This window comes from Moschus berezovskii, chromosome 1 (assembly GCF_049115385.1).
Source record: "Moschus berezovskii isolate FMDL1 chromosome 1, NW_MosBer_1.0, whole genome shotgun sequence".
Classification (NCBI taxonomy): Eukaryota; Metazoa; Chordata; class Mammalia; order Artiodactyla; family Moschidae; genus Moschus; species Moschus berezovskii.
In genome coordinates, this window is record NC_142460.1 from 39135168 (window position 1) to 40288600 (window position 1153433).

Consider the following 1153433-nt stretch of genomic DNA (forward strand, 5'->3'; position numbering starts at 1 on the left):
TGACTGAGGAACTGGACGGAACAGAACTGAAGGTGACAGAAGGAGAAGGTGACAAAAGAGGATGAGTTGGTTCAATGGCATCATTGACTCAATAGACATGAGTTTTAGCAAACTCCAGGAGATTGTGAAGGACAGGGAAGCTTGGTGTGCTGCAGTCCATGTGGTCATAAGGAGCTGGTCACAACTAAGTGACTGAACAACATTTTTAGAAATCAGGTCACCTAGAAGGTGAAGGAATATGAGCTGAGGTATGGGGATACCAGAGATACCAATGTTTGCTGTTTAAGATTCTTCCTTTCTTCTTTGGCGTAGTTATTCTGGTTCTCTGGTTTCACATATGTGAATCCAAACCCTTCGGATCAGACTTATCTCTCCTGAAGCTCAGTCACTTGACTTCTGCTAGGACTGCCAATCTGACCATACAGAACTTCTTACTCCTGTTTCAGTTGCAACCCCCTCATTTGGACCTGTGGGTAGTTTCCTAACTCACTGGGTTTGCTTTTTGTTCTTCTGCATGAGCTAACTCTGTATGATGACTCCCCATTAGGAATTGTCAGGAATGTTGAGTTTCCTCTCTAAGAGGTGTTTCAACATCTTTAGTGGATGGCTGTGTGATGACAAATTCTTTATAATTAAAGTTTGTTTCTAAACTATTTATTTGCTGTTTTTCTCCTACAGCAATCATTATCCAGGAGAAAATGATGAGAGTACACCGGATATGTTGTAAATGTTCGGGGCAAGGAGAAATCAGCTATAATTTAGCTATTTGTGTATCTTTCTTCTGGCATTATTTAGATTTTAGAAATGCAGTCACTCTCAAACTTATGTTATGGTAGACTGTATTGATGGTGCTAATTCTCCCCCCACCCCCAACACATCCATGCCCTTTGCCTTGTGATCATGCAGGTCCCTTTGAAAAAGGAAAGTTGTGTATATCTCCACCCCTTCATTCTGAATTCAGCCATTAATCTTGCTTTTGTCCATGGAATGATAGCAGTGAAGGTACTCCTGTTTTGAACTTAGATAATAAGAGCCCTTGCATGCTTCAATTTACTTTTTCTTGAGTCTGTGCCAGAAGATAGTCTGGGTCAGACTCCTGGTCTTAAATGGCACATGAAAAATGCCAAGTTGCCCTGGTCACCCTAGCCAAACTAGACTACATCAACCAAACATCCAGCTGAGCTTCAGGTATCTGAGCAAGCACAACCAAGGTTAGCAGAGTCCCTTAGCTGACCTCCACTTAATTACGGATGTAAGCACAGTGAACAATTATTGTTGATTACCCCTGAAGTTTTGTGGTTGTTTGTTTTGTGGTGTTACCACTATGGTGTTATTATGACATCAATAATTGGTACATAGAAATTTTCAAAAGACAGTGTTCAGATCACAAAGTCAGAAGGAATCTCTGACTTACTTTTCTCTCACTGATTTTAAAACATTTCTGTGCACTAGTTAGTTCACTACAAGAAAGTCATTTGAACTTCTGTTTTTATCTTTAGGTTCTATGGGCCAGGGTTATCATTTGTCTTCCATGATTTCTGGCTTCTTCTTCTGTTTTAAAAATGTTTATTGAATTTGTTACAATTTTCTCCTGTTTTGTATTTTGGTGAATTGGCCACAAGGCACATGGGATCTTAGCTTCCCAACCAAGTATAGAAACTGCATCCCTGCGGAAGGTGAAATCTTAACCACTGAACTGCCAGGGAAATCCCAGTGCCTTATACTTAGCAAAACCTTTGTTCACTTTTCTTTGTATTACCATATGGAGTGACATTCATTAGCATAAAACCCATAGCCTTTCTCCATTCCTTCACTCACTTTTCCTTTGAAGAGAAGAATTGAGTTCCAGCTGAGAAATCTTGTAGCAAAAGTTGGTTATACAGATGCCTTCAGGGAGCATATCATGTGCTCCTTTGTCTAAGGTTAGGCAGGATAGAACCCCAATCTGAGAGTTTGTATTGATTTATTCGGAGTGTGAATGGAAAGACTAGGTAAGTCTGAGTTTCAGTATTTGAAAACTCAGTGTTGCTATTCATAAAAGCAACCTGATTTAATAAAAATAATATTAGTGTTCCATTTGCCCATCTTCACCACTCTCTCATTTGGCTTAGACTTGATTGAGGAAAAGAAGGCTTATCTCCCTTTCTGTCAAATCCTACTGATTTCCTTTCTACCTTAGAATCAGCGATTCTTACCCACAATACATGTGTGCTTGTCTCTTGGCCTCCAATTCTCCAGACACTAGTAATACCAACATAAAATGTGGGGTCATATCCAGTCAGTAGTAAGCCTAAGATCAGTCAATTAATTTGAGCTTTTGCTTTTAGGTGATCAAAATTTACTGATCACCTACAGAGAACCAGACCGTGAATGAGAGGGTGCTGCCGCCACCGCTGTTTAGTTGCTAAGTTGTGTCTGACTCCTAGTGATCCCATGGACTGTAGCCCACCAGGATCCTCTGTCCTTGGGATTTCCCAGGCAAGAATAGTGGAGTGGTTTGCCATTTCCTCCTCCAGGGGATTTTCCTGATCCAGGGACTGAATCTATGTCTCCTGCTTGGCAGGCGGATTCTTTACCACTGAACCTTCTGGGAAGCCAAATGAAAGGATAGGTATGCCAATATGCACTAGTCTTGACCCCAGCCTTTAAGAATGGAGTCAATCATTCTTATAGCCACCAGTGTTATAAAATCATCAGACAAATTTACTTGCATGAAGGAACCCTCCAGCCATCTTTCAATGGATCACAAAATAGCACACTTTTATTCTTAAATCAGCTTTACATCAGAATTTAACCATGTATGCAATGAATATTTATCATTATCATCTGCTAGGTTTAGGCACTGTCCCCTAGAAATGAGGAAAAGTTATGAGTCACATGTCTCATATCCTCACACACCTTTCATTCTCTTAGAGGAGATTGTAATAAATTCACACATGAACAAACATGCACTATAATTTCCAGTAATCACTAGGTCTATGGAGAAAAACAAAGCAAGCTAGAGAAAGAGATCATGAGAAGTATAGGCACTGTCTTAGGAGGAGTAGTCAGGGGAGGCTGCTCTGAGGAGATTTTGGAGCAAATGCCCTAACAATATGAAAGAGAAGACCATGTGATATTCTGTTGGACAATGTTCCATGCAGATAAAAGGCAGAGTGACATCTCTGAGGGAAAAATGAGACAGACTCCAGTGGCAGGAATGAGGCAGATAAGAATATTAGAATCTGATTTCAGAAAGAGTAGGAAAATGAAAACATTTAATTCTGTTTGATAAGAATTAACTGAAGGGTTTTGAACAAGTAAATGGTAACACATATTCTCTAAAAAGCCTTTTCTGCCAGTGCCTGCTGTGTGAAGAATTAAGGGTAGTGGAGCCCTACTAATTTCCCTAGGGAAATTTGCCAGGAGACTATGCTATAGTAATTGGCTAAGAAATGGAGGCTGGAGGCTTAAAAAGTTTTGATGATAGAGGTGATGGGAAGACGCCAGCTGAAGGGTATATTCTGAAGATAGTACTAATGGACTTTGATGATATAGTAGGTGTGAGATGGTAGAAAAGAAAAAGTCTAGGATAATATCTAGGTTTTTACTTGCACAGCTGGTGAACGGTGGTATGGTTGTACCATTTATCTTGGTAGGTTTGGAGGCAGCCTTCCCTGATGGCCCAGATGGTAAAGAGTTTGTATTCAATGCAGGAGCCCCAGGTTCATTCTCTGGGCTGGGAAGATCCCCCAGAAAATGAAACGGCAACTCACTTCAGTATTCTTGCCTGGAGAATTCCATGGACAGAGGTGCCAGGCGGGCTATAGTCCATGGGGTCACAAAGAGTCAGACACGACTGAGTGACTAACTCTTTCTTTCTTTCTTTCTTTGGAGGCAGAGATACCGAGTTGATGTTGAATGTGTTAAATATGAGAGATTGTTTGGCTTCAAGGTGGAGGTATCCAGTAGACTGATGTCTGAGTCTAGGGCTCAGAAGAAGGACTCGAAATGTGAATGAATGAATGAATGCATGTCCAATCATGTCCAACTCTTTGCAACCCTACGGACTGTAGCCTGCCAGGCTCCTCTTATCCACAGGATTTTCCAGGCAAGGATACTGGCATGGGTTGTCATTTCCTTCTCCAGGGGATCTTCCCGACCCAAGGATCACACCACATCTCCTTCATTGCAGGTGGACTCTAGAGCTGTGAGCTGAGATGTAAATTTGGGAGTCATCTACATATAGTTGAGGTTGTACTGGATTAGGTCATTAGGTCATGAATGAAGATGCAGAAGGGAAGATGGCAAGAATGAAACTCTGAAGTTCTTCAATATTAGAAGCTGGAAAGGAAAATAAGAGTGTGCAAAGACTTGGAAGGGGACATACAGTGCATAAAGAGGAAGCCAGGTGTGTATAATATCCTGGGAGACAAGTGAAAAACACGTCTCAACTGTTGCCCAGAGCTTTAAGAGAAGGACTGAAAATTTAACATTGGATTTTGAAGATAGACAATATATCTAAATTTTATATAAGTGACTTCAGAAGTATGGTAAAGATAAGAACCTAATTTCAGTAGGTGAAAGATTAAAAGGGAGGTAAGGTAAGGAAGTAGAGGAAGGAAAAATAAATTCATGTTTTCTATATATTTTGGCATTAAGAAAAACACACAAATTGAGTAGCCATATAGATATCCAATGGAAAAGAACTTAAGATAGATGAGGGCTTATTGAAAAAGTAGGGCCAGTTGAGGGAATTAGGAGAGCATTTGAACGGACAAGAGCACAAGTGGGAAAAATCAATTTTTAGAATCTGGATCTTGCATTTTATCACTGCTGTTCTTGTCACTCCTTGCTCCATCTTTTTCAGCTACAGGTAAGTCTTCTGTGAGACATTACCAGGAGAAGCCCTGGAATTTCCTCCTTCGAAGTCCAAGACCCAAGAAGTAGAAAGGGCTTCACCTTCAACTGCAGTTCAGAACATCCAGGGACTCCAATGGGCACTGTAGCTACTGGTCAAAAAGACTCTGATGGCAGGAAATACAGGACAGGGATTGGCTCAGATGAGGCATATTGGGTGCAAGTCATGTAGAGACCGAAAAGATGAGACTTCCTAATGAGCTGATAAGTTTTGTGAAAAAGACTCCAGTTGAGTTGGAACTAAAAGAGTGAGAAGGATTAAAATTGGTGATGTGGGTAAGAAGGGAACAGACTGGAAGTAAAATCATGAAAGTACAAACACAACAGGTATAAGGAAAGTGACTTGGTTAAAGAGGAGAGCAAAGGAAGGAATGTCATTTACGGAGCATCGAGAATCTACTGAGTAACTGCTGGCACTTCACCTATCAGTTCAGTTCAGTCGCTCAGTCGTGTCTGACTCTTTGCGACCCCATGAATCACAGCACACCAGGCCTCCCTGTCCATCACCAACGCCTGGAGTTCACTCAAACTCATGTGCATCGAGTCGGTGATGCAATCCATCCATCTCATTCTCTGTCGTCCCCGTCTCCTCCCGCCCCCAATACTTCCCATCATCGGAGTCTTTTCCAGTGAGTCAACACTTCGCATGAGGTGGCCCAAGTATTGGAGTTTCAGCTTCAGCATTAGTCCTTCCAATGAACACCCAGGACTGATCTCCTTTAGGATGGATTGGTTGGATCTCCTTGCAGTCCAAGGGACTCTCAAGAGTCTTCTCCAGCACCACAGTTCAAAAGCATCAATTCTTCGGTGATCAGCTTTCTTCACAGTCCAACTCTCACATCCATACATGACCACTGGAAAAAATATAGCCTTGACTAGACAGATGTTTTTTGGCAAAGTAATGTCTCTGTTTTTTAATATGCTGTCTAGGTTGGTCCTAACTTTCCTTCCAAGGAGTAAGCATCTTTTAATTTCATGGCTGTGATCACCATCTGCAGTGATTTTGGAGCCCCCCAAAAATATAGTCTGTCACTATTTCCACTGTTTCCCCATCTATTTGCCATGAAGTGATGGGACCAGATGCCATGATCTTAGTTTCCTGAATGTTGAGCTTTAGGCCATCTTTTTCACTCTGCTCTTTCATTTTCATCAAGAGGCTTTTTAGTTCCTCTTCACTTTCTGCCATAAGGGTGGTGTCATCTGCACATCTGAGGTTATTGATATTTCTCCCGGCAATCTTGATTCCAGCTTGTGCTTCTTCCAGCCCAGCGTTCCTCATGATGTACTCTGCATATAAGTTAAATAAGCAGGGTGACAGTATACAGCCTTGACATACTCCTTTTCCTATTTGAAATCAGTCAGTTGTTCCATGTCCAGTTCTAACTGTTGCTTCCTGACCTGCATATAGGTTTCTCAAGAGGCAGGTCAGGTGGTCTGGTATTCCCATCTCTTTTAGAATTTTCCACAGTTTATTGTTTTCTCATTTAATCCTCATTTTTGAGTTTGGGTACTTTTGGCTACATGTCACAGAAACCTTCTCTGGTGGCTCAGCAATATAGAATCCACCTGCCAGTTCCTGACAATGCAGGAGAAGTGTTTGACCCCTTGGAGAAGGAAATGGCAACCCACTCCAGTATTCTTGCTGGGACAATCCCAAGGACAGAGAAACCTAGCGGGCTATAGCCCATGGCATTGAAAAGAGTCAGACATGATGTAGCAACTAAACAAACAAACAAACAAAAATACAAAGCCCAGTTAAAACTGGGTTATACAGGAAATGAGTTTATTCAAATCAGGAGTAAAGATGGGAGGGACTTCACTATTGGTCAAGAGGTTAAGAGTTCAAGCTGCCAATGCAAAGAGGGCAGGTTAAATCCCTGTTCAAGGAACTAAGATCCTATATGCTGTGTGGTGCAGCCATAAAGACTAAAAAATAATAAACATTAAAGAAGAGAAGTATAGATTTAGCATTGGTTCAACCAGGAACTCAAAGATCTACTCACTGTCCCATAGTGTAGTTCCTTTCGTTTAACCATATGGCATCTTTGCACTGAAATGGAATGTCCATTTAACTTTTACTTAGACTTTTGTGTTCAGTTCATATGCTAATCTGCACTGACTAATTTGAATTGAGTAAAATAAAATATTTAGTTCTTCATGCATCCTAGTCATGTTTTATATGTTTGACAACCACCTATGTTTTGTGGCTACGTGTTCTTATTGTGGCTATACACATATTATTTCCATCATCACAAAAAGTTCTATTGGACAGTGAAGCTCTACCACCCTGAAGTACTTTCTGAGAATGCTCACTTTTTAGCACATTTACCTCTCAATGCTAAGCATTTTTTTCATCTGATCTTCTCATTTTGTCCCTTAATTGTATATTACTCTTTGATTGTTCTTTGAAACATTTCTTCCTTGTACATATTATCTGCACAAGACAGTAAATTTCAAGGCAAGGAAATTTTCCAGGCTGAATGATGAGTAACCACTTGTTGCTTTGAATTTGAACACTATTTTAAGATTTCAAGGTAAAATCAAACAACTATCATGAATTGCTGAAAGGCACTATTAAATTAAATTTATATTTTAGAGAAGCTTTAGATTTACAGAAAAATTGGAAAGATGGTACTTAGAATTCCCGTATACCCCATAGCTAGTTTTCTCTATTATTAACAGCTTGTTGCAACCATTTACATAATATCCATACTTTACTCTATTTTTAACCTAAGCTTCTCTTTCTGTTTCATGGTCCCCTCCAGGATACTGGATTATATTAAGTAGCTATGTTGTTTTAACTCTACTGACAGATTCTCAGAATTTTCTTTATTTTCTGACCTTATCATTTTGAGTTGAACTGGCTAGGTATTTCATAAAATGTACGTCATCTGAGAATTGTCTGGTGACCTTTTCCATAATGAGAACAAAGCATTTTAATATAACCACTTAAAGGCTGATTTTCAATATTTTTCAAAATAAAGTTAAAAGTGAATTGAAAAGAGCAGATTATCTAAGACTTGAGACCACAAAGTGTTACACTCATGATTGGTTCGTACTTTTGTGATGTCATAAATCTACTTAAGCTCTATAGTTTTATAATACTAATTGAAATCCTCAAAGTCTTGGGATAAAGAGTGATTTGAAATCTTTATACACAGAACATTATAAACATAAGATGGGGAAAAAGATATCTAAATCTATTTCAAAAGATTTTCTTTTAAAGTGGTTATTTTTGCCATAGTCTGAGCAAAAAAATTTCTAGGAAGGCGAATTGTTCACGCCAATGTCTGTAATAAAAGCTAGATAAATCTAATAATATTCTTGAGTCACATTTTCCAAGAGAAAAATGATTAGTTTTTATGTATCAATTAAACAAAAATCATAGATATATTGATATATCTATAATAGGGCTTCATAACAAAGGTACACTGATAATCTTTTAACTTTTTCACTCCTTTTAGGACTACCATACCACACACCTTCAGCCTTGAAAGAGTGGGTGATGTGTTTATGAAAATACATCAGAAGCATGAGTATATGTGCTTTTAGAATAAGTCAGGAATGTGAGGCTGGTTCTAATTTTCTCGATTTGTCACATTTTTGTCATTGCTATGGGTATAAAGGTATATTTTTTAGAGATATTCTAATAGATAAACCAGAAAAACCATTTTTTGTATATATATATATAATCTTCATGAATTTATTTTAAATTATTTTTAGGCACAAAAGCAAAAATATGCATCTGTGCACGTGGGATGGTTAAGCCAAATAGAAGAGAGTGCAACCACCAGAGGAGAGAGAAAAACAGTAGAAAGGGGGTCAAAGAAGGAAATGGAATGCAATTACATAAAACGTTTAAAAATATTTTAGTTTTATATAGTTTTTATATCTGTCACTCTGATAATGTTTATTTTGTCACTCTTCAAATCAGCTTACTTTCAGAATCCAGATTTCTCTTCCTTTACACTTATCAAAGAGGAAAGCAGAATTTAATTTGATACCTAATGTGTGCAATTTATCAGGTAGTTATAAACTTTGTTCTTGATCTAATTGCATCTTAAAGTCCTGGATAGTTTTATTTCCATTTTGTAATGAAGAAACTAAGGCTTTAGGAAATTACATGATTTACTCATTGTCAGAGAGCCAATAAGTGATGAAGCTCATGCTTATGTCTGGGTAATGTCAGAACTCATGTTTTATCTACTGATTAAAAACATTTTCAAAATGACTGGATTGAGTCAGGCTAGTTCCTAAAGTATATATTTAAGGGCAATATAAATAGCTTCATCTCTGAGAATTATTCTCTTGTCAAAAATCAGGAAGCCGAGACATTAAATTTGAATTTGGTCCATCCGGTTGCTCAGACATCTACACACTGTTCCACTAGCATTGCATTTCAGTAATTTTTATTCAAATATGCCTCATGGCTGAAACATGGGTTCAACCAGGGCTCCACAGCAGACTGATCAGAAGGTTTAAGATCATTGCAAGAGTTTCCAGTGATGTGAAAGGATAGGTTTTCTAACACAAGAAAGTGTGTTAGTTGCTCAGTCGTGTCTGACTCTTCAGCCCCATGGACTGTAGCCCACCAGACTCTTCTGTCCAGGAAAGAATACTGAGTGGGTATCCAGGGGATATTCCTGACCCAGGGATTGAACCTGGATGTAAAGCATTGCAGGCAGATTCTTAACCATCTGAGAGACCAGGGAAACTGTTTCTAACATGGGTTGTGTGTGTTAGTTGCTCAGTCTTGTCTGACTCCTTTTGATCCCAAGGACTATAGCCTGCCAGGCTTCTCTGTCCATGGAATTCTCCAGGCAAGAATACTGGAGTGGGTTGCATTTCCTTCTCCAGGGGATTGTCCCAATCTAGGTATCGAATCCACGTCTCCTGCATTGCAGGCAGATTCTTTACCATATGAGCTACTAGGGAAGCCCACATGGGGACTCCTCCCAGTTCACTGAATTGTGTGCTCAACAGGGCTTTAAGAAGTCATCTGGTACAGACACTTATCTCCAAAAAGCTAATCCAACCTAAATCTAGGAGTCTGTTAGAATCACCATGAAGACTGAAGGGCACAAGTAGTTTTTGGCTGATCATGTAGAATCTTGGTTAAATGCCTTGCCACAGTTATTCTAGCTTTTTGAACAATTTTCAATGAGTTAATATATTTGACCTAATGCAAATGATAGCTCCAGTAGGGAAAATGGTCTTGATTGAAACATGAATGTGTTTTAATCCTATTTCTACAGTGTTTGAACATTGAAATATGGTTAAAATCAGGGAGTAGAAATATAATTACCCCCATAATTTCAAAAAGCCAGTAGAGAGAAGATTTTTAGGAAATCTTCATGTGGTATGTGTATATGTATGTTGGCATGAGTGTGTGTGTGTGTAGTAGGAGCCTTGAAAGGGTATCGTCACTTAACTAATTATAATACCCCTTGAAGGCTAGATGGTGATTTTGATGACGTGTTGAAATAGAAGTTTAAGAACATGAAGAAACTATTTAGTTAAACTCTTACTTTTGATCCAAATTTCAATATGTATTTTTTCCAGAGCCCTTATCATTATGGAATAAGGAAATTTATTCAAAATTTAATTTGTTCCATATTTTAGAATTTATGTATCTTTTACATTGTATTGAATCAGTAGTTCACTACAGAAAGAATTATTCAAAGAAAGTATTGGGCATGACTACCTATATTATCTCGGTTGACTATGAACTGTATCAAATATTATTTGGCCATATGTAGGAACAAACACAATGATTGTGGGGGAAAAGAACATGATTATTTTGGCTTTTTTTCTAGCACATTTTAAGAAATTGACCTGACTGCAACTTTTCTTTGGAATATTTGTTGAAAAAGCATAACCAAAAGTTTAAAACTTGGATTGAAACTTAATCTATATGGTAATAGAACTTGGAAGAATCCAGGCTCAGTTTAGACTAAAATGTCAGAACAGTTTTTGAATATGGTATGTCTCAACCAATCTACAGATATAAAGAAATAAACTGTCAATCCTTCAGCTTTTCAACAAAGGGAAAACCATGTATAAGGGAAGAAAATAATAGTTCTAAAACAGTTGCTTTAGCACGAGCTTGTCCCCTTTATGATACATTTCATCTGTGAAAAGTATAAAGGATGGTTTAAGTAATGGTTCACATGCTCCTCTCCTAAACCCTTCAGGTCCTTATTAAACACTTTTGTTTTTGTGCAAAAGTCTCTGTTACATGTGTCTCACCTTCAATACAAGTTAAGTTGTAATTAAATTGCTCTTAAATAGACAGAATCTACAAAAGAGCATTTGTTAAAATTGCAATAATTTTTATTTCCCTTCCAACCATCTTTCAACCGCCTCTCTATCTCATAAAATGGAAACAATACACTAACACAAAGGACCAATAAATTGATTTTCAATGCAAAGCACTAGTTCTCAAACTTGGTTACATGATGAAATTATCTGGAACATTTAAAAACTCCTGTCCTCTCTGCCTGATTTGGTTGGTATGGAGTATGACTTGATTTTTTAAAAAAAGTTTTCAAAGATGCATAGATAATTCTAATGTTCAATAAAGTGAAAATCACCAGATTAGCATAGCGGTTCCCTATCTTGGTTGCACACTGGAAACTTCTAGAAATACTTAAAACTATTGGTACCAAATTATCTCACTTCGGTGTGATACAGTTGTCCTGAGACGCAGCCAGAATATAAGGATTCTCACAGCAACTCCCCGCCCAGATGTTTCTAGTGAATGGCCAAGACTAAGAACTAGCATTAGTATTTCACTTCCTGTTGGGTCAAAAGAAAATCAATATAAATTTCATATTTCTAAAATCTCTCACACGGAATTTTTAAATTTTGAGTTTTAAAATAAGCTATATTTGAATGTAATTTAATAAATCAAGGCAAAAATAGCTGTTAATTACATGTGAAGTTCTGGAAGAAAAATCTTGTCCTCATCATAAAAGTATAAGATTCAAGGGCTGAGTTATTACTATTTAAGAAAGAAAATTGCAAAAAATAGAATTCAAAGATGTTATTTTTCATGCATGTATGACAGTTAAGATAATCTTTGGGAGAACTTTCAGTTCAGTTCAGTTCAGTCACTCAGACGTGTTCGACTCTTTGCAACCCCATGAATCACAGCACGCCAGGCCTCCCTGTCCATCACCAACTCCCAGAGTTCACTCAAACTCATGTCCATTGAGTTGGTGATGCCATCCAGCCATCTCATTCACTTTCGCCCCCTTCTCCTCCCACCCCCAATCCTTCCCAGCTTCAGAGTCTTTTCCAGTGAGTCAACTTGTTGCATGAGGTAGCCCAATGTATTGAAGTTTCAGCTTTAGCATCAGTCCTTCCAATGAACACCCAGGATTGATCTCCTTTAGAATGGACTGGTTGGATCTCCTTGCAGTCCAAGGGACTCTCAAGAGTCTTCTCCAGCACCCTAAGTAAAAATGAGATAGAGAAGAGAAAAGACATTTTTTTGATCAGATTCACCACTTTTAAAAAGCATGACCAATTCTCAAACAAACATTTTCAGATGTGTGAAAGCTACCTATAAATGTTTATTCTATTTAGAATGTTCATAAGAACACATGCTTTTGACAACTCAAGTAAACTGTCAATTGATTAAAAGTGCAATGTAGGAAGGAATATCTATTTAAAGCCTACAGCATACTTCTGAATGAAAGGTACAGTGCTGTTTTGTTTCATTTAATGAAAAACTTGATAACACATTCAGAGAGAAGCCAGGTGTAAACTGTTTCTCCACACTTGTGCAATAGATTTATATGATTCTGTTACTATAACTTGCTGAGGTGTTGTGTAAACACTGGATGAGTTACTTCTTATTACTTAATTTATACATGCTAATGCTTAAAGTATTTTTCCCCTCTAAAAACATATCCAGTTGCTTACACTTGAAATGATTCAGCATAAAAGGGCATGTTCTCATTCTTCCGTATTAACAGGAAAATTCACTGTAGGATATATATTATAGCAAAATTAATGCTAACTCCTTAAAGTCTACACATGCATTTGCCATTCACTTAAAAGAAAAAAAAATGGTTAAAGTGGGTAGGCAAAAGGTCATTTGCAGCAGAATGACCATTTAATTAGTGTCGATACAGGAGCTGTGCAAATGTTTTGGTGTGCCTATCAGACCTACGGAGAATCCATTCTTAAAGGAATTATATAAAGCTGGAAACCTCCTTAAAGTAATGAATAAAACTTAAAAAAAATACAACATAGGATACAAAGTGGGCTTCCCAGGTGGCTCCATAGTGAAGAAATCACCTGCAGCGCACAAGACTCAGGTTCCATCCCTGAGCTAGGAAGATTCCCTGGAGTATTAAATGGCAACCCACATCAGTATTCTTGCCTGGAGAATCCCATGGACAGAGGAGCGTGGCGGGTTACAGTCCATGGGGTTGCAATCAGTCAGACAGGACTGAGCGACTAACACACACACAGCTAATAAATGGGTGCTGTTTCATACTGCTAATTTGTGCAATTTTCTATGCAGCAACAGAAAACTAATACAAGGAGATATATAATTCAAAGAAGATCAATTTATATTATAATTTAAACTACTCTGGGGGCCATTTAGAATTATCTTAGCAAGAATTTGGAACTCTGCATTCAGATGCTTATATCTTTCCTTTTCTCCCTTGCTTTTCGCTTCTCTTCTTTTCACAGCTATTTGTAAGGCCTCCTCAGACAGCCATTTTGCTTTTTTGCATTTCTTTTCCATGGGGATGGTCTTGGTCCCTGTCTCCTGTACAATGTCACGAACCTCCATCCAGAGTTCATCAGGCACTCTATCTATCAGATCTAGTCCCTTAAATCTATTTCTCACTTCCACTGTATAATCATAAGGGATTTGATTGAGGTCATATCTGATTGGTCTAGTGGTTTTCCCTACCTTCTTCAATTTAAGTCTGAATTGGGCAATAAGGAGTTCATGATCTGAGCCACAGTCAGCTCCTTGTCTTGTTTTTGCTAACTGTATACAGCTTCTCCATCTTTGGCTGCAAAGAATATAATCAGTCTGATTTCGGTGTTGGCCATCTGGTGATGTCCATGTGTAGAGTCTTCTCTTGTGTTGTTGGAAGAGGGTGTTTGCTATGACCAGTGCGTTCTCTTGACAAAACTCTATTAGCGTTTGCCCTGCTTCATTCCGTGCTCCAAGGCCAAAATTGCCGGTTACTCCAGGTGTTTCTTGACTTCCTACTTTTGCATTCCAGTCCCCTATAATGAAAAGGACATCTTTTTTGGGTGTTAGTTCTAAAAGGTCTTGTAGGTCTTCATAGAACCGTTCAACTTCGGCTTCATCAGCATTACTGGTTGGGGCATAGGCCTGGATTACTGTAATATTGAATGGTTTGCCTTGGAAACAAACAGAAATCATTCTGTCGTTTTTAAGATGCATCCAAGTACTGCATTTAGGACTCTTTTGTTGACCATGATGGCTAGTCCATTTCTTCTAAAGGATTCCTGCCCACAGTAGTAGATATAATGGTCATCTGAGTTAAATTCACCCATTCCAGTCCATTTTAATTCACTGATTCCTAGAATGTCGACATTCATTCTTGCCATCTACTGTTTGAACACTTCCAATTTGCCTTGATTCATGGACCTAACATTCCAGGTTTCTATCCAATATTGCTCTTTACAGCACCGGACCTTGCTTCTGTCGCTGGTCACATCCACAACTGTGTATTGGTTTTGCTTTTGCTCCATCCCTTCATTCCTTCTAGAGTTATTTCTCCACTGATCTCCAGTAGCATACTGGGCACCTACCGACTTGGAGAATTGCTCATTCAGTATCCTATCATTATGCCCTTTGATACTGTTAATGGGTTTCTCAAGGCAAGTATACTGAAGTGGTTTGCCATTCCCTTCTCCAGTGGACCACATTCGGCTGTGGTCCATTGATCAGATCGCCTAGTTTCCTGTGATTATGATTTCAGTGTGTCTGTCCTCTGATGCCTCCTCGCAATACCTACCGTCTTATTAGGGTTTCTCTTACCTTGAGAGTGGGATATCTCTTCACAACTGCTCCAAGAAAGCGCAGCCGCTGCACCTTACCTTGGATGAGGAGTATCTCCTCAAGGCCGCCGCTCCTGACCTTGAAGGTGGAGTAGCTCTTCTCGGCCCTCCCCCGCGCAGCCACCGCCTATTGGACATGGGGTAGCTCCTCTCAGCTGCCGGCCCTGGGCTCAGGCGTGGGGTAGCTTCTCTCAGCTGCGCCTCTTTGCGTGGTACAGAGTTCCAAAGAAGAGCAAGGAGAGACAAGAAAGCCTTACTCAGTGATCAATGCAAAGAAATAGAGGAAAACAACAGAATAGGAAAAACAAGAGATATCTTCAAGAAAATTAGAGATTCCAAGGGAACATTTCATGCAAAGATGGGTTCGATAAAGGACAGAAATGGTATGGACCTAACAGAAGCAGAAGATATTAAGAAGAGGTGGCAAGAATACACAGAAGAACTGTACAAAAACGATCTTCATGACCAAGATAGTCACGATAATGTGATCACTGACCTAGAGCCAGACATCTTGGAATGTGAAGTCAAGTGGACCTTAGAAAGCATCACTACGAACAAAGCTGGTGGAGGTGATGGAATTCCAGTTGAGCTATTTCAAATCTTGAAAGATAATGCTGTGAAAGTGCTGAACTCAATATGCCAGCAAATTTGGAAAACTCAACAGTGGCCAAAGGACTGGAAAAGGTCAGTCTTCATTCCAATCCCAAAGAAAGGCAATGCCAAAGAATGCTCAAACTACCGCACAATTGCACTCATCTCACACGCTAGTAAAGTCATGCTCAAAATTCTCCAAGCCAGGCTTCAGCAATATGTGAACCGTGAACTCCCAGATGTTCAAGCAGGTTTTAGAAAAGGCAGAGCCACCAGAGATCAAATTGCCAACATCCGCTGGATCATGGAGAAAGCAAGAGAGTTCCAGAAAAACATCTATTTCTGCTTCATTGACTAGGCCAAAGCCTTTGACTGTGTGGATCACAATAAACTGTGGAAAATTCTGAAAGAGATGGGAATACCAGACCACCTGACCTGCCTCTTGAGAAACGTGTATGCAGGTCAGGAAGCAACAGTCAGAACTGTACATGGAACAACAGACTGGTTCCAAATAGGAAAAGGAGTACATCAAGGCTGTATATTGTCACCTTGCTTATTTAACTTATATTCAGAGTCCATCATGAGGAATGCTGGGCTGGAAGAAGCACAAGCTGGAATCAAGATTGATGGGAGAAATATCAGTAACCTGAGATATGCAGATGACCCCACCCTTATGGCAGAAAGTGAAGAGGAACTCAAAAGCCTCTTGATGAAAGTGAAAGAGGAGAGTGAAAAGCTTGGCTTGAAGCTCAACATTCAGAAAACAAGGATCATGGCATCTGGTCCCATCACTTCATGGGAAATAGATGGAAAAACAGTGGAAACAGTGTCAGACTTAATTTTGGGGGGCTCCAAAATTACTGAAGATGCTGATTGCAGCCATGAAATTAAAAGACGCTTACTCCTTGGAAGGAAAGTTATGACCAACCTAGATAGTATATTAAAAAGCAGAGACATTACTTTGCCAACCATGGTCTGTCTAGTCAAGGCTATGGTTTTTCCTGTGGTCATGTATGGATGTGAGAGTTGGACTGTGAAGAAAGCTGATTGCCGAAGAATTGATGCTTTTGAACTGTGGTGTTGGAGAAGACTCTTGAGAGTCCCTTGGACTGCAAGGAGATCCAACCAGTCCATTCTAAAGGCGATCAATCCTGGGTGTTCATTGGAAGGACTGATGCTAAAGCTGAAACTCAATACTTTGGACACCTCATGCGACGAGTTGACTCACTGGAAAAGACTCTGATGCTAGGAAAGGTTGGGGGCGGGAGGAGAAGGGGACGACGGAGAATGAGATGGCTGAATGGCATCACCGACTCTGTGGAAATGAGTTTGAGTGTACTCCGGGAGTTGGTGATGGACAGGGAGGCCTGAAGTGCTGTGATTCATGGGGTCGCGGAGAGTCAGACATGACTGAGCGACTGAACTGAACTGAACTGAACTAGCAAGAGTTTATCATGGAAAACTTAGTCACAGGACCCATGAAACAAAATAAAACAAAACAAGACTGTACTCAGTTAGATCAATGATTTACTACATTTGCAGCTATTTCTATAATAGAATCACATTTAATACTGAGGATTATCAAAGTTTTTAATAATTCTCCTGTGTATCTATCATTCTTTCCCCTAAAATTTCCCTCCCTGGAAATACGTTTCAAACATGCTAAAATGTGATGACATTTTGTCCAAAAACTGGATTGCTTATCACCATTATCATTTTTTAGTTTAAAAAGATAACCTTTGTTTCCCCTTCAGTTCAGTTCAGTTCAGTCACTCAGTCCTGTCTGACTCTTTGCGACTCCACGGAATGCAGCATGCCAGGCCTCCCTGTCTATCACCAACTCCCTGAGTCCACCCAAACCTATGTCCTTAAGTCAGTGATGCCACCCAACCATCTCAACCACTGTTGTCCCCTTCTCCTCCTGCCCTCAATCATTCCCAGCATCAGGGTCTTTACAAAGGAGTAAGGTCTACGTTATCAGGTGGCCAAAGTATTGGAGTTTCAGCTTCAACATCAGTCCTTCCAATAAACACCCAGGACTGATCTTTAGGATGGACTGGTTGTATCTCCTTGCAGTCCAAGGGACTCCCAAGAGTCTTCTCCAACACCACAGTTCAAAAGCATCAATTCTTTGGCACTTAGCTTTCTTTATAGTCCAACTCTCACATCCATACATGACCACGGGAAAAACCATAGCCTTGACTAGATGGACTTTTATTGACAAAGTAATGTCTCAGCTTTTTCATATGCTGTCTAGGTTAGTCATAACTTCCCTTCCAAGGAGTAAGCGTCTTTTAATTTCATGGCTGCAATCACCATCTGCAGTGATTTTGGAGCCCCCCAAAATAAAGTCAGCCACTGTTTCCACTGTTTTTCCATCTATTTCCCATGAAGTGATGGGACCAGATGCCATGATCGTAGTTTTCGGAATGTTGAGCTTTAAGCCAACTTTTTCACTTTCCTCTCTCACTTTCATCAAGAGACTCGTTAGTTCTTCCTCACTTTCTGCCATAATGGTGGTGTCTTCTGCATATCTGAGGTTATTGATATTTCTCCCGGCAACCTTGATTTCAGGTTTTGCTTCATCCAGCCCAGTGTTTCTCATGATGTACTCTGCATATAAGTTAAACAAGCAGGTGACAAGATATAGCCTTGACATACTCTTTTCCTGATTTTTAACTGGTCTGTTGTTCCATGTCCAGTTCTAACTGTTGCTTCCTGACCAGCATACAGATTTCTCAAGAGGCAGGTCAGGTAATCTGGTGTTCCCTTGTGTTTCAGAATTGTCCATGGTTTATTGTGATCCACACGTTCAAAGGCTTTGACATAGTCAATAAAACAGAAGTAGATGATTTTCTGGAACTCTCTTGCTTTTTCAGTGATCCAACAAATGTGGGCAATTCGACCTCTGGTTCCTTTGCCTTTTCTAAATCCAGCTTGAATATCTGGAATTTCATAATTCACATACTGTTGAAGCCTGGCTTGGAAAATTTTGAGCATTAATTTACTAGTGTGTGAGATGAGTGCAATTGTGTGGTAGTTTGAGCATTCTTTGGCATTGCCTTTTTTTGGGACTGGAATGAAAATAGACATTTTCCAGTCCTGTGGCCACTGCTGAGTTTTCCAAATTTGCTGGCATATTGAGTGCAGCAGTTTCACAGCATCATCTTTTAGGATTTGAAATAGCTCAACTGCAATTCCATCACCTCCACTAGCTTTGTTCATAGTAATGCTTCCTAAGGCCCACTTGATTTAACATTCCAGGATGTCTGGCTCTAGCTGAGTGATCACCCCATTGTGGTTATCTTGGTCATGAAGATCTTTTTTGTATAGTTCTTCTGTGTATTCTTGCCACCTCTTAATATCTTCTGCTCTGTTAATTTCATACCACTTCTGTCCATAACACTTAATTGTGCCCATCTTTGCATTACATATTCCCTTGTTATCTCTATTTTTCTCGAGGAGATCTCTAATCTTTTCCATTTTATTGTTTTCCTCTATTTCTTTGCGTTGTTCACTGAGGAAGGCTTTCTTATCTCTCCTTGCTATTCTTTGGAACTCTGCATTCAAATGGGCTTATCTTTCCTTTCACTTCTCTTCTTTTCACAGCTATTTGTAAGGCCTCCTCAGACAGCCATTTTGCTTTTTTTATTTCTAATCCTTGGGGATGGTCTTGCTCCCTGCCTTTTGTACAATGTCAAGAACCTCTGTCTGTAGTTCATCAGGCACTGTGTCTATCAGACCTAGTCCGTTAAATCTATTTCTCACTTCCACTGTTAGGGATTTGATTTAAGTCATACCTGGATGGTCTAGTGGTTTCCCCTACTTTCTTCAATTTAAGTCTGAATTCAGCAATAAGGAGTTCATGATCTGAGCCACAGTCAGCTCCTGGTCTTGTTTTTGCTAACTGTATAGAGCTTCTCCATGTTTGGCTGCAAAGAATATAATCAATATGATTTCGGCATTGACCATCTGGTGATGTCCATGTGTAGAGTCTTTTCTTGTGTTGTTGGAAAAGGGTGTTTTTTATGACCAGTGCGTTCTTTTGGCAGAACTCTATTAGCCTTTGCCCTGCTTCATTCTGTACCCCAAGGCCAAATTTGCCTGTTACTCCAGGTGTTTCTTGACTTCCTACTTTTGCATTCCAGTCCCCTATAATGAAAACATCTTTTTTTTGTGTTAATTCTAGAAGATCTTTTAGGTCTTCATAGAACTGTTCAACTTCTTTCTTCAGCATTACTGGTCAGGGCATAGACTTGGATTACTGTGATAATGAATGGTTTGCCTTGGAAATGAACAGAGATCATGCTGTCATTTTTGAGACTGCATCCAAGTACTGCATTTCAGACTCTTTTGTTGCCCATGGTGGCTACTCCATTTCTTCTAAGAGATTCTTGCCCATGGTAGTAGATATAGTTGTCATCTGAATTAAGTTAACCCATTCCAGTCCATTTTAGTTTGCTGATTGCTAAAATGTCAACGTTCACTCTTGCCATCTCCTGTTTGATCACGTCCAATTTGCCTTGATTCAAGGGTGTAATATTCCAGGTTCTTATGCAATATTGCTCTTTACAGCATTGGACCTCGCTTCTATCACCAGTCACATCCACAACTGGGTATTTTTTTTTGCTTTGGTTCCATCTCTTCATTCTTTCTGGAGTTATTTCTCCACTGATCTCCAGTAGTATATTGGGTACCTACCGACCTGGGGAGTTCCTCTTTCAGTGTCTTATCTTTTTGCCTTTTCATGCTGTTATGGGGTTCTCAAGGCAGGATTTCTGAAGTGGTTTGCCATTCCTTTCTCCAGTGGACCATGTCTTGTCAGAATGCTCCACCATTGGATGGCATCACCAACTCGATCGACATGACTTTGTGCAAGCTCCGGGTGTTGGTGATGGACAGGAAGGCCTGGGATGCTGCAGTCCGTGGGGTCACAAAGTGTTGGACACAACTGAGTGACTGAACTGAACTGAACTAACCATCACACTTTATGTAGCCTGAAACCCAATATTAAGTATTTCTGTTTTGTAATGTGAGTGTATTTACTGAAGCTTTACAAAAATTCTATTAAATAATAGCCTCCAACAATATATTCTAATATTTACATTGCAGTGATGATCTATGGTATAATATATATCTTTTTATTCATACGTCATTTTTTATTCTAATTTTATATACCATAATATTCTAAGATAACAGGAGATTTTAAAATATGCTATGTCTTGAGTTTACCTTTATAGTAAAACATTTTTTCCCCACTATTTTGTATTATGATTAGATAATTTCTATTCTTCATCAAATACTATGTTCCATTTGGTCATTGCCTGTAAATGAAAAATATATATACTTTAATTTCATACCAAATAAGGTTTATTCCCTGAAAATATCAGACAGACATTTTTATACATGGGAAATAATATCATTTGGAATTTGTCTAAAGGCTATATATTAGTTAAGAGATCTGGAACTAAGTAATAAAAATATTTTTAAAATGATCTGAAAGAAGAATATCTTAAATATGTGACTAAGTATCACATTTATTATCCCTTTTAGTTTTGAGCGGAATGTCCTTCATCTTTGTTACTTTGGTCACCATAATTCATTTTATCAGTGAGCTGTCACTGTATTTAAACATCTGGAACCCATCACACTGAACAATGGCCAAGCTCATAACCAATCAGTGGAAGTTTACTGTGAAGGATAAACATTAAGAATATGATCCCAACTTTGTTGGAGTAATTATGTGATGGAAAATAGTCTCAGATCCTTTTGTCTGGCTGGTTGAAGAACAGTTATTGCCACTCTCTTTAAAACTTAAACATCATCAATCATTTTGCTCAGAACTCAATTTGCATATATTTCTTCAAATTCTAAATAATTGTCTAAATGATATCCAACACTGCTCTCTCCATCCCCCCAAATAAGAATATTATGGTAAGGATTTATAACTTTAACCAAAAATCTTGAGCGACAGCCCCATATAATTAACTTCTAAACGTTTGACCTCACTTCAAAAAGAGAGCCTTTTAATTGTTTTCAACAGAATTCCTTTCCACTTTTATCTCTGGAGAGGATTTCCCTATGATTCTATCACTTCAGCCAGATTGTTTGCACACGGCTGAACAGAAGTAACATATATTTTTGCATCAGCATATTTAATATCACAGGTTCTTCCATGTACTGACACAATGTTGGCAGTATTAACAATACAAACATCTTTAGCTTTCCAAAAGATCCATGATTGAAAAGTCAGACTGCTGAAAATGTCACCTTGCATGTACTGTGCTAAGGGAATAAAGCTTTGCCTAAGTCCTTAAAAGGGCAAATAAAGATTCAGTTGTGGCCTGTGTTGAATACATAGGCACTGGGTTCCATAAGCTTTAGCATGCTGTTTGGAATTTTCATCTTTGATGAACTATTTCTCCTACATTTTCAAGAACAGTTCAAATTCCATCCCACTTTGTCCTCATGTAACAGTGAAGTTAGAAAGCAACAAAGACACAGTAGGTTTGAAAACTGTATGTTTCAGTATATTAAGATACCAAGTATAAAATTTTTGTGAGTCTAGGGAAAAAAAGGGGTATTTTATAGATTTATTTGTTTACTAGAAGTAGACTTCTTGGAAAATTATATCTAATTACTTTTCCAACCCAAGTTACAGATGATGTTTAAAATTTAATTCTCAAAAATTATGAATTTTAATATTTAAATTATAAATTTAAAAATGTTCTAAAGGAGAAAATTGCTTTCAAATAAAACATTCAGTTCCTATTTCCTTTTTCTCATACTCTTTCCTTTCCACATTCCCTTTTCTCCCATATTTCACTCCCTTTTTTACATACACTCCATGCTTTGGAGGGGGAAAAATAAACCCAAAGCTTTTGAAATTTAGAAAAAGTGACTGAAACACCACAATTTGAAAGTACTCACATAAGCTCTGCATATGCTCAGTTTACAGAGTTTAAGCCAAAACTGGAGTTGCTATTTTGATTTCACAAGGCAAGTGTGGTCTTGCCTATGAGGTGGGTCTCTATTGGGGTGGACTGAGTTTGCTCAAAGCTCAGCTCTACAATATGTTTAAAGGGGAGGGGTCCTGAAAATGTCTATGTCCTACTAATCTCACTTTAAAATATACTAATGTTGACATTTAAGTCAGAAAGAGAAAAACAGTTCAGTTCAGTTCAGTCACTCAGTCGTATCAGAATCTGCGACCTCATGGACTGCAGCACGCCAGGCCTCCCTGTCCATCACCAACTCCAGCTTACTCAAACTCATGTTCATTGAGTCGGTGATGCCATCCAACCATCTTATCCTCTGTCATCCCCTTCTCCTCCCACCTTCAATCTTTCCCAGCAACAGGGTCTTTTCAAATGAGTCAGTTCTTCACATCAAGTGGCCAAAGTATTGGAGTTTCAGCGTCAGCATCAGTCCTTCCAATGAATGTTCAGGACTGGTTTCTTTAGGATTGGCTGGTTGGATCTCCTTTTAATCTAAGGGACTTTCAAGAGTCTTCTCCAACACCACAGTTCAAAAGCATCAGTTCTTCGACACTCAACTTTCTTTATAACCCAACTCTCACATTCACACATGACTATTGAAAAACCATACCTTTGACTATATGGACCTTTGTTGGCAAAGTAATGTCTCTGCTTTTTCATATGCTGTCTAGGTTGGTCACTGCTTCTCTTCCAAGGAGCAAGTGTCTCTTTAATTTCACAGTTATAGTCACCATCTGCAGTGATTTTGGAACCCAAGAAAATAAAGTCTTTCTCTGTTTCCAATTTTTTCCCCATCTATTTGCTATGAAGTGATGGGACCAGATGCCATGATCTCAGTTTTCTGAATGTTGAGCTTTAAGCCAACTTTTTTCACTTTCCTCTTTCACTTTCATCTAGAGACTCTTTAGTTCTTCCTCACATTCTGCCATAAGGGTGGTGTCATCTGCATATCTGAAGTTATTGATATTTTCCCAACAATCTTGATTCCAGTTTGTGCTTCATCCAGCCCAGTGTTTCTCATGATGTACTCTGCATATAAGTTAAATAAGCAGGTGACAATATATAGTCTTGACATACTTTTTTCCCTATTTGGAACCAGTCTGTTGTTCCATGTCCAGTTCTAACTGTTGCTTCCTGACCTGCATACAGATTTCTCAGGAGTCAGGTTCAGTGGTCTGGTATTACCATGTCATTCAGAATTGTCCACAGTTTATTGTGATCCACACAGTCAAAGGCTTTGGCATAGCCAATAAAGCAGAAATAGAGGTTTTTCTAGAACTCTCTTGCTTTTTCAATATTCCAGCAGATGATGACAATTTGATTTCTGGTTCCTCTGCCTTTTCAAAATGCAGCTTGAACATATGGAAGTTCACAGTTCACGTACTGTTAAAGCTTGGCTTGGAGAATTTGGAGCATTACTTTGCTGGTGTGTGAGATGAGTGCATTTGTGCAGTAGTTTGAGCATTCTTTGGCATTGCCTTTCTTTGGGATTGGCATGAAAACCAACCTTTTCCAGTCCTGTGGCCACTGCTGAATTTTCCAAATTTGCTGGCATGTCGAGTACAGCACTTTCACAGCATCATCTCTTAGGATTTGAAATGGTTCAACTGAATGAAATTCCATCACCTCTGCTAGCTTTGTTCATAGTGATGCTTCCTGAGGCCCACTTGACTTCACATTCCAGGATGTCTAGCTCTAGGTGAGTAATCACACCATCATGATTATCTGGGTCATGAAGATCTTTTTTGCATAGTTCTGCTGTGTATTCTTGTCATCTCTCTTAATATCTTCTGCTTCTGTTAGGTCCATACTATTTCTGTCCTTTATTGAGTCCATCTTTGCATGAATTGTTCGTTTGGTATACCAACCAAAGATGGACTCAATAAAGGACAGAAATAGTATGGACCTAACAGAAGCAGAAGATATTAAGAGAGATGACAAGAATACACAGCAGAACTATGCAAAAAAGATCTCCCTGGTGGCTCAGAGGTTAAAGCGTCTGCCTCCAATGCGGGAGACCCGAGTTCGATCCCTGCTTCGGGAAGATCCCCTGGAGAAGGAAATGGTAACCCACTCCAGTATTCTTGCTTGGAGAATCCCATGGACGGAGAAGCCTGGTAGGCTACAGTCCACGGGGTCGCAAAGAGTCGGACACGACTGAGAGACTGAACGGAATGGAACGTATTTTCTTGAAGAGATCTCTAGTCTTTCCCATTCTATTGTTTTCCTCTATTTCTTTGCATTGATCACTGAGGAAGGCTTTCTTATCTCTCCTTGCTATTCTTTGGAACTCTGCATTCAAATGGGTATATCTTTCCTTTACTCCTTTGCTTTTGGCTTCTCTTCTTTTCTCAGCTGTTTGTCGGGCCTCCTCAGAAAACCTTTTTGCCTTTTTGCATTTCTTTTTCTTGGAAATGGTCTTGATCCCTGCCTCATGTACAATGTCATGAACCTCCATCCATGGTTCTTCAGGTACTCTGTCAGATCTAATCCCTTGAATCTTTCTCACTTCCACTGTATAATTGTAAGCAATTTGATTTAGGTCATACCTGAATAGTCTAGTGTTTTCCCCTACTTTCTTCAATTTAAGTCTGAATTTGGCAATAAGGAGTTCATGATTTGAGCCACAGTCAGCTCCCAATCTTGTTTTTGCTGACTATATAGAGCTTCTCCATCTTTGGCTGCAAAGAATATAATCCATCTGATTTCAGCATTGACAATCTGGTGATGCCCATGTGTAGAGTCTTCTCTTGTGTTGTTGGAGGAGGGTGTTTGCTATGACCATTGCATTCTCCTGGCAGAACTCTATTAGCATTTTCCCTGCTTCATTCCATGCTCCAAGGCCAAATTTGCCTGTTACTCCAGGTGTTTCTTGACTTCCTATATTTGCATTCCAGTCCCCTATAATGAAAAGGACATCTTTTTTGGGAAAAGAGAAGAACAGCTGTCTTATATTCACACATACATGTGGAAACTAGAAAAATGGTACAGATGAAACTACTTGGCATTTTTTAAAAAGCAAAACCTATTTGTAGGACAGGAATAAAGGCACAGACACAGAGAATGGACTTGTGGACACAGCGGGGAAAGGGGAGGGTAGGATGATTTGGGAGAGTAGCACTGACATATATATACTTCCACGTGTAAAATAGGGGGAAACTGTGGAATGGCACAGGGAGCTCAGCTTGGATCTCTGTGATGACCTAGATGGATGCGATGGGGGTGGTAAGAGGCAGGTCAAGATGGAGGCGATATATGTATTCATAGAGCTGATTCACTTTGTTGTACAGCAGAAACTAACACAACATTGTAAAACAAAAAGAAATATATTCCAATAAGAAGACAAGAGTCATATTGCAACCTTTTTTCCCACCACGTCTATTTTTAAGTGTATCTAAAATATAAGAATAATGGCCTAATTGTAAGCTTACATATTGTGAATCTTCCCTGCCACTGAATACCTACGAGGATCTCAGCAAATAAAACATCAGAAGAAAATAGAAGAATGTATCTTTTCTATGAATTATATATTTAAATGAATTCAATAAACTCCTGAATTTAACTAACTCTTGAGCCCCACCACTTTGAGTACAACAGACAATACCATGAACAAAAATTCTGGAGTTGGATGGCCTATGTTTGAATCCCAGATTTCTCCTTATTAAGCTGTTTGTTCCCTGGTGGCTCAGACAGTAAAGCATCTTCCTGAAATGTGGGAGATTGGGTTCAATCCCTGGGTCAGGAAGATCCCCTGGAGAAGGAAATGGCAACCCACTCCAGTACTCTTGACTGGAAAATCCCATGGATGGAGGAGCCTGTAGGCTACAGTCCATGGGGTTACAAAGGGTTGGACACAACCGAGCGACTTCAATTTTTTTTTTGTTTGACTATAGCTAAAACATTGCTTCCTCCTCTCCTCATCTGTATAAAGAAGGTAATGATAGCTTCTATTTCATATATTTGTTCTGAGGATTACATGCCAAACCATGGTTCTCTAACAGTGGTGATTCCACTGCCTCTGCCCATGTAACACTGACCCTGTCTAGAAACACAGTTTTGCTTTTTTTCATAAATGAGGTGGGGATGTTTAACTGGCATAGTGGACAAGATGCCAAAGATGCTTCTAGACACCCTACACTTATATGATGAGTGTTCCCAACAAAGAATCATCCCACCCACTATGTCAACAGGGCAGCTGTTAAGAAACTCTGATCTGAATCACTTGAAATAGTGCCTGATGCAGAGTAAAATCTTCTTTGAAAAATAGTAAAGTTAATTTACTTTCCCTTAAGTGTACAACTTTTCCCAACATGTTTCCTCTTTCCACTGTTTCTGTGATTCATATTTTCCTTTGGGAGTTAAGTCTAACAGAACCTGCAGTTTCTTAGGCAGTTGGTTTCAGAGAAAAATGATTCAAATAATTTTTAGTTTTCCCCCAAGAAATCAGGACACCTGATGATGGTAGTTTAGTTGCTCAGTTGTATCTGACTCTTGCAACCCTGGACTGTAGCCCGCCAGGTTCCTCTGTCCATATAGTTTTCCAGGCAAGAAATACTGGGGTGGGTTACCATTTCCTTCTCCAGGGGACCCTCCTGACCCAAGGAATCAAACGCCAGTCTCCTGCATGGCAGGCAGATTCTTTACTGACAGAGCCACCAGGAAAGCCCTGATAGATTAAAACCCCATAAGTGGTATCCTCTGCTTTCTGCCCTGATTCCTCATATTATATACCCTTCACAACTGTAAAAATAAAGGCAGGGGGAGGGAACTAAGCTCATCTTATTGATGTACGTATTCAGAAATGAGAAAACAGGGAGAGATCAGAGGTCCCAACAAACAGCATATTCACCTGCATTACATGGGAAAAGTGGTTAAAGAAAAATATGCATCCTTATGATGGATACTTTACTTTTCAGATGAGCTACTATATCAGTCAGACTTACTGACTGCAAGGACAGAAATGAACTCCACTGTGAGCAGAAGGAAGCTTGGTGGAAGCTATCTGACAACTGGCACAATTGATGATGGAGATGTTCAGTCACTCAGTTATGGCTGACTCTGCAACCCCATGGACTGAAGCACACCAGGCTTCACTGTCCATCACCAACTCCTGGAGCTTGCTCAAACTCATGTCCATAGAGTCGGTGATGCCATCCAACCATCTCGTCCTCTGTCGTCCCCTTCTCCTGCCTTTAGTCTTTCCCAGCATCAGGGTCTTTTCCAATGAGTCAGTTCTTCACATCAGATAGCCAAAGTTTTGGAACTTCAGCTTCAGCATCAGTCCTTCTAATGAATATTCAGGGTTGATTTCCTTTAGGATTGACTAGCTTGATCTTTTTGCTGCCCTAGGGGCTCTCAAGAGTCTTCTCCAACAACACAGTTTGAAAGCAACAATTTTTTGGCGTTCAGCCTTCTTTATGGTGCAACTCTTACAAACAAGACAGAAACAACAAAAGATAGACATCATGGAATGAGCCAGGCTCCCATCAATGGAGTCATTGGGTTGGACTGTTCCCCTGTCACTGCTGCCCTGGACATGGCTTTCTTGGGGCATATGAAGCCATAGGTAAAAGCCAATGGCTCAAGTAAAATTTGGTCATGTTTTCAAGATTATAAATCTCATACTGGTCAAATATGGTCAAACCATAACTGTCAGAAACATGACAGAAAACTTGGCTATCAGGCTTACAGGAGAAGAGAGGAGTGAAAATGTTACAATGAAGACTTCTAACACATAAATTAGGCATTCCAAGAAAAGCCAGTCTAAACACTGGGGATTTCAGGATGTAGTTACAGTGCAATGTTGGGGAGTATCATTCAATGTCCAGCTATGGCTGATTCATTAAATATGTTCCTGGAGAAGGGAGGACCTTCTTGAAGATTGTATGAAAGGGCTGTGGTTTGCTTTGATTGTATTTTTAAGTAAAAGGTTTTCCATTTGAACAATTTGTTTTGTCACTTGTAAGTCTGTAAACCTGTGCGAATGTACTTTTTAAGAAAAGACCATAGGTTCTTCATTAAATAGGAATTTCACTATGGGTGAAATGTTGGCAGAGTTTGGCTAACCACTCAAAGACATGAGCCTATACATACTGCTGACTCAGAGAAAGAAAAGGAAAGAGGCCCAGAAGGCAACACTAAAAATGTTATTTTCCTTTTCCATGTAATCTCGGTTTACAAAAGCTTATTAAAGGTTTTCACCAACTGTAAAGTTTATACAGTACATTGCTAACAGATGTAATCGTTGGACAGATAACACACTCATAAGCCATTTTTTAAACTTAAAAATGTGTCTCCAGAATATAGTAACTGTGAGATAGCCAAGGGTGTACATGTCTATTGTTATTATTCTCATAAGTAATGTCAAAATGATCTTTACATGATTCTTAGTTGAATTTGGCAAGAGAAACCAAAGGCTAGCATTTAAATCATAGTTTCAAAGGGCAATTTTCCTGGATAGGTGATTAGCCTCTTAGAAGAAAAGGAATAAAATGTAATTCAATCCATCAGGAATGGAGGGGGAAGATTTGTTTTTGACATATAAAACTGAGTTCATAGAGTCTTTTAGTTGCATTTCTTCATGATATTTTGCTTTGAAAATTTCCTAATGTCTGGAAGCATCCTATACTTATTATTAACGTAAAGTTATGTTGTGGCAAGGTACTGATGGTTCTTCACAGCTAATTAGGCATTTTAGCAAATATAACCTTTTGACATTTGACCATTTTCTCCAATAAGTTATACTGTCTTGAATATTTTATAGATTTTTTTCTTGTCTAGCTATTCTAGCATCTGATAAATCAAATTATGTTTTTGTTACTTCTATTGTTTCCTTATCAAAACTTGCTTCTTTGTGTATTTGTTATCTGTTAATAATCAAATCTAGCTGCTGCATTTAATCTTTGAAATTCCTGTGCTACTAGGTTAAAGATCTCCAGAGAAGAATTGAGGTTGCCTTTTCTAGTACCTGGATACTAATAACCTGGAACTTTAAATTAGTTTTTCAAATTGAGGGGTCCCTGACTGGTTTTTGTGGAGTAAATTAACAAAGCAGATCTATGCTCTCAGGTTCAGGAAGTCACTATTTTTACCCCACTCAGAGCGATTGCTTTTTTGTTCCATTTGTTGCTGTCACTGCTGTTTTAACCAAGATTTTCACCAACTTTGTAGATCTTAGGTGTCCCCTGCCTTGTGCAAGGCTCTCAGGTTTAACTGTTTGTCTTGAGAAGATCCACTTCTTCTACCCATTCCGGTATTCTGGCCTGGAGAATTCCATATAGTCCATGGTGTAACAAAGAGTTGGACATGACTGAGAGACTTTCACTGAGAAGATCCAAGAGGTCATTCTTTCCCCAAAACTCGTGGTTCCTATAATGGTATTTGGCCTCAGAACAATCATATCTCCCATTTACTTACCACTCTGGCTTCAACTCCTAGGGGTGTTTATATGTATGTGTGTGTGTGTCTATGCTAATATGAATATTCCATGGGCACCAGAAAATTTAAGCTTGCTCTTTACACTCAGGGAGCAAAGTTAACAATGTCATTGGATATGCCTCCTTAATTTTAATGCATAAGTCTACCATATAGGACTTTATTTTATAACTACTTGAGCACATAAGGTCAATAAAAGTGACTGAAAACTAATGAATTTGTTAGGTAGTTAGAATAGGAAACAGGAGTCCAAAATGGTGAGTAAAAGACAAGGAAGGGAAAAACCCACGAAAATAGAACAAAGGAAGGTGAAAGGAAGGTCTGAGGACCGGAGTGAGGACCTCAGGTAGAACAAACAACACTCCTTCCTAGCCCAATTTACATAGGGCAGGCCCAGAGGGAGGAAAAAACATATAAAGAGGAGCCAAAGTTCCAGGCTCTCTCTCTCCCGCACGTGTTCTTTCTGTCTCTCACTTTTTCTCTCTCTCTCTTCATGTCTTTTGGTCGGCATGCCCTCATGCCTCAAGGATGTATTTTCCTGCTATTTTCTAAATAAAACTGAGCTGTAACACGGAGCTGTAACACTAATCTGTCTAAAAGCTATAACACGGTCTGTCCAAGAGCTGTGAGACGCCGAGGGCTTTAATGTCGTTGCTTCAAATTTTTGTTGAGATGAGACAGAACTGAGGAGATTACACTCAGCTGACAAATTCACCCCAGTTTCTTCATGTATTTTCTTTTTTTTTCTACTTGATTATTTATGCTATATCCTTTTTATGCATAGAAAGTTATCTGTTAGATGTCCACTGTGGATTTTACCCTTATTCATTATATAGTAGTACACTTTGGTGGTTTACTGCTTTTTACCTTGGATTTTGCTTTGTCTGATATTAAGACCGTGACTTTTTTTTTCTCTTTTGTCTCCACTAGGCCTTCTTACGTGAACCATGAACTTCCAGATGTTCAAGCTGGTTTTAGAAAAGGCAGAGGCACCAGAGATCAAACTGCCAACACCTGCTGGATCATGGAAAAAGAAAGAGTTCCAGAAAAACATCTATTTCTGCTTCATTGACTATGTCAAAGCCTTTGACTGTGTGGATCACAATAAACTGTGGAATATTCTGAAAGAGATGGGAATACCAGACCACCTGACCTGCCTCTTGAGAAACCTATATGCAGATCAGGAAGCAACAGTCAGAACTGGACATGGAACAACAGATTGGTTCCAAATAGGAAAAGGAGTATGTCAAGGCTGTATATTGTCACCCTGCTTATTTAACTTATATGCAGAGTATATCATGAGAAATGCTGGGCTGGAAGATGCAAAAGTTGGATTCAAGATTGCAAAGAGAAATATCAATAACCCCAGATATGCAGATGACACCACGTTTATGGCAGAAAGTGAAGAGGAACTCAAAAGCCTCTTGATGAAAGTGAAAGAGGAGAGTGAAAAGGTTGGCTTGAAGCTCAACATTCAGAAAACAAAGATCATGGCATCTGGTCCCATCACTTCATGGCAATAAATGAGGAAAGAGTGGAAACAGTGGCTGACTTTATTTTGGAGGGCTCCAAAATCACTGTAGATGCTGATTGCAGCTATGAAGTTAAAAGACGCTTATTCCTTGGAAGGAAAGTTATGACCAACCTAGATAGCATATTAAAAAGCAGAGACATTACTTTGCCAACAAAGGTCCGTCTAGTCAAAGTTATGGTTTTTCCAGTGGTCATGTATGGATGTGAGAGTTGGACTGTGAAGAAAGCTGATCGCTGAAGAATTGATGCTTTTGAACTGTGGTGTTGGAGAAGACTCTTGAGAGTCCCTTGGACTGAAAGGCAGTCCAACAGTCCATTCTAAAGGAGATCAGTCCTGGGTGTTCATTGGAAGGACTGATGCTGAGGCTTAAACTCCAATACTTTGGCCACTTCATGTGAAGAGTTGTCTCATTGGAAAAGACCCTGATGCTGGGAGGGATTGGGGGCAGGAAGAGAAAGGGATGCCAAAGGATGAGATGGCTGGATGGCATCACCAACTTGATGGACGTGAGTTTGAGTGAACTCTGGGAGTTGGTGATGGACAGAGAGGCCTGGCGTGCTGCAATTCATGGGGTCGCAAAGAGTCGGACACGACTGAGCAACTGAACTGAACTGAACTGAGTCCTTCTTTGTTGCCTGAAGGCTTTCTCTACTTGTGGCTAGTGAGGGCTACCCTCTTGTTGTGGAGCATGGGCTCAGTAGTTGTGGCGCATCAGCTTAGTTGCCTCATGGCATGTGGGATCTTCCTCGACCAGTGATTGAACCCATGTCCCCTGCATTAGCAGGCAGATTCTTTACCACTGGACCACCATGGAAGTTCTCTGATTTATTTTGGGCTTACATTTGTCTGATTCACATTTCCTATCCTTTCACTTTCAATCTCTCTGGGTCATACATTTTCAAGCCATCTCATTATATATTTAATGACTTTCATTTGCTTAGTGTTTTTGCTGTGTGTATGTGTGTGCTTTGTGTGTTATTTGTTCTGATATCTATCTTTAAAACCAGGAGTGGATCCAGGTTTTGTGGGACCTAAAGCTTATAAAATTTGAAATAACTTTTTCAAGGAAAGTAATGGAAGAAAATAACCAGGCAAGCAATTTTTCCTTTTTTTCTAAGAATTAGGAAATGAGTCAAAACAAAATGTAGCCAGTGTCTATACAAAAGAGAGATCCTGAACCTTAAGTTTCATTAACTTCATGGTAAATACTCTAGTTTATTACTTATTTATTTTTAATTGTGGTAGAATGTACAAAGGACTTCCCAGATGGCACTAGTGGAAAAGAACCTGCTTGCCAATGCAGGAGACATAAGAGACACAGGTCCAGTCTCTGAGTCAGGAAGATGCCCTAAAGGAAGGCATGGCAACCCACACCAGTATTCTTGCATGGAGAAACCCATGGACAGAGGAGCTGGTGGGCTACAGTCCATAGGGTTGCAAAGAGTTGGACATAACTGAAGTAGCTTGCTGCTGCTGCTGCTAAGTCACTTCAGTCGTGTCCGACTCTGTGTGACCCCATAGACGGAAGCGCACCAGGCTCCCCCATCCCTGGGATTCTCCAGACAAGAACACTGGAGTGGGTTGTCATTTCCTTCTCCAATGTGTGAAAGTGAAAGTGAAGTTGCTCAGTCATGTCCGACCCTTAGCGACCCTACGGACTGCAGCCTACCAGGCTCCTCCATCCATGGGATTTCCTAGGCAAGAGTACTGGAGTGGCTTGCCATTGCCTTCTCCGTGAAGTAGCTTAGCAAAAACATAAAACTGATCATTTTAGCCATTTTAAAATGGCATTAACTGCAATCATATTGTTGTGTAATCATACCATCCATCTCCAAAATCCTCTTCATCTCCCTAAATTGAAACTCTGTGTCCATGGAACAACAGCTACCCTTCCCACCTAACCGTTGTCCCTGGCAAACACTATACTGGCCTATGAATTTGACTACTCGAAGTTACCTCGTGTAAATAGAATGATGCAGTATTGATCCTTTTGTGATTGGCCTATTTCACTTGGCATATTGTATTAAAAGTTCATCCATGTTGCAGCATATGTCAGAATTCCCTTCCTTTTCAAACCTGAATAATTATTTTTTCAATAACAAGTTAGTTCATCTGCATTTTATGCCATGTTTATTGACTCTCTACCAGAAGCAACGGTGAAATTACACATTTATTGTCTCTTAATCTTCTCTTTTCTTTTTTAACCACTTAACATTAGTTGATTTTGTTACTTTTGACTTTATGATTTTGTTATTTAATTAGAAATAATAAATTATCTCTTCGGAGTCTTAGCTTTAACTTAGAGTAATTACACTACCCATGTGAGAAACTTAGAGTAATTACACTACCCATGACATCCCCATTCCCTTTTCTTACTATTACTTTATTTATTTTTATTGGAGTATAGTTACTTTACTTTTTCGCGCTGAACCAGTTCAGTTCAGTTCAATCTCACAGTTGTGTCTAACTCTTTGCAACTCCACGGACTACAGCACGCCAGGCTTCCCTGTCCATCAACAACTCTGGAAAGAAAGGGAAAGTGAAAGTGAAGTCGCTTAGTCATGTTCGACACGTTGAAACCCCATGAATTGTAGCCCAACAGGCTCCTCCAATCCATGGAATTTTCCAGGAAATAGAACTGGAGTGGGTTGCCATATCCTTCTAAATGGGATCTTCCTGATCTAGGGATCAAACCCAGCTCTCCCGCATTACAGGCAGACACTTTACTGTCTGAGCCACCAACTCTGGAGCTTACTCCAACACATGTCCATCGAATTGGTGATGCCATCCAGCCATCTTATCCTCTGCTGTCCCCTTTATCTCCTGCCTTCAATCTTTCCCAGCATCAGGGTCTTTTCCATTGAGTTAGTTCTTCACATCAGATGGCCAAAGTATTGGAGTTTCTGCTTCAGCATCAGTCTTTCCAATGAATATTCAGGACTGATTTCCTTTACTATTGAATCGTTGGATCTCCTTGTAGTCCAAGGGACTCTCAAGAGTCTTCTCCAACACCACAGTTCAAAAGCATCAATCTTTTGATGCTCAGTTTTCTTTATAGTCCAACTCTCACATACATTCATGACTTTGAAAAACCATAGCCTTGACTAGATGGACATTTGCTGGCAGAGTAATGTCTCTGCTTTTTAATACGCTGTCTAGGTTAGTCATAGCTTTTCTTCCAAGGAGCAAGTGTATTTTAATTTCATGGCTACAGTCACCATCTGCAGTGATTTTAGAGCCCCCCAAAATAAAGTCTCTCACTCTTTCAATTGTTTTCACATCTATTTGTCATGAAGTGATGGGACTGGAGGTCACAATCTTCATTTTCTGAATGTTGCGTTTTAAGCCAACTTTTTCACTCTCCTCTTTCACTTTCGTCAAGAAGTTCTTTAGTTCTTCTCTGCTTTCTGCCGTAAGGATGGTGTGATCTGCGTATCTGAGGTTACTGATGTTTCTTCTAGCAATATTGATTCCAGCTTGTGGTTCATCCAGCCCAGCATTTCACATTATGTATTCTGCATATAAGTTAAATAAGCAGGGTGACAATATACAGCTTTGATGTACTCCTTTCCCAATTTGGAACCAGCCTGTTGTTTCATGTTCAGTTCTTATGGTTGCTTCTTGACCTACATACAGATTTCTCAGGAGACAGGAAAGGTGGTCTGGTATTCCCAACATTTGAAGAATTTTCCACAGTTTGTTGTAATCCACTAAGTCAAAGGCTTTGGCATAGTCAATAAAGCAGAAGTAGATGATTTTCTGGAACTCTCTTGCTTTATCAGTGATCCAACGAATGTTGGCAATTTGATTTCTGGTTCCTTTACCTTTTCTGAATCCAGCTTGAATATCTGGAAGTTCACGGTTCACATACTGTTGAAGCCTGGCTTGGAGAATTTTGAACATTACTTTACTAGCGTGTGAGATGAGTGCAATTGTGTGGTAGTTTGAGCATTCTTTGGCATTGCCTTTCTTCAGGACTGGAATGAAAACTGACATTTTGCAGTCCTGCGGCCACTGCTGAGTTTTCCAAATTTGCTGGCATATTGAGTGCAGCACTTTCACAGTATCATCTTTTAGGTTTTAAATAGCTCAATTGGAATTCCATCATCTCCACTAGCTTTGTTCGTAGTGATGCTTCCTAAGGCCCACTTGACTTTGCATTTCAGGATGTCTGACTCTAGGTGAGTGATCACACCATCGTGGTTATCTGGGTCATGAAGATCTTTTTCGTATAGCTCTTCTGTGTATTCTTGCCACCTCTTAATATCTTCTACTTCTGTTAATCCATACCACTTCTGTCCATACCACTTAGGTCCATATCATTTTATTGTACCCATCCTTGCATGAAATGTTTCCTTGGTTTCTCTATTTTTCTGGAAGAGATCTCTAATCTTTCCCATTCGATTGTTTTCCTCTATTTCTTTGCATTGATCACTAAGGAAGGCTTTCTCATATCTCCTTGCTATTTTTGAATGTCTACTTTCAAATGGGTATATCTTTCCTTTTCTCCTTTGCCTTTCAGTTAAGTTCAGTTCAGTCACTAAGTTGTGTCCAACTCTCCGCGACCCCATGAATCACAGCATGCCAGGCCTCCCTGTCCATCACCAACTCCTGGAGTTCACTCAAACCCACCTCCATTCAGTCGGTGATGCCATCCAGCCATCTCATTCTCTGTCGTCCCCTTCTCCTCCTGCCCCCAATCCCTCCCAGAATCAGAGTCTTTTCCAGTGAGTCGACTCTTCGCATGAGGTGGCCAAAGTATTGGAGTTTCAACTTCAGCATCTAGCTACTACTAATAATTGCTAAAGTTTGAGTGAACTCCAGGAGTTGGTGAGGTACAGGGAGGCCTGGCGTGCTGTGATTCATGGGGTCGCAAAGAGTCGGACACGACTGAGGAACTGAACTGACTAATAATTAATTTCCCCTGAGTGCTATTATTTTATATCACTTTGGCTGTGTCAGGTTTACATACTAATACTATTTTATGTAAATGTAATTACTTGATTTATTGGTGTTTAATACTGTGCATGATCTATTTTCTGTTGTTCTCAGTTCATATCTTGGTTGTTTAAAGTTGGTTTTCAAGTGGTTTCTACAAGATAGCTTTCTGAAAATAATATTCCCTGAGTTCCTGTATAATCAAAATTCTTCTCACTGCTTTTAAATGCACACATACATTGGCTTTGTGAACATTTATTTCCATACGTTATTCTTGCCATTGTTCCACCATTTTCTAGTCTTGTGTGTTGGAGAAATATGAAACTAGTCTGACTATTTTTTCTCTAGAGGTTTTTATTTTGGTTTTTTTCAGTATGTCTACAATTTTCCTCATGAATTATCTCTTTAGTTTTCCTGGATCACTATGCAGATCTGTTCTTCTTTGATTCCTTGGTAATTCTCTCAACTTCATTTGAACTTTTTTTTTTCTGTTACATTATTTCATTTATTTTCTTTCTGTGATACAAACTGTGCATATGTGAATTCTGCTTGTTTGAATTACATATTTCTCAGTTTTCTATAATCCTTTATACTTTTAAATTTTCATATCTTTTCTTTCCTTTGTGTTCCTTTTGCTTGAGCTCCTTTTTATTCACTTTATTCCAGTGAATGTAGGAGTTTTTCTCCTGGACCACATATTTACAAACATTTTATGTAGGCAAGGGCTAGGACCCTATTACAAAGCAAGCAGGTTATCTGTCTCCTACCTCAGGGTTGTTTATGCAAATGAATTCCCTAGGCCATTATTAACCCTTGTAGCCTCCTACTGCTGCTGCTGCTGCTAAGTCGCTTCAGTCGTGTCCGACTCTGTGTGACCCCACAGACGTCAGCCCACCAGGCTCCCCCATCCCTGGGATTCTCCAGGCAAGAACACTGGAGTGGGTTGCCATTTCCTTCTCCAATGTGTGAAAGTGAAAAGTGAAAGTGAGGTCGCTCTAGGCCCAATCAACTGAGATTGACAGCTATAGTGTTACTCAAAATTCAATCTCTCTGGTCCCTGTCAGGCTCAGTGACAGGCTGCTTCCTGCATATATATCTTAAACGTTTTATTGTTGGAGTTCATCTTCTTGTCTTGTCTTTGAAATTAACTCAAGTACAAGACCTCTTAAAATTATTGGATTTATACCCAGACATACCACTTTTACGGAGAAGGCAATGGCAACCCACTCCAGTACTCTTGCCTGGAAAATCCCTTGGGTGGAGGAACCCGTTGGGCTGCAGTCCATGGGGTCACACAGAGTCGGACACGACTGAAGTGACTTAGCAGACTTAGCAGCATACCACTTTTAAGATAACATAGGCTAAGAGGCTTTTTAAAAATTATATCTGCAGTGGTAGGTACCCTCTGTTAGCATCTTCCTGAACTATTGCTTCTTTTCTTCATCGATTCAGGCAGTCATTTTGTGATGTAGCATTGCAGATATACCTTTGTTTTGTTGAGTGTCCTTGATACATGTTTAGTTGATTTTGCATGTTTTCTTCTTATTTCTGTTGCTTTGAGGCAATTTCTGAGAGTAGAAGGGGAAATTCTTATCTAACTGCACCTTGTGATAATTACATATTTTCATTTTATAAAAAGAAAACATTCACTATGAAAATGAGGTACTAGCCAAATGCTTGCTTGCCTGAGCTTACCAGTACGGTGGGCTCAGTAGTTTCAGTCCTGTCCAACTCTCTGCGACCCTATGGATTACAGCCTGCAAGACTCCTCTGTCCATGGGATTCTCTAGGCATGAGTACTGGAGGGATTGCCATGGCCGTCTCCAGGGGATCTTCCCAACCCAGAGACCAAACCCTCGTCTCTTACATCTACCTGCTTTGGCAGGCAGGTTCTTTACCACTTGTACCACCTGGGAAATCCAACAACAAGCCAGGGTAGAAAACAACGAACTTTTTGTCCCATTATACATTCTTGCAGCCTGCACATATACACCACAACAAGGTCCTCATTTTGATAGGCTAACCTGAAAGGAGAATTACTCAGACTGGCATTGATTTCTTTTTATCTTCATCTTCAGGATTCTTTGACTGAATCTCAAATGAAAATTTGAAAGAAACTATGTCTGCTCTCAATCATAAATTATAAAACTCCCCGAGGCACTAAAATAGCTTTCCTGCTCAGCCAAATATTTATTGCTCTTAGCCTTATACTAGCACTGTGAGAGAGACAGCAGGATATAAGACATGGGTTAAACTACCCAAGTATTCATAATCCATTCAAAGATAAAATTTTAATAGTACATAAATAGCAATCATTAAGTAATGGTAAATTGTATCCTGCTGATTGTAAATAAGAGATCTCTTCAAGAAAATTAGAGACTCCAAGGGAACATTTCATGCAAAGATAGGCTCGATAAAGGACAGAAATGGTTTGGACCTAACAGAAGCAGAAGATATTAAGAAGAGGTGGCAAGAATACACAGAAGAACTGTACAAAAAAGATCTTCATGACCAAGATAGTCACGATAATGTGATCACTGACCTAGAGCCAGACATCTTGGAATGTGAAGTCAAGTGGGCCTTAGAAAGCATCACTACGAACAAAGCTAGTGGTGGTGATGGAATTCCAGTTGAGCTATTTCAAATCTTGAAAGATGATGCTCTGAAAGTGCTGCACTCAATATGCCAGTAAATTTGGAAAACTCAGCAGTGGCCAAAGGACTGGAAAAGGTCGGTTTTCATTCCAATCCCAAAGAAAGGCAATGCCAAAGAATGCTCAAACTACTGCACAATTGCACTTATCTCATACGCTAGTAAAGTCATGCTCAAAATTCTCCAAGCCAGGCTTCAGCAATATGTGAACCGTGAACTCCCAGATGTTCAAGCAGGTTTTAGAAAAGGCAGAGGCACCAGAGATCAAATGGCCAACATCCGCTGGATCATGGAGAAAGCAAGTGTGTTCCAGAAAAACATCTATTTCTGCCTCATTGACTATGCCAAAGCCTTTGACTATGTGGATCACAATAAACTGTGGAAAATTCTGAAAGAGATGGGAATACCAGACCACCTGACCTGCCTCTTGAGAAACGTGTATGCAGGTCAGGAAGCAACAGTTAGAACTGGACATGGAACAACAGACTGGTTCCAAATGGAAAAGGAGTACGTCAAGGCTGTATATTGTCACCTTGCTTATTTAACTTATATGCAGAGTACATCATGAGGAACGCTGGGCTGGAAGAAGCACAAGCTGGAATCCAAATTGCCGGGAGAAATATCAATAACCTCAGATATGCAGATGACACCACCCTTATGGCAGAAAGTGAAGAGGAACTCAAAAGCCTCTTGATGAAAGTGAAAGAGGAGAGTGAAAAGGTTGGCTTGAAGCTCAACATTCAGAAAACAAAGATCATGGCATCTGGTCCCATCACTTCATGGGAAATAGATGGAAAAACAGTGGAAACAGTATCAGACTTTATTTTTTTGGGCTCCAAAATCACTGCACATGGTGACTGCAGCCATGAAATTAAAAGACGCTTACTCTTTGGAAGGAAAGTTATGACCAACCTAGATAGTATATTAAAAAGCAGAGACATTACTTTGCCAACCAAGGTCTGTCTAGTGAAGGCTATGGTTTTTCCCGTGGTCATGTATGGATGTGAGAGTTGGGCTGTGAAGAAAGCTGATCACCGAATAATTGATGCTTTTGAACTGTGGTGCTGGAGAAGACTCTTGAGAGTCCCTTGGACTGCAAAGAGATCCAACCAGTCCATTCTAAAGGAGATCAATCCTGAGTGTTCATTGGAAGGACTGATGCTGAAGCTGAAACTCCAATACTTTGGCCACCTCTTGCGATGAGTTGACTCACTGGAAAAGACTCTGATGCTGGGAAAGGTTGGGGGTGGGAGGAGAAGGGGATGACAGAGAATGAGATGGCTGGATGGCATCACCGACTCAATGGACATGAGTTTGAGTGAACTCCGGGCATTGGTGATGGACAGGGAGGCCTGGCATGCTGTGATTCATGGGGTCGCAAAGAGTCGGACATGACTGAGCGACTGAACTGAACTGAACTGATTGTAAGGGTATTGGATCAAAGACAACTCAGTGGCAGATTGAAAGGATAAACCTTTGATATGAGCATTTAGATAAAAGAATGATAAGAAAAGTTTCTAGAAGGAATCAAGCAGTTGGTGAAAACTGGAGAAAGTGTGATTTGCTTAGGAAACAGAGAAAAACACTTGACTGAATGGAAAGTAATTTAATCAGATAAGTAAAGGTGAGTGTGATTATCCTGAAATCCTGGCGGATGCCCTCATCCTAGCACAATAAACAATAAGGATCCTTGCAGGGTACCAATCTCAGTTATCTAAATAGCCAATCTCACTAGGAAGGTTGAGAGAGTAGGGGCATCAACTGATGGTACAGAAATGAAAAATTTAATTCCTTGATGAGGTGGTTGTGGACAGAATGGCAGAGAAGCTGTGATTCCAAAAGAGATTTCAGAAAATAAATAGGCCACTTTGGTGATTTTAAAAAAAAGTTGAGGAAAATGGAAAAGGTTCTCCAGGATTTCTCACATTTAAACAGTAGAATAAAAGCAGTGTCATTTATACATTTGTAACTTTTGAGAAAATTTGTAAATGATGAGCTCTAGTTTGCATAAGTTATATTGGAGGTCATAATGGGATATTCATATATTGAGTTTCCTGTGATTTTTAGAGAAGGATTGCTCTGACTTTATTTAGAGTTAAAAAGAAATAATTTCTGTTATCAACAACAGTGAAACTTTGCTGGAAACAAAAGTCCTAGCAACAAATCTGGCTTCACAAAATAACAGAATGGAAGGATCTAGTACAGTCAAACTGCATTGCTTCTTTTTAGGGATATAGTATATCTTTTTTCCAAATACGTTTGGAGGTTTGAATTAATCTGGGAGTCCCTCAAATCTTCTAAATTATAGCTAAGTGTGAGCATTAGTGAGTAGTGTTTATGTTTATCACTATTTAACCAGGTAAGTGATGGAAATCATTGAACTTTGTGTATTAGGTAATTTTTACTAACTTTTATTACAAAAGATCTACTTGTTTACTACTGAAAAAAAAAAAAAAACAAGAACCTACACAGAGCAGAAGAAAAGATTAAAAACCCAGCTTATCTTGCTTACTTGTTTAAATTGATTGATTTTTCCTAGCAGCATCTGTTTAAGCAACAGGATGCACAAATAATTCTAATGACTCAATTCTCAGAGATCACCTAAGGTAACATATTTCAGGTTCTTCAGAGAACTTTCTGCAAAGCATTGTAAGGATAAGTAAAATAACAGCAGAGCAATTTTTAAGAGTTAAGAATACTGCATAAGCTTTGTGACAGTTTTACTACCAAAGCTTGATTTTACTCCAAGGTACTAGTGCTATTGGGCTTCCCAGGTGGCGCTAGTGGTAAAGAACCTGCCTGCCAGTGCAGGAGACATGAGATGCAGGTTTGAGCCCTGGATGGGGAGATCCCCCAGAGGAGGGCATGGCAACCCACTCCAGTATTCTTGCCTGGAGAATTCCATGGACTGAGGAGTCTGGTGGACAACAGTCCCTAGGGTTGCAAAGAGTAGGACACGACTGAAGTGACTTCGCATGTGTGTACTAGTGCTGTGAATATTACTTGGATTTTTATAAAAGTTATATCTTGAATCTGTTTACCTCACAAACCTGCTTAAGTTCACAGGTTCAAACACATCTCAGAAGCAGCTCTTACTCTTTATTTTCAACTCTAAATTCTTCATAGAAGACATTTCTAATTAATGTTTTTACTCTAAATTTCTTCTAGATGGTGATTTGAGCTTTTGAGTTCTAGGATTTTATTTTTACTTTGCACTCAAGTTGGAAAAAAAATCATATTGGAGACAATTTATGTTGCCCTGGCACTTGGCAACAGGCTCAACACATAATCTAAGGTGATTTCTACAGTAACTAAAAAAAAAATATATGGTTCTTATGATGAATGGTTGGTGTCATTACGAATATAACTATTATTATATTACATTAAATGAAAAGCAGTTTTCTTCTGAAAAGTGAAAGGTGCTTAATAAAGTCATATGTAATTTGCCACCATCATTCAAAAGAGAGCACGCTGGGAAGCAAACTCTGAAACCACCCACTGACTGTGGCTGGAAAGACCTCCTGACTCTCCATCTGCTAGCGTTTATGAAAATAGAAATGCCAATGCCCCCCTTGTCTCTTTCTATTCAATACTAATTTCAGATCATATTGTTGACTTGTGACCACAATAAGGGATGACAGGAGGGTTTGGCACTCTCTATGTAGTGCCAGAAAAAGAAGCAGCTGAAGAGAAGAGCATACTGAGGTGTTTCCCGTGTATTTTTGTCCAAATGCAATGACATTTAACAAAAAGTATGGTCAAAAAGGACCGTTCATAAATTAATGAAACTATTTGTTGAGAATATTCAACATACTTTTATTTTTTAATGAACATTTATTCTGGAGTAATTTTAAGTTTACACAAAATTTGCAAAGATCACGCAGAGTGTTTCCCTGTATATCCCTTCAGCCAATTTCCCCTGTGGTCCAGTGGTTAACATTTTGCATTATGATTGTACATTTGTCAAAACTAAGACACTGACATTGACACATGACTGTTCACTTCTTAACTAAGTTTATTTGGATTTTACCAGCATTTAGTTGCCAAGTCTTCTTAATCTCTCTCTGCTCTATTACTGTTTCTCCATCTTTTTTTTTCAAGAACTTTTTGAGGAGTATTCACCAGATATCCCACACAGTGTCCTCTCAACTGAGGTGCTTTTATGTTTTTCTCATGATTAGACGAGTGTTCTGTTTGTTTCTTTTTAATTGAAATGTGATTGTTTTATAATGTTGTGTTTGTTTCTGCTGTACAATGTCTTGAATCAGTATACACAGACTCCCTCCCTCTTGAGTCTACCTCCCACCCTTTCATTCCACCCCTCTGGCCATGACAGAGCTCAGTTACACAGTGGCTTCCTACTAGTTATCTACTTACACATGATCGTGCCTATATGTCAATGCTACTCTCAATTCATCCTCCCCTCCTTGGTCCCCCATCCCACATGTCCACAACTTTGCCTCTATTACTGCCCTGAAAACAGGTTCTTTTTTTTTTCAGTGCCAATTAGGTGAGGTGTAAGCACCCTTACATGATATCCATATGAAATCACTAACAATGTTAACTTTTATCATTTGGTTAAGGTACCATTTGCCATGTTTCTGCACTGAAAAATAGTTATTCTTCCCATTTCCTACTCTATGTTTTGGAGGCAAGTGTTTAAGTCTATCCTACCCTGAAGTGTAGGGAGTGGGATGGGAATAAAGTTCAACCACATGTAAGAGAAAGAACCTACATAAATTCTTTGGATATATTCTTCAAGAAAGATTCTTCTCCCTGTTTACTTATCAGTCATTTATTTATATCAATATGGAGTCATGAATGTTTATTCTATACTTTGGTTTATAATCCAATACCTCATTACCTGGGCTTCCCCCCATGACTCAGTGGTAAAGAATCCACAGGAGATGCAGGAGACTTGGGTTTGGTCCCTGGGCATAGCAACCTACTCCAGTATGCTTGCCTGGAGAATCCCATGGACAGAGAAGACTGGTGGGCTACAGTTCATAGGGTTTCAAAGAGTTGGATACAAGTGAAGCAACTGAGCATGCAGGCACATATTACATTATCTATTTTATTGCTTACATTTTTTGTTGCTTTGACTACATGGATTTTTCAAGTTGCTCCTTTGTCCTTTTGGCAATTATCCACCTCCCCCTTTTTTGGGAGCTCTTTTTTTACTTTCTATAACCACAAGGCACTCCAGGCTCATCTTGTATTTCCCAGACTCAATTCCAGAATCAGCCATATCTGATGTATTTAACAGACAATAGTATGTAGAAACCACTGGGATGTCATTGAGTAAAGCCTGTCTCAGCGAATAATTAGGTAATATATTTATGTATGACCAATGAATACACAGGCAATTGAGTATCTTCTTAGATGACTGTCACAATCAATGTTCATCTCCCATTCTAAATTAATATATGGACATTTTAGTTTGTTAATTTGATTTGCCTTTGGTTTATAAGTTGCCAGATGGCTTCCTCTGAAGAGGAGGGTGCTGCGATGGCCACTTGGTGGACCCCGAGGTAAGACATGCCCAATAGCGATCCTATTGCCTCGCCATGCCTATGTCTGTCTTTCTCTTTGGCTCCTGTGGTGCTGTTCTGCCCCACCCCAGCAGAGATGCCCTGTGAACAAGTCAGCCCCCCAGACACCCAATCGCTGCCCACCAGGTTCCTGCTAGACCCCACATATGGTTTGACCAGGCACACATTGACCAGGCACCATTCTGGCCCTCCAGTCTCTTTAGGGGTTCTGGCATGGGTCCTCCACCCTAGTATACCCTTTTGCAAACCCCTTGGGACTCTCTTAGACACTTAATGGGGCCTAGAGACTCTGTTACAATCTCCTGTGAACTGACCTGATCACAGTTCTTCAGACCCACTTATGGCCACTCCCTAACCCATTGCGACCCCCAGCTCCAGGGCAGAATCATCATGTCCACCATTCTCAGCAGAGCTCCTCACTGCCCCCCACTCTCCTGCCCTCCAACCATGACTCACTCTCCACCTAGCCTACTAGCTCTTCCCTTCCCCAACTCGATTTTCACAGAATCTATTTCATGATGCTCTTACTTCTCAAGAGATCTAAGGCCAGCCCCTCCTTAGCCACCATCAACAGCTGACTCTCCCCCTACTCTCACAGTAGCCTCTTCCAGGATGTCTTCTCCTTAGGCTGACCTTATTATCTTTCTCCTCGCTCAAGATTCTTACTTTGTTTGGGCCGACTCTGCCATGAAATCCTAAAGGAATATTTGCCTAGTATGTTCCCTGTGGTGGGTCTTAAGGAAACCAACCATAGCCTTGTTTGGAGGGTTCAGTTTGGTGGTTATAGAGAGAGGGTGAGGGAAGAGCATGGATGCCCAGGGCAGGAAATGAGTGCTATTGTTAGGTTACACAGCTTGCTTCTCCTCTCCTCTCTTCTGTAGAAGGTGTGAGGTAGTCTAGATCATGACACTTTAGGGACTTCCATAAGGATTAAATCACATAACAGCACTGAATATTAAAAAAGAAATCAGTTCTCAGACTTTATATAGTCTGGACCATGGACTTGTATTTCAATCCTCTTCCCCAAATTTATCCTTCTAATGCCACATTGGATATTAGCAGACTTCCCTGGTGGCTCAGAAGGTAAAGCATCTGCCTACAGTGCGGGAGACCCAAGTTCAATCCCTGGATCAGGAAGATCTCCTGGAGAAGGAAACAGCAACCCACTCCAGTATTCTTTTCTGGAAAATCCCATGGACAGAGGAACCTGGTAGACTACAGTCCATGGGGTCGCAAAGAGTCAGACATGACTGAGTGACTTCACTTTCACTTATCCAATATAGCCAGATGGATTCTTTTTGAAATCACAAGCTAATGAATCATCTCCAAGGCCAATTTACTCAACTATATCTAAGAGGACTTTGGTCTCAATGATCTCTGAGGAATCTCAGAATTAATTTTCTATGACTAGCTCTATGTAAGGCATTTATCAAACTATACAGCACTCATTAGCTATAATAACATCTTACCTTATTTCAGTCACTTCTGAATGTGCGCAATGAAATATTGCTCAGCTTAAGTTAAGAAAAAATGGAATTTTGTTATGAACATGGCAGAGAAGAATAATGAAATAGCTAAAAATAAAATCAAGAACTAAAAACTAGAGGTTGGAATTGGGCAAAAAAATAGCATAAGCTCTCTCTCAACCCTTTCAGAGAAACTATCTCCATATAGCAGAAACAAAATCTTGTATGGCTTGACTTCTACATGTTAATACTTTCAATCCAAGGCAAATTCACTTTTTGTCTGGAAAATTTCAGAAACTATCTCTGGACTGACCATCCAGAGACTGACCATCAGTCAGTCAGTCAGTTCAGTCACTCAGTCATGTCCGACTCTTTGCGACCCCATGAATCACAGCACTCCAGGCCTCCCTGTCCATCACCAACTCCCAGAGTTCACTCAAACTCATGTCCATCGAGTCGGTGATGCCATCCAGCCATCTCTGTCATCCCCGTCTCCTCCTACCCCCAATCCCTCCTAGCATCAGACTCTTTTCCAGTGAGTCAACTCTTCACATGAGGTGGCCAAAGTATTGGAGTTTCAGCTTTAGCGTCAGTCCTTCCAATGAACACCCAGGACTGATCTCCTTTAGAATTTGCCAACAAAGGTCCATCTTGTCAAGGCTATGGTTTTTCCAGTGTTCATGTATGGATGTGAGAGTTGGACTGACCATACCCATCTTTTAAACTCAAAATGACTATGCCGTTTCTAATTTTGAATGAGCCAGTTTACATAATATCTTGTGGCATTTGTTCAGGACCTTGCTGAAGGTAAGGATTTAAATCTACTCCAAGAATTCTGATATATCCCAGCAAGTCTCCCATATCTCCAGCCTCAGTAAGCAGATGAAACTCGAAGATTTGACAGGTGACTTTTCAGTCTACTTCTTATGGTGTAACAAAGGCTGCCAATTTCCATCCTGGGATGGTGGAATCACCCTCGTAACTCAGTCCACCTCAACTTCAGCCAGTTTTCCATTTTAGTGTCTTCTTTATCCCACATAACTTCTAGTATTAATTTTGATCTCAGCTTTCTTTTGGTTGTAGATAACAGAAATTCTTCTCAAACTTCTTTAAATACAAAGAGTTTTATTTGTATATGTAGCTGAGGGAAACAGTAGGATAGGTTAGAACTGAGCAAATAAATGTCTTTCTTTTCTTCTGTATTTCTCTCTCACCATCTGTCTGTCTCCTTCTCTGGTCTTTGACTTCTTTATATGTGCCTGTAAATCTTCTTCTCATCTGTACTGGTTTCTCTTGTTCTCACTGTTTCCTTCTGCCAAGTGGGTTCTTCCATGTCAGTAAATATGGATGCAGATTACTCCAGAATTATACAATTTAAGCTCCCAAAAGAAAAGAAAAGAAAGCTACGCCTCTGTAAAAAATGCAGGCAATTCAAATAAGGAATTTCAATTACTTTAGTTTGAGTTGCTTAGTGACACTTGTACTAAACATGATGTTTATGGAAATGGATGATTTTTTCAGATTAGGTCACACCTGCTTTACTATTGACAACCACCTGAGAACCATGTGGAAACAGATAAAATATCCCCACAAACTAGTAAGATATAGTCAGAATAAAGTGATGGGAACGTTTCCGAATAGGTTAAATAGAAAGCCTCTTTTAGCTTATAAAATAACTTGTGTAAATTTATTATTCATTGATTACCTATATGAGGATCATATTTGTGAATGAAAAATCAGCCTTGGAATAATACATCTTGAAAACTTAAGGCTTTATTTTTGCTTAGTAATTTCTCTCATAATGAAAAAAAATATTTAAAATTTTTAAACAAAGAAAATATTGCAATAGGTAAATATAAATCCTAATTCCATGATAAAATGTTTCTTTGGGTTTTGTGGATTTTTTGTTTTGTTTTGTTTTTGGTTGTCTTTTTATTCTGAAATAATTACAGAACTGTGAAAATGATTCACTTAAACCCTGATTAGATGCTGAGGACACATACATTAAAATATATTTTAGCAAGATTGCTTTCTGTTTTAAATTTTAAAATATGCATGGAAAAGGAGTATGTAGATAATCAGAAAAATAATTTTAAAAAGCCATTTGCTTACTTTCAAAATGTCTCTGGAAATATTTCTGTTTAAATATTAGCATGTTTTCTGTACATCTGAAACTAGTAAAATATTGTAAATCAACCATACATTAATTAAAAATATATTTTTACACTTTTTCAAGTAGTCATGTACAAACGTGAGAGTTGGATCTTAAAAAAGGCTGAGCACTGAAAAACTGATGCTTTCGAATTTGATATTGAAGAAGACTCTTGTCCCTTGGACTGCAAAGAGATAAAACCAGCCAATCCTAAAAGAAATCAACCCTGAATATTCATCGGAAGGACTGATGCTGAAGCTGAAGCTCCAGTAATTTGTCTACCTGATGCGATGAGCCAAATAAGTGAAAAAGTCCCTGATGTAGGGCAAGATTGAGGGCAAGAGGAAAGGGGGTGACAGAGGATGAGCTAGTTGGGTGGCATCACTAACTCCCTGAACACGAATTTGAGCAAACTCCAGGAGAGAGTGAAGGACAGGGAAGCCTGGTGTGCTGGGGCTGCAAAGAGTCGAACACAACTGAGTGAATGAACAATAAAAACTACTGATGCAAACCTGTGTCAGCTCAAAGCCTTCAGTTATCTAGACAGTAGTTTCTAAATTCTGGGCAGTGATCGTGTAATAGGAAGTTTTCTTATTCCTACATGTGTACAAAGTTATTCTCAGCTATACATACATGAAACATGAATAGACAGATTGTCACCATATATGGATTATAAATTGATACTATTTTAGGATGTACAACAAGGGACAGAAAGAAGAAAAGTGGAGTATAGAATCTCACAGAATTATAGATCATGTCTTCTTTGCTCAAAATTTTCCAATGGCTTATTATAATCTAACACTTTCTAAGGACTGACGTCCCTGGCTCCCTATTAACTCTGTAATGTCTTCCTTGCTCTGCCTTCACACCCTTCACACAGAACCTTTGCACTTACTTCCCAGAATGCTCTCCTCTCAGATATACTCAAATTTTATGCCTGCACGTTCATATTTACACACACACACTTATTTTCCTACTTATTATCTGCTTCCCACTAGTATGTAAGCTTCCAGTTCAGTTCAATCACTCAGTCGTGTCCGACTCTTTGCGATCCCATGAACCACAGCACGTCAGGCCTCCTTGTCCATCCAACTCCTGGAGTTTACCCAAACTCATGTGCATCGAGTCGGTGATGCCATCCAACCATCTCATCCTCTGTTGTCCCTTTCTCCTTCTGCCATCAGTCTTTCCCAGCATCAGGATCTTTTCAAATGAGTCAGCTCTTCACATCAGGTGGCCAAAGTATTGGAGTTTCAGCTTCAACATCAATCCTTCCAATGAACACTCAGGACTGATCTCCTTTAGGATGGACTGCTTGGATCTCCTTGAAGTCCAAGGGACTCTCAAGAGTCTTATCCAACACCACAGTTCAAAAGCATAATTCTTCAGCTCTCAGTTTTCTTCATAGTCCAACTCTCACATCCATACATGACTACTAGAAATAGTTTATGAAAGCTGAAACTTCTGGGAGTTCTATTCTCTGTCTACATTTGTCCTGCATACAGTAGGTGTTCAGTAAACACTTTTTGGACTGAATTAATTAAAGAGAGATCTATCTTAAGCAACATATTTACAGGGGTACTGGGCTCTGTAAGAAGAGGGCATGGCAACCCACTCCAGTGTTCTTTCCTAGAGAATCCCATAGAAGAGAAGACTGGTAGGCTATAGTCCATAGAGTTGCAAAGAGCTGAACAGGACTGAAGGGACTAAGCATGCACACAGGCAGGCGTTATGGATTTTCTTGACATGCAGAGATGCATTTAGACATAGCATCACATCATCTTGGTGTCATCAGAGAGGAAGATGCGTGTCACAGAACAGGTGAAAAAGTATTCACTTTATTGTGTACGTTGCTGAGGAAAAAATATTCAAGACATTGTGGATACATACAGTAGATATAAGAAACAAACTGTTGTTGCCCTCTAGTTAAAGAGAAAAGACACAGACCAGGAAGACTGCTGTATTGAATACATTGTATGAGTGTGGCCAGCCACCCAGGAATGAGGAGATGGGTCAGACTGGCTTTTTATTTATGGATAGATTTAGGATGGCCAGAAAAGACCAAGTAAACACTTTAAAATTAGAACAATCATGTGGCATTTTCATTTTTTTTTCAATTATAGGTTAAAATAAGTATTGATTTTTCACTATTGTATTTTTAAAAGCTTATTTAAGGAACTGAGGCAAAACCTGATGCATTCTAAAGCAAACTCTATTTCTTATTTCCTGGAATATATGGATTTGTCTTTTCTTTCTAGACCTGCTACTAAAATGAGAGAAGCAAGTAAATATATGGCAAGGTTGACTCATAAATTAATTAAATTCTTAAGTAAGATAATATGGATACATATTATTTAGCATATTTTGAGGTCTCCAGCAAGACATTTGCTTCTGAATATAAGAAAACAAGAACAAATTAAAATGCTTCCAAGTAGCAATACGTTTATCTGTCATCTTAGACCTCAGAAAACATGATAGTAATCACTAAAAAGTGTATAGATATAACCCTTAATTTCAAACTGTCAAATCATTCACATTCCTAAGAAAGAAGGCTCAAAGAAGGTCAGTAAGCTTTGATTTTACCATAAAAAACTCTCAACTGAGGTTAAAGAAGTTTTGATTCCCAAAAGAATCTATGGTCACAGTAAGCCAAAAAAAAAAAAAAAAACCAACCCTCTAACTTAAAATATGCCAACAATTTATTAATCTGCATTTTAATATCTAAGGGAGTTTGTCTTACTTTAAATTTTCACAATGACAAATTTGTATCAGACAAAAGAGCTTAATTAGAAATTTAATTGGAAAAAAGAATCTGAATTTGTAATGTTTGCCCAGAATTGTTGAGAAATATAAGAGATGCAGAAAAAGCCAAATGAACCATCCTGGATCTTTTGATAAGTAATCTAAATCCATGATTTCTAGAAAAGGTCCCATTAAGGTTTTATTTTTAGTCTTAAGTAATTTTTGAGCATGGTGAGTTTGAAAATAAAAATATTTTTAAAGCAGAATTTGGAAATTTCATAGAATAAAGAACTCTGTAAACAGAGCTATGAACTAAGAAGGAACAAAAAACTTTTATTTCCTTCTTTTGAAAGCTAGATAATTTGCTGTTGGCTAGCCAGTGAGTTCTAGAGTTTCTAAGCAGTTGATTCAGGATTTAAAATCTAGCCCTCTTATTTTGATGCATTTTAAGGAATGTTTCTGTACTGCTTTCTTTATAGTTGTATCCAAGATCCTGGGCACTGCTCACAAGCATATTCTATTGCCAGCTTCTTGACTTTGAAACAGAGATCATTATGCTGGTGAAAAATGTATCCAATCAAAAAATGCCAATAATAAAAATGGATAGTCTACTGAATATTTTGTTTGAAGATGTGATGGGGGTTTTATAGTAAAATTCCAAGAGACATTTTAAAAACAGATCTCTTTGTCATTATTTCTGTCTCTACAAACCACTTCATAATCTACCCTTTCTCTTCCATTTCTAAGTAATCTCCTTTTCATGCTCTCTACCATTTGAGCAAACATTTGGCTTGCACTCTCAATGCAATAAAAAGAAAGATCAGTGGCTTCTGCCATCTGGAGGCATTCCTCAGGCATGCCTTGGAAGACTCTCTACCTCCTTGCACTTAACCTGTGCTCCTCTTCTCCCTATCACTATGAGCAGAAGGAACAGCAGCAGCTATTTTTTCAGCATGTATATATGTGCCTTTAATGGCCTCACATGTGCATTACTCGTTCAGTGAGACTCTTTGCGACCCCATGGACTGTAGCCCTCCAGGCTCCTCTGCCAATGGAGTTCTCCAGACAAGAATGCTCTAATGGGCTGCCATTCCCTTCTCCAGGGGTTCTTCCTCACTTGGGGATCAACCCTCACGTCACAAGCAGATTCTTTACCGTCTGCGCCACCAGAGAAGCCCTAATGGCCTCATGATACGTAGTTAAAAAAACCTTGGCCATTTTTAATTTTGTGAAGTGAAATTAATCCTTTCAAATGAATGAGCTCAACACAAAGACATTTAACAATATGAATGATAGGTTAACAGGAAACTATGACTAGAAATATAACTTTCATAATCTATAGACAAAAGTAGCAACACATTGAGATGGGTGAAGAAAGAAAGATCTTTAATGGTGCTATTTCAAGGACTTTACAGAGGAAGGGAAAAAGTACTCCAGGTGGAATTATGGCAAGAGGTTCTTACTAAGAAGATGCAGGATAAGCAGGATATTCAAGATATTCAGACCCTGAATTACATTCCATGTGCACAAAGTTCTGTTGAAGAAAAATTGCTTTCTTAAATTAACTTTAAAAAATAAATATCAAAACTGAAAAAATGTTAATGTGTACAGAGAACTCATTTATCACAAAATGAAAAAACTCAAGGAACAATAATTCAAGACAAGAAAGAGAACATCACAAACCTCCCAGAATCTCATTTTGTGCCCTTCCAATCACCCTCCAAAGAGAACTACTGTTAACTAATGTAATGTACTAAAGTAATTAATTAATAATAGGGGAAAACAGATGTGGGATATACTGGAACTCTCTGTACTATGTTTCCAATTTTTTTTTTAATCTAAATCTATTCTAAAGTAAACTTTTTTTTCTTTTTTTGTGGAAAGACATTTTATATTTAGTATAGCAGTGGTAACATGACAATCCCAGACCTGGAGATTATTGTACTAAGTGAAATAAGTCAAACAGAGAAGGACAAATATCATAAGATATTATCAATATGTGGGCTCTAAAAAAAACATGATACAAATGAGTTATTCAGTTGCTAAATTGTGTCTGACTCTTTGCAATCCCATGGACTGCAGCATGCCAGGCTTCCCTGTCCCTCCCTATCTCCCAGAGTTTGCCCAAGTCAATGTCCATTGAATTGGTGATGCCATCCAACCATCTCATCCTCTGTCGCCTTATTCTTTTGCCTTCAATCAGGGTCTTTTCCAATGTTCCTGTCAGGTGTTCACATCATCTATTCAGATCAGGTGGTCAAAGTATTGGAGCTTCAACTTCAGCATCAGTCCTTCCAATGAGTATTCAGTGTTGATTTCCTTTAGGACTGACTGGTTTGATCTCCTTACTGCCCAAAGGACTCTCAAGAGTCTTTTCCAGAACCATAGTTCAGTTCAGTTCAGTTGCTCAGCCGTGTCCGACTCTTTGCTACCCTATGAATCACAGCACACCAGGCCTCCCTGTCCATCACCAATTCCCTGAGTCCACCCAAACCTATGTCCATTGAGTCAATGATGCCATCCAACCATCTCATCCTCTGTCATCCCCTTCTTCTCCTGCTCTCAATCCTTTCCAGCATCGGGGTCTTTTCCAATGAGTCAGCTCTTCACATCAGGTGGTCAAAGGATTGGAGTTTGAGCTTCAACATCAGTCCTTCCAATGAACACTCAGGACTGATCTCCTTTAGGATGGATTGGTTGGATCTCCTTGCAGTCCCAGGGACTCTCAAGAGTCTTCTCCAACACCACAGTTCAAAAGCATCAATTCCCCGGCACTCAGCTTTCTTTACAGTCCAACTCTCACATCATACATGACTACTGGAAAAACCATACCCTTAATTAGACAGACCTTTGTTGACAAAGCAATGTCTCTGCTTTTTAATACGCTATCTAGGTTGGTCATAACTTTCCTTCCAAGGAGTAAGCATCTTCTAATTTCATGGCTGCAATCACCATCTGCAGTGATTTTGGAGCCCAGAAAAATAAAGTCAGCCACTGTTTCCACTGTTTCCCCATCTATCTGTCATGAAGGGATGGGACCAGCACCATAGTTAGAAAGAATCAATTCTTTATCTCTCTTTCTTCCTTATGATCCTGGAGGAGGGAATGGAAAACCACTTCAGTATTCTTGCCATGAGAACCACATGAATAATATAAAAAGGCAAAAAGATACCAATGAAGTGATTTATAAAACAGAAACAGACTCATAGATAAGAAACTTCTGGTTACCAGTGGGAAATGTGGTTGGAGTGGGGAGGGGGTTAGATGTTTGGGAGTCTGGGATAAAGTAAACTTAAAAAAAAAAAAATGATTACCTAATAGCAAGAATTTTCTTTTAAATGCTACAAATAACCAGCTTGTTCAATTTCATATTTGTTCAAGGGATAATTTATAGATTAGTTTCTACTTCCTAAGTCAATGGTTATTGAGTAATTTGCATATTTTAGTAAATTTCAACAACTTCTGGTCATTTTAAGCCAACCTTGATTAACATACTAAGTTCAGTTATTGAGAAACTCCATGAGTCTGCTGGAGTGTTTTTCTTTTCCTCAGACTCATAGTTATATAGGTTTAGCTCCATCTGAGGAACTCCATATTAAGACAGATCAAAATGAAACAGAACATTTTGACCTGATTCTGTCAGCCCAGTCTCAAACATATCTTAGCTCCTGCTTTCCCGACAGAAAAGCTTACAGTTTCTAGGCAGTTCTAAGATCCCACTAATCCCTTTGCAACTCTACAAGAGTATTGCTCCTATTTCATCATGTCCTTTAAACTGTCTCTCTTCCAAAGTTCCTCAATATCAACCAGATAAATTATTGTTTGAGATTGATGCAATTCCAGGACTATGTCACATACATACCACAAAACCTAAATGTACCTAAATTTATAACCAGTGCCAGGGTTAGAAAATTAAACTACAAAACACCCCAAATTCAAAGCAAAATTTTTTTCAAATTACGTTCTGAAAGATACTGCATTCAGATATAAAATTAAGAGATGTTCTTTTATTTCTTGTATTAATATGAAAGAGCAAAATATTTTCAGGAAGATTCTGTCAGTAAATTATTTGGAAGTCTTTTGCTCTTACAACATTTTATGTGGTGACAGTTTCAACATTTCTCCAGAAAATGTATTTTGTGTTTTTTATAATTACATTTACTAAAGGAGGAATTTATTAAAGTAACAGCACAAAGTTTCTCCACCTTGGTACTACTGATATTTTAGTAATGTGTTTGTTAGTCACTCAGCCATGTCTGACTCTTTGTGACCCCATGGACCGTAGGACTGTAGCTTGCCAGGCTCCTGTGTCTGTGGGATTCTCCAGGGAAGAATACTGGAGTGGGTTGCCATGCCCTCCTCCAGAGGGTCTTCCCGGCCCAGGGATCAAACTCAAGTCTCTTGCATTACAGGTAAATTCTTTACTGACTGAGCCACCAGGGAAGCAGGACTTCATATTGGATCTGTTTCTTTCACTTTAACCTTTGTATTCTATTGGTCTTGCTACAACTTACAAATGTTGCCTATAGACTGAATTATACAGGACAGTCTATCTGATCTCTAGAGGTATTTCCATTCATACAAAGATAAAAACTTCAAAACAGAGTAACATCCACCTTGTTGGAGGTTTATAGGAACATTCTGACCAAACCTATTTGGGCAGCTGTAAGAATAAAGGATTCTGGCACTGAGAAGATTGTAGCAACTGACAGTTTATCCTCCTCTTCTAGTATAAAAGAAGCGTGAATGCTAACGTGGGGAAGATGGTTCTGTGGGACACTAGTCCACTGTCTTCTCAGTCTGTTGGCTTTCCAAATAACCTGTATTCCTTGTCCTAACTCACCTCTCAACTTATTGGCCTGTCATATTACAAGTGGTGCAAGTTTGGATTTGGTAACATTTGGGGCTGGATAATCCTTTTTGGGGGTTTTCCAGGTGACACAGTTGGTAAAGAATCTGCCTGCTAATGCAAGAAATGCGACAGATGGGGGTTCAGTCCCCGGGTCAGAAGATCCCCTTGAGCAGGAAACAGCAACCCCCTTCAATGTTCCTGCCTGGAGAATCCCATGGACACAGGAGCCTAGTGGCTACAGTCCATGGAGTCACGAAGAGTCTGACACAACTGAGTGACTAAAGAACAACAGAACAATCCTTTGTTGGCTTCCCTGGTGGCTCATATAGTAAAGAATCTGCTTACAATGCAGGAACCCCGGATTTGGTTGGGAAGATCCCCTGAAGAAAGGAATGGCTACCCACTCCAGTATTCTTACTTGGAGAATTCCATGGACAGAGGAGCTTGGCAGGCTACAGTCCATAGGATCGCAAAGAGTTGGATACAACTGCATGACTGACATGCTGAACCCCTTGCTGTGGGGGGCTGACCACATGTGCATGTTGGATGTCCAGCAGCATCCCTGGCCTCAAGCTACAAGATGCCAGTAGTGACCACTATCCAGTCATGACAACCCAAATTGTCTGCATGCATTGCCACATCACCTTCAGTTGAGAGCCACTGATCTAGTTTATGGATCAGAATCCAACTTTATTTAATCTGTTGAAATATTTCAACACTGCTGTGAGAAGCAATGTATTCCATTCCCAACGTGCATCCCCTAACTCATTCCCTTTGCTAGGTGAACACTCCCTGTATTTTTCCGTGCTGTGAAAGTTGTAACATCGGGAGTGGAGGCTGAGTGCAGTAGTCTTGCTGGAAGGAGTCCTATGGAATTTGCACTGATGCTTCCTTTGCATTGCCAGCAAGCTTTTCTACTGGAGAGATGTTTATTAGCAAAAGCTATAAATGTTTATTAGCAAAAGCTAGATTTTAGCCTTTTCCTTTGACAATAATCCTCATTATCTACCACTTTCATTCTCACTGCCCAAGAGCCATGCTTGGCTCAGCTCAGGTAAACTGATGTTTAGTACTTGGGGCAGGAGCTGTTAACTGTTAATGCAGCTGTGCAGTCACACCCGTTATTCTCTGTATGATCAGTTGCTGCTGTTCTACTTCAGCAGCAGATTTCTGTAGTTGTGGCAGCTTATGGCTCAAAAAGTCTAAAATATTTATCATCTCTCCTCTTATAGAAACAAATTGCCAACTCCTATTTTAAATCCTAAAATGTGCAAATTATTTAAACTGCTCAACCTAAGACTTTTGTCCAGTATGTTGCATCAGTTTAGCTATATCAGTAACAGTCACACTTGTAAAAGTATCTGATTCTCTACAGTTCATGCCAGGGTCAGGATTAATTTAGACACAGTCCTCATCGTTATGGGAATAAGCAGCTTGCCACTTCACATTCAAAGACAATTTTTTACACTTTTGCATATTCTGTCTTTCCATAGGCTCAGCAAATCTAATGCGTTTTACCTGCTGTTGTAGGTGTTTTTCCCCTGGCCCTTGGGAGATTGAGGCTAACTAGGCGCCAGTTTACTGTCACTGGATGTATTCATTTACCTTTAATTAGGATTGAGTGTTGGAGAAAAGCAGATGACCTTGGTGTAGTAATGAGTACCTAAAACATTTTGCCTTTTCCAGAATCAGTGGTTATGTTTAAGTTTTCTGCATTGCTTTCTTTAGGCTGTTTAAAAAGACAGTAAACACTTCTGATAAAGTTTGTCTCATTAGTCTGCATAATTTTCATTTTGTTTGTTTTTGCTAATAATCATGATTCTGGGATGGTTTTCTTATCACCACCAGTTAGTGCTGTTATATACTTTGCCTGAGGCTTATGCGATGCTCCACAATTTTGTTGTTCAGTCACTAAGTCATGTCTGACTCTTTGAGACCCCCATGGACAACAGCATCCCAGGCTTCCCTGTCCTTCACTATCTCTCAGAGTTTGTTCAAACTCATGGTGATGTTATCTAACCATCTTATCCTCTGCTACCCTCTTCTCCTTTTTCCTTCAACCTTTCCCAGCATCAGGGGGTTTTCTAATGAGTCGGCTCTTCACATCAGGTGGCCAAAGTGTTGGAGCTTCAGCTTCAGCATTAGTCCTTCCAATGAATATTCTGGATTGATTTCCTTTAGGATTGACTTATTTACTCTCCTTCCAATCAAAGGGACTCTCAAGAGTCTTCTCCAGTACCACAGTTCAAAAGCATCAATTCTTTGGCTCTCAGCCTTCTTCACAGTCCAACTCTCACATCCATACGTGACCACTGGGAAAGCCATAGCTTTGACTATGTAGACCCTTGTCAGCAAAGTGATGTCTCTGCGCTTTAATATGCTACATAGGTTTGTCATAGCTTTCCTTCCAAGGAGCAAATTCTACAATATGGTACTTGTAATGTTTTCCTTTAAAATGTATAAAAGTTAAGAAACAATGCATGTATGTGATGCTTTATTATTTGTGGTCACTGATGTGTTTAGGAAAAGACTCAGGAAGGAAAATGGGATAACAACCTACCTACTATTTCTTGTTTCATAGGTTATGCCTCAATGTTTTCAGTTATATTAGAAACAACTATTGTAAAGGAATTGTGATGAGCTCTTAATCCACATTTTTGTTCATTTCAAGAAAAGACTAAATTGGAAATTTAAAAATTGGAAATTAAAAAGTTTGATACAGTATCAAAGGCATCTTTGCATGTAAATTTAAAAATTGGAAATTAAAAAGTTTTGATACAGTATCAAAGGCATCTTTGCATGTAAAGCTTATTTGCACACTTATTTGTATTTTTTGTGTGAAATAATACACTGATGACAGCAATAGTCCAGTACTGTGAATTAATACCCTGATGAAAGAAATCGTCCAGTGCTGGAGCTTAGAGAGTATTTACAGGACAAAACAGCATGTTTAAACTGCTGCACAACTTTATCAACAATCCCTGCTCCACCTTAGCATGAAAAAAGAAAATACTGAAACCAGAGTGGACCAGAGCATTATCAGTGAATGCAATGTGGTTCCCACTTACTCAGACCAGTCTTCATTCACATTTTGAACAGATCTGTTAAATATAAACTTAAACCTGCTTTGCATTTTGCTACAATAAGATTGGATCTATAATATAATATAATATAGAAACCCTACCTAGTAATCACAGGAATATTCAAGTACAGTCAGCATCTAAATGTTTGGGTTTGAACTGAAAGAAAAACATCTATTGGGTGGCACTACTTCTGCATATTGCCTACTTACTTGCAAGCATTCGCATCTAAATGACAGTAGAGTCACTAGGATAAGTTTAATAAATTGATTGAGAGGAGAGAGGAGACAATATGAGATTGGGGGAGGTGCTAAAGAAATGCAAAAGACTGGGAAGGGGTTTTGAAGGTGCAGAGTAGACTAGAGGAAATATTATGTTGGAGCAACACTGAGAAGTCTTAAAGAGATGACCTTGGAAAAGCATTGAAGAAGGAAAAGGCGGAAGTGAGAAAAAAGGGTAGAAGAGATGAATTCATTCAAAATCCATAATAAGTGGATTTTCACTTATATGAGATAAAGGCTATAATTTTGTACTCAATTCTGATGTGTAGGGGTTGGGCTGTTCCCATGTTAACTTTCAGATGCGACTCCAGTGCAGGCTGAACTCTGCAGGCTTGTAAGCAACCATGAATCAGAGGATTATTCACATAAACCACGTCCAGATTGCTGACCAAAAGAAACTCTAAAATAATAAACATGTGTTGTTTTCAGACACTAAATTGTTGATGATTTGTTCAATAATAGTAACTCATGGCTTCCCAGGTGGCACAGTGATGAAGAATCTTCCTACAATGCAGGAGACCTGAGTTTGATCCCTGGGTCTGTAAGATCTCCTGGATGAGGGAACAGCAACCCACTCCAGTATTCTTGCCTGGAGAATCCTATGGACAGAGGAGACTGACAAGTTACAATCCATAGGGTCATAAAGAGTTGGACACAAGTGACTCATCACAGCACACAGCTCACAATAATAACTCATAGACTCACCAATAAGAAGGAACAATTCAATGACATATACAATGTAATGGATTCTGTTGGCACATAATGAATTATTGCAAACCCAGCAGCTTCAAGCAACACCCATGTATTAATTCACTTCTGTCCAACAGTCTGGGTGTGGCAAAGCTGGGATCTCTGCTCAGATCCCATCCAGCTAACTCAAGGTGTTGGCCACTGCTGTGATCTCCTAAGGCTCAGGGGCTCTCCCCAGTTTGCTGTGTTTATTGACAGAATTCAGTTCCTTGTGATTATATGACTGAGGTTGCAGTTTTGTTTAGAGCATCAGATTTTACTTTTACCACCAGACACATCCACACCTGGGTGCTGTTTCCACTTTGGCTCACCACTTCATTCTTTCCATAGCTATTTCTGTGTTCTTTTTCAGAGCATATTGGACACCTACTGACCTGGGTTGGAGGTGGTGGTTCATGTTTCTGTGTCATAACTTTTTGCCTTCTCATAGTGTTCATGGGGTTCTCAAGGCAAAAATGCTGAAGTGGTTTGCCATTTCCTTCTCCAGCTTTCTTGCTGGCTGTCAATACAGGCTTGCGCTCACTCCTAGAGACTGCTGTTCTCCGCCATGACTCCTCTACGACACAGAAGTTCTCTCTTTGAAAGGCAACAGCAGAGCTTCTCTTGGACTTCAAATATCCATAACTTTTTCTAAAGATTCATCTGTTTAGCTCAGGCTCACCATGGAAAATCTCCCTACTTAAAGTAAACTTATTAGAGGTTTTAATTACACCTGAAAAATACCTTCGCAACAGCATTTAGACTAGAGTTTGACTGAATAAGAGAGGCTGTTCACACCAGGAAGCAGGAATCTTAGGGTCTAGTTTAGAGTCCCGCTGTATGATGGATAAATTTCAGACAGTTTGCTGAACGAAATAAGCCAGATTTAAAGACGATACATATATGATGCCACTTATTTGAGTCTCTAGGAAAGATAACTACAATTCATGGTAAGAAAAGGCAGATCAGTTGTTGCCTGGATCAGGGGTGGATGATTAACTGGAAGAAAGTGCAGGAAACTTTTCTGGGGTGATAAACCTTCGTATTGATACTGATTACACGGGTCTATAAATTTGTGAGAACTCATCAAACTGTACACTTAAAAGGTATATTTTATATAAAGTGTGTCCCAATAAAGGTCATCTATATTCTATATAACGTCTATCCCAATAAAGGTCATTAACTATACCCAACCAGCTGTGTGACTCTTGCCTCCCTTGTCACCTTGTAAGTATTCTGTGAGGTCATCTGGCTGGTCAAATGTCATCTCACTCAGAAACCAAGCTGCAAAGCAGTCTGAAAGAAAGTGAAAGTGAAGTCTTTCAGTCGTGTCTGACTCTTTGCGACCCCAAGGACCGTAGCCTACCAGGCTCCTACATTCACGGGATTCTCCGGGCAAGAGTACTGTAGTAGGTTGCCATTTCCTTCTCCAGGGGATCTTCCCCACCCAGGGATTGAACCCGGGTCTCCTGCATTGTAGGCAGATGCTTTACTGTCTGAGTCACCAGGGAAGCAAAGCAGTCTAGCAAATGCAATTTCAGTTTTAGGTACCATTCTTCACAGTAAAGAATTAGACACGAGAAAGTATATTGTATAGATGTTGAGCTATGCCAGTTCCTTCGAGTTCGAATTCAGTCGCTCAGTAGTGTCCAACTCTTTGCGACCCCATGAACCACAGCATGCCAGGCCTCCCTGTCCATCACCAACTCCTCAGTTCAAGGTAAAAATATTTCTCATCATTTCTCTGGTATATTAAATAGACCAGATTAGTGAATCAAACAAGCACATACATGTGTACACACACATAGGTACATAACCCCCATGGACAAGCACTGTAATTCATAAAGAGAAGCAATGTACATAACAATAGTGCTTATAATACACAGTTCGCTCTTTCAGTCCTTTTACTGCAATACTTTGGCCACCTCATGTGACGAGTTGACTCACTGGAAAAGACTCTGATGCTGGGAAAGGTTGGGGGCGGGAGGAGAAGGGGACGACGGAGAATGAGATGGCTGGATGGCATCACCGACTCTGTGGACATGAGTTTGAGTGAACTCCGGGAGTTGGTGATGGACAGGGAGGCCTGGCGTGCTGTGATTCATGGGGTCGCGGAGAGTCGGACACGACTGAGCGACTGAACTGAACTGAACTGAACTGATTGTTCCACAAACTAAGAGGCAGAAGCCTGGTTTCAGGTCATGAAATTCACTAACCAGAGATATTACCTCTGTGGATAAATGCCACCATAGAGAAGATTAGTTCTTGTTTTAAAACTGTGGTGCAATTGTGATACTTAGGAATGGAACTTAGTCTAGTATCATATGATTCTTAATGGGGAAAAAAAAGAAAACTGAGTTATGCACAGATACTGCAGAAATATTCAAAATAAAGTAATTCCCCCCCACTTTTTTTGTATCAGCTAAATTTATAGGGCAGAGATTTCTTGAATAATCTCTACTTGAATAATAGGGGTGGAGTGGGCAGATATGAATCAATTATTTTCAAGGCCAAGTAATCCTCTGGGACTAAGAGAAGGGTGTTTTCTCTTCCAGTCACCAACATGTGTGCTTGTAAAAAATAAAATATACAAAGTAATTAAAATTTTTGAGCACATCTGTGAAGGATTTCCAGATGATGAGCTATAGGAGTATACCACTTGAGAACCAATTACACAATAAATTATATAAATGATGTAGAGAGAAAGATTTAAGCAAATCACCAATGTTCATTGATTGTGCTTCTACAGTATATATCACATCCAGAGAAAAGTCAACTTAATTAAAGCAACATCATAAGTAAGGGATGTTGCTTATTTGATTTTTGTCAAACTAGAATATATATATAGCAATTGAATTTATCTACTACACACACAAAAATTATATATTTATTAATACCTCTAAGAAAACTCTCACGTGTTCTTTAAGTGTTGTTTTATTCACTAAGCTGTGCCCTACTCTTTTGTGACCCCATGGACTGTAGCCTGCCAGGTTCCTCGGTCCCTGGGATTCACCAGGCAAGAATACCTGAGTGGGTTACCATTTCCTTCTCCAGGGGATTTGGATCAAACCCGCATATCTCCTGCACTGGCAGGCAAATTTTTTACCCCTGAGTCACCGGGAAACCCCTATTGAAGCATAGTCTTCAGGAAAAACTAGCCCCCAAAATATACACACAGCGTATATCATTCAGGACAGTTCCCCTGCACCATGGGCAGAGATGGAGTTGTTTCAGTGGAGTGCTTGGGGCCATAGAAAGTCTCATCAGACCTCAAAGTCATGTGCTTCCCTTTTCTTTTTGTTGCTGTTCAGCCTCTCAGTCGTGTCTGACTCTTTGTGACCCCATGGACTGCAGCAGGCCAGTCTTCCGTGCACTTCACCATCTCCTGGAGCTTGCACAAACTCATGTCCATTGAGTCAGTGATGCCATCCAACCATCTCATCCTCTCTCGTCCCTTCTCCTCCTGCCTTCAGTCTTTCCCAGAATCAGGGTTTCCCAGCATCAGGGTTTTCTAATGAGTTGACTTTTTGCATCAGGTAGCCAAAAGTATTGGAGCTTCCCTTTTCTTTGAAGGGCAAATAGAACAGAACTGTGTCTGGTTTCAAGAAATCCCAACACTGAGTAAAACAAATGATTTACTAGTCTAGTCTAACATGATAAGCCATGGATACGAAGATTAGGATGAGTGCTGTGGCTCAGTGTCATCAAGGATCCAGATTTCTTCTACATTGCTATTGAGACCAGTCCTAAAATGTGGATTCAATCCTCATGATTGAAAGAGGATTGCTTCTTCAGACATCCATCTGAGAGGAAGGCATCGGGACTAAATGACCATCCCAGTGAGTTTACCTGTCTTTAAAGCTTTCCTGGAAGCCCCAGTAAGAGGCTTCCACTAATTTTATCACTGGCCACAATTGATCAAATGACTATGAACTACATCTGAGGCTGCCAAGCAAGGTTTTTAGCTGAGAACAATTTTCTAAAATTGGAATGGCTGTTAAGAAAGAAAGAAAAAAGGATACTGAGTAGGCACAGGGTAGTTGTTGTCACAGGCTTCCCAGTGGCACCAGTGATAAAGAGCCTGCCTGCCAATGCAGGTAGACATAAGAGACACAGGTTTGATCCCTGTGTCAGGAAGATCCCCTTAGAGGAGGGCATAGCAACTCACTCCAGGATTCTCGCCTGGAGAATCCCGAGGACAGAGGAGCCTGACGGGCTACAGTCCACAGGGTGGCAAAGAGTTAACTTACCGTGCAGAGTGGTTGTCACTGCCAAGGACTCGAAAGATAAGATCTGCCATCTTGACACAGCCTTCTCCCAACTAACCTTCAAATTACACACATACACACACCAAATTACACTAGCACATTTACTTGGGCCATTTCATTTTGCTCACTTGCCTTCCATCTCAATGAATTTCCTCAGTAGATTCTTTCAGTGAAAGGATAAGCATATCTTTTGAGGAATATAAAAACATAAATGCTATCTGCCTTGGTTTCTGTGTCTGTAAATCAAGTGCTGAGAAGTTCAAGGGTTCAATTATCATTAAATAAGAGCTGAAATAAAAAGAGTCCTGCGAGTCCTAAATAATCGTATAGCATGTTTCCATGAGTTAATCAAAGATTAATTTTAATTTCAATTGAATGAGTTTGAGTCCAGAAATATTTATTGAGCATCAACAATGTGGCAGGTCCTCTTCTAAAATAACCAAAAGAGACTAAGTGTCTCCTGTAAGGAAACTCTCTCTCTGATACAGCAGATATGTATGTGAATACACAATTACAGTAGAGGAAAATAGGAACATGAATGAGAGGACAGCATGGCAGAAGAATAAGGAGACTTCTCCAAAGACTTGATGTCTAACTGGATGCATTGGTGTCAGGATCAGTTCTCATGTTAGCTGATTTTCAGTCTGATGTATGTCTCACAATCTAAAAACAGAAATTAAAATATGGCAATGAGAAACACATTTTCAATAATATGTTTAAATCTATTGATGAATAAATATACAATCCAAAGTATTGGTCTGAATTTTCATGAAGTATTTGTGTTACTGCATTGGCTCACACAAAATGCATTATGTTATCTTCACAGTTTGTCATAAGTTTCACAAATATAGAACATCTCACAATATGCTTACACCTACTGAAAAACAAATAGAAAAATAACTAATAATCCAAGACAGTATTGGCCACAAACTTTGCTAGATGTTTTCAAAATGCACTGGAAAATAATAAGTTCCCATTCACTTACGGTACTAAATGTTTCAGAGTAAGAGAAATTAAATATTTTAAAATTAACTTTACAATACAATAATGGTCTAAACTTCAACTTGCACTGTGGTTGAATCACTTGATGACAAATTACATATTCTGGAAGGTCTATATATCCATTATAGATTTGGGGTTGGAAGGGGAGAATTCCACCACAGTCCTACATAGTTGTGAATTACTGCTTTCTTCCCCTTCTCCTAGTGACTCCTTGTTTTCATTGCCATCCTTCCATTCAGGACACATTTCCCAAACCCAATTTTGTTTCACATTTATAAAAAGGTATCAAAGTGCTCTCAAATATTCTATTCCTTTAATTCTTACCAACATTCCTGAAAGGATAAATGAACAATTTCATGTGGACTTTTTGAACTTAGGAGACTTTCCTAATGTCAGATAATTACTAAGGGACAAACCCAACCCTGGTTTTCTCACCCTGATCTCAGTGCTTTTTCCAATACTTCCCATATCTCCCCGCTAGGTCTGCTGAGGCTGAACTGTGTGCAACACAACGGCAGTCAACTTTCAGTGACTGACACAGGTATTTGCTCTGTTATCTCAGCTAATAACAAAGCATTTCACTGACAATGTTCTTGCTGTTGTTCGGTCGCTAACTTGAGCCCAGCTCTTTCTGACTCCATGAACTACAGCACACCAGGCTCCTCCATCCTCCACTATCTCCTAGACATTTCTCAAATCCATGTCCACTAAGTGACGCCATTCAGCCATCGCATCCTCTGCCACTTTCACTCTTTCCCAGTAGCAGTGTCTTTTCCAATGAGTCGACTCTTCACATCAGGTGACCAAAGTAGTAGAGCTTCAGGTTCAGCATCAGTTCTTCCAATGAATATTCAGGACTGATTTTCTTCAGGATTGACTGCTTTGATCTCCTTGCAGTCCAGGGGGCTGTTAAGAATCTTCTTTAGCACCACAGTTTAAAAACATCAATTCTTGGGCACTGAGCCGTTTTTATGGTTTAACTCTCACATCTATAAATGACTACTGGAAAAACCATAGGTTTGACTATGTCACTTTGTCGGGAAAGTGACATCTCTGTTTTTTAATATGCTCTCTAGGTCCATCATAGTTGTCCTTCCAAGGAGTGACTGTCTTTTAATTTCATGGCTGCAGTCTCTGTTCTTAGTGATTTTGGAGCCCAAGAAAATAGAATCTGTCTTTATTTTTTCTATTTTCCCCCTTCTATCTGCCATGAAGTGATGGAACCAGATGCCATAATCTTAGTTTTTTGAATGTTGAGTTTAAAGCCACTTTTTTCACTCTCCTTTTTCACTCTCATCAAGAGGTTCTTTAGCTGCTCTTCTCTTTCTGCCATTAGAGTGTATCATTTGCATACCTGAGGTTGCTGAATATTTCTCCTGGCAATCTTGATTCTAGCTTGTGATTCATCCAGCTCGGCATTTTGCATGATGTACTCTGCATAGACGTTAAATTAGCAGGGGTACAGTGTACAGCCTTAACATACTTCTTTCTCAAGTTTGAACCAGTCTGTCATTTCCTGCCTGTCCAGTTATAACTATTGTTTCTTGATCTGCATACAGGTTTCTCAGGAGACAGTTAAGCTGGACTGGTATAGACATCTTTTAAAGAATCTTCTACAGTTTGTTGTGATCAACACAATCAAAGAATTTAATATAGTCAATGAAGCAGATGTATATCATTTTCTGGAATTCTCTTGCATTCTACATGATCCCAAAAATGGCAATTTAATCTCTGCTTCCTCTGCCTTTTCTAAATCCAACTTGTACATCTGAAGTTCTTGGTTCATGTAGTGCTGAAGCCTAGCCTGAAGGATTTTGAGCATTATCTTGCTAGCATACGAAATGAGTGCAATTGTATGGTAGTTTGAACATTCTTTGACATTGCCTTTCTATGGGATTGGAATGAAAACTGAACTTTTTCAGTTCTGTGGCCACTGCTGAGCTTTCCAATTTTGCTGGCATACTGAGTGTAACACTTTAACAGTATTGTCTTTTAGGATTTTAAACAGTTCAGCTGGAGTTCTGTCTTCTCCAGTTGCTTTGTTCATAGAAATTACTTCCTTATTGTTTCTGTCTTTTATCATGCCCATCTTTGCATGGAATGTTCACTTAGCATCTCCAGTTTTCTTAAAGATTAATCTTTCCCATTCTATTGTTTTCCTCTATTTCTTTGAATCCTTCATTGAAGAAGGCCTTTTTTTATCTCTCCTTCCTATTCTCTGGAACTCTGCCTTCAGTTGGATATATCTTTCCCTTTTTACCTTCCCTTTCACTTCTCTTTCCTCAGCTACTTGTAAAGCCTCAGCCCTTGTCGTGGTGAAAGGGCTTGCATAACTCAATGAAGCTATGAGCCATGTTGTGCAGGGCCACCCAGAAGGGACAGGTCATATTGAAGAATTCCGACAAAACATGGTCCACTGGAGGAGGAACTGGCAACTCACTCCAATATTCTTGCTATGAGAACCCCCATGAACAGTATGAAAAGGCAAAAAGATACGGCACCAGAAGATATGCCCCCCAGGTCAGAAGGTTTTCAATATTCTATGAGGAAGAGCAGAGGGCAATTACTAATAGCTCCATAAAGAAAGAAGTGGCAGGGCCAAAGTGGAAATGACGCTCAGTTGCGGATGTGTCTGGCTGCTAAAGTCCAATGCTATAAAGAACAACATTGTAAAGAAACCTGGAATGTTATGTCCCTGAGTCAAGGTAAACTGGATGTGGTTAAGCAAGAGATGGGAAGATTGAATGTCAACATCTTAAGAATCAGTTAACTAAAATGGAGGGGAATGGGAGAATTTAATTCAAATGACCATTATATCTACTACAACATGGCAAGAATCCCTTAGAAGAAATGGAGTCAACAAAAGAGTACAAAATTCAGTGTACTTGGGTGCAACCTCAAAAACAACAGAATGATCTCGACTTAATTCCAAGCAAACCGTTCAACATCACAGTAATCCAAGTCTATGCCCCAACCTCTAACGCCAAAGAAGCTGAAATTGATAGGCTCTATGAAGACCCACAAGACCTTCTAGAACTAACACTAAAAAGAGGTGTCCTTTTCATCATAGAAGATAGGATTGTAAAAGTGAGAAGTCAAAAGACACCTGGAGTAACAGGCAAGTCTGGCTTTAGAGTACAAATGAAGCAGGGCAAAGGCTAACAATGTTTTGTCAAGAGAACACACTGGTCATAGCAAACAGCCTTTCCAATAACCCAAAGATGATTCTACACATGGACATCATCAGATGGTCAATATTGAAATCAGGTTGGTTATATTCTTTGCAACTGAAAACGGAGGAGCTCTATAGAGTCAGCAAAAACACGATCTGGAGCTAACTGTGGCTCAGATCATAGGTCCTTATTGCAAAATTCAAGCTTAACTTGAAGAAAGTAGGGAAAACCACTAGAGCATTCAGGTATGACCTAAATCAAATCCCTTATGATTATACAGTGGAAGTGATGAACAGATTCAAGGAATTAGATCTAGGAGAAGGAAATGGCAACCCACTCCAGTGTTCTTGCCTGGAGAATCCCAGGGATGGCGGAGCCTGGTGGGCTGCCGTCCATGGTGTCGCACAGAGTCGGACACGACTGAAGCTACCTAGCAGCAGCAGCAGACGATGTCTGAAGAACTATGAATGGAGGTTTATGTAACACTGTATAGGAGGCGGTGACCAAAACCATTTCACTGATACCTTATGTTCTTTTCTTTCCTCTGATATCCTTTTAAGTATCTTGCAGCTCAAATACTTTGCCACTCTGTAAGTCACACTTACCAGGCTTCCTTCAACCTTATTCCTTAGACGTCTCTAATATTTTAAATATAGCAGCAGTAGTTTAGTCGCTAAGTCATGTCTGACAGTTGTGACCCCATGGACAGTAGCCTGCCAGGCTCCTCTGTCCATGGGATTCTCCAGAGTACTGAAGAATACTGGAGTGTGTTGCAACGCCCTCCTCCAGGGGATCTTTCCAACCCAGGGATTGAACCCAGGTCTTCTGCACTGCAGGCAGATTCTTTACCATCTGAGCATCAGGAAAGCCCTTCTTTCACTCTAGTAAGAGAAAAATAAATATAATAAGCTTCAGTTTCTAAGAAATTACAGTTTATCTTTACTAAGTTAATATAGGCATTATGATGACTACAGCTTTGATCTAAAGGCCTAGAACAGTGTCTGGAACTTAATATATTTTTAATAAGCATATGCAATCACACATGTAATATTTAAATGAGTTTTCAAGACTAGAAAGCATATTATGAATGTAACTGTGAAGGAAAAAAAATGTGGCCAATAAGATGCAGAGTGTAAAATAGAAAAAACAGTAAAATTCTAAGCCCAGACAGACACTCAAAGAGCATACAAACATTTTGGAATAATTAGGAGTTTCTGGCAGGCTTAGCCAAAGTGTAGAAAAAGCCAAACTTTTTTTGGATTTGTGTCTATCAAGAATCTTTATCTTAACGTAGACTCTTAAAATTTGCAAAATTTAAAACATTTTCCACAAGCAATAATATGTGCTTACAAGCATCAAAGTGACAACATACCAGCCCAATCCATTTATAAACATGAAGGTAATATCTTCTGAAGCAATGGGACTAAAACAGAATGAAGCTCTGGAAAAAGGAAGAATTTTCACAGTCAAATGAAATGAGGTCAGAGTAGAAGTAACAAAACTATTATTTTATTTAAAATTAGTACAAGTTTCTGGGCTTGAGAAAATTGAAAATCATACTTAATCTCACTGTATACCAATTAAAGTTTCATTAGGTTTGAGTATATACTGGAAGTGTTTTTTTTTTTCAATCTACCCATGTTTTCAATTCCCAGAAAATAGAGTAACATAGGGTAAGAAATATGACATATATTTTGTATTTTCCAATTATTCTGATTATGATACCAGTGGGCAAAAAAAAAAAGAAAACTTCCAGATGAATTAAAGTCAAAGTGAGGAGTATAAAACCAATATCCCTGACTATTGTGCTGTCACCTAAATTAGGTAGATAATGAATCCCTTCTAAAAGTGGCTTATACACTCTAAGAAGATACAGAAGGGAGAGCAGGTAGAGATGACTGATCAAGGACACTTGGGCCAGTGTCCCACTCCCTCATTCCTACTCCAACCTGAGTGATTTGGGGGTCTGTTTCTATTTTCTTTTTTTTTTTTTTTAGCCTTTGATTTAGGTCAGGACTCAATAGATAAAAAATGTTTGCAAGTATATTTTTGCATTGTGGTTTTCTCTGAGTATATACGCAGTAGTAGGATTGCTGGGTCATGGTAGCTCTATTTTGAGTTTCTTAAGGACTCTCCATACTGCTCTCCATAGTGGCTATACCAATTTACTTTCCTGCCAATAATACAAGAGAATTCCATTTTCTCAACACCTTCTCCAGTATTTATTAGTTGTAGATTTTATTATTTTTTCTTTTTTAAAATTATTATTATTTTTTGGAGGATAATTGCTTTACAGAGTTTTGTTCTCTGTCAAACCTCAACATGAATCACCCATAGGTATACATATGTCCCATCCCTTTTGAAGCTCTCTCCCACCTCCCTCCCCTTCCAACCCCTCTAGGTTAATGCAGAGCCCCTGTTTGAATTTCCTGAGGCATACAGCACATTCCTGTTGGCTATCTATTTTACATACGGTAATGTAAGTTTCCATGTTACTCTTTCCGTACATCTCACCCTCTCCTCCCCTCTCCCCATGTCCATAAATCTGTTCTCTATGTCTGTTTCTCCACTGTTGCCCTGGAAATAAATTCTCAGTACCATTTTTCTAGATTCTGTATATATGTGTTAGAATGCAATATTTATCTTTCTCTTTCTGACTTACTTCACTCTGTATAATAGGCTCTAGGTTCATCCACATCATTAGAATGGACATCATTAGAATCAAACATTAGAATGTTTGTTTTATGGCTAAGTAATATTCCACAGTGTATATGTACCACAACTTCTTTATTCATTCATCTGTTGATGGACATCTAGGTTTCTTCCATGTTCTAGATATTGTGAATAGTGCTGCAGTGAACAATGGGATACATGTGTCTTTTTCAATTTTGGTTTCCTCAGGGTATATGCCTAATGGGATTACTGGGTCATATGGTGGTTTTATTCCTAGTTTTCAAAGGAATCTCCATACATCTTCCATAGTGGCTGTATCAATTTACATTCCCACCAACAGTGCAAGAGCGTTCCCTTTTCTCCACACCCTCTCTGGCATTTATTGTTTACAGACTTTTTGATGAGGGCCATTCTGACCGGTGTGAGATGATATCTCATTGTACCCATCTGTATGCCTTCCCCACTTTTTGATTCGGTTGTTTGTTTTTCTGGTATTGAGTTGTATGAGCTGCTTGTATATTTTGGAAATTAATCCTTTGTCAGTTGTTTGATTTGCTATTATTTTCTCCCATTTTGAGGGTTGTATTTTAACTTTGCTCATAGTTTCCTTTGCTGTGCAAAAGTTTTAAGTTTAATCAGGTCCCACTTGTTTACTTTTAGTTTTTATTTTCATTACTCTAGGAGGTGGGTCATAGAGGATCTTGCTTTGATTTATGTCATCAAGTGTTCTGCCTATGTTTTCTTCTAAGAGATTGACAGTTTCTGGTCTTACATTTAGGTCTTTAATCTATTTTGAGTTTATCTTTGTGTGTGGTATTAGGAAGTGTTCTAATTTCATTCTTTTACACATAGCTGTCCAATTTTGACAGGATCATTTATTGAACAGGTTGTCTTTGCCCCATAGTATATTCTAGCCTCCTTTGTCAAAAATAAGATACCCATAGGTGCATGGGTTTAGTTCTGGGCTTTCTATCTTGTTCCATTGGTCTGTATTTCTGTTTTTGTGCCAGTACCATACTGTCTTGATGACTGTAACTTTGTAGTATAATCTGAATTCAGGAAGGTTGATTCCTCCAGCTCCATTCTTCTTTCTCAAGACTGCTTTGGCTATTCGGGGTCTTTTGCTTCCATATGAATTGTGCAATTTTTGTTCTAGTTCTGGGGAAAATGTCATTGGTAATTTGATAGCGATCACGTTGAATCTGTAGGTTGCATTTGGTAGTATAGTCATTTTCACAGTATTAATTCTTCCTACCCAGGAACATAGAATATCTCTCCATCTCTTTATGTTGGTTTTGATTTCTTTCAGTAGTGTCTGATAATTTTCTGTGTACAGTTCTTTTGTCTCCTTAAGTAAGTTTATTCCTAGATATTTAATTCTTTTTGTTGCAATGGTGAATGGGGTTGATTCCTAAATTTCTCTTTCTGATTTTTCATTGTTAGCATATAGAAATGCAATTGATTTCTGTGTATTCATTTTGTATCCTGCAATTTTGCTAAATTCACTGATTAGCTCTAGTAATTTTCTGATGTTATCTTTAGGGTTTTCTATGTACAGTATGTATATTGTCACTCTGCTTATTTAACTCATATGCAGAGTACATCATGAGAAATGCTGAGCTGATGAAGCACAAGCTGGAATCAAGATTGTCAGGAGAAATATCAATAACTTCAGATATGCAGATGACACCACCCTTATGGCAGAAAGTGAAGAAGAACTAAAAAGTCTCTTGATGAAAGTGAAAGACGAGAGTGAAAAAATTGGCTTAAAGCTCAACATTCAGAAAACTAAGATCATGGCATCTGGTCCCATCACTTCATGGCAAATAGATGGGGAAACAGTGGAAACAGTGGCTGACTTTATTTTGGGGGGCTCCAAAATCATTGCAGATGGTGATTGCAGCCAGGAAATTAAAAGATGCTTACTCCTTGGAAGGAAAGTTACAACCAATCTAGAGCATATTAAAAAACAGAGACATTACTTTGTCAACAAAGGTCCATCTAGTCCAGGCTATGGTTTTTCCAGTGGTCATGTATGGATATGAGAACTGGACTATAAAGAGGGCTGATCTCCGAAGAATTGATGCTTTTGAACTGAGGTGTTGGAGAAGACTCTTGTGAGTCCCTTGGACTGCAAGGAGATCCAACCAGTCCATCCTAAGGGACATCAGTCCTGGGTGTTCTTTGGAAGGACTGATGTTAAAGCTGAAACTCCAGTATTTTGGCCACCTCATGCGAAGAGCTGACTCATTTGAAAAGACCTTGATGCTGGGAAAGATTGAAGGCAGGAGGAGAAGGGGACGACAGAGGATGAGATGGTTAGATGGCATCACCGTCTCAATGGACATGAGTTTTGGTAAACTCCGGGAGTTGGTGATGGACAGGGAGGCCTGGCATGCTGCGGATCATGGGGTCGCAAAGAGTTGGACTCAACTGAGCGACTGAACTGAGCTGAACTGATGTACAGTATCATGTCATCTGCAAACAGTGTGAGCTTTACTTCTTCTTTTCCAATATGGGTGCTGAATTTTGTCAAAGGCTTTCTCTGCATCTATTGAGATTATCATATTGTTTTTTTATCTTTCAGTTTGTTAATATGGTGTATCACATTGACTGATCTTCATACATTGAAGAATCCTTGAATCTCTGGATAAATTCAACTTGATCATGGTGTATGGGGTTTTTGATGTGTTGCTGAAATCTGTTTCCTAAAATTTTGTTGAGGATTTTTGCATCTATGTTCATCAGTGATATTGGCCTATAGTTTTCCTTTTTTGTGTTGTCTTTGTCTGGTTTTGTTATCAGGGTGATGCTGGCCTCATAGAGTGAGTTTGGAGGTGTTCCTTCCTCTGAAATTTTTTGAGTTTTAGAAGTTAGGCATTAGTTCTTCTCTAAATTATTGATAGAATTCTCCTGTGAAGCCATCTGGTCCCAGGTTTTTGTGTTTTGGAGAGATTTTTGATCACAACTTCAATGTCAGTGCTTATAATTGGGTTGCTCATAATTTCTATATCTTGCTGGTTCAGTCTCAGAAGATTGAACTTTTCTAAGAATCTGTCCATTTCTTCTAGGTTATCCATTTTATTCCCATATAGTTGTTCATAATAGTCTTATAATTCTTTGTATTTCTGCATTGTCTGTTGTAACCTTTCCTTTTTCATTTCTAATTTTGTTGATTTTATTCTTCTCTCTTTTTTTCTTGATGAGTCTGGCTAAAAGTTTGTCAATTTTATTTATCTTCTCAAAGAACCAGCTTTTAGTTTTATTAATATTTAGTGCTGTTTCTTTCATTTCATTTTCGTTTATTTCTGCTTGGATATTTATTAATTTTTTGTCTACTAATTTTGGGCAATTTTTGTTCTTTTTCCAGTTGTTTTAGATGTAGAGTTAGGTTGTCTATTCAATACAATGTTTTTCTTGTTTCTTGAGGTAGGATTGTATTGCTATAAACTTCTCTTTTAGAACTGTTTTTGCTGTATCCCATAGGTTTTTAATTATGATGATTTCATTGTCATTTGCTTCTAGAAATTTTTTGATTTCCCTTTTAATTTCTTCTATGACTTGTTGGTTATTTAGAAACGTGTTGTTCAATCTCCATGTGCTTGTGTTTCTTACATTTTTTCCATTGTAATTGATATCTAGTCTCATAGCATTGTGGTTGGAGAAGATGCTTGATATGATTTCAATTTTCTTAAATTTACTGAGGTTTTAATTGGTGACCCAAGATATGGACTATCCTGGAGAATGTTTCATGTGCACTCAAGAAGAAGGTGTATTCTTCTACATTTGAATGGAATGTCCTGAAGATATGAATGAGATCTATCTCATTTAATGTATCATTTAAGACTTGTGTTCCCATATTAATTTTCTGTTTTGATGATCTGTGCATTGGTGTGAATGGGGTGCTAAAGTCTCCTACTATTATTGTATTACTGTCAATTTCTCCTTTTATGTCTGTTAGTGTTTGTCTTATGTATTGAGAGAAACACCTCCTATGTTGGGTGCATAAATATTCACAACTTTTATGTCTTCCTCTTGGATTGATCCCTTGAACATTATGTAGCATCCGTTCTTATCTCTTATAATATTCATTATTTTAAGGTCTATTTTGTCCAATATGAGGATTGCTACTCCAGCTTTCTTTTGCTTCCTATTTGTATGGAATATATTTTTCCATCCTCTCACTTTCAGTCTATCTGTATCCTTAGGTCTGAAGTGGGTTTCACAGACAGCATGTATATGGGTCTTATTTTTGAATCTTGAGGCAGTCTGTGTTTTTTGGTTGGAGCATTTAATCCATTTTCATTTAAAGTAATTATTGACATATGTTCCTATTGTCATTTTCTTAATTGTTTGGGGTTGACTTTTTTCTTCTCTTGTATTTCTTTAACATTTGTTGTAAAGCTGGTTTTGTGGTACTGAATTCTCTAAACTTTTGCTTGTCTAAAAAGCATTTTATTTCTCAATCAGTTTTGAATGAGATCCTTGCCAGGTACAGTAATCTTGGTTGTAGATTTTTCCCTTTCAGTACTTTAAATATATCCTTCCATTCCCTTCTGGCCTGCAGAGTTTCTGCTGAAAGATTAGCTGTTAAGCATGTGGGGTTCCCCTTGTATGTTACTTGTTGCTTCTCCCTTGCTGTTTTTAATATTCTTTCTTTGTGTTTAGTCTTTGTTAGTTTGATTAGAATGCGTCTTGGCATGTTTCTCCATGGGTTTATCCTGTATGGGACTCTCTGTAGCTCTCGGACTTGATTTATTATTTCCTTTTCCATGTTGGGGAAATTTTCAACTATAATCTCTTCAAAAATTTTCCACCCTTTCCTTCTCCGTCTGTGTCCAAAAGCGCATTCTCTTGTCTCTGTCTCCATTGCTGCCATGAAGATAGCTATCATTTGTAGATTTTTTTGATGATAGCCATTCTGATCAGTGTGAGGTGATACCTCATTGTAGAGACTAATACAACATTGTACATCAACTATATTCCAATAAAAACTAATTTTAAAAATCAAATATTGTGAAAAAAAAAAAGCTTGCAAGGCATCTCCTTCAGAATAAGCCTAAATAGAAGCTCATCAATTGTAGTTAAGGTAGACGTCATTATAGGAACTCAGAGATATTCTTTCTTTGAAAAACCTAAGCTGAAGATAATATGAACCTGTATCTTTCAGTTCCTTATTAAGAATAGTGTGATCTGTATGCAGGTTAAGAAGAAACAATTAGAACCAGATATGGAACAATGGACTGGTTCAAAATTGAGAAAGGGGTATGTCAAGGCTGTATATTGACACTCTGCTAACTTAAATTATATAGAGTGCATCATGCAAAATGCTGGACTGGACAATTCACAAGCTGAAATCAAAGTTTCTGGGAGAAATATCAATAACCTCAGATATGCAGAGGATACCACTCTAATGGCAGAAAGAGAAGAGAAACTACAGAGTCTCTTGATGAGGGTGAAAGAGGAGAGTGAAAAAGCTGGCTGGAAATTCAACATTCAAAAAACTAAGGTCATGGCATCCACTGCCATCATTTCATGACAAATAGATGGGGGAAAATGGAAACAGTGACAGATTCTCTTTTTTGGGCTTCAAAATCACTGAGGACAGTGACTGCAGCCATGAAATTAAAAGGCACTTGTTCCTTGGAAGAAAATCTATGACCAACCTAGACAGCATATTAAAAAGCAGAGACATCACTTTGCCAACAAAGGTCTGTCCATATAGTCAAAGCTATGGTTTTTCCAGGAGTCATGTATTGATGTGAGATTTGGACCATAAAGAAGGTTGAGTGCCCAAAAAATGATGCTTTCAAATTGTGTTGCTGGAAAAGACTTTGGAGAGTCCCTGGAACTGCAAGGAGAACAAACTAGTCAATCCTAAATGAAATAAACCCAGAATATTCATTGGAAGGACTGATGTAAAGCTGAAGTTCCAATCCTTGGGCCACCTGATGCGGAGAACTGATTAATTGGAAAAGCCCCTGATGCTGGGAAAGATTGAGAGCAGAAGGAGAAGGGGGAGATAGAGAATGAGATGGTTGGATGGAATCCTTGACTCAATGGACATGATTTTGAGCTAACTCTGAGATACTGAAGGACAGGGAAGCCTGCCATGCTGCAGTTCATGGGGTAGCAAAGAGCTGGATATGACTTAGTGACTGAAAACAACAATTGAGAATAATGCAGGGAATAAGGGCTTCCCTGGTGGTGCTAGTGGTATGGAGCCTGCCTGCCAATGCAGGTAGACTTAAGAGACACAGGTTCAGACCCTGGGTTGGGAAGATCCCCTGGAGGAAGGCATGGCAAACCACTCTATTATTCTTGCCTGGAGAATCCAATGGATGGAAGAGCCTGGAGGGCTACAGTCCATAGGGTCACAAAGAGTGGGACATGACTGAAGGGACTTAGCTCTCACTCAGGGAACAAACTCAAGGATTGAATTTTTGATGTGGTTATAGTGCAATAGCTTTCTTAGTTTTAAGGACATGGATTTAACTAAAACTCAGAAAGCAGCTTGTTTCCCTCACCAGACTTCCAGGCAGGGTAGGTCATACACTCATTTGGGACAATTGTGGCAACAATTCAGCATGAAATATGGCATGCCAGGTTTATACTCAGTCACCTACAGTTTGAAAAAAATTTTTTTTTAAATCTGGATAGAAAAAAATGAGGAGGAAAGAAAACTCATAAAAATGAAAACCAACACAGACTTCATAGGATGAGTTTTAGTTTTTAAGTGCCTCCTTGCTGAATCACACAAAGATGATTTTCAAAGCCAAGTTTTGGAGTGAGATGTATAGTTCTGGGTCCTCAACAAATTCTGACAAGATTTCACACACTGTCAGAGAGGCTCTTTGCTCTTGCCCAGCTTCCCTGCGGTGGGAGAGGGGACAAAGCCAATACCCAACCTCTTTGCTCTCAGGGAGCCACTTTGACCCAATTCCAGAAGCCCAAGGGCTGTCCTTAATTAGCATTGTAATTTATATTGCACAATTATGCAAATTGGGTACATAAACAAAATTATCCTTTCAGTTTGGCTTTGTTACTGGAGAAATGCAAAGCCAGTTAAAGATAAGAATAAAGAAAATGGAATACATTTCCTTTAATGTGATGCACCATTTCTTAATTTATCCATTCTTTTTTTCTACTCTTTCAACTTGCACTTGGAGTTCGTCTCATTTTTCTTTTCTCCTATTTTGTTTTTTCTTACTTTTATGCTTTTTTTTTCTTCCTTTATCTATCCTTGGCTCTTTTCCTTGAGAAATGTTCCATCTCATTAATTTTACCACAGCGATTTATAACTCTTCAGGTCATTTCTTTGTTTCTGGATATGACTATGATCTTGACTGTCTGTAGTTTGTCTCTCTCTTTTTTTTTTTTTTCTTTGCTTGATGATTCTCTCCTTTCTCCTGGCATCTCTTTCCATTTTGCTCCATTTCCCATTAGTTTGACTTGCTTTTCTGGCTGTGTGTGGCTCTTTGTCTGATACCTAGCAAACACCCTCAGGATCCAAATCATTTTTACTACAAAAACTGAAAATAAGCATGACAAGCAACAGAGCTTGGAAGATGGGAAACTGAAGATACAAACCTTAGTGAAATCGAACTGAAAGCCAATGCCTAGAGGCAATAGTCAGTATTTAAGTAGAAACTAGCCATGGGATAATCAATCAATAAATCAGCATAAAAAAAGATAATTTTCCAATATTGCTTAATATTTCAGCTGAACTGGCTCCATTAAAAAGAATTAAAATTCCATGGAGGAATCAGAAAATCTAAATATTTAAAACCAGTAGAAAATATAACTTTTAAAGATAAAGCTACCTTAGAAAGAACTGTGGCTACTGGTGCTTGCCAATATATGGGAATTAACTGTTAAAGGAATTATAGGTTCTTGAACAGAATTGTGACGAGGACAGCGCTGTTCATTACTATCCGCCCAGAACCACAGCTCCCATGAGGAAATATCCTTCCTCCGTTTACAACCCTCTGGCTGCAGCAACAGCAGCCAAATTAAAATATAACCCAGGGGATCAGAGCCAACTTGGGTAAATCAGAGCATCCTCCTTCTGGCTATAACTTTTTCCACTTTGAATAACTTTCAATGTCTCCTACATAGATTTTTAGTCCCAATCTCTCTCTCTGACTCCTGACTCATGCCCTATCTTTCTCCCATTCACTTACTAATTTCCAGCAATCTTGACTGACTAATATTCTCAGCTCATTCTTTTCGTATCTTTCACCTTCTTCTTCTGGAATGATCTTCATTGATTGTTCCATCTCTGACTTCTTTTTGTCATTTGAGCCTCTACTCAAAAGCCATCTCAGAGAAAACTTCTCTAATCTTGACCTCCAGCCCATCACTTGCCATATTGCCTGTCTCTCCCCTCTAGAATGTGAGATCTTGTCTAGTTCAGCACTGTATTTCCAGCACTAAAAACAGTGTCAGAGGTGTAGAGCATCCGCTAAATAATTTTGACTTAAATGAATGTATTCCTGATTGTTATAGAATGGACAATGACCTAAAGGTGGCCAACGTCCATTCCCATGATTTGCGGGCTCTATGATCAAAAGTGAATAAAGTTCATGTTTGAGGCATTAAGTGCGTGAACTAGGAGATACAAAGCTCACAGTAAAGATTTTCCATCATGTGAACCAAAGGGCAGATGGAGTATGGAGAGTAGGGAGGGAATAAGTAGGAGGTGGTAGCAAGGTGAGATGGACTGGGAACCGGGACCCTTTGCTGAAGTGCTGCAGTATTTGCACCTGGACACACTTCTCCTCCAGAAACAAAATACAAATAAATGATATGGGACTAAAAATAACTGTGTGCATGAGCAGCTGGGGCAAATTCTGGACAAAAATACAAAGAGACCAAAATTCCCAACTGCCATTTTTGAAGAGTCTGGAGCAAACGCAGGGTACTAGGCATGCCCCCTGCACACAACACCACCTAAGCCACACTTTTAGCCAACCCGTGGACGCCCCTACCTTCACCCCATATAAGGAACAAGCTCAGCTCCCCTCAGGGAAGGAGCTGAAAGGGAATCTGTTATTTGTTCTCACTCCCCACTGCTGCATCAGGGCCCCAGTAAACTGCCTAAATTTTTGTCTGGACTCTGATCAATTCCCATTGATTAAGGAGGCCAAGAAACTTGGTCAGTAACAAAAGGATGAGGTGGTAAGCGTAGAGGTGGGTAGAAACTGAGTTTGGACAGTGTTCATGGCCTGGTCTCTGATGTTCCTGGGGCCAGATACATTCCTGTCGTCTCTATGAAACCCCTCAGGCTTCTTTCCACGATTTCTACCTTTTCTTAAACTATGACTTGGATTTCAATCCTTGGCAATCAGCTTCCCAGGAGGCACTAGTGGTAAAGAACCTGCCTGCCACTGCAGGAGATACAGAAGAGCTGTTTATGGAGGACGAATTTCTTAATCACCCCAAATCTTAGCTCCCTTATCTAAAAATTGAAGGATAATAATAGATCCCACCCAACAGGGGCACTGGGAAGATGAAATGTGATTTACATATGAAAATTTCTTAGGCACAATGCCTGATATATAGTAAGTTCCCAATTAAAGAAGAAATTACAGCTTGACTCAAGGGTGAAAGTCTACTTTGAACTGGTATTTCATGCCTACCTCATTGGTGTATCTTACTTCCTATGGAACAGCCTACATTCCCATTTATTTTAGACTATTTTCTAAATTCTTTTTATAATTAGATATATTTAGTTTCCTTTCTGATTCTCATTTCATCTTTGACATATCAGTTTCTCTTAGATGACCTGGGTTGGGCATTTGTGATTGGAAAAAGAAAAAGACAAAAGCAACTTGGTGCTAAGAAATTGGGAAAATGAAGAGACAGATTGATTCTCCTCAAGCTTCCCTGCTGGCTCAGACTTCGATCCCTGGGTTGGGAAGATCCCCAGGAGAAGGGAATGGCTACCCACTCCAGTATTCTTGCCTGGAGAATCTCATGGAAAGAGGAGCCTGGAGGGCTATAGTCCATGGAGTTGCAAAGAGCTGGACCCAACTGAGTGACTGAGAATTTCACTTTCTCTTTTCCTCCAGCCTAAGTGGGCAAGTCCTAGGTGTCCTACTCTATGAAGAGCAAAATTTACAGGATGAGATCCTGGAAGACACATCGTGGAAGCCATCTCTCCTAATGCTTGGTAATGGCCCTCATTGCCTGTTACAGAACAAGAGCTGTTACGGAAAGAAAAGTGAATTGTAAATGAGCATGAAATCAGGAGAGAGTTGGACAGGATCCACCTTTATGAATGAGGCCTGAGATACCACATGAGATATCTCATGGTGCATGCCTGTATCCTAATGTCCAGTCTACAGAGATCCTGTAATTCAGCTCTGCCCCCACCACATCGATAAACAGGATGAGCCACAACTGAGAGTGGAGGCAGGGGACTGTGTTTGTGGGGAACAGGCTGTCCCAAGAGCAGAAACACTAAAGAGCGAGGGAATCATGATGTGATGAACAAATGCAGCAAAGAATGCAACGCAGGTACCTAGCATGTAAAGATATACTTCTCAAAAATGTATCCTGTCTACCAAATATAAAAAATAAAAGAGGCAGTTTATAAAAATTGTACAAAATGTAATAAAATGTGTATAAATAAGTTTCAAAACTCTACACAAAATTTAATGATACTGATAAAAAAATGTTGACTTTTTAAAATATGTCCCTTGAAAAAAGTGAAAGTCGCTCAGTCATGTCCGACTGTGAGCTCATGGACTGTACAGTTCATGAATTCTCCAGGCCAGAATACTGGAGTGGGTAGCCTTTCCCTTCTCCAGAGGATCTTCCTAACCCAGGGATTCAACCCAAGTCTTCCACATTGCAGGTGGATTCTTTACCAGCTGAGCCACAAGGGAAGCCCAAGAAGACCGGAGTAGGTAGCCTATCCCTTCTCCAGGGGATCTTCCCTACCCAGGAATCCAACCGGGGTCTTTTGCATTACAGGTGGATTCTTTACCAACTAAGCTATGAGGGAACACCCGTGGCTCAGGTGGTAAAGAATCCACCTGCAATGCCGGAGGCCTGGGTTCAATTTCCGGGTTGGGAAGATTCCATGGAGAAGAGAAAGGCTACCCACTCCAATATTCTGGCCTGGAGAATTCCATGAACTCTATAGTCTATGGGGTCACAAAGAGTGAGACATGACTGCGTGACTTTCACTTAAAAAAATTATTAATTTATTTTGGCTATGCTGGATCTTATGTGCTGAGTGGGATTTTCTTTAATTGTGGTTCTCAGGCTTCTTATTGAGGAGGCTTCACTTGCTGCAGAGTAAGGGTTCTAGTAGTTCTTGCTGTGGCGTAAGGGTTCTAGTAGCTCTAGTTGGGCTTCAGTAGTTCAGCAGGTGGGCTCAATATTTGCAGCTCCCAGGCTGTAAAGCACTGTGGCCCGATAGTCGAGGCACTTGGGCTTAGTTGCTCTGCAGGATGTGTAATCTTCCCAGACCAGGGATCAAACCCATGTCTCCTGCATTGGCAGGTGGATTTTGTACCCCCGAGCCATCAGGGAAGCCTCAAATATGTCCCTTTATCTGAGTCAAAACTGGAATTTGTATTCTAAGTGGCAGAATTAGGTCTCTAACAGGGTTGCAATTCCCAAGAAGCATTTAGGAGGAGATCATGGGGAGGAGGAAATACATTACAGAAAGACTGAGCATTTTCTAATAGAGCATATCAAAGTCCAGTTAAAGAGACTGAATACTTGGTTTACAGACAAATTCTGGATGTGGCTTTGAGAGAAAGACTAGATTACAGGTACTATATTTTCTCTTTACACCTAAATTATACTATGTATGGAATTTTGTGACCCTTTTAATATAGGGATACCCAAGCAAAAAGTATAATGGAATAAAATTCGATTCAAATTTGCACAAAAATATACAATTGTAAGAAATATATTTAGAACATATTTATGGGCCCTAAACGAAAACTTAACTATATGGAGAGACATACTGTTATTGTAAAAACAAAACAAAAAAACTGCTATTGTAAGATAAGGTCAAATATTATAAATTGGTCATTGGAATCACCTATATATGGCTAAGATAGATTGAAGTATTGATGAATTATTGAGCATTATTTTAATATTCTTTGCAAATTGTATTTGCTCATATTTCATCAAGAAAATTGCAATTACTGTCTTGAACAAAATTACCCTCCACATTGTTTTTTCATTTCCTACTTATTGAATTCTTTCTCATTTCTAACTTATTATTTTTTCCTTTTACTCTTTGCTTAAAATTAAATAGAATTTTCCTTAAAAGAAAGATTTAGTTCTGACTCACTTGTCGATTTTACATTTCTCTAATGCGATTAAATTTGTATCGCTTTTGTGCCTCAGCATTGTCTTTTTGGTTTGTTGTAGTCTACTGAAGCTTTTTTGATAAATATTTCATTTGGTTACATTTATTTTTGATGTAGAAAAGGCTAAAGCCTATGAATCTGTCTCTTAGGACATCTTTGGTAATACACCACTGTTGAAATGTTGTGCTATGATAGAGTAGATCTCTATATTCTACAAGTATGACTTTATTTTCCAATTTGTCCCATTTTTCCATTAGGCACATGGTTTGTTTAATATTTTTGCTTCATTGTTTGTTTTTAGTATTTTGGGTGGTAGTTTTATTTTTTAGTACTGTACAACTGTGACCATATGTGATTACTGCAGTTTCTGTTATTTATCATTTATTTGTTCTTGAATGATACTGATTTATTTTGGTAAATAAAGCACAGATGCTTGAAGAAAATGTGTAGTTTCTGTTACTAGAGTAGAAATATTTATAGGTATCAGTTATTAATTTTCCTTTTATTTCCTTGATTTTAGTTATTTAAATGATGCAATTCTTCTGTAGTGATTTGGTAGGTACAGATCATGTTTATATTTTACATTTATTTTATATGTCCCTTAAACTGTCTATATGCATTCTTCACATTTTACACTTACATCATTACCAATGCCAAGAATGAAGCAAAATAGTTGGTTCCTTCCCGTTAAGATGAAAATCTTGGTACAGGTTTCCTTTTATAATCTTCCCACTGTTTCTCTCACTTACACATCCACAATTTCTTTCTAATTGTTGTGACTATATTCTACATTATAATACCAACTACTGTTGTTGTTTAAGTTAAAACACTTTAAGTATTTTATTCTGTCAATTATTTTCACAGTTTCCTGAAAAACATATTACCAACAGTTGCATAATCTTACCTTTCTGTTCCTTCTCTGCTATATTCTTATCCCTGCACAATGACTGGTGCATCACATCCTCTCAGAAATTCTGGTTAAGGAACTAACGCAGCAGGATAGGAGAAAGAAGATAAGAACCTGACATGTACAACTTACAACCCCATCATAAACTTTGCTTCTGTTAGCCCATGTTACCAGAAACATGTTACCACCAAGACTGTGGTAAATCTGTAGAGTGAATTTCACCCTGATAGCCCCCTCTCTGGGCTTCCCTCGTGACTCAGTGGTAAAGATTCCGACTGCCAATGCAAGAAGTGCAGATTCAATCCCAAGGTCAGGAAAATCCCTTGGAGAAGAAAACGGCATCCCACTCCAGTTATTCTTGCTTGGGAAATCCCATGGACAGAGAAGCCTGACGGGCTATGGTCCATGAGGCCTCAAAAGAGTCAGACACACCTTAGAGAATAAAATGATAAAAACAACAACAATCCCGTCTCTGCCATAGTCAAAAGCACAGGCAACACACAAGGCCATACAAAGGAACGAACACTTTACAGTTTCCATGTGGTCAGACTCTTGGAATTTGAGGTGCTTAGACTAACTTCATTGTTATTAGCCCTTTTAATGGACTCAACTGTAAACACTGGTCTCAAACTTGGCTACACATTGTAGTAAAATGGGGAAATTCTTAACAGAGTCTAATGACCTAGCTACTCACCAGATAAATTAAATCCAAATCATTCTTGTTGAGACCTAGGCATCAGTATTTTCTAAATCTCCTCATGTGACTACAGAATGCAGCCAAGAATAAGAACATGGGAGAATTAATGGAACCTGAACCCTCAGTCTAGGTTTGCGTGTGAGGATAACACAACACAAACTATTTTGGATACTTAAAAGTGACCCTGGGAAACAGAATTCTGTTCTGGAATAAGATAGTCACATCAAAATGATCAAAACAGATTTGTATCATTGCCATAACTGTTTCATTATTTTTTAAATTTTTTAAAAATTTATTTTTTTTAATTGAAGGATAATTCCTTTACAATATTGTGTTGGTTTCTACCATCCATCAACATGAATCAGCTATAGATATACAGATGCCCTCTCCCTCTTATTTCATCATTTTTAACGTGCAGATGAATGGAGTATCCAGCTGCATTTTGGGGTAAAAGGAAAAACAACAAAAGGGTTCCTCAGAGTTGATTCGGAGAAGGCAATGGCAAGCCACTCCAGTACTATTGCCTAGAAAATCCCATGGATGGAGGAGCCTGGTAGGCTGCAGTCCGTGGGGTCGCTAAGGGTCGGACACGACTGAGCGACTTCACTTTCACTTTTCACTTTCCACTTTCACACATTGGAGAAGGAAATGGCAACCCACTCCAGTGTTCTTGCCTGGAGAATCCCAGGGACGGGGGAGCCTGGTGGGCTTCCGTCTATGGGGTCACACAGAGTCGGACACGACTGAAGTGACTTAGCAGCAGCAGCAGCAGAGTTGATTAGGTAGCTCAGTTAAAACCAACATGGAAAAACAGACTATAATCCACTTTTCAACAACTGAGTTTTGTTTAATATATTTGGTTTCCGCTATCTTCCACACACACACAAAAATTGAAGTTATTGCCCTCATATAGAGGTCCAACACTCTTTTCCTTTTTTTAAAAGGCAGGGAACATATAGATGTTTCCTAATGAAATAAAATTAGGCTCAGATATTTGAGTTCAGAATAGGGTACTTCATTTTGAAGGCTACTAGAGTAGAGTCAAGGAAATAGTCTCTCTAGAAATGTTCTTTGAATATTAACTGTTTCCATAATAAATATGATGCTTGATTTGAGAAAAGAAACAGATAAAGAATAAACAAACAAAAAACACAGGCAAACTTTCGGCGGTATTTTATTATCTACATCTTCCTAAACACATTGTTCAGTTCAGTTCAGTCGCTCAGTCGTGTCCGACTCTTTGCGACCCCATGAATCGCAGCATGCCAGCATGTTCATCACCAACTCCCAGAGTTCACTCAAACTCATGTCCATCGAGTCAGTGATGCCATCCAGCCATCTCATTCTCTGTCGTCCCCTTCTCCTCCTGTCCCCAATCCCTCCCAGCATCAGAGTCTTTTCCAATGAGTCAGCTCTTCACATGAGGTAGCCAAAGTATTGCAGTTTCAGCTTTAGCATCAGTCCATCCAATGAACACCCAGGACTGATCTCCTTTATAATGGACTGGTTGGATCTCCTTGCAGTCCAAGGGACTCTCAAGAGTCTTCTCCAGCACCACAGCTCAAAAGCATCAATTCTTCGGTGATCAGCTTTCTTCACAGTCCAACTCTCACATCCATACATGACCACTGGAAAAACCATAGCCTTGACTAGACGGACATTGGTTGGCAAAGTAATGTCTCTGCTTTTTAATATGCTATCTAGGTTACATGTTAGCAAGACTATTCAAGCTATAGTTGGCATTACTTTACAAAGTAATGACCAATTAGCTGTTTTATATATCATGGCAATCTTTATTTGATTCCTATTTTTTACATTTCAAATGTGTTTGACAGCATCAATCAGTTTATTATTTTTCTTCCAGCTTTATTGGGATAAATTGACAAATAAAACTGCATATATTTAAAGTATACAATGTGATGATTTGATACACATATATTTTGAGAATTTATAATCACTATCAGGTTAACCATTAATAACAAATTCATCACTTCATGTATTTACCAGTTTCATGTGTGTGTAATGAGAACACTTAAGATCTACAATCTTAGAAAATCAAGTTAAATGACTTATTAACTACAGTCACCAAGCTGCATATTAGAATCAATCAGTTTAATAGCTAACATACTCAGATATCTTAGGAAAATGATAATGTCTACAGATAAGCATGAATTAAATTTGCTTCACAGAGCTATTTGTTTTGTTGTTAAGTCACTCAGTGATGTCTGACTCTGGTGACCCCATGGACTGTAACCTGCCAGGTTCCCCTATCCATGGGATTTCACAGACAATTACAAATTACACTGGAGTGGGTTGCCATTTCCTTCTCCAGGGGTCTCCATGACCTAGGGCTTGAACCCAAGTCTATTGCATTAAGCAGGCAGATTCTTTACTGCTGAGCCACCTGGGAAGTCTCATGGAGCTATAACCTCTTTTTTTTTTTTTTTGCCTATTCACTGCTAGGTAATGGGTTTTCCTGATGGCTCAGATGGTAAATAATCTGCCCACAATGTGGGAGACCTGGGATCACTCCCTGGGTTGGGAAGTCCCCTGGAGGAAGGTATGGCAACCCATTCTAGTATTCTTGCCTGGAGAATCCCCATGGACAGAGGAGTCTGACAGGCTATATAGTCCATTGGGTGGCAAAGAGTTGGACATGACTGAGTGACTAAGCTCAGCAGTGCTAGGTAATATCTATTCAATTTATTATTTGTGTTGTTGTTTAGAAACATGTTAAAATATGCCCAGTGCACTTGTCAGATAGAAGCCTTAATTATATTTTAAGGATGCTTTTTTTGTAATATTGGATTAGATTGATCCAATAGCATCTTGATTTCCCAAGGTATATAGCTTATTTGAAAACTATTGAGCAGAATATATGATCCTTGGACTCCCATCTTACTGAAAAATAATAAAGAAGTTAACTTGACATAAATGTGTTCTATAGTGATTTTCACATGGTCCAGTAGTTCTCAAATAGGACCTGGCCCAGTAGCATCAGCATCACTTGGGAAGTTTAGAAATGCAGATTCTCAGATTCCACCCAACCCTTGAATCAGAAACTCTGAGTACCAGGCCAGCAATCTGTTTTAACAAGCCTTCTCTGTGGTTCTGTTATGGAATATACACATAGGATAAACACAACGTAACAGAAGCTTTGTCTCTCAGGGGCTTCCCAGCTGACTCAGTGGTAAAGAATCTGCCTACTAATGCAGGAGACTGAGGAGTTTCCAATTCAGTCCCTGGGTCGGGAAGATCTGCTGGAGGAGGAAATAGCAACCCACTCCAGTATCCTTGCCTGGAGAATTCCATGGACAGAAGAGCCTGGTGGGCTGTGATCCATGGGGTCGCAAAGAGTCAGACACGACTGAGCATGCACTCACCCATATCTCTTCTACCACATTTTGTTTTGTTTTCGTTAGAAAATAATTTGTATTCAAAGATAATATTTGCTCAGGAAGTTTTTATTTTTTAATCTCCAGCAGACTTAATCAGGGTACCTATCATTCTATTATTTTTCCATTACATGTTAAAGATTCGTGACTGGTTTTCAACATCTTTTAATGTACACTTAAGTGATCATTAATTCCTTACATTTGCTTTTAAAACTTCTTTCAAGCAGCAGAGTGTTAGATTTCACATGTGCTTACTTACCTCATTGAGATAATGTTACTATAATGACCTCACTTACATATTGTATAATTAGAACTAATATCTCTCTAATGAGATACACCATGTTATTTGCAACCAGATGCTCTATCATGGATTGCAAAGGATACTCTACACTAAAATTTCCAATACATTCAAGACTAATATAAGCAGTCATTTCATATAAATTATTTTTACTCCTTTCTTTGAGAATTTAGTTGTTTCTGGATGGATATTAACCTTCAGAATAACTGAAAATAGTTAGGGAGTCAGCTGACTTTGGCACAAAACACAGTGTATAACAAATATTTGCCGGAAGAAGAAAGACTAGCTTTCAGTCATTTTTTTTTAAGTTTACTGAGAACACAGACCACATTGCTGTATCATCCTTGCAGCTGTGCCTTTAAAATATAGATTTAATTTTTATAATATTGGAGCTTAAGATGGAATCTTTTCATATGAAGAAAATATTTTTCTATTAAGAAAGAGCTCCATGTAGGCCTAAGAATGTGGCAGTCTTTTTTTCAATAACTGCTTATGTATGTTCAATAAATATGAGATGGAAATAAGTACATATATATCTATGGGGCTTGTTTCATTGATTATTCTATTCACTTATATTAAAATATCTATGTGCATTGTTAACATAGAAAAATGAATTCACAGTAGACATATGTGCATGTAGAAAGTGAACTGCATGGAGACATAGCCACTAGTTTATGTTCAGTGGTATTCTCATCTCTGCTGAAGGTAAATATGTAACTATTTATTTAAACTCTATTTGCTTGTTAATGAAACCAAAGCATGTAGCATCTTAGGAAAGTGTGAATTAATGGCCACGATGACCTCACCTCCCTACAGCCTTCTGAGCCTTCACAGAAGGGGAAATTAAGGAAGACAAACTGAACTGTGAGGCTCAGGGACTCCACTGGTTCTGCCTGTCACCGTTTTAAGCCGGCTCAAAGCCTCCCGGGAGTCTGGTTGTTCCAGCCTTCCTCAGCCAGCCAGACGGTAACGGCCCACTGCTTTTATTCATTACCCTGAGTGTAATGCACTAAATTTAACAAGTAACACACTCAGCAGGAATTTATTGGCCTTTTGCAGCATGATTGCAAGGTAGGATATGGATATGGATTCCAATTACTGTTGACACCCAGATAAGAAGAACAAAGCCTGTATATGATTACTAATCAAAGTTAATATTTTAGGAAAATGACAATAAATAAATAATTTCTATACGACTTGAAGCAGATGTTCCCAGGTTGAAAGAACTCTTCTCAGTTACACAATTACATAATAGGAGCATTCCAGTGACAGGGAATAGCAATAATACAACAGCAACATAGAGGCAAAGTGATCCTAGAGAACAACAATTTTCATATAAAAATAGCTATGTGGAGCAGATGGACAGGTGAGAGAAGACTAACGAATTCCAAATATAGACTCCTGTGTGTTATATAAAGCTATGGCCAACTAAACCCGGTCCTCTTTAAATAAGGATTTAGTATTTTAAGGAGAAAAAAATAACAAAAAAAATCATCATTTCAGACGGTAACTATGATCTATTAAAATGTGGCAGGAGGAGTGATGGTAATAAACATACTGTATTACATTTTCATATCAACAACCCTGGAGTTACCTGATGATGAAAATTCAATATTGTCCTCATATAGATATTTATGATGTCAAAGTCTTTGGGCTGCAATATAAAATGGAAGAAGCTAGAAGTTTTACTAACTTTGGGCAAGGGCTCGTTGTTATTTTTTTATATTATTTATAGAGGCAATGGGAACACAATAAATGTAAAGGCATAGAAGAGAGAGAACCTGCTTTTATTTTACCAGACTATATGTGAATGAAATATGTTGAAAAATATAAGGCAAATAAAAACAAAGGGAGCATCCCCTTTTCCATGATTTACTCCAATGACCAACTTAAATTATTGAAATAAGAGGCAGCATGCATCACTGGTGAAGGCTTGAACCTTCACATTACACAGAATCATATCCTAGCTTTCATAAATATTAACACTCTGACTTTGAACCACTAATTTAATCTCTCTTAGACTGTGTCCCCAAGTGTAAAATAGAATGATTATAGTAACTACCTCTGTATTTATATTGCAATACTGTATTATACACTTCAAAGCTGCTAAGAAGCTAGATCTTCAATGTTCTCACCACAAAACATTGAAATGGTAATTATGGGACACATTGGCAAGTGTTAACTAGTGCTATGGTGGAAAGCATATTGCAATATATAAATGTATGAAATGAAAGTGTGGCACACCTTAAACTTTAACACCATAGGGGAAACGTGAATAAAGGGAACACAAGATTCCACTGTATTGCTTCTTACAACTGCAGAATCATTTCAAAATATAAAAGTTAATTAAAAGAAAATAGACAGATGGTTTTATTTTATTTAACCGAAAATGTTTTATTTATCCAAGATACTTTCATTTCAGTCTATTAAACAAGATAAAAATTAGTAAGATACATACTTTTTTTTCATACTGTCCATTTGAACTGGTCACATTGCAAGTTCTCAGTCGCTATGTGATAGATGCTACTGGACAGCACAGAGGAAGGGAATACAAAGACGAGAAGTCGAGACAAGGTTTGAGAGGTAGTCAGGGGCCAAACTGGGCTTCCCAGGTGGAGCTAGTGGTGAAGAATCCACCTGCCAATGCAGGAGATGCAGAGACCCAAGTTTGATCCCTGGATTGCGAAGATCCCCTGGAGGGGGAAATGGCAACCCACTCCAGTACTCTTGCCTGGAGAATTCCATGGACTGAGGAGTCTGGTGGGCTACAGTCCATGGGGTCACAAAAAGTTGGATATGACTGAGGGACTAAACAACAAGTCAGATCATGAATGTAATGCTCATAATAAAATCCAGAGCCTGATGTCACAGCCACCTCTGCTTCTTTCTCTCATTCTCAAGCACACTGGAGTCCTTGCTATTCCTGGGAAATTCCACACGTGCTCCAAACTTGGAAACCTCACTCTTGCTGTTTTCTCTGTCTGGAATCCTCTCCCTAGGACATTGCTCTGACTTGCTTCCACATTAAGAATTGTCTCTGATCAGATCTGTCACAAGTTCTTCCCTGATTTATTTATATAAAGGAGCAAATTCCACTCTTCTCCAACACTATCAACCAAGCCACTGCTTTAATTTGCTTGATGGGACTTACATAATCTGACATTCTATGTACTGACCTGTTTATTATCAGTTTCCAGTGAACCTGGAACAGTGCCATGAACACATAATACATCCAGTAAATATTTGCTGAGTGAATTGTTTAATGATGCTTAACTCTCTCACAAAGCTAGTAGAAGTGATGGAATTCCAGTTGAGCTATTTAAAATCCTAAAAGATGATGTTGTTAAAGTGCTGCACTCAATATGCCAGCAAATCTGGAAAAGTCAGCAGCGGCCACAGGAATGGAAAAGGTCAGTTTTCATTCCCATCCTAAAGAAGGGCAATGCCAAAGAATGTTCAATCTGCTGCACGACTGCACTCATCTAACACACCAGCAAAGTAATGCTCAAAATTCTTCAAGCTAGGCTTCAACACTGTGTGAACCATGAACTTTCAGACATTCAAGCTGGATTTAGAAAAGGCAAAGGAACCGGAGATCAAACTGCCAACATCCGTTGGATCATAGAAAAAGCAAGAGAGTTCCAGAGAAACATCTACTTCTGCTTTATTGATTTTGCCAAAGTATTTGACTGTGTCAATCACAATAAACTTGGAAAATTCTTAAAGAGATGGGAAAACCAGATCACCTTATCTGCCTCCTGAGAAATCTGTATGCAGGCCAAGAAGCAACAGTTAGAAATGGACATGAAATGACAGACGGGTTCCAAATTGGGAAAGGAATACGTCAAGGTTGTATATTGTCATCTAGTTTACTTAACTTATATGTAGAGTACATTAGGTGAAATGCTGGGCTGGAGGAAGCACAAGCTGGAATCAAGATTGCCGGGAGAAATATCAATAACCTCAGATATGTAGATGACACCACCCTTATGGCCAAAAGTGAAGAGGAACTAAAGAGCCTCTTGATGAAAGCGAAAAAGCTGGCTTAAAGCTCAAAGTTCAAAAAACAAAGATCATGGCATCCAGTCCCAGCACTCCATTGCAAATAGATGGAGAAATAATGGAAACAGTGACAGACTTTATTTTTCTTGGGCTCCAAAATCACTTCAGATGGGGGCTGCAGCCATGTAATTAAAAGAGGCTTGCTCCTTTGAAGAAAAGCTATGACCAACATAGACAGCATTTTAAAAAGCAAAGACATTACTGTGCGAACAAAGGTCCATCTAATGAAAGCTATGGTTTTTCCAGTAGTCAGGTATGAGAGTCAGGATGTGAGAGTTGGACTGTAAAGAAAGCTGAGTGCCGAAGAACTGATGCTTTTGAACTGCAGTGCTGGAGAAGACTACTGAAAGTCCCTTGGACTGCAAGGAGATCAAACCAGTCAAACCTAAAGGAAATGAGTCCTGATTATTCATTGGAAGGACTGATGCTGATGCTGAAGCTCCAATACTTTGGCGACCTGATGCGAAGAACTGACTCAGTTGGAAAAGACCCTGATTCTGGGAAAGATTGAAGTCAGGATGAGAAGGGGAAGACAGAGGATGAGATGATTGAATGGCATCACTGACTTGATGGACATGAGTTTGAGCAAGGTCCAGAAGTTGGTGATGGACAGGGAGGCCTGGCGTGCTGCAGTCCATGGGGTTTCAAGGAGTCATACACGACTGAGCGATTGAACTGAACTGAACTCTCTCACAGTTCTCAAATGAACTGCCTGCCTCAAGGAAAATCTGCATTTTCCTTGAATTAAAACCTGACAATAAATTTAGAAACTGGATAAAGTTTTTAAACTACAAAGCCTGAAGAAATCTGTTGACATTCTAGTAAGACTGACACAATATTTTTAATTCTAAAATTAAGCTTTCACCTCAAATTTTTCTAACATTGTCACTTGTGTAGAGAACTCATTTCTGATATAAGAACATTTTATTTGTATTTTGTTTCTTTATTCATGGAAAATTTATTTACATCTTGCTGCGATATTCACTTATTTTCTGTATATGTGATGTTGAAGTGAGCACACAATTCACTTTTCTACCAAGTAAATTCATTCACAAATTCTGAAAATGACAATAATTACTCCTGAAACTACTGTCAAAGCCCACCTAAGGCTCTGAGCCTTCCATGACACATTGCCTTCTTAATGCATTTGCCAATAACTTCAATCAGAATTTCTTTTTCTCTTGCTCTTCCATTACTGCATGAGATATGTCCCTTAATTCAACACCTATTCTAGCCTACTTATATCAAAGATATTTATGAAAATGTTCTCTCTCCAGGAAGGCAGGAATTATCTTTGCTTCTCTCTGTCACTAAAATAAAGCTTTACACGTCTCAGTTGGACTTAGATAAATATTTGATGAATTGAATGAATTCTGTTTTGTTTCAATAATGTATGCATACATCTAGTGAAGAATACTTGGTAGGCAAACATTGTATATGATACCTCTCAAACACAATTTCACACTACACAGTGTTTTGCTTTGTTTTGTTTTTCCATAAAAGAACTAAGAGTTGTTAAGCTCCTGTGATGCATTAAAAATTTTACATATGATTTTATTTAATCCCTGTTATATTTGGACCATTATTATTAACTCTGTACCTATGAGGAAATGGAAGCTCAAAAAGAACATGTAACTTTTACAAGGTCTGTGAGTGCATGCGTGTTAAGTTGCTTCAGTCATGTCTGACTCTTTGTGACCCTATGGACTGTAGCTCTCCAGGCTCCTCTGTTCAAGAGATTCTCCAGGGAAGAATACTGGAGTGGGTTGCCATGCTCTCCTCCAGGGGATATTCTCAACCCAGGGATCAAACCTGCATCTCTTACGTCTCCTGTATTGGCAGGCGGGTTCTTTATCACTAGCGCCACCTGGAAAGTCCTACAAAGTCTAGTGGCCGTTAAATATCAGGATTCTCCTTGTCTAACCAATCCCCAAGTCCAAAGTATTATTTCATACTTTATCAGTTCAGTTCAGTTCAGTCGCTCAGGCGTGTCCGACTCTTTGCGACCCCATCAATCACAGCACGCCAGGCCTCCCTGTCCATCACCAACTCCCAGAGTTCATTCAAACTCATGTCCATCGAGTCGGTGATGCCATCCAGCCATCTCATTCTCTGTCTTCCCCATCTCCTCCCACCCCCAATCCTTCCTAGCATCAGACTCTTTTCCAGTGAGTCAACTCGACGCATGAGGTGGCCAAAGTATTGGAGTTTCAGCTTTAGCATCAGTCCTTCCAATGAACACTTTATAGTTGGGATTAAATACTTCAACATAGAGATTACTTTTGGAGACAAGTGATATGAGTTAGATATTTTATTACCAAAGTTACCCAAAGTTTATGGGACTCCAAAGAAGACATTAATAAATTAGGGATTATCTAGAGAAATACAACCAAGTAGTTGTGGTACATAGGCATATTTGGTCCACAGTATGTGGAATCCTCCCCAACCAGGTATTGAACCCATGTCCCCCGCATTGGCACTTAACCACTAGACCACCAGGAAAATAAAAACATTTTCCCCAGGTGCCTAGTAGATCAGATACTGATCTCCTAAGCCAGGGTTCAAGTCTTACCCAGAGTAGTATGAGAAGCACTCTATCTTTGAGGACTTCCTGGGTGGCACAGTGGTAAAGTGCCCACCAATGCAAGAGCCACAGGTTGATCCCTGGTTTGGGAAGATTCCCTGGTTTAGGAAATGGCAAGCCACTCTAGCATTCTTAACTAGAAAATTCCGTTAACAGAGGAGCCTAGAAGGCTATAGTCCATGGGGTTGCAAAGAGCCAGACACAACTAATCACACATACCTATAACCAAGATATGTTGAGCTCCTAAAATTATGTTATATGCTGCTGCTGCTGCTGCTAAGTCACTTCAGTTGTGTCCGACTCTGTGCAACCCCATAGACAGCAGCCCATGAGGCTCTCCCGTCCCTGGGATTCTCCGGGCCAAAATACTGGAGTGGGTTGCCATTTCCTTCTCCAATGCATGAAAGTGATAAGTGAAAGTGAAATCGCTCAGTCGTGTCCAACTCTTCTCGACCCCATGGATTTCAGCCCACCAGGCACCTCCGCCCATGGGATTTTCCAAGCAAGAGTACTGGAGGGGGTTGCCATTGCCTTCTCCATATATGTTATATAAGATTAAGCAATTAAACTCTTTTCTCCAAGGAAATAGTAAGCTGATACTGCATGGTATGGATTTGGCCTTAGCGAAAGAGAGGTCCGGCCTTTGTATTGGTCCCACTAAAACCTTGGAATTCTCCAATTAAAAGGAGTGCCTCTTACTGCTGGTGGACCTTTTGAGAATCCTAGTAAATCAATCAATCAAGCATACCTATGTAATAAAACTCCAATAAAACTCTATATGATGAAGTTCACATGAACTTCCCTTGTTAGCAAAATACAATTTGTTGTCACACATCAACACTTAGAAGAGGAACACATACTGAGGACAATAGAAATTTCTATCTGGAGCCCTCCCAGACTCAGCATGTGTCTCTTCTTCTGGTTGACTTTTGGTACCATGTCCCTGTAGTAACTGAAACTGTTAAGTATAATAGTGTAATAGGTTTCAGTTAGTTCTGAGAGCTTCTCAAGTGAATTATCAGACTTGAAGGTAGATTTGAGAAACCTTGAATTTTCAGAGTAAGGGTGGTCTTGTGTAGATTCTTCCATTTAACAGTTTGTCCCTAACTCCTTGTAGTTAAGCTGTAAAATCTTGGGTAGACTTGATGGTCTAGAAGACTACACATTTAACTCTGTGTAGTAGACGTGTGTGTGAGTGCTAAGCTGACTCAATCAGTCTGATTCTTTGCAAACCCATGGACCATAGCCTGCCAGGCTTCTCTGTCCATGAGATTCTCCAGGCAAGAGTACTAGAGTGGGTTGCCAAGCTCTCTTTCAGTGGATCTTCCCAACCTAGGGATAGAACCCACATCTTCTGTATTGCAAGTGGATTCCTTACCTACTGACCACCTGGGAAGCCCATAGATGTATAATAATAAACAATAAATTTAGCTACTTTTGAAGATTATGACTAACCTAGATAGTATATTGAAGAGCAGAGACATTACTTTGCCAACAAAGGTCCGTCTAGTCAAGGCTATGGTTTTTCCCGTGGTCATGTATGGATGTGAGAGTTGGACTGTGAAGAAAGCTGAGTGCTGAAGAATTGATGCTTTTGAACTGTGGTGCTGGAGAAGACTCTTGAGAGTCCCTTGGACTGCAAGGAGATCCAACCAGTCCATTCTAAAGGAGATCAATCCTGGGTGTTCATTGGAAGGACTGATGCTAAAGCTGAAACTCCAATTCTTTACCACCTCATGCGACGAGTTGACTCACTGGAAAAGACTCTGATGCTGGGAGGGATTGGGGGCGGGAGGAGACGGACACGACAGAGAATGAGATGGCTGGACAGCATCACCGACTCGATGGACATGAGTTTGAGTGAACTCCGGGAGTTGGTGATGGACAGGGAGGCCTGGCGTGCTGTGATTCATGGGGTCGCAAAGAGTCGGATACGACTGAGCGACTAAATTGAATTGAACTGAACTGAACTGAAGATGCATTATAGCATATTAAAAATTTATGAAGAGAAGGAGCATGAAAAATGACTTTACGTATTCAAAGTATTGTCATGTAGACATATTTGATATTGTTAGAGAAAAAAATATTGAGTTCAGTGTAGAAAAGAACTTCCTAAAAATTGGAGCTACCCAGCTGAAGCTCCAATACTCTTTACCTGATGTGAAGAGCCGACTCATTGGAAAAGACTGATGCTGGGAAAGATTAAAGGCATGAGGAGAAGGGGGCAACAGAGGATGAGATGGATGGATGACAACACTGACAAATTCCAGGAGATATTGAAGGACAGGGAAGCCTGGCGTGCTGCAGTCCATGAGATCGCAAAGAGTCGGACATGACTAAGTGACTGAACAACAGCAAGAGATATCATAACTCCCTATGAAAGCAGTAAACCCTCTACTTTAGAATATGTAAACTCCTAGTGTAGAGTGCTATGCATTCCTTGGATTATTAGGGATTCTGGCCTTAGAGGAGAACAAGGTAATTTTTTAAAGATATCTTCAAACTCTAAGATTCTGCTAATTTATGGTCTATATTTCTTCAAAATAGTAACTAATAGAACCATGATTACATATTCAATAGGACAAGTTCTTCAATGTGGCTCTTGAAAAAATCTGTCAGTTTTGCTTAAAAATACCAGAACCTAAGACTATCAAACAGAGTGAAGTAAGTCTGAAAGAAAAAAATATATATTAATGCATATATATGGAATCTAGAAAAATGGTACAGATGAACCTATTTGCAAGGCAGAAATAGAGACGCAGACATAGAGAATGGACTTGTGGACAGGAGTGCAGGGGAAGGAGAGGGTGTGACGAACTGAGACAGCGGTACTGATGCATATACGCTGCCACGTGTTAAATGGAGAGCTAGTGGGAAGCCGTGTAGCCCAGGAAGCTCGGTGCTCTGTGATGACCTAGAGGGGTGGGATGGAGTGGGGGTGGGAGGGAGGTGCAAGAGCGAGGGGATATGTGTAAAGGTGACTGATTTGCATTGTTGTGCAGTGGAAACTGACACAGCATTGTATATCAATTATATTCCAATAAAAAATACCAGGAACAAAAAGGAACACTCAAGGAGAGAACGTTTAAATTTATAATGGCTCAGTCTTCCCATATAATTTTTTGTCATTATCAGGATACAGTTAGGGATAGTTACTTTTAAATGTTAATGGAAAGTATCTCTACCCTGAAAAACTTTTCTATAACAAATACAGAATTTTAATGATGTATCATAAGAATTGATATTCCTTTATAAATCAGTCAAACTCCAGAACAGATTTTTCAAATGAGTCATAAGTGGATATAAAGAAAATGTAAAATTATCACACAAGAACATAAACTATACACTAAACAACAATTTAACTTAATGTAAATTTATTTACTTGCATTCATTGAAACTTTTTTTCACATTATGATACACCAATAAATGTCACATCAATAGCTCATGAAAAATACCTTCTGAGCCTTCCTGAGTAACTGTCATTTCTTTATACTCAAATGAATTTTAGGTTCTTGAGTAAAATTCTGACTATGGGTTTTATTGAACAAATATTAAGAGAAACTAACCTGTTCCTTGACATAAGGAATATTACATTTCACACATTTTGTTAGTATTCTAATCAGCAAAAAGCAGTGTCAGAACAAGCAACGCAAAAGCACTTCACTTAAGGGAGTGAATTTCATGGACCTGATAATGTTATGAAATATGAAATAAAATAATAAGAATCCTACATATAAAAAGTGTATTAATCCCTGGTCTAACATTGCATAGACTTATTGCTGTCGCTCTGTAGACACTATAAGCTTGTGATTGCCTAGGGTATCTTTGACAGTTTTCACAGTAACATCATCATTTAGCTCAAAAGGCTCAACCAACTCTAGGTTCCTAACTGTGACAAGTAAGATACAATATCAAAAAGTAATTTTAAAAGTACATATTAGATTATCTTAATCAGAAAAGAAAATTATTTTTAAAATTGGTAATAATGATGTAACAAAGCAATATGTCTCTTACTTCAGCAGTAAAAGCAATAGGAGGAATGGGCATTTAAGCAGTGGGTTACAGACCCAACACATCCTTTTGCAGATTTATGTAACTTCTTTGAAAAACCTCTCCAGTTATTGATATGAATTAAAACAGATTCAGGGAATCTTGGACCTTGAAGAAAGTTCATTAATGTAATACAGTTCACAGAGTCTAGGTTTTATCTCAGTTTCAAAATAGAATATAGGTATAATTTTAGTGATGGTTTATTGAATAATTGTAATATTTTACATATGATACCATAGCTTTGAACTCAAAGCATCCATGAAAATGGAAAGCTAGCTATAATATATTTATTCCTAATAAATACATAAAGGAAAGTTATATCCTCTTCATATCTGGCAAGGGATGTTACATTAAGGTGTTGCCAATAATGAACTAAATATAAATTAATTACCTCTAATTTTACAGTTATTTTTGTTAAAGGAATTAAAAAGATGACCACAGAGGAGGCTACTTAAAAAGTCATACACTTCTGAAAGTCCATAAACAATCACATGCTTTTTGTATCTCTTCCCAAGAATATACACATCTGTTTTTAAATGTCAACTGATATTTCATATAAATTCTTCACATTTTTATCTCACCTCTGCATTCCAGGATAGTGACAGAGTTGTACCATCTTACTGGGAGCAGGTTGGAATGGTTCACATACTCCACCACAAGACTATTCTGATGCTTTGAACTGTCCCCATGATTTAGTCCATAATTGTCCTCTCTGAAGTTCTTATAAAGTTAACCACAAAAGACTAGTTCTAATTCACTCTTCCTCATTATTTTCTGAGAGTGTTCTAGATTGTTTTAGATGGATGCCAACATATTCAGCCTGTGTTTGTTCAAGGCTACTTCACTTGGAATTTCTTAATAACTTAATCCAATTTTTGACATACAAGTGGAATAATCCATACTTTGATATTCACTAGAGTGAAAGTGGAAGTGTTAGTCACTCAGTTGTGTTTGACTCTTTGGACCCCGTGGACTGTAGCTTGCCAGGCTCCTCTGTCCATGGGATTTTCCAGGCAAGAATACTGGAGTGGGTAGCCATTCACATCTCCAAGGCATCTTTCCAACTGAGGGATCAAACCCAGGTCTCCTACATTGCAGGCAAATTCTTTACCTCTGAGCCACTATGGTGATGGTACTCAAACTTGCTTAGTTGATGGAATCTCTGGAGATCAAGGTGATCTTTTTGAAATATCATGAAGTAATGATATATTAAATACAACACATGAGTTTGAAATGTTTGACTCCTGGATGATACAATCATAATTAAATACTTAGAAAATCACAAACCCCCTCCCATTTAGTCACAATAAAGGCAGGATGTTTATGTGCTTCCTGATGGGATATATACAATACCATGCATGAATCTTGCTAAAACCAAAAAAGGAAAAGGATCTGAGTGTAGTGTTTCAGTGAAGCACTTAGTTTACAGGAAACGCCAGTAGAGAAGAAAATGACTGATGACACTGCGAGGATGAAATCAGCAAAATATAGGATAAGAAAGACACTGAAGGGTGACTGTTTCCTCAACAAGTTGCAAAGAACTAAATGGAGAGGAAACTATGTACTGAAGGGACCTGGACATACGTCCACCAAATGCTAAGTGTGGCCTGTGTTTGCATCCTCATCCAAAAAAACTGACATTTAAAACATAAAGAGATGATCAGGAAATTCTGTACACTTATGGGGTATTTGATGATATTATGGAACTCTTGTAAATATTTGTAGAGTAATAGTGATATTTTGCTTTAATAAACAGTGCACTACTTTTAGAGACACATACTGACATATTTATAGGTGCATGCATAATAGATGATGCATGAGCTTGTTTAAAAATAATCCAACAAGTTAGAAATGAGTGAACAGTGGGTACAGATGAAACCAGATTGGTCATACACTGATGAAAGTTGAATAGCTGGGTATATATCCAAAGATAATGAAATCATTGTTTCAAAGAGATATCTGCAGCCCCACGCTCATTGCAGCATTATTTACAAATAGCCAAGGCATGAAACAACCTAAGTATCCACAAGGAGATGTGGTGTGCATGTATACACATGCATATACATACATAATAAAAGTATGCATAATATAGCGGAATATTATTCAGTTATAAAATAAGGAAATCCTGTCATTTACGACAACATAGGTGAAACTTGAGGGCATTATGCCAAGTGAAATAAGTCAGATAGAGAAAGACAAATGCTACATGATCTCACTTATGTGTAGAATCTTAATTTTTAAAAAAATGAACTGAAAGAAACAATTTGTAGGTTGGTGACTGCCAGGAGCTGAGGAGTGGGGGAGATGAATGATGATGAGCAAAGGGTGCAAGTTGCCAGTTATAAGATGAATAAGTTCTGGAGCTCTAACATACAGCCTGATGACTATCGTTGATAATACTATATCAAACACCTGCAGTTTGCTGAGAGTAGATCTTAAGTGTTCTCGCCACACACAAAAATAACTATGCAACTATGTGAGATGACGGATGTATTACCTATCCTTATCGTAGTCATCATTTCACAATATAATACACAATGCTATATATATCTCAGTGTGGCTTGGAAAAATAAGATGTCGATTTTCCCCCTCCCCTCGAATAAATCATTGAACAGCTGATCCTCTATGGGTGATGAGCATTTAGAGGTTCATTAAGCTATTCTCAATAATTTGTGTATCTTCAGGATTTTTCACAATACAGTTTTTTTTTTTAAGTTGATTACCTAAAATATTTTTCATTAATATTGGAACCAGCAGAAAACAAAAAGAAAATGTAGCAAAAAATGCATAAGGAGGAGTTTATGGAAACAGAAAATATAACTCATTCAGTAATATTTGGGGATTGAGGGGGATTCTGACCAGAGTTTGGTTTGTGATATTCCATTGTTAAAATGAGTCCTTCTAGAAAAAAACACTGTCAAGAAGAAGAAGAAGATAGCCAATATATTTGAATTATGTGCTAATAGAAGCATAGAGAAAAAGATTAAGATTCTCTAGAAGGTTAAATGTAACACTCTCCTTCTTACCTTATTTCACAGACCAAACATTAAGTCGTATCTTTTACACAAGTACAGAAAACTTTATAGATTGAAAGAATCAGAAAAGGATGTGTGTGTGTGTGTGTGTGTTACTCTCCCAGTTGTGTCCAACTCTTTGTGACGCCACGGACTATAGCTCACCAGGGTCTGTCCGTGGAATTCTCCAGGCAAAAATATTGTAGTAAGTAGCCATTTCCCTTCTCCAGGGGATCTTCCTGACCCAGGGATTGAACCAGAGTCTCCTGCATTGTTTGAGTTACCAGGGAAGCCCAAGAAAAGGATTCTGGAGGATAAATAACTGACAAAAAGAACTTTTATGCTATTTAAAACAGTATATATTAGCCTTTTCTAAATACTGAATGATTAAAGCTAAGCTGTGTATTAATCTCTTCCAGGGTCTATATTTTTCACTAATTTATTTTATATTGATGTCCATTTTAGTATTTTGTTATTAAAACCACCGTCAACATTTTGCCTGTTATTCTACTAGTATTGCCTAACTGGTATTGAGCAGTGTTTTTAGTAGCCAAACAGTATAAGGCATCTATGTTACTAATTCAATCTGAGCATTTGCATTGAAGTTCGAATGAAACCTTCACCTTTTGTTGGCCTGGCCCTGGTCTTGAACTCATTGGAGTGTGTTTGTTAGAATCACAGTCAGATTGAACCCACTATTCAATCAATAATTGAACTATGCTTCTAAGATGCTTTCTGTTTAACACGGAAGGAAAATAACACAGCTTGACCCCTGTGAAGTGTTATGAAGAGCTGCAGTCAAGTGGAGATGTCTTTTATTCTGGTTGGAGTATATTGCTGCTATCTTAACCTTGAGCTGGGCAGAATCATGAATAGCTACATAAAGTTCCTTTATCTTTGTTGCTTCCATGTTAAGAGGCCTTATTAACACAAAGGCATTAAAATTGGATTGAGTCTGTAGCTAAACATTTAATTTTAATGTGCATAATAACTTAAACTAAGAGGATAATAGCTACCATTGACTGAGTGGGTATTTTAACCAAACACCAATCTAAGAGCTTTACCTACAGCATTAGATTTATATATTTTTTCATTATTTATTGGCATTCCAGGAGATCACCTGGCCGGTTGCTCTCAAGTCCACCACTGACCTACTTATGCACTGGCAGTGAGCAAAGTGATTGCAGCTTTTAAATATAACTAGAGTTCAAATGGGTTTGGTACATGAATGACGCTCTGTTTAATGCATGCAAGGATGAGTTAGAAATCAGCTTCCTATCCTTGTTTTACCTCAGTCTGAAGAAGGGAAGTGTAGAAATATAAACTATGTCCCTAAATGTTATATCTACTCACGCAATTTCATCATCTAGGACGAGGTTTCATTCATTGTTTTGGGAACACTTGTTATTTGGTCTTAGATAGGTTGGGATATCCAGACACTCTACATGGATTTCTTTATTCAATCATTTAATCACTTATTCAATCAACAAGTATTTATTAAAGTTGACTAGGGTCTAGCCTTGGCTTCCAGGGTGGCTCAGTAAGTAAAGAATCTACCTGTGATACAGGAGTTATAGGAGATGCGGGGGTTCAATCCCTGAGTTGGGAAGGTCCCCTGGAGGAGGAGATGGCAACCCACTCCAGTATTCTTGTCTGGAGAATCCCATGGACAAAGAAGCTTGGTTGACTGCAGCCCATAGGGTTGCAAAGAATCAGACATGATTGAAGTGACTGAGCATACACACATGCAGGGTCCAGCCTAGTGGGTTCAAGACATTAGAGGTATACTCATGAATAATCAAAGCTCCTGCCCATAAGGAGTTTATTTTTAGTGGGAAAGGCATATGCCTGTTTGCTTGTTGTCTAAGATTCTATCAAGAAGTAACAAACACTACAAAGATGCTTTGAAGCAGAAGAAGTAATGGAAAATACAAGAGGAGCTTTTTAGGATGTTTAGGAAAAGCACCTTTAAGGAGGTGACATTTTTGCAGAGAGACAAGAATAAAGTAAAGGAATGAGTCAAGTGCTCTCAGAGAGGGCTCCGCAGCGTGTGTATGCTCAGTGGGCTGAGAGGCAAGGTGGAGAGTGAAAAGAGGGGACGATGGCATCAGCAAGGTAGGTAAGGGCAAGGTTATATAGAGAATAGTAAGCACAGTAAGGGCTGTGTACGCTGTTCTGATTATGTGGAAAATCACTGTGAAGTTGTGAGGAGGAGGATGACTTTAATTGATGTGCATTTTAAATGCATGCTCTATCATGCAGGCATAGTAGAGACTACAGTATGGAGTAAGAGGGAAACAGATCAGTTATAAGACTATTGCAACCATGCAGGCAAGAGATGACATGTATAGGATTTGAGTGTTACTGGAAACCATGAGAAGATGGTTAGAAGGACTCCGGATGGAAAATGCTTGTAGAATTCCCAAGTGCTGTTTATAAATGAGTGCTAATTCATTGGATTGGCCAAAAAGTTAGTTTGGGATATTCCATAGCATCTTATGGAAAACTGGAATGAACTTTCTGGCCAACCCAAAAATAAGCTAGAGTCAAAGCTACGGTTTTTCCAGTAGTCATGTACAGATGTGAGAGTTGGACCATAAAGAAGGCTGAGTGCTGAAGAACGGATGCTGTTGAACTGTGGTGTTGGAGAAGACTCTTGAGAGTCTCTTGGACTGCAAAGAGCTTAAATCAGTCAATGCTAAAGGAAATCAACCTCAAATGTTCATTGGAAGGACCAATGCTGAAGCTGAAGCTCCAAAAATTTGGCCACATAATGCGATGAGCCAATTCATTGGAAAAGACCCTGATGTTGAGAAAGACAGAAAGCAGTAGAAGAAGTGGGCAACAGAAGATGAGATGGTTGGATGACATCACTGAATCAATGAACATGAGTTTTAGCAAATTCCAGGAGACAGTGAAGGATATTAGAGGCTGGTGTGCTTCAGTCCACAGGGTAACAAAGAGTCAGACATGACTTAGAGACTAAACAACAACAACAAGTAATTCTTACTACATAGAATATCAAGTGAAGAATGCATACATTCATTAACACTTACTGATCATTAGTAAGAAAACAAGGGCCATGTACTTGAGCTTAAAAGTAGCTCAGTTCAGTGGAAAATAACTGCCAACAGCTGAATTTGTCACATATAACTCTGTAGCTTCCCTCCCCTTCCCTTCCCAACCACAACCCCCTCCACTAAGTTCTCTGCATTCGTAGCACCCAGCCTGACCCATGGCTGCTCTAACTCAGAACACCCTAGGCTTGTTGCCATTCAAGATGCTCTTTTCATCCAGAGTTTGAGAATGGAAGGAATGGATTAAATGGCATAGCCTATGTGGTATACTTGCATGTACTCACACACACACATATACATTCACAGGAACACACACACATCCTAGTTTCAACATCCAGCTTTTGAGTATCCCAAGTCCAACCTAGGCAGCATATTAAAAAGCAGAGACATTACTTTGCCAACAACGGTCCATCTAGTCAAAGCAATGATTTTTTCCAGTAGCCATGTATGGATGTGAGAATTGGACTATAAAGAAAGCTGAGTGCCAAAGAATTGATGCTTTTGAACTGTGGTGTTGGAGAAGACTCTTGAGATTCCCTTGAACTGCAAGGATATCAAACCAGTCAATCCTGAAGGAAATCAGTCCTGAATATTCATTGGAAGGACTGATGCTGAAGCTGAAACTCCAATTGGCCACCTGATGTGAAGAACTGATTCATTAGAATAGACCCTGATACAGCGAAAGATTGAAGGCAGGAGGAGAAGGGGATGACAGAGGATGAGATGTTTGGATAGCATCACAAATGGACATGAGTTTGAGTAAACTCCAGGAGTTGGCAATGGACAGGGAGGCCTGACGTGCTGCAGTCCATGGGAAGAGTCAGACATGACTGAGTGACTGAACTGAACTGAGGTCTTTCCTATCTTTGTTGACACAGTTATGCAACTTTCAGCCAGTTAAGCTATAAAATTTCTTTAATTCATGTTTTAATCACTGTGGTCTCAACTCTCCCTTGTTCCTTTCTTTCTTTTTCACAGGAAGGTTTTAGGTGAAATACAGTAAATTTTTTAAAATAGATTTCCTTGAAAGCCTTTCTTATTGCTTGACATAGAAAGACACACTCTCTCAAATTAACCATACAGGTTTCTGTGTTGCTGTGGGTATTGTAAATTCAGTATATGTTCTAAAAGTTATGCTTGCTTCTTTGTCCTAAACAAAGGGCAGATCTTTGCTGATTTTTCAGCCCAGCAAGATTCAAGCCCTGAGTGAACATTTGGGCATTTCAGCAGAGATGGCATGGTTCCCTGTAGCAGGGACCTGCCTGTGACTCCAAAGGAACCTTTCAATGTCAGCAAAAATCTAGGGTTTATAAAAAAGGAGCGGGAGGGACATGAATCAACTGGCAGACAGTTCTGAAAGCTGAGAATAAGTATACCGAGCTAATATCCCTGAAAATGGTGCTTTTGAAATCTATGTACTCTGGAATCCAAATTGCAACTTGACATGACTTTAAAAATTATTAAAGAACAGCAGAATGATGTTGAAGAGACAGTTTTACCTATGTTATATGTACACATACACTATGTATTATGTTACATGGAAAAGATATAAGTACATGTGCCATATTGTTGATATATTTTTATTTTTGAAAACGCTCTATGTGTACAACCTAGTTATTTTCCTTAGTTTTATGATAACGATAAAAAAAAATGTGGGCTGTTTCAGAGGAGGTGTAGGTGGGCTGCAGTGGACTTCCTCCACTTCACAAGCAAGGCTTACTTAGGGGAGTGCCTTGGGAGCTTGGGAAGGGTTAAAGTTTTGTCTGTGACACTGAAATTGAGGCCAGCTGTAGGTCATATTCACGTCCCAGTCACAGGAAAATGAACCTGTGAGACAGAACCTAATTATCTGCTAAACCAAAAGCCAGTCTCAGTTCAATAACTTACGACAGAGCTAGCAGCCAGATATAGTGTTACCATGGCAACGCTGGAAAAAGCTCCACTGTGGTTGAGAATGAGGAGGAAGGGAAGGAGACTGTAACCCTAAATGTGCTGTAGCTGTTTGATATCGGACATGTGGGTCCGTCTAGAAAGCCAGGTTCTTCTATACATGCCTACCACTGTCTATTCACTTCAATATCTGCCATAATTACTGAAAAGAAACGCAATTATAAGGTCCTCTGGGTTTAAAATAATCCACTAGTAAATGGTTAACTTGGAATTAATTTTAAAGAAAAAAAAAAAAAGCTTCCTTTTTCTCCTCCTTCATGCCATCCCTAAATACAGATAAAGCAGAACACAAAGGGTGGGGATTCTTGAATAACTCATCATTGTAATGAATGAATTCTGTGTCCATGAAATTCACTGTCAGCCTCTTTTCCTCATATTGCCACATGCCAAGATATTTTTGAGAGAAAACTTTTTGGAATTAAGCAATAACATTTACTTTTCTAAGGGGTAGAAACAGAACTGGAGAGTAGAAGAGAAATAGTTTTCCTCTGTGAGCTCTATCTAAACTTTCAGGTAAATAATTTCCTGGAATATTGAGTAAGGCAAATCATATATTAGAGGGAGATAAGTCCAGCCAGGTTGGTCATTTTTCTTCTTTCCAGTTCAACTTTGTAGTTCTTTCTGGAACAGCACCGAATTTCTGAATTTAGGAGATGATAAGGCTTATGCACACATAAAACCTTCACCAGCTAGTTACTTTGAATGCTATGAAAACAGCATCTCATGAAAAATATTTGCAGAAGTAATAAGAGCATGCCATACAGTCACATGCACTTAGAGGGGGAATTCAGAAGTACATTCCTTTCTCTCTCTCTTTTTCAATCCTTCCCAATGGAGACAAATCATGCTAGAGCTTGTCAGTTACAATTATTGGGTTTCAACATATTTGACAATTTTGATATTCTATTAATGATGTAATAAGACACATCTTGTACATAATATTATCACTTGGGCTTACTATCCATTTATGATACCAAATCTGAATCACATAGATATGTATGCATGAATATATAGATACAGCAGGGTTTACGTATAACTCATGAACACACTGGGTTTGTAACATGGAGAGGAAAGGATATGGAGATGAACATTATCCTTTTCATATGCATGAATAATTTTTCAGTAATGCAAATGAGAAAACACAAAATGGAACATAGGTTTCTTCTAGTAGAAATATGACTAAGAAAACAGCCTGAAACTCGCCAATATATTAGAGTCAGTTAGTTATGATGTCTGTGAATTTCTTTTTAAGGTGTCACATCTTCTAAAAACATTTTACCCTACCCTATTACATTTTCAGTTTTTAATTGAGTAAATAAACAAATCCACAACTTTAGATTCCTTTAAATTGCCACAACACTTGAAAGGGAGCTTGAGGGTTTTAAGAAGATAAAAGATGGAGGTGGGGTGAGGTATATGTTCACAGACATCAAAGGGTAAAATGAATTTTATGATTAATTTCCAGGTAGAAGTAACCTCACCTCTGTCCCTGACCCTAGGTTAATTCCTTTTCAAGTAAATAGAAGCCAGAGTGTATAACCCTTTCTAAGACAGATGTTTCTGAGACCTGATTATTAAAGAGTTTTATTGGTTGCAACGATGCCAACAATACAGTTCAATAAACTGTTTGGATCCTGTTACTTATAATATGAGTAAGTTTTTCTCTTAATCTTTCTACTTACATGAATTAATTAGTTGGAAAAGAAATGAAGCAATTTCATCAAAGCAGCATCTGAAAGAGCTATTGATTCAAATGCTTTTACATTTTAACCTTATCACAGAAGATTAGCTTGCAGATATGAGCTTAATAATGATGCAAAGCACCAGATTTCACTGGATTCTGTTCCACCTGAATTACCAGGAAAGATATTAGAAGCACTAAAAAGAAACAATACTGTTTTTCTCATGATGTTCTTTTAGTCAATGACTTTGAAGATATGTGCCATGATTTGGAGGCTTCCTTGTTGACTCAGATAGTAAAGAATCTGCCTGCAATAGAGGAGACCTGGGCTCAATCCTTGGGTTGGGAAGATCCCCTGGAGATGGGAATGGCAACCCACTCCAGTATTCTCCCCTGGAGAATTCCATTGACAGAGGAACTTGGCAGGCTACAGTCCATGGGGTCACAAAGAGCCGGACATGACTGAGCGACTACATTCTCAACTGTTTCATTGTATGTTTTCTTTAGGATCATCAATATTTCCTATATTTTAGTGAGTAGGTGTGCTTGTACATACTTTTTTTCTAATTGTAATCCTAATGTCCACCCACAAATAAAAATTTTGTGAGGAACATGCTCCATTTGGTACAGAGACATGGGTATGTTCACTGAACATTAAACAAATACAATGAAATAAACTGTAACTGAAACTAAGTTCACATTTTAAAACTAAGCTTACAGATTAGAATAACCTGCCTGCCATATGGAAGGTACTCAATGTATTTTTTTGATTGACTGAATAAATAAATGGACCTACCTGACAAGGACCAAGACAAAATAAGAAAAAAGCAAAGTCTTGAAAGAAACTTGAAAAGAGACTACATTATGCTAAATCTTGGATGAACTACATGAAAAAGGTTACAACTTCCAAAGGTTCTTAATTCACTCACTAGAAAGGCAAAGTAAATGAAAATTTAGAAATATAGTTATTGCTATTGAATTTGAGCTTCCCAGGTGGTGCTAGCGGTAAAGAACTCACCTGCCAATGCAGGAGACTTAAGAGATGTGGGTTCAATCCCTGGATTGGAAAGATCCCCTGGAGGAGGGCATGGCAATTCACTCCAGTATTCTTGCCTGGAGAATCAGATGGATAGAGAAGCCTGACGGGCTTTGGTCTAGAGGTGCAAAGAGTTGGACATGACTGAAATGATTTAACATGATATTGAATATACTATTTTTAAATGGGCTGGGGCTTCCCTGATAGCTCAGCTGGTAAAGAATCCACCTGCAATTCAGGAGACCCCGGTTCTATTCCTGGGTCGGAAAGATCCTCTGGAGAAGGGATAGGCTTCCCACTCCAGTATTCTTGGGCTTCCCATGTGACTCAGCTTGTAAAAAATCCGCCTGCAAAAAAGGAGAGCTGATTTCAATCCCTGGGTTGGGAAGATTCCCTGGAAAAGGGAAAGGCTACCCACTCCAGTATCTTGGCCTGGAGAATTACTGGGGTTGTAAACAGTCGTACACTACTGAGCAACTTTCACTTGCTACTTACTACTTCCTAGAATATTCTAGAATATATGAGAATTTAGCATATAGTAAAGGTGGCATTTCACATCCCTGATTTCTACTTTCTCCCCACTATGGCTACCCACTCTTTTCTGGTCCTCATTAATCTCTGCTAAGTGTCTTTTGGTGTGTTGGTCTTTCGCCTTTGGAAATTCTTCCCTCAGCAGTGAAACTATCTAAAATGCTGCTTTCAACAAGCCCAGTTTGCCGACTAACCCTCTTTCCTCGGTTCTAGCTGTTGTTGAACCTCCATCTATCTTCCAGCTATCTCCTTGATGCCTGTTGAAGGCAAGGACATTTCTCCAGATCTTTCCGGTGCCCTGCTGAAGGGCTTTCTTGGAAGAAGGTGATAGGTTGAGGGTGAGAGGCTAGGGTGCTATTTCAGACTCCCTCTAGTTGCCCCCTGCTGCCACTTCTATAAGCATCTACAAAGTTGTCCCACCTAGCCCACCCAGGAGGGTTTCAGGTGGCAGGGCTCACAATCCCTCTGGCTCTTATGTCTTTATACTCATCCAACAGGAGTCTGTTACCCGTTTCCCTCCCCTTGAAGTTACAGCAGTCAGAAAAGAATATGCGGAGTTCCTTATCTACATCCAATTTTCTCCCCTTTCTCTTTCTCTCCTTCTCTAGGCTCTTCATACCCCCAGTCTAGAAAGTTTCATGTTGTCCTGTGAGATGAGCAACTACTTCTAGCTCATATCCTAAACTCTTCTCTAGTTTAGGGTTAACTTTTATAAATCCTATGATCCAGATCTCTAGTATCTAGGTTATTATTTCTAGCCAAGCGCTTGAAGAATGAAAAAGAAAACCATTTCCCTCTAAAGAGTCCAGCTCTTCCAAATCAGAACAGTGTGTCTTTCCACTAAAGGAATAAATGGCATTGATCAAATGGGTAGAGAAAAATAAAAGCAACGAGCATAAACTGGGGAAATGATAACCTTGGTTAAAAATTTTCAGATATCATTCTACATGTGGTTAATCCCTTGCCTCTTCTAAACACTTCTCTGTTCCCTCATTCCCTCTCCACTTCCACTGACACCACCTACATTCATGCCGTTGTCATCTGTCCAAATTAATGTATCAATGGAATACTTATATATAATTATGTAAATGTGTATTTATCATCGAAATACAATTTATAATTAGGAAAAAAAGAATGGAAAAACTCAGCTTCTACCTACGAATGCAGTAGGTAAATTAATCATATTCCACCCAAACAATAACATAATGAACATATGCTGAAATGATATATGGGAAATGTTTCTTTGTATTAACAACTAAACAGAAAGTTACAAATATTTATGAAGATACTCAGTGTATGTGTGAATGAGAAAGACAAAGAAGGATAGCGATGTATGACTATATACCATACGACAACTGGAATTATTTTCTGAGTGATTATACATATATATATAAACACACCCACATATATGTACATATATATTTGATTTTCTGTCTGGAATTTCTAATTTTATGAAATGAACCCTTCTTATTATGCAGGGAAAGTTTAATATATTTTGTAAATAAGCTACTTGCCTGTGTTGTTGTTCAGTAGCTAAGTCGTGTCTGATTCTTTGCAACCCCATGAACTGCAGTATGCGAGGCTTCCCTGTCCTTCACTATCTCCTGCAGTTTGCTCAGACTCATGTCCATTGAGTCAGTGACTGTGTCCAACTATCTCATTCTCTGTCGCCTCTTCTCCTCCTGCCCTCAATCTTTCCCAGCATCAGGATTTTTTCCAATGATTCAGTTCTTTGCATAGGTGGCCAAAGTATTGGAGCTTCAGCAACAGTCTTTCCAATGCATATTCAGGGTTGATTCCCTTTAGGATTTACTGGTTTGATCTCCTTGTTGTCCAAGGGACTCAATCGTCTTCTCCAACACCAAAATTCGAAAGCATTAATTCTTTGGCCTCAGCCTTCTTTATGGTCCAACACTCTCATCCACATATGACTACTGGAAAAAAATATAGCGTTGATTACATGGACTTCTGTCAGCAAAGTGATATTTCTGCTTTTTAATATTCTGTCTAGGTTTAATACACTGCCTCCTCTCAGACAACCACTTTGCCAGTTGCCTTTAGAGTAATGTAAAAAGTATCTTAAAGATGAATTGAGACTAGCGGGTTAATAACATTGGACTGGTAGGTTACTCCAGTTCTAGTTACTCTATTTTTAAAACGTTAATACTGTCTTTCCAGGTGCATACAGCATACAGAAGAATTCCAGCATTTTCAGGATATGATTCACTTGAGGAAGACAGGAGTTTTTAAATGAGATATATAAAAACAATGTTATAAGGAAATTTCTGCCTCTTTCCAATCAACATACTTACTTAGGTTGAGATAAAATGTCTCAATATTACGGTTCTGTTTCATGATTTATTGCATGCTTCAAAATTACATATTTCATTATGACAGAGATTGCTATTTTTCTGCAATTATCTAGTCACTTATTCCTCTGGTTTTTAGTTGGAGGAATGCCTACCCAGAATGAAGTCTACGTTGCCATGAAAAGCCTTCATCAAAAGCCTTGTGGACCTTCTGAGTACATGCTAAGGGCATGGCAGAGTCTTTGTTTAAACGTAAGTGTACATTCTTGGACTTCCCAGATGGCACTAGTGGTAACGTATCCACCTGTCAATTCAGGAGACACAAGAGACCTGGGTTTGATTCCTAGGTTGGGAAGATTCCCTGGAGTAGGAAATGGCACCCCACTCCAGTAATCTTGTTGGACATTTCTGTGGGCAAATGAGCCTATTGGGCTACATTCTACAGGGTCACAAAGAGACATGACTGAGTGACTGACTTTGCCTGCACGCAGTGTCTTTATTTTCCTCCTTATTCTAACTGACCTAAAAACAACATGGGATAGCATCAGTGATCATTTTGAGATTAACTGAGAATCTGAAAGAAATGAACATCAGTCAAAGAGAGAAATAGAAGATAAGCCTAGATTCCTGACTTTAACATGTTCAACCAGCTTTGTGTAAAAATTATTTTTAAAGCTGTGTAATCACCTCCAAACTTTAATTAGTTGTTTGATATCTTACCTTTGGGAGTCACACTGACACCATGAATCCGACATGCATGATATCAGATTTCTATTAACAGCAATAGGAACTGGGGGAAACTAGTTCACAGAAGATTATCATTCTCATTCTTCAAGTGTCAAAAGGAGGAGGTATTTATTGCCATTTTCCACTTGTTTTTTCCTTGCCATAGTTTTTATCCCCATGCAATCTACTAGGTTATGAAATTGTCTTAATTATATGGTCATGATTTCTCATATATACCATCTCATTTTCACACTAAGTATTCCTACTGGTTCTTAATTTTTGTGTAATTTTAGATTCAATTCAGAATCTTAGAAACACTACAGGCTCATTTTCCCCAAAATAATGAATATCCACTCAAAATATTTCATACAGTCTCATGGGAACATGGCAGACCTCAGATCAGGAAGCCCAAGTTTAGATCTCTGTTTTGGTTTCTTCCTATGTCTAATTATTCTTGTTCTTCTCAACAGTCTCTACTTTATCTAGGAGCTTTTACGAAATACATCTGCATGGGCTTGACTTCTAACCAACTGAGTCACAATGTACAGGGCTGAAGAACGGTGTATCTTCCTGAGTCTTTCTGAGTAGTTCTGATATGTCCCCTAAGTTGAGGTCTTAAGTTACAATGATTTTGGATTAATCTTGACTCTTTCCCCAAATCTTTAAAGGATGCCCAGTTTCTGCCATACTGTAAAACTACACAATTACTAGAAAAGCCTCTGTGAACACTGAAGGGCCTGCGTAAGCTGGTCTCAGGTTAGCCTTCAATAGGCATTTCATAAAAATGCACCTAATGTTCCAACAAAACTAAATGCCAAACATAGCCTCTCTTTCCTGCACCTACACATTTGCTCATGCTGCATATTTTTCCTGAAACTCAGCCATCACTTCCTCTAGAATTTCTGTCACAGACTAGCTAAATACAGCCTCCTCTTGAGAATTGTCTTTGATTCTCAACAACCAAAGTAAATACTTCCTCTCCAAACCCAAAACATTGTGTTTTTATATTCCTCAGGATCTGTCATATTCTGATTTGATAACTTTTTTTAATTTTTAGTTTTTCTTACTTTTTCTTAAGAATATATCTTGTGAAGAAGGAATCCTAACTTCATTTTGTATTTTGCACATACTTAGTATAGGGTCTTTTTTTAATATATATATATTTTAACAATTTCATTTTCTCCTTAGGCCTCAAAGTAACTTTGAAGTTTGTTTCACACAAGCTCTCACAGAGGCTGCGGGTGATCAGCTGCAGTCGAGGGAGAGCCTCTGTTCTTGTTTTGTATAGATTATGCATAAATGGATGAATGAAAATAAGGATAGATAAAAAGATTTAAGAGTTGAGTGTCTCCTGTTTGTAATTGCTTATAACTGCACTTGTTCCTTGTTGTTTAGTTGCTAAGTCATGTCCAGTTCTTTTGTGACCCTGTGGACTGTAGCCTCCGAGGCTCCTCTGTCCATGGGATTTCCCAGGCAAGAATACTGGAGTGGGTTTCCATATCCTAATCTAGGGGATCTTCTTGACCCAGAGATCTAACCTGCATCTCCTTCATTGGCAGGAGGATTATTTACCCCTGAGCCATTAAGGAAACTCACACTTGTTCATGGGACCCTTCAAAATAATAAATTTAGCAATCAAAGAATATTCTTGTTTAGAAGTAAGATTTGGGACAAAATTGAAGACTCATAATGAAGAGGAAAAAGAGAAATCACTGCCAGACTTTGGGGTGATTTTTCCATACCTGACAAGAGGGGTGATGCCCAAATTCTCAATTAATAGTTATGTTTTGAAGATCTAAGGTTTCACTGAGTTTAAATCAATCTTGTTGAGGGAATAAGCAAACATACTAAGGAAGTACAAGTTTCTTTCCTCTGTGGGTTTAAAGAAATTGGCTCTTAAAGGTGGAAGACATAACAGAATTGTTAATTTTTTAAAAATATTCAATGGGAAGCTCTACAAGAGCTATAAAGAACTTCTTTTCACACTAGTCAAATGTGGATTTTTTTCTATGCCACTTGGTCAAAAACATTGTGGCATAATTTAATGCTTGACCTATGTAATACAATTAAATGCATGTAATTTCTCACTGACTTTATAATCCTTAAATCTACATTTTATGTGCAAGAACATAAAAGTATAAATCAAATATTTTTCAGGGTATTCTGGCTTGAGACTTGCTTAAATGAAGTTCAAAACCACTCCATGAATGATATTATGTATTATTAGATAATCAAAGGTTAATCTGGGAATGTGTGCATACAGCTTGCATTTCTAAATCACAGAACATTTTATAAACATTCTGCAAAACTAATGGCAGTTATTGCTACTGTCATATTTTTTAACTATCAATACATCATGGTTAAAATAAAATTTAGCTTATCAGTGATTTTTTTCTTATATAAAATTTTAACAATCAAGTTTTCTATCTTGAGATTAAATAAGGAAGTAAGAATATGTTTTTTACAGCAAAAAGATGTATAATGACACAAATAATCCTCTGATGAGCATGAAAATTCCAAGCAAGTCTCAAGAAGACACAAGAAGAAAAGACTCAGAGTAATAATCCAAGATTTGTGAAATAAAATTGATTTCCATTCAAATCAGGTCTTTTAGTCTTCTTGAAAATGTCAAGGTGTCAGCCTTGGCCATTACGAGACTGATTTATAGTTGAGACAAAGCGATAGTACCAGCTGACTGTCTGCAGCCACAGCCTAGAGTCTAGAAGGGCTGCCAATGACAGCCCTTTTCTTAACCAATCAGCAAGGCTTAACTAAAACCCTCACCTTTTCCCCTCTATCTTGATAAGGAAAAAGATAAAATACAATCTGGAAGATTTACTTTGTGGGAAATAAGCAAGAATTATGAGAGGAAGTAGGTATCACACTTCCACAGAATAAATAATAAAGATTATTTATGGCAATCTACATTTCAGACATTTAGAAACACATATTTGTAATATGAGCAAAAACAGATGTTCCAAATATGACAACTTATTTTAATATACTGGAAACCACAGCATAATTTTGTAATTTGATTAACTAAGAAGAAGAATTGTGGATGTGAAAATCAATTTTCAAACTTTCTAAATTATATTTATAGTCTTGCTCATCTACATCACAAAAACCCAAAATGTTTTGCGTGAGAATCATTATTCATAGCAAGTTAATCTTTTTCTCAGTGAAGAAGATCCCTAAATAATAGTCAGTGTTAGTATAATATCTATTGTCCAGTTCATAACATGGTAAAAAAAGTGCTGAAAAGGATTAGGCTCTAACATTCTAATAATATAAAATTATATAATGGTTATGTTTATATAAAATGCAGTTGTATATATGTGCATTATACGAATATATGTATTACTATGCATGCTCAGTTGTATCCTAATCTTTGTGACCCCATATGTAATAGCCCGCCAGTTTCCTCTGTCCTTGGGATTTTCCAGGCAAGAATACTGGACTGGGATGCCATTTTCTATTCCAGGGGATCTTCCCGACCCAGGGACTGAATCTGTGTCTCCTGCATTGGCAGGTGGATTCTTTACCACTGAGCCACCTAGGAATACATGTATAATTATATGTATATACAAATATGATTATATATGTAGAAAATTATAGCCATTGTATTGATTTTATACAATTAGAATGTTTTATATATATATATATATATATATATATATATATACATACATACACACCCACACATGCATAAACACACACACTCACATATATGTATCTCTAAAGATAGTAGAAGAGGAAGAAACTAACTCCCAAGCCAAAATAAAATATTTTTAATAATCAGGATCATGAAGCTCCCTAGTATTATAATATTAGAGGTAAAGGTAAAAGGATATAAAATTTTCTGTAACAGAATGACCTAACCATATGGTGGCTGAGGATAGACACTAGACTATATAATATAAACACTATCCCTTTTATACCAAACTCATAATTCTAATAATCCTAAATAATTTTTAAAATGACAAATTCCTAAATGAGTCTGAATATTGACTTTCCCAATATAAGCAAAATATTAAATGATCATGGAAAATTGCTAATAAAATATAATCAGTCTCAGAACTTTTGCATTCCAGTGGTTAAGGTTTTGCCTTCCACTACAGGGGGCATGGGTTTGATCCTTGGTCAGGGAACTAAGATCCTAATTAAAATCTCAAACTTAAAAAAAATACTATAATTAATCTCCATGTAATTAATCTCCAAGGTTGAGATTTGCTGCTGCTAATGTTTTATAGTTACAAAGCTATACAGAACACATTTGTTTTAAAAAAACTTAATATTACCTATGTTGATAGGCCTTCACGAAGTTTGCCAAGACAGAAGCCTATAAAGTATCATTATGTAAAGGAAGCTGGAAATGTGGAGTGGTTGTTGGGAGCCCTGTTACATTTTTGCCTGCTTTGAATTTCTTTCACCTTCTGCCACTGACATTAAAGTTGCCAGGTGTATCTTGTGGGGCTTCCCAGGTGGTGCTAGTGGTAAAGAACCCACCTGCTAATGCAGGAGACTTAAGAGATGGGGTCTTGATATCTGGGTTGGGAAGATCCCCTGGAGGAGGGTATGGCAACCCACTCCAGTACTCTTGCCTGGAGAATCCCATGGGTAGAGGAACTTGGTGGGCTACAATCCATAGGGTGGCAAACAGTCAGACACAACTGAAGCAACTGAGCATGCACGCACGCAGGTGTGTCTTGTACTGCCTTCCCTACACGGTCTGTCCAAATGGACAGAGAAGTTGCTCCAAAACAGAGGCAATCTGAGACTTTCAGAGGAATGAAATTGATGTAGGGATAAGGAGAAACATTTCACTTTTTCCTCCTGGAATTACAAGCTGTAGGAATGCGGCATGAGGCATATCTAGAGTTCCCAATGGTCATCTTGGCTTTCAACTAGAGAGAATGCGAGAACGAGGTCAACTGCCTGAGAATGAAGTCAACGCGTTTACTGGAGATAGAGAAGGTTGGGGGAGATATTGTGGAGTAAGGGAGAGGGGTCCAGGTAGAGGAAGAAAGGAGAAACAAGAGAAGGAGGAAGAGAAGGTGGAGAAAGAAAAGGAAGATGAGGAAGGGGAGGAAGAGCAGGAGATGATGTCCATATAGTTTCCTCTTTTGTATAAACTATCTTGAGCTGAGTTTTGATCTTTTGCTATTAAAGGAGTCTGATTAGTCCAATGATCTAAGCTAATGCTGGGGCTTCCCAGGTGGCACTAGTGGTAAAGAACCCATCTGACAATGCAAGGAGATGTAAGAGATGTGCATTCGATCCCTGGGTCAGGAAGATCCCCTGAAAGACAGCATGGCAACCCACTCAAGTACTTTTGCCTGAAGAATCCCATGGACAGAGAAGCCTGGCGGGCTGCAGTCAATAGGGTTACAAAGAGTCAGACATAACTGAAGAGACTTAGCACACAGTACAAGCTAATGCTAGTCCATCCTAACATGACTCAAAAAGTCTCCTGTGGGATGGAAGAAATCTGTAATATCTAATGATATACCAATTTTAACCTGAAAATCATTATTTTATAAATCAATCATAAATTTAAAAAGTGAAGAGGACAGAAGTTCAGTTCCATAAGTAGTGGTAAAAGTTGTACTAATATTCTGGCTTTCTGCTTCACTATTCTGGTTCAGTGGTGGCTTTTATGACGCAAAAGTCTAAAAATCCAAGTTTATTCTGCATATTTTGCTAACTCCCAGAGAATAGCCCAATTAAAGTGTTTTTATCTTTTGACTGATTAATGTAATTACTGCTTTATGAAACTCTGCCTGATCAATATCATTATATCCAATTTAGTTCTTTCTTAAAAGAAATTAAATGATAGCTTTTTTTTTTTCACATGTACTGACAACATATGTAAATACTGCATTTTGGTCCAATTACTCTGGAAGTGCCATTTTTATAAACCACAGTTATTAACATTGTCATGGTCTAACTATGGTTCTTAATCACCAGTCCTTTGCATAGTATAGGGAATAACATGACCAGAATCTAGACAGTGAAAAATCCTAGCAATATCCCACATCTTGTCCAAATATACAGACAAGTTATCTCATATACACCTAGAAAAATAGGACAAGCCTCATAAAATGCTAATCCATAAAATATGAAAAAGAATAAAGCCTCCAAAGTACAGAATTTATGAAAGGCTAAGGCATACAAAAAGGACACAAAAGTGTCAGAAAAGTGAAAGACAGCTTTTGTAGACCATAAGCTATTTAAGAGCAGAATTCCTCTTTTCCGTTCCTACAACTGACACTCAGAAAACCCTTGATAAAGATATCATAAAGATATTTATGATAAATGATTTGTGAGTGCCCTGGAGCTGAAATGTTTTCCTAATGGTGTCTGAATCTCACCTTTTGGAACATTGTACACCCGGTAAATTTGGGTGATGAAAAAAATAGTCTGTTTAGCAAAAGCAATTTCTTGGTGCTAGGCACCGAGCTAAGGAATCTACTTGAATTATTTTGTTGATCAATCCTGAAGTCCTTGATATTAAAATGTCATTAAAACATAACTGGAAACAAGTTCAGTTGTTTGGTAAATTATGAATCAAGCTTCATCTAACGTATTGAAGACAGCAACTACTTTTTATTATTAAATGTTTAACATCTATATCTACTAACCACATATCTGACATTTCATTTTAAAGTCAATCAAATTTTGTTAAATGGTCACATCTTTATTGGCCACAATGAACCCATGTGTTTATGCAGCCTTAATTCATTGAGTTGTTTTTTTATGCTAAATTTACATTAATGAGTGAATGGATGAATTAACAAATTAACAGTTTATTTTAAGTTGATAAGTTGTATTTATGAATTGGAAATTCACATGGGCTTCATTCTCAAGCAAAATCTTTCCTCAATGGTGACAAATATGTGTCATTAGTGAGACCAAGTTTTCATTCTCTTTACAACCTGTAATCCCTGAGACAAAGAATGACAATCTTATCCTAATATCTATATTAATTCTACAAGAAGACACTAGGAAAAAGCCCACTAGAAATTTCATCCCTGAGTCAAGGCCATAAAGGCCTTTAAATAAACTCTACAAGCAGCTATTTATCTCAACACTAAGACTAATAAAATATACATTCTTATAGATGTGGTACTTCTTATAGATGCACATGTTTTATAAAGTGTAAAGAGCATTTTCAAAAGTCAGTAAGAGATAATATAGGTATCATTTTTTAAATCATTTTTAACAACACATAGTCATGTTATTTATCAGCAATTTACTCTTTCAGAATTACTTTGTTACATTTATTTAAAAATACGTCACAAAAGTGAATGGAAGAAAATGAACTAGAGAGAACATACAAGTTGAGCTTCTTTTCTTCCAAAGTAGGAAGAGCATTTCCATTATTACATCATCTCTTTGTCTCATGTATATATTTGGGTGATTTTCATCAGTACACATGGTAGACCTCACTAGAGCACACTCTATGGAAAGAAAATGCATTTTCTTTAAACATAAGACACAGTAACTTTGAGACCCTGTTAATCACTCTTCCTTTCTAATGGAAAAAGTCACCACAGAAACTAAAGTACAAATTTCATTATTCTAGAAAGAACCTTAAAGGTTGACATGTCTTTGAACAATTGTTGCAGAAATCCTATTTTAAGTACATTTTCATTTTCTGGCATGGCTTGAATTGAATTCGAAACTTTCTGCTGTTTGTCGTCTAAGCCCCTCTGGTGAATTTAAATAGGCTTCCCTATATGTTTAGTACATTCAAGAATTCTTTGCCATAGTGCTTACTCTGCTTTATTATTAGAAGGCTGTCTCGGAAGTCCCGCAGCCAGTTTGTTTTCTGCCATTAATAAAGAGTCTACTTTTCTCCCCACTTCTTTGAAGAAGTTGAAAAGACTCCATGTTGGGTGGAGGGGGGCCAGGAAGAGAGAGAAGTGAAGGGAACCTCTGTGGTGTAATCCCCCAACAAAAAATGTTGTCTAATGTAGGATCCTCCCCAAGGTTCATAAACACACAGGCTGGGTTTTCAATGCGATGTTTAACAGAGTAATAACTTAACCACATACTGGCTCTCCCCTCACCGCTAAGAAGAGGAAGTTTACCATGAGAAAGACATTACATTTTTAAATTCTACAAAAGCAAGTGCTTCTGTTGCCTAACGTTTCAACATCACCCAAATCTCTTACTGAAGATGTCTGAAAACTGGAAACACCACAAGAGTGTACATTTAATTTCTCATAATTCACTTCTATGTCCAGAAGAACACATAGGAGAATTTCAAGAAAGACCTACCAATGTGGATGTATAAAATATTGATGTTGACTCATGGCCTAGGGAAAGCTAATTCAAAGGCAAGGAAAGATGACTCTACAGAATAGTCATCTGGGGTTCACAAATTGTCAGACACCTATCAGGAGAGAGGAAGAAACTTCTTAGAAAGGTGAAATGGTTAAATCCACTTTACATCAAAGACCTAAAATGCCCCAGAAACCCAAAAGGCCAAGATGAAATCTAGGAATTATTGTTTTCATTTAGTTGACCTAACAGATATAGTCCATGATTATTTTTCACTCTAGTTTTGTTTAGGAATCATTACTAAGGTAACACACTTAAAACCACATTTCTTACATCAGATACAATGAAAAATTTATTTCACCATATGAAAATTTTTCACTTTGAAATTCTTTATAAAATATGCATGGCATTAGCTGATTATATAAAACTAATTCATCTTAAATTCACTTAATCTCAATTACCTTCAAGTTCCACCTGCTTTCAAACTGCTACAAGTAACACATTACATACAACTTCATATTATTGGCTAGTAATGCACTCTATCTGATAAAGCTGGGAAAAAAGCAACATTCCATGAAAATCAAAGCTAACACACTGAAGAAATATTGTGGATAATTATATGAAAAATTATCAATTTTCATACTATTTTTACCAAAGATTTAAAAAATTAAGATATCTTTAAAAATATAAATATGTATAGTAACACATATTAATTTATATATTAAAGCGCGTATTAAGTACATATGCTAATGTGTATTAATATACATGCATATAATGTCTCAGAGTGTAATTGGTCACTGAGAGATAGAAAACTAAATATGGAGATGACAGATAATGTTAGCACCTAAGTTTCCACATACTATGTATTTGCAGAGTTGTAGTAAAAAGCCTATTTTTCAAAAGCTTACAAATGTTTGGGATTTTTGAAAACCTCTCTATATTAGGAACTTTGTTTTCCTTTTCTAAATACAGTCACTAAGGGATCAGTGGGATTTCAGTGCTAAGTTAAATGTCTAGTAAGAAATTAAACAAAAGAATCCAAGTAATCAAAATGATGCCTGCACTCACTGCCTACTGAAATGTAGGCTGTACTGCATGTATAAATGGCAAGAATATTTGGGAATTAGCTAACCCTTTACGTACCAAACATGACAACTTGCAAAACCTTTTAAATATTCATCAGGTGAATTAGACTAAGTCTGGGCACATGTACTAGCATGTCCATTTCAGTTTAAGGAATTTAAGGCAGTATATACCACTTGTAATTTCATTAGTAATTAACCTGCATCATAATTCCCCTGAGACACCTATATCTCTTCTAGACATTATGAATGTAGCTTAATCTCTGCACCTCTACTGCAGCTTTACTGGCACACTAAAGTGTTAAGGACTTTTATACTCAGAAAGATATTGACCCCATGAACCCAGAAATGAAATATAATCATATTTAGATTTGGCAAAATTCCAGAAGTGGCTTCCTTGATGGATCCTAAAAGGCTTTAAAAACTGCCAGTTTTGAAAAATTGCTGTTTTCCTTACAGAGATTAAAAGTTAAAAGCCTGAGTATCACAATATTAACAGAGCAATGTAAAAAAGACAAAAGAAAAACTAATACGTCATTGGTATTTGATAGATGTTTAAGGTGAGAGAGGATACTTAAAAAAAAAAAAAACAGAGCTGGAAGTTGACAGTAAATAAGCAAACAATGTGAAAAAGGCAAAGAATCAAGCAAGGGTTAGTATGTTTATGTAAAACAGTGATTTGCTATTTCAAAATTAAAATGTAAAAATAAGCTGGTGTCAGAGAGGAGGTGATTCCTCATTTCCACCGCATTGAGCAAGCTCACATCGGGCGGCAGACAGCCTTTAATATATGCGTCTGGCTCAGACTGGTCTCCCAACCAGGAAGCCATAGAATTGTTAATATCACTGCTTTTTTTGTATGCAACACACATCATTTTCTCGCTCTTTGTTGTAGATCTCTCCCTTTATTTTAAGTTTAGTAAGATCTGATTTTCCAAATCATTTTATACAGCCCCCAAACAATATCCTCCTGTGACAGCTAAGATAGAAATGCAGAAAAAGTGGCATCCATCTATACATATACAGCATAAAGTAATTTATATGAGCAAAGTTACTCACTTATATCTCTACTCACCTTTATGGAGTAAGAGAAAAGCTTTATCAATGATGCAATCAGAACAGATAGTTCACACATCAAACATTACATACAGAGGGTTCACAGAATGCATAATGATTAGTAACATATATATATATATATATATATTTATATGCTTATGTGGAAAATAAACACACTTGCACTTTAAGTCTAGCTTTGGTATCTTCTGATTATGAAGCAGAAGTCAATATATAGTGTGATTCATAAATACGATGACATAAAAAAGCCTGCATTTGAGATAGCTTATATTTGATAACATTAAAGCCAACAAACATCTATCCCTTCCATCATTTTAGAACTAAAGTGATGGAACACATTCCACATATTGCTTTTAAAACAGGTGTTTGTAAACATATACCTGCATGTGGTGGTGTTTTATATAAGAGACACTTTCTGATCCATTGGGTAAATGTTGCTGTTAAATATAAGCCAGTTTCTGTATACTTGTAGATACACAGAGTTCTTTGTACTGAGTAGCTTATGCTTTTAACAATGCTTAATTACAATAAGAATAAGGTTAAAAGAAGTAAAAAATAAATACTACCCAAAACTTTACAGCTTATATTATCTCTGTTGATTTGAAGTTTTAAAACATGTTTATACACATACACATACTTAAAATTTTGAGATATTAGACTAATGAAGTAGGTGATATAAATAAAAAATCTGAAAAGATACAGGGTAGATACATGCTTAAATACATGCTTAAACACATTCCATGTGCCTGGATAGATGGGGAGTATGTTTATGATATTTTAACAACAATTTTTTAGGAAATATAACTCATGAGTGTTTTGTATTCTATGATATTTCAAATAATAAGTAATTCTAACAAATTCAATAAAAATGTGGACAAAGACTCCATTACAGTATTCTAAAACACATCCTGAGATTTATTTTAAAAATGACAAGATGTAAACAATTTATAGTACCCCTGTAAAGCAACAGAGTTTAAAGAATGAAATAATACTGTTTCTTCTATTATGGAAAAATCTCTCGCCTCCATTTTGAATCTTAATATCTGCAACATAATTATAAAAGTTAAAAATAGATTTAAGGTAAGATTCTGTTTTCAAAAATGCACATTTGATATGGCAATAGCTAATAATGTTCAAGTGTGACATGTTATAGTTGGAATAGTTACCTCATATTAGACTAAAATTCTCATAAAAGTATGTCTGTAGTTCAGATTCAATTGATAGAAGAACTAGAACTATCTGACTTCATAGATGGTGTTTACTAAATTTTCTCACATACATCCATGATATATGCCAAGTAAAATGCAAAAATTAAAAGATACCATATTCCTGCTAATTATGATAATTCATACTCTTATAACAAAATAATGTCTCATTATAAGACATTTCAAGTATTTTGTCTGGTTAAAAAGACTAAAGAAAACTCTGGCAACAAATACCAAGTATAAAACAGTATTCTTCTTAAATCAGTATAAAATCTAACAGGGTCAAATAAAGAAGACGGCAAATCATTTTATTTCTAGGCCTCAAGCATGTCTAGAGCTGTATATTACATATTTTCAGCCAGAGTTATGAAAACATGTAGGAATTATTTAAGTAGTTAATGCATATATCTTTATGCATAAGAAAAAAGATATAAATATAAAACACTCTCTTCATTATTAACCAAGGAGTTACTCTCTTGGGCTAGACACCTGAAAATACACCAAAAGCATTTCAAAAACACTGTATTTTAATTTTGCTTCTTACATAGATATCTTATATTACTTTTATATGGTCATTATGATATAATACAAATGCTATTTCTGTGCAACTCTGTCATCACTTTAGAGTACAGCTTCTGAAAATAGCATTTTTGGGGGTGGGTCATGGTGATAACATTGTTGATTATAAATAAGAGCATTGTTCTTTTCTCCTAGGCAGAATCTATGTGTGTTCTTTTGTTCTGATGGTAACTGCAGACAGTCAATAAGGTCCAAAGGTGCTAGTTCCCTCCGCCTAGGTCCCAAGAGCCTGACTTGTGATGTTACTAAAATACCTCACAAGTTAGGGTCTCAGGGACTAGGAAAAGTCCGGTTTGATGCGGTAGAATTCTTCTTCCAGTAATAAGGCTAGTTTAGAAATTACAGTTGGGTTCAGTTAACTTTTCCCTCTAAATACTAATGAAAATACATATGTAGAAATATAGATATATGTATGGTATACATAAGTTAGGATGAGCTGAATATTCACAACAAGCATTGATAGACTAATTTCAGACCTTAAAATAATGAGAATGTAAGGAACAATGCAGATAATGAACAGTTAAGAGTCATTCCATTAGATCTAAGAAAGACACCAAAACTGGGTTAAAAATCTGTTTCTAGAAAATTTTTACAGCAACACCATAGCTTCTATTACATTAAAGAAGGATTATATGCCGGTTAATGGGACCTAATTGAAATTTTGCTTCCCATTATACGCCTATACAGCACAACTTGTAAGGTGGGCCCAGGACATATAACACTTTAAATCTAATACATATATATATATATGTATGTATACATATATATATGTGTATATATATATATATATACAGACACTGTTGCATTAAGAATAAAACAAAAACTTTTTTGCATGTCATAATTAAGTACCTCTGCAGCTTGCTATTTCTCTTTGAATCTGCAAACTATTCAGACAGCCAATATTTCCATGCATACTCTGTAGTTATTTGAGCAGTGCCACTTAATAAACACGTAACTTAAAATGCTGGCAACATAAGAAAATAAAAGACTCTATCTTTAAATAATTGCATTATAAAGCTCAACACTTTTGAAAATACACAATTCCAACCCTGTATATTCACTGAATTTCTTCCGATCTTTTAGCCTTGTTTGTGGTTCGAGAACAGAATTTGTATTTTAGGAATGATCCAAGGTTTAGAAGCACAGAAGGCAGGGTAAAACAATCAGACCAGCCATAACATAAAAGTCCTGGCCACAGAAGTGGAATCTGGTTCTTCTGAAGTGGTTGATCTTAAAAGGGAAAAGAGGAGGAAAAAAAAAAAAACAAAAACGGAAAGAATTAGAATGTTTTCCTGTAAAACAGGTGAATCATCCATTTCCAAGTAAGCTGCAAGGAAAGCTATACTGAACAAAATATTTGCTAACTGGCCCCCTCCTCCACTCTAGTACCACACCCCTTTCCAACCACCACCCCCCACCCTCTGTCCAGATCTTTACTTTGCCTTGTAAGACTTTAAATATTCTGCTCCATGATGTAATGCATCATTATATAAGATCTCTTTTTGTTTATCGTTTGATTTTCCATACAGAATCAGTTATGGCTTAAAATAGTAAATAGTTAAAAAAAAATAATAAAACAAAAAAGCACCACTCACAAAAAACAAAAAAAAAAAAAAATGAAAAAAAGAAAAAAAAATAATAAAACAGTCCTTAGATATAAGTCCATGCTTTTCCTTAAAACTGAATATGGCTTTACAATTTTTGACCACAGCATTCAACCAATTATTAGAATGAAAAATCTCACCCCTCCATAAATATGACATTAACATAATTATACCACCCCCATCACGGAGACCCATCCTCCTTAGGGAATACATCTGATGCTCCAAAGATGGAAATCAGTCAGATTTTAGTTGCTCTCCAACGTACCTTTGCTTCTCACTGACTGACTGGCTTTTACCCTCCACGCACTCACACGCCACCCCCGCCCCTCGGCTAGACACGGATGCCCGAGCGAGCACGCGCGCGCACAGGCATACAGACACCCAGCGAGAGGCGAGGCAAAGCATCTGATGCTGACTCAGAGCGCTTCTGTGTGCAGGGGGTGGCAGCGGCTGGTATTTTCACTGCGCTCATCATTAACATTAACTCACAGTCTAGCATCCACCCTCTCCCAGACCTGCGGGACTGCAGTATTTGCATGACGCTGTCACTCTAGCCTTTGCAGGTCAGATGATGGGGAAAAGAAAAAAAAAAAGAAGGAAAGAAAGAAAAGGAGTGGAAAGGAAAAGCCCCAAAGCCTTCACTTCTTCCAGGGTCTCCTTATTTTTCCCACCTCTCTACTTCCTCTGGGGCTATGTCTCAGTTGTTTGACATCTTTCCGGAAGAAACTGTCTTGTGCTTCAGTGAGCCAGTAGTCAGTTGGCCCTCCCCTCACCTCACACTCCGATCCCCACCCCCAAATCAATAAGTCAGATCTCCAAATACAGTTGTGGAAGCAGGCTCCGACACAGTCTTATCCTGGATTCACTACCTCAGGAAGCAGGCAGCCAGGCTCACACGTGATAGAGAAATAATGCCAGCAATTCTCTAGCAGCCCTGGAGTTTATTCAATGCCTTATTCCACCCCCCCACCCCCCCATTCTGCCTTTTCGGCTGACGAAGGAGCAAAAGGAGCTTTTCCATTTCTATATATGAAGCCCCCAAACAGCCCAAGAGACAGATGAGTGAGGTGGTTCTTTCGGGATCAATCATTTCTATTGAATAATGAAAAAAAGCTATGATTTTAACAAAAATAATTGCTTAATATTTTTATTAGCTGTGCTCTCATTTCATAGGAATTACAAGATCTGCCAGGATCTGAATCATCAATATGATTTAAACTGTGTTGAAACCCTAACTTACTGGAATGAAATCAACCAAAAAGATGTTGGTATATATTTTACTCTTTTAAGAACTTTCAAAAACAATAATACATAGCTGTATTGATGAATATGTGAAAGTCTTGGAAACTAAGAAACGTGTGCAGGCTACAAATATTAAAAATTAAATATATGCTTACAGAAAATATGGATTTGTGTACAGATGTGAAAACAATCTACTATGTGCATTGTTACAAAAGGAAGTAAAAGTCTGGCTGAACGGTCGTGTTCGTGCTACAGCGTTTCATAACATAAAAAGCTGTATATAGGTATTTTTCCAGTTCCTTTGTTCTTCGGTTGTTCCCTTAAATGATCAAATGCAGTAAACAGCCTACCTTTTCTTTCTACATGAGCGATATTTCTGAATTACTTGCCAGACAGAGCTAGCCATCGGTGACTCTGCAGCACACAAGAAACACACACAAAGGGAAGAAAAGTAAAGCAGTTCTCAAGCCAACTCGAATGCTGTCTGGTGGTGGAGAGATTCCGGTTTACTCACACAGACAGATCCCAGCATGCACTGCAGCACTGCAGGACCAACTAAGGTAGCAGTTTGGCAATACATCTGTGGCAACAAACATGAAGGATGATCATTTGCAGAGGTTCCAAAGAAAACATCACATAACTCAGAAAGAAGCATCTGCAGTAGGATATGTACCTCTATAAGCTGCTCCTACAGGCTCCTGATTTGAAAGAAAAAGAACAGAAAAAAAGGAAAAATTCAAGTGCAAACCCAAAAAACGCAAATAAATAAAGAAGTGGTCACCAGGAGGAGGCATGGTATTAAGTACACACTCTCACCGGAGAGGGAAAGGCAGGAAGGAAAAGAATATGAGGTGGGAAGAAAAGGAAACGAAGAAATAGGAAGAGGGAGGGGAATGGAGAAGGGGAAGAAAGGGACAGAGAAGAAAGCAAAGAATCACTGAGCATTGAAACAGCAAATGCAATATTAGATTTCAGAAACCAAAGACTCTAGAATAGTGTTCAAGCTTAGAATCTAATGAAAAACCATAACAAAAATCAACACATGCACAGCACAGCTTAGAATAGTTACTGTTGGTAACAGTGAGACGCCTGCTGACTTCACCCGTCCTGTTCTACGTGTGTGTATTAAATTGGTCATCTCTTAGAGTCTCTTTGCTCAGATCCATCTTTTTTTTTTTCTGTCTCTCTCCAGCATCATCAGTGTGTTTTATGCTATTTTTTCTCTAGACAGTTGCCCACAATACTCTGGATAAATTTGTCGTGACCTCGCTATGGCTATCAGACATAAAATGTCGACTATTTTAATAATTGAACATGTGCTTACAGCAAACTGCCGACTGATATCTTAGCTCTGTGGACTGCCTGCATAAACACCTCACTCCGAGCTCTGAGAATCAGAAACAACAGATGCAAAGGCAACTTCTTTTCCTATCCCATGCTATCTTTGTTTATTACATAAAGATACACATACTACTTAACTTTACAGAAGGCATAAAATATTAATCAAGTGAATTAGAAAATCAAGAATAAAGGTTTGAAGAAAAATAATAATTATAAATGGCCATGCATTTAAAATATTAATATCCAGACAGGGCTGAGCCAGTTTCAAGTGCCTAGGCTTCTGTCAAGACCCCCATTGGGCCAATGGGAATGCAGACATGATTAAATCAATATTTTTTTGGAAAGAGAATGTAATCAATCAGTTCAACTATGACTCTCATAGACATGGATTTAAGGCCCCTTTTTATTCTAAACTTCCATTCATCAATACTAAAACATCTCTAAATGAGAGTATGACTATGGCTAAACTATTTACAAAGTAAAAATTTCAGTCTATTTCATATTTAATTTGAGCAAGCAAGGCAAGTATGGTTTTCCTAGATCAGTTATTTTTATAAGTGTTCTGTTAACTTAAAAAAATAACCAAGCTAGATCTGGATGTATATCCAATGATTTATTAAGTTAAAAGTAGCAATCACTGCTCTGAAATATTTTAATACAAACTGCCTCCTACCTTACAAGGGATCCTTTCTCAGAAAGGCCATTTGAACTAATTGTTATTATGGGAAATGTATTTAAAAACACTTTTGAGGTTTAGGACAGGGAGGATGGAGGATAGAAAATGATCTACAGTTCAAACTTGGACTCAAAATTCATGGGTGTGTAGATTACATTTTTTTAAATCACTTGCACATTTTCTTTATTTTATTTAACGTACACTTTCTAATAAATTATGAACAGCTACAGGTAGTTATGAAAATTAGAATTAAATAAGGTAAAAATTCAATTCCTCTGTTGCCCTAGCCATATTTCAAATGTAAAACAGCACATGTGGCTCATGGTTACCATTCTGAACAACACAGCTATAAAACATTTTCAGCCCTGCAGAAAGTTTTATTGTACAGTGCTAACTTGAAGTATCCTTGTGAAAAGTTTATAGAATAACTGATCACTGGGTCCCAATACTTTCATTCTGGTCTATTCTAAGAGGCTGAATTTATACAGATTTATCTGAAGATCTAAAATAGGAGAATTTCCTTTGACTACAGAGCATCTAATATTTTTATTTACTAATAGCTTGAAATATGAAAGATTACTTAAGGGGAAGGGTGTAAGAAATGAACTTTAAGGTAATTGACAACAAAACCATGAGAACACACAAAAATATACTCCAGCTAAAGTCTCTGAATATATCTGACAGATGCTTATTTGTCTAACCTTTCCAGAAATGAGAGCCGTGCTCTTTTTAGTGCCAAACAATGTATATTACATACCTCTGTTTCCAATAAAGAAGGGCTGTAATATTAGCATGAGTAGCAAAAATACAGAGAAAAAGCAATTTTAAAAGTTCTGTTAAGGAACGAATTGAAGTTAAGAGCAGTAACAACTATGGTTATTCTATTTTCTTTCTTCTTTTTTTTTTTTTAAAGAGAAAAGAACAATTAAAGGGCAGGAGAGACAACAGTCAGTGAACTAGGATGAACTGGTTGGGAATTTTCTACTAAATAAAACACGAATGGGGGAGAAACAGGTGTGTACTCGTGTGCGTGTAGACCTTGCTAAGATAATTCTGGGCTATCAGTCAGATTCTGGAACTAATTATCTTGTGCAAAATGAAAATAAAGTAAAACATAAATGTATACAAATTATTTCTTTAAAAATTTCCTGGTGAATGATGCAGCTGTTTTTCAACAAGGAAAAAACTTGACATCTTTTCTTTTAGTGTTTTAGTATTTGGACTAGGGGATGACTCAGTGTTTAACTCAGACACTTTCGAACTGGAATGCAAAAGGCTTATTTGTCAACCTAAAGTTACTTTTTCTTTCTCCTTTGATATGTAAGTACAGAGCATCACAACTGACATGGAAAAATAATCACACAGATCTCACTTCCTTTCAAGGATGATCCTTTAGACCCCGGCATGTGAAATCTAATATTTACTCTTCTATTTATATGTGATTGTAACACTCTATAGCAATCTCTCTCTCCCTTCTCCCACCTTTTCCCCATTTTCCTCTCCTCTTTCTTTCATTCCCCTTGCTTTCCCCCAAGTGTATAACCCACTTGCCAATCCAGTCTGTCATCAGTATCCACAAGGGGACCACATTCAGAGCCACACTAGACAGAAGAGAGGAGATCAAGTCTGAAACGGGATAACTAGAGCAAGAACATGAACTTGAGGGAGGTCTTGAGGGGAAAGTGACAAAGACAGCAACTTCTGTAGAGCCACACACATGAACAAACAGGTCTTGAGGGTGCTGGTCGAGGGTTTCTCTTTCAGGAAAAAGGCAGTATATGATAACGAGGAGCAGTTTGGGGACCATGGAAAAAATTATGCTGTGCCAAATTATGTTGAAATCCAGAACAGTAGTTTTCAAAAGTTAGCAGGATTATACATTCAAACAATAAATGACTATTTATGCTGTGTTGATGTGCTTCCTAACAGATAAGTGAGTGAGAAATTAATTTTGACTTTTTTAGATGGAACATTATGTGGAAATGATATCAAATGACTTCAGAATTACTGTTAGAGCATGAAGACTATAGCAAAAGAGAAAAAATAACTTATGTTTTAGCTAACATACTATAAAAATACAGGCATCTCTCAGTTTCCGTGGGGGATTGATTTCACAACCCCCAGGGAATACCAAAATCCTTATGTAAGGATTGTAGTGTAGTATTTACATATAACTTACACATGTCCTTCCATATGTTTTAAGTAATCACTTATAATACCTAATACAATGTAAATACTATGTAAATAGTTGCCAGAATGCAGCAATTCCAAGTTTTTCTCTTTAGAACCTTCTGGGATTTGGAGGGGGGTGGAATATTTTTGAATATTTGAATCCGTGGGTTCAGGAAACACAGATTTGGAGAGCCAACTGTACTATTTTCCTTATGTTCTGTATACAACACTTTCAAACAAACTGAGAAGAGAAGTCATCTTAGAGTCAGGTAACTGGTTCTGGTGCCAGTTTAGTAAATGATAAAATTTATGGTCTTGCATGAGTCATTTAACTCTTGGAACCTTAGTTCTCTTGTCTTTACAGTTAGGTTGGATGACTAGGTTAAACACCAAGGTGTAATTCAGTGCTAAAATTTTGTGCAATGAAAGGGAGTAAAGTTGGAAACACGTGTGATCATTGCTACCTTCCATTTAGATATTTGTATGCATAATTGTGTCATTTAATCTTCACGGTACCATCCAGTAGCATTCATTCAGAAAGACTAATGATAAATCCTCTTCATGTGTCCCTGGGATACCTCATCTAATAAATCAATCTCAAAAGTGTATCCTTTCATGCTAGCCATGTGATATGGCAATATTAAAGTGTTATATTAGATCTTTTATGTGGATTACCCTGTTTACATTTAAATCATCACTGATTTGAAACAATATATAAAATATTTGTGTTGTAGAACTAGAGATATAATAATTTCCCAAGTTTTAGAAAAATGTATATACATGTTATGGTACATGCATTAAAGAGATGAACTCAGTATCCTCAGATAACTTATTTACAAAAATTAGCCTACATGGAGGTAAAAAAATCTAGGATTGATTGAATAGACATATTTTAGCTTTAAAAATGAATTTACCATTCTAGCTAAAATATGTCAATTTATAAAACTTCCTTAAGTGGATTTAGAAATTTTCGGGGGAAAATAGATATTAGAAAAACAGGTGAATCATAGGTTTAAAATACTCCTATCAAAAACTTTAAAAACATCTTTTTTGATTTATTAAAAATACTCATCTTGAATGCTGCTTAACTTCAGTGAAGTGAAGCTATTAATGGATAGTTATTATTTTGTTTCCTCATAATAATTTTTATTCTAGATTTCTAGTTATTTTTGTATGAAAAATATGCTAATTTTGTAGGTTTTTTTTTTTAACAGAAAGGAAAGATAATACTTTATCCATTGATTATGATAGGTAGGAATGGAACACAAATGATAGGGTCCATTAAATAAAATATTCTTTCTTTATAGATTCCTTTATTTCATTTCCTGATTTTTCCTATTATAACACTGTGTAGTTTTGAAACTTAATATCAAACAATCAAAGACATTTTTTTAAGACTGAATTTTCACTTTGCTATCTCTATGCTTCAGTGATAAATATTGTTTCCTGATAAACTTTTAGAAGTATAATTATAAAGAGACACATTTTAACTTTTCACAACATATTCTTTTGTGAAGAATGCCACTGTAACTTACCCTTGAACCTTATTATACAGGTATTCAATATAGGATGAAGAAACTTCCATTATATGGGTGGCAAAGAAAATACTTAAAGCATTATAAACATCATTCAAGCATTTCTGAATTGTGAACGTTCAAGTGTATCCTACATTCTCATGTTTTGTTCCCATACTTCCCAAGCAATTGCATTGATCTGTTAAGGGGTAGAGGGTATACTTCCATTGATCAGAGAAATAGCCTGACTCAGCGTAACCATCTGCCAGTTGAAAACAGATCAATCCCACCCTTGTTTCCTTTTGGATACATTATGATTATTCATTCTGCATCACTTCAATTCTATAATACACATCTCAATCTAAGAAAGGAAAGGGATAAAGAATAATTGTGGTAAAAAAAAAATGATACATTCCCCACATTGAATTACTATGACTCTGCTGGACGTTATAACACCTGATCAAGTGCTTGGTCTCATTTTCAAGTTCACTTGAGAATTCTGTCCATTTATATTTTTTCCAATTTTTTTCCAAAACCTTTAGGAAAAAAACTAGTTTGGAATATAATTAAGAAAAACTCATACAATCTTACATTATCTTGGAAGGATACTACTCTAATAAATCTCCAAGGGTTACTAGCATTTTGACTTTTGCTAGGAGACGGGGACGACAGAGAATGAGATGGCTGGATGGCATCAGCAGCTCGATGGACATGAGTTTGAGTGAACTCCGGGAGTTGGTGATGCACAGGGAGGCCTGGCGTGCTGTGATTCATGGGGTCGCAAAGAGTCGGACACGACTGAGCGACTGAACTGAACTGAACTGAACCTGAAAAATTTGTTGCTGTTGTTGTTGTTGAGTCGCTCAGTCATGTTCCACTCTTTGCAACTCCATGGATTCTAGCCCACCAGGCCCCTCTGTCCATGGGATTTCCCAGGCAAGAATACTGGAGTAGGTTGCCATTTCCTTCTCCAGGGGATCTTCCTGCCCCAAAGATCGAACCCATGTCTCCTGAATTTCAGGCAAATTATTTACTGCTGAGCCACCAAGGAAGCCCAGAACCTGAAAAGTTATATGCTATTTAATACACTTCCAACTCTTACCTATAAAACTTTACTTAAATAATAACAAAAATAGTCACAGATTCAACCTCACAGACATGTCAATTTTTTGCAGTAATATGTGATTATATTTCTTTATTTAGTTACTTTTATTTCGTGCTTCATGAGCCATAAGTCATTAAAAAAAGGTTAAATCAGGATTTATGTTCAAATAGTTTGCTATTATAAAGCTTTGAATATAAGAGGAGCATACTTTAATTCATATGCCTATCGAAGACATGTTTTAAAGTACATGTTAAACAAAAGGAAATGGCTTTTCAATGACTAAATTCAGTGCTCAGTAGGACAGAAAACTTACTGCTTTTCTTAAAAGCTAGACCTTTAAAACATTTGCTGGAAGACAGCATTATATTAAAAAAAGTTTCTTTAGTAAAGAATTAAAGCTGAATATGCAACATTTCTTAGGAGCATTGAATAAGTCTATTTGTCCAGCTTACTTTGCAAAGACTGTGTAGAAAACAGCACCATAAACACTTTCAGCCCCCACACAAGGGCTAAACAAAGAGTCCTCTTTCTAGCCATCTAATCGGGTAATTTATTTTTTCAACCATCACATAAATCGAAACACAGCTGTAACCAATGACTTGCAGATCCAGTTCCCAGCCAGCTGGAATCAGTTGTGCTGAAACAGCAAGATTTTTACATTGTTCACTTCTGTACATCTGGAGAAATCATCGAGGTTCAAAGGTGACCAGAAAAGCTCTTGAAATAAATTCAACCGACAGTGAGGATTTGCCTAAGGATCTAAAAACTCCACATTCACTTTTACAAAATGTTCATTTCATGAGACTAACGCTTATAAAGGCTATTTGCATCCTCATCAGTAGATTTTTATGAGTTAATAATTGAATTAAAAACTTAAATGCCTGTTTTCTTTGTTTTTTTTCTTCAACTTGCTTAGAGTTCTTCCAAACTTTTTCCTAGGAGTTGTAGCTACTAAAGATGGTCACATGAAAACATTATGTTACATGCAGAGACATCGACCACAAGAAACTGTAACAAAACCAGACACCAGCCTGTACCTACTCATATCTCAAATTTAATCGTGTTTAGCTAATATAATCCTCTATTTAGATAAAATGAAGGAGAAATACTATCCGAAAGAAAGCAGAGCTGGAATACTTCCACCAAACTAGGCAGCCAAATCCCTAAGGAGCCAGAGTCCTGGGAGAAACAAATGTGGATTAGGAAAGTTCCCCATGAAGTGCTGCATGGGGTGATTCTGCTGCTAGAAGAAGAGAAACCCCGGGACAGCAGCCACTTTGCTCTACCCTGGAAGCATATAACTGCACACAGGGTAAAACTTAAGAGTTAGTCACTCAGTACTGTCCAACACTTTGCGACCCCATGAACCGTAGCCCACTAGGCTCCTCTGTCCATGGGATTCTCCAGGCAAGAATGCCAGAGTGGGCAGCCATTCCCTTCTCCAGGGGATCTTCCCAACCCAGGGACTGAACCCAGCTCTCCTGCATTTTAGGTGGAGTCTTTACTGTTTGAACCACCAGGGAAGCCTTAAGATGTTTGTCCCCCAAATAAAATATGATGCAGCAGCCAATCTTTGAGGTAAACAGCCTTCATAAAAGTTAGATAAATCTAAAGCAAGTAAAAACCCAGAAGAATAAATGTATCCTTGACATTTTAAACTATGCACAATAGATTGATTCAAATGTGTCATTTTCTTCACTAAAGCCATCAAAAAGAATATTCTTGGGAAAATAAATGTGACTATCTCGCAAGTTCTCAATCTAGCTTTTGTTGTGTTAAAACATACATATTTCAGTTCAGTTCAGTTGCTCAGTTGTCTCTGACTCTTTTCGACCCCATGGGCTGCAGCATACCAGACCTCCCTGTCCATCACCAACTCCCGGAGTTTACTCAAACTCATGTCCATTGAGTCAGTGATGTCATCCAACCATCTCATCCTCTGTCGTCTCCTCCTCCCGTCTTCAATCTTTTCCAGCATCAGGGTATTTTCAAATGAGTCAGTTCTTCGCATCAGGTGGCCAAAATATTGGAGTTTCAGCTTCAACATCAGTTCTTTCAATGAATGCTCAGGACTGATCTCCCTTAGGACGGACTGGTTGGATCTCCTTACAGTTCTAGGGCCTGTCAAAAGTCTTCTCCACACATAAACAAGTCACAAATATACTTTATTTTCCCTCCTTAGTAAAATCAATACGCAGGAAACATTATTTTCATTATTTAACCTTCTTATTCAAACGTGTGACTATTTCAGTAACGCTGGATCGACAATCAGTAACTTCCTTATGAGTTTTAGCTCTAAATAAAATGAGTGGGGTGGAAATAAACAGTTCTAAGGTGTACTTTCCCTGAACTGGATGACAGATGGTGCTCACATAGGGAGACCTGTGTTCTGTCCCTTGGTTGGGAAAATCCCCTGGAGAAGGGAATGGCTACCCACTCCAGTTTTCTTGCCTGCCTGGTGAGCTACAGTCCATGGGGTTTCAGAGAAGGACATGACTAACACTTTGACTACTTTTTTCACGTTAAGGTGTTTAAGTTCATTCACAATGTAAACACATGACTGATTTTTATGTGTCATTCACCATGTACAGAAGCTATGGAAAAATACTCTGGAAGAGTTAGAAATGTGATTTAATAAATAATGAAATTTTCAGAGTCCCTAGGATTACCTTTAAAAATTTCAGGGCAATATAAAATTGCACCTGACCAAAAGGTGGGAGATCTCCCCCCTTTACTATCATTGGTTATTAACTGACTGTGGGATATACAAGAAAAACTTCACCTTTTTAGATCTCCTGTAGAATTAGGATCTAAAGTCCTTTACAACTCAAAGGTCCACATTTTTGTAGATAATTCAAAAGTCCCAATATGTATCTTCTTAGCCAACTGTTCCCAAAATATAAAATCTCCAATTTTATTTCACTTTGGGGGTAAATGCCACTAAAAATCAATCTGTTTATCAGATAAGAACCAACCTCTTCAGAAATAGTCAGAGTCTACTAGATAATATTCTTGGTGAGCAAAGGGAAAGTTAACTTGATTGGAAAAACTGTTGAATGGCATAGCTTAATTTTATGAATATGTCATTTAAAATTAAGCAACCAGTTACATTTTTCATTGTTTTAAAATAGAACTGAAATTAGGCAACTCCCACACTGTTCTCTACTGAATATTAAAACGTGCTTCATAAGGAAATCCACATGACTAAAGTTTTCAGTGCTATTTATAAATATTTTTCTTATTTGAATTCATATGTATTCCAGAGTCCTATGACCCTATGATGTCTATATATTTATTCACATGTGGTAAAGAATCTGCCTGCAATGCAGGAGATGCCTGGCTCAGGAAGATCCGCTGGAGAAGGGATAGGCTACCCACTCCAGTACTCTTGGGCTTCCCTTGTGGCTCAGCTGGTAAAGTATCCGCCCGCAACACGGGAGACTTGGGTTTGATTCCTGGGTTGGAAAGATCCCCTGGGAAAGGTCATCTACTCCAGTATTCTGGCCTGGAGAATTCCATGGACTCCTATAGCCCATGGGGTAGCAAAGAGTCGGACATGACTGAGTGACTTACACTTTCATAATACTTTAAAGAAACATGTAACATATGATGTATTTATATAAATACACGTACGTTATATAAATGAATATTCATGATGTTTGTGAATAAAAAAATCCCAGGGATCTTCATAATCTACCATAGAAAATCACCTGTAACAATAGCATCACAAACTGTTCCACAAATACTTTTCCATGACAAACAAAAATGACAATTTCAACTGCGATTAAAAAAGGAGGGGTGGTTTCTTATTAAAAGTAATTTATCTTAGGTGTTCTCCAACTGATAATATCTTGAAACATGCCCAGCTAAACACTAAATTTCATAAATAATAAATTATTTGAAAACATGAGGTTTACCTTTAAGAATTACAAGGTAAAAGAAAGAAATTAGTTCCTTACTTAAACTAAGCATTATTGAATTTTGATTTAAATTTTTACCGTTTTTCTCACAATTTCTTTGGCATTTCGGTTATAAAATAAACTTCATATATGATCTGTGCAACACAGGCTATGAAAACTTCATGGAAAAATACTATATCTGTGTTATTCTAAGTTGTTGAACTCTAAAAATGTGTGTCAGTCCTAATTCATCCTCAAGAACAAAGAATGGATTTCTCATCTAGTTTTGAATGGGTAGACTGAGGAAAGTGGTCTTAAAAAGGCAAATATTTCATGTGTATTTGTGTTTTTGCTCTTAACTATATTAAAAGATTATTTAATTTTTAATATTAGCTTGATTCTTTTCAAATGCTAATAAGACATGATATTTCATCAATATTCCAAATACTTTGTTAGGCATATCACACAAAACTTGTAAGATGATAAGAGATTTAATTTCTTTGGTTATGTATTAGTAAGAGCATACATTTTGAAAGTATGTACTTAAATGTAATTGTCACTGAACTAGCTTAATTTTTGTTTAATAAAGGCTTCTAAGTCCTAATAATTAATTTTAATCATCAAGGCAGCATTTATTTATACTAGTTGTTTGCTTATATGCTTATATGTATGTTTCATTTGTAGTGGTCGTACACAAGTATCATCCAGTCTCCATGGGGGAATAGGAGATTATTATATATTTTAAATGGCTTCCCAGGTGGCACAGTGGGTAAAGAATCCACCTCTAACGTAGGTGACACAAGAGACACAGATTCGATCCCTGGATCAGGAAGATCCCCCAGAGGAGGGCACGGCAACACACTCTTGTGGTCTTGCCTGGAGAATCTTATGGACAGAGGAGCCTTGCAGGCTACAGTTTATGGATTCACAAAGAGCTGGACATTACTGTAGAGACTGAGCATGCATGCATCCATATATTTAAAAGTGGTTTGGAACTTGGCGATGTATAAAGTAATAAAAATACATATTCAGGATGGAGTGAGAAGTCCTAATTTGCTGCATAAAGATGAATATGAGAACGCAGGGGTGGAGGGTGGGGGCTGGAGAAGCAACATGAAGTGAAACAGAGAAAGGACTCATAAAATAAGGTGAGATTCTTAACATATTCTAGCATCTTCCTAAATCAAATAACACTTCCAAGTTAGGGTTACATGTGAATCCGTTTGTCTTTTTTCTATTTGAAGAAAAATATGTACTTAAGGGACTTCCCAGGTGGCTCAGTGGTAAAGAATCTTCCTGCCAATGCAGGAGATTCAGGTTTGATCCCTGGATTAGGAAGATCCCTTGAAGGAAGAAGTGTCAACGAGCTCCAGTATTCTGGTCTGGAAAATCTCATGGACAGAGGAACCCTGTGGGCCATAGACTATGGGGTTGCAAAGAGTTAAACATGGCTGAGCACACAAATACACATGTAGTTACTTAAATGATTCCTTCTCCATTTCTGATAAAAGAGAACTGGAACTTGCAAAATACTAATGGATTTATCTTTAAAGTTTAAGTTCACTACTGCATATGACCAAGAATCAAGATTTTTGAAAGCTTACTCTGACCTTGATAGCTTAAATTTTGATGGGTTTTCTTTGTTAAACTATGGCAAGTAGAATAATTTCTTTAACCAGGGTTGGGTTATTCAGTATGAAACACCAAGAGAAAGTAATCAAGATATCTAAAAATCATAAGCTTATGATTACACATTTTGATTCTTTGGTTTGATTATCATATATACTGACTTTGTCAGAAAGTGGATATCATGAACCATTTTAGGTATGTTCTATCCAGGGATTATCCAAACTGTGTAGATAAGGATTGAATAGGCAGTTCATCGGAGTAAAATTCTTTGTAAATAAGAACTACATGTGTTTATAATATATACATTTATATATTTTATATATCTATCAGATTTTGCAGTTTAATTGATCTTTTCAATCACTCAGAGTAATGTCTTACAAAAACGGTTCCTAGATTAGTAAAGATATGAAGAATTCAAATACCTACAAGGGCAACTTTCATTTTTTTGAATCCATGGGGTCGCTAAGGGTCGGACAGGACTGAGCAACTTCACTTTCACTTTTCACTTTCATGTACTGGAGAAGAAAATGGCAATCCACTCCAGTGTTCCTGCCTGGAGAATCCCAGGGACGGGAGAGCCTGGTGGGCTGACGTCTATGGGATTGCACAGTCGGACATGACTGAAATGACTTAGCAGCAGCAGCAGCAATGGATATTACCTAGCAATGGGTGAAGTTATGGATCAGGCTGCTAAAAAAAATATTTTAATTAGACTGAAGTTGAGAACTCTTTTAAGATGAGCTGACATTCATGTAGGATCAGGTTTTTCGCTTTTTCTTTCCCCTAATATCACCACCCTTGTAGTGAATCAGTTTTAAAAACCTAAAATTTCTTTCTCCAAAGAAAGAATTATAAAGTATGTTTGAAATCACTATTTTCTTTTCAGAGGATTCACAAGTCTTCCAAATTGCCATGTTAATGAATGCACTTATCTTTCCCTACTTTTAAGTAGTAAAAATTTCCCACAATATTATAGATACTATTGTAAACAAACCAGGGATAGAGCTTGCAGATTACTTAGGGGTTATGCCCAGGAATACACCTAAATAGAAAGAATATTATACACATGTAATTTGTACCTGTAAGTTTTATATACACCTATAACTCTTATATCTGTATAATTTAATTAAAGTGAAATTAGAGTGGAAAAATTTATCTCGGGTCAAGTATTCCAATATATTTTTCCTTTATAGGACTGACCTCACAGAAATGAAATTTTGAAACATTAAAATTAGAAAAGTCACACTCCAACGGGCACTTCAAATGGCACTTACTCATCAGTAAGTGTCACACAATGTTTATTTCTAGAGCTTTCAGTCACCACAGCTTCCCTCATGGCTCAGACAGTAAAGAATCCACCTGCAACGTGGGAGGACTGGGTTCGATCCCTGGGTTGGGAAGATCCCCTAGAGAAGGAATGGCTGCTTACTCCAGTATTCTTGCTTGAAAATTTCCATGGACAGAGGAACCTGGCGGGCTACAGTCCATGGGGGTCACAAAGAGTCTGAGTGACTTTCACTTCACTTCAGTCACCTTTGAATTTAATTTGACACATAGTTTTTGAGCATCCACTGTGTACAAGTGATTAAGTTGCTAAAAGAATGAATAGCATGTGGGGAGATAAGATCTCTCTCCTAAAATAGGCTAATATGTAGTTGAAGTGTCTGACACAAAATCGTAATGCATGGAAAACGGGAATCATGCTGTTTTAAAAAGACTGTGTATGAACACAGGGGAGAGAGACTATCCAGCAAGTCCACTTGAGTTGAGCCTTGAAGGACGCAAAGGACTGTTTGAGAAGGCACAATTAGAAGGAAAAGACATCAGGTCTGAGGGCAGAGGAAAAGGTACAGCTTAAAGGTGGATTCATACAACATTTGGGAAATGACCAGGTCAAAGTGGTAGAAAGCTGGCTTTTGCAAGGAGCTTTATTGAGAAAATGGCCAAGCAATTGGATTAAGAAACAGTTATAGAGTGTTTTTAATGTTATACTGAAAATAAGCTATTTGATCAAAAATGAACAATTAAAATATTTTTCAGTAGGATATTTTTTAATGAGTAAAATGACCCACCAAAATAATAGCAATAAATTACCATGTATTCAATACCTAAACCCTATGTAGTCTGATGTTGGTTCAGGTCATGCCATTTTATCATCACAATGACTCCGTAAGATAAGTGATATCCTTATTTGCAATTTATTCACAGGAAATCTGAAATTCAAAGAAAATAATGTATCCAGTATCAAGCCATGAAAATCTGACCCTTGCTTTTTTAAGTCTGAGTTCATCTCTCTTTTTCTGTGTATTATCACAGCACCAGACAAAATTAAATTGGCCTCTCTGAGAGCGCACTTTAAAAAAAAAAATAATTTTATTTATCAATTTATTTCTATCTATTTTATTTTTGGCTGTGTTGTGTTTTCATTGCTGCACAGGCTTTTCTTTAGTTGCTGCAAGCCGGGGGCTACTCTGCTGCGATGTTCAGATTTCTTCCTGCAGTGGCCTCTCATGTTGCAAAGCATGGGCTCTAGGGTGTGCAGGCTGCAGTGGCTGCAGCACATGATCTCAATAGTTGCGGCTCCTGGACCCTAGAGGACAGTCTCAACGGATGTACAAGGGTTTAGCTGTTCCATGCATGGGATCTTCCCAGATCAGGGATCGAACGTTGGCAGGCAATTCTCTACCACTGAACCACCAGGGAAGCCTCAAAGGAAACTCATGAATTTGGATCCCACTACCCAACCATACAGGTGGTCTCCATCATGTCAGGAAGAATTTCTCAGAGGGCACAGAGATTCTAGAGATCCCTTCGTATTCTGAGGATTTCGGAAATGGCAGAAGGATTCGAACATAGGTCTGTTCAATCCCAAAGCTCATGCTCTTCCCTAATTGCATGTTACTATTCATCTAATTAATAATTTAGGTAGCTGTATAAAATTACATTTGGGAAAGTCCCATAGTGTGTTTAACTGTTTCAGAATGCTGAGAATCTCTGGAGGTTCCCGTTTGCGGATGTTACAGACAGTGTTGAAATCAATACTTTTCTCCCTGTGTCTGTTCCCTATTGAATTCCTTCCCTTCGTGTAACACTGCAGAAGTAAGAAAGTTACAGTGATTTAAAACAACTGAGTAGCTTAGGCATCACTGCATAATTTTGGTGGCCTAGAGATTTTTCCATTTCTGTTTAAATTTTTGCAACGTATCAAGCATAGAATCATATCTAATTTCTTTAAAGCCTTTGCTTATGTTTCATTTCATTCATTCAGTTATTTTTCTATTGGTTCATTACCCAACTATTTTGTCACTTATTTTTTTCTGATTTGACTACACATTAGTTAGCTAAAAAAATCAGCTCATTTTAACGCTTTTCTTTATCTAGTAGACTTTGAGAATAGTCACCGAATGCTGTAATGTTCGAAGGAAATATCAACAAAATATTCTATTTTCTCCCATGTGGTGTTCTCAAGTTTCAAGATAAAAGAGTATTTAGCAATACACCATTATGTCTATTCCGAGGAATAAAGTCAGTTTGTAGAACATCAAAGTTTGTACCCAGTCTCCCATGAGGATTTTATTAAAACAAGAAAATTATCAGTTTGGAGGATTTTATTTGTATTTCTGTTTCATTCACATTTCTAGCATTTTTAACCTTTTGAAAATAAGCACGTAAATTATAGAAAAGCTAAGTATGTCGTAGGACAAATGTTTTTGAGAGGCTAAATTAATTTTGAAAGCCCACATCATTTCTAATTTGAGAATTTAATATATAAAAGAAAAGCAGATGAAAAAAACACTGAAACTTAGAAATGAAGTTCTAATTTTGTCTGCCATGTTTAAGGTTCATCTACCGACAGGCTACTTAACACTTCAAAGTTTTGTTGCCCCACTTGCAAAAGCATCAAGCTATCACATTGGAATGGAATGTTAATTGTGCAACTTTAAACCCAATGAAAACAAAACGTACCATATCAATACAAAACACCAGTCCACGTAACAGTTTGATTTGGGCTATTTTTCTTGCTACTTTTAAATCAAATTTTGTTAAATGAAACAAAATAAAAATATTCCCAGTTCATTTCTATTTTTTTAAACTTGGCTTGTAGTGACAAAGTTGCTGGGTTTTAAAGATGTGAAACAGAACAAGGAATAAAGGGGAAAAGTCTAAATATTTCCCTTTAATTGAAGTATATAAGGTCTAGAGGGTAAAAAGAAATAGAGACAACTAGTGGATGGCAGCACCGACTCAATGGATGTGAGTTTGAGCAAACTCTGGGAGATGGTGAGGGACTGGGAAGCCTGGCGTGCTGCAGGCCAAGGGGTCACAAAAAGTCAACTTAGTGACCTAACAGAATGTGGACTTTTCACTTTTATTCTGAGAGAAAGAGTCAGATAAAGAAAATTTCCAAACTGTAATAATGCCATCTCAATTCACAAGTCCCATCCAAAAAGCTGGTCTACAAAGGCAATGGAAAATATGAAAGGCATGCCAGACTCTTTGGAAGAGATAACCTTATAATAATTTTGAAAATAACAACCTGCACATAGACCCTAAAAACACATCTATTACTTACCAGGAGGAAAAGGAGGTAAGTGAACAAAGGGGAATGTAATACACAGAGGTTCTTTTCCTGGTTTCTTCCAGGCACCCTGATCTTTCTATCTGAAAAGTGGTAGCAGTGAGGGACTTTCTCAATAGGGTAGGAGAGGATCCATTCAGTGGTTTCTCAAATAATGCCAACCAGTTTTAAAGGAAGCTGACTGGTGATTGCAATAAGGTATCCCAATTCCAGATAACCAACTTTTATAAGTGCAAAGTGAGTAGCAGTGCATGCCCACATAACTTGAAAGTTTTTCTTTTTCTTAAAGTCTTTTCCCTTTTACTCATTATTTAGAAAAAAATCAATTGTGTGGGTAAAGAGGAGGTAATACTTCTATTCTGACTACTGTTCACCTCCTGTTCAGATAGGATTGAAGGTACTTGGAAAATTTTTTATCAATATTCCAGACAACACTCCCAGATAGATCTCTGTTAACTAAAAGAAAATTAAAATATACATCATTTTTGTATATATATGAAATATATATATCTTGGAGTAGGAAATAGCAATCCACTCCAATATTCTTGCCTGGAGAATTCCATGGATGGAGGAGCCTGATGGTTTACAATCTATGGGGTCCCAAAGAGTTGGACACAACTGAGTGGCTAACACACACACACACACATATTACTGTTTAGAAGTGAAAATATTTCACTAAGGTTTTTTTTAAAAAAGAAGAAAAACATGTTGGGCATTGCATGAATTAGATGCATAAATTATAACAAAGGAACAGCAGCAATAAAACAAAGCTAAGCTTGTTTAATGTAAAATGCTTATTCATTCATTCACTCTTTACAGTCAAAACTCTTTTCACAAAAAGGCTGTCCTGAACAAATCAGAGAGGTAGACTTTCTATCCAAAGAGGTAATCTTTGACCTTCCTAATTTTCTCAGGATCTAGATGTTTAGAGTTTTTATTCACTTCAAACCTGTCTGTAATTTTGTGTTTCTTTCTTCAGAATGGTTTGCTCTCTCTTTAAAAATACTGAGGTTAGGATTTAAAGAAACCCTGTAAAATTTTCCTTGAGGTTAAGTACAGAATGTGTTAGATACTATTTTTAAAAACATGAAGACAGGAAAGAAAAGTCACAGAACAGCCTGTTCTAGAGGGGGAATAACAATGATACATAATAAAAAAATGAAATTACTAAGGGTTTCAAAATTGAACAGCATATGAGGTTCAAGCATGTTCATTTACATTCCTAGCTCTCTTGTTTCACTAGTTTATATTTTGGGCAGATTTACCAGACAACTTCCATATCACCTGATACTCATTGAGCAGATGCATTGAGAGATAAATGAAAACCCTGACTGCTGGTGTGTCTTTCCAACCTCTAGCACAGTCACAAGATAACAGAAATCCTACTCTTGACTAGCTAAGTATACTTATATTTCTACCTGCATGAAGGATGTTTCTGCTGCCATTTCTATAATTTTCACTGGGTTTTAACCAAACTTCCGAGTGGTTCATTCACAAGACCTGACTTCTTAAAAATGTTTTTATTGGAGTATAGTTGCTTTGGCAGGGGGTGGGGGTGTGGTGGAGGGGTGGGAGTGTGCTTCCCAGGTGGTGCTAGTGGTAAAGAACCTGCCTGCCAATGTAGGAGACTTAAAGGAGACAGGGGTTCAATCCCTGGGTTGGCAAAATTCCCTGGAGGAGGGCATGGCAACTCACTCCAGTATTCTTGTCTAGAGAATTCCATGGACAGAGGAGCTTGGTGCCCTACAGTCCATGGGTTGGCAAAGAGTTTGACACAATGGAAGAGACTTAGCTCATAATGGCTTTATCAGTTCAGTTCAGTTCAGTCGCTCAGTCGTGTCCGACTCTCCGCGACCCCATGAATCACAGCACGCCAGGCCTCCCTGTCCATCACCAACTCCCGGAGGTCACTCAAACTCATGTCCACAGAGTCGGTGATGCCATCCAGCCATCTCATTCTCTGTCGTCCCCGTCTCCTCCCACCCCCAACCTTTCCCAGCATCAGAGTCTTTTCCATTGAGTCAACTCGTCGCATGAGGTGGCCAAAGTATTGGAGCTTCAGCTTTAGCATCAGTCCTTCCAATGAACACCCAGGATTGATCTCCTTTAGAATGGACTGGTTGGATCTCCTTGCAGTCCAAGGGACTCTCAAGAATCTTCTCCAACACCACACTTCAAAAGCATCAATTCTTTGGCGATCAGCTTTCTTCACAGTCCAACTCTCACATCCATACATGACCACGGGAAAAACCATAGCCTTGACTAGACGGACCTTTGTTGGCAAAGTAATGTCTCTGCTTTTTAATATACTATCAAGGTTGGTCATAACTTTCCTTCCAAGGAGTAAGCGTCTTTTATAATGATGTGTTAATTTCTATTGTATGGCAAAGTGAATCATATCTATATATCTATATATATATCTCCCATTTTTTTTATTTCCTTCCCATTTAGGTTACCACAGAGCATCGAGTAGCATTCCCTAAAATATACAGTAGGTTCTCATTAGTTATCTATTTTAGAGATAAATCCCTCTGTACATGGGATTTACCAAAAAAGAATACTGGAGTGGGTTTCCATTTTCCTTCTCCAGGGGATCTTCCTGACCCAGGGATTGAACCCAGGCCTCCTGCATTGAAGGCAGATTCTTTACTGTCTGAGCCACCAGGGAAGTCCACCTATTAGCTTTACCTGTTATTTAAAATTATTTATTTTCAGAAAAATTATTAGGAAAGAACATACTGACTTTAAAAATTTTATTGACGAATGGATATCATATGATTTAGGTAAAATGTACATATTTTACATTTATATGTTTATATTTTACATTTATGTGTTTATATAACATATAAGGGGATATTGTATATATAACATATAAGACTAATATAACCGTGTGTCTCTTAAAGAACTATTTAACCATTTGAACACCAGCATTCTATGTAGGCCTATGAAACTGAAGTCAATATAAGCAAATAAAGAATAATTTGAGATACAGACACTGATAAGTATTCATGAAATAGAGCCATTAATAAAACATGCAGGAAATATGCCCTTCCACTAAACCTAATCACCAAGCATTGGGGTCTATATACTTGCTGATGATGTGATGTGAATTTTGGTTGCTCTAAGAAATATTAATACTTCTGACAAAATGGGGGCAAAACAATTTAAGCCATGCCAAAGATAAGTATTTCTTTTTTCTTCAGAATATGTATAAATATATAATAAATAGAAACATTATAATCATTTGAACATCAGCCTTTTTGAAGAATAACACATAAAAGTTTTCACAGCTATTCAAAATTAAGGGGTTATGTTTTATTAAAAATATAAAACTAATAAAAAACAGTGAGCATTATTTTTAAAAAATAAGAGTAGTACAGACAAAATGAACAATGTGGGAGTAAACCTTTCAGTAGCGAAAGGGAGAAATCAGGTAATAACATGGTCTATCTCACTTTTAAGACCTATTGTGGTTTAGTTACTCAGTCGTATCCGACTCTTTGCAAGCTCACGCTCTGTAGCCCGCCAGCCTCCTCTGTTTGTGGAACTGCCCAGGCAAGAATACTGGAGTGAGTAGCCATTTCCTGCTCCAGGGGATCTTCCCAACCCAGGGATCAAACCTGAGTCTCCTCCATTGGCAGGCAGATTCTTTACCACTGAGCATCCAGGGAAGCCCTTTATTATGACATTAGTATCCTTGTAATCCTCTCTAACCTCTATTTATAGGACACAACTTAATTCATCTTAATTCCATCTCGTATTCATTTTTTTTTTTATTTAGCTTTTTTAGATTCAAGAGGAAAATGTATCTGTGATCAGATCTTCCCCTCTACAAGATCCACCAGAAGGAGAACATACACAAGCAACAGTTTCTGAGGCATTAAAAGTAGCAGCCTCAGGATGGGTAAACACAGACTATGAACGTTCACACTACATATTGTGAAGCGTTAATTGAAGAATGTTTATTTGGCACAAGAGCTACCCCTTTTTGTACATTCCATAAGATGGTGGTGTCATGTTTGCATGGCTGTGTCACCCTGCAGCAATGCATTCTGCAAAACAATATTTAAGTGCTTTTAAAATTACCTCTGTTCTAAAATGGGCTTTGTACACTTCATTGGGTTTATGTTTTGGAACCCTGTGCTGTGCTTAGTCACTCAGTCATGTCTGGCTCTTTGCGACCCCATGGACTGTAGCCCGCCAGGCTCCTCTGTTCATGGGGGTTCTCCAGGCACGAATACTCGAGTGGGTTGCAAAGCCCTCCTCCAGGGGATCTTCCCAATCCAGGGATCGAACCCTGGTCTCCTGCAATGCAGACAGATTCTTTACCATCTGAGCCATCAGGAGAGCCCTTTGGAACCCTAGGTGCAGACAATGCATTATCAAATATTTAGATGCCTTTTTCAAGGTTGAGAGAGAGGCCTCACACATAAAGTAATCAGTTTCATTGCAGAAGGTTGCCATGCCTCTACATGTGTGCGTCAATGGCACAAAAGAAATAAGGATAGTAAATTCCATATTTTCTTCTGTGGGATACTCACTTTGTCTTAGTTAACAGGAAATATATAACATTGTAGTCATCCTTTCATCCAGCTAAATGTGAAAATTAGCAAAGAGATTACTCTAGACCAAATATGGGGTCAAAGGTTGCCTATACATACGAAGGGGAGGGCTTTTGCTTGTAAGGAAAACATTAGTGAGCAATGTTGAGGAAATAATTATTTTAAGGAAAATCTTCTGTTATGGATGATGGCATGGTGTTGATAGCCAGTGAGAAAATAAGAATACCAAAAATGTTAAGGTTTGGTTAACTGTTCTCAGAGTGAACTCCTTAGAGTCTTGAAGTTCTCTGGGTAAATCTCTTAGAGTCTTTCAGATTTCAGGAAATCTAATATTTATCAGTGTACATTAAACTTGCTTCAAGGGATAGGAATGAAATTTGCTGGGTTCAAGAAAAGGCCTTTTTAATTGACCACTGTGCAACATGGATCCATAACTTTCCATTCTTTAAATATTAAAGTCATTTTATATGAAAGTTGTCAGTTACTAGGAAGGGAACAGGGCAATGTGGATGCATTGAATAATTTTAAAAAACGTAATTCTCTCCTTAAAGATTTTGTTGAGAAACAGAATAATAAATTGGCTTTTTTTGACTAGTAATATTAAATATTCTAAACTCACTATATTTAGCATGGGCAAAAAACTCAGAATCAACTAAAAAACCCTAGAAATGTGATCACCTGTATTCTTTTTAAGAACTTTTAAGTAAAAAGTTGCTGATTAGAACCGAAAACAATGGCTAAGTGGGATCCACACTCAAATTATGTGATGCAAGTAAGATTTTAAAAATATGCATCTCATGAATTTAGGTTACAAAGTATTTAACCAGAAACATCATAGTCTAACAGTGCAGGGTACAATTCACTATTGAATGTGTCTCTTTCCTGACTAATTATATTTAAGATTTTATGAATTATTCCATAGGCATAACTTTAAAATTTTATTATATGAAAATTTATATTAATTTTAACTTTCAATTTTGAACATGTACTGTAAGTAGAGGTTATATTATGGTACTTAGAACACTTAAAAATGTTTGTCATTTTACTTACTCCCCAATATATCTGCTACATTACTTTACCAAAAAGCCATCATGTTACACGCGCGCACACACACACACACACACACACGGGATCTGAAGGTAAAAAATCAAGTAAAAATGGGAAAAACGAATAGTAGTTATGAATAGTAAATAATAATCGTTGCCTAGAGAATCCCAGGGACGGGGGAGCCTGGTGGGCTGCCATCTATGGGATTGCACAGAGTCGGACACGACATGAAGTGACGCAGCAGCAGCAGCAGAGTGTTGTGTGTGCATGTCCTTAGTTGTGTCTGACTCTTTGTGACCACTTGGACTGTAGCCCACCAGGCTCTTCTGTCCATGGGATTTCCCAGGCAAGAATACGGGAGTGGATTGCCATTTTTTCCTCCAGGGGATCTTCCTGACCCTGGAATTGAGCACACATTTCCTACATTGGCAGGCAAATTCTTTACCACTGAGCCAGGAGGGAAACCCTTCTAGAGTGTCATATAAGGGACATATTAGACTAACAAATCTTGGTTTCAACACCAAAATGATATTCACTATTTTGCACATCCATCCTCTCCAAATTATTGATGTCTCTCAAATGACCAACAGAAGTATGTAAATTCTCACTGGAGGGCTTGTGGTCTCTTCTATTATGTATTCTGTAGATAATTAGTGAAGGCAAGACACTTAAGAACCAATTTATTCTACCTGAGAATGATAAAAATCTAAATGCCAAAATGTGAAATACACACTCAAAATCCAAGAACTAGTAGCTTTAGTATTAGGAAAACATCATGCAGGTAAAATCGAAGGTCATTTATTTTCTACTTAGAAGAATGACAAAGAAACATGGCTATTTGGAAAAAAAGTTCATTTCTAGTTTTTGATACCGTAGAAATCACTTGCCTGATAAAACATTTCTCATATGAAGGCTGGACTGGACTAGAATGTATTGCCTTAAAAATCCGAGTCAACTAGAATTAGTACAATATTCACTTTCAATAAAATTTACATGACAAGCAGTGATAAAAACCATTTTTACAATATTTTATAAATATTTATGTAAATATAACCAACCAAATGATTGGTTTTTTAAAAGCAAAACCAAAATATGTCTAGGATTTGTTCTGAGATAGACACACACTTTCATCTGTCTATATCTATAATTTAGGAAATAGAGGAATTATGGGGAGAAAAATCAACATTATAACCATTACCATGAAAAACGAATGTTAGGTTTCCACTAATACATGACGTTAGAACATGAAGTTTTTTTTTCTTCTTCAAAACGACAGAAACATAATGCCTATCTGATGAAAAGTAATCCAATGTTTTGTGTTATTATATAAGACTATGTAAGAAAAGGCAACAGAGAAGGCAATGGTAAGCCACTCCAGTACTCTTGCCTAGAAAATCCCATGGATGGAGGAGCCTGGTAGGCTGCAGTCCGTGGGGTCACTAAGGGTCAGACACGACTAGGAAATGGCAACCCACTCCAGTGTTCTTGCCTGAAGAATCCCAGGGAAGGGGGAGCCTGGTGGGCTTCCGTCTATGGGGTCACACAGAGTCGGACATGACTGAAGTGACTTAGCAGCAGCAGCATGTAAGAAAAAAGATACGATTTATAGTGAAATCATACTTAACACAAATAATTACTAGATCTCACTACAACTGCCTTGCTATACTACAGTTGAAAGTTTAGTTATGTAGGGCTAATTTTGAAACTTTAGAATCTTGCTAAAGTTTTATGAGAACTTTCCTAAGAACAATATTACTGATAGAAAGTAAGAGAATTAGGAACAAGTGAACTCCCAGGTGTTCAAGCAGGTTTTAGAAAAGGCAGAGGCACCAGAGATCAAATTGCCAACATCCACTGGATCATGGAGAAAGTAAGAGAGTTCCAGAAAAACATCTATTTCTGCTTCATTGACTATGCCAAAGCCTTTGACTGTGTGGATCACAATAAACTGTGGAAAATTCTGAAAGAGATGGGAATACCAAACCACCTAACCTGCTTCTTGAGAAACCTATATGCAGGTCAGGAAGCAACAGTCAGAACTGTACATGGAACAACAGACTGGTTCCAAATAGGAAAAGGAGTACGTCAAGGCTGTATATTGTCACCTTGCTTATTTAAATTATATGCAGAGTACATCATGAGGAACGCTGGGCTGGAAGAAGCATAAACTGGAATCAAGATTGCCGGAAGAAATATCAATAACCTCAGATGTGCAGATGACACCACCCTTATGGCAGAAAGTGGAGAGGAACTAAAAAGCCTCTTAATGAAAGTGAAAGAGGAGAGTGAAAAGGTTGGCTTGAAGCTCAACATTCAGAAAACAAAGATCATAAATTAAAGACTCCTTGGAAAGAAAGTTACGACCAACCTAGATAGTATACTAAAAAGCAGAGACATTACTTTGCCAACCAAGGTCCGTCTAGTCAAGGCTATGGTTTTTCCAGTGGTCATGTATGGATGTGAGAGTTGGACTGTGAAGAAAGCTGATCGCCGAAGAATTGATGCTTTTGAACTGTGGTGCTGGAGAAGACTCTTGAGAGTCCCTTGGACTGCAAGGAGACCAACCAGTCCATTCTAAAGGAGATCAATCCTGGGTGTTCATTGGAAGGACTGATGCTAAAGCTGAAACTCCAATACTTTGGCCACCTCATGAGAAGAGTTGACTCACTGGAAAAGACTCTGATGCTGGGAAGGATTGGGGGCAGGAGGAGATGGGGACGACAGAGAATGAGATGGCTGGATGGCATCACCGACTCTATGGACATGAGTTTGAGTGAACTCCGGGAGTTGGTGATGGACAGGGAGGCCTGGCGTGCTGTGATTCATGGGGTTGCAAAGAGTCGGACGCAACTGGGTGACTGAACTGAACTGAATCTCCACATAAGGGCTTCCCTGGTGGCTCAGTGGTACAGAATCTGCGCATGCAGGAGATGCATGTTCGATCCCTGGGTCAGATAGATTCCCTGGAAAAGGGAATGGTAACCCACTCCAGTATTCTTGCCTGGGAAATCTCATGGACAGAGGAGCCTGGTAGCTACAGTCCATGGGGTAGCAGAAGAGTCAGACATGACTGAGTGACTAAGCAATAAGAACAACTTCCACATATGGGATTCCAAGGTGGCAGAGTGACAAAGAATCCACCTGTCAATGTAGGAGACAGAGGAGATGCAGGTTGGATCCCTGGGTGGGGATGATCCCATGGAATAGGAAATGACAATCCATTTCAGTATTCTTACAGGGGAAATTCCATGGACAGAGAAGACTGGCCATCTACAGTTATGGAGTCCCAAAGCTTTGGATACAACTGAGTGACTGAGCACACATGTTCATGAGCATGCATGCACACACACACACACAATTTCCACATATACCAAGTTCGGATGCACCCTGAGGGGGATGCAAAGGTATCCACATAGCAGTAAAAACCAGTGACATAGTGCAGTTAATCCACTTTGCTGATTTACTGCTTCTGGTTAGCAAGAGTGGAATGAATTTCCTGACAGATTTGTTTAGTCAGCAGCAATTGGACAGTTTGTGAACACTGGTAAGGGCAGGATTTTCTGCCTGCTAAAGCCATTCACATGACTAAACCACTGTTGGGTGGCCTTAATCTACAGTGAAAATGGCAACCCACTCCAGTATTCTTGTCTGGAAAAGTTCATGGATACAGGAGCCTGGCTGGCAACAGTCCATAGGGTTGCCCTCCATTCTTACAGTGGGAAAACACGAGCAGTCAGTGGAGGGTGGTCTGATGGGGCTTCAACCAAAAAATTATAGTGACTCAAAGGCAAAAACAGTATCTAGCAAATTCTATGTGTGTTCATCTCTGCAGACCTTTCCACTCCCTTCACCAGAAACTTTCGGACATACACTTTCCCTCTTTTCACAATGGATTTCTGACTGACTTACACGGGAAAGGGTGACAGGGTGGAGCATCTTGACTATTCCAGAAAGGCATCTCTTTCTTCCCTATTAATTTTTGCACAATGCATTTGGAAGTGGAGAGACACTGGGCTGAGCAAAGTCACCAGCTCGCCAGCGGGGGAGGTGCTCCTGGAATGTGTTGAATGCACATTCTTTAGATGCTTAGGAGGGGTGACTGCCCCCTTATTGGCATCTACCCATCTTCACTGGTTTGGCTGCTTCAGTAGGAAACAGGTATTATTTTGAAACACTAAGTGAATTCTCTAGCTCTTAATCACTGACAGGAGACTGCTCTTAGGTTTCTGAAATTAGACTTTTAATGCAAAGTGACATTTTCTGTACATTTTATTTGGTTTCACCAATTTTTGTTTATTCTATTTTAAATAATGAAGTTGAAAGTGCCATCTCATCTTGGTAGAAGATTTTCAGTCATGAGTAAGACACCATACTTAGCAAAGGAAATATATAGATTAATAAGGCCAGGCCCCTTTCCTCCAGATTAGTAAGCATTGCAAATATACTCATGCTATTTATTGACAATTACCTATTTTTCATTCCTTCAGTAAGATATTTTGTCATTATTAAATGCTACCATTTTCCATGGTTGTTTCCTTTTTCTGAAGAATAATTTAAAAACTATGAAAGAAGAAATAAATATTTCTCTCCACTCAACTAGCTTTTCTTTAAAAGATTTTTTTAAAACAGCAGATGAACTTCTGATCAAAACTCAGGCACACAGCTGCCTTCTAGAACAGTCTTGCAAGTTCCTGACTCACGCTAAGCCACCGTCATGCCATACTGCACTCCTACCCCAGTTCTTCACTCATCTATTATTGTTAATGTGCTTGTGATAACTGTCTCTTGAGGATTATCTTAGGATTCCAAGTTACATAAATGACAATGAAAGTGATTTTACTAAGCAAGCCGTTTAAAACTATCATGGGTGAGGCTTTATATAGACTTTTGTTTGATATTCTAATTCATGTGTAATATTTACAATAATGAAGACTAATTAGTTTAGAAATAGTATTGCAATATTTAAACTTCCATTAATTTGCATAGGCTTCTGCCTACCTTTTTCTGAAAGAGTGGTTATGTACTAAACATTCAAACATAAAAGGGTAATAAAGGAACATTAAAAATAAAATAGAGCAAATGAACATGCACGCTTTTTATTCCTTCTTTGGAAATGCCACAGCACAAGAGCACATTGTTCTGTCAAAACCCTTATCACATTGTATTATAATTACTGTTTATAGTCTAGTTCTCTGACTAGGCAGAGAGCTTCAGGAGATCTTAAACCTATTAATCTTTGGATCCCAGGTTCTGACATAATGTCTGGCAAGTAGAGGATGCTCAGCATAAATCCATTAAATGAAACAAAGGAGAAAATGTGTGAGATTTCCTCATTCTGCCATTAACTGTGCACGACCACTTAGCTCTTAACCCCCGTGAATCTCACCTTCTTCATTTGTACTGTGGGTGAAATAAAGAGTTGTAAAGAGCCTCAGAAGAGATCCTGTGTAAATTCTAAAGAACTTCACATCTGGGGCGGATTCATGTCAATGTATGGCAAAACCAACCAATATAATATTGTAAAATAATTAGCCTCCAATAAAAAATAAAAAAAAAAGAACTTCACAGGGCTTGTATAACTTTGGGATCTTTCAGCTCATTAGAACTGATCAACCTGCTACATGTGAAACACTGGGCTAGTTAATGGGACACTCAGTTCCTTTCCTCATGGAGTTTGAAAGGCTAGCAGGAGATATGTGTGTGTTTATGTGTGTGAATGTGTTCATTCATGTCTGACTCTATGGATCCAAGGACTGTAGCCGCTAGTGGGAGACAGTGCCAGGTAAATGGGTAACTGTAATGACAGATTCTGATGAAGGCTGGGATGCTAAAAAAGCACACTGGAGTTTCCTTTGCTGTGCAGAAGCTTTTGATTTTAATTAGGTCCCATTTGTTTATTTTTGCTTTTATTTCCAATATTCTGGGAGGTGGGTCTTGGAGGATCCTGCTGTGATTTATGTCGGAGAGTGTTTTGCCTACGTTCTCCTCTAGGAGTTTTATAGTTTCTGGTCTTACATTTAGATCTTTAATCCATTTTGAGTTTATTTTGGTGTATGGTGTTAGGAATTGTTCTAGTTTCATTCTTTTACAAGTGGCTGACCAGTTTTCCCAGCACCACTTGTTAAAGAGACTGTCTTTTCTCCATTTTATATTCTTGCCTCCTTTGTCGAAGATAAGGTGTCCATAGGAGCGTGGGTTTATCTCTGGGCTTTCTATTTTGTTCCATTGATCTATATTTCTGTCTTTATGCCAGTACCATACTGTCTTGATGACTGTGGCTTTGTAATAGAGCCTGAAGTCCGGCAGGTTAATTCCCCCAGTTCCATTCTTCTTCCTCAAGATTGCTTTGGCTATTCGAGGTTTTTTGTATTTCCATACAAATTGTGAGATTATTTGTTCTAGTTCTGTGAAAAATATTGTTGGTAGCTTGATAGGGATTGCATTGAATGTATAAATTACTTTGGGTAGTATACTCGTTTTTACAATATTTATTCTTCCAATCCACGAACACGGTATATTTCTCCATCTATTCGTGTCCTCTTTGATTACTTTCACTAGTGTTTTATAGTTTTCTATGTACAAGTCTTTTGTTTCCTTAGGTAGATATATTCCTAAGTATTTAATTGTTTTCATTGCAACAGTGAATGGAATAGTTTCCTTAATTTCTCTTTCTATTTTCTCATTATTAGTGTATAGGAATGCAAGGGATTTCTGTGTGTTGATTTTATATCCTGCAACTTTGCTGTAATCATTGATTAGCTCTAGTAGTTTTCTGGTAGAGTCTTTAGGGTTTTCTGTGTAGAGGATCATGTCATCAGCGAACAGTGAAGACAACCTTCAGAATGGGAGACAATAATAGCAAATGAAGCAACTGATAAAGGATTAATCTCCAAATTATACAAGCAGCTCCTGCAGCTTAATTCCAGAAAACTAAGTGACCCAATCAAAAAATGGGCCAAAGAACTAAACAGACATTTCTCCAAAGAAGACATAAAGATGGCTAATAAACACATGAAAAAATGCTCAACATCCCTCATCATCAGAGAAATGCAAATCAAAACCACAATGAGATACCATTTCACACCAGTCAGAATGGCTGCTATCCAAAAGTCTACATGCAATAAGTGCTGGAGAGGGTGTGGAGAGAAGGGAACCCTCTTACACTGTTGGTGGGAATGCAAACTAGTACAGCCACTATGGAGAACAGTGTGGAGATTCCTCAGAAAACTGGAAATAGAACTGCCATATGATCCAGCGATCGCACTCCTGGTCATACACACCGAGGAAACCAGAATTGAAAGAGACACATGTACTCCAATGTTCATTGCAGCACTGTTTATAATAGCCAGGACATGGAAGCAACCTAGATGTCCATCTGCAGATGAATGGATAAGAAAGCTTTGGTACATATACACAATGGAGTATTTCTCAGCCATCAAAAAGAATGCATTTGAATCAGTTTTAATGAGGTGGATGAAATTGGAGCCAATTATACAGAGTGAAGTAAGCCAGAAAGAAGAACATCAATACCGTATATTAACGCATATATATGGAATTTAGAAAAATGGTAACCTGAACCCTGTATAAGAGACTGCAAAAGAGACATAGGCATTTAGAACAGTCTTTGGGACTCTGTGGGAGAGGGTGAAGGTGGAATGATTGGAGAGAATGGAATTGTAGCATGTATATTATCATAAGTGACCAGTCCAGGTTCGACGCATAAATTTTCCTCTGTTCATTTCTTTGCATTTGTGCTTTTTTAATAAAATTCTTTTTTAGAAATAAAAAAAAAAAAGCACACTGGAGAACCTTTGCTACTACCTTGAAGCTTGTGAGGAGGATTCTTGGAGAATGTGATATCTGAGACTGGTGTATGATAGGTAGATATTTCAAGCAATGGAGGAAGAGATGAAAAGACCAGGAGGGACGAGTAGGAGGAATGATGTTGTGTGTGTAAGGGAGGCACCTTCAGTTCCTCATGTCTTAGTCTTGTTCCAAAGACCATGACAGCAATGCTTTTGTAATTGTCTATGGTTCAACTAATTCCAAATTGTACAGAGAAATGCCTGTTAAATTGTCTTTTTTCTTCCATCACATTGGAAGGTTTCTTTTGGAACTACATTTCTAAGAATTTCCTAACTTATAATCTTACTTTTGAGACTTGGTAATTGTTCTATCAGAAGAAATACAAAAATCTCATCTTCATAATGCAAGAAAGAAGCCTTGTTCAAAGTGTTCCTAAATACATTGCGTATAAGCAAATCAGTTTTAAAAACCTGAAAGCATTTTACCACGGAGTGGTTGCACTTCTTATTGATTACTGTTTTATTTAACTTCCTTAAAGTAAAAAGAATACTCTTCACAGAAACATTTATATTGACAGAATTAGCAATTTAATGAATTTTGTCACATTAGATTGCTATTTGTGATTAATCATCACATACTAGGTGTCATATTACCATTTATATTTTGTATGTTCCATGTAAACACAATAATATTGTGAGGTATACTTTGGGTTGACAAAGACAAAACCATGTACTCAAGTCAGTTGTGTTAAATAAAACACTGACTTCTTTAAAAGAGTAGTGAAAAGAATTTGACCAAATGAAAAAAAAATCAAGATTGGATTCTTGGTGGAGTCATGAACTAATTCTGAGGCTTCAGGCATGTAACTTAACTTCTATTTTAGTTATTCATTATTTTCTCATTTACATTTTAAACAACATGGAAACAATGTTTGCAAGAACTATCCATGGAGATAAGTTATACATACTTAAAGTTTATTTGTGTGTGTCTGTGCTCAGTTGTGTCCGACTCTTTGCAACCCCTAGACTATAGCCTGCCAGGTTCCTCTGTCCAGGGAATTTTCCAAGCCAGAATACTGGAGTGGGCTGCCATTTTCTTCTCCAGGGGATACTCCAGACCCATGGATTGAACTCACATTTATTGTATCTCCTGCATTGGGAGGTGGATTCTTTACCACTAGTGCCACCAGGGAAAGTCCTACACATTAAAATTTCAAAAAAAAAAAAAAGCTTCCACATTATCATCTTCTATTTCAGTACATGAATTCTAGACTAAGAATCAAATCTCCTGGAACAGTAATTTAAAATGCAAATGTAAAATTTAACATATATTTTGTTAAATCATTATTTATAATTATCATCAGACCTCAATGTTTGAAATAGATTATAGCAATGTCAATAAAGGAAGACACTTAAAAATAATGTTAGTAGATCCTGTATCCAACATATTAAATAAAACGTAGACAGAATTATGAAGTTACTTTAAGAGGAGATCTTAGGTATTTTTCTAGAAATTTGGATTTTCTGTGTTTGGTGGTGTTAGTCGCTCAGTCGTGTCTGACTCTTGCAACCCCATGGACTATAGCCCACCAGGGTCCCTTGTCCATGAGATTTTTCAGGCAAGAATACTGGAGTGGGTTGCCATTTCCTTCTCCAGGAGATCTTCCCTACCCAGGGATCAAACTTGGCTCTCCCTCATTGCAGGCAGACTCTTTACCATCTGAGTCACCAGGGAAGCCTATATGTTTAAAAAGTCTATATGCTTAAGAGAACATTTTAGGGGCTGATGGAAAAATTCTAATCATATTCACACCCTAATGTAACAGTTCACTTTGCTCATTTTGACTTATCAAGAATTATACACACTATTCTTCCTGAAAAGAGCATACAGTAGAAAAGTTTGGTGTCTTCCTGGTTCCTGAAGCAACTGAAATTGTTAATTATCTTGGGAGATGAACATGACTTCAAACCCTATAGTATTTATTACAAGTTATTATTTTTCCATCCCCAAATATCCTAGTGATAAGAAACAGCCTATGTAATCAAATTGGCTTCCTTATGCTCCTTAAGTGCAAGAGACGCCCGTCTGGGCCTGGAGATAATGATGCCATGAGATGGCAATCTAAGTGTTAGGACACAGTCAGGGCAGTCTTCCTCTAAAAATAAGTGTCCATTTAAATGCTACCAAACCTTGTTTTGCAATTCTGTCCTCACACAGCAAATAATTGTTTTTGTTGCAAAAGTTAGTCATAAAATTCTCCATTAGTGGTTGGTAATGGACCATATTATTCCATGTTTGTAAAAAGTACATTTGGAAAATGAAATGCTGGAAGCAATGGTCATATAAGGAATATTAATATTTAAATGAGATAACCTTATGAGGACAGATTTCCCTTTCACTGACAACGGCCTGCATCAAGTATTTTCCACTTTCTTAGGAGAAGGAGCTCTGAAATTCTATCATTTGTCAAGCTATATTAATATTGGCTTTGTTGTGTTCTAGCTGATTTAATAGAAAAATGGGAGTGATTAATAATTGTTAGTTTTATGATAGATGTGATAAAATAAATCAGAAAAGAGTCTTGGAATGTTAAATATATTACAGCAAACACTATTAACCTATGTCTAAATCAAACCTGAATGCTTACAGCAAATTTCCACCGTTCATTATTAAAACATAACCCTAAAGGAATGAATTTCAAGCAAGTATCAAGACAGGATCTGGCACTTGTAATTGTACTTTCAACATAAGGTTATATACATTCCTGATGCAAGGCCAATAGGCTAGAGGGAATGTGTTCGATTTCCACCATGGTCAAAACTGACAAAGGTTTTACTGAAACTATAGTGAACTGAAATCACTTCACGGTACGCAAAAGTTAATTCCAAATCCTTTTATTTCTTGATTTAAAAATAACTTATTTAATTGCATAAAAAAAATGTGATACTCATTTCAATGAGCAGCTCAGATTGGTATGAAATTGTTGCTTTAAATGTCCACAAAGTAATGAATAACGATAATGATTAGGAGTGAATAGTTACTGAGCTCTCCTTACAAGCCAACACTGCTCTTTATATTTATTTCATTCAGCCTTCTCTGCAACATTTGGGGTTGGACAATACTTTAAGAGGAAGCGTCTGAGGCACAGAGAAGTTAACAGATCGTTTAAGACCATACATCTCACAAGCGAGTCCAAATCTGACAGCTTGATAACTGGAGCACACTCTGTCTGTTTCATGTCCTCTCTCTCCCTGAGCGGGGAAATAAAAGACTCATTGACGTTTACTGCTCAGTTCAAGAGCTAATTACTAAATGCAGATTGTACATCCCTAAACCACAATGTGAACTAGCCAGCTGTTTATTTGGGGGAACTAAAGGAGCCTTTAGCGTGTAGACTCAATGGGTGGATAGCCCATGGCTATTCCTAGAACTTTACTAGCATATACATGGGAGAATATTGGGTTTCTCTTACTAGCGTAGAATAAGTAAGTAGGAAATATTCTACTAGTAGAGAGTAGCTCAGACACAGGTGTATGGCAGCCCCAAGCAAGCAATGAGAGGCAAAACCGTGCAGTGCAAGCAGCAGTATGGGAGAAAGGAAATCTGAATTCAAACTTGGCCTTGGTTTCTTCATTTGTAACACACAGATCCTAATAACTTCTCTGTTTCTCTCTGGGTTATTATGGAGTAGAAGTGAGGTAAGCATGGAAGTAGTTTGCAGACTGCCCCAATCAACACAAAATAGGCATTGTTGTGAAGTCAAAACGGAAACAATCAAGCGTTAGACAAAAGAAAGGACTCCTGGGTTTGAAATCAAGAGGAGAAGATCCACATGTCCAGATCAACTGTACTAGGAAAAATAATACTGCTTCAGCTTCATTTTTCCCTGGGCCTGCCTATAGAAACATGCATCATCACACCACCAAAGTAAAGTAAATTAAGGGACTGCATCAGAGAACCAGAAGATTTCCTGACCCTTATAAACATCAGCCCTCTTTGGACCACTGTGGGATGATCAACAAATTACAAGAGACATTCTCAGTATGTGAATTTTTAAAATAAGGTAAAGTTTGAATGAGAAGAAACACAGTACAGGGCAAAAGCACTAACTGCAAAATTGTACTCATTCTTCAAGATCTGTCTTTCCCCTATATTCATGTTTATATGCAGTGAATGATGTTTGAGTTGCATGCTCTGATCTTTTCACTCTTATTTCTTAACTGACATTGTAGCCTTTACTTCCTTAGTTTGTGACTTAAAAAACAAACAAAACAAAAAAGTCGTAGGTAATAAGAGTGACAGGGAATTTGACAATCATTCCTCCAATATCCTCATGAGGAAGAATGAATATAATTTTGCCAGAAATTAAAAAAATATATATTAAACTCTCTTGGACAAAAGGAACAAGCAGAGACTTTCATCTTCACCTTTACCATATCACATCAGCATTCCCATAACAATTTGTAACATAGGTTAAGTGATCCTATTTCAGTTAATCCTACCGGAGCTCTATACTGTATTATTACCCTCACTTTAGATAAGTGAAGCTTATAGAGACAGATGCCACAGATATTTTTATAAGGCCACGTTTGTGTCCTGGCCGCCTCATTCCTAAGCCTGATCTTACATACTTTCTGCCTTCCATTATAGAACATTTTTCCTGAGCTTCCTTCGGGTATGGAGCCCCAGCATGGCTGAATAAAAGGTAATGGTGAATGGGCAAGAACTGGAAAGAGATCTTGCCAGGAGATGATGGAGCAGCCTAACAGGTTGATGTTGGTACACTGGTAACAGGCTGTTAAGTTCCTCCTGTCTTGCAAACAAATTTATTCTGCATATGAGAAAATAAAACTTTTGTGAAATACACACTACTCTTTGGGTAGGGACTTACCGAGAGAGGTGAGGGAGGTTCAGGTAGTGAAAGAGAGAAGCTTCAATAAAATACTGGGAAAACTGAGTAAATATCTAAACCTAGATATAAAGGACACTTCTTAGAAATCCAATTACTTTAAAATATCCCATGGTTTACCTCAAAATACCATGGAAACCATATAATACCTATATTTTTCCTTTTTTTAAGACTATTTTTTAATGTGGACCATTTTAAAAATTTAGTGAGTTTGTTACAATATCGCTTTTGTTTTATGTTTTGGTTTTTTGGCCATGAAGCACGTGGAATCTTAGCTCTCTAATCAGGGATTGAATCTGCATCCCCTGCATTGAAAGGCAAAATCTTAATCAATGGACCACCAGGGAAGTTCCCTTATGTTATTTTCAAATATGTCAGTAAACAGCTACAAATAATAACAACACTACTGTATACTCATGTGCTTATTCCTTTGAAAATACTCATTGAGTTACAACTATAGGCTAATTAATTAGGAAAACTCTAAAATAGAAAAAAAAAATAGAATCATATAATCACAAAACATCACTGAATAACAGAGAATTATGTCCAGGAACAGAAAGATTCAACAAATTCATCAGTGTCAAAAAGCAAGCTAGGCAGAGATCTGGGAATGAATACAATTCTTAGTCCCAACCAAAGCCGGGTCTTCTAATAAATGTATTCATAAATTCTAATAAAGTCTTTAGTGAAAATGGGAGGAAGAAATAAATGTTTTCTGAAAGCCCATTATAAGCAGTTCAGCTAGATACTTTAAGTTTTTGCTTAATTCTCACAAAGCATCATTCTTTGGCCATATGATCCCATATGCCAGAGGAAGAACTAAATTCTCTGAAAAGACTGATTTAATGAAAGGATCAGAGTTCCAGCCTTGACTTGTAAATGACTATGTGACTTTGAAAACGATCTCCTGATCTTTATGTGCTTGCATCCTTTTGTATAAAATAGAGGAAACAGGCCAAGTGGATAGGACAAATTGCCTCATTAAATGAAAAGATTCATTGTGTGTGAACACGTGGATAAGCATATGTGTGTGCCTGGTGTGACCGGATGGGTAACACTATGCAAGTCTCCAGGTCTGTGATTCTCTGCCCACGATTGCCAGAATAGAAAGGAACTTCACTTCTGACAAGTGTGGAGAGAAGACCCAGCTGGGAAGCTTGGCTCTGGTGGGGTCTGAACAAAACTGGAAAGGGTGGGAACCACGGAGCTGGGGACCCTCAGGATAGTCAGGAAGGAAGAAATCAGGCTGTGGGAAAGGATGACTATGGTGTGTACAAGCACAGCGCATGTGGCCATCAGCATTATCCATTTCTAAGAGGCCCCGCGTGAAATATTCTCCAACTCTAGTTCGAACCCAGACACAGCATAGGTTATGTGTGGAAGATTTATCCTGTGATGGTAGCTGATGTTTGAAAAGCTAGCAAAGATTCTAAAGTAACTGATAGCAGCAGCAGATGTGCCAAGCGAGTAATGCTTTATATTGCTTTCACCAGAATGTCCATTTTCCGGAAAACTCTCTCTGTAACTCTCAAAAAACACATAAAAAGCAATAATAATAATCTGTCATAACTAATGCAAAGATTGCTTAGAATATCACAGAATGTGACAGATAATGTGGCTTTGACATTATAACAAAATTTTAATCCCCTGATTTTATGCTGAAGTTATTAACTGACTTCCCTTAGTTAAACATCATTTGCTAAACTACTTTGTTTAATCTTATAAAGTAATATGGCCTAATACTTATTTTACATGACCCTAACATTTAGGGAAAAAAAAATCTCAAATGTTCTATTATCTAATATAAATTATTATATTACTCTTGCATGCTTTCCTCTGCTATCTTATGACATAAATCATATTCTGGTTTCTTTATAAATTTTTCACTTCCTTATTTAATGAGAGTGGAGAATATATGGGGAAATGAGATAAGACACTTAATTATGGAAAATGCTACCCTAAAAGAGTTGCCTAAATAAAAATATAGGTGGCAAAGTCAAATTTGAATTTCAGATATAAACAATAAAATCAACATGAACTATTGAACATAGCAATACTAAAAATTATTCATTGTCTATCTAAAAATTCAAATTTAACTGGGTATTCTATATTTTTACTTGCCAGATCTAACAGTCCTATACCTAAACTCCATGCTATGTAGTACAAGTGTTTGATTGTATGCAACGCCATGGACTGTAGCCTGCCAAGCTTCTCTGTCCATGGAATTCTCCAGGCAAGAATACTAGAGTAGGTAGACATTCCCTTCTCCAGGAGATCTTCCCGACCCAGGGATCCTGAAACTATCTAAAGAAAGAAAGAAAGACTACCTTCCCTGTACCCCAACAATCATCCACCAAATCTGAACACACCTACTTTGAAGGTATAGAGCTTTCAAAGCTATCAGTTAAACAGTTAGCATTTGAAAATCGGCAAGGTCAGTTTATCAGCTCCTGAAATCCCTGACACCATCACAAATGGAATAATAGGTGCTTTGGCGTGCTGTGATTCATGGGGTCGCAAAGAGTCAGACACGACTGAGCGACTGAACTGAACTGAGGGCCAAGTAGATAAAGATGCTATTTCCTGGAGGGTATTTAAGAACTCATCCAGGACCCAGCAAGGCAATGTGGATTTTCTGTAGGTTTGTGGGACATAATCAGAGCAACAGTTAGTGGCTCTCAGACCCTACAGGCATGACACCACTGAACTTTAGATGCCAATGCTGCTTCCTCCCTGGAAGTTTTCCTGCTTTGGGAACTCATTCAATACTCTGGTATAGCACTGTATCCAGCCTGGGGAAAAAGAGCCATGTTTAAAACCTCACAAATTCTGAACTTAGTTTAAAACCCTCCTATTATCTAAAATCAAAAGTGATTGTAATGAAATTACTGAATATACTTTTACTGGACTAGCATGGCAAACTGAACTTAGTTATTTAGAGATGAACCAAATATTGACTTAATCATGAAACATAGGGAGCCACCCAAATTTCAGTGAGAAATGTTTAATGCAAATTAAATTAATCTTACCACACAAGCAAAGTGGGATACCCTAGCTGATACTGAAATGATCAGCTTTATATGAAAATAAAACTGTTGGAAAGTAATTATAGAACTGACTTAGCTTCTTATGGCAACATCTGTCTAAGATAATCACCAAGATGGTGTGTGTGTATGTGTGTGTGTGCGCACACGTATGTTCAGTCATGTACAACTCTTTGCAATTTCATGGAAAGCAGTCTGCCAAGCTCCTTGGTCCATGGGGTTTCCTTGACAAGAATAATGGGGAGGGTTGCCATTTCCTTCTTCAGCGGATCTTCCTGACTCAAGGATCTCTTGTGTCTCCTGCATCAGCAGGCAGTATTTTCCCACTGAGCCATTTGGGAAACATACCAAGATTAGCAAACTATTAATATAATAATTGCACTGTAGCTAATACTTTCCAATTTCTTATGAAATAAAGTCTACATTTCTGTAGCTGCTCTCATTAATTTATCAATAATTCATTCAGTTATCTAGTAAATGTAGCATTTTTACTTTTAGCACTTGGCTGGAGCTTCCCTGGTGGCTCAGATGTGTAAAAGCATCTGCTTGCAATGCGGGAGACATGGGTTTGATCCCTGGATAGGGAAGATCCTCTGGAGAAGGAAGTGGCAACCCACTCCAGTATTCTTGCCTGGAAAATTCCATGGATGGAGAAACCTCATAGGCTATAGTCCAAGGGGTCGCAAAGAGTCCGACAGGACTGAGCGACTTCACTTTCACTTTCACTTTAGATCTGAGAAAGGAACTCTTGAGCAGTAATGCAGACACAATACAAGAGAGAAAAGGAAAGAAGGAGAAGGAGTGAGAGAGAGAGAAAGACACAGAGAGACGGACAGACAGACAGAGACAGAGAGACAGTGGCAAGGAGAGGTACTGGGAGAGATATCTCCTCGGGAAGGAATAGCTTACAAAGACTTTGCTACTTCTCCTTCCCTGGAATTCCATTTACAAAATTTCCTCTGTGCGTGTGTGTTAGTTGCTCATTTATGTCTGACTCTTTGCGACCCCATGGACTGTAGTCCACCAGGCTCCTCTGTCCATGGAATTTTCCAGGAAAGAATACAGGAATGGGTAACGATTGCCTTCTCCAGGGGATCTTCCCGACTCAGGGATTGAACCCAGGTCTCCCACATTGCAGGCAGATTCTTTACCATCTGAGCCACCAAGGAAGGCCTAAATTTCTTGTAGGTAAGTTTAAATGGTTAATTTTCTATCTGTGGGAATGCTGCTTTGTTTGTTTGTTTCTTTTTCCATATTACATACTTTTAATTTCTCAAGAGTCTGGAGAAGTACTATAGGATGGGATTGTTAGCCCTACTTTAGAGATGGAAAAACTAAGGCACTTATGCAACTTACCACAGTAGTGACAAACTGCCTATATTTGAAGTAAGAAGACAAAAAGACAACTTCAGAAGTAGGAAGAGGGACTATTCCCTTCCTCAGAAGGAAAAGGTGAGGCTTGTCTACAATGATCTGCCAGTGAGAAGACTATCTGAAATGTTTTTTTAAATCAGCAAAGCCACGATTAAATCAGCAAAGCCACGATGCTCAGGAATCAAGGGGGCGGGCCCAGAGAAAATCACTCCCCTCAATGTGGCTGACTCTACAAAGATAAACCCCACGACAATGAATCTGTGGGACACTTAATCAGTAAAGTACTCTGCATTATTTAATATGTATAATGATGACCATAATAATTATATCTCTTTTAATTTCTATTATCTACTAGGCACCACGCCTGCTACATTCCATATACCTAAAGTCTTTTCATCTTCACAAAATCCTTGCAGTGCCAGTATCATAATTTTTACTTTACAGATGAAGGTCATGCAGTACTGATGAAAAGATCAGCTTTTGAAGTGGTGCCTGACTCAGACTTGTTATAAATCCAGGTGTGGCAGACTCCAGGATTGGAGTTCAAGCTCCTTATTCTGGAAAATGGGGAACAGTCAAAAAGCATGCTCTAGGTTTACTATGCAAAGAAAGCCCAAGCTAGTCTGGAGCAGGGGTGATCTTTCTGAGGCCACTGAAATCCTATCACAAAATGGATGCCTTCTGGAATAGGTAATAATGCAGATGGAAAATCTGAATAACACTGAGGACTTTTTCAAACTACACCCATCTCCTGCCCCACTTGCCCATCCCCCTGCAGGTCTTCAAGCAACAGAGTTGAGAAAACCCTGTTCTAAAAGATCTTAAAACTCAGAGCAAGGCAAGGTTAAATAAAGTGTCAAGCTAATAGTATTAGAAAAGCAAGAAAGAAAAAGGAGGTTTCTCTGAGTTACCAGAAGATGTAAGAAATGATGGTGTTGTTGTTGCTGCTGTGAAACAGTTGTATCTGACTCTGTGAGACCCCATGGACTGTAGCCTGCCAGGCTCTGTTCATGGAATTCTCCAGACAAGAATAATGGAGTGGATTGCCATTCCTTCTCCAGGGGATCTTCCTGACCCAGGGATCGAACCTGGGTCTCCTGCATTGCAGCAAATTCTCTATCATCTGAACAAATGTAGATATTTCCCAAATATCAATAAGTTATTCTTAAGTAGCCGGTGAGTAAGGTTTATTGTACTCCAATGTTTTGAAGGCTTTAAAACAGAAGTAATTATTCATGGGATAGAAAGATAACATCCACGTTTCTCTTTACCATTAGATCAACTTTTTAACACACTGAGCTGATAAATTCTCAGTTAGAGGCAAATTTACTGTTTTAATGTAGGTGTGGCAGCCTTATACTATTCTGTATTTTACAAAATCACAAGTGGAAAGAGACATTGAACTTTTGTTGTGTGGATCTCTAGACTGAAATAAACACTGGTCCAGGAAGTCTCTAGAAACACAAAATAGAGCTGTTCAGGTCAAATAGTGAAGCTGCATTTACACATTAAGGGGAGTAGAGCAAATCTTACTTTCAAACTTTTACTGCAGGTACTAACCACTTCTGAGTTGCTAAGCTTCAGTCACTGGAGACATACAACAAAGTAGTTCAAATTAACTTCTCTGGTGCAAGACGCATTTCTTCCAGTCCTAGGATTTACCATTTATGTGATTATAGGAAACTATATAAACCTGACTGTGGTTTTCTCACTTTTAAAAGATGATTGATACTATTAGAGTAAAATTTCTATTTTTCCCCATTTTTTCATGTAAAATAAGTCCTTTTATTGAGTACAGGACTGGCAATGGTCTATTCAGTTTTCATAAACTGTACTCATAATATACTGCTTCAATGGACTCCACCCATTCAAAAGCAAGAATACATAAAGGCACTGATACAGGAAACAGAGATGGTTCAAATCTATATTTTTATGAGCTTTTGTAATAATTTACAGTTGAAAGTTCAAATTTAATATGACAGGGATTTTAGCTATTCAACTTTATTGAATCTATCTAAGAAATTAAGCTATTCTCTTTATTTTATCAACCATGTTCCATAGGTTTATCTAATTATATTATGAATTATTATTAATTAAATTACATGTAAATTACATATTGCACAAAGTTGAACTAAAATTTTAACCTTAATTATATGAATAAACTTTATAATTTTAAATATATGTGTGGATGGATAGATTTAGAATATTTGTAAGAGAAAACTTACAATTCTACCAGAATGTACTAATTAATTAACTTCTGGAACCTTAAAAAGTATTAAACAAACAACCAAAGTTATTCTTAACTTTTTCAGGAAGCCATGGAGTCCCATGATAATCTGACAAGAACTAGGACTTTTTCTTCAGTAAAATAAACACATCCGCATACCTCTAAAGAATTATAAATATTTTCAAAAGGCACAGAGACTCAACAAGTTTATTCTATGGCTCCTTATGGATTTCTGGTTCTTAAATCAACAATACTTTTTTTTTTGGCCAGTGTGAGACCTAATGTATTTACTTTCTAATTAGATTTGTATTGATCAAATGCTTCAGGAAAAAAACTGCAAACCTCTGTAGTTTCTAATTTTTTGATTTCTTTTTTTTTAAATAAAGTTTTAAAATTCCATCCAACTAAATCTATACTCAAAGAGGATCAAAATAAACAAACAAATTAAAAACAAAAATGAACTCCTACCACTTCGTGTTTCCCTAGCCATTCTTCCCCTAAGTCTTAATTCAACTACAGAGAAAATACCCATAGCCATTCACCACTTTACAGAGTATCTGACAGTTTGAACAAATGTCACCAGCATGCTGAAAGCAAGTAAAGTACTTTCTAAAACAGTACTGTCCAATATACTAGCTACTATCCACATATAGCTATTTAAATGTTAACTAACTGACATTAACTAAATTTAAAATTCAATTCTTCAGTCACAGTAGGCGCATATGCCTAGTGGTTACTGTTTTGGACAGTTTAGGAAGCACTTTCATCATCTCAGAAAGTTATAGAACACCAAAGTATTTCTGTTCCCACCGTGCTGTGAATATTTGTTGGTAGTCACTTATGTTTATTTCCAAATCAGTTTATGCCAGTTGGCTTAATATAAAATTGTGTAATTTAATTAAATATTATATAAATCAATTTAAATACGAGTGTAAAAGAATGGGAGGTGTTCTAAACCTGAAAATTTTGGAAAGATAAAATTCAGTTTCTTTAAAAAAAATACTATAGCATTAAATGGAGGTAAGACAACATTAGAAAAATATCATAGAGAAAAATAAGAATTTTCTCTCTAATTTCTTTGTATTGGATTTCCAGTTAAAGACATTTATAAAGCAATCAAAATTAGAAATCAAAGATGAATTATGGGATTTATAAAAAGAAAAGATGACTAAAACTAACATCTATAATCAGCAACCTAAACTCAGAAATAGTTCTTGGCTAACTTAAAACATTGTCAGGACTTCCCTGATGGTCCACTGGTTAAGAATCCCCCTGCCAATTCAGGCGGAGAAGGCAATGGCAAGCTACTCCAGTACTCTTGCCTGGAAAATCCCATGGACGGAGGAGCCTGGTAGGCTGCAGTCCATGGGGTCGCTACGAGTCAGACATGACTGAGCGACTTCAGTTTCACTTTCACACATTGGAGAAGGAAATGGCAACCCACTCCAGTGTTCTTGCCTGGAGAATCCCAGGGACGGGGGAGCCTGGTGGGCTGCCGTCAATGGGGTCACACAGAGTCAGACACGACTGAATTGACTTAGCAGCAGCAGCAGCAGCCAATTCAGGGGACATAGGTTTGATCCCAACACGTGGGATCTAGAAAGATCCCACATGCCACGGGGTAACTAAGGCCCTGTGCTGCACCTACTGAGCCCATGCACAATAGCTATTGAAGCCCACACACTCTAGAACCCATGTTCTGCAACAAGAGAAGCCACTGCAATGAGAAGCCCACAACTAGAGAGCAGCCCTCACTTGCTGCAACCAGAGAAAGTCTGTGAGAAGCAATAAAGACTGCACAGTCAAAAAACCCAAAAAACAAATCCAGCAAATAAGTACGTTATCAAATTCTAAAATTTATACAAAATATGTATTTATGCATGTATTTAAGAACTGTTTCTTTAAAAGGTTATGTGAATTTACTCATCAACTACTGATCCCAACTATATTAAACAGAGCAAAATTGCAAACATGTGCCTTCTTTATTACTGTAAACTAAGCATTTTCATAATTGATTGTCATTCCTATTTGCCAAATTTAAATGTATTGGATTAAATCATATTGAAAAATTTATGGACAGGGACCTGACCTAACTCCAGATTTATGCATAACATGTCTTTTAATTATAACACAAAATATAACTAACAGCAATATTATTACTTCACTCTTAAAGTCCTACCCAGTAGCCTGAGTTTCTAAGACTTTATACGGTGACAAGAACACTCAGCTTTAACTGTTCACTCTGTTTAAACTTTTGATTTTTTTTCTGACTTGAGAGTTCTATCTCTCTATCAATCTATAATATTAATTACTTGAGAAATAAAAAGTATAAGAATCTCATTGTTTTGAACATCAAGATTTAGATGCAAATGAAAATCCACACACTAGGACTACTACAATTTCTACTACTGCATTTCGTTCATTAAAATAGCATCAGAATAATCAGCAGTTTCTGCTTGACCAATGACTATTTTTCATTAGTCAATTACATTCAAAGAAATATTTAGACTGTCATGAATCATACATGTCTATTTGAAGTAACAGTATAAGCATGCAAGTGTGCAATAATGTACCATTTTTATACACCTTAGAATGACCTGAAAGCACCAAAGATACTCCAAATTATCTAGTTCAAGCATAAGAAAAGATGTGGTTACATTCATAAAATAAAACAAACAAAAACAGATTTATTGCAATTTTGGTTTACTGTTTGATGCCTTCATACCTAAGATGGAGAACTGGCTGCCTCTGGGGGCCAAATTTAGATTGATGGATAAAATCATGTTGGAATATCTGGAAAGCAAGCATGCTTTCTTTAGTCTACCACAGTGCCCATTTTCTTCCTCTTGTCTTTAAGTCTGGCTTATTACACAGCCAAGATCCTGAAGTTATTTAAATTCATGACCCCTGGCAAGGTGATTTACATAATGATATATTGGAAAAGAGTTTGATGTTAGGAGGGATTGGGGGTGGGAGGAGACGGGGACGACAGAGAATGAAATGGCTGGATGGCATCACTGACTCGATGGACATGAGTTTGAGTGAACTCCGGGAGTTGGTGATGGACAGGGAGGCCTGGCGTGCTGTGATTCATGGGGTCGCAGAGAGTCGGACACAACTGAGCGACTGAACTGAACTGAACTGATATTGAATATATCGTAGGACATAGGTAATTTAGTTCTGAAGCTGGACTTAGTTATGGCTACCATTTCATATTAACTTCCATTCTCCTAAGCAACACAATGCTAAGAGGTTAACCAGTTCATGTGTGAACATGTGTGTGTATGTATGTATGTGTGTGTGTGTGTGTGTGTGTGTGCCTGCGCATGCTCAGAGTTCTTCCCTTTTCATTTAAGATATACCATCAACTGCTAGGCCATACTCCTCTTCCTGGAGAATTATTCTGAAAGAAGGAGAAATATCACTGTGGAACTGGAGAGAAAATTCTATGCTTATAAGAATAAGAGTGTACTGGTACTTGAAACAATCAAATGGATACAGAGTTTATTTTAAATAATATTAATTATATACCTATCATATTTGAATCTGAAGATAGTTCTACTTGTAGTCTTTCAGAAATAAAGCCTTATTTAATTTCAATCAATTAATCAAAATTAATTATCCAAAAATTGCTACTCAAGAGATATATTGCTTCTCAAGAACATGAGATACATTTTCCTGGATAGGTCACTAATCTGGATAGAAATATGGGCTATGTCTGTAATTAGTGGATGGACCCTTTCAAAATTATTAAAGATTCTGGGCTCCATTTTGGTCACTTGGAAAGTAAGCCAGTTGAGTTCTAAGGCTCTTACCATTTACAAATCTAGATTTTACTTTTAATTTCCATCAAGTACTCCTTAAGTGTCAACTACAAGTAAAAGTTTACATGAACTATATGGCTTAAAGTCTAACTTTATCACTTACTATTTAACATATAAAAAGTAAGGGGAAATACAAGGCTGAATATGATTGGTATAAATAAAGTGCTCCAATAGTTCAGAGTGAAAAGAGGACTTAAGAGGAAAGAAACAGATGAAAGGAAAAAACATTGGTAGTTTATTTAACTCACACATTCCACATAGCTTAGAGTGAGAAATATTAATAGACATTTCTCCACAGAAGACAGCCAAGAGGCACATGAGAAGTTGCTCAATATCACTAATTATTAGAGAAATGCAAACCAAAACTACAATGAGATATCACTTCATACCAATCAGAATGGCCATCATCAAAAAATCTACAAGAAATAAATGTTGGAGAGGGTTTGGAGAAAAGTGAATCGTCCTATACGACTGGTGGGAATGTAAGTTGGTACAGTCAATATGGAGAACAGTATGGGTTTCCTTAAAAAATAAAAAAATAGAGCTTCCATATGATAATAGCAATCCCACTCCTGGATATATGCCCTGACAAAAACATGGTTCAAAGGATACTTGCACCCCAACATTCACTGCAACACCGTTTACAATACCCAAGACAAGGAAGCAACGTAAATGTCCATCAACGGATGGATAAAGAAGATGTGGTACATATATATGATAGAATGTTACTCAGCCATTAAAAAGAATGAAATAATACCATTTGCAGCAACATGGATGGACCTGGAAAGTGTCACACTAAATGTAGTAAATCAAAGTAAAATATCATATGATCTTGCTTATATGTGGAATCTAAAAAATGAAACAAATAAACTTCTTTACAAAACAGAAACAGACTCACAGAGAATGATCTTATGGTCACCAGAGGGGAAGGATGACGCGGGAGGGATAGATTGGGAGTTTGGGATTGACAGGCACACACTACTCTACTAAAAATAAGTAACTAACAAAGATCTACTATATAGCACAGGGACTTCTGCTCAACATTCTCCAATAACCTAAATGGGAAAAAGAATTTGAAAAAGCATAGATACATGTGTATGTATAACTAAATCACTGTGCTGTACACTAAAACAACATTGTTAATCAACTATGCGCCAATATAAAAACAGAACAAATGAAGGAACACACAAGGTAACGCCAACTTAAAAATTAGGAACCATCAAATAGGTTTCATAAAAGTTAAAAGTGATAATCCTAATTTCTCTTAAATTCTAAACAAACATTTTGAAGAAGTCCACTTAAATATAAAATTACTTCACAGTATAACATAATGTTTATATTTCATTAAAAGTTCTCTTTATTCACCAAAGAATTCTACAATTCATCCCATAACCTGAGCACTATGGTAAGAGTTGTTAGATCTGAAAGACATATTACTGCACTCAAGGGGATTAGATGTATTATAAATAATAGAAATCAGTTAGTTTCATAAATAACCTTCAATGGCATATGATAGGTTTAGTCCAGATAGATTGTTTATCATGACAATGTTAAAAACAAACAAACAAAAAGCTCCTCATCCCATAATGATATACTCTGGAGAGTCTGGAAATATATTGAAAAACACAGGGCTTTACTGCTGAAGTGTAGTTGATTTTAAGATGTGTATAATTTCGATTGCCCTTAAATGATTTTAAATTTTAACTCAATGCAACAGTTTAAAAAAACTGCAGGAGGTGCAAAGCAGTCACAGTGCCCTGGAAGACTTGGATATCCTACTAAAGGAAGTTAGAGAAAAAGCCTGTGGGGAAAAAAGGCTGCAGTGGCTATGGGAATTTATAAACTGAGAAATTCCCTTTTAGAAAAAGAATAAAAGCTTTATGGATGAAAAAGTGATACCCGTGGATCTTGAAGAACATGATGTCAATTAGTAGCATGTTAGCTTGGAAGTAGTGGTGGGTGATAGGAATTGGTAAGCAAGTGAGAAATAAATCTTGCTTATGTCAGAATCTTCACTTAATGATTTTCATGGATATTCCCTATGGGTCTTTTAGGGAGCTGGTGTGGGTATAGGTCAAGATCAGTGACCTCAAGAGTGACTCCTATAATCTGAGAAGGAAAAGTAGAAATGCTCGGGGTGTCAGAAGCCTGACTCACATCATCTGGGGAATCACCTAGGCTCATGAGTGAGCATTTGCTAATAGGCAAAAGAGAAAGAAAATGAGTATTTACAGAAAGTGACTCACTTATTCTAATAACAGTTCATGAACTGCTGGATCATGTTCAAGAAGACCCAGTCCAACTGCCAAGAGATTTATCTGATTCTCTCATAGTTACTTTGGCCAATTTAGTTCATCATATTATGAGCTAAATTAGACTTTTCTGGTAAGGCTCAGTCAATTGCTTTGCGGTTGGTTTTCCTTTCCTTTCCTTCCTTCTTCTCTTCCTTTCTCGCTCTCCCCTTCTTTCTTTCCTTTCCCTCCTTCCTACCTCATTACACAAAGCATATAAGGTCAATCAGCCACTACGAACCGAACCTAAACTTAGTGTCCCCAAACACCAAAAGGGGTAATAGTTAAGATATGATTTGCTGATATTTGTTTCCTGAATGTGAAAAGGTTAGAATGGAGTAAAACCTGACTGCTTAAAATTCAGAAAGAAATGTGAATATGCATAGTGGTCCCCCAGTTGAATGCTAAGTTTCTAAATGTACAGTGTTTCTCCATGGTTTCTTAGTCATAATTTAACAATTTCTAGATATGGACCCTGAAAATTAGTTTCCTCAAAAAACAATCTTGTCAATTTGTATATTTCTTTGCCCCTTTTTTTTTCACGGAAATAAAGGATCTGGAAAAAAATTTTACTATTAATCACTAGTGAAAGCATAATTCTCTCAAGTAGCAGTCTCTTTTCTTCACTGAGGCTAATTACATCCTCTGCCCTGCAGACTTGTTATGATTTCTGCAAGACCAACACAATGGATCATAGCTACATTGTTAACATTTTTTCAGTTATTCTTTCATGCTGTTCACTTTAGATATTCTGTGCATCTGTCATAGTACTTTTATAAGATTATCCTTAAACTGCATATCATAGTTGACTTCTGCTGTCTACTTAACTATTGCACTGCACAGAAACAGGCGTTTATTGGAAATAGTATTGCATTTGGCCCTCAGCGTATACATGACTTTTCTCCAAATCTGTCCACAGAGTATTGGGCTATATACACATATACTTACACACACACCAGGTCACAAAGAGTTGGACACAACTTAGTGTCTGAACAAGGAACTACATTCTCAAGAGTTAAACTTATAAAGATGTAATCGTTTACAACTCAGGTGTCTGTTTCTTCCAACCTCTCTTTCTCATTCTTGTCTGTGTATCCCGACCCTTGTTCATTATCTCTTGATTAGTCCTTGGAAAGACTTTTCTTTCTTAGAGACTACTAGTTTTTTACTTCTGCACACCAGCCAAATAATTATGCTTGAAATCACTGGTCTTCAACCTTCTAAGTCTCACGTGTTCTTACCCTTGGGGATTAGAAAGTTCCTTCTTCACCTCCATTGTTCGTAAATTCTAGATTCTGAGACATGGACATGCCAGAGTGTTCTATAGAAAGCTCATCACCACATAGCTAGGATCTTCTAGTTCTTAACAGATAATTGTATCTAAAACATTTTCTTATGTAAGCAATGTTTCAATCTGGGAGTTTAAATAAGTTATCATATCTACAGCTATTTAATCCTGGCTGAAAAATCATCTATATCAATTATAGCATTCACTGTCAGTAAAGTAGGCACACAGCTAATGGACTCCAAAAGAGACCAATTTGCTTTGTAAAGAGAGAATATTGTAGATGTCTTTCCTTCAAACAAAAATTTAATCCTCAAATTATACTTCATATACTTGTTATTAATTTCTTAATATATTTCTGGTTTAGTTGTTCCTGTTTACTCAACAGCTAAAGTTGTACAAAAATAAAACGTAAATGGTAAGGAAAGTATACAGAATACAAAAAGCTGATTTATCAGACTTATGCTAAAAGGAAAATTATTCAGCTGGAAATCAAGGAATTTAAAAAGTCAAAAGAAATGCACATGAGTAAAATTTAGGATTATAAACTACAATGAACTTATTAATAAAAATGAATGTGGCCCACTGTTTTTATTCTAGGGAAAAAGCAGTCCTAAATTAAACTGTATGTATATGATGAGTAGACATACTCAACACAGACCATAAACAAATCAAGTATATTACTGATGCACAGCACCCTCTGAGTTAAATTTAGGTATGCTTTAAGACAAATAATAATTAAGAAAACCCCTCAGATTTATGGCCACTGTTGTAATTCACTCACATATTCAATAGAAATTCATCACAGAGAGAGATCTTCTAATCCATTCATTCATTCATCCAGTAAATAAGTAGATCTGACTATGTGTAAGGCATTGCAGGGGATACAATGAAAAATACAGCATGGACTTTGCCCTCAAGGGGCTTACAGTCTAGTATGGAAAAAATAAGCAATCACATAGATAGCTGTAACATAAGGGAGAAAGTGATGTGTCATAAGAAAGGCTCAGACAATGTGCTATGAAAGTCATTGACACTAGCGGACTTTTTCTGAATACTACAGGGATCAAGTAGCCAATAAAAACAGAAAGACCAATGACAAGTTTGCAAAATTAAATGCCAAATTTTGTGAATCTATGGATGATGAAAACTGCAATATTTATGCAGTATAAGTCACTACTCCCCAGTTCTAAAAAGTGTTTGATTACAGAGTAACAACCTATCAGAAATACCATCTTGCCAGATTATAAGCAGATGCAAATACAATAATCTCATGCTTACAGATAAAAGATAATTTTAATTATCTAAAATACTCATGACACATAACCTTCTTGCACAGAAATTGGCTCAGTCAGATTAAAATGATGAAGAATTCCTCGATGGCTCAAGTGTGCTCCAAGGAAAGCTAGAAGGTTGTACAGTTAACTCCCAGGGTGTAACTCTAAACCATACAACCTACTACCTCAACCCGGATGCACACAGCTTCCAGTGTTGCTTCAAACTCCTTATCATATCTTCAGTCAGCTCCTCCAAATATGGCAGCCATACACCTAAGGACTTGGCAAGGATGTAGACATAACTACATGATTATATATATAATCCTAACATAAACTGAATTTGTGTCTACTAGGACTATCCTAACCTCTTCAGTTTCCAGCAAAGGTCATCTAAAATGTCTTCTGACATCTCTCATGGCATAATTCTACTAGCAATTAATAATATTAAAAGTCAATAGCAATTCAGCTTCATTTTTAAAGAGAAATAGGTTCAACACTGACACATCCAGTTCACAGCCTTTAATTTTCTGATTGAAGTTAATGAAGTGAACTAATGACTGGAATGGGAACAGAAGTTTCTGAACAGAATCTATTCAGATATTGGTTCAAACCTTGCTACAAAAAAATTCAAGTTTTTAAAATAATTTATTATACTTGGATTTAAACTTCAATGGCTGTGCTGAGTCTTCTCAAGTGGTCAACAACTGAAGCCTGCCTCAAAAGACAGATGAGCATTTACATAAGTATAAACAGTAAACAAATGGAGTTTAACAGGAGTTTGAAATATTATTTAACATCAATGTATATTGCCTTTTGTCAGATTACCACACTGACACAGACCCATAGAAGCGAGCTTGTGCGGTCCACTTCACCACAAGATCGGATCTACGGGTTTATGCCAATGGGCAACGTCTCACGTGGGCTCCCTAATAATGCAGAATTTGTTGTAGATATCTGATGAAATTAGGAGACCAAAATAATAATATCAATACTTTAGTATAAATATTTAAATGCCGAAATGCTCTAAGGATGCATATTTCCAGTTAATGGCCTTCATAAATACTCTACACTACATACAAGCTATATGCATGAGAATTTTGAAAACAGTATTGTGAAAGGTTTTTCACAGATTACTTTTGTTTTAAGAATGAATATTTTGGAATTAGACTATCCTAATTAATGATGAATTTTAAAAGAAAATAAAAAAGAATCCATATATGCATGCATGAATTATGTAATTGTGAGGCATGAATATAGTATTACGAGCCTATAATTAAGACCAAATTAACTATTAAGCTAATTGTGTTAGAGCTAGACAGATTGTTTTAACTCATAAAACCTCAGTTAGTGATTTCAAGGAACTGGTAATATTGTAACTTTCTCATAAAACATGTAAGATTTTGTTGATTACACAAAGAGCACAGGAAGTTATTTAAATTCTTAAATATACATATGTGTCTATAGTTAAATGAACAATATTTGGGTAAATTAATATCAGAAAACAAACATTAATGATACATTAATAGCATTATTACTACTACTGTGCGCCAATATTTATACTCGGGATCAACTGCATGAAAAAGGATATCTTGTCCCTTAAACACAATATACTGAAATTTATTTTTCAAAAAATATGTACTTAAAACATCCGATATGGCTACATACAACTCTCATCTGGTCAACAGGTTGGGCAAAAATAAATTGTTATTAAAAAAATTTTAAATCACAAAACAATAAGCAAACACACAAAGAATAAACATAAAGCCACACACGTACATGTTTTTTAAAACTCCCAACTCAACGGCAACAAAATTATAAGTTGTACATTATTAATCGTTTCACTTATATCCACAATATTTAGCATGTTCAATTATATCTTCATTGTGAAAACCAATAGTACTGCATAAAAATTAATTAGTGTTTTTGCATGTTTTGAAATAAAATAAAATGATTTTATAGATTATAGATAATGTAGTCTACATAATTTTTACTATTTTTTGTTTTCTAATTATTCCCATGCTTATTAAAAACTATAGTAAAAAAATCAACACTCAGACATTCAAATGTGGTAAAAAATATTTCAACATATATTCAAAAATCTAGACATGAAATAAAAGCAACATTTGTTTTGGGTTTTATCTTAACCATGAGAATGTATATTTTGGTTTCATTCTCTTAGCAGAATCATGAAAAAAGAGCAGAATTTAATTCCCTTTCCCCAGATTTCACTTCCTTTTATATGGTGTGACAAATGACAAAATATATTGTCTTTTTCCTAAATTACTTTCTATTCAACTGTATTTCACCTATATTATAGGAATGGATATTTAGATCTATATTCAAAGGGACCCAAACTGTACGTTGATCCCAGACTGAGACAAAAATTTTTCAAAAAGGTAGGTAATATCATAAACTCTCAAACCATCAGTGACAATTCCAACAGCTAAATCCATGAAGAGTGAAACATAGTCTTAAAAATAAACAGTCAAAATTATTTTTTCTTTAAAAATATTAAATATTAATTGCTCTTTTGTTTTTTATTTTTACCTGAGATGATTTTCTCCTATGATCACTTTCTTCACTTCTCATATCCACTTTAAGTTTTTCCCTAAAACAACCACAAAAGGAGAAATGTCAGACAACTGCTGTCTAGGAGAAGCATCTGGGTGTATGGTGGGAATGAAGGTAGTCGATCGAGAAGAAAACACAATACCAAAACGGGCAAAACCTTTTAAAGTTGGTTTTTTTTTTTTAAAGGCTTGGAAGACTCATGGAGCCCCACCCAAGGCTACTCATATGACATATAATGTGGTTTCATAGTTTGCATTTATGCATTCATTTTGGTTGGTGTTGTTTTCACAGTAACAGTTTTGAAAGTGAAAGGAGGCATGGCTGTTAAAGAAGCGACTAGGTTTTGCACAATGAACTAGTGAAAGCTGAAAAGAGATTTGGATTTGGCATGGAGCTTAATAAGATAATTAAGAGTGTAGAGATTAATGGCTCCTAAAAATAACATTTAAAATAATGTTTTTCAACTAAAGGATCTTGAAACATGAAAACAGGTTTATAAATGTTAATTAAGCCTGTGAAAGTTGTTGTTTCATTAGCTGAGGCAGCATAAAGGAACAAGAGCTATTTTTTAAATAATTAGTGAACAATAACCAATAAACTTAATAAAACATTTTATTTGAATGTTATCAGTATATAGGGTATTTGTAATTTCCCACAATTCTTTGTAGAATGAAAAAACAGAAGGTAGAATTCATCACCTCTGTAGTATTTTTCATTGTTTACTCTATATATTTCTATTATAATAAAATACGATTTTAAAAGCACAACAGTTTTCTTGAAGTTTATTCTTTTCACGGAAAATATTATAGCATCAAGTCTTCATGTGCAAATTATAGTCTTTATATATGCCTATATTTCAAAAGCATTCTTCTTTAACAACTGTAAAACATGTTTAGAAACAGTTTTAATAAAAATTAAAATAGGTACAATATATCGGCTAATCCTTTCCCACTGAATTAGGCAAAACTAGGTTTTTGTTATAAAATGCTTAAATTGCTCAGCAATTTACTAATACAAACAGACAAAATAATTAGAATGCAATGCATTATATGCTGAGCCAATACATTGCTTTAAACATAAAACAAGTTTCTGTGTACTTTTTTCACTAAAGTACCTAATTGATATTTCTAACAGCTCTAGGACAAATGCTTCTTTTAAATATATTTTAAAAGTCAGTATTATTGTGGAACAAGCTCTTTTTCTACTTAGCTACTGAGAACATGATCTTTTCATCCTTATTTTTGTCACATGAAATCTTGGTAAGTAAATTAAATATAACTTCCCTCAAACTAAATTTCACTTACTAGAGAATTTTAATACACATTCTAATACGACCCTGTTTTAGTAGTTCAAAAAGTTTCTTCTTTCATATTTCAAATAATGAGTCACATCACAGGAAAGATTTAGTTTCTTTACCAACTAGGGCTAAATGTTCACTTTTCTTAGACAGTAAAAAGTCATACTGTACAGAAAAAGCACAGATAACATATTAATGCTTTTCCAAAACTTCTATGAATAACAAAAATTAAAACAGGTACCGTCTTTTTCATAGAGATTTTTCTAGTTTTGCTAAAGTTTCTATTCTACTCAGGATTAGAACAAGAGAGCAAAAGGAAAAAGTTAATAAGAATAAAGTGGGAGATGAGTTATGAGAGAGTAAACTGAAAGTGCAAGGATCCCCTTTTATATAACAGCAGACTAAAAAGAAACAACAAAAAAAGTTATACCTGATACGAAAGGTGCGATTTCACCAAGTGCAATAAATTGCTTATTATGCCATATTTTTGCAATAATACAAATACAGAAGGCTCATTTGCTTATGCTGCCTTACAAAGCTGCTTTACAAAGCGCGATGTCTCTGTAGTTAGATACAAGCCAATGTTTGCTTTTTTTTTTTTTTTAGTTTGTTTTGGTTTGGATTTTTGTTTGTTTGTTTTTGTTTTTGAGCAGGAGCATCTCTCTCTCTCTCTTTTTTTTTTCAGCACTGTTGTATGGAGTAGGACAAACTCAGATTTTTTCTTCATGCCTCCTGTTATTTCTTGGGAAAAAAAGAGGACAGGGTGCTTGTCTTCTTTTTCTTCCTTCTCGGTATTGCAGGCACAAAGCACTGCGCAGAAGCTGCACCAATCCTTGCCGTCCCTGGCAGCAGAATGGTAGAAGGTGGAGAGACCAGGAATCCTTCCAGGCTCTGCTGACTTTAGAAATGAGGATTGCACACGTTTGTCTCCTGAACCAAAAGGGTGAGAAGGCAGGGTGCCAGTTTGCTACACTGCTGCAATGATCTCACGCTCACTGCTGCTGCCGTCCTGTTTGCCCAGTTCAAATGCCTGTTCAGTACAAACCAAAAAAAAAAAAAAACTACTTGGATTCTTCAGCAAGCAAAAAGGGTATTAACATTAAAAAAAAAACAAAAACAGAATCAGCAGTAAGAAAAGGCAAAAAACAAAAAGCACATACAATTTTAGGATTCACTTGTTATGCCTCAATATTCTGTTTATATGTTCTTTCTTCCCCCCCCCACCCCCATTTAGAGATAAGCAGCAGAATTTATCAGGCGTGAAAGGGACAGCCTCCTGGTGGCCTGCCAAAAACCCAGAATAAAGGCGAAGTTGTGCTTCAAAGCTCAGTCGCTTGCTGAGTCTGGCTAAAGTCAAGTATTAAGATCCACCATTTTCTGAGCCATGCTAAAAAAGAAGAAAAAAGTCAGGACGGTTCCTGCTTTCCAAGTCTCCGTTGGCACCATCACAAAATCTCAGTCGTAAGGTCACATGATCCTCTGCCAAATGTAGAGTGCATTCCCATCAACCATTCTGCTGATACTGCGAAGGCAGCTATTGTCTCGTTTAGACCCAAAGTTCAGCCCACTCTTCATTGAATTAGCTGAAAAACGCATCACCTTTGGGGGCTGGGAGTCATGGAAACGTCTACCTGGCAAGCTGCCCACTGTTTCTGCCCATCAACCAGAGATGGAATTGTGCTGCCTAATGCAATGATGACTTGGAATGTGAAGAGTCGTCCAAAGTGAATCTGATTCTTGCAACGCCTGCTTCAGTTTGCACGGAAAACTCTGGCTTCTTGTAGTTAAGACGGAGGGGGGGAAATCTTTCCTACTAAATGTAGCAAATAAAGGTCTGAACATGCCTACTCTGCAACTTTATTTCACAACACACCCAAATGGTTCTCAAATGAAAAGACTGAAGTCTCTGCAAGTTTTCCGAGTTAAAGACATCCCTTCCTCAGGCTCCTTTTTCCTTATGAGTGCATGCAACAAGCCCAGGACACTAGTTTCAGTCCCTCACGTGAAGACTTAAAATCTCTGAGTTTCGTCTTGCTTTTTATTACTTTCTGATTTTATCTGGCACCAGTTTTGTACTACATGGTCACAAAATCCACTAGCAACAGTGGGAATGCATTATTGCCGCAGTCGCCACCAAAGTGGTCCCCTGAGGGAGCCAGTTGTCTCTTCGACCACACAGACTACTGTAACTGGTCCTGTGATAATCCTTCACAGCACCTAGCACAGCTGCTGTGCAAGTTTGCCGAGTCTGACTCATGTAAGGAGTTCTCTTTCTGTTCCTTCACCAGCTACAGTTTTCCTGTGTGGTATGAAAGATGGCTTTGAAAGATTCAGGAAATATATCAACAGCTCTTAGGCAATAAAATGAAATGGTTCTCTCTCCCCAATGAATTTCCAATCTAGCGGGCGACGAAAGTTCCCGTGGACACACATTTCCATACTTTCTAACAAAAGTACAGTGAATTAAATCTTTCACCATTTCCTTAAGCAGAATCTAAAGCCAAACAAAGCAAGTCTTATTAGTTTAAACTAAACATAGTAGTACTGAAAGGAATCATGTTCTTCTACCTGCATTTAAAAGTGTTTCAATTTTTCAATTAATGAGAGGATCTTTAGAACTCTGTTACCAACATTTTAAAATTATATTCAGTGCCTTACAAAACTATGGACCAATGTTATCCCTCCTCCAAGTACACACCCGACCCCCCCCCAAATCCACGCACACACTCACTGCACAATACCTGAAAAATATTTTAAAAAACAATCAAACCATGACTTGCCTAATAAAAGAAAATCATCAAAAAAAAAACAAGGAATCTAGGAAATACCCTGAAAAAGGTATGCATTTTTTTTGAGTCATGGTCTTTGGGTCACTTTCTTAAGGAATCGTAGGAATGAATATGTACACACACATGCATGGGGACCATTCTGATATCCTCCTTATCGGTAATTCAGAACACGAACAATTGTAAACCATAAAACAAAAGGTTACATGTGCTGAATTTAAAAATGCTTTTTTCTAGATTGCAAAATTCTGGATGAATTTTGCTAATGTCCTAAGCACATACTTTAGAGTGCCCAATGGAGAATTGAGCATGGCAGACACATGTGCCCCATGCTTCAGCATAGTAAGAAGAAAGTAGACAAGCCCTCATAGAAAGAAAATAGTTAAATTTTGAGTTCTCATTCATTTATTCAATAGATATTATTAAGTAGTATTATATGACCAGGCCTTGTAGTATACATAGGGGAGCAGCAATGAATCAATTGGGCATGCCCCCAAGTAGGAGTCTTTTGGTAAAAACTTTCGAGTGAGAAAAGCTCACATCTGAACAGAAGTGTTGTAGATCCTAAAGGAGCATTATTGCTAGTCAAGAAACAAATTGACAGGAATAGGAAAGTGGAATGAAATGGATATAAAAAATAGCTTATAGATAGAGATACTTTGTCATCTGCTATTTAAAATTTACTCCTTTTAATGCAAAATACAATTAGAACTTTTTTACAATTCTGCCTGATTCCTTAAAGAACCTAATTTGAAAAGTATATATTGACATCTCAACTGAAAAAACAAAAACAGAAGATGTGGCAGATATTCACTTCCAGGCAGATGGAGTAGTTTATCCTAAATCCTTCTGCCAGGTACAATGAAAAAACCTGAACATTGGTCTGTAAAACAAAGGTAAAAAGACTCTGAAAGGTGGAGAAAAGATAGTCCAGTTAGGGACCCTAGGACCCAAGGGACAACTGGTGGTGATTTCCCTGCATTTTAATTTTGCCTCATATCCAAAACTTGAAGCTCAGGAAGCCTGCAACCCAGAGACACCAATTGGTGCAATCCCGAAATTTCCCAACAAAAACTTGTTCTCTCTAGCCAAAACCAGGAAGTCAGCAGGCCGAAAAGACAGAAAGCACAGGAACAATACCACTTTGCTCTCATCAAACGCCACACACCCACCCCATGCCTCCAAAGGCAGAGTAGGGGGGCAAGGGCTAGTGCCAAACTTGTGAGGCTAGAACAAAGTACCCCAAACAACTCCTCCCTGCTAACCCCAAGACAGTGTAGGAATGTCTGAATAGGAAATTTGTACTTTCATCCTTGTCAGGGAATAATGAGGACTCTTCCTCCCAAATACAGTCTCAATGGAGACTCATGGAGAGGCTGAACACCCACCCCAATCCAAAAGGAAAGACTCAAGCTTCTTCCTCCCGCTAAGGTGATATCAGACAAAGGATACCTAGTGGAGAGTCAGGACATTAGAAACTGCCCAGCAGTCACAAGGCAACCCCACCACCCCTCAACCTGTAAGCAGGAAAAGGCCACAAAAGGAGCAATTAAAAAAAACACTCCAAATTTACCTGGCCAGGAAGGTACCAATGGAGGCCTGCTGGGGAAGAGGAACACTTAACCCCCCTCCCTGCAGCAAGAAGTCAGGGTCAGTGGTGGCCACAGGGTGCCTGTACTTCTACCTACAACTGGCAGCGTACCCCCTTTTTCCTATTGGATTAATGTCAGAGGAAGCTAGCTTAAACAGAAGGTTTAAATAAGATCCAGAGACTCATAGCATGACATCCAAATGTCCAGGCTTCAACTGGAAAGATTTTGCACCCAGAGAAGCAGGATGGTCTCAAGCTGAATGTAAAAAGACAATCAATGCACACAAACCCCAAGATGACAGAGCTACCACAATGACCCCGCAGAGATTCTAAAGTAGCCATCATGAAAATTCCTCAGTCAGCAATTATGAACATGGTTGAAATAAACTTTAAAAAAAATCTTAGCAAATAAATGGAAGATATAAAAATAATCAGATGGAAAGTTTTGAACTAGAAAATACAATGTGTATGTATTTAGTCGCCTCAGTTGTGTCTGACTCTTTGCGACCCTTTTGCCTCCTCTGTCTATGGGATTCTCCGGGCAAGAATACTGGAGTGGGTTGCTGTGCCCTCTTCCAGGGGATCTTTCTGACCCAGGGATGGAACCTGCGTCTCTTATGTCTCCTGGATTGGCAAGTGGTTGGTGCACTAGCGCCACCTGGGAAGCCCGGAACATACAACAGCTGAAGTAAAAAACAAATGGAGGGGGCAAAGGAAAGAATCAGTGAACTGGAAGCTAGAACAAAAGAAATCACCTCATCTGAGCCACACAGAGAAAATACACTTAAAAATAAGTTAGGTAATAGAGCCTTATGCAACTATGGAACCATAAGAAAACAAAAAATATTTATGCCACTGAAATCCCAGAAGGAAAGGATATAGAGGGCAATGTATAAAACAAGCTCAAAGAATTAACGACTGGAAACTCCCCAAATTTAGCAGAAGTCACACAGATTCAAGAAGATTATCAAACCACAAGCAGGAAATACCCAAAGAAATCCACACCAAAACACATTTTAGTCAAACCTTTGAAAACTAAAGACAAAGAAAACAATGTTGAAAGCAGCAAGAGAAAAACATGACCTTACGTATAAAGGAAAAAAAAAATTCTGACGAAAGAGTTTCTCATCAGAAACCATGGTGGCCAGGATGAAGGGAACAACATTTTTAATGGCTGAAAGAAAAAAAACTGTTAACCCAGAATCCTGTATCTATGTAAAATATCCTCTCGGAATGAAGGGCAAATCAAAGCAGTATCTGACAAAGGGACACTAAGATAATTTTCAACAGTAAATCTACCCTAAAAGAATGGTTAAGGAAGTTGTCTAAACAGAAAGGGAATGATAAAAGAAGAAACTTGGAACAACTTTAGAAAGGAAGAAACAATTCAGTAACAAAAATATGAGTAAAAATAATAGACTTTACTTCTTTGGAGTTCTCTAAATTATGGTTGATGGTGAAAACAAAAATGTATCACTGTCTGATGTGATTCTAAATGCAGGTAGAAGAAATATTCAAAATAATTATATTATAAATAGATAAGGATAAAGGTACCAAAAAGCAAGTAAAATTTACGTACTTCATCTGAATTGGCAAAATGAAGACATTACTGGACTGCGATGTTATGGATATGTAATTTAATATATAAAACAACCACAAAAAATGCACAAACAGATAAACAGAAAAACACTAGGTAAGTAAAAATTCTAAAAATTGTTCAAGTAACCCACAGGAAGGTAGGAGAAATAAAACAGAAAATTCAGAAAACAAAGGACGAAAAGTCAAGCTTAAAGCATATCTATAAATAAATTAAATGTAAATTGTCTGAATATACCAATGAAACTGCAGAGATCTACACAATGGAGTGGGAAAAAAAGCAAAGCTTAGTTCTATGCTATCCACAAGGACCTCAATTCATATCTAATAGCATACACAGCTTGAAAGCAAAATGATGGACACAGTACGTATCTCATGCAAACATTAATCAAAGAAAATGATATGAATATCAAAAACAAAAGACTTCAATAAAATTCCCAGAGACCAACCATAAAATGCTTAAAAAAAAGACATAGCAACCCTGAGTGTGTATATACCAAACAAAAGAGATGCTAACTGGGTAGCACAAAAACTGGCAAAATAGAAGAGAAAAACAGACAAACCCACGATTAAAGTTGTAGATCTCAACACACCTCTTTCAACAATTGTTAGAACAACCAGGTGGAAAATTAGCACAGATACAGAATTCATCATCACCAAACAGAGTCTAACTGACATTTTTAAAGCATATCATCATACAGTAGAAGAATACACATTATTTTCAAGTCCCCCTAAACATATCCTGGCCCATAAAGCAAACGTGAACAAACTAAGAATAAGTGAAATCATACCTTGTATGTTTTCTGACTGCAATAGAATCAAACTAGAAACTAATAGGGAAAAGATAACAGAAGATAACTTGGCAAACCTCCAGCAAGACTGACAAAAAAGAGAGAAGACACAAATTATCAGTTCCTGTAATGAAACAGGATATATCACTACAGAACCTTGTAGATATCTAAAAACAATGATGAAAAACTGCAAACACAGAACCTAGACAAATTAGATAAAATGGCCAATTCTCCAAAAACATAAATTACCACTCACTCAATATAAATTAGATCATTTGAATAGGCCTACAACTATATTTAAAAATTGCCTGTATAATTAAAAACTCCCTCAAAAAGAAATCTATGGGCTTAGACAGTTATATTGCATAATTCTAACAAATATTTAAAGCAGATTTAATGCAAATTCTACACATTTTTTTGAGAAAATAGAAAAGGGAACAATTTCTAATTTATTTTTTGAAACTAATATCATCTTGATAACAAAACCAGACAAAGACAGTAGGAAAAAAGTATAGACCAATATCCCTTCAGAAAATAGACTTCAAAATTCTTAATAAAATATTAACAAATAGAATTCAGCCACATATGAAAAGACTTATATACTACTACAGTAGAGGTTTATTCCAGGGATGCAAGGCTAGTTCAATATTCTAAAATGCATATAATGTATCATATTAACAGGCTAAAAAAATCACATGAATATATGAATGGGTGTTGAATAACCATTTGAAAAAATCAGCCACCATTCATGATTGAAAATGCTTTTACAACTAGGAATAAAGGGAATTTCCTCAATTTCATGAAGATCTTCTACCAAAAAACCCTACAGTCAACATTATACTTAAAGGAAAAGACTAAATGCTGTTCCCTAAAATCACTAATAAGGTAAGAATGTTCACTCTCACTATTCTTATTCAACTTAATATGCAAGTTCTATTCTAGCTAGGGTAACAAAGTATTAAAAAAAAGAAAAGGAAAGATAAAAATACAAATACAATGCTAATGAAAATCACTCAAAATGACATATTTAGGTATAGATCTAAAAATAGATGTAAAAAACTTGCATACTGAAGATTATACAAATGCTGAGGAGAGAAACTGAAGAGACTGGAAGAAACACACGTCCACAGACTGCAAGTCTCAACATAGTTGAGATGTCAATTCTTCCCAAATTGATATATAGGTTTAATGTAATCCTCTATCAAAATCCCAGCAAGAGTTTCTTTGTAGAAACAGATAAAAGTATTCCAAACTTCATATGGATTTGCAAAGGAACTAGACTACTTAATGTTGGAAAAATATATTGTGAAGAATCATCCAATTTCAAAACTCATGCTATAATAGTATATTTCTTAATATTAAGTATAAGATTATATATACATAATAATGTTAATAATAAATGCAATATTAGATTACTATTTGATGACAGTCAAGACTGTGTGGCATTGGTGAAGGAAAAGACACATCAATCAATGAAACAGAACAGGGAATATAAAAATAGACCCACATATATGTGCCTAATTGATTTTTGACAAAGATATAAAAACAACTCAATGGAGAAAAGATAATCTTTTCAACAAATGATACTAGAGTAATTAAATATCTACCAACCAAGATAAAAAAAGAGAGTACTTAATATATATCCTACATTAACTCAAAATTTTAAAGAATTAACTAATGTATTTAAAATTTTATTTCATTCTTTTATTTTTTATTATCTGTACTATTTTAATTTTAATTAATTAAAATTACTTAAAATACTTAAAAATTAACTTAAACATAAATATAACATTACAAAACTTCTAGAAAATAACATAGGACAAATTCTATGGGATCTGAGGCTAGGCAAAAGGTTCCTAAAATTGACACCAAAATCACAAACCATAAAAAAGGTGGTAAATTCATCTTCATCAAAGTTAAAATCTTTTGCTCCATAAAAATTTCCATTAAGAGGATGAAAAGACAAGCTACAAACTGGAAGGAAATATTTTCAAACCTCATCTGACAATCAGTATCTAGTAATATGGTGCTAGTGGTAAATAACCTTCCTGCCAGTGCTAGAGACATAAAAGACGCCAGTTCAGTCGATCTCTGGGTCAAGAAGATCCCGTGGAGGAGGGAATGGCAATCCACTCCAATATTCTTTCTCGGAGAATCCCACAGCCAGAGGAGCCTAGCAGGCTGCATTCTTAGGGTCACACAGAGTTGAACAATACTGAAGCAACTTAGTCCACACACACGCAAATATAAAGAGCCCTCACAACTCAACAGGAAAAAAAGCAAACAATCCAATGGAAATGGGAGAAACAATGAAGAGACATTTCATCCAAGAGGATATACAGATGGCAAATAAGCACATTAAAGATGTTGAACATTATTAGTCATTAGGAAATGCAAATTAAAACCACAATGAGATATTACTACACTTCTACTAGAAGAGCTAAAACTAAAAAGTTAGTAAGTACACTAAACATTGGTGAGGATATTGGATCGTTCCTATTATTGCTGATGGGAATTTAAAATGGTGCAGTTAGTCTGGAAAACAGTTTGGCACATTCTTTTAAAACTAAACATATGTTTACCATACGACCCAGAAATTTTCCTCTTGGGCATTTATCCCAAAGAAATGAAAATTTATACTCATGCAGAAACCTGTACATGAATGTTTATAGCCATCCCCCCCCCCCAATAATAACCCAAAGCTAGAAACAACCCAGGTGTTCTTCAATTGATGAGGTCAAACAGATAAACCCATACCATACTCCTCAGCAATAGACAGGAACTAACCATTCACACACAACAATGTGGATGATTTCTTGAGATGTATGCTGAATGAAAAAAGTCCCTGCCCAAAGATTCTGTTCTTTATGATTCAATCTCTAAAATTTTGGAATGATAAAATGATAGAAATGTAAAACAGAAGGAGTTAAGGTAGGGGGAAAGTGGGAGGCAACCAGGAGTGGGTATAAGAGGGCAACAAGAAGAATCCTTTAAGATGATGGGAATATTCTGTATTAACTGTATTCAGGTTAATATCTAGATTGTGATTTCATATTATTATTTTCATGTGGTAACTGAGTAAGTAATACATGGTATCCCTTTGTTTTATGTCTTAGGGCTGCATGTAAGTTATCTCAAAATAAACAGATTATTTATTTTTTTAATTAACAAATACATCAAGGAAACTGTTTTTACGGTAGTTTGTATTTTGTGTTATTGTAAAGAAAATGCTCCTGGAAAAATCTGAACAAACTGACTGCTTATTAGTTTATTTAGATTTGAAATGCCAAAGTGTTATCAGTAAACCATGATTTGACTAGCTAGGAAAATCAGCTTGGGAAATGCTCTGAATCAGAGGTGAGCAGACTTTTCTGTAAAGGGTTAAATAATAAATGCCTTAAATACTGCATGTCATATGGTCTTTGCTATAACTGCTTGATTCTGGTATTGCAGTATGATAATAGTCCAGACAACACATAAAGAAAGTGGCAGTGTTCCAATAAAATTTTATCACGGACAACACAATTTTGATTCATCAATTTTCATTTGTAAAATATATTTGTTTTTTCAAACATGTACAAATGTAAAAACTATTCTTAGCAAGTACACTGTACAGAAACAGGTCCTGGATTTGAGCTGCCAGCTACAGCTTGCTGACCTCTAAGCTAAATTACAATTTTTGAAATTTTCTCTTGTCTTGTTTCCATTTTGTTTCCTTTTTATTTTCTTCTTGAACATTTTCTAAATTTCAAAAGATACTAACTGCTCCCACTTAGGAATTTCAATTCACTGTCCCTTCATCTACATTTTCCGTTCTTGTGTTATCAAAGGACACAAACAGAAGTTTTGGGTATCCTGCATTGCAGGCAGATTCTTTATCATCTGAGCCAACAGGGAAGCCCACTAAAATGTGGAACTTGGGACAAAGTAGAAAATTGAATAAATTTTTCTTCTTTATATTACCTTTGGCTTACTTTTTGTTTCATAAATTTAGTGAGAAACATTGTACTTAGTTGCACTGAACACATTCAGCTCATGCAACAAATTCTGATAAATTGTCTTTTCATTTTTATTCTGTTACATTTTCTTATTTTCCTTGTTATGGATTCTTAGATACACCCATTATTTAAAAGAGGATGTTAAATTTCCAAATACATGGGGTTTTAAGTATCTTTGATATTAACTTCTCATTTTGTTATTAATGTCTCATTTAAATGTTTTCTTCTCTGCAATTACCTTCCATGTTTGTTCAGTCTTTAAACTTTATCAGGGTTTACAACAGCTAAATTAAAGGTCTGTCTTGGTAAGTACCACATTGAACTTGAAAATAAGTGGGTTATTTTCAAATATCTTTGGATATTGATTTCTAACATAATTCCACAGTGATAAGAGAATAGATTCTGTATGATTTCATACCTTCAGTTCAGTTCAGTTCAGTTCAGTTGCTCAGTCCTGTCCGACTCTTTGCAACCCCATGAATCACAGCATGCCAGGCCTCCCTGTCCATCACCAACTCCCAAGTTCACTCAAACTCATGTCCATTGAGTCAGTGATGCCATCCAGCCATCTCATTCTCTGTTGTCCCCGTCTCCTCCTGTGCCCAATCCTTCCCAGCATCAGAGTCTTTTCCAGAGTGTCAACTCGTTGCATGAGGTGGCCAAAGTATTGGAGTTTCAGCTTTAGCATCAGTGCTTCCAATGAACACCCAGGATTGATCTCCTTTAGAATGGACTGGTTGGATCTCATTGCAGTCCAAGGGGCTCTCAAGAGTCTTCTCCAGCACCACAGTTCAAAAGCATCAGTTCTTCGGCGATCAGCTTTCTTCACAGTTCAACTCTCACATCCATACATGACCACTGGAAAATCCATAGCCTTGCCTAGACGGACCTTTGTTGGCAAAGTAATGTCTCTGCTTTTTAATATACTATCTAGGTTGGTCATAACCTTCCTTCCAAGGAGTAAGCGTCTTTTAATTTCAATACCTTAGACCATGAAATTTTGGCACCTTGTTTTATGTCTCTGGATATGTTCCAGTGTCCCCTCGTTTATAGTCTATGGGAACTTGAATAGAATTTGTATCCTGCTATTGTGTGTCCATTCTAAAGGAGACCAGTCCTGGGTGTTCATTGGAAGGACTGATGCTAAGGCTGAAACTCCAATACTTTGGCAACCTCATGCGAAGAGCTGACTCAATGGAAAAGACTCTGATGCTGGGAGGGATTGGGGGCAGGAGAAGGGGACGACAGAGGATGAGATGGCTGGATGGCATCACCGACTCGATAGACATGAGTTTGAGTGAACTCTGGGAGTTGGTGATGGACAGGAAGGCCTGGCGTGCTGTGATTCATGGGGTCACAAAGAGTCAGGCACGACTGAGCAACTGAACTGACTGTGTGAAAATTGTATAAATCTTAATTATGTTGAATTAATTAATAGTGCTTCCATGGAATTCTCCAGACAAGAATACGGGAGTGGGTTGCCATTTCCTTCACCAGGGTATCTTCCCAACCCAGGGATTGCACCCTTGTCTCTTATGTCTCCTGCATCTGCAAGTGGGTTCTTTACGACAAGCACCACCTGGGAAGCCCACAAAACAATCCATATATCAAAGTGTTACATCTTCGGGCAAATATGTTCTGAACTCCTGCACAAATAATACCTGTAGCCACAACCTACCACACTATTTATTATAGTCTCTTTCTTTATTTTTTGTTTAAACTTCTAGTCTACATAAACTTGAATCTTTTAAATAATTTCTTTCATATAATTTCCTAAAATGATTCTCAAGGCCATTTCAGCAAGGACAATCTGTAAAAGGAAGTATTTTTTCTCACTAAATTTATTATTTTCATTTTCTCTTTTAGGTTTTTTAAAAAAATTATGAATGTATAATAACACATCTACAGGAAGCTTGGAAAATACGGAAGAAAGTTACATATAGTTCTATGATGTATTACAATTATTTTTTAAGTAGACAAAAATTTTTGGCTGAAGGTTAAATATAATACTCTCAGAATTAATAGAATGAATAGACAGAAGAGTAGAAGGATATAGTAGACCTGAAAACTAATGGCAACTGAGGACCTACATCTCAAAAGAAACTATTACCCCTCTCTTAACTACCTCAAAGAATTTAAATTAGGGATTTTCCCCAGAAAATAGAGATTTTTACTGGAGATAAATTTCATCTTAGTGGCCCCACTTTATATGGCGGACTAAACATCAAATTGAAAGTGAAAGGAAAGGAAAGTTGCTCAGTCGTGTCAGACTCTTTGTGACCCCATGGACTGTAGCCTATCAGGCTCCTCAGTCCATGGAATTTTCCAGGCAAGAGTACTGGAGTGGGTTGCCATGTCCTTCTCCACGGGACCTTCCTGACCCAGGGATCAAACCCAGGTCTCCCACACTGCGGGCAGACACTCTACTATCTGAGCCACCAGGGAAGCTCAAATTATTGATCATCTATTCTTCTTATTGTCCTGTGGATGGCCTATCCTGGGAACCCCAGACCCCTGCCCATTTCTCAGCTTACAATGGAATATATACCTCATTTTACCTTTCTGTCTTTGAACCTCATGTATGTTAGGCTCTTGTATATACAAAATCAATTTTTGTTTTACCCTGTTAACCTGTCTCACATTAATTCTTAGATCAGCAGAAGAAACTAGAAGGACAGAAGAAAATTCATTTTCCTCCTTGAAACTTGCATGGTGGTGGTTGGCAAGGTGGGAGGAGTGACAATGAACAGAAATGGTATGAAAATGCAGAAAAAATAAGTAGCTCATGAAAATAAAAAAGCAGATTGAAATCATTAAATGAATTACACAAGGAGGGAATTAGATGAGGTGGCTTTGGTGCCTTTGCAAGTGAACCAAAACCTAAGCCTGAAATGCCTCAAGGATAAGAAATTGAAACCTAAAGATAACCAATCACAAACAGCCAACAAGCCTTTCCTAAACTGCTGCTGCTGCTGCTAAGCCACTTCAGTCGTGTCTGACTCTGTGTGACCCCATAGACGGAAGCCCACCAGGCTCCCCCATCCCTGGGATTCTCCAGGCAAGAACACTGGAGTGGGTTGCCATTTCCTTCTCCAATGTGTGAAAGTGGAAAGTGAAAAGTGAAAGTGAAGTCACTCAGTCGTGTCCGACCCTTAGCGACCCCACGGACTGCAGCCTACCAGGCTCCTCCATCCATGGGATTTTCTAGGCAATAGTACTGGAGTGGCTTGCCATTGCCTTCTCTGCTTTCCTAAACTAGGCAACTGATTAAGCTATAGCCATCAAATTTCCTGGCTTTGCTTCACTTTCTTCTCTGTTAAAAAGTCTATCCTATAGTTCCTATCAGTGAAACCCTTCTGAGAGTTTCTAACCACTTTCAGTTTGGTGCTGCCAGATTCAAATCATTTTTTTGTCCTCAAATAAATGCTTAAAATGTTAATACGCCTCAGTGTACCTTTTAACAAAATTAAACTTAAGTCACAAAAATATAAAACTATGTCAAGCATGGGCTTCCCTCATAGCTCAGCCTGTAAAGAATCTGCCTGTAATGCAGGAGACCCGGGTTCGATTTCTGGGTCGGGAAGATCCCCTGGAGAAGGAAATGGCATCCCACTCCAGTATTCTTGCCTGGAGAATCCCATGGACAGAGGAGACTGGCAGGCCACAGTCCATGGGGTCGCAAGAGTCGGACATGACTTGGCAACTTAACTATGTCAAGTACAATATGAAATTTAAAAGCAAAGCCTAAATCGAAGTAATGATAGTAAGTAAATAATAACTTGCATAATTTTGAAGTCAAAATACGCCACTGAGTCCACATAAGTAAAGGAGAAGGCTCCTAATGGAATTATTATTTTCATGAAAAATAAGACTTTTTCCAGAAAAATATGTGTAAAGACACCATAAAACATAGTTAATAAATTACACAAGTGAAAAACATTCTGGAGTCTTCAGAAAATATTGCCCAAATTTCTTTAGAAAATCAGAATGAGTAGAGGAGAATAAAACCTTTTTTAATTAACTGACTTCAAACAATTAATATAAAGAATTAAATTGCTTATTATTTTTGCCCTTATGATCATCAAGACTCATTAAGAAATTATGACCATTCATTATCTTTGTATCAGATGGGAGGTGTTGAAAACATTTTAATTGAAGTGAGAAGTTTTAAATAAACATGATTTCTCAAAATATTGGCCATGTAAAATGAGGTTTCATCATTACTTATATTAGTTCATACATGCATTTAAAAGTCAAGTTAAAAATCCTTTAATAGATATAGAAAAGTATTAATATTTATTGAACACTCTCAAATTATGGGTCTGGTGCTCAGCAATTTATGTCAATTGCTATAGCTGAAGATTCAGACTAATTTCTCTAATCCAACTTTGATGAGCATGAAGTTCATCCATGTATGGTTATATTTGCTTGTATAACGTTTTCATATTGGAGAAAAAAGTGTTTTTAAGTGTGTGGTAACATCGGTGTTCATTGGAGGGACTGATGCTAAAGCTGAAACTGCAATACTTTGGCCACCTCATGCGACGAGTTGACTCACTGGAAAAGACTCTGATGCTGGGAAAGGCTGTGGGCGGGAGGAGAAGGGGACGACGGAGAATGAGATGGCTGGATAGCATCACCGACTCTGTGGACATGAGTTTGAGTGAGCTCCGGGAGTTGGTGATGGACAGGGAGGCCTGGCGTGCTGTGGTTCATGGGGTTGCGGAGAGTCGGACACGACTGAGCGACTGAACTGAACTGAACTGAACTGAACATCGGTGTTTTAAGTGGCTTAGAGTTTTTTAACCATTACTCTTGCAGTAACTATGGAATTATACAATTCAATTTTCATTTTTCCAAAACAGAGAAACTAAATAATATGCAATTTTCAGTATATGTCTTTAACTAATTTAAAAAATGCTGCTTTTGGATATCTGGGCCTTCTCAAGTCTAAAGATTTGGCTCACAAGTAATTAGCAGATCCTTTCAGGCTTTGGCTGATTTAAAAATTTGGGGTACCAAGAATATCCCCCTGAAAGCTTACAAGCCAGATTAAAAGGCCCTTAAATAAACTGATTTGAGAGTAAGAAAAAAAAATCAAGACCATAAATTTAGTGTATGTCATAAACACTCTTTCTTTGGGACTTTTAATCAGTCCTAGTACTGTATTAAAAGTTGGAGAAGATAAATCATATCTAGTTTAAAATTAATAAATTTGGGTAGTTAAACATGTTGCAGACAGGTAGAACTGATAGTTGTATTAATTGGACTCTTTAAAATGAACATTCATCTTAAATATGCATGATATTTTATTTCCTGGTTCACATACAAATGAGGCTCACTTACTAAGTGTAGCAATCTTAGAGGTCTGGCATCTTTCTTACCCACTTAGTAGCTACGCCTTACACAAAACTAATTTCAGATTTCATGAGAATGAAAGGCTATAAACATTTCTGGTTATTAAAATAGAAATTTTTATAAGAAGAGTTAAGGAACAAAGTTAAAAATAGATGACTTGACTTTCTACCTAACGAGAGATACCACAAAGGCTCCTTTGACTTAGTATCAAATGTTCACATGACTTCACAAATTGTATCCCCAGAAGTAAGTGGTAAAATCTTTAGAAACAAGTAGAGCATGAGCCAAAGGTGTGCAGACAGGACCTGATCGATCCTAGGATTGAGTGGGCCGAATTAGCAAAATGTGGATTATTCATATGTTGCCATCTGTAGTAAATTGTATTAAATTTATTCTAGATTTATAATGTGAATGCTTCAGATTAGTCCCATATTGATGGCCATTGGTCCAACTACATCAGTTTTTTACATCTTTATCTTTCTAGAACCAAATGAAAATTCTTTGGGATGCCTACATTTAGCATCATCTCATGGTCTACACAAGGAACTTACTGTTCATATTTTACATGCGAAATCATCTCTATTAGCATACTATTATGTGTGACAACATGGGTTTTTTTTATCAACAATGTCAAATTTGTGATTAATGCAAAGATACTGTTATTAATGTTACTTTCATAAATTAAGAGCAGTTTTTATTTCACAAAACACCATGTATAAATTTAAAAAAAAATGTAATGATTTGTGCATGAATTGAATCCACTTTAATCAATTCTTCCTTTTATTGTTCCTAATTCTTTAACTATAGAAACAAATTACAGGTCTATATCAGTTCAGTTCAGTTCAGTCGCTCAGTCGTGTCCGACTCTCCGCGACCCCATGAATCACAGCACGCCAGGCCTCCCTGTCCAACACCAACTCCCGGAGTACACTCAAACTCATGTCCACAGAGTCGGTGATGCCATCCAGCCATCTCATTCTCCGTCGTCCCCTTCTCCTCCCGCCTTTATATTATAAGATAATGGAATAGCCCACAAATTATTTTTAAATAATGGAATGTTATTCTATTAACAGGAAAATAACTTTTAAACACACTGAATAAATTTTCTAAATATATTTTTCTGTATATTTTCTAAATATACAATATTTAGAAAACATTGTATACTGTACTTACTGAACAGAATCAGTTCAGTTCGGTTCAGTTGCTCAGTCATGTCCGACTCTTTGTGACCCCATGAATCACAGCACGCCAGGCCTCCCTGTCCATCACCAACTCCCGGAGTTCACTCAAACTCATGTCCATCGAGTATTGCCATAATTTTAATTTTCTATGTGTATCTAATTTTATTGGTGTCTTTATTGGACTTCCCAGGTAGCACTAGTGGTAAAGAATCTGCCTGCCAATACAGGAGACTTTAGAGACACAGGTTCAATTCCTGGGTAGAGAAGATCCCCTGGAGGATAGCATGGCAACCCACTCCAGTATTGCTGCCAGGAAAATCCCATGGACAGAGGAGCCTGGAGGGCTATAGTCCATACGGTTGAACAGTGCATAGGTTGCACGACTGAAGCAACTTAGCATGAACACACAGTGTCATTATTAGTGGCTTTGGTTATTAAACTTTGGTTGAATAGAGAGTCCCAGTTCTATAATAGGCCAAGATAGTCTTTCAGAAAAAAAAAATAATAATATCCAAGAGAATGAGTAGACAAGCAACAGACTGGGATAAAATATTTACAAAAGTTCTGATAAAGGATTGATCCAACTATAGAAAGAACCCTTAAAACTCAACAAAAAGGAACAAGCAACCTCATTAAACAATGAGCCGAAGACCTTGGCTCAGTGGATAAAAAAGTCTGCCTGCTACGCACGAGATGCAGGTTCAGTCTCTGGGTTGGGAAGACACTCTGGAGGAGCGCATGGCAACCCACTCCAGTATTCTTGCCTAAAGAAACCCATGGACAGAGGAGCCTGGAGGGCTACAGTCCATAGGGTCTCAAAGCATCTGGCATGACTGAGAGACCTTAACAGGTGCCTGACTAAAGAAGATATATTGGGACTGACATGCACACGCTACTATATATAAAATAGACGAAGAATAAAAACCTTGCTGTGCAACACAGGGAACTCTACTCAATATTCTGCAATGGGCTATATGGGAAAATCTAAAACAAAGAAACAAAAAGAGTGGATATATGTATTTGTACAACTGATACACTTTCTTCTACACCTGAAACTAAAACAACATTGTAAATCAACTATGCTGCAATAATTTAAAAATAAGATATACAGATGGAAAATAAATGTAGGAAAAAAACTTTATATATCATATGTTTTCAGGGAAATGCAGATTGAAAAAACACACTGATTAGAATGGCCAAAATTTGAAACACTGACCCACCAAGTGCTGAACAGGGTATGGAGCGACAGGAATTCTCATTCATTACTGGTGGGAATGTGAAATGGCACAGCCACTTTTGAAGACATTTTATCGCTTTCTCACAAAAAGAATATTCTTATCACAATTTCCAGGAATCACGCTCCTTGGTGTTTACTCAAAGGAGTTGAAAACATTTATCTCTACACCAAACCCTTCACACTGTGTTCACAGTAGCATGTTGGGGAAAGGAAGGGGTGATTGGGCAGAGGACAGAGGATTTCAGGCCAGTGAAGCTACTCTGAGGACTAGAATGGCAATCGATTTGTCCAAACCCATATAAGGAGCAACATCAAGCATGAGTCCTAGGGGACTTCTCTGGTGGGCCAGGGGTTAAGAATTCTCCTGCTAATGCAGGGGACACGGGTTTGATTTCTGGTTGGGGAAGATCGCAAAGACATGCAGCAACTAGGCCCATGTGTCACAACTACTGAAGCCCACGTGCTGAGATCCTGTGACTCCACAATAAGAGAAGACAGGGCAATGGAAGCCCCTGCACCCTAACGAAGAGGAGTTCCCACTCGCTGCATTGAAGATCCAATGCAGTCAAAAATAAAGAAACAGTTGCTTTTTTTTTAAACAGTGAATCCAAATGTAAACTTCATGGACTTTGGTGATAATGATGTATTAAAGTAGGTTCATTAATTGCAACAAATGTTCCCCTCTCATGGAGGTGGCTATGACAATGGGGAAGGCTATGCATATGTGGGGAATAGGGGTCATCTGGGAAATCTCCACATATTTCTTCCTCTTCATTTTGCTATAAACCTAAAACTGCTTTAAAAAAATTACATCTTTTAGAAGAAATAATGTGCTCCCTTAACTTGCCATAACATTCAATGCCTAGTTAGTATATTGCACTGAGTGTAAGGTCAGTATAGTTTTTAGAAGACATAATTTGGCTATTCATCCCTAGACGACATGCTCTTTATATTTTTATATATGTATGTTTTGCATTACATTATATATACATATTTTATCATCTGAGTTTCAGTGACTTCATATACTTTTGTTTTCTTGTAGGGATGTCAATCATTGATTAGTCAGTCCGTGTCTATGCCAATTCTTTATTTACTGAATTTAATCTGCTGTAGCCAAAATAAAAACAGACAAGGCACTACAATAGTGTCAATATCGTCATTACTCTTTTAATATTTAGTACACAATGAATAGTGCACATGTAAGCTGCTATGCAGGAGATAGTCCTATGTCTTCAAAAAGCTTAAAATCTCACAGAAATAATAAAACATGTCCAAGTCATATGTACCTTTGAAAGTGGACTATGACTGAGAACAGGTGTAAAGAGAGGTTGCGTGCGAAGACATGAAAAGAAAATCTAGAAAACTCTATGTGCACCTGAATATTGATGGTTGAGTATAAATCTGGACATTAAGAACAATTCTATGGCATATTTCAAAATTCATTCTGTTTTGCTGCTGCTGCTGCTGCTAAGTCACTCCAGTCGTGTCAGATTCTGTGTGACCCCACAGACAGAAGCCCACCAGGCTCCCCCTTCCCTGGGATTCTCCAGGCAAGAACACTGGAATGGGTTCCATTTCCTTCTCCAATGTGTGAAAGTGAAAAGTGAAAGTGAAGTCGCTCAGTCGTGTCTGACCCTTAGCGACCCCACGGACTGCAGCCTACCAGGCTCCTCCATCCATGGGATTTTCTAGGCAAGAGTACTGGAGTGGCTTGCCATTGCCTTCTCCGTAATTCTGTTTTAGATATGATGAAAATCAAATACTTGACGGGGTGTATATTGTTAAGCATTGTCTGGCATTCAGTGTGCTAAAGCACCAAAAGAAGCTAGCCTTTGGTACAGAATCTGTTTTAGTCCACAATATCTAACTCCGCATCAAAGATAGAAAAGGAAAAGATAAAGTTCAGGTGTAATGCATGGTCCTTGAAGAACATCGTTTTAGTTGAATATTTTCTTAAATTAAAACAGTTCAAATATACTACAAGATAGATTATATATCTTGATAGTTTTCAAAATAATTTCCAATTGATTTCTAAAAAAACCAACTCCATGTATTGCTTGTCCAAATCTGCGTTTTCTTATTCAAAAATAGGATATTATAGGAAGAGAAAACATATGTGTGTGCATGTTTAATGTTATTTACTCACAGTTCAGTAATTAAAACTGTTTCTATATGACACTGTCTTCAGTTTTAAAGAAAAGGAGCATCTATTTGTTATTTTAAGGCAGAAAAGAGAAAAATCAAGCTCATTGAAATTAAAAGCAACATTTAGATATGCTAAATAAATACTTTTGTTAAAACAATAATCTAACAACTTGAAGTCAGACTTTTTTTACATAGCTTATACTGTAGTCAGAGTTGGGGTCAGAATTAACTAATTTCATTTGCTTTATTCACTTCACAAATAATGCCTAAGTAGTCATTGTGTTTATTGTAATCATTTGGTTTTGATAACGATGGTCCCTAGGAGACACATTTCCAGGGTGTGGAGAACGGATCTATTTAAGTATTCAGTCTGAACTTCTGAAATGTTAACATGTGCATGTGTATATGCAAGAATTTCCTACATATGTTGAGCAAGCATGGACAATATGTTTCCTTTCAAAAGGTTTATTGCTTAGATTATACTACAAAATGTCTTTCCTTATATACAGAATAACAAACATCTAAGAATGCATTTGTAAGGTCTCGTTATGATATTTCTAGGGCTTCCCTGGTGGCTCAAATGGTAAAGAATCTGCCTGCAGTGCAAGAGACTTGGGTTCGATCCCTGGGTCAGGAATACCCCCTGGAGAAGGGAATGGCTATCCTAAAGAAAAAGAAATGCAAAAAGGCAAAATGTTGTCTGAGGAGGCCTGACAAATAGCTGAGAAAATAAGAGAAGTTAAAGGCAAAGGAGAAAAGGAAAGATATACCCATTTGAATGCAGAGTTCCAAAGAATAACAAGGAGAGATAAGAAAGCCTTCCTTAGCGATCAATGCAAAGAAATAGAGGAAAACAATAGAATGGGAAAGACAAGAGATCTCTTCAAGAAAATTAGAGATACCAAGGGAACATTTCATGCAAAGATGGGCTCAATAAAGGACAGAAATGGTATGGAACTAACAGAAGCAGAAGATATTCAGAAGAGGTGGCAAGAATACACAGAAACTATACAAAAAAGATCTTCATGACCCAGATAACCACGATGGTGTGATCACTCACCTGGAGCCAGACATCCTGGAATGCAAAGTCAAGTGGACCTTAGGAAGCATCACTACGAACAAAGCTAGTGGAGATAATGAAATTCCACTTGAGCTATTTCAAATCCTAAAAGATGATGCTGTGAAGTGCTGGACTCAATATGCCAGCAAATCTGGAAAACAGCAGTGTCCACAGGACTGGAAAAAGGTCAATTTTCATTCTAATCCCAAAGAGAGGCAATGCTAAAGAATGTTCAAACTACCACACAACTGCACTCATCTCACACGCTAGCAAAGTAATGCTCAAAATCCTCCAAGCCAGGCTTCAACAATATGTGAACGGTGAACTGAACTTCCAGATGGTCAACCTGGATTTAAATGAACCAGATATCAAATTGCCAACATCTGCTCGATCATCAAAAAAGCAAGTGAGTTCCAGGAAAACATCTACTTTTGCTTTCTTGACTATGCCAAAGTCTTTGACTGTATGGATCACAAGAAACTGGAAAATTCTTAAAGAGATGGGACTACCAGACCACTTTACCTGCCTCCTGACAAATCTGTGTGCAGGTCAAGAAGCAACAGTTAGAACTGGACATGGAACAATAGACCGGTTCCAAATTGGGAAAGGAGTATGTCAAGACTGTATATCATCACCCTACTTATTTAACTTACATGCAGAGTACATCATGTGAAATGCTGGGATGGAGGAAGCACAAGCTGAAATCAAAATTGCTGGGAGACATATCAATAACCTCAGATATGCAGATGACACCACCCTTGTGGAATGAAGTGAAGAACTAAAGAGACTTTTGAAGAAAGTGAAAGAGGAGAGTGAAAAAGTTGGCTTAAACCCCAACATTCAGAAAACTAAGATCATTGCATCTGGTCCCATCACTTCATGGGAAATAGATGGGGAAACAATGGAAAGAGTGACATGCTTTATTTTCTTGGGCTCCAAAATCACTCAGATGGTGACTGCAGCCATGAAATTTTCTTCTTGGAAGAAAATTTATGACCAACCTAGACAGCATATTAAAAAACAGAGACATTACTTTGTCAACAAAGGTCCATTTGGTCAAAGCTATGGTTTTTCCAGTAGTCATGTATGGATGTGAGAGTTGGACCATAAAGAAAGCTGATCGCCAAAGAATTGATGCTTTTGAACTGAAAAGGCTCTTGAGAGTCCCTTGGACTGCAAGGAGATCCAACCAGTCAATCCTAAAGGAAATCAGTCCTGAATATTCATTGGAAGGACTGATGCTGAAGCTGAAACTCCAATAATTTGGCCACCTGATGTGAAGAACCAACTCATTGGAAAAGACCCTGATGCTGGGAAAGATTGAAGGCAGGAGGAGAAGGGGACGACGGAGGATGAGATGGTTGGATGGCATCACCGACACAATGGACATGAGTTTGAGTGAACTCCGGGAGTTGGTGATGGACAGGGAGGCCTGGTGTGCTGCAGTCCATGTGGTTGCAAAGAGTCGGCTATGACTGGACGACTGAATTGAACTGAGATCCCCTCAGTATTTTTGCCTGGAGAATTCCATGGACGGAGAGGCCTGGCAGACTATAGTCCATGGGGTTGTAAAGAGTCAGACAAGACTGAGTGACTAATACTTTCACTGTTTCACATCATGATATTTCAGAACACACTTTAGAACTTGACCCTTTCAACCCCCCACTGGCATTTGTCCAAATTATTATTGACATTTCTTTCTTGTAATAGCAATAGTGAATTATTGAAGGAATTTTCTTTCAACAGTTCTGGATATTTATGTTTGCTGTGCTAGGGAAATAGGCATCAACTTAATTCATGGGCATGGTTTTTGAAGACTTGGAAGTTACCATGGGAGGAAGTCCACTCACCACAGTGAACACATCCAGACATCTCATCGACTCAGATATGTTTCAACAGAGGCTGGAAAAGTGTGTAGATGAATCCTACAGTAGATATTGCCCTGTCTAGACAATGAGACCATATCATCTGAGCCCCTTCTGGCACTGTGACTCTGGGTAAAGTTATTTGATCAACCTATGCTAAAACTGAAACTCCAATACTTTGGCCACCTCATGCGACGAGTTGACTCACTAGAAAAGACTCTGATCCTGGGAGGGATTGGGGGCAGGAGGAGACGGGGACGACAGAGAATGAGATGGCTGGATGGCATCACCGAATCGATGGACATGAGTTTGAGTGAACTCCGGGAGTTGGTGATGGACAGGGAGGCCTGGCGTGCTGTGATTCATGGGGTCGCGGAGAGTCGGACACGACTGAGCGACTAAACTGAACTGAACTGAACTGATGCTCACTTTTCCTCTCCTTTTTGATAGGAATAAAGATAATAATTACTCTGTTAGGTTGTTGAAAGGATTAAATACATAAATTCACCTAAAGATATTAGAACATGTCTATACATAATAAATATTAAATAATGTCAACTATCACAGTGATTTTTAAGCCTCAAAACTTTATGCTCAGTTGAAAATAACTATGGAAAGCTAGCTAGCAATATTTCCCAGTAACATTTCTTATAAGCATCAATACTGTAACAACTATTGTGCATTTATTTGACACTATATTTTACATACATTGTTTGATAACCATCACTTCTTTAAAAACAAAGTAGGGCAGGTGTTCTTATTCTCCTCTACAAGCCAAGAAGCTAAAAGTGATTAGCATATCTGCTTAAAGTAACATATCCAGGACTTAAAACCCAGGAACCCAGGTCATCTGATTCTTGTCCAAGACCGTTTTTTTTTTTTCTTTTTCACTAACTTTTTTTTAGTCTTTTAGCTTGTTGTATTTTGTTTTCTTGTTTCTTCCTCTCTATCTCTGTCTGTTTCTGTCTCTGCCTCTATCTCTCTCCCTCTTTTTCCTCCCTTCTCCCCACCCCTGCACACCATGGGGTAGTGGGGACTGGGAGAGGCATAGAATATAAAATTATTTTTCCTTAAAATTTCATTGAATGTTTTTGAATATTGTTTAGACCAGTAGATATTGTTTGTTTGTTTTTCTTGAGGATGGGATATAATTCACTGAAAATAAGTAAAAGCAAATAGTTTGGAGTTTAGTGAATTCTGATTATCTGAACTGTTCACTTTAGGCAAAAGAACATGAAGAATGTGAAAAACCTTTGGAGCTCTGTTTTGTGAGAACTCCTGAAAAAACAAATCAGGAAGAATTCAAGTTGAATTAGACTTTCTTCCAGTTTTATTAACATGATAAATAAACATACCAAGATATTTTTACTGATTATTTTCATCAACAAAAGGCTTAGTTTAAAAAAGTATTTTCTTATCCATTTTTTCTATATAATTTTGAATCTTCACAATTAAAATTTATTCATTTCACATATAGTTGAATTGATTTGTTAATAACTTTTCCAAAGACCAAGTTAAATCTATAAAGAATAATAGGACCGAGTGTTGTATTACAGAGCATGTCATTAACTTGAACTAAGACACAGTCTTAAATCTAAGACTGTGAATCTTAGATTTCACAAAACTCCATATATCCACCTTCTATGAAAACTTGAGACAGTTTAATTAATATTTGCATATAAATTTAGGTTAAACTGTTTTTGTAAACCACAAATATGCAGGACTATTAAAGATTTTTCAAACAATACATCCACTTTATCATAATTAAATAATATTTTATTTACTTAAAATAGCATTTTCTAACAGTTGATTTTTGAAATATTCATTAATCTGTAGTACAGGTTCATTTAAGGCAAATTAGAAATCTAGAAAATTCATAAAAATACAATTATACTAAAAGGGTGCATTGCATGTATTTGAAGATTCATTATAACTTAGTATTGTGATGAAAAACTATGAATTTAGGTTTATTATCAGACTTTTTCTTTACTAAAGGAATAACATTTTTATGTGTCAATCTATATTATTTCAGGATAGTTGAAAAAGTATAGAGTTTAGAGTGAAAGTGGAAGTTCACAATGGTTACCATGCAAACACCTATCTATCACTTGTATTAAAAGTATTATGACAAGCATAGAAGTTACAGAGTTTGAAATTAATATAGTTAATTTAGTCTGTTGTTTTAATGACTGAAAATTCAGTTATATTCAGTCATAAAATGCAGATAAATTAAGTAGGAAAAGTGACAAAGATGCAGTGATTTTTAGAATCAAGAAAGAAAAGAGAAAAATGTTGCAACAGGGATCAAATAAGTAATATTGAATCACTTGTTTCATAAAAGCTTTCTGCAGGTTTGAAAATACACAGGAGGTTTTGTACTGGTATAATCTTATAATCTTCTGCCTCTTTGAAAAAAGAGTAAACAAATTCTCCCACTTTATTATTCACTGGGCTTACTAACCCATTGGGGGGCTTTTAATCCTATAATGACAGGCATTTTTATTTATTTAAATTTGGAGAAGTATTTACCTCAAAACATTTGAGAAGTGGTAGAGGGTTAGCCTCTTGCTGTAGGAATTAAACTCTGTGAGGTCAGGAATATTTGTCTATTCCATTGACTGTTGTATCAGTGGTGTTTTAAAGAGTGCCAGACACTAAAGAAGTACTCAAAATATTTGTCAAGTTAATAAATATTGAGTTGTTCTCACTTGTAAAATCAAGCTAATTTTCTAAGGTGGCTCTTTTTGGAAAAATATTGCAGTTTTAAAATGAAAAATTTCACTGACCAAAGTAATATTCTGAAAAAAAAATTAACAAATGCAAAGCTTACTTTATGAAAATAATTAGAATACCTGTAGTCATCCATGCTAAAGATAACAATTACAATGCAAACATACTGGCGTTTTTATAGATGGCAATTGAGCATAAATGTGAAATGGCCTATTCGTTCTACAACATGAAAAACGTTCTTTCTACTTGGCATGCCATACATTTTTCTTTTTTCTTTCTTGTTTTTTCTGCCTGTTAGAGTCTGAGTTGTGGTGCATGAGCTCAGTAGTTGGGGTACATGTGGTTAGTTCCCCTGAGGCATGTGGGATCCTATCTCCTTGACCAGCGATCAAACCTGCAATCCCATTCTTAACAATTGGACCACCATGGAAGTCCCTGAGTTTTCTTTTAACAACATAATTTGAAGATAAATTCTCTCTGCATTCTTACTTATATAATATACTAGGCACTCGCAGACTAAATGGACAGGAATTAGAGCAAACTCCTAGAGATAGTGAAGGATAGGGAAGCCTGGCCTACTGCAGTCCATGGGGTCACAAAGATTTGAACACAACAAGAGCGACTGGAACACAACAGAGAATTTTGTAGGCTAAATTTATACCATAATTTTAATGAGTGTATCCCCATCTCAAATTTACCAAAGCCCCATTACAATGGTGTTTCTTATCAAAAGTATTGGAAAAACTACAACAGAGGCAAACATTAAAGATCTGAAACACACTGTGTTATTGTGAATACCCAAAAGGGAACATGCCACACAGTATTTAAAAGATATACTTTCAGACAAATAATGTATGACTTCACTTATATGTGGAGTATAACAAAACAAATAAGTGAACAAAACAAAAAAGGGGAAGTAGATCAAGAGGTATTGATTCAAACTTTCAGTTGCAAAATAAATGTCTCACAGGTATAAAATGTACAGTGTGGGGAATATAGTCAATAATTATATAGTATCTTGCATAATGATGTATTGTGACCAGACTTATGGTGATCACTTGAAATGCATTGCAATACCCCATCACTCATGCTGTATAACAGTAACTAACATAATGTTATAGGTCAGTCATGCTTCAAAAAAACAAACAAAATCATAGAAAAAGAGATCAGATTTGTGATTATCAGAGGCAAGGGGTTGGTAGAATTGGATGAAGGTGGTCAAAAAGGTACAAACTTCCAGGTATAAGTAAGTAACAGGGACATAATGGAATTATATAATAAATGTGAAAAGCGTAAGTCCTAAGTGTTCTCATCACACACAAGATTTTTTTCTATGTCTTTAATTTTGTATCTATATGAGATGATGGCTGTTCACTAAACTTATTGTGGTACTAATTTCATGATATATGTAAATTAAATAATTATGCTATACACCTTAAACTTACACAGGGTAATGTGTCAATTATATCTCAATAAACCAGGAAGAAGAAACAAACCAAATAAAAAATAGTAAAGTGAAAAAAATGAAAGATTTACTTTCATGGGCTATCTCATTCAGAGTAAAGTTACACTGAGTTTATCATTAATGATAATGAGTCAGTAAAATGAACTATATGACCAAAATATTTCCTTTGAGTATGATTTTTTCCATCATGGTATGCAGTGCTAATTTTTTCAATCAAGACATTTCTCTACAATCATTTTTATGATCACAGTCTGACAGATATCACATGATCCGTCCACCCTCAGAAATTTGGGAGACCATCATAAGCAATCACCAGACTACAGAGCTACCTTGATTCTCAAAAAGCTTACAAGCATTTTTCTACCACAAAATACACATGGTGTTAAGTTGTTGTTTATGGCATTCTCCCTGCTTTTCATTTTATGCTGGCCGTTTATTCAATTAAAAAGATTTTGTGTAGGTGAGGTAGGGGGTGGCAGGAATTCTTTTCCATTCCTGATTTTTTTTTCCCCTATAAAACAATCCAGGCCTTTCTCCTTCTTTTAGGCAGTCTTTCCAGTGACATAATCTGATTGATAGGTGTGCAAGAAAAAAATTTCCACACATAAATTAATCCCCTTTGCTACTCTACTTTTTTGAAGATGACGTTCCTGCAAAAAGAGGTTTCTACAGTAAAACGGGCCCCTTATAGAGGGGACCTAGATTTTCTAGTCAAAATGGGTGAATGAGTTTCTCTGATTCTGAGGTTACTATGAATAGTCTGTGTAGCTATTGATATAAGCCAAATCCTCCAATCTAGTCTTTAACCACAACAAATGTGATATTTTGGCCTGCCATCTGCCTCCTGTTTCCCTTCCTTTGCCGTATTTCACAGTTGGCTCGGAACTCAGAGCAGCCTGTAGGGTGTGTGTGTTTCCATCCGATCTCTTAAGGACCCCTAAGAGCTACTGAAGAAGAATCAGCCTGTGGAACTGTGCTTCACCTGCAAGTTGAAATAGATTCAATGTTTGGTTATGAATTAGTTCATTTTCCATGGTCTCTTTAGACAATTTATAGTATTATTTATTCTTTCATATGTCATTTGAGGTCACAGTTTCCTTTGTAACTGGTTATTGCCGTGCTGAGAGGATAACTGATGCCTTTCTTCACACATGAACATTACTGATAAATAATAAGAAGCAGATATTCTGTATAGCTGTGGATCTTTTCCATGCTTATTGTTGGATTTACTTTCTCTTCCCCAGTTTCCTTATTGTCAGTGGCAAGCAGCTCTGAGATACTTGGCCTGGATTTGAACTATAGTCTGTGAGTCAAGAAGAGCAAACCTCACCAGACCACACGAAGATCAGACTCAGGCTTTGGCCTCATTTGTGTTTTGAGTCAACTAGTTGAGCTAATTAACCACAGATGCAGAGTTATTGTCAATTGATTCCAATTTTTGAAGAATTATAGGTTGACAGATAGTATCAACATGCATCTAGGACAAACCTGAATGTGTTATATTAAATATATTTATGGAAGTTAAAAAATAACTTCCTTTTTTTCTGGAAATCTTAACAACATTGTAGCAACTGCATCCAAATAGAAATGAATTAAGAATAAAAAGGACACAGATGCCTCCCTCCTCCTTACCCACCTAGCTCTCTTTCTCTCTCTCCCACACAGACACACACACACACTCTCCCTCACACACATTCCATCACATATTTACAAATGTCCAGTGGCATATGTAAGCTCTCCCATTGATAACCAGTATTCTATGGTTACTTCTGCAACATGGTTCTGATCAGTGCTCTTGCTTTGGACTACCAATTTCTCTTATTTATAGAGCAGTTCTCTAATTTATTGCCAAAGATCCTCACATCCCACTTCTTATTCACTCACTGTTCTTTTATTTCTCTTCTCTGCTTTCTCTCTTTCTACTCTACACAGACTGATGGGCAGAATTCTTTCCTAACAGAAGATACAATTTCTTTAAAAAAAAAAAAGAAGCAAAATAAATCTAGCAAAATCATTTTTAGTGAAACATCATAGTGTCCTGAGAATATACATCTTGTGACTAGCAACTATATTTTATTATTAACTATATTGTTAAACTATATCCGTATATAAATAAATAAAAATTAACTGGCTTCTCCACAATGATTAAGATGCTTGCAAGATCTACACTACATTATAAGTTGTGAGTAAGAGGCAAAATTGCTGCCGACTTCCAGAAATTCCTTTTTCCTATTTTGTTCTCCACTTAAAGACAATGAGGAGATTTGTGTCTTTTAATTTTTAAAAGTATATAAGATTATTTTTTCTCACTTATTCTCTGAATGAAAATTGAAACATAATACAAAAAATATAACTCGTGAAATTTGGGTATAGTTTCTCACAATGACTTTTTTAAAAAGTTTATATGAACTTTCCCCATGGAAATAAATTATTTACATGAGCAATTTTCAGATAAATTTCAAGGTCATATTTTAGAGTCAGAATTTCAAGTTCCTGGTTTGAATCTACCCCAACTTGACTTGTATTAATTCAGTATAGTTAGACTTTTAAAAAAACAGATCTATTTTAAGGCTTTACATTTATTTATTTTTTTCTTTCAGTATGGTGCAATCCAGTGCAATCAATTCTTGATCTTTATATTTTGATTTGATATCTTAAATATGTTTTATACTTGCCTACTTTATAGTATTCGTTTCCTGAAGTAGTCATTAAAAATATCAAAACACTTATTACATATTGCTATATGTTTTCTTCATCATTTGCTATTTTTGGTGTTACAAGAAGCTTGTGATTCCTTCCCCCTCCATTATTTGGCATAACTTTACTTCTATCATCTTGATGTTCCCCTGTAAACTATTTACAACTTCTCTTCATTGTTAAGAAGAAAAGATATTTTTCTTTTGTTTTTTAAGTAAGCAATCCCCATGTTGTTTTACTTCTATCATCTTGATGCTCCCATCTAAACTATTTACAACTTCTCTTCATTATTAAGAAGAAAAGATATGTTTCTTTTCTTTTTTAAGTAAGCAATCCCCATGTTGATGTTGTTGGTGCTGTTTAGATGCTCAGTCATGTCCGACTTTTTTGCAATCTCATGGACTGTAGCCCACAGGCTCCTCTGTCCATGGACTTCTCCAGGCAAGAATACAGTAGTAGGTTGTCAGCTTCTTTTTCAAGGTATCTTCCCAAGCCAGCGATCGAACCTGTGTCTCCTACATTTCAGGCACATTCTTTACCACTGAGCCAACAAGAAGCCTGTCATGTTATTGATGAGTAAGTTTTAATTATCACTATGTTTGTGGGCAAAGAACAGATAAATTGGCTCTAAGCAGTGAACTCTCCATATAGTTTAAATCAATTTCCCCACTTCTCTCAAGCTTTCTTATGTATTTCAGACTGAAGGGGAATTAGGTGAGGATCATACCAGAGCTCTAACACAGTTTTTCTTCAGACAAGTATGATTCAGAAAGTGAATTTTTATACATCTCTTTAAAAAGTGAAAGGCTTACACTGCCCAGAGAAAATTCCTAGAGATTTTCAAATATGGTTAACTAATTCACGAGATTCAAGAAGCCCTAAAAATACTTGCTGTATTATATAAAAGTCAGACAATATTTTACTGATATCTCTATAATTCTTCCATGACTGAGATGTAGAAATAATATACAGTTGTAATGGCAACCCACTCCAGTGCTCTTGCCTGGAGAATCCCAGGGATGGGGGAGCCTGGTGGGCTGCCATCTATGGGGTCGCATAGAGTCAGACACGACTGAAGTGACAGCAGCAGCAGCAGCAGCAGTACCCTTGAATCATGGATTATGGGTTGAAGCAATATAATTGATTGAATATCTGCTATGTAAATAACATTCTTATTAGAGAGGTCAAGAGGGCAAAAATAGACAAACAGATACACAGAGATTTGGTATAAAGTTGTGTAAGTGTCCAAGAGGATAGTGCATATTAAAAGCACTCTCTTGAGCTAGCAAAACAACTTATTTGGATCACTTAATCGTCAATTTGCTGATATAAGGAAATTAGTTGCTAAAGCAGCAGGACAAATGGAATTGACAAGATGCAGATACAATGTATGTAACATTTATTATGTCAAAATAATATTTTGTATTGACCACCTTAGTCAAGGTGGAGGACATTTTAAGTAAAGCCGGTATTGGACAGTTTCAATTCTAAAATCAAACAATACAGAAAGTAGGCATAGAGGGAACATGCCTCAACATAATTAATGACAAATATAACAAACCCACAGCTAACATCATCCTCAGTGGTGACAATCTGAAAGTATTCCCTAAAAGACCATGAATGAGACAAGGATACCCACTCTTACCACTTTTACTCAACATAGTTTGGGAAGTCCTAATCATAACAGTCAGAGAAGAAAAGGAATCTAAATTGGAAAGGAAGAAGAAAAGCTGTCAGTGTCTGCAGATAACATGATACTATACATAGAAAATCCTAAAGCTGCCACAGGAAAACTACTAGAGCTCATCAATGAATGAGAAAAAGTTGCAGGATACAAAATGAATATCTATTCCATTTCTATACACTAAGAGTGAGATATTAGAGAAATTAAGAAGACAATCTCACTTCTATCAAGTCAAGAAGAATAAAGTACTCAGGAATAAACCTACCTAAGGGGGCAAAAGGTCTGTACTCTAAAATCTGTCAGATGTAGATTAAAAAAAAAAAAAAAAAACTGAAGACTACACAAACAGATGGAAAAAATATACTGTTTTTGGATTAGAAGAATAAATATTGCTAAAATAGCTACACTGCCCAAAGCAACCTACAGATTCGATGCAATCCCTGAAAAATTGCCAATGGCATTTTTTCACAGAACTGAAACAAATTTGTACAGAAACACAAAAGACCCTGAATAGCCAAAATATCTTGAGAAAGAAGAATGAAACAGGAAAAATCATGTCCCTTGACTTCAGACTACATTATATAGCTACATTAGTCAAGACCATATGGTACTAGCACAAAAAGAGACACATAGATCAATGGGGCAGGATGGAAAGCCCAGAAAAAATCCAAACACTTGTGGTCAATTAATCTACAGCAAAGGAGATAAGTATATACAATGAAGAAAAGACAATGTCTTCAATAAGTGATGCTGGAAAAATTGGACCGTACATGTAAAAGAATGAAATTAGAACACTGTCTAACAACATATACAGAAATAAACTCAATATGGAGCAAAGATTTTATGTAAGACTGAATACCATAAACTCCTAGAGAAAAACATAACAGGACAGTCTTTGACATAAAATATAGCAATAATATTTGAATTTGTCTCCTAGAGTAATGAAAACAAAAACAAAGTTAAACATATGGGACTTAATTAAACTTAAAAGCTTTTGCTTAGCAAAGGAAACTATACACAAAAGAAAAAGACATCTATGGAAGAGGGGAAAATATTTGCAAAGTGACAAAGAATTGATGTTCAAAGACACAAACAGCTCTTACAACTCAACAACAACAACAAGAAACCAAAAAACCCATTTCAAAAATGGGTAGACAACCAAAATAGGCATTTCTCCAGAGAAGACAAACAGATGGCCAACAGGCACATGAAAAGATGCTCAACATCACTAATTATTAAAGAAACACACATTAAAACTAAAATCAGTTATTAGGTATTGCCTCACACCAGTCAGAATGTCCATCATCAAAATGTTCACAGATACATGCTGGTGAAGGTGTGGAGAAAAGGGAACCCTTGCACACTTCTGGTGGGAATGAAAATTGGTACAAAAAAACTAAAAGTACAACTACCATATGATCCAGCAACCCCATTCCTATACATATATCCAGAGAAGAACTGTAACTTCAAAATATACATGAACCCATTGTTCTCAGCAGTGCTACTTACAGTAGCCAATATAAGGAAGGAACCTAAATGTCTATCAACAAATAAATGGAGAAAGAAGATGCGGTATATATTTACAATGGAATATTACTCAGTCACAAAAAGAATGAAATATTGCCATTTGCAGCAACGTGGATGGACCTAGAGATTATCATACTAAGTGAAGTAAGTCAGACAAAGGCAAATGTATGATGAAACTTAAATGCAGAGTCTAAAAATGGTACAAATGAACTTATATACAAAACAGATATAGATTCACAGACATAAAAACAAACTTACGGTTAATAAAGGGAGAAGGGATGGGAGTGATAAATTTGAAATTTGGGATTAACATATACTGACCATTATGCATAGAACAGATAAGCAACAAGGACCTACTTGAACTTTATTCAGTATCTTCCAATATCTTGTAGTAATCTATATGGGAAAGCAATCTGATAAAGATAAGTATATATGTACCTGAATCACTTTGCTGTGCACCTGAAACATTATAAATCAACTATAATGCAATAAAAGATAAAATCAGACAAAACAAAAACAGCAGCAATAACAACAGTAAAACACCGTTTCTAATATTCACCTTCAAATTACAAAATGAGTCATCCTTCGAACGGGCAGGAAAGAAAATTTCCCACTTTATGTAAAGAATCATCATGCTTGTATTGCTGAAATCCATCACATAAATGAATTCTAAATGGAATTCTAATTAATGAGCACAGTATGAATGACTATTTTAAAACTGATAATGTACTCCTTTGTTTTTCGTTAAGATTCATATAAGCATCAATCTCATATCTTCATTAAATATGCTATCAGTCTAATTTGGAGCCTGGATTCTGACTACAGAATTTGTGAAATGTTAAAAGGCCTTCTTAGACACAGAACTCAAAAAGAAATTCTGTTAGCTTAACTTTTTTCCATCTTTCTGATAGCTAGCTTACCCTCCATATTACACAAGATGGATTGGTTCAGCTGCTCAGTAAATGGCATTTGTTATACTGTTGGGGGATAGTGTTCATTATATACCTTCTGCCTTCTATTTCATAGCTACAAATTTCAGTCCTAAGCCATCACTGGGTCACTAATCCTTGCCAACAATTCAAAATACTTGCTGTTGCATTTTTGAGATAGTTAAGAGCATGTTTGGTTAAGCAAATTATACTGCCACTGTTGGAAAATAATTCAAGGTACATGCCCTTAGTGGAGACGAGGAGGTTGTACTACCTTCTATACAGGGCAATGTGGATTTTTAATAATGCCTTTAAGAGATAAGGAATGCATTAATGAAAACATATTTTGCTCACAGCACTAAACCAACAACCTTCATACCAAACATGTGAGGGTATTTATAAGATTAAAATATTGATATTTAATGTTATCATAAACTAAATGCCTCAGGTATCCTCCATTTTCACGTCATTGTAATTTCCACCACCTGAAGCTAAAAGCTTATCACTGATTTCACACCTGCAACATTGCAACTATTTCCAATGGACTTTCAAGGCTCCAGGCTGCCTCTCGCCCTTCTTTCCACACTCCAACAGTCACCCACATATTGCATACCATTTCCAGACTCATCCATGCTAAATGCTGCTTTCATCATACTTTGCTTAAAAATCACTTACTGAGGTCTCTTTCAAATGACACCAAACACAAACTTTTCTATCTAGATGTCACAACCATATATAAATTGTTTCCATCATTCTCAACTAAATTTATTTGTTAAGATTCATCAACACATACTTCAGGATCACCTTCACACGGTCTCATTAAAAGTCACGACCATTGGAAACTGCATTCTTTTGTCCATGATATTCACTTCATATCGAATGCCTTCTACTTTTACCCTTGTCTCATTAACAAAGTTCTACACAGTCCACATTATAATCCTGATGCTTTAGAAGAACTCTCTTATTATTGCCACTATCATTAAGCCCCATCTCCTCCCAACTCTTCTATCCCTAATAACACTTCCTGGTAATAAAGCTTTTTATCATTCAAAGTTCTTTCATGTGTTTCAGATACATTTCCATAATTATAATACAGTTAAAGAGAGGTACTGTGTTAATTATTTTGTTTTTTTTTTTACTTTGGGCTTAGAAGGAAAGCTATAACAAACCTAGTGAAGCTGAAAGTCACTCAGTCATGTCCGACTCTTTGCAACCCCATGGACTATACAGTCTATGGAATTCTCCAGGACAGAATACTGAAGTAGGTTGCCATTCCCTTCTCCGGGGGATCTTCCCAGCCCAGGGATCAAACCCAGGTCTCCCACATTGCAGGCAGATTCTTTACCAGCTGAGACACAATGGAAGCCCAAGAATACTGGAGTGGGTAGTCTATTTCTTCTCCAGGGGATCTTCCCGACCCAGGAATTGAACTGGGATCTCTTGCATTGCAGGCAGATTCTTTACCAGTTGAGCTACCACAAACCTGACAGCGTATTAAAAAGCAGAGACAGGGGGAGGCGGGGCGACGGACGGAGCCGCGGCTCCGGGGCGCCCTTCCTGCTGTCTTCCTGGGTGGTACTTCTTGTGGAATTGAGAGTAGGCGGCACCCTCAGGGGTCTCCCGTGACCCGGACCGCGGTGGCGGCCCCGCTGACGGGATGTTCCGCGGTTTGAGCAGCTGGTTTGGCTTGGAGCAGCCGGCGGCGGGTGGCCGGCAGTCCCAGGGAGACGGACAGCCCAGGGGACGCGCTCCACCCGATCAGCGCTCCGAGGCGGTGGCGGAGCCAGCGGAGGGGGAGCCGCAGCTCGCCAGGAACCAGGAGCTCCTTCATCAGGCCAAGGACCTTGGCAACTATCTGTTTAACTTTGCAACCGCTGCTACAAAAAAAATAACTGAATCAGTTGCTGAAACAGCACAAACAATAAAGAAATCAGTAGAAGAAGGAAAGATAGATGACATCATTGATAAGACAATTATAGGAGATTTTCAGAAGGAACAGAAAAAATTTGTTGAGCAGAATACAAAAAAATCAGAAGTAGCAGTGCCACCATGGGTTGATAGTAATGATGAAGAAACAATTCAACAACAAATCTTGGCCCTGTCAGCTGACAAGAGGAACTTCCTTCGTGACCCTCCAGCCGGGATGCAGTTTAACTTTGACTTTGATCAGATGTACCCCGTCGCACTGGTCATGCTCCAAGAGGACGAGCTCCTGAGCAGGATGAGATTCGACCTTGTTCCTAAACTCGTGAAGGAAGACGTGTTTTGGAGGAACTACTTCTACCGCGTCTCCCTAATTAAGCAGTCGGCCCAGCTCACAGCCCTGGCGGCCCTGCTGCTGCTGGGAAGGAGGAGAAGAACCATGGCAGACAGAATGAGTTGCCGCTGACAGAGGCAGTACGGCCCAAAACACCACCTGTCGTAATCAAATCTCAGCTTAAAACTCAAGAGGACGAAGAGGAGATTTCTACCAGCCCATGTGTTTCTGAGTTTGTCAGTGATGCCTTCGATTCCTGTAACTTAGATCAGGAGGATCTGAGGAAGGAAATGGAGCAGCTGGTGCTGGACAAAAAGGAGGAGGGGACAGTCGCACTGGAAGAGGATTCTGTAGATTGGGAGAAAGAACTACAACAGGAACTTCAGGAATATGAAGTGGTGGCAGAATCAGAGAAACGAGATGAAAACTGGGATAAGGAAATAGAGAAATAGAGGAGATGCTGAAGGAGGAAAATTAACTGTCTGTCTTCTGAAATAAAAGAATAAACCTTAACATTCTATAACTGACATTAAATTCTAGATGTTGAGACTTGCTGAATCAGAAGGCACAAAGGAATATAACTTTATTAAATTCAAAATTATTCTTTTTTCAAGCTGAAAAAAAAAAATAAAATAAAAAAAATAAAAAGCAGAGACATCATTTTGCTGGCAAAAGATCCGTATAGTCAAAGCTATGGTTTTTCCAGTAGTCATGTATGTATTTGAGAGTTGGACTACAAAGAAGGCTGAAGAATTCTTGCTTTTGAATTGTGTTGCTGGAGAAGATTCTTGAGAGTTCCTTGGGCTGCAAGGAGATCAAATTAATCAATCCTAAAGAAAATTAAACCTAAATAGTCATTGGAAGGACTGATGCTGAAGCTGAAGCCCAATACCTTGGCCACCTAATGTGAGGAGCTGACTCATTGGAGAAGACCCTGATGCTGGGAAAGATGGAAAGCAAAAGGAGAAGGGAGTGGCAGAGAATGAGATGGTTAAGCTCTGGGACATAGTGGAAGACAAGGAGCCTGGTGTGCACAGTCCATAAGGTCACAAAGATTCAGGTATGATTTAGTGAGTGAACAATAACAAAATCTTTTACTTTACGATGAAAACTGTACTAAAATATAGCAAGCACTTAGAAATTATTGATCAATTGTAGTGGATATTCTTAGAGCAGTAAAAAAGTTAGATCATTGTATTCCTGCTTACGTCAGAATTCATAAAACATTTTCTTCATGATTTTCCAGTAATTGAAATGGTTTTTAAGACATAACAAATATTTTTTTTTCTTTGCTATAAAAGTTAAAAATTTGCCATACTTTGGCCACCTCATGTGACAAGTTAACTCACTGGAAAAGACTCTGATGCCGGGAAAGGTTGGGGGTGGGAGGAGAAGGGGACGACCGAGGATGAGATGGCTGGATGGCATCACTGACTCTGTGGACATGAGTTTGAGTGAACTCTGGGAGTTGGTGATGGACAGGGAGGCCTGGCGTGCTGTGATTCATGGGGTTGCGGAGAGTCGGACACGACTGAGCGACTGAACTGAACTGACTTTTAAAAAGTGAAACTCTCATGTATAAAACTTGAATTTCCATAGATATGCAGCACAATATTTCAGAACCATGAGAAAACATGTAAATAAAAATTTTTGCCAACTCAAACTGCTGCTGTTGTTACTTAGTCATTCAGTCGTGTCTGACTCTTTGGGACCCATAGATAGTAGCATGCCAGGTTCCTCTGCCCATGGGGTTTCCCAGGCAAGAATACTGGAATAGATTGCCATTCCCTTCTCCAGGGGATCTTTCAGACCTAGGGATCAAATTCGTGTCTTTTGCATTGCAGGCGGATTCTGTAACACTGAGCCCCAGAGAAGCCCCAACTCAAAGTATATGCCTGCACAAAAATATCGAAACTAAACTAACTCCCAAATACTACACATCATTTAAGGTTTTTCCTATTTACTCAAAAATTTAGCGTATTTGTATTAAAAGGGAACTTGGCAAAAAAATGCACCTTTAATAATTCTTTATTAAAGCAATTTTTGAATTTCTGAAGGAATTCTATTTTTTCTTTCTGATTCTTTTCATTCTCCTAAATGGAATAATCCAGCAATTAATTTATTTTTAAAGCTCTGTGATGGAAAGATCAATTTTTGTTAAATTGCACCGATGAGTATTGGATAAATTTAAGCATTTTGAAAGCTTTTTATCCTTTTGTAAAAGAAAATGTTTATTATTTTGCCTGTTTCTTTAAATGCTATTTATAATTCTAGAAATAAGCTCCCATTAGAATTATTGTAGAATTTTTATATACTTACAAAGAAATTGCATTCTAAATTCAAAAGGTACAACAATTCTATTTTGCTATTAATACTTTTAAAAACACCGGGATCGCTGGTAAATTATCCTTACCAACCAAAGAAACAACAGGGAGTCCAGGAAATCTCCTCCTACATGAGATTTCTAATTCTTCTGGATCTTGTTACTTTGTTCACTCAGCTCTATCCTGCCCCTTCTAGTTTGAGGGTCTGATCTGCCTAATCTAGCACCTTTGTATGTATTATGTTTGAAGAGGGAGTCATTGAATACTGGTAACACATTGACAATATTAACATTAATAATATTTTATCAAATGGATAATAATAATTTATCAATATTTATAACAGTAATAGTGACATGTCTACGGCACTGAAAAGAAATGCAGCTTAGAGGTTGCTAAGAACACATAGGGACAGGAACTGAGAAAAGTGAGAGCTGGTAGGAAATAGACTGGAAGGGTCAAAGTCACGGGATGGTCTGGGGAAACTAGTGGGATGTGTTTTTCTGCCATGTGTAATATAAATGTGCAGACTAAAGAGGAGAGCTGTGATAACCAATTTATTTCTATATGTGTGTTTATTTTAGCACTGTAGGATTATTCCCAGAAATATGGTATTTCTCACTTCAAATTCAAATAAAGGATTTTCAAGGAACAACAACAAACGGAAAAGAAGGTGTGTTTTCTGTTTTCTTTGTGGAATACAGGGTTACTATTTATCTTTTATAAAATTCTATTGCATAGGAAAAATTCAGCAAACACAGAAATAAATCTGGAAAACTCCACAATCTAAAATATGTCTTTGTTTTACTTCTTCAAATTACTTGAGTGTTAAATTTAAAATTCTAATTTTAAAACCAAATCACTTCTCCATGCAGCAGAAATTAACATGGTAAATCAACTATACTTCAATTAAAAAAATCATAAATCTATTTTCCTGCTCTAAATTTTCTAAAATAACTTGTTTCCAAATCATCATCAAAGAGTGTAGAATTTATACTAGTATTTCTTTAATTCCATCTGCCTTGAGAAAAATCTCAACAAATAATGATGCAATGCCTAACGGTCCCCTTTCTTAACTTATGTCCAGCTCAACAGCTTTTTAATGAAAGCCCACGTTCAGTAATCAAAAGCACCCATTTTGCTGGAACTGAGTACACCCAAATCATCCCTTTAATAAATTAAACTTACCAGTACCTGACACTCAAATAATTGACTTAATATAGCTATGAGTCTGCTTTTTTCCCAGCAATATTGCAACATAATTATATTCATGAATTCTAGTTTACGAGCTCTATTTCATACTCCCCTAATATTAAGATGGGCAATGTTTAGTTTTGTCTTAGGAACTCAGTTACCATGTCCAAGTGTCAAAGCAAAAAGGAGGGTAGCTTTGGCCAAAAGACACTGTCCTTTAGATGATTGAGTTCCAGCCTCCTTGCCACAGTGTTTGCATGAATGCCCTGTTCGTCTTGAGAATTTTTCTATTTGCTTTGCTCTAGTTAGCTGGCGTACTCTTTCCCACTATAATAAATGCATTTCTATGATTAAAGCTTATGTGCTTGATGCCAAAACTACCAACCAAAAAGTTAAAAATTAAAATATTTTTGGCAGGGTAGGTTTTCCTTTGTTTTTGGCTATAGGGTAAAAGAAAAACAAAAAAGGCTAGTTTAACTAAAGTGTTGATGAAGTACATTGTGTGGTCTGAAATACTGTGGTTTGGTGCCATCTAGCCAGAGAACTAGCTGGAGATCCAGCCAGAGAAAGATATAGATGAACAACATTCCAAATTGGTACTGAGAATTACAAGAGGTGGAAGTTATATGTTGAGAAAATTTTCTCAAAGTTCACCTACTATAGCTTCACAGATTATAAAAAGAGTGGAAGTGAGACAAAAGTACTAAGAAAATGTCACAGTGTTGTCTATGTATGCTTATTTCAAGCAGACAAAAGGATTCTATTGTTATAAGGTCTAATCATTAGATTCAAGTATGAAGATTTAGAGGAAGATGAAGAAAATGGGTGATAAAAAAAGGACTATGTAGAAAAAAAGAGGAAAATTAAAATAGAACAGAGATCAAAGAAAATAACAAAAGCAAGAGACAGGCTGATTAAAAAGAAGAAAATGTTGTTAACAAAGAAACCATAAAAGCTAGCAACACATAGCACTTAGGTCTATTTCAAACAGGAGCAAAAGCAAAAAAAATTGAGGTTTGGACCATTGAAAAGCCAACCTATGAGGCTTAAGATTTAATTTGAAACTCAGCTTTTCCCCATTTTTCTACCATGGAGGTTTTCTTTTTTTCTTTTTAAAAAGAGTCTTTGATCTTTTGCCTTAACGAGTCCGGTCAATATGTAAAGAATCAAAATTGTGAGTGCTAATGCCTCTATTTTGTTAAACCAAGTATTAAACATTGTACTATTTGTGTGGTCTGAAGACGATTGGAATTGTACTTTATGTGTCTGAGGTGTTTGAAGATTCTGGAAACAAAATGCCTAAACAGGAAGTCAAAGTAAATTTTTTTTTTTTTTTTTTGGCCAGAAAAACATTCTATTTATTTTAGATGAGGTAAACTATAAATACTATAAAAACATCAATTTTCTCCAACAGAGAGTGAATTGACAATTACTTTTAAGTCAAAGTCATTAATAAATTTGGATCTTGATAACTCAGTATATGACCTGAGAATATTATCTATGTTACTTTTCACTCTAATTTCACCTAAAACAATAACTATGCTTTCTTTAAGTCCATGATCATAAATTAATAACACCTCAGAAAATTCAAATTCCAGCTAGACTAGAGAAATAGCAAGTGTATTTCAGATAAATATTAAAAAAGAAAAACCTAAACATATTAAAAATTACTGATTGATTTCCTATATACAGTTTTATAAGTTGACCCATCACTGTTTATTAAAAGGACCACAATTATTTTCTGATTACTGTGTTCAACTACTATGCTAAGTAATATACAAATATACATATAAATGCAAGTGTAAATATAAATATACATCCAAATGAGGCAGGTGATATTAACAGATGGAAGAAAAAATTCTGATTTATGAGTTTGAAGTTGCAGCTCTAAATATTGGACAAGCCAACTGAACTGATTATCAAATCAACTGGTCTATTTTTCCATGAATAATTAATCTGTAAGCCAAATGCATAGCTTGATTATTATGTTCTTACATTTTATTTGGGAAAAAAACATGCATTTGTCTGAATGGAAGGCAGATTATCAAAAATGAAACTCATGTATCCCAAGAACACTACAATATAAATAGGATTTAATGACTACAATTTGGGGACAATTAAAGTTAGTTTGCATAATTTTTGAATTAAACTTAAATGTATACTTATATAGAACATAACCACCATATGTAAATTGTTTTAAATTATCTTAATTGGTCAAATACTTATTATTTACATATCTTTAAGCTATTTTTCAAAGATTCAGCAACCAAAATTTGACAAACATTTCTGGGGGATTCTAGATATGTTACTGTTGTTGTCTAGTTACTCAGTCATGCCTGACACCTTGCATCACCATGGACTTCAACCCACTGGCTCCTTTGCCCATAGGATTTCCCAGGCAAGAATACTGGAATGGGTTCCTATTTCCTTCTCCAGAGGATCTTCCTGACCCCAGAGTTTGAACCCAAGTCTCCTGCACTGGTAGGCAGATTCTGTATGGCTGAGCCACGAGGGAAGCCTTCTAGATATTCAGACCTTAAGTTATTTTAAAACACAAAAGTGAATGAAGAAGATGGCAGAGCAGTAGGAAGTCACAGAGTTCATCTCTCTCCACATATGCATTAGAACACATCTACAGATGGAACAGTTCTCTAAGAGGCCCAGCTGAGCACGAGCAGAAGACCCTGGACACCAGAAAGGACAAAAAAGATCCCCACATAACCAAGTAGGATGAAATAAAGAAGAAAGGTAAAAGAGGAAGTGGGATGGGACACACACCCCCTGAAGGGGAGCTGGAGGAACAGAGAGGTTCCCACACCTGGAGAAACTCCTGAACTGATGGGGAGATTAGTTGGGACAGAAGGAAACATCTGAACTGTCCAAAGAGAGGGAAACAGCTGGGTTGTGGCAAAATAGGACAGAGTTAGACCTACACAGGCAGTCCATGCCACAGCACTGCATGCTCATGCTCAAGCCCGGGGTGCGTATGTCTGCCAGTGTGCATGAGGGCTGGGTGCTGGAATGTGGGGACTGAAGAGCTAACCTGGGGAGAGGACTGCTGCTGGGTGCAGGGAGACAGCCTGAGGGGATGGGAAGGAGGAAATCTGCAACTAGGACTGCTTGTGGACAAAATCAGACTGCCAAAGAAGCAAGGCACCGTAACAAATGACATACAGGGAGTGGAGCCACCATCGCAGTCCGTCTCCCCACATGCTAGTTTCTGTCCCCTGAGGCACTAGGAAAAGCCTCTGCCTGGGCTGGCCATCTCTTGCCAGTAACTGGAAGCTAGAAAAGGCCTTACCCAAACTGGATCTCTCACACTCATGGTCACTGGCTTCCCTGCATGCCTCATCAAAGACTGGACTAGATCTGTCACGTTTCCCAAGTCCCCCACACACCTGTTGCCACCAGGGCTTCCATGACCCTGGCAGCTTGCCACCTCCATGACCTGTACTCAAAAGGGCAGAACTTAGTGCTCCAAGGCAGCCTTGGTGCCAAGACCACCCTGTGGTTGGCTCACATGCAGAGGTAGGACTGAAACCACAGCTGAGCCCTAGGGGCCATGCAACTAAGGAAGAAAAACTGAAACCTCTCCTTGAAGCTAGTTGTGTAACCATGAATTGACACCCCTGCAATTTGCTTGGTAAAAACTCAGGGCCTACAAAACATCTGAATGTATAAATGCTCCCTCAGCCAAGACAGACCTAGCTCTAGCAGCTGTAGACTTTGTGAGCTAATCCCATAACACCCAAAACAGGTCTGTTTCTATGATCCATGACTACAAACTTGGGACCTGACTTCAGTGGGTCTATTCTGTTGGCCTGGTGAAAGCAATGTCTGAGAGACAACAGGGGCAATTTCCGACAAACCCGCAGTTAAGATGGGGTTGAGAATAGTGCCAACATCAGCATAGTCTGGAAGCTTACACAACAGATGAAAGGTGACGCAACAGAGTACACCCAAATGTAAGCAGCTCCAGAGGGAGAATACCCAGTAGCTTCACTCCCAGTGGGAGTGCTCCAACTCCACCTACCTCACACTGCAGATAAGAAATACAGCTAACAAACAGATCCCAGTGATCAGGGAGGAGGCCCCACCCCTGACAAGGCACCATCAACCATAGAGCTAAAGGGAAGCCCTGCTCAATATCTTGATACAACACCAATCAAACGCTGTATCAAGAGGATAATAGCACAAGTCTCTGGACCAGCCTCACCCACCAGCAAGAAGGAACTAGTCTCCTGCAGCCTGAAGAATGGAGATCACAAACACAGTAGGTCTGACAAAATGACATGACAAAGAAAGATGTTGCAGATGAAGGGGCAACATAGAAATATACAAAAACAGATAAATGAAGAGGAGAAAAGCAACCTATCTGAAAAAGAATTCAGAGTAATGATAGTACAGGTGACCAAAGGGCTTGGAAAAAAGCATGAAGGTACAGATTAAGAAGATACAGGAAAAGTTAAACAAAGATCTAGACAAACTATAGAACGAACATAGATGAACAGGACAATAAGTGAAATGAAGGCTCCACTAGAAGGAATCAATAGCAGAATGAATGACTAAGGCAAAAAACAGATAAGTGACCTGAGATACAAAAGGAGGGAAATCTCTGCGGTGGGACAGAACAAAGAAAAGAAGAATGAAAAGAAAAGAGAACGTCTCAGAGACCCATGGGACAACACGAGACATCTCAGGGTTTGAATTTTAGGTGGGGAGGGTGGCAGAAGAGGGAGAAAAAAGGAAAGGGCCTGAGAAAATATTTGAAAAGATCATAGTTGAGAACTTAACTAACATGGGAAGGAAGTAGTCACCCAAGTCTAAGAAGTGCAAAGAGTTCTATACAGGATAAACCCATGGAGGAACATGCCAGTTCAGTTCAGTTCAGTTCAGTTCAGTCGCTCAGTCGTGTCCGACTCTCCGCGACCCCATGAATCACAGCACGCCAGGCCTCCCTGTCCATTCACCAACTCCCGGAGTACACTCAAACTCATGTCCACAGAGTCGGTGATGCCATCCAGCCATCTCATTCTCCGTCGTCCCCTTCTCCTCCCGCCCCCAACCTTTCCCAGCATCAGAGTCTTTTCCAGTGAGTCAACTCGTCTCATGAGGTGGCCAAAGTATTGGAGTTTCAGCTTTAGCATCAGTCCCTCCAATGAACATCCAGGATTGATCTCCTCTAGAATGGACTGGTTGGATCTCCTTGCAGTATAAGGGACTCTCAAGAGTCTTCTCCAACACCACAGTTCAAAAGCATCGATTCTTCGGCGATCAGCTTTCTTCACAGTCCAACTCTCACATCCATACATGACCACGGGAAAAACCATTGCCTTGACTAGACGGACCTTGGTTGGCAAAGTAATGTCTCTGCTTTTTAATATACTATCAAGGTTGGTCATAACTTTCCTTCCAAGGAGCAAGCGTCTTTTAATTTCATGGCTGCAATCAGCATCTGCAGTGATTTTGGAGGAACATGCCAAGACATATTAATCAAACTAACAAAAAATAAATAAAAAAATATTAAAAACAGTAAGAGAAAAGCAACAAGTAACATACAAGGGAAACCCCATAAGGTTATCAGCTGGTTTTTCAGCAGAAATTCTGAAGTCCAGAAGTGAGTGGCAGAATATATTTAAAGGGGAAGAAACCTAATCTACCCAGTAAGGCTCTCTTTCAGAATCAACAGAGAGATTAAAAGATTTATAGAAAGCAAAAGCTAAGAGAAGTAAACACTACCAAACCAGCATTACAATTGATAAAGGAACTTCTCTGGGCAAAAGTACAAGACAAAAAGATAATAGAGGAAGAGAAAAAAGAAAAAGACTTACAAAAACAAACCTAAAATGGTTAAGAAAAGAGCAATAGGAAATCAGTTCAGAAATGGCATGGACCTAACAGAAGCAGAACATATTAAGAAGAGGTGGCAAGAAAACACAGAAGAACTGTATAAAAAAGATCTTCACGACCCAGATAACCACTATGGTGTGATCACTCACATAGAGCCAGAAATCCTGGAATGTGAAGGCGAGTGGGCCTCAGGAAGCATCACTGCTAACAAAGCTAGTGGAGGTGAAGGAATTCCAGTGGAGCTGTTTCAAACCCTGAAAGATGATGCTGTGAAACTGCTGCACTCAATATGCCAGCAAATTTGGAAGACTCAGAAGTGGCCACAGGACTGGAAAAGATCAGTTTTCATTCAAATCCCAAAGAAAGGCAATGCCAAAGAATGCTCAAACTGCTTCACAACTGCACTCATCTAACACAATAGCTCAGTAATGCTGAAAATTACTGGAAAAGGAACACACATATTGATAATTGCCTTAAAAGTTGTTGTCCTTGCTGTGGTTCAGTCACTAAGTCATGTCTGACTCCGTGGAATCCCACGGTATGCAGCACATTAGGCTTCCCTGTCCTTCACTACCTCCTGGAGTTTTATCAAGCTCAAGTCCATTGATTGAGTCCATGATGCCATCCAAAATCTCATCCTCTCTCACCCACTTCTCCTGCCCTCAATCTTTCCTAGCATCAGGGTCCTTTCCAGTGAGTTGGCTCTTCACATCAGGTGGCCAAAATATTGGAGCTTCAGCATCAGTCCTTCCAATGAATAATTAGCATTGATTTCCTTTAGGATTGACTGGCTTGATCTCCTTACATCCAAGAGACTCTCAGGAGTCTTCTCCAGCACCACAATTCAAAAGCATCAATTCTTCAGCATTCAGCCTTCTTTATAGTCCAACTATCACATTTGTACATGACTACATGGAACAAGAGTCTGGTTCCAAATAGGAAAAGGAGTACGTCAAGGCTGTATATTGTCACCCTGTTTATTTAACTTATATGCAGAGTACATCATGAGGAACTCTGGGCTGGAAGAAGCACAAGCTGGAATCAAGATTGCTGGGGGAAATATCAATAATCTCAGATATGCAGATGACACCACCGTTATGGCAGAAAGTGAAGAGGAACTAAAATGCCTCTTGATGAAAATGAAAGAGGAGAGTGAAAAGGTTGGCTTAAAGCTCAACATTTGGAAAACTAAGATCATGGCATCTGGTCCCATCACTTCATGGGAAGTAGACGGGGAAATAGTGGAAACAGTGTCAGACTTTATTTTTGGGGCTCAAAAATCACTGCAGATGCTGATTGCAGCCATGAAATTAAAAGACGCTTATTCCTTGGAAGGAAAGTTACAACCAACCTAGATAGCATATTAAAAAGCTGAGATATTACTTTGGCCACAAAGGGCCGTCTAGTCAAGGCTATGGTTTTTCCCGTGGTCATGTATGTATGTGAGAGTTGGACTGTGAAGAAAGCTGAGTGCCAAAGAATTCATGCTTTTGAACTGTGGTGTTGAAGACTCTTGAGAGTCCCTTGGACTGCAAGGAGGTCCAACCAGTCCATTCTAAAGGAGATCAATCCTGGGTGTTCATTGGAAGGACTGATGCTTAAGCTGAAACTCCAACACTTTGGCCACCTCATGCAAAGAGTTGACTCACTGGAAAAGACTCTGATGCTGGGAGGGATTGGGGGCAAGAGGAGAAGGGGACGACAGAGAATGAGATGGCTGGATGGCATCACCAACTCGATGGACATGATTTTGAGTGAACTCTGGTAGTTGGTGATGGACAGGGAGGCCTGTCATGCTGCGGTTCATGGGGTCGCAAAGAGTCGGACACGACTGAGCGACTGAACTGAACTGGAAAAATCATAGCTTCGACTATATGGACTTTTGTCAGCAAAGTGATGTCACTATTTTTAATATGCTGTCTTGGTTGGTTTTAAGTTTTCTTCCAAGAAGCAAGAGTCTTAATTTATTGGATGCAGTCACCATTTGCAGTGAGTTTGGAGCCCAAGAATATAAAATCTGTCACCACTTCAAGTTTTTCCCCATCTATTTCCCATGAAGTGATGGGACCAGATGCCATAATCTTAGTTTTTTCAATGCTGAGTTTTAAGCCATCTTTTTCACTCTTCTCTTTCACCTTCATCAAGAGGCTTTTTAATTCTCTTCACTTTCTGCCATTGGAGTAGTATCATCTGCATATCTGAGGTTGTTGATATTTCTCCCAGAAATCTTGATTCCAGCTTGTAATTAATCCAGCCTGGCATTTCAGATGATGTACTCTGCATATCTATAAGTTAAATAAGTAGGGCAACAGTATACAGTCTTGATGTATTCTTTTCCCAGTTGTGAACCAGGCCATTGTTCTGTGTCCAGTTCGAACTGTTGCTTCTTGACCATATATAGGTTTTTCAGGAGGAAGATAAAGTGGGCTGTTAAATTCATTTCTTTAAGAACTTTACACAGTTTGTTTTGATCCACATTGTCAAAGGCTTTAGCATAGTCAACAAAGCAGAAGTAGATATTTTTCTGGAATTTTCTTGCTTTTTTTTATGGTTCAGTGGATGGTGGCAGTTTGATCTCTTGTTCCTCTGTCTTTTCTAAATCCAGCTTGTACATCAGGAAGTTCTTGGTTCACATACTGTTGAAGCTTAGCTTGAAGGATTTTGAGCATTATTTTCCTAGCATGTAAAATGAGCACTCTTCAAATATGAGTGGATTAAATACTCCAACCAAAAGACACAGACTGGCTAAATGGATTAAAAAACAGGACCCTTATATATGCTGTCTACAAGAGACTCACTTCAGAGCTAGGAATACATACAGACTGAAAGTGAGGGAAGGACATAGATTCTTTGCAAATGGAAATCAAAAGGAAGCCGGAGCAGCAATACTTTTATTGGACAAAATAGATTTTAAATAAAGACTGTTACAAGAGACAAAAAATGGACACTACATAATGATCAAAGGATCAATCCAAGAAGAGGACATAACAATTTTACACACCCAGCATAGGAGCATCTTCATATAAAAAGCGAATGATAATAGCCGTAAAAAGATAAATCAACAGTAACACAATAATAGTGAGGGATTTTAACATCCCACATACACCAATGGAACAATCACCCAGGCAGAAAATTAGTAAGGAAACATATGCTTCAAATGAAACATAAGGCCAGAGAGATTTAATTAATTTTTATAGGACTTTCCATCTGAAAGCAAAGAAAACACTTACTTCTCAAGTGCACATGGAACATTCTCAAGGATAGATCACTTGGATCACAAATCAAGTCTTGGCAAATTTAAGATAATCGAAATTGTGTCAAGCATCTTTTTGAACCACAAAATAATGAGATTAGAAATAAATTACAGAGAAAAAAAATCCTGTAAGAACACAAACACACAAATGTTAAACAATACACTACTAAATCAAAGAGGCAATAAAAATTACCTAGAAATGAATGATAATGAAAACACAACGACTCAAAATCTATGGGATGCAACAAAAGCAGTTCTAAGAGGGAAGTTTATAGCAGTAAAATTCCACCTCATGAAACAAGGAAAATCTCAAATTAACAATCTAATCTTACACAAAAAGCAACTAGAAAAAGAAACAAAAACATAAGCTATCGGAAGGAAAGAAATTATAAATACAGAAGTAGAAATAAATGAAATAGAAATAAAAATAGCAAAGATGAATGAAACTAAAAGCTGACTCTTTGAGAAAGTATTGAAAGTGAAAGTCGCTCAGTCATGGGACTCTATGCACCCCCTGTACTGTATATTCCAAGGAATTCTCCAGGCTAGAATACTTGAGTGGGTAGCCTTTTCCTTCTCCAGGAGATCTTCCCAACCCAGCAATTGAACCCAGGTCTCCCGCATGGTAGGCAGATACTTTACCAGCTGAGTCACCAGGGAAGCCTGGTTCTTTGAGAAGGTAACCAAAATTGAAAGTTTTAGCTAGACTCATAAAGAAGAAAAGGGAGAGGACTCAATGAAATTTGAAATGAAAAAGAAGTTACAACAGACACTACAGAAATACAAATGATCATGAGACTACTAAAAGCAGCTATATGACAAACAAATGGAAACCTAGAAAGAATGGACAAATTCTTAGAAAAGTAAAACCTTTCAAGATTGAATCAGGAAGAAATAGAAAATATAAAAGGACCAATTACAAGTAATTAAGTTGAAACTGTCAAATCCTAAAAGATGATGCTGTGGAAGTGCAGCACTCAATATGTCAGCAAATTTGGAAACTCAGCAGTGGCACAGGACTGGAAAAGGTCAGTGTTCATTCCAATCCCAAAGAAAGGCAATGCCAAAGGACACTCAAACTACTGCACAAGTGCACTCATCTCACACACTAGTAAAGTAATGCTCAAAATTCTCCAAGCCAGGCTTCAGCAATATGTGAACTGTGAACTTCCAGATGTTCAAGCTGGTTTTAGAAAAAGCAGAGGAACCAGAGATCAAATTGCCAACATCCGCTGGTTCATGGAAAAAGCAAGAGAGTTCCAGAAAAACATCTATTTCTGCTTCATTGACTATGCCAAAGCCTTTGACTGTGTGGATCACAATAAACTGTGTGGAAAATTCTGAAAGAGATGGGAATACCAAACCACCTAACCTGCTTCTTGAGAAACCTATATGCAGGTCAGGAAGCAACAGTCAGAACTGTACATGGAACAACAGACTGGTTCCAAATAGGAAAAGGAGTACATCAAGGTTGTATATTGTCACCCTGCTTATTTAACTTATATGAAGAGGACATCATGAGAAATACTGGGCTGGATGAAGAAGAAATACAGCTGGAATCAAGATTGTCTGGAGAAATATCAACAACCTCAGATGTGCAGATGGCACCACATTTATAGCAGAAAGCTTAGATGAAATAAAGAGCCTCTTGTTGAAAGTGAAAGAGGAGAGTGAAAAATTTGGCTTAAAGCTTGACATTCAGAAAACTAATATCATGGCATCTGTTCCCATCACTTCATGGAAAATAGATGGGGAAACAATGAAAACAGTGAGATATTTTATTTTGGGGGGCTCCAAAATCACTATAGATGGTGACTTAAGTCATGAAATTAAAAGACACTTACTCCTTGGAAGGAAAGTTATGGCCAACCTAGACAGTATATTAAAAAGTAGAGACATTACTTCGACAATAAAGGTCCATCTTGTCAAAGTTATGATCTTTCCAGTGGTCATGTATGGATGTGAGAGTTGGACTATAAAGAAAGCTGAGCACTGAAGAGTTGATGCTTTTGAACTGTGGTATTGGAGAAGACTCTTTGGAGTCCCTTGGACTGCAAGGATATCCAACCAGTACATCCTAAAGGAAATCACTCCTGAGTGTTCATTGGAAGGACTGATGTTGAAGCTAAAACTCCAATACTTTGGCCACCTGATGCGAAGAACTGACTCATTGGAAAAGACCCTGCTGCTGGTTAAAATTGAAGTCAGGAGGAAAAGGGGATGACAGAGGATGAGATGGTTGGATGGCACCACTGACTAAATGGACAGGATTTAGTGTCAACTCTGGGAGTTGGTGATGGCCCGGGAAGCCTGGTGTGCTGCAGTCCATGGGGTCGCAAAGAGTCAGACATGACTGAGCGACTGAACTGAACTGAACTGAAGTTGAAACTGTGATTAAAAATCTTCTAACAAACAGTCTAGGGTAAGATGGTATCAAAGGTGAATTCTATCACACATTTTAGAAGAGCTTCTAAACTGCAAAGGGAGGAACACTCCCAAGTTAATTCCCCGAGGTCATCTTCACCCTGATAGGAAAGTCAAACAAAGGTATCACAAAAAAGAAAATTTTAGGCCAATATCACTGATAAACTTAAATGCAAAAATCTTCAATAAAATACTTGCAAATCAAAACCAACAACACATTAAAAACCTTATACATCATGTTCAAGTGGGATTTATGTCACAGATGCAAGATTCAATATATGTAAGTCAATGAACGTGATAAACCATATTAACAAATTGAAGAATAAAAATGATAGGGTCATCTCAATAGGTGCATAAAAGCTTCTGACAAAATTGAACACCTATTTATGATAAAAACTCTCCCAAAAGTTGGCATAGAGGGATTCTACCTCAACATAATAAAGGCCATATGCAACAAACATACAGAAAACATTCTTCTTAATGTTAAAAACTGAAAACATTTCTTCTAAGATTAGGAATAAGACAAAGATGTTCACTCTCACCACTATTGTTCAACAGTTTTGGAAATCCTCGCCATGGTAATCAGAGAAGAAAAAGAAATAAAAGGAATCCAATTTGGAAAAAAAGAAGTAAGCCTGTCACTGTTTGCAGATGACATGATACCACATATAGAAAATCCTAGAGAGGCCACCAGAAAACTGTTAGAGCTTATCAATTAATTTGGTAAAGTTTCAAGATACAAAATTAATACACATAAATCTCTTGCATTCCCATACACTAACAATGAACGATCGAAAAGAGAGATTGAGGAAACAATCTCATTCACTATTGCAACAAAAAGAATACAGCATCTAAGAATAAATCTACCTAAGGAGACAAACGGAGAAGGCAATGGCAAGCCACTCCAGTACTCTTGCCTAGAAAATCCCATGGATGGAGGAGCCTGGTAGGCTGCAGTCCGTGGGGTCGCTAAAGGTCGGACACGACTGAGCGACTTCACTTTCACACGTTGGAGAAGGAAATGGCAACCCACTCCAGTGTTCTTGCCTGGAGAATCCCAGGGACGGGGGAGCCTGGTGGGCTTCCGTCTATGGGGTCACACAGAGTCGGACACGACTGAAGTGACTTAGCAGCAGCAGTAGCAGCAAGGAGACAAAAAATACCTGTGACCTGTACTCAGAAACTGTAGAATACTAATGCATCAGTGCAATCCCTATCAAACTACCAATGGTATTTTTCACACACATAGGAAAACAACAAAAAAATTACAATGTTTATGGAAACACCAAAGACCCTGAATAGACAAAACAGTCTCGAGAATGAAAACAGAGGGGGAGGAATTAGGCTCCCTGACTTCAGACTATACTGAAAGTGAAAGTCACTTCAGTTCAGTTCAGTTCAGTTCAGTCGCTCAGTCGTGTCTGACTCTTTGCAACCCCATGAATCACAGCACTCCAGGCCTCCCTGTCCATCACCAATTCCCGGAGTTCACTCAGACTCATGCCCATCTAGTTGGTGATTAGTTGTGCCAAATCTTTGTGACCCCATGGACTATACAGTCCATGGAATTCTTCAGGACAGAATACTGGAGTGGGTAGCTGGTCCCTTCTCCAGGGGATCTTGTCAATGCAGGGATCAAACCCAGGTCTCCTGCATTGCAGGCATTTTCTTTACCAGCTGAGCCACCAGGGAAGCCCAAGAATACTGGAGTAGGTAGCCTCTCCCTTCTCCAGTGGATCTTCCTGACCCAGGAATTGAACCAGGGTCTCCGCATTGCAGGTGGATTCTTTACCAACTGAGCTCTCAGGGAAGTCCCAAAATATACTACAAACCTACAATAATCGGGATGGAATGGTCCTGGCACAAACACAGAAGTAAAGATCAATGGAGCCAGATAGAAAGTACAGAGATAAATCCATGAATATATGGCCACCAAATCTAGGACAAAGGACTCAACAATATACAATGGAGAAAAGACAGTGTCTTCAATAGTGGTGCTGGGAAAATTAGACAGCTACCTGTGAAAAATGAGGTCAGAATACTCCCTAACACCATACACACTATAAACAAAAATAAATTCAAAATGGATTAAACACCTGAATGTAAGGCCAGACACTATGGAACTCTTAGAGGGAAACACAGGCAGAATACTATTTGACATAGATCACAGCAAGATCTTTTTTGACCCATCTGTTCAGTTCAGGCGCTCAGTCGTGTCCGACTCTCCGCGACCCCATGAATCACAGCACGCCAGGCCTCCCTGTCGATCACCAACTCCCGGAGTACACTCAAACTCATGTCCACAGAGTCGGTGATGCCATCCAGCCATCTCATTCTCCGTCGTCCCCTTCTCCTCCCGCCCCCAACCTTTCCCAGCATCAGAGTCTTTTCCAGTGAGTCAACTCTTCACATGAGGTGGCCAAAGTATTGGAGTTTCAGCTTCAGCATCATTCCCTCCAATGAATACCCAGGATTGATCTCCTTTAGAATGGACTGGTTGGATCTCCTTGCAGTATAAGGGACTCTCAAGAGTCTTCTCCAACACCACAATTCAAAAGCATCGATTCTTCTGCGATCAGCTTTCTTCACAGTCCAACTCTCACATCCATACATGACCATGGGAAAAACCATTGCCTTGACTAGACGGACCTTGGTTGGCAAAGTAATGTCTCTGCTTTTTAATATACTATCAAGGTTGGTCATAACTTTTCTTCCAAGGAGCAAGCGTCTTTTAATTTCATGGCTGCAATCAGCATCTGCAGTGATTTTGAAGCCCAAAAAATAAAGTCTGACACTGTTTCCACTGTTTTTCCATCTATTTCCCATGAAGTGATGGGACCAGATGCCATGATCTTTGTTTTCTGAATGTTGAGCTTCAAACCAAACTTTTCACTCTCCTCTTTCACTTTCATCAAGAGGCTTTTGAGTTCCTCTTCACTTTCTGCCATAAGGGTAGTGTCATCTGCATATCTGAGGTTATTAATATTTCTCCCAGCAATCTTGATTCCAGCTTGTGCTTCTTCCAGCCCAGCGTTCCTCATGATGTACTCTGCATAGAAGTTAAATAAGCAAGGTGACAATATACAACCTTGACATACACCTTTTCCTATTTGGAACCAGTCTGTTGTTCCATGTCCAGTTCTAACTGTTGCTTCCTGACCTGCATACAGGTTTCTCAAGAGGCAGGTCAGGTGGTCTTGGATTCCCATCTCTTTCAGAATGTTCCACAGTTTATTGTGATCGACACAGTCAAAGGCTTTGGCATAGTCAATGAAACAGAAATAGATGTTTTTCTGGAACTCTCTTGCTTTCTCCATGATCCAGCGGATGTTGGCAATTTGATCTCTGGTGCCTCTGCCTTTTCTAAAACCTGCTTGAACATCTGGGAGTTCACGGTTTACATACTGCTGAAGCCTCTTTTGTTGACCATGATGGCTACTCCATTTCTTCTAAGGGATTCCTGCCCACAGTAGTAGATATAATGGTCATCCGAGTTAAATTCACCCATTCAAGTCCATTTTAATTCACTGATTCCTAGAATGTCGACGTTCACTCTTGCCATCTCCCGTTTGACCACTTCCAATTTGCCTTGATTCATGGACCTAACATTCCAGGCTCCTATGCAATATTGTTCTTTACAGCACCGGACCTTGCTTCTATCACTGGTCACATCCACAGCTGGGTATTGGTTTTGCTTTTGCTCCATCCCTTTATTCCTTCTATAGTTATTTCTCCACTGAGCTCCAGTAGCATACTGGGCACCTACCGAAATGCAGTACTTGGATGCAATCTTAAAAATGACAGAATGATTTCTGTTCGTTTCCAAGGCAAACCATTCAATATTACAGTAATCCAGGCCTATGCCCCAACCAGTAATGCTGAAGAAGCTGAAGTTAATCGGTTCTATGAAGACCTACAATACCTTTTAGAACTAACACCCAAAAAAGATGTCCTTTTCATTATAAGGGACTGGAATGCAAAAGTAGGAAGTCAAGAAACACCTGGAGTAACAGGCAAATTTGGCCTTGGAGCACGGAATGAAGCAGGGCAAAGGCTAATAGAGTTTTGTCAAGAGAATGCACTGGTCATAGCAAACACCCTCTTCCAACAACACAAGAGAAGACTCTACACAGGGACATCACCAGATGGTCAACACCGAAATCAGATTGATTATATTCTTTGCAACCAAAGATGGAGAAGCTGTATACAGTTAGCGAAAACAAGACCGGGAGCTGACTGTGGCTCAGATCATGAACTCCTTATTGCGAAATTCAGACTTAAATTAAAGAAAGTAGGGAAAACCACTAGACCATTCAGATATGACCCATCTGTTAGAGTAATGAAAATAAAAATAAGCAAATGAGACCAAATTAAGCTTAAAAGTTTTTGCATAGCAAAGTAACCCATAAACAAGACAAATAGACAACCCTCATAATGGGAGAAAACATTTGCAAATGAATCAACCAACAAAGGATTAGTCTCCAAAATATACAGAGTATGCAACTCAGTATCAAAACAAAAACAAACAACAAAATTAAAAAAAAAAAAAAAAAAAACTGGGCAGAAGAACTAAATAAACATTTCTCCAAAGAAGACATACGAAAAGTACATGCAAAGATGCTTAACATCACTATTTATTAGAAAAATGCAAATCAAAACTACAATGAGTTATCATCTCACCCTGGTCAGAATGGCTATCATTAAAATTAATCTAAAAACATAGGAGAGGATTTGGAGAAAAGGAAATCCTCAACGCTATTGGTGGGAATGTAAATTGGTATAGCCACTATGGAGAACTGTATGGAGATTCCTCGAAAAACTAAATATATAACTGCCATATGACCCAGAAATTACACTCCTTGGCACTTATCTGGAGAAAATCATAATTCAAAAGGATCCATGCACCCCAATGTCCATTGCAACACTATTTGCAAGAGCCAGGTCATGGAAGTAACCTAGATTTTCATCAGCAGAGGAATGGACAAAGAAAGATACATATATATGATGGACTATGACTCATCCACACAAAGGAAAGAAACAGTGCCGTTTCCAGGGATGAGGATAGACCTCGAGACTGCCACAGAGTGAGTTAAGTCAGAAAGAAACAGACAAATATTATATAATATCACTTAAACGTGGAATCCGGAAAAATGGAGAAGAGCTTATTTGCAAAGCATAAACAGAGACACAGATGTAGAGAACAGACTTATGGATACTGAAGGGTAAAGGGGAGGTGAAAGGAACTGGGCAATTGGAATTGACACATATACATTACTACGCATAAAACAGACAACTGAACCTACCTATAATAGCTCAGAGAATTCTACTCATTGTTCTGTGGTAATCTAAATGGGAAGAAAATCTAAAAAAGAAGGGGTGTATGTATACGTATACCTGATTTACTCTGATATACAGCAGAAATTATGCAACATTTAATGATAATCCAATAACATTTAAAAATATACACAAGATTTTAAAAAGGTCTCAGTTCAGTTCAGTTCAGTTCAGTCGCTCAGTCATGTCCAGCTCTTTGCGACCCCATGAATCACAGCACGCCAGGCCTCCCTGTCCATCACCAACTCCCGGAGTTCACTCAAACTCATGTCCATCGAGTCGGTGATACCATCCAGCCATCTCATCTTCTGTCGTCCCTTTCTCCTCCCGCCCCCAATCCTTCCCAGCATCAGAGTCTTTTCCAGTGAGTCAACTCGTCACATGAGGTGGCCAAAGTATTGGAGTTTCAGCTTCAGCATCAGTCCTTCCAATGAACACCCAGGACTGATCTCCTTTAGAATGGACTGGTTGGATCTCCTTGCAGTATAAGGGACTCTCAAGAGTCTTCTCCAACACCACAGTTCAAAAGCATCAATTCTTCGGCAATCAGCTTTCTTCACAGTCCAACTGCCTTATAATTAAATTTTAAAATGTAGGACATGCTCTCAAATGTCTTGATATGTCAATATTGGGACTTTTCAGTAAAACTGAACACTCAGGACAGGGAAATGAAAAACTAAATGCAATAGGAGATAAACAGGCATCTCACTAAAACTGTTAGGGCACATCTACCAAATACTAAACAATATGTGAGCTTCCCTGATAGCTCAGCTGGTAAAGAATCCACCTGCAATGCAGGAGACACCAGTTTGATTCCTGGGTCAGAAAGATCCCATGAAGAAGGGTAGGCTGCCCACTCCAGTATTCATGGGCTTCCCTGGTGGCTGGGAGGGTAAAGAATCCACCTGCAATGTGGAAGACCTGGGTTCGATCCCTGTTTTGGGAACATTCACTAGAGAAGGGAATGGCTACCCACTCCAGTATTCTGTCCTGGAGAATTCCAATGACTGTATAGTCCACGGGGTCACAAAGAGTCAGACACAACTGCATGGGTTTCACTTTCATTTTAAACAATAGGTAGGATTTCAAGTGGTAGATATGGAAAGATAAAATTTATAGAAAAAGGGGCATTAGAAATTACATCAATCAGCTGAGCATAATTACAGGATATATAAGGGAAAGGCAAAATTTTTATGAAGAGAAAGGAGTTTTGGAGTAGGCTGTAAAGAGGATAGTAATCTGGACCATCAATCTGGAAGCTATTTTGTGAGTAACTTGGAATCATTGATATTCTCTGTTCAATGTATGCAGGACTGTGCTATAATGTAGTAGTGGATTAGAGGTTAGTAGGAAGACTGGAAGCCAGAAGACTCTTATGGAAATTGTGCTAAACATTTAAAAACATTATCCACTAATTAGAATAAATGAAAGAAATGTAGTTTAAAATGACAAATTACAATTTTTTATGCTTATTTAATTAGCAAACTTTAAACACCACAAGACTTCTCAATGCTGGCAAGAGAGAAGTGAATCTGGAAGTCTCAAAATTTTCTATCTTTCTGGAAAGCAGTTTCTTACAAACTCTAAAATTTAGATTATACCAATTTTATTTAGAGAAATGTATCCAAAGGAAAAGTTAAAACTCAGTTAAATATGTCTATAAAGTGATACACATGTGAAATAAAATACTTAGCTGTGCTAAATTTTTACATACAAAGAAATTTTACTTTCATAAGAACATATTTATTAATACTAAAACAGTGATAAAACCAGGCAGAGTATGTTTAGGTATTAGCTTAAAAAATATTGCAAAAAACTAAATAATATCTGAAGGAATTAATTTAAAAATACAAAATAATTGTTTTTTGGATGATGTTTATATAATAAACAACAGTTGAGCACCCAGGGTGCATTTCCAGAACATTAGGGTTCTGGAAATACAAAAACAAATCATTTATAAAATATTGGGGAGTGTTTGATAACTGATAAATGAAATTCATTGCTCTGCTTGATGTTTATGCATAGAGTGTGGTTCCATAGATGAGAGGAGAGTGTGGATATGCCAAAGAGGAGCCTTCACCAGACATGAACTGAGGCAAGGTTAGGGGCACGCAGGGTGGGGAGAGTATAGGGAAGGTAGGAAGAAGACCAAAGAAAGAGGGCTGTGTTGGAGAAGGTGGGGAGGTCAAATTTTGCAAGCTATAAAGAAAAGAAAAATATCAAGGGTAAACACTGAAAGTTATCTTTTCATTAAAATAATGGAAATCTCAAAGGAGTAAGGAGGAGTTAGCCAAGGATCTGGAAGAGAGTGAGTTAGATCAAGTTTAATGGAAAGAAAGTGTCCAAGAATAAAGACGTGCATATAAGGTGATAAAAGAGAAAATAAGCATCACAAAACTGCTTACTCTAAAAATGTCAAAATCTGATTCATTTGGTTATAAGAGGAAACATGTTACAAGGAGAACATTTATTTTTCCTACTGTGACTTACTGATGAAGGTGTTCTTATTTTTATCTCTGTGAATATATTAATTTCTTATTTTAAAGCCAAGATAACAAAAACTTTTAAATTTCAAAGGATTATTGATGCCAAAAATACAAACTTTTATTATCATGAAATTCTAAGTTGGAAATATGTTAGTAACTTAAACAGTTCAGTTCAGTCACTCACTCATGTCAGACTCTTTGCGAGCCCATGGACTGCAGCATCCCAGGCTTCTCTGTCCATCACCAACTCCTGAAGTTTACTCAAATTCATGTCATTTGAATCAGTGATGCCATCCAACCATCTCATCCTCTGTCATCCCTTTCTCCTCCTGCCTTCAATCTTTCCCATCACCAGGGTCTTTTCAAATAAGTCAGCTCTTCACATCAGGTGCCAAAGTATTGGAGTTTCAGTTTCAACATCAGTCCTTTCCAATGAATATTCAAGACTGATCTCCTTTAGGATGGACTGGTTGGATCTCCTTGCAGTCCAAGGGACGCTCAAGAGTTTTCTCCAACACCACAGTTCAAAAGCATCAATTCTTTGGCACTCAGCTTTCTTTATAGTCCAACTCTCACATCCATACATGACTACTGGAAAAACCATAGCTTTGACTAGACGGATATTTGTTGGCAAAGTAATGTATCTGCTTTTTAATATGCTGTCTAGGTTGATCATAACTTTTCTTCCTAGGAGCAAGCATCTTTTAATTTCATTGCTGTAGTCACTATCTGCAGTGATTTTGGAGCCCCCCAAAATAAATTCTCTCACTGTTTTTGTTGTTTCCGCATCTATTTACCATGAAGTGACAGGACCACTTGCGATTATCTTAGTTTTCTGAATGTTGATCTTTAAGCCAACTTTTTCACTCTCTTCTTTCACTTTCATCAAGAAACTCTTTAGTTCCTCTTCACTTTCTGCCATAAGTGTGGTGTCATTTGCATATCTAAGGTTATTGTTATTTCTCTCGGCAATCTTGATTCTGGCTTGTGCTTCATCCAGCCCAGCATTTCTCAAGATGTACTCTGCATATAGGTTAAATAAGCAGGGTGACAATATTTTCCAAATTTGCTGGCATATTGAGTCCAGCACTTTCACAGCATCATCTTTTGTGATTTGAAAAGCTCAACTGGAATTCCATCACCTCCACTAGCTTTGTTAGTAGTGATGCTTCCTAAGGCCCACTCGACTTCGCATTCCAGCATGTCTGGCTCTAGGTGAGTAATCACACCATCATGGTTATCTGGGTCGTGAAGATCTTTTTTTGTATAGTTCTCCGTGTATTCTTGCCACCTCTTCTTAATATCTTCTTCTTTGTGTAGGTCCATACCATTTCCGTCCTTTACTGTGCCCTTCTTTGCATGAAACGTTCCCTTGGTATCTCTGATTTTCTTGAAGAGATCTCTAGTCTTTTCCATTCTATTGTTTTCCTCTATTTCTTTGCACTGATCACTGAGGAAGGCTTTCTTATCTCCTCTTGCTATTCTTTGGAGCTCTGCATTCAAATGGATATATCTTTCCTTTTCTCCTTTGACTTTAGCTTCTCTTCTTTTCTCAGCTATTTGTAAGACTTCCTCAAACAGCCATTTTGCCTTTTTGCATTTCTTTTTCTAGGGGATGGTTGTGATTACTGCCTCCTGTACAATGTCACGAACCTCCATCCATAGTTCTTCAGGCACGCTATCAGATCTAATCCCTTGAATCTATTTGTCACTTCCATTGTATAATCGTGAGATATTTGATTTAGGTATGAACCCAAATTGTCTAGTGGTTTTCCCCACTTTTTTCAACTTAAGTCTGAATTTGGCAGTAAGGAGTTCATGATCTGAGCCACAGTCAGCTCCTGGTCTTGTTTTGCTGACTGTATAGAGCTTCTCCATCTTTGGCTGCAAAGAATATAATCAATCTGATTTCAGTGTTGGCCATCTGGTGATGTCCATGTGTAGAGTCTTTTCTTGTGTTGTTGGAAAAGGGTGTTTGCTATGACCAGTGTGTTCTCTTGGCAAAACTCTGTTAGCCTTTGCCCTGCTTCATTCTGTACTCCAAGGCCAAATTTGCCTGTTACTGCAGGTATCTCTTGACTTCCTACTTTTGCATTCCAGTCCCCTATAATGAAAAGGACATCTTTTTTGGGTGTTAGTTCTGAGATGTCTTGTAGGTTTTCATAAAACCATTCAACTTCAGTTTCTTCAGCATTACTGGTCGGGGCATTGACTAGGATTACTGTGATATTGAATGGTTTGCCATGGAAATGAACAGAGATCATTCTGTTGTTTTTGAGGTTTCATCCAAGTACTGCATTTTGGACTCTTTTGTTGCCAATGATGGCTACTCCATTTCTTCTAAGGGATTCTTTCCCAAAGTAGTAGATATAGTGGTCATCTGAGTTAAATTCACCCACTGCAGTCCATTTTAGTTCCTGATTTCTAAAATGTCAGCGTTCACTCTTGCCATCTCCTGTTTTACCACATCCAATTTGCCTTGATTCATGGACCTAACATTCCAGGTTCCTATCAACATTGTTCTTTATAGCACAAGACTTTACTTCCATCACCAGTCACATCCACAACTGGGTGTTGTTTTTACTTTGGCTCTGTCTCTTCATTCTTTCCGGAGTTATTTTTACACTGATCTCCAGTAGCATATTGGGTAACTACCGACCTGGGGAGTTCATCTTTCATTGTCCAATCTTTTTGCCTTTTAATGCTGTTCATGGAGTTCTCAAGGCAAGAACATTGAAGTGGTTTGTCATTCCCTTCTCCAGTGGACCAAGTTTTGTCAGAACTCTCCACTCTGACTTGTCTGTCTTGGGTGACCCTACACTGTATGGCTCATAGTTTCACTGAGTAAGACTTAGTTAAACTTAAGGAGGGGTTTATTTTTAGACACCAAATTAAAGATATATTCCATAAAATTGGATACAAGCTTCTTCCTAAAAGTAGATCCGAGCAATAATAAAATAAGCAAACACTTATTTTAATTACATATTACATCAAGAAACTCATGAAAATAGCAATCTTGGATGGAATAATTTTCCAACAGTCCTTCAAATAAGCAAATTGTCCCAACTTTCCCTCATCCTCCCCTGTTCTCCTGCAACCCTCAAAGTCATACTCTTAAAAACAATATATAATAATTTAGTAATGGGGGAGGGTATTTTTTGATGTGTGTCCTATTTAGAAAGCTTTTTTAAAAATTCTTTTTTTGGGAAGCATTCCAAATTCTCTCGGTATTTATTGAACACACGCAGGTCAGAGTTATACGTGGCTCTGTCTGATCAAGAAAATATTACACCCAAGAAAGAACAGGGATGAAGTAGGAAAGGGAACAAGTGGTTAGAATTTGGATTAACAACCGATCCAATATATTCATGAGTAATGACAGATCTGCAAATTTTCTTTAATGGTATATATTATTTTTGTTTGTGAAATTATTTTCTAAAAAAACCAGTTTTTAGCATGAATACTAGTGCTTGTTATAAAATACAGAGGTTTTACCTGTTTATTTATGACTTGGACATGCACGGTCCAATACCTATATTTTAAAATGGCAATTATGATAATATAATGAAAATGATGAAATTTTCTGACCACATAAATTAGAAGAAAATTATTGTCAAATTAAGTAACTATGTTCTGTATATTTGTATCTGGTTTTGATAAAAGTTAACTGGTTTGCTTGACAAATATCTTACTGATGATAAGAGAATATAGTGAAATCTGAGTAATAATGAATCCAGCAAGAATAGCTATGAGAAACCCAGAGAGTGTATTTAAAAGCAGAGACATCACTTTGCTGACAAAGGTTTATTTAGTCAAAGCTATGATTTTTCCATCAGTCATGTATGGATGTGAGAGTTGGACCATAAAGAAGGCTGGGTGCCAAAGAATTGATGCTTTGAATTGTGGTGCTAGAGAAGACTCTTGAGAGTCCCTTAGATGCAAGGAGATCAAATGGGTCAATCCTAAAGGAAATCAACCTGAATATTCATTAGAAGGACTGATGATGAAGCTCCAATATTTTGGCCACCTGATGTGAAGAGCCGACTCATCAGAAAAGACCCTGATGCTGGGAGAGATTGAGGGCAGGAGAAGGAGGTGACAGAGGATGAGCCTGAGGTGGTTGGATGGCTCAATGGACATGAGTTTTAGCAAACTCAGGGAGAACTCAGGGAGACAGTGAAGGACAGGAAAGCCTAGTGTTCTGCAGTTAATGGGGCTGCAAACAGTAGGACATAATTTAGCAACTGAACAACAACAATAAACCTTAGGACTTTGGAATGATTCATCTTTATGGCATTCAGCCTCATAGTCTTTTAATAATATTGATTCCACAGAGATGCCACTAAGGTGCCCAGGAATAGTTAAAAGTCAAAAATTAACTTGACTAAAATATTGTCTCAAAATATATTTTATATAACATCTATCTTTAGCCTATTTAATTCTCAAAGGAAAAAAAAAGCCTTCCTAGACTATGTTTCTGCAGCCATTTAATCTTTCTCTAACTTTGTTTTACAGAAACAAATGAAATCTTTGAAATAAAATCTTAGAAAATGAAATCTTTCTATTAGATTAGGCTAATTCATACGACGGTTACATTAAACAAAATAGTCAGGCAATATGTCATTAAGGTCAAATATTTAAGCTATTTTTACTCCCATTTATTTTTATGCCATTGGCATTCTTTCTGATGAGCTAATGTAGGAAAATATTGCTATGACTGAGTGAGTTAGATCACTAAAAACTTCACACTTTGAAAAGGTTGCTCTTTAAGTGAATTGGGTGCTATAAAACTGAAAAAAACAAAAAAAATCTGATAGGTGAAAGTGGGATTCTGAGTGCTGAATAATCCCTGGTCATGCTTTTGTGTTCGCATGTGAATAGGATGAGTTTAACCATTTCTGAGTTGAAACATAAAGTGGATTGTTTAAAAATAAGATTTGAAGAATAGGAGCATATTTCAAGATCTGGGCGCTCTTCCTTTCATTTTGGAAAGATTATTCCTAGAACTTGGATTTTTTTTTTTTTTTAATATAAGGCATCATTCAAAAAAAAGTCATTCCACGTCAATATCCAAAGACATAAAGATTCTGGAGACTTTTCTCACATCAGTCCTGCATTTATAATTTCATGTACTCTACTGACTCATCATGGTCTGAAGCTATATTCACTTCTTTCTTGCCAGAGATATACCATTGGACTAATTGACTCGCATCAATTAATTACCTTCTACCTCTCAATACCGATTATAACGATCTCTAGTTTTCCTCTAGTCTAATTTTCTCTATCTGTTCAACAGTCAACTTGCATAATTAGCTGAATGTACCTTAAACACACCAACCTCTCAACATGTTCACAATTGAACTCATTGTCTCAGCACACACGCACAATGGCACTTTTATCTACCCAAGCTTTCTTGCAAACTTTGACAGTCATCCAAGACTTTCAGCTTGTTTTAACCTCCCTCATATGAGTGGTGAAATCTTGTCAATTTGATATTTAAAACAGCTCTTGAATAACCTGTGCAGTTATTTTCTTATTATTCTTCTATACATTGATCACTCTACTGACTTTTCTTTTTTGGTCAATTTATTTAACTTTCACAGTTGCGAAAACTTCCGGAGATCACTCTGAAATGTAAGTCTGGTCAACTCATGCCCATTCTTATATTTATTCATTTGTTCTTCATCATCTTTAGAATTTAATTCAAAATCATTAACATGCCCAATTTAGCACGTGCCTACTTTTCCTGCTCCTCCCCCACTTACCCTCAGCATTCTCAACATCACATTCTTCATTTCTCAAGTGTGCTTTTCCTGTCATCAATATTTGTTTAAGGTAGCTGGAACTCCCTGATCCATCTTGTCAGGCTACCTAAGAAGACCGGGAATCCATACCAGAGAACTTCAGGACAGATTATGGCTAAAAAGCTGTCGTCTGTACTCCTGCATCTGTGTGCACCCGTGTGAGGACAGACAATCTAATTTATACCTGTGAGTCTGCAAAGCCTTATTAGGCTTATTAGTATTGAGCATGTGCTCAATACTCACTAACAAAAACCCACAAATGGACAAACACTTGAATGGATGAAAATAAATGATGTGGGGCTTTATGAATTGGGACTGGGAAACTGTGAAATATTTCTGAGTTTTAAAACTCTCAACTTATATTTGTATATTTTGTATTCTCTATATTTAAAGTAGCTACAATTGATTACTAAAAACTTAACACACATTCTCACAGACAGTGTCCAGGGGAAAAAGGAGTGGCATTACATAAATTTTGTCTACCTCTTTCATAAAAGATAATCCAAAAAGGTAATTTGAGAGAATCATAATTTATTCATGCATGACATTACCATTCTGGCTTTTCCATTAACTGGTTGAAAAAATTACTGAGTAGGTATTATGAGTGAAATATTAGGGGTATAATGACGTCTGGGCTTTTAATGTCTCCATTTAGTTGAAGTTCTTAGGTTTTGGACTGCTATATGGAAAAGTTGAATTTGTGGTTGAGAGGCTGAAGAGTAAGCATTCTTTTCCTGTTGACTAATCCATTTTGAGTTTCCCTGCAGGTGCATGAATTGACTGGAGACCTAACCTTTACAACACAGATTCAAACATATGCAGATCTATTTGGGCTTTGGATATCTTAAACTAGGAGATGCTCAAAGGTCACTATTGATAGGACTGAGTTACTGAGGTTGGTTTTAAAAAAAAAAAAAGTGTAAGAGGTAACTTAACTGTCACATGAGGACAATGAGGTGACTCCAGGTCATCTCTTTCCCCTTTGCTCAGTATATTACTCTCTAGATACAGAGGCTGGTAAAATGTTAATTCTCTGGACACTAAAGTATATTTTAATCTTTCTTTTTTCTGGAGTTACCAAAAAAGGAAGTGAATTTTTCTTCCTAATAATAGTAGGACCTGGAATTATACCCCCAAGAAGGGCAAAGCAAAGAACTAAGGCAATTATAAGGGTCAATTAAGCACAAAAGTTGTTTCTGCTTCAGTAATCCACGTAATTAAACTGAAACAGGTTCAGGCATGTAATTGGCACAGTTCTCTTGGCTTTGGTAGCAGAGACACATGATGTTTTCACAAGTCAGGAACCAGGTTCAAGTTACAGCCTTTACTCTATGATACGTTTTGAAATATAGAATGAAGTACTAGAGTTTCTAATGATATATTCAAGCAGTAAGTTAATTTGACAGCCATAAGTTAATGAGAAAATAAAGTTTTCGATGATCCTGTGCAGACAGAATTGATACATTAAACCTTTCCTTTATATGCATACCTTTAACATTACATAACATATATGTTCATATATATATGGTGTGTGCATGCTTAGCCACTTCAGTCATGTCTAAATCTGTGTGACCCTATGGACTATATAGCCCACTAGGCTCCTCTGCCCATAGCTTTCTCCAGGCAAGAACACTGGAGTGGGTTGCCATGCCCTCCTCCAGGGGTCTTCCTGACCCAGGGATCGAACCTGCATCTCTTACGTCTCTTACAGCGCCCCCTGGGAAGCCCATATGTTCATATATATACACATATAAAAATATATACATACATTTCTTCAGTTTTGATCTCTCTTCATCAACAGGCATCTCAATTTAACGACTAAAACTGGATTCCTTTCGGTGTCTCTTCCTGTTTTCCAAATATTTACCTGTCCTCCCATATTCCTTGGCTCAATTTAGGATATCTTCATTCATGCAGGGACTAAAATCATAAATATAGAAAGTGTTCAAGCTTTCATCCTTTTCTTTCAGACTGTGATTTACCCCTCCCTCTCCACACTACCCACTATGTAAGTGAAACACTCCACTGATTCTATTTCTCAAGCAACTCATGAATCTGTGTGCCTGCCCCTTCCCCATTCACCAGCTCTTCTTCATAGCCATGTGTTAGATCTTCACCTTTTCTTGTCAAGACCAGTGAGTTAGCCTCCTAACTGGTAGGCCACTGTATTTGTCTTGTCTCTCCCACACTTAGTCATCTATAATCAAACTACAATACAAATATCCCATGTCACTTCCACTACCAATGGATACTTAGAATCTATGGGGCCTTAGTACTGCAGAGAAATGTCTCCGTTACCTGACTTCTACTTCTGTCTCCATTTTCAACTCTCCTGTCTCTGACAAGCAATTTTCACTCTACCGTGGAGGACGGATGATGTCCCCCTCTTCTTGACTCACCACTGCTATGTTATACTTCCATGTCGTGCCTAGTTCCTCTTCCTGGAGTTGCATTTACCTCTAGTATGTCAATTCATTCTAACAAGTAAGTCATTCATTCATTCAACAACTATTTATTAAGCACCAATGATGTATCGATAACCTCTGATATGCAGATTGAAAGGAAAAGGAGAAGAGGGCAACAGAGGACAAGATGGTTGGATGCCATCATTGACTCAATGGACATGTGTTTGAGCCAACTCCAGGAGATGGAGAACGACAGGGCAGCCTCATGCGCTGCAGTTCATGGGATCACAAAGAGTCAGGCAAGACTGGGTGACTGAGCAACTACAACAGTGTACCAGCTCCTAAACTGAGTACTCATTATCAAATTGCGCTGCTTCTCCAACCCATTCGTTTCAGTTTGGTTTAGTTTTCATCAAGACCTTTTATGGGCATAATCTCCTCAGAGGATCCTGGGAGGTTGGACAATCACCTACCCTCTCTACCTGCAAATTCCCCAGTGAAAGTTCCAGCCACTACACTGAAGTTGTTTTTACTTATCTGTCTTACCCATACCACTGAATTCATTCTAGGGAAAGTTCTTATGTCTTATTCTTCTTTGCATTCCCTGATTTCAGTGTCTGCTCCATGACAGTTTCTTAGTAAATAGGTTTTGAACTGAACTAAATGCTACTGCCCTTAAAGGCTACCAGAGTAAGTTAAACCTGATGCAATAATATATCCTTCCTTTTAGGTTCTTCTTTCCCTAGCAGCATTTCTTATGCTCACTCTATTCTTTCTCTCATTGTTTTCCCTCTTTTCTAACTACATCTCTCCTCTTTTCATTTAAATATTTGTAAATGGTAAAGAATCTGCCTGCAATGCAGGAGACCCAGGTTAAATCCCTGGGTCAGGAAGATCCCCTGGAGAGAGGAATGGCAACCCACTCCAGTATTCCTGCCTGGAGAATTCCATGGACAGAGGAGCCTGGAGGGCTACAGTCCATGGAGTCACAAAGAGTCGGACACAACTGAGTGACTAATACACAAAGCTTTGTTACCTACAAGTGGTAATAATAGCACTGTCCACTTTCTTGGCTACAGGAGCTTATTGGTGTTTTGTCAGCAGTGGGAATTCCAAGTTTCTGGTGGTCAAAGGAAATAATGTTTTCAAAAGGAAAGGGAGAACACAAGAATGTACTGCAACGGCAATGATACTAGAATCAATGTTTTGGAATTCAATGCTATCAAATATGGGAGGGGTTGCTCTCGGCTCCTTTTAGAATCCTGAGGTCTTAGTATCTCTTGAAGTTCCTGTCTTCTAATACCCATCCAATACATACAAGCACACAAATAAGTGCACACTTGGCAACCACACAATGCAAATAGACACATGCTTCCTCTCATACTTTGTTATGCCTGAATTGCTCATTTCTCAAATTTATAAACTAGTAAGATCTTTACCTATTTTACAACAAGGAGATTAAACAGGAATTCAAATCTGAATATTCATTGGAAGGATTATTGATGAAGCTGAAGCTCCAGTATTTTGGCTGGCCATATAATGCGAAGAGTCGACCCATTAGAAAAGATCCTAATGCTTGGAAAAATTGAGGGCAGAAAAGAAGGGGGTAAGAGAGAATGAGATGGTTGGATGGCATCACTGACTAAATGGACATGAGTCTGAGCAAATTCCAGGAAATCATGAAGGACAGGGAAACCTGGAGTGCTGCAGTCCATGGGGTCACAAAGAGTCAGACATGACTGAACAACTGAAGAAAAAAACAAGATTTTACTCATTGTTTAGGTGCAAGGTCAAATTCCACCAAGTTCTCATCCACTTTAATCACACTTTACTCTGATGGGAATAACCACAAACTGTGATAGATGAGCCGTTTTTAACTTCTAATCCATTATGGATCAATGATATGGCAAATACAATGCAAATTAATTACTAGATAAATGGAATAAAAAAGAAAATCAGATAAACTATATCTAATATGTCACTTCAGAATTAATAGAGTCATCAGAAATAGAACCACTTTGTCAAACTGCTAAAAAGGTTTTCTAAATACGTCACCCCAATGTCATCATGAACCAGGAATAGGACGTAAACTGGAAGCAATCCACAGACCATGCTTTGAGAAGCACTGCTCTAAAGAAACTATTATTAACTTACACAATAGCCAATGTATGCATGCTCAATAAATAAAGAACAGGTCTCAAAAACAATAAGAGAAGAAATCAGAGTTTGTGTGTATGTGTTTTCTTTTTTTCTTATTTTGAACATGCTTTACAATTTTCTCTTTAAAGTTTTGAAATTGTTGCTATTAGCATTATGCAAGTGATTCAGTCAGAGTTTTCAATAACTAATTCACTCCTCAACAAGTGTTTATTGAACGTCATCTATATGCCAGACACAATCCTAGATGCTAGGATCCAAATTTTCATAAGCTATGGTCTTTAATTCAGACAAATCCAAATTAAAGGCTGTGCTACAAAGCAATTGGAGTGTAATCTTCAAAAGTATCAGGGTCGTGAAAGTCAAGGAAAGTCTGTAGAATTTTTCTACACTCATGAAGATTAATAAAATGAAACTACAAAACAAGGCACATAATTTGGAAACAAATTCTTACACACTAAAGACCAATAGTTGGAATTTATTTGGACAACTGATGAAACTTGAATGGGATCTGGGGATTAGATAATAGTGAATTAAGGATGTTAATTCCCTGATGTATTAGTTAGCTGCAGCTGTGTTAACAAAATATGATCAACTGGGTGGCTCAAGCAACAGGAATTTTTGTTTCATAGATATGAAGGCTGGCAAGTCATGATCAAGGGACTTACCAATTCCTTCTTTCTTGCTTTTGTCCACACATAACAGTGAGAAAGTAAACAAACTCTCTGGCATCTCTTCTTATAAGGGCACTAACCCATTATGAGAGCACCATGCTCATTACCTCATCTAAACCTTCTTAGCTACCAAAGGCCTCTCCTCCAAATACCATTGCACTTGGTGCAGGCTATTCTGCAAACACCATTACAGGGGGTGGAGGAGGGGTTTGGGTTTCCACATATGAGTGAGACTGAGTGTGCTTAGTTGCTCAGTTGTGTCTGACTCTTTGTGACCCCGTGGACCATAGCCCTCCAAGCTCCTCTGTCCATGGGGATTCTCCAGGCAAGAATACTGGAGTGGGTTGTCATGCCATTCTCCAGGGGATCTTCCCAACCCAGGGATTGAACCCAGGCTTCCCACACTGCAGGTGGATTCTTTATCATCTGAGCCACCAGGGAAGCTATATGAAAATAAAGTGGGGCACAATTTAGTCCTTAAGACCTGATATTGATGATTTTATTGTGGTTATGTGGAAAATGTCTTTGTTTGTAGGGAGACACATCCTAAAGCACTCTGGGTAATGTGGCATTATGTTGGCAATTTATTTTCAAATAGTTCAGTGGAAAAGTTCTCTGTAATGTAGGTACAAATTTTCTGTAAGTTTCCGATTGTTAAAAGATAATGTTTCTGGCCTTGAGGCTCTCAAGTCTACTTGGGAAGAGAGATGAGTGAGCGACTGTAATTAGGTGCCATTAAATGCAATGAAATGCGGTGATATGACAAGGGACTGAAATGAAAGAAGGAAGGTGAGTTTGTCCAGAAGAAAAGCAGGAGGGATCTCAAAAAGAAAGCAAATCTTGAAGGTCAAAATGTAAAACAAACCAGAGTCCATTGAACCCATGTTTATTCATTAATGATTATGTGACAAAATTGGCATACTTGATTTTTATTTTTCCCTTGTGTTTGACTTCCCGTAGAGTCATTATCTTAACTCACCATTTTCTTTTAAAATTAACCAAATGACAAAAGATTTGAGGGATTAAAGGAAAGAGTAATACATTAAGAGCATAAGGTAAGTTGGGGATTAGATAAAAGTGTGTTCAAAAAGTGCTATCTCTTAAACATCATTCTTTGAATATCATAATATATCTTAACAAAACCTTAGCTTACCGAGCACACTCTTGCTTTCTCTTTTCCAGAATCCAGATATATACTGAAAAAGCTTATCTTTAGGTCTCCATATTTGTTGCTAATGGCTATTACCCTCCTTTAAGTATTATATGAAATTTCCAACGAACATGGGAGAGCAAGGGCTAGAGTGCTCATTTATTTCCCTGTATCTTATAGATATCTATAATTCACTCATTGATTGACCAAGTATTTGCAGGGTATCGATGCAAAGGTAACAAATTGCTTACCTAAAGGCCTGGAATGATTCCTTTGCATGTTTTTTTTTTCTCCCCCAATGTTTAAAATTGAGCCCATACTTAGAAACTGTGAGATTTCACATAGAAATATCAATATTCAATTCCCTTTACCGTTAGAAGTTATGGGCCCTGGAACATGCTATCATGTATGTATGAAAAGTATGGAAAGTATGACTGGAATGAGTAGAAACAGCCCCTGTTTGCTGAGCATGTGATCGTCTTTTCCTCAGTCCACACCACTCCCAACTGTGCACTATTGGTCTGTTACACTCCGTTTGGCTATACTCATGGTTCCAAAAGTACCTGCATTTGTAACCCTAGCCAAATATTAGATAACAATAAATGGGAGAGCTTTGAGAACAAAGTGATACAAAAGCACATATCGGAAATACTAAGGTTCAAGTTCAGGTCAAGCAAAGGTCAGCAATAAGCTCAAAAATTTATTTAGAAGACTGAGCAAGATCCTTTCCTCCTTCCTGATTTGTCCAATAAGATGTTGGTAGAATCAGAGTTTGGGGCTAGTCACTTCTGCAAGTCGGATGAGGAGAAAAACTATTACACAGTATGCAATACTGTTTCAAAAGAGATCTTATACCCACTAATTTTTCATTTTTCTGTTAAAAAAAAGAATTTGGTACATATGTTCAAGATATTGTAAATTAATGCTACCATTGAATTCAGACTAATGTGAAATCAGAGATTCTCTGACACAGTTCAAGCCATTAATAAGTCTACTTTTGCTGGTTGAAATAATGTCAAAGATTCATTTAAACAGCATCAGTAGTAACTTGCATTATATACAAGTTCTAACAATACTCTGTTTCTTCTAACAGAATTCACACAAAGAATTGCTTCTTTTACATGTAATTTCTACTTTGCAAATAACTATCCATACTTTTAACCCACAGAGACATATTTGTTACTGTCTTATCAATAAAAATAATGTCTTACACGTGTATAATATTTTAAGGCTGGCAAAGTGTTTTGGATCCATATGAGGTAATGTATAAATAATTTCAATACCATATAGATTTTTAAAATAAATTTATAAATAATTTCTGAAACAACTGGTCTGGTTTTAAGCATGAATGCAACTAAGAATCATTAAAGTTCAATTTAAAAGAACTTTTACTGTGCATCAAAAATCATGTGTTTATATCTTTTGTATTTCATTTATCAGAAGAATTGTTAACAATTACTACTGTGTTACTCCAAAGATAATAGGTAGGTAGTGGTACTTTATAAACATTTGGTAAGACTAAATATTTCTACCTGATTTCTCCCCCTTGTCACACTTCAATCCAATTTAGCTGACTGCCATTTATTCAGCACCTACTAAGTTCAAATAGGAGTAACACACAGTCATTACCCTCTAAGGGTTCACATCTTGTAGGAAAAAAATTAAATGCAAGATGAAATTTTGTATGTGACATAACATGTATGATGAGACCTGTTTTTGCAAAAGCTTTATGAAGATGTAAGGCGACTGGCGAGGATTAGGATGAAGGGAAACCTCTCTTTGAAAGCTATGAAAGAAGGTGTCATCTGGGGTGAATCTTGAAAAAAAATCAGAATGTTACTCTTACATACCTAGAACATAGTTGCATAAACACCTACATTATGAGCTTTTCTTTCCCCTGACCATTTATGTGCACTTACCTAATACTTTTTATGACTCTTTACTGTAACACTTTTTCTTTACTCCTTAATTTCCTAATTCAAAGTACAAGTGAGAATTATCCTTTTGTATGCCTGCCAAAAATGTAATTAAGGAAGGCCTGCTTTCATTCTATTTTAAAGTTCTATTTAAGAAAAGATTTAAAGGGCCTATTAAATAAATAATGGCACATCAAAAAATTGTCTAATATGCAGCCATTAGAAAGGATGAAATAGATAACATATATTGACTTAGAAGAATCTTCATAATTAAAAAGTTAAAAAAAAAAACACAGACTCATACATATGGTGTGAAAGCATTGTGTGCACAGATTGATATTGATATTTGTGTATATAAAGAAGGAACCTTGAAAGAAAAACACCAAAACTTCAGTGGTAGCTAACTTTGAGGGAAACATATTTTTCTATTTAGTATAATTCTCTAATTTTAATGTTAAATACTTCCTAACAACAAAAGTATTGATATTGTAAGAAATACAAAGCATACAACACCTAATTTTTTCCCATTCTAAGACTGGAAAAGATACAGGTGTTATTTAAGTCAGTAACCTAATTCAATAATTCTTCAAGAATGAAAAATTTAACTCAAAACAAATTTCAGAAAAGCTGAAATATCACAAACTACATGAAAATACAAATTCAAATTCTTAAATTCCACTGAAGAATGATAATTTTAAAAACTATGTTTATAGTAAGGCAGATTTCTAATTTTATTAGAATTAAGGCTAATTTTTTTTTTTGGTCAGTAACCAGCAAGTCTCATTATTTTCTGTCAAAATACCAAAAATATTGGTGATAATCTCCTAGAGATAAAAGACAATACATAAAAACACATGAATCTGCTTTATCATTCTTTGGTGCTTTAGAAACTGGAAATAAATTATTTTCTTTCATAGTAGATAACATATAAAGATTAAATAGAATTCATAAAATCTCGGCTGTTCATTAGAAAGTGATACAATGACCCACCACAAAGGCAATTACAGATTAGAACTAGAAGGCAGTAGCTAGGAAAATAAAGTATTTCCAGACCTTCTGCAACAGCAATATATCACAGCTGGTCACTTCCAGAGCTACAAAAGGTATTCTTGTCCATCTGTGAGGTCCACTTGTATCACTCAGCCAGAACACCCAAAATGAGTACAGGTGAGGAGACTCAGCAACTTAGAGGCACCATGATTTGCCAAATACAAATCTCATGAGCAGTGAGCAAATGATAGTGTACCAAACACACATCAAGCACAAAAGATCATCAGCTAAGTTAAAATAAATGCAACCTGCATTTCTTGCCATCTTTATGACTCCTAGCTCATTGTTGTTTTTATGTTATTATCATTTTGCTTTTCCCATATGTTTTTAATCTGTACCATTCTGCCTCTTTCAGGAATTGAGCAGTTTGTCTTGAATTAGAAAAGAGGTGCTAGAATGTGGAAGTGGGAGGTTGACCTACATCTGAACAATTTGCATATGATTCACCGCAATTAAACAATTTAGTTTGAAATAGCTGCAATTAAGCTATTATCAGAGAAGTATCTACTAGAGTAGAAATTCTAAATTTATCTTCACATAAATTCTAGCCAAGAAAAGGGACACATTTTCTGGCACTCATTAAGAAAAGCTAATACAGAACTAAATTCTTCCAAATTAAAATTTATTTTAATAAATCACTGATACCTAATTATACTTATGGCAACTTTGGTTGTTTCTTTAAAAATTATAGTTTTAAAATAAGAAGAAAACTATGAAATTATGGTAGGTTAAAGAATCTTAGTTTCTAACAATATATTGTATACATTAATACACAAAAGTGTGGTTGTGTGTGTGTGTGTGTGCCCAGTCGAGTTCGACTCTTTGCAGTCCCATGGACTGTAGCTCGCCAGGCTTCTCTGTCCATGGAATTTTCCAGGCAAGAGTACTGGATGGAGTAGGTTGCCATTTCCTCCTCCAGGGGATCTTCGAGACCCAGGGATTGAATCCACATCTCGTGCATTGGCAGGTGGATTCTTTACCACTGAGCCACCTGGGAAGCCCATACATAAGTGTATATATTATAAAATTATCTTCTTGATATATGGAAGTCATACATGGTAATGTCAACTATGCTAAAATTATGAAGGTAATACAAAATGTAAAATAATGAATAAATTCTGCCCACAGGGGAAAAAAAAACTCTAAATAATATAATAAACTGTAGTAATATGTAATAGTAAGGGGTTTCCAGGTGGCTCAGACAGTAAAGAATCAACCTGCATGAAGGAGACCTGCGTTCAATACCCAGGTATGGAAAATCCCATGCAAATGGAATGACTACCCTTTTTTTATTTTTGCCTGGAGAATTCTTGCTATGGACAGAGGAGTCTGGTGGGCTATAGCTCATGGGGTCACAATGAGTCAGACATGATTGAGTGACTAACATTTTCACTTTAACTTCACAGTATATAATAATATGAAAGAAAAATTCAAACTGACAATTAAACACTATGCATTGGATGATTGCAAGTAGACAGGTGAGTAGAGATAACACATCTTTAAGATTTTCCAAATAACCAACATTAATTATGTCTATATCTAAAAAAAGGTGTAAAGTATTAAAACATAGCTAAAGCAAAAGCATTCTATTTGCCACTGAATTACAAATATATTCTATAACCAGAAATAAGGGTTCTTTTTCCTACCTTTAGAGGCACATAAGAGACTCTCTGACTAATCTTCAAGGATATCCTAAAAAATAAATAGAAAATGAATGACATAGACAGCAACAAAATAGGAGGATTGATTTAGCATTATTATTAACACTGAGTGTTAGTGGTCTATTTGCTGGGGTTTAATCTATTTACTGTGTCAAGGAATTGCTTTTTCCCTCCACAAATGAGTTTGACAGCACTGAAGCGCACATAAGCATTACAATAAAATATATGTTGACACATTTTTGCTATCTGTTGGGTATGGACATAGTGATTAAGACTCTTCTTATTTACAACTATTAGCCAATTTAACAATTTTACTGTTTACAGTAAAGGTAAAAAGGAAAAAAATAATCATGCCTTATTACCAAAATAAAGCAAAAACAAAACCCTATAAAACTGCAAACACTTCTAGATTTAATAACATATTTTTATATCATTAGGTGTCACACTGAGTGAAGTAAGTCAGACAGAGAACAAGAAATATCATATGACATCCCTTACATGTGGAATCTAAAAAGAAATGATGCAAATGAACTTACTTAGAAAACAGAAAGAGACTCACAGAAAAGAACTCATGGCTGCCAGGGGAAGGGATAGTTACAGACTTTGGGAAGATCATGTACACACTGCTATATTTAAAATGAATAACCAACAAAAACTTATTGTATAGCACATGGAACTCTGCTCAAAGTTATGTGCCAGCCTGGATGGGAGGCGGGATTCGGGGGAGAATGGATACATGTGTATGTATGGCTGAGTCGCTTCACTATTCACCTGAAACCATCCCAACATTGCTAATTGCCAAGCAATAGAAAATGCTTTTTTGTTAAAAAATTAAAATTAAAATAAAAAATAAATAAAAATTAAAATTAAACTTAAAAATACAATTAAATAAAAATAAAAAATAAAATAAAAAAAAATTTGTAGTCCATTTTATGGATATGATCACAAGATTTCAACCTGGAGTGAGATCAAGTCCCATGTTCCAGAGTTTTAAAAGAGATATTACCTCGAAGAAGGAATTACTGTAAGGAAATTCTGGTGCTCTTCATTAGAAAAGAACTGATCTTAGAACTAAGAGGTAACTTAAAAATCAACTGATCCAACATCCTCACTTTAAAAAATAAAGCAGTATCCCATATCAAGCTTATGGCAGAACTAAGGGTATAATATCCATCTCCCTGCCTCATCCCGCAGCATTAATTTACTTAATTCTTCATAACTTCCAAGATTAGAAAGGAGTAGAGAAGAGTGGAATTCTGTATTTAGATTTGGAAAAGTTCCGTCTTCTTGGTCAAGCTTCATACTCCTAATTACATAAATGACCTATTGAATTAATATTTATTTTATCTATATCATTCAAAACTCCTTTCCTTGGTAAAGAGAGATATAGTCCTCCTTTGGTATCTGAAAGGGATTGGTTCTAGGACCTCCTCTTTCCCATGGATACCCAAATCCCTGGATGCTCAAGTTCCTTTATAAAATAGCACAGTATTTGCATGTAACCTATGCACACCCTCCTATATACTTTAACTTTTTTCCTTCCTCTTTTGAGATATAGCTGACATATAGCACTAAATAAGTCTAAGGTACACAGCATAATTATTTGATTTACATGCATCATCATTTACACAATATATTTAGCGAACAGCCATCATTTCATATAGATACAAAAATAAATAGAAAAAAACTTTTTCCTTGTGATGAGAACTCTTCAGTTCAGTTCAGTTCAGTCACTCAGTCGTGTCCACTTTTTAACAACTCTCGTATCTAACATACAACAGTGTTAATTATATTTTTCATGTACATTACACCCCCAGTACGTATTTATCTTATTGTTATACACATTACATCCAAAGTACTTATTTATCTTATAACTGGAAGTTTGACCTTTTGACTGCCTTCATCTAATTCACTCTCCCTATACCAGTATCTCTGGTAACCACAAATGCGATCTCTTTTTCTGTGAGTTTGCTTGTTTGCTTTGAAGTATAATTGACCTGCAACACTATGCTCTTGGTTCACAACAAAGTGATTTGATATTTCTATTTCAAAATGATCATCATGATAATTCTTGTTATTGTCTGTCACCCTACAAAGATACTACATAATTATTGACTATATTTCCCACTGCAGATGGTGACTATAGAGATTAAAAGAGGTTTGCTCTTGGAAGAAAAGCTATGACAAACCTAGACAGCATATTGAAAACAAGAGACATTACTTTGCTGACAAATGTCCATATAGTCAAAGCTATGGTTCTTCCAGTAGTCATGTATGGATGTGAGAATTGGACCATAAAGAAGGTTGAGCACTGAAGAACTGAGGCTTTTGAACTGTGGCTTGAGAAGACTCTTGAGAGTCCCTTGGACTACAAGATCAAACCAGTCAATCCTAAAGGAAATCAACTCTGAATATTCATTGGAAGGACTGATGCAGAAGCTAAAACTCCAGTACTTTGACCACCTGATGTGAAGAACCGACTCATTTGAAAAGACCCTGATGCTGGGAAAGATTGAAGGCAAGAGAGGAAGGGGATGACAGAGGATGAGATGGTTGGATGGCAACACCGACTCAATGCACATGAGTTTGAGCAAGGTATGGGAGATAGTGAAGGACAGGGAAGACAGGGTGTGCTGCAGTCCATGGGGTCAGAAAGCACTGTACGCAACTTAGTGACTGAACAACAACAGTATTTCCCACACTCTCCATTTTATACCTCTGATTCCTTTATTTTGTATCTGGAAGTCTGTATATCTTATTAATCTCCCTCTTCTATTTCTCTCCTTCCATATATTTTAAATCATCTCTAGATCAGTAAAATACCTTATACAATGTACATCCTAGGTAAAGAGTTATCTGAATAGAAAATTCAAGTTTTACTTTGTGAAACTTCCTTGAATACTTTTTTTTAATACTTTCCAAACAGCGGTAGGTTGAATCCGTGGATGCAGAACCCCTGGATATGGAGGGCCAATTAAACTAATGAGTTCAATGACAGGATTCTTGTCATAAACTTCTTATAATCAGTGACAAAATTCAGGGGGGAAAAAAACAAGAGCTACAAAGCTGACAAAAACTGTCATGAACACTACAAGCAGGGTATGAGAGAACCAACACAGTAGCACTTCCCATAAAATCTTTTTACTGGGCAGTCTTCAAGAGAAGTCTATCAGCACTCTTTAACAAATGGCTCCCCTCTCTAAACTGATCTGTATAACTATAGGCAGTAATGAACTCATCTGCAATCCAACTAGACTTCATTAAAAATACATACTTATTATATGTACAATCATTTGTGATCCTTAATAAAATGCAATTTTTGGCTTATTAAAGCATTTCCTATGAATGCCTTTATAAGATGGACCCTAGTTTGTGTTGCTGTTAAGAGTAACCTCTACGTTTTCAGAAAATGCAATAACAGAGTCAACATTACAAAATAGAATCCACCCCTGTACTAATAAGATCTAGAATTTTGAGAGACTGGAAGTTGTGCACACAGCAATGTCACCCCTATGGGGATGTTTTCTTGTGCTGTAAACTCAGGCACAGCTTGTGTTTGCCCTGCTGGAAACTCATAGTATCACAGTAAGATGTCACTCCTCTTGCTGGACAAACTCAGTGATTAATTCATGTTTCCACTGCAGAATGTCAAAGGATGAGAGTCACAGTTTAAAAGTTATATCAGATATCAAAAAGACATGGAATAAAAAAGTGTTTCCAAATGTGAAATTTAAACATTTGGAGCGTAGCTAATCAAAGTACTAGTATCTCTAAGAAGATAAAGCACTATTTAGTAATAAGAGACATTTGTTGGATTTTATTGCTACAATTTTTCAATTATATTTAAATCATGAGGAAAGAATTCTGAAAAAAAAAATTGTTTCTGTGAGCCAAAGTTTAAGCAACTTAACCCAACCATATTTAAGAGAAATAAAGTCATAGAATGAATTACAAGGAAATATGTTCTTTGAAATTTCAGTAAGCAATAAAGTAAAAATGTTTCTACATTTTTCTAGAGGTCAGCCCTCTTACAAATATATAAATATAAACACAGCAAATTACAAGGAGATAATGTTCTTTGAAATTTCAGTAAGCAATAAAGTAAAAATGTTTCTACATTTTTCTATTTAGAGGTCAGCCTTCTTACAAATATATAAATATAAACATACACATGGTATTGTGGGTGAACACATTTACATTGTACACAAACAAGTATGGTTAAACACTGAAATATAAGTTTTAATCCATTATGTATTTTATGTTCTCAAATATCTTTGGCCAGAGACTAGAGTTCTGGTTTTATAAACAACTCTAATATCAGGATTATGATAAATAAACATGTCTACACGTTTCAAAGTGACATATACAGTATAAATCACTGCCACTTTAGGGCAAGATTACCAGAGTGTGAGATACAAGATTTTGTAGACAGTTGGAGAAGGAAGAAGTGAATGTTGAATTACTATTTTCAATATGAAGTTAATTAGAAGCTCTCTTGTTTTCTGCTTTCCTCTTCCACTGAGGAGACTACTGTTTATTAAAGATGCCACCAAAAAACACTTAAAAGATATCCTGTTTTAGAAAAATGCAGTTTAAACAGTCTAAAGAGTTTAAAATGTCATATAAATCTAACTATGCTTTCTGGTTTCCCAGGTGGCTCAAGGGCAAAGAATCCACCTGCCAATTCAGGAGACACAAGAGACTTGGGTCCAATCCCTGGGTCAGAAAGGTCCCCTGGAGGAGGAAATGGCTCCAGTATCCTTGCCTGGGATATTCCACAGACAGAAGAACTTGGTGGTCTACAACCTGTGGGGTCACAAAGAGTCAGACAGACCTGAGGGACTGATAACACACACACAACTATGCTTTCATTCCTAAGGTCTTTTGTTCTTTCATCAGAATAAGAGGACTTAACAAGTGTATATTCCACAGAGAAAGTTGCTTAACGCATTTAAGAAAAGCAGAATTAGACTGTAGCATTTCGGTCTCAGCACACAGGAACAACCAACTTTATGTCTTCATGTTATACCTCTAACATAAAATATGATGTTTTATCCTCGACCCAGGGATTGAACCTGGGTCTCCTGCATTGCAGGCAGATTCTATAACATCTGAGCAACCAGGGAAGCCCATAGAGAATTATATTTCAAACATTTATTAAAATAGAGTTTGAACTTATGGTTAACAGGGGGGAACGGGGGGGTTGGTAGATAGGGTGTTTGGAATTGATATGTACACACTGTTATATCTAAAATGGATAACCATCAAGGACCCACTATATAGCACAAGGAACTCTGTTCAGTATTCTGTACCAACTTAACTGGAAAAAGAATTTGAAAAGAGGTGAAAAGTGAAAGTGTTAGTTGCTCTGTCACGTCTGACTCTTTGCAACCCCTTGGACTGTAGCCCACCAGGCTCTTCTGTCCATATTTTCCAGTCAAGGATACTAGAGTGGTTAGCCATTTCCTTCTCCAGGGGATCTTCCCTACCCAGGAATTGAACCTAGGTCTCACATATTGCAGGCAGATTCTTTACCTTCTGATCCACCAGAGAAGCCCCCTAAAAGGATGTTCAGTTCAGTTCAGTTCAGTTGGTCAGTCGTGTCCGACTCTTTGTGACCCCATGAATCACAGCACGCCAGGCCTCCCTGTCCATCACCAACTCCCAGAGTTCACTCAAGCTCACTGCCATTGAGTCGGTAATGCCATCCAGCCATCTCATTCTCTGTCGTCCCCTTCTTCTCCCGCCCCCAATCCCTCCCAGCATCAGAGTCTTTTCCAGTGAGTCAACTCTTCGCATGAGGTGGCCAAAGTATTGGAGCTTCAGCTTTAGCATCAGTCCTTCCAATGAACACCCAGGACTGATCTCCTTTAGAATGGACTGGTTGGATCTCCTTGCAGTCCAAGGGACTCTCAAGAGTCTTCTCCAACACCACAGATACATGTATATATATGGCTGAGTCACTTTGTTGTATACCTGAAACTAACACAGCACTGTTAACCAACTATACTCCAAAATAAAACAAAAAGTTTAAACAATTTTTAAAAATTGAATTTAAATGTTTTGTATTACCGGTGGGTCAACTGGGTTAAAACCTTTTGGATGTCTAGATAAGTTTTCTTGTTTTACATACAAATAGATGAATACAAATGTATACTATAATATTTAAAGTAAAGCCTAATTTTATTATCAAAACATATGTTTTCCATTGATTTCCACTATGCTGAGTACTGCCATTTTAAGAAAAGGTGGGCATGAAAACTACCAAATTTTTAGCTTTGGGGTTCACGTCTAGCTTCTCTTCATATTACATGATGTCTCCTGGTACTATATTTTTACTTGAAAACTTATATTCTTCTATGTGGATCAACACAGAAGAATAAGGTTAAAAAATAAATTTCCATTTAAGAACAAAAATTTTCTGATTTTATTAATAAAGAATAAATTTTTCAGTTCAGTTCAGTTCAGCTACTCAGTCGTGTCTGACTCTTTGCGACCCCATGAACCGCAGCACGCCAGACCTCCCTGTCCATCAGCAATTCCCGGAGTTTACCCAAACTCATGCCCATTGAGTCGATGATTCCATTCAACCATCTCATCCTCTGTCATCCCCTTCTCTTTCTGCCCTCAATCTTTCCTGGCATCAGGGTCTTTTCCAATCAGTCAGCTCTTCACATCAGGTGGCCAAAGTTTTGGAGTTTCAGCTTCAACATCAGTCCTTCCAATGAACACCCAGGACTGATGTCATTTAGCATGGACTGGATGGATCTCCTTGCACTCCAAGGGACTCTCAAGAATCTTCTCCAACACCACAGTTCAAAAGCATCAATTCTTTGGCGCTCAGCTTTCTTTCCAGTCCAACACTCACATCCTTACATAACTATTGGAAACACCATAGCCATAATTAGATGGACCTTTGTCGACAAAGTAATGTCTCTGCTTTATAATATGCAGTCTAGTTTGGTCATAACATTTCTTCCAAGAAGCAAGCGTCTTTTAATTTCATGGCTGCAATCACCATCTGCAGTGATTTTGGAGCCCCCAAAATTAAGTCTGTCACTGTTTCCATTGTTTCCCCATCTATTTGCCATAAAGTGATGGGACCTGATGCCATGATCTTAGCTTTCTGAATGTTGAACTTTAAGCCAAATTTTTCATTCTCCTTTTTCACTTTCATCAAGAGGCTCTTTAGTTCTTCTTCACTTTCTGCCATGAGGTAGTGTCATCTGCATATCTGTGGTTATTGATATTTCTCCCAGCAATCTTGATTCCAGCTTGTGCTTCTTTCAGCCCAGGGTTCCTCATGATGTACTCTGCATATAAGTTAAATAAGCAGGGTGACAATATACAGCCTTGATGTACTCTTTTTCCTATTTGGAACCAGTCTGTTGTTCCATGTCCTGTTCTAACTGTTGCTTCCTGATATGCATACGGGTTTCTCAAGAGGCAGGTCAGGTGGTCTGGTATTCCCGTCTCTTTCAGAATTTTCCACAGTTTATTGTGACCCACACAGTCAAAGGCTTTGGCATAGTCAATAAAGCAGAAATAGAAGTTTTTTGGAACTCTCTTGTTTTTTTGATGATCCAGGAGATGTTGGCAATTTGACCTCTGGTTCCTCTGCCTTTTTTAAACCAGCCTGAACATCTGGAACTTCAAGGTTTTCATATTGCTGAAGCCTTCCTTGGGTATTTTTGAGCATGACTTTACTAGTGTGTGAGATGAGTGCAATTGTGTGGTAGTTTGAGCATTCTTTGGCATTGCCTTTCTTAGGGACTGGAATGAAAACTGACATTTTCCAGTCCTGTGGCCACTGCTGAGTTTTCCAAATTTGCTGGCATATTGAGTGCAGCACTTTCACTGCATCAACTTTTAGGATTTGAACTAGTTCAACTGGATTTCCATCACCTCCACTAGCTTTGTTCCTTGTGATGCTTCCTAAGGCCCATTTGACTTCACATTCCAGGATGTCTGGCTCTTGGTAAGTGATCACACCATTGTGATTATCTGGTTTGTGAAGATCTTTTTTTGTACAGTTCTTTTGTTTATTCTTGTCACCTCTTCTCAATGTCTTCTGCTTCTGTTAAGTCCATACCATTTCTGTCCTTTATTGTGCCCATCTTTGCATTAAATGTTCACTTGGTATCTCTAATTTCCTTGAAGAGATCTCTAGCCTTTCCCATTCTATTGTTTTCCTCTATTTCTTTGCATTGATCACCGAGGAAGGCTTTCTTATCTCTCCTTGCTATTCTTTGGAACTCTGCATTCAAATGGGCATATCTTTCCTTTTCTCCTTTGCTTTTCACTTCTTTTCTTTTCACAGCTATTTGTAAGGCCTCCTCAGACAGCCATTTTGCTTTTTTGCATTTCTTTTCCATGGGGATGGTCCTGATCCCTGTCTCCTGTACAAGGTCACAAACCTCAGCCCATAGTTCATCAGGTACTCTGTCTATTAGATCCAGTCCCTTAAATCTATTTCTCACTTCCACTATATAATCAGAAGGGATTTGATTTAGGTCATACCTGAATGGTCTAGTGGTTTTCCCTACTTTCTTCAATTTAAGTCTGAATTTGGCAATAAGGAGTTCATAATCTGAGCCACAGTCAGCTCCTGGTCTTGTTTTTGCTGACTGTATAGAGCTTCTCCATCTTTGGCTGCAAAAAATATAATCAATCTGATTTCAGTGTTGGCCATCTGGTGATGTCCATGTGTAGAGTCTTCTCTTGTGTTGTTGGAAAAGGGTGTTTGCTATAACCAGCACATCCTCTTGGCAAAACGCTATTAGCCTTTGCCCTGCTTCATTCTGTGCTCCAAGGCCAAATTTGCCTGTTACTCCAGTTGCTTCTTGATTTCCTACTTTTGCTTTCCAGTCCCCTATAATGGAAAAGACATTCTTTTTGCGTGTTAGTTCTAAAAGGTCTTGTAGGTCTTCATAGAACCATTCAACTTCAGCTTCTTCCGCATTACTGGTCGGGGCATCGACTTGGATTACCGTGATATTTAATGGTTTGCCTTGGAAATGAACAGAAATCATTCTGTCATTTTTGAAATTGCATCCAAGTACTGCATTTCAGACTCTTATTGACTATGATGGCTACTCCATTTCTTCCAAGGGATTCCTGCCCACAGTAGTAGATATAATGGTCACCTGAGTTAAATTCACCCATTCCAGTCCATTTTAGTTCACTGATTCCTAGAATTTCTATGTTCACTCTTGCCATCTCCTGTTTGACCACTTCCAATTTGCCTTGATTCATGGACCTAACATTCCAGGATCCTATGCAATATTGTTCTTACAGCATTGGACCTTGCTTCTATCATCAGTCACATCCATAACTGTGTGTTGTTTATGCTTTGGTTCCCTCCTTTCATTCTTTCTGAAGTTATTTCTCCACTGATCTCCAGTAGCATATTGGGCACTTACCGACCTGGGGATTTCATCTTTCAGTGTCTTATCTTTTTGCCTTTTCATACTGTGATTTTATTTCATACATTTTTGTTCAGGAGAAATACTTGTGTTTTTCCTAGCTTTTATACACCTTATTTTCTGTTCTACACCCTACAATTTGAATAACCTAATTCTACACTTTGAATCCACGTCCACAGAAGGGTAAGGGTTATCATTAGTCTTTTAGGCTTAGTCTCTTTAGTAATACCAGAAAATTGTGGTTTAGTTAACGGCACACAGATTCTTCTCACAAAAGGTTATAAGACCTAATGCTTTTATAGTATTCTAACCACCTTCATTCTCTCACAATATTAATATGGCCTAACCAGTCCATTCTAAAGGAGATCAATCCTGGGTGTTCATTGGAAGGACTGATGCTAAAGCTGAAACTCCAATACTTTGGCCACCTCATGCGACGAGTTGACTCACTGGAAAAGACTCTGATGCTGGGAAGGGTTGGGGCCAGGAGGAGAAGGGGACGACAGAGAATGAGATGGCTGGATGGCATCACCGACTCTGTGGACATGAGTTTGAGTGAACTCCGGGAGTTGGTGATGGACAGGGAGGCCTGGTGTGCTGTGATTCATGGGGTCGCAGAGAGTCGGACACGACTGAGCGACTGAACTGAACTCACTACAAGCCCATTTGTGACATTTCAAAAGCTGCAGCTTCCTTTCATGGTGATTGCATGGCTTAAGAATTGTTCCAACAGTAACTTCATGTCCAAGGAATTTGATAAGGCCTTTTTCCCTACAAAGACTCTTTTGGAGATGATGATATGACTGGTTTTCTGCCAAAAGACCTGGCGTAGAGATTTATCTCCAGTGATTCCCACCCCTCCCCTCCAAGTGACAGTTGGAACATATCCAGGAGGATAGCTGTAGAAGTATTCTTAAGTAATTTTAAGGACCCAGATGAGGTCTTGTCAGTTGATCTGGAAAAAGCAGTAATGGTACCCCAATGACAGATTGTAAGATTGTCCTGTTTGATACATTTCTGGAGTAAAAATCACCATGCAGGTAGAATTTGCTGTATTTTAAAAATCACACAGATCTAGTATGTGTGGTTTTTAACTGTGTTCATTACACACATGATAGAGTAAGTTTCATATTTATTAAAAGTGCATACACACTCTTTTTAAATGTGTTTTGTCTTGCAATAAATTGAATACTCAGTATTTTATTCCTAAAATATCCCAACTTTCATTTTGGAAGATACAAAATAATTAGTAACTTTAATTAAGGAAAGAAGAAATTCTAGTTCTGTGTTTACATACTATCCCAAATAATAAGCAAATTAATAAATAAACATGTAACCAAACAGATAGTGATAAGTGCTATGAAGATAGATAAAGCTTGGAAATGGGGGCGTGTGGAGCCAGTGTTAAGATTTTAGATAAGGTTGGAAGATTAGGATGACGAAAGAGAACAAAAAAGTTACATTGATCCCTTGAGGCTCTAAGCTATCACCTTGGTTATGTTATGGTATTGGAAACCTTTGAGCCTGAGTTTTTCCTTCATGTCATCATGTGAGCTTTCTGTAAAATGGCATAGCAACATGCTTTTTTCAAATTTTTGCAACACGTAATTGGATGTAAAAATATTATAGGTAAATATCTTAAAAGAACAATGATTAAAGACAGTGCACTAGAAAGGAACTTCATGAGTTTCATTTAGCTTTGGACACCATCCTAGGTCATTTACACATATTAGTTAAGACTCATAAATATTATTTCCATTTGTGAATAAATAAATGGATACTTTAGAAGATTAAGTGTCTTCCTAACATCAGAAAGACTAAAGGGAGAAGGCAGGGTTTTGATCTAGGTGCCTATTGCTCCAAAGGCCAATTCCTGCAGCCCCAGCACACTCACCCTCTGAAAATGAAGACTCTTCCATCATCACGTCAATTCTCGCAATTCTTAATATCGACTGTAATATCTTAAAAGCTTCATGTTGCTGTCATATGTTAAAATTTTTTAAACATGTTCCCTAATTACGTATTATCACTCATAAAATTTATGAGGTAAGTGTTATTTAGGAAAATAAAGACAAAATGGTAATATGATCATTATGTAACCTCATCTTATTGCTACCGAGAAAGATAGAACTAAACCTTAGTTAGCAACCTTAAGTTAGAAAACTCTGAATCCATTTGCTTTTGTACTGTATCATACTGCTTTAAACTTTGAGTTAGAAAAATGAGGCAAGTTCAGTTCAGTTCAGTTCAGTCGCTCAGTCATGTCCGACTCTTTGCAACCCCATGAACCGCAGTACGCCAGGCCTCCCTGTCCATCACCAACTCCCGGAGTCCACCCAAACCCATGTCCATTGTGTTGGAGATGCCATCCAACCATCTCATCCTCTGTAGTCCCCTTCTCCTCCTGCCCTCAATCTTTCCCAGCATCAGGGTCTTTTCAAATGAGTCAGTTCTCTGCATCAGGTAGCCAAAGTATTGGAGTTTCAGCTTCATCAGTCCCTCCAATGAACACCAACAACTGATCTCCCTTAGGATGGACTGGTTGGATCTCCTTGGAGTCCAAAGAACTCTCAAGAGTCTTCTCCAACACCACAGTTCAAAAGCATCAATTCTTCTGCACTCAGCTTTCTTTATAGACCAACTCTCACATCCATACATGACTACTAGAAAAACCACAGCCTTGACTAGACAGACCTTTGTTGGCAAAGTAGTCTCTCTGCTTTTTAATATGCTGTCTAGGTTGGTTATAACGTTCCTTTCAAGGAGCAAGCATCTTTTAATTTCATGGCTGCAATCACCATCCGCAGTGATTTTGGAATCCAGAAAAATAAAGTCAGCCACTGTTTCCACTGTTTCCCCATCTATTTGCCATGAAGTGATGGGACCGGATGCCATGATCTTAGTTTTCTGAATGTTGAGCTTTAAGCCAAATTTTTCACTCTCTTCTTTCACTTTCATCAAGAGGCTGTTTAGTTCTTCTTCACTTTCTGCCATAAGGGTGGTGTCATCTGCATATCTGAGGTTATTGATATTCCTCCTGGTAATCTTGATTCCAGCTTGTGCTTCCTGCAGCCCAGCATTTCTCATGATGTACTAGCATTCCTCATGATGTACTCTGCATATAAGTTAAATAAGCAGGGTGACAATATACAGCCTTGATGTACTCCTTTGCCTATTTGGAACCAGTCTATTGTTCCATGTCCAGCTCTAACTGTTGCTTCCTGACCTTCATACAGGTGTTTCAAGAGGGAGGTCAGGTGGTCTGGTAGTCCCGTCTCTTTCAGAATTTTCCACAGTTTATTGTGATCCACACAGTCAAAGGCTTTGGCAGAGTCAATAAAGCAGAAATAGATGTTTTTCTGGAACTCTCTTGCTTTATTGATGATCCAGCGGATGGTAGCATTTTGATCTCTGTTTCCTCTGCATTTTCTAAAGCCAGCTTGAACATCTGGAAGTTCATGGTTCGCATATTGCTGAAGCCTGGCTTGGAGAATGTTGAGCATTACTTAGCTAGTGTGTGAGATGAGTGCAATTGTGCGATAGTTTGAGCATTCTTTGGCATTACCTTTCTTTGGGATTGGAATGAACACTGACCTTTTCCAGTCCTGTGGCCACTGCTGAGTTTTCCAAATTTGCTGACATATTGAGTTCAGCAGTTTCACAACATCATCTTTTAGAATTTGAAATAACTCAACTGGAATTCCATCGCCTCCACTAGCTTTGTTCATAGTGATGCTACCTAAGGCAATGTTTCTCCTAATCAGAAGCACAATTGTATTTTTGTTTTTTATTTCCTCTCTGGGGTTGGAACCATGTAGTAGCCACAAATATAAAAGTGTTGAAAATTAAGTTCCCTCATTTTCTGATTTTAGCATTCCAATTCTCTGTCTTTTATAAATAAGCTTATTTTACTCTTCAGTTTGTTCCTTGGCCACATTCAAACAATTTATTCAATTCTAATGTGTGAACTTAAAATGCTTTACTTTATCAGGCTTGATTTTTTGCAAAAGGAACTCATGATCTGAGCCACTGTTAGCTCTTGTTTGTTTTTTTTGCTGACTATATAGAGCTTCTCCATCTTTGGTTGCAAAGAATATAATCGATCTGATTTCTGTATTGACCTTCTGGTGACGTCCATGTGTAGAGTTGTCTCGTGTTGTTGGAAGAGGGTGTCTGCTATGACTAGTGCATTCTCTTGGCAAAACTCTGTTAGCCTTTCCCCTGTTTCATTTTGTACTCTAAGGCCAAACTTGCCTGTTCCTCCAGGGATCTCTTGACTTCCTACTTTTGTATTCTACTCCCCTGTGATGAAATGTACATCTGTTTCTGGAGAAGACTATTAAGAATCCTTTGGATTGCCCGGAGATCAAACTGGTAAATCCTAAAGGAAATCAATGCTGGATATTCACTGGAAGGACTAATGCTGAAACTAAAGCTCCAATACACTGCTCACCTGATGAGAAGAACCTACTCATTGGAAAAGACCCTGAATGCGGGAAAGAATGAAGACATGGGGAGAAGGTGGTGACAGAGGATGAGATGGTTGGATGGCATTATTGACTCAATGGAAAGGAGTTTGAGCAAATACTGAGAGACAGTCAAGGACAGGGAAGTCTGGCATGCTGTAGTCCATGGGGTTGCAAAGAGTCAGGCTTGACTGAGCAACTGAGCAACAACAACAAAATCAGGCTTGATACAATTCCACTTTTTTGGTATTTGCATAAAAATATTTATTATTCAGTTAACTGTTTCTATCCATAAATAAAACTGAGCACCAAAGAATTTATGTTTTTGAACTGTGGTGTTGGAGAAGACTCTTGAGAATCCCTTGGACTGCAAGGAGATCAAACCAGTCAATCCTGAAGGAAAGCAGTCCTTAATATTCATTGGAAGGACTGACGCTGAAGCTGAAGCTCCAATACTTTGGCCTACTTCTCACCTATTGAGAAGAAATGACTCACTTGAAAAGGACACTGAAGCTGGGAAATTTGAAGGCAGGAGGAGAAGGGGACGACAGAGGATGAGATGGTTGGATCGCATCACCAAGTCAATGGACATGAGTTTGAGCAAGCTCAGGGAGCTGGTGATGGACAGGGAAGCCTGGTATGCTTCAGTCCATGGGGTTGCAAAGAGGCAGACATGACAGAGCAGCTGAACTGAACTGAACTGACCCATGATTATTTGAAAAGCAAATGTCATTATTAGGTATACATTTTTTTCTTCCTTAGAATCATCTATAGATGCTATAGTCTGGGCAAAAATTACTTTTTTCATAATATAATAATTGAGTTTTAGATGTTCGTAAGATTTAATAGTCTACCAAATTCTGGAAAGAAACTGCTCTCATATTATGATGAATGTAAGATGACTTATTTTATATGGTGTCAATTTGAGTTATTTAGATAAAATCTAAGTTGCTCTCAAATTTATGCTTAGGTCAATAAATCACTTGAGATAATGGAGGAGCTTGGTAACTGTTTTCTACTCAACTAAAGAGAATAGGTCAAGGACTATGTTTGACTAAAAACAACATTCCCACCATGGCAAACAATGAACCTCATTAGTTAACTTTTGTGGGAAATGATAAAACACCAGAAGAATGATGTCAATCATTGGAAATTCTCAAATCAGAGGGAAGTTCTCAAAAGATCTTAAAGTATTCTTTGGATTTGTTTGGCATCCTTCCATATATTCATATATTCTCATCAAGAGTTAATCTTTATCACTTCTTCTAAGTTTTCAATAGAAATGAATCACTGAAATTAATCTGTTCCTTGGACAGATTACACATACTACTTCCCAAATATTAGAAGTCCTTTTATCACTGATATTTGAATTTTAAATGCTCCTTTTGGCAAAAATTTTAAAGTTCCAATCCTCAAATAACACTCTGAAAGGGTGATTTTTGTTTTTACAGAAAACAAGCCCCTCACATGATTCTTCTTTTACCCAGAACTTCTTGGACTTAACATATTAGAAGTCTCAAATTCAGGAAAAAAAAAATCATAAATATTGTACAGATACAATACAAAACTGGCAAAATGGCATATAAGAAGCTATTCAATGACACAAAAACAAATTTTTCTCTTCAACAAATGAACCAGTTTGTTACCAAAATTCTCTAAGCCATTAAAATCAAGGCAATTGCCCATCCTTTATCAAAGATGATAATAGGCAGATTGCTAAAGGTATAGAACAAAAACTTATTGGGAGATTTCAGTGTGTCCCCCCAGTGAGTTTATCTACTACTGCTGCTGCTGCTGCTAAGTTGCTTCAGTCTTGTCTGACTCTGTGCAACCCCATAGACGGCAGCCTACCAGGCTTTCCCGTCCCTGGGATTCTCCAGGCAAGAACACTGGAGTGGGTTGCCATTGCCTTTTCCAATGCATAAAAGTGAAAGTGAAGTCGTTCAGTCGTGTCCGACTCTTAGCGACCCAAAGAATGCAGCCTACCAGGCTCCTCTGTCCATGGGATTTTCAGGCAAGAGTACTGGAGCGGGGCGCCATTGCCTTCTCCAGAGTTTATCTACAGATGACCACAAAAATTTTACCCATCTGTTAGACTTCAAGTTCTTTAAGTACAAAGACCTATCACTACTGTGTCTCCCTGGATTCTCATGGCTCAGCGGTAGAGAACCCGCCTGCCAATGCAGGAGATGTGAGTTTGATCTCTGGATTGGGAAGATCCCCTGAGAATAAAATAGCAACCCACTTCAGTTTTCTTGCCTGGGAAACCCATGGACAGAGAAGCCTGGTAGGTGACCATTCATGGGTTCGCAAAAGGGTCAGACTTGACTTATCAACAAAACAACAACAACAAACATCAAGCACAGAGCCTGGCAAATTGCAAATGCTACTTTAAAACTGCTTGACTAAATGGAAATTCTTAAATTCCTCAAAACCCAGATCCAAACTCATTATTCCTACTCACACTTAAAGTCCTTCAGTGCCTTCCCATTACTCTGAGAATAAAGACTGACATTCACCACAGAGTTTGCAAGGACTTGCTGGTTTAGCACCCACCCACTTCTCCAGGCGTGTCTCATATGAAACTCTTACCACACTGTTGGTGCTAATCTAGATTCTTTTAGTACCTTGTAGACACCAGTGTCCTTCCCACAGACTAAAAACTTATACATTATCTAATGATTTCTAAAATACTTCAAATACACAATGGAGTATCAAGAATTACAGAACAGGCTCTAATTCTCCAATCCAGATTAAACAGGCATTACCATGTTTCCAAAGTCATCTTTTTCTCTAGCTCTTAAAAGAAAAAAAAAAAAAAGACATAGTTAATGATCTCTCTTCATTCAGGGGTCTGCCCAGAAGGGTCTTCCCTTATCACCTAATCTGAAATGGCATCCTTCCCTAACCTTTCCATTTGTTGTTTGCTTTATTTTTCATAGCAGTTATTACTACCTTGGAGAAGGAAATGGCAACCCACTCCAGTACTCTTGCCTGGAAAATTTCATGGACTGAGGAGCCTGGTAGGCTACAGTCCATGGGGTCATAGAATCAGACAGGACTTAGGGATTTCACTTTCACTTTATTACTACCTAACACATGATATGGGTTTCCATGGTGGCTCAGTGATAAAGAACCCACCTGTCGATGCAGGAGATGCAAGTACGATCTGCAGGTCAGGAGGATCTCCTGAAGAAGGGAATGCCAACCCACTCCAGTATCCTCGCCTGGGAAATCCCATGGACAGAGGAGCCTGGCAGGCTACAGTCCATGGGGCCACAAAAAATCATATACAACTTAGTGAATAAACAATAACAACAAACATATATTTATTTACTAAAATGTTTATTGATGTGAGCTAAACAAATATTTATTGAAGCCAAATTCTATCCAACATATTTCATCTCCCCTCCATGCTACCTCAGAAATCAGTAACAGTCTGAAGTCAGTGTGTGTGTTTTATAAGAATGTATATGTTCATAACAAAGATACTGTATAGCTCTTTTCTCTTTCTTTTTGCCTGCCTATCATTTATCCTCCAAATAACTGATGTGTCACTTCCTCAGCAGACTTCCCCCACTACCCTGCTTATTCCTTTGCACAGCATCTTCTCAGCAGTTTGGACAGTGAACATTTTACTTTTATTTCTGTGTATATGAATCACCTGCCTCTCTCTGCCACTAACTACAAACTATGAGGTGGGATCATTTCTTTGTTTTTGTTTATCATCCCTGGCATGTGTAAAGTGTTCCGAAAACACTAAGAATGAATTGGGCTATATCATCACTCAGAGGAAGTGATTCCTATCTGTACTCTCACACACGAAAACACAGCTTGTTAAGGCCAGGAATCAGTCTGTTTCCTTGGGCACAATATCCTTCTCCATTTTCCTACACATGAGGTTGGTTAGACTGGCTAACTCAAAGCAAGGATAAAACGGGAACTATTTCTATTCATCTTCAAGATATTTTTCCCTGAAATTTTATGACACTTTTGGAGAGATTCCCATTCATTTCTGTGAATTGGCTAGTGCGCATATTGTTCCATATTTTAAGACAATTATATTTCAACATATTCCAAATCTAGGAGTCACCAGATTATATTCAGACACCAAGAGAAAACTACTTTGTGCTATTTACTGATTTTCAGTGAATCAAATGGAAATATTTCATACTGCTGTATCATCATTTTCAAATGATTCCATGTAAAATATGAGATCCAGTTCACCTAAGTTCCAGTTCAAAAGTTCATGTATTATTGGAACAAGTTACACACCTTTTATATTCTGAAACTGAACACTTTTCCCTCTGCCTCTTTCTTCTCACATTCTTTTCAAACAGCACACACACACACACACACACACACACACCCCTTGACCAAAAATTCAGACTCAGATGATATAGAAATACCTATAAGCTGATTGCCGAAGAATTGATGCTTTTGAACTGTGGTGCTGGAGAAGACTCTTGAGAGTCCCTTGGACTGCAAGGAGATCCAACCAGTCCATTCTAAAGGAGATCAGTCCAGGGTGTTCATTGGAAGGACTGATGCTAAAGCTGAAACTCCAATACTTTGGCCACCTCATGCGAAGAATTGACTCAATGGAAAAGACTCTGATGCTGGGTATTGACGGCAGGAGGCGAAGGGGACAACAGAGGATGAGATGGCTGGATGGCATCACCAACTCAATGGACATGAATTTGAGTGAACTCCGGGAGTTGGTGATGGACAGGGAGACCTGGTGTGATGTGATTCATGGGGTCGCAAAGAGTCGGACCCGACTGAGCTGAACTGAACTGATGATAACATATAATCATTTATATTTATTTTTACAAAAAATATACAAGTAAAAATTCAAGAAAACTTAATTTTTTAAACTGAGGACTCTAAAAATACATTGCTATGACCAAGTAGATTTTAATTGAAAATATCTCCAGGCTATGCAGAACACATATACCTACTTTCATGGAAGGTAAAGTTATGCCTTCAGTTTATGAGTAAGAAGACTAGAAAAGCAGTGTGAATTATGTTATAAAAGTCTTACTATCAAAACACTTATTAGAAGTTCTGCAGACATATGAAGGCAAAGCATATGTCTGTGATGAATAAATAGTACTCACACTGCACCAATAATCAAGTCAAGATGTATTCTTTTAAATATGGGCAAAGACAAATAAATTATATATATATAACTTTGATGGATGATATGTGATAATAAGTCATAACTAAAAACTACAGAATTTAGGTATTTAGAAGTAATTTCAGAAAAAAATTGTCTTCTCTGTAGTCATTAACTCAGTCATCATTTAAATATATACATTTATGTAAAATGTGCCTAGCATGTCTGGCATTTAGACGAATGTCCGAAACTCTAATTCCTATAACAACCTGACAACATGAATTAATTAGGTGAATTGGAGTTGACTATATCAGGCTGGAGAGAATATGTCAAAAGTTGATGGATTTTGCTTTAAAGAAAAATTAAAACCTCTCTTACATATACCTAACTTGCTCCACTTACAGCAATACTTTTAAAATTAATTCAGCTTATATACTTCTTTGTTATGTGTTAGTTACTGTTGTAGTTGTCCCCAAGTTGCAAAAGTTAATAAAACGGTGTTTCTGTTTCAAGATACCTATCATCTAGTAAGTTATACAAACACATAACTGGAAAATATGATAATCAAGAAAAATAAGAGTAATGACAGACCTTAATAGAAAAATACACAGGATATTACAGGACATGTACTAGAGTCATCATCTTTCATTGGACTCAGGACGAGGGTGTGGACTAGGTTGGCTCTACAAGGACAGGTAAGAATGAAGTGGAATTGGAATTGGCAAAATGTTGGGGGTAAAGAGTAAGCCTCCAGACAAAAAGGTCAGCTTAAACAAAAGCCGGGAGAGAAGGAACTGCATGCTGTAAAAGAAAAAAAAAAAAAAAGGCTGTCACTGAAGTGTTATTGATACATAATGTAGAAGTCAGTGAGTGGCTGGAAACAAAACTTCAGAATTTGACAGAGGCCAGGTTATGGATGAACTTATGTTGTACTGGGGTCGTGGGGTTATTCTAATCTACATGGCAAGTGAATTTACTCTTAATGCCAAAGCTTTTATGATGTAACTGGTTGGTTTGGTTTCTGTTTTGAGAAAGATTCTGAACAAATATTAGGATTTTTTATTTCAGATATTTTAGTTACTAAAATTTCCATAGTTGCAAGGGAGTCATGGCATTGGTGCTATATTTGCTATTCCTGTTATACACAGTTGATATCTTTCAGTGTACATGCAGAGTAATATGTTAAGATTTTTATTGAATTGTATATTGCTCAGGCAAAAATTGGAATGGAAAAGCAAATTAAGAGGGTTTTGTAACAGTTCAAAAGAGAGACAATGTGAGTCTTAAATGAGGGCAATGGGAATACACAGGGAGAGGAAGAAAAGTTTCCAGAAATATTTACAAACCTATACTAGGAAGTCAGATATGGGTGATGGTGCTTCTGGAGGAAGAATCATAGATGACTTAAACTTCAGCTTGCAAAACTGGTTCATTCTGATGCCATCACCAAGGACAGAAAGTGTAAGAGTAACAACAAACTTGAAGAGGAAATGCTGAGATACAGCTTTAAAATTTCAGACACGGTTATGGAAAATCCCATGGATGGAGGAGCTTGTTAGGCTGCAGTCCATGGGGTCGCTAAGAGTCGGACACGACTGAGCAACTTCACTTTCACTTTTCACTTACATGCACTGGAGAAGGCAATGGCAACCCACTCCAGTGTTCTTGCCTGGAGAATCCCAGGGACGGGGGAGCCTGGTAGGCTGCCATCTATGGGGTCACACAGAGTCGGACACCACTCAAGCGACTTAGCATCAGCAGCAGAGCCACCTAGAGGGCAATGAATATGTGACTCAGGGAAGAAGTCATTTTATTGGTGATAAAAAGTGGGGAAACTCCCACTAGTAAGAGTTGAAACTATGGGAATCAATTTGCTCACCTGGGAACACTACATAGACTGTAGGGGAAGGAATTCTAGAATGATAGATTCTGGAGTGTTCCTGGAGACAGAGAGGAGGAATGATGAGAGATTAGAAGGAAAAGAACGTGGAGAATCACATGAGTCAACAAAATTTCAAACAGGATGGTTGTTCAAGTCAAATGCATTGAGAAGTCCAACACGATAAGACTGAACTTGCAGCTAAGACCTCATTAGAAGCATTATAAAGGCAAGAATTATATTTTTAAATTACTGATAAAGTTTTTATTATGTCTACTGAATGAATAAAAACAAGGATACGATTTCTTCTTTGTGTGTATAGCATACAATTGAAATATTAATTTGAAAATAAGCCATTTATATATTACTTTAAATATGTAAAGGATGAATGACATTTTAATTAAAATATGTGTGAGCTTCAAGGTGCCTATATTCTAATAAGTTAGGCAATAAAGGTATTATGCATTAGTTTATTATTTATAACTTTTATTTCCTTCATTTTCACTGCCTCTGTAAATATTATTCTAAATTATATTTCTCAAAAAAGCATACAGGATCTATTAATCTATATTACTTAGAAAAGGAATCTTTTAGACTAAATTAGTAGTTGGCAATATTATATTTTACACTATCAGTTCAGTTCAGTCGCTAAGTCATGTCCGACTCTTCGCGACCCCATGAATCACAGCACGCCAGGCCTCCCTGTCCATCACCAACTCCCAGAGTTCACTCAAATTCATGTCCATCGAGCTGGTGATGCCATCCAGCCATCTCATTCTCTGTCGTCCCCTTCTCCTCCTGCCCCCAATCTCTCCCAGAATCAGAGTCTTTTCCAGTGAGTCAACCCTTCACATGAGGTGACCAAAATATTGGAGTTTCAACTTTAGCATCAGTCCTTCCAATGAACACCCAGGACTGATCTCCTTTAGAATGGACTGGTTGGATCTCCTTGCAGTCCAAGGGACTCTCAAGAGTCTTCTCCAACACCACAGTTCAAAAGTATCAATTCTTCGGTGCTCAGATTTCTTCACAGTCCAACTCTCACATCCATACATCACCAATGGAAAAACCATAGCTTTGACTTGACGGACCTTTGTTGGCAAAGTAATGGCTCTGCTTTTTAATATACTATCTAGGTTGGTCATAACTTTCCTTCCAAGGAGTAAGTGTCTTTTAATTTCATGGCTGCAATCAGCATCCGCAGTGATTTTGGAGCCCCAAAAAATAAAGTCTGACACTGTTTCCACTGTTTGAAACATTATTTAAACGGGCAAAAATATGTAGGGTTTTGCTTTTGTAAAAAGCATGAATCATAAGCAAAACATGGGAAGAAACAGAGGACAAATTAAATTAATCCACACCCAAAACTCATAGGGTAGCATGTCACTGTCCTAAAGAATGGAATCTCTTCATATTTTGTCCAGTGAGGAGCTCTCCAAATACTAGGGACCCTCATAGCATGAATATGAGAAGAAAATTCAAGATCAGTGATTTCTAATTCAGAAAGTACACAGGGCTTACTCAGGCGTCTTTTCTGCCAAGGCTCCACTCCAGACTTATAGAAGCAGAACATCTAAGAATGGGTACAAGGCACATGCATTCTGAAAGATCCCAAGAGTGCTAATGGTCACATGGGGATAGGAACCACTGTCTTACATGGGAGTGAGGATTGCTCAGCTCACAGATCATGGCTCCATTCTTGATTTAGTCAAGTTCAACAAATGTCATGATGGGGACACAATTACTCCTGAAGTTCCTTCATCCACCAGAAAAGGAAACATCACTTGTACTAGAAAATCTTCACAGTGGGCAACAGATTGATATGGGTTTTCCACTTCTCCCATCAGGATTTGAAAGGAATCCCAGGGGTGGCCTCTGCTAGGTTTCAGCGACTTTTTCTAAAATTTCAGTTTATGACTTTCTAAGTATTTCAGTTAAATCAGTGTTAAAGGCTTGGTTGTTGTTTAGTCATAAAGTCATGTCAGATTCTTTTGTGACCCCATGAACTGTAGCCCAGCAGGCTCCTCTGTTCATGTTATTTCCCAGGCAAGAATACTGGAGTGGGTAACCATTCCCTTCTCCAGGGGATCTTCCTGTCCCAGGGATGGAACTCACATCTCCTGCATTGGCAGGCAGTTTCTTTACCATTGAGCTACCAGGGGAGCCCTAAAGGGGTGGTAGATTCACACAAACACACACACAATTTTACAAATTGAACTTTAAGTGATTGAATTTTGTTAATTATTTGTTAATATTTGTTAATCAGCTGTTTAGATACATAATACAATCGTACAAACTATGCAAAAGTATACAGTAACACAATTTCAAAAAGAAGAATATTAGATACCACATGAATGATTTCATTTAAAATGGCTAATGTATGTAAATGATTTGTTAATTATGCCTATTTCTCAGCTACACTCTCCCTTCAAATAGAATGGAACACGGAATGAGCAGAGATAAGCACAGTCAGCTGCGTGCCCCCGCGCCTCTCCCTTCCTTCCTCATTTACTCTCCCCACGTATTCCCAGGCACCCTTTTGCCTTCAAATGTGAAGAGCTACTACTACACCCTTAGGAGTAGTGACTGGAAAAAACGTGTGTGAATGCACAGAGTAGGGCATATTTTCCTATAGTTCTGGTAATCATAAATGAGGTAAACTGTTTAGAGTATGTTATTACAGAGAGCAAACAATTTTCTAATATTTTGGTGCTTTTGATGGTATGTCCTAAGATTTTCACAAATGTAATCGCTATCTGTATCATTTTTACCATGTTTAATTCACAAAATCTTTAATCCTTTTTCTCCCTGGTAGAGGAGAATGGAAAATATTTATTTTTATTTACGTATTTATTTTTTTAATTTTTTTCATTTTTATTTATTTTTTTTTGTAGGCATCATTCAGAAATTACAGACAGGGTGCTTGGAGAGTTAGTAAAGGGTAGAGACTGCCTCTTCCAGGGTGTCAGAGCACATCACTGGAGAAAGTAATATTCTACTTTTTGCTGTTGTTGTTTAGGTGCTACATCATGTCCAACTCTTTTGTGACCTCATGGACTGTAGCCTGCCAGGCTCCACTTTTTTGGTCGTATGCAAATGGCAGAAATAGACAGTTGTGCAGCTTTTTTGAAATATCCATCTGATTTCTGTTCCAGCATCGCACCCACACCCTCAAGAACTGTCACTCTCAGGAACCCAATGCCTTGACCTTATCTGTCCTTACACCTAAAATCATCTAAGTCATTAAATGATTCTTGTCTGGTACTCTTGAACTACAATTCTGAGGACTTGGAAAACAGAAATCAGCAAAGACAAAAAATGATAGGCTGAGGATATTTTATACTTCTTTGACCATAAAAGAGTTGGATGTACTTAAACCTGTATAATGTGTTCTCCAATGAAAGTAGAACAAAAAGAAAAACTATGACATTTCAGGAGGAACAACTTAGATTTTCCATACTTGATCAAGTGATCAAGTCTTGCAAATAGGTTTTTGACATCAATAAGCCCATTCTCAATGGTTTTATCAATGGAAACATCCTTCGGTTTGCTTTGATTCCAGACTCTCTAGCTGTCTTTCAGCTTCTTAACATAACCTACTTACTCTCAGACCAAACTTTTGAAAATGCAATTCTCTCTTTCAGGTAGTCACTCACAACTAGTTCATTTACCCTACATATATTTACTAAACTTTGTTGTCCTCTGTATCCATGGGTTCTGCATCCATGGATTCAACCAACTGCAGATTCCATAGGATGCGTATGACTGTTGGTTGCTTAAATCTACAAATGCCAAATCCCGCAGGGCAGAATATGCAGATACAGGAGTGAAAGACATAAACATTCTTGGATTTTCATGCAGAACTTGCAGATTTAGGGGGTGACTAAGGTCCAGTACTCTTGCCTGGAAAATCCCATGGATGGAGGAGCCTTGGTAGGCTGCAGTCTGTGGGGTCGCTAAGGGTCGGACACAACTGAGCAACTTTACTTTCACTTTTCACTTTCACACATTGGAGAAGGAAATGGCAACCCACTCCAGTGTTCTTTCCTGGAGAATCCCAGGGATGGGGGAGCCTGGTGGGCTTCCTGGTGGGGTCACACAGAGTCGGACATGACTGAAGTGACTTAGCAGCAGCAGCAAGGGACCTAAATTTTCATGGATTTTGGTATCTGGTGACTCTTGGAACCAATCCCTTTATGTATACTAAGGGACACCTGTACCTATTATATGACAGGCACATTTCTAGGCATAACTTACGTCAGTGTTAGAAGAGCACTCCTGCCATTATGGGCTTTTATATTATGAAGAATGGTGGAATTACTCCAGTGTGGGCCTATACTTTGTGTTGTAGGATGTTAAACAGAACCGTGGCTTCTACCAATTGGAAGACAGAAAACTCCCCCAGTTGGGACAACTCATAAACATCTCCAGACTGGCAACAGTCTCCCAGGAGGGGCAAAATCACTCTCAGTTGAGAAAAATTGGGTTGTTTAGTATCAACTCTTACAGTTGTAATTTTATATTTATTGTAGTAATTAGTAGAATACTATCTTTTCCCACAAGATGACACCTGACCCATAGAACATATAGTATCTGCTTTTCTTCTCAACACATTTCTAGCATTTGGGTCAATGACTAGTAAATGCGTGCATGCATGCTCAGTCATTTCAGTCATGTCTGACTCTTTGTGACTCTATGGACTGTAGCCCACCAGATTGCCCTGTCCATGGAATTCTCCAGGCAAGAATACCACAGTGGGTTGCCATGCCCTCCTCCAGGGGATTTTCCTGACCCAGGGATCAAACCTGTGTCTCCTGTGGTTCCTACATGGCAGGCAGATTCTTTATCGCTGAGCCACCAGGGAAGCCCCAGCTAGTTGATAGTAGGCACTAAATAAATAGCTGTTAAGGAACTAAATGATTATGTGAATTCTCAAACAGCTCTCTTTTCTTAAATCTAAGTTAAACATTTCATTTGTTCTTTCTGCTTACCTTTCAGTATACTTATTACACTGTATTATAACTGCCTACCATTTGATATATATATATAACTGTCTCATCTCTCTCTAGGGCTTCCAGGTAGAAGCCTTAGAGTTTAAATAACTGGCCCTAGGCATGATATTGGAGAAGGCAATGGCAAGCCACTCCAGTACTCTTGCCTGGAAAATCCCATGGATGGAGGAGCCTGGTAGGCTGCAGTCCATGGGGTCGCTATGGGTCGGACACGACTGAGCGACTTCACTTTCACTTTTCACTTTCACACATTGGAGAAGGAAATGGCAACCCACTCCAGTGTTCTTGCCTGGAAAATCCCAGGGAAGGGGGAGCCTGGTGGGCTTCCATCTATGGGGTCACACAGAGTCGGACACGACTGAAGTGACTTAGCAGCAACAGCAGGCATGATATGGTGGGGCTTCCCAGGTGCCTCAGTGGTAAAGAATCCAGCTGTCAAGCAGGAGATACAAGAGATGTGGGTTCGATTCTTGGATCAGGAAGATCCTCTGGAGGAGGAAATAGCAACCCACTCAAGTAAGTATTCTTGCCTGGGAAATTCCATGGAGAGAGAAGCCTGGGGCTACAGTCTATGGAGTTGCAAAGAGTCAGAGATGATTTAGCGACTAAACAGCCTCAGTAGGCATGATGTGGTACATTTAGAATATAAACTTTCTAGGCCTTATTTGCAAACCCAAAGCATGACTCTGACTATGCAGGGAAATATTTCTTGGCTTTGTCTATGATAACTAGTGAGTGAGTTGCTGCTGCTGCTGCTACTGCTGCTGCTAAAGCGAGTGAGTTAGGACAGGGCAAATTAAGAACAACCCAATATTTTCAACTCAGAAATGAATAACATTTCAAATCATTGTCTGGACCCAAATAGTTTAAGAAGATGTAAACCAATCACTTTGTAGATGAGATGATGTCCTGTTACCTAGGTTTTCTTGGGTGGCCAAAATTTCATTTGAAACTTAATCTATAGTGCATGATAACAGAATGCCAGTTTGGTCAAAATTAAAATTTTTTAGTCAAATTTATGTTTTTTTAGCTAATAATATTTCTGCCATGTAGCAATTTATTGAAGAATCAATAGTAAGTTTTAAATATAAAAAGTTTTATTTTTATTTGTTTTTTCAATCTCTTCAACAGTCTTAGATTTTAAGAAATAACGTGGTTTTGGGAATCCATTGCTCAATAAACCATTAAAAAGCTTATGTATTACACTTTAATCATTAATTTATAAGTAACTTTATCATTATTTTGTCCACAATTATAGTTTTTCTAGTGAAAGACTATAATTACTTTCAACATGCCTTTACCTCTCTTCCAGCTACTGATTAAAATAATAAATGTGTATATTAGACAAAATATTTTATCAGTTCTACAAGAGAAAAAAAGACTTTAGAAATAACACAATATCTGTCAACAAAAATGTATTAAAAGGTAGAATTTAAAACATAATTGATTTTTTGAACATTAGAAGAAAATTATCAGAGAATAAAGCAAATAATATAAGAACAATGACAACGTCTCAAATTGTGGGCTTCACTATTTTTAGAACTTACTCATTTACCTTTTACAGAACCCTCACAATTCTGGAAGGTAGATTTGGGAACAATTATTTTTTTACATTTTGTTGCTGAGAAATTTGAGATTTATATAATTTGAAACAGATTTCCAAGTTCACTGAGAGGGTAAGTGGGCTAACTTGAAACAATTCACATCTGAAAATGTTGATTCCAAGGTAACATTTTATTAGACCTGCTGCTCGCTCAACTAGATGATTATATAGATGGTAACACAGAAAAATGGGAGGGATTAAGGGCTGTTAGATTCACATTCTAACCAAGTTTCAGCCTTAAGATATTGTACTTTTTTGGTATTTAGTCGTATTCTTTCTTCCTGAAATATAGCATTCAATGCTGTGACTGGTTTTGAAACTACTTAATAATGTTTGATCTACACTATTACAAAATTTGACGAAAATCAATGATTCTATTCAAAAGTAACTCGTTTTGAACCAGATATGCCTTTATAAAACTAAAATTCTTCAAACTTATGGTCATACATACAGGATAGTATTTACATCATCTGAAGGAAGAGTGTTTTCATGTTATGATAGTAAAATTTACTGTCATCTACCCATTGCTCCAGTTTCATCCATTTTTTATTAAGTGATTATCTGCACAAATTGTATCAACTTCTTTCATTGCCTGGGGCAGCGGTTTTCAACTTGAATATCCTCAGAGTGAAACAAAGGCAAGTTTATCTTGAGAGTTTTTTCCTATTTGAAAGTACTGCCTAGTTGCCCAGAAAAGACCCTGATGCTGGGAAAGATTGAAGGCAGGTGAAGGGGATGGCAGAGGACGAGATGGTTGGATGGCGCCACCAACTCAATGGACATCAGTTTGAGCAAGCTCCAGGAGATGACACAGCTGCCTGCTAACTTATGTAAGTTCCTAGTCTCTGAGCTTCTAAAGGACTTTGTATGCCCAATCACATTTAGCATTCATGGACATAAGACTTTACATTGGTTAACTTTTCAAGAATTTAGTGTTATTTCTCAGCATAAAATATAAACCCCAAATTCAGAAACCTTGTTATATTTCCTTTCATCATAAAAAGACAGTGCTAATTAATACAGTTGGTGCTTGTTAAGAAGATTGGCCAATTTAACCATACACTGATTTAACCAAAAGGAGCTTAAACTATCCACACTTAAGATCAGAACCAGGATGAAAATGACCAAAGCATTGCATTGTTTGCTACGAGTGGGGTGCAATTTAGTTCAACTCACTAAAACAAACCTAATACATTCAGCTTAGTTTCAAATAGGTTGAAATCCAAGTAAGCATTTACCAAAACCTACTCCTTTAAGACATAGGAGAAACTTTGAGATGGAAAATAAGAGTCTGGGACTCTTACAACATTCAGTTCCCCTGAATGTGCCTGGTAGCAACAATGGCAGGATGGAATACCATCCTGGGCAATTCTATTCAAGGAAGACCTCCCCACTAATATTCCTTCAATAGCCTTTGCAAAAATTATGAGAAAAATGACGTTGCATTTTCTTCTCACCCTAAATTCAAGCAAGTCACTTCTCTTTTTTTTCTCTTTTATTTTTTTGGGAAGGAAAAGTAGGAGAAAATGTTGACAGAGAAAAAAACAAAAATTGGAAGTCGGGAAAAAATAAGTATTGTATCATTCTTTCAAGTTCTCACATTCCTGTAACTGGTTTACAATCATGCATACATGTGCACACAAAATATATTCATTCAGTAGATACATATATATATACCATTTATACATATTCAATAAACACTGTGATAATGCTGCTTTGAATATTGTCTGAGTTATAGGTTAGAAAAGTGGAAACGTGTGAATTACTTAAAAGCATTTGAAGACGACAAAAGACTTTTTCATGATCTAATATCTAATATTCCAATATCTATATCTTCTCTAATAGTTGCAACACAGAAACATATTATGAAGAGTGTAAAATCCCAAATTTTTGTTTTATCACATGCTTAATATATGGTTATTTTCTCTATATATATTGGTTAAATTTTTACAAGAATTAGTTTTCATTCCAACACTAATGGGAAGCAAAATGGGGAAAAATATATGACCAAAAACAATATTGAAATTAAATATAGATCCTAGGTTAGCCAGTTAAGGGCAAATGCATATTTTTGTGTGTGATTGCTCAGTTGCTTCAGTAGTGTCTGACTCTTTGTGATCCCATAGGCCCTCTGTCCATGGGATTTCACAGGCAAGAATACTGGAGTGGGTTACCATTTCCTCCTCCAAGGGATCTTCCTGACCCAAGGATCGAATCCATGTCTCCTGTCTTCTGTGGCTCCTACAGGCAGATTATTTACTACTGAGCCACTAGGAAAGTCCAATATATATACATATGTGTGTGTATATATATACATATATATATATATCTCTAATATAGAGAGACATATAATATAGATATTTAAATATCTAGATGTGTTTTGCATTCTTACAATAATAATTTATAGAACTAGTATACATTGAATCAGCTACTTCTGGCTTTTTTTTTTTTGTATTCTAAAAAAAATAAAAATAAAAGCATTAAAAAGCAGAACTCCCTAGAAGAGCCGTCATTGGTTATTTTGCTCATTCCCTTACTTTAGAAATGAAGAAACAGTTTCAGACAATTTAACTGACTTCTTTTTGAAATCTAAAGTATAAATCACTTGTGGATTCCATTTCTAATGAGTGAGAAGTTCAGTTAGCAATTCTTTAAATAATGGTATTATTTACAGCATCCATTTCACTGAAAGGGATGTTCTTTGTCTATCTGGCAACCTGTTTTCCAGAGTCATAAGGTTTCACCTACGTTCATCCCTGTCTGTTTCTGCTTTGGTGCTGTGCCTGTTTTTCAAAGGCTTGCTCAGATGCTACACTTTCTTAAGGATGTCTCCTTTGGTCATCCCAGCTGGAAGTGATCTTTATTTCCTCTGATCCACTAGAGCAATTATCACATTCTATCTTGTAATTCAACATGGCTTAGTGGACTCTGGAGCTAAGCAGATAGGGGTTTGAATTTTGGTTTTGTTGTTTACCGGCAAACAGAATGTGCACTCAGTCAGCTTCTCCGAATCATAGTTCTGGACAGTTTTACCTATCTTAACTGTATTTGTTTTTACCCCTCCTGCAATATGGACCAAACATATTAATCAGCTAGATAACTTTAAGTCAATATGCCATATACACTTATTACATATTTACTAATTGTTTTGAACATGCCAAATCCCAACTAGACTTCTTCAAAATTTGAATGTGACATGGTCATCTGTATAACTGTATTTCTTATCTCCCTAACAAGATTATTTAAATTTTAAAAACAAAGACTATAGATATTATCTTACATTATTTTATGCTGCATAGTGCTATAGTATTTGACAAATAGTTGAAAAATGAATGAAAAATCCAATTAATTGTTACTCTTATTGTTAAGTTGATAGGCAAGTTGTCAGAAAGTGTTATAAACTGATTACTAGCTCTACATAACTCTACATAAGAATGAACTATTTTGTTGCCAATGTAATCTATCTAAAAATGAAAAATAGATTTGTTCTCTAGGTGTAATGAATATATATCTTTTCACCAGGAAATATACATTTGGTTCATTAATATATCACACAGGAAATTAAATGAAATTAAGCTTTTATTAAAATTTCTACATGGATTGAATGGTTGACAATATAAATATAGCTGAGCCCTCTGCAAAAATTTTTCAGTTAGAGAAAACATGATTTCTACTTATTAAATACATCTATGATTTATTTTCTCATATCAGCATATTATAACTCCTTCAGTACCCCAAGCAATCAAATAACTATGGATAAATTACAAATGTCTGCCAAAGCATGCCACAATGCTTTGCATATCTAAATGCTTTAACACACAAACCCTACAACTGTAAAGTAGTATGGTCAACATAAGCAAATTCATCTTTATTTTATTCTCTAAAAGGGTTAATGCTCAAAGAATCCTTTGTTTTATGGCAAGTGTAATGTGAGGACCCTCCAGTCCTGATTTATCATTGCTCCTTTTTTTATTCTCTCTTTCTTTCCTTGTGTTATTTTTTAAGTGCTTGCGATCCACATTGGATAAAAAAGACATTTGAGGCTGAGAGCTGTGAAGGCTCAGGGTGGGAGGGAGAGGGCTATTTTGAATCTTGTGACAGTGAGGTTTCGTTCACTAAGGAGCTCTCTGTGGGTTTCTGGCATTGTAAGTGTTTTGTCTGCTTGCAAGCAAGCAGCTGATGGATGGGGAAAATGTTCATTGATTTGTAGTGCCTGCACTGCAGCCAACCAGCGCTAGAATGAGGTGGCACCATCATGAATCTCTCAACTATGCATATTTATATGCAGCTGCTGGGCTTCTAAACCTCCAGTGAATACAAAGTACTTGTGTGGCCACCAGTTCACACAATGCTGTACTGCCTCATGCTCTGATTTAACTACTGTATGGAAGAATAGACTTGGTGGGGAGGGCTGGCTCGGTGGGATATAGAAAGGAGAGGTAAGCGTGGAGAGAGAAAAGACTTCTGCACAATTCCTTTCTCTTAGATAGCCAAGAGAACGAAATGAATGTGGGAACAAGTAAAGAACATTCTAATAGATGCTTTACGTGCTTGAATCTCAAGTTTTAAAATTGATTAATGGAAATGAAATCCTTTTAAAGATGGTGTTTTCAGTGAGCAAGGCTTTGGGACTACATGATAATGATGTGGTTAAAATATGCTGGCACTATTGAAATCATCATAGCACTGAGCGGCATGCATGAGAAAGTCCCTCCCTTGGGTGAACCACAGCTTCATATAGAGAAATAGATGAGATGCTATACTTGGCTGGGGATAAGAGGGATGAGGAGGGAAGGAGGAATAAAGATTCTTTAATAGCATTGAGAAGCAAACTTAAGTGAGGTGAAAATATAGGGTTATTAAAAAACACAGATGAAAGGGAATTCACTTTAGAATAGAAAATGGAGCAGGAGGGATGGTTTAGAAGCATGAAAGCTACAGGGCGAGGTCTGAGAGCTGAAGGCTTAGAAGGAGAGAAGCAGTATAATGTGAGCAGGAAAATAAAATTTAAGGGATAAAAGAAACAGAGAAAGGAATTGTCAAAGTGAGAATTCTCTCTTACAAAGAACGTATGATATGTATTTGAAAAATGTACTCATATATTAAGAATTGTAGGTTCCAAATGGTTTTATTAAAATGCTGTAATTTTATTGGACTGCAAAAGTTGAAGCACAGTAAAACTGTAAGGTTGAAGATTTTTAGTCTTTATCCGTAAATTTCAATTTCCCAGCATTGGAAAGAAAGAATTAGAGAGAAATGGGGGAAATTGAAAATCATACAGAACTGACACCTACCATGAATTCATTCTCATTCTTAAAGTTCTGAAGGCTGAATTCAGGTAAATGCTATTGACAACAGTAGTCCCACAGAGCATCAGACAGTTCATTTTATTATAAGATTAGAGCTCAGCTCCAATATAAGCTGTATCAAAGCAACATCAAATGAAAAGTCAAATTCAATATCTGGATACAGTTTGATTCCATTATCAAAAATAAGCTTCCTGCTTTTCCATGTAGGGTTAAAGCACTAATTCTGCCCAAATTGCAGCTGCTCTTTTGACGAGAACATAAAATGGCCTTCTTCCAAATAATTCCTTCCGAGTTTTCTAGGCAGGGTGTCAAACCTTATCTCCCATGGGCCTAGAGATAACAGATTGAATCTTGAAACTTATAATGCCAGGGTATATTCAGGTTGGTATTATATTCTAACATTTAGCCTTTATTAAACATGTCCAGATTCTTAAAACAATACAGAAAACCTCAACTTTGATTAGAAGTTTCTCTCATCTGGCACAAAAACACCCTACAATACAGTAATATTAGACTCTGGGCTAGCAATGTACTCCACCCAGTGGTGTGTCAGAGTAAAATTGTCTTTTATAAAGGCTAAATCTGACCGAATTTCCTTCTATTTTTCACCCCCAAGATTGGTAAAATGTTACATAAATATGTGAAATGTAACATGAACTTTACTCTTCATAATGACAAAATAGAAAGACACATTACCTTTTTTTGAAAATATGATTTTTCCCAATTTTTAAACTGAAACAAAGTAAATCTTTAATGCAGCTCTCATAGAAGGATTATATATAATCAATATGTGTATGTTTACATATTATAGTGATAAAAGTCATGGTAAAAGTAAAAAACAAACCACAATATGAGGTCATATAAGAGAGCACTAAATTGCTCTGATTTACACTGACAAATGAGAAATGAGAAATGATATCACCATTTTCCTGATAGTGAAACCAAATTTTAATGCCAAGTAAATAAAAAAGACAAAGCAAACCACTGATGACTACTAGAACACATGGAGAATGGACTCTGCAGACCTACTCCACTACTGGTTCACTTGTCTAACTAGAAGAGCTTGCCTTATCCTATTGAAATATCTAAAATTTTGCTCATTTGTGCCCTGTTCTAGTTGGCCAGAAAATAGAGGAAGTAAATGGAATCTTTCCTTTGTGATTTATCTCTATGATGAACAAAGATTTAGACATCAAAGATGTTATGGCTTGGATAAACAATGTTCTCAGATTAGGTCTCCTACAGGAAATTACATTGAAAAAATTCTGGTGGTCATTCAGTTTTTACAAAAATTGAGCAGAAGTATTAAAAACTAAATTAGAATTTGGATGTCTAAATTTGAGTTGAAATTTTCCCCTATGAGAAATTGAGACATATGAAAGCCCATGTTTTCATTTAACAGATGAAGAAAATGTAGGAAAAATTGCTTCCACCTATATGGCTAGCCAACATTTTATAGTTTGAACAAAAATTCAGATAATATTAATGAAATAAATAAATGGTACGAAGCAATTCTGGGTTATGCCAAAAGACAATTTATTATTCTTATTCTAAATCTGTCATTAAATAGAAATGTCTAAGTGGATGAGCACAGGTTGGAATCAAGATTGCTGGGAGAAATATCAGTAGCCTCATATATGCAGATGACACCACCCTTATGGCAGAAGGCAAAAAGGAACTAAAGAGCCTCTTGATGAAGGTGAAAGAAGAGACTGAAAAAGCTGGCTTAAAACTCAACATCCAAAAGACAAAGATCATGGCATCCAGTCCCATTACTTCATGGCAAATAGATGGGGAAACAGTGATAGACTTTATTTTGGGGGGCTCCAAAATCACTGTAGATGGTGACTGCAGCCATGAAATTAAAAGACGTTTCCTCCTTGGAAAAAAAATTATGACCAACCTAGACAGCATATTAAAAAGCAGAGACATCACTTTACTGACAAAGGTCCATCTAGTCAAAGCTATGATTTTTCCAGAAGTCATGCATGGATGTGAGAGTCAGACCATAAAGAAAGCTGAGCGCCCAGGAATTAATGCTTTTAAGCTGTGGCATTGGAAAAGACTCTTGAGAATCCCTTGGACTGCAAGATAATCAAACCAATCAATCCTAAAGGACATCAGTCCTGAATACTCATTGGAAGGACAGATGCTGAAACTGCAACTCCAATACTTTGGCCACCTGATGCAAAGAACTGATTCACTGGAAAAGATCTTGATCCTGGGAAAGACTGAAGGCAGGAGGAGAAGGGGACGACAGAGGATGAGATGGTTGGGTGGCATCACCGACTCAATGGACATCAGTTTGAACAAGTTCCGGGAGTTGATGACGGACAGGGACGCCTGGCTGCTGCAGTCCATGGGGTCGCAGAGAGTCAGACACAACTGAGTGACTGACATTAGGCAAATCATAATAATTTTGAATCAAAATTTCTTTACATATTAGGAATGAAAGAAAGTTGCTCAGTCATTTTGACTCTTTGTGACCCCATGGACTGCAGCCCGCCAAGTTTCTCAGTCCTTGCAATTCTCCAAGCAAGAATACTGGAGTGGCTTGCCATTCCCTTCCCCAGGGGATCTTCCTGACCCAGGGCTTGAACCCAGGTAGCACTGTGGACAGAATTTTTACTGTCTGAGCCACCAAGGAAACCTGAAGAACAAATTAAAAGTTCATATTAAAAACTCTCCCACTGAAATTAGCTCACATTGCCTAGGGAAAAGAGGATTAATAATTCCTAAATCTGTTTACATTATGAAGCGTCAGAGAACATAATGAAATCCATGAACATCTCCTTATCAAAATGTTCATATTCATAGGTTCATGATAATTTGCATATAATTTTAATATTTCAAGAATCTCAAGATATTCATACACTTAGATGGAGACTGTGAACGTCATGTAAAAAAGCTATGAATAATGAATTGTTAATTTTATAGCTCAAATAATAGACAAAATCATTTATTTTTGTCCTCATATCTCAAGCAAAGTATCTGCCCTAAAGCTGATACTTAATATATTTGGGGCATATAACTGTTTTCTCAAATTTTTTTTTAATTAAAGCTCTGAGCTAAGGACTTTAAAATCGCATTGTGTCTGAACAACTTGAGTTAAAAAGAAAAGTAGAAACCAGGAGCCACATCTAATTTACTTGGTTCAATGAATGGTCAGACTTCCCTGTAGTGCAATTAGACAAAAAGAGAACACTGGAGAAAGTAGTCATGTGTATGGAAATGTGAAGTAGGTGGCACCTTGACTGAATTTTATATTGTCATCTCTTCAGTTTTTATAGCATGAAAGTTTCATAATCTCCTTGTTGGAAAAATACTATATAATTACTCTATCATCAGCTCATGGAATACAAAAGAGTTTTTCTTATGAAACTTACAATAAAAGGCACCGTGGAATGCTTACAGTCATTGTTCATTAAATTTCTTGTGTGTTGCTTGTGAAATCATGTAGAGTGTCACGTTTACAGCTATACCAATGTGACTCTCAGAAAACATGCAGTGTTTACTGCAGCAAAGTAGAAAACCAGATATAATCAAAGAAGTTTAACTGGACCCATTTTATACCCAAGGTCAAATGATGTGCCCAAATGGAGTATGATATGCTTACCACTATCCGAAAAGGCCAAAGATTTGGCACTACTCTTATAGCATTATATCACGATTATATTGTATGGTCAAGGCAGTTTTTCAAAGATTTAGCTTAACCAAGGAAAGAAGACATTGGTAGAAATGAGTTTAAATTACAGGTAAGTCTAAACCTTAGATAAGTTACCTAGTATTTTGTTGAGAGTGGCTCCTGCTTACACAAAGTGTTCAAGATAACGGTAGCTGTATAACTGTAAAGTGTACAGCAACATGGCTGGTTCAAAGCAAACAGTGAAAACACAGTAACTGCTACATTTCTATTTTTAACATCATTTTTACAGTTGTACAACTAATTAAGTATTATCACAGCAGAACTTAGACTCACTAAAATTTTCCTTTCCTCTTTTGGCAAAATGAAAAACTTTAAAATAATCTTTCTAATAGACACTACTTATTGTAAATCTGGAATATGTATTAACCAAACTAATGTCTCAAGGGGGCTTCCCTAATGGGAAATCCACTCCAGTATTCCTGCCCAGAGAATTCTTTGGACAGAGCAGCTTGGAGGGCTACAGTCCATGGGGTTGCAAAGAGTCAGATGAGACTGAGAAACACACACACACAGTGTCTCATGAATAAGTCCTATATGACCAAATTTTGTTCCAAAATTGCTTAAAATCTTATTATCTTCTTGCCTACAATGTTTGTTTCTAAAAGAACTGTGGGGATAAAAGTCACTGTTGGGGGGATATCTTTGCACCAAGAACACTATTTAAAACAATTGATTCCTTAAGGACTACTTAAAAATATACTTAAGATGTGTATAATATTATTATAGCCACGGTGTCTGCTATCTCTGAACCAGGATCTGATGACAATGATCTTACCTCAAATCAGCAATTGTGTTAACTGCTTTTAACTACTAAGCAACGTACTAGGGCATTTTTGGACACATTCAGAACTCTGAAATCAATGCAGTTTTGTTTGCATATACCACTGAATGTACCACATATACTGTGGAAGGCATCTGTTGAATAGCAGAACATCTGCACTTCAATTGACATTTAAATATTCAAGGGGATGCATGATTACCTCTTAAGTAAAATAATTTTATTGATACTCCCTTAGTCTTATTTATGTAAAGAACTGTAATATAACGGTGGTTGGATATTTCATTTTCTTTCAAAAATTGGAAGGATCTTGTAGTTTTTCTTTTGGCTAGTATTAACATCTATTACATAGGACTATTATCATTTGAATAGGAGTAAAAACTGACAAAATTTGCTTTACCTTCAAAGAATTAAGGTGCATCCATCACAAGAAAATAAATTTTTTGCTGATAATTCCTCCAACAGAATTGTTTTGGAAGATATAGGAATATTAGCAGAAGATGAATTCAGGAGCTAGAAGCCTTATCAGAGGCTATAAAATGACTCACTGATAAACTCAAACTGTGCCCTGCTCCAGGGCAATCATAATTTGGTCATTTTTCAAATTAGTCAAATTCTCCTGACTTGCTTCGCCTCTAATGGCAGAAAGTGAAGAACCTTGAAATAAAGACAAAGGTGACTCTATGTGTTTACACACATTATGAAGGGAAATCAATGGCTACTTCTATATCTAAATTGAAAATTGGTTTTACAAGGAATCTTGACCTGGAAGATGAAGACAGTTCTGAAATTCTTTCCCAGCCTCCAGGCATCTCAGAGATTCATAGTAACAGCCTGAAGCAGATCATTTCAAACTCAGTCTCCATTTCAACACTGAAAATCTAAGACCAGGGCTTTCAGGCTTCCACCCCTGTCACACCAGGACAATTTTATAAAAATGAATGTCAGTGTGCAATGTGTAAACACACAGGATCAATTTTAGAGGGTATATGAATAACCTCTGAGTTACTACACTGTATCTATTTTGCAGTGGAAGGAGATAATAAATAATTCAACTACCAGCAGCTTAACAGAGAAACTACCAGACAAATGAATGTAGTCAGTAACATAACCTATTCTTTTCTTTTGTATTTTGTAGATAATCACAGAGACCTGCTGCTTATTTCATCAGTTTGGATGAGACGTCAATCTAACAATTCCATCATCTAGGGCTCAGTTGAAATTGAGCCTGGGGCTTTAGCAAGACAACGAAAAACTCAGAATAAAGACTTAGCCCTAGCTGAATTTATGAAGTGATGTTGTTTTGAGGTCCAGGAAAACCCCAAACAGTTAGAGCTTGGCTTCGAACTTACATTTCTGCTACTTGAATGGTCATAGTTTTATTGCACTATTTTCCAAATACTCATTTTCATGTTCCTTCTTGGTATTTTTCTAACCACTCACGGTCTTTTCTAAGTGCCCAGATGCTTACAGCGTACAAAGTTTTTCCTCTCTTTTTATGGTGAACAAATGTGTCGAATAATCACATCCTTCAGCTTCATTTAAAGCTTTTAGTACAGTTCCTCTGTTTCTTTTTTTTCTGGTCTGGGAAGAGGAGTAATAGCTTTATAGAAAATTTTATGTACTTTATTCAGGAGAGAAACTTAATATTGCCTATTGTCAACCTAAGTACATTTTAAATGGTCGAATGCACCCCGTGATGACAGAGGTCCATAGTGGGGACATTTACTAACAAGGCGACATAACAGACTTGAGTGCATCTGACTATCAAAGTGAGTTGTTGCTGTCTTAGTGGCTCCGTCATGTCGGACTCTTTGTGACCCCACGGTCTGTCTATGGAATTCTCTAGGCAAGAATAGTGGAGTGGGTTGCCATTCCCTTTTGCAGGGGATTTTCCCAACCCAGGGATCGAACCCGGGTCTCCTGCATTGCAGGCAGATTTTTTATCATCTGAGCCACCAGGGAAGCTCAAAAGGGGTCCAAAGGGGGGACATCTACTAGCAAAGCACCATAATAGATTTGAATACATCTGAATATCAAAGTGAGTGAGCCAGGAATTAAACATTGCTTAAGAGGAACACTTGCAAAATGAGAGGACTACACCAGTGGTTTCCCTACATAGTTCCAGATTTTCTGCTTTTGGGTCTCATGAACATACAGACATGCTGACCCAAACTTACACTGGTAGGACCTATGCACCTATGTGACATGCTCTTAACATGATGCACAGCCAAGTTTGGGAACCACAGGGCTAACTTTCATGAAATGTCAATAATTTAATCATCTATAGTTTTCAACGGTAAACATTAAAAATATTTAAAAATCTATTTTTGAGACAAAATGCTTCATATGATACATACAAACAATTCTTGTAGCTACATGACATCAAATTGTTATAAAATTCACTTTGAGGTAGGATGAATGGGTTCTGAATTCCATCAAGGGGATTTATACATTAAAAAATCAATGGAATCTTATTTTTTTTTTTTTTTTTTGAACAGAGGAAAATTTATGCGTCGAACCTGGACTGGTCACTTATGATAATATACATGCTACAATTCCATTGTCTCCAATCATTCCACCTTCACCCTCTCCCACAGAGTCCCAAAGAATCTTATTTTTAAGCAGCGCAATAAGGTAATTTCAGGGCATCCTCCCATTTTGTTCAGTGAGAAAGGTTCACGAGTCATCCATGAATTTAAGCAGCTGGAGAAGGGCTAAAGAAATCACAACATTGCATTTATGAGATTAAATCTACAAGAGATGCAAGAAGAGAAAAACACTTATAATGCAAGGCTTTATTATGACACTACTAGTACAAGCCAGAACAAGAGCACAAAACCGTAGGAGAGGAGATAGAAGATGTAACTAACATAACCAACATCTTCAGACACTGATCAGTAAAAGTCACTCAGTTCAGTTCAGTTCGTTGTTCAGTCGTGTCCGACTCTCTGCGACCCCATGAATCACAGCACGCCAGGCCTCCCTGTCCATCAACAACTCCCGGAGTTCACTCAGACTCATGTCCATCGAGTCAGTGATGCCATCCAGCCATCTCATTCTCTGTCGTCCCCTTCTCCTCCCACCCCCAATCCCTCCCAGCATCAGAGTCTTTTCCAGTGAGTCAACTCGTCGCCTGAGGTGGCCAAAGTATTGGAGTTTCAGCTTTAGCATAAGTCCTTCCAATGAACACCCAGGATTGATAACCTCTAGAATGGACTGGTTGGATCTCCTTGCAGTCCAAGGGACTCTCAAGCGTCTTCTCCAGCACCACAGTTCAAAAGCATCAATTCTTTGGTGATCAGCTTTCTTCACAGTCCAACTCTCACCTCCATACATGACCACTGGAATAACCATAGTCTTGACTAGACAGACCTTTGTTGGCAAAGTAATGTGTCTGCTTTTTCATATGCTATCTAGGTTGGTCATAACTTTCCTTCCAAGGAGTAAGCATCTTTTAATTTCATGGCTGCAATCAGCATCTGCAGTGATTTTGGAGCCCAAAAAAATAAAGTCTGACACTGTTTCCACTATTTGCCCATCTATTTCACATGAAGTGATGGGACCAGATGCCATGATCTTTGTCTTCTGAATGTTGAGCTTCAAGCCAAACTTTTCACTCTCCTCTTTCACTTTCATCAAGAGGCACTTTCTGCCATAAGGGTGGTGTCATCTGCATATCTGAGGTTATTGATATTTCTCCCAGCAATCTTGATTCCAGCTTGTGCTTCTTCCAGCCCAGCGTTCCTCATGATGTACTCTGCATATAAGTTAAATAAGCAGGTGACAATATACAGCCTTGACGTACTCCTTTTCCTATTGGAACCAGTCTGTTGTTCCATGTCCAGTTCTAACTGTTGCTTCCTGACCTGCATACAGGTTTCTCAAAAGGCAGGTCAGGTGGTCTGGTTTCCCCATCTCTTTCAGAATGTTCCACAGTTTATTGTGACCCACACAGTCAAAGACTTTGGCATAGTCAATGAAGCAGAAATAGATGTTTTTCTGGCACTCTCTTGCTTTCTCCATGATCCAGCGGATGTTGGCAATTTGATCTCTGGTGCCTCTGCCTTTTCTAAAACCTGCTTGAACATCAGCACGGTTCACATATTGCTGAAGCCTGGCTTGGAGAATTTTGAGCATGACTTTACTAGCGTGTGAGATGAGTGCAATTGTGCAGTAGTTTGAGCATTCTTTGGCATTGCCTTTCTTTGGGATTGGAATGAAGACTGACCCTTTCCAGTCCTGTGGCCACTTCTGAGTTTTCCAAAGTTGCTGGCATATTGAGTTCAGCACTTTCACAGCATCATCTTTCAGGATTTGAAATAGCTCAATTGGAATTCCATCACCTCCACTAGTTCATTTCCAACTCTTTACAACCCATGGACTATACAGTCCATGGAATTCTCCAGGCCAGAATACCAGAGTGGGTAGCCTTTCCCTTCTCCAGGGATCAAACCCAGGCATCCCACATTGCAGGTGGATTTTTTACCAGCTGAGGCACAAGGGAAGCCCAAGAATACTGGAGTGGGTAGCCTATCCCCTCTCCAGTGGATCTTCCCAACCCAGGAATTGAACCAGGGTCTCTTGCATTGCAGGCAGATTCTTTACAAACTGAGCCATCAGGGAAGCCCCAGAGAATACTAAAAAGTAGATCTAATTAATAAACTTTAAAAATTGTTAAATAATAAGAGACCAAGTACTAGGTAATCTGATCAAGAAAAAGCAGTAAGAAAGCATAGTAAAGAAGTTGTGTAAAGTAAGAAACGGAAAAAGGAAGTAACTATTGAAACCAAAGAAATTATAACATACTGACATGCATACATATCACACATGTGAACAGATACACACACTGGACTGCTTTGAAGAGCTTTATTCAAATAAACTTGAAAAATTAGATAACTATATATTACCAAATCTATTACACTTGTATACAAATCTTAGACCAGTTTCTGCAGGAAAAAAACACTGAAATTATTCTAGAAATTATTCCACAAAAAGCACCAGGCCCTGATGTTTTGACAGGGGATTATTTTTATCTATATTCTATGGCTATATAAAGACTGTAGAAATTATTTCAATGCATTAATTATAAATTAAATATTTATAATTTCCCTTACGAAATAAGTATAGCAATGATACCTAAAAATAAATATATCACAAAAAAGAAAAGACTAACATCACTCACAATGTAAGAAAGCTAAATAAAATATTAACAAACTGAATACAATACCATATTAAGAAAATAATGTCCCAGGACAAAATGGCTTTATTCTAGAAATGGAAAATCACTTCAATACTTAGAAATCTACTATCACATTATTATGTCATAGATCTAAGGGGAAACGATCTCTATGGAAGCTGAAAACAGTTTTAATAAGATTAAACACTCATTCATGATTAAATAAAATGCAAAACAAAATAGGAATTGAGGGTTACTTTATCTAAAATCCATTATTTTATTTAATGAGGAAACATAGAAACACCTTCACTAACATTGAGAACAAGGTAACCATGCCCACTGTTTATGTTGCTATTCAGTAACGCAATCAAGATATTAGCTTATGCAATTAGATGACAGATATTCATTAGTGGCACAAAAATAGTTAAAACAGCAGTAAAACTCTCTCTATTTGCATGTGATATGAATAGAATACAAAGAAAACCTCAGAGAATGAATGATAAAGCTAATTCAAACAGAGAATCCAATACGTATCTTGATATAATATTAATAAACAAAAGTACATAGCTCTAATATACCAACAAATAAATAAAGGAAATAATGACAGAGGAAAACCATTTACAATAACAATAAAGAAGATTAAATACTTAGGAATCAATTTAACAAGCAATATGGAACATTTAACATTTTTTATAATACTCCTAAAAGACATAAAAGTAGATATGAACAAATTAAAAAATAATACCCTGTTCTTGACTAAGACAAATAGACATTAAAAAGATGTGAGCTCTCCCTAAATTAATTTAAAAACTCAATAAAATTCCAACAGCACCAGCAAGCTATTTTATAGCTTGACAAGTAGACAAGTTGATTCTAAAGTCTATTTTAAAATCAAATATGAAAGAATAGCCAGGGAAACACTAAATAACAATAATTACAAGGGGGACCAGCACTACTAGATTAAAATATACTATAAAACCTCTATAATTAAAACATGTAGTACTGTACAAAGGTAGACAAATAATTCAAAAGAGTGGACTACAAAAACCAGAACTAGTCTAAAATTTAAGACATGTTAAAAATGGTATCTCTAATCACTAACGTAATGATAAACTTTTAATAATAAGTGCTGGCACAACTGGGTAGCCACTTGGAAACAGAATAAAATTAGGTTCATAGCTCACAGTACACACCAAAGTAAATTCTAAATGAATTAGGGGTCAAGATTCTAAAATGAAACCATATAAGTACCAGAAGAAATCATTAATAAATTCCTCTTTTTCCATGTATTAGGAAAAGTCTTTCTAGATTTCATTTAGTGACTTCAACTGCAGAATAAATTAAAGAAAATATTCTAAGATTTCTCATCACAAGGAAAAAAATGACTTTTTTAACTATATGAGGTGATAAATGTTAATTAGATTTATCATGGTAAATATTTTGCAATATCTATATATGTATATATGTCAAGTCATTATGCTGTACATCTTAAACTTATATAGTGCTGTATGTCAACTATATCTCTAAAACTGGAAAACAAAAAAGAAAAAGATTGATAACTTTGAATAAATGAAAAAAAACCCTAAAAATATGCAATAGAAAGTTTGAAAAGACAATTGAAAAACTCAGAGGTTACATTCACAACACATACCACAGACAAAGGGCCACAATATATATCCAAATATATCAAAATTTTTAGAAAATGAGGAACAAATACTAAAAGATAAAAATTGGAAAAATATTTGAATCAGCAATTTTCACACAAAAGATAAAAATAATCCCCTCTATATGAAAATATGTTAAATTAGTCATAATCAGTGAATGTGAATTAAAACACTGAGATAGTATTTCTTAACTCATACTGGTAAAAATTAAGGATATCACATTCTGTTTATGATGGTGTATGGGGAAACACCTCTCTATTACTTGTAGAAATAAAAATTGGTCCAATGCTTCTGGAGATAAACTGGACAATACCTAACAAAACATGAAAGAACAGACTGGTTCCAAATTGGGAAAGGAGTACATCAAGGCTGTATATTGTCACTCTGCTTATTTAACTTATATGCAAAGTACATCATCAGAAATGCTGGACTGGATGAATCACAAACTGGGATCAAGACCGTGGGAGAAATATCAATAACCTCACATATGCAGATGACACCTCTCTTATGGCACAAAGCAAAAAAGAATGAAAGAGCCTCTTGATGAAGATGAAAGAAGAGAGTGAAAAAGCTGGCTTAAAACTCAACATTCAAAAGATTAAGATCATGACATCCAGTCCCATCTCTTCATGGCAAATAGTTTGGGAAAGAATAGTAACAGTGACAGACTTTATCTTATTGGGCTCTAAAATCACTGCAGATGGTGACTGCATGAAATTAAAAGATGTTTGCTCCTTAGAAGAAAATCTATGACAAACCTAGACAGTGTATTAAAAAGCAGAGACATTATTTCCAAAGGTCCGTATAGTCAAAGCTATGGTTTTTCCAGTAGTTATGTAAGGATATGAGAGTTGGAACATAAAGAAAGCTGAGTGCCCAAGAATTAATGCTTTTGAACTGTGGTGCTGAAGAAGACTCTTGAGAGTCCCTTGGACTACAAGGAGATCCAAACAGTCCATCCTAAAGAAAATCAGTCCTGAATATTCATTGGAAGGACTGATGCTGAAGCTGAAGCGCCAATACTTAGGCCATCTGATGTGAAGAAACCACTTATTAGAAAAGACTCAGATACTTGGAAAGATTGAAGGCAGGAGGAGAAGGGGGATGACAGAGGATGAAATGTTTGGATGGCATTACTGACTCAATGGACATGAGTTTGAGCAATCTCCCGGAGATGGTGAAGGACAAGGAGGCCTGGGGTCCTTGGGGGTCAATGGGGTCACCATGAGGCAGACTTGACTGAGGGGCTCAACAATAACAGATAGACTACATATGCAATCATTGATTGACTTAGCAATTCGACTTCTGGGACTCTACCTTCCTGATATCCCTGACAATTAGAAAATATGTATGCACTAATGTATTCACTTCAGCATTGTATTAGGTGCGAAATACTGGAAACAGCCTAATGCTTGTGTACAGGAAAGTCATTTACTATAGTACGTTAGAGCCGCTCAGCACAAGGACATACCACGCAGCTGAACTGAGTTTGGTTTTCAGAAAAAAATTGATAAAGAAGCAAATTACAAAAGAGTATCAATAGTAGCTACCTGTCTTATAAGAAAAAAAGGTACAAGTAAATAAACATGTATCTGCTTATTTACATATCTGCAAAAGAAATACAGAAAGGGTAAACCAGAAACCAAAAAAATTGGTTATCTACACGGAATGGGGGGAAAATGGGGGTTAAAAAAAAAGAGGAGAATGGGAGTCTGGCAGTAAGGATGTAGTGGGAGCAACATTTCCCCAAGTTTAGCTGCTTCTTATAGTTTCCTCTTTCAGACTCATGGAAAATTTCATAACTCCTGCAAACTTAATAAGAAAGTAAAATTTACAAAATTAGTTAAGAAATTAAATAACCCAGGATATGAGGATTTGTTACTCATATGAGTAACAAATGAACCTAGTTATATTATACATGAATAACAACCACACTGAATGGAAAGGAAAAGACAATAATGAACCAAGGTAGCTTTGGAAAAAAAAGTATTTTGAGATACTGGGAGGCAAAAATAATTGTACACAATTACTTTACTATCATTATTAAGTCAGTTTCTCACAGGGGTAAGGGTTATCAACTTTGCAACTACTTGTGTGTCCCAGGACTGAACAAATAAGTAAGTATGTTGTAGATAAGGATAGAGAAGTTTTTCACTGTTTGAGAAAAATTTACAAACATGGAAAGGCAGGTGGTTAGAATGAACCCTGTTCATTAGATTAAAATCAAAGATATAAATATTAATTCATCGTTGTTCATATATTTATAGACAGATTAATGTAGAAATAAATATGAATGAATGTCTATGCATAGATTCTAATATATGCATATATTCCCTAAAATTGTGCATTAAAAGGGGCTAGAAGTAATAATACCCCTTAGCAACAAGCATACCTGGCACCTAGATCTTGGCTTCTAAATCCATTCTCCAATGAAAGGAACAATAACTCTTTGGACAAGTGGCTTATTTCTGACCTGAGCAGGAAAAATACCAAGATAAGTCTGGAATATTTTGTGTTGCATAAGAAAATCCTCAGGAAAAAAAAAAAAAGATGGGCCATATCAAGTAGACAATAAGCCAGCCTGAAAAAAAATTCGCCGATAATTAATGCTGGAATAATTTGAACACATGACATAATGGTGTGCTGCTGTGTTTAGTTCCTTAGTCGGGTCTGACTCTTTGTGACCCCATGAACTATAGCCTGCCATGCTCCTCTGTCCATGGGGGTTCTCCAAGCCAGAATACTGGAGTGGGTTGCCATGCTCTCCTCCAGGAGATCTTCCCAACACAGAAACTGAATTCAGGTCTTCTGCACTTGTAGGCGGATTCTTTAGCATCTGAGCCACCAGGGCTTCCCCTAATGCAGAATGATAGTATTGAGCTATAACTCCTAAAATAAATAAATACCTGTTTTCACACTAATATAAGTATATAATTGAATAAACAACAAATGTAGGAAAAGGAACATCTTTTCTGTCGAAGAATTCCAATTAATAAATGCAGAAGGAATGAGGGACATACAAAATCACATTAGGCAAATGCAACAGTAATATTTGTCTAAAATTATTTGAAAATAAGCTTTAAAAAAATCAGCATTTTAAGTCAGAATTTTACTTTTTACTTGACATTGTGATCTGGGCTTCAGTTCTAGCATAAGTACTAAAAGATATGACTTAGTGTGTCAATCAACATCTCTGGGTTTTAGTCATTTATATATTCAATATATCCTCTAATGATTTTTCTATTTTAATAGTCTATTGTCTAGGAAAAGCTGAGAATCAGTATTGAAAAATTATTTATAGTCTCAATTTCTCTTCAGATGATATTCATACTATAGATATTTCATTCAAGTTACTCAAATTAGCATTTTTCAAACAAATCTTGTTCCTAAATTTGGTGGGGTTATTTTTTTCATGATTATGGAGTTTCATGGGGAAAAACAAGGCAGCAGAGAGCATAAACTATTATTTGGGATTCTATAACATCTCACTGAAAATATATTATTGTTCTAAAGGACTGGTTTAAAGCTTACAAAGATCAATCAGCCTTTTATTGAATACCAACTATGAAAAGGCATAATAGAAGGTGGTAGGAACATATAAATGAATAAGAAATAATATTTTTGGCTGTAAGGAGCTGACAATATAGCTTAAGAGCAGACATGTGTGTAAATGAATATTTGTAAGGTACCATGTAAAGCATTGTGATAAAGATATGTACCATCCCAGAAAAAAACAATCAAACTCTCCCTGAGGGACTAAGTAAAGATTTTTCAAATGAGATGTCAGAACAGTGGAGGACCAGCAGATAATTTTTCAGATAGAAAAGAAGGGAAGAATTGTTTATAATGTGTCTGTACTATTCTACAATATGAAAAATTCTTCCCTTCTTTACTATCTGAAAATTTTTTGCTGGTCCTCCAATATTCTGACAAACACAGGCTTCCCTAGTAGCTCAGATGGTAAAGAATCCACCTGCAATGTGGGAGACCTGGGTTTGATCCCTGGGTTGGCAATATCCCCTGGAGGAGGACATGGCAACCCGCTCCTGTGTTCTTGCTTGGAGAATCTCCAGAGACAGAGGAGCCTGGCAGGTTACAGTCCATGGTGTCTCAGTGAGTCGGACACAGCTGAGTGAATAAGCACAGCACACAGAAAAACATATAATGCTATGAAAACTATGAAGACCTGGTGAGAGTTCCACATCAACTGAAGCATATACAAAGAGAAGTGACAAAGACATTCAACATGAAACTGATGTGGAAAAGGTAGCAAACTTATCAACTTTTCTCTATTTCCCATCCTCTGTATCACCACTCTCTTGCTTGCTGGCTATTTTTCTATTATACCATGAAAACAAGAGAGCAAACAAAACAAAACAACCTCCCAAAACAAGCAAACAAACAATGGTCACCTCTTGTTTCAACTAACAATGCTTAAAAATACTAAATACTCAATTTTCAGGTGATGCTTTCCCAAATATAAACTTGACCACACGATTAAACACATATAGTTTTAGGTCTAAAATATAACTCACAAAGTCTTCTACATTTGTATATTACACAGCACATAGAAAAAGCCTTTTCACATAGAAAGCCTTTTCACATAGAAAAAGCCTTCAATAGACAAAATCAGATGGAACAACTTAAATAGTTTGCAAAAATCACTGCAGTAATCACGAATGAGATAATGGAATTATTTTGACCATGATATAGAATTTCTCATTATAGTTAATTTTTACTGAAGCTATTTTTTTACTTTTGGCTTGTAGAAAGTATTATTTCTGAAGAAAATCATTTTCCAATAGTTCAGTGATTTTTATAGATGTTTAAATACAACAGACCTGTATTTCTCTTTCTTCACTTTACTTTTATATCTTCCAACATCTTTTGAAAGTCTGACTTCTATTACTAACTAGAATGGGGCTCCCCTGATAGCTCATTTGTTAAAGAATCCACCTGCAATGCAGGAGACACAGGTTCAATTCCTGGGTCTGGGAAAATCCACTCGAAAGGGATAGGCTACCCACACCAATACTCTGGGGCTTCCCTTGGGCTCAGATGGTAAAGAATCAGCCTGCAATGCGGAAGACCTGGGTTTGATCCCTGGGTTGGGAAGATCCCCTGGAGAAGGGAAAGGCTACCCACTCTAGTATTCTGGCCTGGAGAATTTCATTTATTTTAAATTCACTGTTGTCAAAATTTTACCATGACTACCAATTGAGCTTAAAAAACTCAATTGATATTTAAAAATTTATTTTAATATATTCTGGATGTTATTTGTACAGTGAGTTCAAATAACTTATTATGTTACAGTGCTAGCTATTGATGCTAAAACAATTTAGTAATGATAATAGCTTCATGGTGTAGTTAATGACTATAGTTACTAGAACAGTGAAAATTTTATCTCTTAAACTCTTCTTCAAACAAATAAATATAAAATTAAAACCACAACATATAATATTTATGTTTTGGTAACTAAACAAAATCAGTTTCTTATTCTTTTCAATCTTTAAATACACATCGCCAGAGTTATAGAAATAGACCCTGAAAAGAATTTATGGAACACTAAAAGCTATGTTTTTAATCCAGCAATGACCTCGGAGGCCTAATACATGGCTTATACATAGAGCTATTGTCTTTACTATTAATTGTGGTGGTCATATTTTAAAAGATGGAATTTCTGAGAAAGTTCAATTTATTCAATAAGGCAGGTTAAACATAAAATTCAACATCATGTTTTTTGCCCTGCAGAATGCCATCACTTTTCTCTTTCAACTCTATTCTTCACTTGTTTCCATATACCCCTTAAGATCTTTCAGAATCTTTATATTGTACTCCTGTAACTTATATGATACTGCACATCAACTATACTTCAATTAAAAAATGGGGATGAAAGGTCTTTTAGAATCTTTCTGCAAACTTTCCATTGAGCCATCTAAGGTGCATATGTATTGCAACTTATAAAACAATATCAAGAAATGTTTCATCACAGAAAGTTTCTCCATGATCAATTTAGTATAATAATCAGTCAATGATACTCAGTATGCAAGTTTGGAAGGAGGAAACAAACTTCAGAATCATAAAAGTCTCTTAGAAAAGCAAAATTGTGATCTCAACTTTTTGAAGGAAATTAAGTAAAAGAAATGGAGTACATTATCAAAGAAATAAAACCTTGAAGATCAGTTGGAAAATGGCTGCAATAATGTAATAATTCAACTGTAATATGCAGGATGAACTAGCATGGTGAAGTCTGTTTTGTAAATAACCTTCAACCTGTGTGAAGAGAAATTTAATTTCCTGATGAGACATAGTTAGAAGGTTGTTAGGAAAATGAAGTAGGTAGACAGATGATTTCAATTCCTTATTACTTTGGATGGAGAGCATACAGATGTTCTTAGAAATTGCTAGACCTACTGAAGGATATTCTTCATCTTTTTTTAAAGTTTTAATCAAGCAACATATAGACTCTGCCAGAAGACCCTCTGCTATACGTTTGTTTTACTGCACTCAAGAATTTGGGCACCTTTTGTTGAACGTCAACACTTTAGTTTCTGAAACTTGGTTGCTTTAATCTAATTTACCACTCTACCACCGTATCATTTCATTTCCCAAAGCATCCATTCATTTTCTTTTTTAAAACTTTTCTTTCAGTTAGTTTTTTTCTGATTTATGTTTCTAGTTACATCTTGAAGTAAAAAAGAAAAAAAAAAATCACCCATCAGGTCTGATATTTTTGCGAAAAAATGAGAGAATAGAAGTGTTGATGTTTTCAATATCTGCATATACAAGAGATCCGAGATAAGGGAAAATTCCTGAGATTTAGATCAGCATAGATTAGGTACTGTGCTGCCCTCTAACAGCTAGTCTTCTATAGAAGTTCAAATTTGCTCTTAAAATGGATTCATTAGACTTTACATAAAGAGATTGGATTAGAGACAATCAGAATTTCCATGCTGAAAAGTTATTAAAGTTTAAAAAAATTAAATAGTTCAAAACGGAGAGTGTAAAAAGGTATTTTTAAGCAGGGCAAGATACACTGATATTAATACATCTTAATGAGAAATTGGCTAGTTTGACTTGGAACTATATTTCATATCTAAGTATATGAATTAAGCTCACGGTCTAGTCCAAATATATATATTAAAACCTGTACATACAAAATAACAATTAAGCAATAAACAGATTTCTTTTCCAAAACTTAAAAGTCCAGTTTCATTTCTTCTGGTATTCCTTTCCCTTAGTTTATTAAACAATAGAATTAACATCAGAAGGAGAAAAAGATAGCTGAAAACACCATTTAGCTTTTGACAGTAATCAAAATAACCAGTTACTTTAGAAAAGAAAGCCAAGAGAAAGTGACAGTTGATTCCAGAAAGAAATAAGAGAGTTGAGAAGGTATATTTTATCACCTCCCAATGTAAACCTGGGGCATATAAAACTTTGTTTTCAACTTAATTGCATTTTCTTATGTGAACCTATACTGTGAGAAGTGGATCCTTTCAAGTTTTATTCTGGTTTAATTAACATGCTTACAGCTCCTTGAAACGTTTTAAAAGAAAAAAAACAAAATAAATGGAATATGCAGAGTACCTCATGAGGAACACTGGGCTGTAAGAAGCACAGGCTGGAATTGACATTGCCGGGAGAAATATCAATAACCTCAGATATGCAGATGACACCACCCTTATGGCAGAAAGTGAAGAGGAACTAAAAAGCCCCTTGATGAAAGTGAAAGAGGAGAGTGAAAAGGTTGGCTTGAAGCTCAACATTCAGAAGACAAAGATAATGGCATCTGGTCCCATCACTTCATGGGAAATAGATGGAAAAACAGTGGAAACAGTGTCAGACTTTATTTTTTTGGGCTTCAAAATCACTGCGGATGCTGATTGCAGCCATGAAATTAAAAGATGCTTACCCTTGGAAGGAAATTTATGGCCAACCTAGATAGCGTATTAAAAAGCAGACATTACTTTGCCAACCAAGCTCCAACTAGTCAAGGCTATGGTTTTTCCAGTGGTCATGTATGGATGTGAGAGTTGGACTGTGAAGAAAGCTGAGCGCAGAAGAATTGATGCTTTTGAACTGTGGTGTTAAAGACTCTTGAGAGTCCCTTGGACTGCAAGGAGATCCAACCAGTCCATTCTAAAGGAGATCAATCCTGGGTGTTCATTGGAAGGACTGATGCTAAAGCTGAAACTCCAATACTTTGGCCACCTCATGCGACGAGTTGACTCACTGGAAAAGACTCTGATGCTGGGAAAGGTTGGGGGCGGGAGGAGAAGGGGATGACAGAGAATGAGATGGCTGGATAGCATCACCGACTCTGTGGACATGAGTTTGAGTGAACTCCGGGAGTTGGTGATGGACAGGGAGGCCTGGTGTGCTGTGATTCATGGGGTCGCGGAGAGTCGGACACGACTGAGCGACTGAACTGACTGAGCTGAAGGCTGGCATACCTCCCAGTTAATATGACATAAAAACCGGAGGCAATATTCATTATTAATATTTTCCAATATTCTTAGAAACTTGCAACACTGTCCTCTGTTTTGACTTCCATGATGGCAATACATTGGATACTATGATCCTTTTTCACTGGCATTATATTAAGAAAGAATAACTTTTCTGAGGACCATGCCTCCTTTCCCAGTTCATTCATATTCACTCCCACATCTGAATTAAGTTCTGTGCATCTTCATTTAATTGGAAGTGATGTTATTATTTTCGAAGTTAACAAATATTTCAAAAATCAGTTGTGTTATCACCAATTAACAAATAAGAAGAATAAGGTAGGGAAGGTACTTTTCCAAGATTTGATAACTAGCTATTGGCAGACACAGATTTGGACTCAGACAGCCTGACTCCAAGAGTGAAAAATTTGGCTTAAAACTCAACATTCCAAAAACTAAGATCATGGCATCCGTTCCTATCACTTCATGGCAAATAGATGGGAAAACAATGGAAACAGTTACAGACTTTCTTTTGGGGGGCTTCAAAATCACTGCAGAGAGTCACTGCAGCTATGAAATTAAAAGACACTTGCTCCTTAGAAGAAAAGCTATGACCAATCTAGACAGCATATTAAAAAGCAGAGACATTACTTTGCCAACAAAGGTCCATCTAGTCAAAGCTATGCTTTTTCCAGTAATCATGTATGGATGTGAGAGTTGGACTACAAAGAAAGCTGAATGCTGAAGAATTGATGCTTTTGAACTGTGGTGTTGGAGAAGACTCTTGAGAGTCCCTTGGACTGCAAGGAAATCCAACCAGAAAATCCTAAAGAAAATCAGTCCTCAATATTCATTGGAAGGACTGATGTTGAAGCTGAAAGTCCTTTGCCACTTGATGCAAAGGACTGACTCTTTGGAAAAGACCCTGATGCTGGGAAAGATTGAAGGTGGGAGGAGAAGGGGACAACAGAGGATGAGATGGTTGGATAGCATCATGGACTCAATGGACAGGAGTCTGAGTAAGCTCCAAGAGTTGGTGATGAACAGGGAAGCCTGGGGTGCTGCGGCCCATAGTGTCGCAAAGAGTCAGACACGACTGAGTGAATGAACTGAACTGAACTGAACTGAGCCTGGCTCTAGCATCCATTATTCTAACAATACTATTCTAGGAGAAGACCAGTACTGACTCCAAGATAGTAGTAGAAGCTGTAGCTGCTGGAATTATTTTCTGAAAATATTTTTGCTGTAAAAAATTTTTTTGCTCCTAAATCTCTTTGATTTATTTGGGCTGGGTCAGGGAGGAGAGAGAGGAGGAAAGATCATGGGCTTTGAATCTGTGTTAGCAATATATAATAAAATAATTCAATCATTATAAACTTGGCTTCCCCCATACTCCTAAATGTACATTTGTTGTCAACTAAATGAACTGATTTTGATTAAACATCCCTGATGATTAGTTAAGAAATTTCCTGGTGATGACACACAGAGAGCCAAAGGCAACCCCATGAACAGGAGAATCAAAATACATATGAACTGCAGGACTTACAAGTTATCATCAACAGGAAAAAATACTGCTCCATTTATTACACTAGTTAAAAGTTGTTTAACATAGGTACTATAACGATTTAGCATAATAGTCTGTATGTATCCTCATTAAACATCAAAATTTATTAATAATTGAAAATAAAACTAACTACTAAACCTTTGGTGACAGTTTTTACTCTTTCATGGACCAGATATACCCACAATAATTACAAGTTAGCACACTTAAAGTTCTTCTGAAATTATCAACTTCATTGATAATTCTTCATTACAAAATGGGAATCAAAGTGACCTCTCTGAATATGTAAGTTTTACCTAGATGTTATTCTGTTGCAAAGTAACTGAAGCATTGGATAAGCACTCCAGAAACAGCATTAAGAATCTTTTGTCTTTAAGGAAATGAGCCATGTTAAGAGGAATGTGAGAGTTGGACTGTGAAGAAAGCTGATCGCCGAAGAATTGATGCTTTTGAACTGTGGTGTTGGAGAAGACTCTTGAGAGTCCCTTGGACTGCAAGGAGATCCAACCAGTCCATTCTAAAGGAGATCAATCCTGGGAGTTCATTGGAAGGACGGATGATAAAGCTGAAACTCCAATACTTTGGCCACCTCATGTGAAGAGTTGACTCATTGGAAAAGAGTCTGATGCTGGGAGGGGTTGGGGGTGGGAGGAGAAGGGGACGACAGAGAATGAGATGGCTGGATGGCATCACCGACTCGATGGACATGAGTTTGAGTGAAATCCGGGAGTTGGTGATGGACAGGGAGGCCTGGCGTGCTGTGATTCATGGGGTCCCAAAGAGTCGGACACGACTGAGCGACTTAACTGAACTGAACTGAACTGAAGAGGAAACTGAGTTAGAGAAACAAACACTCATTTTATTAGGATTGTTCACTCATTAATTCAACAAGCATTTGTTGAACTATTATATGTCACTTCCTTTTCTACAGCAGACATTTAAGTAGGGTGCCAAATATATTTTCAGGGTAGTTTTCACACATAATATCAACTAATGGCTTTGTAAAATTCAGTTACTTTTCTGAGAGGCTCAAATGGAATTTCAAAGTTGATTTTTCATAAGAAGTGTTAGGCACTCAGTTGTGTCCAACTCTTTGCAACGGCCACCCTCCCCCCACCAGGCTGCTCTGTCCATGGAATTCTCCAGGCAAGAAAACTGGAGTGGGTAGCCATTTTCTCCTCCAGGAGATCTTCCCAACCCAGGAATTGAACCTGGGTTTCCTGCACTGCAGTCAGATTTTTAACATCTACGCCACCAGGGAAGTCCAACTGTTTTTTTTTTTCTTTTTTCATATAAGGTTGTTCAAAGTGATTGTCATTGACTTTGATTTGATTACTTTTTATTTTAAGTAGAGCAAATGATTTTTTCTTTTTAAATCCACTAGTTCAGTCACATTAGCCTATTTTCTATTTTTTTCATGTGGCTCATTTCTATTTAATATTTTCAACCAAGTTATAAACTTCATGGGGAAAGAAATACCTACAGATGTCTTTTTAGTAAGGGCAGATATTACTTTGGTTGATACATATACCATGCCCTTTGTTCATCTTTTCCCTCTTTGAATCATTTACCTAATGTTAGCAGCCATCAGAAATAGGAAGAACAATATAGGGTGAAAGGTTAGCAGTTAATTTTGCAACACTTCCTTTATAAAGGCTTTTAAAGAATTATAATGAAACAAATGCAAAAGAATGAGAAAATCTATACCTCTTTAATCCTTTGTGACTTGAATTTTTTTTTAACAAACTCAAATGACAAATTAGTCAGAATGGAATGTTATTTCTGATCAATTATATTAGGCCCTAAAATGAATAAGGAATAACTAATTTGGATAGGGCAGGAGAAAGTCCTCCACATGTGACAGTTTTCTAACTGAGTGTGGATACCATTGTGGTCTCTCTTGACCTGAACTGCAATTTAATTTTCTAAAACCCATAATTTCTTAAAAACAAGACATGAAAAAAAAAAATCAAAGAAATATCAGCTATATCCCCTCCTTTCAAAGTAAAATTTATTGATAAATTATATTCAGAACTATGATTACATCAAAGCAGTTATTATAGACAGTAAGCTCTGTGTATTTAAAACATGCTATAATTGACTAGAAATTTTGTACTTTCAGTTCAGTTCAGTTCAGTTGCTCAGTCATGTCCAACTCTTTGGGACCCCATGAATCACAGCACGCCAGGCCTCCCTGTCCATCACCAACTCCCAGAGTTCACTCAAACTCATGTCCATCGAGTCGGTGATGCCATCCAGCCATCTCATTCTCTGTCGTCCCCTTCTCCTCCCGCCCCCAACCTTTCCTAGCATCAGACTCTTTTCCAGTGAGTCAACTTGTCCCATGAGGTGGCCAAAGTATTGGAGTTTCAGCTTTAGCATCAGTCCTTCCAATGAACACCCAGGATTGATCTCCTTTAGAATGGACTGGTTGGATCTCCTTGCAGTCCAAGGGACTCTCAAGAGTCTTCTCCCACACCACAGTTCAAAAGCATCAATTCTTCGGCGATCAGCTTTCTTCACAGTCCAACTCTCACATCCATACATGACCATGGGAAAAACCATAGCCTTGACCAGACGGACCTTTGTTGGCAAAGTAATGTCTCTGCTTTTTAATATACTACTTCACAATAAGTCTGAACAAAATAAAACAAATATTGAGTTCTTTGTTCCTTGTAGTTAAATGTAAATTCAGTTTCTCTTAACAGAAATAAATATAATACTGGCAGGATGATAATCTACTAATGTTCTAGCTCTTGCTCTATATCAGACTAATAGCATTTTCAGAATATAAATATTATAGCTTCAAAATAAATCACTATCAATAAAAAAAAAGTCATATGTCTTGATGTTTTCTCCGGAGAGCTTTTATATCTACCAAAAATAACCTGAAATTCAGACTATTCCAGATAAAAATTTCAAAGTCTAAAATAATTTTCATGAATTTAATTCATCTCAGTAAAGAAACAGGGCTTCTCAGGTGGTGCAGTGGTAAAGAATCCACCTGCTAATGCAGGCAACACAAGAGTCATGGGTTCAATCCCTGTGTCAGGAATATCCTCTGGAGTAGAAAATGATAACACACTCCAGTATTCTTTTCTGGAAAATTCCATGGATAGAGGAGTCTGGTGGGCTACATTCCATGGACTTGCAAAGAATTGGACACAACTGAGCACTTAGGCATATACACAGTAAATAAATATGCAGGTATAAATAGATATACATGCATATACATTCTATATATTTATCTATAAAATTATATTATATGCAATACAAATGTATTTATGGTATATATTTATGGTAAAATGTATATGTATACATATATGTTTACTGGCAAAAGGCAAAGGAGAAAAGGGAAGATATATCCATCTTAATGCAGAGTGCAGAGTTCCAAAGAATAGAAAGGAGAGATAAGAAAGCATTCCTCAGTGATCAGTGCAAAGAAATAAAGGAAAACAACAGATTGAGAAAGTCTAAAGATCTCTTCAAGAAAATTAGAGATACCAAGGGAACATTTTATACAAAGATGGGCACCATAATGGACAGAAATGGTATGGACCTAATAGAAGCAGAAAATATTAAGAAGAGGTGGCAAGAATACACAGAAGAAATACACAAAAAAGGTTTTCATGATCCAGATAACCACAACGGTGTGATCACTCACTAGAGCCAGGCATCCAGGAATATGAAGTCAAGTGGGCCTTAGGAAGCATCACCACCAACAAAGCTAATGGAAATGATGGAATTAAAGTGGAGCTATTTCAAATCCTAAAAATGATGTTGCTAAAGTGTTGCACTCATTATGCCAGCAAATTTGGAAAACTCAGCAGTGGCCCTAGGACTGGAAAAAATCAGTTTTCATTCCAATTCCAAAGAAAGGCAATTCCAAAGAAGGCTGAAACTACTGCACAACTGCACTCATCTCACACGCTAGTAAAGTAATGCTCAAAATTCTCCAAGTAGGGCTTCAACAGTACGTGAACTGAGAACTTCCAGATGTTCAAGCTGGATTTAGAAAAGGCATAGGAACCAGAGATCAAATTGCCAACATCTGTTGGATCATAGAAAAGGCAAGAGAGTTTCAGAAAAACATCTAAAAGCCCTTACAATGGTCAGTAACTTTTGCATATTTTTGCAAAGCCAAAGACGCATAGCACAGGAGTAAGGCAAGCTAGTATTTTTTAAATGTTCACATTACTTCATTTATTTGGAGGTCTTCAGACATTTGCACACATTTAAAAATGTATTTAATATCTAAAATAAAATTATGGAGAGAAAAAGCATTGCAAGAAGTTGGCCTTCTCTTTCTATTAGAGAAAATTACAGCTAATTAAGCATAATCAAAGCAGTGGAATTTTGTAGTGTCCATTGCATGTTTGTATGGTGAACAGGCCATCTATGAATTCATCTGAGAGGGAAACTTATTGCCAGCTGGTGCCAAAAATAGAATCACTATTGGGCATTGTATAGTTTTTAAAAATAATAAAAACCAACACTGACCTCAGCCAAATTTGGACTGGATGTATTAAAAAAATAATAAAATGTGGTACTACCATTTTTACAGTCAAAATGTTTTAAAAATATAACCCCTAATAGATCTGTAAAAACAAATTATTTATTGATGAGAATTTCCCAGATTACAAGGGAATTTTGTAGTGTGATAAATATAAATAAAACCCAGTATTAAAAACATTTTGCAAAAATGTAGCAAACTATTTGTTCAATTTGGGCCTCTTAAATGGTATCCCGTTATTTATAGAGGTGTAGTTTCTTATAATAAGAGATGATAGAATCAGAGTGGGAAAAATCCCATTACTGGTCATAAATCACACTTTACTAAATATGTGTGTGTGCTCAGTTGTGCCTGACTCTTTATGATCCTATGGACTGTAGCCGGCCAGATTCCTCTGTCCATAGAATTCCTCAGGCAAGAATACTGGAGTGGGTTGCCATTTCCTTCTCCAAGGGATTTTCCTGACCCAGAAATCAAATCCATATCTCTTGCATTGCAGGTGGATTCTTTACCACTGAGTGACTTGGGAAGCCCTTACAAGCTATAGGATACTTATTATTTCACTGTTTAGGCTTGGTGTGAAGTGTGATATCTTCTCCACGCTCCCCCACCCCGAGTCACTGTGTGTATTATGTGAAAGGGCTTTGTAAACTACATTTTAATGTACTACACTAATGTTATTTATTATATTTAAAGCAGTTGCTTATTAGTGTATAAATATTACCAAATGGCATTCCTATATTATTTACCAAAATAGCCAAATAAAATCAGTGTTGTGTGATGTACTCAACAGAAGCTAGTAAATAACTCAATAGATAAGTGGGATAATAACATCTAAACAAAAATTTAATCTTGTTTCATTCTTCAATAAAGAACTTTTCAGTTTTTTATGTGATGTTTGTGTTTTCCAAGTAGAGTAAATCATCTTCATTTGAATATAGAATCACAGGTATGGAGGAAAAACAATAACAAAAATAACAGAAAATGATACCAAAAATCTCTATAAAACTATTCCCATTACTGTCAAACAAATATTTATTCATAGTGTCAAAATACTGGATTTTATTTTGTTCATATATGAAATGAAGAGATTACGTGTAGAATCATTCCAAATAATTCTTTGTCAAAGATAATAGCTCAGTTTATGTTGCTTTACATGATAAAATTTCAGCCATCCATAAGGACGTGAACAAACTGACAACTAAGTTTAAAAATATGCATATGTGGAGTGAGCTCTAATTATAGTTACATGTATATATGCACGAGACCACCTGACCTGCCTCCTGAGAAACATGTATGCAGGGCAAGAAGCAACAGAACTTGATATGGAACCACGGACTAGTTCAAAACCAGAAAAGGAGTATGCCAAGGCTGCATAGTGTCACCCTGCTTATTCAACTTACATGCAAAGTACATCATGTGACATGCCCAGCTGGATGAAGCTCAAGCTGGAATCAAGATTGCCAGGAGAAATATCAATAACCTCAGATATGCAGATGACACCACCTTAAATGCAGAAAGCGAAGAGGAACTAAGGAGCCTCTTGATGAAGGTTAAAGAGGAGAGTGAAAAGCTGGCTTAAAACTCAACATTCAGAAAAGGAAGATCATGGCATCCAGTCCCATCACTTCATGGCATATAGATGAGAAACAGTGGAAACAGTGACAGACTTTATTTTTTTGGGCTCCAAAATCACTGTGGACACTGACTGCAGTCATGAAATTAAAAGATGCTTGCTCCTTGGAAGAAAAGCTATGACAAACCTAGACAGAATATTAAAAAGCAGAGACATCACTTACCTGACAAAGGTTCATCTAGTCAAAGCTTTGGTTTTTCTAGTAGTCGTGTACAGATGTGAGAGCTGAAACATAAAGAAGGCTGAGCGCCAAATAATTGCTGCTTTTGAACTGTGGTGCTAGAGAAGACTCTTGAGAATCCCTTGGACAGCATGGAAATCAAACCAGTCTATCCAAAAAGAAATCAACCTTGAATATTCATTGGAAGGACTGATGCTGAAGCTGAAACTCCAATACTTTGGCCAACTGATGCGAAGGGCCAGCTCATTGGAAATGATCCTGATGCTGGAAAAGGCTGAATGCAGGAAGAAAGGGGGATGACAGAGGATGAGATGGTCGGATGGCATCACTGATTCAATGAACATGAGTTTGAGCAAACTCTAGGAGACAGTGAAGGACAGGGAAGCCTGGTGTGCTGCAGTGCATGGGATCTCAAAGAGTTTGACATGACTGAGCAACTGAACAACAACAAATATGTAATAAGCAATAAAAGCAAATGGATAATGATTAAAAATGTAAGTATTTTAGGAATACTCAGTTAGCATCTACTTGAAATAATACATAGTAATTCTCATTTTCAGAAAATATTTCCATTAATATCAATGATGCTGAGTCCTGGTTTCATGTGGTTCAAACAGGAACAATCCATTATATATAAAGAAAACACTGACTTTAACGGTTTAATTAAAGTGACTATTTCCTATTTTATCTACTAGAAAGAAAAACTGCCTTCTACATTTTTAACACCAGATCTACATTTTAAAAATCACGTAAAAATAACTGGAAACAACCAATAGGTATATAATTAATAAATTAATTGAATATATTCATATAAAAATACTGCAACATAACTAAAAGAAGCTATGATATGTACAAGTGGAGAAAAACATGGACAGTATGATGAGTAACACAAGCCAGACAAAAATGTTTATGTGCTGTGTGATTCAATTTATATGAAATAAAAAACTGGCAAACTTAATCAATGTTATTTGTTTAATGGTGATAGACATCAGTAAGGCACGAGATAATCTTCTAGGGTTCTGGAAATTTCTATATCCTGATCTGAGACATTGCATATATATGCATGTGATTATGTATATTTACACATCTGTAAAACATTCACCCACCTGTACAGTTAGGGAGCATGCATGTTAAATATCTCCATTAAAAAAAAAAAAAACTTATAGTCTCATAAAGAAACAAAAAAGTCAAAGGACCCTCTTCGGTTTTTCAGAAAGCATGCTATATGGACATTTCAACAAAACTCATGAAAGTATCAAAGTGCCCTAGGATACAAATCAAGGATGAAATTATAAACTAGAAACTTTTAATAATGTGACTTTTACAGAAATAATAATTCATGGTCAAGTTTATATTCAATATATATATTTTTATTACTCCTTTTCATGTTGAGTAATGAAGCTAAATACCTCTTCTATTTTGTTTCCATATCACTAGTGTTTTAAAAAGAGAAAAACAGAACATTTGGTAGCTGGATATAAATGACTTTACAGCATTAAGAGGCCCTTGTGTAGGGAAAGGAATACAAAACTTTAAGGAAGATTTATATTCAAAGCCAACTTTCTAGGCACTGGTATTATTAACATGAGCAGAAAGACCATTTTTTTCCCTCTCTACATCACCATTTTCTTCTACAATGAGGAAGTTAAAGAAAGAGAATTGATCATGATCACAGCTCAAAAAGTGAATGAATCAAATATCTTAGAGTTGGAAAAGTGATTTTGGACCAATTTTTTAAATGTTCATCAAGAGAGTTTGAAAAATCATATCCAGCAATTTTATAAAATGTATTTTTTGCCCATATCCTCATTTCTTTTAAGTTTTAGTCTTAACAGAAGTTAGAAATCTAAGTTTTAAACATTTATCAATTGCTCTGTAATATAGTTCAAGTTTCTTTCTACACAGCCTGTGATATGGACAAATTGAATTTTGAAAAGACACAATCATCTAGTGGGAACACTGAATTCAGAGCAGCAAAACACTGTGGAAAGAGTTCTGAGCCTCTGTTTGCATGGACTGCCATGATAGTGCTCTGCTCAGGACACTGTGCCTCTCCAGTTCATGTACCTCTTTAGTTATAATAAAATATGCGTTAACAAAACAAGCTAGAGAAATTTCCTTTAAGGAAATTTAAGGCTAAGAGGATGTTTTCCCCCCTATTGTACTATTCTACAGCTCAACATTTTAAGCCACTGATATGCAAAAGAGCCTCATATTAGAAATGCAATCATTACCCACATAATCATTTTTTTATGTAGAAAATCTATGCCCAAAAGCATTTTATTGGTGACTGGCTATTGCTTAACTTAACATTAAATGTACTTCATATATTAAAAATACCTATTATATAAAGTATCTCTCACTATTCTCTATCTATGACTGATTTTTAATGTCTTTAGAACTTTGTTTCTTCAACTGTTAAAAAAGAGCTTTTAAATCAAAGGATTATATTTAATGCTCCTTATGCTCTTAAATGGAGAAGGAAATGGCAACCCACTCCAGTGTTCTTGCCTGGAGAATCCCAGGGACGGGGGGAGCCTGGTGGGCTTCCGTCTATGGGGTCACACAGAGTCGGACACGACTGAAGTGACTTAGCAGCAGCAGCAGCAGCATGCTCTTAAAGCCAAAAATCATTAAATATATAGTGCATTGGAAAATAGGATGGACTAGAAGCACCATTAACACAGATTCAAATCATGACAAGGACACTCAGTAGGCCAGGAACTCTAAGAAAATTACTTAAGCACTCGAAGAACTCTCATCTGTACAATAAGGGTAATAATCCCCAATTTGATGGTTACTTAAAAAATTAAGGGAGATGACAAAGATCTTTGCATAGGATCTGAACCACTGCATCAGTGACTGGTCATGTATAACACTTCCAGTGGCAGGAGCTAATTACTTGAAAAAAAAAATGTGTAGATAGGATAGATAAAGGGTTCCATCAGGATACTCCTAACCAATGAGTCAGTTTTCTAAATACCTCCAAGGTCAATTTTTTGCAGTTATTTTAGTAAAACTCTTAGAAAAGCAAATTATTGTTAAAATACTAATGGATTAATTATAATGACTCTGAGCTTACACAGGATAAACACCCTTTGATTCCCTGGCCCAAAGCAATCATTCACCTTCCACTTCCCCTTTTTCCTGAAACCATCAATATGCCTTCTCAGAAGAGTTTTAGAAAAGTTTGGCTATTCCAAGCTTCAGAAAAAAGTCTGTTTCAAGCCCAAGATAACTTGGTGAAGAACAGATCTTTACTGATCCAAAATTGACAAAGCAATCCTGAGGATACATGCAGTTCATTGCAGCACTGTTTACAATGGTTGAGACATGGAAGCAACCTAAACGGCTATCAAGAGAAATGGACAAAGAAGATGCAGTACACACATATAGTTGAATATTACTCAACCAGTAAAGAGAATGTAAATAATGCCATTTGCACTAACATGGATGGATCTATAGATTGTCATACTCAGTGAAGTAGGTCAAACAGAGAAAAATAACTATTGTATGATACTGCTTATGTGAGGAATCTAAAAATAAGTGATGCAAATAAACTTATTTACAAAACAGAAACAGACTCACAAACTAGAGGATGAAAACTTATGATTCCTAGGGGGAAGGGACAGTTAGGGAGTTTGAGACTAGCATGTACACACTGCTATATTTAAAATGGATAACCAACAAGGATTTATTAGATAGCACAGGAAACTCTGCTAATGTTAGGTGGCAGCCTGGATGGGAGGGGAGCTTGGGGGAAAATGGATACATGTTTATCTATGGCTGAGTCAGACTGCTGTATACCTGAAACCATCACAACATTGTTAATCAGCTATCAGTTCAGTTCAGTTCAGTCGCTCAGTCGTGTCCGACTCTCCGTGACCCCATGAATCACAGCACGCCAGGCCTCCCTGTCCATCACCAACTCCCGGAGTACACTCAGACTCATGTCCACAGAGTCGGTGATGCCATCCAGCCATCTCATTCTCCGTCGTCCCCTTCTCCTCCCGCCCCCAACCTTTCCCAGCATCAGAGTCTTTTCCAGTGAGTCAACTCGCCGCATGAGGTGGCCAAAGTATTGGAGTTTCAGCTTTAGCATCAGTCCCTCCAATGAACACCCAGGATTGATCTCCTTTAGAATGGACTGGTTGGATCTCCTTGCAGTCCAAGGGACTCTCAAGAGTCTTCTCCAACACCACAGTTCAAAAGCATCAATTCTTCGGCGATCAGCTTTCTTCACAGTCCAACTCTCACATCCATACATGACCACGGGAAAAACCATAGCCTTGACTAGACGGACCTTGGTTGGTAAAGTAATGTCTCTGCTTTTTAATATACTATCAAGGTTGGTCATAACTTTCCTTCCAAGGAGCAAGCGTCTTTTAATTTCATGGCTGCAATCAGCATCTGCAGTGATTTTGGAGCCCCAAAAAATAAAGTCTGACACTGTTTCCACTGTTTTTCCATCTATTTCCCATGAAGTGATGGGACCAGATGCCATGATCTTTGTTTTCTGAATGTTGAGCTTCAAGCCAACCAGTATAAAATAAAAATGTTAAAAAAAAAAAAAAAAAAAGCTGGAGATAAAACCCTCTCAGACTGCAGACAATACTACAAAGCTATAACAACTGAAACAGTATGTCACTGGCACAAAAAAGGACACGTAGATCAGAACAGAATAGAGAGTCTCGAAATAAACCCATAATACACCTACCGTCAAAATATCTTCCACAAAAGAGGCAAGAAAATACAATGGATAAAAGACAGTCTCATTAGCAAGCGGTGTTGGGAAAGTTGGACAGCTACATGTAAACTGATGAATTGGAACACTCCCTCACACCATACACAAAAGTAAACTCCAAATGGCTTAAGGACTTAAATATAAGACATGACACCATAAAACTTCTAGAAGAGAACACAGGCAAAACATTCTCTGACATAAATTGCACCAATATTTTCTTAGATCAGTCTTCCAAGGCAAAAGAAATAAAAGCAAAAATAAACAAATAAGACCTAATCAAACTTAAAATTTTCTGCACAGCAAACAATCAACAAAACAAAAATACAGCCTACAGAACTGAAAAAAAAAAAAAGTTGCAAATGAAGTGACCGAATAGGGGTTAATTTGCAAAATACTCAAACAGTCCATACAACTCAATACCAAAAGAAACCAAAAAAGAAAATGGGCAACTTTCTTGGTGATCCGGGGTGAAGAATCCAACTTGCAATGCAGGGACATGGGTTCCATCCCTGGTTGTGGAACTAACACCCCACATGCTGCAGGACAGCTAAGCCTGCAGATCACAACTAGAGAGCCCAAGCAATGCAACAGAAAATCCTGCATGACACAATGAACATCCCACACACTGGAACTGAGACCTGACGCAACCAAATAAATACAGCTTACAAAATGGGCAGGAGACAGACATTTCTCCAAGGAAGAAACACAAGACGATGAACAGGCACATGAATTCAAATCAAAACCGGGTATCATTCACACTAGTCAGAATGGACATCATCAGAACGTTTACAAATAATAAATGCTAAAGAAGGTGTGGAGAAAATAGAAACCTTCTAGACTGTTGATGAAAATACAAACTGGTGCGATCACTACGGAAAACAGTATGACGTTTCCATGAAAACCTAAATATGGATCCAGCAATCCCAGTTCTGGGCACAGATTCAAAAAAGACGAAAACTTTAATTTGAATATGAACCCCAAAATTTAAAGCAGCACTATCTATAATAGCCAAGACATGGAAGCAACCTAAGTGTCCATCAATAGATAAATGGATAAAGACATGGTGTCTGCACACACACACACACACACACACACACACACCCCACAATGAGATATTGCTCAGACATTAAAAAGAATGATATAATGTCACTTGCAGCAACATGGATGGACCTAGAGATTATTAAACTAAGTGAAGTAAACAAATGGAGAAAGATAAGTATCATATGATATCACTTACATATGAAATCTAAAAAAAGGTTACAAGTGAATCTATTTACAAAATAGAAACAGACTCCCCAGACATAGAAAACAAACATGGTTATCAAGGAGGAAGTGGGGGGATGAATATATTAAGAGTATGGGGTTAGCAGATACACACTATTATATCTGTATGTGTACATAGAATGTTACATATTCTATTTTATATATATATAATAGAAAAACAACACAGATTTACTGTACAATGCAAGGAATGACATTCAGTATCTTGTAAAAATCCATAATGGAAAATAATCTGAAAAAAAAGTGGCTATGTATAACTGGATCACTCTGCTATATACCTGAAACTAATATTTAAATCAACTATACTTCAACAAAATAAAAAAGCAGGTCTTTTCCTGGTCAGATAATATTAATGACAGTAGCTTATCCTTGGTGGCTCAGACATAAAGCATCTGCCTGAAATGCAGGAGACCCGGGTTCGATCCCTGGGTCAGGAAGATCCCCTGGAGAAGGAAATGGCAACCCATTCCAGTAATCTCTCCTGGAAAATCCCATGGACAGAGGAGCCTAGTAGGCTACAGTCCATGGGACTGCAGAGTCGGACACGACTGAGTGACTTCACTTTCACTTTATCAGTATGGAGTACATAAGTAGCTCTAAGTGAAATGAATGGATTTTTTTAAAAAGCTGATTTTCCAGAAATGTAGGCTCAAGGTCATTGCTTATAATCCAATAGACAAATACAGTTTATTAGTATTCCCTATTATACCAATGTATTTACATCTTATTCTTGATATTTTTCTTATCACTTGGCAAGGAAACATAAAGATCTCTTACACACGCACATTATCTTGTGAACATGCACACATACACATTTTGGCTGTAGTTGGATCATCTTGCATGTTATCAGGAAGTATATAATGTAATGTCATGAAGGCATAGAGTATATAGAAGAGATCTACACTCCTAATCAATCTTCACAAACCTGCTGTATGTTTTGGTCGGGCTGTAATTTCCAATAGCTTAATGGTTCTATAGCTTAATGCTACCAAGACAGAGACTCTCCCAAGTGCTCATAAGTATTAATTCCCATTATCTAGTAAACCTAGTAATGATGCTTCTAATCCAATTTAAAAACCATTAAAATGCAGCCAGTTTTAAATCCATTATAATTTAGCTCATTTCTGTGAAATTTAGAAGAAAGCAGCTGTACATTGTGCACATCTATAAATTACTTTTAATTGCACTTTTCTCAAGCGAGAAAGGAAAAGCTTTACCTGCAAAGCAAGTTGTAAATCTGACCACAAAAATGCTGGCAAACACTTGTGCTTTATATATATTATATTATATTGTATATATACATATATATATATAATTTCATTTTGGGCTCATCACATAATCTCATCTCACTGTTAATCCAGACTGTGACAAGATTTAGTTACTTCAAGTTTCATCTGAGTAGACATTAAGATGGAAAATGGAAGCTGTAAGATATTTAATTACTCTGAAGTTGTTTAGTTATCAAAGAGGAGGGAACAAATTTCATAGGTAGACTGGCTGATTCTGAAAGCAGAAAATAGGCAAATACTATTACATTCATGTTTAATGATTTGGGTATTGAAAATTTAAACAAATCCCAGATATGAAGTAGCCTAATAGCTCACATTTTATCTAAGACCAATTCATTCAATAAGTCAACCCTTTGTCTTATATCAGGAATTTTGAACTACTGATTACCAAAGTCAATTACTAGCTTCTAGTAACAAATCGCAATTTCTACATTAAATTTCTTGGTACAAAATATTTCAATAGAAAAATGTTATCATTATATAAGTATTCTGAACTGATTATTGCTGTTTCATCTGACAAAATTACAAATCATTCTTTGTTTCTCTATTCTTGTTGATTCATTTCCTAACAATTGAATATGTTTTAGAAACAGCTAAATTTCACGTGAATAGGGATTTTCTGTGCATCAAACTTTTGACTGTCAAGCTACATGAATGTATCTAAAATTGGCTGTTGACAAAAAAAAATCTCTCTGGGGAATATTTATGAATGGGCCCTAGGAGTAGAGAGGAAAGTACATGTGACCCATTTAGAATCCTACAGAATAAGCAACAGCAACATACATACAATTTCAAAAGCTGCCCCACTAGCAAAAAATTTCTATTTACATCATTATGCCTCATGAAGACAATAATAGAAACAATTTTTAAAATGGTTTCATCAAGTAGTTTGCAGATGACATCTCAAGTAAATTATAATAAAATTAATCCCAAACTGAATTTCAGGAGAGTTGCTTCTATCATTGTTTAAATATTTTGGGCATGCAATGTATATTGATATAAACTATTTTGATCACAAAGCACAGTTTATTAATTCACAAGGAGAAAATACATATCACACAGCTTTTAGACACTCAACCTTTCATGTACAACTGACCACATTCTTCAGGAAAGTGCCCAGGTTTAGTGAAGAATGAAAAACTAATTATCCTTGTTAAGGCTGAGTTGGCTTGGTTATTATGCTGATTTGGCCAACTGATTGAGCTGATCTACCCAAATTGTGATTTTGTTTTTTTAAATTACTATACAGAGAAGAACACTGCCTTTGCCAAAGAGAGCCAATCACAGACCCTCCAGTTAACAACAAGAAAGAGTGTGTTCTGTAACATACTTCTGCAAAAATTTCTGAGATTAATCTTATGGGGGCTCTGAAGCAAGACATGGGAAATGACTACATGGGCCTGAAACATTATACATCATATTAGACTGGACCAAAATCATCACTTTGCTACCACTTTCCTGTAGCTCTTAAGTGAAAAGCAAATGAAGGCTGCTCTTAAAGCCCACTGTGTATCTTTCCAGTTTGTTGTTTGGGGATGAATAGCAAGTTGTAATTAGTTGCTATAAAAATACACCACGTCATTAATCTTCATTCTATTTTCTATTTTTTTTTTTAAACTGAAGTCTATAGAAAGCCCATGTATTCCTCACAGTTACATAAACATTAAAGAAATACAGTCATTCCTTTCAAAATCTCTGCAAAGTGTAAAGTAGTTGATAATCACAGGAGAGAAAAAAAAAATTGAAATATTTTCGGGTATCCCACCACACACACATGCTGACCTCTTAAGTTAATGGAAGAAATGAAAAATAAGGTACGGCTTAGTTTCATGGTATTTTTTAGGAGAGTTATTACATGATACTCAAGAATAGCAAAGTGGAGGCAATTTAAAAACTAGTAAATACAAATAACTTTTAAGCCAATAATCATATTATACATTTTCTATAAATTAATAAATCTTTAAAACTAATAATAATGAAGTATCTAGAATCACTACACCAATATGTAAATGACCACTAATTTACACAGAATATTCAGTGCTTCAAATTATCAAAGTCATCAGATATGATGTGCTCGTCTATACTAATTTATATATAAACTAGCTTTCAATATGAAACTCAAAATCTTCATTTATTCAGTGGACTGTGGAATAAGAATAAACTTCGAACCCACTACTACTTTTTCCAGCCTAATTCTCACAAGATAGATATTTCAAGATTTACTCAGAGCAGAAGATGTACCTGTACCTGGGCACATAAACAAGAAAGCTAAAAGTTAAAACTAAAAACCAGAATTTTAGAAAAAAAAAAATTGAGCACCAAATAAGAGGCCCTTTGCTGATTTTGACTTTGAGAAAAGAATATACAGCTAGACATAAATTGCCATTGTTTAAATATATAATAAGTCAGGTTGTTTATAAAATAATTCCTACCATGTTTAAAAACTGTATCAAATAACAATATTTACTTTATGATAATTTTAAAATTAAATTACTAGTAACTAAGAAATGCAACAAGTGCAAATTGATCATTCTTTTATACAAAATAGACAAAATAAAAAAGCATTATTTATTTTGTATTCAACATAAATTGTATTTAAAATCAAACCATAACATTTAAATAGTTACCTGGCTATCTAATTTATAGCTACATATTAGCTACATGGAAATATAACAGTTGTTCGTCTCATAAAAGAATAAAATACTACAGTCATTTCTACGGAAAAAGTCTTATAAATGCACTTTCAAAAAAGTAATTTTTTAATGTTCAAGATTCACTGTATTCATTAAATGACAAAATACTATCAGCAGTTTACACAAAACGTGTCTCTTTCTTGTTAGCACATACTTTCTCCAGTACAACAAAGGTTGGTGTCTTACATGTTCCACCATCTACTTTTGTTGTTACAAATTCAAGACCATCCTACTTATGCTAATCTTTTATGGCAGAGGTCACTGCAGGTGTGCCAAAATTCAACAATTATATTCTATCTAATGTAGCAATACATTTACCTCATTGCTGGATTTACTATTTAGAACAAAGCATTTTGTTTGAATAATAAAATGCTCAACAAAAATGCCCTGTTATAACATTTCTTGCATTTAAAAGTTGCGGATAAAATACTGCAGCTTTAAAGTGTGTTTTTTTCCCAACAAGAAGTACATTTTATACTTAATTATTTAATATTTCTTTTAACTGGGGGGAAAGAAAGAATTTTCTGTGCCTGTTGCATAATTGAAACTAACCAAAGCTCTGTCACACTTAAAACGGTAAAGACCCATAATTTAAATTGACAACTGCAAATGAATTTCACTTTCTCTAAAGAATGAAGTAGTTTCCAGATTGTAAAGTTGAATATGTTTTTAAATTTCCAAGAGATTGGGAAAAATAACAAATAAAACAAATTATTCAAACTGTTCTTTGCAAATAAACTTAACAAAATATTGAAATATTTTTCTTTTTAGAAGTAATTGTATTCTAAATATTGTTTTAAAATGTCAACTCAGTGAAAAAATGTACTCATTGCTTTGCAGCCATTGTCCCAAAAGAAAAATTAGCTAAAGTTCCTTAACAAGCATACACTTTTGAAATATTCAATTACAATTTATAACTATTGCAAAAGAAAGTAAATTTCTTAGCTTTTTCAGTAAAGTACACAACTTAAATTCTTCTCAATACTTACATGTTTCTACCTCAACTCAAAAGTATTTGTCAGTAATTTTGTACAGTTGAATTTCTTCTGACCTCACAAACTAACGTATCTGTGCACTTTAAAAGTTTGACATTTTATCGCATTTATTTTACTATGGCCTCTAGTAGCCAAAAAAACCTACCACAGCAACAGCTAAAATCATCACTTGAAACATTTCTCAATATATTTAAGAGAAATATTCTGTCAATTTCAAATAAGCAAGACAATTAATTAAAAAATAAATGGAAACAGAAGACAATGTTGTGTTATGACAGCTAAGGTTAAGATAAAAATAGAATTCAAAAATAATTTTTAAGCAAGGACCTTGCTGAATAAGCAAGCTATCTTATTTTTCCTGCACCTGTTTGATGATAGCAAACAATAAAAATGTTCCTGCTTTAATCAAATTTTGAGATATCTATCTTATATATTAATTTCTTTTTCAATAATACAAAATATTAGATTGAATGAGAATTCAACTGTGATCTCACAAGGAAGTACAGAACTTATCCAGGTAAATATCTATAAATATCAAATGTGTATTGCCCTTTCCCAATTTATAACATCTCTGTATTTTAATGTTGACTGACGTAACTTAAAACACTTCATGCTTGTATGCAACTAATAGCAAGGTAAATACAGTATTATAACTCACCCCACAGTAATACCAAAAATATTTTATACATACATAAATTATATATACGTACATAAATTGATCTGAAGGATATCAGATCCATTTGCTAACGCTAAAATTTACTTTAAGCTAATGTTCACTTTTTTCTACGACTCCAATTAGCAATCTTTTCACTGTGTAATAAAAAAAAAGGTAAGATAAACATAGCGATAAATATATGAAACACATATGTACTAAAACAGCTCTAACTCATGATTTCTTAAAGAATAAATCAGGCTCTTATCAACATTTCCTTAAAAAATACGGTTAAAGTGAAAAATAAAGTTTCACTCTAGATTACCATACACTAACATAAAAGGCAAAATAACAGTTAGTATAACAAGGTTTATAAAAAGAAAACAAAGCAACTGAGATCCCACTTTTCTGCTTTTAAATACACTTCTATATGTCTATTTCTAATGTCTAAATATATTGCTGAAAATGGTTATGTAAAAATCTGAGGTTGTTTGTATCTGATTACTAAGGTATTTCATTGCAACCTGTGAGTTTAACTCTTAAAATGCTGGAGTATAAAGTAACACATTAGCTTTCATGAAAAAATTCATTTATAATAAAATAAAAAGTGACAGTTCTAAAAATCAGATGAAAGTGTCTTTATGATTTGTTTCACACACACAAACACTTCATTTTTATCACAAAACAACAATTAAATACAAGTATTTAAAGTTATTCAGTCATGTTTATATATATCAAGCACTTCTATTTAAAATATTTGTTGTAAACACAAGGTGTTAATACATTTTTAAAATTATACGAAAAGTTCTAACATTTTTTAGAATCTTAAACTCTATGATATTTAAAATATACAAAACATCCCATTTAAAAAATGTTAAACTTCACTGTGAGCAGAGTGAAACTTCTAGAAAACTTCATTACTTACTGTCCACTGAGGATTACTGACAGAGATGAACATTTTTCAGAATTTATCCTGAAGTGTTTTGAATAACTTTTTCATACTGTATAGTTTTCAGTGTGATTATCCCTACACTGATCTGCTGAGGAAAACAAAAAAACTGGTAAATCTTCTTTAAGATTGTTCTTGTTATAACATATTTTAGGTGGCCACAAGCAGGAACTCATAATTCTCAAAAGCAACAATATGAGGAAAATGTTTTTAAATGCTTGTTTCATCTTTACTGTATAAAGTCATTTTGACATGCCTACACAACTGATTATGGCAGCTTTCAGACATGATTTCTAATAAAAAAAAAATTATTTTTTTTTTGCTCCAGGTTCTTTAGAGAAAGCTTGCCGCTGGGAAGTTGATCTTGGCCAAGTGCCAAAATCATGTGCAAAGGGGCCTCATTAGGGATTCATGGCAGCCTTCAGCACTAACAAAAAATGTGACCCAACAGGCTAAATCAGCGACTAAAATTAAAAAGTAAGAGACAAAGACAACTTACTTAATATTCCTTCCAAAGCAACATTAAACTTCTTTTGGTAATTAAACCCTTGTTAGTCTAATGCAGCGTTCCTCTGTCCTCAAATGATTGTACAATTACTCTTTAAAACTTGTCAATTTCCCTCCTAAATACACTTTCTTTCTGCGGCAGTTTACAAAGATTTTGCTATATAATAAAACCCTATATCCAGTATAATCAGTTCAACAGCAGAAAACAAAATCGTCAAAATGCAGACTACAGTATTCCCTTAAGATTTAAACAAACAAACAAAAAATAAGCAAACAAATCAGTACCTTTTAAACTTCTACAGAAGGGAACAGGCACACTCCAAGCTCACGTCGCTTGTAATGATTCGTTCTCACTGCCCAACTTTTCCCCCAAAAAAGTAGATTTGATACGCAGCCTTACCTAGATGTCTTCTGGCTTTCCTGCAGATCAAAAAGTTTCCTGCCTAAGCACACAGATATTCTTTCACAAACCATAAAGGCCCTTTTATGAATCCAACCCTGGAACAGTCTGCCTTCCACACCACGTTGAGAGCTCAGTGCGTCAGCTCTCAAGATAAAATACACTGCTAATACACAATTAGTGGGAGAGGTTGTCTTCTGGAGAATTTATCTTAAGGAAAGAAGGAAAAAGAAGCTTTTTTTTTTCTGCTCTTTTTTTTTTTTTTTCTGGAAAAAGAAGAGAGGGTGCGGTCAGATGTTAGGTTTTGCCTGAGAAAGGGCCCTACACTGCACTAGTACCTAAATACTAGCAGAAGCTGCCTGGGAAGACAGCCAATGGAAGGACTTTGTTTGACCCAGCTGCCAATCTCCCCTGAAGCCGTGCGCCAGACTAAACACTCACACTATTTTAACTGAAATCAGGCTACAGCAGCTGTTTGCTTTCCGGCTCTGAGCTCTGCACCCACCATGGCCTGTGCAGTTCACCCAGCGAGTTCTGCTAGCTGCGTGGCTAAAAATCTGTTCTGGGATGGGATTTGTCATTGGAGAGCAAAATTTAACCCTATTCCTCGTGGTAAATCTGAACTGTGTGTTGCTCAGCCTTTGCATCTGGTAATTCGGAATAATTTTACAATCTATTTAAAGAAGAGTGACATTTTCTTTCACAGAAGAAAAGATTTGAGTTACAAAGATTCATATTTTCTTTGAAATTCTAACCTAAATTCTTCAGATGTTTTCAAATAACACTAAGATAACTCTTGTGCGTGGCAAGCACAAGACCTCTACCAAGCACTTCTAACAACAAAGATGGTACCTATTCAACCCTACCCAAACTTCTTCATCCCTACCAAGATGGAAAGTTGGTAGAATGGGTACACAGACTCAAATCATTTTGAACGTTAGTTCTTACTACTTAAGGCTCCTCCAGAAGCAGCATCTGAGCACAAAAGTAATTCGTGTTCCTTATGTGAAAAAGTACCGTACACCTGGGGCGGATTCATGTCAATGTATGACAAAACCAGCCAATATAATATCGTAAAATAATTAGCCTCCAATAAAAACAAACAAACAAACAACAACAACAACAAAAGTACCAAGTGATCCCATTTATCTTTCCTAAATTTCTCACCTTATTTAGCTATTAGGCTGAATGTGAAAATCAATCATGAATTGTAAAAGATTAAAATACACCCATTGGTAGCCTAAATTGAAAAGGAAACTAAAGAGATGTTAGACAGGAGAAGCACAGTTTAAATAATAATAAGAATGATCTGATGTAAAAGGAAGAAAAGATCTGATAACCAAGAGTTATTGCATACAAGATAGGAGCCAAACATTACGTATACACAGAAAATAAGTCAGGAAGTCATTCAACATGTGGAAGAGAGAAAGACGTTGACAGGAGTGTGATAACATGGACTATAATCAAGTTATTCTTATTCCTGACCAAATTCCTAATTATGGAAAACGATGGTGAGAGAGAACAGCATCTTCTCATTTAGGGATCTAAGTTTCTGTTGTTGCTCAGGGGTAAAGGAATGTCTCTTCATTTACAGGCAAATAGCCAGTAAAACTTTAATTTTTTTAATGTAACTAATTCGGTTCACAGTGTAGTCAGAAGATGACCAAAAAAGAAATGTTTCTGATACACTGCAAATGTACTACCAGGGATAGTTTGGCAAAGTTGTTCCTCATACTTTAATAGAAAGTATAGTTTGTTGCTATTTCTGACCGCAAAATAATATTTCTGTTGTCTTAGAAACTAGAGATTGAAGTTACAAAAAGTAGTGAGGATGGTTCTAGAGAGGGTGAACTATTAGGTTTGATGGGTACACATAAATCGAAACACCCAATTCATTAAAAATGCATGTCAAGATAATTTTGTATGACAAATGAGTTACTATCTCATTCTGAAAGGACTACATGCATTAACCTGGAAGATTTGCTTTGGATCTGGCCTTCTACACAGGGAAGTAAAATTGGTTGCTCAGAATTCTCATGGAATCAGATAAAATGGAGGAAAATGTTTGTGTGTGCGCCTCTCTTTCAATCCACAAAAATATTCAACATGTTTCTCTGAATGGTCTATTACAATCTACCAAGAAAATATCACACAAATTACATAACTATATGTACTTCTGCAGTAGCTTAAGAAATAAATGTCAGCTTTTTAAGTCATCCAGTCTGTGGTATAGTTTATCACAGCCTGAGAAAACTAATACAACTCTTAAGTTAAAAGGAGTGAAAAATTATCTTATTGTTGATTACTTGATTGCAATTTGTTTCTATACTCAGGTGTTTGATTTTGCATGATCATGATAGTTCTGATCCATGGATAATTTACAATCGAGGCATGGTACTAGATAAAAATTTCATATCAAGAGTTGGAATGATCAAAGGTTAGTCTTTGTAACGGGAAAGTTCAAATAAATTCTACAAAGAGAATATACTCTGAAGGAAGAAGAAAAAGAAATGTGGGTGCCTTGTAAGAAAGTTTGGATAAAGGTAAAGGAAGTGAGACTGAAAATAATCAAAGATAAAATAAGTCAAGGGGGTAATCAAAATATCCCCAAGGGAAACCATATTTGCCCAGATAATTAAGAATGGACTCTCCACCTACATAAAGCTGGAAGTAGCAAGATCATGATGGGAAATGGATTAGAATAGGAACACTTTTGCTGCTGTGTCAGGCAGATTTCTAAGACAGCCCTAAGATTCTCACTCCCTGGTATACCTATATACTACTCCAGAAGTTGGGCAGACCCATGAAGATGATAATTTAGTTGTCTTGTTGATTAGGTTATCAACTTGCACGTGAGAGTCAATGAGCTCTCCATACAGAGTGAGAAGGAGAATGAAGATACTAACAGGGACGTAATACTCCTGATCAGATAGGCAAGGAAAAGACAATTGAAGTTACCAGTGCAACGAGATGGTGGTTTACCCATCAGTTGGTGTGTGATGTTAGCAGTCACTCATCTTTCGATTCACCTATCCTCTCAAAAATTCTAAGTAATATCAACTCTGTGCAGGGGCACTAGGCTAACTGTTGTGTGGGATTAAAAAAATAATAACAACAGCGCTCAATCTCATGTTTCCAAGAGTCTAGTTAGCAAACTGAAAGCCAAACAGTCGATTCTGAGGAAAATACCGCTGTGTTTGCTGAGCATGTCAGAATGCCAAGGCATTAGGTAATATCAAGTGATTCAGTAAAATTAGATGGAATATTAGGACAACATTGATAATTATCATATTCAAGTATTAATAATGAGCAGGTTATCCTATTATAAAAGATGACATATTTTTGTCACCCTACAGCTTCCTAATATTACTGTCTTAAAGTACCTGGAGAATCATTATTGGTGAGAAATTATAACTGTTGGTCTCTCGTGTCTTTTTTGGTAAGCAGTTCCAGTATTCCCATGCTAGCTGAGACCAAAAAGACCACATATCTCTTTTAAACTTAACAATTAAAAAATAAAATGCAAGACATCACTGTAGTGCAAAAAAGTCCATTATTACACTAAGGTAAATTGTGAACCACACTATAGTGGCTCCAGCTTTAAGCAAGATACAGTAAGAATACAAAAGTATTTTGAATATGTTTCCTAATGAGAATACCCCTAAAATACTGAGAATACCCTTAAAATAAATGTTAAATGTAAATTGAATGTGAACAGGGAACAGAATAATTCAAGTTCTTATAAAGAAAATGATCCCAAATGACCAAGAAAATCATATGCAAAGTTTTAAAATAAGACATGACACAACACAATTATCAAAATAGAAAAGTAAGTTAAAACCTGGGGTAACAAATGATGATATACATGGACACACAGCATACATATAAACAGAAAAAAAAAATTTAAGTAATGGAATGATTTTAAAACAGACTTCACTTTGCAAGTTTTTTCTTAAATCATTCCTGCTTCAAACAATTTTCTAGATTTATAATCTGTTTTTGAGACTTTTCATATTTTATAGTTTCAGAAGGATTAAGAGCAATCTAAATACACACAAGGAGAAACAGATAACATGACTAGTCCTATATCTATAAATAAATTGAATTAATAAATAATAACTTTTCTCTAAAGAAATCACCAGACACAAACAGTTTCACAAGCAATTTCTACCAAATATTAAAGGAAGAAGTAATATCATTTCCCCACATTTTTTTTTTTAAAGCAGAACACTACCTAACTCATTCAATGAGCCTGGCATTATTTTAATGCTAAAACTAGATACAAGAAAAAAATCACAGACTTGTATCTCTCTTGAATATAGACACAAAGTAAAAACTCACTAAATTTAACAAGTGAAATTCAACAATGTATAAAAATAATAACACACTGCAACTAAGTGATATTTATTTCAGGTATGCAAGGCTGTTTCAACATCTGAAAAATGAATCAATGTAATCTACTATATCAACAGACTAAAGGAGGTAAATCATGCTGCTGCGGCTGCTAAATTGCTTCAGTCGCTTCCGACTCTGTGCAACCCCATAGACTGGCAGCCCACCAGGCTCCCCCGTCCCTGGGATTCTCCAGGCAAGAACACTGGAGTGGGGTGCCATTTCCTTCTCCAATGCATGAGAGTGAAAAGTGAAAGTGAAGTCGATCAGTACTGTCCGACTCTTAGCAACCCCATGGACTGCAGCCTACCAGGCTCCTCAGTCCATGGGATTTTCCAGGCAAGAGTACTGGAGTGGGTTGCCATTGCCTTCTCTGGTAAATCATGTGATCATATTAATTGACACAGAAGAAATAGTATTTAACAAAATCCAACACTCAATCATAATAAAAAATATTCAGCAAGCTAAGAATAGAGGGGGAATTTCTCCAAATAGGTGAAGGACATCTATAAAACCCTATAGCTAACACCATCAACGTGAGTAGCTAGATGCATTCCCTCTAAGACCAGGAACAAGGCAAGCACGTTCCCTGTTTCCATTTCTATTCAGCATCACATAGGAAGCCCTAGCTGATGCCACAAGACAAAATGGAAATAATAATATTAATAATAAATATGGGAAAAAATAAAACTGTCTCTATTCATTGATGATAGAATCGTCTATATAGAAAATTTCAAGCAATTTTTTAAAATAAAAAAGCAACCAGAGCAAGATTTCAGGACACAAGATTGATATATAAAATCCAACCGCCAGTTAGCCCATGAATAAGTTCTGGGGTTCTAATGTACAGCATTGTAATTATAGTAAACACCACTGTATTGTACACATGAAAATTGCTAAGAGAATAGATCTTAAATGTTCTCAGCACAAAAAGATATATATAATAATAATATAATATAATATATATAATAATATATAATAATCATATCATGTGATGAAGTGTTAAATAATATTGTTGTAGGGCTTTCTTGGTGATTTAAACTGTAAAGAATCTACCTGCAACGTAGGAGACCCTGGTTTCATCCCTAGGTCAGAAAGATCCCCTGAAGAAGGGAATGGGAACCCATTCCAGTATTCTTGCCTGGAATATTCCATGGACAGAGGAGCCTGGTGGGCTGCAGTTCACAGGGTCGCAAGAGTCAGACACAACTGAGTGATCATCACTAACTAACAGTAGTAATCAGATTGCAGTATGCAAGTGTGTCAAATCAGCAACATGCGGTGCAAGCCTGCATTCTAAGTGGCTTCAATAGTGTCTTACTTTTGTGACCCTATACCTAGGTATAAATCTAACAAAATATGTACAATACATATTTATGTGGAAAACTACAAATTGCTGGTGATGAAGAAAAGGACAATCTAAATATGTACGCTTTTGCTCTGTTAGGGGAGGGCCCAGTATGCAGTGTCTCCAGTAGAGATGAACACACATATCACCCATATCTTGGTTTCTAATACCATTCTCCAATAACATGGACTAGGGCTCCTTGGAGAATTGTCGGATCCCAGGACTCAGCAAAATGGGCCTGGTGGGCTGCTGTCCATAGGGTCACATAGAGTCAGCCACGACTAAAGCGACTTAGCATGCATGCATGCATTGGAGAAGGAACTGGCAACCCACTCCAGTATTCTTGCCTGGAGAATCCCAGGGACAGAAGAGCCTGGTGGGCTGCTGCCTATGGGGTCGCACAGAGTCGGACACGACTGAAGCGACTTAGCAGCAGCAGCTTCTTATAGTGCCAAAAAGTAAGTGCCAGAAATAAAAATAAAAAATAAACAATGGTGAAGATACATTAAAGGGATACAGAAACCAATTGAAAGAGGTCTCAAGGGCCAAAACTGAAACAATTTAAACCACAAAATACATAACGTACTATTGGACTACAACCCAAAGTATCAATACAAAATAAATATCCATGAATATGCATATCCATGAAATATCCATAAATACCAGTATAAATTAATGGCTATATATTCCATTCTTAAGGAGGCGTAGCAAATCTGCCAACTCCCTAAGTGTGGGCTGACATTAGTAACTTCTTAGTAATTACAAAGTAACTTCCTTCCGAAGAACACAGTATTGAAAGAGAGAAAAAATACAGTTTACAGTAGAGAAAGCTGACAAACATTTCTGCAAGCCAAGTGATCAAGAGGAACATCAACATTGATGTTATTTTAAAAACATTTTATTTTTTATATTATGTGATGAAAATGGCAATTCACCTTGGAGATCTTCCTTCCCAAAATGTATACTTCAATCTAAGAAAAACATCAGACAAATCCAGTTGAGAGATTTCCTATGGAACAATTGATCAGTAAACCTCACAATTGTTAAGTTCCCATTTTCTAGATTTATAAATCAGCTTTTCAAGGCTTTTCATATTTTATCAAATTTATTTTGTAGTTTCAGAAGGATTAAGAATGATCTTAATATACACAAAGAAAAATAGATAACATGACTAGCACTGTATCATTAGAAACAAGTCTGAGTAGCTGTCACAACCAAGAATAGTATAAAGAAAAATGACTCTTAATAGAATGTGGGGTTCTGAATGAGATCCTGGAACAACAAAAAACAAGGGAAATATGGGAAAATCTAAGGAAAGCTGAAATGTATGGACTCCCTGGTGCTTTGGATGGTAAAGAAACTGCCTGCAATTCAGGAGAACCAGGTTTGATCCCTGGGGTGGGAAGATCCCCTGGAGGAGAGCATGGCAGCCCACTCCAGTATTCTTGCCTGGAGAATTCCTGGGACAGAGGAGCCTGGTGGGCTACAGCCCACGGGGTCCCAAAAAGTTGGACATGACTGAGCAACTAAATTTTTTTTTTTTTTTAGGAAGTAATGTATTGACGAAAGTGACAGAAGAGAGTGAAAAAATTGGCTTGAAGCTCAACATTCAGAAAACTAAGATCATGGCATTTGATCCCATCACTTCATGGCAAATAGATGGAGAAACAGTGGAAACAGTGGCAGACTTTATTTTTCTGGGCTCCAAAATCACTGCAGATGGTGACTGCAGTCATGAAATTAAAAGACGCTTGCTCCTTGGAAGGAAAGTTATGACCAACCTAGACAGCCTATTAAAAAGCAGAGACATTAATTTGCCAACAAAGGTCCGTCTAGTCAAGGCTATGGTTTTTCCAGTAGTCATGTATGAATGTGAGAGTTGGACTATAGAGAAAGCTGAGTGCCGAAGAATTGATGCTTTTGAACTGTGGTGTTGGAGAAGACTCTTGAGAGTCCCTTGGACTGCAAGGAGATCCAACCAGTCCATCCTAAAGGAGATTAGTCCTGGGTGTTCATTGGAAGGACTGATGTTGAAGCTGAAATTCCAATACTTTGGCCACCTGATGTGGAGAGCTGACTCATTTGGAAAGACCCTGATGCTGGGAAAGATTGGGGGCAGGAGGAGAAGGGCACGACAGAAGATGAGATGGTTGGATGGCAACACCGACTTGATGGACATGGGTTTGGGTGGATTCCGGGAGTTGGTGATGGACAGGGAGGATTTGCGTGCTGCGGTTCATGGGATCGCAAAGAGTTGGACACAACTCAGAGACTGAACTGAACTGAACTGAATGTATTGACTGTGTTTGATTAATTGTAACAAATACTACTATTGTAACATACTACTGTAAGGAGAAACCAAATGTGGAGTAGGGATTCAGGAAATCTTTGTACCACCTTTATGATAATTTTGTAGATATAAAACTGTTATACAGTTAAAAGTCTATTAAAATGTGCATTATAAAAATATTTTAAATAGGAAAAATTACTAAATATTTCATGATATGTTACCAATAATTTCTTAGGTGTGAGAGTAATATCCAGAAAGCACTCTGGGGGAAATTTGTATTAAAATATTAAATCTACTCATTTTGTTTCCATGACATTGTTTCCCCAATATTTTTTCTTCCTCTATTTATGATTTTGTTTTTAACTGTTTAAATTTGTTATTCAAGATTCGCTCTTTAGCTACTTTTTTCTTTTCCCACTCTACTCAGAAGTCGAATTGACTTTTACAAATAGGTTGATAACCTCTAAATTTTCATCACAGACACCTCTATATGGTGTTCCAGATCCCATTTTTAAAATATCTATTGGCATCCCAAGTCCATTCCTAAAACCATATTTATTCTTTTTCCTCTAAACTGCTCCTACTCTGCTTAACAGCCAACCATGATCACGTGGCAGATGACTAAAGTCAGAAGAGATATCATGGTATTTCAACAGTTTCTGAGTAAAACTTTGGGTCAAGTGGAGAAAACACAAAATATAAAAACATAACTAAAGAAAAAAATTATCAACAACAATAAAGAACCTTTAGTGGGAAGTGCAAAAAGATTTATTTTGCTCTAGGAAAGAAAAAGAAAGAAATCATGAAAGAGAAATTGATCCTCAAAAATAATTAAAAATAAAATTATAGTTCATGAATAAAGTTCCTTAACTATAAGAATATTAAAAAAATAAAGATATCAAAGATAGAACTTTCTCAAACTTAATGCTAAATTAGAAAGTTCACTATGTTCCGCAAAAGTAATGGAAGAGGCTACAGACTTAGATCACTCTAGCAAAGAAAAATTTTATTTACAATTTTAAAGGACACACCTTTGTTGTTGTTGTTACTATTTGTGCTAAGTCCACGTGAAATGCTGTCATCCCATGGACTGCAGCGTGCCATGCTTCCTTTTGCTTCTCTATCTCCCGTTTGTTCAAACTCACGTACATTGAGTTGGAGATGCCATTCAACCATTTCATCCTCCATTGCCCCCTTCTCTTCCTACCCTCAATCTTTCCCAGCATTAAGGTCTTTTCCAATGAAGCCAAATGTCTTTTGGGTTCTTCATATCAGGTGGCCTAAGTATTGGAGCTTCAGCATCAATCCTTCCAATGAATATCAGGATTGATATCTTTTTAGGATTGATTGATCTCTTTGCTGTTCAAAGGACTCTCAAGAGTCTTATTCAGTACCACAGTTTGCAACCATCAGTTCTTCAGTGTTCAGCCTTCTTTATGGTCCAATTTTCTCATCCATACATGACTACTGGAAAAACCACAGCTTTGACTATATGAACCTTTTGTCAGCAAAGTGATATCTCTGCTTTTTAGTATGCTGCCTAGGTTTGTCATAGCTTTTCTTTAGAGGAGCAAGTATCTTTTAACTTTGTGGCTGCAGTCACCATCCTCAGTGATTTTGGAGCCCAAAAAGATAAAATATATTACTGTTTTCACTTTTCTCCATCTATTTGCCACAAAGCGATGGGACCTGGTGCCATGATTTTCATTTTCTAAATGTTGAGTTTTAAGCCAGTTTTTTCACCTCCTCTTTCACCCTCATCAAGAAGCTCTTTCGTACCTCTTCACTTTCTGCCATTAGAGTGATATCATCTGCGTATCTGAGGTTGTTGATATTTCTCCCCACAATCTTGATTCCAGCCTGTGAGTCATCCAGCTCCAGTTTTTCATATGATGTACTCTGCTTATAAATTAAATAAGCAGGGTGACAATATACAACTTTGATGCATTCCTTTTCCAGTTTGGAACCAGTCCATTGTTTCATGTCTGGTTCTAACTGTTGCTTCTTGATGTGCATACAGGTTTCTCAGGAGACAAGTGAGGTGGTTTGGTGCTTCTATCTCTTTAACATTTTTTCCACAGTTTATTTTGAATCAGAAAGTCAAAGGTTTTAGTTAGTCAATGAAGCAGGTGGTGTGTTTATTTTTTTCTTCTGGAATTCTGTTGCTTTTTCTATGGTCCAATGGATGTTGGCAATTTGATCTCTAGTTCCTCTGCCTTTTTAAAATCCAGGCAATGCAAAGAACATTCAGATTACTGTACTATCACACTCATTTCACATGCTAGCAAGGTAATGTTCAAAATCCTTCAGTCTAGGCTTCAGCAGTATGTCTAACAAAAAACTTTCAGATGTACAAACTGGATTTAGAAAAGGACAAGTCTTACCACTATCAAAATTTAAAAAAAAAATTGTATTTATCCACATAGGAATAAAAATGGTCTGTCCACATTATTTCTTTTAAAAAATGAAAAATTAATAATATCTATGTATCTCTGGTGGCTCAGACGGTAAAGAATCTGCCTGCCAATTCAAAAGACCTGGGTTAGAATCCTGGTTCAGAATATCCCCTGAAGAAGGGAATGACAATCCACTCCAGTACTCCTTGCCTGGAGAATTCCATGGACAGAGGAGACTGGCAAGCTATAGTTCATAAGGTTGCAAAGAGTCAGACACAATTGAGCAACTTTCACTCACTCACTCAATATTAGAGTATAATAGTTTTTGAGTGAAAGGATTTAGGTCCAACTATAGAGATATTAACGGAGAAGGCAATGGCAACCCAATCCAGTACTCTTGCCTGGAAAATCCCATGGACGGAGGAGCCTGGTAGGTTACAGTCCATGGGGTCTCAAGTCGGACACGACTGAGCGACTTCACTTTCACTTTTCACTTTCATGCATTGGAGAAGGAAATGGCAGCCCACTCCAGTGTTCCTGCCTGGAGAATCCCAGGGACGGGGGAGCCTGGTGGGCTGCAATCTATGGGGTCACACAGAGTCGGACACGACTGATGTGACAAAGCAGCAGCAGCATAGAGATATTAAAATGCAAATTTCTTCTTACTCTACATTTCACTGTTTTCAGTTATATAAGCCAGTAACATTCCTTATTGTTTAAATAATGTAGAATTTATTTTTCTTTAATATAACATGGAAAGTATTATAGCTTAGCCAGATTTTATCTCATGCATAAAGGCAACAGAAAAACATCTTAAATGAACAAAAATTAAGAGATTTGATTATTCTTTATAAAATTGCATTAGATATGCCAGCTAACTAACTGTTGGATCAAAATTCAGTGTCCACAAATAGATGAATGGATAAAGAAACAGACACACAATACATAATGTAATATTAATCAGCCTTTAAAAAAGGAAATCTTGCCATTTGTGAAAATGTATATGAATTTGGAGGACATTATTCTAACTGAAATAAACCAGAAACAGAAAGACAAATATTGTGTGATCTCACTTATACGTGGAATCTAAAAAAAGTCCAACTTAGAAAAACAGAGAGTAGAATAGTGGTTTTCAGGGGCAAAGGAAGTAGGAGAATTGGGAGATGTTGATCAAAGAGTACAAACTTTGAGCTGTAACATGAATAAACCCTAGACATCTAATGTACAACATGGTGACTATTCTTAGTATTACTGTATTACATATCTGAAATTTTCTAGTGAAGTAAATCTTAAGTGTTCTCACTACACACACACACACACACGCACACACACAAAACTATGTAAAGCAATGGATATGCTAATTAGCTTCAAAACACCATGTTTTATACCTAAACATGTATAGTTTTTAACTTGTTAATCATACCTCAATAAAGCTGTAAAAACAAAAATAAGTTTAAAAAAGAATTTAATAGAGAGGACTTTCTTACTCATGATGGGCCCAAAACTCTGCATCTTGACTCAAATCTTCCTTACGTTTTTATATGCCATTTTCTTCTCCTTTCCCATACTAAGAAATAGGTTTGTCATGCTGCATTATTCATAACACAATGTTTAATGATGACTTAAAGCGATAGTGATATGTCCTACTCCAATGCTTGCTAATGATAATCATTTACAAATCAGTGATACTGTGTCTGGCTTCATGGTGCTGGAGGGGCAGCTGCACAGCAGTGGAGTGACTTTGAGGAGGTACCCCATGTCCAAGGGCAAATTAGAAACCCAGAAAGACAATAGGAGGGGTGAGATCATGTTTAGAATAAAACTCCATGCCCAACAGAGACACTCAGAGGGCTCTAACAAACCTTGGGTGCAAAAGGACCCAGAGACCCCACAGACACTGAGACAGAACTGAGTTTGAGTGTATTCTGCAGGGTATGGGTCAGCAGTGGACTGTGGCAGGGACAAGGGTTCTAGATGCAGTAGACCTGGGTATGGCATAAGACCTCGTGGAAGAGGTTAACCCCACCACAGAGTCACCAAAACTTACACAGGATTGGGGAAACAGACTCTTGAGGGCACAAACAAAATCTTGTGTGCAGCAGGACCCAGGAGAAAAGAGCAGTGACCCCGCAAAAGACTGACACAGACTTGCCCGTAAGTGTCCAGGAGACTCTGGTGGAAATGTGAGTCGGCGGTGGCCTGCTGCAGGGTTGGCAGCACTGAGGGCAGCAGTGCCTGCATGGGAACTTTTGAAGGAGGTGACCATTAAAAGATGTCCTTTTCATTAGAGGGGACTGGAATGCAAAAGTAGGAAGTCAAGAAACACCTGGAGTAACAGGCAAATTTGGCCTTGGAGCACGGAATGAAGCAGGGCAAAGGCTAATAGAGTTTTGTGAAGAGAACACACTGGTCATAGCAAACACCATTTTTCCAACAACACAAGAGAAGACTCTACACATGGACATCACCAGATGGTCAACACCGAAATCAGATTGATTATATTCTTTGCAGCCAAATTTGGAGAAGCTCTATACAGTCACCAAAAACAAACTGGGAGCTGACTGTCTTTCAGATCATGAACTCCTTATTGTCAAATTCAGACTTAAATTGAAGAAAGTAGGGAAAACCAGTAGACCATTCAGGTATGACTAAATCAAATACCTCATGATTATACAGTGGAAGTGATAAATAAATTCAAGGGATTAGATCTGATAAACAGAGTACCTGAAGAACTATGGACAGAGGTTCATGACATTGTACAGGAGGCAGTAATCACGGCCATCCCCAAGAAAAAGAAATGCATAAAAGCAAAATGGTTGTCTGAGGAGGACTTACAAATAGCTGTGAATAGAAGAGAAGCTAAAGGCAAAGGAGAAAAGGAAAGATATACCCATTTGAATGCAGAGTGCAAAAGAACAGCAAAGAGAGATAAGAAAGCCTTCCTTGGTGATCAATGCAAAGAAATAGAGGAAAACTATAGAATGGAAAAGACTAGAGATCTTTTCAAGAAAATTAGAGATATCAGGGGAACATTTAATGCAAAGATGGGCACAATAAAGGACAGAAATGGTATGGACCTAACAAAAGCAGAAGATATTAAGAAGAGGTGGCAAGAATAAACAGAAGAACCATACAAAAAAGATCTTCATGACCCAGATAGCCACAATGGTGTGATCACTTACCTAGAGCCAGACATCCTAGAATGCAAAGTCAAGTGGGCCTTAGGAAGCATCACTATGGACAAAGCTAGTGGAGGTGATGGAGTTCCAGTTGAGCCATTTCAAATCTTAAAAGATGATGCTGTGAAAGTGCTACACTCATTATGTCAGAAAATTTGGAAAACTCAGTAATGGCCACAGGACTGGAAAAGGTAGAATCTTCATTCCAATCACAAGGAAAGACAATGCCAAAGAATTCTCAAACTACTGCACAATTGCAGTCATCTCACACACTAGCAAAATAATACTCAAAATTCTGGAAGCAAGGCTTCAACAATATGTGAACTGAGAACTTCCAGATGTTCAAGCTGGATTTTGAAAAGGCAGAGGAACCAGAGATTAAATTGCCAACATCCGCTGGATCATCAAAAAAGCAAGAGACTTCCAGAAAAACATCCACTTTGGCTTTATTGACTATGACAAAGCCTTTGATTGTGTGGATCACATTAAACTGGAAAATTCTGAAAGAGATGGGAATACCAGATCACCTGACCTTCCTCCTGAGAAATCTGTATGCAGGTCAAGAAGCAACAGTTTCAACTGGAAATGGAACAACAGACTGGTTTCAAATCTGGAAAGGAGTATATCAAGGCTGTATATTTTCACCCTGCTTATTTAACTTATATGCAGAGGACATCATAAGAAATGCTGGGCTGGAGGAAGCACAAGCCAGAATCAAGATTGCATGGAGAAATATCAGTAACCTCAGATATGCAGATGACACCACACATATGGCAGAAAGAGAGGAAGAACTAAAGAGCCTCTTTATGAAAGTGAAATAGGAGAGTGAAAAAGTTCGTTTAAAACCCAACATTTAGAAAACTAAGATCATGGCATCTGGTCCCATCACTTCATGGCAAACAGAGGTGGAAACAGTGGAAACACTGACAGACTTTATTCTTTGGGCTCCAAAATCACTGCAAATGGTGACTGTAGCCAAGAAATTAAAAGATGCTTGTTCTTTGGAAAAAAAGCTACAACCAACATAGAATATTAAAAAGCAGAGACATCATTTTGCCAACAAATGTCCATCTAGTCAAAGCTATTGTTTTTCCAGTAGTCATGTATGGATGTGAGAGTTGGATGTAAAGAAAGCTGAGTGCTAAAGAAATGATACTTTTGAACTGTGGTGTTTGAGAAGACTCTTGAGAGTCCCTTGGACAGGAGGGAAATCCAACTAGTCCATTCTATAGGAAATCAGTCCTGAATATTCATTGGAAGGACTGATGCTGAAGCTGAAACTCCAATACTCTGGCCACCTGATGCGACGAACTGACTCATTGGAAAAGACCCTGATGCTGGGAAAGAATGAATGCAGGAGGAGAAGGGGACAACAGGGGATGAAATGGTTGGAAGGCATCACCAACTCAGTGGACATGAGCTTGAGTAAGTGCCAACAGTTGGTGATGGACAGGGAGGCCTGGTGTGCTGCAGTGCATGGGGTTGCAAAGTGTTGAACTTGACTGAGTGACTGAACTGAACCGATACTGTGTCAGAATTACAAAAAGTTATTCCACTTATTTTTTCTTTTTCCCAGGAAAAATATATATGTAGAACACCGTGATGATCAGTAAGAAGATTTAATGAAAACTGGGGAGACACAGAGATTTGTGAGAAAACCCCAAATTTTATCATTTAACCTCAAGTTCCCATGAATGTATCTTTTATGTACTTCAAAGTCAATCAGTAGAGAATGATCTTAAAGTGCAACAGTTAATAACAAAATGCACTGAGCGCTAATTCTACTAAATTCAGTTCAGTTCAGTCGCTCAGTCGTGTCCCTCTCTTTGCGACCCCATGAATCACAGCACACCAGGCCTCCCTGTCCATCACCAACTCCCGGGGTTCACTCAAACTCATGTCCATTGAGTCGGTGATGCCATCCAGCCATCTCATTCTCTGTCGTCCCCGTCTCCTCCCACCCCCAATCGCTCCCAGCATCAGACTCTTTTCCAGTGAGTCAACTCGTCGCATGAGGTGGCCAAAGTATTGGAGTTTCTACTAAATTAGGTTCAAATAAATGGAAAAGCAATTTAAACCCAAACAATCAGATATCAGAGACTGTCGAACCCATCTGTAAGGAAACATTTATTGAGTGCTTATTATACAATGGCTACCGACTCTCTTTTTTGTGATTTAGTTATTGTTTACCACTCTAATAACATCTCTTATAAATTATCCACATTACGCCATTCATGCATGAAACTAAGTTCACTGTCATGTCTTCTCTCCTTCATCTGGCCCTTTGTGGTCCCCTTCCTTCTCATGCTTTGCTTGCCTGTCTTCTGTCTGGAGACAGCAAGGGTTTCCATTGTATCAAGAAGGCTTCCTGAACTATTTTCTAACCAAAGTCTAGTTCAGCATTTCATTAACGTCTTGCCATAGTACAAACACACTTCTACTAAAATTTGCTTTCATCCATTTCCCAAGACTTTACGATCAGGGGACTAGCTTCTCTCTTTTCATTCTCGGTAACCCATACAATGCTTGGCACTGAATAAGCACTCCAAAAGGTTACGAATTACTTGTGAAAACGATTAAGTGGAATCAGTGCGTGTGCATGCACAGTCTCCCAGTTATGCCCAACTCTTTGTGACTGCATGGACTCTAGCTCTCCAGACTCCTCTGTCCATGGGGTTTTCCAGGCAAGAATACTGGAGTGGGTTGCCATTTCCTCCTCCAGGGAATATTCCCATCCCAGGGATCGAACATGCATCTCCAGTGTCTCCTGCATTGGCAGGTGGATTCTTTACCACTGAGCCACCGAAGAAGCCACATTAACTGAAATATTTAATGCTGAATGAAGCAGAAATCAATCTTGAATTACATAGAAATATAAATGTATAAGGTTAATTTAAAATAGCCAATTTAAGCCTATGGAATAAATACAAATTCACATACAGGAAGAAACTAGATTCTGGAAAGTAGCATTTCTGAGTCATTTCACACTCTCATTAAGAGATGAGAATAATATGATGAATAATTTAACACTTCATTTTTCTTATTTTGAACATTTGTTTTTTTTTTTTTTTATCATGGTTTAAGTATATATTTGTCATCTAGTTTATTCCTGTTTGTGGGTTGAATTGTGCCCCCCACAATATTCAGGTCATAACCCCAGGTACTTGTGAATGTGAACTAATCTGGAAATAGAGTCATTACAGAAGTAATTAGTTAAGATCAGTTCACACTGCAGTAGGGTGGGTCCTTAATCTCGTATGACTAGTGACCTTCAAAGGAGAGGAGAAGAGACTTAACACAGACACACAGAGGCATGACAGCCATATAAAGACTAAAATCCACAGGGTCAACATCATTGTATAATGCCAGTAGAGACTGGAGTGATGCCTCCACAAACTAAGGACAACCAAGGATTTCTGGCAACTACCAGAAGCTAATACAAAAGCTTGCGACAGAGGATTCAGAGAGAAATGGCCTGCTGACACTTTGATTTCAAACTTCCAACCTTCAGAACTATAAGGGGGAGGGAGGTGTTGGGAGGAAGGTTTGAGAAGGAAGCAGCGAGCACTATCTGTGGTTGTTTCATGTCGATGTATGGTGGAGACCAATGCAATACTGTAAAGCAGTTATCTTCCAATCAAAAATAAATAAATTTAAAAAAATAAATTTCTCTTGTTTAAAGCCACCCTGTTTGTAGTATTTTGTTTGGACAGCCCTAGAAGGTTAATACAAGTTTCTTTTTCTTAAATACAACCTTCCTCACTTTTTTCTAAAACTCCTGCTTTGGGCTCATGGAACTATAACTTCTTAAATGTTTACTGTTAGTACAACTTTTTTTGGCATCTAAAACAAAGTAGTCATGGTAATAAAAGCTGAATTTGATATCCTAACACAGTTTATATACATATATATATACATCACATACGTACATTCATATTAGATAACATATACATATATGTATTCTAATAGTAACTTTTTCATGAGAACTGGCAGAGTTGAAATATATTGAAATGCAATGTGGATCTCTCAGGAAAAAGGCATTGATGGCAAACAGACTTGCACTTTCATCTGGCCAGATCTCTCACCACAGTGTTTCCCACACCATGTGCAGATTACATTTCAAATTTATAACCTTCTGAAGAAGCCTGAAATGCTCAACAGTGGGAATGAAAAACCTGTTTCAGTTCTGATACATCTAGTCTACACTTCACAAGGCCCATCTGAAACATGACATACGGAATGCTGACAAAGTTTTGGGGTTAAAAATCTCAAGTCTGCTAAAAACATAATTATGTTACATTAGCCCAGTGAGCAAAGGTTTAAACTATAATACATTTTAGGTTACAAGCAAAACCGGTGGGACATAAAACTCAACAGACACCTAGGTATAAACCCATAACCTTCAGCTGTCCTCTCAGAGAACGTGGTTCCTCTAAATCTCACAAATAACATAACAGTGATTAAATGTAACCAGAGCAGATATCAAGAATGTGCGCTGCCACCAGGGACCTTCGTCAGAGCACAAAGCATGTATTTGTCTTGGGAAACTTCTCACCTCTTGGTAAACTCTCCTAATCAGCCCTTGGGCATCCAGGGTCCTCATGCTGCCCTCTGGCTGCTCCAGGTTCTCCTCACTCACTAAATCCCTGCATCCATTCCTCCTGGAACAGCAGCTCCTTCAAAATCAAGCTCTCTTGTCAGTTCCACTTTTCATTCAAAACTCCATTTTCCTCATGCTGGCTGATTTTGGCAGGCTCTAAGCAAAATCCTAATCTGATTAAATTAATTCAAAGTAAGTTGTAAATGGCTAATAGCCTCGATTTCTGAGAGACGTTGAGTTTTGACAATCTAATCTGTGGAATAAGCAAAGGAAACACACTCGACCGGAAACCTTCTGAGTGCCCTCTGTTTATACACAAATTTCTTCCATTGTTTGCCTGACTTCCACCCTTCCTTCCTTCCCTTTCTCTCTCCCTTTTTCCTGATTTTCCTTCCTTTCATTCTTTCTCATTCCTCCCTTCCTGCCCATTGCTTTCTCCCTTTCTCATTACTGGCTCAGTAATGTGTCTCCCTTTTTGTATGGTAACTGCCTATTAACTGACAGCCAGATAGCAGTTAGGGATTCCCTGGTGGCTCAGATGGTAAAGAATCTTCATGCAATGCAGAAGACCTGGGTTACATCCCTGGGTCAGGAGGATCACCTGGAGAAGGGAATGGCTACCCACTCCAGCACACCATATCCAGTGCATGCCTGAAGAATTTCATGGACAGAGCAGCCTGGCAGGATACAGTTCATGGGGTCAAAAAGAGTCAGATATGACTGACTGAACAACATTTTCACATAGGAGTTAAAACTCAAGCAATCACTGTCTTTCCCAAAGCAAACGCAACTTTCTCATTCATTAACATTGGCAATGTCTGTACTGTTAGTATTCCCTTCTGTTTCAGTTCATTTCCGTCGCTCAGTTGTGTACAACTGTTTGTGACCCCATGGATTGCAGCACGCCAGGCTTCCCTGTCCATCTCCAACTTCCTGAGCTTGCTCAAACTCATGTCCATCCAGTCAGTGATGCCATCCAACCATCTCATCCTCTGTCGTCCCCTTCTCCTGCCTTCAATCTTTCCCAGCATCAGGGTCTTTTCCAATGAGTCAGTTCTTCACATCAGGTGGTCAAAGTAAACACTTCTGTTTATGACTTTTAAAAAATCTATAATTTAATTTTTAAAAATCTATAATTACACATATATATTCATGTTCCTTACACACAAAAAAAAATTATGTATGAATATTGATACTAGTTCAAGCTCAGCATCCGTGGAAGGTATAAGAACAATAAGTAAAATTTAGACCATGTTGAAAACTTGCCTTGCATGGAAAACAAATAATATCTGATAATAATTTAGCTGAACCTGAAAGAAAAATGATGAATGAGACACTGGAAAGTAATGTCTCAAGAATCTAATCAACGGTAGAAAAAGAAAATGAGTCACCCTAATTGGTGTGAAATAGGAAGGGAAAAAATAACAAAGATTCTTACCAGAACAAAACTTCATATTATCTAAGAATATAGCACAAATGCAATCTTATTTCATTCCTGTTGAAAAAATAAATATTGTTAAACAGAATGCCACCAAATAATAGTCAACGCAAAACAAACATCTGAAAAATTGCTCATTAAATATCATGCCTGAGTCTTTTAAGATATAAAAGTAATACTTGCTTGAGTTTAAAATATCTAGTAAAATAGAAGTGTGTAAAGCAGAAAATAAGATGGTTTTCTTTCCTTTCTCCAAGGCTGTATATATTGTCACCCTGCTTATTTAACTTATATATGCAGAGTACATCACGTGAAATACTGGGCTGGATGAAGAACAAGCTGGAATCAAAATTGCCAGGAGAAATGTCAATAACCTCAGATATATAGATACCACCACCCTTATGGCAGAAAGAGAAGAAGAACTAAAGAGCCTCTTGATGAAAGTGAAAGAGGAGTAAAAAAGTTGGTTTAAAACTCAACATTCAGAAAACTAAGATCATGGCATCTGGTCCCATCACTTCATGGCAAATAGATGGGGAAACAATGGAAATAGTGAGAGGCTTTTTTTTTTTTTTTTTGGCTCCAAAATCACTGCAGATGGTGACTGCAGCCATGAAATTAAAAGACACTTGCTCCTTGGAATAAAAGTTATGACTAACCTAGGTAGCATATTAAAAAGTAAAAACATTACTTTGCAGACAAAGGTCCGTCTAGTCAAAGCTATGATTTTTACAGTAGTCATATATGAATGTGACAGTTGGACTATAAAGAAAGTTGAATGCTGAAGAATTGATACTTTTGAAGTGTGGTGTTGGAGAAGACTCTTGAGAGCCCCTTGGACCACAAAGAGATCCAGCCAGTCCATCCAAAAGGAAATCAGTCCTGAATATTCTTTGGAAGGATTGATGCTAAGCTGAAGCTCCAATACTGTGGCCACCAGATGCAAAACACTGACTAATTGGAAAAGACCCTGATGCTGGAGAAGATTGAAGGCAGAAGAAGGGGACAACAGAGGATGAGATGGTTTGATGGCATCACCAACTCGATGGACGTGAGTTTGGGCAAGCTCAGGGAGTTGGTGATGGACTGAGAAGCCTGGTGTTCTGCAGTCCGTGGGGTCACAAAGAGACAGACACAACTGAGCGACTGAACTGAACTGATTATTCTGTTTCCCTAATATAGCTACTAATCTTTGTGTGTTTTGAAGACATTTTCACTGCATGAACAAATGTATGCTGACTTGTCTTATTTTTGTAAACCAAATGGACTAAAATTATATTTTGTATACATGTATATGTGCTAAAGTATGTTTGATAAAGGTGTTTATTTTTCAATAAGAAGAGATTTTATCATACATATTTGTGCTAAACTTGATTGATTTCTCTTTTCCCCCAAAATACATTATGGAAAATTCTCAAGTCAGAACATGCATAGTGCTATCATTTTTTAAAAAGTTTCCTACTGTTCCATAGTATGATATCTCATAAGTCATTTACATATCAAATTTTTGTTTTGTATTTCAAGCTAGGTTTTCACACATTTATATATATATTATTAGCTTAGGTATTTAGGTGTCTAAATTCCATATCATTACCACTTCTGTTTAATTTTCCTAGAAATTCAAGCTTCAAGCTATGTCTAGTATATTTAATCATTGGAATACTGTATATTTTTCTCTATTATCTGGAGGAAATAAGATACGAAGGACTTGAAAAAGATACTATATCCAATTACTTCTCAAACATTTCACGCTGTCTATTTTGCGGGGTAAAAAAGAAGGTCTGAAATCAAATGGCTGAGTTTAAAATACCCTGAAGACCATAGTTAAGTATGTAAAAGTTTAATAAACTCAAGTTTCCAGTTACTCTGGCCAAAAGTTTATGTCTAAGAAATATTAACTGACCATCTTAAAAGTAAATCCTAAATGTTGGGCTAGGTGGTTAGGCAAAGCATTCCTCCAAGGACTCTAAGGAAAACTCACGGACAGAGTCAGTGTGAGTGGGGTCATCCATGTAACAGCAGATATATTTTCATCCCATTCTGCTTATCCCTCTTGGCACTAAAGAGATCCCTGCTCACAGAGAAATTTTCCAGCTGGGCAGAAGAGACAAGCATCTGGCTGAGAAATAACACTGTAACTCAGAGCAATGTTTGGCTTTCTACATTGATCTTATCAAATTTCAACATTTTCTTCTGGAAAATTGATTCACGAAAAGAAGAAAAAATAATTGTGGTGCAATGACTAAAGCTAAAAGGCTTCAGATGTCATCTAGGTGGGAAACACATTCACCATCAAATGGAGATGTGGGCTGGCATGGGACGCCTTCTTGGGCTCATCAGAAACTAGGATAACCTCTCTCTCCTCCTTTTCATCAAAATAAAAATAAAAATATCTGTACTATTCCTTTATAACTTGCATATTTAATGAAAAAGATAAGATCCGTTATCATTTGGTATAGATACAGGCTAACTGAGAATCTCCTAACAAACAGAGTTCAGTGAAAATAAAATTGGCTGCTGGAATACCAAAGAATAAATAACTTTAGGAGTGCAAATGGAAGTGTGACACAGTGTCTGCATTACCAGGGGTAGATAGTCTGTGCAGGAAGCAGAGGAAATATTTTTCATAGTTTCCAACAAAAATGAAAATTTGTGACCCGATCAGAATTGCTTTTCCTACTTACAACTGTGAGCAAAAACAACAAAGCAAACAGAACAGAACTCTGGAGGCAATAGGGTTCAATACTGGAAGAATATGCAAAAAAAATAGATGTCTTTTAAAATATACCCATTCAATCATAGAATAACTAAAAGTCTATGTTGCTGCTAAGTCGCTTCAGTCGTGTCCGACTCTGTGCGACCCCATAGACGGCAGCCGACCAGGCTCCGCCGTCCCTGGGATTCTCCAGGCAAGAACACTGGAGTGGGTTGCCATTTCCTTCTCCAAAAAGTCTATGTAAAGGTTTGTAAAGTGACTATAAAGCAAACTTCAGTGGAGTTTTATATTTTTTTATTTGCAAGAAAAACTATTTATATTTGGTTCAGGACTTAGGGAATGACGAAAGGGAAAACACCAACAAAACTCTTTTGAATAGTTTTTATTTATCTAAAAACATTTATAATTAAAAAGGAGTCATGAAGGTGCAAACTTACAGCCAACACCACCTGGAATATTAATAAAAATGTGTATATAAAATCTCTGTACTTCCTTCAAATTCTTTAATCACATCTGTTCTAAATTAATAGAACCATGCTAGATAAAAACTTTTTGTGTCATCAAGATCCTTTAAAAAATTTATAAAAACCTATTGATCATCTCCACAGGATAAAAGAATATACATACAATATACTACATATTATTTCATAGGGATTGCTAATAATCTTATATAAAGCTTACTCTTTGATCCCAATTTCAGAAATTCTAGTCTAAAAGAAAGACCGTTAACGAAATAAAATGAGATCAACCGATAGTTTCTAGGAAACCATCCCAGGAAAAATGTAGTTCAGGCCGCTGTCACCATGAACATGAACAAATTCATTGGGCATTGGATGGGGTGGGATGGTGGGGGCTGACAAGAGTGCAGAGCATCAGCATGCCTCTACTCATGCCCCAGAGATGGCTCTGGAACACTTCCTCTGTCTTTCCTTTGTTCTTTCAACCCCCTATCACTCATCCATTAAGAAGTCCTACAGAATGTCTTCTGAATAGAATGAGAAAAGGACCTTTATTCATTATAGAAAACACAACAATAAAAGAGAATAACCCCAAACACTAGAGACTCTATAAACTCAGTAAAACCAAACTGCTTTTTATAAACTACTTTTTAAAAAACCTTTTAAGTATCAAGATATATTTATTTAACTGCTGCATGTCAATGTTGAATAGTTTGAATAACAAGTATAACCAAATTTTAAGAAATTGAAAAGTCTTTGCTCTTTTATAAAGCAAGATATTGACCCTAAACATTATCTTATATAACTCCACAGTTATCAAAGCACAAATATGAGTGTCCCAATCTTACACGCCATCTCGAATTCTCCCCAATTTAAAATCAGAGTAAAAATCTCCTGTCATGTTTGATAGCCAAGTGTCTGCTACATCAAGTTTATCAAAATAAATGTAAAGGAGAAGACAGAGTTTGATTCAACGGTGGTCATATTTCATAACTGATTGCAACAGTGACTACCACAAGTATGCATTTATATGTATACAACTTACAAATGATAACTACACAATGGAGCATAAGATTATATGAGGCTGAAATAGTTCATCTGCAAGTCACTTACCATAATCTGTATTTCATTCTCTTTACTTTTCAGATTTTGACATCAAGTTTTCTTTCTCAAAAGCAGCCACAAACTCCTGAAAAGTAGTTTTATGTTACAAAAGACTATACTTATGCATATTCATACAAATATTTACCCAAACAATGATCAGTTTTTAGGACTATTTTCAATATTTAATAAGAGGTCTGGAAACAATAAACAAATTAGTATACTGTTTCTAAGAACACTAAATTGTTATCGAATGCTCTTAAGACTTCAAAATGTTACAGATTCACCTTTGAAAAGTGTTAAATTTGGATTTATTCTTTTGTCCCTAGGCTAACAGCTGGTGGTGGTGTTGCTTTATAAAGTACCTATTTGAGGTGCTGCTGCTGCTGCTGCTAAGTCGCTTCAGTCGTGTCCGACTCTGTGCGACCCCATAGACGGCAGCCCACCAGGCTCCTCCGTCCCCGGGATTCTCCAGGCAAGAACACTGGAGTGGGTTGCCATTTCCTTCTCCATTTGAGGTGCTAAGAGGTCCTAATTATATAAATTAAACAAACATAGCATCAAGTTTCAAAAATGAAATGTCACAACACATACCTTTTTGATCTGCAGATCACTAAGGGAATAAGAGCAAACTGCAAGTATGTGATTGTGTTTCGCACCTCAGTACATTGTGTTTGATAAAAAGAACTTTAATTTAGTAACTGCCCAAGATATTGCTCTGAGTGACTGAGATGTTTTCTAGGGAATTCTAGCTGCTTACACTCTAATTTTCTATGTCCCTATTATGGATGAATGAATGAATGAAAAAGAAATACTAATGCCTCCATGTTACAGTGTGACATTATCATACCTGAGAGGAGTATGCTGTTTGCATGGCTGGCTAAACAAAATTAAACAAAACAAATAACCAAAACTACAACAAGAAGCCAGGAGTGATTCAAGTCAATTCAACAAATATAAATGTAAGTAAGGCACTGGGCTACCCTATGAGGACCACAAATATCGCTTGAAGGATTTATACTTCAGTAAAGAAATACTGACATGTCTACAACTAATGATAAAACATGAAACATAAAACAATGAAGTTAATTATAAACACAAGAATCTTAAATTATTGTTGAGTTTATAAAGCAGGCAGCACTGATGTAGAGTTTGAACTGCACCTCATAAAAGTCTGTACAAACATGAAAGAAGAGAATAACAACCATCTAAATAAAGAGAATAGTATAGATTAGGAGGCAGCAGGCACCATGTGATGGGAGAACTTAATGAGTGGATTTAATCTGAGCCTAAGTTTAGTAGGAGGTTAGGAGACATAAAAAGTTCATGTTAAAGGGGAAATCAGTGATTTTTGTTTGAGAGCTAATTGAGTTGGATGTGTCTATGGGAAACTGTGATCAGGATGGATATCCAAATTAAAGATTGTGTCACCTGCACAAAGGGAATAACTAAAGCTCTGGGAGCCTTTGAGACAGTCCAGAGAATATGCACGGTATGGTTAAAGAATAAACCTATGGAATACCTCTATGTAAATGCGAGTAAGAGGAAGAGAATAAGAAGAAGCACTCTGGTTTATAGCAGGAGAGCCAAGAAAGAATGTATCTCATATATTATGAGAAGGTAAACATTTCATGAAAGAAGAGAGTAACCAACACTGTTAAAGGATGAACATGAGCAGCAGACTCAGATTTCAGAAAGTCATCTGCCCTATTTAAAGGAGCAATTTCAGTGAAGTGGTATGGAGGGAAACCAGTCTAGAGTAAGTTGGTCAATGCAGGAATTGGTCAAAATGAGTGGAGGAGTTATCAAAAAAGCAGGGTGGAAAAGTTTTCCAGAGTGTAGGGAACATTAGAAAAGAAGGAGGGACATGCATTACAAAAATATTTAGCCATATCAGTTTAAAACAACGCATTTTAGGTGTGACTTTGGTATTCACTGAAGAGGTATATCAATCAAGCCTAAGATTTTCCAACCAGGGCAATGAACGGATCACTTCAAACAATTACATTTCAACATCTTGACTTGTCTGATACCACCTACCTGTTGATTACTAAGAAAGAAAATGCATAATGTGGATGACTTTAAAAAAACTTTCATATTGAACAAACATATAAGTGATTCAAAGAAATTATACAGGAAAAATCACCTGCAAAGAGGAAAAATAAGACTTTTCTGCCTTTAAAAACAAATCTCTAAAATATTCATTCTTATACCATGGAAAATAAGTCTATGATTCAGCAAAGCATTTGGAGAAACAAATGTTTGCCATTCAAATAATCCTCACAAAAGACTATGAATATATTTCTCAAAGGATATAGTCACTGCTTACATATCAGACAACCTGAAATTCATATTCTGACAAACCACTGGTGCATAGGCTCTCTGAATGTTTTAAGATCATGATGTTAATGGGCAAAGAAAGACTGAGGATATGTCAGATTGGAGGAGAGCAAGGTGATTTAACCACGAAAAAAGACCTGAGTGGAACAACTAAAGAAGCATGACTAGGCCTATAGAGCGTGTAATAGAATTGCTTCAGTGCTAATTTTCTGATATTACTAATTGTATCCTATTATGTAAGATGTTAACATTTGGGGAAACTGGTTGGAAATTATAAGGAAATTCTGTAATATTTTTCAGACAGTTTTATAAATCTGAAATTATTTAAAAGTAAAAAGTTAAAAAAAAAAACAAAAAGAATATTTGTGTTGGCTGCACCACAAGGCTTATGGGATCTTATTCCTCAACCAGGGATTGAACCCAGGCCCTCGGCAGTGAAAATGTACAATCCTAACCACTGGACTACCAGGGAATTCCCTAAGAAAAGAACAATTTCTAACCACTAAAAGAAATGAGTGAAGAGCAACATCTGGAGGGAATAAAAAACCAAAATTTGACTATTTAGTTGTATGTATCATGTTGCTTTTTCATTTTATTAAAAATTTTCAACCAGCTGTAAAGGGTCCAGAATTAAGTGAACAATTAAGTAAATTAAGAAAATATACCAAAAATGCTTGAGTCCTCAAGAAAGAAATACCTGTTCACATGTGAAGTGACCTGTGCATTTCAGTAAAAGAGTAATAAATAGAAACTCAGAATGTGATTTTCAATCTGAGATTTCATGTGACTTTCCTAATGTAAAAAAAGATGATCAAGGCCAATTTTGAGGTTGTCATGCCACCCAATTTTGAGTAACTACTCTGTGCAAGACATTGTTTTTCATAAGTAAAACATGGTCTCTGGTTACTAAAAGTGCCTTATGAATGTCCGTTGACTATTACACATTTCTCAGTATTTCATAGAATGTTATAACAAAGAGGCAAGCAAAATCCTTGGGAAAAAGGAAGAAAGGAATCATTGGGATGACCCCATAGAGGCTTGCACAAATAGTTTTCCATCTAGAAGAAAATGGGGAAAGGTAATAGAGAGGTGAGGAAGTTTGAAGACAGCAGAGAATTCTGATGGGTGGAGGCTGAGGCATGAAGGGCAAAGGCATTTTGGGGAAGAAAAAAAGCCTAAGCAAAATCATGGGGTAGAAAATGCCCTGATTGCTCTGATCGTCTAATTCAAGTGAGAGGTCAGAGAACTCCACAGTTGGAATTTCACTGAGCAACAGAATGTGAACAAGTAAGTTTGGGCTTAAAGAGCCTTGGAGCTCCCAGAAAATTATGTGCTTCTAGTAAGTACTAATCCCTCTCACATTGAAGGTCAGTTCCATTAAGTATTGCTCAATACATTTCTGTCCCCAAATTCAATGTATTTTCATAGACTCTGAAATATGAAATATGCATTTTAGTTGCCAACTCCAAAGTGGTACTGTCAAATTCAAAAGATGTTGGATTTCTAAATATATTGAGTCTGTTGTTCTCAAAATGTGCTAAGTTACTTCAGTCATGGCTGATTCTCTGTGATGCTATGGACCATAGCCCACCAGAATACTCTGTCCATGGGATTCTCCAGACAAGAAGACTGGAGTGGGTTGCCATTTCCTTCTCTAGCACATCTTCTGGACCCAGGGATCAAACCCGTGTCTCTTAGTCTCTTGCATTAGCAGGCGGTTTCTTTACCACTAGTGCCACCTGAGTAGTCAATTACTAACCACCGCTGACTACTAAAAGATCAATAATTCAGAGTGTCCAGCAGGTTCCTGGGCCAGTACCAACCTGGTCACTGAGTTTTACAAAACTGAAAACCTCTTTGTTAATCAGATATGGATTTCATTCCAGCAGCAACTAAAATGCTCAGGTATTTTAGTAGCATTTGTTCTGTGAGACACTAGTCCCAGAAGATGTTAATTGGTCTGATATGAAAAAAGCATTTTCTCAGCAAATAAATTTGGTAAACTTTGGATTAAGGAAGGTTAATCAGATTTCTTTGCTACAGGAGTTATCGGAAACAAAAATTCTGAGAAATATGGCCTTTAAAAAGAGGGAGATAAGATGTGTCGTTATACAAATCCAATAGAAATCTAGAGTAGGAGTATTCTACATTTGAAAACTGTACCAGAGGTATCTCTGCTTTACCTAATTTCAAGCCTATGGTACATTAGACGGAATGACTTAATGATATGTCTATGAGAAAAGATGAGCTTTTTGCCAAATTAGTTTCACTTCTGATACCTGCAGTTTATTGTAATTTCAACTTTTAAGTTAATATCATTTATTGGAAATTTTCTTTCTTTGGTAAAATATCTCTTCTTTTAAAATAGAAATTGGTGGGGGAAAATCATGAACCAACATCCTTTCTTCTTTGGGGGAAAGCTAATTTCTAATGGGAACTCTGAATTGTATTGATCTTATAGTCATTTGAAATGGTCACTTCAATGACATGTTGATACTAAAATCAAAGAAAGACTGTGACAGAAACCAAGAGCATAAACCACTATTTAAATTTCAAAGAAATTAAAATATAAGAACACTAGTGTCAGTCTCGAAATATTTATGTGCTGTGAAGGACTTCCCAGGTGGTGCTAGAGGTAAAGAGTCCACCTGCAAATGAAGGAGACACAAGAGACATGGGTTCAATCCCTGGGTTGGGAAGATCTCCTGGAGCAGGAAATGGCAACCCACTCCAGTATGCTTGCCTGGAAAATTCCACAGAGAAGCCTGATGAGCTACAGTCCACGGGGCTGCAAAGAATTGGATATGACTGAGCAATTGAGCATGTATGCACATGCACTGTGAAAATAAACAAATTTCATTCAAATTGGAGCCTGGAAGCCCTGAAAAGGGTGCTGCCATGAATATAACTCATTCCAGCCTGCAGATCCCAGCAGGAAGAAAGATTTCCTGACCCAGAACAGCAAACTGGCCCCCACTTACAGCCAATGACACCACAGCCTCCTCAATATACCCCTTTCCTCTACAAAAGCAAGCCCCTCCCCTCTATTCTCCAGACCTGCCTATAGTTCACCATACATTGCTTGTCCTGAAGTGCAGTTCTCTTCTCTTCTCACATACACTCATTTTGCTGGTAAAAATAACAGTCAAATTTATTTGAAGATCAATATTACTTCACGGATGTCTAGTTCCTATTACAGGCAGCCATAACATGTTACACCCATAAAATATAAGTATGTAACATCAATACTTTGGTACTGTTTAGTAACTTCAAATATTTGGATCTTGAGAACAGTCAAAATTACTATGCAGGTTATGTAGCTTGAGAAGTGAAAGCATATGAATATCTGACATTAGGTTCTGGATTAGCAGAAAGGATGTGTGCCTGCTCAGTCACTCAGCCATGTCCAACTCTTTGCTACCCCATGAACTATAGCTCACCAGGCTCCTCTGTGCATGGAATTATCCAGGCAAAAATACTGGAGTGGGTTGCCATTTCCTTCTCCAGCAGAAAGGATGATCCTTGACCAAAAACACTATGTCATTTCACAATATCAATTAATAGTCATCAGATTGTTTGAGAACAAATGGTTGCAGCAGGGTTTGAAATTAAAGCTGTTTTTCATATCTGCCATTATATTTCTTCATCAGACATACATTAATCAAGGGACTTTTTGTGCTTTAATTTGGTTACTTACATAATCACAATTATTTTTGATTTATAGTCACCTTAATTAACAAAAAGTAAGATTATCTTTCCTCAAGTGGTTGATCAGGATTGCCAACCTATATACCCTTTGACACTATATACCCTTCAAAAAAGCATAATGTATATTTTAATATAATTTTTCCTTGGGGGAATTTACTAGTTTTTTATAAAAGCAACCCAATGCAATATTGCAAAGTAATTAGCCTCCAATTAAAATAAATATATTTATATTAAAAAAACAAAAAAGCAACCTTTTTCCTATAATCTGGTCTTTCCATACAAATTATAATTTACTTAATTGGAACAGCCTCCTCTATTTAGAAAGTTAAATGTTTTAGAATTATCTGAATCTTGAGGCAAATGCTGGATTTGATTGTTCTTGCTTCCATGAAGAATGCATTTAATGTCACTCCAACTCTCTCCATGTTGCTGTTCCATGTTTTCTTTTTTAGTTTTTCTCACCATTTTAGTTAATCATCACTATCCAGGATACCAAAAAAATGCATGAGGAATATTATTTCATAATAACTAGAAAATGCTTTCAATAAAAGTTTGATGGTTGGGATATAGTAATACTTTATTTCAAAATCCTGGAATTCTTAGATAAATATTATTTAGAAAACTTCCCTGGTGGCTTACACAGTAAAGAATCCACCTTCAATGTGGAAGCCCTGAACTGCCAGCACTCAGGAAAGTAACTGACATATGATAGTTGCTCAATAAATTAAACAAACGAAACAGCTCCATCATAAAAAACAAATATCTTCTGAGAACACAAAATCTGCCAGTGGGTGTACTTTGTCAAATAATGATCTTCTCAAAATCCTTTAACACTTCAACAACAATGATTAAATACTGATGAGCAGATGATATAATATTTGGAAATTTGTTGTTGTTGCTTAGTGGTTTATTCATGTCTGACTCTTCTGTGACCCCATGGACTATAGCCCACCAGGCTCCTCTGTCCATGGGATTAGCCAGGCAAGAACACTGGAGGGGGTTGTTGGGACCTCCTCCAGGGGATCTTCCCAACCTAGGAATTGAACCCACTTCTCTTGTGTCTCCTGCACTGGCAGGCAGGTTCTTCACCACTAGAGCACCGAATAACTGAAGCTTTTGAAATGTGGTGTTGGACAAGACACTTGAGAGTCCCTTGGACTGCAAGGAGATCCAACCAGTCCATCCTAAAGGAAATCAGTCCTGACTATTCACTGGAAGGACTGATGCTGAAGCTGAAACTCCCATACTTTGGCCACCTGATACGAATAACTCACTCATTTGAAAAGATCCTCATCCTGGGAAAGATTGAAGGCAGGAGGAGAAGGGGAAGACAGTGGATGAGATGGTGGGATGGCATCATCAACTCAATGGACATGAGTTTGAGTAAACTCCAGGAGTTGGTGATGGACAGGGAAGCCTGGGGTGCTGCAGTCCGTGGTTTTGAAAAGAGCTGGACACCACTGAGCGACTGAACTGAACTGAACGCCACCAGAGAAACATAATTAGCTCTTTAGGATGACACTAAGATAACAAACAAAAGAGATTAGCATAGTAAGCACTTCAGTTCAGTTCAGTTCAGTCGCTCAGTCGTGTCCGACTCTCCGCGACCCCATGAATCACAGCACGCCAGGCCTCCTTGTCCATCACCAACTCCCGGAGTTCACTCAAACTCATGTCCACAGAGTCGGTGATGCCATCCAGCCATCTCATTTTCTGTCGACCCCTTCTCCTCCCGCCCCCAACCTTTCCCAACTTACTCTGCATTAATATGTTATTTAGAGTATCACAAAGAGATCTAATTTAAAAGTTGAAAGAAAAGTTACATTTATACAAAGGGTGCACATCAGTGACTATAAATGCACTGTCCTTTGAAGAAATTTTCAAAGACATTTAATTTTTTTTCTTATGTCACTGTCAAAAAGTTAAGGAACATGACAGACAACATTATTAATATTTTCATGATACCATAATTTATTTCAGCAAGATTTCAATGTCCAACATTTTGGTTATTTCTAATTTTTCATTATAATTTAGTGTTTAACAAGTGTAGGTAAGCTAAATTTATGTGTGATGATCATATCATTAAAAAAATTCTGATTTTTTTGAGAGAAATCAAATTAAAATGGTAAAACATTTATCAGTAGTGAAAATTTCATACCAAAGTGTAAAAGAGAAACTAATACAAAGGCTACTTTTTAATAATGGCTAATTTGAGAAGAGTTATGGGAACTTAGAGGCGTCCCAGTGGTACAGTCTTAAAGAATCTGCCTGACGATTCAGAAGACACAAGAAACATGGGTTGGATCTCTGTGTTGGGATATGCCCTGGAGCAGGAATCGCCAACCCACCCCAGTATTCTTCCCTGGGAAAATTCCATGGACAGAGGAGCCTAGTGAGCTACAGTCCATAGGGTTGCAAAAATCAGAGCAACTGAGCACACATGCACACACTCACATGCACACACTGCAACTTAAAATATGTAAAACATCTTGAATATTATTAAAGTATTAAGTGCCAAGTATTTAGACATTTTAAGATTTAAAGATGCTTAGCATTTTAATCAGCATGTTTAAATTTTTCTCTTCTTAATAAAAAAATGCATTTTAAAGGTTACCGCTAAGGGTCGGACACGACTGAGCGACTTCACTTTCACTTTTCACTTTCCACTTTCACACCTTGGAGAAGGAAATGGCAACCCACTCCAGTGTTCTTGCCTGGAGAATCCCAGGGACGGGGGAGCCTGGTGGGCTTCCGTCTATGAGGTCGCACAGAGTCGGACACGACTGAAGTGACTTAGCAGCAGCAGCAGCAGAATGAATAAAGCTATATTGTTTCATGGCATTTTTAAAAATGTAATATACACACATCTAATTTCACTTAATGCAAGTTTAATTTTATATCTTTAACATATTGCATTTGAGTCAACTTTCAACATGAAAAAATTCAAGTCAGAAAATCAAAATGTTAGACTAGTAAAGAAAGACTTACTGAAAAAGAAAACAAATAAAAAAAAAAACAGAATAATTTCACAGAATTCCTTGGGATACTACTTGAAAAGTCAACAATTAGAACATAAAAAACAAGGAAAGAAAGGAGAAAAAAAGAAACATGAAGGGAAGGAAAAACAAAAGAGCAAAACACAGAAGGAAGAATAAAACGTAAAATAAGTCTTTAAAGAAAGATGATCTGGGTTACCCTGTCTCAAATCATATTTTAAGGTTTGCTCAAAATTTGGAATTCAAATTTATAAATTAGGATTAGGCTCATCAAGGAATTTTCACAGTAGTGCTTAGTTTATGCATCGGTGCATTTGTGTGTCTTCCATTTTAGGCTGGGACTTTCAGAAGACTGATGAGTCAGTACCTGGGATGTCTATAGTCTATAGTATAGTTTAAACATGTTTAAATATTAGAACCCTAAGGGCATTTTTGTTTTTTAAAACTAGCATTAAAAATCCCTACAGTAATTAAAATTTGAAATTAAAATGAAATATGACACATTAAGTGATGAGTAATCATACCGGAGACATACTATTTTGTAAACTAGAAGAATTTGTGAAGATTAGTCCTCAAATAGAAAGAATATATAGCTACTTGAAATAATGATGTTTAATGTACTTGCTTTTGGAATGACATCACAATCATCATAAAATAGCTACCATTTTTCCCCCTTAAATTCCAAAACATGCTTCTTCCAATTAAATCTAAAATCTTCCTAATAATGGAAGGCACTCAATAAATAATGAGAAAAAAATAAGAAAATGAAAAAGATTACAATGCTTGTCTCTATGTAACTTTAATATATGTGCGTGTGTGATCAGTCAATTAGTTGTGTCTGAATCTCTGCAAACCCATGTAGACCACCAGATACATATTATTAAAAGTGCTTCCCAACCACTAGTTTTAGAATAGGCTTGATGTGTAAACAATGACAGTGAAAGCCACTCAGTTGTGTCTGACTCTCTGCAACCCCATGGAATATACAGTCCATGGAATTCTCCAGGTCAAAAGACTGAAGTGGTTTGCCATTCCCTTCTTCAGGAGATCTTCCCAATCCAGGGATCAAATGTCTCCCACATTGCAGGCACATTCTTTACCAGCTGAGCCACTAGGGAAACCCATGTGTAAATACTTAATGGTAAAACAGTAAAGAACTTTGTGAGATCCCTATGGATAAATAATCATTTGCAAGCTACCTGTGTCATGAAGAGCTGAGAGGGTACTTTAGGAGAGAAAGGTGAAGTTAGAAGATAATATCAAATTTTAGATCACATGTTTGTATTCCAGAAAGAATACATCTGTCCTAGATAAAATCTGTTCTAAGTAGAATACAATTTAGAAAAACTTGTTTGGATACCAAAAGTCCCTGTTCTTGTCCTCATCAGAAAGATAGCATTTGTAATCTCACATTTTAAAACATTTCAATAAAAACAACCTTTGTGTGCATGCTCAGTCATGTCTGACTCTTTGCAACCCATGGACTATAGCCTGTGAGGCTCCTCTGTCCATAGGATTTCCCAGGCAAGAATACTGGAGTGGGTTGCCATTTCCTCCTCCAGAGGATCTTCTAAAGCCAGGGACTGAAACTGAGTCTCCTGTGTCTCCTTGCATTGGCAGGCAAATTCTTTACCACTGAGCCACCTGGGAAGCCCCCAAAACAATATTTTTAGCTACATACTAAATATTTGTTGGAATACAGAGGAAATTGTTTTCTTCAGTGTATGCTGATCCATCTATTTTGTGCGGGGGAAGAAAAGAAGTTATTTAGAAAGCAAATTATCTATCCCTCGACATTTACTTTTATGATGGAAAAGGAGTCCTTTACTTAAAATTTTGCATTTATTTAAAGTATTAGCAGCATTATATTTATTTACCTAGGCTGCTGCTGCTGCTGCTGCTAAGTCACTTCAGTCGTGTCCGACTCTGTGTGACCCCATAGATGGAAGCCCACCAGGCTCCCCCGTCCCTGGGATTCTCCAGGCAAGAACACTGGAGTGGGTTGCCATTTCCTCCCCAAAATTCACTTACAATTTGTCTTTGTTTCAAACTCTCACCAGTTATCCATTTATAATGTGAACTATTTTATGGTTTTTTAAAAAATGGCGTATAGTGTGATTGACAAATCTAGACAGTGTGTTGAAAACCAGAGACATTACTCTGTTGACAAAGGTCCATATAATCAAGGCTATGGTCTTCCCAGTGGTCGCTTATGGTTGTGAGAGCTGGACCATAAAGAAAGCAGAACGTCAAAGAATTGGTGCCTTCGAACTGTGGTGCCAAGAAGACTCCTGAACGTTCCTTGAACAGAAGGAGATCAAACCAGTCAATCTTAAGGGAGATCCAACACTGGAAGGACTGATGCTGAAGCTGAAGCTCCAGTATTTTGGTCATCTAAAGAGCACAGCCAACTCATTGGAAAAGTCCCTGATGCTGGGAAAGTTTGAGGGCAGAAGGAGAAGAGTGTGTCAGAGGATGCAATGGCTGATGTAAGGAACATGAATTTGGGCAAACTGCAGGCGACGGTGATGGACAGGGAGGCTTGGCATGCTGTAGTCCATGGAGTTGCAAAGAGTCAGATACAACCGGGTAACTGAGCAAGCAATAGTGTAATTTACAATTCTATGTTAGTTTCAAGTGTACAGCAAGGTGATCAGTTATATATATATATTCTTTTTCAGATTCTTTTCCATTACAGGTTATTACAAGATATTGAATAGAGTTCCCTAAGTTATACAGTAGGTCCTTATTGTTGACCTGTTTTATGTACAGTTATGTGTATATGTTAATACCAAACTTCTCATTTATTCTCCCCTCCCCTTTGGAAACCATATGCCTGCTTTCTATGTTGTAAGTCTATTTATATTTTGTAAATAAGTTCATTTGTATCGCATTTTAGATTCTACATATAAGTAATATCGGACAACATTTGTCTTACTCTGTTTAATTTATTGCATTTAGTATAATAATCTCTAGGTGCATCCATGTTGCTTCAAATGGCGATATTTTATGTAATATTCCATTATATACATATACCACTTCTTCTTTATCCTTTATTCCATTAATGGACACTTACTTTGCTTCTAAGTCTTGGCTATTGTAAATAGTGCTGCTATTTAAATTGGGGTGCATATAGCTTTCCCATCTTTGAGCTTTCATGTTTTATGGCTATATTCCCAGCTGTGGGATTGTTGGATCATATGACAAATCTATTTTTATATTTTAAGGAACCTCTATACTTTTCTTCATATTAGCTGCACCAATTTACATTCTCATCAATAATGTAGGAACTTCTCTTTTCTCTATACCCTCTCCAGGATTAATTTTTTGTAGACTTCTTGATGATGGCCCTTCTGACTAGAATGAGGTGATACCTCATTGTAGTTTTGATTTGATTTCTCTAATAAATCGTGAGGGACTTCCTTGGTGGCTTGGTGGTAAAGAATCACCTGCCAATGCAAGAAACGCAGGTTCAGTCCCTGGGCCAAGAAAGCCACTTGGAGAGGGAAATGGAAACCCACTCCAGTATTCTTGACTGGGAAAACCCAAGGACAGAGAAGCCTAGCAGGCTACCCTACATGGGGCTGAAAAGTCAGACACAACTTAACGACTCAACAACCACAATAATTAACAATGCTGAGCATCTTTCCATGTGCCCATTGGCCATCTATAAGTCTTCAGAAAAATGTCTATTTAGGGCTTCTGCCCATTTTTTTATTGGGATGTTTGTTTTTTGATATTGAACTGTATGAGCTGTTTGCATATTTTGGAAATTAGCCCCCTATAGATTGCATTATTTGCAACATTTTCTCCCAGTCCATAAGTTGTCTTACAATGTGTACTTTTAAAATTAATTAAGAAATATTTTATAAAGACTATTTTAATATAAATTAATTAAAATACCATCTGTACCTTGTATAAATATTTTTCAGATAACTGGAATCAAAGCCCTCAGTGAAAGTATATCCCTGAAAATAAATATATTTAGTAAAGGTAAACTACCAGTTTATCTTAAAAAGCACTCTATGAACAAAATATGACCATACGTAACAATTAGGGCTTCCCAGGCAGCACTAGGGGTAAAGAATGTGCCTGTCAATTCAGGAGATGGAAGAGACACAAGTTCAATCCCTGGGTCAGGAAGATCCCCTGGAGGAGGGCATGGCAACCCACTATAGTATTGTTGCCTGGAGAATCCCATGGACAGAGGAGCCTGGAGGGTTACAGTCCATAGTGTCACAAAGAGTTGGACACAACTGAAGCAACTAAGCATGCACACACACATTACTACTACTAACTTTCTCCTAACAAAATGTTTTAAATTCTCTGTAGCCAAAGTCTTGATTTGGGGGAAAAATTTAAAAGAGCCTGTCAAAATTTCTCCACTACTATACTGTTCAGCGGCATTATCCTAAAAACACTAAATTTTAATTTGCAATATATGAAAGGATTATTATACTGTGGAATAATTCTCCATAATTAGAGAAAATGAGTATTTGGGGAAGAGGCTAACATTTGCAAACAATAAAACTGTGGATTTTCTCATGTTGAAACAACATCAAAGCAATGAGCCTCTTTGTCACGTGGGTGCCAAAGTTTCAAAAGTGTAAGTCCAAATGTCCTAATGAGGCCACCTGGCATTTATTTCTTTTAATGTCCCAAGTTTAAGACATGGCATCAGTCACGCACAGAGTACTGCAATTCACTCCACTTTAAGAACTCCATCTTGTAGCAATTGTTCTTTTTAAAGAGAAGTGTCCTTCGCTACAGAAACGGGCATGGTTTTAGAATAGAAACAGCAGCAAAGGATAGCCATGTCCTCTGAACTGACACTGATTTCAGCTTAGAAACTAGAGTTTAGTTTTTAAACTAAAGGGCTCAGTATTAAAGAATCTGCCTGCAAATGCAGGAGATGAAGGAGAAATGGGTTCGATCCCTGGGTCAGGAAGATCCCCTGAGGAAGGAAATGGCAGCCCACTCCAGTATTCTTGCCTGGGAAATCCCATGGACAGAGGAGCCTGGTGGGCTACAGCGCTCAGAGTCACAAAGCGTCGCACAGGACTGAGAGAGTGAGCACACACGCAGCACACACAATTAATCAACAGCTATTCCCCCAAATTAGAGTTGCTTAACAACAACAAGAATTCAGTTTTAAAAATGAAAACTTTCAAATATTGTTTTTGATGCCTCAAATTACTTAGCACAACACACTGAGAACACTTTGCTAGGTATCATTTAGTTTCTATATTATATCCTTAGGTATAAAATATTTACAACAGTGCCTGAAGTGTATTAAGCCAACATTTGTATTGCCATTTTTGACAGATAATATCTAATTGAGAGTATTTCAATAAAAATTCGGAGGGTAAAACTTATAGTCAGGTTAGATTTTTCAAAAGTTAAACTAGTTGAATACACATTTATATGGACATGAATATTCCACATGTAGAGGCTATTTACTCTCTGATTATTTCCTTAGTAATGGGGGAATATTTTTCACTTAGATCACAGAGGAGTTTTTCCTCTAATTTTCAAGTCAGTTATGAAGTATGCCCTCTCATGTCTGTTATCACTTCTGCCTCATGGCTCCAACAGATGCTATAAAAAGTTAGTTAGTAGCTCTGAAAAAGAGACAGTCCTCTTTAAATTACACATAAATGGATTTTTTCCAGTAGTTAATAGGAATCAAAGACATCAAACAAACTAAAGTACAATTAACGTGCTTTAAGCAACTGCACTCAGACTTTTCTGTAATTAATACACCAAATTCATCAACTTTTATGCAAGCAAATGGTCAGTTCATTGGAAATTACCATAGGACAGGAACTAGCCTTAGGCATAGAAAGAGGACCATCTGGGAACACAGAAACCAGAAGATGAAACTAGGCTTCATATAGATATACAGGAAATAATGCTGTGTGTATATGGATGTTTTTATGTGTGTGTGTGTGTGTGTGTGTGTTAGCAGCTCTTGGCTAAATGTTTCATCAATATTCTAAATGGATGAATTAGTAGTAAAATTAGGACTACACTGAGGACTGTTGCTGTTTAGTCGCTAAATCGTGTTGGACTCTTGGCAACCCCATGGACTGTAGCCTGTCAGGCTCCACTGTCCATGGGATTTCCCAGGCAAGAATACTGGAGTGGGTTTCTATATCCTTCTTCAGGGGATCGTCCAGACCCAGGGATAGAACCCATGTCTTCTACATTGCAGGCAAGATTTTTTACCACCGATCCACCAGGGAAGACCACACAAAGGGTATGCAGTTTTAAATTAGTTGTAGTCAAAGAAGGTTCATGTATGCTTAATCTGACTATTTAGAAAACTTTAATGTCTTCCATTTTTTTTAATCAACATTTTTTTATTTTTGTTTTTGCATACAAATCCATCTCAATGACATTTTCTACACTGGGGTTCTGAGCATTTGGATAAAGTAAAAAATAAAGAAATAAATTCTTACAGAGGCTGGCAGAACAAATGGTATTCCTGGATAAGCATGCTACATGTTCCACAAGAACTTCTAATTCAACAGTATTTCAACAAAAGTATGTCTTCATCAGTCAGTATCACCAAGGACAGTTTTCATTAATAAGGTTGGGGGGATTAGAGTACATACTCTCTAGGATACGCATAAAATGAATCACCCTAAAAATAAATAGAAAACAAAAATACAAAGGTAGCAAACATATACAGAACTATTAAAATCTCTGCAAGTGTTTTTCAATAATAAATTATTATTTTATAAGCTATTATCTTTTGTGTCTAATGGACAGAAGAAAATAGAAGTCAAGAGAAATAATATATAATAGCTGAGAGAACAGTGATATTCTAGGAAAAGTATTTAAAATTAGTATTCAAGATTTGGAGGCAGAAGCAAAAACAGCTGTTCTGAGCTGCATTCCTAAGAGTCTGGTTAAGAAAATCTTGAATTTTGGCATCTAAAGGAAGGAAAGTCTTCTTCTGGTGCTGCCCAGGCTCCTCCTGCCACACATAGGAAGGATCAGTATAACTCCTTTCTGGAAAGAATTCTGCAACTTTCCCAAGCTAGTTAATAGCTCTTGCACAATATGTTCAAGAATTTGGGTCATATGTCTGGATTGTAATTATTTATTTCTCTTTCTCCTAAACCAGGATTTGAGCCTTCTCAGGGTTAGAGCAATATTTTAATCATCTTGGTACTTCCCAAGCCTAATAACATACCTAGAGTTATAATTATATTGCTGCTGCTAAGTCACTTCAGTCGTGTCCAACTCTGTGTGACCCCAGAGACAGAAGCCCACCAGGCCCCCCCTTCCCTGGGATTCTCCAGGCAAGAACACTGGAGTGGGTTGCAATTTCCTTCTCCAATGTGTGAAAGTGAAAAGTGAAAGTGAAGTCACTCAGTCGTGTCTGACCCTTAGCGACCCCACAGACTGCAGCCTACCAGGCTCCTCCATACATGGGATTTTCTAGGCAAGAGTACTGGAGTGGCTTGCCATTGCATTATTACCTTACAATACAGCACCCACTAAAATATTTCCTGTTGTTAACGCCACTAAGATCTATGCATTTATTCAATATTTCTCTCAGTATTTATGTTAGAATTATATTCTTTGTTTTCAGATTTACTGCAACCTTTTTAGGCTATATCTGAACTATAAAAAAGGGAGCACAGTCTGGTGTTTTGTGACAACCTGGAGGGGTAGAATGGGAGTGGTGTAGGAGGCTCAAGACAGAGGGGATATATATATATAATTATGACTAATTCACATTGATATACAGCAGAAACCAAAATTGTAAAGCAATTATCCTCCAAAGGAGGGAAGTAGGAGGGGGTTTCGGGAGGGGGAACTCATGTACACCCGGGGTAGATTCATGTCAATGTATGGCAAAACCAACCAATATGATATTGTAAAATAATTAGTCTCCAATAAAAATTAAAAAAAATAAAAATAAATAAATAAAATAAAATAAAGCTTCTATGTAAAATTTTAAAATAAAAATGGAAAATACACTACATAATAAAAAACAAATTCAAGATCCTTTTTATTCCTGACCTCTTCCTAATAGGTGGAAGAACCCAGATTTTGCCTCTAAAATTTATTTCATTTTTAAAGGCACACTTCCTGGCTTCATGTTATCCAGTCTCTAAGTATTCACTGGCTTAATGTATCCAGAAATTGTTATTACATCCCTCTTTATTATCACTTAGTCTTTTAAACTTTCCAGTTTCTAGTTCTAAGGTCATACAAAATAAATAAAATAGAACAATGTAGCTGAGTTATTGTTACACCTTCAAATCACCAGAGTGAAGTCAGAATAGTACCATTTTCTCAACAACTGGAACAACATTGGCAGGCACAATTGAACAAAATGGGCAGACTGTTGCAATTCCGTCATGGAATCAAAACCTTTAGCACCAGTTAGACTGTGGGAGGGGAGCCTCAAATAGCTGTTTGCCTAACAAAAACTAAAACCAATATAGACGTGTCTATTTGCATTGTGGTGGGTGTGTGCTCACACATGTGTATTTGTATATGCATTTTTGTGGATGTGCATATACACCGCCATATATCTATCATGTATGCGCATATAATGCACAAAGAATGCTAATTGCTGCACAGGTATTTTATATGAGCAAATGGTTTTCCTTCTCTGAAGTAAGGGGAAATATCAGTGTCATAGACGAAGTCTTGGATTAACACATAGTATTGTACATAGCTTTAGTTCACCACCTGGAAGGACATTTAAATCTAAAAGCAGGGTCACAAGAAGGGGAAATGGGATAATACAAAGGACTATTTTCTCCAAAAAGGTAACAACGTATAGAAAAGCCAAAAGCAAAGGCAGAACTTGATCTAGTAGGATTATTATTATTGTTTTTTTAATTCCATATCCTTGACTCACAGATTGAGGGGAAGGTGGAGGGAAAGTGGTGAGAGGTTGAGGAGGCCCCAGACTGTTGACGCTGGCCTGCTTCCTTCTTTTGGACACTGTGGCTTTCTCAGAGGTGGTGAAGGAGGAAACCCACTGACGAGCAGGAATGGAAAGCAGTCAAGTCCCGCAAAGCCCGGGCTCCTCAGAGGTGGTGGTGGCAGGTCGCCGTCTGCGGGCCCCATAGTTACAGCCTCGGGATGCCAATCCTGATACACACCCAAGCTCAGAAAGCTCCTCTGGTGAAGGCTATGACAGGATGGTCGAGCAATGCAAATGGCAGCATCCTGAGGTTTCAGCCACGAACACTGAATAAAGAGGGGAAAGTTCTCTTGTCTGTTTACCAATTTTTTTTTTCTTAAAATAACCAGTCTCTTCATCCTCAGAACTAATGACTTATGGCAGTTATAAACCACATATCCGTTTGAAATTCAGAGTTTAGTCTAAATGGCTAGGGGGCAACCCTATTTAGCAGCACAAATTATGTCTAAATATGGAAAAAGACAGGTAGTCAGTGTAGAAAATTATACTGAAAGACGTTTTTTTCCCATTTGTGCTGACAGAACTGCTGCTTTGAAAGTGAGAATGAGCTGGACAGTTATCTGGGAAAGTTTGTTCCAGGAGAAGAAAAAAAACACAGGGCACCTGAAAGCTCTTTAGAGCAGAGGAACAGCCTCATCTTCACTCTGTTCAGCTCTATTTTGAGCCATTTGTTAGTTCATATTTCACAGATGCTCCAATAAAATAAAGGTTAAAAAATGTGAATATAATCCCTGATGCTGGTTTTTGTGACATTCAGTGATATAGTATAGGTGGCTCCTAGATTTCCACAGCTAGTATTTGTTATCAGAAGAATATGGAATGACCTGTCTGAAATCCCCAGGATCCCCTTTGTCTCATCTATAAAATGTGGATGGTGCTGATGCCAACCACTCATGTCTGTTAGAAGACTTTGACGGGAATCTGCAAATGTAAAGGTGAAAATGTGGTACAGTGGATATATGCTGTTATTTAAGGGAGAGTTTTATTTGAAATGACTAACGAATAATGAACTTAACTCCAAAACAGTTCTATGGGCTTCAAAAAGGAGAAAAGTGGAAGATAATTTAGATTGTAGCATTAAACAGAAATAGCTTGCAACAAAGAGGAGAGCATATTCCTGCCTGGAGCATCCCATGGGCAGAGGAGCCTACAGTCCACAGGGTTGCAAAGAGTCAAGCACGACAGAAGAGACTTAGCACACATGCAACATGCAGCCAAAGATAGGAATGACTTAGTAATGTCTGGTGTAGCGTCAACTGTTGCTGATAAAACTGTCAAGAAGGTGAATGTGACATAATATGAGGTTCAAGACTTATGCTACTTCAAAAATTAAAAACACAAGTTCTCAGACCTCAGTTTAATCCGATGTGATGTTTTCACAGAAAGGGCTTAAAATATAACTGGTTTGGTTGCCTGGAATATGGAATCGTCACAACTGACAAAGAAGTAGGAGGAATAGTTAGGATACATGCTGAAATCTGAGGCTTGGGCTTAAGGAAGATGCTTGTTCTTTCAGTTACAAGTGAGGCAGAACACCAAAGGACAAAAGACCAAATATCAGAGTTCAGAGGAGATTCTACTCCTAGGGATGGACCAGAAAGTCAATTACTATCTCAGAAGAAGTACCCCTAAGGCTTATGACACACTCATCTGGCCCACAAAAAAACTGATACATCTCCATTGAGACCTTACACTATGTGCAGCATTAAAATTATCAGCTAGATGGAAAAATCCCTTGATGCACACTGAATATAGTCTAAGACATTTTCCAGGTATAAGCAAACTTTCTCCCACTGTCCTGGTTTATCAGGTAGTTGCTTTTTCCCACTCATTTAATCAGATGAGCAGCCCCTCTACGACAGCTCTAGAAGAGCTCTGCCTAAGGGCCATTTTTCCCAAACACATCCTTCCTTCCACTGCCAAAACCTAAGGACACACAGTCCTGTTTACCTCTTGGCAGGTGTGATGGCCCTGGAACAGGAACCTATGAGACAGCAGGAAAGGGTCCCTTAGTCTTTTGGGAATACCCAACTATCAGTGACATTTTAAGTGCACAAGTCTATGTTTATTCCCCACTCTTGACTTTTACGGCCACTGCATTTTTTAATTTTTAAATTCATTCACAGATGGTTTATTAAGCATCTATTCTGTGTCAAATTACATAATAAATGATGATGGACTCATTCCCCATCTTCATTTTCATCACAGTCATTTGCTTTACAGAACTAAAAGACTGGTGAAATGGTTAAGATGCCAGGGTTTACAAATACCCACCCTGCAGACTCCATTAGCTCCATCCGGACTGTATAAACATTTCTCTCTCAGGCATTTCTAGGAGACAGTCTGGTTAAAGGGAAAGACACAAGCTTCTAGAGCTTCTAAGACGTGCCCAAGATCACACATTCTTGAATAGAAAAGCTGGCCAGGTCAACCCCAGACGAGGCACTATCGTCTAATTCTTTTAAGTTCTGCAGAGGTGACTCACTGGAAAAGACCCTGATGATGGGAAAGATTGAAATCAGGAGGATAAGGAGACGACAGAGGATGAGATGGTTGGATGGCATCACCAACTCGAAGGTCAGGACTTTGAGCAAGCTCTAGAAGATTGTGAAAGACAGGGAAGCCTTGTGTGCTGCAGTTCATGGGATCACAGGTTTGGACACGACTGAGTGACTGAACAACACGGGTGATTTTCAAAGGTTTGCTTCATTTAACTTGAATAATAGAAATCTTTGCTTAAATTATATATTACTAGAAATCCCAAAATAAAAATGAATAAAAACAAGTGTTCCATTAGAATCAGACCCCGAGTAGGCTAGCCATGTGAACACCATGTCACTTAGTGGCAGAGTATTCAGGTTCACTGATTTTCACAAAAATGTCAAACTGGAAGAAACACAGAAAACCCATTTATCCAACCTACCCCATCCTCATTTATATGTTGAAGCCCTACTAGCCTTTGGTGTGGGACTTCTGGGAGCTAATTAGATTTAACAAAGGTTCTAAGCACGTAGCCCTTGAGGATGTGATTAATGTATAAGAAGAGGAAGAACCTGTTCCTCCACCTTGAGGACACAGAAGAAAGGTACACGTCTGACTCTCTGTGACCTCATGGACTGTACCCGGCCTGTCTCCTCTATCCATGAGATTTCGCAGGCAAGAATACTGGAGTGGGTTGCCATTTCCTCCTCCAGGGGATCTTCCCAACCCAGGGACTGAACCTGCATTCCTTGAGTCTCTTGCATTGACAGGTAGGCTCTTTACCACTCAGCCACATGGGAGGAGACAAGGAAGGTACCTGCCTGAAAACTAGTAAAAGGGCCTCATCAGACGCTAAGTCTGCCAGCACCTTGATCGTGGACTTCTCAGCCTCCAGAACCATGAGAAATCAATGGCTGTTGTTGAAGCCCCCAGCCTTTGTTTTGATTTTGTTACAGCAGCTCACACTGACTAAGGCAGTGGCACTGCACAACATGTTTTTGCACTTAGAGATATGAAGCGTTGAAAAAAGGAAGGGTCATGTGAAACAGAGAATCTTTTCAAAGACTTTCCAGCCTCTGCATTCTGATCATCACATATCTACAACTATGGTGTTAATGGAGCAAAGAAACTCAGGAGCCCCAAATTAATTTTAAAATCATAACTATATACCCTTGGGAGGAAAAATAAATGAGGACCTAAATAATAAACTGATGAAACAGAGCAAATCTGGACAACAAAAGTTTTTTTTTTTTCCTTTTTTCTTTTAATCTTCAGTTAAAATGAGAGCTTAAAGGAAAAATTTCAAATAACTTGTGTTCTTCATTTGTTTTAAGCTTAAGAGATTTTTTTTGATATTTAATTAATCTCTTTAGCTCTTTTGCAGGAGAATTTAAATTAACTGTTAGAATACATTGTTGATTGTATAAATTTATATTGGACACTGCTTGTTAGAGGATGTACAGATGTTCATTGTCAAGAAATTCCTTTGCACATAATAAATATATCCAAAAGCCCTTTGCTATTGTAATAGTGCTTTTTATCTGTCCTTTTTTCCTCCCTTAAATGAAATAGAAGAATGATTTAAGTCTTTTCTTACTCTATATTCCACAGGTGTTCCAATAAAACTTTAAGAATTGCAAATATAAACATTTAATGCTGGTTTTTAAATATATGTTTACATGGTGTGGGTGGTCCCTAACAATTTTCCATGACCAATACTTATCAGAAGACCTGTTTTTTATCTCTCAAAAGATTTTTTAAAAAGCCAAGACACTTTAGTTTGACAGGTATACCCAAATCAGTGTAATATCCCTATATATCTTTTATAAATAAGATGCTCATTGATTTTACCACAGAAAAAATGCCTAGTATATAATAAAATTCAAAACCACCCAATAAAGCAGCTTTGAAACTATGGCTATAACTTTTATTAAAACAAATTTAGATGGGAAATGGAACTATTTAAAAAATACATTTTATTTTGGCTTAAAAACTGGGGAATTCAGTTTAAGAATATTATCCTCTGAATGCATGTTACAGGTCTTAACTCTAAATTAATTATCTGTGGTATGGGGGATGTCACTACATCCTTGGATCTGAGTTCTTATAAAAGAAAAGGACTGGACCATATTGCATTTAGGAACACCCTTCTATTAGGCTCATAAAAGGGCCATATAAAGGATGCAATCCATAAGTTGGGCTCTAAAGAGTTAGAAGGATTTTGACGCATCAAGGATGATTTTTCTCCTGATTTCTATCATGCTGATTTCCAATTCATCTCTACTTTTCAAATACCACTCGTTAGAATACAATCCCAAATTACATCACCAAGAAAAAGAGCATTTTGTAGTTCATCTCTACCATTTCAGTGTTTCTAGCTTAAAGAAAACTTTTGTAGCAAGTAAACTCAGCTACTCACTATATCCCAAACACACATCCATCCCTATGGCATCATGGACCACCTTATCATCCTAGCGTCTCTCACTGGAATGTACCTCTCCCTTCTTGCAAATTTCATTTGTTTTTCAAGTGCTAACTCACATACATATTCCTCTATAAAATTTTCTTAAATGTCTATCTTCTACTTAACATCTGTGGATGGTTTCTGTTGCATTTGAGATACAATTTTGTCTCTGCAACAAGATACACAAAGTTTTTTGTGACATGGCTCCTGTCTCTAGTCTCCTCTACTAATGCATTTTAACAGATAGCTAACAACTTATAGTGTACCAAGCAGTAAGTCAAAATGATGAATCAGATAGTCAAGATCTCTGTCATCGTGGAACTTGGTTCTAATGGAAAAGATAAATGATAATAAGCAAGTAATATATTGAGAAGATAATTCCAGACAGTGATATGAAGAAAACAAAGCAGGGGAGTATATTTAGAATTGAGGAGAGAGAGGTGGGTCAAAGAAAATGTCTGTGAGAAAAGGATAAAAGAGGTATTCTTTCAACAGAGTCTGAAAGATAAGATGTCAGACAAGTAAGAATCCAAGGGCAAAGCAAACCAAGAGGGAAAAGTCAGTGTCAGCAGCAGGACTGAACTAGGTGACATGTGATTGCAGATGACTACAGAGAAATGTTCACAAAGAATCAGGCACGACTAAGTGACTAATACTTTCACTTCTGGGCTTCCCAGGTGGCACAGCAGTGAAGAATCAGCCTGCCAATACAGGAGATACAAGAGTTGCAGGTTCGATCCCTGGGTCGGGAAGATCCTCTAGAGGAGGGAATGACAAGCCAGTCCAGTATTCTTGCCTGGATAATCTCATGGACAGAAGAGCCTGGAGGGTTACAGTCCATGAGGTCACAAAGAGTTGGACATGACTGAGCAAATGAGCACACTGAACCACAGAAATAGGCAGGGCCAGGTCAAGCAAGGTCTCATCGGCTGGACTATGTGGAATTTGGATTTTCTTCTCAGTGTATTAGGAAGTTACAGAATGGTTGAAGTGAGGAAATCATGCTCTGTCTTATAGTTTTAAATGATTGTTTTGGCTGTTGTGGAGAGAATAGATTTTAATGTTATAAAAAAGGACGTTGGGAGAATAGGTCATTTCAGTAGTAAATTCATCTCAAGTTTAAGCATCTGTCAGCAATGCGGGAGACCTGGGTTCAATTCCTGGGTCAGGAAGTTCCCCTGAGGAACCCACTCCAGTATTCTTGCCTGGAGAATCCCATGGACAGAGGAGACTGGTGGGCTACGGTTCATGGGACTGCCGCGAGTCGACATGACTTAGAGCTATCTTTCTTTCTTTCTTCTATCTTCTCTTCTCCCTGCGTGAAACTTGCAGAGTGGCTTTTCTATTAATGGAGGAGTCGGAAATGGAATTCTGTTTCATGAATAAAGACAATATTGTGAGTAGTGGTGAAAGTCAAAGGAGATGAATGTTTTTAAAATGTAGTAATTTCAGTTGTGTTAAATGTAGCATTCATTAATCCATTTCATTTATTAATCCACAAAATATTGGTTGAAAGTTAATATGTATCAGACACAGTGCTAATTTCTGGGATTAGAGAGGTGACAAAAATTAGAGTTAAATAATGCTAAGAGTAGCTGAGATATATAGGGCATTTACTAAGTGGTAAGCTATTCACACACTTGTTACACATGTAAATTTTATTGTTTTCCTCACAATGGCTTTTATGAGTTGTATATTATTATTTGCCATTTTATAAATGCAGCAACTGATACAGGGAGGTTAGAAATTTCACCATGGTCATTCAGCTATGACATGGAAATAAAGGTTTTTGAACCTAGGGAGTCTAGCTCCAGAGGCTACCGTGTGTTTTCATCAGTTTATAAAGCCTCTTTGGAAAATAAAGCAGATATAGCCCTTATTTTCATGGAACCTACCATCTGGACATTAAGAAAAGTAATATGTAAGATTATAAAGAAACATGGTAATAGCCAATGGTCATGGGTTTTGAGAGGGTAAAATTTGTGATAATCTAAAATACTGACATAACTTCAGTGAGTTAAGAAATAAAAAAATGAGTACATAAGAGCAATGGATTTGAGATTTTTTAAAAGAAATTGGCCAGTTAAAAGAATATCTTATCAAGCTAGTGTATATAGGATGGAAAAACAATACAGTCCTACTGTACAGAATAAGAAACTATATCAGTATCCTATAATTAAGCCATAATGGGAAAGAATATTAAAAAAGATGGAGAGATACATATATATGAGTCATTTTGTTGTAGAGCAGTAACTTTGCTGTACAGCAGAAATCAATACAACATTGTAAATCAGTTATACTTCAAAAAAAGTTTTTTAAAAAAATCATAAATTAGGAGTAAGAATTGAAAAAAAAACTGTCATTAAGAGTGGAAGGCTCTGAATATGTTTATAGGTAGAGCAAACATGTCAGTTGGACAGTAAAATAAGTCTAAAAAATAGGAAGAAATAATAACATGCAGGATGGGATGATCTAATTATAGGTAAAGGAATTCTACTTAGTACAGGAAAGAAAAATTTGTCTAGGTTTTGAAGCAAAGAGAAAGGGGATGATCAGAAATAAAATGAGGTAAAAATTAAGGACAGAATAAGTAATTCACATTACTTAGTCATATTAATAACATTTTCTCTTGGAACATGAAGCTATATATGTCATAACAAAGATCACTACATGGCATTGAAGCTCCACATAGGTACATTATTTGTTCTTTGCTGAAACAATACTGAAAGATAAATATCAAAACTATATAATTTGACATGTTACATAGAAATACCATACTTATGCCAACTTCTCTGTATATTAATATAGAACACATCAGCCCATATGTTCCACCACTCTCGTTTTCTTATTACATTGTCTTTGGAAAACATTGCAACTGAACAATAACACTTTCAGCAATTCTCAGAATCAATCTGGTTGAGATGCCTGATAATGTCAATCGATATCAGGCCCCAAATAGATGACTTAGCTATGGCAATTTAGAAGGGATGATTATAGCATAGAAGCACACTTCTAGTCATTTAGGACTTGGGGTAACCTAGTATTGCTCCATGTAGCTAATATCACTTATATCTGAATATATATATATATATATATATATATATATCAGTGCTAACTGTGAAGCCACGAATGAATGAGTGAATAAACAAACAAAGAAGTACTCAGAGAAGAGACTGAAAGAGAGAGAGAGAATGCTACCATAACTCCTCCATAAACCACTGTTGTTGGTGAAATGTGCACCAGTGTGTCTGCACGCTCATTACTCCATTGGGATTGGGTGTTACGCATCATCGTCAAGAACAGGTGTTGGCATCACTTACAGCTCATTCATCATCAGGCTGCAGCAATGCTAACATATGCTGCTTTAGTGCTAATTGTGTTTGTTTTTACAATCAACGTTGATCTGCCCTTCATCATGCCAAAGAGATAAATGTTAGCTGAGGAAAAACAAACCGGGAGCATCATGCTTATTTAGTTACCTAAATTCTCTCTCTCCTTCCCCTGTTCCCCCAGGCAAATTCTCCTGCTTAAAACCTATAGTCTCAAATATTTCAAATCCAAGATTCTGAAGTAAAGTATGCTGCTGCTGCTGCTGCTAAGTCACTTCAGTCGTGTCTGACTCTGTGTGACCCCATAGACGGATGCCCACAAGGCTCCCCCATCGAAGGGGCATTTTTCAAGAAGTATACTTGACATGAACTTATTGGAGAATACATGGTTAAATCCTTAAATTCTGATATTGATTGAATGTCACTGATTCAACTATATATCACTGAATCAGTGGCTTCTATTTAACAATGACTTTAGAGATTAGGATTTAGAGAAGACTGGATTTGAATTATGGACAGCCATCCTTGCTATTCATTTGTTACAATATAAGATCAGAATAAAATGTTTAGCATTTTAGCAAAATCAGGAAGCATATAATCAGATAGATACAGCAATATGTCACACATATTCATTGATTAGGTTTTGATTTAATGTAAAGATTCAGTTTCCTGCTCCAGTATAGCTGTGCTTTTCATTAAATGTATCACTTGACTTAGTTTAACAAATGAGAATCTGTTAATTAAGTAGTTCATTCACTTCTAATTTGCAGCTTACATACCAACTGTTAGTTCTTAAATAGATTTCCTGGAATATTTAGAGAAAGTTTTTTTCTTAAATGTCTATTTTATTTTTTTTCTTATGATGACAAAAGTTTTGCTAAGTCAAAGTAAATTTCAATGAAAATTCACTGCAAATATGATCATTCTTAAATTCAGTTCAGTTCAGTCGCTCAGTCGTGTCCAACTCTCCGCGACCCCATGAATCACAGCACGCCAGGCCTCCCTGTTCATCACCAACTCCCGGAGTTCACTCAAACTCATGTCCATCCAGTTGGTGATGCCATCCATCCATCTCATTCTCTGTCGTCCCCGTCTTCTACTGCCCCCAATCCCACCCAGCATCAGAGACTTTTCCAGTGAGTCAACTCGTCACATGAGGTGGCCAAAGTATTGGAGTTTCAGCTTTAGCATCAGTCCTTCCAATGAACACCCAGGACTGATCTCCTCTAGAATGGACTGGTTGGATCTCCTTGCAGTCCAAGGGACTCTCAAGAGTCTTCTCCAGCACCACAGTTCAAAAGCATCAATTCTTCGGCGATCAGCTTTCTTCACAGTCCAGCTCTCACATCCATACATGACCACGGGAAAAACCATAGCCTTGACTAGACAGACCTTTGTTGGCAAAGTAATGTCTCTGCTTTTTAATATGCTATCTAGGTTGATCATAACTTTCCTTCCAAGGAGTAAGCGTCTTTAATTTCATGGCTGCAATCAGAATCTGCAGTGATTTTGGAGCCCAAAAAAATAAAGTCTGACACTGTTTCCACTGTTTTCCCCATCTATTTCCCATGAAGTGATGGGACCAGATGCCATGATCTTTGTTTTCTGAATGTTGAGCTTCAAGCCAACTTTTCACTCTCCTCTTTCACATTCATCAAGAGGCTTTTTAGTTCTTCTTCACTTTCTGCCATAAGGGTGGTACCATCTGCATATCTGAGGTTATTGATGTTTCTCCCGGCAATCTTGATTCAAGCCTATGCTTCTTCCAGCCCAGCGTTCATCATGATGTACTCTGCATATAAGTTAAATAAGCAGGGTGACAATATACAACCTTGACGTACTCCTTTTCCTATTTGGAACCAGTCTGTTGTTCCATGTCCAGTTCTAACTGTTACTTTCTGACCTACATACAGGTTTCTCAAGAGGCAGGTCAGATGGTCTGGTATTCCTATCTCTTTCAGAATGTTCCACACGTTATTGTGATCCACACAGTCAAAAGCTTTGGCATAGTCAATGAAGCAGAAATAGATGTTTTTCTGGAACTCTCTTGCTTTCTCCATGATCCAGTGGATGTAGGCTATTTGATCTCTAGTGCCTCTGCCTTTTCTAAAACCTGCTTGAACATCTGGAAGTTCACAGTTCACATATTGCTGAAGCCTGGCTTGGAGAATTTTGAGCATGACTTTACTAGCGTGTGAGATGAGTGCAATTGTGCAGCATTCTTTGGCATTGCCTTTCTTTGGGATTGGAATGAAGACTGACCTTTTCCAGTCCTGTGGCCACTGCTGAGTTTTCCAAATTTGCTGGCATATTGAGTGCAGCACTTTCACAGCATCATCTTTCAGGATTTGAAATAGCTCAACTGGAATTCCATCACCTCCACTAGCTTTGTTCATAGTGATGCTCTCTAAGGCCCACTTGACTTCACATTCCAAGATGTCTGGCTCCAGGTGAGTGATCACGCCATCATGATTATCTTGGTCATGAAGATCTTTTTTGTACAGTTCTTCTGTGTATTCTTGCCACCTCTTTTTAATATCTTTTGCTTCTGTTAGGTCCATACCATTTCTGTCCTTTATTGAGCCTATCTTTGTAAAGAGCTGTAAAGAGCAATATTACAAAGGAACCTGGAATGATAGGCCCATGAATCAAAGCAAATTGGAAGTGGTCAAACAGAAGATGACAAGAGTGAACATAGACATTCTGGGAATCAGCGAACTAAAATGGACTGGAATGGGTGAATTTAACTCAGATGACCATTATATCTACTTCTGTGGGCAGGAATCCCTTAGAAGAATTGGAGTAGCCATCATGGTCAACAAAAGAGTCCGAAATGCAGTACTTGGATGCAATCTTAAAAACGACAGAATGATTTCTGTTCGTTTCCAAGGCAAACCATTCAATATTACAGTAATCCAAGTCTATGCCCCAACCAGTAATGCTAAAGAAGCCGAAGTTGAATGGTTCTATGAAAGCCTACAAGACCTTTTAGACCTCTAAGACCTTTTAGAACTAACACCCAAAAAGATGTCCTTTTCATTATAGGGGACTGGAATGCAAAAGTAGGAAATCAAGAAACACCTGGAGTAACAGGCAAATTTGGCCCTGGAACGCGAAATGAATCAGGGCAAAGGCTAATAGAGTTTGGCCAAGAGAATGCACTGGTCATAGCACACACCCTCTTCCAACAACACAAGAGAAGTCTCTACACATGGACATCACCAGATGGTCAACACCGAAATCAGATTGATTATATTCTTTGCGGCCAAAGATGGAGAAGCTCTATACAGTTAGCAAAAACAAGGCCAGGAGCTGACTGTGGCTCAGATCATGAACACCTTATTGCCAAATTCAGACTGAAATTGAAGAAAGTAGGGAAAACCACTAGACCATTCAGATATGACCTAAATCAAATCCCTTATGATTATACAGTAGAAGTCAGAAATAGATGTAAGGGACTAGATCTGATAGATAGAGTGCCTGATGAACTCTGGACGGAGGTTCGTGACATTGTACAGGAGACAGGGACCAAGACCATCCCTATGGAAAAGAAATGCAAAAAAGCAAAATGGCTGTCTGAGGAGGCCTTACAAATAGCTGTGAAAAGAAGAGAAGTGAAAAGCAAAGGAGAAAAGGAAAGATATAAGCATCTGAATGCAGAGTTCCAAAGAATAGCAAGGAGAGATAAGAAAGCCTTCCTCGGTGATTAATGCAAAGAAATAGAGGAAAACAAGAGAATAGGAAAAACAAGAGATCTCTTCAAGAAAATTAGAGATTCTAAGGGAACCTTTCATACAAAGATGGACTCGATAAAGGACAGAAATTCTTAAATTAGGGTATAAATAATTGAGGCTATAAACTAATTTTAGCAGCTAGATAATTTGTTGTTGTTGTTTTAAGGATTCTTTGGCATTGGTGTGGATGTCTGTGCTATGACTAGGCCTTAGTTATGGGTACAGCGTCTTTCTCATTTAGCTTTTTGCCATGTCTTTCTCATTGTGCTATTTTTTTTCCTTCAGGCTGTGGCTTGGATTCCACTCTGTGGCTTTTCCACTTGACTTTCAGGTCTCTGATCGGAGCCAATTTAGTATCTTGTTACTCTTTTTGCCTTTTCTGTGAGCTGGTATAATTTGTTCCTGAGATGGATAAATTTTATTTGATGAACTTCTAGTGTGAACTTTCCCTTTCCTGTTAAATTTACCCAATGATTTCCTTCTTTTATAGTTTAAATTTATTACAATCTTCTTTCTTAAATATAACCATTTTTATTTCATTTACTCTACTCAAGGTCTTGAATCTTGTAGCTATATCCACAAGATTTTATGGATATTCAAATTATCCTTCATTTTCAACGAAGTAATTGGCACATTTTTTAAGTAGGGTATTTAATTTTACTGTAAGGTTGAACTGTCAGGCTATGGAAATTAGGCATACACAATTTGGGATCAGATTATTCAGGTACAAATTCAGGTTTTTTCATTACTAGTGCTAAAAGACAAACTGAGGCATATTAAGATTTTTAAGAGCTTATTTAAATAAAAATACATTTGACTGAATCAGGGAGCTCCAAACATGAAGTTGTCAGAATCGCACCATGGACATGAACTGCTGCTGCTAAGTCATTTCAGTCGTGTCCGACTCTGTGTGACCCCATGGACGGAAGCCCACAAGGCTCCCCCATCCCTGGGATTCTCCAGGCAAAAACACTGGAGTGGGTTGCCATTTCCTTCTCCAATGTGTGAAAGTGAAAAGTGAAAGTGAAGTCACTCAGTCATGTCCAACCCTTAGCAACCCCATGGACTGCAGCCCACCAGGCTCCCCCAACTATGGGATTTTCTAGGCAAGAGTACTGGAGTGGCTTGCCATTCATTGCCTTCTCCGATGGACATGAACTAGGGAAAGGCTTTTACAAAGAAGGCACAGAAGGAAATTATCTTCTTAGCTATGGCTTTCAGTTCAGTTCTGTTCAGTCCCTCAGTCATGTCTGACTCTTTGCGACCCCATGAACTGCAGCTCGCCAGACCTCCCTGTCCATTACCACCTCCCAGAGCCTACCCAAACTCATATCCATTGAGTCAGTGATGCCATCCAACCATCTCATCCTCTGTCGTCCCCTTCTCCTCCTGCCCTCAATCTTTCCCAGCATCAGGGCCTTTTCAAATGAGTCAGCTCTTCACATCAGGTGGCCAAAGTATTGGAGTTTCAGCTTCAACATCAGTCCTTCCAATGAACAACCAAGACTGATCTCCTTTAGGATAGACTGGTTGGATCTCCTTGCAGTCCAAGGGACTCTGTTGGCTTCAGTGGGTTCTTTATCTGGGAAAGACTAATTGTCTACTTAGGGCTTCCAGGTGGCCCAGTGGTAAAGAATTCGCCTGACAAGCAGGAGACTGGAGTTCAATCCCTGGGTCAGAAACAGCATGGAGAAGGAAATGACAATTCACTCCAGTATTCTTGCCTGGGAAAATTCCATGGATAGAGAACCTTGGAGGGCTATAGTCCATGAGGTTGCAAAGAGTCAGACATGACTCAGTGACTGAAATGACAAACAAATTGGCTACTTACGATTGACTGTTTTGAGGTTTTGATTTCCTAACCTTGAGGCATTTCAGGCTTAGGTTTGGGTTTACTTATCTAGGCTTTAAAGCCACCTCAGTCTAATGATTTCCTTGTGTAAATAATCTAACACTAGTTGTGTATCCTTAGCTATAACATTTAATCTCCCTGTTTCCTAGTTTCCTCATCTGTAGATGATGGTGATGCTATTACCTAAAATAGGATTGTTGTGAAAATAAAGTTAGCTATCTAAAGAGTCTATGGGGTCACAAGGAGTTGGACACAACTGAGTGACTGAACTGATCTAAAGTGTTCCTGAAATATTATGTTTATTACTGAAAGCATTTACTGAGCTTTGAATTTTCTGATTTATCACCAATATTATTTGGTACTTTTATTTCTAGGATAGAACACTTAACTTTTTGTAACTTGTATGTTTGTGTCTCTCTGTGTGTGTGGCATATGCTAATCACAAAGCCTTGAAGGTTACCATTTAGGAATCCAAAGTGCTCTTTGGATCCAAAATGTTCCAGGTGGAGGTCGCTGTCCATAACCTAATATTTCACTTCAATTATACCTGCATATGTTTTACATGTAGTTTCAGAGATCTGAGTTTTTAATAACCCTCAGTGCTGTCTGAAAAGATCACTAATGCTAACAGAGATGAAAAGTAAGAAATAGTGGGTAGTAGACCCAATAAATCATGCCTGTGGCCCCCTAACAGTCCTTCATAGGACACAGTAGGTGATTTTCAGCATCCAGAAGAGAAAATTGCCAGTCAGTATCAAAGGAGACAGGAAGAGGTGATAATGGTATTTCGATTAGAACACATTCACTCCATGTTCCCATAAAAAATTCAGGCTAATGGGGTTATATGTAACTCTTATTCAACCACCAATTTTCCCTGTGAAATTTTAAATTTTAGAGCATATGAATACATATCATAGTTATTTGTACAAATCCTAATATACTGCTATAATGTATAGCCACCAAATTCCCTGTGGCATGACCATGCCCAAATTAAATCTGACCATGAACTTTCTGTGTTTCGTACTGTTTCTGATTACTTCTACAAGAAGCAAGTTGTATTTAGACAGAATGAAAAAATAAGGCATGTCCCTAAATTGAGAGTGAGGCATTCTCTCCCATCAGTTCAGTTCAGTTCAGTCGCTCAGATGTGTCCGACTCTTTGCAACCCCATGAATCACAGCACACCAGGCCTCCCTGTCCATCACCAACTCCCGGAGTTCACTCAAACTCATGTCCACAGAGTCGGTGATGCCATCCAGCCATCTCATTCTCTGTCGTCCCCTTCTCCTCCCGCCCCCAGTCCTTCCCAGCATGAGTCTTTTCCAGTGAGTCAACTTGTTGCATGAGGTGGCCAAAGTATTGGAGTTTCAGCTTTAGCATCAGATCTTTGAATTAAATTAAATTCCCTGCCTTTAGGAAGCTCAAAGCAAATCACTTTACATGACAACACACTGCCTCCTTCACTTAATGTGTACTGCAGAAAGAATAACTTAAAAATAATTTTAGCTCTTGGATGATTTTCCTCTGCTATTAATACTTTGCAAATACATTTCCTATTACAAAACAAGAGCATGGAACCAGAACTGGTCTCCATCATCTAGAGTAATACATACTCAGTAAATATTTATTGATTCAGTGAGTGAGAGAACAAAGCATGTGGGTGATCAGAAAAATCTCAGAGGTCACTAATTTCTTACTGAAAACCAGGTGTTGCCATAGTAATATCTACTATTGTGTTCCACATTTTACTTTTGCATTTGATTTTCTTGCTGCATTTAGATTCTGCTTCATGAACCCTGATTCATATTTTCATATTATTATAGTATCAACGAAGACTGTGAATACTGTGTATAGGTTTTGGCTTATTAGAAGCAGTCTAGTATAAGAATGTTCATTTGTGGTTAAAAACACATGCCAGTTTTTATACATAGAATGGATAAACAACAAGGTCCTACTGTATAGCACAGAGAACTATATTTAATATCCTATGATAAAACATGACAAAGAATATAAAAAATGAATGCATATGTAAGTATAACTGAATTACTTTGCTGTACAGTAGAAATTAACACAACATTGTAAATCAACTATACTTCAAAAAATATGCAAAAATTAAAAAATAAAATGTTAATTTGTACATTTGAAATTTGTGAACTGATGCAATCAGAGTTAACTGAAGTTTTACTCTGCAAAATGTTTGGAAGCTTGCTCAGGCCTTTTATCTAATGTGCTATTATTACTTTGCCTCTAGTTTCTCCCTGAGACTGTCCACATTTCATAATAGGTTAGAGAAGAAGGTCTGAGTAATCAGAGAGTGATAAAGCATCTTAGTGGAAAGCAGGATTTGACAGAAACAGAGTCGCTTGTCACTTCAGTGTTTTCCATTCAACAAAATTGACATCACTGACAAATCACTGTGCTAAAAATAGCTATAACATTTCTCACTTTCATTTTCTTCTTTTTATATAAATATAAAATAGTTTATAATATACAGTTTTTTGTTTTATCCGAACTGTTTTTTCTTTTACAGATGTTCTATATTATTTTTAGGATCTGTATGCTTCTGCATACACTTTTGCATGCTTCCCCTTTGGCTCATCGTCACAGCTTTATGCAAAGAGTCAATCTGTTCAATGTAAATCACAGGAAATAGATGTGAACAATAATGACTTGGTTTAAAATCTACACTATCTTTGACTTTTACTGAAAACCTCTACAAAAAAGGTAGCACAGTTTTTCCAAATATAGGAGAAAGGGAAAGAGGGACAATTTTTCAAATTTATAGTGTGAATTATATATACATTAATATTTTACTAAATATGGTAATGTGGAATGTCATATTTCACCAAGGCAAGGTGAACATGACTAAAAAGGAGATATTTGGTTTTATTTTTTTTAAAGATAAGGGGATGACGTTTTCTGAGAACTTTCTAGACTTATTTTATTATTATGAATTCTGTATGAGTAGCACATACAGAATCCTAAATCTCTACTGACAAATACCACAGACAATGCCTTCTAACTACCATGGGAACGCCAAGGTGTTATGGAAAGCAAGTAAGTATAAAGTTATTCAATATCTACTTTCTCACATAGGGCTTCCCTGGTGTCTCAGTGGTAAAGACCCACTTGCTAATGCAGGAGACTCACGTTTGACCCCTGGGTCAGAAAGATCCCCTAGAGAAGGAAATGGTAACCCACTGCAGCATTCTTGCCCAAGAAAGCCCAGAGGAACCTAGTGGGCTACAGTCCATGAGGTCACAAGAGTCGGACACCACTTAGCCACTAAACAACAACTATGTCCATCAGTTGTTGAAGCGGAAGCGCCAATACTTTGTCCACCTGATGCAAAGAGCCAACTCATTGGAAAAGACCCTGATACTAGGAAATATTGAGGGCAGTGGGAGAAAGGGGCAACAGGGGATCAGATGGTTAGATGAATCACCAACTCAATGGACATCAGTTTGAGCAAACTCTGGGAGACGGTGAAGTACAGAAAAGCTTCACATGCTGCAGTCCATGGGGTCGCAAACAGACATGATTGAGCGACTGAACAGCAAATTATGTGACACACAATGCTGTATATGGTTTGGTTTGGAGACAGAAGTTTAACACAAAAAAGAATCACAGAAAACTTGTGTAGAAGGAAAAATAAAGACTGATTTAGAAGGAAAAATAGATTAAGCAAGATTTCAAAGATAAGATGGAAAAAATAAATAGGTAAACAAAATAACACAACTTTTGTAATTTCATGATCTTAACAGTCTGTGTTTTCATCCTGTTTTCTCTTAAATTCAGAGGCAAAAATTCACCTTTTTACACCTTATTATCAACCTATTAAGTAGCAGAAAAGGAAAAAGGAATACTGTGCTTTCTTAAAAAGGAAAAAGAAAGAAACTCTCTATATATAGCATTCTTGAAACTGAGACGTCTATAAATATCTTAGAAGAGGCAGTTTCTCTTCTAAATATTCAAATCAATTTGAGTTGTGATTAATTAAATTGCTTGCAAATGTTCTCATTTAGTCTTAACATGGGAAATATTCACTGATGAACACTTTATTGCTATCTATTGTTGTTTTCACTGTCTTTGTCTCAATAAAATGAAAAATGCAATTTATTAAAGTAAAACTTAGCAGTCAGAAAAAGCCATCTTGGTTTCAGTGAGTGGGACATCATTTGACTCACATGTGTGAGAAAATAGAGGTCAGATGGACAATCTCTGGATATTATACACTGCAAGAAAAAAGAAGGATAGCGACAGGGTAAAGGAGGAATGCGGAGGAAAAAATAAAGCAAAAACTGTTCTTCAAACAGCCATGCTTGTCAGGTCCTGAGTTCCTATTACATGTTTGGAATACTTGGAAATCTTTATAAAATCAAGTTGAAATTCTTACTACTTTTCTTTCTTTCCTCTTTTTATTGGAGTATTATTGCTTTGCAATACTGTTACTTTCTGCTGTACAACAAAGTGAATCAACTCTATGGACACATATACATCCCCTCTCTCTTCTAACTCCCTAGAAAAATGGTACAGATGAACCTATTTCCAGGGCAGAAACAGAGATACAGATTTTGAGAATGGACATGAGGACACAGGTGGGGAAGGGGAGGGTGGAATGAAATCCTTACTACTTTGACCTGTAGCCTCTGAACTATTCAGTTACTGCCGAGGAAGATTCCATGCTGCATGATAAAGAAACCATTTAAAGAATGACTTTTTATAAAATATGCCTAAGAATTTAAGTTGTATTAGAACACACATGAAATCTAGAGATTTAGAGTTAATAGTGTTAAAACAATTTTTATATCTCACACGTTAACTACAAAATTATCTCATTTCCCCAAACATTAAAGGATATATTAAATATCAAAGTAGAAATATTAACTTAAAACTTGGAAAATCCTACTCTACATTTAGGAAATAGCTCAAATGTTGTCTTTCTCATTGATTCCTTAATTCCACTATTCTTGCAGTTTAAACATTTTTTATGGTAAACTGTAAGTTTTATTTTCTCCTGTTGCCATTACATCATAATGTCTCTGAAACTAAAAATCATGCTGTCTTTGATGCTGCTAATCTCTTTTCCCAAAGCTTTTGTTTGGATAGGATGGAAGAACCAAACCAAAATTAATCTCAAGAAAAAAGAATTAAAAGCAAAACCCAGGGTAGTGCCAAAAATAACATAGGCAGGTCCTCCTGCACTCAATCTTCCTTAAGTGTTCTGCCAGTGCACTCTCAATGTGTATATTCAATTACTATCAAGGGACTGTAAATTATGTGACACATTTTGAGTGGTCTAATGTCCACCAGGGAAATGAAAGAGATGCTGCAATGATTTCCATTTGCTCACTGACTTTGAACTCCAACTACCAATGGATCTCACTTGACTGAATTTTCTCCTTGAAAGACTTGAATTCATATGTCATAAATAAAAACGATCTTATCTACAAGTATATAAAATGTTTAATATGGCCTTTCAGTTTGGTGAAGGAGAGTTTCACTATATTCCTAATACTTTAGTTATGACCAGTTAATGGTTTTACAACTCTTGTCTTTTTCTGTATAAGGCTTGCAAAGGGTTTTCCAGCAATCTTTCTGCATGAGGAGTACATTCAGGGCTTTTGGGAATTGTATTGTGGAAAGCCTTGAAGTGGAGGGAGGTAAAGAAGCTGCCAATCAGGCCCAAGGGTTTTGTTCATTCTAAAGATAATGTAAAAGGCAACCATCAGCCTTGCTAATGAGGCTGCTTGATTTGTTTCTTAGAAAACTATTAGGACCCAGTTGTTTGATTGCTTCTTCCATCCAGAGACCACAGGGAACATTTCTGCAGCTACCAGTTCCTACAAAACATTACTCTGGTTCAAAATGTGACAATCCATGAGTCATAAGTCCATACACTTCTGGGACATTCAAGATTTGAATCTCTAGATTTAGCACAAACAGAGAACTATATTTTATGTGAATATTCAATGTTTGCCTTGAGATAAATTAAGAACTTTTGTGGGAGACATTCTAAATTCTTTATTTTACATGCCAATATCTTTTTCAACAAAATCACAGTTTCCCAAAATGATTATAAAATAATTGAGATGAGGCTGAATGATTGTGGAATTTGACACTATTATTTTATAATTGAAAACATGTGGAGTCACAAGTTGATTTACTCAAAGTTTCATGTTATGTTCATGTATGCTACATATCAATACCAGATTTACTCTGATTAATAAGTAACTGCTAGCATCCTATCCACTAACCTATGTATCATCAACTCTAAGAGTGGTCAAGAACACTTGAAAAGTATATCAAAATATTATTATTAATAACTGAAAATCATGGTGTGATTTGAATGAATTTCTTTCTCAAAGTATTCACCTAAAACAAATTGCCACAATGATCAAGAGTTCAATTAAAAATAATCAATCTGACTAATTAACACTTTTTTATTGACAGTAAAGCACAAGGTCTTCCTTTGTGGCTCAGCTGGTAAAGAATCTGCCTGCAATGCAGGAGACCTGGGTTTGATCCCTGGGTTGGGAAGATCCCCTGGAGAAGGAAAAGGCTACCTACTCCAGTATTCTGGCCTGGAGAATTCCATGGACTGTATAGTCCATGGGGTCGCAAAGAGTCAGACATGATTGAGCGACTTTCAGTTTCAAAGCAAAAGCTGATTTTATAAACTGAATTTAAAAGTTTTTAATTTTAAAATAATCATGCTTTATATTGAACACATAGCATCACAGTCATTAACTATATTATCCATGACAAAACTATTCTTTAATCTATTATTGTTATTCAGTCATTCAGTCATGTCCAACTCATTGTGACCCCATGTAACTAAAGCCAGACTCTCCTGTTCTTCACTGTCTCCCAGAGTTTGCTCAGATTCATGCCCATTAAGTTGGTGATGCTATCTGACCATCTCATATTCTCATACTCTGCTGCCCCTTCTCCATTTGCCTTCAATCTCCAAGCATCAGAGTCTTTTCCAATGGTTCTTTGCATCACGTGACCAACAGAACATATTGATAAAGAAGCAGTTATCTTCCAGAATCAATCTTCTTATGCTCTTATAAATAGATAGGGATCCCCAATTTGCTTCAGATACTCCTTCAGAGGGTAATTGGACTGTGGAAAAATTATATTTCTATATTAATATACTCTTGCATTTTAATTCACTTGGGGAATAAAACAGGTCTTTTATTTTTCTGATATTGTGTTGGCATAGTCACTCCTCAATTTTAGCTTATTTTCCAGTGATGGTCATCCAATTTCTTTACTAGTAAAGAAGAAACAAAACTCTTAACCACAAACACATTTATTTTCATGAAAATGTGAAGTTCTCATTTAAGAAGAAGCAGTTGATAATTCTTTACGTATGCAAATCTCTTTACTTAAATTTTACTTAAATCTCTTTAAATCTAAACTTGCTTATTTTTAGCCTTCATTAAAATGATAGCTCTATACATCATAATACATGGGTTTAATGTGAGCCTTATACTATAAATGCTTTCTTCTATATGACTCACTATAAGAATGATACATCATGAACTGTCATAATTGTAGAATTAAGAATGTAAACTATAATTTATAAAATAATATTAAACTGGTATGCTAAATACTTATGTATCAAATATTTTGCACTTATATTTTAAACCATCATTTCAAATTGCTTAGTTTTCTTTGAAATTGAATATTGACAAAAAATTCTGAAACCTACAAAATAATGAATACTTTTTAAACCTAAATATTTCCCACATTCAAAATTTCATTTGTGAATTAAAATCAAGTTTAACTCCAAAGCAGACATTTAGATTCTAGAAAACATAGTCTTTTAAAATGTATTATTTTGGAGTTTGGACCTATTTCTTAGTTTAGAGGAGGTTTATACTAGAAAATATTGTTAAATGAAAAAAAAAAAAAAGATTATTCAAACCATCCTAACTAATGGATTCAAATTTTCAGAATAGACCAGTATGTATGATGAAATGAATCTTTCAAACATGAATATTTTATAAAATGATGGCAGAGTAGATGATTGGAAATTATCAAATATATTTAGAACTCCAATGTAAAATATATCACAATAACATGTTCTGCAACATTAATCACATCATTAATGGACTGGATATTGGGTTCCTTCTAATATTCTAACTGACACTGTTCCTGTTTTCTTCGTTTATTTCAGCCACCTGAGAATTCTTGCTCAAATAGAGAGTTTGTGTCTAAAATTAGACTCAATCCAGACTTGAATATTCCTATTATCACCTTTAATTTATGGTGTTGTGTTATTAACTTCCTAAATTTGCTCTTTTTACATAAAGATGTGTTAACATATAGTGGTTTAAGAAAACCTAGGGAAGAAACCTTGATTTAGGCTTATGTCCAGCAATCCTCTCCCACCCCCAAAATGATGGCAACATTATTGCCCTCAAAGTACTCATTCATGCAAACATTAATATCATAAATTCTCATATTTCTGTGAGAATTTGAGTGCCCACTTACATTACCCGAGGTTACAGAAAGGCAAAGAACTATTCACCCATCAGGCTCAACAGAATAAAGGAGAGAATGTTGATCCAGGACCTTTCCTTTATTTAAGGAAACCTGTGGCATCTTTAAATTACCAAGCTGTTCTTCCAAGACTCCTTAGAATCCACAGCCTAATATCTGGTTTCAATAGGGTAGAAAAATAATATACTGTTCGTTGTGATCTCTTTACAACCCTTCCCCTTTCTTATACTCATCACAGGAATATACTTAACACTGGGACTCAAGGGGCTGTTTTGTCTTTTGTTTCCTTAAAATCTAGGTCCTACAAAAGGCTGTGTACACTTTAGTAAGCTAGCCTTTTGCCTAGCTGGAAGATGATTCCATTGCTAGTGATTACCTTTACATGACAAACTGATAAGTGGAGGAGCACTGATGCATTTTAGACAGTGAATTTTTCCAAAATTATTAGGGTGTGACTTGCTGGTTTTAGAAAAGGCAGAGGAACCAGAGATAATTGTCAATATCTGCTGGATCATTGAAAAAGAAAGAGAGTTCCAGAAAAACATCTATTTCTGCTTTATTGACTATGCCAAAGCCTTTGAATGTGTGGATCACAATAAACTGTGGAAAATTCTGAAAGAGATGGGAATACCAGACCACCTGACCGGCTTCTCAAGAAATCTATATGCAGGTCAGGAAGCAACAGTTAGAACTGGACATGGAACAACAGACTGGTTCCAAATAGGAAAAGGAGGACGTTAAGGCTGTATATTGTCACCCTGCTTATTTAACTTATATGCAGAGCACGTCATGAGGAACGCTGGGCTGGAGGAAGCCCAAGCTGGAATCAAGATTGCCGGGAGAAATATCAATAACCTCAGATATGCAGACGACACCACCCTTATGGCAGAAAGTGAAGAGGAACTCAAAGGCCTCTTGATGAAAGTGAAAGAGGAGAGTGAAAAGGTTGGCTTGAAGCTCAACATTCAGAACACTAAGATCATGGCATCTGGTCCCATCACTTCATGGCAAATAAATGGGGAAACAGTGGCTGACTTTATTTTTTTGGGCTCCAAAATCACTGCAGATGGTGACTGTAGCCATGAAATTAAAAGATGCTGACTCCTTGGAAGGAAAGTTTTGACCAATCTAGACAGCATATTAAAAAGCAGAGACATTACTTTGCCAACAAAGGTCCATCTAGTCAAGGCTCTGGTTTTTCCAGTGGTCATGTATGGATATGAGAGTTGAACTATAAAGAAAGCTGAGCGCCAAAGAATTGATGCTTTTGAACAGTGGTGTTGGAGAAGACTCTTGAGAGTCCCTTGGACCGCAAGGAGATCCAACCAGTCCATCCTAAAGAAGATTGGTCCTGGGTGTTCATTGGAAGGACTGATGTTGAAGCTGAAACTCCAATACTTTGGCCTCCTGATGCGAAGAGCTGACTCATTTGAAAGGACCCTGATGCTGGGAAAAATTGAGAGCAGGAGGAGAAGGGGACGATAGAGGATGAGATGGTTGGATGGCATCACCGACTCAATGGACATGAGTTTGGGTAGACTCCGGCAGTTAATGATGGACAGGGAGGCCTGGCATGCTGTAGTTCATGGGGTCGCAAAGAGTCAGACACGACTGAGCGACTGAACTGAACTGAACTGACCTACATATAAACACCTACAGGATGGCCCTTGGTGATCCCCATGTATAATTTATTTGGAATCTATTATCTAAATTTGGATAATCTATTATTTATTTATATACAAAATATATTGGTAAATAACTATCCAGATAGAAATCTGGTAAAATTTTAGTTTATTTTCAATTATATCTCAAATCCTTTACCAAATCAACTAATACCTATCATTTCCCTCCACAATCAAAAGGATGTGATTCTTACCTACAATTGACATGTATTTGTATGTAAATCATGTGGTCTAAAGATAATATTAAGGAAATCAACCCTGATTATTCATTAGAAGGACTGATGCTGTAGCTGAAGCTCCAATACTTTGGCCACCAGATGTGAAGAGCTGACTGATTGGAAAGGATCCTGATGCTGGGAACAATTGAGGGCAGGAGAAGAAGGGAGCAACAGAGGGTGAGATAGTTGGATAGCATCACTGACTCAATGGATGTGAGTTTGAGCAAACTGTGGGAGACAGTGAAGGACAGGGAAGCCTGGCATGCTTCAGTCCAGGGGATGACAAAGAGTCAGATATGACTTCGGACTGAAAAACAAATGATATCATAATATTATTTATCCATATTTCACAAATGCATAAACACAGCAGAGTAAAATTCCAATAAAATGGAATAATATGGAAATAGGAGGGATCTGCTCCCCAAGCTAAAAACCTAAAGTCCAAAACTAATTAGGGACAAAGTGTTTTTGAAATTCTAGAGCTATAAGAATTCTCAAGATGAGGAATTTTTAGAGAATTTTCAAGAGTTCTTTCTTTCCTCCTGCAGGCAAACATCTATTGAATTTAAATAGAATGTCAGGCATGGAGCTAGCATATTTATTACATATATAATAAATCAAACTAAACATTTTTAAACTAACAAGGGTATAGGCCAAGCAGAGTTCAAAACATCAAGTTCAACGTTTTGGGAAAAATATTATTAGAACACATGAAGAAATAAACATCTGAGAAATACATTAAGACACTGCAGTCAGTAGTAGTTAAGTTATATTAAAATACATATTTGTAAACAAAATTCTCCTGGTATCCATGAGATGCACATTTAAAAACACGTTGCTGATGTATTTCATATGCTTCTCAATACTAATTACATATGTAGTTCTGTTTACACAAAACTAAATAAGAAATTCCATTTTCATTAGATTAAATTTGAGGAGCCAGTCTTAGAGTTCTTTTCTTTTTTCAACTATGTAAGACACTGCCACTCTTCAAAGACATTAGATTCATTCATAGCATAAAAGGACCCTTGAAAGAAAATATTATGACTTCCCATCTCAAAGGTACAAGTGGTCTCAAAAATCAGTCAATTGCAGAAGACACACGATTAAATGTCAATATAAAGCAAGTGGTCGTTTTCAGAGAGGGAGAGTTATATCACAGAGTTGAGTAAAATCACATGCTGCCCTTTAACTTCACATAAATGAAAGTTAAATATAGGTTGAATATTATTCTTGAATCATCAGAATTTTCAAGTGAATGGCTATATTTTCAAAGGTAACTGCAAAGATGGTTTGTTTATAGTTACAGCTGATATCATTTGTTGCTTTTTAAACACACATCTGCAAATATTGCTTTTAAGTAAATAGTATAAATTACATAATTGGTTGTTTTATGAATTCTGCGTCTTCTAAATAATTATTTTGCATTTCATGACTTAATAGGCCTACTGGTATAAGATTACAGAGTAATATAAAATACCAGCAGTTGAACTATTAAAACTTGAACAAAATTCACCATCTAATAAGATCTGAATTCATTTGAATTCTAATGAAAAATGATCAATTGGTTTATAGACAAGCGCTCACATTTTGTTTGTTCTTATAAGCAGATAACATATGTAAACTTTTCTTTTGACACATTTCATTATACATACTACCATCTGTCTTGCCACAAGGAATTACATTCACATTGAAATATACTGAAATAGGTACACATTCACAAATGTATATGTGTGCATGCATCCACCACACATGAACTCACATATATGTTTAGTGTTAGAAACCAAAAACCTGGGTTCTTATTTCATTAAGCAGCTCTGTATCTCAAACAGGGCCAATTAGAGCCTCAATTTTTCAAAGTATATGAAATGATGGTTTCCTCCTTCAAAAAGATTTTATGAGCCATCAACGAGAAAATATATTTGAAAGCACTTTAGAAATATTAGGCTATAGCTGCTGCTGCTAAGTCACTTCAGTCGTATCTGACTCTGTGTGACCCCATAGACGGAAGCCCACCAGGCTCCTCCATCCCTGGGATTCTCCAGGCAAGAACACTGGAGTGGGTAAACCAACTAAATAATACTGGGTGTATTTATGTTAGTCTTGCACTGTTATAGTCAGCATCTAAAAATGAAAAAGGGGGAAAAATTCACATAGTATTCTCAGCCACACACAAAAAGTATGGATTGAATTTAAGGGACTAATAACAAGAAACTGAAGATTCTCTCTAGCTTTGATAATTTTAGTAGTGGGAGAGTCAGTCATTGTTTTCGGTTATAGTGAGATCTGTTACAGAGGTGAGGGTTAAAGTGGGGCAGGGAAGGTGTTTAACTGCATGAGCTGAGTGGATCTTCATATATTCATTTCTACCTGAGTTGGGGAAGGATGCATTGACTCTCAGATACTACAGATAGAATTGTTTTGCACATAGGAAAGTTAGGAAGACAAGAATAAAAACAATAAGTTTGAAAATTACATCATTACTTCAAAATTAATGCAGAAGGTAGAGGGGAAAATTTTGACTAAATTTAATACTATTCTAAATCTTACCATTGTTTTTCACGACTCCTTCATGTTAACATTTATTATAAATTCATATCAGATTATGGGACTAAATAATAGTGGGACAGAATCTAGAATAGTATAAATATTTTTCCAAAGCCTGTTTTCCCCAATTGTCTATTTAAGAAAACTATGATTACATACAATTGTTTTATTTTTTTTCCTTTATCTATTCATTTACTCTCTCTTGAACCTTATAATGACAATCAGATTCAGTTTAAGGCTTCAATAATCTCTACACGCTGAAAAAAATCCAAATATATAACTCTATCATGGACTTCTCCCCTAAAATCTAAACTTCAAATACAATGCCAACTGAACATTGCCACAAACCCTAAATTGTTCAAATCTGAATCATGATCTCCCTAAAGCCTGGTTCATGGTCTCCACTCTCAACTTTTTTTTTCTAGCATATGATGTATTTTTATTTATTTATTTTTTCACTTTTATTTTTTATTGGAGGCTAATTACTTTACATTAATATATTGGTTGTTTTTGCCATACATTGACACGAATCCGCCCCGGGTGTACATGTGTTCCCTTCTTGAACCCCCTCCCACCTCCCTCTTCCCCATATCCTCCCTGCAAGTCATCCCCGTGCACCAGCCCCAAGCATCCTGTATCATGAGTCGAACCTGGACTGGTGATTCATTTCACATTTGATAATATACATGCTTCAATGCCATTCTCCCAAACCATCCCACCCTCACCCTCTCCCACAGAGTCCCAAAGACTGTTCTATACACCTATGTCTCTTTTGCTGTCTCGTATACAGGGTTAAGATTACCATCTTTCTAAATTCCACTCTCAACTTGAATGATTGCAACTACACTTTGACATGAGGAACTATTCAGCCAGTTGCTCAGGCTAAAAATTTGGAGTCATCTCTAACTACACCCAATGTGTCAACAAAATTTTTGGCTCTATCTATCTCCAGAATTTATCTATCTGTTTTGAATACCTCCACTTCTAACAACCTGGGCCAAGGTGCCACCATATTATAACACCTAGTGTTTGGTGAAGGGGGTTTCTAAAAGGTCATGTAATGTCCATCCCTGCTTCTTTTCCTACTTCTTACTCTTAACTCAGTAGCTAAAGAAAGCTGTTAAAATATAAATCATATTTTGTCAGTACTCTGTTCAAAACTTCTAATAGTGTACCACCTCATTCAGAATAAAAGCCATATCCTTAAAAGAACTGAGACCTTACAAGACATCATCTGCTTCCTCTCTGACCTTCTGTCCTATTCCTTTGCTTCCTCTGCTTCAACCATTTCCTCATATTTATGAACACACCAGTATCATTCTTCCAGCCACAAGGCACAAGTATTTTTGTAAAATGTACATCATTGTCAAGATCATTTCTTCTTAAATTAACAATTATTGTCCTCTAGAAAACTGAATGTATTCTAGTATGCTTAATCAATAGTCAGGAAAGCCTACCCTGTAGTAAAATCAACTTTTAAATGGAAATGTTAATAGTATCAATTATGGAAGCTGAATTTCTGGATCCTGCGACTACAAATACAACTATCCAATGATAGAAACTAGACTGATTAATTCCATCATATTATTATTAAATGATGTCATCAAAATTCTTATGATTCAAGAGTAAAGTGATATTGGTCACGTTATTAATATATTTTAACTTAACTGAACTTATTTACATAGGCATTCTATTTAGAAGAGATACAATAGAATTTTATATAAAAAAAAAAAAAGTAAGAGAGATACCCTGAGAAAATCTGGAACAAATTAAATGAAGCCAATCTCATGTAAATTTGGGGAGCAGTTCAACCAGTCTAGCCAACCAATCTAAAGATTCAACTGTGGACATGAATCATACAAGATGGAATGAAGAAGACAGTACCTAGAGTCAATTATCTCAACTCTAGGATCTCTCTATATCAACAATAGAGCGTTATACCTTTATAGCAAGCACATAAAAATTAATCTCTGCTTTGTGTGAAATAAGGAAAATAGTAAATGGAAAAATGAAAGGTAAATACATTATAGCACTTGTACTGGGGTGGAAAGTTGAGCCTTTCTAACTATATCCACTTAATGTTCTTCAGAAGAAAGACATCATCACCTCTGGAACATTAATTTCCTTTCCAGGTATTACTAAACTAAATTCTGCTGTTAAAAATAGAATGTAGACATTATGTGGAAATGTTTATTGAATTGTTAATTGTAATGTTGAAAACTGGAAATAAAAATTATATTCAGCAACTGGAGAATGATAAATGGCAATAGACCATTAAGTATTAGATTATATTATTATATAACCAATAAAATAGAATTTCAATAATGTTCATGTAATAATGGTAGGTACAAAAGAATAATATATGACACATTTTCCCCATTAAGTAATCTGGCGTGCTGTGATTCATGGGGTCGCAAAGAGTTGGACACGACTGAGCGACTGAATTGAACTGAACTGAACTGAAGTATAAAATATTTACTCATGAAATATCTGTAATGAATAAAAGACAAAATTAACATTTTTTCCTAAGTGATGAAATTATGGTTATATATGTTTTTGGTCATATGTTTTTAAATTCCTCACAACGATTTTTATCTTATTTTATAGCTTCAATATTTGCATTTTAGTTATCTTTTTCCAGAAACAGGAAAAAACTTATTTACTGAAACATATTCTAAACAAAGAGGAGGGAATGATAACACACTCCAGTATTCTTGTCTGGCAAATACCCATGGCCAGAGGAGCCTGGTGGGCTACAGTCCATGGGGTCATAAAGAGTCAGATACAACTGAGCTACTGAGCACAGCATGACACGTTCTAAAAGAAAAAAAAAAAAAACTTATTAATAACACCCAAAACATTGTTAATTTCCTTCCCTGTTTTTTCTTCCTTTATCTCCAAAACACTTCAAAATATGTTTTAAAGTAGATCTGACTAAAGTCTATCACATCTCAAGTGAAACTGGTTACATGAGTCAGAAACAAGATAATATAATACCCTTTCAAATATACCTTTTTTATATTTGATATGAGTTATTGTTAACAGCTCATTCCTCAATCATCTTAAACTTCAAAATGCCAAACAAGTGCCATTAGAGATGAGTTATAATGTAACTAAAGATAAAAGAGTAAAGAAGGCTCTATACTTGGACCACCTCATGCGACAAGTTGACTCACTGGAAAAGACTCTGATGCTGGGAAAGGTTGGGGGCGGGAGGAGAAGGGGACGACCAAGAATGAGATGGCTGGATGGCATCACCGACTCTGTGGACATGAGTTTGAGTGTACTCCGGGAGTTGGTGATGGACAGGGAGGCCTGGCGTGCTGTGATTCATGGGGTCGCGGAGAGTCGGACACGACTGAGCAACTGAACTGAACTGAACTGATACTTGGAACTGGGAACGTCTAGTGCTATGAAGTTTCTATACACTGTTACAAGATACTGGGCACAGCGGTGAAGTCAAGAAAGTGCAATGTATCTATATATGTTTTGTGGTGCATTCATTTTTCAAGAAATCAACAGTGAAAGATTCAGAGGCGGTGCATATTTTCTACAGGAGAAAAGTCAAAGTAGCTCAGTTATGTTTGACTCTTTGTGACCCCATGGACTGTCCATCTAATTCTTGAGGCCTGAATACTGGAGTGGGTAGCTTTTCCCTTCTCCAGGCAATCTTCCCAACCCAGGGATCAAACTCAGGTCTCCCACATTATGGGACGATTCTTTACCAGCTGAGCCACAAGGGAAGCCCAAGAATACTGGACCACTCCAGTATCCTATCCCTTCTTCAGCGGATCTTCCCGACTCCCAAACCAGAGTCCCCTGCATTGCAGGCAGATTCTTTACCAACGGGGCTCTCAGGGAAGCCCTATTAATGCATATCTATATCTATACAAGAATCAGGAGAAATGCAGGAGGACATGAGTGATTATTAATGACGAGTGAGAAAAATATTACCCTGAAACTTCACAGAAAAATAGAATTGAGTCCTATGTTTAGTACACACTGATTATACACTAGTCTTCCTATTTCAGAGAATGGATAGATGATTCTAGATTGTCAAAGCATAATATTGACCATATATTTTCAGAGATTGAATTTAATGACTGCTGCATATATGACAGGAGAACAAAAACAGCATGAATAGTATAGGATAATAACTATTTGGAAACATTTTCCTTGGAAATTCCTATACCTGAAAGTAGTAATTAATATTAACTATGATAAGAAATGAAAGCAAAAGTCAGGACTTCTTAGTTGTAACAAAAGCAAATGGTCATTAAAAAAGTTAAACCCGGGGCGAATTCATGTCAATATATGGCAAAACCAACCAATATAATATTGTAAAATAATTTGCCTCCAATAAAAAATAAATTAATTACTTAAAAAAAACTACATCAGAAAAAAGATTTAAAAAAAAGTAATTTTCAGTAAGCTTAATTGTATATTTATTTTATAGCTATCTATTCATAATCATCATTATTTTCCCACAGGGGAAAAAAGGAATTCCTATTTTACTTTTATTTACTTATTTTTTATTTTTTGGCCTTGGGGCATGTGGGATCTTAGTTCCCCAACCAGGGATAGAACCTATGCCCTCTGCATCAGAAGTGCAGAGTCTTAACCACTCTGAGACCACTAGGGGAGTTCCTAAGAACTCTTACTTTATACAAGTTAGGCATATTTTATATTAAAGAGGTTTAACAACCCATTAACCCTCATAAATGGCAACCCACTCCAGTATTCTTGCCTGGAGAATCCCAGGAACAGGGGAGCTGGTGGGCTGCCGTCTGTGGGGTTGCACAGAGTCGGACACGACTGGGGCGGCTTAGCAGCAGCAGCAGCAGCAACCCTCATAGATTCATTATAAGCTGTTTTGTTAAGATGATGCTATCTGCATAACACTGAGATTCTTTAGCCTGAAGCTCCTATGGAATATATATTTAAAATATCAATGGGATATTTAATATATATCTAAATATCTCAACCAAGGTGGTATTGTGTGCTCAGCTGCTCATTCATGTCCTACTCTTTGTGAAACCATAGACAGCAGCTTGCCAGGTTCTGCCAGTCTCTTCTCTCCAGGGGATTTTCCAGGCGAGAATACTAGAGTGGGTTACCATTTCCGCCTCCAGGGGATGGCTGTTTCTGACTCAGGGATCAAATCAGCATCTCTTGCATCTCCTGCTTTGGCAGGTGGATTATTTACCACTGAACTACCTGGGAATCCCATTCCAATGAGTATTTTAGCACTATCTGGATTGTAGGCTGAAAGAATTCAGATCTGGATGATAATCCCGCTAAAGAGATAAAGAGGAGCCAATCACATAAGACCTAGAATCTCAAGTCAAGAAATTTAGCTTAATTCTAAGTGTAACAGAGCTACTGACAGTTGTAAGATGATGAGAATTCCATTTGAGAAAGATCACTGTGTTGAAATATGGAGAGTAGATCTGGGAATGCAAGGTTGAAAAGAAGAAAGCTAAAAAAAAAATGACTTTCAATAATCCACTAGAAAGATGATGACCTAATGTGGAGGAGTAAAACTAATAATATAAATAGAAAAAAACTAAGGACCACTAGGAGTCATACTCAGTCAACATTAGATATGGATTAGGCCTTTGAAAAAGAGGTCAAGGATGTCATCTAGGCTTCAAACCTGGGCAACAACTGAGTTAGAAATAATAGGAGAAAAAGCAGGTTTGAGGGAAGAGTGATGATTTCAAGTTTGGACATAGAGGTAATTCAAAACTTACGTAATGCAAGAAAAGGGAGAATTCATTACAAGTACAAAGCAGAAATAGCAGTTAAGCATTAAACCAGGTGTACAGTGAGGAAAACTTGAAGTCTGGATCAACTTAAAATTATTATATTGCTATATACATAGTCCTTTCTTTTGAAGTTTTAATGATTCCAAATTAACTCTTTAATTCAATAGCTATAACCCAGCCTCTCATTAAATTTAGAAATTAGTGGTTCTCAAAGTATCACCCAGAAACCACAGAGGGGCTGGGTAGAGGCAAGGTGCAATATTTTAATCAAATTTAACTCAGTGGGTAAAGAGTCTGCCTGCAATGCAGGATACCAAGGTTCAATGCCCGTGTTGGGAAGATCCCTGTGGAGAAGGAAATAGCAACCTACTCTAGTATTCTTTGCTGGAGAATTCCACAGACAGAGGAGTCTTGTGGGCTACAGTCCATGGGGTCACAAAGAGTTGGACATGACTGAGTGACTAACACTGAACACTTTGAACATTAAACCGTGGAATGACTTTTAAATATTTTAACAATATGAATGCTTTCTCAAAGATGATATAGGAGTACTTTCTTGGTGACAAACTAACAAAGTAAATAGTGCAATTAGGTGTGTAAACTCATTTGGTGCAGTTGTCAGAGGAAAATGTCTGCTGTCATCTTAACATAACATATGAATACCTGGTAAATTAATTAGATGACGGCATATGCACAGGATCTGTTTATGATATCAGACCATCATTAACCTGTCTGCTGATATGGAATCGTACAAACAAATATCCTTTGCTTCATCAAAGTGTTAGGCAAGGCTCTGAGGCCTCTGCTTGGTGCTAGCCAACACGATGGTATCTTGGCACAATCATCATCCAAAGTGAAAGGAGGATCTTATGAAAACCTTACAGGGCAGATTTAGTGTTTAGTTGAAGATTTAAGAGTCTTTTATTCCTGATTTTTGAGAAGCCAAATATAATGCATTGTTTCATTTTTTCTTCTTCTTTTTCTGACCAGCATATATTTCCCTTCAGTTGCTTTGAATAACAAACCAACCTCCCGTGTATTAGTCTCTCAGTCGTATCCAACTGTTTGTGACTCTGTGGACTGTAGCCTTCCAGGCTCCCCTGTCCATGGAATTCTCCAGGCAAGAACACTGGAGTGCGTTGCCATTCTTTTCTCCATGGGAGATCGAACCCAGATCTCCTGCATTGCAAGCAGATTCTTTACCACCTGAGCTACCAGGGAAGCCCAATCTCCCAGACACAAAGAAATGCATATGTCCCAGATTTCCCCCTTTCCCCTGGAAATAACTGGTAGGAGAAAAGAGGGTAGCCAAAATTTAAGCAGAGCCTCTCAGGGTCTTTCTCTGTGATTCACAGGAATAACACCTAGCTAGTGTAGAAGACAGAGAAGGCAATGGCAAGCCACTCCAGTACTCTTGCCTAGAAAATCCCATGGATGGAGGAGCCTGGTAGGCTGCAGTCCGTGGGGTCGCTAAGGGTCAGACACGACTGAGCAAATTCACTTTCACTTCACACATTGGAGAAGGAAATGGCAACCCACTCCAGTGTTCTTGCCTGGAGAATCCCAGGGATGGGGGAGCCTGGTGGGCTTCCATCTATGGGGTCACACATAGTCAGACACGACTGAAGTGACTTAGCATCAGCAGCAGTGTAGAAGAGATTGAAGCCAACCCATGAAGTAGGGCAGAGTCAGCAGAAACGAACAAAGGAGATTATAGACTGGGCAAGACCCGAGTCTCCAGTGCCATCTCACCTGCGTTCAGGTCTTCCTTTGAATGTATGAGTTACTACAGTAACTCTCTCAACTCAGGGGTCCAGTAACTCACCTTTCTTTAACTTAAGCTACTTTAAGTGGGATTTCTCTCACAAAAGCTGAAAGAGTTTTGATTCGTATATCAAATAATTGCAATTTAGAATCTTAACGCTGAATTGATACTAACCAACAAAAACCAGGCTTCCTTGGTGGCTCAGCAGTAAAGAAGGCACATTTCAATTCAGGAGACACAGGTTTGATCCATGGACCGGGAAGATCCCCTAGAGAAGGAAATGGCAACACACTCCAGTATTTTGCCTGGAGAATCCCATGAACAGAGGAACTTGGTGGGCTACAGTACATGGGCTCACAGTCAGTCAGGACTGAGTGACTAAGCAACAGCAAACAACACTCAACAGTTATTTATTGATGTCCAACAAAATAATACAATAAATCCAAAGCACTTTTCAGGTGCTTAGTTATTTAATCATCACAACAACCCTACAAAGAAAATACTTATATAAAGTGCTTTTAAATAATTAAGGAAATTGAGACAGAAAGAGATTTTGTAATTCCCCAAGAGCCCATAACTAGTAAAAGGGAAATTTTGAATTTGAACTCAGAGCTTCTGATTGCAGTGTCCAGACTCTTAAACTTGACTGACTCTCTCTCTCTTGACATGAATTGAGTTCTGATTCAGTCATCTAAAATTAAGTGCTTTCATCTCTCTGAAATCACTGCAGATGCTGACTGCAGCCATGAAATTAAAAGACGCTTACTCCTTGGAAGGAAAGTTATGACCAACCTTGACAGCATATTAAAAAGCAGAGACATTACTTTGCCAACAAAGGTCCGTCTAGTCAAAGCTATGGTTTTTCCAGTGGTCATGTATGGATGTGAGAGTTGGACTGTGAAGATAGCTGATCACTGAAGAATTGATGCTTTGGAACTGTGGTGCTGGAGAAGACTCTTGAGAGTCCCTTGGACTGCAAGGAGATCCAACCAGTCCATTCTAAAGGAGATCAATCCTGGGTGTTCATTGGAAGGACTGATGCTAAAGCTGAAATTGCAATACTTCGGCCACCTCATGCGAAGAGTTGACTCACTGGAAAAGACTCTGATGCTGGGAAAGGTTGGGGGCGGGAGGAGAAGGGGACGACAGAGAATGAGATGGCTGGATGGCATCACCGACTCTGTGGACATGAGTTTGAGTGAACTCTGGGAGTTGGTGATGGACAGGGAGGCCTGGTGTGCTGTGATTCATGGGGTCGCGGAGAGTCGGACACAACTGAGCGACTGAACTGAACTGATCTCTCTGAAACTTAATTTTTTTCATCTCTAAAAGAGGGATACTATTTCCTACTGCAGACATTTTTGTAGAAATTGAAAGATATTAAGCTTAGAAAAGCATTTTGGAAACTGCCTAGGACTAGAAAACTGTCAGTTCATATTATAAAATTATAAACTACATTAAAGCTTTATCAGCTATGAATTGTGTAATTGAATTACTACAAAATTTAATGAACATGTTATAGTCAATAATGTCTCAGAAAAGTAGATACAAGAGTCAATTCATATGTCAGGAAGCAGTTTTTAATCTAAAATAATTCTGGTGTACAAAATCTGCCTTTCTTCAATAGTAATGATAAAGATGACTAATATAAAATTAACTGATATTACAATATTTTACATTTTCAAAATCATTTTACTTTGTTTCCCTCATTCAGCAGAAATTTTAGTGTCTTTGGAAATGAAATATATTTACTTTTTCCCTGTCAATATCAATCTACTGCTACTGGGTAAGGTTTTAGTAATAAGTATTCAAGTGACAAAGCTTTATGCATCTCACTATGAAGTCCTGAAAATGGTAAATATAAAACACTTATTCAAATATGGCTTTTGAATGCCTTTCTTTTACCTCTCTTGAAGATTGATTAAGATTTTAGAATTTCCCCATGTTACATATGTGTGCTAAGTCACTTCAGTCATGTCCCACTCTCTGCAACCCTAAGGACTGTACCTCTCCAGGATGCTGTCCAGGGAATTGTCCAGGCAAGGATACAGGACTGGGTTGCCCTGCCCTCCTGCAGGGGATCTTCCTGACACAGGGATCGAACCCATGTCTCCTGCATTGCAGGCAGAGTCTTTACTGTCTGAGCTACCAGGGAAGCCCCATATTACACGTAGGTGAAATTAAAAGGCAATATTCACTAGGAAGATCAAACTATACATTTGGTTCCAGTCTTTGTTCTTAATATAAAATAAAAATTCTATAAATAGTCATCATGAATTTAATTATTTCTTCCTAAGTTTAGCACTTTTAGCCAATCTTCATGAATTTTTGGTTTCAAATTGACATTTATTTTGGCATGTATTAATACCTGACAACAGAACTATGCTGATTAATCTTAAAAGAAGTTAGTAGATCTTTAATATTACTAAATATTATGATTTAGTTACAAATCTAAATCTTACATTCATAACATATTTATACATGTCAAAATACCACTTAATTCTGTATAGTCCAATAAGATTGAGAGAAAATTTGGAGTTGAAGGGAGTTTTTTCTTGGCTTGCATTATGTACTGAATAATTTAGTCTTGCAATGTAATGTTTTATGGAATTATAAAAACTTTTTAATTTGATCACTACCCCTAATATTTACTTTATCTAAATCTTACAGATAATCAAGAGAACGGAATCAGGAAATTAGAGATTGTGAGCAAAAAATGTAATAAAATATATACACAAGAAACAGAACAATAAAAACAAAGCTATGAAATTAATGTATATGTTATGAAGTTACATGGTGATAAATTTGGTCTTTATATAAGCCCCAAGTGATTGTAAAATAGTTTACCTAAGCCAATTCCTTATTGCCAATGATATTTCTTAGAAGTAACTCCTTTTCACATTTATATAAGTCACAGAGGTCTCTTTTATGAGAAAACATAATCAGGCAAAATAAAATGTTACATAAAATGGAAAAAAAGTTATCATTTTTTTTAGCAGTGTGTTAATTAGCCGCAGCAGAGCAATTCTTTTATCATGGCTTAAAATTAAACAGATATAAGTCTAGCTGCTGATTTATACTTTCCTTCCAGGAAATAAAAAAAATTGACTTTTTATACATATGCAATATTATTCTTAAGTTCATTCGTATTCATATGACTTGGATTGCAATTTGAAGTCGGGAAGATTTGATTTCACTAAACATATTTGCCTCAATCAAAATGTCTGTATATACATGCATATTTCAAAACCAGTATCCATTTCTTTTAAGATTTTCAATGTTCCATTAAGTATAATGGCAAGGAAAATGTCCATAGGATCTAACACAAAATTTTGTGAAGAGGTTTATTGAAAAAGTTGGCCTTGGTAGGGACCGAAGTCCAAAATAAACCAACTCTTTTTTAGCCAATGTCTTCCATTCACGCTCCTCTGAATATACACATTCTCTTCCTGGAAAAAAGTCTTGGGAAGAGCCACAGATGTTGTAGACAATTTCCTGCATTAAAAATTAAAGTGTATTCACATACTTTCATCTCTTCTATCTGGGTTTGACTCAGATTCAGAAATCGCTGTGGTAGAGAAAGAGGGAAGGGCATAAATAGTTACTTCTTTCCACAGTTCACACCTTGAGTCCCTTTTTCCCAATCACTAGTTTGGCTCATGATTACAGGAGAGAAGTAGAAGAGAACTTAACATGCACAGAATACCTTTTTTAAGTTAGTACAGTTGTAACCTCTGTGTGTGCCATCTCTCACAGGTTGCTTTCCTGAGGTTTTGTGGTCACTGACTACCCTTTTAAAGAGGGAACAGTTGGGTTACTTTCTCTGGTGTCCAATCTAAGAGTCTGAAACATTTCTTTAGAATCTGGTAGGTCATCATACAAGGTAAATTTCTAAAAATTATAATGTGTTGCTCTGTGAAGTAGAGAGTTCTCAGTATTAGAAATTTTCAAATATAATTTGAAAGATTATTTGCTTTTAGGTAAAAGATTCAATGATATTTAAGGCTTTTAAGTCCAAGCTGTTCTATGAGCTACACAGAAACAGACCGGACAGATGAGTGAACTGGATGATAGCTAAAATTCTAATTCTGTTTGCATTCAAAATTAAGATGGTGCTAGGGACTTCCCTGGTGGCTCAGATGGTAAAGAGTCTGCCTGCAGTGCAGGAGACCTAGATTTGATCCCTGGATCTGGAAGATCCCCTGGAGAAGGAAATGGCAACCCACTCCAGTATTCTTGTCTGGAAAATCCCATGGATGGAAAAGCTTAACAGGCTATATAGTCCATGGGGTCTCAAAGAGTGACTTCACTTTCTAGAAGACTATTATTAGAGAAGGAAATGGCAACCTACTCCAGTATTCTTGCCTGGAAAATCCCATGAATGCAGGAGCCTGGTGGGCTACAATCCATGGAGTTGCAGAGTCAGGCATGATTTAGAGACTAAATGAAAAGACTATTATAATTTAGAATATGGCATAGATGAGAGGAAAAGGCAATCGATATTTACTAAAGTTCTACTCTACCACTGACAGTGATAGTTTTTTAGCATCTCCTCATTTGATATTTTTGCAGTCTGGAAATACAGCATTTTTATTTGTCTTGAGGAAACTGAGGCTCAAGAAGCTGAATTACTTGAGTGTCTATAGGTGGTTAGTGGCAGTACTAGAATTGGCTTTGTCCACTCATAACCAGTCTTACACTAAAATTGATGTTATTTTCACCAAAACAGTCTCCAAACCCAAAATTTCTTAACTCCATGGAAATAATATTTTTACCACTAAACTATCTAAAACTAAAGGTCATGATAATACTACTGTGTAAATATCCAATATTTAATGAAAGTATTAGCCAGAGTAAAATTCCAAAATGGATTAAGCAACATTCAGGAAAATGTTTAAAGAAGAAATGTTAAGGAAGATTTCTTCAGAGGTGTTTTCTCTTATTAGGAAAATCTAATAGTTTCTTTAAATATATAATACACAATTCTAAATTTAAGTTTTCAACATCAAGCACCTGAAACTGAATTTAGCTGATATTAAAGCCACAGTGATATACCACTACTGAAGACAAAATAACATGTGAAGACCCTGGGGGCAGATTGCAGAATCAGAGGACAGACCGATGAATTAATCATGTGATACTGAAGGAAGAAGTAGAATGCAAGAAAATTTTCAATTGTGCAGCATTGCTATTCTATGTTCTTTTGAAAATGTATAACTAAATAAGTGGACTCAAACAAATGTCAACAAGATGGTGAGAGCTTGAATGATCCAAGAGTCTTCTATAATAGAGTAATTCATTTAAAACATAAATTAAAATATAAAGTTCCAAATTACCCAAATAGATAATACATTTCTAATCTTGCAGAACTAAAATCTGCCTTTGAACTTCAAACTCTTGACACCAGCTTGAACCCATTGGACATATATGAAGTGATATCCAATGATGCCTTTAGGCATCAATAAGTTGGCATCATTATAAGCATTGCAACTAACAGGGAGGAAGCAGACCCACCTACCAGCAGACAATTGAATTAAAGATTTACTGAGTACTGTCCTGCTCACCAGAGCAAGACCAAGTTTTCCCCACAGCCAGTCCCTCCCATCAGGAATCTTGCACAAGCCTCTTATCTAATCCATCAGAGGGCAGGCAGAAAAAGCAAGATCTATAATGCCACAGCTTCCAGAACAAAATCACCATCACAGGAAGCTAACCAAATGACAACATGGATTACAACATGCAACTCAACGAAGTCTTGTGTGACTCAATAAAGCCAAGAGTCAAGTCATGAAGGGCCACCCAAAATGGACAGATCATGGTGGAGAGTTCTGACAAAAGGTGGTCCATTGGAGAAGAGAATGGACAACCACTCCAGTATTCTTCCCTTGGGAATCCCATGAGCAGTATGAAAAGGCAAAAAGACATGACACTGGAAGATGAGGCCCCCAGGTCAGTAGATATCCAATATGCTACTGGGAAGAGCAGAGAAATGCTCCAGAAGAATGAAGAGGCTGGGTCAAAGTGGAATTGACACTGAGTTGTGGATGTGTCCATTCAAGTGTGACCTAAATCAAATCCCTTATGATTATACAGTGGAAGAGACAACTGGATTCAAGGGATGGGATCGGGTACACAGAGTGTGAAGAACTATGGACAGAGAGGTTCATAACATTGTCCAGGAGGTGGTGATCAAAACCATCCCAAAGAAAAAGAAATGGAAGAAGTCAACATGGTTGTCTGAGTAGGCCTGACAAATAGCTGAGAAAAGAAGAGAAGCAAAAGGCAAAGGAGAAAGGGATAGATATACCTAGCTGAATGCAGAGTTCTAGAGAATAGCAAGGAGAGATAAGAAAGCCTTCTTCAGTGAATAATGCAAAGAAATAGAGGAAAACAATAGAACGGGAAATATTAGAGATCTCTTCAAGAAAATCGGAGGTACCAAGGGAGCATTTCATGCAAAGATGGGCACAATAAAGGGCAGAAACAGCAAGGACCTAACAGAAGCATAAGAGATTAAGAAGAGGTGGCAAGAATACACAGAAGAACTCTACAAATAAGGTCCTGATGACCTGCATAACCACAAATTGTGTGGCCACTCACCTAAAGCCAGACATTCTGGAATGTGAAGTCAAGTGGGCCTTCAGTTCAGTTCAGTTTAGTTCAGTCACTCAGTCGTGTCCGACTCTTTGCCACCCCATGAACCACAGCACGCCAGGCCTCCCTGTCCATCACCAACTCCTGGAGTTCACTCAAACTCATATCCATCGAGTCGGTGATGCCATCCAGCCATCTCATTCTCAGTCGTCCCCTTCTCTTCCCACCCCCAATCCTTCCCAGCATCAGAGTCTTTTCCAGTGATTCAACTCTTCTTATGAGGTGGCCAAAGTATTGGTGTTTCAGCTTTAACACCAGTCCTTCCAATAAACACCCAGGATTGATCTCCTTTAGAATGGACTGGTTGGATCTCCTTGCAGTCCAAGGGACTCTCAAGAGTCTCTCTTAGGAAGCATTATTACGAACAAAGCTAGTGGAGGTTATGGAATTCCAGCTGAACTATTTCAAATTCTAAAAGATGATGCTGTTAAAGTGTTGCATTCAATATGCCAGCAAATTTGGAATACTCAGCAATGGCCACAGGACTGGAAAATGTCAGTTTTGATTCCAACCCCCAGGAAGGGCAATGCCAAAGAATGTTCAAACTACCATACAACTGCTCTCATTTCACATGATAGCAAGGTAATGCTCAAAATCCTTCAAGCTAGGCTTCAACAGTATGTGAACCAAGAACTTCCAAATGTACAAGCTGGGTTTAAAAAAGACAGAGGAACCAGAAATCAAATTTTCAACATCCATTGTAGCATAGAAAAGCACATTAGTAGTAAATATTTTTCAGATTCCTAAAAATCCACGCAAAAACATTGTTTGACCTTCATATTAAACAATAAGTATACTGGCCAAAGTTATGAAGGCCAACAAGTCACGGTTGAGGAGTAAAGTATTGGTAATATTCTGTATATTTGTAAAATTAAGTACCAATTATCTGCAGATGGCATGCCTTCAGTGCAGTTCTAACTACAAGGTTTTAATAGTTATCATGAGATATTTCTTATAGGGTTAATCAAAATCATTTTTGAATGATATAGTGACAAGCTAAATTTATTCCTCCTCCATGAATATAAAAATTTATTAAATAAGAAAAAGCATATGCATCTCATGGAAGTTCTAGCTGATGTCTACATTTTCAAATGGAATCAAACACAGTAATTATATAATCCAAAGTTATCATTTTTAAGTTAATCATTCACTAAGAAAAAAATCTTATACTCCTCAATGGTCATTTTATTTCTGAGATACAAATTAGCTTTTAAATTACATCATCTTTGCGATCCCATGGACTGTAGCCTACCAGGCTTCTTTGTCCATGGGATTTCCCTGGCAAGAATACTGGAGTAAACTGTCATTTCCTCCTCCAGGGGAATCTTCCTGATCTAGAGATCAAACCCACGTCTCCTGTGCCTCCTGCATTACAGGCAGCTTTTTAACATTTGAGTTATCAAGGAAGCCTCTGTTATCACACTGATAGAGTACTCAAGATATTGGTATGTGATCATCTAGCTATAATACAAAACAGAAAGTTTTTCTTGAAAGTTAAAATTTTACATATGAAATTAGTGAGATAAAGATATATTTTGATCATAGATGACAAGAACATTAGTAAAAACGTGGAGAAAAATGTGTTTTATATAATTATTGTTTATTGTTGTTATTTATGTAAGTTGAAAATCTTCAAAGTGTGAAAGACAGTCTTATGACTGCCAGATTGTTTAAAAATCAGAAGTTTAAGACATACACTATCTAAAACAACACTCTCCAAAAGAACTCTCTGGAGTGATGGAAATATTTTATATTGTTTCACAAAATTGAAACAGCAAAAAGCCTCATTTGGTTATTAAACATTTGAAATGTGTAGAATACAACTGAATGAATTAGACATTTTATTTAACTTTAATCAAGTTCAAGCTGAAAAGTTACATTAGGCTAGCATAAAAGTGTGGGTTATAAAGCTCTCTGCCCATGTTCCTCTGCTTCAATATCTCTAGCATTTCCAAGAAAGTATGGTCTGTGAGAGGAGAAATGTGATAACTCCAGAATAGCACACCATAGTTCCAGACAACTCTGACATGGCTCAAGATCCCCACAGGAAAATACATTACAATCATTCCTAGGAAGGACTGAAATAAAGAACTTGATTTATTTGAGTGCTCTAAACATGTTTCCCTGCCCATCCTACACCCCTCTCCCCAAACAAAATAAAACAAAAATATCTCAGACTCTTCAAAACCTTGAGGGCTGAACCTCCTGAGCAGTTTCAGAATCAATGCACTGGAAATGCCTTTCCCTTCTGCTCACACGGGCTTCCCCCGTGGCTCACACAGTACAGAATCCACCTTCAATGCAGGAGACTCAGGTTTGATTGGACTAACACTTGTATTTTTTCTTGTTTTCACTTCCACCCACATATTTGGGAGGTCCCATTCTATCTTTATTGAAATTCTTGGATTTGTTCTTCCATGAAAACAGACTATCCTTTTCTCCAGATGGACACTGTCAACTTTTACCTTTGAATCCCAAGTCAATGAATTCTGATGTTGGGCATCCTTTTTTATTTTTTTGCTTTTTAAATATTCTCTCCTTGCCAATCTTATCTACTTTCGCAGCATTCACTGTTAACTCAGTGAATTAACAAAGTGTTAACAAAGAACTCAGATTCACAAGAGAGCTCCTAGCTCTCTTTACCCACTAGCGCCTCCATTTGCTGCCTGCATACTTAAGTATATGAACTAACTGGTTCAAACTTTAATTTTTTAATCACAAAAATGGAACTACTAATAATAACATTGTTACTAGTTCTAAGTACTTTCTGTCTCTTAACACATTTAGTCTTTACAACAACTCTGAAATGGATACTGACATTATTTATTTTCTGTGAGAGAACTGAAACAGAGAGAGTTAAATGCATTACCAAAAGCCACAACAGTAAGTGGCTGGGATTCAATCCTAGACATTCTGGCTCCAAGATTGCAACCACCATACACACTGTCTTCCTGACAATAACAACTTATCTCAAAGTGTTGTGAGGATAAAATTAGATCAAAACGAGGAAATAACTTGTCAATATCAGCGGCTAATATCCTCATAAATCTCTAGACCAAAGTCAAAGGTACCCTTTCTTCTATATGACTTCCTGTAGCATTTATTCTTGACCCGTATGACTTATACACAGACTTGTACTATATCACTTGACAATCATGTCTTATTACATCATATAGATTATAAACTGTTTGAAGCTGAGGATAAAAAGTATCCCGTGACTCATAAATATTAGTAGGATTAAAATGTCAATGTAGGTCACTTTAAAATTTCTTTTTATGACTCTTACCCATTTCATCGTTCCTTAGATCCTAGTCTTAATTATTGTCAAATTTATGGAAGTGTTGCTTACTTTGACAATTTATGCTTCTCCAGTGTTTTGATCCCTTTCCCTGAGCTCATCCTCCCTCGATGGGAGTATGAGTACTTCCTACTCCTGTTCACTTGCTTCTGAATCTAGCCTGTTCCCATACCCTGCTTCATTCTACACCTCAGCTTGGTCTTAGCTCTCCAGCATGCCCATTCTTATTTGTCCATACTGGTTCTAGTGTGTGCTTGAGGCACCATGGATTCCATACACATGCCAGGCTCAAAGCTTGTATCCACAGTCACCTGGACTGCTCACCAGGAGCTCATGTGGAGTTAACAGAAAACACTAAGTTAAAATCTATTTTTCCTGTCATTATCAAACAGATATTTTGAGAAAATCAACAGAGAGGTGCTAAACTCGTAAATGTTAAGTACATTGTTCATTAAAAAATAATTCTCAGAATTATAAAAAACTGTTGACATGAAAAATTAATTTCAACGTGTTAAAAATGTTACTTACAAAAGAATCCAGTTGATGAACACACACACACACACACACACACGCACACACGCACATATACATAGAAAAATGTAGGAAAGGTTATCTACCAAAATGTGCATAGTTTATATTCAAAACTGAGATTGTGAATAATTTCTTATTTCTTAGTTATCAGCATTTTCCATAATAAACATTTACTGTTCATACAACAAATATATTATTTAAAAACCAATTGAGTGACAACATGCTCATTTAACTTATGATCATTCCAGTGCTATGTAATCAACAAACTAATAGTATTTTATATCAGTGATCCGAAGAAATAAATTTTATTTGCATGTTTCATTCCTTAAGGTCTTTCCTAATGTCCATTTTTCAGCTAATCTTTTATTCTTTTTTCCTTACCTGCACCAGCTACATAGATGGTTGATACAGCTGCTTTAAATGTATTCTAAATTTACCAGGCAGTTTTTGTTCAATTTTTATTTAACTATAAACATCTTTCTTAGACAATCAATTTTTGCCGGTCTCTTGATTTGTTACCTAAAACAAGTTTGTTGTACACAGGCAGGTTTTTTTACACCATCGATCTAGAAAATATAGTACTCTAAAAGCAAGTTAAGTCATTTGGGTTTTGCAAAGGTCTTTTTAGAGAGCAAAGCCGCCATTTGCTTTGGGGGAATAATACACTTTAAAGTGACATATAGCAAATAACAAAACAATGGACATGCCCTCTATACACCAACACTTTAAAAATTTCTAACCCTATGAGTGCATGTGTGCTAAGTTACTTCAGGCACGCCCAACCCTTTGTGATCCCATGGACTGTAGCCCACCAGGCTCCTCTGTCCATGTGACTCTTCAGACAAGAATACTAGAGTGGATTGCTGTGTTCTCCTCCAGGTGATCTTCCTGACTCAGGGATTGAACCCGCATCTCTTATGTCTCCTGCATTGGTAGGAGGGTTCCTTACCAACAGTGCTAACTGAAAAGCACTCTAATCCAAAAAAGAAGTATAAAAATAAAATATAATAAATTTTATACAATAAAAGTGGTCTTTAAATCATCATTTACTAGCATGTATATTAACACAGCAATCCAGTTGTACAATGTTTCCACATAAAACCAAACCAATCTATGTTCTAAAGTGAAGTAATGCTGATGATCAGAATTTTAGCCCAGAGCACGGATCAAACATCGATAATTTTAGAAGGGGCCATGGTAGTGAATATCTGTCTGCACCTCCACAAAAAAGAATGTTGTTCAGTTCAGTTCAGTTCAGTCACTCAGTCGTGTTGTTAAGTAGAAATAAAATAAAGTCTACTGAAATTTAGGTAATTGGAATAGGAAGATAGGCAATGAATGAACTGCTTAAACAAATTTGTATAAGGAAAATATATATGCATAGAAAAAATTTTAAAAGGAGATTATAAAAAATTTGTGTAAGCATGGTTATGTCTCTCCACAGTACACTGAAAGAGGTTTGCAGTTCAACTTTTGCTACCAGCTTTATTACTGATACTCTTTATTATTTAGAGAGAAGAATTATTCTATCTAAATTTCGACAGAAATTTAGAATATTTGCCCCTTATGAATGTCAGAACTGAGACTGCCAAAGAAAAGTAGGACTATCCATTGATTTCAATCTATGTCCAAAAATTTCTGATGGAACAAACTGTATGTTTTGAATTAATGTATTCTTTGTCACCACTGTTTTCTTGAATAAACTCATCGAGCAAGAACCCAATATGATGAAAACACAGTATGTGCTATACTCGATCCACGCCTAACTCTTCGATGTGCAGCCTGTCATGAAGGAAGGGACTGGACTTGAAATCTGGGTCATTGCATTGTGACTTCATCAATCACAATCTCTGCTTTAGGATTTTTAAAAATTTTGTCACAGGTATTTTGGATGGGTTGATGTGAAGGTGAAATAAAGTCATATACAGAAGTGTTTAGTAAACTGAAAATGCTTCTATAGACTCCTTTGGTTTTATTATTATTATTCTTTCTCTGATAGTACTAGGGGGGCAAAAGGAAGGTGTGACCCTCTAGCATTTGCCCTTATTTCTAATCTACTTTATTTTATGTCTTCATACTCCACATATTTATAGTACAGTGTTTACTTGAGCTTTTTGTTATTTATATCAAATTTATAACTCTACTCTTGGAAAGCTCAAGCAACAACAATCACAACAGAGAAAAATTAATAATAGCTACCCATCACTGAGAACTTGCTCTGTATTTAAGAGGATGATAGGTGCTTTTAATTCTCCTGTAATTCCCACAATGACCAGTTTTATAAAGAGGACATCAAGACTCTGAGTGCTAATTAACATTGCCAAAGGGGACATAGATGCTTACTTACCTTACTTTCAACATTTCTTTTTGTGTGTGATGATATTCACTATAAGTCTTTATCATATCAGACTCAGTAACTCACCAAACCACTTTCTTTAAAAAGATTTCTTAAGATGTGACAAACTTAAAATCCCACTCAAATTAGGAGTACAGGCATGACAACAGACTAATTATTTTTATTTTTTGATTAATTGTATGATTCCTAAAATATTTAATATATATAGTATAATGCTTGGGAATTTATTAGCCTTTTCTTGATTTTTTTTTAATTTTACTAAAAGAAACATAATTTCATAAAATTGTCATTTTAAGTATACAGTTCAGTGGCATTAAGTACATTCACATTGTTGTACAGACACCACACAGCCTATATATCTCTAGGAGGCCTTTTTCATAGTCCCAAACTGAAACTCTGTAACCATTAAACAATAACTCCCCACTTCCTCATTCCTCCTTCCATTAGTAACCACCATTCTACTTTCTGTCTTTATCTGTATATTTGACTATCTTAGATACCTCAAACAATTTGAATCATACAATATTTGTCCTTCTGTGTTTGGCTTATTTTACTTAGCCTATGAAATAAGGAGGCTGAGCTCCAAAGAAATGATGCTTTCCAATTGTGGTGCTGGAGAAGTAAAGTGAAGTGAAGTGAAGTTGCTCAGTCGTGTCCGACTCTTTGCGACACCATAGACTGTAGCCTAACAGGCTCCTCTGTCCATGGGATTTTCCAGGCAATAGTACTGGAGTGGCTTGCCATTTCCTTCTCCAGGGGATCTTCCCAACCCAGGGCTCGAACACGGGTCTCCTGCATTGCAGACAGATGCTCTACCATCTGAGCCACCGAGAGATCAAACCAGTCAATCCTAAAGGAATTCAACCCTAAATAGTCATTGGAAGGACTGTTGCTGAAGCTTCTTCAGGCAAGAATACTGCAGTGGATTGCCATGCCCTTCAGGGGGTCTTCCCAACCCAAGGATCGAACCCAGGTCTCCCGCATTGCAGGTAGATTCTTTTATGGTCTGAGCCACCAGGGAAGCCCATGAATACTAGAATGGGTAACCTATCCCTTCTGCAGGGGATCTTCCCGACCCACGAATTGAACCAGGGTCTCCTGCATTGTAGGTGGATTCTTTACCAGTTGAGCTACCAGAGAAGCCCAATACTTCGCCATCTGATACAAAAAAAGACCCTGATGCTGGGAAGGATTGAAGGCAAAAGGATAAGGGGGTGGCAGAGGATGAGATAATTAGATAGCATCACCAACTCAGTGGATGTAAATTTGAGCAAACTCCACAAAAGAGTGGAGGACAGAGGAGCTTGGTGTGGTATAGTCCATGAAGTGGTAAAGAGTCAGATTTGACTTAGCTACTGAACAACGAAAATGAAATAAGGATCATCCATGCTATATGTCATCCATAATACATATCATAGTTTTATTCCTTTCTAAGTCTATTCCAGTATATGCATAAATCCGTGTTTTTTCACACTTTCATCAATGAATATTTGGGTTGTTTCCACTTTTAGCTATTGTGAATAACACTGCTGTGAACATAGGTAAACAAATACCTGTTCAAGTTCCTGCTTTCAATTCTTTTGTGCATGTATGCAGAATATGTTATTTATTTACCTCTTTGCTACAACAGAACACTGGTTTTGCATCTTCATGGAACAGAATTCAGTAATTCCCTAATCTGTTTATATAACACCACTTGAATTTCATCATCCAATAAATATCATCTAATGATTTAATCCTTTAAGTGTATTAGCTGGCTCACCCTGAATAGAGATTACACTGGCTTCAATTCTTCATGCCACTATCTTTGCAACTAGAACATTAGTCTTCAAACTCCAGGGTAATAGAAATTACTTTCATTATAAAACTGTTTTATAATTCATTTTTCACATAAATTAAAGGATTAAAAATCTTTCAAATTCTCAAATTCTAGAAAAAGGGAGAATTTTCAGAAAGAAAATAAAAAGTTTTCTCCCACTTGATAGCATATATAAATCAATACTTATTAGCATCAATTTAAGTTAATAATATTTTGCTCTGACAGCTCAAAGTTTTATTTACTTCTTTACATGCTTCTCTGTGGTTTACCAATAGTACTGTATAAAAGCCAAAATAAGCAAACTTCAGGCAATCATAAAACTTGAGGGTTGGATTAGGAAATCTCTACTCATATAAGCAATGACATTAAACTTGCTCAAAAGAAAGTAGAACTGTTTTTCATTTAATGGATGAAAGTTACTATCCTTTTACCCAATCACAATGCTAAAATGTTATTTTTGGAACAAATCTTTATAAATATGAATTATTTATCACATATTGATATAACTCAGCATACAGCTAAGGAGTGTAACAGCTTATTAAATCATGTAAAATATTTACAGCATAAGAAAAACATGACAGAGAATTCAGATAGATAAAATATGTTTTTCTCTAATAATTTAGAAAACAATAGGTATCATCATAGCATATTTTCTACACAATAGGTTTATAAAGATTAAATTTAAATATTAAATCTCTGTGCTTTTATGTCCTCACACTTTATGCATTCATGCTTCATGATGTGAATTTGATGCTGAATAAAAATGCATTATCCGATAAGTAAACCATGGTACAGCCAGCCAATAAATTATTACTCAGTGCTAAAAAGAAGTGCGTTATCAAGTCATGGAAAAAATGGAAGAAACTTAGATGCATATTTGTAAGATGTGTATGTAAGAGGCCCATCTATAAAGGCATATACTGTATGACTCCAACTGCATATATGACATTCTGGAGAAGGCAAAACTATGCAGAAAGGAAAGAGATCAATGATTGCCAGGAGTTAAGAGACAGGGACGAAGAAGGCAATGGCAAGCCACTCCAGTACTCTTTTCTAGAAAATCGCATGGACAGAGGAGCCTGGTGGGCTGCAGTCCATGGGGTCGCTACTAGTCGGACACGACTGAGCGACTTCACTTTCACTTTTCACTTTCACACAGTGGAGAAGGAACTGGCAACCCACTCCAGTGTTCTTGCCTGGAGAATCCCAGGGACGGCAGAGCCTGGTTGGTTGCCGCCTGTGGGATCGCACGGAGTCAGACACTACTGAAGCGACTTAGCAGCAGCAGCAGCAGCAAGAGACAGGGAAGACTGAATATGTGGAGCACAGAGGATTTTTAGAGCAGTGAAATGATTCTGCACGATACCATAATGGTGGATTAATGTCATCATACATTTGTCCAAACCCACAGAAGGCACAGCACCAACAGTAGACACTAATATAAACTATGGGCTTTGTTTTTTTAATGATGTGACAATGGAGGCTTCACAACAAATGAACCACTCTGACGGGGGTACTGGAAATGGGCACACGTGAGGGCAGGAGGCATATGGGAAAATTCTACACCTTCCTTTCAATTTTTCTGTGACTCTAAACTGGTCTAAAAATAAATGCATTATATTTCATTCTAGACTTAGTTTCAGGTAATACAAAGAGACCAAAGTAAATAATTCCAATATTTCTTTATCTAGAGCAATTCTTTTTGTTTCCCATAACCAACAGGATTTTTTTTTACAGAATAATTCACAAATTTCATATTTATGTTATCCTTGGATGAAACCTAAAGGTAACACCTTTTACAGATTTATATCAGCTTTCCTTTATAGAAGTCTCAAAATTCGCTTCTCATTGTAGGAAAGTTTTTAAGGTGTGAATACATTCAAGTGTCCATAAATATACTCTGTGACACGGTGATACTAACATTTATTGGCTACTAGGTGCTAGATACTATGTTACATAATTTACACATTTAGTTTTTGTGTTTTTTTTTAATTGAAGAATCCACCTGCAATGAGGGAATCCTGGGTTCGATCCCTGGGATAGGAAGATCCCCTGGAGGAGGGCATGGCAGTCCACTCCAGTATTCTTGCCTGGAGAATCACCATGGACAGAGGAGCCTGGCAGGCTACAGCCCAGAGGGTCCCAAAGAATCAGACACGACTGAACAACTAAGCACAGCACCCTCAAAGTTATCTATAATATTGCATAAATTTCATGAGTACAACATAGTAATTAAATTTTTTTGCAGATTTCATTTTATTATAATTATTACAAGCTATTGAATATAATTCCCCATGCGACATAGTAAATCCTTGTTGCTAATCTCACTATATACACAACAGACTCATAGACATAGAAAAGTAGTTTATTGTTACCAAAGGACGGGAGGGGTAATATATGACTAACAGATACAAACTACTATACATAAAATAGATACGCAACATTTATTTTTAACTTTATAAAACTGTAGGGTCTTCCAGGTGGTTCAGTGTCAAAGAAACCACCTGCCAATGCAGGAAATGCTGATTTGATCCCCAGGTCAGGAAAATCACTTGGAAGAGAAAATATTCTTGCTTAGAAAATTCCATGAACAGAAGAGCCTGACAAGCTACAGTCCATGGGGTCACGGAGTCCGACACGACTAAGCGACTGAGAATGCACACATGCGTGCATACATATAAAATTTTGGATGCTGTCTTTAATCTATAAAAAAGGCAATATCCTATAGCTCATGATGAGATTATTTTTAACTCACATATTCCTTATGAGAAACATGGGATGCTAGCATGACTGCTTTTTATTTTACATATCCATTGAGTTGGTGATGCCATCCAATCATCTCATCCTCTGTCGTCCCCTTCTCCTCCTGCCTTCAATCTTTCCCAGCATCAGGGTTTTTTCCAATGAGTCAGCTCTTCACATCACGCAGCCAAAGTACTGTACCTTCAGCTTCAGCATCAGTCTTTCCAATGAATATTTAAGGTTGATTTCTTTTAGGATTGACTGGTTTGATCTCCTTGCAGTCCAAGGGACTCTCAAGAGTCTTCTCCAACACCACAGCTCAAAAGCATCAATTCTTCAGTGATCAGCTTTCTTATTTGCCTTGAAGTGATGGCACCTGATGCCATGATCTTCATTTTGTGAATGTTTAGTTTTAAGCCAGCTTTTTCACTTTCCTTTTTTATTTTCATCAAGAGGCTCTTTAACTCCTCTTTGCTTTCTGCCGTAAGGGTGGTGTCATCTGCAAATATGAGGTTATTGATACTTTGCCCAGCAATCTTGATTCCAGTTTGTGCTTTATCCGCCCCGGCATTTCAAATGATGTACTCTGCATATAAGTTAAATAAGCAAGGTGACAGTATACAGATTTGATGTACTCCTTTCTCAATTTGGAACCAGTTTGTTGTTCCATGTCCTGTTCTCACTGTTGCATCTTGACCTGGAGTAAGCCTTTTCTAATTCCATGGCTGAGGTTAGCATCCACAGTGATTTTGGAGCCCAAGAAAATAAAATCTGTCACTGCTTCCAATCTTTCCCCTTCTATTTGCCATGGCGTGATGGGACTACATTCCATCATCTTAGTTTTTTAATGATATTTTTTCCTTTTTTTTTTTTTTTATGTCTGAGTCTGAATCTGAATTGTAACATGGTAACAAGATTTCCAGATCCTTTCTTGATAACTGAAAGTTTGAGAAGAACAAATCTCTTTTCTTTTTCAATTTCTAAGACTTAAAGAGCATATGCAAAATGAGAAAATAAGTGTACAAGTAATAAAGATGCCCAGGTTCAGATTATCTCACTGCATCCAGTGAGAAATTACATTTTATGTTTAATTTTGGCACCAAAATGAATCTTACAGGTATATGCATACCTTCTCACTGTTTCTTTCTTTCCTTAAACCTCTAACTTATTCAGTTCAGTTCAGTTTAGTTCAGTTAGTATGTGTCTATTATGTTGCAATATTCTTGCAATTGTATCTTCCAGTTTGCTGTTTTACTTCTTAGGATACATACAAATCCAAATGGTGGCTTTTCCTTTCCCCCTAGAACTTTGGGACTTAACTAGTGACATAGTGACATGGATTATTTCTTTCCACTAGATGGCAGTAACGGCAATTTAATAATACATTTTATGAAGCAACTGCCAGTTTGCTGGCATGTACAGGATACAATGACTCTTTGTGTGAAGGTTTTGTGAATTGCTGGGCTTACTATGGGAGCAATGACTTAGTGGCAAAACAGAGAATATTCTTCTCTATTGACGTGTATGCTTAAATTTCGTTACGCCTGCTTTTCAAGATTAAAAGCAGTCTTGTTTTCATATCGCTTATGCCTTGCTGTAATAATCAGCTATTTAGAATGATTTCTACTGGTGTTTGAAAATAGACAAGTGGTTGCTAAAATAGGGTACCTTGTTAGCATAACTGTCAATAAATCATTTCATTCTTCTATTTTTTAAGGAGAGTTTTCTTTTTTTTCTCTATCAAAGGCTATGTGTATATAATTTTTAAATACAGAAATTAAAGAGTTTCATGATAAATTACATATTGGGTTGATAGATTCATATTTATTGTTTTTTTGCTAATAAGTATTTGAAGAGCATCATATGCAAATACCATACTATGAAGTTAAACAATGACAGTGGGAAGACAATGGGTTTAAAGTGATAATAGGATTTTATAAATGCAGTTCTATTGACATTCTATTGAGTGTTTAAACATGACTCCTTGCATTCAGAATGTTTTCACATAAATATTAAACAATTATTCCAAAGAAAGGAAGAAGTTTATTAATCAAAAGATAAAGTCCTTTGGGTATAACATTATGCAGCCTCCTTTTAGCCCTGATATTTCAAGGGACTAGAATAGAATAGGATTTACTATTGTTCAGACTTGTCCTATAATAATGGTCTATGTTAAACTGAAAGCACTTCTCTAAGTAACTGCATGAAGAGCCCGATGAATGGTTTCCTTGAATAGTCTTGAAAAAATAAAAATGAATAACTAGAAAATAAATTATAAAATATTAAAACATGTGTATACTATTATTTGCAATGGACACAAAATCATTGTCAAGTTTTTATACAAGTTTCTAATGCTGACTGCCAATTATTTTATGTTTTCTGAATGCGATCAGACAGTTCTCAGAAGGCCGGTCCAGTGGAGCACTTGGCATGGAGCCTTGCTCTAAACTGGGCTTTCCTGGTGGCTTAGACAGTATAGAATCTGCCCATAACGAGGGAGGGGCAGGTTTGAGCCCTGGGTCAGGAACAGCCTCTGGAGAAGGGAATGGCTACCCACTCCAGTATTCTTGCTTGGAGAATCCCATGGACTACATGGGCGGGCTACAGTTCATGGGGTCGCAGAGTCGGACATGACAGATCGACTTCCACTCACTCATCCCTTTACTCTAGACTGCTTCCTTGCTTCCTAGCAGAGAGAGGCTGCATCTCCCACGAGTTAGATTTTAAACAGCTAGTGCTCCAGTCCATGTGGTCGCAAAGGGTCAGACAGGACTGCGTGACTGATCTGAACACATAGTGAAAAGACTAGATAGATATATCCTTGAAAATTCCTGAGGAAAGGAAGACCAAACTGGGGTGTCTAGAAGAGTCTGACAAAGGCAAATGTTTTTTTTTAGTTTTCTTTTTAAATTGGGTTCCTGTGGTTGTCCAGAATAATACTGTCGGTTTACATTTAGGTATTATGAAGTGTGAAAAACATATTTAAACACTAGATATTGTGGTAAAGAACTCACCTGTCAATGCAAGAGACACAAGAGACATGGGTTTGATCATGTTCAGAAGATCCCCTGGAGGAGGGCATGGCAAGCCACTCCAGTATTCTTGCCTGGGAAATCCCATGGACAGGGTCACAAAGAGCTGGACACAACCGAAGTGACTTAGAATGCATACAGACACACAGCACACGATGGGTATTGCTTCCTGGCGAAGAAGTTAGCTCTTTCCTCCCAGCTGGGGCTCACTTGAGCCTTTCCTTCTTTCTCTCTCTATCCCATCTCCACTCCCTATGCTTCCCTTTTTCTCCCCAGATAGAGTACTGATGAGCAAACTCACTTCCAGGGCCAGATCTAGAGGTTAAACAATGGCGAACCACACTATTAGCGAGAAAAGCAAAAGCCTTGTCTCTGCTTGCACAGATGAACAGCTTCGAGACATCAGCTGAGCTATGTTCACCCGCTTGGGAGCAGAATGAAAGGCTGTCCAAACAGCTTTCTATGGTGACATCTCTCAGGAGGCACTTTGGTGCTGAGCCAAAGGCAAATAGACTGGAACTTATGTTTTAAGTCTGAGATCTCAATTCTGTTTGGATATTGTCATATTAACTTTTTGAAGACCAGTGATTTAATTTTAAGATCATTCTATAAAGATTTATGAAAGAATATTATGTAAATATTGATACATACATTTTGAAGGTGTTTGACATATGTCAATTTAACTTGTACAACATATGTTTTATATTTAAAATACAAAATGAGCTCAGTGTCAACTTTTATTAGTTAATCATATGTAAGTTAGCTGAGACAAGATTGAATTTCACTGTTAGAATATTTCAGATTTAGCCTTAGATGTGAAAATTTATATATAATGAAACTGGAAATTTTTACTAAAAGACAAATACTCATGGAGTCATTTTATATTTTGAGCGTTACTGATATCTTTTGTGATATTATTTGTCCCATATTGTTTTTGTTTCCCTTCTAATATACAAACTGTGGGCTATATTGAAGTTATACGGTTTATTTACACACCTCTAAGTGGCTTCAGTTGAGTCTGACTCTGTGCGACCCTAAAGACTTCAGCCTGCCAGGATTTTCTGGCCATGGGATTTTCCAGGCAAGAATACTGGAGTGGGTTGCTATGCCCTCCTCCAGGGACTCTTCCCAACCCAGTGATCAAACCCATATCTCTTATGTCTAACCTGAATTGACAGGCAGGTTCTTTACCTACTAGCGCCACCTGGAAAGCCCTCAGTTCAGTTCAGTTCAGTCGCTCAGTCGTGTCCCACTCTCTGCGACCCCATGAATCACAGCACGCCAGGCCTCCCTGTCCATCACCAACTCCCAGAGTTCACTCAAACTCATGTCCATTGAGTTGGTGATGCCATCCAGCCATCTCATTCTCTGTCGTCCCCTTCTCCTCCTGCCCTAGACAGGTAAATATACTTAAATTTCTAAAGTATGTAAATTAGGCTGCCAGACCTAGTTCAGAAAACTGGAACATTTTATCTGTATCAGCATTTGTCCATTTGGCTTAATGATCTGCTTTTGTTTGTTTATTTTGTTACAATATCAAAGGTGTATGTCTTAAAATATCAATCAGTATTTGAAACTCAAGTTAAAATTAACACTATTCATGATTCTGCCAGGCTAAAACAAACAAAAAACCGCAACAAAGCACAAAGAACAAAACAAACAAACAAAAATTACACACAAAAATGTTTAAAACACAAAAAACTGGTCTGTATACCTTTTGTTAAAAAAGGGGTCCTCAGGAAACTAAAGAATAAACCAAAGAAGAAAAAACTACTGCTTTTGATAATACGATATTTTGATAATAAAACATATGCTAAGTCATAGATTAAGTACAGTTAATGTTATTCAAGTTGTGAACATGTGTACGTGTGTGTGATCTACATCAATTTAGGCTTAATAGTGGAAAAATATACAAACCATCAATACACAAAAGATAGTCATATGTAAGGATCAACAAGTGCTAAAAAAGGCAACTTGGAATGAATGTACATATTTAGGCTTTCCGACGAAATTTTCACATGAATGAGTAGGCATAAGTTTGATTGGGACCCAATTTTTAAAGTGTAAATAATGTAAGCAGGTTTATTTTAGCTGTTATTTTTAAAAATTAGGTTTGTTTATAATTTATGAAGTAACTTCAGAAGAATGAAGTATTAGTTGTTACACATATTATTTTTAAACAATTCTATGTGGTATAGTACACTCCAAAATCCTTTATGTTTGATTTTAGCAAGGAATAGAGGATCATACTTGTAAAACCATTTGAGTGGACTATGATTTTCCCTAAGGGCATCTATTATGCCTTTTGGTCATGCCAGTGATAATGATGACAAAGGGGATTAAGATAATAGGTTTTATATAGAACTCACTATATGCCAATATTGCTTTAAAAGATGTAAACATATTATTCTATTGTTACAAATACAAAAATAAACATAAATTAAACATCATAGTACTTAAATCATTCTGTTTAAGATATCTCAGGACATATAAGTTCGCTCTTTCAAAGTACTTAAAAGTGCTTAAATGACTTCCCACATTTCTCTCAGGCTATTCTTTACAGAGCAAAGCACATTCTGAAAAATGTAAATCAATTCACATCTCTGATCAGAATGGCTTCCCATGTGACATAGGAAAAAAAATCCAATATTTTTAACATGCCAACAGGAGCTTCCATGACTTGGCCCCAGCACATTAGATGTGTTGGCATTGCTCAAATACGCGCACTCTCCTTGGAGAAAGTGCTCTTCCAAAACAGCCTTCCCTCCCGGGGGGTCTTGATTCCAGCTCTTCCCTTGGCCTGAGAGATTCTTCCCAGATAGCTCACGGTAAGCATACTATCTCACTTTCCCAAGTCTCTCCTCAGATGCTACCGACACAGAAAAGCCTAAAAGAGAAGATATTCTCCTTCTAACCTCCCACCCAATGTTATTTTTCTTCACATTATTTGACACTATTAGAAACAGTATGGTATTTTTTTTTTTTTTGCTTGTTGGTTTAATGCCTGCCTCCCTTCTGCCTCAGCATTACCACTAGAATGTGAAAGTCATACTTGTTGGAACTTGTGTTCTACCACTTAGAAGATTACCTAGCGCATAGCAAGTGCTCAGTGAACACTGATGGATCAAATTGCATCACTCATTAATTTTCTCTTCGCATATGGTTAGGCTAAAACTGTCTGATCCACAGTTAACTCTGAATCTAAACTCAATGTGAGACACACACTCACACACACAACATACCCCTACACAGAGACTTGTGAAAACTTAGTAAGAAACTTCTTAAAAGCACAATCTAGTTTTGGAATACTGTTGTGTTAATATTTAAATTTTGTAAAATAAAGTACCTTTTCTACACCAAATTTAAAGAGGAAAGAGTCAGATGTACTTATCAGTGTGTTGAGTACAATATTGGTTTGGCCAAAAAGTTCATTCAAGTTTTCCATGAGATGTTACAGAATAACCTGTATGAGTTTTATATATAAAGTTATATCCATGTCAGTATAGTATGTGAAATATATAAATATCTAATAGACTTAACAGTAGTATAACATCAACATTATCAGCAGACATGTAATATATAAAAATGATGAATATGTGTTACATCTAGCTAGCTAGCTAACTTTCCTGTGACCTGTGCCATTATAAACAAAATTGCTAATTATGTTTCGTACAAGTAGTTTACTCTCAAATACGATTAGTATGCTTATTTTTTTTAAATATATTTATTGGTATAAGTCCATGGCTTAATTTAGGGTGCTTCCCTGGTTGCTCAGTGGTAAAGAATCTCCTTGCCAATGCAGGTTTGCTCCCTGGTTAGGAAGATCCGCTGGAGTAGGAAATGGCAACCCACTCCAGTATTATTGCCTGGAAAATTCCACAGACAGAGGAGCCTGGCGGGCTATAGTCCATGGGGTCCCAAAAGTGTTGGGCGTGATTTAGAGACAAAACAGCAACAATGGCTTAACGCAGTTTTGCTCTCCACATTATGCCTGATTTTGGTCTAAAGAGAATCCTGAAATATTTTAAACCATCAGTGGAAGATTAGCAAATCCATCCGCTAAACTCATTCGTTTATACTAAATCACATTTTTATATTCTGATTTTTGTTTTCACCAAATGCTATATCTGATGAATGCAACCATTATATTGAAGGAGAGCAGCATGTATTCTGTTCTGTACATCACATATTGTTGGCGATGGATCCCACCAGATCACATGTAGCTCAGTACAGGAACTCACTGATCTACATGTGATCTAGTGGGCTCAGAGGGTAAAGCGTCCGCCTGCAATGCAGGAGACCTGGGTTCAATCTCTGGATCGGGAAGATCCCCTGGAGAAGGAAACAGCAACCCACTCCCGTAATCTTGCCTGGAGAATCCTATGGAGGGAAGAGCCTCATAGGCTACAGTCCATGGGGTCGGAAAGTGTCGGACAAGACTGAGCGACTTCACTTTCTTTCACTTTCTTTCTTTAATCTTGATATCCAGTTCTAATATAGGCCTCAAGTCATTTTGGATACTTATTTTGGAGTTAAAGTATCAGTGAGATTTGCCTTTCATAGCACAATCTGTGCCTTCTAATCTAGGGCTGTGATAGAGAGAGGACACTAAACATCCAGTTTTTTATTTTCTTTAATTAAGTCAGTGCTCCATAGTGTGGAATATTACCTATATTAACCTGAAGGGACAAATATGAAAAAAAAAAAAAAAAGCTAAAGAGCAATATTTTTGGTAGTTTATAAAAACAAACAAAAAAATCTTTTTTACAAAAAAGACATAAAAACGTGCAACTGTGCTTTCTGAGCTTAGAGAAGCTCACAAAAATGAGGTGGAGGAGCACATGTCAAGTTTGGCATTGGCTGCCTCAGAAAGAGGAGGGGATTAAGAGAAGGAAAGGGTAAGTAGCTTTCTCTTACAAGAATCTGTTTTGAGTTTTAACATACTGCTTTTACAATTATATACTTACATAATTATATAGATTTAAATATATATATACTTACATAATTTGCATATATACTTATATAATTTATTTAAAGCAATGATATATAATTTTATATTCATATAATACCTACATATCTGTAAAATATATGATGATATATAATTATATATATACAGATAATCTCTATGTGTGTGCATTTTTATGTGAATACTCGTATACTTAAATTCACCAACTGGTTTTAATTTAACACTTTTTTTCTGTATTTTATTTCTGAGTCTATCATAAGCATTTTTTTGTATCAACTGTTTTTGGTTAAGAAATGTTCTAAGCAAAAAACGACAGGAGAGAAAGAAAATCTGTTACATTAAAATTGCACTTCATTAAAGTATTGGTAGACAATTTTGCCAGGACAGATATTTTAAATTATTCTATTGAATCTTGAGAAAAAGCAAAATATTTTCTCCAGTCCATTGCATATGGTGTATATCCATTTCAGAAGAAAACATATGGGTGATCAAAATAGTTTATTAAAAACATGAAGACTCATAATTTGAAACAGCAACAGTAATATATAAATATTAGATGTAAATGTATAGCTCACCAGGGTCATATAACTCAATAAAAAATGAAAGGATTTTTAATCACACCTATTTCATTCAGTTTAATAAGTAGGTCTTCTGGCTGACAAATGCTTAAGTCCAGCCTAATCATTAACTATTTTCAGCACAGAAAAAAATAACAGAATATATTATTGTTACTGTCAAAATACTGACTTCGTAAGTATTTGCACCAAAAGGAAAAATGGTTTCAGGATAAAAAGGATATTGAATTAGAAGGGAAATACTTTCATTGACTTTTCTCAAAAACAGGACTGCACTGAAACTTGCCAAATGCAAAAATTATTGACCAGGATAGTTTAGTAAAAATATTTTGGCTTCACAGAAAAACATACTTTGAGGTCTAAGAGTTCTGGTCACATTCTATGCTCTACATGAACATACAAAATTAGAAGGGAAAAATAATTATCACATATGGTGTGACTTGTTATTGTACAATACTAAAATGACACTTCTTTCAAATAATTAAGACTTACTGTTAACTTCTGAGTCATCCCTTTACAATGCCATTTTAATGATAATAACCTGAAAAGAAAATAAATATATCAAGATAGGGTCTTCGTTAAAAATTTCCATGAACTATGCTAAAAGAGTACAATTTAAGTGTTCTCACCAAAAATAATTTAATTATGAGATAAATATGTGAGCTGATGGATGCATTTATCAACTAGATGAGAGGAATCTTTTCACAATGTATACACATAGCTAATCACCACGATGTTTATCTTAAATGTCTTAAAATTTTATGTTAATTATAACTCAACAAAACTGAAATTTAAAAAATTTCCATGAACTAACATACATTCAAAGTGATCAATTTACATTTATTAAAAAAATCTTAAAACCAAAATGCCCTTTTTAAAATGGAAATCTAAAAAATTTAAATATGGCAGTTTACATTCTGTTATTTGGAACCATGTTCCCTGTTGTAAAAATAGCCTTCCTCTTGGGTTCCCTAAAAACTACTGCACAATAATGTTATCAACAAAGTATGTTGCTAGGAATAATAAATACAATTCATTGTAGGCCTGCCTTCTAAATTTGAAAGTATAAAACTTCCAAATATCAAAATTTACAGGGATTAACATTAGTAAAAATATTAAACATATCCAGCCAAAGTTAAGTTTACATAAATTGACTTCAAAGTCAAATTGCACTCTTGCTATTTTTATTGCTATCATTGTTCTAAAATATCACAAATATTTTAAAGACAAAAGATTGTCATATGGGTGAATCTAGAAAACACCACCAATTAAGTTTTTTGATATTTCTAATTTAATGGTAAAAAGATTTTTGTATCACAGGGTTTATTCGTAGAATGTTACTTTTTAAATGCAGCTTTATTTTTAAATCTTACTTTTAAAATAGATAATCATAACTAAGTGTAGTATCTAAAATTTCAATATTTAAATCTAAAATTTCAATATTCTGTTTTTTAGAAATGTTTTAAAATATCATTTTATATACTCTATTTATAATTAAATTCCTTATCAACTACTATTTGCTGTCATAGGCATCCAGAAATTGTTTATCCATAGCAATAACTAAAATAATTTTAAATGAGGTGAAGATTTTGGAAAACACATGCTTACAGATGAGGTTTTACAGGCTATATTTCAACTCTGTGAGAATCTACAATATTAACAACATGATTGATGGGCTAGTCCAGTTTTTCAAACAGCGGAATATTCAGGCAGTCTGTAGAAAGAATGTTTTACTCTTTTGACCTAGTTCATTCATAATTGGCAAAGTATTTGGAAACTAAAACATTAAGGAAGGCTAGTCTCCTTCCCAGACCATGAGTTTGCAGAAAGAAGACAGCGGAATCAAAACTTATAACCGAATGTTTCAAGATTTTAAGACAATGTAGACTGTTTTCTGTTTTAAAAAAATCTACACAATAGGTAAACAGTTTAAATATATATTTTTCACTTAACTACAAATAACTCTTTATGCATTTGGAACCAACATGAATAACAAAATATCGAGAGAGTCTAAAGTTTTAAATATCATGTACCAACAGATTCATATTTCTTAAGTAAAATAGTGTAAGCTTCTGGTCAGTTTTGTTTTTTGTACTTCTAGTAGAACATAGAGAAAAAAAACTAAAATCCATAATTAATTCTGCTAGTGCCTGTAATTTACCTTATTATATTTATTGATATATAATTGTACAATGTTGTGTTAGTTTCTGCTCTACAGTGAAGTGATAGTGTTTAGTTGCTCAGTTGTGTCTGAGTCTTTGTGAACCACTGGACTGTAGCCCACCAGGCTCCTCTGTCCATGAAATTCTCCAGGCAAGAATACTGGAGTAAGTTGCCATTCCCTTCTCTAGAGGATCTTCCTGATCCCAGGGATTGAACCCCGGTTTCCTGCATTGCAGGTGGATTCTGAACCACCAGGGTAGCCCTGTTCAATGAAGAGAATCAGTTATATGTACACATATATCCCCCCTGTCTGGCACCTACCTCCACCCCAACCCCATATCAGCCTTCCAGGTCATCTCAGAGCACTGAGCTGAGCTTCCTGTGTTATAAAGCAGGTTCCCACTAGTCATCTATTTTATACATAGGGGTGTATATATAGATCAATCCTAATCTCCCAATTCACTCCACTTTCCCCTTCCCCTGCTGTGTCTACAAATCTGTTCTCTTCATCTGAGTCTCTATTCTTGCCCTAGAAACAGGTTCACCTGTACCATTTTTCTAATTCCACATACATGCAATAATATATAATCTATTTTTTCTATTTCTGACTTACTTCACTCTGTATGATAGACTCTAGGTCCATCCACATCTCTACGAATGAAACAGTTACAATCCCTTTTATGGTTGAGAAAGTGCTGCACTCAATATGCCAGCAAATTTGGAAAACTCAGCAGTGGCCACAGGACTGGAAAAGGTCAGTCTTCATCCAAATTCCAAAGAAAGGGAATGCCAAAGAATGCTCAAACTACCGCACAATTGCACTCATCTCACACGCTAGTAAAGTCATGCTCAAAATTCTCCAAGCCAGGCCTCAGCAATACGTGAACCATGAACTTCCAGATGTTCAGCTGGTTTTAGAAAGAGCCGAGGAACCAGAGATCAAATTGCCAACATCCGCTGGATCATAGAAAAAGCAAGAGAGTTCCAGAAAAACATCTATTTCTGCTTCATTGACTATGCCAAGGCCTTTGACTGTGTGGATCACAATAAACTGTGGAAAATTCTGAAAGAGATAGGAATATCAGACCACCTGACCCGCCTCTTGAGAAACCTGTATGCAGGTCAGGAAGCAACAGTTCGAACCGGACATGGAACAACAGACTGGTTCCAAATTGGAAAAGGAGTACGTCAAGGTTGTATATTGTCACCGTACTTATTTAACTTACATGCAGAGTACATCATGAGGAACGCTGGGCTGGAAGAAGCACAAGCTGGAATCAAGATTGCCGGGAGAAATATCAATAACCTCAGATATGCAGATGACACCACCCTTATAGCAGAAAGTGAAGAAGAACTAAAGAGCCTCTTGTTGAAAGTGAAAGAGGAGACTGAAAAAGTTGGCTTAAACTCAATATTCAGAAAACTAAGATCATAGCATCTGGTCCCATCACTTCATGACAAACAGGTGGGGAAACAGTGGCTGACTTTATTTTTGGGGGCTTCAAAATCACTGCAGATGGTGACTGTAGCAATGAAATTAAAAGATGCTTTCTCCTTGGAAGGAAAGTTATGATCAACCTAGACAGCATATTAAAAAGCAGAGACATTACTTTGTCAACAAAGACCCATCTAGTCAAGGCTATGTTTTTTCCAGTAGTCATGTATGGATGTGAGAGTTGGACTATAAAGCTGAGCGCCAAAGAATTGATGCTTTTGAACAGTGGTGTTGGAGAAGACTCTTGAGAGTCCCTTGGACTGCAAGGAGATCCAACCAGTCCATCCTAATGGAGATTAGTTCTGGGTGTTCACTGGAAGGACTGATGTTGAGGCTGAAACTCCAATATTTTGGCTTCCTGATACAAAGAACTGACTCACTGGAAAAGACCCTGAGAAGGGAAAGCTTGAAGGAATGAGGAGAAGGGGATGACATAGGATGAGATGGTTAAATGGCTTCACCGAGTCAATGATATGAGTTTGAGCAAGCTCCAAGAGTCGGTGATGGACAGGGAAGTCTTGTATGCTGCAGTCTATTGGGTCACAAACAGTCAGGCATGGCTGAGCAACTGAACTGAACTGACATTTGTTGAAAAATGAGGTAACATAGGTTGATTCAGTCGACTCACAATATGAGCATTTTGAAAGGGAGATAACTCAGGCCCAAGTAACTCAATTCTGCTAGAGAAAGTAGGTTGTGCTACAGTAATAACCAGTCCCCTATCCTAGTAGCTTAAAATTGCAAAGGTGCATTTCTGATTCGCCCTAAGTGTTATTGCAGATGGGCAGAGGAGCTCTGCTCGTCGCAAAAACTCAGCAAAGTAGGATAACAGGGCAGCCTCCATCTCAAGTACAGGGAAAGATGTAAGATGAATAAACACTGATAATTAAATGTTCTGGCCCCAGGAACAGTACTTACTGTCCTCTCCTCTTTTTCTATGCCTACTTAAGTCACAAGAGGACTAGAAAATGTAACACATTTCTATTACATGCCCAGAGCAAGGGAGAATCAGAAATACTTAGCAAACATTTTAGATTACCAAAGCAATTCAATATCCACCATCAAAACCAAGTTTTTCTATTGGAACAGTATATCCTAAATCTGTGTCCCTGCATCTTCAGTCTCTCAGTCATGCCAACTCTTTGCGACCCCATAGACTGTAGCCCTCCAGGCTCCTCTGTCAGTGGGATTCTCCAGGCAAAAATACTGGAGTGGGTTGCCATTTCCTTCTCCAGGGGATCTTCCTGACCCAGGGATCAAACATGCTTCTCCTAAGTCACTTTCATTGGCAGGTGGATTCTTTATCATTGTGCCACCTGGAAAGTTCTCCCTAAAGCTGCTGTACACCCTGAAACTATGCTGTTTGAAAGAAAAAAAGGAATGATAAATTAGTTTCATCATTATGTTGCTCAACTAATGACTTCATCTTTCTGATTAAAAACAGTTCTATTCTAATCTAAGCAACTTGGAATATGAGTTGGCAGGTTTAACTATATAAGCAATATAAATGATCATTAAAAACTTTTTAAAATGAAAGCGTCTAAAAAAAGATTTTTTAAAAAGATAATATACTTTATACACCATAGCAGAAATGGCTAAATGTTCATACACATGTTAATAATCATGTAGATTCCTGGGTCCCCAGACTAATATGATTCAGTATTTGAGTGCAGGATCCTATGTTTTAAAATACAGCCATTTAACTCTGATGCAGGCAGTTCTGAGTCCTGGATCAAGATTTTTGAGAAATGATGACTGTAGCTGATTGGTTCCAAGAAGCATAAGTATGAAATCGAACTGGGGAAACAACAAACAGGGCTTTAATCAAATCATGGCAAATTTTACTTAGTTACAGAAATTATATTATTTTTAAAAATGTACCAAGAGAACACCTGACTCAGCAGTCTCAACAAGATGCAACATCCATGTAATAACATGGCTTCTTTACTCTGCATGAAAACTGGAAAACCTGATATGCCAATAGTCACCATTTAAATTATGGAGAACAGGTGCTTACCATTCTCTTTAGAAATGATACTCAAACTGATATCACTAATCCAGACTTCTTCCCTGAGTGCCAGGCTCAAATATTCAAATGTCTATAAGACATCTCCATTTGGATAGGCCAAATAAACATCCCAATCGTTATATGTACAAAACCAAATTCTTGACACTTACTCCCAAAACTGTTCTTGAAGTCACTGCCATTTCAATCAATGGCAGCTACATTCTCAATTACTTAGGTTAAAAACCTAGAAAGCGCCCTTGGTGCGGCATTTTCTCAATCATTGAGCAAAGCTGCTTGCCTGTGCTTCCTTTGAAGATTGCGTGCAGAATTTGACCACTTCCTACCTCCTCCTTCACTACCACTCTGGTCTAAGCCATCATCATCTATCACTTGGACTGCTGTAAAGAACCTCAAATGTCTCCTCAGAGATGGGCTGGTAAAAGTTTATCTACAACTTTAGTAAACAATAAATAGTTATAACTTTACAAAAGAAAGGAAAAGAAAGGAGAGAAACAAAGAAAATAATGCAGGAGGGAGGGACGGATGGAGACAGGGAAGATGGAAAGAAGGAAAGCCAGCAAGAAATGAAAGAGCAGGAAGAAGAGAAAGAAGGCAGGCAGACAGGAAAGCAATCAGGGAAGCAACGAAGAAAAAGGAGAAAAGGAAGAGGAAGAAAAGCGGAGAGAAAAAAGGAAGGAAAGAGGGAGGGAGAAAGAGAAAAAAGAGGGAAGGAGGGAGGAAATAAGGCAGGGAGGCAGGAAGGAAGGTGGGGGGAAAGAAGACTGGGAGAGAGACGAACCGGATACTCTCAGTTCTTACTTGTCACGTGCTTGGAACGCTTTTTGCCTACCTGTGTTCTTATCTTGGTCCCTCAACTTCTGCTCTTTGAGTAAGCAGCCCCTGACAGGGGCCTGCCCTGAGCATCTAGCATAGAATGGCCTAGTGTTTCCCATGTAATCTTCAGCTTACTCTCTTCTTTGGAGCACATTCTTCTTTTTAACCACCTGACGTTTTTACATAGCTGTTGTTGCTTGATCACGAAGTCGTGTCCAGCTCTTTTGTGAATCCATGAATCAAGTTCCTCTGTCCGTGGGATTTCCCAGGCAAGAATACTGGAGTGGGCTGTCATTTGTTTTTATCAATATTTATTACTGTTTGTCTCCTTAAGGACATACACATTGGTACAGATTCTATGTTGCTATCACACTGTCATGTCACATAATGAACTAATAAAATCGTATTGACTCGAGACACACAGTATATAAGCAAATACAAGCAGAAAGTAATTGAAGGTAATGAAAAGTGCCATAAAGCAAATAAAGGAGGATAGTGAATGATCCCATTGGTGGGGGGAGGGGTGGTCCCATGGCTTGTCATTGGTGAATATTTTAAGAGGTGATATATAAGCTAAGGTCAGAATGATGATGCAATTAGTACAGTCTGTATATGAAAAAAAAATCACTACAGGATAAAAGAAAAGGAGCAATTTATGGATGATTTTCAGGTTTTGAAAAAGTATAAGAGAGTGTGTGTGTGCTTGTTCAGTTGTGTCTGATTCTTTGTGATCCTGTGGTCTATAGCCCACCAGGCTCCTCTCCATGGGATTTCCTAGACAAGAATACTGGAATGGGTTATCATTTCCTTCTCCAGGGGATCTTCCCAACCCAGGGACTGAACTTGCAATCACCTGCTTCTCCTGTATTGGCAGGAGAATTCTTTACCACTGCACCACCAGGAAAGCCAAAAAAGAACAGGTAAATCAAGTCAATCGTTAGACGTGTTCTCAAAAAGTGCACAGTGAGTCCTAAAACAATGGAGTAAGAACATGATATTTCATTTAAAGGAGAAGGAAAAGGAGGCAAAAAGGATCACTTTTTCCAATGTCCCACTCCAAAGAGCGATGGAGAGAAATAGAAAAATTCAAGGGTGAATGCTTATATTTGTACAGACCTTTATACTTTCAAAGTTTGTGTTTTCAAATTTATTTACCACATTACTCTCACAATGACCTCTGAAAATAGGCAGAGTTCATTATTCCAATCATTAAGAGAAGCATTTTGGGGGCCCCAAAATCACTGCAGGTGGTGACCGCAGCCATGAAATTAAAAGACACTTGCCCCTTGGAAGAAAAGCTATGACAAACCTAGACAGCATATTAAAAAGCAGAGACACTACTTTGCAGACAAACATCCATCTAGTCAAAGCTATGTTTTTTTCAGTAGTCATGTATGGATGTGAGAGTTGGACCATAAAGAAGGCTGAGCATCAAAGAATTGATGCTTTTGAGCTGTGGTGCTGGAGAAGACTCTTGAGAGTCCCTTCGACAGCCAGGAGATCAAACTAGTCAATCCTAAAGGAAATCAGTCCTGGAATAATCATTGGAAGGGCTGAAGCTGAAACTCCAATACCTTGCCCACTGGTTGTAAAAAACTGACGTTTTGGAAAGGACCCTGATGCAGGGAAAGATTGAAGATAGGAGGAGAAGGGAATGACAGAAGATGAAATATCTGGATGGCACCATTGTCTCGATAGACATGAGTTTGAGCAAGCTCTGGGAGTTGGCGATGGTCAGGGAAACCTGGCATGCTGCATTCCGTTGGATCTTGAAGAGTCAGACATGACTGAGTGGCTGAACTGAACTGAAGATAAAGAGCCTAAGACCTATAGAAGTCTGTGCCTTCTCTAAGGTCAACAGACTAGCAAGTTAGTACACAGGGCTTACCTAGCAGTCAGGTGTCCTCACACAGTCCATTACACCATGTCTGTGATGCCATGCCTATCTGATGGAAACTTGCAAAATATTACCAGGAGCTTGTCAATCTGCTGTATATGAACTGAGTTCATGCAATTGATTTGTGTTTAAATTCTACAAGATTGAATTAAAGGTTGACTTTGAATGTATGACGAATACCAACCTTCAAAGATTCCTTAACGCTCCCCCTAAAAATTCAGATCTGGTAGCTGGCATTCAAGGTCATCACAGTGTGATTTCTTTTTCTTTTTTTTTTTTCTGTAGTTGTCTCCCAATTTTATTTTATTTTATTGGAGGCAAATTACCTTACATTAATATATTGGTTGGTTTTGCCATACATTGACATGAATCCACCCCGGGTGTACATGTGTTCCCCTTCTTGAACCCCCCTCCCACCTCCCTCTTCCCCATATCCTCCCTCCAGGTCATCCCCGTGCACCAGCCCCAAGCATCCTGTATCATGTGTCGAACCTGGACTGGTGATTCATTTCACATATGATAATATACATGCTACAATGCCATTCTCCCAAATCATCCCACCTTAACCCTCTCCCACAGAGTCCCAAAGACTGTTCTATACATCTATGTCTCTTTTGCAGTCTCCTATACGGGGTTAAGGTTACCATCTTTCTAAATTCCATATATATGCGTTAGTATACTGTATTGACATTTTTCTTTCTGGCTTACTTCACTGTGTATAATAGGCTCCAATTTCATCCACCTCATTAGAACTGATTCAAATGCATTCTTTTTGATGGCTGAAAAATACTCCATTGTGTATATGTACCAAAGCTTTCTTATCCATTCGTCTGCAGATGGACATCTAGGTTGCTTCCATATCCTGGCTATTATAAACAGTGCTGCAATGAACATTGGAGTACATGTGTCTCTTTCAATTCTGGTTTCCTCGGTGTGTGTGCCCACAGTGTGATTTCTATGAGAATTTCCAACTTTACCTCATGCATACCATACCTAAAAAAATATTCTAAAATCTTTATACCCATGCCAGATTATTTAAATCATTCAACATGAACAAAAGCAAAGAGAGGGAAGGCACGATTTGCTCCATTTTTAATATCTACCCTTTTCTTTCCTCTGTCTCTTTCTGTCACAATTATCCATCTTTAAGATGACTTTGCAAATCCCCAAGTCAGCTGTGAATTTTATCCTTTCACATAACATTCCTCAAAGTCAGATGACACTAGTCATATCCTGCTTTGTACTATTACAACTGTTTGAGGAATTGTTAAATATACCATTCCCTGAGTAGAATTTAAATGCTTTGGTAAAGGGCTGTGCCTTCTGTACCTTCTTCAATTTTCTATTCCTTTTGCAGAGATCTGCCATATAGTGGAGAATTAGAAAATATTTTGAAACTCGATAAAACTGGTTCAAAGAGAAAAAAAAAAAATGTAACCTTCAGATAAATGGTCCCAACACTCTATTGAAGGGAGAAAGAAAAAATCATAGACTGAAGTCAATAAATGAAATTATTTGAAAGATTGAACAATAGAAGTAAAAGAAGTTCATTGTATCTTTTGAAGCTGGCACAAGGTATGGTGCACAGTAGCTACTCAATCATTAGCTGTTGGATTAATACCTCAATAAATAAACACAAAGTGCAGGACTTATGAAAACAAAGAACTATTAGAAAATAGTCATAAAACTAGGCCCATCATTTCAGGCCAAATGGGCAGAGATCAACAGAAATTAGGTCACTGGGTTAAAATATTATATTCAAAGGATAAGAAGAAATATCTGTATTACCTCCTCTGCTCTTTTGTTATAAAGCTTGCTTTGTTGTTGTTCAGTTGCTCAGTCATGTCTGACTCTTTGTGACCCCATGGACTGCAGCATGTCAGACTTCCCTGTCCTTCACTATTGCCCAGAGTTTGCTCAAACTCATGTCCATTGCGGAGAAGGCAATGGCACCCCACTCCAGTACTCTTGCCTGGAGAATCACATGGATGGAGGAGCCTGGTGGGCTGCAGTCCGTGGGGTCGCTAAGAGTCGGACACAACTGAGCGACTTCACTTTCACTTTTCACTTTCATGCACTGGAGAAGAAAATGGCAACCCACTCCAGTGTTCTTGACTGGAGAATCCCAGGGACGGGGGAGCCTGGTGGGTTGCACAGAGTCGGACACGACTGAAGCGACTTAGCAGCAGCAGCAGCAGCAACAGCATGTCCATTGAGTTGGTGATGCCATTCAACCATCTGATTTTCTGTCACCCACTTCTCCTGCTCTCAGTCTTTCCCAGCATCAGGGTCACTTTAAATTAATTTAATTTGGACCACAGAACAGTTCCATGAAAAAGCAGTAGAAACAAGATTCCACCCATTTTATAAGTAAGCAACAAATCAAAAGGATTAAATCTCTAGGTTAAGATCAGAATCAGGGACAAAGTCAAAACTTGAAGTCCTTACTAGGAGGTCTCTAACTCCTTGATATTCTATTTTCCATAGGCCAGCAACATTGTCATCCCTGGGGACTTATTAAAAATGCAAAATCTCAGACTCCAATCCCAGACACCTGAATCAGAATCTGAATATTAATAATATTCCCTGGTGATTTGAAATAATCTTAAAGTGAACTGCTTACCTGATACAAATTTGAATATAAATCTGTCTGCCTTCATAGATATAAACATAGGCAAATATATAAAGCACAATTTAGAATATGCGTGTATGCTAAGTCGCTTCAGTTGTATCTGACTCTGTGCAACCCTATGGACTGTAGCCTGCCAGGTTCCTCTGGCCATGGGATTCTCTAGACAAGAATACTGGAGTGGGTAGCTACTTCCTTCTCCAGGGGATATTCCCAACCCAGGGATCAAACTTGTGTCTCTTATATCTTCTGCATTGGCAGGGGGTTCCTTACCACTAGCGCCACCAGGGAAGCCCAATATGGGATTTATGTGTATATATAGCCATAAAGCCATCATATAAAAATATTACTCCTAAAGAGAATGAAATAACTATTATTAATTATTACAAATAATCTTGAATATCTTATACATATACATTAGAAAATAACATAATTTAGGCCCATGAATGTGGTCCTTAAAGAAAAACATATATTTAAATAAAGTCTCTTTAATTAACACAAATCTGAGAAGTCTGTTGGGCATATTAGAAATTCTATCATGTCTTTGAGAATAAAGAATACCAAAGGGAGCGCAAATAGAGCAAGCACAATAGTTGGCAGTCATCTGTAAAAACAAGGTATTGAAATATGCCTATTTCAGCACATGTTAACATCTGGGGGTTAACACATACACACACATACAATAGCTAAGTAGAATGAATGTGATGCTCAATCAAAATATGAAGTCTGTGATGTGCTAATTAAGGGAAATTCCTTCTGGTGATATGATGTTAGTAATAACAAAAAAAGGCAGTAATGGAGCCTCTGCATGGCTTATAATGAACACATGTACCACGCATGACTCAGATAAGAGAATGGACAAAAGTCGGAAGTTTGTCTCTCCTTTCAGAAAGGTGAGAGGTTATTTTATCTTGTATTTTAAAAGGTAGACAAATCATTTTTAAAAAAGTGAAATTTCAGAGCTGAGTTTTATATTCAATTACTATAGCTTTAGAGTGTGATAGTTCCCACATGTATTTTAAAATATTCCCATTGCCATCTACTTTTTTCTGCTCAGCAAAAATTACAAACAATACTCAATATTATAATAAATATAAATTAGAAGGAAAGAGAATATGAGTGAATAAGAGGTAGGGAAAAGTAGAAAGTGAAGATGTTCCAGAAAGAAGGAAAACATTTTCAAAAGGGAGGAGAGTTGAGCTTGGCCCAGAAATATGAATTAAATTCTCTAGATAGAATTTTTTAGGAAAGCAACTTTTTTGTTATAAAAAGGCAAGATAGCTTCTTAAAAACATATGAAAGGACAATTAATTATTTCCTTCTAAAACTGAAAGATAATAGTCTTTATAAATAGTGTTTATGAGTTATCTAACAAAAATCAAAACTATTTTTCATTAAAAACCTTATATTAAAGAACTTACTTAATCTTTCATAGATAAATATTTTGCATTAATTTGTTTTCAAACTTGTGAAGAAGACTTCCAGATTATATGGCATAGGGGAGACAATTATCCAATGCTAAAATTCTGTATTATGTCCAATATGGCTGATATGAAACAAAGTAAAGCCTTTTACAACTTTTTATTGGCTTTTGATTTCTCAGAAGCATGATATTAATATGTTCAAATGATTTTTCAACTACAAGTAATATCTTAGTCAATGAGCATTCAACACATTTCTTTTCATACATACAAATACACATACACACAATATCATCTAAGTTGGATGTCTGATGTGATAATGATATCTATCTTATGATAATGGCAGTATATTCTTTGAGCATCTTGACTATGTATACTGCTTCTTCAATTTTATAAATATACTGTACAGTTAGTTTCTGTAATTTATCTGTTTCCACTTACCCTTGACTTGAATATATATTAAGAATTATTTCTTCATCATCTTGCCTGTAGCTTCCCAGGTGGCTCAGTGGTAAAGGGTACACTTGCCAATGCTGGAGACATAAGAAGCACAGAGAAGATCCCCTGGAGGAGGGCATGGAAACCCATTCCAGTATTCTTGCCTGGAGAATCACATTGGCAGAGGAGGCAGGTGGGCTGCAGTCCATGGGGTTGCAAAGAGTCAGACATGACTGAGAGACCGAACAAGCGTGCACACATCTTGATTGTGCAATTCATAATTGTATTTATGAATATGAAGCTCTCTGTGACATATGTTATGTGATAAGAGTAGAATCCAGAGTGTATGAGATTCTGGGATTAAATTCATGGAATTCTTGGCTTTCATGATATAGATGTATGCTAGATCTATAGTAGACAGAGTTATATTCAGATGGTTTTCTCTCATGATATTAGCACATTTAAGCTGCTTTCTTTTCACATTTTACTGTGGACTACCAAAAGACAGAGATCTGTATTATCATGTTTAAATTCCCAATGATTAGCACAATACTTGGCCCAAAGATTGACACTCTAATTAATTAACTACTTTGTGAGCCATATGACGGAGAGGGCAATGGCAAACCACTCCAGTGCTCTTGCCTGGAAAATCCCATGGATGGGGGAGCCTGGTGGGCTGCAGTCTGTGGGGTTGCTGAGGGTTGGACACGACTGAGCGACTTCACTTTCACTTTTCACTTTCACACATTGGAGAAGGAAATGGCAACCCACTCCAGTGTTCTTGCCTGGAGAATCCCAGGGACGGGGGAGCCTGGTGGGCTTCCGTCTATGGGGTCACACAGAGTCGGACATGACTGACGTGACTTAGCAGCAGCAGCAGAGCCATATGAACTGAAATACAATGTCTTGGGTTCATGAGATTGGAAAAGTAAATTGGAAGTATGTGTGTTAGTTGCTCAATTACGTCTGACTCCTTGCAACACCATGGACTGTAGCCCACCAGGCTCCCCTGTCCTTTGGATTCCACAGCAAGAATACTAGGGTCGGTTGCCATTCCCTTCTCCAATCATATTATAAATCATCCTGCTTATTGTCGCAAAATAGATCCCAGAGACCCTTCAAAGCATAGACCTCATTCTTCAGGCATCAAGGCCAAAAAATAATTCATTTATGATTCTAAGTCATGCACTACTTAGCCAAGTATCTATACATATAATCCACCCAGTATTTAAAGATTTCAGCTATAATCTACCCACAGTGAGTGACTGAGTGAAAGTCACACAGTCGTGTCCGACTTTTTGTGGTCCTGTGGGCTGTACAGTCCATGGAATCCTCCAGGCCAGAATACTGGAGTGGGTAGCCTTTCCCTTCTCCAGGGGATCTTCCCAACCCAGGGACTGAACCAGGTCTCCTGCAGTGCAGGCAGATTCTTTGCTAGCTCAACCACAAGGGAAGCCTACCCAAAGTAATTTAATAGGTAAAAGATCAAATGGGAACTAAGTGGCTTGTCTGTTAAAAACGTGTATTTCAATTCCTCTACTCATAGATGTTTCATTTTTGTTTTCTCACCCAAGAGGACAAGTGGGCAAATACAATTGATAATATACCCAAAATTAAATGATATGCAATACAAGAGTATAAGTTACTTTATGATACTTCATCTCAGTTTTATAAAAATTCAGTGATAAGTAAGTCAAAGTTAGAGACACATTTATAAATGTGTAGTTTTCAGAAATATGTTCTCAGGAACTCAGGCTTGATTAGACAATTATATATCAGTGTACATAAATATTTTGTTAGAAAAAAGTATAAAGAAATAAATATAGATGTTTAATCAGGTAAATTAGAGAAATCAGAAAGATAGACTATACTATTTCTGATATAAAAGTTAAATCTTTAAAGAAAAACTGGAGTGTCTATTATTTTCCATGACTGACTTTCTCTTTATGTCTAGTCTTCATAATTGATTTAAATAGTTTTATATTTTAGACAGGTTGACAAATAGAAACTTCTGAACCTATTGACCTTTCAGTGGTCATAATTTACCTACAAAGAGGGGGTGAGATGAAATTAGATAATGGTGTGCTGATAACTGTTTAACAACTGATTCTGAAAAAAGGGGGAAAAAAAAACCCAACTCTGATTTGTAGAATTTGCTGATTTCTACGGTGCAAATACTATCAAGGTTGGTCATAACTTTCCTTCCAAGGAGCAAGAGTCTTTTATTTCATGGCTGCAATCAGCATCTGCAGTGATTTTGGAGCCCCAAAAAATAAAGTCTGACACTGTTTCCACTGTTTTTCCATCTATTTCCCATGAAGTGATGGGACCAGATGCCTTGATCTTTGTTTTCTGAACGTTGAGCTTCAAGCCAACCTTTTCACTCTCCTCTTTCACTTTCATCTAGTCAAGGCTATGGTTTTTCCCGTGGTCATGTATGGATGTGAGAGTTGGACTGTGAAGAAAGCTGATCGCCGAAGATTTCATGCTTTTGAACTGTGGTGTTGGAGAAGACTTTTGAGAGTCCCTTATACTGCAAGGAGATCCAACCAGTCCATTCTAAAGGAGATCAATCCTGGGTGTTCATTGGAAGGACTGATGCTAAAGCTGAAACTGCAATATTTTGGCCACCTCATGCGACGAGTTGACTCACTGGAAAAGACTCTGATGCTGGGAAAGGTTGGGGGCGGGAGGAGAAGGGGACGACAGAGAATGAGATGGCTGGATGGGATCACTGACTCTGTGGACATGAGTTTGAGTGTACTCTGGGAGTTGGTGATGGACAGGGAGGCCTGGCGTGCTGTGATTCATGGGGTCGCGGAGAGTCGGACACGACTGAACAACTTAACTGAACTGAACTGAACGGTGCAAATATTTCTGCCACAGCTGACTTCAACAAGAAAATGCTTTCTCTTAAAAACAGAGATTAGGAAGGAGCAGAGTAGTAGCTCATCCAAGCTAGTTTTAGCCAGCTTCAGCATATCACTGAAATCAGGTCGTATATTAAGTATTTTATGAACAAAGTTGATTAAATAACTTTGGAAAGCAGTGTCAAGTGTACGCCCCTGTTAGGGATACACCATATATTTAGCTTTTAAACATCCTGGAAACTATCTTATATAAGAAACCTATTTAAGATTGTTTAATATAATATCCCTCTCATAATTATTTGACTTTTGGATTTTTTTTTTGGTTCCAGAACATCTTTTAGAAAAATAGTGTTTCACCAAATCCTATTAGGGAAGTGTGGCTCTGATTATACATTTCAAGTCTCACTGCATACATTATGGGCTTTCAGTAATCTTAAATCAGTGACACTTATATAGAAAGGTCTAGAGAAAAAGGCAAGAAAAGATATACAAGTATTGACACCTAGAGAAGATTCTGTCCTACATTTCATGAGATTGAATTATATTTAGGGGATTGATTCTTTAGTGCAATTGCAGGTTTATTTATTTAATAGAGATATTTTATTGAGCATCTACTATATTCAATGCACTATTAGACATCAAGGAATGGAAAATGTCAGTGCTTTTACCTCTCTTATATGAGTGAGTCTCCACTGTGCTTGCTTGTGTGCTCAGTGGGTCAGTGGCTCAGTCGTGTTGGACTCTCTGGGACCTGATGGTCTGTAGCCTGCCAGTTTCCTCTGTCCATGGGATTTTCCGGGCAAGAATACTGGAGTGGGTTGCCATATCTTCCTCTTCCAGGGGATCTTGAAACCCAGGGATCAAACTCATGTCTCCTGCATTGGCAGATGGGTTCTTTACCACTGAACTGCCTGGGAGGCCCATTAGGCAAAGCCAATTTTAGTCCTTCTGTTTCTTATTTTACAGTGGGGAGGGAAAAATATACTAACTATTCTAATGTTTAATTCTAAGGAATGTTTAAATCTAATACATCTTATTACATGAGTGGAACTTTGTTGCAAAATACAGGTAGTATGGACACATTACTCAGCTATTTAATATTCAAATATAATCTTTCTTAAGGAAGGAGGCTGTTATTTTCCCCGTAAGTACTCAGTATTAAATATCTGAGTATGTTAGTATGTTCTATTAGTATGATAAAGCAATATTAGTATGTTAAAGCAATAGCATTTCAGTAACTATCCTTCTGAGTCTGTGAGAATGTCTCTAAATGTTTAACCTATATCTACATTTGGCAAGTTAGTGTAATTTATGTATATACATACATATTCATAAAATTGAGTATGTTTTGAAAAACAAAAGGGCAAGACTAATGGTTGAATGTTAATAGTAAAAAGAGCCCCAAGAATTCAGCTATCAATTTTGCAACAGATTTCTTGCAATAGCCTCTCTTTCCTTGAACCACAACCCACAAATTATCATGCAAACCATAAACCTTAGTGCATTCGCTTTTGTTTTGTTTTCCTTTAGAGAATTGAGAGGTAGATTTTCCACAGAAGAAATAGCTGGCACTTGACCTTTGGCAGCAAGTATGATCTGCTGTTTCATCAAAGAATCTCTGATGTTGAATTACCTTAGCAGCACGTGAATTATTTAAAGAAACTGCAGCATGACTGCTTTAAGATAATGTGTTCACTGCTTATAATAGTGTATACTAAAAGAGTAACACTTCAGTAGTTCATTTATTTTACCCTATATGTACCATGCAAGCATAGAAATAAATGTTTCTTACCACACTGAAAGAAAAAAACCAAATGCATACCTTTAGCCATGAACCTGGCTCAAAACACACCATCACCATCAAGGAACACATCACAAAATTACCTTCTGATTTCTCATCTGAGAGCACAAAATTGTTGCTATCATGGTCACCAACACTTAATTGTTTTTGTAACGCTACAAGGTAATTTTTTTCAAAGTAGGTATTTGAAATGACCAGTTACATACAACAAGCCATATGGTGCTCATTTATAGTAACAAACATAACTTCTGAAAAATAAATTTAATGAAAGTTGTTTTATATTTTGCCCTTTGGAACCTTCTTTACTTTCTTTTTTCTTTAATTTTAGCAATACACTTAAAAATTTCTCCAAGTATAAACTGCATGGAATATCTAGAGTTAATTGTCCATCACTGGAAGAAAGCCAAATATAAACTTGTCTAATATTCAGTTATGGTACATTGTTATAGGAACTTTTTATCTATCTATAGTATGGCTACATTTTTGTAACTTATAGTAGATAGCTCCTTAATAATACAGAATAAGCTACATTTTTTTATATTTGTCAACTTTTTATCCAAATAGCTTTAGCTGCTAATGCAGCGTATCACAAAATTCAACTTTAACAACTTAACATTTCACAGAAAAGGAAAAAAAAAAAGTCTATACGTTCATCGATGTATCAAGCAATGAATAAAATATAAATACATGAATTAGAAACAGAACTACTGTCAGAGGCTCATAATTTTGGCATAGATCTGAATTCACTATAAGCATCTTTCAAAAGGCAGAGGAAACTCCACAGTTTCTTAGCTTTCACTTCCACACCAAGGAAGTTTCTCACCAAATCTCCTACCTTTCCTCATGAGATCTAACCGTGGAAATGAACATAAACAGGGAAAGACCCAGGGCAGGAAATCAAAGAGAATCAGGATAGAGATTCACAAGAGCATATATTCTATCTTATAGTCCAGCAAAACATGGAAATATTTTTAAATGCTATCCATCATAAAGTTATATTAACAATAGGCTTCATGATCCTGCCATGGAATGGGAGGTATTATCTTGACCCTTGACCTCTGCTCACATAAAAGCCTGAGAAATGAAAATCATGTTTATCATGGCTCTTCATTTTATACAAATTTACCGTCTTTTCTTAAACTGGTTTAAGAAAAAAAATTCTATTCTGAAATAGCCCAAGTCTGGTTCTTAATAGTCATGTGACTTTTTTTTTTCCTGCCAGCCATGTGCTCCGTATCATTTTACTCTGAAATAACTATGCGGATTTCAGCTCAACCTGCCTTTGCTTATAATGCATGACATACCCCGTGAGGGAGCCTGAGAACAGGCTCCCTTGAAAAGCAAGGTTCTCATAGTTGGCCTGTAACCATGGAAGCAGATGCCGTTTTCTTCTTACCCCTGCTTACCTCTTTGCAGCCTCGAGCTGCTCCCTATTGTTAAAAGGGGTACGCCTTGATTTTTCTTCATCATGACCGAACTTGCCTCTTCTTCAAAGGGCATGATGCTGCAGGTCATTGGTCTAGACTGTTTGCACGGTCCAGAGAACAGCCTTGATGTAACCCTTGCTCCGTCTGAGCCACACCACCAGCCGTGCATCTGTAGACTGTAGGGGGACATTGGAGATCTGTATTTGAAAAGAAGTCTGTCTGATTTTGCCATTGTGCCTTTTCACTCATCGATCGAATGAATATCGAACCTTCTGTCGTTGCATGTGTGAAATAGATAGCTTAGCAAGCACTTTTGTGCCCAACCTGTGCAGTGGGCCAAAAAAGGTTTTCCTTTTAGTCTCAAGAATTTTTTTTCTTCAGACTATGAATTTCGTGTTAGCTTAAATTGTTTGTGTATTTTTATTTCATCCAGCTGTTAGGATGACTGAATTACTTTATCAGCAGTGACTTTCTTTTGTAATAGAAGGAACATTTTCTTTTTGTCAACTATATTTTGGTTTTTGTTTTTTGCCTTTTGTAGCTTTTTATGATCTCGTTTAACTCATTTGTAACTAGCAGTGGTATAATTGTATCCTGTTAAGCCAGAAAGTTGAGGTATCTTTTTAAGAAGATGGTTAGATGATGTCTATCATTTAACAGATTTAATTTCAGAAAGGTGAACTTGAACTGCCTCAAGGTAATTTCAGTGATTTGTAAGAGTAAGTAATCAAATAATCATATTGATTTTGAGTTAAACAAAATGTTTGATAAACTATGTGAAGGGAAAAATTTTTCTTTGTTTTTCCCCTTTTAAAAAATTGTGAAAGTGTTAGTCTGGAATATTGAAATGTACTTAAAGGCACATAAATGTGTTACTCTCATTTGCTATGTTAAATAATACCATATATTTATAATACGTATCTTATGGCATGATTTAATTAGAAAGTATGCAATATGAAAATATGCTGTTGACATTTAATTTTTAATACTATTATAATTCATTGGTATTCATCAATAACTGATTTTAACAATAACCGATGACCAGAATCCCACCTGCTCATTCTTTTTAAAAAATCAGAATCAAAATGCTTGATATGGTTTTTTCAGTATATTGCTTAGTAAGCACTGCCTATGTGTATCAGTTTTTGTTTTGTTTTAAGAAACCACAATCCCATACTTCAAGGCATACCTATTTTCTCTAATTGCCACAGGCAAAGGGGAGGTCCATGACAGAATAAAGAAGGTTATTGTGACAGATGAAACATAATTCACAATGAATACTCTTTTCATCCAACCTTAAATAGCAGAGGATTATTTCCAAGCTGAATTTGGTGGCAGAATGTATGAGCTGATTTTATTAACGTATAAGGACAGGCTAAAGGCAGAAAACCTATTTCTCTTCAGCTGGATGGAGGTTATTTTGTGTGCGTCTGTTTAGGGGTCTTATTTTGTTCACCTCAAATAGAAGAAATGCTGGACAGAAGAGAGTCTGAAGAATCGGAGGGAGTAGGTGGGGAGGGTAGGAAATAGGAAAGTTAAAGCAATAAAAGTTGGAATTTTCTATGCCAGATAAAGAAAAATGAGTTAAATATATTTCTACATTCTTTGGCATGCACATGAAATAGTCAAACGCGTTTTCAACAAACATATGAGCTGCAAAAGTAGGTAAATTTTATTTCATAAGCTTTAATTTCCTTAGATGAGTATTTTTATATTTTTCATATTCTTAATTTCAAATGGTTTATTAGATTTCCAGATGCTGTCAGGCTTTTAATTAGGGCTTAACACTAAATATCAATTAAATAAGTATGTGTTTGTTTGGATATTTTATTTGCTTTCAGTTAATTGTTTTGTTTTTAATGACAGGGTTTTATTTGATCTTTATAAAACTTTAATATTCAAGTATAAATAATTTTTACTTTCTTTTTTTTACTAATGAGGAGAGATTTTAAATTGACTAAAAGACAAGCCAAAAAAAAAATTGTACTTGATACAATATCTGTGAATCACAAGAAATTTCCAGACTACTAAATCCATTCCATCTTTTTTGTTTTAAACATAACTTTATTTACAGCAACCATTTGAAATTACTTATTTTTAAAATATTTTTTTCTATTTTGCTTTATTTTCAAATACTTTCTAGGAGTTGTAAAGTAGTTTTCTGTGTATAAAAGGAAAAGGAAGTGGCTGTTCTGTCTGCTAGCATATCTGCTATTAGAGAAGTTACAATAAAGTGCTATTTCTCTGCTATGTTCTTGCCAATCATAGTTTGTTGTTCTAAGGAATGAAAGAAAAATCTAAATTGAGTTCTTTTTCAATATAACAGATACATTCCACATTTCAAATATTATAATGAATAATTCAGAAGCACTGAAATCATGTAGGTATTCACTAGAAGGCACAAAAACTATAATCTACAGCTACTGCTTTTATATTTTTTTCCTTAAAGTACTAAAATGTGATTCTTTACAGTGTATCAAGTATACAAGTTGAATTAAATAAAGCGACTTCAATTATTTAAGTTGGCTTTGTAGTTAAGAATTTAAGAAAATATGCAATAAGATTCTTTCACTTTAAAATTTGTTAACGTCATTACCAAATATTTATTGCTGTGTTAAATATTTGCTTCTATTAACTGGATTTTAATTTATCCTTATGTTGTGATTGAATTGTTACTGTTAAAAATGCAGTAATTTAAAAATAAAAGAAAGTGACTAGTGTATAATTTCAGAAAATATAAGAAATTATATAATCCTCATTGATCTGTTGAATAAAATTGAAATCTCATTTATCCCCTATGAAAATAATACTGAAATGGATCACATATCTAGGGAATGTTTTCAGAATATTTTATATGCTTTTGTCAATACAAATGGAAGGTAATCCTTAAGCAAAATAAGAATTCCAAAGGACAAGTATATGTATATATTTATTATTGCCAGATCATCTACAGAGATTTCCTACTTGTAATTTTCAAATCTTTCCTAATAACTACTCTGTAGAAACATGTGAAGGCATTCACCTTTTGCATTTGCTAAAATTTTCTTCTGCTGCTGTTATTTCATAAATATGGCTTTATACAATTCATTTGAAATATATGTATAATTTATTAGTTGAAAGTATGAAGGAGATGAATGGAACTAAAGTGATATTTTTAATTAAACAGAAGGGAAAGAAGAACACTTTAAGAATGATGAAGTTGATACTGGAATTATTGAAATGTTGGGTTTCATAGTATAATGTTTTTAAAGAAGTTTAATTTTATTCATGATTGAACTTAAAATCAAATAGTGAGGTATGTTGAATGATCACATTTTAAAGTAAAATTCATTTGCACTCATTGAGTATTATAAAATAATATGAGAAAATAATTATATTCATTCGAGAATGAGATTTTTCTTTTGTTATCACGTGATAGTTCTTTAAAAAATGTCATTTGCAACCTGAAAGTGATATCATTAAATACATTTTTAATTAACCTGTATATTCAACAGAGTACTGCACAAAAATAATGAACATAGTGGGAAGCGTATTTGATTTTCACGTACAGTCTCTGCAGAGTCAACCTCTGTCTCACTCAAAATGTATTTCCTGTGTTTTAGGCCAGGACATTTTTCATATTGCTTTCTTCTTCCTCCCCCTCCCTAAAACACATTTTGTTGCAAACTTCTGAGCCAATCACTAGGAAAGACACAAACAGCAGTAGCAGTTCAGGAAGCAGCCCTGTGAATGTAAAAAAAAAAAAAATCACAGACTTTGATTTTATAAGACAAGTTGGATAGGAGTCAAAACTGCCACATGCAGTGTGAAAAAATGCCACCCTGGTGTGAACAAAAGGTTTAAAATGGAGTCAAGAAGCGTGCAAGCCCGATGTCTAAGCTTTTCCTGTGAATTGTCTGCCACAACCTGCAGGGTATCAAGTGGGCTAGGAAAAACAGAGAGAGCTCTTGGAAGCTACAACTGAGAAACATCGGCAGTCAAATGTGTTAGCTGTTTTTTTTTTTTTTTTAATTTTGTTTTGTTTTGTCTCATCTAAGCATCATTACACTAAACTGTTTTACCCAAAACATAAAACAAATCCAAAAAACAAAGCCACATAATTTGTGAAGAAACTGTTGCTTAGAAATGAATTGTTACTTTTTTCCTCTTTTTTTTTTTTTTTGCACTCCTTCATTTATAGCAAAGTGAAGTTCCTAACTGAGCTTCATATTTTCAATTCCATGTTTTGTGGGCCTGAGTTTTATTTATGGAGGATGAATAGGGGAAAAGTCTCATAAAATCCTGGCTACAAGAGTAAAAGTTATAGCACATATATTTGCTTATTCTCTAAATTATCAAGGAAAGAATGAGGGGAAGAGACTAAGAGCTCACTCTTGGAAACAAGCATTTCATCTTAATAAATAATACAGTGATAATTCTGAATGAATATTCAGCAGGAATAGTCCTTCAGAAAACATACTATTACGATGGATTACTAAAATATACTAATATTACACCTTACCTAATATATTAGAATATAAAAATTTACTCCACAGACAAAAATATTTATTAAAAAAAATCAGTTAAATCCAAGGTTAAACTATCATCACACACTTAAATAACCAAGTAATTCAATTTTAAGGACAATTAAAAAGTATACCACTATGTTATAACCCACACTTCAATAATCTTAGTATGTTTATAAAGGCAAATATGAATGCTAATTACACTATAAATTATGAATAGCATTTAAAGAAAGTAACATATCCTAGGTGATTGTGATATAATCAATACAACACATCTAAATGCAAAAAGAAACATCTTTGATGAGCATTGAAAAGATTCTTAAACTTTGAAGGCAGGTTTATTACATTTGCATCTTATCTCATTAAGGATTGGATCCAAAGCCAACAAATCCCATCGGTTATGAATGCAGGTCAAGACAGGAACATTTTTCTATTTACTCTTTGCAACACTGGATAGAAATCAATCTGTTACTTTCATTACAACCACACAATCAATTCCATTTAAAGTATAATACAACAGCCAAGTCCAAGGACAATATGGATCCTTGAAAAAAGCTCATACCATCTGCAGGCTGTATTTGATATAGCTCCTGGTGAATTGTTTTCTTTCTAATTAGTGTACATGGTCATTTAAAGCAAACAAGCCTAAACTGATATTGCAACATAGGATCCAAGAAAAATTAATAGTATAGTCTTTGACAAAGTTGCATTAAAATATCATTATTTTAAACAGTGAAAACCTTACAAGAGCGATTCTCTTTCACTGATTCTAATATGAGCAAAAAATTATTATATAACCACTTTAATATTCCCCCAAAATTATTCACAATAAAAATTCTACCTTGAAATTCATATATGAGATCCTTATTACAAATGGTTCCTCTCATCTCTCAAAAAAAGACTTAATTCTTACAAACTTTATCATATCCTCAAAATTATCAAAATATTTGCTTTTAGGAGTTCTCTTGCACAAAGCACAGCTCAGTAAACAAAAGAAATATGTCCATTGTGCAATCCATTTACACATAACAGAACCATCATGTCAATCATTTTTAAATATCAAAACTAAGATAATCTTTACTTCATAAATTATTTGAAAGCACAAGATAAAACCCTGTACAGCAACATTAATGGTAGTTGAATAAATTATCTTTCCTTTATTTTATAAATGAGAATAGTTTCCTTTTACATCTCGATTTCAAGCATTGCAATTTACATATCTCCCGATTTCCTCAAACATAGAATAAATGAAAGCCTTCAAGAAGGGCACTATTTACAATTGTCTCAGATATAATTTAAAAAATATATTTGTTATTCGAATATATTCTGTCCATTCCATATAAAAGGGATAACTCGAATTTAAATCAAATAATTTGGGTTTTCTTAATCAAAACACTATGTCATTTATGCAAATCACATGACCATGAAATTCTGGACTTTGGGAAAGCTTTCTCCACTTAAAAAAACAGCTCAAATTTTGTTTCAATAATTTTCTTTCTGCAAAATATTATGAGGACATGCTCCTCTGTCAGTAGTCAGTGATTATTTTATTGTCACTATTGTTTAATAAAATTCCCTTTCTAATGATAGAAAGTAGTTCCTAGACCTGGGCTTTCCTCAAACACAGACTGTAAATAAAATCTGAGATATCAAGATACTCTTGTATGTTTTAAGGGGTCCTACATATTTCTGTCCAAGAGGTCACAAAGAGTCATATATGACTGACTGAGCAACTGAACAAAAACAGCAACAGCAATAAAATGTTTCTGACCAGAAAGGGAAATCTTTTGTGCTATATTTCTTTCATAAACAAGTTTAGGCCAATGAACCCAAGGTTAAAGTCTCTAGACAGACTGTCACTACCTAGGAGACATTCTTCAACACAGAACTCAATTTCTGATCATCATAACAGCCTTGAGTGGGGTTACTGTTGACTTGTGCTTTCTTGTGTTTTATGGCCTTTGCAACTGAAAGCATCTAATTCTATTCCTGTTCTTTCTTATCTGCCTGCTAGACTACCTTTTTCAGACTGAGCAGGAAACATAGCCAAAGATGATTTGCAAAAATCATGCTCTGTACCCACATGAAGTTGGAGTAAATTCAAAACAAGAAGGGAAAAGTTAGGTAGACTAAGCAGAAGGGACTAGGGCACACAGATTCATTTTAGAGTGAAGGTTAGCTTGAGCCATTCATAATACCATTTCTTAAAAACTAGAAAAGACATTTCAAGCAAATGGGCTAAAACACAAAAAGAAGATAAGAATTACTTTATGTTTAAATGAAGGTAAGTCATATATGCACTATTGATGATATGTATAAAACGCATAACCAAAGAGAACTACTGTACAGCACTGAGAACTCTAGTTGGTGATCTGTGGTGACTTAATTGGGAAGGAAATCCAAAAAAGAGGGGCTGTATGCTGCTGCTACTGCTGCCACTGCTAACTCACTACAGTCGTGTCCGACTCTGTGCACCCCCATAGACGGCAGCCCACCAGGCTCCCCCGTCCCTGGGATTCTCCAGGCAAGAACACTGGAGTGGGTTGCCATTTCCTTCTCCAATGCATGAAAGTGAAACGTGAAAGTGAAGTGACTCTTAGCGACCCCATGGACTGCAGCATACCAGGTTCCTCCGTCCATGAGAGTTTCCAGGCAAGAGGACTGGATTGGGTTGCCATTTCCTTCTCCAGGATATATGTATACATATAGCTAATTCCCAGATGATGCTAGTGGTAAAGAATCCACCTGCCAATGCAGGAGACACAAGGAACACGGGTTAGATCCCTGGGTCGAGAAGATTTCCTGGAGGAGGCAATGGCAACCCACTCCAGTATTCTTGTCTGGAAGATTCTATGGGCAGAGGAGCCTGGTGGTCTAAAGTCCATGGGGCCATGAATGAGCAACTGAACACATACAAACATACACACACACAGTCGATTCACCTTGCTGTACAGTAGAAAATAACACAACATTGTAAACAACTATACTCCAATAATTTAAAAATAAATAAATGCACACAAACAAACTAAAAACACCTGTGGGTTGATCTGTATATGCTTATTAGCTTTGATTTTAATTCACATGTTATTTTTAAATGTTCCTAAGAAATCACACAGGGTGTACATAAAAACTATGGCTTTTAAAGTTGCATCCATAAAATAGTATTTAATATTTTAAATTTTATATTCAATTCAAGTTTTAATATTTTAACTTTCATATTCAATTCACAAATGGGCTCATCTTTCACTTTCTATCCAAGTTTGTCTGGAATGCAGGGTTTCCTAAAGGAAGATCAGAATCACTAACTATATTTTCTTAGTTTCTTTATTTTTCTTAAACATTTGAAAAACAAATGGGGCTAAAGTGTGTAATTTATTTTTCCTTTTTTACATTAAAATTTGTCCATGGAAGTTCAGCTTTTGTATGTCCAATGATACTTTCTTTATTGAAGAGATTTTAAAGAAATCTAAGTAATATAATTTACCGTTACTTTTCCACTGGCTAAATCACATTTTGAAAAAAAAAATTATGAACTAAAACTGATAAATTTATCATATTATAGAAAAATATAATGTTTCCTAAGTGGGCAATGAAAACTTTATGTGCTTTCATTGTTGGTCTGGACTGTAGATGCAATGCAGTCTGTTGGCTATACCCGTTCTCTAATCAAAGAAAATATGTGTCATTCTGACTTTAGGAGAAAATGTCTCAGCCAATATGATTTCTGAGAGTAAAGTCTCAACTTCTAATCTGTTTCTAGGTGCCCAGTGTCCTGGCTCACACTTCTCAATTTCTACCTAATTTGAAAAATAAAATTGAGATATTTGGAGTATTATAGTCTTTGCTATCAAAAGTCACAATACCTCAATTGTATGTATTTGACTATGAAGCACTGTTTTAAAAATGGAAAAAAACAAAAAAACCCTGACATTTCCACCTATATTTTCCTTTCAAAAGCTGATTAAGAATTTTGAACATGACAGTATTTGCATAAATTGTTATTTCTTCCATTCAGACCAAAAAAAAAAAAAAATGAAAATGAAATGTTAATCGCTCAGTCATGTTCTACTGTTTGTGACCCCATGGACTGGGGCTCACCAGGCTCCTCTGTCCATGGAATTCTCCAGGCAAGAATACTGGAGTGGGTTGCCATGCCCTCCTCCAGAAGATCTTCTCAACCCAGGGATCGAACCTGGGTCTCCTGAATTGCAGTCAGATGTTTTACTGTGTGAGCCACCAGGGAAACTCCTGACCAAAAATGTTATATATAATTTAAAAGATTAATATGATAAGCCTTGAAAACTTGCAATAAACTGGCAACTGTTCTCTGGGGTTGTGGATCATTTAATAAAGGTCTGTTGTCAAAACAATCATTTTGGAGATAATATATAAAGTGAAATAGATACTGACAATATTTTATATCAAGTCTTAAATCCACTAATTCAGCCAACTAACATGTTTTAATTGCCTTTGTGCCTTTCTAGGTTTTGAGGACATTGTCCATTCAACAAATATTTGTTGCATATCTATTCAGCAATGTTCTGGATGCTAAATACGTAATTACAAATTTCTAAAAAGTGATTATGTGCTATGTAAGGAGACTGAAAAGGAGAGAGTTCAGGATTTTCCAGCCAAGAATACTGGAGTGGGTTGCCATTTTCTACCCCAGGGACTCTTCCCAACCCAGGGATCTAATCCACATCTCCTGTGTCTCCTGCATTGGCAGGTGGATTCCTTAGCATGGAGCCACCTGGGAAGCCCTTCTACATAGAGAAGGTAGTTGGGAAAGGCCAAGGGGAAAGGTCTCCAGAGGCAAAGGGTGAAATGAGATTTTAAAAATGAGAATGACCAAGCCATGGAAAACAGCATTTGGTTTCTCCACTAGAATGTGAGGGACCCAAGGCAGGAAGACACCCAGCATATTGGAAGCAATATATGGAGATCAGGGCTGGTAGAACACAGCCAGAGGTCAGAGGAAGACCGACTTGAGGCCAGCTGGGATGCAGGAGCAGGAACTCACCACTCAAGGACTCACAGGCCTGTGGGGAGGAGTTTGGATCTTATTTCCAGGGTAGCGGGAGCCTCCTGAGATAGAATCTCTCAGGAATGAGACGATAGATATGAAAACTTTTTAACATCTGTGAATTCTGGGACCATCAAGTTATGACTTAATATATTAAGCAGTGGTTGTTAACAACATAAAAAAATAATCCTGTATCATCTGGGGAATAATTCAGGCTTACTAAATCTTCTTAACTGAAAAACTGCACACTTGGGATATTAGTTTATGGTTTTTGTTCCCTGGAGCTAATTAAACAAATATCTGCCTAAAATTAAATGCTTATGTGGGTTGCTTCAGCCCTCAGGTGAGGTACTTGCTCCTAGAAGTCAAAATAGGTAACATTTTCTACCAAGAATGGCTGCATCCTATGTATCCTTTGACTAGTCATGAGATTATTTTATATTTAACCATATCAGCTATTTAAATATTCAGTTGAAAAGTTTAAGGGCATCACAACACATTGAAAAGATTTAATCAGGTATTTTAGGTTTATTAACAACTAATGAATTGAATAAACACATATTACTTTTGATGTTACAAATAAATATGATACTATTTTCCACTGAACAATAACCAGGAATTTTGAATTAAAATATCATTTCAGTTTTAAGAATTTTTAACTGATTAGATCTATTAAATGAAGATAAAATATGTTCATTAAAACCAAAAGGAGCTCCAAAAATTAGATAAGCAGTTGGAATCAATATTAGTAATCTATGACCAAAATCACAACTTTGAAATTAATAAAACACTACTATTAAGCTAAATTACAAGGTGTTTCTGCCTACTGAGATACTTAATCACAAGTTTTATTATACTTTTTCAGCCCCTTAAAGACAAATGATTACAGGACTGTAAATTCTAGATATTAAAATACATGATTAATAGCAATATGCTTTAAAATTACCATGGAAGTGCTGCAGTAGACATTTTTAATTGGAGCTTCCCTTTAGTGAATTTCTTACCAAACAAATATCTTTCACCTCTTAAAAGAATAATAACTAGATTCATCCCTTCCTGGAGATTTATATTTAACCACATAAAAGATGAAACTAAGGCCACAAAGAATGCTTAATACACTTATTTGTAGAATTTTTCACTTAATGTTGAGTGCAGTTTTATAAATGCATTCAGTATTTTGGCTTGCATTAAAATTTTTTTATAAGAGTCATCTATACTTCCCTTTACGTACTAAAATGCCTTTTAAAAACCAATTTGACAAATTAAAAACCAGAGAGTTAGACTTGTCCCCTTATAGAAGATGTTATCTATTTTATATAAATATCAGTGCACTATGTTAAAAGGTTTTTACTGGGGTAACTACATATGAGATAGTAGATTACAAAGCGAGTTGTGAGACAGAACTCCTTACAGAATATCAAAGTAGTTGACTCGGTACACACAGAAAAGGCTTGGAGTTCTGAGAGGGTTTTTGGAAGATTTGTTTCAGGAGCATTGTGTCTACCCCTCCAATCAATTTTAGTGATGGAGTTTTTGAGGAACACCTGGAGAGTTGAAGTTGGGAGACAGAACTCAATTGTCTTTGACTCCTGCCTGGACAATATAAATGACACACGTGGATGAGCTAGTTGCTTTAGTGTCAGATTAAAGGAGAGCTTCCTATAATGTTGACATGTGCTTGACTTTCCAGCGTTCGTTCTTGCAAAAAATGCATGAGAATGACCCATGGAACAATGAAGAACAGCTGCCTACAGAAGCACCTGGAAGAATGTTGGAAGCCATGAGAGAGTTTGTGTGGAAAAGATCCCCCCAAAATGCAAGCTGATATTGGCACAGCTAAGAGAAAAAAATGTATTAGTCCATGCACAGGAAATTCAATTAAATGGCCACAGTGGAGACCGTTATGTACATCTAAAAGCACCCTAAGAGCTTATGACAACTATCCATCTTAGATAGTAGGAAGTCACTTTAAGACAATAGCAGTCAAACGAGAACTTTCTGATTCTTGTGATCTTCCCTACTGCAACTTTGTTCCTGTTTTAGAAACTGCCTTTAGAAAGATGCTGAAGGAGCTATGTAAGCCCTAGGTGGGGAAGAAGAGAAGATTTTCCCTTTTGCTTCCTGGGCCATGGACATCTTACCTACAGCAGATCTCTTCTGGGCAAAAGGAGAGATGAGTTTAGATGGATAGGCAGCAGACAATTGATGCAATGCCTCTAGGACATTAAAAAAAATAATAATCTATTAGAGCAGTTACAGATTCACAGCAAAATTGAGTGGAGGGTACAGAGTTTTCTCAATATGTCTGCCCCTACATTCATACTTCCCTCATTATCAACCTCACTCACCAGAGTGGTACACATTTTACAATTGATGGACCTACACTGACAGATTATTAGACTGGAAGTTCGCTAAGATTCACTCTTTGTGTTGAGCATTCTGTGGCTTTGGAGAAACATATAAAAATATTTATCCACCACTGAAATGATATGATACACATGATATATATAGTATATGTGTGATACCATGCTGTGCTTAGTCGCTCAGTCATGTCCAAGTCTTTGTGACCCCAGGGACTGTAGTCCACCAAGCTTCTCTGTCCATGGGGATTCTCCAGGCAAGAATACTGGAGTGGGTTGTCATTCCCTTCTCCAGGAGATCTTCCCAATCCAGAGTTCAACCCAGTTCTCCCACACTGCAGGCAGATTCTTTACCGACTGAGCCACCAGGGAAGCCCTTATACTGTGTGATACTACAGTATGTAACATAATGGTGGTTCAGTAGTAAAAGAATCAACCTGCCAATACAAGAGATGCAGGTTTGATCCTTGAGTTGAGAAAATCCCCTGGAGAAGAAAATGGCAACCCACTCCAGTATTCTTGCCTGTGAAATATTATGGACAGAGGACACTGGTGGGCTACAGTCCATGGGATCACAAAAGAGTTGGACATGACTTAAGTGACTAAACAACAACATATTATTATATGTCATATATTATATTATTATATATACCATAATATCAAAATACAGAAGAGTTTTACTACTCTAAAATCCTCTGTGCTCCATCTATTTACACCCAGCCTCTGGCAACCTTTTTTTTTTTTTTTTATTTGCTGTTTCTTTATCTTAATATTCTCCAGAACACCATGAAGTGGAAATCATACAGCATATAACCTTTGTAGATTGGCTTCTTTCACTTAGTAATATTCATTTAAGGTTCCTCCATATCTTTTTATGACTTAATAGCTCGTTTCACTTTAGCATTGAATAGTATTCCATTTCTGGATGTGTTTTAGGTCTTTCAATCTCTGTGCAATGGAAAGACTGAAAATCTTAAGGAAAGCATGACATAATGAGATTTATGATTTAAAACTACAAATCCAGCTTGATTATGGGGAAGAGGTTAGAGAGGGATGAGGATAAATTTCAAGAACAGTCAGGGTGCTATCGCAATAACTCTGGTATAAGAGGACAGAACCACATTCTGGGGTGGTAGCAATTGAGATGAACAGAATAAGATGGTTTAAAGACACATTTATGAGGTAGAAGTAATAGCACTCATTGATGAATCAGACTTAGGGAATTATAAAGAGAGAAGTCCAGGGTGACTTTTGGGTTTTTGGCTTGAGCTATTGGGTGGGTGAGGGTATTTAACAAGGGTGGGTGCTGAAATAAGACTGGAAGTATTTCTACTGGAGAAGGTTGATTCCAGGCCAAAAAGTCAGACCCTCATAAAATTCTACTAGAGGAATATAAAAGTCCTCACCAAATATAAATCTCATTTCCCTCCCCCTGCAAATTGCTGGCCACTTCTCGTAAGCTCCAGAGATATGAATAATGCCCTTAATAATGCTGCATAATTTCCATAAATCCTTAATTGCCCACTGTGTGTTTCCACTGTTTAAACCATCTCCTTGATGGTGTTCTCTGTCACTCTTAAACTTGACATTTTATATCCAACAGTACCCAGAGTTTTCTTTTTTCTTTTTTTAACTTTGTTTTTGTTTGTAAACTTCTGTTATTTGTAAACATTTATGTCAGTGAAAGGGGTTTCCCTGGTGGCTCAGTGGTAAAGAGTCCACATCCAAATGCAGGAGACACAGGTTCAATCCCAGAGTCGAAAAGATCCCCTGGAGAAGAAGATGGCAACCCACCCAGTATACTTGCCTGCGAAATCCCACGGACAGAGGAGCCTGGAGGGTTGCAGAGTGTTAGAAACAACTTAGTGAATCAACAACAACAATAGCAACATGTCAGCTTCATTAGGTCAAAATTGTTTGCTGGAACCCTAAATAAATATCATAAATGGTGTCCGTAATAGAGTGTTAAGATCATTTATGGTAGGTTATGTTCATAAATATTGGCTAACAGTGTATAGTTCATCATATTGGTTCCCATTGTTAAAAGTTTAAAATAGTATTCAGAGCACATAAATAATAGGCTATAATATTATTTCTACATAATTTTACTTTTTTATAAAAATTATTGAGAGACTGATAGCATTAAAATCAATCATCAATACAAATGTTAATTTCTTGGTTTTGATAATTGAACTCCAGATATATAAGACATTAATGTTAGTTAGAGGAAGCAGGGTCAAGGATATATGGAAAATCTATGTACTATTCTGTAGCAATTATGTAGGGGTGTGTGTGTGTTAGTGGCTCAGTTGTGTCTGCCTCTGCAACCCCATGGACTATAGCCCGCCAGGCTCCTCTGTCCATGGAATTTTCCAGGCAAGAACACTGAAGTAGAGAGCCATTCCCTTCTCCAGAGGATCTTCCCAATCTGGGGATCAAACCCAGGTCTCCCACATCTCAGGAAAATTCTTTATCATCTGAGCCACCAGGGAAACCCATTATGTAGGTTTAAACTTGTCTTAAAAAGTTAAATTGCTTTATTTAAAGTGGATAACCAACAAGGCCTTACTATATAGGACAGAGAACTCTGCTCAATGTTATATGGAGCACATGTGGGAGGGGAGTTTGGGGGAGAATGAATACTTGTATATGTACGGCTAAGTCCCTTCTCTGTTCACCTGAAATTATCACAACATTGTTAATTGGCTACACCCAATACAAAATGCTGATGCTGCTGCTGCTGCTGCTAAGTCGCTTCAGTCACGTCTGACTCTGTGCGACCCCTAGACGGTAGCCCACCAGGCTCCCCCGTCCCTGGGATTCTCCAGGCAAGAACACTGGAGTGGGTTGCCATTTCCTTCTCCAATGCATGAAAGTGAAAAGTGAAAGTGAAGTCTCTCAGTCGTGTCCAACTCTTAGCGATCCCATGGACTGCAGCCTACCAGGCTCCTCCCATCCATGGGATTTTCCCGGCAAGAGTACTGGAGTGGGGTGCCATTGCCTTCTCCGCAATACAAAATAAAAAATGCTAAAAAGCAAATCATCATTGCCAGAGCAGAGTTAAAGGGTAATATATATACAGGATATCTGAAAAAGACAGATATTTAAACATCAGCATTAAAGGGCTTTAATTCAGTATTATGTCTTTACACATTCTTGATTAAATACATGAGTTCATTTACATTTGCAAATCAAATCTGTTTAAATCATCTGAAATAAAATAAAACAGGAATATGTGAATAAATAGATGACTATATGTCTAGACACTTAATGAATAAACAGAAATTAATATTGTCTTAAAGAACTGTAAAGGAGTTAAGAACCCACCATAAATCTAAAGGCCAATTTGCTCAACAGTATAGATCTTCTTGCCCATGTTCTTAAGAATAAATATATTTTATAAATTCCCTGAATTCAAGGATGTCTTTTGGCTTTATCCAATCTGTTCTTCACAAAATCATTTTTCTGTTAACTCAGGGATAAAACTTTAGAGTCCTCTTTAACTCTTCCTTCTCCCATTTTGCTTTCATCTGAACAGTTCCTATAGCAGGCCAAGCCTTGATCTTCCTTATCTTTGTGAAGTCGTTAGATTTTACACAAGAATCTTTTAATACCTCCCTGGAGGTCCTGTGGTTAAGGATCCATCTACCAATACAGGGGACCCTGGTTTGATCCCTGTTCTAGCAAGATCCCACATGTTGTGGAGCATCGAAGCCCATGCACCACAACTTCTGAGCCCGCCCTCTGTAACTAGGGAAGGCCTGTAACTGCTGAGCCCACACTCTGTAACTAGGGAAGGCACAACAAAGAAGACCCAGAACAGTTAAACACTGATTAATTTTTAAATACAAATTTTCTTCTAAATACCATCCTCACTTTCCCTCACTCAAATGATCCATTCTACACACATAAGACAAAACATTCACTATAAATTATAGATAGATCTGGTCATATTCAAAAGTCTTCAAGGAAAACATATTACTTTGAAAAAAAAAAGGAAAACAGAAATGCAAACTCCTATAGAATTGGTCTACATCACGACTCCTTTGTATCTTATCGAGTTCAAGCCATCCCCTTCTTTCCATGTATGTTCCCTGCCCTCCTGCCAAAAGGAATTGTCTACTGTCCCTTGAAGAGGCTCTGCCTTTGTTTTTCCAACCATCCATTCATTCATGTTCATTCCCTTCAGCTGAAATTTTTTGCTTTTTCAGTTGTTCAAAGGACCAGCCTTAACACAGACAACTAGGATGTAACATTAACATGACAGAGTGGTCTTGCCATTGAAGGGTTCCCGATAAAAGACTGCTTCACCCATGAAGCTTCTCTGATCCACCTGTTAGAATGTAGACTTTTCTTCCTTTGACCTGCCTTCCTTGTTAAGGCATCAATATGACTGTAAGTTGATATACACACTGATACTGTGCTCCCATGTGTTGCTTTCCAGTAGTCTGAAATTTTTGACAACCATATTCTCCATCAGAGAGGCGGGTGCTCAATAAAGACCAATAGAATAAAATCTAGCATTGAGGTTGCTCTCTAAGCAGAAGGATGACTCAAGTTCAGTTCCTGATCAACTCCTCCTTTCCCTACCCTGACCTCCTTACCACAACAACTTTACCCAAATATCTTCTTAGACTTAAAATATTCACAAACATGATACTTGGACAATAGTAATATTTTAGAATTTAAATGAACAATCATCAGTGAACTACAATGAAATGTTGCACCTTATTGAAATTTGAAGCAACAATAATCGGTGAGCTATGATTAAACGTGACAGGGTTATAACGGTTTTTCTGTGATAGAAACCATACGTCTCATTTATTCAGCATACTGCTCAAGCTTCCATCTGAAGGAAAGCATAACTGAGCTGAAACCGCGGGCCTTTCTTCAGTTCATCCTCTTCAGAATCCTGTTTTGTCATCACATTCACTATCTAATATTTACCAGGCCCCTGCCTGTCCTTGTTTGGGTGCTCTCTAGAAGGGACACCAGCTAGCAAGGTGAGGCTGAAATCCAGCTCATACCCTGCTCACCGAACCATAAGCACAAGCCCAATCACACCAGCAAATGTGCATGTGGTACCTGCCCAGAGGAAAGTTACCTTTTTATAATTCACACAAAGCGCGAGTGGGGATTAATCTAGTTAATGAACTTTAATATATTGTACGGAAAATTCTTTCAATACTGAAATCCTTACTGTGTGTGTGTTTTAATCCAATTTACCTGATAGGAGTACAATTTTCATCTAAGTGTATTTCAACATAAAAGCAATGAAGAACTGCTTTTACGAATTATTCTTATGTATAATCATAATCAAAATAATCATAATTATTCTATGAATTAAACATATACACTCTGGCTTGAAGTAATAAAAAGATACATTAAATTATTGGATCGGTTTCTTTTCCAAAATGAGACTGTTCTTTCCTGAGTAGTTTTCATTGTTTTCTCCTATACGAGTTTAAACTCTTTAAGCTATGGTTCTTATTCTAGTTCTCAAGGGTGTATGTTCAATTTTCTAATAGAAGTCCTGGTAATAACTGAAGGGTATGTATTTTTGTTTTTTGGTGAAGAACTCTGACCTGAATTCAGGGAACTTTCATATTATTCTTATAATTATCATCAACATCATTGCTGTTACAATTATCAGTATCATCTATATTAGCCAACGATAGTGTTTATAATGCTCATTACCTCTAATCCTTTCTACCAAATTATTCTTGGCTACAGAAAATTTTCTCATTTACATAGTCTTCCAAACTATGTTCCAGTTTCTTTAATACATTTTTTCAATAAGTACTAACAGAATAATCCTTATGTGCCTGGAATTCTCCCAGATACTAGAGATGAGCAGAGACCTTATTTGCTTTTCTGGAGCTTACATGGAGGAAAAAGACAATAATCAAACATAGAACGTGAGTCTAGGTATTGGCAAGTACTAATGTCAAAATGGTTCCAAGGTGGGAAAGGAGTATGTCAAGGCTGTATATTGTCACCCCTCTTATTTAACTTACAAGGCTGTATATTGTCACCCTGCTTATTTAACTTACATCATGTGAAATGCTAGGCTGGATGAAGCACAAGCTAGAATCAAGATTGCCGGGAGAAGTATCAATAATCTCAGATATGCAAATGACACCACCCTTATGGCAGAAAGCAAAGAAGAACTAAAGAGCCTCTTGATGAAAGTAAAAGAAAAGAGTGAAAAAGTTGGCTTAAAACTCAACATTCAGAAAATTAAAATCATGGCATCCAGTCCCTTCACTTCATGGCAAATGGATGGGGAAAAAAATGGAAACAGTGACACTTTATTTTGGGGGGCTCCAAAATCACTGCAGATGGTGACTGCAGCCATGAAATTAAAAATACACTTGCTCTTTGAAAGAAAAGCTATGACCAACCTAGACAGCATATTAAAAAGCAGAGACATTACTTTGCCAACAAAGGTCTGTCTAGTCAAAGCTGTGGTTTTTCCAGAAGTCATGTATGGATGTGAGAGTTGGACTATAAAGAAAGCTGAGCGCTGAAGATGATGCTTTTGAATTGTGGTGTTGCAGAAGTCTCTTGAAGCTGAAACTCCAATGCTTTGGTCACCTGATGCGAAGAACTAACTCATTGGAAAAGACCCTGATACTGGGAAAGATTGAGGGCAGGAAGAGAAGGGGACAACAGAGGATGAGATGGTTGGATGGCATCACCGACTTGATGGACATGAGTTTGAGTAAACTCTGGGAGTTGGTGATGGACAGGGAAGCCTGGCGTGCTGCAGTCCATGGGGTCACAAAGAGTCAGACATGACTGAGCGACTGAACTGAACTGAACTGAATGTCATAAAACAAATTAGGGTGAGGAAATAGAGAGTAATGAGTTTTAAACAGCAGTTGGGAGGTCAGAGAAGGTTTTTCTGAGGAAATGAATGTAGTAAGTGGAAAGCCATTTGACGACTGTGTGAAGGATCATGACATGTTAGAGGAATTCCATGAAGGCCAGCATTACTAGGACAAGATGCACACACAGGTGGGTGAGTGGAAGGAGATGAAGTCAGCATATAGGGAGAGGTCTACTAATGCAGGTTCAAGGAGATGGGATTTGATTCTTTTTTTTTTTTTTCCTGAGAAGCCTTTGAAAGTCTTTGAAAAATTATCTCGACTCTCATCTAAAAAGTTAACTCTAGAGAGAAAAGAGTGAAAACAGAAATAGAGAGAGTATTGTGACAACCTCCAAAAGAAATACCAGTGGCTCCAGGACAAGTAGAGGTCTTAGACATAGAGGGAAGTAGTTGTGTAGGAACAGAGTTGGAAATCAAGTTGGCAGGAATTGCTAATGGAAAAGATGCAGGTCTCAGAAAAAGACAGAAAGCCAAGATCATACTTCGGCTTTACACTTGAAGGTCTTGGTGGATGTTAGTGCCATTTATTGAGACAGGGAAAACTAGAAAGGAGCCAGAGTTTAGAAGTGGATAAGTGGGAAATCAAATGTGTTTCATACACATTATTATATCTTATGGCATATTATACATGTTTCTCCATCATTCTGAGACTGTAGCATTCCAAGTCAGTCTGAAAACACCTAAAAGGTTTTGGCAGATATATACAGAGTTATGCAAGAAGTGAAAAAAAATGTTCCTACACATATCCACTCACCCACCAATACAAAATTGTCTCTACCATTTTTATGTCTACCTACATCAACGAATAATCATACCTACATAATTATTCATTAGGACACATAGTTTGATTTAGATCATCAAACCAATGATTAAGTCCAGCCAGAAAAGGAATATACAATGGATATTAATCTCCTTTGTGATCATAGATCAGCTCTATGATGCCCATGGGCAATCATTAATGGGTCCATTTTCTCCATGTAAAATGTGTGGTTTCCCACAGCCCTGAGGTTGGGAGTAGTAACAGAGTTTGCTGAAATGTTGTTGTTATTGTTGTTGGCTTTTCTACCTCTAACATACTGTCAGAACCATTCTCAAAACACAGTTAATCTAAAAGCCTTCTCTGAGTGCTCCAGGTCAAATAAAGAAGAGCCCAGATCTTTCCTGGAGTCTGAAAATGGTATCATTTATACCCATTCTTGATCTTCAATCTTGAGCACTTAGAACCAACTTAGAGTTTTTGGTTTTCTTTTTGTTTCTAAGAGCTATTTACCTATAAAAATTGCTTTTTTACTGCTTTAAAGCTGCTTAATCCAACCAGTCCATTCTAAAGGAGATCAGTCCTGGGTGTTCATTAGAAGGACTGATGCTAAAGCTGAAACTCCAATACTTTGGCCACCTCATGTGACGAGTTGACTCACTGGAAAAGAGTCTGATGCTAGGAAGGATTGGGGGTGGGAGGAGACGGGGACGACAGAGAATGAGATGGCTGGATGGCATCACTGACTCTGTGGACATGAGTTTGGGTGAACTCTGGGAGTTGGTGATGGACAGGGAGGCCTGGCGTGCTGTGATTCATGGGGTCGCAAAGAGTCGGACAAGACTGAGCGACTGAACTGAACTGAACTGAAGGTTAGAGTGATGTCTTGTAAACTCATAATCACTTGTTGCTGAGCATAATGCTTACGTAAGAGGCCTTTGACTCATTTTTGCGGATTAAAAAAAAAAAAATTCAGAAAGTCTACTTTCCAAAATTCAGAAAGGACACAGAATAGTATAGTTGTTTGGAGACTTCTGTCATATATTTGAGAAATTATAAATGTCTAACTTTGGCAGCAGTATTACAGATCATCTAATCCAACTTTATTTGGGATTTGAAACTTTGCTAGGTAACATACTTATTTAAACCAAAGCTGACAAATAGAGAAACAAAAAGAATCAAAATATACAACTATGCCAGTGAAAGGCTTAGATTTGTTGGTGACAGGTTTGTTCTTCAGAGCTTTACTTTTTAAGGTCATTTTTGTCGATTTTTGAGTTACATTAGCATTTCAGCATTTCTATGATTTTGTTTGTAAATGGTGATGATCTTCATGAATGCTAAAAAACGACATGATAACAGAATCCATTTGAAGGAATCCCCTCCTAAAGCAAGTTAAGAACTCTGACACTTGATTGGAGCTTCAGATGATAATTATCTGCTATAGTCTTTAGGGTTAATGTGCACTATTTATTTTGATTTTAGAATTTATAAGCAGTATATAAACATTAATATGGTCTCCTAAATTGTCCATTATACCGAGAAGAAAATTTTTTGACCAGCAAACAAAATATATGTGTCTATGTATCCATGGTAGTTTGCTTTTTTCTCTCCAAAAGTCTCATAAACTTGAATTTGTGAGAGTTAAACTTTGAGGGCTTTATCACTTCTGGGTAAAATGATCAAGTATGTTTTCTGAACAAATACAACAGAACCCTGGAAAACTTAAGCCCAAGTGAGGTGCAGATCCTTTTCGAGGTTCAGCCTAAAATAGTGAGTGAGTTTTCGTTTAGCCTGCAATGCAGGAGATCCTGGTTCAATTCCTGGGTCAGAAAGATCTGCTGGAGAAGGGATAGGCTACCCACTCCAGTATTCTTGGATTTCCCTTGTAGCTCAGCTGGTAAAGAATCTGCCTGCAATGCAGGAGACCTGGGTTCAATTCCTGGGTTGGGAAGATGCCCTGGAGTAGGGAAAGGCTACCCACTCCAGTATTCTTGCCTGGAGAATTCCATGGACTGTGTAGTCCTTGGGTAGTCATTGGGGTCGCAAAGAGTCGGACCTAACTGAGCAACTTTCACTTCACTTTTCACTGGTGGGGAAAAAAGACATGAAATATCTAACATGACAAAAATGAGGTAAGAGGCACATGGCTGTACTTTAAGATGTCTCCAGTTATGCACAGAAACCGCCAACATTCTTTTTTCTCAATTCTCAAGTGGAAAGCAGCATGGTCCCATTTCTGTTTTACATCTATTCCCATTGATCAGCTTGCCTAGATAATTCCTTCTCCCTTCCCACACTTTTGATTCAATCTGTTACAAGTCCATCACTTAGAATGCTTGCTGTGCCTTAGTGGTCAGAAACAACTCTTGTTCAATACTAATCTGAGTAATTCAAGTGGACAGCCAAATAGCTGATATTATTCTCATTAGTGACTGAAAACAAAGCAAAACAGAAAAACCCACAGGGATAAATTGGATTTTGATGAGAGAGATGGTACAAGGTCATGATGAGAGTACAGTGAAAAGATATGTCAACATGAAAAAGTTTCATTATTCTTCTCAAGTATGTTTTAATGTGTGCAATTTTGGTGTGTATCTTATATTCTTAGCATAATATTTCTTGAAATTCTACTTCCAAAATGGTTTGCCACATTTCCATGTGTAGCAAACCACTAGGAGTTCTCAAAAAGAATCTTATTCACCAAACAAGCTTGTATCTTCAAATATAAAAATCATGGAAATATCAACTCTAATACTAATTGTCAAGAAATGGTCTGAGGGCAAACAGAAATATAAGGCCCTGATTCTTTCCCCTAGAGCAATAGAATCTTGATGAAGAATTATCAAGATATACTTATAAAATACTCAAACTCCTGTTCATGGTCAGAAAATATGCACTATTAGCAAATCTGTATTTGGGAAGTTTAAAATTTAACTCATCTTGTATTAAAAATATCTTCAAACTATGACATAAAGATTCATAGTTACTTCAACAGGCATTCATTGACCCCTCTCCTATGTGCCAGGGTCCATGGACAGAAAGGTAAATATGAAGAACTGTACACCACAAACTCCAAGACAAGAAGTTGATTCTTTAATAAGGCATCTAGTTTTTTTCCCACAAGGCAAGGACATGTTCTAAATTTTCTCTTTAATATGAGTAATTATGACCTTAGTGGGCCTCGGGTTCATGCCAAGACTAAAACTCTAATTTTATGATTCCAAAGATTTGCCAACATAATTAGAGAAGAGAAGATGAGTAAAGTGTGAAAAATAAACGAGAAAGAGCCAATATAGAAAATGGATTTAAGTGAAACAGAATTTCAGTTGGAGGAGAGCAATTTGGAGTTGTCTAGTCTGGAACATTAACAAAAATGCTATTATGAAAGACTTTTAAGTTGGAAAAGAACAATCTATTTGAAATATGTGGTAATGGACTGCTTGTTAAAGAAAGACCAAAACAGAGAGATACTGGTCAGATCCTAAAAAATCTAACAATAGACACAAAATGATAAACATTAATACTAACTTGTATATAGTTATTGATTTGAAATCGTCATACCCTACATGAACAAAATGTCCAGAACATCATATGAGTTTATTATTAAATATAGGCCAGATGCTTAAACTGAGTGCTTGTGGAGAAGATGCCTTTTCTGTAGTGTTAAGAATAAATGTTGAAAAGAAGGGACAACTGGGGACTAAGGGTAACATCATCTTTGAAATTCCTTTAATGATCATAAAATAGGAATGGAGACAATACAGCAACATTCCGTTTCCTGAGGACACTGTTAGTATTATCAGCATGATTACTGCAACAGATATTCATTGATCATCTGCAGTTGTTTTCTTTAATTTCACAATGCTCGCCTTCTAATAAAAAGAGAGCTTGTAAAGAGGTAGAAGGTAAATAACAACAAGGAGGAATTCAATTTAGCTAAAGGCAGCAAAAGAATTTTTAAAGAAAAAAAAATGTCCTTGGCAACTAGTGCTTAATTATCCTGTAAATTGTGTTGAAAGCAGTGAAAGGGATTTAAGATAGCCACAAGTCTTAGGTGATATGTTCTCCTGGAATCAAACAAGGAAAGTTATAATGCAGAAGGTAAAAACTCAGTCTGGGGGGCTGTTTCTATAAATAATGATTACCTGTAATTTTTTATAAAATCCACCTTTCGAAATACTGGGTTGGCCAAAACGTTTGTTTGAGTTTTCCTGTAACAGTGTACAAAAACCCCAAGGGAACTTTTTGGCCAACCTAATATTTTCTGTGGGGCAACTTAGAAAGCTGCTTTACAGTAGCACCTCCTTAGACCCAAGAGAGTAGAAAAGCACTCCACCCCCTACCCCCATATTAGGGCTGAAATACCTCAAAGGGTGATTGAGAATGACCAAACACAGCATGGCAATCCCTATCTTTGGTTGGAAAATGAACATCACCCTAGGACATCAACAAGCACGTCTCAGACCATCTATGAAATGAGTTAACTGACTGTATTAATCCCCCATCCAAACACACAAATACATATATTCCCTTGAAATGCTCAGTGAGTGTGGAATGATTGTGTGTGACTGTAGGAATTCGTGAGTTCTTTATTTCCTCAAGCTAAGCACTGGTAGATTTCAGAATGGATTTAAGAGACTGCACACATAAAGCAAATAATTGAAAAAAAAAAAATATGCAAAGTTTAGGATAAAAACTGTCTTTCAGCAAAAAGACCCTAGTTATTGATTATGTTTTGTTCATAGAGGAAAACTATTTGTTACTATCTATCCTTCATAGATGCAATTTCTTGAATAGATGCCAATAGAACTTTGATGTGTACTTTAGGTAAGCCTTGATTCATGAAGATAATTTTCTTTAAACACTCCATTTAAGCACACATGATCTCAGAAGGAAGGAATCATGAAGAGAGTCAAATCCCACCACACATAAATACATTTAACTTTTACGAACACCTATGTACATGCTACACATGTGCAGCAGTACAAGATTTTATGTTCTTTAGCTTACTGAGTGTGTTATGATTTTAACTGTCAATTTAAATCCACAAATAAATCACTTCTGGGTGCCCTTAACCTTTACAAAATTAGCACATAGCTGCTTTAGTTTACTGCTCCTCTTTAACTTAAAACAGGATAGTTAAAACTTCTTTGATAAATACATTGAATTAAGACCTAATACAGAGTTCCTTTCACCAACAGTTTTAGGACAAGCTTATAAGGAAAGATTGGTAAGTCCTCTAATAAAATATCAGACTGGCAAATTTGCTTCTATGAATTAGGATCTGAGGGGGAAAAAAAAAAAAACTGGGCTCAAAGTGATAGGATCCAACTGTATTATTTTTCTTAGCTTACATTCCTTTCCCAAATGACTGAGCAAGCTTATTAGAGGATCACGTTACTCAGTGTCAAAATCATAAAGGGGGATTCAGAATGAAAGTAAACCTGTGCAATACCTCCTGTGTGCCAAACATGCATAGGACAAACATAGAGTAAGCATTTATGTCCACTTAAATATGCAATTCTGTTTGATTATTTTTCAGATAAAGTAATTAAGTTTTAAACTAGAAGATGTAAGTATATTTTCCAAGGTCATAAACCAAATACATAGGGGAGCCTGGACATTAACATATTCATTTGATATTAAAACTCTTGCCTATATTTTTACTCTACACTGCCTTTCAGTGTGCATTAATTATCAGAAGCTGTAACCTTGATTAGAAAATCATGAATACTCATTTGAAATCTGGTATTACTTTGGAAGGAAGCAAGGGAGTTTACTTAGCATAACATGCTTTTGTGATATGTTTGCACAAATTATTTTAATTTCTTTTAAAAAGTAAAACACTGCACATACATGAGTTATTGTCTTTATAGATTCTCACATCCATGAGCAATCATCACTGTCATTATAACACTGGCAGCAAATATAAGGGAGTGATGCAGTTAAGGAAAGCATGTCACCAAGGATAAGGATCAGAATTTATATTGTACTAAATTCTGATATCTAACTCACAACAGCATACTTCTTTGTAGCATAGGTGATCATAATGACTTATTTATTAACCAAAAGATAGCTATATGTACTACTTGCATCTTACAAGCTTTAAAATATATTTGCCAAAAGGATGACCTAGAATCCCAGGCCTATAAAAAGTGAAAAAAGAATTTTTCGCTTTCTCAAACTTCAAAAATGACATGAGTTGTCAAGTCTTTTGCCATGTGGCTCATTTTTAATTATCTTGAGCTGGTAGGAGGATGATAATAGCTCTTCAGTCTTTGAAAATTATAACAAGAACTAGCCCTACTTTACATTCTCTTAACCTATCCTATATGTCAACAGAAGTACTCTGTGTATGAGAAAAGAAGTGAAAATATAAACATGGTATGTTTGACATTTTGGAGCATCCTTGGAGAGACATTGATTTGTAATTCAGATCACATAGCATCTTTGATTTCTCCCTCTTGCCCATGCCCTTTTCTCACCCTCCCCCACTCAAAAAATAAAACACAAAAGCTTTATCTGCAAAGGATGGAGAGCAACCCAGGAATCTATGTGGAGACCATCCATCACATTTCTGTCTTAATTGAATGACACCAGAATGAGATCGATGAAATGTAACAAGAGACAGCTTTGCATTTCCACACTCTCTTATTCCTCCTCTCCATTACTTTCGGTCACCATCGTGACCAGAAAGCCCAAGTACAGGGCATGAACCCTGCTGCCAGGCAAGCTGTTAGGATATGAATAAACTTGTCAGAGAAGCAGCAAAACTTAGAAACGTTAGAAGGGAGCTAGGGAGACAAAACATTATTAGAGGAGTATTGAATAGACTTCTTTAAAAAAGCAACTTCATAGATATATTCTCACTCCTGAATCACCTGCTCAAATGCAATGTTTCGTTTAGATAATCTCTGCAGCTCTCCCTATGGCCCCATGATTTCTTGAGTAGGCATCGACTGGCTCCAAAGCAGATGTGGTGACATCTCAGCTCAAATCTGCAAGTTCTACAGTAAATGCCAGGCAGCTGTGATGTCCATACATACAAGGTTCCTGAGATCTCCAATGCATTATTGATAACCTCATCACTCCGCTAAAAGCAAAGGCTGACACTGTTATAATCCCAGCCTTCTCCTGAAGAGCTCTGGCTTTGCCTGGGAATCGATCAGAGGAAGAAAGAAAGAAACCAAAGAGCAAAACTGCACATGTGAACTCAAGAAGGTTAAGAATGACCTAAATTCACTTCACTCTGAGTGTGTTAACTCAAATCACACGGCCTGCTCAGGTTTTTTGTACCTTTGACAGTTTACAGTGAGGCCAAACTAGGCTGTATGTTGTAATGATTCATTTAAGAGTCCACATCTTGGGCTTGTTAGAAGTTATCCCCAGAAAAGAAGTCTGTATTTGAAAATAAAATAAAGTTTTTAATGTAGCTTCCCAAAAGGCAGTTTTTTTTTTCTTCATTCTAGTCAAGTTTCTCTGTATCATTTTGCCACTTAATTAGACATAGGCGACTCCTCTGTCTTCACACAGCTTCTTTCCACAGCCATGTGACACCTTAGGAAAAATATGCACCTCAAGAGATATTCTACACAAATTCACTTTTATATTCTAATAATGCAAGATTACAGCACAAAGTGCCTGACTTCTTTATAACTTGTTTTATTTTTATTTAGAATTATTTTTAAATGAGAATGCATAATATGACAAAATATAAATGGCACATCTTATCCCACATAATTTAAAGAAAGAATTAGAAGATATACCCAAAGCTTGATTTAGAGTTTGATTTTTTTGTTCTTTTTCTGTGTTCATCCTTGGAGGTGAAAGTCTTAAGGAGCCAGTCCTTGCTATTAAAAAGAAGAGAAAGTTACTTTCTTAGCTGATAGAAGGCTAGGTAATTTGCAAAATAATCATTAGTTGGAGGCTACTCCTGAATTCTACAGCAAATGAGTTTGCCATTCAATCATGATCTGCAAATGAAAACAATGGGTCCAATGGAACAGTTAGCAAAACATACACAAATTCATTTCACCTACGACAGTAGGCACCTGGAGCAAGTTAACGGCTGCCTGCTCAGGTAAGACACAGGGCAGGCATTAGTGAACCTGTTTTTTCCACCTTTTACTTGTTGAGGCCTGTATTTCATATCATGTACATTTTCCCCAAGTTACTGATTGTGATAGCGCTCAACACAGAATAAGGTCCCAGGAAAGGTGGATATTATAGGAAGAGTAGTATATGTCTTTAGATAAATATGCATACATTGCAAGACAGAAAAGTGTTACTCCTTGCATTCTAAATTAAGTAAAATTTAAAGTGCCTTAAGACATATCATGCTGTTTTATTATGGATTATGTTTTTTAATGTAATCATTAAAAAAGACCACTTTCCCAAGGTTTTCCAAAGTGTAACCCCTGGGAAAAAAAACAAGCTCCATGGCATGTGGAACTTATTTGAGCAACATAAAGTAAAACTAGCTTAGAGTAAATATGTTCTACTTCTGATCACTTTTTACATTTCATTGCTCACTGCTTACTTTAGTTAGTGGGCTATATACTTTTCAGTAAAACAGTGAGGCTGTTTCTGATATAACAAGCACACTACTGGATTAAAAAAACAAAAACAAAACAGTAAAATATAACAAACATGATAAGAGTGTGGTAGTATCAGCGTGGGATGTGGTCTTCCTGATGTGTGTGTATCTCCCACTGGGAAAGTCGATTAACCCCACGCATGGCCCTTATAGTTCTGGGGCTAGGAACTCGTCCACAGTGTGAGCTCACACAAAGAGCACAGTTATTGCTGTCGGGTGCTCCTTCTTGTTGATGGTATTGCGTGGGGGGTGTTTTTAATTTTCAAAACGAGGGTATGGCTAATTAGGGGTGTTGGCCCAGCTTGGAGTGATGAAGAAACCCATTACAATTATAAAAGACTTCTGGGGCCAGAGCAGTCAAAGATACTGACGGCTACCCGTGCTAGCCTCAGTGGTGTCTCTATGGTTGTCAAGGGTGATTATGTGAGAAGAAGACTGGATTTATTAGTTTTTTTTTTTAACTATAGGATTCAAATGCCCATGGACATGACTCACAGTATCACTAGAGTCCTAGTTTCTCTCATATTTTCCGTGTACATTTAGAACACTCAAGAAAGCAAATCCCCATCCTCCTGTACTCTCCAGAGTCTATGATAAGGCAGGGTGAATGAAAAAGAAAAAATATCTTCCTGAAGTAACTTTCATAATAGTTTCTCGTTTTAAAATCTAAATGTCAGCCTCAAACTGATTAATTTTTCACATTCTGTGTATTTGAAACTGATAAAAAGAGAATATATTGGATATCCACCAATAAGGTGAAAAGGGAACCAACCAAATTTTACTTTGGGTAATTTATTTTCTAGAGAATGATAAAAAAAAAAAGGTAGTAAAAGAACCTTTGTTTAATCCTCTGGGGTAACCTATTGAAATACAACATCTAAACATAGTTTATGTTTGAGTTTTGTGCCCTCGTGAGTATTCTTCATTTAGGAGATGTGCATTTATTATAGCACGTTACAAAAGAGCCTGAATGGGTATTCAAATAACTGCTGTAAATCAAAAGATTCTTTTTTTCAAGGAAACAGCCACAGATTTTTTATAGTTTTTGTGCTTTGCTATGGACATCCGAAAATGATAGAAAGATTTTCATTTGTGCATGCCCTCCCCCTCCATGCTATTGAATTGTTCAGGTTTTGTACAGTGTAGAACAATCCTGTAATAATAAAACATTTCAACTTTGTACAAAAGGTGAAGCTTTCCATTTGAAGTTGTTCTTTAAAGGGGAAAAAAAATGGTCTGACAGCTTTAGAAAATTTAAACAATTCCTCTTGCCTAGATCTGTATTTCATGAGTTTTCTCTAATTTCAGATTTGGTGCATATGTGTCGTGCTAACAATGAATACTTTCAATTTCAAAGTTCAATTTCTTCTCTCCCTGTTGAAACCAATCTTCACCTTTTAATAGGCAATTATTTTTCTAATTGCCTCCTAAAAACTTTTTTCAGGATTGTGAAACACTGAGCTCTAAGTTATACATTATGGTTGCATTTAAAAGAAAATGAATGCATTGCAAAGTGCAAAATATACTCAACTGGTAAAAGTATCTTAGAATAAGGAAAAGAAGTGAGGCTATACTTCAAAGTATTAGAAAACTTTTGTAACATAACAAATTCATAAAAATCACAGGGAATTAGATGAGAAGAACTCTTTTAAGGAAAAAATGAGCAAAGTATTATTGACTGTGATTGTTTTAATAGGATATATAGTGTTGTACTATTTTCTCCTATTGGAATTAAACTTGACTTCGTAAAACAGAATATTATCCCATTTTCTTTCTTTATAATCTGTCACCTACACGGAACAAATTTCCCTATATTTAAAGAAAAACATAAAAGTAAGCTATTATAATCTCCAAATTCACATATATTTCTGTGTGAACTATAAGTGCATTCCTTTGTGGCAAAAAATAAAACACAAAAGAGTTTGTTAGAAAAAAAGAACAAATAATATGCTATATTTTATGATACAGCTGTCAGGCATGAAAAGAAAGACAATAGGTCCAGCTCTGTGATACTTTACCAAGACACTTTAGCAACGCTAATTTCAATATTGCAGACAAACAGAATAATAGAAATGCATGTGACAAAGCGGTTGAAGTTGTAAATTTTAAGGATGATACCAGGGGATTCAACTCAAATCTTAAAAAATCAATTGATGTTTCATGAAATCAACTAACCTATAAGAAAAGCTTTCTTCAATTTCAAGTTTTCAAAGTTAATTTACAGCAAGCTGTTTAAAAGACTTGTTTAATTATTAACAGAAACATTTTAACTCATGGATTTTTTAAGTTGCACTTGATATTATCTACCAATGATTCAATATAGAAAGTAAAATACAGAACATGGCTGAGCCAATATTGCAAAGATCCTAATTAGTATCATGCTATAGGAAAACAATGAAGTGATTTTGTCACCAATTACTGACAATTAGCCTAAGCACAACAGTTAATTTCACGGAAGTAAAACCACTATAAGATAAAAGGAACAAAACCTATCAAATTAACAGCATTTGCCTGCATTCCTCTACTGGTTATTTAATTTAGGAACCATAAAAGTTTGAAACAACAGCTAAATACATACACAAAATCCAAGTCTCTATATCTGGATTTTTAGGCATCTGTGGAAATATGTAATTTAGCAACATAATTAATTATGTCTATCAAATTTTAACCCCTTAACCTTAAAATATCATCCTTCCAAAATGCATTCGTGCATTTGTTAAACAATCAAATCTAGTATATTAAATAATAGAGAAATAGTTTGTGAATAGCTTATTATCCCATTGTCATACATCTAGATGCAGTAAACTGACAATAATTGTAGAAATATAACAATGTTAAAAGTCCCTAGTCTCCCTTGAACTTTGTCTCAGTCAAACTTTCTTTCCCACTTGCTTCTTTTTTGAATATAACTCTGCTGTCTGTGCTAAGGACCTCGGGGATGGCTGTGACCTACCCCCCCCACCCCCATGTCAATTTCATCTTATGCATTAACTCTGCCACAAGTTTCACAATTGTTGTGTCACAAGGCATCGTGAAGTCAAGTCAAGCTTTAAAGCGTCCCTTAAAGCTGGAAAGGACTCGTTTTGCAAGGTATCTACCAATCAAAGTAAAAACAATTCAAGGCCAGTGACTTCTAAAGCTAAGCTTCATAAAATGCACCCCTGCAAATATTTTTCTAGTTTCAACAAGTTCTGAAAAACAAAACTTTAAAACCTAACAAAGCATTTCTATAGACTCATGACCAATAAACAGCCACATCAATCTTTAAAACTTTAGGTACACACATAAAAACATTTTAGAGGTTTTTGGCCACGCAGAGATAAGATCCTCTCTGGGGATACGACTAGAAAACTGCTCGGTCTTTTGTGCAGACTCCTGGAATGTGCTTGCTTTTCATTTCTTTCTTTGTGTCTGGCACACTGGCCTCACAGGCAGTGTCTTAAGCCATGCAGGGTCAGGGCAAACAGAGAACAGCATTCACGGACAGATCAAGTTTATGTGAGAATCTGCTCCTAGGCTGCCCTCAATCTCCATATGAATTGTTAATAAAATCTTAACCTGAAAGCTCATCACCCCAACAGTGGGGAAGTCATGCAGAGAATCCTCTAGTTCAGAAAAACAAGATTTCTTTATCTTTTTCATCCTTCGCCAGCATTCGTGGGAATTCTGCCATGTAACCTCTTCCTGAACCACCTCCCCCTCCTTCACTTCTCTGTACAACTCTCTTGGTCGCACCTGATCACCAGGAAGGCAGAGAACTAAAAGACAAAAGAAACATTCTGACACCCACAGCAAATCTACCACAATATCAACTTTGCCTCTGAGTAATTTGCTGCTGTAAAACCTTCAGGCAAAAGGAGATATCAAATGCCTAATTTTTTCTAGTTAGTGTCAGAGAGCTGGAAAGACTTTCCCATCGCTTTATGACACCACATGAACTAGTGAGTCACAGATATAATAAAAGGTCACACAGAAAGCGAAGAACAGAGTCATACCCTAATTAACTTGATACCTCCATGCAAATACTGGACAGGAACAAGATTCGTGTGCTGCAGGCAATCTTGCGTGTATCTTCTAACCTTGCTACAGGCTAGCTGGGCCTCTTGTTTCCTCTGCTTTTGCTCCTTGCAAACTGTTTTAATATCGAACGCTTTTCAGAGGGATGGGCTGATGAACGAAAACATGAATTTCCTGCCTGCCCTTTAAGGTGGGTTAAAGGGGGTGCTAGCAATCAATTACAGAACAAAAGAACCAAAAAAAAAAAAAAGACTTAAGAACCTAAGGAGTGAATGTGTTACATTCTTTCCACTCTATTTTTTTAAATAGATTGCTTCATTTTTATCAGGAATAGTAAACAGTATGTATTTCATGTAAAAACTAAAATAAAACTTTACCCAGTAGCTCATGAAGGAAACCTATTATTTTGTGCTCAAAAAGTCTTTAAATGCACTCAACTTCCATTTCTACTTGACAATAATTTTACAAGGAATAAGGAAATTTAACATTTCATTTGAATTTGTACTTCAGATTCTCAGGTCTATTTCAGAATAAAAGTTACATTATCCACTCTAATTAATATCTTGAGCATATTAAGTCATTGTTTCCTTATTTTATTTTGGTCAATAAAGCAATATTAACTTCTAAACTCTTTGCACATAAATTGTTCCAAGATACTTTTCATTAAACATATCTTTAGGGTACCTGCATATATCAAAAATGTTGAATATCATTTAAAAACAAATATTCCTAAAGTATATGCAAATAAATGTGATTTGGATAAATATAATGTAATTTTATCACCATATATCTACAAATTCTATTAGTAATATTTGAGAAGGTAAAAATACATGAATACACACCCAGGTCCCCCATACACATAGAGTATCTTAAAAGCAAGCAAAGTAAAAGGAACACAAGACTGTCCATAACCACTCACATAATAAAGTCATAGAAATGTATTATCTCACTCAATTTATATAAAACAAAGTCATTATTATAAATAGCACATTCATTTACTCTGTATCCATAGATATCACTTTAGTGTGTGAAGCACAGAAATCAGTAGCTCAAAGAATTATCTTACTTAAAATTTAACTCACATAAGTTTAATACAATTTCAAAACAAAAGTAAATTTAGTTTTATATTAAATATCCCAGTGCCTCATAGATAACTACTTAGGTATTATGACTTTAGAAATTCATTAAAGATAGAATGGAACTACAAATGCAAAATATAATTCAATATTATTCTTTAGCATTGATGTAAATCATTATTATAATTATACTATTTCTGGAAGGACAGAAACTCTAATTGTTCTCCATAATATACCTAGACTAATCTTTAAATATACAAAATTAGTAATTCAATAAATGTTAAAGAAGTACTTGCAAAGTTATACACATTTGTAAAACAGTTATTTTAGAAAATGAGAATGATCTGAAATACATATTAGTCTTTTAAAAATAATTACTCTAATCTTCAGCTAATTTTATAATAATGAGTTTAATAATCAAACAGGGCTTTGTGAAATTCCATAATTTTTATTCCATAAGACCATATGTTACTGAACTACATCACTTCAAAACTTTACTGTGTTGGTTTGCTTCCTTTAATTGTCAATGGCATATCAATATTTTAGTGCAGAATTTGTATTGCCAAGTTTCTATCATGGTGGGCATTTGCCACGAAGCAAGAAATTAATGGTTTGGTCAATTCCCTTTAAGATGTTGCATTTCAAATTTGTGCTTTCAAAATATTAGTGCAGTTCTAGAGTAGGATGCCTCATTCTTCTTCTAGCATAAAGACAGAAATATAGATCAGTGGAACAAAATAGAAAGCCCAGAGATAAATCCATGAACCTATGGACACCTTATCTTTGACAAAGGAGGAAAGAATATAAAATGGAGAAAAGACAGTCTCTTTAACAAGTGGTGCTGGGGAAACTGGTCAGCCACTTGTAAAAGAATGAAACTAGAACACTTCCTAACACCATACACCAAAATAAACTCAAAATGGATTAAAGATCTAAATGGAAGACCAGAAACTATAAAACCCCTAGAGGAGAATGTAGGCAAAACACTCTCTGACATAAATCACAGCAGGATCCTCCATGACCCACCTCCCAGAATATTGGAAATAAAAGCAAAAATAAACAAATGGGACCTAATTAAAATTAAAAGCTTCTGCACAGCAAAGGAAACTGTAAGCAAGGTGAAAAGACACCCTTCAGAATGGGAGAAAATAATAGCAAATGAAACAACCGACAAAGAATTAATCTCTAAAATATACAAGCAGCTCCTGCAGCTCAATTCCAGAAAACTAAGTGACCCAAACAAAAAATGGGCCAAAGAACTAAACAGACATTTGTCCAAAGAAGACATAAAGATGGCTAACAAACACATGAAAAAATGCTCAACATCCCTCATAATCAGAGAAATGCAAATCAAAACCACAATGAGATACCATTTCACACCAGTCAGAATGGCTGCTATCCAAAGGTCTACATGCAATAAATGCAGGAGAGGGTGTGGAGAGAAGGGAACCCTCTTACACTGTTGGTGGGAATGCAAACTAGTACAGCCACTATGGAGAACAGTGTGGAGATTCCTCAAAAAACTGGAAATAGAACTGCCATATGATCCAGCAATCGCACTCCTGGGCATACACACCGAGGAAACCAGAATTGAAAGAGACACATGTACTCCAATGTTCATCGCAGCACTGTTTATAATAGCCAGGACATGGAATCAACCTAGATGTCCATCTGCAGACGAATGGATAAGAAAGCTTCAATACATATACACAATGGAGTATTACTCAGCCATCAAAAAGAATGCATTTGAATCAGTTCTAATGAGGTGGATGAAAGTGGAGCCTATTATACAGAGTGAAGAAAGCCAGAAAAAAAAACACCAATACAGTATACTAACGCATATATATGGAATTTAGAAAGATGGAAATGATAACCCTGTATATGAGACAGCAAAAGAGACACAGATGTATAGAACAGTCTTTGGGACTCTGTGGGAGAGGGTGAGGGTGGGATGATTTGGGAGAATGGCATTGAAACATGAACATCATCATATGTGAAACGAATCGCCAGTTCAGGGTCAATGCATGTTACAGGATGCTCTGGGCTGGTATGCGGGGATGACCCAGAGGGAGGATAAGGGGAGGAGAGAGGTGGGAGAGGGGTTCAGAAAGGGGAACTCATGTACATCTGCGGCAGATTCATGTCAATGTATGGCAAAACCAACCAATATAATATTGTAAAATAATAAATAAATAAATAAATAAAAGACAAAAAAAAAAAGAAATTTGTCCAATTAATTTCCACAGGATCCTGCACTTTGTAATGTGGTGAAGAAAAAGGCAAAAGTGAACATCCTTGCTCTCTGAGGCTTGAAAGGTGAAAGTCAATGGAATTTTATTTTTGCCTGGAAACCCTATGAGCCACAGAGAGGACAGCTTTTTGAGAAATTGCCTGGAGAGGGTAAAGAGAGGAAGAAATTGAGAACTCTAATATGGACCATTGGAGAGGGAAATGGCAACCCACTCCAGTGTTCTCGCCTGGAGAATCCCAGGGGTGGCGGAGCCTGGTGGGCTGCCGACTATGGGGTCACACAGAGTTGGACACAACTGAAGTGACTTAGCAGCAGCAGCAATATGGACAAACTGAGAAGTTTAATATGGACACTCTTACATTCGGAATATAGATCTCAGTGCTGCTCCATACTATGAGGTTTAACAAGGTTTTTAGAGTGTCTCCAGATATACACAGGGACATGTTGGTGCTTCCATAGTTTTATAGATTGAGTATGTGTGCATGTGTACTAATAAGTCTCTTCAGTCATGTCCAACTCTTTGTGACCCCATGGACTATACCCCATCAGGCTTCTCTGTCCATGGGATTATCCAGGCAAGGATACAGAAACGGGTTGCCATTTCCTACTCCAGGGGATCTTCCTGACCCAGGGATTGAACTCACGTCTTCTCTCATGTCTCCTGCTTTGGCAGATGGGTTCTTTACCACTAGAGCCCAAAATTCACATACTGAATGAAGCCCTAAACCCAAGTGTGGCTGCATCAGGAGATAGGAACTCTAAAGAAGAAATCAAGATTAAACGAGGTCACAAAGGTGGGGCCTTGACTTGTTAGGATTAGCATCTTTTCTAACTGAAGCATAGGTGATTTATACTGTTGTACTAGTTTCAGCCAGTGTACAGCAAAGTACACATATTCATTTCAGGTTTCTTTCCATTACAGGTCACTACAAGACATGGGATATATCCAATAGTACCCTGGGTGGGCTACTTATTGTGTTAGTCGCTCAGGCATGTCCAACTCTTTGCAACCCCATGGGCTGTAGCCCGCCAGGCTCCTCTGTCCATGGAGTTCTCCAAACCAGAATATTGGAGTGGGTAGCCATTCCCTTCTCCAGGAGATCTTCCCAACCCAGGGATTGAACCTGGGTTTCCTGCATTGCAGGCAGATTCTTTACCATCTGGGCCACCAGAGGTGGGTGCTGTATGGTAGGTCCTTGTTATTTATTTTAGTTCAATTCAGTTCAGTAGCTCAGTCGTGTCCCACTCTTTGCGACCCCATGAATCACAGCACGCCAGGCCTCCCTGTCCATCACCAACTCCCGGAGTACACTCAAACTCATGTCCACAGAGTCGGTGATGCCATCCAGCCATCTCATTCTTGGTCGTCCCCTTCTTCTCCCACCCCCAATCATTGCCAGCCTCAGACTCTTTTCCAGTGAGTCAACTCGTCGCATGAGGTGGCCAAAGTATTGCAGTTTCAGCTTTAGCATCAGTCCTTCCAATGAACACCCAGGATTGATCTCCTTTAGAATGGACTGGTTGGATCTCCTTGCAGTCCAAGGGACTCTCAAGAGTCTTCTCCAGCACCACAGTTCAAAAGCATCAATTCTTCGGCGATCAGCTTTCTTCACAGTCCAACTCTCACATCCATACATGACCACTGGAAAAACCATAGCCTTGACTAAACAGACCTTTGTTGGCAAAGTGATGTCTCTGCTTTTTAATATACTATCTAGGTTGGTCATAACTTTCAGTTGTTCAGTTATGTCCAACTCTTTGCGACCCCATGGACTGCAGCACTCCAGGCCTCCCTGTCCATCGCCAGCTCCCAGAGTTCACTCAAGCTCATGTCCATTGAGTTGTTGATGCCATTCAACCATCTCATCTTCTGTCGTCCCCTTCTCCTCCTGCCTTCAGTATATTTTCTATATAGTAGTGGGTATATGTTAATCTCAAACTCCTAATTTATCCCTCCCCTTCCTTTCCTGTTTGGTGACAATAAGATTCATAGACATAGGATTAGTGTTCGTTTAAGAAGAGACACCAGAGAAGGTGTTTGCTCTTTCTCACTCTCCCCTCTCTATCCCTACATAGAACACACATCGAAGAAAGGTCAAGTAAAGGTGTAGGTGGAAAGTAAAGATCTATAAGCCAGGAAGAGTCCTCACCAGAAACTGAAGATACCATACCTTTGATCATGAAAAACTGAATGTCTATGGCCTCCAGAGCTTTGAAAAAATAAATGCCTATTGCTTAAGCTTCCAGTCTGTGGTACTTGGTTATAGCAGCCCAGGCAGATTAGTATGCATATTACAACTAACAACAAAAATAGCAAACTGGAATAAACCCAGAATTGCATTCTAAGAATAGCTCTGTATCACCTGTATCTCTTCCCTTCTTGTAGATCTAGGTGAAACAGACAAGATTCTCAATCTGAAACCTTTCCTCTGTTGTGAGATCTTAACTCCAACACCTCTATTGCAAGATGTTAAGCCTAAATTTTCCACTGGACAGCTTATAAACTTGACTTTAACCAATATTCTGATTATACTTAAACAAGCAAGTATAAAGTTTAGAGTCTCATAGAGATATTTTCGTTCCAAATTAACAGAAAAACTATAGTGAAAAGAAAAAAATTATATTGCAATGAGGAAGACATTGATTTAAAGAAAGATTTAGATGCATAAATGATCTTTAGCTACCTACTTGTTTTTATTATTTGAGCCATTCAAACTATGAAGTTATCAAAATGCTCATAATAGTTGTCAAAAACAAACCATATCTTCAGTTTCTATGTGGAATATTCTGAAGCCACTTAAGCACCCTATGGAGCCAAATAACAGAGGGTATACTAATTTTAGCCCTATTTCTGTCATTTCTATTACTATACATTGATCTGAAATCCCCTGGAAAAGAGAATGGCTACCTACTCCAGTATTCTTGCTTGGAGAATCCAATGGACAGAGGAGCCTGGAGGGCTGCCATCCATGGGGTCACAAAGAGTCAGATACAACTGGGCAACTAACACTTAGTGGTCACAGTAAAGATTTTATCAGTGTGGCCGACCCCTGCTATTAATTTTAATATAGCCCTCTATTCTCATTTAACTAAGAAACTATGTTATATGTGAAATATATATAAAGTTAAACAAAAATATAAAATTTTATTCTACCTTATATCCATATTTCTACATTACATAACATTGAAGTTACTTACTCCAAGTGAAACTCTAGAAAATGACTTGATTATAAGGTGATATAAGAAAAAAATGAGGTATGATTCTTTAAATTGAAGCTGCTAAAAATGGACCAAAATGACTAAAACTGTGCCTACTCAGTATAAGTACATTTCCACAATTGTATAGCATTACATAACATATATCCTTGCCATAGTTCTATAACAAAGCATCGTCTCTGAATTGTAACATTAATGCTGCTAATGTGATTTTATTCAATAATCTATCCCTTTTCATAAATAAATGCATTTACCAACAGATTCAGAGTATTAGCTTAGCTTTAAGTAACATCAAAAGTTGCATGATGTATAGAACCCAACAGCAAGTAAGAAATAGTTAAAATACAACGGTTTCCCCAACACTTCAAAATTAATTTTTTACAAGCATATTTTTCCTGGTTTGGAAAACACTCTCAAATTATTTTAGAAATAATTTGAATATGGACATTTCTAATACATATTTGCCAAGACTGCTTCTCTTCTATTTTTGTTGCTTATTCAGCTTGATTGAACTCTGAAGGGACTTGCTTCCTGAGAAGTCCCAAGGCCTATGGATTTTGTGTGCTGTGTCAAGAATAAATGAGAATTAGGTCACAACAGGGGATTCCCCCCTGGTAACTCAGCCAGTAAAGGGTCTACCTGCAAAGCAGGATACCTAGGTTTAATCCCTGGGTTGGGAAGATTCCCTGGAGAAAGCATTGGCTACCCACTCCAGTATTCTTGCCTGGAGAATTCCACGGGCAGAGGAGCCTCGTGGGCTCCAGTCCATTGAGATTGTAAAGAGTCAGACACAACTGAGTAAATAACTATTTTTTCAGGCTCAAATGCAGAATCTGGGCAGCTCCACAGGCATACCTCAGAGACGTGCCAGATAGACCACGACCAGTTTGGACCACCACAATAAAACCAATACTACAAGAAAGCCAGTTACAGAATTTTGGTTCCCCAGTGCATATAAAAGTTGTATTTACATTATACTTGTAGCCTTTTAAGTGTGCAACAGCATTAGATCTAAAAAGAGCACATACCTTGATTTTAAAATATTGTATTCCTAAAAAAGTGATCACCATCTTCTGAGCCTTCAGCAAGTCATAATCTCTTTGCAATGGTAATATTAAAAATCACTGATTATAGATCATCAAACCAAATAAAAGAATATTAGGTTGGTGCAAACATAATTACAGTTTTGGACCATAAATTTTAAATCATTATAACTAGGCTCAAACACATCTATATTAATCAAAATATGAACCATTACAATCACTATATATATATATATATATATATATATATATATATATATATATATATATATATATTTGCCAGTGAGAAATAAGTTTGTTTATTCCTATAGCATGAAAATCTGTGTTTCTGAATTTGATGAACTCTTGGAAAACATCTGCCTCCTGCTCCTTGTAGAAGTATTTTCCCCTGAAAAAAGTTGTTGAGATGCTTGAAATAAGTGGTACTTGACTGGTGACAGGCCAGGTGAATACGGCAGATGAGGCCAAACCTTGTAGCCAAATTTGTTCAACTTTTGAACAAATGTGCAAATGTGCACTTGGGCTCTGTCATGGAGAAGAACTGGGACCTTTCTTTTGACCAATGCTGGCTGTAGGCATTGCAGGTTTTTGTGCTAAGCATTTTGCTCAGATTTGCTGAGCATGTTTCTCAGATGTAATGGTTTTGCCCAGATTCAGAAAGCTGTAGTGGAGCAGATGGGCAGTAGAACACCAACAGTGACCATGACCTTTAACTGGTGCAAGTTTGGCTGTGGGAAGTGTTTTGGAGCTTCTTCTCAGTCCAACCACTGAGTCACTGGTTCTCATATAAAATCCACTTTTAATCCAACATCACAATCTGATTGAGAAATGGTTCGTTGTTGTTGTGTAGAATGAAAGAAGATAACACTTCAGAAAAAATGTTTTTTGATTTTTTGGTTGGCTCATGAGGCACCCATTTCCCAACCTCTTTCACCTTTCAAAAATGATTTTTCCAGTAGTCATGTACTCATGTGAAATTTGGACCATAAAGAAGGCTGAGTGCTGAAAAATTGATGCTTTCAAACTGTGGTGCTAGAGAAGATTCTTGAGAGCCCCCTGGACTATTAACAAACCAGTCATTCCTAATGAAAATCAACCCTGAATATTCATTGGAAGGACTGATGTTGAAACTGAAGCTCTAAAACTTGGGCCATCTAATACGAAGAACTGACATTGGAAAAGACCCTGATGCTGGGAAAGATTGAGGGCAGGAGGAGAAGGGGGCAACAGAGGATGAGATGGTTGGGTAGCCTCACTGACTCAATGGATGTGAGTTTAAGCAGACTGTGGGAGTTTCTGAAGGACAGGGAAGCCTGGCATGCTGCAGTCCATGGTGTCGTAGAGTCGAACACAACTTAGCAACTGAACAACAATTTGCTTTAAATGCTGAATGACCACAGAATGGTTGATGTTGAATTCTTTGGTAACTTCTCATGTAGTTGTAAGAGGATCAATTTCAATGATGGCTCACAATTGTCATTGTCAATTTCTGATGGCCGGCCACTACACTCCTCAACTTCAAGGCTCTCATCTCCTTTGTAAAACTTTTTGACCCACCACTGCACTGTACATTCATTAGCAGTTCCTTGGCCAAATGCATTGGTGACATTGCAAGTTGTTTCTGCTATTTTACAGCCCATTCTGAACTAAAATAATAAAATCACTTGAATTTGCCTTTTGTCTAACATCATTTCTAGTCTAAAATAAATATAAAAAACAGTAAGTAATAAGTTACTAGTAAAAAATAGAAGGTAAAAAAAGCATATTAAAATGATGTATAATATAACCATATTTATTTAGAACGTATTCCAATATCAAATGGCAAATTTCAACAATGCAAAAATCACAATTATTTTTGCACCAACCTAATAAAAAGTTCAAAATTTCAAGAGTAACCAAAATGTGAGATGGACACTTGTCGTGAAAAACTGCCATTAGAAAAATGGTGCTACATTTTTTAAATCAAATTATACCTGCTCCATACTTAGTTATCACAAACCTTCAGTTTGTAAAAAAAAAAAATTACAAATATATCTGAAGCACAATAAAACAAAGCACAATATCATGAGGTATGCCTATATTTGGTTCACTGTTTGGCAAAAACGTATTGTCCTTCAGGGAAAATGAAAGTCAAGGATTTAATCATGAAGGTTCAAGTGGTAAGAACTTTTATAAAAGTTCAGGGATGTGAGGTTACAAGAACTGATTCTAGACACCCCTGGATAGAGCATAAAAAGAAATTTTAGTGCTCTGGCCAGGTGAAGTGAACTGGCCAGTCTGGCTGCATTCCGGTTTTGTCTACAGCCATCTATAAGGAAATTCAGGGTGACTGTATTGACCCAGCAGAAGTAAGGGTAAAAGCAAATGATTATCCCAACTCACATTTCTGTCACCTCAGCTCTTCGGAATATAATTAAAAATCTATGATAATCAGTTTACTTAGTAGTATAGCAATATCTTAAGTGTACAGAATCTAGAGTCAATTGACTTGTGGCTCATATTTCAATTCAGTAGACAATTAACTATTGTAACTCTAGACCTTAGTTTGTGGACTCTATTTACAGATCTGTAAAATAGATATAAAAATAATTTCGCACCCACAGGGAAGTGGTAAGTTTAATTGAAAATATATATAAAATAATTACAGTAACACCTGACACACAGTATATGTTCATTTAATCAGTCATTCATTTCAACTATTTGAAATGGTTAAATTATGCACAAACTCTCAATTTTCAGATATTTTCATGTGCTAAATAATGCATTACTACACTATCATGAATTTTGGGGTTCTGGCTGCTGAGGTACATAATTCTCAGATGACAGAGGAGCTGAGACCATTAAACTATCATCCCACATTGACAACAACTTAAATGTTCTACAAGTCATCATCTGGGTTATTCTTCATCATGAGTGAAGCAAAAGTTGCTCAGTCGTGTCTGACCCTTTGCGACCCCATGGACTGTATAGTCCATGGAACTATCCAGGCCAGAATACTGGAGTGGGTAGCGGTTTCCTTCTCCAGGAATCCTCCCAACCCAGGGATCAAACCCAGGTTCCGCATTACAGGAAGATTCTTTACCAGTTGAGCTACCAGTAAAGCCCAAGAATACTGGAGTCGGTAGCCTAGCCCTTCTCTAGGGGCTCTGCCTGACCCAGGCATCAAATTGGGGTCTATCGCATTGCAGGCAGATTCTTTATCAGCTGTGCTAACAGGGAAGTCCAAAGTTAAGCGTTATGTTTTATTCAGCAGTCTTAGGACTCAGAGCCCAGGAATGGGCTTAGTTGCTGTCGTGTCCAACACTTCGTCACCCCATGGACTGTAGCCTACCAGGCTTCTCTGTCCATTTGGAGCCTCCAGGCAAGAATACTGGAGTGGGTTGCCATGCCCTCCTCCAGGGGCTCTTCCCCACCCAGGGATCGAACCCAGGTCTCCCGCATTGTAGTCAGATTCTTTACAGTCTGAGCCATCTTGAACGGACTATATATTCTGTAAATCTTAGTTTTACAATACGTTTGAACGGAAAAACACTTAAGAACATGGGTATCCATCGGCAAGCTCATTACTCTAGGGCCACAATTCCATAGTAGCACCTTTTTCAGAGTGCCACATTTTCACAAGAAATTTTCTTAAAATTTTGTAACTGGAACACAGGCTCTATCATAAGAAAACACGAAAAAGCCTTCTGAAGCAATCCTTATGACGATCAATATGCAATAAATTATAATTTTTTTACACTGCACCCCCAAATTAAATAAGCTCGAAAGTGAATAAAGTATATTTTTTTGCTAACATTATGTTCTGTCATCTTTGCATTTTCCCTGTCTCCATTTCCCAAGAATGTGTATTACGGAGCACAAGAAGATTAGACAACTGAGTGCTGAGTTATATTGCATCCTATGTTGGACTCATTATCAATAAGCACTAATAAATTCCAACAAATAATCAGAATTTCAATTTAAGTAAAGATAAAATGCATTCTGAAGAAAATAAAAAATTAGTTATCTTTCTGATGCCTATTACCTCAGAATGCCTATTACCTCAAGTGAGATGTAAGAATAGATTTAAACTACTCATACCAGCAATCATTTCAGTTCAGTTCAGTCGCTCAGTCGTGTCCGACTCTTTGCAACCCCATGAATCACAGCACGCCAGGCCTCCCTCTCCATCACCAACTCCCGGAGTACACTCAAACTCATGTCCATCGAGTCGGTGATGCCATCCAGCCATCTCATTCTCTGTCGTCCCCATCTCCTCCCGCCCCCAATCACTCCCAGCATCAGACATTTTTCCAGTGAGTCAACTCGTCGTGTGAGGTGGCCAAAGTGTTGGAGTTTTAGCTTTAGCATCAGTCCTTCCAATGAACACCCAGGATTGATCTCCTTTAAAATGGACTGGTTGGATCTCCTTGCAGTCCAAGGGACTCTCAAGAGTCTTCTCCAGCACCACAGTTCAAAAACATCAATTCTTCGGCGATCAACTTTCTTCACAGTCCAACTCTCACATCCATACATGACCACGGGAAAAACCATAGCCTTGACTAGACGGACCTTAATTGGCAAAATAATGTCTCTGCTTTTTAATATGCTATCTAGGTTGGTCATAAATTTCCTCCCAAGGAGTAAGCGTCTTTTAATTTCCTGGCTGCAATTAACATCTGCAGTGATTTTGGAGCCCCAAAAAATAAACTCTGACACTGTTTCCACTGTTTCCCCATCTATTTCCCATGAAGTGATGGGACCAGATGCCATGATCTTTGTTTTCTGAATGTCGAGCTTCAAGCCAACTTTTTACTCTCCTCTTTCACTTTCATCAAGAGGCTTTTGAGTTCCTCTTCACTTTCTGCCATAAGGGTGGTGTCATCTGCATATCTGAGGTTATTGATATTTTTCCCGGCAATCTTGATTCCAGCCTGTGCTTCTTCCAGCCCAGCATTCCTCATGATATACTCTGCATATAAGTTAAATAAGCAAGGTGACAATATACAATCTTGACGTACTCCTTTTCCTATTTGGAACCAGTCTGTTCCATGTCCAGTTCTAACTGTTGATTCCTGACCTGCATACAGGTTTCTCAAGAGGCAGGTCAGGTGGTCTGGGATTCCCATCTCTTTCAGAATGTTCCACAGTTTATTATGATCCACACAGTCAAAGGCTTTGGCATAGTCAATGAAGCAGAAATAGATGTTTTTCTGGCACTCTCTTGCTTTCTCCATGATCCAGCGGATCTTGGCAATTTGGTCTCTGGTGCCTCTGCCTTTTCTAAATCCAGCTTGAACATCTGGAAGTTCACGGTTCAAATATTGCTGAAGCCTGGCTTGGAGAATTTTGAGCATGACTTTACTAGCGTGTGAGATGAGTGCAATTGTGCGGTAGTTTGAGCATTCTTTGGCATTCCCTTTCTTTGGGATTGGAATGAAAAGTGACTTTTTCCAGTCCTGTGGCCACTGCTGAGTTTTCCAAATTTCCTGGCATATTGAGTGCAGCACTTTCACAGCATCGTCTTTCAGGATTTGAAATAGGTCAACTGGAATTCCATCACCTCCACTAGCTTTGTTCGTCGTGATGCTCTCTAAGGCCCACTTGACTTCACATTCCAAGATGTCTGGCTCCAGGTGAGTGATCACGCCATCATGATTATCTTCGTCATGAAGATCTTTTTTGTACAGTTCTTCTGTGTATTCTTGCCACCTCTTCTTAATATCTTCTGCTTCTGTTAGGTCCATACCATTTCTGTCCTTTATCGAGCCCATCTTCGCATGAAATGTTCCCTTGATATCTTTAATTTTCTTGAAAAGATCTCTTGTTTTTCCTATTCTGTTGTTTTCCTCTATTTCTTTGAATTGATCGCTGATGAAGGCTTTCTTATCTCTCCTTGCTATTCTTTGGAACTCTGCATTCAGATGCTTATATCTTTCCTTTTCTCCTTTGCTTTTCGCTTCTCTTCTTTTCACAGCTATTTGTAAGTCCTCCTCAGACAGTCATTTTGCTTTTTTGCAGAATGTGCTTCACTGGAGAAGGGAATGGCAAACCACTTCAGTATACTTGCCTTGAGAACCCCATGAGCAGTATCAAAAGGCAAAATGATGGGATACTCAATGAGGAATTCCCCAAGTCGGTAGGTGCCCAGTATGCTATTGGAGATCAGTGGAGAAATAACTCCAGAAAGAATGAAGGAATGGAGCCAAAGCGAAATAAATACCCAGTTGTGGATGTGACTGGTGATAGAAGCAAGGTCCAATGCTGTAAAGAGCAATATTGCATAGGAACCTGGAATGTTATGTCCATGAATCAAGGCAAATTGGAAGTGGTCAAGCAGGAGATGACAAGAGTGAACGTCGACATTCTAGGAATCAGTGAACTAAAATGTACTGGAATGGTTGAATTTAACTCAGATGACCATTATATCTACTACTGTGGGCAGGCATCCCTTAGAAGAAATGGAGTAGCCATCATGGTTAACAAGAGTCCGAAATGCAGTACTTGGATGCAATCTTACAAATGACAGAATGATTTCTGTTCATTTCCAAGGCAAACCATTCAATATTACAGTAATTCAAGTCTATGCCCCAACTAGTAATGCTGAAGAAGCCGAAGTTGAATGGTTCTATGAAGACCTACAAGACCTTTTAGAACTAACACCCAAAAAAGATGTCCTTTTCCTTATAGGGGCTGCTGCTGCTACTGCTAAGTGACTTCAGTCGTGTCCGACTCTATGTGACCCCATAGACGGCAGCCCACCAGGCTCCCCCGTCCCTGGGATTCTCCCGGCAAGAACACTGGAGTGGGTTGCCATTTCCTTCTCCAATGTGTGAAAGTGAAAAGTGAAAGTGAAGTCGCTCAGTCGTGTCCGACCCTTAGCGACCCCATGGACTGCAGCCTACCAGGCTCCTCCATCCATGGGATTTTCTAGGCAATAGTACTGAAGTAGCTTGCCATTGCTTTATAGGGGACTGGAATGCAAAAGTAGGAAGTCAAGAAACACCTGGACTAACAGGCAAATTTGGCCTTGGAGCACGAAATGAAGCAGGGCAAAGGCTAATAGAGTTTTGTCAAGAGAATGCACTGGTCATAGCAAACACCCTCTTCCAACAACACAAGAGGAGACTCTACACATGGACATCATCAGATGGTCAACACCGAAATCAGATTGATTATATTCTTTGCAGCCAAAGATGGAGAACCTCTGTACAGTTAGCAAAAACAAGACCAGGATCTGAATGTGGCTCAGATCATGAACTCCTTATTGACAAATTCAGACTGAAATTGAAGAAAGTAGGGAAAACCACTAGACCATTCAGATATGACCTAAATCAAATCCCTTATGATTATACAGTGGAAGTGAGAAATAGATTTAAGGGACTAGATCTGATCGATAGAGTGCCTGATGAACTCTGGACGGAGGTTCGTGACATTGTACAGGAGACAGGGACCAAGACCATCCCCATGGAAAAGAAATGCAAAAGGCAAAATGGCTGTCTGAGGAGGCCTTACAAATACAAATATTTATATCAGTAAAACATTTATTAAATGGCATTTTAGAGTCCTGTTGCATGCTGGGGACATGTTTGTGAGAAAAACAGATATGATTCCTGCCTTCACTGACTGGACGACTTTTGGGGGATCTTTTGGGTTATGCACTATAGGTGAGTAGATCACCTAAAGCAGAAAATCAAGTTGGATGATGTATTTTTTCTTATAATTTCTCAAATGGTAGCTAAACATATCTTCAGAAAAGTAGATCTGTAATGGTACCAAGGAATGTGTATTCTCATAGAAAAACATATGGCCTATTTGCTTTAGGTCACAAAACACCAGCCTTCTGAATAAAAAAAAAAAAAAAAAAAAAGGTTTTATTGGGTTCATTCAGGTTTTTCTGTAAGATTTAACAGAAAACCCAGTATGAGGTTTTTGGGCAACCTAATACTTCCATCCTTCACCCACCAGTCCCTGAGTAAGTGAACGCATACCCACACAGCAGAACACAAACACACCCAAACCCAAGTCACCCAGCGGATTAGGCGTCAGTGCTCTTGTTCAGTTGCTTAGCATGATCAGAATCTTGTTTTATTTTCTTATACTAAGAACTATTCAAATTGTAAAATCCTTCTTATACTATATTATTACAGTATTACTTATTACAGTTTTTACTGGAGTTTACAAGAACTATAGCTTCTTCATAAGGTTTATGTACCAGGTTTTCTTTCCATTTAAAATAAAATGGTTCAAAATTTGTATTTTCTCTGAAAAACACCCACCTCTTAAATAAATGCAACTCATATCAAAAGTGAAATAAATCTGTTAACAGTACTGTAGGGCTAATGTGGAAAATATTTAGTGCTCAGTGTTAATTTTATTACAAGAGAATCAAAGCATTTCATATATTTTGAACTAAGTCTTGACAGAAATATTTAATTAAACCACTATAATTTATCTTGTACCTTGATATATGTGGCTAAAACTCATGTAAAAAACTTTTTGCAAGTTAGGAGATCAGGATTTAGTTGGCAAGGAAACCATACATATAAAACAAACCAACATGAACATTTAAAAAGAGAAGAAAAAGCTTAATAATTGACACCCCCAGTGATGATTCCTTTACAAACAGAGGAAAAACGCTAAAGAACAAAATAAATAGAATTGAAAAAAAAATTGCGCAACACATAAATATTATATTTCAATCAGGCCATAAGCACAAAAAGAAACAACAAGACAAGATTTCAATTTGAAATTGAATTTTCCTTAAAAAAGAATTGAAAAAAAGACAAATTTAATTTGGCCCTTACTTTTTCCAGAAAATGCTTAATATTTGTTTAAACTAGTCAAGCGGGCCTTAGAGAGCATCACTACGAACAAAGCTAGTGGAAGTGATGGAATTCCAATTGAGCTATTTCAAATCCTGAAAGATGATACTGTGAAACTGCTGCACTCAATATGCCAGGAAATTTGGAAAACTCAGCAGTGGCCACAGGACTAGAAAAGGTCAGTCTTCATTCCAATCCCAAATAAAGGGTACGCCAAAGAATACTCAAACTACCACACAATTGCACTCATCTCACACGCTAGTAAAGTCATGCTCAAAATTCTCCAAGCCAGGCTTCAGCAGTATGTGAACCGTGAAATTCCAGATGTTCAAGCAGGTTTTAGAAAAGGCAGAGGCACCAGAGATCAAATTGCCAAGATCCGCTGGATCATGGAGAAAGCAAGAGAGTGCCAGAAAAACATCTATTTCTGCTTCATTGACTATGCCAAAGCCTTTGACTGTGTGGATCATAATAAACTGTGGAACATTCTGAAAGAGATGGGAATCCCAGACCACCTGACCTGCCTCTTGAGAAACCTGTATGCAGGTCAGGAATCAACAGTTAGAACTGGACATGGAACAGACTGGTTCCAAATAGGAAAAGGAGTACGTCAAGGTTGTATATTGTCACCCTGCTTATTTAACTTATATGCAGAGTATATCATGAGGAATGCTGGGCTGGAAGAAGCATAGGCTTGAATCAAGATTGCCGGGAAAAATATCAATAACCTCAGATATGCAGATGACACCACCCTTATGGCAGAAAGTGAAGAGGAACTCAAAAGCCTCTTGATGGAAGTGAAAGAGGAGAGTAAAAAGGTTGGCTTGAAGCTCGACATTCAGAAAACAAAGATCATGGCATCTGGTCCCATCACTTCATGGGAAATAGATGGGGAAACAGTGGAAACAGTGTCAGAGTTTATTTTTGGGGGCTCCAAAATCACTGCAGATGCTGATTTCAGCCATAAGATTAAAAGATGCTTACTCCTTGGAAGGAAAGTTATGACCAACCTAGATAGCATATTAAAAAGCAGAGACATTACTTTGCCAACAAAGCTCCGTCTATTCAAGGCTATGGTTTTTCCCGTGGTCATGTATGGATGTGAGAGTTGGGCTATAAAGAAAGCTCATTGCCTAAGAATTGATGCTTTTGAACTGTGGTGCTAGAGAAGACTCTTGAGAGTCCCTTGGACTGCAAGGAGATCCAACCAGTCCATTCTAAAGGAGATCAATCCTGGGTGTTCATTGGAAGGACTGATGCTAAAGCTGAAACTGCAATACTTTGGCCACTTCATGCGTCGAGTTGATTCACTGGAAAAGAGTCTGATGCTAGGAAGGATTGGGGGTAGGAGGAGACGGGGACGACAGAGAATGAGATGGCTGGATAGCATCACCGACTCGATGGACATGAGTTTGAGTGAACTCTGGGAGTTGGTGATGGAGAGGGAGGCCTGGCGTGCTGTGATTCATGGGGTCGCAAAGAGTCGGACATGACTGAGCGACTGAAATGAACTGAACTGAACTAATATAGGAAAAAAAACTGAATGAATGAAAGATTTAATTTCAGTAAATTTATAACAGGTCTTCTTTGCAACTTTTTCCACCCCCTCTTTGCAACCCCGTCGACTGTAGCCTATCAGGCTCCTCTGTTCATGGAATGTTTCAGGCAAGAATACTGGAGCGGGTTGCCATTTCCTATTTCAGGGGATCTTCCCAACCCAGTGATCGAACCCTTGTCTCTAGAGTTTCCAGCAATGGAAGGTAAATTTTTCCTATTAGCGACACCTGGGAAGCTGGTTCTTGTATGATAAAATAATAATAAAATGGATATTAGCATACAGCATCACTTAACAGAAATATCCCTTACATCATTCAGATTTCTGCAAATTTGTAAATGGGAATTGGGAACTTTGGGATGTAGGTGCCTTGTAGATTTATCTTCAAATTTCTGCACTGGTTTGAGAAAACATTAGCTCTTTAAAATTGCCTGGTTTTAGAGTTGACTCACTGGAAAAGACTCTGATGCTGGGAAGGATTGGGGGCGGGAGGAGAAGGGGATGACAGAGAATGAGATGGCTGGATGGCATCACCAACTTGATGGACATGAGTTTGAGTGAACTCCGGGAGTTGGTGATGGACAGGGAGGCCTAGCGTGCTGTGATTCATGGGGTCGCAAAAAGTCAGACATGACTGAGCGACTGAACCGAACTGAACTGAAAAATACTCATGTTCATAAAGGAGACTCAATTCCTTTCAGAATGCTGCTAACAGGAATAAATTTATATAATACAGGGTTTATAAAAGCTGGGCAAATTTAGATACATTTTCCCCCATACTATAATCCCTGGTGGCTCAGAAAGTAAAGAAGCTACCTGCAATGCAGGAGATCTGAGTTCAGTTCCTGAGTTGGGAAGATCCCCTGGAGGAGGAAATGGCTACCCACTCTACTATTCTTGCCTGAAGAATTCCATGGACAGAGGAGCCTGGTGGGCAACAGTCCATGGGGTGGCAAGGAGCTGGAAATGACTGAGCAACTAACACTTTCACTTTTTCAGAGTCCACATTAATATTTTAAAGAAATGTCTGGAATTCAAGATATTCAATAAAAATAACTGGCAAAATTTATTTTCAAATAGAATTAGAAAAAACCTGGAATCAATTTTAGAACACAACTTGGTTTATGTGTGTAAACAGACAATATTACTAGCTATAAAAATACATCCCTTTCAATTAGAAGATATGCAAATAGACATATCCTGTCTTCTTGTTCAAAAATGACTTCCTATTTTAAATTCTGTGTGTGTGCTCAGTTGAGTCCAACTCTTTGAGACCCCATGTCCTGTAGCCTGACAGGCTAATCTGTCCATGGAATGTTCCAGGCAAGAATACTGCTGAGGGTTACCATTTCCTACTCCAGGGCATCTTCCTGACCCAGGGATGGAACCCTCATGTCTTATGCTTCCTGCATTGGAAGGTAGATTGTTTACCACGAGAGCCACCTGGGAAGCATCCATATACAATTGAGCTGTTGGTTGTTTTTTGACACAGAACAGAAGTGAGCAGTCATTCTACTCAAAATAACAATGATAGTGATAAGGTGAAAACAAAAATCTGCTCACTACCTATTCTTCCTGCTGTTGGAAAAGTAAAAAAAAATAAAATTTGTTTAAATGTCCTCAGTGGAAATGTTTATGCTTTCCCTTCATATTCTGATTTTGATGATGGAAATAGTTCAATTTCTACTTTAGTTTTCAATCACTTTGTTTCCCTTAGTGAAAATCAAATTATTAAGAGCCTTTACTTTTGCTAATTTTTTTTGGCATGCTGAAATTATCTCTGTTACAGTCCAAAAATTCAATTAGTGTCCTGTGAATTGCTTTTCCAAAGAGTATCCAGTGCATAATGTCCAAATCTACCCCAATATTAAATCATGTCTGTTTCAGAAATGGAGAGATTACCTTCCTGGTTTTGATGTTTTTGAACAGTAACTATAACACAACTCTTTGATTTAATTCCTCTTACTATAGTACACAGAGTGACTATTGCCTGATGACCACATTTTGAGACTCATTTTTTAAATTATATTGTTCACCATAAGACTATAAAAATCCTCAAAAATCCTGTAGGTCAATGAAATTACAACTCCAAATGTGCACAAAAGTCCTTAACACCCCTTGCTTACCTTCTTTTTTTTCTTTTTGTTAGTGTTTCTTTTTTTGAGAAGCTACTCTACAGAAGTTCTGTTCTACACTTAAGCATTTTCCTGACACCCAAGTGTTGCAGATGAATAGACAAACCATAAGTGAAGCAGCATCTCCCAGTGCTTTGCAGAACTGTAAATTCCCCAGAAAACATTAAATGTGTCTCCAAAATCAGATTTGTATAAAAAACAAAATTAGTGGTTATTCCCTGTATATATTCTCTTAACTCCTTAACATACAGACAGTTCAGGTAGCTATAATATATACAGTCTGGAAAATGGCAGATGATAAGACAGATGGAAATGGAACATTGGATGTCTTCCTGGAGCAGAGTCACCCACCTGCTGGCTTTCTCAAGACTTTTATGGGAAACAGAACTAAATTGCCACCTTGTTTGGTCCACTGTATGTAGGTGTCTTTATTGCTGTTGCTTAAGGCATTATGAAGTGTGTTCTCTAATCCTGGAAGCTGAAAACATTCCAGGTGGAAAAATTTTCATCTCTAATTTCAGTTCATGACACCTTCAATATAGACTAATTTGTAGCTCTAATCTTCAGCTGGAAGATTCCTTCTTCAAGCTAAATTATTACATCCTGTGAGAAAACTTCCCCAACCCATTCAGACAGCTTTACACAGTTCACTCAGTTCTCTGAGGATCACTTATTCGATAAAGAATTCTCTGGTAAAATACCCTTTTAAGAGACACAGCCTCAGAAAACTTGAGTGACTCTTGTCATCTCATTCTCAATTTAAATTTATTATAGCACATAATATAAACTACACTAGTTGCCACTTTCTTCTCCAGGGGATCTTCCCAACTGAGGCATGGAACCCAGGTCTCCTGCATTGCAGGCATATTCTTTACTATCTGAGCCACCATGGAAGCCCATAAACTACATGATCCTGCATAAATTAAATACTGAGGAAAACTCAAGTTCCTGAAGAAAAAATAAAGCCAGGCAAAATGAAAAACATGTTTATGTCCAGTATATTTAGGCTCTTAAGGCTATCTCATAAAGAAAGAATTAGAATGAAAAGATGTAAATAATAGTTCTAAGTTAAGAGAGAATGCAATCTGTGCCCAGAGTGCAAGTATTCTGTTTTCAAGCCAAGAGCTCATACCTCCTCCTCATATATCACCCAGCATATCTATTTAAAAATGGGTAAATTTAGCCCATTATTGCGAGCTTTAAGAGTGACTTATGCTTTAAAATAATCAGTTCTTAGGAAAGGTGCTTCTTAAATTCAGTTCCTTGTTTAAAAGCAGCAATTGTCCACCATACGTGTGTGTGTGTGTGTGTGCACGCACACATGTGTTCAGGAGTGTCCGACTCTTTGTGACCCCATGGACTGTAGCTCACCAGGCTCTTCTGTCCATGGAATTTTCCAGGGGAGAATATGGAAGAAACCTAGATGTCCACTGGCAGATGAATGGATAAGGAAGTGGTGGTACATACACACAATGGAATATTCAGTTCAGTTCAGTTCAGTCGCTCAGTCGTGTCTGACTCTCCGCGACCCCATGAATCACAGCACGCCAGGCCTCCCTATCCATCACCAACTCCCTGAGTTCACTCAAATTCATGTCCACAGAGTCGGTGATACCATCCAGCCATCTCATTCTCTGTCGTCCCCTTCTCCTCCCGCCCCCAACCTTTCCCAGCATCAGAGTCTTTTACTCAGCTATAAAAAGGAATGCATTTGAGTTAGTTCTATGAGGTAGATAAACCTTGAGCCTATTATACAAAGTGAAGTAAGTCAGAGAAAGACAAATACTGTATATTAACGCATATATATAGGGAATTTAGAAAGATGGTACCAATGATCCTACATGCAGGGCAGCAAAGGAGACATAGATTTAAAGAAAAGACTTTTGGACCTACTGGGAGAAGGCCAAGGTGGGATGATTTGAGAAAATAGCATTGAAACATGTTCATTACAATATGTAAAACAGATGACCAGTTCAAATTTGGTGCACGAAGCAGGGCACCCAAAACCAGTACTCTGGGACAACTCAGAGAGATAGGGTGGGGAGGGAGGTAGGAGAGAGTTATACACGTGTATACCTGTGACTAATTCATGTGGATGTATGGCAGAAACCATCACAATGTTGTAAAGTAATTATCCTCCAATTAAAATAAGTTAATTTAAAAGAAAGAATATGGAAGCAGGTTGCCATTCCTTTTCCAATGTATATATACATCAGTCTACATAACTGTTTTTAAAGACCTATGTATGTATATAAATACACACGCATACATACCATATATATTGTTGTTATTATTGTTTAGTTGCTAAGTCATGTCTGACTTGTGTGACCCTGTGAACTGTAGCCTACCAGTCTCCTCTGTCCATGGGATTTCCTAGGCAAGAACATTGGAGTGGGTTACTATTTTCTTATTCAGGGGATTTTCCCAACGCAGGGATTGAACCTGCATCTCTTGTGTCTCCTACATTGGCAGGCAGATTCTTAACCACTGAGTCACCTAGGAAGCCCATAGCATATATACAAATACGGTATTTTAAAAGAGTGTGAAGAAAATATTTAAAGGTATCACTGCTATCAACCTTTATTTGGTAATTTGCAATCAACAAAGCATTCCAGGGTTACATTATAAGGAAGAAAGAAAGAAAGAACTATTTCAACAACCCTAATCAAAGGCAGAATTGTGTCCATTGACATAACAGCTTCAACTGGAAAAGAAAGAGAATATTACAGAGACAAATAATATCTTATGGCAGAACAAAAAGAAGATGTAAGGTATTTCTTGAACCAACCTGGGATATGGACAGACCTGGTAGTAGAAACTTAGCTAGTTCAAAGTGGTGAGTCCTTCATTAGTGTTAAGACAAAGGCAAAACTTGGGTTAGTCTTTGGTCTATACAGAAAGGAGGAAAATTGGTATTGGAAAGTGAAAAATTAATCAACTTTTTAAAATTTACAGTGTATAATAAACAAAACAATTTAGTTTTGAGTAAATGATGGACGGTTCAAGAGACTAAAATGTTCACTAAACTATTTGAGGCCTCCTATTTAGGACTGATGGAGAAGGCAATGGCACCCCACTCCAGTACTCTTGCCTGGAAAATCCCATGGAGGGAGGAGCCTGGTAGGCTGCAGCCCATGGGGTCGCTAAAAGTCGGACACAACTCAGTGACTTCACTTTCACTTTTCACTTTCATGCATTGGAGGAGGAAATGGCAACCCACTCCAGTGTTCTTGCCTGGAGAATCCCAGGGATGGCAGAAACTGGTGGGCTGCCGTCTATAGGGTCGCAGAGAGTCGGACACGACTGAAGTGACTTAGCAGCAGCATTTAGGACTGAGCAAAAGGGAAGGTCTTTAGTTATTTAAAGTATGAATAAATAATTGAAAATAGAATATATTTTACAGTGCTCCCTTCGTGATCAGCAGTTTTAATTGCATTGTCTCTAATTTCTCAAACTTAAAAATTAATATTGTATTTACTTTCAGTTTTACAGACAAATCAACCCTCTTAGAAAGATTAATATCCTTGCTCAAGGTCATAATGACAGTAAAAGTTAGAGGCTGGTCTACCTCCACACACCACATTCTTAAGCTCTACCCTGTATTACTATGTTGACATTTGTGACATACATGTTGTGGGGCTAACATCTGATGATCTTCATGTACACCGATATTCTTAAGGCATCTTTCCAAAGACTGAGGGTTTTATTCCTACAAAGCTTGAAGCACTGATTAACATTTTTCTTCTGGAAACCACAATTTAGTCTTGTTTCAAATCAAGTAAATTAAAACTCTATTAAATATATATTGTACAGAAAAAAAAGCATCACTTCATTTCTAAACAGCTGAAAAATTAACAGAGGCTTAAAAGTCCCCATTTGCAAGCCCCATCTAAAACACCTTTAATGTGAATTTCTCATACTTTACACACTATTATATAAGCACTGGCAAAGAATATATCACTTTTTTTTAAGGTGGAAATAAAATTGCAAACCTTGAAAAGGATTTTATTACCCATCCATAAAATTCAAGTTTACAAGAGAGTTGGAATATATGCTAGGGTAACCTGATCATGCATAAAAGAGGTGATACACTCAGGGGCTCACATTACTTTAATTAAAAACCTGCGTAAGGTCACTTCAGGTTGGGGAAGAAGAACAGTAATAGAAGTCACTAGGAAAGATTTATATTCTTGATATTACCAGCAACAGGAACCCTGCATAATATAAAGATGGGTTTATTTATGTGTCAGAAAGCAATCAACATAAATGTTAGATGTACAATGGTTTTATTAGAGGGAAGGCACTATAGTATCCATTCATAAAATTCCTTTCAGGATTGACTTACTAGTTCCCATTCAATCACTTCTGCCAACTCATTAACTTTTATCTAAAAGTAATCCATGCACACAATAAGAGAACCGATTTTACCTCAGATACATGGGAAGAGTTCCTTCAATGAAAACTATATTTTACATTGAAACATGCATGTTGTCATATGTGAAACAAATCACCAGTTCAGGGTCGATGCATGTTATAGGATGCTCGGGGCTGGTATGCAGGGATGACCCAGAGGGAGGATAAGGGGAGGAGGGAGGTGGGAGGGGGGTTCGGGAGGGGGAACTCATGTATGCCGGGGGCGGATTCATGTCAATGTATGGCAAAACTAACCAATATAATATTGTAAAATAATTAGCTTCCAATAAAAATAAAAAATAAATAAAAATTATTACACAAATATACTAGAGAGATATTCTGTGGTGGGGGACAGGTGTCAATTAAGAGGTTTAAATTGGGAGTAATGTCGTAAATAGAATGTTAGTCTTTGAGGAGAAAAAGGAAAGTGGAAATAAATTTAACTAGTGAAACAGACTCATGGAAATTAGAAATTTTAGTTTTTACCCAGATCCACTGATAGTCAAGGCTTCCCCTGTAGCTTAGTCGGTGAAGAATCTGCCTGCAGTGCAGGAATCTGCCTTCAATGCAGGAGACCTGGGTTGGATTTGTGGGTCAGGAAGATCCCCTGGAGAAGGAAATGGCAACCCACTCCAGTATTCTTGCCTGGAAAATCCCAAGGACAGAGGAGCCTGGTGAATTACAGGCCACAAGGTCGCAAGAGTCAGACGTGACTTAGCGACTTAACCACCACCACTGATAGTCAAAACACCTTATGCTGGGAGGTATTTTTTCAAAATTACATCCTGTATGAATGTGAGAGTTGGATCATAAAGAAGGCTGAGTGCTGAAAAATTCATACGTTTGGACTGTGGTGTTGGAGAAGACTCTTGAGAGTCCCTTGGACTACAGGGAGATCAAACCAGTCAATACTATAGGAAATCAATCCTGAATATTCATTGAAAGGACTGATGCTCAAGTTGAAGCTCCAAAACTTTGACCACCTGACGCAAAGAGCCGGCTCATTAGAAAAGGCCCTGATACTGGGAAAGACTGAAGGCAGAAGGAGAAGGGGGTGACAGAGAGTGAGATGATTGGGAGGCATCAGTGACTCAATGGACATGAGTTTGAGCAAACTCTAGGAGACTGTGAAGGACAGGCAAGCCTGGTATACTGCAGTCCAGAGGGTCGCAAAGACTCAGACACGAATAAGTGACTGAACAACAGCAACTGTGATTTATGATTAGGGAAATTTCTTGACTTGCTTACAATTTGAAAATAATAGACAATCCTGCACTGGAATTAATTATTTTCCTGCATTTAATTCAATTCCACCTTCCAGAAGCACTTATTTCACATGTGGTGACACCTCACCACATGACAAGAACTATGCAAAGAACAGGGACAAAAAGATAGCACAACAATTACTACTCTCATTAAGTAACAGTCTGTTCATTCTAAATTAGCTATAAACCAGTTCATTAATATATTTATGACAACTTAACAAACCAAAGAAAATGCACAGATGTTCAATGCAAACATTGAAGATGGTTATTTCTAAAAATACTTTTCAATTACTTCACCATTTCTAATTATAAAATGTACTTCATTCTATTTTTTTTCTTTACTTCCTAGATTTGACCTCAAAGTCAGTAAAGCTGATTAATCTTTGCTTTGTGAAAAACTAACTCTATTCATTTTCTCTGACATTAGATCATGTTGATAAGATTGGGTTTCTCAGGTGGCTCAGTGGCAGAGAATCCTCCTGTCAATGCAGGAGATGTGGGTTCAATCCCTGGATCAGGAAGATCCCCTGGAGAAGGAAAGGGCAACCCACTCCAATATTCTTGCCTGGGAAATTCCATGGACAGAGGAGCATGGTGGGGCTATGGTCCATGGAGTCACAAAATCTCAGTCTCGACTTAGCAACGCAACAATAACAACATGTTGATGAGTTAGAATATTATGTAGAAAATGAGTGGAAACAGCATCCACTATTACTTTCCTTCTTAAAGCATCTATATGGAGTGCTTTGGAAGCTTTGCTTGGAAAGCGAACTGGACTTACTTATTCTAAGAATTGTGACATTTACTCTTCAAAATAAGAAAAATAATACATGTTTCAGAAAAGTTTAAAACTGTTACAATTATAATGCAACTTATTTAGTCCTTTAATGCAAATATACTTTATTTGGTCAAAAGTCTATGGACAGAAAAATAGTGAATTATTCTTAAAACCCACCCTTATTATTTGGCAGGAAATTAAGCCTAAACACAAGACAGTATGACAAAAATCAGCAGATGTTTTCATAGAATGCAGATATTGTGCTAATGAATTCCACCCTTATGGAAAATTCCACCTCATTTTACAAGGTTCAAAATTTGTTCCCTCAAGGAATGAAAATAGCTATTAGGGTCACTGACTAACAGAACAGAGCCTCACATGATGAAACAATTTGTTACTTTTCTTTTTGGAAATACCATTCCTGTTGATAGTAGGTTACACAATGTCTTGTAATTTATTAATTTATGTGTTTGAATTTTTTTAATTAAAATGATACTGAAATGTACTAAGAAGTAAACAAGCCATCCATATCATACATATTCCTACCACCCAGAATTAAGCATCAATAATGTCTTAGCATGACCACTGGAAAAACCATAGCCTTGACTAGATGGACCTTTGTTGGCAAAGTAATGTCTCTGCTTTTTAATATGCTATCTAGGTTGGTCATAAATTTCCTTTCAAGGAGCAAGCGTCTTTTAATTTCATGGCTGCAGTCACCATCTGCAGTGATATTTGAGCCCAGAAAAATAAACTCAGCCACTGTTTCCACTGTTTCCCTATCTATTTGCCATGAAGTGATGGGACTATTTGCCATGGTCTTAGTTTTCTGAATGTTGAGCTTCAAGCCAACTTTTTCACTCTGCTCTTTCACTTTCAAGAGGCTTTTTAGTTCCTCTTCACTTTCTGCCATAAGGTGGATCACCGACTCGATGGACATGAGTTTGAGTGAACTCCGGGGAATTGGTGATGGACAGGGAGGCCTGGCGTGCTGTGATTCATGGGGTCGCCAAGGGTCGGACACGACTGAGCGACTGAACTGAACTGAATATCTTAGCATATTGGTCATTACTATCTTTTAAATAAAATTGTTTTATTATTTTTATAGGATTCATGCCCACTGTGAACACAAAAATTTATTTGTAAAGAAATAAATGAATGAATGAAAGTCACTCAGTCGTGTCCGACTCTTTGCGACTCCATGGATAGTCCATGGAATTCTCCAGGCCAGAATACTGGAGTGGGTAGCCTTTCCCTTCGCCAGGGGATCTTCCCAACCCAGGGATCGAACCCAGGTCTCCCGCATTGCGGGCAGATTCTTTACCAGCTGAGCTACAAGGGAAGCCCAAAGAAATAAAAGGTACAGAGAAATGTGTTAAAACAACCAAAATCCTTATGCAGTAATAACTAGAATTGGTATCAGGAGAATGTCACTTCAGGAATCTTTCAAAGTACACATATGGATGGATAGATGAGTGAAAAATGATATCTTTATGAATGCTGAGTCATTACAAATAATATTTTAAGTTAATAAATTTAATTTCAGCATAGTATAACAAAAGAATGAAGCTGAAGACAGTGATAAATTTAGAATATTTCAATATCAGAAAAGACATTTAAGTTTCCTTTTAGTTTAAGACATTATAAGAAGATCAATATCTTTTTTAAAACTACATGTTCAATGGTTTAAACAACCATTATTCAGCATGACTTTTGCAATGATATTAATAGTTTCAAATGTACCAATATCATCTCTTCCAAATTTTCAAATGTGATTTTGCTTAAATTCACTTTCTCTAGACTTTTGTCATTTCCGATAAAATATTACTTTTAGTTGCTGAGTTTTAGTTTTATACTTAAATAGATGTGAGGCTTACCATTATTTTTCCCCTGTGGGCTTTCCTTTCTGCATTCTTTACTTTAATTCAAACATGAATTGGCTTGATTTTATTGTCAGGATGGTTTGAGTATGCATACACACATTGGTATCTATCTATAAAAATATAAATACATAATCATTTTTAAGAATTAAAAGTTAAAAGTTTAATTAAAAATTAAAACAAGTAAGATGACTAAAAAGAAAATACTTTTAAAAGAAAACTCAAAATACTAACATAAGGGAATGTATAAAATTGTTCTTTAAATTGATTCAAATTCTATAAATTCCCTTTAGCTAATTTCATAATAATCTAATTAAAGGGAATTCTATACTGATGAAGATCCTCTGGAGAAGGAAATGGCAACCCACTCCAGTACTCTTGCCTGGAAAATCCCATGGACAGAGGAGCGTGGTAGTCTACAGTCCATGGAGTCACAAAGAGATGGACACGACTAAGCAACTTCACTTTCACACTGATGAGGCATTTCTAAGTTTAATTTCCAATGTTTATTTAAAAATTAGTTAGGGAAGTGAGCCATTTTTAAGAATGATCTGAATACTTATACTGTATTGATGCTGGAACTTTGTCAGTAATCTTCAACTCCTCTGAATTTACAGAACTCATGCAAATAAGTTACTATATTTAAATGAACTGTACTGAAGTTACAAATTCACATTTTAATAGATATACTAACTTGCATGGCGGGAACATAAAGAAAGTAAGACTGGAGACATGAGCATTAGAATTGCACACACACACACACACGCACAGAGTCTCCTGAATTTGTCACAGTTGATTCAAGCAGCTTGTCATCTGAACAGACTGCTTTCTTAAACTCACCCATCAGTAATCTAATGCAAGAAGAGGTAACAGAACCTGCCCCAGTGAGAATCTATGCCCTTGCACTGATTTAACTTATTTTCAAGGACTGATTATGATAGTTTAATGCTTGCACTTTGGACCCCCGGGTATCAAGTAAGGAAGGAAGAAATTAGCTGTGACTTGGCGGGATTCTCATTTAAATTTCACATGCTGGGATCTGAAAATTATGTATTCTGATTCAAAGGGTGTATAGCGTGTGACAAGCTATACAACACTCTCAGCTGCTTGCCCAGCAACATGATAGTCACATTAAAGCTCAGGCTGAAATAACACATCTGACAAAATGGATCACCTGTGACAAAACAGCTCATTGGGAAATGTCACATAGGGCTTATGAATCACCTATCATCAGACATGCTTAGTACCCAGGAGGCTGGTGGTATCACCAGAAGAACATTCCTAACCAAGAATAATTAGATTTCTCTGGAAGCAGCTCTCAGAATAAGCTTTCAGACTGTCAAAATTAAAAGCAAAAGCTTACTATCACATACTATAGCATTACAAAATTGGCTCTTTCAAAGTCCATAAATGTGTAAATATCATACAGAAGTAAGAGGTTTGGGAATTGAGAAACATGGATTTTATCTCTCCTTGGAATGATAAGACAATACTTAACTGAAACCCCGTATTCTGATCACTCAGGAATATGATATGGGGTCAAGGAAGCACGATGGCTCAGGGCTTTTCCTCACTGTACATTCCCAAAGGAGAGAGAGAGCACTGGTCTCTGACAGGACCAAAGGCAGAATCCACAAATCCAGCCTCACTTAATCCATCTTTAAGATATCATAAAGGGAGATTGCTACCATATGCCGAGGGAGATTGGCAATCATATAATTTAGGAATGTGTGCTTAGCCACAGAGAAGCAAGTGTGATAAAGTGTTAGGCACTCATTTGTGTCCAACTGTTTGCGATCCCATGAACTGTAGCCCATAGTCTCCTATGTCCATGGAATTCTCATGGCAAGAAGAATGGAGTGGGTGGCTATTCCCTTCTCCAGGGGATCTTCCTGACCCAGAGGTAAAACCTGAGTCTCCTGCACTGCAGGCAGATTCTTTACCATCTGAGCCACCAGGGAAGCTCTTGCACAAAACTCCAAGGGCACAAGAGATACAAAGAACTTGGTCTTTGGATGGCACTATAAAGAACTTTGTGCAATTATGATTCACACACAAACACACACACACACACACACAATCTTGATTTAATGCCGAATATTTAGTACAATTGTGGCACATTGGTAAAGTATCCACCTGTCAGTGCAGGAGCTTCAGGAGACAGGTTCAGTCCCTGGGTTGGGAAGATGCCCTGGAGGAGGGCATGGCAACCCACTCCAGTATTCTTGCCTGGAGAACCCCATGGACAGAGGAGCCTGCCGGGCGACAGTTCATGGATTTGCAAAAGAGTCAGGAACGACTGAGCACACACACATTTACTACAATTAATCAGGCCACTATTTGAAAATTAGTCAAACTACTAAGCATATTTGAAATGAGAGGAAGAATTGCCATTCTACACATGTTTCAATGCAGTTTGATTAAAAGCAAAAAAAGGTACACATTAATATTATTCAACTATGTATGTTAGCTTTATTGTAAAGTTTCTATAGTAAAAAGGGATCTAGAAAATCTGTTAGTGATTATCTTTAAAATGGTCCCCTATTCACTATAAATTTGACCAGCAGAAATATTTAGAATGGAGCAGCTAAAATTGTCATGAATTATTTCTAAATAATTTTTAAAAAAGGAACAAAGATGGTCAAGGTTAATTTAACTATTAACTTCATGTGAATTCAAGGCTGCAAAAAGCTACAGCAGAATTTTGATGGAAGGCTTGTCTCCTAGTAAGAAATCCATTAAGTCTTATGAGAGATTTGTCTGGTTTTTTAAGTGGCATCCTAAAAGCAAATCTAAAACTTTTCATTGTAATCCAAATATAAGTACTTCCAAAAGATGAATTGTTGGTTAAGAAGTTACTTATTATATTTGAAAATACTTTTATGACAAAAGCTATTAAATTCAATTATCATAAATTAATATCCTGATCACTTATGCTGGAGAATATTTGTCAAAATGTTAACAGTCAGCTTCCCATGTACTTTTACTTATCTTTCCTGCCTTAAAAAAATTGTATTTAGGTTCAAGAACACCTCTGTTAGTTTTAGAGATAGCTAGTCATTCAAGAAGGGACTAACAAATGACCCGATGGATTATAGGGAAGGCTCTTGCATGACAATTCAGTAAATTCTTCAGTTAATTTTTTTCAGATTTGCAAATGTGTAGGTAGAACATATGGAAACTTGGTAACTGCATCAATATGAAAGTCAATATGTTTACTTACTGTTAATTTGGTATAGTTTACTGACCAAGACACATTAAAAAATGTTTTTCACTTACCTTGCTAAACATTTCCATTTTGATACACTACTCCTCTCTTTCCCTTAAAAATATCTCAAAAGCAAAAGGTCATCTTGAATAAATCAAGATTTATCCTTTTCTGGTCTTATTATTTCACAGTGTGGATTTCTAACTTACAGGCAAATACAATCAAATCAACTAGACATGGCCATCTGGAGTTTAAAACCACCAATAATAGAATAACTGTTAAATGTATTAGTCTAGTTCTCTGAGTGGCATTTTCCCCTTGTATCCCTAAGTACTCAGGGATATAGCCAACCCATAATTTGAGACATCTATGCCTGCAGGCAAGAAGGAGATAGAAGCAATTGAAGTTTAAAATACAGAAAATTGATTAGAAATAGAATTGAATTAACACCTAGAAATTAGATCGCTTATTTAATTATTTCATTTAGTTTTCATTTTCCTTCAATTACTTTGCAATCTTTTGTAATAAATGAAGCCAAATCATAGAAAAGTTTCGGCTTTTCCTTTTTATAAATTAGCTCAGTGTATGAACTAGAAATGTGAAAACATCTAGCTATTAATCTTTTTAGGCAATATGGTTGCAGTCTGAATAAGACTTAGTTAAATAGAAATGTTTTTCTAATAACTTTGAATTTCTTCAATTTGCAATATAAAGAAAATACCAAATAACTAAAAAGAATGTTTTTGAGGCAAAAGCATTTTTAAAAAATCAATATCAATTGAGACATAAAATGCTATTGCAAATGCCACTATAGAGTTCAGGTTTTTCACATACTTAAATATATTTGTTGGTATGAAGGTATTAAAAATAATGCTTTAAGTATGTGTAACTGGAGGTATACATACATATAGGTAACATTAGGAAAACTAAACAGAAATAGTAAAAAATATGGTAGAATTATCACACACACATGCAAACAAGTAAACAGTAGCAGATTATATCAACATTACTGCAACTGGATGTTCTACGTTTATTAGTAGGTAATGCACTGTCTGACATGAGATATAAATTTTTGGTATCTAATCATAAAACATAGATGATCAAAACTTTTGCATACTCAGAATCTATATTATGAATTAAAATTATAAAGAGGCAAAGGTAGGGAGTTGCTCTTAAATCTACTGTATTCATGTTTTGCATACATCAGTTCAGTTCAGTCGCTCAGTCGTGTCCAACTCTTTGCAACCCCATGAATCACAGCACGCCGGGCCTCCCTGTCCATCACCAACTCCCGGAGTTCACTCAAAGTCATATCCATCGAGTTGGTGATGCCATCCAGCCATCTCATCCTCTGTCGTCCCTGTCTCCTCCAGCCCCCAATCCCTCCCAGCATCAGAGTCTTTTCCAGTGAGTCAACTCGTCGCATGAGGTGGCCAAAGTATTGGAGTTTCAGCTTTAGCATCAGTCCTTCCAATGAACACCAGGATTGATCTCCTTTAGAATGGACTGGTTGAATCTCCTTGCAGTCCAAGGGACTCTCAAGAGTCTTCTCCAGCACCACAGTTCAAAAGCATCAATTCTTCAGCGATCAGCTTTCTTCACAGTCCAACTGTCACATCCATACATGACCACGGGAAAAACTATAGCCTTGACTAGATGGACCTTTGTTGGCAAAGTGATGTCTCTGCTTTTTAATATACTATCTAGGTTGGTCATAACTGTCCTTCCAAGGAGTAAGCGTCTTTTAATTTCATGGCTGCAATCAGCATCCACAGTGATTTTGGAGCCCAAGAAAATAAAGTCTGACACTGTTTCCACTGTTTCCCCATTGATTTCCCATGAAGAGATGGGACCAGATGCCATGATCTTTGTTTTCTGAATGTTGAGCTTCAAGCCAACCTTTTCACTCTCCTCTTTCACTTTCATCAAGAGGCTTTTGAGTTCCTCTTCACTTTCTTCCATAAGGGTGGTATCATCTTCATATCTGAGGTTACTGATATTTCTCCCAGCAATCTTGATTCCAGCTTGTGATTCTTCCAGCCCAGCTTTCCTCATGATGTACTCTGCATATAAATTAAATAAGCAGGGTGACAATATACAGCCTTGATGTACTCCTTTTCCTATTCAGAACCAGTCTGTTGTTCCATGTCCAGTTCTAACTGTTGCTTCCTGACCTGCGTACAGGTTTCTCAAGAGGCAGGTCAGGTGGTCTGGTATTCCTATCTCTTTCAGAATGTTCCACAGTTTATTGTGATCCACACAGTCAAAGGCTTTGCCCTAGTCAATGAAGCAGAAATCGATGTTTTTCTGGAACTCTCTTGCTTTCTCCATGATCCAGTGGATGTTGGCAATTTGATGCTTTGAAAGTGCTGCACTCAATATGCCAGCAACTTTGGAAAACTCAGCAGTGGCCACAGGACTGGAAAAGGTCAGTCTTCAATCCAATCCCAAAGAAAGGCAATATCAAAGAATGCTCAAACTACCGCACAATTGCAATCATCTCACTCATCTCACACAATTGCACACGCTAGTAAAGTCATGCTCAAAATTCTCCAAGCCAGGCTTCAGCAATATGTGAACTGTGAACTTCCAGATGTTCAAGCAGGTTTTAGAAAAGGCAGAGGCACCAGAGATCAAATTGCCAACATCTGCTGGATCATGGAGAAAGCAAGAGAGTTCCAGAAAAACATCTATTTGCCTATGTACCCAACCATAAATTAGAGCAGAAGTTGGCCCAGAAGACTCATGATTTAATCAAGTAAGCACAAGTCTCCTCCATGATCTCAGCAGAAATGTTAGCCCCCAGATAACTTCCTTCTTCAGTCAACCATAAGGGCCTGGCATCCCATTATTCATTTAGTCCATTAGGTTAGAAATTAAAGTTTTCTATTCAGTAATTCCTTATTAAATACAAAAATCCTAGAAGATAACATTCCAACCTATCATCATCGATAATAAGGTATACTAACTGAACTAGATTTATGTTTCATTTAATTCTGGCCTATTTTATATTCTACATGCATTTCTATTTCTCTCACTCCTATACAAAAAAGGAAACTATTTTGTATTCTGCAATTCCTATAAGATGACCTAATAAAAATCATCTACCAGCATGCTTCAACAAAATAAATATGGGGGAACTCAAAGAAGTCTTCAATTGAGTAGCACATTTCTAAGCAATATCCAGTAATAAAGCTTAACTATCTTGTCTCAGCCTATATATATTCTCCCTAAATAATTATAAAGTGCTAGTATGAATCATCATAACAAATATTATTTGTAAAACTTAGAAACCTCTCTTGATAGTTTTTCCCAGAGTTCTTTTGATAATGCTTAAATTAACTATGAAAGAAGAAAAAGTGGCAGAATCTTTTGATAGTTACAAATTAAGTCAACAAAAGTTTTTTTTTGCTCTAACTGGGAGATTTTTTAAAAGTTTGATTTCTTTTTTAATATATATTTTAGGAGAATAACAATAATTAAAAGGATAGAACCACAAAATCATTCACATGGAATCATTTTTAAGGACTCAAAACAGCAGATGTTGTAGTCAGTTCCTTTTTTAGAAGCCTCTGCCTTTAAGGAAATCTAAGGAAGTCCAAGATTAGGATAGGACATAATGAATTAATTCTATACTCTGGCAAAACAAAGCAAAACAATTCCTATTTGTGCTATGGATATAAAAACTATTACATTTGCAATGGAAGGTAATACTCCAGCTTTCTCTTAAACTAGTTCTGAAATATTTGTTTAAATGAAATTAACAAATTTGACATTTTAAGAGCAATAATGTATGACAAGTTGTCTATTGTATTAATAGCTACATTGATGCATCTCATGTCTCTGAAAACTTAAGTTTGAATGATAAAACTTTCCCTTTTAAGCCATTAACTGCCATTCAGAACATCCCAGGGATGTGTAAGCTTTTGTACACTTAGGTGAGATGTTCTGTGACAGTAAAGCATAGTGGTAACTTGGAACCAAGTACAATATGGTAAGAAATTACTTTTTAAAAAATTGTTGAATAAAGATAACATGGCAAACTTCTTATTCATTTGAACTATTTATTCTGGCAAATGGCCATACAAAATAAGTTACATGGTAACCCTAAAAATAGGGACAGAAGCATACATTTTTAAAAAATAATTTATGTATCATTTATAAAAATAAATGATATAATTGAAGTAGTTCCACATCAGCAGTAGACAAATAAAACACAGGATAAAAGATAAAAGTCCAGTTTCAATGCATGATACAGGATGCTCAGGGCTGGTGTACTGGGATGAACCAGAGGGATGGGATGGGGAGGGAGGAGGGAGGGGGGTTCAAGATGGGGAACACATGTACACCCGGGGCATATTCATGTCAATGTATGGCAAAACCAATGAAATAATGTAAAGTAATTAGCCTCCAATTAAAATAAATAAATTTTAAAAAAAGATCAAAGCTTTTTTTCTTTTTTCCTTTGTGATTGGATTTTGCTTTTTATTTATTTTCTTTTTTTTTCTCTTTTTTTTATTGGAGGCTAATTATTTTAAAATATTATATTGGTTGGTTTTGCCATACATTGACATGAATCCGCCCCAGGTGTACATGAGTTCCCCTTCCTGAACCCCTCTCCCACCTCCCTCCTCCCTTTAACCTCCCCCTGGGTCATCCCCGCACACCAGCCCCGAGCATCCTGTAACATGCATCGACCCTGAACTGGTGATTCGTTTCACATATGACAACATACATGTTTCAATGCCATTCTCCCAAATCATCCCACCCTCACCCTCTCCTACAGAGTGCCAAAGACTGTTCTATACATCTGTGTCTCTTTTGCTGTCTCGTATACAGGGTTATCATTTGCATCTTTCTAAATTCCATATATATGCATTAGTATACTGTATTGGTGTTTTTCTTTCTGGCTTACTTCACTCTGTATGGATTTTGCTTTTTAAAAAGTTTATATTTAATTAATTTTGTGCTTACACAAAATCATGGGGAAAACTTTTTAATTTTTGATATCTTCAAAATTATTAATGATCAGTTGTTTCTCAAATTTAATGAATATTAGTAAAACAAAGATTTCAAATTTTGTGATATACCTACATGCATGAAAACACATATACACTAGATGAATCAGTACTTCAAAATGAACTTCGATGAATTTATATACCAGAAACAAACAGGAATATTAATAATATGTGATGTGTCCAACAGCTTTACTGAAAATCTTTTGGTATGGCAATGAGAACAATATCATTTTATAGGAAAAGCCTGTGATAAATACTGAAATCCCTGCAGAGGTGGGCCAGTGTCTGCACTAGATCTCTCAACCTGACAAGGAACCAGGATATCAGTGGAATTTGTACCTGAACCATCCTGCAAGACTTATGGTTACAGAAGCTATAGTCTGGACAATTTGTCTTCAAGGAAACAGAGATGATGTTAAAGAATAATACTATCTGTGGTAATTCATATTTGGAAATACAGTGGAATGAACCATGCTATGATCTGAGTATTTGTTTTTGTCATTGTTTAGCTGCTAAATTGTGTCTGACTGTTTTGTGACCCCAAGAACTGTAGTCCCCCAGGCTCCTCTGTCATGGGATTTCCCATGCAAGAATACTAGAGTAGGTTGCCATTTCCTTCTCCAGGGGATCTTCCCCACCCAGGGGTCGAATCCACATCTCCTGCAATGGCAAGCAGATTCTTTACCACTAAGCTACCTGAGAAGGCCCCTCTGATTATTTGTGTCCTCCTAAAATTCACTGTTGAATTCTAATCCCCAAGGATGATGATATTAGAAGGTGGGACTTTGGGTTGTGCTTAGGTCAGGAGAGTGGCGATCTCATGAATAGAATCAGTGCCCTTATAAGAGTCCTCAGAGAGATCTTTAGCCATTTACACCATGTAAAGACTTGCCAGGAATTAAGAAGAGGGCTCTCATAGAAGGTGATCATGCTGGTGACCTGATCTTGAATTTTCAGCCTCTAAGACTGTGAGCAATAAATTTCTGTTATTCGTGATCCACAAAATGTCTATTGCTCTCTAGACTATCAGAGAACATGGAAAAGAAAATTATTTTCCTTTATTAACCCTTGAAAATATATATTCCTCTCTATAAAACAATCCAGACATTTAAAAATTGGTACCCAACATCTTATTTTAGCCTTAGTGGTTAAAATGCTTTACAATGCTAGATAAAATACCTTTCAAATTAATGGTATTCTTCAAAATTACATGATATACTGTGCTTCTCAAGGGGTGGTATAATTCAAATGACAAGCTGGTAATTTAAATTATATTATTATTTTATCCTTGGAAATCACTAAGCATCTGTGAGATCTGTGATTGCATCTTCTGTCTCAAGGAAGCTGATAATTATCCATTTCAAATTATCCATAAGACTGGAAACAGATTTAGAGGTACAGATCTTCCAAAACATTGTTTAGACTACGTTTTAGTACTAACACCACATTAAAGAAAATATGCTTAAACCAAGAAATAATGTAGCAATTCTAAGTGTTAGCTATATTTGAACAATTTGAATTTAGCTCCAAATACTGACCTTGTTAATATTATTTTAAATTATGTTAAATGAAGCAATGGGCAGTTTTCTTGGAGACTCAAAAATAGTCTAATGCAATGTACTTAAGTTTTATCACAAAAGACTATACCCTAATTTAATATTAAAGATCATGACATGCTAAAATAATGTGAATCCCAGTGGCATGGAACAGGGATTGAATTGACGGGTTTTTTAATTGAATCAGTATATCAATTCACATTAGACCTAAAAATGCACCAGCGATCCAAATAGATTTCAATGTTGAATCTAGTATATACAAGCCTTTCAAATTTCACAGAGACAATATTTCATACCTTTAGTCAAAATTTAAATCAACTCTAAAAGAGATGAATCTGTCTGGATGGCACCGTAACAATGATCATTAATACCTTCTGTTAAATATAATTTATACAGCCTATTATCTATCAAAATTCTATATTTTAAAAAGTCACAATAAATAAACACAAATTCATGATATTTGTAAAATATTTCATTATTTTTAACTGGAATATATGGATAGAATTATGCAGAAGCAAATATGCAGAAGCATGTAATAGATTTTATTTTTGGTTTAAAATTTTTCTTTTTTGTTTTATAAATTTTCTTTTCCCTGTAACTTTTATATTGTTGTATCAAGGTTTCATGTCATTTTTAGTAGTTTTCAATATGAAATATATTATGAAGCATTCTTCTCTCTTTCTATATACATATATACCTATGCATAACACCACACTCACATATATATAAGAGCTACATATATAAGGCACATATTCATAAATGATACATATAGCACATATACATATCTATCATGTATGCTGGAGAAGACTTTTAAGAGTCTCTTGGACAGCAAGGAGATCAAACCAGTCTATACTAAAGGAAATCAACCCTGAATATTCATTGGAAGGACTGATGAGAAAGTTCCAATACTTCGGCTACCTGATGCAAAGAGCCGACTTATTAGAAAAGATCCTGATGCTGGGAAAGCTTGAAGGCAAAAGGAGAAGGGAATGGCAGAAGGTGAGATGGTTGGATGCATCACCAACTCAATGGACACGAATCTGAGCAAACTCTAGGAGACAGTGAAGAACAGGGAAGCCTAGTGTGCTGTAATCCATAGGGACACGTGTTCAGTTGCATAATCAGACATGACTTAATGACTGAGCAACAACAACAAATGTGAAAAATGATAAAATTGTTTGTATACTATGATTCCAATATGTAAAATCAGGACAGAGTAAAAAAATCATTTAAAAATTGTCAAAGCTGTAGTGGTGATAACTGTATGATTTCAAAGCTGTACATGACAAGTTCTTCAGGGTAAAGTCTGGATTTATTTATTTTTCTTATGGTACACAAGGAATTAGATAAATAGATTTGCTTGAAGTGATTGTAATGCTCCTGAATGTGTACTGGAGTTCAGCAGACTTCCATAAGGGTGATGTGGAAAGTGCACAGATATTCACTCTTACGTTAGAATTGCCATTCTATATCAGAAAGCTTAGGGAATCTTTGCCTCACCCCATATACCACTCTTCAGAAGTTAGTAAGATTCCTCCTGAAAGAAGCACAGACTTTGTTTCCTATTCTTAACTGAAAAGAACCACAGAAACTAACAACAACATTAATATTCACCGTGACAAATAATGAAATCTTTAGCACTCCTTAAAAGATTTACATGAGTTTGACAAACTGCTATTCCTCACTTGGTTTCAAATACTTTTAGTGGTTGCTCCTTGTTCATCAGACTTCTACTCCTGAGACTGGATAGAGCCTCAAGAGTTAATGTAATCACCAACAGTTCCTTATTATTATAGGGAATGGCTTAGCATTAGTTAATGACAATGAACTGAAGAAAAATAGCTAGAGCTGCTCTACTACAATGATAACAGGGGTTTTAAATTAAACTTCAAAAAGCTTTTCTCAAATCGTTGATTGAAATACATAATAAAAGCTACTCGGTTGTGCCATGAAATAGCTCTTGTCTAGGCTGGTTATATTATTGAAGCTCCACAGGAGGAAATCTGGGAACTCTGCGGTCCACACAAATATATGTATTTGAAAAATGATTCTTAAAATGTGCTCAAAGGAAAATGTTTGCCTTTTTCAGTCCAAGTGATAATTATAGAATACCTAAAGCTATTATATAAAATATTGCTTCACATTGCAGGAGACATAATGTTGTAAAAACACACACATACCTATTTGTCTTTATTATGTCTGAAATAAAATGTTATAAAATTATGGAAAAGACATTCAACTCTTCTGTTTGAAAATCTGAGCTCCATAAAAGTAATAAACCACATGCTATCTGACAAATTGATAGCAAAGACAAAAGAAAAATCAATTAAGTGAAAAGAAATTACTCAGGCAAAGGAAAAATAATATCATCTGTTCCATTTTCTAATGTAAATATGTAGCTAGGAAATGGATTCTTTGTTCAACATAGACAAGAGGTCTTTCAAAATGTTTTTAATGATTTTTTGTATTTTGCAGCATTTTTGTGCTTATTTTCAATTAAGACTATGTGCATATATCCCAAATATATGTTCCTTTGAATTCTTTTAAAAATATTCACCTGTCCTATAGAATAGTTAGGATACATGATAAACAAAGATATTATATATTCCAAGTATTACCAGTATTTATCTATCTATTTAAGACTGTTTTATATTTATGGAGTAATGTTGATTTCTGCATCATGCAAAATTACATTTACCTTTTATAATGGAAAATCTCTCTTGAGAGATTCATCAATTACTCCCCTCAGACAAGTGTATGCTTTCAACTTAGTGCAGGTTTGTTTCTTTCCATGATTAGGCACACACACACACACAAACTTTAACTTATGAAGTAGCTAAGCTATGGCATAAAGGTGATAATCAAGATTAATTTTGAATTGACTAATTTGAATTCCAACAGGCTGCCAGAAAGAAGTTCCCTTCTACCTCTGCCCAAGGCGTCTGAGCTTACCAGAAGGAGCTCTGCCAGTGAACACTGAAACCCTTTTTCGAACTGCACTTTGCTGACCCTTCCTCCAGCCCCTACAGGAAAAACTTAAATTTTAGAGATGCCAATGGTGACTGGTGTTGTGAGCAGAAAAGACAATTGGAGACTGCCAAATTTTAGCATTAATTCATATTTGCTATTTGACAAGGGACAAAATACAGCAAGTCCACTATATACAAAGGAGGCCCATTCCAAAAGCAGGTTCGTAAGTCCAATTTGTTCATAAGTCCAACAAAGTTAGCCTAGGTACCCAACTAACACAGTTGGCTACATAGTACTTTACTGTAATAGGTTTATAATACTTTTCACACAAATAACTCATAAGAGTCAAGTAAAAAAAGCAAACATTAAAAAAATGTTTTTAAAGAAAATATTTTTAATCTTATAGTACAGTACAATGAAAAGTACAGTAGTATAGCACAGAAGTTGACATACAGGATCATGTTTGCACATTTGAAAGTTTGCCACTCGAAGGTTTGTACATAGGGGACTTACTGTATCAGAGTCTCTCAGAGGTGGAGCAGTGGCCATTTCAGGACTTTCTCAAAGTCAGTCATATATTTAAACTGATGAAAACAGCATAGAGTTCAGTTACACAGTGGTTACTTTCTTGCTGACTGCTCCCACACTAAAGGCAAAAATGCTAGTCACTCAGTCGTGTCTGACTCTTTGTGACCCCATGAACTGTAGCCCACCAGGCACCTCCGTTCATGGAATTCCCCAGGCTGGAATACTGGAATGCGTAGCCATTTCCTTCTTGGGGGGAACTTCCTGACCCAAAGATCGAACCCAGGTCTCCAGCATTGCAGGCAGATTCTTTACCATCTGAGCCACCCTATCACACTCAGGTGCCAATAGTTTTTGCAGTTTGAGTGGATTCATCACCATCTTTCATCCACCACTATACTCCAAAAATTTAACTGGAGCTTCTCCCTTTCCCTCTTAGATTCCTTTATGGCAGGTAGACATGAGCACCAATTTTATTGTCATAGACAAGTGAGACAGACATTATGAAGACCCACGATTATATCTTTTAAATAATGCAGTGTGCCAAATAGTTAATGCTGCACACGACGAGTACATAATGAATTATACCTTCATATATATACCAAGTATTCTAAAACTTTTGGATACATTTTCCTTTAGACAAGCACCAACTGTAGCAGGTAATTTCCATTTGCCAACACCATATATAAATTCTCACTTTTTTCCTGTCAGAACCCTTATTTGGTTTGGGACATCAGTGGACTCAAGTAAAATTACTCAATTTCTCAGGTTCTTATAAAGCCAGAACAGATAAAGTGACACAGTTCCAGCCAGTGAGGTGTATGTAGAAGCAGACATCCTTTCCCAAATTTAATGGCATCATCTTGCTTTTAGCATAGTTTTTTCTTTGCTTCCTGCCTAGACAGTCAATATGAGGCTATAGAGCCAATGAAAGTACAAAAAATAAAGAAAGAAAGAAAGTACAAGCATAAGAGGCCCCAGTATGGACCAGAGGGAAAGAGTCTGGAATCTAAAAGGCATCCTTGAGCCTTTTAATTAGACTTAACTATGGTTTGACCTCCTAAAGGAAATCAACCCTGAATATATATTGGAAGGACTGATAGTGTAGCTGAAGCTCCAATACTTTGGCCACCTGATGTGAAGAAGTGACTCACTGGAAAAGACCCTGATGCTGAGAAAGAATGAAGGCAGGAGAAGAGAGCTTCAGAGGATGAGATGGTTGGATGGCATCACAATCCAATGGACATGAGTTTGAGCAAACCCTGAGAGACAGTGAAGAACAGGGAAGCCTGATGCGCTGCAGCCCATGGAGTTTCAAAGAGTCAGACATGATTTAGAGACTGAACAACAGCAACATGCCTAACCGCAGACTTCTTGTAGTGTGAGACAGTGTTTATGCTTCTGTTCAAGCTGGTTAGAGGAAACAGAGGAAAACAATAGAATGGGAAACACGAGAGATCTCCTCAAGAAAATTAGAGATACCAAGGGACATTTCATACCAAGATGGGCTCAATAAAGGACAGAAATGGTATGGACCTAACAGAAGCAGAAAATATTAAGAAGTGATGGCAAGAATACATAGAAGAATTACAAAACAAAGATCTTCATGACCCAGATAATCATGAGGGTGTGATCAATCACTTAGAGCCAGACATCCTGGAATGTGAAGTCAAGTGGGTCTTAGGAAGCATCACTATGGACAAAACTAGTGGAGGTGATGGAATTCCAGTTGAGCTATTTCAAATCCTAAAAGATGATGCTGTGAAAGCAATATGCCAGCAAATTTGGAAAACTCAGCAGTGGGCACAGGACTGGAAAAGGTCAGTTTTCATTCCAATCCCAAAGAAAGGCAATGCCAAAGAATGCTCAAACTACTACACAATTGCATTCGTCTCACACACTAGTAAAATAATGCTCAAAATTCTCAAAGCCAGGCTTCAGCATTATGTGAACCATGAACTTCCAGATGTTCAAGCTGGTTTTAGAAAAGGCATTGGAACCAGAGATCAAATTGCCAACATCTACTGGATCATGGAGAAAGCAAGGGAGTTCCAGAAAAACATCTACTTCTGCTTTATTGACTATGCCAAAGCCTTTGACTGTGTGGATCACAACAAAATATGGAAAATTCTTCAAGAGATGGGAATACCAGACAACCTGACTTGCCTCCTGAGAAATCTGTATGCAGGTCAGGAAGCAACAGTTAGAATTGGACATGGGACAACAGACTGGCTCCAAATAGGAAACGGAATACGTCAAGGCTGTATATTATCACCCTACTTATTTAATTTATATGCAGAGGACATCATGAGAAATGCTGGGCTGGATGTAGCACAAGCTGGAATCAAGATTGCTGGGAGAAATATCAATAACCTCAGATATGCAGATGACACCACCCTTATGGCAGAGGGTGAAGAAGAAATAAAGAGCCTGTTGATGAAAATGAAGGAGGAGAGTGAAAAAGTTGACTTACAGCTCAACATTCAGAAAACTAAGATCATGGCATCCAGTCCCATCACTTCATGGCAAATATATGGGGAAACAGTAGAAACTGACTTTATTTTTTGGGTCTCCAAAATCACTGTGGATGCTGATTGCAGCCATGAAATTAAAAGACGCTTACTCCTTGGAAGAAAAGTTTTGACCAACCTATACAGCATATTAGAAAGCAGAGAGATTACTTTGCCAACAAAGGGTTGTCTAGTCAAAGCTATGGTTTATCCAGTAGTCATGTATGGATGTGAGAGTTGGATTATAAAGAAAGCTGAGTGCCAAAGAATTGATGCTTTTGAACTGTGGTGTTGAAGATTCTTGAGAGTCCCTTGGACTGCACGGAGATCCAACCAGTCCATTCTAAAGGAGATCAGTCCTGAATATTCATTGGAAGGACTGATACTGAAGCTGAAACTCCAATACTTTGGCCACCTGATGTGAAGAATTGACTCCTCTGAAAAGACCCTGATGCTGGGAAAGTTTGAAGTTAGGAGGAGAAGGGGATGACAGAGGATGAGATGTTTGGATGGCATCACCAACTCAACAGACAGGAGTTTGAGTAAACTCTGGGAGTTTGTAATGGACAGAGAGGCCTGGCGTGCTGCAGTCCATGGGGTTGCAAAGAGTTGGACATGACTGAGCAACTGAACTGAACTCAAGCTGCTTAAATAGTGTCCTCTGTTACTTGTACAAGAATTTCTTTTTTAAAAACTTTTTATTTTCTATTGGGTTTAATCGATTAACAAAGTTGTGATACTTTCAAGTGAATAGTGAAGTGACTCAGCCATACATATGCATGTATCCATTTCTAACCGAGACTGTTTTAAAACATGATCCAGTGTAGTTCTTAGTGATTGATATATTATAATATCGCGTGTGGCCAGCACATTGCTAAAGGGGACTTCATGTATAGGACAGGAGCTGGTCAACGTTCTCTGAAGAATCTCTAAGCTCTAAAATATTATGCTTCTACAGTAGTTCATTTCTAGCTATTGCAATCCTATTTTTTGAACCACAAAGTGAGATAATTTGTCTGAAAAAAATTTTGTGTGTTTTTATATGAATTGAGGTCTGGGAGATATAGTCCAGATTCTAGAAGTAACTAAAATCTCTGCAAAGCTTCTGTTGTTTATGCTACTAGCAGGAAAGTATGATTAAAATATAAATCACCTCAGAAAACTTCAGTAGCACATTCTAATTCTAAAATATTAATGTGCATGCATGCTAAGTCCCTTGTGTCATGTTTGACTCTGTGTGACTCCATGGACGGTAGCCTGCCAGGCTCCTCTGTCCATGAAATTCTCCAGGCAAGAATACTGGAGTGGGTTGCCATGCCCTCTTCCAGGAGATATTCCAGACCCAAGGATCTAACCCATGTCTCTTATGTCTCCTGCATTGGTAGGTGGGTTCTTTACCACTAGCACCACCTGGGAAAACAAAAATGTTTACAGAGAATAACAAAAATTGCTTACAGAAAGATTAGTGCTCAGGTTCAAAAACATGGCAGCCATTAAACCTGTTTTTGAAAGATGCTATTCCATAAAAAACTATGTGATTTTCTGAAATTTAGATTCCTGTAAATTATTTTTTTTTCCTGGATAAAGGACTTGAGTTGGTAATAATGAAAACGACATGCCTAAAAATGTATGCCCTAAACAAAAAAATTTTTAAAACCTGGTCTAATCAAAGTCATTCGTAGTTGTTACTAAGAAATGCAAATTTGAAAGACAGTGAAGATTTAAAAAATCTGAATGGGAGGTAGGTTTAGGATCCTATTTTAGAAATAATTTGTTCTGGATGATTGTTGTGCTCACTGTCACTAGAGAAGTTCTACCACAGTGGACAGAGTAGAATCCTAAATCTCTTGATTTACAGTTTAGATCTGACTTCTAATAATGACTTAAGATGCTCAGCATAAACCTTGTGACTCACATCAAATACTCAGACTCCATTTCTTCTATATTTAATTTTAATTCCAATGTCCCTAGAAAACAGAGACCCAATGCATTGTCTTATCTGAGATATTTTCAGCCATGATATACTGTGACATGATGAGGTAAAGTCCTTCATGATATTACTCTTTAAATACATAGACTGTTTTAATAGACAATTATATCCAACTTAATTTGGCTGAGTTGTAGGAAGGCCAAATGAAGTTGTATGAAGAATACCAAAAAAGTGGTAAAATGAGCTTTCAACAAATTGAAAGGGAAATTTTCTATTTAATAAATCTAAATATTTTTTAGCACTTTGGCCACCTCATGCGATGAGTTGACTCACTGGAAAAGACTGATGCTGGGAAAGGTTGGGGGTGGGAGGAGAAGGCGACGACAGAGAATGAGATGGCTGGATGGCATCACCGACTCTGTGGACATGAGTTTGAGTGAACTCCGGGAGTTGGTGATGCACAGGGAGGCCTGGCGTGCTGTGATTCATGGGGTCGCGGAGAGTCGGACACGACTGAGCAACTGAACTGAACTGAACTGAATACTTTTAAATGTCAATAAGAAAATAATTAAAGATGTTCATAAATGACAAAAATAATATTGCTACATAGAGAATTTCTGGTGTGAATTAGAAAAATATTTTAAGGTTCAGTTCAGTTCAGTCGCTCAGTTGTGTCCGACTCTGCAACACCACGAACTGCAGCACACCAGGCTCCCTGTCCATCACCAACTCCCAGAGTCCACCCAAACCCATGTCCATTGAGTCAGTGATGCCATGAAACCATCTCATCCTCTGTCATCCCCTTCTCCTCCTGCCCTCAATCTTTCCCAGCAACAGGGTCTTTGCAAATGAGTCAGCTCTTCACATCATGTGGCCAAAGTATTGGAGTTTCAGCTTCAACATCAGTCCTTCCAGTGAACACCCAGGCCTGATCTCCTTTAGGATGGACTGGTTGGATCTCCTTGCTGTCCAAGGGACTCTCAAGAGTCTTCTCCAACACCACAGTCCAAAAGCATCAGTTCTTTGGCATTCAGCTTTCTTTATAATCCAACTCTCACATCCATACATGACTACTGGAAAAACCATAGCTTTGACTAGATGTCCCTTTGTTGGCAGAGTAATGTCTCTGTTTTTTAATATGATATTATGCAAATGCATTTCTAAATTTGACTATATATCTAGATAATGGTGTTAACTAAATTATTCTTCACTTTATTATTAACTAGCTTGAACATCAATAAGAAAAAGGAAGGTTCATGATGTGTATTCATTTGTTCTTGAATCAGCTTTGAAGTTACATCTTAATATATTACATGTACAATTAATTGAGGAGGACATGGCAACCCACTCCAGTATTCTTGCCTGTAGAATCCCCATGGACAGAGGAGCCTGGCAGGCTACAGTCCATGGGGTCACAAAGAATCAGACATGACTGAGTGACTAAGGACATGCTATTAATTATGTCATTACTTTCAGATTTGATACAAGATGGTACATTTTTGGGAAAAGAATGACATTTTAAAAAATGATAAATGTTTCTTTCTTATTAATTCAAATTAAATTCCATTTTTTAAATAAAATAAAATTTTTAAGTTGACAGTGAAATCACTGTATTCTTAAAAAGAGCAGTGAATCTTAACTTTTGAAGGTTTCTATAAGTTGAGTTTTGCTATGAACTTTCCTTCATCTAAAACACTCAGAATAGGATTGAAAATAATATTGTCATTTCATTAGACATGGATTGTCACAGAATTTAAACTTACACTGACATGATAGAATTACTAATATGAGAACTTTCACATTTTATTTACTTAAGTTCAAAATACCAAATATTGAGCTTTATAAATTGTGATATTAACATAATGAACATAGTGAATGGTTTATTTTTTATTTTTCTCAAAATAAATAATTAAAAGAGTGAACATTTAACATATGTGCTCTTACCAAATTTAGTTAGTAGTATAATAACATTTTGAAGTCCTCTATCCTAATTTGAAGAAGTAAAAAACTTGAGGTTGCAGTTTGTCATCTCAAATTATAAAATGGTATATGATTTTCTTTATCCAATCCTCTTATTTTAATGGTGAATCTGGAGGTTAAATGACATGTCCATGTCATTACTTAGTGGCAGCCTACATTCTTAGCTGGGCAATGGAACTTTGATAGACTAGTTCTAATTTGATGAAATGGTTGGATGGCATCATCAACTCAATGGACATGAGGCTGAGCAAACTCCAGGAGATAATGAAGGACAGGGACAGGGAAGCCTGGAAGGCTATGGTTCATGGGACACAAAGAGTTGGGCACGACTTAGTGACTAAACAACAATTCTCATTTTGCTGTTCAGTTAATTTCTTTTATGACTAAATATATATTTTAGCCATTCACTGTTTACACAAAATATTCAGTAACAAAAACAAGTTTATAGATAGAAATTTTTACAAGTCATTGCAGAACTTCAGCATTAAACCTTTTCAAAAGTTTTACTTTTTGAACACTATATTTTAATGACCTTTACTTACTTTTACTTGGAGCAGAAAAGATTTGTTAAATAATTTTAAATGTCCAGCAGGAAAAACAAATTTTAGTAACTCAGCAACACCACATGAATATAAAAGAGACAATTTAGAAGGCTAAAACAGTCTTCCCTTTAAAATATTATATTTTAAATTTATTTTAAAATATACTGTTCCTCTTCCAAAATAGAAATTCGCATTTTTATTAATTCTCACACAAAATCTAAACTTGAGACTGGGGCTACATCCCCTAAGATCTAAGCTTTCTATAAACAGCAAGATTTTCTTGTAAAAAGTCACCCTATCAAAGGGCCAGAAACATCACGGGCAGCAGCAGAATCTTATCACTGAAACTCCAATTACTTGCCAACATTTCTGGGGTTACTGGAGTGAAACCATCTCAACAAAAGCATGTTTTTCATTAGGTTTGTGTTTTTGGATGTTTTATCTATTACATATGGACTTCCTTAAGAGATACAAGAAATTATATGAGGGCTATCTGATAAATGCACACAGAATAACCAATTCCTTATGGCTGAAAATAAGTTCTTTTAAATGAGAAGTTGCACTTTTAAAAAGCTCTAAATGGAGTAATCATAATCATTTCATTCCTTTAGTAGTAGTACCATGTGTAGATTCAAATATATTTAATTTCAATTCAAAATCAACTGCTTTTGAGAAAGGAAAAAAATAATCACAGTGTTCTTTAATTAAAATTTCTTTCAATTCAGAAATTTTTAAAAAAATGAGGGACATTAAAATACCAGTACCTCACTAACATTTCAAAAGGTGTTTTATTCTTGTAAGAAAATGTATCTTTTAAAGGAGTGACTTTCTATTTCTTTGCCCCCTGAGATAACATCAGAGAGCAGAGACTTAAACAAAGGTAGGAAATGGCAACCCACTCCAGTGTTCTTGCCTGGAGAATCCCAGGGATGGGGGAGCCTGGTGGGCTTCCGTCTATGGGGTCACACAGAGTCGGACACGACTGAAGTGACTTAGCAGCAGCAGCAGCAGCAGGCATCAAATTAGAATATAAAGTCATGCCCAATTCACATATAATAATGCATTTTGGACAAAAAAAATCCCATAATATCTGCACATGAAGTTTTCATCACAGTCTCTGTGTAAATGATAAACCATATTTTAAAAATTAGCTCATCACTAAAACAATATAAAATTTGCAAAGTTGTTCCACCAAGTGTAAAACTTTATAGTGAATAAGCAAAAATGATTATTCTATATATGCCTTTTCATAAAGAGAAACAAGTACTCAACCTTAAAAAAGTTCAAAAACTATAAAAAATATCATGTAAATATAGTTACAATTTTTCAGCAAGCAGATGATATCATTGTTAAAAACAACATACTAGTTGCAAAATTCTATTTCAAAATAATGTTTTATTGCTTAATTATGATTATTGAATCAATAAATAATGCACAGAAGTGAAAGTATGAAAATTTTAATGAGCATTTATAGCTTAAAATAGCATGTCTAAATTAAAAATTGTATTTATGAAAATATAAAATTTCTCTCATAGTGGTAGATATTTCCATTCTAAGATAATAAAATTCTTCTTAAAACAATAATTATAATATTGCCATCTGAAAACTTTAGTTTCTCTTTGTTTCTTGAAACTGTGTCTTTTAATGAATAAGATTAATTGCTAAATTCTGCTTTTGGTATCTACCTAAACAATTATTTCAAATGCTTTCTGTAATTTTAAAAAATATATATTCAATTAAATCTTGTGAATAATCTACTAATTAGCTCCTGTCTTCCAAATCATGGTTATGTTATTTATTAATACATGATAAAGGAAAAGATTTTTTACAATCAACCAAATATAAACTTTTACTCTATTCATATTACACAAAGGCATTGTAAAGTTTATATTTGATGTGGATACCTTTAATGTGTGATTTTAAAAGCGGACAATGGTTTTGTCTTTAAGAAAAAAATTCTCTATTAAATAAATCAACTAAAATCTGGCTATATTTTCACTTAATATAATTTATAGACCACTAAGAAGTATAAAATGGTTTCATTAATACTACACAAACTAAAAGAACTATAAGTTCCTCTAAAAAGCAGGTATTATAATAACTTATTGTAGTGTAAGATATTTTAAAAGTATAAAATATTTATACATCAATATACTATAAGATGTAGTATAAGATATTATACATATATATACATATTAAAGAAATTTATACATATATATATACAAATAAGATGTAGTATAAGATACTTTTAGAAGCTCAAACCCTAAAATAAATATTCTCTAAATATTTATCCTGGATGTTTAAGCTCATTTTTATAATTTTTCTTGGAGACAATTTTATTTGAAAATACTATAGAGGAAAATATTTCAGCCAGTTTTGATAACACCTCACATGATTAAACATGTTCACAAGAATGAGTGTAAGTAAATGTAGGTTCTCTAAATATGTTTTGCACCCTGATAAGTATTTATCCTTGTCTTTTGTGATAAGGTTTATTGTCTTCAGTTTTACCAAGACGGAGGTGGGGAGGGACACTTCCAAGAGTACTAAAGACCATGGTTATGGAATGGGTGTTTCTGTACAAAAAATTATGTAATTAAGATCATTTCTGATTTTGAATCTTTCTCTGTGCTGATGAAAAGGAGAGTTATAAGGAAGAAGCAGGGTTCCTGCCAGCTGTAAACAGGGTAGAACAAATATACCCCAACTCCAAAACAAGGAAAGGTGGACCCCCCTGCTGACTAGCAATGGGAGGAGGTTATCTCCCACAGGCTTCAGAGATGAGCCCCAGAAAGGAATATGGGATGAGAACCATAGGCCCTTAAGGAAGGCGGAGGAAATGGAGCCAAACCACTCATTATAGTTTAGTTCCACTGTTGTGTCATGACACAGTCAGATTCTGAAAACAAATGCCTCGAACTTTATATTTCAGAAATCATGGCTGTAACATTTCTAAGGGCTTCCCTGGTGGCTCAGAAGTTAAAGCGTCTGCCTCCAATGCGGGAGACCCGGGTTCGATCCCTGGGTCGGGAAGATCCCCTGGAGAAGGAAACGGTAACCCACTCCAGTATTCTTGCCTGGAAAATCCCATGGACGGAGAAGCCTGGTAGGCTACAGTCCACGGGGTCGCAAAGAGTCGGACACGACTGAGCGATGGAACGGAACGGAACGGAACATTTCTAAAGGGGTGGGGAGGGTGTTCGCTAATACTCTATTTTAGCAGCAGAATGATGTACCAATAGACTGCCTTTGTGAATCAAATGAATATTGTCATGTTACTATTTCAAACTGATGAAAAGTTTTTTCCACTGAATCTCCAGCGATATTTAAATATCATAATATAGCACTTTACAAAATGAAGATCTTTAATAAGCAAATTATAGTGGAATTCATATGTTCCCCCCAAATGTTAAACATTTGAAAGCAAAAGTTTGGCAGCCCAGTTCATAGTTTTGAACCACATTGTTTCCATGGAAGTTAGGAAAAGGTGATGTTAGGGAAAACTTGAGTCATCCTGCCTTTGACAGTTTCTTTGTAAAGTTATAGAGTGAACTTGAAAATACTGATACACTATGAACCTATACTGCAATATTTGGTTCTGTAAGGCTTTTATAAGTAATTTGTAAGTTCATGCTCACAGCCTTTCACCAAAAAAAAAAAAAAAATCATTACAAGTCATACTTGATTCATTAGGTTTTCTGATTCATTTTTGTTAAAATCTACTAAAAATAAAATATAAATGTTTTTCTCTGGTGGCTCAGCAGTAAAGAATTCATCTGTAATAACAGATATACAGGAGATCCAGTTTCGATCCCTGGGTCAGGAGATCCCCTTAAGTAGGAAATTGCAGAAAAGCCTGGCAGACTACCATTTGTGGGATCACAGAGTCAGACACAACTCTTATAATATAAATCTAAATAAATACCAATATTCCAGAATAATATATTAAAGAACTCTCCATCAGCTGAACTTTGTACATTGAAAAGGTTTCCCTCCTGTTTCTTAAGAAATTGTCCATTAGCAACTTGTTCTTTTTTCTCTGTGTGGTAAGTTGAAACCCTGGGATTTCAACCAAAATCAAATCTTACTAAGAAACAATAACATTACTTCCAGTGATATAACAGTAACACCCTGGTGACAATGATTTGCTTTGCCTTATTACTTGATAGAGTATTATTTTCTAGTGAAGTTCTAAAGATGGACAGAAGCTTGGATAAAATGAATTTTTATCATTTATAATATTTTTTTTAAGTAATTTATTTTTTATTGGAGGCAAATTATTTTACAATATTATATTGGTTGGTTTTGCCGTACATTGACATGAATTCGCCCCGGGTTTACATAGGTTATATATTTTTATAATAAAATCATCAAAATGAAAATATAGAAAATAGTAACAAGTTATAAGTTTATATCTTTAAAACTAAAATGTATGTTAATCATAAACTGGCTCTTTGTTTGACTAGAAAATAAGTAGCAGTTACACAAAAAGACCATAGAATATAAAGTAGAAGAACACAGTACAGGATTATTGTCAATGAAGCATATGGAAAAGCAATTACTTTATAAAGATAAAATAAACCCCAGTCTCCTTTTCACTAACTGTGGGTGTGTAGTGACACTATCCAGGCCTTCTGATTCTCAGCTTCTCTGAGAAGGAACAACAATAATATTCTACCGTCCTTAACAATACAGACTTATATTGAGAAGTAAAGATATCCTCTCATCCACGATCATAAAAAAGCTATCCCTAAAATTATGTCATCCAGGAGAAGATGACTGTGATACTCACTAGAACTTGGTTACAAATACTCCAATTTTCCTCTCGTGGGCACTTAGTAGGAATGTATTTTCATATCTTTTTGACTTAGCTATGACCTTATGACTTGTGTCAGTCAGTGACTGCGAGCAGATATAAAACTTCAAGATATAAAGCAGATATAAAACTTAGCATGCCATTCACCTATATCCTTTTCTCAGTTATAACAATCAAGGTGGTCCCTCCATGAGCCTGGACTGATGTTAAAAGTTATTTGAGTTCTGTAGTATAAGGAAAAGAGTAAAACTTTGTTGCAGTTAACCAATGAAATGTGGGATTCCTGATTACTACACCATAACCTCGAATATTCTGACTCACAAAATATATAAATTCCCAAAGGGAAGTTTTTTATGAACATGTTTTATAAACTGTTACATTTCAAATAAAATTCCAGTTTTCCAACAAATACATCCTTTAGCTGTTTAAAAAAGAAAAAAAAAAAAAGCTGTGCCTTAAATTTCATACATTAAACAGATCAATTTGTCAATTTTTGTCAATCTTTGTTCAAAATGGACCATAACCTACCAAGATGGAGTTTTATGATGTGTCGTAGTTAAGAGGTATGCTTGAAGGACTCTGGCATAGTTACACTCCGCATAAGGTTATTTGGAGAGTACAGTTGACCTCTGAACAACACAGGATTGGACCGTGTGGGCCAACATATATATGTTTTTTTTCAACAGCATGATACTATCCTGAGGTTGGTTGAGTCCTTAGATTCAGAACCACAGATATGGAGGGTAGACTACAGGACCTGTGCGTGCATGGATTTTGGTATCCCTGGTGGGTGTTGGGTCTCTTCCTCTGTTTTACTGAGGAACAACTGTACTTCCTTTTCTGGAGTTCCTCTGGCGTATCTATTCATTTCCTGTCCTTTCAGTGTGTGAACCTTCATTACTGTGAATGAATGATTGAATATAAAGAAGAAATGTATTCAGTTTACCAATGATAACAGCCATTTTTGAGAATTTACCATATACATAGTAGTTGAGACTAGGGGAGAGGTTCTAAATGCTGGTGTTGCATTATAATCATATGAGGAGATTTAATAAACACCAGTGCCTGAGCCCTGCCTACAACCAATTAAATCAGGATCTCTGCAAGTGAGATCTGAGTATTCTTTCTCCCCCACCAAGCAGGGGGATTAGTGGTCAAAAAGTAAGATTATGTTTTCAGTTCAGTTCAGTCGTTCAGTCGTGTCCAACTCTTTGCGACCCCATGGACTGCAGCATGCCAGGCTTTCCTGTCCATCAGCAACTCCCGGGGCTTACCCAAACTCATGTCCATTGAGCCAGTGATGTCATACAAACATCTCATCCTCTGTCGTCCCCTTCTCCTCACACCTTCGATCTTTCCCAGCATCAGGGTCTTTTCAAATGAGTTACTTTAAAAAAAAAACAAACTGATTCTGGTAAAGATCAAAGGCAGAAGGAGAAGAGGTAGACAGAAGATGAGATGGTTGGATGGCATATGAACTTGGAAAATCACTGGAAGATAGTGAGGGACAAGGAGGCCTGGAGAACTGCAGTACATGGGGTTGCAGAGAGTTGGACACGACTTAGCAACAGAACAACAAAAACAATATATTCAAAGAACACAATTTGATCGGAGATCACTCTGCCATTTTTGAGATTGCACCTGAGTACTGCATTTCGGACTCTTTTATTGACTATGAGAGCTGCTACATTTCTTCTAAGGGAGTCAAGCCCATAGTAATAGAAGATCATCTGAATTAATTTCACCCATTCTGCTCCCTTTTAGCTCACTGATTCCTAAAAGGTCGATGTTCACTCTTGTCAACTCCTGCTTGAACACTTCCAATTTACCTTGATTCACGGACCTAACATTCCAGGTTCCTATGCAGTATTGTTCTTTATAGCAACAGACTTTACTTTTACCACCAGACACATCACAACTGGGTCTTGTTCCCGCTTTGGCTCAGCCTCTTCCTTCTTTCTGGAGCTATTTCTCCACTCTTCTCCAGTAGCATACTGGGTACCTACCAACCTGGGGAATTAATCTTTCAGTGTCATATCTTTTTGCCTTTTCATACTATTCATGCGGTTCTCAAGGCAAGAATGCTAAAGTGGTTTGCCATTTCCTTTTCCAGTAGACCATGTTTTATCAGAACTCTCCATCATAACCCATCTGCCTTGGGTGGCCCTACACAGCATGGCTCATAGTTTCATTGAGTTAGGCAAAGTTATGATCCACGTAATCATTATACTTGGTTTTCACATGATAGCAAAGTAATGCTCAAAACTCTCCAAGCCAGACTTCAACAGTACATGAACTGAGAAGTTCCAGATGTTCAAGCTGGATTTAGAAAAGGCAGAGGAACCAGAGATCAAAATGCCAACATCCGCTGGATCATTAAAAAAGTAAGAGTTCCAGAAAAACATCTACTTTTGTTTCATTGACTACACCAAATCTTTTGACTGTGTGGATCACAGAAAACTGTGGAAAATTCTTCAAGTGATGGGACTACCAAACCACCTTACCTGCCTCCTGAGAAATCTGTATGCAGGTCAAGAAGAAACAATTAGAACTGGACATGGAACAACAGACTGGTTCCAAATTGGGAAAGGAGTACATCAATGCTGTATATTGTCACCCTGTTTATTTAACTTATATGAAGAGTACATCATGCAAAATGCCAAGCTGGATGAAGCACAAGTTGGAATCAGGACTGCTGGGAGAAATATCAATAACCTCAGATGTGCTGATGACACCACCCTTATGGCAGAAAGCAAACAGGAACTACAGAGCCTCTTGATGTAGGTGAAAGAGGAGAGTGAAAAAACTGGCTTAAAACTCAACAATCAAAAAATGAAGATCATCACATCTAGTCCCATCACTTCATGATAAATAGATACAGACTTTATTTTCTTGGGCTCCAAAAACACTGCATATGGTGACTACAGCAACAAAATTAAAAGACACTTGCTCTTTGGAAGAAAAGCTATGACAAACCTAAACAGCATATTAAAAAACAGAGACATTACTGTGCCGACAAAAGTCCATCTATTCGAAGCTATGGTTTTATCAGTAGTCATGTATGGATGCAAGAGTTGGACCATAAAGAAGGCTGAATGCCAAAAATTGATGTTTTTGAGCTCTGGTGTTGGAGAAGACTCTTGAGAGTCCCTTGGACTGCAAGGAGATCAACCAGTAAATCCTAAAGGAAATCAGTGCTGAATAGTCATTGGAAGGACTGATGCTGAAGATGAAGCTCCAATACTTTGGCCACATGATGCAAAGAACTGACTCATTGGAAAAGACCCTGATGCTGGGAAAGACTGAATGCAGGAAGAGAAAGGGATGGCATCACTGACTCAATGGACATGAGTTTGAGCAAGCTCTAGGAGATGGTGAAGGACAGGGAAGACTAGAGTGCTGCTGTCCATGAGGTTGCAATGAATTGGACATGACTGAGCGACTGAACAACAACAACAGCAAAACAATTTTATAAGTTTTGACATAGATATATGCATGCAAAATATTATCACAGTCAACTTTCATCATCTATTCCTGAGTAATTTTTAATCTCAGGTGTTTCTAAGGAGTAGCCAAATTTGAACAACATGGTAGTAGATAGAAAGAGATAAATAAGAATGGTATCTCACTCTTGAGAGTCCCTACAAGGACTGCAGTTGACTCAAACCAGTCAATCCTAAAGGACTTCAACCCTGAATATTCATCAAAAGAACTATTGCTGAAGCTGAGGCTCCAGGACTTTGGCCATGTGATGCAAAGAGCGACTCACTGGAAAAGTTACTGATTCTGGGAAAGGCATCAGGCAGGTTGAAGGCAAAAGGATAAAGGGATGGCAGAGGAGGAGATGGTTAGATAGCATCACTGACTCAATGGATATGAATTTGAACAATATCTGGAAGATAGTGAAGGACAGATGAGACTGGTGTGTTGCAATCTATGGGGTCTCAAAGTGTTGGACATGACTTAGTGACTGAACAACAAATATAGCAATATTTAATTCTAAACAATATAACCTAAAATATATCTAAACATAGAAGCAAGAGCTATATTGTTGGAAAACAGTAGGAATGGAAAAACGTATTCACATTAGAGTTAATCATAAGCAACTAGCTATAATCTGATGAATAATATATTTCTATCATAGCTAAAATCATTTATGCTTTACAACATTTTGTATGATGAAATCATCATATTCATCATCTAAAATAACTTTTACTCTGAAATAAAACTTTACATGTCCTTCAAAAACTCACAATAAAAACACCTCACTCTCCCCTTTGAATCACATAAAAATAAAAGTATTTCAAAACAATATTTAATATTCAAAATACATTGCAATGAAAATAAGTAAATGCTAATACTTGCTGTTATTAAAACTACTCATTTACAAAAATGTACTTGTCAGAGGTTATTTCAGAATTGTATTTAAAAATTCAAAGAAGCCTACTTGAAACAAAATTTCAGTGATTTTTAATATTGAGATACTTATTTTAACTCTTCTGTATTTAGTCTGATTTGACCCAGTTCTCTCCTTATAATCAATTTGAAGTTATTGTGAAAGACTTTTCATGCTTATCTGCATATATTTATCACTACAGTATGGTCCATCTGTCACTGACTAGATAATTCACTGAACTTGATAATTCAGTCAACCTTTCTGGTACTATATCTACATAACATGCACATTAGGTTAGATGCTCTCAAGAAGACTATCAGATATATACAACTATAATCTTGTATATAGAAGCCCATCCTTTCACACTAGGAACTCACTCAAAATTAGAAAACTCAAACGATTTTAAGCTATTTGCTGTCACATCATAATTGTCAACTCTGAATGGTAGAGTCCCTTTTTAGAAGGAAAAAATAAAAAAAAATTTGCAAACCTTTAATACGGAAATTAATCTTTTCAAAGTTTTAATATAAAACTAAATATACATTCATAGGGCTTATAATGCTTACAGTGCTTCCCTGGTGGCTCAGCTGGTGAAGAATCTGCTTGTAATGTGGGAGACCTGGGTTTGATCCCTGGGTTGGGAAGATGCCCTAGAGAAGGGAAAGGCTACACACTCCAATATGCTGGCGTGGTGAATTCCACAGACTGTATAGTCCATGGGGTCGCAAAGAGTTGAACATGACTGAGAGACTTTCACTTCACTATAATGCTTACAATACTATAAAGTCAAAAGCAACGTGTAAATTAAAGCTACCAAAAATAAAAAATTCATTAAACCAAAGATTTTCTTACTCTCCAGGATATAGGAAAAGAATGTCTCGATAGTGACTAAGTCAATTCAGAATAATGTTTTCCTCATCAATGGTTAAAGATCAGTGCAACCATAATACATTCAATTTAGTTTCCTTCATTACTGAAGTAGTCAAAATAATCTAGTACGTGTTCAAAGACTGTGTCATTGACAATGTGTACAGAATATACTACATATCACACTACTGAGCTGACAAACCCTGGCACTTGGAAAGAAGTGACTATGACCAAGCAGTTAAATTTTATAAAGGATAATTTCAGAGACTTAACATTTGGTTCAAACCTTTTAACTCAACAAAAATATCGTAAGAAAAACCTAGCTTGGCTGCTCTTCACGTGATGAAGACAAGCAGGACAAAAACGACTATAAGTTGTGCCAAATAGCTGCTAAATTTACTTAATCTTGATATGAAACTCTCCACCTCAAATTTTCCATGACATCCTCACGACTCTCCTATTTCTAGCCAACTCAGCCTGATTCTTTGAGTTAAAGAATCAAATACCCTATTACATTCTTTAAAAAAAAAACACACACTGAAAATTACATAATCATAAATACTTCACTATCAGGAAAAATAATAATAATACAGCCTTGGAGGTGAATTATTTTAAGGTCTATGTATACAACCATTTTGAGTCAAATCAGAATACTCGCATCATACAATAATTGTTACATCACGTCTCTTAAACTTATACTCAAAATGCAAACCATTTTTTCCTTTAACTTCCACAGATAATGGAAAGCAATCAATATTAGAGCATTAAACAGTTGTAACCATAATACTGAATAAATTTCTGATGCTTGAAGTGTCAATTGAACAACCAGAAAGCACAGCTAGATGAAGCCACTGTCCAAGTCATTGTCTAAGTCACATATATGATTCCCATTTGTCTGGCATTCCCCTAGTATGAAACTTCAAGGATTTTCATAAATTAAATATTAAACAGTATCTCATCAATCTGACCCACCCAGAAGATCACAAGGTCTTGCTTATCATAAACCTGAGTTTTCTCAAAATAATGATCAACAAACACCATTTGAATACTCACTGTGTATCAGAAAATGATCTATATATGAAGAAGCCACAATACAAAGATGACTGCATTCATAAGAGTGGGGAGAGAGGTGTCAAGTAAACTGAGAAGAAATGAACTTGGTACCAAGTTGTGAAGAAAAACGAAATGCCGAGTTGAGGAGTTTGTGCTTTTCCTCTAAGCAAGGCAAAATAACAAAAATTTTGAATGGGTAACTATCTCATTAGTGTTCATCACTCAGTCATGTCCAACTTTTTGTGACCCCATGGACTGTAGCCCACCAGGCTCCTCTGTCCATGCAATTCTCCAGGCAAAAAAACTGTAGTGAGTAGCCGTTCCCTTCTCCAGGGGATCTTCCCAACCTAGGAATGGAACCTGGGTCTCCTGCATTGCAAGCAGATTCGTTACCGTCTTAGCTACAAGGGAAGACCTGGAATTAATTACCTCATTAATTCCATACAAATTTCAGGGAGAACCTTAATGGCACCGTGGTGGATGGACGAGAGAGGGAGGGATACAGAAATAGTTAGGAGCTTGTAAAAAATCAAGAAGCAGATTTTGTGGTACTAACACTAAGGTAGCAGATACAAAGATAAAGAGAAGTAGAGAAGCTTGGGACAAATGTAAAGATGTGAACAATAGGATTTTGCTGAATGTCAGTTAGGGATAGGACTAATGCTTGTATGTGGAACCTAGAACAAACATATTTGAAGGTCAGAAATAGAGATGCAGATGTAAGGAATGGATGTGTGGACACAAGGAGGGGGAAGGAAAGGGGTGGGAAATTAATCAGGAGACTGGGATTGACATATACACACTACTATGTGTAAAACAGATATTTAGTGGGAACCTGCTGTATAGCAAAGGGAGCTCAGCTCAGTGCTCTGTCATGACCTGGATGGATGGTATAGGTGAGGGGTGGGAGGGAGGCCCAAGAGGGAAGGGATATGTATGCATATAGCCAATTCACTTTGTTGTACAGAAGAAAGTAACACAACATTGTAAAGCAACTGTATCCCAATAAAAAGATTTTAACATAAAATAATAATTTAATAAAGATTATATTTTAAGAGCTAAGAAGGTTAGTATCAACCATAAACCAGGATAAGAATGGTAGGAGGTGTAAGGTTAGAAATAAAGATAGATAGAACTTAGTAAAGTTTTGGATATCTTAGGTTATCAAATTAAGGATACCCTCATGCATAATTGGAGACACTGAACCTTGGAGAGTTCAAGCAGAAGATTAAGATCTCTTTAGTACAGGGATTAAACATTCTAGCTGAGCTAGGGAGATAGCATTTTCTACTTCCTATTATAGTGCTAACACATAGCTGATTTTCAATAAGTATTTGATGGATGGCTGGATGAACACTGAATATCAAATTCTGGAAGAAATTCATCTTGAGGTTTCCAAGCTATAGATATAGCAAAATTGTTAAAGAGAAAAGAGAAGGGCAATAAGCGAACTCAGCAGACAAAGCCATTATACTGGATATTTAAGAGGATATTGTCAAAGAGTGTCAAAAAGTACTGAGAAGAAAATCTGATAAATGTCCTGGATGAAGGAAATAAGAATATAGAGGGAAGAGCCAGAGCCTTGGGAAAGAATAAGGACAATTTTCTCCTTTCTTAGAAAAGAGAGTATTTCTAAAGGTCAGACTCCTAAAAGATCCTAATGTTGGATCAAAATAGATTTTAATTTTTTTCCTCTGGCCTTAGTATTATCCCCATTGTAGTCAATCTTTTTCATCCCTGAAAGACTCACCTTCCTAAATAAGTACAACTTATTATAAACTTATTCCTGAACTGTGTTGTTGGAGAAGACTCTTGAGAGTCCCCTGGACTGCAAGGAGATCCAACCAGTCCATTCTAAAGGAGATCAGTCCTGGGTGTTCATTGGAAAGACTGATGCTGAAGCTGAAACTCCAATACTTTGGCCACCTCATGTGAAGAGTTGACTCATTGGAAAGGACTCTGATGCTGGGAGGGATTGGGGGCGGGAGGAGAAGGGGACGACAGAGAATGAGATGGCTGGATGGCATCATCGACTTGATGGACATGAGTTTGAGTGAACTCTGGGAGTTGGTGATGGACAGGGAGGCCTGGCGTGCTGTGATTCATGGGGTCGCAAAGAGTTGGTCACGACTGAGCGACTGAACTGAACTGAAACAAGTATGACTGATATAACTCACCAACTTCTGCTTGGCAGCTTTGTGACTAGAATATAAATTCAAGGAATCACTTGGGCTTTGTAAGAATTTGTACAAAGTAGCCCAATCTCTGTTCAGCAGACAGACTATAAAAACATGAAACTTGAACAATAAAGTTACTTATGTTAAACTGAATAAATAAAAATATATTTGACTTAGAACATGACATGGATTATATAGTTTTAAACATTCTCCAAATATTTAAAAAGTTTATGATATTAAAACGTTAATGTAAATAATCTAGAATACACTTATAGAAATTTTGATAGAAATACATCTCAGAATTGAAAAAATTCAATGAGAGATAGATTAAGTATTCAACAGAATTAACAAATTAGAAAAGATAAAATATATCCACAGAGCATATTGTAAAGATTTCAATGTGAATATAACTTCCTTAAGAGTACCCAAAAGAAAAAATAAAAAATACTATAAAGGAAAGAATTTAAAATACTATAAATCACCTTAACTTTTAAGCATTTTTTCAAAGTCCCTCATAAATGAAAAAAATAAATGAACATTGATTAAAGTATGTAGAAAAGGATAAGCTTCCAGCTATTCAAAGAATACTTAAATTAGTGAGAGAGGAAAACCAAATCATCACCTCAACAGATTCAAATGATATCTATGTATGTAAAGCATTAACTGAAATTATTGATAATCTAGTTCACTAAGAATATGATAACTTCTTAACATGGAAAAGAATAAATCTTAGTCCATATCATACTTAAATGAACATCAAGATAGTCATCCCCAATAACACTAGGAAGAAGTGATTTGTCACTATTTAGCATTGAACTGAAAGCTATAGTCAAGAAAATTTATAAGGTGAACTCAAACTTTTAAAGTGTTGAATATTAAAAACAAAAATTACCTATAAATAATTTCTTTTTGAAGCTACAATTATTTTCAGAGTGAAAACACAAAAGAACCAACAGGCAATTACAATAAAGAGCTTAACTGAGGTATCAGGATACCAAAAAAGGCACAAATTTACATTATTTATCTGACTTTTCAGAAAAAAAATTAAAAAGCAGTGGATAATTTTGAAACAACTGAGCACTGTTCTAAGCACTTTATTTCTATTAATTTGTTTAGTCTTCAAGAGAACCTTATCAACTAGGCATAAATTATTATTTTTGTTATAAGGAAAGAAAGACCCAGAGAGAGTAAAGAATTTACCCAATATCAAGCAGAGAGAGAGAGAACAAGTGATTCAAACTCAGGTTGCAGAGTCATTTGGGGGCAAATAGGGTAAACCTAAATTGTATATTGCCATCACTTTCATTTCTCAAATTCCTACAAAAAATTGTGTGTTCACATACTAAAAACATTCACCAGTATATTCGAAGGGTTAACTGGTTATGTTTAGGTGGTAGAATATGGTTGCTTTGTTCTTATTTGAATTTGTTTTCATTTTATATCTGTCCATGGTAAATATATGTAATGAGAAAATATAATAAACAAAATTTTAAAGCACTTTCCTTGTGCCACGAGGTCAGATGTAGAATTATCTGTATTTTTGGACATCTCCCTTATTTCAACAGTATGAAAACACTGAGAGCCCATCTGGCAAACACCATGATTATCACAAACTTTAGCAGCAAGTTTTAAGGATGACAGTCATCAGTTTCTGGCAAATTGCTACTAAACTAAACAAGAATAATAATGGCTTCACTTATCCCATCTCAAAACCTGATGAAATAACTCTTAATGAAGATAACAAAGTAAGTGTAGACCAATGTACTCAGATGTCAAAATGTACAGAATTCAATATCATTTTCAAGTAAATTACACATCTGTTGAAGCCCATAAATCATATTTTACAATTTCAATATAAGAAGAAACATAATTATATGGAAAGAGAATTTATTATGTATATTTCTACAAACAGCCCTACCTATCTATATTTGCTTATAGCAGATCTAATAATTTCCAAGCACTAACTTTATTCCAGCTTTTAGAGGACTGTCATAAATATTCCCCAAGTTTACATGCCGTATATTTTCATTCCAGCATGATAATTTAAAAAATAAAAGAAAGTTCTTTCATAATTCTCCTTTAAAAATGATTCAAAATATGACTAAAGAATAGTAATTAATATTTCTCATTTCAATACTCAGAAAATTATATTAATTACAGATGAAAAATGGTAATATAACAAGTAGTTCTACTTACCATTTGAATAGAATGCTTCAAATTCATTTGGAGGATTATCCCAACAAAATTCCCAATGACCTAAAAACGAGAGTGATTGAGGAGGATCAATACTTTATATATCGTTTTATAACATATTAATCCCATATGATATCTGACTCATATCTGTTCTAGATTTCCACAAGGATACATCCAGACTTAGGATTTTCATTTAATATGAATATTGTCTAAACTTGGGAAGTATCACGCCCATTTATTTATTAACATACCACCTTTCATTCACCCTAGCGCACTTTTCCAGCCTGCCTGCTCTCAACCTCAACCCTAACCTACAGAACCTCATAGCAGAAAGAAGGAATAATTCATTCCGACTCTAACTTGGTACTTCCCTCAAAGTTAAGAGATTGTACCACTATGTTCTTATTTTCCAATACAAACTTTCTGTGGGGTAAAATTGCATTATGATGCTTTAGTGTGATAAGGCAAAATCTACATCATGAAATTTTTAATCCATATACTAGATGAGCTAACTGATAAATTTAGAAGTTATAGAAAAATATTCATCTATAGAAAAATATTTATTTTAAGGTAGGGATTACAAGATTATTCAGATATATATTGTAATTGCTAAGTACTTTTATAAAACCAGACCACTCATCAATGAAAAAATCCTTATTTTTAAAAGATAAGGAAAATGAGACCTAATGAAGGAGGAATAGTTTGGCTAAAATCTTAGTTTAGAGACTGTACTAATGATCAGATGCTAAATCTCAAGGCTTTAGCTTATCTTTTTTCCATGGTATTATTTAAAAACATTAATTAAGACTCTGATATATACCAGGCACTGAATTGAGCACTGGATATGAACAAGACAGGTAAAGGACACACCTCTATGAAATTTAATTCTAGTTATCTTGATTCAATGAGATATAAAATAAACATTCCATCCTTATAAAATACAGAATGTAAATATAAACAAGATTTTAGAATACAGTTCTATTATGAGGCAAGCCTGCTTTCCAATGAATATTCCCTTTTCAGCCCACAAAATACTTAGCTAAACATCTACATGTCTTTGATGTATAGATAGATAATTTGTGCAAAGATAAATCCTCAAAAACTGAAAGGAACACATTTCTTTTCTATTGAATGTTTTGAAGAGAATCTTTAATTTGCTTCCTGATCCAAATCTATCTCAACTTTCAGACTCAGTGTGACACAAGCATGCTGTAGAGATGAGAAGCTCCATGTGTGCAAACAAGTAAATAGGTTCCACGTGGAAGAACAAAATTAAGACCTTGAGATCTGTTTTGCAAATAATTTAACTACTGTTTCATATTTAGCAACTAGTTCAGTGTTATGCTTAGAGCAGACATTTGCAAAATAGGATGACAATTTAAACATAAAAGACTGCATTTTTAGACTACTAACGCACCTTTGTCATGCCTTTATTTTCATGCCTCCTACCAATAAGATATTAACTAACTAATAATACTTTTCTGTGTAGTTGTTTTATCTTGCTGACTTTAGAAATGTAAACAAAGAGCCCCAAATAATGTACAAAACATGAGCTCAAGTTCGGCCTGAAACTACAGTTCTGTAAAATTAAAATGATACAGAGATATACAGAATGTTTACTAAATATAAAATGATTATTGGTTAGGTTCCCTTGGTATAGGCAGCCCAGGCTATGACTGTGGCTACTGTCTCAGGTCCATTAGCAGTGCTTCTGCTTTACCAGTTAATGCTCCCATTCCCTGTAGACTCCCTTAATATGACATTCAGTAGGCTACAGTCCACGGGGTCGCAAAGAGTCGGACACGACTGAGCGACTTCACTTTCATGCACTGGAGAAGGAAATGGCAACCCACTCCAGTATTCTTGCCTGGAGAATCCCAGGGATGGGAGCCTGGGGGGCTGCCGTCTTTGGGGTCGCACAGACACGACACTGAAGTGATTTAGCAGCAGCAGCATACTGAATTAGTGAAACACTTCATTAAAAAAAAAAATCAAATTGTAGAATAGACCCATCAGAGGAAGCCAGAGGAACCCTTCATTTTGAAGAAGAGATGACAAGAGCAAGGCCCATAATCACATACTTGATTATCGATAGCATAATCAAGTTAATAACCCTTATTTACTAGTATTAGTTTTTCAGTTCAGTTCAGTTCAGTCACATCCGACTCTTTGCGACCCCATGAATCACAACACGCCAGGCCTCCCTGTCCATCACCAACTCCCAGAGTTCACTCAAACTCATCTCCATCGAGTCGGTGACGCCATCCAGCCATCTCATTCTCTGTCGTCCCCTTCTCCTCCCACCCCCAATCCCTCCCAGCATCAGAGTCCTTTCCAATGAGTCAACTCTTCACATGAGGTGGCCAAAATATTGGAGTTTCAGCTTCAGCATCAGTCCTTCCAATGAACACCCAGGACTGATCTCCTTTAAAATGGACTGGTTGGATCTCCTTGCAGTCCAAGGGACTCTCAAGGGTCTTCTCCAGCACCACAGTTCAAAAGCATCAATTCTTCAGTGATCAGCCTTCTTCACAATCCAACTCTCACATCCATACATGATCACTGGAAAAACCATAGCCTTGACTAGACAGACCCTTGTTGTCAAAGTAATGTCTCTGCTTTTTAATACACTATGTTAATACCCCTTGGATCTTCCACAACTTCAGAGCTAAACTAAAAAATCTTTCTTTCATTCTCATTAACTTAGGATATAAGGGGAGTTTTAGGAGATCCAACTAGTCCATTCTAAAGGAGATAACTCCTGGGTGTTCATTGGAAAGACTGATGCTAAAGCTGAAACTCCAATACTTTGGCCACTTCATGCGACGAGTTGACTCACTGGAAAAGACTCTGATGCTGGGAGGGATTGCAGGCAGGAGGAGAAGGGGACGACAGAGAATGAGATGGCTGGATGGCATCACCGACTCAATGGACATGAGTTTAAGTGAACTCCGGGAGTTGGTGATGGACAGGGAGGCCTGGTGTGCTGTGATTCATGGGGTTGCAAAGAGTCGGACACGACTGAGCGACTGAACCGAACTGAATTGAATGACAGATATCACAAAAATCAAGTGCTAGTATACAGTATTGTTGCTGTTGTTTTTTAGTTGCTATGTTTTGTCCAACTCTTTTGTACCCAATGTACTGTAGCCCACCAGGCTCCCAACTGGCTCCTCAGTCGATGTGATTTCCCAGGCAAGAATTCTGGAGGGGGTTGCCATTTCCTTTTCCAGGAGATCTTTCTGACCCAAGACTGAACCCACATCACTTGCATTCCAGGTGGATTTTCTACCACTGCACAACCAGGGAAACCCTATAATAGTATAGATTATTACACATGTAATGTATCTATATATTCACTATATATGTCTGAAATTGAAACTGGTAGCTTCTGCTTCTAGTGACCAGCTCCATCATTTAAAGATACTATTTTAATTACAAGCCCTTAATTTGGGCTGGAGGAAGCACAAGCTGGAATCAACGTTGCCGGGAGAAATATCAATAACCTCAGATATGCAGATGACACCACCCTTATGGCAGAAAGTGAAGAACTAAAGAGCCTCTTGATGAAAGTGAAAGAGGAGAGTGAAAAAGTTGACTTAAAGCTCAACATTCAGAAAACTAAGACCATGGCAAACAGTCCCATCACTTCATGGCAAATAGATAGGGAAACAGTGGAAACAGTGGCTGAGTTTATTTTTCTGGGCTCAAAAATCACTGCAGATGGTGACTGCAGCCATGAAATTAAAAGACGCTTGCTCCTTGAAAGGAAAGTTATGACCAACCTAGACAGCATATTAAAAAGCAGAGACATTACTTTGTCAACAAAGGTCCATCTAGTCAAGGCTATGGTTTTCCCAGTAGTCATATATTGATGTGAGAGTTGTACTATAAAGACATAGTCAAAACTATGTCTTTTCTAGTAGTTATGGATGGATGTAGATTTGGACTACAACGAAAGCTGAGCACTGAAGAACTGATGCTTTTTAACTGTGGTGTTGGAGAAGACTCTTAAGACTCCCTTGGACTGCAAGGAGATTCAACCAGCCAATCCTAAAGGAAATCAGTCCTGAATATTCTTTGGAAGGACTGATGCTGAAGCTGAAACTCAATACTTTGGCCACCTGATGCAAAGAATTGACTCATTGGAAATACCCTAATGCTGGGAAAGATGCATGAAGAGAAGGGGATGATAAAGGATGAGATGGTTGGATGGCATCACCAACTTGATGGACATGAGTTTGAGCAACCTCTGGGAGTTGGTGATGGACAGGAAAGCCTGGTGAGGTGCAGTTCTTGGGGTTGCAAAGAGTCAGACACAACTGAGGGACTAAACCGAACTGAACTTGATATTATCCATTATCTTGTTAGAAAAAAATATGAAAGATCATCAACTATTATCTTACTTATGACTAGGAATTGTAGCATACAATAAAACACAGGTGATAGAAATAATACTTCACTCCAATTCATTCAAAGAAGACATTAACTAGGGTCCAAGTGTTAATGAAAGAAACATGCCACATTAACACTAACTCTATTTGCCACAAGTTTATTGATTACTATATGTTTGAAATAAGATGATCAATTTCTTTTAATAATATATTTACTGGTTAGAGTCAAAGGAAAGAAGGTTAAATTATTAGTCACTCAACTATGTCTGACTCTCTGCGACCCCATGGTCTATAGCCCACCAGGCTCCTCTGTCCATGGTATTCTCCAGGCAAGAATACTGGAGTGGGTAGCCATTCTGTTCTCCAGAGTATCTTCCTGACCCAAAGATGGAAGCTGGTCTCCTGCCTTGCAGGCAGATTCTTCACTGTCTGAGTCACCAGGGAAAAGGGGACACTAAAAGAGAAAGGAGAAGGAAAAATTCTAGTAATGATTCTTGTAGTCATCATTTACTCATGCCCACTATGAGTTAAGGACAGATTGAGCCAGAGAATAACATGATTTGATTAAACTTTCAATGGCATTATTCTGGCTGCTAAGTGGAAAACAGATGCAAAAGTTGGGGTGGGAGGTCCTAGAGAAAGAGAGAGAAAGTTAGAAGATAACTTATAGTGCGAATATAATGTACCGATGCTCTCAACTCCAATGCATTAGTCTAAATGAAAGAAGCAGATGCAGTGGACATGACTGGAGAACTAACTATGTTGAGAATCAAGTATGACTCAGGTTTTTGGCTTGAGCAATGGGGTAGACTTTAGTGCTTTTTTTTTTTTTTAACAGGTCGAGGGTGAGACAGACATACTTGTACATAGTGGAGCAGAAGGAGAATGGGAGGGAAGACTACTATTTTGGCCATTTGACTATGTAGGTTTAAAAATACTTGTTATATAAGTCATGGAAAACAAGATGTTCTGTCAAATATCATAATTTCGGCTACATCAACCACAGTTTCCTTGATAATGAGGACGAGAACCAGATTCTCATTTCTGTTGCATCATGTTGAGGTGTTTTTTGAGTAATTCCATATAGATTTTCAACTCCTTGCTCTACCAGCTCCTTTCCCACAAAGCATTAATAATATTCATATATCTCTTATTTTGACAGGCAATACATCTCTCTACCCTATGAACCTTTTATTTAATGTCTTCTCCTCCCTAAGTTCCTCAAAAAAAGAAAATAAACTTGTCCAATTGAACTTTTCCATTTATTTTTAATTCTTCTATACTACTGAGTGGATGTTTCTACTTCACTACATTACTGAAACTGGACTCACAAACATCCCCAAGAAACTCTGAACTGTAACACCTTATGGGTTATTTTGGCAAGAGTCGTTACTAGCTTCTTCTCCACTTAAATGTGATGTTTCTGCACATCATTATGGCTAATTTTATTCTTTCTCTTCTCAATACTTCACCATGAGTAAATATTAACACTCCACATATTAATTGCTTATGACAAACACATTTATTTCTTTAATCCTCCCCTGTTTTCAAGCCTATAGGCCCACATATTCAACTGGTTACTTGGCATTTCCAATTGACAGTCCTGTTTATACTTCAAGCAAAGCATGGCTGAACCCTGATCTCCTTACCTTCACTTCAAAACCTTCCCTCCTATTCATATTGGTGGGCAGCATCACCATCTACTCATTGTCCATGATTTGCTTGAGAATCAACCTTACTTCTGCATTTCTACATCTTCCAAGTGTTATCACTGACCCACTCTTGTCAACTCTACTTCATTAACATATCCTGTTCTTTACATCCCAATGTACTCTGGCCTTATTTCATGTATCAATATGACCTGAAAGAAACATTTAATTTTTTCTTATTTGCTTCCTCTATTTGCCCTCTGCATTGACTCCAAAGGTCTCTTTTGAAATTGTACAGTACAGTTGCTCTCTGGTTGAAAACCCTTTAAAAGGCCTTTACCACCCAAAGGAAAAACCTGTGGACTTCAGCATGGCTTCTAATCACTTTCAAGATCTGAGCCCTCCTTTACATCCTTATCCTCATTCTTGCCAATGTCAATGCATGTGCATGCTCAGTCATGTCTCACTCTTTGTAACCCCTTGCACTGTAGCCCTCCAGGCTCCTCTGTCCATGCGATTTCCCAGGAAAAATTACTGGAGTGGGTTGCTATTCCTCATCCAGGGGTTCTTCCCGACCCAGGGATTGAACCTGCATCTTCTGAGACTCCTGCATTGCAGGCAGATTCTTTACCACTTGAGCTATCAGGGAAGCTAACCTTCATTCACGGAATACTATGTGTTCAGTTGTGTCCAACTCTTTGCCGCCCTATGGACTGTAGTCCACCTGGTTCCTCTGCCCATGGAATTTTCCAGGCAAGAACACTGGAGTAGGGTGCATTCTGTTCTTCAGGGCATCTTCCCAACCCAGGGATCAAACCCGAGTTTTTTACATCTCCTGCATTGGCAGGAGGATTTTTTTTTTAAAACACTACATATCTCTCACCAAACCCTATATAAGTACCCTAGCAATAGCATATATCAGACATTGATTTTTTTCCTCCTCTCAAATTTCATCATATCAAAAATATGGCCCCATCTCTACCCATGAATCACCTCCTCTATCCATCCAGATTCTGCTGGGGCTTCTCCACTTAAATGAGTATCCCCTGATTGCTCTGGTAGAAGGGATTCTTCTTGGTTATTTTACTCCTGTTTATACTAATTCCCCATATATTTTATGTAATCCATTGATTTCATGCCTCTAACTTCACTCTACTGGACTTTTCTTGATAACCCTAGTGACATGGTCAGTATTCAATAAATAATTGATGCTATTCAGAAATAACTAAAGAGGAATAATGAACTGATTACTGAACAAACGATTTCTCTCAAAATCCTACTAAAAAACTCTAATATTCCTAAATATCGGTTAAAACTACCCATGACTTATTTCCTTATACCATTTTAATATATAGATCGCTGACAATCATGCAGCTACCATAAACAGTCTAACAGGAAAAGAACAAAATGTTAACATAGGACAAGTCTATTAGGTCAACTATTGACAGACATAAGCCATTTCATGGACTTTGGCTATAGCTAAACTTGAGAAAACAACTCCAAGTTAAACTTTGAACATCAGAGTTTAGGGAGAAGGAAAGAAACTGAAATAAACTGCATATTCAGCTTAAAACCAATTGGTGCTATCTTTAGTTACAGCTTAAAATTGCATTAGCTGTCTTGTTTCTTATTGCCAAAGCCAACCATAGGCAAAGCATGTGAATTGCTTCAGGTCTTCAGCAAATAGTGATTTTTAAAAACATATGTAATGTTATTCACGTGGTTGAGTCAGAAATACACTTATCCAGTGGTACAGATGGAAATGATTTTGTTCTGGTAACTGAGATAGCTTTATTATTTTACCATTTTTACCTACAAAAATAAGTTCATGTGCTAGTACATATGAGGAACCTCAGACCAAAAATATACCCAGACATTTTTGAATCTGAATGCCATCATACTCTGAAATTTACTTTGCACTATATTAATTATATTTGAGTTTCTATTTCAATTTTTAAAATACATACAGTATATAAACTCATGTTAATTATAAAAGGTTCAGACAATACATACATATTTAATATAAAAATTTCCCTTCCTCCTTTTCTTCAATTTTATTCCATTCCTCAGAAGTAAGAGTTTCGTGCACATCATTCAAGTCATGTTACACAATTACATATGTGGTTTTTAACATCCGTCCGTTCGTCCGTTCCGTCGCTCAGTCGTGTCCGACTCTTTGCGACCCGGTGGACTGTAGCCTACCAGGCTTCTCCGTCCATGGGATTCTCCAGGCAAAAATACTGGAGTGGATTACCATTTCCTTCTCCAGGGGATCTTCCTGACCCAGGGATCGAACCCGGGTCTCCCTCATTGGGGGCAGACGCTTTAACCTCTGAGCCACCAGGGAAGCAATATACATATGATTAACTATTGGCTTTCCCAGTGCCTCAGCAATAAAGAATCTGCCTGCAATGGAGAAGACATGGCTTCGATTCCTGGGTCAGGAAGATCCCCCAGAAGAGGGCATGGCAAACCCACTTCAGTACTCTTGACTGGAGAATGCTATGGACTGAGGAGCCTAGTGGGCTACATTCCATAGGCTTGCAAAGAGTCAGACACAACTAAAGTGACTGAGCACATACGCATGATTAATTATATATATTGAGCTCTGTCTTGCATTTTCTCTTAATAGTAAGACTTCAAGACATTGTTGATAGTATAAACTGTCAAGAAAATTGTTGAAGGATGATTTTAAAATTCAGCCTAACTAACAATTCCATTTCTGCAAAAGAAGGCAGAAACAGTGGTATTTCTTATATGATTATTAGAAATAATGAAGTAGAGAAAATAATATAAACATCTAACAATATGAGAACATTTTAATATATTGTGATTTATCCATACTATGTAAATGTAGTGGACTTACCTACTTACAAGCTATTTATTTTATTCTTCTGGAAATATTAATTCTGCTTTGTTTGTAAGCAACATTCCTCAAGAACAAGTCTAGTGAAAGAATGTCAGTAATTGTAAGTTCTTCAAAATCAGAAAAATTCTTAAGGCAGTAAGAATTTCTGGTAGATATAAGATTGAAAAAGGATTGGATTTAGTTTTTCTTAGAACACTTGCCCCTTTGGGGTATAGTTACAAAGATCACTAGGCTTGGAAAACTGACTTTGAGAAACCAGACTTGCCGTTTCTCAGCCTCAGTTTCCCAGCCTCCAAATAGGAATAATAGTAATGAAAAGAATGAAAACACCCAGTGTAAAGGGTTAAAGAGTCACTCATAAAATGTGTTTTAAAAGTATAATGAAAATACTTCCTCCAATAATTCTTTGATTCCCTCAACTAAATTTTTATTATCTCGGTTCTTTTAACATATACCAACTTAATTTATTCAGTAATTAAAGACAACTGGTTAATAAAACAATAGGTCTTTTGTTAAGGATGATAATTTATTAAATAAAACTGCACTTTAAGTGCAGCACAGGTTAAAAAAAAAACATTTTTAGCAACATTAAGTTCATCTTAATTCACTATTCAGCAGTAAGGCATTTTTAAAAGGTAAAACAATTTACTTCAAAAAGAATGTTTAATCTTAATAGACTAAATACAAAACCTACTGAAAAGAAAAATAGTTCTTCATTTCTGATAATAGTTTTCCATGTGTCTGTCATTTGTTCATATTTAACCATGTATTTTTATATCTATTGTCATACTATAAAATAAAATATCTGTAAGATATGGGTGTTTTTTCCCTTTTTATCACTTTACTAACTTATCCTACTTATCATTCTCATGGAATGATCCAAATAAATGCAGAGCAGTAGAAAAATAAATATTAGTGTTATGTCTATATTACTGTAACTCCTGACAGGAAATAAAATGGTAAAGGTTCAAAAAGTTTCAATGAACAAATTTATGCTACCATTGAGTTCTCACACTTTTTTTTCAGCCACATCTTAAGGATCTATTTTTCATGGGTGTGCTAGAGGAACTAGATGGTGAAGAAGAGATAAAAGAGTGCTCATGGTTTGTCAATTGGCAGGTTCATATTTTGCCTTCTTTGAAATAGTACAGAAGGAAAGATCTAGTAATATAAACATCTGGACTCTATTAATCACTGACATATCTAAGCCAGTACTTATTTCCAAACAGTAAGGGCAAGGAAATGGGCCCATGTGCCAGGTTATTCAAAATCAATTAATAAAATAAATGCAGAAATACTAGATGTGAAACATAATGAAAGAAAAAAAAAACTTTTCTAAATCTTCAGGAAATGACTTAAGTAAGCATTGAGAAATTCTTTTAAAATTATGATATAAACATTGAAAAATATTTGCCTTTCAGAGTGTTAGAGAAGAGAAAGCTAAATAATTCACTTAAAGGAGATAAAAAGAAGAGGAAACTATTATTCTGTAATTAAATATAAATTCATAATCTTATAAATAAAAGATAGTTTCAAATGCAGTAGTTTCCTGAAAAGTATCAGTTTATTTCATATTCCCTCCTTTGAGAGATTTCTTGTGAGTTATTTCTCAAAATCAGATTTAATCAAACCATTCTTAAGATGGTGGTTCACGTAAATCAACTCACTTAATTCTCTCAACAGCCCACCAGGGTAGGAATTATTAGCCTCATTTTAATGATGATAAATCTAGGCTTAGAGAAGTTAACAAACTTGCTTAGGAATAGCAAGTCACCATTTCAGAGCTGGAATTTGAATTCACCGTTGTTCACTCTAAATTAACAGTCTTTTTACCACATGACTGTAACTCTTAAAACCCATATATAAAACTATCATAAGAATGAACATGATTACTTTGCATTCATAGTTTTAGTTGGCACTTATTAGTCAACAGAAATACTCCCATTAGCTATTTTAAAGACAGCTTTTATGAAACAGATAATGACTACCACTTAATAAACCCAGCAGTATAAAGTTATTAGATACATCACACTCTTCCCACACGATGGGAAGGTGCAGGAGGCTCTGGAATGAGGGCTGTATTGTTTTTTCTGTTGTTGTTGGGTTGCTCTTTTAAAGAGAAATTCTCTGTAATTAAATAGCCATCAAGCACTTAAAAGACAGGCTGATCTCAGTACTGTATTTAAGTAAAGCAGACAAAGATTGCATTTTCCATTCTGTGGTCTGGACACCTGGTGCACAAGCTCAGCCTTGTGCAGGGTCAGCTAATTGAAACCATCCTTCATGTGCCTGTCACATAAACAAGACTCTGCGTTCTGAAAACTCCATATAACAAAAATACACAGGATTTCTTTTTTTTTTCATCACTGTTATGAATGCCAACATTTCTGTCCTTAGTTCAACTGATCTTGTAGACATTTCCATCACTTTTTAAATATAATTTTTCACTTGATAAAAGTACCTTGCATGCAGTTCAGTTCAGTTCAGTTGCTCAGTCATGTCCAACTCTTTGCGACCCCATGAATCACAGCACGCCAGGCCTCCCTGTCCATCACCAACTCCCGGAGTTCACTCAAACCCATGTCCATCGAGTCGGTGATGCCATCCAGCCATCTCATTCTCTGTTGTCCCCTTCTCCTCCTGCCCCCAATCCCTCCCAGCATCAGAGTCTTTTCCAGTGAGTTAGCAAGACTTAATTATGTTATGCAAAATCCACAAGAATAATTATAATTTATCCAGGCACTCTTAATCTGTATTAGGGGAAATGTATTACAGACCTGATGAGAAAACTCACATACCATTATCCAATCTCAACAGCTGCTTGGCTAAATCTTGCTATAGTAAAATCTCAGTTATCTTCCCATCATTTTTAGCCTGCCATGTTTTTTTGCATTTCTACCAATTTAAAAGAAACATTTTAAGTTGTCGGTTCTAGAACTTTGTAATGTGACTAAATCTGTTTCACTGAACCAAACATGTTCTTCTCCTAACATGATTTAAGATTGCACTAGCTACAAATTTAAAATTCTATTTAACTTATCACATGCATTGGCTGAACATCTCCTACATCCTCAGTGTTTCTGGAACTAAGGACCTCTTGGTATTCTGCTACATTGTCATAAGCAACTAAATCCTAGCAGGGAGAACATACTTTACTGTATATGTCAATTTCCATACCTTGATTTGCCCACCTTATAACTGAGAACAAAATGTCAAAGTTTCAGGTTGGAAATCTACTCATTAGATAAATATAAGTGACAAGAGAGGCATTCCTTCTTAGGGCAATAGTAATTCTTACTAACTGTAACTCAGCCCTTTGTCCCGCAGAATTTTCACTTATCCAAAGTCCTTGTATGCCAGTGCTTCCACCATTTCCACTGGAAATTTCCTCCATAACTGCACAAATTTCGCCACTAGGTTGTATTTCCTGCCTTTCAGTTCATCTTCTTCCTCACACTTAGTAAGCTGCAGACAGTTACCTTAGATCTGTAAGACCTAAAATTAATTTTGCTTTGTTCTAGCAGTCTGGGGGAATGAACACTCATTTGTAAATTTGCCCTGAATAATTCACTTGATCTTAAAAGTTTGTGAATTGTTAACATTATTGTAGCCATTGAATGATGGCAATATGACTGCTTTTGACAAGCACGGGAAAAATTACAAGAGTAGCTAAAATGCTTAATATTTTCTATGCACATTAGGAAACTTAAGGTTTTTCTCTTTGGAAAAAAGTACAGGTGAATGAAAATCCTACTCTTGTAAAAGAACCAGAAGATAAATCCTACCTATTAACGGAGTTGTGAAAAGATAGGAAAACAAATGAAACAAACCAAATACACACTCTCACACGTACTCATTCATCCTAATATTTTGACTGATTATCTACCAAATCCTTGTGTACTTTTGAGACACTTGACAAAGTTTAACTACTCTTACTTCAAAGTATGCCCATAATTCTTAATTGGGAAATGCTTTGTTTAATCATAAATATTCTGGCCTATTCGAATCATGCCAATATGAAATTCACTACATTTTGTATATCAAATACCATAACTACCCAGTGTACTTCACCAAAGGATTTATCCAGTTATTATACACACAAACTTAGCCCCAGACATTTTCACTTCTTTCTATTTTTTTAAATTTTTGTTTATTTAAGTAATAAGTATCCTAAAAGGTCCTTCTGCAAAACGATGCTACAAGGTAGGAGAAATTGTCATTAGGAACAACCACCCCCAAAATAAATCAACAAGTAAAACATTTTTTTTTCCTTCAATTGCATGTTATTTAAAAGTAAGTGGGAGTCAGCCTTTATTTTAACAGGGAAAAAAAAAAGCAGAAATATTCTTAACTGTAGTTTTAACTCAAGCAAACAAACTTCAAGAAGAATGTCTAATTATCAAACATTTTCAACCTAAACCTCAAATCACAGATTCATAAGAATTTTGAAGAAATGCCAAAATCAAGCACCAAGAGATTTAGAAAACATTAATGGATGGTTTTAAGTGGAGTGGTATGATATAATAATAATTGCAATATGGGAAAAAATAATAATCCTATGGCAGCAACCAACTATAGAATACAATTTCTTTCTTTCTTTGTCCTTATCACTGACCCAGTACTTTACTTTACAGGAATGCCTCAGCTGTATCATTCTCCCAGGTGGTGAAAACTTGGCAGTCTGGGTACAAAGGCTACTTTGCAGAGCTTTGAATGATCAAAAGACACAACGGAGGGCTCGGGGATGAAGTCAGCAGAGATAGGCCAATAGTATAAAAATACTGGAGAGACCCAAGAGTACTTCATACCTTTCTCTATGTATGATGAAACATAATTTTGTCCTCAAAATAACTCTATGCAGTGGATAGAGTGGTTATCATAGATGAAAACTAAGAACTCAGACAAATTATATGGTCAACCAGAGAATAACCTAAGCTAAACCCATATTTTCTGATAACTAATCAGTCTTTTTCCACTCACTTTATCAAAAGAATACCATCAACGAACAGGAAGGAACAAATGTAATCTCAGACACTTTTAGGATATCCTGTCCTCTTTTCATCATTTTGAAAATGGATCCATTAGTATCCTGAGCAATACAGCAAATTCCCATTGGCTAATCAACCTAGAGGGGTGGGGTGGGACGGGAGATGGGAGGGAGTTTCAAAAGGGAGGGCATTTATGTATACCTATGGCTGATTCATGTTGAGGTTTGACAGAAAACAGCAAAATTCTGTAAAGCATTTATCCTTCAATAAAAAATAAATTAATTTTAAAACGTATCCATTAGTAAATGGAAAACTACACATTAGATCAAAGCATTTTAAGAATTCATAAATGCTAACCATTATTGTAACTGAAACCATTTGAAAAATGTATTATGAGATACAAACTTTTATTATAATTAATGTACATTTATTTGAATGTTGCTACTGTACTGTATTTCCAACTGGCTGCTGCTGCTGCTGCTGCTGCTGCTAAGTCACTTCAGTCGTGTCCGACTCTGTGTGACCCCACAGACGGCAGCCCATCAGGCTCCCCCGTCCCTGGGATTCTCCAGGCAAGAACACTGGAGTGGGTTGCCATTTCCTTCTCCAATGTGTGAAAGTGAAAAGGGAAAGTGAAGTCTCTCAGTCATGTCTGACTCGTAGCGACCGCATGGACTGCAGCCTACCAGGCTCCTCCATCCATGGGATTTTCTAGGCAAGAGTACTGGAGTGGCTTGCCGTTGCCTTCTCCGTTCCAACTGGCAGTCACAAGTTATTTTAAACGTAGCACAAAATTTGCTTAATGGAAGTAAGATGATTTCAATCTGAAAGTTGGAGTAATTTTAAATTAAAGTAAATTATCAATCTGAAAATTACACATTAATTATAATGTCATGATTGTCATCTAAACTTTGTTACCTCTTCTCTGCAGGAATTGATGAAGATCTTCTGTTTTGACCTTAACAAGGATTAGGCTATCTTCTAGGAGGAGTACAATTTTCAGTAGCTAATGGAATATTTTTCTTAGAGCACAGCACCTGGAAACCAGGCTTCAAATATTCTCCATCAACATTTTTTGATCTTTACATCTGGTAAATTATTGCTAGCAGGTCTAATGGGAGTTCAAGAGGCTATATTACTTCTCAAACATTTAAATACTTGTATCGTAAGAAATGGGGAGAAGTGGCCCTCAAAACACTCATTCCTGGAGAGCATTTTAAGTAATGAATATTCTTGAACATACAGAGGAGACTTCATGTGCCACTTGAGAAGAACTGAATTACTACCCTGTTCTTCACCAAGTATCACAGAACTAAAATAACTCATGAAGACTTCAAACTCTCTAAAGTTAATTACCTTTCTGCATAATTTCGAAACTATCTGTATTCTGACAATAAGTCTAGAAGAGAATGTGGTGTGAGAATTTGGTCAAGGGAAGGTACTTAGAAATAAAAGAAATATATTTGCTTAGGGCTGAAAGGATGGAAGGGATCTAACTTGTATTATTTCTTGTTATGAAATTGTTTTTCAATTATGAGTTCACACATGGGAGGATTTTACAGTTCTGATGTGGAACCACTGTACATCGATTCGACTCACACTCTGTTTTACAGAACTCAGCCACATGGCCATATTTTGCTTAGGTGAATCTGGGAAATGTGATCTGTCTGTGATCCTGAAAGAAAAATTTGAATCACTTATCCAAATAACACACTTCTATTTTAATTACATATTAATATTGCTTGAAATTGTTTTTCAAAATATGGTAATTTGTGACTACAATAGTACTTCGATATCTCTGTTGCTCTTCTCAAGTTCAAGGCCTCCAGAGATGTCATTGCTCAAACCCCAAAAAAGTTCTTGCTTTGGCAGATGTTAACAGTCCCTTAGCTAATGAGATCTGGAGAAGGAAATGGCAACCCACTCCAGTGTTCTTGCCTGGAGAATCCCAGGGATGGCGGAGCCTGGTGGGCTGCCGTCCATGGGGTCGCACAGAGTCGGACACGACTGAAGTGACTTAGCAGCAGCAGCAGCAGCTAATGAGATCAACTATAAATGCTCTTTGAACTCTTCAAATAATTCCCAAGGATTAACCATCAAGAACATTCTGTCAGTGGAATGCAAAAATCTCTGGATTTACTCACCAAAACAAACAATCTCAAATCCACTTTTTCAAATGTTTTTGCATTAACTGTTCTCTCATTTCCATTCCCACTGCCTTAATTCAAGTAGCTCCCTGTTACTCTCTTCACTAATTTCTTTCCATACTAACATATTCTGAACACTGCTTTCTTTCTTAAGCATACGCTGCAGATTTTGCAATGACTCTTGAACTATAAATGCTGTGTTAAAAGTGAAAGTTTTACTTGCTCAGTTGTGTCTGACTCTGTGACCCCATGGACTGAAGGCTCCTCTGTACATGGAATTCTTCAGTCAAGAATCCTGGAGTAGGTGGTCATTTCCTTTTCCAGGGGATCTTCCTGACCCAGGGATTGAACCCAGGTCTCCTGCGTTGCAGGCAGATTCTATATCATCTGAGCCACCAGAGAAGCCCTAGCAGAGTGTTTAAGGTCTGTTATATTGTCATCCCCAAGTATCTTCCAGACATCTTTATACCCAGCAGACTGTTTGGCAACTACCTGGTGCCATGTCACTGTTAATGCTCTGCACGTCTGCCTGGTGGTGAGCCCCTTACCTATGCTTCAAGTTCTGTTCAAATCTTGCCTCTTAAAAGGAGTGTTTCCTTTGTAACAGATTCTTTATCCCTCTAATACAGAACCTAATACATCTGGCCTCATACTAACATTTATTTATGTATAGTTCTACCTAAGAATTGGAGGGCAGAAAGTAGTCTTATTCAGAAAGGTATTCTCCACAGTACCTGACTTAAGATTTGTAATTACAGAAATATGTTATTTGAATAAGTGGTTCAGGTCTTTGTTTCAGGGACACAGACCATATTTCCCAGATTCACTTGAGCAAAGTATGGTCATGTGGCTGAGTTCTGAAGAACTCAGAGTATGGGTAGGATCAACGTACAACACTTCCCCACCAGAACTGCACAAGCCTCTTATGTGTGAGCTCATAATTTGAGGCTGTGGGAGTTGATAATTGTGGACCTGAAAGAGAAAGGATCCTGAGCAGAAAGGTGCCCCAAAATACCATCTTGGACTCTGCTTTAAGTTCTAAATGTCTAAGATGCTGGGGTTTTATCTATTACTTCAGCACATGTGGTCTTATGAGCCTAAGACTGCTGATTGATCATCGAATTATTACAGTGGAAAATAACAAATCATGGCGCAATGAGCTTATTTTTGGATAGACTTGCTGGAATGACCCTGCTTTGAGTAGAATGGTCATCACATCTTTTCGGCAGTGTTGACCCACCCCTGTGCTGCTGCTCAGATCACAAAGTTTCTCCATTTGGACACGCTTACTCTTCTAGGAATTGCTACATCTACATGGAATTGGTCCATAGACCTCCCGCTAGTACTGAATCCATTTGGCTAGCCTTTTAAATCTGTAGCCATATGTCTCAATCCTTTCCATCACTCAAGGCCTAGCAGATGCTTTGCTCTTACACGATTATTATCAAGTCTTTCAGAATGTTTTTGCCTTGTTATGTATTTCCATCGCATTCATTTGCTAACACTTCATATTCTAAATGATTCTTTATATTCTGCCTTTTCTATAAAGTGTCAAAGAAACTGTTAATTAACCCACCCTATTGTCACTGTACTACTTGTGAGTGGGATTTATCCTCAGATATTTTTCTGTGGATCTCAAAGCACCTGCCAGAATGGCTGGAGAGAGATTGGGAATGTAGCTAGTCTGTTCCTGCACTGCTGATCTGCAACATGTAGCATTCTTCCCTGTAAAAAAGTTAAAGCATTTAGGCTAATCCCAAAATGAGCTAATCTAGCTCAATAGTGATTCTTTGAAAACATTAAAAAGAAATGGGATATAGTAGCATTATTAACAAAAGTCACACTTTCTGCAAAATGAAGTGAACTTCAATGAGCCAGGAACTTTTCGAGAGAGGCAACAGGGTCTTGGTTATCTTTGATCGATGTGTTTATTGTTGTTCAGTCGCTCAGTCCTGTCTGACTCTTTGTGACCCCATGGAGTGTAGCCTGCCAGGCTCTTCTGTCCATGGGACTTCCCAGGCAAGAACACTGGAGTAGTTTGCCATTTCCTCCTCTAGGGGATCTTCCTGACCCAGGAATTGAAACCAAGTTTTCTGCATTGGCAGGTGGATTCTTTACCTCTGAGTCACCCAGGAAGTCCCGAGTCTTGTGTCTATCTGTCTACATATGTTATGTTCCAAAATGTATGATAAATGCAAATTTCCCCTATTTAAAAAATCAAATCCCTTGAATCTAAAAGCACTGCTGCTGCTGCTTCTGCTAAGTCGCTTCAGTCGTGTCTGACTCTGTGCGATCCCATAGACAGCAGCCCAACCAGGCTCCCTCGTCCCTGGGATACTCCAGGCAAGAACATTGGAGTGGGTTGCCATTTCCTTCTCCACTAAAAGCACTAGAGGAAGTCAATTCCTCAAATTTTCCTAAAGGTTAACATTATTTTGAAGTGACATGGTTCATGATTCATGAATAATCTTTTTAAAATAATATTGCAAAAACTATGCCTTTGCTTCCTCATTTTTAATGGTGTCTGCTGAAATTTTCAACTCAGAATTCATTTTATCTGAATCCAACTCAAAGCATTTCCATAATTTCCACAAATAAAATAACACAGCATTCCATAATGTGTGTCTATTAATCTACATGCGCGTGTTTGTGCATGTATATCAGGCATCAGTGTGATTTTTTAAATTTCTGTTTCAAACTAGTCATTTCTAATCATCCAATAGATAATTAAATTGATTTGCTAAATGCATAACAGTGATTAAAAGGTTAATAACATTTAGTAAGCATTGATCATTTTTTCTCTCCACAGGAAAAAAGAATTCTAAATGTTGATTAACGTGTTCTAAACCTGGATGTTTTGAGCCATATTCCTGTGACATTTTCCCCTATGTAATTTCTAGTGCATAAACAGTACAAATGAATATTGATTGTAAAAATCTTCCTGCATTGCGTTGTGATATCCTCCCTTCAAGAACACATGAAATCTAATCCTACTAATTTGCATCTGACTGACAAGAAAATATTGATTGAGAAGGTGAGAACAATAAGAAAACCAATTATCGGTGTATATGAGATATCTGAATTTAACATGGAAAATACTGATGTCAAAGAATACCATATTTAGTTTCGAGGTTGACCTGTTTAACTCTTCTTTATTGAGGGAGATAGTTCACAGAAATTGGAGTGCAATTCTGAGGAAGGGGGGACTGTGTTAGCAAAGGGGAATAAATAGTGTAGGAGAAACTTAAAGCACTAAGAAATGGCAGTACAATCAGAGTAATGAAAGATTGTGCAGAGATCTGAAGGCAAAAAGGCATTTCACTTCAAAGTAACAAATTATACGATGTAAATGCAGAAATCAGCTATATCTCCCAAAAAGAAAAGTCAAAAAATGGGTTAATGCAGCTGAAAGACCAAAATAAAATCATACAGATACTCGCACACTTACAGGAAAGACAAACCAATAAAAATATTTCCATGGAAAAGTAAATACTAGGCTTCCCAGGTAGCTCAATGGTAAAGAATCTGCCTGCCAATGCAGGAGACATAAGAGATGTGGGTTTAATCCCAGGGTTGAGAAGATTCCCTGAAGGAGGAAATGGCAACCCAATCCAGTATTCTTGCCTGGAAAATTTTATGGACAGAGGAGCATGGTGGGCCACAGTCCATAGAGTCACAAAGAATCTGACATGACTGAACAACAGAACACAAGAAGAATGATCTTGCTTGGAGACAAGTAAACAACAACAATACCTCAAAAAAGCTAAATTAGATATATCTTGAAATAATTTGTTAACTAGAAATTAACAGAAATTTAACTGTGGTGTTGGAGAAGACTCTTGTGAGTCTCTTGGACTGCAAGGAGATCCAACCAGTCCATCCTAAAGGAGATCAGTCCTGGGTGTTCATTGGAAGGACTGATGTTGAAGCTGAAACTCCAATACTTTGGCCACCTCATGTGAAGAGTTGACTCATTTGAAAAGACCCTGATGCTGGGAGGGATTGGGGCAGGAGGAGAAGGGGATGACAGAGGATGAGATGGCTGGATGGCATCACCGACTTGATGGACATGAGTTTGGGTAAACTCCGGGAGTTGGTGATGGACAGAAAGGCCTGGCGTGCTGTGATTCATGGGTCACAAAGAGTCGGACACGACTGAGCTACTGAACTAAACTGAACTGAACTGATGAATAGTTTTACAAAAAGAAATTTAAAGGCTTGAAAGAAAATGCCACAATGTCATAAGGTCAAGGTATTACCATCAAAAGGCAAAAATCCTCATAAGCTTGGCCATGATTTCTCTATATTGGTGTCATTTTTTATAAAAAGATGGAGTGTAGGTAGGCATATGAAAATATCCAGACAAAAGGACAAAACATGGAAAAAACAGAGTCAATTTGTCAAGAAAACCACACCTGCCAAGAAGGACTATCTAATCTACGGATTAATGGAATATAGACGATGAAACATAAGATGCTAAACATTTAGAAAATTAATAAATAGCTTATAAACTACATGTTCTTCCTAGTGGTTTCTATTTCCTTAGTTATTCCATGAAATAAAAGCAGTATTTCTACTAGGGTCCAGCATATCAGTTAAGGAAAAACCAAATGCCAGCTCAATAGGTGTTCACTTATGGTTTTAATTTCTTAATAGTTTTATGATTTGTCTTCATGATTTCATAATTGGGACAGTGAATTTACAATCCTACAAAACAAACCAATACATAAAATATGAGGAAGTCAACTAGATTAAAAATTTGGAATTTTGAATATCAAGTTAATATAAAAGAAACCTGCCCTGAGAAAAAAAAAAACTGAAATACATTTCTCAGTCATTCTACAAACTCAGGACTGATCTCGAACTGCATGTGGTTACCTAGTTCTTCTCTCCTGAAGGAAACAGTTCCTTTTATCATTGGAATAGACATTATGCTTCATCACTTAAATTAGTAGTCCCCAACTTTTTTGGCACCAGGCACCCGTTTCATGGAAGACAACTTTCCCGTGGACTGGGGTAGGGGGATGGTTTCAGGATGATTCCAGTACATTACATTTACGGTACACTTTATTCCTATTATTATTATTATATCACCTGTACCTCAGATCATCAGGTATTAGATCCCAGAGTTGGGGCCCCCGTGACTCAAACCACTCTCATCATGGCCTCTCTTACCTAGCCTACTTGGAGAAGGAAATGGAAACACACTGCAGTATTCTTGCCTGGAGAATTCCATGGACAGACAGGCATGGCGGGCTACAGTGTATGGGGTGGCAAAGAGTTAGACATGACTGAGTGACTGACACTGCTACTAATATCTAGCCTGTCACCCACATCCTGAGTAATCCAAGCACAGATTCAATCCCATGACAGCACTTCTCTTTTAGACATATTTTTTCATATATGCTGGAGGCTTTCCACAGCAACTCTACACTTATATAATTCTTCTCAAGAAACTCACACAATCCACACAACTCTCATTCTCAGTAGCTTTCCTGATTCTTGGGAAAAAATGAGGTCATCCAACTTGAACTATATGCAATTGTGCCCATCAATCATACCTGTTGTTCTAGCACTAGGACCTGCAACAACCTCATCGCTACATCATTTTCTCTTTAGGCTATAAACATGGTCAATTTTCTCCACCAAATCCTTAAAAAGATAACTCTTCTTTAACTCTGAATCTCCTAATTAGCAACTTTCCTCATCCTTTTTCAACCAATATTCAAGACTTTCAACTCAACTATGAATTTTTCCCTAAAGAGAGAGATCTCAATATTTTGTCTTTCAAAGGACCCTTTTCAATTTTTAGCATAATAGATTTTCCCTGGCTGGTGTATCTAAAAATAGCACTTCTATCTTTTTCTTCTTTGGACTTATTACTTTCTAATATTATTCCACAAACATTTATTTGTTAATTCATTCAATCTATCTTTTCTTTCTAGAATATGAACTACTTGGTAGTGGATTTCTTTTAAGTGGCTATAACCTTATCCCATAGTGGCTCAGCTGGTAAAGAATCTGCCTACAATTCAGGAGACCTGGATTCAATCCCTGGATTGGGAAGATCCCCTGGAGAAAGGAACAGCTACCCACTCCAGTATTCTGGCCTGGAGAATTCCATGGGCAGAGGATCCTGGCAGGCTACAGTCCATGGGGTCACAGAGTTGGTCATGACTGAGTGACTTTCACTTTCAGTTTTATCACATAGTTTAATGGCCAAATAGAGAAACTGCTCAATAAATATATTAAATAGGCATACACACACCCACATGCACACTCATATCTGTTTCTAATCACTAAGTGTTTTTTTAACTTAAAATGTTGGTGAAGCAATTTCTGGTTATTCTCCCAAAATTAATTCTTCCTCTCTTTCTAATCACATGGCCACCCAAGTAGAAACTACATTTCCCAGTTTTCTTGCTTCCAGCCATGGCTGTGTGATTAAATTTAGGTGAGTAGAACAGAGCAGAATATCATATATAATTTCTAGGCTGTCTTTAACTTAAGGACAGGATGCTGCCCCTGCACTTTGGGTTTTTTTTTTCTCTTCCTGGGTTCCTAAGTGACCTGGAAGAGCAGAGTGGTCCCCGGGCATACATGAACTAGCTTACAGTATGAGGGAATAAAGTATTATTTTATTTGAGGAACTTAATTTTGGAATCTTTCTTTTAACTACTAAGCTTTTAACACACTAGGCTTCTATGATTCTCTCTGCTATTTTTCTGGTCATTTTTTTTTCCTTTTGAACTCCTCATTCTCTATCTGTTCCTTAAATACTGATTTTCTCAAGAGTTCTTTTCTGGCCAACTACAGGCTTTTTTTTTAACTCCGGTTTTACTGAAAAATAATTGACATATAACATTTTATAAATTTAGGATATACAACATAGTAGTAGTAGACTCTCAGTTGTGTCCGATTCTCTGCAACCCCACAGAATGTAGCTCACCAGGCTCTTCTGTCCATGGGATTCTCCAGGCAAGAATACTGGAGTGGATTGCCATTCCCTTCTCCACAGGATCTTCCTGACACAGGGTTCGAACCCAGGTCTCCTGCATTGCAGGCAAGTTCTTTACCATTTGAGCTACAGGGAAGCTCCAACATAATGAGGTAATATATGTACATATACACTGTGAAATGATTACCACAATGCTTACTTAACATTTATCACCTCAGGTATTTAACAATTTTTTTTCTTGTAATGAGAAGCTGTAAAGTCTACAATCCTAAAACCTTTCAAATATGCAATATTGTTAACTATGGTCCCCATGCAATACATTACAACCCCAAGATTTATCTATTTTATAATGGGACGTTTGTACCTTTTAATCATCTTCATTTATTTCTCCCCCTCCCTTCCCCCTACCTCTGGCAACCACCAATCTGTTACCCGTTTCTATAAGTTTGGTTTTTAGATTTCATATTTAAGTGAAATCATACAGCATTTATCTTTCTCTCTTTGACATTTCACTTACTATAATACTCTCAGGGTTCATCCATCTTGTTGCAAATGGCAGGATTTCCATCTGTTTCTATAACTGAATAATAATCTACTGTTCTTAGTTTAACCTAGTGATTCTTAAATTTTTTAGTCAATGACAAGTTTGGTAATTTAATGAGGATTTTATACACACATATATATACGTACATATACATATGTATATGGGCTTCCCAAGTGGCTCAGTGGTAAAGGATCTGCCTGCCAATAGAGGAGATGGTGGAGACGTGGGTTTGATCCCTGGGTGAGGAAGTTCCCCTGAAGTAGGAAATGGCAACTCATTACAGTATAGTTGTCTGGAAAATTCCATGGATGTTGGAGACTGGTGGGCTACCATCCAAGAGGTTGCAGAGTCAGATACAACTGAGTGACTGAGCATGCATGCGTGCACACACACAAACACACACATATATATAATCATATATATATATATATATAAAAGAGAGAGAGAAAGCATGTCAATATTGGTCATTTACACACAATTTGAAATCTGCTTTTGAACCCTCTGACTAACTGTAGTAGCCAGATTACGGAATTTCTTGAGAAATACATCAATTGTCATGGTTTTCACTGCCATTCATCTCTCAGGATATGTTTCTATCAAACTAAGACAATATCTGGCAATTGCTCAGCCATATTAAACTCTTTAAACGGGTCTCTAGTGCACTTAGGATAAAATCCAAACTAGGCTGTTCAAACGTGAGCCAGTACTTATCTCTGTAGTTTCTTCTCAACCTCTCATCATCCCTAAAATTCTACTCTATCCAATTTGAACTTCTCACAGTTTCTCAAGCTCATCATATTCTCACTTTCATAGCATTGCACATCTGTCCTTTTCCTGGAGTCTTCCCCATGATTATTTGGCTGTCCTTACTTCTCAAACATATTTCAGCCTGACATCCAGGTATTCTGTCAATAAATGTCCTTTTTACACTGTGTCCACTCTTCCCTCATTGTCATTTACCTCTCAGGCTCCACCTCCCATGAATTCAGGGATTATCTGCTTTGTTCACTTTTACATCCTCACTAATACTTGTCACAATTGATATATAGTAGTCCCTTAATATATATTTTCTTTGATTACAATTTGCAAACTTTCCACAGGTATAGAAAATGTAATGTTTAAAATGCTGGGTTAAAAGTAGGAATGAATCATATTTCCTAATGCATGATTCTCAATTGTTTTGAATACTATAAATTTTTCAATGGGAAAATAAATATCTTCTCTCTAAATTCCTGTAATGTTTTATAACTCTTTTAAAATCATATGCAAAACCAAGTTCTCAATGGGTATACTGTGTATTGTGTTCGTGTGTTCATCCCTCACAGTTTGCAACACAATTTCTTACATTTCTTTAAATAACTCCATCGTATATTACACAACCGAAGTATGATTTAAATATTGTATGTAAGAAGAAGGGACAAAACTCCATTTTTATTTGCTTTATATTCAAGAAGACACTGTGTGAAGGGATCTATGGTGGGGAGGAAAAAGGCAGATGGAATAAATAATGCCAATAAGTCTATGAGAAAAAGACAAACAACCTAACAAAAAATTGGCAAAGGTATAACAAGCCATTAGCCAGAGAGAGCATTTGAATTGTCAATAAATAAAGATGCACTCACATTAAAAAGTGAGTAGCCTATTGTAGTCTCTTTCTAACTAAAATGTCCATCCATTGCTCACCTATCTTTAGGAATTCATTGGAAATCTTTCTGAATTCACTGTGCATGCTAAGTTGCTTCAGCCGTGTCTGACTCTTTGTGACACTGTGGATTATAGTCTGTGTCCATGGGATTCTCCAGGCAAGAATACTGGAGTAGGTTGTCCTGCTCTCCTCCCGGGCATCTTTCCAATCCAGGGATCGAACTCACACTGCTTGTGTCTCTTGCAAGGGTAGGGGTTTTCTTTACCATTAGTGCCACCTGCAAAGCCCCTGAGTTCATAGGAATAAAAGCAAATCAAGCTGAAGAAGTATAGCATACTATTTTACTCAGCAGATATCCTAAATTAAAACATTGGGCAATATTAAAGGCTGAAAAGAATGTGGGCCAAAGAGTACTCTAATAATTGCTGAAGGAAGCAGACATTTATACAGCACCGTTAGAGAATAATTTCACTATTTAGGAGAGGAATTTGGAGACTTAGAAAACTGAGGACACATATATCTCACAGCCCAGTGATTTCACTTTTGGATATATATCCTAAAAAAAATAATAAATAAACTCCACATGCTCACAGGGGACATACACAAATGATGCTTTCTGCAGTGTTGCTGAAATAGCAAACATTTGGAAGTGACTTCAGTGCCCCTTCAATGTACAGTGAAGAAGCTCTTCATGTACCACTCACATATTCTTCATCTTTAAAACCTTTTGACTTTCAGAAAGTCATTCCTGCCCCGCTGCTAACTAAACATACCCTTTACCAAATTGTCAATTTGAATCCTAATCCATCAGAACAGATATTTCGAAAAGATACTAATGTTACAAATTAGCTGCAAAACTACAAAACACGTCTCCTGAAGCCCTTTCAACAGACTCTCCTTCCCTCTTTTTTCACTATTTCCGAAACCCGTTCTGGGGTGAAACTGTAATATACCTATAACTGTAACCTATATATGTAAAATATATATGTATGCAATAATTTGTAAACTCTATACATTTATTTAACATGTATTATATGTATTATATAAAATCAAAAGAAAAAGCCAAAAAATCAAAAGAACATTCCACAAACATTTTCCCATAGCACTTATCTCACGTTCTTCTATTGTGCTTAAAGATAACTTTACTTTGGATTAAGAATAACTACACCAAAATGTCATTTTGCAAAATGCTTTGCGTTTTACTGAAATTCTCTGAAATATATTCACTTGCTAAGGTATGTGGGGCTTCCTGATGGCAAAGTGCGTAAAGAATCCACCTGCAATGAAGGAGACATAGGAAATGTGGACTCGATCTCTGGGTCAGAAAGATCCCCTGGAAGAGAGAATGATAACCCATTCCAGTACTCTTGCCTGGAAAATCCCATGGTCAGAGGAGTCTGGCAGGCTACAGTCCAAAGGGCTGCAAAGCATGGGACACAACTAGGCAACTAAGCATGCAAGCACTAGGGTATGTGGATATTGTAACAGAACATTTACCTGTTAGACGTGCACTTGACATTCATCTTTAAAATTTTAGCTATCAAAAATAATGTTTCATGTTCTCAGAATACAAGAAACAAGAATTACCATTTGCCATTTATTCGTTCCATGATTGGCTGGTAGAGTCTGGTTTTATTTTAGTTGCTTTCTTACTTCCTAGAATTTGGATATTTAATATAGCTAACCTCAGGGCTAGCTGCTTTCCATACACTATCTAAATCAGTGCTTAGAACAGCATTATGAGACAAGCGTAGCTATCAGTATCTTTGCTGGGAAGAAATGAAGACTTTTAAGAAATTAAAGACTTTTCCTAAGGTAATAAATGAGTTAGAATTTGAACCCACATTTTCTGATTCCAAAGCCCATTGGTTGGGAAACTTACAAAGATGTCAAGAATATGGCCTGAATCTCTTGCCTTTGCTTCCCACATATAACTGCAATAAGTAAATATTAAATGAGATCACGTAAAAGAGATAATAAAAAAAAAACAAATCCTTCTGTGGGCCAGAGATAGAATAGAAATAGAAAATGAGCTTCAGTGCAATAGTTGGTTTTTGGAATACGAGACAAGCATTTCTCTATCTGTAAGGTAACTAGGGTGTCACACTTGTACCTTAAGGGGTGAAAAACAGTGCTATGTTTACTGATTAAAATCTGAGTGTAAGATAACAGGAAGATGAATAACCATCTCTCTCCCTGGAGCCCTGGTTTCCATAGACTTCTCAGTAGGGAGGCCACAGGCAGCAGCTACAACGTGGCAGTCAGCACCTGGGACAACTGCTTTTTGATGTGGTGACTAGATAAGTTACACCCATTATCAGAGATTCTGAGCTGGGAATGGAGAGGGTGCCGGGCCAACTCTAAGACCATAAGAGTAGGGTGAGGATAACAAAGAAAGAGAAATTTAAAGAATTGTAAAAAATCCCTCTCACTCAAGTTGAGCCTGAAAACCCAAATTCCAAGACATGTAAAATCATATAAAAAGACTGTGAGGAAAATTTTTTTACAAAATCAGTCAATGAAATCATTCCAGAGACATGAAAATAATAGATCAATTTCAGAAATTCAAAATAAGCATGTTAGAAGCCTTGAAGAGACGAAGTAAGAAATATCATCAATACAATTTACAAGAAAGTTAGTAGAGATGAAACAATAAAAGTGATGTAAGAATTAATTAGAATTCCCAGGGGAGAAAATATAGTCAAAAAGAATTCTGGAATGGATACAGTCAAAACAAGAATTAGTAAATTGGAAGTAATCCACACACACAAAAAATGAGTAATTCACACACAAAAAAATCACAGCACAGAAAGATTATATTATGAAAGAGAACTTAAGAAATATGTAGGATATATTGTGAAGCTTCAACATACATATCAATGTTCTAGAAAAAGAGATTAGAGCTAAGGGTAAAAGAAGCCTTATTTGAAATGAAAATTCTTAAAATTTCCACAGTTTAAGGAAGATGTTATTCCTAAGATCAAAGCATCTAGAAAAATGAACAATGAGTATGCTTTGTACCTCATAAGGAGGATAATAAAAACCATATGGTCACTCTCTACAAAAGTCTTTGAGGACTCATAATTTGTCAGAGATGATAGAATCTAATTCTGTAGATTCTGTCCTACATTTTGATAGAATAATTCATCTTAACAAACAAATTGATGAATGTAATTGAAACAAGAACCCAGCCAATATGGTATTCATCCTCCATAGAGAAGGCATAAATTCACGGCAACAGATGTCTGCTGCTACCAGCATATAGAACAAACCCTGATATTTAGTGACCATGAGATTTAAGGAAGTTAAGTCAAAGAGTGTCATAACCCTAGCATATGTCCAGGCCACTCGGTCACTCTGTCCAGTGAGCTCATAAGTGCAAACACACCCACACACGTACACATACAGTGTGTATGTGTGTGATATAGTAATCTAATCACACTTACTCTAATGTGATACAGTAATATAAGGAAAAGACAGTGAATCACAAATATGTTTTATATGGGAATCAGAGAGATAACTGAATATTAATTTGTGAACATATTTCCATTGCTTCCTATTAATCTAATACAAAATTTAAACATCTGTGGAAAAATGGCCTTATATAAGAAAATATATAGCTTCTTAAAATCATGGCTTAAAAATAATGCTATCGAATACTGTTAAAGGTTTTTAAAATATGCCTTCACCTCAGGAACCAATCAATAGTAAATACGAATGGAAAAGACTAAAGATAGTAGCTTAAGAATAAATGTTAGTAAAACTTAGCAGTAATCTTCCTATCCTTTGTTTATGACAATTCATGTACTTCCATTAGAGGGAACCCCATTCTTTGTAGCCCCTCCCCAAAGCAGGCTAACTTCCTGAGTTGTTGTTAGAGATTCTAACTGAGGAAAATAATGAAGTTCTCTTTCATTTTTGGTCTCAGAATGGTTGAAAGGGAATAGGTAAGCTGTAAACCTTTTTTTTTTTTTTACAATCTTCAAAGCAAAGGGAGAAATTTTCTAGGGCTTCAGTCACATCTTAACTTTACCTACTGAGACATATTAAAAGAAAAACTCAAACAATTTACATCTCCTGTTTTGACCATTTATATAAAGATCATAACAAATGGCATTATTTAATAATCACACTTTGGGAGATTCTGATGAGAACGTAATTTTAAAAACTTCAAAACGCTCAGGCAAATAAACACTTCAACATTTTCTCTTAAAAATAAAGGTTTTCACATCTTTGCAACACTAATAAACAGTGAGAAACTGTATTATGCAAAAAAAAAAAAAAAGAATGAATGTAACAGGTGACAGACATAATGAACTTGTTCTCTTAGAAAGGGATTTGTCAGTCACATTTTGCAATTGTTGAAAGAAGCTTGTATCAAATCATAAGAATAGCTCAAAAATAATTATCCTTATAGTTTTTGTATAAAGGTCAAGACTGACTTAGTTCTGCAGCAGTTGAAAGTTTTCCAGAAATCTTTAGAAAAGAAGAGCAAAGTAATGCTTCAAAATTGCCCTCTAAGTAAAAACATATTTGTTCTTTCTTAAAAGCTTTCCTCCCTTTAGTGTAAAGTTTTATAGCTTCACAATTACTCCAATATATATATTTTTTTCTTTTTTTAATTTAGCAAACAGAAACCGTAAATCTCAAAATATAAGGAGTTTATTTTAGGAAATTTTATTTTTAAAATAATTTTTCAAAATTTGTATTATAGAGGTACTCTTTAAAAAGTGTAAATGAGCATGAAGCACAGTTACAATACAGAACTCTGTATTCTATCAAATCAACAATACAGAAGACACATTTCCCCCCTCATTCATTTGGTAACATCTAATGCAGTCACCTTGCTAATAAAACTGCGTTTTAAACAACGTCAGCAATAGCAATAATATTTTGGCACTTATAAAAATTATAATACTGACTTTGCAGTTTTGCAGAAGAATCTCTTCTATAACATTCTAGGAGTACTCCCTGTAGACTCTGATTTTTATTATTTTTTGTTTAACGAAAGCACATTTAAAACAGGATTTTAAATGTGGCTAAACTATGAATTAACCACAATTAGAGTGAGGTATTTTTCCCCCCAGAAAAAGCAAGCTTACTAACTTCCAGTATGTTTGCACTGAAATAAAAACTCCTCAGCATTGTTTCATGATAATTAAAAAAAAATAAAAAACTGTGCAAAGTTTCTGCCGTGAAATGTGAGCAAACCAGGCAAAAAGAAACAAAAGAAGTTTGCACGCTGCTTCTGAAAAGAAGCTTACACAATCTTTGGCCAGGAATAACATGCATAAACTATAAGGAGGCAACTGTTGGAATCAAAACACACTTACTTTTTAATATGTAAAGATACACTTCCCCCCCCCCCATTTTATATTAAAAATCAGAGGACACCCCAGTGAGTCTCGCTGGCAGTCAGATAACACACAGGCCCTGACCCTTTAACTCGCTGGAATTCTCACACAAAGCTCTCTTCATACAGACTGTGCTATATATTCCTGAGATAAGGTGGCAAAATGTGAAGCCGGGGAGAAGTGACACAAAGTTGGACTAAATGAAATGTTTACATATATTCTGTCACACCACGGTTCCTTCATTACCTATTCCACACATGCTTTGCCTAAAACAATATTTATTCAGGTTGACGAGAAGCATGATTTAAACAAAAGGACAATTTTAAGAAACAGGACATGCAAGACAATACAAATAGTGTATTTCTCTGTGAGCACTGCCAAGTTTAATGTGAGATCAAGCAGAAACAAAACCAGATCGCCTACGAACTTTTAAGAAATGCTCCTGCTATATTTTTCCCTCAAAGGACAAACGATTTCTTGTTTTACAGCATAGAAAGTATATTTTAAATAGTATCTTAAATCTGCACTCACCATGAGAAAGCAACGGTTGCGCAGCGTTAAAGGGTGCTATTTTCTGCCCCTGTTCCATTTCAGTTTTGCCTATAGTTGTCCAACACCCAATAGCCCAGAGCTGCCACCCAGAGGCCCCTTCCACGAGCGGGCTTATTTGCCTGTCAATCTGAGTCTCGGCTTCTGTATTATGCGGCTGTGCACTTTGCTGAAGTTCTAATATAATTTCCATACGCTTCCCACCGCCTGAAGTAGGTAATTTGTTCTTTCAGTTCAGTAAATACTCAAATCACTTTTCGGGTAACTCTCTGAGCTCAGGCTTTAAGTTGTTCACCTTCAAGTGAGAGAGTCTTGGTAAGAAGTGGGTGGAGAGAAGTTAAGCTCACTACAGGGAACTCAGAATGTAATCAGAAGGCAAGAAACTTCCTCTCTTTTTTTCCTTCCTTGCCAGTCTGAGCTGCTAGTGCCTCTTTCACAGAACTTAGGAATGTAAAGGGAGGACGCAAAGACGCCCCTCCAGACAAGCCTTTCTCAATCAATTAGCTTGCAGCCATTACTTGTGACCTTAGGTCACACAGCATAAGTGTGTGGGGTGTGCCTTCGGGGGTCCCAAGTCTATTTATTACAGCTAAGATAACCAAAACCAAGCAGACACTACTATCTAGAAATATTTTTAAGAAAAAATATGCTAAAGAAATGAAATAGACTAAAGGTAAATAAATATTCTTTTTGCAGGAACAACTCGTAATTCAGTCAAAGATTTTTTTTTTTTTTCTATTAAGAAGTTCAAGATAATGTATTTTTTCCATGTTGGGTCAAATAAGATTTAGAACAAAGCAGCGAAGTATTTCTTTTATATTAAATTTCAAACTGGGAATATAGAAATGACAAAATAACTAATGCATTGTATAGTCACAGATACCACTTAATAACTTTGGTTCTTAGGTTTTGTTTTAGTTTCATTCTCTTTAAAGATACTGACTTATTATATCTAACCGCAAAGTTAAACTACTATAAACAAAGTTCTCTAAGCTTAGGGAAATTGAAATCATATCACTTTGGGAGATAGGAATAGTTACTTTAAACTCTTTCAAGATTACATTTTATCTTAATGTCATGATTTCTCTTATTCTCATAACTACTTTAATTAAATTTTATTTTGTTCTCTTGTTAAGACAAATGCCTCCTCTCTAAAATACACATAAAAATGAGAGTTCAAAATAACAGAAAACAAGTGAAACACTAAAGAGAAAAGTAATCTTTTAAAACTGCAGGTTTGTTTGAACTTCATACATTGTTTGCATATTCTTCAAAGAAAAACACTTTAAAAATAATAGCCACCGTCATCATCAATAAGATAATGACACAAAAGAAGATGGAATTTTATTTCAAATCAAATTTATGCTTTTGAATACTATAATCCAATTAAAGAGTCGTATAGCATTTTATAGCAGTTATATACACAATGACCACCCCCCCCACCCCCGCCAATGCATGCGTGCCTGCTCAGTTGCTTCAGTCATGTCGGACTCTTTAAAACCCTAGGGACTAGCCAGCCAGGCTCTCTGTCCATGGGATTCTCCAGGCAGGAATACTGGAGTGGGTTGTCATGCCCTCTGCCATGGGAACTCCCCAACCCAGGGATCGAACACTCATTTCCTGCAGCTTCTGCAATGCAGGTGGGTTCTTTTACTGCTGAGCCACTCGGGAAGCCTAAGCAACCCCCTAGCCATCATTAAAAAGTTGAATCTGCCACATCCACATTTCTCTCACCCTATTCACTTGGGGAAGCCACAAAATATCATCTGGTGCAACTTTCTATAAGAATGGTAATATCACATCTGGATGCTGAACTTGGCATTTCGATCCCATTGACCTTTAGTTGGCCAGTGGCATTATCTTCAAATTGGACATTATCTTACTAAAATAAGACAAATCAAAAATCCAAGAATGAATAAAACAGGTGAGAGAAATAGGATCAGAAAATAGTATCTAGTGGATAGGATCAATTTTGAAAACTGTAGCAATAGAGAATTTAGTAATTAAAGTGTTAAAATTAGTTATGAATGGAGGTTAGGGCAGAAATGAGTTTCCATTTTTTTTCCAATATTCAATAGGAGTCAAGATAGATTTAATTTAACATTGCCTCTAAGTTAAAAAAAAAACTCAGTTAATACCAATATCAAATCACTATGCTGCATCCCTAAAACTAATAGAATGTTTTTTTTTTTTTTAATTTTTATTTCTAAAAAAGAATTTTATTAAAAAAGCACAAATGCAAAGAAATGAACAGAGGAAAATTTATGCATCGAACCTGGACTGGTCATTTATGATAATATACATGCTACAATTCCATTCTCCCCAATCATTCCACCTTCACCCTAACTAATAGAATGTTATACGTCAACTATATCTCAAAAAAAAAAAAAATCAAACTTCCCCTTAAAAATTTTCCCCGTAGTAATAATAAAAAATAAAACTAAATTTAAAAGTTAGATAATAATAGAAATAACAATGACAGTAATAATAATGTCTTGGCACCTTTTAGTGATTCAGTTGTAACATTTTTATATATGGAAAGCAAGTATTATTCCAAAGTATTTGAGTATATGTAGGCAATAGAGATGCAGAAAATCAAGAATTCTAACTACTAAAAAAATAATTATTAATTATTGCTTAAAAGGTGCCTAGTCTTCAGAAATTCCATGATTCAACATCAACCTGTAATTCTATATTCCATTTTCATCTGTTATGAAGAACAAGTTTTATTTTCTTGTCCTCTTATTAAAAACTAACAACTAGCTCCTAATAGTCAACGAGGTCCACAGTCTTAAACATTAGAAGTTTACAGTCTTTACCCCAAGGATCTGGCTTCTTCTGCAGCAGTTTCAGCATGCTAAAAACAAAAGATTTCATGATAAGTGCAGAAGGGTTGCTGATAACTACATAAAACAAAATATACACCACCATTTAAAAGAATTTTAGTGAATTCATAGTCTAGGATATTATCTTATGGCGGGTTGGCTAAAACAAACCTCAGTTCAGTTCAGTCGCTCAGTCGTGTCCGACTCCTTGCGACCCCATGAATCACAGCATGCCAGGCCTCCCTGTCCATCACCAACTCCCGGAGTTCACTCAAACTCATGTCCATCGAGTCGGTGATGCCATCCAGCCATCTCGTTCTCTGTTGTCCCCGTCTCCTCCAACCCCCAATCCTTCCTAGCGTCAGAGTCTTTTCCAGTGAGTCAACTCATCGCATGAGGTGGCCAAAGTATTGGAGTTTCAGCTTTAGCATCAGTCCTTCCAATGAACACCCAGGATTGATCTCCTTTAGAATGGACTGGTTGGATCTCCTTGCAGTCCAAGGGACTCTCAAGAGTCTTCTCCAGCAGACATATTTTAATTACACACAGATTATGAAAAGAATCTTCTTTGTGAAATATGGTCTCTTTCATCAAAAAGATTACTGCTAGGATAGTATTGGAAATAGTTTGTCAATTTGTTCCCCCCTCAGTTCCATCTAAGTTTTATAGAGAAAAAGTCTACTACTCTATATGCCATGGTAATTTGAACAAAAACTTCAGGTAATTTTTGCTAAATTCAACTAATTTGAAAAGAGATTTAATAGTTTAGATAGCTTTACCATCAGATATTTGTATTTACAGATATGAAGTTAGAATACATAATAAAAATAATTTTAAATTATCTTTCAGTTAATTAAAAAGATGTTCAAAATGATAAGTTAAAAGGACAATTTCTAAGCATTGCGTAATAATGACAAAATATTAGTGACCTTATGTGGTGTTGAAATTTCCCATAATAATTTTATTCTATATCTATAAATTTTTCCCTTCAATGCTTTGGAAGGTAGTCACTTTTGGATAGAGAAACAGATGAACTAGAATGAAAGGCTTAAAAAACATTACTATTAAACTGCCAGTTTTCTATAACACCTGCCATCATAAGTTGATTTCATCCAATTTTCTACTAAAACACCTACACAGAAAGCACATCTTACAACAATCCTGAAAACTAAGTTTAAAGAGACAAGTTTTTTTTACCATTCTTCTAAAGCTAATGCTATTGGACTAAGAAAAAACATTGGGTGGTCTATACACATAGACATACTAGTCCTATTTCATTTGAAGGTCAAGAAAGTATTTCAACATTTCTTGATTAACTGTATTCTGATTAATGGATCCTCTCCCCCTGCCCAAACCTGGATTATCCTGATTTTATTGGGTATCAATAAAAAGTGCTGCTTCTTGGGATAAATAAAGGCATATCCTCCCAGTACCATCTTTTCCTATTGTGACATTAGTATTTGAAAATTGGAAGGGAGAGAGAGATTACCATATGACATCTTATACCCTTAAATTTGGTTAAAGCAATGGAGATGGTAGCAGAAGTAGGAAGATAGTGGAGAAAGGCCCATGTTAGGAATTGCAGCTTTTCCTGCTTGTGAAACAACAAGGTTTGAGATACAGGAGACAGCCTTTACTTTTTAGAGAGTGAAATTAACCTCCATGTATGCTTCTTGGAGATCTGCACACCAAGGTGTCAACCAGAAGAGGTGACAAGAAGGGAATTTCACCAGCAAGAAATGGATGGTAAGAAAACAACACATGTCATCTGGGTGTACACTTGATATTGGATAAGTTAATTTAGTGTTAAACAAATAGAAAACAAATATAAAGTGTATAAAAATATGATGGGGAAAATGTGATGGAGAAATATATTAAAATAAAATATATAATATATATTTAAAATATGATGGAGAAAATGTGAAAAGAGAATTACCAAAAGAAGAGCAATAACTGAATACATCCTATATTAAAAAAGGAATTTTAAGCAAAATTCTTGAAGACATGATCCCGATCCCTATAATGTAAGAAGGAAGTGGCCTAAAATAAAAATAAAGAAAATACAATGGAAATGCACATTTTTAAAAAGAAAAGAGAATAGTGGATATGAAGAAAAAAATGAAGTGAAAATAAGAAATGACAGTCCAGGGACTTCTCAGATGGCCCAGTGTTTAAGACTCTATGCTCCCAAGACAGGAAGCTGGGATTGGATCCCTGGTCAGAGAACTAGATCACATGTGCTGAATTAAGAGTTCATATGCTGCAACTAAAGAGGCTACTTGCCACAACAAAGACCAGCACAGCCAAAGAAATAAATGTTAAAAAAAAAAAAAAAGACTCTCCAAAGAAGTCACTGAAGTGATAAGGATGACAAATTTTTAAAAAATAGGGAGAAAAGTTTGAAATCTATAGCAACAGTGTAGGTGAGCTCACTGGAAGAAATCCTAAAATAATCGATTACACTCATTTTATCTAAGATGTCATAAAACATAAGGAAAAATTGAGAGAACGCTATGAAAAAGGGAAAATGCCTATAAAAATATGAAAAATTTCAACATAATGCATACAGACTCTGGCACATTCTTTGAAAGAAACAAACACCTTGATGAAAAATATAAAAGGAACAGATAATTCAAAAAAGAGATAAAACTTCCTATTGTTTGACAATTTTAAAAGTAATATTCTAAGTGGGTTATTCTATGCTTATGAGTGTATAAATTGGAACAAGCTTTGTGGAAAGCAACTAGCTTACATGCACCAAGATTCCTGCATTTTTTCTTTTTATTTGTCTATTTATTAAACAGATATTTCTCCTTCACTTACTATGTGCCAGGCATTGTTTGAGGCAATGGGGATAAGGTATTTAACAAAATAGAATCTCTGTTAGCTCATACTCTAGGAGGTAAAAGGAGACAAGAAACAAGTGAACATAACATGTTAGGTACTGCCAAACACTAAGATGAAAAGTAGCACGGACCAAAGGGATAATGAATGAATCTGGAGATGGTGTACATTATATTTTATATAGGTGCTTGCAGAAATATATCTCTGGTATGACAGTGTTAGAGCAGTAACTGAAGCACAACGTAGAGGTCTATCATGAGAACATATAGGAAACAACACTCCAAGAGAGGAATCTGCCAGTGAACAGGCTCTGAGTGGGGAAGGAATCTCAGTAACATTGAATTAAGGAAGTGCTAAGTCAATGATTCTTTCCTAAGGAAGGCAGACTCTTTTGTTAAGAAACTCCTCAGTGAGACAGACCAATATTTTTGTTTATACTGTCCACAAAACTGAGAATGAGTATAACAATTTGCGTTATACAGCCATTTGAAATCATTATTTTAGGAATTAATATTATTATCAAGTCACAAAATATGAACCTGAGGTAAAAAAGAGCAGAAAAAAAAAAAAAAAAGCTCCAGGTAATATATGATTCTAATTTTGTAAGATGACTGTCCTTCAATATAGAAAAAGGATCAGATATTAAAATGTTGAGAGCTACGGTCATTTCTGTAGGGCAGAGTCAGGGATTGCTTCATTTTTTATTTTTTTTTCCTAAATTACTCTTTTTTTAAATTTTAATTGGAGGCTAATTATTTTACAATATTATATTGGTTGGTTTTGCTATACATTGACATGAATCCGCCCCAGGTGTACATGAGTTCCCCCTCCCGAACTCTCCTCCCACCTCCCTCCTTCCCTTATCCTCCCTCTGGGTCATCCCCACACACCAGCCCTGAGCATCCTGTAATATGCATCGACCCTGAACTGGAGATTCGTTTCACATATGACAACATACATGTTTCAATGCCATTCTCCCAAACCATCCCACTCTCACCATCTCCCACAGAGTCACAAAGACTGTTTTATACATCTGTGTCTCTTTGGCTGTCTCGTATACAGGGTTATCATTTGCATCTTTCTAAATTCCATATATATGCATTAGTATATTGTATTGGTGTTTTTCTTTCTGGCTTACTTCACTCTGTATAATAGGTTTTAGTTTCATCCACCTCATTAGAACTGATTCAAATGTATTCTTTTTAATGGCTGAGTAATACTCCATTGTGTATATGTACCAAAATTTTCTTATCCATTCGTCTGTGGATGGACATCTAGGTTGCTTCCATGTCCTGGCTATTATAAACAATGCTGCAATGAACATTGGAGTATATGTGTCTTTTTCAATTCTGGTTTCCTCTGTGTGTATGGCCAGGAGTGCGATTGCTGGATCATATGGCAGTTCTATTTCCAGTTTTTTTGGGAATCTCCACACTGTTCTCCATAGTGGCTGTACTAGTTTGCATTCCCACCAACAGTGTAAGAGGGTTCCCTTCTCTCCACACCCTCTCCAGCATTTATTGCATATAGACTTTTGGATAGCAGCCATTCTGACTGGTGTGAAATGGTATCTCATTGTGGTTTTGATTTGCATTTCTCTGATTATGAGGGATGTTGAGCATTTTTTCATGTGTTTGTTAACCATCTTTATGTCTTCTTTGGAGAAATGTCTGTTTAGTTCTTTGGCCCATTTTTTGATTGGGTCATTTTTTTTTGGAATTGAGCTGCAGGAGCTGCTTGTATATTTTGGAGATTAATCCTTTATCAGTTGCTTCATTTGCTATTATTTTCTCCCATTCTGAAGGCTGTCTTTTCACCTTGCTTATAGTTTCCTTTGCTGTGCAGAAGCTTTCAATTTTAATTAGGTCCCATTTGTTTATTTTTGCTTTTATTTCCAATATTCTGGGAGGTGGGTCTTGGAGGACCCTGCTGTGATTTATGTCGGAGAGTGTTTTGTCTACGTTCTCCTCTAGGAGTTTTATAGTTTCTGGTCTTCCATTTAGATCTCTAATCCATTTTGAGTTTATTTTGGTGTATGGTGTTAGGAAGTGTTCTAGTTTCATTCTTTTACAAGTGGCTGACCAGTTTTCCCAGCACCACTTGTTAAAGAGACTGTCTTTTCTCCATTTTATATTCTTTCCTCCTTTGTCAAAGATAAGGTGTCCATAGGTGCGTGGACTTATCTCTCGGCTTTCTGTTTTGTTCCATTGATCTATATTTCTGTCTTTATGCCAGTACCATACTGTCTTGATGACTGTGGCTTTCTGGTAGAGCCTGAAGTCCGGCAGGTTAATTCCCCCATTTCCATTTTTCTTCCTCAAGATTGCTTTGGCTATTTGAGGTTTTTTGTATTTCCATACAAATTGTGAGATTATTTGTTCTAGTTCTGTGAAAAATATCGTTGGCTGCTTGATAGGGATTGCATTGAATGTATAAATTACTTTGGGTAGTATACTCATTTGTACAATATTTATTCTTCCAATCCATGAACACGGTATATTTCTCCATCTATTAGTGTCCTCTTTGATTACTTTCACTAGTGTTTTATAGTTTTCTATGTACAAGTCTTTTGTTTCCTTAGGTAGATATATTCCTAAGTATTTAATTCTTTTCGTTGCAACAGTGAATGGAATAGTTCCCTTAATTTCTCTTTCTATTTTCTCATTATTAGTGTATAAGAATGCAAGTGATTTCTGTGTGTTGATTTTATATCCTGCAACTTTTCTGTATTCATTGATTAGCTCTAGCAGTTTTCTGGTAGAGTCTTTAGGGTTTTCTGTGTAGAGGATCATGTCATCAGCGAACAGTGAAAGTTTTACTTCTTCTTTTCCAATTTGTATTCCTTTTATGTCTTTTTCTGCTCTGATTGCTGTAGCCAAAACTTCCAGAACTATGTTGAATAGTAGTGGTGAGAGTGGGCACCCTTGTCTTGTTCCTGACTTTTGGGGACATGCTTTCATTTTTCACCGTTGAAGATAATGTTTGCTGTGGGTTTGTCATATACAGCTTTTATTATGTTGAGGTATGTCCCTTCTATTCCCACTTTCTGGAGGGTTTTTTATCATAAATGGATGCTGAAGTTTGTCAAAGGCTTTCTCTGCATCTCTGGAGATATGATTTTTATTTTTCAGTTTGATAATGTGGTGTATTACGTTGATTGATTTGCGGATACTGAAGAATCCTTGCATGCCTAGGATAAAGCCCACTTGGTCATGATGTATGATCTTCTTAAGGTGTTGTTGGATTCTGATTGCTAGAATTTTGTTCAGGATTTTTGCATCTATGTTCATCAGTGATATTGGCCTGTAGTTTTCTTTTTTTGTGGGATCTTTACCAGGTTTTGGGATTAGGGTGATGGTGGCCTCATAGAATGAGTTTGGAAGTTTCCCTTCCTCAGCAGTTTTCTGGAAGAGTTTGAGTAGAATAGGTGTTAGCTCTTCTCTAAATTTTTGGTAGAATTCAGCTGTGAAGCCATCTGGGCCTGGGCTTTTGTTTGCTGGAAGATTTCTGATTACAGCCTCTAGCTCCGTGCTTGTGATGAGTCTGTCCAGATTTTCTATTTCTTCCTAGTTCGGTTTTGCAAAGGTGTACTTTTCTAGGAATTTGTCCATTTCTTCCAGGTTATTTATTTTATTGCCATATAATTGCTGATAGTATTCTCTAATAATCCTTTGTATTTCTGTGTTGTCAGTTGTGATCTCTCCATTTTCATTTCTAATTTTATTGATTTGGTTCTTCTCCCTTTCTTTCTTGATGAGTCTGGCTAGTGGTTTGTCAATTTTATTTACCTTCTCAAAGAACCAGCTTTTGGCTTTGTTGATTTTTGCAATGGTCTCTTTTGTTTCTTTTGCATTTATCTCTGCCCTAATTTTTACGATTTCTTTCCTTCTACTGACCCTGGGGTTCTTCATTTCTTCCTTTTCTAGTTGCTTTAGATGTAGGGTTAGGTTATTTAGTTGACTTTTTTCTTGTTTCTCGAGGTGAGCCTGTATTGCTCTGAATTTCCCCCTTAGCACTGCTTTTACAGTGTCCCAGAGGTTTTGGGTTGTTGTGTTTTCATTTTCATTCATTTCTATGCGTATTTTGATTTCTCTTTTGATTTCTTCTATGATTTGTTCATTATTCAGCAGCGTGTTGTTCAGCCTCCCTATGTTGGCATTTTTAATGGTTTTTCTCCCGTAATTGAGATCTAATCTTACTGCATTGTGGTCAGAAAAGATGCTTGAAATGATTTCAATTTTTTTTAATTTACCAAGGCTAGATTTATGGCCCAGGATGGGATCTATCCTGGAAAAGGTTCAGAGTGCGCTTGAGAAAAAGGTGAATTCATTGTTTTGGGGTGAAATGTCCTATAGAGATCTATTAAGTCTAACTGGTCTATTTTATCATTTAAAGTTTGTGTTTCCTTGTTAATTTTCTGTTTAGTTGATCTATCCATAGATGTAAGTGGGGTATTAAAATCTCCCACTATTATTGCATTGTTGTTGATTTCACCTTTCATACTTGTTAGTAATTCTTTTACATATTGCGCTGCTCCTATGTTGGTGCATAGATATTTATAATTGTTATATCTTCTTGGATTGATCCTTTGATCATTATGTAGTTTCCTTCTTTGTCTCTTTTCACAGCCTTTGTTTTAAAGTCTATTTTATCTGATCACTTCATGGGAAATAGATGGGAAAACAGTGGAAACAGTGTCAGACTTTATTTTTGGGGGCTCCAAAATCACTGCAGATGCTGATTGCAGCCATGAAATTAAAAGACACTTACTCCTTGGAAGGAAAGTTATGGCCAACCTTGATAGCATATTCAAAAGCAGAGACATTACTTTGCAAACAAAGGCCCATCTAGTCAAGGCTGTGGTTTATCCCGTGGTCATGTATGGATGTGAAAGTTGGACTGTGAAGAAGGCTGATCGCCGAAGAATTGATGCTTTTGAACTGTGGTGTTGGAGAGGACTCTTGAGAGTCCCTTGTACTGCAAGGAGATCCAACCAGTCCATTCTAAAGGAGATCAGTCCTGGGTGTTCATTGGAAGGACTGATGCTAAAGCTGAAATTCCAATACTTTGGCCACCTCATGCGACGAGTTGACTCACTGGAAAAGACTCTGATGCTGGGAAAGGTTGGGGGCGGGAGGATAATGGGACGACAGAGAATGAGATGACTGGATGGCATCACCGACTCTGTGGACATGAGTTTGAGTGAACTCCGGGAGTTGGTGATGGACAGGGAGGCCTGGCATGCTGTGATTCATGGGGTCGCGCAGAGTCCGACACAAATGAGTGACTGAACTGAACTGAACTGAACCCCTGCTTTCTTTTGGTCTCTATTTGCATAGAATATCTTTTTCCAGCCCTTCACTTTCAGTCTGTATGTGTCCCTCGTTTTGAGGTGGGTCTCTTGTAGACAACATATATAGGGTTCTTGTTTTTGTATCCATTCAGCCAGCCTTTGTCTTTTGGTTGGGGCATTCAACCCATTTACGTTTAAGGTAATTATTGATAAGTATGATCCCATAGCCATTTTCTTTATTGCTTTGGGTTCAAGTTTATACACCCTTTCTGTGTTTCCTGTCTAAAGAAGATCCTTTAACATTTGTTGAAGAGCTGGTTTGGTGATGCTGAATTCTCTCAGCATTTGCTTGTCTGTAAAGATTTGATTTCTCCTTCATATTTGAATGAGATCCTTGCTGGGTACAGTAATCTGGTCTGTAGGTTATTTTCTTTCATCACTTTAAGTATGTCTTGCCATTCCCTCCTGGTCAGAAGAGTTTCCGTTGAAAGATCAGCTGTTATCCTTATGTGGATCCCCTTGTGTGTTATTTGCTTCTTTTCCCTTGCTGCTTTCAATATTTGTTCTTTGTGTTTGATCTTTGTTAATTTGATTAATATGTGTCTTTGAGTATTTTGCCTTGGGTTTATCCTGTTGGGGACTCTCTGGGTTTCTTGGATTTGGGTGATTATTTCTTTCCCCATTTTAGGGAAGTTTTCAACTATTATCTCCTCAGGTATTCTCTCATGGTCTTTCTTTTTGTCTTCTTCTTCTGGGACTCCTATGATTCGAATGTTGGAGTGTTTAACATTGTCCCAGAGGTCTATAATATTGTCCTCATTTCTTTTAATTCGTTTTTCTTTTTTCCTCTCTGTTTCATTTATTTCTACAATTCTATCTTCTATTTCGCTTATCCTGTCTTCTGCCTCTGTTATTCTACTATTTGTTCCCTCCAGAGTGTTTCTGATCTTATCTATTGCATTGGTTTTTTATTTCCTTTAAGTCTTTATTAAACCTTCCTTCCATGTTCTCAATCCTTTTCTCCAAGTTATTTATCTGTAACTCCATTTTGCTTTCAAGATTTTGAATCATTTTCACCACCAAAATTCAAAATTCTTTATCACGTAGTTTCCCTGTATCTTCCTCTTTTGTTTGTGTTGGTGGGCACTTATCTTGTTCCTTTACTTGCTGGGTATTTCTCTGCCTCTTCATCTTGCTTATATTGCTTTGCTTGGGGTGGCCTTTCCCTCTTCTGGCCATTTGTGGATTTCTCTTTATTATGTAGTTTCCTAGCTGTGTGTGGGGTTGGATAGGTGACTTGTCAAGGTTCCCTGGTTAGGGAAGCTTGTGTGGGTGTTCTGGTGGGTGGAGCTGGATTTCTTCTCTCTGGAGTGCAATGTAGTGTCCAGTAATGAGTTGAGATGTCAGTGGGTTTGGAGTGACTTTGGCAGCCTGTATATTGAAGCTCAGGGCTATTATCCTGTGTTGCTGGAGGAATTGCGTGGTATGTCTTGCTCTGGAACTTGTTGACCCTTGGGTGGTGCTTGGTTTTAGTATAGGTATGGAGTCGTTTGATGAGCTCCTATCAATTAATGTTCCCTGGAGTCAGGTGTTCTCTGGTGTTCTCAGGATTCGGGCTTAAGCCTCTTGTCTCTGGTTTTTGGTCTTATTCTTGGAGTAGTGTCTAGACTTCTCTATCTGTCATTTACAAGGTGGTTCCCTCTGTTTTAGCTACTGTTTGTTGGTCTCTTCAGTGTCTAATTTCTGCCCTGATACTATGGGCGGGTGGACACTTTAAAGGCTCAGTTGTTCAGTCCTGTTCTGGGAAGGGAGGAACGCTGAAGACAAATATCTCTGGCATCTGTGGGGAGTGCTCGCAGCATCTCAGCCACACTGGTTTTGCCCCCGCTCACAGCGGGTGTGTTGTCCCAGTCTACACTGCACAGGCTCTAGGTTGCTCTGCCAGGAACTGTCTGAGACCGGCGCTGGGTTGTATGCACTGCCCAGGTCTGAGCGGCTCAAGTTCAGGTTCTCGGGTACTCCACAAAGGCGCAGACTTGGTTGGCCCTGCATTTTGTGCCTTCCCCGGTCCGAGCAGCTCAGGTGACCAGGTGTTTGGCGAACACAGTCGCTGCGACTTATGGCCTCCCCAGTCCCTGCCACTTGTTTTTCTGGGTGTACAACCGGTGCACCTTCTCAGGCGGATATCGATCGGCCCGAGCCCAAGAATTCTTGATTAGCAACAAGCCTGCCTGCAGTTTGTATCGGATGCCTTTCTGGGGCCGCGGTTGCCCCCTCCGGCTCTGGGTGACCTCCCTGCTTGTCTTGGCAGGGGATGGGGTATATGCCGACCACAGCCAGCTCACTCTGCTCAGTCCTTTGTTCTGTGAGTGGGGCTGGCGGAGTCTTAGGTTAGAGCTTTCTGCCTTTTCATGGGGAAGCTATCCCAGTCTGCTTTGCTATCCCCAGTTCTCTCAGATTGTTCTCGCGTCATTCAAGCCCAGTCCTCTCTCTAAGCAGTTCAGCCGGCTCCTCCCTGCCCAGCCCCCGCTTGCTAATGGCCTATGCAGGCATCTGCGCTGCTTCTCTGCTGGGAGTTACTGTTTGCTAGGTAATCTGTGGGTTTTAATTATTTCTTTCTTTTTTCCTCCTGGTTATGTGGCCCTCTGAGGTTCCAAGGCTCGCCACAGACTCGCCAGTGAGAGTTTTTCCTGGTGTTTGGAAACTTCTCTCTTTTTAAAGCCTCCCTTCCCGGGATGGAGCTCTGTCCTTACCTCCTTTGTCTCTCTTTTTATCTTTTATGCTTTTTCATACCTCCTTTCGAAGACAATTGGCTGCTTTTCTGGGAGCCTGATGTCCTCTGCCAGCATTCAGAAGTTGTTTTGTGGACTTTACTCCACGTTCAAATGTTCTTTTGATGAATTTGTGGGGGAGAGAGTGGTCTTGCCGTCTTATTCCTCCGCCATCTTCTCCTAAACTACTTTAACTGTATTTTCTTTATAACAGAAAAATATTCATTAAATAAAAGGAGAGGCAGGCAGTACTACTTAGGTTTACTCTTAATTCCAGCATTATCTGTATCACAACCCTTGAAGTTTTCTACTTATTTGATTATTTACTCTCTGAAATACAATCAGTTAGTATTTTTTGAAAATTAAATGAAAGTTACTCTCTTCCATCTCACTGCTTTTACTGTTACTTAACTCTATAGGAAGAAAATTTAAAGTATTTTAAATGGAGATCAGTGGAGAAATAACTCCAGACAGAATAAAGAGATGGAGCCATAGCATAAACAACACCAAGTTATGGATGTGACTGTTGATGGAAGCAAGGTCTGATGCTGTAAAGAGCAATATTGCATAGGAACTTGGAATGTTAGGTCCATGAATCAAGGCAAATTGGAAATGGTCAAACAGGAGATGGCAAGAGTGAACATCAAAATTTTCAGAATCAGCGAACTAAAATGGACTGGAATGGGTGAATTTACCTCAGATGACCTTTATATCTACTATTGTACCAAAATCAGATTGATTATATTCTTTGTAGCCAAAGATGGAGAAGCTCTATACAGTCACCAAAAACAAGACTGGGAACTGACTACGGCTCAGATCATGAACTCCTTATTGCCAAATACAGACTTAAATAGAAGAAAGTAGGGAAAACCACTGGACCATTCAGGTATGACCTAAATCAAATCCCTCACAATTATACAGTGGAAGTGAGAAATACATTTAAGGGATGAGATCTGATATACAGAGTGCCTGATGAACTATGGACAGAGGTTCGTGACATTGTACAGGAGAGAGTTATCAAAACCATCCCCAAGGAGAGATAAGAAAGCCTTCCTCAGTGATCAGTGCAAAGAAATAGAGGAAAACAATAGAATGGGAAAGACTAGAGATCTCTTCAAGAAAATTAGAGGTACCAAGGGAATATCTCATGCAAAGATGGGCTCCATAAAGGACAGAAATGGTATGGACCTAACAGAAGCAGAAGATATTAAGAAGAGATGGCAAGAATACACAGAAGAACTGTACAAAAAAGATCTTCAGGACAAAGATAATCACGATGGTGTGATCACTCACTTAGAGCCAGACATCTTGGAACGTGAAGTCAAGTGGGCCTTAGGAAGCATCACGACTGACAAAGGTAGTGGAGGTGATGGAATTCCAGTTGGGCTATTTCAAATCCTGAAAGATGATGCTGTGAAAGTGCTGCATCCTATACGTCAGCAAATTTGGAAAACTGAGCAGTGGCCACAGGACTAGAAGAGGTCAGTTTTCATTCAAATCCCAAAGAAAGGCAATGCCAAAGAAAGCTCAAACTACCACACAATTGCACTCACCTCACATGCTAGTAAAGTAGTGCTCAAATTTCTCCAAGTCAGGCTTCAACAATACGTGAACTGTGAAATATCAAATGTTCAAATTGGTTTTAGAAAAGGCAGAGGAACTAGAGATCAATTTGCCAACATCTGCTGGATCATGGAGAAAGCAAGAGAGTTCCAGAAAAACATCTATTTCTGCTTCATTGACTATGCCAAAGCCTTTGACTGTGTGGATCACAATAAACTGTGGAACATTCTGAAAGAGATGGGAATACCAGACTACCTGACCTGCCTCTTGAGAAACCTGTGTGCAGGTTAGGAAGCAATGGTTAAAACCAGACATGGAACAACAGACTGGTTCCAAATAGGAAAGGAGTATATCAAGGCTGTATAATGTTACCCTGCTTATTTAACTTAAATGCAGAGTACATCATGAGAAACTCTGGGCTGGAAGAAGCACAAGCTGGAATCAAGATTGCCGGGAGAAATATCAATAACCTCAGATATGCAGATGATGCCACCCTTATGGCAGAAAGTGAAGAACTAACAGGACTTTTGATGAAAGTGAAAGAGGAGAGTGAAAAAGTTGGCTTAAAACTCAACATTCAGAAAACTAAGATCATGATATTGGCCCCATCACTTCATGGCAAATAGATGGGTAAACAGCAGACACAGTGGCAGACTTTATTTTGGGGGCTCCAAAATCACTGCAGATGGTGACTGCAGCCATGAAATTAAAAGATGCTTACTCCTTGGAAGAAATGGTATGACCAATTCAGATAGCATATTAAAAAAGCAGAGACATTGCTTTGTCAACAAAGTCCATCTAGCAAAGGCTATGGTTTTTCCAGTAGTCATGTATGGATGTGAGAGTTGGACTGTGAAGAAAGCTGAGCACTGAAGAATTGATGCTTTTGAACTGTGGTGTTGGAGAAGATGCTTGAGAGTCCCTTGGACTGCAAAGAGATCCAACCAGTCCATTCTGAAGGATTTCAGTGCTGAATATTCATTGGAAGGACTGATGTTGAAGATGAAACTCCAATAATTTGGCCACCTGATCTGAAGAGCTGACTCATTTGAAAAGACCCTGATGCTGGGAAAGTTTGAGGGCAGGAGGAGAAGGGGAGAACAGAGGATGAGATTGTTGGGTGGCATCACTAACTCAATTGACATGAGTTTGGGTAAACCCTGGGAGCTGGTGATAAGGAGGCCTGGTGTGCTGCACTCCATGAGGTCGCAAAGAGTTGGAGAAGATTGAGCAACTGAACTGAACTGAACTGATATGTAAAATCATGTTCATGTATGGATATACTCTTGGTTTCTCCTCTGAGAGCATATCACAAGAGGCATCTCCTTCATTCAGTGACAAGTGTCTTCTCATAGCACCTACTACTTTGACACTTAATTAGATTTTGTTCCCAGACAATCTAACTATCTCATGTCTAAGACCCACCCTCTCTATATGGGTCCCAAAGGATCAGGGGAGCAGCGGGAAAGCAGGAAGAAATGTTGCTCTAGTTTAGAATGTGTGAAGCAAATGGGTGAGCAAGTAGGGACTTGAGTGATGTTGTTTAAAAAGAAAATTACAAGAAGAAGGAAGGAAAGAAAGAAGAAAGGGAGAAAGGAAAGAACAGAGAAAGGAAGGATGGAAAGAAGGAAGAAGAAAAGAAAGATAGAAAGAAAACACTCTACAGAAATGGCCCATTAATGAAGAGAGAAAGAACAAGGCATTGGAATACAAAAGCGAAACCTCAGGCTCAGGAATGAGTACAGGTTGGCTAAAAGTAGTCAGTTCCGTAACTTTTGTTGTTTCAAGAAAGATGTAAAAAATAAGTCTAGGTCCTATCATTCAAAGGTCTTGTTAAAACAAAAAGCAAAAACAAAACAACAACAAAAATAAATAAAGCAAGTAAAGGAGGTGAAATATGGAGATTAGAAATAGGAAAAAAGGAGAGAATGCAACATGCAGAGAGACAGAGCGAGAGATAAACTGTATAATCTGAAAAATAACTGACTAGAATGGGAAGAGAAAGCCTGGCTCCTGAAGAGGTAATATGAAACGTGTATGTGTAAGTGTTTCCATATCCCTGTCAGTGAGGCTTTAGAAGAGAATGTGGAAAGTAGTCTAACTTGACTGGAGATGATGGCAAATGGGCTTAAGAAAACTAGAGTGGCTGGAAATTATGAGAGTGATTCAGATCAAAGAAAATAAACAGATTTACAAACTACAGGGGAATGGAGAAAAGTCACAAATTGGGACAAATCGGGATGGGTCACAGGGCCTGCGTGCATGCTTAGTCGTTCAGCTGCGTCGGACTCTTTGCCACTCCATGGACTGTAGCCCACCAGGCTCCTCTGTCCATTGGATTTCTCAGGCAAGAATACTGGAGAGGGTTGCCATTTCCTCCTCCAGGGCATCTTCCTGACCCAGGGATCCAACACACAACTCTTACATTTACCTGCAGTGGCAGGCAGGTTCTTTACCACTAGCGCCACTGGGGTGGGGGTGGAGGGAGAAGCTTAGTGAGAGGTAAAAGCTGAAGCCTGATCCTGTGGGAAACTGTGTAGGGGCCAAGTGCTGAGGTCTTCAAGGGAGGGTCTTCTGAGTGGCTAGGACTGAACTGCTGTCCTTCTATTCAGATTGTCTGGGATCACACGTGGGATCCTGAGCTGTCCTCATACACCCTCAGGTCGGTAGGATCCATCCATTCAAATCACTGCGCTAGCTCTCACAGCTAAATTTGCCTGGGCCCCAGAAACAGACCTAGGGTACTAGAACAGTAACAAGTTCAGGGGGGGAAAAATAGAAGCTTTAGGCAGATGTACTCTACTAGATTAAGACTCATGAGGGTGGCAGTGCTCAGGCAAGGACTAGAATCGAGTTGCTATTGACCCAGAAGAACGTCTTTGAGATAAAGTGAGGCTTTCATGAGCAGGTCATGAAGAACAGCTTGAGAGGGTGTGAAAATGTCAGCCTACCGGAAGTTCTTTCTCTGTAGCTTTTCTTGGTTCCTCCTTCTCCTATAGTACCAAGACATTAATTCTAATATGGGTGAAATACTATATCTGCAAACTCTTACATATATTTATATATATATAAACACATAAAGATTACATTCATATCTTTATAACTACTCTCAGCCTTCAGACTAGGATATTTGGGACTATCCAGAGGAAATTTCTGAGTCAGAGGATATTGTCAAGAGTGGTAAGCCTACCAGGATTAAAGGTGCTAAATTCAAGTTAATATTATATACCACTGGCTCTAAAACCCTTGTTATATACCTGAAGCTCTGGTTGCTTTTATTAAAATTTAGACTATTGATTTTGATAATCTTAAAGAGTTACTCTCTGGCAACATACTATTATCATGAGGTCTCTGAGTCTATACCCCGGTAATCAGACCTAAACTTCTAATTAGGAAAGGATATGATGGGCTATTGAACACAAAGGCAGATAAATTTTCTGTGATTCCGGTTTTAAAACTTTCCATAAAGAGCTCTTTTTTAGATCCTAACCGCCATTTAATTAGACTGGGGAATTGTTGCCATGTTTGTCATTTTGTCCCCAATTCTTAGCTAAATTAATTAACTTTGAGAATTTTAATGAAAGGAAATTGATTCTAACTATGGCTTATGCTCAAAAAGTTATGTAAATGTCTGAGTTAAAGCACTTTAGAATATATTATTTAGCTTACACACTATAAAGTTTATTCTTTTCCTGCTTTTTTTTTTTTTTTTCAGAAAACAAAGCTCAAGAAGAAATTGTCAAACATGGCAAGATACTTGTAAATACAGAGAACTATAAAGACCTGTTATGAGGCGCTGTCTTTTTATTTAATACTGGTCAAAAAGAGAACACATTAGTGTGTTGAATTCCAGCGGGAGCCATGAACAGTATCTTGACTCTCCCCTTTTACTGGCTAAACATGTGCTTACTTAATAAACTGTGTATTACAAGAGTACAAAACAGTTGTATATAATCTTAATGAGTACAAATCTGTATAAATTTTTGTCAAGAACATGATATTAGGATGGCTATCCTTAAAGACAGAAGTTCTGAGTATATATTAAAAGGAAGAAAGTATAAGTAGTGGACAAAACACTGGTTCCGGCATAAAGATTTACAGAAATGTGAAAATGAACATTTAGGGAAAGAAATGATGAGGAAAATCACCCAGAGACTTCCATTGACTGGTTCCTTTATACCTTGCATCCCAGTAGACTTTCTTACCCCACAAGAGGCACGGGACCTAGAGTTAATGCAGCAGCCAATCTGTTTCTCACATTCATATCTTTTCTCAGATTATCTCCAGTGTTTGGAGGGCCTTGCTGCCACAATTTCTCTGTTTCAAATAATTTTGTTCCTTCTTTCTTTTAAGATTCTACTGAAGTGTCACCTCCTCTGCCCATCCCCAGGCTCAATTGAATTCCTCTCCCCTAACTTCCAAGCACACTTCATGAGAGCCAGCATTGCCCTTACAACTTCCACTGAGTGGTAGATTTCCATCACTTTGCCACTTATGCTTCATAATTATCTCTTCATTCCATTCTCTCATCTTTGTCTCATCACCTTTGCTTTGGATCTGGTCATTTTCATCTACTGCTCACCTGGTCTCTTACAAGGGACACCTAATCGATGTTCTAGCTTCTCTTCATCCTTCCAATAATCAAAATTCTGCCAGAATTTTCCTCCTGATGGACCATGCCATTTTTTTTATTTAAGCCCATTTTTCTTCATTTCAAAAATAATAAACACCTGTACTTCTTTACATAGCAAACACGTATTCATCATAATCTGATTCCAACATTTACAGTCTCATGACCCTATACTCTTCCACCCTTAATCTATGCTCAAGCATATTAAATATCTTGCATCCAAATCAATCCGTGCTCTTTAACATTATGTGTCTTGTGTTGAGGCAGTCCTTTCTATAAAATGCCTTTTCCTTGTTCAGTTCAGTTCAGTTCAGTCGCTCATTCGTGTCCGACTCTTTGCGACCCTATGAATCACAGCACGCCAGGCCTCCCTGTCCATCACGAACTCCCGGAGTTCACTCAAACTCATGTCCGTCAAGTCGGTGATGCCATCCAGCCATCTCATTCTCTGTCGTCCCCGTCTCCTCCCACCCACTCACCCCCCAGTTCTCCATAAAACTCCAGTTCACCTCCCAAGACCCTGCTCAAGTTGCACTTCATAAATCCTCCCAGTCTCTGTCAAGTGCAGCTATTTGCTATGGGTCTGTAAGACCACAGCATTTTGCTCATATATCTAATTTAGCACTTACAATATCGTATTTCAGTTGTTGATTTTTATTTCTGCTTTTGGATTTATGTCTTACACCAAGTAAATGTTGTACTTTTGCTTCTTTTCTATGCCAATAGATGATGAGCTCATGGAGAGCAATAAAACTGATTTATTGGTTCTGTATTTCCAAAGCTTACCACAATGCCCAACACTAAGTATATAATCAACAGATTACTGGGAGTAGGAAAATAAAGGGTAATAAAGGCAAGGAAAGGAGCAGGATCCATTTGATAGGAGATAGCAGCTTCCCCAGTGGCTCAATCTGCTGTGAAGGAGATACAGGAGACTCAGGTTTGATCCCTGGGTCAGGAAGATCCCATGGAGGAGGAAATGGCAATTCAGGAGGAAGAAATTGCAAACCACTCAGGTATTCTTGTGGGGACAGTCCCATGGGCAGAGGGGCCTGGCAGGCTACAATCCATGGCTTTGCAAAGAGTTGGACACAACTGAGCATATCAACTCATTTGTTTTCTTTTTCTCCAGTATGTAATAAGAGGAGAGGAATACATAAAAGCACTCTTAAAATTCTATATCTGAGAAAGCTCCAATGCTTCTGAACGTGATCATACTTCATATGGCAGGGATAGAATTATGAGAAATAAAACTATCTTATGAGTTAAAGTGTGCCCATTTCCAGAAGGTGAAATAAATATCTTCCTATTATATTCCTTCTTCAGAAATCATCACAAAGCATGAAGGAGAAAAAGAAACTCTAATACAAACTGTGTTTGTTTCTTGTGGCTGCTGTAGCACATTCCTACACACTTAGTGGCTGAAAACAAATTAATTTTCTTACAGTTCTGAATGCCAGAAGTTCAGCATAAGTTTCATGGGCTGAAATCAATCTTTTTGGTAGAACTATGTTCTCTTTGCAGGTTCTGGAGAATAATCCCTTCCTTGCTTCTTCTAGCTTCTGATGACTTCTATATTTCTTGGCATTTCCTGTCTCATTGTCATATCACTCCAGTCTCTGCCTCTAGCTTCATATTGCCTTCTCTGTTTTGTGTATTAAATCTCCCTTTGCCTCCTTCTTATAATTACTGTTGTGATGCACTTAGGGCCTATATTAATAATCCAAGGTAGTCTTCTCAACTCCATGTCCTTAACTTAATTACATCTGTAAAGGCTCTTTCTCCAGTAAGGTAACATTCACAGATTCTGGGAATAAAGACATGGACATGGTTTTTGGAAGCTGTTACCAGTCTACCACACAAACCCAAATATTTTCTAAAACTAGGGACTTTTATAACTCTAAATCACAATATATAAAGGCAGAAAGTGGGTGTAATAATGGAATTGTATTCAACAGTAAATTAAAGACAAACAGCAGATGATAATTGCAAATAACAAACAACCTACACAATAATTTCAGGAAAAGCTCAGACATTGGAATATCCAGGTATTGTCAAAGGTGGGGTTGAGGCTACGAGTTGAAAAGAGACAGACTATTTGAAAAATGGTAAGAGGAACATTTAGGCACCTATTTATGATCACACATCACCGCAAAGGAATGAGAGGATTAACTTCTCATTTCTAAAGGAAGTAAATGGTGTCTGGAGAAATTGAATTAGAATGGCCCTAAACTATAATACAAAAGGCAGCCAAGAGACTTGGTGCCAAAATGCAAAAGGTGATAGGTTATATGAAAGTCTAAGTACACAGGGAACTGTGAAAGTTCAACCTTCCCCAGCTAAGTTCCAGGAGGTTTAAATACTCAAAAAGCTAAGAAATTTTGTCTTGAGTAAATAACTTCCAAAAGAGAAAAAACCTCCAATACAGATAATAATGTGTTGTCTTGCTCATCAAAAAAGGCAACTGCCAACCCACTGGATCAGAAGTGAAGTCTACCTGCTGACAGAAATCACTCCTGTGCACAAAATTCCAATTAGGTTTTCAGCACCACTTTCAAAAATAAGATTGGAAAGTCAAGAACCATCACTGGGAATCCATCAAGGAAAAATTAGGAGACAAGTGAAAGGAATGAAGGTACTCAGAATAGTGAATCTGCAGTGAGAGGAATACAATTTCAAAGAATAATAAATAATATCCACAAATATGAGGGAAAATATTTCCCTAGGAAAATAAAACAAAATGCAATAAAAAAACATAAGAAGCAAACAATGAATAAAGCATATAATTACTAATTTAATCTCTAAAAAAACAAGGAAAATTTGGTAAAAATGTTAAAGGATAAAAATAAACTGAAAAATAAAAATTAATACATAAAGGAGAGAAAAGACTTTTAAAAAGTAGATTATCAATAGAGATAATATTAATAAATGCTAATTCAGGAAATGGTAATTCAGTCTTCCCTGGTGACTCAGTGATAAAGAATCCACCTGTCAATGCAGGAGAAATGGGTTTGATCCCTGATCCAGGAAGATCCCACATGCCAAGGAGCAGCTAACCCATGTGCCACAACTATTAAGCTTGTGCTCCAAGCCCGGGAGCCACAACTACTGACCCCATGTGTCATGACTACTGAAGTCTGTGTGCCCTACAACCCGTGCTCCAGAACAAGAGAAGCCACTGCAATGAAAAGCTTGTGCACCACATCTAGAGAGCAGCCCCCATTCACTGCAACTAGACAAAAACCTGCATGGCAACAGAGCCCCAGCACTGCCAAAATAAATAAATAAATGGATTAATGAACTAATCAAACTTAAAAAAGAAATGGATGAGAAAGATGAGAAAGAAACATCACTGAAGAAACGATTAGGGATATAATACGAGGAAATTTCTCAGAATTGGTGGCATAAGTCTTGTGACTAAAAACATCTATCAAGTGTCCCAAGACAAGGAATAAAGAAAAACCTACACTGAAACACATCCTGATAAAATCTGTAACACCAGAAATAAAGAGAATATCTCAAAATTTTATTAGTGAGAAAGTAGGTGATATATAAAATATCAGGATCAAAATGACATTGATCTTTTCAATAACATATGAAACTGGAAGGTAATTTAAAAAATGCTTTTAAAGTTCTGAGTAAAAGTTATTTTAGGCCTATAATTCTATTCCCAGTCAAAGATTCAAGCAAGTATCAGGTAGATATTTCTCAACAAAGAAGTTTGTAAAATATTTATTACCTGTAGAATCCCTTTGAAAACATACCAGAACATAAGTACCAGCAAGAAAAAAATTTAAAAGAACTAGAAAAAAGAGGACATAATTTCTAGAAGGAAGAGGTTGCTGCATCATAAAATGGAAACAAGTTTCCAGGATGACAGTCAAAAAAGGCCCTGAATGACATATTTTTGCACATTGCTTTAGAGAACAACTAGACAAGATAAACTGGGAGAATAGAGGGCCCAGGAAGGATTACATTTTTAAAAAATTATTTTTTAATGCTATAGATGGTCTAACCAGCTCACCTACATAGAAAATTGAAGACAGACATGTTTTATAAAGATTTTGAAGTTTTGAGACGGACAGCAAAACAAGAAAGGGAGAAAGGAAGGAAGGAAGAGATGGAATGAGGAAGGCAGATGGAGGAATAAGAAAAGTAAATCAAGCAATTATTAATTCAAGGGAAAGCAAAAATCCTACAATGCAAGGAATATAATCATATCATATCTCCAGTCTCAAAATCAAACACTATTTGTACAGTCTTCATACATAAAAACTTAGATCTGGAATTAAACTAAAATGGTGATATAGCTATAATTTTGTAAGAATAAAGCAAAAAATTACAGAGTTTTCAGAGAGCTTAAATTTTCCACTTTTGCACTAAAAATCAAACAACAAGATCTAAGCTGAGGAAGTGTGAGCAGGCCTATGCACATAATTTAAAAAATAGAGAAGTAAAATAAATGTAAAGAAGTTAAAAGTGACTTCCTTCCTGCATTGCTGCCAAATGGCTTGTTTCTTTAGGTTTTATTTAAACTTTAAACTTATTTGCATTTTAAATATGTGTGCATACATTTATTTGATAAAGAATTATTTTTAAAAGAAATATTGTTAATTTATTTTTAATTGAAGGATAATTGCTTTGCAGAATGTTGTTTTATGTCAAACCTCAATATGAATCACCCATGAAGTGAAGTGAAGTGAAATCACTCAGTCGTGTCGGACTCTTTGTGACCCCGTGTGCTATAGCCTATCAGACTCCTCCATCCACGGGATTCTCCAGGCAAGAGTACTGGAGTGGGCTGACATAGGTATACATATATCCCCTCCCTTTTGAACCTCCATCCCACCTCCCTCCCCATCGCACTCCTCTAATTTGATACAGAGCCCCTGTTTGGGTTTCTTGAAACATAAGGCAAATTGCCATTGGTTATCTATTTTACATATGGTCATGTAAGTTTCCAAGATACTCTCTCCATACATCTCACCTCTTTCCTTTGTTTAGAATTATAATGAGTCAAATCAAATAGGCACGTGTTCTGTATTCTCTTTAACATATTTCAACAAAGGCAATTATATTACTAATATAACTTTATTAAAGGAATGAATTTATGAATGTATGCTGTAATAAAACATTCTGCTCTTTATAAAGAAATGAAATATTAGAAACAAAGGAATGTTTCTAAACTATTAAATTTGATAGTAAATATAGTTCTTGAAGGAATCTGTAGAGCAAAATTGATAAAGAAAATAGTTTATTTTTACAAAGTAATTATCAGTTCAGTTCAGCTCAGTCGCTCAGTCATGTCCGACTCTCCGCGACCCCATGAATCACAGCACGCCAGGCCTCCCTGTCCATCACCAATTCCCGGAGTTGACTCAAACTCATGTCCACAGAGTCGGTGATGCCATCCAGCCATCTCATTCTCTGTCGTCCCCGTCTCCTCCCACCCACAATCCCTCCCAGCATCAGACTCTTTTCCAGTGAGTCAGCTCGTCGCATGAGGTGGCCAGAGTATTGCAGTTTCAGCCTTAGCATCAGTCCTTCCAATGAACACCCAGGATTGATCTCCTTTAGAATGGACTGGTTGGATCTCCTTGCAGTCCAAGGGACTCTCAAGAGTCTTCTCCAGCACCACAGTTCAAAACCATGAATTCTTTGGCGCTCAGCTTTCTTCACAGTCCAACTCTCACATCCATACATGACCACTGGAAAAACCATAGCCTTGACTAGGTAGACTTTGGTTGGCAAAGTAATGTCTCTGTTTTTTAATATACTATCTAGGTTGGTCATAACTTTCCTTCCAAGGAGTAAGTGTCTTTTATTTCATGGCTGCAATCAGCATCCACAGTGATTTTGGAGCCCAAAAAAATAAAGTCTGACACTGTTTCCACTGTTTCCCCATCTATTTCCCATGAAGTAATGGGACCAGATGCCATGATCTTCGTTTTCTGAATGTTGAGCTTCAAGCCAACTTTTTCACTCTCCTCTTTCACTTTCATCAAGAGGCCTTTGAGTTCCTCTTCACTTTCTGCCATAAGGGTGGTGTCATCTGCATGTCTGAGGTTATTGATATTTCTCCCGGCAATCTTGATTCCAGCTTGTGCTTCTTCCAGCCCAGCGTTCCTCATGATGTACTCTGCATATAAATTAAATAAGCAGGGTGACAATATACAACCTTGACGTACTCCTTTTCCTATTTGGAACCAGTCTGTTGTTCCATGTACAGTTCTGACTGTTGCTTCCTGACCTGCATACAGGTTTCTCAAGAGGCAGGTAAGGTGGTCTGGTATTCCTATCTCTTTCAGAATGTTCCACAGTTTATTGTGATCCACACAGTCAAAGGCTTTGGCATAGTCAATGAAGCAGAAATAGATGTTTTTCTGGAACTCTCTTGCTTTCTCCATGATCCAGCAGATGTTGGCAATTTGATCTCTGGTGCCTCTGCCTTTTCTTAAACCTGCTTGAACATCTGGGAGTTCATGGTTCACATATTGCTGAAGCCTGGCTTGGAGAATTTTGAGCATGACTTTACTAGCGTGTGAGATGAGTGCAATTGTGTGGTAGGTTGAGCACTCTTTGGCATAGCCTTTCTTTGGGACTGGAATGAAGACTGACCTTTTCCAGTCCTGTGGCCACTGCTGAGTTTTCCAAAGTTGCTGGCATATTGAGTGCAACACTTTCACAGCATCATCTTTCAGGATTTGAAATAGCTCAATTGGAATTGCATCATCTCCACTAGCTTTGTTCGTAGTGATGCTCTCTAAGGCCCACTTGACTTCACATTCCAAGATGTCTGGTTCCAGGTGAGTGATCACGCCATCGTGATTAACTTCGTCGTGAAGAATTTTTTTGTACAGTTTTTCTTGTATTCTTGCCACCTCTTCTTAATATCTTCTGCTTCTGTTAGGTCCATACCATTTCTGTCCTTTATTGAGCCCATCTTTGCATGAAATGTTCCCTTGATATCTCTAATTTTCTTGAAAAGATCTCTTGTTTTTCCTATTCTGTTGTTTTCCTCTATTTCTTTGCATTGATCGCTGAGGAAGGCTTTCTTATCTCTCCTTGATATTCTTTGGAACTCTGCATTCAGATGCTTATATCTTTCCTTTTCTCCTTTGCTTTTCGCTTCTCTTCTTTTCACAGCTATTTGTAAGGCCTCCCTATACAGCCATTTTGCTTTTTTGCATTTCTTTTCCGTGGGGATGGTCTTGATCCCTTTCTCCTGTACAATGTCATGAACCTCCGTCCAGAGTTCATCAGGCACTCTATCAGATCTAGTCCTTTAAATCTATTTTTTACTTCTGTTGTATAATCATAAGCGATTTGATTTAGGTCATATCTGAATGGTCTAGTAGTTTTCCCTACTTTCTTCAATTTCAGTCTGAATTTGGCAATAAGGAGTTCATGATCTGAGCCACAGTCAGCTCCTGGTCTTGTTTTTGCTAACTGTATAAAGCTTCTCCATCTTTGGCTGCAAAGAATATAATCAATCTGATTTCGGTGTTGACCATCTGGTGATGTCCATGTGTAGAGTCTTCTCTTGTGTTGTTGGAAGAGGGTGTTTTCTATGACCAGTACGGTCTCTTGGCAAAACTCTATTAGTCTTTGCCCTGCTTCATTCCATGCTCCAAGGCCAAATTTGCCTGTTACTCCAGGTGTTTCTTGACTTCCTACTTTTTCATTTCTTCCCCTATAATGAAAAGGACTTCTTTTTGGGGTGTTAGTTCTAAAATGTCTTGTAGGTCTTCATAGAACCGTTCAACTTTGGCTTCTTCATCTATACAAAAGAATTATGCATTCCTAAAATGATTTGTATTATTTTTACCTGATTTCCAGAATATTTTCAAGGGAAGCACTGGTTAAGTTTGATGTTCATTCTTATCTTCATATCATCACAGGCAGTTTAAATAAAACTGCTGGAGAGAAGAAATGTCAACTTGTAAATTTAAAATTAGCACCCATTCAAAAACTTTCTATAGGTGTACTATGCCAATTTTATAAACTGTTAATAATGTCTTATTTCTCTTCTTTAACTTATCTTCATCTTCCGTAACTCTAAAACAAATTTAATGGAAAATTATATCTTTCCGAATATAATGGCCCTTTAAAAATGATATTCCCAACAAACACACTGAGAGCAAAGTACAAAGAGTTTACAAAGCAGGATGTGATTCCCCATTATTATTTCTGGAGAGTATCCTAGTCTGATATTTTTACTTCTGCCATTCTTAGAGAAAGTGCATTATCCACAACAGGTCAGTCCAAGTCCTACTTATTTTCTCAGGAATAAGGGTCAGACAACATGCAGGATCCTTGGGAAAGCAGCCTAAAATTACCAAAAAGGCCATCTCTGTAAGACATCAGGAAGTACAACTGTTTCCACTGACACGAACATGATGAAAACAAAATGCTCTAGAACTATGTGCTTTGTGAACCATAGCTTGTAAAAATATCACACATGCTGCGTTTTGACCACCCAAGAGAAATCAAAGTCACTCTGCAAGCATCTCAGTCCTACTGATGTTTATGATTCTAAAATCAGGAGCAGGTTCCTGGGACTCAGTCAGTAACTGCTAGGGCAATGTTAGAAAAAAGCTTTAAAATGTCCTCTTTGTTCCTGACCTGCTATGGGAATTCATGGCATGCAACATCAAAGGAGAAAATTCAGGTCACCTCTGTTGGATGTAGTTATGTGGGCGTGTGAATTAAAAACATGCAACAAGAAACCCGACAGATTCCTGTTTCAATCTGGTCTCTTCTTTGACACCTCTCAAGGCAATCCTTATCAATAATTAAAGGAGAGGCCTCAGACCATTATAGGGATGTGCTGGTTCTACAAAAAGTGATTTAGGATAGTCAAATCCTCCAACACTTTCAGGAAATGACCAATAAAGAAGCAGCACAAAATCTTGGTAGCTCAAAGGGAAAAAAGAATGTCTGAAAATATTTCTATTTCACCATGAAATAGATGAGAAGTCAAGCTGTTCATGCACAGCTGGAGAATATGTAGAAGTAAGCTATAACACTCCTAGTTTAACTTCTCCAGAAGCTACAGGTTTTGATGCTATTAGGATATAGCTTGATAGGATGGTGTTCCATAGGGTGCAAAGTGATCAACCATCTACCAGCTAAGATCACTGGGTCCTATCAAGTGATCAGATCCTCAAGGGAATGGATTGCTTGTGTTTAAGAATTCAACATTTATATCATACAAATGATAAAAGAGCAGAGATATAAAACGTGGTAACATGCACTAATCAAAACCAGTGGTCAATGATGGATGCAAGCTAAGAAAAATAAAATAAAATTTTGTTATTTGAACAAAGCTTTCATTTTCATCATTCTTAGGGACTTCTGAAATTTGACTTTCAATTTCCCACTCAATCTAACTGCTATGTCACCTAACAAAAATTCCATCTAACAAAAACCCTGCCCCTCTTTGAAGTCTCCTCTCAAATTGTACCTCCTTGGAAACAATTATCCTGACCATCCTAGATTTTGGCCATCTCTACTGAACTCATCTACACTTCTCTCACCAGTTATATCTTGAGATGTTTTAAGTGTATCTCGGTTTGTTTAAGCCAGTGTCTCACTTCCCCGGTCATAGTGCAAATCCCACTAGACCAAGTACCAAGCCTATCTTCTGTTTTAATTTTCTGCAGCTCACACCTTCAGCCTACATAATAAATATGAAATGGCTGACAAAAGAACCTATATAAAATTTTTCATTTAGCCTAAGTAGTATTGTATGGCTTCTGTTTGTCTTAGAATACATATTACAAAGAAGAGATCTATGCTGATCTGTGAAGAAATAGTATCCAATTACCTAAAGCTTATTTTTTAGTTATTAAGGAGCTTGGCTTAGACTAAATGATAATCAATAGATGGATAATATTTGCAGAGCAGTTTCTGAGTTGCTTGTCAGTCATTCACAGGTCACCTCGATATGTATGAGTTCAGTAAAAACTTGTTTGTAACTTGTTCCCTCTACCCAAGAACACGCTGGGCCTGGAAAACATCTTCAGACATATTGTTTAATTTCAATTTCAAAAAAATGAATTGTCTTTTTAAGATACCAAATTCAAGGCAAAGTACTAAACACTTACTTCCTTAAGCTTATCTAAATTCACACCTAAGTTTAGTTCAAAGTTAGATATGCCTTTTTTAAGTACTTTTTTTTTAACAGACAGGACTGGGAAAGGTTAGTTTTCATTCCAATCCCAAAGAAAGGTAACGCCAAAGAATGCTCAAACTACCACACCATTGCACTCATCTCACACGCTAGCAAAGTAATGCTCAAAATTCTCCCAGCCAGGCTTCAAAAAACAGTACGTAAACTGTGAACTTCCAGATATTCAAGCTGGGTTTAGAAAAGGCAAAGGAACTAGACATCAACTTGCCGACATCTGTTGGATCAACAAAAGCAAGAGAGTTCCAGAAAAACTTCTACTTCTGCTTTATAGACTATGCCAAAGCTTTGACTGTGTGGATCACAATAAAGTGTGGAAAATTCTTCAAGAGATGGGAATACCAGACCATCTGATCTGCCTCCTGAGAAATCTGTATGCAGGTCAAGAAGCAATATTTAGAACTGGACATGGAACAGACTGGCCCCAAATCGGCAAAGGAGTACATCAAGGCTGTATATTGTCACACCACTTATTTAACACACGCAGAGTACATCATAAGAAATGCTGGGCTAGAGGAAGCACAAGCTGGAAGCAAGATTGCTGGGAGAAATATCAATAACCTCAGATACACAGATGACACCACCCTTATGGCAGAAAGCAAAGAAGAACTAAAGAGCCCCTTGATGAAAGTGATAGAGGAAAGTGAAAAAGTTGGCTTAAAGCTCAACATTCAGAAAATTAAGATCATGGCATCCAGTTCCATCACTTCATGGCAAACAGATGCAGAAACAATGGAAACAGTGACAGACTTTATTTTGGGGGGCTCCAAAATCACTGCAGATGGTGACTGCAGCCATGAAATTAAAAGATGCTTGCCCCTTGGAAGAAAAGTTATGACCAACCTAGATATCATATTATAAAGCAGAGACATTATCCATGTAGTCAGAACTATAGTTTTTTCAGTAGTCATGTATGGATGTGAAAGATGGGCTATAAAGAAAGCTGAGTGCCAAAGAAGTGATGCTTTTGAAATGTGATATTGGAGAAGACTCTTGAGAGTTCCTTGGACAGCAAGGAGATCCAACCAGTCCATCCTAAAGGAAACCAGACCTGAATATTCATTAGAAGGACTCATGCTGAAGCTGAAACTCCAATACTTTTGCCACCTGATGTGAAGAACTGACTCTTAGAAAAGAGCCTGATGCTGGGAAAGATTGAAGGTGGAAGGAGAAGGGGACAAGAAGGGATGAGATGGTTTGATAGCATCACCGACTCAATGGACATGAATTTGAGTAAGCTCCGGGAGTTGGTGATGGACAGGGAAGCCTGGCGTTCTGCAGTCCATGAGGTCACAGAGTCAGACATGACTGAGCAAGTGAACTCAACTGAACTGATACTTTTAAATGCTATTCTCTCAAATCATCACACCCTCTCCTTCTTCTACTGAATCCAAAAGTCTTTTCTTTATGTCTGTATCTCCTCTCCTGTTTTGTATGTAGGATCGTTGGTACCATCTTTTAGATTTCATATATATTTGTTAATATACAATATTTGTCTTTTTCTGACTTACTTCACTCTGTATAATAGGCTCTTGGTTCAACCACCTCAATAGAATTGCCTCAAATGAATTCCTTTTTATTTTTAGTTTTTAAAATTTATTTATTTTTTAATTGAAGGATAATTGCTTTACAGATTGTTGTTTTCTGTCAAACATCAACAAGAATCAGCCATAGGTATACATTTATACCCTCCCTCTTAAAAAGCCTTTTTAAAGTACTTTTTCGAAGATGTTTTTGTCCTCAATGAAGATTCAACAATCTGAGAAAAGTAGGTCTGAGGAGAACACAAAGCTGTATAAACTAAGAAATATTACCTGCCATGCACAGACTAAAATATATTAAATAAAAATTGAACTCAAGAAACATGAGAAACTTGTCTATGTTTATGACCAACTTGAAAATGCTATAGCCAGATTTTTTGAAAGAGCCTTCATTATTCACATGAGTTATTTTTTGCTTACAGGAAAAAATATACCATTTTCAACTATAAATTTATACATTTAAAAAGAGTAGTACAAGAAAAACACTGTAAAAGACAACTGAGTTATACAAGGACTTAAATGCAGATTTGAGGCCCATTATGTGGTCAGCTATGTGACAGCTACCTAGCAGATAAAAATTCTCATTATACAGTCCTTGCTGTCAGAAAGATGGGAAAATGAAATAGTCACACAAATAGGGAAAGACATCTGAATGCAGGAACAGATTTTGATGCAAAAGAGAAAAAAATTTAAATGTATGCTATGTTGCTTTTTACCAGAGGGAATTTGGGAATGTTACTTAAATTCACTATGCCCAGTTTCTTCACATGTACAAGAGGCAAAATAGTTCCTCATTTCCTGAGTGCTATGTGAATTACATGAGACAGATAATATAGGACACCTAGCAAAATCTGTGGAAAAACATGGTCATCCAACAAGTGTATGCTCCCTCTCTGCTTTACCCAAAGATGTATTAGTTTAAGACAGCAGAGACACAATCTTATTGGAAAGAAAAAGATAGCCACATCCACACAAGGTTATATAGAGAAGGAAAGAATTTAAGAGAGCTTTAGGACAGGAGAAAAACTGAAGCAACAGAAAAGGTGTTTAGAGAGAGTAAAATGTTTACAGAAAAGTAAAAATACAAGTATGGATGAAAATTCCCATGGATGGATGAAAATACACAAAAGTGGAAAGATAAATCTCGATGGAAGAAGGGCTTATGTGGAAAAAATAATTACATATAAAATAAGTAAAAATGTAAGTTGAAGGACAGACCATGAATTCCAAGTAGAAGAATGGGGATATCTTCGAAAGCCAATGAAATCTCCTGAGCACGGCAAACAGAACTTATTTTCCTAGAGATAATTGCTAATGTTGTTATCAAACTAAATTATTAATATTCTAACTATGAAGCCTTTCCTTTTGGAAATGTACATTTCTATCAATTACTGCAAATAAAAATTACCTTTCATTCAAGTTTAAATTGAGTTTTTATATAAGAGAAATTTTCCTAAAGAGTATTACTATGTTTATTTTGCTCAATTAAACTATATTGTACCTTAAAGAAATGGCCAACAAGGCAACAAAAACCCTTTCAAGTAATTACTTGTAAGTATTCAGAATCAGGACCAGGCAAGAAAGAGAAATGCACGTAAGTCTAATACTGCATAAAATGGCCATGCTTTGGGAAGCAGAGCAGATCACTAACTAAAAACACTATAATGGATTTTTAATGGCCCTCTGTGGAATTCTTCAGATACAATAAAAAACCCTTGTAATGAAAATAAATTGCATATATCATACTTATTATTCAGTAAGACCTGATTTTATTTACCTGCAACATCTTTCCAGAGGAGAGGTAATGCAGTCTAAAAAGGTCCTACCAAACAAGCTGTTTTATTCAGTTTGTTCCTCCTTTCACAATTTCATCCTATTTAAGGTAATGAGGTTTTCCTGGTTTTGGTGTATGTTACCTATTATCCCGGAGAAGGCAATGGCAAGCCACTCCAGTACTCTTGTCTAGAAAATCCCATGGACGGGGGAGCCTGGTGGGTTGCAGTCCATGGGGTCGCTACGAGTCTGACGTGACTGAGCAACTTCACTTTCACTTTTCACTTTCACACATTGGAGAAGGAAATGGCAACCCACTCCAGTGTTCTTGCCTGGAGAATCCCAGGGACGGGGGAGCCTGGTGAGCTTCCGTCTATGGGGTCACGGGCTTCCCCCTTTGGTCAGCGTTAGGGCTTCCCAGGTGGCGCTAGTGGTAAAGAGTGAAATGAAGTGAAAGTCCCTCAGTCGTGTCAGACTCTTTGTGACCGTATGGACTATACAGTCCATGGAATTCTCCAGGCCAGAATACTGGAGTGGGTAGTCTTTCCCTTCTCTAGGGGATCTTCCCAACCCAGCGCTCAAACCTAGGTCTCCTGGATTTCAGGCAGTTTCTTTCACCAGCTGAACCACAAGGGAAGCCCAAAAATACTGGAGTGAGTAGCATATCCCTTCTCCAGGGGATCTTCCCGACCCAGGACTCAAACCGGGGTCTCCTGCGTTACAGGAGGATTCCTTATCAGCTGAGCTGTGAGGGAAGCCCAAGTGGTAAAGAACCGCCTGCCAATGCAGGAGACACGGAAGATGTGCGTTTGATCCATGGATTGAGAAGATCTCCTGGAGGAGGTCATGGCAACCCACTTCAGTATTCTTGCCTGGAGAATCCTGTGGACAGAGGAGCCTAGCGGGCGACAGTCCATGGGTCACAAAGATTTGGACACGACTGACGTGACTTAACACACACACATGCACACTGTTATCGTCAATAGCTCATATATAGTCTCACAGCTCTGCTTCAAATAATTTAAGTGTCTTGAAAAAGACAGAAAAGAAAAGGAATTTTGGTATTCAGAGCATATAAGACCAAAGTGCCTTGGGTCTACCCGTTCTGGAATGCTGTTTATTTTTGAAAGCTCAGATAAACAAAACACTTTCACTCGCCAAAATTAAAGAGTATTAAAAGTTCAGTTCAGATGAATTAATAATGCTAATCCACCTTCTTGCATTTATTCAAGATATTCTAGAGTGCTTAGTTTTATCAAAAAGGTGGAAAGGGTGAAGGAAACACACTACTTCTATAAAATGATGAAAACAATGTCTTAATATCTCATTATTTTATATAATATTGCTGCTAAGTCACTTCAGTCGTGTCCGACTCTGTGTGACCCCATAGACGGCAGCTCACCAGGCTCCCCCGTCCCTGGGATTCTCCAGGCAAGAACACTGGAGTGGGTTGCCATTTCCTTCTCCAATGTGTGAAAGTGAAAGTGAAGTCGCTCAGTGTCCGACCCCTAGCGACCCCACGGACTGCAGCCTACCAGGCTCCTCCATCCATGGGATTTTCTAGGCAAGAGTACTGGAGTGGCTTGCCATTGCCTTCTCCGATATTGTTAAGGTGCCAAATGGATAATTGTTAAATTTAGCCTCATATAAAAAAAAAACTTACATTATGCAATGACGTACCTTCTAAAGCACTTTTTAGATTTAATTTATGCCTAATGCTACTTCAGCAGCATTAATAAAAAGGACTTTTTTTTTTCAAATTGGGGAGTGTGCTGAGATAATGAAATGACCTGATAGTCCTTAAAATGTTAAGTATTAAAAAGGCGCCTTTGGAAAAAAAAATCTTTGAAGGAATGCATGGGCAGAAAGCAAGTAGAGAAAGAAAAGTTCCCATTTTAAGAATAGAAAAGAACAAGAAAAAAAAAAGAATAGAAATGGCGATTGGTTAGAACAAGTAGTGTGTTTTAATGTGAGGTGATTTGAATGTGTTCTTAGGTTCAGGGATTGATTCCTATTGAAATACAGGTAGTGGCAAAGAGAAGAATGTGTATTCTCTGTGTCAGAGATTGAAAAGGACTCAAAGAAAAACCATCACTCATTGGTTCAGAAGGAAGGCACCATAGGAGATGAACTCACATTATACCAACTTCCTCGACTATATGATGACAACACTGACAACAACAGCAATTTAGGAACCTCTTATTATAAGTCAAGTCATATTTTGTATCAAGTATTTTAGTCCTCTAAACAACCCTAGAAAAGAAGGTAACATTATCCCCCAAAACCTGGCTACAAAGAGTTTAAGTATCTTGGTCAAGTCACAACTAGCCAGTGGCAAACCCAAGATCTGAATCAGATGTTTATTAATGCTTGCTGGCTTTCCATATTATTATTTTTACTGTTTATAAAATTGGCAATAATCATGTCCCTTAAGGGTATGTGTTAGGGTATGAGCAGCACTTGGGTGCATACAGTATATTCGTGAGTCTAAGAAAATGGGAGGTAGGTGTGGCTGAAGTGATGGAAGACATGTCAGAATCTCCAGAAAGTTGAAAGAGGATGTATCATTGGAAAAGACCTACTCAATGTGTTCAATTATGTAGTTTAAACATCAGAATTATTTATAGAAGGTAAATTACTTTAAAAGGAAAGGAGTGACTTTGGTTGCTGAAGCACGGGTGAAAAAGTTGGAGAATCCCTCAAAATGCTTAATCCAGATCCTCTGGTCATGCAGAGAACCAGATATCACATAAACAACTAGCCCATCCCATTCCTTTCCTTACACAAACAAAATGCTACCCTTCATTAACAAGGTGAAGTTCTAACTACTTAGGCTGGCCTTAAAATATCTTGGCAGTTTTGCTCTAGCCACCTTTCTAGCCTCACATCCTATAACCTATGACTTCTCCTCATAATATATATCTTAACAACCCCAAACATCCCATAAACTGCTATGCCACCTCTGTAAGGAAATGTGCTTTAGAAATCTTGTTTGTGGATTACGACGCAGCTCAAAATGAGGGCTTCCCAGGTGGTGTTAGTGGTAAAGAACCCAGCTGCCAATGCAGGAGACTTGAGAAACTTGGGTTTGATCCCTGGGTCAGGAAGATCTCCTGGAGGAGAGCCCACTCTAGTATTCTTGCTTGGAGAATCCCATAGACCAAGTGGCCTGGAGGGTTACAGTCCATAGGGACACAAAGAGTCAGACATAACTGAAGCAACTTAGCACACACACACTCAGCTCAAATGTCAACTCCTCTCTAAATATTACCATGATTCCTCAAACTTTTCCTACTCCTCTGCAGAGCTATACATTTATTATACATATATATTGGCCTAGTGGTTTTCCCTACTTTCTTCAGGCCAATATGTATGTATACATATATTTATATTTATGTGTAAATATAAATATATGTATGTATTATTGCAAATTCAGACTTGAAGAGAGTAGGGAAAACCACTAAGCCACTCAGGCATGACCTAAACCAAATCCCTTATGATTATACAGTGGAAGTGAAAAAAAAAAAATTCAAGGGATTAGACCTGAGAGACAGAGTGCCTCAAGAACTATGGGTGGAGATTCACAACACTGTACAGAAGGCCATGATAAAAACCACCACAAAGAAAAAGAAATATAAAAATTCAAAATGGTTTTCTGAAGAGGCCTTACAAATAGCTGAGAAAAGAAGAGAAATGAAAGGCAAAGGAGAAAAGGAAAGAAATACCCATCTGAACGCAGTTTCAAAAGACAGCAGAGAGAGATAAGAAAGCCTTCTTAAGTGAAAGATAAAGAGAAACAGAGGAAAGCAATAGAATGGGAAAGACTAGAGATCTCTTCAAGAAAATTAGAGAACATTTCATGCAAAGATGGGCACAATAAAGGAAAAAATGGTAAGGACCTAACAGACAAGATATTAAGAAGGGGTAGCAAGAATACACAGAAGAACTATACAAAACATATCTTAATGACCCAGATAACCACAATGCTTAGAGCCAGACATCCTGGAGTACAAGTCAAATGGGCCTTAGAAAACATCACTGCAAACAAAGCTAGTGGAGGTAACAGAAATCTGGCTGAACTATTTCAAATCCTAAAAGATGATGCTATTAAAGTGCTGTACTCAATATACCAGCAAATTTGGAAAACTCAGCAGAGGCTACAGTACTGTAAAATTTCATGTTAGCAAAGTAAGGCTCAAAATGTCCAGATGTTCAAACTGGACTTAGAAAAAGCAGAGGAACCAGAGATCAAATGGCACATCCACTGGATCATGGAAAAAGCAAGAGAATTCCAGAAAACCATCTACTTCAGCTTTATTGACTACACCAATGCCTTTGAGTGTGTGGATCACAATAAACTGTGGAAAATTCTGAAAGAGATGGTAATACCAGACCACCTTACTTGACTCCTGAGAAATCGGTATGCAGGTCAAGAAACAACAGTTAGAACAGGATATGTAACAATGTACTGGCTCAAAATTGGGAAAGGAATACATCAAGGTTGTATATTGTCACCCTGTGTATATAACTTCTATGCAAAGTACATTATGTGAAATGCTGGGCTGGATGAAGCCCAAGCTGGAATCAAGATTGCCGGGAGAAATATAAATAACCTCAGATATGCAGATGACACCACCCTTCTGACAGAAAGTGAAGAGGAACTAAAGAAATTCTTGATGAAGGTGAAAGAGGAGAGTGAAAAAGCTTGCTTAAAACTCAACAGTAAAAAAACTAAGATCATGGCATCCAGTCCCAATCATTTCATGGCAAATAGATGGGGAAACAATGGAAAGAGTGACAGACTTTATTTTCTTGGGTTCCAAAAGCACTGCAGATGGTGACTGAAGCCAAGAAATTAAAAGACACTTGCTCCTTGGAAGAAAAGCTATGACAAAACTAGGCGGCATATTAAAAAAGAGAGACACTGCTTTGCCAACAAAGTTCTGTATAGTCAAAGCTATGGTTTTTCCAGTAATTATGTATGGATATGAGAGTTGGACCATAAAGAAAGCTGAGCACCAAAGAATTTATGCTTTTGAAATGTAGTGTTGGAGAAGACTCTTTAGAGTCCCTTGGACTACAAGGAAATCAAACCAGTCAATCCTAAAGGAAATTAACCCTGAATATTCAATGGAAGGACTGATGCTGAAGCTGAAGCTCAAGTACTTTGGCCATCTGATGGGAAGAGCAGACTCATTAAAAAGACCCTGATGCTGGGAAAGATTGAAGGCAGGAGGAGAAGGGGACAATAGAGGATGAGGTTGTTGGATGGTATCACCGACTCAATGGACATGAGTTTGAGCAAACTCTGGGAGATGGTGAAGGACAGGGAAGCCTGGCATCCTGCAGTCCATGGGGTTGCAAAGAGCTGGATATGCCTGAATTACTTAACAACAACAACATATATATATATATATATATATATATATACACACACAGAGAGATTTACAATATTATTGGCTTCCCTGGTGGCTCAGATGGTAAAGAACCCGCCTGCAATGTGGGAGACCTGGATTCAATATCTGGGTTTGGAAGATCTCCTGGAGGAGGGCTTGGCAACCCACTCCAGTATGCTTGCCTGGAGAATTGCCATGGGCAGAGGAGCCTGGCAGGCTACCATACTGCCAATGGGGTTGCAAAGAGTCGGACTTGACTGAGTGACTAAGCACACACAATATTATACTCTAAATATCTCCTTCAGTACATTCATTCAATCATCAAAAAATATTTACTGAGCTATTATGTACCATACTCTAAGCTCCCTAGATCAAGGACTATTTTTTATGTTGTCATTTTATGTAGGAAGAGGTTACTGGTCATAGTGGTGGTGGTATTCTCTATTGCCTACTCACTGCCCAACACATATTAACCATAATTCAATATTTGCTGAATTGGGCAATCCATGAGAACCTCATGGATTGAACATCACCGTCAACACAAATAATCATTAAAAATAACTGATAGTGCGATTTCTAGGGAGAAATAACTGTATGTAGAAGAATATATGCAAAATAGCAGACCTTTAAATTTGGCAGTATTAGACATGGAATTTTTACAGTGTTAATTAGAAAGGAATTTTTAAATGTTAATGAGGAATGGCACCATTCTGATACTTTTAATTTTATCCTTCAAGTTTAAGTGTATCTTAATCTCAGGACCACCATGTTGGACTCACAATTTCTTAAAACCCCAAGGGCAATTTGAAATCATTCAGTTCAAACTTCACATTTGACAGATGAAGGAAGTGTCTCCAGATAGACGAGCAGAGCTAGGACAGGAGTCCAGGCTTCTTCTCCCAGTGTCTCTTCCTTAGTATCCTGTCATCGTATTTCTTTTTTCTTCTTCTTTTATCTTTTATTCTCTAGCATATTCAATAAAATACTGATAGACATCTTTATGTCTTCTTTGGAGAAATGTTTGTTTAGTTCTTTGGCCCATTTTTTGATTGGGTCATTAATTTTTCTGGAATTGAGCTGCAGGAGCTGCTTGTATATTTTGGAGATTAATCCTTTATCAGTTTATCACCAATACAATATACTAACGCATATATATGGAATTTAGAAAGATGCAAATGATAACCCTGTATACGAGACAGCAAAAGAAACACAGATGTATAAAACAGTCTTTGGGACTCTGTGGGAGAGGGTGAGGGTGGGATGGTTTGGGAGAATGGCATTGAAACATGTATATTATCATATGTGAAATGAATCTCCAGTTCAGGGTCGATGCATGTTACAGGATGCTCGGGGCTGGTATGTGGGGATGACCCAGAGAGAGGATAAGGGGAGGAGGGAGGTGGGAGGGAGGTTCAGGAGGGGGAACTCATGTACACCCAGAGCAGATTCATGTCAATGTATAGCAAAACCAACCAATATAATATTGTAAAATAATTAGCCTCCAATAAAAATTTAAAAAAATACTAATAGTCATCTGCAGGAAAATTGTCCCTTGGAAGAAAGGGGAGATTTGATGGTAGAGAATATATTTCCTTCTTTTTACATCCTAAGATCACTCCTAAAATTGTCATCTTTTATAAGAAGAACATAAAACAATGCTGAAAAGTTGATTTTTGACTGACAAGAACAGAGTTCAGATTAAACGTTTATTTTCATTTTTAATCTATTATTCTTCAAATTTATCAATATCCAAATATGTTAAATAGGATGACATATATAGGACACATATACACATGTTCTTTTCATTATGGGAAACAAATATTTCCACTCCTTTCATCTGGAAAATTCCCTGAAATGTCCTTACTTATGGCTGATTTGATTAATCTATCCAATTCTCTATTGATACAGTGCAGACTGACCATGATTAATCTGTTTGTCTAAGCATAGGAAAAGAAAGTTTAGGCAAGCAAGTCATTGTGTCCTACTAACTACGAGATCATTTGTTCTATTAGTTTTTCTTTTTTCCTCCTGGGTTGTTTACATTTTGAAGTGAATTCAACATTCTTCAAGAAAAATACGTTAGCTGCCACCAATCTAATTTCCAGTCACTTTAAAAGGAGTTAAAGAGAAGTTCCCTCTAACCCTGAAAGATTATTACAAGCATAGAGTGTGGGGGAGGAATCTACCCTTGCTTGACTGTGAGTCTTTGGGCCCACAACTGGAGTACAGTGGTTACAACTGCCTTGGTCTGAAGGGGACGATAGAGAATGAGATGGCTGGATGGCATCACTTACTCGATGGACATGAGTTTGAGTGAACTCTGGGAGTTGGTGATGGACAGGGAGGCCTGGAGTGCTGTGACTCATGGGGTCGCAAAGAGTCAGACATGACTGAGCAACTGAACTGAACTGAACTGAACTGAGGTACATCTGAGTTTAAGTATCATTGGAATTTAGAGCTAAATATCAGCTAAACAAAGGGCAAAACCTTAGAAGGGCAAAAATCAGGATACAACAACCTATGGAGGCATTGCTGGCTAGATATTACACTTAACATCCAGTCTCAATGAACCACCTTTAATTGTTTTCACTTAGAAGTTGATTCCTGATTCCAAGCATCCTGGCTCTGTCATCTTACTGTATATTTTAGTCCCAGTATTTACAGTACTTTTTGGAACTTGCTGAAAATAGATATACAGTTTCCTCCTTGAAACCAGCCCACTGGCTGGCACCATTTCTTGACACAAATTGCCATGTCATTCCAGTCTAACTGGCAACTTGCAATATCAAAAACAAATTCAGCTGTGACTGCTTTTAAAACATCTTACTAGGTTACTTTTCTGTCTTACGTCACCCAGATTTCCAGAAATCTACTCAAACTGCCTAATGAGGCAATAAATTCCTTTACTGACTGTTCAGAATGTGGAAACAAATTGGAGTGATTCACTCAGGTCTTTTCTTAACCCTCTTATTCAGCAAAACAGTTTATTTTATTGAAAGAATAGGAAAAAAATAAAGAGCTGACAATTTAGAAATAAGCTAAATAAGTCCACCTTCTTTTGGGCCTCTAGAACATAAAGGATTATCTTTTTGGCATGAGTGTATATTACACCTTAATTGATGTTGTAAAAGAGTAATATTTCTCATCCCTGTGATAATTATTCCCATATTTGCCTTTCACTTAATATGAATATTTTACTTTGCTTTTGTTTTTATGAAGAGTTTTCTTGGTTTTGTTGACTTTATGGTTTTTGCTTGTTTTAAGATGCAATGTTCCTCTGCTTGTAATTATTCACAGATATACATTTACTTACTTGGGTGGTAATCTTAAAGGTAAATCTTGCTTATAATGCTTTGTAAAAAATAGAAACTAATGCAGGAGGAAAAGTACTTGAAATTTTACATTTCTCTTCACAGTTTGCCTAAGTAAATATTTGAATTATTTGTATTCTCTGAGAATATTCAAGAAAATAATGGATAAAACTATTTGGGGGATTAAAAACAATAACCAAAATTGCCAAAAATATACACTTTTATGTACATAATGGATACACATCTAAAAGCAATATGTTGGTAATCAAAAGTGGCTTAGACTAAATTTAGCTCCGACTCCCTAATTTATAGATATTGAAAGAAATGTAGGGAAATAGAGATTTAACAAATATCATTGGAAAGTTGGTAGATGGCATTATATCTCCTGAGCTTAGAGTGTTCATTCCAACATTGCATTACTTCTGAACCTGAAAATCCCTTACAGTGCTAGCATCTTCTCAAGCACTCATTCATAAAAACCAAATCTTAAGGGCAGTAGTTAGCAGTGGTGGTTAAGGGGGTGGGGGTGGGGGTAAACTCTACCTTAAAATGTTGGCAGTCAGCTTTTTATCTTCTGCTTAAAAAGAGCAGCCTTCCTCATAGTTAAAAATAGTATTTCATGTTCCTCTTTTCTGTTCTTTTTAATTTCAAATATTCTAAACTGCTTGCTTGAAAGTTGGAACATTACTATGAATATGAGAATGGGAGGAAGTGAAAATAACATTGACTGAGCAGCTATTACATGAGAGTGTCTGCTGCTGCTGTTAAGTCGCTTCAGTCGTGTCCGACTCTGTGCGATCCCATAGACGGCGCCCACCAGGCTCCCCCGTCCCTGGGATTCTCCAGGCAAGAACACTGGAGTGGGTTGCCATTTCCTTCTCCAATGCATGAAAGTGAAAAGTGAAAGTGAAGTCGCTCAGTCGTTTCTGACTCTTAGCGACCCCATGGCCTGCAGCCCACCAGGCTCCTCCGTCCGTTGGGTTTTCCAGACAAGAGTGAGAGAGTGTCTAGAATGCTTCATTTATAAAAGCTTCCTTGAGTTCCTGGAATTCCACAAGAGGAAAGATACTAAGAAAAGAATAGAGATAGCTTACATTAGGAGACTATGGAATACACAGTTATTTACTTATGTATTTATTCATTTATTATTTTTTAAACTATTCACACCTTGGTACTTTAATTCAAAATGTACTTTACTTATACATTAACTCCCTAATCATTGACTTAACACCAAGGTCATCTCTTAAGGAAGTCTACACTATTAGATTCTCTTAAATAAACTACACCCATAACTGTCAGGGTTTCCCTGGTGGCTCAAAGAGTAAAGAACCTACCTGCAATGCAGGAGACTTGGGTTCAATCCCTGGGTGAGAAAGATCTTCTGGAGAAGGGAATGGCAACTCACTCTAGTATTCTTGCCTGGAGAATCCCATGGAGAGAAGGGCCTGGCGGGCTACAGTCCATGGAGATGCAAAGAGTCGGACACAACTGAGTGACTGTTACAGCCTTGCAGTAAGTGGCAAATTCTTCAGAGCCTTTTTTTTAATGGTCTCCTTCATAGAGTTTTTCCAGAATAATTAATTTAGTTTTCACGGAAGCAATTCCCTTTTCTTTTTCTTTTATGTTTCAAAAGAATGGGACCTTAGTTTTTACCTTCATCTTGTTAATTGTTATTCATATTTATATATGTAACTAATGTTTATCTTAGAAACATAATTGGTTAGAACTAGAAGAGACATCAGTTTCTTAACTATGAGATTTAACCTCTACATTTTACAGATAATGCCTAAGAAAGTAGTTTATTAATGGCACATAGAAATGTAGTAGAAGAGAAAAAACTAGATATATTACAAATAAACTGTTATTTTCTCCAATGCACAGTTTCTTACCTGTATATGTTGTGCTGTGATTAGTCACTCAGTCATGTCTGACTCTGTGACCCCATGGACTGTAGCCCGCCAGGCTCCTCAGTCCATGGGGGTTCTCCAGGCAAGAATACTGGAGTGGGTTGCCATGCCCTCCTCCAAGGTATCTTCACAACCCAGGGATTGAACCCAGGTCTTATGCATTGCTGGTGGACTCTTTACCATCTGATCCACCAGGGAAGCCTTACCTATATATGAGTATACTTAAATATTCTTATCATGCACATAATTTGATTTGCAAAAATAAATACACAAATGAATTAATTTTGCCCAAGAACTTCATTGACAAAATCAAGTTTCTAAGCAGCACTGATGTTACAGAAAAAAGTTCATGGATTATATGTTAATACCACCCCTTAATTACCAACACGTACTGCAAACAATTGCCACTATCACAGAACATTTGTGCTGAAAATAAAGAGCATGAACAGGAAATCATCTTTTACTCTCAGCAAAAATATTGCTATTTTCATTCTCTTCATTAACTCACTACTGTGGAAGACTTTAAAATTCCAGTTAAAGGAAATTACAAATTCCCAAATCACAGCAAAAATAAAATTATTTTTGAAAAGAACTGAACTCATGAATTAATGATTCAGCTGGAAAAGTACAGTTTAAATGCATTTCTTACTATAATTTTCCACACACAAAAAATAGTAATCTGGGTGAACTTTACTAATAAAGTCCCTTCAGGCACTCTATGGACTCATTTCTACATATTAATAATTTTTTTAAGTAATGCAGAGCTGTGAAAGAACTGAAAACATGGACCATATGAGAAACCTCCCCAAATTCTGATAGGTATATGCCAAATATAACTCCATGTATCTTTCTCAGTTGCAGTACTTATCAGGAACTTGTCAAGTCAGTAAAACAGACAGCTATTTAAGTTTAACATGATAATAAAATTTTTGCACTGTAATTCTTAAAATCCCACAATGCTCTTTCCTGAAAGGATCATTTCATAGCAGCTGCATGACAGGCTAAAAATCAGAACATGTGGTTCCTTATCACAAGTTTTCACTAAATAGTTTTTGCAACTTTAAACAAAAAACTTCAACCTTCATCACTTTACACATATGTGTTTGTGTGTGGATTTTAGACTTGGAAATCTCTAATTCATCTTTTACATACTCCTATTGTGAACAATTTGTTTGAGAAAATGGCATTTGTGTACCATTTATTGTATAGTTTACTTAATTGAGTGTTGTGTATTAGTTGCTCAGCTGTGTCTGACTCTTTGTGACCCCATGGACTATAGTCCACCAGGCTCCTCTGTCCCTGGGATTCTCCCTGCAAGGATACTGGAACGGGTAGTCATTCCCTTCACCAAGCGATCTTCCCAATCCAGAGACTGCACCTGGGTCTCCTGCATTGCAGGTGGATTCTCTACTGTCTGACCAGGGATTCTGTACTGTCTTACACCAGGGAAACCCAAGTTTTGTTTTTTTTTTTAAGTTTACCTAATACCTTTTAAAATTTACTTTAGAGATATTGGAAGTGGGACAGGTTTCACCTGGTAATTTAAGTCCAAAATTTACTTTTCTGCTTCTTCTCAAAAAGTCCATAAGCATACTTAAGAAAATAAACAAAGAAACAAACAACTAAATAGCAGTTGATCAAGTTGCAATATACCACTCTAAGAATTTAAGGACTTTCTCATATAATGAAGTAGAGAATACAGTAAAAGAGAATGTTTTTCAAAGAACAAGTACTTTATTAATTTTATGTCTTACATAATGCAGTTTTTCTCTGGTACCTAATCTACATGATACAATGAAAAAAATTAAATTTACATTTCCTACTCATCTAACAGAGTTAAAACACATGTTTCTTCAGATGGTATGTCAGTTTCTCATCTTTTGGAACCACCTCACCTTCCAACCTTCCACAGGAATGAGTCCCTGGGAGCCCAATGATACTGTCTCTCCTGACTGATTTGACGTTTTGGACACTTGACCAAGCCTGTCTTAATCATATCCTGTCATCCAGGAATTTAGAATTGGGATTGATAACAGTTCTTTTAGCTTAGTTCAGGACTTCGGAATTTTTTTAAAGTCACTTAGTCATGTCCAACTTTGTGACCCCATGGACTACAGCCCTCCAGGCTCCTCTGCCCATGGAATTTTCCAGGCAAGAATACTGGTGTGGATTGCCATTCCTTTCTCTAAGGGATCTTTCTGACCCAGGGATTGAACCCATGTCTCGTGCACTACAGGCAGATTCTTCACCATCTGAGCTACCGTAGGAGCCCCTGGAAATCAATGGAGGCTCATAACTGTATAGTCATCATCTTTCTCGGTTTTTGAAGGCTGGAATCAGCAGTCTGGCACAGGAAAAGCTACAAGAACATGGGAAGAAGCAGAATTGGAAGACAGACAGTATTTCAATCTCTGCTAAAGAGCAAGACACTTTAAACACAATTCAATTCAAATTTAATTTTAATTATGTTAAAAAGGAGATTTAAATAGTACAAGTTGCCTTTTAATATCTTCTAGAATAAAGGACTTTTTACTCTTGCTCTTTGGTAAACATAAGTGTTTCACTGCCTACTTTTTAAAGAAGTGTTTAAATTAGCTTACCTACACTTTACATCACATCTTGTGTTTTAAGAGCTCTGTGAAGCAATGAAAAGAGTATAATGGAGCCATAGATCAAGGCACCTCATTCATTAACTTTTAAAATATCACCTCATTTATTTAGGCTTCCTTTGGAGTTTTTCTTTTGATAACTAGGAACTTTATTAAACATCCATTTAGGTGAAATAAGAAAGAATGATATACTTTGCTCCAATACATATAAACACTATATTCTAACATCTAAATTTACTTTTAGCCAGGAACATTACAGTGTAATCACTACATCTGTTTTTTGTATATGTAAGGAGTAGAAGCAATACTACTGGCTTTAAATTTACAGCACACCAAATAGCTAATATAGGTTTTGGCCATGTGGGAAAACTTTGGTGAGATTACACAGTCTAAAGGAACAAAAAGGGTGAAGTCATTGGATTGATGACCAGCCAAAATACTTAAAGGTGAAAGCATGCTTCAAGAAGTCTGTAAGAAGAGAACCCAGTTACTAAATGTAATTCACTAAAAGTTACAGTACATATTGTCCTGTAGTTGTTCAGTCGCTCAGTCGTGTCCAACTCTTTGCATCCCCATGGACGGCAGCACACCAAGTTTCCCTGTCCTTCTCCATCTCCCAGAGCTTGCTTAAATTCATATCTACTGAATCGGTGATGCCATCCAACCATCTCATCCTCTGCCGTCCCCTTCTCCTCTGCCATCTATCTTTCCCAACATCAGGATCTTTCCCAGTGAATCGGTTTTTCGCATCAGGTGGCCAAAGTATTGGAGCTTTAACTTCAGCATCAGCATCAGTACTTGATGAATATTCGGGGATAATTTCCTTTAGGATGGACTGGTTTGATCTCCTTGCAGTCCAATGGGCTCTCAAGTCTTCTCCAACTCCACAGTTCAGAAGCATCAATTCTTCAGCTCTCAGCCTTCTTTACGGTTCAACTCTCACATCCATACATGTTCAGTTCAGTCGCTCAGTTGTGTCTGACTCTTTGTGACCCCTTGAACTGCAGCACACCAGGCCTCCCTGTCCATCACCAACTCCCGGAGTCCACACAAACCCATGTCTATTGAGTCGGTGATGCCATCTAACCATTTCATCCTCTGTCGTCCCCTTCTCCTCCTGCCCTCAATCTTTCCCAGCATCAGGGTCTTTTCAGATGAGTCAGCTCTTCACATCAGATAGCCAAAGTAATGGAGTTTCAGCTTCAACATCAGTCTTTCCAATGAACACCCAGGACTGATCTCCTTTAGAATGGACTGGTTGGATCTCTGTGCAGTCCAAGGGACTCTCAAGAGTCTTCTCCAACACCACAGTTCAAAAGCATCAATTCTTCAGTGCTCAGCTTTCTTTGTAGTCCAACTCTCACATCCATACTTGACCACTGGAAAAACCATAGACTTTCCTAGACAGACCTTTGTTGACAATGTAATGTCTCTGCTTTTTAATACACTGCCTAGGTTTGTCATAGTTTTTCTTCCTAGGAGCAAGAGTCTTTTTATTTCATGGCAGCAGTAACCATCCGCAGTGATTTTGGAGCCCAAGAAAATAGTGTTTCATTGTTTCCATTGTTTCCATTATTTCCCCATCTGTATGGGGAATTACATATGTAATTACAATATGTAATTGTCCTGTAATTGTTATCAGTTTGAGGCTTTGACCAAAAGTCAGAAACGTTACATCCTCCAAAGTAAAGAATAATTGTCATAGCAGGCAATCCACTGTCTTTTAAAGGTACAGTATGGAATAGATGGGCTTTGAAGGTGGCACAGTGGTAAAGAATCTGCCTACCAAGACAGGAGACGCAAGAGACAAGAGACGTGGGTTTGATCCCTGGGTTGGCAAGAACTTCTGGAGTAGGAAAGGCAACCTACTCCAGTTTCTTGCCTGGAAAATTTTATGGACAGGAACCTGTAACGTTATAGGCCATCGTGTCAAAAAGAGTCAGACAGTATTGAGTGTGCACACACACACACGTACATAGAAAAAAATGTTTGATAAGACTATACATTTGCAAGAGCAAACCTAAATTTCAGAAGATGCCTACATTTAAATTATGTGAATTTTCCTTTGCAACTTGTGAAAAATCATGGAAGAAAAATCTCATGCTTATTTTTGACAATTAAATTGTCCCACATGGTAACAAAGAGCAAAAATTTTGTCAAAGAGCAAAAATTCTCTGGAGTCAACTAAAATATACTTTTCAGTATTATAAGGTAAGAAACGGCATTTGAGATATCCAGATTGTTATGTCACTGCCTACATTATTACATTTCAGGAATGAAATAAGGACGATTAATATGCCTGGATTCTGAAAGGAGTTTAGTTAGAATTAGTAGCTATTAAAGTCATATTAATGCTATAAAAATAGATTATACTTTGTCCAGATGAATTTCAGCGAATAATTCTATACCTACATGAAATTCTATATTACATATAGAATTATATATGTGACATACATAAAGTATATATAGTATATATAAAACTATTTGCTGAGACAAGTGGTAGCAAAAGAAAGTACCCAGCATTCAATAATAGAGTTCCTTCATACAACAAATGCTCTGTGTCAGGGAAAAAAATTATACATATTATAAACTACAAAACTGACATACAAAGATACACAATCTGTGTACTAATGTGGAGAGAGTGCCAGGATACAGTATACCATTTCTTTTAAATAAAGAAAAATGTTCCTAGTCTGCTACCTCTGTGAAAAGAGAAAAGTGACAAAACAAGATATATATCATATTTGACGATACTTGCATTACAAAATGTTGGAAGTCTACAAAATAAAAATGGTGCTAGAAGGAATTTTCAGTATGTTTCTTCACATAGTTTTGACCTTGCCAATTTAATTTACATTAAAAAGATAGATTTTTATTAAAATTCACTAATAAAAATGTGAACACTCACGCTGATATTTTGTATTTTATTCTACATACTCATAGGAGAGAATTTAAAAAGCCCCAGGCCAAAAAAAATGAAGACAATAAATATTTTAAATTTTAAGCTATTTTAAATAGTTTAATAACTTTTCGGACAATAAGAGAATACTATGAAATCTTATTAAAAAGATACTGGAATAGAAATATGTTTGACCTTAAAAGGGATATGTGTGTTAATTGCTCATTCCAACTCTTTGCGACCCCATGGACTATAACCCTCCAGGCTCCTCTGTCTGTAGAATTCTCCACGCAGGAATACTGGAGTGGGTTGCCAGTGCTTTCTCCAGGGGTTCATCCTGACTCAGGGATCAAACACAGGTCTCCTGATTTTCAGGCAGATTCTTTACCATCTGAGCAACCAGGGAAACCCCCAAAATGGGATGTTTATGATAAATTTTTAATTTTATAAAGAGGCAGGTTAAAAACAAACATAAGGAATTACCTACTTTGTGTGAAATAGGGTACATACAAAGCAATAAATGACTACAAATTTGTTTATTAAAATCTCATCAGTGGTTTCTTGTGAGATGTGGCAATAGATTGAATTTCATGTGCATATTGCTCAGTGACCCTGGTTCTGCTCACCACATCCCTGGTTGGTGTTCTAAGTAATGAACATGACCCTGAGCATTTCTCTTCCTCCAGGGACCAGAATGTTTCCTCATTTTCTTGCCTGCTCTAATTGAACTATGGAAAAAGAATCAGGCTATAGGGGCTCTAGAGGGTGAACTTCAACAAGTAGGTGAGAGGTCCTTTTATGGTTCAGAGGAAAACATCTAGATTATTCCTCCAGAATGTACTTCCATTGCAAAAATGATGGTCATCCTGGACATTTAGTCAATTTTTCAAGCTCAAGTTTGGAAAATCAGGATGAAAGATGGATCAACTTGAATTGGCAGTGAATGTGGACAGAACACTGGTGATGGATGAAATAGGAGTGAGTAGGACTGACCACTGAGGTTTCTGGTCTCTTGTTTCTCTTCTCATCCTGGGCAGCCCAATCACCATCATTGCTCTAACCTAAGATGAGACTTCAAGACCATGTAAAAATTAGGCATTTGGAAATAGGATTTCATAGCAGCAGAGACATCAGTAGGCACGTCAGCGGTGGCAACGGTCGGGGGTGGGGGTGGTACATAAGCTTTTGGCTTTGAGTTCTCCCAATAAAAACAGTTTCACTCCAGCAAGCACTTGACCTCCAGTTTCCTTCCAAAGCTAACGCCACCTGTGACTCAGGAGTTAGGAAAGTCAAATAAATTAAGTAGTCATCAGGTTAATGTTTCTGACCAGAGGTCAATTAGGGAGAATTCGAGGCTAAACAATATTATGGTGGAGAATGTCCTACAAGTTCCAAAGGTAGTCTACTAAGGACTCTTTAATAAGTACTAGACTTTCAAAAAAATGTGATTACATTTCCTTGAAGATTAATCACTTTTAACCTGAAAAACTTTCAAATATTTGTTCACATTTCAGGAAAAAGTCAAATGTAAGATTCACTCAGATACTATGAATAACTGTTTAATGAGCTTGACTACAAAATTATGAAACTGAATTTTTCCTTACCTACAAACTGGCTCTGAGGCAAACTCTTTAAATATAGCTGAAATAAACAGTGGCCTCACTCAGATGAGGGTATTGTGCTCTAAGGTAAATAAATGTGATAAGTCACTTCAGTCATGTCCGACTCTTTGAGACCCTGTGGACTGTAGCTCACCAGGCTCCTCTGGCCCTGGGATGTTCCAGGCAAAAGTACTGGAGTGGGTTGCTACGTATTCCTCCAGAGGATCTTCCCAATCCAGGGATCAAACCCATATCTCTTAAGTCTCCTGCTTTGATAGGCAGCTTCTTTACCTCTAGTGCCACCTGGGAAGCCCAAGGTAAATAAAGGAGAGCATTTATTTGGTATGTAAAGATTGGAATATTGCCAGGAGAAGTATCAATAACCTCAGACATGCAGATGACACCACGCTTATGGCAGAAAGCAAAGAAGAACTAAAGAGCCTCTTGATGAAAGTGAAAGAGGAGAGTGAAAAAGTTGGCTTGAAGCTCAACATTCAGAAAACTAAGATCATGGCATTCGGTCCTATCACTTCATGGCAAATAGATGGGGAAACAGTGGAAACAGTGGCAGACTTTATTTTGGGGGGCTCCAAAATCACTGCAGTGGCGACTGCAGCCATAAAATTAAAAGATGCTTACTCCTTGGAGGATAAGTTATTACTAACCTAGACAGCATATTTGGAGAAGGCAATGGCACCCCACTCCAGTACTCTTGCCTGGAAAATCCCATGGACAGAGGAGCCTGGTGGGCTGCGGTCCATGGGGTCGCTAAGAGTCAGACACGACTGAGCGACTTCACTTTCACTTTTCACTTTCATGCATTGGAGTAGGAAATGGCAACCCACTCCAGTGTTCTTGCCTGGAGAATCCTAGGGACGGGGGAGCTTGGTGGGCTGCCATCTATGGGGTTGCACAGAGTTGGACACAACTGAAGAGACTTAGCAGCAGCAGCAGACAGCATATTAAAAAACAGAGACATGACTTTGCCAACAAAGGTTCGTCTAGTCAAGGCTATGGTTTTTTTTCAGTAGTCATGTATTGATGTGAGAGTTGGACTATAAAGAAAGTTGAACACCAAAGAATTGATGCTTTTGAACTGTGATGTTGGAGAAGACTCTTGAGAGTCCCTTGGACTGCAAGGAGATCCAACCAGTCTGTCCTAGAAGAAATCAATCCTGAATATTCATTGGAAGGGCTGATGTTGAAGCTGAAACTCCAATATTTTGGCCACCTGATGCACATTTGAAAAACCCTGATGCTGGGAAAGATTGAAGGCAGGAGACGAAGGGGATGACAGAGGATGAGATGGTTGGATGGCATCACCAATTCAATGGGCATGAGTTTGAATAAACTCCAGGAGCTGGTGATGGACAGGGAGGCCTGGCGTGCTGCAGTCCATGGGGTCACAAAGAGCTGGACACAACTTAGTGACTGAACTGAACTGAAGGATTGGAAAGTAGTTGGCATCATGATATTGTTCTCAAACTCATGCATATCAGAATTACCTAAAGAGCTTGTAAAAAAATAAAACACAGATGACTGAGACCCACCTCCAGATCTTCTGTTTCAGCAAATTTGAAGTGAGTCTCAAAATTCACTTTTCCATAAGTTTCCAGGTGATGATGCCCTGGGGACTCACATATTGAGAACCATTGCTTTGCAATGGTATTTATTATCCTGTGGTCTACATAGATATGATCTTAGATGACTTTACATCTCTATTAATTTTGTTGTTTTATTTTATTATCTCCTAAAAGATGGCTGGATGGCATCACCAACTCAATGCACATGAGTTTGGGTGAACTCCGGGAGTTGGTGATGGACAGGGAGGCCTGACGTGCTGCGATTCATGGGGTCGCAAAGAGTCGGACACAACTGAGCGACTGAACTGAAATGAACTGAAATCTATATTAATACTCCCATTTTTTAATCCCAATGACCAGGTTACAATCAAGTTTTTCTTTATGTTTTCAGTTATAAGAATTTATATTTGTGCGTCTAATTGTGTGAGCATTAAACTATCATATAGTGTTAATTTTTAGAAGGATTTCTCAAACTTTGTCATTAGATGATTCCTAGAGGTCCATGAATCTCTAAATTTTAAAAGCACAGGCTTACATCATAATCCTATACTATGATATAACAAATGCAAATTAATGTACCTAACAAGGAAAATTCCTATGAACATCTTCCCCTTATATGTCTGGAGTTTATTGCTTTAGCAAGTAAAACCAGTAGAAAGTAGCACTTAAGAGTATTCTTTCTGATGTTTTCCATGCCCAGGCACACAGTGAAAGTTAAATTCATTTAGGACCTTCTGGGAGAAGTAAATGAAGCTGCTGATGGCCTGACCAAAGGGTTCTAGCTACATTGCCTTGCCCTGCCCTGCTTGGACCACTGAGGGGCAGAGGAAGTTGGTCAGTGAAGAGTCTTATTGATCGAGGTAAACGTGTTACAGAATTACCTAATAAGGATGTTATATATGAGCACTGCAGAAGTAGAACTAACATACCACACCTGAGGGAGGACCATTTTTCAGAATCCTTTCAGATTTTACCCCCTCCCCCATTCTGTCCTTAAAAAGGAGGGATAACTTCCTGATCCCATGGCTGCACCCTTGTACCCATCAACAAAGTATAGTAAGACTGATTTATTGCCAAGGCTGTCCTCTATTCCTCAGATACGTTAAGAATGAAAAGTTTCAAAATATTAACCTAGTTACTGATGTTCCAACGATAATTTTTTCCAGATGGTTCAGTGAGAAGTGTGTCCCAAAATAATTTTAAACTGTACTCTAAACAGCATGGTTTAGAAATTGAAAATTATTGAAGGGTTATGTATATTTTATATGTAAATATTACAAGGAACACATATACATTTCAGGGAAATGTAAAGTTTGCAAATAAAATTCACCTAATTCAAAGAGATAATTTTTCTTTAATGATTTGGGAGGACCTCCAGGGCCTCTAATATGCATCAAGTACTAAATGCATGCCAAAAATCAATCACAAAAGCTTTAGGTCTTAGCTAACTTATCCTGCTCAACAGAATAAGTTATACAGATACCATACCCCCATTTTACAGATGGAAAATATATATATATATGAGATAAAGTGAAGTTATGTAACTTGCCCAAAGTCAAACAGCCTATAGGTAGCAGAGCTGGGATCCAGATCTAAGCATTAAGTAAGTTCCAATCATTTCTAACAAACAAACAGACGTAATTAATAAGAATGTGTTGATTAAAAGCATTTCTTATCATCTATTTCCACAAAGAACATTTAAGATGCCAGGAATGGTTGCTTAAATTACGGTCTACAATGAAGTATGATGCAGACACTAAAAATTGCATGGTGCATCTGTGTTTATTGATGGAAAGATATTCATGAACTGACAGTGAAAAAAAAAATGTTAAGAACCACTGTTTAGAAGGGGATTTTGTTTTAACGAAGGCATATAATAGTTACAATGGGTTTCGCAGGTTGCTCAGTGGTAAAGAATCTGCCAGCCAATGCAGGAGCCACAGGAGACACAGGTTCGATCCCTGGGTCAGGAAGATCCCCTGGAGGACGGCATGGAAACCCACTCCAGTATTCTTGTTTGGAGAATCCCATGGACAGAGGAGCCTGACAGACTATAATCCATTGTGCTGCAAAGAGGCAGACACGACTGAGAGACTGAGCACATATGATGATGCTTTATTAATGGTGGACACATCCAGAGAACAGTATTACACTAGATTCTTATTTTCTGTCCTAACTTTTCAGAATTTTGGTAACAGGTATATGAATTAATTTATAATTTTTATATAAGTATTATTTTTTAAAACAGATAAGGTACTCTAGTTATAGGTATAGAGTAATAATAACGGTAACATTTATTGACTATTCATTATATGCCGGGAAATGATCTTACAGTGCTCATAGTGAATCTCATTTAATCTTCATTTATAAAAATAAAAAAAGTTGAGATAAATTTTGTTATCTAACAGATGAAGAAACAATTTCTGTAATCTCTCTCAAATGCTACCAGACTGAATCTTGAGTAAATATTTCTAAGTACCACAATATAAGGATCTCCACCCTTCTAGAAATAAGGTCCAGCAAATACCACTATTCCTTGCAGTATTTCTCCATATGACCCTTGGTTTTATCATTCTACATATCAGGCAAAACATTGAAATTTTAGAGTTAAATAATTCATTTAAACATCAAGACACCATACGTGTGCATACTGAAACTAAGATGCATTTATATTCAAAATCTTAATGATGGATAAGAGTTAACCAAGAGAGAAAAAATTGGGTGGACAAAATAGATCAAACCCAGAGGACAGAAATGGAAAACAGTTACCAAGCACTTTGAAAACAATTTGGCTGTGTTCTTAGCATTCAAACAAAGAATGTGCTGACTATGAGTGGTTGGCATTTACTTTGTTTAGCTCCTAGAAGTTTGAGAAATACACCCAATCTCAGGTTCTCTGATTTCCTCCCTTGGTCCCTTGTAGTATTTTACGTAACAGAAATAAATTAATCTTCATTTGTATAAGGGGTTTATCAATTCAGATGTGTCACTAACAGGTTGACACTTAAAATCTCTCCCTTGTTCTGAATTTTCTCTCTTCTTTTACCCATTAAGTGTCAATGGGAGGCTTTACTGTCATTGTAGGAAAACTATTCAATACTTGAACACATTCTAGCAGTAAAACACCGAAACTCTTCTTCCTACTTACCTGCAATAACAAACCAATTCTAAAAGAAATATACAACTCCAAAGCTATGTTTTTAAATTTTTTCCCTCTGTTGCAATTCAGCTGACTGCACTGGGTTTATCCTCCTCCTTCCCTTTCACATCCCTGAGGCTGTGGGTGACCATTAGGGAATAGAGAGCAGAGACATGAGAATGACCAGCACTATTCACGGTAGGTATATGATGGACAGTCTCTTATTCAAAAAGCATTCCAGCTTTCCCCAACCTTTCACTGAATTTCTCATTTAAATATGTAAAATGTAAAAATAATGTCCTATATGTTTAGTATCACTCTCAGTAATAGCCCTCAAAGTATAAATTCTGCATAATATTTCTCAAGGGCTGTTTTTAAAATGTGTATTAGCACTGTAGATGCCAGGGGGGTGCTTAGTAAAGCTGGCTTTGGTGGGATACAATTGTTTCAAACACTTGCTCTTACTTCACTCTTTAATGAACATCTCTAGAATAAGTAATTACTGTGGGAACACAACGGTAGAGCCATTCTCAAAGAGCAAAATTGGCAGAGGTTGGTTTCATAAAGTTCACACAATGAATGGTGCCTTATTGCCATAAACAAAGGGATTTTTAACAACCAGCTTGAAAATACTCAGCGAATTACTGATAAGTGAATCAGTGAATAAAGATAAGTCTTTAACTGACAAGAAAATGAAGGATTAAGCTAATAGCGTATTACAGCAATATGCCTTGAATTCAAATTTAGGCCTTCTTCCCTATTTGGATTAAGTAATTATAGCAGCTTTTTTTTTTTTTTTTTAACAGAAAGACTATTTCTTCTGCAACATTTCTGCTTAACATCTAAAATGTGTGCTACTGGTATTAAGTTTTACCATGAATCCTTCAAGTGACTTATCATATCCTCTTAACTGTGTATTTGAAGTGACATATGATTATTTTCTAATTTGAAACCTGAAATTTCCTTATAAAATATATTTGTCTAGTAAATACAATGGAGTAAAAATAGTTGTAATTTTAACTAAAAATAAAGTGTATGGTTCTCTAAACTTTTAATGTCAAGATTAAAATATTTAACAAGAAAAATTGTAAGGCAAGATAAGAAAAATCCAGGTACCAATACCAAAATTGTGAATAAATAAAATGAATTCCCAGAGAACCAATGGAACACCACATTCAACTTCAGAAGTGAGCATATATTTTTTTTTTTGTTAGCGAATAATCCAATTGAACTAATCCATAAACTCTGATTATGATTTGAGAGTTGACCATTCTTATTTAGGTAGTACTATTTCTTATTACTACAGAAAAACAATAACATTTTTCAAAGCTTGAGTTTTCATATGTATTTTCTATCTCCTGGTCTGTCAAAGATCTGAAATATCTTCCAACAAAATTCTCATTTGAAAATATATGTCTCTGGTAAAGAGCTAAGATGTCTCCAGGAAACATGTGGAGTGATGGATGCTTTTCTTAAAGAGGAAAGACTCCAGAATACAAAACCCCAAAGGAACGGTCCATAAGTTTAAACAGCATGGGGAATTTCCAGTGACAGGTGGGTAACTGTAGAATAGGATGTTGTGAGGCTACCAGGGAACTTGATGTTATATAGCAGCCTGGATGGCCTAGGAGGGGAACCTGGGGAAAATGGATACATGTATATGTATGGCTGAGTCCTTTCACTCTTCACCTAAACTATAACAACATTGTTAATTGGCTATACTCCAACATAAAATAAAAAGTTAAAAAAGAAGCTGAGAGACATTAATAGTAAGTCTTGATTTAATCTATTTGCTTTCAAAAGGTAACAGATGATAAAAACAAAATATCCCAAAGACTTTGCTTTTACAACCTGGAGTAAAATACACCATTTTGATTATGAATTCCGTATTGTAGGAACCTAAAATCATGATCCGGACTACCTTACGGCAAACCATATTTCTATATTTTAATTCATGAATGCCTCTAATACATCTCAATGGAAAATAAGTAATCTATAAATCTGGGTAATTTTAATACTCAAGTATGTTATTAAGTATTCTCTACTTTTATCCCCGTGTTGAATAATTTAATTAAATACATTGGAATATTATTTAGATTCTGTACATCCAATGTCACAGGGGGATTGGTTCCCTCAACATCACCAAGCAGTTCTCAGGACACTAGCCGAGCATCCTACAATTCAGCTCAATTCTGACACTATCTACCCAGAGGTACCATTGAGTCCCACAGGGCTCAGACCCAGAAGACCACCTTCCACTTCAGATACCAGTCACAAACCTAGGAAGTTATATGAGCTTCAGACCTACTGACTAGTCGTTACCTACACTTCTGAGAGTCTGGCTATAAAGTAGAGGTTTCCACAACCCCCTCCTTGGGTTTGATTAATTTTTTAAAGTTGCTCACAGAATTCAAGAAACCAGTTTATACGTGAGATTCGCATTTTATTACGAAGGATATGCATCCATAGTTAGTTGAAGCCACATAGGGGAAAGTATGCGGAAAGGAGTACAGAACTTCCATGATCTCTCCAGGCACTCCCCCCAAATCTCCAAGGATTCGCCAAGCCAGAAGTTCTTCAAACTCTGCCCTTGAGTTTTTATTGAAGCTTCATTTCATAAGCCCGATTGAGTAAATCCTTGGCCATTGGTAATGGATTCAATCTCCAGTGGCCCTTTTCTCCCTAGAAACACAAGGGGTGGGATTTAAAGCTGAAACCCCCTTTTCATGGTTGGTTCCCTTGAACACTAGCCCCTACCCTCAGTCCCTCAGTCACTCAGTTGTGTTCAACTCTTGTGACTCTTTGTGACTATAGCCCACCAGCCTCCTCTGTCCATAGGCTTACCCAGGCAAGGATACTGGAGTGGGTTGTCATTTCCTTCTCCAGAGGACTTCCCCACCCAGAGATCAAACCCATGTCTCTTGTGCCTTCTGCATGAGAGGTCAGGCTTTTACCACTGCATACTATCCAAAAGTCACTTCATTAATATAAACCCAGCTGTGGTGGAAAGGTGCTTATTACAAATAACAAGACACTTTTTTCCATCTCATGACTCTGAGGGTTTTTAGGAACTAGGACAAGAGCCCAAATACTATGGCAGAAGATGCTGTTACAGCTACTATCTTTCAGGAAATTCCAAAGGTTTTGGGAGCTGGGAGCCAGGAACTGTTGAATAAAATTATATGAGTAACCAAATATATATTTCCAATAGAGCTTCCCTGGTGGCTCAGATGGCAAAGAATCCACCTGTAATGCAGGAGACCTGGGTTCAATCCCAGGGTTGGGAAGAACACCTGGAGGCGGTCAGGGAAACCCACCTCGGTATTCTTGTCTGGGGAATCCCATGGACACAGGAGCCTGGTGGGCTACAATCCTTGGGGTGGCAAAGAGTCGGACATGACTGAGTGACTAAGCACAGCATAGCACACATATTTCCAATAAGTCACAATATCATAGAAATAGACCTGTCATTATTTTTTAGAATTATTTTGTCTTTATTGTCTGAATACTAAATGTTTATTACTCTTGAAAATCCAGTCATCTAAATTTTGAGTACTACCTTTTTTCAGCTTTGCTGAGATAAAATTGACTTAAAACATTGTGCAACTTTAAGGCACACAATGTGATAAATTGATACAGGTACTTGGACTGCAAGGAGATCCAACCAGTTCATTCTTTTTTTTTTTTATTTTTTTTTTGGAGGCTAATTATTTTACAATATTATATTGGTTGGTTTTGCCATACATTGACATGAATCCGCCCGGGTGTACATGAGTTCCCCCCCTGAACCCCCCTCCCACCTCCCTCCTCCCTTTATTCTCCCTCTGGGTCATCCCCGCACACTAGTTCCGAGCATACTGTAACATACATCGACCCTGAACTGGTGATTCGTTTCACATATGACAACATATATGTTTCAATGCCATTCTCCCAAATCATCCCACCCTCACCCTCTCCCACAGAGTCCCAAAGACTGTTCTATACATCTGCGTCTCTTTGGCTGTCTTGTATACAGGGTTATCATTTGCATCTTTCTAAATTCCATATATATGCGTTAGTATACTGCATTGATGTTTTTCTTTCTGGCTTAATTCACCCTGTATAATAGGCTCCAGTTCATCCACCTCATTAGAACTGATTCAAATGCATTCTTTTTAATGGCTGAGTAACACTCCACTGTGTATATGTACCAAAGCTTTATTATCCATTCGTCTACAGATGGACATCTAGGATGCTTCCACGTCCTGGATATTATAAACAGTGCTGCAATGAACATTGGAGTACATGTGTCTCTTTCAATTCTGGTTTCCTCTGTGTGTATGGCCAGGAGTGCGATTGCTGGATCATATGGCAGTTCTATTTCAAGTTTTTTGAGGAATCTCCACACTCTTCTCCATAGTGACTGTACTAGTTTGCATTCCCACCAACAGTGTAAGAGGGTTCCCTTCTCTCCACACCCTCTCCAGCATTTATTGCATGTAGACTTTTGGATAGCAGCCATTCTGACTGGAGTGAAATGGTATCTCATTGTGGTTTTGATCTGCATCTCTCTGATTATGAGGGATGTTGAGCATTTTTTCATGTGTTTGTTAGCCATCTGTATGTCTTCTTTGGAGAAATGTCTGTTTAGTTCTTTGGTCCATTTTTTGATTGGGTCATTTATTTTTCTGGAATTGAGCTGAAGGAGCTGCTTGTATATTTTGGAGATTAATCCTTTATCAGTTGCTTCATTTGCTATTATTTTCTCCCATTCTGAAGGCTGTCTTTTCACCTTGCTTATAATTTCCTTTGCTGTGCAGAAGCTTTTGATTTTAATTAGGCCCCATTTGTTTATTTTTGCTTTTATTTCCAGTATTCTGGGAGGTGGGTCTTAGAGGATCCTGCTGTGATTTATGTCGGAGAGTGTTTTGCATACATTCTCCACTAGGAGTTTTATAGAATCTGGTCTTACATTTAGCTCTCTAATCCATTTTGAGTTTATTTTGGTGTATGGTATTAAGAAGTGTTCTAGTTTCATTCTTTTACAAGTGGCTGACCAGTTTTCCCAGCACCACTTGTTAAAGAGACTGTCTTTTCTCCATTTTATATTCTTGCCTCCTTTGTCAAAGATAAGGTGTCCACAGGTGCGTGGATTTATCTCTGGGCTTTCTGTTTTGTTCGATTGATCTATATTTCTGTCTTTATGCCAGTGGCTTTGTAGTAGAGCATGAAGTCTGGCAGGTTAATTCCCCCAGTTCCATTCTTCTTCTTCAAGATTGCTTTGGCTATTCGAGGTTTTTTGTATTTCCATACAAATTGTGAGATTATTTGTTCTAGTTCTGTGAAAAATATCTTTGGTAGCTTGATAGGGATTGCATTGAATGTATAAATTACTTTGGATAGTATACTCATTTTTACAATATTTATTCTTCCAATCCATGAACACAGTATATTTCTCCATCTATTAGTGTCCTCTTTGATTACTTTCACTAGTGTGTTATAGTTTTCTATGTACAAGTCTTTTGTTTCCTTAGGTAGATATATTCCTAAGTATTTAATTCTTTTCGTTGCAACAGTGAATGGAATAGTTTCCTTAATTTCTCTATTTTCTCATTATTAGTGTATAGGAATGCAAGGGATTTCTGTGTGTTGATTTTATATCCTGCAACATTACTGTAATCATTGATTAGCTCTAGTAGTTTTCTGGTAGAGTCTTTAGGGTTTTCTGTGTAGAGGATCATGTCATCAGCGAACAGTGAAAGTTTTACTTCTTCTTTTCCAATTTGTATTCCTTTTATGTCTTTTTCTGCTCTGATTGCTGTAGCCAAAACTTCCAGAACTATGCTGAATAGTAGTGGTGAGAGTGGGCACCCTTGTCTTGTTCCTAACTTTAGGGGAAATGCTTTCAGTTTTTCACCGTTGAGGATAATGTTTGCTGTGGGTTTGTCATATATAGCTTTTATTATGTTGAGGTATGTCCCTTCTATTCCCACTTTCTGGAGGGTTTTTATCATAAATGGATGTTGAATTTTGTCAAAGGCTTTCTCTGCATCTATTGAGATAATCATATGATTTTTATTTTTCAGTTTGTTAATGTGGTGTATTACATTGATTGATTTGCAGATATTGAAGAATCCTTGCATTCCTGGGATAAAGCCCACTTGGTCATGATGTATGATCTTCTTAATATGTTGTTGGATTCTGATTGCTAGAATTTTGTTCAGGATTTTTGCATCTATGTTCATCAGTGATATTGGCCTGTAATTTTTTTTTTTTTTTTTGTGGGATCTTTACCAGGTTTTGTGATTAGGGTGATGGTGGCCTCATAGAATGAGTTTGGAAGTTTCCCTTCCTCAGCAATTTCCTGGAATGGTTTGAGTAGAATAGGTGTTAGCTCTTCTCTAAATTTTTGGTAGAATTCAGCTGTGAAGCCGTCTGGGCCTGGGCATTTGTTTGCTGGAAGATTTCTGATTACAGCCTCTAGTTCCATGCTTGTGATGGGTCTGTTCAGATTTTCTATTTCTTCCTGGTTCAGTTTTGCAAAGGTGTACTTTTCTAGGAATTTGTCCATTTCTTCCAGGTTATTCATTTTATTTCCATATAATTGCTATAGTATTCTCTAATAATCTTTTGTATTTCTGTGTTTTCAGTTGTGATCTCTCCATTTTCATTTCTAATTTTATTGATTTGGTTCTTCTCCCTTTGTTTCTTGATGAGTCTGGCTAGCGGTTTGTCAATTTTATTTACCTTCTCAAAGAACCAGCTTTTGGCTTTGTTGATTTTTGCTATGGTCTCTTTTGTTTCTTTCGCATTTATCTCTGCCCTAATTTTTATGATTTCTTTCCTTCTACTGACCCTGGGGATCTTCATTTCTTCCTTTTCTAGTTGCTTTAGATGAAGAGTTAGGTTATTTAGTTGACTTTTTTCTTGTTTCTTGAGGTGTGCCTGTATTGCTATGAAATTCCCCCTTAGCACTGCTTTTACAGTGTCCCAGAGGTTTTGGGTTGTTGTGTTTTCATTTTCATTCATTTCTATGCGTATTTTGATTTCTCTTTTGATTTCTTCTATGATTTGTTCATTATTCAGCAGCGTGTTGTTCACCCTCCCTATGTTGGCATTTTTAATGGTTTTTCTCCCATAATTGAGATCTAATCTTCCTGCATTGTGGTCAGAAAAGATGCTTGCAATTTCAGTTTTTTTTTTTTTTTTAATTTACCAAGGCTAGATTTATGGCCCAGGATGTGATCTATCCTGGAAAAGGTTCCATGTGCGCTTGAGAAAAAGGTGAAATTCATTGTTTTGGGGTGCAATGTCCTAAGATATCTATTAGGTCTAACTGGTCTACTGTATCATTTAAAGTTTGTGTTTCCTTGTTAATTTTCTGTTTAGTTGATCTATCCATAGATGTAAGTGGGGTATTAAAATCTCCTACTACTATTGCATTGTTGTTAATTTCCCCTTTCATACTTGTTCAGTTCAGTTCAGTTCAGTCGCTCAGTCGTGTCCGACTCTCCGCGACCCCATGAATCACAGCACGCCAGGCCTCCCTGTCCATCACCAACTCCCGGAGTACACTCAAACTCATGTCCACAGAGTCGGTGATGCCATCCAGCCATCTCATTCTCCGTCGTCCCCTTCTCCTCCAGCCCCCAACCTTTCCCAGCATCAGAGTCTTTTCCAGTGAGTCAACTTGTCGCATGAGGTGGCCAAAGTATTGGAGTTTCAGCTTTAGCATCAGTCCCTCCAATGAACATCCAGGATTGATCTCCTTTAGAATGGACTGGTTGGATCTCCTTGCAGAATAAGGGACTCTCAAGAGTCTTCTCCAACACCACAGTTCAAAAGCATCGATTCTTCGGCGATCAGCTTTCTTCACAGTCCAACTCTCACATCCATACATGACCACGGGAAAAACCATTGCCTTGACTAGACGGACCTTGTTTGGCAAAGTAATGTCTCTGCTTTTTAATATACTATCAAGGTTGGTCATAACTTTCCTTCCAAGGAGCAAGCGTCTTTTAATTTCATGGCTGCAATCAGCATCTGCAGTGATTTTGGAGCCCAAAAAAACAAAGTCTGACACTGTTTCCACTGTTTTTCCATCTATTTCCCATGAAGTGATGGGACCAGATGCCATGATCTTTGTTTTCTGAATGTTGAGCTTCAAGCCAACCTTTTCACTCTCCTCTTTCACTTTCATCAAGAGGCCTTTGAGTTCCTCTTCACTTTCTGCCACAAGGGTGGTGTCATCTGCATATCTGAGGTTATTGATATTTCTCCCGGCAATCTTGATTCCAGCTTGTGCTTCTTCCAGCCCAGCGTTCCTCATGATGTACTCTGCATATAAGTTATTGTCTTACATATTGCAGGGCTCCTATGTTGGGTGCATAAATATTTATAATTGTTATATCTTCTTCTTGGATTGATCCTTTGATCATTATGTAGTTTCCTTCTTTGTCTCTTTTCACAGTCTTTGTTTTAAAGTTATTTTATCTAATATGAGTATTGCTACTCTTGCTTTATTTTGGTCTCTATTTGCGTGGAATATCTTTTTCCAGCTCTTCACTTTCAGTCTGTATGTGTCCCTCATTTTGAAGTGGGTCTCTTATGGGGTTCTTGTTTTTGTATCCATTCAGCCAGCCTTTGTCTTTTGGTTGGGGCATTCAACCCATTTACGTTTAAGGTAATTATTGATAAGTATGATTCCATTGCCATTTTCTTTATTGTTTTGGGTTCGAGTTTATACACCCTTTCTGTGTTTCCTGTCTAGAGAATATCCTTTAGTATTTGTTGGAGAGCTGGTTTGGTGATGCTGAATTCTCTCAGCTTTTGCTTGTCTGTAAAGCTTTTGATTTCTCCTTCATATTTGAATGAGATCCTTGCTGGGTACAGTAATCTGGGCTGTAGGTTATTTTCTTTCATCACTTTAAGTATGTCTTGCCATTCCCTCCTGGCCTGAAGAGTTTCTGTTGAAAGATCAGCTGTTATCCTTATGGAAATCCCCTTGTGTGTTACTTGATGCATTTCCCTTGCTGCTTTTAGTATTTGTTCTTTGTGTTTGATCTTTGTTAATTTGATTAATATGTGTCTTGGAGTATTTTGCCTTGGGTTTATCCTGTTGGGGACTCTCTGGGTTTCTAGGATGTGGGTGATTATTTCTTTCCCCATTTTAAGAAGTTTTCAACTATTATCTCCTCAAGTATTCTCTCATGGTCTTTCTTTTTGTTTTCCTCTTCTGGGACTCCTATGATTCGAATGTTGGAGTGTTTAACATTGTCCCAGAGGTCTCTAATATTGTCCTCATTTCTTTTAATTCATTTTTCTTTTTTCCTCTCTGTTTCATTTATTTCTACAATTCTATCTTCTAGCTCACTTATCCTGTCTTCTGCCTCTGTTATTCTACTGTTTGTTCCCTCCAGAGTGTTTCTGATCTCATCTATTGCATTATTCATTGTATATTGACTCTTTTTTATTTCCTCTAAGTCCTTCTTAAAACTTTCTTCCATCTTCTCAATCCTTTTTTCCAGGTTATTTATCTGTAACTCCATTTTGCTTTCAAGATTTTGAATCATTTTCACCACCAAAATTCGCAATTCTTTATCAGGTAGATTCCCTATATCTTCCTCTTTTGTTTGTGTTGGTGGGCATTTATCTTGTTCCTTTACTTGCTGGGTATTTCTCTGCCTCTTCATCTTGCTTATATTGCTTTGCTTGGGGTGGCCCTTCCCTCTTCTGGCCGTTTGTGGAGTTCTCTTTATTATGTAGTTTCCTCGCTGTGTGTGGGGTTGGACGGGTGACTTGTCAAGGTTGACTGGTTAGGGAAGCTTGTGTCGGTGTTCTGGTGGGTGGAGCTGGATTTCTTCCCTATGGAGTGCAATGAAGTGTCCAGTAATGAGTTATGAGATGTCAGTGGGTTGGAGTGACTTTGGGCAGCCTGTATACTGAAGCTCAGGGCTATTTTCCTGTGTTGCTGGAGAATTTTGTGATATGTTTTGCTCTGGAACTTGTTGACCCTTGGGTGGTGCTTGGTTTTAGTGTAGGTATGGAGGCGTTTGATGAGCTCCTGTCGATTAGTGTTCCGTGGAGTCAGGAATTCTCTAGTGTTCTCAGGATTCAGGCTTAAGCCTCTTGCCTCTGGTTTCTGGTCTTATTCTTGGAGTAGTGTCTAGACTTCTCTATCTGTCATTTCCAAGGTAGTTCCCTCTGTTTTAGCTTCTGTTTGCTGGTCTCTTCAGTGTCTTATTTCCACCCTGACACTAGGGTGTGGGTGGACACGTTAAAGGCTCAGTTGTTCAGTCCTGTTCTGGGAAGGGAGGAACACTGCAGACAAATATCTCTGGTGTCTGTGGGGAGTGCTCGCAGTGTCACGGCCACACTGGGTTTGCCCCCGCTCACAGCACATGTGCTGTCCCAGTCTACACTGCACAGGCTCTAGGTTGCTCTGCCGGGAAGTGTCCGAGGCCGGCGCTGGGTTGTATGCACTTCCCAGGTCTGAGCGGCTCAAGTTCAGGTTCTCGGGTACTCCACAAAGGCACAGACTTGGTTGGGCCTGCGTTTTGTACCTTCCCTGGTCCGAGCAGCTCAGGTGACCAGGTGTTTGGCGGGCGCGGTCGCTGACGCCTCCCCAGTCCCTGCCACTTGGTTTTCTGGGTGTACAACCAGCGCACCTTCTCAGGCGGATATCGTTCAGCCCAAGCCCAAGAAGTCTTGATTAGCAACAAGCCTGCCTGCAGTTTGTATGGATGCCTTTCTGGGGCCGTGGTTTCCCGCTCCGACTCTGGCTGCCCTCCCTGCCTATCTTGGCGGGGGATGGGGGATATGCCGACCACAGCCGGCTCACTCTGCTCAGCACTTTGTTCTGTGAGCAGGGCTGGCGGAGTCTTAGGTTAGAGCTTTCCGCCTTTTCATGGGGAAGCTATTCCAGTCTGCTTTGCTATCGCCAGTTCTCTCAGATTGTTCTCGCGACATTCAAGCCCAGTCCTCTCTCTAAGCAGTTCAGCCGGCTCCTCCCTGCCCAGCCCCCGCTTGCTAATGGCCTATGCAGGCGTCTGTGCTGCTTCTCCACTGGGAGTACCGTTTGCCGGGTAATCTGTGGGTTTTAAAAAGATCTTTAAAAAAAAAAAGAGGGTTATGTGGGCCTCTGAGGTTCCAAGTCTCGCCACAGTTTCACCAGTGAGAGTGTTTCCTGGTGTTTGGAAACCTCTCTTTTTAAAGCCTCCCTTCTGGGACGGAGCTCCGTCCTTACCTCTTTTGTCTCTCTTTTTATCTTTTATGTTTTTTCCTACCTCCTTTCAAAGACAATGGGCTGCTTTTCTGTGTTCCTGATGTCCTCTGCCAGCATCCAGAACTTGTTTAGTGGACTTTACTCCACGTTCAAATGTTCTTTTGATGAATTTGTTGGGGAGAGAGTGGTCTCGCCATCCTATTCCTCTGCTATCTTGTTCCTTCTCCCAACCAGTCCATTCTAAAGGAGATCAATCCTGGGTGTTCATTGGAAGGTCTGATGCTAAAGCTGAATACTTTGGCCACCTCATGCGATGAGTTGACTCACTGGAAAAGACTCTGATGCTGGGAGGGATTGGGGGCAGGAGGAGAAGGGGACGACAGAGAATGAGATGGCTGGATGGCATCACCGACTTGATGGAGATGAGTTTGAGTGAACTCCAGGAGTTGGTGATGGACAGGGAGGCCTGGCATGCTGTGATTCATAGGGTCGCAAAGAGTCAGACACGACTGAGTGACTGAACTGACATATTGCAAAATGATTACAACAATAGTGCTAGTTAATGCATATATCATCTCACATAGGTTACTTTTTTTTTTTTCATTTTTCAAAAGTTCAAGTTAAGATTTACTCTCTTATCAGTCTTCAAGTACGCACATTAACTATGATCACCACTGGACGTTTGTACCCTTTGATCAGCTTCACCAAGTTCTCCAGCACCCATGCCCTTGGTAGCATTTACTCTGTTTCTATTAGCTTTTTTTTTTTTGCTCAATCCCAGATAAAAGTGAGATCATATAGTATCTGTCTTTGTCCGATTTACTGCAATAAGTATAATGCCCTCAAATCCATCCATGTTTATGCAAATGGCAGAATTTCCTTCTTTTCTATGGTTGGATAATATTATATATCACGTTTTCTCAATCCATTATCTGTCAATGAACACTGAGCTTGTTTCCATAGCTTGGCTATCGTAAATCATGTTGCAATGAACATATTTCTTCAAGAGAGGATTTAAGAGAGTTATAATCTCATTTATTCTGCACTACATTTCCAGGAAGCAGGAATCCATTCTCATTTTATGCACAAGAAAATTGAGGTCTCAAGAAACTCAGTTAACTTCCCAGAGTTGTACAACTGGCAATAGGTACAGTCTTGGCTCATCCACTAAGAGCCAGGCACTTTACGAGCTATAACCACATACTAACTTATTTTCTTGAAGAATGAATGTAATATTCATCTAAACAGATTTCACAGTATCACGAAGAAGTCAAGAAAGACCAAAGCTGAACATTTGGGTATGATGATCTGCCATGGTGTCTAGAGCGCTATTGGCACTGTTGCCAGCCTGACAAGATTTTCAAGGCAAAGAAGGTGACAGAAAAGAAACAGTTCTACTGACAGATGAGTACCATAATCTTGATTTATTTTTCCACTTTCAAAGACTGAAAGTAAATAAGAAATATGAAAAAATCTAAAATAAACCAATAGTTGAGAAAGTCTAAAACTGTTCTAATAACAATGGGGAAATATTTTTAAAACATTCATTTACCTTAGAGATATGTAATACCTTTACTGTTTATATAGTCAGATGGTATCCTCATTACACTAACTAGTAAAAGCTAATATTTATATAATATTCTTTATAAAAATTTGCATATCATATTTATTGTAGGGTCTGTTATTCACTGTAACAGAATTGAATATGCAGTCTAAAATGGACATATGATTTTCTATTCCATTTACAATTGACCATTTTTCATTTAAAATAATTTGAAATGTAAAGCAATATTTCATACTATGCAAATTATATGTAATAATTTAGAAAAATTGTGTAACACTACCTAATTATCAGCAAATAAGCAATAAAATATTCTAAAACCTAGCCAATACTTCAGAGTGGCTTTATCTCAACATATTATGCAATACTAAAATAATCAGTTAGCTTTTTTTATTTGCAATTTCAAATACTCCTTAAGTGGGAAATAAAATCATAAAGTATATTTCAGTATAAATAACTTGTTTTAATAAATTGCACAATTTCCACAAATAAAGATATAAATGTTTGAGGGGAAAAGGGAAAATTGTTATTAAATTGGAAAATTGTTATGAAAATTGCAAAATTTTACAATGTCCTAATGACAGAAATATGCTCTAAAAATGGTAAAGACATTAAAGAAACTATTTTGAAAGTTGAGTAAAATGGCTTACATGTCACACCAAAATTATAGCCATTTTGGAAGTAAATAGGACCCAATTAGAGTATATTGAAATGAAATAAATGTGAATGAAAACAGTATAAATGGGATAATTTTATTAATAAATGATTCTAACATGGTTTAAATTTAGCTTTTTAGCATCTTTCAAGTTGAAATATGTCTGAGTCATTGCAAAAAAATTTAATCAATGTTGAAATATTTCGTTTATCCTCAAATATTTAACATTAAAAAACAGCAACCCACATTAATCAGGTGCCTGCTATGTGCTATGATGTTCTAGACAAACATAAGCTCTACATTCATTATATCATCACATGTTCAGAGCATCTATAGGAAGTAAGTGGTACTGATTTCCCCAATTTAAAGACAGGGTAGCTAATGTTTAGAGAGAGTTTAGGTCATTTGCCTTAGGTCACAGAGCTAGTAAGTGGCCAGGGGGGTATTCTTACCCAGTCTTATGATGACCAGATACTAGCTTCCCTGGTAGCTCAGCCAGTAAAGAATCTGCCTGAAATGCAGGAGACCCCAGTTCAATTCCTGGGTTGGGAAGATCCCCTGGGGAAAAGATAGGCTACTCACTCCAGTATTCTGGCCTGGAAAATTCCATGTACTGTATAGTCCGTGGTTTGCAAAGAGTCGGACACAACTGACTTTCACTTTCACTTAATGTGCTGGAACACTTCCTGATAAATCCTAATCAAATCTTAGAAACTTTGAAAAAAAATTCTAAATGTAACCAATATTTATGAACTAGAAGAAAATATCATAGTATATTCTACAAAATAAATGACTAAGAAAGTACTTATTAAACCATAGATGATGTTGATTCTTACTTTTAGCCAACTATAAACTTAGCCTTAATCCTAACAAGAATCTCTCTTCATGAAGCTCAAATTCTGATAGGGAGGGATCATAAAAATTAAGCAAGGCAACAGATGGAGATAAGCACAATGGAGAAATATAAAATGGTGAGAAATTCTAGGAGTCAGAAAGGCTCAGAGTGGGAGGTTTCACTACTGTGTTTCTACATAGGGAAGTCATGGCCTATGATGGCCTCACTGATGCATTGACAGTAGAGCAGAGACCTGAATAAAATAAAGGAGGAGATCATTCCAGGTACTGAAATGGGAATTTACTTGGCCTGTTTGAGTAAAAGCAAGGGATCCCTGTATAGTTTCATGTAGTCAGAGAGAGCTGAATGATAAGAGATGAGGTCAGGAATATTGTTCAGGGCAGGACACATGGAATCTCAAAAGATTCTCTACACATTTGACTTTTACCCTGAGATGGGAATATTTGAACAGAAGAACAATATAAGCAGACTTCAATTTGTAAAGTACCATTCCAGCAACTATTTCCAAATAGATTTTATTTTTTAAAAGATAAAGGAAAAAGAAAAAAGACTAGCTAATAGGCTATTATAAAATGATAGGTAAGGATATGAGAGTTATGAAGAAAGCTGATCGCTGAAGAATTGATGCTTTTGAACTGTGGTGTTGGAGAAGACTCTTGAGAGTCCCTTTGACTGCAAGGAGATCCAACCAGTCCATTCTAAAGGAGATCAATACTGGGTGTTCATTGGAAGGACTGATGCTAAAGCTGAATCTCCAATACTTTGGCCACCTCATGCGACGAGTTGACTCACTGGAAAAGACTCTGATGCTGGGAGGGATTGGGGGCAGGAGGAGAAGGGGATGACAGAGAATGAGATGGCTGGATGGCATCACCGACTCTGTGGACATGAGTTTGAGTGAACTCTGGGAGTTGGTGATGGACAGGGAGGCCTGGCGTGCTGTGATTCATGGGGTCGCAAAGAGTCAGACACGACTGAGCGACTGAACTTAACTGAAGAGGTAATAGCCATACGCTTAGTCAGTCAGTTCAGTTGCTCAGTCGTGTCTGACTCTGAGACCGCATGGACTGCCGCATGTCAGGCCTCCCTGTCCATCACCAATCCCTGGAGTTTGCTTGAACTCATGTCCATCAAGTCAGTGATGCCATCTAACCATCTCATCCTCTGTCATCCCCTTTTCCTCCTGCCCTCAATCTTTCCCAGCATCAGGGGTGTTTCAAATGAGTCAGTTCTTTGCATCAGGTGGCCAAAGTATAGGAGTTTCAGCTTCAGCACCAGTCCTTCCAATGAATATTCATCAATGATTTCCTTTAGGATGGATTGGTTGGATCTCCTTGCAGTCCAAGGGAGTCTCAAGACTATTATCCAACACCACAGTTCAAGAGCATCAATACTTCAGTGCTCAGCTTTCTTTATAGCCCAACTCTCACATCCATACATGACCACTAGAAAAACCATAGCTTTGACTAGACAGATCATTGTTGGCAAGGTAATGTCTCTGCTTTTTAATATGCTGTCTAAGTTTGTTATAACTTTTCTTCCAAGGAGCAAGCGTCTGTTAATTGCATGGCTGCAGTTGCCATCTGCAGTGATTTTAGAGCCCCCCAAAATAAAGTCTCTCACTGTTTCCATTGTTTCCCCATCTATTTGTCATGAAGGGATGGGACCCAATCCCATGAACTTAGTTTTCTGAATGTTGAGTTTTAAGCCAACTTTTTCACTCTCCTTTTTCACTTTCATCAAGAGGCTCTTTAGTTCTTCTTTGCTTTCTGCCATAAGGGTATTTTCATCTGCATATCTGAGGTTATTGATATTTCTCCTGGCAATCTTAATTCCAGCCTGTGCTTCACCCAGCCCAGCATTTTGCATGATGTACTCTGCATATAAGTTAAATAAGCAGGGTGACAATATGCAGCCTTGACATACCCCTTTCCCAATTTGGTACCAATCTGTTGTTCCTTGTCCAGTTCTAACTCTTGCTTCCTGACCAGCATACAGATTTCTCAAGAGGCAGTTCAGGTGGTCTGGTATTCCCATCACTTTCAGATTTTTCCACAGTTTGGTGTGATCCACACAGTCAAAGGCTTTGGCATAGTCAATAAAGCAGAAATAGATGCTTTTCTTTCGAACTCTCTTGCTTTATTGATGATCCAGCAGATATTGGCAATTTGATCTCTGGTTCCTCTGCCTTTTCTAAAACCAGCTCGAACATCTGGAAGTTCACAGTTCACATACTGCTGAAGCCTGGCTTGGAGAATTTTGAGCATTACTTTGCTAGCGTGTGAGATGTGTCCAATTATGTGGTAGTTTGAGCATTCTTTGCCATTGCCTTTCTTTGGTATTGGAATGAAAACTGAAATTTTCCAGTCCTGTGGCCACTGTTGAGGTTTCCAATTTTTCTGGCATATTGAGTGCAGTACTTTCACAGCATCATCTTTCAGGATTTGAATAAACTGGAATTCCATAATCTCCACTAGCTTTGTTCATAGTGATGTTTCCTAAGGCCCACTTGACTTCACATTCCTGGCTCTGGGTGAGTCATCACACCATCGTGATTATCTGGATCGTGAAGATCTTTTTTGTATCACTCGTCTGTGTATTCTCACCACCTCTTCTTATATCTTCTGCTTCTGTTAGGTCCTTACAATTTCTGTCCTTTTTTGTGCCCATCTTTGCATGAAATGTTCCCCTTGATATATCTAATTTTCTTGAAGAAATCTCTAGTCTTTCCCATTCTGTTATTTTCCTCTATTTCTTTGCATTGATTACTGAGGAAGGCTTTCTTATCTCTCCTTGCTATTCTTTGGAACTCTGCATTCAAATGGGTATATATTCACTTTTCTCCTTTGCCTTTTGCCTCTCTTCTCAGCTATTTGTAAGGTCTCCTCAGACAACCATTTTGCCTATTTGCATTTCTTTTTCTTGGGGATGATCTTGATCAATGCCTCCTGTACAATGTCATGAAACTCCACCCATAGTTCTTCAGGAACTCTATCAGATCTAACCCCTTGAATTTATTTTTTACTTCCACTGAATAATCGTAAGGGATTTGATTTAGGTCATAACTGAATGGTCTAGTGGTTTTCCCTACTTTCTTCAATTTAAGTCTGAATTTGGCAATAAGGAGTTCATGATCTGAGCCACAGTCAGCTCCTAGTCTTTTTTTTTTTTTTGCTGACTGTATGGAGCTTCTCCATCATTGGCTGCAATAAACATAATCAGTCTGATTTGGCATTGACCATCTGGTGATATCCTTGTGTAGCATGGTGGTGGTGAAAGTTGTATAAAGTAGCCAGAATCTGAATATATGTTGATCATTGTCCCAAGATAATTTTCTGCTGAATTAGAAATAGAATGTGATAGATTGTGAACTGTCAAGAATGACCCCAAGGGCTTTGGACTGAAGAAAGAGAAGGAAGAGAAGAGGATAGATCTCAGGGTAAGAATAAGTAGTTTGATTTTGAACATGGAAAGCTTGAGATGTTCTTTAGAGATCGAGGTACAGAGGTTGAGAAACTATAATGGATATAAGTTGGATATCAAAGAGTCTTGATTTCTGGACTCTAATATGGAAATGAATTATTTGGGAATCATAGGGTAACAGATGATATGTAAAGCCAAGAGATTGGATAAGTTCATAAAAAATAGACATATTGAAGAAAAAATATCTAAGGATTGACCTCTGAAGTACTCCAGCATTTTATCAGGCAAGGGTTTGAGGAATGTGAAAAGTTAAAGATGGCAGAAAATTATTTGATATTCTTCCCAATGATTGCAGCCTCCATTTCTTTTGCTTTTAAATCTGTGCCTGCAGAGGCCAATAAAGTACATAGCAGAGATGATACAATGCCACTTCCAGGCCTGGACTAAAAAGGGCTGACAGCTTTTGCTTTGGTCTCTTGGAGTCAGAGCTTCCAAGAATCAAGTCTGGTCACTCTAGTGGAGAGACTGTTGGAAGAAGTCAGTAAGTAGAGGAACCCTGCTGAACTCTAACTTCCAGATACACTCACCAAGGCAACAAGCACATGAGTTAAAACACCTTGAAAACTTTCAAACCAGATCAGCCACCAGCTGAATGGCATCAAACGACCCATGTCAATTCCAAAGGAGTGCAAGTGTCCCCCTAACTCAAAGTCCAAGTTAAAAAAAATTGTGAGAGATATTAAAACTTTGAAGTAGTGGCTTAGCAAACAGGAATAGGGAAGGGCCAGCAAAGAAAAGAAAAACGGAGGGGCCAGTGCTATGGAAAAAAAGCAAGTGATAGTTTAATCCTGGAAGTCGAGCAAAGAAAGGACTCAAGAGTGAGAAAGTGTTTTATTCTAGTAAATGCTGTTTGAGTAAGATGAGAATCAAGAACTGACTGCTCTGTTCAGCAATGTGTAGGTTACTGGTGACTCTGACAAGAGCTATTTCATTAGAATGTTGTGGAGAAAATCCTGCTTGGAATGGATATATGGGAGAATGGAAGAAAGGAATTAGAGGCAGAGAGTTTGAAGGACTCTTGATTTGTCTTATCTCAAAGGAGATTAGAGAAATGGCTTGGCTAGTTAGCCACATGGGGTCAAGGGAGTTATTTATTTTTGTAAGATTGGATAAAGTACAGAATATTCCTAAGCCATTGGGAATGATCCAGCAGAGAGGGGAAAATTAAGTTTGAAGCAGAGATATGAGGTTGGGAAGCACAATCCTTTAATTCCAGAGATGAATAGATTGAGAGCACAGGTGCACGTAGGGGTTGTCTTACATAGGAGGACAGGCGTTATTTCCATAACAATGTGAGGAAATGTCAAAGGTACAGAGGCAGGTAATGATATAGCAACAGGTTCATGTAGCATTTCTTTTCAAAAGTGTGGTCCTGGCACAGGATTAGAACCATACATAGTTCATTGGGTTAAAATAGCTTGATTCCAGGCATTTATAGGTATGCAATATTTAAGAAAGATATTGACAAGGAAATAGAAATGATTCTTTAATAAATCATGAGATTATTTATTAAAATGTTAATACTCTGTTGAATCTCATTACTCACAATCTTCACCTAAATAAATTTCAAGGGTGTTTAAAAGTTAAATGTCTTGAAATTGAAAGGCCATGTTTTAAAAGCTAACATAGTATGGAATCTTTTCCAGATCACTTCATGGATATAATTTTCATAAGTTATAAATAGTATAATGTAAATAAAAAAGCATAGTACACAATAATATGTTTACTGTGAATATACTCATTCAGCCTGCAACTGCTCAAATACAGAATTTCTAACTGGATTTCTTTAGCTTTAGTGACTGACTGTTCCTAATTTTCTGGTTCGCAAGTCTGTGAAATGTTTGAGCCAAAGATTTACTCTCCTCAAAGATACTGTTATCCAGGAACTGATGTTTTCTGTGTGTTCTCTGTAACAGGGTTTTTTCTCTGCTCGGAAACAGGAAGGGTTATGCTAGATACTCTCTGAAAATATCTCACCCACAAAGACAAAAGGCTTTGATCCTTTGCATTTTGTGGTTTATGCACCTCATTCTACTCCTACTCCTCCTAAGCATGTGAGGTTCTATCATGAAAAGTATTATGCCTTTCATACAATCATCACTGCTAATAGGAAAAACTAAAAAAACAAGTAAATGCATAAAACTGATCATGTTTGCTTTGGACTTGTGGGTTATGGCTAAGATTTTTATTTTTGCACTTTTCCTACTGTTGTAACATTCTTTAAACTTCTCAAACTTCAATATAAAAAATTGAGAATCATGTAATTAGTACAAGGTCCTGAAAGAAATCAAATAAATAATTACAGTTTTGAGTTAAATTTCACTCTCCCTAGTGTGTTTATTCCTAGTATACATTCTTATATGAATGTTCCATTTACATTTTGATTGCCATTGATTTTGATTTACCTGGAGTCAGATCAAGATTGAACCCTGAATTCATTGCACCCTAATTGTGTGTACTCATCTGGTAAAATGGAAATAACTCTACCATGCATTCCAACAAACTTAGGAGAATAAAATGAGATAATGTAATGAAAGTGTTTTATGAAGTGTGAAACACCATGAAATATGTCATTTGGTTATTTTTACACTAAAATATTAGCCAAGAAAAATGGTATTCCATCTATAATTCAAGCCTATTAAACTTTTTTAGAGCAAAATCCAATTTGGGGATCTTGTCCCAAGGGCAAATATGAGAATGGAGAATGATTAGAATGAAATTGAGTATATTTAAAATTTAAATTTTCAATAAAATTTGTTACAGAATAATTAAAATTACTGAGACCCCCCAGAGCTTTCCAAAATAAGAAGAAAAGTTACTGTTTTACTTCAGAATGAATGATACTCAAGTAAAATATATATAGCAACTACGGTTTCCTGATTACCTAATTACTAATCAACAAAAGTCAAGTATTTTATTGGCTACCTTCAAAAGGATTGTAAACTCTTATATATATATATACGTGTTGGTCATCCAATATTTAAGTTTCTATTCTATTATAATGTTTAATATTTAAAGCACAATCGTCAATACAAGGCAAATTTTCAAAAACTGAGAAGTAATAAATCACTTAGTCTCACCATACAACACAAATATGCATTATTATTATTATGAACTTCTAATTTTATATGTGTTGTGCTTAGTCATTCAGTTATGTCTGACTCTTTGCAACCCCATGGACTACAGCCCACCAGACTCCTCTAACCATAGGGATTCTCCAGGCAAGGAATCTGGAGTGGGTTGCCATGCCCTCCTCCAGGAGATTTTCCCAACCCAGAGATTGAACCCATGTCTCCTGCATTGCAGGCAGATTCTTTTTTTTTTTTTTTAATTTATTTTAATTGAAGGCTAATTACTTTATAATATTGTGGTGGTTTTTGCCACATCGACATGAATCAGCCATGGGTGTACATGTGTCCCCTATCCTGAACCCCCTCTCTCTTCCCTCCCGATCCTATCCCTCAGAGTTGTCTCAGTTTATCAGCTTTGAGTGCCCTGTTTCATGCATTGAACTTGGACTGATGATCTACCTCACATATGGTAATATATATGTTTCATTGCTTTTCACTGCAAATCATCCCACCCCTACCTTCTCCCACAGAGTCCAAAAAGTCTGTTCTTTATATCTGTGTCTCTTTTGATGTCTCGCATATAAGGTCATCGTTATCATCTTTCTTAATTCCATATATATGTGTTAATATACTGTATTGGTGTTTTTCTTTCTGACTTACTTCACTCTGTATAATAGGCTCCAGTTTCATCCACCTCATTAGAACTGATTCAAATGCATTCTTTTTAATGGCTGAGTAATACTCCACTGTGTATATGTACCACAACTTTCTTATCCATTCATCTGCTGATGGACATCTAGGTTGCTTCCATGTCCTAGCTATTGTAAACGGTGCTGCGATGAACATTGGGGTACACAAGTCTCTTTCAATTCTGGTTTCCTCGGTGTGTATGCCCAGCAGTGGGATTGCTGGATCATATGGCAGTTCTATTTCCAGTTTTTTAAGGAATCTCCACACTGTTCTCCATAGTGGCTGTACTAGTTTGCATTCCCACCAACAGTGTAAGAGGCTTCCCTTTTCTCCGCACCCTCTCCAGCATTTACTGTTTGTAGACTTTTTGATAGCAAGGAGAGATAAGAAAGCCTTCCTCAGTGATCAATGCAAAGAAATAGAGGAAAACAACAGAATAGGAAAAACAAGAGATCTCTTCAAGAAAATTAGAGATTCTAAGGGAACATTTCATGCAAAGATGGGCTCGATAAAGGACAGAAATGGTATGGACCTAACAGAAGCAGAAGATATTAAGAAGAGGTGGCAGGAATACACAGAAGAACTGTACAAAAAAGATCTTCACGACCAAGATAGTCACGATAATGTGATCACTGACCTAGAGCCAGACATCTTGGAATGTGAAGTCAAGTGGGCCTTAGAAAGCATCACTACGAACAAAGCTAGTGGAGGTGATGGAATTCCAGTTGAGCTATTTCAAGTCTTGAAAGATGATGCTGTGAAAGTGCTGCACTCAATATGCCAGCAGATTTGGAAAACTCAGCAGTGGCCACAGGACTGGAAGAGGTCAGTCTTCATTCCAATCCCAAAGAAAGGCAATGCCACAGAATGCTCAAACTACCGCACAATTGCACTCATCTCACACGCTAGTAAAGTCATGCTCAAAATTCTCCAAGCCAGGCTTCAGCAGTATGTAAACCGTGAACTCCCAGATGTTCAAGCAGGTTTTAGAAAAGGCAGAGGCACCAGAGATCAAATTGCCAACATCCGCTGGATCATGGAGAAAGCAAGAGAGTTTCAGAAAAACATCTATTTCTGCTTCATTGACTATGCCAAAGCCTTTGACTGTGTGGATCACAATAAACTGTGGAACATTCTGAAAGAGATGGGAATCCCAGACCACCTGACCTGCCTCTTGAGAAACCTGTATGCAGGTCAGGAAGCAACAGTTAGAACTGGACATGGAACAACAGACTGGTTCCAAATAGGAAAAGGTGTACGTCAAGGTTGTATATTGTCACCTTGCTTATTTAACTTATATGCAGAGTACATCATGAGGAACGCTGGGCTGGAAGAAGCACAAGCTGGAATCAAGATTGCTGGGAGAAATATCAATAACCTCAGATATGCAGATGACACTACCCTTATGGCAGAAAGTGAAGAGGAACTCAAAAGCCTCTTGATGAAAGTGAAAGAGGAGAGTGAAAAGGTTGGCTTGAAACTCAACATTCAGAAAACAAAGATCATGGCATCTGGTCCCATCACTTCATGGGAAATAGATGGAAAAACAGTGGAAACAGTGTCAGACTTTGTTTTTTTGGGCTCCAAAATCACTGCGGATGCTGATTGCAGCCATGAAATTAAAAGACGCTTACTCCTTGGAAGGAAAGTTATGACCAACCTTGATAGTATATTGAAAAGCAGAGACATTACTTTGCCGACCAAGGTCCGTCTAGTCAAGGCAATGGTTTTTCCCGTGGTCATGTATGGATGTGAGAGTTGGACTGTGAAGAAAGCTGATCGCCGAAGAATCGATGCTTTTGAACTGTGGTGTTGGAGAAGACTCTTGAGAGTCCCTTATACTGCAAGGAGATCCAACCAGTCCATTCTAAAGGAGATCAATCCTGGATGTTCATTGGAGGGACTGATGCTGAAGCTGAAACTCCAATACTTTGGCCACCTCATGAGACGAGTTGACTCACTGGAAAAGACTGTGATGCTGGGAAAGGTTGGGGGCGGGAGGAGAAGGGGACGACGGAGAATGAGATGGCTGGATGGCATCACCGACTCTGTGGACATGAGTTTGGGTGTACTCCGGGAGTTGGTGATGGACAGGGAGGCCTGGCGTGCTGTGATTCATGGGGTCGCGGAGAGTCGGACACGACTGAGCGACTGAACTGAACTGAACTGATTCAGACCAGCGTGAGACGGTACCTCATTGTGGTTTTGATTTGCATTTCTCTGATAATAAGTAATGCTGAGCATCTTTTCATGTGTTTGTTAGCCATCTGTATGTCTTTGGAGAAATGTCTGTTTAGATCTTTGGCCCATATTTTGATTGAGCCTTTTATTTTTCTGGTATTGAGCTATATGAGCTTTTTGTATATTTTTGAGATTAATTCTTTGTCAGTTGCTTCATTTGTTATTATTTTTCCCATTCTGAAGGCTGTCTTTTCACCTTGCTTATAGTTTATTTCATTGTGCCAAAGCTTTTAAGTTTAATTAGGCGCCATTTGTTTATTTTTGCTTTTATTTCCATTACTCTGGGAGGTGGGTCATAAAGGATCCTGCTGTGATTTACATCAGAGAGTGTTTTGTGCAAGCAGATTCTTTACCAGCTGAGCCATCAGGGAAGCACAAGAATACTGGAGTGGGTATCCTATCCCTTCTCCAGGGGATCTTCCTGACCCAGGAATCAAACTGGGGTCTTCTGCATTGCAGATGGATTCTTTACCAGCTGAGCTACCAGGGAAGCTCTAATTTTGTATACACATACATAAATACATGTTAACATAGTAACCATAATGAACATAGAGTTTTGTATGTTATATTTTCACTTATTTAAGCATAAATTATTTTATATGTTGCTGTATTGATTACATTTTCAAGACGTTTGCTCCTTGGAAGAAAAGTTATGACCAACCTAGACAGCATATTAACAAGCAGAGATATTACTTTGTCAACAAAGATCCATCTAGTCAAAGTTGTGGTTTTTCCAGTAGTCATGTACGGGTGTGAGAGTTGGACTATAAAGAAAACTGAGCACAGAAGAATTGATGCTTTTGAACTGTGGTGTTGGAGAAGACTCTTGAGAGTCCCTTGGAGAGCAAAGAGATCCAATCAGTCCACCCTAATGGAAATCAGTCCTGAATATTCATTGGAAAGGACTGGTGATGTAACTGAAACTCCAATACTTTGGCCATCTGATGGGAAGAACTGACTCATTGGAAAAGGCCCTAATGCTGGGAAAGATTGAAAGTGGGAGGAGAAGGGGACGACAGAGGATGAGATGGTTGGATGGCGTCACCGACTCAATGGACATAAGTTTGAGTAAACTCCAGCAGTTGGTGATGGACAGGGAAGCCTGGAATGCTGCAGTCCATGGGGTCACAAAGAGTCCGACACAACTGAGCAACTGAACTGAATTGAAAGAAGATTCCCCCTTAAAATATAAAGTTGTTGGGTAATAGTCATCAAAATTTTCTTATCTAGGAGACCTGTCAAAATAAATAAATTTCCTAAGAAAAAAATGACAGAGTGATTCGAAAATACAACAAAAGCCTGCTATTTCTCAAGTTACAAATGGTGAACTGGAAAGGGATACCATTAGGATATTGCCAATCAATTGCACAGTGTCCACAGTGCCTGATGAATAGTAGAATTACCACAAATGCTTATTAATACTTTTTAAACAGTTGATTTTGATCAATTTCCATGAGGAAAGATGAGGTCTATCAATTCTTACAAGTGTTTACAAGTCACAAGTTATTCCATGTCTTGCATGAATCATTTTACAAGCAAAATCTTAATGAAATCCTCACTTTTCCTTGAAAATATGCTTCTTATTCAACTTTGCTTCCCCCACAACAATGTTTCCATGCTTATGTATATTCTGGATTCTTGAACAATGCTCTCTATCCATCTATTTTAAAAATATTTGCTTATCTCCAAAAATTGATAGCAAAATAATACTTCTAATTTTAGGTCTGCCATTTGATAGATTACCTAGAAGCAGACCCCAGGTCAAAATCAGAAAGCTTCTCTGGTGGCTTAAATGGTAAAGAGTCTACCTGCAATGTGGGAGGCTCGGGTTCAATTTCTGGGTTGGGAAGATCCCGTGGAGAAGGAACTGGGAACCCACTCAAGTATTCTTGCCTGGAGAATTCCATTGGCAGAGGAGCTTGGCGAACTACTGTGCATGGAGTCCCACAGAGTCTGACAGGATTGAAAGACTAGAAGACATATGATAAAGTGATTTATTAGGGGCAATGTCTATGAGGAAGACTGGAGAGGTGTGTAGAACCATCATATATGATATAGGTCTGGCTCTAGATAAGGCAAAGACAGAAGGAAAGTACGTTAGTGTATTACACAATAGTGTGAGTTCCAAGAGTTTGGCAAAGTCTACTGGGGAATACTTGAGCCAAAGTTGTTCAATAGATGAGCTACAGATCTCCCAGAATATGGCCTCCCTTCTGTACTCAGTCTCTGGCAACAAGCAGCCTATGGGAAGCCTGATACAGAAGCAGTGATGGATTTCAAGACCCAGAAGTTGAACCTCTTAATCAATCATGTTCCTTGTATTCAGAGGCACATTAACATGTGCACCACCTTAATGTATGCCAATCTTAAGATGCTTTTGAGTGCAAACGTGTCTTCAGTTTCACCAATTGAAATTCCACATACTATATATTGAAGAAGATAATGATTTATGGGCTTCCCTGGTGGCTGAGTGGTAAAGAATCTGCCTGTAATGCAGGAGCCGCAGGAGACACAGGTTTGACTCCTGGGTCAGGAAGAATCCCTGGAGGAGGGCATGGCAACCTCTCCAGTATTCTTGCCTGGAGAATCCCATGAACAGAGGAGCCTGGCAGGCTATAGTGCATAGGGTCACAAAGGATTAGACTGAAGTGACTTAGTGTACACATAGTGATTTATACTTAGAAACTATGACATAGATCTAAGTTAATGGCAATATTTAGGCTGCAATAAATTAATGTTAATATGAAGATTCCAATAAGAAGAATAAATCAAAACCTGTAACTCTGACCATTGTCCATATTACATGAACTATGCATTGATATGACAGAACATTGTGAAGGAGCCCAAGACCCTGGAGAAAAGGAGCAGGATTTAAACATTTTTCCTGAAAAAGCAGTTGTAAGATTAAATACTCAACAGAGATCATGATAAACTATAGAAGCTCTTTTTATTATGAGCAGGTGTGATTCTAAAATATTATTGTTAATTCTAGTCATTATGTCTAATTTAACAGTGTAAGACTGACTTCAGCATGCAGCTAGAAATGCTTGTTTGTCAAACCACTGAAAATAGAAACTTGTCAGACTCCAGCAGAGAAACAAAGCACAAATACAAACGATAGAGACGGACTATATGTAACTTGGGAAGAGAAAGCATAATTTCTTGATGTCATCAAATGTGCATGTTAGATATCAGTTAAATCAGAGGTTGGTAAATTATGATTTTCAAACATAGCCTGAAGCCTGTTTTTAGTAAATGAAATTTTATTGGGACAAAGCTATGGCCACATGTTTACATGTTCTTTACAGTTACTGTTGCTATATGATAGCACAGTTGAGTAAGTGTGCCACAAAACCCAAAACATTCACCGACCTTTTTAAAAAAAAAGTTTACAATCCCCTGAGCTACACTTAAAGCATCATCATACACGCACAAATAATAGTCATCACCACCACCACTTACAGAGTGCCAGTATATCAAGCTTTATCATGAATCTTCATCATAATCTGAAAGTCAAAGCAAGTAAGTGTGTGTGTGGGGGGGGGGGGTGTGGGTGGGTGTATTCCTCACAATCACCATATGAGTTTAATATTATTTCCTCACTTTCCATTGTGGAAACTGAGCCACTGAGAGTTAACTAATTTGCCAAAGGTAACACAGAAATGGAGAAGGCAATGGCAAGCCACTCCAGCACTCTTGCCTGGAAAATCCCATGGGTGGAGGAGCCTGGTAGGCTGCAGTCCGTGGGGTCGCTAAGGGTCAGACACGACTGAGCGACTTCACTTTCACTTTTCACTTTCACACATTGGAGAAGGAAATGGCAACCCACTCCAGTGTTCTTGCCTGGAGAATCCCAGGGACAGGGGAGCCTGGTAGGCTGCCGTCTATGGGGTTGCACAGAGTCGGACACGACTGAAGTGACTTAGCAGCAGCAGCAGCAGCAGTAGCAGCAGCAGCAACACAGAAAAATGGCAGAGCCAAGCTTCAAACTAAGCAACACAGATTCAGAGTTTGTGCTTTTGATCTTTATCCTATATTGACTATTATGCTTCTTTTATGCAAAAGAAAAACACAGTTCAGGGAAATTAAATATGTTCAGTATCACATGGGAACCAAATATTAAAGCTAGATTCCAGACCCAAAGCCAATATGCTTTCCATTTTTCCACATATTATTCCACTGTATATCCCTAAGGAGATAAAAAATTGCAAAAATTGGGAGGAAATTATAATCCTATTAGGGTTAGAAAAATATACCGATGAGAAGATATCATTTGGTCCCAGGGAAAAAAATGATGTGGTTTCTTAAAATGAAAGGTGAGAGTGGCAAGACCTCAATTGCCAAGAATAGCAATGCACAGAATACAGTTATTTATAAAAAGGTAAGCTTCAGTTTTTAACATAAGGCAAATATATAATCTAATGACTATCTCTGAGACACTTGATAGGTTTATGCCTAGAATACAATGGTGACAAGGTAAAACCTTAATCAGCATCACAAAAACAAACCAAAAATTAGATTTTATAGAAGCAATGTAGAATGAAGGATTAGAATTAAGATTCAACTCTGAAACAGAGAAGCAGAATGGTAAGATTTTTAGTAAATGGTGAGAACCTAAGTGACAATTGTTTGAGTAAATTACAATCTACACATTGATAGAATTTTTATGGTGCTCTCCTAACAGAGAAAACCAAAATCTCCGAGAGGCAAGATATAGTAATGATGGAAGTTTTTAAACATTTGAATACCTACTGAAGTCCTAATTAGACTACAAGAGAACTCATTTTTATCCGCCTTTCTTTAGTACTTATACAACAAACATTCAGTATGCTGCAGTACTTTTCTGTGAGATGCCTATAGAAGTACACACCATAGCCATTGGGAAAAATACTTCAAAAATGCCAAGGAGAAGACATATGTGACTCCCTGACAAAATTCTTGCACAGATTATTAAATAATTCAATTAGTAGTTTGAATTAAAAAAAAAATGCTGCTCCATTGGAGTGAAATAACCTTAGCCCACAGTCTTGGATCAAGTCATTCCTACCCTGTGGGAAATGAATGTCAGAACTTGTAGGCTACCACATTCAACACTGCTATACCTACTACCACTAGTGGTGGTGGTTTAGTAACTCAGTTGTGTCTGACTCTTTGCGATGCCATGGACTGTAGTTTGTCATGCTCCTCTGTCCATGGGATCCTCCCAGGCAAGAATGCTGGAGTGTGTTGCCATTTCCTTCTCCAGGGATCTTCCCAACCAAGGGACTGAACCTGGGTCTCCTGCATTGCAGTCAGATTCTTTACCAACTGAGCCACCAGGGAAGCCCACTACTGCTAATAGAAAGAGTAATCTTGGCAAGACTGTGAACTTCCTTGGTAGAGCCTTACTTCCTGTGTAACCTTGGGTAAGCTGAAGCTCCGATACTTTGGCCACCTTATGCAAAGAAGCAACTCATTGGAAAAGACCCTAACACTGGGGAAGGTTGAAGGCAAAAGAAGAGAGTGGCAGAGCATGAGATGGTTGGATAGTATCATCGACTCAATGGACATTAACTTGGGCAAACACAAGGAGATAGTGAGGGACAGGGAAGCCTGGCATGCTGCAGTCCACAGGTTGGCAAAGTGTTCAACACGGACTTAGCAACTGAAAAACCACCACCACCACCTTGGATAAACCTCTTCACACCCCCAAGCTTGTTTTTTTCACCTATAATTAGGATGATAATGGGCCTTGAATAAAAAGATAGTACCACATAATACAGATCTATATCTCCTAGCACCAAAAAATGATCAAATAGAAACTAGATACCACAAATCTTGGGTACTACAAGAGGAAGATTAGATGGGAAGCCAACTGGATTCTAACTCTCAGAACCTATGATCCATCACTATCACTATATTTACTTGTTTTACTTGACAAACACCTATTTATTGCTAATTCTGTGCTAGGCTCTGTTTTAAGTACATTATAGACATTTACTTAATTTTCATTCTGATGCTTAACCATTTTGACTATAGTCATGCTCACACTGGCTACCAAAGATAAGAAACTACCACTTGTCACAAAAGCAAAGTTTCTAAATTAGTATTTAGTGTGAAAACAGCCTGGATTCTATCATAGGGTTCTTGCAACTGTCTTAGAACTAAGAAGGGAGATGGGATCTTTTTTTTTTTTTTGCCCATAAAATATGGACTTGCCAAGGAATTGGTGCTTTCAAATTGTAGTGCTGGAGAAGATTCTTGAAAGTCCCTTGGACAGCAAGAAGATCAAACCAATTAATCCTAAAGGAAATCAACCCTGAATATGCAATACTTTGGCCACCTCATGTGATGAGTTGACTCACTGGAAAAGACTCTGATGCTGGGAAAGGTTGGGGGCAGGAGGAGAAGGAGACGACAGAGAATGAGATGGCTGGATGGCATCACCGACTCTATGGACATGAGTTTGAGTGAACTCCGGGAGTTGGTGATGGACAGGGAGGCCTGGCGTGCTGTGATTCATGGGGTCGCAAAGAGTCGGACACGACTGAGTGACTGAACTGAACTGAACTGAACTCATTGGAAGGACTAATGCAGAAACTGAGGCTCCAGTTCTTTAGCACCTAATGCGAAGAGCCCACCCATTGTAAAAGACCCTGATGCTGGGAAAGATTGAAGTTAGAAGGAGAAGGGGGCGACAGAAGATGAGGCGATTGGATGGGATTAGCAACTCAATGGACATGAGTTTGAGCAAACTCTGGGAGATGGTGAAGGACCAGGAAGCCTGGCATGCGACAGTCCATGGAATCATAGAGTTGGACACGACTTAGCAACTCAACAACTACAATAAAGATGGACATTATATATATATAATGTCCATTTATATATATATATATATATGCAGTGTCCATTTTTGCATAATATGTATATATTATATATATACTACCAGACAATAGAGTCTGATAGAGAAATTCCTGGGTTGAAAGTCAGGATTTTGAATGCACTATCATTCATCGCATCAAGAATTACATCATGTTTAAGTGAACAAAACCTACTAGACAGGAAAAGTCAGTTTTGCATTTTATTAATGACCGATTTGAATGGTCCCATAGTTAAGCTATGGGTAGTGGGGAAATATAGCTGGGAAACATGAATCCACAGAATTTCAGAGAAATACTTTTTGCAACACAGCCCCAAACTTACTTTGTGACCTTAGTAAATTCTCTCCAAACTTCTCCATTCCTTCTCTTGTAAAATGAAAGCCATATGTCCCAAAAGAATCTCAGGAATTCAATCTGGGACAGACTGAGTCTAGAAATCTCCAAACCCCTCACTTTTCAATGACTCTCAGAGAGATACTAATCAGCAGAGGGGAAGCTGTGCTATGGTAACAAATGACTCCCAGTTTGGAGTGGCTTGACACAACAAAGATTTACTCCTTGCTCGTGTCATAATGAGCAAGTGGCTTTTTTCTGCTTTCACAACTCAGAGATCTCTTTGCTTCCATCTTGCAGCTGTCCCATTTGGAATCCTTTTTTCACTGCTCTGCAGACAGAGATCATTGAAAACTTATCCAGGTTAACTTAACTCCCTCAGATTGGAAGTGACAATCATCCCTGGGATTAATGTCTGGCTTTTGTCACATGACTCAAACCTCACTGCAGGGGATGCCAGAAAATGTTGGTGACCACATGGATATTTGATTACAACTAATGATCTCTTCTGGAAGAGGTGATGGCAAAGGTAATATAAGGAGTGCATGCCAGATTCATGACCTTAACTCATGTTTTCTAGCTCCTAGCTCAGGGCCACCTTCCAAATAATATGTGGGGTTGTTATAATAATGGCTCCAAAATCTTTGAAGCTGACAAAAGGACAGTTATTTCACATTATAATAGCTTATATTTTATTGTATGTGAATACTCATTGGAAGGACTGATGCTGAAGCTGAAGCTCCAATACTTTGGTCACCTGATGGGACAAACTGACTCACTGGAAAAGATCCTGATGCTGGGAAATATAGAAAGCAGGAGGAGAAGGGGATGACAGTATGAGATGGTTATATTGCTAGTTTGTTTGTGTTTGTGAAAGTCGCTCAGTCATGTCTGACTCTTTGCGACCCTATGGACTATATAGTCCATAGAATTCTCCAGGCCAGAATACTGGAATGGGTAGCTGTTTCCTTCTCCAGGGGATCTTCCCAACCCAGGGATCCAACCCAGGTCTCTGGCATTGCGGGCCGAATCTTTACAAGCTGAGCTACAAGGGAAGCCCATGAATACTGGAGTGGATAGCCTATCCCTTCTCCAGAGGATCTTCCTGGTCCAGGAAATGAACCAGGGTCTCCTGCATTGCAGGCAGATTCTTTACCAACTGAGCTTTCAGGGATGGTTGGATGGCATCACCAACTCAATGGACATGAGTTTGAGCAAGCCCCAGGAGTTAGTGATGGACAGGGAAGTCTGGCATGCTACAGTCCATGAAGTTGCAGAGAGTCAGACATGACTGAGTGACTGAACTGAACTTAAAGGAAAAAATAAATTTATTTCAGTCAATACAGAAACATATACTCTTAATCAGCTTTCTAGTGAGTTTAACAAAAAGTCTATATTTCACTGTTTCCCATTATTCCAAAAGCTCAATTTCATTCCCTGGAAACGTTTTCTAAAAGGCAAAATCCAGATCATACTTATTTGATCATTTTATCCATTCCAAGTGAGAGAACTTAGAGCTGAGAATCTCCTTGTGTGAATGGAATGGACTAGTGTGTTGAGCTAGTTCAAAGATTACTCATAGGTGTTTGAAAAAGGTTTGTGGAGATTTCTACAGCAAGATAACTGATTTTTTAAGATCCATCTTTAAAACCAGGGTATAGGAATACATCCTATTGTGTTTTAGTGACTGCCTGCTTCTACTCCAGTGTTCTTGGCATTAGTGGTTGGTGTTAGAAGCCAGAGAAGCAATGCAGTCTACTGGACATTTTGAAAAAATGTGGTTATCCAAAATCTGGGTTCCAATGAAATCTTGAGTTGATTTCATTACTTGGCCAAATCTTTATTTTTTTTAAGAGCAAAGATTTTTACATAACTACAACCAAAATTAAAAGTAGTTAGGGAGATAGAGTGCAGTTGCTTTTCATTTCCCTATACTGATGGGTTGCTGCTGCTGCTGCTGCTAGGTCGCTTCAGTCGTGTCCGACTCTATGCGACCCCATAGACGGCAGCCCACCAGGCTCCTCTGTCCATGGGATTTTCTAGTTAAGAGTACTGGAGTGGCTTGCCATTGCCTTCTCCGATACTGATGGGTTAGGAGGAACTTAATTGCTTTTAGAAAATCCGGGTTCTGCATCCTTTCATTAATCCATCCAGGAAAAAATAAGTGTTCAAGTGCATACCTGTGGTGAATGTCACCCACACCTTTCATTTCCCACAGTTACTCACTAGCACATTTTCCCCATTCTGATGATCATTATCACTCTTGAAGGCAGCATGCAAGTAAGTAGCTTATGAGATGCACCTCTGACACACCAGTAGACATATTAGTCACCACCTTCTTGTTTCTTTTGTTTCAAGACAAGGACAGTCAATTCAAATGGAATCTTTTATGTTCAAGTTTATACTTCTCTACATGTGAAAAGAAAGTTATATCAATCTCTCTCCCCATGGACATGCTGAAATCGATCACACAAGTTCATTTTCTAAATAAATGTTTCCATTTTTACTGAAAGGAGTACCATCAATTAGTTTTACAAAGCTGAGATAAATTCCATATCAATAAAATTGAGATTTGCTGCTAATGAAAGTTTGAACTGATAAACATTTTATTGCACTGAATTTTGTAAACTTTCTAGCTAGAGGACTGAATTAGGATCAAAGTTCATATCTTATTTATTTCTTAATTTTCTAATCCTTAGGACACTAAGGTCTTGACCAGTATCTGCAAAATAAAACAAGAGGCCCTCAAAACACTTTGGTGAATTAATAGGCACTCTTTGGCCTATAGAAAATTAGAGCTACCAAGGGAACATTTCATCCAAAGATGGGCACAATAAAGGACAGAAATAGTACGGACTGAGCAGAAGCACAAGATATTAGGAAGAGGTGGCAAGAATACACAGGAGAATTATACAAAAAAGGTCATCATAACTCAGATAACAATGATGCTGTGATCACTCACCTAGAGCCAGACATCCTGGAATGCGAAGTCAAATGGGGTTTAGGAAGCATCACTATGAACAAAGCTAGTGGAGGTGATGGAATTCCAGTTGAGCTATTTCAAATCCTAAAAGATGATGCTGTGACAATACTACACTCAATATGCCAGAAAATTTGGAAAACACAACAGTGGCCACAGGACTGGATAAGGTCAGTTTTCATTCCAATCCCAAAGAAAGGCAATGCCAAATAATGCACAAAGTATCGCACAATTGCACTCATCTCACACACTAGAAAAGTAATGCTCAAAATTCTCCAAGCCAGGCTTCAACAGTATGTGAACTGTGAACTTCCAGATGTTCAAGCTGGTTTTAGGAAAGGAAGAGGAAAAGGAGATCAAATTGCTAACATCCACTGGATCATTGAAAAAGCAAGAGAGTTTCAGAAAAACATCTACTTCTATTTTATTGATTACGCCAAAACCTTTAACTATGTGGATCATAATAAACTGTGGAAAATTCTGAAAGGGATGGGAATACCAGACCACCTGACCTGACTCCTGAGAAATCTGCATGCAGGTCAAGAAGCAACAGTTATAACTGAACATGGAATAACAGACTGGTTCCAAATTGGAAAAGGAGTACGTCAAGGCTGCATATGGTTACCCTGCTTATTTAACTTATGTGCAGAGTACAGCTAGTGAAATGCTGAGCTGGATGAAGCACAAGATGGAATCAAGATTGCCAGGAGAAATATCAATAACCTCAGATATGCAGATGACACCACCCTTATGGCAGAAAGCAAAGAAGAACTAAAGAGTTCCTTGATGAAAGCGAAAGAGGAGAGTGAAAAAGTTGGCTTAAAACTCAACATTCAGAAAACTAAGGTCATAGCATCCAGTCCCATCACTTCATGGCAAATAGATGGGGAAGCAATAGAAACAGTGGCTGACTTTATTTTGGGGAGCTCCAAAATCACTGCAGATGGTGACTGCAGCCATGAAATTTAAAGATGCTTGCTCCTTGGAAGAAATGCTATGACCAACCTAGACAGCATATTTAAAAGCAGACATTACTTTTCCAACAGAGAGAAAGCTATGGTTTTTCCAGTAGTCATGTATGGATGTGAGAGTTGGACTATAAAGAAAACTGAGCATAGAAGAATTGATGCTTTTGAACTGTGTTGTTGGAGAAGACTCTTGAGAGTCCCTTGGACTGCAAGGAAATCCAACCAGTCCATCCTAAAGGAAATCAATCCTGAATATTCATTGGAAGGACTGATGCTGAAGCTGAAACTCCAATACTTTGGCCACCTGATGGGAAGAACTGACTCATTTGAAAAGACCCTGATGCTGGGAAAGATTCAAAGTGGGAGGAGGAGGGGACGACAGAGGATGAGATGGTTGGATAGCATCACTGACCTGATGGACATGAGTTTGAGCGAACTCCGGGAGTTGGAGATGGACAGGGAGGCCTGGCGTGCTGTGATTCATGGGGTCACAAAGAGTCAGACATGACTGAGTGACTGAACTGAACTGAAATATGTAAAGACTTTATTCACAGGGATGCCAGATGTCATTAATTTTCATTTATGTCACCACACAAGGTATTAATAAACAACTTTCAACAAAAATGTGTGTGGAGGCTATTGATATTTATATCCTGGAAGCCAATATTTCAAGAATGCAATTTAAAAAAAACTTGTAAATATTAAATATTTGCTGTGTTAAAATCACAGAATTGGAAGACACTTATGCAGTAAATGATTTGCTGTTGGTTTCAGGGTGTAAATAATAAATTTTCTTGCATTTTTTAACATATTTATTTGCCAGTTCAAAATTCTGCAGACATACTGTTTCGGGGCAGAATATTCATATATATATTAATTTCTTCATTTGATGAATACAACATAAAAGAATATTATTATAATATCCTTCAATTCTTATATCCATTTTTTTTTTCTTCCTGTGTCCTGCTTTTATAACTGCGATGTTTTTGGCATAACCTTAAATTGTATGTTAGGGTATTTGATTTGGGGCAGAAATCAGTATTATCTGAACCCAGGGAATCATAGATTTAAACAAAGAGAAATTTGAATTTGTCTATCACCAGTAGCACCTTTTTTGAGTTTGTTTTGTATTCGTCTATGCTTCTCAACATAGGCTTTTTAAAAATAAAATCTTAGGAGACCGAAGTACTTTTTTTCAGAATGAAGTAAGTATTTGGAAATTGTAAAAGAACTTATATCCATGGATTTTCTCTGAGGACCACATTTCTATTTTTTAAGGCAAATAATAAAATTATAACCTCAAAGTGTGAGGCTCAGTGTGCTGTTTTGTCTCCCTTCTCAAATGAATAATACACATTATTTTTAACTAATATCCAGAGAGCTATTTTACTGGTAGATTATGTTCTAGGTAATAGAAGACTTAAGTAAATGGTCTCAGACAAACCTGTGATTATGTAGTATTGAAATAAAGGCTTTTATAAAGCACATGAATTAAAGAACTCCCTGAATTCACTAGAAATAGCTGCTTATTTTTAAAATCAAATTGTTTTCCACAATATGTCATTAAATGTAAAACGTTTTTACAGTTGTATAATTGCATATATCTTATTATTGCTTTGGAAGCATATAGAGTGATTTTTGTTTTATCATCTAACAACATAAAGAATCAATATACAAAAAAAAATAACATGAAACTCTTCAACAGAAAAATCTCTCACTATGCATCCTGATTATGAAATCTCCTGAAATTGCCTTTGAATTGATATTTATTCATCCCAGTGAAGAAAATATTACAGTTTTCCACACAGAAGAATTACTTTCTAACTTGAGAAACCCACATTATTCATGAAAGTCACTGGCCTGTCTCAAGGTTTAATTGAAACCAAATGAAGTCGAGTAAAACTAATCAAAACCAAACAACCCTTGGGTTATGTAAAGGGCTTACTGCTAGTTACAGTTCTTGGAGATTTGGTTAGAGTGCTCTAAAATCAGATTTTAAATGTCACCATGCCATGCAAACTAAACATAAAATATTCTTCCAAGAGTTCCATGAATGGCTAAGTTAAATGGAACTTTATTACCGACAGAATTATTCCATGACCATCAAGAAAGGCAGAAAACTTTGAATCCATTTACAGAAGTAATTGATGCTAAGGAATTAACCTAAGACATTAAAACATTTATCTCATATGCTATATTTATATCATTCACGAAAAAGAAATTTCAGGAACTCTCTCAAAAATGTCAATGCATAATTTGCATAAATCATCGCACACCAGTTGAAATCACTAATGTAACATAGGGGAAGACTATAACTTAGTAAAAGTTTGGGGAAAAACAATGTAGGGGTCTTAGAGGGAGCACCGGTTCTGAATCTGAACAGTCATGTGATATTTAACTTCTTACACTGGAGTTTCCTTATGAATAAATGACAGTAATAATTACAACTCTTAGCATACACTTTTCTCCAATGTAGTCATGTAAAGACTGGTGCAAATGAAAACTATAATGAAACCATGAAGTAGATATCAGCAAGTATTTGAAAGATAAAGAATAGAAAAGATGATTCCTTGCAAAAAACTAGTTCCTGAATTTGTATTCCTCTTTGTATTTGAAGTTATACACAGAACTGATAGAGAAAAAGTAACTTGAGTTTGGATATATAAGACTACAAGTGTTTTGATATGCTTTACTTCACATTAAAACATTAAATAATATATTTGTTGTTCTGCTGAAAAATGCATGTCTTAAGTGAATTCAATGTTTCAACAAGCAGAACAGGAAGTAGTGTGGCCATTTGCTGAATAGAATACAAATGCCATATATCAGTTCAGTTCAGTCTCTCAGTCATGTCCAAGTCTTTGCAACCCCATGGACTGCAGCACACCAGGCATCCTTGTCCATCACCAACCCCCGGAGTTTACCCATATTCATGTCCATTGAGTTGGTGATGCCATCCAAACATCTCATCCTCTGTCATCCCCAACTCCTCCTGCACTCAATCTTTCCCAGCATCGGGGTCTTTTCAAATGAGTCAGCTCTTCGCATCAGGTGGCCAAAGTATTGGAATTTCAGCATCAACATCAGACCTTACAGTGTACACCCAAGATTGATCTCCTTTAAGATGGACTGGTTGGATCTCCTTGCAGTCCAAGAGGCTCTCAAAAGTCTCCTCCAACACGAGAGTTCAAAAGCATCAATTTTGGGGGTTCAGCTTTCTTTACAGTCCAACTCTCACATACACACATGATTACTGGAAAAACCATAGCCTTGACTAGACAGACCTTTGTTGGCAAAGTAATGTCTCTGTTTTTTAATATGATATCTATGTTGGTCATAACTTTCTTTCCAAGGAGTAAGTGTCTTTTAATTTCATGGCTGCAGTCACCAATGCAGTGACTTTGGAGCCCAGAAAAATAAAGTCAGCCACTGTTTGCACTGTTTCCCCATCTATTTGCCATGAAGTTATAGGACCGGATGTCATGATCTTAGTTTTCTGAATATTGAGCTTTAAGCCAACTTTTCACTCTCCTCTTTCACATTCATCAAGAGGCTCTTTAGTTCTTATTCACTTTCTGCCATAAGGGTGCTGTCATCTGCATATCTGAGGTTATTGGTATTTCTCCCAGCAATCTTGATTCCAGCTTGTGCTTCTTCCAGCCCAGCGTTTCTCATGATGTACTCTGCATATCAGTTAAATAAGCAGAGTGACAATATATTCACTTGACATACTCCTTTTCCTATTTGGAACCAGTCTGTTGTTTCATGTCCAGTTCTACCTGTTGCTTCCTGACCTGCATACAGATTTCTCAATAGGCAGTTCAGCTGGTCTTGTATTTCCATCTCTTTCAGAATTTTCACAGTTTATTGTGATCCATAGAGTCAAAGGCTTTGGCATAGTCAATAAAGCAGAAATAGTTGCATTTCTGGAACTCTCTTGCTTTTTTGATGACTCAGCAGATGTTGACAATTTGATCTCTGGTTCCTCTGCCTTTTCTAAATCAAGTTTGAACATCTGGAATTTCACGGTTCACATATTGCTGAAGCCTGGCTTGGAGAATTTTCAGCATTACTTTGCTAGTGTGTGAGATGAGTGCAATTGTGCGGTAGTTAGAGCATTCTTTGTATTGCCTTTCTTTGGGATTGGAATGAAAACTGACTTTTCCAGTCCTGTGGCCACTGCTGAGTTTTCCAAATTTGCTGGCATATTGAGTGCAGCACTTTCACAGCATCATCTTTGAAGATTTGAAATAGCTCAACTGAAATTTCATCACCTCCACTAGCTTTGTTCACAGTGAAGCTTCCTAAGGCCCACTTGACTTCACATTCCAGGATGTCTGGCTCTAGGTGAGTGATCACACCTTCGTGATTATCTTGATTGTGAAGATCTTTTTTGTACAGTTCTTCTGTGTATTCTTGCCACCTCTTCTTAATATCTTCTGCTTCTGTTAGTTCCATACCATTTCTGTCCTTTATCGAGCCCATCTTCACATGAAAAGTTCCCTTGGTATCTCTAATTTTCTTGAAGAGATCTCTAGTCTTTTCCATTCTATTGTTTTCCTCTATTTCTTTACACTGATCACTGAGGAAGGTTTTCTTGTCTCTCGTTGCTATTCTTTGGAACTCTTCATTAAAATGGGTATATCTTTCCTTTTCTCCTTTGCTTTTCACTTCTCTTCTTTTCTCAGCTCTTTGTAAGGCCTCCTCAGACAGCCATTTTGTTTTTTTGCATTTCTTTTCTTGAGGATGGTCTTGCTCCTTGTCTCCTGTACCATGTCACGAACCTCCATATTTCATCAGGCATTCAGTTTATCAGATCTAGTCCCTTAAATCTATTTCTCACTTATACTGTGTAATCATAAGAGAATTGATTAAGGTCATACCTGAATGGTCTAGTGGTTTTCCCCACTTTCTTCAATTTAAGTCTGAATTTTACAATAAGGAGTTCATGATCTAGCCACAGTCTTGTTTTTTTGCTGACTGTATAGAGTTTCTCCACCTTCGGCTGCAAGGAATATAAACAATCTGATATTGGTGTTGACCATCTGGTGATGTCCATGTGTAGTGTCTTCTCTTGTATTGTTGGAAGAGGGTGTTTGCTATGACCAGTGAATTCTCTTGGCAAAACTCTATTAGCCTTTGCCTTGCTTCATTCTGTACTCCAAGGCCAAATTTGCCTGTTACTCTAGGTGTTTATTAACTTCCTACTTTTGCATTCCAGTCCCTGATAATGAAAAGGACATCTTTTTTGGGTGTAGTTCTAAAAGGCCTTGTAAGTCTTCATAGAACCGTTCAACTTCAGCTTCTTCAGTGTTACTGGTCGGGGCATGGACTTGGATAACCATGATATTGAATGGTTTCCCTTGGAAATGAACAGAGATCATTCTGTCAATCTTGGATTTCATCCAAGTACTGCATTTCTGACTCTTTTGTTGACTATGATGGCTACTCCATTTCTTCGAAGGGATTCCTGTCCATAGTAGTAGATATAGTGGTCATCTGAGTTAAATTCACCCAGTCCAATCCATTTTAGTTCGCTGATTCCTAAAATGCCAACGTTCACTCTTGCCATCTCCTGTTTAACCACTTCCAAATTGCTTTGACTCATGGACCTAACATTCCTGGTTGCTATGCAATATTGCTCTTTACAGCATTGGACCTTGCTTCTATCACCAGTCACATCCACAACTGGGTGTTGTTTTCTGTTTGGCTCTGTCCCTTCATTCTTTCTGGAGTTATTTTTCCACTGATCTCCAGTAGTATATTGGGCACCTACCTACCCGGGGAGTTCATCGTTCAGTGTCCTATCTTTTTGCCTTTTCCAGTAAAAGTGATTTAAAAGATTTGCTGATATAATACTAAATAGATTCAAGGATCATTATCATTCCATTCCTGCCAGGCCATTTTTAAAATTATGGAGTGTTAAAAATAACAAATGACATAAATTAGAACAGGATTGTCCTAAGGCAAAATCAAAAGGAAAATTTCTTTTCAGGCAGTAGATAATCTACATTTTTGACAAAGAAGTAGGAGCAAAGAAATTTGATTAAGACATGTAATAGAGTTTATTATTAATAATTTGATGTTGTGCTTAATTGAACTTTCTTGGTAATTGAGGATAACAAATTGTTACTTTTGTTTATAATTTTAAAATACTGACAATCTAAATATGTTAATAATATATCTGATCACTTTCTCATGTTAATGAATTAGTATTTCCTAATTTAACTTTTGGTCATCTGATGCAAACAGACAACTCTTTGGAAAAGTCCCTGATACTGGGAAAAATTGAAGGCAGAAGGAGAAGAGGGCATCCGAAGATAAGATGGCTGGACGTCATCACTGATACAGTGAACATGAACTTGGGCAAACTCTGGGAGATGGTGAGTGACAGGGAGGCTTGGCATGCTGCAGTCCATGGGTTGCAAAGAGTCAGACATGACTGGGTGACTGAACAACAATAATTTAACTTTTGGTAATTTAGAATATTGCCTTTGGTCAATTATCACTGTATGTACCTTGTGATCAAACAAATTTTCACCAGTTATCTTCAAATTTATAATCTTCTATAAAATTAAAAATCACTGAACAATCTCTATTGGCTTCCCCAGTGACTCAGCAGTAAAGAATTCTCCTGCAGTGCAGACACTGGAAATGCATATCTGTCTCTGGGTTGGAAAGATTCCATGGAGGAGGAAATGGCAACCTGCTCCAATATTCTTCACAGGAAAATCCCATGGACAGAGAATCATGGTGGGTCACAAAGTGTCACACAGAACTGAGCACACACACAAACAATCTCTACAGTAATGTACTTGACAAACCCAATTGCATTTTCACATAAAAAGTGCTTTGCCTTTAGGATAAACATTAAGCAAGAGGAAAAGAAAAAAAACTTTAAATATTTTACTGGGAATAATAATATAAGCCTTATAAAATTCACTCCTTCATATGTAGGCAGAATACTGACTTGCTTAATGGCTTTATTTGATCTATAACAAATATTAATAGATTTCAAAAGTTAATGTCTTTTCTGAACTCATTATCATCAGTCGGACTAGGCCTATACCTTAATGTACGGGGACTATGTGAAAAAAAAAGTGAAAATATGAGTCGCTCAGGCATGTCTGACTCTTTGTGACCCCATGGACTGTAAAGTGCCAGGCTCCTCTGTCCATGAATTCTCCAGACAAGAATACTGGAGTGGGTAGTCATTCCCTTCTCCAGGGGATCGTTGAGACCCAGGGATAGAACCCGATTCTCCTGCATTGCAGGCAGACTTTTTATGGGGACTAAAGGAAATGGAAATATGCTCTATCCTCCTTACTACAATGACCACTTCTGAGGATGTGAAATCACACTGAAACCACAAAATCTCAGGAAACTCTGCTGGAGTTCAGACCAGTCATTTAGTGGAAATGACTAAAAATAGCTAGATAAAATATTAAGAATAAATCTTCTTTAATGTATAGAATAACTTATAAGTCGTAAAGAATTACTAGGCTGAGATCAATCCAAGAGAGGATGCAACTTAAAACAAACACAACATTCAAGGATACTTTTGTACTGAGACTATTTAGGAAATGAAAAGAAAGAGCTGAGTTGCTAAGCTGCAGCTCAACGGCCTTGCAGGGATCAAAACACAAAACCTGGAGTTAAGGACTTAAAAAGGCTGGCCTACATTAGGCTTGGGCTTCCCTGGAGGCTCAGACAGTAAAGAATCCACCTGTAATGCAGGACCCCTGGGTTCAGTCCCTGGGTTGGGAAGATCCCCTGGAGAAGGGAATGGCAGCCCACTCCAGTATTTTTGCCTGGAGAATCCCCATGAACAGAGGAGCCTGGCAGGTTACAGTCTATGAGGTCACAAAGAGTCAGACACAACTGAGCAACTAAGCACACACACGGGCTTAGAAGTACTCCCTATACTACAACCCCAAAGGACTGCTCCCTAGAAATATAGATGAACAATAAATAAAACAGCAATTATATATATATATATATATAGTCCATATATAGTATGTATGTATATACATATATACAAACATGGAATTCCCTGGTAGCTCAGCAGTAAAGAATCTGCCTGCAATACAGGTGATGTTGGCTCAATCCCTGTGTTGGGAAGATCCCCTGGAGACGGAAATGGCCACGCACTCCAATATTCTTGCCTGGGAAATCCCAAGGACAGAGGAGCCTCAAGTGCTATAGTCCCTTGGGATCACAAGGAGTTGGACATGATTTAATGACTAAAATAAAAAAAAAAGTATATATATATATATATAGCCTTGGCTAAGAAGTCCATTAAGATTTTTCCATAAGCTGTTAGGAAAAATCGGAACAAATATTTTTTTGGCCAATCCAATATATATATGATTTTTCCTGGTGGTTCAGCTTGTAAAGAATCCTCCTGCAATGTGGGAGAGCTGGGTTCGATCCCTGGGTTGGGAAAATCCCCTGGAGAGGGAACAGCTACCCACTCCAGTATTCTTGCCTGGAGAAGCCCATGAACAGAGGAACCAGTCCATGGGGTCACAAACAGTGAGACATGATGACTGAGCAAATTTCACTTTATATATATATATATATATATATATATATATATACACACATACATACATTTTCTGTGCTCTTGATAATGCACGACTGAGTTGCATATATGTGTGTGTGTGTGTGTGTGTGTACAGCCCCAAAGATGTTGTCTTGAAATTGGATTAGCAAATCTAGTATTTCTAGCACTTCTAGACATGTAGCTAAAGCAAACCAAAATTTTCTGTGTAATAAGATAATATTATATTCTGGGCTTTGAAACTTTTCTATGATTTTCTTTTTCAAATACAGTGCCTAGTGCACAGTCAAGATAACTAGATACCTAAAAGAAAGACATCATTTACAAAACTCAACAGAAGCAGACCAATATATACTATTAAAAAGAGCTATATAGAATGTACAGTACCGAAAAGTATAATGACTAAAATAAGATATAACAGATTTAAGAGAAAATTAGTAACAAATAAAGAAACTATTTGTGAACTAGAAGATAGAAAGTATCAAGAATAAAACACAGAAACAAAAATACTACATTATGAGAGAAAATATATTATACTTAAGGATACAGTTCCCTGGTGGCTCAGCTGGTAAAGAATCTGCCTGCAATGTGGGAGACCTGGGAAGATACACTGGAGGAGGGAAAGGCTACCCACTCCAGTATTCTGGCCTGGAGAATTCCATGGATTGCATAGTGCATGGGGTCACAGAGTCAGACTCAACAGAGTGGCTTTCACTTTCACCTTCAAGTAAATCTAACACACATTTAAATGGAGTCTCAAAAAGAGTAAGACACGAACTGCATTTGAAGAGACCGTGAACATTTTCAAGGGTAGAAAAGGATACTACGCAAATTTTAAAGTGCAGTGAAACCCAAGCAGGGTAAGGATAAAGAGCAGACAAAATAGTGAAGCTAAGAAAACCTACAAAGAAATCAGAGTGACAAAGAATATAAAATCAGAAAAACAGAAAAGATAAATTACTTTCCAAGGATTAATGGCTGACTTAACGGAAAGTCAGAAAACATTAGAATGTTTTTTCAATGTATTTAGATTAGAGAAGTTTTAACTGATGATTTTATATCTAACAAAAAATATTTTAGGAATGAAGGTGAAGAAAAACCAATACAATATTGCAAAGTAAAAAAAATAAATATTTTAAAAAATTTCAAGAATCAATGACCTAAATTTTTAAAGATTTAAAAACAAAAGAACTACATAAGCAAAAAACTTAAAGTCAAAAAACTACATTTCAAAGCAAAACTAAGACTTTGCAACCATCAGATCTATACTAAATGAAATTCTGAATGGTACTCTTTAGTCATAAGGAAACTATTCCCAAAGGTAAGCTAAGAGATGCAAGGAAAAAGAAACCACAGAGGAAAGACTGGAAATGTGAATAAATCGGATTAAACACTGATCCTGTAGAACAATAATAAAGGTTATTTATAAAGTTTATAAAATTGAAATTAAAACAATCCTACCTCAGAATATATAGAACAATCAGTTTCATGCAAGTTCATACATGAACTTAAAAGAAAAACAAAATGAAGATTCTAATAGATACAGCAGAACATCAAAGGGACCTCAGAGTAAGAAAAAGCTTCTTAAATAGTATTAAAAAAAAAAAAACTTAATTTTAAATTTTTTAATTAAAAAAAACCTTAAAAATCTTAATTAAAGATTGAGTAACTTGATCACATTAAAATTGAGAAGTTATATTTGCAGGAAGACATCCTTAAGAAAGTGGAAATTCAAGTCTACAAAAGGGAGTTATATGTATTAACAAGCGCTCATATCTGGAATGATACTTAATTGTGTTATATAATAAACTTTTACACATCCACACAGAAGAGTCAGGCAACCTATTTTTATAAAAAATTGTGTAGGAGACCTGAACAGGCACTTTATAAACACAATATTCAAATACCTATTAGGCATACTAAAAGATTTTAACCTTCACTAACAATGAAAAGGCGATCCAACCAGTCCATTCTAAAGGAGATCAGTCCTGGGAGTTCATCAGAAGGGCTGATACTAAAGCTGAAACTACAATACTTTGGCCACCTCATGCGAAGAGTTGACTCACTGGAAGGGATTGAGTCACTGGACCATATTTTGAGCTATTGCTGTCAGTTGATTCACTGATGCTGGAAGGGATTGGGGTGGGAGGAGAAGGGGACGACAGAGAGTGAGATGGCTGGATGGCATCACCGACTCTGTGGACATGAGTTTGAGTGAACTCTGGGAGTTGGTGATGGACAGGGAGGCCTGGCGTGCTGTGATTAATGGGGTCGCGGAGAGTCGGACAAAACTGAGCGACTGAACTGAACTGAACTGAACAATGAAAAAATTCTAATTAAAAACAATGAGATACTACACCCAGCAAGATAATATATTGGCTAAGATGTGAAGCAACAAGAAATCTCATTCACAAATAGTTAGGAATTATTGAATTAAGAAGAGCACTATGAATAGCATTTCACTGCTAGTCACAGATAAAACTCCCTAAACTTATATGCATATATGGAACAAGAGCCTTCTATAAGAGTGCTTATCATAACATTATTTTAACTAGACACTATCTAAAATATGGGAATCCCCTGGTAGCTCAGTTGGTAAAGAATCTGCCTGCAGTGCAGGAGTCAGTTAGTCAGTTCAGTTGCTCAGTCATGTCCAACTCTTTGTGACCCCATGGACTGCAGCACGCCAGGCTTCCCTGCCTATCAACAACTCCCGGAGCTTGCTCAGATTCATGTCTATTGAGTTGATGATGCCATCTGAACATCTGATCCTCTGTCGTCCCCTTCTCCTGCTTTCAATCTTTCCCAGCATCAGGGTCTTTTCCAGTGAGTCAGTTCTTCATATCAGGTGGCCAAAGTATTGGAGCTTCAGCTTCAGCATCAGTCCTTCTAATGAACATTCAGGACTGATTTCCTTTAGGATTGACTAATTTGATCTCCTTGAAATCCAAGGGACTCTCAAGAGTCTTCTTAAACATCACAGTTTAAAAGCATCAATTCTTCAGCATTCAGGTTTCCTTATGGCTCAGCTCTCGCATCCATACATGAATACTGGAAAAACCATAGCTTTGACTAGACAGATCTTTGTAGTCAAAGTAATGTCTCTGCCTTTCAATAGACAGTGCAGGAGACCTGGGTTCAATCTCTGGATTGGGAAGATCCTCTGGAGAAGGAAATGGCAACCCACTCCAGTACTCTTGCCTGGAAAATCCCATGGACTGAGGAGCCTGGTGGGTGACAGTCCATGGGGTCACAAGAGTCAGACATGTCCTAGCGAATAAACCACCATAACTAAAATATGCATGAAAAGTACAACTGACATATATTTTAGAACCTAGCAGCCATGAAAATGAACTAACTACTGCTCCTTACAAAAATATAGATGAATTTAACAAACATAACAGAGAATAACTTTAGCCAGGAATGAAAGCACTTGAAAAACAGGCAAAATTAACTTCTGGTGTATGAGGTAAGGAGAATTGGGGTTGGGGTGGAATGCAGAGGTAATGAGTGATGAGGAACCAAGGAGGGCTTCTGGGTATGTCTATTTCTCTGTTTTATTTTGCTTTCATTTTAACATAGGTGATAATTACATGAGTATGCTTACTTTGTCACAGTTCATTGATCTGTACACTAACGATGTGCTTTTCTGTATGTTCATTTTATTTCACTAGTCAATAAATATCATACAAACATACAGATACACACACACACGTTGTGTGCTAAGTTGCTTCAGCCGTGTCCAACTCTGCACAACCCTATAAACTGTAACCTGCCAGGCTTTGTCTATGGGGATTCTTCAGGCAAGAATACTCAAGTGGGTTGCCTTGCCCTCCTCCACAAAAAGTTCTGGACCATATTTTGAGCTATTGCTGCCATACATGTTAACATTTTAAATTCAGCATAAATATATGTGTGTGTGTGTCCACATATATTTGTGTGTGTATGTGTACACGCACAAACACATACATGTATACAGTTATATTGAATTTAAAATGTTAACATGCATGACAGAAATAGCTCAAAATATGGTCCAGAACTTTTTGTCCTCCTCAGTGAGTTCTAAGAAATAAAGAATACATATTTCCAATATTAATAAAGTCTCCTAGAAATTAGACAAAAAGAAATCACATTCTACATCTCATTTTGTAAGTCAGAAAAAAAAATGTGATTCACTGTCATTCACAAATATAGATGAAAAAATTCAAAATTTCACAAACTAAAACCAGCTGTGCATAATGTACAAAATATGTCATGACCAAGTTAGGTTTATATCAGGTGTACAATGCTGGCTTACATTGAAAAATCAGTCAATACAATTTGCCACATTAACATTTTAAAGAGAATAATTGCATTACTAGCTTTAATATAGAAAAACATCTATTAGAATTCAATACCCCTTTACGATTTAAAAAATCAACTTTTAATAAATTAGAAATAAAAGCTATATCCTTCAATTTAACAAAATTTATCTACAAAGTAAAAATTTACATAAACATTCTGCTTAATGCTAAAACTACGACAGTAAGTACAAAACATTATCATTTTTATTATCATCATTTTTATTCCACATGGCTATGTGACAACTGTCAACATTTGTGGATAAAATAATTTTTTACACAGAAAATGAAAATAATCTACAAATTGACAGGATAAATAAGGTCTTTCTCTATAAAATCAGCACACCAAAATCTTTTTTTTTTTAACATCAACCATTAAAAATATTTTTATAAGGTACTTCTGCTGCTACTAAGTCGCTTCAGTCATGTCCGACTCTGTGCGACCCCACAGACGCCAGCCCACCAGGCTCCTCTGTCCCTGGGATTATCCAGGCAAGAACACTGGAGCGGGTTGCCATTTCCTTCTCCAATGCATGAACGCATGCTAAGCCACTTCAGTCGTGTCCGACTCTGTGAGACCCTACGGACAGCAGTCCACCAGGCTCCTCTGCCCACAGGATTCTCTAGGCAAGAATACTGGAATCAGTTGCCATTTCCTTCTCCAACTTTATAAGGTACAACTTACCATAACATCAAAAATACTAGGTTCAGTTCAGTTCAGTTCAGTCGCTCAGTCCTGACCGACTCTTTGCAACCCCATGAATCACAGCACGCCAGGCCTCCCTGTCCATCACCAACTCCCGGAGTTCACTCAAACTCACGTCCATCAGGTTGGTGATGCCATCCATAGTGGGACATAAATCTAAGAGAACACATGTAGTAATTCTGTGAAGCATATGATAGAACTTTAGTGAGAGAAATTAAGGATGACCTGTATACGGAGAATGAGATGGCTGGATGGCATCACCGACTCTGTGGACATGAGTTTGAGTGAACTCCGGGAGTTGGTGATGGACAGGGAGGCCTGGCATGCTGTGATTCATGGGGTCGCGCAGAGTCGGACAAGACTGAGCGACTGAACTGAACTGAACTGAACTGTATACGTGGAAAAATCACTGCAGATGCTGATTGCAGGCATGAAATTAAAAGATGCTCACTCCTTGGAGGGAAAGTTATGACCAACCTTGATAGTATATTCAAAAGTAGAGACATTACTTTGCCAACAAAGGTCAGTCTAGTCAAGGCTATGGTTTTTCCCGTGGTCATGTATGGATGTGAGAGTTGGGCTATAAAGAAAGCTGATCGCCGAAGAATTGATGCTTTTGAACTGTGGTGCTGGAGAAGACTCTTGAGAGTCCCTTGGACTGCAAGGAGATCCAACCAGTCCATTCTAAAGGAGATCAATCCTGGGTGTTCATTTGAAGGACTGATGCTAAAGCTGAAACTGCAATACTTTGGCCACCTCATGCTATGAGTTGACTCACTGGAAAAGACTCTGATGCTGAGAAAGGTTAGGGGCGGGAGGAGAAGGGGACTTCGGAGAATGAGATGGCTGGATGGCATCACCCACTCGATAGACATGAGTTTGAGTGAACTCCGGGAAATCCCATGGGTGGAGGAGCCTGGTAGGCTGCAGTCCGTGGGGTCGCTAAGGGTCGGACACGTCTGAGCGACTTCACTTTCACTTTTCACTTTCACACATTGGAGAAAGAAATGGCAACCCACTCCAGTAGTGTTCTTGCCTGGAGAATCCCAGGGACAGGGGAGCCTGGTGGGCTGCAGTCTCTGGGGTCGCAGAGTCGGACACGACTAAAGCGACTAAGCAGCAGCAGTAGAAGCAGTATATGTGGAAAGATATATCTAGTACATGGATTGGAAGACTCATTATAAATATGTCAAGTTGATCCACAGATTCAATGTACTACCAACAAACACCATTGCACAATTTCAGCTATACAGCTGATTCTAAACTAAAAACGGAAATTAAAAAGGCCACGTATGGGTAAGTATTCTGCATGAAAATAAAACAGGAAAGGACTTTTCATCTGCTAGCAAAACAAACTTTAAAAATGTTTGTATTAGACACTGTGATATTAGCACTGCGAATAATACAAAGAAAGGAACAAAAATCCTGGGAACAGATTGATGCATACATGTACCCTTTATTTAACTCCCTTTCAGAGGAATAGGGAAGGACTGTCTTCTCAAAAAACATTGCTGGGACAAAGTTTAGTGCTTAAACTAAGACTTTCAGGAATGTTTATTTTTCTTAATGAAAACGGTCTTTACAGAATATCCTTAGCAAATGCCAGTATTTCAATTATGCTCAGTTTCCCAGAACAGCTCTTTGACTATTCTGTTAAATTTAGTTACATATTCCAATTTATAATAGCACTGTCAGCTACATTATTTTCAAACAGTAGAAAGTATGGATAATCTTTATGATACTATTAGATATAAAAATATTTATTGCTTCAAATGTACTTTATAAGTGTGGCCTAAAAACTGTTCAATGAATGTAACACTCTTTGTAAATGATTCTATCTTTTATCCAATTTTTAGATTCTCATCTAAAAGGACCTGTTTTTAAAAATTAGATGCTGCTTTCCACTTTTCAATACCTAATGTACATTCTAAGACAATCTGAAATAATACCTCAATGTTACTCTTTTTTAAAAAATCTAATGCTTTGTTTATAAAACTTAATAATGATATTCTCTGAAATTATTACTAGTATTATTAGCCTTTACTAAGGGCAAAATATACTGAGCATTAGAATGGGCATATGGGTATCAGAAAGGCTTCCCTGGTAGTTCAGCTGGCAACGAATCTGCCTGCAATGTAGGAGATGCCGGTTTGAGTCCTGGGTTGGGAAGATCCCCTCGAGAATGGATAGGCTACACACTCCAGTATTCTTGGGCTTCCCTGGTGGCTCAGCTGATAAAGAATCCACCTGCAATGTGTGAGACCTGGGATGGGAATGGAGTGTATAGCCATGGGGTCACAAAGACTTGGACACGATTAAGCAACTTACGCTTCACTTATAGGTTATATTTTAAAGAATTGTATTTCTGTTTTATTAATATGAATTTGTACATTTGATAACTCAAAAACTAGCAGTTTCAAATGGAATATACATATATATTTTTCAAATATATATGTATACTTCATATAAAAATAAATACTGCATATACACAGATTTTTACCCAACATAAAATCTTTTTTACTTTATCATAAGAAAATGTTAAAAATTTAGTAAACTTTGCAACTTACAAAAAAAGTAAACTTTTTCTTGCTTTGTATGAATTAAAACAATGTAAATTTTTATTTTTAGTATATTCTATATTTTTAATTCTTTAGAAGAATTCTACTTTCATATTTTTAAAACACAAAATTATGTGTTGATTATGAATTGTATTTCATATTTTTGACTTTTAATTAATATCTATTCATTAAACTACATAGAAGTTACTAATTCTACTGAAAAATATTGGAAAGTTTTCAGTCAGATATTATTCAAACTGTAACAAAAGCTTTGCTAAGGAGTTGTTGATGTTAAAAGTGCCTATTGCAAATATAATGTCCTACTTTCAGGAAAGAAACACTGTTAGAGCTCTCTCCACAGTACAGAATTAACAAAGAAATCTGTTTCCAATTAAAAGAACTGTGGGAGTACCCAGCTGTATTTGGGATTTGGCAAATGTATTAAACTGTGCTCCACATGCTTTGGTTTCAGCAAAGCCTAAAAAGTATTTTCTCATGTGTTTTCCTTCTTAACCTTAAAACACATGTACAAAGAATGGATCTGCAGTCTCTCTCCTCCTCCAGTTACAATGATTAGAAAAAGGTTAAATATTCAATGCCTTTATTATTTTTAAATCTCTAATACACAAAGTAAAAAAGAATATTCATGAGGTCACCTGTGTAAACGAAAGGATTTATATCTTGGTTGTCAGCAGGTTTAAAAAATAATAATTCACTTTTGCATAGAACCGAGAAACTCAGTTTTGCCAAAGGCTCATGGCACTCAGACTTGAAGTGGTTTGGATTTAGTTAGAAGTATAAAAGCCAAGCAAGCAAAGAGGTTGTTTCAGGATAGTTTTAAAATTCCCCCAGCCACTTCTCATGTTCTGTGCACCGATACTTTGAAAACTAAGGTTCTAAGGCAATTTTGTTATAGGGAGAATATTCTCTAAGGATGTTAAATCAAAGGTGGAGGATAGAGAAATTAGAAGGGTTATGAGAACAGGAATGAAGAGCATGGATGCAATATGGAAAGACACTGAAATTGGAAGATTTTAATTGCAGCACGATAGCCATCTTCACAAGTGACATGATCTATTTCCCCCTTAAAAGTAAAACAGATTAGCATCTTTCTCTTTCATTAGCCCATTCAGTAACACTTCCTTCATAGACAATCCTTATTATAGAAAGTTCTGGAAAAAAGCATGAAAAGCAAAATACAAATGGACATCAGACTTTCAATTTTATACTTCCTCCTAGACTTAAAAGACCATCCATAAGGAAAGGAGATGTCCTTTACTTTCAGAGAGAAAAGTAAAATAATAAAAAATTAGCAAACCACTGACTTTACTACATGCCAGGCACTGCTCAAAATCTTTTACATTTATGTATTTAATTCTTTCAACAACTCTATGAGACTAGACATTAATACTACTATTATCAACATCTTAACACATAGAGAAAATGAGATATGGAGAAATTAAGCACAACAGAAATTAAATGTTGCTTTGCATATCTAGGATTCAAAGCCAAGTAGGAAGCCTTAACAAACAGTGCCTTTAATCTCTGCACTATATGATACTAGGGAGCATGACAAAATCAAACATAGTTGAAAGGCTAAGCTTTTGACTTATTAAACACTGGAAACTCCAGGATATGATCCACTATAACTTTGATTTTCTCATATATATAATACCAACCATGGCATAAAATTATTCTAATGTTAAAAGGATATTCTGCACATATTAAATACACAATACATGTCAGTTCCCTGATACAAATTTTACACCTGCTTATTATTCACTGCTCAACTATAAAATAATGCACGGTTGCAGGTTAAACCTGATGTAGTGAAAGTTTGGTCCTCCCTGGTAGCTCAACTGATGAAGAATCTGCTTGCAATGCAGGAGACCTGAGTTTGATCCCTGGATTGGGAAGATCCGCTGAAAGAGGGCATGGCAACCCACTATGGCATTTTTGCCTGGAGAATCCCCTTGGACAGAGGAGCCTGGCGGGCTATAGTCCATGGGGTCACAAAGAATCAGATATGACTAGTGACTAAGCACAGCAGAGCAGCAGTGAACATTTACCTCCTCTCCCTTTAAAAATCATATTATAATTTATATGAAAGCTTTGTTTTTCTGAAGGGAGGAGGATCACCCAGGAGAACAAAAAAAAACAGAGAAGAAAGTCGCAGATAGGAGCTTTTACTTAAACAAGAAAACTGGAAGGAAAGTGGACAAGTGGTGAAACACAATGCACAGGGAAAACTGAAAACTAAGGAAGCATAAGGAGCCAAAGCAAATCAATATGCACTCTATGCCAAGAAGAGGCTAAAAACTATGAGATACCATAAACTCTGCAATGGATAGCCAGTGAGGTCAAAAACGACTGAACTGGTTGAAAGTCTGTGTGTGAAGCCATTAGAATCCTAGACATCCCTCCTGAATCCATAGGTTCAAATGATGAGCTCTCTTTCAGTTCAGTTCAGTTCAGTCGCTCAGACGTGTCTGACTCTCTGCGACCCCATGAATCATAACACGCCAGGCCTCCCTATCCATTACCAACTCCCGGAGTTCACTCAAACTCATGTCCATCAAGTCGGCGATGCCATCCAGCCATCTCATTCTCTGTTGTCCCATTCTCCTCCCGCCCCCAATCCTTCCCAGCATCAGACTCTTTTCCAGTGAGTCAACTCATAGCATGAGGTGGCCAAAGTATTGAAGTTTCAGCTTTAGCATCAGTCCTTTCAATGAACACCCAGGATTGATCTCCTTTAGAATGGACTGGTTGGATCTCCCTGCAGTCCAAGGGACTCTCAAGAGTCTTCTCCAGCACCACAGTTCAAAAGCATCAATTCTTCGGTGATCAGCTTTCTTCACAGTCCAACTCTCACATCCATACATGACCACGGGAAAAACCATAGCCTTGACTAGACGGACCTTTGTTGGCAAAGTAATATCTCTGCTTTTCAATATGCTATCTAGGTTGGTCATAACTTTCCTTCCAAGGAGTGAGCATCTTTCAATTTCATGGCTGCAATCAGCATCTGCAGTGATTTTGCAGCCCCCAAAAATAAAGTCTGACACTGTTTCCACTGTTTCCCCATCTATTTCCCATGAAGTGATGGGACCAGATGCCATGATCTTCGTTTTCTGAAAGTTGAGCTTCAAGCCAACCTTTTCACTCTCCTCTTTCACTTTCATCAAGAGGTTTTTTAGTTCCTCTTCACTTTCTGCCATAAGGGTGGTGTCATCTGCATATCTGAGGTTATTGATATTTCTCCCGGCAATCTTGATTCCAGCTTGTGCTTCTTCCAGCCCAGCGTTCCTCATGATATACGCTGCATATAAGTTAAATAAGCCGGGTGACAATATACAACCTTGACGTACTCCTTTTCCTATTTGGAACCAGTCAGTTGTTCCATGTCCAGTTCTGACTGTTGCTTCCTGACCTGCATACAGGTTTCTCAAGAGGCAGGTCAGGTGGTCTGGTATTCCCATCACTTTCAGAATGTTCCACAGTTTCTTGTGATCCACACAGTCAAAGGCTTTGGCATAGTCAATGAAGCAGAAATAGACGTTTTTCTGGAACTCTCTTGCTTTCTCCAATATCCAGCGGATGTTGGCAATTTGATCTCTGGTGCCTCTCCCTTTTCTAAAACCTGTTTGAACATCTGGAAGCTCATGGTTCACATATTGCTGAAGTCTGGCTTGGAGAATTTTGAGCATGACTTTACTAGCGTGTGAGATGAGTGCAATTGTGCGGTAGTTTGAGCATTCTTTGGCATTGCCTTTCTTTGGGATTGGAATGAAAACTGACCTTTTCCAGTCCTGTGGCCACTGCTGAGTTTTCCAAATTTGCCGGCATATTGAGTGCAGCACTTTCACATCACCAGATGGTCAACACCGAAATCATATTGATTATATTCTTTGCAGCCAAAGATGGAGAAGCTCTATAGAGTTAGCAAAAACAAGACCAGGAACTGACTGTGGCTCAGATCATGAACTACTAATTGCCAAATTCAGACTTAAATTGAAGAAAGTAGAGAAAGCTGCTAGACCATTCAGATATGACCTAAATCAAATCCTTTATGACTGTACAGTGGAAGTGAGAAATAGATTTAAGGGACTAGATCTGACAGATAGAGTGCCTGATGAACTATGGATGGAGGTTTGTGACATTGTACAGGAGACAGGGACCAAGACCATCCCCATGGAAAAGAAATGCAAAAAAGCAAAATGACTGTCTGAGGAGGCCTTACAAATAGCTGTGAAAAGAAGAGAAATGAAAAGCAAAGGAGAAAAGGAAAGATATAAGCATCTGAATGCAGAGTTCCAAAGAATAGCAAGGAGAGATAAGAAAGCCTTCCTCAGTGATCAATGCAAAGAAATAGAGGAAAACAGCAGAGTAGGAAAAACAAGAGATCTCTTCAAGAAAATTAGAGATACCACGGGAATATTTCATGCAAAGATGGGCTCGATAAAGGACAGAAATGGTATGGACCTAACAGAAGCAGAAGATATTAAGAAGAGGTGGCAAGAATACACAGAAGAACTGTACAAAAAAGATCTTCACTACCAAGATAATCACCATGGTGTGATCACTGACCTAGAGTCAGACATCTTGGAATGTGAAGTCAAGTGGGCCTTAGAAAGTATCACTACGAACTAAGCTAGTGGAGGTGATGGAATTCCAGTTGAGCTCTCTTTAACACATCCAAAAGAAAGTAGGATTGCTCCACAATGAGAAAAAGGAAAAAAAAAAGTGCTGAATGGTGAGACATTACTTTACCATGACCAAACTCACTCCTTACTGGGCTATGAGAAAAGGGGTAACCATGCTTATACCACCAGAAAAATTTAAAAATCTAAGGATTATCTTTTAAAAACACTGACATTTAAGAAACAGTGCATAGTTTTTCACAACTGACTCTCAACAAAACTGATATTCCCTTGGCCAATTATTCTAAGTGAATATTCTTAACTTAGCAAGTATTGCCAGCTGAAAAGCTAGTGAGTCTTGATTAAAAATTAAGAGGCAAACTATGATAGCTTTAGATTATTGTTGCTTAGCGGGGTTCCCCAGGTGGCACTAGTGGTAAAGAATCTGCCTGCCAATCCAGAGACACAAGAGATGTGATTTCAATCTCTGTACCAGGAAGATCCCCTGGAATAGGAAATGGTAACCACTCCAGTATTCTTGCCTGGAAAATTCTATGGACAGAGGAGCCTGACAGGCTACCATCCATGGGGTTGCAAACAGCTGGACACAACTGAGTAACTGCATACACAGTGTTGTCTAATAGAACTTCACATAAATACAGAAAATTTCTATGTTTTTGGTGTTTATTGAAAGAGCAATTATTCTTGAGTGACTACTAAACAACTGAAATGTGGCTACTGCAACGAGGTATTGGATGTTAAATTTTAATTTTCATTAATAGTTAAGCAGCCACATTTGGTGTGTGGCTACCTTGTTGGACTGTGTAGTTCTACAGAAAGTCATTACAAATAGTCAAAATGGTGATGCTGTTGGCTCTTCCTTGACATTTTAAAAAAGGCCTAGAAAAAATAAATTCAGTAAGAGTTAATTTCAAAGAAGGGACTGAAGAGAATACAGCTTTGCCAAAAAGGATTCTGATTCAGTCTGTTATTTTCAAATTATATTGACTAAAGCTAACTTCTTTTAGTGATTGCAATTGTGGTTTTCAGTCAGTCTGCCCTCTGATGGAGAAGGATAAAAGGCTTATGGAAGCTTCCTGATAGGAGAGACCAACTGAGGGGGAAACTGGGTCTTCCACAGGACCAGTAAAGGTCAGTTGTCATTCCAATCCCAAAGAAAGGTAATGCCAAAGAATGCTCAAACTACTGTACAATTGCACTCATCTCACATGCTAGCAAAGTAATGCTCAGAATTCTCCAGCCCAGGCTTCAATAGTACGTGAACCATGAACTTCCAGATGTTCAAGCTGGATTTAGAAAATGCTGAGGAACCAAAGATCAAATTTCCAACATCCACTGGATCATCAAAAAAGCAAGAGTTCCAGAAAAACATCTACTTCTACTTTATTAACTATGCCAAAGCCTTTGACTGTGTGGATCACAACAAACTGTGAAAAATTCTTCAAGAGATGGGAATACCAGACCACCTGATCTGCCTCCTGAGAAATCTGTATGCAGGTCAGGAAGCAACAGTTAGAACTGGACATGGAACAACAGACTGGTTCCAAATCGGGAAAAGAGTATGTCAAGGCTATATATTGTCACCTGCTTATTTAACTTATATGCAGAATACATCATGAGAAACGCTGGGCTGGAGGAAGCACAAGCTGGAATCAAGATTTCTGGGAGAGATATCAATAAACTCAGATACACAGATGATACCACCCTTATGGCAGAAAGCAAAGAAGAACTAAAGAGCCTCTTGATAAAAGTGAAAGAGGAGAGTGAAAAAGCTGGGTTGAAACACAATATTCAGAAAACTAAGATCATGGCATCTGGTCCCATCACTTCATGGCAAATAGATGGGGAAACAGTGAAAACAGTGAGACTTTTTTTTTGGGGGGGGGCTCCAAAATCACTGCAGATGGTGACTGTAGACATGAAATTAAAAGACACTTGCTCCTTGGAAGGAAGGTTATGACCAACCTAGACAGCATATTATAAAAAGCAGTGACATTACTTTGTCAACAAAGGTCCATGTAGTCAAAGCTATGGTTTTTCCAGTAGTCATGTATGGATGTGAGAGTTGGACCGTAAAGAAAGCTGAGCACTGAAGAATTGATGCTTTTGAACTGTGGTGCTGGAGAAGACTCTTGAGAGTCCCTTGGACTGCAAGGAGATCCAACCAGTCCATTCTAAAGGAGATCAGTTCTGGGTGTTCATTGGAAGGACTGATGCTGAAGCTGACATTCTAATACTTTGGCCATCTGATGGGGAGAACTGACTCATTTAAAAAGACCCTGATGCTGGAAAAGATTGAAGGCAGGAGGAGAAGGAGACAACGTAGGATGAGATGGTTGGATGGCACCACCAACTCAATGGACATGAGTTTGAGCAAACTCTGGGAGTTGGTGATGGACAAGGAGGCCTGGAGTGCTGCAGTCCATGCTGTCGCAAAGAGTCAGGCACAACTGAGCAACTGAACTGAACTGAACTGCAAGATAACTTAATTTGGGCCTCATTTAGTTTAGAAAATCTAATCAGCTGTGATAAGTCAAACAGAAGGAGAAAGGGTCCTCAGGCCTCTTTCAGTCACATTCCAGTACATTCTGGACAGGAATGATCAATTTAAAAGGCTGTTGTTTCTCTACAGTTTCAGATGGTTTCAGAATAGTTTTCATTCTGTTGATCTTTTGAATGTGTTACACACATCTCTTACACAGTTATTTGATTTCATTTTACATTCTTTTTCCTCTCCATGCTTTTGTTTGGATTTCTTTCTATTGACCTGTCTTCTAGTTTGCTATTGTGTCATTTTCTCCAATCTGCTGTTTAAAACCAATTATTAACATTTTAGTTTCAAATACTGAGATTTTAATTGCACTTTTCAGCTCTAGAGTGTCCATGTAAATTGTTTTATAGATAGTAGTTCTATATTGAAATTCTACCTCCTTACATTTTATTTCCAACTTTTCCTTGGTTTTCCTTAACATTTTAATGATAATTAATGTTACTGCCAATATATAGAATATCTATGCACCTACTTGGATTATCTGTTTTTTCTCTTATCAGTCATATTTCCCTGCCTCTTCACGTCAATTAACTTTTATTACATGTTGGAAATTGTGATAAAAGAACCTGAGTGGGTTCAAATGAGGCTATCTTTCACCAAAAATGGTTTCCTCCCTTTTTTCATTAGATATATTTAGTGAGAGGTTGATGGTCTTAACTAATTAGAGATTCAATTATTTCAAAGTTAGATTGAAGTTTGGGTAAGGCTCAATAAACTTCTAGGCTGATTCTTTCTCCTCAGGTATGGCCTCCTTGGGATTTTGACAGAAAGTCTGGCAAATTTTTCTTCATCCCAGAAAGGCTGGGCGATCAAGCCTGCTATCACAGGTTCCAAGGTTAGTTCTTCAGTCACCTAACTTTCCAATCCTGGTCCTTCTGTTCGGATTCTGTGTTCGAATAAACCATCCTCTATTTTTGATGGTTTTTTTCTTAATCTTCATAAGCCTGTAGGATATTTCACTCTGCCATTTGACCTAGCACCTCAGCCTCTTGAGTAGTATCCAGAACTCAGAACTCAGTTGTGTCAGAATTCTCTCAAGTTTACACTTTGTCAGTCTAGCTTTCCATGAAAATTAAAACTTCTGTTGATTTGTATTTCCCTGGTAGTAGCTACCTGCTTCAACTGAGCTGATTCTCTGCCCTTATTCAAAATTGGCCAGCACCCTTGCTGCTGCTCCTGCTGCTAAGTCACTTCAGTCATGTCTGACTCTGTGCGACCCCATAGATGGCAGCCCACCAGGCTCCCCCGTCCCTGGGATTCTCCAGGCAAGAACACTGGAGTGGGCTGCCATTTCCTTCTCCAATGGCCAGCACCCTTAGGGAGTTAAAAACAGCTGGTGAGCTTCAGATCATTTCAGAATGGTTGAACCTCCTCTGATAGATTGTCCTTATTGTTCTATTGTTCTCGCTGCTGTTTTTAGTTTCTGTCATGTCCAACTAGTTGTGATCCCATGAGCCTGCCAAGCTCCTCTGTCCATGGGATTTCCCAGGCAAGAATACTGGAGTAGGTTGTCATTTCCTTCTCCAACTGTTCTGTTATACTTTTAAAATATATGTATATACATTTTGTAATTTACCTTGCTTTTCTGGTAGCTATAATGTCATTTGTGGGTTGGGGCCTCACACAAGACTAGTAAATGGATAATAGATTTCAGGCTTAATGTCAATGATGGAATGAAATCTCAGTTTATACTTATGTGCACATGGAACTGACTGAAACTATTACATTTTTATGTAAGTTTTCTTTTCTCTCACCAGGGAGATTCACAAAAATGCTGTGACTTTTCAACTGTCAAAGTAACCTTCAGGTCTCTGAATCTATACTGGCAGGAAACAGACTGTGAAATCTGTATTATTTTCAAAGAAGGATGTACATTCCAACACTCACCTGAAGTCTGACTGTGGAAATAATGGACAAAAAATATTTGAAAGTCTTCCCAGATGGAAAATTTAGGAGCCATGGAGAACAATAGATAAAAGTGGTTACCCATAGAAAGCAGAATAGTGGCAATCAGTTTCAAAAGATCTAGCAACTCTTGCTTAATCAGATTTGCTAACTTTAATAAACAAGTGACTTCAGTTCATACAATATTCTTGAATTTTCTGAAAAAGGAAGTTTTACTATGATATCCTGACTCACTGTATGAACTTTGATGTGGAGTCAGGATAGAGGAGATTAATAACTTTTAGTTATAGATTTCAGGTCACAACTAACTTTATCTGACCCAAAGGAGAGAACTAGACATCCTTTCAGCTAGATCAAGTAACTAAAAGAGACTTTTGAACATCCCATGTGGGAATGGGAAAGGTATGTTTTAAAGGCTCCAAGAAATTACGTATAATTCAGGGGTAAATGGGTGATTGTGCCACAAGGGAATTTGTCATCCAGTCTCCTATTCTGCTCTTTTAGTAACAGAATCCCCAAAGATTCAGCTGAATGCATGACAGCTAGAAGCTCTGTAAACAAGAAATAGCCTCCTGGATGTGAGCAGAAATTACGTGGATGTGAAAGAAGAGGACACCTTGAAAGGAAGTTATTTGTCTTCAGCTTCTTCCTCCTTTCCTTTGCCTGAGTGTAGATGTAGTGGTGAGCCACTTTTGACTTTGTAGTCAAAGGAAACACTTTAAGAGATGATAAAGTAAAATTATAAAAGGAACTTGGGACTCCAGATGACCTCAGGAAGCAGAGCTTTTCTCTCAAGATGGAGAACGGGGGACCTCCTTCTCCCCAGTCCCTCCCTTGCATTTACAACAAATTCTTATCTTTCACTTTTTCATGAGAAAGATATAAATAAGGCTTCTGACTTTAAGCCATTGTACATTTGGTCTCTGTTATAGCAGTGAAACCAATAGCATATAAGACTTGCAAAATTATATGCCTTTTAAAAATAATGTGCAATTTATTATTTTGATAAAAGCTAAAATTATATTTTATTTAAAAAATACATGCCTGAAATAATTGTGACTACACTAAGTACTTCTAAATTATATATAATTACATTAATGTTATTTTGCTATACTAAATAACATTATTGTGTTATTAAAGACATAATTCATAAAGCAGTTTAATGTACATAGTATCATTTATTAGGAATTATAGTATTCATGGTCATAGTCAAGACTGATAATCTTGAGAGATTTCCATAGTGCAGAATGTCTAAACTTTAATTGCCTTCAAAGGTAATATGATGTTAGTGGAAAGAGTGAAAGATTTGGAAATCAAAAGAACTAGGTAAGTCCTAACTCCCCCATCCCACTCTACCCATCAGCAGGGTGCCGAAAGGCAAGTCATAGACTCTCTTCGAACCTCAATCTCTTTGTCTATATATTGAAGATAATAATCTCCTATCTTTTGCACAGGATGAAGTTAGTCAAGTTCAAATAAAATAATATGTATGAAAGTAATTTTCAAAGTGTTGTAAATCAAACCTACAAAGTCTTCGAAAAGATGTGGTAAGTAACTCAACAGATAATGAGTCTAATTTTCAGAAGTTGCTTCTAGAGTTGAAATGAGAGAATCTTTGACAGAAGAACAAGAACAACCAGTCAATAAAGCCAGCTCTAAAAGTGAAAAGTAATGTCTAACTTTAGATAAAAGAATAACAATTTAAAAAACATATTTATTCTAAAGAACATTTAGTGATAATACATGGAATTAAACAGCTCTTTTTTCTCAAGATAACATGGATAAGATATTTTAATCAATTTCACTGAAAATCAAACTAATATTTAAGGATTTGGAACTTGCTGAGAAAACATTGCCACTTTCCTGAAGATTCTTGCTCTAAGACCTGGAGGAAAGTTCTTTTACAACAGTTCCTTCTCTCTCTGGATACATCATGGACTCTTTCTAAAACTGCTTTTGATCCAAATATCCAGGGTCTTGATTTTGACTCCAGTATCCCAAGCCAGGAATAATTGCCAATGTTTTCCCTCTTCTTCCTTCTTCATCCCACTGTTTTAAAAGCTGATGGTTCTATTGCTATAGCTTTCCTCTCAGTCTTACAAGTTCCTTTTAAATGGACAAATGGGCATCCTTTCCACTGCTGACTCCAAGTTCTAAGTTCTAAACTTCTCCAGCTTAGTAAGAGACTGTCCCAATGCTTACTACTGCAAGGCAAAGTCCCAAATGACTGGTTTGTTTTTCTTCTTAAAGGGTATTACATAATGACCTGAAGAGATACTTTAGTTATTACTAAAATGTAGGTTTAAAAGGGAATCAAGATTGATCTACACTTCCTTTGCTCCTTGGTTCTTTTCTTAATATTTCTTGTTTTTGATTTTGGCAGCTGAGCTCTAATTGGTATTTGATAGTCGGTTAAAAGTAACTAGGAAAGAAGAATCTGTCAGGAAATAAAAATTCTACAGTTAAAAATGTTGTTGCATCAAATTTGCCAAGATAACTCTGAGTTAGAGACTTAGTTAATTCCAACAGATATTCTTTTTTTCTCCTCACTATGAAATAAATAAAATACAATGAACCAGATAAAAAATATGTATGGACATTAAGAGAAGAATACAGTTTTAGAGTATTGGCAATTATTATGAAAATCATGCGATATTGTAGCCACATAGATCCCTTAATATTAAAAAAGTTATGATGACCACTAGAGATAAGAAAACAAAAGCAGTTATATGGTTCCTTGTTAAAATGAAACATGTAGCTTGCACTTTAAAACAGTGTGAATTGAATACCCCGATGAAAATGTCTTTCTTCTAAAAATCACCCCAAGATATTATCTAACAAAACATATTTTATTACTTTAAAATTCAAATCCAAATAAAGAAACACTTTACAGCTGAACAACTAAAATGGACAGAAATTACTTTTCAAAGTGCATTTTATAAATTATGTAATTTACAATGTTTTTATTTTTTTGGACCTTGAAAACAATAAGCCTTAATCCATAATGCAAAGAAATCTGGTCATTATCTTGAATGTTTTTGTTCCCTAAAATAGATTGAATATTCAATAACCAATTGGCTTTTAGGTAATTTTAGTCATAGATAGAGTAAATATACCAGTAAATCTTAAGACCAGTAAGTCTTAAGAATCATTCTGTACTCACTCATTTCTGAATTTAATTATTGTGTGGGCAGTTGATTTTGATTTCTTCACAGTAGAGAATTGTGGAAAACAATATTGATAAAGAAATAAGAAAACATTTTTCCCTTTAAGTATTTTTAGCTCTACAAAACTAAGTTTTCCTGATCAAATTTTTAAAAATTGGACTCTGAACTTTCACATTCTATATTATAGCAAACAGCACTATCATATTTCTCAAATGACATTATATTTTTATTGATTCCACTGGAAATATTTCAGTGGTATAAAATGGTCTCTTCTCACACAGTAAGATTTTGTTTTTTCTTTTAAAAAATGTTAAAACAATTGAATAGTAAGAAAGAGCAAAATAAGGGAATATTTGCGTGTGAATGCCAATTTCTGTCTTTCTCTCATAAGCAATATCCAATTCCCTAGCAATTTGTCTCAGCTCTGCCTTCAAAATATACCCCAAATTCAATCATGTCTCGTGACATTCAAGATACCACCATAGAAAACATGCCTGTTTCAAGCTGCTAACATAATTTTCCTGATATATATTGTTTTGTATTAGTATGCTAAGCCTGCCATAACAAAATACAACAGAGATTTATTTCTTCACATCCCTAAAGACTGTCCTAGAGTCCTAGAGACTGGAAGTCCAAGAGAAAAATGCTGGAAGATTTGGGTTCTCTGGAGACCTCTCTCCTTGGTTGCAGATGGCCAACCTCTTCCCACAACTTTATACATGGTCATTTACCTGTGCATATGCCTCTCTGGTATCTTCTGTGTGTGTCCAAATTTTCTATCTTGTAACATCAGTCAGATTGGATTAAGGCCCACCCTAATGGCCTTGCTGCTGCTGCTAAGTCGCATCAGTCATGTTCGACTCTGTGCGACCCCATAGACGGCAGCCCACCAGCCTCCTCTGTCCCTGGGATTCTCCAGGCAAGAACACTGGAGTGGGTTGCCATTTCCTTCTCCAATGCATGAAAGTGAAAGTGAAGTCGCTCAGTTGTGTCCGACTTTTAGCAACCCCATGGACTGTAGCTACCAGGCTCCTCCATCCATGGGGTTTCCCAGGCAAGATATGGAGTGCGGTGCCATTGCCTTCTCCACCTAATGGCCTTAGGTTAACTTAAATACTTCTTTAAAAGTCCTAGCTCCAAATAGAGTCACATCCTGAGGTACTGATGGCAAGGACTTCAACATACAAATTTCGAGGGGACACAATTTAGTCCATAACACACACATACACCCACACACACAAAATACAGAATTACAGAGTTGATTCCCATTTTTGTGATAGTTATATACTAAAAAGATGCCATTAAACACTGAATTAGCAAATATGAAACCACTGGTCTTAGTGGAAATAAAAGATTAGGTTCCTTTAAGCCACTGATCATATTTTTGTCAATTGGTAAGTACGTACATTTGTTTCACGTGTGTTTCTATATAAAGACACCTAATTTAACATATTTTTAAGTTTTAGGATAGTTTATTACTCAGCAGCAGGTAACTGATACAATGTGGATTATTCATCCACATTTCAATTGAACATTCATTTCTTATAAACAATCAATGGCATGGTCTTTGAATATTTCAAGGTCAGGAGATTTGAAGGATGTTTATGTTATTATAGGTTTGTTTGCCAGCATCATTGTAAAACCAGTCAGTCTCATCAGCACCAAAAACCTATTCTTCCACATAATCTTTTCCTTATATAACACTTAACAGATAGTTTAAAATTTTTTAAACTCCCTGATCTGCAGAACTTGCCTTGCCTGCAAGTTGAATATTTTTCACACCACATTGCCTTTTGAAATGTGTGCTCCAGCCAGCACTAGCTGAGAAGGGTTTAACATTTTCCTGACCCTGGGTAATGTGACTATAAATTTCTGGAGCTTTTAGCCTCACGACAATTCTGTCCACTATGCCTTTTTATTGCTGTCACCTCATGAATGCACAAATTAAGTCACTTTTCCATCTTTTCCACACCTTCATCATACACTATAGATGTTGCTTTAGAGCTTTCTGGAGTGATCTCCTATGCAGATCAGCAAATGTCCTTCTATGTGCATCACTACTGCTCATTCATCGCTACTGAACTTGTGGCCAACAGCACTATAACTCACACCTGAACGAAGCTGATCTAACATGTATTTTCCCTATAAGTCTCATCAGTCCGGTGCTTAGAAATACTGGACAGCACCTCAGCATATGCATCTGGGTCATTTTAAACACTAAAATCATTAGCAAAAAGCACAAACAATGTGGCACTAAACACACCACCAAAAGGAAACTTGTTTACTGTATGAGAAAGAAGAGGTTTTCATAAATTGGATCTTAGATGGGAATATGCCATTTGTGTGCATCTCAAATAACTCCCCATTGTGAACATAACCTTGTCTGTGGAAGATCTGGGGATTATAAAGAAATTTTACCAAGTAGGCAAATTTACAAATAGGAAACCTGCAAATAATGAGCGCCAATTATTATACTATTATATATATGTATATACACATATATTTATCTTCCTAATTTTACCCAAACCTCTGCCACTGCTGGAGAAGGAAAAGGCAACCCACTGCAGTATTTTTGCCTGGTAAAGCTCATGGACAGAGGAGCCTGGCAGGCTAGAGTCCATGGGGTCACAAAAAGTCAGACACGACTAAGTCACTAACACTGTGCATTATGCACTGCCACTGTAGTCTATATTCAGCACAACAGCCAGAGTGATTCTTCTAAAATATAAGAAAATGTCACTTCTAAAACCCCTCAGAATGATAACCAATATGATACCAGTGGCTTGCAAGAACCTGTGAGACTGGTCCCTCATTATTGCTTTGAGTCCATTTCCAGTGGCTCTTCCCCACCATCATGCTGGCCTCCTGCTGTTACTTAAAACTTACCAAGTACCCTTTGCCTTCACATCCAGTCCTTGCGATTCCCTGTGCCTGAGAAGCCTTTCTCCTGAGAGCTCCATGACTATCTTTCATCTCTGTTAAGAGTCAACTCAATTCCTTTCAAACCACTCTGTTTGAAATAGCCCTCACCCACTCCCTTTCCTTCTTTCCTGCATTGTTTTCTCCAAATCACTTATTCACATATGATTCGCTCTTTGTTCTACTACATGTGGCCATCATAGTGCTTCCTACCCTTTGTTCCATGAGGACAAAGAGTTTCTTTACTTGTGTCCCCAGTGCCTAGAACAGTGTCTGACACATTGTGGGGTCTTAGTAAATATTTGTTGAATAAATGACTGAAGAAATGAGATGCATTTAATTAATTTAAAATATAGATGAAACAAAAAAATACAACATTGCAGAAATACGCAAACTCTCAAATTTTTGTCTAAATTCATTTTGTATTTTAAGTTTGTCTTAGATCAAAATCAATTTCCTTTTTAGTTAAGAAAGAAAATTTAAAAATTGGAAAAAAAGAGTCATAAAAACTTTTCCTGAGTTGTTGGGAAAGTTCTTGCATTGACTTTCAAAATCAAAGAGCATTGAGTTTACCTGAATACCATATATTCCTCACTTTTCCCTCTTTCCTATTTTTAGGAGGATGACTCCTCACAGCCTTGTTCTTATAACCAGTAAGTTAGGCAAGGAGTCATCCAGTCTGTATTCATAGCTAATAAATACAGTTTCTATTTCTCACTCATCCAAACACAAATGCAGAATTATTTAGTCCCTAGAACTTTAGGAAAAATATTTTTCAGAAATGATATGTAGAATGAGATATTCTTTATAACTTACGTGATACTATACTTTCCAAAACCATTTTATTAAATAACCCAACTCTAGATTTCCTTCAATCAAATTGATAAATACATCTCAGGAAACAGCTCCTCAATTTGCTTCCTCCTTTCCAGTGGCTTCCCTTGTAGCTCAGCTGGTAAAGAACATGCCTGCAATGTGGGAGACCTGGGTTTGATCCCTGGGTTGGGAAGATCACCTGGAGAAGGGATAGGCTACCCACTCCAGTATTCTGGCCTGGAGAATTCCATGGACTGTATAGTCTATGGGTTTGCGAACAACAGAACACAATTGAGTGGATTTCACTCTTTCTTTTTTTCAAGCCCTGAAAGAATCAAGTCAACCTATTTCCTTAAGTTCTATTAAAAACAAACAAAATGACTTTCTACTTTATAAATTTAGAATAAAAAAGAGTCACAATTCAGTGTGCTTCCATCAGAAAGAGAGTACCATCCAATGGACTTCTTAATTACACGTTTTTAGGAGCTTGATCTGAAAATTAAGGTATATCTGACGTCTGGCCAAGCATTTTAGATTACTATGCTGTGCTTCCCGCTATATTTTTCTGCTACCAATGAATTTCTGTTTTATTTTCTTAGGAGAAATGTCTATAGAAAGAGGGATATTTATTTTAATTTTATGAATAACTGTTCATGTATTAATTTTTCAATAAAAATCAAAACTAATAAAACAAAACAAATAAAGCTTTAAGATTAGGTGCTTATAATTCTTTCTAGTTAATAATCAACTGGTGTGTGATGAGACAATAAGTAAAACTTAAAAAAAAAATAAACAGTAAGCTTAAAGTGTTTTTTGCTCAGTAATATAAATCTCAAATATTTTTTTAAAAAGGATGCAATAAAAATTTACAGTTCTACCCTTATTTTTGTCTAAGAAGTCACTGAGCTGTAAAATGAGGAGAAAACAAATTCTAGACAAAGAAAATGATGTGTCAACTTTGGTGCTTTCCTAAACTGAGTATTTAATGAAAACAATTTGACCTTGGACAGCACAGACCACTGCATTGTAGAATGAAAATGATTAAAGAAGGTGGAGGAGATGATGGCCCAATGTCTTATCCGTGATCTAATTTGATCACATTTTAGCTGGTGAAATAAAAGAAATATGAAATTTTGGATGAAGCTATTACGTCATCTTAGGTTTTATGTTATTCAAGAAAGGAAAATTATTCATTTCATAATTATGATTCACCAATTTGTCATATGACAAAGAAATTGAAGGCAATTTTGACTCTGACTATATGCCAAGGATTGTACTTGTGTCTTTGAAGTAGAAAGCTATTGCTAACTCCTTGTATTGGTATGGAAATTCAGACCAACAGAAGTTCTATCTGACCTCAAAGACAAGGTCTGTCTCTAGAGAATCCTGGATCCACTGCCTCTGTATATCCACAAGACCTTTGTTGCCAAGTCCAGAAGGATGATCACATTAAATGCTGACTTGAAAAATTCAGTTTGACAAGGAATATTGTAGTCAGTGTGATCTAAATCTCAGGGAAATGCTTAATCACTATATTTGTGTGGACAAGATGGAGGTAGCAACTTAATAAGGAAACGGGCAACAAGAAATGATGAGAACTTAAACTCAGAATACCTACTATACACCAGGCATTTTGCCAACTTATTTAATCCTAGTAGTAGCATTTCAAGCTTTATGATATGATTCTCCTTTAAGACCAAAACAAAAGCCCAACAGCTATGGACAACACACACAGTAAACCTCATGGCAGTTCATTAACTTGATTGGCACACTGTTTTATACACAAGCAAATGTGTAAATGGGTGGAGGATCATTCCCACAGGTGTAGAACCAATGGGCAGTCAATGAGACACTGATCATAGCATAATGCCATATTTCTTCTCTTTTTGTTCATTTAAGGATTAATTAGTCCCATGAAGCAGAAATGAAACAGCTTGAGAAAGCATGAACGGGGAGACAGAAAAATTAGTCATTTAATGAAAGAATAAATGTATGACTAAATTAAATAGAACAATGATTCAAACCTAACAGGATAAAATTAAACAGGAAAAAAGGTAAAATTCAGCTATAAGAATTTGAAACACAAAAAGGCAAGCCTATGGAAGTAGAGTGAGCATGAGTGACAGAGTTTTAGCAGATTTCAAGCTCTGTATTGGTCAATAAAAGCTAGTGGAGGTGATGGAATTCCAGTTGAGCTACTTCAAATCCTAAAAGATGATGCTGTGAAAGAGCTGCACTCAATATGTCAGCAAATTTGGAAAACTCAGCAGTGGCCACAGGACTGGAAAATGTCAGCTTTCATTACAATCCCAAAGAAAGACAATGCCAAAGAATGCTCAAACTACCACACAACTGCACTCACCTCACATGCTAGCAAAGCAATGCTCAAAATTCTCTAAGTCAGGCTTCAACATTACGTGAACCAAAAACTTCCAGATATTCAAGCTGGAGTTAGAAAAAGCAGAAGAACCAGAGATCAAACTGAGAACATCTCTTGGACCATTGAAAAAGCAAGAGAGTTCCAGAAAAACATCTACTTCTGCTTTATTGACTACACCAAAGCCTTTGACTGTGTGGATCACAACAAACTGTGGAAAATTCTTCAAGAGATGGGAATACCAGACCACCTGACCTGCCTCCTGAGAAATCTATTTGCAAGTCAAGAAGCAACAGTTAGAACCAGACATGGAACAATAGACTGGTTCCAAATTGGGAAAGGAATATGTCAAGGCTGTATATTGTCACCCTGCTTATTTAACATATATGCAGAGTACATCATGCAAAATGCCAGGCTGGATGAAGCACAAACTAGAATCAAGATTCCCAGGAGAAATATCAATAACCTCAGATACACAGATGATACCACCCCTATGGAAGAAAGTGAAGAAGAACTAAACAGCCTGTTGATGAAAATGAAAGAGGAGAGTGAAAAAGTTGGCTTAAAACTCAACATTCAAATAATGAAGATGATGCATCTGGAGCCATCACTTCATAGCAAATAGATAAGGAAACAGTAGAAACAGTGAAAGACTATTTTCTTGCGCTCCAAAAACACTGCAGATGGTGACTGTATCCATGAAATTAAAAGACGCTTGCTCCTTGGAAGAAAAATTATAACCATCCTAGACAGCATATTAAAAAGCAGAGACATTACTTTGCCAAAAAAGGTCTGTCTAGTCAAAGCTATGGTCACGTAAGGATGTGAGAGTTGAAACATAAAGAAAGCTGAGCACTGAAAGAATTGACGCTTTTGAACTGTGGTGGTGGAGAAGACTCTTGAGATTCCCTTGGACTGCAAGGAGATCCAACCAGTCCATGCTAAAGGAGATCAGTCCTGAATATTCAATGGAAAGACTGATGTTGAACCTGAAACTCCAATACTTTGGCCATCTGATGCAAAGAACTGACTCAATGGAAAAGACCCTGATGCTGGGAAAGATTGAGGGCAGAAGGAGAAGGGTGTGACAGAGGAGGAGATGGCTAGATGACATCATTAACTCAATGGACATGAGTTTTAGCAAACTCTGGATTGGTGATAGGCAGGGAAGCCTGGCATGCTACAGTCCATTGTGTCACAAAGAGTCAGACACAACTGCCATGGTGTCACAAAGAGTCAGACACAATTGAGCGACTGAACTGAACTGATGGGTCAATAATGTGATGTGTGACAAAGGGGCAAAAATACCTAGTAAAAAGTTAAGCTAGAGTAGCCAGAACAGGGATGGCAAAACTCCATTTCATAGGCATTTATAAATCACAAAGGAACATTTGTTCATTTGGGGACATTTTGGCAAATTGGAATTATCCTTGCTGTTATAGAAGAGATTTGTACATTCTGAGGTTTCTTGCAACTCATAATTGTGTGAAACCCCTTCCCTGTGGAAAATTCTTTTTTGTTAATGTTATGCTCACTACAATTTAAAACTTCCCTTCTACACTCTAACTTAGCTTCCTATGTGTAAGTTCTTGTTCAGTTTCAAACCACTTTTCAGTCACTGGATCTAAATGAGATATAAGAGAGGAAAATCATACCACCTGATAGTCTGTGCAGGTCAATTTGGGGAAAAGTCTTGTATTATAGCCTATATACCAGTTATCTTCTGGAAAAAGATGAATGAAGACATTTGACCAAGATGCTGGGAAAAAAATGTGTTTTTTTCTTTAACGTTATATTTAAAGCCTCATTATAAGTAAAGCAACAAAGAGAAATTTGTTTCATTCTATCTATTTTAAAAAATAGACACTTTCTTCAGGTCTTCACTCAAATATCACCCATCCTGGTCACCCTATTTAATGCTATGAATGGCCCCTCCAATTCTTCTTTTCTTAGCACTTATCACCTTCTAACATGGTATAAAATCTATCTACTTATTTTCCTATTTATTATTGTCTTTCTCATTTCACTAACATGTAAATTCCATGAGAGCATGTTTTTTGTCTGTTTACCGATGACTCTCAAGCACACATGAATGAATACAATTAATTAGGTAATTATACAATTACCTAACACAAGCCCTTGCAATGCAAAAAGCAGTGTTCTTTACTTACTGCATTTGTTATTGGTTCAGGTGAAGAGAATGGAATCCATACTTTGAATGCTGAGCCTCAAATGATTTCTTTACAGTGTGTTTACTGAGGGAGGGCTGGGGAAACAACAACAACACTCTTGGCTGAACTTGCAGGAAGAACTCCTAAAGCCACAGTTCAGAACTCAATCGTGTTGAAAACCAATGCTGCCTCTACAATGAGAGGCTGCCTGGCTGATTGGGAAACTTCCAGTATGGCTGTCAGCCCAAGACCCACACCATCACTAACATAACGTAGCCACTAAGCTAGCCACTAAGATTTATAAACTGACAAGATCATGGTCATTACTGAGGGGAAACCACATCTACTACTGCTGGATTCAAGATCATGCATTATTTACCACATTATCTCCATCACAACCAGGGACTCATTATTTTTTCTCTGAATTTTTAATACTGTTCATTTCTTCTCCTTTCTACTCATCTGCTCTAAACTCCTTTTTGAAGAAGAATGACTTATTTGTCCCCAACCCTCTATAAGACACCATAGCTTTATACAAAGAATTCATATAATTCTACATCATAACGCCAAAATAAAACAAATAATTAAAGAATAAGCAGAGAATCTGAATAGACATTTCTCTGAAGAAGACATACAGATGGCCAAAAGGCACATTAAAAGATGCTCAGATCACTAAACATCAGGGAAATGCTAATCAAATCAGCAGTGAGATATCACTTCACACCTGTAAGAATGTCTATTAATAAAAAGAGAACCAATAACAATTGTTGGGGAAGATGTGGAGAGAAGGGAACCCTTGTGCACTGTTGGTGGGACTGATTACATATAAATTGGTGCAGCCATTATGGAGAACAGCATAGAGATTCCTGAAAAAATTAAGAATAGTACTACTACATGATCCAGCAAAGTTCTCATCACAAGGAAAAAAAAATCTAGTTCTTTATTTTCATATCTATATGAAGTGATGGCTGTTCACTAACTTATAGGGGTAATCTCAAAACATTGTGCTGTACACCTTAAACTCATGCAATGCTATAGGTCAATTCAGTTCAGTTCAGTTCAGTCGCTCAGCCGTGTCCAACTCTCCACGACCCCATGAATCACAGCACGCCAGGCCTCCCTGTCCATCACCAACTCCTGGAGTTCACTCAAACTCATGTCCACAGAGTCGGTGATGCCATCCAGCCATCTCATTCTCGGTCGTCCCCTTCTCCTCCCGCCCCCAACCTTTCCCAGCATCAGAGTCTTTTCCAGTGAGTCAACTTGTCGCATGAGGTGGCCAAAGTATTGCAGTTTCAGCTTCAGCATCACTCCCTCCAATGAACACCCAGGATCGACCTCCCTTAGAATGGACTGGTTGGATCTCCTTGCGATACTGATAGAAAAGGAAGAAGAAGACACTATAACTTTTGACAGCTCCTCAGTTTTACATATTCCAACCCAGGAACTCAGAAATAACTAAGCTGACCCACAATCCCAGTTTCAAAATGGAGGAGAGGGATCTTAATTGGGTAAGATGCTCACCACTGATTGACAGTCACCACTGTTTTAACAGAGGCCATATAGAGAGCCAGACTACGCTTTACCAGGATGCCAATGTGAATACCAGAGAAGTAGAATGGGCAGCTTCAAAGACAAGAAGGTGAAGTGGCAGATACAAGAAAAATATGGGTGTCTACTACAATGACATTTGCTCAAAACTGCCCAATACTACTTACTGAAGTCACTAGTTATAGAGATAAAGTCGAGCATACCTTCAAATAGAAATACTTGAGGTTTTGAACTATTTTTTCCCTTCAGGTTATGAGTTGTCTTGCCCTTTCTCTAAATGACTTCACCCAAGCTACATGTTTCCAAAGATAGCATTAGCAATACAGTCTAACCCAGGAGAGGATCATAAATAAAAGGAGTGTGACTGGGAAAAATTATCATCCCTCAGCTTTCCTAAGAAGAAAGACTAAAACTATCATTGTGATATACAGGTTTAAAGGCTGGGCCAAAAAAAGAAAAAGAATGCTGTAATTTTTTTTTTCAATTTACATAGGAAATTTTTTTAAAAACAACTTTTTTAAAGAATTCTTTCAGAATTTCACAATTATTTTAAAATTTCATGATCGTAAGAAGCAGAAGTTATTCCCACCCTATGATTTCAAGGGTTGAACAACTAAATGTAAGAACTGAACCGTGGCCATCATCACTTTTTAAGTCTGTTTTCCTCTCCATTTTTTTAAATTATAAAAAGCACTATTTTTTTTTTTTTTAAGGAGGGAGGAATCACCAAGAAATAACCCTGTTTTCCATTTAAGTGATCTTGAAAGTGAAAGTGTTGGTCTCACAGTCCTGTTGGACTCTGTGACTCCATGGACTATAGCCCACCAGGCTCCTCTGCCCATGGGATTTCCCTGGCAAGAGTACTGGAGTGGGTAGCCCTTCTCTTCTCCAGGGGATCAGCCCAACCCAGGGACTAAATCCTGGTTTCCTGTACTGAAGACAGATTCTTTACCATCTGAGCCACTAGGGAAGCCCCTGGTGATCATAGAAGAGACAATAATCACAGTTGATATCAAGAAATGCAGTAGACTGTGTGTGATTGGCTGACAGGGGACATGAAAGCCGGACTGGGAATATTAGGGATTAGGCTCAGTGTCAGCCATCTTCCCATTGTGTTCCCAGCCTCTGTTATACCAGGGTCTCTGTAATGTCAGTGAAGCCTCTATGTGGTAGAGCTCCAGCTGAAGAAGTGTGGTAAGTAAGAAGGTCTCTGGAGGAAGGATCCTACTAAGCCAACTGTTTGCACATAAACCAGTGGTAAAGCAAGGAGGAAAGAAGGGCTACAAAAGCTGCTCACCAGAGTGCGCCCTCTACTGGAGGGGTGAAGAAACCTCGTCATCACAAGCCTGATACTGAGGCACTCCGTGAAATTAAACGTTATCAGAAGTCCACTGAACCCCTGATTCACAAAGCTCCCTTCCAATATCTGGTACAAGAAGCTTCTCAAAACCTCAAAACAAATCTGTGCTTCCAGAGTGCACCTATTGGAGCTGTGCAACGAAGAGGGAAAATGCAAATAATACATGACTTCAGGAAATCGCTCTTATCATCTGCTATGTGCTAGTTTCTCTGAAGACTAATGTACCTCTGCCTTCATTCAAGACCTGGTCTAAAGCTGGACTGTACTGCTGCTGCTGCTGCTAAGTCACTTCAGTCGTGTCCGACTCTGTGTGACCCCATAGATGGAAGCCCACCAGGCTCCCCTGTCCCTGGGATTCTCCAGGCAAGAACACTGGAGTGGGTTGCCATTTCCTTCTCCAATGCGTGAAAGTGAAAAGTGAAAGTGAAGTCGCTCAGTCGTGTCCGACCCTTAGCGACCACAGGGCCACCAAATAGTTAATATGTGAAATCATTTATTCAGTGCTTGAGGCGAACATAAATTACACCCAGCATTGCAATCTATAAAGTTCAATAGCTAGCTCAAATATTCTAGGAAGGAGGTTTATCTATGCTATCCCACACCAACTGCAGATCGGTTCAGTTCAGTCTCTCAGTCATGTCCAACCCTTTGTAACCCCATGGACTGCAGCATGTCAGGCTTCCCTGATCACCAACTCAGAGTTTGCTCAAACTCATGTCCATCAAGTCAGTGTTGCCATCCAACTATCTCATCCTCTGTCATCCCCTTCTCCTCCTGCCTTCAGTTTTGCCCAGCACCAGAGTCTTTTCCAGTGAGTCAGTTCTTAGCATAAGGTGGCCAAAGTATTGGAGCTTCAGCATCAGCCCTTCCAATGAATATTCAGGACTGATTTCCTTTAAGATTGACTGGTTTGGTCTCCTTGCAGTCCAAGGGACTCTCAAGAGTCTTCTACACCACAGTTCAAAAGCATCAATTATTTCGGTGCTCAGCTTTCTTTATGGTCCAACTCTCACATCTATACATGAACACTGGAAAAACCACAGCTTTGACAAAACAGACCTTTCTCAGGAAAGTAATGTCTCTACTTTTTAATATGCTGTATAGGTTGGTCATAGCTTTTCTTCCAAGGAGAAAGCATCTTTTAATTTCATGGCTGCAGTTACTATGTGCAGGATCCCAAGAAAATAAAGTCTGTCACTCTTTCCATTTTTTCCCCATCTATTTGCCATGAAGTGGGGCCAGGTGCCATGATCTTAGTTTTTTGAATGTTGTGTTTTAAGCCAGCTTTTCCACTCTCCTCTTTCACTTCCATTAAGATGGTCCTCAGTTCCTCTTCACTTTCTGCCATGAGGGTGGTGTTATCTGCATATCTGAGGTTATTGATATTTCTCCCTACAATCTTGATTCCAGCTTGTGCTTCATCCAGGCATTTCACATGATGTTCTCTGCGTATGAGTTAAATAATTTACTTATATGCAACATCCAATTACAGATACTGGATGTTTTATCAACTAACATGATGAATCTACCTTAAAACTTACTGGAGTATGTTCTCAAATTTAATAAACTATACCTGTCCAACTTAGATCCCTATTTCTTCAGATTTCCAAACATCTTCTATTAACACCTAAAGCTTTTAGGTGTTCAGTTACTGCTTAATGGATTTTTTAAAACATTGAATTTCATCTAATAAATGAAACTATATGTCTACCTAGAGGCAGAAGAAATGTGATGTTCTATTGTAAATGAAGAAGCACGTATATATTTTTTAATGTAGCTTGCTTCCCTATATCATATAGTATATATTAAAATGTCTAATATGTAAAACTCAGTCACTGAAATAGCTATTTTTACATAAACATAAAAGTTGGCTTAAAGCTCAACATTCAGAAACTAAGATCATGGCATCTGGTCCCATCACTTCACGGGAAATAGATGGGGAAACAGTGGGAACAGTGTCAGGCTTTATTTTGGGGGGTTCGAAAAACACTGCAGATGCTGACTGCAGCCATGAAATTAAAAGACGCTTACTCCTTGGAAGGAAAGTTATGACCAATCTAGACAGCATATTAAAAAGCAGAGACATTACTTTGACAACAAAGGTCTGTCTAGTCAAGGCTATGGTTTTTCCAGTGGTCAAGTATGGATGTGAGAGTTGGACTGTGAAGAAAGCTGAGTGCCGAAGAATTGATGCTTTTGCACTGTGGTGTTGGAGAGGACTCTTGAGAGTCCCTTGGACTGCAAGGAGATCCAACCAGTCCATTCTAAAGGAGCTCAATCCTGGGTGTTCATTGGAAGGACTGAGGCTGAAGCTGAAACTCCAATACTTTGGCCACCTCATAAGAAGAGTTGACTCACTGGAGAAGACTCTGATGCTGGGAAGGATTGGGGGCGGGAGGAGACGGGGACGACAGAGAAGCAGGTGACTGGATGGCATCACCGACTGGATGGACATGAGTTTGAGTGAACTCCGGGAGTTGGTGATGGACAGGGAGGCTGGCGTGCTGTGATTCATGGGGTTGCAAAGAGTCGGACACGACTGAGCAACTGAACTGAACTGAACTGAATATAATAAAATATATTATTATATACAATTATATAAATTTTTAAAAGTTATTTATAAAAATTTTATTTAAAATAATTTATATAAATATATAATATATTATATAAAATATAATATACATTAAAATATAATAAAATAGCTAAAATATAAAGGAAAATTATAATAAGTATGAAACATTGCTTGGATACAGAATCAAAAGCAGAAGTGGAAGCACCAATGAAGAGGTTCTCTATCAGTCTGAAATTAGTAGAGACAGAAGAGATTGGGAAAGGTGGATGAATTCCAGATACAATAGGGAAGTTGATTGAAAGGACTATACTAAGAGATGTCCACATGTTGAAACTGACACAGACACATCCCCGCAAACATTCACACATCCCCGAGGAAGGAAAGGAGGGAGGGAAGCAGGAAGATATTAAGTGAAAAAGGGAGCATCGTTACACCTCCCAACTTTTTTGTTGCTGTTCAGTTGCTCAGTCAGTTTTGACCCTTTGTAACCCCAAGGACTGCAGCAAGTGAGGTTTCCCTGTCCTTCACCATCCCGGGGTTTGCTCAAACTCCTGCCTGTTGAGTCAGTGTTGCCATCCAACCATCTCACCCAACTTTTTTAGCAGAGGCCATAATCAAGATCACCCATAGTAAACATCCTCTTATTATGGACATATAGTAGTAGTATCAGCTATGAAATAGGCAGAGCAAAGGAATTCTTTTCAACTGTCAGAAGTGACCTATTTTGCATTGGAGTAGAAAATATCTATCCTTCCATTCCATGATAACTATAGCTTTTGCCATATCTCTTTCTATCACAGAAAAATCCATACATGAGAAATGTAATTCCCAAAAGGGTTAGAAAGAAACAATGAAAATATGAATAAGCACAGCTATTTTCAGTTATTGTTGTCCTCACTACAGACAGTAGCATTAAGAATCAAAAAAATACTGGTCAAAACCCACAGGTTTTTCCTTTTATGTTGCCTCTGAAAAAAGAATCTAAAGAGATACAAGCCTTATTAAGTGGGAAAAATAAGAGTCTTAGAAAAATTGATCTTTCTAAAGACAGGGCCTAAAAGTTATGTCCCAATTCTTTCTATCTGAGACTATGCATTTCAAAATTTGAGGTGAAAGGGGTCATGACTGGAAAACTACCAAGCAGGTTGATCACTATAATAATTATAAAGAACAGAGATCTGATTTTAAAAATATCAATTATATTAAATAATCAAATACTGTGTTCCAAGTGAGGTAGTCAATATGATTAGTAAACTAATTTGTTCATGGGCTAAAATAAAGATCCTCTAAATTAGTGATTACGACTGTTGATTCTAGAGACAATCTGTTTAGATTAATCCTCTGACTAGTTGTGTGACCTTGGCAAGACAGTGTTTCTAAGCCTCAGTTTCCTTTCTTTAAAATGGGGATAAAAGTCACTCCTCCAACAAGGCTTGTTGTGAGAACCAAATGAGGTCCATTCATAAACTCAGAGTCTAGAGCTTAGTGTAGAGTAAGAACGCAGTAAATTTTAGTTATTAGTGGCGTTGTTTGCTTCATTTCAATTGTGTCCAACTCTTCGTGGACTGTAGCTTGCCAGGCTCCTCTGTCCATGGGATTGTTTAGGCAAGAATACTGGAGTGGGTTGCCATTTCCTACTCCAGGGGGTCTTCCCGACCCAGGGATTGAACCCACATCTCTTGAGTCTCCTGCATTGGTAGGGGGGTTTCTTTACCAGTAGTGCCACCTGGGAAGCCACTAATTAATAATAATTAAAGTCATAATTAGTGTCATAGTTGGGCTTCCTAGGTGGTGCTAGTGGTAAAGAACCAACCTGCCAACGCAGGTTAGACATAAAGAGACAAGGATTCGATCCCTGGGTCAGGAAGATCCCCTGGAGGAGGGCATGGTAACCCAGTCCAGTATTCTTGCCTGGAGGATCCGATGGATAGAAGAGCCTGGCAGACTGCAGTTCATAGTGTCACACAGAGTCAGACATGACTGAATCAACTTAGCACACAGCACACAGTGTCATTATCACTTCTGTTATTATTAAAATAGAACATGCCATTTGTTCATTTAATTATTATTTATCAAGAATCTGCTGTTGGGAAGAAGGTAAAAAATATATTTGGAAACTATTAAAAGGTATTTTATAATAGTTTTAGAAATATATAGCTGAACCTTGACCAAGGCAGAAGATAGGGACATCAATCCACCAGTCCAGTTGAAAATCCTCTCTTAACTTTACAGACAACCCTCTGTATCTGTGGTTTCCTATCTATGGATTCAGTCAACCACAAATCAGGTAGTACTGTAGCATGCATTTATGAAAAACAAATCTGTGTACAAGTTGATCCACACAATTGAAACACATGATGTCCAAGGGTCAACTGTATTCCATATGGTCAAGAAGATAAAGAAAATATGACTTATAATGACAAAACTGGAAGATATATAAAACACATGAATGGGAATCTAGAGATGAAAAATACTACATCTGAAATAAAAATAAACTGGTGTGATTAACAGCAAATATATTTTTTACTATCTTCCCAATAGCAGATTATACATTGCAGAAGAAAGGGGGGAAATAAAACAATGAAATCGAAGACATAGTAATAGAAACCATACAAAATGAAACACAGAGAGGAAAAAGACTGAAAAATAAATAAATAAACAGAGAGGTAGCCTCTAAGAAAATATATTTTCTGTCTTACATTTGAGTTCAGAAGGATAAGAGATAGAGGGAATAGACAACATTTGTTGAAGAAAGAAAGGCCAAAACTTTTCTAAATTTGACCACATTCATCAAGCTATAGATTCAAAAAACTCAACAGAATAAAAATCCCAAGCAGAATAAAAGTAAATACAATTAAAATCGGTATTCAGTTCAGTTCAGTCGCTCAGTCGTGTCCGACTCTCCACGACCCCATGAATCACAGCACGCCAGGCCTCCCTGTCCATCACCAACTCCCGGAGTACACTCAAACTCATAACCAAACCAAATTCCTAAAAATCACTGATAAAATCAAAATCTTAAAGTCAGCCCCTTTAAACACTGAGGAACAAAGATAAAGTGAAGAGAAGGTTGCTCAGTCTTGTCTGACTCTTTATAAGAATATGGAATTCCCTGGGCCAGAATACTGGAGTAGGTTGCTTTCCCTTCTCCAGGGGATCTTCCCAACCTGGGGATTGAACCCAGGTCTCCCGTATTGTGGGTAGATTCTTTACCAGCTGAGCCACAAGGGAAGCCCAAGAATACTGCCTATCCCTTCTTCAGCGGATCTTCCCCACCCAGGAATTGAACTGGGGTGTCCTGCATTACAGTCAGATTCTTTACCAACTGAGCTACCAGGGAAGCCCTAGAAATTATATATTTCTCCCCCAAAATTACTTAAATACAATGTACAGAAATATTTAAAGTACTGAATGAGAAAAAGAAATCGTTAATCTGTAATTCATTACCCAGGAAAGATACCTTCAAAACTGAAGTAAAATTAACACTTTTTCAATGAAACCACCACCAAGGAAGTGAATTGTCAGTTAACTGTACTACAAGAAATGTCATAGAATGATCTTTAGAGAGACAGAAAATCATGTCACAAAATCCGTAACAGCAAAAGGAATGAAGAGCACTGGAATTGGCAATCAAGTGGGTAAATATACTTTTTATTTTAATTAATTTCAGTTACAATAAAAAGCAATTCAATGCTTTTAAAAGTCCATTGTGTTGTTTATAACACATGGAAAAATAAAATGTTCAACAAAAGTAGTACAAAGAATAAAGTCGAGGAATAGAAGTGTATTCTTATGAGTCTAACTATGCACATAAACTGGTATACAATATAATGTTATTTGAAAATGTCTTGTCATAAGCTAAAGATGTGCATGATAAACCCTACTGCTGCTAAGTCACTTCAGTCGTGTCCAACTCTGTGTGATCCCATAGATGGCAGCCCACCAGGCTCCCCCATCCCTGGGATTCTCCAGGCAAGAACACTGGAGTGGGTTGCCATTTCCTTCTCCATGATAAACCCTAGGGGAACCAATAGAAAAATAAAACAAAAAGATAAAACCAATAGTGAAGAAAAAAACATTCTCAACAATTACTTAACCCACAAAATTGAAGAACAGGAATTTATCAAGACACTTATGAACATCTTGGATGAAATGGAATAATTCCTTGAAAAATATGAACAACCAAAGCTTCTTCAACAAGGAACAGGTAACTGGATGGCCTTATAACTGTTAAAGAAATTGAAGTCACAATTAAAATCCTTCTCACAAAGAAAGTTCCATGCCTCGAGGACATCACTGGTAAATTCTCCCAATAAATTCTTATTTAAAGAAGTAATACCAGTTTTGTATAAACTCTCCAGGAAAATAGAGGAGTTGAGAAAACTTTCTAACTCATTTTATGATGCCAAAATTATCTGATATGAAAACCAAAGACAATTTCATATAAGTGAACATACATACGTAAATAGAACAGATCAACAAGCCTTTTGAGCATAGATGCAAAACCTCAAAATATTAACAAGCACTTGAACAAGTTGCAAACAGACAATGTGCCAAAGAAAATTTGATAAAAATATGCTTTCTTTCACTACCAATCAAGAAAGAGTAATTAAACAATATGTTAACTTTTCAAACACATCAAAATTTGGCCAAAATACAAATATTTCTCTGATTATTAGTAAGGCTGTGAGGGAAAAGGAAGATTTATATACCACTGTTGAGAGCATAGATTTGTATAAACATTTTGGATGGTATTCTGACAACAGCTAATAAAGGTGAAGATGCACTTATAACCTACTTCTAGTTCTATACTCTGGAGATTCATGTTTAAGTCTGTGTGCGTGTGTATGTGTGCTCAGTCATGTCTGACTCTTTACAACCCCATGGACAGAAGCCTACCAGGCCCCTCTGTCCACGGGATTTCCCAGGCAAGAATAATGGAGCAGGTTCTCATTTCCTACTCCAGGGGCTTTTCCTGACCCAGGGATTGAAACTACATCTCCTATGAAGGTCTCCTGCATTGGCAAGAGGATCCTTTACCATTGAGTCACCAGAAATCTGATATTGGGTTAGGCAAAGAATCTTCCCAATGCAAAAAAAATGCAAACTATATAATACAAATTGTTTAATTGGACTTTATCTACAAGAAAATTTTTTTATTCTATAAAAAAACACTTAAAGGAAATAAAAGACAGACCTCAAACACAAAGCAACATTTGCAAACACACATGATAAAGCATTTATACCATGTATATTTAAAGAACTCTTAAATTACAACAGGAAAAAAAAAAGATGTAATAAAAAATGCGCAACAGATTTTAACAGGCACATAACAAAAGATAAGTGGACAATAAACACAAGGAAATATGCTAAAAATATTAGTCCTTTGGTGTAATGCAATTAAAACTATGATGATACAGCACTACACATACACTAGAAAGGCTAAAATTTTAAAAATGACAATACCAAGTGTAAGTGAGAATTTGGAGCAATGGATACATTCATTATAGGAAGGATTGCCAATAGTATAACCACTTTAAAGAAGAAATGGTTTTGAGTTACTTAAAAAGTTAATCATGGACTTACCATGTTGTTTATTGTTCAGTAGCATAGTCATGTACGGCTCTTTGTGACCCCATGGACTGCAGCAGACCAGGCCTCCCTGTTCCTCACAATCTCCGAAATTTGCCGAAGTTCATGTCCATGGCATTAGTGATGCCGTCCAGCCAACTCATCCTCTGATGCCCTCTTCTCCTTCTGCCATCAGTTTTTCCCAGAATCAGGACTTTTTCAATGAGTCAGCTGTTTGCAACAGGTGACCAAAATACTGGAGCTTCAGCTACAGCATCAGACCTTCCACTGAGTATTCAAGGTTGATTTCCCTTAAGATTGACTGGTTTGGTCTCCATGCTGTTCAAGGGACTTCTCCACAGTTTGAAGGGATCAATTCTTTGGCATTCTGGCTTCTTTACAGTCCGGCTCTCACAACTGTATGTGACCCCCGGAAGACCATAGCCTTGACTTTACAGAATTTTGTCAGCAGAGTAATGTCTCTGCTTTTCAACACATTATATGTTTGTCATCACTTTCCTGCCAAGAAGCAAATATTTTCTGATTTCATGGCTGCAGTCACCACCTGCAGTGATTTCAGAGCCCAAGAAGAGGACTCTGTCACTACTTCCACCATCCCCCTTCTATATGCCATGCAGTAATGGGATCAGATGCCATGATCTTAGTTTTTTTTTTTAATATTGATCTTTTTAATATATGATTGAATTATTGATCTTTTTTATATATGATCTTTAGATTTTTTAACATTTAGTCTTTAGCTGGCTCTTTCACTCTCCTCCTTCATCCCCATCAAGAGGCTCTTTAGTTCCTCTTCTCTTTCTGCCTTTAGGGTGGTATCATCCACATATCTGAGGTTGCTGATGTTTCTCCAGCCTATCTTGATTCCAGCTTGTAACTCATTTATGCCAGCATTTCTCATGATGTGCTCAGCATATAGGTTAAGGAAACAGGCTGACAGCAGAAAGCCCTGTCATATTCCTTTCTCAATCTGGAACCAATCAGTTGTTACACAGAGGGTTCGAACTGTTGCTTTTTGTCCTGCATACAGGTTTCTCAGGAAACAGGTAGGATGGTCTGGCTACTCCCATCCCTTTAAGAGCTTTTCACAGTGTGTTATGATCCACACAGTCAAAGGTTTTAGTGTAGTCGATGAATCAGAGGTAGACGTTTTTCTGGAATTCCCTTGCTTTCTCTATGATTCAGTGAATGTTGGCAATTTGACTCTGGTTCTTCTGCCTTTTCTAAACTCAGCTTGGATATCTGGAAGTTCTTGGTTCATGTAATGCTGAAGCCTAGCATGCAAGATTTATATGGACTTACCATACAACCCCCCCAAAAAAAAAAAATCACTGCGAATGCTGATTGCAGCCATGAAATTAAAGGAAAGTTATGACCAACCTAGATAGCATATTAAAAAGCAGAGACATTACTTTGCCAACCAAGGTCCATCTAGTCAAGGCTATGGTTTTTCCAGTGGTCATGTATGGATGTGAGAGTTGGACTGTGAAGAAAGCTGATCGCCGAAGAATTGATGCTTTTGAACTGTGGTGCTGGAGAAGACTCTTGAGAGTCCCTTGGACTGCAAGGAGATCCAACCAGTCCATTCTAAGGGAGATCAACCCTGGGTGTTCATTGGAAGGACTGATGCTAAAGCTGAACTCCAATACTTTGGCCACCTCATGCGAAGAGTTGACTCACTGGAAAAGACTCTGATGCTGGGAAGGATTGGGGGCAGGAGAAGGGGACGACAGAGAATGAGATGGCTGGATGGCATCACCGACTCTATGGACATGAGTTTGAGTGAACTCCAGGAGTTGGTGATGGACAGGGAGGCCTGGCGTGCTGTGTTTCATGGGGTTGCAAAGAGTCAGACACGACTGAGCGATTGAACTGAACTGAACCGAACCATACAACCCAGCAATTCATTTCTGTGCATTTATCTATAGTAAATAAAAACTAGGTCCACATAAAGATCTGCAGGTGAATATTCACAGAAGTTTTATTCCTAAATATCCAAAACTGGAAACAATCCAAATGTCCATCAAGTAGTGGTATATTCATTTAATACAGAATACTATTTAGCAATAAATAAGAAAGGACTATTGATACCCTGAATAAAGTGTATAACAAAAGCATTACACTGAGTAAAAAATGCCAGACATGAATGACCACATACCACATGATTCCATTTACATGAAGTTTTAGAAAATCCAAACCTGGAAGGACAGAAGGCAAATCAGTGGTTGACAGAAGCTGAAGGTTAGTGAAGGGGACTGACTATGAGGGGCCATGAGAAAACTTTTGTAGGTGAAGGAAATGTTCTCTATCATGATTATGAGGTTTGTGACATGAATGTATGGGCTTCCGATGTAGCACAGTGGATATGGGTTTATCAACACAACAAACTGTACCATTAAAATTTTCGTATTACTTTATACATAAATACAAAAATAGACTTGCTTAAAAAGATCTCTCCTATTTAATACCTAAAATACTTTTATAGATTTAAAAGGTTATTACTATCATTATATGACTAGGAAATCAAGGTCTGACCTTGGTTACATGGCTAATAAATAGTAGAAACAGGACTATTCCCTTTACTATGCTGCTTACATTTGCATTGGAATCTAAATCAAACGCTTTCAGTTAAATGCTGTCCACATGCCATTGATACAAGAGAGGAAAAAAGGAAAACTAGTAATCCAGTTAAGACTAACCCTATTTCCAACCCCCCAAATATGCAACACAACTTCTATCTTCCCAATAATTTTATATCATTTATATCTAAACAAAAGCATATATATGAGTCAAGGAAATTGGTACAATATATAAACAATATGTTGGAGCCAGCCAAATTTCTCCCAAAATATAATCTATACCAAATAAATTCCCTTCTTTCTTCTTCAAGTTACATATTTGGTAAAGGAAAAAAACCTATTTTGGTTTTCTCTTTTTAAACAAATCAGAGATATGGCTTAATGACATTCTGAAATAAGAAACAGAAAGGCAATAATTTTCCTTTCCTACAAATCCTGCAAAGTACATTAAAAGATTATCTTGGGAGGATTTTAGTATAAAGAAAATAAGATTTGTTTATAACATACTGCTGCTCCCTAGTCTCAGTAATAGGCCAGTAAAAGGTATTTTTCAGCCCTTTTAACATTTACTCTGTAAGTTCTATTTATTAGGATTACCTTTCTTGAAGTTAACCTGTCAAGCTAAGGTATTCACCTCTTCTTTGAAGGGTAGACTGCTCAGTTCCCTGGAAACCTGAGTTATACTGTTATCTGAAGTGTCAGAACAGAGAACTTCAAAGGGAGACAGCTGCAGAACACATCTTCACAGCTCCTTGATCTCTGGATTGGAGTGTGTATATATACTTCTAAATTGTCTAAAGGGAAATTTAGAGTTTACTTTTGGAATGCTTAAAGGTAATTTGTTCTGATAAAGGTGAAATGGGGAGAATGTTAGTCCAAGAGATAGTATCAATTTAATGTAACTAAATAGTGACATGTTACTCTTCAACCTAAACCTATTCTGACAAACATTTGTCAAACATATACTATTATATGAAAACCATAAATATTAGATTTATTAAAGAGTACTTATCATTTGGAGATAAATGTTGAAATTTGTAAGATAAAATGACAGAATGCCTGGATTTACTTCAAAATAATGTAGGAGGAAGAAGTTAGATGGGAGTATGCATAGTAGAGAACTGGCAATTAGCTGGTGGTTATTTGGACTGGGGTAAAACCAAGGTCTGTCTAGTCAAGGCTATGGTTTTTCCCATGGTCATGTATGGATGTGAGAGTTGGACTGTGAAGAAAGCTGATCACCAAAGAATTGATGCTTTTGAACTGTGGTGCTGGAGAAGACTCTTGAGAATTCCTTGGACTGCGAGGAGAGCCAACCAGTCCATTCTAAAGGAGATCAATCCTGGGTGTTCATTGGAAGGACTGATGCTAAAGCTGAAACTCCAATACTTTGGCCACCTCATGCGACGAGTTGACTCACTAGAAAAGAGTCTGATGCTAGGAGGGTTTGGGGGTGGGAAGAGACAGGGACGACAGAGAATGAGATGGCTGGATGGCATCACCGACTCAATGGACATGAGTTTGAGTGAACTCTGGGAGTTGGTGATGGACAGGGAGGCCTGGCATGCTGTGATTCATGGGGTCACAAAGAGTCGGACATGACTGAGCGACTGAACTGAACTGAACTGAACTGAATAGCAGCATAGTGGTTTGATAGACCGTTACTTACTTTTGGTATCTTCAAATTTTTCCACAATAAAAAATAAAATATTAATACTACTAATAATTAAAGTTGCATGTAAAATCCACTGTTTATGCCCAAATGAAAAAATAGCTATATTCTAAACTCCTTGGTAAGTTAGTTATTGGAAACTAGTCCACATTTTTCATTTAATGTAGTGTTTTATATACACCATGATTAGAAACCTGAACCAATCCACAAAAACCTAAAACATCTTATTTTACATTTACTAATCACTATGATTTAACTCAGTTATGAATTTAAAAACCTTTTGTGGGCTAGTCTGTGCATCTAACAACTCCATATAAGTTTACTTTCATGCAACGATATATTCCACAGAACTAAGAAAGAAAAACACGTAGCTGTACCACATACATGTTTTCCAAACTATCACTGTAGAGTCTGGCCCCGTGAACATACAATACAATGTATCATCTAATTTAGCATTAGCCTTGAATGAAGAGGACAGTATTATGATTACCAGACAATGCACATAAACTGTGACCATCCCAAGCAAAGCAAGACACAGTTGCATATCTATGAGGTGAACCCTTATATGTTCTTTTGCTGAAATAGTTTATGCGTCTTAGAAACATTTTGCTAGTTTCACACTATTTTAAAAATAAAAACCAAAATTATAATTTATTCATTAATTATATAATCATAATTTATTTATTTATACAATTATACATTGATCTTTTAAACCACAAACTATAGAATATTATAGACTTTTCCTTCCTTTCTTATAAGAATTCTTCTTACAGATTATATATGGTGGGTAAAATAATCCTACAGGTTCTCGGAAATTGTCTGTATTTTAGTTAAATTAAAAATTGTTTATAGAAGCGTCTAATTTCATGTTTTTATTACTTTGAAATAATGACCTGTCTTAATACTTGCTTGAAAGAATCTCAGTTATGGCAAGGACTAATCAAGTAAAAAAAAAAATTAAATTGCAAAAGTAAACTTCACACGATGCCTGTGTTAGTCAAAAAAGTTCAGGTTGCACTATGATAACAAATCTGAAATTATGACATATAATTATTTTTTTCAGTTAGTGTTTAGAACATTTTCAGTTCAGGTTAGTACTTCACTCTATTTCACTTCCACTTAGAGTAGGACACAACTGAGCATCTTTCACTTCAACTTCACTTCAGTTAGCTCCTTTGAAATAAGTCTTGGAAATCCAGGCTGTTTCTACCCTGGGGCTCTGCTATCTCAGTACATGTTCCCACTGCCAGTATGATGGGAAGAACAAGGAGAGGGGGCATGTGACTCCTCAGAGCTCTTTCAGAAGTTATTGATGACTTCTGATCACATTTCGTTGGCCAAAACTAGTCACATTGTGCCATCTAACTTCTAAGGGGTTAGGGGACCTATCTTTCTTTGTACTCAAGAAGAGGAAAAAGAAACAGGATTTTCTAGTGAACAGAAGTGAATCTTTCAGAAAGACATAGGAGATTTTACACTAAACAAGTAGCTATTTCTATACTGTATCTACTAAAAGTAATGCAGTAACATTTGTGAGAATGTTATGTTCACTGCCCTTCAACTTGGCATGATGATGTCCAAAATACCACAAGTGAAATAATTTTCAGAGAAAAAGCTGGGCACAAATGTCTTTAGGAGTCATCTCTGATAGCTAGAAAACAAGGATTCCTGAAGTAATTTTAAACAACATGTCTCAAGTTATTTAATCTATCTTTCCATGTTCTACATAGAAATAAACAAAAAGATCATCCCAGGGTGGGGGGCATGACTCTTTACATTTTGAAAAAGAATACCCCTCAATCTCTTTGGGTGAAACATGTCAAACAGTCCCTTAGCATTTGTTCATGATAAACCTGTTCTGAGGGCAAAAAATAGATTTTTCAATGTATGATTTGCTACATTAAATCCATTTAATTAAAATGACAGAGGACTAATGTGAGAGGAAAGTATTTAAAGATCTAAAGATATGATTATTAGAGAATTTGGGGTAATGACTTAGATGGAAAGATAACAGCTTCCCATACAGTCAGTGGTGATGTGAATTATTATTAAGTAATAATTAAAAGACTTAATCTACCATTTATGCAGAAGAGATGGTGAATTCACCATCTTTAAGGCTCTAATTTTAGAATTTTCTCTGGTATTTATAATGTAATACAGGCAAACCACTTAAATTCTTTGCTAGCTTTATAATTTTCCTTATTGATGAAAATCATATTCTCGTTTCCTTAATACATTAGAAAAGACTGTATCTAGCAGATAAAATTGAACTAATGAAGTAGAAACCTGAATTTGAAGTTAAATTGCTTCTTTAAATTCTCTTTTCCTTTATTCTAAGGACTTCCAATTGGGAGTCCATACAACTTAAAATGCCTGTGACCTAACAACTGCTTCCTAAGTAAGTAGCTTCAGGCAATGCTTTTCACATTATCTAACTCTTGGCCACATTACCCTGGCCTGAAGAGCAGGAACTAGGTCCAGGCAAAGAAGACTATTTATACAGGTAGTAATGAAATTTATCATCCTAATTGGAACCATCCTGAGAATAAAATAGGGAGCTATTACTAATTTCACCTAGAAAACAGGCCAAAATTTTCATCTTTTACCTTGACCATTTTATGGACAAAACTGTCCTCAGTGTAAATCCTAGCTTTAAGAAAGCTTAAAGACTGCTTATAAGGGGTACTGTATTGTAAAATGACAAAATAAAAAGAATGGAGTAAGAAACTTAATGTCCTTTATTCAAGGGAAAACAATCCATGGATTGGGGAAGTACATTGCCTCAGAAACAGAAAAGCCCTGTTCCTAAGGGATTTGGAGCAAGAGTGAGTTTTACAGGTTTTATAGAGTTATAGAAGAGACAACAAAGAAACAAGGAATGCTTACCTAGGAGGTTGAGAATTTCCTTAAAAGGCTAGCAGGTCTGACTTTGTAGGGTAAGGTGAGACAGCTAAAGCTGAGCTGGAGGATTGTAATGATGCATGTTAGGTTTTCTGAACTGACTTAGGTTTAGATTTGTGATGTGGGCTGGGCCACTAGAACAACGTTCAACTTTATCACTATGTAAAATGACAACAAATTCACCCAGTTTCTCTCATGAGTCTAAATAAATGAGGCTACCTACGGAGCAGGTAGCAACTTTTAGGGGGCTCAGTGTTGACATGAAGTTAAAAATAACTTGTCGTTGTTATTCAGTTCCTAAGTTGTGTCCGACGTTTTGTAACCCCATGGAGTGCAGCACACCAGGAACTGTCTCCCGGAGTTTGCTCAAATTCATGTCCATTGAGTCAGAGATGCTATCCAACCAACTCAGAACTGTCGGGTCCTAGAAAACCATCTGAATCCTGTAGCGGGCAGTCATTGTTCTATTCTTCCATGAGGCTGCAGTACTTTGAATGTTGGAAGCATCTAGCAGCTTCCTTCCTGGGCTAAACTCACTTGCCCGGCTATCCTTATCATGAACTCCCATCACTTAGTGTGACCTGACATCATCTCCTCCTTGAAACATTAATACACAGAATAATGCAGCCTACCATGCTAATGGTATTATGAATAAATTTAAATGATCATGTACGCTTATTTATTTGAATATTATGCAATTAAAGTTCCCAAGACCAGAACAAGTCATAAAGACTGTTTGGACTAACCAATCATTCCACAATGTCCTGAAAACAGGACATGAAGTGAAAATAAATTGAGAGGCTGAAGAAGAATTTCAAAATATAAACTATGATAAGATGGAATTATCTTGAAAGCTTTGTAAGTAATCCAAATATATACTTAAATACTGAACTGAAGATTGTCAACTGAAATGACTGAAACAAAGATTTGATCTACTGCCATCTAGTGGACATTTTATTTATATTTATTTATTAGCAGTTGACGAAAGCAAAAACAAAAACCTAAGGAGCCTAAAAGATTACCTGCTCCAGTGGCTTCAGACTCGTGGAGTTCTGAGCCTTCCCCAGTGCACCCTGAGCACCACATGAAGTGGAAGAGATGAAAGGTTATGGCTCTAAGGTCCCACCTCTAGTCCAACCAGAGGAGTACAATTTCATCTGTTCCATATTTTGGGTTTCTAACTGAATTTCACTTGAAGAAAGGATTTCACTTCTAAAAAGGAAAAGTGATGGTGAAAGACCTCACCTGGTTTCATGTCCATCGTTGTATAAATGGATATGCCATTGTTTTCTAATGTCACGCAAACAGTTAGTAGCATAGCCAGCAACAGAACTGAGATGTTTTGATTCCTATTCTCCTGGGTTAACTTCAAGTTCAACAGACTTCAAGTTCAGTGTTCTTTTCCCAAGGCACACAGAGTTTATTGCATTTTAAAAAATAGAGTATTTTCTTGATCTTCATTTAAAATAATTTGACTCTATTATCTTGCTTGTACCATTAGAAACCTGAGAGTGCACAGGTTTATTTTGAATCTCAAAATAAATCAGTGCAAATGAAATCATGGCTATAAATTATATACTATGAATAAGTAGCTTCTATGGGCTATTCCGTCTCTTCTCCCTTAACTTCGTCTAATTTTAGAGATGAAAGAGATATCACATATCATTCAGAAAAGCTATCTTTTAAAAAGATTATGTCAGGTTTTATAAAACATCAAGTGATTAACTCTTCCCGGGTGCAGAGAAGTCACAGTATTTGTCCCAAGTTAGTTAGTTCCTGATCTACTATCCAGCAATAGTATCAAAGAATAGGAGAGTAAAAGGAAACAGGTTTATGGGAGACGGTTGTTACTGTTTGTTTGTCTATGATGGGTGAAAATTGGGGATTTCTGAGTGCTAGAAGGAAGGAGTTGGTTCAAAGGGAGGTGAGGTAAAAAGAAAGACCAGATTTAAGAGAATGTGTATACTTCAGAATGCCTGTGGAGAGGAGACACAGTCCAGAAGTAGAGTCCACATCTGTAATAGCATAATTACCCTGATATATCGCCAACGAATTTGCCACAAAATAAATATTTTTATCAAACACATTGCGTCCACGCATGCTCAGTCACTAAGTCGTGTCCAGCTCTTTACAACCCCATGGACTGTAGCCCACCAGGCTCCTCTGTCCCTGGAAGTTTCCAGACAAGAATACTGGAGTGGGTTGCCATTTCCTTCTCAACAAATACATTGATGTAGTTATATTAACGTCTACATTTATCCTGTATCATCTCATTATAATTTGTAATTCAAAAATCCAGGGTTTTCCTACATCTATCTTATGAGCTACTTCTTCCTTTATTTTTAGTCCAAATGTATATCCGTTCCATGATACCACATAATATCATGCATCTTTTAGCATTTAAAAATTTATAAAATCATTTATAAGAAGGAACTTCATTATTCAAAAGATATATATATATTTTTAAATAGTTTTGTAACCACAGTAACTTACATCCAGTAATTTAACAAGACATTTTTTCCATATTCTTCTTGAATTTTTCAAGTTTATAATTTTACTTTTATAATCAGAAATATATATTTCAGAAAAAAATATATTACTGTTAAAATCAGAATTTTTTTAAAAAGCAAAACAACCAGAAAAATTAGTTCTTTTTTGTGAGTCTACTGCAAACTATTCTGTGAACTTGGGCAAGTCAAATATCATTTCCTGGCCATATTTCTTACGCTTATTTGAAAAACAAGGGAATTAAACTAGATCATCTTAAGTCTATTTCAAACACTAAATAGCTCTGATTTTATTATATTACTGTTCTCATTTTGAATAAGTATTGTTGTCATATAAATTGCTGATTATTTCTTTTATGCCCATAACATAAGTCAATAAAATTTTTAAATATTCATGGGCTTTATGAAGAACCAAACAAGAGAACTTTCTTTCTCCAAACAGAAATCATTTGAAAAGCTCCAGGATGCAATTTTAAAAATGAATTATATACATTTGGTAGAAAATGACAATAGCCTCTCTTTCTCCGTAAGGGAAGAGGAAAATTTTCAAAGACAAATGAAGTAATAAATTAGCCATGTACGTTTACATGTTGGTTACAACACGGAAGATATCAAGACTAGTAGGAATTTGGTTTTCTGTGCCTCTTCTTTATTAAATTATAATATAAAAATCACAGGCAACTGGCACCATCAACTTCAGGAGGGCCTAAGGTGTCAGGTAAACTATTGAGTAAAAGAAAGAATATGCCCAGTAGGAATTCACTGTATAAAGTCAGCCTATATCGTGCAGCAGTCTTACTAAGAATACACTGGGTTTAAAAATAAAGACTTCTTTTTATCCAAGTGATTTGTATAGAGAGCAGAATCTCATCAACATAACTTATATTATTAACCTATAAAGGACCTCAAGAACAAAAATTTCATGAGAACATGGGACTCTGCTTTACTGCTGTGTTCTTCTGGCTGATGGCAGGTTGGCACATACACAATACTTAGCCAATACTTGTCAAAAGAATTAACATCCTGGACTCCTTCCTGGTCTTGGTGTAAACCAGAGTACTAATGACAATTGATATTCAAGTGAGAGAATTTAATTAATCTATTACTCACTGAGTGTGTAATACATGTTAACAAAATGATCTATTACTATTGCAACCACACTTTCAAAACCTAAACTCAGTTTGCATGATCAGCAAAGTACAAACAACCCTATGAAGGTAGCAAAATATGATCTTGATATTATAAATTTGGCAAAAAATGCAGGAGTTACCTTTATATTATGGGCGTCCCTGGTGACTTAGACAGTAAAGAATCTGCCTGCAATGCAGGAGACCTGGGTTTGATCCCTGGGTTGGGAAGATCCCCTGGAGGAGGGCATGGCAACTCACTCCAGTATTCTTGCCTGAAGAATCCCCATGGACAGAGTAGCCTGGCGGGTTACAGTGCATGGGGTCACAAATAGTCAGGCACAACCAAGCACAGCGCAGCATACCTTTATATTATAGAAGGTCCACATAATTACTAATCTAAAATGGGTCATTTTTGAAATGAAAGCACATAGCTTTAGTAATCACCCAGGATGTCAGACATTAACTTGAAGTGTCCTGGTGAAATAGTATGTATGGTCTCTTTCATAGACACCATACTAAAGTCTATATCCAGTGGAAGGACATGTTCCTTTCTTTTTTTTTTTACTCTGTCAAACATAATTTTATTTTTTTATTATTAATTTATTTATTTTAATTGGAGGCTAATTACTTTACATTATTGCATTGGTTTTGCCATACATTGACATGAATCATGTTTCTACAGTGGTAATAACCCTGGTCAGATTATTAAATAACAAAGGTAAAAAATAATTAATGACATTTTGAAGAATCTGAGACCATCACTGCAGGGGAGGAACTGGTAAAATTTAACTCCAGAGAAAAATGAGTAGCTTTTAAGAATTGAAAAGCCAAATAGATCACAATGCACAATGACACTGACATTCAAGACTGTGATGCTTAATAGGATGTTAGTTAATTGCCATTTAAAAGAAAAATGGGAGCAGGGATTATCAAAAGACAACCCTACCATAATACGCTCTCAAACAATGTGTAATTTCTTTGCTCTTCTTATCTTTTAACTAATAATTATACCTATGAGATATCATGACAAAGTTCAGTCACCATCATCATTATTGACACCATGAAAAAACATTCACAGAGCTTGAAGTAAATAGTTACAAACCTTACAAATGAGATGAAATCATAAAACTGGCACATAAGAGTTCAAATATGATATTGACAGATATCAGGATATTATTTCTGCACCTTAATGATACTTCTGACAGTTAGTTGTATCTCAAAATCTATATGCCTTTGAACATCCCTCTGCCTTAATCATCAGAGATCCTTTCTGATTGTTTTATCTACTTAAATATGTTAAGCCCTTGAGAGTAGCGAGAAACAGACACATCTTGTACCTCTTTTAAAAATGCAACTATGCTTAGTCTCAGAAATACCTAAGTTAAGATTTATAAAAATCTGATGTAATTAAATTGCACTCACAATCCCCTCAAATCAGTCAAATTAATGGAGATTTTGATTTGAAGTGCAAAAAAAAGCAATCTTATTCTCCAGTCTATAGAACACATAATACTAGAAGTCTCCTTATAAACTGGTATTTATTGAAATCATATTGCTCTTATCGACATTTAAGCATGCACTTGAACAGGCTTTACAATGCCCACAGAAGAGAGAGAAAATCTAACATTATTCTGCAGGTCTTCTTATTTCACCTGCATAATTATCTTTCTTTGGTATTCATTATAACTATCCTTATCTTACAATAAGAAAAGTGAGGCTTCTAATATGGGCCTTCTGCTTACAATATATGTCTTTCTTCCCGAGAATAACAGAGATTGCTATAGGAAAGTGCATATCAATTAATCTGACTCATGGGCATTAGACGAACTGTGGGTTAAGTTTCTGTACAGAATGCCATTGATTAGAAACCTATCATTGGTCATTCTAGGGCATCACAGAACATGAAAAAAATCAAAATAAGTGTTTTTATTCATTTTTACATATGTCTTAGAACTTTTTTTTGACAAATCCAACCCATAAGGAAGGAAAAAGTAGAACAAATGAATTAAATAATACTAGTTGCCTGGATTTTTAAAATTATGCCAATTTTATTAAAATATTATATAATCTTTTAGAAACTGTTTAATCAAACCAATATTTGATGAGATAAAACTGATAATTATAGCAATAATTTGACAACTTATTCAATAAAAGGAAAAGCTGATTGAATTGGTTTAGTAGAATCAGTAAACAAAAGTATTTACACAAGCAGGGACATATCTTGGTTAAACTATATTGTACTACTGTTTACTTAAATATATAAATACACACACATACACACCTGGCTTCTCAGGTGGTGCTAATGTTAAAGAACCCACCTACAGATGCAGGACATGTAAGAAGCTGGTTTGATGCCTGGACTGGGAAGATCTCCTGGAGTAAGAAATGGCAACCTGCTCCAGTACTCTTACCTGGAAAATTCCATGGAGAGAGGAGCCTGGTGGGCTACAGTTCACGGAGCTGCAAAGAGTCAGACATGACTGACTGAACACACCTACTCATTCACTCACTTATTCACACCCCCCAACTATACTCTGCACTTTGAAAAATAGAAACATGAGTTTGTCCATCTTTATACCAGCATCTTTTGCAAAAATGCACAGCATCCTCACAAACTTTATCATTTGTATAAATGAGAAAACCGAGGCACAGAGAAGTTACATAATTTGTGGCATATGGTTACAAGGTTATATGTGTAGTGAGAATGGGAGTCCAGATTCAGAACTAGGCATTTGACCATAGATCGCAGTTCTCCTAACCACTTCTAAACTGCCCCACAAAGTTAAGTGATAATTAAGTTTTTAATTGTTTTTAATTAATTGACATAGGTTTCCTTATTATTAGCTCAGCTTTTCATTACGTAAAAGGAAACATCCCGAAAATAAATACCTTAAATACTTTGCTTCAATACTTTTCTGGGCAGGTTCAGAAAGCAATGAGAGAAGCTACTACTACATTGACCTTAATTCTTGCCCACAAATAGAAAACTGTTAGTAACATTAAAATAAAGAAACCTTGTGAGGAAAAAATAATTATCAAGTTCTAACTGTAGAGGACGATAATGCAGGGCATAGGAAATCACAATGTGACCCTGAAAACTGCTAATGAGCCTTAAACCACATCAATGAGTCTAGTGTCTTCATAACACAGATTTAGCCCTGCTTCTGCCTACATTCATTATACTTTCCAAGGAGCAGTCTCTTAAATCCTAGGTGTCAGAATTATAGAACCACAGATAAAATGGAATAAACTCAAATGCGAATCATAGGGCTCAAAACAGTTGCTTGTCTAGGTTTTTTTTTTTTTTTTATGAGATGCTACCATACGTTATGCAACAAGACTAAACACTCAAACTCTAATTTTATAGTAATACATATTGACTTCCAAATGAACATTAATAACAATACTGAACTAGAGTTCAAAAGGATAGATTTATTGTCTGCACAGTTTCTAGCACATGCTAAGTATATGACGTGTTTGAGGAAGAAACAGTAAGAAAACTGAAGGAGAAACTGGACAATAATCCACTCTGAAAAGGAAGAGAATAACCATACTTCTGTTTTCTCTTTTGTTTTCCCCGAATTAAACTTATTCTGTAAATTTGACAACTTGTTGACTAGGTCCCTTGTCCTGACCACGAAGTAAAAGCTAGAAAATCTAGTATTAGCCACAAGATTTATCAGCAAATAGTGGCTCAGATGGTAAAGAATCTGCCTGCAATGCGAGACACCCAGGTTCAATCCCTGGGTCAGGAAGATCCCCTACAGAAGGGAATGGCTACACATTCCACTTTACCTGGAGAATTCCATGGATAGAAGAGCCTGGTGGGCTACACTCCGTGGGGTAGCAGACAGTTGAGCGCAACTAAGCAACTAACACTTTCACTTTTTTTCAGTAACTAAGAGATCCTTTTTTTTCAGCATCCCATGGATTGCAGTGGGTTATAAACAGATGTGTAATGAGAACTAAGAGCTGAAATGCCTTAAGTGTCAGGATAGTCAGGATCAAGTGAGACTGTTAAGTGACATTCTGCAATTGTCAAATCAATTCACATTAATTTTCTCATAAAATAGGTGACATATTTAATAATAAATATATAGAGAGAAAAGAGGAAATGGTAATATTTAGTCTAATAATATTTTTTAGTGATTCACATTGACAAAAGCATTTTAATAATATCATGACCTTATATTCATCTTGTACTTTACTGTTGGAAAATTGCTTTGCATGTATTACCTTAAGTAATCTGAATTGTCAAATAAATAGAAAAATATAAGGAACATATTAATCTAGATATTATAGCTAGGTCAGTAGCTTTCAAAGTGATTTATAAAATACTAAAGTAAATCTATGTGTGCATAGCTAAAAAAATGAACCAGATAAACTATTCTGAACATAATATATGGAAAAACATTGTATTCCTAGAGCCAAACAGCAATAGCACCTGTACTGTTATTCAATTTGGGCTCAGGGGTTAAGAATATGGACTCTCAAGTCAGAATCTTTGGACTGAATCCCAGTTTTGCTGTGTCTTAGTTCGTGATTTTGACAAAATTAAGATAATAATACCAAAGGACATGGGTACATATATGACACCCAGGTAAGTATCAGCCATTAATCCACATCATTTTGTTCCTCTTCTTGAACCAGCAACCAGTTATAGAGCCATGGCATTGCTCATTAATAGTAAGATATTATCATTAATGTTATGAAAATACTCATTATGTTCCTAAATGTACTTGATATTGCTCTTGATATTGATTGCTTTAAGGGTTAAGTTTTTAAAAATGCTGGAATATGCAAGTTTTTTAGGCTAGTTTCATTCCTTTGCCATCTTACAAATAAGTGATTTTCAGTCAAAACCTTATGGATTTATTGTGTAAGCATAGGTCTCAATATTTAGCCCCACTTTGCTGATCAAGAGTTAATTTTGGAACAAGAATCATATGATTATGATATCAAAAAATCACCAACATGAAGGGAAATGTTTCATCATTTTTGTCTAATTTATCACTATTTTAATAAGTTTAGAAAAGACAGCAATATTATTCGGATGCAAATGGCTTTCAGTTATGATGTCTCAAACCATGATGCAAAGTAACTTTTTTTTTTCTTTAATTGAGATGTTCCACATTTACTCAATCACTCTACATACTGTTAAACAGCATATTCTGAATAAAAGATCTGGAGAGACCTCTACTATTTTTACTGAATTTGAGGAACATTTGTTCCCCAAGTGGACATAACCCATCTCTCAGTATTGGTAAGATTCAGAAATCTACTTTTAAATATTGGGTTAGAAGAAATCATTGTTGAGATGACCTGAAACCATCAGGGAAAAGCAATGGTTAGTTCTAACAGCATAACTCATTGATTTAAAAAAAAGTTCAGATTGGCCCCACCCAAATCTATACAACCAATCCTATAATTTAAGATACAGTATTCGTGTTAGTTACATTCAAAACCACTGCAACGTGAACTCAGATATCATGCTTCCATTTTTTCTTGGTCACAGTCAAAACTATTTTAAAGAATGATAATTTATTATAGTTGATTATATCATTATAAGGTAGTGGGAAAAATACATTTCAATAAGTCCAGGTTCCTTGTTTTCAACCATAAAATAGGAATCCCATATACATACAGTGTGTTGCATCACATAAGTGAATATAATTTATGTTAGCACTGTAAAATTTTATAATCCTATCTGTCTAATTTTAAAAGTACAGATTATTTGGTGGAGTGGGAAGAATAATGAACCAGTCTTCCTGAATTCTTTATAATAGTTTCAGATATCCTAGAAAATTGAAGAACATACTCTTGTGTAAGATATATTTCCCCTCTAAGACTTTTACAAAATAGGGACTTTAGCTGATTTCCAGTACTAAAATTTCTATTTTCCTAGTTGTAAAAAGAAAAAATGTATATATTTTCTAGTTATTTCATTCCTCTCTAATAACATGCACTGAGCAGTCTGAAGAAAAATTTTTTAAATCTAAACACAACTTGCAAACATACTAAAAAGAATATCACTGTATACAAAGAAATTAATTTCCACTTTGCAATAAGCACAGTAGCCAAAAGTATAAACTTATATAGATGAGTAGCATAAAATCAACCATATTTTCCCCAAAGGTTATCAGATTATATCAAAACACATAGAGATATAGAGATATACTCTTAAAAGATTACTATACTAGCTTGTAGATTAAAAATGCACAATCTCGGTGATAACATTAGGACTCAAGATTCCATATTTCCTGATTTATTACATTTTGTAGAGCATTTCAACATTAATTGCTTACCTCTTCTAAGTAATTAATTCTTTCATATCATTAACAGTTGAGCTCGATACCGTAATTTGCTTATCCTGGCTCTTTTATAATTAATCTACATCAATTTCATTTATCTTTAAGTTTTAAAACACCAGGCTAAGTCGGCTTAATTCCACACTTGATAAATGAAAAGATTCACAACTCCCAGAACTGGTTATTTAAGAAACATAATGCAAAAACCATTTACTCTGAACTTCATAGTAAACGGCCAGTGAAATGAGAGACATAAAACTGACATCGGTGGTGTCACGGCAGTGATAGTCAGCGACAACAATAGTAACTGGAATTTGTAAACCCTCCCTCTACAATTTACAATTCAATTTTAACTTATTAATTAGAACATTGATTTAAAACTTAGAAGCACAATATTATCCTTAGAACTAGAGATGGTGGGATGAATTCAGCATGTCTCTGGCTCCAAGGGGCTTTCAGTCTGGTGGGAAAGATAGGCACACACGTGGCCCTATAGCAATGTTGACTGCCACACACACAATAATGGAAGCACAAAGAGAATGACGGAAAATTGAGAGGTTCTGGCCACAATGATTTGAAAAGATTTTACAGAAGAGGGAATGCTTAACCTAGTCCCTGAAGCAAAGAAGGATTCAGATATCTTAAAAAAGTCAGGGTTGTGTAATGGAGGAGTATTCCATATACTCTATGCTGGCAATGTATTGAATTTTCACAGATAAGGAATAACAGAGATGAATGAGCATTATCGGATCAAGGTCAGAACAAGAATCAGAGCCACTCCTTGAACTTTTCACTCCTGGGTCAAATGGTTCCTGCTTTATCACAGGGCTTTCTTCCCGATTTAGGGCAAGATTTCACTGCCCTGACAACCATCTCCACCCTCCATTTATTCTCCCACGCTGCCACACCCTTTGCAGGACCTTGCTAGGACGTCCAGAGAAAAACACAGAGGCAGCCATGTCTTCATAAAACACATCACATTTCAGCTTGTGTCTCAAAACCAAATGAACACGTTGAGGTCTATCTGGAGGTGCCCTTTCCTCACCATTCTCCAACATTTCAAAGGACTGGGAACTGTGCTTTTGCCACATGGCAGGCTCAATAAAGCTGTGATCCATGCCTCTACACCTTCCATTTTTCTCCTTCAGTTTTGTCAAGTGTTCCCAATTCCAAGAAATCGTAATTCAGAATGTGGGGGAGGTTACAGAGTTTTGGCTCAGGAGGTCGTGCAGATGTTATTCCTTAAGGAAGACGATCATGATCGCCTATGTGAGTAATGGCTGTAAATCGGCTAGAAGCCAAAAGTTCTCTTATAGCTGAATGTATAAACCATTCTCCTACTGAAAGAAGACCCCCAGTAGGATAATATATTATTACACATGATTCAAATTATAGGATCTGCAGCAGGGGAGCTCATGACTGATTCAGGACAGTCGCTCCCTGAATACTGATGATGGGATGATGGAATGCCTCATGAATTAAAAGGGCCGTGGTTTAGTGTCTAAATCCTTCATATGCTTTAAAAAGTGTCTCTGCCTATCACTGTATTCTTTAAGCTTCTTAAACGAGTCATGCAGTGTTACAAAACCTTTGTCGATGTTTTTAAAATTCCATGTCTTTGAATAATTATATTCAAAGTATTCTTTAAAAAAGAAGACAATGAAACTATCTTCTCTGCTAGAAAACTGTATCCCTTTAATGCCAATATGCAATAAAGATATGGCTTAAGAGAAATCGCATTTAAGTGTGACCCAGTTTCCGCTCTTTGGGATTCTCTAAAGCAACCTGAAAATCTTCACATGCCACATGTTCTGGGCTTTTTAAGTTATCTATAGAACAAATGAGTTTATCTCTGACAAACTAGATATAAATGTACTAGACAAAATTGTGTTTCCAAAGGTTTTCTGCTGACTAAATGTACTCATTCCTAAATATTATATATCTTGCTCTATTTTGGTTACATAACAAAGTAATAAATTTGCTAAAGGTATTACATTGGGAATGGAGATCAGGCATTTTTATAGAAACACTAAGGCAGATGTTAAATATTACACATTCTGAAAAACAAATGGCTGTGATACATTCTGAAATAATACGTGAGCTCGTCCCTTAACTTCTTTTCAATTGGTCCTTGCATTCTGTTTTTCTCGTAAATGGATGCAAATCAGGTGCATTGTGCTAAGATGGGAAGAGAGAGATTTGTCCAGAAATGACCTCAGTTCTAGTCATTAATAAAATGACACATTGGCTGAGAGCAGTAAAGAATAAAATATAACAAGAGTGAACTTTCCTCCCTGTAACAGATGCACATAAGCGATTTTTGGATAAAGCACTGTATGCAAAAATGGCCACTGCAGCATAAAATCTGGACACATTAAAGGAAGCTCTAAGATGCAGATTTCTTGTAAAAATTACAACTTCCAAGGCAAGGTACCCACTTATTCTCCAATACCTTACACAATCCTGAATCCCAACTTGCCGAAAGCATGCTGTTCCTAAGAGGGGAGTGGGGTCAGATAAAATAAATGCTTAATTTTTTCTAAGATTTTTTTTAGAAGAAGGTAATTTGGCAAGGTTAAAACAAAATAGAATTGCACCCAGAATCACTTTCAGTGACAGCAGACACCGATGGAGGGAGAAAAAGAAGATAGAAGCTATCAGAGAGAATGTAGCCACACTTTTGCATAGCGGTTTAAATTATGCCAGCAGAATAATTAATGGAGGGACCTAATACAGGGAAGGGGGGGTTACAGGAAAGAGGGGAGGCTATGTTAAACAAAGTTCATTACTGCATGATGTAAATGAGTTTCTCACCAGTGATGTCACTGATTGGCTGAGCTGCAGAGCTGGCTTCGAGCATGGCCGGATTGGCTGCTAGCTCTTCTGGTGCCTGCCTGCTTGGGCAGCGGTTGAACCAGATACTTTCTGTCTCTCTTGTTGTCGTTTGAAGCAAATCTTGTTCAGCCCAGCTGTGTCTCCATAGTAGTGGCACCCTAAGAGAGTCTCCCTCCTGCTTCCCACAGCCCGGCTGTGAGGCGGTCTCTGCTGTGAAATACCAGCACTTGGCACCAAGCCCAGACAGCGTTCTCAGATCCATCTATAACACACACATACAAAAAGAAAAATTTTTTTAAAAAGCAGTTCTTTCTTCTGAATTGCATCCTAAGGAGGATTAAGAAGGCTTCTATTGCTACTGATTTGTGTCCTTTCAATTTGATGGCTAAAATAGTTTTTGAAACACAGTATCCTCTCATCTGCAGTAGAACACCATTGGTTCAAATGACTTTAAAAAAAAAAAAAATAGGAGGGAAACCCCTCTCCCATGTTTACCTTGATTACAGGAAAATAATTCTTCCTTTCCCTCCTAGGCACCGTAACTGATGTTTATGGTCCCCTCCCAGAATTTTAAACTCTCAGCAGATTTCTAATTATATCCGAGTCATTATTTTCAGGTTAAGACAAGGGGTCTTAATTAGCATTCTTTTTTAGCTATGCGAAATGAGACAGGGCATGAAACAGAAACGATCTATGGAGAGGCAGAGAGAGAGAGAAAGAAAAAAAAAAAATCTGTGCAGCTTTTACAGTTGAGCTGACACCCCCGCCTTCCCCACTCTCCCTCCACCCCCTTGCAAAAAAAAGAATGCAGTCATATGAACTTTACCAGACAATGGAGTACCTACAGGCTCTCCCCTAGACAAGTCCTTTATAACCAGCCAGTGCTATGTGCTGCAGACAGTGGCCAATCGGCAGGCTCCTTTCTGCAGCAGGGACACAATAGGTGCATTGGCCACACTGTCCTCCTAGCCCCTGACAGCAGTTCAGGTTCATTTATTGTACACTGGAAGGCACATATGTCTTTAATAGTCACTGTGAAATTATCAGTGAGGCTGTCTTTATTCCACCATAATTACATCAACCTAATTACTGCACACAAGCTGCAATAGCACTGTTTGCAGAGTGGCGCATGGACATGCAAGCCGGAAAAATATGCGTGAACATGCTTGCTTATTTCAATAATAAAATCCCCCAATTATTTCTTTCCCAGAGCTTAATGCTTCCTCCAGAACACTCTAGTGGTTATAGTCATCTCTTCTTCTTTTCAAAAGAAAAAAAGTGCAGATACATTCAAGTGTGTGTATGCGTACATGCATACGTGTATAATTTAAACACTATTTTAGCCATTTATAGGGGGGTAAAGTAGAGGGGTGGAAACGAGTCAGCAAATAAAAGGTTACTGAGGATCTAAGGCATGAACCCCTTATCACTAGGCATTAGAGCGAAATAATAAGTGAATCTGCACTCATCATTGTAGTCACATGTAGAAGCCGATTTATTTGGAGTCCAACTGTCATGAGCATTTGCATATGTCGCATTTATGTATTTACATGTTACATAATTACAGCGTTTTGGGCAACAATGACTCAAAATGCTTGAAAAACAAAACTCTTTGCTTTTCCTCTTAGTCGAACAGAGGTGGGTACAATCTGAAGTGGGAAACACCCGCTATTTTTTTTTTATTTTAAGCATGTTTCATTTACATATTCATGAACAGAATAGTTGTTATGACCACTGATTCTGCAGCAGTATATGAAAAGGCAGGATTCAGCATGAGTGTATTCATCTTGAGGGGGAGAGTGGCAGCATACGATGACCAGGAAGAGAAGACATTTGGGGTTTCATTTGGGAGTTACCTCATTATATAATAAAAGATCTGAGTAGACAACCTATCAAAAAACGTATAATGAACCTAGGAGGTAAAAGCAATTTGCATTGTTCATGGCCATTCAGTCAGTCACACTGTAAAGAAATAAGCATTTTGAAATGGAAATTTCTGGCTCAAATCTTTGCAGGTAAATAAAATTGCATTCTGTTTTCTGGCTACTTAGAAGATTACTAAAATGGCATGTGCTCAGCAGCTCTGCATTTCTCATTATTTTATAATTTACATACTTCTTGTTCCAAAATCAAAATGCTAAACTTTAAGCACTGATTATAGTCTAAGATGGAATTTTACCAAATTTTACCTAAATTTCTTATATTTTTTATTTTTATCTTATGATTCTCTAATCAAGAATAGAATTCATCATCACAGGGGGCACATTTGGAGAAACAGTAACTCATCTATTTCCATATAGATAAATGTATATAGCACATATTCATCCCCACTACAGAGAAAGAATCCCACTGAAGTTATTTTCATTGACATATTTTATCATCCCCTTTTTATTAATGTTTGCAAGATTTGTATTATAAAATGTATTCAAGTTTATTTTGCATTTTGTAAGCATGTGTATGTGTATGTCTGTGTTTTTAATACAGCTCTTCTATCTACACTTTCCCAAAATCTAGTTTTGGCAGGAGGGATAAGTGAGGCAAATTCCCAAGTAGACCAGTAAGAGACCACAAGACTCAATTACAAAAAACAAAAATAATATAAGAAATTACTACATCTATAATTCTTAACTGCTACATACACTGAAATCAAAACACCTGAAATCAAAGGCATAATTTGGTTACTTGGTACATAAAGTAAGATGCTTCTTCTATAAGTGATTGCTGGAAAACTTAAGAAGCTACTTGCAACACTTTATTGATGGTTTTCCTATAAAAGATAGTCTTTCTAAATCTTCAAGAAAAACATGAAGATTTCCTGGTAATTAAATTATGTAGACTTCTACATCTCTCTCTCTCTCTCATCCCTTCCTCCCTCCCTCCTCTCCTTCGCTATCTCTCTCACATACACACACACACACACACACACACAGAAATAAACATATATAAAATTATGACTGTCCTTTTATTATAAGAATTTGCAATTCTTCTAATTATCTCAATTTTTGGTCTCTCACTGAACAAAAAAGCTTATGAAAGTCCAAACAGCAAAAGGTAATACTTAATTGCTAGTTATCCTTATTGCTAAGTAAAAATCAAAACAGGGGGGAAGGTTTCATAATATCACATACATTTAGATTCCACTAGCACATGGAACATGGTTGGAAATTCACTGATATACAAAGGATTTTGATGAGCATGCTAATTTTAATAACAAGATTAGTTAATAGTCCATATCTGACTCCCTTAAACAGAGATTTGCAAACAATGACCACTAGAAATAAAAGAGGCCTTCCTGAAGTACTACAATTCATTAAACCACACAAGGGTTCCTACTCCTTGTTGTAACATTCTGTCATAGTTTGAGTTACTAGATATATTTGAAAACAACTTTGCATTTTTTATAATATTTTAGTATTACACTTTACTATTCTTCCCACATCTCAAATACAAAATGCAACTATGAACTATTAGCATACTACCCAAACCAAAATAACTTTTCAGTAAAATCTTATTTGGGATCATTTTACTAGAAAACTTAGACCTAAGCTATACCTTGGAGATTGAATCCATTCATTTTAGACATGAAACTAAAGAAAATTAGTAACAACTTAATGTATTTCCACCCATCACTCTGCCATACTGTATTAAAAATATGGTTCTGACCTATTGTCAGGATATTCTTAATTAGTAGAGTTTTACCAAAGATAAGGAATTTATGGCATTTTCCCATAAGATCAAAGACATGTGTTTATAAGATAATGTATGGAGACTGCCATCTGTTTTCCCACAATGGAATTAAACTAACTCCTTTATAAAGATCAAAAGCATAACCTTGGACATATAATCATGATCTCACCAAGAGTCAACTCAGCACAAATTGGCTGTAAGAATGTGAAATAACAGCCAATCACATTAACCTTATAAATAATAAAGGGCATTCCATATGTAGAGCCAACTTAGAGATGTGAAAATAATATGTTAAAGAGTAACTTGTCAGTCTCCTGATGTGACTCATTCTCATTAAAAAAATAATCCATTTTAATAAGTATGGGAAATATTCACAGTGTAATCAACGTTAAGAAACCACTGTTTATGTCTTTGTCAACACAATGACAAGCATTCAGATAACAAAACAAGATGTGGTTAATCATCAAGATAGCTCTAAATATCTGGCTGTTTTGTGCCCACAAACTCATTGCTTGAAATATCAGTGTGTGTATGTTGGATTCAAAGTGAATATTCTTGAACTCATTAATAATGATCATCTTTATGGGATTTGAGAAACAGGATTTTTAGAGGTCACTTTTGGATCATCCAATACATAAATCTGTTTCCAAATAATACTTTTTAGAGCATAGTTATGATTAAGCTCATTTATGTTGACCTCAAAACTGTTAGCAGTACACTACCTATGAAAATACAGCACTTTATACCAGTTTGTAAAACTCATTTCTCTTGCAATGTTTCCAGTTGTTTTAATTAAGATTGTTTATTAAAGGTTCACTTTATGAAAAAAATAACAAATTAAGACATCTAAATACCCAATGGAAAAGAAAAAATTTTCAAGCAGATTAATCACCTAAAAAGACTTGGAAACTAAAATGAAAATCGTTCATCTGAGAAGTTGTCACCAAGCATCTGAAATATCTCAGGCTTTGGATAATAATTTTTTTCTAAGTAAAAATTGTTTTTAACATCTCGGATGAATAAAAAAGAAATGTTCTACATAAGACATAAGATATATGCAAAATTATACTATGCAGTGGTTGCTAAATCTGTCACTAACAAAAAAGTTAATCAAGTTGTATCATAATATAATGCAGTGAAGTAAAAAAGAAAAAATTGAACTACAGCACAGATGAACAAAGAATATATGGCTTACCCATTTTAAAATTGGTCTAATTTTTGTCAAATACTCATCCCATTAGGTTGTTGGAGGTAGTAAGGGAAAATTATTTTCCAATTAATTTATGTCATTCTTTTATGCTTTGATAGCCTATTTTGAGTTATTCCCCGTGTGGAAGACATAATAATGGTCCTCCAAAAGTGTCCACATACTAATCCTCAGAATCTGTAACTATATTACATTACATGGCAAAGGGGAATTAAATAAACTGATGGAATTAAGGGTGCTAATCAGATGATTTTAAAATAGGAAGATTATCCTAGATTATTTGCATAGATCCAAATTAACCTCAAGGGTCCTTGAAAGTGGAGGAAGGAAGCAGGAGAGTTAGAGAGACAGGTGATTACGGAAGAATGGCCAGAGATGCAACATTGCTGACCTTTAAAATGGAAGAAGAGGGCTAGGAAGGTAGGCAATCTCTAAAAGTTAGAAAAAGAAAGAAACAGCTTCTACCTTAGAATCTCCAGAAACAGAACCTTGCCAGTACCTTGATTTTAGCCTGGTGACACCCATTTTGGACTTCCAACCTCAAGAACTATATGGTTGTATATTTGTATGGTTTTAAGCCACTAATGTGCAGTAATTTGTTGCAGCAGCAATAAGAAACCAACAAATGCTATTTTATGAATAATTTAAGGTCTTAAGTTTAATCCCCCTGTCCTCTAAAATAAGAGGGGAGGAATGAACTTATAAATCTTGTGGATCTGAGAAGTGGAAATCTGTCCTTGATGATATCTTCTTGACTGTGTGTTGTCTTGTCTCTGGGTTCCTGTGTCTGGGTTTAGCAAGTTAGAGTAGCTGATCTGGACCTATTGAAGCACTGCACTGGTTCCCCAAATTGAAATTATTGCATGTCACCACTTTTTCCTCCTCTCAGTATCTTCATCATGTGTAGCCCCTTAATTCCAGCTTCAGGCGTCTGTTGCAAAATCAGCCCTTGCCATTTCAATGCATCTATACACCTGGGTACCACAAAAATGTTTGAATACTCTATAAATTTTGTGATCATAATGAATTGGTAGACTATCTCCATGTCTTCATTTTTGACACCACATTCAGGGACTGCTAACCTCTTTTTAAAAATTAATTAATTTATTTTAATTGGAGGCTAATTACTTTACAATATTGTGGTGGTTTTTTCATACATAGACATAAATCAGCCATGGGTGTCCATGTGTCCCACCATCCTGAAACTCCCTCCCACCTCCCTCCCCACCCCATCCCTCTGGGTTGTCCCAGAGCACCAGCTTTGGGTGCCCTGCTTCATGCACAGAATTTGCACTGGTCATCTATTTTACATATGGCAATATACATGTTTCAATGCTATTCTCTCATATCATTTTTTTTCTATTTATGACCAATTTCGTTGGCTATGAGAAGTTTCTCCTCTCTTTCCTTCTGCTCCCTTCAGTGGCAGCACCAAATTTATCTACTGATGTATTTCATAAAAAAAAAAAAAAAAAACCATTGGAACTTTAGCCCAGAGAAAGAAGAGCAAGGACACACATAAGTCATATCTCCTGTTTTTCTTCCATTTGTTTTTCCCCACACACACTTAGGTTAGAAGGGTTAGGAATTTTTGTTCTCATATAATATTTTCTTTCATATAATACCATCTTCCTTCATGAGGTGGCACTCAAAAATTCTTCTTCACTGAAGCCAAATAGCAGAATGACAATATGGCAAATATGATTTTCCAGGATAAAAGTGTATTCATTTATTATTTTCAAAATATTATACTCATGGGCTTCTGGTTAAAATGATAGGTATGATCTCAAAACCGTACTAAAACTACAGAAAATGTAGTATCAGTAGGGAAAACAAAACAAAATTTTTAAAAGTGGAGCAAAATTTTGAGAGTTGGATAGTTACTGACAGACCTATAAGACCTGAGAAAACTAGAACCTGAGCCAGCAGTGGATAAATCCTAACGGCCTCCCAAGAGATTTTAAAGAATCAGAAGCACCAGATACTTTGGGAAATGAGGATAGAGAAAGGCATAGTTGAAAATGTTGTATTGTGTTAATCACTCAGTCATGTCCAACTCTTTGTGACTCCATAGACTATAGCCTGCCAGGCTCTCTGTCCAAGGGACACTCCAGGCAAGAATACTGGAGTGGGTTGCCATTCCCTTCTCCAGAGATTATGCTTACCAAGAAGTCAAATCCTTGTAACTCTTTCTTCACTCCATGTTTGTAGGCAAATTCCTTTTTCTCACTGCAGCATAAGACTGGAGCCTTATTTTCTGAAGAAGGTGAAACACAGTTCACAAACTTTAGGAAGAATTCCCATACTCTAAGGAGTAGTTCTAAATCAATCTATACACTCTAGACTGGTGGAGGGTTCTGACAACACGTGGTCCACTGGAGAAGAGAATGGCAAACCACTTCAATATTCTTGCTTTGAGAACCCCATGAACAGTATGAAAAGGCAAAAAGATAGGACCTTGAGATGAACTCCCCAGGTCTGTAGGTGCCCAATATGGTACTGGAGAAGAGTGGAGAAATAACTCCAGAAAGAATGAAGAGATGGAGCCAAAGCAAAAACAGCACCTAGTTGTGGATGTGACTGGTGATGGAAGTAAAGCCCGATGCTGTAAAGAATATTTCATAAGAACCTGGAATGTCAGGTCCATGAATCAAGGCAAACTGGAAGTGGTCAAACAGGAGATGGCAAGAATGAACATCAACGTTTTAGGAATCAGTGAACTAAAAAGGACTGGAATGGGTGAATTTAATTCAGGTGACCATTATACCTACTACTGCGGACAGGAATCCCTTGGAAGAAATGGAGTAGCCATCATGGTCAACAAAAGAGTCCGAAATGCAGTACTTGGATGCAATCTCAAAAATGACAGGTTGATCTCTGTTCGTTTCCAAGGCAAATCATTCAATACCAGAGTAATCCAAGTCTATGCCCCAACCAGTAATGCTGAAGAAGTGTAAGTTGAATGGTTCTATGAAGACCTACAAGAATTTCTAGAACTAACACCCAAGAAAGATGTCCTTTTCATAAGGAACTGGAATGCAAAAGTAGGAAGTCAAGAGATACCTGGAATAACAGACAAACTTGGCTTTGGAGTAGAAAATGAAGCAGGACAAAGGCTAATAGAGTTTTGCCAAGAAAACGCACTGGTCATAGCAAACAACCTCCTCCAACAACACAAGAGAAGACTCTACACTTGGACATCACTAGATGGTCAATACTGAACTCAGACCGATTATATTATTTGCAGTCAAAGATGGAGAAGCTCTATACAACCAGCAAAAACAAGACCAGGAGCCAACTTTGGCTCAGTTCATGAACTACTTGCTGCCAAATTCAGACTTAAACTGAAGAAAGTAGGGAAAAAGACTAGACCATCCAGGCATGACCTAAATCAAATCCCTTACAATTATACAATGGAAGTGACAAACAGATTCAAGGGATTAAATCTAATAGAGTACCTGAAGAACAATGGATAGAGGTTCATGACATTGTACAGAAGGCAGTGATCAAGACCATCCCCAAGTAAAAGAAATGCAAAAAGACAAAATGGCTGTCTGAGGAGGCCTTAGAAATAACTGAGAAAAGAAGAGAAGTGAAACGCAAAGGAAAAAAGGAAAGATATACCCATTTGAATGCAGAGTTCCAAAGAAGAGCAAGGAGAGATAAGAAAGCCTTCCTCAGTGATCAATGGAAAGAAATAGAGGAAAATAATAGAAACGGAAAGACTAGAGATCGCTTCAAGAAAATTAGACATACTAAGGGAACATTTCATGCAAAGATGGGCACAATAAAGGACAGAAATGGTATGGACCAAACAGAAGCAGAAGATATTCAGAAGAGATGGCAAGAATACACAGAAACTATACAAAAAAGATCTTCATGACCCAGATAACCACAATGATGTGATCACTCACCTAGAGACAGACATCCTGGAATGCAAAGTCAAGTGGGCTTTAGGAAGCATCACTATGAACACAGCTAGTGGAGGTAACGGAATTCCAGTTGTGCTATTTCAAATCCTAAAAGATGATGCTGGGAAAGTGCTGCAATCCATATGCCAGCAAATCTGGAAACGAGGCCACAGGACTGGAAAAGTTCAGCTTTAATTCCAATCCAAAAGAAAGGCAATGCCAAAGAATGCACAAACTACTGCACGATTGCACTCTTCTCACACGCTAGCAAAGTAATGCTCAAACTTCTCCAAGCCAGGCTTCAACAGAATGTGAACCATGAACTTCCAGATGTTGAAGCTGGATTTAGAAAAGGCAAAGGAACCATAGATCAAATTGCCAACATCCACTGGATCATCGAGAAAGCAAAAGAGTTCCAGAAAAACATATACTTGTGCTTTATTGACTATACCAAAGACTTTGACTGTGTGGATCACAACAAACCATGAAAAACTCTGAAAGAAATGGGAATACCAGACCACCTGACCTGCCTCCTGAGAAATCTGTATGCAGATCAAGAAAAACAATTAGATCTGGACATGGAACAACAGACTGGTTCCAAATTGAGAAAGGAGTATGTCAAGGCTGTATATTGTCACCCTGCTTATTTAACATATATGCAGAGTACTACATGAGATGTATGCTGGGCTGGAGGAAACACAAGCTGGAATCAAGATTGCCAGGAAAAATATCAATAACTTCAGATATGCAGATGACACCACACTTATGGCAGAAAGTGAAGAACTAAAGAGCCTCTTGATGAAAGTGAAAGGGGGGAGTAAAAAGTTGGCTTCAGACTCAACATTCAGAAAACTAAGATCATGGCATTTGGCCCCATGACTTCATAGCAAATAGATGGGGAAACAGTGGAAACGTGTAAGACTTTATGATTTTGGACTCCAAAATCACTGCAGATGGTGACTGCAGCCATGAAATCAAAAAACACTTGCTCCTTGGAAGAAAAGTTATGACCAACCTAGACAGCATATTAAAAAGCAGAGACATTACTTTGCCGACAAATATCCGTCTAGTCAAAGCTACAGTTTTTTTCAGTGGTCATGTATGGATGTGAGAGTTGGGCTATAAAGAAAGCTGAGAACCGAAGAATTGATGCTTTTGAACTGTGGTGTTGGAGAAGACTCTTGAGAGTCCCTTGGACTGCAAGGAGATCCAACCAGTCCATCCTAGAGGAGATCAGTCCTGGATGTTCTTTGGAAGGACTGATGCTAAAGCTGAAGCTCCAATACTTTGGCCACCTGATGTGAAGAACTGACTCATTGGAAATGACCCTGATGCTGCAAAAGAATGAAGGCAGGAAGAGAGGGGGACGACAGAGGATGAGATGGCTTGATGGCATCACCAACTTGATGGACTTGAGTTTGAGCAAGCTCTGGGAGTTGGTGTTGGACAGGGAAGCCTGGCGTGCTGCAGTCTGTGGGGTCACAAAGAGTCAGACTTCACCAAGTGACTGAACTGAATTGATATACTCTAGATATTGAGAATACTATTCCCAAGTTATTTTTTTCCCTAACTAGGTTTAGTCTAAAAACACTAGATTCTACATCTTCTCTTCTGAGCAATCTGATGTAGCAAGAACAGTAAAATATGCATACAGTGTGGAAGTGATAACTGGGTATATAGCAAATATTATCATCTGTTTCCATAGCGTAGATTTGCCCTTGGAAGGGGCTGCACAGGCAGAGTCATATTTCCCATGCCCTATAAATATATATATGCAAAATGATGGTGATGAAATATGAGTGAAAAAAATCTGCATCTCTTCTAGGACTGGCAGGTTCATAAAACCTTTTTACATAGCTTTCTTCCATGTTCCCTTCTCTTATGATCTGTTTGAAATATAGATAGCCCTCAAGGTGACCTTGAACATCATATATTACAGATGATAAAGCCTCTGTTGGTCCAGACCACTAAATAATTGTGTGCAGAAGGGATGCTTTTTAACATAATTTTTGGTTCAATACTATTATATGAGCAAGAGGTATCTTTATATGTATTTTAGTTATTAAACACTTTGTCTTCACTAAGTACAGTAGATAGCATACCTAAGTAATACATATAACTTCACCAGGTATAATCATGTATAGTGAAAATCATAGTTAATAAGCCTCACTCATGAACTCAGAGCTTTGGTCAGCTTTATAATCATTATCTCTTAATCTTAAACAGAAAAAGAAATATAAGGGACGCTGGAAGTATAGCATAGAAGGCAGGAAATAAAATATAAAGAAAAAGTCAAAATGGAAGAATTAAGACTATATTAAAAGAATAAAACTTTTTAAATTACTATCATTAATGTCGTCAGAAAAAAATATTTCAATTATGCCCATGAAATAGTAAGAATATATGGCAAAAAATTCTAGATAATAAGAAAAAGTTATTGAAAATTAAATTAAGATCATGATGATGAAAATAAAAGCATAAAAACTTTGAAAGTTAAACTTGAGAAAACTCTTTCCTAAAGTAAAAAAAAAAAGATGAATGTACAACAGAAGAGAAGCTATGAGAAAGAAGAGAGATTTGGGAAATGTAAAATTCAAACAGTTGGAACCCATGGAAAGAGAAATAAAGAAAATTAAGGAGGAAAATCACCAATGACATAATTCAAGGAAACATTCTGGAACGAAAAACATGAGCCTCCAGAAATCGTTTCTAAGAAAGCCATGAGTGTGGATTCACAGCACAGCTATTAGTGCAGAATTTCCAAATACTTGAAATAGGAACTTCTAGCTCCGTCACAGATGGAGTAGATAGCACTGAGCAATGTTTCTACTGAAAACAATTATAAACTTGAATAAATATAAAAATTGACTATTTTTAATAACAACATAACCAAGTAAAACATTTAAAAAGCAACACCAAACATAAGCATACACATCATTTAACTAGAAAATGCCAAGTGTATAGGTGTTTGAAAATTTTTGGCTTATTCACTTTATTTTTTCACATTCTTCCAGATAGTTAAGATCATGTAGACATTTCCACAGTTAATATTTAAGAAGTATTAAAATTGGTAGCATCTTCCTTCACTATGGAGGTATAGAAATTAAAGTATTTACCTCCATCTCAGTTCAGTTCAGTTCAGTTCAGTCGCTCAGTCGTGTCCGACTCTCCGCGACCCCATGAATCACAGCACGCCAGGCCTCCCTGTCCATCACCAACTCCCGGAGTACACTCAAACTCATGTCCACAGAGTCGGTGATGCCATCCAGCCATCTCATTCTCCGTCGTCCCCTTCTCCTCCCGCCCCCAACCTTTCCCAGCATCAGAGTCTTTTCCAGTGAGTCAGCTCGTCTCATGAGGTGGCCAAAGTATTGGAGTTTCAGCTTTAGCATCAGTCCCTCCAATGAACATCCAGGATTGATCTCCTCTAGAATGGACTGGTTGGATCTCCTTGCAGTATAAGGGACTCTCAAGAGTCTTCTCCAACACCACAGTTCAAAAGCATCGATTCTTCGGCGATCAGCTTTCTTCACAGTCCAACTCTCACATCCATACATGACCACGGGAAAAACCATTGCCTTGACTAGACGGACCTTGGTCGGCAAAGTAATGTCTCTGCTTTTTAATATACTATCAAGGTTGGTCATAACTTTCCTTCCAAGGAGCAAGCGTCTTTTAATTTCATGGCTGCAATCAGCATCTGCAGTGATTTTGGAGCCCAAAAAAACAAAGTCTGACACTGTTTCCACTGTTTTTCCATCTATTTCCCATGAAGTGATGGGACCAGATGCCATGATCTTTGTTTTCTGAATGTTGAGCTTCAAGCCAACCTTTTCACTCTCCTCTTTCACTTTCATCAAGAGGCTTTTGAGTTCCTCTTCACTTTCTGCCATAAGGGTAGTGTCATCTGCATATCTGAGGTTATTGATTTTTCTCCCAGCAATCTTGATTCCAGCTTGTGCTTCTTCCAACCCAGCGTTCCTCATGATGTACTCTGCATATAAGTTAAATAAGCAAGGTGACAATATACAACCTTGACGTACACCTTTTCCTATTTGGAACCAGTCTGTTGTTCCATGACCGGTTCTAACTGTTGCTTCCTGACCTGCATACAGGTTTCTCAAGAGGCAGGTCAGGTGGTCTGGTATTCCCATCTCTTTCAGAATGTTCCACAGTTTATTGTGATCCACACAGTCAAAGGCTTTGGCATAGTCAATGAAGCAGAAATAGATGTTTTTCTGAAACTCTCTTGCTTTCTCCATGATCCAGCGGATGTTGGCAATTTGATCTCTGGTGCCTCTGCCTTTTCTAAAACCTGCTTGAACATCTGGGAGTTCACGGTTTACATACTGCTGAAGCCTGGCTTGGAGAATTTTGAGCATGACTTTACTAGCGTGTGAGATGAGTGCAATTGTGCGGTAGTTTGAGCATTCTTTGGCATTGCCTTTCTTTGGGATTGGAATGAAGACTGACCTTTTCCAGTCCTGTGGCCACTGCTGAGTTTTCCAAATCTGCTGGCATATTGAGTGCAGCACTTTCACAGCATCATCTTTCAAGACTTGAAATAGCTCAACTGGAATTCCATCACCTCCACTAGCTTTGTTCGTAGTGATGCTTTCTAAGGCCCACTTGACTTCACATTCCAAGATGTCTGGCTCTAGGTCGGTGATCACATTATCGTGACTATCTTGGTCGTGAAGATCTTTTTTGTACAGTTCTTCTGTGTATTCCTGCCACCTCTTCTTAATATCTTCTGCTTCTGTTAGGTCCATACCATTTCTGTCCTTTATCGAGCCCATCTTTGCATGAAAAGTTCCCTTGGAATCTCTAATTTTCTTGAAGAGGTCTCTTGTTTTTCCTATTCTGTTTCTCCCTAATTCCGTTCCGTTCCGTCGCTCAGTCGTGTCCGACTTTATGCGACCCCGTGGACTGTAGCCTACCAGGCTTCTCCGTCCATGGGATTCTCCAGACAAGAATACTGGAGTGGGTTACCATTTCCTTCTCCAGGGGATCTTCCCGACCCGGGGATCGAACCCGGGTCTCCCACATTGGAGGCAGACGCTTTAACCTCTGAGCCACCAGAGGTTAAATTAGCAATGAGTATTTCTGAAGTGGAAATTAAGTAAAATAAATATTAATCCAAAGGGAATAGCATAGGCATGGCAACGAAGAATAGGTTTGAGTCTTGGCTTTGAAGTGGAATATTCATTTATAAAACAGAGAAAATAAACCTATTTTTTAAATGCTATTGTGATGATTAAATGAAATAACGTGTTAAAATCCCCTCCTTTGTGCGTGCATGCTCAATTCCTCAATCATGTCTGACTCTTCGCAGTCCCATGCACTATAACACTTCAGGCTCCTCTGTCCATGGGATTTCCAAGGCAAGAATACTGGAGTGGGTTGCCATGCCCTCTTCCAGTTCAGTTCACTTCAGTTCAGTTGCTCAGTCGTGTCCGACTCTCTGCGACCCCATGAATCACAGCACGCCAGGCCTCCCTGTCCATCACCAACTCCTGGAGTACACTCAAACTCATGTCCACAGAGTCGGTGATGCCATCCAGCCATCTCATTCTCTGTCGTCCCCTTCTCCTCCCGCCCCCAACCTTTCCCAGCATCAGTCTTTTCCAGTGAGTCAACTCATCACATGAGGTGGCCAAAGTATTGCAGTTTCAGCTTTAGCATCAGTCCTTCCAATGAACACCCAGGATTGATCTCCTTTAGAATGGACTGGGTGGATCTCCTTGCAGTCCAAGGGACTCTCAAGAGTCTTCTCCAACACCACAGTTCAAAAGCATCGATTCTTCGGCGATCAGCTTTCTTCACAGTCCAACTCTCACATCCATACATGACCACAGGAAAAACCATTGCCTTGACTAGACAGACCTTTGTTGGAAAAGTAATGTCTCTGCTTTTTAATATACTATCAAGGTTGGTCATAACTTTCCTTCCAAGGAGAAAGCGTCTTTTAATTTCATGGCTACAATCAGCATCCGCAGTGATTTTGGAGCCCAAAAAAATAAAGTCTGACACTGTTTCCCCATCGATGTGCCATGAAGTGATGGGACCAGATGCCATGATCTTTGTTTTCTGAATATTGAGCTTCAAGCCAACCTTTTCACTCTCCTCTTTCACTTTCATCAAGAGGCCTTTGAGTTTCTCTTCACTTTCTGACATAAGGGTAGTGTCATCTGTATATCTGAGGTTATTGATATTTCTCCCAGCAATCTTGATTCCAGCTTGTGCTTCTTCCAGCCCAGTGTTCCTCATGATGTATTCTGCATGTAAGTTAAACAAGCAAGGTAACAATATACAGCCTTGACGTACTCCTTTTCCTATTTGGAACCAGTCTGTTGTTCCATGTACAGTTTTGACTGTTGCTTCCTGACCTGCATACAAGTTTCTCAAGAGGCAGGTCAGGTGGTCTGGTATTCCCATCTTTTTCAGAATGTTCCACAGTTTATTGTGATCCACACAGTCAAATGCTTTGGCATAGTCAATGAAGCAGAAATAGATGTTTCTCTGGAACTCTCTTGCTTTCTCCATGATCCAGCGGATGTTGGCAATTTGATCTCTGGTGCCTCTGCCTTTTCTAAAACCTGCTCGAACATCTGGGAGTTCACGGTTCACATATTGCTGAAGTCTGGCTTGGAGAATTTTGAGCATGACTTTACTAGCGTGTGAGATGAATGCAATTGTGCGGTAGTTTGAGCATTCTTTGGCATTGGCTTTCTTTGGAATTGGAATGAAGACTGACCTCTTCCAGTCCTGTGGCCACTGCTGAGTTTTCCAAATCTGCTGGCATATTGAGTGCAGCACTTTCACAGCATCATCTTTCAAGACTTGAAATAGCTCAACTGGAATTCCATCACCTCCACTAGCTTTGTTCGTAGTGATGCTTTCTAAGGCCCACTTGACTTCACATTCTAAGATGTCTGGCTCTAGGTCAGTGATCACGTTATCGTGACTATCTTGCTCGTGAAGATCTTTTTTGTACAGTTCTTCTGTGTTTTCTTGCCACCTCTTCTTAATATCTTCTGCTTCTGTTAGGTCCATACCATTTCTGTCCTTTATCCAGCCCATCTTTGCATGAAATGTTCCCTTGATATCTCTAATTTTCTTGAAGAGGTCTCTTGTTTTTCCTATTCTGTTGTTTTCCTCTATTTCTTTGCAGTGATCACTGAGGAAGGCTTTCTTATCTCTCCTTGCTATTCTTTGGAACTCTGCATTCAGATGGTTATATCTTTCCTTTTCTCCTTTGCTTTTGGCTTCTCTTCTTTTCACAGCTATTTGTAAGGCCTCCTCAGACAGCCATTTCGCTTTTTTGCATTTCTTTTCCATGGGGATGGTCTTGGTCCCTGTCTCCTGTACAATGTCACGAACCTCCGTCCAGAGTTCAACAGGCACTCTATCGATCAGATCTAGTCCCTTAAATCTATTTCTCACTTCCACTGTATAATCATAAGGGATTTGATTTAGGTCATATCTGAATGGTCTAGTGGTTTTCCCTACTTTCTTCAATTTAAGTCTGAATTTGGCAATAAGGAGTTAATGATCTGAGCCACAGTCAGCTCCTGGTCTTGTTTTTGCTGACTGTATAGAGCTTCTCCATCTTTGGCTGCAAAGAATATAATCAATCTGATTTCGGTGTTGACCATCTGGTGATGTCCATGTGTAGAGTCTTCTCTTGTGTTGTTGGAAGAGGGTGTTTGCTATGACCAGTGAGTTCTCTTGACAGAACTATTAGCCTTTGCCCTGCTTCATTCCGTGCTCCAAGGCCAAATTTGCCTGTTACTCCAGGTGTTTCTTGACTTCCTACTTTTGCATTCCAGTCCCCTATAATGAAAAGGACATCTTTTTTGGGTGTTAGTTCTAAAAGGTCTTGTAGGTCTTCATAGAACCATTCAACTTTGGCTTCTTCAGCGTTACTGGTTATGGATCTTCCAAATCCAGAGGCTGAATCCATATCTCTTGTCTCTCTTGCGTTGGCAGGTGAATTTTTTTACCACTACACCACCTGGGAAGCCTCCAAGGCTTCCAGCCCCAAATATGTACTTGATGTATGTCATTTCTCTCAGTCTCCTTTATAATCAATATCCTAACACAAACAACTTTTAGAATAGTTTTATTCTATTTATCTAATTCAAAATTTTGAAGATAAATATACCAGGGTGGTAAAGAAGTATGAAAATAGCTCAGAAAATTTTTAAATCCTTTTTAATTTTAAAAGAAAAGATGAATTAGCCCTTTCTATAATTTGTCTAAGTCAGATGTAGGTTATGAAAACGATGGAGCCTGACTCTCACATTGAGAACCTCCTGCCAGTATAGAATCAACAAAGTAGAATTTGAACAAAGATGGTCTTACAACATCTGAATTTTGAGGATGATGTTTAACTCTTCAAGGACTTATCCTTTTTTGTTTAATGCTTATCTTCATAAGAGGTTGCTGATGTACCAGCCATCCAAGAATCGAAATCAGAAGTCACTACTACCTAAGTAAACTTGCCTTTTTCAGGTCTTCACATTCTGGCCTAGAGTAGATAAAGCCTATAGAATTATATATTAAAGCTTATAGTTTTGTTTTACCCACTGGGCTTGCTGCTGAAAGTTTTGTCTCCACTCTTTACACACGGAAAAGAAGCCGTGGTATAGACAACATCGCCACTCTGGGCAATGGCTGTTCAGGCTCCCTTGCCTGAAGCAATGTGGGGGAGGGGTAGGTTCTTACCTTTCTTCCTCAGTGGGATTTTCCAAAAGCAGGAGGTGTTCACATTCATTAAGCCTGTCTCTGTCTAAAACACTTCTTTTCCAAAGGAAAAAGTGTCTAATTTACTCTCTTAACCAGAACATTGATTTTTCATCAGCTGAAATAAACTTTTCTTTCAGCTACTCTTTCCACAATGTATTGCCCCACTAAGTAAAGCTTTCAAAAAGTGAAGTCCCTGAAAACATAATCTGGGAGCCTCCCTAAAATGCCTCCATGAACCACAACAGAGACTTTGTTCCCTTAGGACCCAATGAGAAAAATTTCTTTTTCATCTTTTTCTAAACCATGGTTAAAAGAATGGTCTTCAGTGTTTCTCAATGTCTTCTAAGCAAGGTCACTTCAATAAATCCCAAGGCTAGTGCAGTCTAAAGGAAAACGTTGCATCTTCAAGTGTAGTTAGATGTTGTCATCAGAATATAAAAACTATCTAACCAAAAATGCTTCTCTTTTCACCTTTGATGTCAGAAATAGTGAAGCAAAACATGTTTCGCCACTTTTGTAGTCTGTATCTGCACTTTTGCCTCTGTGGGATCTTTTTACCTTTAAATGTCTCCTCTTGTTCAGCTCTTTTATCTCTAATCTCTTTAGTCTTTTCTTAAATAGATGGGGTGATGTATTCATTTCCTATTGCTGCTATCACAAATTTAGTAATTTTAAAAGCCCGGACTTATCATCTTGCAGTTCTGGAGGTCAGAAGTTGAAAATGGGTCTCAGTGAGCTAAAGTCAAGTTGTTGGGAGGATTATGTTTCTTCTGGAGGCTGTAGGGTAGAATCTGGGTTTTGTTTTGTTTTGTCTTTTCTAGCTTCTAGAAGCCACCCACCCACATTCCCTGCTTCATGTTATCATCCTCAGTTTTCAAAGCTAGCACACAACGTTTCATCTCTCTGGCCATTCATCCCTAATCACACCTCCTTCAGACTCCGTTGATTAGCAACCTTAACTCCATTTGCAATCATAATTCCTCTTTGTGATGTAATGCAATATATTTCCAGGTTCTGGGAATTGGGACATGAATGCCTTTGGGGACCCATTATTCTGCCTACCACATGGAACATGTCTTAAATTAACAATGCAGAATATAAAAAATGTGGGTTGGGGAATAGTCTAGGGTCAAGAATACCAACCCACATCCCTTTGAAAAAGAGTAAGTAGTATTTGAAATAAGATTACCAGACAGAAATCATCAGATTGGGGGTGGGCATGGGAATGGAGGATTCTCTCAAACAGACAGCTGTACAGACCTGGAAAGCAGACAATCAACCACTAAGAAAAAGGGCCAAGATATCAAACCCCAGGTCACTCCCTGGTCTCCTTCCTCCACCAGACTCAACTTTTTTATCTTTTGCTGATCACAGCTCTCTCATGGGCCTCCACTCCCAGTCTTCCTATATGATTGGCTGATGTTGGGATTCAGAAATGTGAAGCTAAATATTAAACTTGCAAAGTCAAGTGGGTTTTAGGAAACATCACTATAAACAAAGCTAGTGAAGGTGACAGAATTCCAGTTGAGCTATTTCAAATCCTAAGAGATGATGCTGTTAAAGTGATGAACTCCATATGTCAGCAAATTTGGAAAATTCAGCAGTGGCCACAGGACTGGAAAAGGTCAGTTTTCATTACAATCCCAAAGAAAGGCAATGCCAAAGAATGTTCAAACTACTATACAATTGCACTCACCTCACACACTAGCAAAGTAATGCTCAAACTTCTCCAAACCAGGCTTCAACAGCACATGATCCATGAACTTTCAGATGTTCAAGCTGGATTTAGAAAAGGCAAAGGAACCAGAGATCAAATTGCCAATGTCAATTGGATCTTCGAAAAAGCAAAAAAGTTCCAGAAAAACATCTAATTTCTGCTTTATTGACTATGCCAAAGACTTTGACTGTGTGGATCACAACAAACTGTGAAAAATTCTTAAAGAGATGGGAATACCACAGCACCTGACCTGCCTCCTGAGAAATCTGTATGCAGGTCAAGAAGCAACAGTTAGAACTGGACATGGAACAACAGACTGGTTCCAAATTGGGAAAGGAGTATGTCAAGGACGTATATTGTCACCCTTTTTATTTAACTTATATGCAGAGTACATCATGAGATGTACGCTGAGCTGGAGGAAACACAAGCTGAAATAAAGATTGCCAGGAGAAATATCAATAACCTCAGATACGCATTTATGGAAGAAAGCAAAGAACTAAAGAGCTTCTTGAAAGTGAAAGAGGAGAGTGGAAAAGTTGGCTTCAGACTCAACATTTAGAAAACTAAAATCATGGCCTCCGGTCCCATCAATTCATGTCAAAAAGATGGGGAAAAAGTGGAAACAGTGAGAGATTATTTTCTTGGGCTCCAAAATCACTGCAGATGGTGACTGTAGCCATGAAATTAAAAGATGCTTGTTCCTTGGAAGAAAAGCTATGTTCAACCTAAAAAGCATATTAAAAAGCAGAGGCATTACTTTGCGACAAATATTCATCTAGTCAAACCTATGGTTTTTCCAGTGATCATGTATGAATGTGAGAGTTGGACTATAAAGAAAGCTGAGCACCAAAGAATTTATGTTTTTGAACTGTGTGTTTGAAAAGACACCTGAGAGTAATCCTAAAGGAAATCAGTCCTGAATATTCATTAGAAGGACTGATGCTGAAGCTAAAACTCCAATACCTTGGCCACCTGATGTGAAGAACTGACTCATTGGAAAAGACCCAGATTATGTGAAAGATTGAAGACAGGAAGAGAAGGGGATGACATAGGAGAAGATGGTTGGATGGCATCACCAACTTGATGGATTTGAGTTTGAGCAAGCTCTGGGAGTTGCTGATGGACAGGGAAGCCTGGCGTACTGCATTCCATGGGGTTGTAAAGAGTCGGACACAACTAAGCTACAGAACTGCCTGACTGACAAATACATAACTAACTTTTGGCTAATGAGATATAAGCTGAAGTGCTCTGTGAAAATTTCAGGAAGCTTGCTGAAAGGTAGTTGGTGTGCCCTCTGACTTCTTCCATCTTGAGTGAAATGTAAATACAATGGCTGGAGCATCATCAGCCATCTTGGATCTAAGACTTTACATGTACAATGGAAACTATATATATTGAAACAAGATAGAAAAAACTGGGGTTTGTTTTGGAACACTGAAACAAACTTTAATTCACTTCCAGGCTTCTTGAAAATGGGATAAAAATATATTTCCATCTAAGTCATGATTATTTGAAATTTCCCATTATACCCAAATTTAATGCTAAGTAATGCAAGCATATTTTTGCATTATATAAACTAGTATTAAACTTTCTCTTTTAAAAAAAGTTGTATCATTGTTGCTGTGTGTACAAAATATTTTTATAAGTAGAGGGATCTTTATCATAATGATACATAATGTGCTTTTATTTGAGGAAAGAAAAAAAAGTGTCTAGATAAAGTTGGATTTAAGAAGATTAAACATAAATTTATATAATTGGTTCATTTTCTTATCACTACACTGAGTAAAGTAAAATCTTTTTTTTTGGTTGTCCCATGCAGCTTGCAGAATATTAGTTCCCTGATTAGTGACTGAATATGAGCCATGGCACTAAAAGCAACAAGTCCTGGCCACTGGACCACTACAGAATTCCCAGTAAAATCTTAACACATTTATAACTTCAAAGGATTAGTCTAAATACTAGTATCAAATACTGATGAAAGAACAATGCCAGCTTAAAAAAAAATCCTTTAAGGACCTTTATATATTTATTTTTACTCCTTATAATACGAACCAACCAAACTTATCTTTGTATCTATGTGCGAGAGAAAAGAGAAAGAAGCTATGATTAAAAAATTTAAGAACAAGAAGCACATCAGAACTGATATATATTTTTTCTCTTCCCTTTATCCATCATGCTGTTAAATATATACTGCCTCTAGACTTTTATACTCAATTTATGATCTCACAAAATAATTATTTATTTGAACACAGTAACTTAGTACATATGGACATCACCAGATGGTACCACCAAAATCAGATTAATTATATTCTTTGCAGCCAAAGATGGAGAAGCTCTAACAGTCAGCAAAAACAAGACCAGTAGCTGACTGTGGCTCAGATCATGAACTCCTTATTGCAAAATTCAGACTGAAATTGAAGAAAGTGGAGAAAACCACTATACCATTTAGGTATGACCTAAATCAAATCCCTTATGACTATACAGTGGAAGTGAGAAATAGATTTAAGGGACTAGATCTGATAGACAGAGTGCCTGATGGACTATGGACGGAGGTTCGTGACATTCTACAGGAGACAGGAATCAAGATCATCCCCAAGAAAAAGAAATTCAAAAAATCAAAATGGCTGTCTGAGGAGGCCTTACAAATAGCTCTGAAAAGAAGGGAAGCAAAAAGGAAAGGAGAAAAAGAAAGATATACCCATTTGAATGGAGAGTTCTAAAGAATACCAAGGAGAGATAAGAAAGCCTTCCTCAGCAATCAATGCAAAGAAATAGAGGAAAATCTTAGAATGGGAAAGACTAGAGATCTCTTCAAGAAAATCAGAGATACCAAGGGAACATTTCATGCAAAATGGGCTAAATAAAGGACAGAAATTGTAGGGACCTAACAGAAGCAGAAGATATTCAGAAGAGGTGACAAGAATACACAGAAGAACTGTACAAAAAAAAAATCTTCACAACCAAGATAATCACGATGGTGTGATCACTCACCTAGAGCCAGACATCCTGGAATGTGAAGTCAAGTGGGCCTTAGAAAGCATCACTACAAACAAAGCTAGTGGAGGTGATGGAATTCCAGTTGAACTATTGCAAATCCTGAAAGATGATGCTGTGAAAGTGCTGCACTCAATATGCCAGAAAATTTGGAAAACTCAGCAGTGGCCACAGGACTGGAAAAGGTCAGTTTTCATTCCAATACCAAAGAAAGGCCGTGCCAAAGAATGATCAAATTACCACACAATTGCATTCATCTCACACGCTAGTAAAGTCATGCTCAAAATTCCCCAAGCCAGGCTTCAGTAATACGTGAACCGTGAACGTCCAGATGTTCAAGCTGGTATTAGAAAAGGCAGAGGAACCAGAGATCAAATTGCCAACATCCGCTGGATCATGGAAAAAGGAAGAGAGTTCGAGAAAAACATCTATTTCTGCTTTATTGACTATGCCAAAGCCTTTGACTGTGTGGACCACAATAAACTGGAAAATTCTGAAAGAGATGGGAATACCAGACCACCTGACCTGCCTCTTGAGAAATCTGTATGCATGCCAGGAAGCAACAGTTAGAACATGGAACAACAGACTGGTTCCAGATAGGAAAAGGAGTATGTCAAGGGTGTATATTGTCACCCTGCTTATTTAACTTAAATGCAGAGTACATCATGAGAAACGCTGGGCTGGATGAAGCACAAGCTGGAATCAAGAGTGCCAGGAGAATATCAATAACCTCAGATATGCAGATGATGCCACCCTTATAGCAGAAAGTGAAGAACTAAAGAACCTCTTGATAAAAGTGAAAAAGGAGAGTGAAAAAGTTGGCTTAAGGCTCAACATGCAGAAAACCAAGATCATGGCATCCGGTCCCATCATTTCATGGCAAATGGATGGGGAAACAGTGGAAACAGTGGCTGATTTATTTTTCTGGGCTCCAAAATCACTGCAGATGGTGATTTCAACCATGAAATTAAAAGACGCTTACTCCTTGGAAGGAATGTTATGACCAATCTAAACAGCATATTAAAAAGCAGAGACATTACTTTCTCAACAAAGATCCATCTAGTCAGTTCAGTTCAGTTCAGTTCAGTCGCTCAGTCATGTCCGACTCTCTGCGACCCCATGAATCACAGCACGCCAGGCCTCCCTGTCCATCACCAACTCCCGGAGTACACTCAAACTCATGTCCACAGAGTCGGTGATGCCATCCAGCCATCTCATTCTCCGTCGTCCCCTTCTCCTCCCGCCCCCAACCTTTCCCAGCATCAGAGTCTTTTCCAGTGAGTCAACTCGTCGCATGAGGTGACCAAAGTATTGCAGTTTCAGCTTTAGCATCAGTCCCTCCAATGAACATCCAGGATTGATCTCCTTTAGAATGGACTGGTTGGATCTCCTTATCTAGTCAAGGCTATGGTTTTTCCAGTGGTCATGTGTTAGACTATAAAGAAGGCTGAGCACTGAAGAATTGATGCTTTTGAACTGTGGTGTTGGAGAAGACTCTTGAGAGTCCCTTGCAAGGAGTTCCTACCAGTCCATCCTAAAGGAAATCAGTCCTAAATAGTCATTGGAAGGACTGATGTTGAAGCCGAAACTCCAATACTTTGGCCACCTGATGAGAAGAGCTGACTCATCTGAAAAGACCCTGATGCTGGAAAAGATTGAGGGCAGGAGGAGAAGGGGACAACAGAGGATGAGATGGTTGGATGGCATCACCGACTCAATGGACATGAGTTTGAGTGAACTCCGGGAGTTGGTGATGGACAGGGAGGCCTGGTGTGCTGCAGTTCATGGAGTCTCAAAGAGTCGGACACGATTGAGCGACTGAACTGAAATGAACTTAGTACACATTCCCAGACAGAACTTCTCAAGTAAATTATTTCTATATTCAATTATATATTTTTCTATATTTAATTATATATGTGTGTGTATATGTGTATATACACACATAACTTCACTGAAATATGTATTATCCCCAAATGAAATACAAAACCATAATGAAGTTCTTTCTGTTATATACGTATCCCATTTCTACTTATTTTAGCAATGTTGGAGATGGGGAAAAAACTGATTACCACCTTCTTAGTAATGTTTAACTTGTATATCTGTATATAACAGACATATTTCATACATGGAAATATATATAAATTTATAGTAATAATATTTGGGAAAGATGTACTTTTGCTTATCTATATATAAATTCTCTAAATTTTATACTTATATATGAATGAAATTTTAAAGGCAAATAACATAGAAGATTATATTTATGTGCATACAAACATCACAGTATTCAAATATAATAAAATATTATATTTAGCCCATAGGAACAAACAGTGAAGATAACCAAAAGCATAAGAAAAAAATCTGCTACATACTCTCAATACATATTGACTGACATAATCCCTAATATTTGGGTGTTTTGCAGCTATATGATTATACCAAAGTAAACAGAATTGTAAAATGAATAGTAATGGAGCATATGCTGACACAGACTCCAACTTAGAAGAATTAATGTCCCAGAAGTTTATCTGTAACTTGACTGCTCAAAGCTCAGAGTATATTTTTGTTGTTTTTATCCCCAACCCTATACCATAACAAATTTCAAGGTTTCAAAATAGTTGAAAGAATTTTACAAGTGTATTCTCCCCAACCAATATTCTCTCGTTAACATTTACTGTATTCACTATATCATCTATCTCAAAACAATTAAATAATTACATTTTCTTTCTAATGGCAGGCTGCTGTTCAAAGTCACATAAATTGAATTAAGCTTACAGCATAGCACTAATTTACATTACGTTGTTTGACCTCCTCCAAATTAAAGTGGTAATGTTGCATTTGTGTAATTGAAAACTAGTAAATGAAAGAAAATAGAAGAAATAGAGCATCCATAAGTATATCACCAAAGATAACCGTATAATAGTTTTAAAATTTTTTAAACATTTTAATTTTGCTCCCATAGATTTTACTTTTACCTATTTATAATGATATTTGGCAATTTTCATAACTTTGGTTATAATTTTAAATAAATAACAAGTAGCACATTGAATACATGTTCTAAAATTTGCTTAATCATTACTTAAGCATTCACTTGTAATCTGATATTTGAGCAGTTTCCAAGTCTTGTTATCATAAAATGCCGAAATGAAGTACTTTGTGCTTTTTCTCCCTCAACTGCTCTTCCTTAGATTCAGAAGTGGAGTTGTTATTTCAGTAAAAGAAAGAAGTGTTTTATTTACTTAATTCATATTAAGTATTAATCCACATTTTATCTATTAATAAACATCCAGATTTTACAACTAAGGATGATAAAGAACAATGCCTTTCCTGCTGCTATTTAAAATCTACCTCTTTCCCATTTCAACAAAAAATATTGTATTTCACATGTCTTTACTTGGGAAGTCTAATAATCCAAAACTTCAGTATGCTTTTGAAGTATTCAGTGGGGAAAAATCTAGGAAAAGTGTTCATTGCTACAGATGGAGACTAAAAGAGAGGAACATGGTCACTCATTTCACTGAGACCAATCCATAAGTCACAGGAGACAAAATCAAGCTAACTTGTGCTGAATTCTAATGCTGTAAGTTTCCATTTGACTTAGAGTTTGCAGACACACACTATCAAAATTATGAAAAATAGAAATACAGAAAAATTGCAAGTAATTTATGGAAGATTTTAAAGTGATTCTGCAGTGAGAGCTATGTAACAGTGTAAAGAGGAGTGAATGAAAAAGGATAGGAAATAAATTATTGAGTGAGAAATAAAAGTGAAAAAAAAAAGTATCCAGCAGATTGGGTGCTAGAGAAAGCAGTACATTAACAACCAAAGGCAGAGAAACATCGAACCCTGTCTGAGGTCACACATTCTAAGATTGTCATACTATTATGATCTTTGTCTTTGATTCTATAACAATCTTGTATGCATGATTAAAAACTCTAATGTTCATACAACCGAGGAAGATTTCTTCAGAACAATATTAATAAAAAGCATTCTGGATCTTGGATACATTTATCCAGTTCCAAGGACATAACATAGCTTGTGAAAATCCTCTCAGTGACTATAATCAGAGAAATAGAAAGCTCATTTTATACATAGCTGACAGGGAACGATCTCCTCCCATCCCAGGGTCATCATACAAGCAAGTTCAGTATAGAATATTACATCATGAAATATTACCTTTGAGTCTGGATATCGCCTGTATATGTCCATGGTCAGCCCCAAGACACATCATTAGAATTCAGACATCACTACCTAAAACCTAAATATATCTTTTTAAACTATTTTATGAATACATCACACTGACAGGCTGTTAATCACCTTCTCTATGTGCTACATTTCTCCATTCTTAATGGAAATTCTCATTGATTACTTAATCTTGTTATGCTTTCTCTAAGTGAATTAATATGCTTAGGATATTAAATTGAAGGATCCCTGCTCATCTGCTCAAACTTTGTATTTTCACCAGGTTGACAGATTAATTTCCAAGAAAAAAAATACTAGCAATAGTCCCCTCTCTGCTATTAAACATGACATATGAAATGAAAATAATTTGAAACAGCTGAAGCAGGACATTCCAGGGAAGTATGTAAGGACTGTGCTCAGTGAAATATGAATCCATATTACTATGCTTAAATAAGGTTTGCTATATAGTTTAAAGTTCAATGTAACTTTTGGAGAATTGTCCCATAATCACTAGAAAGGAATGTATAGCAATGGAAACCAGTTGCAGCTCTCCCCTTATCTGAGCCAAGAACAGAAAAAAGAGACTAGAAACAGAACTGAAAGGATAAGAAAAAGATACCTCTCCAAAAAAGACAAACAAATGGTCAATAAACATATAAATGGTCAACATCGCTCATTATTAGAGAAATGCAAATCAAAACTACAAAGAGGTATCAACTTACACCAGTCAGAATGGCAGTCATCACAGGAAAAAAAAGTTCTACAAACAATAATAATTGCTGGAGAGATGTGGAGAAAGGGGAGCCCTCTTGCACAGGTGGTTCAGCCACCATGGAAAACAGTATTGATATTTCTTTAAAAACTAGGAATAAAACCACCGTATCTCCCAACAATCCCACTACTGGGTATATACTCTGAGAAAATCATAATTGAAAGAGACACGTGTACCCCAGTGTTCACTGCAGCACTATTTACAATAGCTGTAATGTAATGTAATAGCTTCAATGCAATATGGAAGCAACATAGACATTCATCCACAGTTGAATGGATAAAGAAGTTGTGGTGCATATACACAATGGAATATTACTCAGCCAAGAAAAGAAAGAATTTGAGTCCGTTCTAGTGAGGTGAATGAATCTAGCACCTGTTATACAGAGTTAAGTAAGTAAAAAAGAGAAAAATAAATACTGTATGTTAATAGATATATACGGAATCTAGAAAAATGGTACTGATGAACCTCTTTGCAGGGCATATACAAATATAAAAAATGGACTTGTGGACACAGAGTGGGATGAATTGAGAGGGTAGCATCAAAAAATATACATTACCATATGTAAAATATGGTAGTTGTGGGAAGTTGCCATAAAACATGGGAAGTTCAACCCAGTGTTCTGCGACAATGAGAGGGACGGGATGGGTAGGGAGATAGGAGGGAGTTTCAGGAGGGATGGATATATGCATACTTATGGCTGATTAATATTGTTGTATGGCGGAAAACAACACAAAGATGTAAAGCAATTGTCCTCCAAAAAAAAGAAAATCTATTGATTAAAAAAGAAAAAGATTCTTGATACACTTTAATTATAACTGCTTGTTCACTATAAGTCACTGCCATTTTTCTAAAATCAATTAAATTTTAGCTTTCGTATGTGGAATTGCTGAGGATAATAGCTTCAGTCTAATAAGTATTCTAAATTCATTTTCTAAAATTTAAATTACTGTAAACAAAATTGACTTTTTAAAAGGAAGCACCAAATCCTTAAATATTAGAGTTGCATGCTAAAATATTTACAGATAAATTAATATGATATCTACCTAAGATTTGTTCATTTTAGGATTTGTTCAGCAGGGTGGGAAAATTGAGAAGAGTAGAGAAGATCAAATTAGCTGTGTTAATAATTGTGTAAGCTAGGAAGTAAGCACAGGAAGGTTTTTATACTCTCCTCTCTACCTCACATACTCTTCACTCATAAAATTGCTCTTAAAATAAAAACAACTCTAGACCATTTATTTAAACTACCTCTAGTGATAACATATGTAAACATATATGAGAGAGAGAAACAAGGAAAGACTATCCAAAATGCAGAATGTTCTGTTTTCTAATAAACAAATGGACTCACTCATAGAAAGCACCCACTAAAGACAGGAAAGGAAACAGTACACCAATGTCCTGATCAACAGGAAGAACCTAGAGATCAGTGGCAAAACTTTAGAAGTAGCTGGAACTTCAGGAATTCTCTATTCTGACTCTTACTGAGCAAACTGCACCCAAGAATCGCAAAGTGACTTGTATACCACATAGTTGGTGGTTAGTTTGTTGATTAACAGACCATTTTTGAGCACAAAATATGTGTCAATCATAAAATGAGGTGCTGAGGACATCAAGAAGTGAAGAATAAAATTATTCCCTTTATGAGGGAGATGATATTCAAATCAATAATTACATTATTGTTATGTATATCAAACATATACATACAAGTAATAGAGCAGAATTATGAATAATACCATGGGAGAACAGGAAAGAAAAACCCAATTCTTCACAGTAAGACCATGGCAAATTTGTGAACGATCTGGGACTAGAGTATATGATTTCTAATTTCTCGTTTAGGGTTGTCTTTGTCAGAAAGACAAAGACATTTGATCTAGAAAGAAAAAAATCATAATCTAGATTTTCAAAGAGATATGTTATCAGGATACAAAGAATACAACTGCAGAAAATATAGGATCACAATAGCAGAAAATATTTTTAAAATATAGGAATTTACCGAAAGGCAACTCTGGGGCTATACACTTTCTCATCTCCACATCTTTTTTCTCCATTTGCTTTTATTTCTTTCTATGAACCTGCTTTCAGCTTACTTATCCACTTTTATATGAACCATATCATGGGGCTACCCTGAACTGAAGGGAAACGTAATTCTAAACGACTGTTACCAAAAGTGGACTTAGTTTCTACCTGATTCCAAATTCCCTTGAGAGGAAATTCTGTGACTCATACTGGCATCAAGCATCGACCCTAAAATAATCTGTTGTGGGTCAGGGAGGTGAGGCCATTGGAGCTCAACCCTGTTAGGCTGTGGGTGAGTTGTGTGTGCTTGTTCTTGGTCGTGTCTAACTCTTTGCAACCCCATAAACCATAGTCTGCCAGGCTCCTCTGTCCATGGGATTTCCCAGGCAAGAATACTGGAGTGGGTTGCCATGTCCTACTCCAGGGGATCTTCCCCACCCAGGAATGGAACCCGAGTCTTTGATGTCTCCTGAATTGCAGATGGATTCTTTTACCTGCTGAGCCATCATTGAGGCCGTGAGTGAGATATGGGCCCTTGGAAAGGAGCCCTGGGATGACGGCTTGTTGTAAAGGGCTATTTCTACTACTTCTTTGATAAGTGTATTATGGGAATTAATATCCTAAGGGAAAGTTCCCTGACACTGCTAAAAGGGAAAGCTCTCTGATAATATTGTTATTTAATGTTGCCATAAGGTTTTCTTTCAGGAAAAAAAAATCATCAAATATTAAAACATCATAATTTAAGAGAGAAATTATATATATTGATTTTGCCAAAAGATGTTGGTTGATTTTTTGAAAGTTTACCCAAAACATAAACCAAGGTAATAACAAAAATAGCACAAAGAGAGGAGGAAGGTTTGACTTATTTTAATAAAATTTCTCCAACCCCAATTCTTTAGTGTTCATTAAGAATTAGAAAATAAAGATATAAATGCCCTAGTGTTACTACAATTAATCTTTTATAAATCTATGGAGTTGCATAATGTTGTGTTCAGAAAAGAAAATAATCGTCAACACCAAAAAAGTCACTAATAGTGCCTCTAACACATACTGATTTCAACAAAACAGAGTATGTCAGCAAGAAAGAGAAAAAATTTTTAAAAGCATATTCAAAATCAAATGTACTTTATTTCCTTTGCCAGGAGAAGTTTGACTGACACTTCTCCAATACTTCAGATTATAAAACATATATTCTAAAATAGTTTTCAGCAATAATGAAACCACAGGAGGAGTTATGTGTGCAATAAATAATCTCAGACTAGCAGAAAGGGAATTAGGAATTAGAGATAATCTCATTCTAGGGGAGAGATAACCCTGACATTTTGTCTTGCCACACATATTTTTTCTTATTTATTCCTCCTATTTCATTTCTATCAATTCATACTCTTGCCTAGAAAATCCCATGGATGGAGGAGCCTGGTGGGCTGCAGTCCGTGGGGTCGCTAAGGGTCGGACACGACTAAGCGACTTCACTTTCACTTTTCACTTTCCACTTTCACACATTGGAGAAGGAAATGGCAACCCACTCCAGTGTTCTTGCCTGGAGAATCCCAGGGAAGGGAGAGCCTGGTGGGCTTCTGTCTATGGGGTCACACAGAGTCGGACACGACTGAAGTGACTTAGCAGCAGCAGCAATTATAAAATAGTAATTTCAGCAAAACAATCAGGGTTAAAAAGGACAACAAAAATAAGAACACCGATAAAATATCTGTGTGTTGAGTTTCAAAAGTTTCAGAAGACAAGTCTAGGCTACTCATAGAATAAATTTCTGGGAAAAGCAGAAACTTAAGAACTGGCTGACAAAAAAAAAAAACTCTCTGCAAAAAATGAACTGAAAACAACAAATAAAAGTAGAAAAGTGGGAAAACTCTCTAATGCTTTACTGGATTTGTGTGCATGCTGTCATTTCTGACCTTACATTCTGACAGTACATTCCATGTACTGTAGCCTGCCAGGCTCCTCTGTCCATGGAATTTCACAGGCAAGGATACCAGAGTGGGTTGCGATTTCCTTCTCCAAGGGATCTTCCTGACCCAGGGATGGAACCTGTGTCTTCTGCCTTAGCAGGCAAATTCTTTACCACTTAGCCACCTGAGAAAATTTCACTAGACCTAGTGATGTAGTAAAGCCACATGCTACAAACTTGGAAATTTTATCAAATACAGCAAAATTTGGGTCAAACTGAAAAAAAGAAAAAAATCATATAAGCTGAAACAGAAACTCTTTCCTTAAGAAATTTTGCTTTACATGAAATAACTGGTGAAATTGACAGTGAAGCTCACTAATACTCCCCAACTTGTAAAAACAAAAGAAGGGGATGTTACATAGGACAGGGGAAAGACAGGTTTCCTGATCCCCACCACTGATCACCAGTCTTCTGAAGCCATGGCCACCTGAGAGTGTGGCTATTCTCCAAACCCAGAATCCCAGCAGAAGGCTGGAATCCTTGATTGTGAGAGAGTCATGCTTATCTGGATCGGCAAGATCTGGAGGTGAGCTCAAATCTGAAGTTATTAGAAATAAGAATCAACTTGTAGTGATTTTACACTTAAGAAAATAATATAAGAATGTTAAAAAAGTAATAATAACCTGTATCATAACTGAATGCAGAAGCAATATTGCAGAAAATCTGATCCACAGAATGAAATTCTCTACAACATAAAAGGGAACAGCAAAGAAAGAAAAAGTTCTATGAGAAGACATGAAAATGAAAGACGTAATGGTGATGGAATCTACAATGACTCAATGACTGTTTTTGAAGAAGAAAAAAAGAACATAATTGGAAATTTTAAAATATCCAATTATAAAATAGACAAAATCTTGAGTAAACTGAAAATGTGAATCTTAAGATCAAACATATTTATTATGTGGTAGGCCAAATTGACAAAATACAAAATCTAGAGAGTCTGGTAAAATATTCAATTTTAAGGATGGATTAAGGATTCTACAAGCTTCTGCTCATCAGCATGACTCATCAGAAGCCTACATTTATCATGCTCCCCCTTGGAAACTTGGCAGGACAAAAAGTCACTCATAAGAACAAAAATCAAGCAGGTGCCAGTCTTCCCAATGTACAATATTAGATGCCAGGGATGAACTAATAACTAGATATTACTGACAAAGGGTATGATTCCAGAATTCTATTCTCATTTTTGTTGACATTTACTTAATAAAGCAACAGAAAGACTGAAATATACAAGAAATTAGAAACTATGTATCTGCATTGTTTCCTTGCCATGCAGAAAAGAAAACCTATCTGAAGAAACCTAAGAATGAATCCAAATAGAAAACTAATGATTTTAGAAGTCAATATAAAAAAGTTTTATAATAATTTGCTATGTGTAATTGTTAGTTTACAATTGGATTTTAAATAATTGCATTTTAAGGTAAGAGTCGAGGTCAATTAAGTCAGATCCTTATTGTAAATTATGTTGTTTGCTATATATATTAGAAAAAAAAAAACACTTTAATTCAGTAGCATCAAATGGTAGGGAAAGGGTCCCCAGGGTAAGATGGGAAAGAAAAATGAGCTTATTACAACAGCTTACTTTCAGAGAATTTGATCTTCAAAATTTAGAATATTTTGGTAGTTGTCCCACAGGTGATTTGCAGCAGGAAATGACTTCCTAGGATGTCTGCAGTTTCATAACTTGAGGGCAACCTCTAATTAAATAGCAAGAAGTAGTAATAGTAATGATAGTAACAGTAGTAATAGTAGTCGTGGTACTGTTAGTAGTCATCCTCTGTCCAGAAAACTCTATGGTTTATAGAAGAGTGGCACTGACCATCTCCTCTCCTGCCCTGTGCCTGACTCACAAGTCTGCTCCCTTTATCATCGAATTATCACAGATACTTCTCTTTATTTCCACCTCATCACATGATTAGAAAGGCTTCCCAGGTGGTGCTAGTAGTAAAGAACCCATCTGCCAATGCAGGAGACATGAGACATGGGTTTGATCCCTGTGCTGGGAAGATCTCCTGGAGAAGTAAATGGTAACCCACTCCAGTATTCTTGCCTAGGAAATCCCATGGACAGAGGAGCCTGGTGGGCAAAAGTCCATGGGGCTGCATAGAGTCAGACACGACTGAAGCAACTTAGCACACATGCACATATGGTTAAAAATAATAATGATAAAGAAAAAATATTTACAGAGGCAACCAAGTATTGAACTCACCTTTTAAAAGCAATACTTATGTAAAAATGGTTATACTCTAAAATGCCAGCATTAAATGAAACACTAAATGTTATAGAGTTCAGTGTGAAAGTATAATTTTAGTTAAATAAACTGAGGCCCAAACCTCAAAACATATCAACAAAACTTGAAAAGTTGAGGGTGGGAGAAGAAAAGAGGAAATACAAGTGTGCTGTCTAAAATGCCATAGAGGAAATTAATACTTTAAAATTCTGAAGTTGACAAATACACGTTTGTGCCTGTTACTGAAATCTATAAAAATAGCCTTTTATAGAATCACAATAACATCAAAAGGCTGTGTACCTGCCATCAATAGATGAAACAGATCTGTAGTAAAAAGTTGTGTTCTGGTAGTAATGGTTTACTGGAAGATAAGGTTGATTATTTCTACACCCATAAGCCCACCTCTTGAGAAAGTGCATGAAAGACTGTGGGGAACAACATTTAAATCTCAGAAATATTCATTAATCTGACACAAATGATGAGAAAATAGAATCGCTTTAACTACGACAAAGACTAATAGTGCTCACAAATCAATATAGGTACCTACATCAAAGGGATGTGACGTGAACTATTTGCTTGTGGCAAACACCCAGGGCAAGAAGTGACTTACACCATCTTCTGTCTCCTTGTGAGCGCCTTTCCCCACCAAAACATAACATATAGCTCAAAATCAAAATCAAAACTCTGAATTCCAATTCAGTTGGTTTCAAAGAATTTCAAAGAGAATTTTCCCCCAAACTCTGCCCAAGAATAGCATCAGCTGTCAAAGAATGAGAACTTCTCCTTGACAATTTCCACAGGAAGCTACAAAAGGAAAAAAGCAGCAATAGAATTAAAATAGGAGTACTTGAGCCAAATGGCCCTTAGAAGTGCCCTCTGTCCCTCAGGAAGTACACTGACTTTGTTTCCCTGCCCTGCTCAGTAGCTGACTGCGAGCAGCTCATAGGAACCACGGCTCTATCACAAGCCACGCGGTGGAGTTTTCAGGAGCTGGCACCCTCAGTCAGGTATACTTCCTGAGACTGGAGATCTGTGAATCTATGACCATCAAGCATGCAAGGCTTTGGAGGATAGATAAATTGTACTAATAAAAATTAGAATGATAGTTCCAACAGCACCGTCTGTTAGAAAATTACTTTAAAATAGGAGGTTAAGCTTCTCTCTCTCACACACACACATACACAGTCACACGCATTGTTCTGACACTGTATTAACCACTGAGAAATTGGCCCCTGAGGGAGAGTGGAAAGGAAGTGGATCTCATTCTATAACTTTTGCCATCCGTAAAAGGATTACACTAATACAAATATGTAGACTCCTTGCACTTACCCTAAGGTTATTCGAAATCTAAAGGGGAAATGGACTGAACATTTTTCTGGATGCATTACATATTTTATCTCACACCTCCTCATAACACTATCCTGATATATGTATAATTGCCTCTATTTTCAGACATGAGGAATTGGATCTCCAATGGTTTTTAAATTGGCTTAACACAGTCATTAGGTTTTGAATCTAAGTCTTTTTGTCAGTCTTTAAATTTATTCTACTGTACTCCATTGGAATCTTCCAAATAGTCTTAGACTCAGAACAAATAGAATTCAAATTAAGAAGGAAGTGAAATTTTACTAAGTGATATATTTATATTTCTAAAAGACATAAAAATTCAGATACACATTTTGCTGTAAAAATTCTCAGAGAAAATAATTCTTTACATAAGCTATGAAAAAGAAAAGAGATGTAATGTAATATTTAGCAATTATTTGAACCTGCAATACTTGGGCTATGTGATGTGAAGTACTTTGGCTGTGTCATTGGGAAAGACCCTGATGTTGGGAAAGAGAGAGGGCAGGAAGAGAATGCTGCAACAGAGGATGAGATGGTTAGATGGCATCAGTGACTCAATGGACATAATTTGAGCAAACTCTGGGAGATAATGAAAGACAGGGAAGCCTGGCATGCTGTAGTCCATGGGGTCACAAAGAGTTGGACAAGATTTATCAACTGAACAACAACAACTTCAGCATGTCATTGATCACAGAATCCTTATTAAACTATATAAAACAAATAATAAAATATTTACACCATAGAAATATTAAGAGATTGATTAGATACATGTGCAATGACTTGAGCTAACTACCTACAATTTGACTAAACTTCATATTTTAAGGACATAGTCTTCCCTCACTTCAGAAGCCAGCTACAAACTTAAGCGTCCCCACAACATCCATGCTTCTGCCCAACAGGCTAAACATTGGGAGATTTCCATCACCTCCTTGGATTCAATAATTTGTTAGAGGAACTCAAAGAATTCAGGAAAGCAATATACTTAAAATTACAACTTTATTATATCAAAAGTGGAAGTAGTGACATATTTTATTTTCTTGGGCACCAAAATCACGACAGATGGTAACTATAGCCATGAAATTAAAAGACATTTCTCCTTGGAATGAAGGCTATGACAAACCTAGAGAGCATATTAAAAAGCAGAGACATCAGCTGGCCAACAAAGGTTCATACAGTCAAAGTTGTGGTTTTCCCAGTACTCATATATGGATGTGAGAATTGGACCATCAAGAAGGCTGAGCGCTAAAAAATTGGTGTTTTCAAATTGTAGTGCTGGAGAAGACTGTTGAGAGTCTTTTAGACTACAAGGAGATCAAACCAGTCAATCCTAAAGGCAACCAACTCTGACTATTCATTGGAAGGACTGATGCTGAAGCTGAAGCAAATTTAGCCACCTGATGCAAAAAGCTGACATTGAAAAGACCCTGATGCTGAGAAAGATCGAAGCCAAAAGGAGAAGGGGGAGGTAGAGAATGAGATGGCTGGATAGCATAACTGACTCAATGGACATTAATTTGAGCAAACTCTAGGAAACAGTGAAGGACAAAGGAGCTTCGCGTACTACAGTCCGTGAGGGCACAAAGAGTCACAAATGACTTAGTGACTGAACGACATTACAGCAAAAAGTATATAAATCAGGACCTTCACAGAGAAGAAACACAAGCAGAAGCCTAAGAGGGTCCATCCCAACAAAAAAGTAAAGCTTCTAGGGTCTTCTCACCGAGGAATCAGGACACATATCTCTCCCAGTACATGATAAGTAACACTATGCAAAGAGAATCACTAACCAGAGAAGCTCATATGTGCATCAATATCCAGATATGTTATTGGGCTTTCATTGTGTAAGCATAATGAGATTCAATCACCAGTTCTTTCTCCCATCTCTGGTGGGCAGGCTGATATGATACAGTTCAGTTCAGTTCAGTTCAGTTCAGTCGCTCAGTCGTGTCCGACTCTCCGCGACCCCATGAATCACAGCACGCCAGGCCTCCCTGTCCATCACCAACTCCCGGAGTACACTCAAACTCATGTCCACAGAGTCGGTGATGCCATCCAGCCATCTCATTCTCCGTCGTCCCCTTCTCCTCCCGCCCCCAACCTTTCCCAGCATCAGAGTCTTTTCCAGTGAGTCAACTCGTCTCATGAGGTGGCCAAAGTATTGGAGTTTCAGCTTTAGCATCAGTCCCTCCAATGAACATCCAGGATTGATCTCCTTTAGAATGGACTGGTTGGATCTCCTTGCAGTATAAGGGACTCTCAAGAGTCTTCTCCAACACCACAGTTCAAAAGCATCGATTCTTCGGCGATCAGCTTTCTTCACAGTCCAACTCTCACATCCATACATGACCACGGGAAAAACCATTGCCTTGACTAGACGGACCTTGGTCGGCAAAGTAATGTCTCTGCTTTTTAATATACTATCAAGGTTGGTCATAACTTTCCTTCCAAGGAGCAAGCGTCTTTTAATTTCATGGCTGCAATCAGCATCTGCAGTGATTTTGGAGCCCAAAAAAACAAAGTCTGACACTGTTTCCACTGTTTTTCCATCTATTTCCCATGAAGTGATGGGACCAGATGCCATGATCTTTGTTTTCTGAATGTTGAGCTTCAAGCCAACCTTTTCACTCTCCTCTTTCACTTTCATCAAGAGGCTTTTGAGTTCCTCTTCACTTTCTGCCATAAGGGTAGTGTCATCTGCATATCTGAGGTTATTGATATTTCTCCCAGCAGTCTTGATTCCAGCTTGTGTTTCTTCCAGCCCAGCGTTCCTCATGATGTACTCTGCATATAAGTTAAATAAGCAAGGTGACAATATACAACCTTGACGCACTCCTTTTCCTATTTGGAACCAGTCTGTTGTTCCATGACCGGTTCTAACTGTTGCTTCCTGACCTGCATACAGGTTTCTCAAGAGGCAGGTCAGGTGGTCTGGGATTCCCATCTCTTTCAGAATGTTCCACAGTTTATTGTGATCCACACAGTCAAAGGCTTTGGCATAGTCAATGAAGCAGAAATAGATGTTTTTCTGAAACTCTCTTGCTTTCTCCATGATCCAGCGGATGTTGGCAATTTGATCTCTGGTGCCTCTGCCTTTTCTAAAACCTGCTTGAACATCTGGGAGTTCACGGTTTACATACTGCTGAAGCCTGGCTTGGAGAATTTTGAGCATGACTTTACTAGCGTGTGAGATGAGTGCAACTGTGCGGTAGTTTGAGCATTCTTTGGCATTGCCTTTCTTTGGGATTGGAATGAAGACTGACCTCTTCCAGTCCTGTGGCCACTGCTGAGTTTTCCAAATCTGCTGGCATATTGAGTGCAGCACTTTCACAGCATCATCTTTCAAGACTTGAAATAGCTCAACTGGAATTCCATCACCACCACTAGCTTTGTTCGTAGTGATGCTTTCTAAGGCCCACTTGACTTCACATTCCAAGATGTCTGGCTCTAGGTCAGTGATCACATTATCGTGACTATCTTGGTCGTGAAGATCTTTTTTGTACAGTTCTTCTGTGTATTCCTGCCACCTCTTCTTAATATCTTCTGCTTCTGTTAGGTCCATACCATTTCTGTCCTTTATCGAGCCCATCTTTGCATGAAAAGTTCCCTTGGAATCTCTAATTTTCTTGAAGAGGTCTCTTGTTTTTCCTATTCTGTTGTTTTCCTCTATTTCTTTGCATTGATCACTGAGGAAGGCTTTCATATCTCTCCTTGCTATTCTTTGGAACTCTGCATTCAGATGCTTATATCTTTCCTTTTCTCCTTTGCTTTTCGCCTCTCTTCTTTTTACAGCTATTTGTAAGGCCTCCTCAGACAGTCAGCAGACGCGACGCGAGAGACGCCGGCCCCGGCGGCGCAGACGCGACGCGAGAGACGCCGGCCCCGGCGGCGCAGACGCGACGCGAGAGACGCCGGCCCCGGCGGCGCAGACGCGACGCGAGAGACGCCGGCCCCGGCGCAACGAGCCACGCAAAGAGGTGCGGCCGTGAGGAGCTACCCCACGCCTGAGGCCAGGGCCGGCGGCCGAGAGGAGCTACCCCACGTCCAACAGGCGGTGGCTGCGCGGGCGCAGGAGGGCCGAGAGGAGCTACTCCGCGTTCAAGGTCAGGAGGGGGGGCCTTGAGGAGATACCCCTCGTCCAAGGTAAGGTACAGCAGCTGCACTTTGCTGGAGCGGCTGTGAAGAGATTTTCCACGACCAAGGTAAGGGAAACCGAAATAAGACGGTAGGTATTCCTAGGGGGCACCAGAGGGCAGACAAACTGAAATCATAATCACAGGAAACTAGCTGATCTAATCACATGGACCACAGCCGAATGTGGTCCCCTGGAGAAGGGAATGGCAAACCACTTCAGTATACTTGCCTTGAGAACCCCGTGAACAGTAACAAAGGGCAAAATGATAGGATACTGAATGAGGAATTCCCCAGGTCGGTAGGTGCCCAGTATGCTACTGGAGCTCAGTGGAGAAATAACTATAGAAGGAATAAAGGGATGGAGCAAAAGCAAAACCAATACCCAGTTGTGGATGTGACCAATGATAGAAACAAGGTCCGGTGCTGTAAAGAGCAATATTGCATAGGAACCTGGAATGTTAGGTCCATGAATCAAGGCAAATTGGAAGTGGTCAAACAGGAGATGGCAAGAGTGAATGTCGACATTCTAGGAATCAGTGAACTAAAATGGACTGGAATGGGTGAATTTAACTCGAATGACCATTATATCTACTACTGTGGGCAGGAATCCCTTAGAAGAAATGGAGTAGCCATCATGGTCAACAAAAGAGTCTGAAATGCAGTACTTGGATGCAATCTTAAAAATGACAGGATGATTTCTGTTCGTTTCCAAGGCAAACCATTCAATATTACAGTAATCCAGGCCTATGCCCCAACCAGTAATGCTGAAGAAGCCGAAGTTAATCGGTTCTATGAAGACCTACAAGACCTTTTAGAACTAACACCCAAAAAAGATGTCCTTTTCATTATAGGGGACTGGAATGCAAAAGTAGGAAGTCAAGAAACACCTGGAGTAACTGGCAAATTTGGCCTTGGAGCACGGAATGAAGCAGGGCAAAGGCTAATAGAGTTTTGTCAAGAGAATGCACTGGTCATAGCAAACACCCTCTTCCAACAACACAAGAGAAGACTCTACACATGGACATCACCAGATGGTCAACACCGAAATCAGATTGATTATATTCTTTGCAACCAAAGATGGAGAAGCTGTATACAGTTAGCGAAAACAAGACCAGGAGCTGACTGTGGCTCAGATCATGAACTCCTTATTGAGAAATTCAGACTTAAATTGAAGAAAGTAGGGAAAACCACTAGACCATTCAGATATGACCTCAATCAAATCCCTTATGATTATGCAGTGGAAGTGAGAAATAGATTTAAGGGACTAGATCTGATTGATAGAGTGCCTGATGAACTCTGGACGGAGGTTCGTGACATTGTACAGGAGACAGGGAACAAGACCATCCCCATGGATATGATACAGACCAAATCCTAAATCCTCTAACCACATTGTTGGTCTTTCTGGAGTGGCCAGCTCCTATGCTGAGTCATCTTGTTAGCACAGATTATCCAGGACTCTCCACAGCTCACCTCATCATTATAAACTACTGTGATTTGTCATGAATAAAAAAGACACTCCTATCACTCAGGAACTTCCATGTCATTAGAGGCTAATTACAGAAACAAGGGCCAGCCAATTTTTTATACTATTATTAGACAATAATTTGTGTAGCAATCTGGTGGCTCAGATGGTAAAGAATCTGCCTTTGAGGCAGGAGACCCAGGTATGATCCCTGGTTTGGAAAGATTCCCTGGAGAAGGAAATGGCAGCCCATACCAGTATTCCTGCTTGGGAAATCCCATGAACAGAAGAGCCCGGTGGGTCACAAAGAATAGGACATGACTGAGACACTTTCACTTACGAGGTACAAAGCAAATATTGTCATTGTTGTTAATATTCATAGGATATTAATTCAGTTAAGTTCAGTTCAGTTAAATCGCTCAGTCATGTCTGACTCTTTGCGACACCATGAATCACAGCACGCCAGGCCTCCCTGTCCATCACCAACTCCCGGAGTTCACTCAAATTCATGCCCATCAAGTCGGTGATGCCTTCCAGCCATCTGATCCTCTGTCATCCCCTTCTCCTCCTGCCCCCAATCCCTCCCAGCATCAGAGTCTTTTCCAGTGAGTCAACTCTTCGCATGAGGTGGCCAAAGTATTGGAGCTTCAGCTTTAGCATCAGTCCTTCCAAAGAACACCCAGGATTGATCTCCTTTAGAATGGACTGGTTGGATCTCCTTGCAGTCCAAGAGACTCTCAAGAGTCTTCTCCAACACCACAGTTCAAAAGCATCAATTCTTCAGCGATCAGCTTTCTTCACAGTCCAACTCTCACATCCATATGTGACCACTGGAAAAAACCATAGCCCTGACTAGACGGACCTTTGTTGGCAAAGTAATGTCTCTGCTTTTTAATATGTTATCTAGGTTGGTCATAACTTTCCTTCCAAGGAGTAAGCGTCTTTTAATTTCATGGCTGCAATCAGCATACGCAGTGATTTTGGAGCCCAAAAAAATAAAGTCTGACACTGTTTCCACTGTTTTTCCATCTATTTCCCATGAAGTGATGGGACCAGATGCCATGATCTTTGTTTTCTGAATGTTGAGCTTCAAGCCAACCTTTTCACTCTCCTCTTTCACTTTCATCAAGAGGCTTTTGAGTTCCTCTTCACTTTCTGCCATAAGGGTGGTGTCATCTGCATATCTGAGGTTATTGATATTTCTCCTGGCAATCTCAATTCCAGCCTGTGCTTCTTCCAGCCCAGCATTCCTCATGATGTACTCTGCATATAAGTTAAATAAGCAGGGTGACAATATACAATCTTGACGTACTCCTTTTCCTATTTGGAACCAGTCCGTTGTACCAATCCAGTTCTAACTGTTGCTTCCTGACCTGCATACAGGTTTCTCAAGAGGCAGATCAGCTGGTCTGGTATTCTCATCTCTTTCAGAATTTTCCACAGTTTCTTGTGATCCACACAGTCAAAGGCTTTGGCATAGTCAATGAAGCAGAAATAGATGTTTTTCTGGAACTCTCTTGCTTTCTCCATGATCCAGTGAATGTTGGCAATTTGACCTCTGATTCCTCTGCCTTTTCTAAAACATGCTTGAACATCTGGAAGTTCACAGTTCACATACTTTTGAAGCCTGGCTTGGAGAATTTTTACTTTACTAGCGTGTGAGATGAGCGCAATTGTGTGGTAGTTTGAGCATTCTTTGGCATTGCCTTTCTTTGGGACTGGAATGAAGACTGACCTTTTCCAGTCCTGTGGCCACTGCTGAGTTTTCCATATTTGCTGGTATATTGAGTGTAGCACTACAGCATCATCTTTCAGGATTTGAAATAGTTCAACTGGAATTCCATCACCTCCACTAGCTTTGTTTGTATTGATGCTTTCTAAGGCCCACTTGAGTTCACATTCCAAGGTGTCTGGCTCTAGGTCAGTGATCACACCATCGTGATTATCTGGGTCGTGAAGATCTTTTTTGTACAGTTCTTCTCTGTATTCTTGCCACCTCTTCTTAATATTTTCTGCTTCTGTTCAGTCAGTTCAGTTCAGTTCAGTCGCTCAGTCGTGTCTGACTCTCTGCAACCCCATGAATCACAGCACGCCAGGCCTCCCTGTCCATCACCAACTCCCGGAGTTCACTCAAACTCATGTCCACAGAGTCGGTGATGCCATCCAGCCATCTCATTCTCTGTTGTCCCCTTCTCCTCCAGCCCCCAACCTTTCCCAGCATCAGAGTCTTTTCCAGTGAGTCAACTCGTCGCATGAGGTGGCCAAAGTACTACAGTTTCAGCTTTAGCATCAGTCCTTCCAATGAATACCCAGGATTGATCATCCCCAGAATGGACTGGTTGGATCTCCTTGCAGTTCAAGGGACTCTTAAGAGTCTTCTCCAACACCTCCTTTATTGAGCCCACTTTTGCATGAAATGTTCCCATGGTATCTCTGATTTTCTTGAAGATATCTCTTGTCTTTCCTATTCTGTTGTTTTCCTCTATTTCTTTTCATTGATCGCTGAGGAAGGCTTTCTTATCTTTCCTCACTGTTCTTCGGAACTCTGCATTCAGATGCTTATATCTTTCCTTTTCCCCTTTGCGTTTCGCTTCTCTTCTTTTCACAGCTATTTGTAAGGCCTCCTCAGACAACCATTTTGCTTTTTTGCATTTCTTTTACATGGGGATGGTCTTGGTCCCCATCTCCTCTACAATGAAAGTTTCAAACTGATCTATGATTTATCTTCTAGCCGCAGGGGCATTTCAAGGGTTGACCTTTGCACATAAACCCAAGGAATCATGACAGGATACTAGAACAAGGTTAATAAGGAGTCATCTGAGGTTACTCTTTTCCAGACTATACACTTACACATTATCAATGATAGTTTTTAATTGAGTAAAACATATACTGAGTAACACATTAGTATTTTTTGTACATACATACATACATATTCTACTGCACTGGAAAATGGGGATCAGTCATATACATTTGAGGAAGATGTCATGTACATCTTCAAGGTGTAAAAGCTGAAAGGATTTGCAGAGCATGAGACTTTCCTGAGTTGAGGTGGTTACTATTTGTCTTACCTTGTCTCATGTGACCATATTCACATCAACAATGAAGTAAGGATATCAGAAGTCACACCTGGGACTCCCAAGACATTTGACTCGTTGCTGCCATTGCTGCAGTGTGGCCACCATATATACTGTCTTAAAGTTAAGAAAACTTAGACTTGTATAAAATGTATTTTGACTGTGAATTTAAGAATCAAGTAGAAGCCCACAGCATTCCTACTGTTCAAGAAGACTGGCCATTATCCTAATGTTCTGTGAATCATTTTTGGAGAATTCACATTTTCGCAAATGTGAGAAAATTCTTTACAAATTCTAGACAAGGAAATTCAACAGTGCTATAACGTTTTTAATGGTGAGAAACCATCTCAAATTGGCTCAAACCTAAAAAGAAATACATTAGCCCACATAAAAGTCTAGAGGCAGTATGAACTTCAAGTGGAATTCCATCTGGGTCTGTCTCGGTTTTCCAATCTAAATTCCTCTTTTTTCATACTGGCTGGTCTTTGTCATGGGTACAAAATAGTTTCAGTTGTTCTAGTATGATATCTTCTCATAAAACCAACCAGAGGAAGAGTTGACATCTCATGAATAAAAATATCAAATGAAAGTCATGGCCTTCACTACACAGATGCTTAGATGCTGCCCAAATCTGAACAGTCACTAGTCAAAGTGGTGCTATGCACTAATGGTTTAGGTCCAGGCTTCATGTTTATCGCTAAAACAAACATTGCTTACTTAGAAATAGAATTAAGTCTATTGGGTTGCTTTGTTTGTTTCAAGGGTAGGGGTGAGAGTAGAAATAATAAATAATAGCTCTGTCTTTCCTTCCCAAGTTCAGAAACAAAGGCAAAATAACACATACAGGACAGACACATGGAGAGCAAAATGTCTCCTTTGCTTACATAGACTGAGTGGAAAATATGATTTGGACTGTAGCCCAATGGACTTGTTCATATTTCAACCAAAGGTCTCTGGAGACCCTCATTAAGGCAAAACTTGTGCTACGAAGTTTACCCGTGCTGCCTTGCTGAGGGGAAGAAAATCTAACCAGAAAGAAAAAGGTTGAGTTGAGAACACTGGATTTCTCCTTCCAGCTCACAAGCAGCTATTATGTTTTTCCATAGGTAAGACTGAAGGAAGAGTTGAGAGTGCTGCTCCACCTGAAATCTCTCCATATGGAAAAATAAACCCAAGAACTAGAAGATTCTGGACTCTCCTTCCCATCAATGATAATGATTAGTGTGAGTCAAAGGGGCCCTCTTCTACAAAATCATAGAGCTGGTAAATCTGAAATCCTATTAACAATGGGAAAAGAGAAAAATGATTCCAGGGAGCTGTGGCTTTGTCCATCACAGATACTATATGAATATATCATGACAGAAAATTCCTTAAAAAAGTGACAGACACACATTTCTGTCTGCTCCCTCCACAAAGAAAATATACATACGTACAAGAAACGAAGAGACACATTACCAAGAAATAAAACTATTCATGTAATTAAGTATGATAGCAATATATTAATAATACTCAATCCTGAATAAACAAGTAGGATGGTTAAAAATAAAAATGTATCTCATCACAATAATAACTAAAATTATGACTGAAATGGCACTTACATAGTTTAAAAAAATAAAATCATTAACCCACAAGGCCAAAGAAAATGATAAAAGAAATAAAAGCACCCTAGTGAAGTCAATAAAATTTTGGAAGCATATGGATGGAATAACAGTAAGAAGAAGCTAAGTGACGTTTTGGAGAGCAGCCAGGATAAATAAGCCAGTTTACGTCATAACACTCTAGAAAGACTCAGGAATCGAAGGAATGCGCTATCTCCAGAGGAAAGGGTAGAAGGGTGTGGGGATAAGGCATAAAACAAGAAGACTGATGGAAAATCTGAATCAAAAGCATTGTTTATATCCCCATTTTGAGGCTGTGATTAATCACCCTTCACTATAGCTGAAGTGCTGATTTGTGGAGAAACTGTGTCATAAAGCAGAGAAACAATTGACAAGTATGAGATACAGAATTGCCAAAGAAGGAATAAGTGAAAGTTTGAATGCTGAATTAGAAGAGCACCCCTTCGAACCCCATCACTACCCACACAACCATCCCAGGCTGATGAGTGTTGACAGCCCAGCCCATGGGAAATGTTGGGCATCCCTTTCTAAAGACCCTTCAGTAAACACAAGCCTGTAAGCCTTGCCAAACCAGATAGAACTTTCCATAAGAATGCTGGCAAACCATGAGATATAAATAAGCTGCCTAAGTTATTAAATATTTGCAGCTATTTTTGCTTTCCCTTCTTTTCAGATCAAGAAAAAAATGGTATATGAGATTAAGTAGAATGGTAGCGTATCATGATTTAGAAAACTTAGCTGAGAAATTCCACAACTGCTCAATAGAAGACCATCACAATAAACAGTTTAAGAAAGGTATATAAAAAATAACAATTCTGATAAATATCATTTTAAAAACATTTGTCCAAATTTAACAATTATTTACAAATAAAAACCAGTGAAAATGAAAATAAAATCTGGTTACTTGTCATGATAATAAATATCTATCCTGAGACAACTTTCATAATATACTGAACAGAGATGTACATACATATAAGAAAGGAAGAGACATACTATTATCAATAAATAAAACTATTACATGCAAATAAGTATAAGATAACAGTATTATACTCTAAATTACCCCTAAATAACCAAGTAGGATGGTAAAATAAAGAGTCTCATCACAGTATTAGCTAAAACCATATAAATAAAAAATCTGAATGAGAATATATATGACATACATTGCAAAAACTAGAAACTTTGTTGGAAGAAAATTATATTCAACCAAATGTAAGGAAATAACAGGGCTTCCCTGGTGTCTCAGACAGTTAAGAATCTACCCGCAACGCAGGTGACCAGGGCTCAGTCCCTGAGTCCGGAAGATACCCTGGAGAGGGAAATGGCTACCCACTCCAGCATTCTTGCCTGGGGAATTCCAAGGACAGAGGAGCCTGGCAGACTGCAGTCCATGGGGTCACAAAGCATTGCACACAACTGAACAACTAGCACACACATACAAAGAAATGACATGTTCCTGGATAGGAGGAGACAGTCATGTATAACATTAGTTCTTTTGAAAAATAATATGAATGTTTAATAAAAACTCAAAGTCAAAAGTTCTTTCTTGGACCAAAATATTCAAATGACAAATTGTATTTGGACTATTAATTAATAAAGAATATCTCAGAATAGTCTCAAAAGAAAAATAATTGGGGAGCTAGAGTAATTAGATATTAAAATATATGCTAATAAATCGGTAGAACAGTTTACTACAAACAGTGTACTACATCAACACATTACATTATTGAGAAGTTGGGAAAACTAAAAATTAACCCATACATCAAAATTTTTAAATATGTTTTGAATTAAAATATGCTTAAATAATAGTTTTATATGTATGGGAAAAAAATCTATGCTTATGATCACAAACTGTAACAGCTTATCCCTAAACATTTTGGCATGTACTATATATCATTATACAAAACATTAACAATATCCAAAATGCCCCAAATAAAATAAAACTGGATGGTTAGCACATAGTGGAAGGGTAATATGAAGTGGTAGTTGATAAGTTTTGAGCTATCTAAGAAAAAAAGGTATTTCCTTGCCCAGAACCAAATGAAATTATATAAAATTTTGAAATTTCTGAATTATAGCCATAAATAAAAACTCAAAGTCTTTAAAAAAGTTGGCACAAATATAACAAAATTTGATTAAAATTTAATTATAATTCCTGGTTTACAAACTAAGCTCAGGATACAAATGTGCAAAGTCACCAGCAATCAACTGTAAAGAATACTATTTTAGTAAGCAAATTAAAATGTTTAGCCTCAATTGCATTTCAAATGTACAATTTAAAGTCAGTGATATAACTGTTTACTGTACTAGTAAAATTAAATGATGTGTACTTTGGCAGATAATATCTTAAAATTGGCATCTTCTGGAGATCAACATGTCCTTTCACAAGAATGACACAGAAAAACATGAAACATTTCATTTTTAAAAGAATACACTAAGAATACAGAATGCAAATCTCTGTTAATTTTAAAATGATAAAGTCATAATGAAACAATTCACCAAAATATGAAGTGATTTGGCATTTATCATAACTGTGAAAAAGATTTCTATTATTAATTCATATCAGTGCAACATTTACCATTTGTTTAGTACGTGTTAGGCATTACACTAGTACCTCAGAAAATTAAAGATTGAACAATAAATATACAGTCTTCTGTCTCTAGAAGCATATGATTTTCTGTAAGACTAGAAGTGGGACAGTAAAAACAATAAAAAATAAATTTTAATTAGATGTAATACATATTGGAAAGTAACAAAACTAATATATATTATAGTATTATAAAATTTAAATTTTTTAAAACCCTTTTTATAAAGAAGTTCGGCATTTCATATAATGATCCATAAACCCTTGCTGCTTTTAATATTTGTTCTTTGTGTTTGATCTTTGTTAATTTGATTAATATGTGCCTTGGAGTATTTTGCCTTGGGTTTATCCTGTTAGGGACTCTATGTGTTTCTTGGTCTTGGGTAATTATTTCTTTCCCCATTTTAGGGAAATTTTCAACTATTATCTCCTCAAGTATTCTCTCATGGTCTTTCTTTTTGTCTTTTTCTTCTGGGACTCCTATGATTTGAATGTTGGGGCGTTTAATATTGTCCCATATGTCTCTAATATTGTCTTCATCCCTAAAGTCAGGAACAAGACAAGGGTGCCCACTCTCACCACTACTATTCAACATAGTTCTGGAAGTTTTGGCTATAGCAATCAGAGCAGAAAAAGACATAAAAGGAATACAAATTGGAAAAGAAGAAGTAAAACTTTCACTATTCACTGATGACATGATCCTCTACACAGAAAACCCTAAAGATTCTACCAGAAAACTACTAGAGCTAATCAGTGAATACAGTAAAGTTGCAGGATATAAAATCAATACACAGAAATCCCTTGCATTCCTATACACTAATAATGAGAAAATAGAAAGAGAAATTGAGGAAACTTTTCCATTCACTGTTGCAATGAAAAGAATTAAATACTTAGGAATATATCTACCTAAGGAAACAAAAGACTTGTACATAGAAAACTATAAAACACTAGTGAAAGTAATCAAAAAGGACACTAATAGATGGAGAAATATACCATGTTCATGGATTGGAAGAATAAATATTGTGAAAATGAGTATACTACCCAAAGTAATTTATACATTCAGTGCAATCCCTATCAAGCTACCAACGATATTTTTCACAGAACTAGAACAAATAATCTCACAATTTGTATGGAAATACAAAAAAACCTCGAATAGCCAAAGCAATCTTGAAGAAGAATGGAACTGCAGGAATTAACCTGCCAGACTTCAGGCTCTACTACAAAGCCGCAGTCATCAAGACAGTATGGTACTGGCATGAAGACAGAAATATAGATCAATGGAACAAAACAGAAAGCCCAGAGATAAATCCACGCACCTATGGACACCTTATCTTTGACAAAGGAGGCAAGAATATAAAATGGAGAAAAGACAGTCTCCTTAACAAGTGGTGCTGGGAAAACTGGTCAGCCACTTGTAGAAGAATGAAACTAGAACACTTCCTAACACCATACACCAAAAGAAACTCAAAATGGGTTAGAGAGCTAAATGTAAGACCAGATTCTATAAAACTCCTAGAAGAGAACGTAGGCAAAACACTATCCAACATAAATCACAGCAGGATCCTCTAAGACCCACCTCCCAGAATATTGGAAATAAAAGCAAAAATAAACAAATGGGACCTAATTAAAATTGAAAGCTTCTGCACAGCAAAGGAAATTATAAGCAAGGTGAAAAGACAGCCTTCAGAATGGGAGAAAATAATAGCAAATGAAGCAACTGATAAAGGATTAATCTCCAAAATATACAAGCAGCTCCTGCAGCTCAATTCCAGAAAAATAAGTTACCCAATCAAAAAATGGGCCAAAGAACTAAACAGACATTTGTCCAAAGAAGACATAAAGGTGGCTAACAAACACATGAAAAAATGCTCAACATCCCTCATAATCAGAGAAATGCAAATCAAAACCACAATGAGATACCATTTCACACCAGTCAGAATGGCTGCTATCCAAAAGTCTACATGCAATAAATGCTGGAGAGGGTGTGGAGAGAAGGGAACCCTCTTACACTGTTGGTGGGAATGCAAACTAGTACAACCACTATGGAGAACAGTGTGGAGATTCCTCAAAAAACTGGAAATAGAACTGCCATATGATCCAGCAATCGCACTCCTGGCCATACACACCGAGGAAACCAGAATTGAAAGAGACACATGTACTCCAATGTTCATTGCAGCACTGTTTATAATAGCCAGGACATGGAAGCAACCTAGATGTCCATCTGCAGATGAATGGATAAGAAAGTTTTGGTACGTATACACAATGGAGTATTTTTCAGCCATCAAAAACAATGCATTTGAATCAGTTTTAATGAGGTGGATGAAATTGGAGCCTATTATACAGAATGAAGTAAGCCAGAAAGAAAAATATCAATACAGTATACTAATGCATATATATGGAATTTAGAAAGATGGTAACCTTAACCCTGTGTACAAGACTGCAAAAGAGACATAGGTATATAGAAGTCTTTGGGACTCCGTGGGAGAGGGTGAAGGTGGGATGATTGGGGAGAACGGCATTGTAGCATGCATATTATCATATGTGAAATGAATCACCAGTCCAGGTTCGACACATGATACAGGATGCTTGGGACTGGTGCACGGGGATGACCTGGAGGGAGGATATGGGGAAGAGGGAGGTGGGAGGGGGGTTCAAGAAAGGGAACACATGTACACCCGGGGCGGATCGTGTCAATGTATGGCAAAACCAACCAATGTATTAATGTAAGGTAATTTGCCTCCAATAAAATAAATTTTAAAAAAATAGCCATAAACATTTCATAACCATTTTTATTCAGTAATATGATTTCTGGACATTTAGTCTAAGGAAATACATCCAAGGGAAAAAAAGCATAATGAATTAAATTGTTATTAAGGCAGTAAGACCGAAGGGTATTCTTTGGAAAACTGGTTACATTTAATAATCATTATGAAGATCATAGCAGTCAACGTGAAAATTGTACATACATTGTACAGACACATACATATGTATAGAAAACTTGAGATACATAGTATTAGTATTATGTTAAATATGTTTCAAAAGCATAAACTTGGGAAAAAGTCTGGAAGGAAATGACAATGTAGAGATTCATATGCTTGGATTAGGGATGATTTTCATTTATATTCAACATTTTTTAGTTTGCCAAATATATAGACTTCCCCTGGGCAAACATTCTCTAAAGCTTTTGGAGTCTTTAATAATTTTAACACACACACAAAAAAAAACAACAACAAAGGAGTTTTAGACCTTTCACTAATACAAATTTTGAACCCAAGAGTCCTACTCTTCTATTTTTATAGGAGGTCTTTTAGATTTACATCTTAACCTACAAGCAGTTAACTGAAAGAGAATCTGGTATCAGAGAAGAAGGTTAACAAAGGGAGGACTTCCAGGCTTTGGCCAGCCCTACTCTGATGCTAAGAACTGACTTCTTGGAAAAGACCCTGATGCTGTGAAGGATTGAGGGCAGGAAGAGAAGGGGTCGACAGAGAAAGAGTTGGTTGGATAGCATCACAAATTCAATAACATGAGTTTGAGAAAACTTCAGGAGACAGTGAAAAGCAAGGAAGCCTGGCGTGCTGCAGTACATGGGGTTGGAAAGAATCAGACATGACTTAGCGACTGAACAACTCTTAGTTCCTTGAAATTTGACTTTTGTCTCTCAGTCCTTCAACACTGGACTTTGATTGGGGATGCTGAACTTTATCCAGGGTTACAGAATCTAAGGCATAGATTATTACATAGGAAAGAGGAAGAGGAACACCACATTAGATGTTGTATGTAGGTGAAGGGAAAAATAAACATTTTACCTATATTTTGCAAGACATTCATTCAAAGACTTACTGTGAATAAACTGAGTACCAAATAATAGCATTAACTGCATGGTGCCCAGAAACAAACCCTCATCTATCTCCTGACTAATTCATTCCAAGAGTGGGCACACTCCTTTCCTTGACAACCACTCCAGCAATGCAACCAAGTGAAATGCCCAAGAAACCTCTATGGTTCACAACATATTTTTCAAAGCTGTAGGCGTTCCACCTTCAATAACCCACATGAGGCACATTTAGTACAATCTCAGTTTCCCTCTCAGGAAAATCAGTTTTCTACTTACTTAAGTAAACAACTGAAATTAAAGCTCAACTGACCATACTAAAATCCCAGCACTAAATATCCTGCTTGCAGATTTAAGTGATCTTCTTTTACTCCCAAGGACAAGAGACAATGAAAGTGAAAGTGAAGTCATTCAGTCATGTCCGATTATTTGCAACCCCATGGACTGTAGCCTCCCAGGCTCCTCAGTCCATGGAATTTTCCAGGCAAGGGTACTGGAGTGGGTTGCCATTTCCTTCTCCAGGGCATCTTCCTGTCCCAGGGATCGAACCAAGTTCTCCTGCATTGCAGGCAGATGCGTTTACCGTCTGAGCCACCAGGGAAGCCAATAAGTTACTTGAAAAAATAAAAGTGCTAGTCCCTCATTCATGTCCAACTCTTTGCAACCCAATAGAGATCTACTTTGTTGTTTTGGGTCCATACAGTCTCGGATCACAAAAAAATCAACTTTTAGAAAAGACAGAGTAGTTTGTTGTCGATGGATTGGAAATGGAAAAGATTATTACAGATTGAGGTGACTGAGGAAAAAAGAGCTCAGAGGCTTTATTCTGCTTTGCTGGTTCAGGGAACTATACTTAGTTCAGAGGGACAGGGGGTTTAATGTGCCCAAGAAATGCCAAAGGACATGCAGCTAGAGACTCAGGCTGGTACCTAGTCACTGAAATGTAAAGGTGCCACACGTTAACCTATGTTGTTTGCATTGCATAGGACAGACTGTTGTGTTGTTTAGTTGCTAAGTTGTGTCTGACTCTTTTGCGACCCCATGGACTGTGGCCTGTCAGAATCTTCTGTCCATGAGATATCCCAACCCACTAGAGTGAGTTGCCATTTCTTTCTCCAGGGGATCTTCCTGACCCAGGGATTGAACCTGAGTCTGTGGCATTAGAAAGCAAATTCTTTACCATTGGGCCCCCAGGGATGCTCTTCCCAACTCCCTATTCATTGGAACACCCAGAGTGCAGGGCTGGAGCTATGAGGCCTTGTGAAGGGCCATCAGCTGAGGCAGGGCTGGTTCAGGAACTCAGCTGATGCCATTCTGTGGATGATATTCCCTAGACCAGAGACCTGACTTAGAATATGTATGTGACCTAGTCTGGAAAAACAGGTAAGATGCAAGGGTTCCCTGTGGACTTATGGGGATGAAGTTTTCTTGGTCTCTAAGGAGAACCACCCACCACAAGGTACTTATTCTTTGGTTGTCAGGAGTGACAATGACCACATGGTATTGCTTCAACCAGTTTGTCACCAATTGGGAACTCTACAGCTAAAGGATGAAGTCCACACAGATCAGAGCAGAACTAAAGAGAGAAAAATAATCTGAGAAATGGGCTTTTACCTGCCCCAAATTTCTTCCTGTTTCTGGACTTTGAGGTGGTTGTCATTGTTCAGTCACTAAGTCATGTCTGACTCTTTGCAACCCCATGGACCTGTAGCACACCAGGCTTCCCTGTCCTTAACTACTTCCGAGAGTTTGCTCAAAATCATGTCTGTTGAGTCAGTGATCTTATCTAATCATCTCATCCTCTGCCATCCCCTTCTCTTCTTGCCCTCAATCTTTCTCAGCATCAGGGTCTTTTCCAGTGAGTCAGCTCTTCACATCAGGTGCCAAATTATTAGAGCTTCGGCATCTGTCCTTCCAATGAATATTCAAGGTTTATTTCCTTTAGGATTAACTGGTTTGGTTTCCTTGCTGTCCAAGGGACTCTCAAGAGTCTTCACCAGCACCACAGTTTGAAAGCATCAGTTCTTCAGCACACAGCCTTCTTTATGGTCCAGCTCTCACATACATACATGACTACTGGAGAAACATATCTTTGACTATACGGACATTTGTCAGCGAAGTGTGTCTCTGCTTTTTAATACACTGTCTAGGTTTCTCATAGCTTTTCTTCCAAGAAGCAAGTGTCTTTTAATTTTGTGGCTGTAGTCACCATCTGCAGTCATATTGGAGCCCAAAAAAATACAATCTGTTACTGTTTCAACTTTTTCCCCATCTATTTGCCATGAAGTGACGGGATAAGATGCCATGATCTTAGTTTTATGAATGAATTTAAGGTACAGAAAGCAATAAGCAGAGTAATATTCAAAATATGAAATAACCTATATGCTATGACATACATGTATATATGCAACATAAATATAAATCATAATATATATGTCACAATATCATTCTGATAACTTCCAAACTTTTTCTTGATTTTAGAAACTGTTGTCATGAACATTTCTTTGATATGCTACCTCAAGCTAAATGATGCATCTAAAAGAACTTCTTCCAAAAATTTCCCATGAAATTATTATGTGACATAATCTAAATAGAGAAATATAGTTCAGTATATGGAATCTTTTCCTTGTTTTTGCTAAAACTAACAAAATTATATTCAAAATATGTTTAGCTTATAATGCTCTTTGGTTTTTATATACTAAATGTCAAATTCATGAAAGCCATTTATCAGAATATAATTATTTAATTCAGTTATATCGATTTTTATTCATTTTCAATCTATAAATAAAAATATTATTTGAAAAGAATTCAGGACAATACATTGAAAGAACTTTGATGCTTACTAAATATTTTACTTTGCTATAACTTTTATGTGAACTTTCAGTGAATGTTATAGTCTTTTCATTAGAATTATTTTTCTTCAAAATAACATGCTTTTATAACATGCTTTTATATCTATATCATGCTTTTATAACAGGCTTTTATATCTATATCTTGTTCTCTTTCTTAGATTTTTTTATTTAATGTATTATTTAATCATTTTATCATGCATTAATTGACAGCTTTAATAAAACAATTTTTTTCTTGTAAAACTAAACAAAGTGAAAAATATACTACTATTCAAACTCCAATTTCTTGAAGAAAAAGTCCACTTTCCCAGCTCCTAATTATTCCCACTGCAAAATTTTTATTACAAGTGACTATTGGATGCTTCTTAAAGTTTCCAGACCACATTTGCTGCTCCAGTGGTACAGACTGCCAACAGAGATACAAATACTCTTTCAATTTTCATGTCAATTCCAAGCAAGTTAGTTTGTCATTTAATCGTCTTGAATATATCTAGGGCTTCCGAGGTGGTGCTAGTGGTAAAGAACCCTCCTGCAAAAGCAGGGGATGCAAGAGACACAGGTTCCATCCCTGGGTCAGGAAGATCCCCTGCAGAAGGGCCTGGCAACCCACTCCAGTATGATTGCCTGGAAAATCCCACGGACAGAGGAGCCTGGTGGCTACAGTCCATATGGTTGTACAGAGTTGGACACAGTGAAGCAACTTGACACACATACACACAGTCGGTATCTAATATATTATGATAAAATTCATAAAGAAAGGAATTTAATGATGTGTTGTTTACATATTCTATTGCCTCATCCAGAAATAATTGAATGTGATAATACACTGCCAAATTAAAATCCAGAAATTTTAATAAAAATTTGGCTTAACCTCCAAACTTTTTCCTTCCTATTATATTGGTGCAACTATGTAAAAATATGATTTCCATTCAGATGTTTCTTATTTAAGTTATTTTTATTGAACACCAACAAAGAAGACTGGTAAGTTATTTCAGTAATCATGTTTTCTCACAAGTGAAGCCATATATCTGAACTACAAAAAATACACACATATTAGTATTATTTGTGAAATCCTGTTAATATTTTATATCTAGACATGATTGAATATTTTTAATATAAAATAAAGTTCTAATGGTACTTTCTAAGTTATTTTAATTTACTTTATTGATATTCTTTTAAGAAATATTTTGAGCAGTTTATATTATTTCAATTATTTTATTATGTGATGTTAGAGGTGATATTATATGAAACTGAACTGAAGACTAATGATTTTTCCCTTTGACGATTGAAAATTTTCTCAATTTGAACCATGAGCTTTAATGAAACAAGATTAACATTCTAATGAAATACATGTGTTTAGCACTTTCAACCTTTATTGACAGAAAATTTTTGAATGCTCAAAAGCCATGATAAGCTACTTATACATTTTCTTGAAATAAATTGCTTTTTATTCAAGAAATACAAATGATTTGTTTTCTTTTATATTAATTCTTGCACATTATCTGAACTTTTTTGATTTTTTGCTCAACATCAGTTGTCCCAGGAGTAAGTTTATTATTTTATTTCATAAAATCTTTGCTGTGCTCCTCCAAATTCTAAAGATTCATCTTTATAACATCTATTCCTACATAAACTCTGACAGTCCCAATAGATTCTTAAAGTAAGAGATACCTCTATTTCAAAGCAATAATGATCAACTAATTAAAAGACAATGAAAAAGGTCAATTCTCCTAAAAAAACACCAGCGCATTTTTCAGAATACATATTACATGATACAGATTCATCTAGTGTTTGGAACTGCAAATATTTTGGGTCTCACTATGGGAAGAGGACTACTTATTAATTCATAATGTTACATCATATGACAACTAACTTGGATCAACAAACTTGTAGTTTGATTTTTATCAATGGCCTCATTACTTCACTATTCTTTGTATTCATATGTCTTTGCTATGTAGTTTTGCAGTGCCATCTCAATCTGTTTCTGGGCTCCAAGTGACTTGCTTGGGCAACATGATATTAAGTGTGATGCAGGTAGAGGTTTGAAGGAGACGCGGGGAACATAGTTTCAATACCTGGGTTGGGAAGATCCCCTGGAGGAGAAATTGGCAACCCACTCCAATATTCTTGCCCAGAAAATCCCATGGACAGAAGAACCTGACAGTCTAGAGTCTATAGGGCCACAGACCTACCGAGGGACTGGGCACACACGTTAATGGGTATACCTTTGCTTCCCTGTCTTTGCCAAGAAACCATACCTAGCCTAACTTTCTACAGGATGGTCTGTGTGTGGAACAGAGCTGAGTCACTCCAACTGGGTAAGTCAGAGTCATCCCTGAGAAATGCAACAAAACCAGGCAAGATAAAAAGGCACCTCCTGAAATGTAGCTGACAGCAGCCATATGAACATATACATCTGAGATCAGCTGAGCACATTGAGATCAACTAAATCCTAGAAAATCACAAGCTAAATGAATTGTATTGTTGCTCACCACTGCACTTTTGTGGCCATAGACACAAGTTTTATGGCTAATATCAGGAAGCAACAGTTAGAACTGGACATGGAACAACCGACTGGATCCAAATAGGAAAAGGAGTATGTCAAGGCTGTATATTGTCACCCTGCTTATTCAACTTATATGCAGAGTACATCATGAGAAACGCAGGGCTGGAAGAAGCACAAGCTGGAATCAAGATTGCTGGGAGAAATATCAATAACCTCAGATATGCAGATGACACCACCCTTATGGCAGAAAGTGAAGAAGAACTAAAAAGCCTCTTGATGAAAGTGAAAGAGGAGAGTGAAAAAGTTGGCTTGAAGTTCAACATTCAGAAAACTAAGATCATGGCATCTGGTCCCATCACTTCATGGCAAATAAATGGGGAAACAGTGGAAACAGTGTCAGACTTTATTTTGGGGGGCTCCAAAATCACTGCAGATGGTGACTGCAGCCATGAAATTAAAAGACGCTTACTCCTTGGAGGAAAGTTATGACCAACCTAGATAGCATATTACAAAGCAGAGACATTACTTTGCCAACAAAGGTCCATCTAGTCAAGGCTGTGGTTTTTCCCGTGGTCATGTATGGATGTGAGAGTTGGACTGTGAAGAAAGTTGATCGCTGAAGAATTGATGCTTTTGAACTGTGGTGTTGGAGAACTCTTGAAGAGTCCCTTGGACGGCAAGGAGATCCAACCAGTCCATCCTAGAGGAGATCAGTCCTGGATGTTCTTTGGAAGGACTGATGCTAAAGCTGAAGCGCCAATACTTTGGCCACCTCATGCGAAGAGCTGACTCATTGGAAAAGACTCTGATGCTGGGAGGGATTGAGGGCAGGAGGAGAAGGGGACCACAGAGAATGAGATGGCTGGATGGCATCACTGATTCGATGCATATGAGTTTGGGTGAACTCCGGGAATTGGTGATGGACAGGGAGGCCTGGCATGCTGCAATGCATGGGGTCACAAAGAGTCAAACATGACTGAGCGACTGAACTGAACGGAATTAATTTTACTCCTTATTGCCATTACTATTAGAGATTTAACAACCAATGAAAACACACTATACATTTTAAAAAACTAGCATAACTATGCTGGTATGAATTGGCTAAACATCAGCCAAGCAGTGTCAGAATTTAGAGCTGCTTGCGTGGGTTTTCTGTTACCTATGTCCAAAAACAACAAAAATGATGTAATTTGTGCTTTCATCCTGGAAGTAATAGGAAAACACTGAGCGATGGCAACACTTCAAAGTCCCACAACTATAATGGCCAATAATTTGTCTACATTTTCTGCACATCTGCTTGACCCAGAAGCCAATTTTCCAATTTGAATATAAATATCTTACCATCTTCCTTTCTATTCTGAGCCAAGAATGATCACATGACTTTTAGTAACTTAGAGTAGTCATAATCACTGAGATCAGCATCAAATAACATCAGATGAGGCCAGTAAAAACTTCAGATAAAACTTAACTTTTATAAATTTAATAGTTACTGAATTAATGATATTGGAGGGAAGAAGTTATACCTTAAGAGACTTTAAAAAGCTATTATCTAGTAAACTGGAAATCAACATTTGTTTTTCATTTCTGCACCTTTTCAGAGGAAATAAATCTGACAAATATCATTTCAATTCTAAAAAATAATTTAGGAAGAACTTGACTCTGAAATAAGATTTGTTTTAATGAAATGACAGCTAACACAGTGACTTTATCATCAGAAGGAAAGACTTTATCATCATGAGGGGAAAAAAAAGCTTTTAAAATGTTGCATTTAAGTAAAGCATAACACTAATTATCTTTTATCCAACTAGCAAATATTAGAATAATAATAAACCTAGATGGAAAGGGTAGCAAATTGCTACCCTCAAAAGTTTTTGGAAAACAACTTATCAATATGAATTATTAGATGTAAAAGTGTTCATTTTTTTGTTCAAATAGACTGCATACTTTTGTTTTACTATGAAATGCCACCTCAAAACTTAGCTATGTGAATCAACAAGCATTTATTATCATTTTTTAAACTGGGTAGCTCTGGCCATGCTTGTCTCACTCTGCAAATGCCTCGGTTCCTTTACCACTAGCTCCAGGTGACCAGGTTGCAATATCCTCCTCCAGGTGGCGCTAGCTGTAAAGAACACTTTGGCCAATGCAAGAGACATAAGAGATGCAGGTTTGATCCCTGGGTGGAGAAGATCCCCTAGAGGAGGGTATGGCAACCCACTCCAGTATCTTGCCTAGAGAATCCCATGGACTGAGAAGCCTAGCAGGCTACAGTCCATAGGTTCACAAAGAGTTGGAGATGACAGAAGCCATTTGGCATGCTTGCACGCCACTCAGGGAAGCAGCTCTCCTTCTGCAATTGACTGACAATTGGCTAGAGCAACAGGGCCAAATGTGTTACATATGTCTCATGGATCAGCAACTGGTTTAATGGCAGCAAGGATTCTAAGAATCAGACCAGAAGGGGCAAGACACCTTGAGGCTTCAGTTTGGAACAGACACAATGGTTACTTCCGCCTCATTTTATTGGCCAAATTAAAGGAGAGATAAGAAAGCCTTCCTCAGTGATCTATCCAAAGAAATAGAGGAAAACAATAGAATCAGATAAATTAGAGATTCCTTCAAGGAAATTAGAAATACCAAGGGAACATTTCATGCAAAGATGGGCACAATAAAGGACAGTAATGGTATGGACCTAACAGAAGCAGAAGATAATAAGAAGAGGTGTCAAGAATACACAGAAGAACTATACAAAAAAGGTCTTCATGGCCTGGATAACTGCATTGGTGTATAATCACTCACCTAGAGCCAGACGTCCTGGAATATGAAGTCAAGTAGGCCTTAGGAAGCATCACTATCAACAAAGCTAGTAGAGGGGATGGAATTCCAGTTGAGCTATTTCAAATCCTAAAAGATGATGCTGTTATAGTGCTACACTCCATATGCAAGCAAATTTGGAAAGCACAGCAGTGGCCACAGAACTGGAAAAGGTCAGTTTTCATTCTAATCCCAAAGAAAGGCAATGCCAAAGAATGCTCAGACTTCCACAGAATTGCATTCATGTCATGCTAGAAAAGTAATGCAGAACATTCTCCAAGCAAGGCTTCAACAGTACATGAACCAAGAACTTCCAGATATTCAAGCTGAATTTAGAAAAGGCAGAGGGACCAGAGATCAAATTGCCAACATCTGTTAGATCATCAAGAAAGCAAGAGAGTTCCAGAAAAACATCTACCTGTGCTTTATTGACTACACCGAAGCCTTTGACTGTGTGAACACAACAAAATGTGGAAGATTCTTCAAGAGATGGGAATACCAGACCACCTGATCTGCCTCCTGAGAAATCTGTATGCAGGTCAAGAAACAGCAGTTAGAACTGGACATGGAACAACAGACTGGTTCCAAATCAGGAAAGGAGTAAGTCAAGACTGTGTGTTGTCACCCTGCTTTTTTAACTTATATGCAGAGTACATCATGTGAAATGCCAGGCTGGATGAGTTACAAGCTGGAATCCAAATTGCTGGTAGAAATATCAACAACCTCAGACATGCAACTGAGACCACCCTTACAGCAGAAAGTGAAGAAAAACTAACTAAACAGCCTCTTGATGAAAGTGAAAGAGGAGAGTGAAAAAGTTGGCTTAAAACTCAACATTCAAAAAACTAAGATCATGGCATCCAGCCCCATCACTTCATGGCAAATGGATGGGGAAGCAATGGAAACTGAGAGACTTTATTTTCTTGGACTCCAAATCACTGCAAATAGTGACTGCAGCCATGAAATTAAAAGACGCTTAACGCCTTGGAAGAAAAGCTATGACCAACTAGACAGCATATCAAAAAGCAGAGACATTACTTTGCCAACAAAGGTATGTCTAGTCAAAGCTATGATTTTTCCAGAAGTCATGTATGGATGTGAGATTTGGACCATAAAGAAAACTGAGCACTAAAGAATTGATGCTTTTGAATTGTGGTATTGGAGAAGACTCTTGAGAGTCCCTTGGACTGAAAGGAGATCAAACCAGTCAACCCTACAGAAATCAGTCCAGAATATTCACTGGAAGGACTGATGCTGAAGCTGAAACTCCAGTACTTTGGCCACCTGATGGAAGAACTGACTCATTGGAAAAGACCCTGATGCTGGGAAAGATCAAAGGAAGGAGAAGAAGGCGACAACAGAGGATGAGATGGTTGGATGGCATCACCAACTCGATGGACATGAGCTTGAGCTTGCTCAAGCTTGCTCACAACCAGAAGTTGGTTGTGGACAAGGAAGCCTGGCATGCTGCTGTCCATGGGGTCATAAATAGTCGGACACGACCGAGCAACTGAACTGAACTGAAGTCACAAGTTCTGATTCAAGTAGTGAGGGAACAGATTTTACTTCTTAATGGAAGAAGCTGTAAAATGACCCTGCAAATTGCATGGGTCAGGGAAGCATGGAGAATTGTGGTCAGTTTTGCAAACTGTCACATAGACTCTGACAATATCATCCAAGCAAATATCAAAAATATGGGGACCAGAGGTGCTCTTTGCACAAAAAATATTTATCAAGGTAAAATTAGAGGAAACACTATTTCCAACTCTTTTGAAAAATGGTCATATACATTATGAAAATTTTTACTTTGTGGAATAATAGGCTGATAGTATTAAAAATCTAAGGAATAGATACTTGTAAAGTTGAAAAACAAACTAAATGAAAGTAATATGATTACAGTTACATTCAACACTGAAAATACATCAAACTGTGCATAATAACATGTGTTTACAAAGTAAGGCTATGGATCACTTTTAGTCTACATTCCTGCCTTACATTCTTCTCTACATTGAGAGTGTATAGCCTCCAGCATACTGGACACAAATTGATTACAAGAAAACCTCCCCTTCACTTTTCTTTTAGAAGACATTTTAAAGATGATGCATGGAAAGCAACATCATATTTTCGAGTGGGGGAGGGATTTTTTTTATTTCTTCCTCAAGTAAGAAGTGACCCATATGATTTGAAACACCAAATCCATGATGAAACTGAAGCAACCAGAGAGACCATAGGTAGAAACATAGTGCATTATTAGTAGAAAGACAGAGACGTTCAGTAAACAAGAACCACAGCTTTCTCTGAACATGTAAGCAGGACTTCATTGCTGTTAGCTGGTACTCCAAGTTCTACTTTGAGGGAGTACATCAGTAAAGACTAAGAAATTTCTGTCATTGGTAACCTGGGACCTGAAACCAAAGCACTCATTCAGCCTAGTTCAAATTACACAAATTTGTACCAGAGAAAGCATCAGAGGAAAAGAAAAGTAAACAGTTACTCCAATTAATAACTATAAAATTACATAGCAACAAAGGTATAAAAAATCTTTTTATATGCTTCTTAACTTGTTGGATATATATACATGTATATCTACATATATAGTATATAGAAACCATAATCACAATCACACTAAAAAAGTTAGGGACATTTTATGACAAAATGCGTCCCTACTCAAATAAAGCTGAAGTTTCACTATTGTTTGTCCATTACAGTGCATAGTTGAACCCTGATTGAGTATTTTTTTCCTCCCTAATCTACATGTTCTTTAGATGTTTAGGATGACTGTCTGCCAAGATTGCCTCTGGCATCAAAAGTCTATGATTTAATGATTCTGCACTGAATTTGTTCAGTAACTCATTCCTGTCCGACTCTTTGTGAATCCATGCACTGCAGAACACCAGGCCTCCCTGTCCATCACCAACTCCAGGAGTTTCCTCAAACTCATGTCCATTGAGTCGGTGATACCATCCAAAAACCTCATCCTCTGTCATCCCCTTCCCCTCCCACCTTCAATCTTTCCCAGCATCAGGGTCTTTTCAAATGAGTCAGTTCTTCTGATCAGGTGGCCAAAGTATTGGAGTGTCAGCTACAGTATCAGTCCTTCCAATGAACAGTCAGGACTGATTTCTTTTAGGATGGACTGGTTGGATCTCCTTGCAGTTCAAGGGACTCTGAAGAGTCTTCTCCAACACTACAGTTCAAAAGCATCAATTCTTCGGTGCTCAGCTTTCTTTATACTCCAACTCTAACATCCATACATGACCACTGGAAAAACCATATCCTTGACTAAGACAGATTTTTGTCTGCAAAGTAGTGTCACTGCTTTTTAATATGCTGTCTATGTTGGTCATAACTTTCTTTCAAGGAGCAAGCGTCTTTCAATTTCATGGCTGCAGTCACCATCTGCAGTGATTTGGAGCCCCCCAAAATAAAGTCTCTCACTGTTTCCACTGCTTCCTCACCTATTTGCCATGGAGTGATGACACCGGATGCCATGATCTTAGTTTTCTGAACGTTGAGCTTTAAGCCAACTTTTTCACTCTCCTCTTTCACTTTCATCAAGAGGCTCTTTAGTTCTTCTTCACTTTCTGTCATAAGGGTGGTGTCATCTGTGTATATGAGGTTACCATTATTTCTCCTGGCAAACTTGATTCCAGCTTGTGATTCATCCAGCCCAGCATTTCTCATAATGTACTCTGCATAGAAGTTAAATAAGCAGGGTGACAATATACAGCCTTGACATACTCCTTTCCAGTTTGGAACCAGTCTGTTGTTCCATGTCCAGTTCTAACTGTTGCTACTTAATCTGCATACAGATTTTTCAAGAGGCAGGTCAGGTAGTCCGGTATTCCTATCTTTTGAAGAATTTTCCACAGTTTGCTGTGATCCACACAGTCAAAGGTTTTGGCATAGTCAATAAAGCAGAAATAGATGTTTTTCTGGAACCGTCTTCCTTTTTTGATGATCCAACAGATGTTGGCAATTTGATCTCTGGTTCCTCTTACCTTTTCTAAATCCAGCTTGAACATCTGGAAGTTCATGGTTCACATATTGCTGAAGCCTGACTTGGAGAATTTTGAGCATTATTTTACTAGCGTGTGAGATGACTGCAATTGTGCAGTAGTTTGAGCATTCTTTGGCATTGCCTTTCTTTGGGATTGGAATGAAACCTGACCTTTCCTAGTCCTGTGGCCACTGCTGTGGTTTCCAAATTTGCTGGCATATTGAGTGCAGCACTTTTACAGCAGCATCTTTCAGGATTTGAAATAGCTCAACTGGAATTCCATCACCTCACCTCTGCTAACTTTGTTTTTAATGATGCTTTCTAAGGCCCACTTGACTTCACATTCCAGGATGTCTGGCTCTAGGTCAGTGATCACACCATCATGGTTATCTAGGTCACGAAGATCTTTGTTGTACAGTTCTTCTGTGTATTCTTGCCACCTCTTCTTAACATCTTCTGCTTCTGTTAGGTCCACACAATTTCTGTCCTTTATTGTGCCCATCTTTACATGAAACGTTCCCTTGGTATCTCTAATTTTCTTAAAGAGATCTCTTGTCTTTCCCATTTTATTGTTTTCCTCTATTTCTTTGCACTGATTACTGAGGAAAGTTTTCTCATCTCTCCTTGCTATTCTTTGAAACTCTGCATTCAAATTGGTATATCTTTCTTTTTCTCCCTTGCTTTTCACTTGTCTTCTACTCACAGCTATTTGTAAGGCCTCCCCAGACAGCCATTTTGCTTTTTTGCATTTCTTTTTCTTGGGGACGGTCTTGATCACTGCCTCCTGTACAATGTCATGAACCTCCGTCCATAGTTCATCAGGCACTCTGTCTATCAGATCTAGTCCCTTAAATCTATTTCTTACTTCCACTGTATAATCATAAGGGATTTGATTTAGGTCATACTTGAATGGTCTAGTGGTTTTCCCTTCTTTCTTCAATTTAAGTCTGAATTTGGCAATAAGGAGTTCATGATCTGAGCCACAGTCAGCTCCTGGTCTTGTTTTTGCTAACTGTATAGAGCTTCTCCATCTTTGGCTGCAAAGAATATAATCAGTCTGATTTCGGTGTTGATCATCTGGTGATATCCATGTGTAGAGTCTTCCCTTCTGTTGTTGGAAGATGGTGTTTGCTATGACCAGTGTGTTCTCTTGGCAAAACTCTATTAGCCTTTGCCCTGCTTCATTCTGTGCTCAAGGCCAAATTTGCCTGTTACTCCAGGTGTTTCTTGACTTCCTACTTTTGCATTCCATTCCTCTATAATGTAGTTAAGATTATTAGAATCATACTGCTTTATGGTCATTGGTTAAGGCAACAATGGGAAACTACTACACATAGTGAAAAACATAATACAGTTGTGGGTTACTGGAGTACATACATTTCTTCAATCTTTCTACCTACATTTTCTGTTTAAGCTTTTGAAATGGACTGGACCAAATTTTGTTTTTATTATTATTATTTTTTTAATTTATTTATTTTAATTGGAAGCTAATTACAACCAAGTTTCGAAATCACAGAGAGAAATATTTCCTCCAAAGGCAATGTATTAGAAAGAGTTGTTTACATTTTATCACCCTGAGTGTATTTTATTTGTGAGGAATACAAAACACTTGAGGAAGAGTGACAGAATAATAATAAAACTCTCTAGAATTCCAAGATACATAAAATAAACTAAAAATTTTCTCAGGAAATGAAAATAGCTAACAGCAACAATACTTACAATATACACCATGATGGACAAAGGAGATATTGTAAAATGAAAAAGAATAAAATAAAAGAAGCAAAGAAGAGAAAGGAGAACACTTTTTCCCTTTCAGCTTTTTGTTTTGATCATATCGACTCTTATAATAATTTATTTTTATGAGACAGATCTTTATAAATAGATATTTTATCAAATAGATGAAATACCTTTAGATGTTGAACTTTTTAAAAGGTTTTTATTTAGTTAACCTGATAAATTATAATATTTCTAAATGAAAATTTGACCAATTCATTTTTATACCACCTGAAATAAACAAGATTGAAATACTGACTTTTTCTTATAGCAACAATTTTTGTGATTGTTTTATATGTTCCAAGGAGGAATATTTTACTTGCTATGAAATGCTTACTTAAGAAGAAAACTAACATAATCTTTTTAAAAAAAAAGTGTTTAGAACACCAAATCTAAAGTTTATCAATCAGGTAAAGAACAAAATATGAATAGGAAAAAAATCTTAAAATTTATTTGGTAAATTTTAATCATCACTCTATCCTACTAGTTATATAGGATTTAAAGAAGAGGAAAACTATACTTTGATAATACAGTAGAAATAGAACAAAGGCATTTGTAAAAGTTTAAGTTCAATTTCTAATTTTCACCACAAAATGTCTAATTCAAAACCCTGTGTATTTAAGAACATAATTATTTTTCTCACCAAACCCTTTTTTTATGATTATTTTACAGATTTTTCTTACCAGCTATGAGTCAGTATATTAGGTTCCCAAATAGCCACTAAAATCAGAAGCAGTGCTAAAATGTTCAATTCCATTTAGTCTTTAAAATATATGGTACTTCTTACTTTTCATATCAACCTACAAAATTTTCAATTCTTAGTTAACATGATTACATGTAAATTAAGCTGTGATAATACAATTCATGTTAACAGTTTATTCCTCTTATGTATTTTATACATTGTCATTTAATCAATTCAAAACTAAAAACATATGTTGTCCTGTTAATAAGTCAGATAGTATGACTATCTTTAGTAAAAACACTCAAGTGTTTTATCATAAGCCAAAAATTCAACTTGGCCTCTAATGGAAATTTTAATCTGCAATCTTCCTTGGAATATTGAAACATTGTATTCTATTTATAGGATTGGCCAAAAATTTCAACTGGATTTTTCTGTAAGATTTTATGGAAAAACTGAAACAAACTTTTTGGCTAACCCAGTCATTTCCATACAAATCAGGTCTTCTTACTTTATGTATGTTTACATCAAGCCCAGGTGAAGGAAGGAATAGGTGAAAGAGAAGGATAATAACAAAGGTGAGAGGAGGGTCTGATTGCTGAAAATCTTTGACATCATTTGCAATATGTGCATGTTTGTTCCTGCAGGCATTAGGAAGCCACTGAAAAGTTTTATGTAGGGGAATAGCATGACATATTTGTTTCACTTACAAGTAAGAAAGTATTAGAGAATTATACTCATTGAAAAATAGGGCTTCCCTAGTGATTCGGAGAAGGCAATGGCAAGCCACTCCAGTACTATTGCCTAGAAAATCCCATGGATGGAGGAGCCTGGTGGGCTGCAGTCCGTGGGGTCGCTAAGGGTCGGACACGACTGAGCAGCTTCACTTTCAATTTTCAGTTTCACACATTGGAGAAGGAAATGGCAACCCACTCCAGTGTTCTTGTCTGGAGAATCCCAGGGAAGGGGGAGCCTGGTGCGTTTCCATCTATGGGGTCACACAGAGTCGGACACGACTGAAGTGACTTAGCAGCAGCAGCAGCAGTGATTCAGTGGTAAAGAATCCACCTGCCAATGCAGGAGACTCAGGTTTCATTCCTGGGTTGGGAAGAGTTCCTAGAGAAGGAAATGGCAACCCACTCCAGTATTCTTGCCTGGGAAATTTAATGGACAGAGGAGTCTGGTGGGCCATGAAGTCCATGGGATCACAAAGAGTCGGACATTACTTAGTGACTAAATAACAGCATAGCATAACATATTTAAATTCTAGTAAACTCACTCTGGAAACAATAAGGGTAGTAGAATAATGAAGAAAAGAAGAATGATCTTCATATCAGGAGAAAGGTTATCTTATCTGAGGTATGAGGAAATTTTAAACCAAGACAGCAGTAAGTAATCTTAAAAGGATTACAGATTCATGCTGGGAGTTATGAGAGAAATGGCCAACTCACTCTCTGACTTAATGGCTAGTTGGAAATGCTCACTGACATAAAAAGTACAAAAGTCAGAAGTAATGTCGGGATGATGGGTGGAGACAAAGAGTTCAGTTTGGCAAAACAATTGCCTATGCCTGTAAGTAGTCAGCTAGAAGTGTCCTGTAAGTTGAAACTCAGTAGTATAGAAACTGAAGATAGAAGAATAGAGTTTGTGATTACAGATGATCGATCATCCCATTAGAAAGAAGGATGATGGTTAGGATGGTTGTATAATTGAGAACATGTCAAAAACAATAGCCTGAATGACAGAAATTCTTGGAGAATGGGAAAAAAGACTCCAACAGAAGAGTCTGAGAAGGAATAGTTAGAAAGGTCAGAAGAGAAATGGGACAGAGTGACATTTTATAATCCAAGGAAGGAGGAAGTGTCCAGAGGAGAAGAGTGGTGAGTAATACCAAATACAGAGATGTCAGTATGATGAGGATTTAATGGAATTCATTGAATCAATGCTCCTTATTTTAATAACATAAAGGCTTCTGCTATTTTAAGTCTCTTGCCAGTTATTCAAGCAGAAATAATTTTATTTCTGTTTCAAAGAATAGTAGCATTTTAGCCCCACTGTGAAGTCCATTTTGACTAATCATTATGCTCTTTCTCCAGCTTTTGACAATCTTTAGCAGAAACAGAGATCCTGGGCAGTTTTTTTGTTTGTTTGTTTGTTTTAGTGTATATACACAAAATAAAAGCAAATATAAACAAATGCATTTGTATATGTATAAACAAAATATTTACCTTCCACATATTAGGCACTCATAGAATATCCAAATGTGCTTTATGGTCGACCTTGCTTCTCTTACAATTTTTTCCCTCTAGTTAGAGATGCTTACATGATCATCTTACCCATCTCCTGAGAAACATATGTGAGTCAAGAAGCAACAGTTAGAACCCTGTATGGAATAACTGGTTGGTTCTAAATTGAAAAAAGAATACAACAGGGCTATCTGCTGTCACCCTGTTTGCTCACTCTATATGCTGAGCACATCATGAGAAATGCCATGCTGGATGAATTACAAGCTGGAATCATGGCAGGCAGGAGAAATTTCAACAACTTCAGATATGTGGATGATACCACTCTAATGGCAGAAAGCAAAGAGGAACTAAACAGCCTCTTGATGAGGGTGAAGGAGGAGAGTGAAAGACCTGGCTTAAACTAAATATTAAAAGAAACTAAAATCATGGCATCTGGCCCCGTTACTTTCATGATAAATGGAGAGGGAAAAGGTGGAAGCCTTGACAGATTTCCTCTTCTTGGGCTCTAAAATTCCTGTGGATGATGACTGCAACCATGAAATCAGAAGACATTTGCTTCTTGGCAGGAAAACAATGACAAACCTAGACAGTGTGTTGAAAAGCAGAGATATTATTCTGCCGACAAAGGTCCATGTAGTCAAGACGGTGGTCTTCCCAATGGTCACATACAGTTATGACAGCTGGACTGTAAAGGAGGCAGAGCACCAAAGAGCTGATGCCTTCAAACTGTGGTACTGGAGAAGACTCCTGAGAATCCCTTGGACAGCAAGGAGGTCAAACCAGTCAATCTTAAGGGAAATCAACCCTGAATACTAGTTGGAAGGACGGATGCTGAAGCTGAAACTCTAGTATTTTGGTCATCTGATACAAAGAGCTGACTCATTGGGAAAGTCTCAGATGCTGGCAAAGATTGAGGGCAGAAGGCGAAGAGGGTGTCAGAGGATTAGATGGCTGGATGGCACTACCAATTCAATGGACATGAACTTGGGCAGACTTTGGGAGATGGTGAAGGACAGGGAGGCCTGGCATGCTGCAGTCCATATGACTGAATAACAACAACCACCTAAGCATCAGCAATGAGTGAAAGGTAAAGGGCAACTGTGGTGAAGCCTTCCATAGACTCTCTGAGACTCCTCCAGGTGAACTGACATGGAAAGTAAAGTGACCAGTCTTAACACTGGGAATTAAAAACAGAAGCCCAACAGTAAAGGCAGGAGCAGAAAGAGAGGATATAAAGAAGATGGGAAACAGGTCACTAAGTTCATGCTAGTCAGAGACAGAAATGCCAGGGCAAGTTGGACAAGGAGTCAGAATGCCTAATATATTTCTGAGAAGATGTCATTTCTGGGTAAAAATGCTTATAAGCATCTCATTTCTACTTTTAGGTAACTTGAATGAATCTGTTCTTTTTAACCAAACCTTAAAGATAAAAGTTGAAAAAGAATTTTCAGCTCAGGAAAGAGAAAGCAAACAAGTAAACAAACAAAATAATAGAGGAAAACTTTCTGGAGAACGTAATATTTGAACTAAGCTGGTCCATCATACAAGTGGGTTGTGCCAATACGTATGTCTTTCAGTTCAGAGAATGACAGTATTGAAATCAGGTCTGAGGTCTCCAATGAACAGTATTTTGCATTAACGACCTTGAGAAATATTTCTACATTGAATAAAGAATATGGAAGCCTGAAAAATTGCCACAAAAGTCCACTCCACTCTAGAACAGCTCAACACAAAAATATGCGATTTGATTACAAAGACCACTGAAGAAACCACTAGCAAAGGTGTCTTCCTGTATTTCTTCAGTTCTGGAGTTAACCACCATTTTTATATAAGCCCCAACATCTATCTGAATTTTATTGTAAGAAACATTTTATTCCCCTGAACACCAAAGAATAATTACAATGGCCTCCAACTCTTTTAAAACATGTATTTTACTAATATATTCTTGTATCACAGATTTTAAGACCAACCAAATAAAAGTGAAACCTTAGTCTTACTACGCCAACTTAATTTCTTGAATTTCATGCTTCTTGTTCATATACAACTACTGAAAAGATCTCAAAAGTTAAGCAAATGAACTTCATATATGGAAATGCTTATAGTGATACTATTTCAAATTCCTGATTGGTGATGGTGTTACTATTGGCAGCAATGAAAATATCTCACAATACACAAAAGTGTCTTACTCTTCCTCGTGATTCCTTGGCCAACAGTCTCATCCCCAAATATCACAGCATAGGGGAGAAGTGGTGTTGGCTTAATTTAGATTTGATTTATGTACTACATCATCAGGAACAGACAAACCTGCATAATAAACAGCATATGTTGGCCTCAACCAAGCATGTGGATTCTGTTATATTAAAAGCAAATGTTCAAGTAACAAAATTAATATTAATGTGTTTTGCAAAATCAAAGTCAGGAGCTACTTTTGGAGGAGCTGAATAATTACAGATCCTGTTGTAGGCCAAATCTCACTTATTGCACATAATAAAAGAGCCCGGGTGGTCTCTAGTATTGAATCCCACAGGTCTAATACTCAAAATTAAGTTTCTTTTATTCCTCATATAGAAAGTTTCTCTGTGAGAAAAATGCTTTATAAAAAAGGTAATTATAGTTTTTGACAAGAAAAATGGAATTATCTAGACGATAACCACCACCATTGCAAAATTCTCCCAAGTCATATTCACAGTTATTCTGGGTTCTAGTTGCTCCACTTCACTTTGGAATCCTCAACTACAAAGATCATAATAAGCAATAACAGGAAGAAATTCCTTTAAGGATAAGGGGCAGGGCAATTGCTCTCCATCTTGCTGTAAGCTTTGCTATTGGAGATATATCTATAATCACTTAAAATTCATACAATTAAACACTGAATGTTTAAAAATTATTCTATAGGAATCCCAGGAGGCCAGTTTTCCTGAAATCCTGTATTCTGACCTCACTTTTGATTTCTGGAATCACATTTACCCATATATTCTTATACCATATGTATACTTTTACATATTTACTGCCCCTCTTCTTGGGTCTGTCTTTCTGTTTCTCATTGTGTCCACTATGACAAATGATAGTTGTCAAGGCTCCAGTCTCCTCACAGATGGAACATGGAAGTGTTTTTACTTTGAATTACACAACTCCTTCCTACACAGGCTTGCAGCCAACCTGCTTAGAACCAAGTGTTCCACTGTCGATATTTCTTTGAAACAGTCAGAAATAAATCTGTCCATTTCATATTAATGTGTACTCATATCTTTAAAAATGAGAATGAATTGCCTTGGGGTTCTGTTGTTTTATCTGATAATTTTTCAAACATATATTGCAGCTTTCCATATCATTAAACTTCAAATCTCACTGAGTCAAATCTCATCCAAGTTCTATATATCTGCCCTCGTCATGTAAGCATGAAGCGTAGAAAAGAAGCAAACTGAGAAAGTACTGAAAGGCTTCTATGTTTAGTTGTTTATAAAGAAATGAAAAAGAGGTCACTAGCCTAAAAGGCATTGTTATTTTTAATCATCCCATAATAGTGAACAATTTTTTTCTTCAAATGTGATTTTCTCAAGATTCTAAAATTCTGAAACATGTCTGTTGCTGAGGTTCAGTGTCAAAAGTCACTATTGAAAATGATGCCACTCATTTTTTAAAATAACATATTTTCTCAAATATTAAAAAAGTGCTTTATTTAAAATAATTCCTAAGAATAAAGAAAAATATGGAGAAATAAAGACAGACTATGATCTTTTACCCAGACACACCTATTCTCAATTTCTCATATACTTTTACAATATGTATATGTGTATGCACATGTATTGTCAAAAGATAGATTGAGGGCATATTAAAATTTTATTTGAGGGAAAATTGATTGGAATTGAGCAACATCCAATCTAGCAGCTAAGGAAGGAATTTTGAGGAGCTGTACAAAATGAAAGACAAAAAGACGAGGGAACGAGGAAGTTATATCATGCAAAAAAGCAAGTTGGTTATTGCAAAGTTACTTTCCTTTGCATGATGGCAGGAGTCTATCATCCAAAGCAAAGTACTGATTAAGCAATCCCTGATCCACTGGTTTAAGATTCCATTTCTAGGAGAGCAAAACTGTAATTAGTTTTGGGGGTGGAAGGTTTAGCAAACACAACTATTGTATGTCTGTTACAGGAAAAAGGTCATATAGTTGCATAACCAACTTTTTACACCTGCCAGCAAACGTATCATGAGACTTTCTCACCACTAATAAGTGCATCTTTACAGCATTTCTAATGGCTGCACACTATTCCATTGTATGCCTGTTGCACAACTTTTAAATCGGCAATTAGGATATTTCTAACTTGTCCCTATTGAAGACAATGTCTTAATGATTATAATTGAAAATATATCTTGGTACAAAAATCTCAATGTCTCCTTAAGATATATTTTTAAAAATAAAGTTACTGAGTCAAACAGCAAGCATATTTGAGATGGATGTGCTGCCTTGCCCTACCTTTTATTAGTTTTTGAGAGGCAACACACGTACTTCCTAAGTCCTAGGACATGTGCTGGTACAAGACAAGGAGCTATGGAAAAAATAAAACATGGTACCAGCCAAGTTCTCCCAGAGCTCATAGCTAAGTAATGGGATATAAACATAATTTAAATGCAATGTTATATTTGACAGAGTTTGAGCAGTAATGTTTAATCCTCCTTAATCAAGGAGGATAAATAACATACATTAAACATGAGCTGGGTGCCTTTGCCTATTACCTCATTTTCTACTACAAACATTATGAGATGCGTCTTCTTATCTTCATTCTATTAATACACAGGAAAAATCTAAGACCTAGAGAACATAAGTAATTTTTAATTGTTTGGCTGCTCTATTCTCAGCTCCATAATCCACTAGGTTTGTGATTCTGGATAGGTGAACTTCTCTAAGATTTGCTTTTCTTTTCTGCAACGTGAGAATAAAATGAAGTTCAGATCTGTAAAGGGCTGAATTAAATGTGAATTCTTGGAATATGTTTAGCACCATGCTTCCTTGGTGGCTCAGATGGTAAGGAATCTGCCTGCAATGCAGGAGACCCAGGTTTGATCTCTGGGTCAGGAAGATCCCCTGGAGAAGAAAATAGCAACTCACTCCAGTATTCTTGCCTAGAGAATCCCGTGGACAGAGGAGCCCGGCAGGCTACAGTCCATGTGGTCACAAAGAATCAGACACGACTGAGTGACTAACACGCACACTTTAGCACATAGCAATCACTGGATAGATACCATTACTCTAATATCACCACTGCCTCTACTATATCTGCATCACAGAAGAGTCAGAAGGGTCACTATGCTTATCATCCTTTTCTTAATGAGAAAGATTTCTTCAGTGTTCAACCTGAATCTCCTCAGCACCCTTCAGTGACACCTGGCAACATAAAGAATAAATAAATAAAATAATATTAAGTAATTGAAATATCTCTAAGATATTCTTCTCACTTATTATTTACTGCTTCTTTAGTTATTTTTATGAAAACTCTGCTGTCTCTTAAGGATGTATCACAGCCCTGCACTTGGTTTTGAACATGTGAAGATGTTATTATAAATTCAGTTTCTAAAACAATATAAAATACATTTTTAAAAAAATATTCTAGCAGCAGGAGCAATTACCTCATGGCATTGTCTAAAAGCAGGAAGAACAGACTGAAGATGATTCAAATAAGTTACAGGTGTAGAATTCCAAGGTAAGAAAACATCTTTGAACTACTTCGATTTTAGCATTTCTCATTTGTGTAAGATACATAAAAATTCATAAGTGATGTACTCTGAACCTCTCAAGTAATCTATTAATCCAGATCGTCTTTTCCATTAATTGTTCCAGAAACTTCCCATTTGATTCTCTTATTTGAATTTTTATAGTGTTTCTAAATAGAAGTCAGCAAGTCACTTTTGCTTATTTCTGTTAAACAGAAAGATTCTGTTAAGAGAGACACAGAGAGAAAAGTTTTTATCGGTCTTTATGCTTCTAATATTCATTTTAATCAGTTAACAAGCTCTATTTGGGTTTTGGAGCATGAATAAAATAGCCCTCAAAGTGAAACTATCTCAAGCATTTCACCAAAAACACAGAGATATTCCTCATTAAACATGTAAAGATGCAGATGAATTGTCTGCCTAAAAATGCTCAAGTAAGCAGCAATGATGAATGTAAAAAGGGTTAATATCAGTATCTTGAAAATTTACTATACTAGGCATTTGCCTGCTTTGCTCTTTATCACTTACCTAAAATTAGCTCCACAGGGTGTTTCTTTAGTAGATTCACTAATTACTGATATCAGATAGTTTCTTTAATTTCAAGTTTTAGGGTAAAAAGTACTGGTGGAATATTTGTCCAAAATTCCAATATAATTTTGTTTTTGTTTTCAGTGACTTAAAAACTGTGGATCACTAAGCCTTAATTATTACTATAGCAAAGAAATTAATTTAAATCATCTCAACAAAGGATTATTCTTAATGCAATATTATTACACTGAGAATTTGTGGGATGTCATGAAAAGGAAAAAAGCATTCCACCACACTAGGAAATACATACACATGACTTGCAATTAATGTAATTCATATAATAAAAAATTGCTTTCATCTGTCACAAAAATCTTTATTAGCATGGATATTGGGTTTATAAAGCCATTAATAAATTCAAATTGCTAAACAGCAATACAAACCTACTCCTAAAAATGAATGATACTCACTTTTCTTTTTCCTACTTGAAGTATGGTTTAGAAAGTCTCTCTGGCCAGAAGAGAACCATATTATCCAATTGTAGTGAACATTTTTCTCTTATAAATGGAACATCAACCTTGCATATGCAATGTCAAAGAATTTACTAGTGCATGCATTTGAAGGCCAGAGAGCTTCAACTCAATAGAAAAAAAGAAAGATTTGTTTTCTCTAAGTGTCATATAGCCCTTCAATGACTTCAAAGTCAGACCCATTTCCAGTCCTCTAAGACATAAAATGCAGTATTCGTGTCAAGTGAATTTTCTAGTGGGTTATTTATTTCCATCTGTCTTATATTTATGGGCAGGTCGAGCACAAGATCTGAGCCTGCTTGAGAGGGAGATGAAAGACAGGCTACTCTAAAGAAAGTGTCAACATTAAACAAGAAAATAAGAGTCAACATAAGCAAATTAAACTAAAAAGCTTGGGGGAATGTTTACCTTTTAGGCAATTTCATGTGCAAATTTTAATTAGCAAGTATGGAAATTTAGCCATCTCCACTATATACAATACAGTTAGAAATAATCTTTCATGTAAACAAAACTGATGGATGTGTATCATGATGCAGTTTTATCTGTTGAAATCTTCTTTGTTCCTATAACACTGTTTCAGTTTCCCAAGTTCTCTTTCAATGAATACTATCCATTTTTAACACCCTTATTTACCTTTCCTATGAAATTTTATTTTTCATTAAGGTTTATGAACCTTATTTTCTGCCAATAATTAAGCAGAAAAATAATTATTCTGGTGGTGTGTTGCATAGAGGTTCTTGACTCATCACACATTAAAACTATGCCTAATTTATGCTAGTTTTAACTCCAGATTTATGGTCTTTGAACTTTTTAAATAAGTGAATGCTTTATTTCTCTAATATAAACACTGTTGTTTGTTCAGATTTCTATAAAATATTTAACAAGTTACTCTGATGTCCTCAGGTAAAAGTAACTTAAAAATGAGACCAGACTAATTGAATCAGATGCTATGTAGCTTTCTGTCCTAAGTGCCTTGTGCTAAGTCGCTTTAATCGTTTCTGACTCTTTGCGACCCCATAGACTGTAGCCCTCCAGGCCCTCTGTCCATGGGATTTTCCAGACAAGAAGGCTGGAGTGAGTTGCCATTCCCTTTTCCAGGGGATATGCCCAACCCAAGATTGACTGACATCTCATTATGTCTCCTGCATTGGCAGATGGGTTCTTTATCAATAGCGCCACCTGGGAATTTTAGACAGTTTTCTTCCTGTCCATAATTAGAGATAAAAACCAATGTTATTTACCGGAAAGAAAATACATACAATTTTAATCAGTCTTTTGAGATGGTCAAAACGTTAACAATGTTTTATGATTAGAATCAGATAACTTACCTCTCACAATTCTGGAACAATCTTGGGGGCATGGGACTCAGTTTTAGGAGAGCAGAATTTGCAAACAGGACTTCTCAGCATTCTCCTAGGTTAGCCTATATTAAATAGTCTTTATTGTGAGCAGCTTTGGTCTCTTATTTAAGTGGTTCACTCCAATGTTTACTTTAAAAAAAGTAATAATAACAACCCACCTGAGCTTTTCCAATTGGTAAACCTTTTATAAATTTGATCTTTAAAAAATCATTAACTCCAAATCTCGATGGCTTAGCACAACAATATATGTCACTTCTTGCCCAAATGTATGAACAAAGGTTTCTCCTCTGCATAGGTTGTTAGGACCTGGACTAACAAGAGACTTTAATGCCACGCCTTGTGATGCTTTGGCATTGGCCACAGCAAAGGAAGACAGAGCATAGAAACCCACAGCTGCTCTTAAGAGAAGTGCTTCATCTCTGTTTACAGTTCATTGGCAAGTTATGTCCCCAACATAAACTTCAAGGGATATTAGGAAATTTTCAAGCAAGGGGGAAAGAATCAACTACAGTGAAGTCTAGTAAACTCTATCACCTTCTGTTCACTAATTATTCAGTTTCTTCTTCTTGCCCCATATAACATATATCCAGTAACTCGTATGGAGACAGCTTGAATCTCAATCAGTCAACGCCAGAATCTCAAAGTCCAGTATGTCCAGGGAACGTTCAATAGTCCTTACTAAGCCCAGATGTGGCTGCTCTTGGTCTGGAGACACGAATTTAGAAGCCAAATTTCCTGTCCCTATACACACACACTCACTCTGTCTCTCCCTCTCTCAATTTCTTTCCCTCCCTCTCTCTCAACAAAGGCATGACAGGACCAGAATAATTACAGTAATATACTCACTTTGAGAAAGAAGACAATTCCTGCTGGCTCAGATGGTAAAGAATCTGCCTGCAATGCAAGAGACCCAGGTTCAATCCCTGGGTCGGGAAGATCCCCTGGAGAAAGAAATGGAAGCCCACTCCAGAATTCTTGCCTGGAGAATCCCATGGACAGAAGAGCCTGGTGGGCTACAGTTCATGGCGTCAAAGTCAGACACGACTGAGTGATTCACAAACACACACACACACACACAAAATCAGGCATAGTCAGCAGCTCATATAAACCCCAAAGTCCTGCTGAGCACACTCGGAGAAGATTCCCTACCTGTGTGTGCCTTCAATATCCACCCTATGGCAGTTCTTTTTCTCCCCATTGCCTTTGATTGTATCTGGAAATAAGTCTCGGGGCTGCATAACAGCCTCCTCAGGCTCCTATTCACTTAAGCTTCTGAGCACAAAGGCCATTTTCAGCTTCTACAGTCAAAGGCCCCTTCAGTCCAGGTTTGTGGTTTCTTTGGCAGTACACTTCTCTCAAATACTTAAGAGGCTTCTTCTCTATTTGTTTCGTCAGCTCCACATGCCAGTAACCACACCCATGCTTTTAAATACCTAGTTCTCAGTAGCCCTTTGTTTTCTTCACTGCCTGTCTTTTTCTCTCAATTTGATGGTGGCTCTCTGAAGTTTATCTGTGGGAAGACCTCATTTAACATGTTTTAACACTTTTTCTGCCCTTGTGCATGTGTGCTCAGTCATGTCTGACTGTAACCCCATGGACTGCAGACCACCAGGCTCCTCTGTCCCGGAATTTCCCAGGCAAGAATACTGGAATGAGTTGCCATTTCCTCCTCCAGGGCATCTTCCTGACCTAGGGATCAAACCTGAGATTCCTGTGACTCCTGCATTGACAGGCAGATTATTTACCATTGCACCACCTGGGAGGCCATAAATCCTGTAATCAAATGAAAGTTTTTGTGGAATATTTGTTACTTTGTAAAATTTCTTTGAGTGTAGTTTGGGTATAGAAGCAATTGACTTTTCCAGTACTATGGGAATCCCCATTTCTAGACCCTCTTTATATCTTCATTTCTTCTTTTGAACCAACCAGTCAGTTCTTTCCTGGGTTCATCTTTATTTTTTAAATAGCTTGCCAAGCACAGCAAATGGCAGTTGGCATACAGTGTTGTGGTTCTGTTTTCTGCCTCTTACCTAGGAACAGTTACGTAGGTTTATGATCTGCCTTTCAAGTTCTGACATGCAAGAGCTTCACCAAATGTTTTACTGCCACATAACATTCATTTTCTTCTCTGTCTCCTCCAGCCTCATTTTTCTCACTGCCTATCCTGTACATATCAATTTTTTATTATAGTACAGTCTTCATTTCTAAAGCTAATTTCTGTGTTAGTGAGAACAGCTGAGGTTAAACTATGGTAGCACATTAACCGCAGAATCTAATCTGTCATAACACCAGTTAATTTCTTGTTCACAGGAAGTGTGTATATTACAAGAAAACTCTTCTCCATCGTGTCACTCGAGGAACCAGGGTATCTGTGGTCCATCTGTCTTTCCCCTGGCCATCTCAATCTGCAACTCTCAAGGCTGCCAAGTCAAGAGGAACTCACAATCACACTTAAATGCCTCAGACTTGAAGTGACACACAACAGTGCTCTCCTGGCAAGAGAGGCCGGGAAATCTTTGAATGTGTTTAGGAAGAAGAGTAAGACTGAATATTGTGGGGACTAGTCACGTCTAGCTTCCAGTACTTTTAACGTTCAGATAAACTTGGAAACATAGATAAGTAATAGTAATGTTATTTGACCACTTTGATGGAGAAATATTTGTCAAATAAAATAATTGGACCATATAATAAATATAAATGGAAAGTAGGAATTTGATCCATTTATTCAATTTTGAAAACACAGTGGTCATGTATGGATGTGAGAGTTGGACTGTGAAGAAAGCTGATCACTGAAGAATTGATGCTTTTGAACTGTGGTGTTGGAGAAGACTCTTGAGAGTCCCTTGGACTGCAAGGAGATCCAACCAGTCCATTCTAAAGGAGATCAATCCTGGGTGTTCATTGGAAGGACTGATGCTAAAGGTGAAACTCCAATACTTTGGCCACCTCATTTGACAAGTTGACTCACTGGAAAAGACTATGGTGCCGGGAGGGATTGGGGGCAGGAGGAGACGGGGATGACAGAGAATGAGATGGCTGGATGGCATCACCGACTCGATGGACGTGAGTTTGAGTGAACTCCAGGAGTTGGTGATGGACAGGGAGGCCTGGCGTGCTGTGATTCATGGGGTTGCAAAGAGTCAGACACGAATGAACTGAACTGAACTGAACTGACTGAATAATGTGGGCTTCCCTGGTGGTTCAGTGGTAAAAAAATTTGCCTGCCAATGCTGGTCACACAGATTTGATCCCTGGGTTGGGAAGATCCCCTGGAAAAGGAAATGGCAACCCACTCCTGTTTTCTTGCCTGAGAAATCTCATGGACAGAGGAGCCTGGTGGGCTACAGTCCACAGGGTTATAAGACTTAGACATGAGTTAGTGATTAAGCAACAACAACAGATTGACTAATATGCTATACAAGAAACATGTGTGTGTGAGTGCTAAGTCACTTCAGTCATGTCTGCCTCTTTGCAACTCTATGGATGGACTGTTGCCCACCAGGCTCCTCTGTCCACAGGATTCTCCAGGCAAGAATACTGAAGTGGGTTGCCATGCCCTCCTCCAGGGAATCTTTGTAACCCAGGGATTGAACCAGCATCTATGCTGTCTCCTGCATCAACAGGCACATTCTTTACCACTAGAACCAACCGAGAAGCCATACAAGAAAGATATATGACGATATAATTAGCTCTTAATTTAAAAAAAAAAAAGTCCCTCAAAACTAGTGATACCACATGGAAAGCAAATGTTTAAAGAAAGCTAAGACACAAAGAGTCGGACACGACTGAGCAACTGAACTGAACTGAGCTTAACTGAAGACACTAGCAGGAAACAGTAAGAAGTGGAGCAGGAAATACAAAGGAAAAAGATGAGTAGATAGGAGAGAAGTAAGAGTAAAGCCACATAAACACATCCAGGAAAGGTTTAAAATGCTATAGAACATAAGGTATTATTTTTTTTAAGATAATTAAGGAGTCCACATAAGGCATTTCCTTACAACTTCAAAGCTTTATCATAGTTAGGACATCAAGGTTGAATACAAATAGAAGTATTCTAAGTGATTCTCAGAAATGGATATTCCTTAACATCTAGGTCAAGAATGAGAGTTCTAAGCATTTTGATGAGAAAATGATGACCCAGATAATAAATTATTCCATCCACCATTCATAATAAACAGGATGGTATTAGCCCTTCTAAGTCAAAGGACACTACATTCATCATTCCAGCACCCCAGGCACAGGGGCTCTGAGAGAGAGGGAGTAGAGATAGAAACCATCAGGGCTTGATCAAGCAAGAAGAAGACATGCAATAAACTATTTGCAAGAAATATTTCAAACAAGAGTAAGCAGTCTTACTCCATAAATATTTCATTCAAGTTAATTTTTTAAAAATTAGCTCTCTAAAATATGACTAAGGAATCATAAGCTCTTTCTGTAGAGTACCTGAGATTAAACATTTTAGCCTTTGATGGTCAAACAGTCCTATCAAAATTACTTGCCCCTGCTGTTGTAGCAAGAAAAAAATATATCATAAGGAAATTAAGGAAATGAATGGACCTGTTGTGTCTCAGTGAAACTTTATTAACAAAAATAAGTAGAGGTTGAATTGGCCTGTAACCCACAGTTTGCCAACCTCTGCTCTAATAAGAAAAAAGGGCAAAGAATAGTAACAAAAAATTTTTAAATAAACTGGTCCCAAAAATAGTAAACCACATTCAACCATACTAGTCATCAAAGAAATGCAAATAAAACAATGAAATCCTATTTTTCCTTACAACATTATGGGTTAAATACAATGATACATGGCTAGAATGTGGACGATCATATCGACATAAATTTCACAAACTTTCTGAAGGTCAAATGCATATGCAAATATAGATAGAGAGACACACATACACTATAGACACACACACAGACGCGCACACACACACACACACACATAGAGAAAGATGGATGGGGAAACTGTAGAATTAGAATTAGCAATTTTTACTAAGGATGTGTGGTGATTGGTTTGAATTTTAAAACTCTAATTAGTCCAAAAGCTATCTATAGATGAATCCAGAATGAAAGTACTTCTGAGTAGCCATAATGATTTACTTATGTACTTATATCCACTTTCGTAGCCCCATTATTTACCTGGATGATAAAAAATGGGAAAAGTCAAATAACCTCTCTATTGGTTACAGTATTTCTTAATGGCAAGCTGAGGTCTCCTACTCAATCTCCCTGTATCACATTCTTTCATCTCATGGATGGAACAACTTTCTAGAGAAATAGTATTAAGAAATAGTCAGACACGTACTTCTAGTCGTAAGACGTCTACCCTCTAAGAGGGATCCTAATATCCCCCTCTGTCTAGGGGTCCAACAATCCCTGCCTAAAAATATTTCCCTAGCATTTTTGAACTGTAAACATAATAATTACAACGATCTTTGGGTGCTATATAAATGAAGACTTCACTAAAAGGAAAATAAATATTCCTCACTGTCAAATGTCACAAAGAAAAATATGAAGTGAAACAGTCACCCATGATGCCAGAAATTAGAGATAACTACAGTAGATATTGTGAGGTATATTATCCTCATTATATACATACGTATGGGTATGTTTACCAAACCAGGATCTGCCAAACTATTTTTAATGTGCTCTATTTCACTTAAAACAATATGAATAATTTTAATGTACATGAGCTCATTCACTTTTAACCACATTGCATTTTACTGGCATATATGCACAACAATTATTTATGCAGCCTTCTGATGAACGTTTAGACTGCAAAATTATTTTCACTGTCATCCACTCTAACATGAACATTAGTGAGCTTGCCCTGTTAGTCCCCTTAGGGAAAATTCCAAGAAATGCAATTTTTCATGTTGAAGAGTATTTAAATTTAATATTTTACATTATATTAACAAATTACTCTCTAGAAAAGTTGTAACAATTTACTCTCTTCCAGTGTCCAATATGAGCATGTTTAAATAAATTATGGTATTTCCACAGACTACAATTCTGTGTTGAAAAAATTAATGACATGGCAAACTATGCATAGGACTATATCAAGTAAAACAAGGTACAGGATAAAGAATATCACTGATAAAGCAGGTACAAGATAAAGCAGATCACTACAGACATTATATATGTGGAGGAATATATACACACATATATATGGCAGAAATTGTCACAACTGAGGGAAAAAACTAGAGTAAATCTCTAAATTTCTTTAAAACTCTTTTATATATATTTGTTCAGTTTCCTAGAATTTCTGCATATTTCACTTGCAATCTGAAAAGCAATATGCTAAGAAAATATTGTAAATCTCAAAGCTGAAAAAACAAGTCTTCACATATTCTGCAGGTCATCTAATGTTAGACATACACTTGCATAACAGCAAACTCCTAGTGAGTGTTCCGATCTGGAATGTTTAAACATACGGCACTGAAATACTTTTGCCCAACAAAGAACTTGTTTTAACTCATGAAAATCTTCATGCCTCATAGCAAGAAGGATAAAACCTTTCTCTTCTCCACTGAGAAAACAAATAGAATGAACTGTGAGATCCCTGAAAACAGAAAACTATCTCTTCGAACGAGCTGTAAGTCCCTGGCTGCAGGCATTTTGGAAAGCATTTTGGAGCAGAACAAACCATTAATAAAGACTCAGTACTTACACTGACCTTTGAGCAATTCCAGATGTAGACATGGAGAATTTTCCACAAATAATAAAGAAGGGTCGGCTACAAGAAGTGACAGTACCAAACAGGCTTGCAGGAGGTTAGAATTACACGGGACACTGTAAAGAGACTCAGCAGAAATGAAACAACGCACAAAGAATGCACATCCTTGACCAAACATAACCAGAGATTTATTCTCTCATAAGAATTTTCACCAGCTCCTTAGTGCAGAGGAAATATAGACTATATTATATTTTCTGGATATGATTAGTTTCATCAGTCTTTATAATACACTTAATCTCCATGCTATGACTATGCTAACTTTTTATACAGAGTAACTCATTTAGTCCTCAATAAACCCAACCTGGTATTCTGTTATTCGCATTTTACAATTAGAAAAATGAGGCCCAGAAATTTAGGGATCTTGGCTGAAATCATGCTTCTCAGAGGTCAGCCAGCTTTTCCTTAAAGGGCCAGAGAGTAAATATTGTGCTTGCCAGTCACGAGGTCTCAGTCACAGACACTCAACTCTGTTGCATAGTACAAAAACACACAGAGACAATATTTCAAGGCGTGAATGTGGCTATGTTATAGAAATGGGTGGTGGGTCCACGGCTGTGGTTTACCTAGAATGTGGGAAAGCAAGATTCAAACTCAAGTATATGCGTTTAATAACTAAACTGCTATACAATAATATAGCAATCATTGATATAAATGTGGTTCTACTCCCATAGTGTGGCTTCACTCATTTTCCAATATTCATTTGCCTCTCTGTACAGTGCTGCTCTAAAAAGTCTGACCAGTTAGTAGGAACTGTCACTTATTGTGATTTTGTGAGTAGAAAGATTTGGATGCCCTGAGAGCATAAATAACACACGTAGCACCTACTTTGTAGTTAAACATGGATTTAACATTATATTAGGAGAGATGTACAGATCTGAAATGTGGGCAGTACTCACCTTCTAAAATGGAAAAATAGAAGGAGATGACTCTGGGCCCTCTTGTAAATATGGCAATTTTTAGTTTAACAAATCTCTGTATTTTTTCATTTCAAGCTTATTAGTGAATTTATCTCATAAGTATAATAATATTGGGCAATACAGATACATCCATTTTAAGTTGTTCAAAATCCAAAATTGTAAGGAAACATATTTTAATCACATTTAGTTTTACTTGTGTTCATAATGTAGCAATGAAAATTAATCAACAGATTGAGTCAGTTGTTTGATTTTTTAGTAGTAGATCTTCACCAGAATTTGAGAGCCACATCCATGAATACAGAATGAGTCAAGATGATATAATATTCCTAAAATAATTGAGAAGTTACAAACTCTGGGAAGAAGAATGAAAAGTCAGAAAATTTATGCTTCAGTCTTAACATGACTATGGGTCAGTCATTTGACCTTCAACCAACTCTTTCTAAATCTGAATCTTCTTTGGAAAAATAGTAGTCATATCATCTGTTATCATTTGAGGGTCATTGTGAAAGTTATATGAAAAAAAATCCATAAAGTTTTCTTATAAAACACTGTATTCATTAAGGCAGTCTTCTAAGACTTGCAATCTGTTTTTACAAAGAAAAAAAATATTTTTTTCCTTCTTTTACAGATCTGTAAATATCAATAACCTCAGATATGCAGATGACACCACCCTTATGGCAGAAAGCAAAGAAGAACTAAAGAGCCTCTTGATGAAAGTGAAAGAGAAGAGTGAAAAACTTGGTTTCAGACTCAACATTCAGAAAACTAAGATCATGGCATCTGGTCCCATCACTTCATGGCAAATAAATGGGGAAACAATGGAAACAGTGACAGACTTTATTTCGGGGGGCTCCAAAATCACTGCAGATGGTGACTGCAGCCATGAAATTAAAAGACGCTTGCTCCTTGGAAGAAAGCTATGATCAAACTAGACAGCATATTAAAAAGCAGAGGCATTACTTTGCCAACAAAGGTCTGTGTAGTCAAAGCTATGGTTTTTCCAGTAGTCATGTATGGATGTGAGAGTTGGACCATAAATAAAACTGAGCACTGAAGAATTGATGCTTTTGAATTGTGGTGTTGAAGAAGACTCTTGACAGTCCCTTTGACTGCAAGGAGCTCAAACCAGTCAATCCTATAGGAAATCAGTCCTGAATATTCATTGGAAGGACTGATGCTGAAGCTGAAGCTCCAATACTTTGGCCACCTAATGGGAAGAGCTGACTCATTTGAAAAGTCCCTGATGTCGATAAAGATTGAAGACAGGAAGGGAAGGGGATGACAGAGGATGAGATGGTTGGACGGCATCACCAACTCAATGGACATGAGTTTGAGTAAGCTCCAGGAGTTGGTGATGGACAGGGAAGCCTGGAGTGCTGCAGTTCATGGGGTCACAAAGAGTCAGACACGACTGAGTGACTGAACTGAACTGAATCACTTTCACCAGAAACAGAAAGGAGAGACACAAAGTTCATAAATTTTGCCAGTCCATCATTGTGAGAAAGCAAACCCATAATCCTATTACCATTTTATTTTTTAAGATCTTTAAAAAATTTTTTCCTTACCATTAGCAATCAGTAACATTTCTAAGTATTAGATATATTAGATTCCTAAACATTTCCCTTAGATAATTCTCAGTGACTAAAAAAACTAAACTAAAACTATGGTATTTATAGAACACAAGTTACTTTAATAGGCAGTCTATACAAATCAAATGACTAAAATTTTGACTAAATTTCTAAGAAATAACATAAGAATACTGTAATATTGCATTATTTTTCACAATAGATTGTGTTATTTTTCACAAATATTTGTAGTCCATCTCTTGGGAAGAATTATACTCTCCTACTCCACTGGTATTAGCTTTGGTCATATGAATTTTGTAAAGTGAAATTTGCAAGCTGATATTTTAAAGGCCCGATATAGTTTACCAGGTTCTCGCAAATTGAAAATTTAAAAGCCACCAAAACTTTACCAGGTTCTTTTTTCTATTGTGCTATAAGACCAGAATATTCCAGGTATGGGCTGCTCCATCAGCCTGGGGTCCAGATGAAGACAACATAAAACACCACTGAAACCAAGCCACAAGACCATACAGAATGAATGAGAAGTATTGTTTTGTTCCTATTCAGTTCAGTTCAGTCGCTCAGTCGTGTCCGACAAGTCACTGATATTTTATGTCTCTTGCTACCACAGGATTACCTAGGCTATCATAAATGACTAACTATAAGAATGCACAAGTCCAGTTATTCTACATATGTTGACAATTAGAATAATTAATATAAAGGTGGAGGCAGCATAAAATCTAATCTATTCAGAAAGAAACAAGCATTCCAATGCTTTCTCTCGTGAACATAGCTACGACAGGATATAAAAACCAAGCTTTGCACTAAATCACAAAGATGTTGAGCAGGATTCAGAATTCAAAATGATTTTTTAAAGTTACTTTTAGGATAGAAAAACATAAAACCAGAGGATCACATTCAGAAACAATGTTGGCCATCATTTAGGGATTATCTATAACCCTAGAAAGTAAAGCTCCCATCATCTTTTTCTATAATCACTTTTTTCTGTTTCTATTTTTAACCAAGAAACTTCAAAATTATTTTCAAGGAAAAAAGAAATGATCTTCAAAATGCAATAGCAAAATTCAATAGATTTCCTAAATCCAAAAATTGTTAATAAATATAACATTTTCACATCTAGAAGCTATCCTAATATTACATAGGTTCTATCAGGATTTCTGTTTTTAATTAACAGATAAATTGTGTCACTAGTGTTTTTAAGCATAAAATCTATAATATGTAGCTTAACACATAAAAAATATGATTTCAGGGATAACATTAGATAGGTCTTGCAATTTCAGGAAATTATCAACACAGTATCAGGGATACCCTGCCCTCTACTGTCAGTATTATGTATCATTTGGTATGTTAAACTAAATTAGTTAAATCACTTCATTTAAAATCCTAGTTTTTTCCCATCTACATATTGGTGTTTAAATATTGGGTTTCCATTCTATTAGCTGCTTTCTTAGAAAATTTAACAAGTTTCACTTAAAAAAATAATGTTCATCAATCTTCTTATGCTGTTCCTGAATAAAGGAACTCGGAATGCCTTAATGCTAATTAGTTATTTCCCAACTTAAAATATCTTATTTTTCTGTACAAATTTCTCTTAGTTTTTACCTTATCAATTATAAAATGATGTGATTATTTAATGTGATAAATTTGCTTAGAGTTATTCAGATATTTTATATTTTATTTGCTCACCATTCCCTCCTACGTCTAAGACCTTCCTTTGAAATCAGTTTATCTGTAGAGCAGGTCTGCTGGTATGAAAATCTCTCCATCTGTGTCTATAAAAATCAAAAGTTTGTCCTTTAAAGTTTCAGTGGTATACAGTTCTAGATTCCAAATTATCTTCCCTCACTATTTGAAGATAATATTCTGCTGTCTTCTACCTTCTGGTGTTGCTAATACCATTCAGCTCTGTACTTCACTGGGCTCTGATTCTCTCTAGTCCCACTTAGGTTTCCAATGCGTGCTTAGTCACTCCAGTCGTGTGCGATAAATGGTCCCAATAGCAAACTCACAGTCTAGTCAAGTTCTTGTCAATGCCATTTGTGGAATTTTCCACAGTTTGATGAGAAATCTCACATTGTCTTTGGCTTCTTACTTTATACCATCAGTCAGTTCAGACGCTCAGTAGTGTCTGACTCTTTGCGACCCCATGAATCACAGCACGCCAGGCCTCCCTGTCCATCACCAATTCCCGGAGTTCACTCAAACGCATGTCCATCAAGTCAGTGATGCCATCCAGCCATCTCATTCTCTGTCATCGCCTTCTTCTCCTGCCCCCAATCCCTCCCAGTATCAGGGTCTTTTCCAGGGAGTCAACTTATCGCATGAAGTGGCCAAAGTATTGGAGTTTCAGCTTTAGCATCAGACCTTCCAATGAACACCCAGTACTGATCTCTTTTAGGATGGACTGGTTGGACCTCCTTGCAGTCCAAGGGACTCTCAAGAGTCTTCTCCAACACCACAGTTCAAAAGCATCCATTCTTCAGTGCTCAGTTTTCTTCACAGTCCAACTCTCACATCCATACATGACCACTGGAAAAGCCTTGACTAGATGGAACTTTGTTAACAAAATAATGTTTCTGCTTCACAATATGCAATCTAGATTGGTCATAACTTTCCTTCCAAAGAGTAATTGTCTTTTAATTTCATGGCTGCAATCACCATCCGCAGTGATTTTGGAGCCCAAAAAAATAAAGTCTGACACTGTTTCCACTGTTTGCCCATCTATTTCTCATGAAGTGATGGGACCAGATGCCATGATTTTAGTTTTCTGAATGTTGAGCTTTAAGCCAACTTTTTCACTCTTTTACTTTCATCAGGAGACTCTTTAGTTCCTCTTCACTTTCTGCCATAAGGATAGTGTCATCTGCATATCTGAGGTTATTGATATTTCTCCTGGCAATCTTGATTCCAGCTTGTGCTTCTTCCAGCCCAGTGTCCTCATGATGTACTCTGCATATAAGTTAAATAAGCAGGGTGACAATACACAGCCTTGACATACTCCTTTTCCTATTTGGAACCAGTCTGTTGTTTCATATCTAGTTCTAACTGTTGCTTCCACACAGATTTCTCAAGAGGCAGGTCAGCTGGTCTGGTATTCCCATCTCTTGCAGAATTTTCCACAGTTTCTTGTGATCCACACAGTCAAAGGCTTTGGCATAGTCAATAAAGTCAAGAAATAGATGTTTTTCTGGAACTCTCTTGCTTTTTCCATGATCCAGCAGATGTTGGCAATTTGATCTCCGGTTCCTCTGCCTTTTCTAAAACCTGCTTGAACATCTGGAAGTTCTCAGTTCACATATTGCTGAAGCCTGGCTTGGATAATTTTGAGCATGACTTTACTAGCATGTGAGATGAGTGCAATTGTGCGGTAGTTTGAGCATTCTTTGGCATTGCCTTTCTTTGGGATTGGAATGACGACTGACCTTTTCCTGTCCTGTGGCCACTGCTGAGTTTTCCAAACTTGTTGGTATATTGAGTGCATCACTTTCACAACATCATCTTTGAAGATTTGAAATAGCTCAACTGGAATCGATCACCTCCACTAGCTTTGTTCATAGTGAAGCTTCCTAAGGCCCACTTGACTTCACATTTCAAGATGTCTGGCTCTAGGTCAGTGATCACAGCATCATGATTATCTTGGTCATGAAGATTTTTTTGTACAGTTCTTCTGGGTTTTCTTGCCACCTCTTCTTTATATCTTCTGCTTCTGTTAGGTCCCTACCATTTTTGTCCTTTATCGAGCCCATCTTTGCATGAAGTGTTCCCTTGGTATCTCTAATTTTCTTGAAGAAATCTCCCGTCTTTCCCGTTCTGTTGTTTTCCTCTATTTCTTTGCATTGATCACTGAGGAATGCTTTCTTATCTCTCCTTGCTATTCTTTGGAACTCTGCATTCAGATGCTTACATCTTTCCTTTTATCCTTTGCTTTTCACTTCTCTTCTTTTCACAGCTATTTTTAAGGCCTCCTCAGACAGCCATTTTGCTCTTTTGCATTTGTTTTTCTTGTGGATGGTCTTGATCCCTGTCTCCTGTACAATGTCACAAACTTCCATCCATAGTTCATCAGGCACTCTGTCTATCAGATCTAATCCTTAAATCTATTTCTTACTTCCACTGTATAATCATAAGGGATTTGATTTAGGTCATACTTGAATGGTCCAGTGGTTTTCCGTACTTTCTTCAATTTAAGTCTGAATTTGACAATAAGAAGTTCATGATCTGAGCCACAGTCAGCTCCTGGTCTTGTTTTTGCTGATTGTATAGAGCTTCTCCGTTTTTGGCTGCAAAGAATATAACCAATCTGATTTTGGTGTTGACCATCTGGTTATGTCCATGTGTAGCATCTTCTCTTGTATTGTTGGAAGAGGATGTTTGCTATCATCAATTTCATTTGGTTTCCCTGTGTATCTGTCATTTCTTACGGTTTTCAGAATTTTCTTACCATGTGACCCCTAAAAGTTAACTTAAAATATATAGAGATTTAGTATATATGATTTACTTATCTTCATTAATGAGGAGAAAACTCATCACCATGTAGTATTTCACGTCATCCTGGTATTCTGGGTATGTACTGATGGTGTTCTTTATAGTGATATTCAACTTGTTTGAATTGCATACTTTGATATTTCAAAAAAATGGAGTGCCCTACAATATGTTTAGTAGCAAATCACATGCATAGTCTATCAATCCTAACATTAAATAGTATGTGAAAATCACTTAGTTGTGTCTGACTCTTGGCAACCCTATGGACTATAGCCTGCCAGGCTCCTCTGTCCATGGAATGCTCCAGGCCAGAATACTGGAGTGAGTAGCTGTTCCCTTCTCCAGGAGTTCTTTCCAACCCTGGGATCGAACTCAGGTCTCCTGCATTGTAGGTGGATTCTTTACCATCTGAGCCACCAGGGAAGCATGGTTTTAATATAAAAACATTAAATAGTAGTGAAATATATTTTTATTTTTAGACAAATAAATTTAAAGAAAACATATGAAAAGATCCTACACGCATTTTGGAATGTATGTCCCACCTGATATCATAAAGGGTCTTAGAAGCTCTAACATTGGCAGACTTGCTGTCGGAGAGCTAGCGCTGTTCTTTGAACACACTAGGTATTTTCAGAGTCATTTAGATAATTCAAGAAATAAGTCTGAGAAAATACAAAAAAGTGTCATTTTTAAAATTACTAAATATGGTACTACTCAAATAACATGCCTCAAAGAATATACAAATAAAATGGGTGCAGTTTTACCACTACTCAGATTCAGTTCAGGTCAGTTCAGTTCAGTCACTCAGTCATGTCCGACTCTTTGCGACCCCATGAATCACAGCACGCCAGGCCTCCCTGTCCATCACCAACTCCCGGAGTTCACTCAAACGCATGTCCACAGAGTCGGTGATGCCATCCAGCCATCTCATTCTCTGTCGTCCCATTCTCCTCCCACCCCCAACCTTTCCCAGAATCAGAGTCTTTTCCAGTGAGTCAACTCGTCGCATGAGGTGGCCAAAGTATTGCAGTTTCAGCTTTAGCATCACTCCTTCCAATGAACACCCAGGATTGAGCTCCTCTACAATGGACTGGTTGGATCTCCTTGCAGTACAAGGGACTCTCAAGAGTCTTCTCTAGCACCACAGTTCAAAAGCATCAATTCTTCGGTGATCAGCTTTCTTCACAGTCCAACTCTCACATCCATACATGACCACTGGAAAAACCATAGCCTTGACTAGACGGACCTTGGTTGACAAAGTAATGTCTCTGCTTTTTAATATACCATCAAGGTTGGTCATAACTTTCCTTCCAAGGAGTAAGTGTCTTTTAATTTCATGGCTGCAATCAGCATCTGCAGTGATTTTGGAGCCCAAAAATATAAAGTCTGACACTGTTTCCACTGTTTTTCCATCTATTTCCCATGAAGTGATGGGACCAGATGCCATGATCTTCATTTTCTGAATGTTGAGCTTCAAGCCAACCTTTTCACTCTCCTCTTTCACTTTCATCAAGAAGCTTTTTAGTTCCTCTTCACTTTCTGCCGTAAGGGTAGTGTCATCTGCATATCTGAGGTTATTGATATTTCTCCCAGTATAATTCAACAAAATTTGTTTTCTAATCGTAAAGTATTTGCTGCTGGTGCTGCTAAGTCATGTCAGTCGTGTCCGACTCTGTGCGACCCCATATACGGCAGCCCACCAGGCTCCCCTGTCCCTGGGATTCTCCAGACAAGAACAGTGGAATGGGTTGCCATTTCCTTCTCTAATGCATGAAAGTGAAAAGTGAAAGTGAAGTCGTTCTGGCATGTCTGACTCTCAGCGACCCTATATTAGGTGCAAATGATAGAGCAGTGAAAAGATACACCTGGTCTGAGGTCATAGACTAAAAACCTCTTGTGTGTTCATCTATGCTAAATCGATTCAGTCATGTCTGACTCCTTGTTACCCCATGGACTGTAAACCACCAGGTTCCCCAGTCTATGGGATTTTCCGGGCAAGAATACTGGAGTGGGTCGCCATGCCCTCCTCCAAGATATCTTCCCAACCCAAGGGTCGAACCTGCATCTCTTATGCATTGGTGAGCAGGTTCTGTACCACTAGCATCATGTGGGAAGCCCAACTTACAGAAACTAACAGTGAAAAAAACCAACTCAGTGAAGTAGGATGAATGTAGAGCACACTAAATGAAAACATAAAACTTCAGAAACATTTGGAAAGGATTCATGCTCTTATGATTTGGCTTGAGAGTATATACAGAAAAACCTTGATAAACACCTTTCTTACGTTTTTGCCCTGACAGTTGCATCACAACGCCTTTGTTCTCCCTGCATTATTTGAAATCTGAGATGGCCACTAAAAACAGTTCATGAAAAAGTAAAACTTATTAAAAACATTAGTGATGATTTACAAAGCTTGGTAAAGATAGTTGCAAGTCAATGTAGTTTTGAAAGGGCACCTCCTGTGATGGATGAGTTTACTCAAAGTGCAGATTATTGGAGATTTTGTGAATTATACAAATATATCTGGGTTCTCTGAAATCAAAATGGAGTAAGAGGAAAGCAACAAAAAATAGAGAGGAGATGATATACGAACCAAATATACTTTTAAAGGTATACTGTACCAGTTTAAAATTTGATTTGGTGTAAGTGGTCATGTTGGAGAAGGCAATGGCAAGCCACTCCAGTACTCTTGCCTAGAAAATCCCATGGACGGAGGAGCCTGGTAGTCTTCAGTCCATGGCGTCGCAAAGAGTGACATGACTGAGCAACTTCACTCTCACTTTTCACACATTGGAAAAGGAAATGGCAACCCTCTCCAGTGTTCTTGCCTGGAGAATCCCAGGGATGGGGGAGCCTGGTGGGCTGCCGTCTATGGGGTCACACAGAGTCGGACATGACTGAAGTGACTTAGCAGCAGCAGCAGCAAGTGGTCATGTATGGACATGAGAGTTGGACTGCGAAGAAGGCTGATCACTGAAGAATTGATGCTTTTGAACTGTGGCGCTGGAGAAGACTCTTGAGAGTCCCTTGGACTGCAAGGAGATCCAACCAGTCCATCCTAAAGGAGATCAATCCTGGGTGTTCATTGGAAGGACTGATGCTAAAGCTGAAACTCCAATACTTTGACCACCTCATGCGACAAGTTGACTCACTGGAAAAGACTCTGATGCTGCACCGACTCGATGGACATGAATTTGAGTGAACTCCAGGAGTTGGTGATGGACAGGGAGGCCTGGTGTGCTGTGATTCATGGGGTCGCAGAGAGTCGGACACGACTGAGCGACTGAACTGAACCGAACTGAACATGATCCTGCACAAATTTAAGGAGCATCACATGTAGAAGTTTATAATGACTGGAGACTCATGAAAATAGACGTTCTATTTTAAGTACAACTACACAATAAGCATCATCCTGAAATGAAGTAAAATGACTCATTTTCTTCTTCTTTGTAGTCTCTTAACACAAGGAGGATAAGATAACAAGGGGTTGTACATATAAATACTCTAAGAAGCATATAGTTGGAGTGATATGTCTAGGAGTTCAGCAAGTCAGAGTAAAAGTACAGGTCACCTTCCTGGCATGTAAGATTTACTTAATTGTATATAATTGAAACATTTAGACAAATTATATAGAAAAACACATTTGTATAAAAATGTGTGACTGGATATATGATTACATGATTCACTTGTGTTTGTGGTTGTTCATGTCTGATTGTAGCCTAATCTTGGAGTTACTTGATCACAGCCTATTTGGGTATATTTCAAGACATCTGAAACAATTGTTACTAGAAGGAACCCTCAACCAGACACAGAAGGCCTGGCTTTGATGATACCTCTTACACTGAGTCCATGCCTGTGGGCCAGGCTTTGACTTTCTGGGTTTTTAATAACAGTGTCCAAATTCCTAAAATGGGATGTCTGAGGCTCTTCATATCCTCACATTCTGTGTTTCTGTGTGGTGTTTATTGAGTCTCGGGCACACAGGAAGGGACTTCCCTGGTGGTGGGGTGGATAGGAATCGGCCTGCCAATGCAGGGAGAAAAGGAAAGTGAAAGTCACTCAGTTGTGTCCATCTCTTTGTGACCCCATGGACTATACAATCCATGGAATTCTCCAGGCCAGAATACTGGAGTGGGTAGCCTTTCCCTTCTCCAGGGGATCTTCCCAACCCAGGAATCGAGCCCAGGTCTCCCACATTGCAGACAGATTCTTTACCAGCTGAGCCACAAGGGAAGCCCCCAATGCAGGGTACATGGGTTGAATCCCCGTCTGGGAAGAAAGATTCCACATGCCACAAATCAACTCAGCCCGTTTGCCATAACTGAGCCCACACTCTAGAGCCCATGAACCACAAGTATGAAAGTCTGAGCGCTACAATTGCTGAAGCCCATGGGCCTAGAGCCTGTGCACCACAGTAAGAAAACCCGCCACGACGAGAAGTCCTAACACTGCAACGAAGAGTAGCCCTCACTTGTCACAACTAGAGAAAGCCCATGGACAGCAATATAGACCCAGTGCAACCAAATAAATCAAAAAATTTTTAAAGAACACATTAAGTCCACTTTTTCAAGAAAAAAATTTTGAGTACCCTGTGTAATAACAGATCATGTTTATTCATTGCCAGCACAGGGTTCAAGGAATGTATAAGGCTGGTTCATGGCAGTTGGGAAGGGTGGACTGGTGCCAATGAAGGATGCACATATATAAATACTACCCTCAAATTGTCTCGTGTTATTTAGTTCTCTAATGTTAAGTAATGGAGAAGGCAATGGTAACCCACTCCAGTACTCTTGCCTGGAAAATCCCGTGGACGGAGGAGCCTGGTGGGCTGCAGTCCATGGAGTCGCTGGGAGTTGGACACAACTGAGCAACTTCACTTTCACTTTCCACTTTCATGCATTGGAGAAGGAAATGGTAACCCACTCCAATGTTCTTGCCTGGAGAATCCCAGGGATGGGGAAGCCTGGTGGGCTGTCATCTATGGGGTTGCACAGTCGGACACAACTGAAGCGACTTAGCAGCAGCAATGTTAAATAAAATGAATGTTATTTCACCCCAGACTGTAAATTTTACATTGTAGGAATTATATCATACACTTAATTCTGCTACTCAAGCAGCTATTTCTCAGTAATATCTTGATTAACATCTAAGCCAACTTTTATAATAATCAAGTCATTGTTTGGGACATGGGGTTTTTACCTGTTTTATATCAGACAAAACTCTGAAATAGATTTCTTAAATATAAAAAAGGAGTTAAATAACACTTCTAACTTTTATTTCCATAGCAATTACTGGAAAAGAAAGGTAAAGACAAAGAGTGAAACGTTTAATTTCAAAATAAGAGTGAGCACAGTCTTGTTTTATTAATATAAAACCTCACCCATCATTTTCATGTTAAACATTTATTTTTAGCAAGGTGGTACATGAATTATTGGTTAGGAAATTTTTCATAAGGAAAAATGGCTTTTAAAATAAACCTTGTCTGTAAGAACATATGAATAAGGAGTTGGAAGGCACCTCCCACAGGAGAAAGCTGCCTAGGCTTTTAGGTATGAATATTAAAAAAAAAATCTCTCCTCATTTCACCTCTTCTCTGAGGGCCAGATTGTTCTGTGAACTGAACCTATTCCAATCTGAATATACTTAATGTGAATGAACATTATAGCAAAAGCCAACAAGGCCAAATTCTGCTACCACAAAAATTTTAAAACAAATAATCACCATAAAGAAAATAGTCATAAACCCTGGCTTATAGCCCATGCATGGTTGAGTTTTTTAAATATGTTATTCAAAATTATTCCACACAATTTTATCAAGTCCTTAACACCCATTACTCAGTGCCTTTTAACTTTTTACTGTGACTTCCAGCAAAAAATATATTTTATATCATGGAGAAGTATATGTATGAATCTTTCCTTTCATATTTTAATATATATGTGCCTGCATGAGTGCCCAATTGTGTCCAACTCTTTGTGACCTCATGGACTGTAGCCCCTAAAATTCCTCTCTCCATGGTATTTTCCAAAGATACTGGAGTGGGTTGCCATTTCCTCCTCCAGAGGATCTTCCCAACCCAGGGATCGAACTTACATCTTCCATGACTCCTGCATTAACAGGCAGATTCAAGACTGAGCCACCTAGGAAGCCCAGTATATATATATATATACATATTTATATACACACACATATGTTACACTGTTTGAATCACAAAAAAACTGGAAAATTCTTAAAGACATGGAAATACCAGACCACCTTACCTGCCTTCTGAGAAACCTGTATGCAGGTCAAGAAGCAACAGTTAGAACCGGGCATGGAACAACGGACTGGTTCCAAATTAGGAAAGGAGTATATCAAGGCTATATATTGTCACCCTGCTTAAATGCCGGGCTGGATGAATTACAAGCTGGAATTAAAATTGCAGGGAGAAATACCAATAACCTCTGAAATGCAGATAATACTACTCTAATGGCAGAAAGTGAAGAGGAACTAAGAACCTCTTGATAAGGGTGAAAGAGGAGAGTGAAAAGTCTGGCTTAAAATTCAACATTGAAACAACTAAGATTATGGCCTCCGGTCCCATCACTTCATGGCAAACAGATGGAGGAAAAAGTGGAAACAGTGACAGATTTTATTTTCTTGGGCTCCAAAGTCACTGTGGATGGTAACTGTAGTCAAAAAATTAAAAGACACTTGCTCCTTGGAAGAAAAGTTATGACAAACCCAGACAGCATATTAAAAAGCAAAGACATCATTTGCTGACAAAGGGTCATATAGTCAAAGCTATGGTTTTTCCAGTAGTCACATATGGATGTGAGAGCTGTACCATAAAGAAGGGGAGTGCCAAAGAATTCATACTTTTGAATTGCGGTGCTAGAGAAGACTCTTGAGAGTCTCTTGGACAAAAAGGAGATCAAACTTGTCAATTCTAAAGGAAATCAACCCTAAATATTCTTTAGAAGGATTGATAACTGAGCTGAAGCTCCAATACGTTGGCCACCTGATGCTGAGTCGACTCATTGGTAAAGACCCTGATTCTGGGAAAGATTGAAGGCAGGAGGAGAAGGGGGCAACAGAGGATGAAATGGTTGGATGGCATCAATGACTCAGCCGACATGAGTTTATGCAGGCTCCAAGAGATAGTGAAGGATGAGGAAGTATGGCTTGCTGCAGTGCATAGGTTTGCAGAGTCAGACACAATTTAGTGACTGAAAAACATGTTATACATAGCTTTATATACATATATAAACTTTATATATTTATATGAAACTATAAAGTGGAAAAAAGTTTTATAAAATAATGCCTAACCTTCTATAAGCTATACAGTCTGGTATTTTATGTTTTCCTCTATTTCCTTTTTTAAAAAGCTATTTGAGTCCTAGCTAACTGATTATACAACTCAGTACTATATCATGAACCAATGCACAATAGAAAAAAATAGGGACAAAATATTCTTTTCAATAAAATGGAGAAAGAGCAAAAGAAAGACAAAAAGTAAATGAGAGTAGAGACAAGAAAAAGAGAAGGATGAATTAACATAATAAAGGAAAGAAGTCATAGCTCTTTGGAAATTATATAGCCATCACTTCACCAACTAGAAAAAAAGGAAAAATTACAGAAAATTGTTAGGTTTGAAAACTTCAAATAATCATAAATATTTTCCTCTCAGACATATGAAGACTAACAACTTCACAGATTAACCGTGATGTTCATTAAATACATGAACTATGTCCAAACTACTGCTAAGTCACTTCAGTCGTGTCCGACTCTGTGTGACCCCATAGACGGAAGCCCACCAGGCTCCCCCATCCCTGGGATTCTCCCGTGTCCGACCCTTAGCGAACCCACGGACTGCAGCCTACCAGGCTCCTCCATCCATGGGATTTTCTAGGCAAGAGTACTGGACTAGATAAAAATCAAGCTGCGTGTTGTGTGCTAAGTCACTTCATTGGTTTCTGATTCTTTGCGAACCTAAAGACTGTAGCCTGACAGGCTCCTCTGTCCATGTGCTTCTCCAGGCAAGAATACTGGAGTGGGCCGCCATGCCCTTCTCCAGGGGATCTTTCCCACGCAGGAGTTGAACCCACGTCTCACGTCTCCTGCATCAGCAGGCAGGTTCTTTACCATTAGTGCTAACTGGGAAGCCCAAGGTACCTTGCAACTTTTTAAGTGGTGGCATATTAATTTTTGTGTAACATATTTATGATTCACAAATCCTGAAATAACTATCCATTTCATTCAATAACTCTGTCAAAGGCTTTCTTTATAAATTTTAACATCCTCAATTTATGCTTAACTCATCAGATTAGCCAACAGCTGTTCAAAGAGCACAGACTTTAGAGTTCAAAGAGCAAGTTTTTTTTTTTTTGAGTCTAGGTTTCATGATTCTGTATAAAGGGTAAATGACAAAACATGGTAGAAGCACTTTGTATACCAGATTTCCAATCCAATATATGTAATCTTCATCCAATTACAGTACCATTACATTGTCATAGTTGTTTAAAATTAGAAGAAGCTTTTTCATCGGAGAACCATTTATAATATGAATGTTTCTACTTTATTTCCCAACCATTCTAAGCTTTCCATTTAATTTTCCTGCTGCAAAATAGTCTGTCCAGAAGATTCAGAAATTACCTTTTATCTGTAAGAATTTGGGAAATATCATCTTAAAATCTATCATAATAAAAACAAATGCTTATTACTAGATTGTCTTTGAAATTAAATCAGAAAATGCTATTGCAGATATTTCAGAGAAGTGATTTTGTTTCTCCTATCAGGCTGAGGTTTAGTTTAAAAATTCCATGCCCTAGTGCATTTTATTATCTTCATTAGTAATTATTTCTAGTTACTTTACTTCTGCAGTTCTCAAGACTAGTTTCAAATTTGAATTCCCCAGGGAACTTTTGAAACTATGGATAAATGAGAAAACCCCATTTCTCTGCCTTGGGTGGGGGCTTGGGCATTGATTGTTTGTATGTCCCCAAGTGATTCTATGGGGCAGAAAAGATTGAGAACCACTCCTTTAGTTTGTCCCACTAATCAAAAAGCAGCTAAGAGACTCAGAATTCAGTCAAGTGATTCTAAATTGATTCAGTCAAGTGACATATAAATTACGTCCTTACATTCCAGTGGGGGAGGAAAAAAGTTATGACCGTATCAAAGATATTCTAAGAGTAATTATCCCAATTTCTGCATCAGTAATTTTTCCTTCTGAGTATTCAGAGCATAGAAACCGTTATTTATTCCATCTTAAAACATTTAAAAATAAAAACTGCTCCTAATTGCACAACCCTTCCTCACCACCACTTCATTTTTTCTGATTTTCTTGACAGCAGAACTCCTCAAGAAAGGATTTATACTGGTTATTTCCAATTTCTCTTCTCATTCTCTCTGGAACTTACTCCATTTGGCCTCTCCCCACTACTAACACTTCATTTAAACTGTTTGTTGCAAAGGCCCTGATAATTTATATAATCCAAAACCAAATGGTCATTCCACAGGCTTCATTTTTATTGGATTCTTCAGCAGGCTTTGGCTGCACTGGCAGGAGTTTGATGACGTCTCCCTTCACTGCACACTAATTCACTCACTTCTAGGAATTACTTTCGCAGTGGCTGTACCTTCTCAGTCTCTTTAGCTGGCTTCTCTGTTCCAACCACATTCCAACTGCTGGTGTGCTCAGGGCTCAACCAGAAGCCCTCTTCTCTTTTCTCTGCTGATTCCCTTTCTGGTACTCAATCAATCTTGGAGCTTTAAACATCATCTAGATTTTGAGAACCAGCAAATGAAAATCTCCAACATGTCTCTCCGTCTCAGTGTCCTTATACTCAATTCTGCCTACTTGACACCTCAGTTAAATTTCTATTAGTCATTTTAAACCTGATGTGTTTGAAAGCAAACTCATATTAGTATCCCAGACTTTCTTTGTATAGTCTTCCCCATCTCATCTCCACCGCCTTTCTAGCTTTCAGTCCCCAAACCTGGGAATCATCTAGCACTTCTCATTCTATTATACCCTATGGTCACTCTTTCAACAAGCCCCATTGGTGCTACTTTCACAAATGCACCCAGAGCTCAACCACATCACACCACCTCTACTACTTCCTCTCTCGTCTTAATTACATCATCTTTCACCTGGGTCAGGACAGCAACTTATAAATGAATCTCTTTTCTTCTGTTAATCTTCATGTCCACACAGAAGCCAGAGGAAGGATTTTTAAAATTCACATCGTATTATGTGTTTCCATCACGCAAAACCATTTCATTTTATTCAAAGTAGAATTGAAATGGTTTACCGTTTTTTACAAGAGGCTATGTGATTTAACTTTCTGTTTCCTGTCTAAGAAACACATTTCTTAGGCTTTCCCATTACATGTACCGCTCCAGCCACACTGACTTCTGTGCTGTTCTTAGAAGCTACAGATATGATCTCACATCACAGTCTGTATGTTGGGCTCTTCCATCGCTAGGAATGGTTTTGCACCTCTTCCTCTGATACACCAGGATGTTTTCTCAGTTCCTTTAGGTCTTTCTTGCTCAGTGGTCTTAACCTGGCTGGGTTATTTAAAATTAGAATACCTCTCAGAGTCTCTATAACTCTTTCCAGTGAAGCTGACCCATAACAGTTCTCTGCTTATCACCATCTGATGTGTGTGTGTGTGTGTGTGCTCAGTCATGTCTGACTCTTGGTGACTCCATGGACTGTAGCACACCAGGTTCCTCTGTCCATAGGATTTCCCATGCAAGAATACTGAAGTGGGTTGCCGTTTCCTTCTCCAGGGGATCTTGCTGACCCAGAGATTAAACCCACATGTCCTGCATTGGCAGACAGATTCTTTACTGCTGAGCCACTTGGGAAGCCCACCATTTGACATACTGTAGGTTTAATTATGACTCTTACTCCCATTAGAACAAAAACACCATGAAAGAAGAAATTTTTGGTTTTGTTTCATTATTTGGTTTTTCTTCAGGTTTTCATTATTATTTTCAACTTCAGTATAATTGACAAATTGTAAGATATTTAAAATGTGCACTTGATGATTATATGTATGGATATATTTTGAAAGGATTCCCTCCATCAAGCTAATTAATACATCCTATACCTCACTATCAGAGAAGGCAATGGCAAGCCACTCCAGTACTCTTGCCTAGAAAATCCCATGGACGGAGGAGCCTGGTAGGCTGCAGTCTGTGGGGTCGCTAAGGGTTGGACACGACTGAGTGACTTCACTTTCACTTTTCACTTTCACACATTGGAGAAGGAAATGGCAACCCACTCCAGTGTTCTTGCCTGGAGAATCCCAGGGATGGGGGAGCCTAGTGGGCTTCCGTCTATGGGGTCGCACAGAGTCAGACACGACTTAAGTGACTTAGCAGCAGCAGCAGCATACCTCACTATTTAGCTTTTTAGTTGTTGTTGATGAGAACATTTAATTTCTATGTCTTAGCAAATTTCAGTTATACAGTGCCATGTTATCAAGTTGCCAGCTACAAACTAGCACTTGCCATCTAGGTCTATAAGGATTAAATCACATGCTGCTGCAGCTGCTGACCTTCAGTACCCCTTGAAAGGAGTTCAGGGCAGAAAGCAGAAATGAGGCACTCTGTTCCCTGGGAAAAACTGGCAAGACATGTCTTCAGATAGTTAGATATTTTCAGGAGAAGATTTCATGAGCCCCATTCTTGCATCTCCGCATATCTAAAAAAGCACTAAAATCCTGCATGGTGAAGTCCGCTCCTTGTGACTAGTGGAAAGCTTCTACAAAAAAAATATGTGCTTAATTGCGTATATTCCCCCTTCATCAAAATCACATATATACTGAACTTCCTCCTGTCTCTTTGGAGCAGTTTCTCAAAGCTGAGAGGTTTCCTATTGGTCTATGGTTCTCATTTTGCCCCAATAAAACTTAACTTGCAACTCACACTGTGCACTTTCTTTTAGTTGACAAACTATAGTCACCATGTTATACATTAGAACCTCAGAGCTTATTCATCTCATAACTGAAAGTTTGTACCCTTTTACCCACTTTATCCTATTTCTCTCATCCCCAGCCCCTGGCAACCACCTTTCTACTTTTTGTCTATGAGTTCAACTTTTATTTTAAGATGCCACGTATAAAATTTGTCTATCTTTTCAAAAATCCATCTAATAGTTTCATTGATCTTTATATTATCATCTTCATCTCTATTATTTCCATTTTGATCTTTGTATTGCCTTCTATCTACTAAGTTTAGGTTTTTTCTAGTTCCTTGAAGTGTAAAGTTAAGCCATTTATTTAAGACCTTTCTTTTTCCTTTATGAAGGCATTTATTATTATAAATTGCCCTCTTAAACTGCTTTTGCTGCATCCCATAAGTTTTGGTGTGTTGAGTGTGTTTCCAGTTCATTTGTCTTAAAACATGTTTTGACTTCTCTTCTTAGTTGTTCAGGATCATGTTGTTTAGCCTCCATATATTTGTGAATTTTCCAGTTTTCTTCCTGTACTGATTTATAGTTTCATACCATTGTGGTCAAAAAAGATACTTGATATGATTTCAACCTTCATAAATTTATTTAGACTTATTTTGTGCCTAACAATATGGAAGGATATTCCATGTGCTTTTGAGAAGAATGTGGATTCTGCTGCTATTGGACCGAATGTTCTATAAATGTCTGTTAGGTCTATGTGATCTAACATGTAGTTTAAGTCTAATGTTTCTTTATTGATTTTCTGTCTGGATGATCTATCCATTGTTAAAAGCGAGATTTTTGAAATCCCCTATTGTTGTACTGCTGTCTATTTCTCCCTTCAAGTCTGTTAATATTTGCTTTATATATTCAAGTGCTCCTCAGTTGGTACATAAATATTTACTGCTATATCCTCTTATGAATTGACCACTTTATCATTATAAAATAACCCTTTTTGTCTCTTGTTACAGTCTTTGCCTTAAAGCCTGTTTTGTCTGACACAATTATAGCTACCCCTGCTTTCTTTTGGTTACTATTTTCATGGAATATCTTTTTTCAAATCTTCCCTTTCCATCTGTGTGTGTTCTTAAAGCTGAAGCGAGTTTCTCATGGGACCTTGCCAGAGGCAAGTTTATGGAGAAAGTGTGTCTTGGCCTCTCCTACTCATTTTGATACAGGCATATTCTCATTTACTTGATATGTGGAAATCGCTTAGCTAGTTTCTGGATGTTTCTCACAGTTGGTTGCTCCATGTGTAGCTGTACAGCTGGTATGTCCTTGAGTGGAGGGGCATTCAGGAGCCTCCATATCACCTCCTTGGTTCAATCGGTTTGCTTTTGTTTTCTTGACAGTGTCGATCCCATTGACTAGAATTATACTAGGCATATAGTTGATATTCACTATTTATTTGTTGAATAAGTCAATAATAAGTTTCAACTGTGTCCTGGATACTTTAAAAATTATCCTAATCTAGATCGTGTGCCTGCTAAATCATGTCAGTTGTGTCCTGCTCTTTGCAACCCTGTGGACTGTAGCACAGCCAAGCTCCTCTGTCCATGGGATCCTCCAGGGAAAATTACTGGAGTGAGTTGCCAGTGAGTTCTCCAGGGGAATCTTCCCAACCCACAGATCGAACCTGCATCTCTTATGTCTCCTGCATTGGCAGCTGGGCTCTTTATCACTACTGCCACCTGGGAAGCAGTAATCTAGATTAGGTAAATGCCAACCCACTCCAGTGTTCTTGCCTGGGGAATCCCAGGGACGGAGGAGCCTGGTGGGCTGCCGTCTATGGGGTCGCACAGCGTCGGACACGACTGAAGCAACTTAGCAGCAACTTAGCAAATTACCTTCCAATTCTAGAGTTCTGTGATTCTGACACAAACCTGATCTTAGTCTGTTTGATGTCTCCTTCCTAATTCACTCAAACAAAATTAGTTCATTGCCCCCCTTGCCTTTATAGTACTCTATTCTTGCTAATATAATGTCAGGATTTATCATAATGCTTTCCCCCAAATTTAGCCCAGAGTTAATTAAGGGCAAAGTATGTTTTTATCTGTTTCTTAAGTTCCTTGTTTTAACATAACATGCAATCCAACACTCGTAGTGTTAGGCTTTCAATAAATATTTATTGATTTAATGACTGTGATGTGTAAAATAATGCTTTAGGGGGTGGGGATCTGAGAATATTTGGGGGGGAAATATTTTTCTTCTTAAACATTTAGCTGAAGGACAAAAACTAGAGGGAAATCTCTCTAGTGGTTCATTGAGGAACTTTTTAAGATTTTCTCTTTTTCCTAGTCTTGAAGCCCAAGCACTCAAGCAGCAGGTTTTTTGTTTTTGTTTTTCTTTTCTATGAGTTTTCTTTAGGGGGAATTCAAAAGTTATCATTAGTGTCCTGGAAAGTCTCATTTAAAATGACAGAAGCCTATGTAAATCTGCCAAGGTAAGTGAGAAACAATCTTGAAGTTTTCAGAAATTATTACCTGAAATAGGTAATAATATTACCTGAAATCTCCATTTCTATGTTTTATCACAATTAAAAAAAAACACAAGGAAATAACTATCATTGAACATCATTTTAACTGCACCCTCTAAATCACAATGTTTAAATAAAATAAAGAGAAAGAAATAACATTGTAAAATAAGAAATTTTATTTAATCACATGTCTAATCTAAAGGAAAAGTCAAGGAATTGTATGTATTTATTTTAATTATACATCTACAATATGAATTTATATTTACTCATTATTGTAATAAAAAAGGTCATCATTCTGTATAAGATGTTACAATATAATATATATATATATATATATTATATTTGACTCTATCATCACTCCTTTCCTATAACTTATTTGCTACACAAACGGAATAAAATAAATTTATTTTTAGTATGAATATTCTGCTCTTTGAAAATGAAAGTGGATCTCAACTTCACTGAAGTAAAAATCAGAGTTCCCTTTGGTTTATATTTTGTTTTTAATTTTCCATAACCAAAGCACTGCCTCTAAGTATGTGCTCCAGATACATTCAAAAGTTAAAAAAAAAAAATCAACAACAAAAAATTACAGCACTGTTACCACAAAGTGCTACAGTCCATGGGTTTGCAAAGAGTTAGACACGAGGTAGAGACTGAATAACAAAAACAACAACCAGCAAAGCCCAGTAACAATTCCTGGGGATAAAAGTAGAATTGAGTATCTGACCTGTTTCCTTCCTCCGTGTTTAGTCTATTGTCTCTTGCTCATACGGTGCCTTGTTCTGAGGCCCAAACCAGGCCCTTTAGATGAGAGCTCCTGGTGCCAAATGGATGCTCTGAAGCGTCCGCTCAGTGACCAGGTGCAGAAGACGCACAAAACAGAGCAATTCAAGATGACGACAGTAGGTCTCTGCTGTGCCTGGCACTTGGATCTGTAGCCTGAGCAGCACAGCTGTGCCCACCTCATGAGAACCCCACCCGCTCCCTTCACAGCTGACAAGGATCTCTGTAAAGTAAGCCCAACCCTCTGTCTGTAAGGAGCCTGTGTGCTCTAGAGCAAGCTCCCTCCTCACCATTCTCTGCCATTCTCTGGGAATGCTTTTGCCTTTGCCTTTGCCCCAAAATTGGTCTTCTTCTATTGCCTGACTGACCTCAGACAAGGCTCCCCTGGCAGCTCACTGGTAAAGTATTCACCTGTCAATGAAAGAGTCATGTGTTTGACCCCTGATTCAGGAAGATAGGGCTTCCCTTGTGGCTCAGCTGGTAAAGAATCCATCCGCAATGTGGGAGACCTGGGTTCAATCCCTGGGTTGAGAAGATACCCTGGAGAAGGAAATGAAAACCCACTCCAGTATTCTTGCCTGGAGAATATGTTTATATTTATATTTAACATAAATATCGAAATCAGTTTGATTATATTCTTTGAAGCCAAAGATGGAGAAGCTCTATACAGTCAGCAAAAACAAGACAGGAGTTGACTGTGTCTCAGATCATGAACTCCTAATTGCCAAATTCTAAACTTAAACTGAAGAAAGTAGGGAAAACCACTACCATTCAGGTATGATGTAAATCAAATCCCTTACAATTATACAGTTGAAGTAACAAATAGATTCAAGGGATTAGATCTGATAGAGTGCCTGAAGAACTATGGAAGGAGGTTCGTGACATTGTACAGGAGGCAAGGATCAAGACCATCCCCAAGGAAAAGAAAGGCAAATGTTTCTCTGAGGAGGCCTTACAAATAGCTGTGAAAAGAAGAGAAGTAAAAAGCAAAGGAGGAAAGGAAAGATGTACCCAATTGAATGCAGAGTTCCAAAGAATAGCAAGGAGAGATAAGAAAGCCTTCCTCAGTGGTCAATGGAAAGAAGTAGAGGAAAAAAATAGAATGAGAAAGAGTAGAGATCTCTTCAAGAAAATTAGAGATACCAAGGGAACATATAATGCAAAATAGGCTCAATAAAGGACAGAATTGGTATGGACATAACAGAAGCAGAAGATATTAAGAAGAGGTGGCAAGAATACACAGAAGAACTGTACAAAAAAGATCTTCATGACCCAGATAACCATGATGGTGTAATCACTCACCTCTAGCCAGACATCCTGGAAGGTGAAGTCAAGTGGGCCTTAGGAAGTATCACTACAAACAAAGCTAGTGGAGGTGATGGAATTCCAGTTGAGCTATTTCAAATCCTAAAAGATGTTGCTGTGAAAGTGCTGCACTCAATATGCCAGCAAATTTGGAAAACACAGCAGTGACCACAGGACTGGAAAAGGTCAGTTTTCATTCCAATCCCAAAGAAAGGCAATGCCATAGAATGTTCAAACTACTGCACAACTGTGCTCATCTCACACGCTAGCAAAGTAATGCTCAAAATTCTCCAAGTCAGGCTTCAACAGTGCATGAACTATGAACTTCCAGATGCTCAAGCAGGATTTAGACAAGGCAGAGGAACCAGAGATCAAATTTCTAACATCTATGGAAACATCAAAAAAACAATGAGTTGCAGAAAAACATCTACTTCTGCTTTATTGACTACACCAAAGCCTTTGCCTGTGTGGATCACAGCAAACTGTAGAAAATTCTGAAAGAGATGGGAATACCAGACCACCTGACCTGCCTCATGAGAAATCTGTACACAGGTCAGGAAGCAAGAGTTAGAACTGGATATGGAACAGCAGACTGGTTCCAAATAGGGAAAGGAGTACATCAACACTGTACATTGTCACTCTGCTTATTTAACTTATATTCAGAGTACATCATAAGAAATGTTGGGCTGGATGAAGCATAAGCTGGAATCAAGATTGCCGGGAGAAATATCAATAACATCAGATATGCAGATGACACCACCCTTATGGCAGAAAGCAAAGAACTAAAGAGCCTCTTGATGAAAGTGAAGAGGAGAGTGAAAATGTTGGCTTAAAGCTCAACATTCAGAAAACTAAGATCACGGCATCCGGTCCCATCACTTCATGGCAAATAGATGGGGAAACAATGGAAACAGTGTCAGACTTTATTTTCTTGGGCTCCAAAATCACTGCAGATGGTGACTGCAGCTATGAAATTTAAAAGACAGTTGCTCCTTGGAAGAAAAGCTATGACTAACCTAGACAGCATATTAAAAAGCAGAGACATTACTTTGCCAACAAAGGTCCGGGTAGTCAATACTGTTGTTTTTTCAGTAGTCATGTATGGATTTGAGAATTGGACTATAAAGAAAGCTGAGCGCTGAAACACTGATGCTTTTGAACTGTGGTGTTGGAAGACTCTTGAGAGTCCCTTGGACGGCAAGGAGATCAAACCAGTCCATCCTAAAGGAAATCAGTCTTGGCTATTCATTGGAAGGACTGATGCTGAAGGTGAAGCTCCAATACTCTGGCCACCTGATGCAAAGAACTGACTCATTAGAAAAGACCCTAATGCTGGGAAAGATTGAAGGTGTGAGGAGAAAGGGATGACAGAGGATGAGATGGTTGGGTGGTATCACCAACTTGATGGACATGAGATAGAGTCAGCTCCAGGAGTTGGTGATGGATAGGGAAGCCTGGCATGCTGTAGTCCATGGGGTCACAAAGAGCCAGACACAACTGAGTGACTGATCTGATTATATTTATATTTATATGCATATTTATGTTTATATATTGCATGCCTGATCAACCTTGTCTTGTGACCCCATGGACTGTAGCCTACCAGGCTCCCCTGGGGTTTTCCAGGCAATAATACTGGAGAGGGTTGCCATGCCCTCCTCCAGGGAACCTTCCTGCCACAGGAATCGAACTCGCAACTCCAGTGACTCCTGCATTGGCAGGCAGATTCTTTACCACTGAAACACCAGGGCTCCCAACAATACTAATAATATCTATATCTAAACATGTTCTTACATTAAAGAAAGATTATTTGAGTTTATTTGTAATTTGGACTCAAAGTGAAAAGAAAGTTGAGGTATTACTCCTTTTGCAATAGACATTTCTTTTCACATTCAAAATAGTTACCTTACTTATGAGATAGAATTTTGTTTTTAAACATACTGGGGAAGGTGAAATCAAGTAACTTTAAAAATGTCTTCTCTAAGCTGAGCAAACTATGCTTTCATTACAGGGTTTGATTATCTGAATTACTTAAATCAATATTTTCTAATTTTTCCAAAATGATGAACTGCTATCATATAATTACTTTCATCTAAATATGTCAATCATTTTATCAGTGAAAGCAGAGGACACTGATAACCATCTTGAGCTTCTGAACCAATCCTTGTTGGATACTCAAACATCCCATATTCCTTTAACAAGCAATTTCTACAATTATATATCAGGTACAGTGCTAGCTGGGCTTCCTATGTGGTTCAGTGGTAAAGAAGGCACAGGTTTGAGCCCTGGAGAAGAAAATGGTAACCAAATCTGGTATTCTTGCCTAGAAAATCCCATCAACAGAGGAGCCTGGTGGGCACAGTCCATGAGGTCTCAAAAGTGTTGGACACAACTCAGCAACTCAACAACTGTGCTAGGTATACAGCTTTTAAAGATAAAAGTCCCTGCTTCCTTCCGTAAAGAATTAACAAATGGAAAGCAAAATTAAGATAAATGCTTACTAGAATATGAAGTCTTCTGTGCAGGATGATTCAAGTGGTCACAAAAAGAGTTAGACTTGACTAACCAACTAGACAACAAATAGTTGAGTTACAATATTGTGTTGAATTTCTGCTGTGTAGCAAAGTGAGTCAGGTATACATACGCGTATTCTTTCTCATATTCTTTCCCATTATGGTTAATTACAGGATATTAAATACAGTACCGTGTGCTGTATAGTAGGATTGTATTGTTTATCCATTCTGTATATCATAATTTCCATCTGCTAATTCCAAACTCCCAATTCATCCCTCCCCCTTGACAACCACAAGTATGTTCTCTGTGCCTGTGAGTCTATTTCTGTTTCATAGATTAGTTCATTTGTGTCATATTTTAGATCCACCTATTCAGTTCTGTTCCAGAGAAGGCAATGGCAAGCCACTCCAGTACTATTGTCTAGAAAATCCCATGGATGGAGGAGCCTTGGTAGGCTGCAGTCCGTGGGGTCGCTAAGTGTCGGACATGACTGAGCGACTTCACTTTCACTTTCACACATTGGAGAAGGAAATGGCAACCCACTCCAGTGTTCTTGCCTGGAGAATCCCAGGGACAGGGGAGCCTGGTGGGCTTCCGTCTATGGGGTCACACAGAGTCGGACACGACTGAAGTGACTTAGCATAGCATTCAGTTCTGTTCAGTTCAGTTCAGTTCAGTCACCCAGTTGTGTCCGACTCTTTGCAACCCCATGAACCACAGCACGCCAGGCCTCCATGTCCATCACCAGCTCCCAGAGTTCACCCAAACCCATGTCCATCAAGTCGGTGATGCCACCCAACCATCTCATCCTCTGTCATCCACTTCTCCTCCTGCCCTCAATCTTTCCCAGCATCAGGGTCTTTTCAAATGAGTCAGCTCTTCGCATCAGGTGACCAAAGTATTGGAGTTTCAGCTTCAACATCAGTCCTTCCAGTGAACACCCAGGACTGATCTCCTCTAGGATGGACTGGTTGGATCTCCTTGCAGTCCAAGGGACTCTCAAGAGTCTTCTCCAGCACCATAGTTCAAAAGCATCAATTCTTCAGCACTCAGCTTTCTTCACAGTCCAGCTCTCACATCCATACATGACCACTGGAAAGACCATAGCCTTGACCACCTGTAAGCAGAGAAATATCATATGGTATTTTGTCATTTTCTGACTTACTTCACTTAGTATGATAATTTCTAGATCTATCTATGTTGTTGCAAATGGCATTTTTTTGGATGAGTAGTATTCCATACAGGGCTTCCCTTTTGGTTCAGATGGTAAAAAAAAAAAATCTGCCTGGAATACAGGAGACCCAGGTTCTGTCCCTGGGTTGGGAAGATCCCCAGGTGGAGGAAATGGCAACCCACTCAAATATTCTTGCCTGGAGAATTCCATGGACAGAGCAGCCTGGTGGGCTACATATAGTCCATGGGGTTGCAAAGAGTCAGATATAATTGAGTGATTAACACACACACACACACACACAGGGTATTCCATACTACTCACATTTTCTTTATTCATTCACCTGTCAATGGACATTTAGATTGTTTCCATGTCTTGGTTATTGTAAATAGTGCTGCTATGAACATAAGGGTACATGTATCTTTTCAAATTAAAGTTTTATCTGGAAATATGCCCAAGAATGGGATTGCTGGATCATATGGCAACTCTAGTTTTTGAGGCCCCTCCATAGTGGCTGCGTCAATTCACATTTTTGAGGGAACTTCTTTGTGAAAAAGAATATAAAATTACAAATGTAAAATTAGTCATGTATGTGAATATTTAAAACGAGAAAATAAGTCACAAAAAATTACAAAATTTAAAAAGCTGAAAATACTACAATTTTCACAAATTTGATTGGCAAATTCTGTCTTTTCTCTGATACAATTTAATAAAATTATTTTAGTATTGATATTTTAGAAAACTTTTACCTTCACAACTTGTTATTGATAATGTTATAAAAGTGTTTAGGATTGTTATCCAGTTTGAGAAAACTTTTATTAACTTTCTTTTATATAAATAAGATCATTGGCACTTCAAATATTCCAGCACACTGACTGTCTCACATACTTAGTTGACAACACTTATTAACCAGTTTATAACAGATATCTTCATTACTTTGATGTCATTAGGAGTTTCCATGTTATCTTTATCAAAGTCAATAATCTTGTCCAAACAACAAAAAATTTAAGTTATTTTCCACTGGGTTCATACAACTGACTTATTCACTAATTTGATTATCTAACAATTTATGACTATTCAGTTCCTTGTCTCAGAAAAACATCTCTCTCTTTATTAACATGGAAATAATTTAGGTATGATTTGAATGTGTTTTGTTAAAATTTGCTTCTCATTGTCAGAGTAATTTTAATTAATTTTCTTTCTCACTACTTTTTTTCTTTTGTTTGTATATTTTATTGATTTTATGTAAATTTTCTCCAATTTAAAAAAATGTGTCCCAAAAAGGAGTCTATAATTTCTCACTTGCTATATCAAAAACATTCCAAAAAGTATTTATTACAGCTAACATGGATTCTCCTTAGTCTTATCCTAAAAATGCTTTAGTGACTGCGATGAGTGGAACAAGACTCAAATCATAACTACTTGAAGTTGACTATGTTTAGCTTCACAGTATATATGCATTCATGTTATGGAAATATGGAAAGGAAAACTAACTGGGTCTGGTAAGTTTAAGGAAGTCATCAGATGTATGTGAATATTAGAGCTGACTTTTGCAAAATAAGTCAGCTTTCACAAGGTAGGGAAAACTTTGGGGAGGAATTTGTGCAAAAGCTCAAAGCCCCAGAAACCCAAGATTCTGACCATGAAATCACTATCCTTCTCTTCCAGTTAGCTATCCATCATTCTCAATGTCCAATTTCCACCTACTCATGTACAGTAGCAATTATGGATTTTGTAACTCAAGGGCAATTAAAATAAGCCACATGGCATATAAATTTCCAGGTGAAAATAGAAAAAAGACAGCTTGAGATTTTTGGTTTGGAAAGGTAAAATGGAGTGCTGTGCCCTCCTTCAGGGAATCTAAGTCCAGGGACCGAACCCATGTCTCCTGCATGGCAGGCAAATTCTTTACTGCTGAACCACTAAGGAAGCTCAAAGACCGGGAGAAGGATATATTTGAAACATATTAAATCATGAAGGAAATGCTTGTCTCCAAGTTGTGGATGTACCAAATAATGGAACACATTCTTGAAACTTGGAGGCATTTTTGGAAAATGAACGTACACTTTCACTCAGTTGTTTTCACCAACCTGAAAGATGGTAAAGATTACAATCAGGAGTTTTAAGGAAGCTTAAATGACATCAGATGAAAGATCTTTATCAACAGGAAATTATACCACAGAGCCTCCAGTCATTACTCTTTGTGATAAAGATCAAGAAAGGGAGCTGTCATCCTCTCTACATAAGGGGTCTTATTAAAGTCAAATACTCTGGAGTCAGGTGAGCGTTTAGGGTGGCCTGACCTGATGTTTTAAGTTTCTCAAACATCTTTACAGCCTTTAAGAAAAATAAATATCAAATAGATAATCCCAAAGATTAAAGACAAATCCATACCACATATATGGTTTCCTTTTTCACTAATGTCATGGTTAATTTTATGTGTCAACTTGACTGGGCCACAAGATGTTGAGATATTTAGTCAAACATTATTAGATATGTTTGTGAGGGTGGTTTGGATGATATTAACATTTGAATCAGTAGACTGAGTAAAGAAGATTACTTTCCCACTGTGGCTGGGCCTCATCCAATGGATTGAAGAACCCTGGATAGAACGAAAAGGATGACTCTCCTATGAGTAATTGGAAACTCCTCCTGCTTGAAGACTTGAGATGGAATATTGATCTTTTTCTGCCTTCAGATTCAGACTGAAACATTGTCTCTTCTTGGTCTTGAGCCTATCTATCAGTTCTCCTAGTTCTCAGACCTTCAGATTTGGACTCCTACTACACCAGAGGCTCTCCTGGGTCTCCACCCTTCAGACTGTAGACCTTGGGACTTCTCAGCCTCCATTATCACTCATGGACCACTTTCATATAATATATATCTTCATATATTTACATATGTGTGCCATGTGTGTACTCAGTTGTGTCCAACTTTTTGCAATTCTTTGAATTAAAGCCCACCAGCTTCCTCTATCCATGGAATTTTCCAAACAAGAATACTGCAGTGGGTTGCCATTTCCTCTTCCAGTGGATCTTCCTGGCCCAGGGATCGAACTCACAACTCCTGTGTCTCTGGCACTGAAGGCAGATTCTTTACCACTGAGCCATCAGGGAAGATATATGAAGATTTCAGATATGTGTGTGTATATACATATATATATATATATATGGACCACTTTCATATAATGTATATCTTCATATATATAAATATATAATATAGATATATACATATCCTATTGGTTCTGTTTCCCTGGAGAATCTAATACAACTGATAGAAATTAGATGAAGAATTCTGTATGGTAGCTAGCTTCCCTTGTGGTTCAGACAGTAAAGATTCTGCCTGCAATACAGGAGACCCAAGTTAGATCCCTGGGTGAGGAAGATTCCCTAGAGAAGGAAATGGCAACCCACTCCAGTATTTTTGCCTGGAGAATCCAATGGACAGAGGAGCCTTGTAGGCTACAGTACATGGGCTCGCTAAGAGCTGGACATGACTGAGCAACTAACTTTCACTTTCACAAGGTAGCTAAGAGAATGTCTCAATTAATATTTATGGCTTAGACGGTTCAATCCCTGGGTTGAGGAAATCCCCTGCAGAAGGAAATGGCAACCCACTCCAGTATTCTTGCTTAGTCAGCTACAGTCCTTTGGGTCACAAAGAGTCAGACACAACTGAGCAACTTCCACTTTCAAATTAGATGAAGAATTATACATTGTAGTTAAGAAGAGAATATCTCAATTAATATTTATGCTTATTTAGTCTGTACATTTGTCATTTGCCAGTTAAAATATGGTATTGTAAGGAAACAAAGACATACCCCAAACATAAACTTATATCCATGAATGTTAAGTTGGTCCACTTTACAGATAACAAAAAAGGAACACAGTGAGATTAAACATTTTTACCAAAGATATGCAGCAAAGGAGTAGCAGGACCATCAGTAGCACACCTTTTCTGAATTCTAATCTATTGTTCCATCCTTCACACCAGACTTCTAATTTCACACTTGATTCTTCCCACACTTTAGTGGTTTAACATGTGAAACAATCTCTGAGGCTAACTCCCACTCCCTACTTCATTTACTGTGCATCATTTCTTTCTTTAAAATGAGTATGTTTGGCTGAATAAAACAGGTCCTTGGGTTGGGCAAGGAGTATACTTATGCTTTAGACAAAGTATGGCAGTGAAGGGTCAGAAGAGATCATCAGAATGCCTCTGGCTCATGAGGCTCAGCCAGAGAACACTCTGAAGTCCATCCCAAAATGAGAAGAGAGTAAATATTGAACTAATGCCAAAATACTCAACTTCAAGGAGAGTTGTGGATGGGGGAGGGGAAGGAAATGCCAAGGTCTACTGGGAGGCAGTATCCTGGAGCCTCCTTAGATCACCTCATCTCCAGAGAAGGCTCTGGTAACCTGAACATGTGTAAACAAAGTTGACACTAAGAAGCACAAAAATTTGCTTCAAAGAACTTTCCCTTAATATTCTTATATGAGTTGCTCACTGTCCATCAACCAACTGCTTTCGGTAAATTTCACCACTACACTTATTCAGTTTTCATACCCTTGGAAGTCTCACTCAATATTTAATGATATGCTGGCTTGGCAAAATAAAAGAAACTGTAGATTACTTCTGCAAAACACATCTGTTTGCTACAGAAGACAAGTGAGGAAAGGAAAATAAGACATTGATTCAAATTTCCCTGGACAGCTTTTAAAGTTAACTGAAAAATATTATATCAAAGAATACTTCCTAATTTCTAAGAAAGGAAATAAAAGTCACTTAGAGAATGTTTATCACAACTAGCTAAATGGCTTTTGTCAAATCTATAATGATAGATTTTTTATACAACTAATATGTTCAGTATATTTTCCCCTGTTCTTTGATTTCAAGCAAGATTTCACTAGCTTGCATTATGGCAGATTTTTATAGTGCTATGCATTTTGCTGTTTTGCTCTGATTAGTCTTATGTTGGGTCCTTGATGAGAAACATGACACCTATGACACCATTACAATTGTTCCTGTGAAAAAACCAATCTTTTTTGACAATGAAACAAGTCATGACAATTTTCATGAACACCCTCTAGTGAAAAGAAAGGGTAGATTATTATATGCCTTTACTACACAGAAAGGACCAGAGGGGTAATATCCTAGAGTTTGCTTTGGATAAATCATTCTGATTTTATGAGTCTTTGCATAGATCCATTCCCTGTGTCAGAACCAGTGACAAGTTTCTAAGGGGATTTCATAGACCTCAGGGTGCTGCTAAAGTAGTTCTGCCTGTCCTTAGACAAGAAGGTCAATGTCCAAGCCTGCTTATATGAAGTGTTTAACATATTCTATGGTTAGTAAGGTATGAACCCTAGGATATATTCAAGAGCCAGTTATTGGTGACTACAACTATATACTCATTTCTGATGTTTCTGATGCCTCTATCTTTGGGGATGGATGAGGGATAAATTTGGATGTCTAATGAATGGAATTGAATGCTTAATCTGGATGGTGGTGAGATATTTAAGAAAAGCAATTCTCCACATATAAAGAATAAACTATTTTACCTACACAGAAGTTATTTTTTAGAAGGATCTGTGATTGAAAGGTGTCTGTGAGAGCTGGATGTTTCTTTTCTGACCCACCACTTTCATAATGTCACAAACCAAAAATAAATATATCATACAGTTATAGCTTAAAAATTAGACTCTAATCAAAACTTTCCTTCTTATCTGATGCTAACTTTCGTTTCTGCCCATCATATGGACCGTTTAATGGAACCAGTGTGTCAGTTGTCAGGAGTCATGAAAATTTGACAGTGGAAATTGATAGCCTAAGTGAAATTACAAATTTTGCAAAAGATGTGGAATTCCATGAAGTTCATGAAAGGTTGTTTTTTGTTTTTTTTTTTTTTTTGAGGACTGCTTTTACTTATATGCACAGAAATAATTGAAGAAAAGACATCGACACAAAAACAGAAGACTAAGTACTGAAAGATTAAGAGAGGATTGGGAGAAAAGTTATCTTTCCCAACGATAATTTTCTCAATAATTATAGCAGTTAAACATGTGGGCTTTGGCCTTTACAAAATGTCTGAAACCTGTTGCAATTTTGTAGTAGGTGTAAATGTCGAAAGAATTAAATCTTTTGACCACTTCCTCCCATTCCTATGGGCTTCCCTGGTGGCTCAGATGGTAAAGAATCTGCCCACAATAAAGGAGACCTAGGTTCGATCTCTGGGTCAGCAAGATCCCCTGGAGAAGGAAATGGCTACCCACTCCAGTATTCTTGCCTGGAAAACTCCATGGACAGAGGCTCCTGGAGGCCTACAGCCCATGGGGTCGGAGACTCAGATATGACTGAGGGACTAATATTTTCCCATTCCTATGGTGATCTTCTTAGCCTATAGCAACCTGATTTACCAAATACCTCTCCTCTAGGCAGACTCTGTTTTCAGTTTCTCATCAAAAAAGTGGAGAGGAATCTTTATTATGAAAATGGAATGAGAACAGAAATTGACTTTCTATCCTGGAAAGATGATTTGCAATATAGAACAAGGTTAAGGGAAGATACCAGACTATCAGGGTAAAAAGAAAGGGAAAGGGAGACACATGGTTTGAGAAACATATTCAGTATATTTACTTTAAATTTTACAAAGCAAACAAAAAGTACTTTGTAGTATCATAACAGTAAATAATATAACCCATAGGAAATAAAGTTATGAAATCTTCGTAAGTGATAAATGCATATGATACCGTGACTTAAAGAAGGTTTATTATAATTAGAAGGAAAGGAAAATTGAGAATTTTTTCTGAGATACACATATGTAGAAAAAGTGAGAGAGACACTGGTCTTTGTAAACAGACAAAAAATAACTTACAGGTGGGAGCAAAATTCCATTTGGTCATTTGAGGATTGATCACATGTATTTACTCAAAACTTTTCCTCTAATAAAATAATAAATGAGCTGATTTAAAGGTGGTGAATCTATTTTGACATTCTCTCTTTTCCCACCTGGACACAGACCGCTTCAGCTCCAGAACTGACTCCTTTATTTGATGAGCAAGGATGGCCAGGGGAAGGCAAACACAGACATACCCTCTTTGCAAGCTCAATCTGACACCCTAGTGTTAGTTAAAGGCAAGCCATATATTTGATACATTGGTCTTAATATTTATAAAAGCAGAGTTCCTCTGTTGATTCCATAACTCATTCTGAGTTCTGAGAAGTTTGTATAAAGGTCAGCTGTCATAATTTTTTATTTATTTGGGAGTGTTTTTTAACATTTGTAATGAAATCTTGGGATTCCTGATGTAGGGATATACAATTTCTCTTTTCACTAAATCCTTTAGACCGACTAGGAAATCCTAGGCAACAGAATCCTAAGCAAATTCTGTTGCCTAGGATTTAAGCAACAAATTTTAAAGCCAGAACAGAACTTAGAGATCATCAGTTTCTTTATTTTCATAAATATGAAAACCAAGGCCCTGAAACCAGAGTCTCAAACTCATGCTTACACTGTGATGTTGCAGAGTACAAAAGATTGCAGGATTTGGAAGCCAGACTTTTGAATTCAGATCCTTACTCTGCCATTTATAATTATGATATACTGGGTAAACCATTTAGCCCCAGGGGAAGATATTTTGATGTGACTGAAGTTAAATAATTTTACCATATGCATCAGTTTATCTATCTATAAAACTAGGGCAATAATACCCAGGCTTCAGGGTTATTGGCAGAAATACAAATAATATATAAAAATGCTTTTAAAATGTTAACAACTTTTCTTTTTTTGCTTTTACCACGTTTATTTAACATAATACTTTTGTTCTGTTTGGATAAAATGTGGCTATTAATTCATTTTATATATCACTATGCATTTCATGCTATAAGGATGATCACAGTGGACTGTACTTATCGATTTGTATCTTTTACCCAGAGTATGAGCAATATAACACCAGCTTACTCTGGGCTGGGACGTATGCAATGTGCTTTACAGATATCTATCTCACTTCAAGTTCATAAGGCAAAGATTGTCTCAATTTTATATGAAGAAATTCCAAAATCCTAGATCTCCACTCTTTGCTCTTTCTAAGAGGTGATATTAGTATAAGCTTTAAAAGTCTGATTCACTTTTTAAAAATTCCTTCAGTAAAAACCTATTTCATAACCGTATATTCCAACAATATCACAATTAGACCCAGATTAATATGTGACAAAGAGTGAGTCTCAACAGTAGACTGAGAATGCTCCAGGGAAAATGAGGCAGATGGTTCAGGTCGCGCTGTATATGCTATGTGTTCTTAGCTGTTTCACTTGGGTCCCACTCTTTGCAACCACAGGAACTGTAGCCCTCTAGGCTCCTCTGTCCATGGGATTCTCCAGGCAAGAATACTGGAGTGGGTTGCCGTGCCTTCCTCAATGCTATATGCTATGGCTCTAGACCAAAGAGAATATATTATAATAGGGAATATTATAATATCCCCTTATTAATATTAATATCTAAAAGACTTCTAAAACATCCTGACGGAAGGAAATCTATGTCTACTAGCTAAACCAGTTTCTTATTCAGCATCCTGAATAAATATCTGTTAATACCACACAGACTTGTGTCACCTGGACAAAATCCATCCCCAAAAATAACTTACAAAACTGCAGCTAAAGGCACAAGTCAATTGAAATGAAATGGATTAAATAATGGCTTACATTCCTTCTGAATGTTAAGTAAATAAAATAGCAAGTCAATTCATTTATTTTTACTTAAAATTTTTTATACATAGGGCTGGGGAGAGCAGGGCAAAGCCGCTGGATACATATGGAATTTTACCTTGGGGGAGGGAAGTGTTTTGAACTATACAGAAGTAGTGGTTGCAGAGCACTGTGAATGTAATAAATGCCATTGAATTGTTTACTTCAAAATGGTTCTATTTATTGGGCGAACTTCAATCTCAATATGTTATCTTTTAAAATTTCACACATGTATAAAAAGTACAATTTCAAAATGTTAAAATCTAACTATTTCAAGTGTTGTATGAGAAACCTACAAAAAGTTTCAGCATTAAAACACGTATTCCTACAAATAACGAATCAACACATCGTATACCTGAAATGAACACAATGTTATGTCAATTACACCACAATTAAAAAAAAGAACACATATCACCAAATCAACGAGTAAGTTTTCTTGATGGCCTGTAAAATGTCTGTATGTATTTGTAAAAATAAAAATCAATATTCCTTTTAAGCTCTGAAATTGCAGAAGCTATGTAATAAAGTCAATACTAGAAAAAAAAAAGGTATTTTCTACAGGTAGCTAATATTTTACAGGCAGATTACAAACCATCACAAAACACATATTGACAGAGATTGACTGCGGCTGCTGTAACTTAATCTCTGCATTGGTGATCTCAAGCCTCTTGAGTCTCACTTCATGGTTTTATGATACAGTTACATCACAACCCCTCAGCAGAATTACAGCTTTGTCACTAATCTCTCCCTATCAGTTATCCTGTAAGGAAGGAAGCTGGAAGCCACCACGAGAAAGAGGCAACGGCATGAATGATTGTGTTCAGTCTCTTTCCACCACAATATCTGTAAGTCTGGGAGTGATAAATGGCACCCAAGTTATAAACGAGCAACAAGGTCAGTAGCACCAAGCAGCCAAGAGTTCAAAGAAAAGTCACAGTTCTGATGGGTTCAAGAAAAGGCCACATACTGCTGGAGTGCATCAGTAGAGATAAATCCTTCGAGATGCCTTGCTGCAATTACAAAACAGAATTAGAAAAGCCTGTTATGGAAGAGCTAAGAGTTCTGTCCAGAAATTGAACAAAGAACATTGATTAGAATAAAAGTCATTCATTTTCTAGAAAAAAAGGCAAGAATCCTGGTGGAAAATGTCTTCAAAATGTTATATAATTCTTCGACACTGAAAGATGTATATCTGAGCAAGTCTGCTTTTCTTCTTGGTCTTCTCCTCTTAATCTCTTAAATACATCTATAAAGAATACAGAAGAGACAGGGAGGGAAGTGGCCTGACTCTCTAGAATTATTTTAGATTGAATCTTCATCTTTTTATCAATTTCCTTAGGTGAACTGCATAAAATGAAAATGCAATCTTTTCTTATAAACTAAAATATATAAATCTCCTAAAAAATATAAGGAATAAAAACTAATAGAAATAAAAACTAATGTTGTAATGATAAGTTGACCAAGAAATAAATCCCCTTGTTTGACCATTTGTGTAAAGTGTGTGTGTGTGTGCTCACTCATGTCTGACTCTTTGCAACCCTGTGGACTATAGCCATCCAGGCTTCTCTGTGCATGGGATTTCCCAGGCAAGAATACTGGAGTGGGTTGTCATTTCCTACTCCAGGGGATGTTCTCAACCCAGGGATCGAATCTGTGTCTTGCACCTTCTGCATTGGCAGGCAGATTCTTTACCACTGTACCACCTAGAAACCTGAAAATGTTGAGGATTTTCCTAAAGTTATATCATTGGTAATTGACAAATTAGGATTAAAATCACTGGACTCTTGAAACTTACTCCTGTCTTCTTTCTCCTTAATAAAAAGTCCTCTTAAATAACTTCTGAAGTTCTAGTAGCATCTAGCTCTCTCATTGAAGGGACTGTAGTCCTCCAGTTTCCATGCTCTGTATACTTTTAGTAGATTTCAATCATCTTTGCTATTGCTCATTTATTTGTTTATGAGAATCAAGACAAATGGTACCATACGGGAAAATTTGCTAACCATTCTGATGCAAAGCTGAAAAATACTAAAATTGAAAACCACTGAAATCTCCACTCTTCCTCGAAGAAAGAATCCTTGAAAGCACTTCTCTCCACTTTCACTCTCCTCCCTCATTAAGGAGCCTCATGTTCCACCTGTGACAGCCATAGAACTTTTCCTCCTTAAACAGCCATATTGGGGTATAGAAAACTGCACCATGTCTCCCATGAGTAATTAACATTAGGGTGATTATTTTCACAATGCTTTTGCCTTAAACAACAGAATATGAAATGTTAAAAAGCTGTTCATTGCATCCAATAATGGAAATGTAAGATACATTTCGTTTATGGATGCTTTTAAGATTCAAATTGATGTTACAAAATTTTCAGGACAGGACACTAATCATTAAGAAAAAATATATTTTCAACAGAGGCTTAAAACTAGTTAGTATTAATCAAAGGACACAAGAACTCTTATTATCCAAATTGGTAGACAATCCAAGAAAGAATTACTTGTCTTTTAAGACCATTCTTTATAGTTATTTGTGCATGTCTAATTTTCTGAAACTACTCATATTAAGTATTGAAATTATACCATAAAACTTTAAAGGTTTCTGTTTTCCATCGTGTCCCATAAATGCCTCTAAAACACTTCCTAATTTGCTGTGAGAGCACCTGATTGGCATTGTGATCAGCCCCAAAGAATTTCTGCAGACTTGCTGAGTCACACCTCTCTTAAATATGTATAATAATAGTTTTGCTTCAAAGGTATCTCTCTTCTTGCTATGCTAAACTCGAAAAGCATAAGATGACTATTTCAATCAAGTACATCATTAAGAAGTCTAGACCATGAAAGTGAGATTTTTTTACTAGATAATGAAAAGAGGGAGTGATCAATAGAAAGCTACTCAGCTTCAGATACATGTGAGTTATGAAGAGTTGTGCTCTGACGGCAGAGTAAGATCAATAAAAATATATATAATCACTGAAGTATTCTGTGTGCTCTAGATTCTAGAAAAATTATAGTTCAGGGCAAAGCCTTCTACAACCACTTCAAAGTGTCTGAATTCTTTCCTTGTGCTGGAATGTTCTAATTATTATGGCTAGAAAAACCGAGTTATGGGATAATTTACCTGCTCCATCAGAATCGGACTGAAATAAAACAGATCTCAGATGCCCTTGGACTTCCTTTGGCACCTTTACTTTCATTTGGGTAGGTTTACTTCATGAATATTCAAAACAGAATTAATCATTCTCTCTTTATTCCATGAAATAAATTGCTCCCGCAGATTTATCCTGTAAGCAATGCTGTGTGCCCTGTTTGGCTTTCCTCTTTTGCTGTAGGCTTCCAGAGTAGCTGTTTACCGCTCTTCACAGAAAGCACTTCCTGTAGTCCTTGCTGAGCCAGAAAATCTGCATTAGTTATCATGGAGGGAGATCACAAAGAGAGATACAACCTGGATAAAAGGCACGTTTTAACTTAATTAAGACCGCTATTATAGTGAGACCATTAAAGCACAAATAGTATTGGCAATCGGCTGGAGCTGAGAGACTTTTTTAAAAACCTGTGGTGGATTTTATTGTTGCTATAATGGTTTTTACCATAATGAAATTTAATGCATTACCAGGAAAAAGCCATGCCCTGTGGTAGGGTGCTGCTTATATTTCGAAACACGTTAGCGTGAAGCTACAGTGAGATCTAATAATAGAAATGAACTTACCTAAAGATGCATTGATTTTTGTATTAGGTCATGTTGAGAATTTACAAAGAACATTGAGTCCACGAAACAAAAATCCTCTTGAGAATAGCATTGATTGCAAGAAGGGTAATATTAGAAAAATGGAAATCCTCTCCTCCCGGAATGGCGTGCATTCGTATAATGGATTAAGTGCAGGAGGTAGTTTAGAAAAGGTCATCTTTCAGAGAAATGATAAATTTGACAAATTTCAGTAGATTTAATCACCCCTGAGATTTGCTCAAAACAGCAATGAGGTAACAATACCATATAATTTGCTTATTTATTATAACTTCTGAAATTATAAACATTATTAGCATGATCTAGTCAATAAAATTCCTCACAAAATAAATTCCTACATTTTAATACATAGCCCAATCATTGTGGAGAGAGAGTGTCAGTTGTCAGTCATGTCCGACTCTTTACAACTCCATGGACTGTAGCCCACCAGACTCCTCTCTCCATGAAATTCTCCAGGCAAGAATACTGGAGTGGGTTGCCATTCCCTTCCCCTGGGGATCTTCCCAACCCAGGGATTGAACCCAGGTCTCCTGCATTGCAGGCAGATTCATTACCATCTGAGCTACCACAGGAGCTCTAATCATTGGATGACTTCAAAGAAGTTAAGGAGAGTGTCCAAGAGAGAAAGAACAGGGAAATAATGCAGGATTCACTTATATCTTTCACAAAAGCAGAGACCCCCCACCCCCCACCTCCTGAGACATAAGGGATTCTTATGCCTACATCATTAAACTTGAAGTCAGCATTCAACAGTTTATATATGTATTCAAAAAACACTTTGTTATCACTTTTCTTCAGAGTAGTGTATACCTTCATTTTCATCATTCTAGTTTATGTTGTTTACCCATATTCCCTATTATAATGTATTTTGTATTGAAATACTATATTACAGTTTTCATATCTTTGAGGGCACATCTCTTGAGAATTTTCCTAATCTGTAGGGACATTCTGGTGCTCCTTACTTTCTCTTGACCTGTATGAAATTGGTACAAGATTCAGCTCACCTTTTTCTATTGCTCAATTTTATGTAAAATGAGGGTTCCAGTCTTTTTTGAAAGATGGAATGAACCTTGCTATCTTTCTCTACCTCATGACTCTAGAGCGCCCTCTTTTGTTGTTTTCTCAAAGTGATTGAAATAATAGAGTCCTTCCCTTTGTCATTTTCATGCAAAACAAGAGGGACAAACCACCACCTATGGACCAGACATGAATCTCTGGCCTATTTTTGTTCTGCCTTCAAGCTAAGACTGTCTTTCATGTTTCTAAAATATTGAAAAGAAAAAGGAAAGGAAGATGATGCACAGAGATGCAGTTACCCCACAATAAAGCTGGCTGATTTGCTGTCTGACCCTTTAAATAAAACATTGCCATCCTGAGTCCCAGGTCAACATTTTCCTTTGAACTTGTCATTGTCCTGTAGAGTGACAATTCTACTCCCAGAATTTTCTCCTGGTTCAAGCAAGACTTTGACCTGAAAGAGAACTTCTAGTTTTCAGTCTCAAGAATCTTTAGGGTCCAGATCTTACACGGGTCCCCATGCCCTAACCATTAAATTCAATCCTGAGGGCCCCGCCCGTTTTGCCTACTGTTTTCAGATTGCCACTATTTCCAGCTGGCTTTCTTCCTCTGTATTGTGGGAAGTTTCAGGAAGAACTGAAATTTCGCCACTACCTCTATCTTCCCAAAATTGAGTTAATTTTCTTTAACTGAATAACGAAGAGAACCTGGAAAGATTAGGAACTTTTCTGCTTTCTCCCTACGAACTGGAAAGTGATTTTTTTTTTAAGGACCAAGGATGTGTTCAGTAAATGCTTATTAGCTTTAGTGCTTCTTTCTTATCTCTAATAAAATATTCAATTATTTTTTACATATGTTAATAATGCTGATCAAATAAATAATTAAATTTCAATTTATGTACCATTCTACAATAAAATTAAATTCCCCTCAGAAAGAGCAGAATGTTTCTCCTGGGTTAATTCTATATCTCCCCAAATAATAAAGCCACTCTCAGGGAGCTGATACTATTTTACTCTCTTTGTTTCAGATTTCTTTTTCAAGAATGAAGCACAATATGAACCTTCATAATTAAATTTATTCTATGAGAATGATGGAGTCACTTACACTGAACCCATAACTATTCAAAATGCTAAAGAAAATATAAAAAGTAACTCTAAGGAAACCCTGGAGAGTGAGCAAAAGCAGGAAGAACCTGTAGGGCATTTGATTCTTTGGGCAAAGAAAGGAAGCACACCAGGTGAAATCCTTGTCTCCAAGGCTTTTGGATGAGAACACCCACCAGACAACACAGAGGGAGGGAAGGGAAAGGTGCTGACATTCAAGCAAAGGTTCAGACTTGCCGGATTCATAAGTCAGAGAAGGAAATTTGGGATTTTAAGTGGCTGAAAATTGAGAGGGGAGAATCAAATTTAAAAGACTACAGTATGTCTTTTTTAATTATGGTTTTCTCATGTATATTCCCAGTAATGGGACTGCTGCGACGTATGGTATCTCTACTTTTAGTTTTTTGAGAAGTCTCCATACTGCTTTCCATAGTGGCTGTAGCAATTTACATCCCCACCCAGAGTACAAAAGGGTTCCCTTTTCTCCACACCCTCTCCAGCATTTATTGTTTGTAGATTTTATGATGATGGCCATTCTGACTCCTCATTATAATTCTGATTTCCATTACTGAAATAATTAGAGTTGCCTCTTGGCCATGTGCATATATACACTATCACGTGCCAGTGGGAAGCTGCTGCATAGCACAGGGAGTTCAGCTCCTGTGCTCTGTGATGACCTAGAGGAGTAGGATGGGGTGCTGCGAGAGAGGCTCAAGAGCGAGGGGATATATGTATACTTATAGCTGATTCACTTTATTATACAGCAGAAACCAACACAATATTGTAAAGTAACTATCCCCCAATAAAAAAAAAATACAGCTTAAACAAAAGACCTCTTTTGTGACCCCATGGACTGTAGTCCACCATTCTCCTCTGTCCATGGGATTTCCCAGGCAAGAATACTGGAGTGGGTTGCTATTACCTTCTTCAGGGGATCTTCCCAACCCAGGGATCTAACCCAAATCTCCTGCTTGGCAGGAGGATTCTTTACCACTGAGCCAAAAAACAGTTAGGGCAATCTTCAAAGCTAAAAATCCCTGCCAATCCCTGGATGGGGATTGGCCCATCCAGAATGGGATATGAAGAATTTCTGGTTTGCAAACTTGGGGAATGCCTGGGTGAAATCTGAAACTGGCCTCAGGGTATAGCCAGGAAGGAGAAACCCAAGAAAGAGGCTAACTTGGATTCTCTTCTATGGAATTTTACCTAAGGAAATCTCCCAGTATCTCATCCTTTATTTATTTAATACCTTTGATGAAGACCTGTAACATGCGCTAAGATGGGCACCACAGGAGATACAAAGTGAGTGAGACAAATCTTGGCCTTACAAAGAATTTACGAGCTAGGTTAGACACTAGTGATACATATGCTGTGCTGTGCTTAGTCGCTCAGTCATGTCCGACTCTGAGACTCGATGGACTGTAGCCCAGCTGGCTCCTCTGTCCATGGGAATTCTCCAGGCTAGAATACTGACGCGAGTAGCCTATCCCTTTTCCAGGGGATCTTTCTGACCCAGGAATCAAATGGGAGGTCTCCTGCATTGCATGTGGATTCTTTACCAGCTGAATTACAAGTGGTACATATAAATATACAAAAAAAGTAAAATAAATATAAATAATTAAAGAAGAAAAGAATTGGGGAATTGTGGTGGTTCACCTAAGGAAGCATTTACTTCTAGGGTGATTGTCTAGAGAAGATAGTGTTGTAGGCAACTTTTGAAAATGAAAAGTACAGTCAGAGTTTTGCCAGGTGAATGTGTTTGTATAGGCCATTCTAGTGGATAAGGCCACATTCATAAATATTCACAAATCTGTTGAAAGAATAACTTGCAAGTTCCGATATTCTATTTTACACCATCATTAGTCTGTCAAGGCTGATGCAATTTGAATTTTATGTAAGTTTAAAAACAATCTGAGATTCAGTAACAAATCTCACTACATTGTTATGAGAGTCATCCCTCAGTATTCATGGGGGTTCATTCCCGGACCCCTGTGGATACCAACATCTAACCTACACACAACCTCCCATATATGGTAAATCATCTCTAGATTACTTATAATACCTAGTATGATGTAAATGATATGTAAAGAGTTGCCATCTCTCAGCAAATTCAAGTTTTGCTTCTTGGAACATTCTGGAGCTTTTCCCTCCAAAATATTTTCAATCTTTTAGTTGGCTGAATTCAAGGATGCAGAGGACTCACTGTATTATTGCAACCAAGGAATCCGGTTTTAATCCCCAGCAAATATAAGAAATTCCTCATGATTTACTCTTTTTAGAAATGAAACAAATACAATCATACAAAGACTTGAAATTGTGCACATTACAATTTATGCATCCTTCCTCAAATGAAAAGAAACTGAAGTGGTATTGGCCATCTTCCATATATCAGGTATAATGGGATAACTATGTATGTGTATCATTATTTCGTGTTTATTTCCACTCTGTGCAAAACACTGTGCTAGATCTTACAGAAAAAGAAAAATAGGTATTCATTCTTTAAGGAGTTTGCACGTTAATGAGGGAAATACACATGAGCTCTGCTGCTGCTGCTGCTGCTGCTAAGTCACTTCAGTCGTGTCCGACTCTGTGTGACCCCATAGACGGAAGCCCACCAGGCTCCCCCGTCCCTGGGATTCTCCAGGCAAGAACACTGGAGTGGGTTGCCATTTCCTTCTCCAATGTGTGAAAGTGAAAAGTGAAAGTGAAGTCGCTCAGTCGTGTCCGACCCTTAGCGACCCCACGGACTGCAGCCCACCAGGCTCCTCCATCCGTGGAATTTTCTAGGCAAGAGTACTGGAGTGGCTTACACATGAGCTCAGTTACCACAAATGAGGTCTATGCGTTTATCAGTTCAGAATCATAAATATGCCTGGCTGTTCAGAAAAAGGAAGCATTTTCCCCTTACCACTGTCTGACTTCCAGCTCTGTCTTCAGAATCTTCATTATTGTACGGTTTTATATTACAATACTTAACTGTATTTTAACTGTGTACTTGACTTGCTCTTTTGACACAATGAGATATTAAAGGGAAAGACTGAGCCATCATCTCTTTTTGCTTCAGAATCTGGGAAGTCCTGGAATATTCCATCATTCAATAAACGCAGAGAGTCAGACACGACTGAGCGACTGAACTGAACTGAACTGAAGTAGATAATCAGTAATTTTAAAATATTTTTTTTAATTGGGGTATAGTTTCTTTACAATGTTGTGTTAGTTTCTGTTGTACAATGAAGTGAATCAGCTCTACGTATACATATATCACCTCCCTCTGGACCTCCCTCCCACCGGCCACCTTCATTCCACCCATCTAGGTCACCACAAAGCACAGAGCTTAGCTCCCTGTGCCATACAGTCAGTTCCCAGGAGTTATCTGTTTCACTCATGGCAGTGCACATACATCGACCCCAATATCCCAGTTCATCCCCTGCCCCCATGTCTACACGTCAGTTCTCTACACCTGCATCTTTATTCCTGACCTGAGAATAGGTTCAAATAGCCAGGACATGGAAGCAGCCTAAATGTCCATCAACAGATGAATGGATAAAAAAGATGTGGTATACATATACAATAGAACATTACTCAGACATAAAAAGAAATAATATTGGGTCATTTATAGAGACACGGGTGAACCTAGAGTCTATCATACAATGTGAAGTAGATCAGAAAGAGGAAAACAAATATTATATACTAAAGCACATATGTGGACTCTAAATCATTTTTTACTGTAAAATCTTTATTTAACAAAAGACTACCCTCATAACTGTTAGGGGAAGCACACTGATTGAAACCGCTCACCCTGGCCAGGCACCATAGTAACCATTTGCAGGAGTTGTTTTATGACAGGAGTCAGGAATACGGAACTACTAAGCCACCACCAACCGGAAGAGTTCGGGAAAGGTCGAAAGGAGACACCGTGTGTCCGTCCACTTCCCAGAATCCCTCTCGCTAGCATCCATTTTGGCTGAGCAATGCGTGCACCACCAGGAACGACCCTGAATTAGAATGATTGGCCAAAGACCACCCAGAAACTAATCCCATCACCATAAAACCCGAGACTGGGAGCCACTTGGCAGAGCAGTTCTCCTGGGTTCCCTTACCCTACTGCTCTCCACCCGGGTGCCCTTTCCCAAAAAAAATCTTGCTTTGTCAGCACATGTGTCTCCTCAGACAATTCATTTCTGAGTGTTAGACAAGAGCCCAGTTTTGGGCTCCCGCAACATAACCATAGAAATTATGTAGTGATAGAGTGGGATGGGACATAAATTGACCCATCTATCATTTTATTTTCTCAACCTGACTTCTATAATCTTCTCCCAAAGCAATTTAAGCATCTGAATTAAATATATATGCTGCAAAGGGTAACCTATAAAATATTTTGGTAGTATGTGCCAAAGTTCAATTAAACACTTGGGTTCATATTTAATCTAAATTCTACTCATAAAAAGTTCTCATCCTTTCTCTGCAATAGATATATCATGTCATGGAAACTCTTTTTTTAATCCTGTCCTCCTAGAATTTAAAATGATAACACAGCTTGTGAGTTTTTACTTTTTCTGAAAAAATAATATTTTTAGAGGAATTTACAGTAAAACTGAACCAAAGGTATAGAGATTTCCTATATACCTCCTGCCCCACGTTCACAAAAGCCTCTCCACTGTCAGAATCCTGCGCTAGAAGGAACATGTTGCAGCTAATAGACCTGCATTAACACATCATTATCATCCAAAGTCCACAGTTTACCTTAGGGCTCACTGTTGGTGTGGTAGCTTCCATAGGTTTTAACAACTAGGTAATGACACATATCCACAATTATAGTATCATACAGAATAGTTTCACTGCCGTAAAAATCCTTTGTGCTCTGCCTATTCATTCTTCCTCTTCCCTAACCCTTGGCAACCACTGACTTATTTTTTTTAATAGACCTTATTTTTTGGAGCAATTTAAGTTTCACAGCAAAATTGAGCAGAAAGTACAAAGATATCCCCTTCCTATACCCCTGGCCCCACGCATTCACTTTTTAATCATTTCAATTGCACAAAGGGAAGTGAATGCAGAACTAGAAGCCAAATGTTCTGCTTCTAAATTCTGTGTTCTTTCTACTTTATAGCAAATACTCCTCTCTAAACACAGTCTCCACTGTAACAGACTGGCTTTATGGACCCACTCTATACAAAGTTCATTTGGGGTGATTAGGGCCCTCATTCCTTTATTAAAAATGCTCCTGAAAGAATCATAAAAGTTACCCTTTAAATATTAACCAACTTTTAGTGACTACAAATAATTCGAATTTGAGTATTTGTGAAGGCTAACCTCTCAGAGGGCTTCCCTGGTGGCTCAGAGGTTAAAGCATCTGCCTCCAATGCAGGAGACCCGGGTTCGATCCCTGGGTCGGGAAGATCCCCTGGAGAAGGAAATGGTAACCCACTCCAGTATTCTTGCCTGGAGAATCCCATGGATGGAGAAGCCTGGTAGGCTACAGTCCACGGGTCGCAAAGAGTCAGACACGACTGAGCGACTGAACGGAACGGAACCTCTCAGAGTTATGGAATCCACTCTGCGGTGTCCTTCAAAATTGCAGTTCCTGTTAAAACTTCCATATAAGTAAAGAGTCAGTCACCTAAGTTCCTTCATTTTTAACAAAGGTCCTCATGGACTAAATAAATTGTTAAGTTTGTTTTCAGCAATAGAATTCAATAGAATAGTGATGACACAAACATTCTTTTCTGTCATAGAATTAGAATCTCTCAGGAAAAGTCTATTAATTTAAAAAATAAGACTATATTACTAAATATTCTTCTATTTCCCAAAGTGACATATTCTCTATATAAATACTGATATATTTTAAATCAGCATTTATAATAACTTAATGTTTTCCAACACATTGCAAAATTGTTCCCATATAATTTTTCTTATGTTTTAACATGTGGAAAAAATTATATGGAAACAATTTAGCAATGTGTTGTATAAATCATTATTAATAAAGTTATTGGGTTGGCCAAAAAATTTCATTCCAGTAAATGTTACAGAAAAACTCAAATGAACTTTTTTGGCCAAACTGATATTATTCAAGTAATTATAGTTATGTAGGTGGTTATAATCACTTTATAATGTTGATAATTAATAATAATTGCTAATGTTATTTTATTAAAATTATTCGATGGCAATTCAGAAAATAAAAATATATCCATGAATGATATTTATATATTGTAGAAAATGTAAGAGTGTAATTGGAATCTGCTAGGAGATAGGATATATCTGAAGGAAATGTTTATCAGTACTTCTCATCAAATAACAGCCTTCCAGAAATAGAGTGGCTTGCTCAGATCTCAGCCTCTGGAGAATTACAAATTTGGAGAGGAACTTTAAAAATATTGGAGAGTGATTTTCCTTGTAAGCTGTAAAGAAGACACCTTATTAGATATCACACTTTCCAAAACAATACATGTGACTGAAGCACAGCTTCTCAACCTGTAAAAGAGGCTTGTAAACTCCCTCTGTATTGTGAAGAGAAGGTGCTTAAACGCCAGAATCTCTCAGGAGTGTTCTGTTGGCAACATGCTCAAGGCTGACACTCCCTTTCATGTGGACTGTTGAGTCCACTTTGTTGAACTAACCCCAAACTAAATGAGAAACCAGGGCAGTTGAGGGAAGCTAACTGGAATCAGGGACAAACAAATCTCTTTCAATTGTAAATTTTTGCCCTGAATTACCTTTCTTAAACTTTGTTCTCGGACATGGTGTGAAAAATAAAATAATACTGTAGGTTTATTATCTTTCATTAGACCTTCATATATCCAGAATGCTGGTTTTTCAAATTGCTTAGATTTGCTAAAAATGGATATTATCTGTAGTTTTGCTGTTTCCGTCTGAAAAAAAGCGAAGATAAAGGACTTTACAGGTTAAATTACGCAATAAGAGATCACATTCAAGTTACCATTCCAAAAGTGAAAATGAAGATGGAACCCTTTCAAACTATAGATGAATGTTACCTAATGATTCACATGACTTCTCCAGTTTTTATTAAAACTATCAAGTGAAAAAATCAGTTTCATAGAAACTGACTTTTGACTTATGAGTAGGATGATGCAGTGGTTCACAGTTTTATTCCTGCATGGTAAGATTTAGAAATCTGCCCCTCTAAAGTACCAGAATCATAGTAATCTCAGGAAATAAGGAAGAGACAAGAGCAGCCAATGCCTGTATTTTCAGAATGAAATCTGACTTCTCATTTTCTTTACAGAACAACTCCTAAAACATTACAGTATGATGATTTATACATCCTTTAATTTGAAGCTAGTGAGGTTGATTAGGTAATTAAAGAAATTACTTTTGCTAAAAAAAAGTGTGATGCTTGAATTCTAGTAAATGTCAAAGTGATGATCATTATTTTCTGATTCTAAAAAGGCAGCCTAAGTAACGTTTGCTTCAGCCTTTGCTCCAGTTAACTATCTACACGGCTCACACATGAGTCAAGCACTCTGTTCTTTAATGATGAAAAGCAGGAAGTTCAACCAAGTTCAAATGAAGAATGAAAACAGGAGGTTCAGAATACGCATGTATGACAGAGGAGATTCAGTTAAAAAACTCACATTTTCTATGTATAAAAATGAAAATAACTGATTATAAAGATTGCATTAAAATAATTAAAAGTTACATTGTTTTGTGAACACCTATAGAGAGAGATTTTAAACTTTTGAGGGGTGTGGGGGATGTTTATCCACCAAAGAAATCTAAATGATGCTAATATTTACAGGGTCAAATAGAAAATAATAGAATTTTTTGGAGCTGGAATATGCCCTTACTAATCAAATCCTCTCTTGAAATGTTAATTATTCATTGAAGCTCACTTCTCCACTGAATGAAGTTATTTTAAGCAAAATACAAATCCCAATGTGAATAAAAATACCAATTGGAAATTGAATAAACTCCTTTAGCACAGTGACCTTACTTTTTTAAAGATTAAGAGCTCTCAAAAGCAGGATTTTAAACCACTTGCCCCAGCTTTGAGCTTATTAAAATATAGACGCTATACAGACCATCTCCATTTTACAATGGATCGATTTGTGATTTTGTGACTTTATAATGGTTCAAAGGAGATACACATTCAGTAGAAACTAAAATTTCTGAAATTCAAATTGAATTTCAATTCAAATGTTGAATTTTGGTCTTTTCCCCAGGCTAGTGGTAAGAGGCACAATAGTTTCATATGCGTAGTTGCTGCTCCCACTCAGCCATGCAATCACAAGTGTGAATAATACACTTACAGTGAATCTGCTCCCAGACAACCTTCTGTTTCTCACTTTCAGCATAACAGTCCATACATTATATAAACTTTTCAACACTTTATTATAAAATAAGCTCTGTTAGATAATGACTTTGCCCAATCGCCGGCTACTGTAAATTTTCTGAGCATGTTTAAGATAGGCTAGACTAAGCTATGATGTCCACTAGGTATTTTAAAGGCATTTTTGACTTACAATATTTTCAACTTATGATAGGCTTATTAGAACATAACCCCATCATCAGTAAAGGAAGACCTAAATCAAAAACATTTCTTTTCTGCTGTTGCCTGTTATATTGTTGTACATATCATCATTTACTTAATAATATTTAACACTCAAGTTATATTGCAGCATGCTGGGGCCATCTCAAAGATAATTTTTATCCCTGAGACCTGCATTATTCAATGGACTATATCCTTCAGCTACATTTACTTCACTTTACCGTATCCTGCTCTCCCACATCCATTATGTTCTATTTCTGCCTCATCCATCATCACAGATGCACTTGCTTACAACTGCACTTCCTTACCCTTCACTTCTGAAATCAAGGGTTCATACAAGTTTAAGAAGTTTACGTGAACTTTTTCTTCTTATCCTATTTAAACCTGGATTTCCCCTGAATATGTTATTTTCTCTATAAAAATCCTATACTTATAAAAGCTACTGGATCCAGATAATCCAGGGCTCTAATCTATTTCTCAACAAGGAGTCTATAAAGACTTGAAGAGAACACAGTAAAAGGGATTGATCATGTGATTTCTCAAACCATAGGCATATACTCCCTATGGGTATATGTGGGTATTTGGTGATGATAATGATAGCTGACCAGGAAGAAGATATTTCTCCTCTGCATTTTTTTTAATACCTCCTCACCCAAATAATGACTAAATCCCTGTTCCTTTTGTGTATCTTGTGAATTTCACAGCCCCCAATCATTTACTTTCAAAGATTTTTCTTCTCTATTTGATTTCTGCTGGTATGCAGTGGAGATGAAGAAGCCTTGGTCTCACTGTTGGTTGGGCATATGAGGCTTTCCACTTCAGGGTGCAGCTTTTGACAAAATCTATCCCTAAATCCATCAGTGGGTTTTCCTTTTGTCTCATTTGCTGAAATTTGGTCACATGGTCTCTATTGGGTACAATATAACCTAAAACCCCAGTATACAGCAGGGGATTAATGTGCCATGTGTGGTTTAGACCAATAGCATTTTACCACTTAGGGGCATGTTATCACATGAAAACATCTCCATCCTCCACACATGAGGGTTCTGGTAGCAAGGAAGAAGGTAAAATGGATATTCCACAAACCACTGTGTCTACCAGTCAGTGACTACAAATTACTCATTGTGAAAAAAGCTTAGTGTTAAAACTCATAGAAAAGAATAAAAAAATGGAAAGGTATATGTTGTCATTAATATTTATTTATGACTACGGAGTTGGTGATGGACAGGGAGGCCTGGCATTCTGTGATTCATGGGGTCGCAAAGAGTCGGACACTATTGAGCGATTGAACTGACTGACTGACTGACTGAATATTCTCACATTTCATTTCTTGTTTATTATGTAACAATTTCGTGAAATTTCTGAAATGTAGCAAAATTTTTCTAATAGGATGAAACCCAAAGGACCATTGATAGAGTGGGAAGCTCTGATTAAAGAAAATGTTCATCAGTTTTATAAAAGAAATTGCCAAGCCTGATTTCCAGTGGCTTTGGTAACTGTCTACCAAGGCAGTCTATTCCATATTGAGAATATAAACAGCAGTTATTTCTTATAATTGACCAAGTGAAAATGTGGCAATGGATATAGAGCTGTGTGTTAAGAAAGTATCTATATTTTCTGATGGAAGGTAAAAGCACCTCTTAGTGCTGAGATTGAATTAAAAGCACTGTAAAAAAAAAATAACTCTCATCTTTTGTTCCTAAAGAATAAGAAGGGAAGAAAATGTATTATTGGAAGATTAGGGTGAGTCTTACAAATGGCAGAAAGGCACTGACATGATTGTTGATAAGGAATGAAGAGACCACAGAAGAACCAACTCTCTCACATTTACCAGGAAATTCCAGCATGACAGCCCCAGAGGAAGCAAATATACTAAGAAGCAGGAAGTAGGATGTTATTGTGTCTCTCTTCCCCACAACTTTAAAAAGTCATTCCATCAGAAAAAAATTTCATTATATGAAGTTACAGGAACCACATGGAAAAACAAATTAAATGAGAAACATTGTATTTCACAATCTCATAATTATTTTTTATTTAGTTAAATCCCTGTAAACTGTCAGGTAACTCCATGATTTTATATACTCCATTTCTTTGGGAGCAGTTACAGCTAATGGAAAAATTTTCTAATTTTCTAGTACAATTACTTAGTACAGTAATTAGTACTCAATGATTAGTAAAACACCAAATGAATAAGTTATTATAACTATTACAGAGATTTTTTAATGTGCTAAAGATCTTTGCCTACAATAGTTAAAGCTATAGTTTTCCCAGCAGTCATGTATGGATGTGAGAGCTGAACAATAAAAAGGACTGAGCACGAAGAATTGATGCCTTCAAACTGCTTTCCAACTGCCCTCAAACTATAGAATTGGAGAAGACTCTTGAGAGTCCCTTGGACTGCAAGGAGGTTAAAGCAGTCAATCCTAAAGGAAATCAATCCTGAATACTCATTGGAAGGACTGATGCTGAAGCTCCAATGCTTTGGCCACCTGATGCAAAGAACTAACTCATTGGAAAAGACCCTGATGCTGGGACAGATTGAAGGTGGCAGGAGAAGGGGATGACAGAGGATGAGATGGTCGGATGGTACCACCGACTCAAACATGAGTTTGAGCAAGCTTCAGGAAATGGTGAAGTACAGGGAAGCCTGTCGTGCTGCAGTCCATGTGGTCACAAAGAGTTGGACACGACCAAGAGACCAAACAACAACAACAACAAAGATCTTTGAAAAAAATAAAGGCTTCTCTGACTAGTATTATTGCTGGGAGCAACTGAATAAAGCATAGGAGGCCAGATTCTTCTTTTAAAGTTTCTACACAGCTCAAGACTGTACTTTCAGAGATCATTTCCATAGTTTTAAACCCAAGTCTCTACACAACTCTAAAGGTGAAAAGTATGTTCACAGAAAAGTTACATGAAATTTTTTAGGTAAGATCATTCATTTGCTTCTTCCTTGGTGGCTCAAATGGTAAAGAATTTGCCTGCAATGCAGGAAACCCAGATTCAATCCCTGGATTGGGAAGATCCCCTGGAAAAGGAAATGGCAACCCACTCCAGTACTCTTGCCTGGAGAATTCCAGGGACGGAGGAGCCTGGTGGGCTACAGTCCATGGGATGGCAAAGAGTCAGACATGAATGAGCAACTAACTTTTTCTTTCATTTGCTTATAGTCTTAAGCATAGGGTTGATAGTAATGCACCTTATACTTCATAATTATTCTAATGAAATCAGCATAACTCTGGAGGAGGGCATGGCAACCTCTCCAGTACTCTTGCCTGGAGAATAACCTCTATCCAGGATAGAAGAGCCTGATGGGCTACAGTCCATGGGGTTGCAAAGAGTCGGACACCACTGAAGCTGAAGTTACTTAACACACAGGCACGCAGAGTAAACATATAATGACTAAATTTGGCCATATGTTAACTAATCGAACTAAGCAAGTTTATGAATGAATGTCCGAGGAATTCACCGAGCAGTAATGTTCTAATAAAAGATGAGTCCTAGCTAGTCACTTCTATTAGGATATTCAATCAACAATTGAAATTCACTATGAACTAAATAAAAGCATCCTGAAATTTTATAATTAATTTTAAGAAATACGAATGTACAGATTGGACCACAATTAAAATAGATTTATTATTAAACAAAAGAAGAGATGAACCTAATACTAAATTTGAGCTGAAAATAATATACAATATTATTAATATAGTTTTAAAGTTATGAGTAAAATAATTTCTTAAAATAGAAACAAAACATTTTAAAGAGTGAAGAGACATTGGACCTGACCCAGAGTTACCCCACACTCCTTAGTAGAATCTGTCCTTAAGACGAGACACAATGTGAGGGGCTTATCAGCAAGACTTTGTCTGCAGGGGAGAGGAGTATTTAAAGTTCTTTTGCATGGGATCAATCACTTATTCTGACTCTATACTCACTTAGAAAAATCCCAGTTATGATTTGCCTTGAGGAGCCTATAGGTAGAGAACATTATAGCCTACCACCATCATAGCTAGTCCATATAGAAATAACATTTATCTTTTAAAAACAAATAAAAATGGCATATCTCTCTATGCCTTACACTCCTGTGAATTTAGTTTAGTTTAGATGCATGCTAAGTCGCTTCAGTCATGTTCGACTCTCTGCAACCCTATGGACTGTAACCCATGAGGCTCCTCTCTCCGTGGAGATTCTCCAGGCAAGAATACTGGAGTGGGTTGCCATATCCTTCTCCAGGGATCTTCCCAACCCAGGATCGAACCCACTTCTCTTTCCTCTCCTGCTTTGACAGACAGCTTCTTTACCACTAGCTCCACCTAGATACCTGACAACATATATGTATTCTGTTCCTACCAACCAGAATAAGGGGCCCCTATCAGGAAAGGGGCTGGCTTGTGCTAGCTGTATACCTCTTCTCCATTCTTTCAAACCCTACACTGTCCTCTGCATATGAAAATTGTGTCACTATTCCACTCTTAATGAGAGGTATCAAGTAATATCTTGAGAACTTGAGCTAGATTTTGCTGAACAACAAATACAAGACTTTTACCAACAGAATATAAGTGAAATTAAATTTAGAGAACAAGGTAAAATCTGTCGTCAATTATGGGAGAATGAATATCTAGCATACTTAGTTCCTACTGTCAACTCATTAAGTTACCAACCCAGATGTTATTCAGCAAGAAACCTGACTTGGCTACCAAGGACAACCTAGATTCCTGGGAAATTCTAGCAGTGTATCAATGAGATGACATCCCTTCTAATTCCTCTGTGTATTTTTAAAATTTAATCATTGCCTTCTTCCTGTTGTTTTTCTTCCACTTTGACTACTGGGTAAACTAATCATAATCATTGTTACATCAATTCGGATTTGTCTTGGCAGAAATTCCAATAATCTATAGGAAAATGTACAGCATTTTATGTTTATATGATGACTGAAAAGATTAGGCAACACTAATTAGGGCATTTGTTTTCCCCCTTTCTGGTACAAATATATAGATTCAAATATGGGTCATTAAGTAACTTCCAGAGACCATTTAGCAAGTGAATAAAGGGAAGGTTTTCTGATGTCCTGAGACTTAACTCACATTATGGCCTGTCCATGTCACAATCAGAGCAAAAGTTAGGGTAGTGAGCCAGTTGGAGGAGAACCAGACTTGAAATATGATAAACCCAGGAGGGGAGGCCCAGGACAAGAAGTTGGAAGCAGTACGGTGCTGGCTCATGCCACACTCAATCATCTTCTAGATTAAGTTTTGGCCAGGTTAGCTTGCTGCAGAAAAAAATGTGAAGCAGAAACTTGCTCATTATAGAGGTGTAAGTTGACTAAAAACAGAGTAATACTGTTTAGTAATTATCACCTTTTCCTCCCAGCTGCTCCATGCCCCCAACACACACATCTAATAACAAATAGATATACGGCATGAAAGTCTTTGGCACAAGACAAATAGACAAAGAGTCCAGGAAATGTGCCCCAGGAAAGAGTTCTAAAAACAGACACTTCGAAAATCTTCACTTTGCTTCCTTAGGTTTATCGATGATGTCTTCCCCAAAAGACCAATTAAGATTCTTCTCCAAAATCTAAGAGTCCTTCTAGGTTACCAAGAGATAGTCTCTTTTTTTTTAAGACTAAAAACAAATATTTTAAAATATTTACAGCTAAGAAGGAGGGAAAGTTCTTTTATCTATAAATGTCCTTTTGCATCTATATTTTGTCTCCTAAAACTCTTGAAAATGCATGGCAGAATAAACCACCAGGCATAATATAGTTTAAAGTCAATACAATAAAAGCTGGTTGAGGGACGTTGCTGTCTTAGACTTTTTAAACATAATAAGATAATTACATTGATATATATTAAAATAAATATGTCACTGCATTTGTGAGAGGAGAAAAGGTATATTTTCTTGATACAGAAGATCTTAGATTGAACATTTGTATTCATAGAGCACCACTGAAGAAGTGTTAGGCTTTTTTTGGAAAATGACTTACTTCAAGTAAGAGCCAGAAATTGGTGCCCTCTGGGATTGCACACAGCCAGTTTTTTGTCCCTAAACTGCTGGAATTACATCTCTGTTTCTCTGTCTCCTCATTCTGTCATTGGCCCTATAATTTAGTTTTGACCTGTTCCCTGCCTAGGACTCCACGCTGACTCCAGTAGCCTCCCGCCACCTAAGGAACAAAGCCCTGTCCTGAACCCTAAGCAGCAAAGTGGACCTATGCCTACCAACAAGGCAGTGGTGCAAGCGATGACCACTGTCTCCTTGACTCACAGTATTCCCTGTTTTCTGGTTTACTCACTACTGATCTGACTGGAAAATGACTTTTTCTGCATTGCGAATTCGACTGTAACACTCCTCAGGATGAACCCCTGATTCATCACCCACATCCCATCAGCGTTTATATTGAGTCACTTCCTCTATGTCAGTTCTTCCCCACAGAACAGGTTTTGTGGTGCCACCTGAACCTGTGCAGGCAGGTTTTTGGCTCTGTTTCACTGTAGAAAAACATCAGTATTGGGCACGAGTCATCCCAAGATGTGATATCATATGCAGGATTTTAAAGATGCGATGTTCCCCTACCAAGGTTCCCATTCCCTGAATGTTCAAACATGTATCTAAGCACTGTTGCTGCTAAGTCGCTTCAGTCGTGTCCGACTCTGTGCGACCCCATAGACGGCAGCCCACCAGGCTTGCCCGTCCCTGGGATTCTCCAGGCAAGAACACTGGAGTGGGTTGCCATTTCCTTCTCCAATACATGAAAGTGAAAAGTGAAAGTGAAGTCGCTCAGTCGTGTCAGACTAGTAGCGACCACATGGACTGTAGCCCACCAGGCTTCTCTGTCCATGGGATTTTCTAGGCAAGAGTACTGGAGTGGCTTGCCATTGCCTTCTCCTAGATCACTAATCAGTTGATCTTCAAGCAAGGATATTATCCTGGTTTATCAGGGTGGATTCAGTATAGCCCTATGAAGAAAAAGATTAAAGAGTGCCTCCGAGAAGTGCAAAGAGGAAGATGAGAGATACAGCAGAAAGAGGAAGCCAAAGAAATTCCAAGCAGGAAAAGGGCTCAAATGTACATCATTGCTGGCTCAGATGTGGGGGCCCATGTGTAAGGATGGGTAAGGGTCTGGAGGAGCTACAGGCAAACCCCAGCTGACAGCCAGCAAGAAAATCTTGATTCTCCAACCACAAGGAACTGGATTCTGCCAACAATCTGAAAGATTTTTTTTAAAAAATTTTATTGGAGTAGAGTTGATTTACAATGTTGTATTAGTTTCAGGTGTAACCCTGAAAGATCTCAGAAGTGGATTCTTTTCCAGAAGTTCCAGATAAGATCCAAGATCACTGACATCTTGATTTCAGTTTTGTGAGACAAACACGGAAAAAGGAAACCAGTGAAGTCATCTGGACATATGACCTGTAGAACAGTGAGGCCATAAATTTGTACTGCTTTAAGCCATTGACTTTATGGAAATTTGCTTTGACAGCAATAGGAAACTACTTACAGATGTTCAGTTGACTCATAATTTTTTTGTGAAAAAGAATTCTTAGGTTAGGAGGGAGGAGATGTATGTACATGTTTGAGATGGTTAGATAGCATCACCAACCTAATGGACATGAATTTGAGCAAACTCCAGGAGATTGTGACAGACAGGGAAGCCTGGCATGCTACAGTCCATGGGGTCACAAAGAGTCAGACACAACTTAGCGACTGAACAACATCAAAAACATGGCTGATTCATGTTGCTGTATGGCAGAAACCATCACAATATTGTACAGTAATTATTATCCAATTGAAAATAAAATCAAATTAAAAAAGGATTTCTTAGGAAAAAGACACCTCTGGTTAAGGTTAACTTCTATATTCTTTTTTATACACACAGTTAGCTCATACTTCTTGTAGTTTCACCAGGACTTTACAAGTAGAAGCTTTTTGCAACCAAACATGTCTTCATTCACTAGACATTTATTAAGCATCACCTCTGCCCAAAGGTCTTTGGCAGATATAAAGAATTCCCACCGATGGTTTCATCCTCACATGGAAGATGGGCTGACCCTACAGGACAAAGCCCACTTTAACACAGAACTCACAGTGTTCATTCATCTACTTTTTGCCTTTGAGTCTCCTCTTCTCCTTATGATCTGGCCTGACATGATACCAGCTTCTTTCTAAATCCCTGATATCCTTTCCATGCCTTTGAAACTTGGAACTTACAGCTCCACTACCTCAAGTTAGCTTTTTCCTTGGTCGAGAAGACTCCTCCCCGAGATAGCCTCATAGCTCTCCCATTCACCTTCTTCAAGTCTTCGCCACATTTTGTTCTTTCCAGTGCCCCTACCCTGACCACTCCATTGAACACTGTAAACTACCATCACCTCCACATTCTGAATTGACCGTCTATGTGTGTATGTGTGTATTAGTCACTCAGTCATGTCTAACTCTCTGCAACTCCATGGACTGTGTCATACCAGGCTCCTCTGTCCATGGAATTCTCCAGGCAAGAATACTGGAGTGGCTTGCCATTCTCTTCTCCAGGGGATCTTTCTGACCCAGGGATTTAACTCAGGTCTTCTACATTACAGGCAGATTCTTTACCATCTGAGCCACCAGGGAAGCCTGAATTGACCTCATCCTTGTACAATTTCTATTCCATAACACTTAGCAATCTCCAAAGAACTGTATTATTCATTTATTGTATTCATATGGTGCTGTCTCCTTCCTCCCCGATATACAAATTTTCACAAGAAAGTGACTTTTATCTGCTGTATTCACTGAGTTATTCCCAGCACCCAGAACTGTGCCTCACTCATGGCAAAAAGACTGTTTAAAAATAGTAACAGATCAATGAATTATGATCTTACCAAGACTGATTGACCTTACCAAGATCACAAATTTCCAATAGTTATCTGCAGCATGGAGTTTGCAAGAGCCCAGTGGATGTTCATGAAAAATGGAAAACTGGAAGGTCCACAGGTCACCTTACTAAGATCAGAAAGTGATCAGGGCCTAGGACTTCACAATTGTCAAATGTCTAGTATGCCCAACATTCTTCTAGGACTGATCTGGAAGTAAGGGAAGCATTGCTAGATAGGTTTTGGTGAAAGTAGGGTCAACCTTATCTATACAGGATGCTACCAAGATGAATAATTTTCAAATTCTTGAAAGAAAACAGGAGAGTTTATGAGTCTCACTCATAAATCCCTTTTCACAACTATCCCTTTTTGCTTCAATAAAGACATAAAAAATAATGCTTAATTGAATGCAACATTTATTACTTCTCCATGGCCATCCCTATTGGCTCTCAATCTTTTTTATAAACCTTCAATTCATGACTGACATTTCCCCTAGTCTTTAAAAAAAAAAAAAAAAAGGCATTTTAACCTTGTTAGTCAAATACCTGAAATGCAAGGGTGAAAATTGTAAAGATTAGAGATTTTTTTTCTCTCCTCCTACAAATACAAGTTGTTCCCTTTGAGGTTATTCTTTAACATTTTCTAATTTCTGACTCATTTTCTGACATTGTACCTAGAAGATAAAAGGTTGCAAAGAGCTATAAGCGCCTATGAAGCCACATATGGCTCCAAACACATAAACCAAAGCCGCAATTGATATGTATAAAACTTCAAAAGTTTAAGAAGGTGCTTCTGGGACATGTGACTGTAAAGTACTGCCACTGTCAATTCTAGTGAGGTGAATGTACCTAGAGCCTGCTTACAGAATGAAGCAAGTCAGAAAAAAATAAATATCATACATTAATTCACACACATGGAATTTAGAAAAATGGTACTGATGAACCTGTTTTCAGAGTAGGAACAGAGATTCAGACACAGGATGGTCGTGTGGATAAGGAGGGAAAGGAGAGGGTGGGACGAATCGAAAGAGCAGCGCTGAAACAAATACATTACCATATGCAAAATAGAGAGCCGGTGGAAAGTCGCTGTGTTAACACAGGGAGTTCAACCTGGTGCTCTGTGACAGCCTAGAGGGGTGGTACGGAGTGCAGGATGGGAGGGAGGTTCCAGAGGGAGGGGACACATATATACTTATGGCTGATTCCCACTGTTGTGTGGTAGAAACAAACAACAACATTCTAAAACAATTACCCTCCAATTAAAAAAAACAATTTTTAAAGGTACTGACACTGTGAATGACAAGGAGACAGTGTGCTCTCTGGTTGAAAAAAAAAAAAAATCCTAGCTCGTGCTGGCATCATACACCGTGCTTGAACTTGTCCACTATTTAGTAGGTTACAGCGTGCCAACTTTACAGAGGAAATGTTTATGAAGGAAAAGTTTCAGCTCTCTTTCTTTAGCCTTCTGTATCTTGTCCAAAGCAGTTTTGCCAAAGCCAAAGTTTTAAGGGCTGGTCTCAATTTCTCCATTTTAAATAGGGAGCACAAATAAAACTGTCAACCAGTAAGAATAAATGAAGTGAGCTTCTTGCCCAAAGTGGTAGACTTCATTTGGCTAGCCATGCCAGAGCAAATACATCCATTGGGCTCATTCAAAGCCAGTCAGATGTGGACTTGGTCCCAAAAACAGCAAGTGGAAAAACTCAGTCCTCAAATCACCTCATTGTGGGTTTGCATGTTTTAAGTTATGCCTCCTACAACCTAAATAGCAGCTATTTCAAACATGTTTTCATCCTCCAAATCCTAAAATGGATCTAATCACATAGTTTCATTTAAGTATGTTGTGTTTTTAAGTAAACACAACAAACATGACCAACTTTCCCTTAAAACTAGAGGCATAGCAGATTAAACAAAGATAATTTAAAGCCCAACATATTTAGGTATGAAGGAGGAAAAAAACAGCAATTTATTTTTTGAAAAATGATGAAAATAATTTTTTTAAAGAACTTCCAATGTGCCTGGGAAATTTCAATTTTAAAGGCAATTTCAATGGTCTAAAATATTTGTATTAAATATTCCAAGAATACTCAGAGTAGACTGACTGCCATGGCTACAAAGCCTCTGATATGTGCATGTCCTAAGGTAAATTTTGGCAATACTGCCTATTAGAATTATCTGAAGAATTTTTTTAAAAAATTAGATGACCAGGTCTGACCTTTGACCATTTAAAGAATTTCTGCGAGTTCAGGTGATTCTAAAATTCAGCCAGGGCTGTAGATTGAGAAGGTCTACAAACAAAAGGAATAATAATAATTGAGAGAAAAATGTTTTGCACACTTGCCTGATGATCCGTGTCTCCTGGAATGCTTCTGAACACCTGTTGCAAGCCAATTTCTGGGGAAAAGCTTGGGAAATGTATTAAATAGGAGCACAACAATCTTTATCACCAGGAGCCTGTCTCCTGGAAGCTGAAATGTAACAATATACAAGCTTAAGCAGATATCCATGGAAAGCACTGGAGAATAAAATGTTATTTAAGTCGCCTTCCAAATCACCACCTGCGCCTTTTTCAGGTAACGCTTAAGTGTTAGTCGCTCAGTTGTATCCGACTCTTTGTGACCCTGTGGACTGTAACACACCAGGCTCCTCTCCAGGCAAGAATACTGGAGTGGGTTGTCATTTCTTTCTCCAGGGGATCTTCCCAACCCAGGGATCAAACCCAAGTCTCCTGCATTGCAGGCAGATTCTTTACCATTTGAGCAACAAGGGAAGCCCTAAGGTTTAAGGTCTACATTATCTGATGCACACATCAGCAGACGTTCAAGTTTCCCTTAGCATTTCTCATTGAAACCCCAAGAAAAAGGCAAGATGACATCAAACAAGATGACATCATCAGACACTGGGCCGTGGCTTGGGAGGACGGGGGATTTTCTAGGAAGAGTTGGACTGGGGCAGATCCTCTCGTGTCATCTTCCTGTCCTCACATAGATCCACTCTCTTCACATCACACACTGTGCTCTGTTCACAGTCTTTTGTCGTGTTGAGCTGGGGCCTGGAGTTCCTTCAGAGGAGCAGCAATCTCCAGCTCCACAAAGCCTGATAATACATTTGATTTGGCCATTTAATTGTATGCTAAAACAGTCTTTTAAGTATCTGATTGCATTGTGCTATTCGTCTTACTTTTACTATTTTATTTTTAGTAGCTTGTTTTGCTATTTCTCTCTTGGAATACTGGAGTATTGTGGTAGTCATTAAAAATCCCTCTGTCTACACAAGTTCCCAAACCCTAAGATCTAATGCCTGAAGATCTGATGTGAAGCTAATGTAATAATAATAATAGAAATAAAGTGCATAATAAATGCAATATGCTGAAATCATCTTGAAACCATCACCCCACACTCCATGGTCCATGGAAAAATTGTCTTCCACAAAACCAGTCCCTGATGTCAAAAAGACTGGGGACTAATGCTTATCAAATTATAACATAAAGAGGGCAAAGGCAGGCTTTCACAGTGTGCCACTGAATTTCCTGCATGATTTGGCCTGTGAGACCCCATGACATCAGTGGCAATGCCCAGAGGAACAACAGAGAAGCTTGATGGGCACAGAAATATTCTAGTGCGATACAACAGTATCACCAGCAGGACGTGGTGATACCAGGAACTCCATGTCAAGGAATGCAGAAGAGAATCTTAGGAACCAACAGAGTAACCACTAGAATATTCAGACAAAACTTTGTTTCAATTTGAGCATGACTTGAGGTTCTTGGCTTGAAGCTCAACATTCAGAAAACAAAGATCATGGCATCTGGTCCCATCACTTCATGGGAAATAGATGGAAAAACAGTGGAAACAGTGTCAGACTTTATTTTTTTGGGCTCCAAAATCACTGCGGATGCTGATTGCAGCCATGAAATTAAAAGACGCTTACTCCTTGGAAGGAAAGTTAGGACCAACCTTGATAATATATTAAAAAGCAGAGACATTACTTTGCCAACAAAGGTCCGTCTAGTCAAGGCTATGGTTTTTCCCGTGGTCATGTATGGATGTGAGAGTTGGACTGTGAAGAAAGCTGATCGCTGAAGAACTGATGCTTTTGAACTGTGGTGTTGGAGAAGACTCCTGAGAGTCCCTTGTACCGCAAGGAGCTCCAACCAGTTCATTCTAAGGGAGATCAATCCTGGGTGTTCATTGGAGGGACTGATGCTAAAGCTGAAACTGCAATACTTTGGCCACCTCATGCGACGAGTTGACTCACTGGAAAAGACTCTGATGATGGGAAAGGTTGGGGGCGGGAGGAGAAGGGGACGACCGAGAATGAGATGGCTGGATGGCATCACCAACTCTGTGGACATGAGTTTGGGTGAGCTCTGGGAGTTGGTGATGGACAGGGAGGCCTGGTGTGCTGTGATTCATGGGGTCGCAGAGAGTCGGACACGACTGAGCGACTGAACTGAACTGAACTGAACTGAGGTTCTATAAAATGAAGACCAAAGCCAGAAAGACTGAAGAGGTTACCGTACCACATGTGTGTGTACATGCATACTAAGTCTCTTCAGTCATGTCCAACTTTGTGCCACCCTATGAGATGGCTGGATGGCATCACCAACTCGATGGACATGAGTTTGAGTGAACTCCGGGAGTTGGTGATGGACAGGGAGGCCTGGCGTGCTGTGGTTCATGGGGTCGCAAAGAGTTGGACACGACTAAGCGACTGAACTGAACTGAACTGAACTGATGGTCTATAGGCTCCTCTGTGCATGTGGATTCTCCAGGCAAAGAATACTGGAGTGGGTTTCCGTGCCCTCCTCCAGGGGATCTACCTGACCCAAGGATCAAAGTTGCTTTTCTTATGTCTCCTGCATTAGCAGGTGAGTTCTCAACCACTGGCGCCACCTGGGAAGCCCACCATGCCTACATCTCTACCCAAAGACAAAGGAGGTCTAGAGAAACTTATATTTAATCAAATTTTTTTTTAAAAAAGCAGGATGTACTAACATTCATGCAACAATTTGAGTTGTGTTAGAGAAATTGGGTGCATATTTTAAAACCTTAATGATATAGAAGACACGGTTAACAGTGTTTACTTCTGGCTAGTAGGTTTGTGAGTGACTATAGGGATTTTTTTTTCTTTTTGCTTAATTCTACAATCAATATTCTTATAATAACACAAAGTATTAAAGTTATACAATTATAATTGTTCAAAATTTATGGTTTATTATATATGTGTGATTTAAAGAACTCAAGTTTTCAAGCATCATTATTTATTGGTTTAAGCCTTTCTCATAGTAACAGGTTGGTGAAGAAATAAATATGTATATAATGGTACTCAAATTATATATTAATCATGTCTTAAAGGAATAATAGTGTTCATGATTAAAATACAAGTGTGTGTGTATTAGTCACTCAGTTGTGTCCAACTCTTTGTGACCGCATGGAATTTTGCCCACCAGGTTCCTCTGGCCATGGAATTCTAAAGGCAAGAATATTGGAATGGGTTGCCATTCCCTCCTCTAGGGGATCTTCCTGACCCAGAGATCGAACCTGGGTATCCTGCATTGCAGGCAAACTCCTTACCATCTGAGCCACCAAGGAAGCCAAAAATAAAAGAATACTGTAGTGTATTTTTGTTATCTAATACAAATATTCTTCAATAATAGTTATTCACTGCATTGGTTAATATTTTTTTCAATATGCCATCATTCTGTTACTTTAGACTGTGTATTTTTTTTCTTTTCCCTATAGTTTACTACTGTAAATACCTTATTTTTTTAAATTTAATTGGAGGCTAATTACTTTACAATATTGTAGTGGTTTTTGCCATACATTAACTTGAATCAGCCATGGGTTTACATGTGTTCCCCATCCTGAAACCCCCTCCCACCTCCCTTTCCATCCCATCCCTCTGGGTCATCCCAGTGTACCAGCCCTGAGCACCCTGTCTCATGCATCAAACCTGGACTGGCAATTCATTTCACATATGATAATATACATGTTTCAATGCCATTCTCCCAAATCATCCCACCCTCGCCTTCTCCCACAGAGTCCAAAAGACTGTTCTATACATCTATGTCTCCTTTGCTATCTTGTATACAGGGTTATTGATACCATCTTTCTAAATTCCATATATATGCGTTACTATACAGTGTTCTTGCCTGGAGAATCCCAGGGAGGGGGGAGCCTGGTGGGCTTCCGTCTATGGGGTCACACAGAGTCGGACACGACTGAAGTGACTTAGCAGCAGCAGCAGCAGCAGCATACTGTATTGGTGTTTTTCTTTCTGGCTTACTTCACTCTTTATAACAGGCTCCAGTTTCATCCACCTTATTAGAACTGATTCAAATGTATTCTTTTTAATTGCTGAGTAATACTCCATTGTGTAAATGTACCAAAGTTTTCTTATCCATTCGTCTGCTGATGGACATCTAGGTTGCTTCCATGGCCTGGCCATTATAAACAGTGCTGTGATTAACATTGGGGTACACGTGTCTCTTTCAATTCTGGTTTCCTCAGTGTGTATGCCCAGCAGTGTTATGAGGAATCAATATTGTCAATATCACTGACTGTGAGGAACTGCAAAACTCAGGTTCTTTAGTTCTGGGGCCCAAATCCCACCAGTAGCTCAACTGACCAGCATGGTCATCAACATAGTTCTCATAAGAACAATTATTTTAGCTGAAAGTCAGATTTTTCTGAACACAGAGTAGAAAATCCATGATTCTATTCAGTTATTCCTTTAACAAAAAGTAGAATTTTATAATATGCTAAAGTACAATCCATCTCCATTTATATTAAATTTAATATATTACTCTTAACTTTAGTTAAGCATAATGTATCCAACTATTAATAAGGGTTCAAAATATCCAACCATTTGTTCCATGAAGGGTCACATACGAAAAAATTCCGTATCTTGAGGATTTTCTTTGTAATTCATATTTTCTCTTTGTTGTGCAAACATTGAAGTTTTTGTCATCACAACTCAAGGTATGTTTTAAGAGAGATATAACAATATGTCTGTTGGATGGCCAACAGAAACACCACCTATAACCCTCAGACCCCAGAGTGGTACACACCAAAATGGGGAGATAGAGTTATCACTATCATAGAATTGTAAACTCACAGTGAGTAAATTTACTGGCTTCCTCTCTTTCTGAAGAGGTACACAGTGAAATGGAATGACCTCATATCAGACCCAGTAGAGTGAAATGGCAACCCACTCCAATACTCTTGCCTGGAGAATACCATGGACAGAGAAGCATGGTGGGCTATAATCCAAGGGGTCACAAAGAGTCAGATAAGACTGAAGTGGCAGAGCTCACAATGGAATAGTCTATTGATTTTTAAAAAGTATCTGATGAAAATTTAATTTAGTTAACTTTATTAAATAGAGAGGTATATAAAGGCATATCAGAATTGTTGCCATCTGAAACAGTGAACTTTTATTCTGGGTGATGGATTTCTATTTATAGATGAGTTTTCATAATTTTGGCCTCTGTACTTCTGAAAAAAAAAAGTTTCCATCATGGCATTCAAGAACAACATGCTTACAATAATCCTACAGCAAAAGTCATTATCATAATCAACATTATCAATCTCATCCTAGTTATAACAGGCAAATTATAACCAAGAGCCACAGTCCTAAATCTCACCTTTCCTTAAGTCACGGCTCTGGCACTCTCCTGCCATACAAAACAGTCTTTTAAGAAATAATATCTGAAATCAGAGGCATAAACTGACAGTAAAAATCAACTAAGATTGTTTAAAAAACATTTCATACTTGTGCTTAAACCATAAGAATATAAGGGTATGATGAAAGACACAATCGATATACTTTGATTTTATATTGCTTATTGAAAAGAAAAATCTCATATTGAAGCCTCTTCCTCTGTGACTTACCCACTATCCTTGAACATGATCATTATTAGTCTGTTATAGTGAAAGTATTCCGTTAGAAAATAAGCTACAACTATGGACTTGTATGTATAAAAATATTGGCAGTAGGATAAATTTAGTTGTAGTACTGAAGCTAAAAATGGGTAAGTGTAACTAAAGAGGAAGAAAACATGCAGAGATTCACTGAAACTCTGTCATAAGCAATACATAATAAGTGGAAACTGCATGTTCTGTCACTGTAAGAAATTTTATTGAGTTGTATTTTTAAGCAGAACCTACAGGCAAAATGTATGCCCAGGAGGTATGTTCCAATTGTGATGGATACTTGGGTAATGACTACAGTGACAGGGAAAAGACTATAGTTATAAACCAAAGCGTAACAGTCATCTGTGAAAACTGGACTTGTTAATCCTATCTGAAACATACAGATCATGCTTCCCACTCAAGTCATGACTATAATGACAAAAATGAGAAGATAATAGAATATATTTATTATACGGGTCTACAATATAGCTGTGTTGAACACTGCTTAAACATTAACATTAAACTAATCTTTTTTGGGCTCCAAAATCACTGCAGATGCTGATTGCAGCCAGGAAATTAAAAGACGCTTATTCCTTGGAAGGAAAGTTATGACCAGTCCAGATAGCATATTAAAAAGCAGAGACATTACTTTACCAACAAAGGTCCGACTAGTTATGGTTTTTCCCGTGGTCTTGTATGGATGTGAGAGTTGGACTGTGAAGAAAGCTGATTGCCGAAGAATTGATGCTTTTGAACTGTGGTGTTGGAGAAGACTCTTGAGAGTCCCTTGGACTGCAAGGAGATCCAACCAGTCCATTCCAAAGGAGATCAGTCCTGGGTGTTCATTGGAAGGACTGATGCTAAAGCTGAAACTGCAATACTTTGGCCACCTCATGCGACTAGTTGACTCACTGGAAAAGACTCTGATGCTGGGAGGGATTGGGGGCAGGAGGAGAAAGGGACGACAGAGAATGAGATGGCTGGATGGCATCACCAACTCGATGGACATGAGTTTGAGTGAACTCTGGGAGTTGGTGATGGACAGGGAGGCCTGGCGTGCTGTGATTCATGGGGTCGCGGAGAGTCGGACACGACTGAGCGACTGAATTGTTGACTGACTGAATCTGTGTTAGAGGAACTAATGGGCAGAAAGAGTCAACGAAGAATACATAGTTGCAGGATCACTTAAGTCAATTAAAGGATCAATAGAGCAATGGCAACCCACTCCAGTGTTCTTGCCTGGAAAATCCCAGGGACGGGGGAGCCTGGTGGGCTTCCGTCTATGGGGTCACACAGAGTCGGACACGACTGAAGTGACTTAGCAGCAGCAGCAGCAGAGCAATGACTAAAACAGAATAATGAAAGCATTAAGGTACAGGCATTACAAAGAAACCAGTCCTCCTTTGACTCAGGCATACACATGAAAAGCATTCATTAGAGAAAACAGGTAAAAAGTCAGTATCCATTGTCGTACTCTCTATGCGCTTGTCTTTTCAACCTCTTAATGGTGTCATTTCAAGGTCATTTAATTTTGTTCTAGTCCAAGTTATCAAATTTTTGTTATAAATTATGCTTTTGATGTAATATCTATGAAATATTTGCTTAACCTAAGGTCATGAAGATTTTCTCCTATGTTTTATTCTACAGGGTCATTGTTTCACATATTGCACTTAGGTCTGTGGCGCATCACTACTTATTGAGACCCGACTTTCCAGTTGGATTATCTTGGCATATTTTCAAAAATCAATTGTCGTAGATTTAATATAGTTAAGAAGACAATACTCCAAAACTTGATCTACAGATTCAACATAATCCTTATCAACACTCGAGTCATTTTATTATTTTTTTGACATTTGACACATTGATCATAAAATTATGTATAACAAAGGAATCCAGAATATCTAAACAATTCTGAGAAAGGAGAACAAAGTTGGAGAGATCACATTTCCTGATTTTAATACTTACTACAAAACTACTGTAATTGACTCTGCGTGGTATTGGCTTAAGGATTGACACATAGATCAATGAAATAGAAATGAGTGTCCAGAAATAATCCCTTACATTTATGGTGCATTGCTTTTCAACAAGGGTGCTGAGAACACTCAACGGAGGAAGAAAAGCCTTTTCAACAGATGGTTCTGAAAAAACTGGATAGCTGTACACACACATACACACACTGAAGTTGGAACCCTTTTTAATCCATACATAAAAATTAACTCAAAATGATCATGGGCCTAAATTTTAGATCTAAAACTATAAAATTCTTTGAATAAAATATCGGGGCAAATCTTCATGACCTTGATTATGAAAAGCCTTCAGAGATATGATATCAAAGCACAAGAGATAAAAGAAATATTAGATAAATTGAACTTCATCAAAATTAAAAACTTTTATGCTGTGAACGGTATCACCAAGAAAGCAAAAAGACAATCCATAAGTGGGATAAAATAATTTTAAATCATATAACTGATAAGGAAATTGTAGACACAGATGTAGAGAATGGACTTGTAGACAGAGCAGAGGAAGGAGAGCGTAGGACAAAATTAGAAAGTAGCATTGACATATATACCCTATCATTTGTAAAATAGCTAGCTATTGAGAAGCTGCTGTGTAACACAAGGAGCCCATCCTGGTGCTCTGTGATGACCTAGAGGGCTACGGTGGGGGTTGGGGAGGGAGGCTAAAGAGGGAAGGCATATATATATAATTATATATATATATAATAATATAATATATTGCATATATAATTATGACTGATTTGTACAGCAAAAACCAACACAACATGGTAATGTAATTTTCCTCTAATTAAAAAAAATTAAAAATGGGCAAAGGATCTGAAGAAGATATACAAATGACAAATAAACATGTGAAAATATGCTCATTAGGCATATGCAAATAAAAAACATAAGGAGATACTAGTTCACATCCACTAGGATAGCCATAATGAAAAAGACAGATAATGAACACTGGTCAAGATGTGGAGAAACTGGAACCCTCATACATTGCTGGTCAAAATGTAATATGGTACAGCTCCTTTGGAAAATTGTTTGGCAGCTCCTCTAAATATTAAATACAAAGTTACCATGTGTACACGTGTGCTAAATTGCTTCAGTTGTTTCCAACTCTGTGCAACTCTATGGACTGCAGCCTGCTAGGCTCCTCCCTCCATGGGATTCTCCAGGCAAGAATACTGGAATGGGTTTCCAAGCCCTCCTCCAGGGGATCTTCCCAACCCAGGGATCGAACACACATCTCTTATGTCTAACCTTCATTGGCAGGTGGATTCTCCACCACTAGCCCCACCTGGGAAGACCAAGAGTTACCATAAAATCCAGTAATTCCACTCCTAAGTATCCATCCAAGAGAAATTAGAAGATATGTCCACACAAATGTTCATAGAATTATTAGTAGTAACCAAAATGCAGAAGCAACTCAAATGTCCATCAAGTGATGAATAGATTAATAAATACAATATACTCATACAATGGAATATTATTCTGCCCCCTGATTTTTTGCAGAAGTGCAAAAACAATTCAGTGGACGAGGACTTTTCAACAAATGTTTCTAGAGCAATAAGACTTCCAAGATGAAAAAATCTGAATCTCAAACCTGAACCTCACATCTTGTACAAAATTTAAGTCAGAATGGCTCACAAATTTGAATGTAAAATTATAAAACTCTCAGGGAAAAAAAAGTACAGAAAAAAATCTTTAGAATCTAGGAGTAGACAGAGAATCCTAAGACTTGATACCAAAATAATGATGCATAAATATAAAACTTGATAATGTAGATGACATCAAAGTTAAAAACTTTCATGTGTTAAAAAAATCTATGAAAAGACAAGCTACAGATTTGAGTGAAAATATTGGCAAAACACATATCCAACAAAAGATTAATATCTCAAACTCAGTAATAATAAAACAATCCAGGTTGTGGACAAAGGACACAGACAGACATTTCACTGAAGAACACATACAGACAGCAAATAAAACATAAAGATGTTCGACATCATTAGCAATTAAGGAAATACAAATTCACACCAAAATGAGATACGACAACATACCTGCCAGAGCAGATAAAATTAAAATAGTGACAACATCAAATTTTGATGAGGACCTGGGAAATCATCACCCATGTTCCCCTGGTGGGAATATGAAATGATACAGCCACTCTTGAAAACAATTCAGCCGTCTTAGGAAACTAAATATGTAACTACCATACAACCTAGAAACTTCACTTTGGGGCACTTATCTGAATGAAGTATTCATTGTCTAAACAACAGAGTTCAGTGTTAGGCATGATGCTGAAACAGAGGTTCCTTGCTGTCAGCCATCCCCAATCTACCTTTCTTCTTTAACTTCAATTTAGCCTGAATGTTTTTTATTTGAATGAGTTGGATGAAAGTATAAGGATGGGGAGTGGGCAAGAAGAGAAGTGAGCTTTACTTTGGACTGTGAATTTAATAGACATCTGTTTTCCATCTGTTAGAACTTACTAATATATTCTAATAGTTCAATGAAGTATTACATGAGCAATAAATCCGACAAAGACAGATAGTATATTTTTCACTTATATATGTAACCTAAAAAAAAACCACAAAGGAATAAATAGAGCAGAAACGACCTCACAGATACAGAGAACAGCTAGAGGTCACCAGAGGGGAAAATTGGGGGAGGGGCAAGAAAAGGGGTAGGGGTTTAGAGGTACAAAGGACTAGATGAAGTATACAAAACAGAATGTGGTCAATATTTTATACTAACATTATATGGTGTATAATCTATAAAAATATCAAGTCACTGTGCTATACACCTAAAACTAACATTGTAAGTCAGCTATACTTCAATAAATTAATTAAATAGTACATACCAAAAATATTAAATTGCAAAGTACCATGAACGTATATACAGATGCCATTCTTTGTAAAAGCAATACATGCCTAAGTCCAAAATTAGACTTCAGTTACAAAGGATATTGCACATGAATGTTTAGTTACTGAGATTTGCTAGTATGTTTGTAAGACACAATTTTTAAGTTACTCCAATGGTATCGTGTGTCATAATGTTATCAGCAGTGATTCTAGTAAGCTAACATATTTGAATTATACTTTTCTGAAAAGTAAATCACTTGGGACTAAAATACTGCTTTCTATATTGCCACCCAAACAGGAGAGACCCCCAGTTCTAAAATCTGCAGACAAGGTCATGAGAAATGAGCCATTTTTGGGTGAGACAATATTTTTCCCATTGATCACTCTTAGTTTATCTTTTGTCTAATCTTCTGTTTCAGAATAACATATATTTCTTTTGGAAGCCCTTGTAGTGTGCATTCTAAAAAATCAATTCTGTCACCAAATTCTGATTTCTATTGGCTTAATAAAACAATTTCCTAACAATACAGGTTTGGGGTTGAAAGTGATTGTGGATTAATTTTAACACACTTACACATCATATTTATGAAGACATTATTTTTATCAATAGTACAGACAATGGAAAATGGGATAACCACTAATCACCCACTTGTCCATTAATTAAAATTCCTTGTCTGTGTAGCTTTCATTAATTACATGTGACCATTTTGGGGACCACATCATGGACATCTTTGAAACACATCAATGCACACTTTTTCTCTCACTATGCTTTACAAACTGCTCATATGAAGCTGATGATCTTTTTATGTTTGATAAAATCCACAAGATATGCCACCTTTGAACACTTGAAATGGATGGAGTTCCTTTTAAGAAGTGTGTTTTCAAAGGAAGCAGGAAGAGAAGGGCTGAGCAGCAGCCTGGTGAGCAAAACGCTCAGAGTTCCGCTGTCATCTCGACCCTGGTGACCCCTTCACTCCACTTCCCTCAGCTGCAATAACACAGAGAGCAGCCTTACCCTTGCTTACGCCATGACATGAAAAGGAAACCATGCAACCAAAATGAAGGGAGGTCAGACCTGCCAGAGAAGTCTTGTGGAAAAAGGCAAGTCAAGAATCAAGACCTGGACCGTTTTCCACTAATTGAGAGTATGTGGCCACAAAAAAAAAAAAAAAACCAAAACCCTTTCATTTCCTTATCATAAAATGGCCATCATCACAATTTTTAAAAAGTGAATGTTCAGACTTAAAAAAAGGAATGCTTCCAAAAGTACATTGAAATCCAAATAAAGACTGCCTTCATTTGATGCATTATAATTGCCAAATAAGTAACAGAATTAAGTCTGAACTCTTAATTCATTTTCCTAAGTTTGAATAGGAACCAAATAATGTTTTAGTCTCAGGGCAAATGTCTTTTAGTCAAAGAAGTTTCAAGGTTTTACCCAACAGGAAAACAGATTGCCAGAAAACAAATAAAAGAGTTTCTTAAGGGACTTTAGTTTTTGGATATCAATCTTTAAAAATAAGGTTGTGATAATATATTGAATCAGAACTCAGTGGACTGCATTCCATCAAATGATTACAGAAAGAGAAAACGTGTACTCAGATGTGACTGGAATTTCAGGGAAGACAAATATAGGACATATTTTATGCTCTCTTTTTTGGTATTTAGAGTTTGTAGTACTGCGTTGAAAACTATTAAATAAATAAGACATGATTTTTTAAAAGATGCCACTCAAAAAATAAAACAGTTACTTTTAAACCAAAAATACCTATTAGCTAACATTAAGTAATTTCCTTTGTCATTTTTCAAACTCAAGGATATTTAATGACTAGAAAATCAGCAGCTTAAAATACATATCTTTATTTTTGCTGGTAATTCCAGCATTTAAAATCAGTAGTTAAGAACACTCTCTGAGGAAGCTTAGAAATACAATACAAATACTTTCAACTCATCTGTCTCTTTCCTTGACTACAAAATGTCATCTATTTATTGGTTATTCCTTCTGAATACTGATAACAACATGATCAGAAACATCATCTTGTTTTATTCTCCTAACTACTTAAGGAGTTTTATTCTCCTAACTATATTAGGCTTTAATATTTCAATATAGATGGTGTTCTCATTATATGGGTATATTGACAAAAAGTTATTTTGAGGAAGAATTTAAGTGATTTAAAGTCAAAGCAGAACTGAAAAGGAAGAAAGAAGTGCCTGTTGGTTTTTCCCACACAATCTAAAAGGTGATACTGCAGTTCTCGCTTACTTGCTGAGCTGTTGCTCTTTCATGGAAAATAAAAGTATGTGAAATTGCATGAAAACTTGGTACTGTGACTTTAAAAGGCATGGGTAAGGGTCTGAAAAAAGCTTATGGGAAGAAGAAACTATACCAGAATACTGAAACATAGAAATCCAGAAAAAAACAATCACTATGGAGATCCAACCAGTCCATTCTAAAGGAGATCAATCCTGGGTGTTCATTGGACGGACTGATGCTAAAGCTGAAACTGCAATACTTTGGCCACCTCATGCGACGAGTTGACTCACTGGAAAAGACTCTGATGCTGGGAAAGGTTGGGGGCGGGAGGAGAGGGGGACGACTGAGAATGAGATGGCTGGATGGCATCACCGACTCTGTGGACATGAGTTTGAGTGAGCTCCGGGAGTTGGTGATGGACAGGGAGGCCTGGTGTGCTGTGATTCATGGGGTCGCGGAGAGTCGGACACTACTGAGCGACTGAACTGAACTGAACTGATACTTAACTCAAACATTATAATGTATCTTTTATTGTAGTAATTATATCAATGGAAATCATAAACTATTTTTTGTCTAATTACACCCGATGATATAAGACACAATAATAATTTAATTTATGCCATGGTTAAGTGATTACTATTCTGTCTTACATTACATCATCCAAATTATCTGAAGCACTTATTCCCAATCAATGTTAATACTGTATGAAAGGAGGAAAAGTCCTCAGCAGATTATTCATGCAATCTACCTCCACTGAGTGAGTTAAATGGTACCTTGGAAAGGTTTTGATACAGGACCAAAGGGTGGATTATCAAAAATGGAGCATTTATCTGGCAGGTTTTTCTAGTAAGCCATTTAATTAATAAAGACTTTAAAATAATTTTTAAATATGAAACTTTTAATTCATATTTATGAATACATTTATGAATATATTCATTTATGAATCTGTAGAAACAAAATCAGGATTACTTCTAATCAAAATTAGCTGAAGTAGATTTTCTATTATGCACTGTTGTCAAGGAAGGCAGGAAACTAATATTTCTGGCATCTTCTACTTACAGAGACTTTCAAATGCTTTCTCACTTAGTCTTTACAACAATCTTATGAACCAGGATTATTGTTTTTATTTTACAGCTGAGAAAATAGAGACACATAAGCAATTTTTTAGTAAATGACAGGGCAGTGATTCAAATTCATTTATTTCAGAGAAATTTTGGGACAAATTACTGAGAAAGTGTGATTTAAAAAAAATTATTGTTGTTCAGTCACTAAGTTGTGTTCTATTCTCCACAACACCATGGACTCCAGTACAACAGGCTTCCCTGTCCTTCACCATCTCCTGAAGCTTGCTCAAACTCTTGTCCATTGAGTCAGTGAATATTCAGGGTTGATTTCCTTTAGGATTGACTGGTTTGATCTCCTTGCTATCCAAGGGGCTCTCAAGAGTCTTCTCCAGCACCACAGTTAGAAAGCACCAGTTCTTCAGTGTCCATCTTCTTTATGGTCCAGTTCTCACATCTGTACATGATTACTGGAAAAAACATACCTTTGACTATGCACCTTTGATGGCAAAGTGATATCTCTCCTTAAAGTACGCTGTCTAGGTTTGTCATAGCTATTCTTCCAAGGAGAAGGGTCTTTTAATTTCATGGTTTCAGTTACCATCCACAGTGATTTTGAAAACAGAAAATAAAGTCTGTCACTGTTTCCATTTTTTCCCTGTCTATTTGCCATAAACTGATAGGACTGGATGCCATGATCTTAGTTTTTGGAATGTTGAGTTTTAAGCCAGCTTTTTCACTCTCTGGTTCCTCTGCCTTTTCTAAATCAAGTTTGTAAAGTGGTATTTTTTCCTGTATTTGATTAAAAAATTATGAATGATTTTCATTATATAATTTAGGCCACCTTAAAAAGGGCAAGGAGAAGATTTACAAAGCAATTAGTATATTTCAGAATCAGAGCAGTATGAGGAAGGATTAACCATTCCATCAGACCTTTTGAAATGATGTTCTATTAATACTGTGTGCATGCTCAGTTGCTTCATTCATGTCCAACTCTGCGACCCTCTGGACTATAGCCCACCAGGCTCCTCTGTCCATAGGATTCTCCAAGCAAGAACACTGGAGTCGGTTGCCATGTCCTCCTCTATTAATATGAGCGCAATCCAAATCAGTTTTGAACTACAGAGGCCTATTGAGTTCTCTAGAATATTTTTTTAAAGATTTTATTTGTTGTTTTGTCATAGTGATAGTTATCTGAAAAATAGTACTTAATTGCTTAAGCATAAATACTGCCTTCTGGTCTTGATGCTTGCATTTCTTTAAATGTAACCTCTAATGAGGTTATATGTAACCTCTAATCCTTCCTGGTACAGGATAATGAGAAAACAGAAATCAACATAATAATTTATGTGACATTTAAACTACCTAATTTTAGAACTCGCTAGAAAGCTACAATAATTAAGACAGTATTGATACTGAGAGTAAAAACAGGTAAATAGATCAATGCTGTAGACTAGACAATATCAGTGTTGACAAGGAAGTGAAACAACAGAAGTTTCAAACGTTTCTGGTAAAGTTGTAAAGGTGCACAATTTTTAATTGTTTGGAATCTTCTTATAAAGTTAAACATCAAACATCACTTACCATATCAGTCAATAATAAATACAAAAAAAAAAATGTACAAAAAAAGACTTCTAAATGAAAGTTTGTAACAGTTTTATTGAAAATAATAGCTTGAAACAATGCAAATGCTTGCCAGTTGCTGACTAAATAAATGATGGTGTATGCATAAAACAGAACACCACTCAGATATTAAAAGAATAAGAGTACTGGCATGCACAACAAAATGGATGAATCTCAAAAATATTATGCTTTCAAAAGGACCCAGATACAAAACTATACGTACTGTGCAATCTCATTCATATGAAATTCCAGAAGAGGCAAAACTAATCTATAGTGGCAGGAAGCGGATCAGTAGTTGCCTGCTGTTGGGAGTGGGCAGGGGAAAATTAACTGCAAAGGGACAGTGGGGACTTTTGCGAATAATGAAAGTGTTTTATATCTTTAATAGGTTGATGTTTGAATAAATACATGTTTCTCAAAATTCATAAAATCATATGCTTTGTTTAGGTGCAATTTATTAAACATACATTATTCAATAAAGTCTATTTAAAGAACCAAAACAGCTTTAAAAAACTTTCAACTACATAAAGTTCCAAAGTGCCTTTCAGTCCCATCTTATAAAATGTTTCATTACAACGGTTTTATAATCTGTTTTCCAGAGTCTTAAAACATTTTTATGACCTAACTTCAAGGCAAATCAACAATAATGGTGAGGACCTCTTGTACTCTACATACCAGTGTTTTCTTCCACCCAGTGTTTTCTTCTGAATCTGTCGCCTAGGAGGAACAAAAAGAGGGTCTGAAGGTAAAAAAAAAAAAACAAACAGTCTGAGACTCCCAAGGAAATAAGCTTACCCAAACCAGTTAATCCTAAAGGAAATCAACTCTAAATATTCATTGGAAGGACTGTGCTGAAGTTGAAGCTCCAATACTTTGGCCACCTGATGTGAAGAGTCAACTCATTGGAAAAGACCTTGATGCTGGGAAAGACTGAGGTCAGGAGAATAAAGGGGCGATAGAGGATGACATGGTTGGATGGCATCATCAATTCAATGGACATGATTTTGAGCAAACTCCGGGAGATAGCGAAGGACAGGGAAGCCCGGCGTACTGCAGGGCATGGGGTCAGAAAGAGTTGGACATGTTTTAGCGACTTGAACAACAACGAAATAGCCATAGGAACATAAATACCAGAACCAGTTTTAAATCTGTCTAAACCATCAATGACAGTTAAATGGCAATGGGAATACCAGAAAAGATTTTAAATCTGTCTGCTTGATTGATGACAATTCACTTCAGTATACATACCTCTACAACTAAGACAAAACATCACCATACTTTGGCTTCTATTTGCATTACGAAACATGCTTCTAAGACTGACTTCAATCCACTCCTGTATAACTAGTGTGACCCAAAACAAGGTCTTCCTAAAGATTTTGTCAGTATTCTTTGCTCTACAAGATTAACCTTAATCATCAGAGCTCTCCTTTGCTTTTACTGTCACTTCAGCGTTTACCTTGCAGATCCTGAAAGTGAAAGAAAGTGAAAGTGTCAGTTGCAAAGTCATGTCTGACTCTTTGCAAGCCCATGGACTGTAGCCCGCCAGGGTCCTCTGTCCATGGAATTCTCCAGGCAAGAATACTGGAGTGGGTTGTCATTCTCTTCTCCTGAGGATCTTCCTGACCTAGGGAAGATACTGAGTAGTGGTCAAATTCTTTGGCCACTCTCAGATCTCATTTTACAGATGGCAAAAATGTGGTGTGGAAAAATTAAAGGTTTTGTTTTTAATATAACTAATGAATATATAAGGAAACTTATGACTAACCTAGATATCGTATTAAAAAGCAGAGACATTACTTTGCCAACAAAGGTCTGTCTACTCAAGGCTGTGGTTTTTCCAGTGGTCATGTATGGATGTGAGAGTTGGACTGTGAAGAAAGCTGAGCCCCGAAGAATTGATGCTTTTGAACTGCGGTGCTGGAGAAGACTCTAGAGAGTCCCTTGGACTGCAAGAAGGTCCAACCAGTCCATCCTAAAGATCAATCCTTCATTGGAAGGACTGATGCTGCAGCTGAAACTCCAATACTTTGGCCACCTCATGTGAAAAGTTGACTCATTGGAAAAGACCCTGATGTTGGGAGGGATTGGGGGCAGGAGGAGAAAGGGATGACAGAGAATGAGATGGCTGAATGGCATCACCGACTTGATGGATATGATTTGGGTAAACTCCGGGAGCTGGTGATGGACAAGGAGGCCTGGAGTGCTGCGATTCATGGGGTCACAAAGAGTCGGACACGACTGAGCAACTGAACTGAACTGAATGATTATATAACTAATATAATCCAGTGGGAACTAAATATCACTCTATTAATAACAGGTCTGGTATTTTTTTTCCTGCCAGCAGTCACATATAAATACATACAAACATGCACATACATCACAGACATAAAATTCTTTAAGGCAATAGATGCCATATAAATTAGTTTAATGGTTACTCAGTCCTTTTTGACTTCTACTTTAGGAATTTGAAGAAGAACACATGCCTCCTAATTCCAAGGGGATATGATTTACTAAATGAGACATTCAGGTAAGAAATAGTAGCTATATGGTAAATAGAAACAAAATAAACTAGATTCATATTCTAGACTCACTGCTTATTTGCAATATAATGTTGGAAAAGTTAATTATTCTCTTAGAGTTAAAAGTTTTTTATCCATAAAATGGAAATAATAAAACATACTTTGAAAGACTATTGGGACATTTGAAGACTCATTAATAATATAATTAAAATCACAATGCTTAAAACAAAAATAGTTGCTATTTCATTTCACCAATATCATTACTCTCAATAAAACAAGTAGAAAGTGTTCTATGAACATACATGAGAGAATGGTTATGATTTTGAAAAGAAAGTGATATGTGGAATGGGTTTGCAAGAATAGGAATAATTTCAGTGGGAGTGGAGATAGTAATGGAAGCAGTCCAGCCAGTAGCTTGTTGTTCTTCAGTCACTAAGTTGTGTCCAACTCTTTGTGACACCATGGACTAAGCATGCCAGGCTTCCCTGTCCTTCACTGTCTCCCAGAGTTTGCTCAAATTCATGTCCATTGAGTCAGTGATGCTATCTAATCATCTCATCCTCTGTCATTCCCTTCTTCTCCTGCCCTCAATCTGTCTCAGCATCATGGGCTTTTCCAATGAATTGACTCTTCGCATCACGTGGCCAAAGTATTGGAGCTGCAGCTTCAGAATTAGTCCTTCCAATGAATATTCAGGGCTGATGGTGACCTCCTTCAAAATGTCCCATGCACACACAGCTGCACTCAGTGCCCCCGAATCTGCAGTAGGCCACTGCCAACCCACACCTCCACTGGAGACTCCGGGAAACTCATCGGCAAGTCTGGGTCATTCTCCTGTGGGGTAGCTGTTCCTTTCTCCTGGGTCCTGGTGCACGTAAGGTTTTGTTTGTGTCCTCCAAGAGTCTGTTTCCCAGTCCTGCGTAGGTTCTGGCAGCTCTGTGGTGGGGTTAATGGCAACCTCCTCCAAGAGGCCTTATGCAATACCCAAATCTGCTGCACCCAAAACCTCTGCCCCTGCAGCAGGCCATTGCTGCAGGAGACACTCAAATACTCAAAGGCAGGTCTGGTTCAGTCTCTGTGAGGTCCCCTGGTGCACACAAGCTTTTATCTGAACCCTCCAAACATCTCTGGAGGGTAGGGTGTTTGAGTCTAAAGACAATTTCACCCCTCCCACCATCTTGCTAGGGCCTCTCCTCTGCCCTAGGACATGGACAATCCCATTTGGTGGGATCCAATATTCTCCTGTTGGCAATTGTTTAGCAGTGAGTTGTAACCCTGGAGTTCTCCCAGGAGGAGAAGAGTGCATATCCTTCTACTCTGCCATCTTCTCACCATCAGATGGATCATCAAAAAACCAAGAGAGCTACAGAACATCTACTTCTGCTTTATTGACTATGCCAAAGCCTTTGACTGTGTGGATCACAATAAACTGTGGAAAATTCTTAAAGAGATGGGAATACCAGACTACCTTACCTGCCTCCTGAAAAATCTGTATGCAGGTCAAGAAGAAACAGTTAGAATTGGACATGGAACAATAGACGGGTTCCAAATTGGGAAAGGAGTACATCAGCACTGTACATCGTCACTCTGCATATTTAACTTATATGCAGAGGACATGGTGTGAAATGATGGGTTGGATGAAGCACAAGCTGGAATCAAGACTGCCAGGAGAAACATCAAGAACCTCAGATATGCAGATGGCACCACCCTTATGGCAGAAAGCAAAGAACTAAAGAACCTCTTGATGAAAGTGAAAGAGGAGAGTGAAAAAGTTGGCTTAAAACTCAATATTCAGAAAACTAAGATCGTGGCATCTGATCCCATCACTTCATGGCAAATAGATGGGGAAACAATGGAAACAGCAACAGACTTTATTTTCTTGGGCTCCAAAATCACTGCAATTGGAGACTGCAGCCACGAAATTAAAAGATGCTTGCTCCTTGGAAGAAAAGCTCTGACCAACCTAGATAGCATATCAAGAAGCAGAGACATTACTTTTCCAGCAAAGGTCCATCTAGTCAAAGCTATGGTTTCTCCAGTAATCATGTATGGATGTGAGAGTTGGACTATAAAGAAAGCTGAGCACCAAAGAATTAATGCTTTTGAAGTGTGGTCTTCAAGAAGACTTTTGAGAGTCCCTTGGACTGGAAGGAGATCAAACCAGCCAATCCTAAAGGAAATCAGCCCTGAATATTCATTGGAAGGACTGATGCTGAAGCTGAAACTCCAATATTTTGGCCACTTGATGCAAATAACTGACTCATTGGAAAAGACCCTGATGCTGGGAAAGATTGAAGGAGGAAGCAGAAGGGGACAACAGAAGATGAGATGGTTAGATAGCATCACCAATTCGATGGACATGAGTTTGAGAAAGTTCCAGGAGTTGGTGATGGACAGGGAAACCTGGCCTGCTGAAGTCCACGTGGTAACAAAGAGACAGACACGACTGAGAGACTGAACTGAACTTCCTTTAGGACTGACTGGTTTGAGCTAAAGCAGACATAAATCTCTAGAAGTATAAATAAGTACAAGTATGATGATTGCAGCCATGAAATTAAAAGATGTTTACTCTTGGAAGGAAAGTTATGACCAACCTAGATAGCATATTAAAAAGCAGAGACATTACTTTGCCAACAAAGGTCCATTGAGTCAAGGCTATGGTTTTTCCCGTGGTCATGTATGGATGTGAGAGTTGGACTGTGAAGAAAGCTGATCGCCAAAGATTTCATGCTTTTGAACTGTGGTGCTGGAGAAGACTCCTGAGAGTCCCTTGGACTGCAAGGAGATCCAACCAGTCCATTCTAAAGGAGATCAATCCTGGGTGTTCATTGGAAGGACTAATGCTGAAGCTGAAACTCCAATACTTTGGCCACCTCATGCAAAGAGTTGAGTCACTGGAAAAGACTCTGATGCTGGGAAGGATTAGGGGTGGGAGGAGAAGGGGATGACAGAGAATGAGATGGCTGGATGGCATCACCGACTCAATGCACATGAGTTTGAGTGAACTCCAGGATTTGGTGATGGACAGGGAAGCCTGGCGTGCTGTGATTCATGGGGTCACAAAGAGTCGGTCACAACTGAGCGACTGAACTGAACTGAACTGAACGGAATATTTTTACAAGATACATACTTTCTACTTGGCATTGTCATTAATACATTACTTCATTCCATTCTCCCAACAGTCCTAAGAATTAGATACTTCAATATTGTCATTTTACAGATGAGAAAACAGGAGCACAGATATTGCAACTTGCCCAAAGTCACTAGTTATTCTATGGTATGCCTTGGAATCCTACCTGAGCGGAACATGAGGGCCTACACCCTAGTCCATTACACAATAAGTAGTGTAATTTAATGTACACAACTCCTTTATATATTTTTCAAGGCAATTCATGTCAGTCAAGTCCTTCAGAAGCCAATGAAGACATTTAGAAGACCAGTATATTCAAAAAAGATTTCAATTCAGTTCAGTCACTCAGTCATGTCGGACTCTTTGCGACCCCATGGACTGCAGCATGCAAGGCTTCCCTGTCTATCACCAAATCCCAGAGCTTGCTCAAACTCATGTCCATGGAATCCCTGATGCCATCCAACCATCTCATCCTTTGTTGTCTCCTTCTCCTCCCACCTTCAGTCTTTCTCAGCATCAGGGTCTTTTCCAATGAGTCAGTTCTTCGCATCAGGTGGCCAAAGTATTGAAGTTTCAGCTTCAGCATCAGTCCTTCCAATGAATATTCAAGACTAATTTTGTTGACAATTGACTGGTTTGAACTCCTTGTATTCCCAGGGACTTTCAAGAATCTTCTCCAACACAACGATTCAAAAGCATCTGTTCTTCAGCACTCAGCTTTTTTATGGTCCAACTCTCACATCCATACATGACTACTGGAAAAACAATAGGTTTGACTAGATAGACTGTTGTCAGCAAGTAATGTCTCTGCTATTTAATATGCTGTCTACGTTGGTCATAGCAAGCGTCTTTTAATTTCAGCTGTAGTCATCATCTGCAGTGATTCTGAAGACAAAGAAAATAAAGTCTGTCACTGTCTCCATTGTTTCCCTATCTATTTGCCATGAAGTGATGGGACAAGATGCCATGATCTTAGTTTTCTGAATGTTGAGTTTTAACCCAGATTTTTCACTCTCCTCTTTCACTTTCATCAAGAGGCTCTTTAGTTCTTTGCTTTCTGCCATAAGGGTGATGTCATCTTCATGTCTGAGGTTGTAAATATTTCTCCTAGCAACCTTGATTCCACCCTGTGCTTCATTCAGCCCAGCATGTCACATGATGCACTTTACATTTAAGTCAAATAAGCAGAGTGACACTATACAGCCTTGACGTACTCATTTATTTCCCAATTTGAAACCAGTCTGTTGTTTCACGTCCAATTTTAATTGTTTCTTCTTGACCTGCATATAGCTTTCTCAGGAGGCAGATAAGGTAGTCTGGTATTCCCATCTCTTTAAGAATTTTCCACAGTTTGTTCAGCTCCACTAGCTTTGTTCATAGAGATGCTTCCTAAGACCCACTTGACTTTGCCCTGCTGGATGTCTGGCTCTAGGTAAGTGATCACACCATTGTAGTTATCTGGACCATTAAGATATTTTCTGTATAGTTCTGCATATTCTTGCCACCTATTCTTATTCTGCTTCTGTTAGGTCTATATCATTCTGTCCTTTACTGTGCCTATCTTTGTGTGAAGCTCAACATTCAGAAAACGAAGATCATGGCATCCATTCCCGTCACTTCATGGGAAATAGATGGGGAAACAGTGGAAACAGTGTCAGACTTTATTTTTCTGGGCTCCAAAATCACTGCAGATGGTGATTGCAGCCATGAAATTAAAAGATGCTTACTCCTTGGAAGGAAAGTTATGACCAACCTAGATAACATATTAAAAAGCAGAGACATTACTTTGCCAACAAAGGTCCATCTAGTCAAGGCTATGGTTTTACCAGTGGCCATGTATGGATGTGAGAGTTGGACTATAAAGAAAGCTGAGCACCAAAGAACTGATGCTTTTGAAGTGTGGTGTTGGAGAAGACTCTTGAGAGTCCCTTGGACTGCAAGGAGGTCCAACCAGTCCATCCTAAAGGAGATCAGTCCTGGGTGTTCATTGGAAGGACTGATGCTAAAGCTGAAACTCCATTGCTTTGGCCACCTCATGTGACGAGTTGACTCACTGGAAAAGACCCTTATGCTGGGAGGGATTGGGGCAGTAGGAGAAGGGGATGACAGTGGATGAGATGGCTGGATGGCATCACCGACTCGATGCACATGAATTTGGGTGAACTCCGGGAGTTGGTGATGGACAGGGAGGCCTGGCGTGCTGTGATTCATGGAATCGCAAAGAGTCGGACACGACTGAGCAGCTGAACTGAGCTGAACTGAACTTGCATGAAATGTTCCCTTGGTATCTCTAATTTTTTTGAAGAGATTTCTAGTCTTTCCCATTCTATTGTTTTCCTCTATATCTTTGCATAGGTCACACAGAAAGGCTTTCTTATCTCTCCTTGTTATTCTTTGGATAAAAATTAGGTGTTCACAAACTGCCAATTTTATTTTTTCATTACTCAGCTTATTTTCTGTCACAGACTTTCAAGCAGTCAGATCATAAAAATTTCATATCCACTTGCCTTATTATTGCATTTTAAATGCAGAGATGGGTAGGAGTTCCTGAGTATCCAGGCCTTGTCTTATTATCTGTATATTTTGGCATCTCTTGAGAACAGCTGAGGAATCAATAATTCATTTCAGTCCATGAATTTCTGGCTAAACAGGTCACTGCTAATCCATGGTCCTTCCTAACCAAAAAGATTCTTCAGACATGCAACCTCTCATGTTCTTTTCAGGTATGTAGGATTATTCTGCTGTTCCTCATCACACAAGTCACAGAGACTTACAGCATGAGAAGCTGCCTAGGACCTCTCATTACTTCCTTGCTTCTCCTAGTTTAAGGAGCTATTTGTACTTATCAGGTACCAATCAGGTACATGAGAAAAATATTACCATAAGTTGAGCAGAGATGTTACCTAAATCCATTTTGTCTTTTTCCTGGGACAGTGATAAAGTCTCCCTTGCTGGGAGGTGTGATCACATGACTGGGTTTTAACCAATTGGATGTGAGCTGCTTCCAGCCTGGCCAGCAAACCTTGCACACATGCTTTTCTACATTCATTCCTCCTCTGTTGTCATGACAGAGACAAATGAATCCCCAGAGGCTGAAAAGATACCAGTTGTACAAGCTGGAACAGACTTTGCTTCCTGAATGAGTAGACAGTCATAATCTGAAATACCCACTAGGACTCCTATTGATCAAGAAATAAACTTCTGTTTCTGTCCGCGTGTTAGCAGTTTAAGTGTGTTTCTTACCACAGGCTAGTTTATCCTAACTATATAATACACAGACCTGTATGATTAGATATTTTGAAACAGAGGTTTATGTTCTATAATACTGTACTGATGTGCCTCCTTGGGCTGTACTTTTAGAAGGGAATAAAAGCACCACTTTCACTCCAATCTCCTGTTTTTCTAGTGTCTGAATGACCCCTCATTCATCCAAGAGAGGGGTCATCTCCCTTTTATAAAGGCCATTCAATATTTACCTGCTTACTGCTTCTCCATCTTACTCTCTTCTTTCCCCAGCTCTAAGAAGCTATTATTTTAGTGGGAGGCAGAAAGTTTTGTGTTACTCATCAAGTACTCCATTTTTAATCATGGTGAAGGTATTAGAAGGTTATTAATTGTATTTTGGAAATTACTTGTAGAGAAATAAGCAATGTTCTAGGTGATTAATTGAGAGAAAAGCAAAGAAGACAAAGAAAAGCAAAGGTGGGGGAATCTCTGTTAATATTCCCAATAGCACCCCATGATGTCTGCAGTCCCCCGTCAAACAGATCACATAACCCAGAACTGCATCATCCCTTAGAGACTCAGAAATTAGCTTGAGTCCTACCCAGAATTTGAGGAACTGTGACACTTAAAAATGATTATCATTTTTGATAGTGAGGAATTCCGTCCATGCAGATTTTATTCAGTACCTACTACATATGTCAATCATTGTTCTACGTATTGGTATCTTTAGAAGTACAAATCCTTGTAGTGAAGGACCAACAATCTCTCTTTTCTCCCAAGATACAAGTACCCAAAAGAGGGACCATACCCCCACACTTTCATCTGCTTCAAGCAACAGAGACCATGGCAAGTTTCTGTAATTCTCTACGATGTTCTCATGAAGTTGCTTATGCAACCTTAGATGAAGAAATGAATGCAGCTTCCTTTGCATTGCTTCAAGAAAGCCATTAGTGCCATGAGTCCCTTGAGTGCAGTTCTTGGTGTGAGATATATTTCCTTATCTCCCTACCCTCCTCAGAATACTTACAAAATTTTGTGATGGAGAACTCAGAAAACTATGGAAATTGCCAACTGCCTCAAATTCTTCTAGGGCCAGCCTCACTCTTTAGTCTGGAGCAAAGAAGCACATATTCAAACTGTATCCTTGACACATGCTTGGATAAACTACAGTTTCCTGATTAAATATGCAGAGTAAATTCCAACATGGGTCCCAGGTGATATGCTGGGTGTTAAGTTTCCTAAAATAATTTTCTTTCTCAGTCATGATTCTTATTCCATCTCAGTCAAGAGTTAATCCATATTGTACAAAGTCTCACCCCAGCTGGCTAAACTGAGAGCGTGAAATGAAAACCAGATATGATTCTCATGTAATAAATATGGGAATTGTGACTTCAATGATGGAACATTGGGGAACTGAAAGATAGGAGATTTTTAGGTTTCTGGAGAACTTTTTTCTTCCAAAAACAACTTGACTTGCCTGGGTTGGATTATTTTGAGGTTATAAACTGTGGGTTAAAATAAAGTCTCAGGGCTCACAAGTCTGGTAAAACCACAGAGTTCTGTCTTGAATGGAATTTCTGGCGCCAAGCTTTGCATTGTTTTTACCTGAAACCATAATGAGAGGAGTCAAGTTTGCATGTGGGTAGAAAAAAGAGAAAGAAAACAAAGGACACTCATTCATCACGTCACCAAGTAAGAGGGCAGTCACACTGGTGCCAGATCTGCCCAGCGTTTAAGCAAGAATCCTCGAGAAAGTCTAGAGAACCACTACTATTGCTTCACCCAGTTTTTCCCCAAAGATCTGGGCACTCACGTCCCATCGTCCTGGGGGAGGGCATGGGGTAAGTCTGAATTTTTGTGGACAGCATGGCCAGGGTTGGGAAAAGGGTTCCCTTTGTGGGAACTTGCTGGTTATGACAGCCAAAGTGCCTTTCACTATTCAGTCAAATAGACCCCATCTCCCCTTTGTCGCTTCTTTTGGCATTTTTAGTAACTTCTTTCCATCCTACTTCCGTGGAGCTCAAGCCTTTTTGTCTCAATACCTTTACTTGTTGTTGTTCAGTTACGCGGTCATGTCCGACTCTGTGACCCCATGCACTGCAGCACACCAGGCCTCCCTGTCCCTCACCATCTGCCACGGTTTGCCCAAGTTCATATTCATTGTATTGGTGATGATGTTCAGCTGTCTAATCCTCTGATGCCCTCTTCTCCTTCTGCCCTCAATCTTTCCCAGCATCTTTTCTAACAAGTCATCTGTTCACAACAGATGACCAAAACACTGGAGCTTCAGCTTGATCACTAAAACATCATTCTTAGTTGGGTAAGATGGAGGAGAGCGACTTTTGGCTGAGATATCCTGCATAGAAAACAAACAAAAGAAGGCTCTGAATTGTGGGGGCCAGAGGATAGACTGCCTACAAAATGTGGACCCAAGGAATGACATCATGGTGAGATCCCTGGGCTTTCTTTTTGCCTCATTCACCTCAGACTTGGAGCTGAAGAAGCCAGCAAGCAGGAAATGCTAATGGGCATAGACAATTAAGCCTCAATAAAAGTCTATTTTTCTCTACCCAAAGGGCTAGGAAAGAGTCAACCTAAACAATGACACTCAACTCCAAACAAGTACCACAGAGAAAGCTGCTGTCCCATGACGCGCCCTCCCACACCCCCTCCTGCTGGTGAGGTGTCCAAGAAGGCTGAGTGAGGGCCTGGGAAGTCTGTCCCCATGAAGCTTTAATGCATCGCCCCCTCCCCCCCACCCAGTGTCAGATGCCCCATGGGGAGTCTGGACTCCTGGCCTCGCACTGTGGTAATGAAGCTCCCCTCCCTCTTCGTGCTCCAGAGGCATCAGATGAGGTCTAGCAAAGGGTCAGAACTTCTACCACTGCCACCCCATCCCTGCCCCACATATCAGCAGAGGACATTCTAGCCACAGAGGTATCAGCAAAGTCTAGACCAAAGCCTGAATTCTTACCCCCAGCCCCAAAGCAATGAGGTGCCCCTCAACAACCTCCTCCCTTACTGTGGGGTTAGCACAGTAGGGAAACCTAGATTTACCAGGTTTACTGTAGGGAAATCTAGACCTCCAGCCACTTCTAGCAGGAATGAAGAGGTGTTCCCACAGTGTTTGCCAGCTTCAGAGGAGGTCTGATAAAAGATTTAGATGAGATCTAGTTTCATTACACAATATTCAAAATGTCCAGGATACACCACAGATCACTCATCATACCAAGAACCAGTAAAAACCTCAACTAGAATCAGAAACAATTAGTAAAGCCACCACCAAGATGACATAGATGTTGACATTATCTGACAAGTGATTTAATAGAATTCTTCTTTAGCAGATTCACTGTAGTTGAATAGTGAAGTGGGCAGCTCAATTAAAATAGATGTAATGAATTATAATCCACATTTACTGAAATGGCTTTCTGAAAAGGATCACTCAGCATCCGCAACCATGAAGAAGCAATGACAGCAATTAATGATGGCATGTTACAAAATGAAATTGGAACATAGCTTAAGAAATTGAGAATCAAGATAATCAAGAATCAAGTATCCATGCTTTACTTCATCCACACACATTATAACCAAACTATTATCAAGTGATTACAGATTGGAATTCATTTGTCCACAAACATTTATCTCCATATCTCCATCACCATCCCTCCTGACCTCTTCATATACACCCCATAATCATTTAGGAGTGCCTGCATACCTGATTGCTTATAACTTAGAATTATTCAAATATGGTCAAACATGATTATGAATATCATTTGCAAGAATGGAAACTGGTGAAAATGTATGAGTCAAAGTTCTCCAGATAAACAGATCAATAATATTTATGTGTAAAAGATATATAGATATATAATACATATGTATAACATATGTATAATGTTAATACCTGTCTACCAATAATATATATAATCATATACATTTGTGTGCACATATATGTATATATATATAACCTGTCTATCTACCTACCTGCATATTTATATCTGCACATATCTATCTATCTGGATAGAGATCTACAGATGTACAGATATATACATACAGCTATAGATAGGTATATAGTATGTCTGTACTTGTATTTACACCGATAATTGTATCTATATATTGAGAGAGAGAGAGGCTGATTGATAGATTATGAAAAATTAGCCCACACCATTACAGAGGCTGAGAAGTCGCACAATCTGCCTTCTGCAAGCTGGAGAAAGCTGATAACACAGTTTAGTCTGAGTCTGAAGGCTGGAGAACCAGGAGCGTCTGCACTCTGGGTCCCAGTCTGAGGGTAGGAGAAAAGGGTGTTCCAGCTCCGCAGTCAGGCAGAAGGGGCAATTCCTTTCTCAGCCTCTCCGTTGTACCCAATGGATGGGATGATGCTCGTCCACATGGGGGCGCAGGGGGGCCATCTGTTTTACTCAGTCCAGCAATTCCAATGCTGACGTCATCCAGAAACACTTTCACCCACACCCAGAAATAATGTTTAGCCAAAATCTGGGTTAAGCCCCATAGTCCAGTCAAGTGGATACATGTTACAAAAGACAAGTGGCCCATCTAACTTAAGGTTAAATAATTAATTTCCTATTTGCTCTGAACTACTTCCCTGGTGGCTTCTGCCTGCAATGCGGGAGACCTGGGTTCAGTCCCTGGGTCAGAAAGATCCCCTGCAGAAGGAAATGGCAATCCACTCCAGTACTCTTGCCTGGAAAATTTCATAGACGGAGGAGCCTATAGTGGGTTACAGTCCATGGGGTCGCAAAGAGTCGGACACGACTGAGTGACTTTACTTACCTTCCTTCCTTCAAGAGTTTTCAGTGCCTACCGCCTTAAGAAAACAAACCACAACTTATTTTATTGAATCTGGTAAGTCTTTAGGATATCATTTCACTGCAAATAGTGCTTCTTCTTGCTCTCTTTTTACAGTCAGATTTTATTGAGTATTTATGAGATAATGTTATGACCCAAAAGTAATACAAGGCTTTTCATAGAATTATTCCCCCCTGCAGACCCCACTAGGGTTTCAGAATCATGGGCTATCTTTAATTGCATGGTCATCTGTCTTTACGTGATATCTTTCACCTGGCATTTAATGGCAAGAGAAAAAAAGTGTGGATGACTAATTTTTATATTTAAATAAATACAAATAGAAATATAAAAAGATAAAAAAAGATAAGTTTATCGTTTTCTACTTTTGCTCATTTGATTAGTGAATCTCAGGGATGGGTACTGTTAGGGGAAAACACAAGATGGTATTCAATTTGAATAAAAAATAAAAGAAGGAAAGGAGGAAGGAAGGAAGAAAGGAGGGAAGGAGGAAGTCCTTCTTTTATGTAGCATCTCTAACATGTAACCGTATTTGTAATGAATTATTCCTTATCCTAGAAATCCATTTGACTGTGCTGTGAATGAATCCTTGAAAATTTACCAAGACACAGAAAATGGAATTTTTTACCCAGGACTCTGCAGTATTGCGAATTATCTGAGGTAGAGCACACTCGCTATAATTCTTTCCAAATTAGCAAACCACAAAAATGTAGGAAGCAGAAAATTACTTGCAAGTAAAATGAAACCAGTACTTATAGTAATTAACAGATGAGGGGTTTGGGAGAATTAATTTAAGGAGGGGGAGAATCTGCACTGTTTAATTAGACAACGACACTATTATAGAAACTTTACACAATACGTGCTAAGCAGCTCATATTCAACCTTCTAGTATCTGAGACATCTACCTTTCAGCTCTACAATGTTGATGGAAATATGAGATGCAAGCACTTTATCTTTACCCACGCAGCATTTTCCTGTTTAGGTTACAATTGATTGCGCATGACTGGAGAACATGTTAAGGATATTTGGACATTCTTAAATCTTTATAAATTAAATCTGAGACATGGTTAGTCCTTATGGTAGAGGTAAACTCTAGAAATCTTAAGCTCAACTCTATAAAATATTCTTCTTGATTTTTTAGGATTTTTTTCACATTTCTGTATCATTTCCTGGGAAATAACAAACCCTTACTCCAACTGAGTTCTTCTCTGATTTTTTCTGCAGCGACCCCAAAACAAACTCTGGCAATAAGGACTCAGAACATTACCAGGATGGTATGAAATGTCAGAATTTCTGGAGAAAACTTTGTGTGTGGTGGGGGTAGCAGCTGTCTGAAGTTCTAGTAATGTTCAGGACCCCTTGGGAAGGAGTTAGTTTTTCTTTCTATAATATCTAGACCTGTTATTTTATAGTCAATTATAATTGTCACAGGCTTTTCAAGTGGTGCAGTAGCAAAGAATCCACCTGCCAATGCAGGAGACTCAAGAGGAACGGGTTTATTCCCTGGGTCAGGAAGATCCTCTGAAGGAGGAAATGGCCACCTGCTCCATGAGTCCTACCTGGAAAATTCCATGGACAGAGGAGCCTGGTGGGCTCCAGTCCATGAGGTTGCAAAGAGTCAGACATGACTGAGCATACACACCATTACCGCTAATTGTCACAGATCATTACAAAGAGTAAATTGTAAATCTGGCCCACCTGATGAGCATTGGAAGGACTGATGCTAAAACTGAAACTCCAATACTTTGGCCACCTCATGTGACGAGTTGACTCACTGGAAAAGAGTCTGATGCTGGGAGGGATTGGGGGTGGGAGGAGACGGGGACGACAGAGAATGAGATGGCTGGATGGCATCACCGACTCAATGGACATGAGTTTGGGTGAACTGTGGGAGTTGGTGATGGACAGGGAGGCCTGGTGTGCTGTGATTCATGGGGTCGCAAAGAGTCGGACACGACTAAGCGACTGAACTGAACTGAACTGAACTGATGAGTTCTGCCATGTCACTTCAACAGCTTTTAAGATTTTTTTGCAAATACTTGGAAAAAATTTTATAGGAGTTAAATGACATTAGAAAGAGAAGACTCAAAACAGAAATCCTTCTGGAATAGCTTTTACATAATACTTTACAGTTTACAATGTGTTGTACATGTAACATCAGCCGATGGCCTATTTATTCCCATCCAATCATAGAGTACAATTCCATGTCTTAGATGATTCAGCAGTAAATAAAAATCAGCTTGACCCTAACCATGCAAATACAATCTGAACTCAATTTTTAAGAAACCACAGATTTTCCCCTTAGGGAACGGCCTGTTTGTGGGCAGTCTGTTTCTCTATAAGATAATTATTTTCCAGTGGAGCATTTTCACAGGCTAAAACTGAATTCAAGTATTTTCACTGCATAAGTGTATCTAGATATTTCGAAGAAATACTCCAAAAAACTGCTTGTATTTTTTTTTTTTTTTTGCAGTTTAAATAACTATCTGCAGCCCTATGAGCTTCCCAGGGGGTGCAAATGGTAAAGAAGCCGCCTGCCAACGCAGGAGATGTAAGAGATGCGACTTGGATCCCTGGATCAGGACGATCCCCTGGAGGAGGATTCTTGCCTGGAGAATTCCATGGACAGAGGAGCCTGGTGGGCTACAGTCCATGGGGTCGCAAAGAGTTGGATATGACTGGAGCAACTGAGCGCGCCCGCCTGCGCGCACAGGAAGGCTTATGTAAAATTCTGCTCAAGGACTGATTTTTGTTATCAGATTAAACAATGGATTCTTAGTCTTGCAAAATCTCTCGCTTTTACTTAGGAAAAAAGAAGCAATTTCACTTACTTTGTGTCAGTTACCTATTGATTACTGCCTCTCATCGCCCTCGATACTGGAGCTGGGCCCGTAAACATTTCTCTTTTGCCAAATGGTGCAACGGTGAATGTCGTCAGCAGATGGCGATAAAGAACACTGCAGGAAAGACAGGTTTCATTTCAGTGGATTTCTCTCCGCTTGCTTCTATGGCGCACAGCAACCAGCAGTGCATGGGACACCAGTGCCGTTCTGCTGAGTGGCACCTTCCACCATGGCAGGTTCTTCTGGCACTTCAAAGGGCACTGTTCCAGCAAATTCCATGAAGCAACACTTAAACAGTTTCCCAGGCTTTCCACCCAGAAAAGAGCTTCCTGGCAATTTCAGTTGGCAATACACCGCAGAAGACTTCCCCATCCAATGGGCCATGGCCATGGCCACAGCCTCTCCCTTGAGGGTAAAGAGTTTCTCTTCCAGATTTGGTTTTTCTCTTGGTGCTCTGCTTCTGTACTCAGAGATAGAGACTCCTCCCTAGATGTCTTCTTCCATTATTCTTTAGAGTTTTTCTGTTGGTAAGTTAGTGGTAACAGTTATTAACGCTTTAAACTTTCTTTGTTAAAGTTATAATGTGATTTCCATCTTGTAACTGGACTCTGAATGACACATACCTTCAAATAGTTTTAAATTTAATAGTAACTGACAATACAAATACAAATTTGTTTCCCCAAAAATGTGTTATAATAACATAGGAAATCTAAAACAGTATCTTAAAAAATATGATCCCACAATTTTTCTTTCAGTAGATATTATATGTAGAGTATCCTCTTACTGTTAACATAAATAGATTATCTAATAGAATGTGTGTGTGTATGCTAAGTCACTTTCATTGTGTTCAACTCTTTGCTGCCCTATGGACTGTGGTCTGCCAGACCCCTCTATCCATGGAATTCTCCAGGCATGAAAACTGGAGTAGGTTTCCATGCCCTCCTCCAGGGATCTTCCCAAACCAGGGAACAAACCCAGGTCAAGAGACATCTTGATGACAGTGACATCTTGATGACAACATCTCCTGCATTGGCAGGTGGGTTCTTTACCACTAGTACCACCAGGGAAGCCCGATCTAATAGAATAAATATTATCAAACTAATCTGTTGATCATTGATGTTTTTGAAAGGGAATTTCCTTTAGTGGAAATGTAGCTGAAATATTTACACAGGTGGCTCAGTGAAAAATCCAGTTGCCAATGAAGGAGACACTGGGTTTGATCTGTGAGTCAGGAAGATCCCCTGGAGCAGGAAATGGCAATCCACTCCAGTATTCTTGCCTGGAAAATCCCATAGACAGAGGAGCCTGGTAGGTTATAGTCCATAGGTTCACAAGAGGTAGGACACAGCTGAGCAGGCAGGCACATAGGGATTCATCAGTAAGAATATCAAATGAAATGAAACCAACTATGTACTTTTAAAAAGAATTTGACTCTGTATACAGATATTTTTTTGACTTGTGATGGGGAGATATCCCAATAAATTCATAATAAACTGAAAATATCTTAAGTTGAAAATTCACTTAATACATCTAACTAAGCAAACATCCTAACCTAACCTAGTCTACCTTAACTGTGCTCAGAACACTTACATTAGCCTACAGTTGGGCAAAACCATCCAACCCAAAGCCTAAAGAGTTGAATATCTCATGTGGTTTACTGAAAACTGTACTAAGAGTGAAGAACAACGGTTGTACTGGGTACAGAATAGTTGTACGCGTATTAGCTGTCCATGCTCATGACCATGTGCCTGAATAGGAGCTGTGAAATGATTCCACTGCCCAGCATCATGAGAAAACATCATGCCATGTATCACTAGCCTGGGAACAGACCAAATTTAAAAATTCAAAGTACACTGTCTCTTTTCTTTTGAAATTTTGAAGCTTTATTAAATTTAAATTCAGGAAGCATTTATGATAGATATATTCCTTCAATCTTAGGGCTGTGTTTTCTTTTCATATGAAGTATGAAAAATTCATACTCAAGAGTCGGACATGACTGAGCGACTGAACAGAACGGAATATTCAAAGATACCTGCACTCAAGTCCCAAACTTTATCTCATTCTGATCTCACCCTTTTGCACCCTATGTTAGTCATTAAATTAGTGAAGTACACAATACCCAAATCCTATTGCACACAGAGAGTGTTTTGTTTGTTGATCAGTTTCTTTATCTAGTGGTTATCAAAGTGTAGTCTAGGACCATCAGCATCAATAACATCTGGGAATTTATTAAAAATACTAAAGATACTGAATACTAATGCCATGAAATTAAAAGATGCTTGCTCCTTGTAAGAAAAGCTATGGCAAACCTAGACAGCATATTAAAAAGCAGAGACATTACTTGGCCATCAAAAGTCTGTCTAGTCAAAGCTATGATTTTTCCAGTAGTCATGTGTGGATGTGAGATTTGGACCATAAAGGTTTAGCACCAAAGAACAGATGCTTTCAAACTGTGGTGTTGGAGAAAATTCTTGACAGTCCCTTGAACTACAAGGAGATCAAGCTAGTTAATCCTAAAGGAAATCAGTCCTGAATATTCATTGGAAGAACTGATGCTAAAGCTTAAACTCCATTTCTTTGGCCACCTGATGCAAAGAGCCAACTCACTGGAAAAGACCCTGATGCTGGGAAAGATAGATGGTAGAAGAAGGGAATGACAGAGGATGAGGTGGTTGGATGGCATCACCAACTCAATGGACATGAGTCTGAGCAAGTTCCAGGAGATGGTGAAGGACAGGGAAGCCTGGTGTGCTGCAGTCCACAGGGTTGCAAAGAGTTGGACACGACTGAGGGAATGAACAACAATAATTTCAGAAACTGTTGGGTTGAGACCCAGTCATCTCTGCAAGTTTATTTTGTACAGAATGCTTATCTCTGTGGCACCATGATAAAGTAAAAAAGTCATAAATTGAAGCATCTATATCAGGGACCCTCTGTACATGTTCAGTTCAGTTCAGTTCAGTTGCTCAGTCGTGTCCGACTCTTCGCGACCCCATGAATCACAGCATGCCAGGCCTCCCTGTCCATCACCAACTCCCGGAGTTCACTCAAACTCATGTCCATCGAGTCAGTGATGCCATCCAGCCATCTCATTCTCTGTCGTCCCCGTCTCCTCCCACCCCCAATCCCTCCTAGCATCAGACTCTTTTCCAGTGAGTCAACTTGTCGCATGAGGTGGCCAAAGTATTGCAGTTTCAGCTTTAGCATCAGTCCTTCCAATAAACACCCAGGATTGATCTCCTCTAGAATGGACTGGTTGGATCTCCTTGCAGTCCAAGGGACTCTCAGGAGTCTTCTCCAGCACCACAGTTCAAAAGCATCAATTCTTCGGCAATCATCTTTCTTCACAGTCCAACTCTCACATCCATACATGACCACAGGAAAAACCATAGCCTGTACATGTTAGATGACATTATTTAAAACACCTCTGAACTTCCCAGAATGAAAGGCTACTCCTTAACACTAATGGATATTACAGAGCATGGATCAAAGGAACTGAGATGATATTCAGTGATGTTAAGGAACACTTTTGCCCTTAGCCAAATAAATATGTAGGTTAACATTTCTTTCCTAATTTTCTCATCAAAAGGGGCCCTCCTTCCCTCTGCCCTATGTACGGAATACCCTCACAATGTCAGAACTTAGTCTTGAAAATTTCTGTAGATTTAAAGGTTATTTAGTTTCAAGCAACAGAAACTAATGATGTCCAACTACAGCAAATACGAAATTTTTTTAAATGTTTTTGGGCAGCTTACAAAATTGGCAGGAAGTCTGGAGAGTTGTGCTCAGGAAAGGCTTGGGATAAGAGCTCCTCTGGAATTCCAGGCAACAGGCATACTCCATCATCCTGTCAAGGGGACCTGTGAGAGGTAACATGCTCTGAACGCTCTTTTGTCCTTAAGTCTTTCTACTCAAAAGTCAGAGTCCTCAGATGTGATCCCAGTTTTTCTAGCTTAGTCATATGCCAATCCTTGCTTAGACAAGAGAGCATTGTGATTTTCAGTCTCACCAAAACTGCACAAATTGGGAGAGTTAATTAACTCAACGGAAACCAGGATGATATCAGCTGAAATAGGGTAAAAGAACACTGGAATGTCTTTTTTCACTGTGCAGACAGTTGAGATCAAGTCTCTCATTCTGGAAGCACTGCAGCTAACAGCTAAGCGACAGATGAAACACACTCAAAGAATGACAGACTGTAGTAGCTGAAAGCCTGGTAAACATCTCCTGTGGGCTGTCTGTGTGTTGGAGGAAAAGCTGAAGAGGCAGGTCTACTTTGCATGTTCCCCAGTGCATGTCTCCTGGTGACCACTGAACTTTATCCCATCAGAACAAAAATATCAGTGATGGTGATGTGGTGTCCACAGCTAAAATGTTCTTCCTTCTCCAAAAAGTAAACTAAAGGTGTAGTGACTACTTAACTTCCTTCTTTGCCCTTAGGACCCACTCAAAAAATGAAGCTCAAATGATCATGAGAAGTCCTCATCCTAGTATATTAGTTTCCTGTGGCTACCATAAAAATTGCCATGAATTTGGCAGCTTCAAACAACAGAAATTCTCTCCTAGTTGTGGAGGCCAGTACAGTATCCATTTCCCCAGGCCAGAATCAAGGTGTTGGCAAGACTATGTTCTCCCTGGAATCTCTAGGGGAGAATTCACTCCTTGGTCTCTTCCAGCTGTGGGTAATTGCTGGTATTCCTTTGTTGTGACCACATCACTCCAGTCTCTGCATTCACCTTTATATGATCTTCTCCTTTTCTGTTTTCTTCTCTTCTAATTTCCTTCTGCCTCTCTGTTATAAAGACACTTGTGACTACATCTGAAGCTCAGGATAGATGCTGCTGCTGCTAAGTCACTTCAGTCATGTCCGATTTTGTGTGACCCCATAGATGGAAGCCCACCAGGCTCTGCCATCCCTGGGATTCTCCAGGCAAGAACACTGGAGTGGGTTGCCATTTCCTTCTCCAATGTGTGAAAGTGAAAAGTGAAAGTGAAGTCGCTCAGTCTTGTCCGACTAGTAGCGACCCCACGGACTGCAGCCGACCAGGCTCCTCTGTCCATGGGATTGTCCAGGCAAGAGTACTGGAGTGGCTTGCCATTGCCTTCTCCTCAGGATAGATAATCCAGGATGGTTTCCAATGGCAAGACCCTTAATTTAATCAGGCATACAAAGACCTTTTTCTTTATAAGGTAACATTTTAAGTTTCAAGGAGTGGGCCCTGTCATCTGTGGGTGGCCATTATTCAGTCTAGTACATTGAGCACTCCTCAAAGCACTTTGACTGTTGTCTGAATGTAATAGCTGAATGACTCTGGGCTATTTTCCTTGGAGAGAAAGTAAATGTGTCCTGTGCTTGGAAAGAAAAAGTGGGTTAGGAAGCAGCTGCTCCACTAGCATCTAGATGTAGCCATGTGACTAGTAGTGAATGGAAAGTAAGTGGAAGTAATTGCTGTTTGTCATTTGGGGCCAAAGATATTACGAAGCTGGTATCTCTACAAAAGTCACTTTTTCTTTCTTCTAGCTGTATATTATGATGAAAAGTAAATTTTTGAGACACAAAATGGAAAAATCCCTTAAGGATTATGTGGAAAAAAGGTATCTGCCAATATACCTAAAATAGGGTCAACACAAAGAAACATCCTCACAGAAACATTGTAGTGAAAATGTAAGCACCTGATAAATAAAGAAGATCTTAAAATGTCAGAGAGAAAAGACAAACCACCTACAAAGACATGATGGATTAATTGATGATGCATAGCTTGATGATAGAATTTTCAATAATAATAAGGGAAGCCAGAAGATGGGGCAGGGCGGGGCCGGCAGAGACTTTAAAGTGTTGAGAAGAAATACGTATCAACCAAGAATGATATATCTAGCCAAACTTTACTCCTAGAAAAAGGATAAAATAAAAGTATCTTAGATACCAAAGTCTTTAATCGCTTATCACCTTAAGTAAAGGAACTTCAGATGAACTTCCATAAGAAGGAAACTGATCATAAAGACAGTCGGAACATAAAAAATATTGAACAAATAAAATGATTAATAGGTAAATAAATATAAAATAACTTATTTGTATAAGCTGTTAATGATAGTATGTAGTTTTGAAAGTTAAAAAGATAGAATTTAATACCTGGGTAACTAGAGCGTGTGAATTGCAAGGCTGTTGTATTTGAGCCAGCTGGGGGCTGCAGAGGATGAGATGGTTAGATAGCATCACCAACTCAATGGACATGAATTTGCACAAACTCCAGGAGACCCTGAAGGACAGACTGGTGTGCTACAGTTCCGGAATCACAAAGGGTTGGATATGACTTAATGACCGAACAACAACACTCCGAGGTTAGATTCCGCCTCAGGTTAAGGCAGAGAATCTGCTAAGGATGTGGACTAAAAGAAATAACTAAGGAAGCTACTTATTGTTACAAAGTACATTCATTTTCATTCAAACAAATTAAGCGATCAATCAATTAAACAAACAAGGCATGACAGATTATTATCTTATGCCTATTATTTGTCCAAACCCTTCATGTTTTTGGCTAATTTTTATTCACAGTTGACCCTTTGTTCATAAGTCTTCTCGACCCAAGCAGCACTAGGTGGTCATAGCAAACTCAGATAAATATCTGAAGCAAGATGAGAGTACTCCGGAGAGAGGCTTGGGAGTACAGTGTTGTTCTTTTCTGTTCGGTGGTAGGCCAGTCACTTTATGCTTACTAGGGACACAGGCATATTTGATATGTTTTATCTTCTTTTGGTTCAAATTAACATCAACCTTATCTGTCACTTTAGACTCAGGATAGAGTGTATACAGCTGATCCTACTTGGGTTTACAAATGAAGTGTTTATCAGGTATTTATCAATATCAACTTTCAGAACTATCAGTTCAGTTCAGTTGCTCAGTCATGACTGACTCTTTGCGACCCCACGAATCACAGCACACCAGGCCTCCGTGTCCATTACCAACTCCAGGAGTTCACTCAAACTCATGTTCACAGAGTCGGTGATGCCATCCAGCCATCTCAATTCTCTGTCGTCCCCTTCTCCTCCCGCCCCTAATCCTTCCCAGCATCAGAGTCTTTTCCAGTGAGTCAACTCTTCGCGTGAGGTGGTCAAAGTATTGGAGTTTCAGCTTTAGCATCAGTCCTTCCAATGAACACCGAGGATTGATCTCCTTTAGAATGGACTGGTTCAGAACTATAGAGGTTAACTAATCAGAAAGTTTCCATTAATGGTGGAATAGTGTGTTAGAAAAGGCAGAGGAACCACAGATCAAATTGCCAACATCCGCTGGATCATCGACAAAGCAAGAGAGTTACAGAAAAACATCTATTTCTGCTTTATTGACTGTGCCAAAGCTTTTGACTGTGTGGATCACAATAAACTGTGGAAAATTCTGAAAGAGATGGGAATACCAGACCACCTGACCTGCCTCCTCAGAAATCTGTATGCAGGTCAGGAAGCAACAGTTAGAACTGAACATGGAACAACACACTAGTTCCAAGTAGGAAAAAGAGTACGTCAAGCCTGTACATTGTCACCCTGCTTATTTAACTTCTATGCAGAGTACATCATGAGAAACGCTGGGCTGGTTGAAGCACGAGCTGGAATCAAGATTGCCGGGAGAAATATTAATAACTTCGGATATGCAGATGACAATACTCTTATGGCAGAAGGTGAAGAGGAACTAAAGAGTCTCTTGATGAAAGTGAAAGAGGAGAGTGAAAAAGTTGGCTTAAAGCTCAACATTCAGAAAACTAAGATCATGGCATCTGGTTCCATCACTTCATAGAAAATAGATGGGGAAACAGTGGAAACTGGCTGACTTTATTTTTTGGGCTTCAAAATCACTGTGGATGGTGATTGCAGCCATGAAATTAAAGGATGCTTACGCCTCGGAAGGAAAGTTATGACCAACCTAGACAGCATTTTAAAAAGCAGAGATACTACTTTGTCAGTAAAGGTCTGTCTAGTCAAGTAGTCATGTATGGACGTAAGAATTGGAGTATAAAGAAAGCTGAGTGCCAAGGAATTAATGCTTTTAAACTGTGGTATTGGAGAAGACTCTTGAGAGTCCCTTGGACTGCAAGGACATCCAACCAGTCCATCCTAAAGGAGATCAGTCCTGGGCATTCATTGGAAGGACTGATGTTGAAGCTGAAACTCCAATACTTTGGCCACCTGATGCGAAGAGCTGACTCACTTGAAAAGACCCTGATGCTGGGAAAGATTTCGGACAGGAGGAGAAGGGGACGACAGAGGATGAGATTGTTGGATGGCATCACCGACTCAATGGACATGGGTTTGGGTAGACCCTGGGAGTTGGTGATGGACAGGGAGGCCTGGTGTGCTGTGGTTCATGGGGTCACAAAGAGTCGGACACGACTGAGCGACCAACTGAATTGAAGTGTCTTATCAGCGGTCTCACTTCCTAGGAAGCAACTGTAAAACTTTAAGGTGCTGAAGAGGAGACTGAAGCAGACTTAGAAGTGAGTATACCTTCAAGGCAAGGTCGTAGAGCTGTGTGAAGTAAGCACCTGTTTCTGTGACTTTTAGCATAAAGTTAATTGGAGTCTTTGAGGTCACCCAGTGTATATGTGTGTGTATGTGGGGTGGGGTGTGAAAAATCACACTGTATTTCTGGGTGGGGAAGCAAGAAAACTGATCCAAGGAAAGTACCACTAGAGTAAGGAAAGACACTAAAAGGGGAAAAGACCGGAAAAAAACATAAAATCTACATCTTTAACCTCAGAAAATACTCAAAATGACCTTCTCTCAAGTATCTTGCTGTATAAATTCCAGACGTAGGCTCTGTGTACTGTAATCTCTTATCTTCTCCACTTAGCAAGACCACCATGCTCTTCTTAGTCTCCTTTCTGTGAGAGATTAAGGATTTTTTAGGTCATTTCTGGCCTGGGCACACCACAGGCTTGCCTGTGTGTATGACTTTCTAGATTCCAGGAATATATCAAAATTTTTAAAAAGCCCATATGGACATTTTATTCTCCAAATTTTTCTTTTATGTTTTTGAGCCAGCCTCTTGTTTGCTCCAACTGGTATTGCTAGCTTAGCTGCTTGCATGTTAAATAATTGCTGCTGATTATTTTTCACAAAAGCTCTGGGTATAGTATCTTTCCCATTGAGCAAATGTGGAGTCAGTTTAAATAAAGCAAACCCTTTGAAGTGGACTTTTCCACAAAACTGCCAGACAGATGAAGTAGTAACAGTTATCTGGGGATGGAGAATTTTTATTATTCCATCAAAGACTAACCCCATGGAGAATATATACATCTTCAGATTCATGATTACTTAGGTATCACAAGTATGAAATTACCAAAGTAATAGATTTCATAATGTGGACATCAAATCTTTGTGATGCAGGGAAATACCAAGGAGAAGTCAGTTGTTTAAATGCTTAGTAGCCATTTATAGACATCTACTACATAGTTTTCATAGCTTAAAAGGGACACTGTGGTGGTTACAAAAATCAAAAACAAAACCAAACCACGCACTAATCCATTCGTCTGATCCTCCAAGCGTATGTAATCTAGGTGAAAGTGAAAATGTTGCTCAGAGTGTCAGATTCTTTGTGACCCCATGGACTGTAGGTCACCAGGCTCCTCTGTCCATGGAATTCTCTAGGCAAGAATACTGGGGTGGGTAGTCATTACCTTCTCCAGGGGAGCTTCCCAACCCAGGGATCAAACCCAGGTCTCCTGCATTGTAGGCAGATTCTTTACTGTCTGAGCCACCAGGGAATTTAATAATCCAGGTAATGAGACACAAAAAACATGGACATTACACAGTTGTTGAGAGTCACCCTCTCAGAGAGACCATACTGTTCACCGAGTCATAACTATCTCAGTGCATGTATTATATGGACAAAGCAAATGTAAGGATTACTGAAATGTAAGGTAGGAAGAACAAGTACATTGAATTCAACTATAAAAAGCTGGATTCCCACAAAGCCAATCATTTATAATATAGATAGTTCAAAAGAGAAGCTAAAAGTAGAAAATATCCGAGTGCAAAATAAAGGTTATAATGGTTATAATGACAGGTCAGGCATTCCTGTTTGACTCTCAGGACAAAAACAGTTTCTTTTTTCACATGTCTAAGATACAAGTAAAAAAATATGCTGGGAAATTTGGGAGGCAGATATTTTAGCCATCTCATTTTTTTGACTGATTATGTATCATTATATAACTACAGAGAAAAAAAGAATAAAACGTCATCACTTACTAAATATTTTCTTATAAAAATGTGAATTATAGATTCACCATAAAGAATTAAGATGTTCACAATAGTGTCATCTTAGAGAAAAAACTTTTAAAGAGAAAGTACATAGATTTGAGCAAGCATATTAGTTCAAAAGTATTTTGTTCTTTCTCCACCTCATTAAAAAGAAAAAAACCCTATTCTCTAAATGCAGTATTATGACACCACCTACTGGGAATTTAGAAGACAACAATCAAGTTATTTCAGCGTGACCATCCCTTCACCCCTTCTTCAAACATTTTTTCAATGATCAGTTCGGCCATGCTGTTGAATTTTTGAAGTCTTTCCAACATTCCTGTCTCCACCATTGCACTGAAATGACCCTTGTCAACATCACTTACTCTTTTGTCCTTATATTACCCAGAAACACTTATCTAAAATGACCACTTCCTACTTTTAGAAAAATTCTTCTGCTTGGAGTAAGAGACAGCAGATCTTTCTGCTTCATTGGAGAGCCTTCTCTGTTTTCAGGACTGGTTTTCGTTCCAACAAAACGCTTTTTAGTACTCCTCAGAACTCAGTCCTGGGCCCTCCTCTCTTTTCTCTACATTACTTTATTATGTAACATGAATTCCCTTGACTAACTGCATCTCAGATATGATGACTGTCAAATGTATACCTCTGGAGATTAATCCTCCTTCAAACTGCAGACTTAAACTACAAACTTTCATGCAAACATAAAATGAAACCTTCTTAAATCCTACAAAATTGGAAGCAAGTCCTGAAACCTCCCAGGTATCCTTTTCCAATCCCACCTTTATCCTCCCTCCTGGAATAACTGATACCCAGACTCATATGGTAATCCTTTACTGTTTTCAGTTTGCCATTAGTGCATTCCTATATATTTCTGTTTTACTTGGGTGTTTAAAGTTAAATAAATGGAATTAAACTGTATATACTTTGGTCTTATTTCTTTTAGTCAGCCGTATCTTTGTAAGATCCTCTTTCTCCTTTTATTGCTGTATAGTATTCCATTATATGAACATACTAAAATCGATCAGTTTAAGATTAATAGATATTTGGGTTGTTTCTAGTTTTTGCTGGGAGAAATATCAATAACCTCAGATGACACCAGATACACAGATGACACCACCCTTACGGCAGAAAGTGAAGAGGAACTAAAAAGCCTCTTGATTGAAGTGAAAGAGGAGAGTGAAAAAGTTGACTTAAAACTCAACATTCAGAAAACTAAGATGATGTCATCTGGTCCCATCACTTCATGGGAAATAGATGGGGAAACAGTGGAAACAGTGTCAGACTTTGTTTCTTTGGGCTTCAAAATCACTGCAGATGGTGACTGCGACCTTGAAATTAAAAGATGCTTGCTCCTTGAAAGAAAAGTTATGACCGACCTAGACAGCATATTAAAAAGCAGAGACATTACTTTGCCAACAAAGGTCTAGTCAGAGCTATAGTTTGTCCAGTAGTCATGTATGGATGCGAGAGTTGGACTATAAAGAAAGTCGAGCACCAAAGAATTGATGCTTTTGAACTGTGGTGTTGGAGAAGACTCTTGAGAGTCCCTTGGACTGCAAGGAGATCCAACCAGTCCTCAAGAAAGTCAATCCTGAATATTCACTGCAAGGACTGATGCTGAAGCTGAAACTCCAATACTTTGGCCACCTGATGCAAAGAACTGACTCATTAGAAAAGACCCTGATGCTGGGAAAGATTGAAGGCAGGAGCAAAAGGGGACAACAGAGGATTGTTGGGTGGCATCACCAACTCAATGGACATGAATTTGAGTAAACTCTGGGAGTTGGTGATGGACTTGGGAAGCCTAGCATGCTGCAGTCCATGGGGTCGCAAAGAGTTAGACATGACTGAGTAACTGAACTGAACTGAGTTTTTGCTTGTATAAAAAATGCTTCCAAGAAAATTTTTGTAGGTGTAAATTGACACACATATACCTCAATATCTTTAAGAAAAATACTTAGGAAAAAGAGTCGGACATGACTGAGAAACTGAACTGAAAAAAAAAAAAATCCAAAAACAAAACTGAATGATGTACTCATAGCTTTAGGTGTTTTAAAATATTGCTAAACACTTTCTAAAGATGTTGCATTAATTTGCATACCCACCAGTATAATTTGTGTTCCTATTGCTACATACACATATCCAATATTTGGCTGGGTGTTTTTTTTTTTTTTGCCAGTCTTGTGGGTGTTTGGTGGTATCTCATTGTGATTTTAATTCCTATTTTCCTGATTATTTATGAGGCTGAACACTTTTCTGATAATCAGTCATTTGGATATATTTTTGGTAAAGCCCCTGTTCAAGCTCACTGTTCTTATTGAATTCTCAGAACTTTGTGTATTATATATATACACACATATATAATATTTGTACATATATGGACATCCCAGGTGGCGCTAGTGGTAAAGAACCCAACTGCCAATGCAGGGGACATAAAAGATGTGGATTTGACCCCTGGGTCAGGAAGATCCCATGGAGGAGGGTATGGCCACCCACTCCAGTATTCGAACCTGGAGAATCCCATGGACAGAGAAGCCTGGCAGACTACATTCCATAGGGTTGCACAGTCAGACACAATCGAAATACTTAGCACACATATACATATATATAATACATAATATATACACATACAATGTATGTAACAGGGCTTCCCAGGTGGCTCAGTGGTAAAGAATCTGCCTGCCAACCAGGAGACACAGGTTTGATCCCTGGGTCAGGAAGATCCCCTGGAGAAGGAAATGGCAGCTGACTCCAGGAATCTTGCCTGGGAAATTTCATGGACAGAGGAGCCTGGTGGGCTACAGTCCATGGGGTTGCAAAGAGTCAGACACAACTTAGTGACTAAATAACAACAAATATATATATATATATATATTTTTTTTTTTTTCCCTCTGTGGTTATGTTTTTCTTCTATGTCTTCATCATAGCCCGAACTCTGCAACTCTGAAAGTCCACTTCCTAGAATCCTTCCTGTGTGGTTGCTAGTTAGCATGGGACAAAAGAATCGCAAGACTAAGAAAGTATTAATAGAAGTGAATGAGCCTTTGTTCTCTGAAGGCTATTAGATGTGCTGATTGATACACACAGAGGTGCCGACCAGTTTCAACTTGCACCTGTTCTCCACCCCATATCCAGCTTGTTCTTCAACTGCCAACTCTGTGACTATAAGTTGCTTTAGGCCCATCATCATGGCAGAGTTGTATACAGGGTATACCTTCTCTGTTAAAAAGCAGAAACATTGCTTTGCTAACAAAGGTCCATAAAATGAAAGCTATGGTTTTTCCAGTAGTCATGTATGAATGTGAGAGCTGGACCATGAAGAAGGCTGAGCACCAAAGAATGGATGCTTTCAAACTGTGGTGTTGGAGAGGTTCTTGTCCCTTGGACTCCAAGAAAATCAAACCAGTCAATCCTAAAGGAAATCAACCCTGAAAATTCATCGGAAGGACTGATGCTGAAGCTGAGCTCCAATACTTTGGCCACCTGATGTGAAGATCTGACTCATTTGAAAAGACCCTGATGCTGGGAAAGACTGAAGGAAGAAGCAGAAGGGGACAACAGAGGATGAGATGGTTGGATGGCATCACCGACTTAATGGACATGAGTTTGAGCAAAATCTGGGAGATGGTGGAGGACAGGGAAGCCTGAAATGCTGCAGTCCATGGGGGTGCAAAGAGTTGGACATGACCAAATGACTGAACAACATAGCTTTTTGTAGATCTAGGAGCATTCTCTCCAGAGCTCCACGTCAGCTGCTGGTCATACTTGGCTTTCTAGGTTTACTTGTCAGTGGCATCTCCTCTGATTTGCCGACTTCTGACCTAGACTGTCACCTTCCAGCTCCTCCCATAATTGTGTTTTAATTATTATGAGTATCTTATCTCACAACTCATAGTTCTGCTTCCCTTATTTAACATCATAAATGTAGTTATCAGTATCAAAAGGCTCCAGAGTAACTGAATCTTGAATACAGTAATCTATGTTTACCTTCAATTTGATTAGATTAAAATGGACTGATGTTGTCTGTCATAAAGAGGATGCTGGTAGTCCATAGACTTCAGTGGTAAAACTGTGACTTAGATTATCACATGAAGTCACCTGTGGAAGGAGTGACTCAGTAGCTGCTGCTGTATTTTCCTGAAAACTTGTTATATCAAGGGATTGATTGGTTACATAAAAGTGCACTCAAGAATCTGAAGAAAGAAAATGATGATCTCAGGGCATTAAATTCCTATCTCAAAATCTAGGTAAAGGACAAGAAAACTAAAACTATCTTAAATGCCCTTCCCAGGTGGCACTTTTGGTAAGGAACCTGCCTGCCAATGCAGGGGATGTTAAGAGACTTGGATTCGATCCCTGGATTGGAAAGAGCCCCTGGAGGAGGGCATGGCAACCCACTCCAATATTCTTGCCTGGAGAATCCAATGGGCAGAGGAGCCTGGCAGGCTACGATCCATAGAGTCGCACACGACTGAAGCAACTTAGCACACAAATCTTAAACGAAAACCTTGTCTCCTATAGCCACAGGTACTTTTCTGGAAGTCTCCCCAAAATGTTTGCCCTTCAGAGGCAATTCTGATTTTGAGCATTTTTTACTTCCTTGAGGCTTAGATAGCCTCAGCCTCTTCCAATTTTTTACACATGTCCCTTGGTATCACCCATCCACAAATTGAAGCTAATGGAGCATTCTGCCTGCTTTAACCACTGTTCTCAGACCTATTTGCAGAAGATTCCAATTAGATCAAAGGCATTCTTTATATTTATTGGCAATTTATTTTCTGGGGGTTTTAGGATGTACAGAATTTTTTAACTGATACCTACTCATATTTGCTAAACCTATCAAAAGTCTTGCCAAAACACAATAGCTGCATTCAGTTTGGCTCCATCCACTAGTATTTTGTAGCTTATGAGAATATCTGTCACTTCATTTTGTTGAAAAATGCTGTCATTGGATTTTTAACTATTTTTTTAATGAAAAAGGATCTGGTTACATTTTAGAAAGTATGTTATCAAAATTTTCTCACCCAAGCTACAAGTCATGGGAAATAGATGGAAAAACAGTGGAGGCAGTGTCAGGCTTTATTTTTTTGGGCTCCAAAATCACTGCAGATGCTGATTGCAGCCATGAAATTAAAAGACACTTACTCCTTGGAAGGAAAGTTATGACCAACCTAGATAGTATATTAAAAAACAGAGACATTACTTTGCCAACAAAGGTCCGTCTAGTCAAGGCTATGGTTTTTCCCGTGGTCATGTATGGATGTGAGAGTTGGATTGTGAAGAAAGCTGATCTCTGAAGAACTGATGCTTTTGAACTGTGGTGTTGGAGAAGACTCTTGAGAGTCCCTTGGACTGCAAGGAGATCCAACCAGTCCATTCTAAAGGAGATCAGTCCTGGGTGTTCATTGGAGGGACTGATGCTAAAGCTGAAACTGCAATACTTTGGCCACCTCATGCGACGAGTTGACTCACTGGAAAAGACTCTGATGCTGGGAAGGGTTGGGGGCGGGAGGAGAAGGGAACGACAGAGAATGAGATGGCTGGATGGCATCACCGACTCGATGGACATGAGTTTGAGTGAACTCCGGGAGTTGGTGATGGACAGGGAGGCCTGGCGTGCTGTGATTCATGGGGTCACAGAGAGTCGGACACGACTGAGTGACTGAACTGAACTGAAGCTACAAGTCCAATCTTTAATTTTATTACTGCACTGCCATCTTGCACATTGCAAATACCTTCTCTCACTGCATTGCCTTGTCTCTTCACACTCTTAAGGGAATCTTTTGATTGACAGAATGCTTAATGTCATGTGGTTATTAAATTGATCAACTATCTCCTTCAAGTTTAATTCCTTTTCTGTTAAGAAGTCCATTGTTGTTCCAAGACCTTAAAGATAGTCCCTATATATCATCTTCTAAAACATTTATAGACATCTGTGATTTAGCCATCATAGAACAGCTGGTATCAGAATAAGTTTCCTGACATCAATAACCATTAAAATTGGATTTTAAAAATATGAAGCAACTCTTTTCACTGTTAGGACAATGGACATACAAGGTGGCATTGCTTGAGGGCAGTGTCGAACATGCTTTCTTTCTGGAGACATTTTCAAAATATGGGCTACGGGAAGTGCAATCAAACAGAGAGCAATTTTTATTGGGTTAAGTTTCCAGGACTAGGGAAGGCACACTGAAGTTTGAAACAGTTAGATGATTCTACTTTTTCTAAGAAATTAAATGCCCAGTTTGAAAAGTGATTCCTATCTTTAAAATAATCATGCTTGCTGGTGCAAGTTTTAAGCTAATCCTATGTGCTGTGTGGAAGTGTGAGCACAGCATAATTTTCATAATCATTTTAAGCGGTGGGGATAGTTATAATTAGTACTTAATTTCCTCTCAAGCCTCGGGCTTGTGATTTTAAGCTCACCAGACTACAAAACAAGGCAGAAAATTGAGCTATTTTTTCACTGAAAGTAATTTTAACATAAACGTTGACTTTTTAAATCATTTTAAACTTAACATACACTTCAAAATCAATTTCTAAAATAGTAAATATCAGATATAATCTATTCAAACAAACTCTTTTATGTCCTCAATAATTTTCATGTGAGGAGGTCCTGAGACCAAAAAGTTTGAGAGCTGCTATTCTATACCAGTAATATTGTTAGAAAGCATTTTTTTTAAGATGGAAAAAAGCAGCTCATTCATAACCACCACAGAAACATTAACCCATTTTAAGACACCTAGAATTAAAGACAAGAAATAATTTTAAAACTCTTCTGAAAGACAAGAATTTAATAAAAAGATACACAATACTGGTTTTGGACAGGAAGATTCATCATTGTAAATGTGCCATGATTATTCTATATGCCATTCTATGCAAGCCAATGCAATTACAATAAAAATGCTAGTAGGAATTTTATTTTTAAAAAAAGACTGAATAATTTAGTTTATCTATAAGAGAGTACGGAAAACTCTGGGAAAAATTGAGTATTTAAGAGCATCTGCATTGGGAAGTAACGTGACATATTAGATACTGTGAAAATGTATATTAGTCATAAAATAAACATTTTAAATCAATGTTAAAACAATAGTCATTAAATTAGTAATGGTAGTTGAATAGACAAAGACATTAAGTGGAACTAGAGTGTTCATAAATATCAAATATAAAAATTTATTATCTAGTGGAGATTACATTTTAGATCAGTAAGGGAAAAGAGGAAATACTTTATAGACAATTAGATAATGGCAAAAATTTGTAAATTTTTACCTCATAATATAATTTCCAACTGCATTAAAGACTGACATAAAAAATGAAATCATAAAACTATCAGAAGAAAACATGGGTATTTTTATAATCTTGAACACGGAAAATTCGTTCTAAACATGAGATCCAAGGCAAAAATTTTAAAGTAGGTCAATAGATTTGATTACATAAAAATAAAGTCGTAAAATTGTAACATACAAGCAAGCTGAAAATAAATGACAGAATGAAAAAATTTGCAGTGTATAAGAGAGAATGATTCCTTAAATGAGATATTGCAAATTTATACACATGAACACCCAAAAGAAAAAGCGCAAAGGTCATAAGCAAGTACAAACAGCCATTAACATACTGAAACATATTCACTTTCATTAAAAATTTTAAAAATACAATAAAGCTTTGGCTGTCTCTGAAAAATATTACTGACAAAATTCTATGCTGTTGACCCTGTAAAGAAATAAACTCTCATGCACTAGTGGCAGAGGTGTAGAGGAATGGCTTGGTGAAGGACCGTTTGACAAGTTAGCTCTAAATTTTATGTCTGTACACTCCATAACTCAGAAGTGCTACATCTCCAAATTAGCAGAAAGACAGAAAGGATTAAGTGATACACACAAAGATGTAAGTAGCAGCCTACATTGTATGTCCATGAGTAAATACTGGACATCTTCCTTAAAATCAAGTACTGTAGAGCAGTAAGAGACACCGTTTCTGGGAACTATGTCTGCACCTATTATGTTTTAACATTTTTATGAGTCACTGAGACACACGGGTATGTGTGTGTATGTGTATGGGCACATGCAGAGCAAGATGTCCAAGGGAGTCCACACACAAGTCTTACGCTCTCTTAAGCCCAAGTGTCTAACTCTGGGTAGACATGTGAATTTTGGTGGATTATTACTTTTGTCTAAGTTTGATAAATATACCACCTGGCAGGTACTGTGGCATATGGCACACAAGCAAAACATGTGATGAATGGGTATGAATTCACACATCCTTGCACTGCTGATTTAAACAAAATAACGCATTAAATAGCATCATTAAAAGGTCTCATTTGGTTAAAGAGAGCAACAAGATTTCAATCAGAACTAGTGCATCTACTCTTGAATTCCCAGAGATAGTCTGCAGATACATTTCTGAATATCTAGGGTTTCAGTGATGAACGTGTTTGGATCAGAAGGAAATCTTTGAGAGGAAACTATTGTCTCTCAGTTCCGGTTCCACCCTTTTACCCCTTGACCTGTGGCATTGGGGTTGGGATTTTGCAATGCATTTTGCATATCTCTTTGCTGCACTTCATCTAGGTTCTGCACTTCATTAGAAAAGTTGGAAGGCAGAAAGAGGAAAACAAGATCTACCTCTGCCTTTGCCTGCCAATCCTACTGCTGCTGCTAAGTCACTTCAGTCGTGTCCGACTCTGTGTGACCCCACAGACGGAAGCCCACCAGGCTCCCCCGTCCTTGGGATTCTCCAGGCAAGAACACTGGAGTGGGTTGCCATTTCCTTCTCCAATGTGTGAAAGTGAAAGTGAGGTCACTCAGTCGTGTCCGACCCTTAGCGACCCCAGAGACTGCAGTCTACCAGGCTCCTCCATCCATGGGATTTTCTAGTCAAGAGTACTGGAGTGGCTTGCCATTGCCTTCTCCGGCCAATCCTACTAGTGACCTAATAATTTCAACGGATTCATCTTCATTCAGTTCTGTTCAGAGAGCACTTAGGTGGTGAACCTTCTCAGGGGTTTGAGCACCAACTCCATGGAGACCCGTTTTCTGGAACTCCAAGGATCCGGGAAGCCCCCTTTCACCTTGTGTTTTCCTACTCCTAGGAACAGTAGCTGCATCCTGCAGTTAGGTTCTCTGGGTTACCGCTAGTGCCTCCACCACACTGCCCCCGGTTGAAATATCTCGTGTGGGCTCTTTTAACTGGATATATCCCAGTAGAGGTGCTCTCTGAAGAACAGATGTAGTAGAGTGGTTCATGGCGGGATCAAGATAAGGAGATGTAAATGCTTAAGGCCAGTTTGCTTAGGTTGGCACTTTACAGGTTGTTTTAATGTTCCAAGTGTGTGAAGAGGAAGATGTCTGTATCAGCAAGGCTTGGAAGTACTTCTATCCAATGAAACTTCCTGCAATAATAGAAATGTTCTAAAATGTGTTGTCCAATAGGTAGCCAACATCACTACTGAGAATTTGAAATATGGCTAGGATAACTAATTTTACTTTTCTTTGGCTTAAATTTAAACAGCCGCAGGTGGCTAATGACTATCATGCTAGACCAGGCAGGTCTGAGGTGACTGGAGGACCTGACAACCTGTAAGACTGCACCTTTGTTAATTTGTCAGGTATTTTAGGAGATACTAGGGTTACAAAAAACAGGAGATACTATCTCCTTCTAAAGGAGTTGAGGCCAGCAAAGGAAGATGGATATACAAAACCACTTTGAAAGATGATTCTACCAACAAAATGTGAGATGGATTAAAGAGGCAAGGTCAAAGATAGGCCACTCAGGGCAAACACAAGTGTCCAAATTAGATGAGAAATCTCATTGACAGTAGTGAGGCATGCACATGCAAGTGAAAATCTGACCTGTCGACACCTGGTAATCAAGGGGAAATAAAAAAGTAACTATTTCTGAATCAGTGTATCACTCTCTAAGAGAAAATAAAAGAATCAGGTTTGGGAAGAAGTGGTGAATTCAGTTTTGGATGTGCGGAATTTAAAGTGCCCATGAAACATCCAAGTCTGTGTTGAACAGACACATGGACACACACGGATCTGAAATGTACAGAGGAGGTTCGGTGAGGAGCACAGACTCGTGAATCAGAAGCATGTAGGCAGTATAAGAAGACAAACTAGCCGATGTGACTGTCCATGAAGCGTGGAGAGTTAGAAGGGGGCCAAGAACAGAAACCTTGACAACATTTGCGTAGAAAGAAAACAAAAGAATGAGAATGCAAAGAAGCCTGTCTCAAGAAGGCAGAGACTCTGAAAATTACTAGCCGAAGCCAACAATGACAAACTATAAAATGGCTGACGATAAACTGGACACTCACACTGTGACATCTTCTGAGAGCTTTTGTTTAATATAGAAACCCATTTCATCTTTTAAAGGAATCATAGAAGGCAGTTTTTACTGTAATCCTATTTTATAGTGAAGGAACTTAGGCATAGAGGAGTTAAAGAGTTCACTCAAGACCAACACAGTAATCCAGACACAGGCAGTCTGGTTCTGGAGCCTGCACTCTTAGGCACTCAGAAGAGAGAGTCCACGAGTTAAGGACTGAAAAATATTTGAGAGCAGCTTCGGCCAGAGCACAGACTAAACTGGGCATGCTGTATGGCTCGGGGAATCATCCGAAAGTTTAAACTCCCTGCCTTTTCACGTGACTCACGACAATGCAGAAGGCAAGTTTCTCTGCCCTGCTTTAGCCAGGCTCAGCCAGCCTCTGAGGGGAAGACCACAGGTGATCCTTAGAAAAATCAAAGTTGGAGAAGCATCTATTCAATGTTCTCAAACATGTCGCTGTAAAAGGCTTTTAAGAATTCACATGATAAGAGAGGATCGGAAATGGCAACCCACTCCAGTGTTCTTGCCTGGAGAATCCCAGGGATGGGGGAGCCTGGTGGGCTTCCGTCTATGGGGACACGACTGAAGTGACTTAGCAGCAGCAGCAGCAGCAGACACCTTTTGTAAAGAAAGCTCCTCATATGCTTTTGACCCACAACTAGGATTAAGGATACATAACTGGCTCCAGATTATTGAAAATGAACCATCTGCTAAAGGGAAAACATATTGTACAGGCTTTGGGCAAAAACAAAGCAAAAAAGGTGAGTTTTCTAATTCTGTCATAGAGCAAATATGTCCCTCATGTAATGAATGTATTTTAATTAAATTTATACTCATTCTATACATTTTACTTATACTTTCCTTGTAACATTGGGTTATCAATAATGTCTATTCCTTATCACAACCTGGTTAACAATTAAATAAATTTACAAGTATGGGGGTGAAAAATTGGAGGGGGTTATACCCAAGCTCCCTAACTTTCTTGGTAAATTAAGATTCTATTTTACTGGAGCAGTGACGAATGGGAGGTTCAAGGATGGTAGTGAAGGTGTGAGAAGAACTGTGCATGGAATAAACAGGGAATTTGAAATTCTGGTGTGTGTGTCTGTGCATTCAATTGTGTACACAGTTCCCTCAGTCATGACTCTTACTTTTATCTGCACACTAATGTAAAATCTAAAAAAATAATTACACAAAGTCGCCCCTACTCACTCTTCCCAAGTATCCTGTGGGGTTTTACTTTTGGAGGATGACAATAGGACTCAGAGGTCAAAGTCAACAATTCTGAATCACAAAGACACTGAACTTCTAGAGAATTAGACACAGGAGGAGAGACTCCACCTTAGTCTTAGTAAATCTAAAACTAAGGAAAAGAATTTTTAGTTACTTCCTTGCAAGTGTCAGTGAGAGAAATAATGAAGTTTCCAATAAACAAGGGTTCAAAAAGATTATTTAGTACTGTGGTTCTCAAACTTCAGCAGATAGCAGAATCTTCTGAAGGACTTGTTGAAACTCTTTAAGCTTAACATATGTTAAATCAGTAGTTCTGATGTGGGGCTCAAGAATTTTCAATTCTAACGTGTCCCCAGATGATGCTGAATCTGCTGGTCCGGAGACATTTTGAGGAGTAGTTATTTAGTGTAGTTAGTGCATTGTATTTTAACAAATCTGAAAAGAATTATGGGCTTTCAGGCTCACTGATGGCTATAGCTTCCTTATACACAATCTTTCTAGGTTCCTCGAAGTCTTAACTTCCATTTGAATTCTACCTTAAATTTTTACAAAATGTAATTTTCGGGGAGTGGGAAAGGAGTACTACAGTAATCAAAATGAGAGTCATTAAGTGAAAGTGAAATCTGCCATGGACAATAGTTCTGTGAGGTTTTGATTTTTAAATTACTAGCCCTAAGTTATATTTAATCCAGTATATAATGTAAGAAAACGTCACTGACCTAAACCATTAGATTAAAAGCTGATATGAAAATGAGTTGCTTCCTCAGGTCTTAAATAAACTGGCTTTAACTACAGCATAAATAAAATACTTACCTGGATGTGCCTTATAAAAGAAGTAATTTCCATATGGTGTTTAGCAGATTGTGTCTCAGCAGTCAATTATACACAAACAACTTTACTGTTATGGTAGAATATCATAAAATGCTGAAGATACTTTATAAATGCTTTGATGATACACATGAAGTTTGTAAACTTTCAACAGGACTTGAAAATCGATGCAGAATACTAATTCTGCTAAGTAGAGAATTTAGAATCTAAACCAAAACACATTCGGATGGGTATAATATACAAAATCTAACTTTACAAAGAAATAGACATTTATCATTAATACCTTAGCAGGACATTGATACCTTTATAAGGAGTACTATATAATAGCTTAATATTTTCTTGTTCTTCCTCCATCCAGATCTTTTATGAGAGGCACTTATAAAAAACATTACTTTTGGCGACGCTGTAACAAACATATACATAGTGTAATGATATATTTCACTATGCTGACAAAGTATCATTTATAAAGAGATCTTTATAAATTCAAAAATAGGTTGTTGGTAGCATGATTACCTTTAAAGAATTGGATTTCATTCACAATATTACTTCATTAATCTTAAATAGAAGTTCCACCTATAAAAAGTTTTTTTCCTTTTTGAAAAGGAAGTAAATAAATGAAGGGAAGATACTCATATAATTTCTAGTTCAACAATATTAACTTCCATTTCACAGCATTGATTAGTAGAGAACAGTTTCAATTAAAGTAGTACACAATTTACAAAAATAGAATGATTATATAATGCAAACACCATCCTCCATTATGAAGAATGTGTGTGTGTGTGTGTATGTATGTGTGTATATATATATAATATATACATATACATAGTTCTTATAAGTTTCACTATTAAATAGCCCTTATTCAAATACTTTTTTTCTGATATCTCTTGAAATAATCATCTTGCTATATTATATGTAAATACATTAAAAAAAATTAAAGGTTAATCTAAGAAAAGGTTAACAGTTTCAGTGTGGTTGACTTAAATATCAGCTGCTCACTTCGGTTAAAACCTGATTTGAATTTAAAACAGGTTTAGGTGCCATGCTAAGTATCACAACTTAGTCAAAAATATAGATATAATATTTAAGTATCAAATACTCAGTAAATTTCTAATATGCTAACATTAGAGCAAAAATAAAAGTCTGTATTAATCTATTAATCACCCACAAACAATCCCCAGGAAAAAATTCATTTATATAACTAAAAAAATACACTAATATATAATATACCTGCTTACAAACACATAGGTAGCCATAAATAAAACTTTATTCTTTAATTTCATTTACAAGCTACCAAATATTATGTATTGTACACAGTGCTGAACACTTAAATGGCTATAGTCACGGAGGATCCATACTGAATGGAAAGCTGTAGATCAAGAAAAGATAAAAGCAAAGTAATACTGTAACAGAAAAGTGGCAAAAGCATGGTTTTGCCATAATAAAATCAATCGGATTGGTAATCATACATCAGTTCTGGTTAAAACAAAGTCTGAGCGCCATGCGATTCTCAGCTTTATTGTTTGCAGTCTGGCTAAAGTCTGCAGAGTCAATTTGTCTTTTGCAGTTATTAAAATAAAAGTTAAAAATTATAGCAGCAACAAGCAAACCCTGTGACAGGAAGGCAAGGGCTAAGAACTAAAAAAACGTTTATACAGTGTGTTCAGGGAGAGTATGTGCAGTTTATCTTCCATCAGCAGGAGTTCGACTGAGGGACAGCATGATTCGGGTAAATCGCTCACAGAGTTCATGTGTGGAGTAGGGAGGTAACTTCGGCGGCTCATGGAAACCTTTAATCTCTGTAGAACAATCGAGCAGCTTTGGCAGAAAATCTGTCAGCTTCTCTTGGAGATGTGCTGCAAATACAAACAATCAGATATAACTAAAAACTGACAGAAAAATTATCTTCAACAAGATTTATTAATTTAGAGTCCGCAGCTGATATTTTGTTTCAAAGCATGCAAAATCATTGCCATTTAGGAGGAGGAAGTAAAGCATGAATGGCAACAGCAGTATATACAGCTTAGTTTGTAAATAAGAAAAAAAAAAAAAATGTGACCATAACAATGTCACAGAATATAAAAATGATAATAACTAACATCTAATTCTAACAGCTTTTAATCCCCCAAACTCAGGAATCCACTAGCATTGTTTCAACTTACATTCCATTTCTTGTCCGAGATAGGAACACCATCGATTTCTCATATCTTCCACAGCAAGTATGTCTTTCTCTTCCATTTCATCCACCAATAACAGGGGCAAAAATGGGACAATAAATTCATTCATGATAATCAGACCATTGTTTACTTCTCTATCCTCTCCAGATTCAAACAGTTCTGCAGCTTGCTCATTTAATTTCTTAATGCAGAGAGAGAGAGAGAGAAAAAAAAAAAAGGTTTGTTTCCTTTTTCAGTTAAATAAAAATATCTCAGAATAATGAAGGCAACATAATAAGCATGTTTGCAAACAGTAATAGAACAAATGGAAGTCAGAAAAAGCAACCTTAGCTTATTGAGCGAGAAAACTTTCTTAGAATTAATTGTCCAGAGGTGAATTACCCCAATTCTAAAATATGATAAGCACTCAAAGTAATTTTAAAAGCAAAGAAATTCAGACTCCATACTAATTTTGAAAAACTCATCTTTTCCATAAATGTCAACTGAACAGGGACTATTATATTTCTTGATACAAAAATATAAAAGTAATCAATTAAATCATTCATTTCTTCAAAAACTTCTTACTCATTACATGCCATGTGCCAGAAACTGTTTTAGTTGCAGGGGCACCCAAATGATTAATAAGAAAACTCTCTGGGAGCTTACAATCAGTTACAATATAGGGATCAGTAAAATTTTCTCTGTAAAGGACAAGACAGGAAATATTTTAGGCTCTGAGGGCTATACAGTCTTTGTTGCAAAGACTTTAATATTGTTGCACCAAGACAGTCATATGTAAATGAATGGGCAGGCCTATGTTTCAGTAAAACTTCATTTATAAAAACAAGTGGCAGGTTGGAGCAGAGGCCAAGCATGCTGACATCTAATTAAACAGAAGAAAGAAATCCATGAGATAAGAAATACAGACATGGGAAACAGAAAAAAGATACAGGTAAAATAAGACTTAAAACATTTGTTTTAATCGGAGGATAATTGCTTTAACAATGTTGTGTATGTGACTCAGCTATAAGAATACACATATCCCCTCCGTCATGAGCCTCCCTCCCACCTGCGCATAAGATGTTTATGTCTGAAATCTCAAGTTTATACAATGAAGAGTATGATTTTTGAATAATCTTCATATTTTAAGAATAATTTAAATTATAAAAATCATATTATTTCTTAGGTTTATGACATTCTTGTGCAATTCTTGACTTTGTAGAGAGCTTATGCTAAAAGTCCAATTCAGCCACTAAGTAATTATCTAACAGTCAGCAAACAACTGATTTCCTATCTCCAGCTTCTTTATATGGGCATTGATTAAAAACCTTTTGAAACTGACCATATTAAGAATGGGCTTCCCTGGTGGCTCAGAGGTAAAGAATCTGCCTGCCAATGCAGGAGATGCAAGTTTGATTCCTGGGTCAGGAAGATCCCCTGGAGAAGGAAATGGCAACACACTCAAGTATTCTCTCCTGGAGAATTCCATGGACAGAGGAGCCCGGCAGGCTACAGTCCACGGGGTCACAAGAGTCAGACATGACTTAATGACTGAAGAACAACAAATTAAGAATACCATCCATGATGGACACAAACCATCAATAATTAGTCTTAAAATATACCCAAATGCAATAAAATCAGCTAAGAGAAAAATAACAAAATCACAAGCTTCTCCTGTTGCCATTCTAAAATTCTGAAGACACAACGCAGACTACAATTACTTATGACCAACCTAGATAGTATATTAAAAAGCAGAGACATTACTTTGCCTACAAAGGTCCGTCTAGTCAAGGCTATGGTTTTTCCCATGGTCATGTATGGATGTGAGAGTTGGACTGTGAAGAAAGCGGATCACCGAAGAATTGATGCTTTTGAACTGTGGTGCTGGAGAAGACTCTTGAGAGTCCCCTGTACTGCAAGGAGATCCAACCAGTCCATTCTAAAGATCAATCCTGGGTGTTCATTGGAAGGACTGATGCTAAAGCTGAAACTCCAATACTCTGGCCACCTCATGCGATGAGTTGACTCACTGGAAAAGACTCTGATGCTGGGAAAGGTTGAGGGCGGGAGGAGAAGGGGATGACAGAGAATGAGATGGCTGGATGGCATCACCGACTCGATGGACATGAGTTTGAGTGAACTCTGGGAGTTGGTGGTGGACAGGGAGGCCTGGCATGCTGTCATTCATGGGGTTGCAGAGAGTCGGACACGACTGAGCAACTGAACTGAACTGAACTGATGCAGTTCTACTGAAAGAAAACATTTCAGCAGTAAATCTATTGAAAGTCTTTTTAAAATGCATGTAAACCAAGAAACCTATATTGGCTCAAAAATGATATACTCTTGCATACCTTTATGCATTTTATAGAAAAAAAAAATGACTTAAGAGGTTCACAATCTATAGTCATGTTAATAGCTAAATGAAATCCAATAATAAAAAGTATAAATATGGATTTTGTGGTTTTGCACTTAAAGATAAGCAAAGTCAAGAAACATTAAAAAAATATTCCAGATATCCAGAAAGTAAACTGGTGGGGAAAAAGAACTGATGAAAATATTTAAGTTCATAACATCAATATTTCAGAACATACACAGTAAAAATACTTGAGGAAAAAATTTCAATGACCAAATGGAAAAAGACTTCATATTACAATGAATTATTTAACACTATGTACACCAAATATCTTTCCTTTTCTCCTTTGCTTTTCCCTTCTCTTCTTTTCACAGCTCTTTGTAGGGCCTTCTCAGACAGCCATTTTGCTTTTTTGCATTTCTTTTCCATGGGGATGGTCTTGGTCCCTGTCTCCTGTACAATGTCACGAACCTCTGTCCAGAGCTCATCAGGCACTCTATCTATCAGATCTAGTCCCTTAAATCTATTTCTCACTTCCACTGTGTAATCATTAGGGATTTGATTTAGGTCATATCTGAATGGTGTAATGGTTTTACCTACTTTCTTCAATTTAAGTCTGAATTTGACAATAAGGAGTTCATGATCTGAGCCACAGTCAGCTCCCGGTCTTGTTTTTACTAACTGTATACAGCTTCTCCATCTTTGGCTGCCAAGAATATAATCAATTTGATTTCGGTGTTGACCATCTGGTGATGTCCATGTGTAGAGTCTTCTCTTGTGTTGTTGGAAGAGGGTGTTTGCTATGACAAGTGCGTTCTCTTGACAAAACTCTATTAGCCTTTGCCCTGCTTCATTCTGTACTCCAAGGCTAAATTTGCCTGTTACTCCAAGTGTTTCTTGACTTCCTACTTTTGTATTCCAGTCCCCTATAATGAAAAGGACATCTTTTTTGGGTGTTAGTTCTAAAAGGTCTTGTAGGTCTTCATAGAACTGTTCAACTTTGGCTTCTTCAGCATTACTGGTTGGGGCATAGGCTTGGATTACTGTAATACTGAATGGTTTGCCTTGGAAACGAACAGAGATCATTCTGTCGTTTTTGAGATTGCATCCAAGTACTGTATTTCAGACTCTTTTGTTGACCATGATGGCTACTCCATTTCTTCTAAGGGATTCCTGCCCACAATAGTAGATAATGGTCATCTGAGTTAAATTCACCCATTCCAGTCCATTTTAGTTCACTGATTCCTAGAATGTCAACGTTCACTCTTACCTCTCCTGCTTGACCACTTCCAATTTGCCTTGATTCATGGACCTAACAGTCCAGGTTCCAATGCAATATTGCTCTTTACAGCATTGGACCTTGCTTCTATCACCAGTCACATCCACAACTGGGTATTGTTTTTGCTTTGGCTCCATCCCTTCATTCTTTCTGGAGTTATTTCTCCACTGATCTCCAGTAGCATACTGGGCACCAACCGACCTGGGGAGTTCCTCATTCAGTATCCTATCATTCTGCCTTTTCATACTGTTCATGGGGTTCTCAAGGCAAAAATACTGAAGTGGTTTGCCATTCCCTTCTCCAGCGGACCACAGTCTGTCAGACCTCGAGTTCCAGAAAAACACCTATTTCTCCTTTATTGACTATGCCAAAGCCTTTGACTGTGTGGATCACAATAAACTGTGGAAAATTCTGAAAGAGATGGGAATACCAGGCCACCTGACCCGCCTCTTAAGAAACCTATATGCAGGTCAGGAAGTAACAGTTAGAACTGGACATGGAACAACAGACTGGTTCCAAATAGGAAAAGGAGTACGTCAAGGCTGTATATTGTCACCTTGCTTATTTAACTTATATGCAGAGTACATCATGTGGAATGCTGGGCTGGAAGAAGCACAAGCCGGAATCAAGTTTTCCAGGAGAAATATCAATAACCTCAGATATGCAGATGACACCACCCTTATGGCAGAAAGTGAAGAGGAACTCAAAAGCCTCTTGATGAAAGTGAAAGAGGAGAGTGAAAAAGTTGACTTAAAGCTCAACATTCAGAAAACTAAGATCATGGCATCCGGCCCCATCACTTCATGGCAAATAGATGGTAAACAGTGGAAACAGTGTCAGACTTTATTTTTTGGGCTCCAAAATCACTGCGTATGCTGACTGCAGCCATGAAATTAAAAGATGCGTACTCCTTGGAAGGAAAGTTATGACCAACCTAGATAGTATATTAAAAAGCAGAGACATTACTTTGCCAACAAAGGTCCGTCTAGTCAAGGCAATGGTTTTTCCCGTGGTCATGTATGGATGTGAGAGTTGGACCGTGAAGAAAGCTGATCGCCGAAGAATTGATGCTTTTGAACTGTGGTGCTGGAGAAGACTCTTGAGAGTCCCTTGGACTGCAAGGAGATCCAACCAGTCCATTCTAAAGGAGATCAGTCCTGGGTGTTCATTGGAAGGACTGATGCTAAAGCTGAAACTCCAATACTTTGCCCACCTCATGTTAAGTGTCGACTCACTGGAAAAGACTCTGATGCTGGGAGGGATTGGGGGCAGGAGGACAAGGGGACGACAGAGAATGAGATGGCTGGATGGCATCACCGACTCGATGGACATGAGTTTGAGTGAACTCCGGGAGTTGGTGATGGACAGGGAGGCCTGGCATGCTGTGATTCATGGGGTCGCAAAGAGTAGGACACAACTGAGCGACTGAACTGATACGAAATATACTCTTTATAAAAACTCAGATAAATCTATACTTTTTCTGGAATAATAATAATGATAATTTATCATACCATTCAGCACCTCTTCTGTATCAAAAAAGGGAATGGCAGAATGAGAAGAAATCTAGATATAAAAATTTTCTGATCTCATTTTAAGAACATTTCTTATGTATCACCTGTAAAACTCTAGATTCTTAAAGAAGAAGGGATAAAGAATTGAGTGTATTCTCCCACCTCAAGGAAGTAGACCCAGAAGACAGACATCATCATGACAATTACCCCATCAGAATTTATAGTCATTTACATGAGTCTGAAAAATTGCCCAATTTAAAACAATATGATAGAGGAAACACACTCTGTGCCTTCAACTTACTAGTAAACATTCTCTTCTATAATGTGATATCAATTCTTCATCATGTCCTCTGTATAGGCCTTTGGACAGCAGTTCTTTGTTATTCTGATAAGCACAGATAAGGAATAGCAAGGAATCTATATAACTTAAAAAACAGAAGTACAGCATTAGTATTTTATTTTTGTAAAAGAAGGGCAACTACAATTACAAAACATTTTAAGTATATATTTAAATTTTGATTATCCAGATCAACATTAAAATAAAACATCTGATGATACATTGTATGCCTGAGAGTATCTCTGGAGCAATAGCCGCTTGTGAAGGTAGTAGACAGTTGTTTTAAAACTTAAACAAAGAAAAACCCAAAAACCAAAAAAAACTGAGCTAGGAAGTTAGAAAAACCTGGGAGAAAAAGGCCAAACTGATTAATTCAGAGAGTTCTTCTGTCTTCTTTGCTAATTCTTTCCATTTAAATTCAAAATTAACACTGAAGTGAAAGTCAACAGTCTACTTTTTTAGCAACACCATGACATTTTGTTTGAGGGACTGATCAGGTTACTTTGCTTACCACAAACATCCTTTGACTAATTAAATGACTATTTTTAGTCACTTTGTTTTTTTTTCCCTATGTGAGGGCACAGTTCCAGTCGTTGAGAAAAATTAACAGAGGGTAGAATATCCAAAGGAGCTGGGTGAAGTAGAAAGGGAAAAAAATGCTTCCAATCTGGGAAATCTACTGGGATACAAACAAACACTAACATAGAAGGCAGACAGAGTTAGGCCTTTGTTTAATATTTAATATTGCTATAACTCTAGACCTTATAAGTTCAAGCTAAGTTTTAAAAAGGGAATATGACACAAATATTTCAGTATTATATTTGTCTCTAAAATGATTATCCCTCCTCTAACACGCTGTAGGACAAATATATACAGTTTTATATCTGTATGGGCTTCCCTGGTGGCCCAGTGGTAAAGAATCTGCCTGCAATAAAGAGACACAGATTTGATCCCTGGGTCAGGAAGATCCCTTGTTGGAGGGCATGGCAACCCACTGCAGTATTCTTGCCTGGGGAATCCCATAGACAGAGGAGCCTGGTTGGCTAAAGTTCACGGTGTCGCAAAAGAGTCAGACTTGACTTAGGGACTAAAACAACAATATATCTATATAACCGAAATATGAAAGATGCTTTAAGATACTGCCTATGAGCCAATTTTTCTACTCATAGCATATCTTACAAATTTTGAAAAATGGAACATCCTAAAAAATGAAATGCTGTATAGAAACAATATTTTATAACTCTTTAAGTAATATTGCCCATCATTGTTACTGTTTGTAAATTTCAGGTGCTCAGACACAAGTCAACTATACAGTCCAAATGTTAAATGTAGAATTATGGGGAAATAATCATACTCATTCATGACAAATCAAATGACACATCTGAAACTACTTCATTAAACATATGTTCTTTTAAATATTTTTTGAAAACAGCTTTTCCCAGGGATTTGTTTTTGCTTAAGTATAGGGCATGAAATCTTATTTTGAAATAATATGGGTATAGTCTCAGCTAAAGCTTTTTATTAGAGCGTGACCATAGTATTAAATGCTGTCTTGTGCTACTAAGTTGAATTAATCTGTTGGCACATCTACGTTTCCTTTTACAGCCATTAAGTTCCCAGTTGAAAGGTCTCCCTGGAATGGCATCCATATCTGGCTTTCTAGACCTGAGTCACTGCTCTGAGAATAGCTCTGAAACCATGAACCTATTCCAATTTTCTAGTGAAGTACACAAAATGTTCCACATTTTATCAGCCTTTAAAGTGCTTCCATTTCAAGTAAATCAGAATAAAATTCAGCAGTCCAGTTACCAAAATCTAAGATAAAATAAGATTATGTAGCTTGGTAGATTCTCTTTAATTTTCATTTTTACTGCGGTAAAATTATGGCTCATAAAAACATGATTTCATTTCACTACTCAGAAATAACAATAGCCCATCCATTAATAAATATTCAATTTATGGCTTTCAAGTGCTATGTTTTCATTAAAAAAAAAAGCTTGACAGCATTTTTGAAACATCTTATATACTGCTAGTTATGGTAACCGCTACATCTGTGGTATAATTAACATTTCTTTTTACAAAATTCCATAAATATTACTTGCCTCAATAACTAATTTCCTAACTGATATTTCCAATTTAATAATGAACATCTGCATGCTAAGAATATTCATTTTACCAATAAGAATATATTTAAGATTAAGTAAATTATGAAATTTAAACACAATTTATTTAAAGTCCTTTAACAAATGCTAGCTCAGAAAAGCTAATGCAGAAGTGATGCAGAGAGCAAGGAAAAAAGTTTCATCTTCTTAGTTCTTACTGAGATAATGAATACACTTTGTCCTTTTCTTATTTCATTAAATAATATAAGAACACAGAGGCCTTTATTTCAATTTTTCCCTCCCTAGTCAGCTGTGTGACCTTGGCAGTTATTGTATCATTTTGGAGCCTAGTTTCTTTATCTGTTAAATGGAAAAGCCTTTTACACACTCTACTCTATGTAAGGGCATATTAATATTTTTCTTAGAAACCTTAAAGCAAATTATAATATTCCTATTAAAGAAATAAAATGTTGGCCAAAATATGATTTTATATAAGAGAGCTGCTGCTGCTGCTGAGTCACTTCAGTCGTATCCGACTCTGTGTGACCCCACAGACGGAAGCCCACCAGGCTCCACCGTCCCTGGGATTCTCCAGGCAAGAACGCTGGAGTGGGTTGCCATTTCCTTCTCCAATGTGTGAAAGTGAAAAGTGAAAGCGAAGTCGCTCATTCATGTCTGACTTGTAGCGACCCCATGGACTGCAGCCTACCAGGCTCCTCCATCCATGGGATTTTCCAGGCAAGAGTGCTGGAGTGGCTTGCCATTTTGATCAAAATATTTTCTACTTCAGCTGACCAAAGTGAATTATCTTAAAAGGACATAATCACTAGGACTTTAATAATTTGTCTCCAAGCATTAATATTACTTTTTACTTTTCTACTTTGATGTGTTAACCTTTAAGATTTTGATGGCATTGTGCTTGGTCCAATGAACAGATTGGCACTGTTCAATAGAACTTCCTGAAGTAATGGAAGTGGTATGTCTGTGCTGGCCAGAACAGCAGCCATTAGTCACATGTGACTACTGGACGTCTGAAACGTGGCTAGTATGACTGAGAAACTGAAAAGTTTTAAAAATTTTAATTAAATTAAATTGTCCTACATGGCTCGTGAGCCACCATCTTGTACAGCGTAGTTCTAGAAGTAATCCTCCGTGCTGGCATTTAAAAAAAATAGCATTACTACTTCTAGTGGAGGTAAAATACACAATAAAAAAGGAAAGGAAAAAAAAAGAAATCAATATCATTTTCACTTGGTGGCAATATTATAGTGCATTTTAAACAGGGCACTTAAAAAATCCTTAGTCAAGTAAATTAACATTAAAGGATATGAATTAAATACGTGGATAATAAATAAATGCAATTAGTTAATAATCTTAAGTGCTCAATAAAATCAATATGCAGCCTTTCTTCTCAGTAACAATAACAATTTGTTAAGTAGAAATTCCTTTAAAATTACCTGTAATTTGTATGAGAAGCAATCTAAAATATTTACAGCTGCAATATTTAGAAGACAAGAGATCAGTTTTCTAAAGACATATATTTTTAGAGTATGTAGAATTTCAGAAAAAGAGACACATTAGAAACATTCTCTAATTTGCAATCAAGATTAAACTCAGAAAGAACAGGTAAAAGGCTAGTGACAGAAGGTGGATGTTGGTGAATACAAAGAATTCCATTTGCTGGCTACCAGCTGCTTTGAAAGTGAACGAGAAAGTTGCTCAGTCATGTCTGACTCTTGTGACCCCATGGACTATAGTCCATGGAATTTTCCAGGGCAGAATACTGGAGTGGGTAGCCTTTTCCTTCTCCAGGGGATCTTCCCAACCCAGAGATCGAATCCAGGTCTCCTGCAGTGCAGGCGGATTCTTTACCAGCTGAGCCACAAGGGAAGCCCAAGAATACTGGAGTGAGTAGCCTATCCCGTCTTCAGAGGATCTTCCTGACCTGGGAATCGAACCAGGGTCTCCTGCATTGCAGGCGGATTCTTTACTAGATGATCCACAAGGGAAGCCCAGGGAAGGAAAACCAGCTGCTTTGGTCCCTAGCAAATCTAGGCTTCAATCTAATCCTATTTCATTCTGAACTTCAACTGTAGTGTCTGAGAGCTGATAAAAATCAATGACAATAATGCTAACTCTACAAACTTAATTTCAAATGGAAAATATATTGTATATGGGGTATATGGGAATTCGTATTTGCAATTGTAAATTTAAGACAGTTATAAAATAAAGCTTATTGAAAATATATATTGTGAATAAAATCTTTTCAAGAGATGAGGTCACATCTGAATAGAATACAAGAATTAAGCTTTTCTTATCATGTGTGTCCATTTTGCCTTACCTTTCTCTTTGAAAATTTTCTAGCCCAATAATGAGATACATCGTTGTTTCCCTGAATTTTCTATAATCCTGATGCCACTCCTGTAGGTGAAAAAATATTACAAGTATATAGATATTAAAACTACAATGAAAACTACTTATAAATACATTTTATGATAACTACTTGAACAGAAGCAAACAGTTCAAAATTGAAGATAAACTAGACCTAAATCAAGACTTCAATTTTTTACATACAAACCTGTCAGTGTAAAAATAAAGGTAAAAATTGTAGACACTGATGAGAGAAATTAAACAATCTCAGAAGATAGCAGAAATAAAAGGCAAGATAACCAATAGGTAGGCCATTTGTCTCTCAAAAATTCTTCAGTGTAAAAGTTTATTAAGATATTATCAGAGAATATTTGGGGTGCATATATCTTTTCAAATTTCTGTTTTCAATTTTTTCCAGACATATACTCAGGAAAGAATTGCTGGATTATTTTCAATTTTTTGAGGAACCTCTACAATGTTACCCATGGGGAGAGGAAAAGGAGGAGGAGCACAGTACAAGTACAGAATTAGATAATGTAAAGTATGTACAAGATAGATAAGCAACAAGGACATATTGTACAGCACAGGGAATTATAGCTATTATCTTGTAATACCTTTTAATAGAGTACTATCTGTAAATGTACTGAACGACTATGCTGTGTACACCTGAAACTAACAAAATGTAAAGCAATACTACACATTAAACGTAAAAGGCAAATGAAGCTAACTAATAGGAATCAAAGCTTGAAGACTGTTATTTGAAAGAGTTTTAAGGAACTGAAAGAAAAATAAAAAACGTTGCAATAAATTTGACCTTTTAATTTTGCAAAATTTGTGAAAAATTTTAAATGTGGTTGCCAAGCAGTCTTTTCAACTGAGATATGGTGAAAAAGAAGCATTTTACAGCCCCTCTCCGAAACACCCACAATTACTGAGCATGTCATATAACAAAATAATTCAGAACTCACAATCTACAATTCTAGAAAACAATGTTTTAAAAAAAAAAAATCAAGATTTTTTTACTTAATAAAAATTGATTCAAGGAAAATCATAACTAAAATTCAATATAGGATTAACCTAAAAGAGATAGTGATGATAAAAGTATGAAAGCTTTTATACATACGTTATTGTAAATAAATGAAAGTAAGACACATATAGGCCAGTTACTAGCCAACTATTGATATACTCTCCTTGAATATAAATCATTTTAATTTAAAAAGGTAAACTTTTCATACTATTGAAAGTGACAATGTTAGTCACTCAGTCCTGTCTAACTCTTTGCAACTCCACGGAGTGTAACCCACCAGGCTTCTCTGTCCATGGAATTCTCCAGGCAAGAATACTGGAGTGGGTTGCCATTTCCTTCTCCAGGGATCTTCCTGACCCAGATATCAAATCCGGATCTCCTGCATTGCAGGCAGATTTCTTTACTAACTGAGCCACCAGGGATAGAAGACATTAATAACAAATAAAGGTAAAATTTATCTTTAAGCATAAAGTTAGCTTTGCTGGGGGAAGTATTCAAATTGCCATTCTGTTATCATTAGATTCACCTTAGAATTTTTCAGTAGGTAAACAACTTCTTTAAAGGGTTAGACAATAAATACTTTAGGCTTCACAGGCCATGCAGTCTCTGTTGTAGTTAACTCAACTCTGCGGTTGTAGTGTGGAAGTGCTTATATTCAATATCTAAACAAATGGCTTGTGTTCCAATAAAACTTTACTTATAAAAGCAGGTGATGAGCTGCTGGATTTGGTTTGCAGGCCAAGGATTACTGACGTGTGACTCAGAGCAAGACAAAGATACGTGGGATATACAAAATCCAAAAACATGTCATGTAAATACCTGTAAGATTTAATGGCTCTGCAATTAGAAAAAATATGAGAAATTGTTAGAATAAAAATATGCAGAATCCAAACTGCTGAAGGGACTGCAGAAGCAAATAACAATTAAAATCAAGTCCCATGTAACTTGAACCTTAGAGACAAGGGCAGAATTAGCAACCAATTTGCCTGTATCTCCGGCATGTATTATGTGTCCATATTTTTTGTGATTATGTTCCCAGATTTTCTATTTTGCCTTATAATTCAAATTTATCCATTCTTATGATAATATTACTATAAAGTATAAAAGTTAAGATAGTTTATATTGATTTCAAGTGAAAATAGCCTTCCTACCTTGTTCTATAAGAATGCTGAGACTAGAATGTTTGCATTTCCATAAAATTTTTGAATCAGCTTATTAAGCTCCATAAAACAACTTGCTAGAAGTTTGTTAGAAACTGAATGGTTTCAATAAACCATTCTGTGGAAAACTGACATCTTTACAACACCAAGTTTTCCAAACACAATACATACATCCATTTACTTAGGTCTTCTTTATAACATCTCCTAAAATTATGCACATCTTTTATTAAATTTGATTTCAGGTACACCGTCATTATGGATATTATCTAAAATGGTGTCATTTTAAAGAATTTCTCTCTGAATATTTGCTACTGGTATAAAGAAATAAAACCGATATTTGACATAGATTTGTATTTTACAAAGCTCTCTTATTATCTTTATTTATCGCCAATAATCTGTAGATTTTTCCTTTCTATATATAAAACATCTGCAAATAACGAGAGCTTTGCTTCTTCTTTTGCAATCTCTTACTTTTTGCTTTACTTTTATTGCCTTACTGTACTGCTTAAATGTCCAGTACAGTGTTGAATAGAACTGCCATATGTCCCTGTCTTTTTCTTGATCACAATGGGTAAGTTTTCAATGTTCAGATTTCAATATGATTTTTATGGTAATTCTGCTAGTTTTTGTTTTTCAAGACACTCTTCAGTAGACTAGTTACCTTGTATTCCATGTGAGCTAAGAGTTTTGATCAAAAACGAATGTTTTTTCTGTATCCTTCCTTTTATCTGTTAAATGTAGTGAATTATACTAATTGTTTAAGGGAATATAAAGTAATCAGGTTTGCAAATGTGTCCGATCACTGATAATCAAAGGCACTCATGAATGCAAATTAAAATTTATTCATGTAAAAATTTTTGGAAAAACAATGTAGGTAGTTAAACTTAAAAATTTGACAAAATACTAGGTGTTTGAATTGGTAACTTAATTTTAAAGCCAAAGTTAACACAAAGAGAATTTTATGCACAGAAACTACCACAAGCACAATACAAACACTCACAGGCGTGCTCTCTCTCACACAACACTGTCCAATAATGACAAATACATAGGGCATGCAATGACTGAAACCAATGTTTAACTTCCCCTCAAAATATATATATGAAGCAAAGAAAATGGATAGCATGGCTGTAGGTTCTGCTAGCCAAGTTGTGACATGAAGCTATGATAACCTCAGGCAGGTTACTTCACCCCTTCATGATGAATATTCTCATGTGATTATTGGCTATGCTGAAATGAAAGATTACTGAACTAAAGAATTCCTCAACCTACAGTTCAACCTCCCAAAAGGCACATTACCTCATACTCCTCCATGTTTACTTCTTCAGGTTTTATCATTTCAATTTTGGCTTGAGCAACTTTCATTATGTTGTGACACCTTCAAATAAAAGAAAAAATATTTCTAAATCAAAAGCAAAATCCATAAAAACTTAAAAAACATGTTTTACGCAAAATTAAACTACCCAGCACATATGAAAATGAAATCCACTCACTGTGAAATATTTTTGAGGAAACAAATTTCAAATAACTTAAGTGAAAAATGTGGTTTTTTGGACAATACTGGATATTTACTAAGTATATAAAGAAGACAGAAGCAATAATTCTAATTCACCATGTTATATTTACACATGAATTTAACATTATGTTCTATTAAACATGACAAAAGAAAGTTTTAAAAAATTGATAAAGCATCTCTATTAAGCAAACTCCAGAGACATGAAATCTCACTTCCCCCAAATAATATTATTCATAAATAGTAAAAAGATATCCAAAATGTCCCTATCCTTTCAGATAGGAATGGCAATATTTCAACAGATTTTATGATCAGAATCACTGCTAAAGAAATCTCCCCAAGTATATTTATAGTTATAACATACAGTTTACTCTGTATTTCAAGCACAAGAGAAATTAGATTTCTCAAAACAAACTATTTTTACTTGCCAGGGCTACTAACTGCAGAAGATTGAAAAGTCAATGTGAGTACTTCATAAATATCTTCCCCAAATTCAATAGCATATACTCATTGGAACACAGTACACTAACAGCCCAGATAAAAGAGGGTCAAAATTTCTGATTTCTTCAGTTATATTTAACAAAATAAGTAATGTCAACAATATTACTAATAAAAAGTCATAGCCAATACTTACTATTTACCAGATAATGCTCAAAACCATTTACCTGCATTGAAACCTTAATCCTAAATTTCACAGCAGACACATGATGAGGCAGAAATTAATCCTAGATGCTTTGTTTTCCATCACACTCTTCTCTACTACACATATTTTGAATTCAGTATTTTTGAGACATTCATGAAAGGATAATCATTTACTTCAGAATTAAAATGTGTTTACCATGAACTCCAAGATAGCATAGATGTTTCTGCATTTTAAAACTCTTCAATACTTTGGGTGTTTACCTGAGGGCTGAATTTTTTTTTTAATAGTATTTATTCTAACTAGATTAAATTTTAATTTTTAACATTAGTAAACGGTTTTATAGGAACTTCTAAGAAAAAACTTTTTGGTAAACCAAAATTCATTTAACCATTCTAAGCCTTCTCTTTAAGTCAGAATATGTTTAACTACTTGGTGTATATTGATTAATTACTTTCCCCAATTGTTCTCAAACAAGGATGATTTTTCTCCCACTGGGGACATCTGGCAGTAACTGGAGACATTTTGGGTCGTCACCACTTGAGGGGTACCACTGGCATTTAATAGGTAGAGGCCAGCAGCATTACTAAATATCTTACAAATTAAAGGATAGCTCTCACCCCTAAAAGAAAAAAATTATCTGGCCCAAAATATCCATAGTGCAGAGGTTCAGAAATTCTTTATTTCTCTGAAATTTTTAGTCCCCAAAGGCCAGTAAAAATTATACTCTTCTGTGTATCTTTCTATTGTTTATCTCAGTACCTTGATTCACAATTAAAATGTAACAAAATGATCTAAATTATTTTGGGGTTACACTTTTAAAAGTCATGATTATAAATAACAAATTACAAAGCAACTGAATTAACTGAAGTCAAATTTTGTGCTGAACTTACTGAAATATGTCTATGTGTAAAATACATATTCAAAAATTGCACTTGGAGTTATAAAAACAACATGGGCAATTTGAGCACGTGAGTAAAATACTTAACATTTTGTATTTTCAAATTACCTTTCATCAAAACTCAAATTTCTATCTGCAAATTGTTCTAGCAATGTTTTCTCAATGATTTTCTTTGGAGCCTGATTCTGGATAAAGTAGACTATTACATGATGTAAACGATAGTCTGTTTCTGGTGGGGTATCTTCTTGGGCCAATTTAACCAACCTTGAATATTCCAACTTAATTGCCTAGAAAATACAACAAAATGCCAATCTGAGTTAATTATAATAATTCACATCCTTCAATATTATAATTATCCTTATATTCAAATATGTTTTCCTTTTAAAATATTACAAAAAATGTAGTAGTATATCTAAGAACACTGTCAAATGTTCCAAAGTTTAAATACATCTAAGCTTACCATGAATTATTTTGCAAAACTTATCAGAGTTTGGTCAAAGTCTATTCAGAGGCATCAGAAGACTAAGATACTTGGTATATCTCCTAATCGATGCTCCATTTGAAGGACACCTCTAATATCTAAAATTCTGGGGCTGAGCTGTAGGTCCCTACAATATTCGTATCTGAAAGAAAATGGCTGGCTCTTAAATGGATGATAATAATACCATCACAATTAACTTTAACTGTAGAGCTTACAAATAAGGGATGAAAAAGTAAGCCTTTTTTTTCACCATAAATTTTTGTTTAAAAAATATTTGAATTTTACCAGTGTAATGTTTATCAATGAACACTATTACTACCTTGATACTGAGCTTACCTTTTCTTTATTTGCAACTACTATTGTGAGGAATAATAAATACTAATGTGTGTTCCCACACATAAGCAAATGATTTGAAAAATATTTGCTCAGAGAAATATGTATAGAGATACATCAAGTAGTGCCATATGTAATAAGCCCATATAATTAAAGGTAACACTTTAATTAAAATATTTACTTATATTAGATATCATATCTAAATTATTTCCTACTAACCATAAGACATTTGGAGCTACATGCAAAATATGTTACAAAAGTCCATTCTATTGGAAATGGTTTTTTTGCATGTGTTTCCTAAGCAATTCTTGGCCATCCAGACACTATCACCTATTTGGCTGTATTTTACAGAAGTGAGAAAATGTACCTGAAAAACAGTAAATGGAACATTCTAGTTATATGTTTTTAAACTTCATTAAGGGGGACTAATAATTCCTTTCTATACAGACTAGCATTATAAATAGAATAAGACAATTACTCTATAGCTAAAATAAATTATTCCAACTTTATTTTAGACATACATATGCCATTCTGAAGTTTTACTACTGTGCTAAAAGCAGCCATGAAAATTAACTATATTTGTCATGTAAGGCTATCATGACTCACTTAACTGCATAATTTGCTTACAAACTCTTTAATCTTTCCAATTTGAAATTTAAAAATTTCCCAATTTAAAAAAAGGCACATGGTCATTTAATAACTACACTATACTGAATTTGAGAGTAAGTGTAAAAAAAAAAGTAATTGTTTTTCCTCGTAGGGCCCTTTAGACAATGATTGCCATAGGCTATCAGAAGGTTTTTGTGTATTTAAATATTTCAGATGTCATCCTTTTGGCTCAACTGGTATGACCAAAATAAAATTCTCTCTCAAATAATAATATAAGTTTAGATTATAAGGCATTATAATACTAAATGATTATCCATTCTCCTACCACCCTTCAAAATGCAGGCTGTGATTTTTTTTTTTTTTTATAAATAGTAAACAGATTTCTATTAGAGAGTTAGATTATCTGTCAGCTTTAAGATGATGTTTACCTCTTGATTTTGCTCTACTTAGATTCTCCTAATTATAATGAGTAAAGGCCAAACTCACAATTTATAGGTGTTTTATTAAACCAGTAGATGTAGAAACGCACTTCTAAATTTATAGAGCAATTTTTCAAACACCAAAATACTAAATTCTATTAGCATAAATTATCAATGAATGTTTTTTGTTTATCAACTTCCTTCTCAAAAAGTTTTCTGACTTTTAAAATATACCGCATCATATATATTCCTTCACATTTTCAATGAGGTGTTCCACGCTGGTATATTCAGGAGATCTCTACACAATTTACAGTTAACATTTAACGGGGTCCTGCTAATCAGGCTCAATGTTACCTATTAGGTCTTATTTCCTGTTACTCCTCTATTTAGATCAAGCTCTAGTCCTCACAAATGCACAACTTTGTGTCTTCAGTTCTCTACTTGGATGATGTCCTTGACCATCTCCCATCAAGCCACACATGATCCATTCAATGAGACTGGTTAAAATTTGCTTTTTGAAATCTTCTTCCAAACGATTTCTAGTTTGACTTTTTTCTACTTTTCTGAATCATATGATAAAACATACTCTACATATATTACTTTTTATAGAAGTTACATCTGGGCTTCCCTTGTGGTTCAGCTGGTAAAGAATCCTCCTGTAAGGCGGGAGACCTGGGTTTGATCCCTGGGTTTGGAAGATCCCCTGAAGAAGGGAAAGGCTACCCACTCCAGCATTTGGGCCTGGAGAATTCCATGGACTTTATAGTCCATGGGGTCGCAAAGAGTCGGACACAACTGAGCGACTTCCATTTTCACAGACTATTTAAAATACCAAATATACAAATATATAGTATACTCGGAGGCAGTAAGATCTAAGGCAGGATCAGCTAGAGTAAAATTCAGAAAGCTAAAATATCATTTTATTTTAAAAATTGATAGTGTACTAAGAGATACAGAAAACATACTTCAAATTCCAGAGGATCAGAATCATATTAGGTTATAGTCTTTGACTGTATGTTATATACACAGGAATTAAAGGTAACTCCCAAACTAAACACTTAGGAATTTAAAAGTATTCATTCTTCTATAAACTATTCCTGGACCAAAGGAATCAAAATTATAATAATACTGAGAATATGAAATCTCAAAACCTAAAGGACACAGCCAGATTGGTACAAGGGAAATTCCAACTTAAGCAATATAAAATAACGTTTATTTCAAGAAGCTAGGAAAAGAAAATAAACCAAAATAAAGTAGAAGAAAGAAAATAATGTGGCAATTAGATAAAGACCACAAAAGGCTTTTTCTTTCAAAAAATCTGAATAGAAGACCAAAAAATGGGAGAAAAACATTAGAAATCAGGAAGGTGGTAATACCAAAAATACAGGAAAAAGTTTTAAAATTTATAAAAGAATAATACATATAACTTTATGCCAATAAACTATAACATCTTTATTAAACAGATGATCATCTAGGAAAATATGTTCCCAGAATTACTTTACAAAGCAGAAAAACTGAAGAGACCCAGCAAAACCACAGATAACTGAAAACGCTGCCTATAATCTATACCCAATAAAGGAATTAGGCTCATTTTGTATTAGAGTTGTGTTGTTATAGCAAATCTTCAAAGACCCGATGACTTCTATATCTAAACTGCTCTGAACATAAAAAAGGGGGAAAATTTCTTTACTATTACATAAAACTAGTATAATCTGAATATCAAAAATTGACAAATATTTTTTAAAAGGTTAATTTTGCATATGAACATAGATGTCCAGACTGACATCTAATTTTGATAAACTTCCTTGTATACATAAAGAAAATACACTGTTGTTGGTTACTGTTGGTGGGAATGCAAACTAGTACAGCCACTATGGAGAACAGTGTTGAGATTCCTCAAAAAACTGGAAATAGAACTGCCATATGATCCAGCAATCGCACTCCTGGGCATACACACCGAGGAAACCAGAATTGAAAGAGACACATGTACTCCAATGTTCATCGCAGCACTGTTTATAATAGCCAGGACATGGAAGCAACCCAGATGTCCATCTGCAGGCGAATGGATAAGAAAGCTTTGGTACATATACACAATGGAGTATTATTCAGCCATTAAAAAGAATGTATTTGAACCAGTTCTAATGAGGTGGATGAAACTGGAGCCTATTATACAGAGTGAAGTAAGCCAGAAAGAAAAACACCAATACAATATACTAACGCATATATATGGAATTTAGAAAGATGCAAATGATAATCCTGTATACGAGACAGCAAAAGAGACACAGATGTATAGAACAGTCTTTGGGACTCTGTGGGAGAGGGTGAAGGTGGGATGGTTTGGTAGAATGCCATTGAAACATGTATATTATCATATGTGAAATGAATCGCCAGTTCAGGGTCGATGCATGTTATAGGATGCTTGGGGCTGGTATGCGGGGATGACCCAGAGGGAGGATAAGGGGAGGAGGGAGGAGGGTTCGGGAGGGGGAAATCATGTACACCCGGGGCAGATTCATGTCAATGTATGGCAAAACCAACCAATATAATATTGTAAAACAATTAGCCTCCAATAAAAATAAAAAAAAAAAAAAAAGAAAATATAAGAAGAGAGAGTGTTTACAATGATTTAAAAAAAAAAAAGATAGATCAATGCTAAGATCCTTCCTTTGCAAGAATTAAGCATTAAGAAGAAATTTGTGTAGAACCTCTAATAGATGCATTGAAAAAAAAATGCCTAAATTCCAATATCAATCAGTATAAAATAAACCTTTAACTGTAAATTTAAGAAACTGTCTTTATTTTTAAATGTATAAGAGAGGAGCTATTAAAAACCAACACTACACATCCTATTTAATAATAAAACACTACAAACATTCACATTAAACTCAGGAAATAGGCAAAGGTGTTTATCACCATTATTTTATTATTTAACTATATTCTGAAAGCCTGAATATATTTCAGAAATGAAACAAGAAAAAAGTATAACAAAAATTATCCTGGTAAAGAGATAACTAGGGCTTCCCTGGTGTCTCAGTGGTAAAGAATCTGCCCACCAATGCAAGAGACAGGGATTAAATGATCCCTGGGTCAAGAAGATTCCCTACAGTAGGAAACAACAATTCACTCCAGTATTCTTGCCTGGGGAATCTCATGGACAGAGGAGCCTGGCAGGCTACACTCCACAGGTTTCACAAAAGAGTCAGACAGGACTTAGTGACTAAACAACAACAAATGAGATAATTACTAGGAGGCAGTTAACTGAAATAATCAAGAGAATCCACTGGAAAATTACTAGAAAAAATAAAGTAATAAAGTAATTTGATACTATATGAATCAATACAAGTAATTAGCTTTCCTACAAGATACTCTACCAATAATTTGTTATTGAGGATAAATAACTCAATTCACAGAAACAACTTCTACACATCTAAGGTTAGATTAAAAAAGAAGGTATAAGACCATGCTGAAGTAAAATAATAAAACCTTACTTAAGGACCTAAGAGAGGGCCAGAAAAGTGAAGAGGCGTATCTTGTTCCTTTCTGAGAAGACTCAAAATACTGAGAAATATAATTATCCACCTCACTGTACTAATATGAGGTACAATCAAATTCTGAAAGGATTTGAGAATATAGGTGGCAATTAAAAATTATCAAGGCAGAAAAAAACGAAACCTGACAAACTTTCCATTTATAAAATTAAAAGGTGCTTCTCCTACAAAAGATGAAAATATATTACAAATGGTACATAATGTAAATAGGTATAATGCTCAAAAAGAGACAAATCATCAATGGAATAGGGAGACCCAAAAGAACCCACTTATAGAAGATGCTTAATACTATATGATAAAGGTAGTATTTTAAGTCTGTGTGCGAAGAATGCATTAGTCAACATGACATAAATCATATTATGTTTGGACTATCCAGATATTTCTCTATTTGGAAAAAACTGAAATCTTATCTGGGATTCAAGCAAACAAAAAAAAGTGACAGAATTAAAGATAAGAATAATTTTGGAAGAGATCATATACTCTCAAATCCATAAAGGAAATATTGCTATATTTTATAAGATAAAAAAAATAGGTACAGTTAAGATACCACAAAATATAATTCACAAATTTATAGATGATTCAAATTTCTTAGCGGATCAAATGCTCATTTAACTTAAATGGGGAAAAAACCCTCCATAAAATGTAGAAAAATGGATAGTCAATGAACATAAGAAATACCAAACGGCAAAAAATTTCAGAAAGATACTAAGTCTCACTAAAGATCAGACACATAAAATAATGTTATTAGCCTTTTCATATCATTTCGTCAGCTAATGAACAACAAAAGTACAGACTAGTATAAATATTTGAAGCCAACTTAAAAGTATTTTCATTCATTTATTTTATTAATTGAAATATATTTATTTAAATTAAAAAGTGAGTTAAAATTCATAAATATTTTGACTGGGCAAATCTACTAAGTTATGTTCACTGAATTTTCGATAATATATTTAGGTTGGTGCAAAAGTAATTATGGTTTTAGATCTTGAATTTTAAGTCATTATAACTAGGCTCAAACACATCTTTTATAAAACAAAATAGGAACCATTACAATCAACACATTTTTGCTAATGAGAAATGTTTGTTTACTCCTGCAGGATAAAAATCTGTGCTTCAGCATTCCACAAACTCTTGGAAGCATGCTGGTTGTGGAAGCGTTTTCCCTTCATAAAGTTATTGAGATGCTTGAAGAAGCACCAGTTGGCAAGAGTTGGCAAAACTTTGTAGCCCAATTCATTCAACTTCTGAAGTGTTGGCTGTGCATGACATGAGGTTGTCATGGAGAAGAACTGGACCCCTTCTACTGATCAATGTGGTCTACAGGCGTTGCAGTTTTTGGTGTATCTCATTAATTTGCTGAGCATTCTTCTCAGATGTAATGGTTTCACCAGGATTCAGAAAGTTGAGGTGAATCACAGCAGCAGCAGACCACCAAACAGTGACCATGACCTTTTATTTATTCAAGTATGGCTTTGGGGAGTGTTTTGGAGCTGCTTCTCAGTCCAGCCACAGAGCTGGTCATTGCAGTTGTCTTATAAAATCCACTTTTCATCACACATCACAAAATGATTAGAAATGGTTCATTACTGTTGCATAGAATAAGTGGTGATAACACATCAAAATGAGTTTTTTGATTTGTGGTCAGCTCATAAGACACTGTTTATTGAGCTTTGTCACCTTTTCAATTTGCTTCAAATGCCAAACGACCACAGAATGATTGATGTTGTACTCTTGGGCAATTTCTTGTGTAGCTATAACAGGATCAGCTTCAGTGATGGCTCTCAATTGATCAGCGTCAACAACCAATGGCTGGCCGCTGCATTCGTCATCTTCAAGGCTCTTGTCTCCTAGACAAAACTTCTTGAACCACCACCACACTGTATATTTGTCAGCGGTTTCCAGGCCAAATACATTGTTGATGTTCCGAGTTATCCCCACTGCTTTATGACCCATTTTGAACTTGAATAAGAAAATAGTTCAAATTTGCTTTTTGTCTAATATCATTTCTACAGACTAAAATATATATAAAATAAATAGCAAGTAATGTCACTAGCAAAAAACATAAAGCAAGAAATGTGCATTAAAATGATGTACAACATAGTCACATTTAAGAATGTACATCAAATGGCAAAGTTCAAAAATGCAAAACTGCAACTACTTTTGCACTAGCCTAATATGTACAGGAACATTCTCAAAAATACTGGAAATGATCCTAATACCCAGCATCAAAAACAGTAATATGGCATTTAATAACAGTTACAATTTGTGAGCATTCTTTATGTGATAGACACTGTCCAGTGATGTTTAACACGAATTATCTCATATAATTCTCAAGATAACTTCTCATTTATAAATTGAAAAAGTGGCCATGGTAATTTCAGTAATTTGCCTAAAATCACACAATTATTAAGTGATAAAACTAGGATTTAAATCCAGGCATCTGAACATAAAGCCTTTGCCAGTAACAGCTCATTTGGGACAGAGCTTTCTGACTTAGGCCATGAGTAAGTTATAAGGATTGAGATATCAATCCTATCAGACTTTATGGTGGCCAGATCCATAACTAGATTCATCCTTGTTTGTTATGACAAGGAAAAAATTAGAAAGCCCTGCTCTAAAAAAGTGTTTAAATAAACTTTGGTAAGTTCAACAGGAAATAAAATGTACCTATGAAAAATCTACAAATCATGACACCACTAAATCATCCACCACATTACCTGAAAAAGAATGACAAAAAAGATTGAAAGAAGAAACTTCTATTTTTATTTAAATTATAAGGATGAGTACTGAATATCAGTCTTATTTATCTAGAAGCATATATAAGAAACAAGAGGTTAATTGGGGAGAGAGGTTAAATGGGGAGAGAGGTTAATTCGGGAGTGGAAATTAAAAAGTGAGAAAGAGGTAGGCCGAGAACAAGATGGTGGAGGAGTAGGTGGGTGTGGAGTATATCTCTCTCTGTGGATACATCAGGAATACACCTTCAGATACAGAAGTGCAGGCGGAACACCAGCTGAGAGAGGACAGGAATGTCTGACGAGTGGAAAGGAATATATATACCCACGCAAAACTCAGTAGGATGAAGGAACTAGGGGGAAAAGCAGGAGTGTTAGTAGGACATTGGTCCCCTGAAAGGCACAAGGGTTGGGAGCTGGAGTTTGGGGATTGTGGAGTGACCCCAGGGCAAAGGCTGCTGTTGACTGTGGAGAGACGGACTGAGGGGATGTGAGGGAAGAGACTGTGGTTGGAAATGCCTGTGGAGGAAAATCAGGCAGCAATGGAAGCAAGGCGATACTGCTGAGTCACACGTAGTGGGTGGAGCCATCACCACAGCCTCTTTCCCCCCACGTGCCAGCACTGGCAGCTGAACAATACAGAGGGTGATCCATCAAACACCTGACACACTGAACTACAGAGTAGGACCCCACCCAGAGTGCCCCTTTAAGTGCCAGAAGCACTGATTTACAGAGTAGGACCCCAGCTGGGGGCCCCCTCTATGTGCCTGACATGCCAAACAGAGAAGGACCCCAGGCAAGGGAGCCCTCTAAGTGCCTGAATGGGAGGAGTTGCAGAGCAAGACTGGCCAAAGAGGTATTCTGATCACCAGCTACAGGAGGCTCGAAAAAAGACCCTGATAGGGTCCCTGTAAGCCAAGCAGCTGTGCCACCTTCATGCTCAACTCTCACTGGGGCAGAGCTGCCACAGGCCAAAAAAGCTTGCATCTATGTGCACAGGGTCGCTTCAGTAGTGTCAGACTCTTCGTGACCCTGTAGACTGTGACCTGCCAGGCTTCTCTGTCGGGGGAGGTGGGGGGAGTTCTACAGGCAAGAATATTGGAGTGTATTGGCCAATACTGGTTGCCATACCTGTCCAGAGCACTGTATTTCCTGCTGCCCTAGCCTCCAACTCCCCTGAGGACTTGGTGCTGCCAGAGCCCCTGCAACCCAAGCAGCTGCACCACCTCCACACCTGGCCTTCACAGGGGCAAACCCAAGTCCTCCAGGGCAGCCTCAGGAGCAAACCCCAGTGGACGACCCACATGCAGAGGTGGAGATAAAACCACAGGTGAAACCCAGGAGCAATGTGACTAACGAAGAAGACCCAAAATCTTCCCACCAGCTGTACAAGATACAGATGAAATTCACACGATCAACTAGGCAAACTCTGTGTCTATGGACTATATAAAAGGTCATTGAGAGCTCCTACAAAAGAAAATACAATAGTTCTGATAGCTGTGGGACACTGGAGGCAAGAACACAGAGGAGGAGGACTAGATTAGAATCTGACCTAGTCCCACAACAAGTCCAGATATCACAGTGTCAGAGGGCATCCTAGCGAGGTGAGGTTTACTGTGACTCCCAGTGAGGGAAAGGACTCTTACAGCAGTGACTCATGAAAAACATTCATTATTCTTATGTTTTGACTTGTTCTATAGATTTTTTTGAATTTTTTTCTCCCCCTCCTCCTGTGTTGTAGTTGTCAATTTCATTGGCACTATGAAATCTAATTAAGCTTTTGAGATTTTTTCTTTTTTTTCTCAGTCATATTTTTATTACTGTTATAAACCTCTACCTCTACATTGGGCTTTTGCAGTTCTGGGGAGCTTTTCTTTTAATTTTGATTTTTTAAACCTATTATTATTTTTTTCTATAAAACCTATTACTATTATTATACATTTATCCTTTTGTTTGCCTTTCCTACTGTTCTTTTCCAATGCAGTTAACCTTTAATGTATATAAAACTTCATCTACTTTACTTTTCATATCTTTTATTTTCTTTCTTTCTTTTCCTCTCAACATATTTGTTAGTTTTACTTTCACTGCTTTATTCCCCAATTGGCACTTTTAGTTTTTTTTTCCAGTTTCTGTTTTAGTTTTGTTCCGGTAGACATAATTTTTGGTTTCCTTTGTTTGCCAGGCCAATATACTGTACTTTATTTTTGTTGGACTGTTTTGATTTTGCTTATGGGTGTATATGCACATGTGTATATTCAGTCACATTTTTTATTGTTGCTATAAACCTCTGCATTTACATTGGGCTTTTTCCGTTTTGTGGAGTTTTCCTTTTTCCTTCCATTTTTTCCCTCTTTTCTCTTTTTCATAATTTAAACTTTTAATTTTTAAAAAATCTATTATATTTTTTCTACATTTATGCCTTTGTTTGACTTTCCTACTGATCTTTTCCCCTTGCAGTTAATCTTTAATGTATATAATAAATCTTCTTCATCTACCTCTATTTAACTTTGCATATCTATTTTTTCTTTTCTTTCTTTCCTTTCCTCTCAACATATTTGTTAGTTTTGTTTTCATTGCTTTATTCCCCACTTGGGACTTTGCTTTAGTTTTGTTTTCCAGTTTGTGCCTTAGTTTTGTTCTTAACTGGTAAATATAATTTTTGATTTCCTTTGTTCGCTGGGTCAATCTGTTGTACTTTATTTACACTGGACTGTTTTGACTTTGCTCACAGGTGTATATTCCATCATTTTAATTATTATTTGCCTAACTTTGTAACTGCTATTTGGGGTTCATCTCTGTTTTCTCATTTTTTTGTTATTTGTTTTAATCTCACTTAACGCCAAAACAAGCCACTTGTGGAATCTTCCTGATCAGAGAACACACCCTGAGTCTTTGGAGTCAGAGCACTGACTCCAAGACCCTAGACTACCAGAGAACTAACCCTGGAGAGTGTCAAATAGGGAGAACTCACACAAAGGAAACCACTTGAATACAAGACCCAGCATCACCCAACCACCAGTAGCAACCTGTGCAGGATGCCTCATCTAAACAACAAACAAAACAAAAATGCAAACCCAATCATCAGCAGACAGGATTACCACCTCACTCAGCCTTGCCCATCAGATGAAAAACAAACAAACAAACACAGCACATATATCACCCTACAGGAAGCTTACACAACCTTCAGTTCAGTTCAGTTCAGTTCAGTCGCTCAATCGTGTCCGACTCTCCGCGACCCCATGAACCACAGCACGCCAGGCCTCCCTGTCCATCACCAACTCCCGGAGTTCACAAAAACTCATGTCCATCGAGTTGGTGATGCCATCCAGCCACCTCATTCTCTGTCTTCCCCGTCTCCTCCTACCCCAATAGCTCCCAGCATCAGAGTCTTTTCCAGTGAGTCAACTCGTCGTATGAGGTGGCCAAAGTATTGGAGCTTCAGCTTTAGCATCAGTCCTTCCAATGAACACCCAGGATTGATCTCCTCTAGAATGGACTGGTTGGATCTCCTTGCAGTCCAAGGGACTCTCAAGAGTCTTCTCCAGCACCACAGTCTTAGGAGGAAAGAAACCAAAAGGAAGAATTCAACCTTGAAGCCTGGGAAAAGGAGACCTGAAACACAGTAAGTTAAAAAAAAAAAAAAGAAAAGGTAGAGAAATACTACACAAATGAAGGAACAAACCAGAAACACAGAAGTCCAAATAAATGAAGAGGAAATAGGCAAACTACCTGAAAAAGAATTCAGAATAATGACAGTAAAGATGATCAAAAACCTTAAAAACAAAATGGAGAAAATACAAGGATCAATTAACAAAGGCCTAGAAGAATTAAAGAATAATCATATAAACAACACTGTTACTGAAATTAAAAATTCTCTAGAAGGACTCAATAGCAGAATATCTGAGGCAGAATGAATCAGTGAGCTGGAAGATAAAATGGTGGAAATAACTTCTGAAGAGCAGAATAAAGTAAAAAGAATGAAAAGAACTGAAGATAGTCTCAGAGACCTCTGGGACAATATCAAACACACCAACATTCGAACTGTAGGGGTCCCAGAAGAAGAAGAGAAAAAGAAAGGGTATTAGAAAATTTTTGAAGAAGACTATAGTTGAAAATTTCCCCAACATGGAAAAGGAAATAGTCAATCAAATCCAAGAGGCACAAAGAGCCTCATACAGGATAAACCCACAGAGAAACACACCAAGACAAATATTAATCAAACTAACAAAGACTAAACACAAAGAAAGAATATTAAAGCAGCAAAGGAGAAGCAACAACTAACATACAAGGGAAACTCCATATGCTTAACAGCTGCTCTTTCAGCAGAAACTCTGCAGGCCAGAGGGGAATGGCAGGATGTATTTAAAGTACTGAAAGGGAAAAATCTACAACCAAGATTACTGTACCCGGCAAGGTTCTCATTCAAAATTGATGGAGAAATAGAAAGCTTTTCAGACAAGCAAAAATTAAGAGAATTCAGTACCACCAAGCCATCTTTACAACAAATGTTAAAGGAACTTATATAGTCAAGAAATACAAGAGAAGAAAAAGATCTACAAAATCAGCCCCAAACAAATAAGACAGTGATAATAGGAATATATACATCAATAATTACTTTAAATGTAAATAGATTAAATGCTTCAACCAAAAGACACAGACTTGCTGAATGTATACAAAAACAAGACCCATAAACATGCTGTCTACAAGAAACACACTTCAGATCTAAAGACAAAAAGTGAGGATGGAAAACTACATTCCATGCAAATGGGAAGCAAAAGAAAGCTGGAGTAGTAATCCTTATATCAGACAAAACAGATCATAAAATAAAGAATATTACAAGAGATAAGGAAGGACACTACATAATCATCAAGGGACCAAGCCAAGAAGAAGACATAACAATTATAAATATATATGAACCCAACACAGGTGCACCTAAATACGTAAGACAAACACTAACATATAAAAGGAGAAAATGAGAGTAACACAGTAACAGCTGGAGACTTTAACACGCCACTCACACCAATGGACAGACCATCAAAACAGAAAATTAATAAGGAAACACAAGTCTTAAATGACACATTAGATGAGATGGATCTCATTGATATTTTCAGGACATTCCATTCAAATGCAGAAGAATACACCTCTTCTCAAGTGCACATGGAACATTCTCCAGGAGAGACCACATCTTGGGTCACAAATCAAATTTTAAAAAATAGAAATCGTATCAAGCATCTTCTCTGACCACAACACTATGAGACTAGATATCAATTACTAGAAAAAAACTGTAAGAAACACAAACACATGGAGATTAAACAGCACGTTTCTAAATAACCAACAGGTTACTGAAGAAATCAAAAGGGAAATAAAAAAATTTCTAAAAGCAAATGACAATGAAAACACAACAACCCCAAACCTATGGGGTATAGCAAAAGCAGTCCTAAGAGGGAAGTTTATAGCAATACAAACCTACCTCAAGAAATAAGAAAAACATCAAATAGACAACCTAACTTTATAACTAAAACAACTGGAAAAAGAACAAAAAAACCCCAAAATTAATAGAAGGAAAGAAATCATAAAGATCCGAGCAGAAATAAATGAAAAAGAAATGAAAGAAACAATAGTAAAGATTAATAAAACTAAAGGTTGGTACTTTGAGAAGATAAAATTGACAAACCTTTAACCACACTCATCAAGAAAAAGAGAGAAGAATCAAATCAATAAAATTAGAAATGAAAAAGGAGAGGTTATAACAGACAATGCAGAAATATAAAGGATTATAAGAGACTATTATGAACAACTATATGGCAATAAAATGCATAACCTGGAAGAAATGGACAGATTCTTACAAAAGTTCAGTCTTCCAAGACTGAACCAGGAAGAAATAGAAATTACGTACAACCCAATTACATGGATGGAGCAGCCTGGTAGGCTGCAGTCCGTGGGGTCGCTAAAGTTCGGACACGACTGAGCGACTTCACTTTCGCTTTTCACTTTCACACATTGGAGAAGGAAATGGCAACCCACTCCAGTGTTCTTGCCTGGAGAACCTCAGGGATGGGGGAGCCTGGTGGGCTTCCATCTATGGGGTCACACAGAGTCGGACACGACTGAAGTGACTCAGCAGCAGCAGCAGCAGCAATTACAAGCATTGAAATGGAAGCTGTGATCAAAAATCTCCCAAAAAACAAAAGACCGGGGCCAGATGGCTTCACAGGAGAATTCTATCAAACACTTAGAGAAGAGCTAATGCCTATCCTTCTAAAACTCTTTCAAAATACTGCAGAGGAAGGAACACTTTCAAACTCATTCTACGAGGCCACCATCACCCTGACACCAAAGCCAGACAAAGACAACACAGAAAAGAAAACTACAGCCAATATCACTGATGAACATAGATGCAAAAATCCTCAGCAAAATTTTAGCAAAAGGAATTCAGCAACATATCAAAAAGCTCCCACACCAATGATTCAGTTCAGTTCAGTCGCTCAGTCGTGTCCGACTATTTGCGAACCACATGAATCACAGCACGCCAGGTGTCCCTATCCATCACCAACTCCCGGAGTTAACTCAAACTCATGTCCATCGAGTCGGTGATGCCATCCAGCCATCTCATTCTCTGTCGTCCCCTTCTCCTCCTGCCCCCAATCCCTCCCAGCATCAGAGTCTTTTCCAGTGAGTCAACACTTCACATGAGGTGGCCAAAGTATTGGAGTTTCAGCTTCAGCATCAGTCCTTCTAATGAACACCCATGACTGATCTCCTTTACAATGGACTGGTTGGATCTCCTTGTAGTCCAAGGGACTCTCAAGAGTCTTCTCCAACACCACAGTTCAAAAGCATCCATTATTCCGGTGATCATCTTTCTTCACAGTCCAACTCTCACATCCATACATAACCACGGGAAAAACCATAGCCTTGACTAGACGGACCTTGGTTGGCAAAGTAATGTCTCTGCTTTTTAATATGCTGTCTAGGTCGGTCATAACTTTCCTTCCAAGGAGTAAGCGTCTTTTAATTTCCTGGCTGCAATCAGCATCTGCAGTGATTTTGGAGCCCAAAACAATAAAGTCTGACACTGTTTCCACTGTTTCCCCATCTATTTCCCATGAAGTGATGGGACCAGATGCCATGATCTTTGTTTTCTGAATGTTGAGCTTCAAGCCAACCTTTTCACTCTCCTCTTTCACTTTCATCAAGAGGCTTTTGAGTTCCTCTTCACTTTCTGCCAATAAGGGTGGTGTCATCTGCATATCTGAGGTTATTGATATTTCTCCCGGAAATCTTGATTCTAGCTTGTGCTTCTACCAGCCCAGCGTTCCTCATGATGTACTCTGCATATAAGTTAAATAAGCAGGGGGACAATATACAAACTTGACGTATTCCTTTTCCTATTTGGAACCAGTCTGTTGTTCCATGTCCAGTTCTAACTGTTGCTTCCTGACCTGCATACAGGTTTCTCAAGAGGCAGGTCAGATGGTCTGGTATTCCCCTCTCTTTCAGAATTTTCCACTGTCTATTGTGATCTACACAGTCAAAGGCTTTGGCATAGTCAATGAAGCAGAAATAGATGTTTTTCTGGAACTCTCTTGCTTTCTCCATGATCCAGCGGATGTTGGCAATTTGATCTCTGGTGCCTCTGCCTTTTCTAAAACCTGCTTGAACATCTGGAAGTTCACGGTTCATGTATTGCTGAAGCCTGGCTTGGAGAATTTTGAGCATGACTTTACGAGCGTGTGAGATGAGTGCAATTGTGTGGTAGTCTGAGCATTCTTTGGCATTGTCTTTCTTTGGGATTGGAATGAAAACTGACCTTTTCCAGTCCTGTGGCCACTGCTGAGTTTGCCAAATTTGCTGGCATATTGAGTGCAGCACTTTCACAGCATCATCTTTCAGGATCTGAAATAGCTCAATTGGAATTCCATCACCTCCACTAGCTTTGTTTGTACTGACGCTCTCTAAGGACCACTTGACTTTACATTCCAAGATGTCTGGCTCCAGGTGAGTGATCACGCCATCGTGATTATCTTCATCGTTAAGATCTTTTTTGTACAGTTCTTCAGCGTATTCTTGCCACCTCTTCTTAATATCTTCTGCCTCTGTTAGGTCCATACCATTTCTGTCCTTTATCGAGCCCATCTTTGCATGAAATGTTCCCTTGATATCTTTAATTTTCTTGAAAAGATCTCTTGTTTTTCCTATTCTGTTGTTTTCCTCTATTTCTTTGCACTGATCGCTGAGGAAGGCTTTCTTATCTCTCCTTAGGCTGGGTTTATTCCAGGGATGCAAGGATTCTTCAATATACTCAAATCAATCAATTGATACACCATGTTAACAAACTGAAAGATCAAAACCATATGATAATCTCAATAGATGCAGAAAAAGCCTTTGACAAAATTCAGCACCTATTTATGATGAAAACTCCTCAAAATAATGGGCACAGAAGGAACCTACCTCAACAAAGTAAAGGCCATATATGATAAGCCTACAGCAAACATTATTCTCAATGGTGAAAAACTGAAAGCATTCCCCCTAAGATCAGGAAGAAGACAAGGGTGTCCACTGTCACCCTTATTATTCAACATAGTTCTGGAAGTCCTAGCTACAGCAATCAGAGAAGGAAAAGAAATAAAAGGAATCCAGATGAGGAAAGAAAAAGCAAACCTCTCACTATTTGCAGATGACATAATTCTGTACATAGAAAACCCTAAAGATAGTATCAGAAAATTACTAGAGCTAATCAGTGAATTTAGCAAAGTTGCAGGATACAAAATCAATTACACACAAATCACTTGCATTTCTATATACTAACAATGAAAAATCGGAAAGAGAAGTTAAGGAATCAATCCCATTCACCACTGCAACAAAAAGAATTAAATATCTAGGAATAAACTTACCTAAGAAGACAAAAGAACTGTACAGAGAACATTATAAGACACTGATGAAAGAAATCAAAGATGACATAAACATATGCAGAGATATTCCATGTTCCTGGGTAGGAAGAATCAATAATGTGAAAATGACTATACTACCAAATGCAATCTACAGATTCAATGTGATCCCTATCAAATTATCAATGGCATTTTTCCCAGAACTAGAACAAAAAATTTCACAATTCATATGGAAACACAAAAGATCCTGAATAGCCAAAGTAGTCTTAAGAAAGAAGAATGGAGCTGGAAGGAATCAACCTTTCTGAATTCAGATTATACTACAAAGCTACAGTCATCAAGATAGTATGGTACTGGCACAAAAACAGAAATATAGATCAATGAAACAAGACAGAAAGTCCATAAATAAACCCATGCACCTATGGATACCTTATTTTTGACAAATGAGGCAAGAATATACAATGGGGCAAAGATAGCCTCTCCAACAAATGGGGCTGGGAAAACTGGACAGTTAGGTATAAAATAATGAAATTAGAACACTTTCTAATACCATACAAAAAAATAAACTCAAAATGGATTAAAGACCTAAATGTAAGACCAGAAACTATAAAACTCTTAGAGGAAAACATAGGCAGAACACTCAATGACATAAATCAAATCAAGATCCTCTATGATCCACCTCCTAGAGTAATGGAAATAAAAACAAAAGTGAAGCAGTGGGACCTGATTAAACTTAAAAGCTTTTGCACAGCAAAGGAAACTATAAGCAAGGTGAAAAGACAACCCTCAGAATGGGAGAAAATAATAGCAAATGAAACAAGTGACAAAGGCTTAATTTCCAAAATATACAAGCAGCTCATACAACTCAATGCCAGAAAAACAAACAACCCAGTCAAAAAGTGGGAAAAAGACCTAAACAGACATTTCTCCAAAGAAGACATACAGATGGGTAACAAACACATGAAAAGATGCTCAACGTCACTCACTTTTCAGTTCAGTTCAGTTCAGTCGCTCAGTCGTGTCCGACTCGCCGCGACCCCATGAATCACAGCACGCCAGGCCTCCCTGTCCATCACCAACTCCCGGAATACACTCAAACCCACGTCCACAGAGTCGGTGATGCCATCCAGCCATCTCATTCTCCGTCGTCCCCTTCTCCTCCCGCCCCCAACCTTTCCCAGCATCAGAGTCTTTTCCAGTGAGTCAACTCGTCGCATGAGGTGGCCAAATATTGCAGTTTCAGCTTTAGCATCAGTCCCTCCAATGAACATAAGGATTGATCTCCTTTAGAATAGACTGGTTGGATCTCCTTGCAGTATAAGGGACTCTCAAGAGTCTTCTCCAACACCACAGTTCAAAAGCATCGATTCTTCGGCGATCAGCTTTCTTCACAGTCCAACTCTCACATCCATACATGACCACGGGAAAAACCATTGCCTTGACTAGACGGACCTTGGTTGGCAAAGTAATATCTCTGCTTTTTAATATACCATCAAGGTTGGTCATAACTTTCCTTCCAAGGAGCCAACGTCTCTTAATTTCATGGCTGCAATCAGCATCTGCGGTGATTTTGGAGCCCAAAACAATAAAGTCTGACACTGTTTCCACTGTTTTCCCATCTATTTCCCATGAAGTGATGGGACCAGATGCCATGATCTTCGTTTTCTGAATGTTGAGCTTCAAGCCAACCTTTTCACTCTCCTCTTTCACTTTCATCAAGAGGCTTTTGAGCTCCTCTTCACTTTCTGCCATAAGGGTAGTGTCATCTGCATATCTGAGGTTATTGATATTTCTCCCAGCAATCTTGATTCCAGCTTGTGCTTCTTCCAGCCCAGCATTCCTCATGATGTACTCTGCATATAAGTTAAATAAGCAAGGTGACAATATACAACCTTGACGTACACCTTTTCCTATTTGGAACCAGTCTGTTGTTCCATGTCCAGTTCTAACAGTTGCTTCCTGACCTGCATACAGGTTTCTCAAGAGGCAGGTCAGGTGGTCTGGGATTCCCATCTCTTTCAGAATGTTCCACAGTTTATTGTGATCGACACAAAGGCTTTGGCATAGTCAATGAAGCAGAAATAGATGTTTTTCTGGAACTCTCTTGCTTTCTCCATGATCCAGCGGATGTTGGCAATTTGATCTCTGGTGCCTCTGCCTTTTCTAAAACCTGCTTGAACATCTGGGAGTTCACGGTTTACATACTGCTGAAGCCTGGCTTGGAGAATTTTGAGCATGACCTTACTAGCGTGTGAGATGAGTGCAAATGTGCGGTAGTTTGAGCATTCTTTGGCATTGCCTTTCTTTGGGATTGGAATGAAGACTGACCTCTTCCAGTCCTGTGGCCACTGCTGAGTTTTCCAAATCTGCTGGCATATTGAGTGCAGCACTTTCACAGCATCATCTTTCAAGACTTGAAATAGCTCAACTGGAATTCCATCACCTCCACTAGTTTTGTTAGTAGTGATGCTTTCTAAGGCCCACTTGACTTCACATTCCAAGATGTCTGGCTCTAGGTCAGTGATCACGTTATCGTGACTATCTTGGTCGTGAAGATCTTTTTTGTATAGTTCTTCTGTGTATTCCTGCCACCTCTTCTTAATATCTTCTGCTTCTGTTAGGTCCATACCATTTCTGTCCTTTATCGAGCCCATCTTTGCATGAAATGTTCCCTTGATATCTCTAATTTTCTTGACGAGATCTCTTGTTTTTCCTATTCTGTTGTTTTTCTCTATTTCTTTGCATTGATCACTGAGGAAGTCTTTCTTATCTCTCCTTGCTATTCTTTGGAACTCTGCATTCAGATGCTTATATCTTTCCCTTTCTCCTTTGCTTTTTGCCTCTCTTCTTTTCACAGCTATTTGTAAGGCCTCCTCAGACAGCCATTTCGCTCTTTTGCATTTCTTTTCCATGGGGATGGTCTTGGTCCCTGTCTCCTGTACAATGTCACGAACCTCCGTCCAGAGTTCATCAGGCACTCTATCGATCAGATCTAGTCCCTTAAATCTATTTCTCACTTCCACTGTATAATAATAAGGGATTTGATTGAGGTCATATCTGAATGGTCTAGTGGTTTTCCCTACTTTCTTAAATTTAAGTCTGAATTTCGCAATAAGGAGTTCATGATCTGAGCCACAGTCAGCTCCTGGTCTTGTTTTCGCTAACTGTATACAGCTTCTCCATTTTTGGTTGCAAAGAATATAATCAATCTGATTTCGGTGTTGACCATCTGATGATGTCCATTCGTAGAGTCTCCTCTTGTGTTGTTGGACGAGGGTGTTTGCTATGACCAGTGCATTCTCTTGACAAAACTCTATTAGCCTTTGCCCTGCTTCATTCCGTGCTCCAAGGCCAAATTTGCCTGTTACTCCAGGTGTTTCTTGACTTCCTACTTTTGTATTCCAGTCCCCTATAATGAAAAGGACATCTTTTTTGGGTGTTAGTTCTAAAAGGTCTTGTAGGTCTTCACAGAACCGATTAACTTCGGCTTCTTCAGCATTACTGGTTGGGGCATAGACTTGGATTACTGTAATATTGAATGGTTTGCCTTGGAAACGAACAGAAATCATTCTGTCATTTTAAAGACTGCATCCAAGTACTGCATTTCGGACTCTTTTGTTGACCATAATGGCTACTCCATTTCTTCTAAGGGATTCCTGCCCACAGTAGTAGATATAATGGTCATCTGAGTTAAATTCACCCATTCCAGTCCATTTTAATCCATTGATTCCTAGAATGTCGACATTCACTCTTGCCATCTCCTGCTTGACCACTTCCAATTTGCCTTGATTCATGGACCTAACATTCCAGGTTCCTATGCAATATCGCTCTTTACAGCACTGGACCTTGCTTCTATCACTGGTCACATCCACAACGCGACGCAAGAGACGCCGGCCCCGGCGGCGCAGACGCGACGCAAGAGACGCCGCCCCGGCGCAACGAAACACGCAAAGAGGTGCGGCCGTGAGGAGCTACCCCACGCCTGAGGCCAGGGCCGGTGGCCGAGAGGGGCTACCCCACGTCCAACAGGCGGTGGCTGCGAGGGCGCAGGAGGGCCGAGAGGAGCTACTCCGCGTTCAAGGTCAGGAGGGGCGGCCTTGAGGAGATACCCCTCGTCCAAGGTAAGGTACAGCGGCTGCACTTTGCTGGAGCGGCTGTGAAGAGATTTTCCACGACCAAGGTAAGAGAAACCCAAATAAGACGGTAGGTATTGCTAGGGGGCACCAGAGGGCAGACAAACTGAAATCATAATCACAGGAAACTAGCCGATCTGATCACATGGACCACAGCCGAATGTGGTCCACTGGAGAAGGGAATGGCAAACCACTTCAGTATACTTGCCTTGAGAACCCCATGAAGAGTAACAAAGGGCAAAATGATAGGATACTGAATGAGGAATTCCCCAGGTCGGTAGGTGCCCAGTATGCTACTGGAGATCAGTGGAGAAATAACTATAGAAGGAATAAAGGGATGGAGCAAAAGCACTCACTTTTAGGGAAATGCAAATCAAAACCACAATGAGATATCACCTCACACCAGTGAGAATGGCCATCATCAAAAAATCTACAAACAATAAATGCTGGAGAGGGTGTGGAGAAAAGGGAACACTTTTGCACTGTTGGTGGGAATGTAAATTGATACAGCCACTATGGAAGACAGTATGGAGATTCCTTAAAAAACTAGGAATAAAACCACCGTATGACCCAGCAATCCTACTCCTAGGCATATACCCTAAGGAAACCAAAATTGAAAAAGACACATGTATCCCATTGTTCACTGCAGCACTATTTATAATAGCTAGAACATGGAAGCAACCTAGATGTCCATCGACAGATGACTGGATAAAAAAGTTGTGGTACACATACACAGTGGAATATTACCCAGCATTTGAGTCAGTTCTGATGAGGTGGTTGAACTCAAAACCTATTACACTGAGTGAAATGAGACAGAAAGAGAAAGATAAATATTGTATTCTAAAGTACATATACAGAATCTTAAAAAATGGTACTGAAGAATTTATTTACAGGGCATTATGGAGAAACAGACATAGAGAATAGACTCATGGACATGGGAAGAGAGGAAGACAAGGTGAAATGTATGAAAACAGTAACCTGGAAACTGACATTACCCTATGTAAAATAGATAGCCACGGGGAATCAAACAAGGGCTCTGTATCAACTTAGAGGGTTGGGATTGGGAGGGAGATGGGAGGGAGGTTCAAAAGAGAGGGGATATATGTATACTTATGGCTGATTCATGTTGAGGTTTGACAGAAAACAACAAAATTCAGTAAAGCAATTATCCTTCAATAAAAAAATAAAAAGAAAAAGTGAGAGAGTAATGTTTACATTCTGTTTTGATATGTGTATTTTACTAGTTTAAACATCACTTTCTCTAAGAAGTCCTCTATATGACATCTCTGATTTTCCATTATATGATGTTCTTCCATGTCAAAATGCTACTTTATCATACTGATTATAACTCTAATTAGTATTTATTTTCCCCTAGAAAAATAAGCTTCATTAAGGCAGAAAGTTAGCCCATCATTTCTCCAGCTATATTCACTAGTACCTTGAAATAAATACTTTGATATAAGCACATAATAAATACCTTTTGAAAATGCCCACCAACAGAATGGGACAAAAATAGTGTACTTATGCAGTGAAATACCGTTAAGAGAATGAACAAATTCTAACTATATCCAATAATACATATGAAGCTCCAAACATATTCTTGAGTAAAAGCAGCCAGACACAATGAACCTACAGTAAAAGACTCCAGGTATATAAAGTTCAACAAAAAAGCTTACTTACATTGTTAGAAGTTCAGATAACATCTACTTTTGGATGGGGGAAGACTGTAGTTCACAGGAAGGATAAACAAGGGTAGTTTCTGGAGTATTATAATGTTCGATTTCTTGACATTATAATGTTTCTGATAGGTATTTACATGAATATGTGTACTCTGTGATAATTTACTGAGCTGTAAACTCATCAACTGTGTACTTTTCAGCAAGTTTTATAGTTTAGTAAATATATTTTCATAACTACTTAATAAACAGAGAAGTAATAATAACAGGAATTTGAAGAAAAAGCAAACTGATAAAGTTATATCAACGGGGAACAATTGTTATGAGGCAATGAAATAACCAGTAATGAAAAAAAGTTTCATAATAGTGTTATTGCTTCATTAAAAACCTAAGGGCATTTTAATCAGTATAAACAAAAAATATACATAAAAGAAAATTTAATATATATGAAAGTAAATGAAAAAATAATACCAATCCAATGATTTTAATTATGATATGACCGCTCCCACTCCCACTCCCATACATACACATCCAAGTAACTAGTACTTTGAGAATATTATTCCTTTCCTTTCCTTCTGGCTTTTATCTTTTTTTGATTATCATTGTATCCTTGTATTGCCTTTCTCTGGATTTTGTTTTTACATGACAGAAACTTCTGTCTTTAAGCCACTATGATTTGGGGACTTTCTGTTAACAGTGAAAACCAATCATAACAAAGTCATCTTGGGAGAAGGACTTACCTAAGTGTCTTTTCTCACTTATTTTTCCAGATCTGCCTGACTACTTACTCTTCAGTATTCAGTTTATAGGGGCAGACCCCAATGTGGGAGGGCCTGTGGTTAAAATAATAACTGTGACTGACCGGATTGCTAACCCTTCCTAATACAGAAGTTAAGCCTTATCAAGGCCACTCACCCAGCGAGATGTAAGTTTCACTGACCAATTGATCTTTTTATCAGTAACAAAGCTAACATTTTCATCACATGGTTTTTCAACTAGCAAACATATGTAACATTTAAAAAATTGTTTTAATTATAATGCAAAAGGAAATCTATATTTAGAAGTACTTAAATATGCACAGTTGAAAAACATCTTCTCACAGCAAAAAAGCTAATACAAAATAAATCCAACAAAGATTTTTCTTTAGTACTGTGATAGGACAGAATAAATATTAAAAAAGAAAAAACAAAAAACCTTTAATTTATCATAAACCAAGCATAAAGAAAGAAAATTAAAACTATACTATATCTGATTTAGGGAACATAGGAAGACAGAAGTCACATGTTAGATTCTGTGCTATATACATGTTTTGTGATTTAATACTGAATGTCAGTAATGATTAGAATCAAATGTCAAGAATGTACAGAACAATTAAACTTATCAATTGTTGTAAAGGGAATCAAAAACTCTGTCAAAAGAGCTCCAGCCAAAAGAAGAGGCCAAGCTCCTAAGGTTATATTATAAGTGAGTTCTAGTTTACTTTTAAGGAACAGTTAATTCGTATGTAAATTACACTAGAGTTAAAGAAAACAGGACAGGAAAGGAATTTAACAATTGCAAACCTGGGAAGACAGCCCCCAAATAAAAACATATAACAATTTTTTATTTAATATAGAATGCAGAAAGCCCAAATAAAATGCTACATTTAAATGGAAATGGGTATTTTTGAATTTATAAAATAAATATTAAGAACAATGTTTTAAGAAAAATTATACAAAATTTATAATACCTTTGTTGAAAATGACTTTTTGCATAGCAATGAAACTCCAGAATTCAGAAAAGAGAGGAAAGATAGTATAGATACCACAGTATTTTAAAACTGCTTTATAGAAAAAGGTACCATAGACTAAATTCAAACAGAAATGGCAGATGGGGAAAAAAATACATGACGTATGTCCAAAGAGAGGATAATATATAATAAATGAGAGTACATCTATACCATAGAATACTAAATGCAGGTGGTGTAGATGATGTGGTAGATATATATAGCTTAAGAATACTCACAATATATTTCTGAGTTATAAAATATGAATAATTATAAAATAATATGAATAGTAAAAGTTAAAAAAATTCTCTATGCATGTCTTTACAAACAAAACAAAAAAATCAGAAAGGCTATACAAATGTTAGAAGTAGTTACAACAGGGCAGCAGGAGAGATAGTTGTTATTAGTTTTATTTGAGACACCACTATTATTACTGAATGACTGCATTTTGTACATGTTATTTTTGTTATTTATAGGACATGTTTTCTCAAATTTTATGTTATTAGCCAGAATTTTCAAAATACTAATTACCTATACTAAAATATACATTAATTATAAACATATTCCTATTTTATATATTTATATATAATTTATATATTATAAACCTTAATATATAAATGTATATAATATTTATATATTTATTCTAACATATATTTATATATTATATAAATATTATATATTACTATATATATTTATATAAATATATATTTTAGATATAAACATTCCTATATTATGGATGTATATAAAACATACATATTCCTCAATTACAGACAGATGGAAATGTACAGAAATAATAAACTTTGGAGATTTTCTGCTGCATCAGAATCAGCAGGTAAATTTAAAAACAAACATATGAGATACAGAAAATACACAAAGAGCAAGATGCAAAGGCCATCCTGAAAGTGACAGCAAAAGAAGATCTCAAGATACTAGTTACATACAAAGAAGACTGCAAAACCAATGCAGACTGTAGCAGGTCATAAAGCTCCAGAATAGACTTCTACCAAAAAACCAAAACAACAGCAACACACACACACACAAACTAATAAAGAACATAGCAAAAAACTAAGTAAACAACAACAAAAGCCAACTAATTCCAAAGAAAATGAAAACTGAGGGGGGAAAAAGTAAAATAATAATGTTTATGACTTAGTTCAACCCTAAGTAGCACACAAAAAGTAACAGTACAAGCTGAGAACTCTGATTTAATCAAATGACAAAATTCTGTGTGTTGATGTAGGGATAAAAAATTGTATGTGTTAATGTGTGTATATGGGGCAGGAGAATAAAGAGAGCTTGTCAATCACATCCCATGGTCGGGAATTCAACAGGAAATAGGTAAACTAAGAATCACAAAATCACAGGCATCCTTCTTAAAGAATTAAAACCAAAAGGATTTGATGAAATAATTGAAAAGTGTTATCACTGATTGGGGGTCGGGGTGGACATGGTATAATTACTGTTGCTTATAGTATGTATTATTGGTTGGCTCTTTGAAAGTATCCACGTGTTAATAAAAGTGAAGCTTCCAGTTCAATAGAAAGATACCCAAAGTTGACCAAAAATGACAATGGTAGTGTAAATGACAGATAACTCTTCCACAAAGTAGATGAACACTTTAGAAGACATGTATTTAGTGATTTTTAAGAAAAGAAATGTAGGTTACCTGGGGATAAGGCTAGAATTTTTATCTTTTTAAAATTTTTTTATTTTTTAATTTTTATTTAATAAATGGTACAAAGCACAATGCAAAAAACATTAACAGTTAAAATTTCACCAAATGAAAAAAATACTATAGAATACACAGTTGCAAAAAGCTACATTAAGTTATTTTACAACTGCCTCAAGCTGCAAAAAGAAAAAAACCCCAATGCCATACCTAAGTTATTCCACTCTCAAAATAATGCCATTTGTATTATAAACCACGAGCTCCCCATCAAAGGACGGGAACTGCTTTTGTTAATTCATATATATATATATATATGGCTGTATCACTTTGCTATACACCTGAAACAAACACAACACTGTAAAATATAGTACAATATAAAATAAAAATAAGTAACAGATCTTTGGGGCTTTACACTGAGTCAGAGTTCCTATCAGAGGGATAACAGCATCACAGCCGCACTGAATCCTCATGAAGGAGGCACACGAATGACTGGGTTACAAGAGCTACAGGAATGAGAGCTGCTCACTTCCCAGAAACTATAGAATTTTTAAACATAGAAGTTGTTTTTCTTTCTTTTTATGGTAAAGTAGTTTTCAAATTCTCTCATGGGGTCTTAACAGAGTGAACAACTCATCTTGGGACTAGTTTGCCAGAACTTTAATCATTTGGCATCTACCTGTATCCCAGTACATCCTTCGGTCCCAGGCATACCAGGATGCTTGGTCACTCTAATTCTAACCAGTCTAAAGTGTTTTCTGATCTAAGTCTACTACTAACAAGGCCTTAGTTTGTACTATATAATGAAAGAAATATTAAAAAGAAGTTTCTTAAAGATCAAGTTGAAAGGTGGTAGAGTATAGAAAACGGAAAATTTTAAATTGTAAATGTCAAGAAAGGGAACATATACATGGCCTGCTGACATGAACTTAAAACCTCAATAAATTTTTTTTTTTTTTTTGGAAATAACAAACACGAAAGGCGAGAGAGGAGTGAAAAAAAGTGATTATTTTTGGTTAACTTAAAAAAAGTTGGGCTTTGCTGATAGCTCAGTTGGTTAAGAATCTGCCTGCAATGCAGGAGACCCCCAGGAAGATCCACCGGAGAAGGGATAGGCAACCCACTCAAGTGTTCTTGGGTTTCCCTTGTGGCTCAGCTGGTAAAGAATCTGCCTGCAATGCGGGAGACCTGGGTTTGATCCCTGGGTTGGCAAGATCTGCTGGAGGAGGGATAGGTTACCCATTCAAGTATTCTGGCCTGGAGAATTCCATGGATGGTATAGTCCATGGGGTTGCAAAGAGTTGGACACAAGTGAGCAACTTTCACTAAAGAAAGTGAAAATCAAATGGAGGGTTTTCATCTTTCAAATATATGAGAACAAATAATACTGTTAACAAAACTTTGTTAAGATCTGGTATAAGAGGGAAGAAAGATCTAGTCACAGAATAATGCATCAGCTTGATGGTCACATGCTTTGAAATAACTAAGATATTAAAATTAATTATGAAGAACATAATTAAGAAACATAATAAATGAATGATTTTAGAAATAACTAAATGAAGAAAGCAATTTAGTATGAAATGATAATAAAATCAAAGCCATACTGACTAATAATATTACCAGAGGAGAAAACAAATATTACCAGAAGCAGATACTCAGTTCCTACTTTTGCTCATCAATACCCTGTATTTGCTTCAAATATATACACAATTCAAACTCCTGCTAACAAACCAGAGGTGCACTATTAGGGTAACTTGGGTAAAATGTTTTGTTTTTGTTGAAATATCTGAATTAAAAAAATAATCAGTCTTAGATTCACATATAAAAGAAACCCCCAGAACATTAGGTGGTCATGGCTAAGATAGGAAGAGAGAAATTACATAGGAAAACAAATTTAATTCAAGGAAATGAAACATTTTTAAGAAGTTCACTTAAAAAATAAATAAAATGAAAATGTTCATTGTACCTTAAAGAACCCTGCTTCAGGGCCACACCTGTCATACACACTCCGGGATTTACCTATGGCCATGATAATACCTTGCATGTTCGGTGTCATCATGATCTGCCATAAGGGATTTAAAGTAAGAACTTTTGAATGGTTATCCACAGAGAAAAAAAAAAAAAATCACAAAAACAAAATAATTCCTTTACATGCAAGTTGAAAGTCCTTTGTTTTTTACTATAAATCAAATGCTGCACTTTTTTTTTGGGTAGCAAATGTGATCTGATATGCATGTAAGTATCTCTCAAAATCTTCCATACAGGGCCACAGCTAGCTGGCATGGTGCCTTCGTGCAAAGTGCAAAAAGGCATCCCTTCTGAACTGAAGAATTTTTTAAAAGGCAACACTTTCTTGACAATTAAAAATGTGCTCTGTAAGAGAACCATTTAGAAAAATCAATGTTCTTTTTATTTAAAAACATGCTTCTTCTTTAAGGCTTGGGGAGCTCAGCATTAGTTAAATTCCAGCTCCACTCTGCCGGCAGGCCAGGTACCCCTGCTTGTACAACCATACAATCTAAACATCTAAGCAGCAGCCCTGTATCCATATGACTTATTTTTAAGAATTACAAGGCACATGCACTGCTAAACTATCACTCCAATGAATTAAAACACACACACAAAACACAAAACTCTGCCAATAGCATAAGCACTTGCACAAATGGAAGTGTTAAATAATTAATCACAATTCTATTTTTGTGAATACCAGAAGGCTTACCCTAAAACAAGCACTAAGATGCTTGATCAACAAATTAACATTTTAAAAATATTTTTAATACAACATGCCAGTTTCCATAATCTTCAAGTACCACCAACACAGAAATGGTTAAACAGAAAAACGTACTGCTATTAAGTATTAAATATTTAAGTATTTTGTTTCACAACAGTTTATTTTGTATAATGGATTTGAGCACTGCAGATTTTTGTTATCTGCTGGGGTCAGGGAGGGTCCTGGAACCAATCCCCCTGGATACTGAGGAATGACTGTATTTTTAAATGTTTATATTTTAAAATATCTGAAAAATGAAAATCACAAGACACTATAAAGCTATAATAATGGAGCAATCAAGAGACTGCATCCATTACCTCTGATTCACTAAAACTACTGCCCATAGCATATTTTGGATCACACACAGATAGTTGCAATGTATCTAACTATCTGCTTTAGAAAATCCTTCTGATCAGTTTCTAACTCACAAATCTACTTCTCAGTCTCTTTACGGCCCATGCTTTCTTACAGTGGCACAGTAATAATAATGTCTTTATGACACCTCTACTTTTGGTGATTAACTCATGAAAGTGAAGTGACTCATACAAGAGTTTAATTATAACCTTGAAGTCAGTTTGAAAAAAAGTTACTTGGAAAAAAAACTAATATACATTCAGTTCTCATCCATGCCAGTAATAACTAATAAATGATAGAATTCTGTCTTCTCTGTTGTTACTATTCAGAAACAGCTTTACTGGCTTCTCTCAAATATGGAAAAGATCAAAATCAAACAGTGTAAAGAAAAAAGTGGTAAAGGGGGGAAAAATCTGATGGGATCAAGACAATAGCAATTTTCATCTGGATTCCCGAGAACCACATGACAGGAAGCAAAAGTGACTCCATAATGTTAGAAAACTAAGTAGATGAAAATTAACAGTGGAGTGATAAGAAGAGGTAAGTTGAGGTGCCCAGTGTACAAAATACTGGTAGGTATTTAGCAACGCTGATGAATTATTCAGTTCAGTCACACAGAGGTTGGGAAAAAAACAAAACAAAACCAACCCCAGTCTGCTATATTGCAGGCAGTCTTCTGCACTGCAGGCGAATTTTTTACTAACTGACCCTCCAGGAAAGCCTATCTATTTACTAATATACACCAAATCAGACTGTTGGATCTTCTGGTAGGAAATAGTGGGGAAAGTATAGTAATTGATATTTCAAGCAAAACAGCAAAGGAAAATAAAAATTTTAAGTGCTCAAAAAAATTCTGCTATTTAATTAAGCAAACTTAATTAAAACTTGCCAACCTGAGAGTAAACAAATTCTGTGTGTGAACAAAGGAATTAACTCCTGCAATACAAAATTATTCTTTTGCCAAATTCATAAGCTTTCATTTGAAATTCAAAGTATTTAATACTGTTAGCAATTGGTAAGGTAATTTCAGACTGTGGGTGGCAAAGCTGTACGTTATGCGGCAATAGACACAGTGTGAGGGTGCAGGCATGCCCAAAGCACTTGCATTTAAATAGCAAAAAAACAAGTGGAAATAGTGCCAAGGGCTACAATAAAGGTACCTCATCATCATAACCCCCCTCCTTTGACTCAATCATAAATTTCCCTATATGAGGAATCTCCACCTCTACAACTTGCTGGTTAGAAGGTGGCTGGCTTGTGGTATTTTCAGGTTTCTGCAGAAAAAAATCATTAGTGTGAACATTAGAAAAAAGAACAATGGAAGCACTAAGTTAAGTGCATAGACTCTTGATCCTTTTAAAATACCTGTATTTGTTTAGTACGAAATAAAACCATCTAAAGCTGAACATCAAAGAAAATGCATTAATTCAGTAATAACACAAGATCTCTAGCTTTTGCTTTGCATCTCAAATATTAAATTAAATTTAAACATTTGGGTTTTTTTCCCCTCACAGAGCACCTTGGATTCCAAATTTGTAGAAACAGTTAACACTGAAGTTGGATATCCTAATGATGTTTTTACTGGTGAAAGATTTATTTATTTTTAATTCGAATAACTCTATACAATCTTTTTTTGATATTTTCATCAAAATAAGACCTCCTCAGACCCCAGGAGAATTTGTAAGTTTTCCTTCTCATGATTTTACCTTCTATCCTTTCTAATAACTAATTATATTGCCACTTAATATCCATAATCTATTATGCCTAACTCACTAGCACCTGGTATAATATATTTACATCATGAGTTCTCAATGAATTCTTGTTTTTGGAAATGCTGCTAGAAAGTGATATCAATTTTTAACAACTCAGATTTATTTTTTTGTTAAATTCTATGAACTTCACTAAACCAATGGAGTGGAAGCCAGTGTAAAATCCAGAAAGTCCACTCAAAGACACTAATATGGTTCATTCAAAATACTGTTCAGATTTCACAAGGTTCCTTTACTACTGAATAGGTAACTACCATATTCACTATTTATCTACAAACAAATTTCAAAAATACTTAAGGTGCTTGAAAGCAGATTGCATAAGTAATTTCAAATTGCACCTTTAAAATTTTCCTAAGCAAAAATCAACTCAGTTTTGACACCAAATAAACAGAAAATTTTAATGAAAATGGAGTGGTCTTACTGCAGTTTAAAATATGAGTAAATTTTAAAATGTGAAGATTTTCTGACTTTTTCAAAGTATATATGCAGAAAAAGTTTAAACAATAAAACAAGAACAGTGGCCAAGACTGGCCTATTTTTAAAAAAGAAATGCTATTTTTAACCATGACATTTTCAGTAAAGTTTTCTTTTGCTTTGTTTGAGTCTTGGACTTTTCAAGAGGATATAACCAACCTGCATGGTTGTCATGATCAGGAGAGAGTATTCAGCTAACTCAAAATCTGATATACTAATTATTGTTCTATAAATGATAGAGATTATAAACATTATACTACTATGCTTCTTGGAATTGCTTATATTTGAATAATCTTACCTCAATATACTAACACATATTCTACAAAGATAAGCTTGGTCCATGATATTTAATTAAGAATTAATTAAGAGTGAGAAAAATAATAAAAAAAATAATTAAGAGAGAAAATATTGTCCTAGGTTTCCAGTCACAAGAGTGAAATATAAGCAGATAAACTAGGAAATTTGTCTGGACTTTGTGAAAAATTTCTCACAAGCAAACCGATTCAAACCAATAATATATTAAGAATAATAAATATAAATTTAAGGAAAGCATCAACCAGGAAATGTACTCCTTAGAATACTGATCCTTACACAACAACATATATCCTTTGAAAAAAATAATTGCACTTATGAAAAATAAATGTTTTATAAACTTTTCCAGTTACCACGAAACAGTTTAAACAGCATATTATTAATTATTTGGGTGAAAGCTGAAAAAAGGAAGCAGCTTTGGGCACACATTCTGCAGTACTTCTCATCAAGCTTAGATATCTTAAATTACCATAAAATTTTTCATATAAAGAATTTTAGGGTTCACTGAAGTAAAGTACAAGGATATTTAGGAGCTTCCCCGATGGCTCAGCAGTAAAGAATCTGCCTGCAATGCAGGAGCCCCAGGAAACGTGGTTCAATCCCTGGATCAGGAAGATCCCCTGGAGGAGAGCACAGCAACCCACTCCAGTATTCTTGCCTGGAAAATCCCATGGACAGGAGCCTGGTGGACTACAGTTCATAGGGTCGCAAAGAGTTGGATACAACTGAAGAGACTGAGCACGCATGCCTAAGGATATCTTTTTCTATTACGGTCACATCCTCTATGAACACGGTAATAAAGGCTGAACTTAAAGGAGGTTAAAAATAAATTCTTAAGTTAATAAGTTGCAAAAATAATTAGATCACAAAGATTTTAATTAATTGCCTGAAATCTATTAAATACCCAATTTGTTAAAAAAAAAAAAAGTGGTCCCATAAAAGGGTGATTAGAAAGTTATATATTTCCAACCCCTTTGGATTCCTCAATATGCTCACAGCTTTTAAGCTAATAACTCCACTATGAAAATCTAAAGAAATAACCAAATATATAGAAGTTTCATTTTTAGCAGTCTTTTTAAAATTATGTAAAAGTAGAATTAAATACATAAGAAGGGAATGAGTAAGTAAGCAAGAATTTGATCACTTAATGAATTATTATTAAGCCATTAAACATTTTTTACAAAGAATCTGCAAATGGGGAAATTTGTTTAGTGACAGAACATTAAAATATAAAATTGTATATGCAGTAGTAAATCAACTACAAAAATAAATCACAAATCTGTATATAAAAATAAGAATGAAAGAAAACATACTAACTTATTAAGTGATTAACTTTGGGTTGCAGAACTATGCATGATTCTTAAGAGACTACTTTTTTGTATTTTTAAATTTTCTAAAATATTTCATTTAAAATTAGAGACTCTCTCCTAAAAAGCAAGCTGTCTAAATATCTGGAGAGTATCTCTTTATGGCTTCTGTGATTCTAAGCTTCTCAGGAAATTTTTCTTACATTAACATCAAAACTTTATATACTGTACATTTATGAAATGGTTAGGATTTAAGTAACAGAAGGAAATAAAGAGCTACTTAAGGTCTACACTATATGCTAGGCACTTAAAAAATGATCTTAATTCATCCTATAATCACTTCCATTTTATATTTTTAAAAAACTGAGGTTTAGAAAAATTAAGCAACTTATTCAAGTTAGCACAGCTTGCAGGAAATAAAACTAATATTTAAAACCCCAGGACTATTAATCCCCAAATCTAAAGACTCTTTGCAATTTACTTTCTTTGCTGTTATTCAGTCGCTAAGTCATGCCTGAGTCTTTGCGACACCATGGACTGCAGCATGCCCAGGCTGCCCAGTCCTTCACTATCTCACCGAGTTTGCTCAGACTCATGTCCACCAAATCGGTGATGCCATCCAACCATCTCATCCTCTGCTGCCCTTAGTTTCTAAGGCATACCTTTAAATGAGAAAACCCAGTGAAACAACTGACCATGAGACCAAGAAACACTGGTCATACTCATGATCAACATACTCTTAGACACGGTGCAGGATTTATACAGACAATGGGACCAACTATTGGTTTACTCCAGAAGATAAGCCAAATTGAAAAATATTTATGTTAGCTAATCTGTTTTCTCAATGCTATCCTTTTTCAACTAAAGGTGAAGCAGTAGGCTGCTACCTTATAAGATAATAGTCATATGAATATCTAAATTTAAGTGATAATTTCTACAAATTTAAATTGCACCTGATTAGCCAAACTGAAAAAAAAAAACAAACCATGATTCTACATTAAGCTAAGTAATGTTTCCACCTTTTTGATATCAGTTAAAAGGATGAAACTTATCAACCACAATGTAGGTTCTAACAAATAAAAATCTTAACTAGCAACATACCTAGCAAAATATGTTTTTATATCAGACAAAATTATTTCTCCCTCGTATTTACTCCTGTGCTTTTTCTTCCTTCCTAAGGTGTCCTCTTCTATCATTCACCCAGATCTACTCAAAGAAGCATTTTTCAGGAAGTGCTTTAGAGTGAGCAGTTCCTCAAGCTTTTGATAGTCTCTATGGTATTTGCAGAATTTGGAATAATAATATTAATACATTGTTTTTTTTTTTGGTAAGAAGATATGTAATCAAACTTTTTCAAAAAGGAAACTAAATTAAAAAAGAATTTATCAATATCACTTTGTTCAAGAAGATATAATTAAAAGACTATCGTATTAATTGAACATTTTGGTTAATATGGCCTTATAATATTAAAGACCACACTGTAATTAGAGGGTTACTGTTGAGATTAAGTTCAGTAAGTAGAAATTATGTGTTGAAATGTCCTCTTTTCTTTAGTTCTCTGGGTGGGCATCTTCAAATCCTAAAATTAGCTACTGTGAAACAGATATTAGAGCTGTCTGTGTTCACTAATAAAATTAAAAAAAAAATACCTATAGCAACTGAACGGTCTTATAGTATGAAATCCTTGAAACATCTCTCATAATATCATATTTACTGAAACATAATACAATACTAATATGTTCAATTTACTGTTATTAAAGGACACAGCTAAATACTTGAAAATTACACTAAAGGAGGTTAATAATGACAATTTGACACAGGGCACTTGAAATATGCATAAACTGTTTCATAATATCATATTTATCTTGCTAATATTACTCTACCCTAGACTATCTAGAATTTTGTTAAACATACTCCATGGAGCAATGAAAATTACACCCTATATTCCCAACTATCCTAACGTAAGACTAAATATGGAAGACAGGGTGGGAGGGAGGTTGAGGGGAAAGAAAAATAATGTTAAACTCTGTACTTCTCTTCTGAAGTTCCAAATCAAATGACCAGTCTGGCCTATGATTATAATTTTTTGTAATTCTCTAACAGGAAGATAAAAACTATTTTTTTTAAAAGAAGTATTTAAAAAGTTATAGCTGAGGAAATTACAACCAGGCAGTTAGGTGACACCTACAACCACTCATCATGTTCACGGCAGAGTCATCCCTTGGCCAGGTCTCTCCTGACTCCCAGACAGGTCACTCTCCTTACATAGCTAAGAAACCTCGTGAACATGGATGGGTATGCTCAAAGAGCTAAAAGAAAAATTCTTACCGACTGCAAAACTGTTTCAGGACTTTTATCTTCATGCTCATGTGATGCCTTGGTAATTATTCGAATGGTTTCTTCTTTCAAGTGCTTTGAGAAATCACTTCTTGATGGCTGCTCTAGATATTCTGGTTCTCCTGCTTGTGCTTCATGAGAAAAGAATCAATTGTATATCTAATATAAATCAGTGAGTCTAGACTAAGATGAATTTCTTATTTACTTCTCATTTGAAGTTATACATTAATTTTACTTTATTGACTCTAAAGTAATACATGCTTCAAACAACAGCACTTCCTCCTCCAGAGTTTACCAAAAGAAAAGAATCAAATCTCAGATAAGTCAAATAATTACTGAAGAAAGCACTCATTATAGTTTATCCTAAGAAATTTATTGCAAGTTTTTTTTTTTTTTGGTTAGGACAAGTATTAAAATCTCACTTTGGGTCATCACAGCACTGGGCTGAGCTCCCTATGTTATACAACAGCTTACACATGGTAATATATGCTTCAACACTACTCTCTCAATTCATCTCACCCTTCACTCCCTGCGGTCCACTGGCCTGTGTGGGATGGGGTTGGGGATAGGAGGGAGGCTCAAGAGGGAGGGAAGTGTGTACACTTATGGCTGATAGACACTGTTGTACAGGAGCAACCAACACAACATTGTAAAGCAAGTATCCTCCAGTTAAAAATACATTAGAAAATAAAACTGTGAAACCTTAAAGAAAGCAAATTTCACTTTAGAAAATCACTAGCATTCTACCAAAGAACAAGGGAGCGGGGGGCTGTACAACAATCCTGGTCTGAGTTTCCACAGACAGCACAGTAGCTGCTTTTCTGGCCACAGTATTCTTTTTCATATTTACCTAACAAAATCCTAACCATGAATGAACCCAGCCTTCTATCTTTTCTGAACCTGTTCCTGATAGCTGAGTGTTGTCAGAGGAAAACAATTACAACTTGCTAAACCAGGACCAATATAAACTCAAGAGTTCAAATACTACTGCTGGGAAGAATTCCTAAAATTATATCTACTGTCTATGTTCTGAGTTCTAAATCCATAGATGCAACATGTACTCTGAATGTCCACTGGATATTTAATAGACAAGGCCAATATTTATCCTCATGCAACCTATGAGGCTTTATATAAGTGGGTCTCTGCCTGCCTCTCCATCACCTAGTGTCCTTTGCCCTAAAAGAAACACATACTAGCCTTTTTTCAGTTTATCCAATACATCAGGGAAGAGGCCAACTGTCCAACTTCTGGATCTTTCCTCATTTTCTTCGCTTTGACTGTTTGGTCAACAACTCTCACTCCTCCACTTAATAATTTCTATATATTCTTTTGCTTAAATGCTGTTTTTACATGGAAGTATTGCCGATGACTCCATTTCCAGGGCAGGGCTGCTCAGCCTCAGCACTACTGACATTTCAGGTCAGATGATTCTATGGTGTGGAGGGCTTGACTGTGTACCCAGGCATCTACCCACTAAATACTAGTAGTACTGATCCCCTCTCTCAGCTGTGACAACCAGAAATGTCTCCAGTATTGTCAAATGCCCTCTGAAGGTCAAAATCACTCCCAGACAAGAATTATTGCTCTACAGTAATTTATACTTTCATTTTAATAGCACTTTCCCACAATTACAGCTTCATTACTGTTATCTGTTGCAAGCCTGTATTCCCTGCTACACTGTAAGAATCTCAAGAGCAGCGGTGTTATCTTCCTTTTGTATTCCTATTTCTTCCACACCGAGCATATAATAAACACACAATAATTTAATGAAACAAATGAATTAATAAACTAATGAAAGGGTAAAAGGAATAAGAACGTACTCTAAAATATTGCATGTTACTGGGATGGGTTGAGTTCCTGCTCAACCAACTGGTGGGAAACAACAGGACTACTGTCATCCTTAATTTAAAACCTTTCTCAAAGTGAAATATTATTAAAGAGAAATACCATAATTTCAACATAGATGCATGAGTATTCACTCATCCACTGAATTTTACTTAAGTGTCTATGTGCCAGGCACTAGGCTAGGCACTGGGACTCAGTGTTAACAAAGTGGTCAGTCCCTGTGCCCATGAAATTTATAGTTAACTATGGAAAAGTTATTAACCAAAGAATTACACGTATGAATTGTGACATCATAATACACTAAGCAAGGCTTCAGCAATATGTGAACCGTGAACTTCCAGATGTTCAAGCAGGTTTTAGAAAAGGCAGAGGCACCAGACATCAAATTGCCAACATCTGCTGGATCATCGAAAAAGTAAGAGAGTTCCAGAAAAACATCTAATTCTGCTTCATTGACTATGCCAAAGGCTTTGACTGTGTGGATCACAATAAACTGTGGAACATTCTGAAAGAGATGGGAATCCCAGACCACCTGACCTGCCTCCTGAGAAACCTGTATGCAGGTCAGGAAGCAACAGTTAGAACTGGTCATGGAACAACAGACTGGTTCCAAATAGGAAAAGGAGTACGTCAAGGTTGTATATTGTCCCCCTGCTTATTTAACTTATATGCAGAGTACATCATGAGGAACGCTGGGCTGGAAGAAGCACAAGCTGGAATCAAGATTGCGGGGAGAAATATCAATAAACTCAGATATGCAGATGACACCACCCTTATGGCAGAAAGTGAAGAGGAACTAAAAAGCCTCTTGGTGAAAAGTGAAAGAGGAGAGTGAAAAGGTTGGCTTGAAGCTCAACATTCAGAAAACAAAGATCATGGCATCTGGTCCCATTACTTCAAGGGAAATAGATGGGGAAACAGTGGAAACAGTGTCAGACTTTATATTTTCGGGCTCCAAAATCACTGCAGATGCTGATTGCAACCAGGAAATTAAAAGATGCTTGCTCCTTGGAAGGAAAGTTATGACCAACCTAAATAGTACATTAAAAAGCAGAGACATTACTTTGCCAACAAAGGTCCGCCTAGTCAAAGCTATGGTTTTTCCAGTGGTCATGTATGGATGTAAGAGTTGGACTGTGAAGAAAGCTGAGTGCCGAAGAATTGATGCTTTTGAACTGTGGTGCTGGAGAAGACTCTTGAGAGTCCCCTGGACTGCAAGGAGATCCTACCAGTCCATTCTAAAGGAGATCAATCCTGGGTGTTCATTGGAAGGACTGATGCTAAAGCTGAAACTCCAATACTTTGGCCACCTCATGTGATGATTGACTCACTGGAAAAGACTCTGATGCTGGGAAGGATTGGGGGCGGGAGGAGAAGGGGACGACAGAGAATGAGATGGCTGGATGGCATCACCGACTCTGTGGACATGAGTTTGACTGAACTCCGGGAGTTGGTGATGGACAGGGAGGCCTGGCGTGCTGTGATTCATGGGGTCGCAAAGAGTTGGTCACGACTGAGTGACTAAACTGAACTGAATACATTATAGGAATAAAATGGGGCAAGGGTAATTTAAGATTATGGGTATGAGATAAACTAACGTTTCAGTTGAAATGTAATGAATTAGGTGGAAGAATGAATAGCCCATGAAGTGAGCATGAATTCAATCCGAAAGGCTTCTAGTGTGATTGAACTATAGATTATAGTATAAGAGGGGAGAAATGGCAAGAGATGATGCAGACAGGGATAACATGGGGGCCTTTGAGTCATGAAAGTTTTACCGGCAAAGGAAGTGTATAAACATTCTAAATACAATGAAAACACGCTGAGTTTCAAGAAAATTATTCTGGCTACACTGTAAAGAAAAGATTAGAGAATAAAGTAAAACCAGAAGTCAGTAAAAGTACTAAAACAGCAACATAACCTCTTTATCTTGCTTATAGGTAATATTAGCAAGAAATGACTGTGCTTTTGGATAACAGAGACAGTGAGAAAGGGAGAATTTGTTAGATTCAAGGTACCTTTTAATGGTTTGGAGAGTGATGTGCAGGTGTCTTGCATTGTGGATATGAGTCATTAGGATAATGGAAGTGAAATATACTCCTACAAAGAAAACTAAAGGAAGAAATGATTACAATGTGTTTGACAGGAAAAGAAGTCCAAAAGAAGTTAAATGTCTCATTTCTACACTTCCTAAGAACTGCAATGTTCTTTCAGTGTGCCTGTATGATAGATAAAGTTAAGAAAATCTCAAACACTACAACTCCAGCTTAGCAGAGCTTCTGCTTCCTGAAGGTTTCATGATTACGTGGCTTAAGTCAGCTATTTTAGGCCGTAACAGGGACAAATTTCTTGTTGCTAAAGCTTACATTACTTGTGTTTTCCCCCTCTGTCTCTTCTCATTATAACAGATAAAACATCAACTTGACAGTAGGATGTGAGCATAATGCAATGTGGGTCAAGAAATTCATCTGCTAGGACACTGGGCTAAGCCAGGGAAACCTGGACAATGTAGGTAAATAAAGCTCTTAAGAGCAAAAGTAATTTTATCTGATCAACATACTCAAATATATGTAGGTCCCCAGGGTTTAAGGTTTCCTTCCTCATAGGGATTTGAGTCCAAAAGCCTTATGTGATGCTGAATGCTTCTGCCTAAATGTCATACTAAACTATTTCCTCCAAAATTTTCTCTGTGCAAATATCTTCCATGGAACTTGTATGAGTGGTGCTGTAGTGACAGTAGGTGAACCTACAAGGATTCAAGTTCTGGGAGTTTGGAAACAAAAATCCAAATTTCATTCCCAACATGTTTGATGGGCATGTGCCATTTTCAGAACTATGCTAAGGTATTAATAATGTTAAGAAAAAATGACATAAGATTTACTCACTTTAAGGAACTCTCAACAAAATCAGATAAATGTATACTCCATTACAATACAAAGTGCTAAATGCTATAACAGACTTATGCATAAGGTCCTAGAGAAGCACTATGGACCCATACACACACTTAGAAAGACTTCTTGAAGAAATGCCAACTGAGCTAAGCCTTGAAGGATTTGTAGAGAAGATTATCTTGGAGATGAGAAAGATGATTCCAGGCAGAAGGAATAGCATAAACAAAGGCACTATAAGGACAGATAAAAGATTACTAAATTCCTTGCTACTAATGAGACTTTATAACGGTAAGCAAGACAAAATATAACTTTGGTACTGAGAATAGATTGGGACTAGAATAGGGGGAAAAAGACAATAGTTGCTACAGGGGTAATTAGGGAGATTCATAAAGATTTGGGGCTATTGCTGCTGCTAAGTCACTTCAGTCGTGTCCGACTCTGTGTGACCCCATAGACGGAAGCCCACCAGGCTCCCCCGTCCCTGGGACTCTCCAGGCACGAACACTGGAGTGGGTTGCCATTTCCCTCTCCAGTGTGTGAAAGTGAAAAGTGAAAGTGAAGTCGCTCAGTCGTGTCCGACCCCTAGCAACCCCACGGACTGCAGCCTACCAGGCTCCTCCATCCATGGGATTTTCTAGGCAAGAGTACTGGAGTGGCTTGCCATTGCCTTCTTTGGGGCTATTAGGGAAGTCTTAAAAGTGGACAAAGTTTCAAGAATAGTGAGTATAACAGGACATTTTTCAAATGAGGGATACTTCATGAGCAAAACCATAATGACAGGAAAAGACCCTGAAAGCAAGAGTGATAGGGAACAACCTGGTTTAGATGAAACGTGCTTACAGAATAGTGGTCTTGGAAGAATTACAAGGGATTCAGACTTAATAGAGGGTAAAATAAAAAAGAAAAGAGGTTTTAATTTTATTTTGTCAAACCAGAAGAGTAAAAGATATGTTCACTAGAACAAACAAATAACCGGAGGAGGAAAATAAAAAGCTCATTCCACTACCCAGAGAAAAATACTTAAAGAGCACTGCTTCAAAGAACAGCAGTCCATTTTCCTTATAGAAATGCATTTAAAGTCAATAATTCCCCCAAAGCAGTCTATAAAAAGCCATGCTAGGCTGGCTGGCTAGAGTGTCAGAGAAACGTTTAAAGGCTCCAGATTCCTAGGCAGCACTACTAACAGAATTCTCAGCAATGTGGGAGGTAGAGGCTTAGGAACCAAAGTTAAACCTACAATTTATCTAAGAAAAAACCATAACAGAACCACATATTTTTTACTTTCTTTCCTAAGGTATAGCTATTTGGGCTAACCTTTTAAAATGGCTGCACTCCCATACACTGAAGATCACCTCTAGGAAACTCATTATTGCAATTTCCAAAGGGAATGAAATCAAATCAGAAAACATTTAAGGGGCATCTATCATGTGTCATGTATAATACTACATTCTGGAGATTTAAATAAAAACATGACTTGGTCCCTGCTTTAAAGGAACTTAAAATACTGAGGCTACTGAAAATATCCTGAAAATACTGAGAATATTGTCCACTCTACCAGATCTTACTCTCAGGAACCAACTGTACTTTCCTGGAATATCAACTTATTTTTGACTTATAGACCATTTTTGCTTCATTTTTTCTACCCTTATTTTTTGGTTTCAGTTTGTTTTCTTTTTGCTTTTAAAATCTGAGTATGCTATATAGATATATTGTAAGGACTTCAAATAGTTTCTGAGTAAGATATGAGTTGATGATGGACAGGGAGGCCTGGTGTGCTGTGATTCATGGGGGCGCAGAGTCGGACACAACTGAGCGACTGAACTGAACTGAAGATATGAGTAACACAAGCAAAATAATAATGCAAGCAAAGTTCCCTCTTCCTCAGAATACGGTTTTATTCATATAGCCTAGAGCCATGATGCTTAACCAGAGGTACACTCAGAATTATCTGAACATCTTTTAAAAAATATATACTCTGGACCCTTTCTCCATAGATACTGATCCCAGTAAGTCTCAGATGGTATGTCCTCAGAAATAGTCTCCTTGGTAATCCTGTTGTATACACCGGTAGTAAAGAACTGCTGGCTAAATCTCTAAACTAAGTGTTAAGGTAAATTTTCTTTTGCAGATTAGAGAGGTAGTGTGATATGTATTGAAGAATACTTTCCTATCACTTATTACTTAGTTTCAGTAAGACAATGAATCACACTAAAGAAGTGATTCCTATGGATTTTTTTGGTTATCTGTTAGCAAAAGAGGAACAAATACTCATTTAATTAATGCTATATAAATTAATATTCTTATTTGGAATATTATTCTGAAGAAACTTGATTTTAATGGTTCTTAGGTTATAAATTTATTGAAAAGATTTTCAGGGAGAGAAGAAAAATCACTCTGATGGATTTTATGAAAAAGATCTCCTTTTATTACTTCCCCTAGTCACTCATAATCCTAAAGTACACCTGAGAGATAAATACAGGTTCTCTATGATATTATGAAAGTATTATATCAAACTAAATTATTTGAAAACTGCAGGGAGAAATAGGAAAAATAAATGGCATGGGCATTAAAGTAAAATTTCTCTGCTAATAAAAGGAGGTAAGTAATTCCAATGAACAATATAATAGATTCTCTTATTCAATTGTGTATGTTAAATTGTCCTGCAATGGAAGATAGATTTCTTAATGTGATATATAAGATAAGACAGCGGTAGAAATCAAATTTTAATCAATAATCTCACACACATCCCAAATTTATAGATTTACAATATTCTATTTCTATTAACTAAAAGTGCCTATTTCTAGCAATTCTATAGAGGACACATAGTTTTCTACTGAGGCAGTACAGTCATTGCATTCTAAAAACTCAGTCCTGAAGATAACTATCATAACAGTTACATGTGAATTGACCTTTACCATCTCTTTACTTTTTAGTTATTCTGGCTCCCCTCAGCTGCATTTCTCTTCAAGTTTTTTTTTTTTTTTTTAATACTAAAAAGAGACATGAACGTACCTGAACAATGCCTACTGCCCAATTTTTTAAAACTTACAAAACAGGAAATACAGTGTGTAACAGGAAGTACTGATCAGAATAAAAAGGATATGGAGCATATAGATGTGGCCTTTTCATACAGAGGGAATATAACAAATGTAAATGATGGGGAAAAGCTGGCAAGTCCTATCAGATAGGAATATTAGTGGGGAATATGTCTTAGCTTGACTTAGTAAAAATAAAATGTGTTAAGTCTATAAATTTAGATACTCCTGTGAGAAACAGAAAAGATGTAAGGCAGACTATATAGAATTTAATATTGTGATGCTACAAAATATAAATGAACCAAGAATAACAGGGTTGGAGCTTGGCCAATGACTAGAGGACTCACCTTCATCTGAGTGCTCAGGTGCCACTAACATTCCACGCCATTTAAGCAGCCCTGTCCTCCCACCAATACGAATAGTCACAAGCAAATGGAGGTGTAAAAAATTAAGTGAAGAATAACAGAGTAGCTCCATCTTGGGGTAAGTTCTAGGGAGTAATTTGGAAGCAAATAAGGGATGAAATCACAAAGAGATGGAACTAACTCAAAAATGACAGGAACTATAACAAAGTTACTACAGTTATTTGAACTCAGAAACCTCTTGATAGCTACTGAGCTATTTTATTTCCTACTAACATGGACAAGGTTACTATAATGAAACTGCACTGTTGTAAAACTATACAGTTTTACCTGCTCTACACATTGGCCTTTGACGTACATGAAGAAAGTGTAGTCCTTGTCTGGTATAGCTCACCAAAGACTACAACAGTGGTACTGAAAGACACTGTACTGCATACTGCATTTATGTATCAATATGGCAGTATAATCCCACTTTCATAGTCTTTTAAAAATGCTGAATCTATGCTGCTTAGAATCAAGATCGAGGACTCAACTATTCAATTTGCATGAAAACAACTTACAAGGCTGGAAAGATTTGTGCATGTCTATAAATCAGTCACCACAACATACTGTAGTCTTACAGATCTCTTGTTGAAAGAATAAATCCATCTAAAGTTCAAAGAAGAATGCTAAAACTTATCTAGGTAAAGATGCATAGGAATCTGTCTGTAAAAGACAAAATTAAACAAACACCAAGAATGCTTTCTTAAAAAATAAAAACAAAACACACAAACCTTACAAAAAAGGGTGATTCAAAATGATCCACTCAGAGTAAATAAAAAAAAAGAAAAAAGGAGAGACAAATGAGTTTAAGGAAAAGATCTAATTTATCTCTTCTCATTTCCCTAACCACTAAACAGAAATAGCACCTTCTTTACAATACAAAATGTCATCTTAAATTATATTCACAACTTAATCATAAGATGAATCTTAAAAAAACCATTGGACATTGTATTTTCAATTGTGCAAGAATGTATTTTATTTTTGTAGTCCTTAATATTTTATTGATTTCACCAGCTAATAATTATAGAATTGTTAAAATATTTACATTTTTATATACTTCTCATTTGTTTTATAGATTACAGAGATTTTCTTCACTTGGAATATATTAAAAATTTAGTTGCTGCTAATTTGTCTTTTCTGAATTCTGAAAAGAATCAAACAGATACTCTACATTAACTAACACTATTTACCAGTAGTGTTATTTTGCTTAAATATGAAATTATTAGAGTGCATTCTCTTGAAAGCTTCAGTGAATTGGCGGTTCCACAGTTTTTCTAGGTATCTTGCCAAGAAGAGTCAATCAAAGTAGGCAACATACGTAGATGGAGAGTTAGCAGAATCATCCCATTCAGGTTAAAAATGGTATATATGTATACACAAGTGTATCCTAGCACTATCTGGCAAAGGGGTAAACTACGTTGTTGCCTTTTATCTCTGAGTGAGGGAATTTCAGATTTTTTAAACTAGAGTCTTCATACTCTAGGATAAAGTTTTTTGCTCCTGCTTTTACAATGAGCATATCTTATTTTTACAATAAACATGAATAAATATAAAATTGATAAAATGCAATAAACATGGACTAACCTGTTGTCACAGAAGACTCAGAGTCTCTCAATTTCTGAGATGCGAGAAGTTTTTCCTGCAAGGCTTTCTGGGCAAGTTGTGCATCCCATTCTTCTAGTTCTTTCTCAAATCGCTGGTTGTCTTCCTCAACAAAATCTCTTAAGTCGGGGGGTAGTGTTTCTATTCCAACAAGGGCCTGCCCAGTTTCTTTATTAAACTCCTCTGCAAATCATATTTCAAAAACTATTATAAAATTAAGGATTAAAAGAAAAATGCAAAGTTCAAAATAGAAGGTATTTCAAATGTTAAAGTCCAAATTATTACCATATAGCAAATTAATATTACCTATATATTAAAAGAAAACTCAAACAAATGCTCAGAAAAGCAAGATGCAAATATGTGACACCCATTATAGGTAATGCTCTCAGCTTTAATTTTTATTCTGAAGAGTAAAAAAAATGAAACAAGACATAAAGCCAAAATTGTTGCTACTCAAACACTGACATAGTACTATTTTTTCTACTATAAAATATCAGATACTTGATTATTCATGAAGTAAAACTTAACACAAAATGAAAAGTAATGCAAAACAGAAACTAAAAAAGCTCAAAACAGAACTAAAATTCTTTTCTATCTGAAGCAATTAAGTATAGCAATATATTTATATACAATTTGAAATCTAATCTATATATCAAAGTTTTTTTTAAAAAAATCACATACATAGAATCTAAAAAGGTTACTCAACCTCTACCACACACACATAAATTAAATTTTAGCTTTTCAGTCATAAATCCAGCAAGTTTTGCTGAATGGTTAAATACAAAAGGAAAGTTGATTTCTATCAGTCTCAACAAACCTTTATTACGTGCTTTCCTTTTTACACGCAAAGTCTATATTAGAATATGAGAAGTAAAAAGATTAAGACCATGACATGGTCCCTGTTTGTGAGCAGATCAGGGTGAAGTGGGAAAAGAAAGCCAGCATGTAATTCCAGCACAATAAGTGCCCAATACAGGTATGCTATGAGAAGCCAAGAAGGGATACTTTCTGGCAAGTTCAAGTAAAACCTGGCAAAGCAGATGACACCTGAATTGAATCTTGAGAGATTAACAGGAATTAGACAAAAGAAGAAGTAAGATCATCATTGGCAAAAATAAAAAACATAAGAACATATTGATATAAATATGTGAAATGATTTGGTGTGACCCAAAGAAGTTTAAATATCAGTCAAATATATAAAGTTTGAAATGGAGAGTGGTTATAAATGAATCTTGAGAGACAATTAGAAGCCATATAATGGAGGCTTTACAAGTTAGGCAAAGAAGTTTGAATATGAGTCAATATGTGATACAGTCATGAAAGGGATTTTAGCAAGGAGAAAAAGTTCAATTTATATAATAGTTACTATATAGTTAACTTTGAATACAAAATATATCCCAATTCTCAGCCCTGGTCACATTACTTTTCAATTCCAGTTTTCTCACTTACCCGAAAGCACTTTCCAAATATATCCATCACCTTCTTGAGTAAACTACACTTTACTAATCATACCAGAGACCAGAATCAAGCTAAAGAGCTACTTATTTAAAAATATATATTGCCCTATATACTTCATATTCTTACCTTGTATTAAGAATTGTGGTTTGTCATTTATGTACATTAAACAGTATGCACTGGCATTTCTGTAACCACCAAAAGAATCCCTCACTAGCTCTTCCCATGATGATTTTGTTACAGCAATATCATTGTACTTCATCCACCTGTTTTCACGATGATCAAAAATGTATGCCCAGTAGTGCCCAGCATTAGCTTGACCTTCATGAACTAAAACAGCATGTAAACGATAAGGAACCTAAACATGAAAACAGAAGAGTTAAACTGCAGTTAAGTACTCTATTACAATCACATCTCATGAAAATCACAAATCACCTGATGCAAGGGCTCCCTTGAAGCATGTTTTTTAACAAGAGTAAATTGGCTGGGATTAGAGTTTTGAAAAAATTAAACTATGAAATAAAAATAGGCAGGGAAGAGGGAGGATAAGTAAACTAAAAACATGTAAAGCAGACAGGTGTGTAAACAGGATGATTTTCAAAACTCTGGAAATATATTTGTTGATTTAAGCTATCTTTAGAATAAAGAATTTATATAATGAATATTTATACATTTAGCACATAATTTGCTTAAATTTTCATAATTATAAATTGGTGGGTAAGTTCAGCAAAATGGCATATATAAAGAGCCATTATATAAATCCCAGAAGTTTAAATGTAACTGAGCCTTTACCTTCTCACATAATCTTAGTATCCTTAAACAACCATATAATTTCTCTCATATAATTTCTTAAAAATACTGAAGCACTTTGAAAAATTTTTATAAATTTTATTACAAAAGAATAAAATGGTAAGTAAACACAGAGAATACAGAGAAAAATAATATAAAAATCTTAAAGTTCAGCAATTTTCTAACACAAAGTATGAGAATTAAGCTAACATAAAAATAAAATATGTAAATAATTTAGATAATGCTTACTAGCTCAAAATTCAACTTACTTGGATCATAGATTTGTCAGAGTACATTAGCTCAATTGTGCGATGGATTCTAGATATGCTTTCCTGTAAATCTAAGGATAGAAGATGCCATTTAATGATCAAAATCAAGTATGTTTCTACTGAGACTTGTAAGGTAGGGAATAAAGGTTTTCCTACAAATATGCTAGAGGAGTAAGAAAAAGTTTCTAAAACTGTTCTTAAAAACATTACTATTCAGAATCTGTATAAAATGAATTCAGTTCTCCTTAATAAAAGATGCAGCACAAATGAGAAATTAAAAACCAAACAAATATGGTTTATTTTAAAAACGAACAGAGCCAAAAAAAACTGAATTTTGTTCAAATTTATAAAAGAAGGTTCCAATGAAAATTAAAGGTAACCCCCGCCACGTATTTGTATAAAACAGGCAAACTTTACAATGAAATAAAGTAACTTCATCACATATCACACACACATATACATATGTATGTAACTGAATAAAAATCCACTATAATCACCAATGGAAATAGAGTTGTGAGACTCCCATTACCCACTATTTCTACTCAAGCAGAAATCTATCCTACATAATTACTTAGAGGCAGGGATGTGCACAGGTATATTACCCATAATTATTTTTTAAAAATCAGACACAACCTAAATATCTGTCATACAGTATAACCACATTATTCTATGAAGCTATTAAAAAAGAATCAAGCAGAAAACATCAAAGCCTACCAAAGACAAGAAGTAACTTTAGAACAGGAAAGGCCTTTCATTTTTTTTAGCTTGATAAAAAATCCAGTAACCATAAATGCAAAGACTCCTCCCCAAATTAAAACAAAATTCTATAGTATAGAAACAAAATCAAAAACAAACATAAAGAAATTCAAATGACAAACTGGAAAAATAGTATCTGCCACATACACTACAGGTAACAAGTTAATAGGGCTTCCCTGGTAGGTCAGCTGGTAAAGAATCCGCTTGCAGTGAAGGAGACCCAAGTTTGATTCCTGGGTCATCAGGAAGATCCCCTTGAGAAGGGACATGCTACCCACTCCAGCATTCCTGGGCTTCCCTGGTGCCTCACACAGAAAAGAATCCACCTGCAATGCAGGAGACCTGGGTTCGATCCCTGGGTTAGGAAGATCCCCTGGAGGAGGGCATGGTAACCCACTCTGGTATTGTTGCCTGGAGAATCCCCATGGACAGAGGAGCCTGGCAGGCTATAGTTCATAGGGTTGCAAAGAGTCGGACACAACTGAGCAACTAAGCACAGCACAACAGGCTAATATTCACAACATTTAAGTTTCTATTAAGCAATGAGACAAACCATTCAATATAAAAATTGGGTAAATATCACATATTTATTAAAAAAAAGAATTTCACTCATGATTAATGAAATTGAAATCAAGACACTGTAATACCACTTTCAATTATCAGACTACCACAAATTAAAAGGTGCCCATGGCTAGGGAGAATACTGGGAAACAGGGTGTCTCACACAAAGTTAGTGAGACTCTAAACTGGTTCACTGCTTGGAGGCGGGTGGGAATCTTTAATACCTGATCCATAGGTCCAAAACCATAAGACATGTCTCTCAAGTTCCTCAATTTAAAATGACCACAAGTGGACTCATCATATTCCTACTTCCTTCCCCAAGGTGGAGGCGATTCACCATTCTGCCCTTTTCCATAGTACATTCTATCCACTTAGTTACCGATACCACCATGAGTAACTGAGGGGATCCACCCTGACACCTCTCTGTCTCTCACCTCTAGTCAAGGACCCACGTCTGTCAGCTGTCGCCAAAGAATAAACCAAATTCATTTCTTTCTTCCCTAAATGCTACTTTCCTGGTGTCAAAAGTGACTTAGTTCTCAGTTTTCTGACTGGAATCTTACAGAAACAGACACAACATGCCTAGTTGAATAGAAAATTATTCAACAACCTAACACAGTATTCAGGAAAAACTATGTGCTTAAGCAATGTTCACTAATGATTTCAAATATAAAAAACTCCCTTACATATGAAAATACAAAGGAAAATCTTCACAGTAACTAATGCTGTTAGTTGCTCTCCCACCTTATTTACTCTCTATTAAATTAGGACTGCTCTTTATTTCCATATTGTCTATAAAGCATCTAGTTGGGCTTTAAAACTAGATTTAAAACCTAACAAGTGATGTTGTTTAGTGTAAGTCCAACCTTTTGATATAAAAAAGTAACTCCTAGATTTTTTCCACAGATCAAGAAAAATGATGATAAAGTCTACCATAAAATATCAACATCACTTCATTTTAGCAACACCGAAGTAGGAAGGAGATAATTTCAGAATAAAGGAGCATTCCATCCAAGAATGGAGAGACAGCAACTTAATACCAACATGCTCACTGCTCCTCCCCTCCCAGAGCACTGTCCTTATTTTCCTAATGCCAGTTAAAACTAGTTACAGACTGGCACTGAGTTAATAGATCATATTTGGAAATCTGCTAGAGCAGACTGAAAATTAAAATTCACATTTCTAGTTCTTCAACCTAGAGAAAATGTTTTTCACTTGAACTCAGCACAGTCATCAAGGGAGGTACATAGTTGGTTATGTACAAAATCTGATGCTGGATGATGTTTCAACCAATGGAGTACCTGTGAATACCAGCTTGATATAAATTTAGAGCACTAAACCAGAAAATCAGACCATCTGCTAGGTCATTAATCAGCTAAGTAATCCAAGGAAAATCTTTTGGACTCTCTAAAACTAATATTAAGATCATAAAAAAGGAAGCCAATCGAGCTCAACTTATAGAAAACACTTTGTAAGGGAGAAAAAAAAAACCCCTTTTTTAATATTTATATATGAAACCCATAGATGACCTCCCTTCTCAATTTTAACATTAACCATGTCCATCTGAGGTGAGAGTAGTTCTGCTATGAGAAGCTTCTTACCTCTGGTGTCATTTTCTATTTCTGTCCTCCAGCGATGTAAACAGCTTTCTAGCACAGAGAGTTCTTCTTCTGTTATGTGCCTTGGTGCCGGATGCATGGGCAAGTCTGGAGGTATCCGAGACTGAGTGAATGGTTTGTGTATTACTGATCTTGATGAAATGGCAGCTATTGACGCGGGTGATGTGCTTGGCAGTTCTGAAGAAGGAGCTCCTTGTTGGTCTGTTGTGCTGTATTTTTAAAGCATAGAATATTCATTATTAAACTTTCCAAACTGAAGCTCTGGACAAAGATTATGTGCTAAATAAATAATAATAAGTTGGCTTATAATTGCAAAAGAAAAAAGTTTTCTTAAAAAAAGAAGTATGTGGATTAATGTAACATCCAAATGAGATTCCTACTACATGGAACTACATTATTATAAGGATAAAACTGGGGCTTTATATTATAAATGGCTCAATAGTATTTACTTATACAAATCATACGTATACCAGATTTATAAAACCTTCCCTTGCTGATCCTTACCAGCTCACACTACAGAAAAAAATTCTCATTTAATAGTTGTATTTTCACGGATGAAAGAAAGGCTGATACATATACCAGAACAGCCTAAAGTATAATTCTGAATGGAAAAAAATATGAAAATTTTAATCCACAGCCATAAAAAAATCCACTGAAACAATGAAATAAGAAAGTCCCTGGAACACCTACACAATCTTCTGAGTTCACTAAGATAAATCACAACATGCATTTTATAAAAAACTTCTTTAAAGGTATCAATTACAATATTACATAACACAGGAACACAGCCGTCTCTTCCATCAAGAAGACTTTTTACCTTGGTAATGTCTGTGATGGTATGGAACCACTAGATGGGGAACTAGCGTCAATATCATCAACAGGAGAAGTGCAAACAGGTTTGCTTGAGGCGAATTCCAAGGCATACTGCAGAACATCCACCAAGGGGAATCGTTTGGGGCCCGAACCATAGCTTAAATATCTGTTAACCATAAAATGCACAAATGCTTAAATTTTTGTAAAAAGAACATTTCAGTAATTGTTCTAAAACATTACAAAAACACTTCCATATTCCTCAACAGTGAAATTAATTTTGCTTTCAAATGATGGTAAAACTACATATACATTCAAGAAATAAGTTAAATGTTCTCTAGAGGAACAAAACCGAAGCTGAGAAGACTGAATGTGTATACACTGTTATAAATTTCAAATGCAGATGTAAGTTATAATCCAACAGTAAAATGAAAACTGACATTTTCATCTCCTCAGGCTTTTTATGTTTTGATCTGTCATCTGGTCTTAAAATGATGGCTAATATTATTCCCCTCCTTTTACTTCTGATTATATTTCAATATGATTATTGATACCTTTTAAGAATTAAAACTATTGAAAAATAACATATTTTATATTAAAAACTTTAGATTACTCATTTCCAAGTGAATAGTAAAACAAGGGGATACAGATTAGATCAGAGGTTGCAAATTTGGATCTTTCAGACCACATTTTAGCCTATAGACTTCTGTTTGAACTACAGACTATTTGATAGTCTAGATTCTGGCTTCTTTTGGAAACAATCTAAAGCTCTAGACAATAGGGAGTTGATATTCACGCATGGCACTGCCTAGAATAGATGGCAGGCACCATCTCTCTACAGGGATGTGCTCTCTGATTCCCTCTGCTCACTTGACTTGCTTCCCTTCTTTATAAAGATTCCATTCTTCTTTAAAAAGCTCATAGGCATCTGTGCTTGTATCTTTAGTGTTAAGGAGAAAAACTCAGTTACCATTCATTAATGGAAATCTCAAGAGTAGTGTTTAACCTCACACAAGAAGAAACCTCAATCATAAGTGAGTTTAACTTTGTACTTTCAGCACCATGAGTATTACCTATTGACAGCAGGAATATTTAATTTTAAATAATAATTTTCTAATGCCAACTATGAATTATTTTAGTCTCTAACAAAACTCAAGCCTAAACTGCTAAACTGCTGCTGAGTTGCTTTAGTCATGTCCGACTCTGTGCGACCCCATAGATGGCAGCCCACCAGGCTCCCCCGTCCCTGGGATTCTCCAGGCAAGAACACTGGAGTGGGTTGCTATTTCCTTCTCCAATTCAAGAAAAATATCCATCCAGAATGATTATCTATATGTAGGATCACAAGTCATTCAAAGCGAATTTTAAATTAAAACTCTAAGCAGTCAATAAGAATACAAGTTCCTATAGTTAATTCATAATTTCATAAAAGTTTCAAAACCTTTCAAGTCTTTGTTGTAATACTGTGAGGTAATCTTTCAGTCTCTTGATCTCTTCCCTCTTAATTCTTGTTATTTCTCTGTTTCTATGCATGTATCTATCAGGAAAAAGAAATACAGCAATACAGCAATTATCAGTATTTCCAAACAAGAAATAGACACAATATTAAGTCTAGCCACCACCACAGAAGATTAAATCATCTAAAATTTTATAATGAAACATTAGAGAATACAAATTAATATTTTTCCTTATAACATTATTCCCAGTAACTACACTTTTCTAAATAAAAAGAGAAACTCCATTTTCCTTGACAAATGGTATTAAAAACATTATGCAAAAAGTAAAACTTTTTAAGGAAATTAAGCAAAAATTTTCTCTAAGAACAATAACTCTTTACTTGGATACTAAATTGTTTCAAAACTAAATCATATTGTATACCAAGCCATACCTGTCCAGATATAAAACTTGAGGAAATTCTAATTTATTGTGAATTTTTTCTGGTCTTCCCAGTGCCTGATTAAATTCAAATCTTGACAATTCAAATGTTAACACAGGCGGTAGTTCGGTAAACCAATGCTGAAAGAAAACAAGAAAAAACCTTAACACGACCTTTTTATTTCCTCCACTACAATTTTAGGCACAGGATGTTCGTTAGCAGTGGCATTTTTATTTATTTATTTTTAAGGGAAAATGAACAGACAATTTTTATTTAAAAAAATTTTTTTTTATTGGAGGCTAATTACTTTACAATAATATATTGGTTGGTTTTGCCATACATTGACATGAATCTGCCCCGGTGTACATGTGTTCCCCTTCTTGAACCCCCCTCTCACCTCCCTCACTCCCCATATCCTCCCTCCAGGTCATCCCCGTGCACCAGCCCCAAGCATCCTGTATCATGCGTCGAACCTGGACTGGTGATTCGTTTCACATATGATAATATACATGCTTCACTGCCATTCTCCCAAATCATCCCACCTTCACCCTCTCCCACAGAGTCCCAAAGACTGTTCTATACACCTATGTCTCTTTTGCTGTCTCGTATACAGGGTTAAGTGGCATTTTTACATGCATCATCATAATGCTAACATCACAAATAACTGACTGGGTATGGAATTTAGTTAAAACTCAACTTCTTCCTAAAAGTTTTCCACACTTTTTGAAAATTCCAATAGGATAACACACAGGAAAGAGAAAAACCTTCTAATGACTCTTCTTCATTGATCATTCTTTACATTAGCATGTCTAACCAAAGAGAAAAATACTGAATGAAGGCATGGCTTAGTATCTCAATTTTTCTGGCTTCTTCAATCTTATGTCACAATTATTACCAGGAATGACACATACACTTAATACAATCAACCACACTGTCAAAAACCTGTGAGGAAGTTACTTGTAAGATGTAATATACAAAAGAAAAAAATATTTTATAGCATAAAAGATTACAATTCGTTTGATAAAGCTAGAAACTGATACTTCCTTGTTTTAAACGTAATCTTCCTACTAGAGTTTTGGCTCATTTAAGAAAGAGATAAATTACTATCAAACACAGCATTTATACTAATGATAATTACATTTAACATCTTTAAAAATTCAGTTCAGTTCAGTTAAGTTCAGTCGCTCAGTCGTGTCCGACTCTCCGCGACCCCATGAATCACAGCACGCCAGGCCTCCCTGTCCATCACCAACTCCCGGAGTACACTCAAACTCATGTCCACAGAGTCGGTGATGCCATCCAGCCATCTCATTCTCCGTCGTCCCCTTCTCCTCCCGCCCCCAACCTTTCCCAGCATCAGAGTCTTTTCCAGTGAGTCAACTCGTCGCATGAGGTGGCCAAAGTACTGCAGTCTCAGCTTTAGCATCAGTCCCTCCAATGAACATCTAGGATTGATCTTTAGAATGGACTGGTTGGATCTCCTTGCAGTATAAGGGACTCTCAAGAGTCTTCTCCAACACCACAGTTCAAAAGCATCGATTCTTCGGCGATCAGCCTTCTTCACAGTCCAACTCTCACATCCATACATGACCACGGGAAAAACCACTGCCTTGACTAGACGGACCTTGGTTGGCAAAGTAATGTCTCTGCTTTTTAATATACTATCAAGGTTGGTCATAACTTTCCTTCCAAGGAGCAAGCGTCTTTTAATTTCATGGCTGCAGTCAGCATCTATAGTGATTTTGGAGCCCAAGAAAACAAAGTCTGACACTGTTTCCACTGTTTTTCCATCTATTTCCCATGAACTGATGGGACCAGATGCCATGATCTTTGTTTTCTGAATGTTGAGCTTCAAACCAACCTTTTCACTCTCCTCTTTCACTTTCATCAAGAGGCTTTTGAGTTCCTCTTCACTTTCTGCCATAAGGGTAGTGTCATCTGCATATCTGAGGTTATTGATATTTCTCCCAGCAATCTTGATTCCAGCTTGTGCTTCTTCCAGCCCAGCGTTCCTCATGATGTACTCTGCATATAAGTTAAATAAGCAAGGTGACAATATACAACCTTGACGTACACCTTTTCCTATTTGGAACCAGTCTGTTGTTCCATGTCCAGTTCTAACTGTTGCTTCCTGACCTGCATACAGGTTTCTCAAGAGGCAGGTCAGGTGGTCTGGGATTCCCATCTCCTTCAGAATGTTCCACAGTTTATTGTGATCCACACAGTCAAAGGCTTTGGCATAGTCAATGAAGCAGAAATACTAGTGCTTAAACATTTGAATGCCTGCTTGCTATGAGGCAACTCCTCCACATACTTTGGCAACTGTTCAATTAAGCATAAAATGCAACAGAATTTCATAATTATTTTAATAAACAGATTCATGCTTTACATAAACCATATTTATTTAAAGAGAAAGAAAAATGAAAAAACTTTTGAATCAACAAAGAAGTATAAAATAATGTAACAAGTATTTTTTAAATGTTTATTTTAAGCTGTGCAGTGTCCTTCTGTAAAAAGAAGACATACTATATTGCGGCATACTGTATTATTTATGGTATTTTCAAGGGCCACAAAATGTCACCACATAAATGTCAATAAGCTCAGTATACTAATTTAAACATCCAAGAGAGAAAAAAAAAGCAGCAAAATGCACATTTGGCAAATTGAATATGATCTTGTAAGTTGCTACTTTTCACTAAACAAAATCAGTTAAAGTAAATGGTTATTCAAAACTATTTCATACTTCCCTGGCAGCAGAGTGGTTAAGACTCACGGGTCTAGGGTTCAATCCCTAGTCAGAAAACTAAGATTCCACATGCCACACAGCTTGGCTACAAAAAAAATGCTAATGATTACTTGAATTGAGATTTCCTGATTGGAGTTGGTTGGTCTTTTACTGATAGCTGAAGTTGAAGGAATTTGTTTTACATGGATATTATCGAAACTGACAAGAGAAAGTTATGAAAGATCTAATATTAGAAATATCCCTTAAGTTTTAAATTTCTTGAGCAAAGTTTGCCTATTTGCTTTGGTGAGGTGTTTTGTTTTTGTTTTTTTCAGTTAGTTTTAATCCACACTTAAAGTTACTATTAAGAATTAAAATACACTCTACACATATCACAAGAGAAACTTTTGATGTCTTAGGATGATTCTATTCAGCTTCATAATACAAGAAAAGTAGATTTCAAACACTATTACCTTCATTTTTTCTTGCAATGATTTAAATGTTACTATTTAAAATTAAATACCTTAATAAGGTATGCTTACTGTTTAGCTTTAAATAACGAACATACTTTAATTCATGGAAACCTACAATGGTCAACAGAAATGAAATGACCCAATTTGGTGGTATGCTTTCATAAACAGTCCAGGAAATAGGTTCCATATCTTATGAAAGAATGTTCACAATATGTTATGTCCCTGTGTAGATTTGTTTAATCTAGCAGCAAAGACAGTTTTCTCCTATTACAGGATTTTCCTACTACATGGTTTCACTTTTTCATTGTAATGCTCCTCACGACAAGAAGGGATAGCCAGACATTCCCTAAATTCATTAAAAAAAACATTACGGGTGTGTTGAGCTCTGTGATTTTAGATTATAAGTACAGCAGTATATAAAAGAGAATTTTAAATAATATAAAACAAGATTTTTTTTTCCTTTCAAAATATTTTCCCATTTAATAACAACCTATTATTAATTCTTGGATAAGCCATGAATTTTGTGAAACACAGGTTACTAAAGGTAAAAATGATGCTTATATTCTTGGTATCTCAAAACACATATCATCATTATTACTATTATTATTACTACATTATAAAATGAATGGACAGGGGTAATAGAATTTTGCAGTTAGTAAAAAAGAACTTAGATTATCAGTACTGGCAACAAAAGTACTCCTGAATTTACTCTAAATATAAATCTGACCTATTAAAATATTTTCCAGAGAGAATGTAGACATTTTTATGAGCTAATAGCAGATTCTTCTATTAATATGATTTAAGTATCTTGCTTTTGTTAAGATTATATGTATATTGGGGGGAAAAAATAAGAAAAAACAAAAATAAAAAAAAATTTTACTGCAAATTCCCCATAGAACATCAAACAAAGCTAGGATGTAACTAAGCCTTAGAGGAGAAAACTTTCAGTTCCAATTCAAAACTCAATTTCAGTCATTTGATTGTCTTCACTCTTTTGCCCTATTTATTTCCTATATATATCTACATATATATATATCTACATATATCTAATATGGCACACGTAGGTATTATTTCTGCAATGTAGGTTTTAGCTAAAGCTCTGTAAAATTTCTCTCAGCACTCTGATTGTAACTTGTACAACCCTGAAGGGAAATTTGACAGTACTTACATTTCTAAACAAGTATGCCCTGTGACCTAAAGATTCCATGTCTAACTATCCTTCATTCCCAAGTGCCCAAGGTTATTTATAGAAAGACATTCTTTGAAATAATTCTTTATCCAATAGTTTCACAGAAGAATTAAATCAATTTAATTTTATAAATACTAGCTATGGTGATACTATGCAGGTTCTAAAAAGAATGATGTAAAGCTATATACTGACATGGAAGGATGTTCACAATATACTGGTAAGTAAAAAACAATGCAAGTCTCAAAACAGTATGAACAAATACAAACATCTATACTTGCACATCTAAAAGGACGTATTAGTAGTGAATACCTACACCAGAAGTGAGATATTTACTCTTTGAAATTCTTTCTCACCAATAGGCAACCAAAAAATAGTTCCAGGTTTCTTGGAGAGATTAACTCATCTATAAATGGCATACCATTTAATTAAAAGTTATGATTTAGAAAAAAAATTGGAAGTAATTATTTTACATATAATCATTTTTAATTTATTCAGTTGATTCTTGGTATGTCATTAAAGAAATGTAAATTCTTATAGCCCACTGAATGTTTCACCATAGCAATTCTGGAGACTAGAGGTCTTCCTATATTAGTTGCCCATAGCTGTTTTGCAAAAAAATTTTTTTTTAAATGTTTGCTGCATCAAAGTAAAATCAATAATTTTTATTAAATAATAGCGTAAGAGATAAAAGGTATTAACATCAGGGGTTATGCCAATTTAGAAACAAGCCTAAAATGCTATTCATTGGTGTTTATAGAGAAATAAAAGAGCTTTTTCTGAAGGACACAATGGAATGAAACTATTATTTAAGGGCATTACTAAAAACTTTTAACATATTCTACTCTGGTCAATTCAACTAGGCTGAATTATTGAAACTACCATGTCTAACAAATCTAGGCAACTGAACTAGAAATCACAGGTAATCATATTAGCTATTATTGAGGAACTAGCTATTATTCAGTTCCTATTATCTTAGGAACTGAATTTAGAGACTAGAGAAGATGACAAGCCACTGTATACCTTAGGTTAGGTGGGAAAATCTAGGCAGAAAATATATATTGTGGTATAGGGCAGTCAGAGTACAAAGCCAAAGACAGAGAACAAACTAAATCTTCTAAAAAACAAATGATGACATTCAGAGTCAATGTAGGAAAAATATTTTCAAAAGCTAGGAATATGTGAGAAATATTATTTACCCATTATTACATTATTTACCAATAAATCATAATATGTTTCATTTATAAGCTACTGTAACATCGGAAGGAAAAGGCCATTCCTTCTCTCCCTGTACAAATCCACCATTCTTCTATTTAATAGCAAACAGACTGAACTTTATGAAGCTCTGTTTTCCTGTTCCATTTCGGGATCCTTGGAAAGTTCTAATGTTTAAAGATCTGTTTCCCAATCAGTAAGATAAATAAGCTTAATTTAAGTAGTCTTAATTAAAGGTCTATTATCAGAGTCATCTGTGGAGCTCTGGTGCTCATGTACCATATCCCTTCCCTAGATTAAGATTTGACAGCTTTGAGGTGGAATCCAGACATCTGCTGAGAATCACTGAAGTAGATGATCTATGATGTAGACTCAGGATGTAGGCACACCTTCCATTGGCTCAGTTGGTAAAGAACTTGCCTGCAATGTAGGAGACCTGGGTTCTATCCCTGGGTTGGGAAGATCCCCTGGAGGAGGGCATGGCAACCCACTCCAGTATTCTTGCCTAGGAAATTCCATGAACAGAGGAGCCGGCGGGCTACAGTCCATGGGGTCGCAAGAATCAGACAGGACTCAGCAACTAAACCACATGTAGACAGAAAAACTATTTCAAATATTTTCTCTCTCTCAAATAAAGAAAAAGGCAAAAAATAATAAATACTTATTTCCTTTTTGTTTGAATGTGTGAGGGGACACAAAGAGATGAGGATAGCATTAGAAATTACATCTTTTTTAAAAAGCACATAATTCAAATAAAAACAATTGATTCTCAAAGATATAAGAACTGAGTCCCTCTTTAGATAAACAGAGATGCAATCACTTAATAATTATTAAGTGCCTATTCAAAGATAAAAACCTTGGAAACTTTTTTAATATTACTGAGACGTTTCACTCAGTCAACACATATTATGTACTTCTATCTGCTGGTAACAGGGTTATAAGACAGAGACCATACTATCCAAGGACAGAGTGGTGAATGGCACAGATGAAGACCCCTACAGAGTTTACATCTAGACAGCTAGCAGCAACTGCTTAATGATGACTGATTTTGGAGCACATGATCTGTCCTTTCCTTTCTAACATTCTGGATGAATATATGGATGAAATGATATACAGACGGAGCTAGAGAGATGAATCGAGAGATGAACATAGGTTACAAGACAGAGGCCAGTGGAGACAGATAAATAGGTTTGTAATATCTATTTTAATTCTCTTTCTTGAGGAAGCAAGTTCTTCCAAATGCCCTTCAGGCAATTCATCCAGTAATTTTACAAGAAACGAAGTGTGGTGTTGCCTCCTTGGGCCTGACACATTCCAACATATTTGATGTAAGTAACATATGTCTATACAGAATTCCACTCTAGCATCAGCGTTTTTCTTCCTTCCTTCCAGCACTAGCATGCTGTAATGGCTGGTACCTTGACTGAAAAGTCTTAAAAGACTGAACAATGTCCTAAATGAGGATTTTAACATAACATTTTGAGAAAACACTTTCAATGAAAAGTTAATGAAGATTATAGACTGTAATGACTCTGCAGTTTTCCCAAAAATGTCTAAATTACCATAATCAAATTCAAAAACATTTTCTGATTATTCTCTCAGTTATTAGGTAGCTATACAGTTAGTGCCTTACTTCACAACACTGTAGAAGAGACCTATAGGGAGGGAAGGGGAATGAAGATGCTAAACTCACCTCTTGACCGGATTTTCCTGAATTTTCTGAATGTAAAGACTCAATTTCTCCTTCAATCATAGCAGCTTCTAGGCATTCATGTAGATCTTTGAATCCATTGACCTGAAGTGGGTACTGACCAAACATTTCAGTATTTTCAAATTTTTTACCTATAAGAGAGGAGAAATTCATATTCTTCAATATGGCCTTTTAGCTTCTAAAAAGTAACTAAATGTATATATTGATTATCTCCTCAACCTAAAAACTATACCTGTTTATGTTTCAGACAAATAGATGGGGAAACAAATGTTTACGTTTCAGGCAAATAGATGGGGAAACAATGGAAACAGTGACAGACTTTATTTTCCTGGGCTCCAAAATCTCTGTAGATGGTGACCGCAGCCATGAAATTAAAAAAGACACTTGCTCCTTGGAAGAAAAGCAATGGCAAACTTAGACAGCATATTAAAGAGCAGAGACATTACTTTGCTTACAAAGGTCTGTATAGTCAAAGCTATGGTTTTTTCAGCAGTCATGTACGGATGTTAGGGTTGGACCATAAAGAATGATGAACACCAAAGAATTAATGCCTTCAAACTGTGGTGCTGGAAGAGTCTCCTGAGAGTCCCTTGGACTGCAAGGATATCAAACTAGTCAATCCTAAAGGAAATCAACCTTGAATATCCATTGGAAGGACTGATGCTGAAGCTGATGCTCCAGTATTTTGGCCACTTGATGTGAAGAGCCGACTCAATGGAAAAGACCCTGATGCTGGAAAAGACTGAAGGCAGGAGAAGAAGGGGACAATAGAGGATGAGATGGTTGGATGGCAAAACCGACTCAATGGACATGAGTTGCAAACTCCGGGAGATGGTGAAAGGGAAGCCTGGCATGCTGCAGTCCATGGGCCGCAAAAAGTCGGACATGACTGAGCAACTGAACAACATTTCAGACAGCTGTAGTTACTATTGTTTTCCAACTGGCTTCTACATGCATGTAAGTATATTCACATACAGCTATGCTATAGATATTAATTACACACACATATGTGTATATGTAATTATATTCGTGTGTGTGTGTGTATGTTTATTCTTTAAAAAAGTACCTTTTAAGGGCAAGATACTGTACTAACATTGAGAATATACATATATCATTATCATTATTGTGCCTAGTCGTGTCCGACTCTTTGCGACCCCATGGACTGAAGCCCGTCAGTCTCCTGCGTCCATGGGATTCCCCAGGCAAGAACAGTGGAGTGGATTGCCATTCCCTTCTCCAGAGGATCTTCCCAACCCAGGGAAATAGCAGCATACAAAAGTTATAGGGTCTCTGAGCTGAGGAAACTTTTAGCCTCTTGGAAAAATGCAATATGCACATTACTTGCACATACAGCTATGAACAAATATTATGACAGATGTCAGAAAAGGTGTGGTGAGACAGAGTGCTGTAAGAAGATACGGAAGGGGAGCAAATCTAGTCTTCAGGGCTGGAGGGTAAATCAGGGAAGACTTCCACAGGAAAATGACATTTATGCTGAGACTGCAAGGTGAACAGGAGGCGGCCAGGCCAGAACTGGAGAGCGAGAGTATCCCTGGCCAAGAACAGCACAGGCAGAAACTTTCAGGCTGCAGAGAACTTGGCATGTTTAAAGAATTAAGGGAAAGGAAGTATAGCTTAGGGGAGCAACATGGACATGACAATGAAGAGTTAGGTGGGAGAATCAAAACAAAATTCTTAACCAAGTCTAGAAGCCCTTGTTAAGAATGTTTTTCATAGTATATTCTGATGGAATGGAAAATTGCTGAATAATTAAATATAGGAATAAGAGGCTCAGATTTACATCTCTGAAAAATCCTTATGGTTTCTGTTAAGCGATAAGGCTGGTATGTGACTATATAGAATCCATCTATAAATAAAAGTAGAATGGAATCGGGAGTTAATAATAAAAGTGTATAAAAACAGATGAAGTAACACATACACACATTTATAAATATATACAAAAGGAAGCACCAATAGGACTTGATTGACTGGTTCATAGACAGGATGGGGAATAGAAAAGAATGGAAGATATCAAGAATGATATTCAGATTTTGAGCATGAACAACTGAATTGATTTTTATGTATTGAAAAGGGCACCAGTGAAGGAAGAATAGAGGATTTGTATTTGTGTGTGTGTGTGTGTGTGTGTGTGTTAAGGCAGCAAGGAAAATCACTGGTTTAGAATGGCCCATGGTATTTTATGCTGAGAAGAGATAGACATAAATAAGTCAGTATCTAAGACTGATCTGAAGCTATAAACTGAATAAGTAGTAGCTTATTCATAGCAGGAAATCAAGGGAGTAAATGACACTGTCCAAGGAATTAGCAAACAAGAAGAGGAAGAGGATGTAAGCTGAGTTCCAAGGCTCTCTTTTATTTAGATATAGAAAGAAACTACAAATATAATTCCTAAAAAGTATCAACAGAGGCATGAGAAAGCCAAGATAATATGGTGCACTAGAAGCCAGAGAAGTACTTTCAACGAAAAAGCAGGTAAAAAGGAAGAGAAGGAGAAGGACTGGAGTCAACAGCAGTAATAGTTGATAAGAATTCAATGAGAATTGAGAGGGATCCAATGGACTATCCAATGGACCAACACATTTAGGAAATCAATAACCTTCAAAAGCCTCCTTTAAGAAGAGGTCTGGAGGCAGAAATAAAAATGGGATAGGTCAAATAAATGGAGAGACAGCAGATAAAAACAAGATCCTATCTTTAAATAAAGGAGATTATTTCTGAATAAGATTAACTGAAAAAGAACATGTGAAGGGATTTTTTTTCTTATTTTAAAGATATGAAATACCAGATCATGTCTAAATATTGATGAGAACAACACAGGGAAAGGAAGAAGTGAAAGATACAGAAATAAAAGCAACATAAAGGACAGAAAAAGACCCGAGAGAAAGCATGGAAAGATGAGATTCTTAGCACACAGAGCCATGGATATTAGACAAAAAATTCCTTTATTACCTGGAGTGAGAAAGAAAAGAATGTGGTGGTGGTAGGAATGGATCCAGGTTGGGAAGCCTAAAGCTCATAAATCTGAGGAAGTCACTTTTCAGAACTATGATTAAAAAAAAAAACAAAACAACTATAAGCACAAAATTAGATCCATGGCCTTGCCAGGATCCACAGTTAGGTTTCGTAAGTTTCAATGTCAATCTATGAAATACGAGGTAAGGACTTTTTCAGAAAATGAAGAGACAAAGAAATTATATTAAACATTGAAAAACTGGAAATTGCTATTGCAGAAAATGGAATAGAAGACAGTGATGAGGACAGACAAAGATGAGTGCCAGGGAGGGTTATGGGATTGGGACTAGTGAAGTTTAGAGTCACTGCAACTTCATGATCCACTATAATTAGCCCATTTGAGTGATTTCCTCCTAACAGCAGTCAGGTTCTCAGTACATGCAGAGAGAAGAAAATAATTCCATGAGAGCCAGAGACTAATCAGAGAGGGGGTACCAGAAGGGAAAGGGGGAAAAGAGTTTTAGCAATGTATAAGGAGGATCATAACGGACAAGGAAGGAAAGGAAAAGGGTGAGAACAGAATGGAGGGATCAACGGCCTAGAAGTTCTGGTAGAGTTGAACGAACTTATGCAATAGAGGACTTAGTAAACAAACTGAAAACTACCTTACCTCAGAGTCACTAGTCTAAAAAATGCATTAGGAAGATAAATGTAAAAATGACAAGAAAGTGCTCTAAAGTATATTGTTAACAAAGCAAATACATAGTTCACCTGGAAATGTACTCACATTTATACAGCACAGCAACGTTGAAACAACATACCAAAATGAGTACAAAGACTTCAACACTGATGGAGAAATTTTAACAATCCCGTCTAAGAATCCAGGTAATAAAGGTAGAAATGCTCATGACGAGTATAATATTATCAACATGTACAGTCACAACCTGATTAGAGCTCCTCAACTTCTCCAGATAGTGTTCTACTGCAAATAAAAACTAGTGTGACAGTATGGACATCCTAAATAGGAATACAATTCACTATATAAAATATCCCACTATTTATATAATGAATATTTAGCATTTGAGGCAAACAAAATGTACTGACAGCTCAGTATAATCTTTAGCACATCTAAATCCCGAGTTAGTCTCTGCAGTTTTCCAAATCTCAAACTATAAAACCATATTCAAACAAAACTTCATGGCAATCCATCACTTAAGATCTTCAAGAAAAATCAAATCCCCAAATTTTGGGTAATTTGGATGAACTCTCAAAAGTCAATCCGTAGGATCATTTGGGAAAGATAGTTTTTCAAAAATGTATGCTTTGAAACTTAAGTGATTTTATTACTTGACGTATATTTTATGAGTCAGTTTCCTACCCTTGTTAGGAAAACCAATGAGTAACTCTTTAGGCCTGGATTTTGACTAATAGGAATACTATCACTTTTAGCTGATTTTTTTAAAGATAAGAGTACAACTCTTCCTTGAAAACTATATTCTAAAGAATTTTATAATCACCCCCTAAATGGGAAACCTGCAAAACCCTGACTATGCTAAATTGCTAAGTATAGCTTTTAACTTGCATAGACATGAAACCCTCAAAAACTGACCATCATACCACGCCCAGTATTAAACTCTAATATGGTTTTTTAAAGAGGCAACAACTGCGACCTTAACAATTCACAGTATCACAGAACCTTTCCCAAGGAAAGAACATCAGATCAGCATTAACTGAGTATCAATTAGCATGCAACAGTACACTCTGTACCTTCCTTTATGCACTCAAGTCTTTGTTTTCTATATAGATGGTTAGCATTAGCAATGTTAACAGAAACCACTAGACAGAGGAAGTCAAAATAAAAACCATTCCACAAATAAAGTCACTATTGTGACAAAGGACCTAACAATATAATATCTCAGTTGTAATAAAGAAGTAAATATGCAACAATACCTTCAAGCACTCCCACAGCTAGGAATCTTCCATAGAACAACTCTACCATGGGGTTCTTTGGCTTGTCTTCATCCCTAAAAATCACATTAAAATTATAAATGTGACTACAATTTTTAATTTTTAAAACTGTAATAGAGAAAACATTAAAAGAACAATAATAGATGCCAAGACAGCAACGTTTATGCGGTTATTTTTTTTTTTTGGTAATTAATTAATTTTTTATTGGAGGCAAATTATTTTACAATATTATATTGGTTGGTTTTGCCATACATTGACATGAATTCGCCCCGGGTTTACATAAGTTCCCCCTCCTGAACCCCCCTCCCACCTCCCTCCTCCCTTTATCCTCCCTCTGGGTCATCCCCGCACGCCAGCCCCAAGCATCCTATAACATGCATTGACTCTGAACTAGTGATTCATTTCACATATGACAACATACGTGTTTCAGTGACATTCTCCCAAATCATCCCACCCTCACCCTCTCTTATTATGTGTTTGGCTCTGCTACTTAGTGTTGAGCCAAGATACTTCAATTTTTTCTGTTTCTTCACGTGTCAACTGAGGATATTAAACCCACAAAGCTGTTGTAAGGTTAAAAACTGTGTGGGATCTCACTGTAAGAAGAGATGAACCCAGTTTGTATTCACAAAGTGCCTGATCATTCCATTATCATTTAGAGTATGGACTTTTAGTCATACAATACATGCTCATCTGGACTTGCTGGGAAAGAGGAAAAACCACTCTTGCACACTGGCCATTACCAGCAAAATAACAAAATACCAGTTTTGAACCAAGTAGCTAAAGAGGTACACCAATCTTTTGTAAAGTTTCATGTTGCTGGTAAAATTAGGTATCTGTGAATTTTCCAAATTCTTTAACATATAAATTTGTTTTCTTTTTTTTTTTGCTTGAAGCAAGTAGAAATGGACAATTTTAAACTTTTTCTTTACTGTTTTGTACCCTGTGATCTAAGAACACAGTTTATCTTGACCTTGGTATATAAAAGTATGTTTTATCCACAACTGTACGGACTTTTTCTTTGTAAATTTTCTGTTTAAATTAATAAAACTAATTTGCTTTTTAAAAAGAGAGATACTATTTGTCTCTTGATGTGTTACATGCACCCCCATTTAAACCATAAAACAACTGGAGGGTAATACTTCATAAGCCTTCCAACAATTCTGAGGTAGTATGGTGTCATTAGTGCTGTACAAGATTTCCAGCCCTCTACTTCCAGATACATAATAAAAAGCACTTTCCCATCTCCTTTCTATTTAAATTTGAAAAAAAAAAAATCTGAATTGCGATAAAATACACACAATATAAAATTTACCATCTTAACATCCTTAAGTGTACAGTTCTGCAGTGTTAAGTATATTCACAACTGTTGTGGGACAAACCTCTAGAACTAATTTCAGCTTGAGAAACCAATCAAACAAACTCCACATTCCTCCCATCAGGCCCTGGTGACCGCCATTCTAACCTTCTGTTTCTTTGAAAGTGACAACTCTAAACACATCGTATAAGTGAAAAACAGTGGTTGTCTTTTTGTGACTGGTTTATTTCACTCAGCGTCATGTTTTCAAGGTTCATCCATGTTGTAGCACGCGTCAGTTTCCTTACTTGGTAAGGATATTCCATTGTATATGTATACCACATGTGTATTTCCATTCATCCATGGACATAATCAGTGATCTCCAACACTTGTCTATTGTGAAGGATGCCACTGTGAACATGAATGTGCGACATCTCTTTGAGACCCTGCCATAAATGCTTTTGGATTTAAATTCAGCAGTGCAATTGCTGGATCATCATATGGCTAATTTTTGCTGTTCCGTCTTTATAAATGCAGTTGACAAACAACTGTAAGATATCTGAAGTGTACAACATAATGATTTGATGTATGTATACAATGTGAAAGGATTCCCTCTATCAAATGATAATTATACTATTAATTTTTTTAAGGAACCACCATAATGTTTTCCACAGCATCTGCACCATTTTACATTTCCAACAACAGTACAAAAAAGTTTCAATTTTTTTCACATTTCAATACTTGTTATTTTCTGGATTTTTATTTTTTTGCTTTGCACAACAAAATGTGAGTGGCGATAATGTGTGTCATTTCTGGTCTGTAACTTTGAGAGTCAATATACTTTTCACTGATGTTGTGATCCAAGAAGGCTGGGATTAGATAAAGCCTCTGTCATCTGATATGAGGAAGAGGAAGAATACAAAGACTGTCTCTCTTAATGGAAAAGTCCATGAATCTTTAGACATAAAGATTAGTACCTCCATTTTCATTCATCATACTCCCGTAATGGGTTGGTCAAAAAGTCCATCCGGGTTTTTCCATAACATACTACAGAACTTCTTGGCTAACCCAACAGAAAAACAGCATTCATGGTTTCTCTCCTTATTTTCACACACATACTACACATAAAGAGCAATGACATACCAGGCTGATGGCTTTGACAGAAGAAACTGTGTAAGAGCAGCTATACTAATTCTCAATTCTCTTTCCAAGTATCTTATCAACTCTTTGGATCAAAATTTTGGTCTTCTCTCCACTGACCTGTGGCATGCACTGACCTTCCCTAAGGAGTCAGGCTGACAAGTTTTCCAGAAATTCATTACCCTGTCCTTCTTTGCAAACTCTCAGAGGTCTTATGCTTTACTGTGCATTTCAGCTTTCAATCTCAGGGACCCAGACTGTTGTTATCAACAAAAGTGCAAGGAACCCAGGTGAAGAGTAATTTAAAACACCTGAGACTTCTATAATAGAAATGATATATCCACCACTTGCACGAAGAAAAGCTGCTGCTGCTAAGTCACTTCAGTCGTGTCCGACTCTGTGCGACCCCATAGACGGAAGCCCACCAGGCTCCCCCTTCCCTGGGATTCTCCAGGCAAGAACACTGGAGTGGGTTGCCATTTCCTTCTCCAATGTGTGAAAGTGAAAAGTGAAAGTGAAGTCGCTCAGTCGTGTCCGACCCTTAGCGACCCCACGGACTACAGCCAACCAGGCTGCTCCATCCATGGGATTTTCTAGGCAATAGTACTGGAGTGGCTTGCCATTGCCTTCTCCACAAAGAAAAGCTGCTGCTGCTAAGTCACTTCAGTCGTGTCCGACTCTGTGTGACCCCACAGACGGAAGTCCACCAGGCTCCCCCGTCCCTGGGATTCTCCAGGCAAGAACACTGGAGTGGGTCGCCACTTTCTTCTCCAATGTGTGAAAGTGAAAAGTGAAAGTGACGTCGCTAGACTGATGCAAATATCACAAATAACAAAGGCCAAAAGAAATCATCAAAGAAAACTTATATCAGGGACACCTCAGCCTCAGGAATCAGGTTGGTACAGAAACAGTTCAAAGATTTAGAGCAACTGATACAGTACTCAGTGCTTCCCAATCTTTAAAACTTTAAAAAGTTTTAGTTCCATAAACAGTAAAAAAAAAAAAAAAAACTACTGAGAAATAAATGAGAAGTACTTCAAGTAATGCTTGTGATTTCAGATGAAATAGGAAAGTTCTAGATTCTTTTAAAACAGTTTTAGAAAAAGGAGAGAGAAAACTGGTTAGTTCAGTTCAGTTGCTCAGTTGTGTCCAACTCTGCGACCTCACCGACTGCAGCACGCCAGGACTCCCTGACCTTCACCAACTCCCGGAGTTACTCAAACTCATGTCCATTGAGTCGGTGATGTCATCTAACCGTCTCATCCTCTGTCATCCCCTTCTCTTCCTGCTTTCAATCTTTTCCAGCATCAGGGTCTTTTCAAATGAGTCAGCTCGTCACATCAGGTGGCCAAAGTATTGGAGTTTCAGCTTCAGCATCAGTCAGTCCTTCCAATAAACATTCAGGACTGATTTCCTTTAGGATGGACTGGTTGGATCTCCTTGCAGCCCAAGGGACTCTCAAGAGTCTTCTCCAAACCACAGTTCAAAAGCATCAATTCTTTGGTGCTCAGCTTTCTTCACAGTCCAACTCCCACATCCATACATGACCACTGGAAACACCACAGCCTTGACTAGATGGACCTTTGCTGGCAAAGTAATGTCTCTGCCTTTTAATATGCTGTTTAGGTTGGTCCTAACTTTCCTTCCAAGGAGTAAGCATCTTTTTATTTCATGGCTGCAGTCACCATCTGCAGTGATTTTGGAGCCCAGAAAATAAAACTCTGCCACTGTTTCCACTGTTCGTTCCTCCACCTACTTGCCATGAAGTGATGGGAACAGATGCCATGATCTTAGTTTTCTGAATGTTGAGCTTTAAGCCAACCTTTTCACTCTCCTCTTTCACATTCATCAAGAGGGTCCCTAGTTCTTCTTCTCTTTCTGCCATAAGGATGGTGTCATCTGCATATCTGAGGTTATTGATATTTCTCCCAGCAATCTTGATTCCAGCTTGTGCTTCATTAAGCCTAGCGTTTCTCATGATGTACTCTTGCACATAAGTTAAAAAGCAGGGTGACAATATACAGCCTTGACATACTCCTTTCCTGATTTGGAACCAGTCTGTTGTTCCATGTCCAGTTCTAACTCTTGCTTCCTGACCTGCATATAGATTTCTGAGGAGGCAGGTCAGGTGGTCTGGTATTCCCATCTCTTTCAGAATTTTCCAGTTTATTGTGATCCACACAGTCAAAGGCTGTGGCATAGTCAATAAAGCAGAAATAGATGTGTTTTTTTGAAAATCTCTTGCTTTTTTGATGATCCAGCAGACGTTGGCAATTTGATCTCTGGTAACTTGTTAGTTACTAGATCAGAAAAGTTGACACTCGAACCCAAAAAAATTTTAGGAAGTAAAATGAGTAAAATAAGGAAAGATCTCAAAAACCAGAAAAAAATGATCCTTTCAGAAATAACCAGGATTCAGGAAACAGCCAAGTGGCAGTCTAGAGAGACAGCCATCAGGGAGCTGTGTTGAGCAGAGGCTACTACATGAGGTGATTACAGAAAGTCTGGACAGATTTCAGAGGAGTAACTAGGGCCTTCAGGGTAAAGTACTCAAAGAATTACAGAGAGAACTCCGAAGAGACTCAGCTTCCATAGATGGGGATACAGATAGCATTCACACTCTGGAGAAACATGCTCAATAAATGCTGGGGGTTGCAACTCTAAGGAAAAGTACAAGGAACATGAATTTTACTAAAGAGGAGCCAGGGTGGACAACTGCAGATCAAGTTCACACACAGGCTGTCCGTTGGTCTGACAGGACAGAAACCTGGTGGAATTCTGCAACACAAAAGAGGTGAATGTGGACAATGCCTGTGTGAATAATTACTTGGGCACACTCCTAACTCGTATTTCACTAACTCTCACTATGACAGACCTATTAAGACAGAATAGGGGGATAGGGCAGAAAACAAAGTCAAGCAACAACAGAGAGAAGACACTTGGCCATCAAACAGAACTGGTCCCATACAAGGTAGAGGTTAAGAGGCAAATTAAACTATTAAGAATTCAGCCAAGACCTCCTTAAAAAGAACGGGGGGAAAACGTAACTGCACCTTAAAGAACTATCCCATCCAGGGGAAAAAAAAAGGAGCAGAAAGAAATATACCAAAGGCCTGCTGCTGCTGCTAAGTCACTTCAGTCATGTCCGATTCTGTTGACCCCATAGACGTTAGCCCAACAGGCTCCCCTGTCCCTGGGATTCTCCAGGCAAGAACACTGGAGTGGGTTGCCATTTCCTTCTCCAATTCGTGAAAGTGAAGTCGCTCAGTCGTGTCCGACTCTTAGCGACCCCATGGACTGCAGCCCACCAGGCTCCTCCATGGGATTTTCCAGGCAAGAGTACTGGAGTGGGTTGCCATTGCCTTCTCCGACCAAAGGCCTAGAACATTCAAAAGTTGAGAAAACAACTTATCATAGAGATGATGATCTTTACTGGAGCTGGAACTCAGGTTTCAGAAAGCATCAACAGCAGATTCAGTTCAGCATCAGGATGGGGAGATTTACCAAATGAAACTAACATAAAGAAAGAAACTACCTAGAAAGCAAGTTTCACAAGTCTAACCAATTTCATAGCAAAATGCTATGGCATGAAAATATGTTATTAGAAAGACAGCGTATATTCAACACAGCACTGAGGGCCAGCAAACTGACATTTATAAGAAAACTGCAACTTAAGAATTTTGGTGAACCGAGAAAAAGAGCACCAGACCACAACTGTTAGCATCATGAACTTCTTAACAATCCAAAAAGAAAGCAGCTTTCAATGATACATTCTAAGCTTCCCACAACAGAATTTTTCTCTCAGATATTGTAGATTTAGTGCCATAATCTGGAGCGATTTCTTCCAACATAAGTTTATAAGTAGTTGTCTAATAAAAAAACCAATTGACCCTTAATGATAGACATCCTGGCAGAATTAAAAGCATGATGATTTCCTCCATTTATGACATCATCCAAAGTTTCTGCTACAGTCTTTAGCAACAGTAACTTGAGTCTGGATTGAACTAAGAGCCAGGAACACTAGAGCTGGACTGAAAGCTAAAGGGTTGAGGCTTGACTTTTGTTTTAAACCATGGCCATAAATTCCAAAAAGCTTATAAATAATACAGATAACATTTGGGTTTCCATACACTTATCTCAGATTCCTATTTCTCTGTTGACACTGAATACATGAGAGAGAAAAAAAAAAAAAACACAAAAAAGTGTTATTTATCAATCTCCTAAACCCCATAACTAAACTTCACAGTAACTTACGTCTCTTCTTCAGCTTTCATTTGGAAGGCATCTTCTAACCAATCTAATAATTTGTGTGTAAACTCACTCACGTCTTGCTGTGGGGGAAAAAAAAATGTCTTATTGATATTTGAGACTACTAATGAAAACACTGCAACATAAAACTTACAGCTAGTCCTTTCTAATGTATAATTAACTGACTCCTCACAAAGGTATCATATGAAATGTTTCACATCAAATGCAAGAAATATTTATAACTTAACCAGAGCATAACATCAGTATTTCAGAAAAATAAGCATTATATTCATAATTATGTGACTGAGTTTCACTTTAGGAGGGAAAATATATATATGTATATATAATGATATATATAAAAACTCAAACTCATGAATGAGATTTTTAAAAAGTTATTACCTCCCCCCAGAGTTCTCCAACGAATCTTTATAAAACAAAGGACCCACATTACCAAAAAGTTCTTCCTTATACAAAGATATATACTGGCTTCTCTCTTAGAAGGAATATGAGCTTCTAAACAATTCATTTTCTCAATTCAACTGTTACGCACCACTTTTTAAGCCATATCTAATCTTACTAAGATATCTGTTAACTTGGATAGGTTGAGTCCAACTAATCACTGACTCCCTGATTATCAAGGTCTACCACCTCTGAAGTTCAAACTGAGTCTCCATTCAGAACCAGCATAATCTTCACCTTCCATAATCCCTTCCCTTGGTTCTAGCTCACCTGACATAGATAAACAGGAATAAAGCAGTGGCAGTTGTATTCATCAACTACCATAAACTTCTTTCAACAATCTGAGGTGGAGTACAGCAAACAGGTTTGTATAGAACCTGCATGAAGAGTGGCGTTGGGTGGGAAGATAAAGCAATTCTTACTATGACTGCCCAAAGACAGATAAGTAAGTGTAAGCAACTTGCTTTTATCAAAATAGCCCTAAATATGAAACAAACTTTTACACATTTCCACAGCTAGAAGTTTTCTGAAGAGCATCTAGGACAAGCGATTTACCTTTAAAATGTTGAAACTGAGGTCTAGGAAGCATAAATAAATTGCTCCAAAGCCATATGAAGAAAGACAACCAAACTTAACACAAAAAGCTAGTTATAAACATCCATACCACCTGTAGTGGGTTAAATTGAGGCCTGTCAAAATATATGTCCACTTGGAACCTCAGAATGTGACTGTATTTGGAATAAGAGTCTTTACAGATGTTAAGAAAGTATGGATCTTAAGATGAGACCATTCTAGAATAAGACAGGCCCTAAATCCAGTGATGGGTACTCTTATAAGAGGTGGGGGGTAGAGGGAAGGAGCAGGCAAACAGATATACAGGGGGCAAGGTCATATCAACACAAAGAGATTGGAACCATAAGCCAAGGAACACCAGGAATCACCAGATGGTAGAGGCAAGGAAGGACTATCTTTGAGGGCCACTGGAACAAGCACAGCTCATTCGGCCAACACCTTTATTTGAACTTCTGGCTTCTAGAACTATGGAAGAATCATTCTCTGTTGCTTTGAAATCACTCATTTTGTGGTCATTTGTTACACCTGTCCTAACTTATATAATACCTAAAAACAACTTGCCATATTTTTCTATAATGTTACTTATCTTGCAAGGCTATATCTGACAAGAAAGAAAAAGGTTTCCTAGTTATCCAATGCTCTTCAGAAGAAAATGTCAGGGTAGGGGAAGAGGTAAAAATTGAAAACAACAACAAACATAAGCAAATTCTGATATAACCACCTTTTTTGTTCATTTATCTTTGCCACTAAAAGCATTTTTTAAAAAGCACAGGGAAGGCAGTGGCAAAGTCAGACATCTTTCAGAACTCTCCGCCAAAGACCCACTCCACACATCCAGATAACAGATATATATGCAAGTGCTACAACAACTACACTGCAAATGTAGCCCAATTTTTAAAACCTCGAGTATCCTCTTCATTTTCTGCCCATTACATCACTGTCATCTTACTCAACATTGTTGCTATTATCCTCTGCTACTTTCTTTGCTTCTCTTCTGCTTTCCTTCTTTAATTTCTCTAACTTCTCAAATTATATGTGAAAATGTTGGTATGTTTGTAGACATTTTCTACTTTTATAGGAAAATTTCCAATATTCTTTCTAAGAAATTGATAAAAAGTAACCAAAGAGCACTACATAAAGATTGGGAAATAAAAGAAACAGTGACAAAGTTAATACCATTCAGAAACAAAGTTAATATCATTCAGAAACCTTTTCTGAGGGAAGAATTTCTGCCAGCAAAAACAGGCATATCAAAAGCATGTATACTATACTGACATTGGGTTATCACACCTTGGTGAAGATTTTTAATTACACACTTGTGAACATTTTTCATTTTACCTGTTACTTTCATTTAGTAATTTTAATTAAAATTACAGCTTGATTTATCATATACTATCAAGATTACTGTTTAAAAGTAAATCTTCCAAATAATCATATTTTAAAGGGCTCCAGCTTATTCTTATAAAAATAAGAATTGTTTTGATAATAGAAATGTTATTCTCATTTATCCTTTAAAAACACTGCTTAAGGAAGAAAAAAATTAAAATAAAAATAGTTAATAAGTAAGCACAAAAAAGCTACCTGCTGGGAGTCATTTGATTTGAAAGCATCTTTAAGAATCTCAACTGCTCTTGATGGATCAACATATTTCCTTTTAGTACCAACAAGAAGTGCAAATAGATATCGAAGCTCACGCATAAAAGGTAAATTCCGATGCTCCTATTGAAAAAAAGAAAGAAAAATTCTTCAGTGAAATTAAAATTTTTACTGTTAAAGGGATATTCATTTAAAAATTAACCAGAAATTTAACTAATATAGCTTAAGAATGAGTCCAGCATCCTATTATAAAAAAAAGAAGAGTGTTGGTTTCAGCTAGGAGACAGAAAGAAGTCAAGCATGGAAACAGCAGAGCATCTAGCTTAAGCTCACAATTTTAGCATAAATGCCATATATTCACAGCAAATCATGTCATTACCCAGCCAAGAATATCCTCATTTATGTCTGTTTATTATAATCCTTCTCATTCAGCAAAGCCCAGCTGCTGCTGAGAACAGCGATAACAAGAGCCAACATTCAATGAATGTTTAATCACGTACCAGGCACTATTTAAGTACTTGACCCTCAATAAACCCATTTAAGCAAAAAATCCTTCCTCCACCATGAAGTCTTCCCAGGCCCTGACAAGTCAATCATCTGGTCAAACTCCACATCAACTGAAATTAATGTTTTTCACTTAGGTGAATCACTAACTGAAACTGTTATGTGATAATCCTACATTAGTCAAATAAGAATGTATCATCCTTCCAGGGTTCCTTTGGCAAGCTCACTTTTATTTTTTGATAAACTGTTAAGTTTCTCAAAGACAAGAATATCTGTATATCTTTCACAACTTTTTGCTACATAAAACAAGCATTCAATTTTTTCTGGTTGATTAAACCAAATACTCCTGATGGAACAAAAACAATTGAATATCATAAATAATTCATTTTAAAATGAGAAAATGTTTTACAAGATTATAATTCACCTATCAGACAAGTAGTTGTTACTATGGTTAGCTCTTGAAATAAAAGTTTTAATAAAGCTTATATATACCATTTAAATATTAAAAAAAACTGTCAAGTTTGCAGTTTTGTAGGCATGTGTATGTGTGTACAGTTGATGACCAGCATAATCAATTAATATAGAAACAGGTGCTCTCAAAATGCATCAAAAAAGGAGTCTTAAGGAATAGATGTAAGGAAACAAAACTGATTCCAAATATTTATCTGATTTAAAAACTACAAATCCACTACAGCAGTCAGAAAGTACATAAAGTCTAACCTCAAAATGCTAAGTTTTAGAAAACATTTAAAAAAACATGGGTTTTATTTAAGCATAATAAATACTATCCTCTATGATAAAGAATAAATGCAAAAATTTTAAATAAGATAAAAAACTAATTCATGATTTTTCTGTGGTACTTACTATTTCACAACAAGGGTTTCAAGACTGTAAATAGTAAAAATTTTAATCCACAAAGTAATTTTCAGAAACACCCTTAATTTCTTGTGCTCAATCTCTTCGTTTATCACTACACCTACGTTTCAAAAACAGCTTGAGACATTCCTTGTCAAGTAACAAGGATGAAGAAAAAATGACTTGACAATTAAGCGAAATTCTGCTAAGAAGTAAATGTGAAACGTTAAATACATTAATAAAACACTCTTTGATCTTGGCCAATTCCTGTGGCTAGAAAAATCTTGAAATTTCAAAAGACAAAATTAGTGAATGCTGTTAAGACTAGCCACTATATGCACCTAAATTATGAAAATGCCACCACATATAGAAATTATACAAACACAAGTCTTTATCTCTTCTTTAACAGATTTACCAAGACATAACTGAGGTACAGTGTACTGTATATTAGTGTACAATTTTACAAGCTTCACACATGTATACATCCATGACTGTATCACCACAATCAGTACCTGCATATCACCCCCAAAACTTTCTTCCTCCCTCACTCCCCTCCCTAACCATTCCCAAGCAACCATGGTTACTCTGTATTTTCCAGAGATTTATATACATCAAAATTATACTCCACGTACTCATTTTAGTCTGCTTTCCTGCAATCGGCATAATTATTTTGACCTTCACTCGTATGTACAATCCATTCCATTTTATTGCTGAGTGGGATCCCATTGTGTGGGCAGGACACATTTATACATTAACCTGTTTCAGCTGCTGCAGATATTATTGAATGTGGCTTTGTGTGGACATATGCTCTCATTCCTCTTAAGAACCGCAAGGAATTGGTGAGGTTGTATGGTATACGTTTTTAAGAAACAGTTTTCCAAAGGCACTACATATGCCAGTGAATATGTAAAGTTTATATGGAAAATCAAGGGATATGAACAGCCATGTGTGTGATATTTTACACATTCAGTGGCAGTGGAATCAGAGTTCTAGGTTCACATTCTAGGTTCACATTCACACTTGGATATGGGCTACATTTTTAACTTTAGTTCTTCTAGTGGCATCTCTAGTTAAAATTTTCATTAGTCCTAACTTAGACCAGTAACATAGAGCATCTTCTAATGTAGTTATTTTCAATCTGTTTATCTTCTTTGGTGTTGCAATCTGTTGAGATAGGTTATTTGTCTTACTATTGAACTGAACAAATTCTGTATATATTTTACGTACAATTCCTTTTTGTGACACGTGTTTTGTTATTATATTCTCCCAATCTGTGGTGTGCCTTTGTAATTTGCACGAATTTTTCAAAAACAAACTTTTCATTTTGATGAAGTCTGATTTATTAAAATTTCCTTGTTTAATTTGTGCCAGTTTGTTGCAGTACTTAAAAAATCTTTTCTTAATTCAGAACCCTAAAGTTTTCTGTTTTATCCATGAATTTTTATAGTTTCAGCTCTTTGTTTTAGGTCTATAGTTCATTACATTTCTTTTTTTCATATATAATGTCCTGTAGAGGCTGAAAAGTATTTTTCTTCCTAAACAAAAGATTTTCCTTTGTTCACTGAAATTTTTTGGCAACTTTGATTAAAACCAATTGCCCCTATGTGTATGCTATATTTCTGCACACTCTATTCTCTTCTAATGATCTATATGACTATCTTTTCACCAATAACATAGTGTCTTGATCACTGTAGCCTGATAATTCCTCCAACACTGCCTTTCTTTTTGAAACTGCCATGACTATTCCATATCCCTTGATTTTCCATATAAATTTTATAATCTGTCAACATCTATGAAAATGTCAGCCAGAATTATAATTGCATTGCACTGACTCTATAAGCTGGGGACAATTGATATCCTAACAATACTTAATTAGCTGATTCATAAACATAGTATACCTCTCTACTTCTTTCATTTTTCCCAGTGATGTTTTGTAGTCTTCTGTATCTTTTATCTACTTTCCCTCTAATATTCCATCTTTTATGCTCTTACATAATCATTTTAAATTTATATTTCCCATTGTGTGTTGCGGTACTAAGAAACATAATTGATTTTTAAAATAATTTTATTTAGTTATTTATTTTTGGCTGTGCTGGGGCTTTGCTGCTACATGGACCTTTCCCTAGTTGTGGCGAGTGGGGCTACTCTCCAGTTGCAGTGCACAGGCTCTAGGGCATGTAAGCTCAGCAGTTGGGGCACTGGGGCTTTGTTACTCTGCAGCACGTGGAATCCTCCCAGATCAGAGACCGAACCCATGTCTCCTGCATTAGCAGGCAGATTCTTTGCCACTGAGCCACCAGGAAAGACTCTACAATTGATTTTTGCATGTTTGCCTTGTATCGTGTAACACTGCTAAATGATCTGACCCCTTGATTCTAGCACCTTTTTTTTTGGTAGAGTACTTAGGATTTTCTAAATAGACAATCAGTCATATACACCAAAGGACAGCTTTGTTTCTTCCTTTCCAATTTGCCTGCTTAATTTCTTCTTCTTGCCATATAGCACTGGTTGAGATCACTAATGTGTAATAAAAATGTGGTGAGGCCTGACATCCTTGCTTGTCCCTAATCTTTGAAGAAAAGGATCGCCTTTCACTATTAAGTATTATAAATATTTGCAGATTTCTCATAAATGCGCTTCATCAAGATAAAAAAGTTTCTTTCTATTCCTAGCTACTGAGAGAGATTTTGCCATAAATAGATACTAGCTTTTGTGAAATCCTTTTTCTTCATCTACGGAGCTAGTTTTATGGCTTTTCTTGTCTAAACTGTTACTATGATGAATTATATTCATTTCCGAACACTAAACTAATCTTTCGGTCCTGGACAAATCCCACTTGTCAATGAGGTATTGTGCTGTACATGTATTGCATCATTCAACTTGCCCCAATTCTGACAATTTTTCCTTCTATTATTCATAAGGAATATTGGTCTGTAGCTTTCTTTTCTTGAAATATATTTTTCTACTTTTGGTTTCAGTGTAATGTTAGTCTCACACGGTAAATTTGCAAGTTTTATCTCTTCATTTTCTGAGAAAACTTGTAGAGAATTGGTATTATTTCTTCCTTAAATGTGTGGTATAACTCACCAATAAAGTTTATTGCTATTGATTTTATTTTTTGGTGCATAAGTTTGAAACTAAAAAATTAATTTAATATAGAGATACACAGCTTATCTTTTCATCAGTTACATTCAATAGCCTTTGGCTTTCAAAATATTTGTCTGTTGTTTATAATATTCCACTATTCTCTTTTACTATCTGCAGGATATGCAGTGATGTGCACCTCTTTCATTTATTTTGGTTGTTTGTTTCTTCTCTTTTCTTGCTCAGTCTACCTAGAAGTTTATCAGTTTTACCAATATTCTTAAGAAGCATCTTGTGATTCCATTAGTTGTTCTCTATTGTTTTCCTGATGTCTATTTAATAGATTCACGCTCTTATCTTTATTATTTCCTTTCTTCTGCTTTCAAATTAATCTTTTTTTCTAATTTTGTGACATAATCTAATGCCAATAATTTGAAACTCCATTTTCTAATAAGGAATTTAGTTCACAGATTTTCCATTAACCACTGCTTTTAGCTACATCATTTTGATACATCATTTTAATCTTTATTCAGTTAAGAACACCCTGAAATTTTCATTTTGATTTGTTCACTGTTCCTGGGGTTATTTAGAAGTGTAAATAATTTCTGAAGCTGAAACTGCAATACTTTGGCCACCTCATGCGACGAGTTGACTCACTGTAAAAGACTCTGATGCTGGGAAGGGTTAGGGGCGGGAGGAGAAGGAGGCGACCAAGAATTAGATGGCTGGATGGCATCACCGACTCTGTGGACATGAGTTTGGGTGAACTCCGGGAGTTGGTGATGGACAGGGAGGCCTGGCGTGCTGTGATTCATGGGGTCACGGAGAGTTGGACACGACTGAGCGACTGAACTGAACTGAAATAATTTCCAAATACTGTGGGGATTTTCTATACATCTTTCTGTTGTTGATTTCTAACTTAATTTCACTGTGGTTGGAAAACATAATCTGTATGCCTTGAATCCTTAAAAATTTGCTAAAACTTGTAAATTCAGCTTCTGTTATACCTTCATGGCTAAAGACAAAAATTCCAGAATGTCTCTTTTTATTTTAAAATTCAAAACTCCCTCAGATATTTGCTCAATAATATATTTATGGTATTAACCCCAAATCATTTCCTTCTCATATGCTTCTCACTTTTGAGTAAGAAGAATATTGTTTATTTGAAAATATTCACCCTAAATCAAGGCTTTAAATAATATAACCTTATGATTAATAAGACTATTAATTATATGGTGATTACCTCTAAATATTATAAGCGTGTGCCTCTTTGTTTTGTCTACATTTAATATATGCTTTCCTGTCAGTTTGTGGCTTTTTAAGCCAAAAGAGATTATGTGTGGGAATGGGAAAGGATCTGATATTTACAGTGAGAATCTATCTTTAAATTTCTAATAATCTCCCAATTCTCCTAGATATTAAGATTACAAATAGCACAAATAAATATGGATGTATAAAATTAGTTTCAACCTCCAGAAGCAATAAACAAGTCTATTCATATGCAAATTGATTTCAAAGATTTCATTTCATTCTATCAATCAATAGACATAATGCTTGCTGCAATTTTAAACTGCTAATAAAAAAAATCCTGCTTAATAATGTATGCAAATACATCTCTGTGATTTGACTGAAGTGAACCCTCAGGGTTTACTGCTACACTGTTCAGACTCAGTGTAGCAGTAAACACTATATGAGTTTGTTATAAATTGATTATTAAATAATAAGTGACTAAGGTTACACTGACACCTTTTTGAAACCTATATCTTTTATCACTTCAATTGAATTGTAACACTAATCAGTGGCTACCTCTAAATCTCACATGTTAGCTTCAAAACTGTCAAGTTACAATATGTATTGCTGTCATCATGTGAAATTATCTTTTAAAAAACTGCATGGGATTCTTGTTGAGTGATTTTTCCCAATGGCAGTAATTATTATTAAAATTATTTTAATTTCTTAAACTAAAGGGATAACTAGACATGCAGACCCTTCCATTAAAAGAAATTTCCCTAGAAAAGTGTTAAAAAGATTGGATTCATACATTTCTCTAGTATTCAGCTAAACATTCTCATGACCCGAAACTCTTGTACACAGGCACTTATATCACGATTGTTTTTCAAGTAAGATTATAAAACTAAGTAGGTCTTATCCAATTATTTAAAGAATAAAAGAAAGCTAAACTCTGTAAAGTACTAAAATTCAGGAACACAAAAGAGGTTAAGACACATATAGGGAAAAAAAGATACTTATGAACATCTAACTGAAAGTAATAATTCTAAATAATCATGTAATTGATAAATATACTTCAACCAAAACATCAAAAGAAAGAACTAACCAAATCATTAACAGAGGGAGGCAATAGTCCAAAAAGTTTCATGTAAAAACTGTAATGACTGAAAGGGGTTTGCTTAATTTCTCTGGAAGTATAAGTAGTTTGTCAGGTGATCTTAGTTCCCATCTGAAAATGGTTTTCAATTAGTCTGACACTTTATCGCTAAAGATTATAGCCCAAAAAGCTGGTTAAAAATCAAATTATATTCCCATCAGCTTGCACTATAAACGTTTCACATTTATAATGTTTGCCGGAAAATTTGTTTTCAAAATGACTAAAAAGAAAACATAATTTAATAATGTATCATTACAACTAATAAAAGATCACACAAAGTTCAACACTTTACTGAAACCTAAAACTTTTCACTTCTTTGTCTTTATGGCTAGTTTCTATATGATAAGATCATTAAGTCTTACAGTCAAGCATATCATCTCCATAATTAATCTTTTGCATTAAGTATAAATTTCTGAATGTGAGTGAGTCCCATCTTTTGAAAAGCTAATATGAACAATATAACGAGCAATAGCTGACATCTGGTACTGACTATTGAGAGAGTTAATTCTTAGGTAGGTTGATAAGGAGTCTGGGCTCTTGAGGAGGAGAAAGGGGTCCAGGGCTCTCAAGGAGGAGACAGGGACAAAATGTTTTTTTCCTACATTGCTTGGTTTTAGTCACATAAGATGTTTTTCCTTAAACTCTGAGTTGTTATGACAACAATCTTTAAAACTTTCTTTACACAGTAAAACAACTCCTCTTGCTCAAAGGTATGTTTTTCCTTAAGCTCTGTACTAATGATTATATAACAATGTATCTTGCTCGAGGACATGTTTCTTCTTTTTAACAAGAACCTTCTGACTAATTTGGTATTTTAAGAAAAGACATGTGTTTGAGAGTGGGTCTGGTAAAAGCTTTCATTAGTTCTAATCCTGTTAATCCAGCCAACATCCACTGGATCACCGAAAAAGCAAGAGTTTCAGAAAAACATCTATTTCTGCTTTATTGACTATGCCAAAGCCTTTGACTGTGTGGATCACAAGAAACTGGAAAATTCTGAAAGAGATGGGAATACCAGACCACCTGACCTGCCTCTTGAGAAACCTGTATGCAGGTCAGGAAGCAACAGTTCGAACTGGACATGGAACAACAGACTGGTTCCAAATCGGAAATGGAGTACGTCAAGGCTGTATGTTGTCACCCTGCTTATTTAACTTATATGCAGAGTACATCATGAGAAACGCTGGGCTGGATGAAGCACAAGCTGGAATCAAGATGGCCGGGAGAAATATCATTAACCTCAGATATGCAGATGACACCACCCTTATGGCAGAAAATGAAAAGGAACTAAAAAGTCTCTTGATGAAAGTGAAAGAGGAGAGTGAAAAAGTTGGCTTAAAGCTCAACATTCAGAAAACTAAGATCATGGCATCTAGTCCCATCACTTCATGGGAAATAGGATGGGGAAACAGTGGAAACAGTGTCAGACTTCATTTTTTGGGGCTCCAAACTCACTGCAGATGGTGACTGCAGCCATGAAATTAGAAGACGCTTACTCCTTGGAAGGAAAGTTATGACCAACCTAGATAGCATATTAAAAAGCAGAGATATTACTTTGCCAACAAAGGTCCGTCTAGTCAAGGCCATGGTTTTTCCTGTGGTCAGGTATGGATATGAGAGTTGGACTGTGAAGAAAGCTGATCACTGAAGAATTGATGCTTTTGAACTGTGGTGTTGGAGAGGACTCTTGAGAGTCCCTTGGACTGCAAGGAGATCCAACCAGTCCATCTAAAGGAGACCAGTCCTGGGTGTTCATTGGAAGGACTGATGCTAAAGCTTAAACTCCAATACTTTGGCCACCTCATGCAAAGAGTTGACTCATTGGAAAAGACCCTGATGCTGGGAGGGATTGGGGGCAGGAGGAGAAGGGGACGACAGAGGATGAGATGGCTGGATGGCATCACCAACTCCATGCACATGAGTTTGAGTGAACTCTGGGAGTTGGAGATGGATAGGGAGGCCTGGAGTCCTGCAATTCATGGGGTCACAAAGAGTTGGACACAACTGAGCGACTGAACTGAACTGAACTGAATCTTGTTAATTTGAGATGTTTGTTGTGGAAGTGAGTCTGGTAAAAGTATGTAAGTCTTGGATAAGACTAGCAAGTGGGACACTCTCTGTCCCCCTTCTGATGTGAATGTCAGAAGCATTCTTTGTCCTTTTTCACTGTAATAAAACTTCTGCCACACAAAAGCTCTGAGTGATCCAGTTTGGTCCCTGGTCCTGAAGCTAAATCTTCTTCAGGACAACTTTAATTGTAAGCCACCACTATGTACCAGGTACTTCTAAGCCTTTATGTTTTGTTATGTCATTTAATTCTCACAGAAACTCTATAAAACAATTGCTGTCATTATTTTTGATTTTCAGATAAGAAAACTGAGCAGCAACTAGATCAAGTAACTAGCTCTAGGTCCAGAACCCAGGCAATATGGCTCTGACCTCTGTGCTCTCTGTCACGTTATACTGCCTAACAATATTAGAAATTGTAGGTTCACACTGCTTCAGGGCAAAACTAACCTTTTAAAGAGTTCGTCTACAGAAATAAATGAAAATGTTAGATTTCCACACAATTTTTGAGGAGGAAAGACCCTAAATTGTAAATGGTAGCCTATTACTCTAACAGTCTAAAAAGAAGAAAAGAGCAATTACTAAAGTGAAATAAAAAAAAATTGACCTATTACTGACACACATGTGTAGAAAAATTCATATTTACAACATACTGACCAAGAATAGTAAGTTACTGTTGTAGTTGAGATTAACAGGTTGACATTCAAATTTGACACTGCTTCAGATTTGATTTCACAAATATCCCCATAGCAAACTTTCGCCCATGGCTCAGCAGGTAAGAATCTACCTTTAATGCGAGAGACACAGGAGACGTAGGTTCCATCCCTGGGTTGGGAGGATCCTTTAGAACAGGAAATGGCAACCGACTCCTGGAAAATTTTATGGACAGAGGAGCCCTGCAGGCTGCAGTCCATGGGGTTGCAAAGGGTCGGGCACAACTAGGCACATAGCATGACACCAAAAGCAAACACAAAAGAATATACTCAACTTAAAAATCTTTTATAATTTTACCTTTTGGTTTCGGGGTAAATCTTGAACATTTGATGGAGGCTTGTAATTCAGAACTAATCTTCTGAATTCCAAAAGATTGAATAATGACTGAAAAAGAACAACAATTTAAGATAACCAAAGGGGAAATTCTATTAAGAGAACTATAAAAATATGACTAGTCTGAGAGATTTATTTTATATACAGAATATTTCCCACTAACACAAGAAGGCCTATTTTCTCCCTGAGAAAGTCACACTTCTTTTGACATATTCTTGATCATTAACAATATTTATTGTACTGCAAAGCAGAAAATTATACTTGGACAACTCAAAAAATACAATATGTATTATTAGAAGTTTTCTATGTGCCTAAGCAGTTTCCTCAAAATTAAATGTATACAAATGCAAACTCAAGAACTTTTTCAACATGTTATATACAATATGAGTTTTCTAGAGGTTATCAATTCTACAAAAATACAGGATGAATAAATCTACAGGCCAGATGCTAGGTTATAGAGAATCAAAGAAATTATGTATTATTACTAATGGTCAAGGAGACACAGCTTAGGAAGGAAACTATTTAATTAAAACAACAGCAATGTTTTGCAAAAATACAGTAATACTGATCACATAGAGTATAATGAAAGCATATGGAAAGATGCTCATGGAACAGTTTCCTGGAGCTACCCTTTTAAACTATAGCTTGCAATCCATTAATATTAAGATAAACATTAACTTTAAAAATGAAATAAAATTTAATGGAAAATATCAGAATATGTCATAAAGAGTAAATTTATCACAGTATTATTTATAAAATCTTCATTGGTGAAATTCTCATACATATATATGTGTTAAGTGTTTTACCATGTAAAATGTATTCCTTTCTGTGAGTCATAGTTTATGAAGTTAGAAAATCATTGTACAGGAGGCGATAATGCATTAAAATCTTAGTAAAAGATGAGCTAGCCAACTTGCTAGGAAATAAACATAGCATCATAAGCCAATAAGAAAACAAAAATTTGTTTAGTATTGGATGTTGGGAAAACTGGTCCACTATAGAGTCATATATAGATATATATAGATCCAAATCAAAGACCTATATATGAAAGGTAAAACCATAAAACTGATCATTGTGACCTGAAGTATTTCTTCAGTAAATATGAACACATTCATTTACTCATTCTTTTAACAAATATTTATGGAGCCCCCACTACATGCCAGACACAAGGAAGACAGGCAGCAGAGAATAAAACATACCAAGTCGTCTCTGCCTTTTATACTATCTTGTGATTGCAAGTTAAAACAATGAGAGTAGATGTTATAAACTAGAAAGAATGTGAATACAACAACAAACCACAATCAGAAACTTAAGCATTTAAAAGCCAAAGGAAAAAGAGGTATAAAACAAAATATGAATAGTAACAGAAGTGGCAAGTCCGAGGGCACAGAAGGAAAAGGAGTAGAGAAAGCTTTCAAACATAGTTGTGCATCAGACTAACAGCAGAGGCTTTAAAAAATGTTTATGTCCAGAATTTCTCAACAAAGATATAAAGTACCAGAGATTCTGAAGTACATCAATCAATCACTGGCAAATTTCATGAAGGAGAAGATTAGTAAAGGTTGGAGGTTGCCACATCCAAAGAAGATAAGGGCAGGAAAATAATCTTTATATTTAGCAGGTGGGAAGTCGCCTTTCCAATAAAATGGTAGGACAGCAGCAATGAGTCCTAAAGAAATGGGATAAAAGTAGAGGTCAAAGTATGGAATCCAAGGGATTTATATAGGGAAAAGAATGACAAATCTAGAGAAGCTCAATTCACTTCTATGCTCTGAGCTCCCACTGAAAAGTATTTTTTCTTCTTTGGAACACCCTTTAGATTTCCCCTGGCGTGGGTCTTCTGGTAACAAATTATTTCAGCTTCTGCTAAGTTCAAAATTGTGGGGGTTTTCATTTTCAAAAGACTAGTTATAGAATTTGAGATGGCCAGTTATCTTTTCCCAGCACGTTAAAGATAGCATTTCTGTTGAGAAGCCAACTGTCAGTCTTATTTTTGCTCCTTTATTGAAGCAATATATCTTTTTCCAACTGGCTACTTTTAGGGTTTTCTTAGTCTTGAGTTTTTTCTATTTTACTATGATGTACTTTTATGCAGTATTCTTTATGTTCAACTACTTGGTTCCTATTGCTTCCCAAATCTGTGGCTTGATTTCATCAAGTTCAGAATATTCTTCGGCATCTCTTCTAATATTGTTTTTATCCTATTTCCTTTTTAGCTTCTCTCTGGAACCACAAATAAATTGTGTTAGTACAATTTACTCCATGTCCAAAATATCTATTCTATGCTCTCATCTGTATTTCACGGCTTTAGTGTGAAAATGTTCCTCAGACAAACTGTCCAGTTGACTAATTCTCTGGTCATGCTGTGTATCCTTCAGTTGTGTCTAATAAGATGCAAAATTCATCCACTGATATCCTAACTTATGATATTTTTCAGCTCTAAAATTTCCTGTTTTATAGTTTTTAGTTTTCTATCAAAAATTCTCAATTATGCTTCTAATTCCTTAAGCATATTAGTAGTTATATAACAAATCATTCAATTTTAACTTTTCCCTACATAGTTATATTTCTAATTATCCATTATTTTCTCTTAATCTGGGGACATGTCTTATTTTCTGATATGACCAATTATGAATGACTGAGTGCTAGACACTGTATGTAAAAAATTGGAGAAAGTTCAAAGTTCAAGATGGTATTATCTTCCACCAAAATTTACATTCCCTTCTGTCAGGCAGCAAGACTAAAACATTTGCAATGCTATATTACCTTGATCCAATCAATTATGAGATGATCTTAAGCTGGGATTCACAAGTTATAAAGCCTGCTGCTGCTCCTGCTAAGTCACTTCAGTCGTGTCCGACTCTGTGTGACCCCATAGATGGAAGCCCACCAGGCTCCCCCCTCCCTGGGATTCTCCAGGCAAGAACACTGGAGTGGGTTGCCATTTCCTTCTCCTATGTGTGAAAGTGAAAAGTGAAAGTGAAGTCGCTCATATAAAGCCTGGCCTCTTCTCAATTCTCAGTTAATCCTAGAGTCTAGCCCTTTAGAATTCAACTGAAAATCTCAGGTGTTTCCAAGGCTTTCAAGCTTATGTGAAACTTTGCTTAGCTTCCAGCCAATCAGCAGCAACTTCTGAAACTGCCTCAAAGATCAGTTAAGTCGCTCAGTCATGTCGGACTCTTTCTGACCCCATGGACTGTAGCACGCCAGGCTTCCCTGTCCATCACCAACTCCCAGAGTTTATTCAAACTCATGTCCATCGAGTCAGTGTTGCCATCCAACCATCTCATCCTCTGTTGTCCCCTTCTCCTCCCACCTTCCATCTTTCCCAGCATCAGGGTCTTTTTCCAATGAGTCATTTCTTTGCATCAGGTGGTCAAAGTACTGGAGTTACAGTTTTAGCATCAGTCCTTCCAATGTATTCAGGACTGATTTCCTTTAGGATGGCCTGGTTGGATCTTCTTCCAGTCCCAGGGACTCTCAAGAGTCTTCTCTAACACCATAGTTCAAAACCATCAATTCTCTGGTGCTCAGCTTTCTTTATAGTCCAACTCTCAAATCCACACAGGACCACTGGAAAACCCATAGCTTTGACCAGAAGGACCTTTGTTGGCAAAGTAATGTTTCTGCTCTTTAATGTGCTGTGTATGTTGGTCACAGTTTTTCTTCTAAGGAGTAAGTGTCTTTTAATTTCATGGCTGCAGTCACCATCTGCAGTGATTTTGGAGACCCCCAAAATAAAGCCTCTCACTGTATCCATTGTTTCCCCATCTGTTTGCCATGAAGTGATGGGACCAGATGCCATGATCTTAGTTTTCAGAATGTTGAGCTTTAAGCCAACTTTTTCACTCTCCTCTTTCACTTTCATCAAGAGACTCTTTAGTTCTTCTCTTTTTTCTGTCATAAGTATGGTGTCATCTGCATATCTGAGGTTATTGATATTTCTCCCAGGAATCCTGATTCCAGCTTGTGCTTCATCCAGTCCAGCAATTCTCATGATGTACTCTGCATATAAGTTAAATAAGCAGGGTGACCATATATAGCCTTGATGTACTCCTATTCTGATTTGGAAGCAATCTATTGTTCCATGTCCAGTTCTAATTGTTGCTTCTTGACCTGCATACAGTTTCTCAGGAGGCAGGTCAGGTGGTCGGGTATTCCCATCTCTAAGAATTTTCCAGTTTGTTGTGATCCACACAGTCAAAGGCTTTGGCGTACTCAATAAAGCAGAAGTAGATTTTTTTCTCAAAGATAAAGTAGCCCAAAATGTGAAGCTTACTCTCTGAAAGTCCTGTTCTCTCAGAGTGTAGCCTCAAAATTCCTCAATGCTTTAGGGCTTACAATGCCTTCAAAATGCTGGTTTCATTTTTGTTTTTAGACTCCAGCAATATATGACCAAGTGGATGTCTGAAAAGAACTTAATATGGTATTTCCCAAAGCAGAATTTATGACCATGGATTATCACAACAAATTACAGGAACTCATTTTAAGTCCCAATCTATACTCTAGATCGGGCACAGTAGTATTAGTCAACATATTTCTTCAAAAGGGGTGGCAAAGTATAATCGCCACTACTGTCTAAATTACATTTGTGAGTCATACACATTGAAAACAAGTATCCTTTTATTGAGCTCAAAGCCAATATATGAATTCTGAAATCTGTTAAGAATTTGGCTAGATTCGTGGAAGGTGAGAATTTAAATACATAATTTATGGAAAACAAAAAAAGTGATGACAAGAGAGCAGAAGGAGCTATACAAACTCTCTATGATGAAAGATACTGAGGAAAACCAACAAATTCTCCTTGGTGGATTATTCATATTTAAAAATGAAATAGTAACAGATAAGTTTCAAAGTGTGAGAAAAACAAGAGTGGCCTGATTAAAAGATGAAAGTTTGTATACAGAGCAATTAAATCCCTATGGCCCTCCCAGACGGAGAGGCATCAGACAACTACTCTCTCCTTCTGAGGAATATAGGAAACATTAGACTGTGGATACAACTGAACTTAACTGACTCGGGTTCATAAACCTTATCATCCAACCCACAACTCTTCTGAGGACGAAAAAGGGCTCTACAATGAATTAATATGTGCTGATGCATCTACAATAGGAATAAACTGGGACTGTACCAGGCAAACCAAGAAGCAGAAGCACCTTACTTCTGAGCATCTCAGAGGATTCCAAATGGGAATGGTGCTAAGGGTCATGAGAATTCATGAATTACTTGAACTTAACACCCCAAACTAGAGAGAGGAATAGAGTAGAAAAAGCAGCCCCAATTAGTACCATCTACATAAAAGTTGCTTTTGAACAGAAGGAAAATAATCCTGACTAGTTAAGTGGTTGATACCCAATCTAAAGACAGTCAGGCTAATACTGTTAGCATCCAAAAGATGATATAAGCCACTCTCTGCACAATTTCTTTTTGCTAACAATCCCTTCCTGATACTCTGTTCCTCTTTTCTTCCAGACTACTTGGGTCTCAGTACCTAAAGGCAAAAGCATAACAAAGCTGTACCTTCTGTAGCTTACCCACCATTACCTACTCTGAAGTCAGAGGTTTATAATTCCTGTAAACTATAATCGGTAGAAATACTTTTAAAGAAGAGAATTCCCAGTTGTTTCACACTAGTCTTGCCAACTAAGTAAATTTCATCCCTGAGAAAATTTTTGTAACTGAAACTTTACAGTGCATCTATGTCACAATTTGAACAAGTTCCAACTTGCTTTGAAAAAAAATTTAAAAACTCCAAACACTAATACACATTTCCTACCCAAAGTTCCTTTCATAAGTGAAAAGTTCCATTTATTATGATAAACATATTTAGATGTCTGTTGAATTAAGTATATGTCAAGGAATGAAAAAATTAAATATTTCAATTACTAGAAGTGAAAATTAAAAGCTACTTAAAATGGTTTAAGAGATTTTAAAGTTACATTCAAAAACAAAACAAAGTCATCACTAGACAATTTTTTTTTCCCATCCACAATTTCCTAAACTGAAGCTTACTGTTTTCTACATTCCCAAAAGACAGGATCCTATTACGTCATTAGAAGCCAAAATTTTCAAGGTTATCTTTTATTTCTTCTAGATGTTTAAAGCACCTATTCTAACTAACAAATACTGATTCTCTGCAAGCACTTTCTTATTTCTTACAGTTTTCTAAGAGAAGATGCTAATCAATGAGCCTCATTTACTGGCCAAATAGTGTAAAGGTAGCATCCAAATACAGGCAGCAAAACATACTCATAAGCACTCAGATCACTGCCTTAAAACTGTGTTTCACAGTTTAAAGTGACAACTAAATTATGAAATGCAGAAGAATTTACTAGTGGTGCAAGTATTAAGATAGCAAATAAAATTTGAGATATTGATGGCATGTACGTGGATAATTAATGCATACTCAAGACCAAAAAGAAAAATATTATTACAAATTCATGTTAATTCCAAATATTCCTTAATATTTTAATAGCCTGGAAAACAACATATCGTGTTATTAAGTGGTGTGTACCACAGGTGAATAAAAAGTGAGGCACGAAACCAGAAAACCAAAGAAAATCAAGTTGTATAATACTATTTGCCAGAACCAAAAAGACAGAAAAGAGCTGAAAATTGTAACACTGAAGTAGAAAAAAAAAAATTAATCACCTAGAGAACACAATAACCTTTAGAATAGAAAAGTTTAATAATCTGTTAGTTGCTTTAACATCATATGAAAGTTAATACTGTATTCAGGTTGGAAACGGACAAAATGAAGAGATATTTTGAATGTAAAAGAATGTAAATTAGAAAACATATACTGATTTAAAAAGACTCATCAGAAACACTAAATGAGCTACAGTTCAGCTATATTAGGAAATTAAGCACAAATATTAATTTTCCTAAAGAGTAATTAAAACTAAGAGTATGTTATAATTCATAGATTATTTTACTTAAGATCGTTTAGTTTAAGGTTTCACAATTTGAAAGATAACATTACCAATGTCTGAGAATACTTAAGAATTATGATAATAGTCATATCACGTAAGAGTTAAAAAAGAAAAAAACTAGTCCAAACTGAGAAGATGGTTATCTATGCGTACAAATATTTTTCATTTTAGAATAAGAAACTCAATAAATAATTCCAAGTTAGAAAGAAAATGTTATTGTTAATTTATTTTTATTCATTCTCACATATGTATTAAGAATTATTTGTCAATCTATTTCCTCCTGAAATAAAATGTCCTCTTTTATAAAAAAAAAAAGTACTTAAACGACTATAATTATTGAATGACATTTTCTATTATATATAAGTAAATCTAATCTCACTCACACACACACACAAACAGTCTTGGTTTCATATCTTGGTTATGAAGTGAAGTGTTAGTCACTCAGTCACGCCAGGCTCCTCTATTTGAGGAATTTTAAAGGCAAGAATACTCAAGTGGGTAGCCATTCCCTTCTCCAGGGGATCTTCCCAACCCAGAGATCAAACCTAGGTCTCTTGCATTGTGGGCAGATTTTTTTGTTTTTTTGTTTTTACCATCTGAGCCACCAGGAAAGCCCCATCTTGGTTACATCCTCTCCTAAATTTGCAGGGATTTATATACAAAAATATTTTCTTTTCACTCTGACAATAATTCCCAACAGAGAAGGAGGAGAAATTAATTCTGAATAAGGCATTGGCAGTATTTTATCATGAAAAGTCCATACTGGGAATGAAGAACAAAGAGGAGTGGGGAATACTGCAATCACCAAACTAGCTTAGTAGAAAGGCATATTAAAACCTTGTTTGCAGTGTGTGTCTGTGTGTGTGTATATATATATAACAACTAAGAAGAAACACAACTCCAACCCACTTTTCACTGCTGCCAGGCCCACCAGATAAGATCTGCATAAAGATTCTTACCTGAATAACAGCACTAAACCAGCAAGTATTGCCAACATTCTTTAGCCCAACAGGAGCTTTGTCCTGCCTTTTTCTATCGTAAGGGTTTCGAGAATCTCTCCAAACTTCAGTAGGTGTCCTCTTCAAACATGCTTTATTTTCTGCTATGCTGGCCTCAAGAACTCTTAAACGATGGGTAGAAAAGAATGGTGAAAAAATACAGCATTAATTTAGCACTGTACAGTAGAAAACAGCATACTATAAACTAAGGATTTTGATAAATTAAGGTCTAGACAATGCATTTAGAAAAGGAATACTTAACACTAAATTTACTCAAGTGGAGGCTAGTTTTCTAGAACATAGCAGTAGCAATGCTAATAGATCAAAACACAGGCAGCAGTTTTTCCTCAGAAAACAGACTGTACTCACAAAAAGCATTACATAATAGGAAATAGATATATTAAGTTATATTTCAACAAATTAGAGGCTGAGTATCAGGAATACAGCACCTAGATAAGTTTTCTGAAAAGTCACTGTATTGAAGTACATATTCACAATATACATAACAATTAGTTTTTATAAGAATTTCTTTGAATCATCAAGAAAATTAAAAATTGAAAAACACTGCACTTTCATCCCTGTGATCATTGATTTCCTTTTCTATTTAAAAAAAAGGTTACAGTAAATTCTAGGGTTCCTTTCAATTCTACAGATCCATACTCTACAACAGCTACTGAAAAATAAAGGGAGAGAATATTTATGTGTTCACTTCATTCCCCAACAGTTTGCCTAGAGAAAAATCTACTGCAATAAACACCTACATATCAGAATAATAAAAGACAAACCTCTTCAAAATAAGTGCATCCACAGAGTATCTCAAACATATCTAAACACAGCCAACAGGAATGTTACTCCGCTTAATGGTGTTTGTCTTGCTCTTAAGCAAGAAAACGCTGGAAAATCCTAAGCCCTACATATAAACTAATCTTGCATTTTGCCTACTCAAGACATCTGTTACTTACTATTCCAAGTTATCATGAATAACAGCCTAATATCTTAACTCACTTTATGTTCACTACGAAAATCTCGGTTAGTATGAGCTTTTTCAACTTTTTGGCGTCTTGAAAAAAAATCCCATTCATGCTACACTATTTTTATCCTAAAGATTTTGCTCTATTAGATCAATGTCAAACTAATACAGCTATCTTCTTTAATTATGGAGGAGAAGCAGAATATTCTTCATCTCGAACTCTGTAATACGACCTTAGATACAGTGCATCAGATTCCAAATCAGTATTACTTTAAATAACTTATATGAATATACGATAGAGTTTGTCTTTGGGAATCAATTAAATCACATACTGGGGGGAGTGAGCAGAAAACATGATACATTAAAATGTAAAGGTCAAAATAAACTCACATATTTAAAAATAAACAGTTCACACTTTTAAGAGTGATCTAACATTAGCAGCAGTACTCTCTGCCCAACTATCAACTCTCACAAGGAACCTCAGCCCCTAGAGGTTTTTTCTCTTAAACTATTTAACAATAAACAGTGCTAGAACTCCTTGAAAGGTATTTAGTTAGATGATTCAGGACTTAAGAATATCAGTGTTTATCTGGAACATCCCACTCTAATCAAAAACCAGTTCTTAAGAACATAAAAGGGAAGTAAGTCAAAGAGCCAACTTGAGAGACTTTCTACTGTTCGTTTCACAATTTAGCATGACACAAGAAAAATCAACTGTACAAATTAAATGTGTACAAGGTGACCACTTTGAAAGAGAGAAGTTAACACATAGTATACAAATGGTTACCACAACATCAAAGTCTGCTTTATATTAAAAAGGTATATTTAATCATTTATTGACTTTTATAAGTGGGAGCAATTTTCATTTGAAAAGTCTGTTCCTTTTGTTACATATGTATATCTAGAAATATAAATTAATGAATCTTATTTCTACATTGGTAATCAGAAATGAACAAACTAAAACAAGCAATGGGTTCTGGGGAAAGCAGCAAATATATTACAAACAGGAAAGAATTAGTGCCAGTAGTCATTTATTAGTTGGTGCAAAAGTAACTGTGGTTTCAGACCCTGAATTTTAAATCATTATAACTAGGTTCAAACACACCTATGTTAAATCAAAATAGGAACCATTACAATTAACACACTTTTGCAAATGAGAAATGTTTGTTTATTCCTATAGCATAAAAATCTGTGCTTCAGGTTTCAGCAAACTCTTGGAAAGCATTTTCCATGAAGTGTTTTCCCTGCAAAAAGATGTCGAGATGCTTGAAGAAGTGGTACTTGGTTGGCGAGAGGTCAGGCGATTATGGCAGATGAGGCAAAACTTCATGGCCGAATTTGTTCAACTTCTGAAATTATGTGACATGTGGTCAGGCATTGCTGTGGAGAAGAATTGGGTCTTTTCTCTTGACCAATGCCGGCTACAGCTGTTACAGTTTTCAGTGCACCGCATCAATTTGCTGAGCATACTTCTCAGATGTAATGGTTTCCCTGGATTCAGAAAGCTATAGTGGATCGGAGGGCAGCAGATCACCAAACAGTGACCGTGACTTTTGGTACAAGTTTGGCTTTGGGAAGTGATTTGGAGCTTCTTCTCAGTCCAACCGCCAAGCTGGTCAGGGCAGGCTGTCATGTAAAACCCACTTTTCATCACATGTCACAGTCCAATCGAGAAATGGTTCACTGTTGCATAGAATGAGAGAAGACAACACTTCAAAATGGCAATTTTTTGATTTGTGGTTAGTTCATGAGGTGCCCACTTATCAAACTTTTTCACCTTTCCAATTTGCTTCAAATGCCACATAACCACAGAATTCTCAACACTGAGTTCTTGGGCAACTTCTCGTGTAGTTTTAAGAGAATCAGCTTCGATGATGGCTCTCAATTGGTCACTGTCAACTGCTGATGGCCAGCAACTGAGCTCCTCATCTTCAGGGCTCTTGTCTCAAAGTTTTATAAAACTTCTTGAACCACCAAAGAACTGTATGTTTCTTTAGCAGTTCCTGGGCTATATGCATTGTTGATATTGTGAGTTGTCTTTGCTGCTTTACTACCCATTTTGAACTCAAACAAGAAAATCGAATTTTTTTTTCTAACATCATTTCCGTATCTAAAATATATATAAACAGCAAGTAATAAGTCATTAGCCAAAAAAATAGAGAAATGTGCATTTTAATGACACGTAACTACATTTAAGAATGTATTCCAATATCAAATGGCAAAGTTCAACAATGCAAAACCACAATTACTTTTGCACCAACCTAATATAAAAGACAGAAGAGGTATCCAATCCAGCAACTGACTAGCACTGGTGGGCAGGTATAATAACCATTAAAAAAAAAAAAAAAAGAGGATTCTGTAGTATATTCCAGAAGCATAAACTAGTCGAAAGTCAAGGAGAACTACACTCATTCATAAATCTCCTAGGTGGATGATCCTCTACCACTATATGTTTTTAAACTTCTAGTCATAATAAAATACTAACTTAAAACTCTACTTAGAATAAAATAAAATAGAAATAACCCTTTTTAATGCCAACACATCAGATCACTTGTATCATAATGACCAGGCAACAGGTCATGTAGACATTAGTTATGGAAAACCTCAGAAGTGTTGATTTCTATAAAATACACCCGATCTACAAAATTTAAAATCTATACATAAGTCACATGAAGTCAGTAACAAAATGAGACTCAGCCTCAAGACAACACTGAGTAAAACTAGGTCTCCTGATCCCCGTACCTGTCAACAACCCATTCCAAATCTACAATTCAGACTGCTCTGAGGCAACAATATTCTTCTAATTCCAGATCCAGTTAAGATTACTAAAAACTAGAAGGTATTATTTTTAAATGTTTCAATATAGTTAATTCAGTCACCCTTCTCTTCAGTCCCCTCCCACCAAGAAAATACATCTCTTAATTTTCCTGGTGGGAAATGTATGGCCTCATATGTATTTTCTAGGACTGAGCAGCTTACCTGAACTTTTTGTTACAAGCTAGGAGGGAAAGAAAGTCAAGAATATACACTGAAGATACCATCTCCCCAGCATTCCCACGGATCTTTTTTTTCTACAAAGGAAAAATTGGATACAAACTGTAATAACTGAATAGAGCTCAAGATATATATGTTACCTGCTTCTCAAAGTGACCTAAGATACCTAAGATGTAAAAAAAAATTTTAAGTTATGTGTATCTGTGAAAGTCGCTCAGTGGTGTCTGACTCTCTGTGACCCCAGGGACTACACAGGCCATGGAATTCTCCAGGCCAGAATACTGGATTGGGTAGCCTTTCCCTTGTCTACGGGATCTTCCCTACCCAGGGATTAAACCCAGGTCTCCAGCATTGCAGGCTGATTCTTTACCAGCTGAGCCCTTATGTGCATGTGTATACATAATTAAATGTATATAATTATATATATAACTGAATTCAGTCATATGGTAGAGATCATCATACATTATAATAAAAATATGAGTTTTAAAGACATAGACTTATAATTTTCCGTATGTGTGTGTTAAGTCGTTCAGTCATGTCTAACTCTTTGCAACCCTATGGACTGTAGACCACCAGGCTCCTCTGTCCATTAGATTCTCCAGGCAAGAATACTGGAGTGGGTTGCCACTTCCTCTTCAAGGGGAGTAAACTATTGAGAGTCCTTTGGATAGCAAGGAGATCAAACTAGTCAATCCTAAAGGAAATCAATTCTGAATATTTATTCACTGGAAGGACTGATGCTGAGGCTGAAATTCCAATACTTTGGCCACCTGATATGAAAAGCCAACTCAGTGGAGAAGATCCTGATGCTGGAAAAGACTGAAGGTGAGAAGAGAAAGGGAAGGCAGAGGATGAGATGGTTGGATGGCATCACCAACTCAATGAGTTTGAGCAGACTCTGGGAGATGGTGAAGGACAGGGAAGCCTGGTGTGCTGCAGTCCACTGGGTCACAAAGAGTCAGACATGACTGAGTGACTGAACAACAGGCACCACCACCTCCAGGGGATCTTCCAGACCCAGGGATTTAATCCATGTCTCTTGTGTTTCCAGCATTAGCAGGTGGGTTCTTTACCACTAATGCCACCTGGGAAGCCCTATAATAGTCCTTAACCATGCAGTAATATGGTAGAATTATGGTACCTACAAATGGTGGATCAAAGAATGCCATGACTTTGTGATCTCCTTAATTTAGAACTTACAACATATTCAGTTTTGTAATCACTAGGGACTTACAACATGCTCCAGTATGTTTCCTCCTATGTCTGCCCCCTGGCTTTTAAAGGACCTTCAGTTCAGTTCAGTCGCTCAGTCATGTCCGATTCTTCGCAACCCCATAAATCACAGCACGCCAGGCCTCCCTGTCCATCACCAACTCCCGGAGTTCACTCAAACTCATGTCCATCGAGTCGGTGATGCCATCCAGCCATCTCATTTTCTGTCGTCCCCTTCTCCTTCCACCCCCAATCCCTCCCAGCATCAGAGTCTTTTCCAGTGAGTCAACTCGTCGCATGAGGTGGCCGAAGTACTGGAGTTTCAGTTTTAGCATCAGTCTTTCCAATAAACGTATTTATTACACTGCACAAAATTCTGAACCAACCAGTCTCTCCTATCAGCATCAGAGGATAGAAACCGGGATTTGTTTCATCCCTAGAGCATACTTGGTTAAAAAATAAATGGAGTTAAACAAGTGTTTGAAATATAATGTTAGATATCAGATGTTGCTATCTCTTTGTTATTATTATTGTCATTTGGGAAAAGCCCAACCTCTAACTCAAATATGAGCCCTCCAGTCCCAAGTTCTTGTCCTTTTTTAGAGTCCAGTTCTGGCACTATGAATATAAATTTTATATAAACCAAGTCCTCATAAGGGTTCCTTCCTGGCCTCACCAAAGTAAAGCCAATGATTCTACCTAGACTTTAAAAAGAGAGTGAGAGAGAGAATAAAAAACAACACTGCAAATCTCAGAGCTCAGAAATAGCTTATAACAAAATGTAGCATACTGAGAAAGGCAACCCCCAAAACCAACCCCAACTAGAATCACCTTACCTTCCCAACACTAGTCATGACCATGACATTCAACAACAGAAAAAGATGACAGAACATTTTTGCTCTTTACCTTCCACACACTATATTGAAGGAATCTTTAAAGCACTTACTTATAGTAAATTTTCAGTTTTCCAAAGTGGTTATACCATTATACATTCTTACCAACAATATATGACACTTTCCAACTGATTTACATACTTACCAATATTTGGTATGTCAGTATTTCTAATTTGAGTCATTGTGTTGGCTGTTCTCCAATGAGGTGACTCACCAAGCTTGCACCAGAGATTACCACTACTGCTGTAAGCTATCATCATATCCCACAGGGCAACTACTCCCCAATCATTTACTGAATACCAGTCAAAGAACTCTGTGTTTCTGACACAGAAACTGCACGTTGGATATGTAACTCCTTCCAAAAGCAGATCTGTTTCTCCAGTGGTAAGCAAGCTCCTGCCCACTCCCCACAGACTGACTACACTGGCCCTTTGATCACCTTCCAGTCTGCATTCTGACCCTCCTCAGAACTATCAGTGGTGCTTCATGATTGCTGACACTTTTTTTTGAGTTACAGATTTGCTCTCCCAGTCTGACTGGTCATCTCATGCCATAGTCGTGCGGACCTTGAAACTAATGTTTCATATTTTCCACTTTTTCAACTTGTAATCTGACAATGGTATACCTTTTATTATAAAGCCACTCAAAAAAGGAATGACAGTCAAAGAATTGGATGGACCTTCTATGCTCTCTACCATCCATGGACATCTGGTATTGCTGAGCCTTAAAATTATCCTCACAAATTCACTTCAAAAGATTTGCAATTGCCCCCCTCACCTACTCCTGTTCCAAACATCTTCTTAAGGCATTTATCCCTCATAACTGCTTCCTAGGTATTGATCAAGATGAAAAGAGTGAGAGTTACAGAAATCTATAATTTTTAGGTTATAGGTTTTTAACATTCAGAATCTTGCCCCAACCATTCCTGGACATGTTGCTTTTTTCTTTCCCTAATGACAACTCTAGGCTGTCCTGGTTGGTAAACCCTCCAAGTGGCTCCCAAACTCAATTTCAATTCAGTTCAGTTCAGTTCAGTCGCTCAGTCGTGTCCGACTCTCCGCGACCCCACTAATCACAGCACGACAGGCCTCCCTGTCCATCACCAACTCCCGCAGTTCACTCAAACTCATGTCCACAGAGTCGGTGATGCCATCCAGCCATCTCATTCTCTGTCGTCCCCTTCTCCTCCCGCCCCCAAGCTTTCCCAGCATCAGAGTCTTTTCCAGTGAGTCAACTCGTCCCATGAGGTGGCCAAAGTATTGCAGTTTCAGCTTTAGCATCAGTCCTTCCAATGAACACCCAGGATTGATCTCCTTTAGAATGGACTGGTTGGATCTCCTTGCAGTCCAAGGGACTCTCAAGAGTCTTCTCCAGCACCACAGCTCAAAAGCATCAATTCTTCGGCAATCAGCTTTCTTCACAGTCCAACTCTCACATCCATACATGACCACGGGAAAAACCATAGCCTTGACTAGACGGACCTTGGTTGGCAAAGTAATGTCTCTGCTTTTTAATATACTATCAAGGTTGGTCATAACTTTCCTTCCAAGGAGCAAGCGTCTTTTAATTTCATGGCTGCAATCAGCATCTGCAGTGATTTTGGAGCCCCAAAAAATAAAGTCTGACACTGTTTCCACTGTTTTTCCATCTATTTCCCATGAAGTGATGGGACCAGATGCCATGATCTTTGTTTTCTGAATGTTGAGCTTCAAGCCAACCTTTTCACTCTCCTCTTTCACTTTCATCAAGAGGCTTTTTAGTTCCTCTTCACTTTCTGCCATAAGGGTAGTGTCACCTGCGTATCTGAGGTTATTGATATTTCTCCCAGCAATCTTGATACCTAGAATTCTTTGTTGGACTGAATGATCTTGGAGTGTAAAAATAATGATTACTTGGATGAGCAGTGCTCATCCAGTTCCTCTACAGTGGCCCATGTAAGCCAAAGCGGGAGGTACGAAGAGGATGCGCATGTGTGCATGCTGTCACTCAGTCGTGTCTAACTCTTTGAGACCCCATGGACTGGAGCCTGCCAGGCGGCCCTGTCCATGGGATTTCCCAGGCAAGAATACTAGAGTGGGTTGCCATGCCCTTCTCCAGGGGATCTTCCCAAACCAGGGAATGAACTCGCATTTTTTTACATCTCCTGCATTGGCAGGCAAATTCCTTACCATGTGTGCCACCTGGGAAGACCCCATGTAAGCCAAAGTGGGAGGTACAAAGGGTCCATGTAAATTTTACAAAAATGTTACTGTTTCTCTTGTGTCTGTCTGGGTGAAACCTCAGGTACAAGTAGGAAATTACTGGGGGAAAAAAGATAAAATTAAAACTACTGGAAAGGGACACACCGACTTTGTAGCAGTGGAGGCATTGTGAGTATGGGATACTCACATCTGTGAGTATGGGACATGGCAGATCCAGGAACATGAGAAACATTAAAATTCTTTGTCTTTCAGAGATGACTTTAGAGCCCTAATGAAAAAGAAAAACACCCTGGTGAGGCTACCCCATACCACAGAATTCTGGCAGTTATTTTTTTTCCAATCAGTGAAAATCATTTTTCATTATTTTCATGTGTCTTAATGCCATGTAAATTTGCATAATTTGTCACTATTTTTAAGATAATTCTACCTTTTTTCTCTAAGAAATTTTAAGATTTTTCTCAGTCTTAAGTGTTCTAGAGTATCACGATAATGAATTTAGGTGTGGGTTTCTTTTAATTTTTCTAATGAAATTTGTAGACTCATGAAATTATAAATTATCTTTTCACTTCTAAAAAATTTCTGTGATGATCTCTTTAAATTCTGCCTCTGACCCACTCCTCCCTCTCCTTCTGTAACATCAATTAATGTATGTTAGACCTACTCACTTTATTTGCCATGTCATTCAACCTTTCTCCATATTTTTTATCTTTTTAGCTATCTTGCACATGTTGGGTAATTTCTTGTTATATAGCTTATAGAGTACTAACACATTCTTTAGCTATTTCTAATCTATTAAATTAATAATTCTTATTTTCATTTCTAGAAGATATTTTCACAGTTCTTTTTCAAGTAGAGATTTACTGAATTACTAAAGTGACACAAATTTCTGCTGCACAACCACGGTACAATTTCTCAAGGGCAAATCTCATCACCTCTAACAACACTCCTCAAGCCAAGAGATCTATCTTTGCAGTATTATAGGCGTTTTGGAGAGCGGATACTTCTGATTTATCCTTAAGGTGAATGTCATCCACTGACATAACCACTTTACGAGGGGAATGATTTTCTATTAAAGCTTCCCACCTACTTACAGACAATGGCCTTTGACTTCCTTTTCCCACATTCAATAGAGATACCAAGACTGAAGCTCAAGTTTACACAAGCAAATTTCATCATGTCAAAAAGTGAATTTCAGCATTTCAAACTTATTTCCTTGGATATGTTGTTTCACTTTGATTTAATCTGATTACAGCCCTTACTATCCGAACAACCCTATAATACTTTAAAGAGATCTTAAAATATTTTACATCCAACAGAAACAACACATTTTGGTTGCTTACACTAGAAAATTTCTTTAGTCTACCATATTTCCTGACACAGTTGAAGGCATGCTGTTTTTAACAATTTTAACTAGAACCTAGCCCTACTTTCTACTCAACTTAGTCACTTAATGAAGCAACCATTTTCACAACAAATATGCCTAGCCCTTAGCCACATGAAATTTACTAACAAATTTCAGCTATCCATCATACTCTACTTGTTCCCTGTCTGAGCAGTAATAAATACATCCAATCCTGACGTTAAAAAGTAACTATATTAAAAAGTACACTTTTAAACATGTTCAACTTAAGAAATTTTACCATGAAATTTATGGGTGCTGAAACAGAGGACTCCATGATGTAAAAAGACAGGTTTTAGCATATCGAGTTATACACAGTAGCATAGTATTCCAAATGTGTGAATTCATATTAAAGTATATATCCGTTCCGTTCCGTTGCTCAGTCGTGTCCGACTCTATGCGACCCCATGGACTGTAGCCTACCAGGCTTCTCCGTCCACGGGATTCTCCAGGCAAGAATACTGGAGTGGGTTACCGTTTCCTTCTCCAGGGGATCTTCCCGACCCAGGGATCGAACCCGGGTCTCCCACATTGGAGGCAGACGCTTTAACCTCTGAGCCACCAGGGAAGCCCTAAAGTATATATACTGAAATACAATCAGAGTCAAATGACTCTGGGATTTTATTTAGTAAGATTTTGTCATCAAATAGTTAAATTCACTTTAAAAAATACATTTAAAAAATATATGTTTAAATATATTTTACCCTTTGAATTTAGAGCCTTAAGTCTTAATAAAATTCACTAGAATACTGTAGTTGTCAAATGTCTAACTAGAATGCTCATCTTCCCTTATTTCTAATACAACGTGATTTATAAATATGCTTATTTATTGCATGTTGCATTTAATATTTTTTGTTACCTGATATAATAAAACCTACACATATCAAGAAAAAAATTACACTGTGCAACAATAAATACTCCTACTTTAACAGAGTATAATTTTATGTAAAATTTTGTCATATAACACTATACCAAGTCTCTGTAATGTTATCTACAATAAAAATACTTGCAAAATATTTACTATTTAAAGGTATACTAAAATTAAAAGATCAAGAATAAGAAAGAACATTATCTTAAAGAGATTTTTTCCATTTACACAAAAATTAATATCTTAAAAAATATATAACATATAGTGAATATAATAAAGATTAGGAATAATATAAACTCCTTCACTTTCAATTTATTTTTACCTAATTATTATATGCTATTTTAATTACAAAACACAAGATATAAAACTACTGATACTTGGTATATAATCCTCCAGCCTTGTTTCTATTTATGCAGTAATGTAAATCAGTATATACAAAATTATACATGTACTTTAAAAAATATTTGTATCACAGTATATGAGCGTGCTAAAATGCTTCAATGGTTCCGACTCCTTGAAACCCCATAGACTGCAGCCTGCCAGGCTCTTCTGTGCATGGGATTCTCCAGGCAAAAATACTCAGGTGGGTTGCTATGCTCTCAGCTAGGGAATCTTCTAGACCGAGGGATCAACTCAAGTCTTTTCTGTCTCCTGCATTGGCAGGCAGATTCTTTACCACTAGTGCCACCTGGGAAGCCATATATTACATTTAATATCTCTTTTTCACATAATAGATCCTCATGACCCTTAAATATGAATTTCGACTGATGTAGTTCATGTTTAAAATATTTCTTACAAAGCGTAAGTATTATCAAATTTTATAGTTATTCAAGACAATTATATCAATTCCAATTCATGTTTATAAGACAAAACCTACCTTTATAATTTCTCCAAATCCTTCAAAAAATCAGCCTAAATAAAATGACTGAAAATAGATACGCACTTTTTTTTTTATAGTTAATTTATTTTTTATTGGAGGCAAATTATTTTACAATATTATATTGGTTGGTTTTGCCATACATTGATATGAATTTGCACCGGGTTTACATAAGTTCCCCCTCCTGAACCCCCCCTCCCACCTCCCTCCTCCCTTTATCCTCCCTCTGGGTCATCCCCACATGCCAGCCCCGAGCATCCTATAACATGCATCGACCCTGAACTAGTGATTCGTTTCACATATGACAACATACGTGTTTCAATGCCATTCTCCCAAATCATCCCATCCTCACCCTCTCCCATAGAGTCCCAAAGACTGCTCTATACATCTGTGTCTCTTTTGCTGTCTCGTATACAGGGTTATCATTTGCATCTTTCTAAATTCCATATATATGTGTTAGTATACTGTATTGGTGTTTTTCTTTCTGGCTTACTTCACTCTGTATAATAGGCTCCAGTTTCATCCACCTCATTAGAACTGATTCAAACGCACTTTTGATTTTCATTTAAAATTACCAGCATTAAATGATATTAGCTACAGTCAAATGAATTTTAATTAATTCTTACCATCTTATTATCTTACAAAACAGTTTCCAAAGTAACATTTAGAGACATTAAAAGGTATTACTATGAAACATTATGTGCCTTTGCTAATAAACATAGCATTTTGAGACATCTATCATATAATAATCTCAGATTACTTAGAAATATCCTGTTAAATACCGTGTCAAGGGAAATTATCTGAGAAAGCTGGGACATTCTGCTACCAAACAACTCTGTTAACAGGGAAAAGGACACTGGAGTCATAAGACTCATCTTAGCTGCGTACCTTTGGAAAATCATTTAACCTCTTCAAAGATAAATTTCTTCCACAGTAAGATTAAATTGCCCTGGCTCCAAAGAGTTGTGTAGACGATTATAGTCTGTTATAATTTAAAGTTTGTTTTTTTTTTAAACCAAACTTATTTAATCCTTTGGTGGATCAAACTGTTTCAAACTAAACAGCTTTGGTAATTAAATAACAAGATACATTCTATCACACTTCTTGGAATCTTGCTCATTTCTTTAAAAAGAAAACAAAAACCTATGAATGTACTATTATATTAAAGATCAGAAGTAGGCAAACTATGGCTCATGGGCCAAATTCTGCTGGCTGTCTACATTTTTGTAAACCAAAATTTACTGGAACACAACTATACTCATTAAATTATGTATTATCAGTGGCTGCTTTTACACTATAACACTAGAGCTGAGTAACTGCAACAGAAACCAGATGGCCGACAAAGCCTAAAATATTTACAACTGGCATGTTACAGATAAAGTCAGCTGATCCCTGCTATAAATGATTACAAGTTGAATTGGACAATGGATCCAAAAGGAGTTAGGGAAGAAAAAAAAATCAAAATAATATTAAAATATATGCTTAAATTTAATGCCTCAAAATGCCACTCCAAAACTAAATTTAAGATTCAAATGAAATGAACATTCTGGTTACATACAATATAACAACAATACTGAAGTTTACTAATAGTTTACTTAGAATAATAAAGTATATCTTTGTGCCTCTTCAAGTTAAAGTTAATTATTATTTCCATTATAAACAGCACTTATATCTATACAAATTGCATTTTTACCTGCTAATGGCTTGCTCCTCATCAGTTATTCCAGTCTCCCTGAATGCCCTGTTTGATTCTGCCAAACTCAAGGCAATTGCTCTCTGAAGATCATCTTTATCATCTCCAGTAAGATCAATCACATCTGAAAAGCAAAACTATGTTTCTCAAAATTAAGTCAAACAAAATGAAACTTAATTCTTAATGGAGATTTTATACCCAATATACCCTTTCGAATCAAACCCAGCACCAACTTAATTCTGTACAGGAACCTCTCCAAAGAGAATGCAAACACATTTTAAATTGGTTATACTTTGAAAATTAACGTTCTTCCCTATAAAATTAAAAGCATAAATATTTTTCATTAGAGAAGACTCAGTACTATGAAATCTCTGATTAAAAGCTAATAAGCAGAAAAACTGCTAAAAACAGGTTCTATAATAAAAATTGAAAGCAACAATTAAACATTTACATTTATGCTTTCCGAAATTAACCCACATATACACGTTACAGTTAGTCCATACAACCTAGACATTTATCAAAGTATAATAATTAAATGAGCTCTCAAAGTTATGTTCCAGAAACTAATTGCCCATGTTGTTGTTTAGTCACTAAGTCATATTCAATTCTTTTGCAACCATATGGACCATGGCCCACCAGGCTCCACTGTCCATAGGATTTCAGGTAAAAATACTGGAGTTGGTTGCCATGACCTCCTCCAGGGGATCTTCCTGACCCAAGGATTGAACACAGGTCTCCTGCACTGCAGGTGGACTCTTTACTGCTGAGCCACCAGGGAAGCCCAATTGACCATATATATTTACATACACTTTTAAAGTCTGAAAGAATGTATGAAGCTGTTAACAGTGGTTAATTTTCAGAAAGAGGATTAGGGGGAAAAGAGAGTATAAGGATCTCTTGCTTTCTATTTTCTGTTTTATGCTTTTCGTTTAATTATAAAAAGAAGTTTTCATTTCACAAAAAGAAAATATACATTACTAAATGAAATGTTTTCTTCAGTGAGAATAAAAGTCTTGATGCTGGAAGTATTCTTTCTCAAAAGAATAAAGTCTACAACTATTACCACATTCAGAAAAACTGCTTTGTAATCCAATTTCCCAACATATATTGATCTACTTCCTTAACCCAAAAGAAATCAATTATACCTCTATCATCATTTAAACAATGGCAAACCATAACATATTGCTAAGCAGGGGATTACAAAATAATAGGATGAGAAAGAGAAAGAAGTATAGCTGTTACTACCTTATCTTTGCATCGCTGGGATTATACTGATTAGTATACTAACCAGTTTTATATTGTATATCGTATACTGGACAAGTTTTAAATTCCTTTTGTTTATTTGTATTTGAGACATGTTAAAATTATTTTTTCCTTTGTAATCCGAGTATTATAAGAGTGAAAGAAGAAAAAGGACTAAGCAGTGGGACATAAGCTGTCTGCATTCTACCATCTGAAAGTGAAGTGAAAGCCCCTGAGTTGTGTCTGACTCTTTGCGACCCCGTGGACTATACAGTACATGGAATTCTCCAGGCCAGAATACTGGAGTGGGTAGCCTTTCCCTTCCCCAGGGGATCTTCCCAACCAGAGATCAAACCCAGGTCTCCTGCAGTGCAGGCAGATTCTTTACCAGCTGAGCCACAAGGGAAGCCCAAGAGTACTGGAGAGGGTAGACTATCCCTTCTCCTGTGGATTTTCCCCACCCAGGAATTGAACAAGGGTCTCCTGCATTGCAGGCAGATTCTTTATGAGCTGAGCCACAAGGGCAGCCCACCTAGCTAAGGGTTATATGCAACTACTTGAAAAAAATTTTCACACTTAGTAATAAAATACATCAATAGATTCAAAAGTCTACTTCTATTGTTATATACATTTCCTCCTCCAAACAGTAGCTTATAAGAATACCAAAAATATTAGAAATAACAGTTGGCCATAGAAGATTTTTTTTAATTCCTTCAGTTCAGTTCAGTCACTCAGTCGTGTGCAACTCTTCGTGACCCCATGAATCACAGCACACCAGGCCTCCCTGTCCATCACCAACTCCCGGAGTTCACTCAAACTCATGTCCATCGAGTCGGTGATGCCATCCAGCCATCTCATTCTCTGTCGTACCAGTCTCCTCCCACCCGCAATCCCTCCCAGCATCAGACTCTTTTCCAGTGAGTCAACTCGTCGCATGAGGTGGCCAAAGTATTGCAGTTTCAGCTTCAGCATCAGTCCTTCCAATGAACACCCAGGATTGATCTCCTTTAGAATGGACTGGTTGGATCTCCTTGCAGTCCAAGGGACCCCCCAAGAGTCCTCTCCAGCACCACAGTTCAAAAGCATCAATTCTTCAGTGATCAGCTTTCTTCACAGTCCAACTCTCACATCCATACATGACACTGGAAAAATCATAGCCTTGACTAGACGGACCTTGGTTGGTAAAGTAATGTCTCTGCTTTTTAATATGCTATCTAGGTTGGTCATAACTTTCCTTCAAGGAGTAAGTGTCTTTTAATTTCACGGCTGCAATCAGCATCTGCAGTGATTTTGTAGCCCAAAAAAATAAAGTCTGACACTGTTTCCACTGTTTCCCCATCTATTTCCCATGAAGTGATGGGACCAGATGCCATTTAATTCCTTAGTATAATAAAACCTTACAGAAGTGCAATAAAGTGAAAGTCTCTCAGTCATGTCCAGCTCTTCATGACCCCATGAACTATACAGTCCATGGAATTCTCCAGGCCAGAATACTGAAGTGGGTAGCTGTTCCTTTCTCCAGGGGATCTTCCCAACCTAGAGACTGAACCCAGATCTGCAGCATCACAGGCAGGTGTAAAAAAATTCAATTAAGTAAAATGTGGAACAGAGTTACAGAACAACTGCAATGATACACCTGACAGCAGGCCAGAGGATTTATACGTCTGGTTTACAAGTCCACCAAACCACAGCTGTAGATGGATGGTGTCACCGGTGTGTGTCATCATTCAGTCCAGCTGAAATATTGATTAAAGAAGCTAGAACTAGAGAGGCATGAAATGGCCTCATAAAAATGAGATCATGGTCATTAAAAATGACTAAAACGTGGGTGACTAAAGAGAGACTAATACAGTAAAGAAAATAACTTGAAAATCACAAAGAAGCAAACAGGTTTGGAGGACTTGATGAATTAGCCCCTCAGACTCCACTGTCTCATCTTCCTAGTATGCTTTCTTCAACGACAGAAGCCGAAAAGATTAAAACAAGCCAACCTATTTTCCTGATTCACTTGTAGGTAGTTACGGTTTTGAATAAAATTTAGGTTCCACCAATCGGATATACTAGCATGAGATGTGAAAGGCAGCTATGACGAGGAAGGCACTCTCCTGCTGCTTTTGGCTGTTTTTTTTCCAGGATGACTGAACAGATGTGGGCTGCTCCACAGTAGCAATCCAGTTTCCAGCTTCCAGCTTCAGGATGTCAAGAGAGAGAGTAGAAGCATAACCAGACTCTGTGCTCCAGTGTCCAGGCACAGCTTAGAGGCAGTTACCTAATCCTGGCTGGCTCTCCCTGGGCAACAGGTACAGAGCTATGTTCTCAACTGTCCCACAGGCAGTCTCCTGATTCACTGTCTCCCTGACTGTGGCAGATGGAGTAGCTTCGCTGGCTGGCCAGTCCAGCAAGAATCTGGGAGTCATTTCAGAAAGCTGAGCTAGAGATCCTTCCTCCAGGGCTCCCACCGAATTTTTTTTTTTTTTTAAACAATCTAGTCCCCTGTATTAAATTTCTTCTTTGAAACTATCTTAAGTGTTTACTGTTTCACAACTGACAAGTAAACCAAGCTGGCTAGAGCAGAAACTCACTTAGAAATAGCAACAAGGTATATTTTGAGCTTTTCATAATTCAGCAATTGTAACTTGAGAAACACAAAAGCAAAAAGGCAAGATGCTTTTTAACTCTATTTCATAAAATAACTGAAGTTGCGAGAAATGAAATCTAACATTTCAAGAATAAAAGAAAGGTAGACAGGCTTCAAGTCCTCAAATTATTAAATCCAGTGGTCTCCCCTCCATACTAGCAGGACACAAGTGTAATCCATGGATTCTTGGGGATCCCCAGTGACTCTATAAGGCTCCTTAAGTAAAAATGCTCTCATAAAAAATGTTATGATGTTATCTGTCCTTCCTACTATGGTCACATTTACAGTGATTATGCAAAACAACAGTGCATTAAACCACTGTGTCTTAGCACAAATCAAGGTAGCAGCATCAAGTTATATTTGCAATTCATTATATTACAACTATGCTGCTAAGTCACTTCAGTCGTGTCCGACTCTGAGCGACCCCACAGACGGCAGCCCACCAGGCTCCCCAGTCCCTGGGATTCTCCAGGCACGAACACTGGAGTGGGTTGCCATTTCCTTCTCCAATGTGTGAAAGTGAAAAGTGAAAGTGAAGTCGCTCAGTCGTGTCCGACTCGTAGCGACCCCATGGACTGCAGCCTACCAGGCTCCTCCATCCATGGGATTTTCTAGGCAAGAGTACTGGAGTGGCTTGCCATTGCCTTCTCCGATATTACAACTATACACACTCATAATTCCAAAAATAAAGCCAAAATAAATCCTTAATAAGAGAAAACTAATTTTATGAAATCTCAAACACTGTTTTACATGATCTTTTACTTCTGACAAAATGGAACATATGCAGAGTAGTTCTGTTACATATGCAAATAAGCTGTTGCTAAAGAAAAAAACACTAGTGCATTGTTTGAGCTGCAAGTTGAACTCAATGAATTTTTTTCATGGAGCACTATCTTTATTTGATATTACAACTGATAAACTACAAACTATGATTATTCAGACATCAGTATTTGACAGACATTTTGTCAAAAAAAAGGGAAGCCTGTCACTTGAAAAACAAATGAGACTATGTGCTGCCAATGATAACTACGGAATTTTCAAGCAGAAGTTGCAACTTCAGAAAACTTGTTTCTATCACTATGAGAGTGATATCTTCCCAATACTTCAAAGGTTTTTCTGGTGAAATCAAGTGATATTAACAGTTTCTATTTGTTTTATAATGTACATGTTCTTCTAACATTTGGAAGGAAATCTTTTCCAAATTACCAATGCATTGTGTTACTAAATCATGCAAGGATTAACAAGTCAATTCAAAGAGCAAGGTAAGATCCTAGGAGGATCTTTTGTTCTAATACTTGGTCTCTGACCCAGTTCCTGACAAAGAGCTCCTATATCACTAGGCATTTCCTAGGTGACAGGAGCATCTTTTGTTCTAAAGAGATAACTCTTGGTGGGCTCCAGACAGACTTCAGGATGGGCCAGAAAGACTAAGTCATGACGAGAAGCTTGCAACTTGGAGCCTCATGTCCCATCCTCTAGGGAGATATGAGGGACTGAAGATTAAGTTAACAAACAAGCCTACCTGATGAAACTGCCATAAAAATTCCCAAAGTACAAGGTCTGGAGAGCTTCCAGGTTGATGAACATATCCATATGCTGGGAGGCTGGTACATTTCAACTCCACAAGACAGAAACTTCTGGCTTGGGACTTTTCAGACTATAGAGGTATGCTCTATACACCTCTCCATCTGGCTGTTCATCCTTTATCATAGCCTTTAATATAATAAACTAATAAGTATTTCCCTGAGTTGTGAGTCATTATAGCAAATTATCAAACTTGAGGGGGTCACGAGAACTCCCAATTTGAAGTCAGGTCAAACAGAACATAGGTAACCCGGGGACCTATTTCTTGTGACTGGTGTCTAGGGTAGGAGGAGTTTTGTGGGACTGAGAATTTAGCCTGTGGCATCTGAAGCTAACTTCAGGTAAATAGTGTCAGAATTGTAGAACACTCAGCTGCTGTCATAGAACTAGTCATATGTAGGGAAAAAAACCCTCACATATCTGGTATCAGAGGAATTAAGTGTGAGCAGAGGAAGAAAAAAGTAATTATAGTCTTTAAATCTAGGAAGACTGACTGACCAGACTATCGGTCCTTAATTGAAATTCTGAGATTTGTTCCTTTAAGCAATGGAAAAGGTTTAGTATAGTTTCACTATAACTACAATAATTTTCTCCATGATGTTCATAAAGCTTCTTCTTCCCATAGGTTATTTTAGAACCATACAGCCATACAGCAATACTGAATTATTATAACCTACTTTGGCCACCTCATGCGATGAGTTGACTCACTGGAAAAGACTCTGATGCTGGGAGGGATTGGGGGTGGGAGGAGACTGGTACGACAGAGAATGAGATGGCTGGATGGCATCACCGACTCGATGGACATGAGTTTGAGTGAACTCCGGGAGTTGGTGATGGACAGGGAGGCCTGGCGTGCTGTGATTCATGGGGTCGCGGAGAGTCGGACACGACTGAGCGAATGAACTGAACATACATATCAAACACACATGATTTTAAGAACAGATATAAAGAAAATAAAATGCTATTTTAATAGTGACTGATCTTAAATTTAATCTCTTTCTAGAGTTTAGTAGAATGATTTCTGTAAAATATGTAATGAGTTATCAATTTCACAATGAAAAATAATCTATGATTTTCTTACATGCTTATTCAAAAAAGGAACAAAACATGCTTTCACTTCACTTCAGTCACTCATTCGTGTCCAACTCTTTGCAACTCCATGGACTGCAGCACGCCAGGCCTCCCTGTCTATCACCAACTCCTGGAGTTTACTCAAACTCATGTCCATTGAGTCGGTGATGCCATCCAACCATCCTATCCTCTGACGGTCCTTCTACTCCTGCTTTCAATCTTTCCCAGCATCAGGGTCTTTTCAAATGAGTCAGCTCTTTGCATCAGGTGGCCAAAATATTGGAGTTTCAACATTAGTCCTTCCAATGAACACCCAGGACTGATCTCCTTTAGGATGGACTGGTTGGATCTCCTTGCAGTCCAAGGGACTCTCAAGAGTCTTCTCCAACACCACAGTTCAAAAGCATCAATTCTTCGGCGCTCAGCTTTCTTTATAGTTCAAATCTCACATTCATACATGACTACTGGAAAAACCATAGCCTTGACTAGACGGACCTTTGTGGTCAAAGTAATGTCTCTGCTTTTTAATATGCTTTCTAGATTGGTCCTAACTTTCCTTCAAAGGAGTAAGCATCTTTTTATTTCATGGCTGCAGTCACCATCTGCAGTGATTTTGGAGCCCCAAAAAATAAAGGCTGACACTGTTTCCACTGTTTCCCCATCTATTGGCCATGAAGTGATAGGACCGGATGCCATGATCTTAGTTTTCTGAATGTTGAGCTTTAGGCCAACATTTTCACTCTCCTTTTTCACTTTCATCAAGAGGCTCTTTTGTTCTTCTTCACTTTCTGCCATAAGGGTGGTGTCATCAGCGTATCTGAGGTTATTGATATTTCTCCCAGCAATCTTGATTCCAGCTTGTGCTTCATCCAGCTCAGGGTTTCTCGTGATGTACTCTGCATATAAGTTAAATAAGCAGGGTGACAATATACAGCCTTGATGTACCCCTTTCCCGATTTGGAACCAGTCTGTTGTTTCATGTCCAGTTCTAACCTGTTGCTTCCTGACCTGCATAGAGGTTTCTCAAGAGGCAGGTCAGGTGGTCTGGTATTCCCATCTCTTTCAGAATGTTCCACAGTTTATTGTGATCCACACAGTCAAAGGCTTTGGCATAGTCAATAAGGCAGAAGTAGATGTTTTTCTGGAACTCTTGCTTTTTCAATGATCCATAGGATGTTGGCAATTCGACCTCTGATTCCTCTGACTTTTCTAAAGCCAGTTTGAACATCTGGAAGTTCACATATTGAACTTATTGCTCACATATTGCTGAAGCCTGGCTTGGAGAATTTTGAGCACTACTTTACTAGCATGTGAGATGAGTGCAATTGTGCGGTAGTTTGAACATTCTTTGGCATTGCCTTTCTTTGGGATTGGAATGAAAACTGACCTTTTCTAGTCCTGTGGCCCCTGCTGATTTTCCAAATTTTCTGGCATATTGAGTGCAGCACTTTCACAGCATCATCTTTTAGGATTTGAAGTAGCTCAACAAGCTTTAGTAGTAAACAATTTCTAATTGGCAAAAGTCAATTACAAAAATTTAGCCTTTGTAAAAAATTCCATCCAATACCAAAGGACAACCTTGGTAAACACTAAGCTTTCTTTCAACCAATCCTCCCTTTATTATTAGAATAAATGTGAACGGAATTCAAGGGCACAAGCATGTTAGTGTCAGCTGAGTAACACTGCAGAAAAATCACAGTACAAAAACCTATGAACAATACTCTCCAACATTTCAAGACTGCCCAAAATAAAACATTTTTTTCCTGTAAAGTCAGAAATGTATATATCAAAACATAATATTCACCTTAATAAATCCTTCTAAAAACTTACACACCAACTATACCAAACATTTCTTTGCTAACTCTGAAATACAGATAGCCATCAACTTAACAATAAATTAGACTTCAAATGTACATAATTTATCATTCATAATTCATTTTCTCATGAAAATGGTACATAAAACAACATAAGGAGTTCAAGTTAGTTCAGAAGAGCCAATTTAGCCCATAATCTAATTGAATTACAATGTATGTAAGACTGTAGTTACATCTACAATGTAAGATTTTGATTTAGGTGGGAAGAAAGTTCTTTCATTATTTTCCTCACCTACATAAGGCTAACCCGAGGGGAAACATTTTTCTTTTTTTTTTTTAGTAAGCCAAGCTTATACATCAGCAGAGATTTCTAGGCAGAAGAGTGATATGAATAGAAAGAACTGTTTGGGAAATAAAGAATTAAAAGTGCTGAACAAGCGTTTGAGAAAAGTTGTAATAAGAATATGTACTGGGGCAGAAAAACTGAAGGCAAATGTAGGCACGTAAAAACTGACATAGAAGCACTGAAGAGGAAAGTATGCACATAAAAACTGACCGAACTGCAAACTACATGGTGGTTCTGGGAGATGAGGAAAAGCTGGAGGGGAAAAAAAGTCACTGAGCCACCAAAAGGAAGGGGATGCCCTTAAAAGAAAAAAGCAAAGATGAAGAAAGAGAGCATAAGCAGGTGAATGGAAATGAGGAAAAGACTATTGTCAGCCTCACTCTGCTTCAGCCACGGTTGCTGTCCTCACCACTCACCTTCTGAGCCAAAAACACTCCTGCCTCAAGACCCCAGGCTGGGCCACACTTCCCTCAGATATCCTGGAGGTTCAGCCCCTCGCTTCCTCGGGCATCTGTATAAATGAGACATTCTCCGTCCAGCCCTCCATCTAAAACACCACACCCCGTGTCTGAACTACAAACCCATCCCTGTCACCTCTGTCCTTCTACCCTACTCTGTTCTTCTTCATAAAATTACTACTACCAGACAATTTTTATTTACTATTTACCATCAGTCTTTCCCCTATGCTAATTCAGACTCTTCTTGATATTTTTAATGGCCTAAAAGAGTACTTGATTTGTATTAGGAAATCAATAAATATCTGTTAAGCAAGTAAAGTTTAATATCGAGACTGGAATAGAAATAAAAATTAATGAGTGGCCTTCATAGTGGCACTAGTTAGAATAGTTGAGAATATATACTTCATCCATCGAAAACTTTTTCCAGATAAAGGACAAATAGCATAATAAGGTGTCATGTTAAAAGAATACTTAAAAGCAAGAAGACATAATAGAAATTGTGCTGCTCACTGCACTCTCCCATTCTTTTCCAACCTTATTGTTGCTGAACTCAGATTCTCCAAAACAGTGATGTCCAACAAAACTTCCTGTGATGGTGGAAATGTACTATTATCCACACAGCCCAATACAGTAGCCACTAGTTACATGTTGATGGCTATTGCCCATTTTAAATGTATCTATGGCAACAGAAAAACTGAGCTTCAGGATTATTTAAATTGATGTTAAATTTAAGTTGCCACATGTAACTACTGGCAACTGAATTAACAACTCAGTTCTAAACGGTCTTGCTCTGTTTTTAATAGTTGCTGCTAAGTTTATAATGGCAGCACTGTTAAGAAAAGGGACAATAAAGGAGGCATAGCCTGAGTTTGTCATCTATTTCATCATGTTTTCTGACTTGGAAAAAAGTAAAAATTATCTGTATTAGTCAACAAAAAGTACAAATGCCATAGCTATCATTCTGTCCTAAAACTACAGAAAATAAAGTTATACAAGCAATTCTACAGTGTATGTCTAACACAGAGTGTATGCCTGCTGCTGCTGCTGCTGCTAAGTCACTTCAGTCGTGTCCAACTCTGTGCGACCCCATAGATGGAAGCCCACCAGGCTCCCCCGTCCCTGGGATTCTCCAGGCAAGAACACTGGAGTGGGTTGCCATTTCCTTCTCCAATGTTTGAAAGCGAAAAGTGAAAGTGAAGTCGCTCAGTCATGTCCGACCCTCAGCGACCCCACGGACTGCAGCCCACCAGGCTGCTCCATCCATGGGATTTTCTAGGCAAGAGTACTGGAGTGGCTTGCCATTGCCTTCTCCAGAGTGTATGCCTAACTGCATCTAATTAGCTACAAGTTATCTGCATATCACTGTAGCATCTCATTTTTAGGCTTAACTGACTTTTGGTGAATCATGCATTATGCATTAGAAATCTCTACAGAAAGAGATTTAACTTCTGTTTCACTTTTTTCTTTCTGCAGTTGCTTATTTAACAAATTTGGTGAATGGGAAAAATTATCAGTGTTCAATTAGTAAATCCTAAACTTCTCAACATAAGTGATTTACCCTCAGCAGGGATGAGAGCAGTAGACTGGAATCTGTTTATAATTTTTGCTTTAAATCTAAAAAAATAAAAATAAAAAAATCAATTTTAGACTAGTCAAGCAGTATAACTAAGACTAGAGTTCCAGGACAGAACTTGAACATGTTTCTCACTTTTTGTGCAATCCTTACCAAAGAATTCAAGTTCTGCTGTAAAAATAAATACAGCAACTTTTAAAAAAATACAATACTTCTAAATTTGTGAAGGGTCTACCACTTAACACTCACTCCAGTGTGTTATACTACTTTCTCTAAAACTTAAGTCAATATGTGGCATTATTTTCTATGTTAAAATTACCTACCTAAATCCCTCTTATTTTTTGATCCATACTTTGATTGCTTAATTGTAGCACATCTTGTTCTGGTGGGCATATACTGTTTTTTTCCTGTTTTAAAAAAGTTCAAAAGAATTTAATGATCAAGAAAGAAAGAATATTACTATTTGATTTCAAATTGGGCAAAAGCCTTGTATGGTCATGTCTATGACAGAGTTTGTCATGACACAAAAACTTCACACAATCTCTTTTCTGATTGTTAAATATACCTATGATATCTCAGTATCTTGCACTATTTCTTAGTCCTCTTTGCATTTTTAATTGCAAAATTCCTAACACAATCATTTTACTTCTCATTTAAGCTGGAGGCAGGAGGCACTCATTTGACAATTCACAATATCCAGTCTAAACAGGGATAAAAGTATTTAAAAATGTGCCTCAACTGTATGCTAACGGTACTACAAAAAAGTTTTTTGTGTTTTTTCCCCCCAGAAACCAGCAGTATTTATTTACAGCTTGAAATGTTACCAAAACAATACTTCTTAATTCCTTATTATGCAGAGTACAAGCTTTCCTTGAAATGTTTCCTTTTTCTCTCAAAAATGAAAAGTAAAAACACACTGAGGCCAATAATCGCCCTACCAACTACTGAAAATGTAATTACTTCTTCAATATTAAAGTTCACAAACACTGTGTTCACAAATATGTGTTCTCCTCTCAAATAACATAATTTGCTTTATTTTCTGATGTACTTGGGTATATGAAAATTTCCCTATAATGTGATTTCTATGGAACATTAATTTGAAAACTAAATTTTTCTAGTCATCAAAAAAACATGTTTAGTTCTTCTAAAAAAGACCTTTAGTTACAAGTTTTATTCTAGTTCATAACAACAAGGAACCATTATGTATTTAGCATTAGAGTCTTTTATTTAAAAACATAAATGTTTTGTTATAACTACAACCAATAGATGACAAAAAGTTAGCAAGGTTTGTTTACACCTTAGCCCTGTTTATAACAGATTTTACACTTTAAAAAAAAAGAGAGAGAGAGAAGAAATTGAAAAAACAAAAACCCTTGCCATTATTTGAAAGAATTAAGTTCAAGTATGGTCAATTTTCAAGTAACAAGGCATTTCACATAAAATTGAGAAAATGCTCAAAAAGAGTTTTTTAAACTAGAACAATCCCTTGAAAATTTCCTCACACTCTGATCACTCCAACACTCCACACTCCTTTAGCATTTACACTTTTATTCAAGAAGAGGTCTGCGTTTAAATATATATATTCATTTACATTTATTTTCTATCCTTCCCATATTTAACCACTCCTTCCAAGAATTAAAAATAAACAGATTTCGTTTTTCCTCAGCAATTATAGCATAGTAATTTAAAGAATCTGCTAAATGCATGACATTTACTTACTTTCTCAGTTTTAAACCATGTAATACTATTATGACATGACTAAATTTAAATGCTGAATCAAGACTATTTCCTAAAGGCAGTCGTACTTAAAATTTTTTTAAAGATTTAAGTTGTAAAATGGAAAAAAATTATTTTTACCTCATAGGCTATATTTTCCCACTTTGATACTAATACTATTATAGTACAAACACCTCACTATATTTTTACAATTTTTTTCTCGATAATCTCAAACCAACTTTATGAACATACTATACAAATTATTCAGTTATTAAATATGAGTGAGCATTCTGGTTAGAAGGATAGCTCAGTTTATCAATAAAGAAATTAAAACAACAAGCAATTTATTCAGTAAGTCAATGAGATGAAACCAGAAACTCCACCTCTCTATCATTTCTTTCAATGGGAATATAAAAGCACTTGGTGCACACTTTTCAAGAGCTGCACATATACACACACACACACACTTTTTTTTTTTCAATTAACAAATGGGACACACACTTTCTGAAATCAGGTTGCTTTCTCCCTAAGAGCACCTATTCAAATCTTTCATTTTGTCCATAACATTTTCACTACTCCTTGTCAAAATTCTTGAACAGGTGTTAACATGTGGTTTAAAGAACAGTTTCTAATTTTCACACAACAAATAAAGAATCTTTTTGATGACAGTCTTATAATCCTAATTCTTCCCTGCATATGCTGTCTCATGTCACAGTCTACCATCTATATTAAGAGTTCACAGCTATCATTCTAAAATCCTTCCATCCTTTCAACTAGAACACTGAACCATGTCTCTTCTTTCTTTCACTTTAACCAGCTGTCTTCAGTCAAAATCTATTTCTTTTTTCTACCTAACTTCATTTTCCTCCCAAGTCTCAGAACCTTAAAAGATATGAAATGTTATTCTCACATATTAATTCCTTCTCTATGTATACCACTATCTTTTTTCTAACTTCTTGTAACAAGTTTCTTAATCTTGTTCAAGAGAAGTTTCATTGGTTTCAAAATGGCTTTTTTATACATATTATCAATAATAACTCAACAAGCACTTTTTTGATAAACCATGACATCCCAGTATAATGGAAGCAACAGTTAGAACTGGACATGGAACAACAGAATGGTTCCAAATAGGAAAAGGTGTACGTCAAGGTTGTATATTGTCACCGTGCTTATTTAACTTATATGCAGAGTACATCATGAGGAACGCTGGGCTGGAAGAAGCACAAGCTGGAATCAAGATTGCTGGAAGAAATATCAATAACCTCAGATATGCAGATGACACCACCCTTATGGCAGAAAGTGAAGAGGAACTCAAAAGTCTCTTGATGAAAGTGAAAGAGGAGAGTGAAAAGGTTGGCTTGAAGCTCAACATTCAGAAAACAAAGATCATGGCATCTGGTCCCATCACTTCATGGGAAATAGATGGAAAAACAGTGGAAACAGTGTCAGACTTTATTTTTTGGGGCTCCAAAATCACTGCAGATGCTGATTGCAACCATGAAATTAAAAGACGCTTGCTCCTTGGAAGGAAAGTTATGACCAACCTTGATAGTATATTAAAAAGCAGAGACATTACTTTGCCAACCAAGGTCCGTCTAGTCAAGGCAGTGGTTTTTCCCATGGTCATGTATGGATGTGAGAGTTGGACTGTGAAGAAGGCTGATCACCGAAGAATCGATGCTTTTGAACTGTGGTTTTGGAGAAGACTCTTGAGAGTCCCTTATACTGCAAGGAGATCCAACCAGTCCATTCTAAAGGAGATCAGTCCTGGATGTTCATTGGAGGGACTGATGCTAAAGCTGAAACTGCAATACTTTGGCCACCTCATGCAACGAGTTGACTCACTGGAAAAGACTCTGATGCTGGGAAGGGTTGGGGGCGGGAGAAGAAGGGGACGACGGAGAATGAGATGGCTGGATGGCATCACCGACTCTGTGGACATGAGTTTGAGTGTACTCCGGGAGTTGATGATGGACAGGGAGGCCTGGCGTGCTGTGATTCATGGGGTCGCGGAGAGTCGGACACGACTGAGCGACTGATCTGATCTGATCTGATCTGATAGACACTCTATTGCCCTGTTAAGTTTACAGTTTGGTATGCAAGAAAGGCACAGCAAATAATTTCAAAACAACATAGTACTCATTAAGACAGAAGTACACTCTAGGTGTTAAGAGAAGCACTCAGTTTAACATAGAAGCTAGACGAAATACTCTCAAGCCAGCAGTTCCTGAGCAATGTCTTAAAGCCCCAGAAGAAATCAGACTGGTGGTGAAGGCTAGAGGGGATTCCAGACAGAAGTAACATGCATAACAACAGAAGAAATTAAATAGCATTGTGTGTATGAGAACTTCCAAGCTATTTTCCATTACTACAGTGTAAAGTGAGAAGAAGAAAACAGTGGAAAATGAAGTTAGACATGTAGGTAGCGGCCAAAACACAGTTTGTCTTGAACTTGGACACACCCAAAGCTTCTGCCATCACCTATTATCTGTGTGAGACAGGAGTATCCCAGCTTTGGAGATACAAGACCATTTGCGGAGCAAAAATACTAAGATTACCTAGAAATTCTGAGGTTAAAATATTTTATCAACAACATTAAACAGCATTTAATGCCAATCAGTAGCTATAAACATCTATATGAATGAGATCTTTCTGGCTGTTTCCTAACTTTAAGAACATTTATAAACAAAACCAAAAAATTCTCTTTAAGGACAAAAACCACACTTTTCAAATTCAGAATGCACAGAAATACCTACATTTTATATAATGCAGTTACGACATCATAATGAGTTAGAAATAAAGATTTTTTAAAAAAACTCGGCTATATAAGCATAAATTATTCATATTATGAAGAAAAGTTAGAGTCCTGTGTAAAATTTTCTGTATGTTCGTATGTGTATATGCATGTTTATTTATTTTGTTCTGCAGTATAAAGCTTCTTCCAAGACCTTTATTTTGGAGAGGGGTTGGAGTTGAGGGAAGGAAAGTTCTGTTAAACAGTAAATCATACCAGTAATTTAAAAAATACTTTATCTTCAAAAATAATACTAAGGTATTAGTATTATTTAATACTAATCTAATATAATAATCAAAAATAATACTAAGGTCTCTACCAACACTTAACATCTATAAAACAAATGGCTGTGCCCTATTTAAAATTCTAGAAATTTTTAATAAATAACACCTTTGGATGTTCCATATTTTAGGACAATACTATATGAAATGTTTTATGAAAGAATATATAACTTAAATATAATCTTTTACTTCCAAACTGGAAAAAAATACAGCAGCTAATAAAAACATATGCACCTTTCAACCACAAGAAGAAGAGCCAAAGCTAAAGCCATTCCTTTCTTCATCCTTCACCTCTGCTTAAACAAAACACAGCCCCAAGCAAAAGTTGTCATTGTATTATAATTAAAATATTAAGAAAGAGAAGCAAACTTACTTGTATCTGCTTGGCTGCCCACACTGATGTATCTGTCATTGCCAGGAAGTGCTGTTTGATAATAAGTTGTTTCCTCCTGCTGAGGGGTCTTGGCATTCTTTGCGGTAAGGAAAGCCACTGCTAGCTCCAAGTTTCCATTACTGTCCTTCAAATACCAACAAGAGAACATCAAATATTTTGGAGTAAGTATACATTTGCATATGATTTATGTAATTTTCTCCATAACAACACTAATAGTAAAAATCATTTTCAGACTTAAAATTACACTATGTGATTCTTAGTTTTACAATATAAGTTCACTGTAAACACAGTATACTATATCAACAGTAATTCTTTTATTAATTAAAACTAATATAATGCAAAAATCAATTCTATAAATAATTTGTTTTCCATTACTTTTTTAAATCTGCTTAACAAAAGTCCAATCATAAACTTACACTTTGAAGCAAATGAACAAACTAAAAAATGTTTTCTGGAACTTGCTATCTAAAACAGTGAAAAACAAATATTTAAAATAGTACTTCAGCAAACAAGAACAATAACAGATATTCTCTTTAATATTTATGCTGAATACCTACTTAGAGGCAAACTAACAAGCAAATATCAGACTCATAAGAAAACAGCAGCAGAGGTCTGAAAGCATGATAGAGATACACAGAACTCCAGAATACTGTGGAGATGAAAATTCTACCCAAATTAAACACATAAATAATATTCTAAAAATTCAGAAAAAAAAACAGATGCTAAAAACACTAAGAATTTTTGACAGCAAAATCATGAGAGAAACTTGCCCAGTTATCTCTATATTCTCTCTACAGTTACAGAAAAAACAACATTAGCTCTATGACTGCTAACTGAAACCACATTATGAAATCCAGGTATTAATAATGAAGCTATCTTTGTATCAAAGGCCAGAACACATAATACTGTGGAAGCCTTCAGAAATTTAGTTTACAAAGTTCAGCTGGAAGCCAGTGGAAAGTTTTCGACAGATAATGACATAGTATGACTTACATTTTAAAAGGATTACTGTGGGGATATGTGGGGAACAGACTATACAAGAGAAATCGGCAGAAGCAGAGCCCAATATTATTTGCTATCATATCAAGTGTGGGGAAGGATAAAAAGAGAAAGACCAGGATGATTCCACAATATGATGTCTGAGCAACTGGAACAACTCGGCCCAACTCCAATTCTAACAGCCTTTGAGGAGAGAAAACAGTAGGAGTGCACGTTTCAAACTTTGTTACCTATCAAACTGTTGTTAGACTCTTTAAATGACGCATCCAAAACATGAGGTTAACATGAACGTGAAAGTGAAGTCACTCAGTCGTGTCCCACTCTTTGCAACCCCATGGACTGCAGCCTAATAGGCTCTTCCGTCCATGGGATTTTCCAGGCAAGAGTACTGGAGGGGGTTGCCATTTCCTTCTCCAGGAGATCTTCCCAACGCAGGGATTGAACCCAGGTCTCCTGCATTGTAGGCAGACGCATTACCATCTGAGCCACCAGGAAAGTCCGAGTTTAACATTGTCTACAGTTTGTAACAAACCAGACGGAAAACAATTTTAATAACAAAGGCTAACATTATTGAACACTAAGTGCCAAGAAATGTGCCAAATGCTTTCCACATACTCCCTCATAAGATAATAATGATAAACTGAATGCAGCAGGGATCTATACAACTTGAAGGTCACTTACTTTGAACATACAAAGAGATTCTCAAAATAAAAGTGCTAAAATCAATCAATGACATTGTGGCTCCCAAAAGTAGACTCTGTGTCAGCATAATGCTGAGACAGTCAACCCATTATTAAACATTTTACAAATTTATACTGAGCAATAATTAAGATTTAAGTACACTGTTTTCTCTCCCAGATATGGGTAACTGAAACAAGATTAAGAAAAAAAAAAGTGGTCACATAATTTACCTCAAAGGAAATGTGGATGGACACTACTTTAATTTTTTCTGTTTATTTAATTAAACATATTCTACATGTTTCCTAAGTTTTAAAAACAATGTAAGTGAATTCCCCAAATTTGCCCTGACAAGGTAATGGGTCTAATCCCAGACTCAAGTGATACAGAATGGGAAAGGCCATTTCTGAAAATAGACGTGGAATGATTGTAATATTTAGCAGAATAAAGAACGGACTGGCAATCATCTAAATGTCATAATCATAAAAATTGAGGTACGACATTTTTGCGTCCTTTCCAGCTACTTAAGAGCGGCTTCATAAACCATGTTTTAAAATGCTCCTAACAGTACTGGTTGATCATTTTCCTGATGGGGGAAAAAGCTGAAGCAGAAGAAGCAGAAATTATGTGTGGTACTGGGAGCAGGCTGCTTAGTTTCTATTCCAAGCTCCTCCACATGTTAACTATGTGATCTTCAGCAAGTCATTTTAACCTCTGTTTCCTTATCCTTTAAAAGGTAGATAAAAATAACACTTACTTCAAAGTTACTAGGAGGAGGAGTTATCCACATAAAGTACTTAGAATAGCACCTAGTACGTACTGTAAGTGCTTAATAAGTGCTAGCTATTACCACTACAATGATGATGATTATGATTACAATCATTCAAAAGATAAATTATTTCTAGAAAAAAAATGAAGAACTTCTGGCTCCAAATCAAAAATAATATAATGTTGTCTTTCAGAGCAACGTGCAAAGGACTGAAGCTGTATGTGTGCCTACAGTAGCACAACTGCTGTACTGCTGATGTTGGCCTTTAGCAGTGATCTATAAATACACTTCAAGTGGAGTTCTAGTTCTTGAACATTTTTCCTTCATTCACTCTCTTTCAATCTGCATATCCGTGTGATCTTACTCATCTGGGTGCCTCTGTGTGGCAATGAGTATATTTCACAAGATACAACAAAAATTATGCCTTTTTTTCCTGCATAATCGAACAGTTTGATGTTGAATGATCTTAAACATTCAGTTAACTGAAGGTTAGCCGATTTATACTTCTTCCTGGAAGATTGAAAGGAAGCTTCTGAGACTGTATTAATTTTCTCACAATTCCCTCTTCCTATTCTATGCCACTCTACCTCTCCATCCCCAATTAAATACTAAAATGTCTCGAGTAAAATTGGCCATTAGTACTTGGGAGTCATATCACTCCAATTTGCTTGAAAACTGCTTCACGTGGAGGGAGGTCTTTCACTCCAAGACACCATGGAACATTAGGGTGCTGAAAGCTAATGTGCTCAAAATCGCAGTATGTAATGTTAGTTCAGTTCAGTTGCTCAGTCGTGTCCGACTCTTTGCGACCCCATGAATCACAGCATGCCAGGCCTCCCTGTCCATCACCAACTCCCGGGGTTCACTCAAACTCATGTCCACTGAGTCAGTGATGCCATCCAGGCATCTCATTCTCTGTCGTGCCCTTCTCCTTCTGCCTTCAATCTTTCCCAGCATCAAGGTTTTTGCAAATGAGTCAGCTCTCCGCATCAGGTGGCCAAAGTATTGGAGTTTCAGCTTCAGCATCAGTCCTTCCAATGAACACCCAGGACTGATTTCTTTAGGATGGACAGGTTGGATCTCCTTGCAGTCCAAGGGACTCTCAAGAGTCTTCTCCAACACCACAGTTCAAAAGCATCAATTCTTCGGCGCTCAGCTGTCTTGATGGTCCAATGCTATATTAAGTAAGGCCTTTAAAAAAAAAAGTTCTTCCCTGTAACTATGGTACTACCCACTGTGTAACTAAAAAACTCAACTTTAAAATATGGTAGGCGGTGGAGATGAGGGTTTAACAGAAACTGTATCTCGTGAAACAGAGGCCATACCTTCAAGGCTTGCTGTAGAATCTGGGCATCATTAATCCCTGTAATTTCTCGTAGCTGATTCAGAAATGTCTGCTGGTGCTGGAAGAAGGGAAAAACCAAAAGCGTTATACTCTGAAATCTGAAAATGTACAAAGACAAGAAAATAAATACCTTCAGGAAAAAGAACAGAAAACACAAAATAGAGTAAAAAACAAAAAAATATAGAACTTGAGGAAGACTGAATAAATTTTATTATTTTAGGAAAAATGAACCACGCTGCAAGAGTCCTTATTTCATTTTCATGTTTCTAAAAGCTGATCCTTCACTGTCTGATGTATGCCGTCTAATAAGAGAAGGAGTGATCTCTGTGACAGCTAAACCTAAGAAGAACTAAGGACAACAGGTATCCACTGGTGTACTTTAACTAGGGGTTGAGACCCCAGAATGAAATTGAGGCAGCCCTATAAATCTCACCCTGCCCCTAAAGTCAGCCAGCATCCAGGCATTCAGGATGTACGGAAAAAATATGCCTTGGCAAACAAGCAGTAGGTGGATATATTACACTGGGGGATGACTAAACCACCACATCCTATTCGAGGGGGAAAAAAAACAGCTCATTCTACAATCTGTCATAAAAGATCCAAAATAAAACTGATTACTTGCCCCCATTTGCTTCGTGTGTGTGTCAGTCCCTCAGTCATGTCCGACTCTGTGACCCCATGAACTGCAGCCCGCCAGGCTCCTCTGTCCATGCATTCCTCCAGGCAAGAATACTGGAGTGGGTTGTCATTCCCTTTTCCAGGGGAACTTACCAACCCAGGTATCAAACCTGCATCTCCCAGATTTTTTTGCAGGCAGATTCTTTACTGTCTGAGTCACTTAGGCCCATTTGCTTTAGATGTATTTATATTCTATTGATCTACCATACTCTACTAAAGAGAAAAACAGGTAGGATAGGATTCTACTACCAAAACCCCTCCCTAAACTTCCCTAATTAAGAATATGGTCCTCCGTCCATCTCTACATTTCTTAATATAAGTTCCCCAAAACTGAAGACAGAACCATAAAATAGAGAAAGCTCAACGGGTGATATGACATGGAAAGCAAGTCCCCACTAGAATAAAAGGATCTGTTGAAATCTTGTCTTCCCACCAAACATTCTTACGTGACATTTATTAAATGTCACTCTATACTTCCTCCTCTAGCATCCAGTCCAAGTTCCAAATAAGATACAGGAGAAAGGACAAAGAGTGTCTGCTAAATGATTCCACCTTCTTAACAAGCCCCATGTGCCTCATTCACTGAGCAGAACAAAGTCATGTCATGTGGCCCTTCATTGTTGCAAAGAAGGTTGAGAAATGTGTTTTTCAGTTAGGCAAAAAGCTTCACTTCAAATCTGTTGCTAAGGAAAAAGAAAAGAACAAAGAATGTACACTAAACAGCCACTGGCAGTATCTGCTATGACATCAACAAATTTTAATTTCCATAAAAATCTTTCTAAAAGCTGAGATAACTGAGACCAAAAATAAAATACAAAATAAGGTATATGAACAAAGATCATATAAACAAAATAGTTGAAAAAAGAACTGAACTGCTAAATTTAGAGTGCTGAAATACGAGAAAAGTAAAAATTCTCTTTAGACATGTCAACTTTTCTTTCATTTTAAAAATTACCAATAGCAAGCAATGGAACCACAACTAACTTACACAATACCCAACATTACAAATTAAAGATGTATACAAATTACAGAAATTCTCTTTATATAATTCAACATTTTATTTTAGTGAACATAAAATACTTGAAAGATTTTACAAGCTTGTTTGTAACCACCCACACCAGCACTCCAAACTCTATTCTTTACACAGAATATAATTTTCCTCAACTGCAAATTATTCAATTGTGTATCAGGGAAAGATTTCTGAAAACCCCAAATAAATTAATCATTTGTACAAATGATGCTAGCTATTATTTATAATGCAATTCGAATGGAAACAATGCAAATGTCCTTCCACTAACAAAGAAGTACTAAGTTGCAATGTGCAAGACAATGCCCTGATAAAATTATCAATAAAGAAGATTCCCAGGTCTCACACCCAGAGATAGTGATTCCAGAAGCATCTGGATCTGCTAAGGGATCTTCATTTTTAGTAAGCATCTCAAATGAGCTTGATACAGATGAGCCGAGAAGCACGGTTTAATTTAAACAAACAACTGTATAATTTTAAACAGCAAATATATAATCTATATAGAAACTAATCTTTACAAATCATATTAAGCTAAGATTACAAAAACAGTGTGTCTATGTTAACGAGTACAAGGTAAGATGTGAAAAGACTGTAAAACCCAGAAAAGTTTCAAAGCCTGCATTAGACTCCCGATTCCTCCCCCGTCTCTGTACCCACACACTTTGCCACTTCTCACTTCCTGCGTTAGACTCCCGATTCCAGCCCCCCTGTTCCCACACACTTTGCCACTTCTCACTTCCTCCCGCTAATTGTTGCTGTTCAGTCGCTAAGTCATGTCCACCTCTTTGTGACCCCACGGACTGCAGCACGCCAGGTTTCTCTGTCCTCCAGTATCTTCTGGAGTTTGCTGAAATTCATGTGCATTGAGTCGGTAACGATAGCCAACCATCTCATCCTCTGCCACTCCCTTCTCCTTTTGCTTTCAGTCTTTCCCAGCATCAGGGTCTTTTCCAATGATTTGGCTCTTTGTATTAGATGGCCAAAACTGAAGCTTCAGAAACGTGTTTCCTTGCTGCACTGACTGGCTTGGCCATGAGACAAGCTTTCATCAATGGCATATGAGCAGACATAAAATGTGCTTGCATGGTTGGGCTTGCCCTCTTGAGCTTGTGCAATTCATTAAGAACATAACCTGGGTAGCCCAACTGCCCCAAAAGAATGAGCCACATGAGAAGAGCCACCCCAACCAACCAATCTGAACATGATAATATTTGGGATGTCACTAACTTTTGGTGGGGTCTGTTACAGTGATAGGTGATGGCAACTAAGTACAATAAGAATATTCATACAAGAGTATTTTATATATAAAAGCAACATCTAAAACTTTGTTATCATTTGGTGTGTTTTCTTCATTTTTCACAATAACATCAGCTAACTATCCTAACAAAATTATTCAGGTGCATGTCTAGCGTGGTTCTCGATCTCATGAATTTTGACTGAAAGTGAAACAATGAAAACGATTAGGGTGGGAAAGAAGGCTGAGTGGGAAAAAGAAAAGGTAAATTAATTTTCTTAACTAAGCAAGAAATGGAAACAAGATCATCAGAGGTAAACAATGAGAAAATTCTATGTTTATGGAAGAGAAACCACTTCATCTGTCAAGTTTTCCTATGTGCTATTTGCATCTTCCAGCAGTGATTTTCCTATCTTTGAAAATTTGCACCTTCATTTCCTACAATCTTATGATCCTGCTGCTGTTATTTCTGTTGTGATTAAGACCCTGGTCTTCCTTCAGGGTTTTCGCCTTATCTACCAATTTCTGGTCCTTGAAACACCCTAATTCTTAACTAAAAATGTCCTGCCATGTGGGTTCTCTCTTCTTTGACTAATGATTTTGAATCCAAAGTGGACCTAACAGACTGTCATCTCCAGAATTCCTTTTCTGAGCTGAGGTCTTCCTTGCATAAATTTCTTATCTACTACAGCACAATTGCACTCATCTCACACGCTAGTAAAGTAATGCTCAAAATTCTCCAAGGCAGGCTTCAGCAATATGTGAACCATGAACTTCCAGATGTTCAAGCTGGTTTTAGAAAAGGCAGAGGAACCAGAGATCAAATTGCCAACATCCACTGGATCATCAAAAAAGCAAGAGAGTTCCAGAAAAACATCTATGTCTGCTTCACTGATTATGCCAAAGCCTTTGACTGTGTGGATCACAATAAACTGTGGAACATTCTGAAAGAGATGGGAATATCAGACCACCTGACCCGCCTCTTGAGAAACCTGTATGCAGGTCAGGAAGCAACAGTCAGAACTGGACATGGAACAACAGACTGGTTCCAAATAGGAAAAGGAGTATGTCAAGGCTGTATATTGTCACCCTGCTTATTTAACTTCTATGCAGAGTACATTATGAGAAACGCTGGGCTGGATGAAGCACAAGCTGGAATCAAGATGGCCAGGAGAAACATCAACAACCTCAGATATGCAGATGACACTACTCTTATGGCAGAAAGTGAAGAAGAACAAAAGAGCCTCTTGATGAAAGTGAAAGAGGAGAGTGAAAAAGTTGGCTTAAAGCTCAACATTCAGAAAACGAAGATCATGGCATCTGGTCCCATCACTTCATGGGAAACAGATGGAGAAACAGTGGAGAACAGTGGCTGACTTTATTTTTTGGAGTTCCAAAATCACTGCAGGTGGTGACTGCAGCCATGAAATTAAAAGACGCTTACTCCTTGGAAGGAAAGTTATGACCAACCTAGATGGCATATTAAAAAGCAGAGACATTACTTTGTCAACAAAGGTCCATCTAGTCAAGGCTATTGTTTTTCCAGTAGTCATGTATTATGGATGTGAGAGTTGGACTATAGAGAAAGCTGAGCACCGAAGAATTGATGCTTTTGAACTATGATGTTGGAGAAGACTCTTGAGAGTCCCCTGGACCTCAAGGAGATCCAACCAGTCCATCCTAAAAGAAATCAGTCCTGAATATTCACTGGAAGTACTGATGCTGAAGCTGAAACTCCAATATTTTGGCCACCTGATGCAAAGAGCTGACTCATTTGAAAAGACCCTGATGCTGGGAAAGATTGAAGGCAGGAGGGGAAGGGGACAACAGAGGATGAGATGGTTAGATGGCATCACCAACTCAATGGACATGAGTTTGGATAAACTCTGGGAGTTGGTGATGGTCAGGGAGGCCTGGCGTGCTGCGGTTCATGGGGTCACAAAGAGTTGGACACGACTGGGTGACTGAACTAAACAGTATAAGGAGGTGGCTGTAACCTGCTGACACTGCTGAATCAAGAAGGGCATGACACAATGTTCAGAGAGATTCAGTGGTTTGCAAGCACCACAAAAATCAGTAAGTGAACTAGCCAAGACTATCTACAGGCCTTCAGATTTCTTCCTTGATGTTATTTTTACTGAGTGACGACATCCGTAAGTACCTACTACGCGCAAAAGCCAGTACTGTGCACTTCAAGGAGAAGGCACCAGTAATGTCAATATAAAGTATAGATCAGAGTGTTTCACAGAATTCTTTCCTTCCCCTGTTGATCCTATATAATACTGGGTCTGTACTACAGCATATTTAACATTGGTATAACTTCTTGAAAATGCAAAAAAGGATCATTGACTTAAGGCAAAAAAAGAATACAAGCATTTATTATGCTCTTACTGCATGCCAGACTGTTAAGTGCTTCTGGTACATAATCTCAAATAATATATGCACACATGCACACACACAAATCCTCTAGAAAAATCACTATCATTTTATAACAAATAACATATTTAAGAGACTAAGAAGTACAAACACAGAAATGATTGTCTAATTTTTCAAATTCCACAGTCCATGTGTCTCCCACATTTTCTCCATGGTATCTGATTCTGGAGATTAAAGATGTAGTAAAAAATAAATCCTCAGCCCCAATATCCATTACTATGTTGATGTAAAACACTTTGATAGTGGTATAAGAAAACTGGAGCACTGATGACCACAAGGCAGGAAAGCTTTCTGTGTTAAGAGGTGAGTGACTCATAAGTCAGTCTTTGGTTCCTTTGACTGAATTTCTAAATATAAATAAAACAGTTTAGTGCAAAAGGAAGAAGACAAAGGTTTCCATCTTCAGGGGAAAAAATGGTAACTCTCATAAGAATCTCTAAAAAAAAACTTTGAACATTTCTAAGGAAAAAAAAAAAACAATTTGATAGAAAATCCCAAAGCATTCATCAACTTCAGAATCACATGACTTAAATTTCAGAATTAGCATTACTAGGCACCAAATGGTAAACATTTCAAAGTTCACTGACAGGTAATTTCAGGTACATAATATATCCTTCATGTAGCTCATTGTAAGACCCAAACCTGCCTCTAACCAGATATATAAGAAAAAAAAATCTTCATTTCATAAGTCTTGTATTTTTATCCATAATTTTAAGGAGAACAACATGACAACCTTTCATTTCTCTTCATATATAACCTCAAATAATATATGTGCACCTTCATATGACCTCTCTGAGGAACTTATCTATAGTATGCTCCTTCTCACAGCTTAAAGTGCCCTTTACATGCCCCAGCTATTTCTAGCTTGACCTTTCACTGCTTTCCCCTCTTGCGCTTCCTCTTCCAGTCAGGGTCTACACAATACTATCCTGCTTCCTAATTCAAAGGTCTGAGGATATTCAATTGCTTTCTGTTAAGGTCAGAGGTTTCTCTGACACTTACCACAGACTGTAATAATACATAGTGGTTAATCATCAGACTCTACATCAAAGAGAACACAGGGTGTCTATTTCCCTCATCACTGTTTTCCTGGTAACTAAGTAGTACAGTGTCTGGCATGTGGCAGAAATACAATAAATATTGACCAAATAAATGAAAACAACAGTTTGCAGAGGTGAACTGGAGTAAGTCACCTCACAGGGCTTGAACTCATCCACAGGAAAAAGGTACAAATTAATTATTGGAGAAGGAAACAAGAAGCATGCATAAATCACGCCCATTTGCTTAGCAAACTTTCTACACTTCCCTACATTGCACTGAGAAGTTCACAGAAGGCTTTACTGCCTAGTTCTGGTAATGTCCATCCTGCCTGAAGGGGAGTGTACAGTACAGTACTGTTGAAGTTTCCAAATTCAAATAATCTACATATTAATCTCAAGAATAGTTGTGGTATCTTTTATTTTCTACTGCCAGAGTTAAGGTTCATCTCAATATTTTTGGGTTAACAGCACTTCAGTATTAAAATAATCACATACTTTTATGGATGTGTAACTCTAAAAGTATGCTTTTTGTATTCTTCACTATTTACATTTAGCTTTAGAAATGCCAGAAATTCTGAATTTAAAGTCTTTTCCCAGATCTACAATCTTAAGTATTATGTAACCTATAAAAACAGGAATAAGGTGAAGAAATAAGACACTTTGCTCATCCTCAATAAATGTTTCCATCATCCTCACTTCAGAGTTCATACCCCTACTGCAGCCCTTTAACCAATCTAACATCTGCATGATGTCCATGCCCTGAAGAGAACCCTCTATCCCTATTAACTGGCAGACAAAAGATATGCAACAGAATTAGAAACTAAACAGTTTCCCCCAAATATACTGTTTTGTGTGTGTGTGCTTAGTCACTAAGTCATGTCCAACTCTTTGTGACCCCATGGATTGTAGCCCACCAGGCTCCTCTGTCCATGGGATTCTCCAGGCGAGAATACTGAAGTGGATAGCCATTTCCTACTCCAGGGGATCTTCCTGACCCAGAGTGATAAGCTAAGTTCACACAGAGTTAAATACATTTCTAGGCCAAACAAGAATCTAATACCATGAAACATGGTTTCTATGGGAACATGCATTTAGAATTACAAAAACCCAACTTGCAAAACCTTTTTGAACAGTGTGTTTTTAAATTAGAATGCCTATATTCTGGAAAATGTGGGTAAACAAAACTGTCATGAATCAAATCCTATCTGTGAACTGTGATCTCTACAGTTTAAATCAAGTGTATCTTTAACTTGGTTTTGATGCTAATAATTTGGTTGATTCCTAATATATCTCTCCCTTGTCCAATTAAATCTTTGTGTGTCTCCTGGTTTCCATACTTAAATTTTCATTAATTTTCAGTCCAAAAATAAAATCCCTTAAACTAATAGAATAAAATTAGCATGCTCTAAGTAGAACTTTCAAACTAGAATACCACATAACTCCTAGCAGCTCTATGTGTCACAAACAATTCCTAAAACAAATACAGTATTCAGTCATCCTAATTACAAATACAGTACATCCTATTGACTGAGCTTAACTGGTAGCTCAGATGGTAAAGAATCTGCCTGCAATGCAGGAGATCAGGGTTTGAGCCCTGGGTGGGGAAGATCCCCTGGAGAAGGGAATGGCAACCCATTCCAATATTCTTGACTGGAGAATACCATGGACAGACCATGGGGTCGCAAAGAGTAGGACACGAAGAGCCATTAACACTTTCACTATTCACTATTCAGTTCAGTTCAGTTCAGTTCAGTCGCTCAGTCGTGTCCGACTCTCCGCGACCCCATGAATCACAGCACGCCAGGCCTCCCTGTCCATCACCAACTCCCGGAGTACACTCAAACTCATGTCCACAGAGTCGGTGATGCCATCCAGCCATCTCATTCTCCGTCGTCCCCTTCTCCTCCCGCCCCCAACCCTTCCCAGCATCAGAGACTTTTCCAGTGAGTCAACTCGTCGCATGAGGTGGCCAAAGTATTGCAGTTTCAGCTTTAGCATCAGTCCCTCCAATGAACATCCAGGATTGATCTCCTTTAGAATGGACTGGTTGGATCTCCTTGCAGTATAAGGGACTCTCAAGAGTCTTCTCCAACACCACAGTTCAAAAGCATCAATTCTTCAGTGATCAGCTTTCTTCACAGTCCAACTCTCACATCCATACATGACCACGGGAAAAACCACTGCCTTGACTAGACGGACCTTGGTCGGCAAAGTAATGTCTCTGCTTTTTAATATACTATCAAGGTTGGTCATAACTTTCCTTCCAAGGAGCAAGCGTCTTTTAATTTCATGGCTGCAATCAGCATCTGCAGTGATTTTGGAGCCCAAAAAAACAAAGTCTGACACTGTTAGAAACTGCAATATTCTAGACGTACGGCTAGGTTTAATAAAGCATGTACTCTACACCACTTTCTTTCCCAGCCCGATAAAAGGGTCATTTACATAAGTGTCCAGGCTTCAGTACCTCAGCACACATGTCCTCCATCCAGTGGGCTTCAATCACAGCCTCTTCAATAAGAAGTGAATCTCAGTCTCGGGGCTCGGTGAAACCTCTCCCAAACATATTTCTTCCTCTATTCTTTAGAGTTCTTTAAATGATAACTCAAATGATAACACTTTATAATTTGTTACTAGTCAATACTGCTTTGTATTAAACTTTCCCCATTCATATTACTGTGTAGTTTCTATGTCCTAACTGGACTGTTATTCATACAATCAACTTCCTTAAAAGCATTTTTGTATTCTAATAATATATTAATGATACAATTCTGTATTTTTAGGAGAGAAGTCTCAAAATCAATCAGGAAGGGGACAATTAACCATATCTGGTGGGTTTTTTTCTTAGAACCACCACTTACTGAACACTCACTAAACATGTACAAGGCACCAGAGACTTCATTATGTAGGCATGACGCATGACATCATTGGCTACTGGTGACCTGACTCAATCTCTAGTCCCTCTTTCCTCCCTGGACAGGGGAGTGGGCTCTAATCATAGTGGCTGGTTTTTCTGAGGCACAGCCCCCATCCTGAAGCAGTCCAGTCCCCTCAACCAGGAGGTATCTCATTAACATACAAAAGGCAGCAAATTTCTGTGGCAGAAACCAAAGGAAAAGACTAAATACTTATTTAATCTTTCACTGTTTCATTTAGATTTTAAAAAAAATGTACAGCAGACATTGCATTTAACTTATTCACAAAACAAAAACAGACTCACAGACTTAAAGAATGAACACTAGGTTGCCAGGGGATAAGGATGAGAGGAAGGAGCAGCCAGAGAGTATTATACCACAGCCAGTCACAAATAGCTACTTGAAGATACATCAAAGCACCAAATTGTTTTGTTTGTTCTGCTCATGGACTTCTCTTTGCTTCAAATGATACCATCCATCTCCCTATACATCTTCAACATCACCTCCTCTGTGAGGTCTTTCTTTTTCTTAGATCCTCTCCTTGGTCCTAGCAATATATCCTGTATATACCTCACTTAAGGAAAGAAGTAAAAGCATCAGTCGCTCAGTCATGTCTGACTCTTCGCGATCCCATGGACTGCAGCCCACCAGGCTTCTTTGTCCTTGGAATACTCCAGGCAAGAATACTGGAGTGAGTAGCCATTCCCTTCTCTGGGGAATATTCACAACCCAGAGATCAAACTCAGGACTCCTGCATCGCAGTAGGATTCTTAACTGTCTGAGCTACCAGGGAAACTCCATATACTTCACTTAACTTCTAATATAATGTATGCATTTCCACCTCCCACCACCACCAAACTATAAGCTATCTTACAGTGTATTGTTTATACCTATCTGTTTAAAACAAAGAATAAATTAATAGATGGACATGATAATGAGAGATTCCTGGATATCTAAGCAGAAATGTAAAAAGGCAATTGAAAACCTGAAACAAGAGTTTATGTGAGAGTGAAAAATTTAATTATTTTGAAAATATAAATTTGGTACTAATGAACATATTCAAATGACAAATTACATAAACACTCAAAGATTGCAAAGTAGAAAGCAGAAAACCAAAGACCAAACCTTGAAAAATTCCTACAATTAAGTAAACACACAGTCCATGGTATTAGCAACAAAACTTTAGTATGCTATATAGCCCAAATGTAAATACTTTAAATATATGTACTGAAAATACACAGCAAAAGCTGACAAGCTTACAAAAATCTTGCCCCTACCGAGGCCTACTTGCTACTGTCTTCTTACCCATCAATCCTCAACTTCCCTGTGTTTGCAGTATATGTTTAAATACTAAGAATTTTGGCAGCACACTCAAAAAGATCTGAAACCTTCACCACAACAAAATTCACCAACTCTTAAGGGAGGTAGCAGTAATTAGAATGCAATTATTCTTCCAGTACAACAATACTGTCCCATGGTGTCTGCAAAAGCAGTTCTCACACTATTCAGTAGTTTCCCACCCTCCTGATTATCCAGGCACTAAGACGTGCTCATAGCAAAATACTGACAAGTTTCAATAAATAATATGTATTAAGCATTAACTTAAAAGTAAGGTATAATTGTTTACCTCTTATTCATAACAAGTGTATTCCGCTCTACACTATATCACAAAACCTGTTCAGAGGAGATACTGGATTAAGTATAATGAATTTACTGAAGTACAGCAAAATAAAGTTTTAAATTATGATCAAACCTGGGGGCACATCTCTGAAGATTTTTGACAACAAAAAGGCTGAGACCACTACTCTAAGACAAATGCTATCAAATTAATACTGAGGTTACAGATGGAATATAGATGACAACAGCAATAAAATCTACTCCATATGTTTCAGTTCAGTTCAGTCGCTCAGTCGTGTCCGACTCTCCGCGACCCCATGAATCACAGCACGCCAGGCCTCCCTGTCCATCACCAACTCCCGCAGTTCACTCAAACTCATGTCCACAGAGTCGGTGATGCCATCCAGCCATCTCATTCTCTGTCGTCCCCGTCTCCTCCCGCCCCCAATCCTTCCCAGCATCAGAGTCTCTTCCAGTGAGTCAACTCGTCGCATGACGTGGCCAAAGTATTGCAGTTTCAGCTTCAGCATCAGTCCTTCCAATGAACACCCAGGATTGATCTCCTTCAGAATGGACTGGTTGGATCTCCTTGCAGTCCAAGGGACTCTCAAGAGTCTTCTCCAGCACCACAGTTCAAAAGCATCAATTCTTCGGCGATGAGCTTTCTTCACAGTCCAACTCTCACATCCATACATGACCACGGGAAAAACCACAGCCTTACTAACCACATCTTGTGAGAATAATGCTGATACGTATACATTACTTTCCTTGGATGAAGCTGCAAATGCCAAGTTAGCTTCTATGAAATACTACCATCTGTCAAATTAAGTTAACCTTGTTATTCTGATGTAATTTTTTTTAATTTTGGTTACATCTAAGTTACTAGTGGACCACATTCTGTCAGACCTCTACAACATGACCGTCCATCATTACAGATACCAAGGGAACATTTATATTTCATGAAAAGATGGGCTCAATAAAGGACAAAAATGGTAGGGACCTAACAGAAGCAGAAGATATTAAGAAGAGGTGGCAAGAATACACAGAAGAACTGTACAAAAAAGATCTTCACGACCAAGATAATCAAGACGGTATGGTCACTCACCTAGAGCCAGACATCCTGATATGAAGTCAAGTGGGCCTTAGGAAGCATCACTATGAACAAAGCGAGTGGAGGTGATGGAATTCCAGTTGAGCTACTTCAAATCCTAAAAGATGATGCTGTGAAATTGCTGCACTCAATATGTCAGTAAATTTGGAAACTCAGCAGTGGCCACAGGACTGGAAAAGGTCAGTTTTCATTCCAATCCCAAAGAAAGGCAATGCCAAAGAATGTCAAACTACTGCACAATTGCACTCATCTCACATGCTAGTAAAGTCATGCTCAAAATTCTCCAAGACAGGCTTCAGCAATACGTGAACCATGAACTTCCAGATGTTCAAGTTGGTTTTTGAAAAGGCAGAGGAACCAGAGATCAAATTGCCAACATCTGCTGGATCATGGAAAAAGCAAGAGAGTTCCAGAAAAACATCTATTTCTGCTTTACCAACGATGTCAAAGCCTTTGACTGTGTGGATCACAATAAACTGTGGAACATTCTGAAAGAAATGGGAATACCAGACCACCTGACCTGCCTCAAGAAACCTGTATGCAAGCCAGGAAGCAACAGTTAGAACTGGACAAGGAACAACAGACTGGTTCCAAATCGGGAAAGGAGTACGTCAAGGCTGTATACTGTCACCCTGCTTATTTAACTTATATGCAGAGTACATTATGAGAAATGCTGGGCTGGATGAAGCACAAGCTGGAATCAAGACTGCCGGGAGAAATATCAATAACCTCAGATACGCCGATGACACCACCCTTATGGAAGAAAGTGAAGAAGAACTACAAAGCCCCTTGATGAATGTGAAAGAGGAGAGTGAAAAAGTTGGCTTAAAGCTCAACATTCAGAAAACGAAGATCATGACATCTGGTCCCATCACTTCATGGCAAATAGATGGGGAAACAGTGGAAACAGTCGCTGACTTTATTTCTGGGGACTCCGAAATCACTGCAGGTGGTGACTGCAGCCATGAAAATAAAAGACTCCTTGGAAGGAAAGTTATGACCAACCTAGACAGCATATTAAAAAGCAGAGTCATTACTTTGCCAACAAAGGTCTGTCTAGTCAAAATGGTTTTTCCAGTAATCATGCATGGATATGAGAGTTGGACTTTAAAGCTGAGCACCAAAGAATTGGTGCTTCTGAACTGTGGTGTTGGAGAAGACTCTTGAAAGTCCCTTGGACTGCAAGGAGATCCAACCAGTCCATCCTAAAGGAGATCAGTCCTGGGTACTCATTGGAAGGACTGATGTTGAAACTCAAACTCCAATACTCTGGCCACCTGATGTGAAGAGCTGACTCACTGGAGAAGACCGTGATGCTAGGAAAGACTGAAGGCAGGAGGAGAAGGGGACGACAGATGGTTAGATGGCATCACCGACTCAATGGACATGAGCTTAAGTAAACTCCGGGAGTTGGTGATGGACAGGGAGGCCTGGCGTGCTGCAGTCCATGGGGTCGAAAAGGGTGGGACACAACTGAGCGACTGAACTGAACTGAATTACATATGAGATTAAATTAAAATGGTCTACTATTCATGTAAAAACAACACAAAGGGAGCAAGAAAAATGCTGAAAATGGAAAAAACATCTGCAAAATATGTAAGGTGAGGGAAAAAGTACTATTTAAACTATAAAGAACTCCTTCAAATCAAAAAGGAAAAAGTAAAACAACTCCCCCAACCCCTACCGAAACAACCAGAAACAAATGTGAATTTCACAGGGGAAAAAACAATGGTTCATAAACATATAAAAAGATAACCAATTAACCTATCAACACTAGAACGGTTAATGGTCCAAAACGATAAATGAACCACCAAATATGCTCATATGCTGCCTTCTCTACCCCACCGCAGCCTAATATGCTCAGATGCACTAGTGCCCTCCCTCTGAAGCCACTAGCAGGAATGGAAATAATCAGTTCTATTAGTTCTGCAGCTTTATTACCAACTTGAAATCCCAGCCCACTGAGGAGGAAGTCTGGAATTCGGTTCTGAGAATCTGTATGGAGTAATGAGAACAGAGTTCATAACCCCAGGAGGCCTGTGCCAGAGGGCTCCTTCTTCCCTCCCAAACTGGTCATTTTAGACCTGAGGCAGTGGACTGATGCTAATTTCTTTTCAACATTCTTCCTTCGCCCTGTCCTGACCCAAAGCCTTTCTTTAAAGCCTTATGGGAAGACTTCAGGGGTCCTCTTTCTGAAGTTCCAAGACCAGCTCAGAGGCCTCCATGAGGATACAGAAAGACCCACACCCCGAATCCAAGCTGGTTTCTGTAGCTCCATCTCAAACAAAGGTGACATTTGATTTTGTATGCACTCTGGTTCGAATTACAATGTATAAACTTATGTATATGCAAGTGTACGGCTGATTCTCCCATTAGTACAAGCACAGCATCAGATCCAGGCCACTAATGGTTCTCCATTCCTGGTCTCTCTCTCCATACTCCTCTCGCATATCCTTCCTCTTTACCTAGGATCTAACTCTCAGCTCCACGGTCAATCCTGCCCTCAAAGCTAGTGCCACTCAGCCCAACAGACCCACTTCCAGGCTGGACAACACCAACAAAAACCCAACAAATAAGAAGTTTCTAGTTCAAAACAAGCTACTTTTCTGTCTTGTTCCCACATGGACCAAAAACCATAAGAAACGTCTTTCTCTGCTTAATGGTTTACCTGTCCACAGTTCATCCCACCCCATCACTGGTACCCCAAGTTCTCTCCAAACTTCCAAGCCAACTACAATGTGAAAGTACTTTTGTACCCTATGGAACAAAATAGACATCGTAAGATTATTATTCTGTGTGCAATTAATTAATAAAGAGATTAATTTGCTGTTAGTTTGAGGCATGAGGCAGAAAAGCCTTTTCATTCTTTAGCAGGGAGCCTTTTTATGAGGCATTACTAGAAAAAATACAAAATGGAGGAAAAGTTGTGCAAATTCACTTTGTTCTGTAAGCATACAGTACTGGCCCCTAAATGTTTTTACCTCTGGGAACATCTTTAACTTTCTTGCCATCTTCAGACTTCAAAAAATAAGTAGCTTTTGTTACTGCTGATCCTGTGAGAATGTAAACCTGAATAATATATGAGAAACAATACTTAAAAATCATCCAAAAAACAGCCAATAAGTACATGAAAAGGTGTTCAAAACCACAGTCAATCGGGAAATATATAGTGACACCACAATGAAGTACCACTACTTATTAAATTGGTAACATATAAAAGTTGATAACACTGTTACAAAAATACAGACAACTGGAACTCTCATACATTCCTGATGGGAAGGTACAATCACTCTGAACAACCATTTAGCAATACCTTACAACAGTTATGTACACGCCCGAGAAAAACACGTTAGAAGTACACCAGGTACCATTCTTCCCTGGTGGCCAATGCAGGGGACTCGGGTTTGATCCCTGGCTTGGAAGATTCCACATGCCACAGAGCAACTAAGCCCGTGCGCCACAACTACTGAGCCTTCGTGCTGCAATTACTGAATCCTATATGCCTAGAGCCTGTGCTCCACAGCAAGAAAAGCCCCTGCAGTGAGAAGCCTGTGCACCACAACAAACAGTAGCCCCAACCTGCAGCCACAACTAGAGCAAGCTCAAGAACAGCATCAAAGACCCTGTGCAACCAAAAATAAATAAGACTTTAATCAAAAAAAAAAGTAGTAGTATATCAGGTACCAAAGTAAGAACTGTCCTTTTAGAATTAGCAATAACATAGAAACATCCACCATCATCATGTCTAAACATTTATCAGATGTCTCACCTAATACAAGAAAAAATGAATTATAAGCATAAAAATTGTAAATAAAACTGTCATGATTTATTTACACGATCTTTATATAAAAAATCCAAAAACATCTCTGAAAAAAATATCAGAAAAAGTTTTAGCAAAGTGGCTAGATATAAAATCAATCTACGAAAATCAGCTGCATTCACACACACCAGTAACAACAAACATTTTAAAGCACTTTATAATATTGTTATTGAAAAGTATCAAATATATAGGGAAAATAATATACATGAATTCTACTGTGAAAATCATAAACCAAGTAAAAAACTTTAAAGATCTAAGGTGGCTTAGTGGTAAAGAATCCACCTGCATTGCAGGAGATGCAGGTTTAATCCCTGGATCAGGAAGGTCCCTTGGAGAACTAAATGGCAACCTATTCCAGTATTCTCACCCAGGGAAATCTCACAGACACAGGAGTCTGGGGGGTTATAGCCCATGGGGTCGCAAAGGAGTTGGACAGGACTTAGCAACTAAACAACAAAAATATTAAAGCAGAGCTAAATTAAAAAAAAAAGTACACCCTGTTCATGGCTAGAAAGACTCAATATCTTAAAAAATGTTAAAGTTCCAAATTGGTCTACAGAGTCAATAAAATTACTAAAAAAAAAAAAAAAAAAAAACTTACACAGGGTTTTTCAGAGAACTTGGTAAAATTATTCTAAACTTTCTAAGGAAGCTAAAGTGCCAAAGCACACTGGAAGAAGAAAAGCAAACTTATTTTTTCAGTACAGAGATTATTATGAAGCCTTAACAATGAAGACAGGATGGTATTTACAAAATGAACTATGGAACAAAACAGCAAAGGGGGAAAATAAAAAAGCATTTTCCATAAAACTTTTACATGTGACAGACATGGTATGTCGGTTCAGTGGGGGAGAGCGGTAACTTTTCAAGTAAGAATAACAACAAAAAAATCATACACAGAATAAAAATTAAATTGGATCCCTAACACATCAGGTACAAAAATTAAGTGCAAATAGGTCTAGTTGTTTCAAACACAACTTTTAAAACTCTTATTATCATACACATAAATTTCATTTATATAGCAAGGTGAAAAAAGTTTCCAAAGTTAAAACAACTAAAATTTTAAAATATGCACTTTTGGAATCAGAGGGGCAATAAAAAGGAAATCAAAGAGAGAATAAACACAGGATTCAAGCTGATTACAATCTCAAATGAAACAGAAGGATGGGATGAGGTGACTATATGGATAGATATAGGTTACTTTCAAAGTTTTCACTTTTGCCTTAGGCAGTGGGTTCAATGTGTGCTTGTCATCAAAGATTAATATGCTATTTCATAAATAAATGAAAACATATTTGCACTGATAGCTGATTATGATCCGACGTTTATGATTAATTCCATGCTGTGTACTTCAGAACCAACTAAAATTAAAACAAACCTGACAAAAAGTATCTGACCACTTATGAAGGAAGCAAATACAGAATTGGCATACAAAAATAATAATTTTAGACAAAACAAAAACTTATTCTAGCACATAGAGCAAAGGAATAGAAAAAATATAAAATGAAATTTGAAGCAAGAGAGAGAGATGAATGGTATCTAATCTTCAAATAATATAGTTTCAGAGTAGGAAGAAAAATGGAATAGAGTAACAGTAGTAACTTTTAAATACATATCTTTTTCCTGAGAAGAACACTATAGTTCTCAGGTCAAAAATTTTTGTCAGGATGATTAAACATACACACACACACAAGTGAAATCTCTGGATTCTAAAACCAAAGAGGAAATCTTATAATCTCTTATACAGCGAATCCTACATGACTGAGAACACACACACACAGAAAAGTTAAATTATCTACCAAAAAAGTCAAACAGCATTAAACTACACAGAAAAGCATAGTTAAACATCTAAATACCTATTTTAAAAAATTTACTAGCTACTAATATGTAACACAATTAAGTAAAATAATATTTTTGACACATTGTAAAAATTTTAAAAATCATTTAAAATTATCATTCCATATTATTCCAATAAACTCAAGAAAGATATAAGAAAAAATACGCTAAAGAGTCTTATTGGGAGCGCAGGGAAGGAGGGAAAACTATTATTACACAAAAACATGTTTAAATATATTTGTTTAAAATTAAGAGAAGAAAAAGCTCTTTAAATAAATGAAAATCAGATGGCAACAAAAAGATTAAACATGTTATCACTATATATATATATATATATATATATATGATGAAATCTTACTAAACGACCAGCAAAATCAAATTTAGATTAGATCCATTAGAAATACAAATATAATTTGATGAAATTATATTAAAAGTAGAGACATCAATCTTGCTCAGAAGATATAAAGATAAAACCATGAGGTATTCAAGTCACACTCTAAGTGCTCATGTGATATATATAGAACTTTATAACTCAAAAAACACATAATTCTTTTCACATGATCATTAAAACCTCATGTGCTTAGTCATAAGAAATTCTTAATAAATTTCTAAAACTATTACAAATCATATTGTCTAAACAGAATGTTTCAATTGTGTTGAAACTAAAAACCAACAACTTAAAAAGTGCAACAAAAAAATTAAAACAAAAAATATTTTTAAATAATGAAAGAAAAACATTTTAAGATAATAGTCAACATTTGGAAAGCTTAACGAAAATGTGGTTTAAATAAAGCGGTCAGCCTAATAAGAGTCACAGTCATCAAAACTTCAAAGTAGCAAGTACTTAGGTTGAAAGATCAAAACAGTTAAATGCTACAAATTTTGACTGATTTAACTTAATGCTACGCTAAACAATTCCAAAAGCGCACGAAAAAACAAAAAGCTTTCTAATCTTTGTATGAGCTAATCTTAATAGCCCATACACATACAAAAACAAATCTTGTAATAAATCTCATTTAAAAATGAAGATTCTAATTTTTAGATGAAAATTTAGTGTAATAGAACTCTGAGGCATCAAGAGTAAATGCGAGCCAAATAGCAATACAGATTAATGGTTAATGGCAGAAGCCCCGAAGTCTCAGAGTTTAAAGCCCACCCTCAACATACACTAACAATGAAATGATGCTTCAGTTCTTCTCTAATACTTTTTCCTCAACCAAGACATGAAAGTAAAAAAAGTGTCTACCTAAAAAAGTGGTTGGGAAGATGAAATTGAAAAGAAGTTAGAAAATTCTTTGCACACTTTCTTAACATAGTACATAGTAAATATGTGCTATCCATTGCAATTGTGCTTATCATAAAATACCACCATCAGTTGTTGATAAAAAAAAGAAAAGATATTTGATGAAGAGTCAACATCTAAATCTGATTTCAAAGGATTTTAAAAACTTGTAACTATAAGGACATTTGATATTACAATGAAACAATACATTACAGACCCTACTATTAATCCTGGCAGTATTCTGTAATCTTAGCTAAAATAATAACATATGAAAAAAGAGGTGCCAAAATTGACAAAGAGGAGGTCAGAATGATAATTATTTGCAAATGATATGGGCTGCATACAAAGAATATTGAAGAATATCAGAATATTGGAACTAATGAAAATTCATTAAGACAACGGGATACAACCTTAGCATAGAAGTCAAAACTAGGTGAGAAAGGAAAGGAGTAAAAGGGGAATAAGTAGCTGGATCCTGCTCTCTCAGTAAACCAAGTCTTATACAAGGTAACCAACCATTTAATACTAAACAACGTCCATTTTATATAATGTTTACAGTGATTTATATAAGGTTAACTGTCTCTTTAAATGCTATATTATATTTTTGTAACTTCCAGTTCAGTTCAGTCGCTCAGTCGTGTCCGACTCTTTGCGACCCCATGAACTGCAGCACGCCAGGCCTCTCTGTCCATCACCAACTCCCGGAGTTTACTCAAACTCATGTCCATTGAGTCAATGATGCCATCTAACCATCTCATCCTCTGTCATCCCCTTCAATCTTTCCCAGCATCAGGGTCTTTTCAAATGAGTCAGTTCTTTGCATCAGATGACCAAAGTATTGGAGTTTCAGCTTCAACATCAGTCCTTCCAATGAACATTCGATAACTTTAGACAATTCCTAAATTAGAAATACTATATTATCGCAACTAAGAAGTTTACCCAGAATTCACCTTGGATTGTTTTTCAAGTTTCAACTCTTAATGTGATTAATCTGTGACTTCCTTCCCACCTAACCCCCAGTATAATTAAATAAAAGCTGACTGTTGATCCATAAGATTCCTTCTGCCTCTATCCTCTACTTTCTGTTTTTTATCCTCCCTGTCTGGAATAAACACATGCTTAGCTCCACTAAACACTCAGATATAAAAAAGTTGCTCACGTCTAACCATCTATCTTCAAGGCTTTAAAAGTAGATTCAGAGGCATTTAATGACTTGCCCAAGGTCATAGAAAGGTGATTTAGATCAAGCCACATCCTATTCTTTCACTACACTGACTATATTCTAACAGATGTCCACAATTTCAAGCTTTCATTGTTTCTGCATGTGCGCTAAGTCACTTCAGTCGTGTCCGACTCTGTGTGACCCTATGAACTGTATGTAGCTTCCAGGCTCCTCTGCCCATGGGATTTCCCAGGCAACAATACTGGAGTGGGTTGCCATGTCCTCCTGCAGGGGATCTTCCCCACGCAGGGATGGAACCCGCATCTCTGATGTTGCCTAAATCGGCAGGCAGGTTCTTAACCATTAGTACCAGCTGCAAATCTCTTAACTGTTTCTCAATCATGTTAAATTGTGAGATTCCGTTAAAGAACTAAAATAACCCCCACAGGTTGCATTCCTTTTAGAAAGCACTCACTCACTATTTCATTCATCAAATATTTACTGAAATCTGAACTGTGGTGCTGGAGAAGACTCTTGAGAGTCTCTTGGACTGCAAGGAGATTCAACCATTCCATTCTAAAGGAGATCAATCCTGGGTTTTCATTGGAAGGACTGATGCTAAAGCTGAAACTCCAATACTTTGTCCACCTCATGCGACAAGTTGACTCACCGGAAAAGAGTCTGATGCTAGGAGGGATTGGGGGTAGGAGGAGACGGGGACAACAGAGAATGAGATGGCTGGATGGCATCACCGACTCGATGGACATGAGTTTGAGTGAACTCTGGGAATTGGTGATGGACAGGGAGGCCTGGCATGCTGTGATTCATGGGGTCGCAAAGAGTCGGACACGACTGAACGACTGAACTGAACTGAACTATGTGCAACCAGTCAATCCTAAAGGAAATCAATCCTGAATAATCATTGGAAGGACTAATGCTGATGCTCCAATACTTTGGCCACCTGATGCAAAGAACTGACTCACTGGAAAAGACCCTGATGCTGGGAAAGGTTGAAGGCAGGAGGAGAAGGGGACCACAGAGGATGAGATGGTTGGATGGCATCACTGATTCGATGGACACGAGTTTGAGCAAGCTCTGTGAGTTGGTGATGAACAAGGAAGCCTGGCATGCTGCAGTCTATGGGGTCGCAAAGAGTAAGACACGACTAAGCAACTAAACTGAACTATGTGCAAGGAGCTGTTCTAAGCCCTAGGGTGAAACAAAATAGGCACACACACAAAAAATTATTCAACTCAGGAGAATACAGTTAATGTAAATAGAATCCAGCTCACAGCTCTTCAAATTAATCTGGTCTCTGGGAAAATGCCTTCTATTTTATATATTGCTACCCTAAAGAATCCTCATTTGGGACCTGAATCAATGAACCAAAATTCTGAGATGAGAATCTTACATTTCAGGTAAGTATCAAGCAGAAAAGCCAAAAATACACATTCAAGACCAAAATTATGACAGGACTTAACCTTAGCTAATCTGCTATCAACTCCAATTCACCTGTATCATCTTAAACCTCAGAAAAATGGCTCTTGGCAGTTTCACTTCATCTCACAACTCCCTGCAAGGGCCAAACTTGGGCAATCAAGCAAAGAACACATCTGAGGAAAAGGAAAAGACACCCCTTGCCTTATGTTACATTGTGACAAGCTACTCTGCAGGCAACAGAAGACCTGTGAGTTTTGTGCTACTTGAAAAAAAAGACCTGAGTGTTGTGCTCCTTTTTTAAATTATAATCATACATCCCTTGGGAAGGAAAAAAAAAAAAAAACAATCTCACAAAATAGGAAACTGTTCCAACGACATACTATAGCTCTTCACATAAAGCTAATATTATACATGAGCATACAACAATTTTTTAAAGAAGAGCAAAAATATGCTAAAATTTTGGTTATGCAATATGCACTAGACACTTCTCGTTTTACTAATAACTCATAGTTTCCATTTTAAAAACAAAGAGTTTCACTTTTGTTTCTTCTAAAGTACTCACTTCCTAGTTACTAGCTTGAAGTCTACTTCCTAGTTACCTTAAGCTTAGTGGATTTTAATGTCAGTTCATTTGAAGTAGTGTTTAAAGTATTTGAACCTGTATGGATATTTTAAAATAGTACTAATATGAGTAACAAAGTAACAGCATATTAATATGGCAAGCAAACACATTAAATGTTTCTTTAATACATAAACACCATGATAGAAGTATAAACATAAACGCTACTATACTGCTCTAAAAAATGTCCACCATCAAACCAGATGATACGACACATACTAAAAACAGTGTCAAAATGGTAGTATTTTAGACTAACTACTCCCTTTGCATAAGGAGGGGACTCATTAAACTAGAAAACTGGACTTGATGGCTAAGATCACTTTTAGTAATTTGATTCTTGATTCAAATTTATGCATAAACCTCTGAAATGGGCAAATCTGCATTATCTAAGTACATTAGTCAAAAATCAATTTAAAAAACTCAAAATTTTTTGCCATTGTTCAAATCTGACATGTGAAAAATACCAGCTACATTTCCCACTTTGAAAAAAAAAATAGGCTTTAATACTCAACATTGAAGAGAACGATAAACCAAAAGGACACCAAGCCTACTAAATATTGCTCAGCATACTATGGCCACAAGATCCTCCTCTAAGTATTAACACTTTTTCACATACTCAACATCAAAAACTAAAGTTCAAGGTATTCAAAACAGAATGGAGGGGATTAGGAGATAAACTGTTCTAAACTGCCATTATTAAAACCAGAATTATTTCACTGTAAATAAACTGCAGTCTGCAACATCTTCTAAATTAACCCCGTCACTCTGCAGGTGCTAAGTAGTGTCCTACTCTTTACCACCCCATGGCCCCATGCCATCCCAGAAACCCCCTCAGGCTCCTCCAAAGACATTGGAGTAGGTTGCCATTTCCTTCTCCAAGGGATCTTCCCAACGTAGGGATCGAACCAGAGTCTTCTGCATTGCAGACAGATTCTTTACCACTGATCCACCTGGGATGCCCAAATTAACCAATAACAATTAACTAACACACAAGAGTTCCAAGACAACTTCCCCAAAGTGTTTGAAATAACAATGCAGTATGCTCGCTTTCCAAAATTCTTGAGCATCTTCAGTTACTTCAAGTACTACCATAATTCTAAAAATACCTCAAACCAAAAACTTAGCACGCTGTGAATATACACAGTCCATTTTACGACAGTAGGCCTTATTCTAAAATCAAGCACAGGTAGGATATAATGATGCCAAAAAACTACCGATATCAACACCACAGGGTGGGGCATCCACACTATTCTCCCAGAAAAATCGAACAGTTCTAGCAGCTTTTCACAGTAAAACCTGGTCACCACCATAATCGCAAGACGAGTAAAGTAATGTTTTCCTTTTGCCCAAAATGTTTTCACACCAATAACCCCCTCCCCAAAAATTAAGCCATAGCAAACGACTCTCCAGGATATGGTGCAACCCGTGATCGTGCACTTGAGATTCCGAAGCAAAATAGAGGGGGAAAAAGTAGCATCTCTCACTTAAGTATACTTAACGGAAAAGATTTGAAGCTTCACAAACCCAGATTTTTTTTTTTTTTTTAAGGAAGCAACCTTTTTATGTGTGACCGAGGCAAGAGTAAAGGGTGAGGATGGAACAAGGTCAAACTTAGGGGACAAAATATACCAGAAAGGCCAAAAAGGTCTCCTTCTTAAGGGAGAGTTTCTATATTAAAAAAAAGAAAAGAAAGATAGAAAAAGGAACCAACCAAATTCTCTGCTTTTACATTGAGTCCACCTGGTTCCGGTACCTGCCCCGCCAGGCAGGCAACTCAATTCCGGTGGAGACTCTTTTGCAAAATAGCAGACCTGGAAGGCTCTTGGAAAGAAAACTGGGTTCACGAGGGATGACAACCGGCTATTTCTTTTTCTTAAAAAAAAAAAGAAAAGGACGAGGAAGATAAAGTTTAATTAGGAAGTCATATAGAGGAGTGCAGGAATGTGAGGTCGCGCTCAACAAATACCCACACCGTCGGCTACAGGAAAACAATTGGCAAGAAGGAAGTGGGCTGAAGCCGGCTAGCTACACCCCGCTCTCCACTCGCAGCCCGGAACTGGGCGCGACGCCCCCACTGCGGGCAGGGGCGGGGGGCGGCGGCGCGGGGAAAGCGGGGGCGGGGGCGGCCCGGGCGGCGCGCAGGTCCCGGCCGCGGCGGGCGAGCGGGGCCGGGGCTGCTCACCTTCTGCGCCGCGCTCTGCTGCAGCACGTTCTGCTCCACGGTCATGGCCCCCGCCGCGCCGGCGCCCGGCTCCCCGAGCCTCCGCTGGCCCTGACCGCCGAGCTCCGCCGAGCCCCAGGGAGCGGCGCGGACAGCCGGCGAGGACAGCGCCCCCGCCAGCCAGGCGCGAAGGCGGCGGCGGCCGGCGTGCGCGGGCACCGCGGGCCGGCGGCGAGGCGCGGACTCCGAGGGCCACGGCGGCGGCCCCACGACTCCGCGCGGCCCGCCTCAGCTCGGCTGGGCGGCCGCGGCCCGGGCCATGAGCGGCCGGCGGACGCTGGGGGGCGGGAGGGCGCTAGCAAGCCCGGACGCGTCACGCGCGCGCGCGCCCGCTCCTCCGCGGGCGGCTCGCGGGCCTCTGCGGGGAAGGCAAAGGGGACAGAGGGAGCGGCCGGCCAGAATGGCGCTGTCCTCCTCCCGCCGCAACTCCCCCTCCCCTCCCTCAACCGCCGTCACCGCCCCCGCCTAGCGGCTCCGCCCCCGCCGAGCCCCGCCCGCCGGCCGCCCTAACCCTACATTGTGACCCGCGGGGCGGCGGGGCGGGGCGGGGGCGGGGCCGCTCCGGAGCCCCGCCCCCTCCAGGAGGCCCGGGGGGTGGGGCGAGCGAGCGCCGCGCGGGCCCGGCCTCGGAGCCGCCCCTGCGGCAGGTTGCGCGACGCCTCGCCGCGGCTCCGCGGTGCTCCTAGCACAGGCCTGAGGGCATCATGCCTCTCCGTGCCCAGAATCTGTCGGTCCCAAACCGCTTTGGGTCCCGAATCCCTTCTTCTTTCTGAGTCTCTGGTCCTCTCCCCAGCCCTTTCTAGGAATTTCACAGGAAGTAAACTTGCCCGAAGGGAAAGTCAATTGTGATTTAAGCAAAAGGCTGTCAGGAGGCCTTATGCTGGAATGTACTTTTCTCCGCAACTAATCATTACGTAAGTTAATACTGATAGTCTCTGTCCACTTCTTTCTTTCAAACATGTGCCAGTCACTGGCAGGCTCTTAAGAAATACGGTTTATTTTCCTAAGGTTTGACATAAATGAAATACGGTCTATTCAACGGACAGTGTTACAAAAATATCACTGCGTAGATGGTACAGGATGCCCCAATTGCCAATTATCAATTAACCACCCTTCTTGAACTACTTGATTATATATGGAATAGTAAGGCAAACGTAATGTTGAGAAAGCAGTCTATAATCGCAAAAATATCTTGAGTTTTACAAGCTTCTCTGGGGGAGGGAAGCAAATAGGATGTGAGGGTGCCATGTGTCAGGAGAGAAGCAATAACCAGTGGTTCAGTTCAGTTCAGTCACTCAGTCGTGTTCGACACTTTGCAAACCCATGAAACGCAGCACACCAGGCATCCCTGTCCATCACCAACTCCCGGAGTTCACTCAAACTCATGTCCATCGAGTCGGTGATGCCATCTAACCATCTCATCCTCTGTCCTCCACTACTCCTCCTGCCTTCAATCTTTCCCAACATCAGGGTGTTTTCAAATAAGTCAGCTCTTCGCATAAGGTGGTCTTAGTATTGGAGTTTCAGCTTTAACATCAGCCCTTCCAATGAACACCCAGGACAGATTTCCCTTAGGATAGACTGGTTGGATCTCCTTGCAGTCCAAGGGACTCTCAAGAGTCTTCTCCAATACTACAGTTCAAAAGCATCAATTCTTCGGCACTCAGCTTTGTTCACAGTCCAACTCTCACATCCATACATGACCACTGGAAAAACCATAGACTTGACTAGACAGACCTTTGTTGACAAAGTAATGTCTCTGCTCTTTAATATGCTATCTAGGTTGGTCATAACTTTCCTTCCAAGGAGTAAGCGTCTTTTAATTTCATGGCTGCAGTCACCATCTGCAGTGATTTTGGAGCCCCCAAAAATAAAGTCAGCCATTGTTTTCCACTGTTTCCCCATCTATTTAATATGAAGTGATAGGACCAGAGGCCATGATCTTAGTTTTCTGAATGTTGAGCTTTAAGCCAACTTTTTCACTCTCCTCTTTCACTTTCATCAAGAGGCTCTTTAGTTCCTCTTCACTTTCTGCCATAAGGGTGGTGTCATCTGCATATCTGAGGTTAATGATATTTCTCCCAGCAATCTTGATTCCAGCTTGTGCTTCATCCAGCCCAGCGTTTCTCATGATGTACTCTGCATATAAGTTAAATAAGCAGGGTGATAGTATACAGCCTTGACGTACTCCTTTTCCTATTTGGAACCAGTCTGTTGTTCCATGTCCAGTTCTGACTATTGCTTCCTGACCTGCATACCGGTTTCTCAAGAGGCAGGTCAGGTGGTCTGGGATTCCCATCTCTTTCAGAATGTTCCACAGTTTATTGTGATACACACAGTCAAAGGCTTTGACATAGTCAATAAAGCAGAAATAGATGTTTTTCTGAAACTCTCTTGCTTTCTCCATGATCCAGCGGATATTGGCAATTTGATCTCTGGTTCCTCTGCCTTTTCTAAAACCAGCTTGAACGTCAGAAGTTCACGGTTCATGTATTGCTGAAGCCTGGCTTGGAGAATTTTGAGCATTACTTACGAGCATGTGAGATGAGTGCAATTGTGGGGTAGTTTGAGCATTCTTTGGCATTGCCTTTCTTTGGGATTGGAATGAAAACTGACCTTTTCAGTCCTGTGGCCACTGCTGAATTGATATACTCAAAAATACAATATACCCATAAGCAAATCTGGGTATAGTTTTTAATATGATTCTTTTTTTTAAAAAAAGCCATTTTGGTATGTGGTCATTGAAGCATTTGTTTTTGTTTTATTTAATAATCATGAATTACTGTAACTCCTAAGGTTTTGTACTTAGTGCACTTTGCAAACCATCTTTGCTCTGCACCATAGAGGTAGGTCTTCAACCAACTTTTGTGGTCTTTGCTTTCAGTTTTCATGTTTATTTGCTCATTTGATGTTGACAGATTACAATTTTTATTTATTGCTATCTTACATCTTTGACAGAAGATTTTGAAAAGTTGTGAACTGGTTGGAAACTCAGGATTTTAAGGAATAATAGAACAGTTCTGACAGAATGCGTACATTTTTAATGAGAACATGCCTAGTGCTCAGTTGCTTCAGTTGTTTCTGACTTTGTGACCCTATGGGTCATGGCCTGCCCTGATCCGCCATCCATGGAATTCCCCAGGCAAGAATATTGAAGTTGCTGTGCCCTCCTCCAGGGGGTCTTCCCGACCCAGGGATCAAACCTACCACTCTTACATCTGGGCTTCTGCATTAGCAGGCAGATTCTTTACCACTAGCACCACTTGGGCAGAGAAGGCAATGGCAAGCCACTCCAGTACTCTTGCCTAGAAAATCGCATGGACAGAGGAGCCTGGTGGGCTGCAGTCCATGGGGTCGCTACTAGTCGGACACGACTGGGCGACTTCACTTTCACACATTGGAGAAGGAAATGGCAACCCACCCCAATGTTCTTGCCTGGAGAATCCCAGGGACGGCGGAGCCTGGTCGGCTGCCGTCTATGGGGTCGCACGGAGTTGGACACGACTGAAGTGACTTAGCAGTAGCAGCACCACCTGGGAAGCCCTTTTATGAGAACACTGAGTCCCGACAAGGGTAACTTGTCAAGGAAAGCTTGCTGCTGCTGCTAAGTCGCTTCAGTCGTTTCCGACTCCGTGCGACCCCATAGACGGCAGCCCACCAGGCTCCGCCGTCCCTGGGATTCTCCAGGCAAGAACACTGGAGTGGGTTGCCATTTCCTTCTCCAATATGTGAAAGTGAAAAGTGAAAGTAAAGTCGCTCAGTCTTGTCCGACTAGAAGCGACCCCATGGACTGTAGCCCACCAGGCTCCTCTGTCCATGGGATTTTCTAGGCAAGAGTACTGGAGTGGCTTGCCACTAGAGCCCATTTTTCCTCATTTATACATGAAAATTCTTTCCACACACCAACTTCAAGTTTGTCTGTATTATAAATGGTCTTAAAATTTAGTCTATCTACTTCTTTACATTTGAATTTAAGAAAGTTAAATTTAACATAAAAATCTACCAATGTGGTTTCAAAAAGCTATTACCAGATACTAAAGTTTAGTTGTTAGATTTTGGCAATAAATACTCCTCTGAGTTAGAATTTTTACTTCCACAAAAAAAAAAAAAATTATCTTACCGGTGCTTTCTATATAATTAGCAAATAAAGCAATTTGTATGGTAGTTTGTACCTGCCCACTTTGATCATTCCCAGATTACTTCTAATGGATTCCTATTTAAAATTTTTTAAATTTTACTTGTGGTTTTGTAGAACCTTCGGAAGCAAATTTCATGTTTCATTACAGATATTTTTTTAGAAAGCATACAATTGGAATGAACAGAGAGTGAAAATTTGAGATAAATTTACACATAAGACACATTTCCAGATATTCTATTTTTTTTTTTTTAATTGTTCCCCAGTGTCAGTTTTGCTGTTCATGAGTCAGCCTTAATATGGATGGTTGCTGGAATTTTATGTCTTCACTGTGTGTGTGTGTGTGTGTGCTTAGTCGCTCAGGCATGTCCAATTCTTTCCAATACTTTGGACTGTAGCTTTCCAGGCTTCTCTGTCCATGGATTTCCTAGGCAATACTGGCAATTCCTTCTCCACATTATATTCATTAATAATTCCTAAATTATTGCATTGCTCTGGATTGTTGGCACTTCGATAAACAAGTGATACATTTCATATAAAATTAAATGTTTAATTCTTTAAATTTATTTTTTAATTGAAGTATAGTTGATTTACAATGTTATGTTAATTTTCTGCTGCAAAGTGACTCAGTTATACACGTATATACTTCTTTTTTATACTGTTTTCAATTATGACTTATCCTAGTATAGTTCCCTGTGCTATACAATAGGGCCTTGTTGTTTAGCCATTCTATGTGTAATAGTTTGCATCTACTAACCCCAAACTCCCAATCCATCCCTTTCCCATGCCCCTCCCCGTTGGCATCCATAACTCTGTTCTCTATTGTCTGTTTCTGTTCTGCAGATAGGCTTATTTGTGCCATATTTTAGATTCCACGTAATAGTGTTACCATATTGTACTTGTCTTTCAGATTTATTTCACTTAATATGACAGTCTCTAATTTCATGCATGTTGCTGCAAATAGAATTACTTCATTCTTTCTTATGGCTGAGTAATACTCCATTATGTATGTGTCTATATGTACCACATTTTCTTTATCTATTCAGCCATCTGTTGATGAACATTTAGGCTCAGTAGTAAAGAATCCACCACCAAAACAGGAGATGTGGGTTCACTGGGTTTGATCCCTGGGTCAGGAATCCCCAGTGGAGGAAGAAATGGTAAGCTACCACAGTATTCTTGCCAAGAAAAGTCCAGGGACAAGGGAGCCTGGAGGGCTACAGCCCATGGGGCTGCAAAAGCAGGACACAACTGGGCAACAAAACACACAGATGTTTTGCTCCAGACACGAAGTCTATTTTTCTGTTGCAGATCAAAATATTGTTTCTAAGATTATTCCCCCCCAGTCAGTCTCTCCTATAAGGAAGCTTCCACAAGCCTCTTATCTTTATCCATCAGAAGGCAGAAAGAATGAAAACCACAATCATAGAAAACTAATCAAACTGATCACATGGATCACACACTTGTCTAAATCAATGAAACGATGAGTCATGCCATGAAGGGCCACCCAGGATGGATGGGTCATGATCAAGAATTCTGACCAAATGTGGTCCACTGGAGAAGGGAATGGCAAACCACTTCAGTATTCTTGCCTTGAGAACCCCATGAACAGTATGAAAAGGCAAAAAGATACAACACTGAAAGAAAAAAGAAAAAGCAAGAGAGTTCCACAAAAACATCTACTTCTGATTTATTGACTACACCTAAGCCTTTGACAGCGTGGATCACAGCAAACTGTGGAAAATTCATCAAGAGATGGGAATACCAGACTACCTTACCTGCCTCCTGAGAAATCTGTATGCAGGTCAGGAAGCAACAGGTAAAACTGGATATGGAACAACATACTGGTTCCAAATTGGGAAAGGAGTACATCAAGGCTGTATATTGTCACCCTGCTTATTTAGATTATATGCAGAGTATATCACGCAAAATGAGCAGGCTGGATGAAGCACAAACTGGAATCAAGATTGCCAGAAGAAATATCAATGACCTCAGATAGGCAAATGATACCAGCCTTATGGCAGAAAGTGAAGAAGAACTAAGGAGCCTCTTCAGTTCAGTTCAGTTCAGTCGTGTCCGACTCTTTGCGACCCCATGAATCACAGCACGCCAGCCCTCCCTGTGCATCACCAACTCCCGGAGTTCACTCAAACTCATGTCCACAGAGTTGGTGATGCCATCCAGCCATCTCATTCTCTGTCATCCCCGTCTCCTCCCACCCCAATCCCTCCCAGCATCAGACTCTTTTCCAGTGAGTCAACTCGTCGCATGAGGTGGCCAAAGTATTGCAGTTTCAGCTTTAGCATAAGTCCTTCCAATGAACACCCAGGATTGATCTCCTTTAGAATGGACTGGTTGGATCTCCTTGCAGTCCAAGGGACTCTCAAGAGTCTTCTCCAGCACCACAGATCAAAAGCATCAATTCTTTGGCAATCAGCTTTCTTCACAGTCCAACTCTCACATCCATGCATGACCACAGGAGAAACCATAGCCTTGACTAGACAGACCTTGGTTGGCAAAGTAATGTCTCTGCTTTTTAATATGCTATCTAGGTTGGTCATAACTTTTCTTCCAGGGAGCAAGCGTCTTTTAATTTCCTGGCTGCAATCAGCATCTGCAGTGATTTTGGAGCCCAAAAAAATAAAGTCTGACACTGTTTCCACTGTTTCCCCATCTATTTCCCATGAAGTGATGGGACCAGATGCCATGATCTTCATTTTCTGAATGTTGAGCTTCAAGCCAAACTTTTCACTCTCCTCTTTCACTTTCATCAAGAGGCCTTTGAGTTCCTCTTCACTTTCTGCCACTCTTAATGAAAGTGAAAGAGGAGAGTGAAAAAGTTGGCTTAAAACTCAACATTCAGAAAACTAAGATCATGGTATGTAGTCTCATCACTTCATGGCAAATAGGCAGGGAAACAATGGAAAGAGTGATAGACTTTATTTGCTTGGGCTCCAAAATCACTGCAGATGGTGACTGCAGCCATGAAATTAAAAGACGCTTGCTCCCTGGAAGAAAAGCTATGACCAAATTAGACAGCATATTAAAAACAGAGACATTACTTTGCCAAAAAGGTCTGTCTAGTCAAACCTATGGTTTTTCCAGTAGTCGTGTATGGATGTGAGAGTTGGACCGTAAAGAAGGCTGGGCACCAAGGAATTGGTGCTTTTGAACTGCAGTGTTGGAGAAGATTCTTGCTAGTCCCTTGGAGTGAAAGATCAAACCAGTCCATCCTAAAGGAAATCAGTCCTGAATATTCATTGGAAGGACTGATGCTGAAGCTGAAGCTCTAATATTTTAGCCACCTGATGGGAAGAACTGACTCATTGGAAAAGACCCTGATGCTGAGTAAGATTGAAAGCAGGAGGAGAAGGGGTTGACAGAGGATGAGATGGTTGCATGGCATCACCGACTCGATGGACATGAGTTTGAGCAGCTCTGGGAGTTGGTGATGGACAGGGAAGCCTGGCGTGCTGCTATAAATGGGGTCATAAAGAGTCAGAAATGAGTGAGCAACTGAACTGAACTGAACTGAAGAGTTTTTAATATCCTATCTTGTATGTGAACCAAGGACCTCGGTATTATTCTATTTTAACTTTTTATTTCTCTTTGTTTAGATGGGTATGAAAATCTGTTTCTGGACACCTGTTTAATATGGTGCCAAAGCACATCTAGAAGACATGAACAAGGTAAATTTAAACAATTTCCACAGCAAAAGAATGTTTTTAAAATTTATTTTGAAGAGAATAGAAATTGTTTGTTTGTTTGTTTTCTTAAGGTGTATTGACATTCTGGGATACTTTTATTTCCACCAATACGGGAACCATAAACGATCATTCAAAGAAGAGATTTCTATGATGTCACAGTGGCATCATTTAGCAATAGAGTGTTCAGAGACTGGAACCTGTAGGAGTATTTTCTGCCTAATACACGTACTATAAAACGCTTATCAAATTAAATGGACAGCCACAAAGGAGAGAAAATAAGTTTATTTATGGCTTTCCATAAACTAACTGTAACTCTAACTTCTCATTCCAATTGGATAGATTTTCATGGTCCTAGCAGCCATACTGTTTTATATCATGTAATATCACTAGTATTTCCAGTCATTGATGGATGCTACCTCCCACACTGATAGTCTCCAAGATACTGCTCCTTTAGTAAGCGTATTAGTTTGCTAGGGCAGCCATAACAAAATGCCATGGACTGAGTGGCTTAAACAACAGAAGTCAGTTTTCTCAGTTCTGGAGACTGGAAGTCAAAGATGAACGTACCAGCAGTGTTCGTTTTCTCTTGCTGCCCCTCTCCTAGTCTTGCGGATGCTGCCTCTGCATATACGGTTTACTCTCTCCACTCACACTCCCTTGATGTCTCTTTCTCTTTTTGTTAGGACCAGCCACATTGCATAGGGCCCCACTCTTAACAGCCTCATTTTAAGTATTACATCCTTAAAGACATCATCTCTGATTATGATTATATTCTGAGGTACTAAGGTTGGGGCTTTAACATGAGAATTTTAGAGGAACACAATTCAGCTCATAGCAGCCATACTCAATCTAGTTAATCCTGAACTTCATATTTATATGCCATCAATATCCTGTTTCCTGCCCCACTCCATGAATTCTTAGATTGACAGGAGATGCAGTAACACATTAGAGGATCAGTGCAGTTCAATTGTTCAGTCGTGTCCCACATTTTGCGACCCTATGGACAGCAGCACACCAGGCTTCCCTGTCCATCACCAACTTCCAGAGCTTGTTCAAACTCATGTCCATCGAGTTGGTGATGCCATCCAACCATCTCATCCTCTGTCATTTCCTTCTCCTCCTGCCTTCAATCTTTCCCAGCATCAGGGTCTTTTCCAGTGAGTCAGTTCTTCACATCACATAGCAAAAGCATTGGAGTTTCAGCTTCAGCATCAGTCCTTCCATTGAATATTCAAGACTGATTTCCTTTAGGATGGACTGGTTGGATCTCCTTGCAGTCCAAGGGACTCTCAAGAGTCTTCTCCAACACCACAGTTCAAAAGCATCAATTCTTCAGTGCTCAGCTTTCTTTATGGTCCAACTCTCACATCCATACATGACTACTGGACAAACCATAGCTTTGATTAGATGGACCTTTGTCGGCCATTAAAGGATGGCATCACCGACTCGATGGACATGAGTTTGAGTGAACTCCGGGAGTTGGTGATGGATAGGGAGGCCTGGCGTGCTGTGGTTCATGGGGTCACAGAGAGTCGGACATGACTAAGCGACTGAACTGAACTGAACTGAACTGAAAGGATATATCTCTACATTTCCTGCCAATACTGACAGTTCCAATTGAAATAGTTTTGAAAAATTGAAAACAGAATCTATTCTAATGTGAACTATACCTTTGCAAGGTCTACTTTGAAAGAAAGATCTATGTAGGAGAAAACCCTACACTTTACCAACTGAGAGCTCGCATGAAAGTAGAGATTTCTTGAGTGAATCACATGGTCTTCTTACCTTGAACCTGCCCAAAGGTGTATTCTGACCCTGAAAATGAAGTCCCAGACCCTTTCTCGTTTCTTTCCTCTTTTCCCCTGGTATAGTCATAGGCACACGCACTTTTCCCTGAAAGTGATTCATGTCACTTCTTAAAACCTGTATCTCCCTTATTCAGGGCATGTGCTCTGCTTATTCGCTCAGTCATGTCCAACTCTTTGCGACCCCAAGGACTGTAGCCCTCCAGGCTCCTCTGTCTAATTGGATTCTCCAGGCAAGGATAGTGGAGTGGGTTGCCTTGCTCTCCTCCAGGGGATCTTCTGAACCCAGAGATCGAACCCCATGTCTCCCTCATTGCAGGCAGATTCTTTACCATCTGAGCCACGAGGGAAGCCAAAACATATATGGAAAGAAATCATATATACGATTTCTATATATGTTCAAATCCCAAAGACAAGCTGAAAGACTGATGATCTTCACCAAGTTACTTAAGTCTTCTGCATATCCCTTGTCTATTTGCTATCAGGAACATTCCTTGTACTTCTATTACTCTTCTCTGCATCACAGAAAGGACTATCCCTCCGTGTCCTACTCTCTCAGGTCAGCTGGCTTCAGAATAGATTTCACCTTTGAGAAACATAGGTGGGTATCAGAGTGTGTGAGAAAGGGAGAAGCCAGGCTCCTCTGCTTCCTCCTTCTCCTGCTCCCCTTCAGGGGCATCTCTTTGGGCTACATCTCTTCAGTGGTTCCCATTTTCAAAAGATTGGCCTACCTGAGTTCAAGGTCCTCCAGGTGAGGCAGGTCCCTGAGCTCTAGAAATCTTGCTTCCGTCATCTGTCCAAATGAAGAGTCATAGTGATTTCTTGCTGTTGCTAAACTCTGATTTAACTCATCCTCCCTTTTCAATGTCCTCTTTCCTTACCTGTGTAACCAGTACTTTAAATTATACTTTGATTTAAATACTTAGAGAGTATTGTGCTGCTTTCTTATTTTTTTGATATGAACTTTACTGACATATGCTCTAGAGATCTCTGTCATTTTTTAAATGAGTGTAATAATATAGGGTTATTTTGATGGTTAGATGATTTTTTGCTGTTGTTATTGTTCAGTCACTAGGTTGTGTCTGACTCTATGCGACCCCATGGACTGCAGCATGCCAGGCTTCTCTGTCCCTCACTGTCTCCCAGAGTTTGCTCAAATTCATGTCCATTGAGTCAGTTTTGAATTCTAACCATCTCCTCCTCTGCTGTCCTGTTCTCCCTTTGCCTTCAATCTTTTCCAGCATCGGGGCTTTTCCAGTGAGTTGGCTTTTTGCATCAAGTGGCTTCAAAGCATTGGATCTTCACCTTCACCATCAGTCTTTTCAATGAACATTCAAGTTTGTTTTCTTTTAGGATTGATGGGTTTGATCTTCTTGCTGTCCAAAGGATTCTCAAGAGTCTTCTCCTGCACCACAATTCAAAAGCATGGATTCTTTGGCACTCAGCCTTCTTTATGGTCCAGTTCTCATATCCATACATGACTACTGAAAAAACCATAGCTTTGATTAGAGGAAACATGTTGGCAAAGTGATGTCTCTGCTTTTGGATACACCGTCTAGTTTTGTCACAGCTTTTCTTCCAAGAAGCAAGTGTCTTTTAATTTCATGCTGGCAGTCACTGTCTGCACTGATTTTGGAGCCCAAGAAAATAAAACCTGTCAGTTTCCACTTTTTCCCCTTCTATTTGCATGAAGTGATGCTACTGGATGCCGTAATGTTCATTTTCTGAACGTTGAGTTTTAAGCCAGCTTTCACTCTCCTCTTTCACCTTCATCAAGAATCTCTTTAGATCATCTTCACTTTCTGCCATTCGTATGGTGTCATCTGTGTATCTGAGGTTGTTGATATTTCTCCTGGCAATCTTGATTCCAGTTTGTGATTCATCCAGCCTGGCATTTTGCATGATGTACTCTGCATATAAGTTAAATAATCAGAGTGACAATATACAGTCTTGTTGTACTACTTTCCCAATTTTGAACCAGTCAGTTGTTCCATATCCAGTTCTAACTTAATTAAATAATTAAGTACATGTAAAATATTTACATGTACTTATTTAGAAACATGTACTTATTTAGAACACTGTAAGGCACAAAGTATAAACATAATAAATGTGAGCAAGTTTGTGTTACAATTATTGTTCCTTGTGAACTACAAATTGAGAAGTTAAAAGCTATCGGAGAAGGAAATGGCAACCCACTCCAATGTTCTTGCCTGGAGAATCCCAGGGATGGGGGAGCCTGGTGGGCTACCATCTATGGGGTCGCATAGAGTCGGACACAACTGAAGTGACTTAGCAGCAGCAGCAAGAATTATTCAGCTGTGGCTGAATATTCTGAGAATAGGAAAATAAAGCCAGTAGCAGAGTTAAATGAGATCAGTTTATAAAATCTGACAGCCTAAGGAGGAACTGTTCTGGTGATTTCTGTAGTAGTTTCATATGTCAAATCATGTACAAAAGAACTTGTTTAGTTATTCCTGGGCAGCTACTTTACCAATAATTTCAGACTCTCAATGATCATTTGTGTTCTCTCTTGGGTGGTAGAAAAAACACAAAATTCTGATATAAACACCTTTAATTTTTAAAAATACATATTATTTAGCTATGAAAAGGTGCTAACCTGTGCCATTTGCAGAGACATGGATGGACCTAGGGACTGTCATACAGAGTGAAATAAGTCAGAAAGAGAAAAACAAATATATATTAGTGCATATATGTGGAATCATGGGGGAAAATCGCACAGATGAAGCTATTTGCAAACTATAAATAGAGACAAATGTAGAGAACAAATGTGTGGACACCAAAGGGGAAAGGGGAGATGGGATAAATTGGGAGATTGAGATTGACATATATGCCCTGCTATGTATAAAATAGATAACTAATGAGAACTAACTGTAGAACACAGGGAACTCTACTCAATGCTCTGCAGTGACCTAAATGGGAAGGAAATACAAAAAAGAGGAAATATATATATATATATGATTCATTTTGCTCTATAGCAGAAAATAACATTGTAAAGCAAATATCCTTCAATAAAAATTTTTTAAAATGCCTATTAGAGATGTGGCAGGTGAGAAATTTATTTTTGTTCAAACAAAGCTAATAGCAAGCAGAAACAAAACAAAAGGAAAAAAAAACTTAAATATTAAGCAGAAGTTATGCTCATTTTTGGATTCTTCATGATGATGTCTATACTGAAGAGGTATTCAAAAGTGTAATTAAAATGAATTCACATAAATTTAAAAAAATCTCCTTTCCTACTTTCTAGGCTTTCAGAAAATGTTTGTGTATAATCAGTGTGAAATATCATCTTATAAAATGATATATGTATTCAATAATCTGCTGTTGTCTCAGCCCATTAGTTTGGTCTGTTCTTCACTAAGAACAAGTGGAATATGTTTTTTGCGAAGGTTAGTTAGATGGTCTGTTCAAATCTACCCTAGCTTTAGTTGGGCTATCATTTTATAAACACCTATAGTTGTGTGAGAAGATTGACTGAGAATAAATCTTGAATAAATGAAAACAGGATAGCATATTTTAAAATTAGATCCTATTGGTTTCAATTTCAGAACCTCCTCTAAGACTGGTCTTACTGTCAGGTGAGTTGGGCTGGCTGTTCTAGGACTTCTATTTTGAGGGGAGTACAGAAAATAGTCTATGATACATTAGAGCCAGTTACTATTTTTTGTACACTTACTATGTGCCAGGACCTATGCTAAGCATTTCACAATTCAAGCAGTTTAATCTTTACAGCAACCCCATGATGCTGGAATGATTACACTCTTTTCACAGAGGAAGAAGTTGTGGCTTGTTGTTTAAGTAAATTGTCCTAGGACACACCTCCAAACATATTAAATTGGTTTGAACTGGTGGCTCAGAGGTTAAAGCGTCTGCCTCCAATGTGGGAGACCCGGGTTCGATCCCTGGGTCGGGAAGATCCCCTGGAGAAGGAAATGGTAACCCACTCCAGTAGTCTTGCCTGGAGAATCCCATGGATGGAGAAGCCTGGTAGGCTACAGTCCACGGGTTGCAAAGAGTCGGACACGACTGAGCAACTGAACGGAACGGAAGAGGTCTGTCTGACTTCAAAGCTTCTGCATTTAAACCCTCTGCACTGTAGATCAACCATTTTTCAAGTGTGTTTAATGGAACCTGGAAGTCCTTAAAACCCTTTTGGAGGTCTGCAAGATGTTCCCTTTTTCAGTGATATATCTATGTAAGACCAGATTTTCCTCACATACTTCAACCTGCATAATATATGTTAATGGATAGAATAATGTAGAAATAAATTAGAGACTTTTCTTGCATTCTGTTAAACCAGATATTAGAGATTTGCAAAATACAAAATGTCATTATCCTTTTTGTTTTGGAAAACATGGTCACTTTTTATAAAAGTAATATTTATATTGAAATATAATGGGTTTCTTGTTTTTAAATGAAATAGTAAGTATTTTTTAAATTTCTCAGTTTTAATCTCTAATATAATGAAGAGTGATGGATATAGCCTACAGACATAAAATCTCATTGGGGTTCTCACTAATTTTTGAGTGTGTTAATCAGTTCTAGGACCAAAAATGCTGAGACTCATTGCTGTAGACTTCTATTGTCATGAAGCATTTTGCAATAACTAGAAATAAAACTGATCTGACAACTCTTTATGTCTCTCAGGTAACATGTGTCACTAGATCCTTTGAGAAATTGAGGTGGAAACAAACTGAATAAAAATTTCTTGCTTATTCAAGTACCAAAAGTTGAAAAGTTCAAAAGCTAGTTAAGCTCTAGATTTAGAAATTATTATGTAGAAAAATAGATCCCTAGAAATGTGTGGATGAAAAAATAAATCAAAGAAGTTGATTCTACCTTCTCTGTTGTTGACAGGATCAAAGATGACTTACTAGAGAGTACTCTAATAATGATAAAGAACAATTCAAATGTATGATGTTCTTATAGGCTATTATCATATTTCAGTAGTATGAAATTATGGAAATTAAGAATTGGTTTTGAGAACTAGATTAAGCACTATTTAATATATATAGCTATATTATATATAACCAATTTAATATAATGGATATAATAACTTTATCTTAAGTGCTTTACCATGTATATGTATATAATTCACTTGACTATATGATGTCTCATGTGATCCTTATTAATTATGCTATGAAACAAAACAAGACAAACTGTATATTCAGTGTATTCATTCTACAAATATGGAAACCTAGTCTCAGAGTGGTTGAGTGACTTGCAAACAGTATACAGAATGTGTATGGTTGTGATAAAACTTGTACCAAGCATAATACCCCAGCAAATATTTATTAAATGATAAATAAATAAATTAGATCTTCTGACTCTTAGTCCACTGTCTTAGCTCTGGCATATGCCAATTTAAGAAGGTCCTATATTTTGCAATACCACCTAATTTGCCAACATTATTAAAAATGAGTTCAAAAAGACACATTGCAGTATTCACTTAGCAGTTCTTTGTCAGGAGAGCAACAACAGATGAGGATGATATGCATTCTTTTTTTTTTTTTTTTTATACTTTAATAAATTAAAAAAAAAATTTTATTGGAGGATTATTGCTTTACACTATTGTGTTGGTTTCTGCCATACATCAAAATGAATCAGTCACAGGTATACATGTTTCCCATCCCTCCTGAACCTCCCTCCCCTGTCCCACCCCATCCCACCCTTCTAGGTTGTCACAGAGCACAGGGTTGAGCTCCCTGAGTCACACAGCAAATTCCCACTGGCTGTCTATTTTACATATTGTAGTGTATATGTTTCCATGCTACTCTCTCAATTCATCCCACCCGCTCCTTCCCCTTCTGGGTCTCCACTGCTGCCCTGCAAATGGGTTCATCAGTACCATCTTTCTAGATTCCATATGCATGCACTAATATACAATATTTGTCTTTCTTCAATAAAATTTTTAGAAAATTCTCTCCCGGTGATCTTCAGAATTATTCTGAAGACTCAACAGGCGAGTAGAAGTTAACAGCTCCAGGAGCTTTCCACATATGATATGCATTCTTATATTAAAGGCTTGTACTCAATCCTCAAATTTACTTTTTTTTAATTTTCAAAGAGTAAGTGGTATAATGCTAACACACACACACACACACGAATTTCATTGGAATTACAAAGTACAATGATTTGGCTAGATACATGGAAATTTAATGTATTTTGTTAGTAACCAGTAAACTTAAGACAAACCAATGATCCTACCTTATTGTCACTGCTGTTCAGTCACTCAGTCATTGTGAACCATGGACTGAAGCACACCAGGCTTCCCTGTCCTTCATCATCTCCCAGAGCTGCCTCAAACTCATGTCTCATCCTCTGTTGTCCACTTCTCCTTCTCCCTTCAATCTTTCCCAGCATCAGGGTCTTTTCCAATGAGTCGGCTCTTAGCATCAAGTGACCAAATATTAGAACTTCAGCATCAGTCTTTTCAGTGAGTATTCAGGACTAATTTCCTTTATGATTGACTGGTTTGATCTCCTTGCAGACCAAGGAACTCTCATGAGTCTTCTCCAACACCACAGTAAAAAAAAAGCATCAATTCCTTGGTGCTAAACCTTCTTTATGGTCCAACTCTTGCATCCATACATGACTACTAGAAAAACCATGGCTTTAACTATGCAGAGCTTTGTCAGCAAAGTAGTGTCTCTGCTTTTTAATATGCTGTCTTAGGCTTGCCATTGTTTTTCTTTCAAAGAGCAAGTGTATTTTAATTTCATGGCTGCAGTTACCTTCTGCAGTGATTTTGGAGTCCAAGAAAATAAAATCTGTCACTGTTTCCATTGTTTCCCCATCTATTTGCCATGAAGAATTTGGACTGGGTGCCATGATCTTCGTTTTTTGAATGTTCGGTTTTAAGCCTACTTTTTCACTCTCCTCTTTCACTTTTATCAAGAGGCTCTTTAGTTCCTCTTTGCTTTCTGCCGTAAGCGTGGTGTCATCTTCATATCTGAGGTTATTGATATTTCTCCCAGCAATCTTGATTCAAGCTTAGGCACCATCCAATCCAGCATTTCACATATATATATATATATACTCTGCGTATAATTTAAATAAGCAGGATAACAATAGCCTTGATGTACTCTGTTCCCAATTTGGAACCAGCACATTTTTCCATGTCCGGTTCTAAGTTTTGCTTCTTGACCTGCATACAGGTTTCTCAGAGACAGGAAAGGTGGTCTGGTACTCACATCTCTTGAAGAATTTTCCAGTTTGTTGTGATCCGCACAGTCAAAGGCTTTAGCATAGTCAGTGAAGCAGAAGTAGATGTTTTTCTGGAATTATCTTGCTCTTTCTATGATCCAGTTGATGTTGGCAATTTGATATTTGGTTCCTCTGCCTTTTCTAAATCCAGCTTGTACATCTGGATTTCTTGCTTCACATACTGTTGAAGCCTAGCTTGGGGATTTTGAGCATTAATTTACTAGCATGTGAAATGAATACAATTGTGATGTAGTTTGAACATTTTTTGGCATTGCCCTTCTTTGGGATTGGAATGAAAACTGACATTTTCCAGTCCTGTGGCCACTGCTCAGTTTACCAAATTTGCTGGTGTATTGAGTGCAGCACTTTCACAGCATCATCTTTTAGAATTTTTAATAGCTCAGCTGGAATTCCATCAACTTCATAGCTTTGTTCACCACCTTATTGACTCTTTCAAATTTCAGTACCATGGACAAAGATGGAAGGAAAACAAATGATCTCTACCCCCCAAAAGCTTACAGTTTCCTGGGGAGTCAGATACAGAAAGTATGTAATAGGGTACCAGGAGTAGTAGGGAGCATCTTTGTTGTTTAGTTGCAAGTCATGTCCAACTCTTTGCAACCCCACAGACTGTAACCTGCCAGGCTCCTCTGTCCACAGTATTTCCCAGGCAAAAATACTGGAGTGGTTTGCTATTTTCTTCCTGATCCAGTGATTGAACATGTGTCTTCTGTATTGGCAAGTGGATTCATTACCAGGTGAGCCACCAGAAAAGCCCACCAGGGAGCATCTAACTCTGCCTAAAGAAGATGTCTTTGCTCTGACACAGTTCACAGTCTGATAGGAAAATCAATAATGTATGAGATGCTAATAACCAAATTTATGTACAAATTACTGGGAGTCAAAGGAAAAGGAAATGGACTCAGTCTGAGATAATAAAGCAAGTTTTCACAGAGAGCATGACATTCAATACAGGATTTGGTGGAGAAAGTATGAAGTAGATACAATTGACAGCACAGGTCTTGGATGCCAACCTACTGAATAAAGTTACTAAAAACTGAAACTTTACTTTTGGGTTCACAAAAATTTGCAATAAATGATCATGAACCTATTCTATTTGTTTTTAACCCATTACCTGGAGGAGATGGGCAGGAAGTCCTGTAACCAGAATCTCTACTGAAGTCAGACTGGTAAGTAGAAGACACTGGGTGGAAAAAAACACCCTTCAGGATGACAATCACATTTTTTGAACGCTGCAAATCCTCATTCCAGGTAAGGGGAATTATCCATAGCTGTGCATATAAGGAAAGCTTCTCGGAAGACAAGAAGTCTCCAGAAGCATTTGGTGTTATCTCCTTCCTTATGTAACTATGGCCAAAAGTGGCTGTACACTTGGCCAATAAATAATACTCTATTGTTCCAGATTCCTCTACCCTTATTCAAGTCTTTCTTGAGACTCCTCTCTAAAGAGGAGACAATTCCATCAAACTAAGCCTATCTCCATAAAACTCTGTTCTGGATGTGTCAGGGGTTGTGTTTTCAGAGGGAGACAGCCCCCTATCTGGACCCCATGTTTGGACAACTGGCCATTGTGTCTTGGTGAGGGGTAAGGTCCTATCTACTGCCACAGAAAGCAAAATGCCAGATACCTGCTCTCAGATCCATAGAATGAACTCTGCCAATCAGATACTCCCCCAGTCCACTGAATCTTTAACTTGTGAGGCAAGGAAAAAAAAACAAAACCAGACAACAAAGAATTGTTTCTAATGGGGGGACTGTTGGGGTTGGTGGAAAATGGTGGTTATCAGGGCTTCATGAGTGGTGTCCAGTGTCAAGCCAAGAATGTAGCAACAAGCTGTATTGGCAACTTTAGCTCAAGTTCTAACTTTCCATCCTTCCCCATTCCTATCCATTTTCCAATCCAAATTCTCTATCCTTCTTTTTATCCTGTCAGCTGCCAGGTATGTTTCCAACACTTTTTTTAAAAAAAGGCAGAATTGATTTCTATGATTTACAGTAATGAACCTCAACTGACTCAATTTTTCCTAAATAGTAGAATGTATAGTGTAATTGTATCTTGTAGTATTTCTAAATGGAAAATTTCTATGGGAAATGTATTTTAAGAATGTCCTAATAATTGTTCAGTGACAGGTGATGACATCCCAAAGGAAAAATATCTTTATGATTGAATATGAAGAAAGATACATTAATTTGAGTAGCTCACATGACTCCCAAACCCAAGAGGATAAGCTTTCACTATACTTGGCAATGGTTATGCCCGTTAATTATAACCAGAAATTGCTGGTTAGTGGATTAAATATATTCTGCAGTTGAGAACAGCCAGAGGAAGGACTAAAACTAGGAGATGGGAAGAACAGTTTCTTAGCAGAAAAGTTGAGCTTAAAAAGAACCAGTGTACAACAAAAAGGAATTCACCTATTAATTAATTAGTAAAGGACAGGGAAGCCTGGTGTGCTATAATTCATGGGGTCACAGAGAGTCAGGAACTATTTAGCAACTGATCACAACAAGCCTACCAGAATTACCTGCAATAATCTATAAGCTTTTGTATTAGTTTTCTATGCTGCATAATAAACTACCACAAACTCAGAGGCTTAAAATAACTCATTTTTACAATCTCCTATTTTCCATAGGTGAGAAGTTTGGGCTGAGCTTGAAGCCTTACTCAGCTGCAATCAAGGAGTCACCAGGACTTGGGTGTCATCTGGACCTAGGGTTCTCTTCCAAGTTTAGGTGACAATTGACAAAATACGTTTCCTTGCAGCTATAGAAGTCATAGCAGTTTACCTCTTCTAGGGCAGTAGGAGAGAGTCTCTACTCCTTTTATGTCAGACCTACCTTGATAATCTCCTTTTTGATTAACTTAGATTCAGTTATTAGAGACATTATTGTACCTGCAAAATTCCTTCACCTTTTACACTTAACATAATCTCAGGTGTGATATCCCAAAACATTCAGTTCAGTTGCTCAGTCATGATGAACTTTGCGACTCCATGGACAGCAGCACGCCAGGCTTCCCTGTCCTTTACCAGCTACTGGAGCTTGCTCAAACTCATGTCGATTGAGTCAGTGATGCCATCCAATTATCTCATCCTCTGTCATCCCCTTCTCCTCCCACCTTCCATCTTTCCCAGCATCAGGGTCTTTTCTAGTAAGTCAGTTCTTCACATCAGGTGGCCAAAGCATTGGAGTTTCAGCTTCAGGATCAGTCCTTCCAATGGATATTCAGGGCTGATTTCCTTTAGGATGGACTAGTTGGATCTCCTTGCAGTCCCAGGGACTCTCAAGAGTCTTCCCCAACACCACAGTACAAAAGCATCAATTCTTTGGCACTCAGCTTTCTTTATAGTCCAACTCTCAAATCCATACATGACTACTTGAAAAACCATAGCTTTGGCTAGACAGACTTTTGTTGGCAAAGTAATGTCTCTGATTTTTAATATGCTGTCTAGGTTGGTGATAGCTTTTCTTCCAAGGAGCAAGTGTCTTTTAATTTCATCGCTGCAGTCACCATCTGCAGTGATTTTCGAGCCCCTCAAAGTCTGTCACTGTCTCCACTGTTTCCCCATCTATTTGCCAGGAAGTGATGGGGCCGGATGCCATGATCTTAGTTTCTAAATGTTGAGTTTTAAGCCAGTTTTGTCACTCTCCTCTTTCACTTTTATCAAGAGGCTCTTTAGTTCTTCACTTTCTGCCATAAGTGTGGTATCATCTGTATATGAGGTTATAGATATTTCCCCCAGCAATCTTGATTCCAGTTTGTGCTTCATCCAGTCTGGCATTTCTCATGATGTACTCTGCATATAAGTTAAATAAGCAGAGTGACAATATACAGTCTTGTTGTACTACTTTCCCAATTTTGAACCAATCAGTTAACTGTTCCATGTCCAGTTCTAAGTTGCTTCTTGACCGGCATACAGATTTCTCAGGAGGCAGGTAAAGTGGTCTGGTATTCCCATCTCTTGAAGAATTTTCCATAGTTTGTTGAGATCCACACACTCAAAGGGTTTGGCATAGTCAATAAAGCAGAAGTACCAAAACATTAGTCATATTCTGTTGGTTAGAAGCCAACCCTAGATTCCACCCACAACCAAGGCGAGGAGATTATCAAAGGCATTTTCGGATCTATTCAACAAAGCTTTGTTCTCTACATTCTAGTCCAGTCTACGCTTATCTTTACTGGATTTATAGTCTGAAGAAGAGATAGAAAAGGACATACCTTCTAACCAACTTGCATTGATGAGTATTCAGATTAACCATGATTCAGTAACACTTCCTCTCTTTTAGTTTTAATGTTTATTTTATATTGGAGTATATCAATTATCAATATTGTGTTAGTTTCTTGTGTATAGCAAAGTGATTCAGTTATGCATATACATGTGTCTTTTCTTTTTCAAATTCTTTTCCCATTTTGGTTGTTACCAAATAGTACGTAGTGTACAAGAGATCTCCTCAAGAAAATTAGAGATACCAAGGGAACATTTCATGCAAAGATGGGCTCGATAAAGGACAGAAATGGTATGGACCTAACAGAAGCAGAAGATATTAAGAAGAGGTGGCAAGAATATACAGAAGAACTGTACAAAAAAGATCTTCATAACCAAGATAATCATGATGGTGTGATCACTCACCTAAAGCCAGACATCTTGGAATGTGAAGTCAAGTGGGCCTTAGAAAACATCACTACGAACAAAGCTAGTGGTGGTGATGGAATTCCAGTTGAGCTATTTCAGATCCTGAAAGATGATGCTGTGAAAGTGCTGCACTCAAGATGCCAGCAAATTTGAAAAACTCAGCAGTGGCCACAGGAAAGGAAAAGGTCAGTTTTCATTCCAACCCCAAAGAAAGGCAATGCCAAAGAATGCTCAAACTACCGCACAATTGCACTCATCTCACATGCTCGTAAAGTCATGCTCAAAATTCTCCAAGCCAGGCTTCAGCAATATGTGAACCGTGAACTTCCAGATGTTCAAGCAGGTTTTAGAAAAGGCAGAGGCACCAGAGACCAAATTGCCAACATCCGCTGGATCATGGAGAAAGCAAGAGAGTTCCAGAAAAACATCTATTTCTGCTTCATTGACTATGCCAAAGCCTTTGACTGTGTGGATCACAAGGAACCGTGGAACATTCTGAAAGAGATGGGAATACCAGACCACCTGACCTGCCTCTTGAGAAACCTGTATGCAGGTCAGTTAGAACTGACCTGCAACAGTTAGAACTGGACATGGAACAACAGACTGGTTCCAAATAGGAAAAGGAGTACGTCAAGGCTGTATGTTGTCACCCTGCTTATTTAACTTCTATGCAGAGTACATCATGAGGAACGCTGGGCTGGAAGAAGCACAAGCTGGAATCAAGATTGCTGGGAGAAATATCAATAACCTCAGATATGCAGATGACACCACCCTTATGGCAGAAAATGAAGAGGAACTAAAAAGCCTCTTGATGAAAGTGAAAGAGGAGAGTGAAAAGGTTGGCTTGAAGCTCAACATTCAGAAAACAAAGATCATGGCATCTGGTCCCATCACTTTATTTGAAATAGATGGGGAAACATTGGAAACAGTGTCAGACTTTATTGTTTTGGGCTCCAAAATCACTGCAGATGCTGATTGCAGCCATGAAATTAAAAGACGCTTACTCCTTGGAAGGAAAGTTATGACCAACCTAGATAGCATATTAAAAAGCAGAGACATTATTTTGCCAACAAAGGTCCATCTAGTCAAGGCTATGGTTTTTCCTGTGGTTTTTATGGATGTGAGAGTTGAACTGTGAAGAAAGCTGAGTGCCGAAGAATTGATGCTTTTGAACTGTGGTGCTGGAGAAGACTCTTGAGAGTCTCTTGGACTGCAAAGAGATCCAACCAGTCCATTATAGAGGAGATCAATCCTGGGTGTTCATTGGAAGGACTGATGCTAAAGCTGAAACTCCAATACTTTGGCCACCTCATGCGAAGAGTTGACTCACTGGAAAAGACTCTGATGCTGGGAAGGATTTGGGGCGGGAGGAGAAGGGGACGACAGAGAATGAGATGGCTGGATGGCATCACCAACTCGATGGACATGAGTTTGAGTGAACTCCGGGAGTTGGTGATGGACAGGGAGGCCTGGCATGCTGTGATTCACGGGGTCGCAAAGAGTCGGACACGACTGAGCGACTGAACTGAACTGAACTGGTGTACATCTCTTTTATAGCTGATATATTTACCCTCCTTCCCAAGCCCTTACATTTTTCTATATCCATATATATGTGTCTTTCCAGAGAAAGGTCCTTCTCATAATTTAGTGAGAAGATTGGGGCCAACCTCAATGTAACTAATATTAATGGGTTTCCACATGTATAAGATGTAGAATGGATTAACCTTCTAATTCCTTCATGCAGTTCTTGTTTTCATCAGTGAAAAGACCAGAGAACGCCTGGCTGATACTGGAAGGACATGGGAGAGTCTTTATCCCCTCAATGAGTGCTATAAGTTTGCTGTAATTTTTCAAAATGATTCATTCAGAGGACTTCCCTGGTGGTCCAGTGGCTAAGACTCTGCACTTCCAATGAAGGGGACATGGGTTCAATCCCTGATGGTCTGGGAACTAAGATACCACATGCCACTAGGGGAGCAAAAAAATAAATAAAAACTGTTTCAGAACAGTTGATTGCTTCAATTTTGCTCTCATGTGAGAGGGTGAGGGTGGCCACTGCCCTCCTCCTCTTCAGATACCATGGGCTCCTTCTTCTTGGGCAGGTATAGTATGTTGTTGTGGGGAGGGTGGACTTTTGAAGCTTCTTTCTGAGCATCTTGGATCATCCTGCATGAGGACCATCTTCCTACCACCCAAAAAGTTGGATAAACAAAACCAAAAGATAATACTAAGGGTACATGACAATAATGGATGCTGGGAAGTTTTGAAGATTACTCCTTTCACCAAAGTGCTAATCAGTGGTTTGAGGTTGCCTGGAGGCTGTAAGGGGCTGGACTTGAGGCACTGTGTCCAAAAGAATAATATGGTGGGACAACAGATTTTCGTTATGGAGACCCTTTATAATCTGAACAAGCCCATCTGCTAGGGACATACCAACAAAGACAAAGAACCGTGGGACTGCCCCACATCCATCATTCTAGAGATGGAGAACCTCTTTGTTATATAATATAACTTCTAATCTGGTAACCACACAACCACAAGGCCTACAGTCTTAACTCTGGACTTCACAGATTCCTTTTGTAGGTGTCTAGGGCTCAATTCCGGAGAAGGCAATGGCAAGCCACTCCAGTACTCTTGCCTAGAAAATCGCATGGACAGAGGAGCCTGGTGGGCTGCAGTCCATGGGGTCGCTACTAGTCGGACACGACTGAGCGACTTCACTTTCACACATTGGAGAAGGAAATGGCAACCCACTCCAGTGTTCTTGCCTGGAGAATCCCAGGGATGGGGGAGCCTGTTGGGCTTCCTTCTATGGGGTCACACAGAGTCGGACATGACTGAAGTGACTTAGCAGCAGCAGCAGCAGCTGTTGCTGCTAAGTTGCTTTAGTCGTGTCCGACTCTGTGCGACCCCACAGATGGCAGCCGACCAGGCTCCCCCTTCCCTGGGATTCTCCAGGCAAGAACACTGGAGTGGGTTGCCATTTCCTTCAGCAGGGCTCAATTCGGGCTTCCCTGATAGCTCAGTTGGTGAAGGATCTGCCTGCAATGCAGGAGACCCCAGTTCAATTCCTGAGTCTAGAAGATCCCCTGGAGAAGGGATAGACTACCCACTCTAGTATTCTTGGGCTTCCCTGGTGGCTCAGATGATAAAGAATCTGCCTGCAGTGTGGGAGACCTGGGTTTGATCCCTCGGTTGGGAAGATCTCCTGGAGGAAGGCATGGCAACCAACTCCGGTATTCTTGCCTGGAGAATCCCCATGGACAGAGGAACCTGGTGGGCTACAGTCCATGGTATTGCAAAGAGTTGGACACAACTGAGCGACAGGGCTCAATTCATTATTATAGGCTTCCAAAAATAAGTTAGTGAGAATATCACATTGTTGGCACTTACTAACATTTGATCTTGCAAAATCAAAACTGTTAATGACCTCATAATTCTGTCATGTCAAATTTATTTGTAAAACCCTTCCTCATCATAATGTTAGGTGATAGAAGAAAAGCAGTTATACACCTGCATTGCTCTTGTCTACAGAAAGCTTAAGATTTCCCCACTCCTACCTCATATTCCCTTTTGGTTAGGAGCATAAAAGTTACATTCTCATGTGAGCATCTCTTAAGGCAATTACATTCTCATGTGAGCATCTCTTAAGGCAATAAATACCAAATGAGACTTACAGCTTCTGCAAATTCAGATACCTCAGCCGGACCACAGAGATTCTGATTCAGGAGAGGTAAGTAGCCAGCATCTGTGTAGATTTGTAACCAATACATGCATAGAACCTAAATTTTAAATACAAAAGAATACACATATAACATATTTACTTCATCCAATCCTTTTGTGAGGACAAATTTTCTGTGGAGACAATTGTTTTTACAGTCTTCCCCCCACCATACTTTGTACATATGCAAATCCAGAGGAAAAAAGCATTGCACACAATTGATTCGTTACCTTGCTTGTTTTCATTTAATTATATATACTGGAGATCATTTTATGTCCTCAAAAACACATTCTCAAAGTTTTTTACTAGGTTGGAAACACTGATAAAAATCTTCATTGAAGATGAGGTTCTTCTAATAGTCTGTGGGGGCAGTACTGTGCTAGATCAAAAGACGCATTTCATTCACTTTCTCTTTATTCTTAGCTGCTGCTAAGTCACTTCAGTCGTGTCCGACTCTGTGCGACCCCATAGATGGCAGCCCACCAGGCTCCCCTGTCCCTGGGATTCTCCAGGAAAGAACACTGGAGTGGGTTGCCATTTCCTTCTCCAACGCCTGAAAGTGAAAAGGGAAAGTGAATTCGCTCAGTCGTGTCTGACTCTTCGCAACCCCATGGACTGCAACCCACCAGGCTCCTCCGTCCATGGGATTTTCCAGGGAAGAGTACTGGAGTGGGGTGCCACCAACCCAAATTTACCTGTCACTCTAAGTTTGCCATAATTTTTTGTCATTTAAAATATAGAGCTCTTATGGACTGGCTAGGTGTCCCTGGTGGTGCTAGTGGTAAAGAACCTACCAGTGCAGGAGATGCAAGAGACATGGGTGTGATCCCTGGGTTGGGAGAAGGTCCCCTGAAGTAGGAAATGGCAACCCACTTCAGTATTCTTGCCTGGAAAATCTCATGGACAGAGGAACCTGGCATGCTATGGTGCAAGACTGGCTAGTACATGGAAACTTTGTCCTAAAGGATACAGGAAATATTTATCCCCTGTAACATCAAGTCATCTTATTATTTTACTTTTGACGTTTGTCATGAAGATAGTGAACTGAATTGCAAAGATTTTTAGTCAATATTCATACTCTAGAGATTCTAAACTGTATGTTTAAGGGCAATATAGTAATCTATTATCAAAGATAAGCAAAATAAAAGTAAAAGCAGACATATATTAATAACTAAGAATTTGGATTTGAAAAGAATTTTGCTTTCCTCTTCAAATTTTCACTTTGTTCAAAAGCATATACTAAGCCTATAACTAGAAGTTGAAGGAGAGTCATCTACATTTTCCAACTAATTTTATCACTTATTTGACTTGGCCCAAAATTAATCTGGAAATTACATTGACTGAAAGTGAGTACACACACACACACACACACACAAGCACACATCAGAGAGCCGCATATCTGAGAATTACCAACTTAAGGTTAGTAACATGGAAACAGTAAAATAATTTCCATCCTACTTTGGTTAGAATTTACTCAGCACAAGTACTTTGCTGTTTAAATATTTATCAAAGTGTTTAAATATTAAATGGAAAACCTCTCTGATACTAGACCTGCACTAAAACAAACTGAAATTGGTTTCTAAGTTTCAATATTGATATTCTCTTTGGGAATAACTGAGAAAATGAAAATGACAAAAAACTTGTACTCAGGGACACCTTCAAAATCAAAAATTATATTTATACACTGTTTATTAATAACTCAAAATCTAGGGAACTTTATATATTCTTATTCCTTAGTTCAGCTAAGGAAAAACCCAAGATACTTCCTTATTCTTCGACTGTATGATTAGGAAACACAATTAATATGTACACAGTTGAATATTATTGTCTTCTTTATTTGGAGATAAAAGGCAAGATTTTTCAGAAATTTGGGTTTTGGTTTTTTTGGTATTTGGTCTTCGGGGGAGGGAGAAGGGGATGACAGAGAATGAGTTGGCTGGATGGCATCACCGACTCGATGGACATGAGTTTGAGTGAACTCCGGGAGTTGGTGATGGACAGGGAGGCCTGGCGTGCTGTGATTCATGGGGTCGCAAAGAGTCAGACACAACTGAGCGACTGAACTGAACTGAAACATAAAGTTGGCATTTGAAAGAGTATATTCTGCCTATATAACAGGATTTATTGAATTTGCAAAGTTAAGTAGTTGCCTTTCATATTTCAGATAAAATAGCAACTAATAGTTGCTCATTTTTCCACACCTTGATTTGTTTTTATTTTTATTAACTCTATTCTTAAAGTGATAAACAGATTTTTTCTTTCATTTATATCTAGATGAATATCCAGCCAGTATCCAAATTTAATCATAAATGTGAGTCATAGAATGAATGTGAATAAATAACAGGGCTAGAAATAGATTTTTTCTATTAAAGTACAACTGAAAAAGAACCCTAACAATCTCAGTTTTAATTCAAGGTATGCTAATTCCCTGGTGGCCAGATGGTAAAGAATCTGCCTGCAACGCGGGAGACCTGGGTTCGATCCCTGGCTTGGGAAGATCCCCTGGAGAAGGGCATGCCAGCCTACTCCAGTGTTCTTGCCTGGAGAATTCCGTGTACAGAGGAGCCTGGAGGCCTACAGTCCATGGGTTTGCAAAGAGTTGGACACGACTGAGTGACTAGCACACATGCTAATTCCAGGGTCTGAGTGGTCTGGTCCTCACTAATTTCTTGCCCTATCTCAGACCTCTCATTTTTACAACATAGTGAAAGGTTTCACAAAATTCTTGTTCTGTCAGGCAGCCCATGTCATTGACACATGTTCAAATATAAATGTGTACTCTATTTCTTAGAATGGAAATTAATTTGTAAAACTTTCTTATTGCTTTTCAGTTTTCCAGGCGTCAGAAACATACTTTTACAAATAAATGGATTTTTGTAACATGGGAGAAACATTGCCCACTTATTTGAAACTAAATGAGAAATAATCGTTAATAACAATTCTAGAAGACAACCACTACCAGTTAGGTATTATATATATATATACACACACACATATATATGTATATTATATATACATATTCATATGTTTCTTAAAGTTTATTTTCCAAATAAGGGCATGGCAGCTGGGGATATATGAAATGGAATATTCTTAATATATATATGGAATTATTCTTAATTAAGGATATCCTGTTTGTCAACAGAATAAAGACTTAAAAATTTTTTAAAATTAAGATTTATTTACAGTTTTAATTTTTTTCCTTTTGAGACCTCAGAGACCTTTTTCAGACTTTATGAATTAGATGAAAATTATACCTTTATCCTATAATGTGCTAATGACACTGGTTCTGACTAAACTAGCAATATGTATACTTACCCAAGAAACTTCAAAGGTAAAATACGAGTAAAAAGAAGATTCATGGCATAGTAACTCTTCTCAAGCAGAGTTATGCCCTAATGCAGACTGTTCAGTTCAGTTCCGACTCTGCGACCCCATGAATCACAGCACGCCAGGCATCCCTGTCCATCACCAACTCCCGGAGTTCACTCAAACTCATGTCCATTGAGTCAGTGATGCCATCCAGCCATCTCATTCTCTGTTGTCCCCATCTCCTCCTGCCCGCAATCCCTCCCAGCATCAGACTCTTTTCCAGTGAGTCAACTCGTCGCATGAGGTGGCCAAAGTATTGCAGTTTCAGCTTTAGCATCAGTCCTTCCAATGAACACCCTGGATCGATCTCCTTTAGAATGGACTGGTTGGATCTCCTTGCAGTCCAAGGGACTCTCAAGAGTCTTCTCCAGCACCACAGTTCAAAAGCATCAATTCTTCGGCGATCAACTTTCTTCACAGTCCAACTCTCACATCCATACAAGACCACGGGAAAAACCATAGCCTTGACTAGACAGACCTTTGTTGGCAAAGTAATGTCTCTGCTTTTTAATATGTTATCTAGGTTGGTCATAATTTTCCTTCCAAGGAGTAAGCATCTTTTAATTTCATGGCTGCAATCAGCATCTACAGTGATTTTGGAGCCCAAAACAATAAAGTCTGACACTGCTTCCATTGTTTCCCCATTTACTTCAAACTAAGTGATGGGACTAGATGCCATAATCTTTGTTTTCTGAATGTTGAGCTTCAAGCCAAACTTTTCACTCTTCTCTTTCACTTTCATCAAGAGGCTTTTGAGTTCCTCTTCACTTTGTGCCATAAGGGTGGTGTCATCTGCATATCTGAGGTTATTGATATTTCTCCCGGAAATCTTGATTCCAGCTTGTGCTTCTTCCAGCCCAGCGTTCCTCAGATGTACTCTGCATAGAAGTTAAATAAGCAGGGTGACAAGATACAACCTTGACGTACTTCTTTTCCTATTTGGAACCAGTCTGTTGTTCCATGTCCAGTTCTAACTGTTGCTTCCTGACCTGCATACAGGTTTCTTAAGAGGCAGGTCAGGTGGTCTGGTATTCCCATCTCTTTCGGAATGTTCCACAGTTTCTTGTGATCCACACAGTCAAAGGCTTTGGCATAGTCAATGAAGCAGAAATAGATGTTTTTCTGGAACTCTCTTGCTTTCTCCATGATCCAGTGGATGTTCGCAATTTGATCTCTGGTTCCTCAGCCATATACATTACCAGATGTCAAACTGACAGCTAGTGGGATTTGCTGTGTGACACAAGGAGCTCAGCCCAGTGCTTGGTGACATCCTGGAAGGGTGGGACTGCATGGGAGATGGGAGAGGGGTTCAGGAGGGAGGGGACATATGTATACCTGTGACTGATTAATGATGTATGGCAGGAACCCACACAATATTGTAAAGCAACTATCTTCCAATTTAAAAAATTAAAAGGACTTTATCTTGTTTGCCACTTGTTTTTGATATTTTTAAAACTGCTTTTTGTCCCTTCTCTATGTCTGCATGTCTATTCCTGCCCTGGAAACAGGTTCATCTATTTCATCTATAGATTTCACATATTTGCATTACTACATGATGTTTGTTTTTATCTTTCTGACTTACTTCACTCTATATGACAGACTCTAGGTCCATTCGCATCTCTACAAATGACTTAATTTCATTCCTTTTTATGGCTGAGTAATATTCCAATATATATATTCCATTCATTCATTTGTCATTGGACATTTAGGTTGTTTCATGTCCTGGCTATTGCAATTGTTGTTGTTAGTGACTCAGTCGTGCCCAACTCTTTGTGACCCCAAGGACTGCAGCCCACCAGGCACCTTTGTCCATGAGATTTTCCAGGCAAGGATACTGGAGTGGGTTGCCATTAGGGTGGGACAAATTGAAAGATTAGGATTGACAAATATGCACTACTGGGGCTTCCCATGTGACTCAGTGGTAAATAATCTACTTGACAATTCAAGAGACACAGGAGATGCATCTTTGATCCCTGGGTTGGGAAGATCCCCTGAAGGAGGAAATGGCAACCCACTTCAGTATGGAAAATCTCATGGAGAGAGGAGTCTGGAGGGCTACAGTCCATAGTGTCGTTAAGAATCCAATGTGACTGAGTGACTGAGCACACACACACACAAATATACACTATCACATGTAAAATAGATAGAAAGCTAGTGGGAAGATGCTGTATAGCACAGGGAGCTCAACTCTATGCTCTCTGATGATCAAGATGAGTGGGATAGAGGTGGCATGGGAGGGAGGTCCAAGAGGAAGGGGATATATGCATACGTATAACTGATTCACTTTACTGTATAGCAGAAATTAACACTGTAAAGCAATTATGCTCCAATAAAAAATAAAATAAAGCTGCTTCTTGAATTGGACCTCCATTCTTAGAAATATCGTGTGGAAAACTCAATGCTATACTAAGTCACTTCAGTCATGTCCAACTCTGTGCGACCCCATAGACAGCAGCCCACCAGGCTCCTCTGATCCCTGGGATTCTCTAGGCAAGAATACTGGAGTGGGTTGCCATTTCCTTCTCCAATGCATGAAAGTGAAATATATAAATATGTATATAATACTCCCGGACACTTGCAGGCAAGTCTGGGTCAAGATCAATCCCCAGACTTGCCTGCAAGTGTCCGGGAGTCTCCGGCAGAGTTGTGGGTCAGCAGCGGCCTGCTGCAGGGTTGGGGGCACTGACTGCAGCAGAGCATGCGTGGGACCTTCTGAAGGAGGTCACCATTATCGTCATTACCTCCACCATAGTTTGGCCTCAGGTCAAATAACAGGGAGGGAACAGCCCCGCCCATCAACAGAAAACTGGATTAAAGATTTACTGAGCATGGCCCCACCCATCAGACCCAGTTTCTCCCTCAGTCAGTCTCTCCCATCAGGAAGGTTCCATAAGCCTCTTATACTTTTCCATCAGAGGGCAGACAAAAATGAAAACCACAATCACAGAAAACTAACTAATCTGACCACATGGACCAAAGCCTTGTTTAACCCAATGGAACTATGAGTCATGTTCTGTAGGGACAGCCAAGATGGACAGGTCATGGTGGAGAGTTCTGACAAAACATGGTCCACTGGAGAAGGGATGGCAAACCACTTCAGTATTCTTGCCTTGAGAACTCCATGAATAATACAACAAGGCAAAAAGATCAGACACTGAAAGATGAACTCCCAGGTCAGTAGGTGCCCAATATGCTGCTGGATATCAGTGGAGAAATAACTCCAGAAACAATGAAGAGATGGAGCCAGTGCAAAACAACACCCAGTTGGCGATGTGACTGTCGGTGGAAGTAAAGCCCAATGCTATAAAGAGCAATATTGTATAGGAACCTGGAATGTTAGATCTATGAATCAAGGTGGATGGGAAGTGGTCAAACTGGAGATGGTAAGAGTGAACGTAGACATTTTAGGAATCAGCAACTAAGATGGACTGAAATGGGTGACTTTAACTCAGATGACAATTATATCTACTACTGTGGGCAAGAATCCATTAGAAGAAATGAAGTAGCCATCATGGTCAACAAAAGAGTCCAAATACAGTACTTGGATGCAATCTCAAAAATGACAGAATGATCTCTGTTCGTTTCCAAAGCAAACCATTCAACATCACAGTAATCCAAGTCTATGCCACAACCAGTAATGCTGAAGAAACTGAAGTTGAATGGTTCTATGAAGACCTACAAGACCTTTTAGAACTAACACCCAAAATAGATGTCATTTTCATTATAGGGGACTGTAATGCAAAAGTAGGAAGTCAAGAGATACCTGGAGTAACAGGTAAATTTGGCGTTGGAGTACAGAATAAAGTGGGACAAAGGCTAACAGAGTTTTGCCAAGAGAATGCATTGGTCATAGCAAACACCCTCTTCCAATAACACAAGAGAAGACTCTACACATGGACATCATCAGATGGCCAACACCGAAATCAGATTGACTATATTCTTTTCAGCCAAAGATGGAGAAGCTCTATACAATCAGCAAAAACAAGACTGGGAGCTGACTCTGGCTCAGATCATGAACTCCTTATTGCCAAAGTCAGACTTAAATTGAAGAATGTAGGGAAAACCACTAGAACATTCAGGTATGACATAAATCAAATCCCTTATGATTATACAGTGGAAGTGACAAATAGATTCAAGGGATTAGATCTGATAGAGTACCTGAAGAACTATGGACAGAGGTTCATGACCTTGTACAGGAGACAGTGATCAAGACCATCCCCAAGAAAAAGAAATACAAAAGGCAAAATGGTTGTCTGAGGAGGCCTTACAAATAGCTGTGAAAAGAAGAGAAGTGAAAGGCAAAGGAGAAAAGGAAAGATAAACCCATTTGAATGCAGAGTTCCAAAGAATAGCAAGGAGAGATAGAAAGCCTTCCTTAGTGATCAACACAAAGAAATAGAGGAAAATGATAGAAAGGAAAGACTAGAGATATCTTCAAGAAAATTAGAGATTTCATTTCAGGCAAAGAGATTTAATTTCATGCAAAGATGGGCACAATAAAGGACAGAAATGGTATGGACCAAACAGAAGTAGAAGATATTAAGAATAGGGGGCAAGAATACACAGAAGAACTTTAGAAAAAAGATCTTCACAACCCAGATAACCAATATGGTGTGATCACTCACTTCGAGCCAGACATCCTGAAATTTGAAGTCATGTAGTCCTTGGGAAGCATCACTATGAACAAAGCTAGTGGAGGTGATGGAATTCCAGTTGAGCTATTTCAAATCCTGAAAGATGATGCTGTGAAAGTGCTGCACTCAATATGCCAGCAAATTTGGAAAATTCAGCAGTGGTCACAGGACTGGAAAAGGTCAGTTTTCATTCCAATCCCAAAGAAATGCCATGCCAAAGAATGCTCAAACTACCACATAATTGCAATCATTTCACACGTTAGCAAAGTCATGCTCAAAATTCTTCAAGCCAGACTTCAACAGTACGTGAGCTGTGAACTTCAATATGTTCCAGCTGGATTTAGAAAAGGCAGAGGAACCAGAGATTAAATTGCCAACATCTGTTGGATCATCGAAAAAGTGAAAGAGATCCAGAAAAATATCTACTTCTGCTTTATTGAGTATGCGAAATCCATTGACTGTGTGGATCACAACAAACTGTGGAAAATTCTGAAACAGATGGGAATACCAGACCACCTTACCTTCCTCTTGAGAAATCTGTATGCAGGTCAGGAAGCAACAGCTAGAACCAGACATGGAACAACAGACAGGTTCCAAACGGGGAAAGGAGTATATCAAAGCTATATATCGTCACCCTGTTTATTTAAATGATATGCAGAGTACATCATGAGAAATGCTGGACTGGATGTAGCACAAGCTGGAATCAAGATTGCTGGGAGAAATATCAATATCCTTAGATATGCATATGACAACACCCTTATGGCAGAAAGTGAAGAAGAACTAAGCTTCTTGATGAAAGTGAAAGAGGAGAGTGAAAAAGTTGGCTTCAGACTCAACATTCAGAAAACTAAGATCATGACATCTGGTCCCATCACTTCATGGCAAATAGATGGGGAAACAATGGTAACAGTGAGAGATTTAATTTTTGGGGGCTCCAAAATCACAGCTGATGGTGACTACAGCCATGAAATTAGAAGACACTTGGTCCTTGGAAGAAAAATTATGACCAACCTAGATAGCATATTAAAAAGCAGAGGCATTACTTTGCCAACAAAGGTCTGTCTAGTCAAAGCTATGGTTTTTCCCATGGTCTTGTATTGATATGAGAGTTGGACTATAAAGAAAGCTGAGTGCCAAAGAATTGATGTTTTTGAACTGTGGTGTTGGAGAAGACTCTTGAGAGTCCCTTGGACTGCAAGGAGATCCAACCAGTCCATCCTAAAGGAAATCAGTCCTGCATATTCATTGGAAGGACTGATGCTGAAGCAGAAACTCCAATACTTTGGCTACATGATGCGAAGAACTGACTCATTTGAAAAGACCCTGATTCTGGGAAAGACTGAAGGTTGTAGAAGAAGGGGATGACAGAGGATGAGATGGTTGCATGGCAACACTGACTCGATGGACATGAATTTTAGTAGGCTCAGGGAGTTGATGATGGCCAGGGAGGCCTGGCGTGCAGCTGTCCGTTGGGTTGCAAAGAGTCGGTCACGACTGAGTGACTGAATTGAACTGAACTGAGGTCAGGCCTCTTGATTAAGTGTATGTGTGGTACCCAGAGTCACTGACGTATACAAACACCTGTTTCAAATGCTTGTCACATAGATGCATCCTTCCAAAGAGCAAGCACCTTGTCTTGTGAAGGTGAGGATAGCATGCTCACTTCTTTGTCAGTAGGATGAGAATTTTATACTTGTTTACATAAAAAGAATTAAGTAGTACTGCAACAGAGGATAATGCAGCACTGGGGAGAAACTATTGTTATTTTCTTAAGAACAGACATCCTTGCCCCTGGCTAGGAATAGACCTGCTTTTGTTTGGCGGGGTCCCGAGGATGAGACTGGATGCTGTAGATAGAAAAATCAGCTAGAAAATGTGTTACTCTTTTTTGAACTCTCCAGTCTATGTTTTGCTTAGGTTATTTAAATTTTGAGTTCATGCTAGTAACCATAGAGCAGTTGGATACTACGAGAAAGAAGAATGGAGGACAGAAGGAAAAGGAGAGGAAAGCTCCATTGGGAAGCATTTGAGAAAGAGAGACATTTAGAGTCCTCATGTCTAATGAGGATTGGGCTTAAGTTTCTGCCACGTGGTGTGTGACGTAACGTATTCTCCCCCTGTTTGCACCATCTCTTTAAACCATCCATTTTGTTATTACTGCTTGGCTGAGTTTTGAGCTCTCTATGAGAGAAAAGTGCTGGAAACAGCTTCCAGGTGATTTAGGAGCCATGGCTGAGGCTGGCCCAAGAAGTCTTTATGAGTGAATTTCATAAATGTGAATGATTTACAATTTATCCTTAAATCTGCCTGTTTCTCCCATATTAACTTAGAAGGTATGTGTCACCTAAACTCACTGTTAAGATTGGAGTGTGTGACTGTGATGTCAACTAGGGTTGTGCTGACATGTAATCCCCAACTTTCCCTGCTATCATACTTGATCTCTAAGTCATAGATGCTTCCATCCCTTCCTCCTGCTTATCTACCTGTGGTACTAAATTAATAACAAGTTTGGACCACTAGTGGAGAAGGAAATGGCAACCCACTCCAGTGTTCTTGCCTGGAGAATCCCAGGGACGGGGGAGCCTGGTGGGCTGCCGTCTATGGGGTTGCACAGAGTCGGACACGACTGAAGTGACTTAGCAGCAGCAGCAGCAGTTGGACCACTAGGGGTTTTTCTGAACATCAGTCCCCTACTTCCTCTTCAGTTCACTTCAGTTCAGTCGCTCAGTCGTGTCTGACTCTTTGCACCCTCATGGACTGCAGCACACTGGGCCTCCCTGTCCATCACCAACTCCCGGAGTTCACTCAAATTCATGTCCATAGAGTTGATGTCATCCAACCATCTCATCCTCTGTCATCCCCTTCTTCTACAACATTCAATCTTTCCCAGCATCAGGGTCTTTTCAAATGAGTCAGTTCTTCGCATCAGGTGGCCAAAGTATTAGAGTTTCAACTTCAACATCAGTCCTTCCAATGAATATTCAGGACTGATTTCCTTTAGGATGGACTGGTTGGATCTCCTTGCAGTCCAAGGGATTCTCAAGAGTCTTCTCCAACACCACAGCTCAAAAGCATCATTTCTTTGGCACTAAACTTTCTTTGTAGTCCAGCTCTCACATCCATACATGACCACTAGGAAAACTGTAGCCTTGACTAGACTGGCCTTTGTTGACAAAGTAATGTTTCTGCTTTTTAATATGCTGTCTAGGTTGGTCGTAGCTTTCCTTCCAAGGAGTAAGCGTCTTTTAATTTCATTTCAGGAGCTATAAAATTCTCCTACATCAAGAAATGATTAGAATAGTACTGTTAGCATAACCATTTTATACTTCTCCTGTCCAGAAAAGTTCTAGCTTCTTAATTTCCTATCTTAAATTTACTGATAGTATCAGATACCAGATTCAAGACAAGTGATGAGACAGTCATAGAAAGAGGAGTGTTCAGGAAAGCTCAGCTCACTCCTGGGAACTTACTTTCAGAGATTACATCCAGGGTCCTCTTGCTATCATTCCTTCGGTAAAATGTAAAGGAGCAAGATTTGCAGGGGTTTTTTGCTGTTGTTTTTTACAAGCCCATAAAAAAGAATAGTCAGCCCATGTGTCTAAAGAAGAAAACAAAAGTGTATTATTGATATGTGCTCCACGCGGGAAGCCTGATAGTTAAGAACTCAGATTCAAAAGCAATGTTGAAAGAAAACACACATCACTCAGAGATCTTATAGAAAGCCAAATTCTGATTGAGCAGGTCTGGGAAGAGGGCAGAGGGTCTGCATTTTAAATAACATCACCAGTGATACAGTTCTGCTACTAATAGCTATATATCTCACTTTGAGGGCTTCCCAGGTGGTGCTAGTGGCAAAGAACCCACCTGCCAATGCAGGAAATGACGCGGATTTGATCCCTGGGTCAGGAAGACCCCCTGGGGGAGGGTATAGCAACCCACTCTAGTATCCTTGCCTGAAGACTCTCATGGACAGGGGAGCCTGGCAAGCTACATTCTTGCCAGGGGTTGCAAAGAGTTGGGCATGACTGAAGGGACTTAGCCCGCATGCACACATCCCACTTTGAGTAGCAAAATTCTAGAGTCTAATTACATGAGTTCAAGTCCCGGTTCTTAACTTGCCCTAGCTGAATAACCCTGGGTAATTTATCATCGATATGACTTAATTTCCTCCTTTGTAAAGTGGGAATAATAATATTACTTATATATGTGATTTGCTGTGAAAGTTAAGAGACTTTACGTATAGTAGCATTGAGAAGACTATCTGGCCTTTGGTAGTTGCTCAATAAATTAAATACTTGGTGAATGAATTACTTAGCAGTAGGATAGAAGCGGGGGAAGGGTCTGTGCTTTTGAAACCAACTCTGTCTTCTTTTTTATTTGACCAGGCCATACAATTTGTGGAAGTTTTAGATCCTCCACCAGGGATTAAACCCATGCCCTTGGCAGTGAGAACACAGAGTCTTAACCACTGGACCAACAGGGAATTCCCCCAATTCTTTTTTTTTCCCCATAAAATAGTGATAGTAAAAAATCACATTAAAAAAGTTTTTATTGAACTATAATTGATTTACAAGATTATATTAGTTTCAGGTATACAGTGTAGTGATTCAGTGTTTTTCCAGATTATAGTCCATTAAAAGTTATTATAAGATAATGGCTATAATTCCCTGTGCTACATCCACGTACTTGTTACTTATCTATTTTATACATGGTGACTTGTACTGCTTAATCTCATATCCCTAGTTTGCCCTTCTCTCCTTTGATAACCACTAGTTTGTTTTCTCTATCTGTAAATCTGTTCATATGTGTCACAATTGAATACAATATGTATATTCCATTTCTTTTTGCATTTATCCATTGATAGGTATTTGGGTTGCTTCCATATCTTGGCTGTTGTAAATAATGCTACTAGGAATGTTAGATGCATGTATCTTTCATATTAGTGTTTTCATTTTTACTGGATATATACCCAGGAGTAGAAAAACTGAAACATGTGACAGTTTTATTTTCAATTTTTAAAGAAACCTCCATTTTGCTTTTTATAGTGTCTGCATCAATTTATATTCCCTACAACAGGGTATGAAGGTTCTCCTTTCTTCATATTCTCTCCTACGTTTGTTATTTGTGTTCTTTTTGATGATATCCATTCTGACATGTGTGAGATGATACTTCATTGCTCAAATTTCTTTTATAATTAGTAACGTTGAACAACTTTTCACATGCCTCTTGACCATCTGTATGTCTTCTTTGGAAAAATGTCTATTCAGGTCTTCAGCCCATTTTTTGATTGGATTCTTTAAATTTTTGGATATTGAGTTTCATAAGTTGTTTATGTATTTTGGATATTAACCTTTTGTTGGTCATATCATTCACAAATGTATTTTCCCATTCCAGTAGTTGTTTTTTTGTTTTATTGAAGGTTTCCTTTTCTGTGCAAATGGAAAGTTTAACTGGGTGCCATTTATCAACTTTTGCTTTTGTTTCTTTTGGCTTAGGAGACAGATTCAAAACTCTTTCATGTTTCCGTAAAAGAGTCATCTGCCCTTTCAGCTTCTAACTTTGTACTGTTGGTTGCCTTTGAGTCAACTCTGCAGAATCCAAATAACGGCTCAAAGGAGGAAAATGGGAAGCCTCTGAAGAATGTAATGGATTCTTTTCTTTACCACCGAAGGGCAGGAAACGATCAGATTTATATTGAAGAAAATCACTCTGAGAGCACATGGGAGACAGATAATAGAAGCTGGACAAAATTAGGGCTGGGGAAAGACAGTTACAGACTATTATAATTGGCCAGGTAAGAGAAAAAATGAACCTGCGACTAGTGTAGTTGAGAGAGTTGCAAAGAAGGGGGTCAGTACAAACACCATTAAGGACGTTGACTTGACAAGACATGGCATTACATAGTGGATACAGTTGTGGTTTAGGGAAAAGGATGGAAGGTGTCTTGTTTTCTAGCTTGGGTAAGAAGATAAATCTTGGGAATGATTTGCAAAGATTTGTGAAGGGAGAGGGAATATGTCCCAAAGGGTACGAATAAAGCAGAAAGGAAATAAGATGGGAATAGGATGAACTTTGGACACATTGAAAGTGACTGCAGAGCTAGATAACCATGGGAAATTGGAAATCTAGGTCTGGAGTTGAGGAGACATATATGTTGACCAGACAACTGGGAAGTCAACAGCATTTGTCTGTTAAGGCCCCTGAAGTGAATGAATCTATCCAGGGAAGTATGAGATGTAGGAAGAGGTAAATACAAAATGGGGACCATGAAGGAAACTGAGAAGGAAGAATGGAAGAAGAGGAAAGAAAGCCGAAACAGAGTTCTGGCAGAAAGCCAAGAGAGGTGTGTTTCACCAGTGAGGGGATGGTCAATAGAGCCAAATTCCACAAAACAACATCGACACCACCAGAAACCGGTTCTCCCTCAGTGATTCAGTGACTCTGTCAACACCACAGCATGATTCTAGGCTCTCAGTGTCAAAGTCCCGTATCTTTCTTTGACTCATCCTGCTTCCTCATTTTCTATATTTAAGGCACTAAGATTTCCTTCCCATTCCTTGATATCCCTTCCTTTTTCTGTAAGCCTGGTACCATATCTATTCCCTTCAATACTTTTATATTTTTTAACTTGAAAGATTGATTTTGTTTAGGAACATAATACATAGGAGCCCCTATGTATTTAAGTATCAAGAACTGTGTAAGAATAATAAACATCAAGTTTAGGATAAGGATTACCTCTGCAGCGGGTGGGACCATTATGACTCAGGAAGGGAGCAATTTCAGCTGTATAAATAATGTTCAGCACTTAAGTTGGTGAAGGATCATAGATTTAAGTGTCCTCATATTTAAATAATAATAAAAAAAATACTATTTATGAAATGCTTTATAATGACATCACCCTGATATTCAAGTTTCTAAGTTCTCAATTTGGGATCTTATTCCCTGTCTCACCTTACTTCCCATAATTCTTTGCAATATTCTCTTCTGAGTCTGGTTCCTCTCTGTATCATTCAAAAAGGTCAATGTCTAGTGAGTTACCTTGCCTTCTTTCAGTATTAGTGTCCTCCTGTCAGGAGTTCATCTCCACTCAGTCGAATTATTCCTTTCCAAAATCTTTCCAGTTCTTTTAGCTCAGAAACCTTTGTTGTGGATTTCTTTGTTGGACATAAACTTCCCACCTTCTGAAATCTCTTGAGAGTGTGTGTATGTGTGTGTCTGTGTGTGTGGGAGAGACAGAGAAAGAGGGAGAGGGAGAAAGAGAGAGGGAGAGACATCCTTTATCTATCACTTTCAAATCTATTTGCATGATTTTTAATTTATTTATTTTAATTGGAGGCTAATTACTTTACAATGTTGTAGTGGTTTTGCCATACATTGACATGAATCTGCCCCGGGTGTACATGTATTCCCCATCCTGAACCCTCCTCCCACCTCCCTCCCCATCCTATCCCTCTGGGTCATCCCAGTGCACCAGCCTTGAGTGCCCTGTCTCATGCATCGAACCTGGACTGGTGGTCTGTTTCACATATGATAATATACATGTTTCAATGCTATTCTGTCAAATCATCCCACCCTCGCCTTCTCCCACAGACTCCAAAAGACTGTTATTTTTTTTTCATTTTCAATATTTAATAGCTTTGATCTATGAACAAGACTGTAAGACAGAAAATTAAAAAGTATGACCGAAATAAATGAAGTAAATCCTCAATAGATATGAAAACATCCCATGATAGTGAAATCAATTAACATAGTTATTAGGACTTTAATGCACAGACACATTTCCAGATTCGATGTGATCAGAATTCATATTTGGCAAAAAATACAAAAGCTGATTTTAACAGTCATATTATTTTTCTTTGTACCCCTAAAAAGAAAAACAAACATGAAAAACTAAATCGAACTTGGAGACTCACATTTCCCAATGTCATATGTCAGTATACAAAGCAAGAGCATATCAAACTTTGTAATACTACCATTAACATATGCATTTAAATGAAATTGGATGAAATACCCCAAAATAAACACATACTTCTAGACTCAATGTTTCACAACACAGATAACATTCAGTGAATGAAACTGAGACGGTAACAGGCAAGAAGGCCAGAGGTCTCCAAATGGAGGAAATAGGCTGCAAGTGTCAGACATTTTTTATCTCTCTCTTAAGAGGCAGGAGGAAACAAACTAGTGTTATCTTTTTTCCCCTTCTCTATGCAAATTTAAAAAGAAGTTTTCTCTTAAAATTCTGTGTTGCTATAATGACACCTGGTTCCACTTGAACTTTTCTCAAACTTTGAGCTAACCAAGGCATTTTTCTTAGGGAAATGTTTGCCTTAAGCTATGTGAATGTACTAAGTATTTACCCTAGACTCTATCTTCAAGTAGGTTCTGCCTAAAGGCTCAGAACTGACTTGACAAACCAATATGCTTTAGTCATACATTGTTCTCCTAATCTATGTTAATGAAGCTATATATTTGCTCATGTCACTCGTTTTATGGCCCAGGATGACTCACCTGGTGCCGCCGTTATCTCCATGTATCTTGTGGGTGAGGGGCCTGCTGCCATTCCTTTCTGGTGGCTCAGAGGTTAAAGCGTCTGCCTCCAATGCGGGAGACCCTGGTTCGATCCCTGGGTCTGGAAGATCCCCTGGGAGAAGGAAGTGGTAACCCACTCCAGTATTCTTGCCTGGAGAATCCCATGGACGGAGAAGCCTGGTAGGCTACATACAGTCCACGGGGTCGCAAAGAGTCGGACATGACTGAGCGACGGAATGGAACGGAATAGCTATAGAAGGGCTTCCCTGGTGGCTCAGAGTTTAAAGCGTCTGCCTCCAGTGTGGTAGACCCGGGTTTGATCCCTGGGTCGGGAAGATCCCCTGGAGAAGGAAATGGTAACCCACTCCAGTATTCTTGCCTGGAGAATCCCGTGGATGGAGAAGCCTGATAGGCTACAGTCCATGGGGTTGCAAAGAGTCGGACATGACTGAGTGACTTTAATCAATAATAATAATCAATAGCTATATAACATCCAGTTAAAGATGAGTAGGGGGGCACTCTTTCTGCCTCCTTCTGATGCAAAAGACTGTTCTTTACTTCTGTGTTTCTTTATGCTGTCTCGCATGTAGGATCATCATTACCATCTTTCTAAATTCTATATATATGCGTTAATATACTGTATTGGTGTTTTTCTTTCTGACTTACCTCACTCTGATATTTTTATCAATATAGTTCAGTAATTCTAATCCTGGTAACACGTTAAAATTATCTGAGGAGTTCTCATGAAATACTGGGTTGACCGAAAAAGTTCATGCGCTGTTACCCGAACGAACTTTTTGGCCAACCAAATGTTATTTTTCTGGGCTTCTACTCAAACAAACCTGAATGACAGGAATTAAGAAAAACTTCTAAGGCAATTCTAATAGCATAATTCTAGCATGATCATGCTTTGAAGACAGGGGCCACCTTTTCTTAAATGCCTCTGCTGCTGCTAAGTCGCTTCAGTCATGTCCGACTCTGTGCGACCCCATAGATGGCAGCCGACCAGGCTCCACTGTCCCTGGGATTCTCCAGGCAAGAACACTGGAGTGGGTTGCCATTTCCTTCTCCAAAATGTCTCTACACTAGTGCATAATTTCACATCTGAGTACGTGAACCACGTGAATATGAGCTTAAATATCAGTTTCATTCAATGCAACCAGGAGAAGCTAATAATCTTAAAAAAACTGTTGCACTATTCTTCTTCTGACATTGTAATATATAAAGAAGTCCTCTTAGCAGTAACTTGACCTTCAACAGTTCAGTGTCATGAATATTTGGAAGCAGGTTGCCTTAATGTGCATGCATGAACAGCCAGACTGAAATTGAACACTGACTGAGTGACGCTAAATACTGCAGTCCAAGGAGGCAAGGCCATAAATAAGAGCTTTTAGTTCCAATGTCTGACAACTGATCCTTAATGCCAGAAAGGCTCAGAGTAGCAGTTCAGTTCAGTTCAGTCGCTCAGTCGTGTCCGACTCTTTGCGACCCCATGAATCACAGCACACCAGGCCTCCCTGTCCATCACCAACTCCCGGAGTTCACTCAAACTCATGTCCATTGAGTCGGTGATGCCATCCAGCCATCTCATTCTCTGTCGTCCCCTTCTCCTCCCGCCCCCAACCTTTCCCAGCATCAGAGTCTTTTCCAGTGAGTCAACTCATCGCGTGAGGTGGCCAAAGTATTGGAGTTTCAGCTTTAGCATCAGTCCTTCCAGTGAACACCCAGGATTGATCTCCTTTACAATGGACTGGTTGGATCTCCTTGCAGTCCAAAGGACTCTCAAGAGTCTTCTCCAGCACCACAGTTCAAAAGCATCAATTCTTCGGCGATCAGCTTTCTTCACAGTCCAACTCTCACATCCATACATGACCACTGGAAAAACCATAGCCTTGACTAGACGGACCTTTGTTGGCAAAGTAATGTCTCTGCTTTTTAATGTACTATCTAGGTTGGTCATAACTTTCCTTCCAAGGAGTAAGCGTTTTTTAATTTCATGGCTGCAATCAGCATCCGCAGTAGACAATCATAAAAAAAATACAGCATGAAGAATGTAGGGCATTTAGTAAAAAGAATCACAGATGTAGAAAATAAATTTATGGTTACCGAGGGGGGAAGTGGGAGGGTGAATTGGGAGAGTGGTATTGACATATACACTATTGACACTGTGTAAAAATAAATAATAAATGAGAACTTATTGTGTAGCACAGGGAACTCTACTCAAGGCTCTGTGATGACCTGAATGGGAAGGAAATCTAGAAAAGAGTGGGTATATGTATACATATAACTGATTCACTTCGCTGCACTGCAGAAACAAACAAATTATTATTGTAAAGCAACTATACTCCAATAAAGATTAACTAAAATAAATAAATGAAGTTATAGGTATATTAGAAAAAAAATGATAATGCAAAGGTGTTTAAAAAGTTGGTCAGAATAATATACAGCAGTGGGATAAATCCTGTTCTAATTCTCCAAATTAAGTCATAAATGCTTATAACTTGTGTGTTGCATTGCTCTTTACAGGCAAATGATATTTAAATGCCTAAAGTTGCTTTATCTATGCTAGTTATGTCAAAATGATACATTTCTATGTATTTGCAATAGTCTTAATGGCAAGAGTTAGATAATTACTTATATCATTGGTATACCATCAGAAAAGAGAAGGTATTTTTAATCCAATTTTTCAAAAGGAAATTGAGAAGATGTATGAGATAACTTTTAATGTCTCTTCCAACCTTAAGAATCTTTTACTTAACTATTTCTATCTATCTGTCTTCAAGCTCACCGATTCTCTCCTTGCCATGTCACATCTTCTGATAGACACGATTTTTGTTTCAGTTGCAGTGTTTTTTGACTTCTTGCATTTCCTGTCAGTTTTTTCTTAGATTTTCCACCTCTCTGCTTCCACCTCTCTTGCTCGGTGTCCACTTTTCCCCATTAGAGCCCTTATGGTATTAGTCACAGTTATTAGTTTCATTAAAAAAAAACTTTTAGAAATTGCTTATTTTCCCTCAATCTTATTTCTATTTTCTGTATAAGAGTCTGCGGACAAAATTAGTTTAAGGCCACTCATTGGCTCTTCCTACATGTTCAGTGGTGAGCAGTGGGAACTGCAAACTAGTCATCAATAGAAAACTGCTGAAAAGGCACACTACTTGCCTTCAGACCAACCTGCAACCTCAGGTCGAGTAGAAGTAAACTCAGAAACTGGGGCAGTGCATTCATTCTGAAATGTCTCTTTGGTCCCAGCCTTTTCAGCAGCACCCTGCTCATCTTTTTCAATCTCTTTAGGATTTCTGTAGAAGCAGAGATTAGGCATGACCTCCCATGAGTGTACCTGGGAGATGGTGCCATCCATACACAGAACTTCCAGGGAAGCATCACCACATCAGACTTGCTGAGTGATCTCCATTATTGGTACATGGATGGCCATGTCCACATAGCACAGAGGAGAGTCTGTGTCACACAGAGCAAGAGAAGGAAGATTCCTCTATGAGAGACTAGTTGTCAGTATTGGGATCAGTAACCACCAGAAGTGTCAGCTCCAAGCAGCCTGGATGTGGTTCCAAGCTCCAGCAGTGAAGCAGTTAGCAATGGAAGTCACTTTGTGGCAGCAACAAACTTCAGCTCCACTTGTGGGTCAGTATTCCTGAATGATATGCTATTGACATCAGCTGGGTTTTCAAAGGCAACAAAGGCCCCAGCTCCCAGCTTCTCTCAGGTTTTCTTCAGATTTGTGATGTAGATGCTATGGCTCAGTGAGTAAAGAATCTACTTTCAATGGAGAAGATACAGGAGATGTGGGTTCGATCCCTGGGTCTGGGAGACCTCCATGGAGGAGGAAATGGCAACTCACTCTAGTAATCTGGCCTGGAGTATCCCATGGGCAGGGGAGCCTGGTGGGCTACAGTCCACAGGGTCCAAAGAGTTGGCCCGGACTGAGCACTCATGCTT

General features: G+C 37.5%; 3 protein-coding genes, 1 long non-coding RNA gene and 1 pseudogene across 9 annotated transcripts; 1 reads left to right on the top strand and 4 right to left on the bottom strand.

Moving 5' to 3' along the window:
* Positions 1-63030: 63030 nt before the first annotated feature.
* Positions 63031-456872, bottom strand: LOC129553375 (uncharacterized). Of its 2 annotated transcripts, XR_016037387.1 has the most exons (9): positions 455006-456872; positions 436536-436584; positions 357729-357804; positions 353442-353498; positions 259796-259841; positions 250566-250717; positions 183665-184264; positions 181914-181974; positions 63031-64893 (listed from the first exon to the last, which is right to left on the bottom strand). It is a non-coding gene; the product is annotated as an uncharacterized LOC129553375 (long non-coding RNA). The 2 variants fall into 2 exon arrangements; XR_016037386.1 differs by lacking the exons at positions 183665-184264; positions 250566-250717; positions 353442-353498; ... (1 more) ...; positions 436536-436584; positions 455006-456872 and adding exons at positions 84321-84402; positions 332868-337497.
* LOC129552445 (synapse-associated protein 1-like) lies at positions 219392-220609 on the top strand. The gene is given in 3 exon segments (XM_055420857.2): positions 219392-220204; positions 220207-220580; positions 220583-220609. Coding segments are annotated over 3 exon segments (1074 nt in total). The 5' UTR covers positions 219392-219531.
* A 1569-nt stretch (positions 456873-458441) lies between the features above and the next one.
* On the bottom strand, positions 458442-748096 carry LOC148778715 (uncharacterized). Its single transcript, XM_088836099.1, has 4 exons — positions 748012-748096; positions 740932-741214; positions 551340-551399; positions 458442-458749 (listed from the first exon to the last, which is right to left on the bottom strand). Exons 2-4 carry the CDS (start codon positions 741212-741214, stop codon positions 458625-458627), a joined length of 468 nt encoding a protein of 155 aa, XP_088692225.1. The 5' UTR covers positions 748012-748096; the 3' UTR covers positions 458442-458624.
* A 193332-nt stretch (positions 748097-941428) lies between these two features.
* On the bottom strand, positions 941429-1108106 carry USP25 (ubiquitin specific peptidase 25). Of its 5 annotated transcripts, XM_055422288.2 has the most exons (26): positions 1107656-1108106; positions 1083240-1083317; positions 1079448-1079592; positions 1063558-1063681; positions 1050412-1050574; positions 1042485-1042571; positions 1032563-1032700; positions 1029956-1030032; positions 1023247-1023320; positions 1018306-1018454; positions 1011026-1011153; positions 1010579-1010674; positions 1009145-1009306; positions 1008310-1008536; positions 1005392-1005462; positions 1004463-1004691; positions 1002861-1003061; positions 993093-993232; positions 988063-988176; positions 985745-985840; positions 957634-957812; positions 955771-955849; positions 952259-952338; positions 947780-947903; positions 942342-942537; positions 941429-942035 (listed from the first exon to the last, which is right to left on the bottom strand). In XM_055422288.2, the coding sequence occupies exons 1-26, from the start codon at positions 1107698-1107700 to the stop codon at positions 941863-941865; spliced, it is 3375 nt and encodes a 1124-aa protein (XP_055278263.1). In that variant the 5' UTR covers positions 1107701-1108106; the 3' UTR covers positions 941429-941862. The 5 variants fall into 5 exon arrangements, with proteins under 5 accessions (XP_055278263.1, XP_088692240.1, XP_088692246.1 ...); XM_088836114.1 differs by lacking the exon at positions 1083240-1083317; XM_088836120.1 differs by lacking the exon at positions 988063-988176.
* Positions 1108107-1142739: 34633 nt separating this feature from the next.
* LOC129549957 (small ribosomal subunit protein uS2-like) overlaps positions 1142740-1153433 on the bottom strand; it is a 16299-nt pseudogene continuing 5605 nt past the window's right edge.

Excerpts from the sequence above, each read along its gene's own strand:
- LOC148778715 (XM_088836099.1), bottom strand. The coding sequence starts at position 741,214 with ATGGATCTGAGAACGCTGTCTGGGCTTGGTGCCAAGTGCTGGTATTTC. Across the intron at positions 551,400-740,931 it reads GCCAATCAGTGACATCACTG|GTCATTGGGAATTTTGTTGG; the intron begins GTGAGAAACTCA and ends TCTCGTTTTTAG. Across the intron at positions 458,750-551,339 it reads TGAAGCATTCTATTCAAATG|GGCTGCTTCCTGAACTGCTA; the intron begins GTAAGTAGAACT and ends TTACATTCACAG.
- USP25 (XM_055422288.2), bottom strand. The coding sequence starts at position 1,107,700 with ATGACCGTGGAGCAGAACGTGCTGCAGCAGAGCGCGGCGCAGAAG. Across the intron at positions 1,008,537-1,009,144 it reads CCATCACAGACATTACCAAG|CACAACAGACCAACAAGGAG; the intron begins GTAAAAAGTCTT and ends TTAAAAATACAG. Across the intron at positions 1,003,062-1,004,462 it reads ACCACAATTCTTAATACAAG|AGGAGTTTAATAAAGAAACT; the intron begins GTAAGAATATGA and ends TATGATTTGCAG.